Consider the following 1,153,433-nt stretch of genomic DNA (forward strand, 5'->3'; position numbering starts at 1 on the left):
CTGTACCACTTGTTCCCCCTGTATTTCTGTGCCCTTTTGCCTTCTGTAACACCCGTTTTTTTTAGCCCTTTTGCCTTCTGTACCACTTGTTCCCCCTGTACTCCTGTGCCCTTTTGCCTTCTGTAACACCCGTTTTTTGAGCCCTTTGCCTTCTGTACCACTTGTTCCCCTGTACTTCTGTGCCCTTTTGCCTTCTGTAACACCCGTTTTTGAGCCCTTTTGCCTTCTGTACTACTCGTTCCCCCTGTACTTCTGTGTCCTTTTGCCTTCTGTAACACCCGTTTTTTAGCCCTTTTGCCTTCTGTACCACTCGTTCCCCCTGTACTTCAGTGCCCTTTTGCCTTCTGTAACACCCGTTTTTTAGCCCTTTTTCCTTCTGTACCACTCGTTCCCCCTGTATTTCTGTGCCCTTTTGCCTTCTGTAACACCCGTTTTTTTAGCCCTTTTGCCTTCTGTGCCACTCACTTCCCCTTTGTTTCCTGTGCCCTTTGCCTTCTGTAACACCCGTTTTTCCACTCGATCTTGTGCCCTTCCCTCTGTTCCCTTCGTCATCCCTCTCCTCCCCCGCCGCTGTGTTCCCTGCGGCCCTGCCCCCCTGACTACCCATTCGCTGCCCCCGCCTCCCGCCTACTCCTCCCTCCCACCTCCCCATATATGCTGGCCGCTGCAGCCCGTCTGCGCCCAACGCCAGAACCCCTGACCCCCACCACGACGACCGCCGCCGCTACTATGCCAGCACACTCCACGCTCTCAACCCTGGACGGACCCTCACCTGCTTCAAAGCCGCCCCGAAACGCACACACGATCCCTTCACCTGCCGGAACGGCAGCTACACCAGCCTCAGAGCCGACGAACCACCCGCCAAGAAAGACCGCACCCACCTGCGATGCATACTATTGAACACCCGCTCCGAACGCAAAAACGCCGTCAAGCTCTGGGACTTGCTCGACACAACATCCCCAGATGTCGCCTTCCTGACAGAGACCTGGTTGAACGACTCCTCCACACCCGACATCGCCATAGCCATCCCAAACGGCTACAAGATCACCCGCAGAGACCGCACCAACGGAGTCGGAGGAGGAATCGCCATCGTCCACAAGAACAGCATCAGGGTCGCGACTAGCACCAACGACGCGCTCAGCACCGCCGAACATATGCACTTCCAGATCCACACAGACCCCAACTCCACCCTCAGAGGCACCCTCGTCTACCGCCCCCCCGGTCCCCGCCCCCAGTTCAGCGACTCCATCGCCAACTTCATCAGCACGCACGCCCTGACTTCCACCGACTGCATCGTCCTCGGAGACCTGAACTTCCACTTGAGAACAACAACGACAACAACTCCACAACCCTAATAGATAACCTCGCCAACCTCGGACTGAAGTAACTCGTAACAACGTCCAACCACTCCGCTGGCCACACGCACGACCCCGTCTTCTCCTCAAGCCTGCATGTCTCCGTCAGCCACACCACCGAACTCCTCTGGACCGACCACCGCTGCATCCATTTCACCTTCCAGAAACCCACCACACACCACCGCACCCAACAGATCCCCCCCCGCTGCTGGAGCAAAATCACCGAAGACCAACTACATGCAAACCTTGCTCTCAGCCCACCCACCGAACCCTCCAACACCGACGACGCTGCCCACAGCCTCAAACGCTGGATCGAGGACTGCGCCAACACCCTCGCCCCGCTGAAGAAACCCCCCCCCACAGGGACACCAGCAAGAGGGCCAGCTGGTTCATCCCAGAACTCTTAGCCTCCAAGCAAGCCTGCTGGAAACTAGTGAAGAAATGGCACAGCGAACAAACTCCGGACAACCGCGCAGCACACAAGGACGCCATCCGCAACCACCACCACCACCTCATCAGGGCTGCCAAGAGAACCTTGTTCAAAGACCGCCTCAACAACAATGCACACAACAGCAAGGAGCTCTTCAACATCGTGAAGGAACTCTCTAACCCCAGCTCCAACACCAACGACATCCGGACGTCGCAAGCCCTGTGCGACTCCCTCGCCACCTTCTTCCACCGCAAGATAGCAGACATCCACGACAGCTTCAAGACCCAGACAGCCCCAACAGACAGCAACACAACAGACCCTCCGCACACCATCGACCACGACCCCCTGCTAGCCTGGGCCAGCGTGAGCATCGATGACACCATCAAGACCATGAGCACAATCCACTCCGGCTCCCCGTCAGATCCCTTCCCGCACCACGTTTTCAACAAAGCAAGCAGCTCCATCGCACCCCACCTGCGCAACATCATCAATCTCTCCCTCGAGACCGTGACCTTCCCAGAGAGCTGGAAACACGACGAGATCAACGCCTTACTAAAAAAAACAAGGCAGACCCAAGAGACCTCAAGAACTTCCGGCCCATCTCTCTGCTCCCCTTCCCGGCCAAGGTCATCGAGAAAATCGTCAACAGACAGCTAACCCGATACCTCGAAGAAAACAGAATCCTGGACCCTTCCCAGTCAGGGTTCCGCAGCAACCACAGCACCGAGACTGCCCTCATCGACGCCACCGACGACATCAGGACCCTGCTTGACAACGGCGAGACCGCAGCACTCATTCTCCTAGACCTCTCCGCCGCCTTCGACACCGTCTGCCACTGCACACTATGCGCACGCCTCCACGCCGCAGGGATCCAAGACAAGGCTCTGGAATGGACCACCTCCTTCCTCTCCGGCAGAACCCAGAGTGTCCGCCTCCCCCCATTCCGGTCCAAAGCCTCCGAGATCATCTGCGGTGTACCCCAAGGATCCTCCCTCAGCCCGACACTGTTCAACATTTACATGGCCCCGCTCGCACACGTCGCCCGACCTCAACATAATCTCCTACGCCGACGACACTCAACTGATCCTCTCCCTCACCAAGGACCCCATCACTGCCAAAGCCAACCTCCACGAAGGTTTGAAGGCCGTCGCTGACTGGATGAAGACCAGCCGTCTGAAGCTGAACTCGGACAAGACGGAGGTCCTCATCCTCGGCACCAACCCTTCAGCCTGGGACAACTCCTGGTGGCCGACGGCACTGGGAGCAGCCCCGACACCCAACGACCACGCACGCAACCTGGGAATCATCCTCGACTCAACGCTCTCAATGACCAAGCAGGTCAACGCCATCTCCTCCTCCTGCTTCAACATCCTCCGCATGCTCCGCAAGATCTACAGATGGATCCCGACAGACACAAGAAAGACAGTCACCCAGGCCCTCGTCAGCAGCAGACTCGACTACGGAAACGCTCTCTAGGCGGGAGCCCCGACCAAGCTCATCAAACGACTACAACGCATCCAAAACGCCTCGGCACGACTGATCCTCGACGTACCACGCCACGGCCACATCACCCCCCACCTGAGGGACCTGCACTGGCTCTCCGTCAGCAAGAGGATATCCTTCAAGCTCCTCATCCACGCACACAAGGCACTCCACAAGACAGGCCCAGCCTACCTCAACAGATGGCTCTCCTTCTACATCCCCAACCGCCAGTTATGCTCTGCCGACCTCTCACTAGCCACGGTCCCGTGCATCCGAAGAACAACCACCGGCGGCAGATCCTTCTCTCACCTCCGCGCCAAGACATGGAATACCCTCCCACTGAGCCTACGACAGACCCAAGAGCTGCTGACCTTCAGGAGGATGCTCAAGACCTGGCTGTTCGATCAGTAGCGCCCCCCCCCAGCGCCTTGAGACCCTCCTGGTATGTAGTGCGCTTTACAAATGATTGATTGATTGAATGCATTTGAAATGCAAAATATCTTGCATTTGAGAGAGATTATGCTATTGCCATTGTAAATGACAGTGCCTTTTATTTATTTTTTTTTTTTTTTTAAATTAGGAAATATTTTTATCTTTAGAATGACACCAAAACGATAAAAATCCAATTCAGAGAACCGGAGATATGAATTTTCAAAAATTTAGCAATTTCTAGCACATATAAACCTATAGCGCCTTATCGGGACATCTGGTCACGATAGACCGGGTCAAAGTCAAAGTTTCAGGCTGATCGTGGTGGAGCCCTGCTCAGCTACCACTTGCGGTAAGTCTCGGACACACTTTTTACCTTTGGACTTAGAAACGTTTCTGGAACTTTTCTTCCCGGGTGTCCCTCGAAGCTCTCAGCCAGTCCGGATTCGGTGAGGGTTCGCCGGATTGCCTGGTGACGAGCTCCCGGTCAAACTTATGGAAGTCCAAACTCAAGAGTGTTCCAGTTGAGCAAACCAAGGATCCAGGCCGACACACAGTTGAAGGCAGTCGGCTTTCCTTTCACAGATGCTCCCGGTCACCTTTTCTTCGTTTGGACTTAGAAAACTTTTACGTAGCTGTTTCTCGTGGGGTCCCTCAATGCTCTTCACCAGGCTGGATTCGGTGAGGGTTCACCGGTCACGGATTTCAACTACTCCCGGTCAAACTCTGGAAGTAGGACCTACGGAGCTTTTCAGCAGGACAATCCTGGACGGCAGGCCGAATCGCGATTGAAGGCTAGCGGCTTGACTGGCCAGGTTGAGTCGGTCCCCTTATGGAGCTTTTTTCCAAAGTTGCTCCAAAGTTGCAAACTTCCTAAAGTTCGCCAAAGGGTCCCAAAGTGTCTCAAACTGACTCCAAGGGTCTGGAAGCTCCAAGATGGTCCTTTAAAGTTTAGGACTTCAGTTCCCACAATCCACTTGGACAAAACCCTTACAAATCCACTGGTCGTTCTTCAGGTTGAGGATCCTTGGTGGTGATGTTCCAGGTGAGCTCTGTAACTTGCAGGCAGTCCACTCCTTAGTCCTTTTTTTAGCAAGGTAATCCACAGGCTGTAGTTAGTTTCAGATGGTGCAGAATCAGAGTGCAGGCATTAGGAAATGCACATCAAACTTCCAGCAGGCCCGTCTTGTTATCTTTTTTTTTTTTTTTTTTTTTTGAAACCGTTTATTGCAGTTCGTAGAAGTTACAAGTATGGGCCTACAACCATCCGGCCGGCCGCTAGAATGACAAAAAACATATTACACACATACAGTAAAAGTCTCTAGGCAGTGTAGAGCAGTGAAAACAGGAGTAGTCAATGGTGCAGGCCACACAGCTCCAAGCCCACAGTACGGTTCCCTTTTCTTGAAACAAAACAACACCAAAAAACCACACCCGCAAGGCAACCCGCGATCCAAAATAACAGCACGTGCTCCATAAGTGGGGGATCCAAACCAGCAGCAGAACTCTGGAGAGGGGAATGGGAATAGATCAGGGACTGGGGGACCGCGCGCCCGCGGCTGAGGGAGGGGGGGCCGTCTAGGGAGACGGAGCAGGCGAGGCAGCCGGTAGCAGTGGTGGCTCACAAATACCCCCGCGGTAGACGTTCCAGGGGCCCCAGATTTTCACCCACGCCCCAGGCTTACCTCTCGCCACATACACCACCTTTTCACGAAACATACACCAATCCATATGCTCTTTCCAGTCCGACACCGCCGGGGGCCTCTGGGATCCCCACAATTGGGCAATGTCGCGCTTGGCTATCATGTATCCCAGAGTCACCCACCGCGTCTGCGGGACCGAATAGTCATTCGGTTCCCATACATTCAGCAAGCATCTCCTCGCTTCAGGCAGCAGCGCAACACGCGTCACCACACGCAGGACCTCATGCACACCACGCCAGAATCGCTCCACCTTCGGGCACTCCCACAGTATATGCATGAAAGTCGCCAACGCACCACAGCCACGCTTACACATTCCGTCACCAGCAAAGCCCATACGCAGAAGCCTTGGCCCCGTCACGTAAACCCGGTGAAGGATCTTGAGCTGGACGAAACGAAGGCGAGCCGGGATGGCCACCTCTTTCGGAGAGGCCACCGCGGAAATCCAATCCTCATCGTCCAGCTCCAGCCCGTCGGCAACCCAAGCCTCGCGGAGACTAGTCAGCAGGCACGATCTATCGTTGATCAGTTTTTTGTATATGAGGGAGATCGTGCTGTCCGGGACATGGCCATCTAGGACTCTGTCCTCCAGGGGGGAAGACTCCGGAATGGATGCGACATCCGGGAAGACGGAGCCCAGCGCATGGCGAACCTGTAGGTACCGAAAGTACTCACTGCCCTGCAGCTGGAACTCCGCCTGCAGCGTCTCAAAAGTTTTGAATCCCCCCCTCGTCCAGAGATCTCCCACCGTGCTGATTCCGATCGTGTCCCACTTCTCGAAGCCCTTCGACGTCCACAGGGAGCCCAACCTCTCAGACGCATACAGCGGTGACGCCCGGGTCAAACGGTCCTTCCACCCCATAGCTGCATTAGCCGCGTGCCAGACACGCACCATGACACGCGTCGGTCCCGTCAAACGGGAGTCGGGCGCGCCAGCGTAGAGCGCTCGATTGTAATCGCCACCGGGCAGGAGCATCTTATCCATCTCGAATGCCGGGTTCAAGGCGGGCCCGTAAAGGCCATGATTAATTGCAGCTAGTTGGGAGGCCCAGTAATACCGTTTAATGTCAGGGAGGGCGACCCCCCCATCGTACCACGGGAGCGTCAATTTAGCCAGAGCAATGCGCGGCCTCCCGTCCCAGAACAGGCGCCGCTGGAGGCCCTCCACCTCACGGAAATAGCGTGCCGGGACCAAGTCCATAGTATTCTGGAGGGCGTAGAGGAAGCGTGGCAGGGACATCATTTTAAACAAGGCCGCTCGGCCGAGCGGCGAGAGCGGCAGACGCCGCCAGCGCACCACGTCCTCCCTCAAACGCCGGAGGGGGGGCAACAAATTCCGCTCGTAGCGGGCCTCTGGGTCAAGAGTGATATAGATACCCAGGTACCGAAAACCTTGGGAGGCAATCTGGATCGGACAGTCCCGTGGTAGGGCCGGAGCCTCCCCGGAAAGCACATACACACAGGATTTCGCCCAGTTGATGACCAGGCCTGAGTTGCGACCGAATGAACGCAAAACATCAACCAGGACGATCAGTGATTTACGCGGGGAGGCGAGATACAGAAGGATATCGTCAGCATAGAGGGACACACGGTCCTCATGCTCGGGGGTCCAGCGGAGACCACGGATAGAAGGGTGCCACCGCAGCCACTCCGCCAGGGGCTCCAGGGCCAGGGCAAACAGGAGAGGCGACAGGGGGCAGCCCTGTCGCGTACCCCTCCCCAGCGCGAATGGGGCCGAGACTCGCCCATTCACTACCACCTGCGCCAATGGGCCCGAATATAGCAATTTGACCCAGCTAATGAAACCCGGGCCAAACCCAAATTTTGCCAGCATCGCCCAGATGTATGGCCATTCAAGCGTATCAAACGCCATGGTGGCGTCCAAGGACGCCAAGATGGCCGGCTCCCGCACAAATGGGACACGCGCGAGCACCCCGTGCAAGCGCCGCAGATTGAGCGCCGTGTTGCGGTGCGGTATAAAGCCAGATTGGTCTTGGTGGACCAAATCGCCCACCACGCCAACCAACCTGTTGGCCAACACCTTGGCGAGGATTTTGGGCTCCGCGTTCAAAAGCGAAATCGGCCGATAGGATGTGACCCGTTCACGGGGCCTCCCCTCCTTGTGGATCACCACAATTGTGGCTAGACGCTGGTCCGGCGGGAGGGAACCCCGCGAGTGGGCCGCCAGGAACATCGCGCGCAGGTGGGGCGCCAACACATCCGGGCGTAGCTTGTAGAGCTCGATGGGAATACCATTGGGGCCCATGGCCTTGCCGGATGCAACCGAGCGAATAGCCAGGGCAATTTCGTCCGAGGTGGGAGGGGCGTCCAGCGAATCCCTGTCCTCCACCGTTAGGGAGGGCAGTGCGATGTCCCGAAGCAGGGCATGGGAGTCTGCCTCCGAGCAGGGGGAAACCGGGGAGTAGACTTCGCGGAAATAATCCGCGAAGCAGGAGACAATGGCTTCCGGCTCAGTGACACACGCACCATCAACACTCTCAATCAAAGGCACCACACGGCTCGCTCTCTCCCTCTTATCCAACCACGCAATCAATTTGCCAGCCTTATCACCCACATCATACAATCGCCCCTGCTGCTCTCTACTGAGGCCCCTGGCCGCCTCCGTGACGAGGGCCCGATAGGCCGCCTGCTTTAGGTGTAGAACATGCAACTTGTCGTCTGTTACCCCGCTTCCCAGGTCACCCTCCAGGTCTGCAATCTCGGCCTCCACCCGGGTCACCTCCTCCCGCTCGCGCCGCCGGGCATGGGAGATAAAGGAGAGGGCCTCCCCTCTAAGGACTACCTTGAAAGCCTCCCACAGGGAGATGGCCGAAGAGACCGACCCCACATTCTCATCGAAGTATCGCTGTAGGGATTTGATCAAATCAGCACGAATGGTGGGGTCGCGCAAATACCATGCATTGATTGGGGCCACCCTGCCATCCCCCCTCGGGAAGACATCGAGATGCAACAACAATGGGGAGTGGTCTGAGATACCCCGCGCTAGATGGCGCACCTCCCCCACCCTCCCTGCGTGGGCCGCCGGGACAAGGATGTAATCAAGCCGCGAGAGGCTACCATGGGCACCCGAGTGGAAGGTGTACTGTCGCAATGCAGGATGCTTTAATCGCCAGCAATCCACCAGGCCCAGCGTGTCCAGAAGGCCGGGCAGCCACGCCTGTGCCCGGGGGAGGTCCCTAGGGGGATGGCGATCCATAGACCCAGAGGCTACCGCATTAAAATCCCCTCCAACCACCAGCAGGCCACTCGGAAGGTCCAGAAGGAGGCGCCCCAGGTCCGCAAATGTGGTGGCTTGTAACCCAGGCGGGACGTACACTGATATAAAAATAAACACTCTACCCTCCATTCTTCCCACCAGAACAGTGAAACGTCCCCTCTCATCATGGCGCACCTCATCAATCTCCAACGGGAGCGAGTTCTTGATCATAATACCCACCCCCCGCGAGCCCGAGGTGAAGCCAGAATGGGCCGCCAAACGATATCCCCGCCGGTTCATTGCATGAAAGGAGTTACCTATAAGGTGCGTCTCCTGCAGGAAGACAACATCTGGCGAAATACGTTTTAAGTACTGCAGGACCACACCACGCTTAATCCTATCCCCCAGGCCGTTAACATTCCATGACAACACAGCCAAATCCCTACCCCCCATCATACGTCGAAACAATCGGTCGTCCCCCATCGAGCATCCTAAAAACAACAATATAGTAGCAGGTTTGCCCTGCGGTGCTAACAAACAACACACCCCCCCCACCCCCCGGTCCCAACAAAACTCCCCCCTCCCTGCACCCCTGCATGAGCCCAGACAGCCCCCCCAAAGTGCAGTGTGCCTGTCGCCCCATAGCTAAAATACTAACTAGTCCCCCAGAGGAGGAGGGAAGCCCCCAACAGACCCCGCACGACCTCCATAGGAGGGGAAAATGCGCAATCAATAAATGGTGAAGGAACAACATCCAGAGCACGGCCTATGCAGTCACCCCTCAATTCTGCTCCGGCGGGCCCTCCTTGCCAGCCGCGTCCCCCCCGCCCCCCGAGTGTCCAGCCAGTCCCCAGCCGCCTCGGGCCGGTCGAAGAAGTGCGTGCGACCATCCACCTCCACCCTCAGCTTAGCTGGAAAGAGCATTGAGTACTTGAGGTTCAGGTCCCTTAGGCGACGTTTAACACCAAGAAAGCTCTGCCGCTGCTTCTGGACCGCCGGGGTAAAGTCTGGGTAGAAATGTACCTCCATGTTGTCAAGCTTGACCGGTCCCTGTTGTCTGGAGGTCTGGAGGATAGCATCTCTGTCCCGGAAATTAAAAATCCGGGCAATGAGAGGCCGCGGCGGGGCACCAGTCTTAGGTCTGCCCCCGGGGACCCGGTGAGCACGCTCCACCGCAAATAGCTTACTCAGCCCCCGGGGCTGGAGATGGGTCAGGATCAACTCTTCCACGAAGAGATCCGCCGCCTCCGCCTCTCGTCCCTCCGGCACCCCCACAATACGGACATTATTCCTCCGGGCCCGACCCTCGGAGTCCTCCAGTCGCCGGTCCATCAGGGCGCTCGCCTGGCCAAGCCGGCGCACCTCCTTCTGGAGGGCCACCACGTCTGTCGTGAGGCTCGTTGTGGTGTGGGCCAGGGAGTCGACTCGGTCGTTTGTTTTGGACAAGTCTGCCCTCACAAGGCTCACATCCACCAGGACCGAGTCTATTTTTTGCGCCAAGGTGTCGAAACGCTGGTCCACCGAGGCCTTCATCTCTGCGATGGCGCCCATGACGTCCCGGAGGGTCAGATCCACCGGATGAGCGGATGCCTCCGTCGGGCCCACCGGGGATGTGCGCGATGTCTCCGGAGAACCCTTCTGGAGCGTGTAGCGGTCCATACTATTGGCCTGGTGCGCCGTGCCACGGCGGGTCGTCTTCACCTTCGCCCGGTCGCCATCTTGTTTGGTGGACATGCTGGCTCCTTCACCGTCGTGCCAAGCACCCCAGACGGGCCACTATACCAAGTCACGGGTGCCAAGGGGGGGGCAGGGGCGACCACCGAACCGCGGGTCAACCCACCGCCGGCGGGTCAGCCGGGCTCCTGGACAAGGCCACACCACCACACCCCGCTCCGCAGTCCGACCCCGCTTGAGAGCTAGGAGGGCGCAAAAGCGAAAGCGAAAGCGTGGGGTACGCCAGTCGCCCAGCCCCGTTCGCCGCTGTTATTCACTTTGTCCCCGGATCGCCCCACTACTCCAATCCGGGGGGCCGGCGAGGAGAAGGCCACAACCTTCGATCGATGCTCCCACCGGCGTCCGGGGTCCGATTCGAGCCCAAAAAACGGGTGGCGCCTCAGCTCCGGTTCCCCAACACAGTCCCCTTAACAAGGACAGGATATCGCCAGGATTAATTCAGGAGGTCGCGGAGGTCCTCGGGAGCCTCGCACCTACGCGGCCATCTTGGTTGCGTGCTAGGCTCCTCCCCGACAGTGCCTTTTATTAATCTATTTTCAAAACAACACATAAATAAAAGGCATTGTCATTTACAATACCAATAACTCAAACTCTGGTAAATGCTGTGATGTTGTAGGTATCCCCCCTAAAGGAACACACGACTCCAGGGGTTGCAGGAACTCTATTTCAACTTTATTATATTACACACACAAGAGCGCCGGGCCAGCACACCCTGCTCAGTGCCGCGGCTCCGCTCTCTGTCCCGTTCCGCTATTCGCGCATGCGCATTCTCTCATTGCGCGCTCTGCCCTGGCGCGCTGCGTAGCCACGCAGCGTGCGAGGACTAGAGCGCACACTACATATCTCCCTCCTTTTCCATGGCCCAATTAACATGCAGTCCTCACAGTCTCTAGGGTATACACCCTCCATCTAGCTCAAAGTCTTTGAAGCGGCCAGGCCTCACAATCACTCTGCCGGCTCGGGTACGCCTTACCGGGGTGCCGGAATTTCCAGGATCGCTGCTTACGGCTGGGCTCCCCTCCATACCTCGGGGGTCACCTCGCCCCACTCTGTCCGGGCTGCGACCTTCCTCCGTCGGTAGTTCTTCCAATTCCATCGTCCCCTGGTCTCCCTGCTCCTCACTGTACTCTCTCTCTTGTATGTCTCTTCCTTCAGGGAGTTTACTCCCTTCATTGTCTTTTGTATATGTTTCATGGGATATTTTCTCGTTCTCTTCCTCTGGCCATTTTAGGATCTTGTTGCATTTCGCCATGCGGTCGTGGGACCACACGTTCCCATCGCTGAGTAAGGCATCTCTCTCATACACCTCCTCCACTTGTAGAGGTGGACTGTACTTGCTGTCTCCCTTCTTCCTTCGTACCGCTAACTTGACTCTCACCCACTCCCCTTTCTCCAGAGCGGCGTCTTTGACCTTCCATCTCTGGTTGTAGTACTCCGTGTACACTCTCTGGGCCTTCTCCAGGTTGTGTTGTACTACCGCTGGAGACCATTTGCTTGTGATCGTCTTTTCCCTCCACATTACGTTGTCCTTGGTGAAGGGGTGTCTCCCCCGTAGGATTTGGAAGGGGCTGTACCCAGTCCCCGTGGGGGTGATGCGGTAGGCCCACACCGTGTTCTGTATCTCTTTCTCCCAGTCTCTCCCCATCATGATGGCTGCTTGGATGGATCCCATTAGCACCCTGTTGAAACGTTCTACCTGTCCATTGCTCGACGGGTGGTACACTGCAGTGTGTAGCAGTTTGATCTCATTTCGCTCCGCGTACTTGTTCCATTTTTCGGATCTAAATTGGGGTCCATTGTCACTCAATATCGTTCTAGGAATGCCTTCCCTTAGGAAGACCGAGGTGAGAAATGTTATCACTGTCTCTGCTTCCATTTCTTCCTGTATGTGTATTTCCGGCCATTTGGAATACTTGTCGACCAGGACACAGAGGTATTGGGGCGTACCGTGGATGTCCAGCACCGGTCCCAGGATGTCCACCGCCACGTCTTCCCACGGCCCACTAGGTAAGGGGAATTTCCCTAGCGCCGGCCGTAGGGGAACCAGTGTTTTGTCTGCTCTTTGGCACTGGTTGCACTCTCTCACTTGTCTTTCCACCTGAGCGTCCATTCCTGGCCACCAGTACATGTGCTTCGCCCTCGCCTTAGATTTTACTATTCCTAAGTGTCCTTCGTGTAGCATTGCAATTAATCGGGGAACCACTGCTGCCGGCGGAACCACTTTGTCTCTCCTGTACAGGAATGTTCCTTCGTTCCCCACTGATAATTCTTCTCGGACTTCATAATATTTTCGGAGTGCCTCTCCTAGCCGTTTCTTCTCCGGCCATCCCCGTATTATGTGTTCTTTGACTTTGCGAATTTCCTCATCTTCTCCATACGCCTGTATCCAGTCTTGTTTGCTTATTACCCTTTCTGGGTCGTCCATTACTGCCACCATCTCGTCTTCCTCTGTGGCCGTGTCCGGGGCTCCTTCCATGGCTGCTGCTCTGCTAAGATAGTCTGCCACCTTGTTCCTCGTCCCCGGAATGTACTCCATGTCATATCTGTACTCTAGCAGTTTGAGCGTCATTTTTGCTATGCGGGGTGTGGCGCCAGCGTGCCCGCTAGAGGTGAGCACCTTGACCAAGGGCTTGTGGTCCGTCTTAAGTAGGAATCTTGTGCCCCATAAGAATTGGCGATATTTTCCCATAGCCCACACCACAGCTAACATCTCTTTCTCAATCACACTGTATTTCTGTTCAGTGGGTGATAGCGTCCTGGACGCGAAGCTGAGTGTTTCCACCAGTCCATCACTTCTTTCCTGCATGAGTACTGCCCCTAGTCCTTTTTCGCTGGCATCTGTCGTCAGTATTGACCGGCCGAGTGGATCATAACCTTGCACGGGCACCGCTTGACTGATGTCTTTCTTCAGGTCCTCAAATTCCTTCTGTGTGTCCTCCGTCCATTTGTAAGTCGTTTTGTCCCTCGTTAGTTGTCTGAGGTGATGTGTCTTGGTGGCAAAGTGTGGCATGAATTTGCTGTAATACTCTGCCATCCCTAAGAAGGACCTTACTTCTTCTTTGTTGTTGGGTGCTGTCTCCTTGAATATCGCCTCCACATTTGCTCTTTTAGGGGTGATGCCGTGTCCTCCTATCTCATGACCTAGATACGTGACTGATGTCATTCCCAGCCGGCACTTCTCCCATACCGCAGTCAGCCCCTTGTCTTCTAGTACTCTGAGTACCTTTTCCAGCCTCTCATCATGGTTTCTTCTATCTGTTCCCATCACGAGTATATCGTCCTGAAAATACTGGACGCCCTCGATGTCCTGAAACAAACGATGCATCAGTTTTTGGAACACCGCCGCTGCTGAGGCGAGGCCAAATGGCATTCTCCGGAATTGGTAGCACCCAAAGGGTGTGATAAACGATGTCAATTTCCGGCTTGTCGGGTGTAGGTCTATCTGGTGATAGGCGGACGTTAGGTCGATGGTGGAGAACCACTTTACCCCTTTGGTCTTGGTTAGCATTTCTTCGATGCGTGGTAACGGGAATTTCTCCACTATGAGACACTTGTTTAGTTCCCGAAGGTCCACACACAAACGGACTTTCCCATTTGGTTTCATCGCCACTACCAAGGGGGCGAGCCATTCCGCACTGTCGATCGGCTCTATTATCCCCGCCTTTTCCAGTCTGTGTAGCTCCGTCTGCACCGCGTCTTTCACCGCTAGGGGTATATTTCTGACTTTGTGGGACACTGGACTGGAGTTTTCTTTGAGTACTATCTTGTGTGTAAATTTCTCCAGCTTCCCCACCTTTCCTCCGAACACCTTCGGGAATTTATTCTTCATTGCTTCCAATACCGGCCAGCTCCCTGGCGCTGTCATAAGGACTTGTGTGTCGCCTCCCGGGTCTAGTTTGATCCCTAGATCCCCTTGGTCCATCCATCCCAGTACGGAGGGGCCTTTCTCCGCTATGTACAATTTGCATTCGGCTTGTCTACCTCTGAATTCGAAGGTTAGTTTCCTGTACCCCACCATGGGTATCGGTTCCCCTGTATACGATACTGGGCGTATGTCTGGTGGTTCCAGCCTTGTACCCAATGTGGGTTCGAATTGCTCCTTCCATACTGCTTTCTGGATGATGGTGTACGGGGATCCCGAGTCTATTACTATCTGGATTTTCACCCCTCCTATCTTCATTTCGCATTGTGGTTTGCGGGTTCTCTTCCCGTCTATCCCCAGCACCTGGTCATCGACACACAGTACCTCCACGTCTTCCTCCTGCTCTTCTTCCTCCTCCCGTTGCTCTTGTTCCACGTACTTCACCATGGGACTCTTCGTCTTCCTTCGGCAGACTTTCTCATAGTGGCCCATTATGCCGCAGAACATGCACTTCGCACGGAACGCTGGGCATCTCTTGTCCTGAGCTGTATGTGCTGGGCTGCCGCATCTGTAGCAAGCTCCGTTGTTGTCTCTAGTCGGCTTCCACGTTTGTCCAGTCTTTCCTTTCCATTTCGGGGGTCCTTTGCTCTCCTGGGGCGGTTGTTTGCTTCTTCCCTGTGCTTCTGTGTCATCCACTTTGTTCACCATGGTCTTCGGGACCACCTCCCTTTTTGCCGCTTCCGCGCACCTTTTTGTTAACTCCGCTTTCTTCACCATCGCGATCACTTCTTTTAGTGGCGCCTCACTATTCGCCCACAGCTTGTCTTGTACGCTCTTGTTCGTAGTATGCATGACGATTTGGTCCTTGATGAAGTCATCGTGTAATGCTCCGTATTTGCATGTCACTGCCAGTTTCTTCAATGCCGCTACGTATTCATCAATGGTTTCTCCCGGCTCTTGTTTCCTCTGTTGGAAGTTGTACCTATCTATCGAAACACTCACCGCTGGGCGGTAGTGGGCATCGAGGTCCTCCATGGCGTGTTTAAATACGTCATCGTCCGATTTTGCCGGGGTTGCGGTACTAGATTCAGGTAGACCCTTATGTCTTCCGGGCCTAAATTGTGCAGGAGTATTCTTTTCTTTCTCGCGCTGGGGAACGCTTCTCCGTTTTCATCTTCGAGCGCCGCTAGGTAGTTCTTAAAATATTCCCGCCAATCCTCCCACTTCATTTGGGGTTCTCCTGGTCTTGGCAGGAATGGTATTAGCGCCGTCAGTGAAGATCCTTGGGTGCTCATCTCCCCCGTTCTTCCTGGCGCCGCTCCTGGGCCTCTCGGACTATCTGGCGTGTCTCCCCTCTCTGGTTGCGCCTGCTCCTGTTGCTCCTCTTCCGACCCCCCGTCACCGCGTGCTGCCGCTTCCGCCAGGTTCACTGTGACTAGGCCTCGCGTGTGCCTATTGCGGTTTCGCGCCTTCTATTGGTCTCTGCACGTGGTCTGTACCTTTTTTCCACTGCCTCTGCCACGCTCTTCGTGTGTTTTCTTCCTGGGAATGGTCTTCTTCCCGTCTTCCCCTTGGCTGGCTACTGCTGCTCTGGCCTGTGCTCACAGTCGGTGGGTCAGGGTTCTTCTGCTGTCTGTAGCCGCAGATATGTCCCAGTCTCGTCGCCACTGTGATGTTGTAGGTATCCCCCCTAAAGAAACACACGACTCCAGGGGTTGCAGGAACTCTATTTCAACTTTATTATATTACACACGCAAGAGCGCCAGGCCAGCACACCCTGCTCAGTGCCGCGGCTCCGCTCTCTGTCCCGTTCCGCTATTTGCGCATGCGCATTCTCTCATTGCGTGCTGCGTAGCCACGCAGCGTGCGAGGACTAGAGCGCACACTACAAATGCGAGACCTATTGCATTGCAAATGCTCGTTCTTGAGAAGTGCAGGTACTCTCACTTAAAAAATAAAAAAGCCCCAGTACTCAGTACCTGCCCATTTAAAGCACTGCTCAGCACCACTTTAGTTCACAACCCCTCACCAAGAATAGTATTCCTAATTTTTAGCCCTCAGCTGCTCCATATGGTCAGCACTTTCTACCGTTTAAAATGTACACTATTCTCCCAGGGCCTTCGCCGAGCAATAAGATTAGCGTCCCGGCTGGTGTTGATGACGTTTTAACAGCGCGCGACGCATTCTGCAGTCGCGTGCGGCGTCGTTCTCTCTGTGTGACTGTGGCATCCAATGGGCGCGCAGTCTTTTGACAATCTCCGCCCCTCGTTTTTTCTGTGTGACAGCCACTGCCGGTTGAGGTCGGACAGACAACGGCCGGTGCCAGGGACATGGGAACGGTGGATTACGAGAGTTTGCCGCTGCCAGTGACTCAGACGATTTTCCAGGTCTCCTCCCACTGACGCGCCCAGACTCTAGATACAGGCGGCCATGGCTTCCCTCCTGATGAGAGGCTGCCGCAAGCCGCCCGTCCTTCAGCTCCCACGAGTACTTGCAAGGGAAGCTGCTAATGGTAAGGAGCAAAATGGTGTGGGAAGATATGACCTCGTCTGCCCGTCGGGTGTACCCGCCCCCGGAGGCCTTCAGTAGTTGGACTTGGAAGGAAACTTACATATACCGGACCCTTGGAGGAAAATGCTAAATGGAGAGAAATAGAAGTAAAGAGTAGACCGAGGCGGCAGTTGCGAGGCTCAGGGAATAGAGCCAAGGGCAGTTCAAAGAGCACGTTTAAAGACAGAAATCAAGAAGTTAAGGCGAACTAGACAAAATGGTTAAGAGTGTGACAGACACTGTGACACGGGTAAATGTAAATACGAAGGGGATAGAGAACAGATATGGTGTCATCCATCAAGGCTAAGAGTTAGCAATATATCTCTAGCCCATGTTTGCTGTGACAAGGACGATGCACCTGGGCAGAGAGCAAGGGCTTGGAGAAGTATGATAAGAGTTGTGCGATGAGTGTGCCCGGCTTTCTATGTTTAGCTAAAGGCCCGGGAGCGTAGGAAGGTGCATACGCCACGGCCTTTCTTGCAGAGTGCTAGCATGCACTGTGCCCCAGATGCGATTTTCCTGGAGGTACCTTCCAGCTTTTTACACCCGCTGTCCTCTCAACTAATCCCTTTCTGTTCTCCACTAAGACATCTGGTTCCGTGGAGCAGCCATGTCGGGGTCTCGAAGATGGTCGAGCAGACCCATACCCTCACAGTAATGAGACTAGAAGGAGATCCACTCAGACTTCTTGGGACTAGTTTGTCTCAAAGGTTCCTTGTTCACAGTTCGAAATTCGGCTAAGTTTTAGTTTTGTGCGTAAACATGGTATATATGTAGCACCTTCACAAAATCTTTGTCCATTAGTTAGTAAAGGCGATAAGTTGATCTCGTTAGCCTATTCATTGCTGCTATATCTGTTACCATAGTAAAGTAACACCCGTCAAAGGGGCTCCTGGGGCGGGATAAAATAATTTTTTGTAGTGGAGTTTGACAGTGCCGTAACCTTGTTAAAAAAAAAATGTAAAGTTTTGATTTTTATCTAAATATTACATGCCCTGTAATATCCTGTTTGTTAAAAAGAAGACAAAGCCGCCTGTCTGAGAACAGGTCACTATTTCAGAGAGGTTCCTCTAGAAAAGAGGGTTATTTTCCCTCTCTGTAGTATCGCGTCCTTGTGTGACAGATATAGAGCTACATTTGAGCAGTCTGCTTCCAAGCAAATGCCGAACGGAACATAGGGAAACTGCATTGTGCACTTAATATAGGGTATTGTGATAAGTGTGGATAATTAGAGGTACGGCCCAAATCCAGCCTGGTACCAATAATTCTTCTTGTACGATTTGTTGTCCGGGACCCTGAGGGAGATCGTGCTAGTGCATCTGATGACAAATTGCAATTAGCCACAATGACCAAGTTAATATCTAATACCACCAATAGGAAATTCCTGATAGCTGAGGTAATATTTTTTTCTAATATGTATTCCAGTATCAGAATGAGCTAGTCAATAATGCAGCAAATGCAACCCCCATGTCTCTCTAGGGCCTTTCAAACACACAGCGTTTGGTTAGGTTGAGGTTATGGAATAGGAAATCCCAAAGTTCACTTAAGCATACTGGCCTCTAGTACCATCAGCCCTCATAGAACTGCTTCTAACCTTTGTATTTCTTTGTGTGCAATTATTTTAGTTTGTCTCTAAGTCTTCAATTTGTTTCTCTTTTGTAGTTTGCTATGTTTTAGAATTAAATTTCTTTTTTGCATGGTGTAGGGATTTGCAATCCTTTAAAAATGTCATATTTGTTGAGGCTATCATTGTAAGTGCCAATAAGTGTTATTTGAGAATGATTTAGGGCCACATGTACAAAGGTTTGAATTTGCTAGTTCTAATTGCGATTTCATGCTAACCGGAATTAGAAAATCGTACTTTCAAATGTATGACACTCTTTAGAGTTTTTTGCGATTCCCAGTGGGTCGCAGATAGATCTACTTCATTAATATTCATGAGGCAAGTCGCAATTTATGACCTATTGGGAATTGCTAAAAACGCAGGACTGGATGGTGGCCTGCTGGGGACAGCAGACCATAATGACTGTGTTTGCTTTTAAATAAAGCTACTTTTTTGTTCTTTTGGTTTGAATGCTTTAAATTGGCTGCATTTGTAGTTTTTCGTGTATAGTAGCACTTCACTGAAGTGAATCCAAGTCAGATTCCTGGCTCTGGACATTAATGACCATGTACATTGTTATCTACTCGGTTTTAAGCACCCTACCCTGCGACATGGCCGGCCCATTGCAGTTTGTAGGCGGCATGCTGTGTAACCACCATCCCAAATATTTTTGACACATAGTAATCACTGTCAGCTCTTGCCCCGATATTGTAGGTTATTCCTTACTAAGAGCGATTCATACAACAGCTACTAGAATAAGGTATATGTGTAGATCGATATGGTACTACTTGTATATGACACACACCGACAGACTTTGCGGCCGGCCCAGCTTGGGTTGTAGATGTCATGCTTTGTAATTTTTCTTCTGATTTAACTGCCAATAAAAGGAGATTTGATTCTAAATAAAGCTCCATTTTTAATATGCATCTTGTTTTCCTTAATGGAAAACGGGATGCATTTAAAATAAAAAATGAAACTTTTCAGTTTTATTTTTTAAGAGTAGTCCGTGTTCAGTTGGACCACTGCCTGCTCTTAAAAAAATCTTTTTCTCAGGCATTCACAAAGGGGAAGAGGTTCCCCTGGGGGCCCCTTTCTGCTTACGAATTGGTTACCTCCAAATTGAATTTGATGGTAAAAATGTTTTGCATCCCTTTTCAGGTCGCAAAACATTCACACATACCCTTGTGATTAGGTATTAGGGAGGGGTGCTCTTAACACTCCTCTTCCTAATACCAAATCGCAAAACCCAAATTGCGATTTGGTAACAAGTTACTGAATCATAATTTGGGCTCTGTACCTCTCAAAATGCATTTTTCCTGCCAGCTAATGAAGCGGTTTGCGACTTGAAAATTGCTTCGTACATGTGGCCTTAATGTTTTGTATGCAAATATTGCTGAAAAACATGCTTTGTTTTATATGAATGTGTTTTCGCTCTTTTTCTAGGAAACTTTGGTGAACGTGCTTGTCATAGTTGTGCGTCATTGAGGTTGATGAATGAGAGGTAAGGACTCAGTGTTTTAAAAACTTTTTTTTTTTAGGGATTTCTTGAATCCATACTTCGGCTAATGGCACAGATGGAGTTTCAGTGGGGGTTTAAAAATCATAGCTTCTTGGAATTTATATAACACTGCAGATCACAAAAATATTGTCATCTAACCTAATCGCAAAGCCTAATTGCATGGTTTTAGTTCTTTCTTCAGACCTGATACATTTTGAGGGATTGCAGGAAGAGATATCCTTTAAAAAATGATCCCAAAGCAAATTGGGTCAGCCTATATTTTAAAAGGCTAAGAGAATGAAAAATAATTCACAACTTTACTTCTACGTTGGAGCCTTGAAGTGCGTTTTCAGCATGCTTCTACAATAACTTTTTTTGTTGTAGTAGTTGAGACTATTCATGCTATTAACATCTTTCTCAGCAGTACATTCCACATTGTAGGCCAATATCCTTCTAGGCAAACGTATTTCTAGACAAACACGTCCCTATAATACATTACTTTAATTACTTCAGAGAACATAACAAATAATGTCCTAGTGTAACAAACTTGTGCATACACTTTTTGTTTAAATCTGTTTATTAACATTTTTAGCATTTTGCACAGTTTTAGGAAAAAATCCCGACAACGTACAGTGTGTATGTGACAGCATTAGTCAATAGAACATGTACAAATACGCCATCAATCAATGTATGACTTTTGAGTTACATGGTAGTCCATTGCAAGAGTCCAAGAACCACGCCCCCTGATAGAAGGGGGTATCTAGACCCAAAGACAGCATCGCCAGAGTATATGAACACAGCTAGAACATGGTGCGTTATGCGTCAACCGTGGACATAGACAAACTTGAGAAGCTTGAATGCTGTAGCCTGCAAATTTCTTCATGGTTGATTTTGTTTCAGAATAGACTATTGTGGACAGAACATTTGCCCTGGAGGGTTCAGGAGTGAATTAATTGAAATTCGTACAATTTTTATTTGACTCTTTTACATTTTGTTTTTCAACAAATTCTACTTCAGTGGAAAAATAAGTCTTGTAGTGGCGCTGGCATGGTGGAATACATGGCATCCAGCGTAGAGGTCTGGTGGGAACATCGCTAGAGCTAAACACATGTGCCCAACTCCTCCAGAGTCATATATATATATATATATATATATATATATATATATATATATATATATATATAATTTTTTTTTTAAAACAATTTTTATTAGTTTTTCCCCAACTATAGCATCATGAGATCAGCGTTACATACAGTAATCCCGTGTAGGAGAACTAGGCAATTAGCGACAATACAGGAGAAAGTAGTTCCGCAACCGTGCCATTCCTAACACCCCACCCCGCTCCCTCTCTACCCCCACCCCCCCCCCCTGTCAGTGTGCCCACAGCGGTCCCCCCCTCTGGTAATGCGTAGAGTGCCCCATGCAGCCAGGGAGCTGAACTCAGAATCATGGGATGAACCCCATCAGTGTTCGCAAAAGTACCAAAGGCTGCACTCTACCGCTCATATGCATACCGCCCCGGAGCTCGACCACCATGCACATCCTGATAAAGTTGCACAAATAGCGATTGTTCTCGGAAAATATTCAAGCGGCCTCCTCCTGAGTAGTCTCCCCGGCATTCCCAGCAGGTCCCTCCACACTCCTCCCAGTCCGGGCCACTCACGCCTGATCCCCACCCTCCTCTTCCTGTTCCCCCAAGCGACGAAGCTCCTCCACCAAAGCCCCCCACGCCCTAGCAGCATCTTGCGCTGTGTCATTGGAAGCACGCCTGGCCAACTGTAGGCGAAGTGTCCCCTCAGTCTCCGCCCAAACCAGGAAGCTCGCCCTCCACCTCCGAATGCTCGGCCCCGTTCTTGCCTTCCAGTGCATGGTAAGCTCCCTCTTCGCCATTATCAGCCCCAGATCGATAAATTTGCTCGTGATTTTTGTACGGGGGGTGTGTGGGAACCAAAGCAAAAGGCAAGCTCCCATGTCCACTGCCAGCACGCGCTCAGTCACTCGATTCAGACACGCCACCACATCCGTCCAGTAAGAGCCCAAACCCGGACAGGACCAGAACATATGGCCGAAGTCAGCCCCCTCCGTATGGCACCGAGGGCAGCCCGACGAGGAGCCTCCAAAATATTGCAAAATCTTTGCTGGGGTTAAGTAGGCCCTGTGGAGAGTATAGAATTGGACCAGTTGAAATCTAGCGTTGCGCGTGCCCTTCCAGGGTCGCCGCTCCAGAGTCATATATAATACTATAAAAAGCTTTCACCCACAGCAGTCCTGAATCGGTAAACTTTGAGACTCCGCTGTGAACTTTGCAACATTGTAGACCAAATCCCTTCTGCGTTTTGACGACAATTCTAGGCACAGACAGCCATTGTGACATCTGATTTACAATACAGTAGTCGATCCTCTTAGCGAGGATTGAGAGATGGTTACAACCTTTAATTGCTGGGAACTGTTCTTTCTGCAGTCTACAGACATTTTCTTGCAAAAGTACAGATACATGAATCTTAGCAATACAACATGCTTCATTTCAACATAAATAAGGCATTGCTGTAGTTAGTTATTGCACTGCAGAAAATCTTTGTTAACCGTGCACGCCATCAAAAAAGCCAGGAACGAGAGACAAAGGGGACCTTACTCACAAGGAACCAGGGTAATCAAATTAGCAACAGAAATAATTCTTCCAGTGGAATAATACACAAATCTATACTGGTATGAGTATGCACAATTGCAATGGGAAGGGTTAGGTTGATGTTGAAAAGGAGAAGAGAACACATACACCTTTCTTACTGTTTGTAACATTTGTTTTTTATGTTTTTGCCAAAGTTATACAAATATATACAGAGAGTAATTGAAGAATTGTCCGTGGTGTCCCCAGTGAAAAAATGGAACCTAAAATATTAGTGACGTGCTTGGTTTCCAAAACTTCATAAAGTCGACTGTCTCTTCTCCTTTTGACATCAACCTAACCCTTCCCATTGCGATTGTGCATGCTCCTACTAGTACAGATGTGTGAATTATTACACGGGAACCATTGTTTCTGTTGCTAACACCATCAAAAAGCAGCAAGTCGGGGGGGGGGCGTGGCCTAGCGAGCCATCATGGGGGACGTGTGCTAGGAGAGCTCCGTCCAGCCCGCACTACAATCCTCCAATATCCTGCTTCCCCGGTCCACCACCACGCCTGAATCGAACCTGACAGGCGTTGCGAACCGAGGACTATCGCTTTTGCCGAGCTTGCCCCCCCCCCCTTTATCTTGCGTTCGAGTCCATCCCGGGATCGGCGGCCGATCCGTGCCAGCAGGAGGGGGCCTCTCGATAGGCGCTGGACTTGGGAGTTGGGGTCCTGGGCCGAGTGGTCAGACTGTGACATACTACCTCCTCCCCCCCCCCCTCCCCCACCCCCCCCGGTGGCATCTTGGGGCCTCATCATATCCGGAGCTTGACATACAGGGGGCGGGAACGACACCACCTAATCTGCAGGGAGGCCTTGGACTGCCCAAGACGAGGGATCGGCCGGGTGGTGGGTCCTCCAAGCAGAGTACAATGGATAAATTCACAGTCCCTGGGGCCTCTGCCGTGCCGTCGGGTGGGGGGGGACGGACACCTGGTGATGGTCCCGATAATGCCGCCCTCCTTGCAGCCATCACCCAGTCTCGAAACGCCCAAATGCCAAGGTTGGCTCAGACGTCGTGCTGCTGCGTCAAGACCTACGCAATGCGGTAGCGCGGATCACGGAGACTGAGACAAGGGTCTCTGGGGTGGAAGATGTGGTAGAGACTCTGCAGAAGCGAGTGGCCTCCCTGGAGACAATTCAACGTGGGCTGGCGTTCCGGGTGGAGGATGCGGAGGGGAGGGCACGCCGCAATAATCTTCGGTTTGTTGCATTTCCGGAGGGATGCGAGAAGGGTGGTATGGAGCGGTTCCTCACCCAGTGGCTTGAGAGTTGGTTTCCTCCGGGGTCATTGTCCAACTGTTTCGTGGTGGAGCGCGCTCACAGGGCACTGAGTCAGAAGCCCCCACCTGGTGCTCGCCCGATACCTGTCATTGCGAAAATACTAAACTACCACGACCGTGACATTCTCCTGAAACAAGCCACTGCCAAGGAACCGCTGTTGTTTGACAATGCCCGCATCCTCAAATTCCCGGACTATACTAAAATGGTCCAACAACGCAGGCAATCTTTTATGGCAGCAAAGGCCCGGCTACGAGAGCTCCAGCTCCCTATGCCCTATTATACCCGGCCAGACTGCGGGTGGTCTACTGCTCTCGCACCCATTTCTTTGATTCTCCAAAGGAGGTCTTCCACTGGACGGACGAGACGGTGCGTCTTCGCCCACACACCCCCAGAGAGAATCTGACTCCTCATCGAGCAAGATGGTCTGGAAACAACCGATACCAAAGGGGAAGGGACGGCGACGATCCAGATCTGGGCGCAGGTCCCAGTCATGTAGTACATCATCCTGAGCTGCATCGGCCCAGCGACTGCCCACTACATCAGACTAACTTTGAGGGGGGGGGGGTTGTACTGCCATAGTTCCTTTCTATGTTTGCCTTGAAGCACAATTGAGGGCCGATATCCCTGCAACACATTAGTTGGAAGGGAAAGGGCCAGCTGACAATGGACTATATGTTGGGGATCCATTGGTGGGCGGCAGGAGGGACCTCCTGTTGGGGTCTCCTGCTCACGCTCGCTGCGACAGAGATACTTTATTGTTTTTTAGGGATAGGGTGGGGGTGGGGGGGGTGCTGTTTGGGGGGGAGGGGGGGTTCTGTTGTTTGATTGCACTGGCCTACGCTGCATCAGAGACATCTTATCCGGACCACGTCTTGGTGCCCGGTATGCATCCATTCCTTGACATTTTTCATGGCTGGGCCCCTTAGCGATGCGCGGGTTCCTGCTGGGACCCTTAAACTAATGAGTTAGAATGTCAGGGGGGCGTTGGATAAAATTAAGCGGGCGCAATATTGAAGCAGGCGAAGCGAGCGCAGGCAGATGTTCTCATGCTGCAGGAGACACATCTTATGGGGTCTAAGGCATTAGGTTTTCAATGATTTGGATACATACATGTCTTTCACTCCGGGTTTGTGAGGGGATCCCGGGGGGTTGCGATACTGATCCATAGACTGGTCCCATACACGCACATAAAGACTTGGAGGGCTACGCAGGGTAGATATCTCTTCCTACAGGGGCAGATATGGACGGAGTCCATAGTTTTGGGATGTGTTTACGCCCCTCCCTCCCCCCTTTCTTTGAGCTTGGTGGAAAAGCTTATGACCCTATGGACGGACATGCCTGATGGGCTAACTGCTGTGGGCAGAGACTGTAACGATGTGCTAGACATGGCTGGGGATCGCTGGCGGCCTGGGGGCCTGCCGGACGCGGGCAGGACTACTAAGCTACACTCAATGGTGGCCTTGATTGGGTGGACCCTTGGCGTCTCTTACAAGGGACGGCGCAGGGCTATACATATCTGTCGGCTGTGCATGGCTCTTTCTCCCGCCTTGATTATATCTTCGTTCCCTGTGCCATGGAGAGTAGGGTGGTCGCCGCAGATATTCTTCCAGGTGGTCTTTCAGACCACTCACCGATTACTCTTACACTGCGTGTGGGTAGAGCGCTGCAGCCGTTTCGGTGGCGTCTCTCGGCGTGGAACCTCCAGAGAGACGACTATAGAGAACATATGGCGGGAACCATCAACCAATTTTTGTCATCTAATGTTGGGACAGTTGAGGGGGCGGACTGCTTCTGGAAGGCGATGAAGCCCACGCTTCGGGGGGTGGATATCTCCTATTGCGCAGCGGCCCGCAGATTGCGTAGGGAGTCCCTCGTTCAGGTGGAGGGGAAGTTATTGGAATTGGAATCTAGCAGCAGGGATGGCTCCGATTGACATGCTCGCCGCCTAATCCTGTTGACGCAGCAAGAATATGCCCATACTCTGTTAGACGAGGCCCGACAGGTGTGGCTGGCGACCTGCAGTAGGATCTACCAGTGGGGGGGATAAGTCCAGCATATTATCGCATAGGTTGTGTCAGCGGTCGCTATATTCTCAGTCGCTCCCGGGCATTCTGGGCCCAGATGGGTCCACCCTCTCCGACCCCTCCGTGATAGCTGAAAGCTTTGCTATATATTATGCAGATCTTTGTGCCCCTAGGGAATGTCTCCCGGCAGCGGCAGTCGGTTGCTTTCTCGATGATTTGCCACCCAGAACCATCTCCAATGAGATGCGCGAGGAGCTACATCTCCCGCTCACAGAGGAGGAGCTGGGTGTGGCATTGGGTGAAATGCAGCCCAGGAAGTCCCCCGGGCCCAATGGCTTCCCATGTGAATTCTTTAAACACTATTTTCTGCAATAGGGACCTCATCTCTGTAGAGTGGTTGAGGAAGCCAGGGAGCGGGGATGCCTGCCTCGCGATTGGAGACACGCAGAGTTCGTGGTGTTTCATAAGCCCGGAAGACCTCCGGATCAACATGCGTCTTATCTCCCCATATTTCTTTTCAATGTGGAGGCCAAGGCTCTGGCCAATTGCCTTAGTGCGCATGTTAAATCTTTGGTTCATCCCGATCAGGCCGGGTTTATGCCTCAGCGGGTGATCCGCCATAATATTCGACGTGCCCACGTGGCAACCGTCCAGGGGTTGGGGGGAGGGCCGCGCTATTGCTTGCAGACCTGGTGTATTTATTCGCTCTCTTCCGTAGATTAAATTTTGGACCGCGCTTCCTGTTCTATATAACTCTTCTATATACAGACCTGACTGCGTCGGTACGGGTGGTGGGCTCTGTCTCATCCACGTTCTCTATTGGACGGGGCACTAGGCAGGGTTGTCCGCTGTCCCCCTATTTGTTCGCTCTAGCGATGGAACCCTTTAGCATCCTGGGTACGGATTGATGCCCAAGAGACTGGTCTGGAATGGACGACGGGCCTGTCAGATCGCAATGATTTGTATGCGGACGACGTCCTCTTTCTCACGAATATCGATAGGACGGGACCGCGCCTTCTGCACATTATGCACATTTTTGGGGAGACCTCCGGTTTATATATGAACCCTCGCAAATCTACTCTATAGGTCATTGGGGGAGGGGCGAGTCCTGGTTCCTGGGCCTCCTCTGTTCAGGTGGCCTCCGGGGGATTGTAGTACTTAGGAGTGTTCATATTGGATTAAGCACTCGTCTCATGGGAAAGGAATCTAGCCCCTGTATGGGATCGCGTGCGCGAGGATGTTAAAGTCTGGTCCCACATGCCCCTATCAATATATGGCCGGTCGGCCATCTTTAAGATGGTGTTGCTTCCCCACCTCCTATACCAACTACAAAACCATCCATATCTGATCTCTCCCGGATGGGTTAATGCGGCCATGGGTCAGTTTTTGTGGGCGGGTGGAATGGCAAGAGTGGCCCTGCGGACATGCTTTCGGTCCACATATTGTGTGGGTTTGGCAACCTCCGATATCCTGTCCTATTATATGGCCTCCCACCTATTGGTCCTCAGTGAGTGGTGGTATGGGGATAGGGCAGATATGGGGGATCACACCCTACATGCTATACTTTACTCGATGTCGTTACGCAGCTCCTTGGCCCCGGTTACGAAACTTGTCTTTCAAATATGGCGACAGGCGCTGCAGAGGACCGGGTTGTGGAACAGGCTAACTCGGGCGACTCCCCTTTGGCACAATGGGGACTGCCGCAACTGGCTATGTTGTCCGGTTTTCGAGGCTGGGACCATATTGGCCTCTCTGGTGTGTCTCCGATGCCAGCATGAGGAGGGCACTTTGCTGCATACTATCTGGAGCTGCACCGCCCTAGCTCGATTTTGGCAGGGAGTTTTGTCGTGCCTCTCTGAGGTTCTGGGATGGGACCTCCCCAGCTCCCCAAAGCTGGTCCTGCTGCATGTTATGGTCGATATAGGAGGGAACATATACAAACGCCTTCTTATGCTACTGGGGTTCACCTTGGCTAAGCGGGACATTGCTAAAGCGTCTAAGGCTCCGAGGGCGCCCTTGGTATCCGTTTGGAAAAATGGCATGGATTTCTGTATGGGGCTGGAAATCCCTATCTTTGTGGCCAGGGGGTGCCCACTTAGGCATTATAAAATCTGGCGGCGATGGGCAGAGTATTGAGGCCTGGAGCTGGAACCCGTTTCAGTAGCCAGGTCCACTGACTTGGCGTCCCTCCCGATATAGGGGATTTGTAATATTGCCCTGTGGATGTAGGTGTACAGTGTCTAGACAAGTGTGACTGTTCTCTTCTGGTGCTGCTTTGGGGTAGGCGTGAGTGCGATTGTGGGGGGGGTTGGGGGATTTGTTTGTTTCTATTTCTTTGGTTGATATTGCAACTATATTGCTCTCAATTTGTCCTATTTTGTTCCAGAAAGTGTCAGTCATTTCTATGTACATTTTCTGTGCACGAGTTGCTGGGTGACAGTGCTCTGCAATATATTTGGCAAATAAAATCTGTTTAAAAAAAATAAATAAAAAAATAGCAGCAAGTTACAACCGAAAAAAACGAACAAATCTTCAGCATATTTGTATCCATTTTTTTAAAAATAAATCTTTTTATTAAACAATACCAGGTGAGAGGTCAGTGCATATAGCAGATCATATCACAGTTGCATCACATTTACACAGATGGAGGTCTTAACACATAGCAGTACAGTGGGAAAAATAATCAGGAGAAAAGCATGATTTATCACGGAGTCAGTGGTTCGTCAATGGGGGGGACATACGGAGGCTCGCAAACATTGCCACGATATATGTTCCATCTTGTCCAAAGCGCCATCCACTTCCGGGGACAACCACGTGACACATAGACAGTTTTCCCCTGTACCATACACCAGTCCATGTTGGTTTTCCATGCAGTAAGCGTCTGTGGTGTCGGCGCCCCCCATAGGCGGGTGATATTTTGTTTAGCTACCATCTGGCCGAGTGTTGCCCAGAGTTTACCCTTCGTGTTGAGGTCAGTGGATTCCCATACATTTAGTAGACATCTTTTGGCTTCGAGCCGCAGTTCAGCCCCCCATATGTCACTCATACGCTTGTGTACCTCCTTCCAATACTTATGAATTAGGGGACACTCCCAGATAACATGCCGAAAAGATCCCTCTAGGCCACAGTTTCTCCTACACATCCCCTCTTCACTCTTGCCCATAATGACCAGTCTAGGACCCGTCATATACACACGATACAGGATTTTCAATTGTACCAACCTAAGTTTTGCGGAGATAGCAACCTCCCTCGGCGAGGAGAACGCTTCCTGCCATTCCTCGTCATCCAGCTCTAGGCTGTCCCGCCCCCTCTTTTCCCTCAGTGCTGTGAAAGGATCTGGCGTGTTGCGGATTCGTTTTTTATATGTGAGTGAGATAGCTTTCTCGAGGAGGTGCCCGTCCAGCAGGCGGTCTTCGAGTGGGGAGGACTCCAATAGCTGGGACCCAGTCGGGATGTTAGCCTGAAGGGAGTGTCTGACTTGCATGTATCTGAAATGTTCTGATGCGGCCAATTCGCGTGTCTGTTGTAGTGAAGCGAAAGTAGTCATCCCGTTATGTCCCCAGAGGTCACCTATTCGTGTAAGGCCGATTAAGTCCCATTTGATTTCTTAGGGGAGGCCAGATACAAGAGGATATCATCCACGTACAATGAGATTCGGTCCTCTCATTCTGCTGTCCACCTAAGTCCCCTAATGGAATGATCTCTCTGTATCTAGGCTGCTAGTGGCTCGAGGGAGAGGACACCCCTGCCGAGTCCCTCTTTCAAGTACAAAGAAGGTTGAAATTTTGTTGTTGACCACCACTTGCGCCAGTGGCTCAGTATAGAGGAGCCATACCCACCCGATGAAGTTTGGCCCAAATCCCAGCTTTCGCAGGACTGCCATCAGGTATGCCCATTCTAGCGTGTCGAAAGCCATTGTGGCGTCCAGCGAAACCACAATGGCGTCTTCTTGGATAGTGGTGCGTCGCCTCAACACCCCGTGGAGCCATCGTAGATTAAGTGTGGTATTTCGGTGGGGCATAAAGCCCGACCGGTCGGGGTGGACTAGTTTGCCCATGACCTTCCGCAGCCGGATCGCCAGCAGTTTTGCAAGGATTTTGGGCTCAGCGTTAAACAAGGAAATGGGTCTATATGAAGTGCATTCCTGATTCGGCTTCCCTTCTTTAGGTATAGCCAGCAGCGTGGCGATACGTTGGTCCCGCGGGAGTATGCCCATTTCTAAACTATCTTCAAACATGGTCTTTAGGTGTGGGGCCAATTTGTCAGGTCTAAGTTTGTACAACTCAATAGGCAAACCATTAGTGCCCAGAGCTTTCCCTGGCTTTAACGCTCTAATAGCCGCGGCTATCTCATCTGTTATAAACGGGCTGTCCAAGACCTCAGTGTCAGAGTCCGAGAGGGTAGGCAAGTGGATATGTGCTAGGAGGAGTGTGGAGTCATCTTCTGGGAGTGTGGAGCCACTCCGGTATACGTGTGTGAAATGGTTAGCGAACTCGCGTATGATATCATGCAGGTCTGTGAAGCACTCCTAAGCTTCGGGACTAATCTATTTGCCCTTTCTTTTTTGTCCAACCAGGCAATAAGTTTGCCTGCCTTGTCTCCTTGATCGTAGAGGCGTCCGTCCCTCGCTAATGTTTTGGCAGCGTCTGTCGCTAGCGCTCTGTACTCTGCTTCCTTGAGTTGCAGTCTATGTAGAGCAACTTGATCGTCGCCGTCTTTTGCTGCCTCCTTGAGGCGAAGGAGGTCTTTCTCACAGGAGATCATCTGCTTGGTGTTTTCCTTACGCAGTCCAGCGATGGTGGAGAGAGCGTGGCCCCTAATCGCTGTTTTGCACGCTTCCCATAGGGTAGTAGGGGAGTGGACTGTGCCTACGTTTTCCTGAAAATAGTGATCAATATTCTGGTTGAGTGCTGCTTTAATCTCTGGATTGCGGAGGTACCATGGGTTGATAGGCGCTATGTACTCCACCCATTTTTCACCTATAGTAAGATGTGTCCAGAGGGGAGATGTGTCCAGAGGTGAGAGTGGTCGGAGATACCTCTCGCCATATGCCTGGTTTCTTGCGTGGTGGCATGTTGTTCGGGCATAAGAATGTCATTTATTCTGGAGAAGGTGTGGTGAGCCCCTGAAAAGAATGTGTATTGTTGGAGGTCTGCATGGTGCCTTCTCCAGTTATGCCCAGCAGTAATGTCTCAGGGCGGGTGGCGATCTCCTGACACCACCGCATTGAAGTCTCCACCCAATATGAGTTGTACTTCAGGATGGGAGAGTAAGAGTGTCCCCAAGTCTTTATTTGATTGGGTCTGAAGACCTGGTGGGATATATACCGCTAAGAGAGTAAGGGTGTGCCCTTCCCAATGCCCTGAGCCCCCGCGAAGCACCCAAGAGGATCTGTCCAGGTATGGTTGATGCTAAGTGGGAATGTATGTCTAATTAGGATGCCCACCCCACGTGAACCAGGGGTGAAGCCTGCGTGCGCCACCATCGTGTAGCCCCACCTGTTGAGGGCTCTACAGGAATTTACCTATTAGGTGTGTCTCTTGGAGCAGTTTGACATTTGGGGAATGACGCTTTATGTATTGGAGCACTATGTTTCTTTTAACCTTATCCCCGAGCCCTTTGATATTCCAACTGATAAGCTTCAGACTCTTATCCCACTTCAGATTCACTGTAGAAAAACAGGAATGTAGCACGCCCGCGCTCCGTGTGACACAACCTGAACACGTAATGACATTTCCTGCCTGACCAGAGGTCCGCCTTTGAATCCTCCCCCCACCCACTGCATCAAAAAAGAATGAACTATGAATAAAAATAACATGCGCAACCCATAGTCGATCCCCCGCCCCTCCCTGCTACCCTGCCACGTAGGTTTGAAACTACCCACATCCCCAACTAGCAGAGTGCCTATCGCCCCAGAAACTGTGCAAACAATGAGCGGGGGGAAAAAAGGGCTAGCACCGACTCCGGGCACCTGAGGAGTTCCCCCACCCCTAGGGAAGACCTGCGAGGGAAACAGTGGATAGTTGCCAGAGAAATCAACCCCACGTCTCACCAGACCTCCTCCACCCACCCCATTACAAAGGAGTGCATACATTACAGTTCGTTGAAGTGGGTCCGCAGGGTCAGGAATGCAGAGTCCAGAACGTTCAGTCCCTTTGAACCCTTAGTGTCCCCGGGCTACTAGATCTCGATCTCCAGAGCGCTGACTCAGTTTGTCGACGTCGGATTTGCCCTCCGCCGAGCCTGGTGAGTGGACGCGTGCGTCTCTCCATTTGTCACCTGCAGTTGCCGTTGGATTCCGGGTGGCCACTCTTTCCACCCAGTCCTGTACCTTCGATGGGGACGTAAAGAAAAGGGACTTGCCATCTACTAGGACTTTGAGTTTTTCAGGTAAAAACATCATGTATTAGTTTCCTCTTTCCCTGAGCTCTCTCTTGATCCCATCGAAGGAGCGCCGTTCCTGCTGGACCTTAAGCGTGAAGTCCGGAAAGAATCGCACAGTCGCATTCTCGTATTGAAGGTCTCCACGCGTTCAGGCTGCCTGTAGAATTGCATCACGGTCCCTATAGTTGAGTATTTTAGGAATTATAGTCCTGGGTGCAGCTCCTGGCTTGGGTTTAGGGATTGGCGCCCGATGCGCCAGTTCGATTGTGAATAGTGAGGAGAGCCACTTCGGTTTGAGATGGTTTAGGATTAGGTCCTCCAGGAAGAGGTCTACACTTGGCCCCTCCAAGTCCTCTGGGACCCCAACTACCCTGATGTTGTTTTGGCGGGCTCTCCCTTCCTGGTCCTCAACCCTGAGTGCCATCTGACGGTGCAGGTGTATCAACTGCTGTACCCGCTCTTCAAGTTTCTCCGTGGAGGTCTGAAGGTCACGAACATTAGTTTCGTTTACTTTAACTCTTTCCGTAGTTTTATTCATGTCCGCCCTCAACAGGTTCATTTCGATGGAGACTTTGTCTATTTTGGTCTTGACAGTGGCACCCAGCACCTGGATGGCCGCCATGATGGAGGAGAGAGACGGCTTAGTGTCTACAGCGCCCCCACCCTGGGCTCCTTCTGTGGGAGTATGCTTCGGGACCGCAGTTTATTTGTCTGCACCGCTGTTCTGCCCTTGGGCTTTATTGTGAGTGTTCACGCCCAGGCGGTCCTGTGAGCGCCGTATGCCTCTGCCTGTACAGAGCACGATGTTGTGCAACGATGAGTTATGACGCCCCGGAGTCTCAAGCCACACCACCGGAACGTGAGGGCCCCGAATAGGCTCGGAGGGGTGGAACAGAAAGCGGAGGTCCGTTGGCCCTGCCTGCTTTCCGGGCAGATGGCGTGAGCAGAAGAGATAAGAGTTCAACACAAAACGGTGTAGCAGCAGTTGCGGCCTGAGTGCCCCCGGTCCACAAGGGAGGTATGCCCTTCGCTTCCCTGTGTCGCTATTCCTTCACAAGGGTGGGGCAGGTTTGCATGACAGGCAGCAGCCTCACCTTCGTCAGCACCGCACCCCAGGACTGGTGTAAAGCAGGATAAGACGCTCCGTCAACTGGGCCCATACAATTCTCTACCGGTCCGGTGGCCGAGCGAGTCGTATTTAAGCCTCCGCACGACAAGCGCCACAGATTTGGGGCTTACCGGGCAGTAGTAGTCGCAGGGCAAACCAGGGCTCCTAGCTACACTGCCCCAAAAGGGCGTCACCTCTGATCTCTTTCTGTCGTCCTACACCCCCTCTGGGGCGAGGATCGTTCACTAGGCCCCCAAATCTGGCTGGCGCCCTACTCTGGCACCGTCGACCCCAGTACCTGCAGAGCAACGCCGCTGCAGTCCCCCGGGCCAGCGCCGCGATTTGGCGCAAACCTCCTCCAGGTATCCCGGCGGTGCTTCCTCTCACTGCCACCAAGACTGAAGCCGGCTGTCCGCGCCGATGAGTGCAGGCCGTCGGATTGATGTCGGGACACCGGGAGTGAGCAGGTTCCGTCAAGGATTTAGAACGTGAGGCGGCAGGGCGTTTTTCCCAGGCCCCGCGCGACATTTGCTTGCCATACTGTCCACGCTGACAGGGCGCGTTGCAGGCCTGAAGCCACTTCCCGCGGTCCGATTTTCCCCGTGGATCGCTCCGGAGCACCCAGTGAAACGTTAGGGGGTAAAATTAGATCCCCTCAGCTGGATTGATGTCAGATTTTGGGTGAAAAAGGGCTTGTCCTCAGCGGAGCTCTGTGGTCAGGCGGCCATCTTCGCCGGCGCTAAGCCACACCCCCCATTGTATCCATTTTTAACTCGTACTCTTCCAGCCAATCATATTATTTTCTATTTTACATCAATTTAAAAGTGAGGAGTCTTGCCTCAGTATCCGTAATGGCCAAGTGCATTCTCCTTGTAAAAAATCCTTGGAATGATGGCGACTCGCTTGTGTATATTTGGTATGGTTTACGCATGGATGCTGTTACCTTTTTCACAGTTAAAATTGCCCACCATGTATTCAGGTTGTGGCGGTTTTATTGATTTCCTTTTTTGAACTTTGTTATCCCTATCCTCACTAATGATTGCTATCGCTTACATGTTAGTTTGGCAAAGCACCTCTATCACAGTTTTCCAATACTAGTACTATGAGAGATCCCGTACTCTGATTAACGGGTCTGAAAATCTCTTCTCAGAAAGTCTGAATTTAGGTCTGTCATATATGAACTATGTTTCCATTCTGACAAAAATGTTTCAGGGATAGATGAGCAGGGACACATTCACCCAATTAGTGCCATGCAGTAAGGTGCCAAATTAAGGCAGCTTTCTCATTATGTCAGAGGTCTGATAATCGCTTTTGTGATTATGCCAAGGCTTCTGCCATGGTTTAGGTTCTAGCAAAGCTCTGATAATGCCACCCTTCTGACTTTACTAGTCTGGGAATATAACAGGACTCTATCTGTATCAAATCTTTGCATTTCACAAATGGGTGAATTTTGCAAGTGTCAGAGTCAAAATAAGGTGGTATGATCCTCAAACGATTTAGGTGTGTGAATTTGGCATATACAAGCGTCACACCCATTAAATGTTTAACAATGCATAAAGGTTCAATTTTAGCATATTTCACGAGGAGTTTCATCCTATTTTTACATGTCGTGCCCATTCCTTCACTAACTTTGGGTGAGGGTTCTCATAGCTGGGGTTTATAAAGATTCGCAATAATTGAAATGGGTTCCATATGTGAACAGCTGGCATAATTAAGTGAGGTATGATAAGTTTCCTAGCTATCACAACGGAAAGTTTCAATTCTATTAAAGACACGGAGGCGAGGATTAAGCTGTACTTTCTTCACTTTTTATTATCAGCAGCCATGTTAATAACAACAAAGGCTTGATTTACCACAAAACCGGAGAAATCCACAATAAGTTACTGTTCAATCAACTGTTTTGGGGACCCCTTGATAGTCCTTTGTCTCTGTTGATGCTTCCTCCTTCCTTCTGTGATGGAACATGAGAAACATCATCTTCAGTCTTGCTTTGACCCATCTGATCCTGAAGAGGTATAAACGTATGTCATGGAAAACCGTACATGCAACCTCAAACAGTACACAAAGCTTGGCAGAAATTACAATGGTATCTTCATCAGTCTACATAAGACCACAAATTGGGCTCGAAAAATCCACTCGCACACTCCTGCAAGATTTATTCAGAACAGGACTACTCGCCCTTTCTGGCCAGCTGAAAATCCTCTAACTTCACTTGCAGAATAAAAAGTAAATGTATGAAGACAAACTGACTTTTTTTTTTTTAAACTGTTTTTATTTTTATTTGAAACAAAAGAAGAGCAAAATATAACATGACAATAGTCAGCAGGTATATTTCTCAAAAAATTATACAGCAGGTAGGAAATATGGGTGGTGGGAATACAGTGTATAACATTTCCCTTCCCTAGTTCTCGCGCCCCACTCTCTCCCCGCAGTGGTTGTGTTACACTTCTCTGTTAGTCCCGTGTGCTGGGGCGCTGGACCCAACTCCCGCACGCTCCTGTGGAATGAGTTGTGCTATGTCCATTTCTTCTTCCTATATCTCTAGGTTGTAATATCTCAGCTAAGGTTGCCAGATCCTCTAGAACTTCTTGGGACACTCTCTTGCCTGATATACTGTTCTTTCTGCCCCCATGTACATGTCCATGCCAGCCCTCCACTTTTTCATAGTGGGCGGATCCGTTCTCCCTCATTGTCTGGCTATGTCTCGCTTTGCCACTATTAATCCTAGGTTACTTAGCAGGAGATTATATCTGGGAATATCAATGTCTGTGTGTATGCCAAGCAGGACGTATTTGGGGCCCATCGGGATTTGTGCTTCCAGTATATTATTCAGTTCTAGCACTATGTGTCCAGTATCTACGTATTATTTGGCATTCCCATAAGGTGTGTATGTAAGAGCCACTCTCCGTTTCACAGCGGAGGCATTCTGGTGACTCTGCTCCGCCCACTGCATGGAGTCTCACCCTATCATAGTACACTCTGTAATATTTTGGACTGGATCAGTCTCAGCCTAAGTTTTATCGCTACTTCTCTGGGGTGCATTAGGGCCGTTTCCCAGTCTATATCTTCTAAAGTGCCCGTTATATCCTCCCATTTACTTCTAAGTGTTAGTAGATTGTTGGGCATATTATTTATTAGAGTCTTATATGTCCAGGAGACTGCCTTTTCTGGTATCTCCTCTTGGAGCAGCCAGCCTTTCAGTGGAGCGTATTCAGGGAGATCTGCAATGTCTGGCTTTTGCGCGCTCCAGGTATTCTGGAGCTGGATGGATTTGTAATGTTGACTATCTGACAGGCTGTATTCCACCTGTAATTGTGCAAAGGTTATCAAATCTCCTTGCCTTATAATGTCCCCTAGATTGGTGATCCCGATGGTATCCCATCCAGTAAACCCCCATAGGTTTGCTATTTCCGGCAACCGCTTGCCCTCCCATAAGGGGGTAGCCCATTTCATTTGGCATTCTGCTTCTTTATAGGCTTCAATAGCTCTCTGTGTAGCCGGCAGTAGGCCCCTGTTTCCCCAACCTCCATATATACATAGTGCAAATTAGTGTTTTCGAAATTGGAGTCTCTGTAGGGCATATATGGGGTGGTCCCCGGGCGTGTGTCCCCACTCATTGATTTCTGTAAGATGAGCCACCCTATAATATGCCTGGGTGTCCGGTAGCGTGACCCCCCCCCCCCCCCCCTATTATATTGGCTGGGTTGCCATGTTTGTAGTGCTAAACGGGGGTGGCCTCCGTCCCACAATAGCGTGCGCACTTGGTTGTTTATTGTCCGAAAAATTAACTCTGGGATTTTGTGATACGTATTTTGGAGAATATATAAGATGAGGCAGTGTGATCATTTTCTACATGGCAGCTCTCCCGAGTAGGGTCAATGGGAGGTGCCGCCACTGGCAACATCCTCTCGGAAGTCCCCCAGGACACGTTGGATATTATGGGCGAGGCAGTCCGTTTCGTTAGAAGAGATAAATAAACCCAGATATTTGAAGCCATCATCTGCAATGGGAAGATGCATCGGTATAAGATGTGGGTCAACGGGGCCGCCAATAGGATAAATGTTGGACTTCCCCCAGTTAATGTTATATCCAGCCCACTTACCGTATTCTGTGACGAATTCAAATCTTGTGGGGAGTTTTGTGTCCGGGCTGGCTATGTATGGTAGGATATTGTCCGCGTAGAGGGAGATTCGTTCCTCCATCATCCTGAAACCCCTTTATAGCCGGGTGTGTTCTGATTAAGCATGCCAATGGCTCTAGCACCAGTGCAAAGAGCAAGGGGGACAGCGGGCAACCCTGTCTAGTCCCTCGGTGGATGGGAAAGGCCGCTGATTTAACTCCATTAACCTTGACTCTGGCGCTGGGATTCATATACAATATATCAATCCATGACCGGAAATTACTCACAAACGCTAATTTTAAAAGCACATGTTTCATAAACGGCCAGTGAACCATATCGAATGCCTTCTCGGCATCGAGTGAACGGAGTATCCAGGGCCTATCTCCCCTTTTTGCTGTTTCTATCCAATTTGCAAGTCTATGTAGATTAAAACGTGTGGAGCGTTTGGGCATGAAGCCCGACTGGTCCTTATGAATCAATGATGTAATGATCGTCAACAATCGTGTGGCTAATATGGAAGCTAAGATCTTGGTCTCAATGTTTAAGAGGGAGATTGGACGGTATGACCCACAGTCTTCTGGGGCTTTGCCTGGTTTTGTTATGACCACCACCGTGGCTTGGCAGAGATCCGGAGCCAGCGTCCCCTACGCCTTGGCCGCGAGGAGCATACTTAGTATATGTTGGGCCAATAAACTGCTGCAGTTGTATGTAGTGCATCTGCTTCAACTATCTGGCTTACCGAGTTTGCCTCTTTCCTTCCGGCGTAACCAAGGTTAACCAAGCAAGGAGTTTCCCTGCACGGTCTCCTGACTCGTATAGTTTGTGCTGCGTTGCCAGTAACTGAGACTGGACCTCTCTATCTGCCAGCGCACAAAGTTGCCTGTGGGTGATCTCTATTTGCCTAAGCAAGGTCGCCTCCTTTCATTTTCTGGGGTGATATTGCCTTCTATGTCAAGAAGTTGACCTTCTAGAGTTTCTATCTGGGGACCTTCTTCTCTTCGTTTCCTTGCTATTCTGTCTTGCAACCTAACTCACAGGACTGCCTTATAGGCCTCCCAGAGGGTGGCCTCAGAGGATATTGAGCCTTGGTTCTGCTGAAAAATCAGCTTTGTTTCTCGTTTGATAACCTCCATCACTGCTGTGTCACGGAGCTCCCTTGCACTCAGCCGCCAGTCCGATCGTAATCCACGTTCTGCCCCCCTACTTTTAACCGTAACAGTGAGCGATCGGAGATACCTCTAGCCAAGTATTCTACTTCTTCTATTGCCTGAATTTCTCCTGTTGGAGTGAATAAGTAGTCCATTCTAGAGAAGGACTTATGTGCCCCCGAAAAATAGGAATAGGTACGGTCTAATGCGTAGTGTCGGCGCCACAAGTCAGTTAGCCCCATAGACCTCACAAAGTCTGCTAGCGAGGTGGGAACACGGGTACCGGCCGATGTGTTGGACCGGTCTAGACTCGGATCTACGACATCATTGAAGTCTCCTCCAGTAACATGGGCCGGGGTGTCTGAGTCTTGCAATATCTTAGCAACTGCGTCTAACGTTTGAGGTTGTAATCGTGGTGGGGCGTAGACGCTGACCAGGGTAATATCTCTCCGGTCCCATGTGCCTTGGACAGCAGCATAGGTACCGTTGGGGTCTATCCAGGATTTAGGTATGCGGAACGGTAGGGTTTTCCTGATAAGCATAGTCACCCCGTGGGCCCCGGGCGAGAACCCAACGTGCGCCAGTGTAACATACGCCCCTCTCCCTATAAATGCACACTGCGTGCCACGGAGATGGGTTTCTTGTAAAAGGACCACGTCGGGCCTTATTCTCTTGATATACTGGTTAACTAAACCTCTCTTAATCTTGCTGCCTAGTCCATTGACATTCCATGTCAAAACTGTATAAGCTTGGTCATACATTATGTGTGTGTTTTGTGTCAGTCCCGTAAGAAGCAACCCCTTTCCCCACCCACTCCCATCCCATCCCACCACTCCTAGTCCTGTGTCCTGAGATACCCTTCTGCTGCCTGACTTAGAATCCAGTTGAATCTTTGAACTACTATCTTCCCTCTCCCCAACTCTGAACCCCCTCCCCACATTCTCCTGCACCCTACGCCTATCCCCTTAAGTGTCAACGTGACAACTCAGCTCAGTCGATATAGATTTGATAGAGAGAGATGTACACAGTATCTCTAAAACCTAGGTCCATCTGGGAGTAAAACCACTTTGCAGTGGGCCTGTCGCCGGTGTACTCCCATCTCACGCCCTTAGTTCAATTCTTTTTGCCATCTTCGTCTTGTTGCAGTTCTTTTTCTGTCTCCTGTGTCTCCGCGCCTGACTCCTCCGCATTGTTGATGGCCTTAAGTAGCGGGTGGTCACTGTCTGTATTGGCCAAGGAATCTTTATCAGAGTGGTCGGTCTGTGCACTGTCTCCCCGGTTTGAGTCTCTGCTGGTGTTTCGGGTCTGTCTTGAGTCTCTGCTGGTGTTTCGGGTCTGTCTTGAGTCTCTGCTGGTGTTTCGGGTCTGTCTTGACTCATCTTCAGAAGCCACCCTTCTCCTCCTGTATGGGGTAGTCGGCCCCTACCTGTTTGTTAAGTCTCCCTGTCAGCCGCCTCCGTTTTATCCTCTGCGATCTGGGCTCCCATCTGGGAAGTGTCTCTCTGGGCCACGTCTCTACACCATTTGCGTTAGGTTGTAGCCTATGTCTTTCCTCTATCCATGTCCAAGCATCTTCAGACGTTTGGAAAAAATGAGCGGAGCCTTGGTAGAGTACTTCATGGCTCGGAGTTTACTCTTCACTGAATCAAAGGTTCTCCGCATTTTCTGAACCTCCCTAGGATAATCAGAGAAGATCATTGTAGGAGAGTAGGGTCTGCTTTCTATGTTCACCCCCACTTTTTGCTTTTGCTTTACTGGTTTTCGACTTGGATGTGGCTGTGGGCCTGCTAATCAGACCCACAGCCCTGCTGTTCTCTCTCTAAATTAATACTATGTACTTTAGGTGCATAACCCATTTGGATAGGCTCACCTTATTGGCCCCTGTATAGTGTACCTTAGGTACCCAGGGCATAGGTGTACCCTAGGCCTACCAGGGGCTGCAGCATGTATTATGCCACCCCTGGCCTGGCCTTCCATTATGACACAACTGGCTAATCACTCAGCTGGGGCAAGGTCGTGTAATCACCCCTTGCTTAGGTGTAGTATTCCTATACCTACCTTATATATAGACACATGTGTACCTATCAGCCACTCCTATGGCAGGCCTTAACAATTCTGGAGGCAGAGTGCTTGGTAACATGTGAGATGGTGCTCTAGCATGAGCTGAGCCTGTCTGCAGCTTTCGGAACCATGTCCTTAAAGCTGTTCTATGATATAGCCTACCATATACTCTTAAAGTGCCTTATAATCTTAAACGGTTATGGTAACTATGGTTTGGCTTTATCAAAACATGTTGTGTAAGGTGTCTAACACTTTGGAATAATACCCCCATCCCATTTCTGGGGATGAGGATATTATCTCTACCTTCTAGAGGGAGAAGACATGTTGAAACCTACTTACCCGGTTAAAGTTAACCAGAGCCCCAGCATCACAAAATGGATGCTGCTGCCACGACACAAGTCTGACCTCCTGCTGCTGGGAGTGATCCCGGCACAGGAGGCTTGGACAATAGGTTTCCTGCCTTGGGAGGTGCGGGCACCACCCCAGACAGGCCTTAGTGTATTGGGGCAGGGAGGGATGAAAGAAACGAGACACTGCCTGGGGCACACAAGGTGTCCCATGCATAGTCCAGTTCAAACCGGTGCTGGGGCACTCCAGCCCCAGTCCTGGCGCGAAACTGGACAAAGAGAAGGGGGTGTAACCACCCCCCTCCCAGGTCCCACCCATAAGGCGTGACCTAGCAAGCAACCCAGCCCCCCAGATTAGTATAAGTGTGGTAGCTGGGCCCCAGGAGATTAGATTATCCTGAACCTGCAACTTGAACAGAAACTCTGGACCTTCGACATCCGACGAAAGAAGAAGACTGAAGAATCTCCCTTGTGGCCAAGGAGTGGCTATCCTGTGCAAACAGGCACCATCAAGAGACTTACCCTTTGCTTTGCTGAAGTTCTACGAGGGACCGACTGCAGAGCCCGACCAGAGCCTTGACTTCCAGACTTCTCCGACCCTGATCCACATCCACAGCCGAGCTGAGATCCGTGGAGGCGACGAGAGACGTGGGACCGGCTACCTGGGAAAAGTGGCGAGTATCTTCCAGCGCAGCTTCTGAGGCACCCTCGAAGTTGTGCACCGGGGATTGAGAAGCCCCAACCCCAAGCACCATCTGCACCGAAGATCAGCCCCCCACACTCCACGAATCCTGCGTGGGGGCCTTCTGCATTTTCCTGCTTGCCGCGTCTGCCCGGTTGCTTGCCCGTTGGCTAGCGGCCTTTGCGACGACACACCTTTGAATTTCCACTGCTGGTTTGGCTCCTCCAGACTGGCTCCTGCTCCTCTGCAAAAGAGAAGCACCCCAGACCTTCCTGGTCTGCACCAGAAGCAAGTCCTCCATTCTTCGTGGGTTCCGCTTGCCAAGGCTTGGTGAGTCCTAGTTCGACTTCGCCACCGACAGCAAGAGCCTTCGTGGGACAGCTCGCCTCCTGGTCCTGGTCGTCCTCGACGTCTCCTGGTACACGTGGCTGCTGCGACAAGCTTCACCTCTTCACCTGCATCTTCACGACATCGCCTGGTTCCTTCCTGGTTCCACGTGGTCACTGGCTAGTGACCCAGACTCTGTCCCTTCTGCTTGCAGGTATCCTTCCTTCTTGATCCCGGCCTTGGGATCCACCGGACACTCTTCACTGACTGCCTGTCAGCAACTTTCCTTCAGGCATCCATAGAAGTCCACAACGAAACCCGACACAAGTTCACACCTATGCACCCGCAGCCCGTGGGCTAGGTAACTTGGGTACTTCGGTGCTCACAAGGGTACTGACTATCCTAGGGTCTAGTTTCCGAGTCTCGACTTTCTAGCTATACCAGAAGCGTCCTAAAACTGCTCATTTCTAACTGCTAGTGATTCTATCGACTTTTACGCATTACGTGTGAGTGTTTCCACTCTGCACCTGAATCCCGTGGGCCTCTCACTTCTTAACTGTTGGTAGGGTAGTGTAGCCCCAGCGATTCCCTAGGCCTATTCTATTTCCGTGACAGTGGTCCTTATATCACTTCTTTAGTATATGGTTTGCGTGGCCCCTAGGGCCTAACTGTATTACTTACCTGTGTGACTTAATGTATGCTTAAATAAGACTGTGTTGTACTTACCTCGAATCTCATAAAGAGTGCTGAGGGTTTGACTGGAATAAATACACTTTATTTTATATATATATCTGTTGTGGTGTCCTTTCATTTGGTATTCAAGGGATTATATATGGTATAACAGCTGGCTTCACATGCCATTCAGAGTTTAGCCTAAGACTGCTCTTGTCCATGCTACCACTAGGATAGCTGGTCTATAAGGTTGACTTTACAACCAATCACCATAAGGGTTGTTTGGACTGATATAAGGTGTACACTAGAACTAGTGACATCATACATCAGGCCAACTTCCCACAATCATGACATTGGTGTTAGCTAGTTTGAGTTCATCCACTTTCTGCGCCTCTAAAGGGATCGTATCACGATCTTGGTAGTTCAAAAATCTCGCTATTAGTGGGAGCGGGGTCCCCCTGGTGGAGGCCTCACATTCGGTAGCCTATGGACCCGTTCAATGACCAAGCAGGTTGAGAACCGCGCCCCTGGAAGAATTTCCCGCAGCCATGTTGCCAGGAAGGCGATCGGGTCGGAGACCTCCTGCCCTTCTGATATCCGAATGAAGCGGAGGTTATTTCTTCAGGCTCTGTTTTCTGCGTACACCTTCCAGGCCATTTCTCGCATATTTGGTTGGAGTTTTTTAATATCGTCTTGAAATGTATGCGTCGTGTCTTCCACTTCCGAGATGCGTGCTTCCACTTTGTTACTCATTCTGCATGTTACGAATGTCTTGTCGCAGGAGAGACACCTCCGATCTAATCCCTGCTATCTTGCCTTCAATGGCCTCTCACGAGTCATGGATCGCTTGTAGAATAGCAGCGTTGTCTGCAGAGTCCACAGCTTCTTTCCCTGACTCGGCTTGCAGTGAGAGCGCCTTTGTATACTTGTCCATTTTCCCTTGTTTCTGTTTCTTAAGATCTTTGTCCCTCGCCATCATAAGAGCTGTACGTGGTGGGCTGTAGTTTCAGATAGCACAGGAGCTGTCCTGACCCGCCGCACCTTTTCCGTCGCCCTCGTTGGAGGAACCGTTGATCTAAACCAAATCTGAGGCAGTCGTCCCCCCCCCCCCCCCCCCCGCGCCACCAGGGCTAAAGTGTATGGCTCATTTATGGGTGGTTTCAAATAGTTCCTGATGTATTCTGCAATCCCCAACAGCCAGTTCAGCACCCAGGCGGTGCCTCTCGGGTCCTTTGCATGTGTTGCGTACAGCAGAAATAGTGAACTTGCATACGTGAAGGCTCTCTTATGATAATAAAGAGCAAGCATTTGCAATGCAATCGGTCTCGCCTATGGGACTTTATATGTCTTTAGCTATGCAGCACATTCACCTGGGTACTGAAACGTCTCCTGTTCTTTAACATGGAGGGAAAATAAGCACCAAACTGCATGACACGCCAGGTGTGGGAAAACATGGAGAGAAATATTGCCTTTCAGCGGGAAATGGTATAGTCCAATGCTCTGTTTTCAATATAAAATCATGGCCTTCGGTGGTCATATCACTGAAAATCAAGATTTAAAAAAAAATTGTCTACGGGTGCTTATGGAAGACAATTTCTATGGACTGGAATCTAGATAATACTAAAGTGATTCTGCTATTTTACTGACCTGCTGGTCGTTTTCGGTCTAACTTAAGTAGAGGCAGTTGCCAGGAAAAAATAAGTCTTTAGGCAGAAAGCAATTCTGATATTTTACTGACCGCTGCTGGTCGTTTTCTATCAAGACCGTTTAATAGAGGCAGTTGAACAGAAAAAAAAATCCCTAAGCGGAAGCAGACAAGTCCTAGGGCTGATCTCTAGAGCCCACAAAGTACATACAAACAAGTATATACTAAAGTATATACAAGAGGTCATGAATGCTCGACCTAAAAAGGCAGCTCCATAAGACAAAATATTTGCCTAGGATCACACAATTTGAGAACAGTTCACTGCTCAAGTACATTACAGTTATGTAGAGTACAATATTAAAGTTACTAGACCTGCAGGTCTGGTAACATTTTTATGATTTTTTTCAAACCCTGCACAATGCTAGCGGAGGGAATGTTTAAGCATACCAACCTTTACAAAAACGTTCTCATCCATGGGCGGGTATAATCAAGATTAAGTTGGGTGGGCTAATCCTCGCCTCCGTGTCTTTAATAGAATTGAAACTTTCCGTTAAAATAGCTAGGATGTTTTTCATCCAGAGGCGGGGATTATGCTGCTCTAAAGCTTTTCCACCACCAGCGAGGCTTATGCTAGGGCCTGGCTTAAAATAAAACCCTTTAAAGGTAGAATCCAAAGACCGATATGCTGCATTGAGAATATTCTCCAGAGTGAACACCTTCGAGGCCATGGCATCTCTAACTGTTTGAGCATCAAATATAATATTATCAATGCTGGCCTCTTGCCTAGCCCATCTAACCCATCTGGCGATGGTAGGGGAGAGGAGACTGCCTTATACAGCTTCCAAAGGACAATCAGAAGTAGCCTGTCGCGATGTTGGCGAATATTGGCTGTCATTGTCGCATAGCTCTTAATACTCTGCACTACACAAAATGTTCGGGAATCTGGAAAGCAAGAGTAAGAAACTGCATGTGAATTGCATTTTGTATGTCAAGAGATATGGAAAGGGGTAATTACTCTACTGGTAACATTGAGTGCTCTCGCATCTGAGGCCCTTTGACACCAAAGCAAGAATGGAAGGGTAGCTAGTTTGCTGATATCTCTTTCCTTGAAAGGTGTTTGTTGGACTGCCATGACAGGTAAAGGTTCAGGACCTTATGGACGTTCAGTGGCTCGGAATAACTATGCTCTGTTGGAACGGATAGTCTAACGCCGCGCAGGAGGTTCCTCAGCAAAGGTTGATTTCCCCCACTGGGTGGTCACCCACTGGTGTGTGACTTGCCAATATCGCCGACCTGAAGATATTGATAGATCTATGGGCCAGACCCTAAGCGGCCAGTGAAGTGAGGAATTTCAAGATATGGACAATGTCTGCCCCCACAGGTTCCAGGTGTCGTTAGTGACACCACCCAACCATCAAGTCCATGCCAATCTATACAGCTTGACGGTACTGTTGGCCCATGCCTCTTAGAAAAGGGATGCACTTGGCTCCAAAGCCGTGGCACTTTCCAACATTCCCTGTAATCCTCCATGCCATAAGAGATAAAGATCCCTCCAGCACCAGATGGTGGTGATCTCCCCTCTGGAACCCTGTGGAGGTCCGGAAAGTGGGGTAGAGGGATTGGAAAATCCCAAGAAAGTACGAGAAAAACTGGATACCAGACCTGTGATCTCCCAATTGGGGTTACAAACACCATCTCTGCCTCATGTCTCCATATGTGGGCCCATAGGTGTAATGTTATGGCGAACGGGGGAAAGGCATACATCTGTTCCAGTTGCCAGTTCTGGAGAAAAGCATCCGTGGCTATCACTTTGGGACCCGGACGACAACTAAAGTATTTTGGGGAGATGGTGGTCCAGGCGAGGTGTGAGTAGGTCCACCGAGAACTGTCCGCATTTGGCCTGTTGTGCCCTGAAGACCAACCGGTGCAACTGCCCGAGGCTCGCATCTTTCAAGTAACTTGAGTGCCAGTCAGCCACTTGGTTGGATGTTCCCGGGACATGTTCTGCCGTCACAAATACTTTATGCATGAGACAGTAGTCCTAGAAGTTTCCGGTCCGAGAGGGGTTTGGTGCACATACCTCCTAGATGGTTTATGTAGTTCACCACCGCTACATTTTCCATTTTGAAAAGGCCGCAGCATTTTGCTTGGTCCTTGGGCCAACCCCGGACTGCAAAGGAGCCTACCAAAACTTCTAGGCAGTTGATGTGCAGAGATGGCTCTTGAGAGGACCATCTTCCTCCGGTGGAGAATCTCCCACATCACACACGCCATCCATTGCCACTGGTGTAGGATTCGATGACTCTGGCAGGAAGCAAGCCAAATATCGCTTTTCAGTTTCACGCCTCCATGTTGGCTAGCCACTACTTGGTCTCCTCCCAGGCCTCCTCAGATAAGGGCACCACATGAGAATAGGTGAACCCCCTCCGGAGTTGAAAGGCCCTGAGATGCCAGAAAGTGCGCTAGTGAAGGAGCCCTGGAAAGACGGCCTGAATCGAGGAAGACGGGAGTTCCTCTACCCTAGCAATCTGCTGGAGGGAGGTTACTGGTTTGGCTGACGTGCGACTCAGTTTGTGCCTAATTTTGTTTATTTTCCTAGAGGGAAGACTGAGAGAGGCCTGCACAAATCCAACACACCCAGAAACACAAGAGATTAAGATAAAGTAATGTCCAACGTCTGTTGGTTGATGATGAAGCCAAGAGATTCCAAAAGATAGACTGCCAGATGCATAGAGAGAGAGTCCGGGGCCATTAGTCCATCAGAAGAAGATAGTTTAAGTAGACTGTGAGTTGGAAGCCCAGAGTCCTTAAGAATTCCACCACCGGGCGCATTACATTGGTAAAACAGCACAAGCGAAAGACAGGCTGAAGGGGGGAGTGGTGAACTCAAAAGTTTGCCACAGCCTTTGAAACGGGAGGAAACAGTGGTGGTGAGGAAAGATCAGGATGGCCAGATAATTGTCCTTGAGGTCGAAACACACCATCCAATCCTTGAGTTGAAGGAGATCCCTCAGACGGTGGATACCCTTCATCTTGAAGTGGCGGAAAACCAGCCACTCATTGAATTCCTTCAGATTAATAACTGACCGTTGGCCGCCATCCCTCCATGTCCACTAGAAAAAGGTTGCTGAGGAAACCTGTAGGATTAGGAGATGTCTGCAGGGTGGCGCCTCTTGTGGAGTAATTCTACAACTTCCGGACCTACCAACTCTGCTCCTGCTTCGGAGAAGACTAGTGGGCAGGGGTCAATATGGAGGTTTCCTTTGGGAAGGAGCACAGTAAAACTCTACATGAAACCCCTGCATGGTTTGGAGTACCCAAAGTTGGAGTTGCGAACAAAGCCCCGCAACCTGCGCTCCAGGCGCTGCTGTTGGAAAAGATGAACACTCACCTTGAGCGGAGCAATGGTTGCCATCACCTCTGTGGCTGCATGTTAAGCTCCGGTGTTGGGGTGCGGGGTATACGTTGGTGGGCTACAAGTTGTCAAATTTGAAGGCATTCTGGTACTGTCCTCTACTATTGGTGTAGCCTCTGCCGGGGACTGGGTGTTGTGAGCTGCTGGCTGAGTGTCCCCCTTCTTCAACCAGCCCCGGTGAAAACCCTGGGCGTGAAGATGTGCTTGATTCACACTTGGGTTTTGTCTAGCGAATTATATGTTGCTATGAATTTACCAATTTCCTGAATAAATGGGTTGCCAAATAACTGCCATGTGCAATGGGGCCAGCTTCTGTGGTGGCAAGATCCTCCAGTTTGGAGTCAACCTTAATGAAGAGCGAGCGGTGCCTCTCAGTCAAGATTGCTCGGTTTGCGTTCCCCAGCAAGATGATGGCCCTCTGGGCACACCCAAACTACCCCTGGGGAGATCAGGGTTCCATACGCTTTTGCGTCCTCAGCCATTCGCAAAATGTGGGTCAGTGATCCAGTAAGTTCAAGAAGCTTGTCCTGGCAAGCCCACCAGGACCTATCAATACCCTTTCTCTGTGTCACGAATGTATTTTCCCAGAAAGTTGGCCATGCAGTCCTCTATGATCAGCGCCACCTTATCACCCAGAGACGGGCTGGGCCTGAAGGCGGTTTCAAACATCTTATCTAGAGGCTTGCGCAGCCTTCCCGCAACTTGGGTCACGACCTTGGCCACTGGGACCCATTCTGCCGATCGGGGGTGGATGAGTTAGTCCGGGTCTAACATATCTGAGGTCCCTTGGGGATCAGCGCTAGCTGGCGTGTAGCCACTAGGTAAGGTGGTTGAGGGGTGCCAGAGATTGGACTCCGGCTCCTGCTGTGCTTCAGAGTCTGTGGATAAGTCAGTCCAGGGGTTGGACTGGAGGGGCGGGTACAGGGGACTCCGGTGGCGGGCTGTAGCCCAGAGGGTCCCAGCTTTGGTAGATCAGGTGTTGGGCCATGAAGGCTCTCTTTAGGCGGTTAAAAGCACCTAGATCGACGCCTAGGAAGGATTCCCTTTTGCATTTTGTGGTCAGTGCAGGCTGATCGGGCGCCCCCTTAGGTAGCGGGAGCTGGGCCCCAAGGGTTTCTTCCCTCCCAGGGAGGGGTTTAAAGCAGCACTCCGGGCACTGCAGAAGTTTCCACTCCGGGGGAGCCACCATTGGAGTAACCACCTTTAATATAGAGGCGTCCATCAGCTTGCAAAAGTGGTAATCTAAGGGGAGTAGGTCACTTCATCCTCTTCTATGTCACTCATTGTGAATAGTATCGTATTGGGGTTGACCAAGATTACTAATGTATGGCACTGGGACTACCAGCCAGAGTCAGAGGTTATAGTAATGAGGTGGTGGTCTCCAGCCAAGTATGAGCGAAATCAAGGGACCAATGACAGGACCAAGCCTGCAGGACACCAATAGCACCCACGTGTGTTGCAGGGGTTATTGTTTAAGCATGGGTCGGTGTCCGATGGGGAGGATACAAACCTTTGTAAGTGCTAAATGTGTTATAAGTGCAGACCCCAATTAGGGGCGTAATGCTCCAGGCTTATGGGGCAAACAGTAAAAAAAAAAAACCCGCTACGAAGCTCCCGGCTGGCAGCGCTGCCTCTGATGTGCCTCAGGGGATTAGCGCACCATCTCGGAAATCGAGATGCATTGTGCGCGTACACACTGCGGTGCCCTCTGGTGGTCGGAGGAACTACACCGTGATAGCCCCCAGCGCTTAAGTGTGCAGTCAGCTGAGGAAGCGGCCGCAGAAGAACAACAAGTGTTCCCGCAGCTGCTCTGTAATTGAAAAACAGTCCGAAACCTATACAGTTGGTAATTAAGCATAAAAAATGACAAGAAAACACCAGATAACAATATAGAAGTGGTCTGGAAGCCGGAGGAACTTCTCTCTGCTGCAGGAGCAGTAAAGAAAGAGGAGGCTGCAACAGACACAAAGGACTATTGTGGGGTCTCTGACACAGTTGATTGGGCATTATTTAATTGTTGACTTCTTCCCAGGTTTTATGGGAAATGAAGTCTTTGTTGTAATTAATGTGGTTACTGATGATAAAAAGTGAAGAATGTACAGCATAATCCTCACCTCTGGTCCTGACGAAGAACTGGGGAAACAACAAGATGATGAAACAAAAAAAGCTTTCTGGGTTGTGATGAAAAAACAAATTGACAAAATATGAAGAAGAGCTGAAACAAAAAAAGGAGGATGATTTTAAAGAATAAGAAAGATTATATGTAGAGGAGTGCTAACTTTTGGCTCGAAATTTGGTAATATAAGGAAGGAGTTTAAGAAGGAAACCATACATACACAACAAGAACTTCTGTCTTCTGAATCCATTTCTGATGTGGCACACAATTCGGATGAGAGAGTGGATCTTCTTTGATTTCCTCTAATAAGGGCACTCTTTTTGGTGAGTATCGTCTAATGAAACACAACAAAGGCAACGAGGACGCCCCAAGGAAATGGAAAGAGAGGTGTAAAAAGGCAATTCAAGAACAGATGAAGAGGAAGGAACATCAAAGCTAGACGTAACACCTTATGGGAAGAAAACCAGGCAAGGCAACAAGAAACAATGATGAAGGTGAACAGCACTTGAGAGGTGGAGATTGTGAGAAGCACGCAACCTAGGGGTCCTCCTCGACTCGACCCTCTCCATGACGAAGCAGGTCAACGCCATCTCCTCCTCCTGCTTCAACACCCTCCGCATGCTTCGCAGGATCTTCAAGTGGCTCCCCACCGAAACAAGGACGGTCACCCTGGCCCTCGTCCGCAGTAGACTGGACTACGGAAACACACTCTACGCAGGAGCCCCGGCCAAACTCCTGAAACGGCTTCAATGCATCCAGAACGCCTCCGCATGCCTGATCCTCGACATCCCTCATCGCAGCCACATCACACCCGACCTGAGAGACCTACACTGGCTTCCTGTCAACAAGAGGATAACTTTCAAACTCCTCACCCACGCTCACAAGGCACTCCACAACACCGGACCAACGTACCTTAACAGCCGACTCAGCCTCTACACCCCCCACCCGCCAGCTCCGCTCCGCAGACCGCGCCCTCGCCACTGTCCCTCGCATCCGAAGAGTGACCGCCGGAGGCAGATCATTCTCCCACCTCTCCGCCAAGACCTGGAACACCCTCCCCATTCGCCTGCGGCAGACCGAAGACCTTCTGACCTTCTGAAGACTTCTCAAGACCTGGCTCTTCGAACAGTAGCAGCTTTTCTGTTTCTCTTAATTACAACATTGAATACTATTTTTAGTATTGAATACTGCCCATATTAAAACAGATGGACAGACACAACACTCAGTTGTGAAACAAATATTAAAAGTAGCCTCTGGAAGTGGGCGACTAGAAGTTAGTTGTGTACAAGTCCATATATCATGGTTGGATGCCTTGGGGCTAAGTGTGAGTGAATGGAAGAAAACAATAATTATTGACTGATGAAGTTCAAACCTTCAAGATGCCCTATGGACATTGTATGCCCAATGTGTATATTCAAGTGATATTCACAGACTGCCATCTTGGTAGATGGTAATAGATTATAATTAAAGTGTTTAGAAACGGGCTAGCCATGCCAATGAAGGCATTAAGCCCCAGAGTAGGCGATCCCAGCTTTGCATTCTATACCATCTCCATGATACAGATCATTGTCCATACTCGTACAAAAATAGCTTTATCTGACAGTCTAAGTGGTTTCTCTGGTGGACTGGTCTCTATCTGCACTGGCTTCTCTTCAGCAGTGGTTTTAAAGATATTACCCACATTTGGGTTGCCCGGCCCAGCACTATTGCTGGCTGCCTTCCACACTTGGGGAGCAGACCAGCGAGATGGAGGTCGGCTCGTGGCCCTTTTGGAGGTCGAGATGGTACCTGGGATCTGCAGGTCAAAAAACATTTATGCTGGGCATTGTATCTGGAGCTGGCTTGGACTGATGTCGCCGCGCTGACCCCCCAGTATTGCACCATCTTGTAGGACCTACCTCACGCCTTCCAGAGATGGGCATAGTGGAGGGGAAGCAGTGGAAACTGCTGTTTGAGCCCCGTAAATCTGCCCCCATTCAGTCAGGACGACCGCTACACTATGGCGGAGGTAGCAGGGAAAGACCCGCCAGGTGAAGACGATGATATAAAGACGCTCCTCATAACAATGAAACCTAGCCTCACCTCAGTAGAGTCAAATATGGACTTCATAACCCAAAGCTAGAGAGACACAATGGACGACTGGGGAAAGCGGAGCACAGAACATCTGAATTGGAATGCTCCTCACAGAGAGAAGACCAGATGCGCCATATGGAGCGCCTACTAACGGTCATAGCGGCTAAGAAGGAGGACTTAGTATCGAGGTCAAGAAGAAACAACATTCGGATACTTGGGATTCCGGAGAGCACCTGCACTGGGAAGATGGAGGAATATGTGGAGCGCCTGCTCGCCTCGACTTTTGGGAAAGTCTCTTTCTCCCCGTTGCTGGTGGTGGAATGTGTACACCACTCGCTCACTGCTCGTCCTCCCCCAGGGGTTACTGCGTGGCCCATAGTGGCTAGACCAACTGTCTCCAAACTTTTCTGTAGTCAAAGCTACTTCTGAATAGTGAAAATCTAATGAGCTACTGAAGGCCAAGCAGCTATTCGTGCATTGTTCCCAGAGACCCCCAACTCCCAGGTTCAATGACTTAAGTATATAACAGCCACCCCACGTTTTAAATGCTCTGTTGCAAAAAACGCTGTTTAATGTAGAGTGCCATAGGATGCCTCTGTTGGTTGAGGTCCTGCCCGGAGAGCTGAAGGAACAGGTTCGAATTCCTGCAGGGCCTACTTTGCCTGTCATCCTTACAAGCTCCATAACATGTGTTCTGACCTGTTACCTTTACACCTGTCATTCAAGAACCCGCTGCAGTCATTTGTTGAGTTGACCAAATGCACTTGCTAATGTTCACGTCGGCACAGGCTACAGGCAATATAAAAAGCAGGGGTCACGGCAACATTTTGTCACAGTGGAGTAAAACCATCAAAAGTTCCTGGTTATCTGGGTGAGGATGGGGTGTTTAAGGAGGCTCTCACTGGAGGATATATGAAGCTTGGCAGTCAGGTCAGCAGCAAATCCCTTGGAGGGCCAGAAAGAAAGCTTAATGTAGCCCTGCCTTGAATTAGCTCCAGGCAAACAGCAGACAAGGTGCTTGTTGTAAACGCCACCATCTGAGCAGTGCACACTATGCCATAGTGTTGTAACTCTGCCACTCCAGTTGTGCACGTTGTACCACAGTGTAATAACTTCGACATCTGAATTGCAGAGCTCTTTAAAAAGCAGTCCGCCTCCCGGGCCAGTGCATATTGTACCACAGAGTTGCCACTTCTCCACCTGGACTTCAACGCACATCGCACTGTAGGTAATTTTCTCCAGCTCCCTAAAAAGATCCTTCCGTGGGGTTTGTAGTGACAAACCGCTAGTGTGCATGGTTCGCTTTTAGGAAACTTCTAAGGATCATTAAGGAGACAAACACCTAAATTAAAAAAAAAATAAAACAATATATCTGCTATCGGGCTTCCCAGCAGATATCTAGCAATTTGTAACCTAAGGATCGAATGACATATACTTTGTTTATCAGTGAAGTCCCATTGTATGCAAGATTCGCCCTGAGTACTTGCATTGCCTTTTCTATTTTTATTGTAGTGTTCTAAAATGATGCTTTAAAAAACACAGGGCCAGGAACTTCATCTTACGTTTCTTTGGGCTGTAAAGAAATGTAAAATAAAGTTGCGAGAGGTATTTCATTTTTTTTTTTTTTTAAATCCCTGTGAAACGCTGTTCATTTAATAAAATGTTTTTCTTTTTTTCTTTTGTATAAATATAGTACCTCTTTGTTTACATGTCACCTATTTCAACAATGTATTACATAACAAAGGTACCCCAATCTTTGAATGTGGGGTGTAGGATAGTTTCGTAAATGACAATGGTTCATATATGGCCAATAGGTCCTTCAAAATATCTATTATCACAAGAAAATATTAATCAATTAACCTCTGACAGAAAAACTCTACTAGATAAATGTAGGAAGGGACACAAGTGAACATTGAAAGGCGGTTTCATTTATTTAACAATGTTCGGTTTTTTTCATTACATCCAGTGCTCACACAGAAGTGAAAAAGGAATGTGATGTGGTGGTTGAAGAAAATATATAAAAACATACATTGCATTGACAGCATAAGCAAAACTCTTTGGTAGAAATTTTTAGGAGTAAAGGAGTTTTAGTTGTAAAGAAGGTCGACGGCGTTTCGATCGCATAGAATTGAGATCTTCATCAGGACAAAATATGTGAGCAAGTGGTATTTTAGCGAGCCCTAAGGTGGCTGATTAAATCATGGTCGGGCGTGGCAATAAAAATGGTCGAGACTGTAGTTAAAATATAGGTACAGGGTCTCCGTCGGGCCAATTGCTTATTGATGGTAGGAGCCACGAGAAACCGAGAAGCTGATTAGAAAGAAGGGGAGTAAAGCCCCTCATTAATATGGGTGGAGCACCGCGGAGTCGGCGGGGTCATATTAGTTTAGTGCTGGGCCGAATGGTCGGACTGGAGACAAGACGGGCAGCCGCTCCGTCTGAGTCCGGCAGTCTTGCTACAATTGGATCTGTAAGGCTCAAATGACAAGGAGGGGAGTGAACCCTCAGAAATTATCGGAAAAACAACCGCGCAGTCGGTGTAGACGTGATTATTTGAATTGCCGCATAGTCAGTCCGGCAATGAGACTGGCAGCCAGACCGACTACCTAGTAGAGTTTGTTTTCCAGAGGTTAATGGATTAATATTTTCTTGAGATAATGGATCTTTTAAAGGACCTATTGGCCTTATATGAACCTATTTCAACAAGATAGTGTTTCACATAGATATATATTTTTTTAAATAAAGTTCCTCTTGCATGTTGACCACAAGCTAGCGTCAGGGCCCTTATGCTGCCGGTCCCAGGTCTAAAACTCGTTGTGCTCTTCGGGCCAGGGTGCCGAGCACTGCATCACTGGAGCTGCGATATGCAACTACAACAAACTCAACCGGATTCCTGGGCCTTACAAGGCTCTGGTGGCAAGGCTGCTCCTTCGGCCACAGAGATTCACGTTATGAAAATGTAGTGTGGGCAGCAGAAGGCTGCTCTAAAAAGGGTGTTCGGGCAGTGAGTTACTCGCAGAGTGTCGGCGAGCTACCAGTAGCTCGCGATCGACTGATTGAAGACCCCTGGGCTAGACTTTTAAATTATCGCGACTACGATGCAGCCCTAAGGCTGGCCAGGGAGCAAAGCCCACTCTTTTGAAAGCTATAACATAACGGTCTACATGAACTTTACAATGGCGGTCCAAGAGGCCCGAAAAAAAAGCCCTTCAACAGGCCACGCCATGCTATATCCGGCTTGGCTCAGAGTTACACACCAGACGAAGCAACACTTCTTCACTAATCCACAGCAGGTCTTGGAGTACCTCAGACACAAACCCCTTAGTTGGCCATCAGCTGCGCAGATATCACCTAAGAGCAGACCAGCATCCCCTATGTTAGAACCGGCCTGAACAGTCCTTTCTTCCGAATGCTAATTGATGGCCCACAAACTATACACTCTAACTCACTAGACTAAATACTTGCACGGCCATCTACCAGTTTTGTGCCACAACATCATGAACATATGGATATCCCTCCCCGTCGCGCTAAACCCCGCTGCCCATGGAAAAATGCAAGCAAAAGACTACGAGAACTGCAAAGGCAATACTGTTATAACCTTGTCTGGCTGCTTGGGCCACAAACAGCTGTCCCGGGCACCCCCATTATTCCGGGGAGGACAGACCTCGTCCTTTGGTGATACCTCGAAAGGATACCCCTGTTACAAATTATCTTGATGTTCCCCTTTCTTCCCTTATACTTTTCCATTGTTTTTTTTCCTTCCCAACTTCCCCCTCCTCTGCAGATGACCTCTTCAGGACACACTGACTGGCACAGCCCAAACCTTCTCCTTTCCTGCTCTTTTCCTTCCCTCTCCTCTCAGCTGTTTTTTTGTCCCTTTCTGTCTACCCCGATGATACAATCATTGTTTGAACTAAGGGTTCGAACACCCCCTTTGGAGTGTTTGGGGGGTATGATGTGGGGGGGGGGGGGGAATATGTGGGTGCTTCCAACTGACCTTCAACCTTTGTCATTGTACAGCATAACAATCTCCCCAGACCCACAGGGTACTTACAAGTGTGTTAAAAATAGACATTGCAGTTCAACATAGTGCACATTTGTATTGAAATACACTTGGGAAGCAACACATTAAGGTGGGCGTATCAAAAACTGTAATTCACTGCTCTGTCTGCCCACTTCCCAGTTTATGTTGATGAAAGGCTTATTTTTGGGCGTACTCGATGTGTGGGATGGTTGAGTTACTTCCCCCAGCCTGCGCTGAGCGCATGATGTTCCAGAACGTCTGCACACGGAAAATATGAAGCCCAGAGAATGCCAGCAAGGCTATTTAGTCCTGGCCCTGAGAGGATGGCTAACATTCGGATTTCCACAGGACAGTTAAAGGTACTAAGACGGGCGGTTAGAGGGCCGCATTCTTGATACTTTGAAATTGCACTGAAATGAACTGAATTAGTATTGAAATTGATTTGTACTCCCCAACATGGGCACGAGCAGGAGGGCACGAAACCGCAGTGAGGCTCCAGCGCAAACCGGAAGTCACCGGTAGCAGCGCTGGAGGAGGAGCAACAGTCTAGTTGCTCAAACATAGGAGAGTACAAAAATGGGTCCGTGGCGCAGCGGACCCGCCACCGGTTCCCCCAAAAGCAAGCCCATCTGTGACTGTCCGCGCCCCAACGGGACCAAGGGCCAGGAACCCTGCTCCTGCAATGCCTAACCTAAACGCACAGCACAATTATTCCAGGGAAATGCTTTTAAAATTGGATAAATCACAGCAACCCCATGAACTCTTTGCCAAATCATTCCCTAGAGATCTGGAAGGTCCATTCTCATGCCACCATTGTAAATGGGGCTGCCAAATAAATCATGTACAATACATGAGGAAAGCTAGCAATTCAGACAGCTTCCATATGATTTGCATCTATTTCAACTCCAGATCAATGCCTAAACACTGCCTAGAGATCTGGGACGTCTTAGCAGATTTAAAACGTGACCTAGCATTCACTACTGAAACATGGATTGATGTCAATAACACCCCCCATATTGCCACTGCTCTACCGGTGGGATATAAGTTATTAAAACGGGACAGAAAGGGGAGGAAGGGATGGGGCATAGCTGTCCTATTTAAAGAGTGTTCTTCCTGCATCCCAGAGGCAGTGGCCCAGCTTGGGGAACATGAGATTTTAGCTTTTTTAGTGTCTAATGATGAACACAACTATTTAGGGGAGCACTAATTTGCAATCCTCCCGGCTACCAGCCAGATTTTAGCGTGAAATTGCTGTCTCAACTCTTCCCTCTCTGCCTAAAACAAAAACACTTTCTAGTCATTGGTGATTTCAACATCCACTTTGAAAACTCAATAAACCCAGGGGCCAAACACTTGGAAAATGAATGCTGATACTGCAGTTAAATCAGTGGATCAAAGGGCCAATTCACTCGGCCGGACACACATTAGATCTACTGTTCTCCAAGATTGAGACCTCCAATGTTTCCGAGATTATACATCTGTCCTGGACCGACCACTCTTTAATTTCCTTCTCGTTTAACCTGCCAATCGAACCATCCCATGCTACCACATGGCCAACAACAAGAAATAGACGTGTAACTGCATTACCCGTACCTTGCTTGCTTCCCATTTTTCATTTTATGACACCAGCACCACCCAAACACTTTCTGCCCAGGCAGGGGCTGAACCCCTGCATTAAGAGATTGCGAATGCGCTGGATCAGTGCGCCCCTAATCTAGATTGCAAAACTAGCAGGCCAGCACAATCTGAGAAGTGGTACTCACTAGAACTGAAACTACTGAAAAGAAAATGTATATCTCGGGAACACAAGTGGAGACTATCCAAAGATAGTTATGATAGACAGATTTACAAAGATGAGCTGAAAAGCTATCATAACGCCTTAAAAAATGGAAAAAAACACTACTTCGCAAAACGAATAGAAGACCACGCCAAATGATCTAAAAAAACGATATAATATAGTAAGAGAACTCTGTAAACCAACTAGTATGTCCCAGTCCATGGCTCCTACAACTGATAATTGTGAGCTAATCATCAACTTTGTCACTGATAAGGTGGCCAAAATGTACACCTCCTTCAACAACCAGTCTGTGGTTGACAATGCAGATTGGGAAACAATAGCACCACATCCTCTCGCACATGCCTATCTATGCAACCTGGCCCCTCTCTCGGAATAACAGGTTGCAAAAGCCACGATTGAGGGTAAAGCAGGATCCCCACTTGACCCTTGCCCTCACCTTATCTTCTCACGACTTGCATCAGTTCTATGCCCACGTCACCCAAATCTTGAACAAATCTCTCTAGTCCGCGTAATTCCCAGCCATATGGAAGGAAAGCGTGGTTTTTCCACTGCTAAAAAAAAAGCAGGATTGGTCATTAATTTGCTGAATCGTAGATTTCCAATCTCACAACTACCATACTTATCTAAAGTATTGGAGAGATTGGTCAATAAACAACTGGTCAACTTTTTAGAAACCAATGACCTCTTAGATCCTTCTCAGACAGTATTTAGAGCCGCCAACAATACATAAGCCACATAACTTGCCGTATCAGACAACATTAGATCCTTGGTGGACCAAGTTAGGGCTGTGGCACTGATCCTTCTAGATCTGACGGGGGCTTTTGATAACTGTATCCCATGATAACCTACTACCCATCCTCCATGAAAAAGGAATACATTCGAAAGCTCTTCAGTGAGTCTCCTCCTTCCTACAAAGTAGAATACAAACAAGCATTTGCAATGCAATAGGTCTCGCATTTGCGAGACTTTGAGCTACTGGCATTGTAAATGACAAAACTTTTATCTATGTTTTGGTTTTGAAAACCTATAAATAAATGGCATTGTCATTTACAATGCCAATAGCTCCACACACAGAAAAAAAAAATCTGATCTCCAGGCAGGCACCTGAAACAGAAACCACACACAATTGTAGAGCTGCTGATCTCACTGCCAACGCCTACGCAATCCCTGATATCGCAACGGGAAAACAAAACCACACCGAATGCCAAACCCGCTGATCTCACTGCAGTCACCTAAGCTCTGTTTGCTAACGTGAGGAGTAAACAAATACAACGGGATGCATATTAAACTCAGTCCTGCCAGCCATTAACAGTGGGGCCCTAAAACGAGTGTCCTGCTACCACGCCTTTCATTCTACCCTATTCAGCACTTTGTTAATGTGTCAATGAAGCGCAATAGTATATACTAAAAGCTAAGTATCGTGGCAGGGGAATGTTAAGGAGGAAGGTATGTAGAGCTGTCGCCCCTCACCTTGCACCCAGAGTCGGTTTCCTTTTTACGTTACCATAAAAGGATATTCTCATGTTTTTACTATGTGTTTGCTACAGTACCTTTAATTTTATTTCACGTTTGCTACAATGTGCCGTGATGAGATTTAATGCATTGAGCATATACGGTTCCCCTTCGGTCTGCCTCTAAATGGCAGGTCCTAAAATGTTATGTGCGTGTACATAAGACTGGATTGAATATAGCGCTTCCCAGTAAACCAGTCCCCTCAAGGTGCTGACTCAGTTTTCCAGGCATCACTCAGGCCAGTTTCTCACAGCAAGTCTCTCCTCTCGCCGTCAGACTGGTAGGGGGTAGCGGTGGTGAAGATTGGCGGGGGGAGAGTAAATGGAAAAGAGGAAGGGGGAGGGAAGGAGTGAGAAAAGAGAGGGGTGGAGAGAAACACTCGCAGAGCTGCTGCGCCAGAGGCAGCCGTTCAAAGAGAGAGGTGGAAGAGAACACGCTGGCAATGGCGGTGCCATGAAATGAAAGGAGAGACGGGGTAGAAAGATGGAGAGAAAGGCATACCCTTCTGAGAGGGGCGGAGAAACGGGGGAGGGAGAAGGAGAGAGAACTGGAGGCAGGGGCAGATAAGAATAAATGACTGTAAGGGGGAGAAGACTGATTGAGGAGAAGTGTCATTGCAAGGGGACGCGTTTTGTGCGCCTCGGCAGCAGGGCTCCTCTTGTGCGTGATAACCCAAGAACGGGGGCCTTAAGGAAATGAGGCGCACGGGCTCTAGATAGATGACCCCAATGACCCGTGCTCAGCACCAGAGTGTGAAGCTGCTCTTTTATATTTATGTTGCCCTGTTAAATCCTGGCGTGCCCACTCAGATCTGGGCAATCTCTCGGCATGCCGTGGCGGGGGCGGGGGAGCGCATTCCAGGCGGGGGAGCGGACCCTTTGAAGTAGGATGCCGAGGCTGTGCGCCAGTGGGCTGAAGCGCTTCCCCAAACGTATTGCATGGCGGCACGATGCTCGTGATTGCGCGCGTGCTCGCCATGCAATCCACTTTTGGGAGCACTTTGAAATGCCCCTCTTACTAGAGTCTTGCCTAGCAATTGCGTAAACGCAATAGCTAGGCGAGACCTAAAAATTAAAATGGGCCCCTACTTATCAAACACAGAATCCCGCAGGGAGCCTCTTTGAGCCCCACTCTTTTCAATGCCTGTCTCCTCCTTAGTAGCGATTAGCAGGTAATGGGGCTTTGATATCTGCTCTTACGCTGATGACACAACTACTAATCTCCCTGGATGACAAGCATGTGGACAGCAAAAGTAACTTAACTGTCTCGATGAAATAGCAACTTGGATGATGAAACACTGTCTAAAGTTAAATGCCGGAAATTTGGAGATTTTACTTTTCGGTGGAGCACACCTAATCTGGGACAGTACCTGGTGGCCCCAGATGCTAGAAGCCGCCCGAACCCAAGTGAGTTGCTAAAAATCTGGGCATCCTTTTTGATAACGCAATGACCATGCAAGATCGAGTTTGAACGCTGTTTGGTAAAAGCTTTGCTACACTGAAACTACTTCATAGTCTCTTTTCCTGGATCCCCTTAAACTGCAGGAAATCTATTACCTAGGGCCTATTTTCTAGTAGACTGGATCATGGGAATACACTCTATGTGGGCATGCCTGAGTATCTCTTCTCTCACCTGCAGGTAGTTCAAAATGCAGCTGCTAGGCTGGTCTGCATTAAAAGCAAGCCTAGCTCGGCATTGGATAGTCTGAGGGAGCTGCATTGGCTGGCAGTACGTCAAAGGGCCAAGTACAGGCCCCTTTGCTACGCACACAGAACGCTACATAAGAGAGGCCCCCGTATCTTGCTCCCCCATGAAACTTGAGGTCTCCCTATCAGGCCCAAACGAAGATCAAGTATAAAAATATATGTGCCTATTGGCTATTGGTCAACAATCACTATCCTCTCAATCTTCAAACACCCTCACATTTACACTTTACTGTCCCCCTCAATACTGGGTCTGTAAGAAGCACTTGTCGTGAAACGAAACAGGTAAAATAAATCTGTATTTTAATCAATGTAAATTCATCCCTAGTATTTTTTATGTGACACAATAAATCATACACATAAAAATCCTATACAATTTAAAATGATAAAATCACCACACACTTTATCACAATTGTTTCAAAAAACACTTTTCATGCCATAAAAAGGAGAACGGTAATCGACAAGCAATGTGTCATACATCTGTCAATTTGGATTTGTCAAAGGCAGTGTCAGACATAAGTTACTGATCCCTGTCTTTCCCTAACTGCACCAAATTTAACACTTTGAAAACAACAGGCGTCGACGCGTTTCGGTGGTGAAAACTTCACATAGAACCACCTTCCTCAGGACTCAAGCTATTTTCTCCTTGTGTGTATAAGTGTTCAACTACGATGTCGAATTCACCTATTAGAAAAACATATTTATACACTGTAAAATCCAAACTGGTAATTTAAAAGTGTTTTTACAATGGTTCATTTACACAGGTTACCCATACAGATGTATAATGCCCTATAGGTGTTCAATTTTCTAATGTGTCTTTAAATATACTTTTTTCGAAATGTGTAAACTTGTTCAAAACAAAAGTGCTTCATACAGGTCACCAAAACCCTTCTATTCGACATACAAATATATATCTATCGTTGCACGCACCTTTCAGTTATCATTCAACCATTACGCTTTCACTTAACTCTTATCAAGCAATTAATCATAAAACTCACCGGTACAACCGTACTGCGGCAAGAATATCTCCTACATCGGAGTACTTCTAGATATCTTGGCGGATCGTTGGAGGCTTGCAAAAATTGCTAGAATGATAAAAAAAAAACATGTAAATCTCTATTTTCGAAAAAATGAGACTTAAAGAGCCCTCATTACTTCCACCTTTTTAATATTGCTGGTTTCACTCTCATGTCTCCTATAAAGGAGTACTTCTAGAATTCTTAGCGGGTGGCTAAGAGCTTACAGAGATTGCTAGAATGAAAGGATACCTAAGATCAATTCTTTTAGGTATTGGGCGACTGTGAGAACCCTCATCAATTTACCTCTTTAGGAGAAAAGTTCCCAAGATAAAAATATAATGCCTAGACTATATCTAATCCCATAAAGTCTCTATATTAGTATGATGGAATTATATTCCCATCTAGGTCCAAAAACCCACCTTAATGTTTATCATAGGGCGCAAAGACGGGGTAGACTTCAGTTCAAGTTCATTTTATTGGCCGGAAACAATCTCGGTCGCTGTAAAAGATACATGTTTGGTATAATATGGTCAAATTTAAAATGGAGCAGTGGTTGTTAATTAATCTCCCTTTCTTTCTTAACCTCTTGTTGATGAATGATTTACTCACTTCGCGATCACCTCTCTTGTCTGGAACTGCATTAATTCCATGTGGGTGTCAATCCCTCTATTGCGTTTTCTTATGGTTCAAAAAGGGGCGAGCATATCATTTGTCATCTCCCTTGGTTGTCTGTGAAACGGGTGAAAATAGCTATATAAATCGTCATGTGTCACCACCAGCCAGTTTTTGTCTATTTATGTTATTAAGTGAATCATCTACCAATCCTATTGCTGTTTATTGAACTGGTCTTTAATGCTTTCCTTCAAACCTGCTACCTTTCTGCTGTTAGATTACTTCTATGGAGGTAGGGGTGTTCGTTAGACCTTATTGGTTACATTTCCTAAAAGGATCAGCCTGTACATCCCCCTTCCTAAATGAGCGTCATACTGTTAGCCACTATTTTATTAGTTCCCCATGGACCCTCAATTGTTAGATCTATGTCCACCTAGCTTGCTACGGTTCACTACATAGCGGCGCATGTGGGAACTCGATTATTAACCAAATGGTTCCAACATTGTTCTGGAACTAATTTTACCCCCGCCCCGTAACTAACGGACTAAACGAGCTCATTTTAACTTGTATAGGGTTGCAGAGTCAACTACCCCCCCTCTTGCTCACCGTATGTCAGGGTCGCGTGCTTGTTCCTCCGTCTTTCGTCTTTTCTCCCACTTTGTGTTAACGCCGTCTGAGACTGTTTGTTTTATCGGTTGGCAAGCGTATGACGTCTCACTCTACGTACGTCACTAGAAACAGACGTTTTCGACGTTTATTCCGTCGTCGCCATCTTAGATTGGGGAGAAAACTACCCCTACACCTGTTTCGCGATTCATTGGGAGCTTAAGCCACCCGTTTTGTGTAGAAAATTCTTAGAGTCAAAATAAAGAAAGACCTTTTATATTCGAGTTGGTGTCTGCCTATTTCCGTCTATATACACAATTCAGCCCTATTTATTAGTCATTCCTCTTCGTAAAGGGTGGTGCGTCCCTACTCCTAAAGAACCCCCTTCTTCGTCCGTGAAGCCCAGTAATCAGTTATGTGTAAAATCTGGTTTCATTATAGTTAACAGGAGGCAACCACTCTGATATTTTTAGGAGTAGTATTCTTTTTTTATCTCTTCATTATTCAATTAATTGCCTTCTACGGGTGCATATAAGTGACTTACATCTTACAGAATTTTTTACCCGTATAAAATTTGTGGATTTTCCCTTGCATAAACTAAGTCTTTATTGATTTAGTCCGCTTCATATTACAGATAATCATTCTGCACAGGATGATTAAACCACTAATGTCATCCAGTCCTCTTTCGAATTTAATCCTTTTTGGACAGTGTTCAGAGTGAAAATGTACCATTGTTCTCTGTTTTTCCTTTTAGTCTCAATATTCCCTCCTCTTCTGTAGGTCGTAATTCTCTCTATAATGAACCATTCAAAATCAGTATGTTTGTGGTTCATTAGGTTGAAATGCTCTACAAGAGGGGCATTAGGTTTCTTTATTTTAACTGCTGACCTGTGTTCTAGTAGTCTTAATCTTAGTTCTCTCCTTGTTTCGCCCACATACGCTAATCTGCAAGGGCAGCGTAGGAGGTATACCACATTTTTGGTTCTACAGTTATTTAGGTGTTTGTAGACCATTGTGTATCCATTGTGTGTCAAAGATTTAGTGACTATACAGTTATTACATATCAAACAATGGCCACATTTATGATTTCCCAAGGCAACATTGCCCTCGATTGTTCTCTGTACTTGGGGGCTTTCCTCCCTGTATGTTCTCACCAAGTTTTTACGTATGTTGTCATTACGTTTAAACGCAAACAGAGGTTTAGGTAGCTTCATCTCATTGCCTTCATTAAGAATACCCCAGTTCGAGTTGACTATATTTTTGAGTTTGTTACTTACATTTGAAAATTGGGTAACAAACACAATTCTATTTTCAGTATTCTTTTCCTTCCTCTCTTTGTCCTCTACACTAGGGTTTAACATACTTTCCCGATTATAAAAGCGGGCTTGCTTAAATGATCTTTTAATCAGTTTTTTGGGGTAGCCTCTGTCAAGCAGCTTGTTTTTAAGCACAGCAGCATGTTTGTAAAAATCATCCAATGTTGAGCAGTTTCTCCTTAAGCGTAGAAACTGCCCAAATGGGATATTATCCCTCTGAGTCTGTGGATGATAGCTCGTATAGTGGAGCAATGTATTCTTATCCGTGGGTTTGGAGAATAGTTTTACTTCCAAAAGTCCCTCATTGGTCTTAATTGTAATATCCAAAAAGTTTACTGCCCTGTTATAATCAGCAGTGAACTTAAGGTTGATGTCACCCAAGTTTAACCACTCTAAGAATTCAACCAGAATGGGTTCGTCCCCTTCCCAGATAAAAAAGATATCGTCAATGAAGCGGCGCCACAGCCGGATGTTCTCAAAGAAGGGCGCCGCTTCATTGAAGATATGTCTGTCCTCAAATTTGCCTACATAGAGGCATGCCAGACTGGGAGCACAGGTGGCTCCCATGCTGGTACCTTTGCATTGTAAGAAAAGGTCCTCCTTGAATAAGAACATATTTCTGGTCAGTACCAATTCAATACAATTCATAATGAATCCTTTGTTTGCACCTCGAAGCTCCTCCTCAGTCAAGATCTCCTCAATGACTTTGATGGTGTCCCATTGAGGGATGTTTGTGTACAGAGCTTCTATGTCGAGGGTCACCATTATCTGATTCCTAGTATCAAAATTGGTGCCCTCGATCATAGAAATGCTGTGCGCAGAGTCACGTACATATGATTTTTGTTTATGGACTAGCGGTTTTAAAAAAACATCCACATATTGGCTTAAGGGTTCTAGTATTGAACCTATACAGCTGACTATGGGTCTCATAGGGGGATTCCTTTAGTTTTTATGAATTTTAGGCAATCCATAGATTGCTGGAGTGACAGCATTCTCGTTGTTTAGAAATTTAAATTCTGCCTCGCAGATCCATTCCTTGTCTCTAGCTTCTTTTATGAGTGCCTGTACTTGTTCTTTTAATTCCTTTAATTTTGAATCAGGGACTTGGATATAATGTTCTTTTACCAGAAGGAGTGTTAACATCCTCCTTTCATAGTCTGTAGTATCAAAGACTACAACTCCCCCGCCTTAATCGGCTGGTTTTATAACCAAATTGGAGTTATTTTTTAAAGTTCTCATAGCTGTTCTATGTTCATGAGACATATTATTCACATCAGGGTGTGCTTCTCTTACAATTTGTTTAATCTTGGATTCTATAACTCGTTCAAATGTATCCACATTTTTACAGACTTGTGTGATAGCTGGAGTGAAAGTGGATTTCCCTTTTAGTCCTGAGACGTTCTCTGGTCCATTATAATCATTATTCTCAAAGAATCGATTTAATCTTATTTTGCGGAAGAAGGCTTTTAAATCCTTTTCTAATGTAAATTGATTCACTTTGGCTGTTGGGGCAAAGGTGAAGCCTCTTTCTAGAATGTTTATTTCTGTCTTACTAAGATTGTGTGAGGAGAGATTAATAATGGGAAATTTTTGGGTTAACGCCAGTACCTCTGATTTCTCGTTTTTAAATATTCCTGGGGTTGGTTCCATTGATGTTGTCCCCTGCCTAGATTCTGGTGTGGATTTTGATTGTATCTTGTTCCTCTCCTTTGGCGGTGTTCTAAAAAACCACCCCCAAAGTTACTGTTGGACGCGTGTGCTCCAGAATCCTCATTTGGTATTCCTTCCTCTTCGCTACTGGACCCCGAGGTGTCAGAGAATGTGACCTTCTTTTTTCCACCCCTTGAGTATATCAATTTGTGGTCATACGGTCTCTCTCCTCTTTGTTCCCTAGGCTGAGTGAAGTAGTCTTTATTGGTATACGGATATACCAGTTCTAAATTAAATTTGTTTACATCCTTCTTTAATTGTATTGTTTTTTTGTTCACAAGATACTCTTTATATCCGTTTACTTCCTGATTGAGTTCGTCAAGGCGTTTTTTTGCATCCTCTAATGCTGACATCTCTTTTAAAGCTTGTTCTAGGGTTTCAATTTCTTGTTTTTCCAAGACTACCATCTCTAGGGCTGTTTCAATAATTAATAGGATCCAATCCCTGCTACACCTGTTCGCAATATGGGTCCATAGTTCCAAAAATCTTTTATTCTCTACAAAGAGACCCGGTTCATTACGAACTTGTAGTCCAATGGGGATTACTCCTGCCTTTACATATTCTATCAGAAATTCAGCATGAAGTTCAGTTCTAATTAGTTTTTTCTTTAAGTTTAGGGCTTTTCCCCATTTGTCATTGTTGCCCGTTAGAACCGTAATTTTATTTCCTGATTTAGAGGAGTTCCCGATTATTTTTTGGAACTGATCTTCCATGAATCCAAACGTTTTAAATGGATCCATCTCCCACAATGTTTGTGTATAGAGAACGTCGTTAAATTAACGATCGAGTTGTAAGAAATCTCTCCAACCTGAATGGTTGTGCTAAGAACCTTGAAAACAAGGAGAGGGGACTCTTAAAGCCAAAAGGCTGGAGTACCCAGGAATACAAGTATAAAAATATATGTGCCTATTGGCTATTGGTCAACAATCACTATCCTCTCAATCTTCAAACACACTCACATTTACACTTTACTGTCCCCCTCAATACTGGGTCTGTAAGAAGCACTTGTCGTGAAACGAAACAGGTAAAATAAATCTGTATTTTAATAATCAATGTAAATTCGAAGATCAAACGGAGCAAAAGAGTTAGAGCAGGAGACCGATCCTTTTCCAAACTTTTTTCAAGCATGTCGAGCACATTTGCACGGCATGAGCGTGCCGTGCTGACTTTACACAGTTTCAACGCTATGTGCTGCCATGCTTTTCTATTATATTTCCTCTAGAAATTACAAGAAAGGATGGTGAAAATCGTAAGTTACGAACCACTTAATACCGTTTACGCATGCCTTAGAGTGCATGCAACCCCTGACTAGGGTTCTCCTAGCAACGTGGCCCTGAAGAAAGCTACTGTGACACAAAAAGCAAACCTATTTGGCTGAAACATGTCGACCTAACACTAGAATGTGAGAGACCATTATTATCTCACTGCAAGTCTGTTAGAAATGGGGTCTGCCGCTGGCAGTGGGTTGCACCCTGTCCAAGTAGGGACCCTCACTCTAGTCAGGATAAGTTTGTTACACCCTCAGAATACCCGTGCTCACCCCCTTGGTAGCTTTGCAAGACCAGTCAGGCTTATCTCAAAGGCAATGTGTAAAGTACATGTATACACAGTAGCACAGTGAAAACACCACAAAAGGACCCCACACCAGTTTAGAAAAATAGCCAATATTTATCTGATTAAAACAATACCAAAACGACAACAATAATCCAACATACACAACTCAAGATATGAATTTTCAAAGTTAAATAAAGTCATAGTTCTGTAGAAATCAATGTTTGCACTTAACCAGTACAAAGTACCTTAAATGCATTAAAAATCAAAGATGATGCGTGACGCAGGGGAGTTGGGATGTCAAAAAGGCAGGTGCTGCGTCGGTTTCTTACTGCTATGCAGGTCAGTGGCACGGCCCTCTGGGACAGTGCGTTGTGCAGAGGCAGTGATGTGTCACCGTAGTCAGTCATGCAAAGGTTCCTTAAGGCGGTGCAGTCTCGTTGAGCCACTAACGCCCGGTGACAAAGCGTGGCTCAGGGGAGGTGATGCATCATTTTGCGGGTACAATACCATACTTCCTTACTGTAGTACTGTGTCATTGATGAAATCTGTGCCCAGAGACGATGCATTGGTGATGCGGCAAAAGTCAAATCACGATGCGTCGATTCCACCATGCTAAAGCAGGCGCTGTGTCGGAGTCAGAACGGTGCGTCATGGACTTAAGTGATGCCGTGCTTGAGACTTGTGCAGCGGTGGTTCTTTGTAGGTGCTGCTGTGAAAAGTCAGGGCCTGCTTTGAAAGCCGTAATTGTTGCGTTGAGCGGGAACTATGCTTTGGTACCTGCAGCGCCGATACGTCGAGTTTTGTGATGATGTGTTGGTTCTGAATGACACTGGGGGATGATGCGTTGATTTCTCTCCTTATTGCACCGGAACTCACTTCCATGGGCCATTGAACTAGATTTTGCACCAATTAGCAAGGCAGGGCTCTCAGCAGAGAAGCCCAGGTGCTGGAATGTGAAGTCTTGATGTCCCTGAGACTTCTTAATAGGAGACCAGCTCAGATCAAGCCCTTGGAGAACCTCAAAGCAGGATGTAGAAAGCCCAATCCTTTCACTTCCAGAACAGAAGCAGCAAGCTACAGGCCAGCACAGCAGAGCAAACAGCCAAGTGACAGTGTCTCCAGAAGCAACACCGCTTTTCTTCCTGGCAGAATGTCCTAAATACAGGAGTCTTCTGAGTATATGGTGTCAGAGGTCTAGTACTTCTACCTATTTCAGCCTTTGAAGTAGACAAACTTCAAAGAAATGTCTTTGTAGTGCAAAAGACCCTCCCCTTCCTGGCCCTGGCTCCAGACACAATACGGAGGATGGAAACTGCTTTATGAGGGGACAGGCATAGCCCTATTCAGGTGCAAGTGTCAACTCCTCCCACCTCTCTAGCTCAGGTGGACCTATCAGCCTGGTGATGAGCCATCAGGATATGCAGGGCACACCTCATCTCCCTTTGAGTTTCTGTTTAGAGTGAATACACACGAGCCCAACTGTCAACCTGACCCAGACATGGATTTAGAGACAGGCAGGGGCAGAGCATGGTTAAAGTAAGAAAATGCTAACTTTCCATAAGTAGTGGCAAAAAGTTTCTTTAATTAAAACACCAACTGCTGCACTGCTGTAATGAAGAAAAACTCTCCACCATAGGTAAACCATTAATTGTGACGTTAACCAAAGTGATCCATAGTATTCCCATTTTTTAGAAAATCCAATAATCCATATCTTCATACTCGTGAAATCACTGTGGAGACAGGTTAGTTGAACTGGAATGCTTTATTCCTCATTTTCAAATGTCTCATGCTGCTCAGCCAAGCTTTAACATAGACATGTGTTGCCAACTGTCCTTTGAGCCGGTACAGTGAAAAACCCAATGCATTTCGAACTATTATAAGTTCTTCGTCAGGGGTGCTGTAATAAATCAGAGAGAACTGCTTAACGGCTGCGCCAGAACAAAACACTCTAAGTGATTATAGATGAAGCATTTACCCCGTGTCTTACCCTCCCTAACAACCCACATTCACCCCCTTTCCTGACAACACTAAAATGTCTCACCCTAACCCAAAAAGAAAAAAAAAAAAAATTAACAAAAACCCTACGTTATTCATAGCAACCACAAAAAACTAACAGTGCTCATTTACCTTAAGAAACCATAATCGGCGGTTTAACACATGCTTGTCTTGCTTCAAATTCGAAAAAGGATCAACTTCACTCTCTCCCACCATAATTATATGCGAAACCTGCTTGCACACGTTTTCCCCAATCAATCCCTAATGAATTCGAAACAACGTGACCCATTTAAACTCCCTTGCTCGTGAAAAAGATCACCTGCCTAAGTTTCCCATAATGCACTAACACAGTTACCGGAAATCATAAAACCACAAGACTACAAAACTGCGTCATGACATAAGTGGCATTTTCAGACTTGCAATTTAAAAACCAACTGAACTAAAAGATGTTTTTTAAATTTTGAGTCCAGAGACACCAAACTCCTGTAGTGAAAAACTAAATTAGCAGTATTTCACTACAAGGACATGTAAAGCACAACAGTACATGTCCTACCTTTTAAGTACACTGCACCCTGCTCATTGGGCCTACCTTAGGGGTGCCTTACCTGTAATAAAATGGAGGGTTTGGGGCCTGGCAAGTGGGGGCACTTACCTAGTTGAAATGGCAGTTTAAATTGCATACATAGACATTGCAGTGGCAGATCTGAGACATGTTTGCAGAGCTACTCCTCTGGGTGGCACAGTCAGGCCCACACGTAGCATTTGATTTACAGGGCCTGGGCACACACAGTTCACTGTACTAGGAACTTAATAAATCAAACATGCTAATCATGGAGAAACCAATTACCATTGCACTTTAAACAGGGAGCACTTGCACTTCTCATTGATCAGCAGTTGTAAAGTGCCCATAGTTCTAAAGCCAGCAAAACAAAATTCAGCACACATTCAAAAACAGGAGGTTAGAGGCGAAAAGACAGGGGAACCGCACCAAAAGATGCCAGGTCTAACATGTGCCCTCTACCAAGCTGAAAATGGGGAGAGCTACCCAACCTCTTGGGAGTTTTCCAACCCAGCCAGAATCTGGTTGACATATCTCTGCAATGTGCCTGGGGCGTTTTTCGACCCAAAAGGCATGACCTGGAACTGATAGTGCTGTTTTTGGTTTTGAGAACGCTGACCTGTCTTGTGTCTCCTGGATCAAGGCAATCTTCCAGTACCCGGACGTTAGGTCAAATGTGCTGAGAAACCTGGCAGCTTCAAGCCGATCAATGTGCTTATCAGCTCGGGGATGGGGTATGCGTCTGTCTTGGTGACGGCATTGTGCCCACAGTATTCAACACAGGACCGCAGTTCAGTTGTGACAGTGGGTGGGGCAGCCTTGGGTACCAAAACCACAGGGCTGGACAAAGGAATGTTGGAGGGCTGAATCACACCTAAGTCCAGCATTTTGGAGTCTTCGTCCTTGATGCTTGTCCTTACTCTATCAAACTACCTGTAAGACTTGTGCTTAACATACAGGCTGTCCCCAGTGTCAATATCATAGGTGCACCATTGGATGACTGCAGGGATGAATGAGAACAGAGAGGCAAACTGTCCCAGCAACTAGCGACAGTTTATCTGCTGTTCTGGGGCCAGAGATGGGGAGAGGATCACACCCTCTGCTGACCCATCGTGCTCTTTGGAAGACAGGAGGTCGGGGAAAGGTTCACTCTTCTCTTCCATCCCATCATCCATGACCAAGAGCATGGTCAATTCAGACTTGTTAAAATGAGGTTTGAGGCAGTTCACGTGTAGGACCCTGAAAGGGTTCCTAGGAGTCTGCAAGTCAACTAGGTATGTGACATCACTCTTGTGCTCCTTCACCTCAAATGACCCAGACCAGCGGTCTTAGAGCGCACGGGGCTCTATGGGTGTTTAGGTATGTGACATCACTCTTGTGCTCCTTCACCTCAAATGACCCAGACCAGCGGTCTTAGAGCGCACGGGGCTCTATGGGTGTCATCACCCGCACTTTCTGGCCAGACTGAAACTCAGCCAGAGTGGTATTCTGGTTATATCCGCATTTCATGTCCTTCTAGCTAGCTTCCAGATTCTCTTGGGTGAGTTTCCGTAAGCGGTCTGTTTGGTTCCAGACGGCAAGCCTGTAACTGAATACATCCTGGGTTGGCTTCCTTAGGAGCTTGGTCCCAGCCTTCCTTTACCAAACTGAGAGGTCCTCTGATAGTATGCCTATACAGAAGTTCATAAGAGCTGAAGCTAGACCCTTTCTGCTGTACCTCCCTGTAGGCGAACTGAAGGCATGGCAAGGCACGTCCCACTTATGACTTATGTGTTCTGAGAGACCCATAATCCTGCCCTTCAGAGTACGGTTGAACCTTTCAACCAACCCATTGCTTTGGGGATGGTAAAGGGTAGTGATCTTGTAGGTAACATCACAAGCCTTCCACATGGTCTTCATCTACAAGGACATTACGTTGGTACCCTAGTCAGAGACCACCTCCTTGGGGAAACTCACAGGGGTAAAGAGCCCCAACAGTGCCCTTGCGTGCACAGTCAATGTCCTCAGAGAGATAGCTGCTGGATACCGGGTGGCATAGTCCACCAAGACCAGGATCAATCTGTTTCCCATGGCTGTCTTGGGATCCAGAGGCCCCACAATGTCAATGCTCGAAAGAGATGCTCATGACAGGAAATGGTTGTAAAGGAGCCTTGCATCTCCTCACGGATTTGCCACTCGCCTGGTAGGTAGGACGGGACCTACAAAATACTTCTGAGGCCTTCCTCATTTGGGGCCAGTAAAAGTGGGTGACAAGCCTTGTCAAAGGTCTTGCCCTGCCCCAAATGACCTGCCAGAGGCACATCATGAGCCAAACTCAGTAGGCTCTGAAGCACTGGGGTACCACCAGCACAGGGCTTCCCCAGGCTCAGCAACCTTAGGCTCGCTAAACAGGAGATCATTCTCCCAAAAGCTCAGGTGAGATCCTGCGGCGTCACCAGCTGCCTGGTCCTCTGCCTATTTCCGAACACCCACAAGAGTGTGGCACTCTTTCTGCACTGCACAGAATTCTTCCCTGGTGGGGCCTTCTTGCTGCCAATTGATCAGCTCAGGCAGGTTCCCCAGTTCAGCCACATCTTCCCCTATAGGTTTTTGGGTATCCCCCCTCAGGTTCAGCCTCCTACCGGACCGTGGGAATTTCAGGAGTGGGTTGCAGGTCCTTCTGATTGCCCTCTCTGGCTACTATGGACCGTGTGGCTAGGCACGCCCACTCTGACAATACCAACATCTCCAAGTGTGACCTGAGCTTCACCTCCTTCCAGGTGGCATTCTCCAGGGCTTTGCTCGTCTCCTTGTGTTTGCTTTGTTCGTTGGCAGGGTATGCCCAGACGTAGGTCCCTTGCTCACTTTGCCTCTGGATACAAGCTAGCCTGGCTGATGAGGGGTGTTACCCCGAATCCGGTCCCAGGATGCTTGTTTCCGGTTCAGGGAAGACCTTGCTTGGTAGTTCGAGCTGGAGTTTTCCCATGAGGCACAGGGTCAAGACTGATTTACATATGGCTGTGTCTGCACTGGTGCAGCGAAGTGAGCTAAAGAATGATGATGATGGATTCAACCCAGATATGTGACTGGGGGTGAGTGTCTGAAAAGTTTCAGCACTCCATCCATCGTCTCCTTGTGTTTGCCTGAATCGATGCCCAGCAGAAAATCAACAGGCATGAATGGACTCGCAGCTACCCTCAAGTAACTAAAGACCCCTCCCCACCCCCACTCAAAGGACTCCTGAGCCACCAAACTTTGGCACTTTCTGTTGTCTACAGCAACAACTTGGTGGACCACATTAGGGACTACCTGCTCTTCAGACACCTGAAAACACCGGACAGTTGTCATACTGGCTCCTGTGTCTCTCAGAGCCTCCACCTTCCACCCATTGATGGTCACCCACTTCCTGTACTCCTTAGTATTGTCAGGCAATAGGGTCCTCTGGACAATCTCACTCTCACTCTCATCCAGGAAGACTAGGGCCATCTCAGCTGGCCCACCCACCACTACTTGGGGCCGACTGCTCCCTGAACGCTACACTCAGTGACGGCCCACCGGTCGAGGGCTGTGCTCGGTTGGGACACTTGTGATTCCCCTTGCAGTGCCCTTCCTGATTATGTGCAAAACACTTCAGAGGTCCCTTCCCTGCAGACTTCCCTTTGGAACCAACTCTTCTTCTCCTTAGGGGGTTGGGAATCCTTATCCTGGGAACTGGTTTGGAGACCTTTAGAGAAATCCTTTTATTATTTTTGACCGGCTCCTCCTTCTGTTGGGGACCCTGCTCACCCTTGGCTGAGTCTCCCACATACAATCTCTTGTGGACTCTAGTGCTGAGCCAGCGGTTCGCCTCTGGAGGAAGCTTCATGGGGTCAGTAAGACACATTCCCTAAGATCACATCCGTTACCACATACTGCTCTGTGAGCAATAAGCTGACCAAAATGATAAAAAAAATTGGTTGGTCCTTGTCCCATTGGACTTGGCAACAGGAGCCCCCCCTCTTCTCCTTCAAACGAGGCCGCAATATCCGAGACCACTTAATCCACTTAATCAGGGCCCACAAACTAGCACGTAGCGACAACTCCCTTCTATCTTATTTTTACCTTCCTCCACTACAGGGCCATTACAAATGTAACAACTGCCTGGCATGTGATTCTACCAACAGCACCAAAGTCTTTAAATATGCCAAGGTTAAACATACTCAGATTTTTTTTCCCAATTTTAACTCACACAATGTGATATACTGCATTCATTGTCCATGCAAACTACTGTATATAGGTCAGACGACCCAGAAGATTAACAGGATTTCACAGCACAGAAGCTGGATTCGCTGCAAGGTCCTCACAGCACCTCTTGTGAAACATTTCCTGGAAAAAGCACATTCTGAGCTGGATTTCTCATGGCAAATTATTGACATCCTACGCACCAAATGCAGAGATGGCAGTCAACAACAATCCTTGGACAGATTAGAATGCAAATGGATCTTTAATTGCCCAACCATTGAACATGGTCTCAACTCAATGGATGAATGGAACGCCATTATTTGACATTTATATAATTCGGATTACCTACGAGACTCTGCTATAAATATACATCCACCATGGCTGCTCCTTTGTAGTCAATTATTTATTTATTTTTTATTTGTAAACCTTTCACTTTTGTCTGCAAATAATTCCCCCCCCCCATATAACAGTATGTATATCATATGCACTGCAACACCCTTCCTTATTCCATAATTTGCTTTTTACTGCACTGCGTCTTCATTATTTCCTTCATTCCTGCCTCAATACTTGACTTTTCTGCACTAAATCACTTCAGCTGGCTAGGCTCCAACTATGTGTTGCCATGGGGATAGAGACGCACCCCTGATTTCTCGCAGCTGCTGCATGCACACGCGCTCACCGGCAGCCTGTTAATTTGGACTCCGGAAACACTTATTAGTGCTCCTGACCTGAATTCCTCAGTGCGAGTAGAATCACCAGACGGAGCAGCTGCCCGTCCTTCACTCTTGGACCGACAGATGCGGTCTCATACTCATATTAAGTGCTATACTTTTGTCCGTCCCTGTCCTTATTAGGAGGCTCTACACCCAGCACCCTTCGTAACTCTAATCTGTAACTTTCTGGTCCAGAGGCACCAATTCAGTGGGCCCCATTTTTACCCGGCAATTCCTGCCCCGGTCGTCATCTCGGCTGACACTCCTTAAATCATCTCTACCCGTCGACCAGGCATTCCCTGTGACTAAGTAAGTTCCTCACCCTGCTCCCAGTTTGCCCACAATTCCTCCTAATTTATCCAGCCCTCAATCATGCCTTCTCATTCACAGCTACAATGTGTGGCCGGCTGCGGTTTTAATTAAGGACGTCCAACACACCAAGGGCCCCCTTCTTCCGGCCAACTCATCCCCGGTTTCATCGCTGTTGCCACAGCACTACTTACCATAACTCTGATACGCCGTCCAGGCTTTACTTGGGCCCAAGTAAGAGCTGCTTCATTCCCAAGTGCAGACGTTTTCACAGCGTCCCACGTTGATTCAGCCTGCTACTTACCAGCTACTATTCATTACCACACCGGCCCCGGCTAGGTGTTCTAGTAAGTGCCCTTCCTTAATTAATTAGGCACACTACCAGCTGCGCTTGTCCCCTAATTCTTGCTCTTGCAGTCGTTGGTCAATTAGCACGATCACGTAGGCTATAATATCTCGCTAGAGCTGGCTATGTGATCCTTTGCCTTTTCCTTTTTTCTTCCTATACTGTGCCTTACCTAAACCTGACTAGTCCCATCACTCTTCAGACCTTCTGCAAGTCACTGATTTTTGACGAATAATTCTGGTGACTGATGCTTATGACTGTTGGTTCATTAAATTGCACTGGGAGCACAACAGTATCACCTTATGTACTATATTGTGTATCCAGGGACCATACATTAATTTAATTTAACGTCCTATCCCTCACACACCCACTGTACTGATGATGATCTCTAGTCTGTGAGATCGAAACGCCGCCGACCTCCTACTACAGGAAACTCCTTTTATTGTAAAAAAAAAATTGGTTCTTATGAGTGTCTACTTTTTATTGTCAATACGATGTATATATTTTAAAAGTCACCCCCACTCGTCACTTCACGCTTGCTGTCACTTTGTGTGAGCACCTGAACTATACTCGTATATTGTTGGTAAAACAAATAAAATGTGTGTTATATATCTCCACTTTGTCCCTGTTGAGTAACTTCTTAACTGTTCTCTCTGGCATTAATTCCCTATAAGCCCACTTAATTACAGGCATTCGTTTTTAATACCACCTCAACGCTTCTTTTTACGTCTTCCTTAGGACCTTTTTGGCCATTTAGAAACCGCTGTTTTCCTAAAAATATATAGTTACCCCTGGTTCTAGTATTGGGGTTCCCTTGTTTTTCTTTTTTATGTACTCTGTTTAAAGCTGCCATCCGGTCTTGCAGGGTGAGGTCTTTTTTTTTTTAATTCATGTGTTCCTGGGCGTCTGCCAGTGCGGCGTCGCAGGGCTCTCCTTGGCATCTGGCTGTTTAGTCCAGGCGTACTTGTCGAGTTTAGGTTGGTGAGTGTTTGCCGTCCGTCATTATCGGGGATGAAAGCCCAGGCCGCGAGTTGTTGTAAACGGCACGCCCGGGTACTCCCGCTGCCTGCCTGTGAGTGCGACTGTACTCTACCTGACCTGTCGGGTTTCTCGCCGGGGGGGCCTTAGTTTTCCGATCGCTTCAAGAAATCTCTTGTGCGTCTGGTTTTCCTCTAATTCTGGTAGGGTGGGATGTAGCGCGCTGGTCACACACTCCTATATTCGGCTTTGTCCTGGCCAAAGTCGTAGTACTGTGTGAGGCCTCCGTCTCTACCTCAGGCATGGGGAACGGAACCCAACTCCCACAGCACGTCTCAATCTTTTCACCCTGGCGGCTCCCCTACCATTCAATTACTGAGCTCTCGGGCTGCGGGGTGGGAGGGCAAAGGAAGGCTTCCTCCGTCACCCTCTCGTTCCAGCCAAGTGTGTCTCCACGTCACCAGAGGTTCAGCAAAACTATACATTGCAACGTTATAATGGTGGTAACTTACTCTGCCTCACTGTCTTCAAGTTTGGCCAGGCTGTGCTGCTGTCCGGGTTCTTCTCCAGTGCTTCGCCGCAGGAGTCAGCGTTCGCCCCGCGACTTTCTCCCAAGACACTGGTTGCCGAGGCTCTCTCATCTCCAGCTCTCCCACGTCTGGGCTCCTTCTGCTACCAGTTAACCCTGGTGAATTCAGACGACTAAACTGGTGGATCCAGGAGCCGCCCCGTGATGTCAGGGTCCAGGTCACGCCTCTCTCGGGTCTGAATGCCCCGTCCTCCCCCAGCTCTCACCTTCCTCACTCATAGCGTGTCTCTGCCACCTAAAGCTGCTAGATAGGTTCCCCTTCTTGTGCGCCTCCGGCCTAGTCAGTACTCCACTGCTGTTGTTTTCACCCTTCGCTGCCTTCCTCCTTTTGCTCCACCCTGCGGCGGATTCGCGGCCCCGGTCTCACTCCCTCAGAGTCTGCGTCGCTGTTCCTGGCCTTCCGGGCGTATCCGTACAGTGCTTGGGGACTGTTATTGGTCGCTTCTCAGCTTCCCGGGAGCGGCCGCAGCCCATCTACCCTGCCTCTCACGGTATATCCGGTCTCTGGGATCTTGCCACTCTCTACCCTCTGCTCTAGCTCGTGCATAGGCCTTGTTACTGATCTTAGTCTGCTGACGTTCATGGACCCCCAGACTCTGCCCAACCAGTCCAGCGGGACCGCAGCACAGGTGGCTTCAGTATCATGGTACCCTACCTGGATTAATTACTAAATTAATTAGGATGGGAGTCTTGGGTTACAGGAGCTCCTTTAGGCGTCGCCATCTTGCTTTGCCACCGGCCACGCCCCTGATCGAGTAAAATCCATTTGTGATGTTACATTGGAATGGTAGTGAGATCGTTTTCATTTTTTGTTACGTCATGTTTTAGACCACACTCTGCGGCCAACCATCTTTGTGCAGGCCGTAAGCAGTATCCGATTGGCTTCTGACCACCCCCCAACTCCCCTTTTCCTGCAGCGCACAACTTGCCGTGGGAGGTTGGGCACAAATTACATGAGGTAAAAAAAAACTGAACTTCACTGCAAAAAACGAAGGTTAAAAGTGATGTTGTAGTTAGGTATGGTAATAAAATCTTGGCTCACACAAAACTTCACTGAAAAACATTGGTTGAAGTGACGTTATAGTTAAGCATTGAAATACAATAGGTACTAATGTTTAAAAAAACGAAAAACAACTGAAATTATTTTAGATCCTATCTGTAATCTGCTGTGACACATCATTTCTCTCCATCGAGAATTATGCTACTGTACCTTTGAGAAAAACATTTAAGTATTGTACTCCTCTGAAAAGGCTTCTTATGCACGTTCATGCAGAAATACTCCATTTCATAAAATTTTCCATACCGCTTACACATGCTTCCTTGCATGTGTAAACTGGTGTACTAAAGAAAGAATCTATGATAAATGCCCCATGACATCATTTTAGCTTTTTGGGTAGTAGCGCAGTACCCACAGGAAGCAATAAAGCAATGGCTGTTATTTTGCCGCACCTCTCACAGCATCCAGAATGGCGCAATTGACATGGGTGCTTGACCTTGTACTGAACCAGTTTGGGAAAGCTCATCAAATGTTCCTTCTGCAGACAACAAGCCTCTGCGCTTGGACTGTGTGGTTCAAGTAGGTTTCAGTATGCAGACTAATCCAGTATTAGAAAATGTTAAAAATGCCAAGGGCGTCTATCTCTGCTAGTTTCTATCCAAATAAGGATTGGTAGAATAGAAGTTCACCTTGCATCATATTTACCCTCAAACTCAACAGGGGGGGACTAGATTTTCAAAGGCACCTCCAAGAAAAATATTTCCACATTCACTTGATAAAACAGAAAATATTTGAAATTCCATTGAACAGTCAACACAAGCACCCCAGGGTACTTCCTTAGCCTCTGACAGAGTAGAGAATCTGGGATACTAAATAAACCAACACAAGTCTTTGTTTGCCTCACTTTCGAGGACTCAGTCCTTTGAGGAGGGGGTGAGTGTGGATTATCTGTGCAACAGAAATGGCTTTTTGTTGAGAAGTATAATTGTTCTGCTACCAGGAAGACTTATTTTTCTGAATTAGCCCAGAATGCAGACAACTTCGAAGATGAGCTCTTCAGTCTATCCCATGGTGCCATTCCTTTTTGGTGTCAGAAAGCATGTTCCAAGGAGTACTTTTCCATAAACAGATTTTCACAAAGGGCAATGTCACAGATGCATACCACCTAGGATAAGACACTCACATGAACCATATTGCAGTTTAAAAAAAAAAGTGAGGGAGAATCCTACTACATCCGCATAATACATTTAAGATGCATCCATTTAACCGTGAGACCATTCATCTTCCTGGAAGTGGAGATGAAACAATCTGACAATACAACACTGGTTTACTGTGCCAATTTAATGCGAAGTCCAAGATCCTCTCTGACAATCTGGCTTTTACTACAGAACTTCTAAATGTGGAAAATTTGAAAGCAGGGATGCGATGGAAAATACAACTGGTCCATCAGTGATGCGATTCTAACATATATTTCAGGTGCTCTACCAGTAGATTTGTGCTCTACAGCAGTGGTTAACCTTGTGACTTGTGTGTATCCTCACTAAATCATCACTGGATTCTGGGGATTACAACCGAGTCATTATTGGCAGCTGAGGACCCCCAGCCTAAGCAATATCTATGATGTGAACTTCAGACCAATCCACAAAAAATACAAAAACAAATGCTTAGATATTGAAATATTCTGTTTAATTCACAATCCAATATAGAAGAAGTTTTCATATTTTCAATGTTGCTGCTTTATTTGCTTTATTACTTTTAGTGTATTAATTTTAATATTCTTTAATTGGGTAGCAGTTGCGGACCACCTGAGTAGGCCTTGTGGACCCCCACAGGAGTCCTTAGAACAAAGGTTAAGAACCACTACCAAGACTATGCATTCTGGTGTCTAAGACCCAGATCTTAGTGGAATGTTCTTATGTTCAGCTATCAGTTTGTTCTGCTGCCCAGCTGCTTTTACATTTCATTCCATAGTCTTCTGCTTCTGAAAGTCCTCATTAGACTCCAGTCAAGGTGAGAATGATCCTCCTCTTCCTGTACAAGCTGTTTCTGTGAATTTAGCTAGACCAGTTACTCCTGGTCAGCTGACACACAAGTGCATTGCAAACTCTAACTTCTATCTAGAACAACAAGAGAATAGTTCATCACAGCCTTCGATTAATGTACTTGTCGTCACTACCTGTAAAAATGTGATTTATCAAAATGCCCGTATTCACCGTGCTAGGGATCTAAGAAGATTTTTTAAAGGGTCTAGAGACAATCTCAAATATACTGCTCAGTAAGAAGGTCCTCTTATCTCTGGTAAATTAACATGGTACTTTCATAATTATTTTTTCTATTTAAACCTATGCACAAACATAATCTCTAATAGTTTTCCTGTCAGGTATCCTTTTTAGTAGCTATTATTTGACCCTGAATGTGACTGAAATACAAAGTGTCTGTATCTTTTCACCTTTTGCTGTATTCTAGAAGCGGAAGGTTTCATTGAGGGCTTACACTGTTCTCGCTACAAATGTTTACTCGGCTCTCCCTTTTGTATATTGTTTTTACTTGTGAGCTAGCGTTTATTCTAGTACTGAAAACAACTGTGCATAGTACATAGCAGTTGTTCTGTAGTGCATTCCTACTAGAGTTGAGAGGTTGAGCAGGCTCCCTGTTTCTGACGGAAATAATAACACACATTTTAAAAGATAAGTTACTTAGAAAGTCTTCTACAACTTCAGCAGCATTCCATATGTTTCAGATCATACTTTTTTTTTTCTTTCAATAATGGAGGATTCTATTGAGTAAGTCAGTACAGGATTAAATTCGAAATGCTTTGCAGACCAATCTCAAAACTAGAGAAAGGATAATTCAACAACATGTACATAATTGTCATTAAAAAATTCGAAGTCTTCCTTCATCAAGAGCTCATTTAGTCTCCATAATAAAATATGGAAACGATACTTAACAAATAAACTGATAAGTATTGCAAAAATGTGGATACATTATTTGCTAGATGCTCTTAGATACCCCAGGCCTTGACTATTTTATATATTGGTATACATACTGTAAGAAATATGCCTGCTTCATATTAGCAACTAACATGCATTCTGTAGCTGGTTGCATGCAGTGGGGGTGACTGGCACAAACCATGCAAAAAATCATGACTTATCAAAGCAAAAGTACATTAAGTAAAGTATTACTACATAGGTGGTGTTGGAGCATTGTAATGGTAGCATAATACAGTGGGAGCATAGAACTTTGTAGAAAGGCTTGATAAGATTTAGGGATAATTTACAGTTTTTCACATGGGAGTTCTTCTGTAAATTGTCAGTGCTCCTTCCCTGCTAAATTGCGGTTCATGCAAGTGAAAACCCTTAACCTGATAGCCCACCCACCAGTGGGCCACCAAGTTACAGTGACAACCGGCCTACCCTTTTTAGCATTTAATATTAATAATAATGTGATTGTTGATTCTTTATTTTTGGTCATTTATAATGGCTTTCTTGATTTTTACCATTCTTTATTTTCATATAGATCCATGATAAACAAATGAGAGGTGGATCATCGGTGTGCGTTTTCAGATGATCATTGTGCTCTAGAGTGTTCCAAAAACATATGTTAGTGCATGTAATTATCAGTAAGAAATACAAATGCTTGTGAGATTTTTTCAATCAGAGGTTGTAGGTTTTCTCTTACAGCAGTTTGTTGATTGAACACCCCAAAGGAATCACTGTGAAATAGCTACCTCATTTGTCCCCTTTTTCCTTCTTTTTGGCCTTAGAACTGGTACTTTTAACTTAACAGTAACATGATACAACTGTGTTTTTTTGAAAATTTGCACTTAAACAGCAGACTATTATCACACTGTAGAAAATATAATGATGAGAAATGTGTAATCTATGTCTTTGTGAAAATGTGCATTTTCTCATTTAATCATATTTAACTTTTCTTAGGAGAAGAATAATTGTCACTCTTGTTTCTGCAGGCATGTTTCTCTCAGAAATTGCACTATTGTCCAGCCTGTTTACATTTCCTCCAAACCGAGGGATTTTTATAGTTCCTGTGTTAATGGATCAGAACGAATGTACTTTAGGTCTTCGGCTTCTCCTGGTCCATGGACCTCTCTCACTGGCCTGAATGTTGTCAGACCCCAGTACCACTCAGTTCGGTGGTGGCACTCTTCCCGCCCCTGTTGTGATGACTCTGTAGTGGAAAAATCGCTGAAATCCTTGAAGGATAAAAACAAGAAACTTGAAGAAGGAGGCCCTGTGTACAGCCCAGCAACAGATGGGGAAACGGTTAAAAAGTCAATTGGCCGGAGGATTGTAGATGAAGTGAAGCACTATTATCATGGCTTTCGACTTCTGTGGATAGATACGAAGATTGCTGCAAGAATGCTGTGGCGTATTTTAAAAGGCACCACCTTGTCGCGCAGAGAACGGAGACAGGTACTAGAAACATTTGGATGTGCTGTGAGATATTTGACATTAAATTAAGAAGTGTCGCTTGTTCATGTGCAACATTACCTATTTTTGTAGTCTTGAAGTTGAAAATGTATGTTGATCATTGATAAATTAGTAGTGCGTAAATCCTTCAAACACTGATTACTCTGATTTAAAGAAAATGTTTGCAGTGAATGTCATCTTAAGCATTTCCTGTAAAGTGGGAGTGACTGAGCACGTGGAAGAACAGCTAATGACTGGTTTATCCACATTGTGATCTCTTTACAATTGATTAGTTTCCTTCTGAAAGAGGATTCTAACAGTATGCTGCAATCTAGTCTAAATCCTGTCATTAATAGCAGGTTATTATTTAGGAGGAGAATCAAAATGATCTGCTTGTGACCAAGAGTAAATTTTACATTTTCGTCCCATTGTATAACTAATTGTGGTATGATCAGACTGAGATCTGGGCAAGGATTTTGCCCCAAAATTTGAAATTACTTCAAGGGAATTGCTGCAAAAAATATGCAAAAAGGAAAAGAGTACCTTTTGAAGTACGTAAACAGAATAATTGTATATGCACAGTTCTTCCATCCTATTTATCCTGTTTTCCAAATGGCCTAACTAGCATTAGTTGTCCATATCAGAGACACAAGATTATTGAAGAATTGTCCCTCTTCTTCAGCCCCTTCGATTTAACCTTTGCAAATGGAAAAAGTAATGTGCTTAAAATAAAAGTATTAAAATGACTGCTTTAAAGAATAAAGTCACGTTTCTATTAAACATGCTATTACATTATTTAAAAAAATGATGTTGAAGGGTTAGGGTAAGTGATGTGGCTGAGATAAAGGTTAAGTGATGAAATTCGAATTATAGTTAGCAGGTAACAGGTAGGAGTAAGAGTAGGGTTAAAGGTTTGGATTATTGCGAAGGATGGAGGTTACAATAAGACTTCGGGTGACATTAGATTTAAGGGTGAAGTATGGGCTTTAACTCTTCCCTGCTCAAAAAGGGAAGTGGGGGCTACTATTGATTATGCTGCCTACATCTAAAACACTTCATATATTTCAAACCTGATTGTTGTAAAGATGAATCTACATGATCATAAATGAATAATTTTGACTTTAAAAGTAGAATCACTCACAATAGCCCAAGGTTTTGTTCAAGGGAGGAACTATTTGCTGAAAATAATCATTTATATACTTGTCCAAATATTTGAGACCTCAGCTTTATAATGAACTAACACTGAAATGAAACTTGACGCGTAATTATTTTGGCATGGAGATATTACAGATGTTTGATTTGCTACTCAGATGTAATCAATCAATACATGCAAATATAGATGAATCCTATAATTCTAATGTAAGCAATAAGAAATACTGCTGTAATGACAGTTACATTGTAAATGTGATTTTCAACGTGGCAAATAGAAAATATGGAGAAGTGGACCTCTGGAATTTGGTACTCTCTGACCTCATCTGCTCATGCTAAAACCCCTAAAATCTGAGGTAGACGTCTTTCCACTTAGTGAATTTCCTGCGGTCCAATTTTTGCAACATAAATTATTAATAGCAAAGCAAGAGCTTTAAAGGCCCTGATGGGATAGATATCCATCACTCTCTTAAAGGAAAATGCAGGTTAAGGGGAAGCTTTCTGGTATCACAGTTTACAGTTGCTATGATTTCGATAAACGTTCAGATTTTGGGAAATGGAAAAATCACCCCACATCTTTTGAAGCGATCCTTTTTATAGCCAAAATATTACAGACAGTTCCTAGTATTAGACCTGTTCGGCACATTATGCTCTGCCTCTTTTCTCAAACGTCTTCAGATTTGGGTTCAAAATGAGAAAACAAATAGGGTTCAGAAAAAGAAAATTCTGGCCTTAAAGGCATCACAACAGTTCAATTATTATATGTCATGAATATGCTGTACTACAGCATTTTGTAATGTAGAGAAAAGCATCATATAGTGAAAGTTGGCTCTGTTAGGAGTCCCAGAGAAAATCCAGAGTGCATTCATTTCTCTTTATTCCTGCACTTGGAACCAAGTACTTGTGTGGGTCTGATCATGGTCTTAAACAAATAATTGCTCCCTTGAATTGATCAAAACAAGGTTGACTACTAGCTCCCATGTTATTTTCTTTATACCTTTATGACTTATCCAATGTAAGAAAATACTGTGGATAAATGACTTCATGTGGAATAATAAACATGGATATTATTTTATATGCTGATCATGTGATTGTCACTGTCTTAGCTCTTATTGCTCTTCAGTGTCTGTTTTGTTTCCATGCAAATCCTAACGCACATTACTTAAATGTAAATGTGGGAAATCAAAGATTATGATCCTTGGATGGAAATCACACTCATCAGTGGGTACCTGGGTTCTGAAAAATCAGCCGATAAATATCTGACAGATATTTTTTCACTTGCAGCATGAGTTTTTACTTTTATATCCATCATCTTGTGGCTAATAGGGTCGCGCCTTCTTCTGCAATCGGAGCAGTTTATAAATAACTTGGTAAAGAAACACCTAATACAGGCTGTAAACATTTACAATATTAAGTTTCCCTCTGCAGTCTTTTATGTTGTGGAATTTATTTACTTTTCCAAATTCAATGTTACTAGAGTTAATGGTAAAATGTTAAGACCATTTTTAACTATCCGACAAAGTGTACCTGTTTATGTAATATACCTGGAACTAGGTTCCGCTGCATGTAAAGCTAAAGCTTGACGTGCTATTTTAAGATTGGCTCAGTAATATGGCTCCACATTCAATAAGCGAGGTTACTGAGACAATTGGGTCAGATGAGTCAAGAAATTAAACACTACTTAAAAACATAGTATTTGCTTATGCATAAACTGCTGGCCCCTTGGGGAGATAGCCCAAAGGATCTTCATGAACTTCGTCTGTGGGCTCTATGATATAGTAGTGATTAGGTGTTTCCCTCAAAGTAAAATAGGTAAGGGCAATCTAGCCTTTCGCTGCTATTCAGGCTACACCCTGACTGAACGAGTATTTGGGCAGTCTAAGGGTGCTTTTTGGAGGACTGAGGGTGCAGTCATAGGAATTTGGAGTGGGCAATGCCGCACCAGAGATGGGTCCACGCCCTGGGAACACTCCTCTTGGTGCCAAACTTATTTAAAACAAGCATTTACAATGCAACGGTCTCGGCATTGTTAAAGTTAGAGCTATTGGCATTGCTCATGACAATGCCGTTTCTTTAAATGTTTTAAAAACATAAACAAAAATAATGTCATGAGCAATGCCAATAGCTCTAACTTTACCAATGCCGAGACCATTGCATTGTAAATACTTGTTATTTACAGTGTTTCGTGAGACTGGCTATCAGAAGGTGCTTCCAGAGAGGCCACAATTCCAGCCAGGAACAGAAATTCTTTTTTTGTGTCATAAAATTCGCCTTTCTGCTGGGAATAGTTACAGACCTGTAAATCTGCGCACACTCGCGGTGCACCTTTCATTATGAAAAGACGACTTTCATGCCGCTGACCTCACTTTAGAAATTTGAGACCCGCCCCCCCACACCTTCTGAATCCCATCGCTATATTATTAGAGCCGGGGCAAGAGGGTGTTCTTGTTTAAAAAGATTCTGCATTTTCCGCCAGTGACAACAGCACCTACCTGTCTGTCTGTCTGTCTGTCTGTCTGTCTGTCTGTCTGTCTGTCTATCTAAACAAACCTCACAAACTCATATTTGCAATACACAATCGGTGCCTCCTTCTCGGACAAAGAAATTACTCGCCTTAAAAATGGCTATCTACCTGTGGTATTGCATTTCAGCATTCATTTTGCGCTTCGAGATCTTGTCGAGGCCGCTAAGAGCTTTGGGGCATATTATCAAGCCAGGCGATACAATTATCGCCGCTTTAGCGGCAGAAAACTGCTGCTAAAGCGGCGATAATGGGCTTGATAATATGCTCTATGGAATTCCAATTGAAGCCCATGTTAGACTCCTTCACATCTAACATGGGCTTCAATTGGAATTCCATAGAGCATAATATGAAGCCTATTATCGCCGTTTTAGCGGCAGTTTTCTGCCGCTAAAGCTGCGATAATTTTATCGCCTGGCTTGATAATATGCCCCTTTGTTCTTCTAATCAAAGGGAGAGCATATCTATCTCAAAGTTATAATGCAGTTTATTTTAACAATGTGTATAAAATGTATTTATTTGTTTCTTGTACGGTGAATGTTAAGTGAGCAATATCAAACAGGCACGGTGGTTATTTTCTTTCAAAACAGGCCCCCAGCTTTTTCTTCTAAGAAACTGTTGCACTTTTTAAAAGATTAGCCTTTCTTTCTGTGTTGTTTTCAGGTCTCCGGGTGCTGTTTACTCTACAGACATTGAATCCAGGAATCACACCCAGCACCCCAGCACCAGAGCATCTGTATTTATCAGGCTCTGCTCTCACATCATTTTTTTACCACTTGAATGGTCATTTCATATATTTCCTGATGTTCTCAAGTCCGCCATCGGACTCGTTCTGCCAATCTTTTATGTGCGGCAGAAATGTTAACTTCTCTGCTTCTTTTACTGCAATTAATTAAAATCCATTGAAAAACGTTTTTAAGTCTTTATTGACAATGGCTTAAATGATGGCGGATATCTTTTTCCTTTTTGCTTTGAAATGACGCCGGCCCTGGAGGACTGGGTCGATCGGGAGGTATAAAAATTATGCATGAAGCAGCGCTGTCGATTATTTGAGATATCGGCGGCGAGCGTTGTATTGCCTCCATCGGGTAACTGTCCGAGCGCTGCCTTCAAACGCATATTATTAATGCCGTCGATACTGTCAAAGCTGCCAGCTTTATTGCCCCGGGTCTGCAATACTCCTCGGATCTGCATAATGCCCGCTGCAGTCTTGCCTTTCTGTCCCGTGTCTGTGAAAATGCATACCTCACTTTAATCAAGGGATGTGCGTTTCCCAGGCGAGGCGTGCACGGCTGCCCTGAGTGCACCGACGGAGACTGCTTCACCCAGGCTTATGCCGTGTACCATTTGCCACCCCACCGCCCCCCCCCACAACAAAAATGAATGAGAGGCTTTTCCAGAAGCTTATGTGGTGACTGTGCACACCTCAAAGAAGGCAGGCTGAGGAGGTGTGACATCTCCGTGCACACTGTCACCAGTACAAGAGAAGTGCGCGTGTGTGTGTGGGGGGGGGGGGGGAGGGCATTGTGGCGTTCAGATAACTAATAGGGGTTCACTGACTGCTTAGGCCAGCCTCCCAGCATGTGCTAACAGGCCAGTTTCCAGGCTGGCTTGTTTATAATGAGATATAACGTCACGCGTGCCCCTCACCTTTCACACAAAATAGTTCTTCTGTCCTTGAACTGCAGATTCAGAGAACTGGCGACATTGTGGCACCCGGTCTCGTGCTCATTGCACGCGTGACACTCCATTGCCTGCACGGGTGACATTCTTCACTGCCTGCACGGGTAACACTGTTTACTGACTGAACGGGTGACACTCTTCCTTGACTACTCGCGTGTCACTCTTCACTGCCTGCACGCGTTCACTGTCTGCACGGGTGTCACTCTTCACTGTCTGCAGGCTCGTCGCTCTTCACTGCCTGCATGGGTGACTCTGTTTACTGCCTGCACGTGTGACACTCTTCACTGCCTGCCGGCAGAATTCTGGGTGCCAGAGCTGCGTACGGCGTGACAGGTCTGGCGGGTCTGGCACGGAGGGCTGCGGCTGCCACCCTAACAGCGCAGAGGGACTGCTAAAGGGACTTTCTGTGTGTGGGGTGAAGGGAGACACCACCGCCTTTCTCCGAGGCAGAGCAGAAATGCCTCGGAGAAACGCAGCGTCCTTTTCGGATTCGGGGGCGTGTTTGTCTTTTCTCTCCTCCAGCCATTGGCTGGAGGAGAGAATGAGACTTCTTGCAAAAAACACGCACCCGATCCGAAAAGGACGGGGCCTGATCAGAGTGACGGGACCTCTTCTCCAATGGCTGGCCAGCATTGAAGAGGCCAGCCAATGGAGAACAGGGGAGAAGAGGGGCTGGTTCAAGCCCCTCTTCTCCAAGTCATTAAATCTCTGGACTTCCGGTTCTGCCTTCGGCAGACCGGATGGTCCCGAGAACTAAAAAGGGGGATTTCTATTGATACCTGGGAGCGTGTTTCCTTAAGTTTACTCCTGTAATTAGGGATACGAAGTACAGACCACAGCGGGCGTCAGCCGCTAGGATACTGACCCTGTCGAAGAGCACAGGGCGTCGGCTCTGATACGGGCGAGGGGCAAGTTTCACGGTACAAACTCCAGAGAAGGGGCGTGTCTCTCTCCAGGCAAAGGCTCCGCAGACACAGCACACAGGGCACACTGGATACTGTCCGTTTTGTAACTGACAGGAATCGCACGCCCGATGGTGAAGCCCCCAAAGTCACAGCACCACCTGGCGGGCCGCAGACTGCACTGCAGCACCGTAATTGTTGGCCATGAAGGAGCGGAAAGACGCTCCAGCGGCCCGAGAGTTTTCTAGCGAGGTTTTCTGCTAGAAAAGAAAAACACACAAACATTCCATAGATATATAACCATGAATAAGGTCAATGTCATTCACAATAAACGGCAGAAAGAAGGTAAAATCTGACTTAACTGGAGGCTGCGAGCAGCGAAGTAAGAGGCAGATCATGATCAAGGAGGGACTATACCAGGCAATCGGGGTTCCGAATTGGCTACTCCTGTGCACTACAGATGTGTTGCTATTGCTTGTTGTGGGAGGCTTCTCCCAAGGACTCATGGAACTTTTAGTTTAAATATTTTTTCTTTTAGAAAAGAAGTTTAAAGATAATTTCTTTGCTCTTTTTTCAAAAAGAAATGAAAGCAGATGTTTTTAATTAAAGGCTGCTAGTTAATAAAGGCGAAGAGAGTTCAGCATAATCCTCGCCTCTGGTCCTGACATAGAATTAATTTTCTGCTCTCATTAAGAGAATGACTATTAACACTTTTTCTTCAGCTACTAAATGGTCTGAAATGACTCACCATTTAAATCTATTCTGGACACTTTACAGCCAAAAATAATACAACCATATTTGTATTCCATAGTTAATCATGAAGATTCATTTTTAATCTGGATCAAATGGATTCATTTTGCAAGCTGTCTTATCCCAATGGCATACTTTGTTTGATACCTGCCTTTTTGCAATTTTAGGGCACAAGATTTAAAGCATGTCCTATTTGTCTGCTTGGCTTTACGAGATTAGAGGCAATGTTACGAAAGAATGGTTGAGATTCACAGAGTTTTAAAACCTCTAGGGATTTGTATAGGATTTAATTATTTCTTTTTAATTGTAATATGCTTTAAGGTGTTTATATTGTTTGTGTAAATTGTGCTACTTTGTTGTCTGCATTACTGCAGTGATACCAAACTAATACATTGAATACAAATTGAATAGATTTAAGGGTGAGGTAGGAGTTTAGTGTAAGAGTATGTGGTGGTGTAAAAGAGGGGATAGGGTAAGTGAAGTGGTAAAGCATAAGGATAGTGTTACGGTTAATCCCATGCCAACGGTTTGGGTCTAGTTTAAGCATTAAAATTCAGTTCAAGTGTCAAAAATGGTCACCTTTTTCACCATTAATAATTAGCATAAAAACATATTGGCTCCATTTTTTTAAATCACATCTGTGTACTACTACATTGATAAAAAAAACAAAAAAACTTTTGGGTACGTGTTTTTTTATTACTGATTACTTATAGTGCCTTCATCATGTGAAAAATAAAAAGGGAGAGCCATCTGGACAATAAATATAATTTACTTTAGTAGTGCTCTTTTAAGGCTTCTTAAAGTATCTACATTTTAGGGAATGTGGTGGACACTGGTCTGTCTTTAATTGGTGAGTTGCAATTTCGGGAATTGGCAGGGGTGTTGACTTGCATGTCCTTTGTTGGTAGGTATGTGACCATTGTTATCTGTATATATTATGGTTGCATCAATCTAATCGACGATAAGTGTACGTTGTGAACAGTAGGTGAAGTTCTCAGTGGCCTTTAATGTTTTTTGCGTTGGTAGTTGGCCATCAGATACAGCAATGTGAAAGGCAGATGTCGACATATTAATGTTGTAATGCGCATGAGAATGTATTAGCATGCAACGTTCCTAAACTCTGGGCCAATTAGCTATGCCAAACATTGCTGAAGACTTTGTGTGTTGGTATTCTCTATAGAGTCAAAAGGGGCTCAAAAGGAGAAAGTATAGCTTCTGAGTTCTCCCAATTTCCTTTAGGTTTCTGAGCATCCTTGTTGGCTTTTTCAGCTGACATGATTATTCCCTTTGTTCTATATCCAGCTTCTTTTTTCAGGGAGGTCGTGCTATTGTAAAGGCGTCTTCAGCTGTGCAGGATATGCATATCTTTCTTCATCATTTTTAAAAATACCCTCTTTACATGGAGCAATGTAGGATTTTCATGTTTATTCATTTATGTATTTATTCAGAATTAATATACACTGGCATGAATAAGAATCTTAAGAAGTAGAACGGTTTCATTGTCAGAATGCACTAAACTGAATTCCACATTCAACTGGAGTGATTAACGTTTTCACACTTCTGCATATCCACAGCCAACCATACTCAAAAGGAATATAATAATTAGAAGTAGACCACAGGAAAAGTAAATGAAATAAGACCTGTAACTGCGATATTGGATATTGCCACTCTAACTCATTACTGTGCTCCTGACTCATTTGGATAAATAAAGACGAGATTGAAATCTTTGCTACCTTAATTCTGTATTGAATAATCTAACACTTAAAGTAAGAAGTCAGCATATCTCCGTCTTAGAATCTCTGTGGTATTGGTGGAGTGCCAACCTTTTTAGAAGTGAAACATAAATAATATCTATAAAAAACGACTCTGTTTTTGGCATAACCTAACTTCCTTCTCTGATGAGGTAACTTCTTTCTTTTCTGATTTACATTCAAGGAACATTCATCAGGATTGTATAGTTCGTACTGATATCAATGAGCCATGTTTTTAAGCACATGAGACATTGAATATAATATATTGATCATAGAAAATTTCAATAGCCTTTTAAGGAGATGAGGATACTTCTATTTCTCACATAGTCTAATATCCAATATACAATAGGAAATGTGTTTATACTCCTCAAGAGTATCTCTGAAATAGTATGTTTTAACAATTAAAGTTTGTTTTCAAAATAAGATTGTGTACTTGGAGTACTTCCCTAAATTCGGCTTCAGTTTAAAACACGTTCCGAAAAAACAACAGGTTTACAAGGTCTAACAACAAGGTCCTAACTGCAACAACAAAGTATCTTGATTGGCTAGCAAGGATGCTCTGGACCATGAGGACATTTTTACCTAATAACTTTAGGATGGCCACAGCCATTTCCAACCATCATGAGATTTCTGTGGCTTCATGGAAAATTTTGTTTCTTGAATTGCGCTCTAGTGTTTATGCGTAGCCGGTCTTCCCAAGATACAAACCCCTTTGTCAGGTGCCACCAACGTTCCTGGTGCACCTCTAGCATTTTCTGCTCCAGAACATGTGTAGCACTAATGAGTTCAGAGAATTGTGCTTTTTCATGCACGTGGCGTGGAAAGGTAAGTTTGTTCTACTGATTATAACCCATTAGGACAAACGTTATTGGAATAGTTTCAAAAAGGGAGAGTTTAACAGTATCAGTGAACTGATAGATAAAATCTAATTTTAGAAACAGATTAGCTGGAGTGTCCCCATCCTTTTGTTGATATTATTTCACCATATTTCTAGTAATACATAATGTAAAAGTCTACAGTACGTAAAGCAAAAAGGGTATAAACTACAGTTTGTTCTTGTAATCCTTTTAATTCATGGAACTTTCAAGTTTAAATCTTGTAAAATCTTCATAAATATGCGGTCTAGTAACATGGGGATGCTGTGCTGAAATAGGTATTGACCCCTACACATTCCTCATCTTTTGCAAACCGATTTGTAGCTCTGACGAGCTGCATTGATTCTGTAATTCATTGAGGTGCTATTATTTAGATTTAGCTTAATTTATCTCAAAACTATGAATACGTTGTGAAAGTATTTGCATCATAGTCAAAATCAAGACCTACCTAGGTATCCTTTATTATGCCTCCGATGTAATTTTCTGGTAGATTCGGTCTCTGGAAACAGATGCAGATTAACACCTGGTGAAAGCTGAAGTAAGAACCCTTTTAGTGTATGAAAAGGTAAATTGTAGGACATTTTTTCCCCAAGAGGACTAGCATTTCTTCCATATACATAAAAAAGTTTGAAATAAGAAATGGCGCTCTTACATATTTTCACAAACTGTTTGACTCACCAAAGATGCACAAGTCTACAATTCACACTTCATTATGAACAAAGGCAACAGTATGCAAATATGTCTTGTGTATTGAAACTCTTGCAGTACATAATATGCAATAAATTGATTTAATTTGCTAGTGGCGATTGCACACATCAACATCTTCTGCATACCATCTTATTTTACTGACTATATTATTTCCTCACTGAACTTTTGTTCTAGAATTGTTATCTAGTTTTACTTAAGCGATTTATTGGTCAACTTTTAGTAAAAAGCAGAATTACTAGGATATGTTATGAAGTTTTGTTTGTCTTGCAGACTATTCTTGTTTAGGTTGGAGGGACAGCTAAACGTGTGTATTACTACTTAAAATGTAGTGCTATAAAAACCCTTATTTCATAGGGTCCTTTGGAATATGGAAAAAGTTTCACAAGCTAATGTGAAATATGGGTTTCATCATCTTGGTGACACTGTAGAGCTTTACCATTGGCAGGACCTCTAGGATTATACAGCAATGGGGACGAGTTGAGCTAGAATCAACATCTTTTTGTTGAACTCTGCAAACTGTATTGCAAATGGTATGGCAAGTGTGAACTATCTAATTGTTCAGTAAACGCTTCCCTGAACTTTGGCCATTATTTTATCAGATATCTGTTCATAAAAGGTCAAACTAATTCCCGTTGTAGTGAGCTGGACCTTGAAGAGAAGAGCTGTACCATAAAGAGAACAGCTTCAACAATCTCTTCCTCCTGCAGACAGGATGTATTTTTCAAAAGACTTTTTTTTCTAACCAAGCATTAATTTAGTCCATTATTTCACTATTATCCCAAAATATCTTGCCATTTGAAAAAACTTGATTTTGAAGCTAACTCCAAAACAAACGTAATGTAAAGAATATGTATTACGTAATTATTATATTGTATGTTTATTTTGGAGTAGGTGTTTTCTTCAAAGTGCTGCTAGTATGTTCACTGTTATTTATGCATAACTTCTTTTTGAAAGAATGTTAATAGCAAGATGCTTTTAGAATTAAATTATTGCTACAGAGGTTGGTGTTCCATGTTTTTTTTAATGCAATATATATGCAACAGACTATGCATTCTCTTTCTGTCTTCATATGGGTTGTGCATTTAAAGTTTGAAATTCTGGCTATGCACCATAACGTTAAACATAGAGACAGAGTGGCATTCTTTAACACACTTTATAGGTGATGGAGGACAGGACATTAGCCTTGTCGAAAAACGTTTCAAAATATCATTTGGAAGCTGCTTGAAGAAGTAACATTGTTTCATCAAAGCTTGCAAAGAAATGGCTTGGTTACTTTGCCTAGGTTTTAATCCCTACTAATTTGAAAGAACGATATGTAAATCTATATATGTGAATACGTTTAATTTGGAAACTTTAATCTGCAATTCCATATTGAAAAACTATCTGAAATCCTTCGTGGAGGTGACTGCATTGTTTATCTATTGGAGCACAATCTGTATGTGACTGTGACGAATAGGTTATTTCTTGTCCTCTCCTGGAGAGTGCAGAGTCCATGGTTCTCCCTTTAAATTGCTAGGAGTATGTGAATGTGGAAATCACTTGCAAGCTTTACCCGTTTGGCCCCATCCACCTTAGTAGTATCCAAAGGTCTTCCTGCCTTTTGCCAGGATGATGGACAGCTTAACAAGTGGCCTTCCCAGCTCGTTACCTGCTGATTTTGGTGAGGATTTCTTAATCCCGAGTAATATGAGGACATCCCCACCCAACAAAGAAGCTCTTACTTCATATAGTCAAGAAGAAAGACCCTTGTTCGGTGGGAGATTTACGTCTTTGAAATCTCGTTGTCTTCTCTATAGAAGGGTTTATGTATCAAACATGGAAGATGGCCGCCGTGCTGTAGTTCGACAAAGATGCTCCCAGGGTCGGAGTCTTTAATTTATAAATACTCCGCCGATACCCTGCCATCCATCAACAACATTGTAATCAAGAGAAGCGACTCAAACGACATCTTAGCGGCAGGACTTGGCTCTTCCAAGGTGGATTGGGAATGCGTGAGAGTGTCGACACAGCCCTGCCGGCAATGCCTTCCACACCGCATTAGGACCTCAGATCCGTGCATCGACTGGCCTGTATTGACGTTGGACCACATCGGCTCGGGACAGCCATGTATTTAACTGATGCAAGACTACGTTGCAGAGTCTCTCGGTAGACTCAGTCTCTGATGCTCGACCCGCCCGCCCCCTGGCAGCACACTTGACCTGCCTGGCAGAGATTGCTGTCCTCCCCAGGGTTCTAGCAGCCTCTTCGTGTGACCAGGCAGCCTCACGGAGCGTTTATGTGCGGCTTTGCTGAACACTCGCTGGCTCTTTCGCAGCAATGGATTGGTGGTGCTGGGCCCGCCCAAGTTCGCTGAGCTATTGTGATCGGGCACAGATTAAGTCAGTTTATTATGGAGAGCCCGCTCTATCTCCATGATACCTACAGCGTTGGTTAGCCAAAGTGGGATTGCCCACCCCCAATGGGGAACTCCTGGGCACAGCACAACTAGACGTACCTGGAGCGGCTCTGGGCTCCTCGCTTTTTTACAGAAAACTAACAAAGAACTGTGATGGTCAATTGCTCCTTTTTGGTGGCCATCACACAGATATTAGTCTGTCTCAAAATGGCAGCACAACCTTAACTTTACTCAGCAAATAAAGGATTCAGCTCATCCATACACAAAAGAAGGATATAATGGCCAAATGACAGGCTTTGCTGACAGGCGAGAGAGACTACTCATTCTCTATCAATAAAAACTAACAAAGGACTCTACCTAACCGGGAATGTAAACAGTGAAAGTAGACTCTATTGCTACAGAGTAAGGGATAAAGGTCCCAGTGGCTATCCTGTAAGGGTTTTTTTTTTTTTTAAATGGTCCATGAACTTATGCTCTTCCTTACTGGAACACTGACTATACTTTGCCTCCTCCCAGGTTACTTTTCAACTCTTTGCACACCCTTTAGGACCTACCCATGGTACCTTACATTAAACATTCTCAGCCTACCCTACCGCTTTCACATACTAGCATATATCTTAAAGCCTACTACTCTACTTTATTCCTCACCTATAGCCGATCCTCACGCCTCAGTGCAGCTACTAAAGCCACGATCCGCCTAGGATCTCCTGTGAAAAACTCATCATCCTTTAAGTAAGAGTTCTTAAATCTGCTCCTCCTTCTCACAAGTAAGTAGTCCAGGCTGCGAACCCCTTTCCACTCCTGTTCATCCCCCTACATTGGACTCCCCCCCCGCGCCCCCCCCCCCCCCCCCCCCCCCCCAGCTACTCTGACATGGATCTACAAAGTACTACCAATATCCTTTTAGAACCTTCGGGCCAATTTGCTCACAAAATCATTTACCCCCCATATCTTTCCAAAAAATCCTCCAAGATCCCCCTACTTTTGTGCCAACAAAGAAACAATATTTCGTGATCTCATTTTCTTTACAAATAGGCACGCACAATGGAGGAAAGCCCTGTTCGCCATGCTCTTGATCTCTACAACTAGGAAAACCCCACATGGACTCAAACTTTCGGTAGCCCCTTCCTCGGCATGGAAAGCAGCAGTCACCATCACCCTCTACAACAATGACATCATCCTCATCCAGGCATCATATGGCCACATTAAACTTTTTTAAGAATTATTTTCGCTCATCAAAAAATTGACGTCAACCATTGAGTCGTCCTCCGTTCCACCCTTTCAGTCAATATTGAACACCTCCAATACTCCCCCTTCCACCATAGATCCAGTAACTCTCACTTTTACTCACCGTCTCTTCCCACACTGAGGGTAACCACTCTGGATCGACACAATGAAACTACCCTCTCCATCTCTACCTCTCTACCTCCTTCCCTTGATCTCCCCACTAACCTCCAACCTCCATCTCCCCCTAATGATACTCCTCCTATACCTAGATCTCCTCCAAATGCTATTCCTCCTACTACACTCAATGACTCTCCGGTAGCTTGCCCCACCATCCCTCAAGCTCTCCCTGTCCAATTTCTAATTTTAACTCAACCCACAGTCCACTATTTCTCGTGCCCTCTCTACCGACGCATCTGCACCCCAGCCCCACACTTATGCCCACTTATCCAGTATCTCAAGACCTGTTAACCAGCCCCAATTCATCACTAGCTTCCAAACTGGACGAGATTACAAAAAGTCTGAAAGATATCAAAGCAGACCTACACATGCTCATCCACTCCACAACAATGAAGACCAAATATCTGGGCCCTAATAAGAGCCTCACGATGCATATCCCCACTCAGCACCACTCTGAGTGCCGTGACTGATTGGTCGGCCCTAGGGCCGACCAAAGCAGTCATGCGCACTCTACATTTTCTCTGTAGGCTGCATGCAGCTTACATAGAGAAAATGGCCTTCCAACACGTGCCCGGCTGGGCGCTGTCCAGGACTCTGCACCAATCACAACGCTGCCATTGCAGCATTGTGATTGGCTACAGGAGGGGCGGGAGGAGGCAGCATGCCTGTTCCCACTCCAGACCGGCCCAGGAGCAGAGGCGGCGCGGAATCAGGTAAGTTTTCGTTTTATTTATATTTTACACTCCCCCGCGAATTGCGAAATGGTAAGCTGAAACCACATCTTCCATTTATAAATATACACCCAAATGAAAAATGCATGTTTTTTTATAGGTCAATTTAATTTACACTTCACAAGAAGCTAAATCTTCGTCTTCATAATGCTTAACTCCTGGTAATAAAGGGAACATGCCAGAAGGCAAGTATCGAGCAAGGTTCAATTTGTTCAATCTGTTTTTTATCATTCTTCTCTGCGAAAATGTTCAAGACTGCACCATATTTCGAAGTCGGACGAATCAAATGTCATCAGTTTGTTGTTTTTTATAGTATATTCCTGTTTACTCAAAATGTATAATAAATGTGCCCTCTGTGTATGTGTACCTCAGGAACATGCGGTAGTGACAGTCGTAAATTGAATACGTTCTCTTTGCACGCTTGTATTTTCAAGTAATTCACTTCCTCTGCAACAAGCAGCTGTAAGTACTGAGTCGTGCCTATGTAGTTTTCAAGGTCGACTGAAATGTCCTTTTTAATCTTTGAAGGGTCAAAGGCCTAGCTAGCTTTTAGAAATATTTAATGTACAACAGATTCCACCCTGTAGGAAACACAAGCATGTATTTGGAGATGGGTACAGGCCTGAAAATAGCTCGTAACATGGGTGACGAATCATTCTTCACAGGTGCGTACTGCTCATGGTTTCTGAAAATGCAGGGTAGGGGTATGCTGACACCAGATTTATTTTTGCTTGGCAGTTGACCTCTCATAAAAATGTCCTCATTAGGAAAGGAGGGTTCTTCACGTCACAAGTCATGCATCCCAATATTTCGAGTCTCCCACGGGGAAGAGGATGAGGAGAGCCTGGGCTGCGCGCATTGGGTGCCTGTGGTGTTGGACGGATGTGCCTGCTGCCCGTGGTGTTGGACGGATGCGGCTGCTGCCCGGTGTGCGCCCGCCAGGCCGGGGAGAGCTGCTCCGAGGTGCATCCGTGCCACGAGGAGAGCGGGCTCTATTGCGACCACAGCTAACTTTATTCCAGGGACATTGTTGATGATGCAGTGAGTCTCCAAACAGAATGCATAAATGTTGTTGTTTTATTGTTAGTGGAAGTAGCCTGCATTCCATAGGGTATCGAAAACGAGTAAAACTGATTGCTTCACCTGAGGGGTAAAGGCGAATGAAGGGCCTAGGCCGAAGTGATGTTTGTGTGAACTTGTCAGAACTCGCATTATCAGGCCCCCTCCCCTCTTCACCCGTCAGGCGTAACTGGTCCAGGCTTCCTTCTGAGGCCTGGTCACTTACTCTCAGCAATACCCGACCGGTATTTGAGGCCGATCCAGATTCTGCCAATCTTAAATTTAATCAATGGATCAAATCGTCTTTGGACCTGGTGACTCCAAAAAGAGGATTGCTTGGTATACCCACAAGCTCAGAGAGCTGAAACTAAAATGTAAACAATCAGAGACACTGGAGGAAAGACTTCTCCGATGAGAGAAAGTGCGTCTACAAGGAGGCTTCCAAAGTTTACAAGTTAGAAATTAGAAGGGCCCAATCCTTATACTACGCTACTAGGATTACCTCAGCCTCTAATTCTCCAGGGGGATTTTTTTTTTTTTAAATCGCCAAATTCCTTCTTATCCCCAGCCGCCCATCCCCCCCCCCCTCTCTCTCCAGCTCTTTTCCCGCTGTGGACACCTTAGGACGCTGCAATAACTTGGCAGAATTCTTTTTTTAAGTTCAAGCCATTTACTCAGCTTTTTTACCGGTGACAACCCCTCTGAAGGACCTGACACCGGAAAATTAATCAAAATTACTCAACACTTCCTTGGTGGCCTTCCCTCCCCTGGACATGAAATCCTTACAAATGTACTCTAAGAAATAAAATCAGGTTCCCCTAGAGACGTGGCCCCCCATCTCTCTGAACCAAGTCTTGGAGACAGTCGCTCCCACTATGCTAGACCATATCAATCTCTCACTTGCATCCGGGTCCGTTCCCTCTCTATGGAAACGGGCCATGGTCGTGGACCCAACTACCGGCCGATCTCACTCCTTCCAGGGATCGCAAAAATTGCGGAAAAGCATGCCAATGCCATTCTATCCACCTTCTTGGAGGAAAACGACTGCTTCCATCCATCGCAAACCGGTTTCAGACCCCAACAAGGAACAGAGACCGCTCTTGTCGTAGTTGTTGAGGAAGCAAGGAAAATTTCTGGTCGAAATTGTAAAACCCTTTGGCATACAGATTGTCACTTATGCGGACGATACCCAACTGATTGTCTCCCTTAATCAATCGGAGAATGGGGCAATTTATCTGGTCGGCTGTCTGGAAAAAGTGTCGGCGTGGATGGAAGGCTCGTATTTACAATTGAATGGAGTAAAAACTGATCTGATGTTTTTGGGTAGACCTTCCCCACTAGGCCCCAGTTCCCTATGGCCTAAGTGTCTCGACAGCATGCCCTCCCCAAAAGAACAAATTAAAAGCCTTGGAGTCTGGCTGGACCATAATCTAGACATGAAGGAGCAATCTCGGAAGGTAGCAGGAGCCTGTAGCCTGTTATGGAATACTTAAGATGGTTAGGAAAATTCTCCCCCTGCTGCCTTTCAGTGCCAGGAAATTGCTGGTCTAAGCCTTGATTCTCCAGTATTTGGGGTGTCTTTCATAGATTCACATGCTTGAATATTCCCCGTCGTCGAAGTGGGAGTCCCATGGTATATAAAAAGCAATAAGTGTCATGTATATACATAAACATACATAACCACATAATAGCATATACATATCCAAATAAACTTTATATACATTTCAGAACTAACATATCAAGTGAAAATACCATGGGATAGTATTGACACATAGGAAAGCATTGAGAAAAAGAATCAATTTACTGACATATCAATGTCGTTTTATAGTCCGAACTCCAGCGAATCAGGCGCAAGCACCCTCTAGAACCTTCTCCTCAGAGGCTGAGGCCCTCAGATTTTCTACCGCACGTCGTGTGAAGGGAGTCTCCCTGAGCTCTGCTCAGTTCTTTGCTCTGGTTTGAGTTTTTCTCATCATGTCTTCAAGTAATCAGTCTCTTTTCCGTCCCTGTTCATCTTGTGGGAAGTTAAGGCTCTTTTCTGAGGACCCTCATGACAAATGTATTTATTGTCTTTACCCTGACCATAAGGTGGCCAACTGTAAAATCTGTAGTACCTTCTCTCAGAAGACTTTGAAGGACAGGGAGGGTCGCCTTTTTATTATGGCTTAAAAAATTAAAGGATACGGATAACCCCCTTTCTGAGGTGGAGAGTGTAGCCTCTATTCGAACAGGAGTCTCCTACAAGCGTGGTAGTGTTCAGGACTTGCCGTCTCCCTTTCTGAAAAAGAAGAAACTTCATCTGGAGGAAGTGTCTACAGGCCAAGTCTCTGTTACCACGCCAGCGCCCCCGAGACTTGGCTCTCAGGCGTCTCTGACTCCATCAGCGCATGTTTCCAGTCAAAAACGTGCAAAATGGGTCCACGGCCCCTCCGTCGACAAGATCTGCCACTTCATCAACCTCGTCGACGACGGTGACGACGGTGTCGAGCAGATTTCCTTCATCGTCGACGACGACTTCGTCGACGTCTTCACCGTCGACAGTGGTGTGTGTTTCCCTGAAGACCATTTCGTCGACGATTCCGCTATCTTCTTCGTCGACGAATAGGAAGCTGGCATTTCCGTCGACGTCCAAGTCTTCATCGACGATAATAAAAAAGAAGTCGTCGTCATCGCCGTCGACGCTCACTGCATCGTCGACGACGGCGGGCTCGTCGACGACGGCACCCTCGTCGACACGGGCTTCGTCGTCGGCACCCTCGTCGACTGCATCGACGGCAGCCTCGTCGACGTCGTCGACGGCGGCTTTCTCGTCGACGGCGGCTTTCTCGTCAACGACTGCTTTCTCGACGACTACTTCATCGACGACGGAGGTGTCAAATTTTGCAACGATGCCTTTGGTGCCAATGTCTACATCAGCGCCAGTATCGGTGGACACCTCCTTGTAGCAGCGGCGACAGGCTGCGCTGGACTCTATTATGCTGCCACCTGTCACTCGGCCATCTCATCAGCTATTCCCCACGGGTGCTGAGGAGGTTTCGGACTCTGACGATGTTCAGTCCTCTTTTCGAGATGCTCGTAGTCCTTCTGAGCTTCACATAAAATGCCAAGATTTCGAAGAGGATGATTATGCGCAAGACTATTACTGTCAGGAGCAGGAGCAACATGCCCCTGCGCAAGTTCCCATGGCGCAGCTTCCGTTGTCGCTCTTCTCCAACCTTCAATTCATGTTGGAAGATTATAATCGGCGGTTTCCAGCTTCGTCTCATAGCTCTCCACGTGAGATGCCATCTGCTGTTCCGTCTACCCCTGTGATGCCAACAATGCCGACGCCACCCACACCTGCATTGGTTCCCCCTGCAACAGAGGAGGTGGTGGACAATCTGGATACTGAGGAGGGAGAGCTTCCTGATGACGACTCTATGGCGGACTGGGATGACTATCAAGTCAGAATATCTTTATTCGACTTATTACAAGTCATACAAGGAACAAAAAAAAAAAAAAAAAATAATAATTACTTTGCAATGCAATGCCTACTATACATCTATTTACATTTCCCACACAAAAAAACCTAATAAACAAACAGAAGAAAAATTTTAGACATGGATAAAATATTTCTATACAAATCTATCACGTAAACATGCTCAAACAACAAGAGAAGTTTTAAAGTAAGCTATGGCTAACAGGTTTCGCCCGCATTGCGGCTACCAGAAAGTTTGCCATACAAAAAGTAACATGTATGTTAGGTAGTAGTTGTAGAAAGAGCAGGGCTGGTCTTACTTGGACAAAACCAGCTTTTTTCAAAATAGGTAACAAATATTTCTTTCTCTGCTCATGGTATATACTACAAAACATAACAAAGTGCAGAGTATCCTGCACCGAAAAATTGTCGCAGCAGCACGGTGGGGCCTGCTCAGGCTTCTGCCAGGTCTTAAATGAACCTAGATAAAAATGTATCAAATTAAATCGGAACTTTGATAATAAAAACCTGTGATATGGGAATGTGACAAAGTTCAAGTAGGGGGCGAGTGAGGGTGTACAAACCAGGAGGTTATGTGCCCTTACTGCGGGTTTCAACACTTCGAGATCCTCCCTCCGTGCTTCCTGCCTATCCCTAAATAACTCTTTGATGGTTACTATGTCCTGTCTCCTAATATTTTCCGGAGATGAATAAAGATCTGGGCGACCCAGATCTGCAAGGGTTTTAGCTACATATGCCAACCAAGGGATCCTGGTGTATTTATCCAAGGATAAGACTTCGTGCAAAATCTTGTGGTTCAGAGGTAGGTCATCATTTGTCCACAATTTCATCCACAAAGTTAGCGGAGCAAGGCTCAGGGTATCAGACAGATAGGGCAGACACACCTCCTTATGGATGGAATACGTTGGGGTGGATTGCGGGACTGAGAGCAAGGATCTAATGAATCTATTTTCTGCTCTCTGAATTGGATCCAGGTTTACGTAACCCCACAGTTGGGAACCATAGGCCGCTATGGCCACTGGTTTGCTCTTGTAGATTTTCAGAAGGGCTTGCATGGGCCTAGCCCCTAGCTTCCCAGCAAAGCCCAAAACCGCTGAGGAGGATCTTATTACCGCCAATCTTTTTGCTCTTATCTGAGGGCCCCAAGTTCCTTTCTGGTCAAATATTACCCCCAAATATGGAAATGTGGACACGTTGGTGACAGGGACTCCCCTGCAAAAAAATGTTTTGTGTCTTTTTTTGTTGCATTCACGCCCCATGACCATCGTGTGTGATTTAGAGGCATTGACCTTAAGGTCCAGCGTCTCCATGAAGCCACCAAAAGCGTCCAGGAGATGCTGTAGGCCTACCCCAGTGCGGGCTATCAGCACTGCATCGTCCGCATACAGGAGCGCTGGAATTTTGACATCTCCTGCATGCGGAACGTCGGCTGCCTGTCCCTGCAGGTGACTGCCCAGCCTGTTGATGTAGATGGTGAATAATACAGGGGCTAGAATACAGCCTTGCCGCACCCCCTTAAGGGATTTAAACAGGGGGGTACGTCTGCCATCGTTTGTGACTCGGACAGCTGCAAAAAGCTCCTGGTGCAGTTTAGCCATAAACACAACCAAAGACTCATCAATGCCCATCTCCAACAATAACTGCCACAATTTCGACCTATTCACCAGATCAAAGGCAGAGGAGAGGTCCATAAATGCAAGGAACATGGAGCCCTCCTTTGCCACTGTATATTTAGAAATTAATAGATGTAAGTTTATACATTGTTCGATCGTCCCCTTTTTTTCTCTGAATCCATATTGTAGTTCAGACAACCCTCCACGGCTCTCAACGTTGTCATTAAGTCTGGCTAGAAGAACTCTGCCTAATATTTTTACCGTTGAGTCCAAAAGAGATATGGGCCTATAGGAGGCGGGATCATCTCGCTGGCCTTTATTTTTATAGATAGGGACTATGGTGGATGTGGCCCAAGAACTGGGTACATGGTTGTTGGCTGCGTTAAACACTTTCGACAATACCGCCGACCACAATTTGGGAGAGTACATGAAAAAATCAGCGAGAACACCGTCAGGGCCGGGAGCTTTGTCTTGTTGTGGCCATCAGGGCTTTTTCTACTTCTTCGGGGTTGAAGACCAACGGGTCTGCCACTATAGCAGGTACTGAAACATCTGCAGTTCCTTTGGACCCACCCTCATATACATTTTTGAAGTGGTTTAGCCATTTGTCGTCGGTGATCACACAGTCCATAAGAGCATTATTGTCTTCAGAAAATAACGGTTGTCTAATGATCTCCCAGAATCTTTTACTGTCCTTCAGTACTGCAGCTGAGAGGAGATTTTCCCATGCTTCGCGTTTAAGGGATTCTTTGCGGTTCTTAATGGCAACCTTGTAGCGTTTCCTTAATCTAACAATATCCTCCCCAGCCCTGGGAGAGGTTTTTAACGCTGTCAACAATGCTCTGTGCGCTTTTGAACAAGCAGAATCAAACCAACGTTTTGTTCCAGAAAATCCTTTTTTTGGCTTGACTAAAAGATCCTTAGCCACCTGGCCACAAATTTCCTCAAAAGCCTCTATAATTTCTTTACCTTGCGCCCCCGATTTTTGACAGATGGCCACTTTGTCCTTTATTTTTGGAAAATTTATTTCATAGAAATTATCCGGGATCACTTTGGCCCATTTCAGTCGTCTGTCTTGGTCGCAGGGTTTCAGGGGGTGTGCTGGTTTAAGTGCTTTTGGCGGTGCTCCCAACTGGCCACCCCAGGCCACTTAAAGTAGTACAGGGTTGTGGTCACTGTAGGGTATTATGACTGTACAATAGACCATAGACAGGTTTAAAATACCTTGTGAAACAAAGATGTAGTCTATCACTGAGCCATGGTGACTGCCAATGTAGGTTGGCGCCCTAACGCCCTTATCGGGTTCATAAAGGTCATGGTTTGCTAATAATTCTTCTAACTCAAGCCCCTCTGTAGAGTGTTCAAAGTGGGGGCCCCGAGGGGCCTCCTCGCCCCCCTCAGTTACATTGTCACCTCTTCCCATACAACCCAGATTACATAGATGAATATTAAAATCTCCTAATAGGATAAACTCATAAACTAAATAGATATTCTGAGACACTTTATTTAAGATATTATCTAGGTTAGCGACATTACTCCCACTGTGTTCGCTGTTCTTAGAGTTGTAAAAATTAATATATATCGTCCTGCAATTGTTACTAGTCGTCCTTTCAACCATTAGGATGTTTACGGAATCTGTATTTATCTGCCTATAGGTGCCCTTCAGATCTAGAGAAAACATAATGGCCAAACCTCCTTTAGCTCTGCCCATGCGGCTAGGGACTGCAGGGATAGAGAAGCAGGTGAATCCTGTAGGAGAGTAGGGTCTGCTTTCTATGTTCACCCCCACTTTTTGCTTTTGCTTTACTGGTTTTCGACTTAGATGTGGCTGTGGGCCTGCTAATCAGACCCACAGCCCTGCTGTTCTCTCTCTAAATTAATACTATGTACTTTAGGTGCATAACCCATTTGGATAGGATCACCTTATTGGCCCCTGTACAGTGTACCCTAGGTACCCAGGGCATAGGTGTACCCTAGGCCTACCAGGGGCTGCAGCATGTATTGTGCCACCCCTGGCCTGGCCTTCCATTTTGACACAACTGGCTGATCACTCAGCTGGGGCAAGGTCGTGTAATCACCCCTTGCTTAGGTGTAGTATTCCTATACCTAACTTACATATAGACACATGTGTACCTATCAGTCACTCCTATGGCAGGCCTTGACAATCCTGGAGGCAGAGTGCTTGGTAACATGTGAGATGGTGCTCTAGCATGAGCTGAGCCTGTCTGCAGCTTTCGGAACCTTGTCCTTATAGCTGTTCTATGATATAGCCTACCATATACTCTTAAAGTGCCTTATAATCTTAGACGGTTATGGTAACTATGGTTTGGCTTCATCAAAACATGTCGTGTAAGGTGTCTAACACTCGGGAATAATACCCCCATGCCATTTCTGGACATGAGAATATTATTCCCCCCTTCTAGAGGGAAAGACATGTTAAAATCATACTTCAACTGTTAGCCTCTGACCAAAGCCTCAGCATCACAAAATGGATGCTGCTGCCACGACACAAGTCTGACCTCCTGCAGCTGGGAGTGATCCCAGCCAGGGAGGCCTGGACAATAGGTTTCCTGCTTGGGGAGGTGCTAGCACCTCCCCAGACAGCCTTTAGTGTATTGGGGCAGGGTGGGCTGAAAGGAATGAGACATGCCTGGGGCACACAAGGTGTTCCTTGCATAGTCCAGTTCAAACCGGCGCTGGGGCACTCCAGCCCCAGCTCTGGCGCGAAACTGGACAAAGGGAAGTGGGTGTAACCACCCCCTCCCAGGTCCCACCCATAAGGCGTGACCTAGCAGGTATCCCAGCCCCCCAGATTAGTATAAGAGTGGGAGTTGGGCCTCAAGACTTTAGATTATCCTGAACCTGCAAAACTGAACAGAAACTCTGGACCTTCGACATTCGACGAAAGAAGAAGACTGAAGAATCTCCCTTGTAGCCAAGGAGTGGCTACCCTGTGCAAACAGGCACCATCAAGAGACTACCCTTTGCTTTGCGACCGTTCGACGAGGAACCGACTGCAGAGCCCGACCAGAGCCTTGACTTCCAGACTTCTCCGACCCTCATCCACATCTGCAGCAGAGCTGAGATCCGTGGAGGCGACGAGCGACGTGGGACCGGCTACCTGGGAAAAGTGGCTAGTAACTTACAGCGCAGCTTCTGAGGTACCCTCGAAGTTGTGCACCGGGGATTGAGAAGCCCCAACCCCAAGCACCATCTGCACCGAAGATCAGCCCCCCACACTCCACGAGTCCTGCGTGGGGCCCTTCAGCATTTTCCTGCTTGCCGCGTCTGTCCGGTTGCTTGCCCGCTGGCTAGTGGCCTTTGTGACGACGCTCCCTGAAATCTTCTGCGCTGGTTTGGCTCCTCCAGACTGGCTCCCGCTTCTCTGCAAAGAAGAAGCACCCCAGACCTTCCTGGTCTGCACCAGAAGCAAGTCCTTCGTCCTTCGTGGGTTCCGCTTGCCAAGGCTTGGTGAGTCCTAGTCCAACTTCGACGCCGCCGACAGCAAGAGCCTTCGTGGGACAGCTCGCCTCCTGGTCCTGGTCGTCCTCGACGCTTCCTGGTCCTCCTGGCTGCAGCGACAAGCTTCACCTTCACCTGCAACTCTTCACGACATCGCCTGGTTCCTTCCTGGTTCCACGTGGTCACTGGCTAGTGACCTTGACTCTGTCCCTTCTGCTTGCAGGTTTCTTCTCTTCTTGATCCCAGCCTTGGGATCCACCGGACACTCTTCACTGACTGCCTGTCAGCATCTTTCTTCAGGCATCCATAGGAGTCGACGACGAAAACGACGCATCTTCACCCCTATGCACCCGCAGCCTGTGGGCTAGGTAACTTGGGTACTCCGGTGCTCATCAGGATAGTGACTATCCTAGTGTCTAGTTTTCAAGTCTCAACTTCCTAGCTACTCCGGAAGTGTCCTAAATCTATCTATTTCTAAACTGTAACATTGCTATTGACTTTTACGCATTACGCGTGAGTGTTTCCACTCTGCACACGAATCCCATGGGCCTCCCACTTCCTAACTAACGCTAGTGTAGTGTAGCCCCAGCGATTCCCTAGGCCTAGGCCTATTCTATTTCCGTGACAGTGGTTCTTATACCACTTACTTAGTATATGGTTTGCGTGGCCCCTAGGGCCTAACTGTATTACTTACCTGTGTGACTTACTGTATGCATTAATAAGACTGTGTTGTACTTACCTCTAATCTCATAAAGAGTGCTGAGGGTTTGCTTAGAATAAATACACTTTATTTTATATATATATCTGTTGTGGTGTCCTTTCATTTGGTATTCAAGGGATTATATATGGTATCACAGCTGGCTTCACATGCCATTCAGAGTTTAGCCTAAGACTGCTCTTGTCCATGCTACCACTAGGATAGCTGGTCTATAAGGTTGACTTTACAACCAATCACCATAAGGGTATTTGGACTGATATAAGGTGTACACTATAACTAGTGACATCATACATCAGGCCAACTTCTCACAAATCCATCCCACCAGAAATTAGCCGATATGTGCCACGTTTCTTGCAGGGCAATTATATGTTGCATAGAAATAAAGCTCACACATGCTTTGTCCTGTCGTTTTGCAGATGAGCCAGCTATGTTCCATGTTATAATTTTACAGGCGTTGGTAGGTAACCTCAGCTCTTTTTCCCCCAACAAACACCCCTCAGCTAAGCTTAAGGATCTGACCGCCTTGTTCTGAGCTACCTCAGGTGCGTTCTGTGTTGGAACGATGTTCAGGGTTGACGCTATGCAACCCTCCCCCTGGTATGATAGCCCAGGGTTGTTCAACGGGACATAACTCTCAAGTGTTTCATAAAATGTAAGCAGGCGGAGACCGTCATTGGTGTAACACTGGCTAAGGTTTATTTCGGGTCTAGTTATGGACTCACTTGCTCGGACATTGCAAGGTTTAAGTCAATCGCAGTTGTTTAGATCCGCTAAGGGAGCATACCTATTCCCCAATCCGCCCCCCCAATCAAAAGGGGTAGCTGCCTGACCTTGACCCATGGCTGCGATGTTCCACATAGGTAAAGGGGTATTTGGGCGTATCGGAAAGTAATCGTTTCTCGCCCATGGTACGAACCTATTGATTCGCCCAATGGGATCTTGGCCCATCCAACCCAGGCCCCAACCATTGACGGCAGGGTCTGGTGGCATGGGAGGCCACAAATTTGACTCATGCGCGTGGTTAGATCTTCCGTGCTCAAAGTTAAATATAGGCCCAGGGCGCTCGTTGGGGAATCTATGTCTAAAACCGCCTTCCCAGTTTGGGGCATTATTCTCTCTCCTAACTCTAGTAGGGTTAGAAAAGGTAGGGAGCTGAGCCTCACTATAGAAGAATTTTAGGGTGAGCGGGACTATAGAGCCGCTTCGCCTTTGGGGTGGGAAGATGTTATTCAAAATTTTTGGGAGGACTTCTGTGTTGGCAAAGTTTATAATCACACAGTCCCCCTTAAATTTTTGGGGTTGGACCCAATCCAAGGTACCCTCCTGGTCATAACAATATCCCTTGCTAAACTATCCATCCCTTGGGGGGCCATGGTCATGTTTGTAGTAAGCCAATGAAGAGCTTTATCCTTCAAGTCCTGTTTCGATTCTATTTTGTTTTGTGCTAAGACTGGGACATTTGCTAGTACTAGCACAACTGGGGAGGCTTCCAAAATAAATTGGGCTGATATATCCTCATGTATTGTCCCAATTATGTCCCCTGATGATGATGTCGGCGCGGCTCCGCCTGCTAGGTCCTGACTGGGAGCCGTTAATAGAGTTGAAGCTACTGCTAAGGGCCCCTCTGGCAGTGTAGGCTGTGGGACACTCTCATTTGGTAGAGCCTCTACGGCTCCCGATGCCAATTTTGTGACAAGAGCAGATAGATTGGCCACCTCTACCACCAGATTACTTTGTGCACCCCCCGCCTTCTTAACCTCCGAAGTTAATTTATCCAGTTTACCAATCAAGGGCTTGATGATTGTCCTAATTTTTATATCAATCATATCTTGGATCCGATTAAAGAGTTCATCATCAACAATACGTCTGGATTCTGCATCGGCATCAAAGTCAATTTGTTGCCCTTCACGTCTTGGGGGTGGTGTAGCTGCCTTTCTCCTGCCTTGTTGTTTCCCCCCTCTCTTTGAGTGAGATTTTCTACAGGTTCTCACTGGCCGTGAAACGGGCTGCCCCGGTGACGGTACTTCCTCAATGGAAAATGACTGGTGATTATGCTCTGAGGTATTGCCGTTATTGGCCGACGAGTTAACCAAAACATGAGGATCTTCTGCATCGCTGGCAAAGTCTTGTGGGATATGAACTAGGCTATTCGACTGGGGAAGATCTGGCGGTGTGGTCAGTAACTCTGGAGCAGATGCCCTTGCGGGCGGGCTTTCTAACGGAAGAACTGGCGATTGGCTCAAGCCTAGCGATTGCCTCCTCTCATTGTTGATCTTATTGACTTTTTGAACCACATATGAGAGCATTGTGTTGAGGGGCTCCGTCGCAGCAGATGCGGGCTTTTTCCTTACCATAATGCCTACCTCTTACAAACGACCGAGCCAATTGACCAAGGTATGTGTCAGGATCCACAGGCAGATGGCAGAAGACCTGGGGGTAATGAGGGTTAATAGAGTTCTGTACCTTACTAATCCCAGACGGCGAACCTTAGGGGGGTGGCCTCGCCTCGCCTTCTCGTGCCTCTGAGGGCCACAGAGGGCCCGCCCTTTGCCCGGGCTTAGCCCCGGGCACTCCCGCACGCTCCCGCGCAGCGAGGCACGTCACTTCTTGTAGGCGTTGGTTAGGAGGAACATGAGGGGCGGGGCGGTCAGGGAGAGCGGGCCAGGTGACTTGGCCTCGGGATCGCCGAGGCTCCTGGGAGAGTGAGTCCCGGTTCCCAGCGCTCGCAGCCCTGTCACTCGCGCACACACCCTGCAGGTAACAACACTCGGCTGGGCGACCTTGGCGATGCGGGACCCGCGAAGCGGGTTCCGCGAGGTGTTGACTGGGTCCTCCCTTCTGCAGCAGCGAATCCTCCTTCCAGGTAACAGCACAGCAAACTGTAGAACTTCCCGGTTTCCCTCTTAGGCCGGCTCCTTTTCAGCTGATTTGCAGGGCGGGGCGGTCAGGGAGAGCGGGCCAGGTGACTTGGCCTCGGGATCGCCGGGGCTCCTGGGAGAGTGAGTCCCGGTTCCCAGCGCTCGCAGCCCTGTCACTCGCGCACACACCCTGCAGGTAACAACACTCGGCTGGGCGACCTTGGCGATGCGGGACCCGCGAAGCGGGTTCTGCGAGGTGTTGACTGGGTCCTCCCTTCTGCAGCAGCGAATCCTCCTTCCAGGTAACAGCACAGCAAACTGTAGAACTTCCCGGTTTCCCTCTTAGGCCGGCTCCTTTTCAGCTGATTTGCAGGGCGGGGCGGTCAGGGAGAGCGGGCCAGGTGACTTGGCCTCGGGATCGCCGGGGCTCCTGGGAGAGTGAGTCCCGGTTCCCAGCGCTCGCAGCCCTGTCACTCGCGCACACACCCTGCAGGTAACAACACTCGGCTGGGCGACCTTGGCGATGCGGGACCCGCGAAGCGGGTTCCGCGAGGTGTTGACTGGGTCCTCCCTTCTGCAGCAGCGAATCCTCCTTCCAGGTAACAGCACAGCAAACTGTAGAACTTCCCGGTTTCCCTCTTAGGCCGGCTCCTTTTCAGCTGATTTGCAGGGCGGGGCGGTCAGGGAGAGCGGGCCAGGTGACTTGGCCTCGGGATCGCCGGGGCTCCTGGGAGAGTGAGTCCCGGTTCCCAGCGCTCGCAGCCCTGTCACTCGCGCACACACCCTGCAGGTAACAACACTCGGCTGGGCGACCTTGGCGATGCGGGACCCGCGAAGCGGGTTCCGCGAGGTGTTGACTGGGTCCTCCCTTCTGCAGCAGCGAATCCTCCTTCCAGGTAACAGCACAGCAAACTGTAGAACTTCCCGCAAGTCAATTCGCCAGCATCCCCTCCAACATCGCCAATAAATTCACCACCTGTCGACATATCAGGATTCCATCAACTGATGGACAGGGCAGCTCAACGCTTTCACCTTCCCATAATGGTTAGGGAGGAGGACTGCTTTCTGTACGACTTCAAGTCCCAGCCGCAGAAGCAGGTACGAGCCGTGCTCATTATTGACTTTATCTGGAACTATGGCATTAAACTGATGAAAACGCCTAACTCCATCTCGGCTGTCCTCCCGCGACTGGAGAAAAAGTACAAGGCCCCGGACTTTTCCCCAGCTTGCTTAGTGTCCCAGCCTAAGCCAGACTCTGTGATCACCCAGGCGGCGCAACGTCGCTCCAAAAATTCATCGTCTCCACTCTCGTCCCCTCCGGATCGTGACGGCCGCCGCCTGGATGCCATTGGCAAGAAGTTCTCAACTATGGCTTCAACAACAGTCCGGGCAGCAAACTCTTTGGCCATCCTCGGTCGTTACGATCGACAAATGTGGTCGGACATGGCGGCTTTGGTTAAGCTTATCCTGGAAGATTCTAGAGCGGAAGCTCTAAAGATCCTGCAAGAGGGTGAGAGGGCATCCTCTGAGATCATCGACTGCTCCGTTGACATTGCCTCCACGGGTTTTCGTCAATTGGCTGGAGCGGCTGTTTTAAGATGACAGGGTTGGCTTCGTTCCACCTCGTTCCGTCAGGAGGTACAGGCCAAGATTCTGGACATGCCGTATGACGGAGAATCTTTATTCGGCCAGCATGTGGAGGAAGCTTTGTAAGCCATCAAGAAGGATACGGAGACGGCTCGCTCCCTCTGCACTCTCCAGTTCCGGAAGCACCCATTTCGGGGTGCGCGCGGCCGCGGCACCTCTTCTTCCTTTCGTGGGTCCTCTTCCCAGTACCGCTCCTACAACCAAGGACAACAATGTTATTCCTCACAGCAACAACAATCTTACAGACAGCAGTCTGGCAAATCTTTTAGAGGAAAGTCAAATTACAAGGGAAATTCTTCCAAAAAACAATGACTGGTTACATCAAACGACCCCTCTTTCAAGTTTTCCCCTTTCTCCTGTTGGAGGACGAATCTCCCAGTTCTTTTCAACTTGGTCCTCAATCACTTCGGACCGCTGGGTTCTGGACATTATTTCAAGGGGCCATACCCTAGAGTTTGTGAAGGTTCCCCCAAGCACCGCTCCATCCGGGCCTCCTCCCGCTCACCTCAAAGAACTTTTCAATCAGATTCAGATAATGCTCAAAAAAGGGGCCATGGAAGTGGTTCCGAAATCACAAAAAGGATTGGGGTTCTATTCCCGATTTTTCCTCATACTAAAGAAATCGGGGGAGTGGCGCCCCATCCTCGACCTCAATCAATCAATCAGTGACACTTATAAAGCGCGCTACATACCCGTAGGGTCTCAAGGCGCTGGGGGGGGGGGTGCCGCTACTGCTCGAACAGCCAGGTCTTCAGCTTCTTCCTGAAGGAGAGGTGGTCTTGGGTCAGGCGCAGGTCGGACGGGAGGGAGTTCCAGGTCTTGGCGGCCAGGTAGGAGAAGGACCTTCCCCCTGTAGTCGTTCTTCGGATGCGGGGGACGGCGGCGAGGGCGTGGTTGGCTGATCGGAGGTGGCGTTTGGGAGCGTAGAAGTTGACTCGGCTGTTGAGGTTGCTCGGGCCTTGGTCGTGTAGGGCTTTGTGTGCGTGGGTGAGGAGGCGGAAGGTGATTCTCTTGTTGACGGGGAGCCAGTGAAGGTCTCTCAGATGTCCGGAGATGTGGCTGGATCGTGGGATGTCGAGGATGAGTCTGGCTGAGGCGTTTTGGATCCGCTGGAGTCTCTTCTGGAGCTTGGCGGTGGTCCCGGCGTAGAGGGCGTTGCCGTAGTCCAGTCGGCTGGTGACGAGGGCCTGGGTGACGGTCTTCCTGGTCTCTGTGGGGATCCACCAGAAGATCTTCCGTAGCATGCGTAGGATGTTGAAGCACGCCGAGGAGACGCTGTTGACTTGTCTGGTCATGGAGAGGGAGGAGTCCAGGATGAAGCCCAGGTTTCGTGCATGGTCTGTCGGTTTGGGTGCGGTGCCCAGGGCGGGAGGCCACCAGGAGTCGTCCCAGGCGGAGGGTGAGGAGCCCAGGATGAGGACCTCCGTCTTGTCCGAGTTCAGTTTCAGGCGGCTGGTCGTCATCCACTCGGCTACCTCTTTCATCCCTTCGTGCAGGTTGGCTCTGGCGGCGGCGGGGTCGTTGGTCAGGGAGAGGATCAGCTGGGTGTCGTCGGCGTAGGAGATTATGCTGAGGTGGTGTTTGCGTACGATGGCCGCGAGGGGGCTCATGTAGACGTTGAAGAGGGTGGGGCTCAGGGACGATCCTTGGGGGACGCCGCAGATGACTTCGGAGGCCTCTGACTTGTACGGTGGTAGGCGGACTCTCTGTGTTCTTCCGTCGAGGAAGGAGATGATCCATTCCAGCGCCTTGTCCTGGATTCCGATGTTGCTGAGGCGCCGTACTAGGGTGCGGTGGCAGACCGTGTCGAATGCCGCGGAGAGGTCTAGGAGGATGAGGGCCGCTGTTTCTCCATTGTCCATCAGGGCTCGGATGTCATCGGTGGCGGCGATGACGGCGGTCTCGGTGATGTGTTTGGCTCGGAAGCCGGACTGTGAGGGGTCGAGGGATCCGTTCGTCTCGAGGAAGGCGGCCATCTGCTTGTTGACGGTCTTCTCGATGACCTTGGCTGGAAACGGGAGAAGCGAGATGGGGCGGTAATTCTTGAGGTCGGTGGGGTCCGCTGTTGGTTTCTTGAGTAGAGCGCTGAGTTCGGCGTGTTTCCAGCTTTCAGGGAAGATGGCGGTGTCGAAGGAGGTGTTGATGATGTCACGCAGGTGGGGTGCGATGACAGCGTCGGCCTTGTTGAAGACGTGGTGAGGGCAGGGGTCGGTCGGTGATCCGGAGTGGATGGAGTTCATCGTGCGGATGGTGTCTTCGGTGCTGATCCGGGTCCAGGCGTGGAGGGTGGTGGTGGGGGGGGGGTGGCTGGTCGGTCGTGGTGTGCGTTGGTTGGTTGTTGAAACTGCTGTGTATGTCCGTGATCTTGTTGTGGAAGTGTGAGGCGAGGGAGTTGCAGAGGTCTTGCGATGGGGTGATGTCGTTGTTTCCTGCGCTGGGGTTGGAAAGCTCTTTCACGATGTTGAAGAGTTCCTTGCAGTTGTGTGCGTTGTTGTCCAACCGGTCCTTGAATGCTGTTTTCTTGGCGGTGCGGATCAGCTGGTGGTGTTTCCGGGTGGCAAGTTTGTAGGAGGTCCTGTTGTCCGGTGTCGGTTCCCTTTTCCAGACTTTCTCGAGGGCTCGGCAGTTCTTCTTGGAGCTCTTGAGTTCGTCGGTGAACCATGGGGCCTTCTTGCTGCCGGGTCTGCTAGGCGGGGTCCTCAGCGGGGCGAGTTCGTCCGCGCAGTTGCTGATCCACTTCGTGAGGTTGTCGGCGGCTTGGCTGGGGTTCGCTGAGCTGGCAGGAGGGTGTTGGCTCAGGGAGGTGGCGAGCTGGTCTGCTGTGATCTTGTTCCAGCTTCTGCGGGCGGTCAGTTGCTGGTGTTGGTGGGTCGTCGTTCTCTTGAAGGTGAAGTGGACGCAGCTGTGGTCCGTCCATTGAAGCTCTGTGGTGTGGCTGAAGTCGATGTCTGTGCTGGATGAGAAGACGGCGTCGAGTGTGTGTCCGGCGAGGTGGGTGGGGGTGGACACCAGTTGCTTGAGTCCCAGGTTGGCGAGGTTGTCGAGCAGGGTGCTGGTGTTGTGGTCGTTGTTGTTCTCCAGATGGAAGTTGAGGTCTCCCAGGAGGATGTAGTCAGCGGAGGGGAGGGCATGCGGGCTGACGAAGTCGGCGATGTCCTCGCTGAATTGCGTGCGTGGTCCAGGGGGTCGGTAGATCAGGGTGCCTCTGAGGGTGGTGTTCGGGTTGGTGTGGATCTGGAAATGCAGGTGTTCGGCGCTGGTCAGGGTGTTGTCGGTGCTGGTCGTGAGACGGATGGTGTTCCTGTGGATGATGGCGATGCCTCCTCCCATCTGGTTGGCGTTTCGGTCCCTCCGGACGATCTTGTAGCCCTCTGGGATAGCGATGGCGATGTCGGGAGCTGAAGAGGCGTTCATCCAGGTCTCCGTGAGGAAGGCAACGTCAGGGGCTGTGGCGTCTAGGAGGTTCCAGAGTTCGATGGCGTGTCTGTGGATGGAGCGGGTGTTGAGCAGGATGCACTTGAGGTGGTTGCTGCTGGTGTTCGGCTTGGCGGGTGCTGGTGTGGGGCGGGTCCGGATGCAGGTGAACTTGCAGGTGCGGCAGCTGAAAGGTCCGTGGGTGCGTATTGGAGTGGCTTGGTGGCATTCTGGGAGTCGGCCGGTGTTGAGAGCGATGAGGGTGGCGGCTGAGTACGTCAGGCGGGTCGGTCGGGGTCTTCGGGGGCCAGGGGTCCTGGCGCTGGTCGCGATCCGGTCGCGGACGGGCGCAGACGGGCTTACCTTTGGCGCGCCTTCGGCGCACAATCGGCGCGCCCGCTGCGCGTGACCGCTGCGCGTTCGCACGGTCGCCATTTAAGGCGAAGTGCGCGGGTGGGCGGAGCAGCTGGGAGGCGGGAGCGGGGAGGGTTACAGAAGGCAAAAAGGGGCGGGGACAAGCGGCGGTGGCGTGAAGGGAGGGCGGGGGGCGTCGAGGTAGGCGGGCAACAAGGAAGGAGGGCAACACGGAATTAAAATACAGTACAAGCAGGCAAAAATGAACGCTAAAACAGGGAAAAAAAACAAGTTTAGCCCAAACAAGCACAAAGAACCGTCAAAACAAGGAAAGCCACTCGCAGCGGCGGCAGCCGGCAAACGAGGCAGCAGCGAGGCAGAGGGCGGCAAGGGGCACACGCAGCAGCTGGTGGCCGTGCGGCGCGGGGGTGTCCCACAAGTGGGTCACACTCACCTGCGTCGCACGGTCGCCATTTGAGGCCAAGTGCGCAGGTGGGCGGAGCAGCTGGGAGGCGGGAGCGGGGAGGGTTACAGAAGGCAAAAAGGGGCGGGGACAAGCGGCGGTGGCGGGAAGGGAGGGCGGGGGGCGTCGAGGTAGGCGGGCAACAAGGAAGGAGGGCAACACGGAACAAAAATTAAAATACAGTACAAACAGGCAAAAATGAACGCTAAAACAGGGAAAAAAAACAAGTTTAGCCCAAACAAGCACAAAGAACCGTCAAAACAAGGAAAGCCACTCGCAGCAGCGGCAGCCGGCAAACGAGGCAGCAGCGAGGCAGAGGGCGGCAAGGGGCACACGCAGCAGCTGGTGGCCGTGCGGCGCGGGGGTGTCCCACAAGTGGGTCACACTCACCTGCGTCGCACGGTCGCCATTTAAGGCCAAGTGCGCGGGTGGGCGGAGCAGCTGGGAGGCGGGAGCGGGGAGGGTTACAGAAGGCAAAAAGGGGCGGGGACAAGCGGCGGTGGCGGGAAGGGAGGGCGGGGGGCGTCGAGGTAGGCGGGCAACAAGGAAGGAGGGCAACACGGAATTAAAATACAGTACAAGCAGGCAAAAATGAACGCTAAAACAGGGAAAAAAAACAAGTTTAGCTCAAACAAGCACAAAGAACCGTCAAAACAAGGAAAGCCACTCGCAGCGGCGGCAGCCGGCAAACGAGGCAGCAGCGAGGCAGAGGGCGGCAAGGGGCACACGCAGCAGCTGGTGGCCGTGCGGCGCGGGGGTGTCCCACAAGTGGGTCACCCCCGGGACCTAAGGTCGCTCAACAAATTTCTCAAGGACCAATCATTCCGCATGCTCACGCTAAAGGACATCCTTCAATTCTTCACTCAGGGCGATTTCATGACAACAATCGACCTTCAGGATGCTTATTTCCATGTGCCCATAATTCCACGCCACAGGAAGTACTTACGTTTTCGTGTGGGCCACAGGGATTTCCAATTCAAGGTCCTGCCCTTCGGCCTCCGCTCAGCTCCACGGGTCTTCACAAAGAACCTGGCTCCGGTGGTGGCTCATTTGAGAATGACGGCAATACAAATATTCCCGTACTTGGGACGATTGTCTCATCAAATCTCAATCCTCCCACCAAGCGGCCCTCGATACTCAGTGCTGTCTCAATCTGTTTCAGTCTCTGGGCTTGTCGATCAACTTGCAAAAGTCTCAGCTTACACCAGCTCTGTGCAAGCCCTTTCTCGGCGCGACCATCGATACGAACAAGGCTATGACCTTTGCCTCTGCGGAACGTCAAGCACGAATTCGACAGCTTGCAAGCTCCATCGCAGCAAAACGGTCAGCTTCAATCCGCACATTAAAGTCTTTTCTGGGGATGGCGTCCTCATGTATCGCTTTGATCCTACATTGCAGACTGAGGAGTCGTGCCATTCAGGAGGAATTGGACAAGCAGTGGCGTCAGGTCTCCGGTTCCTTCAACGACCAGCTCGTGGTAACACCCCGCATGGCTCAGGCGCTGCATTGGTGGACCCGTCCTTCCAACATCGCAGCAGGAACATCTTTTCTAACAGCCCCAGAGCTCGTTCTTACCACGGACGCATCCATGGAAGGCTGGGGCGGACATCTTCAAGATTTATCCGTCAAGGGCAAGTGGACAGCGGCTCCGCGTTTCTGGCACATCAACAGATTGGAGCTGATGGCCATTTTCTTGGCTTTGAAGTCCTTCCGCCTCCAGCTCCAGGGGGAGTCGGTCCTCATTCAGACGGACAACACCACCTGCATGCACTACCTGAACAAGCAGGGCGGGACAAGATCTCCGCTGCTTTCCCGTCTGGCTCAGAGGATTTGGAGTTGGGCCATAGTCCATCGGATTACGCTCCAGGCAGTCCATCTGCCCGGCATTTCCAATACTCTGGCGGATGCACTCAGTCGGTCAACGTCATCGACCCACGAGTGGGAGTTGCATCAGCCGTCTCTAGACTTTGTCTTCGGCCTTTGGGGTCGCCCGAGTATCGACCTGTTTGCAACCCCTCAGAATACCAAATGCCAGTCCTACGCAAGCTGGTTTCCCCACAAAGGATCGTGTGGAAATGCCCTTTCGATAAATTGGTACAGGATATTTGCGTACGCTTTTCCGCCGATCCCTCTGATTCCTCGAGTGTTGCGGAAGATGCGGCAACAACCGTGCCAGATACTCCTCATAGCTCCACGGTGGCCTCGGCAGGCATGGTTCTCGGAGTTGCTCCTCTTCTCCCAATGCGAACCCGTCCTTCTCCCGAGGCCGGACCTTTTAACAATGAACGAAGGACGGATATGCCATACGAATCCCAGTTCACTCAGCTTGTCAGCTTGGAACCTGAGCACCTTGAATTTGCTCATTTGAACATTCCACCAGCCTGCAGGGAGGTGTTAGCTAAGGCAAGGGCGCCCTCCACAGTGAAAACTTATAAGCTAAAGTGGAAGCGATTTTGTCTTTGGTGTGCGTCCGCTCACATACATCCAGTGCACGCCTCCCCTGAACACATTCTGCCGTTCTTTCTGCAGGTAGCACAGTCCGGACTGTCACACTCTACCTTAAAGGTCTTTCTAGCGGCAATATCTCGCTTTCGACAGGATGGCTCGTCCTCTCTCTATTCATCTAGAGTAATACAACAATTTTTCAAGGGTCTCTTCCGAATGTTCCCGCCCATTCAGCGTCCTCCACCCACGTGGCGTCTAAACATCGTATTGGCTCAGCTCATGAAGGCGCCCTTTGAGCCAATCCACTCGGCGGATTTCAAATTCTTAACTTGGAAAGTGGCCCTCCTCCTTGCTCTGACTTCCTCCCGTAGAGTCAGCGACATTCACGCCTTTACAATACAACCTCCGTTTCTTCAATTCGGATCGGACTGCGTTATTCTCCGCACTAATCCGGCTTTCATGCCTAAAGTGCCATCCGATTTCCATCTCAATGAACCAGTAATCTTAAAGACCTTTTTCCCGCATCCGCAGTCCCCGGCGGAGCAGAGTTTACACTCTCTGGACTTAAAGAGATGTCTGAAATTTTACATTAGCAGAACACAATCCTTTCGCAAATCGGATCAGCTGATTGTGGCCTACGGACGCACTTTTAAAGGACAGTCGGTTACCAAACCCACGATTGCCCGTTGGGTTTCTTCAGCAATCTCCTTTTGCCATCAAAGGGCTGGCAAGCCCCTTTCTTCTGGAGTAAGGGCTCATTCAACAAGAGCCATGTCATCTTCCACTGCCCTGTTCGCTGGTGTACCCATCCACCAGATTCGCCAGGCAGCTACGTGGTCCAGCAGGCACACGTTCATGAAGCACTACTGCCTGGAATCGATTAATGAAGCGGACACGGCTGTGGGACAAGCAGTTCTACGAAATCTGTTTAAATAAGGTGAGCCTATGCTACTTCCCTCCTCCTTGGGAATTCTTTATTGCGTATTAAATACATTGTCATTGTATTTCAGGCAGTATTATTACGGCCTTGTCACAAGGCTGCTGCTTACTGCTCACTATTCTATTCAAGCATGTGAATCTATGAAAGACACCCCCAAATACTGGAGGCGAACAAATGTTACTTACCTGTAAACTGTGGTTCTCCAGTATTGGTGTCTTTCATAGATTCACATGCGACCCACCCTCCTCCCCTTTAAGGCTCTCTTCTCCTCCTTCGGCTCTTTTGTCACTCTAGTGCTACGAAAATCTGAGGGCCTGAGCCTCTGAAGAGAAGGTTCTAGAGGGTGCTTGCACCTGATTGGCTGGAGTTCGGACTATAAAACGACATTGATATGTCAGTAAAGTGATTCTTTTTCTCAATGCTTTCCTATGTGTCAATACTATCCCATGGTATTTTCACTTGATATGTTAGTTCTGAAGTGTATATAAGGGTTTATTTGGATATGTATATGCTATTATGTGGTTATGTATGTTAATGTATATACATGACACTTATTGCTTTTTATATACCGTGGGACTCCCACTTCGACGACGGGGAATATTCAAGCATGTGAATCTATGAAAGACACCAATACTGGAGAACCACAGTTTACAGGTAAATAACATTTGTTCTTCTCTCACGTCTGGAATACGCAAACTCTCTCTATCTGGGCACCCCGCGGTCTACGATAAAGAGACTGTGCAAAATTGTGCAGCTCGCCTTCTGTTACAGACCCCCCCCCCCCCGCCTTCCCTCCCCCCCCTGCCCCCTTGAGAATCTGCGCGACCATCAATAGCTTCCCTCCACTGGCTTTCAGTCGCTGAAAGGATTCAGTTCCAATCCCCATGCATCGTTCACAAGATTCTTTCTTTCAAAGGCCCACCAATTTTGCACTGCATCATTTCCCTTTATTGTCCCAGTAGAGCCCTGTGCTCTGGAAATAAGCGCATGGCAGTAGTCCCTAGGATATATAGGTCTAGGAGCGGGGGAAGACGATTCTCCTGCATTGCTTCGAAAAGCTGGAACACTTTTCCAAACTACATTCGTCTTGAGGACGACTATATGTCCTTCCGTAGACAGCTTAAAACGTTCCTGTTCCCGGTCGCTTAATGTTCGTCATTTGTATAGGTTCTGTTCCTAAGCGCTTGAGGCCCTCTGGTAGCCATGCGTTCTACAAATGCCAATTCATTCATTCATTCGCCCGTCAGCCCAAGGACGTGCTCCGCGGAACAGGGCACCTGCATGGGTAAGAGTGCGTCTGTGACCGCCACTTTTGCACGGGGCACTCCTCGTTCAGGCATTCATTCACAGCATCTCCATAACAGTCATACATTCACTCATCCATAAAACACGCACAGCTGTTGCTACACCTCATTCATGATCTGCACACCCAACACTCTCAGTTCATTCAGTTACTCTCCCAGGAAATCTGCAGAACTGCGCTCCTCATTCCACCAGTGGCAGTGCTGTGCTGACTGTTCATTCATCCATCAAATATGCACACCCAACACTACTCCTTTCATTCAGACATTCTCCCAGGACATCTACAGGCAGCCACTCCTCATTCATTTACTCCCCCAGGAGTTCTGCACACAGTGACTGGTTCATTCACTCATCCAGGGGCTCTGCACACCTCTTTCTTACTGCTCATTCACATACTCAGACGAGCGATTCCAAATTCATTCATTCCCCGTGCATGGGTGTATTGCCACTGTGTTTTTTAAACTTGCACCCCGATGTTTTGTTACTTTTAATGAACTGTTTTGGCTACTTTGTGCATGCGGTGCTCGTTCGAATGAGGGTGACGTGTCGTACTGTAATTGTACGGCCCACGCGCGCACAATATATTGGATCCAGAGCTGACCATGTACTTATCACAAATTAGCTGAGCACGGGTTCTATCATGAGGTGTGTACCCACAGTATTCATATGGTACTCTGCAATGCCTGTCACAGGAGCACTGGAATCCCCCAATGGAGCGTTCACCACACTTGGTTAATTTGTTCCTTTTGTGTTTTTACTCCGTTTACTCTAACATTTTGGCATTAATGATTTGAATTTTCAATCTGTTAAATTCAACGATTTTGTGTTCCACTTTCTAAAATGTTTTATGCTGACATGCACTTTTTATTTATTGGTGTTTCTGTTAAGTGCATATTATCTGAGAATACTGCACTTTTTTAATGATTTTATTGTCTATGCCCGAAAAACATTGCTAGATATTCACTCATTCAGAAGATCTGCTCACCTGTCATGCCTCCTTCTGACACGCAGCCAGGAGAGATGCGCACGAAGCATCTTATTCAAATATTCATCCAGAAGATCTGCACATAATCCACACTATCTACTCCTCATTCAGACATCCATCCACTCGACCTGCACAGCAGCCACACCGGGTGCTTTGAAAGTTCCAAGAATTTGAATCTTGTGAATCAGTGTCTGATGTTGAACTCTGATGTTTTTTTGCTCACTTAAGTTCTACTTACATGTTCAAAATTCACTGTAAATGTAACACAGTATAATGGAATCCATGCAGCCTGTTGCTGCGAATAGTTGAGCTGAACGTTTCTTGTTAGCTTTCCTGTAGCCTGAAAAAAACTTTCCTGCTTCCCCCCCCCTCCCTCCCCCGCCCCCGCCAAAAGCATTTCAGAAAAGCGTCATTTTGTCCAGCGGTGCACATGAGTATCGGGTGGCATGGGTCCCCTTATAGATCCAGCTCAGCATAGATTCTTGCCCTGATGTCATTGAATAATTCTTAAACTGTTTTAAATACGATTTTCCTTTAATTTATTTTGTATGTAGGTAGTGTGAGAGGCTATTATAGACGTTTTTCAGAGAAATGCGGTTTGTTTCATGCAACATCCATATAAAAAGCTTATTTTACATCAAAACAGGACCTCACGTGAGAAATGTCAGGTCGTCACAGAGATTATTTGCAGTACTATTAGTGAGCATTATTGATGTTAAAACTAGAATTTAACAATTGCTTCATTAACCTTCTTGCCTTCTCAAATATGCTTGAAAATGCACCATTTGCCAGCTCTTTTTAAAAAAAATCTTGGCGGGAAAACCTCCCTGGACCCCCCTTGTGGCTGTCTTGCTTGCTCGCTGCGCTCGTTCACCACAAGCCACTCATCACAAACTTTTGCACCTACCACTTTAGAGACTCAGCAGCCGCCACTGCCTGTCATGGACATTCTAGTCCCCCCCCCTCTCCTTAACCATAGTATTACCAGAGAAGATTGACCCCCACAGACCAGATAGGTTGAGGCTGTGTATGCTTGCGATGCCTCTATCAGTCATACACGCACAATCTTGCATCTTACCCACCTGAGTATACCTTTGCCTTGATATCTCACGCAAGAACAGATCCCTTTGCAAGTTACACATGATATACCACCCTCCGGGCGACAACCTAGATTGTATTGAGCGAATCATAGAAACCATTGGAACAAACGCTGATCAACATTGCCCTCAAATTTTCCTTGTAGACTTCAATCTACATTGGAATGACCAGAGTAATCCAGCAATCCACAGTTTCAAAACCTTTCTTGCAGACCTGAACCCGACTCAATTATGGGACAAACCCACTCACAACAAAGAATATACATTAGATCACATCATTGCAAAGACCAACCCAATTCAGGTGCAATCTATCTTACCCTTTGATTGGACCGACCATCATCTCATCACATTCCTCATTTCGAATGTCTTGAAAAGCAACACAGCCCAAAATGTGGAAACTGAACATGCAGAACATCGACGGAAATGCAGTGTCTTGTCTCTGGCACAACTTCTTGACTCACCCTGAAGAGCTCTCTGATGTCCTTGATCTTATGAAGCACTACACAGGCTCCATGGAATCTGTTATTGACTCATTCGCTCCATTCCAATGAAAAAGAATACCCACCGAAATTTCCAAACCATCGTACAGTGGTAGTCTCATCACAGAAAGATGTAACTTAAGATTAGCCAAACGTCATTGGAGATCTGACCTATCCATTCAACACCTCAAGCACCTTAGATCTGTAAGGAACAGCTACTACAAAAACATCAGAACCTCTAAAGCAAATGTCTTCAAAAACCAACTTGATCAAGCCAGTAACCGATCCAAAAAACTATTTGATCTCATGAAAGCACAATTGATCTGCCCACCCACTCAGTGTCTTGTGGGAACCAGTTCGCTACTAAATAGTGAGGAATTAGCTGCCTCCTGTCTGCAGAAGGCAGAAACCATGAGAAATGACCTGCAGCTGGTCATGGAAAAACGTCCTATCTCCCTCAACCCTACCCATCCCCTCCCAGACCTTGCATCACAGTGTGCTCTCCCAGCCTTTCCCCCCCAAAACAACGCTTCATGGAACTCTTTTAAAACCTTTGATGAAGACATCATTCATAAAATCTTAATTAGACTGAAACTCTCAAACCATTTCAATGACCCTCCTCCCTCGAAATTCTTCAAGGAACTCATACCCGCAATGCTCCCACTCTGGAACTAGATTGTTAATGCCTCCCTCCTGCAAGGTTCCATTCCTGACTGCCTTAAGTCCGGTCAAGTTACCCCCATTCTGAAAAACCAAAAGCGGATCAAACTGACCGTAACAATTACCAACCTATTTCCAATATCCCTACCTTGGCCAAACTCTTGGAAAATTTGTTTACACTCAATTCTGCAACCACATTGATCAGTTCCATCTATTAGACCAATTTAAATCTAGCTTGCGTGCTGGACACAGCACCGAATCTGCTATGCCACGTTGTAGATGATGCACTAAAAATGCTGGACCAGAGTCAAGCTTGTCTTTTAGTCCTCCTTGGCCTATCCTCTGCATTCGATGCTGTGAAGGACACATCTCCTAGACCTTCAACAACACCGTATGGACCTTACAGGTCTAGTTCTTAAGTGGTTTCCCTCCTACTTCCTTAACTGATCTCAAAGAGTCTAGTTTAATCTCTCCCTATCTCTGTCAACTCAAATATCTCTTGGGGGTATTACAGGGATCATCGCTTTCGCCCACACTCTTCAACTTATTCATGGAGCCCCTAACTGAACTTCTGAGTTTAAGTAACATCCAATACTACATGTACGTGGATGATACCTAGCTATACCTAAAAGTCTCCTCCCCAGATGACACAGCTTAAACTTGGCTAACAACTAATCACCTCAAACTAAATACTCAAAAACTGAACTCTTTCTAATTTGCCTCACCCAACCAGGCACTGATCATCGAAGAATAGCTGAAACCGCTAACAGCCCTTAAATGCACTCCACAAATCATTGACTCTGAGAAGTCATTGGGTGTTACGCTTGACAAGAATCTCAACATGCTGAAACATCATTGCCTCCACAAAAGCAGCAAATCACAAAATGAGTATTTTAAGAAAATGAAAACCTTTCCCCCCCCCCACCCTCCCAATGATTTCAAGCATGCTGTACAAGCTTTAGTGATCCCCAGGTTTGATTATGGTAGCACAACCCTATTTGGATTGCCTAGATCCAGACTTACTCCTCTAAAGGCCTCGCTTAACTGTACCGCTAGACTCATCACTGGCTCAAAAATATACAGCCACATCACCCTGGATCTCAACTCCATCAACTGGCTCCCTTAGGAAGCAAGAATCTATCTAAAATTTGCCAGCATGACACATAAAGCCCTCCACTTCCATACCCCTAACGATCTCCCCCAGAAACTCGAACTCTCGAGCGTCTCCAGAGCATCCAGAAGTTCTGAAACCTCAGATTCCATAAGAAAAAAAGATAAGCAGTGAATTGCGGGGGTGTACGTTATAGTTAGCTCAGTTAATTAGAACTGCTGATTTTCACTGGTTCTGTACGACTGAAATATGAGCGTCCCTGTAACCTTTGGTTTTGTTCAGTGAAGATAGATAGATCGATAGATAGATAGATAGATAGATATATCGCAGTGGGAGTTATTGGTCAGACTTTTTAATAATTTTGGTGCTCTTCGGCGTATCTTCACTAAATTTTCAACTAAAAACTTCACCTTACTCTGCTTTGTCCTGGAACTTTTTAGGATGATCCATCAAGTGGTGGCCCAAAAAATACAGGATATCCCAAAATGCATTTGCCCCATGCAATTTTTCATTAGAACTTCAAAGAAAGCCTCAACTGAACAGAATGAAACTTAAGTATGGCAGAAAGCTACATCTTTACTCGATGTGCGTATTCTCATTGGTGGGAAACCTTTCAGTACTTTTTAAGAGGTTCAAAATGTATAAATATCTAATACCCAGGGACGCCTGCACATATGTCTAGTGCCGAGGGACTGGCAGATCAAAATGTAACCTCTGAATGGTTGCTCTCAACAGTCCCATGTCCTTGGAAAAAATGGAAATAACCGGGACACCCTACGTCTTGTTCGGGAGATCCTTTTCACTAGGGTGGGCTCGGGCTGTTAGCACATTTTGTTTAACTAAAAAATTGGGGTTGGGCTGGCAGCGGCCCCATTCCCTGAGCTAGTTTTAGGCCCAAGGACCCCATCCTCTGGGTCCTGATGCACATGTTTATTTTAAAAATAAATATATTGGAAGGGGGGCTGTATCTTCCTCATGGTGCCTCAGGTTATTAAACGGAAGCTGCCTCCCAAGACCATCAATCCGCTCCTTCTTTAGTAGAAGAAACCAAAGTATTGTTTCTTCCAATGTCTATGACTTGACTTCTGGTTATGTAATGTTTTCAGCAGGTATGTACACTTAAGTATGTCACGCCAGAATGAAATATTCCTGTAATCCTGAATTAATTGAATCATTAGTCCTATTTCTCAAATTATAGCTTTTTTCATTGCTGTTTTTTTTTTAAACAAAGGTTTCTTACAAAAAAAATAGCATTGCACATGTAGTACTTACATTTGTGAACAAAATGACAAAGGACAAGACATACAAATCAAATAAAAAAAATTATATGACAGGACTTATTAAATATGTACTAAAAATTCATCAAAGAGCGTACAACACAACATAGGAAATTGCGTATATAGTGTCCTACATTGTCCTATTGGTAGGACTTTTGCCACTTCAGTACTTATCTGTAGTGCTAGACAATACTACTTGGCCCTGTAGTGGTGGGGGTCAGAGCATAAGTTAATAATAGGATGTGATCCTGAATTCCATCACCCATAGTGCACCACTTTATGTGCAGATAGAACAATTAATGGTAGCTCTTGGCCCCTTAATGATTGTGCCGACGCGTTTAGACCATCGTATTGGGCCTGCGGTGTATTTCAGTGAAGGTCTTCTTGAGGGCTGTAAACTTTATGGACCCGTTGTGTGAGCTTGTTCATGTGTTCTTTTGAGGCATCTATAGGGTTTCCTTAAGGAGGACTCCTGTTTTAGTGTGGAGTCCTTTGAGTGTATTTTTTGTGGAGACCGTCCAGCTGTTCTACTGTGGGGTCCTTGTGCAGCGACTTCAACCTCCTCCTCGGGGGTGGGGGTGGGATCCGTTCTTTCAAGAGTGAGTCGTGGCAGCGAGGGTCCTCGGTCTCTCTCAACTCCGGTGCCCCGCTACGCGTTTTGCCCCAATGAGTGGTAGGAGCACCACCAACAACTAAGTTAAGTGTTGTGGGGCCTGCAGGGAGCACAGCAGCCCCCCCTGGAATGTTTGGAAAAAACAGTAAATCTCCTGAGTAATTGAATGCATGACTCCAGAAGATATTTTCATCATTTTCAAAACACTCCAAGCTGGAGCTTTATGCTCTTCAGCTTGACTGCGGGAGACACCTTTTTGTTGGTCCTATGGCTGCATTTGTGGCCGGAGTTAAAGAAACATTCAAATACATGTTTATGGTTAAATTGATTGAGTGCTTTATTATTTTTTAGGTCTCGCCTGACCCAGCGCATGCGCTGGTCTGGCGAGACTTATTGAGAGGGCTCCAAAAAGTGCTACCAGGCCAGCCTAGAGATACAGTGCATGTGCGCGGGCGCGCGCGGAGCGCTATACCGCGATTGCTTTCACTTTCGCGGCCGCTTTGCATAGCCAATAGGTCTCGCTTTTGGGACCTTATAAGTATTTAGTTATGCAACTGTTGCATGGCTAAACACTTATAAGGTCCCAAAGACGAGACCTATTGGCTATGCCAATGCTTGTTTTAAATGTGTCCATGATGAACATTGCAATATATGTTTTAATAATGAATGTATTGGATTATAGCTATTGGTTGTAATGGTAAATTGTGACATGTGACTGATTTATTAGTATTGTGTGCCTTTAATTTATTGATGTTCTGACCTCTCGACATAGCCAGTAGGCCTACCTTACTTAAATTCACACCCACTTATCTTGTGCTATTGCATCCGTTACACAAGGTGATGGATTGTTATTATGGGGGCATATTTCCCCAGTAGGGGTCAAATGTAATTTGAGGGTGTCACCAATGGCATTATTTCCAACTATTTAAAGCGTAGTATTTTGTAGTGTGTTTGTGTGTTTGTGGGTGTGTGTGTGTGTGTGTAATGTTTTTTTATCTTTTTGTTATAATGAGCACTGAGGGGGAAATAATTTATTGCATATTATTCTTGTACACCAGCGAGTTAGGATTACTAGCTCACAACACCTACCCTGAGTAGACCTTAGACTGCTCTGCTTCGCTATTCTGAGAGTTTCAAGTGCTACAATGGGGTATTAGGTTCTCAATACAGAGACAATTGTGGACGTATTACTTGTAAAAAAAAAAAATTAAAAAAAATCTTACTCCACGTTAAAAAAATCTAGAAATTCATTGAACAAGAGAGGGTAAATTGATGTTCTAGTTAGGTGTTGAAAAAAGACTAACTGAGTAGGGTTTCCTTATAACTTTGACGCTGTTTGACGAATTTTAACAAAACAGTTTAAAAAGTCTCATCCACCTCCGCACCTTCCTGGAAAGTTTTCTGGTGATCCATCAAGCGGGAGCCGAGAAAAAGGGGTTGGTGGGTCCCAAATTACATTTCCCCCATTCAATTTTTCATAGGAAAATTTAACAGCAACACCACAAAAAACACTGAACGGAATTACACCAAATGTGACAAAAGTAGATATTTTTCCAGAAAGAATTTTTTTGTGATTTGGTGTAAATCCATTCAGTAGTTTTTGAGAAATTAAGGTTTGAAATCTGTGTGTGTGTGTGTGTGTGTGTGTGTGTGTGTGTGTGTGTGTGTATATATGTATATATGTATATATATATATATATATGTGTGTATATATATATATATATGTATAGAGACTTGGAGGATCTGCGGACCCAACAGATCTGAAGATATGATCTCATTGGCTGCAACAGTATCAACAAAGATGTTTTAGCAGCTATTGTAGGATTTGGGGACTCACCCCCTGTCCTAAAATGGTATTGGGGGTGCAGGGTAGGAATACCCTGAACCCTTAGGCCTGGTGCTGGGGGGGGATCCCAGCTCCCCAAACCCCTTCTGCCCCCCAAATCCCCTCCCTTCTTTTTAAAGGTATCACAAATACACAGAGTATCTGCTGTAAAATTAAACAAATATAAAAAAACAAATAAAATCCTCCTGGGGTGGGTGCAACATACATAATTAATAACAGGAGAGGGAGCATGTATGTACCCCCCTGCCAATGCTGATGTCTTCCCTGGGAATCCCCCTGTGCCTGATTTTGTTTTGGGTACGGAAAGGGTTGTGGAGCTCTGCTCTCTGAGCCGATTTTGGCCTTGGGTACCTAATCCCCTAGGCCCACAATTTTCATTTTTTAGGTCTCGCTGAGTCAGTGCGCATGCGCTGCTCGGAGAGACTTTAGTAAGGACTTTAAAAAATGCTACCGCCGGCTACAGCTTGCAGTGCATGTGCGCAGGGGGCGCACCAATCGCGTACATGCACTGCAAGCTGTGGCCGGCGGTAGCATTTTTAGCTTGCTAATTGCGGCCCCGGTGCTTTACTTTTAACATTAAAAGTAAAGTGCCGGTGCCGCAATTATAGCAAAAGTAAAGAAATAGAAACAAACCTCTATTTCTTTACTTTTGCTATAATCTTGGCACCCGCACTTTACTTTTAATGTTAAAAGTAAAGCACCGGTGCCGCGATTAGAAAGAAAACAAGCATTGGCATAGCCAATAGGTCTCGCCTTTGGGACCTTATAAGTGCTTAGCCATGCAACAGTTGCATAACTAAATACTTATAAGGTCCCAAAAGCGAGACCTATTGGCTATGCCAATGCTTGTTATAGGAGAGGGCTTGGAATCGCTCCCATTTCCTGCCACGGGCCTGCAGTTTTTTGTTGTGGAGAGGAGGGCATACCCTCTTCCGAGCCAATTTCGGCTCCTGGCACTCTGTACCCCTGGGCCCAACACATAACATTGTCCCGGGGACCACATCCCTCAGGACACTAGTTGGTAAGTAGGGAAGACTAGAGTGCTCCGTCCCTGTGGGAGCAGAAAGGCATACGCAGAGTGGGAGTGAAAATGTTCCTCTCTGCCCGGGCTCTAGCGGGCAAGTAAACAGAGAATTGCTTGCGCCTGGCGTGAATAGAAAAACAAAGTACGAAGATACTCCCTCCGCATCGAGTATAGGTTTTTGTTAGTGGGATCTGGGCACCCACCAACAAAAAAGTAAAAAGCACAGTAAGGTGGGAGTGGGCACCGAACGCTGCCTGTGTGCTTTTATGTAGAATGAAAAAAATGAAAAAAACAAATAAAGGGTTTGGATGCCTCAATGGATATAAAACGGCCCTTTTATATTCTGACACATTGACCAAGCCAGTAGATGTACCTTACATAAAGTAACACCCCTTTATATTGGTACCTTATGTTGAAAAAAGCACTCCAAAATTAACTTAAAAAAATATTAATAACTATTAATAACATCTAAAGTTACATTAAAAAAACAACACTGAAATTAACTCAAAAAACAAATGTTAAAATGACGTTATAGTTAGGTCTATTATTAACATCTTACTTTACATTTAAAAGAAATCCACTGATATTAACTGAAAAAAAGAAAGGTTAAAGTGAAGTTATAGTTAGGTGGAGAATAACATTTCAAAATTTAGAAACCCTGAAATTCCCCAGGTATAGTAAACAATACTGAAATAATTATAACGTGCACCCTCGACTTCACCTAACTAACTTCATTTTAACCTTTGTTTTTTTCAGTGAATTTCTGTATATATTTTTTTTCGAGCTAAGTAAGAAATTATTAACAGACCTAACTATAATGTCACTTTAAAATTTGTTTTTTTCAATAAATTAATATATATACATCCATCCAATTATACTGGAGGTATTCAAGGCTGCTGCATTTTGTCGTCCGCAAAGCACCGTTGTACGGCACTTCGCTTCTGGCTACAAAATTGGTGCCATAGTGTGGCCCGTTCTCCTCTCACCTACTTCCCTGGCAGCTTTATAATCATATTGTCTTCTGGCTCTTTTTTATTAATATATGGTACAATGACGAGGGTTTTTCCTATTTCTGCATTTACCTCAGTGGTGGAATTTTCAAAGATGGGTGGGGGGCTCTCTATTTTCTCAATGTTCAGCTGGAAAGTTAGTGACCTAACTTTACCGCTCCTCTTCAATGGTTCCTTATACACCCATGCTTGCTTTCTTTGCATTCGTGTTACCCACTCGTCACCAAACACAATAATGTCTTTACTGAGAGTTGGCAAAGGTGAACAAAATTCAAAAAACAAAATGATTTTTGGGCACCAGGTAACAGCAGTGTGTTCTTGAATTTATCTGGTGACTTTTGGACCAAATTGGGTTTTCCTGGTGCGCCACAAATATGTCAGAGGGGAAACCTAGATACGTTAAAGACTCCAAACAGTGATTTTGTAGGATTCATTATATATTCAAATAATTTCCAGACAGGGCTAAGTAATGTGTCCCATGCAGAGACTTTCACAAATTTGTGACCGCTCTTGTTTACAAATATTGGTCAGTATTCAACAGTACAAAGTGTTTTTATTACTTGAGAGGGTTTTATCTGTATAAGTCTCCTGTTAGCTTTGCAAAAAGTGCTGTTGCAAGACCATCTGCAATAAATGGATAGATTAGTCGGTATTGAACAGTACAAACTATTTACATGACATGTCTGCATTTTATCAGAAGGAGTCTTTCTATCTTCTTGTTATTCATTGCTGATGGTGCCACTCTCAATCTTACTTCTACCAACTGTATTTGACTGCTGGATGAAACGGACTTTCCCCAATATTGTTGAAATAGAGCAACCTATAAAGGAAATATGTGTGTTTGACATTGCCTTTCCTATACTGAGGAGACCTGTGTGCCTTCACCTATGGGTTGAAATGTTGACATATAACCAAATTGACTAAATTCACCATAAAATTGCCCAAGTGCATTTTGGGCAATATTTTACGCTAAGCATCCACAGCATACAATGGACTGTAATCTGTGTATGCTGTATGTATGTATGCAAGTGGTATTGTCTATAGTGCAAGCCTGGCAAAATAAGTTGAGCGCCGTACAGGGTCAATGGTGAGCATAAAGGAAACAGGTGATAGAAGAGTTAGCGGTTTTTGAAATGTTGCTGCAATGTAATGTACTGTTTTTTAAAGAGGTACCCCTTCAACGCTTTCCTAAATTGTAGTGGTGTTGGACCAGTTCTGCTGGATAGGTGGATGTTATTCAGTATACAGGGTGCATAGATGGAAAAGGCCTGCAGTCTGGTGGAGCCCTGGGTGCATGTGTGGCTAGAACCACCAGAGGTGGTGAACTTGTCTTCAAAATCAATAGGGGTGCATGTTGTGATGGCTTTGTAAATGACGTAGCTGGTTTTGAAGATGGTTTGGGGTGGCAAGAGGGGGGGGGCAATAACATGCCATCAGGATGGTTGTGATGTTGTCATATTCCTTTAGGCCCTGTATAGGATGTGCTGCTGTGTGTAGGATGCTCTTTAGGGGGTGCCAGTGTGGAGTCTGAGAGGCCATGTTACAGAGAGTTACTGCCATCCCGATGCAAGAGTAAGAGAGCTTGAAAAGAAGCACTAAAGTAGTTTTCAGGAGGAACCAATTTTACTTTATTTAGATGGTAAAAACCGGTACCAGGCCGTCTTTGTGTTTTTAGGTGTTCCTTGAGTGAGAAGTTGGGGTTCAGGGTGAATCCAAGTGACTTTGCCTTCAGTGAAAGTTGGCGTTTGAAGCCATCAAGGTACATGCTATTGAGCGAAGGCTTGTATTGTATCTTATTTGTTGTTGTTGGCAAATAACAGGCATTCTGTCTTAGTTGTGTTGAGCTTCAGGTAGGCACTGGGCATCTAGGTCTCTATGATGTCTAGGCAGTGATTGAGGAGTTGATTGTCAGAAGCTGGGGGGCTTCCAAGTAGGGTTGTTTATCATCAGCATATTGGTAAATCGTTATACTGTTATCTGTTAGTAGAACACCAACCACCTCCTTGTAGAGGTTGAAGAGGACAGGGGACTATATTAAACCTAGTAGAATTCTGTAGGCAGTAAGGATGAGTTGGGACCAGGAGGAGCCCATGTGAACAAACTTGTGTTGGTTGGGAAGGTAGGAGGAGAACTAGTGAAGGACATTGTCTGTGAATCCCATTCAAGACTCCAGGGTGCATACAAGGGTGGGATGGTCCACTGTTTGGAAGGCAACTGGGAGTTCCTGCAATATCAGGAGTTAGGAGTCCTCTTAATCTGTGGTCAGTTGGGCATTGTCTATGATGTGTGAGGTAGCGGCCTATGTGCTGCCGCATTATCTGAAGCCAGTCTGGTGGTCAAGCAGGAGATGGTTAACATCAATGTTATCTTTAAGTTCAACATATTATTCTTTCTGAATGATATTGCAGATTAGTGGTCGGTGAGTAATGGGTCTGGAGTTGGTAAGGTCAGCAGGATCTAGAGTAGGTTTCTTTAGGAGTGGGTGGAAATCTGCAAGAGATAATGTTTTGAAGGGTGACCATTGTGGGACTCTATAGGAAAGAGTAGGCGTAATGAAGCAGGCTTGGATTTGTCAACGTTCATGACCTTCTGTATTTATTTTTTTTACTGTACAGAAGTTAATGGCATTTCATTTTTATGTAAAGTGAGCAATAGATGAGCCTGTACGAGCCATCAGAGGGTTGATGCAGTGCTTGATTGTTTTGAAGACAGTGCTGCTTTTGTTGGTGGCTTCATTGATGGATCTGATCAAGTACTTTAATTTGGCTGATGTGATTAGCTGCACGGGTTTGAGTAGTGTGAGGTCATCAAGAGTTTAGTTTTTCTTCCAATTGTAGACTTTGAATTGATTGTTTATTGTCAGCAATGTCTGTAGACTACTCTGATGGTTATGGCTGGGACGTGGATGTTCACATAGTTTTTAAAATGTGATGACGTTGTCTAGAAAGGCGTTAGTATCAAACATGAAATTGGTTGGGCGAGAAATTAGGTTGTCTTTGGAGTAGTCTTTGAAGGATTTGAGGTTTTGGGCTTCTCTTTTGGGTTGACCTTGGTTTATTGTTAGGATGCTGAGCAGGAAGAAAGGAATGACAAAGTAGCCTGTGCAGTCCTGGGTTATGAAGGGTTTGCATTGGATTGTTGGTCTGGTTGTAAAGACAGGTTGAGGATGCCTGTCGAGTGCTACTGGCTTTTGTAAATCAGACAACTGAATCCTGCTTAAATGCTGCAATGTGGTTGGCATCTAGCCAGTCAAGATCTACCCAGGAGATTAATAGCAAGCCTCATTATATAATGTTTTTTAAAACCTCTTTTTATTAAACAGGCTCATGATATCTCATACATTGCATTACAAGCACACAGAATGAACATTTCTGATATATTGGTACCTACAACGTTTCATCAAAGCCACACAACCATTGTTAATACAACCCAGCCCTGTCCGGTTATCGCATCGTTAACATTGGTCTAATCAAACAACCTAAGACTCAAGATCGCCTTTATTCACAAGTCTCTCCTGCTCCCTCTGACTCGCATAATGGCGATACCTCCCCTATCTTTCTGTATTTCTCCCGGGGAACATATTTTTCCACATTTCTGCCTGCATCCCCTGCTATCATATATAACCTTTTTCTGCTTGGTAACATCAGTCGAGATCAGTCTCCCATTCAGTCACAGTTGGGGAGATGTGTGACCCCCACCTACGTGCTATGTTACACTTTGCCACTCCGGTGGTGAGGGTAACCCAGGTTCTCATATGCCTAAGCCAATATTTCTCTCCCTTGATCATCAGTAGGAGACCCTTTGCATCCAGCGGTATCTTTACGCCCGTGACACTGGACATTGTTGCCACCACTCCCTGCCAAAGCGAACGATTATTGGGCATTCCCATATTCTATGGAAAAATTATTCCTCTGTTCGACATCCTCTTATGCAGTGTGCTGACTGTACTTTGCCCCATTTGTATAGTAGTTTGTGGAGGTAGTATGAACAATGCAGAATTCTAAGCTGTATCAGTCTGAATCTAGACCTCATCGCTATTTCTCTAGGCCCCTGCAGCGCATCGGTCCATTCTTCATCTTTGAGTGCCCAAGTCAGTCTCCAAAGTTGTGTGCAGGGAAGTCAGGGGATCTGGCGTATTGTAGATTAATTTCTTATCTATTGTCAAAATCGCCTTGACCAGTATGGGATCTGCAAGCAAACGGTCCTCAAGGGGGCAATATTCAGGGATGGTCTCTCGTCGTTTTAAATGTACATTTAATGCATGTGTGAGCCGCACATAGGGAAAGGCCTGGGCAGGCGCAAGCTGAAATTCGGCTTTTAGGTCCTCAAAAGGTAGCGCTGCTGTCCCCCTCCATATGTCACCCAGATGATTGATACCTTTGATTCTCCACCCCTCGAAACCCGTCAAGCCGGCTCCTTCCCCAGATGGTCACCCACCCACAGTGGTGTCTTTGCTGTCAGACGGCGATTCCACCCTAAGTATTTGTTAGCTGCAAACCAGCACTTTATTACCGTTGCTGTATGGGCCGGAAGAGCCTGTGTGATCCTCCAGGCATAAAGCAGGGCCTCGTGGTTCCCATTAGGCATAGCCTCCCTATCCACTCTCTAGGCTGGTTCCTCTCTTCCAGTATATATCCATTCATTTATAAGCATCAGATGTGAGGCCCAATAGTATAACCTGGTGTCGGGGACTGCGAGACCGCCGCCGTAGACTCTTCTCTGTAGCTTTTTTTTTTTTTTTTTTTTGCAAAAACATTTTTTATTGCATTACTCAAACACAATTGACATCCACAATGTTCATCTGGCCAGTGGCCGCCATCCGCTTATAAAATCAAATCCAAATACAATCTGGGCCACTTCCACCTACCAATGTGCCGTCCCCAAACCCTCCCCTGAAATAATACAGCCCCCCCCACCCACATGTCAGTGTGCCGGGACGACTACCAGGATAACCTCTCTCAGAAGGAGCCGTATTAAGAGCCATGAGCCGCCCCTTCCCCCCCCACCACAGACAGGCCCCAGGCAAAGAGGAAAAGGAGAGCCCCCGGCCCCCATGAGCCAATCAGCTAGCCTCCCCCACCCCTAAGTACCCGCCTGTTGCTCCAGTGCCGCAGGGCCTCCCTCCCCCGCTGTTCCCCATCCCTGGAGATCAACCATTAGTGCTTCCCACGCCCGAGCCATGTCCAGAGCCTTGTCATCGTTTCTCCTAAGCGCAAGCTGCAGCCTGAACGTGACTCTTCTCTGTAGCTTATTCAACGCTATCCTAGGTATCCCCCCACCTCCCTCCCCCCGATTAAGTTGCGGAGTTCTTGAGCGATCTGCTTAAAAAAGACGGCCAGAACTGGGTAGGGTGTGTTTTGCAACACATAAAACAGGTGTGGTAGGGTCATCATTTTATATAACGCTGCCCTTCCCATCAACGGCAGGGGGAGCGTGCGCCAGTGCCCCGCGTCCGCCTGGAATCTCTGCAGTACTGGATAAAGATTTTTTTGTAAAAATGACTGAGGGTCACGGAATATGTACAGACCTAGATATTAATAATAATAATAATTCAACCGCTAGGAACCCTTCTTCCAACACAGTTCGACGGCAGCCTCAAAGGGAGTCCGGAGAGGGGCATAACAATAGACTTGGTCCAATTTATAACAAAGCCCGAGTAACTGCCAAAGCGTTCAAAGATGTGCAGCTTCCGGGAGACGGAAAAATAGGGTTTCGATAAATATAGAAGTATATCATCGGCATAAAGGGATAAGCGCTCTTCCCACTCTCCCGGTGCCTGAATACCCCATATCATCGGGTCTCTTCTAATCCAGTGTGCCAGTGGCTCCAATGCCATCGCAAATAGTGTTGGTGATGGGGGACAGCCCTGCCTAGTTCCCCTCCCCAGCGAGAACCGACGAGACAGCATCCCATTATCCCTCACTTGTGCGAGTGGGTCATCATGATATAACTGTCTTACCCATTTACAGAACTTTGGGCCAAAGTCCAGTTTAGCTAAGACTGCGAATAAATACTCCCACTCTATACTATCAAATGCCATTGAGGCATCTAGTGTCATCAACGCTGATTGCGGGGATGTATGGGCGGCAGTCATATGCAGGACTCTGTAGAGTCGCCATAGGTTGTGGCGGGTACTCCCGCGTGGCATGAAGCCAGACTAGTCTATATGAATAAGAGTCTTTAGGACTGCCATCAATCTGTTAGCTTGAGTCTTAGCTAGTACCTTCGCCTCGACGTTTAATAGGGAGATTGGTCGGTACAAACTACAGCTTTCTGGGGGTTTTCCCGCTTTATGTAGCACCACTATTGTGGCTAAACTTTGATCTATAGGCAGTGTACCTAATTGCTGACTTCTTCAAGCATGGCTAATAATGGGAGAGTGATTTTAGAAGCCATACCTTTATAAACACGACTGGAAGGCCGTTAGGGCCCACGCCTTTACCGGATCGTAGGGATCCCAACACCAAGGCCAGTTCCTCTTATGATAGGTCGGCCTCCAGAGTATCGCTCTTTTTTTTGGTGAGAGTCAGGCGTGCGAATTCGGCGAAAAATTCGGGGCAATCTTGGGCTGATCTTGGACTCGAGAGCATACAGTGCTTCATAGTAGGGCGCGAAGATTTCCGCTATTTGGGCATTTGTTGTATGAACGGCGCCATTTATATCCTGGACTACTGCGGCCCAGGACCTTTCTTTATCTCGTTTGTCGAGTCACGCTAAAAGCTTGGAGGCTTTATCCCCCACAACATAGATCCTCCATTGTGTCGCCAATGCATGTGCCCGTGCCTCATTCTCTGCCGTTGTGCGTAGCTCACGTTGTCGTAGTGTTAGTCTTTGCCTTAGGTCCGAGCTACCACCATCAGTCGCTTCCTGTTCTATTTTTGTTGTTTCTTTCTCCAACCTATGGAACGTGGCGACCTCTTCTTTCTTTTTCCCCCCGATTAGTGCCTGTCCCCTCAGTACTGTCTTAAACGCATCCCGTTCTATTAGTCTTTGGACCCCTGAGAGTGATACATGTAGGGGAGTGATGTGAAATACCCCTAGCTAGAAGGAGTGGTCGTTCAAAATTCCCCACTTCGTCGGGCTGGGTGAGTAGGTAGTCTATTCTAGAGAAAGACATGTGGCTAGCCGAGTAATATGTGAATTGTGTGGTCAGTGGGTTATGTGCCCTCCATATGTCTGCCAGCCCCATAGCTATGAAGAAGTCTAGGAGAACCTGCACCCTGGGGTGTTCCCCTGCATTGCTTAACCAATCTACCTCTTGGTCTAGCACTGTATTTGCGTCTATCCCCATCAGGAGTACTCCCGGTAGAAGCTCAAGGAAAAATGCGCCTATTTTGGGAAACATGTTCGAGTGTAACCTGTGCGTCACATATGCAAAGCAATAGGTCAAGGGGTGCCACTCTCAACTGCCCGCAAGGGCCAGCCTGCATCATACCTTAATATCATGTGAATTGTTAGGGGGAAAGAGTTCCTCACTAGGATACCTACCCCTCTAGAACCAGCCGAGTGCCCAGAGTGGGCCGCTAACTTATAACCAAAGCGATCCGAGGCTTTATATTGACTCCCCTTTATGTGTGATTCTTGAAGCATTAATACTTCTGGGGCATGTTTAATGTGCTGAAGTACCAGAGTCCGTTTGATCTTGTTCCCAAGACCGTTTACGTTCCAAGACCAAATACGGACTTCATTAGTTTCCCTTTTCGTTTCAGGCATATCTGATAGCACTGTGTTCCTCTATTTCGATGTGTGCTGACCTTGAATCATGCATGCGCACGCTATCGATTATTGGAGCTATGAGCCTCCGAAAACAATAAAACAAACTTACAACATAAACCCCTTAACTCCCCCTCCCTGCATCCCTGCTAGGCGAGTTATGAACCCCCACCACCTCAACATGCAGAGTGCCTGTCGCCCAAGTGTAAACTGCATGTCAATGTAACAATGAGGGGGGGTTAGCGAGCACAACTGCTTAGATGTTCCGGAGCTCAGTACAGATCTGTTAATGTCCCCTCTTTAATATGTTCAAGCACCTGTTATGGATTTGCATTAGGGATAAGGTGCGTCAAACAGACCATTCCCCTGGCCTCGTGCAAAGGTGTATTATATAGTTAACTCGGGCTTCTACTCTCTGTCACACTCTCGTGGCTACCCCACGCTGAGGGATCCAGCCCTTCAAGCCCCACTTAAATGTCCCATGGATCCCAAATGTTACTTATCTCCACCACGGTGTTCCTCGTTATATTATCAACCCATATATCATTAAATCTGCGTCCTCTCACAGGTGCCAGGAAATATCATAGAGTTCTAAAAATAGACTAGAAGGTTAATCTAGTTCACAGTATGTTATTGCGCTGAGAATCCTGCTGCTAGTGAAGGCTGCTTAAGATTCATTCAGTTTACTGAGTAGCATGCTTCATATGTATATGAGAATTCTTATCTCTGCTGCTCTATGTTCCTGCCATTGAAAAGTGTGCTGTGAGTTACAACTTTCACTCTTTTTTTATAAAATAGTTGCCTCATTGTTCTGTCTGAGTTATAATGTTGCTTATTTTAAAATGATTTTAAAATTAACAAACATTCAATGTTAGTTTATATATATTTTTTTTAAATATCTTTATTCAGTTTATAACAACAATTTTCACCCCTCCCCCGCTCCCTCCCCCACCCCTAGGGTGACCAGACGTCCCCGTTTTCCCAGGACGGTCCCCGTTTTTGGGGAAATGTCCCCGTGTCCCGACACTTTTCTCCAAGTGACTCAAATGTCCCTGTTTTCAAACAGTGTCCCCGTTAAACACAGAAATGTCCCTGTTTTTCATTGTTCCGGTTGAGCATGCGCGCGCATACTCTCTTTGCACTGTTTACGGCATGTGTCGTCGCTGAGGTGAGCACTCTAGCAAGAAGGGAAATCCTTTGAAGAGACATTTTACACGCAGCGCCACCTACGTCATCGTGCCAGCCAAAGTTTCTTCTTTGGATAAAACAATATTTCTTCATCCTGTAGCTTGTATTCATAGCCATACAAACTTTTCAGTAGCCCTTATGCATACCGTGCAAGGATTAATGCATTGCTCATTGCATGTTTTATTCATAACCAATTGATGCATGCTTTGTGTTCTCCATATCAAAGCTATGACTTGACCTTTTGAGTGACCTTTCAGATCACGGCAAACTGTTTAGCTGGAAAGGACTTAAAGGAGCAGGGTTAACGCCTGTGGGAGAGGCGAGCAGCGCTGCTCGAGCTTTTTGCTCAGGTCTTCACACTATTGCACTAGGAGATGATACCAATGGCTAGAGTGCATCATACATACCCCAGTAAGGTAACATGACATCTCAGCAGTAACTACGCAAATGTGGGAGGACAGTGTGGTCGGCCAACCTTTGCCACCCTTAAGACCCTAAGGCAGTAATACCTGGAGAGAAGTTTTTTTTTGTACATTGGTCCATGGCTGCCATTTGGCAATTTAGCATTCCGCAGTTTACCTCCCATGCTTTTCTGTCATGAGCAACAAAGCAACATTGGTGAGTTGTAATTTATGTGGTGCTGAAGTGCAGCTATAGAAACGAGCACTGATAAAGCTATTAAATCTGACGTTTGCTAGCCTGTGATGTTTTATTGATTTTTGGCAAATATATGCTATAGTCCTTAAAAGTGTAAATGTAATAAAAAGTACTAATGCTGCTGTGTGAAGGAGAGGGTTGCCAATAAAAGTCTGCGGATTTGTTGTCTGTAATGCTTCATCTCGGTCTGTGGAGGGAGCTGTAATTGTAGTCCCTTTTCTATGTCTGACAGCTGTCAAATAGTCCTACTTTTATGTCGATGGTTACTGCAAACCATAGTCCTACTTCTATGTCTATGACCTGTCCCCGTTTTTTGTTTTGAGAATCTGGTCACCCTACCCACCCCTCCTGGTCAGACAGGTATACATACAGTTTCATTATTCACACTAAATCAAAACTTTAGGAAACAATGGTTCCAGAATACATTAATTTCAAAAGAGCGAAAAGCACCCACGACTGGATCCAAATTAATCATTAGTATTCAGCTAATTACTGCCTTGAGATTGACACCATTCTATTAGAGGAGTCCAAATTGTTAACCCTCTTTTACGTCGTTTCCTGCCCTTCCGTTTATAAATGGCAATTTCTATATTAGAAATGGCGAGTAGCCTGGCTAGCCATTGTTGGAATGACGGAGTGGTAGAGTCCAGCCACGCTGAGGCTATACACAGTCTGAAAACAGCCATAGCAATTAAGATAAGTTCATGGCCTACTCTAGCTTTGCTAGGATCCGCCGCTTCGAATAAAATGACATCACTGGATAATACTGTTGTGCTTTGGAGAACTATAGTTAAAAATTTCCCTATCTGTTGTTTTATAGATGTTAATCCTTCGCATGTAGAGAAGCTGTGTACACAATCAGCATTATAAAGCATACATCTTGGACACCACGTACTCTTGCCGCTTCCCCATTCAGCTATTTTATCAGGCGTATAATATTTTTTAAAAAACAGGTTTTAAAAAATTGTGCTTGCAGTTTTGTTGAAGCAAGGATTGTTTCTGACATTAAATAAGCATAGTTAAACTCGTCATTCGACATTCCAACTTTTTCCTGCCATTTCTGTGAGGTTTTCTCCATATCTTCCGGAAACAGTGGAGTAATAAGAGAATGACCCCCCAATAGTGCTTTTTCTAACGTGAATTAGTGTTTCTACTATATCGACTTTTTCAAACAAGACCCTGCCCCCCACCTTTTGTGAAAAAAAAGTCTCTAATTTGGAAGTACTTAAAGTCCCGCCAGTCTAGTCCAAAATTTCTTTTAAGTTGTTCAAAGGATTGAATCCCTGTAGAGGAAAGGAGGCAGCCTATCTGGACAATTCCTGCGTCATGCCATTTGTGTATATATCTGTCTTTAAAAATTCCCGGGAGAATTGGATTATTCTTTAAGGGAGTGTAGAAAGACAGTCGCCCTATACCAAGCATTTTTTTAACGGATTTCCATACCTTAAATCCACTGTATAACGTTCTAAATTTAACCTTTTTGTGATAGCTTTCATGCAAATGTTGCCAAAGATATCCTCTACTCTCACAGCCTAGAATTAGTTGAAAGATGGATGGCATACAGTCCCCCCCCCCCTCCCCTCCTCCAATTCCCCATTGTTCTGTAATAGCTCTCTACTATATAATAGCACAGATGCCCAGTAGTAAGCTTTTAAGTTTGGGAGAGCTAATTCGCCTCTATCCTTGTGAAGAGGAAGGAGCTTATAGGCCCGCCGAGGGTGCCTAGATAAAACTTGAAAACATACGTTCTATTGATCTAAACCAAGAAGATGAAAATTCTAGGCATATCGCTCTGAACAAATGCAGAATTTTAGGAAAAAGACCATTTTAACCGCATTCACTCTAAAAAATAATAGAGAGATGTAAATTGTCTAAGCGTTGGAGGTCTTTCTGCATTGATTCGGTCATTGGTTTGAGATTTAGATTAACCAGATTTTCGAGATCCGATGAGATGCAAACTCCTAAATAAGTAGCTTTTTCCACTACTCGGGAATCCCTCATTTCGCTTTTCTTATTCAATACAATCTGTGTTTTTCCCTTGTTAAGTGCGCATCCGGATACTAATCTGAATTGGTTAGCCTCACTTTCAATAGCAATCATGGCCGTAATCGGATCAGGTGTAACAATCTTGATATCATCTGCGTAAGCCACGGTTTGGGCGGAATAATCCTGCAACAATAGGGGTTTAATTTCTCCGTTCCTTTCTAATCTGTGAATGAAAGGGTCTATATAAATTGCGGCGAGCAAGGGCAACCCTGTCGTGTTCCACGCGATATAAGTTCTTTAGTTGAGCTACCATTTACCATAACTACCGCCCTGGGATTAACATACAGTTTTTGGCCTGCCTGTATATAACCTTCCTTTATACCCATTCTGGACATTGTAGCCAAGAGAACCTATCAAAGGCTTTCTCTGCATCGAGCAGAACCAGCGCCATAGGGTCTCCTGTAACATCCATGCCATCAAACAAGGTGATCACTCGCTGGATGTGATTAATAGTAGATCTACTTGGTATGAAGCCATGTTGGCTTTTAGCAATCACTTTATGAATAATGGGAGCAAATCTATTGGCCAAAACTTTCGAGTATATTTTGGAATCCAAATTAAGAGTAATGGGACGATATGAGCCTAACTGCTCCGGAGGTTTATTCTTTTTAGGAAAAATAACTATCTTTGCCTGGGACCGAGATTTTGGGGGTTAGCCACCTTTAAAAATATGTATAATGAGGTCTGTCAAGATGTTTTTTATTTGATCTAAAAAGGAAACCTAAAGCTCCAAGGGGATGCAATCCAACCCAGTTGCTTTCCCTTTTGGCAGATCTTTATTATGCTTAAAATTTCTTCAGCATTGGGGATTTCCTCTAAAATACTCTCATCCTCAAATTTTTAATTACCAAACTTATCTAGGTCTTCTTCAGTATTTGCCTGGTCACCTCCCCCTGTCTCCGTATATAAATCTCGATAAAACCGCCAGAAGACTTCTCTTATGAGTTCCAGGTCAGATATTAGGCCTCCCTGAGGATCATGAATTTCATGAATCAAATTTGATGAGGCGTGTTGCCTCATACGTACGGCTAACTGGTGTCCGATTGGTTCGTTCACTTCATATAGCATTTGCTTTTGAGAAAGTGCTTTTTTAACCGCTTTGTCAGTAAAAATGTTCGTGATTAGAGCCTTTGCGATTGCCACTTGGCTCTGTATATTTGCTAATTCTTCCTTTCCAACTGGATTCTTTCCGGTTGTCACCCTTATTAGACCTTCCTCGGCCATCCTCAAATTTTCTTGAAGCCCCTGCATATCTTCCCTAGCTCGTTTGTTAGCCTTTAAAGAGTATTGCAACATCTCTCCTCGAATCCCGGCTTTTAGAGCATCCCATGCAACTTCAATTGAAGTGCTCCCCATATTATCTGTTAGAAAATTGGGGATCCACTCTCTCATATGGCTGCAGTAATTATCGTCTAAAAGCAGGGATTTCTCATAAGTCCACAAACTGGGTGTGTCATTTCCGTTATCTATTTCTAAGGTACAGATTAATGGATTATGATGGATTCGAGGTCGTTTCTTGATTTGGCATTTAGTTTTGATTGAGTTAGACACCAATGTATAATCCAATCTTACATGGGTAAGATGTAGATTAGAAAAGAATGTGTACCCTGGATCATTAGGATTTGAGGACTGCCAACCATCCACTAGCCCATGCATATAACACATCTGTCTCAATGCTTTAAATACTTTAGGTTTACGGCCAACATATTGCCAACCATCTTGTATGAGCCAATCATTAGGAAGGTTGATGTTGATATCCCCGCAAATCATTAAAGGTATTGGCCAATGCGTCTGTTCGTTTTAGATCTCGTCGAGAACCGACATTGTTACTTCCATAAATGGCACAGAGTGTTATCTTTTTCCCGCTCCCATACTGGCATTCTGTAATTACCATGCCACCAAATTTGTCTGCTTTAGAGTGACTAAAAACATACCCGCTTTCCCTGGCTAAAATAGCACCCCCTTCACCCTAGCTCCTTGTGTTGTGGCACAAATCAACCTGTACCCTAATGTTTTTAAAATGTGTGTTTGTGAACCGTCTATGTGCGTTTCTTGTAAACAGACAATATTTGTACCCCATGCCTGTAGCCCTACCGCTACAGTTTGCCTTTTTTTAACATCATTTAAGCCACAAATATTCATTGATAAAACTCTTAACTATCCCTTCTCATTACATTGTATACACCACATATATATATATATATATATATATATATATATATATATATATATATATATATATATATATATACCCAAAGTTTTGAGTATTTCAAGTCCTTGTATTACCATTATACCTGTTTTGCCTATTATGTTTTTTTGCATTTTTAAACAAGCTGTCTAACCCGTGACCACCCCACCCTCTCCCGCCCCCCACCACCTTTGGAGGATACCTGGCCGAGCCAGGGATTTGACAGCCGGCGTGCAGAGCCCCGCGAGCCCGCTGAACCTCCCTCCCCCCCTCCCCTCTGCAGGAAATATAACCTTCTTTAGAAGTTTACACCCAAAAAACACAAATGTACCATAATGAGCATCAGGAAGAAAAAAAAAAGACGGAAAAAAGCCAGCAGATGAAAAAGCTCCTAAACATTATTACAAACCTATATTCTCCACACATTGCCTTTACCTGAGTATCATATGCCAAGGGTTTACCCTGATTATGCACATTGTGCTTATTGTACACATTACTTATGTTCCGAGAGTTCCTCTAGGTATTTTTTGGCCTGAATTTCTGAAACAAAGCTACGTGTGGCCCTTTATATACAATTTTAAACCTGTTTTGTAAGCTCCTTGTTTCTGAAATGGTTCAAAAAGCTGCCGGAGTCTCCACCTGCGTTCTACTGTGACGTGTGCAAAATCGGGTCTGGTGAAGCTTATCCCATCAAAGGACCGTTTATTTGTGGGTCTGGCCAAGTCGAAAAGAGTTTGGCGGAGTAGAAAATTACCAAAAAACAAAAGCATAGCACGAGGGCGCTGTGGTGCCGTGGAGCATTTGCCTGGAAACAGAGGAAATCTGTGGGCTCGCTGTATTTCTTTGTCCAAATCCCATGATTGCAGCTCTGGGAAAGCCCCTTTGAGCAAAGTGATAATGAATTTCCTGGGATCATCTTTCTCGATCCCTTCCGGAATTCCTAGAAAGCGGAGATTTTTGCGCCTCTGCCGGTTTTCCTGCTCCTCCATCTTTCACATCATATCTTTAACCACCCCCTCATGCTCATCATGCTGTGTTTTCAGCGTGGCGACGTCTTTTTCTAGTTGTTCAGTCCTTTCCTCCACCGAAGCCATTCGATCTGCAATTTCGGCACAGGTTTTGCCAAACTTTGACTGCCCCTTGCAGTTTTTTGGCAGCCAGACTGGATCAACGGCTATCTGCCTTGACTTACGCATGGAAGCTTTTGATGGATTGCAAAATATCTGCCAAGGCAGGTTCATCTCTTGAATCTCCATGGTCTCCCCCTTTCCCACTACCAGTGATTGTTTGGTTGCCCCCAGAAGCTGCAACGGAGTTGGAGAATATCGTAAGAGGGGTGTCGTTATAGTCCCATTTCATATCTCTTGCACCCTCTTTGTCAGAAATGTCTCCGTTCTTTTGAAATCGATCTCTATTTTTTTCTTAAGTAGCTTTTAGTACCCTGTTTGCTTTTCTGAGTGTCTGTGTTAGGGCTGCTATACCAATTATTGCCATCCTCCCCACTTGACAGGGAAATACTTATGTCCGATATTTCTGATTCATCTGTCAGTGAATAAAACTTGTCCTGGTTATCTGGCGTTTTTGGTATATAGTCTAGCGGCACACAGTTATCAGCCTGAGATGTTGGTAGAGGGCTAGCCGTGCCTGCAATATCTTTAACAGTAGTCTTGTTGCTGCTCAAAATGTTGGTGTTAATACTATAGTTGGTAGTATTGCCTTCTAGGCTGCCTTCTATTTCCAAATTTGCAGGTACGGGGGCGTTTGCTATGTCAACAGGAGAGAGAGTGTCTGATGTCTTTAAAGCACCCAATGTTACAGGTGAAGTGTAGCCAGACATTCCAACTGTAGTCTGACTCGTCAACCCGCTTGCCTCCCGAGGACAATCTGCTGGCAGATTATCTTCCGCCCCTCTTGTTACAATGAAGCTACTGGTGATTAAGGGTTGCGAGACGTCAGTTTCTTTATATAATCGGGCGGTGCCTTTTTTAACAGGGTCCGTGATCGCCGTGACTTTTTCCATTCAGCTCCTGTCCAAGCTGTCCCCTTTTTCTCCCCCACCTCTGCTTTTGGCACTTAAAATATCCAGCTTTTTTTGGCGAGTAATTGCCAGCGTTGTTTTAGACTGGTAAGATACTAGCACGGTCTTCACCTTGCCTGCCCTCGCCCCTTTGCTGGTCATTCTTACTTGGATGGTGTGGATACAGATGCGATTGCCGATACGAAGTATTCCTAGAGTTGACCCGCTCCTAGCACAGTCTCCGTAGCGATTGCAGCGCTGCTTCTGCTGGAAACTTTTCCAATCAGCGAGGTGAACGTGCTGACTCCCAATTACTCTCTTGCAGTCCTGTCGTGCCGTAAAGAACTTGTGCAGGTCAGGCTGAATCCGTGAAGCCCGAGCTCACTTGACGTCCTCACGGCAGGGGAGGAACGTGAGTACGAGGCGTGAAGGAATTTCTTGCCAGCTCCAATAGAGTTTTTCTGCCGCATTGTTTTTCTTCGGAGTTTGGTGCGTATTTACAGGTTTTAGCGATTCCCTCGCATTTTCGCTACCAGAAGGTATCCAAAGGCATTTAGGAATGTTTCTTTAGGGGAGACTCAGCGGAGCATCTCCGCGAAGATGTCAGTCGGGTGCCATCTTGCCTCCGTTCAGGATCCGTAAAAAAGACCGAAAGCCGTTCAATGTTAGTTTATAATGTAAACCAAGAGATGTTTTTTATAAACATATACTTTTTTATGTGCTTTATTATTGTGTTATATGTTACCATAAAACTGATCTTGAAACTAGTGCATGTTAAAGCAAGGCCATGGAACTACTGGTAGAAGAACTAGAATAAGTGAAAAGAAATGTAATATTCAAAGAACACTCTGCCCATAGGAGCACAAATCTATTTATTTTAAACATAAGTTCTGTCTGCAAATAGCTGCCTGCAACTCAAAAAACGACTTTGATGCATTTAGATGTAAGCCATTTTTTTTTTTTTTAAAGACAGTTTATATCTACCAAAATGTTACGTTTCAAAATCAAGGCGGCATTAGGCAACAGAGTATTGGTAGTCCCAGGAAACAAATGTGTAAAAGGGGCGTTGGACTGAAGGAAGGGATTCCTCTCATTAACTATTTCAGCCATTTAAACTATAGTACAGTCAGAAATTATAAAAAACCATATTTCCCCTCCCATTTGTTTGAAAGGGCTGGTATTCAACCTGCATTATCCCTCAGTTCCCATTTCCTTCAGCCTGCTCCATTGCAAAGTTACTAAAATCAACAGCTCCTATTCCAGGAACATAGTGCACAGGAGTGCTTCTCATAAAAATAGAATGTTAACAATGTAGTTGTTTATTAGAACTAACTCTCTGGTGAAGCTGAAGTAGGACACTAGGGGAATACATTGACAAACTGCTGCTGCTCTTGGACATGTTATATTAGTATGTCAGAATTTTCTTTCTATTATAGGTGAGGAATATATTTGTAAATGTAGAGAAAATATATCTTCCTTTTTAACTTCTTCAACAACCTCAATTTCCATGAGAAAATCACATTTCTTCATCCTTTCCCAGTGAATGTACAGCATCACCTCCGAACTCACCGCAATTCCTAAAATTCATAAAGCATCAATAAATGATTTATATTTTGACTAAAATCTGGCGTCAGTCTTTTTTGTATGCTCCATTTAACCCCCCAAAGTAGGCATTTACTGCAAATCCTTGCAGTATCGAAAACCCTCACCAGTGGAAAAAATCAGATATGCTTTATGTAACTTTTCACCTGTAAAGTCCCTTGGGGGAAAAAAACGCAGTTTAACAAACCATTTTGTGAATTTCACCACAAATGTTATGAGCCCATTCTCCAATAGCAATATTGTTGTCTTGTGCCTTCTTGACCTTCAGCTAGACTCCATTTTAAGCAGGCCAAGACTCAATTTTCTGCCTGGTCATCGGCATATCTACTTTTGACATGTTAGACTTGGCTTTTTCAGCGGGTTCGCCCCCAGACTTTTCGCTTTTTGGCCTCCTGTTTTTTACCTTGTTTTTGTTAGTTATAGGACTCTGGGCACTTTGCCCCTGCTATTCAATGCTAAAGTGCATATGCTCTTCATGTAAATTGTGTTTATGGATTGGTGTTTCTATGATTGGCTTATTGGATTGATTACTAAGACCATAGTAAAGTGCACTGAGTGCGCCCAGGGCCGGTAAATAAAATGCTTCTAGTGGGCCTGCAGCACTGATTGTGCCACCCACACAGGCAGCCTTTCCAAGGTGTCTCAGACCTCCCTCTGCAGTGTCTGTGCGCAGTTTTCTAGGTCTCGCCTAGGCAGCACTTGCGCTGTCTCTTCGGAACATGCTGTATTTAGGATATGGTTATATAGCTACACCCACTTTCCGCCCATCTTCTTAATTGGCTCCTGTACTTGGTAAATGGTGGCTATTCAATGGTCAATAGGCTTAGTAGTCACTCCTTAGTACCGCCTTGTCTCTAGTTGTAACCTCCCATGAAGACACCCCCTGTTACATGTGTTGTTACTCGCTAGGGTTTAATTACAGCCTCAATGCACCATTTTCTTAAAAGGCTTAAGGCAGGACACACACTTGGTCCTAAGCTAGGCTGGTAGTGGTTACTTGGCTCACTAGACCATCTCGCATCTATATGAGACCGTCTATAAATTTCCCTTCATCAGCTCCACACAGAGTACAACCTAATCTGAAATTAATGTAATAATTATTTTGTCACATTTCAACGCTACCAATTGTATATATGGGAATAGCTATTTGAATATACTTGTAGTACTGATCTTGCATGCAATGCATTATGGGTAGGGTGGATTTACCATACCTTCTCCAGGGTGCAGTACCATATGTGACCAAAAGAGGTCCTCTTTTGGCTACTTAGGGTACTGAACCCTGCAGCATGGCTAAGTACAAAATATTGCCATTTATAATGCTAATAACTCCAACTTTATAGACATGCAGCGCTGGTTCCTTGCTCACTAGGGCCCTATAAGAGCAGCTTGTGGTATTGCACCTAGACATGCAGTGCTGGTGCCTTGCTCACTAGGGACCTCTAGGAGCAGTTTGCGTACTGCATCTAGACATGCAGTGCTGGTGCCTTGCTATCTAAGGACCTCAACGAGCAGCTTGAGGTACTGCACCTAGACATGCAGTGCTGGTGCCTTGCTCTCAAGTGACCTCTAGGAGCAGATTGCGGTACTGCACTGAGACATACAATGCTGGTTCCTGGCTCACTTCGCAAGCATTTGTAATGCACTTGGTCTCGCATTACTGAAAGTATGAGCTATTGGCGTTGCATTCTTTTTTGCCTCGCCAATACCTCAAACTATCAGTAATGAAAGACCTATTTCATTGCAAATGCTTGTACTGCTATGTCGACCTGGCAAGTGCACCCATTTGCCAGGCCCAGGCCTTCCCTTTTCCTACATGTAAGGCACCCCTCAGGTAGGCCCAAGGTACCTCCACTGGCAGGATGCAGTGTATGTGAAAGGTAGGACATGTACTGGTGTGTTTTACATGTCCTGATAGTGAAAGACTATGTATTTCGCTTTTCACTATTGCACGGCTATCTGTCCCATAGGCTAACATGGGAGTTACTTTGTAAAATCTTACAAGCATACCTTTCCATTGGGCCAAGATAGAGAAATGGAGTTTAGTAAAGGTGATTTTGATACTGTGTATTTGAAAATACCACTTTTAGAAAGTGGGTATTTTCTTGTCTAGCCATCTATGTGCCTCTGCCTGTTGTGTATTCGCTGTCTGGGTTTTAGACTGACAGGGGCTGGTTTGTGCATTCACCCTAGACAGACACCTGAGGGGTTGAGGTGTCTCCTGCCTTTCCTAGGTGACTCATAGCCAGGCTGGACTCATAGCCAGGCTGAATAGACCTGGCTGCAATTTAGAGTAGCAGGAGGAGTGTTGCATGCACCTGAATGGACTTTGTCTTCTGCAAGGCTGTCTTCCCCTCCCCACCACTAGAGTGAGCCTAGCCTGAGCCAGGCAGAACTGGATTATGTATGCCAGTGAGACTTTGCGCCAACTTCAAAGGAAAATGTGGTATAAATATTGGGGTCCTGACTCCAGAACTTTAGATTACTGTTGGACTAAGGAGCCTTCCAGGGAGAGAGCTGGAAGAGCTGTCAGAGGCTACCATTTTTATGTGTGCTTTGGTGGGTTGACCTGCAGTTGCTGCTTCTGTCTTGGGCAGGGAAAGGACTGGACTGGTCTTTCTGCATTCTAAGTATATCCAAAGGCTTCATGTAGAGCTTGCCTCCTGTTGTAAGTCTCGGGGAAATCTAAGACTGCAACATCTTCTGGGTACCGGCTTTTGGAACTATATGTTTCAGCTGCCACAGAGGAAAAAGGTAACCAGACGTGGTCATTTCAAGGTCAGTTAATGAAACTAGCAGACACAATGTAATCTGAATTGACCTATTTTTACCATACTGGTTTATACTTGTGATTAAGTCTAGCATATTGATGCATACAAGTTATATCAGAAATTCCTCTAAAATACCCCAGGCTAGGTGGTTACCAGTATAATAAGCTCATCAAGTGGGCACTTAGGGAGAGGTTTTTTCGCCCCAGGTTATTGCACAAAATACTGCCAGTGATCCTGACAGACTGCCACATTGCCGTACTGCTGCAGCATCCAGTTCTGCGCTGAGAGCTGGCACCTAGCCAAGTCTAAGAGGACAAGAGCTGAGCACAGCTGATTTTTTTTTTTTTTTTTTTACCATTTTGATCGACTTCTCTCTCCTGGCTACCGATAATTACAGCTTGTTGCTGTAAAGAGGGATGTAGCGCACTGCATCATAAGAAAATCTAGATACGAGTTAAGCTACTACATGCTCTCATACTATTGCGCATAGAAGTAGTCTTTAGGGTATTAGGTTGCCAAATGACATTTTGTTAGAAATGTTTATTCTCATTGTTAGTGACCTGCATTAGTGATGTTTTAAAGATATTCCATCTACTAAGCAACAGGGTGAGACTGTTAGAGTAAAGCACTTTTTAAAATAGTGTATTTTTCTTTGTGCAGTACTTGTGTGTGATAGGATAAAGTACGACATTGGGTTTGAATTACCACTGCATTCTTGACCCTTTTTAAAGAGGCCAGAAAGCACATACATCACATCAATTATGTATTGAGTGGATAGGTGTGGGGCTGCAACAACCTGTACTTTCAAACTCAAGTGTTGGTGCACTGAAATAAGTTCAGGCATCCGTAGGTGGGAAAGTTAAACTTTATAAAGCTAAGCCGAAGCCTTAGTGTTTGCAACACTGTAACTCCATTCTGGTCAGTAACTACTCAATTATCAATTAATCATTCCATTGGGCCGTCAACTCTTACTTGGTTTACATTCTAACCTAGCAAAGAGATGAGATGCATTCTGACAACATCCCCTTGTGTATTGAACATATTTTGAATTGTTGGTGTTGATCTCAGTATAATAATGCACTTTTTTTATCACACCATGCCTACAGATCATCACCTGAAACTATCATGATTCCTATAAACCCATTGTGGTGGGATATGGGGCTTGTTTGTGCCGTTTTTTCAGTTAGGGAGTTGAGATTTTTAGGTCGTGATCTTTACTCTGTTTTCAGTTTGTGAAGGTTTGGTCTGGTTTTAGAGAGCTGGGTTGTAGGATGTGTATATATTTTATAGAGCTGGATTTCTCCGGTCTGTATTACTTTGGTTTACATTTAAACATATATCTCTGACCTTCTCCCATCATGTGGGTTATGTATCCTTTTGTTACACACTAGTGCACTACCTTTGAGTGCTAGATTGGTGCTTTGTCAATTTCTGCAATAAAATAAAACCGCATTGACTAAGCCAGTAGATCTGGCATGCATTTTGAGATCTTTCACCCCGCTTCTGTGTAAAGCAAAACAAAAACGATTGCTTTTTTTGAGCTAAAGTATTTTTATAATGTTAATGTGGGATCATTAAGTTGACTATTGAGATGTAAAATAGTCCTTGATGCATTGCTAGCAGTCCATGGGTTGGGGAGAGATAACTTTAAAGGAGTTGCTCCCAACAAAAAAATGTAGCCAATACTACAAATGAAGTGAAAAGAAAAACATTTTTATAAAAGAACCCTCCCTCACCAACCTAGTTGGTGACATGCTTCATCATAGGGTTCCCACCCGAGTAGTCGAATGCCACCCGGGTGTGCTACGACGCCTGATTACAGCGGAGAAGGATTTTTTAGTGTGTGTAAGTGTGAGTGAAATTTTGATTCAAATGTCTTTATTGTTCCCTAAATTGTATAATGGAACAATAAGGCAAGATTAAAAACTGAGGACGTCATATGGGGTTAAATTGGCCCGTGACATCCACATAGTGTGTGCAGTAAAGTGAATCGAGGTCTACATATTTCAGCCTCCATGTGCCAATTTAGCGAGGCATTCTTCAGGACCAAGGGTGGCACGAGGGGTGTGCACACGCTAAGGTGCACCCGTCTGTGTCACTATAACACCGCAAACGTACGGTTATCCTTTTAGCATTCTGTGAAAGGAAAAGCAAAAATGTATGGCGCTATACTGTTGAGCACCATGGATCCTTTCGGGGGGCGTAGGCTAATGTCAAACCTTCATCAAGCCATTACACCTGCCTCATGCACCTATGGACAGTCCTGTTCGGGATCCCAACAGTATGGCGCCATACATTTTTTCTTTGCCTTTGCCACCCTTGGTCCTGAAGAAATCCTCACTAAATTGGCACATAGAGGCTGAGACATGTAGATCGTGATTCACTTTATGCACACACTATTTGGATGTCACAGGCCAATGTAACCCCATATTACGTCCCCCGTTGTTTTTAATCTTGCCTTATTGTTCCATTATACAATTTAGAGAACAATAAAGACATTTTTATCAAAATTTCACTCGCACTCACTCTTTCACACACTAAAAAATCCCGCTCTGCTGTAAGAAATCAGGCGTCATAGCACACCCGGGTGGCATTCGACTACTCGGGTGGGAACCCTATGATGAAGCACCTCACCAACTAGGTTGGTGAGTGAGGTTTCTTTTAGAAAAAATATTTTTCTTTTAACTTCATTTGTAGTATTGGCTAAATTCTTTAGTTGGGAACAACTCCTTTATTGTTAAAAGTATCGATTGCAAGGGGACTAGGAGTAGTTCCTTAAAACCCTCTCTCTCTGTGATTTTTTTTGGTTGTGGAGAGATAAACCAAACGGCTAATAAACATGAGGTGAGAGGGATATATTCTCCTCAACGCCCACCGTAGTTATATTTTAAGGAGTTGATAACAATAGGTCTTGGACATAGCCAAACCTAGAAACAGAATGATTACGTTATTGCTTTCCTCAATTACGAGTTACTTTGAAGTGGACCACCGTGAATCTATTAACATAGTAGCTAGACTGCTTTAGTGTTGTAGTCACACAAAGTGCCTTGTCATGTTTCTCTTTCATCGTGTGGTCGGCTTCGAAGTTGTGTATTTCAGTAGTTTGTCTTTTGTGTTGCAACGTTAGTTTCAGACCTGCCAGTATCTGCACAGATTTAGAAACGTGTAGATCGTTTCGTCACTGTTGACCATGATGTTCTAGTGCTTCGATGAATTCAGTGTGCTGTTTACTCCTGGAAACGCTCAGTATTGTTCACCCACACACAGGTACCTGTGCTTTTCAGGCTTTTCAAATGGATTCGTTGCATACTGGCACTCTCGGGTGCTCTACACGCTATTGTTAACGTGGGTGTGTACGAAGATTTGCTGCTGACTCGTATGTTAAAATGCCACATCTGCAGGACAAATCCACTCACTTAACAGCTTTTGTAAATATATACAAACTAGTAATGTGACCTTAAATAAGAGGGTTTTTGCTGTTTAGGTTGGTTTTCCAAGCTGCGGTGTACTGATGGTTCTATGTAGCGTTTCCTGCCTGTTGAGATTTCTGTTCAGGAGACAGACGTTCTAGAACCTACTGCGAGGTGCCTGGATGAATAGAGACAGTATAATACGCGGCGTGTTCTTCGAGAATAGCGCTTTGTAATAACTCTCCTGAAATAACATTCTTTGTCTGCTATCGACGACACCTGTACTACTTTTGTTTGAGGGCGTGACGCGAAGAATTGTCTAAAACAGTTTAATGAATTGTATAGCTAGTGCGTTTCTAGATCAACCCAATGCACTAGAAAGAGGTTCCGGAAAGCCGCAATTTCGTGTTCTATCAGGCGTTTCCCCTTTTGATATTTTCTGGCAGCTTTTAACACAGGTTGCGGAAACACGTTCTGAGTCTGTAATAACTATTTGCTATCCTACAGTGCTGCCTTACCACAGGAGACGGCTCCCAAGTTGTTAGTTTCATAGTTTACACACCTTGCAGCAAAAGTGCCCCTCCACGTTTACAACTCTGTTGCCTGTGAGTCACCTGTCGTCTCAGCGCCACCTCACCCAGTTTCCATCTTCTCTCCCATATGGAGATTCAGGGATCACTGCGCTTACTGGTGCTCGTCTGTCACTGCTTCATTTGTTGTCTCAGCTTCTGGAAATTTAATTATGTTCGAAATTCCAGTTTTTGCACTGTATTCCTCACCTTTTGAATATCCCCTTCCTCCCTGGTATCATACTGGACAAGGAACATTTTCTTTAGCTCCCGACGGGTACGGGATGCTGGCTCCATCTCGGCCCAGAAAGCAACGCAAGGGTGGTCACTTGGTCCATATAGCGCACACTCCAACACATTGCCATTAGTTCCCCTTGCCATTAGTTCCCCTTTTTATGCGTCCTCTCAGCAGCCCAAGACCTGCTCTTTAGTGAGAATTTCTCTGAATGTCTTTTACATATTTTAAATGTCTAAATATCAGTGCAGTGCGTAGGAATGTAAACCCCTAGGAATTCACGTTTTCAGTCCTGTCGCACCTGTTCAGACTCGTACAAGGCCAGTCTGTGGTGTCTAGAGTCAAAACATGATTGGATGTTGTTCAACGTGCAGCCTTATGCAACAAGGGCTGTAAAAGAGAGCTCGAGATCCCAGATGAGCATCTGACTCACCAACACTCGCATTCCCTGTAATGGTCTTCCTTGAGGTTGTGGTTTCCTTTATTGAAGTCCTCAAAGAAGGAAAGGATGTAACAAGAAAAAAGAGGCATTTTAATGAATAGCCTCCATCAGGGTCGGATTGGGATTACAATTTGGCCCGGGCACTGCCGAAAAAAGAGGCCCACTTTCGAGGTGAAGATGGTGTGAGTTCACAACCTCACCTGGCCCCAGGGCCGGCTTTAGTGATGGTGGCGCTCTGTGCGATAACCTCTGTTGGCGCCCCCTCTACCCACACATCAAACTGTATTTTTAGGTCTCTCCTTGCTATCGCGTAAGCGATCGCAAAGCGAGACTATTGTAAGGGGGTTTTAAAAGTGCTCCCAAAAAGCGGATTGCATGGCTAGCACGCGCACAATCACGCGCATCGTGCCGCCATGCAATCCGTTTGGCAGCGCACTTCAAAGAGTCCGCTCCCCCGCCTGGAATGCGCTCCCCCGCCCCCGACAAGTGAGCGCGCCATACTCCGCCGGGCTTGTTTAATTTAACTACTTAATTCCATTGACAAACATAGCTCTCAAATTTCCCAGGCCCATATGTGAGCAGCACAGCAAGGCCAGGATTTTGCTTTGCATTTTTTACATTTTTTATAAAGCGCGAACTCGACCCAGAGGTATTGGAACGCTTTACACAAGCACCATTTGCATGACACGAATTCACATTTTTATAGGCACTGGGAGATTAAATGATATGCCCAGAATCCTCGAACATGGTTCCACATTTCAAAAGTCGGCAGCTCCGGTCCTAACGCCACATCCTCTCCCTGAGAGATCTGCATTCTGGGAGGGGTAGTCCTGTTATTCCATTGTAAAAGCAGGACGACTCCCAGAAGGCAAAGTAACATACCAGGCTTGCGTGAGGTACTCATGCATTGCCATGGGAAACATGAGAGTTCTGCGAATTCTCTTAATACCGGGCCATCAATTTTGCATCTTTCGCCACTTTGACACTTTCCAAAAAGTGTTTTTTTGATCAAATGATCAGCTTTTTATGAAACACTTATCCTCCTCTCAAACTCTAAGCATTCTAAATTTTAGAAAGACACGAGGAACGATCTCGAGACATTTGCTCAGGATCACACCATTTGACAGAATTCAGCAAATCCCCTTGCTCCTTCTTATGCTAATTCTAAAGCCAGCATTTTCTCTCGGCAGCTGCCCTTTCTGGATATCTGGCTTGTTTTCTGCATTGATTATTGCTGCACGCAGAGCTGTGTGCACGGATGAAAAATACTTCTAAGACCTAAACAAACACGTCCTGCCTCGACTGCTTAACTAGAGGCCCAGTGGGGAAAAGACGCTTTGGGAACAGTCTGTAATACTTTGTAAATGGACTTCTGTTGAACTCATTTCCCTTTACCTTATAAGCGAAAGGAGAAGCCCGCCTTGGCAGACCGCCGATAAGTAGAAAATAGATCTCACGAACAGACAAAAGCTATGCTTGATACCATAAGAGAGTCCAAGCTTCTTAACCAACTGTTGCATTCTGTAACTTGTAGTTTCAGTTTTACCATGGGCTCAAAATTCTCACTTTGCAAAGTCGCCCAAAGAAGCCGTTGCCGTTGCCAGAGACAAGCCTGTTGCGTGGCTTGAGCCCTGGCTTGTTTTTTTTGGTAGGCAGGAGATATTAAGTGAATTGCCCAGAATCACAGGATTTGGACGTGACCCCGAGGCTCGAACCTTGGTTTCCAGCACCAAAGTTGGCAGCTTTAGCAGTTAGACCACATCTCTCCCTCTTTACCATTGCCTGAATCTATTTAATAATATTTTCATTTTTAATTCTAAATACCTGCTCATGGACAAATGGTAACTGGTCACAGTTTAAGATAGACCTGTCAATTCCTTTTAGTGTACAAATGGTATTGCATCGTAGTCTTTCTATTATATCACATCACATCACATATCACATATATTATATGTGGAGAAGTGTGGCTCAGGGGTTAGAGGCGGCAGACCCGGAAGCTGAGATCGGTCCTGGACCAGGGTTCAATTCCCCGCCTCGGCGGGTCTTGGGCTAAAAAAATTCCATGGACTCGATAATTCTCGCCCCGGTGCCTCCTCGACTCACGGGTTCACACTCTGCGACTCTGGGCAATAGCTTGCTTAATCTCCACAACGGCCCCTCGCGGCGGGATGCCTGACTTTCACCTTGTGGATACCCTGCTATCTCACAGGGGAACACCAGGACGGGTTCCCTAAGCAAGCGCCGGGAAACCCACAGCGGGTAGCTGTGCGCTATATAAGCTCAACTACATTTACATTTACATATCCGTAGCCATGCAGCCAGCGGTGCTGACGAAGGGTGTGGAGTTGAGGGTGCACTCTTTCGGCAGAGATGCCACGTCATTTGCAGCGATATCCCCGATTATCTGTAATTAACCTTCTTCTCTTTTGTAACTTTTGAAACTATCTTAATGTGTAGCTCAGTGAATAGTGGTGATGTTTTTTTTTGCATATCTATATAGCGCGAACTCGACCCGAAGGTATTCGAGCCATTTACACGTGCACCGTATTTACATTACACATTCAGGCGCGGGGAGATTGAGTGATTTGCCCAGGATCACAGGATGTGGACACGACCCCGAGGCTCGAACCCTGGTTTCCAGCACCAAAGTCGGCAGTCTAGCGGACGGACCACATCCCCTTCCTGGTGCTTGACAGAAGGCGCTTAATAGATGGAAAGCTACAGTTTTTATCAGATAAGATCGTAAAGTGCTAGCCCAATAAAAATAAATAATTTAAAAAAACGTACGAGACTTCAAAGTCATATTCATGTTCACCCAAAATAGTTGCACTTCTTAAACCCTCCCCCTCCCGCCCTGTGGCTATCAAAGACCCCTTGTGTGTGGAAACTGGGAAATGGGAGATGTGCCCCCCCCCCCTTCAACCCCACCCCCCTCTTCAACCCCACCCCCCTCATCAACCCCACCCCCCTCATCAACCCCACCCCCCTCAACATCCCCACCCCCCTCAACATCCTTGCCAAGGGGGGCAGGAACAAATGGCAGGGTTTAGAAACAAAAGTATATGGCTTTACTGCCCTAGAAGGCACGCTGGTCAAAGGTTCACTGGAGGCCAATGACAACGAGGGGGGTCGCGGGAAGGATTGTGTGGGGGGGGATGCTGAGCAGTTCTTTTAGCAGATACATCTTCTGCAGATTCGCGCACACAAATAAAACAAGCATTTGCAAGGCAATAGGTCTCGCAGTTACACGAGTTAAAGCTATTGGCATTGTAAATGACAATGCCAATAGGCATTGTTATTTGCAATGTCAATAGCTCAAACTCGCGTAAATGCGAGACCTAATGCATTGCAAATGCTTATTTTCTTTGGTGCTGTCTGTGCTTTCACAGCTGTGTACCCGCATAGTTTCGATATAATCACTTTTCCTCTTGGTCCATATGTGACCATTATTCTGTCTCCAGAGCTGTCAGCCATGCAGTAGGCGCGTGCTCCATCTGATCTCCCTAACAATGAGGGCAGAGGACATGGGATGTATGATGGAGTGCGGGATAAGGAGGGAACACGCAGGAAAGGGGGTACCCACTGGTCCATATGTAACCAATTTCGTCTCTCTCTACTTGCAAAGAGACCAATGAATAGATGATCATGTAATTTGGATACTTTTCTGACCCAGTGACAAGCACCGACAAGGACATACACTGGTTTCAGTCTCAGCTCCACAGCTCTAAATCATGTCCCATCCTCAACACCCATTCACAGTTTAAAGTCGCGTTTTACAAGGCTCCTATTACTCATCAGAGAAAAAGAAATACTACTGCAGGGTAGCGGAGCATACCATGCAACATGATCCAAAATGAGTGAATTGTAAAAGAGGACTGTGTGGCTGTCTTGAATTACTTTAAGGGTTCTTACAGTCTTTGCCGAGAACCAGATCAGAGTTTTTTATTTGCAAAGTTAAAGACTTTATTATAAGACAGCATGGAATCACATTTCAATGGTGGGCTGTATTTACTGTACGTGCTTACCACTAGAAGGGCCCATCCCTGCACACAGCATAGTCAGAAATGTAAAAGTAAATGCTGTGGCTCTCCTGATCGTTTCTCTCAAGGCAAAAAAAGCCTCCATGGTAATTGTGGAGCCACAAGCGCCTCCTGCTCTCATGGCAGGCCAATGACATCTCTGGCCCTCTTCCGCACAGAATTTGCCTGCACTGCTGTGCACCAAAAGAAGGACAAGCAAGCCGGTCATCTTTTTAAATAACAAACTGCTGCTACTGTCATAATCTTTCTTCTGGTTTGAGGAGTAGCGTGAGCGCTCCCACACAGCCTCTAAGCTCAAGGCCCGAAAGATGGGCTACCAGGCACGCACCTTGCTAGCTCCAAACCATGTGTGCTTTAAGCGTCCCACCCGAGCTTGGCACCCGGTGCCGTGGCACCGGCTGCACTGCCCTGAAGTCGGCCCTGCCTGGCTCCCACAGCGAGACCCATTCTTCCTCCCCACTATGCTCGGAATGAGAAGGGCTGTGGGCGAGTTCCAGGGGTGGCTCCTCCATTAGGGTGGACTAGTGTCGCCCCACTGCTTTCTCACAGTGTGAGAAGCAGAAACCTAAAATAGTATTTTAAATACCATTTTAGGTTTCTGCTTCTCGCGCTGCGAGAAAGCAGAAGGCAGGGTATGCCTGTTTGCGGATGGGTGGGTCTGGGAGCAGTGGCTTGCCCACTGTTGTGGGCCCTGACTGTTTGGTCAGCCCTCTGGGGCCGACCAAACCAGTCATGCGCACTCTACATTTCCTCTATGTAGGCTGCATGCAGCCTACATAGAGAAAATGGCCTCCCTACAGGTGTCCGGCTTGGCACTGTCCGTACCAATCCCAATGTTGCCATTGCAGCGTTGTTATTGGGTTAGGGGAGCGGAAAGAGGATGGATGCTTACTGTTACTGCTGAACGCGGGGCCCGGTAAGGTAAGTTTTCTTGTAATTTATTTTTTTAACCTGGCCCACCACACCCCCACCTCCTCCCCCAGCTGCCCGTCATGTGAACCGCGACTGGCGAGGTGTCAAATGCAAATACTGTTTCTGGACTGCGTGGGCCCTAGGGGGGCCGAGGTGAAAATGGCTCAATGGCCTGAGCAACACCTGGCACCCAGGGAGGCCGATTCTGGCCCACAATCACCTGCTTCCCAGCCCACCATCAGAGTAATTACTTGACCGGGCAGGGGGTCAAGGAGAGGCCACAGCTGATAATTCCTGAACGGCCAAATCACATGGCTGCCCAGCAGGGCTGCATTACTCTCCCTGTCCAGTGGCCTCTGTGTAGGGTGACCAGATCATGCGACCCAAAAACCGGGACATTTTTCAGAAATAGAGAAAGGACTACAAATTTACTTCAATAAAGTGGCAAAGAATGACAGCCCTCATCCTCGTAGAAACACAGAAGAGGCACTAAGAAAATAAACTGTAATTTTTAAAACCGCATCATACCTGTTAATTAAATTGCTTAGTCATAACAGCTGCTTACTAGCCCTGCTTTGGCGCACCTCAGAAAGTGCCTCTCACTGTTTTCAGTTTACCCTCCTAAAAACCGGGACATGAGCCAATTTTACCTAAATCTGAAGGGATAACTGTTGAAAAACTGGGACGGTACGGGACGCCTGGTCACCCCACCTCTGACTGGGAAAGGAGAAAAAAAACGGCCCACAGATGTCACTGCCCGAGTTTCGCAGTACCAATCAATCCATCCATCCACGGCCTCCACATCATCCACAATTCGAGGGCCATTACAGCTCCACCACCACCTCTTCTTATGCAGAGCCAACCCCAGGTTACCTGTAGTTTCTGACATCAGGAGCTGATCCACCCTTCTTCATCAATGCTATGATGGAGATGTTCTGATGGCGGTCCCATCTGGTGCACCTTGGGCCCCATTGGCTCGTTCTGGGCTCCGACTGGGTTTGCACCAATTGGTCCTCCCAGGCTCCATTTGACCCTGCTGTTCTCCATGAAACTTCTCCAGCACTGTCAGAAGCGCTCACCACCCCAAACACCTTGTTGGTGAGCCCTCCAGCAGCTCCAGTGCTGCCCTCAGTGACATCGGTACCGCCTTTGGAGCCGGTTTCCTCAGAGTCAAAGACCATCTTAATGAAGTCTAGGACGGAGACTCGGACACTTCAGATCCTTTCACCTTCCTCCAGAGGTGGTTAATATGCCATCAGACCCTTGTACCTACACAATATGAGTCTGCACTGCAAAGTGGAGCAGATTTAGTGCGTGGTGTGCTGAGCAGAATGTAGATCCTTTGAAGTTGTGGCTGTCAATTCCACTCTGTCCTTGGCTCACCTGGGCTGTGCAGTTGGCACGGTCAAGGCATTCTCTGCCCTAATTTCTCTGCCTTCCGGATCAGCCGTCCCAATTCAAGTCTCCCATCATGATGAGGTTCTTGAATAGGGTGACTCACGTTATGTTATGTAACGTTACTTTACTAAAATGCAACGTTCACCTAAAGGTCTTTTCACACTGAACAGTATACGCTCAGCGACTTTATGTTTAAAGTATTTTATTCAGTCAGTCAGCCCGACACTCCAAGCTCGTACAACGCAATACAAAGTCAGCAGATGAAGAGAGGCAAGAGCCTTGCTTAACACAACATTTTGGTACAAACATCCCCCGCCACCCCAACGCCCCAACACCCCAGGCCCCACCCAACTCCCCCCCCCCCCCCCCCCACCCCCACCCCACCCACTGTCCAGTGCGCCATGAACATACAGTCCCACTCTCAAAGCCACAGGTAAGTGCGGAGGAAGGTCTTGTCTCTCTCACTGATCGGGCACTAGCGAGCTCGTAAGCCTCAGGAAGCGAAGGTACCTCGGACAGGTGAGCTCCCTGAACTCTGTGAGCAGCAGAGAGTGGAAAGGTTGCCACAATTCGTCAAATTGCATTACATCCCCAGCCGCCACCAAAGACAACTTCTCCATACCCAGCACATGCCAAAGACGGTGGAGCTAGCCTATCAACGTGGGTACCGTGTCTGTACGCCAATATATCAAGATGTTCTGCACTGCAGATCCAAGTGCAATGGCGATCTGCCTGCCCCGTCTGGACTTGAGGGGATACATGAGGTCATTTGGGAGTCCTAACAAGGTATATGCCGGGAAGCGAGGGAGCTCTATGCCGAAATGGGAATCAATTTCATCCAGCACTTCCTTCCAATAGCCAGTTAATAAAGGACAGTCCCAGAGAATGTGCGTGAGCGTGCCCCGTTGTCCGCACCCTCGCCAGCAAGTGTCCGGCTTACTATGGTCAAACTCATGAATCCGCTCAGGCGTATAATACCAGTAGGTGGACACCTTAGTAAAGGTGTCAGTGAGGCCCATATGATACGCTGAGTGGCGCGCCCTATAGGATATGCGTTCCCAGTCTTTGGGGCTCAAGGCCCTCCCAAGCTCCCGTTCCCATCGTAACCTCCCAGGATTGTGGAAGTGTGTCGGAGGCAATTGCAAAAACTTATACAGGTCAGAGATGAGTTTCGAGTCCGATGTACGGGACAACAGCCATCTCTCACACGGCGAGAGCCGCCTGTCCGCCACATCCCTGACCTGTGGCTGAAGGGCCCAATGCCGGACCTGCATATAGCGGTGTCTCTCCGTTTCGGGAAGGGAGAATTCCAACCGGAATTGTGTGAACGGGATGACACCCTCGGGGCCATACAGGTGACATAAGGCCCTGTACCCTGCCCGTCGCCAATGTGTGAAGGCTCCCTTCTCCATCCCAGGGGTGAAGGCGGGATTGTCCACCAGCGGCGAAAGTGGCGACGGAAAAGTGGTAAGTTCATATCTAAGATAGGGCGCATCCCAGACCCGCAGAGGTACTCTAGTGACGAAAGAGGCGTAAAGATTCTTAGGCTGGTGGGACCGGTGCAGGAACGGTATCTCCTGCAGAGGTCGCCCTGCCAGCGCCTGGTCCTGGAAAAGCCAGTGCTTATCCGACTCCCACCTGCACCATTCAACCAAATATCTCAATTGCGTCGCCTGAAAGTATTTACGCAAATCAGGAATACCTAAACCTCCAGCTTCAGGAGACAAGAGGGAGAGGGCCCTGCGCAACCTAGGCTTTTTCCCTTGCCAGACAAAACGGGCCACGTCCGACTGCAGTTGCTCTATCCACCCCTTAAAGAGCAAACAACAAATGGTACAAAAGGAAGAAATAAGGAAATAACTTTGGTCAAGAGCACGCTAATTAACTCTATATCTAGTTTATTAATCTAGACAGATTTTATCAAAATATTTGAACTTTCCTGCATCAAAAAATGACAACGGACCTTGATGAAAGCAACAAAGCAAGAAATACAACAATACAAATATACATAAATTGAACATGTGCAGAACATCACAAACATAGAAAGACTTAAACACACAAAAAAGTTAACCCCTAAACAAACATATAATTTTCTGTTAGTGTCCTCCTAATAATTTCAGGACGAACCACTGGAAGATAGTCCACAGAGCGCGCTGCGACTCAACAAATTATTGTCGGACTTTCTCAGCACACTCAACAGTGAATAACCACACTGTGCTTATTTTCAAGGACTCCTCCTTCAAAACCGGGTCTACGCAATTGCGTTTCGGCCATACAAACTCCTCGGCCTCCTCAGGACAGGGTTAATACAAAGAATGTACACACACTACAAAAAAGAAGTATATACACATATAAATATGAATATCAAAATAAATCTTCTAGCCTACAGATAAACTTAATCACAAGCAAAGTCGCAGCAGTTCTCCATGCCGCCCAGTGGGGAGCCTGTAGTCGGTGACCGTCACCAAGGGGCACAAAGGTGAACCAGGGACTTACATCTAAAAGTGATGCCCGAGGGGAATCAGTAAATATACAGCAAAGGGACTATAATTATATGACCACCAGCGTGTAAATTATCTAAGACTGGCGGGAGTAGTGTCACAACACAGACCCAGTGCACAGCCCACCGTTGCAGGTGGAGCCCCCACCACAAGGAGTGCAAGGACCTCAAGTGAACCCAATCTCACGTTCTCTCCCCCATAGCTAAAATACACCGTCAAAAGCACGCTGCTTGGTGCTACTAAAACGTGTCTCTAAGGTGTAAACAAACATATAAACAAACATATGGCACTCACAGGGGTAAGGTGGCCCAATGGACGCTCCAACATGCGGGTCATCCGGGTCCCCAGATACCCAGAAGGGTGCCGAACCTATCGACAAAGAAACCAAAGGCTAAACACACATGGCGGCGCAATTAATGTAAAAGAGGGGAATACACTATGGGGCACTGGGTCCAAGGGGCTTACCTTCCTGGCACAGGCAGTCCTCCCTGATCACGCTGGACGACTTGTTTAAATTATTCCAATAGGATCGCTACCTACAGAGGCAAAAAGCCAAGAACCTTAGGGAACTCGTCGGGGGCAACAAGAGCACAAGAGTCTAAAACCTGTTCAACTAACGTGACGACACTTACTTCGACAGTTATCCGACTAAGAAGTCCGGAACACACAGCCGCTCCACTCGACAATCCCTAAGGCGCCGGTCTGCGAGAGGCTGCGGGCTGCTCCAGTTTCCTATATTACCGGCGCTGGTCGAGGGGAATGAACATAGAGAAAGGAGACCAATAGTAAGGGAAACGTGTCGGCCATCTTAACACGGAGTTAATCTACACTCATGATACCCTCTGACTCCGAGGAGTGAATCAAAGGAGGGAACATAAGGTCCATCTAGACAGGGGGTGCATCTCTGCTGACGCTACCATCGACCTCTAGGGTATGAATCACAAGACAACATAAGATCGTCAGGGATAGAAATGAAACCCAGGTTTAACACAATCACAGGACTAACAAGAGAAGGGGTATGCCCATACTGTGCACAGGATCAATTACTGGAGACAAGACCAAATAATCAATATCTAGTGGTCGACATCCCACATGGCACCACCACCGCAAACTACTCCCCATGGGCAACACAGGCGACCGCTCAGACAATGCTTGATCAATGAACAATCTATTAATACAAAACAAATAGATAAAAACGTGACTAAAATGTGTAACGGGAAATGTAATAGGGCATTCGCACTAGTCTGGACCTGGTAATACAAGGCCCAAAACCCTATACTAAGTACAGTATCGAGAGGACAGAGATACGGGACTACGGTACTTATATCGTCAGTTATTCAGAAGAGGACATTAACAAGCTGAAACAGATCCCGTCATTATTAGGGGGTGACACTACAGGGACTAGCAATCTGAATTATAACTCAGACAAAGGGGAACGCCTTATTCAACTCAAAAAGAAGAATACTAGGACCCAACTCCATGCCCAAGTTTTGTTGGAATACCTCAAATCCAACACCATACCTGTAGGATTACAGGTTAAACACATTCCAGTAATCTTCATAAACGATAAAGCATATCTGGTGGACTTCAGTGGGGTGGGAACTAAATGTTCACGCGATTGGATCGTGTTGTCAATTCAGACGGCATTAAGAATAAGCGAAGAAGAGTTAAAAGAAATCAAACAATTAGAAGAGGAAATTGGAGGAGACACCTCAATATCAGATGCGAAGGCACTGCTAGAAAGTATAGAGAGAACTTTAGCTGACTTCAAAACGCATACTGTTAATTTAAAAACATCAAAGGTGGTGAAAGACATTAAGAACTTTAAATTAGAGTGGGTTTACCCTTACCTGAAAGAAGATTTCTTTAAGAATAATAATCTGAGTAGTCTGAACCTACAATACAGAGGAAGGTCGCGAACTAAATTTGTGACCTTCTCTGAATCCTCTTCTTCCGATTCAGATCAAGGAAGCGGGTACTTTTATCCTCCGTATCCGCCACAGCAGCCGTACTATCAATATCCCAGAACCCAGCCCCCCCCTCCTTTTTTAGACAGAGGCGGGCACCGGGGACGGGGTTTCAGAAGGGGATGGCAACCCCCGCATCTGCAGAACCAGGAACAGGGGTTCTTCAGGACCCGACACAGAACTTACAGGAGGTAATTCTGAGTGATATGGAGGAGCATGAGCCAGAGAGAGTCACTTTGCCAATCTACAATCTGTCGAAACATTCGTTATCAGAAACAGAAATAAAAGTATTGCAAAAGGGCTTATCCTTTGTCCCTACAGTGTTGCAGGATCCTGTTGCAACTAAAATTGAAGTTCTACAATTTCTCAGAAAAATCAGACTTAGGGTCTTTTTTTCGGAGTACAATGATACTGACGAAATCAATCTCAGCGGGCTAAAGAAAAAATCTACTTTTTGCCCTCAACGCATGGCTATGCCTGAGGAGGTCCTTATGTTTGAAGATCAGGTCTTGCGGGAAGTAGATCAACTGAATACCAAACAAATCAGTTTCAAATCGAACTTTTCCAAACAAGAACTAGTGGCTTTAAAACAACTTGCTTTGAACCCTTTGACGGTCATTAAACCGGCAGACAAGGGTGGGGGGATCGTATTGTGGGACAGCGAACAATATGATGTGGAGATCCAGCGCCAACTGGATACTAGAGACCATTATCGTCTCATTACAGAGAATCCCACGGCCAGATTAAAAGCTCAAATATTATATCTGACTACTGAAGCAATGGACCTGGGTTTTCTTTGTAAAAAAGAATATGAATATCTTAACTTCACCGACCAAAAGATCCCTAACATATATGTATTGCCGAAAATACACAAAAATAGTTCCCATCCTCCCGGGAGACCTATCATTGCCTCCTGTGGGTCCGTGCTGGAGCCACTGGCTAAATACATAGATGTATTTCTGAAGCCATTTGTTCCTCTTACACAAGCATACATCAGAGATACCATGGACTTCATTTCCAAAATTGAACTCTCAATGTTCGATGGAACCCAGCAGCTGCTGGTTTCCTTCGACATTGAGAGTTTATATACTAACATACCACAAGACGAAGCTTTGATAGTCATGCGGGTGGTACTTAATCAACGGCCCCGACCGCATCAGGTGCCCACTGAATTTTTAGTTGCCCTAGCCCAGATTTGTTTAAAAAATAATTTTTTCACGTTCAAAACAGATTTATTTTTGCAGATTAAAGGCGTAGGGATGGGGTGTTGTTTCGCCCCTGAAATTGCTAATCTGGTTATGAATCAATTTGAAATGTCACACATCTTTGATGTCCTGTCCCCCTTTAAAGATCATACCCTGAAGTGGGTGCGGTTCATAGACGATGTGTTTATGATATGGAAGGGTACACAGGATCAGCTGACACAATTCCATTCTTGGCTCAATGCAAGGACACCTGATTTAAAATTCACTATGTCATCAAGTGATAAACGTATCAACTTCCTGGATGTGTGGATTTTTGAAAAAGAGGGGAAACTGGAGGTGGACTTGTTTATCAAGCCCACTGATAGGAACACTCTATTAGATTATACCTCTGGACATCCACGTAATCTCAGAGACAACTTGCCCTATGGCCAATTTTTGAGAGTGCGACGTAATTGCACGAATAAAGATGATTACTTCAGAAATGCCAAAATGCTTCAACAAAAACTTATAGCACGAGGGTACCCAAAGAAATTGGTTAAGGGAGCATTAAAGAGAGCTTGGTACACCCCGAGGGAAACACTCCTTGTACCTAAAACGAAACAGGAAAATGAGCAAATGGTTTGTGTACTCACATTCAACCCTAAGGCTAATAAGATCAAGCAGATTATTTTAAGAAACCTTAAATTGGTGGAACATTTGAATATCTCTAAGCCACTATTTGCGTTCCGCAGAGGGAAGAATCTTAGAAATCATCTAGTTAAAGCCACTCGCCTTTCCATGGTACCCACTGATCTAAGAGGAATGATGGGCCTCCCGGCCCTCATCGGACATTTCCGGTGCAATGGGTGCGGGGTATGCATGCAAACAAAAAACTCTAAGTGTGTGGAAATCAATAAAGTAGTGCATTCACAGCTTAGTTTTTCTAATTGCAACACCAAAAATGTGGTGTATGCAGTCACATGTCCATGCGAAAAAACCTACATTGGACAGACGACTCAGGCTGTAAAGATGAGGATTTTACAACACAAATCCCGTATACGTTGTGGAACCATAGGGGCTCCTATGGTACAACATTTCATTGAAATGAATCACAACGAAGATGACCTTCACTGGACTGTGTTAGTGGTGGTGAAAACACTCACTAAAACAGTACTACAAAATAAGCTTAATCATCTTGAGGCACGAATGATTGAACGTTATCATACATCCAGATTAGGTTTAAACGACCGCGATGAAATCTGGGCGTTGATATAAGTACCGTAGTCCCGTATCTCTGTCCTCTCGATACTGTACTTAGTATAGGGTTTTGGGCCTTGTATTACCAGGTCCAGACTAGTGCGAATGCCCTATTACATTTCCCGTTACACATTTTAGTCACGTTTTTATCTATTTGTTTTGTATTAATAGATTGTTCATTGATCAAGCATTGTCTGAGCGGTCGCCTGTGTTGCCCATGGGGAGTAGTTTGCGGTGGTGGTGCCATGTGGGATGTCGACCACTAGATATTGATTATTTGGTCTTGTCTCCAGTAATTGATCCTGTGCACAGTATGGGCATACCCCTTCTCTTGTTAGTCCTGTGATTGTGTTAAACCTGGGTTTCATTTCTATCCCTGACGATCTTATGTTGTCTTGTGATTCATACCCTAGAGGTCGATGGTAGCGTCAGCAGAGATGCACCCCCTGTCTAGATGGACCTTATGTTCCCTCCTTTGATTCACTCCTCGGAGTCAGAGGGTATCATGAGTGTAGATTAACTCCGTGTTAAGATGGCCGACACGTTTCCCTTACTATTGGTCTCCTTTCTCTATGTTCATTCCCCTCGACCAGCGCCGGTAATATAGGAAACTGGAGCAGCCCGCAGCCTCTCGCAGACCGGCGCCTTAGGGATTGTCGAGTGGAGCGGCTGTGTGTTCCGGACTTCTTAGTCGGATAACTGTCGAAGTAAGTGTCGTCACGTTAGTTGAACAGGTTTTAGACTCTTGTGCCTTTTTGCCCCCGACGAGTTCCCTAAGGTTCTTGGCTTTTTGCCTCTGTAGGTAGCGATCCTATTGGAATAATTTAAACAAGTCGTCCAGCGTGATCAGGGAGGACTGCCTGTGCCAGGAAGGTAAGCCCCTTGGACCCAGTGCCCCATAGTGTATTCCCCTCTTTTACATTAATTGCGCCGCCATGTGTGTTTAGCCTTTGGTTTCTTTGTCGATAGGTTCGGCACCCTTCTGGGTATCTGGGGACCCGGATGACCCGCATGTTGGAGCGTCCATTGGGCCACCTTACCCCTGTGAGTGCCATATGTTTGTTTATATGTTTGTTTACACCTTAGAGACACGTTTTAGTAGCACCAAGCAGCGTGCTTTTGACGGTGTATTTTAGCTATGGGGGAGAGAACGTGAGATTGGGTTCACTTGAGGTCCTTGCACTCCTTGTGGTGGGGGCTCCACCTGCAACGGTGGGCTGTGCACTGGGCCTGTGTTGTGACACTACTCCCGCCAGTCTTAGATAATTTACACGCTGGTGGTCATATAATTATAGTCCCTTTGCTGTATATTTACTGATTCCCCTCGGGCATCACTTTTAGATGTAAGTCCCTGGTTCACCTTTGTGCCCCTTGGTGACGGTCACCGACTACAGGCTCCCCACTGGGCGGCATGGAGAACTGCTGCGACTTTGCTTGTGATTAAGTTTATCTGTAGGCTAGAAGATTTATTTTGATATTCATATTTATATGTGTATATACTTCTTTTTTGTAGTGTGTGTACATTCTTTGTATTAACCCTGTCCTGAGGAGGCCGAGGAGTTTGTATGGCCGAAACGCAATTGCGTAGACCCGGTTTTGAAGGAGGAGTCCTTGAAAATAAGCACAGTGTGGTTATTCACTGTTGAGTGTGCTGAGAAAGTCCGACAATAATTTGTTGAGTCGCAGCGCGCTCTGTGGACTATCTTCCAGTGGTTCGTCCTGAAATTATTAGGAGGACACTAACAGAAAATTATATGTTTGCTTAGGGGTTAACTTTTTTGTGTGTTTAAGTCTTTCTATGTTTGTGATGTTCTGCACATGTTCAATTTATGTATATTTGTATTGTTGTATTTCTTGCTTTGTTGCTTTCATCAAGGTCCGTTGTCATTTTTTGATGCAGGAAAGTTCAAATATTTTGATAAAATCTGTCTAGATTAATAAACTAGATATAGAGTTAATTAGCGTGCTCTTGACCAAAGTTATTTCCTTATTTCTTCCTTTTGTACCATTTGTTGTTTGCTCTTTATTGTTCCTTACCCAGGTATTAAAAGGGTCAATTGGGTATAACCCTGTTGTTTGCCAGCTATCCACCCCTTAGGCGGCATCCGCGGCAGATCCCGAAATAAGTAGAGCACTTGTGGCAAAATCGTCATCTTAACGGCGGCGATCCTACCCAACCAGGCCAGAGTGCCGCGGTTCCAGCGGCCCAGCTCACTCTTGATCTTGGCACCCAAAGCCGAGTAATTGGCTAAGACCATGGCCGGCAGCGTGGGGGCAATTTGAATCCCCAAGTACGGTATCGCTTCCGAGGACCAGAGCAACGGGAACCTGTTCTGCAAATACGCCTTGGTAGCAGGCGCCAGGGAGATATCCAAAGCCACTGATTTCCCCATATTTACTTTAAAGCCCGAGACCGCGCCGAACGCTGCCAATTCCTCCATACAGGCCGGAAGTGATGTCCGGGGGGCAGCCAACGTGAAGATGACATCGTCCGCGTAGAGACTGACCGCATGGGTAAATCCCCCCATCCGTATCCCCTCCACCGCCGGTCGCGTCCGCACTCTTTGTGCAAACGGCTCCATGTAAAGAGCAAAGAGCAGGGGCGAAAGTGGGCAGCCCTGCCTGGTGCCTCTCTCGATGGGAAAGGCTGCGGAGGTGTAGCCATTCACCCGGACCACTGCCGAGGGTCCCTTATAGCAATTGAGGACCATAGTGCGAAACCGTTCCCCAATACCCGCCTTCATCAGCACTTGCTCCAAGAAGGGCCAATGCACGCGATCAAACGCCTTTTCCGCATCAACCGTGAGCATCATCCTCTCACCCGGGATCCTGGAAGCCTTTTCCAGCAGGTGGACCACCCGCTTGGTATTATCCACCGTCTGCCGCCCCGGAACAAAACCCGCCTGGTCTAGATCAACAAGGCCAGGTAGATGGAGCGCCAGGCGGCTCGCCAAAATCCCAGTATAGAGTTTCAGATCTATATTTAAGAGAGAGATTGGGCGATAAGAGCCACAGTGTTTAGGATCTTTCCCCGGTTTAGGTATGACCGTGACGGAGGCCCTCAGGAGGTCGGGCGGGATGGTGCCCGGTTCCGAAAACGAGTTGAAAAGGCGGGTGAGGATAGGAGCTAATGACCCACAGAACGTCTTATAAAAGAGGGCCGAGTAGCCATCCAGGCCCGGTGCTTTACCATGCTTGAGTCTGGCAATAGCTGTCACCACTTCCTCTACAGTGATGGCCCTATCCAGCCGGTCCGCCTGCAGGGGGTCCAAAGAGGGCAGAGTAACCGAGTCCAGGTAGGAGGACATGGCCGGTACATCCGGCGGGTCACCCGCATAGAGGTTTCCATAGAACCCTCGGAACGCGGCCGAGATGCAGGCATCGTCCGTCACCGCACCGCCCCTGGGGTCAGAAAGCTCTTTCACCAACAGGCTTTGTCGAGTGGCCCGGAGCCTGTTGGCCAACAATTTGCCACAGCGATCCCCCCCCGTATAAAATGCGTGGCGCAACCGTAAGGCCGCATATTCCGCCCGATCCATGTCTAAGGCGGCAAGCAGTTTCCTCGCTGCCTTAAGCTGTCGCCAAATCCTCGGCGCCCCAGTTCTGCGGTGGATCAACTCCAATTCCCGGACCCTATCGGTAAGCTCATCCCTCTTGATCTGGCGCTCTCTATTTTCGGCCGCGGAGATCGACAGAAATTCCCCCCGGAGGACCGCCTTCAAAGCCGCCCACTGGGTGGCCCTGGTGGTATCGGAGTTATCATTGTGTGCCAAATATTCACGAAGGACCCGTGTAATATGGTCCGTTACCGTTTTCCTGTGGAGCAAAGTATCTCGGAGGCGCCAGACCCTCGCCGGGGCGACAGACGGCGGCAGGCAAAAAGTAGCCTCAACAGGAGCATGATCCGACAAGGAAATAACCCCCATGTCCACGGCAGACGCTAGGGCCTGCACCGGGGAGGTGACCAAGAGATGGTCAAGCCTCGCATAGGTCTTGTGTGCATGGGAGTAGTAGGAGTAATCCCTGTCTACAGGGTGTTTATGACGCCAGAGGTCCTGGAGGTCCACCTCCGCAAGTCTAGCCTTACAACCAGCCGAGAGTTCCCCAACTTGCGGGGAGCGCTGCGCCGACCGGTCGATAACTGAATCAAAGACCATGTTAAGGTCTCCCCCGAGAATAATATGTCTATCCGACGAGGCCGAGATCTCCTCCACCGCAGACTGCAGGAACCGCTCCTGCCTATCATTGGGACTATAGAGGGAGCCGATCGTGATTGTAATGCCTCCCACCCGAAACCTATGCGCCAACATCCTCCCCTTGATTTCTGCAAATTTATGGACGTGCTCCCCCCTAAAATGTCGAGCCACTAGGATCGCCACCCCAGCAGTCTTGTTGGGGCCGGGGGAGAAGAACTGCATCGGAAACTTACAAGAGCGTAGCCGGTGTGTGTCCTGCGGTAGGTTTCCTGAAGGAGGCATATGTCCGCGCGAGTGTGTTCCAACAGGGAGAGCACCGCGCGCCGCTTCACAGGGTTGTTCAGACCCCGGACATTCAGGGTCACAATCTTAAAGGTATGAGGAGGCATAGTGGGAGATATGTGTTAAGTCGCGAGCGTCCGTCGAGGTGGCCCACGCGGGCGGACCCACTCCCCCCAGCTCAAACCTCGAAGCATTCTCCCAAAGGCAATATACCAGGCCTCCCCCCCCCCCCCTAGCGCAGCGCCACCTCTTACCAGCCCTCAGCCTCAAAGTGACCCAGTCACCCACCACCCCTCTGCCAACTCCCCAATCCTCCACCCCATGCATCTCTCCCTCAACACAGAGCATGACATGGTGGAGATACACAGACCAGACAACAAATCCTAGCACAGCGCACTGGACAATTCTTTCCCCCACTCCCACGACCCCTCCCGGAACCCCAACACCCCAGAACCCCCCCTCCCTCCAAACCCAAAACACCGTCCCCGTCCCCCGGAACAGGGAGGCAAGGAAACCATTGTCCAAGACCGGCCCAAAAGGCAAGTCTGTGGAAAAGTCCCAAAAGTGGACGTCCAGCCACCACACCACCTCTGCTCCCCCCCCACCCACCAGGCCCCCGAACCTGTAGAAGAAGCGAAGTCGATCTCCCCCCGGAGAAATCCTAGGCAGTCAAAGCGGCCAGTCCTGGTGCTGTGTCCCTGGCGACCTCACGCACCGCATTATCCCTTTCCGCCCGGATAGTAGGCGAGTCTGGCCGCACCGAAGAAGCCGGAGACCCCCGGCCCGGGATCGACTGCCAGCCATCCCTGGTGATCCGGCGGCGACGTGGAGTGGGGGCATCGTCGTCAGTCGCTGTGATGCCCAATACGGAACAGGTGTCGTGAAGAGAACGCAGCTGATGCAATATTCCGTTCCAGCGGAAAATAATCCGGAAAGGGTGGCCCCAGGAGTATTGGGTGTCGTGCTCCCGCAGGAAATCAGTCACAATTTTAAAGGATTTGCGTTTCTGTAGAGTGACCACCGAGAGGTCCTGAAAGAGGGCCACCCTATGGCCCCTGAATTCCAAAGCCTGCTTAGTGCGAGCCACCCGTAGACTCCGTTCCTTCAGAGGGTAGTCCGGCAGGTAGGCCAGAAGATCGGGGGGAGGCGCCAGGGCCACTCTATGTGCCCTATCAATCCGGAGAGGAAAGTCCGTCGGCTCCCCCAGTACCTCCCGGAATAAATCCTGCAGGTGAGTGGCTGCATCTTCTCCCTCTTCTCCGAGCGGAACGCCCCGGACTCTGATGTTGTTTCTCCGGGAACGGTTCTCGAGGTCCTCCACGTGGGATTGTAGATCAATTTGCTGGTCCCGGAGCCTGATCCCTTCCTGCTGGAGCTGTGCGATGTCCTCGTCCCGGGCATGTCCCGCCTCTTCCACAGAAGAGACCCTTTCCCCCAGGCCATCAACCGCTCGCCGGACCTCGCGCATCTCCCCTGCCACCTCCTGCTTGAGAGTCTGGAAGTCCTCGCATAGGGAGCTGAAGAGAGACTCCAGGAACGATCTGGTGACCGGCGGCTCCCCTCCACTCGCCCCCTGCGAAGTGCTAGCCGGACCCGGGGAGGGCTGCCCGTGGTCCTGCCTTGCGCTGCCCCAGTGCAACAGTTCCGGTAGGGTGCGTTCACCCTTCTTGCTCCCCTTAGTGCCAACCATCCTGGGTGCCAAATGAAAAAGTTCAAACCGCACCCAACAGCGGCAGTGATCCTTACACCGCCCAGCCACCCGTCGGGCCCGGCCTCCGCCCGCTCCTGCAATACAGTCCAACACTCAGTCCCCACCTCCTCGGGCTCCCCGGGCGTTGCTCCTGCCGAGGTGTCGTCCACGAGCCGTAGCACTCCTCCACACAATGTTCACCCCGGGCGGCTTCCAACCCATGCACCAGACGGGGGCCAACGGGACACCAGTCAGATGTTGCAACGAGTCCTGAGGCCGACAGGGCCCGAGGCGCACCTCCAAGCCCGCACCACCTCCCAGGCAGCTTCCGTGGGGGGGACGTCCCGGTGCCCCGAGCAAGTCCAGGCAGGGCCCTCGAGGACCACGGCTCTGCTCCTAACCCGCCCACGGCCAAAGATCCGCCGGTCCACCCAGCGGGGCACCGACCGCTCGCCGCCTCGTCAGCTGTCGCACATCCGCACGCTCAGCGGCTCCACTCCAGGCCTCACCGCCGGCCTCCGCGCGGCGCCTCAGGCTCGCGTAGGTACGGAGGCAGATCCAGCAGCACTTCCGGTCGGCCGCAGCCTCCGATGTCGCGGCGCGTCAGCCCCAAGCCGCCGGCTAGACCGTCCGGTGCACAACTCGGCCTCTCAGCTAGGTCTGCTAATTCCCCACTGCACCCGCCGTCGCCGGCTAGTGCCGATGGGGGGAGATCAGCGGTACAGAAGGCGCTCAGGGGCCCGGGCCGGAGGAGCTCGCAGAGGTCGCGTCCACCTACGCTGCCATCTTGGCCACGCCCCCTCAGCGACTTTAGATAGATGTCATAAGATATACATATATTTTTTGTTCTTTCTCGAATATTGAGATGGAGAATTTTTTTAGCTCTAACAAAGAGAATTCCATAGCCACCAGTCAGAGTCCGCGATCAGTCAACCAGAGTAAAGTCTTTATCATCAGCCCTTGCCAGGGTTGTTCCCATGGCTGAAATTTGTTGTGTAGCGTCATGGGCTTAACTTCATACCGTTACTTAGCATTATTGCTTGAAAATAGAGGCAAGAAGGAAGGGCCATTTTGCACACTTGATTCTCCTGGATTTCCCATTTTGACCATTCCTTCAGACGGTTTCTTGGCACAAATACTGCTTTGGAATCTATTGAACAGGTGCAGAATTTGCAGAATGATGTATCCATCAGAAGAAAAGGTGCTTGTCTTCGGTTGCAATTGTTCTGGTAGGAACTCTATCTGCAGATTCCTCACTGATCTCACCAGCTTCCACATTCTAAAGGATTGGCATAGGCAACTTTAGACGCGTTCCAGTTTAGATAGTTGCACTGTACTGCTTCAAACTGATTGCTGTTAACTCCTCTGTGCCTCTGGTGGCACAGAAAAAAATGGACAGGAATCTGACGTCTGTGCACTGGGGTGGGTGCTTTATGGCTCCAGTGACATCACCCTGCAATTGCATCCACTGCAGAGATGGAGCCAATGCCCCCTAACAGTGCGGGAGTGCTATGAAAAAAAGTTACCTTATCCAGTCTAGTGCCTGGAGGATATTCAATGAGTGAGGTACTTGTAGATAGAATTTCCACCAGGTATATCACTACTGAAGGGAATTTGTTTCGAATATACCACTGAAAAATCACAGTTAAAAACGGAGTTCTTTTTTTCACCGACTAAGCTAGAAAACTGCCAGATTTTGTGCAAATCTGTCCACTAAATCAAATGTTGGACCTGTCAGCCTACGGTGGTCTTCCCCTTCCTTGTTGTCCTTGTGCCTCCCATTTTCACGTACCTTTTTGTTGGACTTAGGCCTCTGGGCGCCTCACCACTGCTAAACAGTGCTGAGGTGCAGGTGCTCTCCCCTAAAACAATGCGACGCTGGCATATCTGCCACAAGCCCCTGCTACTGCAGTGAGGCTGAACCCTCCATAGGCTAACATTGGGAACCCCCCCTTTATGGGATAATTTCTGACAGGGACGTGTTTGTTCTTGTTGGGCTTGGGGCGGCGAACCCTTTCCAATGGTATATGGGGTTTGGGCACTACTCCTTTAGCTATCCCACTTTTAGAAAGTATATGTTCTCCTGCCTACACTTATTCTGTGCACTGCAGACTCTCTCCCCCCCCCCCCCCCCTCCCCCCCCTCATCTACACACTGATAGCTGCCTGGGTTGGTAGGTGGGAGTGGTGATTCGCACCTTCTCCCCCTTGAAGGGGCTGTGAATGGCTGCCCACTATAGCCTTAACGACCCTGTATCTCGTCACCGTGACAGCCAGGTCAGGGAAGGCAGGGAACATCCCAGAACTCCCTGGACTCTTCCAGAAACCCCCTACCCCCAGACCCTTCCAGAGACTTCTACCACCTTCCAGTCACTAGACTGCAGGATATATAAGGGAGGGTCCTGACCTCCCATTATTGTTACACGACTGGACCTGGAAGACTCTCTGCTGGAATGAAGACTGCTGTGCTGAAGGGACTACTCCACTACTGGGACTGACTGCTCCTAGGAACTGCTGCCCCAAGTTAGCTGAGCTGCTCCTGCCTGCTGATCTTGCCCTGCCAGAGGCGACCAGGAATACCATCACCAGAGTGTCTCCACCGAGAGGCTAAATAATCCCCTGTTCACTGTGGGGATGGTAAAAGCCACCAGGACTATAAGGACTGTCTATCCCCCTGCCTAGTGGGGATTCAGAAGGAGCATCGAGTTTCCCTGCTGTCTGAACTGCCTTTGCAGCGCTGGGTGTGTGAGGATATTTGATTCATCCCAAAATCACCACTGCCGCCCAGGATCTGCCTGCACGTGGTAGCGCTGTGAAGGGAAGAGCGCTGTGATCCAGTCGTCACTGCTGCCACCTGGGCTCCTGGACAAGCTAAAACTGCCTCCCGGTCGTCATCGCCGCAGCCCGGGCAAAAAGTGCACCAGGAGCGCTTTGAAAACGTCTTTCCTTTCCCCCGTAATCACCGCCGCGGCCCGGGAGCTTCATGAGCCCTGGGAGTGTCATCTCCAGCATCAGGGAAAAGCCGTGCTGGGATTGGTGCAGGTGCGGAGGGAGGTTACCGGCAACAAGGGGCTCGTCCCAGTGAGGAGCGGCGTCGAAGTGCAAGAGAAACGAGGCCTCGCCAAGCAACCCGACCTCGCTCCCCGATCAGCTGTTGGCTGCCCGGAGGGACAGAAGAGACCTCACGGCCCAGGTAAACGTCCGGACCGGAGTCCAAGGAGCGAGAGTGTGGGATCGCCTGGGGCGGGGCGCGAATCTGTGTGGGTTAGCTCTGCGAGCCTGTTGACATTTTCGTACTGGCGAGCCGATGGAAGTACTACAGCAGTCAGGGGCCTGGAACAGTCTAACCTCGCCCTTCAGCCCTAGAGGGGGGGGGGGGGGGTCTATGGTTCTTTCTAATTGCCGGAGACTGAAGCTACTTAAGAGTGGGCCTGTGGGGACACTTACCTGAACGTGGGGAGTTCCCCTCCGCCTAGTAGCAATTACTGCCTGTACAGGGACTTCCTACTTCTGAATTCGAGGGAACTCCGAAGCATTCCCAGAGCCTGATCCCTTCGTGAGTGACCCCAGAATAAGTATTGCAGCAGTAGCGAAGGGTATAGAACAGTCGGAACACCCTCCTTTTGCCTCAATTAAGGAACTGTTTTGCCCTTGGGGAACTGCGTGCCTTAAAGGATCAGAGACTGGCTTATTTTACTGCAGGTGACTGAGGAACTGTTTTGCTGGCCCTATTTTTCTCCTAACAAGAGACAGTAACAGCCATTCCAAAAGACACTTGACTGACACCTTTGGATGCTATCTGTGGATTCTTACTATTTTGTGGGATCTTGCATAATTTTTAGATAAAGATATTTATATTTTTCTATAGAACCGGTGTGGTGTCCCTTTTGTGCGTTTTTTACTGTCACTGTTGGTGTGTGTTGCACAAATACTTTACACATTGCCTCTTAAGTTACACCTTCCTGCTCTGCGCCAAGCTACCCTGTCTGAAGCGGTGGTCCCTACTTGGACTAGGGTACATACCCCGGCCAACTAGAGACCCCGGTTCTAACACTGGTGATTGAGCGGTGAGATTAGGACTAGTGCTTGTGTAACACCACGCAGTGGCTCAGTGTACACCACAACCCTACGCCTGACTCCACTGAAACTTTTTTTTGTCTACCCTCTCCAATTGGCATTTTTATTTTTAAACTCTCCCTGACTGGCTGCTCTTTTTCGAAGTCCTTTTGCCTAAGTCCCATTTGATTTTCTCCGCAAAACGTCCGAGGTCCTACCTAGCAAGATGGAATTTGAGCTGGCCAACCTGGAAGCTTACATGGTGGCGCAGCTCAAAGAATTCTGCGAGGAGAAAAGGGTGCCCTTCAAGCGAAGCGCCAAGAAAGCGGAGCTTCAGAAAGCCTTGAGAGCATGGGCAACAGCCCACCCAGAAGGAGAAGGGGACGGGCAGGAATCGGAGCACGACGCCACAGGAGATCTTGACCTACTGCCCTTGGTGGAAAATGGCAATTTGTTACCAGGTACAAGGGTACCTTCCAGGGCAGGCAGTAGTGTGTCAGTAAGGACCCTGTCCTCAGAGGAATTGGAGGACAGAAGAGAGGAGAGACAGTTTAAATTGGAGCTCGCCAAGTTGGAAAGAGAGCGCGAGAAAGAAAGGTGGGCCATGGAGGAGAGGAAACTTGCCCATGAGCTCAGCCTGAAGGAGCTGGAGATTCGAGCCCTACAAGTAGGGGCCAACAGCAACAAGAATGGTGGCAGCGTATCGACTGAAGCTTCACGTGAGTCCAAGGTCTTTATGCCTAAAGATGTGATGGCCAGTTTTAAGGTGGGGGATAATATTGACAAGTGGTTAGAAGCCTATGAGGTGTCCCTGAGAGCCCATGGGGTCCCAGAGAGTTACTGGGGGGGTGGTTTGTACAAGTACATACCTTCAGAAGTTAGGGACACACTCCTTTGCCTAGAAAAGGATGACCAGACCAACTATTCTGTCATGAAAGCAGCATTGCTCAAAAGGTTCGGTCTTACCCCTGAGAGGTATAGGCAGAGGTTTAGGAATAGCCACAAACTTCCCGCACAGAACTGGGTAGATTTCCTGGACTACGCTAGTAAAGCTTTGGAGGGCTGGGTGCGGGGCAGCGATGTGCATGACTATGAAGGGTTGTATGACTTGTTCTTAAGAGAGCGCCTTCTAGAGAAATGTTTTCCAGAGCTGCGCCAACACCTGGTTGACCGCAAGTTGACCAATCCTAGGAAGCTTGCGGAGGAGGCGGACACCTGGGTCAGTACCAGGGTGTCCAACAAGGGTTCGGGGGGGGACTTCCAAAGGGGTGGTCAGGGTTACAACCAGAAGAAAAAGGGGGGAGATAAAAAGAGTTCTCTAAAGGCACCCAAAACAATCAACAAGGGAAAGGGTCTTGGTCCCAGCCCCAATCTGGCCACCAAAAGCCCACTTGTCCTGACAAAGGTCAGCAGGCCCGAATTGTCCGGTGCTACGAGTGTAGTGAAATTGGACACTACAAGGGGGATCCCAAGTGTCGCAAGAGAGCACCACCTCCCACTGGAGGTAAAAACCCCGGAGTGGCTAGTGTAGCGCTTGGGGAGGAGCTGTCCCTAGATAATGGGAGTGAGGGGGCAGGGCTTGTTCTAGTATCCCTGGGACACAGTGAGATGGTTCCCAAGATCCATGTGCCCTCAAATACTACCAAGTATAGGCAGTGGGTCACCATCAATGGTCAGAGGGTGGAGGCCCTGAGGGACACAGGTGCCAGCATGACTATGGTAAGGAGTCAGCTGGTGTCCCCAGAGCAAATCGTTCCCGATGCATTCCACCCAGTTGTGGTGGCTGACAACAGGGAGGGTCACTATCCCGTAGCACAGGTTCCCTTTGAGTGGGGAGGGGTTTCAGGCCTTCTAAGAGTTGATGTGAGCCCTGCCATGCCAGTGTACTGTCTGTTAGGGAATGACCTTGAGCACACTGCCTGGAAGGAGGTAGAGCTCAAAGCGCATGTGGAGATGCTGGGGTTACCGGAGTGGATCTGTGCTACCATACGGTCCATGACTGCCCGGAAGGGAAGTCAACCAGGGCTGGAGCCTGGAACAATTGCCCAGCCAGCTGCTAAGAAGGGAGGAGCCCGAGGGCGTGGGAAGCCCACCCCGGGGCGGTCACCCTGTGAGATGGATGGGGCACCTGAGGAGGTCGCACCGGAGTCCACGGAGGGGGACGTTGCTCCCTTGGGGGACCTACCTACCCCAGCCGAGTGGCAGTTGGAAGGAGGGCCCACCAGGGAGGAGTTTTGTCGGGCACAGAAGGAGTGCCCCACCCTTGAGGCGACAGGCCGACGCCCAAGCAGCAGGCAATGCCTCCGTGAACTACCATATTTACTGGGAGGACAGCCTCCTTTACAGTGAGCCCAAGGCTGCTGTGTATGGGTCATCAAGGGCCTTAGTGGTTCCCCAATGCTACAGGGCCTTTCCTTTGGGGTTGGTTCATGAGATCCCATTGACTTGGGCCAAGACAAGACCTTTTCTAGGCTTGTACCACATTTTTATTGGCCACGGATGAGGGTCTCCTCAGATACATTCTGCAGGACCTGTCTGACCTGCCAAGCTAGTGGGAAAACGGGGACCAAGCTGAAGGCACCCCTGGAACCACTACCTGTCGTTAGCACCCCCTTTGAACGGGTGGGCATTGACATTGTTGGGCCTATGGATCCACCGACGTCTTCTGGTCACAGGTTTATCCTGGTTCTGGTGGACCACGCCACCCGGTAACCAGAGGCTATTCCTCTGAGAACCATACCTGCACCTGCGGTGGCCTGGGCCCTGATGGGGATTTTTACCAGAGTGGGTTTCCCCAAAGAAGTTGTGTCCGACAGGGGCACCAATTTTATGTCTGCCTACATGCATACATGTGGAAGGAGTGTGGGGTTACTTTTAAGTTTACCACCCCTTACCACCCACAGACCAATGGTCTCGTGGAGAGATTTAACAAGACCCAATAGGGCATGATCAGGAGTCTGCCTGAGGAAAAAGTGGGACATCCTCTTGCCCTGTTTGTTGTTTTCCTACAGGGAGGTACCTCAGAAGGGGGTGGGTTTTAGCCCCTTCGAGCTTTTGTACGGTCACCCTGTCAGGGGACCTCTCAGTTTAGTGAAGGATGGGTGGGAGAAGACCCCAAGAAGGCTTCCCCAAGATGTAGTGAGCTACATGCTGGCCTTCCGCAGCCAAATGGCTAAGTTGTGGAAGCAAGCTTCTGACAACTTAGAGGCGGTGATGAAGGAATGGTACGACCAGAATTCTCACCCTGTGGAGCTAGAGCCTGGACAGAGGGTGTGGGTCATGGAGCCTGGAGAGCTCAGTGCCCTCCAGGACCGCTGGACGGGCCCTTATGAGATATTGGAGAAGAAGGGTAAGGCCACTTACCCGGTGGACCTTAAGACCCCCAGGCAGCCCCACAGGGTACTACACGCCAACCACCTCAAACCCCACCATGAGAGGTCTGAGCTCACCTTACTGATGGTGACTGATGGGGCAGAAGAAGAGGCGAGTGAACCTCTCCCGGACCTCTTTGCTTCCAAAGAGAAGGACGGATCGGTGGAGGGAGTGGTCCTCTCCCCATCCTTGACTCCTGAGCAACAGAGGGACTGCCGCCAGGTCCTAGAGCAGTTCTCTTCTGTGTTTTCCCTTATTACTGGGATTACCCACCTGTGTACCCATGATGTGGACACAGGAGACAGCCTCCCTGTCAAGTCCAAGTCTTACAGGCTGTCAGACAAGGTGCAGACCAGCATCCAGAGTGAAGTCGCTAAGATGCTGGAGTTGGGGGTGGTAGAGCCCTCCAACAGCCCTTGGTCCAGTCCAGTGGTTCTGGTACCAAAAGCTGCCCCACCGGGCACCACACCAGAACTTAGGTTCTGTGTGGATTACAGAGGACTGAATTCTGTGACCAAGACTGATGCTCATCCCATCCCCAGGGCAGATGAGCTCATTGACCGGCTGGGGGCTTCCTGGTATCTGAGTACCTTTGACCTCACATCAGGGTACTGGCAGATCGCCCTGACGGAAGAAGCCAAGGAGAGGTCTGCCTTCTCCACCCCAGAGGGCCACTATAAGTTTAGGGTGATGCCATTTGGACTGAAAAATGCTCCGGCCACCTTCCAGCAGCTGGTGAACTGGGTCCTCTCCGGTTTAGAGGCTTTCTCTGCTGCCTACCTGGACGACATAGCTGTCTTCAGTAGCAGCTGGGAGGACCATTTGTGTCACCTCCAGGAAGTGCTTCAGGCCCTGCACCAGGCGGGCCTGACTATCAAAGCCAGCAAATACCAGATAGGGCAGGGGTTGGTAGTCTACCTAGGACACTTGGTGGGCGGGGGTAAGGTGCAGCCCCTACAGGCCAAGATAGAAACCATCCTAGCCTGGGAGCCCCCCAAAACAGACTGAGGTCAGGGCTTTCCTGGGCCTCACAGGATACTACCGCAGATTTGTCAAGGATTATGGCACCATCGTGGCCCCCTTGACTGATCTAACCTCTAATAAGCACCATAGGAAAGTAATCTGGACAGAGGCTTGCCAAAAAGCCTATGACTCCCTAAAGCAGGCCATGTGCACAGCCCCTGACCACCGGCCCCTCGGGTGGCTCATGCAAATGAGGGGTGAAAATCCCAAATTGTTGAGGTGGTCCATTTTCCTACTGGAGATGGACTTCAGGGTGGAACACCGACCCGGAGTAAACCACGCCAATGCTGACGGTCTCTCTAGGTTCTTCCGCCTTAGTGATGAGAACTCCCTAGAGGTTGGGTAGTTCTCCCCACTTTCAGCTGGGGGGGACACGTGTTGGACCTGTCAGCCTAGGGTGGTCTTCCCCTAACTTGTTGCCCTTGTGCCTCCCATTTTCTCGTACCTTTTTGAGGCCTCTGGGCGCCTCACCACTGCTAAACAGTGCTGAGGTGCAGGCGCTCTCCCCTAAAACAATGCGACGCTGTCATATCTGCCACAAGCCCCTGCTACTGCAGTGAGGCTGAACCCTCCATAGGCTAACATTGGGAATGCCCCCCTTATGGGATAATTTCTGACAGGGACCTAATAAGTCTGTCGTGTTTGGTCTTGTTGGACTCTGGGCGGGGAGCCCTTTCCAATGATATATGGGGTTTGGGCACTACTCCTTTAGCTATCCCACTTTTAGAAAGTAGATATTTTCCTGCCTACACTTATTCTGTGCACTGCAGACTCTCTTCCACCCCCCCCCCCCCCCCTATCTACACACTGATAGCTGCCTGGGCTGGGAGGTGGGAGTGGTGATTCGCACCTTCTCCCCCTTGAAGGGGCTGTGAATGCCTGCCCACTGTAGCCTTAACGACCCTGTATCTCGTCACTGTGACAGCCTGGTCAGGGAACATCCCAGAACTCCCTGGACTCTTCCAGAAACCCCCTGCCCCCAGACCCTTCCAGAGACTTCTACCACCTTCCAGTTACTAGACTGCAGGATATATAACGGAGGGTCCTGGCCTCACATTCTTGTTACACAACTGGAGCTGGAAGACTCTGCTGGAGTGAATACTGCTGTGCTGAAGGGACTACTCCACTACTGGGACTGACTGCTCCTAGGAACTGCTGCCCCAAGTTAGCTGAGCTGCTCCTGCCTGCTGATCTTGCCCTGCCAGAGGAGTCCAGGAATACCATCACCAGAGTGTCTCCACCAAGAGGCTAAATAATCCCCTGTTCACTGTGGGGATGGTAAAAGCCACCAGGACTATAAGGACTGTCTATACCCCTGCCTAGTGGGGATTCAGAAGGAGCATCGAGTTTCCCTGCTGTCTGAACGGCCTTTGCAGCGCTGGGTGTGTGAGGATATTTGATTCATCCCAAAATCACCACCGCCGCCCAGGATCTGCCTGCACGTGGTAGCGCTGTGAAGGGAAGAGCGCTGTGATCCAGTCGTCACCGCTGCCACCTGGGCTCCTGGACAAGCTAAAACTGCCTCCCGATAGTCATCGCCGCAGCCCGGGCGAAAAGTGCACCAGGAGCGCTTTGAAAACGTCTTTCCTTTCCCCCGTAATCACCGCCGTGGCCTAGGAGCTTCGGGAGCCCTGGGAGCAGCATCTACAGCGTCAGGGAAAAGCAGCGCTGGGATTGGTGCAGGTGCGGAGGGAGGTTACCGGCAACAAGGGGCTCGTCCCAGTGAGGAGCGGCGTCTAAGTGCAAGAGAAACGAGGCGTCGCCAAGAAACCAGACCTCTCTCCCCGATCAGCTGTTGGCCGCCCGGAGGGACAGAAGAGACCGCACGGCCCAGGTAAACGTCAGGAGTCCGAGGAGCCGGAGTGTTGGACTGCCTGGGGCGGGGCGCGAATCTGTGTGGGTTAGCTCTGCGAGCCTGTTGACATTTTCGTACTGACGAGCCGATCGCAGAACCGCAGCAGCCAGGGGCCTGGGACAGTCTAACCTCGCCCTTCAGCCCTAGAGGGGGTCTATGGTCCTTTCTAATTGCCGGGGACTGAAGCTACTTAAGAGTGGGCCTGTGGGGACACTCACCTGAACGCGGGGACTTCCCCGTCCCATCCGCCTGGTAGCAATTACTGCCCGTACAGGGATTTTTACTCCTGAATTCGAGGGAACCCCGAAGCATTCCCGGAGCCTGATCCCTTTGTGAGTGACCCCGGAATATGTATTGCAGCAGTAGCGAAGTGTATAGAACAATCGGAACACCCTCCTTTTGCCTCAATTAAGGAACTGTTTTGCCCTTGGGGAACTGTGTGCCTTAAAGAATCAGAGACTGGCTAATTTTATTGCGGGTGACTGAGGAACTGTTTTGCTGGCCCTATTTTTCTCCTACTAAGAGACCGTAACAGCCATCCCAAAAGACACTTGACTGACACCTTTGGATGCTATCTGTGGATTCTTACTATTTTGTGGGATCTTGCATAATTTTTAGATAAATATATTTATATTTTTATATAGAACCGGTGTGGTGTCCCTTTTGTGCGTGTTTTACTGTGTCACTGTTGGTGTGTGTTGCACAAATACTTTACACATTGCCTCTTAAGTTGCACCTTCCTGCACTGCGCCAAGCTAACCTGTCGGAAGCGGTGGTCCCTACTTGGACTAGGGTACATACCCCGGCTAACTAGAGACCCCGGTTCTAACAGTGCCTGTCACTGTTTTCAGTTTACCCTCCTAAAAACCGGGACGAGCCAATTTTACCTAAATCTGAAGGGACAACTGTTGAAAAATTGGGACGGTCCGGGACGCCTGGTCACACCACCTCTGTGACTGGGAAAGGAGAAAAAAACGGTCCACAGATGTCACTGCCCGAGTTCCGCAGTACCAATCAATCCATCCATCCATGGCCTCCACATCGTCCACAATTCGAGGGCCATTACAGCTCCACCACCACCTCTTCTTATGCAGAGCCAACCCCAGGTTACCTGTAGTTTCTGACATCAGGAGCTGATCCACCCTTCTTCATCAATGCTATGATGGAGATGTTCTGATGGCGGTCCCATCTGGTGCACCTTGGGCCCCATTGGCTCGTTCTGGGCTCCGACTGGGTTTGCACCAATTGGTCGTCCCAGACTCCATTTGACCCTGCTGTTCTGCATGAAACTTCTCCAGCACAGTCAGAAGCTCTCACCACCCCAAACACCTTGCTGGTTGGCCCTCCAGCAGCTCCAGTGCTGCCCTCAGTGACATCGGAACCGCCTTTGGAGCCGGTTTCCTCAGAGTCAAAGACCATCTTAATGAAGTCTAGGACGGAGGCTCGGACACTTAAGATTCTTTCACCTTCCTCCAGAGGTGGTTAATATGCCGTCAGACCTACACAATATGAGTCTGCACTGCAAAGTGGAGCAGATTTAGTGTGTGGTGTGCTGAGCAGAATGTAGACCCTTTGAAGTTGTGGCTGTCTGAAATCCTCAATTCCACTCTGTCCTTGGCTCACCTGGGCTGTGCAGTTGGCACTGTCAAGGCATACTCTGCCCTAATTTCTCTGCCTTCCAGATCTGCCGTCCCTATTCAAGTCTCCCATCATGATGAGGTTCTTGAATAGGGTGACTCACGTTATGTTATGTAACGTTACTTTACTAAAATGCAACGTTCGTCAAAAGGTCTTTTCACACTGAACAGTATACGCTCAGCGACTTTAGATAGATGTCATAAAAATATACATATATTTTTTGTTCTTTCTTGAATATTGAGATGGAGACTTTTTTTAGCTCTAACAAAGAGAATTCCATAGCCACCAGTCAGAGTCCGCGATCAGTCAACCAGAGTCAAGTCTTTATCATCAGCCCTTGCCAGGGTTGTTACCATGGCCGAAATTTGTTGTGTGGCGTCATGAGCTTCACTTCATACCGTTACTTAGCATTATTGCTTGAAATTAGAGGCAAGAAGGAAGGGCCATTTTGCACACTCGATTCTCCTGGATTTCCCATTTTGACCATTCCTTCAGACAGCTTCTTGGCACAAATACTGCTTTGGAATCTATTGAACAGGTGCAGAATCTGCAGAATTATGTATCCATCAGAAGAAAAGGTGCTTGTCTTCGGTTGCAATTGTTCTGGTAGGAACTCTATCTGCAGATTCCTCACTGATCTCACCAGCTTCCACATTCTAAAGGATTGGCATAGGCAACTTTAGACGCGTTCCAGTTTAGATAGTTTTGCAGCGTGAATCTTTCTGGATTCACTATGCTGTGCATTATTCGGCGGTCTGGTGGTTGGGTCCGGAATCGTAGTCTTTCTTTTCTTTTCTTTTTTTTTGTAGCCCAGGTGGGCGTCGACGTCCCACCATTTGGTGTACTACTTGTGACGTCGGCATGCTTCCTGCGGAAGTCCCACCTTGGGGCGCCATCTTCAGATTCTTTTTTCCGCCGTTGGGTCTGGATCGTCACCGAGAAGCTCCAGAGTTAAACGAAGAAAGAAGAGCACGAGTTTCATCGAAGGAAAATTAAAGGAGACTACAGACAGGAAGAACATCGAGCCGGGACGACGAAGGAGGAAAACCTCGAGATCTTCGACGTCCAACGGAGAATGCGCACTCGGGGACACTGAGCGCAGGAATGGACAAAACACCTTTTTAAATTCTGCCGTATCTGCCACCACAAATACGCGCAGAAGGACCAACATCCGGTCTGCAACCTTTGCCTGCCAGTCGACCACGAGAGCAAAGACTGCAACGCCTGCTCCGCCTTCACACCGAAGACACTCAGGAAGGCAAGGGTAAGGCCCCGTTTCTGTACGACCTGGGCCTCTCCACCGACGATGAAGACAATGTCGCCGAGGGACCTGATGACTTCACGATCGCAGAGACTGATAAGAAGACGTCTGACAAGGTAGGAGAGACGTCGATCACAAAAACCCCGAAAGGGCCACGAAAAACAGAGACTGACTCTCGAAAACCAGAGTCTAAGTCCTCGAAGGGAACACCGGCGCCGAAAATTTCGACAACCGCGAGTCGATCCAAGGACGAAAGGCCCAGCGGATCCTTCACGAAGGACTCCCAGGTGCCGAAGGCCGCCAAAAAACAACGTTCGTCAAAACAGGCCCACAAGGTTGGGCGTTCGACGACGAAGGACAAGTTCGCGTCGACGCAAGCTCCGTCGAAAAAGCCAGCGCTCGACGCCGTACATGCCTCCGACATGGAGAAGAAAAAGAGAAGGCTTGAGGCGGAGATGGAGAGCATCTTTCAAAGGAAGAAGGAGTTCGACGAGAAGATGAAGAAATTCACAATCCCGACGAAACCACCGACGGTTATCGTCGAGGTCGAAGAGCAGGACGAGTTCGACGCCGAAGAGCAGTCGAAAACTCCCGAAGAAGAGGAAGATGATCTCTACTATGAGGGAGAAGAGGAGGAGGAACAGCAATCTAACTATGGCTCGCCGCCGTCGACGACGCAAGACCTGGAATGGCAGGACCCCGACGCCGAAAATCCAGAAGAGCCCGTGGAGACTTATCCTTCGAGGCCTTCGCCGCCAGATGATATTGGGGCTTACAACATGGTCGTAAAGAGCGCGGCTGCAGCTTTTGGCGTGAAACTAGAGGAGGAAAAACCGAAAGCGGATTTTTTACTCGAGACACTGCTCCCCATCCAAACTAGGAGCCAGTTCCTCCCCATGCTTCAGAGTGTCATGAACCAGGGAAAGGAGGCGTTCAAGGACCCTGCAACATGCAGATCCATCACACCCAGAACAGAGAAAAAATATAAACACTCCTCCCAGGACCCTCCATACATCAAGGGATCTGTCACAGCAGACTCCATTATCGCATCTACAGGCAGAAAAAGGGCCAATGTTCCGGCAACCCCTGGACCACCTCCTGACAAGGAGAGCAGAAGGATGGACCTCACTGGTAGAATAATAGAGAGAAACGCGGCAATGCACTGGTGCATGGCAAACTCCAATGCACTACTGAACAGGCACCAGTACCAACATTGGGACGAAATGGGGGACCTAATCCAGCATCTCCCCGAGCAATACCAACAAAGAGCTACGCATCTAGTGGAAGAGGGGAAGAATATAGCAAATTCATGCCTTAAAACAGCGTTGGACGGGGCAGAGACATTAAGCAGACTGATGGCAATAGGAATCACTGAAAATAGACCGGTCTGGCTCAGAATTTCAGGATTCAAGCAAGAGGTACAGAACAACATCCTGAACACCCCTTTCAATGGAGAAACGCTGTTCGGGGCACCAGTCGACGAGAAACTCACCCAACTCAAAAAAGAGAATGAGACGGTGAGGTCCATGGGGGCCCTGCAGTTCATAGGGATGAGAAGAGGTACCCCGACACGGATACCTTACATAAGGGGAGGAAACCAGCCGGGAACGTCACATCAAACATTCCAGCAAGGCGAGGGTCACGGACAACATGGGCAGCAGAAACAGAACTGGCAGTACCAGCCTCGGGGCCAGTCCTTACGCAGTAGGGGGAACGGACGAGGCCAAAGAAGAAGAGGGGGAGACCAACCCGCCTCAAAGTGACTTCGCACCGAGGAGGGTGCTCACCCACAACATCCCTCCAAGGGTAGAGCACAAAGGAACCAACAAAAGAGGATTACACGAACCAAACGCCTACGAGCATGCAACACCGGTGGGCGGCAGACTCAGATTTTTCCTCCAAGAATGGAGAAAAATAACAACAGACAAATGGATACTCAACATCATACAGTACGGATACTGCATAGAGTTGGAAAGGAGACCTCCAAACAAAAAACCAAAGAGAAGGGAACACTCAGGACAAGAGCTAGCACAACTCGTAGAGGAGGCACTACAGCTACTCCAAAAGGAGGCCATAGAACCAGTACCTTTCAAAGAAAGGAACAAGGGAGTGTACTCAAACTACTTCCTGGTACCAAAGGTGGACTAAACACTAAGACCCATCCTGGATCTACGATTCCTAAACAAGTACGTAAGGACGCAAAAATTCAAAATGACATCCCTACAAGAATTACTCCCACAAATGAGAGACGGAGACTTCATGTCCACCGTGGATCTCAAAGATGCCTACCTGCACATCCCAATGAACAGGCAGCACAAGTATCTGTTAAGGTTCACCATCAACAAGGATCACTACCAATTCACAACCTTGGCATTCGGTCTAAAGTCTGCACCAAGGGTTTTCACCAAATGCCTTGCAGCAGTAGCAGCGTACCTGCGGAGGGAAGGAATTCACGTGTATCCTTACCTCGATGACTGGCTAATAAAGGCAAGTTCACGCGAAAAATGCGAGGAACACGCACAGCGTGTCACAAGGACACTGACAAAGCTGGGGTTCTCAATACACCGGGGGAAATCATCAATGGAACCAGAACAAGTGAAGATCTTCCTGGGGGCGCATATCAACACCGTAAAGAAAACGGTGATGCCCAGCGAGAAGAGGACACTAGCCCTGCTGAAGGAGACGCGCCTCTACCAGAAGGGGCGAGCTCTGACAGTGAGAACAGCGAACAAGATCATGGGGATGATGGCGTCATGCATTCACCTAGTCCCCAATGTACGCCTACACATGAGACCATTCCAGGAATGGCTGCAACAGCAATGGTCACAAGCAAACGGAAGTTGGGAGGATCTAGTGGTTGTAACGCACGCAGTGTAAGAAGAGATAGCATGGTGGAACAGGGAGACCATAACAATAGGGAAGCCCTTAACACCACCAAGCCCAGCAGTGACCATCACCACAGACGCATCCCAGATAGAACGGGGAGCACATATGAACAAGCTCAGAGTGAGGGGTCTGTGGACTCCAGCAGATGCGGTCAGATACATCAACTATCTGGAATTAAAGACCGTACTGCTAGCACTGAAGGCCTTCCAGAAAAAACTGTACAACCAAAGGGTGTTGATACAAACGGACACTACTACAACTATGTTCTACATAAACAAGCAGGGAGGGACACAATCGTTCCCCCATGTCCAACCTGGCACAGGAAATTTGGAGATGGGCCATCACGCTCAAAATAGACCTGCTGGTCATACACCTACCGGGGAAGGACATTGTAGAAGCAGACTGGCTCAGCATCCCATGAGTGGGAACTCAATGGGCAGGAAACGCAAAACCTATTCAAGAGGTGGGGCACACCGACAATAGACCTGTTTGCAACACACCTGAATGCAAAATGCCAAAACTTTGCATCCGGACAACCAGGAAAACTATCCAAGGGGAATGCCCTGTGGATAAGTTGAGAACATAAAGGGTCAACCCATATGAAGTCACTGGGACCTGGGTATGGAACAGTATAAAGGAAAGTGGTCCCAGCATACAGTTCATTCAAAAACAAAACATTGGCATTATTGGAACATAATTTAGACGGATAACTCAAAAAAGTTCGAATGTTATTTAATCACATTGAACACGTAACATTCTTTCAAAATTGAATCAGAAGAATTTTTAAGCAACAATTTGAAAAAGTAAAACACGTGCCCAAGGGAAGGGAGGGGGGTGAGTGAAATAGTGCAGAATTTGGAAGGAAGTGAATACAGTGGTAAAGGTTACTGAATTACACTTAAATTGGACGGCATTTAAGAATCACTGCCGTATTTTGAACATAGATTCAATCATAGTCACAGTATTGACAATTCGGAATAGTGCCATATAGAAACAATCACAGTACATCATGTACTGTTGACGATGTTGGCAAAAGATGTTGAGTCGACGTTTCGACCCCTTGAGTGTTGTAGGTATTGAGTGGAACCTTACGGGGTGGGGTCTTCATCAGGACTAGGATAGACACAAAGGAAGGGTGGGCACCTGAAGGAACAAAAGTTTGAATGAGTGGGGACTCATCAATCTGTCATTTGGCAGAAGCTATAATATATTAAATTAACTTGAAAAAAATATATATAAGTTACCGTGTCCGAAGGTGGACAAGCCTCTAGGACGTCCGCAGGTCGTCAAAGAGAGAGGGAAAAATCCTCGGCGGTAACGGACTGGCGTGGAGAGTGGTGGACACCTGAAATTAAGTAAGGTGAGTCAGACTGGTGAACCAGACTAGTTGGTTCAATAAATGGTCGCTCCCAAAGTTGGCGGGAAATAATTACCATCGACCACAAACCGTGGGGGTTAAGTCTTAGGATTCATAGAAAAGCATAGCCTGGAGATTATTAATCCGGGTTTAGGGGATGGTTGAACTGCTGGAGAAAAATCACTGCTAGTTCACACAAAGGATCGAATCTACACAGAGAAAAAAAGGAGACAAATCAGATGTTGTGACAGGGGGAGGGCCTGCTAATAGATAAGTGCTGGAGAAATCACTATTGAGGTGGGATAAAATGATTTCAAAGAAATGGAAAGATCAGTAATAAAGAGAAGTAGATAGTAGGACTTCTCGTTATTATTCACGAGTCCCGTAGGATCACGTAGAATTGGTATAAGAGCATCGCTAGTACTCGAAAAACACATAAATTACCGTGGGAGAGGGCAAAGTGTCGAGAGCCGACACGGCATGTCACATACTACATGCAGACAAAAAATAGATCAAAAGGTCAAGGAGCCAGCATGAAAGGGGGGGTAGGAGCTTACCCTGAGTCTCAGCGTCCGCTGCATCAATGAATGGGAAGTGCTTGACCCGGGCGCATCATTTAAATAACGAGACGCGCGGTGAACGCGTGGTCTCCGTTAACGTGCTGGCGCTAGATGCCGGTTGGCAACCGTCAAGGAGGAAAGACTATAATCGGTAGCGTCACGGAGTTGACAGCGTATTAGGAAGTTGTAGACATGGAAAAAACGTAACGCATGAGTCAAACAGAACAACTAGAAAGGTATTGATCGCCCAGTTTGAAACAATGTTAATAGTGTAAACAATGTGTAGTACGGTTTAAACAATTTACATCAGTACAAAATCAGAGAAACCCAAAAAGTACACGGTGATAATCCTGTTGGGAAGAAAGCATATATCCATATACAAAATGTCCAAACAATCACTGTGTATAACAACAATTAGGCATGGCAAAAGGTAAGCATGATAGCGTATAATACTGTGTCTGCTGAGTGATGGCCAGCTGCTCCCGGTAGAACCAGCCCTACTCATAGAACAAAATATGTTGTCATATGTGTGCTGATGGATGGAAGGTGAGGTAACATAATGGACTTCTCATATTAGTGGTAGACATAATGACTCCTTAAAAGGGGAGAGAAGGAACACATCAAAACCAGAACCAGAACTAGCTCAGATTAATCAAACCCGGAGGACTGCTAATTGGGCGTTACTGCCATCAAGTTCATTAAGCCCATTAGCCACCGTGTCCATCATAGACATCCATTTAGATTCTCTCACATTGAGGATGGCTGTTAGGTTGCCGCCTCTGGGGCCCAGCTTAACTTTCTCGAGAACTAGCCATTTGAGATCATCTGGTTTATGATTTTTTGAGGTACAGTGTTCAACGAGGGGGGCTCCCGCCACGTTGCACCGGATTCTGCTATGGTGCTGTAGAATTCTAGCTTTCACCTTTTGTTGTGTCTGCCCAATGTAGAGTAAATCGCAAGGGCAACTGATACAATAAATCACATCAGAGGAGTTACAATTCGTAAACGAACTGAGAGTTATCGTGTGTCCTCTATAGGTGAAGATCTTTGTCGGGTCAGTGGAATCACAGGCATTGCAGTGGCCACACTTAAAGTGTCCGATCACTGGTGGTAGATTCCAAAGTCCTTGGATGGTTGGTGTTGTCGCTGTTTCAAGAAACGAGTGGACTACATAGTCCTTTACATTTCTCGCTTTCTTGAAGGAGTGCATCGGCGGGTTTGGTTGGTCGATGTCATCAGCTACTAACTTCCAATGTTTATTAATCACTTTCTTAATTTCATTACTCCGTGTAGAAAAAGTAGTGACACAAATCAGTCTCTGCAATGCTGTATCTTGTTTAGCTTTAGGTGTGAGGAGGGTTTCACGGGGATTGAACCATGCCCTCTTGCGAGCTTTCTTAACCAGTCTCCTGGGGTATCCCCTTGATAGTAGACGATTGCTCAGGTCCTCAGATTCCACAAAGTAATCCTCCTTTTTGGTACAATTTCTTCGTATCCTCAAAAACTGTCCAAAGGGTAGGTTATCCCTAAGGCCACGTGGGTGGTGGCTACTGTATCTAAGTAGGGAATTGCGTTCTGTGGGTTTTCGATACAACGTTGTGTGCAATTTGTTGTCTTCACAAAAGATTTTGATGTCCAGGAAGGCAAGTTCTTTGGTATGCGAATGTATCGTGAACTGGATATTATCGAAAACCCACAGGTTCAATCCCCGTGAAACCCTTCTACACGGAGTAATGAAATTAAGAAAGTGATTAATAAACATTGGAAGTTAGTAGCTGATGACATCGACCAACCAAACCCGCCGATGCACTCCTTCAAGAAAGCGAGAAATGTAAAGGACTATGTAGTCCACTCGTTTCTTGAAACAGCGACAACACCAACCATCCAAGGACTTTGGAATCTACCACCAGTGATCGGACACTTTAAGTGTGGCCACTGCAAGGCCTGTGATTCCACTGACCCGACAAAGATCTTCACCTATAGAGGACACACGATAACTCTCAGTTCGTTTACGAATTGTAACTCCTCTGATGTGATTTATTGTATCAGTTGCCCTTGCGATTTACTCTACATTGGGCAGACACAACAAAAGGTGAAAGCTAGAATTCTACAGCACCATAGCAGAATCCGGTGCAACGTGGCGGGAGCCCCCCTCGTTGAACACTGTACCTCAAAAAATCATAAACCAGATGATCTCAAATGGCTAGTTCTCGAGAAAGTTAAGCTGGGCCCCAGAGGCGGCAACCTAACAGCCATCCTCAATGTGAGAGAATCTAAATGGATGTCTATGATGGACACGGTGGCTAATGGGCTTAATGAACTTGATGGCAGTAACGCCCAATTAGCAGTCCTCCGGGTTTGATTAATCTGAGCTAGTTCTGGTTCTGATGTGTTCCTTCTCTCCCCTTTTAAGGAGTCATTATGTCTACCACTAATATGAGAAGTCCATTATTTTACCTCACCTTCCATCCATCAGCACACATATGACAACATATTTTGTTCTATGAGTAGGGCTGGTTCTACCGGGAGCAGCTGGCCATCACTCAGCAGACACAGTATTATACGCTATCATGCTTACCTTTTGCCATGCCTAATTGTTGTTATACACAGTGATTGTTTGGACATTTTGTATATGGATATATGCTTTCTTCCCAACAGGATTATCACCGTGTACTTTTTGGGTTTCTCTGATTTTGTACTGATGTAAATTGTTTAAACCGTACTACACATTGTTTACACTATTAACATTGTTTCAAACTGGGCGATCAATACCTTTCTAGTTGTTCTGTTTGACTCATGCGTTACGTTTTTTCCATGTCTACAACTTCCTAATACGCTGTCAACTCCGTGACGCTACCGATTATAGTCTTTCCTCCTTGACGGTTGCCAACCGGCATCTAGCGCCAGCACGTTAACGGAGACCACGCGTTCACCGCGCGTCTCGTTATTTAAATGATGCGCCCGGGTCAAGCACTTCCCATTCATTGATGCAGCGGACGCTGAGACTCAGGGTAAGCTCCTACCCCCCCTTTCATGCTGGCTCCTTGACCTTTTGATCTATTTTTTGTCTGCATGTAGTATGTGACATGCCGTGTCGGCTCTCGACACTTTGCCCTCTCCCACGGTAATTTATGTGTTTTTCGAGTACTAGCGATGCTCTTATACCAATTCTACGTGATCCTACGGGACTCGTGAATAATAACGAGAAGTCCTACTATCTACTTCTCTTTATTACTGATCTTTCCATTTCTTTGAAATCATTTTATCCCACCTCAATAGTGATTTCTCCAGCACTTATCTATTAGCAGGCCCTCCCCCTGTCACAACATCTGATTTGTCTCCTTTTTTTCTCTGTGTAGATTCGATCCTTTGTGTGAACTAGCAGTGATTTTTCTCCAGCAGTTCAACCATCCCCTAAACCCGGATTAATAATCTCCAGGCTATGCTTTTCTATGAATCCTAAGACTTAACCCCCACGGTTTGTGGTCGATGGTAATTATTTCCCGCCAACTTTGGGAGCGACCATTTATTGAACCAACTAGTCTGGTTCACCAGTCTGACTCACCTTACTTAATTTCAGGTGTCCACCACTCTCCACGCCAGTCCGTTACCGCCGAGGATTTTTCCCTCTCTCTTTGACGACCTGCGGACGTCCTAGAGGCTTGTCCACCTTCGGACACGGTAACTTATATATATTTTTTTCAAGTTAATTTAATATATTATAGCTTCTGCCAAATGACAGATTGATGAGTCCCCACTCATTCAAACTTTTGTTCCTTCAGGTGCCCACCCTTCCTTTGTGTCTATCCTAGTCCTGATGAAGACCCCACCCCGTAAGGTTCCACTCAATACCTACAACACTCAAGGGGTCGAAACGTCGACTCAACATCTTTTGCCAACATCGTCAACAGTACATGATGTACTGTGATTGTTTCTATATGGCACTATTCCGAATTGTCAATACTGTGACTATGATTGAATCTATGTTCAAAATACGGCAGTGATTCTTAAATGCCGTCCAATTTAAGTGTAATTCAGTAACCTTTACCACTGTATTCACTTCCTTCCAAATTCTGCACTATTTCACTCACCCCCCTCCCTTCCCTTGGGCACGTGTTTTACTTTTACAAATTGTTGCTTAAAAATTCTTCTGATTCAATTTTGAAAGAATGTTACGTGTTCAATGTGATTAAATAACATTCGAACTTTTTTGAGTTATCCGTCTAAATTATGTTCCAATAATGCCAATGTTTTGTTTTTGAATGAACTGTATGCTGGGACCACTTTCCTTTATACTGTGGATAAGTTGGTCAAGAACATTTGCCTACGTTTTTCCACCGATACCACTGATACACAGGGTACTCAACAAGTGCAGGACCAGCAACATGACGCTGATCCTAGTGGCACCACTGTGGGCAAGACAGACATGGTACTCGCAAATAGTGGAAATGGCACAGGGGCCACCACACAAGTTCACAAAAAGAAAAGACTTGCTCTCCATGCAGAACGGAGAAGTTCTACACCCAGAGCCAGAGAGCCTCTGCCTAGCGGCATGGCTCCTGAAGACATAGTTTGCACACCTTAAGCTACCCCAAAGCACTATGCGAGTGCTCCGGGAGGCAAGGAGACCGACCACACGGAAATGCTATGGGGATAAATGGAAGAGGTTCACACTGTGGTGCAGAAAAAATAAACTGCAAAATAAGTTGACAAGGGAATCAACGGTGCTTAGATACCTCACGCATCTACTAAAAGCCAAGCTAAGTTCGTCTTCACTAAGAGTCCACCTAGCGGCGATTGTGGCCTACACGCGAGGTGAGACGGGAGAAAGTTTCTTTACGTCACGAGTAGTAGAGAGATTCCTGGAAGGGGCAAAAAGGATAGCGCCACCAAAGAGGATTCCGCCGCCGGCATGGAACCTCAACATAGTCCTGACGGAACTTATGAAGGCGCCCTTTGAGCCCATCCACAAGGACTCACTACAAATGCTAACAATGAAAACAGCCTTTCTGGTAGCAATAACCTCGCTGTGCAGAGTGAGCGAACTGCAAGCGTTAATGCTGCAATAGCCCTACATCCAAATACACAAGGACTGAGTCGTAATGAGGACTGACCCACACTGCTTGCCTAAGGTCGTGTCAGCATTCCATATGAACCAAACTATTCAAATTCCTAGTTTCTTTCAAAACCCAGTCACAAGCGCAGAGAGGGCACTACACACTCTAGACGCTAGAAGAGCGGTGATGCACTACATCGAGAGAACAAAGGAGCACAGGAAAACCAAGCAGTTTTTTGTGTCCTTCGTAACCAGCTTCCTGGGTAGACCAGTAACAAAAAGCGCCATCGCGCGATGGATCGCACTAACGATACAATTGTGCCACAAACAGGCAGGGCAAGAACTAACTGAGGGGGCACGGGCCCACTCCACAAGAAATAAGGGAGCAACGATTGCCTTTCTGGCAAACACACCCATTCAAGACATATGCCTGGCGGCAACATGGGCTTCAGTGCATTCGTTCACTAAGCACTACTGCGTGGATATACAAATGAACAAGGAAGCACAAGTAGGGCAAAGGGTGCTTCAACATATATTCAACGTTCATCTTCCACCCAGCCGCCACAAAAATGACAAACCGCTACAAAGTCTATGCACAGCATAGTGAATCCAGAAAGATTCACGCTGCAAAACAAATAGTTTCTTACCTGCCGGTGTAGTTTTGCAGCTTGAAGATCTTTCTGGATTCACTAGCGAACCCACCCACCTCCGCCAGGAAGATGAGGCAGGAGAGGAAGGTGGAAGGACAGAGAGTAAAAGAACAAAAGAATACTGAAAGTGGATACATTGAAAAAGGAAAATACTAAAGAACGCCTAGGGTTCAAAAAAAAGGGAAAAAAGAACCCGAAGATGGCGCCCCAAGGTGGGACTTACGCAAGAAGAATGCCGACGTCACGAGAAGTACACCAAATAGTGGGACTTTGACGCCCACCTGGGCTACAAAAAAAAAAAAAAGACAAAAGAAAGACTACGATTCCGGACCCAACCACCAGAACTCGGAATAATGCACAGCCTAGTGAATCCAGAAAGATCTTCAAGCTGCAAAACTACACCGACAGGTAAGAAACTATTCGTTGCACTGTACTGCTTCAAACTGATTGCTGTTTCCTCCTCTGTGCCTCTGGTGGCACAGAAAAAAATCGACAGGAATCTGACGTCTGTACACTGGGGTGGGTGCTATATGGCTCCAGTGACATCACCCTGCCATTGCATCCACTGCAGAGATGGAGCCAACGCCCCCTAACAGTGCGGGAGTGCTATGAAAAAAAGTTACCTTATCCAGTCTAGTGCCTGGAGGATATTCAATGAGTGAGGTACTTGTAGATAGAATTTCCACCAGGTATATCACTACTGAAGGGAATTTGTTTAGAATATACCACTGAAAAATCACAGTTAAAAACGGAGTTCTCTTTTTCACCGACTAAGCTAGAAAACTGCCAGATTTTGTGCAAATCTGTCCACTAAATCAAATGTTAGACATATACATATGTATATATGTTTTATAAATACATAACTGGTAACAATTTAATACGGTCCATTGTTGCATCAATGGGTTCTGGTGACATCGTAACCCACAAGGTTGAGGATCGAGTGGTTTATAAATGTCACCAGAATCACGAAATTACAGTAAAGGGCAATGGTATATGCGACCAATTACGATGTTCTTTATATTACATTTTTATTTTGCGGTGTTACGCTTGAAAAAAGCAGTTTTCTTCAAAAATGCAGCTAACAATGTGCACTGATTGAACGTAGAACATTTAGGTTTACCTTTCATGTATACTTGGATTATAAAACAGTGGACAGCGATGAGGGGCTATAGATTTATGTGATTCGTTGGCGGCAGCATTTACCACGTAATTATGTATTTACGGATTTTGTCTTGTAGTTTGAGCAAGAAGCAATACTTTGGGGATATGTTCAAACAGCTTAAAATAATACTGCCCAAAAATTTACTGTATAATTCTAGTGGCCCTGATAATAGTAAACTTCTTCAAGGAGGTTTCAGGGCTGCCATAATCATTATAAAACCCATATGTCACTGGGAACAATTAAATATTTGCAATATTTTACAGTACCCTGTGAAATGTGGGTTTTTATTCAATTGCATTTTGTGCAATAAAAGCACCAACCCAGATTGGGTGACTATATACAATCAAAGATTAGGGTGAAGTGATGTTCAATTATATAATTTATGAGGTCATTTTAGAAAACAAAGTGGATAGTGATAAACCCACAAACATACGCATCGTGGATTGACTATGTGCATGATCGAAATAGAAATAATGTAGCACTGGAGCCAAGTCTGATTGCATATGGTAACAGTTATATGGTGCACAGGTTGACTACCAACTAAACATTTAGGTGCAACCAGTACTTCATTTAAGCAGGGTAGAGACTAAGCACAACCGGTGTGAGTTACAGACTTCTCTTACAAATGGGGTACAATGTAAATCAAAATCATGTTGTATAAATATGTGAGAAAAACTAAAGTTTATCCTTACCATACATTATTCCCCTATGAATTTATGTGCAAATACATATAGTTGTCATGCAGTGCTATTGACAATTTCTATGTAAATTGAAGATTTATAAAGGTGCAGATACTAATTTCCAAAAGTTGCTTAAAATTTTGAGACTTACACCTGTTGACGAATGACTGACAAATGGCTGAAGTTGCAGTATGATTCTAAGTGCTGTTCTAATGGTGTACCCCATTCTGCTCACTTCAGGAATATGTCCGGTATTTTTACATAGGGTTGTGCATGCCTCATCAAAGGCTAATTTCAAGCAGTTGACTTAAAATTCAATCAAATGAGATATTTAACAGGCCCATCTTAAGGTAAATAATCATCAAACACTCTTTTGAACTGGTATTCAAGGTTTAATACATTGCTGATCACTATAGGCATTGGGACTGATCAAATAATTCCCTACAGGAGAAATCAATTCCATCTTGGAAACTATCCAACTACCACTCTAAAGATCTATCATACATCAGGAGGGTGCGTCCTTGTTATCCATATAATTGAATAAGGACCATTGGTGATTAATCAGATCAGTAATATTGTCTCCTTCAGCCTAAGTGCCTTGAGTCCCAGGAATTTTCTGTCCTGAAGAGACTCCGACATCCAGATTGGAGTTGAAACGTACTCAACAACTAATACAGATAGTCCTGAAAATACCAGAACACATTCTAATTTTGGCCCTAAAGGGATTCAATTGAAAATTTCCAAAGGACATCCGTAGAAATTCCAATAACCTGCGTTTTTATACCGTCACTTGTTGTTTATCACCTGTTGGTTATGGTCACTTCACTGGGGTCACATTGAGTCACTTTTTTTTACTGTTTCATATATGTGTATATAGTACCAATTTATATGTGTTATGGGAGTTGTTTTTTATTAAAGAAATTCTGTATGAAGAAATAAATATCACCCACTTCAGCTGAAGTGAGTGTCAACGAGCTATTCTTGGGGCAACCTTTCTTTAGGTTAAATACTACAATGTATAAATTAATTTAAACATATTGTCAGAGCATTTTTTCTTTTCAGGCTTAAAGTCATCGCAAAAAGTGATATATTTGTAAAAATACTAATTCATTGTTGAAAATGAGTTACTTGTGAACGATTGTGCTTAGGCTGATTTTCTTTTCTTTGTCTGTGTGCTCCTGCCACTTCTCCCTGCCCTACGTGGTCAGCTTGCTGCCGCTGCCATCTTTCCATTCGTGGTCAGCTTGCTCCCTCCTACCTGCCCTACGTTCACAGCGTGTGTCTCTTCCCCCCTCCCTACTGCCTTCCGTGGCCCATTATGCTGCCCCTGCTCATTCTGCTTTCTCTGTCAAACGTGCTGACCCTGTCCATCACCCTTTCCCCTGCCCTCTGTTCTCCATGTGTATGTGCTACTGGTCCTTTTACTTGCCCTCCATGGTCCACTGTGCTCCCCTGACTATTCTGGCCTGCCCTCCATGTTTAGGTCCTGCCGCTGCCTCCCACCCCTTTGCCTCCTGTTCTCTGTCTGCATACACCTCCCCCCTTCTGTCTGCTTTTTGTAGTCAACATGCTGCACTGTCCCATTTCGGCCTCGCCTCTGTAGTCAGACGCTGTCCCTCCCTCGCCTGCCCTCTGTTTACCATATGCCTGCCCCTGTCCCCTCTCTCCCCGCCTGCCCTTCGTGGTCAACTAGCTGCTCATGCTTGGTTGCTCTCCGTGAACAGCTTCCTGCCCCTACCTCTACCCCTTTTCCTCTGGCCTCTCTGTGTGCATGACTCTGCTCCTCCCTCCTGCTGCTTATAGTCCGTTGTACTGCCGCTGCCCACTCCAGCCGGCCCTCTATGTTCAGCTTCCTGACCATGTCCCATCCCCTGCACTCTATTCTCAGTCAGCAGCCCCCTCACCCTCCTACTTTCTTCCATGCCTGCCTGCCATCCGTGGCTATTGGCCCGCCCTCCATTTGCCTTCGTTCTTCTACCTCTGCCCCATCCTCTTGCTCGGGCTAGTCAGCTTACTGCCTTTACCTCTCCCCCTGCCCTGTGTTGTCCATGCAAAAAGAACAATTGATAGACGGAATGCTGAATAATGTCAAAAACTGACCCCCAGTCAGAGATCTGGGCCTAAATCTATTGTTTTTTGTCTCACCTCGCCACTCCAATTTGGACCCAGCCATATGCAAATTAGTCGAACATTCTCCCCATAGGATCAATTCAGTCCTAATTGCCATCCCAAGTCCTCCCTGGACCGGAAACAAGCATCCTACGACCGTTTAAGGGTCATCACTCCTCATCAGTCAGGATAACTTGAATCCAGTGGCATAGCGAGCACGGGACCCAGAACGCAATCACCTAGTAGTACTAACCCAATGCCGGGTTTTATCTGCAATAGAGCGATGAAATAAGCAACAGAATTGGCCCCTGATGCAATCATTCTCCATACAGGTATACCTTTAATCTATACAAAGATTTCTTCAGAAACATACACAGGAAATTTCCACTGGCACAAAACGCTATTCTTGAGAAATAAATATGGTACTCTTAGTTCTGATTAGGGCTCTTAGAGCTCAAGCATTTAAGATGTCTTATTTGTTTGTTAATGTGAGTGACCGATGAGTAACTAGCTTTCTTTGTCTGTAATTGAGCTGTTGAAAAGTTGTCACATGGGCAAAGTAACTGTTAGCCAGAACTAATTGGTGTTACTTTGGAATGGGTAAACAAACTTCTGAATCTGAAAGAAACACGTTAGTTAGATTCCTCACCTTAGAATATCCCCAGGCGTCAGACTGGATCCGGAAGATTTTTCGTCAGCAATACCCCTTGCGCGTCGCTAGGCGTCGTCTGCGGCTCCGCGTCCGTCGTCGGCGTCGTGCGCCGGGATGACGTCGTCGGAGTACTTAGACGCCGCCCTCGCGCGCTGACGTCAGTTCTTCTTTTTTCCGCGCCAGTAAGCGCAGATCCGGGAGAGCTACCCCTTTTAGTCTTTTTTGACTAAATCTTTTTGATCATTTTTGATCCTTGTCTGTCGACATCTGGTGCCGGTAGGATGCCTGGGTTCAAGGCTTGCGAGGATTGTCATCGACTGATGTCGGTGACCGATCACCACCGCCGGTGCCTCTACTGCTTAGGCCCCGACCACGACGCGGAGTCGTGCAACGACTGTCGGGCCCTGACTTCGAAGGCTAGGCGGGAGCGGTCCCGCAAGCTTCTCGAGCTTCGCCACTCGGCTCCGCGTCGTGCGCGATCCCGGTCCAGGAGGAGGTCCAAGGATCGCTCGCGGAGCCCTAGCCGACGCCATCGATCGTCCGGCTCCAAGTCGTCGGGTAAGTCCAAACGCTCAAAGAAGTCCAAGAGGCGACATCGCTCTTCGGACTCCCCTCGCCGGTCGCGCGACTCGGCCGAGGGTCAGGGTGGTTCCACCCCCGCGGCTCCGGCGGAGCCGCAGGTGCCGCGTCCGCCCCCATACCTTCCGGTCCCTGGGGCTGACGCGGCGCCGGCGGAGATCAGTGCCTTCCTCTCGGCCATGAGGAGCCTGGCCCCGCCGTCGACGCCCGCTGGCGCGCCTTCGGGCCCCGCGGACTCGACTGGGCGACCTCGCGTGCCGGCGGCTCCGGCCCCGGCGCCGTCGACGACTCCGGTCTCGACGCCGCAGGTCCCCGCGGGGCCCATGCCTGGGCCCCAGTCGACGCCGGTTGACCTAGTCACTCCTCCACCGGCGCCGACGCCTGAACCACCGACGCCGTCACCGGCGCCGCCGACGCCTTTGACGCCGACACCCCAGTTTAGCCCTCATCCGGACCCGACGCCGGCACGGCGTCGACCGACGCCGCATCCGACGCCGCTTGAGTCCTACCATCTCTACAGTCCGGTTCCGATCATTCCTCCTGTTTATCAGGAATCGGAAGAAGGGGGCGACTGGGAGGGGTTCGAGGACCCTCTGGCTGTTCAGTCACAGCTTTCTCAGGACTGGGCAGATGAACTGGGGGAGGCCAGTGGGCTGGACACCTCGCCAGACACTGGATTCACTTCTCCTCCGACCGTGGCTTCGGAGGAGGGTGCAGCATTTTCTGTGGTGCTGCGCAAGGCGGCCGAGGCCCTTGGGCTCGAGTTGCCTGCCGTGGCTGTGAGGACTAACATCCTCACTGAGGTGCTTCAAACCTCAGCAAGCTCCACTGAGCCTCTGCTGCCGTTCAACGAGGCCCTCACTGACGTTCTGCAGGGCACCTGGTCCAAGCCCTCCACAGTTCCTCCTGTGGATAGGAACGTTGCCAGGCGCCACCGCCCTGCTCCGGGCGACCCCAGTTTCCTGTCCCAACACCCCACCCCCGAGAGTCTGGTTATCCAGGCCTCTACCTCCCAATCCTCCTTCCCGACCGCTCCGCCGGACCGGGATTCCAAGAGACTCGAGCAGTTTGGCAAGAAACTGTTTTCGTCCCTTAGTTTGGGCCTGCGGTCCTTAAATACCGCCTGTCTCTTGGACCGTTATTCCCATTCCCTGTGGGATACGGTGGAGGACGTGCTGCCCCTGTGTCCGGAGGAGGTCCGGCCGCGTCTTACCCAGGCTTTGGCCGATGGGAGGGATGCAGCACGGCACGCCATACGATGTGGGCTTGACACCACGGACTCGCTGGGTCGGGCGATTTCAACCACGGTGGCGCTCCGCCGCCACGCCTGGATGCGGTCCACGTCATTTTCCGGGGATGTCCAGACCACCCTCATGGACATGCCCTTTGATGGCACTCGCCTGTTTGGTGAGAAGGCGGACAGTGCGCTGAACCGCTTTAAGGACTCCCGGGCTACGGCCAAGTCCTTGGGCCTCGCGGCTCCGCGGGCGCACACCTCCGCTTTTCGCCCCTTTCGTGGCCAAGGAAGGGGCGCCTCCTCACGTCCGCAAAGCCACCAGCCGCAGAACCAACCTGCGCGCGGTCGCGGACGTGGCTTCCGCCGTGGCGGAAATGGAGGCCGACGTGGTCAGCCCACTTCCACCCCTGCAGCATCCGCCTCAAAACCCTCCTAGTCAGAGCTTTCGGGCCCATACCACGCCAGTGGGCGGCAGAGTTCGCCATCACCTGCTCCACTGGCGGTCCATAACATCGGACAGGTGGGTGCTGCAAATCGTCCGAAGGGGCTACTCCCTCCCCTTCGAGACGACCCCTCCAGCCATGCCACCGCAGCACCACCGTATCTCGGGGGATCATTTGGATCTTCTCCGCGAGGAAGTTTCGGCTCTCTTGGCCAAGGGGGCCGTCGAGCGCGTTCCGAGTCCAGAAGTAGGTCGTGGTTGTTATTCCCACTACTTTCTGGTTCCCAAGAAGGGCAAGGGGGGCCTACGCCCTATCTTGGACCTCCGGAACGTCAATGCCTTCCTCCGAAAGGAAAGGTTCAAGATGCTAACGTTGGCTCAGGTTTTAGCTGCCCTAGACCCTGGAGACTGGATGGTAGCGTTGGACTTGCAGGACGCTTATTTCCACATCCCCGTCCTGCCGGCCCACCGACGTTACCTGCGATTCACGGTGGGCCAAGAGCACTTTCAGTTTACCGTGCTCCCCTTCGGCCTCACCAGTGCCCCTCGGGTGTTCACGAAAGTGATGGCGGTGGTCGCAGCTCATCTGCGCAGATCAGGGGTTCCAGTCTTCCCCTATCTCGACGACTGGTTGTTGAAGGCGGGCTCGCCCCAGGCAGTCGTCTCCCACCTCCAGACTACGGCGGATCTCCTGCATTTGCTGGGGTTTTCCATCAACGTGCCGAAGTCACACCTGAGTCCCTCTCAGAAGCTCCTCTTCATCGGAGCGGTTCTCGATTCGGCGCAGTTCCGGGTCCATCCACCGGAACAGCGGGTCCGGGATATACGGGCCCTGATTCCCATCTTTCGGCCTCTATCCCGGGTTTCGGTCAGGCTAGTGTTGCGGCTTCTGGGGCTGATGGCCTCCTGCATCCTACTAGTGCATCACGCCAGGCGGCGCATGCGGGCTCTGCAGTGGGACCTGAAGTTTCAGTGGGCCCAGCATCACGGCAACCTGTCCGACCATGTCTTGATCTCGGAGGGCACTGCACAACAGTTGCAGTGGTGGCTCACGGACCGCGAGTGGGTCAAGGGCAAGAGCCTCTCCCTTCCCCAACCAGAGCATGTCGTAGTGACGGATGCGTCCCTCCTGGGATGGGGTGGCCATATGGGAGAGGCGGAGATCAGAGGCCTCTGGTCTCCGGCGGAGTCTCGTCTCCACATCAACCTGTTGGAGTTGAGAGCGATCCGGCTTGCACTGAAAGCCTTCCTTCCCTCTGTCAGGGGAAGTGTCGTGCAGGTGTTCACGGACAACACCACCGCCATGTGGTATTGCAACAAACAGGGCGGGGTGGGGTCGTGGACCCTTTGTCAGGAGGCTCTGCGCCTCTGGACATGGCTGGAACACCAGGGCGTCACCCTGGTGGTTCAACATCTGGCGGGCTCTCTGAACGCCAGAGCAGACGAACTCAGCCGCCGGTGCATGATGGATCACGAATGGCGTCTGAACTCCGAAGTGGCGCAAGGCCTCTTTCAGCAGTGGGGAGAGCCTTGGTTAGATCTATTCGCCACCGAAGAGAACGTGCAATGTCAGCAGTTCTGCGCGTTGGAATTTCCAAGGCGGCACTCGCTCGGCGACGCTTTTCGTCACGAGTGGAGTTGCGGTCTGTTGTACGCCTTTCCGCCTATAACACTTCTGCCCAGAGTGCTGAAGAAGATCAGGCACGACCGGGCCCAAGTCATCTTGGTGGCTCCGGATTGGGCACGAAGATACTGGTATCCCGAGCTACTCAGTCTGTTGACCGATCCCCCGATACGTCTGCCCCTTCGGGAGGATCTTCTGTCGCAGCAGCAGGGGACGGTCCTCCACCCGAACCTGTCCAGCCTCCACCTCCATGCGTGGAGATTGAGCGGCGGCAGTTGATGCCATTTGACTTGCCTCCTGAAGTCTGTGATATCATTCTGGCAGCCAGGCGTCCCTCCACAAAGTCGGTATACGCCTGCCGGTGGAACAAATTTGTGGCATGGTGCACAGCAAAGGCTGTGGATCCCCTTTCCGCCCCTCTTTCTGAGGTTCTCCTCTTCCTTCTTTCTCTGGCCCGGCAGGGCTCTGCCCTGGGCACCCTGAAAGGTTATCTTGCTGCCATCTCCGCCTTCTTGCGGCTTCCTGATCAGCCTTCTCTTTTCAAGTCCCCTGTGGTTACACGCTTTCTCAAAGGCATTACACACACGTTCCCTCCTGTCCCTTTTGTAATGCCTCAGTGGGACTTGAATCTGGTATTGACATTCCTGATGTGCGCTCCCTTCGAGCCTCTTCACAATTGCCCTCTTCGTCTTCTAACTCTAAAGACTGCTTTTCTGGTAGCCATCACCTCGGCTAGACGGGTGAGTGAGCTCCAGGCTTTATCTTCAAAGCCTCCTTTTCTATCTGTTCATCCGGACAAGGTTGTCCTTCGGCCTCGTCCCTCCTTTCTTCCTAAAGTGGTGACTCCATTTCACCTTGGGCAGTCTGTCACCTTGCCCACCTTCTTTCCGCCTCCGCATCCTTCCAAAGAGGAAGAGAGGCTCCACCGTCTGGACCCAAAACGTGCGCTCTCCTTTTATCTGGACCGCACAAAACAGTTCCGGGTGGACGACCAGCTTTTTGTTGGGTACGTGGGCGCTAAGAAGGGGAAAGCTGTGCACAAACGAACCATCTCTCGGTGGGTCGTTTTGTGCATAAAAATTTGCTATTCCTTGGCTAAAAAGGACCCTCCTGTTGGGCTGCGCACCCATTCTACTCGGGCCACGGCGGCTACTACTGCCTTGGGACGGGGAGTCCCTTTGCAGGACATCTGTCAGGCGGCGACGTGGGCTTCGCTACACACGTTTGCCAGGCATTATTGCCTTGACAGCCAAGTCCGGAGGGATGGCTTCTTTGGCCGTTCTGTCCTCCAGGACTTTCTGGTGTGATCTTGGTTCGCAGACCCACCACCGGGGATGGTATTGCTTGGGTATCTATTCTAAGGTGAGGAATCTAACTAACGTGTTTCTTTCAGATGAACAAGTTACTTACCTTCGGTAACGATGTATCTGTAAGAAACATTAGTTAGTTAGATTCCTCACCGATCCTCCCCGTTCTGCGAACTGACATCTAGGGTTAAGGTTGTCCTTTCAGGCCCCTAGATTTTATTTTTGGCACCAGTGTCGGTCTTTGCATGGCTCTGCGTTCCTGGCGCGGAAGGCTATGTACAAGAACTGACGTCAGCGCGCGAGGGCGGCGTCTAAGTACTCCGACGACGTCATCCCGGCGCACGACGCCGACGACGGACGCGGAGCCGCAGACGACGCCTAGCGACGCGCAAGGGGTATTGCTGACGAAAAATCTTCCGGATCCAGTCTGACGCCTGGGGATATTCTAAGGTGAGGAATCTAACTAACTAATGTTTCTTACAGATACATCGTTACCGAAGGTAAGTAACTTGTTCATCAGCACATCACTCTGACCAGAAGTAGTGACTCCTTCCCTATAGTTCTCTTAAATAGTACATTCTAAAGCAAGTATGCCGTCCCAAGGTTGCTATGAAGTCCTGCTGCAAACAAAAAGTGGTGCATGGGGCAAAAATCATTAAAATTAAGGTTTGAGCACTATCCTGGTGGGAAGGCAAACGTATCTGCTATCTAGTCATTGTTTCTGATGAAGATGGTGTAATTTATCCGGAAGCCTTCGATTGATATCACTTATCCATTTGGTGATGTGTGCGAATTAGTAAACCTGCATTTAGGTTGAGCCTACTAGAGAGCGCAACTGTTTTGGTAGAGGCCAAGGGCACAGACTTAAGTGAAAAAAATTTGAAACTTGATGAAATAAGAAGAGCAATGTCAAGGACATTAATACCAGAGAATGGTGGGGGGTAAAGATTCTGGCAAGATGCATAAAAAGGTTCCTAAACCAGGGAATATAATACAAGAGCAAAGGGAGAGAAGCAGCTGGACCTCAACACACAGGAATGAAACAGAAATGGTGTTTGTGTTCTTGCAGGCGGAGCAGAAAGGAGAAGAGACAGAATTACCAAATCAGATAGATGACTGTGGGTTAAGGTTTGCTGCTGACTGCTGATGAGGTCTGCAGTCCAAGAGTTCTGATCCTGGCAAGAAAGACTGGTTTCCTTCCCTTCCTTCTGACGTCTGTAAATGAGTATAATTAAAATATTCTATTATATATAGTGGTCGACACAAAAGAAGTGTAGTATGACGCTGTATATAAAGTAGGTTATTAAGTAAGGATTGCATTGAGAGAGCAATGATCTAGTATTTGGCAAGGACAAAGAAGCAGGAATAAAATTGAACCCTTGTTGAAAGAGGGAGAGCATTATTAAGGGCCTGGGCAGACGATCCAGACGATGATACTCTCATATGTGCTTTGAGACCACCTTTGGGGGTTTAGCAGCACTCTAAAACAAGCCCTAAATAATTTTAACCAGATGGACGGCAGATGATTGGATCATGGGATTTTGTTTCATATCCCATTTGCTATGATAAATTATAAAGTACGATCAGTATAATGTCCTGTTGTTCCATCCAGGATAATGTGCTGCATGGTTACACACTTACAAGGTCCCAAAGGCGAGACCTATGGCTATGCCAATGCTTGTTTTTCTCCAGTAGCTACTTACGTGGATACAACTTTTACCCATCTGTCATTACAATGTGCTCTTACTTCTAGGTATTCATCTCTTTAATGGGTTTCCCCTTTATCCCTTCAGTCCCACCCTTTACTCAGCAATCTTCCTAATCTCTGTATAGCTCTGTAGCTCATGGTGGTCTGGCTTGAGGGGGTTCTGTCAACAATATAATAATCTCGGCCCAGCACATTTAGTCTTCCGCAAGTGTGTCATCCTGCCAATTTCTTTTTCATGGAGACCTCCCCTGTAGTAGCCCATTCTATCAAACCTTTAATCCAGAAATTAATCGCTGGGGGCCCAGCTACAATCCAGTGTAGTGCAGTTCTCCTTTTGACCACAGCAAGCATATTATCGTGAATTTTCTACTCCTCTTCGTATTTTTTCATTGGTATGGTCCCTAGTAAGCAGATTTTATTCGTAGTGAGTATTGTATGGCCTGTGCAGTATTTAGCCTACCTCGTATCTCTTCCAAATAGCCCTGTACACATCAACAACTCCAGGTAACATGTATAAAATCATCCCTCCTCCTGCCACTCACCTGAGGGCCTGACACCAACTTTTCTCATCTACTTTTGTCTGCTCCTGACAAGTGTCCCCATTGTGGAACTCTTACCCTACACCACATTCAGAAACCCAGGCTCTCTAGGCTCTGATTTCTAAATATTAGATACAAAAAAGAAGAGAGGGAAGGTCACAGATTTGACAATTGCCTAACACAAAAGTTTTGAAAGATTCGTGAATGGGTCATGTCATCAGTATTCCTAAAGTGGAGCAGAGCTTCTGAGTAATAAAGCTTTCCACTTTGTCTGGTATAATATCTGTGGAAAGCTAACCAGAGGTCAGCAGAACATGGGGAATGTAAAGGGAGATAGAAGTTAAGTTTTGTATTGGGATAGAAGAAGCCCTTATTGTACAGGGCTTCGTGGACAAAACACAGAACTTTGAATGAAATACACTTGTGTACCAAAAGCCAGTGGGGATTAGTGAGAGAGATGCTGACTAGCATAAAGATTTAGGGTGAGGCTTCTGGCTGTGTTTTGGGTTACCCGGAGTCTATGAATCAGGCTTTTTCCACATACCTTCATAGAGGGTATTTCTGTAATCCAAGCAAAATTAGTCTGTATAGCAGATGTGCGAATAGACTGAGTAAGCCACTTGAAAATTTTTTGTAGCATTGTAAGATTCGCTAAACAGCAGGAGGTGACTTGATTTACCTTTTTAGTTATGATAAGTTGATGGTCCGTGAGAATTCTAAAATATTTAGATGATTGTGAGGGAACCAGAACAAACAACAAGACTGCCATCTTCTTGCTGTTATGCTCTAGACAGTAGGCAGTCTTCCAGGCTACCACGGATACCATGCAGGACTGGAAACTAGACTGTTTATCAGAGAAACTATTATTTGAGTGCCACCAACATATGAGAGGAAATCAAAACCAAAAGATTGTGTATGGTTTGCTGCAGGACGTAGATAAACCTTGAAGAGCATGTGGCTGAATGACAACTCCTAGAGGGACACCACAGGATATAATATTGGATGAAGAATAAAAGGGAGGAAGAGCGACAACCTACGTCCTGACCGATGAGAAGGAACATAGCCTTTTTAGGGCTTTATGATAAATACCTGAGTCATGAAGCCTAGAGAGCAGTAAAGAATGAGATAATTTGTCAAACAACAAGTCAAGCAGGGTGAGGGCAGATGATCCCCCTTAGTTTAAAGTAATGGGGAGATTATTAGTAACTGCCAAAAGACTGAATTCTTTACTACATTTTGCCTGAAAACGGAATTAAGATTATAGATCATGATTCTCTAGTTAGTCCATGTGTTTCTTTGCCGTTTTCCCTATCAGTTGACTGGGAGCGGGTAAAGAGACGTACGTTGATAATTTATAGTGTGCGGTGGATCAGCTGTTGATTTACATTGTTTGAGAAGGGAAGAATATCTGTAGTAGTGGACAAGTTGCTTAGGTCAGTTAGAACATGGCAGTTCTATGTATACCCACGGCATGAATGCTGGGTGTGCAAGGATCTAAATGTGAGCCTGAGTTTTTATCGAGAGAAGGTGAAGAATCTTTAGGGTGTCCTCTAACGTGATTGTATGTAACTTGTCCAGGCTGTGCTTTTAAGTGCATAGGAATGCTTGTTGAAAATAATTGTTTAATGGTAGAAGAGGTGATGCTTGACGATTTGGGACTTAACCTGCCTGTGGATGCTGGAAAATGGGGCATGTCAAGTCGATCTTATAAGATTGTATCAAGAACCACCTCCAGTATCACCCGATAGGCCTTCACCCTTGACGATTTTTCTCAAGAGGATGTCAAGCTGCTCACAGAGTTGTGAATTACTTAATCAAAGCGCTGATTATTTAAACCATTCGATTGCTTGGTTTGTGTTCTCTGGTTAATTGCAGATTAGTGTTTGACTGTGACTATGCACGTCTATTAAAAACTCTTTCAGGTCTTGTGTCTCTCTTACCTTGTGTTACAAAGAAGCAATCTGTTCAATCTTCATTGCAGAACTGCTTTGTCTAGATATAGCTTGCCTGAAACTTGTCCCTTCTGCATTTTGATGCTGCTCATCATTGTATTGTATATGGTAGCTTTAAAGAGACCTACCTCAAATATTACTGTTTTAACTATGGTTTCTTAAAAATAGTGTTCTTAATAGATCAATATTTCATCTATTGTCTCCTTAAGCCTTGCATGTGAGACGTTCTAGTTTTGTGTGTGCATTAATTTTTAATATATTTTGTAAAAGAAATTATGTGATCCTTCCTCCAGTGGGCATTACTTAGAGTTATTGCACTACGGGCAGGACTTCCTACGAAGAGAACATTGAGTCATTAAATAACTCTGTTTTATTAGGTGTTGAGTGAGATCTGCTCATAGAGCAAGAGCAGCATACCTAGCAACACAGGTGCCATTTCTGAGAGAACAAAGGGGGAAGTTTATATTTATTTCAGGAGGTTTATGAAGTCCGAATGATGTGTACACCATCTAGCGAATTTGCAGAAAGCCCTTGTTTTGTGCAGGTGAAATTCGATTTTTGATCACTCTTTACAGAATATACAGCTGCCCATAGGCTTCACCTTCACCAATAACAGGATTATAGTCCGGTTGCGCGGAAGCAGTAAGTTTAAGTGCAAAATGCTTAGCACTTGGATCTTAATGTTTTTGAGTAACTTTTTTGTGTATATAATGGAGTTTACAATTGTGTATCTGTATTTTGTTTATAGTTCAAATGTTCATTTGACTTTCTTGTTGCAGTTCCTAAGGATATGTGCTGATCTGTTTCGTCTGGTTCCATTCCTGGTCTTTGTTGTTGTACCTTTTATGGAGTTCCTGCTTCCAGTCGCACTGAAACTGTTTCCAGAGATGCTCCCTTCAACATTTGAAACCTCATCTACGAAGGTAACATAATTATTGCCCAAAGTAGTTATCTTTTTTAAATAATTGACAATTCTTTTTTATAGACTAAAAATAAGCCACCATAAGCTATTATCTAGTTGTGTGAGATAGTTGTCTCTTTTTATGTATCGCATTCAGATCTGATGTATTTCTCTTTACAATAAGTTACTGAAAATATTTTATCAAAAGAAGAGAGATTTGTCAAAGCACTGTTCACAGGCCCTATGCTGGCAGGGATTCCTGGACCACAACCTTTGTGGTTGGGATTGAGCCACTGGTGACCTGGGGTCCTTACTACTATGGCTCAACAAACCGGGCTGCACGCATCGTTTCCAACCTGACTGTATGGTTATTGAGGGTAATTAAACAAAGGTTTCTCAGGGAGTCAGTGTGGGGCAAGAGTTCAGAACTCGGCATTCAAAGAAAGGACAATACCAAACTGTCCATCCCATTGCTTATCTTAGTGAAAAGAGAGCACTTAAATATCAGTTCAGTTCATTTCATAAATGTTTATTTTAGACCATAGTCCTTAAAACATAACTCATAACATACACTGCGCCTAAAATCCATCTTAAAATACATACCATAAAAGACATATTTGATGGTTGTTAAAAACAATCAAATGTAATCATTAAAAGTAAGTTAAAAATGGATACCAATAACTCTTAATCGACATAGAGCTTCCGATACCACTTGTATCGTACAAATTGCTCCCACTACCTACGCATATATTTCTAGCCCCTTAAAACGTTTCCCATATCTTCCTACTAGCTAATTAAAAAACACCTATTGCACATGTCTCGTTTAAAAATTGCATATGTGAAAGAAATATTAAAGCTTTCCATCATTTAGATATTCCACATTTGTTTGAAACTGGTTTAAAAAATGTCCTACTTTCCCATCTAAAGAACACTCATTCCAATAGTCAGTGCTCATTGTTGAATTTCATTTGTATTCCAGTCACATAGGCTCCAATTTGTCTTTAATCACTTAGCCAACCCCCTCGTTTGATACATGGGGTTTACCCCAGTTCAAAACTGGCAAAGTTCCGGCCTCATAACAGGATTAGCCAGTTTTGTTGAATAAGTAAATGCCATATTATGCCATGAATCACTACAGAATGTAGTAGATTGCTTCATTAAAAGATACTTAATATCACTCTTTGAGTACTGAAAGCCCAATAAGTATCTCTTTTTCAGCGAAGACTTAAGTTTCTTTAGACTGGCCGCCCAGTTCATCTCACTTAAGATTCTGTCTTTTCCTTAAATCCTTTTGTTTTTCACAGAAGAAAGCAGCAAACAACATTTGCATGCATGATATAATCACATGAGCGGCCCCAAGTGGGTGGGACGGTCTGGATCTGCTAGGACATACAATGTGATATGGAGGATGAACAAAATAATCATATATGAGAACCAGACGCGGACACCAACTATGGTGGAAGTGCCATCTCAGAACCCATGAAATAGCCTGCAATACAAGAGTATCGTAAAACAGAAATTGAACAGTGAGAGTAGGGCACAACAAAATGAGGACAAAGCAAGTCAAAGGAAGGGGGAAGTAACAGTTGTTGGTATGTTGCCGTGATGCCCCCGCCCAAGGCCCCTCTGCATGTGCACTGCCTGTGCTTGTTTATAAAGTGAGGAAGTGTCATGTGTGTAAACATGAGCTCGCTGACTGGTTAAGGGAGAGGTCTATATAACAAGTAGAGAGAGACCCCTTTAGCTAGAACCAAGGGACTGGAGTACTATCTAATAGTTTCAATTAAAATATCCCTTGTGTACTGGAGCAAGAAACAATTTTATCTACACATGTTATGCTGTACTTGGTTAGAAAGAAGTTTATGTTTTCACAACCAACAGTTGGATCATATATATTTTTTATTACAATTTGCATTTAAAAAACTAATCACATAAACATGTGATATAGTTGTCATTAAAAACAGAAAAATTAATATTTCATTAAAACATTACATCCATGATATAAAAACAATACAACAAGATATTATAATCACAATTTTAACACAGAGAAAAAACCTATATCAAAAGACACTATAATTTGTCATCAATTTAACAGATCTCATAAAAAAATATATATATACACTCGACCTGGATGAGTTCTATTATTTCAACTGCAGGACAAAGTGTTTTCAAAGATTCTGCCACACAGAAACAAAGGGCGTCGACGCGTTTCGATGGTATTGGATTATTGTTCCATCTTTATCAAGACTAGCAATTCGGTTCTCTCTGTTAGTCGCTTGATAGATTATTACAGCTACCCTGAATTGTAGGCAGATACAGAAAAATCACCATTATACATATGTAAAATACTCCCAGTTCACATTATATTTCATCTATCTTATCTGGTACATATGTTAGTCGCTCATACAGGAGAACATATTTGTATTAGATAAGATATATTAAATATAATGCGAACTGGGAGTATGTTGCATGTGTACAATGGTGATTTTTCTGTATCTGCCCACAACTTAAGGTAGCTGTAATTACCTATCAAGCGACTAACATATGTACCAGATAAGATAGATGAAATATAATGTGAACTGGGAGTATTTTACATATGTATAATGGTGATTTTTCTGTATCTGCCTACAATTCAGGGTAGCTGTAATAATCTATCAAGCGACTAACAGAGAGAACCGAATTGCTAGTCTTGATAAAGATGGAACAATAATCCAATACCATCGAAACGCGTCGACGCCCTTTGTTTCTGTGTGGCAGAATCTTTGAAAACACTTTGTCCTGCAGTTGAAATAATAGAACTCATCCAGGTCGAGTGTATATGTATATTTTTTTATGAGATCTGTTAAATTGATGACAAATTATAGTGTCTTTTGATATAGGTTTTTTCTCTGTATTAAAATTGTGATTATAATATCTTGTTGTATTGTTTTTATATCATGGATGTAATGTTTTAATGAAATATTAATTTTTCTGTTTTTAATGACAACTATATCACATGTTTATGTGATTAGTTTTTTAAATGCAAATTGTAATAAAAAATATATATGATCCAACTGTTGGTTGTGTAAACATAAACTTCTTTCTAACCAAGTACAGCATAACATGTGTAGATAAAATTGTTTCTTGCTCCAGTACACAAGGGATATTTTAATTGAAACTAAGGGAGAGGTCTACTAAGGTATACCCTGTTTATGTTGGGTTGGAGGGGCGTTCCCGTTCATGGCCCTACAAACGGTCTGGTCCCCCTCCACGGAAGAATCTACGGGGTCTCTGTCCTCTCTCTGCAGGTCAGCAAGAATAGCATAGCGATACCAAAGGGGATGATGGACGGAGCGTTTGAGCAAATCAAACACTCACCCCCAGTCAACTGATCTGGGTTTAATCTATCATCATTCTTTAGCTCACTCCACCACCCCAGTTCAGACATGGCCATATGCAAATCAGTCTGACCCTGTGCCTCATGGGAACAGTCCAGCCCGAACTGCCAAGCCATGTCTTCCCTGGACCGGAAACAAGAATCCTGGGACCGGTTTCGGGTTCATAACCCTCATCAGCCAGGCTATCTTGAATCCAGTGGCAAAGTGAGCAAGGGACCCACGTCTGGACATACCCTGCCAACTTAGGGCGAACATAGCGATACCAAAGATACCAGCTGGCGGCCAGTGGGAGTTTGCGAAGGACTAGAAAATCTTCTCTGTGTAAGGCGATGCTCTCCGCTTTCGCCCATATCAGTAAAGAGCGGCGCCACACTACAACGTGGCAGGGTACAGGAGATTTTCACCTCTTGGTAATTAGTTATTTAGCAGTTGCCAAGCCCAGATCTAGAAAGCGAGAAATGACCGTATACATTTTGCCTCTGCTAAATAGATTGAGAATATAGACCTCCCACTGGAAAGTGATGTTGCGTTCAGTGCAACGGGCAAGGGTGGCAGCCACCGCGGTCCAGGACCCTGTGAGAACGGGGCAGCGCCACAGCATGTGTAAGAAGTTTGCGTCATCTGAGAGAGGTAGAGTCCATGCAATGGAAATACTAGTTTATCTTTGCTGGGGTAAGGTATGCTCGGTGTAAAATAAAGATTTTGATCTGGTGGAAGCGCTGGTTGCGAGGTTTTAGAGTGGGCCTCTCAAGGGTAGCAGTCCATTCTGGGTCAGTGAAAGGGTGCTCCAAGCCCCCTCCCAATGAACCCTTAGTGAGTCCAGCGTGATCGCAGCATTTTGCTGAAGAGAGGCGGCAAACCACCGAGTCAGGTGGCCACCACTGCCCATCATGTGCAAGTATTGAATCGTGTGATATATGGGAGGCTTTGTAGATAAATTGTCCCATCAGGCCAAGAGGGTTGCAATAAGGGAATGATGCAATAAAAAGTGACCTGGATGGAGTCCCTCCTCCAAAACAACCTTGGTGTGTGGAATGAGGGTACTGTCTTGGAAGAGATCCCCAGTGTCGTGTATGCCAGCTGTCTCACAGTTGTGTAGTTCGGCCGCCGTGGTAATCCTCAAGAGAGGAATAGCAGGTGCATATGGTTTTGTGGAGCGGGTGATGAATAGGCTTCTCCCGCATCATTTGCATGCCACCGAGAGTAGAAGGGAGTCTCTCTGCGGGTTTCGCACAGGGATAATACAAATGTAAGAGGGAGAGATGTCACATGGGTGGGTGTAGAGTGGCCGTGTCAGCTAGCTGGCGAGAGGCCAGCCATCTGGTAACCCATTGTAACTGTGCGGCCAAGTAATTGTGTTCAAAGTTAGGTGCCGCTATGTCACCTTGACCTGCGGGCAGGTAAAGTTTTTTTTTTTAATGGAAACACAGTGTCTGGAAGTTACCCCAGATGAAATCTTTAATAATTTTCTCAAATTTACTGAAGGAGGAGGGAGGAATGTAGAGAGGTAAGTTTGTGAAATAGTAGAGAAGCTGGGGAAGAATCACCATTTTGGTGAGGGCAATCCTGCCAGTGATAGACAGCGGCAGAGTCCCCCAAAAAGCTATCCGGGAATAGATTGCAATTGTAGCTCTACTAATGTTAGCTTCAAAAACGTTGGTTTTCCTCCGATAAATGCGAATGCCTAAATAACAAAAGGAATTGTCACACTATAACGTTCAGGGAGTACCCAGGGTGGATTCAGAGAAGGGGTAGAGAGAGCACTTCAGTGCGTTGGCACACAATCCCGATAAAATTGGCAAACAAAGTCAAAGTAAGAGCCAGTGAGGAGGGAATGGAGATCTCTCAAATATAGCAGAATGTCTACTGCGTACAGAGAGATTGTGTGTGTCTCATCCAAGGGTATACCTACATAAACTCTGGTACGGATACATTCAGCTAGTGGTTGAACTGCCGAAGAGAAGGGGGGGATAAGGGTCAGCCCTGCCGCATTCTATGACCCACAGCAATGGGATCAGATATGTAAGGACCTTTCTGATGGATACATCTGCCAGGGGATTCCTCACCTTGTGAATATCCCCTGCGCCAGCATTCCACGGAATTTTTCTTCCCCAGCACTCCACGTCGACGTGGGCGACGTCATAATACATCGGCTCCGCTCGCGACTCCGTATGACGTCACCGGAGCCATAAGAGGCCCACGTCGGCGTGATGACGTCAGTTCCCCTTTTTCCGCGCCGTCGACGCGCAACGTTTTTTTCCAGTACTCCTGCTACTTTGTAGTTGTAAGGTGTTTCTGTTGCAAAATTCTGTAATGTCTGCGACGAGGAAGTTGGGCTTTAAGCCCTGTAGGGAATGTGACGGACATATGTCCATGACGGACCCACATGAGGACTGTTTGTGGTGCCTTTCTTCGGACCACGATGTCGAAGACTGTGCATGCTGTAGGAGGATGAATCCTAAAGCATTAAAGGAAAGAAAGGCCAAGCTGTTTATGGCGAAGATCGGTAAGGAGAAGAGAGGGAGAAAGAAAGAGAAATCTAGGGCGGCGTCGTCGACTTCGAGGTCGTCGAAGTCAAGGAGACATCATAAAAAAAGAAAGCACTCTTCACGACGCCGGTCCTCGAAGAGCAGGAAGTCAAGGTCGACTTCACCTCGGCGTCATCGGAGTAAGGACATTTCACCTTCTCCTTCTCCCTCTAAGACTCCGGGAGGTTCTCCGTCTCCGAAGCGGGCTCCAGAGCGTTCACCGGCGCAGTCCCCGGCGTCTCCGGATCGGGTGGAGTCGCATGTTTCGGATCAGGAACGGGAGGAAGAACCGACTCCGGCGCTTGAAGAATCTATGGCTCCGGTGGAGGACACTACGGCGCCGCAGCCAAATACTCCGCAGGGGGATGCAGGTTCAGTGCCTTATCCTCCGTTTCCTGCTAATGAAGGTGACCCCGAAACCAAATTTAGATAATACTGCAAAAAGGTAGACCCACTCGAGGGAGTCGAAGGCCCTCTCGAGGTCCAGAACCAGGCACCCGAGCGAGGACTGCACAGCGGCGCATACTCTGCAACTCTGAAATAACAACGAAGATTGAGGGAAGTACTACGGGAAGGGACAACTCTATTCTAGTCTGGGTGGGCCAAGGCAGGAATGTGGGGTGAAAGCCGATTAGCAAGAATGTTCACCAGTATTTTGTAATCGGTGTTAAAAATCACTAGGGGTCTGTAGGAACCCAGAGTCTTGGGATCCTTACCTGGTTTCAGTAAAGAGACCACACTGGCCGTGTATAATGAAGGTGGTAGTAGGGAATTTTCTATCCCAGAAATGTAAAGGGCGTGTAGATGTGGCATAAGTGTATCAGCATAAGTTTTAAAGAACTCTTTTGGGAGACCATCCGGCCCTGGCACCTTCCCCGCCACCAATGTTGATAATGCCTCTCGGACCTCATAGACTGTTATAGGAGAGTCCAATGCCAAATGTCGGTCGAGTAATAACGTGGGCAGTTCTATCGAGCTCAAGAAGGTTCAAATCTGCAGGCGGTCCCCATTTATAGTGGATTTGTAAAGAGTAGAATAGTGTCTAGTCAGGGCTGCTTGGATGTCAAATTCAGTGCGACGCATGCGGTCCAGGTCATCTTGTATGGTGTGTAAAGGATGATGAGGATGTTCCTGATGCACTAGATAGGCAAGTAGTTTACCTGCCCTAAATGACCTGGCGTTTGTGCGTGCCAAGTGGGCTAAGTACTTGTGGCAACGCAATCTGTCCAAGAGTCCGGTGTGGTCACTCCGTAGCACGTCTCAGTGGGCCTTGGCCTCCGGATGTGTGACCGAAGTGCTTTCGTAATGAAGAGGTTGGTGTTCAGTGGCACCGAGGGAGGTATCTAGTTTATGGATATTCCATGTTAGGCCTAGGCAGTGCCCTCTAGTTGTGACCTTGAAAGCCTCCTTTTCTAGTGACAGAGAACCTGTGGAGCCAGTGTTATGAGCAAAATAATCCAAGATCGCTGTGCCCAGGAAGCGCCGGATGGCTTGGTCCACAAGTGCCACTGTCTGAAGACGCCAGGTTGGGACCGGAGGGGGACTATGGTCCCAGCCAATAGTCATAAGTTGAGTATGATCAGAATGTGTATGACCCAAGTGTGCCGTGGAGTAAGGGAGGCGATGAAGAGGCCAGTATGCGGTCCAGCCACACATGGAGATAATGGACAAGTGAGTAGAAGGAATATATGTGGTGTCTGGGTTGCGAGTGCCATACATCGGATATTGACGAATGATTAAGCCAGTTGCGCAGAGCTTGCGCATAAGAAGACACAGTGGTGCGTGTAAGGGGCGGGAAAGAGCAGTCTAGCGAGACATCAAGGACCGAGTTAAAATCACCTCCTATGAGCCAGGGAATATCACTCCAGCGGGCTAAACCCCCATAGAGAGGCCGCAAAGGAAGGAGCTCTGCTCAACATTGAGGGCGTAAACGGAACCAATTGAGAGGGGCTGACCATTAAGTTTACCTCTAAGAAACACATATCTGCCCTCAGTGTCGACCTCAATCTCCTCCAACTGTCAGGGGACCCACACCCTTACCCATATCAGAGTGCCCCTTGCCAGGGAGGAAACATTTGTACTGTACACCTGCCCATGCCAGCGGCGGCTTAGCCGATCAGCCTCAAAGCTAGTACGATGTGTTTCCTGGAGTAAGCAATTCCAGCGGATCTGCGCTGCAAATAAGTAAATGGAGTATCTGCGCGAAGGGGAATGTATCCCCCTCACATTCTAGGTGATAACATTGTGTGCCATGTGGGATGACAGTAGTGACTGGACTCAGTCAGCAGTGCATTCATGCAAAAGAAGAGCGCGTGGTTGGGTGACACATTACTGGGAATAATAAAAATTATTTGGGGAGAACCAAAGAATCTACTTCTGATTTGTGGAATTTCATGAGAGCGAACTTGCAATGGGAGCTGGCCCAAACAGGTATGCCGAACCTTGGTAGCTAATGCGCAAATGAGCTAGAGATGGATAGGTGTGGAGCTGAGACATGTTGCCTATCTCCCAGTTAATTAGCATGAGAAAAAAGGGAAGAAGTGTCATGCATAGATAATACACTGTAGGCCCCTGCTCCATATCGCTGGTTCGCAGACTAGCTCATTGCCCAGGTCTGTCCCAATCATAGGGCATCTACTCCCGACCCCCGTAGCACCCAAGTATGCCTAAGGAGAAAGAAACCTAGTGTGAGAGGCTGGCCTGGTATATGATATCCAATAATGTAAGTGGGCACCCTGCACCAGCCCAGACAACTCTTATGGTGATTTAAGAGGTCTTAGACAACCTTAGAAAGCTCTTAAGTGGTAGCTGTGGAGAGCAGCCTTCAGGCTTAGTCCAGAAAGAGTGTAAAGCAGTTTGTTTTACCAAATGCAATCTATAGGTATAGATTAAGTGAAAATGAACCACACAAGGTATTTATAAAAATATGTATTTATTATATATTACTCTCTAACACATACAAATATCTCCTACCCGGAGATATGCACAATGCACAGAACACTTTGCATAGAAATCATGTAAATAGCACAAAATACACAGTGGGACCAGGGGGGAACAAACCATGGTCTAAGAAAGTGGTATAAGAACTGCGATTAGGGTCAAGACAATGTTGAGAGGACGTAGAAGTGCTGGGGACCCAAATAACCACCCAAGGTGAGAGACTAGGAGCCCCACGGAGATCGTGTGCAGTGTGGGAACACAACTTTGTTCTCCGTACAAATCAACTTGTAAGTTGCGGTTGGAATTTTAAAGATTAAGGACCCTTCCCAGTGGACCCCGAAGAAACCCCGTGGAAGACAGAAGGTTGGAGAGCCACCCCACCCGTGGATACCCTAGTACCCACGTTACCTATACCAGTGAAGCCGGGTGCATAGGTTTGAAGTGGTGTCAGAAACCACAGTCAAACCAAATGGAGGACTTCGGGAAAGTGCTGCTGCTGGAGAAGGAGAAAGTGCCAGGTGGAATCCAAAGGTGGATTCTAGTTGAGAGGTACCTGCAAGCAGAGGGGACAGAGTCTGTCACTCAGGAGTGACCAGGAGAACTGAAAGACGAATGCCCACCGATGTTGGGAGTTGCAGGAAGGTTGACGATGACCTTGACGCTGCAGCTGTGAGGACCAGGAGCCGCTGAGAAAGACCAGGAGCCGTGCACAAGCTTTTCCACGTCTGATGTAGAGAGTTGAGGGGCTATGTCCGGTGGGAGCACTAACAAGCCTTGGCAACTGCAAACAACAAGTCGAAGAAGGTGCAGTGTCGGGACCAGCAAGGTCCAGGGGACTCACCACAAGCAGGGGAGTCAGGGCAGGCCCTGAGCAATCAGGGAAGCCCAAAAGAACCAAAGGTGACCCTCAACAGGTCCCACAGGCCGGAGGCACTGGAGTCGCAAGAGAACCTCGAGCAGCTCACCAACAGATGCCGGTTACAGAACAAACAATGTTATGTGGACGAAGACTTTGGTCACTGGAGACGCTTGAGGTTGGGGCTACTTAGAGCCCGAAGACCTTGATGGAGCGAAGCCAAAGAGTCTTTCCAACTGCAAGTCGACGTAATGCACAGGGGTGAAGTTCCTGCGGCTTCCACAAGGTTTACTGCCTCAAACTTGGTGAGAGGGTCGGACAGGCCTCGAGATCTGTGGAGAACCACCACCTGTGTTGCAGACCCTTTCAGAGTCCGTAGGAGTTCAGGATCAGCATACCGGTCAGCTTAGTTGCGGTGCTTGCGAGTGCAGTGAAGTGCTTCCTTCAATTCAAGGGAGATTCCTTCAGGTGTCTTGGATGCCCACAGGCCTTGGAAGGTTCCTGTATGGTGCATAGGCACAGACTTTGCAGCAGACTGAAAGGTGGACAAAGTCAAGCCCAAACGAAGTCCAGCGTGCTGAGAAGGTAGAAGTTAAAGTGGTGCCTGAATTGAATTGTGTCCCACAACAAATCTAGGGACACACCCACAGGTAAGATCTTAAGAACCCTAAGGAAAGGGTTGTGACAATTCAGTGGACCCTCCCAAGGGAGGTTACTCCCATGTTGTTTGTCCAGTTTTGTGCCAGAGCTGGACTGTGCAAGGAGGCACCAAATGTGCCCCTCATGCAGACTGAGTCCAGGCCGAACACGGGGGCTCCCGTGGATAGGATGATTGCCCGACGCCACCGCCTAGTTCTGGGGGACCCCACTTTCCTCTCCCAACACCCCACCCCACCGAGCTTGGTGGTCCAAGCCTCCACTTCCAAGAGCGCATTCCCTACCCCTCCACCGGAAAGGGAATCCAAGAAGCTGGATCATCTTGGGAAGAAGATTTTCTCTTCTGCCAGTTTGGGACTGCGGTCCTTAAACACCGCATGTCTACTGGGCTGTTATTCCTACTCTGTATGGGACACGGTTGTGCAGCCGCCTCAGTGTCCAGAGGAGTCCTGGACAGTGCTTGTAGGAGAGTAGGATCTGCACTTAGGTTGCCCCCACTTTTTTTTCTGATGTTTACACTGGTTTCTGGCTATAGTCTGGCTGGGACCCTGCTAATCGGGCCCCAGCCTCTCTGTTCTCTCTAAACAACTGCATATTAGATGCACTAGTGATTGGATACTGTGGTACCTTAGGAGCCCCTAGTATAGGGTACCTAGGTACCAAGGGCATAGGTACTTCACAGGCCTACCAGGGGCTGAAGCATGTATTATGCCACCCCTGGGAAGCAGACTAAATCTGACACCACAGGCCTGCTACTGCAGCCTGGGTGAGTTAGTGTTCGCACTCCTCACTGAGGTATAGGTTCCCCATATCTCATCTTACACACACATATAAACCTATCAGTCACCCCTAAGGCAGGCCCTATCAATCCTGAGGGCAGGGTGCTTGGTTTCCATGTGAGGGGGTGCCTCTGCCTGAGCAGGGCCCCTCTGCAGCTCTCAGAGTCCATTCTCTGTAGCTGTTTGTGGATGTGGTTAAACCATATGCTCTTAAGTGCATTATAACCTAGCGGTAAATGCTAACTTTGGGATGGCTGCATCAAAACATGTCATGTTTGGTGTCAAACACTTTGGAATCATACCCCCACACCAGTAACTGGTGTGGGAGTATGATCCCACCCTTCAAGAGGGATAGACATGTACCCACTGTGGAAACACGGTAGAATCCTGAAGAGCCCTGGCATCACAAAATGGATGCCACCAGCACAGACACTGGGCTGCCTTCCTGCTGTTGACCGAAACTCACAGTGGAGGATGCCCAACAATAGGCATCCTGTCACAGGGAGGTGTAACCACCTTCCAGACAGGATTTAGTGTATTGGGGCTGGGTGGGTGCACTCCTAGAGTGCTTTGATGTCCTGCACTGGGGGAGCAGTAGGCTCCTCTGTGCATATGCCAGCTCAAACCGGTTCAGGGGCTTCCAGCCCCTGCTCTGGCGCGAAACTGGGCAAAGGGTAGTGGGTGTAGCCACCCACTCCCCTGACCCTCCCATCGGAGTGTTCATAGAGCTAGTCCCTCCCTTTCTTTTAGTATAAGTTAGGGAACCCTTGCCATTGCAAACTAGATATCCCTGTACAACGCTCTGAAGAAGAATCCTGGACCTTCGACGTTCCACTACCTTTGGAAGACTGAAGAATCTCCCTTGGAGTCAAGGAGTGACTCCCCTGCTTGGCAGGCACCAAAACTTTGCATCAACGGTCGTAAACTTTCCCGCCGGAGTCCGAAGTCCCTGCAGCCCCGGAAGAGGATTTCCTGACTTCTCGACGGCCATCGTGAGTCCCCAGCGAAGCTGAGGCCAGTGGACCCCAAGAGTGACGAGGAACAGCAATACCCGGGTAGCGTGCACTATTGTCGAGTGCAACCCCTTCACGACGTTCTAGGAACTTTTGCATTGGACCACGTGTGCACCAAGCCTCCAGCAGGATTTCCTCCGAAGATCAGAGGCCTACTTCGTCCCGAGTGTCCGTGGGCTCCTGGTGAGTGAATCCTCCCGAGGCGTCTTCGCGATCCCTTGTCGGTTGGCTTGTGGGTCCTCTGAAGACTTTTCTACAGAACCAAAGGGCTCCCCTGGTTGCTCCAGGCCTGCCCTGACTTACCCTCACTGGGTGAGTCCCTCAGACCTTGCTGGTCTGCACCGCTGACTTTCTTCACTTTCCACGAGACCTGCTGTTGCCAAGGATTGTTGGCTCCAATCCGGTTGCCGACACCTCAGTAAGCTGCAGACTTCGTGGGACACTCCGAATCCAGCTCCTGGTCGTAGTCAACGCCGCCTGGACCTCGTGGCTGAAGTCAAGACACCCGTGATCACCTAAAATCACCCGCCAGTCAAAGAGGAAAGAGAATAGTGGAGACACTCTGGAGGGAATGTTTTACGTTTCTTTCTGGCAGGGTAAGATCAGCAGGTAGCAGGACAGCTCAGCTAGTTGGGGCAGCAGTTCCTAGGAGCAGTCAGCCTCAGTAGACCGTGGCAATCCTCCTGGCGTAGCAGTCTTCACTCCAGCAGAGTTTCTTCTTAGTCCAGTGGTGTAACAAGGATGTGTGGCCAGGACCCTCCCTTTTACACCCTGGTGCCTAGCCACTAGAAGAGGGCAGAAGCTTCAGAAGGGTCTAGGGGGTTCTGGGGTGTTCCCTGCCTTCCCTGACTTGGCTCCTCACTGTCTACAGTGACAAAAGGCAGGGTTGTTAAGCCTATTGTGGGGCAGCCGAGCCCAACCTATTCAAGTGTAAAGGTGTGAATCACCACTCTCTCCTCACAGCCCAGGAAGGCTATCAGCATGCAGATGGGAGGGGGGAGTCTGCAGTGCACAAACTAAGTGCAGACAGGAAAAAGTCCGCTTTCTAAAAGTGGGATTTTTAAAGTAGTAGTGCACAAACCCCATATATCACTAGAAAGGGTTCTCCGCTATGATTTTAACTATACCAAACATGACCTACCCATTAGGTCCCAGTCAGAATTTATCCCATAGGGGGGTTCCCAATGTTAGCCTATGGAGGGGTAGGCCTCACTGCGGTAACAGGGGCCTGTGGCAGGTATGCCAGTGTCACCATGTTTTTAGGGGAGTACACCTGCACCCTAGCACTGTTTAGCAGTGGTAAGGTGCCCAGAGATTTAAGTCCAACAAAAATGTGCGGTCAAGTGGGAGGCAAGAAGGCAAATACTGTAGGGGTAGACCGTCCTAAGGCTGACGGGTCAAACACAGCACAAGTCAACTTCCCAATGTACACATTAGGTCTGCCTTTTTCAACTGCGGTTCCATTCGCAGCAGAGCCGGCACAGGTATAGACACCCTTAGGTTTCACTCCACCCCATCTTCCTCATCTGTATCCCTCTTGCTGCTACACAGATCTCATTATTAATTCCAATAATGCATAGGCATCTCTTACTCCTCATCTGTTGCCCCTTGTTCCCGACCTCCCTCTACGCTTTCTGTTATGTTGGCTAATTGGGTCATCATTTCCGCCTAGTCCCTAAGGTCCTCTTCGACCTTCGCATCAGTTAGTGTCCGTTTAAGGCACAATTCTTCTGCCAGACCCCTTCTAACATATCCCTGAGCCATTTGTGGACTGTGTGTCCACATTGAATGCCCATTGTATCGCTATACATCGCTCAGCAAATAGGAGACCCTATTTTGCAAATCTATACTGCATCTTCATGCCGAGTAGGCAGAGTCTGACTGACAATTGTATGCATACTCATGCCACCCTTACTAGTCCTCTCACCACCTCCTTCCAATATTCCACGATTGCCCCACATGTCCATGTCATATTGAGTAGATAGTCCCATGTTGTTTACATTTGGGGCACTTCGATGGCCTAGTAGGGTATATTGTGTGTAGTCTGTCAGGCGTCAAATAAACCCGATGTAGACAGTTAAAAAAATGCATGACCTTAAATTTGGCGTTGTTGGCTATCTCTTGGACTTGGGTGCAAGCCTGTGCCCCTTATCCCAGGCCTGCTGCGACTTGAACAAGACTGGTAAACGATCCCCCAGCAACTCCTAATAAATGTGGAACACCAGTCGTCGCCCTTGACCTCCCTCCAGCAGCACTTCCAGTGTATGCGACACCATTGATGTGTTGGGGAAACCTACCCTTATGTCCCTGGCCATGCACGCTAGTCTAGCAAGTTAAAGAAACTGCTTTCTGGTGACCCCAAAAGACTCTCAGACCTTCTCAAAGTTGTCTTTGGCCTTGCATCCGTCAGGCAAATTGGCAGTATACCCTTCTTGATTGTACCGTAAGAAGGCGGGTCTCCCTCTTCAGCAAACCGTTTTACAGCATGCTGCAATTGTGATACTATTTGGTAGATTTCTAGGTTTGTGAGGCCAAGGCTATCTTTCTCTCTGCTCAGTTTTAGTACTTCCAGCCGTACTCTATTCCTCCCTCCAGCCTTGTCCAAGGAGACCAAGAGGCTTTCCAGCTCTCGGAAGGCTGTACCGGGTCTCGGGTAGATTGTGTTATATAGTACATAAAGGCATCTAGGCAGCATGAAAATTTTTGCTAGCACCACTCAGCTCATTATCGAGGGGGGGGGGGGGGAGGGATTCCCCCCCCCCCCCTGAAAGCCCTCCACGACCCTTCCCATATTTAACTGGTAGTTCTGAGCCTCCGAGTGGGACACCCCGATATCAAAACGCTCGCCGCTTCCATGGAAGCCCGACCTCAGGAGGAAGGACCGGGGGGATTATCCCCCAAGCTCGCGCATGAATAGAGCACATTTTTCGTTTGTTTATTTATTTGCAGTCCGGACACCCCCGCAAAGGCATCTAGCTCCCGGAAAGGGACTGGAATAGACTCCTCAGACCGGCTCAAATATACCAGGGTGTCCGCATACATTGAAACAACATACTTGTGTCCTCCACCCGCATGCCACAATGTTGCATTGCCAAAAGTAATCATATGGCCAGCGGCTCCATCGCCAGTGCAAAAGCAGTGGAGACCAGGTTAATCCTTGTCGCATGCTTCTTTCTTTCTGTGGTCCATTGTGGGGAAAGTCTGCCGCCTAAGCGGACACTCGCTTTCGGGCCTGTATAGAGAAGCCAGATTCATTTTAAGATGTTGGGGCTAAGCCCCATAGTAGCCAGGACCTCAAACATGTAATCCCAAGTCCTTGTGTACAAGTGTCCCGACTCTAGGCAGGAGTTTGAAGGATGTCACCTGGACAAGCACTTTTATGTCCACATTCATCATCGAGACTGGTCGGTAGGAGGTCATCTCTTCGGAGTCTTTGTCTGGTTTCAGGACCCAAATGATTGTTTCTCCCATGGTCCGAGGGACAACCCCACCCCTTGAAATGCCTCCAGATATACTGCTAGAAGTCTATATGCGAGTGTCTCAGCGTAGGCTTGTTAGAACTCATATGGGTAACTGGCTCCTTCCAGTTCTCCGTCTCTAGCCCTGCCCTGTCTTCTGCCGAGAGTCTAGGTATGGGAAGATCAGTCAAAAAGTCCCCAGGATGGGCCTGGTCAATGGTAGCCGGCCTTGTGTTAAGTTGTGCCAGGGCTGCATTTATGCTGCCCTGCATCACCACTCTTGCCCCATCTGGTCTATTTAAGTAGAGGATTGAGGGAGAGGGGGCTTCCCGGTTTACACGCCATGCTAGCAGTTGCCCTGACTTGTCTCTCTCAGTTTGGAGCCGCTTCTGATATTCTCAGTAGGTATATTTAGCAAGTGTTTCCCAGGGGTTTGCTATTTTGTGGTCTAGTGCCAGGAGGGACCTGCAGGGAAGGAGGGGGAGAAAGGGGGGTCAGCTCCCACCTGGGTCTGCATCTCTGCCAGGTGCGCCTCTTTTTGGAGTAGCTCAAACGTCAGTTGCATCTGAATGTCCTATATCCTGGACATACATCCCCCCCCCCCCGACTTCTGCCTTAAGGGCCTGCCACACAGTCACCCATGTATCTGTGGAACCCCAGTTGTGCTCCAGATAAGTCTCCAGGGAGGTCATGCCAATGTTCGAGCAAATTACCATGTCCCTCAGGGAACAGCTGCTATGAGGGAGATCGATCTCCTCGCCTCTGCCCTTCTATGTCACCAACAATGGTGCATGGTCTGAAAAGGAATCTGTTGAGATACGTGGTGCCCTGCATCTGGGCTCCGAGTTCTCTAGTCAGTAGAATGTGGTCATGTCTACTATGTTCATTGTGTGTTGCAGAGTTACAGGAATAATGTGTCTGTGTAGGCTCGCCACTGAAAGCGGCTCAATACGTCAGTTAATGCTGCTGTCATCCCCAGTTTTGTATATTTGTTGAGGCGGGCACCTATCCATCTCCCCGTCTAATAAGCAATTGATGTTGCCTCCCCAGATAAGCAGAAGATCTATATACGAGAGCATTACATCCAGCAAAGCCCAGTACAAAATATTATTGTCTCTGTTGGATGTGCATGAGTTCAGCAGGCATATCTCTCTGCCATCTAAAAACCCATAGAAGAACATGAAATGGCACTCCACGTCTGCGTGCATGTGACAATGTTAGAATGGCACACCCGGGGCCACCTATAACGTGGGCCCCTCGCACAGGAGGACTACGTTGAAGAGTACTTCTGACCCACCCGTTTCTCTTTGCGTTTGTTTTTCCTCTTCACGTAAGTGTGTCTCCTGTAGCATTGCAACTCCTATGCCATGCCAGCAGACGTATGTATGCACCCTGTAACGTTTTGTATAGGCGTTCAGGCCTCTAGCGCTCCAGGTCGCTATGCATATGGAGTCAGTGTCAAAACAACCCATGATCATGGTGTGGCTTCCTGCTCTCCCTGCCTGAACAACGGTCTTGATAGCCAGGCAAGGGGCCTAAGCGTCTGGGTGTATTATCAGAGCTCTGCACCAGCACCCCAGCATGTCTCCCTCAGTGTCCATGTTCCTTCCGCCCCCGTCATATCCCTCCCCTCGTATAAACACGCTCAACATTCAAAAACCAGTTCTTCCCCATAGTGCCACTAAACCGTGGTGTAATAGAGCAACTAAATATTCCCTATAGTCTCAGTCCAAGCAGGACTGCAATCCTAAACTACACTTCCCTCAAGTAGTGAATGTCCTTGCGACCTATGCGTCTAGTCAACCAAACACTAGCCTGTCGCAGACGTCCTTATACCGCCCACTCCCCCATGTCCCTATAGGTTAAGTTCTGGCCCTATGAGCACTCCAGTCTCATGAGCACCAAGACGCTCCCCTCCTTAGCGTGCCCGCAGGAACCCCTGCGCATCTCTGACTTACATGACGTAGTCTCCCCCAAGAGCACTCTAACTTAATATAGTAGGCATCCCTCATACTGTCCCCATGCTTAAGTGGCATTGTTCAGGATACGTGCAGACTCCCCACTATACAGGGGAACCCGCAGCTTGTTGACATGAGGCATCAGAGCATCTCATCACGACAAGGGTGGCACATCCTCAGTACATATCGCCACCCAGTCCGTTTATTAAGTGGTCAGGATGTCATTGGTGTGGCCGCTGGCAAGAGTGTTGATAGGTGCACTGTCCGGAGGGGTTCCACAGGTGCCAGCCGGCCGTCTTTGCTTGAGGTGTGGCACTCCATCAGTATGCCTCATCGTAGTCTTTCCTCCAATCTAGTGGGTCTGCTGTGGGCCTTCGCTCCAAGAGTGCTGTGGTGTGGCGAATGGGCAGGTGCTCTCAATCCAGTCCCATACCTCTTCAAGACCAGTAAAGAAGTGAGTGGGACCCTCATGTACTACACACAGTTTTGCTGGGAACAACAGGGTATGGTGGATATTTAACTGTTGTAGCTTCTGCTTCACCGCCAATTTGACTTTTTTGGTGTAATCAGGGAAAACACGGATGGTATGTCCGTCAAATCGAGGTTTGCCCTGTGTTATGGCCCACTTCAGGATAGCATCTTGGTCTCGGTACTTAAGGATCCGTGCTAGTATTACCCAGGAGAATGGGGGAGGCGGTTTAGGAGTCCCGTCTGTGGGTGGTCTGGTGGCCAGGGGCCCAGTGGGCTCGCTCAGTTACAAATGAGGGCAAAAGTTCAGTAGGACCAAGCAAGTTCTTGAGTCTGCCCTCGAGGAACAACTCAGGCTTAATTTCCTCAGTGCCCTCCACGAAATCCACGAGCTGGATGTTGCATCGCCATGATCTCCCCTCCGCATTCTCCAATCTTGCATCTAAGTAATGTTGCTGTGTCTGAAAGACTGTGGACCATTGTTTGTAAATTTGCCAATTCCACGGCGATCCAGTCCACCTTGCGTTCCGTTTCCAGGGACCGTTCATTTACCTTGCTAAGATCCACACGTAGTAAATTCACATCAATGGAAACCATATCCATCTTTTGTTCCTGAGTCTGTTTCAGTTTGGTAATGGCTTTCAGCATATGAGCATTGTAGGTGCTATCCATCGGCGGTGACTGGGCCCCTTCTCTGCTGTACGGATGATTTGCTGGCTCCTATCAACCCATTCTCCTTGTACCTGTCCATCTGCTGCTCTGTGTGGGAGGATCTGTCCCGTTCCATCTATGCACAGATCTTTCGGGGGGAGGGGGTGGAAGGAACAAGGAAGGAGCCCAGACCGCCCCCTGGGTTGTACCTCGCCAAGACCGCCCCCTGGGTTGTACCTCGCCAGGGGTTGCTCAGTCCCCCGGAGAGCCTCTCCACTAGCAGTCTGCCCATGCGTGGGAGGTTAGAAAGGCACACTAGAAAGAGAGTCAAAAACAAAAGGAATTAGAAACAGTGCATACAAAGACCAATTTTGGAGGAAATAGGACACACGAAGCAACGAGTAAATATTGGGGGCAAATGGGTCAAGGTGAAGGAAGAGCTGATTAAGTTCAGTGCAACTGGTGTAATTCTAGTGTCCAGGAAGGTGACATCTGAATGGTTATGGAACAGAAGGGAAAGCTCTTAAGTGATACACCCTGATCCAGATCATCAAGGAGAGTATTAACTGAAGCACTGAGGCCCTAGGTAAGTGAAGACATTTAAGAGGCTTGCCGGTGTTAGTGTCATGTGACCCTTAAAGCCAGTCCCTGTATAATATTAGCAGACGTTGGGCAGATTTCTTTTGAAGGGCTGCCATTGTAAGATTAATTGAAATCTATTTGCTGTAAAGAATGTTCTACTCATAGTAATCTGACTGGATTGTATTACTTCCTGTATACGTGAAGGGAAAAGTTGAAATTGAGCAGATTCTTTGAGGGACTACAGGGCACAAGACATTTCACAAGTAGGTCTAGAAGGGCAGAATGTTGTATCAAAATATTAGGTGATGGGGGAGAGGTGTGCTAAAATATTGGAAGGGATGGGGCAATAGGGAGAAGGGGCAAAAATCTGCAGATTTTAAAATGAAAAAAGAATAAATGTTGGACAGAATGCTTAACAAATCAAACATTTACCCCAGTCAAAGATCTGGGTTTGAATCATCGTTTTTTTTTGCTCCCCATGCCACCCCAGTCTGGACCCAGCCATGTGCAAATCGGTCTTGTCCCTGCTCCCCATGGGAACAGTCCAGCCCGAACTGCCAGGACAGGTCCTCCCTGGACGGGGAGCAAGTATCCTTGAACCAGTTTTGGGCGATCACCCCATATCAGCCAGGCTAGTTGGAATGTTCAGCATTCCATCCATCATTTGTTCTTTTCGGTTTTGTCGCCCTAAGTGGGAAGGGTATGCCCAGACATGGGTCCCGTGCTCACTGTTTCACTGGATTCAAGCTAGCCTGGCTGATGAGGGGTGATACCCCGAACCCGGTCCCAGGATGTTTGTTTCCGGTCCAGGGTAGACCTGGCTTGGCAGATCTGGCTGGACTGTTCCCATGGCTGGGTCCAAACTGGGGTGGTGTGGTGAGCAAATGAATGATGGATTTAACCTAGATCTGTGACTTGGGGTGAATGTTTGATTTGTTCAGAATTCTGTCCATCACCTGTTCTTTTTGCTTTTGTCGCCCGTAAGTGGGAAGGGTAGGCCCAGATGTAGGTCCCGTGCTCACTGTGCCACTGGATTTAAGCTAGCCTGGCTGATAAGTGGTGATATCCTGAAACCAGTCCCAGGATACTTGCTCACGGTCCAGAGAGGACCTGGCCTAGCAGATTGACTGGACTGTTCTCATGGGTAGTATGGTCAAGATTGATTTGCATATGGCTGGGCCAAAACTGGGGTGGCGTGAAGAAACAAACAATGGATTAAACCCAGATCTATTACTGGGGGATGATTGTTTTATTTGTTCAGCATTCCATCCACCATCTGTTCTTTTTGAGTTTAAAAAGGAGGCAGAAAGAGTAGGAATACAGGAGATAAAGGTTGGGGGTTTAAACTAGAAGTAAGGCTGAGTAAAAATGTGGGGGAGTGAGAAAAGGTAGGAGGCACAGAAAAGGAGAAGAGACCAAATTCAGGGCAATGTGAAAAAGTGATGCAACATATGGAGGAGGATGGCAAAAACAGGTATGAGAGAGCGTACGAGTAAAAATTAGTAGAGAAATGGGGTTATAGAGATTAGGAGCCAAAATCCTGTTTGGGGGAAAGTTCAACAAATTAATTCACGAGGACTTTACTTTTCGAGAGAAAGGTTAACAAATTACAATCAGGACCTCCGCTTATGTCTTCCTTCTGACTTCTCTGATGAAGACTTCAATAATTTCTTCAGACCAAAAGCACATAGGCTGAAGAAGCTCAGTGTTGGTGTCTGCCAGGTTAAAAGGGAGGGACTACGGCCAATCTGATTTCTTCCTACTATAAACAATAATGGGGGTAGGTGGAGGTAGATGTTAGGTTCATCCGCCAGACTGTGTATAGTTATTAACGAATCTGTAAATGACAGATCCCAACCAAAGGGAAGGGCTTCCGCTAAATGTGCGAAACGCCGTCTCAAATCTAAGAAGAGAAAATTCTCTTCTTGAGTCCCCTCACTCACCAAGGGTTGCCCCTAGGTGACATGCCTTATCATTGGGGCCATCCCAGACAGCTACTGTCTGGAGCGTGCTGCAACTTGCGGAACTACGTAGGAGCACTTTTTGTGAAAAAATGTGTAGTGGAGTGGTGATGCTAAAAATACCTAACTAGTGAGCGATTAATTTTCCTGCTCCTAGTTGGTATGGATAAAAAGGGGTTAATAGTAGGGAGGAAGTGTAACTGTTATGTGTATTTGGTCGACATGTTTCGAGGTGTCCCCTAAACCTCTTCTTCAGGATCACATGGGGACCAGCCCCATGCGAACCACTCCGTGAGGAGAACAATTCTATACTAAAGAAATAATATAATAAAGAACAGATGTACACGTAATGTGTGAGCAACAAAATTAAATATATACAGTTGAAATCAGACTCGTAGTATCTGTTGAAGGAGATAAAGTGACAAAGAGATTAGTATATATTGCGTGCCCACCTCTCACGTGGGCAGTTCCAAACCATATGCAGTGCTTAAATCAATGTGTTCCTCTATACTTTGTGATGGTGCCCTTAGTAGTAAAAAATGTTTAGTTAGTGCTTGCATCTAGTGTGACACCTAGGAACACATCGGACTACTCTATTGTGAGAAAGCCTGGTTAACCGTAAACATTGGTAAAAAGAGAAAGAAACACTCTTGAGCAAACATTACAAGACAAAACAAACATATAAACATACTGTTCACAATTTGTAAGAACATACTTCTGTTTTGGCAACGCTGTGCCTCATGAACTGCCAGGGTAGAGGGGCTTGTAGTAAGCCTAGAAGAATGTATATAAAGTATTCGAGTCAAGGGAAGAGCCATGGGTAAATGCGGAATACTGGTTAGTTATTCCCCATAGCGTGGCCTGGAGGAAAAAACAAGTGTTTATCAGGGATCCTGGGTTCCTGTTAGGGAAGAAAAGATCTTACTTGGCTCAGCACTCCTCCGTCAATGACACCTACTCGTACCCAGGCGAACCGCATATTAGCGTGTCTTCAGCCCGATGTTGTTTAAATACCGTCAGGAAAGCCCAGTCATGCTCATATGAGAGTAAAGACTAGACAGCAGTTGTAAGAAAATGGCCGCCTGGTTTCGGACCTTTGTCCGCACCATTTTTGGAGGATCATTTTCAGAGTTGGAAACCTTTTTTAATTAAATTAGTGGCATTGTAAAACTGGGGGATAAGTAAATAATAATTTGTCAGCATTTTTTGAGGTGATTACCGCAACTGAAAAAAGACTATGACAAAAAAAAGGCAACATGAAAAAAAGACTGTGAACCAAGGGTAATGGCCATTTCATTATTGGCAAGGTTCGTGCGCCATATTGGAAGTAGAGACCTGAATTGGTCCATCTCCAATATTTAGTTAAAAGATTATCAATTGAGGTGTAGGTAGTGTGGTGTCAACCTGAGAGGAGAAACTACTCTAAAGCCCATTCTTGATAGCGAGGCAGTAGGATTTAAACTGTTGCTTTTGTGTGGTTGTGGATGCGGTCGTTCAGTAATTGCAAGTTCCTTGCATCATGCCAGTGGAGTTAAAAAAGCAATTTGTGGTCTCACGTGGGAGTCTGTTCGTAGGTACCGTCCGGTCCTCTCATCTGTGATGTAAATAAAACAGTCCCGGAGTGGTATTGGGATTATTATATCTGTATCTCCAATGTACCCAAGGTGTAGTTCATCTTGTGAACTGTCCCCATGGGATATTATCATTCAGACCTGTTGTATCTGTGTGCAATTTGAACACCCATTTTTGTTCTTTTTCTAGCCGCTTCTGTTCTAAATTGTCACAGTGTGTCATATGTTCAAACACTACTCATCGCATGTCATTTGGGTTGGTTTCTTTTCATTACTCCAGTATTGGAACTTTCATAGATTCCCATGCTTGTATCATTCTCTGCCGTCGGAATGGGAGTCCCCGGTATACATAAAATAGCAGTAGAAACCATTACCAAAACAGAAACTAGGCCTAGGCCCATTCTCGTTTTGCAACCTATCCACCTCTTTTTGTAAAATTGACCAAAAAAGTGAATAACCAATCAGATTAGCCTCACCCCATAGAACCCTCCTGAGAGAAGCTCAGAACCTCAGATTTTCTACCGCACGTTGTGCAAGGGAGTCTCCACTGAGCTCTGCTCAGTTTTTTCCTGTAAACTTTCACTCTACAGTTTTTTCACCTGTTTTTGTTCAAAACCTGCTTCAAGATGTCTGATAAGGAGAAGAAAGCCCTCTTTAAAGCCTGTGCAACTTGTGCTAAGAAGAGGTTCAATGTAGAGGACAAGCACAAGGATTGTATTTACTGTCTGTACCCAGACCACAAGGCAGCAGACTATAAAATATGCTGCACTTTTTCTACAAAGACTCTGCGAGACCGTGAGGGGCGTCTTTTGACCTGGCTCCAGAAGCTAAAGTCAAGGGAGGAACCAGTCTCCAGTGGCAGCGATGAGGCATCCTCTGCTACATCTTCCAGAAGGTCTGTTAATAGGGGTAGAGCTTCTCCTTCACCTTCTGAAGAACGTCCTGGTAAGGCCTTAAAAAAGACCTCTGATAGGTTTGAAGGGCGTAGTCCTGGCGAATCTCCTCATCGAGGTGTAAAGGAGAAATCCAGGTCTGTTCCTCCAGCTTCTCCTCCAGCGGGTCCAAAGACTTTCAAAAAGCCCTCCTCACTCTCTTCTGAGGTAAAATCTGTGAAGAAGGTTCACTCGACGACGCTGTCAACGACTCTGTCGACAAAATCATCAAAGGTACAGTCTCAGTCTTCTCTTCCATCTCTGGCTCCGTCGACGGGCTCGTCGACAGTGATGTCATCGTCTGCGGCGCTGACGCTTCAGAATTCCACATCGATGACTTCGACACCGGTGGTGGCTGTGTCGTCGTCGATGGTGTTGACTGCATCGAGGAGGATGTCGACGATGAGGGTGACGACGCCTACCACGAAGGCTGGGGTGTCGACGGTCTCAACGACGGCTGCGTCAATGACGTCCATTTCTTTGTCAACGATTCTCTCATCGTCATTGACTGGACCGTCGACTACCTCGGCGACAGTGGAAAAAATTACTATTTCTCTCAGAAAGCACCAATTTACACCTGAGATCAATTCCCCCAGGAGGGTGACTCCTCTACCTCCTGCACTTCTCCTTGAAGAAGAGAGATCTGAAGACGATGATGGACCTTTTGTCTATGCGAATAGCCCTTCTCAATTACATGTCAAGTGTCAGGACACAGATCTGAGGGGGGATACGTGGAGGATCAGCAGTATGATCCTTCAGATTATCAAGAGGACTACCAGCAGGAGATGGTTTCTATGTCTTCCTTCTTACTAGCGGACTTGCAAACTATGCTTTTGGACTATAGGAGGAGATTTGCAACCCAACCTCCAGTTCCAGTTGTGGTGTCAGTTACGGCTGTTCCTCCTGCTCAGCCTGCTACCCCTCAATTGCCACTGCCTCAGCCAATGCATGTGGCTCAGGATGCACCACCTATCGTGCCTCTCGTTCAGGATGACACCTCTCATGAGGACCAGGGCACCGTCACAATACCAGATCCAGACAGAGTGGGATGACTGTCATTCCTGATTCGGCTTCTCTTGCACCAGCACCTGTTGAATCCCCCCTGCAGACTTAGGGGGGGTTTCCATAATTTGATGGAGAGGGCCGCTAAGAGGTTTGAACTGCCCATACACACGGTGCAGTCTGAATGCTTCCTCTAGGACTTCAAAGAGCCTTACAGGAAAGCGGTTCACTCTATTCCTATTGTTGTTCACGTCTGGGATGAGGGGTTGAAAGTGATGCGGAATCCTGCTACGGTGGTTCCAGTACTGCCTCGCCTTGTGAAGAAATATAAGGCTCCAGACGATAGTCCGACCTGATTGGTCAGCCAGCCTAAACCGGACTCTGTCATCTCTCAGGCTGCATAAAGAAAGTCGAGAAATCCTTCAGCTCACCTCACGACACCTCCAGATAAAGAGGGCAGACACCTCGATAACGCGGGCAAGAGGTTTTCTTCCATGTCCAGCCTGTTAGTCAGGGCTGCGAACGCTTTAGCGATACTTGGTCGCTATGATCGCCAGATGTGGTGCGATCTTTCCCCCTAACTGGACCAATTGCCTGAAGATGTGAAAAAAGAGGCTAAGAAGATTCTTCAGGAGGGAGAAGTAACGTCGGCTGAAGTGATTGACTGTGCAATGGACATTGCAACGACTGCGTTCCGCTCCCTTGCGGGCATTGCTGTCCTTCGGTGTCAAGTCTGGCTGCGGGCTACATGGTTCCGTCCCGAGGTCCAAAACAAGATCTTGGATCTTCCCTTTGATGGGGAAGAGCTCTTTGGGAAACATATTGATGATGCGCTCCAGGACATCAAGAAAGACACGGAAACCGCAAAATCCTTAGGTACTCTGCAGTACCACAAGGTCCCCTTCCGTGGAGCCAGAGGAAGAGGTAATGCCACATATAGAGGAGGATACCAGCAACAACGGTATTACTCATATGTATCAAATTCGCAATCTTACCGGACGAATTATAACCTGCGGCAAAATCAATCCCCTTCTTTCTCTAGATCAACGAACAGAGGAAGACCAGGATGCCAGGGAAGGGACTCCTCGAAGCGTCAATAGCGGCTTGCTGGCTCTTACTACTGTCCCTTCTCCTCCTGTAACATCAGTGGGAGGCAGAATATCAAATTACCTCCACAACTGGCAATAAATAACATCGGACCGTTTGGTGCTGAAGATCATTCAATGCGGCCATACTCTGTAATTTGTCCAAACATCACCTTCCAAGCCCCCTCGTGCCACTGTGTCGAAACATCTCCGTCTTCTACGGTTGGAAGTCCATCAAAGGCTCCTCAAAGGAGCGATAGAACCGGTCCCTATCTCTTAGCGGGGAGATGGTTTCTACTTCCAGTTCTTCCTGTTCCGGAAGACTTTAGAAAAGTGGCGCCCTATTCTAGATCTGAGGGAGCTCAACACCTATCTCATCAACCAATCATTTCAGATGGTTTCTCTGCAGGACATCCCTCGTCGTCTTAACTCTGGGGATTACATTGCCACATTGGATCTAGAGGACGCTTACTTTCACGTACCCATTCATCCAGCCCACAGGAGGTTCCTTTGCTTCACAGTAGCCAAGAGCCACTTTCAGTTCAAGGTCCTACCTTTTGGACTCCGATCTGCTCCACGGATCTTTCGAAAGGTATTCGCTCCGGTGGCAGCTGTTCTACGAAAACAACAGCACCAGGTCTTCCCTTACCTGGACAACTGGTTGCTGAAAGCTTCTACCAAACAGGCAGCATAACAATCAGTCATGGCGTGCACACGCCTTTTCAACAATCTCCGGCTGACTCTCAACACGGAAAAGTCGACCCTCTGTCCATCCAGAACAGCCAGGTTTCTGGGAGCCTTTCTGGACACGTCCATTGACAAAGCTTTTCCCACCCTGGAGAGGCAAGAAAAGCTGATGGCTATGGCCCGTCTGTTGTTAAAAAGACAGTTACTTTCAGTTCGCCTCTACAAGTCCCTCCTAGGGTCCATTTCCTCCTGCATTCCTCTGATTCCTCACTGCAGGTTGCGGATGCGTCCTCTCCAGGAGGAGTTGGACTTGCAGTGGCGTCAAGTCGACGGATCTTTCGAAGACAAGGTCTTCATTACCATGTCCATGAGAGACACCGCATAATGGTGGACGAACGAGGAAAACATTTCTCAAGTCTCTCCCTCAGGATCACTCCTGCTCCTCAGATAATTACTACAGATGCCTCGCTAGAGGGCTGGGGAGCAGTCTTGCCAGGCCTTCATGTAAGCGGCTGTTGGCTGCCCCAACATCATCTTCTGCATATCAATCTGCTGGAGCTCAGAGCGATTCACCTAGGCTTGCAGGCGTTTCTTCTGCGAATACAGCACTCCGCAGTTATAATTCGGACAGACAACACAACGGACATGCATTATATAAACAAGGAAGGTGGCAACAGATCTCGTCTTTTGTAACAAGAAGCCCAGTCAATTTGGGAATGGGCTATCCAGCAAGGGAAATCGCTCAAAGCAGAGCACCTTCCAGGCGTTTTCCACAAGACAGCAGACACGCTGAGCAGACTGAAATCGGTCAGCCACGAATGGGAACTTGACCAGTCCACTCTGGAAGAGGTTTTTCGTTTATGGGGTAGACCTTCCATAGACCTCTTTGCCACGCCGCACAACAAGAAATGCTGATTTTACGCAAGCAGGCTTCACCATCTGGGATCATTGGGGAATGCACTTTCGATGGCCTGGTGAGGCGCATTTGTTTACGCTAGACCCCCCCCCCCCCCCCCCCCCCCTTCCTCTGATCCCCAGGCTTCTCGGGAAGCTCAAAGCAGAACCTTGCAAGATGATTTTGATAGCTCCTGCGTGGTCCCGACAGTTTTGGATCACAGAGCTGCATCTCCTCTCCCTGGACCTTCCATTTCCGTTGCAGCCGATTCCTTCGCTGCTGACGATGTCCAAGGGCCAAGTCTGGCATCTGGATCCTCAATCTCTACAGTTGTCGGCATGGCTCCTGAGCAGCGAGAATTTCTTGGTTTGACCTTTTCAACAGAATGTAGAGAGGTGCTCTCTCAGACACGAGCCTTAAGTACCAACAAGACATTCAAGTTGAAGTGGAAGGGTTTGGTGCCAGCAAAAGGGCATCCATCCTTTTTCTTCTGAGCCGCATGAAGTTCTTCCTTACATTCTTTCATTAGCAAAATCTGGGCTGGCTCACTCTTCCATCAAGGTGCATCTTGCCGCCATCTCTTGCTTCAGACGCACATCTTCAGGTCCTTCTCTCCGGTCGGCAAGGATAATTATACAGTTTCTCAAGGGCCTTTTCAGAGTATTCCCTCCAGTCAAGCCTCCGCCTCCACTTGCACCTTAACTTGGTTGTCACCCAGCTCATGAAGCATTCCTTCGAACCTATTCACCGGGTGGATTTGAAATTCCTCTCGTGGAAGGTAGGTCTTCTACTGGCCTGGACTTCGGCTAGAAGAGTGGGTCATTTGCAGGCTCTCACCATTCAGGAATCTTTTCTCCAGTTCTAAAAGGGTACAGTGATACTACGCACCAACCCAAAGTTCATACCGAAAGTGCCTTCAGACTTTCATTTGAATGAGCCGGTCATACTCAAAATAAATTCCCTCAACCTACTACTCCGGCAGAAAATGCACTCCACTCACTGGACATTCAGACCTGGAGCAGTACTCGTACATTTACAAGACATTATTGCCTGGGTTCTGTAACGCAGAGTGACACAGCAGCGGGCCAGGCAGTCCTGAGAAACCTTTTTCAGTAGTGGTGAGCTTTCCCTTTCATCCCTCCTTTCATGTTACTGTTTTTCAGCTCTTGCACTTTTTTGAACCTCATGTGTCTATATTTCTAAGGTTTCTAAGAATGTTAATTGACCAATGAAATTTTCATTATGATGCATGTGCTATTGCTCGGTTCTTCGTTTTATAATTATCATGGTTCCAAAAATGTGCTTATAACTGCTAGCTACAAGCATGGGAATCTATGAAAGTTCCAATACTGGAGCAAGAAAAGAAGTTACTTACCTGTAACTTTGGTTCTCCAGTATTGGGAACTTTCATAGATTCCCATGCGACCCACCCTCCTCCCATGGGAAAGCTGAGCCTCTAGCACCTTCAGTGGTGTGATTACGCAACGGCTACGAAAATCTGAGGTTCTGAGCTTCTCTCAGGAGGGTTCTATGGGGTGAGGCTAATCTGATTGGTTGTTCACTTTATTTGGTCTCTTTTACAAAAAGAGGTGGATAGGTTGCAAAACGAGAATGGGCCTAGTTTCTGTTTTGGGAATGGTTTCTATTGCTATTTTATGTATACCGGGGACTCCCATTCTGACGACAGGGAATGATACAAGCATGGGAATCTATGAAAGTTTCCAATACTGGAGAACCAAAGTTACAGATAAGTAACTTGTTTTCTTAACCCCTTGCGTGCGGGTTTATTTCTCCTGCTGTGCGGGAGAAATAAACGGCGTTCGCGAACACGACGGCTCCCGGCCGTCGTGCGCACACACCCACCGTAATGCACGACGGCCGGGAGACGTCGTGCGCACACAAGGGGTTAAAGTGCGCCGTCTTCTTCGGGCTAGCGCTGTGGCACCTGATGTTGCTACAGTGCTCACATATTCTCGCGCTGACCTTTCTAGTAGTCATGCCTACATAGTGTAGGTTACAGCTACATGTGTATATCACTCCTGAGCTGTTGCATGTGGTGAACTTTCTTAATTCCCAAGTTGTTCCTGTGTTGAAAGTCACCTTCTTCGTGGTAGTAGCTAGGTGGCACACACTGCAGTTGCCACATGGGTGATGGCCTGTGGGTAACGTACTGATTACCTGTTGGTTGTTCTTGAGTTGGGATTTTGGGCGAGTGTGTACTAGGATGTCCCTGAGGTTCTTGCCTCTTCTATGTGCGAACATGGGTAGTGGGATTTTTAGTTTCCCACTGTTGAGGATGCACCAGTACTTTCTTACTATCTTAGAGACTTTGTCCGATGCTATGTTAAATGTTGTTATACCCATGGGTCTTTTGTCTTTTTCTCTGTCCTCTTTTTTCATATGTTTCCAGAAGAGTGTCCCTGTGATTATTGGCTGCTCTTTTCTTTGCTTTATTGATGGTCTTAACAGGGTATTCTCTTTTCCAGAGTTTTTCGGATAGGTCTTTTGCCTGTATTTCATAATCCCTTATTTCTGAGCAATTCCTTCTGAGCCGGAGAAATTGGCCAAAAGGGAGGTTTGCTTTCAGGTAGCAAGAGTGAAAACTGTCATAAAATAGTTGGCAGTTCTCGGCAGTGGGTTTAAAGTGATTTGTCATCTTAAGAGTCCCTTATGCCGCATAGATGTTGAGATCTAGGGACACCAATTCCGATATGCTCATGGTGTGTGTGAATTTTAGGAAAGGGTCCTTTAGATTGAGCCATTGGAGGAACTAGTTTGTTTCAGATTAGTCGCCTTTCCATACCATAAGGACATCGTCAATGTACCTCTTCCATTCCAGTATTTTTTCTAGGTATGTGTTGTTGTCTGACAAAATCTTGTGTTCTTCTAAGTGGTAAACGTACAATCCCGCCACATTTGGAGCAAAGGTACTCCCCATGCTGGTCCCATGTCATTGTCGGAACAGGATGTCCTCAAAACGGAAAAAATTCTCAGTCAAATTCAATTTACAGCAATGAAGGGCTATATGTTGTGGTGTGTGGTAGGGCCATTCAGCTCCATATAGGGTTTCCACTAGGATATCTAGGGTTTCTTTGTGTGGTAAGCTCGTGTATAGGCTCTCTACATCTAAGCCAACTAGGACGTTGTGTGCAGGGTCAAAGTTGAGTTCCTTGAGTAGGCAAAGTACTGCTTTCGTATCCTTTAAATATGTACTGTTTTTTTGTATCCGAGGGCTTAGAAAGGCATCTGCAAATTTTGAAAGTGGTTCTAGGATGAATCCGATACCAGAGACAATGGGACGTCCTGGAGGGTTTTCCAATGACGTATGACTTTTTGGGATAGTGTAGAAATATTGCACGACTGGTTGGGTATTGGTCATGAATTCTCTTTCTTTCTTAGTAACCCAATCATGTGTTAATGCTTTTTTAATCATGCTGGTAATCCCAATTCGTAATCGTTCTGTGGGGTCTTTTTTGATGCGTTCATAATTTCTTTCGTCTGACAGGAGCCTCAGGCAGTCACTTCGGTATGCCTCTGTGCTTTGTAGGATGATGCCAACGCCTTTAATCAGCAGATTTTATGTGATGTCCCTGTTGTTGGCCAATTCCTTGATGGCTTTTTGTTCCTTCTTGCTGGAATTATGAAATGTTTATATGGTACTTGGATCCATCTCTCCTACTTCTTTTAGAACCGCCTTTTCAAAGGCTAATAGTTCTACCGGTAGTGTGACTGATGGCGGTGTAAATGTAGATTTTGGATATAAGCCAGTTTTACAATGCCACTAGTTTAATAAAAAAAAAAATTCTAACTCTTAAAATGATCCTCCCAAACAAAGTTCCGAAACTAGGCGGCCATTTTCTGACAACTGCGGTCTAGTCTTTACACGCATATAATCATGACTGGGCTTTCCTACCAGTATTTAAACAACATCGGGCTGAAGACAAGCTAATATGCATTCCGCCCGGGTACGAGTAGGTGTCATTGACGGAGGAGTGCTAAGCCAAGTAAGATCTTTTCTTCCCTAACAGGAACCCAGGATCCCTGATAAACGCACGTTTTTTCCTCCAACCACGCTATGGGGAATAACTAACCAGTATTTCGCATTTACCCAAGCCCCTTCCCTTGACTCAAATACTTTATATACATTCTTCTAGGGTTACTACAAGCCCCTCCACCCTGGCAGTTCATGAGGCACAGCGTTGCCAAAACAGAAGTATGTTCTTACAAATTGTGAACAGTATGTTTATATGTTTTTTCTTTCTTGCCATGTTTGCTCACAAGTGTTTCTTTTTTTTTTTTTTACCAATGTTTTTAATGATTAACCATGCTTTCTCACAATAGAGTAGTCCGATGTGTTCTAAGGTGTCACATTTGGATACAAACACCAATTAAATATTTTTTACTATTAAGGGCACTAATACGAACTATAGAGGAATGCATTGATTTAAGCACTGCATATGGTTTGGAACTGCCCACGTGAGAGGTGGGCAGGCAATATGTACTAATGTCTTTGTCACTTTATCTCCTTGAACGGATACTAGTCTGATTTCAACCATATGTATTTCATTTTGGTGCTCACACATTAGGTGTGCATCCGTTCTTTATTATATTATTTCTTAGTATACAATTGTTTTTCTCACTGAGTGGTACGCATGGGGGTGGTCCCCATGTGGTCCTGAAGAAGTAGTTTAGGGGACACCTCGAAACATGTCGACCAAATACTAGGGATAGTATACACATACCAGTTGCACTTCCTCTCTACTATTAATCCCTTTTTATCCATACCAACTAGGAGCAGGAATAAATTAATTGCTCACTAGCTAGGTATTTTCAGCATCACTATCACCACCCCCCCCCCAACACTGCACTACACATTTTTTCACAAAAAGTGCTCCTACATATTTCCAAAAGCTGCAGCACGCCCCAGACAATAGCTGTCTGGGATGGCCCCAATGATGAAGCATGTCACCTAGGGACAACCCTTGGTGAGTGAGGGGACTCAAGAAGAGAATTTTCTCTTCTTAGATTTGTGGCGTTGTTTCGCACCTTTAGCGTAAGCCCTTCCCGTTGGTTAGATTATTCTTCCCACTATAAGCATGATGGCGCAAAAACACATTAACACTTCTCAAGTTGGGCTCAACTGAGCACTCTTTTAGCCCTGAAATAGAAATTAAGTCTTTGTGATTAAGAACTAGACGCTGATAGCTCCATTTAAACATTCATTTCATTGTGTCAGACTTGGACTTTTTAGATTGCCTTTACTTTATTTGCAATTTTAGGTTGGCAATTCTGGATTGTATGCTATTCTTCACAAAAATATGCTTAAGCAAACGTTTGCTAAATAATCTTTCGGCACCAAACAGTTTTCTTGATTTATCTGAAATTAATGGTATTCCCAAGATAGAACATTCAGCTTGGAGCATGCCCTTCATTTTTTTTTCTTCTTTTTTTGTAACAATTTTTTTTATTATTTTCCATTTCCATCTCCGCATCATCTCTTTCACAATTGATGCATTCAATACTCAGGAGTACTGTGCTCCTCCCTTCACCCCTACATAGTTGTCATATTATGCAACCACAAAAGTTTACATTATTACCCACACTCTCGTTGCCTATCATTCGCCAACTTCTTCCCTACCACCCTCCTTAATCTCTATTCCCCTTAATCTTCCCCAACTCCATAACTTCTATTCCTACCCACCCCTCCCCTCCCCACCAGTGTGCTCCCCCAACAGCCGTTAATCTCAATGTGTCTTGATCTATAGGTGTATGCTCTCTGTGCGCCTTTGCCATTGCTCGGCTTCTCTCCCCTTGCCACCCATCTCCCTCTCCTCCGGTTGGGCTTTCAGTCCTCTCAGCCTCCCTTGCGCTGTTTACTACCTGTGGTCTAGCTGTGGGCAGGCTCATCTTCTTGGTCTCCTCCAGACCCGCGTAATGCTTCAACTAGCGCCTCCCAGGATGGAGCATGCCCTTCATGATGAAAATATTCCCTTGGGTCTTTGTTTTCAGGATCACGCAGTAGATCAGAAATGTCAAGAAAAGTGGGGTAGGGATCCACTCGACAACTCCCATGAGTAGAACGTGCAGGGTGTTCTGGCCCTGGGGTGGTGAGCATAGGATAATCCGTCACTTCCACAGTGCAGTGGTCTGTGTGTGTGAGGCGAAGTACCCATAAATAAGCTGGGCAAGAGAGTTCCCTGAATTTGTGAGATAGGAACCGTATACAGGCCCCCTCGATTTTATCAAATTGCGGCAATTTAGAGTCTACCATCGCCGTCAGCTTTTCCATACCAAGGAGTTCCCATAGTTTATGCTGCCAGTTCAGCCGCTTAGGCGTCTTATCTGTGTCCCACCAAGACAGTATGACCTACTTGACTGCACACAGGCCAAGTGTGGTGGCACTTCCCCATGCCGACCGTAGGGGGTAGGTTAGAGCGTTGTGGAGGCCTAGCAAGATGTAACTGGGGAATTCTGAGTAGGTCACTGTCGTACATCTCCGTATCTGCCAGGACATGTGTGCAATATTGTTGTAATTTGGGGCATTGCCAAAGTATGTGTGCCAATGTGCCTAAATGTCCAGATTGCCTCCAACAGCTATCATAGCTGCCATGTTTCCATTTAGCTGTTCTAGCCAGAGTATAATCCAATAATGCATAATTTTGAGTAAAGTCTCCTTACTGAAGGCGATCTAGGCAAATGTGCGGGCTCGCAGTAAGATGTCAGACCACTCCTTAGAGATAAAGGTGCGCTCACATTCTGATTCCTATCACTACTTTTCTGGACATTTGGTAGTGACCATCAGGGCGTTAAGGAAAGCATAGATGTCAGAGAGGCGTCTTTTGTTTGTACTACGACGTGAGTAGCCATTTTTCAAAAGGTCTAAGGGGTCAGCTTGCATACGGAAGTATGTGTGGCTGCGTAACTCAGTGCTGAATGGCAACGTACTGCCAGTGTGCACTGGAATGGACGCCATAATTAGACTGGGCCTGTGCAATGTCCATAAGACCGTCTTAGTCAAATAAGTCCCCCACCCTCTTACAGATGACTTTCTTCCACTGCGAAAATGTGTTCCCCTGGAGCGCTGGGGGAGAAGTCTGGATTGAAATTCCCCATTATCGATGTCTTAGGTGAGATGCAGGTGGAGAGCTTTTGTGTCCACTGTACCTCATCCCAGGTTCCTACCGTTGCCCTAACTATGGGAGCGATAAAAATCCCCAGTGGCTGGTGTGGCTTCGGGAACCACAGCACTTTGAAGATGTGGATCCCAGCTACTGCCTGGTCTATAGAGCACCAGTGCTTCTCAGCGAGAGGCTTGGACCACGCCACTAAGTATCTGAGTTGCGCTGCCTGATCAACCGGCACCCAGTGGGGAATGCCTAAGCCGCCCTCCGCCTGTTTCTTTGCTGTGCATGCCTTTCTACCAGCCCATATGTAGTCTTCAATTAGATGTTTCAGCTTGCCTTGGTGGGGGAGGGGGGAGGATTGCAGCGGTAATATCTGCATTACATAGAGTATCATGGGTAGTAAGGTCATTTTACCTGCCACAAGCCTTCCCAGCCAAGATAGGGTGCGTCCCTTCGGGGATTCTTAATCCGATCGGGCAGTGGGAAGCGCATCGCTTAAAGGTGCTCCGCTGTACGCTCTGGTGTATCTTTCCAGGCCTAGGTATGTGACCCCCATGGCTGGCTGGCTCAGGGAAAGGAGAAGATGTTTTTGACTTGGAATTGGTTAGCTTGTGGGATATTAAGGTTATGAGCTTGAGATTTCTGGAGATTTACCCTAAAGCCCGAGGCTCTTCCAAATGCTTTGAGCGCCTGTATCAATGGAGGAAGGGAGGTGTTTTCATAACAACGTCCTCGTATATGGAGAGTTTGTTTTTCCCCCAACACCCCCATGTTGATGCCCACTATGTGTGGCTGTCTGCACACTCTTTAGGAGGACTGTTCCATATGGGGGGCAAAAAAGAGTTGTGACAAGGGGCATCCCAACTACAGTGAAGGGTTGCAACATTAGCCCGTTAATTCTGACCTTAGCGGTAGAGTTATTGTAACTGCACCAGATCCAGCGCTGGAATCAGGCACTGAGACCGGTCTTTCCCTGGACCAACTGAAGCCTTTTCGGCATCAAACTGGGAGCAGGTCTACTGGCGCGCTAGAGCGATGAATGTGATCTATGAGGAGGCAGAGACGTTTGGTATTGTTGCTGCAGCCCAGTTTCAGAAATAAACTCGATATGATCAGGATTTAGGAGACCCTGCATATAGGGACAAGGCAGGCCGCCAGTATAAGTTGTCAAGCAAGGGGAAAAAGTGGGTAACTCAGAACAGTACAACTGAGGCGTTCCCTTCCTGGGGACTCAGTGAACAGAGTAGAAGAGGTTCATGTCATCGAGGACCGATTGTATCTGCTCGGAAGGTGAGGTATGGGAGGTGCTCTGACGCAGACAGAAGTGTCAACAAAGAGGTTGTAAGGCTGCCGGGCCTCTTGGATGTGAATCGGGGGAGCACCATGGACTGAGCCGGATACTCTGTATGCTAGGAGTAAGCAGTCCATCCTTCCATTAGTCGTCTGGGTTGGATATGCTATTGTGGTGCTGGAACTGACGCAGCAAGGCTGTTCTCTCTTTGTGGCTCTCTGTGGGTTTACCAAAGTACTTTTTCGCTGAGCGGGAGGGGCGTCTTGAGCTAATGGATGAGTGCGGTGGGCTTTGTGGCTATGTTTGAGTGCTCTCCTCTTTCTGTGGTGCACCCATGCCCAGCACCGAGCGAGCCTCCTCCATGGTGCAGACGTAGTGTGTCTCATGGTTCCAGATAAAGAAGAGTCAGAAAGGGTGGCCCCACTTATACCGGATCCCCTTCTCCTGTAGAAACCTGTTGGCGGGTCGAAGTTTCCTACCGCGCTGCAGCATTATAGGGTATAAATCCTGGAACAGCCATACCTTCTCTCCCTCAAAGGCAATAGCATTTCGGTCTCGCACCACTGACATGATGGCTTCTTTCTGGCGGTAATGGTGCAATCAGGTTAGGATATCCTGTGGCATGCCAACGGGATTTAGCGGGTAGGCCTGTTCCTAGGAGTACGATCCAGCACAGTTTCCTTTTCCGCAAGCTATGGAGCCTTGTGGCGGAACAAACGGATAACATAGTCCTCCAGAGTCTGCATGGAGAGGAACACCTTTAATTCGTATACTAGAGGGACGTGATCTATTTTCGAGGTCTCCAGGTGGTATTGCAGCTCTTCATTTTTGTCACACAGTTCTAGAAGTTCACGGGGGTGGAGCTCGAATTTCTCTTCGAGTGAATCACTGACCAGCTCCAAGGTGTTAAACCTTTGGTACAGTTTTCCCAGGTCTTTCTTGACATCTACTGCCATGTCTTGCTTGAGGGCTGCAATGTCGTCCCTCAGGGTGCCAAAGAGGGTCTCCTAAAAAGCTTGGGTGACAGATGCTTCCTCCTCCTGGGAGTCTGAAGTGTTTGCATTCGCTGGAGGGGGCGCAGTAGGTGAGGCTTCCTGATGCTGTTAGCTTTTTTGGCTACAGGCTTACTGAGCATGTCCGTTATGATAGTGTCTTTTTTGTTGATGCGTTGAGTGGCCGTTTTAGCCCTAAGACAATGCCACTAAAATGGACGGGCAGACAGCCAAAAGACAATGTACACTGCTGCTTGGACGTGCTCCCCCGCAAAGAGGAGGCCGCCCTGGTTAGGAGTGCTGCTGCGAAGTCACGCCAGAGGAGCGAGACTGGAGAGGAGTGGGTTAAGGGGCCATTTCCTGCACTGCCAAAACACAAGGCCCCCCTGGGTAGAAACTTCAGCAGCCATTGCCCCAGGCCTGTTGATCTAGAAGTTCAGGGGGGCCTGAGTCTGCAGGGGCTGCCAAATGTGTGGGAGACCCCCCCAACCCTGCTGGCGAGGATTGAGAACGTTGTGCAGGGGCCTCTGTGCCTGGCCGTGTAGTTCGGGTACCAGGACTGCACTAGACACAGCGGGATGCCCTGACCCGGCTCCAATGGGGCACTCACTAAACTTCGGTGTCGTCACAGGTGAGCGGGTATTCCTCCGGGCTCTCCTCCATGTTCCTCTTTGATGGATGTCTGGGCCAGCTGTTGCGTCAGTTAAGAGTTTAAACAATTATGTCTCCAGCTCTCCATTTGTGTGGTTGACCTCCACACAGCAGGCCCCACTAAATGTGGCGTTGAAGCAGAGGGACCTAAAATCACTACTGTGTAGTTCATGGGGACCAGAGGACCCAAAGCTCTCCGTGGCTGCTGAGGCAATGGGTACTCCTTCTGGAGATAGAGGTCAGGAGCGCTGTGCTGACCTCCGTTTCCAGGGCATGTGGGGTGAGCCTAGCGCCTCCCTAAGCATGATGATGTCCCTCTAACCCCCGGGAGACCCCAGTCCCAATAATGCTCACTCCAATTCGCAAATCTGTTAGGGAGGGTGCCTGCGATCCTCCTGGTAGCACCCTCATGGTCTTCTCTGTACAGTGCCCAGGCCCAGTGTCGTGCCAGTAAGTAGAGTGTTCAGCAAGTTAGGGTCTTGAAGGACAGTGCCTTACCATCCTAATCTGCACGCAACCCCTCACCAGATCTCTAGCGCAGTCCCTTGACCGCCCGGTGTCTGTCTTTGCTGCCCCTGGCAGTCTCGGGTGTGCTAGAAGCGTTTAAGAGCTCCAGCCATTTGCTGCCACTGTCACCATTAGGCCTGGTGCCGATTTCTGTATTCTGGTTCCCCGAGGCACGCCACCCCCACTATTTTGAACAAAAGAGCTGCGGAGCTCTGTGAAGATGCAGCTATTCGGGCACCATTTTTGGCACTCCCCCCTCTGGAATTACCCTTTAAACCCTCATTTCCTCCTCCCTGTCTTGTCTTTATCATTTGTGTAGTAAGTCACTTAACTCTTACCCTCTCCTGTCCTCCTCTTTTCATCTTATCTTTCCATATTGCAGTCAATTTACCCCATTTTTCTCTAGAAGTTATTTTCCTTGCTCTTGTCCTGTACCACTGTTTCCACAGCTGCATCCTGTTACGTCTCCAACTGCCTATACCTTAGTACCCCTGCTTGAAGGCTACTACCTCTGCCCCTATTTTTATCATATTACCAACCTCTATGCTTGCCTATATCTTACTGTTGTATTGCTTGTTTATATACTAGTGCCTTTAGCTGTAGTATTACTGGCTTATCTGTAACCTGATTAGAACCGATGATCTTTCCACAAAACCATTGCATGTTAATGAAACAGACCACACTTTTTGTGAGTGCCAAGCATGGGCCAATTTTGTTAAAATAACATTTTCTCATTAAAATAAAACAACTTAAATTAAAAGTGAGATATATTAATGAAAACTTGTATGATCAGTGTTGACATCCCTATGTTTTCATGAGCTTGTGTGAATCCCCTTTTGAAACTGTTGGCTTTTAAATACTTTGCCATATGGAATTTAAACTGCGGCACCGTCTTAAATGGCAGCACCATTTTGCAGCCTGCTCTGTGCTGCAAGCTCTAACAAGCCACCACATCTGATCCAGGGTGGGTAAGAGCAGGGTTTCACCGTGGCCTACACAGGTTTCTACAGAGGCCTGGTTATGACGTGCCTGACTTTAATATGGCGGCCGCCTCTGTCTTCGTTCCATCGGCTGCCTACTTAGCAACCTCAGCTCCGTCTCTGGATTACTGACCCCCACCACCCCGTTCCTTTTTACCGTTGCCCCCTAGTGTGGCCATGTTCCTCCGCTACCTGACTATGTATCTATTCTAAACTGCTTCCTGAACACTGAGACCTGAGCAACATGGCTGATGCCCGGAGGAGCTGCTAGACAGCAATTGAGGAGATTGGCCCTGGCTCCCGTCTCGACCGTCACCTACCCAGCCGGACATTGGACACAGTTCTTCTTCGTCTCCCTGCTATGGCTCCTTTCTCCTACGAATTCTCACAACTGTGCTTTTGTTTACTATACAGTACTATTGCTCCTGTAACTGATGTAACTTGTAACGTAACAATCCTTTGGTAAGCGCTCTGATACCTCCGTGTCTAGCCAGCGCTATATATAACTGTTCAAATCATATCAAATCAAGACCATTTTCCCTCATTGCTGAGACCTGAGCAACATGGCTGGTGCCAGGTGGAGCTGCTAGACCGCTATAGAGACTATTGGCCCTGGTTTCCCCCTTGACCGTCACCTACCCAGCCGGACATTGGACACTGTTCCTCCTCATCTCCCTGCTAAGGCTCCTTCCTCCCCTCCCTCCTACAAATCCCAGCAACATTGTTCTGTTTACTGTACCGTACTATGTTCTTGTAACTGATGTAACATGTAACGCAACGATCCTAATTGTAAAGCGCTCTGATACCCTCTGGGGTCTAGTCCGCGCTATACACAACTTAAAAAATTAAAAAAAAAAAAAAAAATACTATGGTAGTAAACCCTTAATCCTCCAGTTGAATTGAGGGCCATGTTGAATTTATAATCTAAGTCGAAAAATGGAGAGGGGGGACTAGGAGCTATTCAGAGAAGGTCCTGAACCAATGCTCCCAAAATTATTACTTATAATTACAATGGATGGTTTCAGTTCCTATGGGTTAAGGGGAACACAGCCACTAATTACGTGGTGTTATAGAGAAGAGGGGTAGTCTCCTGGGATAGGTGAGTGTGCAAAGAAAGAGGAAGGTACTCCTTAGTTTGGTACGTAGTGCCCTCACACACCCTTTCGAGTGTATAGCATCATCATCGGGCAAGGTTGCTCCTCGTGGGGGTGGTGCTGCAGTCCCTCACGGGCCCCAAGGGGCTCTCTGGCGGAGATCTTTTAGGAGTTTGCCACAGTGGTGAGTGCGGGTATGTGGGAAGGAAGTGTCAGTGAGTGTGAGTTAAAATGGAACAGAAGGCCCTGTAAATTTTATTCGTAGGACCCCTGCTCCAAAATAAAAGTCAACGGGGATGGAGATGCACATTTGTGCCGTTGCGAGAGGGGAAACAGAACCAAATAAGTTCCCACTTCTCTCAACCCGAGTGTTGTGTGATAAGGTGCGGTTTTAAAAGGGGGTCGACATGTTTCGCGCTACAGATTGGTCCCTAAAGGATCCTTAAGCGCTTCATCAGGACCAGTTGGAGAAAGAAACCAGGGATCAGGAAAAGACACACTGTATCCCTAGAAAAACCTGGTTAGGTTATGTAACGATATTAATTATAAGGACCCGTTCTTATACTAATGTCCTAGTTCACAGCCCTCCCATGGTCTGAGAAGGGCTCCGTCGGATGTACCGCGATGTGAAGTTCTGATATGGCCTCACGGAACCGGAAACCTACCCGTCCAGCGGTACTGCCTGAAACCCCGAAACTGGTCCTAGGATGCTTGATTCCGGTCCAGGGAAGACATGGCTTGGCAGTTCGGGCTGGACTGTTCCCATGAGGCACAGGGTCAAGACTGATTTGCATATGGCCATGTCTGAACTGGGGTGGCGTGGTGAGCAAAATAACGATGGATTAAACCCAGATCTGTGACTGGGGGTGAATGTTTTGCCAATGTGCAACATTCCATCCATCATCTTGTGTGTTTTGCTTGCCTAAGGTCTGGCCAGATCAAAATAACAAAGGGCATTGTTGTCCGACCTTGCAAATAATGTTCAGTCAAAATCCCAGGAACATGCAGAGAATGAACGCAGTGATGAGTTTTCATGTGAAAGCAGTCATTGAAATTATTGCAAAAATAAAGATGTGTAGTAACTTCCTCAAAGCAACAAGCAGGCTGCAACTTGCTCATGCTAAGTTAGTGAAAAACGACAATGTCCCTATGGGCAACTTGACACCTTCCCCTTGGCCAGGTCGTTAACCCATGCGAAGATAAACAACAAAGGTAAGCAGAGGCAAAAGCGTCTTAGTGGTATTCCAAATGAGGATAATCATGAGGCAAATGCGTTTTGGGCCAATTGGGTTCTTAAAAATGCCATCCATTTATAGTTACTCTAAGGAAACAGAAATGTTGCGAGAAAAGCGGAATGTCATGAACTCCAGAATATTATCTGTCCCTTCCATTGTAAAAAGGTATGCCATTCAGTTTAGTAGATCGAGCGAGCACACATGCTCCTGATATCCAGAGGCCGTGAGGAGCAACTAAGAACAACCTGCATTAACTTCGATGAAACTCTGTTCTTTGAGGCGCTGCGCACGAGCACAGCTACTCAAGTCTGCCGTTGGTCCAAGTAGAGTATGGCAAACCAAATGCCTACCCAGGGCACATTCCTGGTCATGGGCCTTCAACGGACCCATTAACCAATCGTAATCCAGGGCACCAGGGCAGCATGTGTGGTATTGGAGAGGCAGACATCCAGGGCCCATTGTAAAGGGCTCCGGAGGCAGTGGAACACAGGTTGCACGCAGGTGAAGTTGGCATACCAGAAGGTCAGACAATAGTCTATGTCAAAAGACTTCACTGGCTTAGAACCAAAAAGATGCTGCAGGCGATCACGGTACAGTTGTAACTGGATCGGGTTTGGAAGCGCCACAGATCGAGCATCCATTGGAAAGCAATAATAGGAGAACAAGCACACCACAAATCAACAGGAGCACCAGGGGAAACCCTCCGTAGGCACGGGAAAAAATAGAATGGATAAATGCTGGTATTGCTCCAAAAATAGTCTGAAAGGAAGAATCCAGGCCAGATCCTACAGGTTTAAAAGTAGGCAAGGCCCTCTGTATCAGACGCATTAAATATTTGGTGAATTCTCCAAAATGAAGTGGGAGATTCATGATTAGCAATGAGTGTATCTTACTTGCGGTTCTCGCCACCTGCAATTCTAAGGTCTCTCGAGCTGATGTGAGAGCCACTTCTGGTTGAATCAATAGCGCTTTGAGTCTGCTTAGCTTATTAAAATCTGTTTTCAAATTTGGAGTGGAAGGCCAAAGAGGACTATCTTCATTCCCATGCACGGGTGGAAACAGGACATTGCTGCAACATGTAACCCGTTGGGAAAGTGTTACCGCAGCAGTCGTGGTTATTCAAAATAAGATAACTTCCGTTAGAAAGCAAAGTCAACACAGGAATAATAGCTGGGACAGGGTTACCTTTTTTAAAAAAAAAACAAGCCAGATCCAGATTAGGGGCTGACGTTATAGGCGCCATGCAGTTTAACTTGTTTACAAACTAGGAAATGTCCGACTGTCGAGTCGCACTCTTCCCCTGTAAGGAAACGTCCTTATCTACACTGTTGACATCGAAAAGTGAAAGGTAACGACCATAATTCATTAATATAATTACTGCCAAAAAGCTCATATCTGCCAACTAGATGATGTTTCATACAGGCTGTAAACTGAAAGGGAAAGAGTTGGGAGTGAAATATCCTCATGTATTAACCACACAGCTGAATCAGTCTCTGCCACAGAAAAGGGTAACTGTTCTAATTGTTCTATTTTTAACAATGTTCTACGTGGCATCCTTCATTGACAATTTCTGTTCATAGGTCAAATTAAATGGCAAAAATTGTGGGGATGCTTTCAGATAATCCCACAGTACTTTTCCACTTTTGAGCGTTTGTAAGGTCCATGCAAATTGCATTACAGAACGTTGCTGATTTTGACCATGATACAAAACGAACCCTTCATGTTGAATAATATCAATGACAGAAGATACAATATTATCCAGTGTATATATACGAGAAGACAGTGTATTAATACTATTATCAACAACAGCAAGAACGTTTTCTAAATTAGCCTTGTCAACTTGGCGGAGGCGGAACGCCGCTTCCATTTAAGATAGCGTTCAAAATTCACTATATGCTGTATAATGAAAATTTTTTGATCGTGGGGACTTTGCACCTAAAAGAAAATCTGCCAGATCGATGTCACCTGACAATAAAGAAAAGTGTTGTTTCACAGATGACAATGTGGAATGTTCCTACTATTGCTGACACAATTTACCCACTGAATTTGTGGTAAGTGCTTGGGAATGTGGAAAACGTGGTTCAGGTCTTATTTGTGTAAACCCCTATGTTATATTTAAAAAGCATAACTGACATGCATTAGAGCTCGTTGGCCACAGTAACCATCCCAAGGGGTCAAGTGTGGAAGAGTTAATTGTGCCATTTTGAAACAAGACTGCTAAGTCTTCAATTGTGTAGTTGGTATGTGTTTGTCATGTTTCATAAGGAGGCAGTAACGGAATGGTGGGAGTATTCTTATGTTTGGCTAAACCAAAAGTAGTCTGTTGACCCGTCTCGTTTCAAAATATTAGCTGAGACGGTCTTAGACATGCACGATGCAATGACACTGTGCCCTGTACCTACCAATTTTTGGTACCCCAGATGGATTTCAAATCAATAGTGTCCTTCCAACACTCATAACCGTTCACGGACAAATCATTTATGAAGGACAAGGAGTAAACTAATTTAATATGAGTCAGCATAAATTTAGTGCGGTACTGTATTTTTAGCTTGTAATAATAGGACTGACTGTCACAAAGATTGTAACCAGAAAAATGCATAAATTTTCTCTGTTGGGTTTTTGAACTCCCCTGCAAAGGGGTTGGGCAATGCTCCCATTGGGTAAAATTTTAAAAATGGTCTTTGACTACTGATGTCTGTAATGTTGATAACAGAACAGATCGGCATAATTTGCAGTATTCAAATACATATTTTCAGCATCAAGAGCAGAATAATATTTCAAATGAGAGAACAATGAATGAACAGCATGAATATCCCAGTCTTCATAGTGTATATTAGGCAGAATCACATCTCCGCAGAAACATGTATGAAATGTTTAAAATTTCGGTTGAGCCATGGATATCAAATGCTACATTATTCCAAACAATGCCATCAGCAACTCGGAATGCTGAAATATTGACCAGGGCTTGATCTCGTTTCATTTTGTGTGATGACGTGTGAGGGGCCAGAACAACGTCAACCAAGTTCAAAGCAGAGCGTTCATGTAAGTAATGGCCATTAATCAAGAGGAAAAACACAATCACAAACCCAATCCACATGAAAAAGAACACCATTGTCAGCACCATCCAGACGAAAGTCCATGGAGGGAATCGGAAGTCTTTTTGAACCAGGAGAAAAAAAGACTGGTACGTGTAGGGGGTTCTGCGACAGAGGATGAAGACGAAGATGACTCCGAAGAAAAGCTTGTGCGGTCCATGTAGTAACCACTAGACCCCAGCTGAAACAACGGTGGTTGTGATTCAGTAGAAGGTGAATGGAATGTACTTTCAGGAATGTCAATTATAACCTCAACGAGAGGAGAAGCATACTCCGTATCCGCAGTTGTGGACCTAGAAGGTAAAACAGAAAATAAATTAATTGAAGTTTCCATGTCCCCTGCCATTTGTTGGGGAGTAGTCGAAGAAACTGAAGCCATCGGATTCAGTGAAAGTTCCCGGCGAGGAATGCTGGGAGGCATACTATTCAGTATCGGCCACATGGTGTAGCTTGACGTGTTGGATGGAAATTTAACAATTCTACTTTCGACTAGGTAGTGGCGGTAGAATCACTGTATGGGGTCCTTTTAAGCAAAGGACTCGTACTGGTGCACGGTAGGATGGACCAAATTCTTTTTTGTTGTCCACCTTTTCACGGACCAGATCTTCAACTTTAGGAAGCCAGCCAGAAACAGGAATCAGCACTGCTGCATACGTGGATGAGGGCAAATGGGCTTTAGCTTGTGAATCACAAGCGTTTTGTAGTTCCTGTAACATAGCACAATGGTTATCTACGACAAAGGTTGTGGCAGGTGCCACAATGTCCAGGCCATCAAGATGTGGCACAAACATTTTAATGCCAAAGAGCATTTCGCATGGGGTCCGCCCACCCAGAGATCATCTTGGGAGATTATTAAGTGAATGTTGGACTCCGTAAAGATGAGTCCGCCATCCCCTGCTAGTACCTAAAACCCTAGCTGTTAAAAGATTGCTTTAAGTCATGGTTTATCCGCTCCAAACAGAATTCCCCTCAGGGCCGATATGGAGACGAGAATTGCACCTGCACCCCCAGAAACTTCATCGCATCCTGGTAAGCCTTAGAGGCAATTGCAGGACCTTAGCCTGAATGGAAGGTGCCACTGGCAAATGTCCCGACAAAGACACACAAATCTTTTATAACCGTTTTGAGCGTCAGCACTGCGTTGTGGCCAAACGCAAAAGAATCTAGTGCATGAATCCACTTCAACCGAAATGTGTTTAAAAGGTTGTCAGATGTCAAAGGACCGCAGTGATCTAGATAAATGCAGCCAAATGGCTGATAAGAGATGTAAAGTTGAGTATGTGGTGGACGTGCAACAGTAGAAGGCTTAATTTGTTGACAAATGTCACAAGACAGAACATATTTACGTGCCTGTCGATATAAACCACGCCACTAGAAACGTTGCTGTCAAAGTGAAATTGTCACCGTTACTCCGGCTTGTGCAGAGGCCACGCCTTCATGAGCGGCAATGATCAAAGACAGTCTGCGGTCCTTGTTGGGAATCAGCCCATCCCCAATGGACGGAATAGTTGCAAATGGGACTTGATCGGAAGACAAGTGATACATATAACGTGAAGGAAAACCTTGGGGTAGCTCCGTCCCCTCCTTCGTCGCAGCTATAGCTGCCAAAATATCATCATCAATTTTAGTCATAGACCTAGTGACTGCTGCTACTAAACATGTTGCTACTTCAGATTTGGCTGTCTCATCAGCCATAGAATTACCAACAGCATGTGCCCCCACACGCTTATGGCCCAAAGTATGGATAACCTGTGTGAGTGGCAAACGTTACTTAAGAGCGGCCACTCGAACCCAAAGCATTTTATGCTTAATTGCGCTACCTTTAGACTCACGAAAATCATTTTGCGTTCAGAACAACATGTTGTCATTAAAGGATTGTACACCGTAAAACAAAACGCACACTATGTGTTGGAACCTCAGTATCAGCAAATTCGAGAGCCAAAACCAAAGCCTGGAGCTCCACCAATTGAGCTGTGCAATCTCCAAGAGACTGTGCGTGCACTCGGGAGGATTTAAAATCCCCATCAACAATCTTACCTGCCACTATTGCGCAGGCTGCAAAATAAGCATGTTTAGAACCAATGGTAGGCTGGGCAGATCCATCAGTGTAAATAATGCATTTATACTGATCAAGTGGGAGTAATGATAAAGAAGGAAGATGAACATGTTCATATTGTAAAGAACTCCTGCGTCTGTAAAGAAGGATCAAAGATAAAGTTGACATCAGCCGACATCAAAGAACAAGCCTTTGTATCCAGCTATGATGCAAGGCTTTAGAATTCGGGACACTAGCCTTGGTAACTGCTTCTAAAGCAGTTACCGTGAGACCATGAAAATGCGTTTACCTTGAGCTATAGAGCGTTCCTTAAGAATTGCCACCTGGATTGCCGTCAAAATGTTTTCTTTAGGAGAGAAACGCATCTCAGCTGGAGTATACAAATGTGATTTGTAAGCAATGGGGACAGTGTCCCCCCTCATTGAATGTCAAGTAAGTAAGGCCTAACGCCCCTGGTACAATCCTCATGACCAAATTTGTAGAATTGTTTCATGTTAACAAGAAGTTGGTCGCAAGCAGATCAGACTGCAGGGACTGAAAAATTGCGTTATGTTCTGGAAGCCGAAAACCAAGGTTGTATCAATGAGTACAGAAGTTTGATACGCTGGGCATAATCAGGAATGCATGTCCTCCTGAAATTCAAAAAACCTATTAAAGATTGCAATTTGTTAAGTGTAGATGGAGATTGCAATTGAGCACATTTCTCCAGAAAGTGGGGGTCCATTGTTGAGTTTGTAACCAAGAAAAAGAACCGTCAAGAAGGCGATATGAGACTTAGCAAAATTTAATTTGTAACCAAAGTTTGCAAAATGTGTGATTATGTGGTTAACACGCAAGAGATGCGGCTGTAATTTATCATCCATTAAGTAAATGTCATCGACGTATGAGAAGGCATCAGGGTGGACCTCATGCAAAAGACACTATGCGTGCCACAAACACACCAGGACTATTCTTATATTCTATAGGCAATCTTGCATATCGGCGCTGATTGCCCAATGCACTGAATGCGGTCAAATCACGACTCTCAGAAACCAAAGAGTGGCTGAAGAAGCCATTGGAATTATCCAAGGTGGTCTTGTATTTTTTGTGAAAAATGTTATTCACTAACACTGTGTGTGTTCTGAACCGCAAAGGTATGAACACGACTGTTAAAATGTCTGTAATTCAAAACTATGCGATATGAGCCTTCCGCTTTACATATCGGAAAAAGAGGATTATTCATTGATGAAAAACAGGGTTCAATGACACCCTGGTATTCCAATTGGGTCAAGATTTCCTTTACGGACGCTTTAGCGTCTTCTTTGATTGGATACTGTGGTTGCGGCTGAGGTGTGTAACGCAAAGGAATCCCATGAACTGGGGAACCCTCGTCCCAACCTGCCTGATTGCGATATAACGCCGGGGCTAAGGACAACTCCCACTCTGAGGCGTAAGTCAATTTATCGTCGTCTAGAGACATATTGTGAAAAACTTAGTAGAATAACATCTTCCCCTCTAGAGGAAGCTAAGACAAAAGGGGGAGGCCAATCAACCTCCGCCAACAAAATATCATAGGATGATGTGAGATTTTCCCAAAAGACTGCTCTAATCGGGCGTTTAATATCACCTTCAATTTGGAGCATTACTTAATAAAGTCTATCAGGAGCGGCAACTCGAGTATCAGCTGTTTCAACTGTAATGAAAGTGTCAGTTGCTGTCACCTCCAGATGCTGGTGGAGTGTCTGCAGCACTACGGTAACCTCCGCTGTGCTGTCGAGGAGGGTTATCGCTCTAATCCTTTCGAGGAGCCAGATTCTCACCGTCTGAGGCATACTTTGCAGTCAAAGCAGCAACTGTTTTCTTCTGAAATGGGGCATGATATTGCAATCGTTCCCCCTGCTTGACTTTTACATCAAACTGGCGCTGCGGGTCGCGTCTTGCTTGCGCAGACTCACTGTCTCTGCGATCCTGTTGTCCCCACTGAACTGTTGATCTGACGATTCCTGAAAGGAAGGAGGAGAACAAGGATCAGGAACCTGGAACCTCTCGGGTGTCTTAATTTTAGCGCGGTGACGCAAATCAGAAGCGTCAGGTGGAGGCGAACCTGCACGTGAACCGGGCTTCTGTTGTTGCTGCTGCTGATTCTTGTTCCAAGCCTTTTTAGGAAAGACTAGACGACCCTCCTTCTCAGGAGGGGTTTAGACTGTGGCTGAGCAAATGGTCTTATCCCCAAACTATTGCGACCCAAACATGTATACACATCCGCAATTATAATCGGCAACTGTTGCTGCCGATCCACGTCCGGCACCGCCGCTAGGTGTTGGCATACTTGTAAGCAAACTGCTTTACCTTTAATGTTGGCTGGAATCCTATCGTAGAGTATTGGGAACATTCCCACTAACTTCATCCCCAAATCAGGGGCTGGACCAGCCTTTGTTCATCTTGTACCTTTTTCAGAACGCTCGGAAGAACAGTCATAGAGGGGGTGCCATAGCACAGTGTATACACTGAAGCAAACACCGTCCCCTAGGTGGTGCAGTCACCTAAAGCGGGAATCAAACCACTCTGTAAACTCACTGTAAGGATTCTGTTTTTTTTCTACAGGAGTAGTATGTCGAAAGACCGATTCAAGTTGTTAACATTTTTGCCAAAATGGCAAGTCATCACGGTTTTGAGGACGTTTGCCCATCACTGAATTAATCATAACGGGACTAATAACAAGACTACCACCGTATACTGGTGGCTGGGGAGCGGCTCCAGTCGGAGCCACTTGAATCGCACGTGACAAAGTGTATCTCACTTTTGTGTATGTGAATCAGCGTTGTATGTAACCGACGTAGCTCTGCGTGTGTAAAATTCATATAATTTGGATGTGGTGTAAAACCTGCCAAAACGGGCCAAGTGGCCCCAATGACTGCTAAGGGGCCTCAATGAACCACAGAAACAGGGTGAGGAAGGGTGCCATTATACCAGATGGTATGCTCCCAGGCTGGCAACGGAACTTCAAGTAATGCATAAGGGCGATAAGCCCGCGGCACTGCCGCCACTGTATATTAATGAAAAACATTATCATTCCCATCTACTGCTGGGAATGTAACCCAAGAATAAAAGACCTTGAAGTGGTAAGCCGCGTCCGCCCCGACAACAAAACTAATAGTAGCCCGTGCTACGGGGACTCCACGTTGAATCAAGAATCCTGTAACCGCCGCGCGGTTGGGTCCCGGAATAGCTACTGCCATTATAAGAATAGAAAAAGATGAACAAAAATAATGGTAGTGCAATACCGGATTGATAAGGGTAATAAAACCTTTTAAACTTCAAGCTTGAAAGACCTATAAAACACAAATATAAGAGACTAAACCCTCACAACACAGACGTCTCCGGAAACTGGTGAGAGGGGATTGTGGACAAGCACATACGCTACTCAGGGGTCCCGTGAATAAGGACCAGACCAATCGTTGGTGGTGCCATGTATCAGGGATTCTGCACAAACACAGAACTATGCGCAGGATTGTGGGACCTTGGTGTTTAGGGACTGAGTCTTCCTATCACCTTATTACCCACAAGCCCAGGACTGACTAGCTCTCCTACTTACTCAGATAGAAACAAATAGTTAGACAACCCAGAACACAACACTCCCAGATCTCTCAGGAATCGTGGTCACAAGACACACCATTTCACTCGCACTCTTGTACTTTTCCACAATAAGATCTGACAGAGACAAGAAACAGTTTAAAATATTTATTTTAACTTATGTGTCCTAACATGCAGTATATGTGCCACAACAAGCAGGAAAATGCATAGTACAAATGTAGTCAGCATAGCAGCTAATCCATATATCATAAAGGGAGATGTCATCATAGAAAGACTATGGAGAAAAGTCTATAGTTCTTAACCTCCCTCCCCTTGCTTAAAAGAAGTATTATTATTTAATAGAAGATCTCTGGGCTTTGTCAGCAGACCCCACACCTTAGACCATAGATGGTACATCATAGGTGCTGTCTCGCCCTTCTCACTGGAAAGATCCCTCTCTAAGTGTGTCACCTATTTGTGTAACTCACTAAAAACCAAAGTACGGTGTCCAAGCAACAGCTGCATTGTTATGTTTTGTGTAAGGGCTAAGGTCAGGCCAGAACAAAATAACAAGGGGTATTGTTGTTCGACCTCGCACATAATGTTCAGTCAAAATCCCAGGTACATGCAGAGAATGAGCACAGCGATGAGCTTTCATGTGAAAGCAATCATTCAAATTATTGCAAAAATAAAGACTGTAGTAACATGCACAAAGCAGAAAGAAAGCTACAACTGCTCATGCTAAGTTAGTGAAAAATGACACCGTCCCTATGGGCGCTTTACAAATGTTTTTAACATATCGTTTTCCAAATTTCCCAATTGAACTATCTTCGGATTCATCATTACACGCTCAGTTTAGGTCTTTAGCAGAATTCATGCAGAGTGTGTCAGACTATATTCTCTAGTCTTAGGTTGGAAATAGAAGAGGGCACAATCTCTTCTGCTTTGTTTGGCATCAGAAGTCTCTGTTGACTGAATCCATACACTGTGTAAAGTACTATACTGAAGTGAATATTGCCTGGGTGTGATTGAGTTTCTGTTAAATGCCAACGGTTACATAATTCTTTATGAGCCACAATGATAGTAGCTCCGTTTTGGTTCTTACTGTTTTAGTTGATTGCCATGATCTCTTCTCAACACACACATATAACACACAACTCAACATATAACAAACACATTGGGTATTTAGATCAGCCATTTTCAGTCATCGGCTTGTGTGGGCAAGCCCCATTCAGTCATGGACTTACTCAGTTGTCCGGAACAGTGGCCTGTGGTCCCAGGACCCCTTGGGGGTCCGCAAGGCCTACTCAGAGGGTTTGCAACTGTTATACAAAATTAAATAGTATTGCAATTAATAATTTTAATTGAATAAAGTATGTAAAATAAAGAAGCAAAACTGAAAACTTTTTCTATATTTGAATGTGAATTAAATAAAATATTTCAATAGTTGAGCATGTGTTTGCATATACTCTGTTCTTTATTTTTGTGTATTGTTTTGATGTTCAAATCATAAAAATTGCCGGGGGTCCACAGCTTCCAATAATGTTACAGTGGAGCTCTCCGGATCCAGTAATGATTTAGAGGTGGTCCACATAAGTCAGATGGTTAAGAACTGCTGAGCTAGAACGTTCTGAAGCAGCACCACTGCATTTCGGTGTTGTTTACATTTCACTATAGAAGTCTGCATGTGCACCCACATGCGTACCATAATAATCCGTCTGCTTTATTTTTTTAGGTCTGGCATTAACCAAAATCTTTTGATTTTACAAGAACTATTTAGCTAACATACTTACAGGGGATTTGTTTCTTACACCCACTGTAGCACACCGCATGAAGCAGTGATTTTGCCTACTTCAGCTATTGGTGAACTTCACTGTGAGTGACAGCATTCTGCCCTTTCACAAGTTCACAGCCACACAAAGTGGCTCCTTGCAGTGCCAGTGTCTTCTAATGTAAAAGTGTTCTTTGTGAGGCCCAGCATTATTTTACCTTTAGCCAGTGTTTATTTTATTTTTTATTAACAATGACCCGGCAGCTCCTCAAATAGAATGTTTTACAAAAACCATAACACAACAAGCACTCAAAAAAGCCAAAAGGCTGACCACACCTGTTTGCCTTGTCAATATGTGTTTTTCTACACTGGCAACCCCAATATGGCATCTCAACAGCTGCGGCAGTCTTATAGCAGGTCATCACAGTATGGAGCTATACGACTAAGGTATCTGTGAAATCGGGGAAGAAGAGAAAAAGGACTGTTCACAGCAAAGCAGCAACTGTGCTGTTCTTTGGGGCAAGTGGAGCCCGTGGTGCAGTGGTAGCAGCTTTCCAGCTATAGGCCTTCTCATGACCAATGTATTGCTACCTTCAGTGCAGCATTAATATCACGGGGCATCCAGCCTCATTTCACCTTACCCTCGTTCTTGAGCAGTGTCACTGGAACTAATGAGCACGGAGACGTGCCCCAAACAATCCCATTAGAAGAGGACCAACATAGAGGAATAATCAGGTTTTGCAAATTGTCATCATCACCTGTGTTGTCTGTTTACAACTGAATCATCTCAAGCCTTATTTTCTTCTTTTAGAACTGTCATTCAGCTTTTAACACGTTAGAAGAGACTCAACAAGGAAGTAGAGTGTGGCATCTCTGTTAATCTATGAAACAAGGAGAGAGAGGTTGCCCAGTTTAGAAAGATATATGGACTGCAAGCCTGTCTGTTCTGCAAGTGTTACGCTCAGTTGACAGATTATGCACTAGACTCCCAAGTTAGGATGCACTCACTGACTCGCTCTCTCTGTTATGTCATCAAAATTTCAAGGGCCACAGGGTACTGCAGTAGATTCATAGAGAATGATACATATACACTTTGCTGCAGATATAGAGAAGCGTGTATGGTACCCAATTTGCAAACCAGCAGATGCAAGGTATGAGGATGACACACATGACACAGCAACAGAGGCAGAGTGAGTGAGGTACACAGTAATACATAGCAGCAGGTTTGAGTGGGGCACAGTGTACAGAATCAGATGAAGAGAGACTAGCATGAAACAGGCCACAGCAGTAAGTTTATAGTAAATGTATTAAAACTGAATTATAAATATTCACATATAATCTCACATTTACATGCCGTGGATGAATTGACAAATCAGACAAACTGCATCATCACATGACTCCGGTAGCTTTGGAATGTAGCTTTGTTCAGAGAATGCTGAATGCTGTGCTTACAATTATTAATTTTTCAGCTACTCATTTTGTTTTGATTCTTCTGACACACACACAAATATACTTGCCTTAGAAGTATGCAGTTTCTTCCTTAACAGATTGGCAAATAAGCTGTAAACAATATCTGTTGCGAAAGAATCAGAGTTGTAAAATATGAGTTAGTGGTGGTGTAACTTGCAGGCAATCTCCGTTGCCAAAATCTTTTTAATACTCAGTTTATTGAGATGAACACAGTGATAAATTCACTGTTGTGTATTGGTGTATATGTACAGTGATTTAGAGAAACAGTGCGTTACACTTACTATATGTTTGAATAGAGTGCAAATAATCATTTTAGTGATGTGTGAATAATGCATTGCATTCAGAGATTCATACATGCACTATAATTATAATCCTGTAGGAAAACATAAGCTAACACTATTACTATAATGCCCAGAAATGAAAGCACATGCCAGTAATCAACACTGCTCCCAGTATGTAAATAACCACTGCTATGCCAGTAGTCTGTTTAGACCTCAGCACGTAGTATTATCACGACTCTACACTGGATGTGTAGTCAGTCCCACTGCTCTCACAACTTGGCATGTGCTCATGGAAAGACAAGCATGCCAGTGATGTGTCTTCGACTCTTTTAGACTACATATAATTGAAAAACTTGCATTGGTAAATCTGAAAAGGTCTGGCTTATATGTGAAAATACACCTCAGCCCTATTGGTTTTGCCAATGCTTGTTGGTATAGCATTCAGTAGTACTGCAGTGTGTAGCTTTGCTTTTCCAAGTTCTTCAGTATGCATATGCTGCTATTACCACGTATAGTATTACTGATCTTCTCAACCTGTCAAATATGAAAGCCTCTGATGGCCGGATTCAAACTTGCAATCAGTATCTCACATTAGATGTCAGTAGCAAGCTCTTGAATCCTGCTGGCTAGTTGAAATAGATTTGAGTCTCTTAGGGATGCCGTGCATAGCTTTTGCTCTTTTTTTGATAGTACCACCAAGAGTTTACTTGGCCGGAAGGCTTGATGATTTTTTTTTTTTTTTTTAAACCGTTTATTACAAAACTCAAAAAATATACAAAGATGGGCCTACAACCTTCCGGCCGGCCGCTAGTAAACAAAAGGAGCATATGATATACATTGTAGAGCGCGCGTTGCGGCTAAGGAAGATGCACAGGAGTTAGCAGCGTTGATAGCCACACCATCCGGACCCCACTGTACGGTTTCATTTTAAACTGAAATAACAACCAGAAAAAAAAACCCACAAAAACCACAAGGCAATCTACAATCAGAAATAGCAGCATGTGCTCCCCTGAGAGGGGGACCCTACCAATCCATAGGAGTATCAAGAAGGAGAAGAGATCAGGATTAGGGCTGGGTAAAACTCAATGCCCGGAACAGAGAAGATGGGTCGGCTACGGGGATGGGGCAGGCGACGGATCGGGCAATAACGGTGGAGTACAGATTCCCCCGTGGTAGGCGTTCCAGGGGCCCCAGACTTTCACCCATGTCCCAGGCTTACCTCTCGCAACATACACCACCTTTTCCCGAAACATGCACCAATCCATATGTTCCTTCCAGGCCGAGACAGTCGGGGACCTCTGAGATCCCCACAGTTGAGCAATATCACGCTTGGCCACCATATATCCCAGAGTCACCCACCACGTCTGTGGCGCCGAGTAGTCGGTAGGTTCCCACACATTCAACAGGCATCTCCGCGCTTCGGGTAGCAGCACCACATGCGTAACCACACGCAGGACCTCATGCACACCACGCCAGAATCGCTCCACCTCCGGGCATTCCCACAGTATATGCAGAAAGGTCCCCAAAGCACCACACCCACGCTTACACAACCCGTCCACAGCATCGCCCATACGCAGAAGCCTCGGCCCCGTCATGTAGACTCTGTGGAGTATCTTGAGCTGGACGAAGCGAAGGCGGGCCGGTATGGCCACCTCTTTCGGGGAGGCCACCGCAAGGGTCCAGTCCTCGTCGTCCAGCTCCAGTCCATCGGCAACCCAAGCCTCACGAAGGGCAATCAGCAATCCCGTGCGGTCATTGATCAGTTTTTTGTAGATCAGTGAGATCGTGCTGTCCGGAACGTGTCCATCCAGCACTCTATCCTCAAGGGGGGAACACTCCGGGATGGATGCAACGTCTGGGAAGACGGAGCCCAGTGCATGACGGATCTGCAAATACCGAAAGTACTCCCTGCCATGCAAGTGGAACTCCGTCTGCAGCATCTCGAACGTTTTAAATCCTCCCCTCGTCCAGAGATCCCCCACCTTGCTAATGCCTATCATGTCCCACTTCTCGAAGCCCTTCGAGGTCCACAGGGAGCCCAACTGCTCGGACGCGTATAGTGGTGACGCCCGGGTCAGACGATCCTTCCACCCCATCGCCACATTAGCCGCGTGCCACACTCGCACCATGACACGCGTGGGGCTGGTCAGCCGAGCGTCGGGCGTGCTGGAGTAGAGCGCTCGATTATAGTCCCCACCCGGGAGTAGCATCTTATCCATTTCGAATGCCGGGTTTAAAGCGGGCCCATACAGGCCGTGATTAATCGCAGCCAGCTGGGAGGCCCAATAGTATCGTTTGATATCCGGGAGGGCAATCCCGCCGTCATACCATGGGAGCGTCCGCTTCGCCAGGGCGATACGCGGCTTCCCGTCCCAGAACAGGCGGCGCTGCAAACTCTCCACCTCACGGAAGTAGCGCGCTGGGACGGGGTCCATAGTATTCTGCAAAGCGTAGAGGAAGCGTGGCAGAGACATCATCTTAAACAATGCCGCCCGGCCGAGCGGCGAGAGCGGCAAGCGCCGCCAGCGCGTGACATCTTTCTTCAGGCGCTGGAGGGGGGGAAGCAAGTTCCGATCATACCGGGCCTCCGGGTCCAGAGTAATGAAGACACCCAGGTACCGAAATCCCTGCGGGGCGATCTGGATCGGACAGCCCCGCGGGAGAATGGGCGCCTCCCCAGAGAGAACATACACGCACGATTTAGCCCAGTTGATGACAAGGCCGGAGTTACGACCAAATGAATGCAAAACATCAACCAGTACTATAAGTGAGTTACGTGGGGAAGCTAGGTACAAGAGGATGTCATCAGCGTATAGGGATACGCGGTCCTCATGCTCGGGGGTCCAACGGAGACCACGGATGGAAGGCTCCCACCGCAGCCACTCCGCCAGGGGCTCCAAGGCAAGCGCAAAAAGGAGCGGCGATAAGGGGCAGCCCTGCCGCGTGCCCCGGCCCAGCTCGAACGGAGCCGATACTCTACCGTTCACCACCACCTGCGCCAATGGGCCCGAATACAGCAATTTGACCCAACTGATGAACCCTGCGCCAAAGCCAAACTTCGCAAGCATCGCCCAGATGTATGGCCATTCAAGCGTATCAAACGCCATGGTGGCGTCCAGGGATGCCAAAATGGCCGGCTCCCGTATGTACTGAACACGTGCAAGCACCCCATGCAAACGCCGCAAGTTAAGAGCTGTGTTACGATGGGGAATAAAGCCGGACTGATCCTGGTGAACCAGTTCGCCCACCACGCCGACCAGCCGATTGGCCAGGACCTTGGCGAGGATTTTAGGCTCCGCGTTCAGTAGCGAAATGGGCCGATAGGATGTAACCCGGTCCCGAGGTCTCCCCTCCTTGTGGATAACCACGATTGTAGCCAGACGCTGGTCCAGCGGGAGGGAGCCCACCGAATGGGCCTCCAGGAACATCGATCGGAGATGTGGTGCCAGCGTATCCGGTCTCAATTTGTACAACTCGATGGGGAGACCATTAGGACCCATGGCCTTGCCGGAAGCGACCGAACGTATGGCGAGGGCGATTTCGTCGGAGGTTGGAGCGGCGTCCAACGACACTCCGTCTTCCTCCGAAAGGGAAGGCAGCGCGATATCCCTGAGCAGGGTACGGGAATCCTCTTCAGAGCAGGAAGACACCGGGGAATACACCCCACGGAAATAGTCCGCGAAGCAGGAGACAATTTCTTCCGGCTCAGTAACACACACACTGTCTGTTTTCTCAATCAGCGGGACTACACGACTCGCTCTCTCCTTTTTGTCCAGCCACGCAATCAATTTACCAGCCTTATCACCCACATCATACAATCTCCCCTGTTGCTCTTTACTGAGGCCCCTGGCTGCCTCCGTGACGAGGGCCCTGTAGGCCGCTTGCTTGAGTTGGAGGACATGCAATACGGCATCCGTCACCCCGCTTTCTAGATTACCCTCCAACTCTGCTATCTCAGCTTCCACCCGGGTCACCTCCTCCCGCTCGAGCCTCCGGGTGTGGGAAATGAGGGACAGGGCCTCTCCTCGTAGTACTGTCTTGAATGCCTCCCACAGTGAGACAGCCGAAGGCACGGACCCCACATTCTCGTCAAAGTAGCGCTGGAGGGATTTAATCAATTCAGCGCGAATAGTGGGGTCGCGCAAGTACCAGGGATTGATCGGGACCACCCTACCCTCACCCCTCGGAAAAAGGTCCAGGTGTAACAGGAGCGGGGAATGGTCTGAGATACCCCGTGCCAAATGGCGCACCTCTCCCACCCTCCCAACATAGGCCGCCGGGACCAGGACATAATCTAGTCGTGAGAGACTACCATGGGCCACCGAATGGAAGGTATACTGTAACTGCGTGGGATGTTTTAAACGCCAGCAATCCACCAATCCCAAAGTGTCCAATAGACCAGAGAGCCACGCTTGGGCCCGGGGGAGGTCCCTAGGGGGGTGACGATCCACAGTCCCGGAAACCACCGCATTGAAATCCCCCCCCACCACCAGAATCCCCCCCGGAAGGCCAAGGAGGAGGCGCCCCAGGTCCGCAAAGGTAGTCGACTGCAGCCCCGGTGGGACGTATACTGACACAAAAACCACCACTTTGCCCTCCATCCTTCCCACCAAGACCGCGTAACGTCCCCTGTCGTCATGGAGCACCTCATCAATCTCCAGCGGAAGCGAGTTCTTAACCATGATGCCCACACCCCTTGAGCCAGACGTAAAGCCCGAATGGGCCACTAGGCGATAGCCACGCCGATTCATGGCGCAGAAGGAGTTGCCAATGAGGTGTGTCTCCTGCAGAAAAACTACATCGGGCGAGAGTCGCTTCAAGAACTGCAGGACCACCCCACGTTTAATCCTGTCCCCCAGTCCATTCACGTTCCAGGACAAAAGAGTTAGTTCCCTACCCCCCATCATAGACAAGAGCCAGCATTCGTCCCCCCGAGAGCACTATAGAGCTAGCACAATGATACCTTTGCCTTGTGGTGAAAACGAACAACACCCCCCCATCCCTACCCACCCACCCCAACAAAACTCCCCCCTCCCTGCACCCCTGCATGAGCCCGAACAGCCCCCCCAACGTGCAGTGTGCCTGTCGCCCCATATATATAATAAAAACTAGCTAAGCCCCCTAGAGGAGGAGGGAGAACCCCCAAGAGACCCCACACAACCTCCATAGGAGGGGAAATTATACAGACAGATGCTTAATCGAGAGTGGCAACATTTTTGTCCAGAGTGAAGCCCAACATCACCCCCTCAGTCCCGATCCAGTGTGCCGTCTCCCCCCGCCGCCCCCCCCCCCCCGCCCCCCAGATCACGATCCCCAGACAGAGTGTCCAGCCAGTCTCCGGCTGCTTCGGGGCGATCAAAAAAGTGCGTGCGACCCTCTACCTCCACTCGCAGCTTGGCTGGGAAGAGCATTGCGTATTTAAGGTTCAAGTCCCGAAGACGGCGCTTGACGCCTTGGAAGCTCAGTCTCTGCTTCTGGACCGCTGGGGTGAAATCCGGATCAAAGTTCACCACCATGTTGTCAAGCTTAACCGGCCCCAACAGTCTGGGGGCTTGCAGGATAGCGTCTCTGTCCCGAAAGTTGAAAATCCGGGCAATGAGGGGCCGCGGAGGGGCTCCGACCTTCGGCCTTCCCCCGGGAACCCTGTGGGCCCGCTTCACCGCGAAGAATTTACTCAGCCCCCGTGGCTGGAGATGGGTAGCGATCAGGTCCTCCACAAATAGGTCCGCCGCCGCTTCCTCCCGTCCCTCGGGTACTCCGATGATGCGAATGTTGTTTCTCCGGGCCCGACTCTCGGAGTCCTCCAGGCGCCGATCCATAAGCGCGCTCGCCTGACTAAGCCGGCGCACCTCTGTTTGTAGCGCCGCCACATCAGTAGTAAGGCCCGATGCGGTGTGGGCCAAAGAATCAACTCGGTCGTTGGTCTTGGAAAGATCGGCCCTCACCAGGCCAACATCCACGAGGACCGAGTCGATCTTCTGTGCCAGTGTGTCGAACCGCTGGCCTACCGAGGCCTTCATCTCGGCAATGGCGCCCATGACATCCCGCAGAGTCAGATCCGTGGGCAGGTCCGGGGCATCAGGAGGGTCCTCAGGGGATTTGTGCGGTCCGCCGGGAGATCCCTTCTGGAGGGTATAGCGGTCCATACTGTTGGCCTGATGGGTGGTGCCACGCCGGGTCGGCTTGGTCTTTGCCCGGTCTCCATCTTGTTTGGTGGCCATGGCCACTAGTCTCCCGGTCGCACCAGTCACGTCGTGAAGGGCAGGCAATCAGGGCCACAAGCTCCGGGGGGGGCCACCCCCGATCGGCGGGGTGGGTCACAGCCGGCGGGCAGGCCAAGTCTCCCAGCGAGACCACACCAACACAAAGAGCCCCGCGACCCAACCCTGCAGTGATTGCAAGGGGGTGCGAAAGCGCGGGGTGCGCGACTCGCCAGGCCCGGCCCGCCGCTGTTGTTCACTTTGTCACTGGGTCACCCCTCAGCGCAAATCCGGGGTCTGGCGAGGAGAAGGCCGCAGACCTCAATCGGTGCTCACTCCGGTGTCCGAGGTCCGATTTGACAACGGGAAACGGGTGCCACCTCAGCTCAGGCTCACCAACACATTCCCCTCATCCGAGACAGGATAAATTCAGGATAGTCGTGGGAGGTTGCGGAGGTCCTCGGGAGCCTCGCACCTACGCGGCCATCTTGGTTGCGCGCTAGGCTCCTCCTGCCGGCTTGATGATTTTTAACTATCTTTCAATGTCATTGTCATTACTTTCTCCATTCTGGATTGTTACTCCAAAATTTAAATGATCTCAGAATTAAAAACCTCTAAATATTTTTCCATTCATTAATTGCAGTAATCGCTCACATAAACGATTTTTAGAACAATAGTGTGTTTTGTCGTAGTCCTCTTAACATGTACCAACTCATTATTTTCTTTTCAGGAGGAGAGATTAAAGAAAGAACTAAGAGCTAAGCTCGGAGTAGCTAAATTTCTTCAAGATACAATTGAGGAAATGGCTTTAAGAAATAAAGCCGCCAAGGGAGATGCTGCAAAAGAGTTTTCTACTTTTTTCCAAAAGGTATTTAACTTATTATATGTAAAAAAATGTTGGTTTTTGTTTGTATGCAGCATTTCTTTTTATCTTAGTCTAGTGTTATAAAACTTAGTAGAGTGCCTGCAACATGGGTGAACGACATTTACTGCTTGATTATACCCTCTTGAACTTTCTTAAGTGATGTAAGAGCATGCTTTTGTTAAAAATAAATCATTCATCCACAATTGGGTAAGCCTGTGTCCCTCAAAACCTAGGTATAGATCAGTATACAAGAACAATGGTTCAGTTGGGGTAGAAAAGCATACATTTCATATAATCACTTTTGTCATTGCCACTAGAGGAAGTTTATCTCTCTCTAAATTTCTTTACATAAATAAATGAATAAGAACATATACCGGTCTCATGTCACTTTGCTTTAGTTTATTCAATACAATTATATCAAATAAATGACTCTGAACACACATGGGTCTCAGACATTTTACGTTCCTTTGGTATATTCAATACAACTGTATCAAGATTGCATAAAACAAACAAAAGGATGCTTCTAATATAATGTGAAAAATATGCACATGCAGTGCAATTGATGAAATCAAGTGATTCTATGAGTATTGTTAAAAACCGAATGATTTCACAAGTTTGCTGTAACGGAACAGATTTGAAAAATATCCCATATATAACAAACAAATTTGCAAGTCCTGACTGTACAGGCTTATCTCTTCTGCTGATCGCCAGATGTAAGATCCAGTACAGGCTGGATATGTACATCGACGACGTTTCGACCCATACTTATTCAACGTGATTAGTAAAAACTCAATACAGGTCTTGGAGACTAAAATAAAATGCAGCATTTGAGATAAAATACAATCTGCATGTGTAAATATGCCTTGTTTTTAGTCTAACATGACATCCTATATTGTTAATGACAAACGTGAAGTCAAACAGAAATCGCCTGATAATCTTATGGGTCTCATACACATCCTAAAGGTGCTCGTTTGAAGGTAGTCCTCCGTGACGAGTAACTTCTGTGTACAAAACCAAGCATCCGTCAGTGACTGTGTTCATTAAAGTAAAGCAATAAGTCTCAACGGCATTTAATCGACCCGCCTCTCATTCGGGGAACTTCTAAGTCGGTCAAAATGCGTAATAGTAGGTGCCTTCTGGGACACTGCAGAGTGGGTGCCGTGTTTGTCTCAAATTTCAATTTACAGTGAAGAATAGATCTTAAAATATATGTAATGCCTGTCAAAACCCATCTATACTCTCAATAAAGAATTATGACACATAAAAACCCCATCTTTAAAGATTGTGGGCCAGACCACTAATAAGTAGAGTAACACCAACTCTCATCTCTTACTAAATAAGAACAACCAATCATCTAGAACTCCATCGGTGATTATCTGCCCACTCAGCGATAGAAGTGAGGCCTCGGAAGAAGAGTCCCTCTAGATAACAAAGAAGCAGCACGCTACGTGAGCGTGCGCTCTTATCTGTGATAGGGATTCCGTCCACCAACATAGCGGACCAGGGTGAGCGGTCCATGCCTCTGCTCTATCCCGTTGTGTTAATAAGTATGCATCCATGTTAGCATTGTTACCCTTCTCACTTCCGCCATCATTGAAGACATCTTGACATAACTTTACCCTATTCACCCACTGAAACATGCAGCATGTACCTTAGGGCCAGATATACAAGTGTTTTTAGCGATCGCAAACAGAGAATCGGCCGGTTTGCGACCGCTAAATAAGTCTATGGCTTGTACAAACCCTATTTTGCAAGTTTGTAACCTATTACCTACTTGCAAAATGCAGTTTGTGACTCGCTATTTGGAAGGGGCGTGCCAAGGGTGTCACTTCCTAATACAGAGTCGCACTGGTATGTATGATTGTTTTGCAACCGCAAATGCGGTCGTAAAACAATCACAGTTACCACCTACTTCAAGTAGGTGGTAAGCCTGTCGCAAATGGAAAGGGGTCTCCATGGGACCCCTTCTCTTTTGTGTTGGGCAATGAAAATATTTTTCAAGAGCTGGCAGTAGTCCCACGGACCACTGCCTGCCCTTAAAAAATTAAACGGAAAAGTAGAATTTTTCTTTTTTAAATGCATCCTGTTTTCCTTTAATGGAAACAGGCTTTATTAGAAAATGAAACTGCTTTATTTAATAAAAAGTCACAGACATGGTGGCCTGCTGACCTCATCAGGCCACCATCCCTGCGAGTGCTGGCCATTCCCAGTGACCTACCTCTTGAATATTAATGAGGCAGGTTCCTTGCGACCCCCAACGGTGTCCATCACATGGAGAAGAACCAACCTAGGGTCCGATGGTATGTCCCACCCCAACACCTCCGCAAAGCACCCAAGGACCCCCCTCCAAAAGCGGGAGAGTCCCTGACAAGACCACACCGTATGGAGGAAATCCCCCTCCGCATGTCCCCAGCGGAGACACTACGGGGAGGCGATGAGGCCCGCCCGCCCAAGTCGCTGCCTAGTATAATACACCCTGTGAAAAAATTTAAATTGGATCAGGCGGAGGCGCATCGCCACCGCCGCCCCGCGAGGCGACGCCAGCGCCTCCATCCAGTCTGTGTCATCCAATGGGCCTACGTCCTCCACCCACCGGTCTCTAAGAGTCTGCAGGGTTGGGGCCCCATGAATGACCAAGGCTTGATATATTCGAGAAATCTTGAGCTCCCGGAGGTCCCCGATAAAGACCCTGGCTTCCAGCGGGTTAAACTGGACTATTTCATCTATGCCCTCCAAATATGGAGTGATTGTGTGCCGGAACTGTAGATACTTGAGAAACTGCGATGAGGGCATGCTGAACTCTCCCCGCAGGCACTGGAAGGACTTTTTTTTTTTGATAAGCAAATTTTTATTTCTTTATAGAAAGCTAAATCAAGGATGACATACAACAGTCTGATTAACTTGGCATCAATAAAATATGTCATGGAAGCATTGACAATCAATTGCAACTGGAAGGACTTTAATGTTACACCCTGCACCACATCCCCAAGCGTGGATATGCCGATGCGGTCCCAGCCCACTAAGCCGGACAATGCAGCCAATTGGGGCAAGCGACCGCTATGCCACAGTGGGGTCTCCCAACGAGAGCCTATTCCACCAGCCCATCCGCCTCAGGGCCTGTCTCCAGATTTGGAAGACAACTCGAGTCACCGACGGCAACGCCGAACGCAAGGGAGCCGCATATAAGATCGTGTGTAGGGTATATGGATCCATCAACCGTCGCTCGACCGCATGCGCAGGGTCACTCCTATCCCCATACCACCACTCATTGAGGACGAGGAGATGGGAAGCCTGATAGTAGGAGAGTATGTCAGACGCCGCCAGGCCGCCACTTTACACCGAGAGGAAGCAGGTTCGCAGTGCCACCCGCACCCCGCCTCCCTCCCAAAGAAGTTGTCCCAGAGTTGTGTTCACTCTACGGAACCAGCCCGGTGAAATAACATACGGATGGTTCTGCAGCTGATACAGCAGACGGGGAAGCACGACCATCTTGAAGATGGCCGAACGACCATATAGTGTCAGTGGCATACGCGCCCACAGCTTAACGTCTTCGCGCACCCTGTCCCATACGGGGACCACATTTCTCTCCCATGCAATGGCCGGAACGTCAGACAGGAATACCCCCAAATATTTAAGCCCCCCAACTGCCAGTTGAACCGAAGCGCGCCAGCCCCTCCGATGGGCCTCACCCCCTAGGACTCACAGTGCAGATTTCTGCGGATTCATGTGGAGACCCGAGGTCTCCCCAAATATCTGCATGATCCGCAGCAGCCTCGGCCCCGTCCGATCTATATCCGTCAGAAAGAAGAGCACGTCGCCCGCATATAGTGCTATGCGGTCCGACAGGCCCTCGGACCACTCAAACCCGGCCACCTGCGTGTTTACCCGGACCCACGCCGCCAATGGCTCAATCACCAGCGCGAAGAGATATGGGGACAGGGGGCAGCCCTGACACGTGCCCCGACCCGCCGGAAACTGGGCAGAAATCGCCCCCGCCACCCGCACCAAAGCCGATAAGTCCGTATATAGCAACAGAAGATATGAGAGAAATCTTGGCCCTAGGTTCAGGCGTCTCAACAGGGCAAAGAGGTACTGCCAACTTAGGGAATCAAAGGCCCGATCCATGTCCGCCGTCGCAATCGCTACGTGCGCTCGCCGAATATTATGGCGCGCCGCTCTGTTTGGCATGAATCCGGCCTGATCCGGATGGATCAAGGACGTAATATGGGGCAGCAAGCGATTCGCCAGGGCTTTCGCCAAGATCTTAGCCTCCACATTAAGGAGGGATATTGGGCGATATGATGCGTGGAATTCGGGGGGCCTACCAGGCTTGTGGAGCACCACTATTTCGGCGTGTCGCCAATTGCGTGGGAGTATCCCCCGCCCGCAAGCCTCCTCCAGGGCCGCACTATAGTGTGGACCGAGCTGCAAGAAATGTTTCCGAAATAATTCAGCGGGGAATCCGTTCGGGCCCGGCGCTTTCCCCGAGTTGAGACCACCCAACGCCTCTCCCAGCTCTTCAACCGTTAGTGGGAGTTCTAACTCCTCTTGTACCGAATCCGAAAGGGCCCGAGGAGGAATGTTCGCAAGGAACCGCTCAATCATCTCTACCGATAGGACCTCCTGCGGACCATAGAGGTCTGCGTAGTACCCCGCAAAACTCTCCGCCAGCACACTAGGATCCGAGATGGGTCCCCCAGCTGCATCCACCAGCCCCGGGAGCACCCGCGAATGATTCATGCCCTGACACAGCCTATGGAGCATCCGGCCCGACTTATCCCCCCATTGATAAACCCGACTACGAGTTGCCAACCATGCCTGGCGCGCTTCCTCCATTAACATCGAGGCATAGTTCAGTTGCGCGAACAGGAGCCGACGACGGGCCCAACCGCCACCCTCCCCGGTGCTCCGGCTCTCCAGGGCAGCAATCTCGGCGTCCGCCTGTACGGCCCTCTCCCCCTTGCGCCGTCGCGCCATGGCACAATACGAGATGTCCACCCTGCGAAGCGCCTCCCACACCGAAGTGGCCTCGGGGACCGAGCCCACGTTAATGGACAGGTACTGATCCAACGCCTCCAGAATGCACGACCCATATTCCTCCTGCTGCAGGTGCCACACCGACATGCGCCACCGAAACGGCTGCCGCGAGTGCCCCAGGCGCAACACCGCCGCCACCGGAGAGTGGTCCGAAAGGCCCCGCGGGAGAATCTCGGCCCCCATGGCCCTGCCGGACAGGCCCCTGGAGAGAAAAATGTAGTCCAGCCGCGAGAACGATCCATGCACTGCGGAAACATATGTATATGCACGCTGCGTGCCATGAAGGTGCCGCCAGACATCCACCCAGTCTAGGCCCTCCCCCAATGCTCTCAGTTTGGTACGGGTCAAACTATTGGGCACTCCCCCCTCCCTCCACCGATCCCTGGAACCCTCCATCACCTCATTCCAATCTCCGCCAACCACACATACCACTTCTGAGAATTCGGTCCAGACGGCGGTGATCTTCTCCACCAGTGCCCAGGACATCGGGGGCGGGGCATACACGCTTCCAAACACCACCCAGTCACTCCCTATTTGCCTCTTAGCAAAGACATAACGTCCCTGAGCATCTGTCCACACCCTATCATGTGTGTACGGGACACGCTTATGCACTAGGATAGCTACACCCCGAGACCCCCGTGTGAAGCCCGCATGAAAGACCTGGGTATACCCATACCTCTGGAGGCAGGGAGTCTTCGTACCTAGCAGGTATCTAGGGCCCCCCTTACATTCCAACTTACTACCTTAACGGTACCCAGCTGCGCAGTATCTTGTGCCATACCTCTTGCTCCAGACGTACAATGGGAAACATGCGGTCAACAATAACCATCAAAACTTCCAACACCCCGTGGCCCTCCCTCCCCCCAACCCCATACCTCAAAAACATTGAAGCACCTGTCGCGGTCGAACTCGGCTCCAACTGGGAACCCCGGGTCGTCCCATCCAATGGATCCCCCCCAACCGCCCAAAACAACCGGTGCGCCGCCCATACTATGCTACCCGCACTCCGTAAGTCCCGTATCCCCCACCGATCCAACTCCCCAAAAATACAGAGGCCGCAGGGCCAGTCACTATGCCGAACTGTCCGTTAGTACCCCTTCAACTGCCCCCCGCCCCCGCCTGCGGAGCCAGTCCCAGACACCGAGCCATGGGATCTGGAGCGCCTCCGGGATCTAGAACGCCTGGGGTGCTTCCCTTTCGACTTTTGACTGTCCTGAGCCGCATCAGTCGCCTCGTTGTTGGTCCCCCAACCCGGGGGCGACTGTGGTCGAAGGCGTACATTTTCATCCGTCCATTTAAAGACCTCCTCGGGTGAATCAAAAAAATGTGTTCGGTACCTGTAGACCACCCGCAACCTGGCCGGGTACAGAAGAGCGTAAGGCAGCTTCAGGGCACGAAGCCGGGCCTTTGCCGCCAAGAAGGACTGTCGTTGTTGCTGCACCAGGCGGGTATAGTCCGTGAATATAAGAATGCGTGTGTTCTCAAACAACAGGGGCTCCTTCGCCCTGGCCTGCTTCAGGATTACGTCACGGTCATGGTAGTTCAGTATTTTGGCAATCACAGGCCGAGGACGAGAGCCCGGCGGCGGTTTCTGCGCCAGGGCCCTGTGCGCCCACTCCACCACAAAACAGCGGGAGAGGGCGTCCGAGGGCACCCAGCTCTCCAGCCATCCCGACAAGAACCGCTCCATGTCCCCCCCCACTTCACAGCCCTACGGAAAACCCACAAAGCGCTGATTGTTCCGTCGGGCCCTCTCCTCCGCATCTTCCACTCGCTCCGCCAGGCCCTTCTGCACCACTTCCAACGCCTTGACTCGCTTCTTAAGTGTCCCCACGTCGTCTTCCACCCCAGAGACCCTTGTCTCAGCCTCCGTGATACGATCCACGGCATTCCGCAGGTCCTGGCGGAGCAGCGTGACATCCGCTCCCACAGCCCCGATTTTGGCGTCCAGCATGTCTCTTGACTGCGTAATTGCAGCCATCAGCTCTGCATTGCTGGGGCCACCTGGCTGCGACGTGCTCGGGACTGCTGCGGTCGCCCCGTGACCCGTGAACTTGTCTATCGGGCCCTGCTTGGCCTGGCCGCCTCCCTTGCCGTCTCTAGTCATCGTGTGTCGCGGGCTGCGGCCCTCCCGGTCGCACTCTCCACCGCCGCGAGGGCCGCCCCCCCGGTAGCAATATGGTGGGCCGTCCCTCGCTGATGCATCACATTTTAATACTTTGGAGGACTGTGATGCTGTGTCTGAGCCAATTAAGTTATCCACGAACAATGATGGTGATAACACAAGCATCAGTTGAAGTTCAGGCTTCAAACATTTTGCCCAACTAATTAAATCCCATGGCCTCCATCTCACATCCTATGCTGATGATACTGTGGTTCTGCTCAGGCTGGACGGCACTCAAACAGCAGTGGTAACTCCCAATTCTCATCCAGGGGATACTCCTCAAAGTCATAATCTATTAATAATCTCCGCCCACGTGCGGGATCCCGTAGCATATAGGAAATACATATATATACATATATATGCATATGTGAAAACATATACATGCAGCCTAAAATGTTTCAAACATGGCAAAAATGCTGAAATTACATAGGTTTGCATTGTAGTACCCCTAACCCATAAGAAAAAAAGGAAGCACTAAACCAATTGTCTCACAGCAATGCTTTATTGCCATAAAGCAAACTTGTAATTGCAGGCATTTGCCTGTAGGCTGCAGCAGAGTATCAAGAAAACAAAGAAAACTGACACCTTGCCTTTAAGGCATTCGAGTAGGGGGACCGTGCCTTTAAGACCTGTAGGAGACCCCCTGCTCCCATGATGCACCACAGGTGACAGTTAGGTCAGTTCTTTTTTCCGGCTCCTTCTATGAGGATCCTGGAGCTTGAGCTCTTCAGTTTTTTGACTGAAAGTGACTTTTCTTCAGATTTTCTCAGAAAATTCGACATTTTCTGACTCCTTAAGGCCTATTCTGCTGGTTTTTTGATTTAATTCAAATTTTTTCCAGTCAGAATGCCTGCCTTATTCAGGAAATGCCCTTCCTGTGGCAATAAGATGGCACTGGCAGATCCACACTGTGTGTATTGTGTGTCTTCCATCTTCACACAATCCTGACCAGTGTCCCCACTGCCAGAAATGTTCCAGTCGCACTCTACGCGATAGAGAGCGCATAAAGCTACATGCCCAGCTGGAGAAGAAAAGAAGCCATCATGGGGGCGACCATGGACCCTTCAAACCTCCCTCTTCAGCCAAAACACATCAAAAACGGCGACATACCACCTCTCCTGAGCCCAGTAAGAAGAATTCCAGGAGATTCGCCATCTAAGTCTCCGTCGAAAAGACCCAGCCATTCTTCGGCGTCAAGAGACTCATCTCGACGTCGAGATTCTCCGCCGCATACAAGTAAGTCTGCATCGGGGCACAGCACTTCGGGCTCGAAGGCTGTTGGTCCTATGAGACTTGGAAAGTCCCCGTCGACGTCGAGGCTTCCGTCGACGTCGAGACACTCTCCGCCACCCTCGAGGGGGTCAGCGTCGAGAGTTACGACGGCGAACATCTCGCCGCAAGTGGGCTTTTCGACGTCGAGAACTTCGTCGAAGTCCCATCATTTGACGTCAAGAAGATCGACACCGACTCTACGTCGAGATCACCATGGTCGACGTCGAAAACACCAGCCCGACAGCGAAGGTCGACGTCGAGGTCTCCAGCTCGCCGTAGACGATAGACGTCGAGGCCACCGTCGAGAGCGGAACAGCATTCCAAGAGCAGATCCCCTCGATCGACGCTGATGGTGACACAAACTTCGTCGACGTCGAGGCATTCGTCGAGGGATAAAACGACAGCAGCCACAGAGGAGACCCCGCGTAAAGTGATGTCCAGGTCCAGATCGTCATCTAGGGACCAGTCATCATCCCCTGGACTGCATATTGTGCAAATTTATCAGGATAAATCTCCTAAAGCTACTAAAAGATATGGTCTCACACCTTGCTGGCTTGAGAATGTGGGCACAGGTGACTGCAGAAGTCCGGGCTCGGACTACTCTTGCACTTATTCACTCTAGATTCTCACCGCGGAGAAGCAAGACTCCTCCCAGGAGACCAAGATCGCCTTCATGCTCCAGAGATTGTCCATCTTCTCCCAGAAGACAGAAATCACCTTCTAGACGCCGATCAAGGTCTAGGGTTCATCACAGCGACCGTCCCCACAAAAGACGACGCACCACGTCACCTACATGGTCTTCTTCCACTAGGTCCTCGGTCCAGGACAATTCTCCGACTTTTTCCTCGACTCCTCCATCTCGGGTGTCTCCCATTGATGACATTGCTACCTTCTCCGATGTCCTGGGTAGGGGTGCGCAGAAACTGAACATCACGTTGCACACCCCTGTGGTTCCCACATCGATCATATTTGACACGTTGCACCATCGCACAGCTCCCAGACCTCTGCTTCCTTTGGTGCCAGGACTCTTGGAACCAGCTATGGCCACATTTCTCACCCCTGCGACGGTAGGCTCTGTGCCTTCCAGGATCGCCCAAAAATATAAGGCCCCAGCCGAGGATCCCTTATTCCTCAGAGCGGATCCACCAGCGGACTCCGTCATTGTGGCGGCTGCCATGAAGTCGAATTCAGCGTCAGCGTCAGTGTCATCTTCTGTCCCCCCCAGAGAAGGACAGTAAACAGATGAATTCCCATGGCAGGAGAATGTGCAGTACTTCAGCTTCGCACATGAAAGTTGCAAGTGCCTCAGCCCTTCTCGGGCAATATGACCGATCTCTTTGGGACTCTCAAGGTTCTCTGAAAAGCTCCCTAAAGAGGACCGGCAGGACTTCAATGAGATTCTTCTTGAAGGTGGGCTTGTAGCCAATCAAATCACAAGTGCAGCAGCGGATGCCTCGGATCTCGCCGCTCATGGTTATTCCTATGGAGTCTGTTCTCGGCGCTCAGCATGGCTGCGACTGACAGGCCTTAAGCCTGATGCGCAGAAGATTTTAAACCTGCCTTTTAATGGCTCTTCCTTGTTTGGGGCTCATGCCGATGACGAAATGAATAAAATGAAAACAGAAATGGATACCGTCAAGGCTGTAGGGCTGGAAAAGCGCAAGGAATATCGGAAGCGCTTTCGTCAGGGCGACAAACGTTCCTTTCAACAGAGGGTTCAAACCCCTCAATGGTCCTCCCAGAATCAACAGAGGCCCCAATTCCAACAGAGGGGTCGTAGCAGAGGAAGAGGGAACGCCAAGCAGCAGCAGTCCACCTCGAAGCAGTGAGGCTTTACTACCTCCGGCCCGTTCGCCACTCCGGTAGGAGGGAGTATCGTTTTTCACCTGGAAGAGTGGGAGACCGTAACAAGAGACAAATGGGTGCTGAATATTGTGCGGCATGGTTACTTGCTAAGGTTCAAGTCTCCCCCTCCGCAAGTGCCCCCGCAATTGAAACACCTTCCTCGACTTCAAAATCGGCTTTTACAGAACAAAGTGGCTATTCTCCTCTCCAAAAGAGCCATAGAGGAAGTTCCACCTCTCCAAAGAAACCAGGGGGTATATTCCCGCTACTTTCTAGTTCAAAAGCGAGGAGCAACCAAAGAGTACAGGTCTATTCTCGATCTGCGCCTGCTGAACAGGTTTATCAGAAGGGAAAAATTCAGAATGTTAGCCTTGCATCAAATCTTTCCGCACCTTCACTAGGGAGACTGGATGTGTGCAATCGATCTACAGGACGCCTACTTCCACATTCCTGTCTCAGTGAAACATCGCAAATTCCTCAGGTTTCAGGTCTCGTCACCACTACCAGTACCGAGTGCTTCCGTTCGGCCTCAAATCCGCCCCTTCGCACATTCTCCAAGTGCATGGCGGTGGTGGCTGCCTTCCTCCGCAAGCGGAAGATCTTAGTCTATCCCTATCTGGACGACTGGCTCCTGAAAAGTTCCACACCTACGCTGCTTCAGCGCCATATCTCGTACTGCCTCAACCTGCTGCAGTCCTTGGGGTTGCAAGTCCACTACAAGAAGTCGGTCCTCAACCCCACTCAACGGATACACTATCTGGGTGCTTCCCTGGACTCCGCAGAGGCAAGCGTGTGTCCTTCGGAGGAGAGATTGTCATCAATGCTTCTCAAGTGCAACACTCTTCTCGACACTGACTTCCCACAGCCAGGCAAGTGTCTTCACTTCTGGGGTCGATGGCCTCGTGCATTTACATTGTTCCTAATGCACGCCTTCACATGCGGCTTCTACAACAAGCACTCGAAGATCAATGGTCGCAGAGGTCAGGTCGCTGGGAAGATCGTGTCTTTCTGCACCAAGCGGCTAGGGACTCCATCAGATGGTGGATGAAACGTTCTCATCTGCTGCAAGGAGTCCCTTTTCATCAGATGCCTCCAACACAGACAGACGGTCACAGATGCCTCAATGCAGGGCTTGGGTACTCATATGGGCCAGCTTCAGGTACAAGGTCTCTGGTCCAACCCAGAAAGAAGTTATCCCATCAACTTCTTGGAGCTACGAGCAGTCCATCTGGCGCTCACATCCCTGTATCCGTCTCTTCAATCCAGCCATATTCAGATTCAGACAGACAACACAACAACTATGTTCTATCTGAACAAGCAAGGAGGCACCAGGTCACGAGTCCTGTCTCTGGAAGCCCAATCCATTCGGCAGTGGCCTATCAATCATTGCAGTCCACCTGCCAGGAACACTGAACGTGCAGGCAGACGGCCTCAGCAGAGTCTTCGTAGAAGCACACGACTGGGTGCTCAACTAAGAAGTCGCCCAGGAGATCTTCCGGCACTGGGGAGTACCGGACATCGATCTGTTCGCAGATGCGGCAAACAAAAAATGCCCCGTCTTCGCATCCAGGTTTCCCCAGAAGGGATCACGGGGGAACGCACTTTTGATCAGCTGGTCGCAGACATTGCTCTATGCTTTTCCTCCTCTCCCTCTCATCCCAGCGGTCATTCAGAAGTTCTACAGGACCAAAACAAGGATGATCCTGATAGCACCAGAGTGGCCACGCCAGTGGTGGTACCCGGATCTCCTCCAACTGTCAGAGGTGCCACACCGGAGGTTGCCCTGCCTCTCGAACGTATTGACCAAGAACCAGGGGAGAGGGTTCCATGCCAACCTCCCCTCCCTCCGGTTGACTGCATGGCTCCGGAAGTCATTCAGTACGGACATCTAGATCTTCCGGCTGACTGTATGAACATTCTTCGAGAAGCAAAGAGGCCCTCCACTAGAAAGTCTTATGCCTTCAAGTGGAAGAGGTTTTACATTTGGTGTAGGAATAACGCTCTTGATCCTACTCCAGGTCAAGCACAAGTGATTCTCCCCTACTTACTGCACTTGGCAAGGTCTGGTCTAAAGTAAACCTCTATCGGAGTCCACTTAGCTGCTATCACAGCTTATAGAAAGTCTCCTACCCAGGCCTCATTTTTTCAACTGCCTGTAGTTAAGGATTTCCTAGAGGGGCTTAAGAAAGTGTTTCCACCAGTGAGGTCTCCTCCTCCTCCCTGGGAGCTTAACATTGTTCTCTCCAAATTGATGGGTGCTCCTTTTGAGCCTATCCATAAGGCATCTTTGCAGCATTTGACCTGGAAGGCTGCTTTGTTAGTAGCCATCACTTCAGCCCGCAAGGTAAGTGAGATTCAGGTCTTGTGCTGCAACGAGCCTTACACTGTTTTCCACGCCAATAGAGTGGTGTTACGTACTCATCCGAGCTTCCTGCCCAAGGTGGTCTCGGATTTCCACATAAATCAGGTTATCACGTTGCCCACTTTCTTTCCGCAGCCAACCTCTCCCCCCGAAGAGAGCCTTACATTCTTTAGACCTCCGGAGGGTATTGAAGTTTTACCTTGCTAAAACCCTTTCGCTTAGGAAGTCTGACAGGCTTTTTGTCAATTATGGTCTAACTAACACCGGGCTGGCTGCTTCCAAAAGATCTATTTCTAGATGGATTGTTTCCTGTATAGCCTTGTCTTATCAACTAGCTCACAAGGTTCTGCAGGTCAGACCAAGAGCGCACTCTACCAGAGGGAAAGCTTCTACTGTATCTCTCCTTCGCAACGTTCCTTTATCTGAAATTTGCAAAGCAGCTACATGGCGCTCTATACATACCTTTACACGCCATTACTGCCTAGATTCAGATGCACAGGCCGATGCCCAGGTGGGGCAGGCCTCTTTGAGGAATTTATTTGCATAACTGCTGTTCGAATGTGATTTTACTTCATGTTCTAGATGCTTTATTGCTCGTCCGCGAGACTTTGGGTATGGGCTTGCTACTCTATTCATAGATTATGACTATTGATGAGTATCCTCTGGATGAGAAGGATTAGTTACTTACCTGTAATCCTAGTTCTTATCCAGGGGTATACTCCTCAAAGTCATAAGCGACCCACCCACCTCCCCGAACGAGCATTCTCTTCAAGTTATTGTTTATTGATTGCAGATCTGCTCAGGTGCATGTGCACCGTCAAAAAGAACTGACCTAACTGTCACCTGTGGTGCATCATGGGAGCAGGGGGTCTCCTACAGGTCTTAAAGGCACGGCCCCCCTACTCTAATGCCTTAAAGGCAAGGTGTCAGTTTTCTTTGTTTTCTTGATACTCTGCTGCAGCCTACAGGCAAATGCCTGCAATTACAAGTTTGCTTTTATCGCAATAAAGCATTGTTGTGAGACAATTGGTTTAGTGCTTCCTTTTTTCCTTATGGGTTAGGGGTACTACAATGCACACCTATGTAATTTCAGCATTTTTGCCTTGTTTGAAACATTTTAGGCTGCATGTATATGTTTTCACATATGCATATATATGTATATATATGTATTTTCTATATGCTCCGGGATCCCGCACGTGGGCAGGGATTATTCATAGATTATGAGTATACCCCTGGATGAGAACTAGGATTACAGGTGAGTAACTAATCCTAGTGCAGTACCTTGGTTGGAGATGCTGGATGCCACCTGAATTACATCATATACCTTCTCATACTGTCTGCAATCCTGGATTTCTCCTTTACTTAACTCTCACATTTTCCCCTCATATATCATAAACTGCTGTCACATGCCTATATTAAGTGAAGAAGCACACCTTCACCAGTATTTAGGTTCTTCAATGTATTTTCCAAGTACAGAAATGCAACCAACCCTTACATGACACAGTCAGCAACAACCATTGCTATATTCAATCAGGGCACATACATTGTACATTCTATATTCCATTTCATTGCCTAGAAGATGTTGCTAAGACTACTGTTCCATAGATATATTCTACTACAATACAACATATCTCCCTTCTAAAGAACCCTCTTACATACATAACAAATAAAACCCACCAAATGCACAACACAATGTCTGTCCATAAGTACCTCCATAACTAAATACAAATACAATATGACATTTAATTTCTAGTACTCTCATATCACTTTTCATTTAAAGCTTATTCTTTTAAATGCTCAAATAGCTTTCTTGTCCTAACATTCATCCTCATATAGGACTCTTACTGTTCCTCCTTCAATTCTTTTTTACTGTTCTTTTTTTCTCTCCTCTCTCCAGCCCTTACTACTCATCCTTCCTACTTCTGCCTTACCACACCTGACTGTTTCTTATATTCCATCTTTTTCCGTCCTCCAACTCTACACTGTACTTCCTCATATTCACAATCAGTTTTGGAGTTGACCACTTGGATAAACCTTTTCTTTTGCCACCCAGCAACCATTTGCGCACAAAATCCCCACACTCGTGCTCACTTCCTCTACCCTTTCCATCCTTCATGTACGTTGTTAGTTTTAATTTGTACCCTTCTCAAAGCCAAAGCGGACGCAAGGCAGAATGTCTTGCACACAAGTCGAAACGCCCCTTCAGGCCTTATGAATGAGTTTTGGTGTCTCGAATTTAGGAGCAATAACATCTGTTGATATGCGCTTGAGAGGTCGAGAATAAAACCATCCTCCCTTAACTCTCTTATGTTGGGTATGGGAAGATGATCTGTCCATATATTGTCATTGAGCTCTCTTAAATCTACACACATTCTCATACTACCATTAGGTTTACGGGCAATTACCACTGGACTTAGCTATTCTGGAGATTTTATGTGTTCTGTCACACCCTTTTCCAATACCCGGACCCATCCTTCATTATAACACGTAGATTCCGCACCTTATGGGCGTTTGCAACCGCTCCCTTTTTTAGGACTAATTTGTGTACAAACTTTCTTAAGCATCTCAGTTTTTCTCTGAATAACTCAGGAATTTTTTACCACACCCCTACATCTTTAAGATTCAGCAATTATGCTTGTTCCTTTGCACTGGGGTTTAATACAATGTTTAACGCTCTCTGTTCCAACCAACCAAGTAAACAACGGTCTTTCTCCACCACGTACACCCAACTTGTAGTCTCTTTAAAATGTAGATTTGTTTGGAAACATTTCACATTAGGCAATTTTGTTTACAATACCCAACCAACTCCACTCTAGTTTCCGACAAATCTTTTCTACCCAACTTGCCCCAAGTTTCCTGGTTAATCAGCATCTATGGCGATCATGAATCCACCCACATTTCAACTTTTGCCTCATTCGTCGACACCAAACATTTAGGCCAACAATATTGCTCACATTCTGAAATGTTGATCCTGATTTCACACACTTACTCAACTTGTGATCGTTCCAGAATATCATATAACATAAACACTTCCACATCTTCATCTGATTCACAGTCCCTTGAATCAATATTTTACCCTCCTTGCTGTACAAAATATACACCATCTTTGTGTTCTACTTTCCTTTGCTTACACACTCTAGAAAAGTCCCCACTGCTGTCGCACTTTGAAACATTTGACTTTCATTGCTGGACAATTTCCTGATGTTACTACATGTTTCAAACTACCACACCTGTAACCGGTCATCTTCACCCCTTCAGTCACCTTGCTAGATTTATTTCCTACCTTTTTGTGTCTATCCATCTTATCCACCAGTTGCACAGTCGCTTTACCTGACACCTTTTTCTCTAGTTCCTTTACATAGCATGACATATTTTCTATGCTTTTAGCCACAACAGTAGCCTTTTCTAATGAAGGGTTTTTCATGCTTTACAACTATTCTTGTGTTTTAATATTTACAGTGCGGCTAATTAATTGGTCCATTATAATTTCCTTATGCAGATCTTTAAAGTTACATTTGTCAGCTAATGTTCTCAACACTCGCATATTCATCTATGGACATGTTAGATGACTGCAAGAAGAATCTGTGGTGCTCTGCTAGTATTCTGACCTTCTTACCATAATGTGTCTCAAGTGCTTTCATTGCCATGACATATTCACCATCCCCTCACCTTCCTCATCAGATCCAGTTTCATCGTCTACATTTCTATTACCATATGGCATTGTCTTCCATACCTTCCTCCCTTCTATCACCTAGACTATGTTGCAACATAGCCAACTTCCTTCTTGTGATGAAAATGTCTCCACCTCAAGCTTCTTGATACATTTTCGAAGGCTTCACGGCCACGCTAATCTTCCAATGGCATAACTGAATCACCAGGGGCAGCTAGTAAGACTGGTGGGGATGTTATGGATTGCATAATTAAAACAAAGTAGTCACTGTTGTCTCGAAAAATACTAAGTTACTCAACAAAAGTAGTCCCAGTTGTCTACAACACCTTCCTTTAAGTCATCTTGCAGCTTCATATGGAACAGATCTCTACTGGCTTCAACAAGAGCAGATGTCCACCGTTGTACGGTAACAATACTTTAATCAAAGTATCCCAAAATGTCAAAAATATAAACGCTGCTAATGTTTGCCAGCCATGTTGTTGGTTACCCTGCTGACTTCACACATCAATTTTGAATTGTACAGTATGCACAACTCAGTGCATTCTTCAAAAGCACTGAAATTAAGCCTTTGGCATGCTGGATTCAACAAACCTGCATCGGCATAGTGCGTTCTTCGATTTATGCTATTTGACTCCATGCGCTAACTAACACAATGAACTCGGACCTTAATTGCTGCTTTAGTGTATTCCTTACACCAGTCATCTGAGCTTTACGCGCAAGTACATGCGCCCACTATAATGGAATGGAATGAAGACAAGTGCTGGAGACACACTCTCACTCACCCGTGCACTCTCACCGTAATCTTTTAAAGCTGTTTAAGGCTTAATTCTTCCATTGTGGTTACTTTCCTCAGTGACCACTCATCCGGTTCTATCACTGTTCTCATGAATACACACTGAGTAAACACTGACTGCTGCCGCTTGCCCAATATGACTTCAACTTGTGTTGGTCCGGGTAGTGACACATCCCACCCTCGTTGCCATTAAAGAAGCATATCATACCTTCACCAATATTTAGGTTCTTCAATTTATTTTCCAAGTACAGAAATGCAACCAACTCTGGCGAGACTTAGTCAGCAACTGCCAGTGCTATATTTAATCACGGCACATACAATCTATATTCCATTTCAATGCCTAGCAGATGTTGCTAAGTGTCAGGCCCAGCTCCGCAGGATTCAGTCGCAGCAGAAATAAGAAGTCCACCTCCGGATCTTTCCAACACCCAGATAGAGAATACGCACCGGGTGTTCGAATGATCGGGCGAGGGAAAGGGATAAGGAAGGGACAGCGTGGGAAAAGAACCTGCAACAAGAAATGCAAACAATACCAGAAAACAGTCTACTCTCGGTAATTCTCACTAACGGTATTCTTTCTGCGTACCAATATCTGGCTACTGCTGAGAACACTTTCATGGGACGTGGCGAACCCCCTGCTCTGCACTCTCGGTACACCGCTAGAAGATGGGAAGAGAAGCACAAGCGTTACAGTCCACCACCGCCGTCAGGCTAAACACCTCTGCCCCCTCAATGTGCACTCATACATACCCCACAGTACGTGCTCTCTATCTGCCATAGGTCTCAATAGCCAGTTCCAATGTTCCCACACAAACAAAATGTAAAATCTGGGAGCAGGGTCCCCCTTTCCTTTAAAGCAAAGATTACACGCTAGAAGTCTTTTAGATTTCCCCCGAGGTTTTATTCACCTCGTACCACAACCACATTCCAGGATCATGTCTGCATATATGTTCAACACCAGAACCTGTAGTCTTCAGGTATTCAGCAGAAAGAATGCAACGTTTTTTTCCCAATAGTGGTTACCCTCACCACCTTTTGGTATTTCCACGATTTAAGATGTGGTTCCTTAATCCTCACAGCAATACGTGGTTAACGACACCACTGCATTCCGCTGATTTTCAATAAGGCGTTTTTTTCCTTTGATTTTTATTGTTCGTGAAAAAACACACACACGGTATCATGCGGTACCCCAAACCGCTATGATCCGCTGTGTTGCTGGTGTCCTTCCCAAAAGCTTGCGCTCCCACTCACGGAAGTACGCGCCGCTCTTCCGCCGTACTCCGCTGCGTTCCTCCCAAGACTGAGCGCTAACACCACCAGGCGCACTGAGGTCCCTGAAGGAACGGCAATACGCGGCGTTGCCTACCGCCGTATTCCGCTCCCACAATGTTCCCAAAAAACAAAGACTGTCGTCGATACTCACTAGGTCCTTAGACTCGCCTCCGATCACCCTTCACTATTGGATGTGATTCCTCCGAGGGCAGAGCACTCACCGACGCTGGCTTCTCCTGTTCTCCGTCTGAGAACGCAAATACGTCCCGGAAACAAAATAATGCGCGGCTTCCTGCGCGGCTCCGGCCCCTAAATCCGCTTCCTCCGCTAAGCCTTCTGGGACGTGTAGTTCTTTGCGGCTTTGCAGGCGCGGCATGGTCGAACCCTGACACTAAGACTACTGTTGCATAGATATATTCTACTACAACACAACATTAAGCTTCTCAGGGAAATATTCCTTTTTCTCTAATTTGAAGAAAACAGTGATTCAAGCGATGGTGATATTCCTCCTTGACTGTGGGTGCTCTTTTTCTCAGTCTTTTTCACCAACTACTACACCTCCAAGTTACTTAAAATGTTGCTGCTAGCCTCCTACTCAATCTGCCTCAGCACTCTCAAATACATGTTCTGTCTGGCCTGCACTGGCTGTGGATTGCAAAGTGTTCACTTTTCAAAGCTCTTTATTTCGGTCACTGTGCCATTCATGGCTCTGGTCCTCCGTACCTGCAGAACAAACTTTTTCCCTACCAAACTGTTCACTTCGCTACGCTTCTCTCCTTCTGATTGTTTTCAGGATTCACCACTCCAGATGTGGTGGTTGCGCCTTTTCCTGTCTAGGCCCGAAACACTTGAATTCTGTTCTACCAATCCTCCTTCAACATTAACTTTCTGATGCCTCGTTTTCTTTAAAATTCAGTGGTCTGGTTATAGCGACAGGATAGACAGTTTTTTGAGTAACGGTGCCGCTCTACAGTCTCATCTTCATCAATACAGACTCACAGGAGACTTAAACATAGTACAGAAAAAGGCCCTTTTTTTTCAACTGAAATTCAGGAGTTAACAGTCCTGTCAGAATTATGTTGCGTTCTGGAGTGGGTCCTTCCAGTGGTTCCGTTCCCTTTAATGTTTCCGGCCCTTCCTCTGGGTTCTGTGCGGGGGTTTCGCCTGCTGCCTGGTGGTGGTGCGGCTGGGCTTTGCTGGGTTGGGAGTTCCTGACCGTTTGGCGGTTGCTCTGCTACCTTCCTGTCGGTCCTCCTTTCCGCTGTCATGTGCTTGGCATGGGCGGACCTTTTCGGCCGGGTGTTCTGCTCTGGGTGTTGTTCCCTCGGTGGGTGGCCTCTTTTTGGTGTTGGGATTCCTTCTGGATGGCGCTCTTCTGGGATTGTCGGTGTCTCCTCTGCGGGTGCTGTGGGCAGCTCTCCTGCATTCTTAGAAATTGAAGCATTACCTCCCGTCTCTCCCTCGCCTTCCTTCAGTACAATTGAGGACATAGCAAGCAGAAGAAAACAGAGACGGACAGCTGAGTGAGAAAGAACACTAAAACAGAAACAGTGCCCCAAACATAGTAGATCAACATCCCAGGAACCCAGCGGCCTAGAACAGCAGCCAAACGTTCTAGACACGCAAACGGACAGCGACAGTCAGACGGAGAGGGAGAAGACCAGGTCGCAGTCCAATAGATCCCACAGAGGAACCCTCCCGGCAGGACTCCACAACCGGCAGGCACCACAGCAAAGCACGCCGGACATCCAGCACCGAAGCCGCCGAACAGCGAGAGGAACACCCCGGAACCCCCCACAGGAGGAACCACCCCCAAAAGACGGACAGTCAGCAAACCGGGGACCAAAGCCAATGACCCAACAGAGCAGAGGAAGGCCAAACAACCACCGCAACCAGATCAAAGCTAAACGAGAACCTACAGCCGATCCAACACCCCCAAGCGCCGCGCAGAGTGGCCTGCAAACAAAAAACAAGGCCCAAAAGTCAAGAGCCGCAACCCGAGACCCCCAGTGGGACCAAAGGGAGGACAGCCAACACCAGCAGCAAAGACCCCGAAGGGAAGGACCAGACAGGGCGGGGGGCAACAGACCCCCGCCAACCCGCAAGAACGCCAGGAGCATCAAGAAGCCGGAACGCCCCACCCATACCGCAGGACATACCCTCGACCTTATTTTCACAAACTGCGATAACCTTAAAATCCTCCCTTCCTTACCTCTGACATGGTCTGACCATTTTTAAATACCTTTCGAGGTACCCTTGAACCAAATTGTCAAACAGGTATCTGCGATAAGAACACAAGGAAGAAAATGGCACAAGCTCTCACTTACTGTCCTAGAACAAAAATACCATAACAGTCTAAACCCTCCTCCGAAAGATCTAAATGAAGCGGTGCATATACTAAACAATGATCCAACGACCGCTATAGAGAAAATTGCCCCATTACAAACCCTTACTTCCCGCAGACAAAAACCCTCTGCCCCATGGTTCACTCAAGAGCTAAGGGCACACAGAAGCATGTGCAAAAAGATGGAACGACTTTGGAGGCAGAACTATGATCCGGGTGCCAAGGTCCTTTACCGACAACGCCTTAAAGAGTTTCGCAAACTCAAACGCGACTCTATGAGCACCTATTTTTCAGATACTATTACCAAAGCAAAAAACTCGACTAAGGCCCTTTTCAATATAGTGAAAGATTTCACTCATCCCAGTGCACTGTCCTCTCCAGTACCTATGTCCCAAGCACTGAGTGAAAACCTTTCAAACTTCTTTGAAGAAAAAATAGCCAACATAGCGGCAACAATTCTTCAGAACGGAACCGACATTACCGAAGACCTAGCCACCAACTGCAAGCATGCATTTACTGCATTCCAACCACTTACCAAGGAACATGCTCTGAAATGATTTTTGGAATGTAAATCTGGCTCTCCACTGGACCCAGCCCCGGCCTTAATCATGAATGAAATTGCTCCCCTCATTATTAACCCCCTACTCGAAATTTGGAACTCCTCTTTACTCACTGGTGTTGTTCCCTCCGCCTGGAAACACGCAATGCTAATTCCAATCCAAAAAAAAGCTGGCATTGATCCTTCCTGTCTAAACAACTACCGACCAATCTCACTCTTACCAAAACCTGCTAAAGTGCTTGAGAAAGCTGTTCAAAAACAACTATCCTACTACCTAGAATCAAACTCTTTGTTCCACGATACCCAATCAGGTTTCAGACCAGACTATAGTACTGAGTCGGCGCTACTTGAGGTATCGGAGTCGATCCGAGAATGCACGGACAGGGGAGAGGAGGCCATGTTGGTCCTCCTCGACCTATCCGCGGCATTTGACACCATCTCTCATGACAAACTACTGGCTCGCCTGCAAGAAGTAGGTGTCTGCGGACCTCCCCTTTCGTGGGTAAAATCTTTTCTCACGAACAGAGTCCAACAAGTGATGCTGGGATCCTTTCTTTCCTCTAAAAAAACACTGATTTGGGGCGTTCTGCAAGGCTCTGCCCTTAGCCCGCTCCTTTTCAATGTGTATCTCAAACCACTGGCAAAAGTGGTTGAATCCTGTGGCGTCAAAGTAACCTTTTACGCCGACGACACCCAACTGGTGTTCTCCTTCAAAGACCACTCTGAAAAATCATTCAACAATTTTCGCCATTGTATGCTGAATATCGCCTCCTGGATGTCTGCCAGTAACCTAAAGCTCAATACAGATAAGACAGAAGTCTTATTTTTCAATCAGAAATCGCCCTTACCTTCCAATCTCTGGTGGCCGCCTGAACTCAACCCTACCCCGGAATCAGTCCAAGCCGCCAGAAATCTAGGCTTTCAATTTGATAACACCCTCTCCTGTAAGACCCAAATCAACAGTCACCTCAGCTTGTTTCGGGAAGCTACGAATGATAAAAAAAATCATCCCCTACCTGCCGCTTGACTCTCGTAAAACAGTAGTCCATGCCCTCATCACCGCTCATCTGGACTACGCCAACAGCCTGTATGTAGGTGCTCCTACTTACCTCATTAACCAACTACAGAGAGTCCAGAACGCAGCGGCTAGGCTGATTTGCAATATTCCCTACCGTCATTCCATTTCACCCCACTTGATCAAACTTCACTGGCTCCCAATTAGACAGCACATTCAATTTAAAGCCTTAACTCTGGCCTTTAGAGCTCTCAATGATCGAGGCCCCACCTACCTACGTCGCAGAATGAGGTTTTCACAAGCCCCACGAAACCTCAGATCTAACCATCTCCGCCTCATGATCTGCCCCCGTTTCCGTCTTTCACGCACGGGAGGAAGGGCCCTTGCAGTAGCCACATCCAAACTATGGAATCAGCTGCCCACAGATTTAAGATTTCTGACGTCAGAACCTCTATTCCGGAAAAAACTAAAGACCTGTTTTTTTGCCCAGATCTAATACTAAATCCTCCTTTCACTTCCCCTTGACCCTCTGAGATAATGTCTTCAGCGCCGGGACACCTCCGTCGGAGGTAGCTGGGCGCTCTACAAAATACTAAATAAATAAATAAGTAAATAAGCCGCCCACAGCACCCGCAGAGGAGACACCGACAATCCCAGAAGAGCCCTATCCAGAAGGAATCGCAACACCAAAAAGAGGCCACCCACCGAGGGAATAACACCCAGAGCAGAACACCAGGCCGAAAAGGTCCACCCATGCCAAACACAGGACAGCGGAGAGAAGGACCGACAGGAAGGTAGCAAAGCAACCGCCAAATGGTCAGGAACCCCCAACCCAGCAAAGCCCAGCCGCACCACCACCAGACAGCAGGCGAAACCCCCGCACAAAACCCAGGGGAAGGCCCCCTCCCGGACACGGACCGACCTGGGCAGCAGGGACAAAAGACCCCAGAGACCAACCCAACAGGATCCAGACGGTCAGGCGGAGAAGAAAACGAGCCCCGGGAACCAGAAAACACCCCAGAAGCCAGGAGCCCCGGCCCCTGTAGCCACAGGACCGCCGGAGGAGCTTCCGGGACAACAAGCCCGAGCAAGCGAAGGAAGAGAGACCAGGTGTAGGCAGGACAAGGGAACATGGCCACATAAAGGCCGAAAACGAGCCTCAACGAACACCAAGCCCCGAGAGCGGACCAGAGAAGACGCACCCCAGGTCACCAACAAACCTGATCCCCAGAAGAGCCACCAAGGTCCCCGAACAGACCGAGCAAAAAAGACACTCCGCCTGCACACAGCAAGAGACCGACTGACAGACAAGGACGAAGGAAAAAACCCTGCACTAAGGAGAGCCACGAGAGGCACCAGGACCGCGGGAAGCCCCCAGGGCGAGGGCCGGAGGCTAAAGGGAAGGACGCAAAACCGAAATGAGCATCTCTCACAGCAAACCGCAGAAAAGAAGCGCCGAACTACCCCAGCATAAAAACTCTGCCTGCCTCCACCTCCACCTGTACATAAACAAGCCGAGCTAGTACACAGTTGAACTGCACCGTGAGGGAGGGTCCTCGTGGATGCAGCCCACAGAGGAACCCAGCAACACAGCCACCGAAGCTGCCAAACAGCGAGAGGAACGCCCCCGAGCCCCCACAGGAGAAACCACCCCCACAAGAGGATAAGGCACCAAGACCGTGGACCGAAACCAACAACCCAACGGAAGGGAGGAAGGCAAACAACACCGGAGTCGGACCAAAGCGAACAATCAAAGAGACCGCCACCCGAAAGGACTCCACAACCAGCAGGTACCACAGCAAAGCACTCCGGACAGCCAAACTGAGCAAACAAGACTCCACAGCCGAAGAAGGAGCAGGACAGAACACAGGCAGAACCACCCCGTGACAGAGCCACAACGCCGAGCGGACTGAGGGACAAAGGACGGAACCGGACCAAAAACCAACAGATCCGAAAAGACCTGGCAGAAGAGAAACGTACAAGACAAAGCCCACAACACCCCCAAGTGCCAGGCAGGGGCGACGGCAACCAAAAAACAAGGCCCAAAAGTCACGCGTCGCAACCCAAGACCCCCAAGGGGCCCAAAGGGAGGACCAGACAGGACATCCAACACCAGCAGCAAAGACCCCGAAGGGAAGGACCCAACAGGGCGGGAAAACAAACGCACCAGACCCGGGAAAAAAACCCAGGCAACAGACCCCCCGTCAACCCGCAAGTACGCAAGAAGCCGGAAAGGAGCCACCGACAACCCCAGAAGAGCCCCAGCCGGAAGGAACCGCCACACCAAAAGGAGGCCAGCAACCTTGGGAACAATACCCAGACCAGAACACCAGGCCGAAAAGGCCCACAAACGCCAAGCATAGGAGAGCAGAGAGGAGGACCGACGGAAAGCCTGCAAGCAACTGCCAACCGGACCGGGACCCCCAAAATAGCAAAGCCCAGCCGCACAACCTCCAGGCAGCAGGCGCAACCCCCTCACAGAACCCAGGGAAAAGGCCTGAAACTCCAAAGGGTACGGAACCTTGGAAGGACCCTCTCCTGAATGCAACACAACAAAGACAGAAGAGGAAAACAAGGAGCCCAAGGCCAACGGGGAGCAACCAACACCCCCCAGCACAGACCCACCGGACCCGCACCAGATAGACCCGGAGCAGCGGAAAGGGGGTGGGGGTACACAGAAGACCCTGAGTCCTAGGGGAGGGCAAGCTGCCAACCCCCCCCAAGCCCCGGTACCCCGGCCCAGAGACCAGAACCAGGCCACCCTGGCCATCCCCGGAGCCGCAAACAGGACTACCACAGGGAAGGAGAGAGAACCCAGGACGAACTAAGGACCCAGCACAACAGAACCGCCAGCACACAGGCCACCCACCGAAGGCAGAGAGCCGACAGCCCCAGTACCCAGACCTGAGTCCACAGACACAGGACGCAGGCAACCAAGGAACAAGGACCAGAACCTGGACCCACCCTGATGGTGGGCAGACCACTACGCCACCGGAACGACAGACGGAACCAACACCCACGGACCCCGCAGAGAGCACCGAAAGAGCACCAGGGCAAGCCCAAATGCCCCAACACCCGCCAGCAAGAGGACCTCCGGGAGGCCAGCAGGAACCAGAACCTGAACCAAACCCAGCCAAGCCCCGAACAGGCCGGTGATCGAAGCCACCACAAGCGGAGACAGAGGAGCCAGCCAACACCCAGCCAGAAGGCGACGGTGAACAAGCCACCAGGAGAGCCCCCCCAAACCACCCCCCCCAGAGACGGACCGACAGGGGCAGCAGGGACAACAGACCCCGAGACCCCGGAGACCAACCCAACAGGAGTCTGTCGGACAGGAGGACAAGAAGAAAACAAGCCCAGGGAACTAGAAACGCCACAGAAGCCAGGTGCCCCCGAACCAGCAGCCACTGGACTGCCTGAGGAGTCCCCGGGACCACAAGGACCGAACCCACAAAGGAAGAGAGACCAGGCGCTTACCGGACAAGGGAACGGGGCCGAGCAAAGAAAGAAAACGAGCCCCAACAAACACCATGTCCCGAGAGGGGACCAGAGAAGACACTCCCCGGGTCTCCAAAAACCCTATCTCCTGAAGAACCACCTAGGTCCTCCCGAACAGGCAGAGCAAAAAGACACTCCAGCCGCATGTCGCAAGAGGTCGAACAGAGAAGGACGAAGGAAAACCCCCGCCTCATGAAAGAGCCACGAGAGAGCCCGGACATGCGGGAAGACCCAGGGCGAGGGCCTGAGGCCGAAGGGAAGGACCCAAATCAGAAAACGGGCGTTTCCCACAGAGAACTGCAGGCAATGCAGAAAAGAAGCAGCGACTGGGATGCGGAGAGGCGTGTCCCCGAGACCCACGGCTCGCCAAAAGCCGCCAGGCAGGACCAGCGGAACGACGATCGAAGGGCCAACACACGGAAGGGAACAGGCTGAACCCAGAAGCGGACCCACAGGAGAACCAGGACGGGTCGAAAGCAGTCGGACACCCCCAGCCCCAGCCCCAGAATGGAGCGGGCCCCAGACCCAAGCTCCCCGACAGGAAATCAGCAGAAGGAGCACATGGCAAGCAAACAAGACACCCAGTCCAGCACAGCCACCCAGCGGGAACCGTAGACAGGCACCGGAGGCAGCCGAACCCCCGAATCTGGAGGAACCTGCACCAAGACGACCCTGTACCCATGACACACAGTACACAGGACCCAGCCTACAGAAACGTTCTGCTGCCACCGAAGAGGGGATGCCGAAGACTACCACCCACCGTCAGGGAACCGACCAGACAGCAGTGACAGGGACCCATCAGGGACGGGGCCCACAGGCAAAAAGGCAGCAAGCCAGGGCGATAAAACGGGCGAAACCGCTCCCACCGGAAAGAAGGTGGAGACACCCACATCGGGGATGACGGAGAGGTCCCAGAGCAAGGCACCCGAGAAAGGCAGGATGCCCCAAGCAAGGCAAGTAGAGGGCCCAAGGTGCCGACACCCAGCCACCACGAACAGCCGCCGCCAACTGGTGGATCCCGAGTGAGGCCAGACGCGACCACGAGTTAGCGGAGACCCCAGAGTACGGCTGGGTGAGCCCCGCCCTCGAGCCCTACACGGGGGAGGTGTAAAGAAATGTCCCCGGTCGCGGCCTACAAAGAAGCATAGTGCATTGCCAGAGCAGGTTGTGGGGCTCCGTTCTCAAGCAGCCGGGCACCCAGAGGAGAACTGAGGAGAGACACCTCCTACCCGGGTTTTCAGAGATGGGCTGGAGGCTGTCGGAAGAGACGGATCCTGAGACACAATAGAGAGACGCACATACAACCGGGAAGAGACCATATTGCAAACAGCTGGTCCCCCTGGGAGAAACTGATGGGCAATCCTGAACCCAGGCTGGGGATTACAGGACGGAGTGAGGGTGTCTGAGGTCGGAAATTTAATCTGAAACTGTGACTGATTGAACATTCACTCCAGGGGCCCACACTGGATCAGTTGGGCGTGGCCGTGTGAGGAGGGGGAGAAACACCCACAGGCAATACAGTTTCTGAAGAGGGTCTGAAACCCAGACCTGTAGGAACACAGGAGTGACTAAGGGGAGGCCCCCTCCACCTCCTGTGGTCATTACAACGTAAAAGGTACAGGAGAAGGGGGTGGAACTGTGAACTTTCCCCCGTCTGCGGCAAACTCCCCACTTGACAGAGAGGAGCAGAAGAGGCAGATGCCGTCGAGGTGTCTTGGCAGCCCGAATAAACACTGAAGAATAACCGGGGTCACCCCAGGCCGGAGAACTCAGATACTGATCATAGACAAACTGGGGGACCCTGGAAGTGGTGGAGCTGGCAACTGGTGGAAGGCAGGCATCTGCCTCTGGGACTACCGCATCCCTCTACCGCAACGATAAAGATCCATTGGGTGAGAAGTGGAGTAGAATCTACTACTCCACACATCTACATTAAAACAGGGGAGACACGCGGTGTCATGGAGAGCTAGAGGGAGGGCGGCCCAGTGGCAATAGAGCACTGAGTAAGGGGCACCCCGGATGCGATCAGACGATGTTATAGAGGGACGGGAGACAGCTTAATGATGGTCAAAGATAGGGACCCGATGCCCCAAAGACAAGGGAAGATGGACAGATATACCAAAGTGACAGCTCTGCTACCTGAGGCGACCGGACATCCCATTTCCATGCCAAACAGTGCAGCTCTCCTACAGGCAATACAAGCATCCAGGGAGGCATTGGAAGGCAGAATAGATGCAAGCGGAGCAGCGCATCTCGGAAACAGAAGACCTGGTACACGACCTGAAGGGAGACGTCACGATGCTAAAGAGCGCCTTGAAGGAGACTATGTGGAAAGTGGATAACACTGAAAATCGAGCAAGAAAAAACAACCTGCGCTTCATAGGTTTTTCAGAGGATATTGAAGGGACGGACATGGGTTAATTCCTTCTCAAATGGCTAAAAGGCACACTCACAAATGCCCAATTCTCCACCTGCTTTGTGATTGAGCGGACACACAGAATGCCGACTTCCAGGCCTCCGGCAGGGACGCCCCTCCAGACCAGAATAGCTTGCTTCTTAAACTACCAAGAAAGAGATCTCGTATTACGCGAAATGAGGCGCCTGGGTGAGGTCCGGATGGAAAACGCGAAAAGAATGGTGTTCCCAGGCTATTCTAGGGAAGTCCAGAAATTGAGAAGAACCTTTGACTCTGTTAGGAAAAACTGAGAAGCCTTCAAAAACTGTATATGTTGCTTTTCCCGGCCAAGCTCAAAGTCTTGCTCCAATCCAAGACATTCTTTTTTCAGGCACCTGACTAGGCCTGGTCATAGATCGAGGAGCGGACTCCCAAACTGCAAGTCACAGAACAACAAAATTCACAATGCCGAACTCCAGATACAGTTGTAAGGCCCAGAATCGCGAGAGCCAAGACCAAACGTCGCCTGGGACATGGGCTGAAATTTCAAGGCTGCACACCCAGGAAATTTGGCGAGACTGGGGAACGAACAAGCAGAGACCTGGACTCAGAGGAGGACTTGACGCAGGAACCTAGAAAATTGCCACTGACGGGAGGTTGACCGAGGGGACAACTCTCACCAGATCCTGGTCGTTCGGGGAAGTCAGACAGTGACCACCCATTACTGCAGAAAATTAATCGGCAAGAGGAGCCAGAGGTTGCAGATGAGGCTGGGGAGACACTGCGACCTGCATCGCCAGATGGGAGGGAAGAAGGCTGAAGATCCAGGGCATGCCGGATGCCGAGGGGCAGTAAGAGAGCACTAGGTGCTAGTTGAGACTGTTAAGGCCTTGACTGGGGTGGTCCTGAGTTTTGGCTCAGAGCCCTGCAAGTCTTCTATTTTGATTAGTTAATCAACCTATTGTTGGGGAGGGAGGGACAGGGGTGAGGGGACATAGATCTCTCAGGCCAATTCTACGGCATAGTTGTTATGTTGACATTTGGTTGGAAAATGCGTGGGAAGTGGGAGAGAGTGGGGAGGTGGTAATTGGGGGGGGGGGGGGTAAAGGTTCTACGAGATGGCACATATAGAGGGAACTTTTGCGTTGGCAACGGCCCAGAGAGGCATGCTAGTGCACATCTTGGCACTAATAACATATCAAGACATGACAGAACAGATATGGTGGAAACGACCTCAGGGACAATGGTTGAAAAAGATTACACAGTAATGACTTGGAATGTCAATGGCCTGGGGAGCCAAATTAAAAGAGGCCTGGTAGCTAGATATTTAAAGAGGCTGAAGTCAGATATAGTGTTCCTCCAGGAGACACACTTGAGGAACGTGTTGCGCGTTCTTGGGGAGAGGCATGTATACTACCCTGGCCCACGCAGGGTTTACTTCAGGCTCTAGAGGGGTGGCAATCCTTATAAGGAAAACCGTGCCCTTTCATACCTCCAACACATGGACTGATCCGAATGGCACATATGTGGCGGTACAAGGAATCTGGGGCCACAGGGACATTACACTGGTTAGTGTTTATGCACCCCCACGGTTACAACGACAGACGCTTGAGAAGGTGACAGAAATCCTGCTGACAGCGGACTCCCCCTTACATATAGTGGGTGGAGACTTTAACGATGTGGTAGACCGCGGTTTGGATAGACCGGGAGGGACCGGTGGAGGGAAAGGGACCACAATGCTGACCGAATTTGCCCGTACCCCGGGTTTACAAGATATTCGGCGCAGATATCACCCATCGGAGAGGGCATACTCCTACTTCTCTGGCGCCCATCGGGTGTTCTCTAGACTTGATTACTTTTTTGCTCCAGCGGGCGAACTGGGTAAGGTGACGGGGGTAGATTATTTCGTGAGAGGACTGTCGAATCATGCACCCCTGTGCCTAACAGTGGGCGGAGGAACCCGTGGAGAAAAGGGAGGGTGGACATTAAACGCCTGGGAGCTCCGAGACCCGCAGATAGCAAAGGATTTGAGGGTAGAACCGGAGCTGTATTTCCTAGAAAATAAAGGATTGGTACCTTCAGCAGTGGTTCTATGGGAGGCATTTAAGACTCTGTTAAGAGATAGAGCACAAAATGCGATTGCACATAAGAACAAGAAAGAGAGGCAAGAAATGGAGACTCTTGACAATAAACGTTGGTAATTGGAGCAGGATATGAGGGGTGAGCCCAGCCAATACATCATTCACCAGATAGAAATAACATCCACAGAATACCAATCGTTGGCACGTCAAGAAGCAAAACTGATGTATCTTGCTTCGAGACATTGGCTCTACGAAACAGGAGGTAGGGCGGGGAAGCTGTTAGCATGGTTGGGCAGCAAAGATGCAGAAGCCAGAAGGGTACACACCATCCAGTGGGAAGGGCAGAACATCACCTCAGCTAGAGACATAGCTAATGCCTTTGCAGGATATTATACCACCCTTTACAAAGCCAAGAAACAGGAGGGAGACGCTTGGATCCAGGACTATCTTGATGATATGGTCCTGCCAGTCGTGTCCCCTGCACACCGGGGAGAATTAGAGGGAGAGCTTACGCTAGAAGAGGTAACAGGGGCCATACATAAATAGAAGTCGGGGAAAACCCCGAGACCCAATGGTCTACCTGTGGAATTCTTTAAGGCTAATTCCGCACTTTTTGGGCCATACCTCCTTGAAATGTTCCAGGAGGCTCAGGAAGACCTTATCCTACCCCCTGACTTGCGAAATGCTACGGTTCTGGTAATCCATAAACCAGGGAGACCGGCAACAGATTGGGGCGCATACCGGCCAATCTCTCCTAAATGTGGAGATGAAGATTTTGGCATCCATCCTGGCAAATAGGCTGACCGCAGTGGTTACCTCACTTATACACGAAGACCAGTCGGGATGTTTGGCAGGAAGGGCAAAGAGATTTAACTTACGACTAGTAGCAAATTGGATAAGTACGGTCCAAGACAGACCGGAGAGACACTTGCTGTTGTAATTGGACGCAGAAAAAGTATTTGATGCGGTTCATTGGCCTTTCATGTGGCAGACATTAGAAAGGTTGGGGTTTGGTCCCTAATTAATTTCATGGGTCGAGCTACTTTATAAGGCACAGAAGGCGAGGGTGCAGGTTAATGGGACGATGTCAGAGGAGTTTGAAATAGAGAGAGGAACTAGACAAGGGTGCCCACTATCAGAGGCTCTTTGCGTTGACTTTGGAACCCCTAGCGTGCATAATAAGATCACATCCGAAGGTAAAGGGATTCACGGCACATGGAATTGAAGAACGCATCTCATTGTATTCGGACGACGTCCTTTTGTACGCCACTGACCCCATATCCACAATTACAACCCTCTTCCAGGTACTAGAGAAATACGGAGAACATGCGGCCTATAAGACTAATTGGACAAATCAGTCCTCTACCAGGTGGGTGGAACCCATGAGTTGTACGACCCCCCCCAGGGAACTGCAAGTGACTACAGAAGGGTTTAAGTATTTAGGGAAGTATATATCCACAGACCTCTTGCTATGCCTCACATGAAATATAAGCAGAGTTGTGGCAGACTTCCATGCAGACGTGAAAAGGTGGAGAAAATTACCCCTAACATTGTTAGGCAGAGCAGCAATGTACAAGATGATCATGCTCTTCAAGCTTTTATATATTTTACAGAGCACACATTACAAAATTCCGGAGGACGTATACAGAACAATAGACAATGGGGTGTGTACACTCCTGTGGGGGGGGGGGGGGGGGGGGGACAACCACGCATCGTGCTTCGCACACTGCAGTGCAATCAATATAATGGGGGTATAGCCCTCCCAGACATTAAATCTTATTATCGAGCTGCGCACCTTACAGTAATATACGAGTGGGGGCACCTGCCGAGAACACACCCGACATACGCATTGGAGCAAGGATAATTTGAGGCATGCTCCCATCTACATTACATATATGGAGGGAGGGGAGTCCGACACCTGTTGCTGGCAACTCAGAGGGCACTGGAGGTATGAAGGGTGGCAGAAAGGCAAATGGGCTGGGGACAAGAAAATTACGAGGCAGACCCCAATATGGGAAGGCACGCGTCTCCTGGAAATTGGGAAACTGGAAGGGTTCAAAGGCTGGGACAGGATAGGATTTTCGAAAGTTGAGGACCTAATAAAAGGGGGCTTCTTGATCTCTTTTGATTCCTTGCAGCAAGAATTTCAAATGGTAGATAGGCAAAGGTATAAATATATGCAAATACAACATGCATGGACGTCAGAGGGGATTGATATTGCAGGTACCCCTGAATTTGCGCCGCTGGAGGGCAGATTCTTGCAAGAAAGAATATCAGAAAAGGCGATTGCCTGAACTTACAAGAGACTTATTAATAACACCCCAGATAATCTGGTGGCTCCGAGGAGAAAATGGGAGACTGCCTTGGGCAACTTGGAGGATATAGACTGGGAGGCGGCGCTACTGTACCCGAGAGAGAGGTTTAACCCAAATTAAAATCCTACATAGCACGTACATAACAAGATCTCATCTCTATAAAATGGGGCAGACGGACTGGCTTAGTTGCAAGACAGAGACCGGCACGTTTGTACTCGCACTGTGGGAATGCACACACATACAAAGATATTGGGTCAAGATAATGGGAGAGTTCAGCAAGATACTCGGGTACCATCTTCCGAATGATACCAAATATGTTTTGCTTGGCATACCTTCGGACATAGACCTGCCCAGGAGGAGTCTTGTCTTGTGTAACTTGGGGATGGCGGTAGCTAAGAGAGACATAGCCAAGAAATGGGGTGCACAAGTCTCAACTCTGAAGGAATGAAGAGTAGGAATGGACATTTACATGGGGGTGGAGCGTGTGACATAAAAAATGAGGATGCCCTAAAACTTTTTTCAAGATTTGGCGTTCCTGGCTTAGACATTATAGACTAGAGCTTGATGATGGCCAAGACCGGTCTATGAATTTACACAGGCCTCGGGAAGGGATAAATTATAATGAACATATATCCGTGGGGGAGGAGGGAAGATGTGCTTAGTGTGGACTTACTGCCATTATTTCAAATGGATGTATATTGATGTTGCTAGAAACTGAGAACTTTATAAACAATGGAGAGATGTGTGTGACAAAGGTTTATTTAATGTGTACTGAAATGGAAAAGAAAAAGAAAAGAAAAATAAGCTAGCAATAAATATATTAATTTTTTTTTAAATTGCAGTAAAGTGATGCATTTATCACCTTCTGTTCCGTTTTGTTGCCATGCGCGTGCAGCCTATCTCTTGCTTTGGCTATATTTGTAAGTCTATCAGCACTCAATTTGGCACCAGACAGTAATAAAATGTGCACTTGTTATAGTTGTCTTCTCGGGCAATAAATGGAAATAAAATATATGACATGCTAGAAAAAGGTTTTAAGAGTGATGTAAAACTGTAGAATTGTCCTCTTGTTTGGACAACAGAAATCGTGGAAAGTTTCAAATTAAATGTGACTCCTTCCTCAAGGTAGTTTGCTCCAGTGTTCTTGTTCTAGCTCCTTTTTTAAAGCATCGGTTTTGAAATATAATATTTGAGCATAACACAGATGCATTTGTTTGTGTGTTCTGCAGATCAGAAGTTCTGGAGAACGGCCCAGTAACGAGGACATCCTGAGATTCTCCAAACTCTTTGAAGACGAGCTTACTCTAGACAATCTCACTAGGCCTCAGCTGGTGGCTCTGTGTAAACTGGTGGAGCTCCAATCAATTGGGACAAATAACTTTCTACGCTTCCAGCTGACTATGCGTTTGAGATCCATGAAAGCAGATGACAAAGTATGTTTCTTAAATAAGTGGTTTATAGTTTTCTTAGCAAGCATTAATTCAGTAATATGTTTCTAAACTAATGGCAAGGTTGTGCTAAAGTGTTTTGATTTATTCCTTCTATAAAATGCTTTTCGCTTCTGAGTATTTTGTAAATTTTACTTGAGTTATGCTTTGGCATGTTAGATTGTTATTTTCTACTACCTTTTGCAAGATTCACTGTCTTGGTAAGTTTTTCCTGCTGTATTGGGAAATAGCTGTTGTTTTTTTTTTTTTGTCCTCATTTGCCTTGCCCTCAATATTGGAAAAACCGACCACCCTACACCACACATAGGCACGGTTTGATATAGTGGTAGCATATATGACCCAACACCAGAGGGACTTTCGCCAACTCCATCTAGGTATATTGCAACCTGCAGGACCAATCGTAAACCTAGACAAGAACCCGGTCCAGGGAGTATTCAAAGGCATAATCATAGGAACCAGGGGGAAAAAAAAAAAAACCCGGACATTATTATCGCCAGTTAATCAGCAAATTCCAAAAAGCTAAATTATGTTTGCTGCATGATCTATTAAGGTCCGCTTTAGATGTTTCGTATAAAGACGAAAGCCACCCAGAATGTGATGGGGCTGTTTTCTCTGTCCAATGAATACAAATCTGCCTTCTAGCCAGTAGAATTGCATAAAAGAGGAAGGACCTCGCTTTGCCGATGATGTTATCCTCCAAACCAAAGATGACAAGTGGTAGAGTTATTGACAAGGATACATTTAAGATGGAGTTTAGGGTGTTCTTCACTTCTTCCCAAAAACCGGCGATGACTGGGCAATCCAAGAACATATGCACGTCGCAAGCTTCAATGCAGTTACATTTGTTACACTTTTTATCTGGGAGGAATTTGGAGAGTCTCAACGGTGTTATATATGCACGGTGTACTGAGAATAAATGATTTTGTTTTAGCCATGATGGTTTCACAATTCTATGGAGGAGGCCAAAGGAGTTTATCCAAAGATCTTCACACTGAAGGCCAGTCACCCCCCCCCCCCCCATAGCTGGTCTGGAAGGAGAAACTCCCCATCACTTTCCTCCAACAGCTGCCAATACCATATGGCTACTTCTTTCCCTCCCAATGGACGATCCACTAACCGTTGCTCCAGAATACTGGCCCTCCCTAAGTAGGGGTCTATACGTTTTTGGGATCTAGCCCAACTTTCCAATTGGATGAATTTAAATCTGGAAAGCCCAAGCCCCACATGGTCGTATAACTCACTCCAAGCTATTAATGCCCCTTCCTTAAATAGCTGACCCCATCTGATGATACCGGCTTGTTGTATTATGGATGACAGACTATCGTTCAAGCATGGTGGAAGGCCCGGCGAGTCCCAAATTGGGGAGAGATTAGAATAATAAAACAGCCCTAGTCTCTTCCTAATACTGAGCCAAGTTTTGGTCCATGACTGTAGAATCTTTAATTTAATTTTTTTGAAAAATTTCTGACTCCCAAATTTAAACATAAATCCGTCTGCTCCTAGATTCGCCCCTATTAGCATTGCTTTGTATATTGACCCAGGATGAAGATTAGATGGCATTTTTAAAAGCATCCGGGAGTGCGACAGCAGGAATGCCCATGCATAGTACAGTAAATCTGGCAAGGCGAGCCCTCCCTTCTCCCTTCTTCTCCTCAACTTCTTCCATGCTATTCTAGTCGGTTTGTTATTCCATATGAAGGTATTCATTTCTTGCTGACAATTTTCAATTAATTTAGGTTCAAATGCCAAGGGGATTGCGTTAAAAATAAACGTGAACTTAGGGAGAAAACACATTTTTACCAGGTTCACCCTGCCCGTTATGGAGAGTGGCAGGTGAGTCCAAGATTTTAGAAGTTTTTTACTCTCGGTATATGTTCTGTTCAAATTAGTTTGACCAATGCTGTCCATTTCTTGGGTTACTCTTATGCCAAGATATCGCATGGATGTGGAAATATTTACCCCCAGCTGTATATCAGGTAAATTCCAGACCATTATTTCGCTCTTGCTCGAATTAATATCATAACCAGAGATAAGACCAAACTCTTCTGCCCTTTTGATAACCATGGGCAATGCCTTTACTGGGTCAGAGGTGAAAATCAAGATATCGTCCGCATAGAGTGCTACCCGCCTCTCCCATTCTCCAAAGCTAAAGGATGGAATATTAGCCTCCTCCCGCAAAAGCTGGGCAAATGGTTCTATATACAAGTTGAAAAGGAGGGGGAAAGCGGGCAGCCCTGCCTCGTACCTCTGGTTATATCGAAGGCCTCTGTCAAGACCCCATTAATCAGCAATCTGGCCGAAGGGGCAGCATAAAGCTGCTTTATCATTTTACAAAAGCCTACCCCACAGTTGAATTTTTTAAGTACATCAGTGAGGTAGAGCCAGTTGACTCTATCAAAAGCCTTAGTTGCATCTAAGGTTAGAGTGGCCAAAGGTAGGGAGAAAGCAGAAGCGATGTCTATGGCTCCTATCAGTTGGTGTGTTAAATCGGATAGTTGTCGGCCTTTGATGAAACCTTTTTGATCCTGATGGACTATAGCACCAATAACACTTGCCAATCTAGCTGACATAATTATTGCAAAGATTTTATAATCATTATTTAATAATGATATTGGTCTATATGACCCGCATTCAAGGGGAGATTTTCCAGGCTTAGGGATAAGTACGATTGTGCCTCCCCCCAAGATTTAGGTGGCAGCTCCCCTTCTATTAGGATAGCATTAAAAAGGGTTGTCAGCAAAGGGGCTATGACAATTTCCAAAGATCTATAAATCTCCCCCGGCAGACCGTCTGGACCAGCCGCCTTCCCTTTTTTTTGTTGTCGGATAGCTTTGGTCACCTCAGCCTCTGTGATCTCAGACTCCAAGGCCTTACTTTGTATTGTCGAGAGGGTTGGGAGCGTGATGGTTTCCAGCCAACTGTCTCTTGCCTGCTGGTCATTAGGGAGGACCTCCCTATATATCTCTTCAAAAAAGTCATAGAAGGCTCTACCTATGTCTGATTTGGTAGTTCTTGTCCCTGCCTCACCTTCTATCTTAATTTCCTTGATGAATTTAAGAGCTTGGTCAGATTTTATTTTCCAGGCTAGCACTTTCCCTGCGGCTTCACCAAATTCAAATTGGGAAGTCTTAAATGCTTCCCATCTTTTGTTTACTCTCTCCTGTAAGATATTATTCAGTTGTAATTTCAGTTCGACCATTTTTTCCTGTTCCTGTGATGTTCCTGAAGGTGAGTTGATCCTTAACTCAAGGAGTTTCATGTCTCGCTCAAGGCTAGCCACCCTCTCTCTCTATTTCTTCCGCCTAAAGGAGGCTCTGTTGGTGATCTGACCTCTTAAAAAGGCCTTGAAAGTCTCCCAGACCACTGCCAAGCCTGCAGATTCTCTGTTAATTTCAAAAAATATTGAAGACTCTGTTGCCAAAAACTTGACCTCGTCATCATCAAGCGAGTCCGGTCAAAAGACCAGGATGGATAATTGGTGGTATTTTCAAATTTTAAAGAAAATTCTAGTGCAGAATGGTCTGACAGGTGCGAAGGTAGATAGTCTATCATGTGTAAAGAGTCCTTTAGGCAATAGCTGAAAAACGCATAATCAATTCTGGACTTATGTTTGAAGCGGCTGTTCCGAAAGGAGACCCCTAACTTGTTACCCGCTCTTTCTCTCCATACGTCCGCCAAACCAAGTTGTGTCATAGTAGTTATGAGGGTATGCCTAGATTTAACAGAACTACAGACTCTAGATTTTACGGATTTATCTAGTCTGGGGTTGAGAACGATGTTAAAGTCCCCCATCCAGATCACTGGATCCTGAACTAATACTAGATGATTCCTAATCGCATCCAAATGTGACGCATCATCGAAATTAGGGCCGTAGTAGCCAACTAAGGTATAAATCTGAGCATCTAACGAGACTCTCACTAATAACCATCTCCCTGACTGATCCTCTTTACAATCCAAAATGTGTGCTTTAGCAGATTTTTTAAAGATGAATATAACCCCCCTAATGTTGGCATTATGATCTGTTGAGCAGAATTTGTCGATCCACTTATGTTTTTTTAGCAGGGCAGTGGCCTCTGTTTTAAGAAGATGAGTCTCCTGAAGAACTATGACCTGCGCCTGAGAGTCTCTCAGATACTGTAAAATAGAGTCTCGTCTACCTCTCACACGCAGACCATTGACGTTCCAGGAGATATAATGTGTTAATGTCATGCTGTATATACTATCCCAACTCTCTCCTTGTTTCGCCCCCCATATAGTAAAGTTTTAACGTATTGAAAAATCTTAGTTATGAAAAATTTAACCTGAAAAAGTAGAAAAGTTAGACAAATGAGGTTTTTTTGATACAATAGCTTACCGCCCCCACACCATCCCCCTGGAAAACCCTCCCCTACCTATACTAGCCTGATGTCTGGCCAGATTTACGCCCACCTACAGACTTACCCTTCAATCCCCCGCTGCTATATTATTGAGAGATAGACTACTGTTGCCTACTGTTTTAGAAGCAAAAAGAATGACCCGTAAAAAGTGTCAGAAGAAGAAAGGAAAGTGAAAGACTTTTTTTTTTTTTTTTTTTAAATTTCTACGTGTCAAAAGTTTAACGACTATGAATTAACAGGGTCACCCTCATATACACGTAACCTAATCTAGACTCCCCCGAAAAAAGAGAAGCCAAAGTTCAAGGGCAGGGACAACTACCCATTGCGCTTGAGGGCTCAGAAAACCATGCGGAGTTAGACACAATCAGTTATTTTGTGGTCTGGGCCTGTTTTCGAATGGAATCTAGTAGGTCATCAGCATCATGAATGGAGCGAATATTGTGCATCTTGTTATTGTACATGATCCGTAAAAATGCTGGAAACCTCATCTGCACCGTGGCTCCTAAGGACTTGAATTTGTCCATTCGTTGCCCCAACTCCCACTGTCTATCCAGTGTGGTTTTGGAGAGATCCGAACGTATCTCGAAGGAGAAATCCAAGCACTTCAACGATCTGGCTTTCAGAGCAAGGTTTAGGATCTTTTCCTTGAGTGCGTAAGTCAGAAAGTTGACTAATACCTTCCTGGGTTTGGATCTTGCTGGATTCAGACGAAATGGATCTCTATGTACTCGCTGGATGTCTTTGTCTAATTCTTCAGCTGTTTCGACAAGATTTAGGGATTCTTTCAAAGACCGGATTATAAAGCCTTTAAGGTCCGCACCTTCTTTACCTTCAGGAATTTTTAGAAGTCGGATATTGTTGCGCCTGGAATAATTTTCCAAGACCTCGACTCTCTCTTTCATGTTCTCCCCATCTCTTTGAAGGGTGTGTATTTTGGACCTAGCGGCCTCTAGATCAGTTGTTAAAAGACCTACAGAGCTTTCCAGTATACCAGTTCTTTCACAAAGGCCCTCCACCTTTTGACCTAATAGCTCACAAGTTGCTCTTATGTCAATCTGATTGGTTTTAGATACTGCAAAGTCGTGCCGGATCTCTTCCCTCATTGCATTGATAGAACTGACTAGGGCCTCAAGAGTGTTGCCCACCACCGGAGCTTCCTGACCCCGATCCACTTCCTCCTCAACCTCCTCTATCGACACTTTCTCTGGCACAATTGGATTTAATATCCCTCCAGTTAACAGCTTAACTTGTTGGTTAGATGAATCATTGGGAATAGCAGTCTCTGCAGCCATAACCGCGATCAAGTCTGGAGAAGTAATTTCTGAGGAGTCCTCAGACGACGCCACTTTAGTAGGGGGTCTGGAAGAGAAGCTGGGGGTGGCATTTGGTATGAGCTGTTGTTTATTAATTTGTGAAATTTCACCCGTAGATGCGGCCATATCATGCGTAATCTCCAATACCTGGGGTAGCGCTTTAAAATATGAGCGCATTGAAGGAGCTATACCCCCTGGGGCATTCAAATTCCTGTTTATTACCTTTTTCTGTCTGGAATGTTTTTTAACTTCTTTGGCAGGGCACCCCTTAGTCTCGCCCAAACTTTTCTTATGTTCCAGCCTTAACTTTGAGGCCTCCCCCAAGATGCACTCTGGGAGTTGAAGTTTACTTTCATCCAGCCTAAGCTCCTTACCCCGACTCTTAGTCTTACTTCTTGTAGCTCCTAGACGAGGGTTAGAGATATTGTTATTACTTTTAATACTTTTGTTAGTGCTCGTTCTCCCCCCTAATTGGATCAGACACCTTACTTTCTGCTGGAGCAGAGTCACCCCAGTCCGCTGGCTCCTCCAAATCTGCCACCACTCGATCTGTCTCCAGTTCCGATGTTTTTTCAAGAAGGCGAAACCTACGCAGGACTGTGTCCCTCGGCGTCGGGATCCTTCCTCCCGTTCCTCTGCCGAGAGAAGACGTGGTGTGTGCCCTCCGAGCAGTGGCCGCACGGCCGCGCCTGAACTCCACGGCTGCTCGCCTCCAATTCGGGAGAAAGACGGGAGCAGGAGCGGAGAAAGAAGATATCGCCGGCATACACATTCACCAGTGCCTGTGAACGCCTACGAGTCGGAACGGTAATCTTAGCTTTCCGAGCCCTTAATGCCTGAATATCTCACGTAAGCCGTATGTTTGTCGGCATGGCTGATGCAGCAGCAGGAAAAATCTCAGGAGGCTGGTGAGAGCGAGCAAGCCACTCTAGCTAGCGGCCGCCATGTTTTCCCCCGCGCCGAAATAGCTGTTGTTTGCAGACGCATTTTGCTGAGGTGGGTAAGCAGTTTCTTCTAGATCCATGAAAAAAGTGCCTGTGTAAGGAGTTCTCAGGACAGCAATAATTTAGGTGCTAATCTCTGATACGACAATTAAGCTCAACAGTATTCAATCCTATTTTGTATATTTGGGTTGTCCACAATAGAGCCTTGGATAAGCTCAAATTACCAAGATGGTCAGGAAATATATGCCCCTGTGTCCTCGAAGACCATCTCTCCAACCCCATGAAACCAGGAGGGGTTTAATCACCCAGGCCAGGATAGTCAAGAGGACCCAATATATCTAATATGAGAGTATAAACTAGAAAGGAGAAGGGAGGATGAGAGAAAAATGTGGCCAGCGAGGACAGGTGAATTCAAAGCCTGCAGAAGATAAAATGGGCAAAGCGGCTAACCTTGGGGAGTACCAGGTGCCTTCTTGTGAGTCCCTTGAATGCAGAGACAAATTTTATCTATAACGTTTCTTTAAGTGCCTTTTAAATCCACTGCTTCCTGGTTTTGCCCCTCTCAGATGTTTATAATTTGTGTTATACTTATACATAGCTGTTGTCGCAGGGTATTGTTTGCAACACTCTTTTGTGTTTTAAATTTTTTCTACATAATTTTCTGCTTTCTCTTATGATAGGTAGCATTGCATTTTTCCTTATATGAAACAATCTAATTGAGCAATGTGCATGCCTATAAAACTGTAAAACAAGCGGACATTCTAGTTGAAAACAGCATGACTTGTAGACAGTGCAACATATTAGTATTCATTTTATCGGCCTTTGAATGATAAAAGGCTGAAGATCCCTGCTGAGATTCTGTACACAGAGTGCTTTATCTAGAGAACGTTAGTTTTGGTACAGAATAGTTTTCTACAATTCTATTATAATCTATACTTCTTTAACTGTAGGCCGGCAAAGGGAGGCAGTGGACTTCCATCATAGTGGGGGTGATGTGGTCATATTTTTCCAGACCCTTAAAGAGTGCTGACACTGTGGTATATCGAATGTCCTGAAGGGTGGCCAGTGTGGAGTCTTGGAGGCTGTGGAGCGAGTCAGTTCCATCAGCTTTTATTTACCTGAAGGGACTCCGACTTGTCTACAGAAACTGCCCAGAAATGTCTCATCTGTGTTTAAGTGGCTTGCACATGCTCAACTGAAGTGCAACAAGGACAAGTCAGAGGTCCTTCTGTGCGGTCAGTTTCCGCCTGCCTTTAGAGAAACCCTGTGGCCACCAGACTTCCCACGACCCAACTCAGAGGGCGATCCAGCTAAGAACTTGGGGATCTGGTTCGGAGAAGACCTTCGGTTTTCGGTGCAAATTAAGAAACTCACCGGAGTCTGCTTTGGCACTCTTAAATCACTAAGAAGGTTCTTCCCCTTGCTACTGAGACCAGCCAAGGAAATGGTCGCCCGTGCTCTCATTCTCTCCCGCATTGACTATGCCAATGCTTTGTACATTGGCATCCCTGGTTACCTGCTAAAAAAAAATTGCAAACCATACAGAATGCCGTGGCTAGACTTCTGTTTAACATCTCTGGAAGATCAAGCGTAAGACAGCATTTACGAGACCTGCATTGGCTTCCTGTGGCCCACAGAGTGCAATTTAAAGCCCTCACTCTGGCTCATAGAGCCCTGCATGGTCTTGGACCAATGAATATTAGGAAGCGTTTTGCTTTCTATGTCCCCAGCAGATCTTTGCGCTCAGACACCCAACGACGGATGGTGATCCCCCCGATTGCGCAGGACGCGACTGGGGGGTCAGTCACTCTCCGTTAAAGCAGCTATAGCATGGAATTCCCTTCCCTCGGAACTAAGGTATATTCAGGACTTCAGACTCTTTAAAAAAAACAACTTAAAACTTTCCTTTTTAATCCGCCGACTTAAATTCTTTGTTCCACTTGATCACGTTCACTTTGCGAGCCAGGACACTCTTGAGTATTTGTGCGCGGTATAAATACATTATAACATAACATAACATCATTCACTTGTGAGAATAAGAGGACTTGAACAGCAGTTCTAAATTCGGTTTCTGGGAGGCATGGTTTCATTTTCTTTTTTATATAGGCTGGTACCAGGCCATCTTATTTTCCCGGATGGTGTTCTTAGATGTTGGTGTTCTGGGCGAATAAAAGTAACTTGATGTTGGCAGTAAGTTGGGGTTCTCATCTGCCCAGTATCATGATATCAAGTTAGATTTTGAGTAGTTGTTGCTTGTTGTTCTTGGCAAATAGGAAGAATTCGCTTTTGGTGTGGTTGAGCTTTTGGTTGCTCTTGAACATCCAGATCTGTATGAAGTACAGGTGGTGTTTGCGGTATTAGATATATGGGGAGGTGGAATCTTTCAAGTAGGGTTCTGTGCGGTCACTGGTGAATTATGATGCTGTTATCAGTGTTTAGAGTTTAGGTGTCTCCATGTAGAGGATGGCAATGAGTGTGGACAATATTGAAGCTTGTGATGGGGGTCTTCTGGAGGTGCTCATTCAAACGCACTGCTGAAGGACCAGTGAAGGACATTGCTAGACTGTCCCATTCAAGACCTCAAGGTTTGGCTGAGAATGAGATGGTCAATTTTGTCTTTTAAAGGTGGCTGAGAGATTCAGTAGTTTCTGGGAGCGTGGAAAGCTAGGAGAAGGGAAGTCACCTTTATCTGCCTGCATGTAACCGTAGTCTTTCATCGGAGGCCACTGCCAAATGGATGCTGCCGTATCAGGCCTATGAGGCAGTAATCCACTTTTCCTTTTCTGGCTCCTCCACTCTCAAGGAACTTGATGCCTGCTTATTGCGCCTCCAGTCTTGATGCTGTTGACTTTCCAGTGTTCTCAGAAACTGGGGTACCTAGACAAAGTCCAAGAGAATGTGTTGCACACGAGACTACTGTAGCCAGTGGCTCTCGTACACTGATGGAAGATAATCTGGCAAGAGGATTGCAAGGAAACACAATAGTTTTCCCCAGGCACTGGATCACTCGCATGACATCCAAAGGGAGCAGCACACCATCTCATCAGTACACCCCTGCGTCAGGGCATATCAACCAGCAAAGGATGCACACTATTGCTGGGTGCTGCTATAAAAACACTGCAGTCATGACTGCCAGCAAGCTCTGCCCTTGTCATGGCTTTAAACATGGATGATGGTCAGCTTTTCAGAGCCGAATCTGAAGGATTGACGGTAGTAACCTGTTTGGCGAAATTCTTGACAGGCTGCTGAGCAAAGTGTTGAGGTTTAGAGTTTAGTCATTATGATAGAGATTTCTAGCCGAAGATTCCTCACCTTTTTTATATTCCCCAGGCGTCAAGACTGGATCTGGAAATTTATTTTGTAGTACCTCTGCACTACAGAAGGTGGCGCCGTTGAACTCTGCAGTGACTCCCTTCTGCTCAAGAAGTGATGTGCAGGGCCTATAAAGGTGCTTCTCCGGCGCACTGATGTTAACTCCTTTTTTTCCCACTCCCCTAGACACAGATCCAGAGCTTCTTTTGTCTCTCAAAGACTGCTTTTTTTGTCAAATCTGTTCTCCACATTTTCAATAGTGTGCAAGGACGACAGCCCTGTGTCCCCAGAAGGTTTGCCTGTGGTGTCCTGGGCTGAGTCATGACTCCAAGACCTGCGGGGACTGCACATTAATGATCCTGAGGCAACACTTTACGTCACCAAGCGAAAGAAGATGCAGGGACCACTCTAAGTCCTGCTCCAAGTCAAAAGCTGGGTCACGGTGCCGTTCTAGGAGACGATGGAGCCACTCTCTGGGCCGGGTTTTGTTAAGAAGTCGAAGTGGAGTTATGTCCTTTAAGCCATCCCCCCCCCCCCCCCCGGTGAAGCGTGTGGGTAGCACAACAAGTCTGTTCCCTCTTCTGAAGTTGGCCGAATCTGCAGCTGGTTCAGGCACAACTCACGTTTCTGGGACCTTCAGCCACACCACACCAAATTGAAGACTTATGCTTAGCTTTCTTCAGTTCTTTCAACTCCCTCTGGCGTGTCTTCGAGCCCCACGGAGCTGAGAGGCATACCACCTGGATTAATGTGGGTGGGGTCACCTTCGGTGCCTGCTGGACCCACTGTGCCGCTTCCACTGTGCTCCAGTACCAATGCCACACTCTGCGCCGAGGCCCAATCCAGGCCTGGGTATGTCAATGCAGACTTCGCTGCCAAAAGAGATGCTCAAAATTGTCCTTTCTGACGTCAACTCAACATTGATCGGAATTCTGTTGATGTCCCAACCAAATTTGAACAAGGTTTTGTGCTCTCGCCTTACCACCAGGTAGGCAACACTCTTTTTATATTCTCTTTTTGGCCCAGACTCTGACGAGTGACCAGGGTGATGAGTTTGCGCTTCCCTATGCCAGTGGCAATTGGTATGAGGACTCGCAAGATGTTAGTGGGATAGACACCTCCTCTGAGTCATCCATTTTCTTCCCTCCTGACTCCGGCACAGAAACATCTATGACCTATGCCATGGTTATGTGTAGGGAGGCTGAAGTCCTTGACCTCCAGCTCTAAACTATGGAGGTGTAAACAAACATACTGTCAGAATACCGTCAGCTTGGCCAGACTGCTTCTGTGCCTCGCCTATCTTTTAATGAGTCCTTGACAGGTACCCTACTAGGGGCTTGGGCGATACCTTGTACCGGCCGGGACTTTGGTTTACCAGCAAATTGTCAGACACCATTGCCCAACTCAAGTTGTCCTGGCTTTTATCATGGAATCCTTCTCCTGAGAGCCTTGTTGTGCAGGCCTCCACCAACTGAACCAACCCCAATAATTTTCCTATCACTCCCCCTGATAGGGAATCGAAGCAAGTGGAGACATCCGATAAATGCCTTTTCTCATCTGCCAGTTTGGCTCAATCGTCTATTAATGCTTACTAGGCCGTTACACTTGCGCCCTCTGGGACTAGGTGGTGCAAGTTATCTTCGCCGTGTTCTGTCACAGGTCATTCAGGATGATTTTAACAAGGCCAAGTTCACAATTTGTTATGGCTTGGACACCACTGACTGTGCCAGACAGGCTATAGGTACCAGTGTTGCCATGTGTGGCTACGTTCAGCTGGGTTCTTGGGTGGGGATAAGTCCACACTCATGGACAAGTCATTCAATGGGACTTACCTGTTTGGGAACAATGCTGATTCTGCCCTTTAATGCTTCAAGGATATTAGGGAGACTGCTCTATCCCAGGGCCTTTCTACTTGGCCTCGCCAGTATTCCTTTCGAGGCTTCGGATGAGGAATTCCTTACCGCCAGACTGTCCCTTCCCACCAGGGAGCTCAGCAGTTTTGCAGGAGAGGCCATGGTGCCCATCACCCCGTGGACAAAGTCAGCGAGCTACTCAGTTGCTAATCCCCACAGCTCCACCCACCAAGCATTTTTAGTGCACCCTTACAGAATCACAGCCAACCGATGGGAGTTAGGCTCTACAGATTCTATCCAGGTTATCTGGTGGGTAGTCCAAAAAGGTTATTCCTTACCCTTTCTTGCTGCTCTTCTCACTCTCACCCCAGCTACTGATGGAGGACCATCTCTCTATTTTGCGGCAGAAAGTGCAAGCCCTTTTGGCCAAAGAGGCTGTCATAAGGGTACTGGTGTTAGAATTAGGGCATGATTGCTATCACCCCTACTTCGGCCTATTCTAGACCTGTGCCCTCTCAATTTCTTCCTCTTGAAGGAAAAGTTTAAAATACTCACCCTGGCCCAGGTCTTGTCGGCTCTCGCCCAGAGAGCCTGGATAGTGGCACTGGATCTGCAGGATGCCATTTCCATATTACCATCCTGCTGGCCTATCGATGCTACCTGTGGTTCGTGGTGGTGGAGGAGCATTTTCAGTTCGCTGTGCTCCCCTTTGGTCTCACCACTACCCCTCTCTGAAAGTGGAGTGGTGGCACACCTTCAGAGGTCGGGGTGCTAGTTTTCCCCTACCTTGATGACTGCCTGTTGAAGGTGGGCACCCCAAGGCAGTCATCAACCACCTCAGTCAGAAAAGTAATCCGCTTTGGAAAACTTAAACCGCCATAGCATGTACACTCAAACACATAACCATATCACCAGAACATAACACCACCACCATCAAAGGGCCAAGTGCTGAACAATTTTAAAATACAAATATTTTATTAAAAATAACCAAACATGGTCACATATAAAATTTAATATTCTGTTTAAAATATATATATTTTTTTGCTTTACCACAAAGTAAAAGCATTACATATAACGTATAATACAAAAGAAGTGAAAAACAGATAAATCCGTGCAACATTGGGAGAACCTGCAAGAAAAATAATTCTAGTCATTTGAAGGCAACTACATCGGATCAAGATCATTCATCCAATATTTGATTTTTGTATTATAACTTCAATGATTACAACAAATGTGTCCACAGTCTAAAATGTGCCTTTTTAATAAAAAGCATTGACGCGTTTCGGTGGTTGTAATTGTTTAAACTCCACCTTCTTCAGGACGAGACGATATCTCCCAAACCTCAAAACGAATCTTTTCTATATCGCAGGTGTCTTTCATGTTCACACGGCAAGCGTCACCTTTAAGCAACACTGTTGGGGTTGAATAGAACTCCCTTTCAGTTAGACACCCTTAATGTTCTCCAACCCCTTTCTTTCCTGCATCCAATGGTTGGAGGGAGATTAGACCGATATATGCCTCTGTACTTCACACCGAATATCCAGGCACAAACGTGAAGCTCCTTCGCATATCACTTTGTGTGTGGGCCTTAGACCTTGATTCTCTAGTTTCCTTGAATTTCTCCTGTATTTCAGGAGTTCATTGTAGATCTTTTTCTACGGAGGCTTTGACACCCTGTATACAGACTAGTAATATCAGATTTACAATGAACTGCTGAAATACAGGAGCAATTCTGGGATGGAGCTGCCATGTGGGAGAGCTGGCAATCAGGCCTGTGGTCTCTGGTGGAGTCGTAGCTCCACATCAACCTCCTGGAGTAGAAGGCCATCTGCTTGGCGCTGAAAGCCTTCCCGTTGTCTATCCAAGGGAGCATGGTTCATGTGCTCACGGACAACACCACTGCCATGTGTTACTGCAACAAACAGGGTGGGTGAGGTTACGGACTCTATGCCAGGAGACTTGACTGAACTGGCAAGAAATTTTCTTTCGCGGTGAACCACCTAGCAGGATCTTTGAATGCCTGGGTGGATGAGTTCAGATGTCAGCGCCTAGTGGATCACAAGTGGGAATTACACCCAGAGGTGGCACAAGTTCTCTTCCCCGAATGGGGAGAACCATGGCTTGATCTGTTTGGCAGCGTGAGAATGCTAAGTGTCAGCACTTTTATACTTGGGAGTTTTGCTTGGAGATGTATTCCAACTTGAGTGGAACTGTCGACTCCTGCATGCCTTTCCGCCGATATCACTTGTGCCCAGAGTTCTCAAGAAGATCAGGACCAACCAGGCCGAAGTCATCTTAATGGCTTTGGATTGGGCATGGATTTTAGTATCCAGAACTCCTGGGCTTGAGCATATGTCCTCCGATCAGGCTTCCCATCCGGGAGGGCCTGCTGTTACAGCAACAGGGCAGAGTTCTGCACCTAGGCCTTCGCAACCTCCACTTTCATATGTGGAGATTGATTGGCGACAACTGAATACATTTGACCTTCCCCCTGAGGTGTTGGATGCCACCTTCGCAGCCAGGCGTTCCTTGACAAACTGTATGCAGCTATCGTTGGGACAAATTGGTGGTTTGGTGTGGCACTCACCAGCTTGACCCCCCCCTATACCCCTGTAGGCCAAACTGTCATGTTTTATTATTTATTCTGTCTCTTGCCTGGCAAGGTCTTGTCCTGGGCACAGTTAAGGATTATCTTTCGGCCTTTTTGCGGTTGCCCACTGAGCCCTCCCTGTTTAAATCGCCAGTTGTCTTGTGATTCTTAAAAGGGCTACAACGTATGTTTCCCCCTTCGGTGTTTGTGATGCCCCAATGGGACCTCAATCTTCTCCTTACTTATTTAATGTGTACTCCATTTGAGCTGCTCCACAGTTGTCCTTTGTGACTTTTGACCATTAAAAGTTTGTTCCTGATTGCCGTCACTTCTGCGTGTTAATCCACCTTACACTAACTTCTCAAACAATTTGGTTCTGCGTACTCCTGCCGAAAGTTCCACGTCAATCAAACCATTACCCTACAGTCGTTCTATGCTCCATCTCACCCCTCTAAATGGGGGAGAGACTCCATCGCTTAGACCCCAAAGAGCACTCAGTTTCTACATCGATCATACCAAAGAACACCGGTTGTACGATCAGCTCTTCATGGGTTTCACGTTTCACTGGAGCAAAAAAGAGACAAGGCTGTACAGAAGCATACCAACGAGTGCTGGATCGTGCTCTGCATTAAGATCTGCTACACATTGACAAAGAGGCAGCCTCCGGAAAGCTTCTGCACCTACTCCACCAGGGCTAAAGCTGCTATCACTGCTTTAGCACGTGGAGTCCCTGTCCTAGACATCTGCCAGGCTGCTACGAAGGTGTCCCTCCATAGGTTCACGAAGTATTATTGTCTAGGCAGTCGCGTTCTCCGAGAGGGACATTTTGGCTGCTCAGTCCTGCCGGACTTTCTCGCCATTCCCAGGCCCACATGCAAATAGGTACTGGTTTGGTGTCTATTCAGAAGGAGAGGAATTTGCGGCTAGAAGTCTCTGGCAGAAGAACAAGTTACTTAACTTCGGTAGTGCTCTTTCTGGTTTAGAGACTATCCACAGATTACTCATCTACTCTCCCATCCCCTGCATTGTGTGATTGAACTATACATCATAATAAGAGTCCAAGTCTAAGAATCTACACACATGTTCCAGTTTGCTTTTGGGGTTCCACATCTAGAGGTGCGGAGAGTCTCAAAAGAAACGGACGTCAGTGCATGGGAGTGGCACCATTATTGGCCCGCACGTCTCTTCCAGAGCAGAACAACGTCTGTGCAGAACCGCACAGTGGCACATTCCAGACGCAGGGGTACTGCAAAAAAAAGTGTTTTAATCAAGTCTGATGCTTGGGAATATCCAAAAGGTGAGGAATCTGTGGGTAGATAAAGTATCTACTACAAAGAGCGTTACTAAAAGGTAATCCACTTGTTTACCTGAGAAATAGGAGTAAATTTGCATTTCTGGAGTATTGCCAGGCCCACTGGAATTATGTGCCAGTAAAGCATCAAATTATGCTGCAGCATTGGTTAAATTATGCATCAAGAAAAGCCAAATCATGCTGCGGAACATCTTTTGATTGTATTACTTCATTATTTTATAAATAACCAGTTACCATTTGTGAAGGTCCTTCCACTGCTCGTGAACATATTTTTGATTCATTTAAGCTAGAAACAAATATTGGTTTTGTTGAAAAATACAGATTATGGAGCCGATTATGGATTATTCGGAAAATGTGGCACATCCATAATTATGTGAAAAAAGCAGCTGCAGAATCGCATAATTTAAGTGGCCTTGAGTATTGATGGTGTGGTCCAATTGGCAGGCATGTTTTCATAAATGGTCACGTTGTCTGGTGCATAGAAAGTTGCTTGCCAGTTGTATAGGGCACAACAGGAAGTCGGAAATCAGGAGTTGGGAGGTGGAGGATTAGTGTGTGTGTGGGGGGGGGGGGGGGGGGAGGAGAGAGGGGAGACCCGAGTCCCCCGGCCTTCTGACATCGGCTTCTGTCAGAAGAATGACTAGAGGATATATATGCTGCTTTTTCAACACTCTCTCTCGTAAGTGAACTGCATAGTTCAGCTTTGCCTTTGCTGTCTGTGGTGGGAGCGCTTTGGGGTCAGATTGCTTTCAGTGTTGCTATAATTTTCGTGTTTGAAATTACTTTCGCTAGGATTTTAGATACAAGTACAGAGGCAGCAAGAGTGTCAAGAAGATAGCCGAGTTAGTGTTTGAAAATGGATAAAGCAGTAATGGAAATCAAACCATTCAGCAAGGCAGAGGTAATTAATTGTCCACATTATTGTCCGTGTTATTTTGTTTTCAGGGTCTTGTCGTATCTGGGGTTGCTTTCTGGTGTAATTGAGAACAATTAGTTGTAATGGGGTTAGTTAGCACAGTTAGGAATTTGAGGGAATCTGATGTGATATCTGTAATAAATGTTCAGAATATTACAGTGTTCAGGCTGGCGAGAGGCACTGCGGCTCAACGTAAAACTGTGCCCTTCCAACATGAAGAATTTCTGCACAGCTTTAAAATATTTTTTTTTGCAAATTCTTTTTATTGTCATTTATTATTACAATTGTTACACATATGTATTGTCCGCATTAACATGGTACATGTGCCTCCGATCAGCTAGTATCGGTAGAGGCATTTACAATTACTTCAAGTTCATGTAGATGCTGGATGCGCCATAGCAGGTATTTGCCAAGTAAAAGAAAAAACCGGGGGGGGGGGGGGGGGGGGGGGGGGGGAATCAAACTAGGGGTCGTCATGGAGTTTTAAGTGGTATAGCCAGACTAGGGCACGCATGGTCCCTCAAGTATCCAAGTGACGGCACAGTTGTATCTCACTATGTAGAATATGGGCGCGCAGGTGGGCACGCAGAATAGGTGAGGGGGTCGGGTAGGTGGGGGCGGGAGACTAGCAGGCCCCAAGGAGGTGTGAATAATCAGGAGGGGTCTCCAGCTGTATGGGCTTCCGCAGTAGAACAGCTGTGTGTTGTCGGTGGTTGTCGCGCTCGTGATCGATTCATCATGGGCCTGAGACTGTTTGAATTGGTGTAACAGGAGCGCCCAGTCCAGGGAGATTGGAGTTTTACGCATGCCTTTCGCTTCCTCCTCTCGCACTGCATCCTCCTCGGCTGTAGCCCATTTGAGCACCGCCCCCACCCACGCTGCGATCGGGGGGCCTGAAGGGGAGCGCCAATGCATAGCTATGCAGCTTTTAGCCAATAAGTCAGCTAAGGAGACAAAACGTATGGGCAGTTTATGACGTTTCCTCCGACCGATTATGCCTAACGCGCAGCCCTCCCATGTGGTTAAGTGGGTGAGTCCGTGAGATCTCGTAGTGTCATGTGGATAGACAGCCAGAAGGCCTGGATACCTGGACAAGCCCAAAACATATGGTGAAAATCTGCGGCTTGCGCCTGGCAGCAGGGGCAAAGGGAAATGGTATCGGGATAAAAACGCTGCAGCCGTGCTGGTGTCAAGTAGGCCCTATGTAGAATGTGAAATTGTATATTCTTAAAACGGGCGTTCCTGGATACCTTTTTGGGGAATTCGAGCGCTCTTTCCCATTCAGTGTCGTGGAATGACCGTCCCGCCTCCTCCCAGAGAGTCCGTAGGGTATCTAGCAGTGGAGGCGTCAATTCCCTAATTGATTTGTACAGCCATGTGGTGAGATGGCGGTCCGCTTCCATTCGTAGTATCGTGTGAAGGACTGAGTGTGTGGGGGGCTCCCCATGTGTAAGGTCGTAGTACTGTCGGTATTGGCTGAGGAGTTGACGGTGCCGCAGGAATTGACCTGGGGGGAGGTCGTAATTGTCAACAAGTTGTTGGAATGGCCTAAGTTGTCCCTCTTCGAATAATATTTCTGCTTCAGTGACTTCTCTGGATGTCCATTCCTGGAGCATGGCAGGAGTAAAGAACTGAGTATTTTTAGGCCAGCCCACCAGTGGCAGTAACGGTGTATATGGGGGTCGGTCTGATGTCATTCGGTGTATGCGTTGGATACATTTCCGGGCCACTTCCACCTGGAGGGGATAGGTCTCGATGGGACGGGATCCCAGTATGAGCAGGCGGCACAGCTCCGGCGTCGCCACCTGGCCCACGACTGTGTATGTTTCGGATGTGTACCTGTCAGCCGTCCAGTAGGGAAGCCATTGAAGCTGCGCCGCCAGAAAATAAGCTTCAAATGATGGGGCGCCAAGACCCCCTTGTGTCGTGGGTAGTTTTAATTTTGCCAGCGCGATCCTGTGTCGTCCGTTGCCCCATATTAGGGAGCCTAGAAGTGAGTCCAACTCTTTAAAAAAGGATCGAGGTGGGATTACTGGAAGGTTGGTAAAATAATAGAGTAGTCGTGGAACCAGAATCATTTTTGCGAGAGCTACACGACCAATTGGAGCCAGTGGAAGGCTCCGCCAGAACCCAATCATGGATCGTATACTGGCGAGTGCCCTTAAAACTTAACGGTGATAAGACCGAGATAATGATACTCGGCCCCTCTCCCCCTACCACTTACGACCAGCTATGGCCCGCAAGTTTAGGACCAATACCAACTCCGAAGGAAGATATAAAAAGCCTAGGAGTATGGCTAGATAACAAACTCACACTAAATACTCAGGCAACGAAAACAGCTGCAACCTGCTTCGGGATTATCCGAATGTTGAAAAAAATCTTGCCAATATTACCCTTTGAAGCCAAGCAGGTCGTCATTCAGGGCCTTGTACAATCTAGGCTGGATTTTAACAATGCTCTATACTTAGGAGCCCCAGAGTATGTGTTGGAAAAACTGCAGAGAACACAGAACTGTGCTGCCCGCACCCTTCTCCAGATCCCTCGCAGACAGTCAGTCAAGGCAGGGATCAGATCTCTCCACTGGCTTCCAGTCAGAGAGAGAATAAAGTTCAAAGCCCTCTGCATATCGCATCAAGCATTTCATAGAGTGAGCCCGCAGATCAATCACTCACTTCTCTCCCCTTACTGTCCCGGTAAAACCCTTCGTTCCACCAATGCATTTTTCGCCGTAGTCCCAAGAATTAAAAAAGCGAGAGCAGGTGGTAGGTCCTTTTCTTTGAATGCTGCCAAACTCTGGGACTCTCTGCCTTTTTCACTTAGATCCAACCCCACCATTCTTCATTTCCGCAAAGAACTGAAAACATTTTTATTCAGAAACTAATCCTCTCCTGCCCCCTTTCACTAATCCCCCCTGCTCTCTCCTGGCCCCTCCTCAGAGTCCCCTTTCCACTACTAGCGCTTGGACGCCCGCGGGCAGCAGACGCGCTCTATAAAAATCCTTCACTTCACTTCACTTCACTTCACGATGGTTGCCATCGAAGATGTCTGTGGGTGAATGGTATAGGCGGAACCCCAGATAGCGAGGGGCTTCCGCGGTCCAGCTTATTTTCTGGTCTACTATCCAGACCTCCCGGGGGGCAGCGTTCGGGAGTAGGGGGTACACCGTAGATTTATCCCAGTTCACTTTCAGGCCCGAGGCATTGGCAAACTCAGTCAAGGCGGTCCCGAGCAAGGTGAGATCTGCTGTGATGTCCTGTATGTAAAGGAGGAGGTCGTCGGCATACAGCGATACATAATGGATGGTATCTGCGAGTGGGAGGCCCCAACCTTGTCCCTCCCGGCGGAGACGGATAGCGAATGGTTCAACGGCAAGCGCGAATAACAGGGGTGAGAGGGGGCATCCCTGTCGTGTACCCCTATGTATCGCGAACTCCGGGGAGATGTAGCGTCCAATGCGGACCCGGGAGGTAAGTTTAGTATATAGAAGGTGGGTGTAGGCTATGAGCTTGGGACCGAGTCCAGTGCGTCGAAGAACCGGGAACCGGTACTGCCATGTTAGGGTATCGAAAGTCTTTTCGAGGTCCAGGACCAGGCACTCCGCCCGTGGAAAGCGATCGCCGATCTGATCCTGGATGTGAAAAAGACGGCGTATGTTCTGAGAAGGATTCCTGCCCGGAACAAATCCGCACTTGTCTGGATGCACCAGCGGGCGCACTATTTGGGAGTATCTATCCGCCAAGATTTTCCCCAGGATTTTACAATCGGCTGTGAGAAGTGTTATGGGCCGATAAGAGGCTAGAAGTTTGGGGTCACGGTTGGGTTTCGGGAACGTTATAATCACCGATTCTCTCATGGATCTGGGCAGTTCACCAGTGTGCTGTGTCCAGTACTGTCAATAAACGAGGGGTCAGCTGGGGGGGCAAATGTGGCGTAGTACTCGAGTGGAAACCCGTCTAAGCCCGGGGCTTTGTTGCGGGCCAGGGCTCGTATGGCGTGCGTAATCTCAGAGGTTTGTATCTTCGTATCCAAATCCGACTTATCTGCGTCAGATATCTGGGGGTGGGGGGGGGGGTCCAGGAAGTGGTTAACTGCCTCTTGATCCAATGACAGGGGGCCACTGTAGACCGCTGAATAGTGCTGATGGAACGCCTGAAGGATCTCATCCTGGGATTGTACCAGGGTGCCATGAGGATTGATTATTGCCGTGATGGGCTGCACCTCCGTGTCTCGTTTAGCTAGCCACGCTAACAGTGTGCCCGTTTTGTCGCGGTCTTTATGCATTTGGGTCGCATAGGCCTGAAAGTTGTGATGCTGTAGGTCCGCGCAAGCCGCCTGGAACTCTGATTTAGCATGAGCGATCAGTGTCGCCGCTGCCCCCGATTGGTCAGCGGCCTTAGTGGCCATAGCGAGCCGTTTTTCCGCTTTGTCGAGGGCTTGCTACAGGGTACGCTTTGCCCCGGCTCTCTGTTGAATGCATTCCCCTCTGGCCACCACCTTAAAGCTGTCCCATTCAATTAGGATTGAGGATGCGGTCCCCGTGTTGTGAGTAAAGTATTCTTGAATACTACGTCTTTGCCCATGCGTGAAGACTGGGTCCATCAGACAGTCTTGTGATAGGCGCCATGTGGGGACAGGGGGATTGGGGGGCCTCCATTGAAGGCTTAGGAGATGTGCATCGTGATCTGAGACGACCCTACCTAGGTAGTCTGAGTGGCATACTTGCGGGAGAAGTATTGCTGTACATAAGAAACGGTCCAATCTGACCCGCAAGTTGTGGGGGATGGAGTGGAAGGAATACATGCGTGTTTGAGGGTGGTGTAGCCTCCATGCGTCCGTGAGTGACCAGTGTGCGACCCATGCCTTGAATTTCTCTATTTGTCTGTGAGTGGGGGGAGTGCGGGAGAGGGGGGTAGGAACGGTCCAGCCCCGGGTCCAAAATGCAATTGTAGTCCCCCCAAAGTATCCAAGGTACGTGTGTGAATTGGGCTAGGATTTTCGTGAGTCTGTCCCAAAATTTGTCTTGGTCAACGTTCGGGGCATATACGCTTCCCAGGAGGACGGCCCGACCATCCAAGAGTCCCTCCAGTAGGGCAAATCTGCCCTCTCCATCCACCACCCGTCTGAGTTCCCGGAACGGAGTTCCTGGGCGAACCCAAATCAGCACTCCGCGGGCAAATGATGAGTAAGTTGTAGCACATATAAGGCCGCGCCACTTTTCGTGTACCTTGCCTGCTTCCGCTACATTGAGGTGGGTTTCCTGTAAAAAAAGGATGGACGCTTTCTGGCGCTTCGCGTAGGCATAGATTGCGTAGCGTTTACGTGGGGTGTGGAGGCCGCGTGCATTTAGTGTGAGTATGTTGACATCTGCGCTTTTCGGTAACGTCGCCATGGACAGTTTATGTTGTGTGTGGGTCGGGTGCGATGCCCGCCATAGCGGTCGGTAAGTAGTCTCCTAGGGATCCGCTGCGCATGGGTAGAATAGGGGAGAGGTGAGCCTGGCCGCTCCGGTGTTCTGCTGTGTGGGGGTCCATGACGGAATGGGACTTGTATGAACTGGGGTGTAAACAACGTGCAAGTAATCGGGGAACAGTCCCAATGCAAAGGACTCATCGTTCGGGAAACGGTGTGTCCAAACTCCCTCCCGTAACACTGGGGGGAAAACCTGCTCTATATGATGGGGGGTGGCGACATGCATGTGTGAGGCGCGCGCCTAACGGGCATGCAGAAGGATCATTGCGCGTCACTTGTAGGACATCAAACTCTTCTCTCTCAACAGTGGGCACATAATGGACATTACTCATAAGGATACAGTTAGGTAGTCTGTTGTACTGGGTTGAGTCAAGGTGAGGAGGAAAAGGCTTGCCCATCCAGTAGCCCTTCTGCTGTTTGTGGGGTGACATTGAGGGGTGCCACTGAGCCAACCCCCGAGGCAATGTCATCGCTGTCGTTTTCGCCGTCCGATGAGAAGAGGTGTGGAGGTCGATCTGTGGATTCTGAACGTTGGGTGGAGCGCAGATCGATTACTGCTTGTAACGCTTCGCGCCTCTCCTTCATGATCTGTTCTAGATCCGGCTAGTCGTGGGCGCCGGCAGCTGGTTTCGTCTCGGTGTTGCGGAGTTTCATAGGGCGCTTTCTAGCACGGAAAGTTTTGAGAGGTGAGCCACGTCTGGAGTGAGTGTCGGGTGCCCGCGTGCAGTGTTGGTCTGCCCAGTCATGTGCCGCCTCTGCGGTCGTAAAGAAGATGGAGGAGCCCTTATGAAGGATCTTGAGGCGGGCCGGGAAGAGCAGAGCGTATTGAATGTTGTTGTCGCGCAGTCTCTGCTTCACATCTAGGAAGGATGATCTTTGTTGCTGTACCGCTCGGGCATAATCCGGGAAAATCATTATCTGTTTGTTCTCTACCCGGAGCGGCGCCGCTTGCCGCGCCGCCCGGAGTACTGCGTCGCGGTCTCGGAAGTGGAGGAATTTAGCTAGTAGTGGCCTGGGGGCTGCTCCAGGCATGGGTTTGCGGGCAGGCACCCTATGGGCTCGTTCAATTGAGAAGAACGCTGTGCGGTCAGCCGCTGGGGTGAAGGATTTGAGCCATGTGTCCATATAGTCTATGGGATTTGCCCCCTCGATGCCCTCCGGTAGTCCCAGCACTCTGATGTTACAGCGTCTCGAGCGGCCCTCTAAGTCCTGTGCTCGCTCCTCCACCGCGGATAAGCGAGTATTCCTTGGAGTGTCGTCTGGTGCGCTTTTAGCGTAGGCTGCATTTCCACCAACGTCCGTTCCTCCGCCCTCACCCAGTCAACGAGTTTGCGGTGATCGTCTCGGAGGAGATTGACATCCGTCGCCAGGGAACTGAGTTTTTCTTCCATCGATAACCGGGACAGTTCAATGGCGGCCAGGACTTTGTCTAATTTGTCCGATATGGACAGGTCTGGTGAGGGTGCGGCATTAGAGGACCAAGAGGAGGTTTTCGGCATAATTTCCGGGGCAGTTTCCGGTACTGCGTTGTGCTATGCAGGTTTTGGTTTCCTCATCGTCGTCTTATGTGGGTGGAGAACCGTTACCGTTTGATGGGACCTGCAGGTCCTTGAAGGTGCAGTGCTTCTGCAGATGAGAAAGGCAGGGCCCTGCGATGTCGGCCAACGACGGGGGCACGTCCCCGTAGGGAGACAGTCCTTGATAGTATTCTGGTTCCCACTCCCCGCTAAGTGGCCCAAGCAGGGGCCGATGAAAGACGATCCGGGTGCGGGGAGCGCCTCCGCCGGGTATGGGGGGTTGTGGGTGATGTACCCCGATAGTTAGGCCACTCTCTTGAGACCGCGCGTGCTCTCCGCTGTACCAGTGGAGTATATGTGTGTTGGAGGGTCACAGGCGCCGCCCCGGTGAGCGGAGGGCTCGCCCCAAGCCGGTTGGGGAGCTATTGCTACCACCACCGTGCAATCAGAGTTCTCGTGGAGGGCTCGCTGTGGAGCCAGGTGTCACAGAGGCGGCCATATTAGGGTCAGGCAAAGGGTGTTTTTTAGGCGGTGGAGGGGCCCAGGATCGCGGCGCCCCCACCGACAGTCGTGGTCTCTCCCGCTCCCCACTATGCGCCGACCATGCTGGGTACCTGCAGCGTCCTGTGAGAGGTCAAAGTTCACCGTGTGCCGACTCCCTCCAGCGACGCGATCCGCCGCGCCGGCCCCCCGGCGCCGCCCGGGCCCGCGGTGGGGGGGCCCAAAGGTGATCCGCTGTATCTCGTTCCGTGGGCCCACCGCCGCAGTGGTTGCGAGATCAGGACCCTTGCTGTGGGTGGTTAGTGATGTCGGGCGGCCATGCCGAGGTCAGGCAGTGTCCGACGCGCTTGATTGGGAAGGCCCGGGACCCCCGCCGATTCTTGGTGCTGCCCCGCGGCCCCTCCAAATGCCAACCGCAGCGGGCACCTTGGATGTCCAGTAGGGGGGGGGGGGGTCGTCGAGCCCGCTCCAGGCCCCTGTCGGGCACACGATGTGTCGGATGAGGAGTGTCGTAGGGGCGCCGGCCCTCGCCCGTACCTATGCCTGCGGCGTAGTCCTCCGCCAATTCGCTGTAGGATCGCGGCGTCCAGATGCCGCAGCGAGCCGGGTGCGATGCGCCAGCACCTCAGGCTCCGTCCCCACACCGCCACCGGGCCGCTCAGAGTGCCGCCGGCGCCATCTTGGGAGCCGGGTCGCGGCGCGTAAGGCCCCGTACACTGTGGTCCTGCACCGGGGCCGCGGCTGCGGGCGTCCTCAGGTCTCCGCACGCGTTGCACTCTCGTGAGAACAGGTTCCGATGTGTCTGGGGCCGTTCGTCGGCCTCAGTGACGCTCTAGGTTTGACATTAGGAGCGCCCGAGCCCGGAGCCTCAGCAGTGCATGTCCGCCATCGTGGCTTGCGTAGCCACGTCCCGCACAGCTTTAAAATATGACAAATATATGTATATCCCTTGCACAATAGGCAGTGCTTGGGCCTTTACAGTTTAGATAGCATCTGTCTGATCTCACTGCTAGTTAAAATCACTTTGTGTGGACCCCCTCCCAATTAAGAAGCTTCATTCTTGAAAAGATGCTCTTAGGTGAATACTAATTAAGCTTTCAACCAGAGGCAGCAGAAAAACAGCTTCAGGAGAGGAAATGGACTCTGCTTTCCACATTATTGACAGTGGGGGTGTGTTACTTCCTGGTCATGTACGGAGTCTTTTCAGCATCTTCCCTGAATGATCATAAGACGTGGCTCAGTATGCTAAATCACTCCAGATGTTGTTAGCGGCAGATTTCATCACTGTTTCTCTGTATTGCTACGGCACCTTTCTAAAATACCTTGTATAAAGTGATCCTGTAAGTATGCCATTGAGAGTTCCACAGGATCAGTCCTGATCTCAACACTTAAGAACCAGAATTGCTAGCCTTGGCATCACATCTCGATAACTAGATGTCATTCATCTGTACCGTAAAAAACACCGACAGTACTGACTGTACGAAATGCATCACATATAAACTGATATTCCAGAACTGAATTGAGCGGCACCTTCGTAAACTGAATTCTCACAGAACATTTTTCTTGGCTGGCACCATTCACAGTAAATAGGTCATGATACCCTAGTCGCTAAGTCCCAGGTTCCACCATAGCTGCAGATGAAAAACACAGTGAGAGGAAACCCACTCCACTCGTTTGTTCCCTACGCACAGCTTTATCCCATGAGGGACTTCTGCCCAATAATGATCACAAATGTATTCTCTCTAATACTTTTTTTGTCTTCTCTGAGTGAGACTAATAACTGCACACAACAGTGCAAGTCTTATTAATGTTCGGTTTGTACTTGGGAAAAGCAGTAATCATGTATCACCTTGTTTACACGGTCTCCTGTAAGCCATTGTTTTCAACTACAATCTGGCTGTATCCAAACCCCTGGTCTTATAGAAAAGCCCTGTGCTTACCTTTACTCTGCCCCCTTCTCATGGCACAAGCGTGAGGGTTGTGGTCGCAGAGCAAGGTCTCTGGCCATGCCCTGCTATGAGCTCAGTCTCCATGTCTGTTTGAGCCAAAGTTTATTTCTTTTAGATTGCTTAAAACAATAGTATTGGCCATTTTTACTGTGTCATAGCATCCCAAAACGGCAACCTGTGGCACACATGCATTTACTGTACACAGAACCCAATTTAATTAGTCAGTGTTCTTGATTAATGCCCTTTTATGCTCATGTGTGTCCCAATTCCGCAAAGCAGTTGTTGGGGTTCTACTCCCTAAACCTTGGTCAGGCAATGCCTGTGACAAGGCATTTGTGAACCTCGTCACATTGGATAATTGCAACTGGAACAATTACATGTTCAAACCAAGCCTGATATACATGGACTGTTTGCAAATCCAAAAAAGTGTAATTTGAAAAATATCAGATTTCAACCAGAAATATGATACAAATGTACATAAACTTAGCCCTTGGAAATCCATTCTGAACCTTTTTGAAATGCATGCATCTCAAACTATTGATCTGGTGTACACCAAACAAAACAAATCACAGACCTATTCGGAGTACATTTCTCTCTACACAACAAATCTGAAAGGAACACGTTAGTTATAGATTCCTTACCTTAGAATTACTCCCAGGCGTCAGACTGGATCCGGAAAGTTTTTTCGTCAGCACTACCTTTGCGCTTCGGAAGGTAGCGTCGGTCGGCTCCGCGTCCGTCGGCTCCGCGTCCGTCGTTGGCATCGTGGTCGCCGGGATGATGTCGCCTGCTGACGTCAGTTCTTGCTTTTTCTGCGCTACGGAGAGGGGGAGCGTCATACTCTGTGGTGTTGCGTAGGGCGGCAAAGGCCCTCCACCTCGAGCTTCCTACGGTGGCGGTCAGGACTAACCTCCCGACAGAGGGGCTTCAGCCAGCAGCGAGCTCTTAAGAGTCCCTGCTGTCGTTTAATGAGGCCCTTACCGACGTCCTTTTGGGCAGGTGGTCCAGGCCCAATATAGGGGCACTTGTGGATAGAATGATTGCCCGATGCCACCGCCCGGATCCGGCCGACCCCCACTTTCCTCTCCCAACACCCCACCCTGGAGTGCTTGGTGGTCCAAGCCTCCACTTCCAAGAGCGCATTCCCTACCACTCCACTGGACAGGGAATCCGAGAAGCTGGACATTCTTGGGAAGAAAATGTTCTCTTTCGCCAGATTGGGACTGCAGTCGGTAAACACTGCATGTCTATTGGGCTATTATTCCCACTCTGTGTGGGATATGGCTGCGCAGGTGCTGCCTCAATCTCTGGAGGAGGCCTGGACAGTGCTCTCCCAGGCTGTCGCCGCCGGGAGGGATGCGGCTAAGTTTACCATCCGTTGTGGGCTGGATACTGCTGACACTCTAGGCAGGACGATTTCCACGTCAGTAGCCCTTAGTCACTACGCCTGGATAAGAGTGACTGGCTTTTCGGAGGATGTCCAGAACACCTTGATGAACGTGCCCTTTGATGGCCGTCGCCTTTTTGGCGACAAAGGAGACAATGCTCTAGAGTGTTTCAAGGACTCACGGGCTATGGCCAAGTCCTTGGGCCTCTCCAGCCGCATAGCTCAGTCTGCTTTTTGCCCCTTTCTTGGCTACGGAAGGGGTGCCCACTACGTCCCGCCCAGAGCCACAGGCAGCAGCACGTTTCCCATCCTTTGCTTGGCCGGGGACGGGGAACCAACGCCGTGGTTCAGGGGGCCAGCGGGTTGGCCTGTCCACCAACCTCCCCCTCTGCAGCAGCCTCCAAACCCTCCTAATCCGACCTTTCAGGCCCATCAAACGCCAGTGGGCAGCAGGATCCACCATCACCTCTCCCACTGGCGCACCATCACGTCGGACAGGTGGGTTTTGCAAATAGTCCAAAAGGGCTACTCCCTCCCCTTCAAGGCTACCCCTCCAGCCAAGCCACCTCAATGCCACCGCATGTCGGAGGATCACCTGGCACTTCTCCAACAGGAATTTTTGGCTCTCTTAGCCAAGGGAGCCATCAAGCGCGTTCCTGCCCCAGAAGTAGGTCGTGGTTGCTATTCCCACTACATTCCGGTATCCAAGAATGACAAGGGCCTGTGTCCTATCTTGGATCTCAGGAACGCCAACCGCTTCCTCCGGAAGGAGAAGTTCAAGATGTTGACGCTCGCTCAGGTCTTGTCTGCCCTCAACTCTGGAGACTGGATGGTAGTGTTGGACTTGCAGGACACTTATTTTCACATCCCCGTCCTGCTGGCCCACCGGCGTTAACTGCGGTTCACATAGGCCACGAGCATTTTCAGTTTACCGTGCTCCCCTTTGTCCTTACCAGCGTCCCTCGGGTGTTCATGAAAGTGATGGCGGTGGTCGCAGCTCATTTGCGCAGATCAGGGGTTCCAGTCTTCTATCTCGACGACTGGCTGTTGAAGGCGGACTCGTCCCAGGCAGTCGTCTCCCACCTCCAGACTACGGCCGACCTCCTGCATTAGCTGGGGTTCTCCATCAATGTGCCGAAGTCACACCTGATTCCCTTTCAGAAGCTCCTCTTCATCTGAGCAGTTCTGGACATGACATAATTTCGGATTTATCCTCCCGAACAGCCAGTCCGGGATATTTGGGCTACAATTCCGATCTTTCAGCCTCTATCCTGGGTTTCGGTCCGGATGACCCTGAGGCTGCTGGGCTTCATGGCATCCTGCTGGTCGATCATGCCAGGTGGCATATGCGGGCTCTGCAGTGGGACCTGAAGTTCCAGTGGGCGCAGCATCAGGGGAATCTGTCCGATTGCATCCAGATCTCGGAGGGCACTGCTCGACACTTGCAGTGGTGGCTCACGAACCAGCATTGAGTCAACGGCAGATCCCTCTCCCTTGCCCAATCAGAGCACACAGAGGTGACGGATGCATCCCTTCTGGGATGTTGCGGCCACATGGGAGAGGCGGGGATCAGAGGCCTCTGGTCTCCGGCACTCCAGGCATTCCTTGTCTCTGTCCGGGGATGAGAAGTGCAGGTGTTCACAGACAATACCACCGCCATGTGGTACTGCAACAAACAGGGTGGGGTGGGGTCGTGGACTCTGTCAGGAGACCCTCCGCCTCTGGACATGGCTGGAACATCAGGGCATATCCCTGGTGGTTGAACAATAGGCAGGTTCCCTGAATGCCAGGGCGGACGAACTCAGCCGCAGGTTCATGATCGATCACCAATGGCATCTTCACTCTGAGTTGGTGCAAGGTCTCTTTCTGTAGTGGCGAGAGCCTTGGTTAGATCTATCCGCCACCGAAGAGAACACGCAATGTCAGCAGTTCTGCGTGTTGGAATTTCCAAGGCGGCACTCGCTAGGCGACACTTTGTCACGAGTGCAGTTGTGGTCTTCTATACGCCTTTCCACCTATACCACTTCTGCCCAGACTGCTGAAGAAGATCAAGCGCCGAAGTTTGCGATGTAATCTTGGTAGCCAGGCGTCCCTCCACTAAGACGGTATACGCCTGCCGGTGGAATAAGTTTGTGGCATGGTGCACAGCAAAGGCTGTGGATCCCGTTTCTGCCCCTCTTTCTGAAGTTCTCTTGTTTCTTCTTTCTTTGGCCCTGCACGGCTCTGGGCACGATCAAAGGCTATTTTTCGGCCATCCCTGCCTTCCTGCTGCTTCCCAATCAGCCTTCTCTTTTCAAGTCCCTGATTGTAAATCTTTCTTGAAAGGCATAACATCTCTTTTCTCCTAAACCCTTTGTTATGCCTCAGTGGGACTTGAATCTAGTCGTAACTTTTTTAATGTGCGCTCCCTTTGAGCCGCTTCACAACTGTCCTCTAAGGCTTCTGACGCTTAAAACTGCTTTCCTGGTGGTAATCACATCTGCCAGACGGGTGAGTGAGCTCCAGGCCCTTTACTCAAAGTCTCCTTTCCTGTCGGTCCATCCGGAAAGGTGGTTCTCAGGACTCGTCCATCCTTCCTGCCGAAGGTTGTCACTGCCTTTCACATCGGGCAGACTATCACTTTGCTTACCTTTTTTCCGCTCCTCCGTCTGGACCCAAAACATGCGCTTTCCTTTTATCTGGATCGCACAAAACAGTTCTGGGTAGATGACAAGCTCTTTGTTGGCTACGTGGGCGCCAAAAAAGATTGGGCTGCACACAAGTGGACTATCTCCCAATGGGTCGTTTTGTGTATCAAAGCCCATTCCACCAGGGCGATGGCAGCAACTACTGCTTTGGTACGTAGAGTTCCTCTGAATGACATTTGGCAGGCAGCTACGTGAGGCTTCGTTGCACACCTTTACCAAACACTACTGCCTTGACAATCCAGCCCAGAGAGACAGCTTCTTTGGCCGTTCTGTTCTCCAGGACTTTCTGGTGTGATCTCGGCTCGCAGACCCTCCTCCGGGGTTGGTATTGCTAGGGTATCTATTCTAAGGTAAGGAATCTATAACTAACGTGTTTCTTTCATATGAACAAGTTATTTACCTTCTCCAGTATTGGGGTATCTTTCATAGATTCACATGCCTGAATCATTTCCAGTTGTCTGAGTGGGAGTCCCACAGTACATCAAAAAAGCAATAATTATGCACATAATAACCATAACATAGCTAACATAGAACCAGGAAGCAAAGTAGATAGAAACTAGAAGGAAAAAAACTTCCGCATTTATGACTTATCCAAGTCATTATATGCAGTCCAAACTGCAGCCAATCAGGCGACAGCACCCTCCAGAATGTTCTCCTCAGAGGCTCAGGCTCTCAGATTTTCTACCGCACATGGTGTGAAGGGAGTCTCCCTGAGCTCTGCTCAGTACTCTATTTCTTCAGGAATTTTCTTCATTTCAGGATGCCTTCATCTAAGAAATCTCTTTCGACCTTGTGAGTCTTGTGGGAAGCTCCGGCTGTTTTCTGAGGACCCTCACAAGGTGCATTTATTGCCTGTAACCAGGTGAGAGACTGTAAGATCTGTAGGACCTTCGCTCAAAAAACTCTGAGACAGAGAAGGACGTCTACTTCTGTGGCTACAGAAGATTAAGGATCAAGACAACCCCTTATCTGATGTTGGGAGTGTTGCCTCGGGCTCAACTATGTCCTCTAGGAAGAGGATTGCTGAGGAGCATTTGTCTTCTCCTGGGGCTAAGGTGTCGAGAAAACAGCAAACCTCTAAAGGTGCTGAATTGCCTTCCACCTCAAAAAAAGGTTCCTCCACCTTCTAAAAGTAAGCCTCTGCCTACTACGCCCCCGAGAAAAACTGAGAAGTCTTTGGCTTCAAAACGACTTTCTGAGAAGGATTTACCTCAGAAAAAAGTTCCGTTGTCGACGACATCGATGACGACTTCTTCGTCGACTAAACTCATCGTCGACTCTACAACGACGTCGACTGCCACCTTCTCGTCGCCGAGACCACAGATGATCATAACGTCGGCATCAACGCAGTCGACGCTGGTTTCCGTCTCCGTGAGGCCAATCTCGTCGACGAAGGAAATTAGATCTACCGTCGACGTCCCTTCGACGAAGATTAGAAAGATCTTGTCGTCGGAGGCTGCCTCGTCGTCGGAGCCTGCCTCGTCGACGGTTACCTCATTGACACCAGCTCCATCGACGACGACTCCGTCGACAGCTCCCTCGTCGACGCTGCAATTATCTTGCGTCTACGGCCTCTGCACCCTCTGTACCGTCTACAATGTTGGTGCAATTACCACCATTGGCAACAGCATCTTCCTTGCTGCACAGACGTGGTTCTTCATTAGAGGCCCTCTCTCCACAGCAGATTTCCCCTACTAAGGTACCTCTAGAGTTACCTGAACAATTATTGGATTATGGGGAGGATGATGAGGAGTCTTAAGAGGATGACAGATTTCGCACTGCCAGGAGCCCTTCAAAATTATTCATTAAATATCACGAGGAGGATCAGGATGACACTCCTTCCCCAGAGACTGTGGGTCCAGCTCCAGGTGCAATCCCGACGGCACAAATGCCTTTGGCACTATTCAACAATCTACAATTCATGTTAGATGATTATTATCGCCGTTTCCCTCCATCTGAATCGGCTTCGTCCATTCCACCGACACCTGTGCCTCAAACTTCCTTTTCTGCGTTGAGGTAACCCAGACCACCTTCTCAAGTGCCTTCGCATCATTCCCATGACGCCCACACCTCGGACGACGATAGGGAGGAAGGAGAATTGGATGACAGATTGCTTTTTACAGAGTGGGACGATTACCAAATACAAACTCCGTCTCCTTCAACTCCAGCTCCCATTGATTCTCCTCCAGTTGACATCGGATGTTTTCATCTTCTTATGGAAAGGGCAACACAAAGATTCCTCCTGCCTATGGAAACAAAAAAGGATCTACGTTTCCTATACGACTTTAAAGATAAGCCGAGGAAGCGGGTACGGACTATCCCAATCATTGACTTCATTTGGAAAGAGGGATTGATGGTCATGAAAGCTCCTGCTTCTGTTCCTGCGGTTCTGCCTTGCCTCGACAAAAAATATAAGGCACCAGATAACTCGCCTGCATGCCTCATAGGTCAACCAAAAGCTGACTGTTATTGCCCAAGCGGCACAACGACGAGCTAGAAACCCCTCCTCTCCGGTCACAGCTCCTCCGGATCGGGATGGCAGACGATTGGAGGCTATTGGAAGAAAGGATTCCACCATGGCAGTGTCGACCGTCCGTGCTGCTAATTCACTGGCCATTTTAGGCCGGTACGACAGACAGATGTGGTCGGACATCCCTCCCTCCATCAACATGTTGTCGGAACCATCTAAATCCAGAGGCCATGTTCTAGAGTTCATAAAGATTCCTCCAAACTCTCCTCCCAAGGGCTCACCTCCAGCTCATCTCAAGGAGCTTTTTTCCCAAATAAATTTGATGCTACAAAAGGGAGCGATCAAAATGGTCCCTCAATTGCAAAGAGGAACTGGGTTTTATTCAAGATTTTTCCTGATAAAGAAAAGATCGGGAGAATGGCGCCCCATTCTGGATCTTCGCTCCCTCAGCAAATATTTTAAAAAGTTATCCTTCCGGATGTTAACGCTTCAAGAAATCCTTCAACTCCTTTCTGCGGGGCATCACATGGCCACCATCGACCTCCAGGACGCGTATTTCCATGTACTGATTCTACCCAGACACAGAAAATTCTTGCGGTTCAGAGTGGCTGGCAGGGACTTCCAGTTCAAAGTCCTTCCTTTCGGACTACGTTCCGCACCCCGTGTGTTTACTAAGATTCTAGCACCGGTGGCTGCACACCTTCGTCTGGAGGGGATCCAAATCTTTCCGTATTTAGACGACTGCCTTATCAAGGCGAATTCTTTTGCATTCGCAAGCGCCCACATTCAGAGATGTTTGTCCCTCTTCCAATCTTTGGGCCTCTCCATCAATCTCAACAAGTCTCATCTCATCCCATCGCAAAGAAAGACGTTCTTGGGAGCCACGTTAGACACTCAACTGACACAAGCATTTGTCTCAAGCGAAAGGCAACCAAAAATTTGCAGACTTGCCCCCCTTTTGCGATCAAAAATGTGCGTTTCAAGTCCGGCAGTTCAAGTCATTTCTGGGGATGATTTCTTCCTGCATTCCTTTAGTCCCCAACTGCCGTCTCAGAATGAGGCCCCTACAAGAAGAGCTCCACGACCAATGGTTGCAGGATTCAGGGTCCTTCGACGATCTCATTCGCATCACTCCCCGGATGCGAGAAGCCTTACTCTGGTGGACTCGCAAAAGGAACGTGGAAAAAGGGTGCGCATTCCTAGTGGAAGCTCCAAGTTTCACCATCACCACAGATGCATCCCTCGAGGGCTGGGGAGCACACCTTCAAGGGCTGACGGTCAGCGGCAAGGGGAACGTCCTGCAGCGGACGTGGCATATCAACCTTCTAGAATTGCTAGCCATCTTCCTGGCCCTAAAATCTTTTCGCACCATCATTCTGGGGGCATCAGTATTAATCAGGACGGACAACACAACAAGTATGCACTACTTGAAGAAACAAGGAGGAACAACGTCTGCCCTGCTCTCTCAACAAGCCCAACAAATTTGAGACTGGGCGATACGACACAGGATCAGCTGGTCAGCGATGCATGTTCTGGGAGTTTCCAATGTCTTGGCGGATTCCCTAGGCAGATCAAAGTATCCAATCACGAGTGGGAGCTACATCGAGCAACGTTGGATCGAATTTTTCAGGAGTGGGGTCGTCCCGATCTAGACATGTTTGCGACCAGTCAGAACCGCAAATGTCCATTCTTCGCAAGTTGGCTTCCCCACAAGGGGTCACGCCGGAATGTGTTTTTCGATGAATTGGTCGCAGATCTATGCTTACGCCTTTCCTCCGATACCGTTGGTTCCCAGGGTATTCCGGAAAATGAAGAGAGAACCTGGTCGCCTAATTCTCATTGCTCCCAGGTGACCTCGCCAGTTTTGGTTTACCGAACTCCTCCTTCTCTCAGAATGCGATGCCATTCAGTTTCAACCAATACCGAACCTTCTGTCCATCCAGAATGGACAGATCTGCCATCCGGACCCTGCATCTCTGAGATTAGCGGCCTGGCGCCTGAGCACCTTGAATTCGCTCATTTAAATATTCCTGCGGACTGTAAGGAAGTCTTAGCCAATGCTCAAGCGCCTTCCACTATTAAGACGTACAGGCTTAAATGGAAGAGATTCTGCATGTGGTGTCAAACTGCCAATATTCATCCAATCCATGCAAAACCAGAGCAGATTCTACCATTCTCTTTGCACTTGGCAAGATCAGGCCTTTCCCATTCTACTCTGAAGGTATTTTTAGCGGCTATTTCAAGATATCGACAAGATGGTTCCAACTCTTTATTCAGCTAGGATCGTTCAACAGTTCTTCAAAGGATTGTTTCGGTTGTTTCCTCCTATCCGCCGTCCACCTCCATCCTTGCATCTTAACGTTGTGCTTGCACAACTTATGCGACACCCCTTTGAACCTATTCATAGAGTGGATTTGAAGATTCTGTCGTGGAAAGTGTCTCTGCTGTTAGCTTTAACATCAGCTAGGAGGGTCAGTGACATTCAAGCCTTCACTATTAATCCGCCTTTCCTTCAATTCACTTCAAACTCGGTAGTACTACGCACTAACCCCAGTTTTATGCCTAAAGTACCTTCGGACTTCCATCTAAACGAACCAATAATTTTAAAGACTTTCTTTCCTAATCCTCAGTCACCTGCGCAAAGGACTTTACATACCCTTGACATCAAGAGATGTCTCAAATTCTATTTACAACGGACTTCTTCAATCCGTAAATCTGACCAGCTATTTGTGGCCCATGGAAGGATACCCAATATCCAAACAGACCATAGCTCGTTGGATTTCTGCTGCATTTTGTTTCTGTCATCAGCAAGCAGGAAGACCATTACAAACAACTCCAAGAGCACATTCTACTAGAGCAATCTCCTCCTCTACTGCTCTTTTTGCTGGTGTGCCGCTTCATCAAATCTGCCGAGCTTCAACATGGTCCAGCAGGCACACTTTTACCAAGCACTAATGTTTGGAAGCTGACAGTAATGCAGATACGTCTGTGGGACAAGCGGTTCTCCTTAATCTTTTTAAGGTGAGCCTCTGTTCTTCCCGCCTCCTCTTTACTGTTTCTCAGACACATTTCAGCTATGCTTATTATTTATATAAACATTGCCCTATATATATATATATATATATATATACACACACACACATACATACATATTTGGAACTTCTATGTTTGTTACTGCATAATGTCTCTTGTACATATGATTGTTACAAGTAGAATCTTACGAGCATTATTATGGATGTACTGCTTTCTACTCTGATTCAGGCATGAGAATCTATGAAAGATACCCCAATACTGGAGAAGAACAATAGTTACTTACCTGCAATCTGTGGTTCTCCAGTATTGGTATCTTTCATAGATTCACATGCAACCCACCCACCTCCCCTCAGAAGCTTGCTTATGCTCTTTTCACTTTGGTTCACTCTTGTGTGAGAAAATCTGAGAGCCTGAGCCTCTGAGGAGAACATTCTGGAGAGTGCTGTCGCCTGATTGGCTGCAGTTTGGACTGTATATAATGACTTGGGCAAGTCATAAATGTGGAAGTTTTTTCCTTGTAGTTTCTAGCTACTTTACTTCCTGGTTCTGTGTTACCTATGTTATGGTTATTATGTGCATAATTATTGCTTTTTTATGTACCGTGGGACTGCCACTCCGACGACTGGGAATGATTCTGGCATGTGAATCTATGAAAGATAACAGTACTGGAGAACCACAGATTACAGGTAAGTAACTATTGTTCTTCGGTAATGATATATCTGTAAGAAACATTAGTTATAGATTCATTACCGCCCCACCCATCCTCCCCGTTCTGCGAACTGATTTCTAGGGTTAAGGATGTCCTTACAGGACCCTAGTTTTGTGCACCAGTGGTCAGTGTCTTGCATGGCTCTGCGTTTCTAGCGCAGAAAGTCGTGTACAGAACTGATGTCAGCGCGCGAGGGCAGCGTCTAAGTACCTACCACGACGTTGTCCCGGCAACCACAACGCCAACGACGGACGCGGAGCCGACCAACGCCACCTTCCGAAGCGGGAGGTACTGCTGACGAAAAAACTTTCCGGATCCAGTCTGATGCCTGGGGGTATTTCTTAGGTAAGGAATTTATAACTAACTAATGTTTCTAACAGATATATTGTTACCGAAGCAAAGTAACGTGTTTGTTTGGTGTTATTCTATTGAACAATTGTCCCTATAGCAAAGAGCCAAAATTCATACAGGACTTATTATGCAAAATGCTACTTTTGGAGTAAGGTAAAAAAAAAAAAAAACTTTGCCTCGGTTTTTCACCCTTTGTCCAATTTATGGTAACTTTGAAAATAAAGAACCTTTGATGGACACACCAGGAGCCTATATATTTAGGTTACTGACGGTTCTTTTCTTAAGCATGTGCTCAGTCCTGAGGGTTTACATTACCATGAGGGGACTAGTTGACCGTAAATGTTAACGTCACTGGACTAGAAGCATTGCGATAGGCCCACCACACTTCATTCAGTACTTCAGACAACAGCTTTCTTGACTCTACTGCGATCTGCATACATGATTTCACCACCCCATTCATGCGTTCTGCAAGACCTTTGGTGAGTAAAGAGCAGTTTTAAGGTGAACTATGGACAGTTCTCTCATGAACTCCTGCATGTCATTGGAAGTCAACTGGACTCCATTGTCCGTTATAATCTCCTGAGGTACTCAATCACGAGTGAACTCCTCCTTCAAGAAATTGATCACCACTCTTGTGTGAATAGAACTTACGCACTTAGCCACCACCCACTTAGACATATAGTACACTAATGGAGGTGGAAAGGACCAGCAAAATCCAAACCCAATTTCTTCCTTGGTTCTATTGGAATCTCCATAGCGGACAATATAGCTTTAGGTACCACCTTACTGTTTTCACTCCTGGCACATGAATCACAACCCTTAACAACACACATCACTTGTCGATCTAATCTATGCTACCAGTACCCTTCCCTCACCCTGGATTCGGTGAGGTTCCTCCCTAAACGGACTTCATGAGCAAAGTTCACAATCTTTTCTCTCATTGCCTAGGGTGGAATTATTCTGGTGCCCCAGAACAATTTACTTCCATCTGGGATACCAAGCATCAATCAGTCAGGGAATTGTAACCGTGAGGGTCTCAAGGCGCTGAAGTGGGAGGGGGGGGGGGGGCAGATCTGTTTAGCCGAAGAGCCAGGTCTTGAGGTTCTTCCTGAAGGTGTTCAGGGAGGGGGCACAGCTGATGTCTGCCAGTAGCTCGTTCCACATCTTGGCTGCAATGTGAGAGAAGGATCTTCTGCCTGCTCCTGCTCTGTGGATGCACGGGGTTTCGGCCAGTGCGAGGTTGGAAGATCGGAGGTTTCTTTTGGGTACATGGAAGTTGATTCTGTCGTTGAGGTATTTGGGCCTGTTTTGTAGGCATGAGTGAGTATTTTAAAAGTGACTCTTTTCTCCACGGGGAGCCAGTGGATACTTCATAGGTGTTGGCTGATGTGTTCGTGTCGGGGGATGCCGAGGACGAGTCTGGCGGCGGTGTTCTGTATTGTCTGGAGTTTGCGGAGTAGGGATTTGTTAATGGCGGCGTAGAGTGCGTTTCTTTAGTCCAGTCTGCTGGTGATAACTGCGTGGGTGACTGTCTTCCTTGACTCAGGGGGGATCCACTTGAAGGTCTCGCGGAGGGTGTTGAAGCAGCTGGAGGTGACTGCGTTGACCTGTTGGTTCATGAGTGATGAGTCAAGTACGATGCCGAGGTTCTTGGCGTGGTCTGAGGGGGTAGCTGGGCTTCGAGGGCGATCTGCCACCAGGTGCTGTCCCATGAAGAAGGGGTGGTACCGAGGACAAGGACTTCTGTCTTCTCTGCTTCAGGCAGCTGTTGGTCATCCAGACTACGACGTCTTGCATTCCTTTCTGGAAGGTGAGTTTGGCATTGGTGGGGTTTTGGTGATCGAGAGGATGAGCTGGGTGTCGCCAGCGTAGGATACGATGTTGAGGCCGTGTTGTCGGACGATGGCTGCGAGGGGGGCCATGTAGATGTTGAAGAGGGTGGGGCTCAGGGATGAACCCTGTGGGACTCCGCAGGTGATTTTCGTGGGGTTGGAGAGGAAGGGTGGGAGTCTGATCCTTTGGCTTCTTCCTGTGAGGAATGATCGGATCCAGTCCAGGACTGTTCCTTGTATGCCTTGCGTCGTGTAGTCTGGCGACTATTGAGCGGTGGGAGACTGTGTCGAAGGCCGCTGATAGGTCGAGTAGGATGAGGGCTGCAGAGTGGCCTTGGTCCAGGAAGGTGCGGATGTCGTCTGTGGCGGCGAGTAGGGCGGTCTCTGTGCTGTGGTTGCTTCGGAATCCGGATTGGGACGGGTCGAGGATTGCGTTCTCTTCAATGAATCGTGTCAGTTTCCTGTTGACTGTTTTCTCTGCAACTTTGGCTGCGAAGGAGAGGAGCGAGATGGGCCTATAGTTCTTAAGGTCGGTGGGGTCAGCTGTGGGCTTCTTGAGCAGGGGTCTGACTTCTGTGCGCTTCCAGTCGTCTGGGAAGATTCCGGTTTTGAAGGTGGTGTTGATGGTTCATTGTAGTTAGGGTGCGATGGCGGCCGTGGCTCTGTGGTAGATGTGAGGGGGGCAGGGGTCTGTGGGGGCCCCCGAGTGGATGCTTTTCATGACCCTATAACACTCTGTTGATCTGCTAATGCCCTAACATCACAGTCACACCCAAAGTCCAACCTGTCCGAGGAAGCCTGAGTCTCCTTCCTTCTCGCACACTTAAACAACAACATAAGCACAGCCGACACACCAGTATATCCAGGCGTGCCCTCAGTTGATGAGCACTGTACATCCGTCTCACTGCCCAGCGGCACAGCGGACGTGCAGAGTATAGATGAAGTAAAAGTCCAATGGCAGATAACTAAAGGCAGAATTACTGGCGCTCCTGACAATAATAGAATCCCTCAGGCCATTTACAAAACCAGTCCACCAAAATAGGTAGGGTATATGACCCCTCTATTCACTCATGCTCTATTAGGTGCTACGATTCCAGCATATTGGAAAGGGTCCATCAAATCGCCCATCTTCAATGCAGGCGACAAATGAAATGCTGAAAACTATGAACTGATAGCCCTCATTGACAATGAGGCAAAGTATTAAGCTGGCACCCTACTGGAACAGCTACTTGACTGGGCTGATACAAATTAAATTATGCCGATCAACCAGACTGGGTACACACAAAAAAAAAACGGACCCTGACAAACATCATAGCGCTGACTCTACTTCTCGATTCTTCCAAAACAGTCAAATTACCAAGCGCTGACTCTACTTCTTGATTCTTCCAAAACAGCCAAATTACCAGTCTCCCTATTCTACATTGACGAGTATGCCACCTTTGAATGTGTTAATTGGAACAGATTTTGGATTACATGAAATACTGGTCTGCACTACCGACGCTCCTTTACATACAAACACTTGGGTTAGAATAAAGTTGGGCAGTGGGGCTAACCTCTCCAGGGCCATTCCAACATCCTGCGGGCTCAAACAGGGTTGTGTCCTCGCCCCCACTCTTTTCAACATATTTCTGGCAGACCTTCTTCCAGTCCTGTCTTCGTTTAACACTCATGCCGCGAAGCTTGGTTCCATCCTCCTTTCAGATCATCTCTACACGGACGGCTTGGTGTTGATTAGCTGGACAGAGGTCGGGATGCAACTTCTTCTGTACTCCACCCATGAATATTCATTAAAGATTGGTTTGACAATCAACACTAAGAAAACGAAAATCATGAACTGTTCTAGAAAAACAAGCTGAAAAATCAGCTGGTTTCTTGACTCCACCAAAGTCGACGAAGTCAATGGATATAAATATCTCGGACTGACATTTGACAGTAAAGGGAGTAAGTAAAAATGGAAAGGGCTTGCATTGGCAGCAGCATGTCATAGGGCACCATTCATGAACCTGAATGGTCTGTTGTAAAGCCCCATCTTAGAAATAGCAAGGGCGAAGGCGGTCCCAACTCTTGTGTACAGAAGTGAAGCTCCTCAGGGCAGGGTCTCAAAAACTCTAGAGCGCATGATCAAGAATTTATAGGGAAATCTTCCAACTCCCTAGATAAACCTCAGCCACCCAAATCAGGTATCAATTCGGTCTAGCCAAACAGTCGATATCAATATGCGCTGCATTATCATCATGTGCTATAGGCTAAAGTTCCCTCTGAAGGGACACCATAAACCACAATCTTTGGCTGGAAATAGACAAATCCAATTCAGCTGCTGGAGACTTTCTCTGAAGATCAATCGACCTACTTGCGGTAGGACAATAAACATTCGGAAGTACTTCTAAAGATCAATCGACCTACTTGCGGTAGGACAATAAACATTCGGAAGTACTTCTAACAAAACATTAAAATTAATTTATTACCTGAAGTGCAGGGCATCCCGCAAGAATCGTGCCCATGCGTGGATGGTGCTGACCAGTTACACCTCCCTAAAACCATAGCAATACCCGGGCGAGGCTTTTAGTAGCAGGACCCATTGTAACTTTTTAAAATAAAACCTAGGCATCCTCCCTTATAACGCGCACGCAGCACCATAGTTAAGGGCCAATGAGGAGGCTCCATGTAGGCTGTGTGGTCAACCAAAGGAGGGGGCAATCCACACCATCTGCCTTTGTAGGTCCACTTTAAACCTGCGCTGTCGCTGACTTCAGTCCTTTTGGAACCAGGCAAGGATGCGTTTCTGTAGACAAGCTATAATAGCTTGCCTAAACTCTGGAGACCCTTGAGTAATCTCCTGAACAGTAAATTATCTCTAGGGAGTTAAAGAAAGCACATTACCCGCCTGAACAGACCCACCAGCCTCCAACACCTCCTCCTCATGGGGGTGGGGGTGATGTACCCTCCCAGTCATAGCAACTATAGCACTGGACTAAGGCAACCTTGGTCCACTTGCTGCACCAAAACAATAATTTGCACAAGTCCTCCTTCTTTCACTTTACCTACCCGGACTATACAAATCATTTGCATGTCTGCACTGATAACATCTACAGCAAGGCAATCATTCTTACTGCTACCCCTAATCAACCCAGAAGTAGTTCTTCTGCACAAGTAGGCTAGTTCGTGGCATCAGGTCGGATAATAACAATGCTGCTAAGCAACTCTTTGCACAGTGCACAAAGAAGGACTCCTGCATTCCAGCCGTCAGACCAGGCCATTGAACACTTCCCCAACCTTGCCCGGCAAGGACGTTTTTTATCATTTCATTGCATTTATTGATCTATTTATTTCATCTGATTTATATTGTAATGATTTTAATTAATCGAACAATAAAGCTTACTTTGAGAAAATCACTTTCTTTCCAACTCAATTTATTCCTTACACTCTAGAGCCTTTTCACCCCTTTTGAGAGGGTATGCAAGGCTGGCTTAGTATATGGTGCCCACTTATGTAAGTGTAGCACCCTGCACTGATCCAGACAATCCTTATGGGGATTTTAGTGGTCTTAGATAACCTTAGAAAGCTCTCCAAGTGGTAGCTGTGGAGAGCAGCCTTCAGGCTTAGTTCAGAAGGATTGTAAGTCAGCTTGTTTTATCAGTACTTAATCTTATTGTATGGGTTAAGTGAAAAAGAACCACACAGTCTAGTTATAAAAATATGGATTTATTATTAACTCTCACTAACACAATATATTATGTCCTACCCAGAGAAATAACACAATGCACACTATACTTTGTCAATAGAATACGTACATAGCACAGAATACACAGTGGTTCCCAGGGGCAGTTCAAACCATATACTAAAATAGTGGAATGCGACCCAAGTCGAGAATGGACCCAGAAGACGTAGAAGAGCCGGGGACCTTAGGTGAGTATCTAGGGACCCCACGGAGGTCGTGTGCAGAGTAGGAACACAGCCACGTGCTCAATACTAGTCAATGGTAAGTCACGGTTGCAGTTTTAAAGAAGTACCCTTCCTAGGGGACCTTAAAGAAACCCAGTGGAAGATGGTAGATTGAGTCATCCCACCCGTGGATACCCCAGGAACCAGTGTACCTACACCAGGGAAACCAAGTGCATAGGTGTGAAGTGACGTCGGAAACCGCCGTAGAACACAATGGATGTCTTCGGAAAAGATGCTGCTGGCGAAGAAGTTGAAAATATCCGGTAGAACCCAAAGGTGAATTGAAGGTGAGAGGTACCTGCAAGCAGAGGGTACAGAGTCTATGCCACTCAGGAGTGACCAGGAGGCACGGAAGATGACTGCCCACCGATGTCGGCGATGCAGGAGAGTTGACGGTGCCCTTGAAATGGCAGCTGTACAGACCAGGCGAAGCGGAGGAGGGCCAGGAGCCTCGCACAAGCTGTCCCATGTCGGATGTCAAGAGCCAAGGGCTTAGTGTCCGGCAGGGGCACCAACAAGCTTTGGCAACAGCAACCAGCATAGTTGAAGAAAAAGGTGAAGTGTCGGGACCAGCAAGGTCCAGGTGACTCACCACGAGCAGGTAAGTCATAGCAGGCCCGAGCAAGCAGGGAGCCCACTGGAGCCAAAGAAGACCCTCGAGAGGACCCACAGACTGAAGGCACAGAGGACCTTGAGCAGCTTACCAAAAGATGAAGGCCCACGGTGTAGATGATGCGATGCAGGCAAAGATCTTGGCTGCAGGACATGCTTGAGGTAGGAGCTTCTTGGAGCCCGAACATCTCTGGAAGAGAGTGTCAGCAAGCCTTGGAAACTGCAAGTCTACGCAGTGCACAGGGGTTCTGTTCCAGCGGTTCCGACGAGGGATACTGGCCTCAAACTTGGTGAGAAGACCGTGCAGGCCTCGAGGGAGTTGCAGTACCACCACATGTGTTGCGGAACTTTTCAGAGTCCGTGGGAGCCCAGGATGAGCAGACTGGTCAGCTGCGTTGCAGTGCCTGCAGATGCAGGGGAGTGACTCCTTCACTCCAGGGGAGATTCCTTTAGGTGTCTTGGATGTTCACAGGCCCTGTGAAGAACCTTTATGGAGCACAGACACAGACGTTGCAGCAGGCTTGAAGGACAACAAGACCAGGAGCAGCAGGAGTCTTCCCAGTTGCAGTCTCCATTTCCAACACTAGGTCCAAAGTGCTCAGTCGGTCGAAGTTGAAGTGGTATTTGATCTGAATCTTGTCCCACAAAGAATCTAGGGACCCACCCACAGGTAAGCCCTTAAGTACCCTAAGGAAAGGGTTGGACCAATTCAGGGGTCCCTCCCAGATGAGGGGCTGGACAGTTGGGGAGGTTACTCCCATGTCCTTTGTCCAGTTTTGCGTCAGAGCGGGAGCCAACGGCTTCCTGAACTAGTTTGGACTGGAGTATACAAGGAGGGCACCAAATGTGCCCTTCAAGCAGTCTGAGTGGCTCTGGCAAGCATTTTCCCCCCCATGTCCCAGTCCACTAAACCCTGTCTGGGAGGTGGTGACACCACCCTGTGATAGGCTAGCTATTGTCCTGCCTTCCTCTGCTTGAGCTTAAGTCAGCAGCAGGATTGCAGAACCGTGTCTCTGATCGGCAGCAGTCATAGTTTTCTGTCCAGGTTTAGAATACCGGGAACCAGTCTGAGGGGTCCCCGGAGGAGCTTTACAGTGTATTCCAACATTTTTGATACCAAAAAGGACAGGGTTTGTTAATGCCAGTTTACGGATGGTCATTGATTAATGATGACTGGCCACTCTATTTATCTTAATGGCTAATGCACTTACAACCCGGGAGAATAGACTTCGAAGGGTGTAGGGGTGTCCTGCTCATGCAGGGGCACCCTCACACTTAGAACCAAGCACCCTGCCTTCAGGATTGAAAGGCCTGCCTTAGGGGTGACTTAAAGGTTTTAAGTGCAGTAACCTCAGATATAAGGAAACTTATATCTGTCGTAAGTCGTGCTAGCACCAGCTTACACAGGCTCTCATGGGTGACATAATACATGCTTCAGCCCATGGGAGACCCCTGGTGTACCTATGCCCTGGGTACTTTAGTACCATATACTAGGGACTTATCAGGGTACACCAGTAGCCAATCTGGAGTGTACACAAGTACTCACCATGTCCAATTTAGGAAAGAAGCACAGAGACTGGGGTCCTGATTAGCAGGGTCCCTGTTCGACTAGTCAAACACATAGCAACACCAGGCAAAAAGTGGGGGTAACCATGCAGAAGAATCCGTCCTTCCTACAGAGGGTCTTAAACTCCAGCTAACCTCCTAGAATTAATGATTTGAGTTCTTTGGTTTCCTCACCAGCCTCTTTTGCTGTTGGCCACTCGTCTTTCTGAAGCGCATTTTCACATACCCAGTTGACATTGTCCTAATTCGTTGACACCAACTCTCTATCCAGTAGCATCCTGGATAAACAGTCAACGCATTATTTGAGCCAGTGATAACCTCTACTTGGAAATTAAAATCAATCAATCCTTCTACCCATCTTTCTTTTGGAATATTTCTATTGAAACATTTTTTTTTAGAACATCAAATTTACCTCTGCTACAAGGAGAAACACAAGGGAATACATGCCCATCATCTGGTCGCAGTTACCCTGCACACACATTAATATCAACATGCATCTTTCTTGGTTAATGTATATTAATAACTATTGAACTTTGGCTTCCCCAGTCCCGACAGATGCATGTGCATTTGCGTTCCTCTCTCCCAGGGCTATGGTTGAGGTTTGTCGATCGTCCGGCATACCGCTTAATTTCAGTCCGTAGTACCTGAGCCAGGGACCCCATATGTTAAAGAATTTTTAGGGGCACCCTCTCATTTTGTGCGACACTTGTTCTGCCCCCATGTACATGCCCCTCCTTGCTTTCCACTCACGCAGTGATGAAGCGTGTGATGCACCCCAGTGTTTGGGTATATCCTTCTTGGGTATTACTAGTCCCAAGTTACAAAGTGTAAGGGAGTGTCTAGATATGTCTATTTCTGTGGATATTGCTCAACAGGGCTCACTTGGCATCTCTTGGCAGCTGTGTCCCCACTATCTCAATAAGCTCCTTTGTTATTTTGGCCCAGTATTCTTGTATGTGAGCGCAATCCCATAAAGTGAGGATATATGTACCACTTTCTGTTGTACAGTGGAGGCTTCCAGGGGAGTCTCCCCATTTTGTGGAGGCGGGATCTGATCATTTATGCCCAGTGGAGGATTTCAAACGGAATCAGGCAGCCTTGATTTAATGGCCTCATCCCTTGGGTGCTTAAAGGCAGCTTCCCAATCTACGTCTTGTAATTCTCCCAGGGTAGATACCTAGCGTGCCTTCAGACCTTTCAAGTTGTCTGGAACGTTGTTTATGAGGGTCTTATATGTCCGGGAAATGGCCTTCTCTGCTATTTGCCCTTGAAGGAGTCTTCCCTCTAGTGGTGCATACTCAGATGTGTTCGTTTTATCTACTCTCTCAGCGTTCCAAGCGTGCTGCAATTTCAGATATTTGTATATTTGACTGCCACATAATTGGAAGTCTCGCTGCAAGGTGACGAATGTGATCAGGGTGCCGGTCGCATAATTTGGATATTCCGATAGTGCCCCAAGCTTTAAATCCCTTCAATTTCCCTATTTCTGGGAGGCTGACGCCTTCCCATAATGGGGTTTATCTCGTGACTTTCCTATCCCATCCCATTTGTTTCTCTGCAACCTTCCACGACTCCACTGTCCTTTGGGAGGCCGGTAGAAAGTGTCTGGACCCCTTACCCACTTATGAGTAGTGTAGTGCATGCATGTCTCAAATTGACACCGTTCCAGTGCCAATTCCGGGTGCGTCCCTGGCAAGTATCCCCACTCATTATTTACTATCAGATGTGCTGCGCGGTAGTAAGACTTTGTTAGGGAGAGCAAATCCCCCATTATATTATTTGCGGTAGAGTATCTGGAGCACTATCCTTGGTTGCCCTCTGCTCCACAGAAGTGTGCGTACCTCCTTGTCTATTGCCCCAAACAATTCCTGCCGGAATCTTGTATTGTGAGTTTTGTAGGATATACAGTAGCTTGGGGAGTGTAATCATCTTGTACATTGCTGCTCTGCCTAATAATGTTAGGGGCAGCTGTTGCCACCTTTCAACGTCCATATGAAGGTCTGCTACTACCCTCCGTATGTTGTGGGTAAGTCTCAATGGGACATGTGTAGATATGTAAATGCCTAGGTATTTGAACCCTTCAGTGGTCACTTGTAAGTCCCTGGGAAGCTCCCACATATCTATTTGGCCTCCTACCGGATATAAAAATTATTTGTCCCAGTTAATTTTATATCCTGCATGTTTTCTGTAGTCTCTGAGTACATGGAAGAGAATAAGTAGCGTGGAGGAGGGGTTGGTGATGTATAGGAGAATATCCGCTTAGAGTGAGATGCATTCTTCGCCCCTGTCCGATGTGACTCCCTTCACCCTTGGGTGGGCTTTAACTAAACATGCTATAGGCTCCAAATTCAGGGCAAATAGTAATGGGACCAGTGAGCACCACTGGCTAGTGTTGCGCTCTGTTGGGAACCCAGCCGACATCGTACTATTGACCCACACTTTTGCCTGTGGTGACTTGTTACGCAGCTTGATCCAGACCAGGAATGTAGGTCCGAACCTCTTCCATGTCTGCTACATGAACTGCCAATATTCAGCATAGAATGCCTTTTCGGCGTCGAGTGATAGCAGTAAGTGTGGTTCAACTCTGTCTTTGATCATGTTAAGCCAGTTTGCTAGTCCAAACCTCGTTGCTCTTTTGGGCAAGAATCCCGATTGGTCTGCATGTATGAGGGAGGTGATGACTGGTGCCAGTCTTCTGGCTAGGATAGTGGCTAGTATCTTAACCTCCACATTTAGGAAATCGATCTGGGATCGCATGTAATACAAGCTCGAAATTAGGGGCGGAGCTAGCCGCGCTGGAAGATGGCCGCTTCCTAAGCGCGCTCCTCCGGCCGCAAATGCAATCCTGAAAATATCCTGCACATACGGAGCCCGTGACGCCTCCGATCCCTGAGGACTCATCTCCTGACCTGGGTGGCTTCGTGCGTACCTCACTACAGGGCCCTGAAACAGTCCATAACTAACGGAACTCAGCCACCAGTGGAGAGGCCTGCGGCCGAGACCTGAGCAGTGGCCTTGCGTGTGGGACTGCCTGCGACGTAACGCACGCACGCTGGCAAGGATCTTGCCGCTGTCTCGTGCGTCTGCAAGCCTGCACGGCGGGTCGCCGAAATTCGAGCCCGGGGGCCTGCTGACGATTGCTGACTGAGGCAGAACGGCGACTGACACGAGTGAGGCCCGTCGGATCCCGTGTTTATTCGGGAACTGTGGGCACTCTCGACGCTCTACGTCTCCTGGCCAGACGGGGGCTGACAGAGTTCTGACCGCGTGGGTCTTAATCGGAGGCCTCCCCATCGCTACAAACCGGGGGAAAATTGCATCGAGATCACCGGGGAAGACGCTGCTGGGACCCGCGGGCTGGGGGGTGCGCTAACCTGCTGGGCCGGGAGACCCTGGGGATTGGCACCGTCGGCGGGCTGGAGGCTTGGAGGACGAGGGCACGCACCAGAAGACACCCAAGAGGCGGCGGCGAGACACAAACGACATCGGAGGCTCGGTGATCTCGCACAGTCACCAATTTGGCTGTGCCTCGTGGGGGGGATCCCGCACCATCCAGGCTGCTGGGGTGGCACTACTCTACCCCTGAACTCACCTGCAGTACCACGCCACCACGAGACGGATAACGGCCTGTTACACGGAGCTAACCAACCACTAGCTTGCGCCTGCGGCAGATCGCCTCGGTGACCCCGCACAGAAAACCGGGCCACTATAGTGGGGACATCGGCGTGCACTGAGGCTGCAGGCAGGGGGACCCTGACCACGGGCTTTCCACAGTATCCATAGCCATAACTGGAACACGCTGGGGCCTATCGGTGTCTGCTGACTCCTCACATCCTATATGGCATTGTCTCCCTGGGAGAGCAGAGTGGGGCAGCCTCTGCCCTATCACGGCCTATCACTCCATGGGCAAACCTGACAGAAACCAGCCCAAGCTAAATTTTGATCAATCAAAAATAAACGGCAGATCGAGGCCAAGCAGACCAGCCTGAACCACCGCAGGCGGGATCAATGGGAGTGATGCCACAGCCGGTGAAGTGCATACCATGTTCTCAAAGATACAGGCCGCTCTTGCAAAAATAGAAGGTAAACTCAACTCTCTCACCTACAGAGTGGACCGCATGGTAGAGCGCCTAGACCGGCACACAGAGCAGATCGACATGGCATAGTGCCGCATAGCCGAGGCCGAAGACTCCCATACACAAATGGAGGACAGGCAGGGAAAGATGGTCAAACATTTGTCAGTACTAATGGCTAGGGCCGAAGATGCTGAGGCGCGGTCCCGCCAAAATAACATCCGCCTGGTAGGGGTGGCGGAGACAACCAACACAGGCCCCATGGAAAGGTATGTGGAAAACCTGCTTATAACTCTGCTGGGCCGAGAAACCTTTTCAGAAGTTTATCATTGTGAGGGCGCACAGGTCCCCAGCTCCGCCACCGCCGACGGGTGCCAGACCGAGACCAATAATAGCCAAGCTCCTAAATTACAGGGACAGGGATGCTGCCCTGCGCAAGGCCTGTGAACTATGCAACTTGAGGCATGAGGGAATGGACATCTCACTATACCCAGACTTCACACAACTTGTCCAGGAGGCAAGGAAAAAATTTGTGCCTGTAAAGCAAAAACTTTGCGACATTAACATTCCCTATGCGATGTTATACCGGGCCAGGTTGCGGGTGACGGATGGTGGGAAATCCAAGATTTACAGCGATCCCAAGGAAGTGCAAAAATTCCTGCAACAGAAAGGGACCCAGAGCGTGCGCTGGTGTTCTCCCAGAGGAAGCCCGGATGAACAGGCGACCACATCAGGCGTGGAATAACCGGAGAACCACCCAGGAGCCAAATATTAGTTCCAAACTACGGCAAGACACAAAACTGAGCAGAACATGTGTGACAAAACTGTTGACAACACACACTGGCACTCAACGGGCACATGGGGCTCTATCAAGATGAGCAGGTTCAGCGGGTGATGGATACGGCACCACACGGGCCGGCGTCCTGACACGCGCTCCAGTTGAAGACAGCTTGCACGCATGCCTGATGGATATAGCGAAGTAGACCTTATGGGCTAGGGGGTTGCAGCTGCATAGACTTCTGCGATAGTATGAATACTGTATCACAATAAGGGGATTAATGTAGATCTACCCATGGAACTAGTGGAATCCCCTGATGCCAGGGGGCTCTCTTATGGACTCCGTTGTGCCTTACTCTTTTGCCTTTTCAGGACGGCCACCCATGTGATCTTTACCACGGGGCAATCAGGGCAGGGGAGTGGGAGGGGGGGGGGGGATTACATTCTGAAAAACTGGTCAGAGATTACACAGCAGTTCAAGGTTTATGCATATAGGGAGCATACCAGGAGAAACTTGCAAGGCCTAACGAGGAAAACTGACACCTATGACTAACAACCTGAAGCACACTAGACCCCTAGCCTTCTGACCTGGAATGTGAGGGGCCTCAGAAACCCACAGAAAATTCGGAAGGTACTAGCATACTTAGATCGCCACAGGGTAGATGTAGCCTGTCTACAGGAGGCACACCTTACTACCATCACAGAGGGGAGGGCGGGCCCTAGATGGGCAGGGTATCGCATAGCGTTAGAGCACATGCCCAGGACATTGTCAGACCACGCGCCTGTCCGCCTCGCGCTTGCCATCCCCACACATAGCCCATGTCAATTCACCAGGCGACTCCAACAGAGTGCCCTACTAGATCAGGTTTATCGTGCTGAGCTGACCCAGGCAATTGAGGAGTTTTTTGCTTTAAATACGGGGACTGCGAGTAGTGCAAAAACACTCTTGGAGGCCTTTAAGGTCACGATCAGGGGGTCACTGCATAGGTAAGCATGTGGGTATCCTGAAGGATATCCAGCAGCAACTCTCAATGGCAGAACAAGATATCCAACGACTTGAAGCATTTGTAGCCATGCAAAACCCTACAATATTAGCAGACATCCGGAAAAATATTGACACATATAATGAACGGGCCGCGGATTAGCTGAAATACATCTCGCGCAAATATACGGCACACACTTATGGAGAAGGGGGGCGTCCAGGAAGGGCGTTATCACACAGAATTCGCCCCACACACATGGCATCCTACATCACGCAGATCATGAATGCACACGGCCCCCTGGCATATGACACGCCAACGATCTTAGGCAGCTTCACTGAATACTACACCTGCCTTTACTCCACGCAATCAACCACGTCCCCACCCGAAATTGACCAATATCTCGACTACTTTGCATTAGCATGGTTATCGGACAACCACCGTGAATACCTAGGCCACCACATTACGCATGATGAGATTGTTGAGGCAATAAATTCACTCCCAAACAACAAGGTGCCTGGCACAGACGGGCTCCCAGGGGAATTCTACAAAGAATTTAGAGACATCCTGATCCCACACCTGGCAGAGATGTACGAAGAATCCTATGAGGACGGTGTCCTTCCGCCCACACTGCGAGAGGCGATGCTAATAGCCCTCCCTAAACCAGATAAAGACTTAACCGACTGCAGATCATACCGCCCACTATCCCTGATAAATATTGATGTCAAAATTTTAGCTAAAATTATCTAGACACGTATACAGCTACTGATCCGCAATCTGGTACTGCCGGACCAGGCATGTTTCATACCGACCAGATCTACAACCCAAAACCTCTGCGCTACTTTCACTATGTTCCATCCGTTGCACCCCGACCTGCCGCGACCTTACTAGACGCGGCGAAGGCCTTCGACTCTATGGAGTGGGTGTTCATGTTCACAGTTCTTGGGCTTTCCGGAGCCCTTCCTGCGGTGGATTGCACTCCTTTACACAGAGCCCAGCGCTCGTATCAGAATCAACGGGAATACTTCCACCCCGATCAACATCAGCTGTGGAACAAGGCAGGGGTGCCCGCTTTCGTCACTTCTTTTTATGTTAGCGCTAGAGCTCCTGGCCTGTAAGATCCGCCAACTACATCCGGAATCTGCCTTGCAATTCCACCTCCACCCCATTGGCAGATCTCTTTATGCAGACGATATGATTCTTTACACACGCCACCCGGACTCGTATTTGAATTCGCTCATTAGCAAATACATTCGATTTGAACACTACTCTGGACTGGGAATCAGTTGGGACAAATCAATGGTTATACCACTCACGCCCGCCACAACTCAACCTGCTTTGGAATTTCCGCTACAATGGCATACTGATTCAGTAAAATACCTAGGTATATGGGTACACCGTGATCCGGAAACAGTGATTAGAGAGAACTACGGGAGGGCCATAACGAAACTGGAGGAACAAGTGGATAGCTGGATAAGACTGCCACTCTCTCTGGCGGATAGGATCGCTATACAGAAGATGATAATTCTACCAAAGTTTTTATATTTATTTATGAATATCCCGCTATGGCTTGCAGAAGCCTTTTTTGCCAAATTGAGATCAGCCATGCTCTGCTCACATGGGCTGGGAAACAGAACCAAACCATATCACCAAGGGGGGTTTGGGGCACCGGACCTTCAACTATATTTTTACTGCGCACAAGCACAGCACGCCCGCTACTGGCTATAGCCACACACGCACATACCCCACCTAGCAGTAGAACAAGAAAGTGCTCTTCCCTCCCCACTGATAGCTTATATATCTGACCCGAAAAAGCACACTCCAAGAGACACAATACACCCTGTGGTCTGCACGTCGAGAGCATGGTACACGCTTGCACACCGGGCACAGAAACTCCCAATATATGCCTCTGCATTACCCATAGCTCACCATCCGCGACTCAGTTACCCAAGAGAAGAAATGCTCACATTGCTGGAAGACATGGGCCTCACTGAAATGTGCTACATTTTCCCACACAACCGATTCATCCCACAAGACGAGCCATCTCTTAGCTCGCACCGTAGTCCGCTGCAGGTATTTGCCTATTTACGGCTGCGCATGGCTATCAAGGAATTATTCCCCACATTCCTGAGAGAGCCACCCCAGCTCCATGCCCTAGAACTACTACTAAAGGCACCTACGCGGCAGGGTCTGGTTACGTGTCTGTACAACGCATCTCTGGGAGAACAAATCCAGATTCAGAATACATCGATCAAAAAGTGTGAGGAGACGTTGGGTGTCAATATAGATGAAGGAGATTGGGAGTATAGCTGTACTCAGTTGCACCTACTGACCTCCAACTGTAACCTTCGCAACAATCATTTTAAATATTTGTACCAAATATACTATTCCCCCGCCAAACTACACAAATACGGTCTTCGTGCAGATAATTGTCAAAGATGCGGCGCTGCAAACGCAGACTTTCTGAACATGGCATGGGCATGCCCCCCACTTCAAGCCTACTGGCAAGAAGTTACTGACGCTCTTACGTCCATGATGTCCGCAAACATGCTTGTTGGGAACTCACAGGTTGAGGTTGGCCAAGAGACGAAAGCTGCTAGCAGTGACTCTGCTCCTGGCTAAGCGCAGAGTAGCAATTAGATGAGGTGATAAGCGCCCACCACGTTTTAAAGAATGTGTCACAGATATGACATACTGCAAGGAGACGCTGGAGACATATGCAGAAGAGATCCCGCAGGCCTCCAGATCTTGGGATTTCTGGGAAGCTTTTATCCAATATCTCAGTCTCCCACCTGAAGATGCTGTAGGGTCCCCAAATGGGTCTCCTGAAACCTGTGCATGATCTATGTCAAAATAGTTGTTTACGGTCAAGCGAGGATGGGGTGAAATGCGATGCTATGGGACAATACATGAACTCTTCCTACTTGCGCTGGGTGGGCCATGTTGTTTCTATACATCTTTCATATCTCTCAGGAGGCTGAATTATGTGACCGTATGTATTTTTCCTTTGCTGACAAGAAAAAATAAAAGTAGTAATAAAAAAAAAAATACAAGCTCAAAATTAACTTTTCTCGGGTTTATCACTGTGGCCTTGGTCAACTTTTACAATGCTAAATCGTGGGCACTGTTATTAGCACGTTGACAGATCAAAATAATTATATCAGTAGATTTTATGCGAGAGCCTTCTTGATTCAACCAGCAATTTGTTTAAATGTCTTGTGGTAGATAGATTACACATGGACCATAGTAGGGAGAGGACAGAATTAAATGCTATCCCAAATAATAATCTAATCCTTTCCCTGGGTAAACTGGTCTGCTCTAAAACTTCACATATTTTACCAATTTCTACGGGTAGGGGTTGTGCCTCAATAATTGTTTTATTTTTTTATTTGTTTTATTTCGGCTCCCCTCTTCATGCTTTATGCTCTTCACAGTCCGTTTAGTGGCCATAACCCAGTTTCTCTTTCCTCAAGTGGGCTGAGTTCTCCAGTTAGTTGTTTACCAGTGTAGGAAAGTAAGATCTGCTTTCATGGTTACCCCCACTTTTTGCTTGTTGGCAGTATGTTTTTGACTTAGTTTGACTGGGATCCTGTTAATCAGGATCTCAACCACTGTGCTTTCTCCCCTAAATTGACTGGTAAGCATTTTTGTACCTCCGCAATTGGCTACTGGTGTACCCTTAGTCCCTAGTATATGGTTCTAAGGTACCCAGGGCATAGGTACACCAGGTGTCAGCCATGGGCTGCAGCATGTATTATGCCATCCATGGGAATCCCCTTAAACTGTGACTACAGGCCTGCCATTGAAGCCATTTGTGAGTTGGTGCTTGCATCTCTCATGACAAATAATGTTTTCTTATATCTGGGGTCACTACACTTAACACCTATGCCACCCCTATGACAGGCTCTTCAGTCCTGAGGGCAGGGTGCTTGGTTATTAGTGTGAGGGTGCCCCTTCATGAGCACAACACCCCTACAAACCCTGTAGTCAATTCTCCAAGCTTTGTAAATGCGGTCAGTCATTTTAATACATATAGTGGACATCAGTCATTACGAGATGTCGACTATATAGTGGCTGCACCGAACCTGGTCATGTTTGGTATCAAACATGTTGGAATCATACTCTTGATGCAGATTTCAGTGTTGGAAGTATGATTCCATATACTGGGGGCACCCTTGGGGTACCCCCCTGTACTCCTGGTAAAAGCCTTTCACGGTCTGCCAGCAAGCTAGTGCTGCTCTTGACCACAGACTCTATTCTGCCCTCCTGCTGTTGCGCCACGCTCAAGCAGGGAAAGGTAGAACAATAGGTTTCATCTCACAGGGAGGTGGGAACACCTCCTAGATAGGACTTTGTCTGTTGGGCTGGGGTGGGGTTGCTTGCCAGCGCCATCACACTGCTTTGAAGGGCACATTTGGTGCCCTCCTTGGATACTCTAGTTTGAGGCGGTTCAGGGAGCCCTTGGCTCCCATTATGGCACAAAAATGGTCAAAGGATATGGGAGTATCTTCCCCTCTGTCCAGGCCCTCCTCTGGGAGGGACCCCTTATTTGTTCCAACCCTTTACTTAGGATACTTAAGGGCTTGCCTATGGGTAGGTCCATAGATTTGTCGTGGGTTGAGACTCAAGCCTGAAACTACCTCGCTCTTTGAACATCTGGACAATTAGACTTCGTAAGATTTTGATTGGAACCGAGACGGCACTAAGGAAGACTCCTACTGCTCCTGGTCTTGCTGTTCTTCAAGTCTTCTTCATCAGCTGTCTGTGCTTTTTCCAGGTTCTTCAACAGACCTGTTGGTATCAAGGAAACCTGAAGAAATCTCCCTTGGAGTGAAGGAGTCACTCCCCTGCATCTTCAGGCACCGCAACAAAGCTGAACGGTCTGCTGGTCCTGTAGTCCTATGGACTTCCGAGGCCCAGCAACACAGGTGGTGGTTCTGCAGCTCCCCAGAGGCCTGACTTGTCTTCTCTGCAATTTTTAGGCCAGTATCTCTTGTCAGAAGAGCTGGTACGGTACCCCTGTGCACTGGTCGACTTTCCGTTGCCAATGCTTGTTGATCTTCGGGCTACAAGAAGCTCCAGCATCTCTTCACTTCAAGATCAGCGTCCTCACCGCATCCTCTGCACCGTGGGCCTTCATCTTTGGTGAGCTGCTAGAGGTCCTCTTGCGACTCCTATGCCTGTGGCCTGTGGGTCCTCCTGAGGTCTTCTACTGCTTTAGTGGGCTCACCTGCTTGTTTGGGGTCTTCTCTGACCTCCTGCTGTTGTTGAGTCCCTTGGACCTTGCTGGTCCCAACATTGCTCCTTTTTGTCTCCACGCCAGTTGGGCTACCAAGGCTTGTTGGTGCTCCCTCCGGGCACCGACCACCTAGTCACCGACACCTGACCTGGGACAGCTCGTGTACAGCTCCTAGTCTTCCTCAGCGTCACCTGGTCCTCACAGCTGCAGCGACAAGGTCACTGTCGACTCCTCTGCACCTCCTGACATCAGTGGACATTAATCTTCTATGCCTCCTGGTCACCATCTAGTGGCATAGACTCTCTCCCCTCTGCTTGCAGGTATTTTACTTCCAGAAATCCACCCTTGGTTTTGACCGGACTTCACTTTCTTCTCCAGAGGCATTTTCTTCCAAGTCTTCCATTGTCGTCTGACATCTCTTTACCCCTATGCACCTCGCTTCCCTGATGTAAGTAACCTGGTTCCCAGGGCATCCACGGGTGGGGTGGCTCTCTAACCTTTCGCCCTGCAAGGGAATTCTTCGGGGTCTTCCAGAAAGGGTCCGTCTGCAAAACTGCAACCACAACTTCTCCGTTGACTTCCATTGGGCTCGCTGTTGTGTTTCCACTCTGCACACAACCTCAGTGGGGTTCCTGGGTACTTACCTTGGGTAGTTCCTTGTGTCCCTGGCTCCTCTGGACTTTCTGGTCCAAGTCCTGTTCTTCCTTGCAGTTCACATGCCACTTTTTTAGTTTATGGTTTGGTCTTCCCCTATAGACTACTGTATTTTGTGCTACTTGCCTAATTGCATTTGAAGTATTCTGGTGTATTGTGTTGATATCTCCGGGTAGGAGATATACCAATGTGATAGTGAGTGTTGTGTAATAAATATGTGGTGGCGTACAGCTGGACAATGTCCATGTGTAAAGCAAGGCTGATTGCGTACACACCAAAGTAAGGTGCTGTCTTTACTTGTACTTGCTTGCACTTAGTCGTCCCAAGATATATCTTTAAGGATGGTTTTGTGCTTTTTGAGTTACAATTTGTAAAGCCTCCGACAAGCTATGATGGTCTTCCCATCACTAGGTACACACTCACTGTGTGGTCTGTGTGATAAGCACTAATGGAAAACCCCTCAACTCCCAACCCTGTGCAGACCCCCAACATGGGAAAACTCAAACATAGAATCAAAAGACCTTTATATGGGAATTCTACTTTTCTCTCACATACACCAACTAAGGGACCAATGCAAAGGTCGGGGGGGGACCATGAAGGAGCCAATCCACACTCTCAGAGAGTAGTAGAGTAAGTTAAACTAAGGTTAGTTAGAAACTAGGGCAAGCAAGTTAGACTCATTTCTTCGCCGTAATGATTAAATGATAGATAAATCAGAAAATGAATCCTCAATCAGAATCCCTTGTGAGTGGCTGACCGAACGCAGCTGTACTCCCCCGGCCTTGTCCCAGATCACCTGCAGTGCCAATAGGATAGTAGTCTCCAGGCAAGAGCTAAACACAGTGTGGGTCTGCAGGTGCTCCTCCAGCGAATCTCTGCTTTCAGAATTAGGCAGTCCCAATAGGCGGCTCATTCTGGGTAGCGTCTATGGGGTTATATCAGAGTATCCGCTATTTGCGGGAGAACATTGGGGAGAACTAAGAAGCCCGTGCTGCTTGCCGACACAAGAGTCCACCTCAGAAAGATTTTCGTCTTCAGGACCAGACTGTGGGGAGCGTCGCTCCACCCACCAGGTGATCGCTGTGGACAGGACCAGAGTTTGGTCCTCTTTCACCTGCGCCAGTGTGGGTGGCGTTCAGCTGAACAGTCCCACGCCCCGCTGCCCTTTTGCCTGTTTCCTTGTCTGGGACCTTCTGCTGGTGGCTTCCCCGACGGTGAAGTCAGGGTGTCTGTGTCATAACGGCACTGCTTCACCCATTTAATGGCATCTGTGTGTTCCATAAAGAAGTAGTTGGTGTCACCGGCCATGACTTTTAGTATTGTCAGAAAGAGCAGAGAATACTGAAGGCCAACTTGTCTGAGTTTCCATTTCTCTCTCAGGAATGAGGTCTTGCGACGCTGTACCGCCACTGTGTAGTTGGTAAACAGATCTATTCTTGCATTTTCATACATGATCAGGCTAGCTGAGCAGAGCGCCTGGAGGATGGCTTCCTTAACCCGGTAGTTCAATATTCTGACCACCACCAGCCTGGAGGGAGACCCATAGGTGGTTTGCGGGCTGGAATTCGGTGGGCACGCTCAATGAGGAAGTATGGCGATAATGTGGTATCCTCGAAGAAATGCACTAGGTCCGACCCCTCTGCCCCCTCCGGGAAGCCTACGATACATATGTTGCGATAAGACCACTCCTTGGAGTCTTCCAACCCTTCCTGTTGGAGTGCCTAGCGTCAGGGCGGTACCCGCAGTCTTTGCAAGGCGGCTGTCTGTGGGGTGGCCTTACTCAGCCGCACTCACTTCACTCCGTCAGAAGCACTCCCAGGACGTCCTCAAGTAGGTGTAGTCGACGTCTTCATGAGCCAGGAGGGTGCTATAGGCACCGGTGTGCATTGGTGACAGACCTCAACCTTGTCAGAACCCTCCTCACTCCGTTGTAGGAGAGCCCAACGAGAGGGGAACAAGCAGTCCATCCTCTACCATAGATCAGGGGGGACACTGGCTAGCCATGCGGAAATGCACCACTCTCCCTGCCATGCAGCTCTACCCCTCCCCTCACAGTCGGTATCAGCAGCCTATTGGCAATACAGCACAGTCCACCAGTTTCTGGGACAGTGGCCCCAGGGGGCTCCAGGAAGTAGCTGGTCTCTGTCAGGTATACCACATAGAGCTGCCCAGGTCTGCACCCCTCCCGTGGCTCAGTAAAGGACAATCATCTGTGGCTGTGCCCATCATGTTTGCCCCTATATCGAGCACCCAATGGCCTACTTCTCCAGAGGCTGGTGCGCGTGCCACCATGCACTCTGCTCCAGAGTGTCCATGGAGTGGGAAACGTGGGCACCAAATCAGCCCCCACCCAATCTGAATAACCTGTACCTTGAGGGGTGGGGGCGCCCGCAGTAATTCGCTGGTTCTTACCTTCCAAAGCGCTCTCGCAGCCTACTCCCAGTGCTAAGTCAGCGTCCACCAGGCCCCCAAGATCTCGCTGTGCAGCTGTCGGAGGAAGCGGGTACTCACCACGGCCGCTCCTGGAGTAGGTTTTCAGGCCTGGGGTCAGCCCATATCAGAGCCAGGGCGGGCTACCGATTCCAGCTTACCAGTCTGCTGGCATAGCTGCCAAGGTTTTCAATTGCTGTGTGCAAAATTTTCATAATTTCAGTGTAATTATGAGTGAAATTTCAACGACTGAGTGACACTTTTTCACCAGCAAAATCAAGCAATGAAATCCATGGTAACAGATGAACATGAGAAATGACATCCATTTGAGCACGAAGAGGGTCTAAAACGATCTTGAAATGGGTGCAAAGCACCTGAAATGGAAAGGCACTATTCTACTGCCACTTTGTAAGCTGATCCTGCTGTGAAACAATTGTGTAACCACACTCTAGTCACATCTTACATGATTTTACAACAGTTCTGACCTCTGTCTGCAGCTGCTTGCAGAACCTTCAACCATTTACAGCATTGTAAATGTGCCAGACCATGTTTGGCTACACAACACCTTATTGCAATTTAGATTTGCAAACCATCTCCTTTTTATTTTAAACAGTACCATATTACATGACCTCTCTCCTAACACAAAAATCACCGAACTCTGTAGTGCTTGCCACACCTGTAATGGCAAAAGACATACAATTCATGGACGGAATGCAGAACAAATCCAAACATTCATCCCCAGTCAAGAGACCTGGGTTAAATCCATCATTCTTTTTCTCACCATGCCACCCCAGTTTAGACCTGGCCATATGCAAATCAGTCTTAACCCTGTGCCTCATGGGAACAGTCCAGCCCGAACTGCCAAGCCAGGTCCTCCCTGGACCAGAAACGAGCATCCTAGATCGGTTTCGGGATTTCAACCCTCTTCAGCCAGGACAGCTTGATTCCAATGGCACAGTGAGCCCAGGACCCACGTCTCGGCATACCTGGCACACTTAGGGCGAGAAAGCAAAAGACACACAATTGATGGACGGAATGCAGAACAAATCAAAACATTCACCCCCAGTCAAGAGATCTGGGTTAAATCCATCATTCTTTTGCTCACCATGCCACCCCAGTTTAGACCTGGCCATATGCAAATCAGTCTTGACCCTGTGCCTCATGGGAACAGTCGTTTTTACACCTGTAATAGGCCACTCTGCTGAGAAAATGCTGCCTTGGGCTGACGCTGTTCTAGTAGTATGTAAACTGGGACAGGGTGTTAGAATTATCAATGATTTTACACGGTCAGTGAATGAATCATCCGCTCCTTCCCTTTCAACAATAATATAATTCTGCACCTACATACTCTCTTTAGAATTACAATTTTACTTGAAATTGTTTTATGTCAATTGGCGAGAATGCAACATCTGATTCTAACCTTTTCACTGCTATGACTGCATAATGCCAGCATCACATAAATGCAAGGAGCCGCTCGGCGCCTTGAAATCCACCTTTATTGCCATTTGTAGAATAGAAGCAGTGATTTTTCCAGTGACCAACAAGAACGCAGTGCAGAGAGAGTGACTGCACGCACTCACTACTTCCTGTCCTCTGTCTTCCATCTCACTCCATGTGGACGTACAGTCTCTTTCTGTTAGCTCCTGGAACAATGTGGAATTCCTATAGCCCGACGCCCGGGACATATTGTTTGGGGTCAAGGGCAACAAGTTTCCATGTGTATTTTGTCCGTGGGACAAGTAGACCCAACCCCCTACATCAAACCCTTTGACTGCCACTTTACAGTATCACATTATGGATCAGGGAAAGGCATTGCCTGCAGTTAAGGTAATATTTGTGTCCATGTGTTAACGCTGTTCAAACTTGTATTTATGGTTCATTAAGGGAAAACCTTTATTATAAGGGTGAGCGCTCTAAGTACATGTTGTAAGCTCAGACTGTACTACGGACAGTGATTCCAGTATAAAAATGTGTACACAGTTTCAATGTTTAGCAATATGAGGCTATTCATACGGCTCCCAGAATGCTCTGATTAGATGCTATATGCAGAAGCTTGAAAACAAGATTGATTATTATTTGCCTTAAAAATAAAGTAAATGTATAACAGCGACCAGAGGGTTGAGGCAATAGCAGTTCGAACCCTTATGTGTTTTATGTTTTAAAAATAGTGTTGACAAAAAAATGAAAAAACATTTCGCTAAACTACTGTAGCCTTTTAACTACCGTTTTCCTGCAGCATCATTTAGTAAAGTGTGTTGATGTATTCTAGTATTTCCCCAAAAATATTCATAATTGAATATCAGTGTAACCAGTTTTAATAAGATTATGGGAGAAACAAATAAACAAGCATTGGTAAAGGCAATAGGTCAGCCTTTTGGTTTTGTCAATGCGTGACTTGTTTTGGCATGTTTTTTTGTAAAACCTTATTGGTGTGGAAGCTGCTGCGAGCCCTCATCATTATAACAAACATTGGCAAAAGTTGTTTTGGTCTCAAAAAGCACACACTGCCACAGTAGTTCCTGGCACTGAACAAAACAACTGTGTGTCGATTATCCTCCTTGTGAAAGAACAGAATGCTGTCACTCACAGTGAAGCTAGCCGACAGACAGAGAGAGACAGAATTTTAATAAACACAAAATGTCATGGGTAATGCCAGACCTAATTAGGGGCCCAGTTATTAAATAATGTCTCTAAAGTGCACTCATGTCCTTGCAATAGGTGCAGATATACAGCTTTCTTGAATTCACAAGACTTTATAGAAGTAGGCCTAGAAATAGTACTCCTAGAAAATATTTGTGAACTGCATTTTAGCATGAGCAAATATGCAGGTGTAGATTTGCTCATGCGAAAAGTGTTTGCTAGTTCACTTTCCCTCCAACCACTTTTTTCCCAACCGTAGAAGAACTTTTAGGTCTGTCATTGTCAGGAGTAAATTTCCAACCTTTCTCAGTATGGGAAAAGATTAGAGAAGAGCTGGTAAAAAAAACCTTAAAACATGCAAGTTAGTAGGTTTTCACAGACTCAAAAGGACATTCCGACCCTGGAAGCGATGCTTATCTTCAGCGCCAGTATGTAAATCTGCGGAAATTTGACAGCATATGGGAATTGCTAGTATTCAACCCTACTATGGAAAGAGCCCTGGCATAGTCAGAGAGACTATTTCGGAGCTCTCATGTAACGAGATTGCTGCCATAATTTGTCACCGCATTACATGGCACAAAAGGGACAAGTGGATTTTGTTACAGGACAAGTAGATTTATAAAGCAACCTGCCCCATGGACAAGTAGATATTTTATTAAATTCCACACCCCTGCTGTTTGCATTTTTTAGGTCGAGCCTGAGCCAGCGTGCAAGCGCTGCTCTGGATGATCTGCAGTCGTTCAGTACGGGAGAGAAGCCCCGCTCACTCCCCTGCCCGTATTTTTAATTGGCTTGTGTTATTGTCCACTGTAAACTGTGTTTTTTCATTGGTCAATAGGCTTAGTAGTCCCTCCTTACTACTGCATTGTCTCATTTTGAAACCTCCCATGAGGACACCCCCCATTACATGTTTTACTCGGTAGGCTTAATTACAGCCTCTGAGCACTATTTTCTCAAATAGCTTTGTCCTGTCGCAGGCAGGACACGCTCTCTTCTAATGCTTTTTAAAAAAAAATCTTTATAGCACGGGCGCCGAACACAGTTGCAATGCAATAGGTCTCTATTTGCGAGGGTTTGAGATATTGGCATTGTAAATGACAATGCCTTTTATTTATCTGTTTTAAAAACAACACATAAATATAGCTCAAACTCTCAGAAAAAGTGAGACCAATTGCATTGCAAATGCTTATTTTTTTAGCTGGAACTGACACAAGCTGACTCTTCGACAGAAAAGTAAAGAGGAAAAGGGTTATGTGAGCTGCAGTGGGGAACAAACACTGCTGACAGCTGCTCTGCTCGGGGCTGCTCAGGCAGTTCTGTGTTCGAGTCAGTCCAGAAGTCAGGAGACCTCAACAGGTCAGGAAGAAGTAGAAGTTACGCTGAGTGAGCTAGTCCATGTTGGACTGAGCTTTACCTTTAAAGACCGCACTCACCGTGACGAGTTGAGCTGATTCCGAGGCTTGTCTGTGTCACACAAGGTCTTCCTAGAGGACTGGCAGAACTTGCTAAAAAAAATATCCTGCCTGGTAAAGCAAGTCAGGCTTCCTCATTCTACTAGTCATCACCAGCACTGTCACTGAAGCCGAGTCGCGTTACTCCCTGCGGACCAGAGGAACACTCTGGTGGCGAGTAGTTCAACAAGAAAAATCAAAGCTCGCTCCTGCCGCCTGTTACTTCGATAAGATGTTGTATTTTTAACATGGTGAATGGACTGGCTTGATTCAATGCAGCCCCCAGGCTGTAGCGGTATGATAATTTATTTTTAAGCGGCTATGAGCATCGAATTTGCCAATAAACTCCAGAGACCAGTGGATGCAGCAGGATCAGTCTCAGGCAGCGGTAAGTGTGCACTCTGCCAGCAGTGTACCTTACCCGCTGCTAATGCAGCACCTCGATCGGTAAGGCTCGTACAGCGCCGTTGGTGTCAGGGAGGCGCTATACATTAGTGGCTAATGTATTTTAGTGCGATGATGCGTACATCACATTAAAATGCGTTAGTCTAATGCCTGATGCGTGGCACTTAGCAGGGCTGCGCTGGTGTAACTTAACTCTCCTCCTCGATGGACCCGTGTCCCTCCACTGGCCAATCATGTTGGCGGAGCCGCCTCCTGCCAGGTCACCACCCGGGGCACTGGCTGGCCCCTTGCTGCGACGGCTTGTTTTCCCAGGCCCTTAGCTGCATGGCACCGCTGTCCCGACTCACACTGGCAGAACTCTCGTGTTTCCAGTGCGCCGCAGCTATGCACCGCTGTCACACCCTGTGAGAGGCGTGGGAGGCCTGAGTGCTGGTTTTCCTCGGGCTCGGCCGATTCCACGTGTTCTTGACCTCTGTGCCTGCCCACACACAAATATGGCCTCCGCTGGCAGAAATAAAGTTTAGAAGGCGCCACCCTTACTCCGTGCCCTGCTCCATTGCTGTGACAGCCTGCAGCGGCATTGATGGCAGTGATCTTTAACAGATCGTTGGTCTTTGGAGCGGAGCTCTCCTACTCCATGTCCGCCATTTGCCCTGGATGGCCACTACCCCTTGCAATTGTCGTCTAATTGTTTCATGGATTAAATAATGAACAATGAAAATCTTCACCTTCGTAGTCCATTTGTCCCCCTTTCTATGAATTTTTGGTCAGCTCGTGACTGTGGTGGGTCGGTCATGATGAGTGATTGGTGTATGATTTACCGGGTTGGAAATGGTGTAAAGTGGGATAGCGATACAGTCTCTCCACTCCAGAGGTGCGTATTATTCAAACAAGGTGAAAAGTAGTCATGGGCAAGAATTCTGCCATTTTTGTGGGTGGGATTGGTCTCATGTTGGGCCAGGTTCAGTATGCTTATAAGGTCAACAGGAATTTGTATATTTTTAGAGGTAGGGATCCATGGGAAGCTGGTGTGTTTTATTACGTTTTGTAATTGTTGGTCAACTGTATCTTAGCTGGGTTATTTTGAGGAGTCAGGTTACCAGGATGTATTTAATGGCATCAGAGACCCGGTAGACATTGAAAAAGCGGCTCATGAAATCAGTTATTGGGATAACTAGTGTGTTTCAGCCAGTGCCGACGCAATGGCTCCATACACACCAAGCGTTTTTATTGTGTATTATGCTTTTTTAGTGGTGACAATGTTTCTGTGGGGCAGGCTGGTAAGAATGATAACCTATTGAAAGGGGAATGCTGTGGTGAGAGTATTTCTGTAGGGCTTCCTGGTGTGAATGAGAACTTACTGCATTTTTGATGACGTAGCGTTTTGAAGGGAAAGTATGGATGTCATTGATTGATCTGATTTTCTAAACTTTGTTGGTTAAGAAGATGCTAATTTCTTGATTGGAATGGCAGCTATCCTGCATCAGGTGTGGTGAATATTTCTATTGCCTAGAAAGTTGATGGTGCAGTTCAGGATGGTGATAGTGTGATGAGTGGTTGTTGTTAAGCGCATGATTTTGGTGATAACTATGGAATTTCTGATCCTTGTCGATCTAAATATGTTTAATCATAGAAGTTGAACGTGTCTCCTTCATTTAGTTTGTATGACCGGTCCTAGATGTAGTAGTAAATAGGACTCCAAAGACGTATGATAAAACCACATGATCTATCAGAGCCAGGTAGAAGATAGTCAGAGTTTCTTGTCATCAGGTCACATTTAAAAAAACAAGGGAGTACTTTGTAATATCAAGTAATCAAGATTAGTTGTCCTACATAAGTTGGCACATGTTTGACAATTTTTTATTAGAGCATAATAGCATCTCGTATGTCTTAATAAATATATGTGCATGTCATAGAATAGAATTTCCATTTCTTTCACATTTATGGAATTACTTCTAAATTTAGCTTATGCTGTGTTTCCATATAGCTGATTGCAGAGGAAGGCGTGGACACTCTCAGTGTAAAGGAGCTTCAAGCAGCATGTCGAGCAAGAGGCATGAGAGCACTGGGTGTTACAGAAGAGCGCCTACGGGAGCAACTTAAGCAGGTATCTCCAACATTCCATAATGTTCTCTGTCTGAAATGTAGATGTTCCTCTGGTATAAGCTTTGCAAAGTAAATATCCGTTTTAAGATTAGATGCTGTTAGTTATCAAGAGCACAAAGCAAGTACAGTCAACATATACTATCAACAAGCCTTTTTTAAAAATCTGTTTCATCACTGTGTTCCTGAATCATTTGCCTCAATATATGGGTGGGCCACATAAAGGATTACAGCAAGAAACCTAGGTGTTAATGCTTCAAATCCTCTGCTTGCTTGGTCAATATCATTTGACACTAATTTGTTATTCTTGTATTATACTATTGTTTCATTGACTTTAATTTTACCTCTTGACCATTCCGACACCAGGTTTCATCCTACTGTCCTCTATGGAATTAGTTCTGTAAGTCAACATATTTTATTGCCACTTTTTGATCTTGTGTAATGTTGTATAAAGCTGTAAAGTTTCCATATTTATAGAGGAAGATTTGACTTATTAGATGCAGTTGACTATTTTTTTAAATTTTTATAAGCTTTTTTAATTTTTTGTAACAAAAACACAGAAGGGGTGTAGTCTCGATCAGAGCAGACAGATGGAACATGTGGTGGAGCTCATATGTACCAATAAGACAATCATCATTTTGGCGTTGTAGATAGCACTTGTCAAAGTGTCTACCAGTATGTTAACGGGTATCTCAGTCCAATATCCCCTCAGCCGTGCTCTTGCTCTCATCCGACACACACTGCCCACTCACCTGCGTGTCAGGATTCAAAAACACATTACAGAACTCCCTCCACGCCCTGAGATCATCCTCCAGTGTAGCATCCCTACGACTGGCTTTCATGTGTGCTTCCTTCGCCAGGGACCACTTATGCACATCTCTAAGCCACGCTTCCACTTCTGGGGTTCGCTTCCCCAACCACGTTATTGCGACTCTTCGCTTTGCCAACACTAGGAGTAATTACAGGCGTTTGTATGCTAGTTTACGCTTTTTGGGTTTCCTAATGTGTCCCAGTATGCAGTGCTATGGCATAATCTCCACTGGTAGTTCTGTTCCCTCCCGCACCAACTCCACCACCGAGCCCAGAATTGGTGTACTCCAGGACACCCCCAGGCTAAATGCAAGGAGTCTGCCCCATTCTTCTGCATGAGGACAATCTACTGGGAGGTCCAGGTCAATGCGGTGCAACCTTACTGGCGTCCTGTACGTCCAGTGTAAGTAGTTATAGTGGATTAATTTAAAGCATGCATTGCAGAATACCCTATGCGTAAATACACATACTACTCTCCATGTCTGGTCATCCAAAGGCTCTGCAAAAAGAACAATTGATGGACAGAATGTAGAACAATGTCATACATTCACCCCCGTACAGAGATCTGGGCCTAAATCCATCGTATTTTTGCTCACCATGCCATTCCAGTTTGAACCCAGCCATATGCAAATCAGTCTTGACCCTGTGCCCAATGTTATGTTAATTATATTTATATAGCACATCGGTTACCCGAGGGTGTCCTGGCACTGGTACCTCACTCTACTGAGATCAAGATTGCAGGGAAGGTGTAGCTGGAAGATTCTAAAAGTTAAATAGCCAAGTTTTAAGTTCTTTCCTGAATGCAAGGAGGTCAGTAGAGTTCCTCAGATTCCAGGGGAGGGCATTTCTTCCCCCCCACCCAACTAGCTTTCTTTGTGAGTGGTACGCCCACTAGTTTGGCTCCTAGTGAGCGCAGAGTTCTTTTGGGAGTGTACCATGGAAACTGGCTAATCAAGAATTCAGGACCCAGGCCATGTAACGCCTTGAAGACCATACGTAGAGACTTGAAGTGCACCCGTTTACTGATAGGCAGCCAGTGTAGTCTTTTAATTTCCTTGGCGAGAGATACAAATTTGGGGGTTCCTGTCACAAGTCGTGCTGCCGCATTTTGCAGGAACTGCAATTTATTTAGGTGCCGCACTTGGATATTCAAGTAGAGCCCATTGCAGTAATCCAGCTGTGATAAAATAAGGGATGCGACGACAGTTCGTAAACTGTCTTCTGGCAGGAAAGGTTTGACCTTTTTAATCAGTTTAAGGGAATGAAAGGTGGCCGAGGTCGTGGCATTTATCTGGTCCACAAAGCTCAGTCTATCATCCCCCATAACACCAAGATTTTAGCCTTCCTCATAGGTTTAGGGAGGGTGCCCAGATCTGAGGGTCACCGGTCCAGAAGTAGGCCTTATTTCTAAACATAAGGATCTCAGTTTTGCCTGAGTTTAATTTCAGCCAATTCTGTGTCATCCAAGATTTGACTGCTTCCATGCAGTCATGAAACTTCTTGCTCATCCCTATTTCTTGTCCCGGCAGCAGTGACACTACAATTTGTGTGTCATCTGCATATGAATTAAGACTGAATCCATAGGATCTGATCGGGGGGCCAAAGGCGCCATATAAATATTAAAGGGGGTAGGGCTAAGGGACAACCCCTGTGGCACTCCACATGGCAAAAAAAAAAAGGCCTAGAGTAGAATTTGCCTAGGGACACAATTTGTGTTCTATCAGTTAAAAAAGCTTTTACGAGCATCAATGCCTTACCCTCAGACTCCACACTCTGACAAACGGTGCATCAGGAGATCACGATGGACCGTGTCGAAGGCTGCGGATAGGTCCAGCATAATAAGGGCCGCCTCACCTCCTTGGTCCTGGGCTTTCCTAATTTCTTCAGTTGATTTTATCAGGGCAGACTCAGTACTGTGCCCTTCTCTAAATCCATACTGAGTAGGGTCCAATAGCTTATTCTCGTAAAGAAATTCACTCAGCTAGGAATTCAATACTTTCTCTACCACTTTCGCTGGCAGTGGGAGGCGAGAGATTGGCCTAAAGTTATTTGGATCCATCGGATCCAGGTTGTGTTTTTTCAGTAATAGGAGTATTGAGGCCATCTTCCAAATGCTAGTGAAGTCTCCTGATTTGAACATGGCATTGAATACTGATGTAAGCGCGGTAGCAATGGGTTCCGGGCTAGATTGGCCACTGGACAGGGGTCGTAAGGAGATTCCGACTTAATTGAGCCCAGAAGCATTTTTGTATCATTTATACAAAGTGGGACAGATTTCTCAAGCATGAGACAAGCACCTATGGCTTGCTTAGCCCCCGTCATCGGATTTCCTATACCTCCTTGCGGGAGTTGGTTGAAGATTGAAAAAATGTTTTGGAAGAACCTAGCAATTTCTTAACTCAGTTCTTGACTTGATTCAATCTTAGGTAGGCTTGGGGTGGCCAGCTTGGATACCGTTTTTATCCAATGGGAACAGTCCAGCCCGAACTGCAAGGCCAGGTCCTCCTTAGACTGGAAATAAGCATCCTAGGACCGGTTTCAGGGTAACACCCATCAACAGCCAGGATAGCTTGACTCCAGTGGCATGGAGAGCACGGGACCCACATCTTGGCATACCCGTCCCACTCGGGGTGACAAATGCAAAAAGAACAATTGATGAACAGAATGCAGAACAATGTTATACATTCACCCCAGTACAGAGATCTGAGCCTAAAGCCATCGTTTTTTTGCTCAACATGCCATTACAGTTTGAACCCAGCCATATGCAAATCAGTCTTGACCCTGTGCCCAATGGGAACAGTCAAGCCCGAACTGCAAGGCCAGGTCCTCCCTGGACTGGAAACAAGCATCCTAGGACTGGTTTCGGGGTTTCACCCCTCATCAGCCAGGATAGCTTGACTCCAGTGGCATGGAGAGCATGGGACCCACGTCTGGGCTTACCTGTCCCACTCGGGGTGACAAATGCAAAAAGAACAATTGATGAACAGGATGCAGAACAATGTCATACATTCACCCGAGTCTAGAGATCTGGGCCTAGATCCATCGTATTTTTGCTCTAACATGCCTGCGTCCCATGCCGCCCGAGTCTTGGGCGAGGGACCTGTTAAGTCAGCCCTCAAGGCATCACACAGAAATGAGGTGTCTACGCCCAGCTCCACGAGTGAGCAGTATGTCTAGCGTGTGTGTCGTCTATGGAATCACAGGGTATGTGGGCCACGTTACCTTAACAAAGTTTGAAAGTCCACCATAATGAAGAAAAGGGCCCGACCCAGCCCAAAATATGCACAGGCCTGCTCATAGGTAATGAAGGATTCGCCCGGGTACAAGTCTGCCAAGTCTTCGCAGCCCCCCTTCCTTCACACCTGGAACGATATATTGTCCATCATTTTCCTCAACGGGGCGAGAATCCATACAGTAAGTTCCAGATGAAATGGTGCACGCTTCAGGATGCACTCCACAAATATCTGTCAGATGCTCCCAGTCTATTTTACCAAGTAGTGCAGGTCATCTGGGGTTCCTGCTCCCTCCATCAGCGCTGCTGGGAGCCTGTGTGACTGGACTCGCTCCCTCAGGAGACTTTTTTTTCCCCAGTTGATGCCATCATCCAGCCACTGGGCAGCGTGCTGCATAGTAAAATAGGTCCAACCTGGGGACTTCCAGTCCCTCCTCCTCATACCGCAGTTTCAATGTGCTCAAAGCCACTCTACTCTGACAACTGACCCAATATATTGACACCAAAACCGAGTTCAGTTGCCGGAACACTTGTGCTGGAATATTGCACAACGAGTTTTGGAGCATGTACAGGAAACACGGGGAGCACCATCTTGGACACTGCTAGTCTGCCCATCAACGAGAGTGGCAGGGTGTTCCAAAAGAGCAACAACATTTGACTAGTTAAGGGTTCATACTCTGCTTGTTTTATAGCTTAATGAGTCTTTAGAGTTGTCAGTTTTGTACTGTGGTTCTATTAGGGGTCTGAATGTGTTGCTGGGGGAAGCAGAAAGTTTGCTATAAAAGTAAATAGTAAATATACAAGTAAACCCTGCAGGATGCTTCCTTCGCACAGTTGGACCCTTTTAATGATTCTGATCTTCATGCAACCCCCGCCCCAGTTTATTTTACCACAGGTTACCACCGGGACATTGGTCAATGAATGTTACAGGTATAGGAGTTCTATCTAATAGAACATTTCTGCTTTCCTGATATGCTACAGTAGTGCAGAATTGGGACTATTCCAAAGTGAATGCTTTCTCCTCCCAGGGCAGGTTCGCTTGGGACTGCCCAAGCATTCTCCTCATTCTGTAACCATGGTTCTCTGATACAAGTTCAAATGGAATGTATATGTGCAACAAGGGCTGTTCATGTGCTGTACTGGTCTCCTTTATTTTGTGTCAAAATGTTTTTATTGAAATATTTTCATGGGTGACAGAACGTTGTAATGTATCAATCTATTCATTAGGCCGATTGTATCCGTATGCTATAGACCGTCTCATCTTTCCCAAAAAACTGAAAAATTGGCTAAGATCGACTTGCACATACATAGTAATTGGGGATCATTACAGGTCGTTAAACTTCCAAACATATATTGTGAGGTACCCTTCTTAAGAAAGATAAATAACACTGTCAAGAAATTATCCAAGTGGACAAAAACATTGCAAATAAACTTGCTTGGAAGGAGACTACAATAGCAGATGACAAAGTACCTTGTTCTTGTAAGGGGGCGGGACAAAAGTGCTCAAGAAGCCCCCCTTCAGGGCAGGGCCTGGACAAGAAGTACCCAATTTATCCTCTGGGTAGGGCAGGCATGCAAAGCCAGGTTAAATCTGAAAGAGGTGAAATGCCCGTAATCTGGACTAGCCGGAGAGCAGGAGGAGACCACCCGAGAGGAACCGTGCTACGGAGCCCCATATATAGTCTACATTTTTTCGCGGATCTATTAATATATCCGACAGGCATTCCAGAGCTATGGCCTGCCACAGCCTAGAGTGCCAGTGGGGGAGTGTAGGGGCATCCGGTTTCTTCCATGCTGCGGCTAGGGTTATCTTGGCTTCCCCTAGACAAAGCCATTACGATCCCTCACCATTTGGCGCTTCAAGGGGGATACTGAAGGCCCAGCAAGACATACTCTGGGTTCTCAGAGATCAGGTAGCCTAGGATTTCCCTGATCTGTGACAGAATTTCCTTCCAGAAAGGTCAGATAGAGGGGCAATGGTAAATTCCCTAGTAGCCCGCAACCCCTCCAACATCTATCCGTGGTGTTTGGTAACAGTTTGTGTAGCATTTCGTGGTAGAGGTACCAATCGTACAAAGTCTTGTAGTGTGCCTTTCGCAGTGCCATAGAGCAGCTATACTTAGTAATATCCCTGTAAAGTATCGCCCACCGCTTCTCCTGTATGGCTATGTCCAATGTGGTTTCCCAAACGTGTATGTATCGGGGGCAGGTAGGGGCCTAATGGAGTGTAATAGCGAGTAGAGAAATGTAATGCAGCCTTTGGAGCTCCCCCCCCAATTCCGTACAAAATTCTCAATAGGGAGAAGATCCCTAGTGGCCGCCATTCGCATCTGTGGTTGCAGCACTCAATGTTTAAGTTGAATATAATTAAATCTCTCAGAAAGTGCTAGAAGGAAATTGAAACAGCAATTTTCAAAAGTCAAGATATCTTCCCCGTGAAACAAATCCGAAACATTTAAGCATCCCCCTTCTAGCCGTTTGTCAAACAGGCCTGAGGAAAATGCTGGAAGAAGTGCTGATTTATGGTGGATGGGAGTATATGGAGATGAAAACATTTCAAGGACAGTGTCCCATACTTTAAGTGTAGTAGTTAAATGGGTACTTAGATAAGCATCCCTAGGTCGATCCTGCCTAGGTTTCTACAAAAGACCCCATACTGTCCGGCCCACCACTGCTCTATCCATATGGTGGCAGTGCTTGTGTGAAGCTCTAAGGGACCTTTCGGAGATGACCGTAATCTGCGCCTCTCTATAGTAAAATAACAAGCCGGGGGGGGGCAGAAACAGTGTTTGGCCTGGCCATGGCTCAAGATGGCCACCAGTCTCTGGAGCTCCGTGCTGTGGGGAGCCCCGGACGGCGCCGAAGAGCCTTTATTTCCTGTATAGCACGCTCACCTTAGAATAGAACGTCATGTGAAAAAGGGGCTACACGATGCGTTATTCGTTTGGACTGAGGAGTGCTTCTTTCGCTGAAGGCGGAGATATGTTTGATTCCTTCCACGACGCTCCGACTTTGAGCTGATGCAGCTGACTGGACTCGTGCTCCTCTTCACGAAGTGCGCGGCTCTCCAACGACAGGATCGCCTGAATTAGGTGAGAAGAGGCATATGCATCTATAACGTATGGGGGATAAAAAAGGAGGACTGCCTGAATATATTTGGCACGCTGCTGTCCCGTACCTGAGGTGACTGAGGCGATTTTATCTGCTGCCTAATGTATATTTGTTGAGGGAGAACAGACAACTTGTTGCAACATTGTTTCTTTGTGGTGCCCCTCTCCTGAACAACTTTCTTCATGGTTGGGGCTTCCCTGGACATCTGCCACATTGTTGGAGTGGAATTATTTTGAGTTGGAGCACATTTGACTGTTGCCTATTTTGAGGGGCAGACAATTTATGGTGCCATTGTTACTCTCTAGTGCTCCTCTCCTGGGTGATTTTCTTTTTAACCAAGCTCTCCTCAATGCTTGCTGCATTTTTTAAGTGGAGCTGAGCTACCCTCGATCCGCTACACTTGCCCATTGGAAAAAAAGGACCAGTGTGCTCTTCTTCTATATTAACTGGCCGGTATGTGCTGATTTACTAATTTGAAGCATGCCACCTAGAGCTTCATGAGCCTGAATTAATTATCACTGCCTGATATTGATTTGAGGTGAGTGATATATTCTGTTATCAGGTGACTAGAACATTTGAGGCGACCTCATTTTTCGTCAGGAAGTAACGAATCAATAAAACATTATTGAGGTGAATTTGCCGGTCTGGGCTTCTACCACTCTCCTGACAGAATACAAGCATGTTTTTCCTTATGCCATCCTGGCCCGTGCTTCTAAAACAGAGTTACATACACCGGTAATCCTCTTGACGCTACTCTGAGGTGTTTTGTGTGCGTAAGCATAAAATAACTGCTACGGTTGTGACGCCCTTATTCTAGTACGAAAGGCCTTGAGAGGTCCACCCAGCTGCAAAGCAACTAATTACCTGTCAAAGACTTTTACACAACGACGGCCTGGAATGCCTTCTGGAAAAGTGACTAGTAAATCTTCAAAACAGCCCTCCTATTCTGAAATCCTAAACCACAGTCGCTCCGCCTCAGAAACTTGCAAAACTACCTCCATAGCTCAAAAGTCACCTAATCTTATGATGGTGTCTACCCCAGCTTCTACTATGGAACAAATTCTCCAAGAGATTACTGCTGTAGGATGATACCTGGAAGGAATGGAGATGTCGATCTCTGCTCTTGCGACTGAGACTAAATCCATACTTGCTGATATTCCAAAATCGGCTTGATTGTCCCACTGAAAGTGTAGCTACAGTTGAGAATTGTCTTCATAATATACCAGACCGAGATCAAGAACTTCTCTTCCTAAGAAATAAAGTGATGGATTTGGAAGATAGAAATCGTCAGGGCAATGTGCGCTTTTTTGGTTTTCCGGAAGGAATAGAAGGATCAGATGCTAAACCCTTTCTTAAAGCAGCTCTCCCAAAGATTACAGGTCTCACTTTTGACCCGCCATTAGAAATGCAGAGAACACACCGTATTGGTCCTCTTAAATGAGGGAGGAATATACAGCCACGTACACTTATTGTTTGCTTTCTGCGGCACGAACAAGCTCAACAGTTAATCACAGCGGTTCGTACACATGGTCCATATATATTTGAGAGTCATGAGATACAAGTATCTGCAGACTTTTCAAGAGAAACAAATGACCGCTGTAAAGCTTTCCTCTCTTTTTGACCACGCTTACGTCAGCTAGACATCAAATATGGCCTTTCTGAACCAGCACGGCTGCGAATTACTAAGGATGGCATATCCAAAGATTTTTTAAATCCAGATGACCTTTGATGCTTCCTGGACAGCATTGCTCCCCAGCATATGGAATATACTTAATCCCTACCTGAGGCCCAATCTTCATTTTCTTCACCAACCTCCAAAAAGATTCCTGAAATCCAGCGTAACCCAGGTAATTCCCAAAGTAGGGGATGAGATCCAGATAGTCATATATGCTCGCTTGATGATCGAGCTCAAGTTCTTCAAGCAGTAGCTGCTCTTACGCAGAAAAGAGACTGAGACAAATCACGCTCTCCGTTTTTTTAAGCCTCCTCCATCACTTGACGGCGATGTTCCTTGAACTTTGATTTACTACTTAACTGTTGAAATCCTGAAGAACAGATGGGGAGAGATATCCTACTGCCTGTTGAAGTCACGACCTGATGAGTAGCTACATATCTATTTACTCAGTATTTCATTATTTGCTGTACAATATCCCTACTATACTCTCTATAATATTTTTTTATTATATTCCTGATTTTTCTTCATCTCCTCTTTTAGTATTTACATATATCAGTTTACTTGTGTTCATTCTCAGTGTTATGAAATATTTTATCTGATAATATTGTTAATATTGCTACAATATTTTTAAATACTATTTCCTTTTACTTTCCTCTTATATTTTCTCTTCCTCTTTCTAATAAGTATTTTTGATATTATCTCCCTATTATAATGTTTAATTATTACCTTATTTTTTTATTTTTTTATTGTTTTTTAAAGTCCTCATCTCACCACTAACGAGTGCAAATTATCTCCTATGGCCCGATCTTGTCCTGGGCGCCCCGGGCCGGAGTTCTTGCTTTCGCCTGGGGCCAGCCCGGCCTGCCTTTTTATACCAAGGCATGGTGTAATCATTGGACCTTGCATATTTTATTACAGCCTCATTGCTATTCCCCATTCAATAAAGGGTTTCCACACAGTGCTATTTACATTGTGAGTTAAAAGTGATTCTAAACGCGCAATTCTCAGGTTAGCTCGAAGCCAATTTTCATATAGTGGAGGGCTGGCATACTTCCAGATCTTATATATTTCTCTTCGAGCAATCAAAATGAAACAAAAAAATAATGCAACTTGTGTCTCCCTCAATTCAGCAATGAGTTCTGAATCCAGGCCAAACATAACTCTAGCTAAGTTCAAACATAGCTTTATTTTAAAAATGCTCTCAATAGCCCTCTCAACTCTACCCCAGAAGGGGCCAACTGTCGAACAATCATAGAAAATATGAATATCATCCGCTTCTATGAGCCCACATCTTGGGCAAAGAGGGGATGGGTTTACAAACTTCGCTAGTTTTTTTGGTGTGTAATATAGCCTGTTTATAGTATAAAAATGATTCTTTTTAAGAGAAACAGTCCTAACATATTTATAGAGTACTTTGAAAGAATGATCGTACAAGGTAGCTGAATCTGCCTCCAGCCTCGTAGAGTTCCAAACCCGATTTAGTGGAGGGGACTGCACTTCCTCTGCTTCCAACATTTTCCTATACCAGAGCCCAACTTCCTTCTTCCTAGGCCCTGGAAATAGGAGAGCACACTCGATTTCCCAGTTACCTCCGATGTTCTCTTTCTCGGCCTTGAACCAGGAGCAGAGTTGGATGTATTTAAATCTAGAGAGGGAATCAATCCCCTATCCTAGATCTCAGTACCTCCCACGGAAGGACCCCCTCTGATGTCATCAAATCAGACCATGTGTTTATTCCTGCTCTCCTAATAGGAAAGGACAGGCTATCCCTTAGACATGGGGGCAGACCTGGAGATTCCCAAATTGGGGCACACTCAGAATAATATTTGATCCCCCATCTTCCTTTAACTTTGTTCCAAACTATGAGAGCCGATTTTAAAACCTTTAAACGTACTTTTTGGTAAAATTTTACTGCTCCAAATTTATATAAAAACCCGGACTCGCCTCCCTCTTGACCTACCATTATGTTCAAGATTCTCCCCCAGTTAGAATCATCGGGGCATGACAGAAAACACCTGATATTTTTCAGCTGGAAAGATAGAGCATACCAATTTATATCTGGGAGTGCTAGCCCCCCTTTTAATAGTCTTCTTTTTAGCTTTTTCCAAGATAACCTGGAGTTTTTTTTTTAGCCCAAATAAAGCTGCCAATCTTTCCCTGAATATTCGCCAACATTTTATCTGGAAAAAAAAGGGGTATTGAGTTAAACAGATAAGTCAACTTAGGCAGAATGACCATTTTAACCAAGTTGACTCGCCCATATATTGTAAGGGGAAGATTCTGCCATCTGAAAAAGAGCTGATCAATATCCTTACATAATTTCTTTGTGTTGATTTGAACTATGTTATTAATATCTGGAGTGATAATAATTCCCAGATATCTAAACTGGCTGCTGCAAGGACCTTCCCAATTATCAATCCCTCAACACATGATTTCTGTTTTCGAATTGTTTATTTGATATCCCGAGTGGAGGCCGAAATCTGCCATTATCTCTACCCTAGGGAGTACTTCCGCGGGGTTGCTGGTATAAATCAAAAGATCATCAGCATATAAAGCTAGCTTACAGCTGTAATCCTTATATTTAAAGGGTGTAATTGTCTCGTCGGTCCTAAGTGCTTGTGCCAACGGCTCAATATAGATGTCAAAAAGAAGAGGGGAGATGGGGCACCACTGCCTGGTGCCCCTCCCTATATTGAAGCTTGATGTTAGGAGACCATTCAATAGATTTTCCGCCGAGGCACCCTCATAACACCCTCTCATAGTTTGGATAAAGGTCTCGCCAAAACTCATTACCCTTAGTACATTCCACAGGAATCCCCAGTTGACGCGGTCGAAGGTCTTCGCCGCATCGTATGCGGCTACCGCCAAGGGCTCCGACCGCGTCACCGCTAGATCTATGCTTCCCATCAACTGCAGATTCAACTCATGAATGTATCTACCGGGCACAAAGCCTTTCTGGTCCATACTAATGAGTTGTGGAACCAATTTAGCCAATCTCCCTGCCAAAACACTGGTAAAGATTTTATAGTCAGCGTTTAGCAGGGAGATGGGTCTATATGAGTCTGCATTAAGGGGGTCCTTCCCTGGCTTTAAGAGGAGTACAATAATAGACTTCCTCCAGGATGCTGGCATCCTACCCTTTGTAATATATACATAGTTAAATAGCTCACATAGTCTTGGAACCAGGCTCTCCTGGAAGATTTTATATATTTCACCCGGGAGAGCATCAGGCCCTGCTGCTTTGTTATTTTTTTATTTTTTAATATGATTCCTGACCTCTTCCTCGGTGAAAGGACTATTAAGAATGGTTCTGCCTTCATCTGTCAAGCTAGGCAGGGCCTTACTCTCCAACCATCGTAAAGAGTTCTCCTGTGTGGAGGATGGTTCTTCCTCGTAAAGTTTAGAAAACATAGAAAGCAAATGATCTTCCATATCTTTCTGTTGGCAGGATATATTTCCCTGATCATCGAGCGTTAACCTGTCTGTTGTTCCGCACCCGGTCCGCTCTAATCTTACTTGCCAGAACTGCACCGGCTCTCTCACCGTACTCATAATTATCCATAGCATGAACGTCCCATTGAGCCTTAATTTTTTGATCTAATAGCCCTCTATATTCTAATCTGAGGAGTTCCAACTCGTCTAGTAACCGTGTTAGATTTAATTGTTGAGTACCCAGTCGAGCGTTCTCTAGCGAGATTATTTTATTCTCTAGAGTTTTAAACTTCCTCGCCTCCTCCCTATTTTCCGAACAAATTAGACTATGAAGATTACCTCTTATGTGTGCTTTCCAGGCGTCCCATACATATTCGGGGAGAGTAGAGCCAACATTGTCAGTAAAGTAATTGTCTATAGATATTCTAACAGATGTAACTATATCTTGACTATGTAGTGCAGACCTTTTTAAAGTCCATCTAGGTGATGCTGTGGTTAAAACACTATTAATAAAAACCGAGAACATAATGGGTGCATGATCCGATATAATAGTGGGTAGAATTCTTATATCCTCCTAGATCTCTAAACATTGCCTATCTAATAAGATCTAATCCAATCTCGATGCGTGACCATGCTTTTTACTGAAATAGGTATATCCTGGGGCTGACCCTCCTTTTACCTTCCAAGCGTCAATAAGCCCAATCTCGTTCATCATATTAACCATGGCGCGCCTAGAACACGGTGCGGTCACATGCTGGCAATAGTTAGAGCGATCCTGCCTGGGGTCGAGGAGGACATTAAAGTCCCCCCCCAGGATAATAGGTGTTCTTACCTCGACCAATTAGATTGTACTTTAAGTAGGTGGGTAGGATCGTCTGTTAGGCCCATAATACGAAATAATAGTCTGCAGTTTTCCGCTAAAATCTAACTGAGCCATAACCCATCTTCCTGTGTGATCCGTTGATGTTGATCTAATGATACCACCTATCCCAGTCTTTATCAAGATTGCTACCCCCTTGCTTACAGCAGACTGTCCAGAACAACAAAAGGCCTCTACCCATCTTAGTTTACCAAAGAGCTTGTTGCCCTCACTAAAACTTAAATGGGTTTCTTGAAGAACTATTTTGGCCTGGGATTGTTCTATATACTTCAAGACTAGCCTTCTTCTCGGACAGCGGAGCCCGTTAACGTTCCAAGAAATATAAGAGACTTTGTTGCTAGTCCTTAAATACACCCCTTACCCTACGCCCAAAGCCCCGTATAGTTAATGGGGAACTCCGCCAGAGTAGAACGTGGTGAATATGATGAGGACTTAATTTTCGTTCTTTTGCCCCCCCCCCCCTCCCCACCACACCACCACCCTCGCCCAACTGCACCCCAAAACCCCCTTCCTTCCCTGGAGGATCCTCCCTTTCTTCCTGGGCATATGCCCTTCGACGGCGCACCCCCCCCCGTGCATAGATGAAAAAGTTGAAAAAGAGAGAAAAAAAATACATGCTAATTAAACTTAGATTTTTTTTTTCTTACCTTGGTGATTGTGCTCTAAAATGTGTGCGTTTGATGTAGAATACATACTTAGAGGAAAATAGAATATAACAGATATGTGGCCTATAGTATAGTTCTTACAGAGTATTTAAATAAAGCTCTTAACCTGCTCCCTGTATCTTACACCTATCCGGCTACTACCAATGCTCTACTTCCCCCCCTTCACTACCAGCCCTTATTTTCACTATCAGAGTATCTGCTTCCTCCACCTGACGTATAATGTGCATGTGATTGCTCCACATCACACGGAGTGAAGCAGGAAATTTCAGCTGAGCACGCGCCCCCAGTGAATTAAGTATTACCGCCCTCTTGCCCAGCTCCCATTGTTTAGTAGCTGTTCTAGATGAAATATCCGAGCGAATCATATATGTAAACGGACTGGTGAAGGAAGATGATTTTATGTGACCTGTTTTGAGAGCCAGTGATAGAATCTTTTCTTTAATGGCATAAGTTAAAAAGTTCACCAATATCTTCCTTGGGTGTTCTTTGCCTGGTTTCCTCCTATATGGATCACGATGAACCCGCTGAATATCCGCTAATAAATCCAAGTCCACTTCCGGGGATTCCTTTAGCACTGTTGTTTTAAGGAGGGCTACTATAAATGCCTTAATGTCGCTTCCTTCAATGTCCTCAGGGACTTTCAGTAATTTTAAGTTGTTCTTTCTCGAGTGGTTTTCAATGTCATCCCGCATCTCCCGGTTCTGCTGGGCAAGTTTATCATAAGCCACTGTAGTAGCGCCTAGAGCCTCCTTAATTTTTGGCAACTCCACTTCTAATGCATCCGTCCTTGATGCAACCTCCTCCACCTTCCGGGCAAGTGTCCCATAGGAAGCCTGGATCGCATTCTGATTTGTTTCCGGAATAGTGAAACGTTTTCCAATGTCCTCTTTTAGCCCTAGCAATAAGTCCGCCAATGTACCAGGAACAGGCATTGCAACTGGAATTATGGGGATATTATCTGTGTGAGTCACTGCAAGTATATCCTCCTTAGGTGTTACTATGGCTACAGATGAGTCTTCTTCACCTAAATTATCCTCCCCAGTTGTCCGACTGTCCTGCTGAACCTGCTCAGCCTCCTCATTTTGAGCCACGTCTTGAATGGCCAAAGCTGAAAAACTATTCGACAGTGCTATTGTTGGATGTACTGTGTCCTGTATAGGGGATGAAGTAGAGTGAGGCAGTGGGTCTATGGGGTCTATTGAATTAGATGGACTAAGTATGGGGGGTGTAGGAAGCAAATAGGCACTAGTAGAGCCCTCCCTCACTGCTTTGCCTATCATTGTTGTGGCACTCATAGTGTTTTTAGCACTTATAGCACTTATAGTACTTATAGACATATTGCTTGTGATATTTCTTACGGTGCTGCTTGCAGTGCTCACGATACTAGTAGTGGTCACAGCACTTGTGGTATTTGCGGTGCCGGTTGCTGCCATCTTTTTCCCTTAATCTACTCCACTAGAGGATAAGACCTTATAGTACGATTTTAATGATGGTGTAACCTTAGGAAGGCTTGATACCCTGCCCGATATACCAGCTCTCACTTTCTTAATTTTCCCCTTACCTGGGGGGGTGTCCACCCCGCCAAGGCTTATCTTGCCTCTCCTAACTCTAGCCTTCAGTTGTATCACTGGTGGGGAAATTGTTGGTTTTGAGGGTATTGTTACAGCGGTCGTATTCGTGACCCGGTTTCGCAATGTATAGCGAGTTATCCCAGCCTGGGAAGGAGAAGTGTCAGATTTACAGCCACAATTAACCAAGCAGTTTTTTGGCTGTACACTGATAATAGCAGTAGCAGCACCGTGGTCTCCCTCCTCCATACAGAAAGCCTGATCCTGGTACCTGTGCTGGGTATAGGAGACCTGTTTTATGCTGATTTGTGTGGGATTATAAAGATCTAAACTCAGGCCCCCTCCGTGATTACTTGCCTTGTTCTCCTGAAAACCACCATACCCAGGAGAGAGGATGTATAACTTATCTTTCAACCGCGTGTTTTTGCTTGGATAACTTATTGTATTAGATGGCTTACCGGGGGTGGAGACAAACCTGACAATGCCGACAGCCTGATATACTTCCCGTCCGGCAGACCCAAATCCTCCAGTCCTGAAAGTCAATCTCCCGGGAATCTGCCGCCAGAACCTAGCGGCTCCTAGTTCCTTGCACCACGCCGGCGCAGCCGACTCACCGCCGTTTTCACCTGGGACCATCCGCTCTGCTCTGCTACACGAAAACGCCTGCGCCCGACTCAGCTAGTGAACTCGGGACACAAACACAATCTCGAACTCGAGCTCGCAGGCGAGCCTCCCTCCAAGCTCGCTCAACTGTACAAAAACCGCCTCAATCAAACGCCGTCTAGTGCCGCTATTACCAAGATCCAGCTCGTGAACCAAAATCGGGCAACTTCACCAAGAAACAAGTGTGTTGAATGTCAGCCCTCCGCAGACGCCAGGCGCCATACACAGAAGGAGGGGCTCCGTCGCGGCCGTTAGTTTCCGGCCGTCATGTCCTCCTCCGCTGTGTTTAATTATTATTATTATCTTATTTAGATATGTTATTCAAGTAGATCGATGTTTAAATTATTGTTAATGTTAAATAGATGCTGTTTAACTGTCCTTTATCTAGTCTATCTGTCAAATTTCAAACAATTAAGATTTCTTCTTTACTTCTTGAGATTCCTCTGGAGCATAATACTTGGTAACTTATATGCATTGTTGTTCTTGTCTTTTGCTATTCCTCATATCCTTTCCATTCTTCCTTTCTCTTTTTTCTATTTCCATTTAAGTAAATCTATTTAAAAAATTGTTTTTCTAAATAGATTCATTAGATACACTTTTTAGATTAATTACGATAAGATTTAACTGTCGGTATTTCATTATTATACTATTTAATTGTCATTAAATCTCATAATGGTTGTATTTAATACTTATTTCCTACTTTACAACTTTTTCTTCTTATCTCATATTATAATATCTGAATATTTACTCATTTCCATAATTCTCAAACTCATTTAATACGGTTTATAATTTGTCATACCTATGCACTGTTGCCACGCTTCTCTTTGTGGGGGGCGCTCCCCTGGCGCGCATAGCCAGAAGGCTAGAACCCTCCGAGAACAGTTCTATCCCCCTTATACTGCACTTTCTCCCTGTACAGTATATCTACCCTTATTTCTCTTTTTCTTTCTTTTCTTCCCTTCCAGTCCTTTTGCTATTTTATTTCTTCTAATTTTGTTTTGTTGTAACTCATACTCATTCTCCTCTCTTGACCTTAACCTGTTTCTTTACTTCTTTCACCCTTTTTTATTCCCTATACAGATATTGTTCTTATTATTCACTCCTAAACACCTAATTTAACACCCCATCTACTAGCATACACATGGCTTCAAACATTTCCTCTGCTTCCCAACCCCTACACATTATCTCGCGGAATGTTCATGGGCTTTCACACTTTATTAAGCGCAAGAAAGTACTCTCTTATCTACAAGCAAAAAAAGCTGATACTACTCTTCTGCAAGAAACTAATTTGGATGCTCTAGAATCCTCTAAGTTACGGCGAGATTGGGTTGGAAAAGTCATTCACTGTGGGCTGACGACACAACCTCCTCCTAACGAGAATCCTCCACGGCTGTGTGGTGTAGCTATTCTAATTCACAAATCTTTACTGGTTACCATTATCCAGACCTGGACTGATCCAGATGGTAGATATATTTTTCCAAGCTTACGCATACCTGTATTCGGGTGGCAGAAGTTTTGAGAGGTCCCGGTACTCTAGGGTACCTACTTGGAATCTATTTTGGAGCGAATCGATCGGAGATTGGAACGTTATTTTGTGCATACTAATACGCAAGTCTGGGGTTATTGAAGATTACAGTCCTGATACCCTAGTGGTAATCTATAAGCCTATTTGTCTTGGCCAACGTGGGAATTGGAGTGGTTGATTTCACGGATTAGGAGAGGGATTATTTGGCAGCATTAAAAAGTGGCTTAAATATTAGGAACTCGGAAGGAATTTGACTCAGATTGGGAATATAAGGAGGAAGCATTGGACAAAAAGAGCTTAAGCCCTGAGGAAGTAGTTTGGGTTAATCCCTATTGCGACGAAACGCGTTGGGAGCGGAAGACTCTATGGAAGGTTAAAGAAGAACGGAAGCCTAAATGAATATTGTCTTCTCTTGAATTTTTTCATTTTGTATTTAATTATTGCGTGTGCATCAACATTAGTTGTTAGTTCCTCTGTGTGGGCTCAGTTTATGCTCCGACGGGAGCCAAACGCACTTTCTTTCTCAGTCTGAACCGTTTGTTGGTAGACATTGGTGCATCCATTTATAATATTGGGGGTGATTGGAACCTTGCCCGGGATGCTGTAACTGACTGAACAGGTCCCCTGCATAGGTGTAATGAGGGAGACAGAGCCTTGCTAGGAGACCTAACATCAGATCACGGACCAGTGGACCATTGGCGTCTTTGTCACCCTTCTGATCAGGACTACACCTTTCTTTCCTCTATCCACGGTACACAATCCAGGATAAACTATTTTCTTATTTCTTGTTGCAACCACCACTGAATCATGCATCTTAGAAGCTGCAATATCAGACCATGCCCCTGTCCTTATTACTCGAGAAATATGTTTAACTTCCCCACGCCGTAAACCATCGCGTATAAATATCCAAAGGTGAAATTCTACTTTGTTCACATATTTCTGATTATTTAGCTGTCAATAAGCCATCTGTTTCTTAATGTAGAATTATTAGGGCAGCCGCCAAAGCAACTATTTGTGGTCAATTGATGAGAGCCGCTGCTGAGGCCAATAAGTCTGTGTCGTACTCAAATTACTTCCCTCATGCATTTATACATGCATTTATACAAATTATACAAATTACTTCCCAAATGCATTCCCTTGGCCCTATTTCTAACTAAGCGTTGATCGCGGTTATCTCCAAACCCGGTAAAGACCCGCTTGCTTGTAGTAGTTATTGGCCCATCTCACTAATAAATAGTGACGTCAAAATTCTAGCAAGTATCTTTGCGGCACGTCTGCTTAAAGTTATTCCCTCTCTCTTACATCACTCACAGGTTGGTTTTGTCCCAGGTCGCTCCTCCAGGAATCACCTCCGAACTCTAGCTCGCACTTCATGGTCTGCAAATAAGATGTTGGAAGACATTGTAGCCTTCTCACTGGATGCAGAAAAAGCATTTGACCGTATTGACTGGAAATATCTTTTTGCAGCTATGAAACGCTTTGCCTGGGTGATCAGTTTATCTCTAAAGTTCGTCTCTTATATGACACTCCGATAGCCCAAGTTAATTGCGTTGGGTTTCTTTCAGATTATTTTCCAATCCAACGGGGTACCCACAAAGGTTGCCCTCTTCCCCCCCCCCTTTTCTTTTTTTACTAGCGATAGAGCCTCTTGTCTCACTCATTCGGCATTCACCACAAGTCCAAGGTATACTTATAGCAGGTGGTACTTCTATACTATACTTGTATGCTGATGATATTCTCCTCGCTTTAAAAGATCTTCCTCACTCTTTACTAGCTTTACTTAAGATCATTGATGGTGGAGAAGTGTGGCTCAATGATTAGAGCGGCAGACCCTGATGCAGAGATCTAGCCCGGGACCAGGGTTCAATTCCCCGCCTCGGCGGCTCTTGGGCTCAAAAATTCCACGGACCTGATAACACTCGCCTCGGTGCCTATTTCAATCATGGAGTCCCACTCTGCAACTCTGGGCAATAGCTTGCTTAATCTCCACAACGGCCCCCACAATGCTAAGGATGCCTGGCCTCCACCTTGGGGGTGCCCAGGAGTGGACGCCTCACAGGGAAAGCCAGGATGGGTTCCACAGCGGTATTCGTACAAGCGCCTTGAGACCCTTGCGGGTGAGTAGTGCGCTATACAAGTATCAAATTTACATTTACATTTACATTTTTCGACCCACTCCGGTTACAAAGTGACCTAGGATAAAAGTGAGGCTCTTCCGATTTCCTCTGTTACCGCAAAAGCGTATCCCTTTTGGTGGAAATCATCCCAATTAAAATATTTAGGAGTCCTGGTCAAAAGAGGTTTGTCAAGTATGATCTCAGACAATCTCTCTCCCCTTATAACACAAATGGAAACTGATTTTGCAAAATGGACTCTCTTGGGTTTTTCCATGGGTGGAAGAGTACAAGCCGTTAAAATGGTCACCTTACCTCGCTTTAATTATATACTTGGTATGCTCCCAATTCTTGTTCCCTTATCGACACTTCGTAGAGTAGACACCCAAATCTGATCTTTCGTCTGGGAATCCACACGCCCTTGTCTAGCTGCTTCCAAATTATTGGCTTGCTGCTCCTATGGTGGTCTTGGATTACCATCCTTAGAACATTATTCTTTAGCCTTACACCTCTCACAATTAGTTTATTTACTTCCAGGTATGACTGATCCGCCACAACGGAACACTCCCAACTTAACCGAAGCGATGGCCTTGATTTTCTTTATGGAACCAGAGTTCCACGTTCTCCCCCGGCCCAGCATCCAGTGATGCAAGCTATTTATTAAACGTGGCAAAGAGCACACCGTTCTCTCCTAGTTGCCCACTGCTCACACTATAAAGCTCCACTTTGGGGCAATGAGAGTATCCGCATAAATGGTCAAGTGCTCCAGTGGTCTGTTGGAAAGCAAGAGGCATCCAAACACTTGATCAAGTTATCTCAAATGGAGGGCTAAAATCCTTTGATTCACTTAGTGAGGAGTTTGGTCTCCCACCACACCAGACCACGCGCCACTTGCAGTTACAGCACTGTCTGAAAAGATGTCTTGGCTCTCCTCCCTGGACTTTGAATCCTTCACCAATTTTAAATTATCTTCTTACTTGGGGTCGACATATAGGGGTGCTGTCGGGTCTATATGGTGTTTTAATTCATCGCCTATATTCACAGCCACTTCTTAAAGCTCTTCAAGAGAAATGGCAAGAGTGTCTACACATCACTATTGAAGAAGATGACTGGTCGGATATGTCAGAAGCCCTTGAGAAAGGTACCTGAGAAGCTCGTTTGAAATTCTGCCTTTTCAAAACTTTGAACGATTGGCACTGGACACCTCTGAAATTGCAAAGAACAGGATTACTACCACACTCTAAATGTTGGAGATGTCCTGGAGTCAATTGTGACCTTCCTCATATACTCTGCGAATGTCCCTCCATACACTGTTTTTGGACATATGTAGGAGACACTCTGCAGGGTTTAATCTCTTCCCTTAGCACTCCTTCCATCATTTTATTACACGATTTTAGGAGTCTTCCTACCATTGCACGTCTGCAATGTTGTCTTCTGCACACCGCACTTACTACGGCTAAAATCTGCATTCTAAGACATTGGAAATTGTCTAGTCCCCCCTCACAGGAAGAATGGGTGGTAGCAATGATTCAAACGGCTTCCCATGAAAGTATTATATATAGATTGCAGGTTCATGAGGAAATTTTCCAGCAAGTGTGGGCTCCTTTTCTCCTCCTATTCTCCTCATATCCCTTTAACCCTATATCTTTGTGTGTGTGTGTGTGTGTGTGTGTGTTTTGAACAAACAATAATGTACTGTATTAGCAAGTATTTTTTGACTAGATTGTGAACATTGATATGGAGCACTGTAATCTCTGATTCTCTTCCAGGGGATCCTCATCAATAGTCATAAGCATTAGAATATTCCCGCCCATGTGCGGGATCCCGGAAACAGTATATTATATGTGCCCCACATATACATATCCATACATATATACCTATATGTATACACTAGCAAATGCAGCCCCTAACACCCTAGAGCTGAATCATGCTGTAAGGAATTTCCACTACACATTAGAAAAAATAGCATTATAAACATGAGAAACAACATTATAACTTGTTTGGAAACTGTTTTAATGCTTAGAAAACAGCAGAAATTCTTAGAAAACACTGAAAGCATAGGAAGCTCCCAGGCTGCATTGCAAATACCCAGTCTAAAAAGACTGAAAAGCTAACTCATAGCTGTATAGTAAAAACTGACACCGTGCCTTTAAGGCACACCTGACCCCCACCTTCCCATCATGCCTCAGGGGTGACAGTTAGGTCAGTTGTTCTTTCCGGCTCCTTCTAGAAGGATCCTGGCAACAGAGCTCCACTTTTTTTCTGAGTTTGTCAGAAAATATTGTCTATTTTTTCAATTCTTTTTCCCTTACTTCGACGTTTCACAGCTAAGTCAGTAAGAGGCTGCCTTTTTTTAGGCTTTTTTGGGCATTTTTTCCACTTAAAATGCCTTCTCTTTTCGATCCTTGCCCTGCCTGTGGCAAGAAAAAGGCCGCGACTGACTCTCACAGGGTCTGTATCCTGTGTCTGCCGGAGGACCATGATTCCAGCACATGTCCTCACTGCCAGGGCCTGTCCAAAAGAACTTTGAAGGACAGAGAGCGAAGTCGCGCTTATGGCCTGGCACAACCATCTAGAGGCCGATCTCCGGTGAGGAAGGGCTCCAAGAGGCATAAAAAATCATCTAGAAGCAAGTCCTCTCGTCCTTCCGCCTCAGCGTCGGGCTCGGCGCTGGGAAAAGATGTTCCGGTAGGTCATATTTCGAAAAAGAAGTTCTCGACAGCGGGCTCGCCGTCGAGAGCAGGTACGACGTCGACGTCCAGACCGCCATCGTCAACTCGGCGACGATCGGCGTCGAGATCCAGAGCGGCGTCGAGATCCAGATCCTCTCCGCCGTCGTCAACCCGGCGACGTTCGGCGTCGAGAGACACCCCCCCTCCGCCGTCGTCAACCCGGCGACGATCGGCGTCGAGAAGCAGGGAACCTCCGCCGTCGTCAACCAGGCGACGATCGGCGTCGAGGAGCAGAGAGCCTCCGCCGTCGTCAACCCGGCGACGATCGGCGTCGAGGAGCAGAGAGCCTCCGCCGTCGCCAACCCAGCGGCGTTCGGCGTCGAGGAGCAGGGACCCTCCGCCGTCGACATCTCGACGTCGATCGGCGTCGAGGAGCAGGGACCCTCCGCCGTCGTCAACCAGGCGACGACCGGCGTCGAGGAGTGTCACCCCTCCGTCGTCGAGGGCACCATCCCCACCGTCGTCGAGGCTTCATCGACGTTCGACGTCGAAGCAGCAGGATCCTCCGCCGTCGTCCTCCAAGCGGCGTTCGGCGTCGAGGTTGGCATCGGTATCGACGTCGAGAGTGGCAGCATCTCCGCCGGCGTCCCCGCGGCGTCCGGCGTCGAGGGAGAGAGAGCCTCCGTCGTCGGCTTCACATCGCCGCTCGACGTCGAGGCGGCAGGCTTCGCCCACGGAACATGGCCGCCGGTCCACGTCGAGACGGCGTTCGACGTCGAGAGAGTCCCAGCGAGACAGGAGAGGACACCACGGATCGTCGTCAAGACCGCGCTCGACGTCGAGACAGGCCTCAGACAAGTCGGTGGTCCTGGTTACGGAGTCGGCTTCTCGCCACTCCTCCTCCCACTCAGAGGCCTCTCCACGACCAGCAAAGCCACGAGAACCTGCAGCTCAACCCCGTAGGTCTTCTCCTCAGACTCAGACCGTTACTCTGTCGCCCAGATGGCTACTACCAGCACATCATTGGCTAGACTCAGGGCCTACAAGGAGGATGCGGGAATACATCAGCCCAGTGCATGATTCTCCGCTGCAACGCCTGGTGGCGGCTGTGGACAGAGCTAGTCCCCCCAGGCCAGCACGTCCGAGATCTCCGGACTACAGGCGACGCAGATCGCGCTCCCCCAGACGGGAGGAGCGTTCACCTGGGTCAAGGGCGCGTGATCATCACCGGAAGCGCAAAAGGACTCCGTCATCGTCCTCTTCCTCGTCCTCCAAGTCCTCCATCAGAAACTATTCTCCCACGCTCACGGACAGCCCAGTGTCCAGGGTCTCTCCCGTAGACGACATCAACACCTACCAGGAAGTGTTGCAGCGGGGAGCACTGAAGCTGGGGATTGAGATGTCAGTCCCCCAAGTCACAACCTCGGTGATTTTTGAAACACTTCACCAAAAGTCTGCCTCTCGTCCGCTGCTGCCTTTGGTCCCAGGAATCATGGAACCAGTCATGGACACTTTTCTCACCCCGGCGACTGTCAAAGCCGTTCCGGCTCGTATCCTAAAAAAATACAAGCCAGCTACCTCTGACCCCGTCTTTGTAAAGACAGACCCACCTGCGGACTCCGTCATAGTGGCAGCTGCCAGGAAGGGTCAGACGGCGTCGGCCTCCTCCTCCGTCCCTCCAGACAAGGAGAGCAGAACCCAGGACTCATGGGGACGCAGGACCTGCTCTTCGGCGGCGGCAGCCCTCAAGATCTCCAGCGCGGCGGCGCTTCTGGGCAGGTACGATAGGGCCCTCTGGGATTCGATGGAACGTTTCAAATCCAAGCTGCCCAAGGAGGACCAAAAGGACTTTGAGGAGATTGTTACTGAAGGGGCACTGGTGGCTAATCAGTCGATTAGCACAGCGGCGGATGGTGCGCTAATATCAGCCCACTCTTATACACACGGCGTCTGCGCCAGGAGGTCGTCCTGGTTGCGTCTGACAGGGCTCAAGCCAGACGCACAGCAACGGATTTTAAACCTCCCGTTCTCGGGCAACTCCCTCTTCGGCACTCACACGGATGAGGAGATGGGGCGCATGAAAACTGAGCTGGACACTCTCAAAGCCGTGGGCTTGGAGAAGAAAAAGGAGTTCAAGCGCCGTTTTCGACCCACCCAACGCAAGGGGCCTCAACAGAGGGTTCAAACCCCTCAGTGGTCTCAGAGCAAAACCCAAGGGAAAACCCAGTTTCGAGGCGGAAAGTCTGGCAGAGGCAGAGGTGGACACCAACAACAGTCCTCCACTGCCACAAGAGGAGGAAAGTCATGAGCTGTGGCTTCCTCTACGACCGTTGCCCACTCCAGTGGGAGGAAGTGCGTCGCAACATCTAGCAGAGTGGGTCAGCATCACAAAAGATCGCTGGGTGCTGAATATACTGCGTCATGGATATGCGCTACGTTTTCGAGCGCTTCCCAGAGACATCCCGCCAAAGAGGTCCCGTCCTCACCACCTAAACCTACTCAAGCAGGAAGTGAGGTCCCTTCTGCAAAAGCATGCCATAGAAAGGGTTCCTCCTTCACAGGTCGGAAAAGGAGTGTACTCCCGGTACTTCCTGGTGCCCAAGAAAGATCAAGAGCACAAGTTTCGGCCGATTCTGGACCTTCGTCTCCTAAACAAAGTCATCGTCAAGGAGAAGTTCCGTATGTTGGCGCTTCACCAAATATGTCCACATCTACAAGTCGGAGATTGGATGTGTTCGGTGGACCTCCAAGATGCGTATTTTCACGTTCCAATAGCAAAGCATCACCGCAGGTACCTGCGGTTTGTGGTTGGAGACAAGCACTACCAGTACAAAGTGCTTCCATTCGGACTCAAGTCGGCCCCGCGAGTCTTCACCAAATGTATGGCAGTGGTGGCGGCCTGCCTACACAAGCAGGGTCTCTTCGTCTACCCGTACCTGGACGACTGGTTACTGAAGGCTCCAACCCAGCAACAGGTGAAGAAAGACTTCCAAATCTGTCTAAGGCAGTTGCACGCTCTCGGCCTTCACGTCAACATGGCGAAGTCCGTGCAGCGGCCTACTCAGTCCATCCACTACCTTGGCTCCGTTCTGGACACAAGCGTGGGAAGAGCGTATCCTTCGGAGGAGAGACTGTCTTCAATGAAGAAAAAATGCAGGCTTATGCAGCAGATGCGGAGGCCGTCAGTTCGGCAGGTAGCATCTCTGCTGGGTTCCATGGCGTCCTGCATTTTTCTGATTCCCCACGCCAGGCTGCGGATGAGACCTTTGCAGCAAGCTCTGGAGGATCAATGGGATCAGTCCACAGGTCGTTGGGGAGATCGGATCTCTCTCCCCCAGGTAGCGAAATCTTCCCTAACATGGTGGACTCGTCAGAACAATCTGTTGGTGGGAGTCCCGTTTCACCAGCCACTTCCGGTGCAATCAGTGGTGACAGACGCGTCGCTACAAGGATGGGGAGCCCACATGGGGTGCCTCCAGATACAAGGTCAGTGGTCTGCAAAAGAACAGGGCTACCACATAAATATGCTAGAGCTTCGGGCAGTCCACCTTGCTCTAAAAGCGTTCCTCTCAGCAATCGAGACCAACTCAATCCTGGTGCAGACCGACAACACCACGACCATGTTTTACCTGAACAAACAGGGCGGGACTCGGTCACGGCCCCTCTCCCTGGAGGCGCAGGCGATCTGGCACTGGCTGCTTGCCCGGAACCTCTCGGTGGTGGCAGTACACCTTCCAGGGGAATTGAATATCAAGGCAGACGCACTCAGCAGGCATTTCGAAGATCAGCCCGACTGGGTGCTGCACGACGACGTGGTGGCGGACCTGTTCCGTTGGTGGGGTCGTCCAAACATCGATCTGTTTGCAGACGACGAAAATTCAAAATGCCACGCCTTCGCGTCCAGATTCCACCGTCCAGGGACCAGGGGGAATGCTCTTTTGATGGACTGGTCAGGGACATTTGCCTACGCCTTTCCGCCCCTGCCTCTGATTCCGAAGGTGGTATCCAAGCTGCTCAGATCCGACATGAAGATGATCCTCATAGCTCCGGACTGGCCGCGCCAGTGGTGGTACCCGGACCTTCTTCATCTCTCGGTTCGACCTCACAGGCGGCTGCCTTGCAGGCCGGACTTGCTGTCCAAGATGGGCGGGAGGATTCTGCATCCCAACCTTCCCTCACTGAACTTAACGGCATGGCTCCTGAGGTCCTGCAATACGGACATTTAGGTCTACCTCCTGACTGCATGCATATTCTCAAGGAAGCGAAGCGACCCTCCACAAGAGCGTCTTATGCGTTTAAGTGGAAGAGGTTCTTCATTTGGTGTAGGGAAAATCACCATGATCCTACAAAGGGGCAGGAGGACGTCATCCTTCCGTACCTCCTTCACTTAGCTAGATCAGGCTTGAAGTATGCATCCATCAGGGTCCATTTGTCTGCCATTACAGCTTACAGGAGGTCTCCCAGTCAACCTTCTTTTTTCCAGATGCAGGTGGTCAAGGACTTCTTGCAGGGGTTGAAAAAAGTTTACCCCCCTGTTCGAAACCCTTCACCTCCGTGGGAGTTGAACTTAGTGTTATCCAAGTTGATGGGCCCACCTTTTGAGCCGATCCACAAAGCTTCTTTACAGCATCTGTCATGGAAGGCGGCTTTTCTGGTAGCCATTACATCGGCACGCAGAGTAAGCGAAATCCAGGCTCTGTGTACTAAAGAGCCGTACACAGTTTTTCACCAGCACAAAGTGGTCTTAAGGGCACATCCATCCTTTCTCCCTAAGGTAGTGTCTGATTTTCATATTAATCAGTCCATTTCTCTGCCATCCTTCTTCCCGAATCCAGCGACCCCGGCTGAGCGGTCGCTCCACTCCTTAGACCTCAAAAGGGTACTTAAATTCTACCTGGCAAGTACCAGAGGCATTAGGAAGACGGACCAGCTGTTTGTCAACTATGGCGCCATGAGAACAGGCTTCCCAGCAGCTAAGCGATCCATTTCCAGATGGATTGTTTCTTGCATTACCCTAGCCTACCAGCTGGCGAAAAGGCCCTTACCTTTGGCCCCTAAGGCCCATTCTACTAGGGGGAAAGCGGCCACAGTAGCTTTCCTGCATGACGTTCCTATGGCAGAGATCTGCAAGGCGGCCACTTGGAAATCGGTCCATACTTTTACCAGGCACTACTGCCTCGAATCCGATTCCAGGGCGGATGCCCAAGTAGGCCAAGCCTCCTTGAGGAACCTGTTTGGGTAGCTGAGCTATCTGAGCATACTGTCCCTTCTCTGGTTTTTCTTTCCTTTGCCCGCAGGGAGATGAGGTGAGGCTCGCTATTCTATTCTAATGCTTATGACTATTGATGAGGATCCCCTGGAAGAGAAGGATTAGTTACTTACCTGTAATCCTAGTTCTCTTCCAGGGGTATCCTCATCAAAGTCATAAGCAACCCTCCCGCCTCCCCGGGCAAAGGTGTGATAGTTTTCAGAGGTTATTATTTTCTTTGTGCCATGACTTTTCAGTCTCCGCAAAGAACAACTGACCTAACTGTCACCCCTGAGGCATGATGGGAAGGTGGGGGTCAGGTGTGCCTTAAAGGCACGGTGTCAGTTTTTACTATACAGCTATGAGTTAGCTTTTCAGTCTTTTTAGACTGGGTATTTGCAATGCAGCCTGGGAGCTTCCTATGCTTTCAGTGTTTTCTAAGAATTTCTGCTGTTTTCTAAGCATTAAAACAGTTTCCAAACAAGTTATAATGTTGTTTCTCATGTTTATAATGCTATTTTTTCTAATGTGTAGTGGAAATTCCTTACAGCATGATTCAGCTCTAGGGTGTTAGGGGCTGCATTTGCTAGTGTATACATATAGGTATATATGTATGGATATGTATATGTGGGGCACATATAATATACTGTTTCCGGGATCCCGCACATGGGCGGGAATATTCTAATGCTTATGACTTTGATGAGGATACCCCTGGAAGAGAACTAGGATTACAGGTAAGTAACTAATCCTTATGGCTTTATCTGTTGCATGTAGGCACTTGGCACTTTAAGACTCAATCACGTGTTACAAAAAGAATACAAAAAGTGGGGGAAAAAAGCGCGAAGTGTTGAAACCGCATCATGTGATAAAGTCTTCTGGGAGGGACGAAACGCGTAATTGCTGCTGCACGAGTTTGGGAGCACGAATAAAGATTGCAGCATAACAAGAATTCAGTGGTCCGTGCTCTTTGCCTGATCGGAACCAGTGCAATTGTGAAGAGAGATATATATTTAAATATTTAAACTCCGTCGCTTATCCTGGGAAACAGACGAAGCGGACCACATTTGCTGGTGCTATGTTTATTTAATAAAGTGCCCTGCACCAACCGCCATTACGCGTTTCAGTCTTCCAGAGACCTTGGTCACATGACGCGCTTCAACTTCCTTCCATTGCATTTAAAGTGACAGTGCATGCTCCTCGTGACTGAACTAGTAATAGACATAGAAAAGTCAATAAACACATCAGCACAGATGGACTGCAAATAACGGTCATTTCATAACTGTAAAATACATATGAAACCAGCATGATAAATATCAATAAATATGTATCAAATGAATATTTTAAAAACAAGTGCATATGCTGTTGAAAAAAACTGTTAAATGCAAAGTTACAACTGAAATGGTAAAAGGCATGGTGGAACAGCCCACATGGTAAAATATACTCTAAAAAATTTTTTTTTTAAAAGTAAATACCCTCTCAAATGTGGACATTATCCTTTATCCAATGCCTGCCCAAATTATTGATTGTGCTCTGATGTTTAATTGATAATGCCCAAATGGGCCTTGTATGACCTTCAATATCTAATCTCTAAAGAAAAAAAAGTGCATGTGCCCAATAAAGTGCCACCTAAAATATCAAATATAGTTAATTTTAAAAACAAATAAAGAGGCAGCGAAAATGGTCTTGTATGTAAATGTTTGTTCACAGCTTAAGAATTAAATACAGGTATAGAAATCCTCACTGCAATTAAGACCATGAGGTGTTTTACAGTCAAATTCCAGTATATATCTTTTTTTTTATAACTCTGTTTATTTAACTGACTGAAACAGTGGTCATGACATACAATTCTGTACATTATAACTTACAGTTGCATCCGTTCGTCACAGGTGTCAGTGCAAAGCTCGTTTCTTTAGCGGGTATAGGTAACATATATGCATTGCAGTTTATATTGTACAGTGGTCTTCTGGGGACGAGACAATCGGTGGTTCACATAACCCCCCCAGTACACATTCCATTTAGTCCAAATTTCTATCCATTTTTTGGGACAGCCCCGTGCAACGTATACAGTCTTCTCGCGAACCATACACCAGTCCATATCTTCTTTCTATTTCTTCAGCGTGGGTGCTGTGGCGGCCCCCCATAACTGCGCTATGTTGCGCTTAGCAATTGCCTGCCCCAGTGTAACCCATAACCTCCCTTTCACATTTAAATCTGTGGGCTCCCATATGTTCAAAAGGCATCTCTTGGCTTCAGGCAGCAAAGGCAACCCCCACACCGTACTCATAACCTTCAGAACACTTCGCCAGTAGGTCTGAACCACCGGGCACTCCCATAGAACGTGCAGGAACTCGCCCGACAGTCCACATCCCCTCCTGCACAACCCATCCGCACTGCTCCCCATGTGAATCAGTTGTGTCCCTGATAGGTATACTCTATGTAGGATCTTTAGCTGTATTAGTTTTAGTTTGGCCGATATAGCCACTTCCTTGGGTGAGGAAAGTGCCTCCTGCCATTCTTCATCCTCGATTTCCAGACCATCTCTTTCCCATTTCTCCCTCAATGCTGTAAGGGGGTCAGGGGTGTGGTGTATGAGTTGTTTATATGTGAGGGATATACACTTGTCTGGTAAATGCCCATCAAGCAATCTGTCCTCAAGCGGGGATGCCTCAGGGAGTTCCGCGCCCGACGGGATGTTGGCCCGCAGCGCATGTTGAATCTGCACATAACGGAATTTTTCTGATGCTGCCAGGTCGTATGTCTGTTGCAATGCATCAAACGTCACCACTCCCTCCCGCCCCCACATGTCCCGAATATGTGAGATACCGATGAGGTCCCACTTGTCAAACCCCTTGGTTCGCCCCAGCGTCCCCAGCCTTTCCGTATCCCATAGGAGGGTGGCCAGTGTGAGTCTGTTGGCCCATCCCAATGCCTTGTTGGCCACGTGCCATGTATGGACTGCGTGTTTAGTGGGGCCTGTGAGTGTGTACCTAGTAGGCCTGGAGTAGAGGGCTCTCGTGAAGTCACCACCTGGCAGCAACCACCTATCCATTCCGTAAGCTGGGTCATCCCCATTTCCGTACTCGCATTGATTAATCGCAGCCAGTTGTGCTGCCCAATAGTACTTCCTGATGTCTGGCAGGGCTATACCTCCGTCATACCACCCCAATGTGAGCTTGCCTAGGGCCATTCGAGGTCTACCATCCCATAGTAGGTCTCTTTGGAGGGACTCGACCTCCTTAAAGAAGTCCTGCGGTACAATATCTGGGTAGTTTTGGAGGGCATATAAAAATCTAGGCAACGCCATAATTTTGAACAGTGCTGCTCTTCCAAGCAGGGACAGGGGCAACGTCTTCCAGACCTCAACATCCCTTCGGAGCCTCCGCAGCGGGGGCACCAGGTTTCATTCATACCGCGTACGGTATGATAAATATGCCTAGGTAACGAAAGCCGTCATCCGCAACCTGCATCGTGCAGCCTCTTGGAAGAGAGGGTGCGGTTCCATGGAGCATGTAAATCATTGACTTACTCCAGTTAATTCGAAAGCCTGAATTCCGTCCGAAACTGGCAAAAATATCTAGCACCACTCTCAAGGAACGCGCAGGGGAGGAGAGATAGAGTAGTATATCGTCTGCGTACAACGAGATCCTGTCCTCCCAGCCCTCAGTCCACCGAAGTCCGCGGATGTCCACATCACTGCGTATCCAAGCCGCAAGTGGTTCAAGGGAGAGAGCGAACAACAATGGTGACAGAGGGCACCCCTGCCGGGTCCCTCGACCAAGCGTGAATACTTCCGACATCTTATTGTTAACCGACACTTTGGCTAGAGGCTCGGCATACAGAAGGCGCACCCAGCCTATAAACCTGGGCCCAAAACCCATCTTCTTGAGAACTGCAAAGAGGTAAGCCCATTCAAGGGTGTCGAACGCCATGGTTGCGTCCAACGAGACCACCATGGCATCTTCCTGGATTCCGGGGCAATGCCCCAGTACTCCGTACAAGCGCCTTAGGTTGAGGGCCGTATTGCGATGGGGCATGAAGCCCGATTGGTCGGGGTGCACAAGTTTGGTTATGATAGACCGAAGTCTGTTGGCTAATACTTTGGCCAGTATTTTAGGTTCCGCGTTCAGGAGTGAAATCGGTCTGTATGATGTAGCTTCAGCCCTCGGTTTCCCTGGTTTGGGAATCGCAACAAGTGTGGCTATGCGCTGATCCCTCGGCAGTGTACCTCTCTCCTTACTATCGTAGTACATTGCCTTCAGATATTGTACTATCCTGTCTGGTTTAAGCTTGTACAGTTCAATAGGGAGGCCATTGGGCCCTAACGCCTTGCCCACCTTGAGATCACCTATTGCTTTAATTAGTTCCTCTGACGTGAGCTCTTCCTCCATCTGTTCTTGTTCTCGGTCGGTTAGGGTAGGTAGTTTAATGTCTGCTAAAAATTTTGTGGAATCTTCTTCTGTGAATTCAGAGTGGCTCTGGTACACCTTCTCAAAGTGCAGTGCGAGTTCCCGTGCTATGTCGTGTGGCTCGGTGAGGACCATCCCCGAAGCACTCCGAAGTTCAGGTACCACTCTTTGCTCCCTTTCTTTTTTATCCAGCCAGGCAATAAGCTTGCCCGCCTTATCACCCTGGTCATATATCCTCCCCTCCCTGTCCTGAGCAAGTGTTTTAGCCGCATCCGTAGCAATAGCTTTATATTCTGCAGCTTTGATTTGCAATTGGTGGGGGATATCATCGTCGGGGTCTTGCCCAACTTTCTCCTCTAGCCGTGCGCTTTCATGTTCGATAGCGGCCAGCTGTTTTTCTTTGTCCTTACGTCTACCCGCCACCGCTGAGATAGCCTGCCCCCTAAGAACCGTCTTGAATGCTTCCCACAAAGTGGAAGGGGAATCCACCGTGCCCTCGTTGTCAATAAAATATTGGTCAATTACTTTCACCAGTATTTCTCTGGTCTCTGGTCCTCTAAGGTACCAGGGATTCATTGGTGTTATGCCCCCAGCTCTCTTGTCCCCTATCTTCAAGTGGACCCATATTGGCGAGTGGTCCGAGATACCTCTCGGTAGGCGCGTGATTTCTGCCGTGGTCATGTCTGTCTGTACATGGGAAAGGACATAGTCGAGTCTGGATAGGGAATTGTGCGCCCCTGACAAGAAGGTATACCCTCTACAATTGGGATAGTGTTTCCTCTAGAGGTCGACCAGGCCAAAGGCGTCAAGGAACTGGGGGAGCCACTGCTGACCCATCCCGATATTCCGTGGCGGGTGCCTATCCCATTCCCCTGATACTACTGAATTAAAATCTCTGCCAATCACGAGGTAACCGGTGGGTAATCCCAATAGAAAGGCGCCCAGGTCCTTATAGGATTGAGCTTGGAGCCCAGGCGTGATGTACGCTGCCACCAGAGTGAGCGCTCGGCCCTCCCACTGGCCCGCGACTGCGACGTAGCGCCCCAATGGATCTGTCCACGTGTGCTGAACCGCAAAGGGGAAAGTGTGGCGCACCAGGATCCCGACCCCCCTGGCCCCCGTCGTGAACCCTGCATGTTTAACCAGTTAATAGCCCCATCTGTTGAGCGCTCTACACGTGTTTCCCATTAAGTGCGTTTCTTGTAGCAATGCAACATCAGGGGAGTGTCGTTTGAGATGTTGCAAGACAATACTTCGCTTTATTTTGTCCCCCAGCCCGTTAACGTTCCAGCTTATAATTTTAAGACTTTTATCCCAGTGCATATTTGGTGTGGAAACATGTATAACAGAGCCATTCAAGTATAAAGTAGCACGACCCTGTGACTGATGCTGTACATTTGCGTGACCAACAATAATCCTCCCCACCTCCCACCCCCGCCACCCTCAACAACCCAGCAAACAGGAACTCGAACAATACAAATTCCGATGTCCCATCCTCCCTCCCTGCTACCCTGCCACGTAGGTTCTTAACTACCCACATCCCCAACCAGCAGAGTGCCTATCGCCCGAATGTGTGAACAACTGTGTCTTGGGGAAGTGGACAATAGCCGACCCCGGCCGCCCGGGCTCCCCTCCGTGTTAAACTGAATGGGTGCCACATGCGTGTTCAAGAGCTGCTGCTATACCTCCCGAAGTGTCAGTCACCTCGCTGGGTGGTGCCTCACTGGCTATAGTACGCGGCTCGAGCTCAGGCCCTGGGCCTGTAACTCCCCAGTGTGTCCAAGCGACAATTAAGGGCTAAAGCATGTTTGCATGTAAACCCAGACCCATCCCTCAGTGCCTACTAGGGTAGCTGCCCCCGTGTACATTACGGTTTTTGCAGTCTTCTCCGGAGTGAACGCAGATATCTTATTTCTCTGAGTCTTGGTTCATTGGTGCCCGGCCCGGGCTGTTGGATCTCGATCTCCAAGTGCGGCCAGTGCGCAGTCCACGAGCAGAACTGTTTCCCGGTAGCACTGCCCCTGGAGACTCATGCTCTGTCCGTCTTGCCGTAGCTGTGGAGCGTTGTCTAGGGTCCATCTTTCCATCTAGCCATTCCTGCACCTCCTGAGGGCTAGTGAAGAAGAGTGACTTTCCATCCACAAGGATCTTAAGCTTCGCCGGGAAGAACATCATGTATTTGATCCCGCGTTGCCGCAGGGCAGCTTTCACTCCCTCGAAAGACCGCCGCTCTTGTTGGACCTTTATAGTGAAGTCTGGGAAAAAGCGGATGGTGGCATTTTCGTATTGCACGTCTCCCTGGGTCCGTGTGGCCTGTAGGTTGGCATCCCGGTCTCTATAGTTCAGGATTTTGGCAATGATTGTTCTGGGAGGGGCCCCTGGTTTTGGTTTCGGGATCAGTGCCCTGTGGGCCTGTTCCACTGTGAAGAGCGATGATAGTCTTTTAGGTTTGAGGTGATTTAGTATAAGGTCCTCCAGCCAGAGGTCTACACTTGGCCCTTCCAATCCCTCCGGGACCCCCACCACTCTTATGTTACTGCGTCGGGCCCTCCCTTCTTGGTCCTCGAGCTTCGCCGCCATTTGGCGGTGTTGGTGAGTCAATGCATTTATTCTCTCCTCCAGTCGTTTCGTGGTCGTCTGGAGGTCAGTGACATTTGTTTCAGTTTCTTTGACCCGTTCCGTTGTTTTATGCATGTCAGCCCTCATAAGGTTCATTTCAATGGACATCTTATCCATTTTTGATTCGAGTGTGGTCCCGAGTCCTGTGATGGCCACCATGATGGATTGCAACGACGGCTCCGTCTCCCCTTGTCGGCTCTCCTGCCCCTCGTCAGACAATGGGGCCGCTTTAGGAACTGCGTATTTGTCCAGCTTGTTGGATTGGACCGTGGCGCCGTTTTTTGGCCTCATGGTTGAAGTATGGACGTCGGCTGGTTGCAGCCCCCACCAGGTCTCTCGTGCAGACTCCGCCAAGCGCGGCCTCCCTGCCTTTTGGTCACCAGGCTCCGCTCCGGCCCCGTTTATCAGGTTCTGGTTTCTTTGTGGGGTCGTCACCCCTTCTCGGGTGTCCCCCTCAGCGGTTACCGGCTGGCCGACTCGCCCTTCCCTTTCACTTCTGTGCTACTCCGGATGTGGTCCAGGCCTCTTGGTCTGCCACGTGCCCGCCACCCGTCCCGGTCGCCTGACCAATGCGTCCCCCCCCGAGCGGGTAGCACCCGCAGCAGCCGACTGGTGCCGAGAGGCCCACCACCTTCCACCGGTCCGTTTACGGATGGAGCCACTCACATCCCCGCAGAGCCCCGTTATCGCTGTCACGGCGATGGCCCTCCGGTCCACTCGGCAGGTCCTGGGTGAGCGAAACCCCCTCACGCCGTGCTCCCACTGCCGTGCCTCTGCCACTTGTTCCGACGATGTCAGGCGTAGGCACTCTCCCTCCTGTCAGAGTGGGCGCTCTCCCTCCAGGTCAACGCCGCGGTAAATCGTCAGCGGGCTGTGAAGTACACCCAGCGGCTCCTCCCGTATAGGATAATGTGCTCCTCTGCCTCAAGCCCTGGCCTCTCCCCCGCTTACCAGTCAGTGCAATGCTGGGTCCAACTTCTCAACCCGCCGGGCTCCACTTTTAGTGCGGCCTTGGCGTCCGGGGGGTTCCGCTGGAGGAGCAGCGCCGATCTCTCCACTGTCCCGCACGTAGTGAAGATCCGTAGCGGGACGGGCCAGAGCAAACCACAACACACCAGCTCCGGTATGACTGTATCGGCAACCGCTGTTTGTTACCTCCGCTGCTCCCCGGGAGTCACTACGCCTCCTGCCTGCACAATTGCCGGTGCCGCCGCCCCACGCGGTTCCCCTCGTTAATGCGGACTGCACATTAGGGCCGCTCCACCACTAGGCTGAGTCCGAGTTTCTCACCCGTCCCGGTGTCTCTGGCCGGCGGGTTCACCCGGATAGTCTCCGACCATATCTCCACTGCTCCGCCGTTTGCAGGGACCTTTTCGACAGCGCTCGCGGTCTCGGCGCTCCTCTTCTCCCCTTCGTACGCAGCTGGAAGGGCAACGCGCCTGTTCCGCATTTACTCGGCCATGATTGAGCCGCGCCCTCTCCCAGGCGCAGCCGGCTCTGCACTTCAGCAGCCCCTGCAGGCTCCCGTCCCGGAGTCTCCAACTTTTTAGGGCGTCGCCTCAGACGTCTATTGTTCAGCTCTCTGCACGTGTGGCCGGATTATTAACAGATTTAAAGGGGTTTACGAGCCCTAGCACCGGCGGAGCTCCGTCGTTAGGCGGCCATTACAGTCGGCGCCAAGCCACGCCCCCCTCCAGTATATATCTTGTCTCAAGTTGTCTAAGGAGAGCTTTGCGGTCACCCCCACGTCTCATTGGAGGGATTGTGTCCACCATAAAATACCTGAGGACACCAACATCTTTTTCATGAAGCTCTTTGAAGTGCCTGGCAACGGGATAAGTTTGATCACCATTGGTGATTGCCCTTATGTGCTGGAGTATCCTCTTGTGAACCTGCAACTTCACGCTTCCCACGTAACGCAGGCCACAAGGACACTCCAGCACATAGACTGCAAACTCTGTTTTGCATGTTAGTTGTTTCTTAATACTGATGGGCTCATTTTTAAACGGTGTCTCGTACTCTGTTTTGTTAATCCCATATTTGCAGGCCTTACAAGTTGCACATCTACGGAAACCCTTACTGATGTCCAGCCAGGAACTGCTAGATCTTAATTCAGGGCTACTCTTAACCAGAGAGTTACTCCTTGACCTTGCCCTCCTGAATGATATGTTGGGCGATTTTGTTAAATTAACACCCAATAAAGGGTCATTCTTAACCAATGTCCAATTCCTATTTACTATCCTACGAATAGCCTTATGCTGATTACTATAGGTCAAAATGAGTCTCGATGGTAGTTCAGATGGTAAAAGCTGGTTTGGCTGAGCTTTGCATATTAGGGCCTGTGATCTATCCATCCTTCTAGTTTTTTCTATGGCTTGATTAATTACACCTCTAGAATAGCCCCTAGCCAAGAATCTTCTACAACTATCTTGCTAGGCTTTCTCACATTCAGAATCAGTGCTGCATATTCTGCGAATTCGCAGCATTTCACCATAAGGGATGCTGTGAATCAAATGTGCGTGTGCGGGATGATGACTTGTGGCTTGTAGTAATGTATTGTCCGCCGTTGGTTTCTGAAACAATCTAGTTTCAAAATTGTTGTCAGCAATCATAACTGCTTCATCCAAGAAAAAAATGGAATCCCTGCTAAGTTGTCCACTGAAGTGCAGATTTAAGCTATTGTCGTTGATCCGCGCTGTAAAATGGAGGGCACTCTCTTCAGTGCCCCTCCAAATTATAAGCAAATCTTCGATGTAGCGATACCAACGTATGACCTGTTCAGACAAAGTATCAGCAAAAAACACTTTAGGGACCTGTTCTTCCCAGAAACCCATATGTAAACAGGCGTAGCTAGGGGAAAAACATGCCCCCATAACCATGCCTCTTATCTGTTGGAATACCTGATTCTGGAAAAGAAAATAGCTATGTTCAAGACAAAATGTAATCATTGCTAATAACATTTTGTTATGTTCTTGTACATAAATCGATCGAGTGTCCAAATAGTGTTTGATCGCCTTCAGTCCATCTCTATGATTAATGCTTGTATACAAGGACGAAACATCAAGCGAAATCATGAGATAATCTGATTGCCATTTGATACTTGTCAATTTTCTCAATAAGTCACTGGTATCCTGCACATAGGAAGGCAGGCTTTTCACATGTTCCTGCAAATAGAAATCAACGTACTTCGATGCATTTTCCAACATACTGTTACAGGCGGATATTATAGGCCTACCAGGTGGTTCTCTCACATCTTTGTGTATTTTTGGTATGAAATACACCACCGGCATAACAGGATGATCTTTTTTTAGGAATTTAAACTCATCAATAGTCAAAAGACCTGCACTTTTATATATTATATATATATATCCACCTCATTCAGTTTCGCTTAGAAAACCCAAGCCACTTGCAATGGCGGGCCACGGCGGGAAAGCGACTCCCAATATCCAAAAACAATCGTTACAGCGTTTTCACAAGAACGATGCCATGGCCACAAAACTTCGTCTCAGCGTTCTTTTATTTCAACGGTCTTGTCACTCTACGCGTTTCGGAGAACACCTCCTTGTTCACGAGTGAACAAGACCGTTGAAATAAAAGCACGCTGAGACGAAGTTTTGTGGCCTTGGCATCGTTCTTGTGAAAACGCTGTAACGATTGTTTTTGTGTGTATATATATATATATATATATATATATCGAGATATCTCTTTAAATTTTGTTTACCCATTCTCTGTCACCTTCCCCCTTCCTCTTTTAATCTTCAATTCATGTCATTCATTTTCTATTCTATGGACTAAACTTAATTCCCCTTTTTAATTTTTTTCATTTTAATTTTAATTCCTTTTTCTTTTATCCAAAGATATCTATGTACCCATTTCCTTTAAAATTCCTTTATAATTCTTCATATATTGAGATCTATGAACTTCTAATTATATATATATATATATATATATATATATATATATATATATATATATATATATATAGTTATAGTATCCTTCTTTTATTACTCATCTTATACCTTCTAAATCTATCTCTATAATTTTCTTTCCCTTTAATATTGAATAATTACCTTTTTGTTATTACTCTGTATATATTCATGTTATTCTATGATATTTTATATCTACTCATGTTTTTCATGCATCCTAAATTTTTCTCAATAATAAATTATGTAACAGTCGGGTAGGACCAGACCGCCTGTGATTCCTGATCGTGTCAAAAGACACTGGGAAAACCTGGCTCTATGATCTTGCCAAATGAGCTTTGTGACCAACGTACGAATCTCCGAGAAGAATACCCTGTTTACAGCAATGGGGAGGCCTTGAAACAGGTATAATACCTGTGGGAGCGTTGTCACCTTAATAGCGTTTATTCAGCCTAGGCAGGTAAGGTAAACTGCGGCCCATCTTTTGAAATCTAGCTTAAGTTGGCGTAGAATCGGAGCAAAATTAGCCTTGCATAAGTCAGCCAGATCAGGCGTGATCCCGATAACCATGGATGTTATCTTCTTTTTTTGGCCCTTTAAAATGGCGAGGATGCCATTTATCTCTTCCATCTCGTGGGGGTGGGGGGGGGGGGGTGGGGGGGTTTGACAAGTTAAGAATAAAGGATTTTGTGAGGTTTACCCTAAAACCAGCCACCAGCTCAAAGTTATGCAGCTCTAACTATATGCCGGGGAGGGAAGTACGTGGAGAGGTAACGAGTCAGACAACATTGTCCGTTATTAAAGATATTTTGTGTTCCTTCAACCAAAACTGGATACCCTTGATCGCATGGTTAGCTCTGATCCTGGTTGCTAAGGACTTTATGCAAAAGGGCAAAAAGCATAGGAGATGGGGGACAGCCTTGTCTTGTCTTGTCCCCCTTGTTGAATCAAAGAGCTCGGAGGCCATACCATTAAAGAATACCCAGGATCTAGGTCTATGATAATTGGCCTACGCCCCTTGATAAACCCCGATTGGTCAGGGTGGATCAGTTCGGCTAGTATCTCATCCAGCCTGCTGGCTAAAATTTTGAAGTAGGTTTTGGTGTCCAAATTAAGCAATGCTATAGGCCTATAAGAGGCACACAATTAGAGGTCCTTCCCCGGTTTGGGGATAACAGTGATAAGAGCTTCGCTCATAGATGGGGTCATCTCCTGGGAGATGGCTATATCCTTGAAAAGATCTGTCAGGTAGGGGACAAGCTCCGCCCTAAAAGTTGTGTGGAACTGGACATTAAATCTATTAGGACCAGGAGCTTTATGGATTTTCAGAGTCTATGGCTTTTTGTACCTCTTTTCTATCAATGGGGCGATTAAGAGTCTCATTAGCCTCAAGAGGGACCCGCCGTACGGTCAGCTTCTCCAGATATCGAAGTTGTGAATGTGGGTCTAAGAAAAAACAGGAGTATTCCGATGTCTATAGAAATCCTGGAATACCCTGGCTTTTCTTTTCTCATCATGGTGACAGTGGCCCTTATTGTCTCTGATCTGCCCAATATGTTCTTTTTCCTGCTCAGCTCGCATTTGTTCCATCTCTAAGGAGCCAGTTTTGTTACTTTGTTCGTAGCCAAAGGCTTTGAGATGCAGAAGGTTGTTCTCAGCCCTATTGGTGTAGATTGCATGTAGCTTCCCTTTCAAGGCCCCCACCTTTCTCTGTAGTGCAAGAGTGCGTGAAGCTTTGTGAGCTCCTCTGCCTGTGTTTGCCTTTCCCTTGCCCTTTGCTGGTGTAGTGTGGTGACCAACGAGATGCACCTGCTGTGCATAACCGCTTTAAATGCATCCCAGGTAGTCAAGTAGGAAGTCTCAGTGGGATCGTTCATCTGAAAGAATTCCTGTATCATCCTTCGGAGTTTGTCACGGAAGAGATGGTCTCGACTGAATATCTTGGGGAAATACCATCTTCGATATCTAGAGTGTGGGGTGGGCCAGTCAAAAATTGTTTCTATTGGGGGCGTGATCTGATATGATAATTGAAGTATCTTTACTGTTTGGATAGTGTGATGCAATTGCTGGCTAAGGAAGACGTGATATATTCTTTAGTATGTCCTGTGGGAGAAAAAGGTATAATCTCATGCACTGGGGTTCAGGTTCCCCCATATGTCAAGTAATCCCAGGCGATGGAGGGCTTACTTGGCTGCTTTTGTGAAGATCCCCGTGTAGGAGAGTTGTGTCCAGTGAGGAGTCCCTTATCAGATTAAAGTCCCCCAGGAGGATTATGCCCCCTGTAGCGAAGCCAACCAGAGTGGAGAGCACTGACAGGAGAAACTCAGATTGTCCAGAGTTAGGAGCATATAATGTGGCTATGGTGCAAACGCAGCCTTTTAGGAAACCCCTAACCATTAGATACCACCCCTCTTTATCAGGTTTGGAGTCTTGTATCTGAAAATGGGCTGAGCAGAACAGCAAGGCTACGCTATTATGTTTGGTTGTGGCTGACGATTTATAAATAAGGTGATACAATTTGTCTCTTAAGAGGTGGTCCTCATTCCGTCTTAAATGTGTGACCTGTAAAGCCACCAGATCAAAATGGTGATCCCCAAGATATTTCCATAGGCGCTGCCTCCTATTAGGGGAATTCGAGCCCCTGATATTCCAAGTCAAAGCGGTGAATGTCATGAAGTTAAACTAGCAGGGGTCGCAAGCCTTAAGATCCCTCTTTTGACCCATGGTCCTCACCACAGGGCCACCCATGCCTCCAACCCCCTATCCCACCCTATTACCCTGCTAAGATAAGTTTGTGGACATATTCTGCATGTAGAGAGAAGATTTTCTATTAGTAGAAAGCGTGCGGAGCACCCGTCTCCTCCAGGTCCTGCCACGACATTATCTCGAGTCAACTAGATCAGTCGTTAGAAAGCCATAGCAGAGAGCGGAATGCTTCATTGGGGCCAGGGAGGAGAATCGGCGGTGAATGTCCAGGGCCTCAACAACACAAGTATCTTATCCCATTAGTGGGAGGGTCCCCCTTGCTAATTTCTTTGGGGTTTTTGCTCATCATCTTCTGTGTATGACATGTCCTTGGAGGACGTTGCTCCCTGGGCTTCTCTATCTCTTCCTTCATCAGTTTACTCGTGCCTGATGAAGCCTGATCCTCAAGGCCCTGTAAAGCAGCTTCAGTTAGTTTGGCAAAGTGGCATTGCTTATTATTGTATTCAAAGGCTTTACCAAGGGGATAGGTCCATCTGTATCTAATATGGCGAGCTTTCAACGCTGTAGTGATGGGTTGAACTGTAAACGGCAGGCCAAGGGGGCCTGGGCCACATTCTGGAAGAGTAAGCAGGTGACGCCCTGGAATCCCACAGTATTGCTCGTCTTTGCTCTCTAAAGAACTAGTTCTTAACCTTGAAGGAGCTGAACATAGCTAGAACATCTGAGGTGTCTTCCCCTCTCAGGAAGCTGGGGTGCCACCATGTGGACTCGTTCCAGCCTCTCCGCTAGGTGGTCTTCTCCTAGCAGGTTTGATAAAAGGCCCACTATGAAGGCCTGCAGGTCTGGTCCGCACCCATATGTTATCACGGCGGGAATGGTTCTCCAAAGATTTGCATCTAAGGAGGGTGGATTGCAGTTGAGCCCTCAATGCCAGTGCCCTTCCTCCACCAGTCACTCGCTCTTCAAGTTCTTGAGCTTTCGTTTCCAAATCCAGGGTACGGGAGCCCACGGAATCTACATCAGGCTGGAGGGGGACCAGGCGGTAATTGATCTCCGTCTTAAAGTTGTCAAAGGAGGCAGTGAAATCTGATTTGATGTCTTCTCGTAACTATTTTTTAAAGTTACTTAGTAGAGCTAGGAGATCTTCTATATTTACCGCCATATTGTCGTCCACAGGGGGCTTCACCTCAGCGCTTTGGACTACGTTTGGGGTGAAATTGCTTGAAACTCTGTTTGCCTGTATGTTTTTCATGGCATAGACGTTTGGGTGTAGGGCCGCGAGTCACCACTGGGTATATTATATGGGTGGTAGGGCACAGGACTCTCGCTACAGGTGTAAGCTGTGTACTGGATTATCTCAGATGTTCTGGGCAACGCAGCAGGATTTAGTCATAAACTACCAAGTGGTCTTCCGTGGGCAGCCCTCCCTTCATCCCAGCTCCATCGCCAGCAAGTCCAGGGCCTCCACCTCGCGTATTTACGGGGTCGTTTTCTGTCTTAGATCAGTGCACCACCCAGATATTGAGCAGGCAGTGCGGGGGTCTGCTGCAACGAGGGGCCACGTGTGGTCTCCGAACTTAGAAAAACACCCAGCACCCAATTCCAGGGTCCTCCAAGCAATGGTCAGCAGGCAGGCATTGCTCACAGTTTAGTTCCCGGCAGCTTCCAAGTCGCATGCCCCGCCAGGGTGCCTCAGCAGAGAGGGTCACCACATTAACGGCTCGCCGAGCGTCTCCTTCCATGAAGCCGTCGCTGAGCTCGTCAACCCCCCCAGGGGAGAGCAGGGCTTGGCTGATCCATCCCTCCCCACAAGAGGGGCCCCAGCCTCCACATCTGCTCTGGACAGCCCTCTGCATCCAGGATAGGCCTGGGGCTCAAAATGCTGCCGCCATTGTCCCCTCAGCCGGTCCGCTACTCTCTCCGCCATACTCCTCTTTGTCACCGCACTCCTCGGTGGTCGAGGCACAGCAGAAGGGTCACTGTCACAGTCCGGCTCTGCAATTCACTTCATTTGAGTGTCAGGAAGGAGTGTGCGGTGAGTACCAAGATTGTGGGGTTCGGCGCAGAACCTAAGTGGAACACTTCCACGCGGCCATGATGGTTGGCCATGCCCCATCTCCTTTATTTTGTATATATACACACATGTATAATGCACTTTCTAATCCAAGCACTAGAGAGGTGTGGCTCACTGGTTAGAGGCGGCCGATCCGTAAGCAGAGAATCGGCCAGGGACCAGGGTTCAATTCCCGACGCAGCAGGGTCGTGGACCAGGGTCAAAACGGACTCGATAATTCTCGCCTCGGTACCTACTCTAACCAGGAACACACTCGGCAACTCTGGGCATTAAGCTTGCCTCATCTCTACAACGGCCCCCACAGACGCCGGGGATGCCTGGTTTCACCTTGGAGATACCCAGAAAGGGACCATCTCACAGGGAAAACCAGGACTGGTTCCCCAGCGGTCTTCAGCGCCAGGATACTCCATGGAGTCACAGTACGCTTTACAAGTACACCCACATGCACCCGCTCCACCTCTAAATATCATCCATCCCTGAACCCAAAAACCCTCCATCTGTAAACACCATCCATCCCTGCACTCTAATAGTCTGCTTTGCTTCTTGCATCGGAGTCTTTAGGCCAGGTAGTAGACAGAGGAGACACTGCAGCACTCCTGCTGTTAGATTTGAGTGCGGCGTTTGACACCGTATCTCACAGCCTCCTATTGGAGCGGTTGTGGAGCTACGGAATTGGTCATGGGGCCTTAAAATGGCTCTTTTCAAACAACAAGGGGACCCAAGTAAAGTCAGCCAGGGACCTCGGGAATCAATTATTTTGTGCTACAATGGGCCCAAGGGAGGTAGGGATAGGAAGTAACAAATGAATACAGACCCAATCAGTGCTGTATTGGTTAACTTATTCAGCCGTACAGAGGTTCGATATTTAATTTATCAGCAAGTTTTTTGGATATAAACAAACACAAATACTGAAAAGTGGGACACAAGCCTGCATCCTACTACACAAACATAAAATGGGGAGAACATTTAAGCGAGGCTCACGCAACGCTTACGGTTTGGTTTGACAAGTATTATGAATTTTAAGAAACAAATCGCAAGTAACGTCTCTACACAGTTAATAATGACATCACATTTAGTGCATGAGGCGTTTTTAAGGTGTCTACGGCGTTTCGATCCAAGTGAGCAATGCTTGCATCCTCTTCAGGACATTATATTAGCATGCCTGTATATAAGTGCCTAAGATAACTGTAAATTAGACATAGGTCAAGAGTAGGGAGGAAGAAGACACAAGGAGAAAATTAGGGGGCTGTATATCATCGGTATACAGCCTCGAGAGAACACAAGTTATTCTGAACAAAATCATTTTAGCTTCAAAGAATTATCAAGACGCTTTGGTAAAAAACAGTGGTAATAATGAATCACGCGGTGCAGTGAGAAGGAGCAAGTGACTGAGTGAGATAATAAGTCTTGGAGTTAGCGTGACTGCATAGATTTAACGCTTGGTTAAAACAATCGTGTCATGTCGATAAGGTATCAATACATTCAGCAGTGTGAGCTTTTATGGTAGTAAACTAGCATTTTAATAAACAAGAAAATTGTGGCACAGTGGATACGTGGAGGAGAAAATAGAGAGAACTAGATCAAGAACGTCGCAGTGAGTGAGGAGAAAGGTTGCTTGATTTAAAAAGGACAAGAGGATGCCGTAGTGTAAAGGTAGAAACTCTAGGTTGACCGCCGTGCTTGGCAGACAAGGGAATGTAGCAGCAAGAGGATAGTGGCTCAGAGATAACCGCTGTGCGCAGCGGACGGGGTTGCCGTGGTAGAGGATGAAAGAATATAGGCACAGAAGGATCCTTACTTGGGGAAGTCCGAAGGGCCTGCCACGAGACTGTGGGTGTGACAACACCGGATGCGGGAACATCCGGGCTTGGTAGGGGCTCCTACGGGAGTGGGGGAGTACCCAGAATTAGCGGCAGTGAGGAAGCGGGAGTGCGAGGAAGAAAGTAGGTACGATGATGCTTACTGGCCGTCACAGATATGCGGTACTGACAGGTCGAGGATCAAGAGGCACTTCAGGGAACACTTCAGGAGGGGCTGCGTGTAATACAACTTTGCGATGGCCTGAAAGCAATGGGGGTGTTAGTTTGTACCAGAGAGAGGTCATGTAGTGTGGCGGATGCACAGGACAGGGACTCACCTCAAGTAAAGAAATTGGAGGGATTCACGGGAGTGGAGCCACAGGCGTGAGCTCGGACGGCGTAATGACCTGGAAGGAATTGACAGGGGGTCAATTCGGCTGACAGCAACTGGGAATTGAGGAGCTAAAAGAGCGCTGTGAAGGCATGCTTACCAATAGTCGATGAATGCGCCGTGCTGCTCAGGGGGTCAGCATCCGGGATAGCGGAGGGAAAGGTGACTAAGGCTCTGCTTCAAGTAGTGAGAGAAGTGCCCTGATAGGTTGGTAGAGTCATGTGATGGAAGTTTATCAGAAAGTGAAGAAGAGCCTGGAAAATGGAAACGGTGGCCATATTGGAGTGGGGTGAGTTCCATAGAGTGAGTGTAGAAAGACTTGAATTGAGGGCGATGAAGAAAGGGTGAAGGCGGGTGGGAGGACAGTAAAGAAGAGTGGGTAACATAATTCCTTGACAAAGTAATAATGGCTAAAAACATTTTCAACAAAATTGTAGGCTAAAAAAAACTTATAAAACAGAATTACATGAAAAGATCTGCGAGGGGGCAGACCAGGTTCAGTCCTTGAATTTAGATAAGACTGGTCCAGTCCTCAAGGCGATTCAACCCTGTATGTAAACTGTTGGTTTTCAAGATCCATTTGAGTTCTTCTTTGTTTAGAAGTTTGCCAATGTCACCTCCCCTTGGCGGGAGTTTGACCACAGTTATAATAGTCCAGCGAATATCGTCCTCGGAATGGCCATTGTCAGTGTAATGTTCCACCAGAGGTGCATTGGATGTCTTGCAACGTATTCTGCTCCGGTGTTGGCAGATGTGAATGCGTGTTTTTTGGGTAGTCTGTCCGATATAGATTCTGTTGCAAGGACAAAGGATCGCATATACAACATTACATGTGATACAGTTGGTAAATGTTTTTAATTCACAACGGATATTCTCAAAACAAAACTCTTTGCCTTCAATTGTAAAATCACATGCAGTACAATTTCCACATTTCGCGTGTACTGTGAGGGGCTGGAGCCCCCAGTGATCATTAAGGGTACTGGGAGGTTTTTTGATGGGTAAGGCAGCACGGAACAGGTGATCTTTGATATTTTTGCTTTTCCTAATTGCAAACATGGGGCGTTCTAGATTCAGAGTGCCCGCATTTAGTACATTCCAGTGTTTTAGAATGGATTTACGTACAGGGTTAGAGACTGGGGAGAAGGTAGTGACACAGAACAAACGATTTTGGCATGGTCTTGTTTTGGTTTCAAGCTGGACCTCACGTGGGCAGTACCAAGCACGTTTCATGGCATTTCGGACCAATCTCCGGGGATAACCTCTACTGCTAAGTTTGTTGCGTAGTAGCTTTGCCTCGTGGAAGTAATCCTCCTTCAAGGAGCAATTCCTTCTAATGCGTAGGAACTGGGAATACGTTAGTGAGTCACGAAACGCTCTGGGGTGATGGTTGTCATACCGTAATAGGGTGTTGCATTCTGTGGGTTTGCGGAATAGAATGGTGATGAGTACACCCTTCTATGTGTGATGTTAAGGTCAAGGAATGGGATCGATTGTTTAACCCGTGTCAATGTGAATTTTAAGTCGCCACAATTGTTATTAAGCCAGTGTAGGAAAGGCTCTAGGGTTGTTCAGTGTCCTGCCAAATCATGAAAATGTCATCTATATACCTCTTCCACTGTTTAATACCAGTATGGAAGGGGTTGGTGGTGGGCAGAATGTGGTTCACCTCCAAGGAGTCCTTATACAGTATAGCTAGATTTGGGGCAAAAACTGCCTCCATTGAAGTACCTTTAACCTGTTGGTAAAATTGGTCCTCGAATAATGAAAAAATTCCTGGTTAGACAAATCGCTAGGAGTTTCAAGCTCCCTAACCTCTTTAAGGACCAGTTTCTCAAAAGTGATGATCTCACTGGGGATCATATTAGAGGAAGGTGAGAAGGTGGATGGAAGGCGTAATGGTGTGTTAGAGGTATTAGTGGGGCAAGGGTTCTGTAAAAAAAAAACTGTGTAATCTTATCTTGCGGAAGAAGCATAGTTGTTCCGTTTGTAAATCAAGAAAATTGTCCTTTACTCAATATTGACAATTCATGTTCGGATAGTAGGTGTGTGGAGAGATTGAAAATGGGAATGGTAAGGTTGTTGGTTTCCATTATTGATGTTACCACTGGTAGAATTTCTGGCATGTCTGGTGTTCCCCGGGGGTGTTCTGCCTTCGCGGTTGTTGTTTGACACGCCCTCGCTTTGGTGGTTCTGATTGGCCTAAAATGGCTGGCATCTTTTTTGCAGGATCGGTCTTATCAAGGTTTTCAAAAGCCTTCTTGACCAAAGGTGGTGCAACTGGCTCAAGGGGGTGCCACAGGGTTCCTCTTTGAGCCATACACTTTACAACCTTTACACCCCCCAAGCCATACCCCCCCCCCCCCACCTCCCCCCCCCCGGCTTGTGTCATTGAGCGTCACAGCTTTGATGTTTTTTCGTATGCTGGTGGCACTAAACTGATTATTACTCTATCTCCAAATTCTGCCAGTGGGGAAACCTTCCTGAGATCTGGTCTGTCTGTGGTTGCCCATTGGATGGACCTCAACTGCTTGAAGTTAAACGCTGGCAAAACTGAGGTCTTCATCCTAGGCAACCAGACAGCTGTTTGGTCCCCGGTTTGGTGGCTGGTGGCACCAAACCCTGAGGTCAAGAACTTGTGCATGTGGTTTGATCAAAATCTTACATTCAATAACCAAGTTATGGCTTTGGCAGGCAGGTGCTTTGGACTTATCAAATCTTTTAAAAACTTTATTGGTCTTCTTCCACTAGATACCCAGAAGACAGTGATACAAGCCCTGGTCATCTCACGGCTGAATTACTGTAATGTTTTGTATCTGGGTGTTTCTCAGTCATGGCTGCTGAGGCTTGAGTGGGTTCAGAATTCGGCCGCTTGACTGATAATGAAACTTGTTAAACGGGCTCCTATTGGCCCGCACTTCTTAACCCCTTCGACGCGCTTGACGGAACGGTTCCGTCATGCACGTCGGTTGGGCTGTGCTTATGACGGAACCGTTCCGTCATGGCCCCGCCCGCGCACGGAATCTTCAGCGTGGCGCGGAAATCCGCGCCGCGCTGAAGGGGTTAAAGTTCACAGGCTCCCAGTGAAGAAGCCTGTTACTTTTAAGGCCCTTTGCTACTGCTATAGGATTTTCAGAGTGACTGACGCTACCTAATTGCACTCTCTCATCACACCATACTCCACTTTGAGACATCTCAGGTCCTCTGGGGACTTATTAACCCAGATCCCGAGGGTAAAGAAGGCACGCATGGGTGCGAGCTCTTTTGGCTGTTTGGCACACAGGCTTTGGAACTCTCTCCCTCTGCAGTTAAGGCACTCTGAGACGGAACGTCTGTTTGGAAAAAATCTAAAAACCTGGTTGTTTGCTAACTAGATATCGGCTGTTTCTCGTGCTTGGAGCTGTCGATTGGTGTGTTTGACCTTGGCGCTGGGACACTCCTCTGGGAGTAGCTATGCGCTCTATAGGCTGCTTTATTATTATGATTATTATTATTTTTATTATTGTTGTTGTTAAACACCGTCCAACCCTGGAACCCTACCCCCCTGCACCCCTCCCTTCGCCCCTAAACATCACACATCTCTGAACCCTGAAAAACCTCTCTACTCCTAACCACCACCATTTGCTAAACCCTAAACACCCTCTCTGTCCCAAACACCACCCATTTCTGAACCCTAAAACCCTCTTCACTCCTAAATAACATCCTCCCCTAAACCCAAAAAGCCCTCTCCACCTGTAAGCACCACCCATCCCTGCTCCTTAACAACCTCTCCCCATCCTAAACACTGCCCATCACTGATCCCTAAATACCACACATCACACTTTAAAAACCCCTGTATACTTACCCATTTGTGAATTCCAGGTGTCCATTATTAAAACATCCGATGTAATAACTCCCAAAGTAACAGTTGCCTCGATTTAAAAACATTGAGGTAACTGTAATATGAAGTGCAAACACTGAGGTTAAGGTAACATTCTGCTGGAGGTTGTCCTCACATCCCTTTTCCATTTCAGAGAGGTATATTTTTTCAAGTTTAGTAATGTGTTCATTTCACTTCTCTGTGTTTACTGCTGTAAGGTTAGGCCTTGCTAGTAACTAGATATACTTCACTAACCTCAACCACCCATGTGTCACATTTACATTAAGTGTGCATGGACAAGTCTGTGTCCTTTTTGACTAGGAACTATGAATGCCACGCCTAGTCGAAATCATCATTGTCTAGGATTCCCAACATGTAGCTGTACAAGCTGCTAATTCCTTCACTAATGTTGAGTATGCCTGAGCATGTTATTCACATATAGATTTTCTCTTAAATTTACCTTTACAGACCCTGTTTAATTGTTGACTTCTACTGTCCCGTGTATCTACTTCAGGCAGATCTTAGGATGACATCTAAGCAAGTTTCAGACCGATCTTTTTTTTAGTCCTGTCGCACTTCTATAGATCATTTGATTTCCATTCGCCTCATGGATGGGTTTTCCTCAGTTCACTTAAAATAAATACTTTTTTTTGAGTTTTGTTTCTGTTATCTGTGTTACTCTGCCTTCTAGAACCTGACAAGTGAGTTCATTTGGTTGAGCAAATGTAACCCAATCTGCAATATATCTAAAGGTCTATTATTAGACTTGTGTACTGCTGTTGTTGAATATCCTTGCTATTCAAAATGCTTGCAGGACACAAGGAACTTTCAGAAAGCATATTACATGTAATGATATGCTCCTGTTCATCTGGCTAAGATGATTTTTATGTGATGAAGTCAGATTTTACCATGTTACTGAAGTGGTATTCTGTTATATCCTACTTAATTGTTTAACATGTAGTCCAGCCCTCCTGCCACTAGCTGCTCAGCCAGAGCGTGAGATGGTCATAGAATGTTGGTGTGCCTGCGATGCATGGAATGCCTGGGTGTCTGAGTGGATGAGTGTTGGCAGTTGAAGATGGGCTGAGCAGCTAGGGAGGCTGCTCCTGGTGGGGCTGGTACCACACTAGGCTGGCTGGAGTAGAGACAGATGTAACCTGAACTGGAGACTGAATAAAGATGGCTTAAGAATACCTCCTGGCTCCAGGTGTCTTTCTACAGAGATCACAACATTTATTTTGGCGACGAGCGGACTTGGACCCTAGAGACTCTTGGAACAGCACAGAAACAAAGGAACTACAAAGAAACTTAAGGAGAAACCAAGAGATCCTACAAGCTACTACATCTGTAAAGAATGAATTCCCATGAAAGCCAGCGCCAGCCCCACCAGTGTCCTCTCCAATGGACAGCCCACAGAGAAGTGTCATCAATAAAGACACTACAGCCTGGGAATACTACTTACATCTAAAGGACTACAGTGAGTTGGAGGAGTAGCTAAGCTACAGCCGCATCAGGTGTTCCAGCCACAATGTTAGCCACAAAAGGATCACAGTGAGTTGGAGGAGTAGTTCAACTACAACCGCACATGGTGTTCCAGCCACTGAAAGAAGAAAAAGTCAATTAAAAAGATGTATAAACGGAAGGTGTGCAGAGGTTGCACACATGGAGAATATCGTGTTCAAAAGGGTCATTAATTGACAGTTGCAGTGATGTAAGGGGCCTCCAAAACCACACATCATACCTAAAGGATTACAGTGACATCAAGGGAAAAAGGCATATATGGTGCTACATTCCGTTTCTGAGAGAAGCGGTCACATCATCATGCATCTAGTTGCTCTGCATCCAGTTGCTGCGCAGATGGAAAACAAGTATTTGTTCAAAATGGTATCCTACGTTTGTGTTTTCCTGCTACATCGTGAGTGGAGAGGAGTTCTACAATTAGTGCGTTTGCCCTGGATTGTCTTGGTTTGGGCATTTAGAGGAAGTTGTCTTGATTACTATCTGCACGGGAGCAGAAAACCTCGCTCCGGGTCTTGTTCTGGAGCTGATTAACAGGCGTTCAGCGGTGTTCATTTTTGGATGATGCACATAACGTGTGCGGGCTTGTGTTTAAGCCGTTTGGGGAAGAGACGTTCCCGGGCCATCGCTTTTACGTATGTAGGTGTGGGGGTAAGTTGACATTTATCTGTTTTGGTGGTGCTACCTCCTGACTTTGGCAAGTTCAACCGCTGTCCTCAAGTTCGAATTTTAAAATGTAATGCTCGTGCTACTCACTTTGTTAGGCATTGCGCGAGGCCCCAGTGGAGTTTCTGTGACGTTTTCGCCATCCCGCTGCTGTTTCGTCCCTGGACGCTTTCCAGCCTGAACGTGCCGTGAGCCATCCGGCGGGACGTGCAAATACGTACAGCCATTTTGTGTTTGGTGGCTGCTGTCTATGCCTTTACAAGCATTGCAGTTATCCACGGACGCGCTTTGCCAACCACGTAATATTTTGCCAGCCATGGTGATATTAATAAAGTTTTGTGAAGATCGACTGGACGGCCGGCGACAACGCTATGTTTGTTAACAGTATACTTGCTGAAGGGTCGTCTAACTGTTTGGAATTCGGCAGGAATAGTTGAGGAACACACCGTGAGGAATGGTGAAGGACCAGTTTTTTTTGCACACAGTTTGTTTTTGTTTTTGCTGACTATGCTTCAGGTACAAAGGTGTCCTGTGACTCTCACAGGTTATGTATTTGTTCTCTTATGGAGGAGAAGTTTTGTACAAGCAGAACTCGGGTGTGTGGGCACTCACCAGCATGTTTTACGTGGGCATATTGCTTTCTTTAGGTGCATATGTATAGTGTGTAGTTTATTAAGCCACAATGTTCTCATTTATCAGAGATTAAGATAGTGAGATTTGCACATCTTTGGTCGTGATGCCACAGATTTTCGTTTTTGGTTGGGGCGTCTAAGGTCCTGTGGGTGGTCATCACATGGTTCCCATACACGAGGGAAGGTTATGGGTAACAGCTCTATGTTTAGTTGCGTTTGTAACTCCCATATGGGGTACGTAACCTCCACAAGGGGGTCAAGAGGTTTTTTTTCGTATTAATGTTTGGTTACTCCTTCATGGGGGTATGTAACCTCTACAAGGGGTTTGGAGTACCTAGGTTAACCCTCACACAGGGTTGGGTTGTGGCTTAGTCCATAAATTGTTGCGCGCGGTACTAGTATACATCTCTTCTTGGTTAACCCTCACACTGGGTTGGGTTAAGGTTTAGTCCATAAATAGTTTGTACCTAGGTTAACCCTCACACTGGGTTGGGTTATGGTTTAGTCCATAAGTAGTTGTGCACAGTACTAATGTACATCCCTTCACGGGAGTTGTTATGGGTGACGATCCTTATACTTGTTTGTTTCCCTTTCTTTTGGGATTGTAGTAGTAGGGTATGCTATCTTTAGTGCTACTCTAGGTTGTGACTTTGGGCATTAGTTGTGTGGGGTCTTGTACCCTTTCCGTTGTAGTGCATTACGTCACAGTGTTTAATGCAAAATGCTTCAAATGTATTTCGGGTAATGTTATTCTTGCTTTAAAATGTTTTTTTAATTCTTTAAGGGAGGGATGGGAGATATTGTTTATCAAATGTATTTATCTTATCCTTTCTTTGTATAATGGTTCTTTCTCCTGCGATGTTTTAATTTTTATGTTTGCATCCGTGGGACTTGTACCATTATTCATTTTTCTTGTGGATAGTTCTTCCTTGATGTTTTTTTTCACTTGCATGTTTGTTTTCGTTGAAGAAAAAGGGATAATGTTATATCCTACTTAATTGTTTAACATGTAGTCCAGCCCTGCTGCCACTAGCTGCTCAGCCAGAGCGTGAGATGGTCATAGAATGTTGGTGTGCCTGTGATGCATGGAATGCCTGGGTGTCTGAGTGGATGAGTGTTGGCAGTTGAAGATGGGCTGAGCAGCTAGGGAGGCTGCTCCTGGTGGGGCTGGTACCACACTAGGCTGGCTGGAGTAGAGACAGATGTAACCTGAACTGGAGACTGAATAAAGATGGCTTAAGAATACCTCCTGGCTCCAGGTGTCTTTATTGAGAGATCACAACATATTCCACTCCGCACAAGACCCTCCTTTGGTTCAGCTCTTTAGAATATGTTCTTGGTTGAAGAGCAAATGGTGCATAGCCAACATGTGCGGGATTACGGTTTAGTGTCTTATAAATTTCTATGATCCTGTGTTACCTCATCACTGGGAATCCTATACAGCTAAGCAGGCCTCACCAAAGTTTAGGCCTGAATCCCAAAATATATGTATCAAGATGTCTGTGTCATGAGCGCCACAGAATTGTCTGTGATCTATATCATGTCTTGTACTACTTTAACACAATAATCTGCCATGGCACTTATGTCTGTAGTAAATAAATACCGATCAATGTGTTTCATTTTGAAGACTTCTGTTTGTCCAGGAGCTACAGCTGTACCTTCTAAAATGTGGCTGTTAACATTCTGGATGTCAAAGACCTAGTCAATTTGAAGAGGCTTGATGGCAGCTCAATGTCGCTTGAGTTATTTTCTGTCTTTATAAGCTATTTACCTGTTGGGTCTCTGTTAAAGGAGTTGGTGTTGTTTTGTCTTCTCTATTAATTGTGTGAAGCCCTTGACCACATGACCGGTAATAGTGGTAGGTCTGTATTTCTTGAATGCACCAGCCCAAATGCCACTTGTGCTTGTTGTAGGAGAGTAGGGTCTGCTTTCTATGTTCACCCCCACTTTTTGCTTTTGCTTCACTGGTTTTTGACTTAGATGTGGCTGTGGGCCTGCTAATCAGACCCACAGCCCAGCTGTTCTCTCTTTAAATTCACTATGCACTTTAGGTGCATAACCCAATTGGTAAGGATCACCTTTTTGGACCCTGTACAGTGTACCTTAGGTACCCAGGGCATAGGTGTACCCTAGGCCTACCAGGGGCTGCAGCATGTATTATGCCACCCCTGGCTGGCCTTCCATTATGACACAACTGGCTGATCACTCAGCTGGGGCAAGGTCGTGTACTCACCCCTTGCTTAGGTGTAGTATTCCTATACCTACCTTATATATAGACACATGGGTAACCTATCAGTCACTCCTATGGCAGGCCATAACAATCCTGAAGGCAGAGTGCTTGGTAACATGTGAGATGGTGCTCTAGCATGAGCTGATCCTGTCTGCAGCTTTCGGAACCATGTCCTTATAGCTGTTCTATGATATTGCCTACCATATACTCTTAAAGTGCCTTATAATCCTCACGGTTATGGTAACTATGGTTTGGCTTTATCAAAACATGTCGTGTAAGGTGTCTAACACTTTGGAATACTACCCCCACACCATTTCTGGCGGTGAGGATAGTATTCCTCCCTTCTAGAGGGAGAAGACATGTTGAAGACCTACTACCCGGTTAAAGTTAACCAGAGCCCCAGCGTCACAAAATTGACGCTGCTGCCACAGACACGAGTCTGACCTCCTACTGCTGGGAGACCTTCCAGCGAGGGAGGCTTGGACAATAGGTTTCTCGCCTTGGGAGGTGCTAGCACCACCCTAGACAGGCCTTAGTGTATTGGGGCAGGGAGGGATGAATGAAACGAGACACTGCCTGGGGCACACAAGGTGTTCCACGCATAGTCCAGTTCAAACCGGTGCTGGGGCACTCCAGCCCCAGTCCTGGCGCGAAACTGGACCACCCCCTCCGTGGTCCCACCCATAGGAGGGACCTAGCAGGTAACCCAGCCCCCCGATTAGTATAAGAGTGGGAGCTGAGTCCCTAGGACTTTAGATTATCCTGAACCTGCATCTTGAACAGAAACTCTGGACCTTCGACATTCTACTACGGAAGAAGACTGTGGCCACCCTGGGCAACCAGGCACCACCCAGCGACCGCTGCTTGCTTTGCGACTGATCCTACGAGGGACGACTGCAGAGACTGACCAGCGCCTTCCAGACACCTCTGAACCAGATCCACATCTACAGCGAAGCTGAGACCCGTGGAGGCAACGAGGGACGTGGGACCGGCGACTTGGGAAAAGTGGCTAGTAACTGACTAGCGCAACTTCTGAGGTTTCCTCGAGGCTTTGCTTGGGGAATTGAGAAGCCCCAATCCCGAGCACCATCTGCAAAGAAGATCAGCTCCCCACACTTCACGTGTTCTGCGTGGGGCCCTTCTGCAGCTGAGTTGCTCGACGTGTTGTCCGGTTGCTGGCCCGTTGGCTAGTGACCTCTGTGACGACGAACCTTCAATTTTGCCTTCCTGGTCCGGCTCCTCCAGACTGGCACCCGCTCCCCTGTGAAAGGGAAGCACCCCAGACCTTCCTGGTCTGCGACCGAAGCAAGTCCTCCATCCTGCGTGGGTTACACTTGCCAAGGCTTGTTCGGTCCTAACTCGACATCGACGCCGCCGACAGCAAGAGCCTTCGTGGGACAGCTCGCCTCCTGGTTCTGGTCGTCCTTGACGCCTCCTGGTACCCGTGGCTGCTGCGACAAGCTTCACCTCTTCACCTGCATCTTCACGACATCGCCTGGTTCCTTCCCGGCTCCTGGCTGGTGACCTAGACTCCGTCCCCTCTGCTTGCAGGTATCCTCCTTCCTGATTCCATCCTTGGAATCCACCGGACACTCTTCACTGACTGCCTGTCAGCAACTTTCTTCAGGCATCCATAGGAGTCGACGACGAAACCCGACGCAAGTTCACACCTATGCACCCGCAGCCCGTGGGCTAGGTAACTTGAGTACTCCGGTGCTCACAAGGGTATTGACTATCCAAGTGTCTAGTTTCCAAGTCTCTAACTCCTAGTTCCTTCCGAAGTGTCCTAAAACTCTTAATTACTAAATACTACTATTTCTATCGATTACGCGCGAGTGTTTCCACTCTGCACCTGAATCCCGTGGGCCTCCCACTGCCTAGCAACTGATAGGATAGTGTAGCCCCAGCGATTCCCTAGGCCTTGGCCTATCCTGTGTTCGTGACCGTGGTTCTTATACCACTTACTTAGTATATGGTTTGCGTGGCCCCTAGGGCCTAACTGTTTTACTTACCTGTGTGACTTATGTATGCTTAAATAAGACTGTGTTGTACTTACCTCGAATCTCATAAAGAGTGCTGAGGGTATTTTGACTAGAATAAATACATTCTATTTTTATAATATATCTGTTGTGGTGTCCTTTAATTTGGTATTCAAGGGATTGCAAATGGTATATCAGCTGGCTTCACATGCCATACAGAGTTTAGCCTAAGACTGCTCTTGTCCATGCTACCACTAGGATAGCTGGTCTATAAGGTTGACTTTACAACCAATCACCATAAGGGTTGTTTGGACTGATACAGGGTGTACACTAGAACTAGTGACATCATATATCACGCCAACTTCTCACACTTGTGAGCACACGTTACAACCTGTAATTCCAATTTGTAAAGTATGAACGTGAAAATTTGTAGTTTTTCCTGAATGCTACTAAAATTCACACAAATTGACATTTCATCCGTTATGTTTCTACCCGAGAGAGTGTGGTTCGTATTACTCCTGTAGCTACCACTTAAATACGCTGAAAAACATGGTGCCTCACTGTGCTATGTATCAGGATTACAAAGTGGCAGTGTTCATACTGTTGATCCACTGATTTCCTTCTATGCTTGTTGAACTTAACGATAATAATGGATAATGATGATAATGAATTGTAGCACGCAACAAAGATGGTGATTTGAGGCAATTGGACTGGTACCTTTCTCTTTCATGATTGACATAGCTGTTAGTGCTGCAGGCGCTTCGGGACTGGGGTATGTAAAACTGACACATGGCCTATACTCCTTTTTTGCGGTCTGTACCAATGACACCTTTGATATAACACCTGCTTTCAGGATGTCCTTGGTTTTAATGCTCAGCTGATATCGTGGCAGCTTCATTTTCAGTGCTTGAGGGCGTGACCACAGGAATATCTCAGCTTTTAGTTGTTATACCCTTCCTGCTTTAGGCAATGAGACTCTGCTGGTTCGGAATGCTTCTCTTGTTATGAGATGAGTGCATTTCCATTTCTTTTACGATTTTTAAATTGGAAAGAATTCTCCGCTCTGTGGGCCATTTTCTAGTCCTTTTTAGGAGTGCACAAAGAAACTGCCAAATGCTATGGTTTGGCAATCTAGGTTGGAGCTTCTGCTCAAGTGGTCGAGAATTCGGCTTTCTGGAGCAGCCGGCATTAGCACTGCTTCTGTTGAATGTGATTAGTAAAATATTATTCCCCCCATTTGTAATGTTTTTCTGATGTTTTCTGAATATATCCTTTCCCATTACAGACAGCTGCCTTCAGATGGCTGTCTCCAACTCTTTCTCGTCATCCACCTTATATTTAGGGCCGGTGTTTGGATACCCGATTGTCCTCTTCTTTGGGCATATTGGAATAATCAGAATTGATCTTGCACACTCAATGGCTTTGTTGCACCTCCGTTTGGGTCTTTGTGCATTTCTGCATCAGCACATTATGGTGTTCTGTTAACCCTTAGACCTTGTGATGTGCTGCACCTGCTTACCAGTGTTTCTCCATCTTCAGGAATGAGTGCTTGTATGACTTAGTACTTCCTTATCAGATTGCTCAGTTTATTCTCACTCTCTAATATTGCTTTCGCATCTTTAGCATCTTGGACATCCCTGGCGTATCTTGTATTCTTAATACATTAGCAGCTGTTAAGATTTAAATGGTGCTTCGACTTTCACCTTCATGGAGCTGATGCCTAAGGAGTTCCTGGCTCTTAGTATTAATTTTTCCCCAGTCCACACTTTGGGAGATGTGCCCTTCCCCTCTCCACACACAATCCACTTCCCCACTAGAGTTGTCCAAGGACAAGGCGAGATCTATATAACCTAGTCACCAGGCCCCTGGCACAGCACCCCGACTACTGTGAATGCTTTACTGCTGGGTTTTCCCCCACACTCCGAAATCCCCTGAGACCCCTGATGTTCTGTTGTTACATTCTGTTATGACTCCGCCGATTTGTACTCCTGCTCATGCTCTATGTACTACTACCTGTAGATGCTATATGCTCTCAACTTGTATCAACCTTGTTTCCCCTCAATAAAAAACGTTTTTTTTAAAAAAGTTATGAGTAAAGGAAGTAGGACTCTTTGTAATGAAGATTTCCAGTAAGTAATGGGAGCTTTAGTGGCTTTTCTCACAAGTGATGGTGTTTGGTTTGGTGAGACAATCTTACAAAATATGCATGAAGTCCCAGGATACATTGACATCCATAATGAAAGAAAAAGGTGGAAAATTGTACCGTAGTACCATTGTTCCACTGATTCAGTCTAATGGGTACCTTGTTATCCAGTATTGGGGTATCTTTCATAGATTCACATGCCTGAATCATTCCCCGTCGCCGAGGCGGGAGTCCCACGGTAAAATACAAAAGCAGTGCCTAAGTAAATAATAGTAGTAGGCTAAAAGAAAGCCAGAGGCCCAAAACTTAGTAGCCTATCTACATCATTATACAAAAAGAACTAAAAAATTGTTCTAACCAATCAGCTATTAGTACCCTCTAGAACCTTCACGGCAGAGGCAGTTCTCAGATTTTCACTGCACGTCGTGTGGAAGGGAGTCTCCCTGAGTGCCTACTCAGTTTCTTAATTTTTTCTTCAGGAATGTCTGACAAGAAAGCTCTGTTTAGACCCTGCAGGACCTGTGATAAGAAGAGGGTCCATGTGGACGACCAACATGAAGACTATATCTACATCCTAAGCATGTTGCTAAGGATTGTAGAATTTGCCGGACTTTCCCTGCTAAGACTTTAAGGGACAGGGAAGCAAGGTTGTTGTTATGGCTGAAATCTTCCTCGGCTGAGGAAGAAGACAGGGCCTCGACATCTAGCAAAAGGGCTAGATCGCTTGGTAGCTCTTCCAGTGAAGGAAGAAAGCATCATAAGGCCTCCCATGAAACTTCTGACCAATCGCAGAGGTCACAAATATTATCCTCTGGGTCATCGCTATCTTCTCACTCTGAGGTATCCAAAAGGTCTTCAGCTTCTAGAACTGTGAGTAAAGCCCAGGTTAAGACTCTAACTTTGGTTTCTTCACATACGGTCTCTGTGACTTCTGCTGCTCCTCTGTCGACGGCTACAGTCTCCACTACGTCTATTTCTTCACCTATTATGTCTTCTAAAACACCTACTATCTCTAAAAAGCCTGTTTTAAAAGACTCGTCGACGAAAAGTTCAGTTTCTAAAGCTCCGTCAACGACCGCGTCGACGTCGAGCTCAACGACGAAAGTTCCATCGGCGACGATGCCGTCGCCGATCAAGATTCCATCGACGACGAAGACCCCGTCGACGACGAAGAGCCCGTCGACGACGAAGAGCCCGTCGACGAGGAAGTTTTCTAAAGACGATTCCACCAACTTCACAGACTACGCCTATCGCTTACACACATTTTCAATTAAAATCTTTTCATATGCAAGATTATAGCACCATATCTCCTTTGCTACCATCTCATATCCTGGAAACATATGCAGAGGATGATGACTTTGATGAAGAGGAGGATGAGGGTCCTTTCGCTATAGCTCGGCATCCCTCAGAACTTCATATAAAATGCCAAGATGAAGATGAGGAGGAGGACTACCAGGAGCATGTTTACCAGGAAGGCCTTTCTAAACCATATTACAGAAATCCCAGAAGGGATTGGGATCGTAGAGGAACGAGTCATCTCCCACCTACACTTATACAGGACATGCTGGCGGATTACCGCCAACGATTTCCTCCACAACAGCCTGTTCCTGATTTACAACCTGCTGAAGAGACGCACTCACTTCCGCAGACGGACATACCAATTTCACCATTTCATCCTACTAGTTCTGGGCCGCAATCACGTCATGATACCATTTTCTCTGACGAGGAAGAAATCGAAGAAGGTGAAGTGCCTGATAAGGACACAAGTCTGGATCCTTGGGACGACTACATTATTCCAATGCCTTCTCCACCCATTCCTCAGCCATCGGATTCTCCTCCTGAGGATATAGGCGGCTTTCACAACCTAATGCAACGTGACGCAGCCAGATTTCAATTACCAGTCACAGTGGAACATACGGATTGCTTCCTCCATGACTTTAAAGAGGAGCACAGAAAAATCACCAGAGCCATCCCTATCATTGATTATATGGAATGAGGGATTAAAAACTATGAAAACACCTGCTTCTGTTCCAGCTGTCCTCCTTTGTATTGACAAAAAATACCGTGCTCCTCCGGAAACGTCATCTTGTCTAATCGGTCATCCCCGACCAGATTCTGTTATATCGCAAGCTGCTCAACAAAGGTCCAAAAATCCAGCTACGCCGATATCAACGCCGCCGGATAAGGAAGGACGAAGATTAGATCTTATTGGTAAAAAGTTCTCTACTATGGCGGCAACCTCTATTAAAGCAGTAAACTCTTTGGCCATACTCGGTCGTTATGACCGCCAGATGTGGTCAGAGTTGTCGGAATTTATAGATCTCATTCCTGACGAACGAAAACAGGAGGCAAGGAAGATACTATTGGAGGGAGAAAGAGCCGCATCAGATATCATAAACTGTGCTCTGGATATTGCTAATATCAACTTTAGGCAGCTTGCCGGAGCTGCAGTACTTAGGCGCCAAGGATGGCTTAAGGCAACATCTTTTAGGCCAGAGGTTCAAGCAAAGATCATAGCTATGGCCTATGATGGAGAGTCCTTATTTGGGAAACATATAGATGAGGCCCCCTTAGCGATTAAGACAGATACGGATACAGCTAAATCATTAGCTGCGCTCCAATATAAACGTGGATCTTTCCGTGGTGCAAAAGGCCGTGGCTTTGTATCAAGGGGAGGTTATCAAAGTCAGCAAAACAGGCAATATCAATCACAATATAGACAGCCTTATGGGCGATCATCTTACAGGCAATCTTCTTCGAGTAGTTTCTCTCGCCAGGGCGGACGAAAGCGATCGAACAATCAAGAAAAAGTCAGGAGAGTGGCGCCCGATTCTGGACCTCCGCAAGCTCAACAAATTTCTGAAGAAACAAAGTTTTCGGATGGTTACGCTGGCCGAGGTTTTGAGCTGCCTAAACAAAATGGATTTTATGGCTTCTCTGGATCTGGAAGACGCGTACTTTCACATCCCTATACATCCCAAGCATCGCAAATACCTGCGATTCACAGTGGCTGGCGTCCACTATCAGTTTAAAGTCCTTCTGTTCGGGCTGAAATCGGCACCAAGGATCTTCACGAAGTGTCTCGCACCGGTAGCAGATGCGAGAAGTTGGCCTGATGTATGATGTCACTAGTTCTAGTGTACACCTTATATCAGTCCAAACAACCCTTATGGTGATTGGTTGTAAAGTCAACCTTATAGACCAGTTATCCTAGTGGTAGCATGGACAAGAGCAGTCTTAGGCTAAACTCTGAATGGCATGTGAAGCCAGCTGTGATACCATATATAATCCCTTGAATACCAAATGAAAGGACACCACAACAGATATATATATAAAATAAAGTGTATTTATTCTAGTCAAACCCTCTGCACTCTTTATGAGATTAGAGGTAAGTACAACACAGTCTTATTTAAGCATACATTAAGTCACACAGGTAAGTAATACAGTTAGGCCCTAGGGGCCACGCAAACCATATACTAAGTAAGTGGTATAAGGACCACTGTCACGGAAATAGAATAGGCCTAGGCCTAGGGAATCGCTGGGGCTACACTACGCTAGCAACAGTTAGGAAGTGGGAGGCCCACGGGATTCAGGTGCAGAGTGGAAACACTCACGCGTAATGCGTATAGTCGATAGAAATAGTACAGTTTAGAAATAAACAGTTTAAGGACACTTGTGAAGCAGCTAGAGAGTCGAGACTCGGAAACTAGACCCTAGGATAGTCACTACCCTTGTGAGCACCGAAGTACCCAAGTTACCTAGCCCACGGGCTGCGGGTGCATAGGTGTGAACTTGCGTCGGGTTTCGTCGTGGACTTCTATGGATGCCTGAAGGAAAGTTACTGACAGGCAGTCAGTGAAGAGTGTCCGGTGGATCCCAAGGCTGGGATCAAGAAGAGAGGAGACCTGCAAGCAGAAGGGACAGAGTCAAGGTCACTAGCCAGTGACCACGTGGAACCAGGAAGGAACCAGGCGATGTCGTGAAGATTGCAGGTGAAGGTGAAGCTTGTCGTTGCAGCCACGAGGACCAGGGAACGTCGAGGACGACCAGGACCAGGAGGCGAGCTGTCCCACGAAGGCTCTTGCTGTCGGCGGCGTCGAAGTTGGACTAGGACTCACCAAGCCTTGGCAAGCGGAACCCACGAAAAACGGAGGACTTGCTTCTGGTGCAGACCAGGAAGGTCTGGGGTGCTTCTCTTTTGCAAAGAAGCGGGAGCCAGTCTGGAGGAGCCAAACCAGCGGTGAAGATTTTAGGATGCGTCGTCACAAAGGCCACTAGCCAGCGGGCAAGCAACCGGACAGACGCGGCAAGCAGGAAATGCAGAAGGGCCCCACGCAGGGCTCGTGGAGTGTGGGGGGGCTGATCTTCGGTGCAGATGGTGCTTGGGGTTGGGGCTTCTCAATCCCCGGTGCACAACTTCGAGGGTGCCTCAGAAGCCGCGCTTGAAGATACTAGCCACTTTTCCCAGGTAGCCGGTCCCACGTCTCTCGTCGCCTCCACGGATCTCAGCTCGGCTGTGGATGTGGATCAGGGTCGGAGAAGTCTGGAAGTCAAGGCTCTGCAGTCGGTCCCTCGTAGAACTTCAGCAAAGCAAAGGGTAGTCTCTTGATGGTGCCTGTTTGCACAGGGTAGCCACTCCTTGGCCACAAGGGAGATTCTTCAGTCTTCTTCTTTCGTCGAATGTCGAAGGTCCAGAGTTTCTGTTCAAGTTGCAGGTTCAGGATAATCTAATCTCCTGGGGCCCAGCTACCACTCTTATACTAATCTGGGGGGCTGGGTTACCTGCTAGGTCACGCCTTATGGGTGGGACCTGGGAGGGGGGTGGATACACCCCCTTCCCTTTGTCCAGTCTCGCGCCAGGACTGGGGCTGGAGTGCCCCAGCACCGGTTTGAACTGGACTATGCACGGGACACCTTGTGTGCCCCAGGCATGTCTCATTCTATTCATCCCTCCCTGCCCCAATACACTAAGGCCTGTCTGGGGTGGGAAACCTATTGTCCAAGCCTCCCTTGCCGGGATCACTCCCAGCAGCAGCAGGTCAGACTCGTGTCTGTGGCAGCAGCATCCATTTTGTGATGCTGGGGCTCTGGTTAACTTTAACCGGGTTAAGTAGGTTACAACATGTGTTCTCCCTCTAGAAGGGAGGGATACTATCCTCATCCCCAGAAATGGGATGGGGGTATTATTCCAAAGTGTTAGACACCTTACACGACATGTTTTGATAAAGCCAAACCATAGATACCATAACCGTTTAAGATTATAAGGCACTTTAAGAGTATATGGTAGGCTGTATCATAGAACAGCTATAAGGACATGGTTCCGAAAGCTGTAGACAGGCTCAGCTCATGCTAGAGCACCATCTCACATGTTACCAAGCACTCTGCCTCCAGGATTGTTAAGGCCTGCCATAGGAGTGGCTGATAGGTACACATGTGTCTATATGTAAGTTAGGTATAGGAATACTACACCTAAGCAAGGGGTGATTACACGACCTTGCCCCAGCTGAGTGATCAGCCAGTTGTGTCATAATGGAAGGCCAGGCCAGGGGTGGCATAATACATGCTGCAGCCCCTGGTAGGCCTAGGGTACACCTATGCCCTGGGTACCTAGGGTACACTGTACAGGGGCCAATAAGGTGATCCTATCCAAATGGGTTATGCACCTAAAGTACATAGTATCAATTTAGAGAGAGAACAGCAGGGCTGTGGGTCTGATTAGCAGGCCCACAGCCACATCGAAGTCGAAAACCAGTAAAGCAAAAGCAAAAAGTGGGGGTGAACATAGAAAGCAGACCCTACTCTCCTACACAACCCCCCCCCCCCCCAAACTTAGGGACATTAAACTAACCTTGACCAGTTGAGTCTTCATGTTCTAAGTGGAAATATCTGGAGAGTCCATCTGCATTGGCATGGTCAATCCCAGGTCTATGTTCCACTGTGAAGTCCATCCCCTGTAGGGAAATGGACCACCTAAGAAGTTTGGGATTTTCACCCTTCATCTGATTTAGCCACAAGAGGGGCCTATGGTCTGTCTGAATCTTGAAGTGAGTGCCAAACAAGTATGGCCTCAGCTTCTTCAGGGCCCAAACCACAGCAAAGGCCTCCCTCTCAATAGCTGACCAACGTTTCTCTCTAGGGGTCAGCCTTCTACTTATAAAAGCAATGGGCTGGTCTTGACCATCTACATTCAGTTGTGAAAGAACAGCTCCCACACCTAACTCAGAAGCATCTGTCTGGACAATGAACTATTTGGAGTAGTCTGGACTTTTCAGAATAGGTGCACTGCACATGGCCTACTTCAGGTCATCAAATGCTTTTTGACAGCTGACTGTCCACTGAACTTTCTTTGGCATCTTCTTGGAGGTCAAGTCATTAAGTGGTGTCACAATGGACCCATAGTTCTTAACAAACTTTCTGTAGTACCCAGTCAGGCCCAAGAAAGCTCTGACCTGAGTCTGGGTAGTTGGAGGAGTCCAGTCCTTTATGGTCTGGGTCTTGCTCTCCAGTGGTTGAACCTGACCCCCACCAACTAGGTGGCCCAGGTATACAACCTTGCTCTGCCCTATCTGGCACTTAGTGGCCTTGATAGTGAGGCCTGCCTTTTGCAGGGCCTCTAAAACATTCCTCAGGTGGACCAGGTGATCCTCCCAGGTGGAGCTAAAGACAGCAATATCATCTAGATAAGCTGCACAATAATCATCCAACCCAGTAAGGACTTGATTCACCAACCTTTGGAAAGTGGCAGGTGCATTCTTCAAACCAAAGGGCATTACCACAAATTGATAATGTCCTCCTGGGGTCGAGAAAGCAGTTTTGGCCTTTGCATTCTCAGCTAGTCTGATTTGCCAGAAGCCTGCTGTCAGGTCAAATGTTCTCAAAAACTTAGCAGCTGCCAGTCTGTCAATGAGCTCATCTGCCCTAGGTATTGGGTGGGCCTCTGTCCTAGTGACAGCATTGAGACCTCTGTAATCCACGCAAAACCTCATCTCTCTCTTACCATCTTGGGTGTGAGGTTTTGGCACACAGACTACAGGACTAGCCCAAGGGCTCTCTGAAGGTTCAATGACTCCCAGCTCCAACATCTTTTGTACCTCAACTTTTATGCAGTCCCTGACATGGTCAGGTTGCCTGTAGATTTTACTCTTCACAGGCAGACTGTCACCAGTGTCCACCTCATGGGTGCACCAGTTTGTCTGAGTTGGGGTCAGAGACAACATATGTCTGTAGGATTGCAGAACTTGTCTGCAGTCCTGTTGCTGATGGACAGTGAGGCTGTCAGAAAAGACCACACCATCAACTGAGCCATCATCAGGGTTCTGAGTCAACAGGTTTGGGAGAGGGTCACTCTCTTCCTCCTGCCCCTCATCTGTAGCCATGAGTAAGCCCATGTCTGCCCTGTCAACATATGCCTTCAATCTGTTGACATGAAGCACCCTGTGGGGGCTTCTGGGAGTCCCAAGGTCCACCAAGTAGGTGACTTCTCCCTTTTTCTCAACAATAGTGTGGGGTCCAGACCATTTGTCTTGGAGTGCTGCTGGGGCCACTGGCTCCAACACCCACACCTTCTGCCCTGGCTGGTAAACAGTCAGCACAGCCTTTTGGTCATGCCAAGCTTTTTGGAGTTCTTGGCTTGTCTCAAGGTTTTTAGAAGCCTTCTTCATATACTCTGCCATCCTGGAGCGGAGACCAAGTACATAATCCACTATGTCAAGTTTGGGTTGTCTGAGAGGTCTCTCCCATCCTTCCCTTACCAAACGCAGGGGTCCTCTTACAGGATGCCCAAACAAAAGCTCAAAAGGGCTGTAGCCAACCCCCTTTTGTGGGACCTCTCTGTAAGCAAACAGAAGGCAGGGTAAAAGGATGTCCCATCTTCGCCTAAGCTTGTCTGGTAAACCTTTTATCATTCCCTTTAGGGTCTTGTTGAATCTCTCAACAAGCCCATTGCACTGTGGGTGATAGGGTGTGGTGAACTTGTAGTTCACACCACACTCCTTCCACATTGCAGTCAAATATCCTGACATGAAGTTGGCACCTCTGTCAGAAATGACCTCCTTTGGAAAGCCCACTCTGGAGAATACTCCAAGCAGGGCCCTTGACCCAACAGGAGCTGTTGTGGTCCTCAGGGGAATAGCTTCTGGATACCTGGTGGCATGGTCCACTATCACCAGTATGAATCTGTGCCCAGATGCTGTTTGTGGGTCCATTGGTCCTACAATATCTATGCCCACTCTTTCAAAGGGGACCCCGACCACAGGCAGTGGTATGAGGGGGGCCTTTGTAGTGCCACCTGATTTGCCACTGGCTTGGCAGGTGACACAGGAGCGACAAAACTCCTTAGTATCTTCTGACATATGGGGCCAGTGAAAGTGAGGGACAAGCCTGTCCCAAGTCTTGTTCTGGCCTAAGTGTCCTGCAAGGGGAATATCATGGGCCAAGGTAAGAAGGAAGCCTCTGAACTTCTGTGGTATGACCAACCTCCTGGATGCACCAGGCTTGGGGTCTCTAGCCTCTGAATACAGTAGCCCTTCATCCCAATACACTCTATGGGTACCTTGAGCATTCCCTGCAGCCTCAGCAGCAGCCAGCTGTCTGAGGGGTTCAAGAGAGGGGCAGTCTAATTGAGCCTGCCTCAGATCTGCCCTTGAAGGTCCCCCTGTCCCAAGAAACTCAACCTGATCAGGTTCAAGTTCTTCTAGGACAGTTCCTTCAGGGCTCTCAGAATCATCCTCCTGTGAGGGCTGATCCAGTACCTGAGGCAGGGGGGAAGGCACAGCCTTTACCCTACTGCTCTTTCTCTTGGGTTGTGACTGGCCCATAGTTCCAGGATCCAGCACATGTTCAGTGGTGCACTTTTTGGCCTGTGACCTGGTCACAGCAAGGACATGTGCATCTATCCCCAGCATTTCTGCATGGGTCCTATACTCCACTTCAGACCAAACTGAAGTTTCAAGATCATTGCCCAGTAAACACTCTACAGGAAGGTCTGAACTAACAACAACTTTCTTGAGGCCAGTTACCCCTCCCCAGGAGAAGTTAACAATAGCCACACAATGGGAGGTAGTGGCATTGCTTGCGTTGGTCACTGGGTAATTCTCACCTAGTATGATCTGTCCAGGGTCCACAAAAGCAGGTGTCACCATTGTGACACTAGCCCCAGTGTCCCTGTAGGCCTGAGCCATTCTTTGGTTGATAAAAGGAGTCTGTCTGTACTTGCCCAGGTTACTGGGGCCTACAGTAGAGGACACAGCCAAGTCCCCATCACAGATCAGAACAGCCTGAGTAGGTATTCTGACTAGGCCAGAATCCTCCCCAGTTCCCAGGGTTAACCCTACTACACCCTTTTGCTGGGAACCACCACTTACAGCTGGACTAGGGGGTACAGTTGCCTTAGGGGCAATAGTGGCTGGGGGCTTATCCTTTTTGGTGCACTCACTAAACCAATGTGAGTTGGACTTACAATAGTTGCACCATGGTTTCTTTTGGCCATCTTTCTTTTTATCCTTTTTGGGACCACCCTCCCCCTGAGCCTTTTGGGGGCCTGGTGAAGACTTCTGGTCTTTTTGTTTCTGATCATTACCCTTCTGGTCTGCCTTTTTCTGATCACCGCCCTGGTTCTGGTTTTTCTGCTTAACTCTAGTCCTGACCCATCTATCTGCCTTCTTTCCCAATTCTTGGGGAGAAGTCAGATCAGAATCAATCAGGTGTTGATGCAGTAGCTGGTTTTGACAGTTGTTAAGGATTTGTTCTCTCATGATCAAATTATACAATCCTGTGTAGTCCTTAACCTTACTTCCCACTAGCCAGCCTTCCAGAGCCTTAGTGGCACAATCTACAAAGTCAGTCCAGTCCTGAGTCTGTGTCTTCTGGGTATCCCTGAACAACAACCTGTATTGTTCAGTGGTTAGGCCAAACCCATTAATCAGAGCACTCTTCAGGACAGTGTAATTGTCTGCATCCTCATCACTAACTGTGAGGAGCTTGTCTTTACCTTTCTCAGAGAAGGAGGGCCACAAGATAGCTGCCCACTGACTTTGGGGTACCTGCTGTACTTTGCAAGCTCTCTCCAAAGCAGTTATCCATTTGTGGATGTCATCCCCACACTTGAAGGGAGGGACAATCTTGCTCAGGTTTCTATTATCATAGTGCCTGTCTCTATCCTTAGGGATATTGCTGCCACCAGTGGGTTCTGACCCACTTAACTTTTGCTCTCTAGCCAGAGCAAGCTTCTCTTTGGCAAGGGCAAGTTCTTCCCTCTGAATCCTCAGATTAGCTTCCCTCATTCTGGCTTCATGCTCCTTTCTCTCAGGGGAAGTCATTCCCCTGTGGGAGGAAGCACTAGAGATGCTAGAGACCTGTGAGTGGATGGATTCCCTTGAAGGGGATCTGTCCCTCCTGCTTCTCTGTGTAAGCCCACTTGGGGGTCTGTATGGGGGGACCCCATGCAAACTCCCATGTAAGCTTAGGTTAGCCTGGCTAAGTCTTCCTACTTGGCCCTGGCTGTCTACCTCCTCATCTGAAGTCCCATCTGACTCATCTGTAGCGGGTAGACCCTCCCCTGTACCTAGGGTACCAAGCTGTGAGGCCCTAAGAGCATCATACTCCTCTAGGAGTTGTCTTAACTGAAGGAGGGTAGGGTTTGCACCCTGTTTTATTCCTCTGGAGGTACACAACTGTCTCATCTCCTGGAATGTTAGGGTATCATATCTAGAGGGGGTCTTCTTCAGACCTGCCCCTCCTGAGAGAGCATCTACTTGATCTCCTCCCAGAGACATGATCTAGTGAGGGTGTGGTGTGTGCACCTACCTACACTAGTTGTTTCTACTAAACCTCTCTGGTAGTTGTAGTCAGGGTGTGTTATTCCCTTCAACCTACAACCACTAAGTCCAGTAGGACTTAAGTATTATAATCTATGTTATATGTACCTAGACAATATCTGTGTGATCTTTCAATTTAGTATCTCAAGATTACAATGATATTACAACAGCAAGCTCAGATCCCAACCGCTGCTCACCAATGTGAGAAGTTGGCCTGATGTATGATGTCACTAGTTCTAGTGTACACCTTATATCAGTCCAAACAACCCTTATGGTGATTGGTTGTAAAGTCAACCTTATAGACCAGCTATCCTAGTGGTAGCATGGACAAGAGCAGTCTTAGGCTAAACTCTGAATGGCATGTGAAGCCAGCTGTGATACCATATATAATCCCTTAAATACCAAATGAAAGGACACCACAACAGATATATATATAAAATAAAGTGTATTTATTCCAGTCAAACCCTCTGCACTCTTTATGAGATTAGAGGTAAGTACAACACAGTCTTATTTAAGCATACATTAAGTCACACAGGTAAGTAATACAGTTAGGCCCTAGGGGCCACGCAAACCATATACTAAGTAAGTGGTATAAGGACCACTGTCACGGAAATAGAATAGGCCTAGGCCTAGGGAATCGCTGGGGCTACACTACACTAGCAACAGTTAGGAAGTGGGAGGCCCACGGGATTCAGGTGCAGAGTGGAAACACTCACGCGTAATGCGTATAGTCGATAGAAATAGTACAGTGTAGAAATAAACAGTTTAAGGACATTTGTGAAGCAGCTAGAGAGTCGAGACTCGGAAACTAGACCCTAGGATAGTCACTACCCTAGTGAGCACCGAGGTACCCAAGTTACCTAGCCCACGGGCTGCGGGTGCATAGGTGTGAACTTGCGTCGGGTTTCGTCGTGGACTTCTATGGATGCCTGAAGGAAAGTTGCTGACAGGCGGTCAGTGAAGAGTATCCGGTGGATCCCAAGGCTGGGATCAAGAAGAGGGGATACCTGCAAGCAGAAGGGACAGAGTCAAGGTCACTAGCCAGTGACCACGTGGAACCAGGAAGAAACCAGGCGATGTCGTGAAGATTGCAGGTGAAGGGTGAAGCTTGTCGCTGCAGCCACGGGTACCAGGAGACGTCGAGGACGACCAGGACCAGGAGGCGAGCTGTCCCACGAAGGCTCTTGCTGTTGGCGGCGTCGAAGTCGAACTAGGACTCACCAAGCCTTGGCAAGTGGAACCCACGAAGAACGGAGGACTTGCTTCTGGTGCAGACCAGGAAGGTCTGGGGTGCTTCTCTTTTGCAAAGAAGCGTGAGCCAGTCTGGAGGAGCCAAACCAGCAGTGAAGATTTCAAGGTGTGTCGTCACAGAGGCCGCTAGCCAACGGGCAAGCAACTGGACAGACGCGGCAAGCAGGAAAATGCAGAAGGGCCCCACGCAGGACTCGTGGAGTGTGGGGGGCTGATCTTCGGTGCAGATGGTGCTTGGGGTTGGGGCTTCTCAATCCCCGGTGCACAACTTCGAGGGTGCCTCAGAAGCTGCGCTGGAAGATACTCGCCAGTTTTCCCAGGTAGCCGGTCCCACGTCTCTCGTCGCCTCCACGGATCTCAGCTCGGCTGTGGATGTGGATCAGGGTCGGAGAAGTCTGGAAGTCAAGGCTCTGGTCGGGCTCTGCAGTCGGTCCCTCGTAGAACTTCAGCAAAGCAAAGGGTAGTCTCTTGATTGTGCCTGTTTGCACAGGGTAGCCACTCGTTGGCCACAAGGGAGATTCTTCAGTCTTCTTCTTTTGTCGAATGTCGAAGGTCCAGAGTTTCTGTTCAAGTTGCAGGTTCAGGATAATCTAATCTCCTGGTGCCCAGCTACCACTCTTATCCAAATCTGGGGCTGGGTTACCTGCTAGGTCACGCCTTATGGGTAGGACCTGGGAGGGGGGTGGTTACACCCCCTTCCCTTTGTCCAGTTTCGCGCCAGGACTGGGGCTGGTGTGCCCCAGCACCGGTTTGAACTGGACTATGCATGGGACACCTTGTGTGCCCCAGGCAGTGTCTCGTTTCTTTCATCCCTCCCTGCCCCAATACACTAAGGCCTGTCTGGGGTGGTGCTCGCACCTCCCAAGGCAGGAAACCTATTGTCCAAGCCTCCCTTGCCGGGATCACTCCCAGCAGCAGGAGGTCAGACTTGTGTCGTGGCAGCAGCATCCATTTTGTGATGCTGGGGCTCTGGTTAACTTTAACTGGGTAAGTAGGTTACAACATGTCTTCTCCCTCTAGAAGGGAGGGATAATATCCTCATGTCCAGAAATGGCATGGGGGTATTATTCCACAGTGTTAGACACCTTACACGACATGTTTTGATAAAGCCAAACCATAGTTACCATAACCGTTTAAGATTATAAGGCACTTTAAGAGTATATGGTAGGCTGTATCATAGAACAGCTATAAGGACATGGTTCCGAAAGCTGCAGACAGGCTCAGCTCATGCTAGAGCACCATCTCACATGTTACCAAGCACTCTGCCTCCAGGATTGTTAAGGCCTGCCATAGGAGTGGCTGATAGGTACACATGTGTCTAAATGTAAGATAGGTATAGGAATACTACACTTAAGCAAGGGGTGATTACACGACCTTGCCCCAGCTGAGTGATCAGCCAGTTGTGTCATAATGGAAGGCCAGGCCAGGGGTGGCATAATACATGCTGCAGCCCCTGGTAGGCCTAGGGTACACCTATGCCCTGGGTACCTAAGGTACACTGTACAGGGGCCAATAAGGTGATCCTATCCAAATGGGTTATGCACCTAAAGTACATAGTATCAATTTAGAGAGAGAACAGCAGGGCTGTGGGTCTGATTAGCAGGCCCACAGCCACATCTAAGTCGAAAACCAGTAAAGCAAAAGCAAAAAGTGGGGGTGAACATAGAAAGCAGACCCTACTCTCCTACACAGACTTTGAAGCTGTTCCCGGGTGGATCGTGATAGGAAAAGATTGAGAGCTAACGATTTATCGGTGTTCACCTTAAACCCTGCAGCCCGTGCAAAAATGTCTAAATCTTCTAGGCATGCCGGCAGCACACTGCGCGGATTAGATAATGATATCAACACATCATCCGTATAGAGACTGATGTATGGACATAGCCCCCGAACTTAATTCCGGAAATTGCTGGGTTTTGCCGCATCCTCTGAGCCAGAGGTTCCATATAGGCGGCAAAAAGAAGGGGCGACAGAGGACACCCCTGTCTTGTGCCTCTCTCGATGGGGAATCGGGAGGACGTGTGGCCATTCACCCGGACTGAGGCAGACGGGAACTTATAACAATTCAAAATGTATGTGCAAAATTTCTCTCCCAGCCTCATCCGCACTAACACCTGCTCCAAATATGGCCAGTGAACTCTATCGAACGCCTTTTTGGCGTCGATTGTGAGCATCATATACTCTCCCTCCGTTCGGTAGGCCTTCTCGATAAGGTGGAGAGCACGTTTCGTATTGTCAGACTTTGGCGCTCAGGGATAAAGCCTGGCTGGTCCGGATCAATAAGACCAGGCATATAAGGTGCAAGGATCCCAGTGTATATTTTAAGATCTACATTTAGAAGAGAGATGGGGCGGTACACGCTACATTTAGTCTGGTCTTTCCCTGGTTTGGGGATTACTGCTAAGGAGGCCTCCAGACGATCCTGTGGGATCGCCCCGGCTTCAGCAAGCGAATTAAAAAGCTGGGTAAGGAAAGGGGCGAGCAAGATACAGAACTTCATATAAAAAATGGCTGAGAAGCTGTCCGGTCCGGGGGCTTTTGCCGGCTTAAGCCGGGCAATGGCGTCCATGACCTCCTCCATGTGGATGTTTCTGTCCAACTGGTCGGCCTGGGCTTTAGTCCGAGCCGGAAGAGAGACGAAGTCAAGAAAGGTGGCCCCATCGGCATCCTCCAGAGGAGAGCTAGTGTAAAGGTTAGCATAAAAATCACAGAACGCCTCAGCAATCTCACCATCTTCCGAGACGCGCGTACCATCTGTAGGAAGGTGGAATCTGACTATATGGTTGCCCCCACTTTTTTCCTGGTGTTTGAATGGTTTTTGACTAGTCTGGCTGGGATCCTGCTATCCAGGACCCCAGCCTATCTGCTTACTCCCTTAAATGATTGGTGTGCATATTAGATTCACTAGTGATTGGATACTGTGGTACCTTATGAGCCCCTAGTATATGGCACCTTAGGTACCGAGGGCATTGGTACTTCACAGGCCTACCAGGGGCTGCAGAATGTATTATGCCACCCCTGGGAAGCACTCACAATCTGACACCACAGGCCTGCTACTGCAGCCTGTGTGAGGTAGTGTTAGCACTCCTCACTGAGGTATAGGTTCCTATATCTCACCATACACACACATATAAACCTATCAGTCACCCCTATGGTAGGCCCTATCAATCCCAAGGGCAGGGTGCTTGGTTTACTATGTGAGGGGGTGCTTCTGCCTGAGCAGGACCCCTCTGCAGCTGGCAGAGTCTATTCTCTGCTGCTGTTTGTGGATGCGGTTAAACCATATACTCTTAAGTGCATTATAACCTCGCGGTAAATGCTAACTTTGGAATGACTGCATCAAAACATGTCGTGTTTGGTGTCAAACAACTTGGAATCCTACCCCCACACCAGTAGCTGGTGTGGGAGTAGGATCCCACCCTTCTAGAGGGGACGACATGTACACACTGTACTACACGGTAGAAATCATCTAGAGCCTTGGCATCACAAAATGGATGCCACCAGCACAGACACCGGGCTGCCCTCCTGCTGCTGACCGAAACTCGCAGTGGAGGGAGCCCAACAAAGGTTTTCCTGTCACAGGGAGGTGTCACCACTTCCCAGACAGGATTTAGTGTATTGGAGCTGGGTGGGTGCACTCTTAGTGCTTTGAAGTCCTGCACTGGGGGAGCAGTAGGCTTCTCTGTGCATATGCCAGCTCAAACCGGTTCAGGGGCTACCTGCCCCTGCTCTGGCGCGAAACTGGACAAAGGGAAGTGGGTGTAACCACCCACTACCCTGACCCTCCTAGAGGAGTGGTCATAGAGCTAGTCCCTCCAATCTTTTCACTATAAGATACCACACATTGCCAATGCAATTTAGATTACACCTGGACGACGCTCTACGAAGAAGAATCCTGGCCCTTCAACTTTCTACTATCTCTAGAAGACCGAAGGATCTCCCTTGGAGTCAAGGAGTGACTCCCCTGCTTGGCAGGCACCAAAACTATTGAACTACGGTTGCAAACTTTACCGCTCACGCCGGAGCCCGAAGTCCCTGCGTCCCCTGAAGTGGATTTCCTGACCTCTCGACGGCCATTTTGAGTCCCCAGCGAAGCTGTGGTATCTGGACCCCACGAGTGACGAGGAACAGCAATACCAGGGAACCGTGCACTGATTTCGAGTGCAAGCCCTAAACTACGTCCAACGAAGTTGTGCTTTGGACCACTTGTTGTCCAAGTCCCGAGCAGGTCTAGTACCGAAGATCAGCGGCCTACCCAGTCCCGAGTGACCGTGGGCTGTTGGTAAACTTTTCCTGCAAAGGCGTCTTCGCGGTTGCTTGCCCGTTGGCTAGTAACTCTCCAGAAGACTTCCACATTATCTTCAAGGGCTCGCCTGGTTGCTCTGGGCCTGCCCTCACTTACCCTCGCTGGGTAAGTCCATCAGACCTTGCTGGTCTGCTCCATCGACAATCTTCCATCCACACGAGACTTGCAGTTGCCAAGGCTTGTTGGCTCCAAACTGAGTGCCGACACCGTCAACAGCTGCAGATGTCGTGGGACCCTCCGAATCCAGCTGCTGGTCTTCATCGATCCCTCCTAGACCTTGTGAGCGAAGAGACAAAACGACATCAGCGACCTGAAGAGACGCGACAGCTGTGGCCATCCATCTTGCTGGCCACCGGTCACTGACAAGTGACTTTGAACTCTGTCCCCTCAATTTCTAGGTCTTCTGCAACTCCAATCCATCTTCGGATTCCAGCGGACACTTCTCTCGACGACACAAGCAGCAAGTCTTCAGTGATCTCCATTGAAAACAGCATCGCGACCCGACACCAAAGGACACGTATGCACCCGGCTTCCCTGGGTGAGGTAACTCTTGCATTACGGTGCCCAAGTGTGTATTGGCTCCCGAAATACTTACCCTGTAAGTTGTTTGCTTGTTGTCCACTCCGAAGTGCCCTAGAACTGTAAAATACAAACCGCGACATTTGCCATTGAAACCTATGAGAAACCCGCGTGTGTGTTTAGACATTGCACGCGCCTCCTGTGGGCTGATTGCTTACCTGCTAACACTGCAGAAGAGAAGCCCCAGCGATTCCCAAGGCCCTAGGCCTCTTCATATTGCAAGTCGAGTTTGTTACACCACTATTTTAGTATATGGTCTGGTACGCTCCTAGGGCTACAGCCATATTTGTGCTTAATTTATTGAGAACTGTTGATCTTTTGAATGTTTACCTGTCTCTAATCTCATAAAGAGATTAGTAGAGTATATTTAGAAATAAATACATATATATTTGATATATATACCTGTGTGGTGTCTTTTCATTTGGTAATTCAAGAGATTATAAGGTAAAACAAGCTGCTTTACATTCCTCAGAGACTTAGCCTGAAGGCTGCTCTCCACAGCTACCACTAGGATAGCTTTCTTTAAAAGGTTGTCTTTAAACCTATCAACCAAGAGTCGAATTGGACTGGTGCAAGGTGGCCACTATAACTAGTGACAAGCATATGCCAGGCCAACTTCTCACACCATCCCCTCTGCAGATCTCCCATACCTCCTGCCTTTGTCGGACCTCGCGCAACTTGTGGGCGAGAAGGCGCCCGCACCGGTCACCCCCTGTATAGTAGGCATGACTCAATCTCAAAGCTGCGAACTCCGCTCTATCCTGATCAAGTGCTGCGAGTTGTTGGCATACAGCTTTAAGCTGACGTCACACACGACGGGCTCCCGTTCTCTGGTGCATCTATTCCAGCTCTCTAGTTTGCTGGGTGAGGTCTTCCCATTTACGTCTGCGTTCTACATTGTCGGCAGCTGAGATAGCGATAAATTCTCCCCGAAGGACCGCCTTTAGTGCCGCCCACTGCGTTGCAAGTGTTGTGTCAGTGTTGGCATTATGTGAAAGGTAATCGGTGATGGAGCACTGTCCACGCGTGACTACGTACTCTCGGTGTAGGAGAGTATCCCTGTGACGCCATACTCTGGCGGTCCGTGATATGGGTGGGAGGGTAAGAGTGGCGAGCACCGATGCGTGATCGGAGAGTGAAGCACCTCCTATTTCAACCTCTGTCGCAAGCGCGCGTACCCGTGTAGATGCCAAGAAGTAGTCTAGCCTAGCATATGACTTATGTGCGTGGGAGTAGTAAGAGTATTCCCGGCTATGTGGATGGAAACTTCGCCACAAATCGCATAGCCCCAAGTCCTGCACAAACGCCAGCCCCGCTGCCGAGAGTGCGCCTGTTTAGTGCGTGCACTGACAGGATCTATCCTTTGTGTTATCGAAAACGAGGCCCCCCCCCCCCCCCCCCCCCCCTAGAATTATATTGCGATCAGTCGTGGCTGTGACGTCAGTGAGGGCGGAGTGCAGAGTTGTCCTTGGCCATCATTTGGGGCATAGAGAGAGCCAATAGTGAAGGTTGAGGTACCCAGGGAAAATTTATAGACCAGTAGCCGGCCCCTGATTTCGGCCTTTCTGTAGGACTTCCCCCTTAAACTGCTGTGCCACTAAGATCGCCACCCCAGCGGATTTAGCAGGGCCTGAGGAAAAGAATTGCGTTGGGAATTTCCGGGACTTGAGGCGGTGACAGTCCTTAGCTAAAAGGTGAGGTTCTTGTAGAAGGCACAAATCAGCTTGAGTATTTTCAAGGCATGGCCGGACCGCTCTGCGCTTCACGGGATTGTTGAGATCTCACACATTGAGGGTTAATATTTTAAGCGTGGTGGCATCCATTCACTTTAACCAAGAGGACCATGAGGCATAGGGAAGGCACTGTGTCTGGTGCTGAGGAGGCATGGGGTGAGCAGTCTGCGTAAGCGCTATGGGCATTTGGAGCAGCATTAGCCCCGTAGGAGGGTGGACATGGAACCCCGGATCCCCCCCCCCAAAAAAAATCCCCAACAACAAAGGCAATAAGATCAACAACTGAAAAAAGTAAATGGTAACAAATTGTCCTTCATCTCTCGGTGAATGGAAATACGGCATCGTGGGGTAAACTGCCAGTGGTGGAAAAGCCCCCCTCCCGCCAACGACCTAGGTATTAACCACTCAGCCAGCCGGCTCATTGTTGCTACCAGAGTCGGCAAGATGGGGATTTGGTCAGTTCCGCTGAGACCGTCTCAAGAGCTGCCTGCTGGCCCTTGAGTATTTCCGCCATGGGAGGTTTCTTGGTGCGGCGTCGGCGGTCCTGCTGACGCCATCTGGGCCTTGGGTCATTTGCATCTGCTTTGGGGTTGTCATCGCCACTATCTTCTGCCGGGAGTTCCACTCCCAGCAGCCTGCCTGCCTCCGACAAGGAGCGTAGTTGATATAGCGTGTTGTCTATTATGAACACCAATCGGAAGGGATGGCCCCAGCTATAAGGGATATTGCGTTGCTGGAGGTGCGTAGTGATGGTTTTAAAGGTTCTGTGTTTGTGTAGTGTGAGTGCAGATAGGTCCTGGTACAGAACCGGCCTTTGATCGCGGAACGTCAGGGGGTGCATTTGACGGGCCTTTCGAAGCATGTCCTCTTTGGTACGGTAGTCCTGGACGCAGACCAATATGTCTGACGGCGGGGAAGATGTAGCTCGTGGGCCCCACCCTGTATGCACGGTCTAAACGCAGTTCCGTCTCGAGTGGCCTGCCCAGGATATGATTGAAGAGCTCCTATGTGTATCTGAAAAGGTCTTTCGAGTCGTCGTCCATCTTCACTCCTCGGATCCATATATTGTGGCGCCGGGATCGATTTTTCCAGGTCCTCGACGTCTAGAGGTCGACTTGCTGTTCATGGATCCTGGGGACCTCCTGCTGCAGAGCCACCAACTCTGTGTTCCGTCCATCACTTTTGTCTTCTAACTCGGCGACTCTCTCCCCGATGTTGTCCACGTCTCTGCGCACCGCTCTGATCTCCGCCGTGAATTCCCGTTTAAGTGTTTGAATATCCTCTCTCAGGGCGGCAAACATAGACTCAAGAAAAGCTTTGGTGATCGGTTCTGTACCATCCCCCCTCTCGGATGCTGGGCGGACCTCACCCGTCGCCATGCCGTCGGACTGTTGACCAACCTGCACTTTTACAAACCGGTCCTTCAGGGTCTTGTCCTTATGCCCCTTGGGGGGACCATATCGTTCCACAATCAAGACCAATGATGCCCCCAGATGACAATGCCTTCGTCCATCCCTGACCGCTCCACTGCCGCGGTCGCTCGATGTTGTGGTGCCCAACTCCTTCTCAGCGCTTGGCACTAGCGGATGTCTTGGCAGAGAGCGGGCGAGGCAGTATGCCTCAGGGAGCCAACAGGTTCCACCGTCTCGGATTATCCACTGCCGCACTGCGCGACTCACCCGGCTGGGCCCGGTCCACTGTGTCCCCTCAATACTTCCAACCGGGACTTCTGAGTACTCGCCAGTAGCGCTGCCAACGGGAATGCGCTTCTCCACCCCCAGCTGACAGTAGGGCCACCTAGCACAGGCGCGTCGTTCTTGCCGTCCCCCTCCGCCGCTTAGATGCAGTCAAAGTAAAGAATGGGGGGGAGGGGACTTGCCTGCTCTCTGGTTCGCACCCTGCTGCGGTGGGTAGTGTCCCTTTTGCGCCCCCGCCGGCTGCTCCAACACCAGGCACCACAATAGACTCACCGAAGTCGGCTATTCTTCTTCCCTCCCTTCAGGGAACCACTCAGCAGTGATTATGAACCGGCCGCAGACCTTCTGGTAAGCCACTCTCTCGCCCATGGCTCTCGATAATGGGGATCTTCAACTCGCCTGTGTACTGGCAGCCTAATTCCGCCTCCTCGCTCCCAGCCTAGTGCACGGTCCCCCAGCGTCAGTGACTGTGCAGACCGGTCCGTGCGGAATATGTCCAGGGCCCTTACTGGGGCAGGCTTGTCTTACTCGCTGCCCCCTCCCGTCGCGCAGGTTGAGCTTAATACAAGCAGAGGGGGGCCCTTGCCTGCTCTCTGATTTGCCCCGCGCTGGGGTAGGTGTTGTCCCCTATGCGCCCCCGCTGAATGCTCCGGCACCGGGTGTAGGAGAGTAGGGTCTGCTTTCTATGTTCACCCCCACTTTTTGCTTTACTGGTTTTCGACTTAGATGTGGCTGTGGGCCTGCTAATCAGACCCACAGCCCTGCTGTTCTCTCTCTATGTACTTAGGTGCATAACCCATTTGGATAGGATCACCTTATTGGCCCCTGTACAGTGTACCTTAGGTACCCAGGGCATAGGTGTACCCTAGGCCTACCAGGGGCTGCAGCATGTATTACCCCACCCCTGGCCTGGCCTTCCATTATGACACAACTGGCTGATCACTCAGCTGGGGCAAGGTCGTGTAATCACCCCTTGCTTAAGTGTAGTATTCCTATACCTATCTTACATTTAGACACATGTGTACCTATCAGCCACTCCTATGGCAGGCCTTAACAATCCTGGAGGCAGAGTTCTTGGTAACATGTGAGATGGTGCTCTAGCATGAGCTGAGCCTGTCTGCAGCTTTCGGAACCATGTCCTTATAGCTGTTCTATGATATAGCCTACCATATACTCTTAAAGTGCCTTATAATCTTAAACAGTTATGGTAACTATGGTATTGGCTTTATCAAAACATGTTGTGTAAGGTGTCTAACACTTTGGAATAATACCCCATCCCATTTCTGGTGATGAGGATATTATCCCTCCCTTCTAGAGGGAGAAGACATGTTGAAACCTACTTACCCGGTTAAAGTTAACCAGAGCCCCAGCATCACAAAATGGATGCTGCTGCCACGACACACGTCTGACCTCCTGCTGCTGGGAGTGATCCCGGCACGGGAGGCTTGGACAATAGGTTTCCTGCCTTGGGAGGTGCGAGCACCACCCCAGACAGACCTTAGTGTATTGGGGCAGGGAGGGATGAAAGAAACGAGACACTGCCTGGGGCACACAAGGTGTCCCATGCATAGTCCAGTTCAAACCGGTGCTGGGGCACTCCAGCCCCAGTCCTGGCGCGAAACTGGACAAAGGGAAGGGGGTGTAACCACCCCCCTCCCAGGTCCCACCCATAAGGCGTGACCTAGCAGGCAACCCAGCTCCCCAGATTAGTATAAGTGTGGTAGCTGGGCCCCAGGAGATTAGAATATTCTGAACCTGCAACTTGAACAGAAACTCTGGACCTTCGACATTCGATGAAAGAAGAAGACTGAAGAATCTCCCTTGTGGCCAAGGAGTGGCTACCCTGTGCAAACAGGCACCATCAAGAGACTTACCCTTTGCTTTGCTGAAGTTCCACGAGGGACCGACTGCAGAGCCTGACCAGAGCCTTGACTTCCAGACTTCTCCTACCCTGATCCACATCCACAGCCGAGCTGAGATCCGTGGAGGCGACGAGAGACGCGAGACCGGCTACCTGGGAAAAGTGGCGAGTATCTTCCAGCGCAGCTTCTGAGGCACCCTCGAAGTTGTGCACCGGGGATTGAGAAGCCCCAACCCCAAGCACCATCTGCACCGAAGATCAGCCCCCCACACTCCACGAGTCCTGCGTGGGGCCCTTCTGCATTTTCCTGCTTGCCGCGTCTGTCCGGTTGCTTGCCCGTTGGCTAGCGGCCTTTGCGGCGACACACCGTTGATTTTCCACTGCTGGTTTGGCTCCTCCAGACTGGCTCCTGCGCCTCTGCAAAAGAGAAGCACCCCCGACCTTCCTGGTCTGCACCAGAAGCAAGTCCTCCATTCTTCGTGGGTTCCGCTTGCCAAGGCTTGGTGAGTCCTAGTTCGACTTCGACGCCGCCGACAGTAAGAGCCTTCGTGGGATAGCTCGCCTCCTGGTCGTCCTCGACATCTCCAGGTACCCGTGGCTGCTGCGACAAGCTTCACCTCTTCGCCTGCAATCTCCTGACATCGCCTGGTTCCTTCCTCGTTCCACGTGGTCACTGGCTAGTGACCCTGACTGTCCCTTCTGCTTGCAGGTATCCTTCCTTCTTGATCCCGGCCTTGGGATCCACCGGACACTCTGTACTGACTGCCTGTCAGCAACTTTCCTTCAGGCATCCATAGAAGTCCACAACGAAACCCAACGCAAGTTCACACCTATGCACCCGCAGCCCGTGGGCTAGGTAACTTGGGTACTCCGGTGCTCACAAGGGTATTGACTATCCTAGGGTCTAGTTTCCGAGTCTCGACTTTCCAGCTATACCAGAAGTGTCCTAAAACTGCTTATTTCAGAACTGTACTATTTCTATTGATTATACGCATGAGTATTTTCACTCTGCACCTGAATCCCGTGGGCCTCCCATTTCCTAACCTTGGGTAGTATAGTGTAGCCCCAGCGATTCCCTAGGCCTAGGCCTATCCTATTTCCGTGACAGTGGTCCTTATAGCACTTATTTAGTAAATGCTTTGCGTGGCCCCAGGGCCTAACTGTAATACTTACCTGTGTGATTTAATGTGTGCTTGAATAAGACTGTTGTACTTACCTCGAATCTCATAAAGAGTGCTGAGGGTTTGACTAGAATAAATACACTTTATTTTATATATATATCTGTTGTGGTGTCCTTTCATTTGGTATTCAAGGGATTATATATGGTATAACAGCTGGCTTCACATGCCATTCAGAGTTTAGCCTAAGACTGCTCTTGTCCATGCTTCCACTAGGATAGCTGGTCTATAAGGTTGACTTTACAACCAATCACCATAAGGGTTGTTTGGACTGATATAAGATGTACACTAGAACTAGTGACATCATACATCAGGCCAACTTCTCACACCGGGCACCGCAATGGACCCCCTGCAGCCGACTGTTCTTCCTTCTCCTGCAGGGGCCCACCTGCAAGGATTTTGGACCAGGCCGCAGTCTTTCCGTTAGGCCGCCATCCCGCCCTAGGCTCTCTAAGATGGCGGTCTCCGCTTCATCCGTGGTAATGGCGGCCGACTTCCACCTCCTCACTCCCGACCCATAAGCTGGTCCCCCGACGGCGATCACTGCGCAGACTAGTCCGTGTGGGGTGTACGCACTGACCTCTCAACTGTTCGCTGGTGGGCCCCACAAGGTCGGGCCCCGTGATGGGCTCACTTGACCCGGGACCAGGCCAGACGCCGGTCGCTTCCACAATCAGCCAGGACCGTTCGTCACCTCTCACACCCTCAGGCGCCTCCGGAGCTCCGAACCCCTCCGTTCCGGTCCAGGGAGCAGTTCCAGGCTCGGGCACAGGCAACTCCATCCTCCGTCGCGGCGGCTTGGTGATCGGCGACCCTCCTACCTCCCGGCTCTCAGTGGCAGATCCGCATCGTGGGAAACATTGCTGGGCAATCACACCCCTGCTCTGGAACACGAGGGCGCCGAAGGCGCTGCGGGACCCTCTACCGCATCTGTGTAGGCTCTGGATTGGCAGAGTCACTCCCCAAGATGGCAGCTCAGGCCCTCCGTCTTCTCCTCAGCACCCCACCGGGCCGCCGCCAGCGTGACCCCGCAGCACCGCCGCCTGGAAACCCTCGTCCGGTGGGTCGGAGCCCCGGTTGGCAGCCGTTGCTCCTGCTGGGCTGTTCAGGCCGTCTCTCCGTCGCCCAGGCCTCGCACGGCTCCGTCTGCAGACCCCAGGCCTCACTTCGCGCCTCCGCTTGCTTGTTGCGCTGGTAGATCTCTGCTGCACAGTTCGTGGGGTATGCCTTCCCGGACTCCACCACCGCCCCAGCCAACAGCTTGTCAGTACTGGGACACAACCGGCCCCGATGCGTGGGCCGGCAGTCGCTAAAACGGCCCAAAGGCAGGTGCTGCAGCAGGCCGTCGGCGGGAGCTCCAGAGCAACACGTCTGACGAGACATTATTGTTGAGTGAAAATGTCAGTTAAAACATACAATTTTTAACGAACAAAACTACTGAAATTCACCAGTAAAAGTCATCTTAAGTAACTATAACTTGAGCTCTCACCCTGCACTGCTAATTACCCCACATATTACTATCACTCATGACATCATCTATGACATCATTGATAGAATCACATTACACATTGATATGTCATATATATATCTCCAAATAAACTAAATGGTGGAAAGGCAGGGTCTGGTGTTTAGCAAGCAAACACTTGCTTGGTGGCCAAAACATCTGTTCCAGTAATTTCAGCCAGAATCCCTGGAATTCATTTAAACAACCATCTATCATTCTCCCTGTATATTAAGAATGTTGCAGCCAATTGCTTTTTAATTTTGTGCATCCGCTACAAAATGTTTCCTTTTCTCACTACAACCTCAAGGAAAACTGTAGTTAAAGCATTGTTTTCCTCCAGCTCGGACTATACCTAAGCTTTTCACAATACATTTTGCAGCTACTTAAGAAGGTTCCAATGCAGCAGCAATAGTGGTTTCCGGTTAGGGAGAGAATATGGTTCTAAATTCTGTTTTACAGATAAGGATTATCAGAATTCAGGACCAATTGACCTTAAGCCCTAAATCCAGTAAAATATCCCATCCCAATTTTTACGATCCACTTCCAAACTTCTGGCCTCCAGTACCAAGGTAAAGTAATCCAGGCAAGGAGGCAGATCATACTCATTTATGGCACATGCTCTATGGAATTTACTTCCTTTTGCACTTAGAGAAAACAACAACCCCAACTTTTCCCTAAACAGCTTATAACATGGCATTTTCAAAGCAACCAATAAATTCCTCTTTAAATTATTAAGGTGTGTGTGCGTCCCTAGCCTTGCCTAGGGTAGGTTGGTTACTTGAAAAGCTAGGACTTCAGAATCTTGTAGAATTCAAGAAGAGAGGTGGCAGCTCTGATGTGGAGTCAGTTTATTCCACACTTTAGGAGCAATGTAAAAGAATGCCCATCCTATTCTGTGTATGTGCAGAATATATGCGAGTTGGAGTCCGGCGGAGCAGAGGTGTCTGGTTGGTTGGTGGAACGAGATGCAACTGTTCAGCTAGCTGAGACCTAAGTTGTATAGTGCCTTGAATGTGTGTATGTGTGTGTGTGGAGTTTGAAATTAGCACTTTTGTATATCTGGAGCCATGGAGCTCCCTGAAGTGTGTTCTGTTGTGGGTTTTGGGTGGGAGCTTGAGAGTGAGTCTAGCTGCCTAATTCTGGATGGTTTGTAGTCTTCTGCTGAGTTGCTTACTAAGCTCTGCATAGTGTGTGTTCCCCATGTCCAACTTGCTGGTAACCAGGGCGCCTGCATCAGTTTTTCTGGTGTTACTTTAGAGCCATTTAGAGAGCTTCCTCAGGGTTTTCTGGGTGTGGAAGCAGGATGTAGTGACTACGTTGATTTTAATGGTCAATCGCAGCTTTCTGTTGATGAGAATTCAAAGGTTACTTACTTGCGTGGGTGTTTGACTTAGTCCGGCCGGCCACCAGTTGGAGTTCCATGGTGAGGTGTTCTTGCTGAAGGTCATTACTTTTGTCTTGGTGTTGAGCTTGAAACTTTTTGCTTTCATCCAGTTAGCGTCTTTAGTCATGCAGGCCGTGAACTTGTTTGAGGGAGACTGAGTTGCTTGTTGTCAGCGTAGGATAGGATGTTGATGACATATGTGCAGATGATGATCTCCAGAGGGATCATGTATGCAATGAAGAGGGTGGGGCTGAGGGATGAACCTTGAGTCACTCCACAGATGAGTTTCCGGGCTTCTGAGGAGTAAGGTGCCAGGCTGACAGCTTGTGTTGTATCCGTTAAGAATGAGCATATCAAGCGAAGAGCGGGTCTTTAGATACCAATCTCATGTAGGCACCTGATGAGAATGAAGTGTGAGACAATGTCAAATGCTGCAGAGAGGTCCAGTAGAATAGAGTCAAGGATCATGCGGATGTCGTCTGTGGTGACAATGAGTGCTGTTTCTGTACTATGGTTGGGCTTGAGTTCAGGTGTGTGAAGTCTAGGAGCTGGTGGTGGTTGGTGATGCATCGGTTGATTAATTTCTCTAAGACCTTGGTATGGTACGCGCTATACAAATCTCACTCATTCATTCAATACCACTGAATCCTTTGTAAAGGAACATTCCCGTTGTGGAGATGTGCAGCGCAGCCAACTGGAGATCTGTCAAGACATTCATGTGACCGTGCTACATTGACATGGAGCTTCTCCTACTATCGGAATCCAACCACATTTGCCTGCAAGTATCCCAACACTGTTGACAATGAGCCAAGGCCAAGTCCTTTATGCAGATCCGACTTCTCACTAATGCACATGGCTCCTGAATTACAGTAATTCAGAGAACTGAATATTCCTCAGGACTGCAGGGATATTCTCTCAAAACCAGGAACAGAAATTGCCATTAACACACATTAACTGAAATGGAAACTTTTCTTCTTATGGTGCCAGAAATCAAATCTCCATCCTATTAAGGTATCATCTGAGCAGATACTACACTATCTACTCTTGCTAGCTCGGTCTGGGCTGGTGCATGGCTCTATCCAGGTACATAATCCTGCTATATGATCTAGATATAGGTTTTACTCCAGTATTGGAACTTTCATAGATTCCCATAGCTTGTATCATTCCCCGTCGTCGGAATGGGAGTCTCGGTACATAAATAACATAGCAGTAGGTACAAAAGAGAAAGAAAAAGGCCTAGGCCTCATTCCCTTTTGTAGCATATCAACCTCTTTTTGTAAAAGAGACCAAAATAGAGCAACAGCCAATCAGATTAGCCTCACCCCACAGAACCCTCCTGAGAGAGCCTCAGATTTTCTACCCCACGTTGTGCTTAGGGAGTCTCCTTTGAGCTCTGCTCACTTCAACTCTAGTTGACTGCTTTTTTCTACATTTTTCTTCAGAATTGTTTGGTGTTTCATTCAGAATGTCTGACAAGGAGAAGAAAGCCCTTTTCAAGCCTTGTTCCACCTGTGGCAACAAGAGGCTGTATGTGGAGGACAGGCATAAGGACTGCATTTATTGCCTGTACCCGGATCATAAGGCAGCGGACTGCAAGATCTGTCGCACCTTCTCTACGAAGACCCTCCGGGACCGTGAGGGTCGCCTTCTCACTTGGCTCCAGAAGGTAAAGTCAAGTAAGGGAAATCTGTCAAGTGACAGTGAGGACTCGTCATCTGGCACCTCATCTCGAAGGTCAGTGAAAAGGGGTAGGGCTTCCCCTTCACCATCCTCTGAAAGTCCTGTTAAGGCCTCAAAAAAGACCCCCCGTGAGTCTGAGAGCCGGAGTCTGAGTAAATCTCCTCACCACGGTGCAAAGGAGATGGAAGGACGCTCTGCAGCTGCAGCAGTGGTGGAGTCTGCTAAGACTTTTAAGAAGCCCGCTTCTCTACAGAGAAGTCAGAAAAAGATTCCAGATCGTCGACGACGCTGCAGAACACTCCATCGACGAAGACTTTAAAATCTCAGGTGAAGAAAGTTACACCGTCGACGGGCTCGTCAACGGTGCCTTCTAGTCACATATCGACGTCCGCGTCGACGGGAGCGTCGACGACAGTTACGGCGACGACGAGGGTGTCGACAACGGTGGCGGCGACGACGGTGTCGTCCATGAGAGCAATGATGACTACGGCAGGAGTGTTGACGGTCTCGTCGACGGCAGTGTCGACAACGCCCATCTCTTCGTCGACGATTCAACCGTCGATGGTGCATTTTCCGTCGACGATGGTTTCTCTTTCAACCCCATCGCCGACGGTACCGTCGACATCTTCGTCGACGGAGAGGATTACAATATCGTTAAAGAGAATAACACCTGATATGACGTCACCAAGGAGGGTTACCCCCTTGCCTCCCGCACTGTTGCTCGAGGAAGAAGAGAACTCTGACGGGGATGATCAGGATTCTTGTGACTATGCCCATAGTCCCTCACAATTGTTGGTAAAATGTCAGGACACTGATTCGGAGGGCGACTACACTCCTGGGTACTCATACCAACAATCCTATTGTCGTCAGGACAGCGCAGGCCAGGAGATGGTTACAGTCCCTTCTTCCCTCCTGGCAGATCTCCAGGGCATGTTGCAGGATTATAGGAAGAGGTTTTCGCAAGCTCCTCCTCCTCCTCCATTTTCGACTTTCTCTGCAGTTCATACTGTGCCTACGTCATCGGCTTTTGCAGTGTTTTCTCCGGGAGAACCATCCCAGATGGTTTTACAGCTGCAGATATCCAGCCCAGGTTTACCTCCGGTGATCCAGGATGTTCATGATGATTCCTCTGACGAGGATCAGGACGATGGCAACAGGTCTAACCAGTGTGTTGAGTGGGAGGATTATGTGATCCCGGATCCAGCTTCACCACCTCCGGATCCAGTGGATTCTCCCCCGGCGGACATTGGGGGTTTTCTGAAGCTGATGGAAAGAGCCTGCAGTAGATTCAAACTTCCTATGCCTTCAGTTCAGACGGAATGCTTCCTTTATGATTTTAAGGAGCCCTACAGGAAAGTGGTCCGTTCCATTCCCATTGTTGGCCATGTCTGGGACGAGGGTTTGAAGGCAATGAAGAACCCGGCTACTGTTATTCCAGTTTTGCCTCGCCTAGAGAAGAAGTACAAGGCGCCTGAGTATAGTCCAGCGTCCTTGATAGGTCAACCGAAGCTGGATTCGGTAATATCCCAGGCGGCGCAAAGAAAGTCACGCAATCCTTCTGCACCACTGACGACTCCTCCTGATAAAGAAGGCAGGCGCCTTGATAATGCGGGGAAAAAGGATTTCCTCTATGGCGAGTCTTTTGGTACGGGCAACGAATGCGTTGGTGATCCTTGGTAGATGCGATCGCCAAATGTGGTGCGACCTTTCACCATATTTGGACCAGCTCCCACAGGAGTCCAAGGCGGAGTCCAGATTATACAGGAGGGAGAGGCTACATCGGCGGAGGTGATCGACTGCGCCATGGATATCGCCACCACAGCTTTCCGTTCACTGGCAGGCGACATGGTTCCGACCGGAGGTTCAGAACAAAATCCTGGACCTCCCGTTTGATGGTGAGGCATTATTTGGGAAATATATCGACGATGCGCTCCGGGACATTAAAAAAGATACGGAGACGGCTAGATCTCTAGGCAATCTTAAATATCGGAAGGTTCCTTTCTATGGGGCCAGGGGGAAGAGTACCACTTCCTACAGAGGCTCGTACCAACAACAACGGTATTCTTCTTATGGTTCGACGTCTGTTTTATCGCCCACCGTACCAACAACGACAAAGCCAGATCTTGTCTTTCTCTAGATCCAACACTAGAGGAAAACATAATCGCCGGGGACGTGACACCTCCAAGAGACAATAGCAGTGTTCTGGCTCTCCCTACTGTACCCACCTCCCCGTTAACACCTGTGGGATGCAGGGTGTCTCAATACCTCCACAACTGGAAACGGATAACATCGGACCGTTGGGTGCTCAACATCATTCGAGATGGCCATACGCTGGAGTTTCTTCATATGCCACCTTCCAAGCCCCCTGTTGCTATGCCTTCAAAACATCTGCGTCTCTTACGGCTCGAAGTTCATCAGATGCTCCTCAAGGGAGCAGTGGAGCTGGTTCCCCTGTCTCAGAGGGGGGACGGTTTCTACTCCAGGTTTTTCCTGGTCAAGAAGACGCTGGAGAAATGGCGCCCCATTTTAGATCTCAGGGAGCTAAACACCTATCTCATCAGTCAATCCTTTCGGATGGTCTCCCTTCAGGGTATCTTACGTCTCCTCAACCCGGGAGATTTCATGGCCACTCTCGATCTCGAGGATGCGTATTTTCACATACCCATTCATCCAGCCCACAGGAGGTTTCTACGATTCACAGTAGCCAAGAGCCACTTCCAATTCGAAGTTTTACCTTTCGGACTTCGCTCTGCCCCGGGGATCTTTACCAAGGTGCTGGCACCGGTGGCAGCTTTCCTCAGGAAACAGCATTTTCAAATCTTTCCCTACCTGGACGACTGGTTGCTGAAGGCTCCGTCCAGGCGGACAGCGGAGGAGACAGTCGAGGCATGTATGACTCTGTTCAGCAATCTGGGTCTGACTCAACAGGGAGAAGTCTTCTCTCTGTCCGTCCAAGAGAGCACGGTTCCAAGGGGCGATCTTGGACACGTCTCTCAACCAGACTTCTCCATCCTTCGAAAGGCAAGAAAAACTAAGGTCCTTGGCTCATTTGTTGAGAAAAAGAGTGTCTTTCAGTACGCCGTTACAAATCCCTTCTAGGAGCGATCTCATCATGCGTTCCTCTGATACCCCACTGCAGATTGCGGATGCGATCTCTTCAGGAGCAACTAGACATGCAATGGCAACAAGTTCACGGCTCTTTCGACGACAGGGTGGTGATTACTGCGGCAATAAAAGAAGCCACCTTCTGCTGGACACAGGAGGAGAATTTATCCCAAGGTCTATCCTTCGTAAGCGATCCGGCGCCTCAAGTTGTCACAACAGATGCCTTGCTGGAAGGCTGGGGTGTGGTGCTTCAAGACTTGCATGTAAGCGGGCATTGGTTGCTCCGGCACCGCCTTCTTCACATCAACATCCTGGAGCTCAGAGCGATTTGTCTGGCTCTACAAGCATTTCTTCCACGTTTGCAGGGTTCGGCGGTTCTCGTCCGCACGGACAACACCACGGCCATGCACTACATCAACAAGGAAGGGGGTACCAGACCTCTTCCTTTGTCGCAGGAGGCCCAAAGAATTTGGGAGTGGGCGATCCTACACGGAATATCGCTCACGGCAGAACACCTACCAGGAGTGCTAAACGAAAGGGCGGACAGGCTCAGCAGGCTTTCGTCAGTCAGCCACAAGTGGGAACTAAACCAGATGGTCTTGGACGACATTTTTCACCAGTGGGGCAAACCCTCCATAGATCTCTTTGCTACCCCGGTGAACAGAAAATGCAAGTTTTACGCAAGCAAGGTACACCATCGCGGATCGCTGGGGAATGCGCTTTCGATGGCTTGGTCAAGAGCATTTGTGTACGCCTTTCCCCCATTCCGTTAATCCAGAGGATACTCGGGAAGATCAAAACGGAGCCATGCAAGATGATCCTAATAGCTCCAGCTTGGCCGAGGCAGTTTTGATTCACGGAGCTTCACCTCTTTTCTCTGGTCCCTCCACGTCCTCTACGGGTGATCCCGGATGTAGGAGAGTAGGGTCTGCTGCCTATGTTCATCCCCACTTTTTGCTTTTGCTCCACTGGTTTTTCGACTTTAGTGTGGCTGTGGGCCTGCTAATCAGACCCACAGCCCAGCTGTTCTCTCTCTAAATTGATACCATGTACTTTAGGTACATGCCAGATTGGATATTGGGTCACCCTTGTCAGTCCCTGTACAGTGTACCATAGGTACCCAGGGCATAGGTGCACCCAAGGCCTACCAGGGGCTGCAGCATGTATTATGCCACCCCTGGCTGGCCCTCTTAAATTGACACCACTGGCTGATCACTCAGCTGGGGCAAGATGGTGTAATCACCCCTTGCTTAGATATAGTATATCTATATCTAAACCTATATATAGACACATAGTTACCTATCAGTCACTCCTATGACAGGCCTTGACAATCCTGGAGGCAGAGTGCTTGGTATTATGTGAGATGGTGCTCAAGCATGAGCTGAGCCTGTCTGCAGCTTTCGGAACCATGTCCTTATAGCTGTTCTATGATATCGCCTACCATATACTCTTAAGTGCATTGTAATCCTCACGGTTAAATGCTAACTTTGGTTTGGCTTTATCAAAACATGTCGTGTAAGGTGTCATACGCTTTGGAATACTACCCCCTCGCCAATTCTGGTGACGGGGGTAGCATTCCACCCTTCTAGAGGGAGAAGACATGTAGTAGCTACTGTACCCGGTGAAAGCTAACTCGAACCTCAGCATCACAAAATGGATGCTGCTGCCACCGACACAAGTCTGACCTCCTGCAGCTGGGAGCCCTTCCAGCAAGGGAGGCCTGGATAAAAGGTTTCCTGTCCGGGGAGGTGCAAGCACCTCCCCAGACATCCTTTAGTGTATTGGGGCAGGGTGGGTTGAATGAAACAAGACACTGCCTGGGGCGCACAAGGTGCTTCATGCATAGCTTGGTTCAAACCAGTTGCTGGGGCACTCCAGCCCCGCTCTGGCGCGAAACTGGACAAAGGGAAGGGGGTGTAACCACCCCCCTCCCTGGTCCCACCCATAGGAGGGACCTAGCAGGTAATCCAGCCCCTTAGTTTAGTATAAAGCTAGGAGCTGAGTCTAGAGAATTTAGATTATCCTGGACCGACACTCTGATACAAAACTCTTGGACCTTCGACATTCTACAACCAGAAGACTGAAGAATCTCCCTTGTGGTCAAGGAGTGACCACCCTGGGCAAACAGGCACCAACCAGCTAACTGCCGGTTTGCTTTGTCGACGCTCCTGAAGGATCCCGATGACTCTGCTTCACAGGAACTGGACTTCCAGACTTCTCCGACCTTTATCCACATCCACAGCCAAGCTGAGACCCGTGGTGGACACGAGAAACGTGGGACCAGACGCCCTGGCCATCTTGCGACCTGCTGACCTGCGCTGCTCCTGAGGTATCCTCGAGGCTGTGCATTGGGGACTGAGATACCCCTAACCCGAGCACCCACTGCACCGAAGCCCAGCCCTCCATACTCCACGAGTACTGCGTGGGGCCCTTCTGCAGTTTCCTGCTCGACGCGTCTTCCCCGTTGCTAGCCCGTTGGCTAGTGAGCCCTCTGAAGACTATCCTTTTTCTTCCTACTGCTGGTCTGGTTGCTCCCGACTTGCTCCTGCTTCCCTGCAAAGGAGAAGCCCCACAGACCTTGCTGGTCTGTTCTGACACGAATCTTCACATCCTGCGTGGATTGCTCTGGCCATGGCTTGTTGGCCCCCATCCAGGTACCGACACCGCCGGCCTCCAGATCCATCGTGGGACAGCTCGAGTCCGGCTCCTGATCTTCATCAGCACCTCCTGGACCACGTGGCGGAGACAAGTTCCCATTTCTTCACCTGAAGCACTCGGCGACGCCTGGTTCCTTCCTGGTCACTGGCTAGTGACCCAGACTCTGTCCCCTCTGCTTTCAGACCCCGACCCACCCTTGGATCCACCTGGACACTTTGCTCCTGATCGCCTGCAGCACTTCTTTGCAGCTCTCCATAGGAAACGACGATGAAACCCGACACGCTTTGGCACCTATGCACCCGGCTTCCCTGGGTGAGGTAACACGAGTACTCCGGTGCTCCCGTGGGTAGTGACTATCCTAGTGTCCTAGTATGAGAGGTTTCTTTCCTAGCTTGACCGCAAGTGCCCTGAATCTATTTAAATCTGACTTCTTCGTTCCCATTGTACTCCTACGAGAACTCGTGTGTGAGTTTAGACACTGCACACGCCTCCAGTGGGCCTCCCACTTCCTAACTATAGGTCGTTTAGTGTAGCCCCAGCGATGCCCTAGGCCTACTCTGCATTTCTGTTGTGGTACTTATACCACTTTCTTAGTATATGGTTTCCTCCGCCCCTAGGGCGCGACTGTATATGTGAAACTTAAAGTGTGTTATTTAAGCTTCCTGTATTGTGCTTTGACCTCTGCCCTCATAAAGAGAACAGAGGTATCGTGTTTAGAATAAATATATATATATTTGATATATAGCTTGTGTGGTGTCCTTTCATTTGGTGTTCAAAGGATTGTTCTGGTAAAACAGCTGGCTTCACATGCCCTCTGAAGTTTTAGCCTAAGACTGCTTTGTCCATGCTAACACTAGGATAGCTGGTCTATAAGGTTGACTTTACAACCAATCACCATAAGGGTTGTTTGGACTGATACAGGGTGCCCACTAGAACTAGTGGACATCATATACCTGGCCAACTTCTCACACCGGATCTTCTCACGATATCCCAGGGCCAAATCTGGCATCCAGGTCCTCGTTCCTTACACCTCTCAGCATGGCTCCTGAGCAGCGAGAATTCCTAGATCTTCCTCTCTCAGACGAGATAAGAGATGTTCTCTCTCAGGCTAGAGCTCCTTCCACTAACAAGACTTACCGTCTAAAATGGTGCCAACAGCAAGGTGTGGACCCTTTCTTGTCTCAGCCTCATCAAGTTCTTCCTTATTTCCTGTCCTTGGCTAAGGCAGGTCTGGCGCATTCGTCCATAAAGGTTCACTTAGCTGCAGTTTCTCGCTACAGACTCACTGCATCTGGGCCTTCTCTTTGGTCCTTTAGAATTGTCAAACAATTTCTCAATGGCCTATTTCGAGTCTTTCCTCCAGTGAGGCCTCCGCCTCCCACATGGCATTTGAACTTTGTTCTCTCCCAGCTGATGAAGCCTCCCTTTGAACCGGTTCATCGAGCAGATTTGAAATTCCTCTCGTGGAAATTAGCACTCCTTCTTGCTCTCACTTCGGCAAGACGTATTGGAGAATAACAAGCTCTCACAATCCAGAAACCTTTCCTCCAATTCAAAAGGAATACAGTAATTCTAAGGACTAATCCAAAGTTCATACCAAAGGTGCCCTCGGATTTTCATTTAAATGAGCCGGTAATTCTCAAGGCTTTCTTTCCTCAGCCATCTACACCTGCGGAAAGGGCACTTCATTCGCTGGACGTGCGGCGGTGCTTGAAATTTTATCTGGACCGTACTAAAGAATTTCGGAAATCTTCTCAATTGTTCATTGCATCCAGTGCTCCCCGCAAAGGCTTACCCCTGTCCAAGCAGGGTATTGCTCGATGGATCGCCAGTGCTATACAGTTCTGTCATTCTGCAGCGGACAAGTCTCTAGAGGGCAGAATTAGAGCACACTCGACAAGGTCCATGGCTTCCTCAACGGCTCTCTTTGCAGGGGTCCAGATTAAAGACGTCTGCAGGGCTGCAACTTGGAGCAGCACGCACACCTTCACAAGACATTACTGCCTGGAGACCTTGGCACAAGAAGACACGGCTGTAGGCCAGGCAGTCCTGAGGAACCTCTTCCATTGAGTGGTAAGCTTTCCTTTCTTCCCTCCTTCCTTTCTTTTTTTTTTTTTTTTTTTTTTTTTTTTTTTTTTTTTTTTTTTTTTTGAAAAAACCTTTATTGAGCATAAAAAAATAGTACACAGCTGTATGCCTACAACCTGAATGATCAGGCCGGCAGCAACCACATGCGGTGGGGCATCAATGAACATATTTTGAAAAGCAATCACTAGTTTACACAGCATGTCGCCTACAACCCCAACGGGCCGGCCGCGAAGCATAGGAGCGAGCACTGTGTAGGCATGTAATAGGAAATAATCAGAGCTGCATGAGGTGATCCAGCATGGAGAGCCTGAGGTTTCATTCAACTTCAATAGCGGAACAGGAAAACGAAACAAAAAACAAGTGCTACATAAACTGCGCCCTGCCAGCGAGGATCCAGCGTACCTAGCATGAGGCAGCCGTGGCAATGTGGTGCCTGGTTGTGCGAGTCTCAACATCACTCCATGGCATGTGGGACCCACCCCAGGTGTCGACGCTGCGCGCCACGAGTCCCTGTCAAATAACCTGGGCGGGCACAGCAAGGCCCTAGTAGAGAATCATGACATGACGCTGTCGCCGACAGCGTCGAGCATGTCGTAGTGGGGGGGGGGGAGGGGGGGGGCAATCAGCTCGCGGTACCCACCGCCCGCATATCCCATGGGTGTAAGGGGTTCCTCGGGACGTGTGTAGCCCAGCCGGGGGCCGCGAGATCGCTGGCGTCGCATATGTGGGGAACTAAGGGAACGCGGGAGGGGGGGCCAAATCAGTGTCAGCTGGCAGTTAATTGGGCGCTGGAGCCGGCGAGGCGTGCCGACTTACCACTGTAACGGCCCCACTCGAACCTGCAGTGGGCTCGTCTGGGAGCTGCATTTTCAGGAGATACGCAGTGAGGGGACCCCACAGGTCCCTGGGTCGCGATTTGTGAGGCAGAAGGTCCGAATAGTTGTGCAGTTGTTCCTGCCAAGTTGTCATAGTGTCCAACCACGTCTTGAATTTAGGCGCTCGCCCTCGCCCCCACCTGCAGGCGACATGGCGTTTTGCCAACAGGAGGCCCATCGCGAAGAATTTCCGGTGCGCCTTGATATCGGGGTTGGATTGGCCCAGCAGGGCAATCTTGGGACAGGGGGCAATGTTTACCCCAATCATCTCGGCAAGGGCTGCAAACACTTCCACCCAGTAGGCAGCAACGGCCCGACAGGACCACGCTAAGTGCATGAAGTCCGCGCCTGGCCTCTTGCAGCGGAGGCAGCAATCGTTGTCCCGGAGGCCGAAACGGTGTAGTTTAGCGCATTTTGCTATGTGTTCTTTATGTGATTGCATTGTTGTTTTATGATTTCTTTGAAAAAAAAGGGAACAGGAGAATGGAGAATGTGATGTAACTAAGGACGCAAAATGTGTTTCTGACTGCTAGCTACTCTGATACAAGCTATGGGAATCTATGAAAGCTCCAATACTGGAGTATGAAAACAAGTTACTTTCCTGTAACTTTTGTTCTCCAGTATTGGTAACTTTCATAGATTCCCATGCGCCCACCCTCCTTCCCTGCGAAAGCTCAGCCCTCGGCATGTTTGGCTGTACTGTTACACAACAGCTACGAAAATCTGAGGTTCTCTCAGGAGGGTTCTGTGGGGTGAGGCTAATCTGATTGGCTGTGGCTCTATTTTGGTCTCTTATACAAAAAGAGGTGGATATGGTACAAAAGGGAATTAGGCCTAGGCATTTTGCTTTCTCTTTTGTACCTACTGCTATGTTATTTTATGTACCGAGACTCCCGTTCCGATGACGGGGAATGATACAAGCTATGGGAGTCTATGAAAGTTACCAATACTGGAGAACCAAAGTTACAGGTAAGTAACTTGTTTTCTTCCTCGCATTCACTTTTTTTGTGCTCAAGCAGAATCAAAGAGTTCATTAAAGTATTGTTCAGAGTTTTTCCTCCAGTGAGGGCTCCTCGCTTAGATTGCCACCTGTACTATCTCAACTCATGAAGAGTCTATTCAAACCCATATACAGAGTGGACCTCAAATTTCTCACATGAAAGGTCGCATTGTTGATAGCGCTCACTTCAGTCAGAAGGGTCAGTGATACAGGTTTTCACTGCTCAAGAACCTTTCTTGCACTTCCCGAAAGATTCTGTCATTTTCAGGACCAATCCAAAATTCATTCCTAAGGTCCCTTCTGACTTTCACCTCAACGAGCTTATAATATTATGGACTTCCCAAATCTGACCTCACTAGTGGAAAAGTCTGTCCATACTCTAGATGTCAAAATCTAGAGATATCTTCCTGCATCGAACTAAACAACTGAGAAAAACTGACCAGCTGTTGGTCTTATATGGACACACTCGTAAGGGTGCTGCAGTCTCAAAAGCATCCATCAGCTACGATTCAGTTTTGCCACTCGAAGGCAGACAAACCGCTAACATCCAGAACCAAGGCACATTCATCTAGGGCAGTGTCCAACTCAACAGTTTTGTTTGGGGGGAGTGCAAACATTTTTTATGCTGCGACCTGAAAGAGTGTGCATAGATTCACGCAACATTATTGCCTGGAATTGGCACAGCGCAGTGATGCAGTGGTTGGACAGGCTGTGTTACGTCACTTATTTCTATAAGGTGAGCCTCTTTGGATTACATGTGTTTGATCCTGTATATATGAAAGGTTTAATGGTTTTGTGTATATATACACACACACACATATATACACACACATATATTTTAAACTGCATAAGAATATATCATGCATATATTTCTACCCACCAGCCGCTTTTTGTGCTAATGGTATTAAGTATACAAATACAGTAACTGCTTGCTATTTTCATTCAAGCATGTGAATATATGAAAGATCCAATACTGGAGAAGAAAATGAGTTACTTACCTGTAATTGTAGTTCTATAGTATTGATATCTTTCATAAATTCACATTCGAGCCACCCTCCTACCTTGGAGGCTTCCCAAATAGCTTTGGACTTAATTCCCTCTTGTGCTTTGAAAATCTGAGGGATTAAGACTCTCTTGAGAGTATTCTAGAGGGTGCTATTGGCTGAAGTAAAGGACACAGATAGGCTATTAAAGTGATTGTTTGTTGCCATTATAGCTAATGATAATGACATGTACTGATTTGATATGATGCCTTGGGACTCCCACTTCGATGACTGGAAATGATTCAAGCACGTGAATCTATGAAATATACAAATACTGGAGAACTACAGATACAGGTAAGTAACTCATATTCTTCTCCTTTACATCAAATATGTGACCTTTTGAAGTCTATTGAGTGTCAAAGTGATCACAATTTAGACCTATTCCTGTCCCATGCAATAGTACCACCCACACATGTGGGGTTTTGTTTTATCAGGGTAAGTTTCAGAACATTGGATGGTAGAACCTTTGCCATTTTTTTGAAGATCCGTAGTTTTCGGTCACAGACAACCAAGAATGTTTTTTTTTTTTTTTTTTTTTTTTTTTGTTGAAACCGTTTATTACAGAATCAAAAAAATATACAAAGATGGGCCTACAACCTTCAGGCCGGCCGCTAGCAAACAGGAAGAGCATATAATACAAACAGTAGAACACACGCTGCGGCAGAAGAGAGATCACAGGAGTTGAAAGAAGCGTTGGCAGCCACACCATTCGGACCCCACACAACGGTTTCATTTTTATATTAATAACGAAAAAACAAGTCCACGAGGCAACCCACAATCGGAAACAGCAGCATGTGCTCCCCTGGGGGGGCCCCTACCGATCCACAGGAATATCAAGGGGGGGGATAGGTCGGGACGGAGACGAAGTGGACTCAATGCCCAGAACCAGGAAGACAAGCAGGCTAAGGAGACGGGGCCGGTGACGGATCCGGCATCAGCGGCGGGGTACAGATTCCCCCACGGTAGGCGTTCCAGGGGCCCCACACTTTCACCCATTTCCCAGGCTTACCTCTCATAACATACACCACCTTTTCCCGAAACATACACCAATCCATGTTGTCCTTCCACGCCGAGACAGTCGGTGACCTCTGGGAACCCCACAATTGCGCAATATCACGCTTGGCCACCATATATCCCAGAGTCACCCACCACGTCTGCGGCACTGAGTAGTCGGTTGGCTCCCACACATTCAGGAGACATCTCCTCGCCTCGGGCAGCAGCGGCACATGCGTAACTGCCTGCAAAACCTCATGCACACCATGCCAGAATCGCGCCACCTCCGGGCATTCCCACAAAATATGGAGAAAGGTCCCCAAAGAACCACACCCACGCTTACACAACCCGTCCACAGCATAGCCCATACGCATCAGACTCGGCCCCGTAACATAGACCCTATGGAGTATCTTGAGCTGGACAAAGCGAAGGCGAGCCGGTATGGCCACCTCTTTCGGGTAGGCCACCGCAGACACCCAGTCCTCGTCATCCAGCTCCAATCCATCAGCCCCCCACGCCTCACGAAGGCTAGTCAGCAGTCCCGAGCGATCATTGATGAGTTTTTTGTAAATTAATGAAATCGTGCCGTCCGGTACATGCCCATCTAGCACTCTATCTTCCAGAGGGGAGTACTCCGGGATGGAGGCAACGTCCGAGAATACGGAGCACAACGCATGACGGATCTGCATATATCGAAAGTACTCCCTGTCCTGCAACTGGAATTCCGTCTGCAGCACATCGAACGTTTTGAATCCCCCCCTCGTCCAGAGATCGCCCACCCTGCTGATGCCTATCATGTCCCACTTCTCAAAGCCCTTCGAGGTCTACAGGGAGCCCAGCCGCTCAGATGCATATAGTGGCGTCGCCCGGGTCAACCGATCCTTCCACCCCATCGCCAAGTTAGCCGCGTGCCACACTCGTACCATGACCCGCGTGGGGCCCGTCAGACGTGCGTCGAGCGAGCTAGAATAAAGCGCCCGATTATAGTCGCCACCCGGCAGTAACATTTTATCCATCTCAAAGGCCGGGTTTAGAGCGGGCCCGTTAAGGCCGTGATTTATCGCAGCCAGCTGGGAGGCCCAGTAATACGCTTGATGTCTGGGAGGGCAACCCCCCCGTCGTACCACGGGAGCGTCAGCTTCGCCAGGGCGATACGCGGCCTTCCCTCCCAGAACAGGCGGCGCTGCAAACTCTCCACCTCGCGAAAGTAGCGCGCCGGGACAACATCCATTGTATTCTGTAAAGCGTACAGGAAACGTGGCAGCGACATCATCTTAAACAATGCCGCCCGGCCGAGCGGCGAGAGCGGCAAGCCCTGCAGGCGCTGGAGGGGGGGAAGCAAGTTCTGTTTATATCGGGCCTCCGCGTCCAGGGTAATGAAGATACCCAGGTACCTAAATCCCTGCGGAGCAATCTGGATAGGACAACCCCGCGGAAGGATAGGAACCTCCCCAGAGAGGACATACACACAAGATTTAGCCCAATTGATGACTAGGCCGGAGTTGAGGCCAAATGAGTGCAATACATCAACTAGTACAATCGGCGATTTACGCGGGGAAGCCAGGTATAAAAGAATATCATCAGCGTAAAGAGATACGCGATCCTCATACTCGGGGGTCCATCGGAGACCACGGATAGAAGGATGCCACCGCAGCCACTCCGCCAGGGGCTCCAAGGCAAGCGCGAAGAGGAGCGGTGATAACGGGCAGCCCTGCCGCGTGCCCCTGCCCAGCTCAAACGGAGCCGACACTCTACCGTTCACCGCCACCTGCGCCAGCGGTCCGAAATACAACAATTTCACCCAACCGATGAATCCCGGGCCAAACCCAAACTTCGCCAATGTCGCCCAAATATATGGCCACTCAAGTGTGTCAAACGCCATAGTGGCGTCCAGGGACGCCAAAATGGCCGGCTCCCGTATGAACGGGACACGCGCGAGCACCCCATGCAAACGCCACAGGTTGAGCGCAGTGTTGCGATGAGGGATAAAGCCGGACTGATCCTGGTGAATCAGATCGCACACCACGCCAACCAGCCGATTGGCCAACACCTTGGCGAGAATTTTGGGTTCCGCATTCAGCAGCGAAATGGGCCTGTAGGACGTGACCCGGTCCCGCGGCCTCCCCTCCTTATGAATAACCACGATAGTAGCCAGACGCTGGTCTAGCGGGAGGGAACCCGCCGAACGGGCCGCGAGGAACATAGCACGGAGATGCGGCGCCAGCGTATCCGGTCGCAGCTTGTACAATTCGATGGGAAGACCATTAGGACCCATGGCCTTGCCGGAAGCGACCGAACGTATGGCGAGGGCAATTTCCTCAGATGTTGGGGCGGCGTCCAACGACACTCTGTCCTCCTCCGAAAGGGAAGGCAGCGCGATATCCCTGAGCAGGGCATGGGAATCCTCTTCCGAGCGGGAGGACACCGGGGAATACACCCCACGGAAATATTCTGCGAAGCAATCGACAATTTCTTCCGGTTCAGTGACACACACACCATCCAGTTTCTCAATCGACGGGACAACTCGACTCGCTCTCTCCTTTTTATCCAGCCACGCAATCAATTTCCCAGCCTTATCACCCACATCATACAGTCTCCCCTGTTGCTCTCTACTGAGGCCCCTGGCCGCCTCCGTGACGAGGGCCTTATAGGCCGCCTGCTTGAGTCGGAGAACATGTAATTTGTCATCCGTCACCCCACATTCTAGATCACCCTCCAACTCGGTTATCTCAGTTTCAACACGGGTCACCTCCTCCCGCTCGCGCTTCCGGGAATGGGAAATAAGGGACAGGGCCTCCCCCCGGAGTACCGTCTTGAACGCCTCCCACAGAGAGACCGCCGATGACACAGACCCCACATTATCGTCAAAATATCGCTTAAGGGATTTAACCAACTCTGCGCGAATGGTGGGGTCACGCAGGTACCAGGGATTAATCGGGACCATCCTACCCTCCCCCCTCGGGAGAATGTCGAAGTGCAACAGGAGCGGGGAGTGGTCTGAAATACCCCGCGCCAAATGGCGCACCTCCCCGATCCTCCCCGCATGCGCCGCCGGCACCAGGACATAATCTAGCCTTGAGAGACTGCCATGGGCCCCGGAATGAAAGGTGTACTGTATCTGCGTAGGGTGTTTCAAACGCCAACAATCCACCAGCCCCAAGGTATCCAAGAGGCCGGACAACCACGCTTGGGCACGGGGGAGATCCCTAGGGGGGTGACGGTCCTCAGTTCCGGAAACCACAGCGTTAAAATCCCCCCCCCAACCACTAGAATCCCCTCCGGAAGGCCAAGGAGGAGGTGCCCCAGATCCGCAAAAGTAGTCGTTTGCAACCCTGGCGGGACATAGACAGAAACAAAAACAATCACTCTGCCCTCCATTCTACCCACCAGAACCGTGTAACGTCCCCTGTCATCATGGAGCACCTCATCAACTTCCAACGGGAGCGAGGTCTTAGCCATGATGCCCACACCCCGTGAACCAGACGTGAAGCCCGAATGGGCCAGAAGGCGGTAGCCCCGTCGATTCATAGCACGAAAGGAGTTGCCAATGAGGTGTGTCTCCTGCAGGAAAACTATATCAGGTGAAATTCGTTTTAGGAACTGCAGGACCACCCCCCGTTTTATCCTGTCCCCCAGTCCATTAACATTCCAGGACAAAAGACTCAGTCCCCTACCCCCCATCATTGCCGAAAGCGATCAATCGTCCCCCCGAGAGCACTTTAGGAATAGCACAACAATACTTTTGCCTTGTGGTACAAATGAACAATACCCCACCCCAACCCAACCGCCCCAACAAAACTCCCCCCTCCCTGCACCCCTGCATGAGCCCAGACAGCCCCCCCAACTTGCAGTGTGCCTGTCGCCCCTATATAATTGGAACTAGTTAGACCCCCTAGAGGAGGAAAGAGTACCCCCTCAAGACCCCGCACCGCCTCCAAAAGAGGGAAGACGAGTACAACAAACGAAAGACCCTAAGCTTGGCCGAAAGTGGCAGCATCATCCGGAGTGAGCCCTGGTATCAGTACCTCAGACCCGGTCCGGTGGGCAGTCTCCTCCCGCAGCCCCCCCCCCCCCCCCCCGCCATCCCGATCATGACCCCCAGACAAAGTGTCCAGCCAGTCCCCGGCCGTTTCAGGACGGTCAAAAAAGTGAGTGTGACCATCCACCTCCACCCGCAGCCTGGCCGGGAAGAGCATGGCGTATTTTAAGTTCATGCCTCGAAGCCGCCGCTTGACGCCCAGGAAACTCAGTCTCTGCTTTTAAGTTCATGCCTCGAAGCCGCCGCTTGACGCCCAGGAAACTCAGTCTCTGCTTCTGGACCGCTTGGGTGAAGTCAGGATAAAAGTTCACCTCCATGTTCTCCAGCTTAATCGGCCCTTGCAGTCTGGAAGCTTGCAAAATCGCATCCCTGTCCCGAAAGTTAAAAATACGGGCAATAAGAGGCCGCGGAGGGGCTCCGACCTTCGGTCTGCCCCCGGGAACTCTATGGGCCCTCTCCATGGCAAAGAATTTACTCCGTCCTCGGGGCTGGAGATGGGTAGTGATCAGGTCCTCCACAAAGAGATCCGCCGCCGACTCCTCCCGTCCCTCGGGTACTCCGATGATGCGGATATTATTCCTCCGGACCCGGCTCTCGGAGTCCTCCAGGCGCCGATCCATGAGCGCACGCACCTGACGGAGCCGGTGCACCTCCGTTTGAAGGGCCGCCACCTCAGTCGTAAGGCCCGACGCGGTGTGGGCCAAAGAATCGACCCGGTCGTTAGTCTTAGAGAGATCAGCTCTCACAAGGTTGACATCAATGAGGACCGCGTCGATTTTGTGCGCTAAAGTGTCGAACTGCTGGCCCACCGAGGCCTTCATCTCAGCAATGGCGCTCATGACGTCTTGCAGAGACCGATCTGTAGGCAAATCCGGGGCATCCGGGGGGCACTCAGAGGACTTGTGCGATCCGCCGAGAGACCCCTTCGGGAGGGTGTAGCGGTCCATGATGTTGGCCTGATGTGCGGTGCCACGCCGGGTCGACTTGGCCTTCAACCGATCCCCATCCTGCTTCGTGGCCATCATCGCGGGTCTCACACCCGCACCAGCCACGCAGTGGAGAGCAAGCAATCAAGGCCACGCGCTCCGGGGGGCCACCCCAGGACGGCAGAGCGGGCCACAGCAGGCAGGCAGGCAGGCAGGGTCTCCCAGCGAGGCCACCCCAACACAAAGAGCGCCGTGATCCCACTTGCGAAAACGGCAAGGGGGCGCAAAAGTGAAAGTGTGGGGTACGCGACTCGCCAGGCCCAGCCCGCCGTTGTTGTTCACTTTGCCACTGGGTCGCCCCCAAACGCGAATCCGGGGTCAGGAGAGAAGTAGGCCGCAAACTTCAATCGGTGCTCACTCCGGCACCCGAGGTCCGATACGGGAAACGGGTACCACCTCGGCTCAGGCTCACCGACACAGTCCCCTCAACCGATGCAGGATGAAGACAGGATAAACGTAGGAGGTTGCGGAGGTCCTCGGGAGCCTCGCACCTACGCGGCCATCTTGGTTGCGCGCTAGGCTCCTCCTCGACAACCAAGAATGTTAAGGTTTTTTTTAGGTCTCGCTCTCGAGACCTATTGTCGCCGAGATGCCTCTCAAGGGAGACAGACCGGGGCACGCGCAGCGATTGGGGTCGGGGTCTGTGGACGCGCTTCTGAGACGCGCTTGCACACACACAGACACGCGCGCGCACACACCCCGCCGCTGCCGACCCCCCTCACCGCATCCGCGGCTGCCTAAAGCGCGCGCGCACACCTCGCCACCGCCGCCGCCCCCCCCCTGTTAGAGACCAGTGTTTCTGTTGTAGCTCCCTGCAGCCTGTGGCACGGAGCCACCGAGCGAAGCCATCCAGCCCAGCCACATCAGAGAGGCCCTCCGGCGCTACAGCCACAGGGCCCGCTTTCCCCATTCACGGTGCGTAATAACAGAGAGAAGGAGAAAAGTTATACAACCAAAAACATTCTCGGGGTCATCTTGGGACACTTTACATCGACTGAGTGAAAAACAACATTTCGTAAAAGTGAAACTATCAACCTTCCCCTTCACTCCTCCGGTTCCCTACCCTACCAGACGCCGAGTCCCATAACCCAGATGACCTTACACTCAGACCCAAGTATCTGTCCCCGCCACATTGGGGCCTTCCCCTCTCCCACGGGTAAAGATTAGGTCCGTCACAGGCGTCCACACCTTCCCGTTCCCTGGGAACCTGTAGACTCACCGCCCTGGTCCGTAAGAGTGCTCGTCCCGCTGCACCGCCGGCTCTACACACGGACGCCGCCATTTTCTCCCTGACAGAAGAGAGGACGAGGAGACGCGCAGGCGCAGTGCGGAGTGCCCGTGCTCTGAGCCTGGAGCGCGCATAGGGTAGGCGTGAGTACGTTGCTGCAGCTAGTTATTGCGACGTGTAATTAATACACAGCATTAAAGTACAATTGAATGAATTCATTCACGTACTGTATCAATTATACAGATTGTTTTCTACTTTTTTCAACATTCGAACGCTTTATTTCACAGAAATGCAGAACAAGTAAAATTAGATTTGTGGAATGAAATATATTTTAGGCGAGAATGTGACCGTACAATTGAGTTACTTCCTGGTCTCAAGCAGTGACATCTAGATTAGAGTGATGCAAAGCTGTTCACTGTAACATCGGAAGCAAGCAAGCCACTGCTTATGGTTGCAGTAACAGTCACGCTCTTCCCAATTGCCTTTACCTGTGCGTGTTCTTTAATTGAATGAATATTATTAAAGACTGAATAGAAGCTGTGCATCAGCATTAACTCTGAGCAGGCAAAATGGCTGTTTGGATTGTTAACTGATGGACTTTGAAAAGATAGGAAATTGTTTAGTGTATTCAACATGGAAGACATGATGGCTAAGGTACCAAGGTAAGTAAGGAGAGAAAAACTAGGGCCCTAGTTATGTAATGGGTTATACAGACAGACCTGACGGGACTTGTTGATTTGTTTGCCGTCCCATTAGATGTATTTGACGATTATTGCACTGTTGATTGTATTGACTGGCTTCACCTCTCCTCACCAGTACAATGGCTGCAGAATACATTCCCTCTCAGCTTATCCTGAAAGTGTGGGGTCACCTGCATTTAGGATTGCTTACCTGCATACCTGCAAAATTAGTTTACCACAAAATTGCAGAACAGACATTTAAATACAAGTAGTTTCCTATATGAGAATACAAGGAGTTTCATCCGGCTTGCTACCCTCTCAAAAAGTACCAAGTTTGTAAACTGTCCAGGCCCAGATGTATCTATATATTGGTCACAAAAAGCATTCACTTTTACAACCAGTGGTGAATTTTGCGAACTATTCATAAGGTAGGTCACAAATGGCACCTCACTCTAGTTGGTGGCAATCTCAAGGACGGTGGCCTACAAAGGTCAGCAGCCCACTATGTATGTGATTGCTTTGAAATAAAGGTGTTTTATACAACAGCCTAATTTCCTTACAGAATAAAAGGTTTATTAAAAAAAAAAGCATATTCTATAAGAGTTAACACTGGTCCTCTGGAAACCTTTTCAACAATTCACAAAGGAGAACGGGTCTAAAGGGACCTCCTTCCCTTTTACCAATATGTTACCATCCAAACTTGGAAGTTAATAAACTTTCAATGTTCTGGAATTCTGGTGGAAAACCATTGAGACAGCTGGTACAAATTTGGTGTTTGGAAGGGACACCCACAACACACCGCTTGTAAATACTGAATCAATATCCAGCGGCAGTCTCAATTTAGGGGTCAGTAAAGCTTTATCAACTTCTTAAATGGGATTGGTACAAGTATCTTCAACCACAAAAAAAATTCTGTACATCAGGCCCCATGTTCAGTAACATCCACATGTACAGATGCAAGAATTAGCAGCATCTTTGGAATTTAGGCTGAAGAGCAGCAGTTGCATGTTCCAGAAATGGCTGAAGAAATGGATTCAGTGGCCTGTTTTTAGGTCGAGCCTAGCGGCGGCGCACATGCGCTGCTCACTCTGTGTGGCATTCTGTAGTAGAGTATGCTGTGGAAACCTCACTTACTCTCCTCCCATATTTTTCATTGGCTAGTTTCATTGTCCTTGGTAAAAGCTGGCTTCCGATAGATTGAGGCTTGTTAGTCCCTCCTTGTTGCTGTTTGTAACCCCCCATGAGGACTGGATCTTTTACTTGTTGTGTTATATGGTCTCTTTCATAAGTCGGTAAGCACTTTTTTCTTTAATGATCTTTCTTATTCCACCCACGACATTTCAGCAGGCCCGCTGGTTTTACTAATGTATATATTTAAATTATAGCGCATCCGCTTTAACTATAGCGGCTGCGCCTAATTATTTATTTACTTAACGTTGACCGCTTACATAATGTATTTATTAAAATTGTAGGCGTTCGCTTTAACTATAGCAGACACTCTTAATTATTTATTTACCTAACGCTGGCCACTTTCATAATGTATTTATTAAAATTATAGCGCGTCTGCTTTAACTATAGCGGACACACTTATTTATTTATTTTATTAATAGTGCAGGCCACTTACGTTAGGGCGGGGCAAGGGGGGGGCACAACTTTATAACATTTGCAATGTAATAGGACTCGCATTTACGCGTGTTCAAGCTATTGTCATTTTAAATGACAATGCCGTTTATTTATGTTTTTAAAACCAAAACATAAATAAAAGGCATTGTCATTTACAGTGCCAATAGCTCATATTCGCGTAAATGCGAGACCTATTGCATTGCAAATGCTTGTTATATATATTTTGCCATTGATAGGGAATTCTAGGTAATAAAATGTGTTGGGACTAATAAATGCCACATCAGCATGGATTCCCACGTCTCTAGTTTACAGAAATGGATGGTGTTGGTAGGTTCTCCTTGGTGATGGCTGACCCTGCACCCAAATAGCGTGGACATCCCCTTGCAATCTCCCTCATCAAAAACATTTTCTGGTGTCTATTATGTGGATCGCTGCTCAAGATCCACGGAAAACCCATATATGTCTGATAAGCCCACAAATAATCAACCTAGAAGAACAAAGATTTGGAACAAGTCTTGGAAGAGAGATTTTCCTGCTCTCTCAATGACTTTATTTGGTGGCATTTTTTGTTATTCAAGGCTTCAGGACGGACCATCACAGGTGACGCCACTGTGTGAGGCTGACTACAGTGCACTCCATCTGGGGCACCACTAAATATTTTTCTGGGCCCATAATGAATCCTCACTTTGGCCTGAAAGTGAGGGGCAGAGGGATATGCACATCAAGTCGGTCAAATAATCTGTGGCGCCCTTTCCCCCCCATCAGGCAAAATTTTAGCGAGTTATGTTCCTGCTCAGCTGTCATTCATCGCCACATTTGGGTCTTCCCTTGCGTCATCTTCTTCAGGCCGCCCTTCATTTGTGACTAATGGCTTCAGAAATAGCAACAGCCTGTTGAATTATCAGCACATACTTAGCTCAGTTGGAGTCATGCTCCGCTCCCAGAAAGCCAGTTTTTGGTAGTTTGTTAGAATAGGAGATTGAAGAGGTAATGGAACATCCTGTCGGAGCATATCCCCAAAGTGCACTCTTGAAGTGAGAATAATCTTTTTCTGAGTTCCTTTCAGAGAAAGCAGTTTGTTCCAGAAAATAGAGCATCGAGAGAAGGTTGGTTTAAAATGTCTAAATAGGACCACAAAAAATTTTTTGGGTACACTTGATCAACTTTCTTATTTACCAGGCAGACATTTTTAAACGTTAACCATTACTCCACGAGTAGCCAATTAAGGGACACCAGGTCCAGAGGAACATGGCCTGTCTAACAGATGTTTAAGAAATCTAGCTGGTACATTCTAAAGGAGTTGACAATGTCTTATATTCTTTTGGAGTCTTAGGTTGATATCAATACAGTAGTCAAGGAATAAATTAAACTAGTCATTGACTACTGGCACTTTTGTTGGAAATGAAAAAAGTCTCAGCACGTTTTCCAGAATGTGAAGCTAAAAGAAAACAAGATTCCCCGACTGTTCTGAACTATGTTATTAAAGAAAGGGTTTAGTACATTATTCTACCAAGATTTTGAACCCTAGAACTGAGCATAGAGCTTACTGGACCAATACTCAGAAGGTTCTGTTCATGTGAACCACCAAGGGAAGTAGGATCATGATCTTTTCTCCATTAAGTCAGTCAAGTGTAGCACATCCAGCAGGTGAATGTATACCAGACTTTAATCTTTCATCTAAGCAGTATCTTGCTGTACTCAACATACTTCTAAAACTTGAACAAGAATGAATTTTATCAGAACTGCCAAGGGAAGCATATAGGTATTAAAATATGGTTTGCTCTCAGGCATAGACACCCAGTCTTAGAATGAGAAGTAAAGCCTTTTCAAAGGTTTTTCCAGTCACGTCATAACCTTGACGGGGAATACCAGTCTACCAGTCAGGATTCAGTTGTCAGTTCCCAAACTAATGATTGTCTGCTTTTATTCCCTGCCCCCACAACCTCCCAATGCGAAAAATACTAAGTGGGTACTGAGAAGAGACAACTTATGTTTTCTGTGGTGCTTTTGCTATTTTTACACTGGAGCTTTTTATATCATTGCTGCTTTAGCATGCAATTTAGATGGTGAAACCACGTATAAGCAGTGGAATAAGCTTTCTTTGGAACTTTATTTCTTTGCATTTCAGTCATTTTGCTTTTAGAATGTATTCTCATATCCTCTCTTTTTTTCTCTTCACTTGACACTGAATTGGCTTTTTAGGCACCAAAATTAGTCAGTTATTTTTTGGCAACTTCTATTGTACTTGCTAATTTCACTGCTATCAACTCAAACGGCCAAAATATTGTATGGTGGTGATCCTTATCATTCAGATAGCATATCAGTAGTTTTTTTATTACAAGTGCTGAAAGATATTGTTTGTGATTTGTAGAGCTAGATCCCTTTGTCATTAACACAGTACAATTTGTTTTGCTTTACAGTGGTTGGAGCTGCACTTGAACCAAGAAATCCCTACCTCCCTGCTTCTCTTATCCAGGGCTTTGTACCTTCCAGATACCCTTTCACCTGCTGATCAGCTTAAAACAACACTGCAGATCTTACCAGAAATTGTGGTATGTATTATCATTTTTTGTTAATTCTCAATTTCTAAAGATGTCAGCGGGAAAAAAGGTGGGGCAAATGGCAGACGTGTAAACGCATGGAAAATGTGTTGAAAGACATGAGTAGTACAGGAGAAAGAGGGTATGTAGAGCAATTGATGATTAAGGGTAATTGAGTGATGCAGAATGTATGAATGACCTTGTGTCAATTAAATGAGCTATAGTGACAATGCAAGGAGTGAACAAAGAAACCATGACAGATAAAGAGGGCCAATCTTCAAGATAAACAGTAGTAGTCCATGCAAAGACTGTTGGGTAGTTTATTAGTGGTTCGTGGGGCAGCACATTACCAGTATTTTCACTGGGTGCATTTGTGATATCTAGGACTAGTTTGTCGATCAGCAGTCAGTTCAATGTTATTGACTGTATTAGGCACTGTCTTAAACATAATATGTATATTTGTTACAGTTTTGCAATTTTGTCTGCTTTTTAATGCCCCATTTCTTCGGTGGCTACAGAAATTTAATATGTAAAATGATGTATAAAGCCTCCTCCCCTTTTAGGCCAAAGAGGCAGAAGTCAAAATGGCAGCAGTTGAATGTGAAAAGATAGACAATAAAACCAAACTGGAAGCAACTTTACAAGAAGAAGAAGCCATTAGAAAAGAAAATGAAGAAAAAGCGAAGGAGAAGGCAGCTGACGCTATGGAAAAAGCCAAGGAAGCACTTCAGGTTAGTAAATCTCACTTTCTCTCTCTTTTGACACATGCTCAAATGAGATTTCCTATTAAATGAAACAAGACTAGTCCTATTACTGGAAGACCTGTTTCCAGTTTTTTAAAATTCAGTTTTACAAGGCCTGGGTGAAATTTAAACTACACTGATGTAATTTTGGGAATTTTCTGTTACATTTGTTACACACAAGTGCGCAAGGGAACAACAGAACGAGAGCGGCGGTTGTTTGTGGTGATTTTTTTTTTGCACTATTTGTAGTGCTAAAATGCATCCTTTTGTCAATAATTGACGCAATGATCAATTTCATGCTAAAATAAATTGCAAAATGGCAGATGTCCGTTTTGCGTGATTATGCACAAATTTGTTGAATTTTCTTGTAATTATGCCAAATTTGAACTGCCCTTTCTAAAAAATAAAATGACACACAAAGCATTATCACATTGTAGGCATTTCATACCTAGCAAAATTCTCAACAACTGTTACGTCTAGAGCCTATGCTTCTTGTCTTAGGGATTTTCTTCTAGTGGGTTTGCATGTCTTCTGTGCTGAAATTCATGTGAGTGTCTAAAATGTAAATGTAAATTTGATACTTGTATAGCGCACTACTCACCCGCAAGGGTCTCAAGGCGCTTGTACGAATACCGCTGTGGAACCCATCCTGGCTTTCCCTGTGAGGCGTCCACTCCTGGGCACCCCCAAGGTGGAGGCCAGGCATCCTTAGCGTTGTGGGGGCCGTTGTGGAGATTAAGCAAGCTATTGCCCAGAGTTGCAGAGTGGGACTCCATGATTGGAATCGGCACCGAGGCGAGAATTATCAGGTCCGTGGAATTTTTGAGCCCAAGACCCGCCGAGGCGGGGAATTGAACCCTGGTCCCGGGCTAGACCTCTGCATCAGGGTCTGCCGCTCCACTCATTGAGCCACACTTCTCCACTCATTGAGCCACACTTCTCCACTCATTGAGCCACACTTCTCCAGTGTCTAAAGAATTAGCACCAGTCAATGTCTAAAGAGTGACAGGTACTAAAACAGATCAGTGACTGTCATTGAAAGGTAAAGTTTTGAAACTGTAATTGTGGTTCTCTAACATGGAAATTGTAACCAAGTTCATAAAAATCCATTATATAATCATGTGTTTAGATCTACAAAATACTTAACAAGAAGTAATATTTTTTTTCATGGAACATTTAGGTAGCTACTTGCCTTAACTGGTATCACCATTAAAAAGTGTCTTTTGGCTCCACCTGAAGTGACGCGTCGACCGCCATGTAAAGCAGTGAGATCACTCACCTTTTTTCCACACCACTAGCGGAGTAGTTTAACCAATTTTTTACACAAAAGAAACAAGATTATTTATGGGAGAAAGAGTTTAAATATCTCCCTAAGGTATCTAGAGAGGCTGTGTTTCAAAGAATGCAAGATTTCTTTGGTTCACAGCTCAATACTTTTGAATTCCGGAGACCTACTGGACAGGACAGCAATACTCGTGAAAATACTTTATTTGATTAAAAAATATAATCATAAAAGCAGAACATACACACCACACATATACAAAAAAAGATAGTTAAAATGGCCAAGAATGATATAAAAGTTCCAATTTTAAAAATATGTAGCGGCAGAATGTTAATGATGTGGCAAAGAAATGAGTGTTACTGTCAGAGTCTAAGATGGGGGCCCAGAATTATAAGGAAACCCAGAGAATGTAAACATTTCATTAAAACATCGTCAAATAGCAGTGTCGATAAAAATCATCGGAGTCACATACCCTGATATTGCAGGCGTTGAGAGCACAGGAGAGACCAGAATGAAGTCTTATAGGTCTACAGTTTTGTTTTAGACACCTGTGACTCTCTTTAGAATTGTTACCGGGCCTGCAATTTGCTGGTTAAATTTACGATATATATGATAAATAAAAATAATAAAACTTATGTTTAAAGCTGTATTCTCTGGGTTCAAGGCCGCAATAATTGCCTGCCTGCAGATCCGAGCTCCCAGTCTGTTCCATTCTGGCCTCAATTTTAGTCTACGCTAGGTCAGGAGATCGGGACAGTGGCATGCAACATGCTCCATAGATTCCACCGGGGCCCCACAACCCCTGCACTGTTGATTATTTGACGAGCAACGCCAGATAGGTAAGTGTTTCAGCAAGTGCCATTCCCCCAGTCTAAGTGCCATAAATCGCAATTTTAAATACAAAGAATATGTGCAGGGCAGGTATGATGACGGTGATGCCAACTGATAAGAGTTAATAACTGCCCATGCATGCTTGCGTTTGGCAAAAGAAGCTTTGTCGATGGTGTGGGACAGAATGCGAGTACGCTTCTTAATGCTAGTTTTAAAAGCTGTTTGACTGGGGTTTAGGTTCCAAAGGTCACCTGCTGAAAATTGCTGAGACATTCATTAAAAAATGTACTAGAGGACCCACATGTATTATTGGTGCCAATATCAGACCACAGCAAAGACTCAAGGGAACCGGCTTCAGCCCGCTTTAGCTTATGACACAGATTTAAGTAGGCACCTGCGCTGGAAATTTCATAATTTAGGAGGCCCAGTTCTAATCTGTGCAGCGGAGGCAGATTTCAGCATGTGAAAAACACTTTTATAGATCTTAGTCATGTGTTGATTTAATGTTGTGCTGATTTTACCCCTGAAGATTTCAAAACCATATGACAACGTGGGGCCGACTTTAGCTTTCATAACTTCCATCATTGGTGCCAAACTCGGACCCATCAGTTGTTTTGAGAGTTTTGAGAAGTTCAATCGGAGAGCTGTGGCTTTCATTGAAATGTCACTACGATGCTTGACGAAGGTGCCCCTAGAGTCAAAGTTAACCCCCAAGTATTTATAGGATTTTCCTACGACAAGACTTGAATTGTTGTATGACCAGCCACCACCTCATAACGTTTTCTGCCGAATATAACCACTTGGGTTTTCTTTAAATTAACCTCTAGGTTATTCTTAACGGTATAACTATGTAGTTTGTTTTACTGGACAGGACAGCAATAATTCTAATGCTTTGGAAGGTTTTTGGCCTCTACTAGATTTGTATCCCAGTTTATTTGCAACTCTTCACAATGCATTTGGTTTAGACGCATCCCCAGAGGCTGACTTGTCAGAGCCTGAAGGATCAGGTTTGGCTGAGAGAGCTCATTTTGCTGCATTGTTTAAGAAAGCTGTAGAGGTTTTGAATAGTCATCTTTACAGACAACAATACAAGTCTTTGTTGTTCAGAGATTTTGACAGGGAAACAATTAGCCGAGGAGATTCTTCCTTTGTTTTCGGCGCTAATTGATATGTTGGAAGTGCCTTCAACTGAACTTTAGTCTATTCCACATGTTACCTGGCAGCATCTTAAAAATATAAATCTGGGCTATCAGATCCATCTTACCTTTCTAACCACTCGACTCCTAAAAGTTTGATTGTGCAAGCTGCTGCAAGTAAATTGAGTCAAAACATGAATCCTGCTGAAAATCCCAAATTCAGATAGTCCAGATAATTGAATGCATTGGGAAGAAAAAATTTTCTTTAGCAGTTTAACCTTTAGGTCATTGACTATCTGTTTGATGAAATGCCACACCTATGCCTTATGGAAGTCAGCTTCACTAGCTGTCTTCGCTTCCTCAACCATTTCTCTTGCCATCGAGCCTATCGCCAATAGACCGCATTCTAATGTTTTGGGAAGTCCTGTGACGTCATTGAGCAATTCCTCATTGTCGGATGTCTTGATCTCAAGTGTAAACGGAAAATAGCTCTTTTGACCTTGTTTACTGATTGTGCATTCATTATCCTGTCCAGTAATGTGCATGTTGAAAATGATCATAACTCTAGAAGCAGTTAAAACTGAATAGGGCACATAGGAAACCACTCTGATGAACCTTTTTGAATGTCTGTGGGAGTCAGCACAAAAACTAAGGGCACGATTGGTGTGGCCTTTAATTTTTTGGGAGGTTAGTACACTAGACGTTTCTCGCTTCCTTTTATCTTATCTCTTGAAGATCCTTTTTGAATCACTTCCCAATGCAAAGCATGTTTCAGGAGACAGTAGGGCTATTTATCCAGTATTGGGGTATCTTTCCTAGATTCACATGCCTGAATCATCCCCGCCGTCGAGGTGGGAGTCTCACTGTGCAAATAAAATATATATATATAATAGTAATAAAATATCATACAATATGCTATAATGGACCACAAATTCACTATACTAGCCTATCCTTGTTCTTTTGATAAAAAGAGAACCAAACTTGGAACCGAGCCAATCAGGCTACAGCAACCTCTAGAACACTCCATAGACAGGCAAGTCCCTCAGATTTTCTACCACACGGCGTGGGACAGGCAGTCTCCCTGAGCTCTGCTCAGTTTTTCTCAAAATTTGCTGAATACTGTTGAGTACAGGATCTCTGAAGCTTCAAAGAAATAATTATTCTTGCCTTGTGGTACCTGTGGAAAAAAGAGACTACATTTTGAAGATCCCCACAAGGAATGTATATACTGTTTGTATCCTTTGTAGAACCTTTTCTTCAAAGACCCTAAAGGATAGAGAGGGCAGGTTATTGATCTGACTTGAGAAATTAAAGGTGAGATCTGAAGTGGTGTCTGAAGAGGATGATGTTGAGAGCCTCCCATCATCTAAGAAGAGAGATAGATATGAAGATCCACCTGAAAGAGCTGGCAAATCATCTAAAAAGTCTCATCATGAGACTGACTTCTCTTCCTCTAGAAAAGAGAAGCTTTCTTTCTCTTCTGTGGGAAAAAATGTGGAAACATCAAAAATGGCTTCAAAAACGGCATTAAAACAGTCCAAGACTCAGTCAGAGTCTCTCAGATCATCGTCGTAGTCGAAAAAGACCCAGTCGAAGACGAAGCCACCTCAGAGTTCGACGACGCTGTCTCCGTCGACGGAAGAACCAGTAAGATCTATTCCGTCGACGACGAAGTCTAAATTGCCTCCGTCAATGACACAGTCGACAATACCGCCGACGATCACAGTCTCGCCTCCGTCGACGGCACCATCGACGATAGGCCCATTCTCGTCGACGCTCCCACCGTCGACGACCGACGATCCCACCATCGACGACGGTTCTATGCTCCGTCGACGACTACTTCCACTTCGACATCATCGTCAACGACTGGTCTTTCGACGACGACAACGTCTACTTTAACATCAGTAATGGCAGCTTCTGCTGTCCCTGTGTCTCCTACAAGGGTCATCTCGTCGATGATCACGCGTAAAAGGCCTACTTCACTGCAGGTAACTCCTATTTTGACGTCGAAATTGGCGTCTACGCTTCCATCTGTGAGAGGCTCCTACCACGATCCTTCATACTTTTCTCCATTGCCTCCAAGTAATTTTTGGGAAGAGTCAGAGGATGATGGGCTGTTCAGCCCTGCACGTAGCCCCTCTCGGCTTCATGTTGAATACAAGGAGGATGACGAGGAAGAAGAATATTATGAGCCTTATCAATCAGTGCAAAGGCCTCAAATTTTATTGCCTCATCAGGAACCTGTGGTGCAGATGCCCGTAGTGTTGGCAGAGGACTTAGCATCCAAGCCCAAAGACTACCATGCTCGTTTTCCAACCGCAGCTGACCCTGTTCAAAGACAGTTTTCAACTCCATCTGTCTTCAATACTTCAAGTTCATCTGTCCCTGCTGTTGGGTCTCAAAATATTATACCTATGTCACAAGACCAAGGGGTGCAGGAGGATGATGAGGAAACGCTCGCTGAAGAGGGCGAACTCCCCAAATCGCGAACAACCGTGGATGAATGGGAGGATTACGTAATCCCTACACCATCATCACCAGTTCCTTAGGCAGTTGATTCCCCTCCGGAGGACATCGGAGGTTTTCATGCAGTCATGGAGAGAGCAGCGGCACGATTTCACCGAAATATGCCTGTTAATCAGTCTGACTGCTTCCTATATGATTTTAAGAATCAGAGCAGGAAATCGGTCCGCACCATTCCCTTAATTGACCATATTTGGAAAGAGGGTGTCAAGATTATGAGGAACCCTCTATCTGTACCGGCAATTCTTCCGAGGTTTCATAAGAAATATAAGGCCCCCGATGATGCCCCTGCTTGCCTGTCCGGTCATCCTAGGCCTGACTCTGTCATCTCTCAGGGCGCTCAACGCAGGTCGAGAAATCCATCAGCACCGATCACTGCGCCTCCTGACAAGGATGGTAGGAAGCTTGACAATATAGGTAAGAGGTTTACCGCCATGGCAGGTGCTTCCGTTCGTGCCGCTAACTCATTAGCAATCCTTGGGAGGTATGACCGCCAAATGTGGTCAGATATTGCTCCATACTTTGAGTTTTTACCAGAGGATAAGAAACAGGAGGCGCAAAAAAATCTCCTGTAGGGGGAAAGAGCAGCATCGGATACAATCGATATTTCCATGGATCTAGCCTCCCTAGGATTCCAACAACAGGAAGGAGCGGTGGTCCTACGTCGCCAGAGTTGGCTTAAATCTACCACTTTCCGTCCGGAGAGTCAATGAAAAATTCTCTACATGCCTTTTGATGGGGATGCACTCTTTGGCAAGCACATTAAAATAGACACCGACACTGCCAAAGCCCTGGGTACGCTTCAACGTAGGAGGATTCCTTTTCGAGGCGCCCGTGGCAGAGGATCTTTCTCCTTTCGTGGAGGTTACCAAAAGTACCAACCCCAGTATAACCAGGGCAGATATGGTTTTCAACAACAATCTTACAGAGCGCCCCCTTCTGCCGCTTACAGACAACAGAACAGGAGAAAACAGACCCAACAGGGCAGAGATAATGGTAGGAAACAGTGACGTTTCCCCAACACCTGCTACAGTTCGGCCACACTTCAACATCAAGACGCTGAACATTACTCGTCATCTCCACCAATGGGAAAAGCTGACCTCGACAAGTGGTTCTTGGAAATAATCAAATTCGGACACCCCTTAGAATTTGTTAAACTCCCTCCTTCTCATCCACCTTTAAAGACGCATCAACCACATCTAGCTCCTCTCAGGAAAGAGGCAAGGAGTATGCTACTAAAAGGAGCTATAGAAAAAGTGCCTCGCTCCCAAGTGGGAAGAGGTTTTTACTCCCGTTTCTTTTTAATCGAGTAAAAGTCGGGAGAATGGAGACCAATCCTAGATTTCAGGAAGCTGAACAAATATCTGCAAAAGAAATCCTTTTGCATGGTTACTCTAAAAGAGATTCGACAGCTCCTAGACCATACAGACTTAATGACAACACTAGATCTGCAGGATGCATACTTCCACATCCCGATCCATCCCAAACATCGAACGTTCCTCCGTTTTACTGTGGCAGGTGCGCATGTTCAGTTCAAGGTTCTCCCTTTTCGCCTGCGTTCAGCTCCAAGAGTTTTTAGGTCTCGCGCCTAGCGTTGCAGTGCACAGCATTGCTCGCGCAGTGAGAGACTTTTTGTAGGTGTTTTGAAAACGACCCTAGGAATCGCACAGTAGCTGAACTGCGGTGACTCTCCCAGCCCCTAAGAAAACTGAAACTGGAACCATGCAGAATGATTCTCATTGCCCCACGGTGGTCGCGTCAGCACTGTTTCACAGAGTTTCTCCTACACTCAGAATGCAGCCCATTTCGTCTCTCAGTGTCTCCAACTCTATTGACAATGAGCAAGGGCAAGATTCTCCATCCGCATCCAGCCCCTCTGCAGCTTCAAGCTTAGCTTCTGAGCTCACTGAATTCAGGTAGCTAGACTTACAGCAAGACTGTAGGGATATACTTGCAAAAGCAAGAGCTCCTTCTTCTCTGAAAACCTATTCTCTGAAATGGAAACGTTTGTTCTTGGTGCCGTGATAATGATAAACATCCCCTGGACTGTTCTCCGGAGAAGGTTCTCCCCTATCTTCTGTCATTAGCTAAGTCCGGACTCATGTTCGCATCTGTTAAGCTGCATCTGGCTGCAATCTCAACTTACAGACGTTCTACTGGCGGCCCATCTCTCTGCTCCAACCGTTTGGTAAAGCAATTTTTGAAAGGTCTTTTTTCAGGGATTTTCCGCCCATCAGAGCTCCTTCCCCTGAATGGAGGCTTAATTTGGTTCTATCTCCACTCATGAAGCATCCATTCGAACATGTGCACAAAGCTGAACTTAAATATCTCGCCTGGAAAACTGCTCTTTTATTGGCGCTTACCTCTGCTAGGAGAGTCAGCGAAATTCAAGCATTTACTATCAAGCAACCATACCTAAGGTTCACTAATTACTATGTTCTCTTAAGAACAAATCCTACATTCATTCAAAAGGTTCCATGTTCTTTCCATCTTAATGAACCCATTATTTTACGTACTTCCTTTCCCAGTCCGTCTACCTGGCTGAGAAGGCCTTACACACTTTGGACATTAAAAGATGCCTTAAATTTTACTTATTACGAACTGTATCCATTCGGAAGTCGGATCAATTGTTTGTATCTTATGGTGGTCAAAAACCAGGTACAGCAGTGACGAAGTCTACAATTGCAAGATCGATTGCATCGGCGAGTGCCGTTGGAGAAGATTTGCCGTGCTGCAACCTGGAAGAATGTGCACCCATTCACACGGCATTACTGTCTGGATCTCGCTACAGAAGCTGAGTCAGCTGTTGGTCAAGCAGTGTTACGTAGAGAGGTGACTATCTTGTTTCATGCTTTTGAATGCTGTCTTTAATTGGTAATGTTTCTAATGTCTCTCTCATATGATGGGACATATGTTATTAGTAGGTTTACGATTATATTGCACAGTGGCTCCAATGTGGTGTGTATAGTACCCACCATCCGCTAAGGAACAAAGGTTTTTTTACTGCTAGCTATTCTGATTCAGGCATGTGAATCTATGACAGATACCCCAATACTGGATAAGAAAACGAGTTACTTACCTCTAACTTCAGTTATGCAGTATTGATATTTTTCATAGTTTCACATGTAACCCATCCTCCTCCCTGGAGAGGCTTCCCTTATTACTATGCGATACTTACTGTCACTTGTGCTACGAAAATCTGAGGGACTTGCCTCTATGTAGAATGTTCTAGAGGGTGCTGGAGCCTGATTGGCTGGGTTCCAAGTTTGGTTCTTTTTTTTTTTTTTTTTTACAAAAGAACAAGGATAGGCTAGTATAGTGACTTTGTGGTCCATTATAGCCTATTGTATATATATTTTATTTGTACAGTGAGACTCCCACCTCGATGGTGGGGATGATTCAGGCATGTGAATCCATGAAAGATACTAATACTGGATAACTGAAGTTAAAGGTAAGTAAATCATTTTCTTTCGCCAAGACCAGGGTTAACTTACCTACCTTTGTTTTTTAATATGTTGAATTTCATCAGCCACCATCATTTGCAATTGCCCATGGTTTTCAAGCAGGCAGCAAAAATCAAAGCGTCTCTGCAAATAATGCTTCTTCTAGGAGAGAAAGACATTAGAAAGGATGAGAAGAGTACAAATTGTGACACATTCCAATCCAGCCTAGTCCATAAATTGTCCGTCAATGAACCTGCACAGCCCAAAATTATCTCTCTTCCTGATGGAATATGCAATGTATGTGAAGTAATTTCTGAAATCATTATAATTACGATGCCCCGTAAACTATGCCTAAACATTACAATAAGCCAACAATGTCCAATTCTGCTTTTGTAAACGTCTGCCCAAGTTCCCGTACCCCGCACATTGTAACACATGATGACTATCTCTCTGTAAAAAGCTTTGCAATCCACCATGTTATGTCTGTGCGCTAAATAAAAAGAATAAACAAGAATAGTTCACTTTCCCAAGTATGGACGTCTTTGCCACACTCCTGCAAAATCTGCAAGACAAGACCATAGATGATCCTGCTAGCACCTACGTAGACTAACCGCAGGTTCCTTGTCTTTGAACTTCCAGGCGTCAGGCTGAATCCTGAAGATTTTTGATAGCTGTACCCCTGTGCACTGGTAGGTGTCGTCGTTCGACTTCATGTGACATCGTAGGCGTTGTGTTCATCTTTGTCATGACATCTGCATAGTCAATATAATCGCCACTCCGTGGCGCTGACGTCTGTTCTTTTCTTCCCGCACCAGCCAGCGCTGATCTGTTGGAGAGCTACCCCCTGTCAACGTCTGTTAGTTTTTTCGACCTTTTGTTGACTCCTTTTGGTGTACTTTGGGGCAAGACTTCGGGATTCAAGCGGTGCGGCGACTGTCACCGTACCTTGTCAGTAACCTACCCCCATCTGGTGTGTATCTGGTGCCTGGAGCGCGACCACGACACAAAGTCGTGCTCCGATTGTCGGGACATGTTGCTGAAAGCTTTGAGGGAGCGGTTCCTGAAGCTTGTCGCGGCCTGGCACGCACTGTGGAGGTCGCCTCATCGATGTTGGTCTCGGTCAAGAGGAAGGTCCGAGATTTGTTCCGGGATCCCGAAGTCCTCTTTGTCGAAGTAGTCAGGTAAAAGGCACTACAAGAAGCACAGGAAGTCGAAGCGCTCTTCAATTTCACCCCGTCCGCCACACGGCGAGATGGAGGAGCCTTGGCGTTCTAGGCCCCCCTCTGAGGAGCAGGCACCTGGGTCGACTCCGTCTCCATCCCTTTCCGGGGGCAGAAGCGACCCCCGCCCAACTCAAGGAATTTTATGATGCTATGTGAGCCATGTTTGGGCTGCCTGACCCTTCCGGCACAACTTCGGAGCCGCAGGTCCAGGTGAAGGAGATCCCGTGGACCTGCGCCTTCGACTCTGGCCACGGCCTCCTGTCGGACCTGTTCCCAGGTCCAGACCCGCGCTGGTCGCACCTCCACAGCGACTTTCCCCAGCGCCCCATCCGACGCGGAGATCTCCAGCGCTTGCCGGCGGCACCTCCCCATCCCGAACGATATGGAGCCGGTATATCATCCACTGATGCCGAGACTGGAGCTGTACGGCTTCATCCCGTCTAACTAACCCCTTTCTGAAGGTTAAGGGTTGGAGGAAGTGGATTGGGAGTGGGAGCAGGAGCCCTTCGAAATCTTGCAGCCCCAAGACATGGACTGGTATGAAGAACTGGGTGATGCCAGTGGCCTGGTCACCTCCACAGATTCTAGCATGGTGTCTCCCCCTAACCTTGTTATGGAGGAGGAGGCATTGGTTTTTATGCGGAGGTCCTCGACCTGCAGCTTCCAGCAGTGGCGGTTAAGATGAATGTCTTGATGGAGGTCCTTCAGCCTGGTGTTTCCTCATCGGAACCCTTGCTGCATTTTATCTGGGCCTTAATGGACATTCTCTCTGGCACCTGGTCCTAGCCCAGCACAGGGGCTCCTGTAAGTAGAACAATTGCCCACCGCCATTGCCCTCCACCGGTTGACCCAGTTTTTCTCAGTGCGCCCCACCCCCCCAAGCTTGGTGGTCCAGGCTTCTGCTTCCCGTCGCACGTTGCCTTATGCCCCTCCGGCCAGGGAATCCAAACAGCTGGAGACTTTTGGGAAGAAAACTTTCTCCTCTGCCAGTCTCGCATTGCGGTCGGTAAACACCGCAGGCGCTGCCTAGAGTCTCGGAGGAGGACCGGATACTTATCTCCCAAGCAATATCAGACAGGAGAGATGCAGCGAAGTTCGCCATTCGCTGTGGCTTGGACATGATTGACTCGCTGGGCAGAGCAATTTCATAGACGGTGGACATCAGGCGCCACGCCAGGCTGAGAACATGTGGCTTTTCGGGGGATGTACAGGCAAACCTCATGCACATGCCCTTTGATGGCTCACGTCTCTTCGGAGACGAGGCTGAAGCAGCGCTTGAGCGCTTAAAGGATTCGCAGGTTATGGCCAAATCCTTGGGCCTCAGTACTACCACCCGGCCACGTCTACTTTTCACTTCTTTTCTGGCTACGGAAGGGGCTTCGAAACGTGCCAACCCTATTCTAGCCAGCGGTTATGCAAGTTCATCAGCCTTCCGCAAGGCTGTGGTTGTGGTTCTTCCCGTCATTGATGGTTGGGAGGCCAGAAGTCGAGCCAAGCCAACATCCCCATCTCCATCCCAGTCCTGCCCTTCAGGGTCACGAGCGCCCAGTGGGTGTCAGGATACGCCATCACCTCCACCACTGGCGCAACATCACCTTGCACAGATGGGTGTTGCAGATCATCTAATGGGGATACTCCCTTCCCTTCAAGGCTACCCCTCCCCCTATGCCTCCCACTAACAATTGGCTGATGGAGGATCCTCTTGCGCTACTCCGTGAGGAAGTCAAGGCTCTCTTGGCCAAGGGAGTTATAGAGGGGGTTTCCGGGCCAGGAATAGGCTGTGGTGCTACGCCCACTATATCCTGGTTCCAAAGAAGGACGCAGGCCTCCTTCCTATCCTCCACCTCAGAGCCCTCTTCTTCATCAATAAGGAGAAATTCAGGATGCTCACTCTGGCTCAGGTACTGTCTGCAGTAGACCCGGTAGACTGGATGGTAGCGTTGGACTTGCGGGATGCCTATTTCCACATTACTGTCCTCCCGGCCTGTCGTCGCTATCTGAGCTTTACAGTGTGCCAGGAGCACTTTCAGTTTGCTGTGCTCCCCTTTGGCCTCACCAGTGCCCCGTGGGTGTTCACTAAGGTGATGGCGATGGTCTCAGGTCATCTGCGGAGGTCAGGGGTTCCTGTCTTCCCCTATCTGAAAGAGTCACGTTAGTGATAGATTCCTTACCTTAGAATATCCCCAGGCGTCAGACTGGATCTGGAAAGTTTTTGTCAGCAGTACCCCTGCGCGTCGGTAGGCGTCGTCGCTGGCGTCCTAGCCGCCAAGATGACATCGTCAGAGCTGCTTAGACGCGCCCATGCGCGCTGATCTGAGAGAGAGCGGTACCCCTAGTTAAAAGTTTAACTTGGTTTCTAACAACTTCTTTTGTCGTATGCTTGACTCCTGGTGAAATAGAAATGCCTGGGTTTAAGTCCTGTAGGGCCTGCCGCCATAACATGTCGGTGTGGGACCCTCACGACGTGTCTCTTCTGCTTGGGGCACGCCCATGACCCCGCGGCGTGCCCCGATTGCCGGGCCATGGCGCCGAAAGCTTTGCGGGGCGTTCCCAAAAGTTGTTAGAGGTCCGGGAATTGGTCTCGCGCTGATCAAGGTCCCGATCCCGTGGGAGGTCAAGGGACCGGTCGCGGAGCCATCAACATCGCTCGTCGTAATTGGGGACAGGTAAGTCTTGGCGCCATAAAAAGTCAAAGAAGCGTCGTCGCTCTTCTACCCCTCACCAGTCGCGGGACGCGGTGGAGGGGTTGGGGCGGTAACTCCCCCCCAGCGGCTCCATTGGAGCCACCATCGTTGCCTGCGGCCTACCCTCCCTTTCCGGGGCCACACGCAACTTCGGACGAGGTGTAGGCCTTTCGCCATTTGTTTGCCCCGCAGGGTCCCTCCGAAGTGCCTTCGGGCCCCGCGGATCCGTCGGAAGGGTTTGCCCCCATGCCGCCGCCTCTGGCCTCGGCTACGCCGGCACCATACCCTGCGGCGCCACCAGCCCCGACCTTGGACCAGGCGCTGGCTCCGGTGCCGACTCTGGCCTCCGCGCCGGCCCTGGATCCAGCTCCGGTGCCGGGTGTCGACGACCCGGGACTGGTATCTTACCCTCCCATTCCATTTCTTGGAGGGGAGTTTATCCAGTTTCCCAGGGCACCTCGTCCTTACCGGCCCCTTCAGCAACATGTGGGCGAAGGGGAATACTGGGAGGGGTCTGAGGACCCTCTTGCAGCTCAATGTGAGGATGAGCCTGATTGGGAAGGCGATGCGGAGTGTCCAGTGGATCTGGATTTCTCTCCGCACCTTAGCACTCAGTCCCTTTCTTCAGCGGCCACGGAGGAGGTTCGGACTTTTCCGGTGGTTTTACGTCGGGCAGCTGAGGCTCTTAACCTGGAGCTCCCTTCTGTACCTATCGGGACCAATCTCCTGACTGAGGTCCTGCAGCCACAGTCCTCCTCTGCGGAGTTGTTACTGCCCTTCAATGAAGCACTTACTGATATCCTGTTGGGCACCTGGATTAAACCTAACACAGGAGTCCCTGTGGACAAGGGTGTGGCGCGCCGCCATCGCTCGGCGCCTGGCGCCCCCAGCTTTCTCACACAACACCCGATTTCTGAGAGTCTGGTTGTCCAGGCTTCTGCCTCACCGAGTGCGTTCCCTCCGGGCAAGGAAACTGGAGCAATTTGGGAAAAAGATTTTCACATCTGCCAGCTCTGGGTTGCGGGCGGTGAATACTGCGTGCCTGCTAGGCTGCTATTCCCATTCTGTGTGGGACACTGTGGCACAGGTGCTACCTCAGTGCCCTGTGCGGGCACTGGCGGTTCTCTCTCAAGCCATTACCGAGGGGAGAGATGCTGTAAAATTTACTATTCGTTGTGGGCTTCACACGGTAGGTAGGGCACTTTCCACAACTGTGGCACTCCGTCGTTATGCTTGGCTCCGCACTACTGGCTTCTCCGGGGATGTCCAGAACACCCTGTTGGACATGCCCTTTGACGGTACACGCCTCTTTGGTGATAAGGCTGATAGCACCCTGGAACGTTTTAAGGACTCTCGGGCTACGGCCCAGTCTTTGGGTCTCGCCACCACGCGTACTCCCTCGGGGTCTGCTTTTCGGTCCTTTAGAGGCCAAGGTCGGGGCGCCCAGGCGCGTTCTTTCAGACCCGCAAGTCTGCGCAGCCACAGTCTCAGCGCAGCCGCGGACGTAGAACCAACCGTGATGGATCCCGGGGACAGCAGACGGGTCAGTCCTCCACCTCCCCTGCCGCCGCCACCACCACCTCTAAACCTTCCTAGTCCGGTGTTTCAAGCCCACCTGATGCCAGTGGGTGGCAGGATTCGCCATCACCTTCCCCACTGGCGCTCCATAACCTCGGACAGGTGGGTTCTGCAAATAGTCCGCAGGGGCTACTCCCTCCCCTTCAAATCTACCCCTCCAGCCATGCCTCCTCAGTACCACCGCATGTTGGTGGGAAAACTTGGCACTTCCCCAGCAGGAAGTTACGGCCCTCTTGGCCAAGGGGGCCATCGAGCGCGTTCTGACGCTAGAAGTAGGTTGTGGTTGTTACTGCCACTACTTCTTGGTTCCGAAGAAGGACAAAGGTCTGCACCCTATCTTAGACCTCCGGAACGTCAATCGCTTCCTCCGGAAGGAGAAGTTCAAGATGCTCACGCTAGCTCAGGTCTTGTCTGCTCTAGACCCGCAAGACTGGCTGGTAGCGTTGGACTTGCAGGATGCTTATTTTCATATTCCCATCCTGCCAGCCCACCGACTTTACCTACGGTTCACGGTGGGCCACAAGCACTTTCAGTTCACCGTACTCCCTTTTGGCCTTACCAGCGCCCCTTGGGTGTTCACGAAAGTGATGGCGGTGGTCGCAGCTCATCTGCGCAGATCAGGGGTTTCAGTCTTCCCCTATCTTGACGACTGGCTGTTGAAAGCTGGCTCGCCCCAGGCAGTCGTCTCCCACCTCCAGACTACGGCTGACCTCCTGCATTTGCTGGGGTTTTCCATCAACGTGCCAAAGTCGCACCTGGTTCCCTCTCAGAAGCTCCTCTTCATTGGAGCAGTTCTGGATACGGCGCAGTTTCGGGTTTATCCTCCCGAACAGCGAGTCCGGGACATTCGGGCTATGATTCCAATCTTTCAGCCCTGGTCCTGGGTTTCGGTCAGGACAACATTGAGGCTGCTGGGCCTCATGGCCTCCTGTATCCTGCTAATCGACCATGCCAGATGGCAAATATGGGCTCTGCAGAGGGACCTAAAGTTCCAGTGGACGCAGCATCGGGGGAACCTGTCCGACTACGTCCAGATCTCAGAGGGCACTGCACTGCACTTGGAGTGGTGGCTCACGAACCAGCGTTGGGTCAGCCGCAGATCCCTCTCCCTTCCCCAACCGGAGCACACAGTAGTGACGGGCGCGTCCCTCTTGGGATGGGGCGGCAACATGGGAGAGACGGAGATCAGAGGCCTCTGGTCTCCGGCGGAGTCCAAGCTCCATATCAACCTTTTAGAGCTCAGGGCGATCCTACTTGCACTCAGAGCATTCCTTCCCTCTGTCAAGGGGAGAGTAGTGCAGGTGTTCACAGACAACACCACCGCCATGTGGTACTGCAACAAGCAAGGCTGGGTGGGGTCGTGGACCCTATGTCAGGAGGCTCTACTTCTCTGGACGTGGCTGGAACGTCAAGGCATTTCCTTGGTGGTTCAACACCTGGCAGGTTCACTGAACGCCAGGGCGGACGTCTCAGCTGACGGTGCATGTTGGATCACGAATGGCGTCTTCACTCGAAGGTGGTACAAGGTCTCTTTCAGCAGTGGGGAGAACCTTGGTTAGATCTATTCGCCACCAAAGAGAACGTGCAATGTCAGCAGTTCTGCACGTTGGAGTTTCCAAAGCGGCACTCGCTAGACGACGCTTTTCGTCGCGAGTGGAGTTGCGGTCTGTTGTACGTCTTTCCGCCTATACCACTTCTGCCCAGAGTGCTGAAGATCAGGTGCGACCTGGCCCAAGTCATTCTTGTGGCACCGGACTGGGCTCGAAGAGTTTGGTATCCCGAGCTACTCAGTATGAGCATGGATCCCCCGATCCGACTGCCTCTTTGGGAGGATCTCCTGTCGCAGCAACAGGGGACGGTCCTCCACCCGAACCTGCTCAGCCTCCACCTCCTTGCGTGGAGATTGAGCGGCAACAGCTGATTCCATTTGACTTGCCTCCCGAAGTCTGTAATGGGATATTGGCAGCCAGGCGTCCCTCCACTAAACCGGTGTACGCCTGTCGGTGGAAATAATTTGTGGCATGGTGCACAGCTAAGTCTGTTGATCCTCTTGCTGTCCCTCTTTCTGAGGTCCTATTGTTCCTCCTTTCTTTGGCCTAGCAGGGCATGGCTTTGGGCACTATCAAGGGCTACCTCTCTGCTCTTTCAGCCTTTCTTAGGTTGCCTGATCAGCCCTCTCTTTTCAAGTACCCAGTTGTCAATAGATTTCTCAAAGGCATTACTCCCCTTTTCCCTCCTATTCCTTTTGTGATGCCTCAATGGGACTTGAACCTGGTTCTCACATATCTGATGTGCGCCCCGTTTGAGCCTCTTCATAACTGTCCTTTGCGGTTATTGACTCTGAATACTGTCTTCCTAGTGGCCATCACCTCTGCTTGGCGGGTGAGTGAGGTCCAGGCTCTTTCCGGCAAACCTCATTTCCTGGTGATTCATCAGGACAAGGTTGTGCTTCGACCACTTCCCTCCTTTCTACCAAAAGTAGCCTCTGCCTTTCATCTCGGGCAAACTAACTCTGCCCACTTTCTTTCCGCCTCTGCACCCTTCAAGAGAAGAGGAGAGGCTCCACCGTCTGGACCCAAAACGTGCGCTCTTGTTTTATCTCAACCGCACACAACCGTTCCGGATGGATGACCAGCTCTTTGTTGGCTACGTGGGCGCCAAGAAAGCCTGGGCTGTGCACAAGCGAACTATCTCCCGATGGGTTGTCTTGTGCATTAAAGCCTGTTACTCTCTGGCTAAAAAGGAACCTCCCGTTGGGCTGCACGCCCATTCTACCAGGGCGACACCAGCTACTACAGCGTTGGGACGTGGTGTCCCCCTGCAAGACATCTGTCAGGCGGCCACTTGGGCCTCGTTGCATACTTTCACTAAGCACTATTGCCTCGACAGTCCAGTCCGGAGAGACGGCTTCTTTGGCCGTTCAGTTCTCCATGACTTTCTGGTGTAATCTCACTTCGCAGACCCACCACCGGGGTTGGTATTGCTTGGGTATATATTCTAAGGTAAGGAATCTATCACTAGCGTGTCTCTTTTAGATGCACAAGTTACTTACTTGTGTAACGATATATCTGTAAGAGACATTAGTTAGTGATAGATTCCTTACCGGCCACCCATCCGCCCTGTTCTGCGAACTGTTCTCTAGGGTTCAGTCATCCCTTTCAGGGCTCTAGTTCTATTGCACCAGTAGTCGGTCTCTGGCATAGCTCTGCGCTACTGGCGCTGAAAAGTTGTGTACAGAACTGGCGTCAGCGCGCGTGGGTGCGTCTAAGTAGCTCTGACGACGTCATCTCGGCGGCTACGACGCCAGCGACGTACACGGAGCCGTACGACGACGCCTACCGACTCGCAGGGGTACGGCTGACGAAAACTTTCTGGATCCAGTCTGACGCCTGGGGATATTCTAAGGTAAGGAATCTATCACGAACTAATGTCTCTTACAGATATATCGTTACACAAGTAAGTAACTTGTGCATCTCGACGACTGGTGGTTGAAGGCGGGCTCGTCCCAGGCAGTCGTCTCCCATCTCCAGACTACGGCGAACCTGTTGCATTCCCTGGGATTCACTATCAACGTGCCAAAGTCACACTGACTCCCTCTCAGACGCTCCCCTTCATCGGAACTGTTCTGGACAAGGTGCAGTTTCGGGCTATTCTGGCTATGATACCGATATTTCAGCCTCTATCTGAGGCTTTTGGGCTTCATGGCCTCTTGCATCCTTCTTGTGGACCTTGCCAGATGGCACATGCGGGCTGTGCAAGGGACCTGAAGTTCTAATGGGCGCAGCATCGGGGAAATCTCACCGACCTGGTCCTGATCTCAGAGGGCACTGCGAAAGACCTGCAGTGGTGGCTATCAACCCACGATTGGGTCAGAAGCAGATTCCTCTCCCTTCCCCCCCCAGAACTCACAGTAGTGACAGATGCATCCCTTCTGGGATGGGACGGCCATCTTGGAGAGGTGGAGATCAGAGGACTCTAGTCTCCGGCGGAGGCCGTGCTCCATATAAACCTGTTTGGCGCTTCGGGCGATCTAGCTTGCACTAAAAGCCTTCTTGCCGTCCATCAAGGTGAGGCTAGTTCAGGTGTTCACGGATAACACGACCGCCATGTGGTACTGCAACAAGCAAGGCAGGTGGGGTCGTGGACCCTGTGTCAAGAGGCTTTGCGTTTCTGGACTTGGTTGGAACAGCAGGGCATTACCTTTGTGGGTCAGCATTTGGCTGGTTCTTAGAACGCCGGAGCGGATGAACGCAGCCAAAGGTGCCTAGCGGATCACGAGTGGCGTCGCCATCCAGAGGTGACGCAGAGACTTTTAGCGGTAGTGAGAGCCTTGGTTAGATCTGTTTGCCTCCGTAGAGAATGCACAATGTCAGCAGTTTTGCGTCCTGAAGTTTGCAAGGCGTCTCTCTCTCTCGGCAACGCTTTTCGTCAAGAGTGGAGCTCCGGCCTCCTGTACACCATTTCGCCAATATCACTCTTAGCCGAGGTGGTCTAGAAGAGTAGGAACGACCGGGCACAAGTCATTATTGTGGCTCCGGCTGGGCACAGAGGCACAGAGAGTCTGATATCCCAAGCTTCTGGCAGTGAGCATCGATCCTCCGATTATGCTGCCCCTTTGGGAAGATCTCCTTTCGCAGCAGCAGGGGAGGGTTTTCCACCCGAACCTGTCGACTCTCCGCCACCTTGCGTGGCAATTGAGCAGCAACAGCTGACAGCTTTCGTCCTTCCTCCTGAAGTCTGTGAGGTTTTTCTGGCAGCCATGCGTCCCCCACGAAGTCCGTATACGCCTCCCGTTGGTCCACATTTTGTAAATATTGTACATACCGGTCTATTGACCCTCTATCTGCATCTTTATCTGATATCCTCCTGTTCATACTTTCCTTGGCCCTGCAGGGTTCTGCCTTGGGCACCTTGAAGGGCTATCTTTCGACCCTTTCCTCTTTTCTTCGGCTGCCTGATCAGCCTTCTCTTTTCAAGTACCCTCTGGTGCAGAGATTCTTGAAGGGCTTAACCCACCTGTTTCCCCCTTCACCCTTAATTATGCCACAGTGGGACCTCAATTTGGTTCTCACCTTTCTGATGTGTGCACCGATTGAGCTGCTGCACAACTGCCCTCTACGGCTGCTCACCATCAAAACAGCCTTCTTAGTGGCAATAACCTCTGCCAAGAGGGTGAGCGAACTCCAGCCACTGTCATCACAGCCTCTTTACCTGACGGTCTTTCCAAATAAAGTGGTGCTCTGCACAAGGCTATCTTTTCTACCTAGGCTGGTAACACCTTTCTCACATGGGGCAGTCTGTTACTCTACCCACTTTCTATGCACCTCTGCACCCTTCTAAGGAAGAGGAGTGTCTCCTTCGTTGGGGCCCAAAAGGAGTGTTATAGTTCTACCCTGATTGAACCAAAGAGTTCTGGGTGGATGACCAACTCTTTATAGGGTACATGGGTGCAAAGATAGGGTGTGCTGTCAAAAAGAGGACTAAATCCCACTGCGTTATCCTCTGTGTCAAAATCTGTTACGCCTTAGCGAAGTATGATCCTCCTGAAAGGCTGAAAGCCCATTCCACCGGGGCAGAACAGCCACCACGGAGCTCCAGCGTGATGTTCCTGTTTCTGATATCTGACCAGCAGCCCTGTGGGCGTCGCTGCACACGTTTGCCAGACACTTCTGCCTTGATTCCCAGGTTGTCAGAGAAGGACGGTTTGGTCACTGTGTCTTGCAGGACTTCGTGGTCTAAACCTTTCCGCTGTCCCTCCTCCGGGGATTGTATTGCCTTGGTATCTGTTCAAAGGTCGCTATCAGATGGACAAGTTACTTACCTTCGGTAACGCCCAATCCGGTAGAGACATGATCTAGCCGCAGATTCCTTACCCACCCATCCTACCCGCACTGCGGATTGGTTCTAGTGTTGAGGGCTATTTCCTTTTGTGACCCTAGTTTCCTTTTTTAATACATCATGGTCCGTCACTTCATTGCTCCACGCTTCTGGCGTGGAAGATCATGAAAAGTACTGACGTCAGCGCACCAGAGTGGCAGGTATATTGAGGCAGATGTCACGACTAACATGACGCCTACAATGTCATGCGGAGTCGACCGAAGCCACCTACCGGCGTGGAGAATCATCTAGTCAAGGTGGGGTATCTGGAGTTCATCAGCGCCATTTTAGGTGAGAAAGTTTTGCCCGAAGGTGCTATCGAAAGTCCGCTCTCATTGACGTACATTCAGTCTGTATGGTCTGTCTCCCACAAGACCATAAGTCCCAGTACTGCATCTCATGCTCGTACTTTAAACCAAAAACTCTGGTTTACAGGGATAAAATTCTTCAAGCTTATTGGGCAAGTAAAGACATGGCAAGCCTACCAGAGATGTAAAAGCATGGAAGGAGTGCTCCTTCGATCGATAGATGAGTTTCACCGACGACGTAGGAGGATTAAGGGTACACTAAGAGGTTGAACTTGTTGAAAAGCAATACTGTAGAGATGCTTAACCGTGCTACTTGCCCGTAAACACCAGATTTCCTGAAGGGAAAGGCATCTAGGGATACGCACAAGATGCCAAAGCATGGTCCTTCAAGCATGAGCATCGAGTCACATAAATGTATTTTCAGCACCGACCCGAAGATGTAGGGTTTGACAACCCACAGGAAGAAATAACCCTCGAGGCAATGCCCCTCCGTATGATTACTCCTCATACCATCCAGTCAAGGAAAAGGCAGCAGATGCCTTCGGAGTGCAGATGAAGAAAGAAAATTCACGTTTTCTCCTTGAAACTCCGGCTTACAAAAAGAGCCAGTGCCTACCAATGCTCCCTAGTATTGTACAGCAGGATAGGATTTTCTAAAAGCCAATGATGGCAAAAGCAATCATTGGTGTATAGAGAAAAATTACAGAGCTCCTTCTCAAGACCAAAATACATAAAGGGACATATTGCACCAGACTCTTATTGTGCCTGCTGCGAGGAAGAGGGCCATGTCCCCTGCATCAGTGGCGCCCCGCCAGATAAAGAAAGCAAAAGGCTGGAGGCAGTCGGAAAGAAAGTGGAGAGACACTGCCACTCAGTGACAGATTGCTAACTTGAACATCTTATTGAATCGGCATGCCCATCAATACTGGGAGGACATGGAATAACGTATGTTGCATCTCTTAGAAGAATACCACAAGAGGACAAAAAGTGTAATTGAGGTGGGGAAAACACATTGCTAACTCCTGCTTGAATTCTGCCTTCGACGCCGCAGACAGCAAGCAGGCAGCTATCTTCAGGGATAGTCATGATGAGGCCTGCGTGGTTACGCATCCCCGCAGACCGCAAGCAGGCAGCTATCTTCAGGGATAGTCATAAGGAGGCCTGCGTGGTTACGCATCCCCGCAGACCGCAAGCAGGCAGCTATCTTCAGGGATAGTCATGAGGAGGCCTGCGTGGTTACGCATCCCCGCAGACCGCAAGCAGGCAGCTATCTTCAGGGATAGTCATAAGGAGGCCTGTGCGATTACGCATCTTCGCAGACAGCAAGCAGGCAGCTATCTTAAGGGATAGTCATGAGGAGGCCTGCGTGGTTACGCATTCCCGCAGACAGCAAGCAGGCAGATATCTTCAGTGATAGTCATGAGGAGGCCTGCGTGGTTACGCATCTCCGCAGACCGCAAGCAGGCAGCTATCTTCAGGGATTGTCATGCGGAGGCCTGCGTGGTTACGCATCCCCGCAGACAGCAAGCAGGCAGATATCTTCAGTGATAGTCATGAGGAGGCCTGCGTGGTTACGCATCTCCGCAGACCGCAAGCAGGCAGCTATCTTCAGGGATTGTCATGAGGAGGCCTGCGTGGTTACGCATCTCTGCAGACCGCAAGCAGGCAGCTATCTTCAGGGATTGTCATGAGGAGGCCTGCGTGGTTACGCATCCCCGCAGACCGCAAGCAGGCAGCTATCTTCAGGGATAGTCATGAGGAGGCCTGCGTGGTTACGCATCCCCGCAGACCGCAAGCAGGCAGCTATCTTCAGGGATAGTCATGAGGAGGCCTGTGTGATTGCGCATCTCCGCAGACCGCAAGCAGGCAGCTATCTTCAGGGATTGTCATGAGGAGGCCTGCGTGGCTACTCATCTCCGCTTTTAAATCTGAGGTGCAGTCAAATATTATTGACAAGCCTTTCAGAAGAAACAAGCTTTCTGGCCATGGTGTGGACTAAACTTCAGAAGAAATGAAAAAGGCAAATGAAACTGCAAAGGCAATGAAACCCCACCAAATCGACAGGCCCAGATTAGAAAGAGGAACCTTTCACAGGAAAAAGGCGAGGCCAGGGAAGGATACTTAAAGACAGACCGGGACCGACCGAATACCAGGCCTTGCGCTGTGGTATCAGCAACAACCTAAGTCTTTTTTCGAGGCAAAGGTAAAATAAGAAGTGGAAACTCTGGAGGATCTGCCTCTACTCAAAGTGACTCGGACACCTCTCCTCCCACAACACACCAGTAGGGGAGAATAAAGGACTTCCTGAAGAACCGAGAAACTATTTTCAGGCAAGTGGGTTCAAAATATTGTCTGTCATGGTTACCATATGACATAAACATCAGCATTATAAAAAGGACCAATTGCAAGTCCTGCAAAAAGATGTGCAAGACCTGTAGTCAAAGAATGCAATTGAGAAGATGCGTAACAGGAAAGGAACACAGGTGTTATCTGTTTCCTTCCTAGTGCCAAAGCAAAACCTAACTGTACTATTCTATGTTTGCACTTTGTAAACAAGTACATTAAGACACAAAAATTACAAATGAAAACCTTGCAAGATTTTATCCCTTTACTAGACAAGGGGGACTATTTAGCAACAGAAGATCTCAAGGACACCTACTTCCACATTCCCATTCACACCGCACAGAAGCAGTGTCTAAGGTTCATAATGGAAAGGATGCATTACCAGTTCTAAGTCCTGTCATTCAAAATAAAGTCCACACCAAGGTTCTATACCAAGATGCTGGCAGTAGTAGCAGCATACCTTAGAAAACAACCCGTACATGTTTACCCATAGTTGGACAATTGGCTAATAAAAGCAGACACCTTCCAACTGTGCCAGGAGAACGTGACAAAGGTAATATCACTAATATACACACTAGGGTTTACAGTAAACTGGGGAAAATCCTCTTCCACCCAAGAAACAAGGAAAACACTTCTAGGGGCAGAACTTGACATGCAATTCGCAATGGTGTATGAGACCAGAGCAGGGTTGGATGAAGAATTAATGGGTTCTGGCAACAGGAACTACACAACAGGAGCATCTAGTGGTTGTAACAGCCAACGCCAGCAAGGGACTGAGATGGTGGAACATAGCAAATATGCTCAAATGGAGACCCTTCAGAGCACCATTACCACAAGCCATAATCACCATAAATGCATCACTGGTAGGTTGGGGGGGGGGGGGACGGACACACATGAACACACTAAAGGTAAAGGGGTTGCGGTCAGCACAAGATGCAACAAGACGCATCAACTTTCTAGAATTGAAGACAAATCTTCCTGTCACTGAAGGCCTTCCAGAATCGGGTGCCTGGGAAAACTGTACAATTAAAAACAGACAACAGCAATGCTCTACAACAACAATAGCAGGGGTGGTATCATACCCACTGTCACAATTGGCCCAAAACATTAGGAAATGTCAGAGAACGTTTGATTAGTAGCAAATCCTGTACCAGAAATGAAAAATGTACGAGCCGACTGGCTGATCAGACAAACAAATGACACAGATGTCAGGGAAGTAAAGCAATCTATAATAGATGCTCTATTCCTAGGGAAACCAGAAGTAGACCTCTTCGCAACATCAGAAAATGCAAAATAGCACCACTTCACATCCAGGCACTACCATCCTCAGTCGCTAGGGATGCCCTGTCGATAAGCTAGTGCGGCATATATCTGCACACGCTTAACCCCACCCCTCTGTACCACTGATCCCAACTGTTCTAGAGAAGTTCAAAAGTTCCAACATGACAATGATTCTCATTGCTCCAAGGTGGCCTCAACTATTATGGTTACTACAGTTTTCAAAACAACAGTATGTCAAAGTGCCCCATACACATGGATACGCTTACCATTCAGCTAGTAAATCTTTCTGAAATGCAGTTGACAGCATGGTTCCTGAAATAGCCGAATTTGAACACCTAAATCTACCAAAGGCTACATTACGTATCATCAGAGAAGCACGAAGTCCAGCCACTAGAAAATGCTTCGCTTTCAAGTGGAAGAGGCATATAACATGGTACCAAACCAAGAAAATGCAGCACATATTCCATCAAGACATGGTCATATTCCAATACCTAATGCAAAATGTAAAGTATGCTGCATTTATCAGCTATTGCAATTTTTCAATACCACTGATAAAAAGGTTCATGTAGAGTGTCACAGAGGATTTTTCCTACAAGGAAGGCACCACTCCCATAGAGGAATCCTAACCTAGTGTTAGACGGATTAAGGTAAACACCATTTGAACCCATGTGCAAGGCCACACTCACACATATTAATAAACGGTTTTCTAGGTAGCCATCACATCACTAAAAACACTGGGTGAAATACAAGCACGAATGGTGCCAGAACAATGCATATCCACTCACAAGGATAGGTGTTAATGAGAAAACACCCACAATTCTTATCAACGGGAATCTCAAGTTTTCATGTAAACCAGGGTATAACTGTTAAAGTCTTCTTCCAAAAACCTTCAAATGTGGTAGTAAGGGTCCTACTCACACATTGGATGTCAGGAGTGTTGGCAAGTACTAAATTCAAATACCAAACAGTAACAGAAAAACACAACAGTTCTTTGTGGGGCATTCAGCTCAAGCTCTAGGGACAGCAGTATCTAGAAATACTGCTGCTAGATGAATAGTACAGACTGTTCAGCTGTGGTAGGCACCAGCAAACAAACCTTTGCTCGCTAAACCAAGATCATACTCTACCAGGAAGAAGGGTGCTACTATGGCCAATATCTCTATAAAAGAAATATGCAAAGCAGCCAAATGGGCCTCATAGTATGCTTTTACGAAGCATTACTGCATTCATTTACAACCAAGTAGGAAGGTTAAAGTTGTACAGTCTGTACTAAAAACCCTTTTTGCTTGCACGCCTTCCCACCACCACAAGGCAGGTAATAAGGCTATCCTGTGCAAGCATGTACATCTAGAGAAGATGTCATGCTGCAAAAGAAACCCGTTACCTGTAATAATGGTTTTGCAGCTAGAAACTCTAAGCATATGACCCTCCCACATCCCCATTGCAGGAGGTTACTGGAGGTAAAAAAAGAATCTAACATGTTGGGCACGTACATGGGCATTGTGGGATTACGGTCGATATCATACACCGGGGCTCTGCTTATGTTGACTCCCACAAGCTAACATTTTAGGAGTACAAGAACATTTCCGGACCTAACCACTAGGTGGCGGAATTGTGCAACACACGTACATCAAAAAGAATTTCGAGGTGCAAAACTATAATTACAGGCCAGTTACTGGTGTCTTACTGTTCAAAGCGGTGATATTTTTCATTTTAGAAGAAATTTTGATTTTATTTTATGTTCCTGTGGACAGTTTTAGTCTAGATATCTTTAGATTTACAACAAAGGATTTTTAGAAGGTTCTAGAGAAAGATGGGGTCTCCTAATAGGTAACCAACCAGCACAGTTTCAGGAGTTGAATGTTAAATACTGATGACGTTTGGGTCTGATTCCTGGGGCTAGTGTGAAATAGGATAGCAGTAGGTGATAGCTCTGAATGCCAAACAAGATCAGATTTGCTTAAATCCATGTATTTTAGTGTAGAGCCTTTCACTTAATTTCGTAGAAAGAAAGCAGTGATTACTACTAAGTGATTCAGTATTTCATATCTTAGGCTGCCTCAGATTTCCAGGTTAACTGATTGATTCCGTTCCCTATGTTATTTTGTAATTCTTCCTCAGCAACTCAGTATGATTTGCTCCCCATTAGTCTTAAATGATCAAGGGTTTCTACATCACTTACAGTAATGAATGAAACGGTGGAAGTCTTTAAAGCTGTCCTCAGTATAACAAGATAAACTCAGATAGAACCCATGAATCACTCCTCACCACTGCAGTCGCAAGTTCCACTACTTTATTTTTTTTTTTACATATATTACTGAGGATTTACCTCATGACAATGGGGAATAAATCAAGCATTTGAATCTATGAAAGATACCAACACTCGACAACTGTAAGGTACAAATATGTAACTTGTGTATGCTAGCCAAGCTACGTGGAATATAACTTTTCCTTTTCGTCACCAAAAATACTTAAATTCTGAATGCACGTCTCAGACAATGGCAGTCCCTGCTGCTTTTGTGGGGCGCTTGTTTATTGATGCATGTAGAGAGTCGTTCCCAAGTAAATCGCAGCATTTTCTCGGTATGAATCCAAATAACAAGCTGTAGGTTATACTGTGATCTCTTGTTAATTCTTTAAGGATTTGTAATTTCAACTTTATCATCTTTTATCAGCACCCTTTCTCAATTTGATATTCACCTTTTTTCTAAACAATATACTGAACTCAGGATTTGTCAGTATTTGTGGTTTGAAGGATGCTTTCAAGTCTTTTTTTTTTTGGCTGCCCTCAAGATCAGGTATTGAGCATTACAGGATTGGTTTCACTCAGCAGCTGGGATTGTTAGTAGTCTAACATTTCTAGCACGGTCCAGATTTAGCAGCATTAATTGCCTTGATAAGTGTTGTAAAAATGTTAATACGACGGGAAAAAAAATCTGTTAAATTGTTTTTATTCAGAAAGAAATAGAGCCTGCAGTGAATGTTGAAGTCACTTCAGCAAGTGGAGCAAAAAGCCAGCCATTAATGGAAAGTGAACTGGAAAAAGTCGATGTGACCGCACAGTCTGAAGTCTTGGTAGATACAGCTCCAGTTTTGGAAGGGATCAAGGTAATGTGGACAACTGTTTTTTTTTTTTTTTTTTAAAAAAGATGAATTCTCAAAAATGAACCTGTAATCAGTGACGAGGAAGTAAATTCGCGGCTCCAAAATTTGATTTAAGAACGATGCATGGCTTTGTTATATTAACAAGCTACACAAAAATACCCAGAATTCCCATAATATTTTAAAATCTTTCGGGTTTGGCTAAATTGCTCTTTGTTGCATACATTCGTGTGCAATATTTTGGCGAATTAATAGTTGCTTAAAGAACGGAGTTTAGCTGCTGGACTTTCCTAATTTGGCATTTACGGTTTTCATTAGCGGGACAGCAAGAAAAACAAATCTTCACAGTAACTATTTTCGAGGCAGGAATTTGTTGTGATCTGTTTCATGTTCCGACTACTGCACTGAGTGCCCGGAAGAAGTCTTCAGGTTGTTTATCAGGTGTTTCCTGTGTTCCTGGTTGGCCATTGCGACTGCCTTATTGCATGGGGCCCTTGATGTCTGTAGACAAAGGTAAATTCAGGATAGAAGAAAGGTTTCAGAGCCAACCACAGTATTGGGTATTTGTAGAAAGTTAGTTTCCATATGTACCATTGCAAATGCCAGTATCAAGCATATGTTTCATATGAGAGCAAGAAAGATAAGAAAACATGTTAACATCATGAACACTAAACGTATGTTTTACTTAGAAAATGACACCTAGTTATGCATACAGTACATAAAGTTAATAAAGTAATACAGTAAGTGTAATTACACCAAATTTGGCAGAGAGGTAGCTCTTTGTCCAGAGTGCACTCTTTGATTTAAATGGTGTAAATCCGTTCAGTGGTTCCTGAGATATTCAAAAATAAAAGTAATTATATATCAGGTGACCGAGCTGGATCCGCGAACCCTCCAGATCACAAGTTTGACTCTGATTGGCTGCCAACAGTTCAAACCAGAAATTGTTGGCAGCCATCTTGTGACTCTGTAGAAACGAGTCACAAGAAAAAAGGTGAAAAAAACAAGATAAGGGTCAGGGTAGAAACACCCTGACCACCTAGGCCTGCTCAGGGGGTCCCACAGGGACCCCCAGGGCAAAAAAAAAAAAGAAAATTACCAAAAATATTTTAGGAGGAATTTGCGTAGGATCCGCGAATTCCCCTGAAAAAAACGCCCCAAAAAACGAAGCGCGGTCTCCCACGCTTCGTTGCTTTTAAGACCCCGGGTGGGCTAGGTCCCAGGGGCAATGTATGATTGTTATTCGAGGGCCCCCTGTTGCCCCGGGGATGGCCGCTCCGTGGATTTGTTAATAATGTGCGGGAGCCCTCCTTGGTCCTGGGGATCGCCACCCCCCAGGCCCGGCTCCAGCAATGTGGGACATTGCAGCTTGCTGAAAATAATAAAAAAAACGAAGCAATGCCCTGGGAGACGGGGTCCCCAGGGCCAAAAATGGCTTCAGAAAGGGGGCCGCACGGCCCCTTCCCGTAAAAAAAAATAAAAAGATGTCACAGGCCCTGGTGGATGGGGTTCCAGGGCCCATAAAACATTGAGAGAAAGGGGGCCACACAGCTCCCCTTCTAAAAAAAAAAAACTGCATCTCGCCGGAGGCCCTGCTCCCTCCCTGCACCACAGTGCAAACGCGCCTCCTGGTGCGTTCTGGGTTGGGGGATCAAGTCCCCTGGGACCTTAGGGGCCAACTAGCCCTCTAGGTACCTCCAGTAATCCCCACACACAGGGATTGCTAAGAGGTGGTCCGATGCCACACCCCTTTTTACACCACTCTGCAAACGCGCCTCTTGGCGATGAGGTCCTCTTGTGTCCTGAGGACCTCAGGACTAAAGTGGACTTCATCCCCCGAGCAGCAGTGTGCCAGTAGGTGCGTTTGCAGAGTGGTGTAAAAAGGGGGCGTGGTCGCGGACTACTCTCTGCAATCCAGCTGTGTGGGGCTTACGACAGATAACAGGAGGGCTAGTTGGCCCCCAGGGACCCTAGGGGGAACAAGGTGACTTCATACCCCAACCAAGAGCGCTCCTGGAGGCGCTTTTGCAGAGTGGGGCAGAAAGGGGGTGTGGCATGTGTCCACCTCTCAGCGATCCCACTATCTGGGGCTTACTGGAGGTGTCAGGTAGGCTAGTTGGCCCCTGAGGACCCCCAGCATCGAAGGGAACTTTAATCCCCATCCAAGAGCGCGCCAGGGAGCGCGTTTGCAGAGTAGTTAGCAAAGGGGGCGTGGCCTGCTATGAGAACTTACCAATGCTGTTGTGTGGGACTTACTGGAGGTAATAGGAGGGGTAGTTGGCCCCCAAGGACGTCCTTGGGGGCCAACTACCCCTCCTGTTACCTCCAGTAAGTCCCACACAGTGGTATTGCTAAGAGGTCTTCGAAGGTCACGCCTCCCTTTCTCTGCCACTCCCATGTGTCAGGCTGGATCCGGAAACTTTTGCTGTGCAATACCCCTTTCGAGCGACGTCCGGTGGCTCCATTTGGCTCCGCGTGACGTCGTTGGCAGCGTCGCTTATGATGTCGCCATGCCTACATAGGCGCCAACCAGGCGCGCGGTTGTCAATTATTTTCTTTCCGCGCCAGTTATGCGCCGATCCGGGAAGAGGCTCCCCTCTGCCGCTTTTTGGCAGGCTTTTTTCTTGACTTTTGTCGACGTTTTTTGAGTAACGACCTTGTGTGCGAGGGATGTTTGGTAGGAAGACAGGTTTTAAACCATGCAGGACCTGTTCCTGCATGATGTCGGTTACCAATTCCCACCTCGTATGTCTGTGGTGTCTTGAACGCGATCACGATTCAAAGTCTTGTTCAGACTGTCGTGCGATGGCTCCGAAGACCTTGAAGGAGCAGGCGATGAAGTTGCTTGTGGCCCGGTAGTCGACACCGATAAGCGAGACTCCGAGGAGGTCATAGTTCCGTTTGAAGAAGAGGTTGTCGCGGGACCCTCACGGAGACCTAAGTCCTCTTCCTCCCATTCACGGTCGTCTGGACACTCTGGGAAGAGGCACAAGAAGAAGAAGTCCAAGCGGACTTCGACTTCACCTCAGCTGGCGTCTGTCGTCGAGAGAGGTAAGGAGCACCGACTCTCTAGGCACGGTTCGGGGGAGCCAGAGCCTGTCTACTTCGTGCCTCCCTCCCTTTCCGGGAGCCAGAGCGACTCCCGCTCAGATTAAAGATTGTCACGAGGCCATGCGCATGGTTTCTATGTTGTCGCCCGATCACTTTGTGGACGTGCTGTGCTCAGGAGATTACTGAGAGGTGTCTGGAGACCCAGGATGTCTCGGAGGAGACTATGGACTGGTATGGGGAACTTGGGGAAGCCAGAGGTCTGTATACTTCCCCAGACACTGGCATGCTCTCTCTTCCTACAGTGGCTACAGAGGAAGGGCTGTCCTATGCCATGGTGGTTAAGAGGGCAGCTGAGTTCCTTGGACTGGAGCTGCCCTCAGTGTAGGTAGGACTAATCTCCTGACCGAAGTGCTTCAACCTTAGGCTTCCACCTATGAACCCCCTATTGCCCTTTAATGAGGCACTTACGGACGTCCTTCAAGGGACATGGTCCAAGCCTAGCACAGGGGCTCCAGTGAACAGGACGATTGCACGCCGCCATCGCCCAGCTCCGGGCGACTCAAAGTTCCTCAGCCAGCACCCCACCCCAGAAAGTTTGGTGGTGCAGGCCTCTACTTCTCAGGGCGCATTCCGTTCCACCCCTCCGGATAGAGAATCCAAGAGACTGAGCTCATTTGGACAGAAGATGTTTTATTCTTCCAGTCTGGCATTGCGGTTGATGAATACTGCATGCTTATTGAGCCGTTTCTCCCTTTCTCTTTGGGAGACGGTTGCGCAGGTACTGCCACAAGTCCCGGAGGAGGCCCCAGCTGTGCACTCCCAAGCTGTCAAGGACGGGAGAGATGCAGCAAAATTTGCCATATGGTGTGGTTTGGATACGACCAATTCACTGGGCAGATCAAAGTCAACAACCGTGGACTTGAGGCTCCATGCCTGGCTTCGTACAACTGGTTTCTCGGGGGATGTCCAGGCCAATTTGATGGACATGCCCTTTGATGGAACTCACCTTTTTGCGGAAAAGGCAGATTCGGCCCTGGTCGGGTACAAGGACACTCGAGCTACGGCCAGATCCTTGGGCCTCTCCTCCACTCCCCGTGGCCAATCTTCCTTTCGCCCCTATCCTGGCAACGGAAGGGGTTTCCAACCGCTTCAGCCCTATCCCAGCCACCGTCCTGCACAGACTGCCCAAGCCGTACGTGGACGCGGTACATTCCGTCCTAGGAATGGAGGCCAGAAGTAGTCTACCACACTGTCCCCAGCAACCGCAGCCTCCAAGCACTCCCAGGCTGATTCTGCAGGACCACACTACTCCAGTGGGTGGGAGAGTTCGTCATCATCTTCCACGCTTGAGGTCTATAACATCAGACAAGTGGGTCTTGCAGATCGTCCAGGAGGGCTATTCTCTTTCTTTCCCTCCTCCTATTCCACCAACTCAGGAACAGTTGGCGGAGGATCATTTGAAACTGCTCCAAGAGGAAGTTACAGCTCTTCTGTATTGATGAGTGACTGCATGTAGGAGTGACTGTATGAGAGACTATGGGTGAGTGAGTAGATGTATGTGTAGACCTACGAATCAGTGAGTGGATATGTACTAACTAGTATTGGTGTGTCTGTGGTTTCGAGAATGGTAGTCTATATTTTAGAGTGGATGTATTAAAGGTTATATTAGGGTGTGAGTAGGTGCATCAGAGATTAAGGGGATGATGTCATCAGTGATGTCATTTGAGATGTCATGAGTGATGTCACTGGCCAGGTCATTAATTATGTCACTGACCAGGTCATGAGTGATGTCACTGACCAGGTTATGAGTGATGTAATATGTGACGTCATCAGCAGTGCATTGCGGAGGCGCGAGTTATAGTTAGCTCAACGAACTATAATGGCTGAATTTCTCGGTTTTGGTATGAGTGAAATGCCCAACTAACTAGAACGTCCCTAAAACTTGTAGTTTTTTTCAGTGAATTTCAAAGGTTTTTTAAATGCTAATTACTAACTATAATGTCCCTGAAACCTACGATTGTGTCAGTGAATATATATACATATATATATATCTTATTTAATGTACCTAAGGACCCACATTTGCAAACTTTAAAAATACCCTCTGAAAGCACGAAGCAACAATGCAGTCGTGTCCAAAGGGAGTCAGGAAAATGCTTCTTGTTAAACATGCAGAATCGTGTCATTATGTACAACCACGGTCAGCGGCGCAGCCAGCTACACAGCCCAGCAGAGCACATAGAGGCGACAACCCGCGGGGACACAGGGACATCCTTTCAAAAACATACATGCTGGGAGTTGTTAGGAGTAATCTTTTCAACATGTTCACATCGGCCTTGTATTATTATTGGCTTCCATTTTCGCCATATGTATGTTCCATACTATCCCAATTGAGACCCTCCCCAGCATGCTTTTGGTCCAGTACGAGTACTTCCGACCCAGCCAGTGCCCTGTAATGCAGGTCCCTTGAACAGTTCCTGACAGCCGGAGCGCCTGATATGGCAATGCGTCTTTTTACGGTTGTGCCATTAACCTAGTAAGCTGAGACCAGGTGTAGGGTGCAACCTCTGGCCTATGAATTCAGATACATTCTCTATAAGGGTAATTTCTAGATGAGGCCATGTAACCAGTTCATTTTTGGTGTCTTTGAAATTGTGAAGAAAAATCATAATTTATGGTGAAGTCTGACTTTAAATTACAATTTAAAAAATGAAATTTTCTGAAAGTTGGCATTTTCCTGCATCAGCCATTCGGTGCCTGCTGCCTGGCTCTGGGTTACATGACTGGGCATCGATGACAGTTGGGTTTTGTGTGTTCCTCCTAGACAGCCAAATACAATAGTGAGCTAGGTGTGCCTGGATGGGCCATCGCTGGCAGGATGAGAGGAAGTAGCTGGACCGCCCTACTTACACTTGAATAGGCTGTATCCTGTCTCCACACAAAGGGCTGCATATCTCTGTATTGAGTCTGGAGGCAGGGCAGGATGGGCATCTGTGCACTTTCAAGGCCTACCTTTAGAAGCTTCTCCCCACTTGAAGGCACAACTTGGTGTGTATATATACTGGACCTCAGACACCACCATCTCAGTACACTTCTGGACCTGTGGATTGGACCTTTCTCAAAGACCCACATCGCCTTTACAGTCCAATCAGAACAGCTGCTGCACAACGCATCCTCGTAGCAGGCCCTCACATACCTTTTCAAAAGCAGCCTCGACGACGGACTCCGCATCTCGTCGACTGCTCACTGCGTCCTCGGTGCTGGACTTTGCATCGCAAGCCCCGTCAGTGGGATCCTTGATGACTCAGGCCCTTGAATCCCAGCCTCACTGCATTTTGGAACCGATGCATCACTTCGGCTTCACAATGCATCTTCAACGCAAATCCTTGCAACTCTCAGCAAACCAGGATTTAAGGTACAATGCTTCAGTGGACCTACTGTGTCCTTGAGCTTTCCCTCACTCTATCGCAGTCGGCCTGAACTTGTGACTTTCTCCCAGTTTGGTGCAACCAGATACCCACAGCTTTGAGCTCTTTATTGCTATTTTCACTAAAATCTTTGATTCTACTGATTGGATTTTTGTCATTTTGGTCTTGTTATTATGGTATGAAAGCTCAAGTTGTCTTACTGGGTGATATTCTTTTTGAGTGGTGTCTTTCACTTTACTACTGTTCGAAGTGTGGCACAAATACTTTGCACATTGCCTCTAAATTAAGGCTGACTGTTCTGTGCCAAGCTACCAGAGAGTTGAGCACGTTAATTTAGGATTTGCTTGTGCCTCACCGTGACCAGGATTGTGGTTGCTGCTTGACCAAGGCTCACACCCTTGTCAACCAACAACCCAATTTCTTACACTGGGCCTCCAGTCTTCCAAGCCTTGGCGGCATGGGCCAGTCACCTTTCTCACTGACAGTCAGCGCTGTAGTAGCACCTCCCCTGTTGCATCCAGGGGTCCCGGGCAGCTCTTTACCAGCGGGCCACCTCAGCCACAGTCTCCACGTGATCACTGGGGTAAATGGTGCCGCACCTTGTCACTGGGTGCTGGTGCCCCTCGCAGGCCAAATCATCTCAACTGCATCCCTGGTGGTCCTTTGCGGGGCCCGTCATCTTTTGAAGGCCAAAACTCCTTAGTGGCACCCCCGGCAGACCCTTCCACTCACGCTGCACAGAAGGCCAGCAGTCCGGCAAAGTTGCAACGCCATCTCGCCTCCTTCGTCGTGGGGCAGCTACGCGCAGCCCAAGGAGTCTTTCCGCCAAAGGCCCTACACGACCAACCTGTTGCTCAGAGTCACAGCTGCGGTTGATCCAGAAGTTCACCTTACTGCCCCCCAGAACGCTCTGAGGATCCCGACAGCGGCAATGCCTTAAGGAAGCACTCGTTCAGGTCTTCAGGAAAACAGGATGCTGATAGATGACAAAGTGGCGAGTGGAGCCTCTGCTCAGAGCATGTTGTCAGCCATCCTGCTCCCCCCCGTACCCCTCTCCCAAGTAGAGATGTTAAAAATATATCTTTTAAGTTGACCCGAAGTAGAGCAAATAGTTTTTGTCCTAAAGAGGGTGACACTTGTACTTCTCTTCCAGGGGATCCTCATAAATAGTCATAAGCACTAGAATATTCCCGCCCTTGCGCGGGACCCTGGAAACACAATAATATATGTGATAAACATAAGTGCGTCTATATATATATATATATATATATATATATTCACTGAAAAAAACATAGGTTTCACACACGTTATAGTTACGAATTAGCATTTAAAAAACCTTGCAAATTCACTTAAAAAACCATAGGTTTCACACATGTTATAGTTAGCTGGACATTTCAATCGTAAAAAACCAATGAAATTCCCCCGTTTTAGTTAGTGCAGGCAACTATAACTCTCGCGACCGCAATCCTCTGCTGATGACGTCAGATATTACATCACTGTGTTTAGACACTTATTTACCCATGTCTTCTTCCATTAATCTTTAGCTATACATATATTACAAATATTTATTTTTCATAAAGACACATATGTCATCAGTGATGTAATATCTAACGTCATCAGCAGAGGATTGCGGTCGCGTGAGTTATAGTTGCCTGCACTAACTATAACGGGGGAATTTCTCAGGTAGTACAAGATGGTTTGCTCTGTGGCTGCACAGATGACACAGCTGAATTTTCAAAAAGCATCATGAGTGAAGATTCCATTTGGAATGTGGAATGAATGCAGTCCTGAGAGCTCTTGAGATATGCTGTAATCAGTTTGTGTTGTCAGTAATGTTCAGTCCATCTGGATGCAGTGATTTTAAATGGTACATCCAGAAGTTTTCCCTGGAGTCCAGTAGTTCTTCCTTTGAAACATGTTCCACTGGGAAAATCTTCAAATCTGATAGTGAATGATCCACAAGGTTGAAATGATTGGCTACAGGCTGGTAAATTTTCTTATTAATTATTTCAGATTTGTGGTTCCTCAATCGTGTACGGAGGTCATTCATTGAGCAGACTCACTCAGCCGGCACTTCGAAGATCAGCCAGACTGGGTGCTATACGACGAAGTAGTGGCAGAAATTTTCCATCAGTGGGGTCAGCCTTATATAGATTTTTTTGCAGACAATATAAACAAAAAATACCACGCCTTCGCCTCCAGGTTCCACCGTCCAGGGACGAAGGGGAGTGCTCTTTTGATGGATTGGTCCGGAATATTTGCATACGCCTTTCCTCCCCTGCCTCTGATTCCGAAGGTGGTATCCAAGCTCATCCGGTCCAACATGTCAATGATCCTGACAGTGGTGGTACCCGGACCTATTACAGCTGTCGGTGCACCCCCACAAGAGGCTTCCTTGCAGGTCGGACCTACTGACCAAGATGGACGGGAAGATCCTACATCCCAACCTTCCCTCACTGAACTTGGCAGCATGGCACCTGAGGTCCTGCAATATGGACATTTGAACTTACCGTAGGACTGTATGCTAAAGGAAGCAAAGAGACCTTCCACAAGGGCTTCGTATTCCTTTAAGTGGAAGCGGTTCTACTTGTGGTGCACTCGTAATAACTTTAATCCAACCACAGGGCAGGAGGAGGTTATTCTTCCTTACCTTCTGTACTTGGCTAAATCAGGGTTGAAGTATTCATCGATCAGAGTACATTTAGCGGCTATTACGGCCTATAGAAAGTCTCCAAGCCAGCCTTCCTTTTTTCAACTCGAGGTGGTCAAGGATTTCCTACAGGGGTTGAAGAAAGTGTTTTCCCCCTGTTCGGCCTCCTTCTCCTCCTTGGGAGTTGAATCTGGTCCTCTCTAAGTTGATGGGTCCTCCTTTTGAGCCCATCCATAAAGCCACGCTGCAGCATTTGACATGGAAGACCGCTTTCTTAGTCGCGATTACATCAGCGCGAAGAGTAAGCGAAATCCAAGCACTTTCTTCCAAAGAGCCATATACTATCTTTCACCACAACAGAGTAGTATTAAGGACTCACCCTGCTTTTCTGCCAAAGTTGTATCTGATTTTCATGTTAATCAGTCAATTTCTTTGCCGTCCTTTTTTCCCAATCCCGCAACTCCTGCGGAAAGGTCACTCCATTCCATAGACCTTAGGAGGGTGCTTAAATTCTACCTAGAGGGAACTAAGGTCATAAGAAAATCGGACCAATTGTTTTTAAATTATGGTTCCATGAGGACAGGTTTTCCAGCTACCAAAAAGATCCATTTCCAGATGGATAGTGTCTTGTATAAAATTGGCCTACCAGCTGGCAAATAAGCCCCTATTGTTGTCACCTAAAGCACACTCCACTAGGGGAAAGCAGCTACAGTAGCTTTCTTGCATGATGTTCCGATGGCAGAAATTTGCAAGGCAGCAACCTGGAGATCTGTGCATACTTTCACAAGGCATTATTGTCTTGAATCCGACTTCAGGGCGGATACTCAAGTAGGCCAGGCCTCCTTGAGGAATCTGTTCAGATAGGAGAAATGTCTGAATTGTCAAGTTTAGTTGTCTGAGCTTGATTGTTAATTATTATTTTTTCTTTGCCCGCAGTGGATGAGGTGAGGCTCGCTATTCTATTCTAGTGCTTATGACTATTGATGAGGATACCCTGGAAGAGAAGGATTAGTTACTTACCTGTAATCCTAGTTCTCTTCCAGGGTTATCCTCATCAAAGTCATAAACAACCCTCCCGCCTCCCCGGGCAAAGGATCCTTATTTTTAAGGAATTGTCAACTCTGTGTTATGGCTTTGTGTCACCGCAAAGAACAACTGACCTAACTGTCACCCCTGAGGCATGATGGGAAGCTAGGGGTCATGGCTGCCTTAAAGGCACGGTGCCAGTTTTTCTATGTTGCTATGAGTTAGCTTTCTAGCCTTCCTAGGCTGTAGTTTTCTGCAATGCAGCCTGTGAGCTGACAATGCTTTCAGTCCTATCTGAGGTTTTTGTGCTGATGCTAAGCATTAAAACAGTGTTCAAACATGATTTGCTTTTTGTTTCTTCCCTGTTTTTTATGATATATTGTTTATATTGGATATATTATTGATTATATACAGGGGAGTCCTTACAGCATTATTCAGCTCTGGTTGTGAAAGGCTGCATTTGCTTTTTAAATATTTATATATATATATATATATATATATATATATATATATATATATATATATATATATATATATATATATATATATATATATATATATATATATATATATATATATATATATATATATAGATGCATATATGTTTATCACATATATGATTGTGTTTCCAGGGTCCCGCGCAAAGTGCGGGAATATTCTAGTGCTTATGACTTTGATGAGGATACCCCTGGAAGAGAACTAGGATTACATGTAAGTAACTAATCCTTTCATACCACCAAAACGTGTCTTTGCTCATATGAATATGGCTTTTGTTTGCTTTGGTGAATATGTGAGAAGTGTTTGGGATTGTTTATTTAGTAGTAAAATTGGTACTGTGGGGAAAACATTGTAGTGTTTAGACCCACACTGTGCCTTTCATTTCAATTGTGTCAGGGCTGAGGATTACAGCATAAGTGAGCAACTGTTCATTGCCTTCACTGGGGAAGTGGTCCAGAAGCAAACCGTATCCTGATGAATTGAGCTTTGCATCAAACTGTGTTTTTGGCCACAAAGGACCTTTCTAAACAGCTGACGACTCATTCCACTAGAGCGAAGGCTGAGACTATGGTTCTAGGTCGGGTTGCTGGTGTTTGGACATCTGCCAAGCTGTTGTTTAGGCTTTCTTCTTTACTTTCACTAGACACTGGCTTGATTTTCAGGTCCACAAGGAGGTCCATTGTGTACGCTAGTTAAAAAAAAAAAATCCTTCTTTGAAGGGAGCATTGTTTTGGTATGCATTCAAAGGCTGAGGAATATTCTGGTAGATGTGTCCATCAGAAGAATTAGTTACATCCCTTCGGTAACATTTATTGTAGTGGATAATCTATCTAACCCCAGATTTGACTGACCATCGCTTCTCCATAAGGTGTTGCGGACTTCAGGTTTAATAAGGTCCTATGTGAGATTTGTTCATTGATTGTCTTCATTTCAGTCTGATCAGTGACGTGTTGTGTTTGAGTGTTACACCAAACAAATGATGGACGGAATGCTGACAATGCAAACATTCTCCCCCAGTTAAAAGATCTGGGTTAAATCTATCGTTCTTTTGCCCACTACGCCACCCCAGTTTGGACCCAGCCATATGCAAATCAGTCTTGACCCTGTGCCCCATAGTAACAGTCCAGACCGACTGCCAGGCCATGTCCTCCCTGGACCGGAAACAAGCATCCTGGGACCAGTTTCAGGGTATGTCACCCTTCTTCAGCCAGGCTAGCTTGAGTCCAGTGGCACAGTGAGCAAGGGACCCATGTCTGGGCATACCTATCGCACTTAAGGCGAAAAGTGTTACAGCAAACAAATGATGGACGGAATGCTGACAATGCAAACATTCTCCCCCAGTCAAAAGATCTGGGTTAAATCCATTGTTGTGTATTTGAGGGCATGGACAAAAGGAGTAAACTGATGTCAGTGTGCTGGTTTTGTGCCTATATACATCCCCATGTAATGATGTGTTGAGGTGGAATGGCGTCACCATGGAGGACGGTGGCACCACCTACCAGCACACAGGAGGTATTGTATGAGTTTCTAGTCCCAGTTTGGTACCTGGGGAGATTCAAAAGAGAAGATGTGGAATCTGATGGTAGGTAGAGTACCAACTAAAAGGTTTGTTACTAAAGGTATGTAACTTATGCTTCAAACTCTGAACCCCCACCAGGAAACATTAGTCTACTCGCATATTTAGTCCATCTGATCATCCCAATCACCTCCCTATGATTTGTTACCAATTTGTTAACATTCTAGTAAATAATGATTGTGCTGCCATCTTACACACCATGCGCCTCGTGGAAATGCTTGCAAACATATAAAAACAAATTCAAAAAAATCATTAAATGAGTCAAATACTGTGCAAATTTTGCATCAGAAAATCTTGTCCTATGGTTATGAAAGCAATGTTTTAAAAAAAATGTGCAATTGTTCATCATAAAAAGAAGTAAATTAAATCTCACTTTTTTCTTTTATATTGTATTTTAGGGAGAGGAAATTACCAAGGAGGAAATTGACATTCTTAGTGATGCCTGTTCAAAACTAATTGAGCAAAAGAAATTGCTTACAAAGGAGAAAGAAGAATTGGAAGAACTCAAGGATGATGTTCAAGAATATAGTGAGGTACTGTCTAAAAATGAGAACTCCAATTTATTTATTGTGCTCAGGAGTTATGGATATACAAATAATAGCAAATTAGGTGAATTGTGCCCACCACGAGTTATGTTTGTTTAGTGCAATCCAGTATACCTGTATGGGTAAGCCAGCTGAATCCCCATTTCCATATCTATTACAAACAGATGGTAAGTAAACAAAAAATTAAATGCTAATCATTTTACAGTATTTGCTGTGGAGTTTAGGATTTGGGAAAGTTTTAGCAGAATGATCAGTGAATGGTGGGTAAATGCGACCACTACCATGGATGGTTCTTTCTTCTATTTTCCCTGACCTAAAGCAGCAAGGTGGTAGCCAGAAAAATAATGTATCTATATCTGAAATAGAGAGCAAGTGATGTGAGTCCAGCACTTCTTTCAGGGGTTCCCATCATTCTTTTCTTTCTTTCTTGCATAGTTCGTTTTTGTCTCTTTTTTTCTTCCATCTATCCAGCCACCCTTTCTTCGATCTGTCCATCATTCTTCCTATCTTCTATCTATCCAGCCACCCTTTCTTCGATCTGCCCATCATTCTATCTTTCGCATCCTTATCTCAGCAATCCGGTTTGTCTTTTTCTTTTAATTTGTCCCTCCATCTGTCCATTCGATCATCATCCATACTAGATCACAGAATAATCCGAGCAGTCAATTGGTACAAAGAATTTGCCAATGTCCAAACTGTGTAGATGAATATAAGACAACTTTAATCCATGTATGGGATTTTTCGTTGTTTTCCACTGTTATATAATGCACTTGGTGTAGAATGATATCTTCTATCTAATTTTGATGCAGACATATAGATTCTTCTTAAGATTCGTTGTTCACTTTCGGGTGTTGGACACCGTTGGTGGGTGAAGGCTAATGTTTTTCTCTAACTCTTGCTTACTAGGGTTTGATTATTTTTATCTAATGAATTTTTAGCCCTGATGAAGTAGAGTTATTAATTACCTATTGATGAAATACGTGTTGGCCGATTTTTTTTCTATGACAGATGCACAACTCCATTGATGTTGGAAACTTTTAATTGGTTTTATGGAAATCGTCATTTCTGATGTGAATATCTGTTTGGATTATCTACCCATTGACCGGTACATGGATTAAAGTGGACTTATATTCATCTACACTGTTTGCACATTGGCAAATTCTGTGTACCAATTGAGTGCTCAAATTATTCTGTGACTATTAATTGCCCCTCTGTAGAGGAGCTAAGTTGGGTTGTATGGTAACGACCCTTGTCCTTGAGCCCCATGTATAAATACGTATTCAGTGTTACATTCCCCATACTCATTGCTGTGGGCGTATTATTGCAGACCTGGTTACCATATCCTTAAAAAAAATCATTCATACTTGCTTCATTTTCTTCATTCATCTATACACCAATATCTCCTTCCGTCCCTCATCCAACCTACTTCCTATCCTATCCCATATCCATCCTTCCCTGTGTCCATCCTTCCCTGTGTCCATCCTTCCCTGTGTCCATCCTTCCCTGTGTCCATCCTTCCCTGTGTCCATCCTTCCCTGTGTCCATCCTTCCCTGTGTCCATCCTTCCCTGTGTCCATCCTTCCCTGTGTCCATCCTTCCCTGTGTCCATCCTTCCCTGTGTCCATCCTTCCCTGTGTCCATCCTTCCCTGTGTCCATCCTTCCCTGTGTCCATCCTTCCCTGTATCCATCCTTCCCTGTATCCATCCTTCAATTTATCCATCATTCTCTCATTCTTTTGTCCATTTATCCATTTTGTTCCACCCAGTAATCCTGATCTCCTTCATCCATCCATCTATTCATCATCCATCCATCTTTCCATGCATCCAATTTTCACTCCAACCACCTCTCTATTGATATATCCATCGAGCCACCCATAAACCCATCCTTCTTTTGTTGCTTATGCGCCTCCATCCATCTATCCACCCCCTCGCCCTACATCCCTTGTTTTAAATTCTCTTGTTTCAGCTGTTCCTCCTCTCAATCCCACAGCTGCATGATAAGGTTTTCTTGCAGTAAGATTTATAAATATCTATTCGGAAACCCAAGTCTTGATTAAAGAGTAGTAAACATCCATTTAGATGTTTCCCATTACACAGAGCTCCCCGGTGACACCAACACCACAGCTCAGGCTCCTAAAGTGTGGAGTTCATGACTATAGCAGTCTCTCTGCTGACTGTAGAATAGAGAAGCAACAACCGATTAGCATTGCCCTTAGAGTGCTTTAGATTTTGTTTTGATATAGACTGTTGACGGTGACAGCAACTGTGGAGGAATTTAGTAGCCCAAAATATTTAATTTGTCAGCCATATTGTTTTTTTGTTGTACAGGGTCCCTTGGCAAAAAAAGAATACTTTAAGATGAACCTTTATGATTAAAGAAGAGGTGCCTTTGTTACTTTTTATGAAGGTTTATTTTCTAATAGTGTGCCCAAGGCCCAAAGGGTGTAGGTACTAGGAAAATTGCTGGACTCTAAAACAGTATAATAAACAAAAGTGACAGTAGCAGTTTAACATGAGCCTCTTTGTAGAATAAAAACAAGTTCTCCAACATTGGATCTTTTACATATTCACATGCTTGAATCATTCCCTGTTGTCGGGATGGAAATCCACCGGTACCATAATATATTGCATTGAACCGTGTAAAAATGTACAGCATGTAGTATGCAATGCAAAAGGCCAGAGACCTGAAACAACATAGTATCTTTAGTAACACATCCACCTCCTTTGAACTACCCAAACTTAAGCCAATGAGGTGGAAGCTTAAGCTCTCCTACTCCCCCTAGAGGCCACCATAGCTCAGATTTTTTACCGCATGTCGTGTGTGAGAAATTCCCCTGTCGGAGTGCTGCTCTAACCTTTCAGTGAACCTGAAATTATTAATATTTTGGTCTGCCCCGGCTTGAACCAGCCCTATGATCAGCATTGCGGTACTGTGAGTTGGTTGTAGGGTACATTATTGTATTTTCTGACCAGGGAGATAATTTGGTCTGACAACCAACTGTCACTGTTGCTGACAATGAGAAGAAATCTCTATTCAAACCTTGTTCATCTTGTGTGGGGCGGAGGGGGGTCATTTACACTGATGACCCAAACTCTGTGTCTTTATTGCCTTTATCCAAATTATAAGCCATCAGAATAAAACATTTGTAAATCTTTCTCAACTAAAACTCTTAATGATAGAGAAGGGAGGTTGGCATTATCCATTATGGATAAAGAGAATTTTCCTTTTGGTAAAATATGTGCCCCCTCTTTAGACAAGGATTCCGTTAAAAGTGCCCCATCAAGCACTTCCACACAGGCAACGCACAAGAGAAGACATTCAGTTTTCTGAGCATGATTCATTTGGTACAGCACTTGCAGCCATGTCCTCTGGTAACAAACCAGATACTTTTCCCTCTAGGCGCTTTCTAGAGGATCCAGCCATATTAAACAAGATATATTTAAAAGATTCATCTTCAAAGGAAACCTTGATGATAAGACCGTCTAGGACATCACCCCCATCGACGATGAGACTGTCAAAGGCCACCGTCCCATTAATGACAATCAGCGGCGACCACCATGCTGCCGACGGAAAAACACCGTAGAGAGCCGAACAGTCAGCATAAAATATAGGAGGAAATTATTTTCACCATCAACGCTGACAAATCCACCTCCAGCTCAAATATTGCAGTAAGATCAAGAAGAGAATGATAATGCCTCATTGACCGCATACAGCTCAACCTAATTCGATGTAAGATGTGTCCCAGATTTTGGTGAGGAGGAAATGGAACACGAGGAGTCCTACAATGAATATGTTTACCAGCAGGCGTGTAACTCAGAGTATTCGAATAGGTATGAGGCAGAGACGACCAAGATTTTATAGAGAACCATATGTAGTCCAGGTGCCAATGGCGTTTTTATAAACTTTGCAACAGATGATAAACACTTTAAATAAATTGCCACAGCAACCAACCAGTAACCCTAACATGGGGTACTCCGCCACCTCCTCAGTCTTCTACTTTAATGGTTTCACCTCCTCAGCAGCCATTGCAGCTACCCCCTCCTCCAGCACCGAGGGGATCTGTTCAAGGAGAGGACATGAATGATGTTTACTCTAATGGTTCTGTATATCCTGGTAGACATGAAGAGGAAGGTGAGCTTCCACCAGACAGTGACAGATAAAATGATAATAGACGGGAATTCATTGCTCCAAGTGGAAATTATGACATCTCAGGATTTTACAGCCAACATCTCTAAATTTCATTCATTGATTAAAAGAGCTGCAACGAAATTCAACCCACCAATGACGTCTGTAGATCAACCATGCTTTCTCTAGGACCATGAAAAGCAACCTTTGTAATCTATTAAGTCCATACACGTTCTTGATTATGTCTGGTTGGAAGGTTTGAAATTAATGAAGTCAACTGCTACTGTTCCTGCAGTGATACCTAGCCTACAGCAAAGATATAAGGCACACTAAACTGGATTCTGGTTTTTGTTCAGTAGCTCAGAGAAGAACTAAGACCTCAATAATGCCATCCTCTAGTCTGTCAGACAAGGATTGCAAACCCATTGATAATCTGGGCTCAAGAATTTGGTCTATGGCAGCATCTTTAATTAAGGTAGCCAATGCCCTGTTATGATCACCAGATGTGTATGACATTGCTCCATTATTGGAACTCTTTCTTGAGAATAAGAGGTAAGTGGCGAGAGCTATCCTAAAGGAAGGAGAGCTAACTTCTTCCTTCATTTTTGACGTAGCCATGGATGCTTTGAACAAAGGCTTTCGCCAAAAGGCAGGGCGTACTGTACTAAGCGGACAAGGCCTTTTGATGGCCTCCCCATTTTCGTTTTTTGGTAAACATGTTGATAAAGCTTTACAGGGTCTTAAAACTGATACCTCAAAGGTGCTAGGACATTTGAAGTATCGTAGATTTGGGACGTCTATTTCTCAAGAAGATGTCAAACTTTCATAGCAAGATTCAATCTGTACGAAGGTCAGGTGCATTCATATTATCCTTAAACAAAGTTTGTCTGGATAGGATCAAGGATTCTCCGCCTGTCAGAACAAAAGCCAGTCTTACGGGAGGACTTCAGAGAGGAACAGAAGTTCTTCACAAGCACAAAGCAATGACCGTCAGAAAAGAGCTTGACACCAGGCATGTACCCCCTTTTCTGTCTGGTCCTCAGAAGGTGCGTGTGTAGGGGCGGGGATTTCCCCTTTTGTTTCTGCACGGAAGAACGTAACATCGGACACATGGATGATACAAATTGTCCAATTAGGCCACACGTAGAAATTCATCCAGAGAACTCTAGCTTGTTCACCTAAAAAAGAACATTGTCTTTATTTAAAGGAGCTTCAAATGGAAATTCTAACGCTTCTCCTCAAAGGAGCTATAGAAATTGTCCCCAAATCATAAAGAAACCAAGAATTTTATTCCTGATTACTCCTAATCAAAAGGAAGAATCAATGGAGACCAATACTAGATCTGTGGCGGCTGAACACGCTTCTAACGAAACAGTCATTTCGAATGATTACTTTACAAAACGTCCTGTAGATGTTGCAGGATGGAGAGTTTATGACCTCCCAGGACCTTCAAGACTCATACTTGCACATATATATTCATCGAAAGCACAGGAAGAACCTTCGATTCTCAGTAGCATGGCAACACTACAAATTTAAAGCGCTGCCTTTCAGGCTAATATCAGCGCCTTGAATATTCACCAAATGTCTCACCTCAGTTGTTGCTTTTCCCAGACAGGAAGTTCACCAGGTGTTTCCATTCCTGGATGACTAGCTCATCAAATCACCATTCAGGGAATGAGTTAAGACTTCTTCAAAGGCCTGCACCAGTCTTTTCAGAAAATTGGGTCTCACTTTAAGCAGAGAAAAATCATCATTGGGGACTCAGATAAAAATCTGCGAACAATACTCGACACACAGTTGGGAAAAGCTTTTCTATTTGCGGAAAGATTGAGAAAGCTGCAGACTGTTGTAAAGACAATTGATGCAAGACAATATGTCAGTGAGGCACTGCAAGTCTCCGTTTGGCCTAAAGGCATCATGTATAGGCCTCATTCTGTTTTGCAGGCTTTTGGGACCTGTCCAGCAAGAACTGGATTTCCGATGGAAACCGATAGAAGGTCCATGGGAAGATGGGGTCCATGTCACAAGGTGTCTGAAGCAAGCATTAATGTGGTGGAGGACCCCAGAAAATCTAAATGCATATCTTTTTTTTCTGCCAATCACACAAAGGATGATACTCACTACAGAAGCATCCATGGAGGACTGGGGAGCTCTCCTGTGAGAGCTTTCAACCAGAGACCTCTGTTTAGATGTGGAGAAGAAATTCCACATCCGTATACTAGGACTCAGTGCTATATGACTACGTTTAAAAGCATTCCTCCCTGGCATAGTGGGTCAACCAGTTCCGATCAGGACAGACAGCAGAACGTATATGTTCTACATAACCAAGCAAAGATCACATTCAAAACCCCTTTCAAAAGAAGCTTAACTTCTGTGGGACTGGACCATTTCTCACAGGATAGACATTGCTGTAGAACATCTGCCAGACTGCCAGAATGACCAATCGGTGTGTACTCAGTCGGAAAATGTTGGATTGTCTCGAGTGTGAACAAGAATGGAAACGGGGGACTACAGTTCAACCCAGTGTCGATCTGTTTGCCACTCCGACCAACAGAAATTGCCCGTGCTTCTCAAGCAGGTTCTGGCATCCATGGAGGATGGGCAATGCTCTATCGATCAGTTGGTCCAAGATATTTGTTTACGCCTTTCCTCCTTTTCCCCTGATCCCCAGGATGTTGACAAAGGCAAAGATAGATCATTGCACTCTGATCCTTATTGCTCTGGCATAATCTGGTAAATATTGGTGCAGCGAGCTACTACAGTGATGGGCATGTGCAGCCATTCCTCTGAAGGTACATCTCAAGATACTTTCCAGTAAACACTGAGAGATACTCCACTACGATCCCAAGTCTCTAAATTTGACAGCATGGTTTCTGACCACTTACAATTTGGCCATTTAGATCTTCTGACAAAGACTTCTGACAAAGGCTCGAACCTCAGTGGCCAAAAAGACTTACAACGCTAAATGGAAGCATTCTGTGTCAAGAGCAGGAATAATAGTCATCATCCATTTCAAGTAAATCCTAGTGAAATCCTGCATACGTGTTAAATTAAGCCAAGAGTGGACTCAAATTTCCTTCAGTCGTGGTCCGTCTTGCTGCAATCTCAAGATTTAGGAGAACTGAAACAAAAAAGTCTACTCTGTTTTCACAAAAAATCATTAAACAGATAATGAAATGGCTCTTCAGAGCATTTCCACCTCAACGACATCCTCCAGTTCCATGGGAAGTTAATACAGTCTTCAGTCAACTGATGTTGCGTCCTTTTGAGCTTATACATAGAGCAGACTTGAAATTTGTCTCCATGTAAACAGCATTATTCCTGGCTCTGACATCCACTAGGAGAGGGGGAGAGATCAAGCATTCACCGTCGGAGAAACTTTTGTCTGGTTCATCAAGGACAAGGTAATTCTCAGAACCAACCCTAAATTCATTCCAAAGGTGCCTACAGATTTCCACCTAAACCTATTATTCTTCGATCCTTTCCCAACCCATCTTCATCGGCAGAAAGATCATTACATTCTCTGTACTTGCATATAGGTCTCAAATTCTATATAGACAAGATGAAAGACATGCACATCTGAACAGTTACTTGTGTAATTCGGTCAATTACAAAAGGGTCAAATAGGAGATCACTCATTGGCTGTCAGCCTGTACTGTTTTCAGTCACACCAAAGCCAAGCATTCTCTTCAGGAAAGAGTGAGAGCGCATTCCACCAGGGGCATAAATTTACTGCAACACTCAATGCTGGGATACCTTTGAGGGGCATCTGCTGTGCAGCCACCCGAAAGAGCAGACATACCTTCAAGGAGCACTTCTGCCAAGACGTGGATGCAGAATCTGGCACATCAGTGGGACAGCCAGTCATGAGAAACCCGTTCAATTAAAGGTGACCATGCTTCCTGTTTTGTTGTACTTCATGCTATGTACTGCTTGCTATTCTAATTTATACAGAACAGAAACCACTGGTGTATAGTGGGGATAGATTAATCAGAACAGTCTTGATACAGTCAATATTTAAATTTATCACCGGTATGCTAATTTATTCCGAACAAAAGCCAATTTATTAATTCGTTTATATATGAGGTCAATAGTCCCCGCTCTTTGTACTTATGCCTAAAAAATACGTGCAGACACCAGTACATGTTCATTAAAAAAAAATTGTGACAAAATTATAGCAAACAAAGAGAACCAAAAAATGAAAAATTCAATCAATTAAACAGCAGTCATACACAGATATGTCAATGTACAATGTTATTTCGAAAATCATTACAATTAGATGCTAGGCTTCAGTCTTCCTGTTAGTTAGAGGAAGTATGGCTGTCTCCTTAGTTAAATTGACAATCCACACCAGGAGACAGCTTTTAAAGTAGTCCACACAGGGAAGGCAAATGTGTCCTCTATTCCTTTTGTGTGTCCCAATAGTACCTTTCCAAAAATGTTTTAAATATTTTTAGGAAGACTCCTCCAGCAAGAAGTGTTGGCACGTTTAGGCCAATTAGAATCCTTACCTCTTCAGGACAATGGAAGACCAGGATTACTGGAAACAAAAGTGCCTAAAATTCTTGATGGCCCAGGAGTTGGGACAGTCAAAGAAACTTTTGTCTCCCAGGAGAGAAGAGCCCAGATCCAACCGTAGAACCTGGGTGGTGCGGGGGCGTTGAGGCAGCTTTGTGTACCCTCATGGAAAACTAGCTAAAAAAGCAGTGTGTCGTCCAACGTGCTGAATACGCACAAGCAGTCTTCAGTCGCTGTCAATTACAAATGGTCTGCTCAAGTGTCCACGAGGCTGTGCGTCTGTGCTGCCAGATGAGTCGGAGTCAACCTTCTGGTCTAGTTGCACCTGTGGAAGGGGCCCTAAGCTTCCACCTCATTGGCTGAAGTTTGGGTCTTTCAAATGTGGTGGATGTATTACTTAAGTTACTGGGCCACTTGTATGAAGCTATTTTGTCATTGGCAAACAGGCCAATTCTCAGAATCTGCCCGTTTGGGAATGCAAAAAAGGCTTTTCCAGTGTACCAACCTCTATTTTGCGATTTGGTAACCTGTTACCGAATTGCAAAATGGGTATGCAAGTTGGTATTAGGAAGGGGCATGTTTAGGGCGTCCTTTCCTAATACCGAATCACAGCTGTATGTTTGCAACCAAATACTGTTTGCATAGCATTTGCAGTTTACCATCACATTCAATATGATTGTAACCCATTCGCAAATGGGGAGGGGTACCCAAGGGACCCCTTCCCCTTTGTAAATGGTGGTGAAAATGCTTTTTAAGGGCAGGCAGTGGTCTCAGAAACCACTGCCTGCTCTTAAAAAATGAAAAGAAAACTTCATTTTTTTCTTTTAAACACAACCGTTTTCTTTTAAGGAAAACAGGCTGCATTTAAAGAAAATGATTGTTTTATTTAAAAGCAATCATAGACCTGGTGGTCTCCTGACTCCAGCAGGCCCATCCCTGTGATTTTAGCGATTCCTAATGGGTCGCAAATCGTGATCTAACTCATTAATAATAATGAGGTAGGTCAATTTGCTACACACTAGGAATTGCTAAATGAAACTCATAGAATTTTATACAATAGGAATAGCGATTACCTAATTGCGATTCGCAGAAAATTTCAATTAGGTGAAAGCTATTACTAATATTGATATATGTGGCCCACTTGGTTATTTCAGGCCCATGGCCCTCTTGCATTGTATAATGTATGCTGTATACTTTTACACTGTTTACTGCTATGTTAATGTACTGGAGATTCCCAGCCTGACAACAGGGAATGATTCAAGCATGTGAATATATAAAGGATATCCATGTTGGAGAACTGGAGTTAAAGGTTAGTAACTCATTTCTAAATAAAAATGTTACTAGTTGTCATGCTCAGAGTTTATTGAATTTATGAACATTAACGATCTCTGCTCAGAAGGGGATCATTAAACTATTTACAACAATGAAACTCCTTTTTACTTAATAACAGGCATAAGTATATCCAAAAACACACTTTGCCATTATATTGTTTTTTTAAAGATGGCATCAATTTAAAAAAAAAATTTGGCTGAAATTAGTTTTCATACTTTATAGGGTTGCATCTTTTTTTGTAATAGAGTGGAAAAAGGATGGTGAGATGGGCATCAGACTACACATATACTCTATATAACAGTATAGGATGTGAGCCCACCTTTGTTATCCCAAAATCTAGGCGCAGTTCTCAGGAGGTTCATAGATGCCAAAAAACTTGATGTAATATTGTCAGCTAAGTTGTTTTTTCACCTACCTTCTCAGGGATTGGGGTAGCTTGCTCATAAATACAGTAAAGACTTGCATGGTGAACTACTAGGATTAGCCCCTTTGCTTTACCTTCACAAAACCCTTATTGATTTTCATGGTCATTGGTTAGAATGGCAAGCTCACCCTAATCCATAAAGGAAAAGTCACTGAGTGGAAGACAGATGCTGGAAAGCAATATTGTCCGTTGTTCAGTCGAAATATTAATGCTTTGTAAAAGTATTGTCTACTTTCGCATTGGCTACCCTGCAATTCTCAGCAATGGGGACTATTTCTGCAAAGAGCTCAGTAGCAATTTTCCCTCTGGTGAAGGAGCCCTTTGTCTGCCTGACAGGACCATTGCTGATAATAAAGGAGGCCAGAGAGGACGATCCAGGATGCTGTGGCCTTCTTGAATCGTGTCATTTGTCTGAGGATGGGCGCCTTCATTCAGAAATAAGCGTCCAGAATTGACAGTGTCCTTTGTTTTGTTGAGATTCTATCTTAATGCCCTTTTGACATCTGTTTAAAGAATTTGAGATAATAGTTGGCAAAGCTGTATGTAGTACAATTGATGTGAAAATTTGTAATGACTTCTGGAGGAACATTTGGATGATCTTTTAATAAAACATTGCTCCTGTGGCACCTGTTCATGGCTAGTTAGACCGCAGGGGCTGAATTTGACTAACCCTGCTAGCTGATATAGCTACTTTAAAAAACTGCCATCCACGACAGATCTTACAAGAAAGCTTTGTTTGTGTGTTCAAATGACTGACCCATCAGTTTTGACGAGGCATGTAGGTGGTGCCCCTCCTGCGGCTCTGCGTACGGAGCCTGAAGGGTCTGCTCCGAGTTTCCCTTCCTTTCCGGGACCCGGAGCGACCCCTGCCCAGCTTTGAACTTTCTACGAAGCGATGCATGCCATCTTTGGGCAGCCTGACTCCACTCTGTCTGGCCCCACAGACTTGTCTGGGTTCCCTGGGCCTTCAACGCCCGTGGCTTCAGCCCTGGCACCGCAGGGTCCCCTTGGATCCAGGCCTGGATCCCGCTCGGCACCAGTCGACCTCATAACACCTCGACCGGCGTAGATTTAACTGGCACCACACCCGCAGCCGACTGCAGATTGGCAACCAGAGGAGGGTGAGGAGGACTGGGAGGGCTCTGGAGACCCTTTAACTGACCAGTTAGATTATGATCCGGACTGGAGAGAGGAGTTGGGGGATGCCAGAGGTCTGAACTCCTCCCCAGACCTTGGCATGTTGTCTCCTCCTACCGTGGCTACGGAGGAGGGAGCTTCTTGCGCATTGGTGTTGCGTAGGGCGGCCGAGGCACTCAACCTACCTACGGTGGTGATCAGGACTAACCTCCTGACAGACGTGCTTCAACCAGCAGCAAGCTCTTTGGAGCCCTTGCTGCCGTTTAATGAGGCCCTCACTGACATCCTTTTGGGCACCTGGTCCAGGCCCAACACAGGGGCTTCTCTGGATAGGATGATTGCCCGATGCCACCGCCCTGCCCCGGGCGACCCCACTTTCCTCTCCCAACACCCCACCCCTGAGAGCGTGGTGGTCCAAGCCTCTACATCCAAAGGCGCATTCCCTAACAAACGAAAGGGAATCCAAGAAGCTGGACCATCTTGGGAAGATGTTTTCTTCATCCAGCTTGGGACTGCAGTCGGTGAACACCACATGTCTGTTGGGCCGTTACATCCATTCTGTGTGGGATACGGTTGCGCAGGTGCTGCCACAGTGCCTGTAGGAGGCCCGGGCCGTGCTCTCTCTTGCAGTCGCCGAGGGGAGAGACGCAGCTAAGTTTACCATCAGATGTGGACTGGATACCGACGACTCGCTAGGCAGGACGATTTCAACTTCGGTAGCCCTTGGACGCTACACCTGGCTGAGGTAGACTGGTTTTCCGGGGATGTCCGAGCTACCCTTATGGACATGCCTTTTGATGGCTGTCGTTTTTCGGCGACAAAGCAGACAACGCGCTAGAGCGCTTCAAGGACTCTCGGGTTATGGCCAAGTCCTTGGGCTTCTCCACCACCCTCCCTGTGCAGTCTGCTTTTCGCCCCTTTCGTGGCTACGGAAGAGTTGCCCCACCACGTTCAGCCCAGAGCCACAGGCCGGCGCAAGCTGTTTAGCCCATGCGCGTCAGGGACTTGGGACCCACCATCGTGTGTCTAGGGACCAGCGTGCGGGCCAGTCCCCACCGCCCTGAAGAACCAGAACCTTTTGGGTCTGACGGCGCAGGGTACGCCCTCTGTCCTCGGAGTTCACCTGCTTCGCTACACAGAGACACGGGACACTCTGTCGGCGTTAGAAGATTGGATTTATTTAGCTGCAGCTAGAAAAGTTATCTTAGAAGTACACAAAGTAGGTTCTCAGGAGACTGCGACTTCACTCTGTGGCGCATCAGATTAAATACTATACAATACATAATTATTAACGAGTCACACTCCCCAAGCATAGAAGAAAAGAGCCAATAGGGTAAGTGGAAAAACAAAGTGGAACCAATGAGAAAGGTTCGAAAACAGAAATATCAGATGACTCGAAGAGACCTCTCCTCCAACTGTGTTAGTCATCCCACCCACAAACTAATTCATTAACAGATTATAACTAACTTGCAGGTGGTGAGATACGCTTGTGTGTTTTGGAGGACAGTCGTGACACGAGAGAATGCTAGCAGGAGACAGTGAAGGCCAGTTGATAAGATATGATCAGGAAAGAATAGTGTGAGCCTACAGATAGTTGAAACAGGGATTAGGAAAGCCAGACAAGGATTAGTGTACTCGGCCAGTCCAAACACCAGCTTCGCAAATAACGCCGAGGGCGTATTTCGACACCAAGCTATGGGAAAAGCAGAATAGACTTTGTTCGCCGTGCTGCCTGAGTGATGGCAACACAAAATGGCAGCGGGCCACAAAATGGTGGGTCGATTCGATCGTGATCGAAAATCGAAGTTCCTCAGATCCTCCTTTTGCCAGAACTCAGGCGAGATAGACTCACGTTAATCTGAGTCCACGTCAATAGCCATGAGATCATCGAGCTGTTGCTGTAACATCATTCTTATGTTTTCCGTTACCGGTGGTTTGGGTTTTGGGATGCACAGAGTAGCACAAAGATCACAGATAGCGGGACCACAGTGCATACAGAGGCAGCAAGAAAATACAATGGTCAAGATTATTCCAAGGAATGTCAATGCTTTCCAACCCCATTTGGACAGTAGTCCCCAAAACCATTCCGTTAAAGACCAATCTCCTTCGTCCTGATGAATAGACTCGGAGATTATGTGTAACTTGGAGATAGCTTGGTATACTGTCAGAGCGTCATTAGGAATGAAAATACAGCAGCTTGACCCGATCAATTTACATACTCCACCACGATCGGCAAGAATAAAGTCTAAGGCAACTCAGTTTTGTAAGGTCATAAGACGATCCGCCTGTACTTCCGCCGTGATATTACTTAAGGCTCCTACAGTGATGTCTATTGTAGTCTCTACGACACGGACCAGTTGCCTTATATTTCTGCTGTTAGCCATTGGACCCCAGAAGGGAAGGAAACCTTTAAGGAAATCTCCTCCCTCTTGTCCTGCGGTGTCTTTTGAGTCAATAATTCCTCGGCTGAAACGGGTTCGATGATAATTGGCAGAAGCAGTGTAAGTAGGAGGAAGAAGGAAGGCTATGTAGCAAGTACCAGAGAAACCCGTTGGTAACCAAGTATAAGCTCTATCATAGCAAATGAAATAGGTGCCTTGAGACGGTACTAGAGGAGGCGAGTTTTGAGAGGAATAAGTGTACGTGTAGGAACAGTTACTCTTTTGTGCAGTGTCAGAAGAACGATCGTTTATCTGTAAACAGAAGTTACCTTGATGCGGTATAGTCAAGATTGGCGAGGATTTTCCCTTTCCCAATTTATTATTAAGACTCGACATGTATTGGGTGACGTTCCAATTGGTGTATGCTTTCCTTTCGTCAATGGAAATTTTGCTGTTCTCCATGATTTTAGCCATAACTACCATACCCTTAATCTAGGAACTATGACTAAAATCCGGATAATTAATTTGTGAAGTAACAGACCGTCTGAATTTGCTTTGATATGCATTGGAGAAAATAACGAAGAATGCCCAAGCAGAACCCTCATAAGAAAAAGGCAGAACTAGATATGGCATTCCTTTCTCGGTGGTATGTGGCATAAGACCACATACCCAACAATCAGTTGTGTTAACCACTAATTGATGCTGGTGTAACAGTTGGACAAAGGAATTATTGTAATACTCGGTTCTTCTGACAAGTTCATGTGAAGGAAAAGTATGAAAGAGGTGTAGAGAGATAGTAGAAGAAGGCAAAGAGGAAGAAGGGGAGGTATTTCTCGGCTGCAAAACATAAACTATCCAACCAATAATCGCCAAAGCAATACATAATGATATAAAAACACAGAGTTATACTAAAACGACTACATTATTTTACAAGATGTTTTCTTCATTTCATTTCTTCTTTCTTTATTACTTGGTGTAGTTTCCATTTTTACTAGTGGATGCTCACGGCAATCTTCCTCAATCACTAAAGTCACGATGCTCTACCGTCCTATGACACTGAGGATCCTGCAGACCTATTGTCACTACTCAGGTCGTGACCTAGACTCCTACCGTGACCTTGCAACCTAAACAGAACACTACACAAGGGAGAAGAAAGTCTCAATTGTTCTTTTGTCTGGGCCTAAGGTTATAACGTTCCTTCCCCGGAACACTCTGATCTCGAAACAATGTTCTTGGTTCAGTCGTATTCAAGCGACGATGCGATGGAATTGCTTCTTGTAAAATGTTGTCGTCCTCTTTCTCAGACAATGTCCCATTCAGGTGTGCATCGCTAAAGGGTACAAATCGTGGAACTGTTTTGCCTTCACAGTCACCAACCCCTCTAGGAACCCACTGATCCAAAGGCAAAGGTACTTTCTTGCAATGCACACCGTGAATCCAGTTCTTTTTTCCTTCAACTTTGACGGCTGTTCTTGTGGTAAGTAACACCACTCGAGGCTTACGCCACCTGGGCTGCAGATTATTCGACTTTTGAAAATTCTTCACACAGACCCAGTCACCTGGTCGGATGGAATGACCTGGGTCTGTGGAGGCCTCCGGCAGAGCACTCTGAACCTGTTGATGAAGAGCACGCAATTTAGTAGTAAGGTCATGCAGATAATCAATCAACATTGGATAGGGCAAGTCGGAGAATTTTTTAGGGCGAGGTATTCCCTATACGTTGGCCGGACGGCCAAATACCACTTCATAAGGGCTAAGTCCCAAACGAGAGTGTACTGCAGTTCTGGCGGATAGCAGAGCTAACGGCAAAGCATCAGGCCAATTAAGTCCCGTACTTGCTTGAATCTTCGCTAATTTCAACTTCAGAGTTCCATTGTAACATTCTACCAAACCCGCTGATTGTGGATGATTTGCCGCGTGGAACTTTTGTTTGATTCCAAGACCTGCACAAACTTTCTGCATGACTTGGCCAACAAATTCGCTCCCATTGTCACTCCAGACAATGCGCGGCAAACCAAACCTGGGAAAGAACTCTTTTAGTAGGATTTTAGCTGTGGATAAAGCTGTATTATCTTTCAAAGGGTATGCTTCTATCCACCTCGAAAAGGCACATACTACCACCAGAACATATTTGAGGTTGTTGCATCGATCCATATGAATGTAATCGATTTGCAACACTTCAAATGGGTATGTCGGAGGAGCAAAGTGACCTGCTGGAGTTGGGGTTCCCTTTCCTGGATTGTACATTAGACAAACAATACAATGCTTTACTACATTGTCTGCACATTTTGGGATGTTCTCGTTTTGCCACACTGGGGCCAAAAGTTTACAAATGCCTTTTGCACTAAGATGAGCTGGACCATGAGCCATAGTGACCACTGGGAGTACATAAGCATCCGGTAACAACCAACATTGATGTTCGGATAATTCTATCCAACAACCCATCTCATCCAACATTCCCGTACTTTCTCTCCACTTGCTCAACTCTCTTTTTGAAGCCTCTTTCTGAATCGCTTTCCACTGTATTCTCACACATTCCTCTCTCTCTGACCCAATTTGCAGGACCTGCCATATACATTCGACTCATTGAATCTCTAGCTGTTTTCTTTGCTGTTTCATCAGCAAATGCATTTCCTCGTCCAATATCATCCGTAATCTTCTTGTGTGCACTACACTTCACTATCGCTATTTGGATGGGTAAAGCAAGTGACTCAAGGAGATCAGTCACTAACTGACCATGCTGTATTTTGGTGCCATGTGAAGTTAGGAATCCCCTTTCCTTCCAGAGACGCCCAAAACTGAACGCTACACCAAAGGCATACTGACTGTCAGTGTACACGTTCACTTTTTTCCCTTTCGATAATACACAAGCTCTCGTCAGTGCTATAAACTCTGCTGCTTGCGCTGAATAGTGTTTAATGCGTGCAGTTTCCACAATCGTATGTAAAGTAGTTACAGCATAGGCTGAAACCGTATCTCCATTAGGCATTTTAAAACAAGAACCATCTACCCATAAAGTCCCATCTGGATTCTCTAACGGTGTGTCTCTCAGGTCAATTCTTCCTTTTGTCTCTTCCTCAGTACGGAAGAAACAATCATGCTGACTCAACACTCTCCTCATTTGGCAGGGGCAACAAAGTAGCTGGATTCAGGGTATTACATCGTTTAATGTGTACGTGACTAGCCAAAAGCGTCAGCTCGTAACCAGTTAAACGTGCACTCGTAAGATGTTGTGTTTTCGTTCTGTTTAGCAAAGTATCTACTGCATGTGGCACCATGACAATGAGAGTGTTATCTAACACCATTCCAGCAGACTGTCGGATAGAAATTGCTGCGGCTGCTGTGGCTTTGAGACAACTGGGCAATGCTTTAGCTACGGGTTCTAATGTAGCCGAAAAATAGGCACATGGCCGCTGTCTGTCTCCAAATTGCTGTGTCAAGACTGACAACGCACAACCTTCTCTCTCGTGAACATACAGCGTAAAAGGCTTAGTGTAATCTGGGCTGCCTAGTACAGGAGCAGAACAGAGCAGTGCGTAAATCAGTAAAACTCTTTTGGCACTCATCAGTCCAAGGAAGGGGCTGAGGCGTATCTTTTAAAGTGAGTGCTAACATAGGTTTGGCGATCAAAGAGAAGTTAGGGATCAACTGTCTACAATAAGAAGTGATACCCAGAAAGGCACGTACTTCCCTTTGTGTGGATGGTACAGACATTCGTGCAATTGCCTGAATTCGTTCTGGCGTTAATCGTCGTCCCTCCTTTGATAGGAGATGACCCAAGTAGGTAACCTCTCGACAAACATACTGTAGTTTGGAAGGTGATACCTTGTGATTCAGCTTAAACAAGTGGCGTAATAATGCAACAGTGACATTTTTGCAGATATCTTTTGTATCGGCGGCGACTAACAAGTCGTCCATGTATTGAATAAGAGCAGCACCAATCGGCAAGTGAAAAGTATCGAGATGACATTTCAAAGCTTGGCTATAAATGGAGGGACTTTCACAATAGCCTTGGGGTGCGCGCTTAAATCGGAAGCTTCGACCTCCAAGAGAAAAACCAAAAATGTCCCTACTCTCTTCTGCAATGGGAATACTAAAGAAAGCATTCTTTAGATCGATAACAGAAAACCAAGTCGCTGTGGAAGGTATCATACTCAAGGCAGTGATATCTGGAACAACAGGGAATTGTGGAATCACAATTTTGTTTACTTCTCGCAGATCAATCACAAACCGGTACACAGGAGGCTGAGAAGGATCAGTACGTTTAAGAACAGGAAGAATAGGACTATTGCATGTGTTACCTCTCGTTTCTTCAACCACATACTTCCGAATTAGGTCATGAATGATTTCCAAAAGCGCTTTTTCACCTTCAGCAGAAATTCTATATTGTGGGATGCCCGGTAATTCAACATTGGGCTTGAGAGTGACAACATAAGGTGGTATCTCAAGAAAACCCACATCATTCGGACCCGTGGCCCAAAGTGCTGTTGGAAGAGAAAGCAACTCAGGAGGAAACTGATCTTTGGACAGATACATTGGGGAGATCAACTTCTGACCACAACCATTCGTCAACAAAAGTGGAGCTTCCAAATCGTAAGGACCAACTGAAATAGGCAAAGGGCAAGAAACCTGATTGCGAACAGGGGCGCCAGAGAATCCTACAGAAACATTCGTTAAGCCAGACAAAGGTGCCCCAGGGAGTTTAGAATGAATGAAAGAACTTCTCATTGCTCCAGTATCCAAAAGAAATGGCTCTGATACACCCATTGTAGTGACGTTAACATAAGGACCATTTTGATCTACTTGGATTGGCACAACTCCTCTACTTTGTCCATGGCTGTCCTAGTTGGCATGAAGACTCTCATTCTCGCCTTCAACATAATGGTCTTCATTATAATACTGAGTAGATCTCACATTCTGCTGATCAAAGTAGTTCATGGAATTGGGAGAAGGAAGGGCACGCTGTTCTTGAGTTAACACACCTCGACCTCTACCTTTGTTTGCTGACTGGAGGCCAGCACGACCTCGTGGAGCAGATAATGCTTCATTGCGCTGCAATAAAACCGGACAACTACTCTTAAAATGACCACCTTCTTTACAATAGGCACATTGATTAGGACCTAACAAAGGTTGCGGAATGTATGGCTCAGGTTTCTGATACAACCTCTGAAACTGCGGTGGCTGTTGAGTCTGAGGCTGAACATAACGTGGAGGATAAGCTTGCTGCAAGAGAACTTTCGTCTTTTAGATCTTTCGTCTTTTTCTCTTGCTTTTCTTTTTCTTCTTTATCCCTATTTTCATAATATTGTGCAGTAGCCAATATCTGAGCAGAAGAAGAAACAGCCCAAGAACTCTCTGAATCTTTTAATTTGTGTGACAGCTCGGGAAGCAAATTGAATACAAATTTATCCACGAATAATCGCTGTCCACCCTCTGTAGCCATGTCCTGACCACTGTGATCGATAAATGTCTCCTCGAAACGAGTAAAGAAGTCAGAGACACTTTCATCTTTCTTTTGCTTGCATGCTACTAACTTATCCCAATTAACTCTCAGTGCAGGCATCATAGTTTTCATTAACGTAATGATTCTACCAGGAAGTTCCGAGATCAAAGCGTCGGGCTTTGCGCCACCCACTTGGTCTCTATCTGTATCAGCTATAACATTCCAAGTAGCACCTAGTTCCTGTGCGTGATCCTCCCTACGAATCTTAGCCCATATTGTCTGTGGGACGACATTACCCATCAACATATCGATGTCTGCTAGATTCATAATACAAGCATCGATTGTCTGCGATAATTCTTTGTAATAACCTGCAGGGTTCTTACGAGGATCTGGTAGAGTTTGCTTAAGAGCCAAAACTTCAGATCTCTTCCATGGCACATGTACCCATATATGCTGAAAATGAGCAGGAATAGCTGGGTTAGCACCTACTCCCGCAACCTCTTCCTTCCATACTGGAGGAACATCTCTCATAGGGTAATTTTTCGACGTCAGTTTAACCGACGGATCGGAATCAAGAAAAATCTGAGAAAACAATAAGGATCTATGAGAGATAAGTGTCCTTACAGCTTCCTCGACTTTGGAACCTACAATAAGTCCTTTTTCAAAATCAGCTTGAACATCTAACAGATCTTGTGAGATCGGACTCGAACTCACATCTTCCCATTCTTTAATGAGGATGTCGCACATTACATTAAAAACATATCTCTGCGTAGTCGCATTCCATTGCACAAAGGTAGGCAAAATATCAAGCACACTATATTGTGGACTCTTCTTGATCCATCTTCGTGCAAGAGAGTCTAGCTTCTCTCGTTCCTCAAAATCTGGAAACTGACTACGAGATTGTCTTCGAGCAAAAGCCGGAGACACATTAAAAGCTCCAAAGAAAGGAGATAGAATACTAGTTACAGAATCTGTGAGACGCTTACGCACAGACGGTGAATTAGACATTAGAACTGGAGACAGAGTATTGGGAGAACTAACAGGAGAAGGACCGGAATTTACAGGAGGAGCAGAAGGCAAAGGAGAGCTAAGATCAGGAGATGAAGGCAAAGCAGTTGAGACTAGTGGTAAAACCGGCAAGGGCGGTAGTACTGGAGGAGGCAAATGCTGAAGAGCCGGAACCGGCGGAGGTACTACCAGCAGCTGGGCAGGCTGTAACGGCTGAGGTACATTGGCATTTTGCGCATAGGGTGGAGGCAACCTTAACAAATGAGACATTAGGGGATCCTCTTCTATATCTTTCTTATTATCAGAAGGAGAAACAGGCAACACCGGATAGCATTTATCTATCGCCATACGATGTTGTCTTTCTGAAATTTCAGTCATTATCAATTTCATTATTTTTGAACTGTTGGGCAGCTTGTATAATTGTCATACCCTGTGCTTTCCTATCTCGTTTTGCTTGTTTAATTTATTTCTGTTTGGCTTCCTTACGCCAAAGGCGGAAAGAGTCAAACATTGCCAGCCGGGCTTTTCTTTTGAATAATACTGCTTCCAAATTATCTAGCACATCAGGATCAAAACTACAGTTTTCTGGCCATTTGAGAACACCATCTTTCTTCGTGTATCGAGTCCATGTCTCGTTAAAGGCAATGGGGCCGATACCATGTTTCATATGTGGGAGTTCCAACCGAAGGAATCGGACAAGAGTCCTCAAGTCGGGAGTCCCTATTACCACCAAGACAACAAATTCTTCCAAACTTAGTCAGACCAGGCATTTCGAAATGTCTCTGGACTGTTCACAAACTTCAAGGGAGTAAAACTCAGTTTACGCAGTACAAATGCACTTACCCTCGGTTTTAGCCTTTGCAAATGCTAAATCTAAGAAACCTAAGGACATAAAACAAAGAACCAAATTGTGGGCGCGACCCACGAAAATACTTAACTAAGGACGTCTTCTTCCACCAACAGAGGCCCGTCTATCGTCTCGCCTTACCATACATCATCAAAGGAATGGGCCAAAGCAGGGCGCAGTCAGGGCAGCGGTCGTCAGTAGCCGTCAGTAAGGAGTAACCGCGCTGCAAAAGACCTTCGGACCACTTTCGACATACAGGGGTCGCTTAGTGTGGCTCGCGAACCCTCCGGAATTTTCTTGCGGGGTTCCTCACGACCTTCGAGCAGTACCGGTACCACTGAAGCCGCCCTACGTTGGGCGCCAATTGAAGAACCAGAACCTTTTGGGTCTGGCGGCGCAGGGTACGCCCTCTGTCCTCGGAGTTCACCTGCTTCGCTTCACAGAGACATGGGACGCTCTGTCGGCGTTAGAAGATTGGATTTATTTAGCTGCAGCTAGTACAGTTATCCTAGAAGTACACAAAGTAGGTTCTCAGGAGACTGCCACTTCACTCTGTGGCGCATCAGATTAAATACTATACAATACATAATTATTAACGAGACACACTCCACAAGCATAGAAGAAAAGAGCCAATAGGGTAAGTGGAAAAACAAAGTGGAACCAACGAGAAAGGTTCGAAAACAGAAATATCAGATGACTCGAAGAGACCTCTCCTCCAACTGTGTTTGTCATCCCACCCCCAAACTAATTCATTAACAGATTATAACTAACTTGCAGGTGGTGAGATACGCTTGTCTGTTTTGGAGGACAGTCGTGACACGAGAGAATGCTAGCAGGAGACAGTGAAGGCCAGTTGATAAGATATGATCAGGAAAGAATAGTGTGAGCCTACAGATAGTTGAAACCGGGATTAGGAAAGCCAGACAAGGATTAGTGTACTCGGCCAGTCCAAACACCAGCTTCGCAAATAAGGCCGAGGACGTATTTCGACACCAAGCTACGGGAAAAGCAGAATAGACTTAGTTCGCCGTGCTGCCTGAGTGATGGCAACACAAAATGGGGGTGGGCCACAAAATGGCGGGTCGATTCGATCGTGATCGAAAATCGAAGTTCCTCAGCCCCTTCTGCAGCAGCCGCCAAACCCTCCTAGTCCGACCTTTCAGGGCCACCAATCGCCAGTGGGCTGCAGGATTCGCCAACACCTCCGCCACTGGTGCACCCTCACGTCGGACATGTGGGTTTTGCACATAGTCCGAAGGGGCTACTCCCTCCCCTTCGAGACTACCCCTCCATCCATGCCACCTCAGCACCATCGCATGTCGGAGAATTATCTGGCCCTTCTCCAACAGGAAGTATCGGCTCCCTTGGCCAAGGGAGCCATCAAGAGTTCTTGCCCCAGAAGTAGCTATTCCCACTACTTTATGGTGCCCAAGAAGGACAAAGGCCTGCGTCCTATCTTGATCGCAGGAACCTTAACCTCTTCCTCCGGAAGAAGTTCAAATTGTTGACGCTAGCTCAGGTCCTGTCTGCCCTGGAGACTGGATGGTAGCGTTGGACTTGCAGGATGCTTACTTTCACATCCGCGTCCTGCCAGCCCACCAGTGTTACCTGCGGTTCACGGTTGGCCACAAGCACTTTGTTTGCCGTGCTCCCCTTAGGCCTTACCTGCGCCCCTCTGGTATTCACGAAAGTGATGGCGGTGGTCGCAGCTCATCTGTGCAGATCGGGGGTGTCAGTCTTCCCCTATCTCAACGACTGACTGTTGAATACGGTCTCGCCCCAGGCAATCGTCTCCCCCCTCCAGACTACGGCGGACCTCCTGCACTCATTGGGGTTCACCATAAACATGCCGAAGTCACACCTAATTCCCTCTAGAAACTCCTTTTCATTGGAGCGGTTCTGGACACAATGCAGTTCCGAGCTTATCCTCCCGAGCAGCGAGTCCGGAATATTTGGGCTATGATTCCGATCTTTCAGCCTCTATCCCGGGTTTCGGTCAGAATGACCCTAAGGCCGCTGGGCCTCATGCCTACTGCTGGTGGATCATGCCAGGTAGCATATGTGGGCTCTGAAGTTCCAGTGGGCACAGCATCAGGAGAATCTGTCAGATTGCGTTCAGATCTCGGAGGGCACTGCACGTCAATTGCAGGGGTGAATAATGAACCAGCACTGGGTCAACCGCAGATCCCTCTCCCTTCCCCAACCTGAGTACGCAGTGGTGACGGATGCATCACTTCTAGGGTGGGGTGGCCACATGGGAGAGGCGGAGATCAGAGGCCTATGGTCTCCAGCGGAGTCTGGGGTCCAAATCAACCTGCTGGAGCTTCGGGCAATTCGTCTTGCACTGAAAGCATTCCTTCCCTCTGTCCGGGGAAGAGTGGTGCAGGTGTTCACGGACAACACAACCGCCATCTGGTACTGCAACAAACAAGGCGGGTGGGGTCGTGGACCCTATCTCAAGAGGCTGTCTGTCTCTGGACATGGCTGTAACATCAGGGCATATCCCTGGAGGTTCAGCACCTGGCAGGTTCACTGAATGCCAGTGCGGTGAACTCAGCCGCAGGTGCATGATGGATCACGAATGGTGTCTTCACTTGGAGGTGGTGCAAGGTCTCTTTCAGCAGTGGGGAGAGCCTTGGTTAGATCTATTCGCCACCAAAAAGATCGCACAATGTCTGCAATTCTGTGCGTTGCAATATCCCAGGTGGCACTCGCTAGGCGACGCTTTTCGTCGCAACTGGTGTTGCAGTCTTCTATACGCCTTTGTGCATAAACCACTTCTGCCCAGAGTGCTGAAGAAGATCAAGCGCGACTGGGCCCAAGTCATCTTTGTGGCTCCGCATTGGGCACGAAGAGTCTGGTATCCCGAGCTGTTACACATGGCCATCGATCCTCCAATCCGACTGCCTCTTCGGAAGGGTCTCCTGTCGCAGCAGCGGGGGATGGTCCTCCACCCCAAACCTGTTCAGTCTCCATCTCTGTGGATATTGAGAGGCGACAGTTGACGGCCTTCGACCTTCCTCCCGAAGTCTGTGATGTTATCCTGGCTGGCGTCCCTCCACTAAGACGGTATACGCTATAAGATGGAACAACTTTGTGACATGGTGAGCAGTAAAGGCTGTGGATCCCCTTTCTGCCCCCCTTTCTGAGGTTCTCTTGTTCCTCCTGTCTTTGGCCCGGCAGGGCTCTGCTCTGGGCACTTTGAAGGGCTATCTCTCAGCCATTTCAGCCTTTCTTAGACTTCCTGATCAGCCTTCTCTTTTCAAGTCCCCTGTTGTAAATCGCTTCCTTAAGGGCATTACTCATCTTTTTCCTCCTGTTCCCTTCGTGATGCCTCAGTGGGACTTGAACATGGTTCTCACTTACCTTATGTGCGCTCCCTTTGAGCTGCTTCATAACTGTCCTCTTAGAGTTCTTACTTTAAAAACTGCCTTTCTGGTTGCCATCACCCCTGCTTGCAGGGTGAGTGAGCTCCAAGCTCAGTCTTCAAAGTCTCCTTTTCTGGCTGTTCGTCTGGACAAGGTCGTCCTCAGAACCAGACCTTCCTTTATTCCCTAGGTCAAACCATCACTTTGCCCACCTTCTTTCCACCTACGCATCCTTCTAAGGAGGATGAGAGGCTCCACTGTCTGGAACCAAAATGTGCGCTTTCATATTATTTGGATCGCACCAAGCAATTCCGGGTGGATGACCAGCTCTTTGCTGGCTACGTGGGCGCCAAAAAAGGTCAGGCCGTGCACAAACGGACCATCTCTAGGGTGTTCTTTTGTGCATCAAAGCTTGCTACTCTTTGGCAAAGAAGGAGCCTCCAGTGGGATTGCACGCCCATTCCACCAGGGCGATGGCTGCTACCACTGCTTTGGAATGGGGAGTCCCCCTCAATGACATCTGTCCGGCAGCTATGTGGGCATCTCTGCACACGCTCACAAAACGCTACTGCCTAGACAGTTACTTGCCTTCGGTAACGATATATCTGTAAGAGACATAGATTAGTTATGGATTCCTCCCCACCCCACCCGTCCTCCCCGTTCTGCGAACTGATTTCTAGGATCAGGGAATCCTTTTCAGGGCCCTAGTTTTGTGCACCAGTGGTCAGTGTCTTGCATGGCTCTGCGCTTCTGGCGTGGATTCCTCACCGCTCCACCCATCCTCCCCGCTCTGCAAACTGATTTCCAGGGTCAGGGAATCTTTTTCAGGGCCCTAGTTTTGTGCTCCAATGGTCAGTGTCTTGCATGGCTCTGCGCTTCTGGCGTGGAATGTCATGTAAAAGAACTGACGTCAGCGCGTGAGGGCAGTGTCCAAGTAGTTACAGCGATGTCATCCTGGTGACCACGACGCCAACGACTAACGCGGAGCTGACCGAATCCAACTTTCGACGCGCAGAGCTACTGCTGACAAAAAATTCTCCGGATCCAGTCTGGCGCCTAGGGGTAATTCTAAGGTGAAGAATCCATAAATAATCTGTCTCTTACAGATATATGGTTACTGAATGTAAGTAACTTGTTCATCTTGTATCTTACAGCACCACACAATTTCATGCAAACCAGTACATTTTGTGTAAATATTAATGAATTAGCAGACAGTGTTTGATACAAACGTGTTCCAAAATGACTGCCATGATTACTTCTACATTGAATGTTTATCCTGAAGTCCTTTTGTCTGTTTTGGACAAAATGTATGTAATGACGTTGTAAAATGCACTCTATTGTGTGATCAAGACCGTATATCGGTCGAAACGTGTCACGGAGGATTTATGCAGTGAATAAATCCCTTTTTGTTGAACATTTTACCTTCTTTGCCTGAGTGTGAGCAGCATTACATTGAACTTGAGGAAATTGACACCGGTTGTCTCTGCCGGTACGCACGCCACCTTCCGTGGGCGACTGTTCCCAGGAGAAGTCTTTTGTGTATATATGTATGTATATATTGATATTTTAAAAAGGATTATTGGGTTTATACTCATCCATACACATTCATTTTTACTTGGGCAATACCTACCCCTAAACCATTTATTCTTATACAAGCTAGTCCTTTATGAACCATTGTTCTGTCTTGGGATCCGTGCTCACTGTGCCACAGGACTGGAGCTACAGCTCAATGACTAGAACTAAATTGACCTGAACCAGTCTAGCATTCTTTGTCTTCCCATATTCTTCCAATCTGTAGGCTCCTGGCCTGGCAGTTGAGCGGGACTGTTCCTATTGGAGTAAGACCAAAAATGAATTGCATATGGCTGGCCTCTGTCCAGAGTGGCTTAGAGGACAAAAAACGATAGACTGAAATGCAGTCCAAGCAGTTGCCAGTGGCTGAGATTATGTCTAACATTCCTTGCATCACTTTAGCGTTTGCTGAAGTGATTGTCAAACGCGGCAGCAACATGAACATCATTACTTTTGCCTTTAAACAACTTGGCTGCAACTGGGAACTCTCGGCATGGCATGTTTAGTGATTCTACATTAACTTCCTCACTTCAGATGAGGGTCCATGGTGGCCTCAGATGGCTCTAAGGTAATGGTAATCCATCCCATAGGCTCATCTTTGACAAGAGTCCCCTGCAGCTATATCTGAGGTAATCGTAGTCCCTCCGTTAGACCTGTCCTCGACTAAATAAGCCACCTGCAGCTATATCTGAGGTAATCGTAGTCCCTCCGTTAGACCTGTCCTCGACTAAATAAGCCACCTGCTGCTATATCTGAGGTAAAGGTAGTCCGTCCCCATAAGCCCATTCTTGACTAAAGAGCCACCTGCAGCTAGACCAGAGGTAAAGGAAGTCAAGCCACCTAGGCCCATCCTCGACTAAAGAGACAACATCGGCTAGATCTGAAGTAAAGGAAGTTAGTCCCTTAGGTCCATCCTCGACTAAAGAGCCACCTGCAGCTATATCTCAATATGCTCTGCTAGAGGGATCTTTTCTGATGTCATTTGTTTTTATTGGTACAAAAGGGGGTGGTGATGGACGGAGCATCAGAACCAATCAAACACTCACACCCAGTCAACAGATCTGGGTTTGATCCATCACCGTTCTTTAGCCCACTCTGCCACCCCAGTTCAGACATGGCCATATGCAAATCAGTCTGACCCTGTGCCTCATGGGAACAGTCCAGCCCGAACTGCCAAGCCATGCCTTCCCTGGACCGGAAACAAGCTTCCTAGGACCGGTTTCTGGCATTTCAGCCGTCTTCAGCCAGGCTTGCTTGAATCCAGTGGCAAAGTGAGCAAGGGACTCACGTCTGAGCATACCCTGCCAACTTATGGCAAACAAAGCGGTACAAAAGGGGGTGGTGATGAACGGAGCATCAGAACCAATCAAACACTCACACCCAGTCAACAGATCTGGGTTTGATCCATCACCGTTCTTTAGCCCACTCTGCCACCCCAGTTCAGACATGGCCACATGCAAATCAGTCTGACCCTGTGCCTCATGGGAACAGTCCAGCCCGAACTGCCAAGCCATGCCTTCCCTGGACCGGAAACAAGCTTCCTAGGACCGGTTTCTGGCATTTCAGCCGTCTTCAGCCAGGCTTGCTTGAATCCAGTGGCAAAGTGAGCAAGGGACTCCCGTCTGAGCATACCCTGCCAACTTATGGCAAACAAAGCGGTACAAAAGGGGGTGGTGATGAACGGAGCATCAGAACCAATCAAACACTCACACCCAGTCAACAGATCTGGGTTTGATCCATCACCGTTCTTTAGCCCACTATGCCACCCCAGTTCAGACATGGCCATATGCAAATCAGTCTGACCCTGTGCCTCATGGGAACAGTCCAGCCCGAACTGCCAAGCCATGCCTTCCCTGGACCGGAAACAAGCTTCCTAGGACCGGTTTCTGGCATTTCAGCCGTCTTCAGCCAGGCTTGCTTGAATCCAGTGGCAAAGTGAGCAAGGGACTCACGTCTGAGCATACCCTGCCAACTTATGGCAAACAAAGCGGTACAAAAGGGGGTGGTGATGAACGGAGCATCAGAACCAATCAAACACTCACACCCAGTCAACAGATCTGGGTTTGATCCATCACCGTTCTTTAGCCCACTCTGCCACCCCAGTTCAGACATGGCCACATGCAAATCAGTCTGACCCTGTGCCTCATGGGAACAGTCCAGCCCGAACTGCCAAGCCATGCCTTCCCTGGACCGGAAACAAGCTTCCTAGGACCGGTTTCTGGCATTTCAGCCGTCTTCAGCCAGGCTTGCTTGAATCCAGTGGCAAAGTGAGCAAGGGACTCCCGTCTGAGCATACCCTGCCAACTTATGGCAAACAAAGCGGTACAAAAGGGGGTGGTGATGAACGGAGCATCAGAACCAATCAAACACTCACACCCAGTCAACAGATCTGGGTTTGATCCATCACCGTTCTTTAGCCCACTATGCCACCCCAGTTCAGACATGGCCACATGCAAATCAGTCTGACCCTGTGCCTCATGGGAACAGTCCAGCCCGAACTGCCAAGCCATGCCTTCCCTGGACCAGAAACAAGCTTCCTAGGACCGGTTTCTGGCATTTCAGCCGTCTTCAGCCAGGCTTGCTTGAATCCAGTGGCAAAGTGAGCAAGAGACTCACGTCTGAGCATACCCTGCCAACTTATGGCGAACAAAGCGGTACAAAAGGGGGTGGTGATGGACGGAGCATCAGAACCAATCAAATACTCTCACCCAATCCTGGCTGAAGAGGGGTGAAACCCCCAAACCGGTCCTAGGATGCTTGTTTCCAGTCCAGGGAGAACCTGGCTTGGCAGTTCGGGCTGGACTGTACCCATGAGGCACAGGGTCAAGACTGATTTGCATATGGCTGGGTTCAAACTGGAACGGCATGGTGAGCAAAAAAAACGATGGATTTAGGCCCAGATCTCTGCACTGGGGTGAAGGTATGACATTGTTCTGCATTCGGTCCATCAATTGTTGTTTTTGCATTTGTCACCCCGAGTGGGAAGGGTATGCCCAGACGTGGATCCCGTGCTCTCCATGCCACTGGAATCAAGCTATCCTGGCTGAAGAGGGGTGAAACCCCGAAACCGGTCCTAGGATGCTTGTTTCCAGTCCAGGGAGAACCTGGCTTGGCAGTTCGGGCTGGACTGTACCCATGAGGCACAGGGTCAAGACTGATTTGCATATAGCTGGGTTCTAACTGGAACGGCCTGGTGAGCAAAAAAACAATGGATTTAGGCCCAGATCTCTGTACTGGGGTGAATGTATGACATTGTTCTGCATTCTGTCCATCAATTGTTGTTGTTGTTTTTGTAATTTGTTTTTATTACCATAAAAGGGGCATATCACAAATAGTGAGGTAATGGAGCTACAAAAACAACATGTATAAGAAACCTTTCAGAAGCAGTATAAAGATATGACAGAAGAAGAGTAAATCAGTCACAATCTGAGTAGAAAATCGAATGTAAATAGTTAACCGGACAAAACCCGTTGCTTAATAATCAGTCTGAGAGGCTTTTGAAATGCGATGCCCTCTTTGATAGCAGGCGTCAGCCTGGAGTCTTAAAGACACAGTGCTTGGTGTTTGTATTCACATGTGTCCTAATCCCTACCTGCCCAGTCTCTTAAAGGCTCAGTACCGTAGACTAGAGTATTGTTATTGCTTTTACCTTAACAAAAAGCTTCTATTTTGGTTAGCATCAAAAAAGAGTAGAAAAGATAATGCGCCTTTTTTATAGGCAGACAGATTTGTGCTTTCTGATAGCGCATGCGTTCGTTGTTAATGAATATAAGTAAACATATCTCTATAGAGAATGATAGCTACCCAGTTTTGATTCTGATGACGCTTCACAAATGGTGTCGTTGGAAAGGTTGAAACCTCCAAAGTGGTGCATAACACATAGCAGATTATGAAAATCGGAGGAAAATGTCACAGATGCGTTCATTCTCAAAAAGCAATTCATCTGTTTCTTAGAAGGTGAAGAGGTTCTAAAGTTGATATGTACACCAAAACATCTTTCTGGCAGGAAGACATACTCTTTGAGAGTTCCATTAGGTGGCCAATTGGCGAATTCCACAAATTGGTGGTCACTCTTGCACCTAAGAGGAAGCTAGGATGGAATTTGCATAGGTGAGGACCTCTTGACTAAAGGTAAGTCCTGAGTAGGTTAATGATGGTGAGGTTTATAGGCCGTAGCAAGAGCGTCAGGGGGGTGGGTTGGTGAGCTTCTGGCTGAAATGTGAGCAGTACATTTAATACATCTGTGCCTTGGACGTTACGGTATGCCTGAGCTAGTGAACACAGGAGCTTGTATTTCAGGTCTCCGCCTGTGCCAGATAGAGAGCCCTGAATTTGGCTGGAGCCACGCAGGTGTTAACAAACACTGACTTTTAGGCTTGTTTTTGAGTATTTGCTTATTAGCTGTAGGCAGGATGACAAAGTGTGTAGATCAGAAGTAAGATTACTGTGGTGAGGAGCTCTCTGAAACATATCTTGAGATCTTTCTGTAAAATAAGGAAAGAGGTGCCTTGTGCAGCTCTGTGAAGGGAAGTGCTTGGGATTCAGTCTGAGAAAGATTGTCTAAATCTTTGTTTTTGAAACTTGGTCTTCGATGCTGATTTTCTCGTAACTATGGATGGTATTTTGACCGCCAGCGACTTTGGCATGCCTTTGGGTAGGTCAAGTGCAGGACTTTCTCTATACCAGGTGTGCTGTTTTCTGTCAAATCATTTTTTTAATTCAAGAATATAAACACGTACCATAATATTAAGCATATGACAGACAGCCAGTAATGCCAAGGGCTTGAGGCCGAAGTAAGGTAAAGCAAGAATATTCCAGTTTTGAGAAATAATCAACCAGTGGCTGCCAAATGCAAGCAAATTTGAATTCAGTGTGTGTTATCCTGCATGATATAAGTTCCATTGCCATGACATGCCAAAGGCGTGTGAACTACAAGGCAATAGTTGGTGCAGTGGGTTTCTTCCAATGGAGGGCGAGTAGTTGCTTGGCCGCACCCAGCTCGATAAGTTGACAATCAGCATGATTCATAGTAGTAAGTGATGTGGTCCGAATCCCCAAAATGGCTGTGGTTTAGGAGTTCGGGAGGGGAAAGCCTACAATATCCTTAATGTGGCTCAGATTTCCTTCCAGTATAGAGTTAGTAAAGAGCAAGACCACTAAAGGTTAATAAAATGTCCAGTCGCCGATTGACAACGCCTGCAACAAGGGGAGGAAGTGGGGGACATTTTCTGTAAGCGTGTTGAGCTATATTACCACTTGCTAATTAGTTTATAAGCAGTTTCTCATTGGGGTATACTCCTATATAGCTTAGGAATGTCGCGCCCAAGCGGTTTTCATTGTTTCAGGGAGATCTCCTCTGCGGAATCTGTGTGCTGTTGTGTTTGGTAAGTGTGTGTATAGATGAGGGTGGAGTATTGTAGCACCTGGTATGTGAAAGAAATCAGACCCCGTGTGCCATCAAAGGAGTGCACTAATTTCTCAAAGGGTGTGAGTGGCCATGTTGCCCCTTGTATTTTCGGCAGTCGAAGCAACCAATGTCACAGTTGGTAGAAATGCAATCGGGATGTGTTCTGGAGGTGGACGTCCCTCTTGCAGTGATCAAAGGTTGTAAGTGCGTCCCCTTCAAAGAGGTCCTGGATCGTACAATACTCGCCCTCCCTCCAAACTGAAAAGGATTGTGCCTGTAGGGAAGGGGGGAAATCCGGGTTGCGAGCAAGGGAGTGTTGGGAGTGGGGAACTACTTGAGGCCCCTCGCAGTTGCTATTCTGTCCCAGATGTGTAGGACAGTTTTCGTGGGTCCTATGTAAGCACTACGGGGTCGAAGGTGTCTCGGAAGCCAAGCTAAATCCCAGAGGGGTCGACAGTTTACCGCATCGTCCATGTGGAACCAATGCTTTCCGCGAACGACCCACTCGGAAATATATCGGCGATAAGACATCCAGTAGTACTCCAAAAGACTGGGGCACCGCAGGCCCCCCCGTTCGCTGGGCAACATGAGAATTTTGTTGGAGAACCTTGGGCATATCCCACCCCAGATAAAGGTGTTAATCTCATGTTGGGGGCGAAGGATAGCAGCCTGGGGGATAGGGATAGGCAATGTCTGAAATAAATATAGAACTTTTGGTAGAATGGACATTTGACAGCATTAAGACAGCCTAGACAAGACATATGAAGTGGTTTCCATGACTGCAGGTCCTCTAAAACTGACCTTTTACACTCCAACCAGTTAGATTGGATCTATATCAAGCCCAAATAGCAGAGCCAGCGCAAGGCCCTTTGGAAGGGAGCGAGTAACTGTAAGACTGGTATATCCTGTGGGGGGGGAATCACTAAATCCAGTGCCTAGGATTTGGCCATGTTGATTTTAAAACCCAACAGCCCCTCAAAAGATATGAGGAGAGTTACTAGTGCTGCCATAGAGGTCTCAGGTTGGCCAGGGTATGCAGAAGGTCATCAGCAAAGAGAGAAAATGTATGTTCCAGGCCACCAAAAGGAATGCCTTTGACGTCTTCCGCCCAGCTTATAGTAATCGTTAGTGGTTCGGCCACCAAGGCAAAATGTAGTGGCGAGAGTGGGCAGCCCTGCCTAGTGCCCCTTTGTATGCGTATGGGTGGGGAGAGCAGGCCGTTTATCTGTATCTTCACTGTGGGAGAGGTATAAGGTGCCATGTCCAATTTTTCATGACTGGTCCCAAGCCACTTTTCTGCAGCGTATGAAGGCCCAACCAACCCGGTCGAAGGCTTTTTTAGCTTCTAATGAGAGAAGACTGGCTGGGATGTCCCAGCGGTGGACCTCTCGATCAAGTGGGCTATCTGGCATATGTTTTCCACACTCTGGTGATGGCGTATAAAACCGACCTGGTCTGGGTCGACCAGGCTGGGGAGATATGGTTCCAGGCGATTCGCCAGGAGTTTAGTGTAAATCTTGGCGTCTGTATTTAGCGAGGCAATAGGGCGATAAGATACACACAACAAGAGGTCCTTGCCCGGTTTAGGTTTAGGGATGAGTACTACTTCAGCCGCGGACTTAGTAGGGGAAAGGCCCGTAGCTTCGGAGAACGAGTTAAAAAGTCGTAGTAGGTGGTCCTGAAATTGAGAAAGGAACATGCGATAAAATGAGACCGGGAGGATATCCAGTACAGGGGTTCTGCCTACTGACAGGTCGCGGAGAGCATGTTGTAGCTCGGCTAAGGTGATCGGAGTCTCTAGGAACTGTGTGTGGTGAGCGTCCAGGGGTGTTCTCAAGCAAGAGGCTAGAAAGAAGTTAATGTCTTCTCGGGGGAGCACTCACCCTCATAGAGAATAATGTAGGAAGAGTGGAACACTTGCTGCTTATCTCGTTCTGAGACAGCCCACGTGTCATCCGCAAGTTTGATCTTTGAGATGTGGGCTCATGTCGCTCGCCGGCCGAGTCATCGGGCAAGAACAGACCCTACTTTGTCCCCCACTCAAAGTATCTCTGTTTTAAGGCCAGCAGTGACCGCTACGTCTTATTCGTTCTGTGTGACCTCAGTTGGCCCCGAAGTAGGGCCAGCTGCCTCTTGTGATGCCTAGAGGGGGCCGAGTGATCCAGCCTCTCCAGCGCCCTAATTGCCTAGTCAGGCCAGACTCCACCAGCCTAGCCTCCCGTGTACGAGCGATAATGATTGATGTAATGGCACCACATATTGTCGCCTTGAAGGCGTCTCATAGGGTAAAGGACAGAGTCTCGGGGAGGGTGTTAGATTGAAAGTAAGCTGAGATTTCCCACCAAATCACAGCTACTTTGACCCGGTTGCACAGGCTATAGGGGGAGTCGCCATCTAGGATGGGGTCATGGTATGGCACCCCAGCACTGTAATACCATTTCCACATTAGCTTGGTGGGAGATGGAGATGTCCGAAATGAGGGATGACTCCAGGTCCCATGAGTGAGAGGGAAGTAAATAATCAATACTTGAGTAAGAGTGGTGAACTTGTGATTAAAAAGAATAGTCCTGAGCATCTGGAAACCTAGAACGCCAGGTGTCTGTAAGGCCCAGGTCCGTGAAGTTCCTTTTCAACGCAGCTGACATCACCCCTGTGCCCTGGAAGACGGCAGCACTGCGGTCCAACTGGGGATCCTAGACTAAATTGAAATCCCCTCCCATAACTAAGCAGTTTCTATCCTGTGCCACCTGTTCTCAGTATGGTTCTGAGATATGCGTCCTGTGACTGGTTAGGCACGTAAACGTTAAGCAGGGTGAGAGTCTGATAGCTGTGTTGGACCGTAAGTTTTAAGAAGCAACCTTCCCTGTCCCGAGCCACTCTCGATGCCCTGGAGCAGAAACCGGCTTTGCATAAGATCGAAACTCCGACCATCTTGGTGGGTGAAGGAGCCTAATGTTGGGTCGGGTATTTTGGATGGGACATTCGCTGAATATCAGATTGTAAAAGGTGAGTTTTCTGAAGGAAGATGACATTGGGATTATGTAGAAGAAGATAGCACCAAATATGGCATCTCTTGTTGGGAGCGTAGAGACCCCTAACATTAGGAGACAGAAATTTAATGTGAGATGTGTCAACCATGTCCCGGTATGAGGGAGTCAGCTAGTCGGGCAGAAAGGAAGAGGCAGCCACCCCAACCAACCGAGTGGAGGTGGGAAAAGAGGTGTAGAGCAAGACCAAGGAGCAGTATCAGGGCCTGAAAAGGACAGCGGCCCTCCGGCAGAGTAGGGCCGATAGGAGGAATATCCCAAGAGGCACACATCCCCTGCTCGGGATCCCCCAAGGAAACGATATAAAGAGGGGGTAGAGAAAGAGCAACAAAAGGCCAACTGGGTCAAAAGACTCCATTAAAATCCTGGAATGGCCCACTTGTCTGCGCACGGTCCATACTGGAAAAGTCACTCTTCAAGGGAACGAATCGTGAAGGTGGGGGGTGGGGTGCGGAGGGGATCGGTAGGTAGTCTAGTCTCCAGACTCCGCAGCCAGCGGTAGTCAGGGCAAGGGGTGGCCCAGCCAGGAGGCCAAAGTCAATGACGGAGGGGCCCGAGGCAGCTGTACCCAATTATCAGGCGTTTGGGAGATAGTGAGAGGAGAGTTCTATAGCATGCAGCTGGTAGTCCTTTGAGACAGACCCCATCAGCATGGTCTTGCCATCTACGCAAGGTCCAAGTCTCTGTTGCATCTGCAGCTAGAGGGTCCTAGCTCCGGATATTCGGTCCAAGACCTAGCCTAGGGTAGAACTCCTCCAGTCTCAATCGGAAATCAAAGTAGAGCGGGCTGGAGAATTTGCACCATCCATTGTGCGGAGGTGATGAATAATGTCCTGTTTGGCTTGAGAGGAGGACTGTTCCTTATTATGCGGAGGTTGTTTCTCCTGCTCCTATTTTCGAAGTCCTCCTGCTTCAGTTGAAGGTCAATTTACTGTTCCTCCAGGGTGGCCATCCTGCGCCACAGGTTCCCCTGATCTTCTGAGTGATCATCAACTGTACGCTCCAGATCCGTTGATGCGCCCCCTGATCTCTGTAATGTCATGCTTAAGGTTGTGGAGCCAGGCTTTGAATTCCGTCTTGAAGGAGCCAGTTTTAGATCTTTTTTCCTGGAGAAAATGATTCATATTGGCCTGCGTGAGTCGGGCGGTCGCTGAGTCGCTGGGTGCGGATGCGGGAGGAGGGTCAGTGGTAGTCAATTTTGAGGGGTCTAATTTGATGCACATGTAGGTGACCGGGCTGTCTCAGAGTGGGTGCCTGGGGTGGCCTTGCTCCGTTTGCTATTTGGCATAGCAAAGAGAGGGTACCTCCACCTACGAGCGTCCGATGATCAGCAAGGTGGAATGCTGTGGTGTGACCAATCTAGGCCAGTGGTTGCGTCTGCCCGGTGCCTTCGCAGTATGATTCCTGTGGATGTTGAAGATCCTCTGTGGGCTCCGTACGCAGTCCAGTCTGGAGTCACCAACAGGCGTGAAAGAGCCCAGGGGGGGTAGGCCCCAGCTATAGCAGGTCATCCACAGTTGATCAAGCTAGGGACCCCAAGTGCCCAGTCACAACCCATCGCGACCAGATGCGGCGCCCGAGGGGCCAGGGAGGGAGCGCTGTGCGACTCCACAGCCACGACTGGCAAGGCGTCCCAGGTCCCACCAGCACCAGTGAGGGCACGTCCTACCGTGTAGAAGAAGGCACACGCAAAGGTCCAACCCCCCCCCCCCCCCCCCTCCCTCCGAGTTTATAGCTCCCACCGCCTCAACGCAGTCACGTAACCGCCTGAGCAAACTGGCACTCCTCGGTTGTTGTCCCCATACTCGGTTGTTGTCCCCACCCTCAGCGATGCATTGAATCTGGCTCAAGAAGGCTGCGAAGGAGCCTAGCCACAACAAGACACGTCTCACTCCATCATCAGCTTGGCCATGCCCCCAGGCATGCTGTTTTAATGATGCATCTGGTTTCTGTGGGAACCATTGACGTCCTTTAAAGCTCCAACAATACATTTAAGTGGGCAGTGGTAGAAATCAACCGGGCAGTAATGTGATATGCCGCTGTGCTTCTATGGGCGCAAGGAAGATTCTCAGAAAGCCTCACATTAAATTGGAGCAAAAAAGAAAATCCTGTTACTAGGCTCTCTGCAATGAATTTTACACTTTGTCCTGCTTCTATATTCTGTGGCACAACAATACCCTTCAAAACAAAGGTCTTTTGGGATGTAGGCCTTGCTCCCAACAAGTGACATCTCAACAAGCGACATCTTGTAGAAAGATGTCGCTGTACCAAATAAATCCCGTCAAGAAAAGTCTCTCCCCCCCCCCCCCCCTCCCCCCTCCTCTGCACTGAAAATAACAAGGTGTTTAGGCGTGGCCGGGGAAACTCAAAACTTGACTACACTAATGCACTAATTGAAGGAATATTGTCATAGCAAAGTACATAACACCCCTTAGTGGCTTCGTTTATGGCTTAAGAAATGCCAATTACTTTTTTCTGCAAAAAAAAGTCTCCTTTCAGATCCTGTGTTTCACATACTGTACAAATGCCTAAATGGCAAATGGCATACATCTTCCTCCATGCAATCTGCTCCTGCTAGTTTAGTAGTCCTAGGCCATAAGTGTAAAAGGTGTTGGGACAGAGCATTTTGTCAGTTACTCCCCTCCCTTCTCTGGAGTAACAGCTTTTTATGTGTACACAACATTCCACCATCATACAACCAGTGGTGTAACTGGAGAAGTGCCTCTTCTGAGTTCACCCTTTGTACTTAAAGGCGCTATACAAGACTTCCACGACCCCATGCATGTATACTGTTCTTAAACTCACTTTTGAAGTTGCTTTTTAGTGTCTTTGTAATCATACCTATTCATTATATTCTATATAGATGAACTAATTGCTGTAACGCCAGGCAGCAATTAACTTGTTTGGTGCTGCATGATTTACAAATCAATGTAAACTTGCTCGATGGAAAACGAAGTAGGCATCTTTGTTTTCTGTTTTGCATTCTGTGTTGTATTAAAGCTCATGGTGCACAGTTAGACAATTGTAAACCAATACTCTTTGAAGATAATGCATTCAGTGACTAATTCTGATATCGAATTTGTGAGTTTGATGGCATTAACCAGGATCCCAATAAATACGTACTTTCTTAAGAATTTGTATCTCGTATAAATGTACTGATTTCATATCTGTTAGGACTTGGAAGAGATAAAGAAGGAATTAACAAAGACTGGACAAGAGGTCGTAGTGGAAGAATCAAAGGCAAGCAAGAGGTTGACCAAGCGAGTGAACAGAATGATTGGGCAAATTGACAAGATTATCACTGAGTTGGGGACTGAGGAAAAAATTATGGATCAGCACCTTGATGGAGGATCTACCCCTCCTATTGGGTAAGTTAGTCATATTTTATGAAAACATAGCAGCTGGTATAAATCTTACAGAATCTTATGTAACTTAAAAGGTAAAATTAAATTACTTTCCTATTCTGTTCAGGAAGCCTTATGAATTGCACTTAAATAAGCACTTACATAGCCCATGTTTCTTTTTTTAATAATTCAAAAAGTATCTTCATTGATGGTTGTGTGAATGATTACAAGTCTCTGTATGTGTATATGTGCATGGGTGTATGTTTGAGTGTCTGGGTGAGTACATAGATGCATGAGAGAGTGCTTAGGTAGAGGACTTGATAAGTGACTAAATACATGTTTGGATGAACAGTTGGATGAGGAGTGCTCTTGAGATTCCCTCCTCCTGTCTCAGTGCAGAATGTGCATCTCAAGGATGCCCTGTACTCTCAGGACATCTCTACCTACCTTCCTAGCATTGATTGTTCTTAGGCACTGAGATTAAGGAGGCAAAATCTATGGCCTTTAATTTGTCTGAGACTTCTTCCTTCCCATTGTGCCTTCTGAGCCTGGCACAGAGAACCACCTTTTGACACTTCACTGTACCGCTTGACTCCAGCTCATAGACTTCTGAAGGAACCTTTGCTGCACTTCTTGCCCTAAACATGTCTATCTCCACCAGTCACTGAGACGCTCAACCTCCTGTCAATTCAAACAGTGCTTCTGGGCACCCTGCTTTGACATGAGACTAAATCGCTCTCCCCATGGCACTAATACCAGGTGTCCACTGGCAGCTCACAATGTGCTGCACTTATCTTGCTGTTCTGCTTACCCGATTCCTTCCTCTCATACCACCACCACTACCCCTGTTCAGGCTCTAGCATACCCTGCTTCTGCAGAGCCATCTGACACTGACCAAACAAATTTACAGTGCTCTCTTCTGGCATGCTGCTGTTTCTGCTGCCCCCAAGCACAAAAGCTATACTATAACCTTCCATCATCACTGCTTTAACCTGACATATTGGAGAAGACTGCTGGTAGCTGCAAAGGTACCTTTCTCCAACCACGAGGTCGCACCCTGAGAGCCTGACACAGACTTATCTGTATATCTGACTCCACCCTCCCCTGTCTACTCACAGGCCACTGCTCCACCTCTTGTGCCCGTTAGCCCAGACTGAAGAACAGCTATCATGCATCTTCCCAATAGTCAATGGAATAATCATTGATCCTACCTCCCTGCCTTCTGGATGCTCATGAATCTGCCTCTACAGTGCCCTGTTAACCTGGCACTTAAAGGCTGACTCATTCTCCACCATCATCCTAACCTTTGCACTCTCGCCTCCCTCATGGCAGCTTTAGCCTGTCTCCAGCTTCTGGGGCTTTCCTTGTCTGAGTAGATTTTCTCAAGTCTGAATCACTTCCGAGAGGCAGCAGCACAACCAGCAGCTGCAATAACTCCAACTATATGCAGCCTGGAGCACAGATGGGCAGTATACTTCAGATCTGTCACTTCCGGGAGACTTTTTTTGGCTGAAGACTTCCGGAGCACTGAGGCAATCACCTCCGGGCCAGTAACAGTGATGTTCTCCTCTGGTTGGCGCTTCTTTTCCAGGAAGTAATTATTTTTCCAGTTCAACTCCACAATTGTGTCTGCTGTCATCTTGCATTAAGGTCGCATGGCCATACAGGCTCTCATTTGTACAGCACTGTGCTTTTCAAAACACATATTCCATGATTGTTGTGATATCTAAGCGGAGATTAACTACTGGTACGCCATTAAAATAAATAAAATAATATATGCATGATACTTAAAAGAACCACTGGCTCAAGGGAGCTAATCTTTTAACCCTTTTTAGGTCTCGCCTGGCGAACGCAGCGCGAAGCGCTGTCGCCAGCGAGATCTATTGTTACTGACTTGCCTCGGAAGTGGGACAGGAGATGGGCACGCGCATGGTCTCGGCGGATTTGAGTTGGTGTACGCGCTTTCAGCCACGCGGCGTGCACATCTCCTGTCTCTCTTCCCTCAGCAAGTCAGTATCCAGTTTCACTTTCTTCCTCATTAGTGTCTGTGAACACTCATACATAGGCCCCAGCATTCAGTGACTCACATCAGCGTTTGCTTAGTTGACTGTTTTCGCCACGTTAATTTGCCTCTTGCGTTGCTACATAATTAGCATAGCTCCAAACACATTTTTACTCGTATTTACCCATTTGCGCTCTCCTTGTGCCTGTGTATAAACGAAAGCAAAATGCTCCCAGCAGCAATGTGCACGAGCACGCTAGCAAGGTCGTATCACGTGATATTTTTTTTTCCCAACTAGCATACGTTCAGCATGACGAACGGTTTTAAGATAAATGTTAGTTGTTATTAAAAATACTCTATAAATAAAGATATATTTTATATATTGCTTTTACGATGTTGCTCTTTCAGCAACGCACTAATTATATGCATATTTGAACACATATTGTAAACACGTGTATACGTGTTTAAAGTCTTTACTTAAAAGTGAAAAACCATAACACAAAAGCATTAAACAAGCTTTTACAATGCAAAAATCTCGGCATTGGTAAACTTACAGCTATTACCTTGCTCATAACATTATTTTTGCTTATGTTTTTTTTTTAAATTCATTTTCAAAAACGTACATAGCTATCAACATTACACTGTGCATTAAAAAAATAAATATGTGTAATATTTACCTTATTATTAAAATGTTTTCGTAACACCTACTATTCAACAAAAACTGATTAAAATGCAAAAAAAATAATTAAAAATGCTTACTGTTTTTACACATACTTTGCATAATATTTTTTTTTAAAAGGGCTTAAATTACAATGTGTATTAATATAACCAAATAATTATTAATGTTATAACAGAAAATGCATGTTTACCAAATAAATTTAAAAACCTATATTCTTAAGATATGCATTATTAAAACAAAAAATTAGCTGCGCAGCTCACACTGATGCACGCCTCACACTGCTGCACGCCTCACACTACTGCACGCCACATACTGCTACACGCCACACACTGCTGCACGCCACACTGCTGCATGCCACTGCACAAAACACACTACTGCATGCCACACACTGCTGCACACCTCACACTACAGCACACCACACAATAATGCACACTCTGCTGCATTACACACTGCTGCACGCCTCACAATGCTGCACCCTTAACTGCTGCACGCCACACACTGCTGCACGCCACACACTGCTGCACACCTCACACTGCTACACGCATCACACTGCTACACGCCTCACACTGCTGCACAACGCACACTGCTGCACATCGCACAATGCTACACAAAACGCTACTGCACAACACACACTACTGCACACCGCACCCTGATGCACGTCACACACTGCTGCACACTGCTGAAATACTCATTGCTGCATGCTGCACGCTACACACTGCTGCACGCCACACACTGCTGCACGCCACACACTACTACACACCACACAATGTTGCACATCACACACTGCTACACTCCATACACTGCTTTTATGCAAGTTTATGCTACTGACATTGTAAAAGACAATGCCTATTTACAATGCCAATAGCTCAAACTCTATCATTGCGAGACCTATTGCATTGCAAATGCTTGTTCTGCATAGATCTTATTCGCTCTGAAGCCGTCTCTGGCCAGACCTTAAAATATATGAATAAAAAATGTCATAGCCCTTAAATATCCAAATCTTTATGTCCTCTGCCATCATGAGCTCCGTCTTTTACTTGGGTAACGTGTCTTCCTATTCTTAGCAGGGATAAAGGGACGTAATCATCAAATTTAAATCTGCAAAATGACAAGTAAATGCATTCTCACATTCTTTGTGTAGAACAATGAAAATAAATTGTACTGTTTTTAGGGAGAATCTCATTAGCATTGGAGAACTCATCAGTGTGATGAAACAACTCCAGAAGATTCCTGAAGCAAAGCTGCTTCGAATTGCTGAGGCGCTTGATGAAAACAAAGATGGCAAGATTGATATAGATGATGTTGCCAAGGTAAGTTACAAAACTTGCTTTAAAATATTCTTTGATTGCACTGACATCCTCCTTTTTAATACCAGACTAATGATAGCTTGGTGGAATTGATTGTATTCAGATTTTTTTCCCCCAGTATTCTTACACAATGGACTATTGATCACATTCAGTGTTTTTAAAGTTCATTAATGGCACTACTCCTATGTGCACCTGAGCCAGTCAAGCATTGCAAACCCTTTTTCTTTTTGCACCCAGCCCCAAGACCCGCTCGGTAGCTTCACAGAAGAGGCTAGAACCACAGAAATTTAGCATACTGTACTCTTGTAGAAGATGCATTTTTATTTATTTGTTTTTGTGTAAAGCACTATCTACCCTCTAGTTGCCTCAGAATGCTGTCAGTTGTGGATAAAGAGAACGTTCAACAGGCAGTTGGATAGCGCCTAACAAGACCTGGTAGTGTAAATGAAGTAGTCCTTCAGGTAAAGGTGGGTATGTTGATGATGGCCATATTCAAGTATGTTAAAAAACATGACTAGGCTATTAACAGAGTCCTGTGGGCTAAGGGTAGATATGCACCTGCCTGCTCATCTGCCACAAACTGACTTTCAATGTCCTCTTGGATGCACAGGGGTCTTCTGTAGTTGTAGAGTCAAATCTCCAGTTTTTATATTTCCCTCAACACAGAGGAGTACCATGTTAGTAAGCAGCCCCAATTTTGGTGGTTACTTCATTGAGACATTGTCCTTTCAACACAGATGGTGAACCTCAGTATAGACAATATTAGCTTCATAAGAATATGCATTTCCTTCTAGATGTTTGAGAGCAATAGCCAATCCAAACTTATCTCTGCCTCTGGGATGCTTTTTCTTGTGTAGTTAAACGCGGCTGTCGCATTGGGACTGTAAGATATACTTGTCTATTTACAACTAACTCAAATATTTGCTATAGAGCAAAACCTCCCGAAGCTATGAGTAAAGTTTTGCAGCTTACAAGTTTGAAGAGTGTTTTGACTGGTCTCCTCTAATGACCATTGCAACTAATGTATTCCTAGGAATCCCTTAGCCCTAGGAAGTATATAGAACGGAAAGTGAAGTTGCAAAGAGGTTAATCAAGAACATGATCTTCTGGTTCTCTTCCAGGGAATACTCATCAATAGTCATAAGCACTGAATACTCCCGCCCACATGCGGGGACCCTGGAGCATATACAAAATACATTTATATATTTGTATGTATAGGCACAAAAACGTACGTAGTACCATCAAACATACATATATACATGTTTATATATACTTCCATGGAAACAGGCTCCAACCCGGTGCGCTCAAATTGTGGGTGCTGGCGTTTGGGCCGAGCCTCTTGGCCCATAAACGTTTAATTTTGTACAGATAACACTTCACTCGCTGAAGTCCTTTGAGATTCCTTAAATTAAAGAATCTCAAAAGACTTCATTGAGTGCGGCGTTATTTCTACACAACTAAATGTATATAAACATGCATAAACATGCAGCCTAAAAACCATCCAATAGGCTAAGATGCCAAAATTGCATTGGATTTCTCAATTAAAATAAAAAAATGTCTATATAGCATTTCCGTAACATAGAAATTACACTCCTTTGGGGTTTAAACATAACTTTTTATTTTCAAAGAAAAAGGCAAGTATTAGCAGGCAGTTAGCCCACAGGCTCCTTAGGAAAAAACCTAACAGTAAGAAAACTGGTGCCGTGCCTTTAAGACTTACCTGTTCCCATCATGCCCCAGAGGTGACAGGTCAGTTACGTTTTCCTGCTTCTTCTGTAAGGATCCTGGAACACTGAGCTCGTCAATTTTTAGCTTTTTCTGTCAAAAATTGGTTTATTAGAGTTCTGCTCTACTTTCACTCGACGTCTTTAACTGCTGGCTATCTTTTCTAGCTGTTTTCTGACAATTGTGAGAAAAGTTTCCTGTCAGAAATGTCAGCATTATTCAAAATGCCCTTCCTGTGGGAAGAAGATGGCTAAGTCTGATCCACACTCTTTCTGTATTGTTTGTTTGCCGTCATCACACAATCCAGATAATTGTTACTATTATCAGCACTTTTCCAAGAGGACACTTCGGGACAGAGAAAGGATCAAGCTACATGCCTTGCAGGAGAGGGGAAAGGGATCAACAAGTGGCCTTGAAGGCAGCCATGCTTTCAAAGAGCCCTCCTCTTGTGACAAATCAGAACACAGGGGCAGAACAGAGAAGAGAAGACATCGCTCTGCCTCGCCGTTGACAAGAAAGAGATCTCAAGTACCTGAGTGTACCCTTTCGGCATCACGATCGACATCGGAGAAGCATAGACAGCATGCGGCGACGTCGAAGGGCAAATCGTCGTCGAGGCAATCAGTGCCTCCGTCGACGAAAGACAAGTCTACGTCAAGACCCCTCACTGTGGCAGGCTTTGAAGATGGAAGACCTGCAAAGCATAAGTAGATGTTGAAAAACTGACGAGTCTACTTCAAGGAAGTCCCAGCATCGCCATTCAGCGATTACCCTGCGACGGTCGAAGCATAGATGGTCGGTGTTGAGAGCATTGTCGCCATACAGCCGCATGCCGACGTCAAGAACTCCGCTGACGGGACATAGGGGATTGGCGTGGAGAGCATCACCCTTGGTGTCACAAACTTCAAAACGACACTCAGCATCTAGAGGACCAATGCTGAGACTTACCCCTCCGCACCTCTCTCTGCCGGAGAAGAAACGGCGAATGGCAATTTAACTGCTGAAAAATCCTACAGCGGCATTGGCCATCACGAGAACGAGGCTCCCCTTGCCGTCGGCGGAGACACAGCAAAGATGGAGATAGATTTTGAAATTCAGACGATCAACATCGAGAGAAACATCGTCCTCCCCAGGCATCAGGATCACACTGGAGGGCTCTCTCTCTGGTTCTAGAAAAGCAGATGCCTCCTGTTTATCTGCCTCCACAATGGTTGCAGAGTGTCAAACATTGGAGAGGTTCACGAAGAATTCAGACTTTGCAAAAACCTTACTCCCCTTCATAATCTCTGCTTCTCCACCTACGCCGACTGTTGGGAGATCTCCACACAGGTCCACAAGAAGAACAAGGTCCAGGAGATCGTACAGGAAGGTGGTCTCATAGCCAACCAGGTGATCAGCGCAGCTGCTGACGCCTCAGATGTGGCAGCACATTGGTACTTCCATGGCATCTGGCATAGGCGCTCTGCCTGGCTACAACTCACGGTTCTCAAACTTGAGGCGTAACGCAGAATCATGAACCTCCCCTACCACACCTACCAATGAGGAAATGTCCATAAGGAAGTCAGTATTCGACATATTGAAGGCAGACGGCCTTGAAAAGCGCAAAGATTTCTGGCATAAATACAGACCTTATGATCGCGGGCATTTCCAACAGAGGGTTCAAACCTCTCACTGGTTGACACAACAACAGCAGGCCAGGTCACATTATCATCAGCGTCGACCAAGACAAGAAAGAGGAACCTCCAGACCAGCACCCTCCTCAACAAAACAGCCGGCCAAACAATGAGCACTTGCTTCCCCCGTCCCTGTTGCCCACTCCGGTGGGGAAAAGTATCATGTCTCACCTGGAAGAGTGGAAAAAGATCATAAAAGACAAGTGGGTGCCCAAAATTGTGCAAAATGGCTATTTACTCAGTCCCCACCTCCAGCAATACCACCTCGGGGAACGTCTGTCCATCAGTGCCATTTTACTCAGACAGGGATAAATACTTTACTACAAAAAGACGCAATAGAGGAAGTTCCCTTACCCCAGCAATGGCAAGGAATTTGCTTCTGTTACTTTCTGATTTTGAAGAAGGGTCCAACCCAGAAGTACATACCTATACTCGATCTAAGACGCTTAAACAAGTTCATCCGCAAAGAGAGATTTCAAATTCTAGCTCGGCACCAAATCTTTCTCCAAAGGGACTGGATGTGCACCATAGATCTTCAGGACGCATATTTTCATGTTCCAGTTTCCAAAAAACACGATATATTCCTGTGGTTTCAGGTAGTATTGGAGCACTTCCAGTACAAAGTTCTTCCATTTGTGCTAAAATCAGCACCCTGCACAGTCTCGAAATGCATGGCAGTTGTAGCTGCTTTTCTACACAAGCAGAAGATCTTAGTCTATCTGTACCTAGATGACTGGTTGCTGAAAAGTTCGTCACCTGCTCTGCTGCAGAAACACCTTTAATGCTGCATTCGTGTGCTAGGCCTACAGATCAATTAAAAAAAGTATATTCTCAACCCAACTCAAAAGATCCACTAGCTAGGGGCTACTCTGGATACTGTAAGCGCAAGCGTCGGTGTCCTTTGTAGAAGTTGTCCTCAATAACCAACAAGTGCCACACGCTCCACCGCACACGCCTTCCCACGGCCAGACAGGTGTCCTACCTTCTGGACTTGATGGCTGCATGCATCTTCATTATCCCCAATGCCAGGCTGTAAATACGCTCTCTCCCTGGCAGGCTTTGGGGGACCAGTGGTCACAATATCAAATCACTGGGAAGACACAGTTACTCTGCCTCGGGTAGCCAAGGATTCACTCAGGTGGTGGATGAACTGGTCTCACCTGCTGAAAGGAGTTCCTTTCCATCTGGGTCTTCCCAGCCAAACAGTTATCACAGACTCTTCCCTCCAAGGTTGGGGGGCTTACATGGGTCCTCTCCAAGTGCAACGGTTGTGGTCAGATGCGGAGAAGGGAAATCATATCGATATGTTAGATCTGAGAGCTGTACATCTTGCACTCAAGTCATTCCTCCCTTCCATCCAGACACACTCCCTGTTGATTCAGACAGACAACACCATAACCATATATTACCTGAATAAACCGGCAGGAACCAGGTCAAGATCCCTCTCGCAGGAGGCTCAAGCCATATGGAAGTGGCTGCTCATAAGGCAGTTGAACATATTTCCGTGATTCACCTCCCAGGGTCTCTCAAAGTTCATGCAGACTCACTAAGTCGGAAATTCGTCGAAGTTCACGACTGGGTGACAAACAATGAAATTGCACAGGACATCTTCCAGCGATGGGGCGTTCCAGACATCGCTGCTTTGCAGACGCAATAAACGCAAAGTACCACCTCTTCGCATCCAGGTTCCATCAACCAGGCTCCAGAGAGAATGCGCTTTTGATAGAATGGTCAGAGACATTATTTTTCACACTTTTCCACCAATTCCACTTATTCCTCTGGTGATCAAGAAGTTCTAAAGAGTCAAGACCAGTATGATCCTGATCGCCCCGGAGAGGCTTCGCCAGTAGTGGTACCCGGACCTCCTGCATCTATCTGAGTCCCCACACAGGAAGTTGCAGTGCCGTCCGGACTTACTATCCAAACTTGGGGGGGGGAAGGTGTTCAACCCCAACCTTCTATCCCTGAGATTGACGGTATGGCTCCCGAGGTCCTCCAGTATGGACATCTATTTTTGGCTCCAGTCTGTATGAACACTCCTAAAGAGGCTAGATACCATCCACAAGAAAGTTGTATGCTTTCAAATGGGAGCGGTGCTACATATGGTGCGTCAGTAATGGTCATGATCCCATTCTGGGGCAGGAGCAGGTGAATATATCCTACCTACTGTATTTAACTAAATCAGGTCTTCAATTTTCGTCTATATATGTTAATTTAGCTGCTATTACAACAAACACAAAAATCTCTCACACATGATTCCTTTTTCCAGATGCCTGTGGTTAAGGACTTCCTTGAAGGGTTGAAAAAAGTCTATCCACTTCTTAGATCTCCCTCTCCTCCAGGGAACTTAATGTAGTCCTTTCTAAGTTGATGGTTCCCCCATTCGAACCCATTCATAAAGCGTCCCTGCAGCATTTGTCATGGAAGACTGCTTTCTTAGTGGCGATTACCTCTGCTCGCAGAGTGAGCGAGATACGGTTCTTTCCAACACAGAGCTTGTATCTCATTTTCCATGCAAACAGGGTGGTCCTTAGAACTCATCCTAGTTTTTTACCTAAGGTGGTCTCTGATTTTCATATTAACAAAGCTCTCACACTACCTACTTTTTTATGCCTTCTAATCTGCCTGAGAGACCTCTACATTCTTTAGATCTCAAAAGGGTTCTCAAATTCTATCTAGACAGGACCAAGGATCTAAGAAAATCAGACCGTTTGTTTGTGAACTATGTTTCCATACGTACTGACTTTTTATCTTCCAAGCAGTCCATCTCTAGATGGATAGTTCCATGCATTATATTGTGTAACCAACTGGCTAATAAACAACTCCCTGGTAAACCAAGGGCTCATTCTACCAGTGGAAAGATCTCTACTCCGGCCCTCCTTAAGAATGTACCAATCGCAGAAAACTGTATAGCTGCCATATGGCGATCAGTACACACATTTGTTCGCCACTATTGCTTAAACTTTGACACTCAGGCGAATGCTCAGTTTGGACAAACCTCTTCAAGGAACCAGTTTGGATAAATTATCCTTAGTTTTTTTTCTGTGACTATACTGGTGCTCATCCGCAGAATTGTGGGGATGGGCTTGCTATTCTATTGAGTGCTTATGATTATTGATGAGTAACCTCTGGAAGAGAAGGATAAGTTACTTACCTGTAATCCTAGTTCTCTTCGAGGGGTATACTTAAAGTCATAAGCAACCCACCCGCCTCCCCAAACGAATATCTTTGTTATAGTAGCATTTTCTTTCTTCGTGATTCCTACACATGATGGTACGCTGTAAAAAAGCCATGACCTAACTGTCACCTGAGGGGCATGATGGGAGCAGGGAGGTCTCTAATGAACGGCACCAGTTTTATTACTATTGTGTTTTTCTCTATGCAGCCTATGGGCTCACTGCCCTCTAATACTTGCCTATTTAAAAAAAAAAAAATTGAAACGCCAAAGGAGTGCAATTTCTAGGTTACAGAAATGCTATATAGATATATTTATATTTGAAATGTAATGCACTTTTGGCATCTTAGCCTATATGATGGTGTTTAGGCTGCACGTTTGTGTGTGTGTATATCTCTCAAAGCTCCAAGGTGCCCACAGGCGAGGAAGCACTCAAGCAGCAGTGTAGTTGCTTATAGCGGGTAAAGGACATCTCTGTATGCTAATGATTACAGCTCTCATGGATCTTCAGCCTGACGCATTTCTGAGCCTGTGCTCGTCATTGGAGGCTCATCGTGAGTTAAAGCATGTAGACACTCACAATATTTATATTTGACCGCCCAATATCTTATTTTGGTATTGACAGGGTTCCGGCCCATGCTCGAGGAGGAGACCGCAAACGCAGCCTGCGGCGCTTGGAATCCGAATATATAATACGTCTACAGAGTAGGATCCCGTATGGCCTCAACCATGAGGAGGATCTTCATGTGCATCTAGGGTAGAGATATTATATACCCCTAGTGCCCTCCCATGTACTGGGACACTGTATATATTTTTCATCATCCCATTATTCCACCTGGCATCACATCTTCTCCTCCTCCCCTATCCTACCCGTAATTGAGAAAAAAAATTCTCCACGACAATGCTGCTGCATTAGTTAATAGTGTCTGAAATCCAATTTCTTTTAAGCACCTAGGGTTTGGTTTTTAATTTGGTGGGTTTTTTTTTACGCATTTTACTCAGCTCAGATAAATGGTCTTCTCCTCGCCTCGTCAGAGAGAGTCCGGGATGTAGTGCAACCATAGCATTGATCACTTGATGTTAGTACTTCCAGCACCTACACGTAGGGTGCCTTAGGGCAGGCTGTCAATTGGAGATTGTTGACTAGAGCGGCGCGTCTCAGGGATACGGGCACTTGCCTTGGAATCTGCAGCACAGATATTCCTTTCCTGTAAAGGTAATAATGGGCAACATTGCGCCCAGTATGCGCCAAGTGCTCCAGTAGGCAGTCCTGTTGACAGCGCGATAACAGGCCGGCGGCTGTTACAATTAGTATTGTTAGGTGGCACCAGAAGGTGAAGTACCAAAAGTATGGTTGTTTATAACTTGTCTTCAAGTTTTATGAATTTAAGCATTAGTAATGTAAAATGTGTATGTTCAAACTTGGAATCTGTTTTCTGCTGTGTGGACTTACAAACCCCACCCTTGCATATGATTTTTATGTCTATTTGAACTTTGGAAATGCATTTAAACACAACCACCTCCAGGCTACGGAGTGATTTTGACAAAGACCGTTGGGACGTGTCAGTCATTAAAATGTATTCTTTCTACAATTCCTTATTCCTTATGGATGAAAATACGTGAAGTGTGTGTGTGTGTGTACTACATATGTTTTTTGACTAAACATACATATAGGTATTTTGTATATGCTCCGGGGTCCCCGCACATTGGCGGGACTATTCAGTGCTTATGACTTTGAGTATACCCCTCGAAGAGAACTGGAATTACAGGCAAGTAACGTATCCTTATTGTGTAGATCTTATTATTTTGAAGTGTATTGGCAAGCTGGTAAAGGTTGCTGGTGGAGAGCAAGAAGAATGTGTGGGTGTATATGGGGAGGTTTTGCATTGCATGCAAAAGGAAACCTAATTGTTGATGCCTAGACTTGTACGTGAAGGGTAAAGGTAGACTGGAATTCAGAGAGACTGTACGATTATGAGGCATGATTTTAACTACAGTTCCTATTACAAGAAACTGAACCTACCATGGGCCTGGTGTACTGATCCCTGTTCACAAACCCAGGTGTACAAATGCACTCTGACTGGTTTGCAAACATGGATGCAATTACTAGAAGCAGGTATTTTTTTGTATCTCTTCTAATCTGAGGCTTGAAACTAGCAGATTCAGGTCTAATATTGGACACAAATATCTTCATGAAATGGGTAGAGTATATGTAAGGGCACTCGGCAGACATTGTGTAGATAAAAAACATTTATACTTTAACTAGGCTTCTGCACATCTAAGTATGTGTTTACATGTTCTGGCACATTAAAGCAAGATCTATTGGCTTTGCCAATGTTTGTTTAGAGTTGATAATTAAATACTACACAAAACTAGACCTATTGCTTTTAGAAATGGTTGTTGACATGGGGCTGCATGCAATACTACTGTGCTGTAAGTCGCTAAATGCATCCCTATTCAAGAGCCTGTGTCTCTGTACATTACTTACAATTTTGACTGTTTATGGCATGCTCTGAATGAGATCTTGTCTTTCTGAATCGAAACTCCCACTTAACATGTTTTTTTCAAATTGGATTTTTGCAGGTGGTAGAGCTGATTGACAAAGAAGATATCGATATCTCCACCAGTCAGGTTGCTGAAATAATTGAACTACTGCAAAAAGAAGAGAAATTGGTTGAAAAGGAGAAGGCAAAAGAAAAAGCTGAGAAGGAACAAGTGGCAGAAGCCCAAATTTAGACATCTAAATGTACTGTCCAACAACGCTATTTTGAAACAAATTCTATTTGTATATCTGGCCAGCGTCATTAGTTTGAGCAGTTATGATTCTAATGAAACATTTGATTGTTTTGAGGTGATTTGTTTGACAAATATAAGATTTATAAATCTATTAGGATACAGAATGACATATAATCCTCCCCTTGGAAGTGACGCGAACAAATACATTACTGAACTAATTCAATGACCATTAGCACAACGGTTCTTTTTTAAGTTGGGAATAGCTTTCGTTCTGTGGAATCATGTGATTGCCTTCAAATTAATGGTGCTTTATTTATGTGGCACTAGTCACTTCTTAAATGGGTATCCCTAATGCAGTCTTCATGTTTTATACTTGCTTCTTCAGGTTGCAGCATGTTTCCATTAAAGCCATCTCATTTCTTTGCTTTAATGGACGTTAGATATAAACAATATTTGTGAATTGTAAATATTGCTGGGTCCAGTTTTAAAAGAATATTAAAATGCAGAAAAAGGCCCGCTTTGCTCTTAGTTTTTGTTCCCTTATCGATAAATGATTATTTTAAGTTGCAAATACACTAACAACTGTATATGTAAACGGACTGAATTGCATAGTAGCAAATGATCCGAAATGATAGCGTCTGTGTCTATATAAGTTTAAGTGAGGTTTGCTTACATGGTTTTAGGAGTGTCTGCTTGGCAAATGCAGCTTAGCAACTGACTTCAACTGATTGTGGTGGACCCAATTAGGAAACCTGCGCAAAAAAGACTGACTTAGTCAGTTAAGGATCCAAATGTCTCAGATGGAGTAGCGATAAGGATCACACAGTATGTACTTTACAACCTGCTGCATAATGATGTCAGTGTTTGAGAAGTCCAGTTTCTTGGACTCAAGACTTTCTTCAGTTTGACACTCTGCTCTCCCTGATCTCATTGTTCTCTTTGTATGTTGTGAATCTACTGTAAAAGGTTAATTTAATAGTACGAATTGTAATGCAAGCATGTTCATTAAATGTATGTACTTGTTCCTGTAGATGTACATCATTTATGAATTGAGCATGCATTTATACAAAGTAACTTATGGGATACGATACGTTGACAACTCACTGAGTAACAGAAGGGTAATGTATATAATGCTGAAGGAAGACAAACACTTTGCACCAAGAACAGGGGAACCCAGATATGGATTGTGAACATTGCCATTAACGAGTGCTTAAACCAGCAGCTAGAGAGCAGTACGAATTATTTCAGTCTTGCATGGTGCACCTGTATGAAATCTACTTGGGGCCTGTTGTTTTCTGTTGCACTATAAGTGTCCCTGTGGCAGCAGCCCCTTCAGAGCATTCCTCTTGAGTAACCTTTCCTCTTAGCACACTTGTACACAGTGTTTGTGGGTGTGCCACCACGTTCCTGCTGTAGTGTTGTTCGATTGGTGTTCACCTCTTTTTTTCTCTTTTCCTCAAGCTTTGTAGCCTCAACTCATTTAAATTGATTTTAACTCTATTAGTGGAGATTCAACTTCCTTTATGTTCTAGACTTGAGAAGATGTAACCAAGTTGACGGATGGAATGATCTTTATCAAACTAGAAGCATTGCCTATTGAGTATATGCTTTTACTCCTGCAGATGCAGTGTTCTAGAGTGTAACTTCTGCAGAGAGCCATCACCAGTTGACAGTAGATGCCCGTTCTTTTAGATTCAGTTTTGAACATCAAAAGGTTGTAAGTTAGAGAAGAAAGAGTGACATATTCCTTCATTTAGCACAGTGTGACCTACCTGGTTAGTCTTTTTTCAAGTGATGTGTTCCGTCCACTGGCTGAGAATGTAATACTAAAGCATGCTGCTTTTTTTGTAAATGTTGTTGATCTAACGTAAGTCAATTCTGTCTCAGTTTTTTTTTTAGCTGAAACCAACATTGTGGGCCAGATTTTGTGAGTGCCTTATAAGTGTGATTCATGTTTTTCATTAGCTATCATTAGTAGGACATTACCATTGTAGTGTGCAGCTATGCACTGGAACAGGCTGTTATCGATTAACGCTTCAGATTACATAAATACATTTCTATTAATGTACAATTGAAATTCTTATTGAAATTAATTAAGGCATTTCTTTTGCAATGTAAATATGTTCAGTTTACTTTGATAAAAACTTCTAATTGTTTTTAAGAATAGGAAAGGTGTTTGCCAGTTTTCTAAATGTTCATTAAGTGGAATATCTAGAAGTTCACATTGATTTTAATTGCACATTTAATAGCTTAATTGTATACATCTTGATATGTACTCTACAGCATAGATAATAACTTTCTTTGCGCAATATTTTGAGAATTACATTTGATGTTTGGCAATTTGAGGATTATACGGGCACTGTGCCACAGGCACAAATAAGATAACTTGTGGAAGTCATGAAGAAATTGCTTGTTCTGCATTATATGATCTACACTTATACTCATGAATACTGAATAGCTCTGCATCCATGCAGGATTTCAGAATACATTTACAATGTGGGACCCTCTTTTTTGTACATGTCTATCTAAAACTAGGCATTTATTATTTAGGATTCAGAAGTTTTTATTAGATTTTCAGTTAGAGCATATGAATGGACACCAATTACCATCTCAGAGTAAGCAATAACAATTATATAAACTATTACCCCCTTTTTTTTATCTTCAATTTATTCAGTTAAAATCTTACAAATGAAAAGACTATCAAAGTCTTTGAACATTTACTCCTCTCCAGCCCTTCAGCCCTACCCATATCAATAAAACAGTATGTATCTGGGTTGGCATATTATACAGACCAGCTTTGAATTAACGACAACTAATTTGAACAGTTCCTAAATTAAAAAAGCTGATAAGATCTTCGATGGAGTGACGGAAGCTTTGCTCTTGTAGAGCACAGATCATACAGTATGAGGGAGAATTTGCAAGTTGGAAAAACCTAGGCAAGCATAGAGGGAGACAAAAGGACAGACATTTTCATTTAAAACCTAGTAATGGCCAAAATAGATTTTTTTGACGCACTCACCTACTCCTCTACCTTCGTAAATGAAGTGGTCAACATCTTTGTGATATATATTTTGATTAAAATTAAGATTGAAGGTGTTGATACTTCCATATGATTAAATCTTCTGTGTGAAAGATTTTGAGAATAATTGATATATTTAAACTATAGTTCACAGTTGTATATATCCCAAACTTGATTTGTTTAATAATTCAATGAGCATTATGAGGTGTTTAACCCAACTGCTTAACTGGTGGAAAAAATACATAAACTAGTATGCAAAGCATTGCACAAAGCCTTTCATGATAAGGGCCTAAGGGCCTAATATGGCAATTAATGTGGGATTGCCATTGAAGTTAATAATTGCAATGCATACCACAAAGTCTGAGTTTTCCTAGTTAATGAAACATTGTTGACTGGTAAATATTTGTATTAAAATAAACAGTTACTGGAGGGCCTCTGTTTTATCAGTGTCATCACAATCCATAAAATAGTTTGTTGTATTCCATGTAATTTAACTATACCAGTACACTAAAATGTTTAGGCAATATTTCTAGCATTTAGATAAATCTTTTCATACCAATTACAATTCTAATTTTTATTGGGTATAAGTGATTAAGTAACTGCAAGTAGAATAACAGATGCTTAATATGTTAAGGGGTAATTATTACAGAATATTTTCACCCACTTTTATACACTTCCTGCGTGATTAAACAAAGTCATGGCACCACCTCGATATTAACTTTGAACCAAAGAGTGATTGTATTGTGTTTTTTTTGTACATTTTATTATTATTATTTAAAACTCCAATTTTAAGAAGGCATCCATAATTGATTTAAAGCATCATATTTTCTAATTGTAAATGAAATTATTTTTGTTAATTGAGCCTTTACAGTTTGTGATGGTTTGTAAATAACTTATGTTGATGTAATGACTACTTCTTATATTTGTGTTTCCGGTTTTTAAGTAGCGTCCTTTCATATGTTTGTGTTTTTACCAAGAGCATACTTGATTGTTTTTAGTAACGCTATTCCTGGTCAGTAGTTTTTGAATGCGTAACAAAGTACATCAGTGCTTTTCTTAAAATATATTGCATTAACAGAAATAATGACTTGACTGTAGATACCTCTGTGGCTGGGAGCTTACAAAAAGAATGACAAATATTTTCAATTTATTTGTTCAAACGTGATGGTTTTTAACTGCTTAACACCATCGGTCAATTGTCAGTGTTTTTAAATTTGATCCAGATAGTTAAATATGGAGCCTGTGAAGTTTGTTAGCTGGTAATCTGCTTTGTAAGGTTTAGAGTCTGGTGGTTCTAGTTAGGGTAGGGAACCAGCTATGGTCTCTTCCACTGCTTGCTATCTGGCCAAAAGTTCTGATCCTGACCATGATGACCACTGTCCCTATTGTAGCTGTTCAAGTTCATGGATCTGTGGCAGAGAGGTCTCCGGTGCCAGATAACATTATGGAACCACATAGCCTTCTATTGTTGAGCACATGGAAAATCTACCCTCTTGTCCAGGGTCAGAGCAAGGAGCAGAGTTTTGAGGGTTCGTGTTCAGTTCTCTAGATCTGAAGATTAATGGTTGCATTACTTCTGCCATTATGACGTTTGTAACTGGGTGTGTCCAATTCGCCGAGTCAAAGAACCATATGTGAAGGGATGAGTTTGTTTGCAACATGCAATAGCCTAAAGTTAGTGTGGTCTCGATACTTCACTAGACAGTATGGCAAATATGGTTGAGTCTCCTACTCTGTCATATGACTATAATTATTATATTTCTCATTTGGGACAAACAGCATCCCCTTTGTGATTTAGGCACCCGCCCTCCCAGGAGTTTGATGCTTATTATAAGCTTATTGGCATTTTACGCAAGAGGCCTAGAGATGAAATGCTTTTCCTTCAGTTTGCGGACACATTTGTTAATGTTTGGGAGAATGCATATGCTTAGAAAGTATGGGATAATTGCGGCTTACTCTTTTTACTGAATAAAAACCTTTGGACATCTTTCTGATTGTGCATATGGTAAATTTCAAAAGTAGACTTAATAAATAGGACAATGTTTATTTCTAGTTCTTTGGCCCTTGTAGTCGGTGAATGTGGTCAGTTTTTTGGCCCTGAAATCAATAGCAGGACATTTGGTTTTTTGTCAGTTTTGCAGGTACAGGCTGTAAGCAAAGTACAATCATTAGGTATGAACTCTATGGAAACAGAGTAGTTACTGGTTTTATATGTGCAAGTGATGGGTTACATGCAACAAGCATTTTGTCGGGTAATTTAAGACTCTAGTATTGTTTCAGAAATGAGTGCCATCTGAAATGACCAATGGACATTAACTTACCTTTAACAATTCTTGATTCTGGTAAATATCTTCCTTTTCTTGCAAGCAACTTACGCACTTGTTATGATCCTCGTGCTGTAAAGACACTTCTTAACGTTTTCTAAACTTTGGCACAACTCATAGGCCTGTACATTTTCTGGTATTTCCAAGGTTTGAGATAAACATGTTCCTTTTAGTTTATGCACATAAAGGACACAGTGATTCCTGTGGTTCATGCATGCTTGAATGTGTGCCACAACGGCAGCCTATATGTCAATTTCTAAATTGATCCGTTTTCTCAAACATTAGTCCAGCTTTTGATCAGGCTTTTGCATCCTTGGTCATGAGGGGTCCACAAACTGTCATACTATACAGTCAAATGACCGAGGAATCAGCCAGTAGTCATAACTACCACTTTGGATCAAAAGGTTTTTACTTCAAGTCAATAGCGTACAATAAATAGATTGATGGCTCTAGTGCTGTGGCTTGTTTTCTACAGTTGAAAACAGTTTTAGTGAGGTTGTATGAATGCTTACAGATGAGCCTACTTTATTCCTAAATCAACATTGATCTGGTTTATTAATATAATATTTTTATAATTACATAAATTCCAGATTAAAATTGTTTTGTATAAAATAATTCAATTTAAATGATGAAAATGATAAGTGCATTCAAGTTGTGAATTAAAGGTAAATTGCATAAAAATATTTTTGCGGGCAGTTCATAATCACATCAACTCTTGTAAAATATATAAAGGCTTATTGTAATCTACTATGAAATTAAGCCTGTTGATCATATTACCTAATGAAGAAAAGAAAACCAAATATAAGTTTAACCTTTACTCACATATTTATGCTGGTTTTCAGGTATGTAGTTCAGCGCATACAAGTCTACTCAAGAATGCATAAAATGCTATTGGAGGTTAAGGCTTAATGTATTTTAAGACAACTGGGACATGTGTTTTAGGGGAAATTCAGTTATTCCAACTGTTTCCCACAGATGTTATTGAACTTGCTAAACCTTTCATATCAATTCATTAATAAAGCCATTGGATTTTTTAACAGATCACCCTTGTAAGATTGCTGCTCCCAAGGGCATAATAATGTGTATTTGTTGTTACACTTGCACTTTTTTTCTTCATGAAATATCATTTATACTTGTGTGGCAAATGAAATATCAAATGTTGCACTTATTACTCCTCTAGTATTTTGCACTTTTGTTTTGCACTCCCTCATACACATCTAAAATAGCCCTAGGAGAAGTATTAACCATGTGGTAAATGTATTTTAGCTTTCTTACTTTTTAAGTTGTACAGGAAAATGTGTACGTTTTAGGTTGTGTTATATCTGAACTTTGACTTTCAACTGTCACTGAAGATTATAATACACTTCTAAACTATCAGACTATATTTTAGATTATGTAGTCTACACCAGTCATTATTTAACTAAAGGTGTTGAATTTGGTTCAGAAAATTCTGCAAGTTATGCCACACAAATCTTTTTTTAACTGTTTGCTTTTACTGCTGCTTTGAAAACGTGTATGCCTGATAACGTTTTGACAAATGGTGGATCCAAGATTGTAAAAAATATTTAAGAATAGCAGTTGAGTGCCGACTCCCATATATTTTCTAGTGCTTTAAACATATTTTTTGCAAGGATGATTTTATCTGCTACAAAAACAACACCTTTGTTTGGCATTTAAAGCTTTTGTTTATCTGGATCCACCAAATCTCAATATGCACTGATCTGTATAAATTGAATGTCATCATAACTCTGTAATATTTATGAAAATCTATCAGCTAAATTATCTTCAGGCTATTTCTGTTGTGGTTCTTTTTTTGCTTAAAACAAGCATTGATGTCCAAAACAATAAAAGGATACAGTTCATTGGCCCACTGTTGTCTTTGTTTATAGCTGTATGTTTTATCCACAAAAGAAGCTTTTGATTTATTTTATTACTCATTTTCTTCCACCCAGTTACTCATTATTAGCTCGAGCAACACTAATCCATCATTAAATGTTTTTCTGATGTAGGCTTTGGAACAAACTTATGCGTAACATTCTGTCTTATATGTGCTTAGTATTCTGTATATGATTTCCAGTTGCTACATTGATGTATTTTTTAATGAGTAATAGGTTTTCTGATGGATACTTCTGACTGCAGATTACTCACTATGTGAATTTTCGCCAGGCACCGGGCTAGATCCCAAAAACTCAAAGGTAGTGCTCCAACTCGCTGGAAGGTGGAGTCGTGTTAATCTGCGTCAATGCCATTTCGCACCGAAATACTTGAACGGAGCCGTATATAAACACCTTTTCATATGCGCTGACGTTCTTCCCACGCCTTCAGACACGGATCCAGAGCACCGCTCATTTTTTCATCACTCTGAAGAGAATTTTCTTCGAAAAATGTTTTTATGTGCAAGGCCTGCAATGACTGTGCCCAGATGAACCTTAATGCCATCCGCGAGAATGAGGCAAAACTCTATGAATGAATGAATGAATGAAATATTATTTATAATGCGCAGCTAGGCCCAGTGGGCGTCAAGGCGCCTAAACCAAAATATATAGCTGAAAGCAGACAGAAACAGAACCTACTGGTATGCCTTAATAAAGAGCCAAGTTTTCAAGGACTTCCTAAAGAGATCAAGGGAAGGAAGTCGTTTGATTTCAAGGGGGAGTGAGTTCCACATGAGAGGTGCCAATATGGAAAAAGCTTTGGACCCCCATCTAGCCTTCTTGGCTCTGGGGATTACCAGTTGGTATTGCTCGCTGGAACGTAAATATCTACTCGGAACATATCTGGTGAGTAATGAACCAAGAGCATCAGCCGAGCCTGCAGTTAGAGCCTTAAATGTAAGGCAAAGAAGTTTAAAGGTGATCCTTGACGGAATGGGAAGCCAATGGAGGTTCTTCCTCGCTAAGGTCATTGATGACAACCAGGGCAAAGCGAGGGCAAACCGCGCTGCAGCGTTCTGTACGACCTGTAGACGCTGGAGCAAGCCCTTGTTGGCCCCGGCGTACACAGAGTTACAGTAATCAAGCCTTGAGCCAACAAGGGCAATCACCACCTGTTTCCGCGCCTGTGGGGACAGATAATTCACAATCCTTTTTAGGGTCTTGATGACACCCCAACAGGTCGCCACCGTTCTATTCACCTGTAGCTCCATGGAGAGCTGGGTGTCAAAGATGACTCCTAGGTTTCTAGCAGATTTGGTAGGTATAGGGCAGCTGCCTAAAGAAGGGGGCCACCAGTCATCTGACCATATGTCCTGGTCCTTGCCAAAGACCAGGACCTCTGTCTTGTCCCCATTCAACTTTAGGGAGTTGGAAACCATCCAGTCTGCAACAAGTTGCATGCAGGCCCTAAAGTTGGAGGCAGTTTTACTGACAGAGTGGGTCAGGGATACCATAATCTGCGTGTCGTCCGCATACGACACTACCTCCATCCCCTGAGATCTTACAAGTCTTGCAAGGGGGGCCACATAGATGTTGAACAGGGTCGGACTCAATGCCGACCCCTGTGGCACCCCACATTGCAACGACTTGACAGGGGAGAGGTATTCACCTAGCATGACACGTTGCTCTCGATGTTGTAAAAAGGAGCTAATGAGACTGAGCGCTGAACCGACTACCCCTGCCTCCCTTAACCTAGATGTTAAAGTCAGGGGAGACAGGGTGTCGAAAGCTGCTGAAAGATCAAGCAGCACCAGTACGGAGGTAAGACCCAAATCTACTTTTCTGCGGATGTTATCCATGACTTTTGTCAATGCAGACTCCGTGCTATGTAGCTTTCTAAAGCCGTGTTGGGACCCATCCAAGAAGCCAGAGGCGTCGAGGAAGTTCGAGAGATGGAAGTTCAAATGGGTCTCCAACATCTTAGCAGGGGCTGGCAGCAGAGAGATGGGTCTAAAATTTTTCAGCACTCCAGGGTCCAAGGTGGTCTTTTTCAAAAGCGGCTTTACGATGGCTCTCTTCCAAAGTGATGGAAAAATGCCCTGTTCCAAGGCTCCATTCATTACCTCAAGCATCGGAGGAAGAATGATTTCTCTGCAGTTTTTAAGCACCTTGAGGGGCAGTGGGTCAAGGGGAGATGAAGATTTAGTTTTATCCAGCAGGCTATTAAGATCTTCTAGTGTAAGAGCCGGGAAATGTGCAAGGGACTGAGGGGAATCTACATTCCAGGCCTCCAATCGTGTGATTTGCACGAAATCTTCCAAGCTGAGTAAGTTCCTCTGTGTCTTTAGGGCTATGTAAATATCGTCTATCTTTGTATAAAAGAAATTCGATATATCATCACATAGCTCCTGAGAAGCAACTACTGGGTCAGGAACCTGAAGGGAGCAAAGGGAGTCTACAATTTTAAAAAGCTCTCTGGAAGATGTTAACGAACAGGTTAAGTTAGAAAAATAGTCCTGTTTTTCCTTAATGATTCGCTTTCTATACTCCCGAAGTAGACTCTTATAACCTTCTCTATCTTTTAAATCCCAAGATTTACGCCAGCCACGTTCCTTCTGTCTACATTTTTGTCTGAGCAACCGCAGATCGGCAGAAAACCAAGGGGCGGATGGCTTCTGTCTAGCTGCAGATTTAAAGGAAGGGGGGGCTAGCTCATCAGCAGCTTTAATAATTGCATCAGTTAAATCTTGAGCCGAGTCATCAACCTTCTGTTTAGTTGAAATATTGATGTTACGGATAAAAGGTGCAAATGTCTCCTTAGTAAAGTTTTTGAAGCTCCTTTTAGATTGTTTTTTACCGGTGTCAGTCGTGACATCAGGACAGGAAATGTCTAGAGACAGCGGGACTGCTAAATGGTCAGACCATGTAATTGGTACCGGCAAACCGACTTTTAATCTGGAATCGTTGGTAAAGATCCCGTCAAGGGTGTGCCCCGCCAGGTGGGTCGGATAAAGAACGAGTTGAACAAAATCACATGCCTCCAAGGAATTAATAAGAGAGGAGGTGTCTTTTGATATAGAATCCTCTAAATGGAAATTAATGTCGCCCAAAATGGTAAAATAAGGCCTACCAAAATAGGGTTCTAAAATTCTAAAAAGTTCTGGGCAGAAGTTGACTCTAGACCCAGGGGGTCTATAGAGTAATATGCCAGAAAAAGAGCTCACCGGAGTGTGCGTAATACAAAAATAAAGCGCTTCAAAAGGATCTGTAGAAACTGACACCGGTTTTGTTATGCAGGAGAGAGTAGATTTAAAGAGAATGGCTATTCCACCTCCTCTACAATGTTCTCTGTCTAATCTCAGAAAGGTGTATCCTTCAGGTATAGCCAAAAGCAGATCATGACCAGCGGACTCAGAAGCCCAAGTTTCAGTGACAAAGACCCAGTCTGGATTCCTCAAACTGACGAAATCATGAAATTCGATCCCATGCTTAATCAGGGAACGAGCATTGATCAAAAAACCCTGTTTGGATTGACTGATGTGGCTGGTAGACTGAAGAGGGGTAGCACGAGTACCGGATTGCGTAGGACGAGTAAAAAAGCTATTGCAAGAGGGACATAAACGGGCCCGGCTCAGGACTTCTGGTCTAAGCCGGTGATGGCAACAAAGTGCACGAGGTCTCAAAGAAAGAAGAGTATCATACAGATTCTCTAGTGGAGGGGAAGGATGAGCGTCGGAGGGCCCAGGGTCCAGCCCGTCCTGCAGCGCGTCCTCAGCGCGGACGGGCGCAGACGGGCTGAACTCTGGCGTAACTCCGGCGTCAGTCTGGCGTCCCCGCAGCGCGTATCCGCAGCGCGTAAGCATGATTCTCTTAAGTATCCGCCTAGCGTCCTCCTGGCGACTAGAGCGCGATACCAGCCAATCAGCGTTAGTGTTGAACCATCCCTATCCAAGATGGCGCTGAAAACGGACCTGCGCCGGGAAGCGGACCCGCCAAACAGCGGTGAGTGTCCCAATTTAAATGCAAGTAAGGGCCAGGTGCAATAAGCGCTAGTTAAAAGCAGGGTATAATAAATGAAGAGCTTAAAATAAATGACACAAACGAGGCAGTATTAAAAACGAGCAGCAGCTCGGTTCCTGCAGTGCATTGAGAACATGCACAGATCAGCTGCAAGCTATAGAGAGAGAGCAGGAGATTTACCTCTCTTAAGTATCCGCCTGGCGTCCTCCTGGCGACTAGAGCGCGATACCAGCCAATCAGCGTTAGTGTTGAACCATCCCTATCCAAGATGGCGCTGAAAACGGCTAACACCGGAATTCAGGCTGAAGGCGAGGATCAGCTCCTGGTTTTGTTCCCGAAGCTGATCTTCCTTTCAGTCAAAGTCTTTGGATAAGTTAAAGAAGAAACACGAGAAGTCCAAGCAGGACTCTGCCTTTTCCTGCCAGTCTTGATCTCTAGGAAGGCGCAAGGGCATCACCTCTCCCGTTCCATCAAGAAGCCTATTACATCTCTAGTCCCAATTCACCCTGAGTTCCTGGGACCATTGGTGATGTTGCAGCATGTAGAGGCTTTTGTGAAGCCATGCCACTCATCTTTGGCATGCTTCTGGCTTTCTGTGGTGCAGCTTTGGGCCCCAAGGATCCAGAGGAATCCCCACACAGGTTACCGCCAGCATTGTATGCCCTCTGAATGGTCTTGGCACCTTGAGTTGTTTCAGAGTCCATTCCAGTGTTGAAATCTGCACCAGCTCCTTGAAAATCCGTGCTACCACCAACACAAGAGGAAGATCAGCAACCCATTGTGGTGTCCGAATTTGAGCTGTCGTTTTCTCAACCTCAACTGCCGCCACGTCCATATGTTGATCTGCTGCAGTCCCCGCTAGACCCATCTGACTCACACAATTGCCTGCTGCGCAGTCAAACGCAGACATTATACCAGCTTTTTGGTTCAGCTTCTGACCAGAGCCAGTTTTATGGAGAGGACTGTGGTGGGGATGGGAATCTTTTTTCCCCATCCTATGATGACAACTGGTATGCAGAGCTACAGAATGCCAGTGGGCTGGACACCTCACTCCGATACTGGGCTGTTTTAGCCCTGAGACACTAACTGAGGCAAGCACTTCATTTGCCACATCAATAAGGATGGCTGCTGAGGTCCCTGACCTTCACCTCTCCATTATAAAGGTAAAAGCAAATATTCTATAGCCTGACTAACCGAAGCCCTGTTGCCCTTAAATGAAGCTCTCACTCAAATGATGCTGGACAATTAGTTAAACCACGCTTTGGCCCACCTGTGTCATAGACCTTCTCCAGGAGACACAGCTTTCCTTACACAGAACCCAACATCTAAAAGTCTGGTAATCCAGGCGTCCACCAGCAGAATCAGCCATAACGCCTTTCCTGCCTAACCTCATAACAGTCTAAATGAGTAGACAGATTTGGAAATCATATGTTCACCTCAGCCAGCCTCAACTGGAGGGTCGGTCAACATGAGCTGTTCATTAGGCCACTACACTCATGCACTGTGGTACATCATGGGTGAGATTGCGATCCCTGAATTCAAAATGGTCCGGATTCAGCCAAGTTTGTCAACAGATATGGACACCAGAGACTATCTAGGTTAGTTTGTAGGAGCCATAATGGTGCTTCAACAGCACCCTTGGATTAGGTCCTCTGGCTTCTCGGGTCACATCCATGCATCTTTGATGGACATGCCTTTAGAGGACTCCTGCCTTTTTGGTGAGAAGGCAGATTTGGTCCCTGAGATTTTTAAGGAGAGCGGGGCCATGGCACATTCCTTGGGTCTTTCAGCTCCGGTCAGGCAATCCTCCTAACAATTTTGTCTTTATCGGGGCTATACCAGTGGCTTCGCATTTCGGCACCATCTGAGTCCTCCACCCACACATCAGGCTTTCCAGCCCTTACACGATCGGGTTTGTAGGAGGCAGCGTTAGGTACATCCTGTAGGGAATGGCAACAAATCCCATCCAAAAATTGGTTATTGCAGATTGTCCAAAGGTGCTATGCACTGTAGTTACTTTTATACTCCCTGCACCTGCCACATACTTCAGACCACTTATCGGGGAACCACATGTCTTTTTTTTAATTCTTTTTATTAAACATGAAAACAAGCTTCAGATAGTCATCATACACAGGTTTACAATACAGGATAAATATTCGTTTCAGGTATCCCAAGGCCAGGCACATATCTATATCAATTACTAGCTGTTACCGTCCATACATTCGAGGGGTACATAAACATCTCATCGTCCTGGCAGTTTCTGGTGCACTCCTTATGGCACTGCCCATTGGCCTCTATACTTTGCCCACGCCCCCCATATCTTTTCCCCTTTACGTGGGCAACCCCGACTCTTATAAATCACTTGCTCCACCCCCTGGCACCAATCCAAATCCTTCTTTCAGGCATTCAATGTGGGGGCCGTCACTGCCCCGTGCCTGGTCTATGTTACTCTTGGCCACCCCCCTGCTAAGGCCAGCCAGGTCTTGGCCCATTGTGGCCACGTCATCTCTCCCATTACTCCCAGAATATGCCATCTCGGCTCTAGCTGGACATTCTCTCCCACCACAGCTGTCATCACTCGGGCGATACCTTCCCAGTACTTTTGGACCACGGGGCAGGACCACAATATGTGAAAAAAGGACCCTTTCTCACCACATCCTCTTGCGCACTCATCTGTCGTACAATTACCCATTCGGACTTAAACCATTTGTGAGGCGTAGGATCTATGAAGAATACGGAGCTGGACTAGCCTAAAGCGTGCCCTAATAGCTATTTCTCTGGGGCTCTGTAAGGCTTCGGCCCATTCATCATCTTAGTGTAGGCCCACGTCCGTTTCCCATGCCTCTTGCGGTGGACCCATGCAGTCTGGGGAGTTGTTCACGAGTTTTTTATATGTGAGGGATACTGCTTTGTCAATCATGGGGTCTAGGAGGAGACTATCTTCAAGTAGTGAGTCCCATCTTTCAGATGACGATGAAGCACATGGTGTAGCTGGCGGCATCAAAGGTATTCCCCCCCTCCCCGCCCCATATGGAACCCCTACCGCAAGATATCAAAGTCTACCATTCTACCTCCCTTCCAAAAATCCCCCAACAAATCAATCCCAATAAGGCTCCATTTCCGAAAGCCCTTCAAACGTTTCAGTTCCCCCGGGTAGTCTCCCTCCCACAGAGGGGTCTGTTCCGTGAGTTTAGCCTCCAATCCTGTCATCTTGTTTGCCTTATGCCACATGTCAATGACTGTTCGAGTATGTACCGGGAGGAGTGAATTACCTCTTCCCTCGCCGATATTACTTTGCCAAGTAGCTCCCGTTGTGCATTACTAGTCGGTCCACTCTATACGCTGGCTCATCGAGCGGCGAGAAAACCCATCTGTTAATATTGACAATAGTATTTTCTAAGATCAGGAATGGCTAGTCCTCCATCATACACTCCTCTCTGGAGTTTTCGAAGCGCATCCCCCACAGCAGTGTATGCTGTTCAGACTCAACCGAACGGAAGGCCGCCTCCTGTATTCGATACGGGGTATTCTGAACCACATACAGTAAAGATGGGAGGGCCATCATCTTAAAAAGAACCGCTCTGCCAGCAAGGGAGACTGGTAACCATCTCCAGTGGGTAATGTCGTCTCTCAGGCGATCTAGTTGTGCCTGCACATTTAGTCGCAGGAACTCATCCTCCGATTTTGTTATCCATATGCCCAGATATTTAAACGTCTCTTTGCGCACCAGCTCTGAGCATACCGACATCAGGGGTGGGAGCTCTCCCGCCAACGAGAACATGAGAGATTTATCCCAATTGACACAGTATCCAGAATATGTGCCGAACGACTGTATTATATGAATAATCCAGTGGAACGTTTGTCGTGGTCTGTGGGCATACAACAGAATATTGTCTGCATATAAAGATATGTGCTCTTCCCAGCCTCCCCCGAGATCAATGCCTCTTACCAGTGGGTCCCCCTGTATCCAGACTGCTAATGGTTCCAGTGCTAATGCGAATAGCATCAGTGACAACGGGCACCCCTGCCGCGTGCCCCGATGAAGCATGAAGGGTCGGGATATGTTCCCGTTGACACAAACTTGTGCCATTGGGGCGGTATAAAGTAGGCCTACCCACTGCTGTAGATTGGGGCCCAGCCCGATTTTATCTAGGACAGCGAACAGGTATGCCCATTCGATGCTGTTGAAGGCCATCTTCGCATCAAGCGAAAGAAGGGCGGCAGGCACATCTATCTGATTTCGGGTCATCTGTATTACGCCATAAAGACGTCGCAGATTAAGCCTATGGGGCATGAAGCCAGACTGATCTGGGTCGATTAAGGATTGAATAACCGGACTCCAGCAAGTTGCGATAACTTTGACAAATACCTTGGCCTCAAAGTTCAAGAAGAAGATAGGTCGATAGGAGCTACAGATATCTTGGGGTTTTCCTTTTTTGTGGATGACCACTATGGTCGCCATTCTCAAATCCTTTGAGTTGACCTTCATCTCTTGCACCGAGGAACATATTGAGCATATGCGGGGCGAGTTTGTCCGCCACACTTTAATACATTTCTGTTGGGATCCCATTCGGGTCTGCCACTTTACCGGACTGTAGGTCCCATATGGCATTTTCTACTTCCTCTACGGTGAAGTCAGAGTCCAGCGTCTACTTATCCTCTTTCCCAAGCATCTGTAACGTCATATCTTTTAGCAGTTCTTAGGACTTTTCCTCCCCCCGCGTAGTCTGTGATTGGTATATGTTCCCATAGTACTCAGCAAAGACATCTGCTAATTCTGCACCTGTACCTCCCCATACCCCATTTTCTGTTTTAATTTCGGAGACCCAATTACGACTCCTAGCCTTCTTTTCAAGCCAAGCAATCAGTTTCTTGGCCTTATCTCCTAAGTCGTAAATATTTCTCTGTGTGGCTAACGCATATGTGCGAGCAGCGTTTTCTTCTTAGTCTCTGAGTTCTTTTTGCTTAAGCCTGAGTATGTGTGTGTGTCTGGTGTCTCCCACTGGGTCGGGGACCAATGCCAGTTCGAGAGTTAGTATCTCCCGCTCTAGGTCTTGCCGCCTGCACAAAATCCCTAGCCACCACCTTGTATGCCTCCCAGAGTATACAGTTGGATCATACTCAACCCACATTTTCGGCAAAGTACTGTTCCGTGCGTTTCTCAAACTGCTTCCTAAATTCCTGGTCCCTGAAAAGGAAAGGGTCCAGTCTCGGCGGGAGAGACCAATCCCGCCTTGTTTCATACATCTGCACCTCTACTGGCGAATGGTTCGATATTCCGCGCGCCTTGTGGCATCCCCCCCGAAAGAGTCCCGCCGAGACTGTGTGTGTGAAAATAGATTCTAACCGTGATCCACTCCCATGGGCTGCAGAGAGATGCGTGAATTGGCGCAAGCTGGGGTTGTGGCACCTCCAAAGGTCCGTCAGTCCTAATGCTCCCACGAATGTGTACAGAGGTCGAAGATCCCGACTCCCGGGGGAATATACATCCCTATCTATGTCTGGAGACATTGTATCGTTCATATCCCCCCCACCCCCCAAGAATCCGGGTCCCTTGCGGCAGTTCATGTAGTAGCTTACTGAGGTCGGAGAGTGTAGTCCCATGCAGTCGTGGGGGTATGTACACCGAGCAAGCATTCACCACCTGCCCCTCTCACTTCCCGGACAGGGCAGCGAACCACCCCAAGTGGTCGCACCAGGTACGATGCACAACAAAAGTTACCAAATTTTTAATAAGTATGGCGTTGCCCCTAGAGCTTAAGTGCCAAATACTTAGTGCCTTGGAGATGTGTCTCTTGTAGGAGCACTATGTCTTGGGAGTGCCTACTCAAGTATTGTAGAACCATAGTGCGTTTTATCTTGTCTCCCAGACCATCCACATTCCAGGAGAGAATTGTCAGTTTACTAGCTTGTCGTGCAGCCATTTGGGAACCCTATGTGTCCCTTCCCCCCTTCTACCCCCTCCCAGATCAGGGGCCCTCCCCCCTCAAGTGACATGTGAAGCGTAAGGCCTCGGGTCTCGACCCACATGTGACGGAGCAATGTGTCTGAAGAAAAAACAACCCAACAAACAATAGGAAAACCCTTTACAGAACCCCACCCTGCAACCTGGCCTTGTAGGTCATAAACTACCCTCATCCCCAACAGCAGAGCACCTGTTGCCCTAATGACCAATGAACTAATGTAGGGCTGCTAAGCACCACCACCCGATAGCGCCCATCTCCAGGCCCGCAATTTCACCCAACCACCCAGAGGACGACTGGAGCATACACAACACTGGCCCGTCCAGGCGCGACCCGGGCTCCAGTGCCAGTTGAGCATTACACCCTGGCTAGAAAGGAGAATCTATACCTTGAATCCGCAGAAACCATATAACAGATCACTGATATGAATCCAGTCCCTCACTTCCCGGGGTGTCTCGCTTCACTCATGGGGCTCCCGGACCGGGAGCTCCTGGATCTGGACTCCGACCTCGCCCCCTCAATGCATCGATTCGCTGACTCGAGATTACGGTAGCAACTTCCTTGCCAGTCTGTTTCCTCTCACCATCTGTGTGACCGGGGAGGACCCCATTCAGCCATTGTTGGACCTCCGCAGGTGACGTGAAGAGCCAGGATTTGTCACCCTCTATGACCTTAAGCTTGGCTGGGAAAAACATCATGTACTTGAGTCCTTTCTCCCTAAGGGCACGTTTCACCCCATCGAATGTGTGCTTCTCCTGCTGCACTTTCAGAGTAAAATCCGTGAACTGTTGCGTTCTCATAGGGGAGGTAGACTCTCACTCTGGCCGTCTGCAAAATTGCATCCCGGTCTCGGAAGTTTAGGATACGCACTATAATTGTCCGTGTGGGGGGGGCCCAGGTTTCAGCATAGGGATCGGAGCTCTGTGCACCCTCTCCACAGAAAACAAAGGTGACAGTCTCTTGGGCTTGAGGTGGTTTACGATAAGATCTTAAATGAAGAGGTCCACACTGGGGCCCTCCGCTCCTTCCGGCACTCCCACCACCTGATCATCCAGCTGCAATGCCATCAGCATATGTTGGTTTGCCAGTTTCTGCACGCGTTCTTCCAGCTTGCGTGCCGCAGTCCTGAGCCACATTTCCGTTTTAAGACGGAAAGTGCAGGCTGTTTTGGCCAGACGAGCCATAGAGAAGTAGTGAATGGGTGTTAGTCACAATACTTCTATGTGCCGAAGACGGACAGAGGTCTTAACTCTGTCCTTGAGCTTTAATCTCTTGATGCCTTTCTATGCAAGGACAGATTGAAAATTCTCACCCTATCCCAGATTCTGTCTGCCATGGTTCCTGGGAACTGGATGATGGTGTTGGACCTGTAGGACTCTTATTTTAACTTCCCTGTCCTACACGCACTCATATGCTACCTGTGGTTCACAGTGGGCCCCAAGCACTTTTAGTTTGCTGTGCTCCCTTTCGGTCTCACTAGTGCCCCTCTGGTGTTCACAAAGGTGATGACAGTGGTTTCTGCTCTTCGGAGTTCGAGGTACCAGTTTGCTCCTGTCTGAATGAATGGCTCTTAATGGCGGGCTTGCCACAGTTAGTAGTTTACCACTTCCAGATGGTGGCAAACCTCCTACCAGCTTTGGGGTTGTCAATCGACCTACCGTAGTCACAACTGACTCCTTTGCAGAGGCTCCCCTTCATCCGAGCCATCCTTGAGATGTTGTGCTTTTGAACACTTCCAGGTCCAGGACATTTGTTCTGTGACAGATGTTTCTGCTTCTGTCCTGGATCCCAGTGAGGATGGCTGGTAAGGTTTTGGGCCTACCAACCTCTGGATCCAGCTCACTAACAACTCCAGATGGCACATGCATTGGGAACTGAAGTCACAGTGGGCCTAGCAGTTTTCAGGATCCAGTATGGCGCCTGGGGGAAATTCATGAGGAGAGGAATCTGCAGTTAGATAGTTTCCTCCATAAAGGGCATTGCCGAAGGCAAGTGACTTCTGTAATCTTGAGGTTTTTTTTGTTCAAAAATAGGTGTTTGTCAAAATTGTAAATTGTGAAAAAGTATGTTCGAGGCATATGAGCTGCAGATTACACACTTTTGCATAGATCGCCATCTGGTGTTGGGCCCGGATATTTGCAGTTTGTTTTTCCTCTTGGAAAATCTTTGGAAGTCACGAGGTCGGTGACTCCTCCCTTGGTTCGTATTGCGCATGGGCTTCGGCTCCATCCTCAGATTGTTTTTTTCCGCCATCGGGCTCGGATGTAATACTTCGCGCTCCGGTTCCGAACATTCTAGTTCGACGATCGAAGCGGAATCCTTGCTCTTCGCGGTATTGTTCAGATCCTAATCTCCTCAATCACCTTCTCTTCGACACACCTTCGATTCCAGTCATCGACGGCGGCCTTCGGGCCTATCCAGGCTCCGGTCACGGCTGATGGAAAGAACTCCATTCAATAAGTGCCCTCGATGTGGGTCCAAATTCCCCCACACCGATCTTCATGAGGTGTGCAACCTCTGCCTCTCCCCTGAACACGAGGCTCGAGACTGTCCCGCCTGCAAGTCTTTTAGATCCAAAAAGACTATTCGAGATCGAAGGGCCAGACGAAAAATAGCGCAATCCTCGACTTCCGTTCCAGTCGACATCTTCGGGGACGACGGCGAAGCTCCGGGACAGCAGCACACCGAAGAGGAACTAGTCAGTGCTTCCGAAGCCGACGACTCGGATGTGGAGGACATCACCCCGGCGCAGAGGGTCGTGAGTAAAATACCCTCCCCCACACCCGTGCCGACACCCAAAAAGGCTTCGGTCACCCCTTCGCCTCCGGGCCTAGGCAAGACCAAAGACACGGCTTCGAACACCCCACCTTCGGGCCCGGTGAAGAAGCCTAATAAGCCTTCCGGCGGCTCGGGCTCGAGCCAGCCTGCCAGCGGTGCCAATAGACACACTATGGCACCAAAGAAGAGATCGGCCTCTACCTCGACACCGAGCTCCGCACCAAAGCCCTCGGTGTCGAAACCCAGCCTCTCGGTGCCGACCAAACATCATAAGGCCCTTGGCACCGACACTCCCGCACCGAAGCCTGTCTCGGCGCCAACCAAAAAGTTGGAGGTTCTAAAAAAGCACGGCAGATAAGCCGAAAAAGCCATCGGCCCCGAAAACTTCGGCGCCGACCGAACAGCCAGTGTCGCAAGAACTATTTACACCGGATCCTTTGCAGAAGACACTTACCAAGGATCCAAAAACTGGACATTTCGCACTCTCTTCTAAAAAGAGACAGTTGGACAAACCAGCTCCACCTCCACCTCCAAAGAGGAAAGACTGTGCTACCTCCCCTTTCAGAGTGCCCTCCCCACCCTCTCCACCTCTGCCCCCTTCGCCTTCTCCACCCCTGCCTCATCGCTCTCCGACCCCATCTCCAGACCATGATGACCAGGGGGACCCTTACTACGATCCAGCATATGTGCCACAAGACCCCACCCCTACAGGATCCCCAGACCCATGGGGATGATTATAATAATCCAGACATTCCAGATGTCCCACAAGATGACCTTTATCCATCCAGGCCATCTCCACCAGAAGACTCATTAGGTTTTCACCACCTACTTCAGAGGGCGGCACATTATCACGGGGTAGAGCTACACACTGACCCAGTAGAGGAAGATTTCTCCTAGACACCTTTGATACTGCACATAGGTCTACTTCTATACTACCTATGCTCAAAGGGGTAATAAAACATGAGCCAGAGGTTTTTAAAGACCCAGTCAGGGCTAGGGTCCTCAACCCACGCATAGAGAAGAAGTACAAAGCTGCCCCCACAGATCCTGCCTACATCAAAGGGCCAGCGCCACTGGATTCCCTAGTGGTATCCACTGCAAGGAAGAGATCAAATTCCCAGGCGTCAGGCGAAGCACCACCACCTGACAACGAGTCAAAGCTCCTGGACGTGTCAGGAAAACGCACTGCGTCACAGGCAGCCAATATATGGCGTATCGCCAACACTCAAGCGCTATTGGCCAGATACGAAAGAGCGCATTATGATGAACTAGAAACCATCATGCACCATCTCCCAGAAAAATACAAAAATAGGGCCAATGAATTAATTCAAGAGGGTAAGACCATAACTAACACCTCTATATGCTGTGCCTTAGACGCAGCAGACACAGCCTCCAGGGCCATTAACACTAGTGTCCTCCTCCGTCGCCACGCTTGGCTGAGCGTTTCAGGCTTTAAACCTGAGGTACAAGCCTCCATATTAAACCATCCCTTTAATCAACAACATCTATTTGGTCCAAAGGTAGATGAGGCCCTCGAAGATGAAAAAAGACACAGATACGGCGAAATCTATGGGAGCCCTGCAGTCACACCCTCCTAGGCGCTCCTTTCGCCGCTCTTCCTTTCGGAGCACGGGCAGAGGCTACTCCTCAGATAGCGCGTCCACGTCCTACAAATCCCCTGCTCAATTCACCTTCACAAGGGGTTATCAAAGAGGCGGATATAGAGGCAATAAGAATAAAGGCAGAGGCAAAACAAATACCGCCCGCTCTGCCACACCGCCTACCCAATGACTTGCCCCTGCTCCCTCCAGACCATCCCACTCCGGTCGGGGGCAGGCTACAAAATTTCCTTCACGTCTGGGAGACCAACACCTCAGACAAATAGGTGACCCAAATTATTCGTTCAGGGTACTGCCTAGAATTGACATCTACCCCCCAAACATTCCACCCAGGCAACACCCAATTTCACAGGAACATTTCACCTTACTAAAACAGGAGATAATCTCCCTCCTACAAAAACAGGCTATAGAACAAGTCCCCGCCAGTCAACAAAATTTAGGAGTATACTCCCTATATTTTCTGATACCAAAAAGAGACGAGACTCTACGACCTATCTTAGATCTCCGGCCTCTAAACACATACATACATTCGGACCATTTTCACATGGTAACACTTCAGCAGGTACTTCCGCTTCTCTCCCAGAACGACTTTCTCACCACACTGGACTTGAAAGACGCATACTTTCACATTCCGGTACATCATGCTCACAGGAAGTACCTCAGATTTGTAGTGGACGGGCAACACTACCAGTTCAAGGTGCTCCCATTTGGGGTCACAACAGCACCAAGGGTATTCACCAAGTGCTTAGCAGTAGTGGCGGCACACCTCAGAAGACAGCACATTTACGTCTTACCATATTTGGACGACTGGCTAATAAAAGCCGCGTCCTACAACCAATGTGTACATCACACCGCCACTACAATCCAACTACTTCACCAGCTAGGCTTCACGGTGAACCACCAAAAGTCCCACCTAATACCATCCCACACAAAGCAATACCTCGGTGCCACCATAGACACCTCAAAAGCCATAGCCTACCCCAATCCTGCCAGGATTGCAAGCATTCAGGCTTTGCGTCAAAGATTCTTACCTCAACACACTCTCCCAGCAAGTGTTTATGCAACTAATAGGGATGATGGTCTCTTGCATTTTCATAGTGCCTCATGCAAGACTCCAGATGCGTCCACTCCAAGAGTGCTTAGCGCGCCAATGGAATCAGGCCCAGGGGCAACTGACAGATCTGGTGTTGGTGGACGGTCGCACCCATCGCTCTCTGCAGTGGTGGAACACCACAAATCTTTCCAGAGGTCGACCGTTCCTGGACCCGGTTCCACAAGTAATCCTAAAAACGGACGCATCGCTCTCCGGCTGGGGAGCTCATCTACTACACCTCACAGTGCAGGGCACATGGATGCCGCAACAAAAGTTACTCCACATCAACCATCTGGAGTTACTGGCAATCTTTCTAGCCCTAAAATCCTTTCACACACAGGTTTTAGGCAAAGCCGTCCTTATTCGCACAGACAACATGACGGCCATGTACTACATTCAAAAACAAGGCGGCACACACTCTCCACAGCTCTCTCAACTAGCACAGAGCATATGGAGATGGGCAATTCCACACAAAATCTTTCTCCTAGCCCAACATGTCCCAGGAGTCCAAAACACCATGGCAGATCTGCTCAGCAGACAGACGCAGCAGAGTGGGAACTTCACCCGCAGGTTCTTCACCCGTTCTTTCAGATGTGGGGGCATCCACACATAGACCTCTTCGCCACCCATGAAAACAAAAAATGCCCAAGCTTCGCCGCCAGATACCCACACCCATTGTCCAAAGGCAATGCGATATGGATGAACTGGTCAGGCAAATTTGCGTATGCCTTTCCACCTCTCCCACTAATTCCATTAGTGGTGCGAAAGCTACAGCAGCACTCCCTCACACTGATCCTAGTAGCTCCAACATGGGCCAGACAACCGTGGTACACCACGCTACTGGAACTCTCGGTAGTGCCACACCAAAAGTTACACCTCTCACCATGCCTCCTCATCCAGAACCATGGAGAGATCAGACACCCGGACCCAGCTCAGCTCAACCTTGCGATCTGGCTCCTGAGATCCTAGAATTCGGATACCTTAACCTTCCCCCTGACTGTATGAACGTCATCAGAGAAGCTAGACACCCTACCACTAGAGCCTGCTACGCTGCAAAGTGGAAAAGATTTGTTGTTTATTGCCATAACAACACAATCAACCCTCTAGACGTATCTATACAGCACATCATATGCTACCTTCTCCATCTACAAAGGTGTAACCTTGCATACACATCCATTCGGCTACACCTCGCAGCAATTGCCACTTACCTACAAAACAGACAGCACCTATCACTTTTCAGAGTGCCTGCCATTAAAGCCTTCATGGAAGGCCTCAAACGAATAATTCCACCCAGAGTACCACCCTCACCTGTGTGGAACTTCAATATAGTTCTCACAAGGCTAATGGGACCGCCTTTCGAACCCTTGCATAAATGCGAACTGCAATTCCTCACATGGAAAACAGCTTTCCTTGTAGCCATCACCTCCCTTAGAAGGGTCAGTGAGATACAAGCACTTACCATACAAGAATCTTTTCTCCAAATGCACCCGAACAAGGTTGTCCTCCGTACCAACCCAAAATTCCTACCCAAAGTCATCTCACCCTTTCATCTAAACCAATTGGTAGAATTACCGGTTTTCTTCTCGCAACCTCAAACTTTTGCAGAAAGGGCTCTACACACACTGGATGTTAAAAGGGCCTTGCTTTACTATATCCAGAGAACACAACCTTTCAGAAAGACAAAGCAACTGTTTGTCTCTTTCTCTCCACCTCATAAAGGCAACCCCATCTCTAAATCAGGGATAGCTAGGTGGATTGTAAAATGCATACAGATTTGCTACCACAAAGCAAAACGCACGCTATCTGTTCCCCCTAAAGCCCACTCTACAAGAAAGATAGGGGCTTCTATGGCTTTTCTAGGGAACATCCCATTAGATGATATCTGCAAGGCAGCTACATGGTCAACACCGCACACTTTCACTAAACATTACTGTGTAGATGTGCAAACCAAGCAACAAGCTAGTGTGGGCCAGGCTGTACTAAAACACTATTTCAAACCACTGCAACAGATCCCGGTGGTCGACGCTAAGGTTGGGAACTGCTATATAGTCTATGCAAAAGTGTTTAATCTGCAGCTCATATGCCTCGAACGGAATATGCTACTTACCAGTATGCATCTGTTCTTGGCATGTAGAGCTGCAGATCTACACACGCCTCCCCGGCTACCTGTATCTGTTCGAGTCTATCTTATTTAGATACAACACACATGGGTTTCTTCACTGTTATTACTACACTCCATCTTTCCCTGTTGGCGAAAAACAATCTGAGGATGGAGCCGAAGCCCATGCGCAATACGAACCAAGGGAGGAGTCACCGACCTCGTGACTTCCAAAGACTTTCCAAGAGGAAAAACAAACTGCAAACATCCGGGCCCAACACCAGATGGCGATCTATGCGAAAGTGTGTAGATCTGCAGCTCTACATGCCAAGAACAGATGCATACTGGTAAGTAGCATATTCCTTATACTGTGCTTTGCTTGGTCTATACTTTATAGTCCATGAGAGGTTTTTTTCTTATATTTAACCAGTACAAGTTATGGTACTTCCTTTATCCAAACAGTATCCTTTTCCTTTCCTGCCACCATTTGAGGATTTGCCCAGGTACCACCAATTTGTCACATACATGCCTTTTTATTTGAACCCTGGGAACCCTCCCACAGAGCTCTGTAATCTTAATTGATTTACTAGTACTATCCCACATTGATCAAGCTGGCTTGGCCCTTCGTAACAGCATCTCCAATGCTCCCAGACCTCTCTGTACATAAACCACCTTACTGCTCATGCACTGTTCCATGCTGCCACCCATGTCTGTGGGTCAGTGTTTATTTGCCTGTCTGTACTGGCATTCGAGACAGAGCAGGATGCCTGAGTGGCTATACTAAAGTCGAACACTGCTTACTCCAGTATTGGAACTTTCATAGATTCACATGCTTGAATTATTCCCCGTCGCTGAGATGGGAGTCCCCGGTATATCAAAAGAGCAATGCTCAAATCCATACAAAGCAGAAAAAAGGCCTAGGCCCATTCCAGTTTTGTAACCCATAACTTTTGTTTTGTAAAAGTGACCAAAAATATACTTGAACCAATCGGGACCCTTCACCCTCTAGAACACTCCTTAGAGAACCTTAGACCTTCAGACTTTCTAACGCATGTTGTGCTAGGGAGTCTCCTCTGAGCGCTGCTCGGTTTTCTTTGGTTTATTAGTGATTTTGGACCGTATTCTTAGCTTCATCTCGGATTTTCATCTGTAGGAACCATCTTCAGTGCTGGTTTGTCACCACTCTGACTTTATTATGTCAGGAAAGGAGAACATGGGTCTATTTAGAGCCTGTGCTACCTGATACAAGAAAAGGCTTTATACTGATTGTGAGAAGTTGGCCTGATGTATGATGTCACTAGTTCTAGTGTACACCTTATATCAGTCCAAACAACCCTTATGGTGATTGGTTGTAAAGTCAACTTTATAGACCAGCTATCCTAGTGGTAGCATGGACAAGAGCAGTCTTAGGCTAAACTCTGAATGGCATGTGAAGCCAGCTGTAATACCATATATAATCCCTTGAATACCAAATGAAAGGACACCACAACAGATATATATATAAAATAAAGTGTATTTATTCTAGTCAAACCCTCAGCACTCTTTATGAGATTCGAGGTAAGTACAACACAGTCTTATTCAAGCATACATTAAGTCACACAGGTAAGTAATACAGTTAGGCCCTAGGGGCCATGCAAACCATATACTAAAGAATTGGTATAAGGACCACTGTCACGGAAATAGAATAGGCCTAGGCCTAGGGAATCGCTGGGACTACACTACACTACCAAAAGTTAGGAAGTGGGAGGCCCACGGGATTCAGCTGCAGAGTGGAAACACTCACGTGTAATGCGTATAATCGATAGAAATAGTACAGTTTTGAAATAAGCAGTTTTAGGACACTTCTGGAGTAGCTAGGCAGTCGAGACTCGGAAACTAGACCCTAGGATAGTCACTACCCTTGTGAGCACCGAAGTACCCAAGTTACATAGCCCATGGGCTGCCGGTGCATATGTGTGAACTTGCGTCGGGTTTCGTCGTGGACTTCTATGGATGCCTGAAGGAAAGTTGCTCACAGGCAGTCAGTGCAGAGTGTCCGGTGGATCCCAAGGCCGGGATCAGGAAGGAAGGGTACCTGCAAGCAGAAGGGACAGAGTCAAGGTCACTAGCCAGTGACCACGTGGAACCAGGAAGGAACCAGGCAACGTCGTAAAGATTGCAGGTGAAGAGGTGAAGCTTGTCGCAGCAGCCACGGGTACCAGGAGACGTCGAGGACGACCAGGACCAGGAGGCGAGCTGTCCCATGAAGGCTCTTGCTGTCGGCGGCGTCGAAGTCGAACTAGGACTCACCAAGCCTTGGCAAGCGGAACCCACGAAGAATGGAGGACTTGCTTCTGGTGCAGACCAGGAAGGTCTGGGGTGCTTCTCTTTTGCAGAGGAGCAGGAGCCAGTCTGGAGGAGCCAAACCAGCAGTGAAGATTTCAAGGTGTGTCGTCGCAAAGGCCACTAGCCAACGGGCAAGCAACCGGACAGACGCGGCAAGCAACCGGACAGACGCGGCAAGCAGAAAAATGCAGAAGGGCCCCACGCAGGACTCGTGGAGTGTGGGGGGCTGATCTTCGGTGCAGATGGTGCTTGGGGTTGGGGCTTCTCAATCCCCAGTGCACAACTTCGAGGGTACCTCAGAAGCTGCGCTGGAAGATACTCGCCACTTTTCCCAGGTAGTCGGTCCCACGTCTCTCGTCTCCTCCACGGATCTCAGCTCGGCTGTGGATGTGGATCAGGGTCGGAGAAGTCTGGAAGTCAAGGCTCTAGTCGGGCTCTGCAGTCGGTCCCTCATAGAACTTCAGCAAAGCAAAGGGTGAGTCTCTTGATGGTGCCTGTTTGCACAGGGTAGCCACTCCTTGGCCACAAGGGAGATTCTTCAGTCTTCTTCTTTCGTCGAATGTCGAAGGTCCAGAGTTTTTGTTCAAGTTGCAGGTTCAGGATAATCTAATCTCCTGGGGCCCAGCTACCACACTTATACTAATCTGGGGGGCTGGGTTGCCTGCTAGGTCACGCCTTATGGGTGGGACCTGGGAGGGGGGTGGTTACACCCCCTTCCCTTTGTCCAGTTTCGCGCCAGGACTGGGGCTGGTGTGCCCCAGCACCGGTTTGAGCTGGACTATGCATGGGACACCTTGTGTGCCCCAGGCAGTGTCTCGTTTCATTCATCCCTCCCTGCCCCAATACACTAAGGCCTGTCTGGGGTGGTGCTTGCACCTCACAAGGCAGGAAACCTATTGTCCAAGCCTCCCGTGCCGGGATCACTCCCAGCAGCAGGAGGTCAGACTTGTGTCGTGGCAGTAGCATCCATTTTGTGATGCTGGGGCTCTGGTTAACTTTAACCGGGTAAGTAGGTTTCAACATGTCTTCTCCCTCTAGAAGGGAGGGATAATATCCTCATCCCCAGAAATGGGATGGGGGTATTATTCCAAAGTGTTAGACACCTTACACGACATGTTTTGATAAAGCCAAACCATAGTTACCATAACCGTTTAAGATTATAAGGCACTTTAAGAGTATATGGTAGGCTGTATCATAGAACAGCTATAAGGACATGGTTCCGAAAGCTGCAAACAGGCTCAGCTCATGCTAGAGCACCATCTCACATGTTACCAAGCACTCTGCCTCCAGGATTGTTAAGGCCTGCCATAGGAGTGGCTGATAGGTACACATGTGTCTATATATAAGGTAGGTATAGGAATACTACACCTAAGCAAGGGGTGATTACACGACCTTGCCCCAGGTGAGTGATCAGCCAGTTGTGTCATAATGGAAGGCCAGGCCAGGGGTGGCATAATACATGCTGCAGCCCCTGGTAGGCCTAGGATACACCTATGCCCTGGGTACCTACGGTACACTGTACAGGGGCCAATAAGGTGATCCTATCCAAATGGGTTATGCACCTAAAGTGCATAGTATTAATTTAGAGAGAGAACAGAAGGGCTGTGGGTCTGATTAGCAGGCCCACAGCCACATCTAAGTCGAAAACCAGTAAAGCAAAAGCAAAAAGTGGGGGTGAACATAGAAAGCAGACCCTACTCTCCTACACAACCCCCCCCCAAACTTAGGGACATTAAACTAACCTTGACCAGTTGAGTCTTCATGTTCTAAGTGGAAATATCTGGAGAGTCCATCTGCATTGGCATGGTCAGTCCCAGGTCTATGTTCCACTGTGAAGTCCATCCCCTGTAGGGAAATGGACCACCTAAGAAGTTTGGGATTTTCACCCTTCATCTGATTTATCCACAAGAGGGGCTTATGGTCTGTCAGAATCTTGAAGTGAGTGCCAAACAAGTATGGCCTCAGCTTCTTCAGGGCCCAAACCACAGCAAAGGCCTCCCTCTCAATAGCTGACCAACGTTTCTCTCTAGGGGTCAGCCTTCTACTTATAAAAGCAATGGGCTGGTCTTGACCATCTACATTCGGTTGTGAAAGAACAGCTCCCACACCCAACTCAGAAGCATCTGTCTGGACAATGAACTCTTTGGAGTAGTCTGGACTTTTCAGAATAGGTGCACTGCACATGGCCTGCTTCAGGTCATCAAATGCTTTCTGACAGCTTACTGTCCACTGAACTTTCTTTGGCATTTTCTTGGAGGTCAAGTCATTAAGTGGCGTCACAATGGACCCATAGTTCTTAACAAACTTTCTGTAGTACCCAGACAGGCCCAAGAAAGCTCTGACCTGAGTCTGGGTAGTTGGAGGAGTCCAGTCCTTTATGGTCTGGATCTTGCTCTCCAGTGGTTGAACCTGACCCCCACCAACTAGGTGGCCCAGGTATACAACCTTGCTCTGCCCTATCTGGCACTTAGTGGCCTTGATAGTGAGGCCTGCCTTTTGCAGGTCCTCAAACATTCCTCAGGTGGACCAGGTGATCCTCCCAGGTGGAGCTAAAGACAGCAATAGCATCAAGATAAGCTGCACAGTAATCATCCAACCCAGTAAGGACTTGATTCACCAACCTTTGGAAAGTGGCAGGTGCATTCTTCAAACCAAAGGGCATTACCACAGATTGATAATGTCCTCCTGGGGTCGAGAAAGCAGTTTTGGCCTTTGCATTCTCAGCTAGTCTGATTTGCCAGTGGCCTGCTGTCAGGTCAAATGTGCTCAAAAACTTAGCAGCTGCCAGTCTGTCAATGAGCTCATCTGCCCTAGGTATTGGGTGGGCATCTGTCCTAGTGACAGCATTGAGACCTCTGTAATCCACGCAAAACCTCATCTCTCTCTTACCAGCTTGGGTGTGAGGTTTTGGCACAAGAACTACAGGACTAGCCCAAGGGCTCTCTGAAGGTTCAATGACTCCCAGCTCCAACATCTTTTGTACCTCAACTTTTATGCAGTCCCTGACATGGTCAGGTTGCCTGTAGATTTTACTCTTCACAGGCAGACTGTCACCAATGTCCACCTCATGGGTGCACCAGTTTGTCTGACTTGGGGTCAGAGAGAACAAATGTCTGTAGGATTGCAGAACTTGTCTGCAGTCCTGTTGCTGATGGACAGCGAGGCTGTCAGAAAAGACCACACCATCAACTGAGCCATCATCAGGGTTCTGAGTCAACAGGTCTGGGAGAGGGTCACTCTCTTCCTCCTGCCCCTCATCTGTAGCCATGAGTAAGCCCATGTCTGCCCTGTCAACATATGCCTTCAATCTGTTGACATGAAGCACCCTGTGGGGGCTTCTGGGAGTCCCAAGGTCCACCAAGTAGGTGACTTCTCCCTTTTTCTCAACAATAGTGTGGGGTCCAGACATTTGTCTTGGAGTGCTGCTGGGGCCACTGGCTCCAACACCCACACTTTCTGCCCTGGCTGGTAAACAGTCAGCACAGCCTTTTGGTCATGCCAAGCTTTTTGGAGTTCTTGGCTTGCCTCAAGGTTTTTAGAAGCCTTCTTCATATACTCTGCCATCCTGGAGCGGAGACCAAGTACATAATCCACTATATCAAGTTTGGGTTGTCTGAGAGGTCTCTCCCATCCTTCCCTTACTAAACATAGGGGTCCTCCTACAGGATGCCCAAACAAAAGCTCAAAAGGGCTGTTGCCAACCCCCTTTTGTGGGACCTCTCTGTAAGCAAACAGAAGGCAGGGTAAAAGGATGTCCCATCTTCGCCTAAGCTTGTCTGGTAAACCTTTTATCATTCCCTTTAGGGTCTTGTTGAATCTCTCAACAAGCCCATTGCACTGTGGGTGATGGGGTGTGGTGAACTTGTAGTTCACACCACACTCCTTCCACATTGCAGTCAAATATCCTGACATGAAGTTGGCCCCTCTGTCAGAAATGACCTCCTTTGGAAAGCCCACTCTGGAGAATACTCCAAGTAGGGCCCCTGCCACAACAGGAGCTGTTGTGGTCCTCAGGGGAATAGCTTCTGGATACCTGGTGGCATGGTCCACTATCACCAGTATGAATCTGTGCCCAGATGCTGTTTGTGGGTCCATTGGTCCTACAATATCTATGCCCACTCTTTCAAAGGGAACCCCCACCACAGGTAGTGGTATGAGGGGGGCCTTTGTGGTGCCACCTGATTTGCCACTGGCTTGGCAGGTGACACAGGAGCGACAAAACTCCTTGGTATCTTCTGACATATGGGGCCAGTGAAAGTGAGGGACAAGCCTGTCCCAAGTCTTGTTCTGGCCTAAGTGTCCTGCAAGGGGAATATCATGGGCCAAGGTAAGAAGGAAGCCTCTGAACTTCAGTGGTATGACCAACCTCCTGGATGCACCAGGCTTGGGGTCTCTAGCCTCTGAATACAGTAGCCCTTCATCCCAATACACTCTATGGGTACCCTGAGCATTCCCTGCTGCCTCAGCAGCAGCCTGCTGTCTGAGGGGTTCAAGAGAGGGGCAGTCTAATTGTGCCTGCCTCAGATCTGCCCTTGAAGGTCCCCCTGTCCCAAGAAACTCAACCTGATCAGGTTCAAGTTCTTCTAGGACAGTTCCTTCAGGGCTCTCAGAATCATCCTCCTGTGAGGGCTGATCCAGTACCTGAGGCAGGGGGGAAGGCACAGCCTTTACCCTACTGCTATTTCTCTTGGGTTGTGACTGGTCCTTAGTTCCAGGATCCAGCACTTGTTCAGTGGTGCACATTTTGGCCTGTGACCTGGTCACAGCAAGGACATGTGCATCTATCCCTAGCATTTCTGCATGGGTCCTATACTCCACTTCAGACCAAACTGAAGTTTCAAGATCATTGCCCAGTAAACACTCTACAGGAAGGTCTGAACTAACAACAACTTTCTTGAGGCCAGTTACCCCTCCCCAGGAGAAGTTAACAATTGCCACACTATGGGAGGTAGTGGCATTGCTTGCGTTGGTCACTAGGTAGTTCTCACCTAGTATGATCTGTCCAGGGTCCACAAAGGCAGGTGTCACCATTGTGACACTAGCCCCAGTGTCCCTGTAGGCCTGAGCCATTCTTTGGTTGATAAAAGGAGTCTGTCTGTACTTGCCCAGGTTACTGGGGCCTACAGTAGAGGACAAAGCTAAGTCCCCATCACAGATCAGAACAGTCTGAGTAGGTATTCTGACTAGGCCAGAATCCTCCTCAGTTCCCAGGGTTAACCATACTACACCCTTTTGCTGGGAACCACCACTTACAGTTGAACTAGGGGGTACAGTTGCCTTAGGGGCAATGGTGGCTTGGGGCTTATCCTTTTTGGTGCACTCACTACACCAATGTGAGTTGGACTTACAATAGTTGCACCATGGTTTCTTTTGGCCATCTTTCTTTTTATCCTTTTTGGTACCACCCTCCCCCTGAGCCTTTTGGCGGCCTGGTGAAGACTTCTAGTCTTTTTGTTTCTGATCATTACCCTTCTGGTCTGCCTTTTTCTTTTTTTTTTTTTTTTTTTTTTTTTAAACCGTTTATTACAAAGTTCAAAGAATATACAAAGATGGGCCTACAACCTTCAGGCCGGCCGCTAGCAAACAAGAGGAGCATAAGATACACACAGTAGAACGCAGGCAGCGGCAAAGGGAAACATACAGGAGTTAGCCGCGTTGATGGCCACACCATACGGACCCCACATGACGGTTTCTTTTAAACATAAATAACAACAAACAAAATCCAACCACAAGGCAACCCACGATCGAAAACAGCAGCATGTGCTCCCCTAGAAGGGGGACCCTACCAAACCATAGGAGTATCAAGGGGGGGGAGAAGGTCAGAACAGGGACTGGGTGGACTCAGTGCCCGGTACCGGAGAGCTAAACCGGCTAAGGGGACGGGGCAGGCGATGGATCGGGCAATAACGGCGGGGCGCAGATTCCACCACGGTAGGCGTTCCAGGGGCCCCACACTTTCACCCATGTCCCAGGCTTACCTCTCGCTACATACACCACCTTTTCCTGAAACATGCACCAGTCCATATTTTCCTTCCAGGCCGAAACAGTCGGGGGCCTCTGAGAACCCCACAGTTGAGCAATATCGCGCTTGGCCACCATATATCCCAGAGTCACCCACCACGTCTGTGGCGCCGAATAGTCGGTTGGTTCCCACACGTTCAACAGGCATCTCCTCGCTTCGGGCAGCAGCGGCACACGCGTAACCACCCGCAGGACCTCATGCACACCACGCCAGAATCGCTCCACCTCTGGGCATTCCCACAAAATATGAAGAAAGGTCCCCAAAGAACCACACCCACGCTTACACAACCCGTCCACAGCATAGCCCATACGCAATAGCCTTGGCCCCGTTATGTAGACCCTATGGAGTATCTTGAGCTGGACGAAGCGAAGGCGGGCCGGTATGGCCACCTCTTTCGGGGAGGCCACCGCAGAGACCCAGTCCTCGTCGTCCAGCTCTAATCCATCGGCAACCCAAGCCTCGCGAAGATCAAGCAGCAATCCCACGCGGTCATTGATCAGTTTTTTATAGATTAACGAGATCGTGCTTTCCGGTACATGTCCATCCAGCACTCTATCTTCCAGAGGGGAGTACTCCGGGATGGAGGCAACGTCCGGGAAGGCGGAGCATAGTGCATGACGGATCTGCATATACCGAAAGTACTCCCTGTCTTGCAACTGGAATTCCGTCTGCAGCATCCCGAACGTTTTGAATCCCCCCCTCGTCCAGAGATCCCCCACCCTGCTAATGCCTATCATGTCCCACTTCTCGAAGCCCTTCGAGGTCCACAGGGAGCCCAACTGCTCAGATGCGTACAGTGGTGACGCCCGGGTCAAACGATCCTTCCACCCCATCGCTACATTAGCCGCGTGTCACACTCGTACCATGACACGCGTGGGGCCCGTAAGACGTGCGTCGAGCGAGCTGGAGTAGAGCGCTCGATTATAGTCACCACCCGGCAGTAGCATCTTATCCATTTCAAAGGCCGGGTTTAGGGCGGGCCCGTATAGGCCGTGATTAATCGCAGCCAGCTGGGAGGCCCAATAATACAGTTTAATATCCGGGAGGGCAATCCCCCCGTCATACCACGGGAGCGTCAGCTTCGCCAGGGCGATACGCGGTCTCCCGGGACGAGGTCCATTGTATTCTGCAGAGCGTACAGGAAACGCGGCAGCGACATCATCTTAAACAATGGCGCCCGGCCGAGCGGCGAGAGCGGCAAACGCCGCCAACGCGCGACATCCTCCTTCAGGCACTGGAGGGGGGGCAGCAGGTTTCGATCATACCGGGCCTCCGCGTCTAGTGTGATGAAGATACCCAGGTACCTAAATCCCTGCGGGGCGATCTGGATAGGACAGCCCCGCGGAAGGATAGGAGCCTCCCCAGAGAGAACATACACGCACGATTTAGCCCAGTTGATGACAAGGCCGGAGTTACGACCAAATGAGTGCAATACATCAACCAGTACTATCAGTGATTTACGTGGGGAAGCCAGGTACAGGAGAATATCGTCAGCATATAGAGACACGCGGTCCTCATACTCGGGGGTCCAGCGGAGACCACGAATAGAAGGTTCCCACCGCAGCCACTCCGCCAGGGGCTCCAAGGCAAGCGCAAAAAGAAGCGGCGATAACGGGCAGCCCTGCCGCGTGCCCCTGCCCAACTCAAACGGAGCCGACACTCTACCGTTCACAACCACCTGCGCTAGTGGGCCAGAATACAACAATTTAACCCAGCTGATAAACCCTGGGCCAAACCCAAATTTCGCGAGCGTCGCCCAAATATATGGCCATTCAAGTGAGTCAAACGCCATAGTGGCGTCCAAGGATGCCAAGATGGCCGGCTCCCGTATGAACGGGACACGTGCGAGCACCCCATGCAAACGCCGCAGGTTAAGCGCTGTGTTACGATGGGGAATAAAGCCGGACTGGTCCTGGTGGACCAAGTCACACACCACGCCGACCAGCCGATTGGCCAGAACCTTGGCGAGAATTTTGGGCTCCGCATTCAATAACGAAATGGGTCGATAATAATAATAATAATAATAATATGAAATTTATAATGCGCTCAGCTTACCCAGGGGCGACCCGGCGCAACAGACCAGAGGGGAGACTCAGCTAATCACTACTGTGGAAACAAGTGGGTCTTAAGAAGTTTCCTAAATGGTAGGATCTTGGGCTCTGAGCGAATCCTGAGAGGCAGAGAGTTCCAAAGAGACGCCACCTGCACCGAGAAACGCCTACCCCCAGAACGAGCTTTTCTTACTCTGGCTGACTGCAGAAGGTGTTTTTGGTCCGAGCGCAGCAGACGTGGGGGTTTATAGGGACGGGCCATATTAGCAAGGATAGGGGGGCCTTTGCCATGTAGAATTTTATGGGCAGTACATAGCGCCTTAAATTTCACCCGCTCCTTCACGGGGAGCCAGTGAAGCGCTCTGAGGGCAGGAGCAGCAGACTGCCTTCTGGGAACATCCATAAGGATTCTCGCAGCTGCGTTTTGCACCTGTTGGAGAGTTTTGAAGGTCGCTTCGGGGGCACCGAGAAACAGCGCATTCCCATAATCGAGCCTCGATAGAATTAGGCCACGTATCAACAGCTTCCTTGCTAGATCAGGAAGCAAAGGTAGCACCTTTCGGGCTGATTTTAGTAAGCCAAAGCAAACCCCTGCCGTCTTCCTGGCATGAGTCCTGAAGGACAGATCTTCTTCCAACCATACTCCCAAGGACTTGATCTCCTTCTTGGGGGATGGTGGGTCACCAAGAGACCGGGGCCAACCGGTCGCAATAATGGAGGGACTGGGATTGCCCAGGAGCATCAGCTCGGTTTTACCTCCATTGAGCTTTAAGGCAGAGATAGACATCCAACGATAAACATTGGCGAGGCAGTCGTGTAAAACCTCAGGTTGTTCCGCCAGCTGAGTGAGGCCGACCACCAGCTGAGTATCATCAGCATAGCTGATGATCTTCACCCCCGAGGGGGCGACCACTCTTTCAAGTGGAGTCATATATATATTAAATAGAGTAGGGCTCAGCGATGAGCCCTGCGGGACTCCACATTGAAGAGGGATTAGGGCAGATTGCTCTGACCCCTCCCAGACTTGGTAGAAACGGTCAGATAGAAAAGATCCCAACCATTTCAGAGCCGTCCCTGAGACACCTACCTCTGACAGACGTTGGAGGAGCCCTTGATGACTCGCAGTGTCAAAGGCAGCACTCAAGTCCAGGAGGATCACTGCCACTGACCCTCCTGTATCTAGAGTGCTCCTTGCCTCCTCCACTACTGCCAGCAAGGCAGTGTCTGTTCCATGGCCGGGACGGAAACCAGTCTGGGAGTCTCCTAGCAGGTGGTTAGACTCAAGATGGTGAGAGAGCTGACGGTTAACCAGCTTCTCTGCAATTTTTGAGAAACCAGGCAGAAGTGAAATTGGCCTAAAGTTGGTCAAGTTGGATGAGTCCATTCCTGGCTTTTTCAATAAGGCCTTCACCACGGCCTTTTTCCATCTCTGGGGCACTATGCCCTGCGTAAGTGAAAGGTTCAAGAGGTCAGTCAGAGGAGTTGACAAGATGTTAGCCACGAGTTTAAGATGTTTTATGGGGACTGGGTCACTCGGGGAGCCACTCTTCATCTCTAACAGGACTTTTATGACCTCCTCTTCCGAAAAGGGGCCAAAAGATGTAACCCGGTCCCGTGGCCTCCCCTCCTTGTGGATAACCACGATGGTAGCCAGACGCTGGTCTAGCGGGAGGGAACCCACCGAGTGGGCCGCAAGGAACATAGCACGGAGATGCGGCGCCAGCGTATCCGGTCGCAGCTTATACAACTCGATGGTAAGACCATTAGGACCCATGGCCTTGCCGGAAGCGACCGAGCGTATGGCGAGGGCAATTTCTTCGGAGGTTGGAGCGGCGTCCAACAACACTCTGTCCTCCTCAGAAAGAGAAGGCAGCGCGATATCTCTGAGCAGGGCATGGGAATCCTCTTCAGAGCGGGAAGACACTGGGGAATATACCCCACGGAAATAGTCCGCGAAGCAGGAGACAATTTCCTCCGGTTCAGTGACACACACACCATTCGTTTCTCAATCAACGGGACAACACGACTCGCTCTCTCTTTTTTATCCAGCCACGCAATCAATTTACCAGCCTTATCACCCACATCATACAGTCTCCCCTGTTGCTCTCTACTGAGGCCCCTGGCCGCCTCCGTGACGAGGGCCTTATAGGCCGCTTGCTTGAGTTGGAGAACATGTAATTTATCCTCCGTCACCCCACGTTCTAGATCCCCCTCCAACTCGGTTATCTCAGCTTCAACACGGGTCACCTCCTCCCGCTCGCGCCTCCGGGAGTGGGAAATAAGGGACAGGGCTTCTCCTCGGAGTACTGTCTTGAACGCCTCCCACAGTGAGACCGCCGATGACACAGACCCCACATTCTCGTCAAAATAGCGCTTAAGGGATTTAATCAGCTCTGCGCGAATGGTGGGGTCACGCAGGTACCAGGGATTGATCGGGGCCACTCTACCCTCTCCCCTCGGCAAAACATCAAAGTGCAACAAGAGCGGGGAGTGGTCCGAAATACCCCGTGCCAAATGGCGCACTTCTCCCACCCTCCCTACATAAGCCGCTGGGACCAGGACATAATCTAGCCGTGAGAGACTACCATGGGCCCCTGAATGGAAGGTGTACTGTAGCTGCGTGGGATGTTTTAGACGCCAACAATCCACCAGCCCCAGGGTATCCAAGAGGCCAGATAACCACTCTTGGGCCCGGGGGAGATCCCTAGGGGGGTGACGATCCACAGTTCCGGAAACTACAGCATTAAAATCCCCCCCCACCACTAGAATCCCCTCCGGAAGGCCAAGGAGGAGGTGCCCCAGGTCCGCAAAGGTGGTCGTCTGCAGCCCCGGTGGGACATATACTGACACAAAAACGACCACTCTGCCCTCCAGTCTGCCCACCAAAACCGTGTAACGTCCCCTATCGTCATGGCGCACCTCATCAATCTCCAACGGGAGCGAGTTTTTAACCATAATGCCCACACCCCTTGAACCGGACGTGAAGCCCGCATGGGCCACAAGGCGGTAGCCCCGTCGATTCATAGCGCAAAAGGAGTTGCCAATGAGGTGCGTCTCCTGCAGAAAAACTATATCGGGCGAAGTGCGCTTCAAGAACTGCAGGACCACACCTCGTTTTATCCTGTCCCCCAGTCCATTGACATTCCAGGACAACAAACTCAGTCCCCTACCCCCCATCATAAACAGAAGTCATCACTCGTCCCCCAGAGAGCACTGTAGAGATAACACAAAGATACGTTTGCCTTGTGGTGTAAACGAACAACACCCCACCCCAACCCACCCATTCCAACAAAACTCCCCCCACCCTGCACCCCTGCATGAGCCCGGACAGCCCCCCCCAACGTGCAGTTTGCCTGTCGCCCCTATAAAAAGAAACTAGCTAGACCCCCTAGAGGAGGAAAGAGTACTCCTTCTAGACCCCACACAACCTCCATGGAAGGGGAATGTACAAAGACAGACGCTTGATCGAAAGTAGCATCGTATTCGTCCAGAGTGAGGCCCAATATTGACCCCTCAGTCCCGATCCAGTGGGCCGCCTCCTCCCGCCGCCCCCCCCCCCCCCCCCCCGCCATCTCGATCACGATCCCCAGACAGAGTGTCCAGCCAGTCCCCGGCCGCTTCGGGACGATCAAAAAAGTGCGTGCGACCATCCACCTCCACTCGCAGCTTGGCCGGGAAGAGCATGGCGTACTTTAAGTTCAGGTCCCGGAGTCTGCGTTTAACGCCGAGGAAGCTCAGTCTTTGCTTCTGGGCCGCTTGGGTGAAATCAGGGTAAAAGTTCACCTCCATATTGTCCAACTTAACCGGCCCATGTAGTCTGGAAGCTTGCAGGATAGCGTCTCTGTCCCGAAAGTTAAAAATCCGGGCAATGAGAGGTCGCGGAGGGGCTCCGACCTTCGGCCTTCCCCTGGGAACCCTGTGGGCCCTCTCCACAGCAAAAAATTTACTCAGGCCCCGAGGCTGGAGATGGGTAGCGATCAGGTCCTCCACAAATAGATCCGCCGCCGCTTCCTCCCGTCCCTCGGATACTCCGATGATGCGGATGTTATTCCTCCGGGCCCGACTCTCGGAATCCTCGAGGCGCCGATCCATGAGTGCGCTCGCCTGACTTAGCCGGCGTACCTCCAGTTGTAGTGCCGCAACCTCAGTCGTAAGGCCCGATGCGGTGTGGGCCAAAGAGTCAACTCGATCGTTGGTCTTGGAAAGATCGGCCCTCACCAGGCCAACGTCTACAAGGACCGCATCGATCTTCTGTGCCAGGGTGTCGAACCGCTGGCCCACCGAGGCCTTCATCTCGGAAATGGCCCCCATGACGTCGTGGAGAGTCAGATCCGTGGCCAAGTCCGGGGCATCAGAAGGGCCCTCAGGGGACTTGTGCGGTCCGCCGGGAGATCCCCTCTGGAGGGTATAGCGGTCCATGCTGTTGGCCGGATGGACGGTGCCACGTCGGGTCGACTTGGTCTTTGACCGATCCCCATCTTGTTTCGTGGCCATCGCCGCTGGTCCCACAATCGAACCAGCAACGTCGTAGAGGGCAGGCAATCAGGGCCACGAGCTCCGGGGGGGCCACCCCAGATCGGCGGGGTGGGCCACAGCAGGCAGGCAGGCCGGGTCCCCCAGCGAGGCCACACCAACACAAAAGGCTCCGCGATCTCACTTGCAGAAACGGCGAGAAAGCGAAAGTGCGGGGTACGCGACTCGCCAGGCCTGGCCCGCCGTTGTTGTTCACTTTGCCACTGGGTCACCCCCCAACGCAAATCGGGGGTTCGGCGAGAAGAAGGCCGCAAACCTCAATCGGGCTCACTCCGGCACCCGAGGTCCAATTCGAGAACGGAAAACGGGTTCCACCTCAGCTCAGGCTCACCAACACAGTCCCCTCAATCGAGGCAGGATGAATTCAGGATAAATGTAGGAGGTTGCGGAGGTCCTCGGGAGCCTCGCACCTACGCGGCCATCTTGGTTGCGCGCTAGGCTCCTCCCCCCTGGTCTGCCTTTTTCTGATCACCGCCCTGGTTCTGGTTTTTCTGCTTAACTCTGGTCCTGACCCATCTATCTGCCTTCTTTCCCAATTCTTGGGGAGAAGTCAGATCAGAATCAATCAGGTGTTGATGCAGTAGCTGGTTTTGACAGTTGTTAAGGATTTGTTCTCTCATGATCAAATTATACAATCCTGTATAGTCCTTAACCTTACTTCCCACTAGCCAGCCTTCCAGAGCCTTAGTGGCACAATCTACAAAGTCAGTCCAGTCCTGAGTCTGTGTCTGGGTATCCCTGAACAACAACCTGTATTGTTCAGTGGTTAGGCCAAACCCATCAATTAGAGCACTCTTCGGGACAGTGTAATTGTCTGCATCCTCATCACTAACTGTGAGGAGCTTGTCTCTACCTTTCTCAGAGAAGGAGAGCCACAAGATAACTGCCCACTGACTTTGGGGTACCTGCTGTACTTTGCAAGCCCTCTCCAAAGCAGTTATCCATTTGTGGATGTCATCCCCACACTTGTAGGGAGGGACAATCTTGCTCAGGTTTCTATTATCATAGTGCCTGTCTCTATCCTTAGGGATATTGCTGCCACCAGTGGGTTCTAACCCAATTAACTTTTGCTCTCTAGCCAGAGCAAGCTTCTCCTTGGCAAGGGCAAGTTCTTCCCTCTCAATCCTTAGATTAGTTTCCCTCATTCTGGCTTCATGCTCTTTTCTCTGGGGGGAAGTCATTCCCCTGTGAGAAGAGGCATTAGAGATGCTAGAGACATGGGAGTGGATGGATTCCCTTGAAGGGGATCTGTCTCTCCTGCTTCTCTGGTTAAGCCCACTTGGGGGTCTGTATGGGGGGACCCCATGCAAACTCCCATGTAAGCTTAGGTTAGCCTGGCTAAGTCTTCCTACTTGGCCCTGGCTGTCTACCTCCTCATCTGAAGTCCCATCTGACTCATCTGTAGCGGGTAGACCCTCCCCTGTACCTAGGGTACCAAGCTGTGAGGCCCTACGAGCATCATATTCCTCTAGGATCTGCACTAGCTGAAGGAGGGTAGGGTTTGCACCCTGTTTTAACTTTCTGGAGGTACACAATTGTCTCATCTCCTGAAAAGTTAGGGTATTATATCTAGAGGGGATCTTTCTCAGACCTGCCCCTCCTGAGAGAGAATCTCCTTGATCTTCTCCCAGAGATATGATCTAGTGAGGGTGTGGTGTGTGCACCTACCTACACTAGTTGTTTCTACTAAACCTCTCTAGTAGTTGTAGTCAGGGTGTGTTAGGCCCTTCAACCTACAACAACTAAGTCCAGTAGGACGTAAGTATTATAAACTATGTTATATGTACCTAAACAATATCTGTGTGATCTTTCAATTTAGTATCTCAAGATTACAATGGTATTACAACAGCAAGCTCAGATCCCAACCGCTGCTCACCAATGTGAGAAGTTGGCCTGATGTATGATGTCACTAGTTTTAGTGTACACCTTATGTCAGTCCAAACAACCCTTATGGTGATTGGTTGTAAAGTCAACCTTATAGACCAGCTATCCTAGTGGTAGCATGGACAAGAGCAGTCTTAGGCTAAACTCTGAATGGCATGTGAAGCCAGCTGTAATACCATATATAATCCCTTGAATACCAAATGAAAGGACACCACAACAGATATATATATAAAAGAAAGTGTATTTATTCTAGTCAAACCCTCAGTACTCTTTATGAGATTCGAGGTAAGTACAACACAGTCTTATTCAAGCATACATTAAGTCACACAGGTAAGTAATACAGTTAGGCCCTAGGGGCCACGCAAACCATATACTAAAGAAGTGGTATAAGGACCAATGTCACGGAAATAGAATAGGCCTAGGCCTAGGGAATCGCTGGGACTACACTACCAACAGTTAGGAAGTGGGAGGCCCACGGGATTCAGGTGCAGAGTGGAAACACTCACGCGTAATGCGTATAATCGATAGCAATAGTACAGTTTTGAAATAAGCAGTTTTAGGACACTTCTGGAGTAGCTAGGAAGTCGAGACTCGGAAACTAGACCCTAGGATAGTCACTACCCTTGTGAGCACCGAAGTACCCAAGTTACCTAGCCCACGGGCTGTGGGTGCATAGGTGTGAACTTGCGTCGGGTTTCGTCGTGGACTTCTATGGATGCCTGAAGGAAAGTTGCTGACAGGCAGTCAGTGCAGAGTGTCCGGTGGATCCCAAGGCCGGGATCAGGAAGGAAGGGTACCTGCAAGCAGAAGGGACAGAGTCAAGGTCACTAGCCAGTGACCACGTGGAACCAGGAAGGAACCAGGTGACGTCGTGAAGATTGCAGGTGAAGAGGTGAAGCTTGTCGCAGCAGCCACGGGTACCAGGAGACGTCGAGGACGACCAGGACCAGGAGGTGAGCTGTCCCACGAAGGCTCTTGCTGTCGGCGGCGTTGAAGTTGAACTAGGACTCACCAAGCCTTGGCAAGCGGAACCCACGAAGAATGGAGGACTTGCTTCTGGTGCAGACCAGGAAGGTCTGGGGTGCTTCTCTTTTGCAGAGGAGCGGGAGCCAGTCTGGAGGAGCCAAACCAGCAGTGAAGATTTAAAGGTGTGTCGTCGCAAAGGCCGCTAGCCAACGGGCAAGCAACCGGACAGAAGCGGCAAGCAGGAAAATGCAGAAGGGCCCCACGCAGGACTCATGGAGTGTGGGGGGCTGATCTTCGGTGCAGATGGTGCTTGGGGTTGGGGCTTCTCAATCCCCGGTGCACAACTTTGAGGGTACCTCAGAAGCTGCGCTGGAAGATACTCGCCACTTTTCCCAGTTAGCCGGTCCCACGTCTCTCGTCGCCTCCACGGATCTCAGCTCGGCTGTGGATGTGGATCAGGGTCGGAGAAGTCTGGAAGTCAAGGCTCTGGTCGGGCTCTGCAGTCGGTCCCTCGTAGAACTTCAGCAAAGCAAAGGGTGAGTCTCTTGATGGTGCCTGTTTGCACAGGGTAGCCACTCCTTGGCCACAAGGAAGATTCTTCAGTCTTTTTCTTTCGTCGAATGTCGAAGGTCCAGAGTTTCTGTTCAAGTTGCAGGTTCAGGATAATCTAATCTCCTGGGGCCCAGCTACCACACTTATACCAATCTGGGGGGCTGGGTTGCCTGCTAGGTCATGCCTTATGGGTGGGACCTGGGAGGGGGGTGGTTACACCCCCTTCCCTTTGTCCAGTTTCGCGCCAGGACTGGGGCTGGTGTGCCCCAGCACCGGTTTGAACTGGACTATGCATGGGACACCTTGTGTGCCCCAGGCAGTGTCTCGTTTCATTCATCCCTCCCTGCCCCAATACACTAAGGCCTGTCTGGGGTGGTGCTTGCACCTCCCAAGGCAGGAAACCTATTGTCCAAGCCTCCCGTGCCGGGATCACTCGCAGCAGCAGGAGGTCAGACTTGTGTCGTGGCAGCAGCATCCATTTTGTGATGCTGGGGCTCTGGTTAACTTTAACCGGGTAAGTAGGTTTCAACATGTCTTCTCCCTCTAGAAGGGAGGGATAATATCCTCATGTCCAGAAATGGCATGGGGGTATTATTCCACAGTGTTAGACACCTTACACGACATGTTTTGATAAAGCCAAACCATAGTTACCATAACCGTTTAAGATTATAAGGCACTTTAAGAGTATATGGTAGGCTGTATCATAGAACAGCTATAAGGACATGGTTCCGAAAGCTGCAGACAGGCTCAGCTCATGCTAGAGCACCATCTCACATGTTACCAAGCACTCTGCCTCCAGGATTGTTAAGGCCTGCCATAGGAGTGGCTGATGGGTACACATGTGTCTATATATAAGGTAGGTATAGGAATACTACACCTAAGCAAGGGGTGATTACACGACCTTGCCCCAGCTGTGTGATCAGCCAGTTGTGTCATAATGGAAGGCCAGGCCAGGGGTGGCATAATACATGCTGCAGCCCCTGGTAGGCCTAGGATACACCTATGCCCTGGGTACCTAAGGTACACTGTACAGGGGCCAATAAGGTGATCCTATCCAAATGGGTTATGCACCTAAAGTGCATAGTATTAATTTAGAGAGAGAACAGCAGGGCTGTGGGTCTGATTAGCAGGCCCACAGCCACATCTAAGTCGAAAACCAGTAAAGCAAAAGCAAAAAGTGGGGGTGAACATAGAAAGCAGACCCTACTCTCCTACACTGATGACCCTCATGAGGACTGTATTTATTGCCTCTATCCAGACCATCAAGCAAAGGACTTCAAGGTATGTTGTACATTTTCTAATAAAACCTTAAGGGCCCTTGAGGGACTCCTTTTGATATGGCTTCAGAAGCTAAAAGCCAGAAAGGAGGTAATTTCTAGCCGGCCCCCGCATTTGGCGACCCCAGCAATGGAGGCTGGGGCCGCCGCTATGCGCAGCACATGCTGCCAGTGAGGTTACGGCAAATGGCAGCTTTGTGAGCTCGGAGGTTGCGTAGTGAAAGTAGCCGCGAGTCCAGCTGCCTGGAAGGGACCCAGCGTGGTAGCGGCTGAAGAGGTGAGCCATTCACCAGGCCGAGAACTGGACGGCACTGCCGAGGTGGGCCGGTCTCTGATATTGAAGGATCCAGGCGCAAGGGACCACTGTAGCTGGAGACTGTACATGCGAACATCAGAGGCGCATAAATCACCACGCCAGACACCGGTGAGCAGTCTCCTCCCCCAAAGGTGCCCTGAGTAAAGTCGTTGAGGACACCGAGTTGATGGAGGCGTCTGGGTTGCCAGGGGCCTCAGCAAATTGGATCGGCTTATCCTCCCCAGACCCGGCTGCAGCAGGCCGACTGTGTGAGGCTAGCTCAAGCGAACACGTGCTGCCCGACAGCTACAGTGAGAGTGGCTGTGATCACTGGTAGCTGCGGCTCCTATCTCCGAGCCTCGTGTGGGAGGATAATGAATAGAGGGTCTCCACCCCTTTTAACTGAGAGACTGCCGGCTGTTGCCCTCTGAGTGGCCCTTCCTTGTACTCAGACCGCCCGAAGTGGGGTACCACCGTGGTGCCCCCTGCCTCAATATGGCCGCGTCACAGTCAAAGAAGGACTCTGCCAACATCAAGGACCTCCTGAGTAAGGGTTCTACCAAGAAAAAGGGGAATGCAACGACCCTCCACGACACAAGCGGAGCAGGCTCACTGCAGCGCCTCGAAGCAGACGACACTCCAATCACCAGGGGCTTCATGGAAGCGTTTATCGGCACGCTGCGGAACAACATCGCAGCCCTCCGAACGGACATGGCCGCGGACATTAAAGTACTGCGACATGACCTGGGGGAGCTGGAACAATGGGTGGACTCCGTGGAGCGCACGGTGGACTCCAGAGAAGAAGAGATGGAGTGTCGCATGGAGATCCTGGAACTTAAAGACCACAACGCAGACCTCAATCTGTATCTGGAGGATTTGGAAAACAGGTCGCGCAGGTCTAACATCCGCATTAAAGGAGTGCCTCTTCAGGCGGATGCGGCACGCTTGGAGTACTATGTTCTCCAGTATTGGGGTGTCTTTCATAGATTCACATGCTTGAATATTCCCCGTAGTCGAAGTAGGAATCCCACGGTACATAACATAGCAATGTAGTAATAACATAAGCCTAATGGGCATAAAAGAAAGTAAAGCCATAGAGTTTTTATGGATAGACAACTTGTCACATATATAACATATTACTGTCATTATGTTTTAGTCCAAAATCCAGCCAATCTGGCGTCCGCCCCCTCTAGAACCTTCTCCCCAGAGGCTCAGGCCCTCAATTTTCTACCGCACATCGTGTGAAGGTAGTCTCCCTGAGCTTGCTCAGTTTTTCTTCTCATATCTACTCAGAAGATTACCTCTATGATGTCTACTTCCAAGAAATCCCTCTTCAGACCTTGTGGAAGTTGTGGTAAACTGAGGCTTCATTCTGAAGACCCTCACAAAAAATGTATTTATTGCTTATATCCTGAACATCAGGTAAAAGATTGTAAAATTTGTAGGACCTTCTCTCAAAAGACTTTAAAAGACAGAGAAGGGAGTCTCCTTCTGTGGCTACAAAAGTTGAAGACTTCAGAGAATCCTCTCTCAGATGTGGAGAGTGTGTCTTCAATCAAAACTGCTCCCTCCTTGAAGAGAACAAGTGACTCTCAGAAGGTTTCTCCAAGACCTAAAGTGGTGAAGAAACATCATGTTGATAAGCCCACTACCCAACCTTCAACTTCAAAAGGGGTGATTTCCCCCCCCCCCCCAGGAGCCTATTTGAATCCTTTACGCCCCCGAGATCTGATTCCCAGGTGTCAAAGACTTCATCTACGCAGTTTTTACCTCAGAAACTACCTCTCTCGTCGACGAGCTCATCAACGCTTCCTCCGTCGACGAGAGCTGCCGTCGTCGCATCTACGTCGACGACTTTGACTTCTGTTTCTATGAAGCCGGCTATGATCCTGTCGGCGGCATCTTCACCGTCAACGTTTGTATCTATTAAGATGAGACCCATTTAGTCTACAGTGCCTTTAACTTCGTCGACGACGGCAAGCAAACATAGAAAAAAGCATAAGTCGTCGACAATGGCTTTGTCGTCGACGGTGGCTTTGTCGTCGACGGTGGCTTTGTCGTCGACGGTGGCTTTGTCGTCGACGGTGGCTTTGTCGTCGACGGTGGCTTCGTCGTCGACGGTGGCTTCGTCGTCGACGGTGGCTTCGTCGTCGACGGCTTTGTCGTCAACGGTGGCTTTGTCGTTGACGGTGGGTTTGTCGTCGACGGTGGCTTTTTTTTTGTAAAAGATTTTTATTGATTTTCCTCCATCCAATATAAGAAAATGGCAACGTTTCAAGCAGTGGCCTCTTGCAAGAGGCGTAATCATCAGAAGACATATCGGGAGAAATCAATCTTCAGCATTTTCTCCCTAACACCCCCACCCCGCCCCCTCTCTACCCCCACCCCTCCTTGTTAGTGTGCCCGCATCCATCCCTCCCATACTGGGGCATATAACGCCCCGTTTCTTTAAAGAAACCCTAATTCAGAACAATGGTGCGGGCCCTATCCTCGTTCACAAGAGACAGGAGGCTCTACACTGCCACCCATGTGTTCTCCAAGGTCCCATCCTGACCCCTCGACCCTTCTCAAGATATTGGGCAGATGCTGATTCCTCTCTGGAAGTGCTTAGGTGACCTCATCTTGGGCAGTCTCCCCAGCAGCCCTGGGGATTCCCACCGCAATCTCTGCATTCTGGTCCACTCCCACAGGAGTCCTGTCCCCCCCCCATCCTGTTCCTCCGGACAACGAAGCCCCTCTACCAACGCTCCCCACGTCCGGGCAGCATCCAGCGCCTTGTCATTAGAGGCACGCCTGGCCAACTGTAAACGAAGCGTCTCTTCACTCCCTGCCCAGGCCAGGAAGCTCGTCTTCCACCTTCGAAAGCTCGGGCCAGCCCTTGCCTTCCAATGCATGGTGAGCTCCCTCTTCGCCATTATCAACCCCAAATCATAAAACTTGCTCGTGATTTTGGTACTGGGGGTATGCGGAAACCAAAGCAAAAGACAAGTTCCCATCTCCACTTCCAACGCACGCTCTGTTACTTGATTCAAACACGTCACCACATCTACCCAATAAGAACCCAATCACGGGCATGACCAAAACATATGCCCAAAATCAGACCCCTCCGCACTGCACCTAGGGCACGGAGATTGGGACCCTCCAAAGTACCGCAATATCTTTGCCGGAGTTAAATAGGCTCTGTGGAGAGTGGAGAATTGGACCAGTTGAAACCTAGCGTTGCGCGTGCCCTTCCAGGCTCGCCGCAACAACTGCGACCACGTCGTCTCTGGAATAGGCCTACCAAGATCCCCCTCCCATTTCTCCCGCAAAGCATCCAGGGGAGGAAGCCTCTCCGTGGACAGCCGCCTATAGAGACAGGTGATGGCCTTAAATGTACCTGCCGCCATAGTGACGTATTGACACCCCAGGGATGTTGGGGTTTCCGACAGCCCCATCTTCCAGTGTTTCTGAATCCCTGACACCAAGGCGGTGTGAAGAAGAAAACCCCCCCTCGGCAAATCAAAGGCTCTCTGCAACTCCTGAAATGGCAACAAGACCCCATCCCTGTACAAATCTCCGACCATGTGTACCCCGCACTCTTCCCAGCACAATGAATGACAACAGGTGCCGCGGGATGATCCTGCCCTGCGGGCCCTCAGGGCCTCTAAACTCACGTGCCGCAGCCTGTGTAAGCCATTGTAGCTGTGCCGCCAAATAATACCATTCAAAATCTGGGGCCGCCAGTCCTCCCTCCCCCCTTGGTCTCATCAGAGTGGCCAATGCCACCTGCCACCTGCTAGATCCCCAGATGAACTCTGTCATCAGTGCCTGAAGCGTCTTTAAAAAAGAGACCGGAATCCATATCGGCAGGGTACGGAAAAAGTAAAGCAATCGGGGCAGCGCTACCATCTTCAGCAGTGCTACCCGCCCGGCCACCGACAGTGGGAGAGTGCGCCAAAACGCCACACTCCCCCGGAGCCCCCGCAACGCGCCACCCACATTTCTCTCAAACAGATCGGCAGGAGCATGAAATATGCGAACGCCCAGATACGGTAGGCAGGTAGGTTCCCAACGCAGTTCGTCAAGCGCCAAGGGCGCCCGAGCTCCGGAGGACCGAGGGAACAGGCGGGTCTTAGCCCAATTCACCTGCAACCCCGATAAGCGGCCAAACTCCCGGGGCAGGGCTCTGGCGCCCAGTAAGGAGTCCCGCGCATCAGCTAGATACAGCAGGAGATCATCCGCGTACAGGGATATATGATGGAGCTCTCCACGCAGCTGAACACCCTCATAGGAGTGCCCTGTCCGTGCATGTGCAGCAAGCGGTTCAATTGCCAGCGCGTACAAAAGTGGGGACAGAGAACAACCCTGACGAGTGCCTCTCCCCACCTGGCAAGCCGCTGAGATAGTACGTCCCGTACGGACCCTCGGTGTTGCGGAATTATATAACAATCTGGTCCAGCGCACAAAGTGATCACCCAGGCCAAACCCCTTCAGCACCCTAAACAGATATGGCCACTCCACACTGTCGAATGTCTTTTCGATGTCCACCGACAGCACCACGGCCTCCGATGTGCCCTCCCCTCTCTCCCCCAGGATCCGCACCAACCGTCGAATGCACGTCGCTGTATTCCTCTTGGGAATGAAACCTGATTGATCCGGGTGTACCAACGTGCTCATGTGGCCCATGAGGCGCGTGGCCAAGATCTTACTAAGGATCTTATAATCCACAGAGAGCATGGAAAGTGGCCGGTACGCCATCCTGGAGGTGGGCACCCTATTCTTCTTCAGCAGCGGTACTATGATCGCTTCTCTCATAGTGCTCGGTAGCCTCACCAAGTCCCACGCCTCCTTATACACTGCCTGCAAACGCGGAGCCAAAGTGTCTAAATATGCAGCGTAGAACTCCACTGGAAGGCCATCAGCCCCTGGAGTCTTTTTCCTAGCCATGTGTTTAACCGCTGCCCTGATTTCTCCCATAGAGATCTCCGCCCCCAATGCAGATCCCTGGTCCGGGTCCAAGTGCGGCAACCCTGCCTCCTCTAAATAAGCGTCTAGACCGTCAGGCAGGTCCCTCATTCCACTCCGATACAGCAGAGTGTAATAATCCAGGAATTGGTCATTGACCTCCTTTTGCGAATAGACCAGGCCCCCTGCTGGGGTTGATAGAGACACTATCGGGGTTCCCGGAACAACCGGATTAGCCAGCCAGGCCAGCAATGACCCTACTTTGTCCCGTTCAGCGTGTGCTCGAACCATATATTCCCTATAGTCGTAGCAACGAAGCCGCTCCACCTGAGTGGCCACCCCCTCCCGCGCCGCCAACACCTTCTCCCGGGCGCCCCCATTTGTGTGGTAATCGAGTTCCACCTGGCGCAGCTGAGCCTGCAAAGTAGCGCTCTACGCCCCCCCCCCCCCCGAGCTCCGCGTAAAAAAAAACAAGGTCCTCCAACGTTAGCGGATTCAGACGCCACGTCGGAATCACTTGCTGCTGCCGTGACCAGAGTATCGTTATCAGACAGGGATTGTGGTCCGAGAGTGTCTTTGCCAGGTACTCGCTATGGCGCGTGAGTTCCAGGGCCCCCGGAGTACACAAGAAGCCATCAAGCCGAACATGCAGGTCATGCGGGACAGAGTAGAATGAATAGTCCCTATCAAACGGATGGTGCACCCACCAAACATATACCAGGCCCCACGCTTCCCTCCAGTCCCTTCTCACCTTAGCCACCCTGCGTACCGCCGACTGGGCTAGCGGGGGGTGAGAACGATCGAGTTCTACATCTGTGACAGAGTTAAAGTTCCCCCCAAGAAACACCGTGCCAACCAAAAACATCGCCAGCCTCCCAGAAAGCCGTGCAAAGAACGCGGGGCAGTCGGAATTCGGGGCATAGACACTGCAAAATGTCACATCTCTGCCATCTAGCCGACCTGACACCACCACAAACCTCCCCTCCGGGTCCACCAGCGTATTCATAGGCTGGAAAGGAATCTCGGCCCGTATCCAAATTAGAGTCCCTCTAGCAAAGGCAGAAAAGGTAGTATAAAATAACTGCCCTCTCCATCTCTTCTGCAGTACCCACCCCTCAACCTGGTCTATATGTGTCTCCTGCAAAAAGGCTACCTGAATCCCTCTGCGTACTAAATATGCATGCACTTTGTAACGTTTTCTCATGGAATTCAGCCCTCGCACGTTCCAAGTGACACATTTTAATTCAAGTCTGGTCGCCATACGGAAGAATACAACAGAACACAATCCTATACGGCCTAGCGGGCACACTGACAAATCCCCCCCATATGAACCATCCCCGATAACCCCACAACCCTCCCATCCCCAGAACAGACTCTAAACCATAGTTACCCATCCAAACACACACCCAACAAAGGAAAATACCCTGGCAATTACCAGAGTCTCACAGTAAGTGTGAGGTAGAGGGGGTGACCCAGCACCAGCACAAGCCGGACGGCTTTCTCACCAACCCAACCCGTACGTCAGCCTCCATTTTCGAATGCCCCTCCTCCCGGCGACGCCCCGCCCCCGGCGGACCCCCCAATTAGGAAGCCCCCCTCTCCCAGATAGCCCCCCCATTTGAACCAAGAACTGTGCCCCCCACCATCTTCAGCATAACCATACTTGCTCCCCACTGTGTCACAAAGCGGCTATTGGCACCCCTCCCTATGCCATACATAGATCCGAAACAGGCATCCTCATCCGTCCAACATGCCATCTGCCGTGCCCGGCGTGACCTCCGGTAAGTGTCCAGCTGCTTCTCCCGAATCCACCGACCCCTCTGACTCGACCCCCCCTCCGACCCCCTCCGGGACCCTGAATCCACCAGCGAGGCCGCAGCCACCGCCCCAGAAATGTCAGAGACCGCCTGTAAAGCCGCCTGTCGCTCCAGCTCCGTCTGAGAGCACAATGGCGACTGTCTGCCCACCACACGCTTCTTGGTTCGGCGGCTCCGGTGAAGTTTTAGCCGAGTCCCAGCCTCCAAGTCCCCTCGCACGGCACCACCGCCACCTGCGCGGTATTGCTCCAGCCAGTGCCATGCGTCGTCCGGTGTATCAAAGAAAGTGGCAGTCCCATCTGTCATCACCTTCAAACTTGCCGGAAAGAACAGGGCATACTGGATCCCCTCCGCTCGAAGGGCCTTCTTAATTGCCATAAATGAAAAGCGACTTTGTTGGACTTCCTGAGAGTAATCAGGGTGAAGGGAGACTAAGTCATTGTCCACTCTGTCAGACTTCCGGGCATTCTGCAATATAAGGTCACGGTCCCTGAAATGCAGCAGGCGTGCAACCACCGGCCTCGGGGGACGGCCCGGAGCCGGCTGGCGGGCCGGCACTCGATGAGCCCTCTCAAGGGTATAGAACTGCGATAGACCCTCCGGTGCCACCACCTCTCGCAACCACTTTTCTAGATAGCTGACCATGCTGTCCCCTTCAATTTTTTCGGGCAGGCCCACCACCCTCACGTTGTTGCGCCCTTCCGCCCTCTTCTCTAGCAGCTGCACCCTGCGCGACAAGCCATCCAATGATGCCACCCTCTGCGCCGGTTCCAGTGTCTCGAGTTTGAGTTCCGTGTTTCTAACGCGGTCAACCAGTTTGCCATGGTCAGCACGCAATAGTCCACGGCCCATGGACACCTGCGCTATGTCTTGGCGTAGTGCCTCCCTCGTATCCGATATGGCCTTAAGGATCTGGTCCATCTGTTGCTGCCGCAGCCCTGCCGCCAGGGCCCCAACCGGGTCCTGATCCTGAGGGCCAGGCGGGTCCTCCACATCATCCGTCTGGGCCGCACCCGGGCCACGCCGCGGCTTCCCCATGAGCCGACAACCAGGGCCGCGCCCCGACTCAGCGAGCAATGGACCTCCCGCGGCGGCCTCCAAAGAAGAAGAACTGCGCTCCAGTCGCCCCACTCAGCAGCCACCACTCTAGCTGCCCTGCATCACCCCAAAGGCTTCCCCTGGGTCTTCAAGCGCCGCTCAGGGATGGGAGCATCAACCACCGCCAGTCAAGGGGGCACCACTCCACCTAGCCGCCTTATCAGGTCCACCAGGAGGGGGGGACTGTATCCTGTGTCTCAAGCAAGCCAACCACCTCGAGAGCCCCCGTCGCACTCCGGGTACAGTAGTTCGGGGCACCCTCGCAATGCCCCCAGCCGCTATGCCAGGGTCGCCATTACCCGCTCACCAGGGCCACTCGCCGCCTCCAAGCGGAGCCAACCCCTCCGAGGCGTCCAGATCAGCGCGTTCAACAAAGTAGGGACCCAGCAGGGATGTGAGGGAGTGCCCTGTCCCACTTTACCAACTGCCCTGTAGCTCCGCCGTAACAGGCCCCTCAATACGACCGCCACGCGCAAGTCCCTCCAAGACGCTCGGGCCACAAGGCTTCAGGGCGGCGTACTCACGGGAATGCAGCCATCTTCACCAGTCCTTCCGTGGGTAAGCTCTCCCCCATAGCGAAACATATGGAGCGAGGGGGCAAGGGGGAGGCGCCCCGAACCACGAAGGTTCTGCTGTGTCCAAACAGCACCTCCGGCACCGCTCCCTCGGGGGCCGCAGTCCGCCCTCCCGGCCAGTCCCCAGGGCGCCGATGCGAGGCCCAGCCCTGCATTCGCTGTCATCAGCGCAGCGGCCGCACCCGTACCTCCTCAGCCGCTGCAGACTTCAGCACCGCCGGCCGTCCACGGTCCTCCGGGCGCCCCCCGGGCCGATATCTGCCCGTCCCTGGGCCCGCGCGTCTCCACGTAGTCCAAGCGCCGGCGCCGCTGGGTCGCCTCTCTCCTCCGGCGGGCCCCGAATCACACGAGGTCGGGGATTCCAGGCCACGCACAGGCCCCAGGCAGAATGGCTAGGCCTCTCCAGATGGAATCCGCCTCAGGCGTCGAGCACAGCAGCCCCCCGGGCCCGGGATGCAGCTCGGTCAGCAGGCAGGCTCAGCACAAGCACGGGGGGCCCGCCTCTGGTCCCGTGGCGCCGCCAGGGAAACTTTTAACAGGATAACTCCCGAGGCCGACACGGAGCTCCCAGCTCACGCGTCCATGCTCGGTGGAGTCCAAGCCACGCCCCCCCCGTCGACGGTGGCTCTGTCGTCAACGGTGGCTCTGTCGTCGACGGTGGCTCTGTCATCAACGGTGGCTTTGTCGTCGACAGTGTCTCAACGTCGACTTTTATCGTCAGCAATACCGGCTACGACTCCATCCATAGATCTGGTACCACTAAAGGCTTCAAGCTCTTTGCTTCAACGACGACATTCCTCTTTGGATACCCTATTGCCAATTCAAGCGCCTTGTCAGCCTCCAGAGGTGCTATTTACGTCTGACAATGAGGAATCCGAAGATGACAGATTTCGGGCTGCTCGCAGTCCCTCTCAACTTCTAATAAAGTGTCAGGAATCTGATGATGACGACTTACAAGAGGAAGATGTCTCTACTTGTGACACACAACCGGCGCAGGAACTTCCTATGGCACAAATGCCTTTAAGTCTTATTTCCAACCTCCAGTATATGTTGGATGATTAATACCGCCGTTTTCCACATTCTGTGCAGACTTCCCCAACGCCGCAGGTACCTCCACAACCTCTTCCAAATAAGGAATCAGTGACCACACCTATGTCGGCGACCAGAGTTTAACATCTTGAAGTTCCTCAAATCATAGAGGAAGACATTGTTGACGAGCAGGATGATGACGGTGACAAAGAAGAAGGTGAGCTGGATGACAGATCCCTTCTTTCTGAATGGGACAACTATCAAATCCAAACGCCTTCTCCTGCTGATCCAGCTCCTTTGGATTCTCCACCGGTCGACATCGGTGGTTTTCATTTGCTCATGGAAAGAGCAGCTAAAATATTCCACCTTCCTATGACCACCAGAAAGGAAGATTGTTTCCTGTATGATTTTAAGGATCAACCTCAAAAACAAGTCCGTTGTATTCCAATTATCGATTTTATCTGGCAAGAAGGCCTCAAGCTAATGCAAAATCCTAATTCCATTCCAGCTATCCCTCCTAGGCTAGATAAAAAATACAAAGCCCCTCCAAATTCTCCTGCTTGTCTAATTTCGCAAACAAAGCCTGATTCCATCATTACTCAGGCAACTCAGCGTCGATCCAGAAACCCATTGTCTGCACCGCCAGTTCGAGAGGGTAGACGCCTGGATGGTATAGGAAAAAGATTTTCCACTATGGCTGCAACTACAGTTCGTGCGGCCAATTCTTTAGCTATCTTGGGCCGTTACGACCGCCAAATGTGGTCAGACATATCATCTCTTATAGACCTTATCCCTGAAGTGTCTAGGCCAGAGACATTAAAAATTCTCCAAGAAGGAGAAAGAATTTCCTCGGAAATTATCAATTGCGCTGTCGAAGTATCATCCACTGGTTTCCGTCTTTTGGCGGGTGTAGCAGTCCTCAGGCGTCAGGGCTGGTTACGGGCCACGTCTTTCCGTCAGGAGGTACAGACAAAAATACTGGACATGCCTTACGACGGTGAATCATTGTTTGGCCAGCATATAGACGATGCCCTTCAAATAATTAAAAAGGACACTGATGCTGCTCGTGCTCTTGGGACTTTACAGTTCAAAAAGCAGCCTTTTCGAGGCGCAAGAGGTCGTGCCTCCTCTTCTTCCTTTCGAGGAAATTCTAATCAGTACAGACAAGGGCAAAACCGCTACTCCTCCCAGAATCAGCAGTCATACAGACCGCATTCTTCCACCTATAGACAATACAGAGGGAAATCCTCTTACAGAGGAAAGGATTCCTCCAAAAAACAATGACTTTCACCGCACACCGTCGCAGAATCCTCGCGCTTTTTCAAAAGTTGGAGGTCGAATCTCCCACTTCTACTCCAAATGGTCACAAATTACTACCGATCAATGGGTGCTGGATATTGTGCGCAGGGGACACGCATTGGAATTCGTAAAAATTCCTCCCAATTCTCCACCAAAAGGTCCCCCTCCTGCTCACCTAAAAGAACTTTTGAATCAGCTAAACATTTTACTACGAAAGGGCGCGATCGAAGTGGTGCCAAAACTACAGAAGGGCAGGGGGTTTTATTCAAAGTTCTTCCTCATATAGAAAAAGTCGGGAGACTGGCGCCCCATCTTGGATCTACGTGTCCTAAACAAATATATCAAGAGGCAAACTTTTCGCATGTTGTTCCTTCAAGAAGTGCTTCCTTTTCTAAACCAAGGAGAGTTTGACAACTTTGGATCTTCAAGATGCCTATTTCCATCTTCACATACTGCCGAGACACAAAGTTTCTCACATTCAGAGTAGCCGGAAAGGACTTCCAATTCAAGGTTCTTCCATTCGGCCTTCGTTCCGCTGCCCGAATGTTTACAAAAGTCCTTGCACCGGTGGCAGCTTACCTTCGTCTACAAGGAGTGCAAATCTTTCCATACTTAGACGACTGCCTACTGAAGGCAAAGTCGTTCGAACTGGCATCCAAACAAACTCTTTTCTGCAGGTCCCTCTTCCAATCTCTGGGCCTCACATTAAACATGGACAAATCTCAGTTTCTCCCAGCTCAAAACAGACTGTTCTTGGGAGCCGTTCTAGACACCAGGCAAGGAAAAGCTTTTGTGTCGCACGAAAGACGTCAACGTCTTCGCAATCTAGCGACTTCTATCCATCTAAAAGAGTCCGTTTCTGTCCGACAGTTGAAATCTTTCCTAGGGATGTTGTCCTTGTGCATTCCTCTAGTTCCTCACTGCCGCCTGAAAATGAGACCTGTCCAGGAGGAATTGGACAAACAATGGGCTCAAGTCTCAGGAACTTTCAACGACTTAGTCAGAGTCACACATCGACTAAAGAGAGCTCTCTTATGGTGGACTCACGAAGAAAATATCTCCTCAGGGCGTCCATTTGTGGCGGACACTCCAAATTTCACCCTCACGACCGATGCGTCTCTCGAGGGTTGTGGCACCCACTTACAAGGACTGACTGTAAAAGGCAAGTGTACCGTTCAACAAAAGACAAGACACATCAACCTTTTAGAGTTACTGGCCATTTTTCTGGCTCTGAAAGCTTTCCGAACTATCATTCAAGGAAGCTCGGTGTTGATCCGTACGGACAACACAACGTGCATGCACTACATCTACAAACAGGGAGGCACAAGGTCCGTCTTGTTGTCCCTTCAGACTCAACAAATTTGGAATTGGGCGATTCAACATCACATCGTCCTCACAGCAGTTCATGTTCCGGGAGCGTCAAACAATCTTGCGGATTCCCTAAGCAGATCGTCCACGACCAATCACGAATGGGAATAGCACCAACCCATTCTGGATCACATTTTTCAATTATGGGGTCCCCCAAATCTGGATCTGTTCGCAACATATCTGAACCGCAAATGCCTGTTCTACGGAAGTTGGCTTCCCCAACCAAAGTCATGCGGGAATGCCTTTTTGATGAACTGGTCAAAAATATATGCTTACGCTTTTCCACCAATACCTCTAGTCCCCAAGGTTCTGCGGAAAATGAGGAAAGAACCCTGTCACATTATTCTTATAGGCCCCTGGTGGCCTCGACAAATCTGGTTCACGGAACTCCTGCTCCTGTCTCAGTGCGACCCGATCATTCTTCGCCCTCTTCCAAATCTTCTGACCGTGGAACACGGCCAAATTTGTCATCCCGATCCAGCATCTCTACGTTTAGCGGCTTGGACCCAGAGCACTATGAATTTGTAAATTTGGACATTCCTTTAGATTGTAAAAAGGTCTTGGCTACGGCTAGAGCACCTTCAACTGTAAAAACATATAAACTCAAATGGAAACGATTCTGTCTATGGTGCAATGAAGCTCAAGTACATCCTATACGTTCCAAGCCAGAACAACTTTTGCCTTTCTTTTTGCACCTAGCAAAATCAGGCCTCTCGTACTCTACCCTTAAAGTTTTCCTAGCAGCAATCTCACGATTCCGTCAAGATGGCTCCAACTCACTTTACTCGTCAAGAGTAATTCAACAATTTTTCAAGGGTCTTTTTCAAATGTTTCCTCTGATACGTCTGCCACCTCCACCTTGGCATCTAAACATTGTATTGGCACAGCTCATGAAACCACCATTTGAGCCAATCCATAAGGTCAGTCTCGAATATGTTACTTGGAAGACTTCTCTACTCCTGGCTCTTACATCCTCCAGCCGGGTCAGTGACTTGCAGGCGTTTACTACTAAACCACCTTTTCTTCAATTTACCAAAGACTCTGTCCTACTCCGCACCAATCCGGCCTTTATCCCCAAGGTGCCATCGGATTTCCACCTCAATGAGCCAGTTGTTTTAAAAACATTTTTTCCAAATCCTCAAACTCCTCGAGAGAAAACGCTTCATTCTTTGGATGTCAAGAGATGTCTCAAATGTTACCTTCAAAGAACAGCTACTATTCGTAAGAATGACCAACTCTTTGTGGCCTAAGGACGGATGCGAAAGGGTCATCCGGTCACCAAACAAACTATAGCACGCTGGATATCTTCTACTATTGCTTTTTGCCATTAACAAGCTGGAAAACCACTTACATCAACCGTTCAAGCGCATTCCACCAGGAAGGTTTCTTCTTCCACTGTGCTATTTGCTGGGGTGCCTCTTCAATACATCTGCAGAGCTGCAACATTGTCCAGCAGACACACCTTTACAAGACACTACTGTCTGGATGCTGCAGACAACACGGACACGGCTGTGGGACAGGCAGTCATTCGTAATCTTTTTAAATAAGGTGAGCCTCTGATGCTTCCCTCCTCCTGTATACAAGGTACATTTATTATTTATGTATATATATATATTATATTTTATATGCCTATAGTCTTTTGAACTGGGTATTGCTATTGCTTTGATTCTTATGTACCTTGTATTATTCTGATATCACTGCTCACTACTCTTATTCAAGCATGTGAATCTATGAAAGACACCTCAATACTGGAGAAGAACAAAAGTTACTTACCTGTAAACTGTGGTTCTCCAGTATTGGTGTCTTTCATAGATTCACATGCAACCCACCCACCTCCCCTCAGAGGCTCCAATCATGTATTTGACTATTATGTCACTCTTGTGCTACGAAAACCTGAGGGCCTGAGCCTCTGGGGCGAAGGTTCTAGAGGGTGCGGACGCCTGATTGGCTGGATTTTGGACTAAAACATAATGACAGTAATATGTTATATATGTGATAAGTTGTCTATCCATAAAAACTCTATGGTTTTACTTTCTTTTATGCCTATTAGGCTTATGTTATTACTACATTGCTATGTTATGTACCATGGGACTCCCACTTCGACGACAGGGAATATTCAAGCATGTGAATCTATGAAAGACACCAATACTGGAGAACCGCAGTTTACAGGAAAGTAACTTTTGTTCTTCTGCGCCTCTTCAGACACATTATGCTAGCTTTGGAGAAGAAAGACCTTCTTCTGGATCGAACGCACAGGATGGGGCACCCCTCAAAATCTCCAGATGCGCCGCAGGACATCTTGACGTGTCTCCATAACTATACACAGAAGGAACTCATCATGGCGAGAGTGCGGACCAGCCACATGTCCTTTTTGAGGGTCTCAAGATCCACTTATATCGGGACCTGTCAATCATCACCCTTCAGAGGCGAAGGGATATGCGACCTGTTACAACATTCCTGAGGGACAAAGGAGTGAGGTACAGATGGGGGTCACCCATTCCGGTTAATATTCGTATGGCAAGGGGAGACACAAGTGGCACACACTCCCTCGGAGGCGGCGGACATTCTAGGTCAAGCTCTAGACCAGGACTCTTCCTCACCACACACTAGCTCCCAACTATCAACTGCAGACAACCGGAGGCGACGCCGCATCAGGACCTCTTCCCCTGTTGCAGCTTTCAAAGCCCACAAAAACTGAAAGTATCAAAGAGCGCTCGGACTTACTACGGCAACTTACCGAACGCCACCAGTCCCCACGCCCAGAGGATGACTGGCAGCAGCCCAGCCCGCACTTCGCCTCAAGGGACGGGGTTGGGTGGCCCTCTCCGGGGGCACATTCGTGTTTTTCTACTTGACCGGTAGCGGCGGGAACGGAGATCTTTCACTCCTGTATTGCCTTCCGCAGACGACCAGCGACATGGACCCTCTCTACACAATCGCAAGTTGTGCACCACTTGGTGCTTTTGTTCTATTTTCTTATCCTAGTTATTAAGTATCTTTTATGTTCTGGTGCTCTATGCGCCTTTGGACAGGCATATTATGTATTTGGGTAGGGGTTACCCCATAATGGCTGGGAGCATGTACAGCGACCCTGTCCTTAATTTACCATGGTGAAGATACTTGGCTTGAATATAAGGGGTCTCAATTCACCGGCTAAACGGGTAGCGATACTCAACCAGCTTAGCGCGCCAAGATGTGACCTCTGTCTCCCACAGGAGACACACCTGTTGAAACAAGACTCCCACAGAATGCGATTGAGGTGGTTTGATCGCCAGTATTGGTCTCCAGTACAGGGGAAGAAAGCAGGGGTAGCGATCCTGGTAGCCACACACTTCCAGGGGAGGATCGAAGGGATACAATCTGAACTCCCGGGGCGGCTGCTATCCTTGAGGGTGTCCTTGGCCCACCAGACATTCACTACAGCTACCCTCTATTCTCCAAATGAAAAGCAGAAACCCTTATTCGCCAGGTCCTGGGTGAAGATCTGGTGTCTCCAGACCCCAACCTGGTAATAAGGGGTGACTTCAATTTGGTTATGGATGCTGCTATAGATAGGTCACCTTCTCGTTCATGGCCTGCGGGAATGTTCTCTACACAGGGGGTGAGCTGGTTGGCGGAGGCTGGACTTACTGATATTTGGCGGGCACTGAATCCCCAATCGCGGTCTTACTCCTTCTTTTCTGCGGCCAACCAATCCCATGCTGGAATAGATTACTTCCTGTTATCGGCCTCTTTGTGCCCTAGAGTCATTGGACCCAACATAGAAGTGGCGGCCATATCTGACCATGCTCCGATTCAATTAGATATTCGCCTTCCGGCTACACACCAGACTAGCAAAATGTGGCGACTTAACCCTAAAGTGTTAACTTATGACGCTGTGGCGAAGGAGGTAGGGAAGGCTATAGCGGAATACATCTCCCTCAATGACGCACCAGACACTGCAATCACGACATTTTGGGAAGCCCTTAAGGCAGTCATTAGAGGGACATACATTGCGATAGCGGTGAGGCTTAACAGGGACCGGGCTGCGAAGCAAGCCGTTCTCGAAGCCAATGTGAAAGAGCTGGAGGACGAGCACCGACGAGTAACCATATCTAAAAACAGACGACAAATACGGAGCGGAAGCAACTTAGGGCGCTAGATATGGATGCGGCTGTGTGCGCAGGCACACTCTCGACGGGTACAGGTGATCACAGATAGCAAAGGACGCCACCTCACAAGGGATGAAGAAATAGCGGCGGAATTCGGCCACTTTTATGCGCAGCTATATGCAGCCGGGGACATTCACATTTGCCCGTTGTACATCAAACAGGCCTCGGTCCCAAAACTACTGCCCTTCCATTCTGACCAATTGGAAAAGGATATCACGGAGAGGGAGGTGCTGGACGCGATGGGCCGCTTGCAGGTAAAGAAAGCGCCGTGGCAGGACTGGTTTATAGCTGAATTTTACAAGCAGTACGCATCCCTTCTGGCCCCCATCTTGACTCGCCTCTACAACTTCTTTGCCGAATCCGGGGAACTGTCAGAATCAATGCGCATGGCAGTCATCACGGTGTTACCAAAGCCCGGGAAGGACCCCCAACTCTGTGCTTCCTGCCGCCCCATTTCTCTTTTGAATGTCGATGATAAGATATACACGGGGATCCTAGCGGGAAGACTGGGCAGGCATATGCCGGGCCTTTTAGAACCTGACCAGTCTGGCTTGATACCAGGTCGCACCTGTAGTGACAACACTAAGCAGCTCTTCCATCTATTGGACAAGACTCAGAGGTCTTTGGTCCTGACATTGTTTCTGTCTTGTGATGCCGAAAAGGCCTTCGACCGCGATCATTGGCCCTTCCTCCATGGGGTGCTGAAAGCAGTGGGCTTCGGACCCAAGTTTCAACGTTGGGTTGGTGTAGGAGAGTGGAATCTGACTAATGGTTGCCCCCAACTTTTTGCCTGGTATTTGAGTGGTTTTTGACTAGTCTGGCTGGGATCCTGCTACCCAGGACCCCAGCCTATCTGCTTTCTCCCTAAAACCGATGTGAGTACTCTAGGTACAAACCTAATTGGATGCTGGGCATGCCCTACCAGTCCCTTGTAGATGGTACCCTAGGTACCCAGGGCATGGGTCCCCCAGTAGGCCTTCCAGGGCTGCAGCACTTATTGTGCCACCCTGGGCCAGCCACACAAACTGACACCACCAGACCACTACTGTAGTCTGGGTAAGGTGGTGCTAGCACCCCTTACAGGGATGTAGGTACCCTATATCCCACACCATTACAACACATATACTCTCATAGGTCACCCCTATGGCAGGCCCTGGTAATCCTACAGGGCTGGGTGCTGAGGTATGTGTGAGGGGGGACCCCTACGTGAGTAGGGCCTCTCTGCAACCCTCGTAAAAACGTCACTGGGTTGTTTGTAGTGTAGCCATACCATATACTCTTAACCGCATTATAAGTAAATCGCGTCATCGCGATAACTTGAGAATGGCTCCACAGAACCATATTGTGTTTGGTTTCAAACATGTAGGAATCCTACCCCCAGTCCAGCCATGGGCATGAGGATACGATTCCCCCTTGCTAGAAGGGCGATATGGGAAAAGCGGTAGAAATTAGACACCAATTTAAAAGTGCACAAGTTACACAAAATGGCTACTGCCCGCCACCTACACGACCCTGGCTGGCTGTTGCTGGGGAAAACCCCAGCCTCGCCAGCTGGACAATAGGGCTCCTGTGGCAGGGAGGTGCTAGCATCTCCCCAGACAGGATAATGTGGATTGGAACAGGGTGGGTGCACCAAATGTCCTTTCAGAGTTGCACGTAGGCAGCTGCAGAGACCTAATTCTGCATACACCGCTTGGAACCGGTTCAGGGGCATCCTGCCCCTCGCCCAGGCGGGAAACACACAAAGGGGAGAGGGTGTAGCCACCCTTTCCCGCCTCACCAGCCATTGGTGGACACTACTCTGGACACTCCCCTAATCTTGGGGATAAATGTGAATAACGGGGCCCCAGAGCCTCAGATTACTTTGGAACTTTACAGAACCGACCTTCGACGAGCTGCTGCCCAGCTGACTGAAGAAATCTCCCTTGGGATAAAGGAGTTATCCCCCTGCTTGGCAGGCACCTGAAACACTGCAAGTGACCCGGTTGGAACTTCGCTGCTCTCACGAACTTCGACGACTTCCAGAACCCTTGAGGTGGGTTTCCAGCGCATCCCAGAGGCCAGTGAGTGTGCTCAACGAGTTTGGGCACCGTGGACCGCGTGGGTGCCGAGATCCCCAATCCCCTGAGACCCCGGCCTCTTCTTGCATAGCACACGACCCTGACCAGTGGGGAAGTTGTGCTTTGGCCCGTTTACGAGCCAACCACTCTACAGCAATTGTGCCAAAGACCAGCGCCCTAGCCCCCTCCGCTGGCCCGTGGGTGCCCTTTTACGCACTCCAAATTGCCGCCTCCCGCGGTCCCTTGTCTCTCGACTTGTGGGCCCTAGCGAAGGTCTACCTTTGAAAACAAGAGTTCCCCTGGTTGCTCCAGGCCTGCTCTACACTCTCCCCAAAGGAGAGCACCCTCAGACCTTGTGGGTCTGCACCAGCAGCTGCTTTGTTCATCTTGCGTGGGTTGCGGTTGCCAAGGCTTAGTGGATCCAATCGGGACACTAACACCGCAGCGACCCTTATCCGACGTGGGACAGTCGCCCTCCTGAAGCTGACCTTCCTTGAAGCCTCCCAGAGCCCGTGACTGCAGAGCCAAGCTGCCCTCACCTCTACCTGAAGCACCCGACATCCACGAGCTCCTTCCTGTGAGCTCCCTGGTCACTGTGCCGTGACCCAGACTCTGTCCCCTCTGCTTTCAGGTTCTTCTCTACACTTTCTACATCTTAGATCTTCACGACATCATCGACGCTTTTGGCTAGCAGCAGTTTGGACTACTTTTCCATTGAAAATCAGCCCGCGACCCGACACCAGAATCGACCTATGCACCCGGCTTCCCTGGGGCAGGTAACAGTGGTACTTCGGTACTCCCGTGGTAGTGGGCTCTCCAAAGCCTTAAGTCTCAAGCCTTAACTTTGTACTCCTGCTAGAAGTGTCTTTAATCTTTAAATATTCAACCGCGACATTCTCCATAGACTAACATTGCGATCCCGATAGCAACTTCTTGTGCTGCACGCGTCTCCCGTGGGTCCCCTTCCTCTTAACAGTGGGTGGATTCTGAAGGGGCAAGCGATCCTGAATGCCCTAGGCATTGTCTGTAGAATTGTCGTGGTTCTTATACCACTATTTTAGTATATGGTTTGGTCCCCCCTGGGGCCCATTGATTTCTGTGCTATTTATTGTGTTTATAAATGCTTGTTTGAAGTGTAACTTTGCCACTAGTCCCATAAAGTGACTGTGGGATTCTGCCTAGAATAAATATATATATTTTATATATATACCTGTGTGGGCTACTCTTTCATTTGGTTATTCAAGAGGTTATTATGATAAAACAATAAGCTTAACACTCCTTCAAGACTTAGCCTGAAGGCTGCTCTCCACAGCTACCACTAGGATAGCTTTCTTTAAAGGTTGTCTTAAACATATCATCAATAAGAGTCGAATTGGACTGGTGCAAGGTGTTCCTATAACTAGGAACAGCATATGCCAGGCCAACTTCTCACAGTTGGGGCGAGTTATGCGGATCCCAAAGCGCGGATGCGGGTAAATATCACACAATCCATGATATTCCCGGTAGCGAGGGGGACAGGCCAGGGCTGCCCTCTTTCATCCCTTCTTTTTACTTTCTACATGGAGTCCCTGGTGGAATGCATTCACAGCCACCTGCAGATAGAGGGCGTATAGATGGGGGGCCAATCCCACAAAATCGCCCTATACGCAGACGATGTCTTACTGACTACTACTAATCCGCGTGGCTCCTTGCCTCCCCTCCTAGAAGAATTGGCTTGGTTGGGTAAGTTTCCGGCTTCAAGGTGAACACAGCTAAGACATAAGCTCTGAACATCACTATACCACGAGCGGAGCAGGTCTACTTAGAAGCCACATTACCCTTTCAATGGTCGCAACAGGGTATTCAATACTGGGGCATTCAAATACTACCCACAATAGAAAGTTCGATCTCCCATAACTACGAGGCTCTGTTGCGGGCCATGAAATCCCTCATCCAATCCAGGCGGGGGAGGTCCCCTCCCCTGGGTGGGCCGCATCGCAGCTGTGAAAATGACTGTGTTACTGAAAATTCTCTATTTGATGCAGGGGATGCCGATGCCGCCACCCCCTGTTATCTTGCGGAACTTGCAGGATGCGCTGGAGACCTTCATATGGGCGGGTAAGCGGGCTCGGATGGCGAAGGAGCGCACACACCTGCTGCTGGCCAAGGTGGGACTGGGAATTCCAAACTTGAAGAAATATTATCAGGCCGCTCAGCTGCGATATATAGTTGAATGGCAGCGTCTGATGACCGAAAAACACTGGTGCTTCCTGGACCAGTCAGTAGCCGGCATCCATATCTGGAAGATCCCGTGCTTACAGCGTAGATATCAACTGCCTGGTGTATATATTTCCCCGGTGGTTAGGGCAACTCTTGGGGTCTGGTACAAGGTGTGCTCCTCCTACCACCTCTCCACTTGTATCTCACCACTGACGCCGATCATAGGGAATCCAGGCTTCCCTCCAGCGATGTCGGAGACGGCGTTCGCACCCTGGCAGGAAGCACAATGCCAGCGGGCTGGAGACCTTTTTGATGTGCAAGACCTGTTGGATTTTAAGGACCTCCATTGTGACTTTGGGCTCCCGGACTCGGAACATTGGCATTACCTAGCAGTCCGGCACTGGGTGTCTTTGCCTACGGTTAGGCCTCATGTTAGCAGAAGGCTAATGTTGTTTGATCACCAGCTTTTCACTCGTAAGGACGACTCTCGCCTTTTTTCTGATATTTACTCCTTTCTCAATACCCTGCCTACGCCGCTGCACACTCCGGCTCGCAAGAGATGGGAGCGGGAATGCGAATGCAGTTTCTCGGACAAGGAGTGATTAGACACTCTGCACGAGCACGCACTTCTGCCACAAGTGCCATGGGCAAGGGAACGCTATTAAAATTAGCACACTATTGGTACTATACCCAGTGGCAGAGGGGGAGGCCGGACGAATGTTGGAGGCACTGCTCTCACTCAGGCACGCTTGCCCACTTACTATGGCATTGCCCCAAACTCCACAGGTATTGGACGGAAGTCCTGACTGATATTGACACAGTGCTCAACACCGAAATACCCCGCTTTCTGAGCTATGTTCTATCGGGGTTGCCCAATACCCTAACATATCCCTTACATTTTGAACGGGGTAAAGCTATTGCACTGATGCTGTGCGCTGCGAAGCAATTCCTGCTGTCCAAATGGGGCACGGATGTGATCCTGACCCATGCAGACTGGCTCCATAAATTGTGGGACCTACTAGGGATGGAGAAATTAACAGCTACGGTTAATCATACATTACCCAAATTTGGGAAACGATGGGGGCCCTGTATTTCAGGAGAATTTAAACAATTAACCTGCCCAATATACTTGTGCATACTGCAGATTATACCTCCCGCACCCCCAGCAGACTCAAGGGAAACAAAAGAGTGAATCTACATCTAAGCAACATGAGCGCACTTTATTTTTTTCTATGTATATGGTTTTATATGTATTTGGATCATGTCTCCCTCCTATTCTTCCCCTCCCCCTTTCGTTCCCTCATTCCTGACTGATCGCATGAATACCGCACCTGCCTATGGATGTAGGCGACAGCTGTGGTTCCCAACTCCCTTTTTATTGAAATTAATAAAAAGTTACAATCCCCAAACTGAAATGGGCCTATGCCTTTTTTCTGCTTTGTATGGATTTAAGCATTGCTTTTTAGGTCTCGTCTGAGCCCGCGCATGTGGTGCTCTGCGAGACATTTAGTAGGTGGGTTTTCAAAGTGCTACCCCACTCTTTGGCTGGGCTAGCGCTCGCGTTCATGCGAGCGTGCACGCACGCAACCGCTAGCTTTCAGCGCCCGATCAGGCGCCATCTCTCTTTCCTCTCGCTTGCTCTCTGAACGCTCCTCCACCCCTCCCCCGCCGCGTCTCGCGTTAATTTGCGCTTCTTTCACTTTCGCCGCACACCAAACAGAGCCTTTATGACTGCAGTGACTCGCTCAGGCTTTCGACCGGCTTCAACTTTTCAGGTACTTTCTTTCTCAGCATATACTTGTTTTAAAAGTTTTAGTTACAGACTTAACCTGCGCTCTGAAACTTTCAAATTTGCGGCTAGGAATGCCAAAATGTTAGTGTCTATTTGTTAAAATAGGCCATTTGATTTCCCCTGCAACAAATAGACACAGGAAAAACTAGAACAGTAAGTGGTCTGTAGATTGCTTGCGGAATTCCTGTCCGCTAATTAAATGAATAGCTGTAACAGTGTATGCATTTGACAAATGTTCTTTACAGAAGCATAGATTTTCTAAGCCTGTAGCGTCACAGTACTGCGCTGTGACTGCTGGAGCTTTGTTTAGTTTCAGATTTGAATATTAATTTTTTTTCAATCTTGCCCATCCTATCTAATAAAAGTGAATCATTTCTGTGACAATTTAAGTATTTTTATTATTGTCTGTTGCCGCCAAAATAGCGCCACAGTGATGCAGATAATGTAACATACACATGTAAAGCGCACCGTTCACTCAAGTGTGTCTTTTGGCGCGGTGATGACAGATGTTTATTGTTACTCAAATCAGCAGTTCTTATTTTATCGAACTGGGAAGAAGAATGAAAGGCTTAGTGAGCACTCCAGGAGTTGAACCTGTGCCGATGAAGTCAAACACAGTCCCCTAAAGTGCCTACATTAGTCTACTGAGCCACCTGCCAGGCAAAATTATTTTTATTTTACGGCCCCCGAATCTGTGTATAGTAAATACCTGTGTAGAGTAAATGCCTCTTAAAGGTGCTCCCTAGCCCTGATAAAGACGCCTCGAGTATTTCCTCAAGAATCGAAATTCACCCTCACAATTTCTGCACTTTGTGCTTATATGTCCTTTATTTGTTGACTATAAAAAAGGTGTCTGCTTGGTTCTAAAAGAAGAGATTTACTTTTTTTTTAAAGAAAGAAAAGATGTACTTTTTTAAAGATCTCTGCAGGTTTTTCCTTTTGTGAAAATAGTTAATAAATTGCAGGGGGTTCTGATGCTATAACTTGTGTTATGTCCAACATCACTGTGTAAACCCTTTGCACCAATACTAAACAAGCATTGGCATAGCCAATAGGTCTCGCCTTTGGGACCTTATAAGTGGTTAGCCATGCAACAGTTGATGTTGTTGCACCAAGGATATTGTGCTGCATAACTAAATACTTCTAAGGTCTCAAAAGCGAGATCTATTGGCTATGCCAATGCTTGTTTGATATACCGGGGACTCCCATCTCGACTACGGGAAATCATTCAAGCATGTGAATCTATGAACGCTTCCAATACTGGAGAACTACAGTTACAGGTAAGTAACTTGTTTTCTTACTGCTGGTAGGGGGCTATTTGATGTACAAACACTTTTGAGGGGTTAACCCAAAGGACCAGGTATTAGCTACTGAATTAATCTAAAGCCCCAAGTACTAGGACATTGAGGAGCTGGAATCTGAACAGAAAGCAGAAGTCTAAGAAGTAAATTCCCAGTGTTGAGGTCACAGAAGCATTGCTCCCTGTGATTTGGCCACTTCTGGCAAGAAAGGAGGTGTGCAAACCTCTGTAAAGTTTATTGAAAATCTTATTGTGACACGAATTTCAGACCTCCACTGGAGGTCAGTAGTGCTTTTAGATCTGTCCAGTCATTCATATCCATAATTTTGAATCCTGAGTTGCCACTTGTTTGGTAACCACCCCTAAAGTCACACTGTTTAGTTAGGGTTGATTTCACTGTCTATGGGTACAGTTCGAAATCCAAAAGAAATATCACAAAGATGAAATTATTATTTTATTTTTTTTAAACTCTTTTTATTTGAATCGGGGCATAATTTAATCACAAAGCACCCACATACATCGCAGTTACAGTACAAAAAGCATTATTACATGTATTAATCTCGCAACGGCCCTCCGCCCTCCCCATTAGATACCTCGTCTGTCCGCACCCTTGGTGGTTCACAGATGTAGCCCCTAAATCTATTCCAAGCCCTCATATCCTATTCCACTTTTGAGGACAGCCTCGATTGACGAACACTGCTTTTTCGGCTACCATAGCGGCGTCCATGTCTTTGCACCATGTGGCAAGCGTCGGTGACTCCTCCGAACCCCATTTTTGGGCAATATTACGCTTTGCAATCATTTTCCCCAGTGTGGCCCTATCCTGTGCTGGATGAGTAAGGTGAGTCGGCTCCCAGACATTCAATAGACACCTCTCGGGCACCAGTGACACCTCCTCTGTTTGTGATATCGTTCTCATCACTTTTACCCAGTAGGCTTCAATTTTCGGACATTGCCATATGGTGTGATAAAATGTACCCTCCTCCCTACACCTTCGTAGGCAGAATGGATGCAGGTTTGTCCCTATTTTGCAGAGGCTTAGCCTAGTGTAGTAGGTGCGATGTAATATTTAGAGTTGTACTAATCTAAGCTTCGAGGGTATTCCCACCTCGCGTGCGGACGCTAGTGCCTACTGCCAATTAGTGTCATCAAGTTTCCCTGCGTCTCGGGTCCATTTGTCCCTGAGTGCCGCAGTAGGATCAGGTAAGTTGTTAACTAACTTTCGGTATGTGAAGGAAGTGGCCCTTGTATGCATGTAGTCAGTCAACAGCCTATCTTCTAGGGGAGTGGCCTCTAGGACCTTAATGCCAGGTGGTACGGCTGCTTGCAGTGCATGTTTAATCTGCAGATATCGGAATATTTCCGACGGTATTAGGTCATATTGCCTTTGCAGACGTTCAAATGTGATCACCTCCCCTTTGTCCCACAGATCACCCACCGTGAAGATGCCGATCGCATATCATTGGGCAAATCCCTTTCTGTTCTTTAGTCGCCCAACCCGACGTGTATCCCAAAGCGGAGTAAGTTGGGTTATGACTCCTTGCCAGCCCAACTTAGCGTGTGTCGCATGCCATATGTTGACTATGGATTGTAGGTTCTTTTAGTGAAAAGTACCGTTTTTTGTTGTAAAATGCTGACATAAGTCCCTCTTTTTCCAGCCCATATCGATCTGCTTAAAACGCGGGGTCCGTTTGCGGGGCATGAATCCACTGATTGATGATTTTCAAGTGAGCTGCCCAGTAGTACAAGAGTATGTTCGGAAGAGCTATTCTGCTGTCGTACCACCCCCTGACCAATTTGTTTTGTGCTATGTGCGCCGGTTTGTGTCCCCATAGCAGACCGGAGACCTCCGCCGCTATCGCCCTGAAGTAACTTGGTGGCACTGGGAATGGTGTGTTTTCCAAAGCATACAGGAATCGAGGAAGCGCCATCATTTTAAAGAGCGCTCCCTTTCCCAGCAGTGTCAGCGGTAAAGTGCCCCAGTGTATCACATTCCATTTTAAACGCTCTAGGGGAGGCACTAGGTTCTTTTTAAAGAATTCATCCGAATTAGCCGTTATATGAATACCTAAATACTTAAATGTGTTCTCAGCAATCTGCAGCGGACAACCTCTGGGGAGTTGCGGTTGAGGGCCATGAAGCACAACTAAGATCGATTTGGACCAATTTATGGTTTAGCCAGATGCCCGGCCAAAGATTTCACAAATATTTAGGAGCACCATAATGTAGCGCTTAGGGGAGGCCATATATAACAAAACATCATCCGCATACAATGAAATGCGGTCCCCCCCCCCCCATCCTTCCGCCCACCTTATCCCACGAATCGTCGGTTCCCATCTAATCCATGCCGCCAGTGGTTCCAGCACAAGAGCAAACAGGAGCAGAGATAGTGGGCAGCCTTGGCGCGTCCCACGAGTCAATGGAAAGTCTTTAGAGATAGGACCATTTGCCGTAACATGTGCCATTGGTTTAGAAATTATTATTTTTAAACTGTGTACTGTATCATTGAAATCACAATTTTAGATTAATCTGCATGCTTTGCTCACTATGGGAAAACCCTCCCAATAATTAAGGATTGGTGGGTGCTTCAGGGAACTTTAGAATGGGGAAAGTCAAGCCAGAAACTCATAGTAGAAGTTCTCGACTGCTGAACTTTTCTAAGTTGTAATTGGGTCTGCAGACCATCACTGTCTAGAAAGGACAAGAACACATTTGGCTTTATCTAAAGTTTTACAGATCAAAGACACTTATTAATTGTCAAGTTCATCCATGGGACAGAAGGAGCTACTAGTGATAGGTCACAAGAAGTGGTCTGATTCATGAAGACCAGATGGACATAAAGATAAACCAAATCAAACCAGCATGAAAAGAGGTACATTACCAATGTTGCTGCCGGGCACGCTAAACAATAGTTGGGCATGCACCTTCTATTGACAACAATGGGATCGCACTCCAAGCAAAGAGGGAGATTAAGAAGAAAACCCAAGAGTTGAGACCACCTTAAGAAACTCCACCCAGAAACACTCACTTCTTTTTGCAGGAAGCAGTGTGACAGATTATTGTAGTCTCCAATTACTCCTATTAAAGTTTAGTGACATTCCTGTGGCACTTGCTGAATTTAGCAGTATCTTCAGATGTTGCACAGCATCACCTCGGGATAGTGACTAAGGGGCAGATTTAGAGTCTGACAGAGAGGGTTGTCAGGGGTAGTCAGTCGCAAAGTCAGCAGAGTTCCCTCTGCACCAAAGTGAAGGTCTGCCCGCCTTATTTAGAGAAGGCCAGACCTTCATTATTTCGACAGCAAAGACTACTCCGTGTCTGCCACTAACATAAACCACTGATGGCCCAACGGAGTAAGGGCTGTCGGAGGTGTGGCCTTGTGTCCACCCACCCGATTTAAAGTGGGCAAACACATGATGAGCCTTTACTCACCGTCAGACACAGTAAGACCTGCAACATGCACCCATCATCATAAAAGACTCGCATGGTGAGGATGGCAGTGTTTATTTTATTTTCTAAAAAAAACTCACTCTGGTTTTCTGTTTTGGAGAATAAAACAAAACAATGTACATTTTCGGTGCAGCCCTATCATGTTGACTGAGCCGTCCATTCGACTTGCAGTGCTTTGGCTGCAACCGCTGGGATGACAGTTCCTGACAATGCTTAAGCTATTCGCTGGGCTGGTGGACATCTCAGAATTGTGACGCCCTGATGGAGTAAAACCCCATCCTCCAAACTCTAACTAAGCCCATAAGTTAACCTAAAGAAGCATTTCAGTCATTGATCATAATTAAGCAATGCTTTGGTATCGAACATGCTTTTGTCACTACTGTTGTTTTGAGGCACCACAACCAAAAAGGGACATTAGTGCAACAAGAGAAAGATACATTGGCGCAAGAAAAGACCATGGTGATAGGTGCAAACAGGAACTATAAATTTGGCCAACCATCCAGAGACCAAACATGGCATCTGAACTCTGATTTCTCGGGCCTTAAAAGACTAAGCAACAAGAAAAGACTTTGCAGCTGATTCACAAAAGCCTTTATCAGTACAGGAAGTAGTACTACAGGAATGCTACTTCATAGCACATAACACATCGGATCTGTGGTGGCCGCTAGAATTGTGCCCCCCTTCCTCCCCCAAATTCATGGTTCTAAACCTGGGAGTTGAGTGGGAAACTGACCTCTCTTTCTCTGTCCAAATCCGGCAGGTATCGTCGTCCTGTTTTAGCAAACTGAGAAGCCTGTGGAAATTCCTCCATCTGCTACCAGAGCATTGTCGCCGAGCAATAGTCCATGCCACTGTGACAGCTAGAATGAACTATGCAAAACGGCCTCTATGTGGGACTGCCGGCTTACTTGGTCAGAAGATTGCAGATGGTTCAGAATGCAGCTGCGAGATTGATTAGACGTGTACCATTCCATAATCATATCTCTCTGCACCTCAAGGAGCTCCACTGGCTTCCAGAGGCTAGGAGAATTGAGTTTAAGGCCTTGACATTAGCATTCCGATCAATCCACGGTAACTGCCCTAGCTACTTAAAACAAAGCTTGTGTAGCTATAAGCAGACCCGACTGCTGAGATCTAATGCACAAAACCTCCTCTGCACTCCTCGATTTAGAAGAGCGCGGATGGGGGGCAGACCCTTTACAGTGAAGGCTTCGAAACTCTGGCACTCCTTGCCTAACAATATCCGGCATATTGTTTCAGAGCCATTATTCAGGAAAGCCGTGAAAACATGGCTCTTTAGCTGTGGTTAGTATGACCAGGGCGTTTCTCTGTTTAGACCTTCCTGTGCCTGCCGCCAATTGCTATAGCGCCGGAACACCTCTGTTTGAGGTAGCATGTTTATAAATGTTGGTATTATTATTATAGATGCATTTATAAATTGGCCTCGAAATATCCACCTCTCTGTTAGTAAAAATACCAAGTGGCCACAAGCAGTTCTGTTTGTACTAATTGCATATGAATATTCCCATATCTGATAGAGACTTCAAGCCACAGATTCCTTTCCTTAGAATTATCCGCAGACTGGCTACAGAATTTATTTTTGAGCAGTGCCCCCTGCGAACTGGTAGGTGGCACCTGCGTCAAAAGTAACATGCGCTGTGCCTGTTTCAGTACCCCCCAGCACGCTGACGGCAGTTCTTTTCTTTCGGCGCCAGTCAGTGCAGATCCAGAGAAGAGCTTCCCCCAGTCACTTTTTGACTGACCTTTTCTCGACCCTTTTGTCAACCATTTTTTAGACTTTGTCTATTGGTGTGGCAGGAATGTCCACAAGGAAAGGTGGTTTCAAGCCCTGTGCTACCTGGCATCTGCAGATGTCAGTAATGGACCCACACTTCGTCTCTCTCTCTGGGGCCTTGAGAGCGACCATGACACCAAGACCTGCATCGATTGTCGTGCCATGCTCCCCAAGGCCTTGAGGGAGCGGTCCCTCAAACTCCCTGCTACTCAGCTTGCAACGCCACAACAGTATCAGTCATGGAGCCACTCAAAGTGCTGTTTGTCGCAGTTGAAGGCGTTCGGGTGAGTCCCACAAACAGAAGAACAAGAAGTCGAAGAGGTCTTTGACTTCGTCACATCCATCAAAGTCATCCAACAAGACAAGTGAACGTCTGCTTTCAAAGTGGGGCTCTGTTGTTGAGCCTGCCAGGGCTGTCTCCGTGCCTTCCCGAGTTTACTGGAGCCAGGGCGACATCCACCCAACTCAATGAGTTTTATGCGGCCATGCAACACATATTGAGCTGCGCCCGTGGGTTCAGCAGGGACTTCTACTGGACTTCTTCTGGTGGGTTAGCCACTGGAACTAGTCAAACCCCTTGGATCCAGAGCGGTGCTGGTCGAGCCACCTCGGCCTTCCCCAGCGCTAGCTCCATTGCTGAAGTCCCTGATGCTGCCTTTGGCGCAGTCCCCATACAGATCCCCAACTCCAACACAGAGCCAGATGGGCGTTGTCCGACGCAGTCCGGAGGCATTCCACCCAGGCCAGAGTATGATCCCTCTTCCTGTGGGCTACGACTTGGGTATAATTAAGAGGGCCACTGCACCCTGACGAATACCAGTCCCTAGGTGTCATGAGGACATCTGATGTGAGGATCTGGCAGATGCCAGTGGTCTTGCTCCTCCCCAGTTATTGGCTTGGTCCCTCCTACTCTGGCTATAGAGAAGGGGGCCTCATTTGCTATGGTGGTGAGGAGGGTGGCCAAGGACCTGGACCTTCATTTGCCCTCTGTGGCTGACAAGACTGTCTTGATGGAGGGGCTTCAGCTGGAAGTCACCCGATCCAAACCACTTCTCCTGTTTAACGAAGCCCACATGGACGTCCTACTTTGGCCCAAGCCCTGCACAGGGACTCCTGTGAATAGGTCAATTGCCCGCTGCATTCGTACAACGCCATGAGTTCCCCCTGTCCACACCCAGCCCCCACCCCCACAGAATTTGGTGTATTGGAGTAAATCCTGGCATATTACATACCACCATACCACTCCCTTGGACAGGGAATCTAACAGCCTGGATACCTTGGGGAAGAAGATATTTTCTTGCAGCCTGGCACTGTGGTCGGTAAACACTGCATGCCTTTTGGGTTGATACTCGCACTCACTCCGGAACGCGGTTGCGCAGGTGCTGCCTATAGTGTCGGAGAGGAGGCCTGAGCCGTACTCTTCCAAGCTGATGGGAGAGACACAGCCAATTTCACCATACTCTGTGGGCTGGATCTGAACAATTCACTAAGCAGAGCAGTTTAATCGTGAATGGCCCTTGGGCGCCATGCATAGTTGAGAACCACTGGCTTTTCTGAGGATGTGCAGGCCTCGCTCATGGACATGCCCTTCGATTGCTCCTTTCTCATCTGAAACAAAGCGGACTCACTTCAAGAGCAGCAGGGCTACCAGCAGGTCCTTGGGCCTTTCTATAGCGCCTCACCAACCCCAGTCTGCCTTTTGCTACTTTTGTGGCCATGGAAGGGGCTTCCAGGCATGTCTCCACCTGGCCAGCCACCACGGTCTACAGGCTTCATAGCCCTTGTGTGGCAGAGGATGTATTACCCACAGACCTCTTGGGTCAGGCAGCCAGAGGTTGGACCAGGCTACCACCACCAACTCCCCTCCCCCGGCAGCCACAGCCTCCAGGCCTCTTTAGTTTGCCCTCCGATCATCATGGGCATCCAGTGGGTGGCAGGATACTCCATCACCTGCATCACTGGAGGTCAATAGCATCAGAGCGCTGGATTCTCCAGATTCACCAAAGGGGCTAATCCCTTCCCTTTGTGACTACCCCTCCACTCATGCCACACACTCGCAACAGGCTGACGGAGGACCACATCTCTTTACTCCGCCAAGGGAGCCATAGAGAGGATGCCGACATCGGAAGTAGGTCGTGGTTGTTATTTTCGCTACATTGTGGTGGTGAAAAAGGACGGAGGCCTTCATCCTATCCTATCCTAGACCTTCGCCCGCTCAATTTCCTCCTGAGAAAGGAGAAATTCTAAATGATCCTACTTGCTCAAGTCCTGTCTGCCCTGGATCCCTTCGACTGGATGATAGCGTTGGAATTGCAGGATACATACTTCCACATTCCCATCCTGCCTGCCCACAGACGTTACCTGCGATTCTCGGTAGGCCTCAAGCACTTTCAGCTTGCCATGCTCCCCTATGGCCATACCTGCGCCTCTCGGGTGTTCATGAAGGTGACGGTGGTGGTTGCAGCTCATCTGTGGAGATGAGAGGTGCCAGTCTTCTTCTATCTTGATGACTGGGTGTTGAAGGCAGGCTCGTCCCAGGCAGTCGTATCCCACCTCCACACTATGGCACCTCCTGACTCGGAAGCTGCTGCGCCTCATGGCCTCCTGCATCCAGTATGTGGCTCATACCCATTGACATATGCGGGCTATGCAGTAAGACCTGAAGTTCCAGTGGGCGCTGCATCAGGAGAGTCTTTCCAACATGGTAGAGATCTCGGAGGGTACGACAAAGATCTGCAGTGGTGGGGCTGAGCCAAACGGCCAACATGGCAGACGTGATCAGAGCTAGCTCTGCCAGCCCGCACCAACATCCTCACAAATTCTCCTGGATGCAGCCTCCCTCGATGACCCACTGAAATCTGACTGCCTAGCACCTGTCGGCGTGGCGTTGGGAGCCGTTACTGGTTCGGCGCAACGACGAAGAGTCACCCTATAGTCTGCGGTCCAGCGAGGTGCGAAGCACTCCCAAGCCGTGGCTGCGGGTGGGCTGTGTGTGCCTCCGGAGGGTCCCGGGCAAACACAGCAAGGCGCACCACGGCTGTGAGGCTGAAGACAAGCCGGGCCTAATTCGGCGGCGCAGCAGTGAGTCCCACGCGGGTGGGTGGGAACGGCCGGGCTGCCGTGGGAGGGCGCGCCCAGACTGGCGATCTTCCCCCAGAATGACGCTGCATATTGATGAGCACCTAGCAGTCGGTGTGAAGCGGTAGTGGTGCCACATACTGCAGAGGAGTTGTACAAGGCCGCAGCCCCACAACCGATGACGGAGACGGAGGTGAGGCACCCACTAGGGAGGGAAGTGCGTGCTCCTGGTCGCAGATGCGGTCGAGCTAGGCCCTGTGCGGCTTGTGGTCTGGGGGGAGGGTGTCCTCCCTGGACCTACTCTACAGCTGAGTGTAGCAGCGGTGCTTCTGCTCCCTGCCCCCTACACTTCAACGGATTTGGGCTGTGGCAGTCCACCCAGAGGATGGCATATAAGGTGTGAAGTCTGAGTGAGAAGGGGCCAAAAAATACAGGCCTTGGGGCCTCCACCCCACGCCATGTCCAAAGATAAGGCCCTTGGCTCGGGCCTAAACAAAGCACTCTGAATCGGTTTACAGCGGCGCAAACCGTAGACACTGTGGACTGCACTGTATGACTGCCAGATAATGCTGCCCTGCTGGCCGCCATCACCCGGTCACGGCAGGCACTTGAGACCCAAATTGGTGCAGTGGCTACAGAGGTGACACTCCTGCGCCAGGACCTCCGCAACGCAGTCGATCGCATAACCGAAGCAAATTTAGTTCTGTTAACACACACATAGGCTGCGAAAGTCGTTCGTCCCTGGAGCTGAGCTCACCAATACAGTCCCATGATGACTATTTCTCTCTCTATGAACAATGGCGGCACAACCCACAATATGCAACTCTGAACATCTACTTGTAGTTAGTTGGAATACCCGGGACTTACTCGATAAAATTTAGCGTGGTTGAAATCTGAGGACTCTGATCTCCTGCGGAATCCTGACTCCGCATCTACCTGTTGGAACTCTGTGATCCAGTTGGCATTGAAAACCTATCTCCCCTCCATCAAGAGAAGGCTAGTGCAGTTCTTCACGGACACCACCACCATGTGGTATTTGAACAAACAGGGCGGGTAGGGTCATGAACCCTCTGTCCAGAGGGAATATTATGATTCCTTACACCTCAGCTTTGGGACCCCATCCCCCTCTGAAGCACCTTTAGGCCCCAAGGAGGTGAGTGGGACGCCTTCGGAGGAGTTGTCCTCGGTGACAGGCAATCGGAGTCGAGGGATCGGCGTAGGCCTACGTCGCTTTGGGGCAGGCTCACAGTCTTTCGGGATCTTTATCGATGAGACCATTCTTTGACCAACCGACTCTGACGTCGGCAGCGCCGGTCGAAGATGCCTCTCCTTCCCCTGTCAATGTCGTGAAGGCGTCGTACGGCATCGGCGGCGGAGTCAGCTGTGCAGCCTGAGGAGATTATGCAGTTTATGGCCCCTTTTCAGGAAGAGGCGTCAGGAGGTCCACCTGTGACAACTGGGGCAGGACTTTTTCTGCCCATTTCGGACACCAATGTGTTTCAGGTAGAGGAGAGCTGGCTTACAGCTCTTGGTGAGGCTAGTGGACTGGATTCTTCACCAGCCTCGGGGTTGCTGTCTCCCCCTAGTCTTCCCGTGGAGGTATGTTCCTCCCTTGCAGGCATGCTGAGAAAAGTGGCTGCTGTTTTAGATCTCTCACTGCCCACAGTGCAGAGGTCTAAAGACCCTTTGTTCGAGATCCTTTGCCAGGGGCAGATGGGAGAAGAGTCTGTTCTTTCTTATAGAGAGGCCCTATTTGATATTTTGTTAGGGGCCTGGGCCAAGCCAGAGTCAGGGGTCTCAGTGGACCGTGATGTTGCGCATAGACATTTGCCTGCACCTGGGGACACAGTTTGCTTGCATAGGCATCCGTCCACTTGTGGCCTGGTCTCTCAGGCTGCAACGTCTTTTCAGGACATAGATTCTACTCCTAAGAATGCTAGGGATTGTGAGGCTTGTGTAAGCATGTTTTTGCCTCCGGCACCTCAGCACTGAGAGCCACCACTCGTCTTGTGTGTTGGGCGCTTTTCCTATGCTTTATGGGATTCTTTACAGAACATGCTCCCATCTCTTACGGATAACCTCCATGCTGAGGTAGGCAACTTGGTTAGAGATGGTCTGCAAGCTGCTAGGCTAGCCGTTAAGGTGTGGATTGGAAACAACGGACTCTATCGGTCGGGCCATGGCATCTGCAGTGGCACTAGGGTGAGTTTGGTTGGCATCTTCAGGTTTCTCGGAGGCTGTCCAGTTGGCTTTGGCCATCATACCATTTGACGGTGCCCGTCTTTTTGGAGCTCAGGCAGATACGGCGTTTAGCCGCTTTCATGGAAGACGGAGAACTACAGAGTTGTAGTCCTGCATTTTTTTTATCACTGTGTTCTTTGCTTGTCCTTGGGCTTCAGATGTATGTTTTTGTTGGGCAAGGTGTAGCCTTATTAGGACGTTGTATATGTCCTGTTTTAGTTATCAGTAGTACCACGTGTACTTTGGAGAGGAGTGGTGGCTATGACCTCAGTGTCATTCCTTTTTGATTGGTAATGATTTTAATGTCTGAGGGGAGTTCCCTTTGTTTCCTGGCCTCTGAGGATGAGCTTTCCACTAAAGAGGCTATCATTAAGAGAAGGATTTCCTGTATGGAAGCAAATCTGTTGCATGCTTCTTAGTAGTTCAGTATGCAAGTTATATGGCTTCAATGTTCATTTACAGACACATGGTTATGACCGCTGTAGGCTGGTGTATAGTATCTCTTGGTGTTACTCTTAGAGTAAGCTTGTACTTCAGAAAGTTGAAGCGTTACTTTGGCTCAGAGTATATGTTTGCATTATTTGAATGTTATTTGCTGTCGAGTTCTTCCTTTAGGGAAAAGGAATGGTGTTTGGTGAAGGTATAAATATTACCACAAAAACAGACAATTCTATCTCTTCTCCATATCGTGATGCTGTAAATAGGCAGCCAAAGGTTTATGATGCGTTGGTTAGGACAGTGTATACTTGATGACTTGTTGCCCTTGACTTCAGACAAAATGTCTGAGTGTGTCTGGCTGTTTTGGTCTCTAACAAGGCATTGAATCAACCATAAGAGTCTTAGGTGGCACTGCTATAATAGGAAGTTTTGTGACGTTATCGTAAGTCTTTTCTTCTTCCTTGTTATTCTTGAGGTCTGTCTGATAGGTATTGCCTGTCTTCTGGAGAAGATATACTTATTTTCTGCATTCCTTAACCTCTTCTGTGCCCATGACGAGATAGTCTCGTCATGGAGCACGGTCGCGCTGTGCCCATGACGAGACTATCTCGTCATGAACCCCACCCACTAATGAAACGCCCGGCACAGGAGGGGGAAAGGGCGTGGCACAGAAGGGGTTAATTCATGGGGAGTCTTGACTGTTGGTTCTTGTGATGTCAGGTCTTTATAATAGGCAGCTTTTTCCTTACGGCAAGTCACCTACGGTGTTATGTTGGTGGTGTACCACCCCTTTTTTTCACTAGGTTGTGTAATTTTGCAGACCCTCTCAATCAGAGTGGCTTTTTGAATAAGGGGTATACGTGATTTAATGTGCTTTTGTGTTTTACATGGTCATTGGACTCAGAATCATATTTGTCTTGTATCAAAGGTTTGGTCATAAGTGTTTGTGGTGTACAAGTGCTCTAATGGATGCATTACCGCTTTCAAATTTATTGTAAATTTATATGGCTCCACTGACGTCATGACCGGAGTTGATGTCATCACGGAGCCATACGACGTCGTCACCCGGCACGCAGAGGTACTGCTGAAAAAATTCCGGATACAGACTGGCGCCTTGGGAGAATTCAGAAGTTAATGAATCTGTGGCTAGACTGTGTCTGTACCAGATATTACGATCTCAAAGGTAAGTAACTTTTGCGCCAAAGCCAAAAATGGGCAATGTCATCAGTTCTGCGCACTGGAGTTTCCAAGGCGGCTCTCGCTTTGAGACACTTTTCTTCTTGAAGTGTGCTCCAACTTTCTGTATGCCTTTCCACCAAATCCACTCCTGCCCATTGTTCTCAAGAAGATCAGAATGACTAGTCCCAAGTCACCCTTGTGACTCCGTACTGGACTCAAAGAGTCTGGTATACCGAGCTGTTAAGCATGCCCATCAGTCCTTTTGATCAGGCTGCTCCTTCTGCATGAGCTCCTGTCACAGCAGCAGGGCAGAGATTTCCACCCGAACCTGTCAACACTCGGACTGCATGCATGGAGATTGAGTAGTGACAATTGACAGCTTTTGACCTTACTGAGGTGAGGTGGGGAAGTGAGCTAAAGAATGATGATGGATTCAACCCAGATCTGTGACTGGGGGGTGAGTGTCTAAAAAGTTTCAGCGCTCCGTCCATCATCTCCTTGTGTTTGCTTTGTTCGCACTAAGTTGGCAGGGTATGCCCAGACGAGTGTCCCTTACTCACTTTGCCACTGGATTCAAGCTAGCCTGGCTGGTGAAGGGTGTTACCCAGAAACCGGTCCCAGGATGCTTGTTTCCGGTTCAGGGACGATCTGGCTTGGCAGTTTGGGCTGGACTGTTCCCATAAGGCACAGGGTCAAGACTGATTTGCATATAGCTGGGTCTGAACTGAGGTGGCAAAGTGAGCTAAAGAATGATGATGGATTCAACCCAGATCTGCAACTGGGGGTGAGTGTCTGAAAAGTTTCAGCACTCTGTCCGTCATCTCCTTGTGTTTGCTTTGTTGGCCCTAAGTTGGCAGGGTATGCCCAGACTTGGGTCCCTTGCTCACTTTGCCACTGGATTGAAGCTAGCCTGGCTGATGAAGGGTGTTACCCAGAAACCGGTCCCAGGATGCTTGTTTCCGGTTCAGGGAAGACCTGGCTTGGCAATTCGGGCTGGACTGTTCCCATGAGGCACAGGGTCAAGACTGATTTGCATATAGCTGGGTCTAAACTGAGGTGGCGAAGTGAGCTTAAGATTGATGATGGATTCAACCCAGATCTGTGGCTGGGGGTGAGTGTCTGAAAAATTTCAGCAGCGCTCCGTCCATCATCTCCTTATGTTTGCTTTGTTCGCCCTAAGTGAGCAGGGTATGCCCAGACGTGGGCCCCTTGCTCACTTTGCTACTGGATTCAAGCTAGCCTGGCTGATGAAGGGTGTTACCAAGAAACCGGTCCCAGGATGCTTGTTTCTAGTTCAGGGAAGACCTGGCTTGGCAGTTCAGGCTGGACTGTTCCCATGAGGCACAGGGTCAAGACTGATTTGCATATAGATGGGTCTGAACTGAGGTGGCGAAGTGAGCTAAAGAATGATGATGGATTCAACCCAGATCTGTGACTGGGGGTGAGTGTTTGAAAGGTTTCAGCGCTCCATCCATCATCTCCTTGTGTTAGCTTTTGACCTTCCGCCTGAAGTCTGTAATGTCATTTTGGCAACTCGATGTCCCTCCACCAAGACTGTATACAACGGCTGTTGGAGGAAGTTATTGGCTTGGTGTACAGACAAACAGGTTGACCCTTTATTTGCACCCCTTTCCCAAGTTATTTACTTTCTGTGGCTGCCAGATCTGCCCTCCCTTTCCAAGTCCCCTATTGTAAAAAGCTTCCTCAAAGGGTCCCCAACACATGTTTCCTCCAGCTCTCTTTGTACAGCCTCAATGCGACCCAGTATGGTTCTTAATTTTCTAAAGTGTGCTCCTTTTGAGCTGCTTCATAATTGCCCTCTTAGGCTCGTCACCATCAAGACAGCCTTTCTCTTGGCAATTACATCTGCCCAGCGTGTCTCTGAACGGCACACACTGTCATCTCAGCATCCATACATCTTTTTACCCAGATAAACTGGTCCTTGGACTCAAGCATCCTTCTTGTTCTACCTTGACCGCACACAGCTGTTCCAGGTGAACGTTCAGCTCTTCATGGGTGTAGGAAAGTAGGATCTGCTTTTATGGTTACCCCCACTTTTTGCCTGGTGTTATGCTGATTCTGACTAGTCTGACTGGAATCCTGCTGATCAGGACTCCAGTCTAAGTGCTTTCTCCCCTAAATTGGTTACGGTGAGTACCTAGGTACATCCCAGATTGGCTACTGGTATACCCTTATACAGCCCTAGTATATGGTACTGAAGTACCCAGGGCATAGGTACACTAGGGGTTCCCCATGGGCTGAAGCATGTATTATGCCACCCGTGGTAGACCACTCAAATTGTGACTACAGGCCTGCCATTGCAGCCTGTGTACGCTGGTGCTAACACCACTTACAACAGATCTAGGTTTCCCTATATCTGAGGTCACTGCACTCCAAACCGATAAGTCACACCTAAAGTAGACCTTCGAATCCTGAAGGCAGGGTGCTCGGCTCTAAGTGTGAGGGTGCCCTGCATGAGCAGGCCACCCCTACAAACTATGGAGTCCATTCTCCTGGGTTGTAAGTGCATCAGCCATAGAACATATAGAGGGGCCATGCATCATTATGTGATGACCATCTCTAAACTGGCTGTAACAAACCCTGTCATGTTTGGTAACAAACATGTTGGAATCATACGTCCCACGCCGTAAACGGTGTGGGAGGTATGATTCCATGCACTGTAAATTTCTGGGTGGCCCTCAGTGCTCCCGGTACCAGTCTTCCAGAACCAGACAGCAAGCTAGGACTGCTGACTACCAGAGACATTTTTCTGCCCTCCTGCTGCTGAGCCAAGTTCAAGCAGGGGAAGGCAGAACAATAGATATCCTGTCACAGGGAGGTGTGCCCACCTCCCAGACAGGGTTTAGTGTATTCGGGCAGGGTGGGGGCGCTTGCCAGTGCCACTGAGACTGCTGGAAGGGCACATTTGTTGCCCTCCTTGCATACTCCAGTTCAAACCAGTTCAGCGAGCCAATGGCTCCTCTCTGGCGCAAAACTGGACAAAGGACATGGCAGTATCCTCCCTACTGTCAAGCCCCATCTCTGGCAGGGACCCCTGAATAATCCCAACCCTCTCCTTAGTGTATTTGAGGGCTTACCTGTGGGTGGGTCCCTAGATTTGTCGTGGGACAAGATTCATATCAAGACTCCACTTCAACTTTGACCGTCTGGGCACCCGAGACTGCAACTGGGAAGACTCCTGCTGCTCCTGGTCTCGTCGTCCTGCTAGTCTGCTGCTAGTCTGCTGCAACGTCTGTGCCTTTGCTCCATACAGGAACCCTCCAAGGCCTGTGGACATCCAAGACACCTAAAGGAATCTCCCTTGAAGTGAAGGAGTCACTTCCCTGCATCTGAAGGCACTGCAACCAATCTGAGGCCGGTCTGCTGCTCTTGGGCTCCCACGGACTCCGAAAGGCTCAGCAACACAGGTGGTGGTTCTACAACTCCCTCGAGGCCTGCACTGTCTTCTCACCAAGCTTTAGGCCAGTATCCCTTGTTGGAACCGCAGGAACCAAACCCTGTGCACCGCGTCGACTTGCAGTTGCAAAGGCTTGTTGGCTTCCTTCCTTAAATATCTTTGGGCTCCAAGTAGCCCCAGCCACAAGCACCTCCTGTGACCAAGAGCTTTGTCCCCGCCGCATTGCTTGCACAGTGGGCGTGTAGAAGTGGACCTCAGCTAGGCCTACCAGTGCAAGGGGTTCGCCCTTCTCTGCACAGAGTCCTCAGACCAATAGGAAGATGTTGGCACAGAAACTGGAATAGAAAATACAAAGTTTAATAAACCTCATGAGGTGGAACTACATTCACACAGCACCCTTCGGTATTGAGTGAAGTAGCACACTGAACAGAAAGAGCATGGTCCTTTTATACCCACACAGGGGCTGAAAAAAGGCGGTACAAGTACACATGAGAAGAGTTATGCACATAGATGGTCATACAGAAACTGCACAGTCGACAAGTAGGAGGAGTTAACAGTTTGCCAATGCTAGTAAACACATCCTGACAGTTACATACTACTAACAGCTGTAAACTCAACTGGGCATGTGCGAAGGTAGAAGATACTAAATATAGTTTGTTTCTAGGCAGATTACAAGAGCAGTTAACACTAAAGGAGGACAAAGCACATGGTGAGCACATGGCAAACAAAATGGCTGCCAGAAATACAAAATGGATTCCAGAAAATGGACAAGATAGCCTCTAAATACCAGATGGATTCCGCTAATGCTAATCCAATCACAGCCAATTTACAACAGACGACCCTTTTAGCATTAGATGAAGACATCTGTTCCTCTGGGGTAATCTAAATATGCATCCCGTACATCTATTAGCATTATTTCGGCCACTCCTTTATTCAACATTTGTTGGGCCTTTGTCTCTGCAATATTCCTTTTGACAGGTATATAGACAGAAATGCAAATGGAGCAACGCATTGGACCACATTGGATACATACACAGCATGTAAAAAGTATCATAATAATTATACACAGGATAGTTAGTAACTTCCAGCCCCAAGCAGAAACGAGAGTCCAAAACCATCCAGCCAAAGTCCAAGTACTAGTCTCTGGATGAATTTCTGCAGCAATCTTATGCAGCTTTGATATTGCGTCATATACTGAAGGTGAGTGATCCGGTATGAATACGCAACAGCTGCTACCGATGATGCGACATGCACCACCTCGATCAGCCAGAACCACATCTAGGACCATTCGGTTCTGGAGAGCTACAATCCTTGCAATTTGCAGCTCCTCCGTAATGTTCCCATTTGCCATAGCTGTCTGATTGGTAACAGCTTCCACAACTCTAGTTAATTGTCTTACTTTCCTACTGTTTAATGCAGCACCCACAAAGGAGAACAAACCTAAATTAAAATCGACATATTGTTGCAGAGTGGTATCAGTTTGGTCTACTTCGTCAGTGCTTATTGTCCTCTTGTATCTATTTCTAGAGATATCGTTAAATAATTTAAGGTCCCGGTGATATGATGCAGGTGCCAGAAACACAGGGGGCAATAGAAAGGACACATAGCACACGCCTGACCACCCAGCAGGTAGTTGATAATATCCGTGGCTACCACAGATAAAATAAATATTGTGTGAGGCTATGAAAGTGCTATTGTTTATACCTTCAATAGACAGAATTACAGTACATTCGCTATTCCCCACTGGAATTCTTCCAATACTGCTTACACATAAATCTGCTTTAGCTCTGGTAACAGAAATCACAAATTGTTTATTACTGGTAAAAGTTCTCATATTTGTGAAGATATATGGCGTTTTAAATATTGTCCGGTTGATACTCTTCCCATTCCGTCCCTTTGGCTTGAGGATAACCATCTTTATCTTGGTAGCATACTTTATTAAGGCGAAAAAGAAGCCCGCCTATTGTGCGTCTTCCAGATGCAAACAAAAGCGCATACCAAGCTTGACAAGAACCATTATGAGAAAAGGGAAGAGGAATAAAAGGTGTTCCTCCTTTCTTTTGATGTGCAGGTATCATCCCACACACCCAACAGTTGGTAGTATTTGTGGCATTATGAGTATGATGCAACATCTGGATAAAGGTATTATTTAAGTAGGATTGTCGATGCTTCTGCTCATGGTAGGGAAGCGTAAAGTAGTGGTGTTCAACTGATACTGGAGTAGTGGCGATCAAAAGGTCTCGAGCAGGAGCCACTTTCTCAACGAACCAGGTTATTACTGCTACAGCCACCATAGCAACAACAAACCCTATAGCACAAATGATCTTTCTCTTAGCAACAGTTGATCTCATTGTGGACATGATCAGCTTATTGTTGAAAACAATCGTTGGAGCTCTTATCCCTGGGCAGCCGTTGATTTCTTCACCGAGGGTCAAGACGGGTGTCGCTACACTATACAAGACTGATCCTCCCCCCTTGCCACATCGGCATTCCGTTTCACTAACCCAGGGAGGTTGCTCAATCAGTCTATTTCAGCAATGCAGGCTCTTTCCGTTGTCTCAGTTGGTATCGAGATACTCCAGGAATTGTGTGGTCCGGGAAGACTTCCTCAGGTTCGTCAGGTGATATGGATTGGCCTTTCTCTGTATCCAGGATGTCTCGATGGTCGATTAAAGTAACAGGATCCACCAAGGTAGACGGCACTTTCTTGCAGTGGGTGGAGTGCACCCAGTTCCTTCTGTTCGTCACTCGGACCGCAGTTCTCGTTGAAAGGAGCACCTGCTCCAGGCCGCGCCACCTCGGTTCCAAGCTGCTCGACCTCTGGAATCATCGGATCATCACCTGGTCTCCAGGTCGAAGTCCATGGCCTTCACCTGCAGACCTATCAGGAAGAGCTTCTCGAACCTGTTGATGAATAGAAACCAAACTGTCAGTCAATTGTGATAGGTAGTCACTCATCAACACACATGGTACATCATGTATGGGGCGTGGTTTAGGAATTCCCCAAATGTTCATAGGCCTTCCAAACACCACCTCATATGGTGTAAGACCAGATCGCGAATGTGGCACTGATCTAATGGACAACAGTGCCAAAGGTAATGCGTCTGGCCAATTCAAGGATGTGGAAGCCAGTATTTTCGCCAGTTTTAATTTAAGTGTGGCGTTATACCTTTCCACTAACCCTGCTGATTGTGGATGGAAAGCAGCGTGGAACTTCTGCTTTATCCCCAATCCCTTCAGGACATATTCGACAACTTGCCCAATAAAATGGGGTCCGTTATCACTCCATAAAAGTTAACAAACACCAAATCTAGGGAAAAATTCCTTCAAAAGCACCTTTGCTGTAGTGAGAGCTGTATTGTCCTTCGTAGGGTATGCCTCTATCCATTTACTAAAGGCACATACCACTACCAAAACATACTTTAAGTTAATACAGCGCTCAAGCTGGATGTAATCCATTTGCAAAACTTCAAAAGGTGCGGTTGGCGTAGCAAACCCTCCTGTAGCAGTTCGTGTCCCTTTACCAGGATTATGCTGAAGACAAATCAGACAAGACTGCACCATCTTTTTAGCTGTGCCGGCAATTTCTGGATGCTCCCAAACTTGCGTGAGCAATTTCGTTATCGAGGAGGCTCCAACATGTGCCGGCCCATGTGCCATACGAATCATAGGTTGTAAATAGGCTGTGGCAATCTCCACTTGCTCATCTCTTTATTCCTCCAACAGCCCTCATCATCCAATGTTCCCTCCTTAGACCATTGCTCAATTTCTTCTGCAGAAGCAGATCTCTGCATATCTAGCACTTCCTGTCTGGTATCATGCCAACGTTCAGCCAGTGACTTCACTACGTACATAGGCGTGGTGCTTCGCTGCATGGCAGTTTCACGGGCTGTTTGGTCTGCAAAAGCCTTGCCTTGTCCTATCTTATCAATTACTTTCTTATGTGCGCTACATTTAACAATTGCTATTCTCTTCGGGTATGTTAAAGCAGTCAAGAGATTATGTACTAATTCTCCATGCATTATTTGCACCCCGTGGGATGTAAGAAAGCCCCTCTCCTTCCAGAGTAGCCCAAAATCATGAGCCACTCCGAACGCATAGCGGCTATCTGTATAAATGTTCACAGATAAGGCAATACTAAGTTCACACGCTCGTGTCAAAGCTATTAGCTCAGCTGCTTGAGCTGACTTCTGTGGAATACGAGCTGTCTCAACTACCGTCTGAAGTGTTGTAATTGCATATGCAGCTGACGTTGTACCATCTGGTAACTTCAAACAGGACCCATCAACCCATAGTTCCCCATCAACACTTGAAAGGGGCGTGTCTTGCAAATCGACACGACCCTTTGTCTGTTCCTCAGTAAGGAATATACAATCATGAGACTCCTGAGACTGAGTCACCGGGTATGGCAACAAAGTGGCTGGGTATAGTATCGCTCATCTCTTTAGTGTAATGTGAGGGGCCAACAATGTCAATTCATATCCTGTCAGACGAGCACTAGTTAAATGCTACGTCTTCGTCTGATTTAAAAGGGCATCAACCGCATGGGGTACTAGCACCAACAGCTTATGTGACAAAACTATCCCTTCACTCTGACGTATTGACACAGCTGTTGCTGCAACTGAACGGAAGCATCCAGGTAACGCACGAGCAACAGGATCAAGTACTGCTGAAAAATATGCACAGGGACGCTGTTTGTCACCGTGTGTCTTCACTAAAACTGACAATGCGCATCCATCTTTCTCACGTACATATAGTGTAAAAGGCTTCGTATAATCTGGAGTACCTTACACTGGTGCTGAACAAAGGGTTTGTCGTAACTGTCGGAAAGCAGTCTCACATTCATCTGTCCATGGGAGGGGCATTGGAGTATCTTTAGTCAAAAGTACTAGCAAGGGTTTAACAATATGCGAAAATCCTAACATCCATTGCCTACAAAAAGAAATAAGACCAATGAATGCACGGACATCTTTCTGAGTACGGGGCACTGGTGTGTCTAAAATAGCTTGAATGCGATCTGGTGTGAGTGCACGGCCCTCCTTAGACAGAAGGTGACCTAAGTAGGTTACCTTCGGTCTACAATATTGCAATTTCTTTCGTGACACTTTGTGATGATGGGAAGCAAGAAAAGATAGCAAGGACAAAGTACATGTTTCACACTGCTCAGGGGTATCGGCTGCCAACAAGATGTCATCGACATATTGTATGAGAGCCACACCTTCAGGCAAAACAAAAGAATCAAGTTGTCTTTTTAATGCTTGACTGTAAATACTAGGACTCTCAGTGTAGCCTTGAGGAACTCTACAAAATCTATACGATCGATTATTCAAAGTGAAACCGAACAAATATCGGCTATCAGGATGAATAGGGATCGAAAAGAAAGCATTCTTCAAGTCTATCACAGAGAATGTAGTTGCTGTCTGAGGAACCAAAGTAAGAAGTGTCGTTATGTCAGAAACCACGGGGTATTGTGGTACTACAATCTTATTAACTTCTCGAAAATCAATAATGAATCGGTAAATCCTAGTGTCGGTATCCTTTTTCAGAATAGGAAGAATCGGACTGTTACAAACATTGTAAGGAACTTCCTCAACAACCCCCACTTCAATGAGATCATGGACAATACGTATGAGTGCTTCTTCACCTTCCTGTGAAATTTTGTATTGCAGCAAACGTGGCAGCACAGCGCCCTCCTTGACACTAATGTGTACCGGTGGAATAACCATTTGCCCTACATCGGTGTCTGAAGTAGCCCACAAAGTACTAGGGATTGAAGCTAATGCAATATCCTCTTTAACAAGACAAGCTCTCTCCATCACAGGATGGTTGTCATTCAAGATAACACGTACACCTTCTGGAGAACATCGTATCGTAGCCCTGAAATACTTGAGCATATCAAGACCTACAATATTGTCTGGTGTATTTGGGAAAAGCAAAAATGGACACGGAACAGTAAATTTATCCACATGGAATGCAAGTGGTTGTGACAATGGTCTAAGGGAAGGGGTTCCATCGAAACCTATCGATGTAATGGTTAAGCCAGACAGGGGAGCCCTTGGAACCAATTGTTTAGACAAGGCGCTACGAGTAGCTCCTGTATCAACCAGAAACTGATCAGTAGAACCCAAAACATTCGCTGTGACATAGGGACCCCTCTGATCTACTGGAACTTCAACTGATTCCTTACCCCATCCTAGGCAATCCTATGCATAAGCAGAATCTTGAGAATCAGACGGCACATAGTCGGACATTTGATATTGGTTCCTTCTATCAAAAGTGTTAAACCCATTCTGCCCACGTATATTAGCATCAAACCTAGCACGATCACCTGTGCTTCCTCTAGGCCCTGAATATCCTGAACGATTTCTCATTTGTCCCCGACCACGTGGACACTGCTGAGCACACAGTGCTGGACAATCGGAAGCCCAATGCGCAAATTTCTTACAGTACGCGCACTGGTCAGCAGACAAATTCAAACGAGTATAAGAAGGGAAAGACGAACCATAAGATCCACGTCCACCTCTATCACTACCTCTAAAAGGCGGACCATAAGCTTGAGCCAACATAACCTTCGTTTTTAATTCTTTAGTCTTCTTATCCTCATTACCCTTTGCTTCTAATTCCTGGCGTTCATAATACTGAGCCATAGTCAAGAGAGAAACCGGGGAAGAGGTAGTCCATGAACTCTCACTGGCTTTTAGGCGACTAGCTATTCCTGGCAACAGGTTTGCAACATATTTATCGACAAACAGATGTCTGCCTGTGTCATCTGTCGATGACGGACCACTAAAATCGTGGAATGCTTCTTCAAAGCGTGTAAAGAAATCAGAGACCGATTCATCTGCCTTTTGCTTACAAGATGCTAAAACAGTCCAATCTATCTTTTTAGGGGGAATAATCATTTTTAACTTAACTAATATAGCTGCGGGAAGATCTAGAATTAACTGACATGGCTTCTGTGCGGGTTCCCTTTCTACATCCATTTGTTCTAAGTCTTTCCATAACGCCCCAAAAGCTGCACGATCATCAATTTTACGAACAGTTCTCCACATATCAGGCGGTAAAATCAATCCGAAAAATAAATCAATATCAGGCAAAGTCATAGTACAAGAGCTAATAGCACCCTCAACTTCCTCATAAAAAGCGGTTGGATTTTTCCGCAGATCAGGCAATGCAGTTTTAAGTGCCATGACATCCGTCCTATTCCAAGGAGTGTAAACCCGATTATGAATAAAATAACACTTTGCATCGATAGAGGCCTTATCATCACTTGTACCCTGTCCTTTAGGAGGAACATACAAAGGCGCGGCCTCCCGCATAGGTTTCGCATGAACTATCATAGTCTTATCTGTTCCGGAGATAGAAGCTTGTGCCATGCCGGTCTGAGATGTTTGTGCAGCTACATCTGTAGCCTTTTTCTCCTCTCGCAAACGGACTGCATCAACACGCAGTTTAACCAAACGCCTGATTGTATCATTCACCTGGGGGAAAACAAAAAGACCATCACGCATTTGCTTACAATTAACTGCTACATCGTCGGGCTCTAACTCCTCAGAATATTTCCTAAACCGCTCAAGGACCTGTGCGGCAAACACCTCAGTAAAATACAGCTGCTCCCTTTCCTGCCACCCTTTCATACTATCTAGAAGTTCAGAGGCGGGGGCAATGCTACGAACTGCTTTACGAGCAGCAGATCTAAGCTGGGTCGAACGCGCAGCGGTCAACATAGAATGAGTTTCTCGTGTCTTGTGTTCCTCTGAACTAGAGTCCTCATCTGACTCATGAGGGGCAGAAGGAACAGTATACGGAGGTGGAGGGCGATCTAATAATAAGGCATCATCTTGTGGTTTATTAAGTATAGGATAAAGGGGCCGCCGAACAGCGTATTGGCCAGTTACCTGTAAATTGAGCTCCCTATCTTCTCTCTCTTTTAACTCTTTTATTTCTTTGTTCTTCAGCTCTAATGCTTTCACATAAATGTTCTTTCGCTGTACTTTTTCAATCAAGACTTGCTCACGCTTCATTCGTTCACGCACTTCTTTCTCCCATATCCTGCCTAGTCTTTCGCTTACACAGACATTGTTCCACATACTCAATCTTTCGTAAATCAAATGACCCATACATAGGCCAACGCAACTCAGGATCCTTACGAGTGTATTTATTTCATAATGTGCTGTACATTATAGATGAAAGACCATGCTTAATATACATATCCCTATTAGGTGTCCCCTCCGGGGGGGCCGGTTGTGCTTCATCGAGTCTCAAATTGGTACCACTACAAAAGCAACACATCCTATGAAGTGTGCTAAAAACAGGCATGCCAAAAATAGTGCAGAATATGCAGTATTATAATCAAAGTAGCACTTAAGGTACCTTTAGTACGATGTGCCGTTCAAATCAATTCAAATAGAGAAAATTCGCCTCATTACCTGCCTATATAGATTGCAATCCATATATAAATCTCATAACAAACCAAGTTGGCCAACACAAATTCCGAAATCCAAAAGCCACAGTAAGTGTTACTAAACTACCTTACCAATCCCAGGCATCAAAACCAACAGCAAGCGCCGCAGAAGGACACTTACCAATCACTTGGTGTCCAGGTTCCAACTGCCAAGTTCTAAAATCGACCAAATGGTCACTGCACGTCGAAGCAACAGAAGAGATCTCAGTCGAGGACCGGCACCACCTAGATGGTCAGATCAGAAAGAAAGGAAAAACGCCGTGGTTGCCAAGACTCGGGTCTCATCGGGCAGCGATCGCGTCCAGAGCGAGATTCCAATCCTTCGTCGCGACCAATCCTTTGGGCATCGCCGATGAGCCCCACTGGTTGGGCGCCAATTTGTAGAAGTGGACCTCAGCTAGGCCTACCAGTGCAAGGGGTTCGCCCTTCTCTGCACAGAGTCCTCAGACCAATAGGAAGAAGTTGGCACAGAAACTGGAATAGAAAATACAAAGTTTAATAAACCTCATGAGGTGGAACTACATTCACACAGCACCCTTCGGTATTGAGTGAAGTAGCACACTGAACAGAAAGAGCATGGTCCTTTTATACCCGCACAGGGGCTAAAAAAGGCGGTACAAGTACACATGAGAAGAGTTATGCACATAGATGGTCATACAGAAACTGCACAGTCGACAAGTAGGAGGAGTTAACAGTTTGCCAATGCTAGTAAACACATCCTGACAGTTACATACTACTAACAGCTGTAAACTCAACTGGGCATGTGCGAAGGTAGAAGATACTAAATATAGTTTGTTTCTAGGCAGTTAACACTAAAGGAGGACAAAGCACATGGTGAGCACATGGCAAACAAAATGGCTGCCAGAAATACAAAATGGATTCCAGAAAATGGACAAGATAGCCTCTAAATACCAGATGGGTTCTGCAAATGCTAATCCAATCGCAGCCAATTTACAACAGGCGTGTATTTTTGGGGAGCAGCTCGAGGTCCTCTTGCGACTACAGTGCCTGTAGCCTGTGGGTCCTTGTGAGGGTCTTTGATTCTAGTGGGCTCCCCTGATTTCTCTGGGCCTACTCGGAGTCCCCAGCTTGTATTGAGTCCCTTGGACCTTGCTGGTCCTGACATTGCACCTTTTTTGTTTGCCATGTTGGTTGCAGTTGCCAAGGCTTGTTGGTGCTCCCGATGGACACCGACCCCTCAACTCTCAACATCCGACGTGGGAAAGCTCATGAATGGCTCCTGGTCTTCCTCAGCATTGCCTGATCCACACAGCTACATCTCCAAGGTCACCGTCAACTGTCCTGCAGCTCCCGACATCGGTGGGCATTCATCTTTCGTGCCTCCTGGTCACTCCTGAGTGGTATAGACTCTGTCCTCTCTGCTTGCAGGTACTTTTTAGCTAGAATCCACCTTTGGGTTCCACCAGACAATTTCACCTTCTTCTCCGGTGGCATCTTCCTGAAGTCCTCCATTGAGTTAGACGGCGGTTTCCAACGCCACTTCGCACCTATGCACCCGGCTTCCCTGGTGTAGGTATCCTGGGTCCTAGGGTATCCACAGGTGGGGTGGCTCTCCAAACTTCTGTCTTTTACAGGGTTTCTCAAGGGTCCACTGGGAAGGGTCCTTCTTTAAAATTGCAACCACAATTTACCCATTGACTTGAATTAAACATATGGCTGTGTTCCCGCTCTGCACACAACCTCCGTGGGGCTCCTGGTTACTTACCTCAGGTGGTTCCTTGGGTCCCCAACACTTTTACTTCTGGGTATAGTCTTGACTTGGGTCGTGGTTCGCATACCACTATATTAGTATATGATTTGGTATCCCCCTGGTGACCACTGTGTATATTGTGCTACTTACCTGTTTTCTTTGCAAAGTATTGTGTGCATTGTGTATATCTCTGGGTAGGAGATATCTGTATGTGTTAGTGAGTGTCTTATAATAAATACCTGTGTGGTTCTTTTTCACATAATCTATACCAATAAGATTACGTTCTGGTAAAACCAGCTGCTTTACACTCCTTCTGGACTAAGCCTGAAGGCTTCTCTCCACAGCTACCACTTAGAGAGCTTTCTAAGGTTGTCTAAGACCACTAAAATCTCCATAAGGGTTGTCTGGATTAGTGCAGAATGCTACACTTACATAAGTGAGCACCATATACTAAGCCAGCCTCCTACAATGGGGTATGTCGGAGCTAAGAAAGGAAAGGCCCGGCAGAAACTAACCATCTCCTGATTGATTGTGCTCTGCTGTAAGATCTGTTAAGCATTGGCCAAGAAGCAACCCCTGGAGGGCTTGCTTGCTCATTCCACCAGAGCAAATTCTGCAACCACTGCATTAGCACATACAGTTCCGGTGAGGCTGCAGCTTGCGCTGCACACATTCACCAAGCACTACCAGTCATTTCTTCACTTTGCCCGTTCGGTCCTGCTGGACTTTCTAGTCTAAATCTGGTTCTCAGACCCTCCTCTGGGGAGGTATAGGTTGGGTATCTGGTCCTAGGTAAGGAATCTGCAGCTAGAAGTCTATGATGAATGACAGAGCTTATGACACGTACAGCTGCTGGCACTGAAGCATGTGCAGGTTGGAACACTAAAGTTAGAGGCTGAATTGATTGGTTTTCCGTCGTTTGCAAAAAACATTCTTGTTTGACATGTTTCTAAGATGAGCGGGTAGTTGGTTTCAGATTATGAACCTCACGGACCGAGAAGAGCAACTACCACGTCTTGAGCTTTTGAAGCGAGGGACCACGATCAGTCGAGTCTCTCTCGAGCATAGGGCCCTGGCAAGGAAATAATGCTGAATTCTCATATTAGGGTGGTGTGGCCCTATGCTGTGCAAGGCACGAAGGGCAAGCATTAAGGCTTTGAACATAATTCTCTTATTGACTGGTAACCAATGAAGTGACTTTAAGAATGAAGATATCAGAGTGCATGGAGAAAGATTGAAAAGAAGGTGAGCTGCCGTATTCTGCACTACTTGAGGTTGTTGAGTACAGGAAGCCGGTAAACCCAAGTATAAGGGATTGTAATAATCCAATCTAGATAGAATAGTACCTTGGACAACAATTTTCTAGGCTTCCCTAGGAAGAAAAGTCAGGAATTTTTTCAGTGCCTTCATTAACCAGAAGCCCACTTTTACTACAGAGGAGATTTGGCCCTTGAACAAGAGTTGGTTATCAAATATTACCCAGGGTTTGTTTACGTTTCAATTGGCGGGTAGGGGCTGGACCATCTCTTGGCCAGCATCCAGACCAACCAGGAGACGAATAAGGACCAAAGAGAAGAATTTCCGTCTTAACTGGATTGCATTGAAGGTAGTTTTCGCTCAGCCAGCTGATGATCGCCCTCGTACAAGCAGAAAAGGTTTCCCTCGCTGAATCAAATGCACCCTCATATGAGACTAGTAACTGATTATTGTCAGCATAGGAAATAATATTGATATCAGATGATTGCACTCGCAAAGTGAGCGGGGACATACAGATGTTGAACAGTGTGAGGCTCAGTGCTGACCCCTGAGATACTCCACACTTAAGACTTTTTGTGTTGGAAAAATGAGGCTTCATCCACACCAGCTGCTCTCTAGCTGTGAGAAAAGAACTGAGCCACTCCGTGCCAATCCAACCACCCCAATATCTGCTAGACGTTTAAGCGTATATATCAGATGAACAAGTTACTTACCTTCAGTAACGCCTTATCTGGTAGAGGCTCTATCTAGCCCCAGATTTCTCACCCAGGACAGGACTGTTCCCATTTCAGGACCGTAGTTTCACACACCAGGGGTCAGTGTTTTTCGTGACTCAGCACTCCTGGTGTGGAAAGTCGTGAAAGGAAACTGACATCAGCCCGCTAGGGTTGTGCCTAGATAGGCACTGTGCAGATCACTTCCTGCACGGACGATGCTGATAACGCCACATGGAGCCGAGCGACTACTGGCGTGCAGGGGTACTGCGCATGATAAATTTCCAGATCCAGTCTGACGCCTGGGGATAATTCTAAGGTAAGAAATATGCAGCTATGTAGTCTCTACCAGATATGGCGTTACCGTGGGTAAGAAATGTGTTCTTTATTCCCATATCAGTTGCTTTGGGGTCAAGTCACAGGGGCGTTTAGGAGTATGTGAAGTACATGAATACTAATTTACCAATCTTAAATGCCTTTGAGAATTGTGCCCCCGTTCTCAATTCCTGTATCAGAGAGATGTTATGTTTGATCAACACCTGCAACGAATGACTCCTGGAACCATACAATCCACACAGCTCCTTTCAATTAAATATTGGTGCACTGCATCCAAGGTGTCAGTCGTTGCCTAACACCACTGCTGAGCAGAGATACATGAACATAAGCTACAAAATGGTGCACCCACCAAAAAAGTTCAAAATTCCTTCGGTATGTTGGTTATTTTCTTCATTGAGAATGTTAAATTAGCTTTTCTTTAAAACACGGACAAGATTGCAGCCAACACGTTTTGTTCAGTTACACTGAACTTCATCACGGCTGTAAATAAAATAAAAAAACATATATGAGACAAACAACATATAAATAATACCTTAATTACCCACTGCATTACATAGCAACGACACTAACATTTAAAATCATCACATCAAACATTTTGGTCTATTAACCAAACTATCCTGACCATATAGATAGGATCCCATAGAAAGGGGAGTCCCATAATGTTCTCTATTGTCACTAATTGCCAAGTCCAAAGCTCAACACAATGCAAAACAAGGCGAAAAGTCTACATTTAGTAATATAAGGATGTTACACAATAAAATGTCTCATTACCAGATCCGAAGTTTGCATATATATCCAAATACAATACAAGAAGAAAGGTGTCAATTCAGTGATAGTGGAATGGTCCATACAACCGGACAATAAATTATAACCTTTTACAAGGATCAGCCAACAGTGAATAGTAAATAACATCTGGGAGATAAAATATAGTCATTATTTTCAATCCATATGTCCTATTGTGTTTTCATCTCATGATAATCAAATATCCAGATTGAATGAATTTCATTAACATGAATTTAAATATTTGGGAACTTATACACTAATATTACTATATCTTTGGAAATCACAACACCTACGAAACAATTTGGAGACAATGAATTCACATGATATTTTAAATTGTAATATACATCCTTTGTAGTTCACAATCTCCTACAATATATATAAACACTTTGCATGACGTATTTATAACCTCAATATGCTAAGCATGTGTGTGTGTATATAGGGTGCTCAATTCCATATCATTACAAAACAGTCAAATATAGAAGAATATGCCACACACCAAGTCCTAAAACATGATTCAACCAGCGTATGATGTTATATATCCTTATGGGACATGCGTTACAATAAAGAGCAATGATATTCCTGATCCTCCAGCATAGTTCAGGGTGCTCAATCAACCCTGTATTTATCTCCTGTCATTGATTTTGCTTTTGAAAAGCCATAACATACTGAAGTATTTTGTAAATCGTACCAAGAATGCCAGCCTTTTCACTCAATCCATATATCATTCACCAGTCCAATTGGGCAATTTCATGTCCAGCCTACATGAAAACTGATTCTCAGCCATGCTGCGTTCCAAACATATCTGAATCCTCTACTATCGCACGCTCACATCCTTCCTCAATTTGCGACCAGCAATAACCTTCATGAGTTGTTACACCATTATTTATACCCACCATCTTTGATGCGAGGTGATATCATCTGGGCTAAATTCCATGTATGCGAGAAAGCAGCACATTTCGTCCGCCATATTGGTAGTGAAAATCTTACTATTGATACGTACCTATCCCACAGTAAACATGTTCAATGCGGTCAATAATGTTTATATGGTGTAATTGATAATATTAAAGTAATAAAAAAGATGACGGTGAGGGACTATATGTGGAAGTAAGTCCCTCCATAAAGCACAGTAGATAGCGAGGTGAAGGACAAATGGGGATTATTTAGGTTACACAACTACTGAGACTCCATACAGCAACTGGCTGAGGCTGACAAATGGTCCCATTCCAGCCCACTGCCTGGCCACCATCCCCACATTCCAGAACATGGAGATCCAGTACATCACACCTTCCCCCTCACACATTCTAAACCTTAAGAGCATGAGGAAGAAATAAATACATACAGTTACAAACCTTGTACAACAAAACCAAACAATTTTGTGAAAACAAGAAGAATGGGATACATGGAAAATATGAGGGGCGCTTGCTTTAAGAAACACAGTCTTGCGAGTGACGGGGAACACATTTCAAGTGCAATAGGCTCTTCCACTTGTGAGCTCAAGGCAGGCCCACCAGTTGTAGTGGCAGTATCAAGACCAGCTGGACCTGACACTTCCCTACTCTACCCAAATTCCAAATCCTATGGTCACTGGTCTTTATTGCATTTTTTGAAACCTTAATCACCCTAAAGGGCTGACTGAATTTTGGTCTGCCTCCGCCTTTCCTGGGAGGCCTTATCTTGACCCAGTCTCCAAACGTTGACCACTGTGTTCTTCACAGCCCTCCTTTCATTATACCAGATCTTTCTTTTAGCCTCTGTGCAGCCCACTTTTTCATCCACCAACGTCCTTTTCGACGTTACTCACAACAGAGTGACTGCCATGTTAGCGACCCTTCCTTTAAACAGACAAAAGGGGGTCTCACCAGTGGAGGAATGAGTAGTGAACCTATGTTCTCAGACTTTCTTCCTCTTTGCCAACTCTCACCACATGCAGCAGCTTGTTGCAGAGTCTCCTTGAGCACCTTGATAAACCTTTCAACCACACCATTGCTTTGTGGATGGTACAGGGCCGCCTTCTTGTGCTTGATTCCTCTGGACCTCAGAAACTCTTCCATGACTGAGGACGTGAACTGAACGCCATTATCTGACAAGAGCATTAACGGGAAACCCTTGCGTTCAAATAGCTCTACTAGAAATTCAATCACTACACCAGACTCAACAGAATTGACCACCTTGATGTCAATCAATCAATCAGGGGTTTATATTGCGTGCTACTCAACCGTGAGGGTCTCAAGGTGCTTCGTGGTGGGGGTGGAGGGAGGGAGGGCGGCTCCGGATCTGTCAAAGAGCCAGGTCTTGAGGCCAAGGGGAAAACATCAATACACACTATAACATAGCGGTCCTGAGTATTCAATCTCTCAGATCCCAAATAATCTATAGAAATATCTGTCCATGGACCAGCAGCCTGTTCTCTGATGACCTTGGGCTGCGTCCTGCACTTCAATATCCTGTCGTAATACGCACTCCGCACATTCAAACACCAACTGCTCCACATACACATCCATGGCAGGCCACCAATATGCCTCCCTGATCCTTTCCTTAGTCTTGGCAATGCCCATGTGTGTTACGTGAGCACTCTTAATCAGCTATCCCTTAGTGCAAGGGGTACCACGCATGAGGAGACCATCCACCAGAGCCAGATCTTCCCTGACTTGTCAAAAGCCCTTGAGCACCTCCTCACAGTGCCTCTTCTCACACCAACCACCTGTAACCATAGTTATGACTTTCTGCAAGTCTACATCGTTCAAAAGATGTTCCCTCCATTTACTCTCAGAAATCAGCCCTTCGCTGATCAAACACACATTGATTTCTTCCTCTAGTTTCTCACCACCAAACCACTCGACATCATCTGTCGTCTCACACCCGAGTCTTGACAGACAGTCCGCCACAACATTATTAGAACCAGGTAAGTATGAGAAGTCAAAGTTAAATTCTTCTATGGCCACAACCCATTTCCGTATCTTGTGAGAGACAAAGTCAATGCCTCACTTGGAGAAGACCTCCTTAAGTGATTTGTGGTCAGTAAGAATTCTGAACCTTTTCTCCAACAAAAACTTCCGCAGCTTATGCACCGCCCAGAGCACACCCCAGGCCTACTTCTCCACAACCGTATAGTTGCACTCAGCACCCCTCAAGGGCCTGGAGACGAAAAGAATGGTCTTATCCTCCCCATCAACCTTCTGCAAAAGAACTGCTCCTAAACCCTTCGAGCTTGCATCAGTCATAAGATACCTTTGTGGGGTCAACACTTCCCAGACAAGGTGCTTCATTAAAGGGTTTCTTGATGCATTTAAACTCCTCCTCACAGCCCTTGGACCACACAAATTCACTACCTTTCTTGAGGAGAGACCTCAATCAAGAGGTTTTCCTTGCAAAGTTTGGAACAAACTTGTTATAGAATTCGGCCATGCACAGGAACTTTACCAACTCCGCCTTATTTAACAGGGCACGCAAATTGTAAATGGTGATTACTAATGATGCCTTGGGTTTGATGCCTGCAGCAGACACAAAATGTCCAAGGTACTCGATCTCCTTGACATTAAACTTGCATTTGTCTACCCTAAGAGTGAGACCAGCATCATGCAGCTTCTTCAATACTGACCTCCGCCTCCCATTGTGTTGTTCAACATCGACACCAAAGATAAGTGCATCATCTTGGTACACCTTGACACCCTGAAGACCTCCAAGAATGCCCTCCATCGCCCTCTGAAAAACAGAGGCCGCAGAAATCAGTCTGAAGGGCATTCTCAGAAAGCTAAAGGTTCCAAAGGGTGTTATGATGGAGGTGAGATCCTGAGAAGAGGGATGAAGCCTGACCTGGTGATAGGCGGAGGTCAAGTCCAAGGAAGAAGAATGCTTAACCCACTCAAGCCAACACAACATCTTAGTTATGTTGGATATAGGGTAGTGGTCAACAATAACTGCTTTGTTGAGCTCCCTCAAGTTCACACAGAGCCTGGCCTCTCCATTGGCTTTGCGGGCTATAGCAACCAGAGAGACTCATTACGTTGCCTCCACTTCTTGAATGATGCCCTTGGCCAAGAGCTTGTTCAATTCAACTTTCATGCTTTGCCTAACTAACAGGGGTACATTCCTGACCTTGGCTATTTTGGAAACCGTATTTGATTTGACTCTTATCCAATGTACATAGTTTTTGAGACAACCCAGTTTAGCAGTGAAGACCTCAGGGAGTTACTTGAACCAGTCTCGATTAGCATCATCAAACACCCTAACTGGCGGCAGTTCCTTTAAGCACACCGAGGGTTCTCATTGGGGTCAAGGAAGATGTGTAGGTCATATTGATGGAACCAACTTATGAGCGAGTCTTCTTTCATTGAGACATAGATTATGCCAGGGATGACTCTACCTTTGAAGTGGATCGTGCCCCAGAAATAAACCAGCAACTCAATAGTCACCCCACCATACCCTTTTGATCTAATGTCCGGCTTCAAGAGGGTGACTTTCCCCAGCAAATTACACTCATAAAATGTCTTGGGGACCAGCGTAATCTTGGCCCCGGACTCAAAGAGCATGCTCATGGGGCATCGTTAATCAACACCAGCTCCTCAGGACCATCACTAGCATTCCCTGTGATTTGAAGGATATTAATTTCTTCCACATCCTCCTCTTAAATATCAACTTCTCTGACTTTCTTGTGTTCCTTGCCCGTTCGACAACACTTAGAGACGTGACCTTTTCTCCTACATGTCTTACACTTGGCCTTCCAGACTGGGCAGTCTTTAAAGTTGGCCATGTGGCCAGGGTTGCCATACCTAAAGCACTTCCCTTGAAAGTTTTTGGTGTTAAAAGGCTTTAAAGTGGTGCTCGACTTGGGTTTAACAGATCTATCCATTACCAGCTTAACCTCAGTATATTCCTTCTTATCACCTGAAGCATCCTTTCATATGATGTCAACACACGCCTTTGAATGCTCGTGACTTTTGGCTATTGTGAAAACCTCTTGAAGTGATGGTGTCTTTTTGCCATAAGGCTGTAGAGAGCCATCCGGGCTCTCCCCGACAATGTTGCACTCTCACACGCATTCATGCACCCCTCGGGCAGGCTCGTCCCGAGGGTATAAATAAAGGAGGTGGAAGACCGCTCGGGGTCTTCCGGCCACGAGAAGTGAATGGTGGTCCTATGTCCGTTATTATATGCTAATATCACTAACTGCGACACAGGCCCCGCCGCGCTACATTGGCGACGAGGCCGTCACACGTGCCTTCCGGTCCCTCGTGGCTCCATCCGGAGAGTGTGCGGAGCCCACCCGGGGTGCTCACTCTCCTGCTGCCTACCTGCGCGCTTCCTGGAGCTCGCAGAGCAACGGGAGCGCGTTCAGCTGGCGGCGCTTCTGCGCGCTGTGTGGGGTAAGTGGAGTGGCCCTGTGCTGCAGCGTTTTCACCATGTGATGTCCCCGCTCCTGCTCTGCCTGGCGCTGGCTCCTGAGCCACGTCAGCCGGTGTGCTGTGGGGGCCTCACCAGGGCTGCCCTCTCTGCTGCCTGAAAAAAAAAAGAAAGAATAAAGGAAGGAGAAAAGGGACTTAAGGACCAGAATAAAGGGGGTAGAAGGTCATCCCAGGAACACGAATGTGGGCCCGGTGTCAACAAGCATTGGCAGCATCCAAGTGACACGTCCAGACACGCAAGCACTGGACAACTACTCCGCGCAACACACGCATTGGCCCATCTCGAACATACTTCGTTAGCCTTCATCCACAGGGCAGTGGGGGCTAATCAGGGGCCGTAGGCATCGCCTGCAGGACTACGCCACGTGGGCGTCCTCGACCAGGCGTAAGGACAGAGCACACGCCCCAGAATTACATGCTAAAGCACAAGCCGTGCCCTTGCACCGGCACGCCCCTGCCTGGCCGCGATTAACACCGCACCTGCCGCAGGTGCGGCCGCCCAGCAAGATGGAGGGCGCAACCCAGTCGCTGGTGCCAACCCACCACCACCAGTGGTCACCCACACCGCAGTCGCACCGCTACCCCCGTTCAGCGAGGCTTCGGATCCCGCCACTGCTGCGCCAAGGTGGAAGGCTTTGGTAGGTCGGCTGAATCATTATTTCAAGGGGACACGTGAAACCGATGGAACAGTAAAACGATCACTCCTTATCTACTATATAGGAACAGAGATTTACGACCTGTTCGAAACGCTCCCCAACACAGGGAATGAGGACGACTACGATGTGGCGGTCGCCGCGCTCAACAGACACTTCGACCCACAGCTTAACCCCGATTTCGAAAAATTCAAGTTCCGGAGGGCGTGGCAGACCGAAACCGAATCGGTCGACATGTTCTACACGCGGCTACGCCGGCTGGCTAGCACGTGCCCATTCACAGACCAGAGGGAGGAAATCCGGGACCAGATCATCTTAGGCTGCCACTCAAAGTGCCTGCGAAAGCTGATCCTCCGACAGCCAGGAATCTCGTTGGACAAGATCCTGGTCCTAGCCCGCTCCCATGAATTATCGGACGCCCGGGCAGAAGAGATGGAAGCGGCCTTACACACTCCGGTTGCCACGCGGTCGGTGCCTAGGGACCCACACATCAAAGAAGAAAAGGTGGAGGCCATCCAGAGGCGTCCCGCAGCGCTTCGCCAGGCATCCAAACCACCACCAGGTGGGTCATGTGGGTACTGTGGCGAAGATCACCTGGCAACAGCCGTCTGCGGGGCGAAAGGAAAAACGTGCTCCTGCTGTGGAAGTCTAAACCACTATGCCAGAGTGTGCCGCGGCGGGTGGTTCCGGCAGCCATCGTCAAGACCCAGGTTCGGGCCACAGCAGGTTCGCCAGATCTCTCTCGCTGACCCGCCGCCAATCTCGGAAGACCAGCCACAGGCACGACACCCGGTATACGAGGACGAAGACGATGATGTGTTCGTAGTGTCGTATGCCAGCCGGACAGGCTCCTGGCGAAGACCACCTCCCATGTGTTCAGTTTCAGTTGAGGGCACGGAGGTGCAGGCCCTCATTGACACCGGTGCATCTGTCAATGTGATGGACTCCGATCAGTATGACCGTCTGTCACCGCGACCGCCCCTTGCACCGTCCACGGCGTGAATATACACGTATGGAGGTACGGATCCTCTCCGTGGCGTCATTCGAGCCACTATCGCTAGTGGGAGCTACTCTACTGAGACACAGTTCCATGTCATCGAAGGCAAGAAAGGAACTCTACTCAGCTGCCACACCGCAGAGGATTTAGGACTTGTCTTCTTCGCCAACCAGGTCCACGACTCGCATGCGGAGACAATACTAAAGGAATTCCCAGCACTCTTCACTGGCCTGGGGAAACTCAAGGGCAAGAGGTTCAAGCTCCACATAGAGCCCTCAGTACGGCTGGTAGCTCTCAGACACCGGAGGGTACCCTTCAACTTACGCTCGCAAGTGGAGGAGGAGCTGCGAAACCTCGAAGAGCTGGACGTAATTGAGAATGTCTCGGGCCCCACTCCCTGGGTGTCCCCGCTGGTCGTGGCGCCCAAGCCCAAACAACCGGGGTCCATCAGACTCTGTGTGGACATGCGACTGCCCAACACAGCGGTGAAGAGGGAACGTCACATCACCCCCACGATGGACGACATCGTGGCGGACCTTAACGGGGCGAAGTGGTTCTCTAAGCTGGACCTGAATGCCGGCTACCACCAGCTGGAACTTGACCCGGAAAGCCGGTACATCACCACTTTTTCAACCCATGTTGGCCTCCGGAGGTACAAAAGGCTCAGCTTCGGAGTATGATCAGCCGCCGAGGTCTTCCAAAATGCAATCCGCGAAGTACTGTCAGGACTGCAAGGGGTGATTAACCTCAGTGACGAAATCCTTGTGTTCTCCACATCGCTCGAGGAACATCACTCCCACTTCCGGGCCACGCTCATGAGGCTGGCGGATTGTGGACTGACTCTACACAAATCCAAGTGCTCCTTTTATCAAGAAAGTGTAGACTTCTTTGGGTACACATTCACTCGTGAAGGACTCGTGGTAGACCCGAAGAAGGCTGAAGCCATCAGGGCGGCCAGCACACCTCAAAGTCCCACCGAAGTGAGGAGCTTCCTCGGCATGGCCACCTACTGTGGACGGTTCATCCCCAATCTTGCAGCCATGTTGGAGCCACTACGCGCCCTCATGCGTCACGACCACAAGTGGGAATGGACGCCAGCTGCCAACAAAGCTTTCCAAGACATCAAAACAGGACTACTAGACAAGGTGGTCATGGCGTACTTCCACCCCAGACGGCGAACAGAACTGGTCGTTGATGCCAGCCCGGTGGGCCTAGGGGCGGTCCTCCTGCAGGAACATGGCCCAGAAGTGTGGAAACCCGTCGCATATGCCAGCAAAGCTCTCACGGACACCGAGACGAGGTATGCCCAGATCGAAAGGGAGGCGCTGGCCATCAAATGGGCCTGTCAACATTTCCACCTGTATCTGTGTGGACAAGAATTTCATGTCGTGACGGACCACAAACCACTGCTCCCGCTGTTTGCTGGCTCATCTAGGTTAGCGCCACCGAGGATCGAAAGATGGGCGGTGCAGTTGCAAGCATACAACTTCAAAGTAATCTACCGTCTGGGGCTCAAAACTCAGCGGACTATCTGTCCCGTCACCCGGAGTCTGCAGTGACATCTGCCCCATCGGGGGACACCTGCAGCACTGAAGCGTTCGTCAACATGGTGTCGCAAGAGGCATGTCCCAGGGCCATGATGCTGGAAGAAATGGGTCAAGCAACTCGAGAGGACCCCACTCTCTCTCGCGTTCGAGGAGCACGGGAGAATAATGGATGGGCCCATTTCATGGATGGAGCCTGCGCCCTACGGCAAGAGGTCAGCCATGCTCGCCAACAGTTGTGGCACGTCCGGAGCGAACTCAGTGTGGGGGGAAGAAGGAGTCATCCTGAGGGGACACCTCATAGTGGTTCCGGAAAGCCTACAGAGAAGAGTCCTTGCGCTGGCACACGTTGGCCATCAAGGGATGGCCAAAACCAAAGCCAGGCTGCGCTACAAAGTCTGGTTCCCGGCGATGGACTCTAAAGTAGTAATCACAAGATTAGGGTTACTGTGGCACACCTGTAAATATTACATAAATCTCAAAAATGTGGAGATCAGGTTTATAAGCAAAATAGGGTACAGTTTTCCCTTAGCTTCTTTCCTACTCAACAAGATCAATTGACAAGGATTTCAAAACATCAATTTGACACCATCCAGTTCAAGTATGGGACTGTAATTCTTTATTCTTTCTTTTGTTTTCGTCCATGAAGATTATTCATAAAATATTCACAGCACATTATTGCCAACACGTGTTTCGTCTTTCCAAAGACTTTATCAAAGCCATTAAGATATACGGGAAAAAATCCAACGATACTACAAACTTTTAGCCCATAACGATCTATAAGGCTAAGTAAATAAACTGAAGACTGGTTCCTGAATAGCAAGTCTCGAACTTACATAGTAAATAAAGCGCCAAAGTTAGATTCCCGGATAATTATCAAGGTTAGTAGGTGCAGAAATAATATGCTGCTACCTATCACTTGTAGGATAGTTCAATTAGTGAAGCGCCAAAGTGCGACTTCCTACGTGTTAAACGATTCCTAGGTGCAAATAAGGTAAAATGCCACCAGAAAAACGGGAGAACAAGAGTACAACGCAAACGCCAATCCGCGTGTCAGAGTACCAGCTGGCGCTTCACTAATTGAACTATCCTACAAGTGATAGGTAGCAGCGTATTATTTCTGCACCTACTAACCTTGATAATTATCCGGAAATCTAACTTTGGCGCTTTATTTACTATGTAAGTTCGAGACTTGCTATTCAGGAACCAGTCTTCAGTTTATTTACTTAGCCTTATAGATCGTTATGGGCTAAAAGTTTGTAGTATCGTTGGATATTTTCCCGTATATCTTAATGGCCTTGATAAAGTCTTTGGAAAGACGAAACACGTGTTGGCAATAATGTGCTGTGAATATTTTATGAAATATTAATGAATAATCTTCATGGACGAAAACAAAAGAAAGAATAAAGAATTACAGTCCCACACTTGAACTGGATGGTGTCAAATTGATGTTTTGAAATCCTTGTCAATTGATCTTGTTGAGTAGGAAAGAAGCTAAGGGAAAACTGTACCCTATTTTGCTTATAAACCTGATCTCCACATTTTTTAGATTTATGTAATATTTACAGGTGTGCCACAGTAACCCTAATCTTGTGATTATAAGTTGTTGCTCGGAAACTTTTGTCTTCCGTGCTATTAGAGCCGTTTGATGGTAGGCTCTTTTAGGGTGGGGCACCCGTTGTTGTATTCTTTTCACGCTTTAAATGAATAATAATTTAACAGTAAACTGAAGGTGCGGACATTTCCCTTGTGGAACGCCACTACCTGTGCTTTTCTTAGACTCTAAAGTAGAGGAGATTGTACAGCCGTGGCATTGTCGGACCATCACCGGAGGGGACCCTGCGCCAGCCCCAGTAATCACAGAAGAATCGAGCAGGACGCCGTGGACGCATCTCAGCGTGGACTTTGGGAGTTTTCCAGACGGTCGTCACATGCTGGTCATGGTCGACTCGTTCTCGAAGTGATAGCGTCAACAGCGTTCACCCATGTGAAGAGGGTCCTGGACCGAGTGTTCGCAATGATGGGGTTGCCCGAGGAGGTCAGGTCGGACAACGGACCACCTTTCCAGGGGCGAGAATTCCAAGAATACCTTGAATGTCTAGCGGTACGCCACAGGAAGATTACCCCAATATGGCTCCAAGCAAACGGGGAAGTGGAACGGCTAATGAGAACAATTAACCGAGCGCTGCGCATCGCCGTGGAGAATGGAGAAGATCCGGAAGCAGCTCTTGATCAGTTCCTCGGTGCATACCGCCAGACTCCACACAGCACCACCAAGTGTGCTCCGGCCCACCTTCTATTCAAAAGAGCCCCACAGGACAGTATTCCGTCAGATCCGGTGTGGGTACCTACTGAGTGAGATGACGCAGCCATCCAAGCAAGGAGAGAAACAACCAATCGGAAGGCCAGTGAGGCCCGAAGGGCCCAAGAACCGCAGCTGAGAGTGGGAGATCGCATGGTGATCAAGGACCGACACCCCGGGTGGAAGTTCCGGACCCCCTATGAGCCCGAGGTGTGGACCGTGGTCAATGTTCAAGGTACCATGGTCACGGCTAAAAGGGGACAGCAATCCATCAGAAGGAACGTATCGAGCTTCAAGAAGATCTCGGAGGTGGATACAGACCAAGATGGGTCCGGCTATCAAGGATCACCTTTGAACCTCTCCTCCCCTGTGTCTCCCAGTGAGAGGATCCCCTCACCGATCACCCCTCAGCGAGCCAGTCAGGGCCACGCTGATAATGTACGGCCAACCTGCCAGGTCTCTGCCGCCGAGGCGTCCGGAGTGTCCCGTTGGGCATTTCCCCTGAGCCTTGTGTCCGGAGACAGAAGTATGGTCTCCGGACGAACCCGGTCCCGAGTCAGAGGCTGAAGGACTTTGTATATACTTCCCCATGACTGGGGAGAACTTGATGGTCCTGAACTGAAAGAAAGGAGGGATGTAGAGAGCCATCCGGGCTCTCCCTGACAATGTTGCACTCTCACACACATTCATGCACCCCTCGGGCGGGCTCATCCCGAGGGTATAAATAAAGGAGGTGGAAGACCACTCGGAGTCTTCCGGCTACGAGAAGTGAATGGTGGTCCTGTGTCCGTTATTATATGCTAATATCACTAACTGCTGTACAAAAGGGGGTGGTGATGGACGGGGCATCAGAACCAATCAAACACTCACACCCAGTCAACAGATCTGGGTTTGATCCATCACCGTTCTTTAGCCCACTCCGCCACCCCAGTTCAGACATGGCCATATGCAAATCAGTCTGACCCTGTGCCTCATGGGAACAGTGCAGCCCGAACTGCCAAGTCATGCCTTCCCTGGACCGGAAACAAGCTTCCTAGGACCGGTTTCTGGCATTTCAGCCGTCTTCAGCCAGGCTTGCTTGAATCCAGTGGCAAAGTGAGCAAGGGACTCACGTCTGAGCATACCCTGCCAACTTATGGCGAACAAAGCGGTACAAAAGGGGGTGGTGATGGACGGAGCATCAGAACCAATCAAACACTCACACCCAGTCAACAGATCTGGGTTTGATCCATCACCGTTCTTTAGCCCACTCTGCCACCCCAGTTCAGACATGGCTTGGCAGTTCGGGGTGGACTGTTCCCATGAGGCACAGGGTCAAGACTGATTTGCATATGGCTGGGTTCAAACTGGAAAGGCATGGTGAGCAAAAAACCGATGGATTTAGGCCCAGATCTCTGGACTGGGGTGAATGTATGACATTGTTCTGCATTCTGTCCATCTATTGTTGTTTTTGCATTTGTCACCCCGAGTGGGAAGGGTATGCCCAGACGTGGGTCCCGTGCTCTCCATGCCACTGGAATCAAGCTATCCTGGCTGAAGAGGGGTGAAACCCCGAAACCGGTCCTAGGATGCTTGTTTCCAGTCCAGGGAGGACCTGGCTTGGCAGTTCGGGCTGGACTGTTCCCATGAGGCACAGGGTCAAGACTGATTTGCATATGGCTGGGTTCAAACTGGAAAGGCATGGTGAGCAAAACAACGATGGATTTAGGCCCAGATCTCTGTACTGGGGTGAATGTATGACATTGTTCTGCATTATGTCCGTCTATTGTTGTTTTTGCATTTGTCACCCCGAGTGGGAAGGGTATGCCCAGACGTGGGTCCCGTGCTCTCCATGCCACTGCAATCAAGCTATCCTGGCTGAAGAGGGGTGAAACCCCGAAACCGGTCCTAGGATGCTTGTTTCCAGTCCAGGGAGGACCTGGCTTGGCAGTTCGGGTTGGACTGTTCCCATGAGGTACAGGGTCAAGACTGATTTGCATATGGCTGGGTTCAAACTGGAAAGGCATGGTGAGCAAAAAACGATGGATTTAGGCCCAGATCTCTGTACTGGGGTGAATGTATGACATTGTTCTGCATTCTGTCCATCTATTGTTGTTTTTGCATTTGTCACCCCGAGTGGGAAGGGTATGCCCAGACGTGGATCCCGTGCTCTCCATGCCACTGGAATCAAGCTATCCTGGCTGAAGAGGGGTGAAACCCCGAAACCGGTCCTAGGATGCTTGTTTCCAGTCCAGGGAGGACCTGGCTTGGCAGTTCGGGCTGGACTGTTCCCATGAGGCACAGGGTCAAGACTGATTTGCATATGGCTGGGTTCAAACTGGAAAGGCATGGTGAGCAAAAAAACGATGGAATTAGGCCCAGATCTCTGTACTGGGGTGAATGTATGACATTCTTCTGCATTCTGTCCATCTATTGTTGTTTTTGCATTTGTCACCCCGAGTGGGAAGGGTATGCCCAGACGTGGGTCCCGTGCTCTCCATGCCACTGGAATCAAGCTATCCTGGCTGAAGAGGGGTGAAACCCCGAAACCGGTCATAGGATGCTTGTTTCCAGTCCAGGGAGGACCTGGCTTGGCAGTTCGGGCTGGACTGTTCCCATGAGGCACAGGGTCAAGACTGATTTGCATATGGCTGGGTTCAAACTGGAAAGGCATGGTGAGCAAAAAAACGATGGATTTAGGCCCAGATCTCTGTACTGGGGTGAATGTATGACATTGTTCTGCATTCTGTCCATCTATTGTTGTTTTTGCAAATATCACTAACTGCGACACAGGCCCCGCCGCGCTACAAAGGCATCTCTCGTTTTGTTGAGGGCACATCCCAACATGAACTGATCCCTTAAGCACTCCACCAAAGCTGCACCAAAATTACAGGTGGAGGCCAACTTGAACAGGGCGGTTATGTACCGCTCAACCGACTCATCCTGCCTTTGCATCCTTCTTCCGAAGAGATAACGTTCAAGGACAGTACTCACTTTGTGGAGGTAGAGCAAATCCAGTTTTTTGATGCAGGTCTTATATTCATTAAGAGTGACTGAGTCCCTATCAGAGAGTTTAGGATGCTGTTCGAAGACTTCTTGCCCCTCAGAGCCCAAACAATGCATTAACAGTGAGGTTAAGTACCACAGACACGAGCGTAGTGTGTAAATACCTTCTTCCACTCCAGCCAGGAGAGAGGAGGATCACCTGGAAATGTTAAAAAGAAAGGAGGGGCATTAACATTCTGCATGATGCGTGTTTTATGTTAGAATCTAATTTCAACTTGAGAGTGAACCTCAGGATAAACTGCTTGTAGTGCACAAACCCACAAATTTGACACCCCTCTCAATGAATGAATCTTTCAGCAGCTGTGCGCATGAGAGATATTCTAATTAGCTGTGTGCATCAGCAGTATAAACAGAGCCATACATAGTACAGGTAAAGAGCTGTGTGCATCATTGTATGTGGTTTGAGCAGAAGTGCGCTGAAAGCTCATCAAAGAGTGTCCCATTCAGCTGTGCGCCTCCGTGTCACAATGCGCTGTTCAAACAAAGTCGAGCGCATCAGCAACTTACCTTTGGGCAGCTTTGCGCTTTGAAGGGTGACCTGATCGGCTGTGCGCATCAGCTGTGAACATAATGTGAGCGATGCTAGAACAGCTGTGCGCAGGTGAATGACTTGTTGCAATACAAGTAAAGCTGTGCGTATCAGCGACTGAAGTTAGGGCAGCTGTGTGCTCTGAAGGGTTACCTGATCAGCGATACGCATCAGCGGTAAACATGACGTGAGCTTTGCTAGAACAGGTATGTGCAGAAAGACTAATGCGTGGCCTGGAGGTGGATCCCCTTACTTGAATGGAGTTTGCTGCTTCCAAGATGGCCGCCCGCAACGTGACGACATTGTGTGTAGACGACAGCATGCAGGTTGGGTTTGTACACCCAAGATGGCCGCCAGTGAGATGCAGGCATGCTCGTGCTGGGAGCCGACATCAGTGCAGAAGCGAGCATGTGCTCCCCCACGAGCTGAAGACGTCTCGGGGGCCCCTCCACCTCAAACAGTTAACCAAACGGTGGGGAAACGGGCAACCACCCCCGTGCAAGTCTACTGGCAGGCCCCGGGTAGCCTTCTTGCTTAAAGAGAGGTCAGGCAAGCAGGCAGCCGGCTCTAGAAATGGGGAGCGAGGAGCCCGAATCTCACTCCAGGGGATGCCGAAGACTCACTTTTGAGAGACGACGAAGGGCAACCTGGAACCTCAAAGTCCTGTAAGGTAGAACTCAAATCTTTTATCTTGAAGCTGTTGGGGTCTCTTGTAGCAGGTGCAGTGTAGGTAACTCTTCACAAAAATGTGGAAGCACAGTAGATGTGAAAGACAAATATGGTTTATTTAGGTTATGCAGCTACAGAGACCCCATCCAGCAACCGGCTGAGGCTAACTGACAAATCGTCCCATCCCAGCCCACTGCCTGGCAACCATACCCACATTCCAGAATATGGAGATCCAGGACATCACACTATCCATCAGTAATTCCACTTCATGAATAAAACCTAGGAGTAAAAGATCTCTCCATATTTAACAGCATGTATCTCAATACACCCATTGAAGACAAAACGGCGCCCATCTTTGAATGTCCTAATATGCTGTATTGTGTCGTTCATCAGAATTATTATTAGGCCAAATGTGAATATTTTAGTTATAGAAATAACTAAAATAAGATCTCAAATAAATCAGCATAAATCACATTGCCAATATATTTCAAAACAGATTTCCTTTTCATAACAGTCTCATGCATATGTCCAGATGTTTGTTACATGGCTAAAAAGATATAGGGGAGGGACTATCCATCAAAAATTCCACTTCATCAATAAAGCATAATAAGTGAAACGTCCCTCTATATTTGAAAGATTGGATGTCAATACACCCATGCACCAACTCTTGTCAAAACTGTTTGCAATTATTTACAAGAAATAGTTTTCATCAGAACTTTATTGGGTTTGAAATTCCATTAAGAGCTCCTGTTTTGGCACCACCCGCACTACGGGGGTCTCCGGGGTGCTCTTAGTTGCTACACAGGCGTGAGCCTTTACCCCCATAACACCGAAAGGAATCTTAGCGGGGGCCGGCCAGTGACGTCATTGAAGGGCGCAAGGCCAACTGGGGGACATATAAAGTCCAAGGAAGCGTTGGGACTCCCGCTTCATCCCCTTCAGCGTGTCCAGGACTGTGCGAACCAGCAGCATTTTTACCCACCCATCCATCCCTAAAGCAGCGGGGTCTCTGGCAGCAAAATAGTGAGGGATACCAAGAAGTGAACTTTTTTATCTGGACTGACAGACACTTGGACGTAGGGAATTCATTTGGCCACCGGGCTGGCGCAAGAGGGGACTGATCTGCTAGTGGTTCTGGACTCTACCCAATATGCCAAATATAGCAAAGTTAGAACTTTGGGGGCTGCGCCTGTGTTCAGGTACTTGGCGATGCATTTTGCGATGCCCTGGATTGGTAGTCCCCTCCCGGATGGAGGGTTGGGGAAAGTTGCTACCAATGACTGCTGGTTGACGTTCCATCAATGTTGCAGGAATGCCTTGGGTGGAACTCAGGTGTTGATGCAAATTGTGGCCTACTGGCACAATGAGCACAAAACTGTGTTTCAGTCTTTGAGGAAAGATTGTTGAGAGGGTTGAGTAGTGGGAGAATTGCACTTTGTATGCATACTACGGAAGTTCTCTTCTCCCCTTTTCTTTATCCAAGTTGCAAACCGCTCTTGGTCCATTTGTAAGCGCAGTCCCCGGCCTACTCTTTCGAACAAATTAAAGTGCTTGCCGCTTGGAATTTTAAGTCCCTGGGGTTGAAGCTCAGTGGAAGAAGGGTAATTTGTCTGTCCACAACACAGAGATTAGGTAGCAGCCGGTAATCATATTCAATAAATGAGCATCAAATGCTCAACACTGTGGACACAGACAACACCAATTATGGAACTGCACGTATCGCTGAGTGGCATGTAAACTGGAAGACACTATCAGGACGAAAAATGTGTAAATCACTTCATATTGTTTCGCAGGGGTTTAGAGGACGGGGAAAACATGGCGGCAGCTAGCTAGGCTGCCGTGGTGCTCCGGCGCGAAGCTCCCGTCGGATTCAACCCCACTCTATCGTCCCGTAAAACAGCGACTGAACTCCTGATGGCCGGAGCAGCAAGTTATGTTCTGGAGGTGCTAGAGGAATACAAACTTTTACTCTGAAGCGAGTAAAATGCATTTTGCTTTGGTTGCTGTTCTGGTCAATTATCGGCGGCTGTCCCTTTAATGCATGTTGAAGATGCATTTCCGCGTTTTTCGCGTTTCTCCACCGGATGCCTGTTGCTTCTGTCTGTGTGCACTCTCGGAGGTTGGAGAACGCCGTGAATGTTTTTCTCCAACTGTCTCTGCTGAGAGCATTGTGTCTTCTGTGAGTATTGTGCCTTCGAGAGTGGCCGGAGTGGTTCAGCGTTTGTCAAGGAAGGTGCCGATTCGGGAGCCAGAATCAGGCTGGACTGTTTCACCTCTTTCGCTAGAGCCCCCGGGGAAACCGAGGCTGCGTCTCTGGACAGCCGCGCTGGAGCTAAGGCGGGGGAGGAAGGTGCGGAGCCTTGGGCAGTCATTCCGAGGTCCTGCTTATGTGGCAAACGCTAGCAGGGGAGGTGGTAAAGCGTCTGCAGGAAGGGCGCACGAACCAATACTCCCACCTCCTCTGAAAACAGCCGAGGAGGGAAGGCCAGAGCCTGAAGCTCTCGACTACGGTAAGAATTCTGAAAGAATTGAAACGCTGGCTGGGTTACCGCAAGAGCCAATTAAGGCGGTTCAATAAGTTAATGAGTTTTTTAGAAATATGAGAGGCAACACAAGTAAAAAGCTGTATATAAGTAATACAACACAGGAACAGATTTCCAATTGATACGAAATATTCGCAGTGTTCAGATGTTCTTTTTATTCCATGACGCAGTGCAACAATGTTCACAGCCAACGCGTTTCGCCCAAGCATGGGCTTTTTCAAGGCGAAATGAAAAGTAGAGCGTAACTGCACAAAAGTCACAGAGTACATCCAGGATAAGATTTCGCAAGAAGTCCTAGTGGTATTAGGTTTCAAATGGTATTTTACAGGTGTACCATCGGGGGGTCAGTAACGCCGCTTGCCGTCGTGTCGGAACGCTCTACTTTTCATTTCGCCTTGAAAAAGCCCATGCTTGGGCGAAACGCGTTGGCTGTGAACATTGTTGCACTGCGTCATGGAATAAAAAGAACATCTGAACACTGCGAATATTTCGTATCAATTGGAAATTTGTTCCTGTGTTGTATTACTTATATACAGCTTTTTACTTGTGTTGCCTCTCATATTTCTAAAAAACTTGTTGTATTTGTGGTCTTACAAGCAGCAGGCCATTTGAGGTGGGCAATACTAGCACTACTGCAAGGTGACAGGTCTAGGCTGTGCATTCGTATATAACCTAGCTGCTTTTCTCTTTTAGCCATATACAATAAGTTAATGAGGAGGCAGTTACTGCTCAGAGCTCCGAGCTATCGGTTAGGAGGAAGCCTTCTTCCTATTTAAACACAGAAGTGAAGGCTAGAGGTAGTAAACATAAGCCTAAGTCCAAAACCAAAGCAAAGGGTCCTAAGGTAGTATTATCGTTGGGCTCCAAGATCACCCCATCACTTCGATCTTATTTCAAAGCGGTTCCTCAGATCCTTAACCTTGTGGAAGATCATAATATGGCAGGGGTCTTGTATGTTCCGGACGCCCTTCCTTCTCCATCTGCTAACGTGTTAGTATTATCCTCCCGTTCACCAGTTGAAGACGAAGTTATAGCAGGGGGGATGAATGAACCACAGTTCACACCACAGGTGAAAGATTTAGAGGGAGCTGGAGCAGATCAAGAAACGGTGTTGGGGAAACAGGTTACAGGAGGCTGGTCTACTATCGAACAGAGTCCCCCACTGAGCTTGTTAACGGCGGAAGGGCCAACTTCTGACAATCATGCGGCTGTAACATCGGAGATGGAGGGGGCAGTCGGTGGAGAATGTGCGGACGAAGAGATTACTAAAGCTCAGTATCAGAATGGAGACTCTGCTGGTGCTAGTACTGCCATCTTTGAGGGTGAGTGCTCTATCTCAGCCGCCTCTCTATTGGGGATGTTCTCAGCGCTTACAATGGAGATTAGGAAAGGGTTTTCAGAGTCCTCTGCAAATCAGATGGAGATAAGGAACTATTGTGAAGCATTAGACAATAAGATTGAGGGTTTAACCGTCAGAACAGGAGTCTTGGAAGAATCCTCAGCAGCACTCTCAACTAACTTGGAGCAAGCTAAGGATGACATAAAGAAGCTTACTAGTGAGGAGCAAAGCCTAAGCGAGAGGCTGGAGACGTTAGAAAATAATGCCAGGCGGGGGAATATACGGATTCTTAATATTCCGGAAGGAACTGAGGGTTCAGACATAAAGCAGTTCATTTCTGTTCTGTTAAAGGATTCCCTGGGCTTAGAGCACTCAGTTGAGGAGTTAGCCATGGACATACAGCGAGTCCACAGGGACCCCTTTCGGCGTAATCCCCAAAAATCAAAACCGCGTAAAATTCTGGTTAACTTTCACACGTATGTGCTGAAGGAGCAGATTCTTAACCTGGCATTAAAACAAAAGTCTCTCGCCGGGGTAGGGTATACTTTTCTAATTAGGTCTGACCTCTCCAGAATTACATTGGAGAAACAATGGGAGTTTGGGAGGCGTCTGGATGCCTTCAGGAAGGCAGGAGCAACAGCTCAGCTCATGTTTCCGGCAGCCATCAAAGTTATGCATAATAATCGGATGTATAACATCAGGACTGTACAGGCAGCCGATGAGCTTTTGATAACGTTAGGGAAAGAACACAAATAGATAACGTATATTCTGAGATAGCGTTGGGGGTTCTTTCCAGACCTGCCTATCAGATAACGTATCACTATTAACATATAGATCTACGCTCTTTATTTTTGGCCATTTCTACTTATCCACACTGACTAAAAATCTCCTTTTTCTCCTTGGTCCAGCTTGGTTCAGCTAATTGTTTAAAAGTAGTCTTGGCAACCTCTCTCTTATTGCATCATGGGTGGGGGCTTTACTTTTTTATGTCTTACACTTTACCGACATGTATTTTCTTCAGGGGGATGGGTGGGGTTTTCCTTGACGGGAGCTTGTCAAAGGGGTGCTATCTACCGGATTATTTGCCGGTTAGATAACACAAGGGTTTTCCAAGGGGGGGGTGGTGGGGATGAGGAGATGCACGGGGTCAGATGGGGGGGTGGTTGGTGGCAAAATTCTAAAACGTTCCTCATTGTTCGAAGTAGTATTATAAAGGATGGAAGCAGGCAGATATTGAGCCAAGTATTAATGCAACAAATGGAAATTCATGCCTTCCTTAATTTTTTTCTTTTTAAGTATGGGTAGTGTAAAATATATCTCTTGGAATGTAAATGGCCTCCGCACCAAACCCAGAGCTAATAGAATCATGCAATATTTACGGGACTTGGATGCGCAGGTCATAGTGCTCCAGGAGCCACATCTAACTCACGTTGAAATGCTTGCCCTTATTAAGAAAAATAGGTGGATAGATTTTGCAGTTTCAACTACCCAAACAACTAACACTAGAGGGGTCTCAGTTGTATTTAAAAAAGGAGCCAAAGCTAGGCTGATATCACAGGCAGTTGACCCAGGTGGCAGATGGGCCATAGCGTCTGTTGTTATATCTCGTATGCCAAGTACAATCCTAGGTTATTATGGTCCGAATGAGGATGACCCCTCCATTCTTGAGTCTATTTTTTCACACCTGCTTTCCTTCCCTGAACCCATTATTCTGGCAGGGGATTTTAATGTCGTACTGGACCCCTTACTGGATAAATCGGCCAATAATCGATCCTCCATATTTTTTAAATCTAGGGCCTTGCTGCAAAGCGCTATGAAACAATATGGATATGTTGATATCTGGAGAATGAGGTCGGGACAACAACAACGGGTTTCTTTTCGGAACTATAAATACCACCACCAGTCCAGAATAGATTTCATCCTAATAAGTCTGAGGCTGGTAGATTCCGTAAAGGTTATCAGCTACCTCCCATTACATCTGTCTGACCATGCGGCCGTAGTAATGGAACTTGCTAGACCGATTAAAAAGTGTTCCATGACATGGTCTTTCGACCGTTCTCTTCTCTCATCCCATGAGGATATCACATCTCTTAAATCTGAAACCAATAATTTTTTGAATTCCAATAGAGGTTCAGCCACGACTAAAATCATTTGGGATTCGTTTAAAGCTTTTTTGAGAGGGGTTATTATGGGGAAAGTCTCATACCGCAGGAAACTACATAGAGAAGAAGTCACCTCTATTGAAGCTCAGATATGTCAAATACAACAAGACATAGTTTCCAACCATGTGGCTTCCGGATCAGATCTGTCCACTCTTCGTAGTCAACTAGTGGCTTTGAAGGGTAATTTGAGTTCGATATTAAATCTTCGACTTCAACAAAGATGGGAAGCCAGTAAGTTGGCCCATTTTAAATATAGCGAGGGCGCCGGGAAACTACTGGCCTGGAAGACCAAAACAGATCTGGTTCGGAATAACATTGCCGCAATAACGGTAGATAACAATACGTTCCACTCTGATGAGGATATCAGGGGTGCCTTCAGAGATTACTTTCAGGTGATCTACAAGGAGGATAAGGAGATCTCGATAGATTCTATTGAGGGCTGGCTGAGAGACATTAATCTTCCTTCGTTATCTGCCGAGCAATCTCAATTCTTAGATAAAGCCATCACTGAGGATGAGGTAAGATCTGCCATTAAAAGTAGTAAGAAAGGGAAGGCGGCCGGGCCGGATGGCTTGCCGGCAGAAATTTATAGAGCCCTTGAAATAGAATTAGTCCCATTCCTCACTGTTCTTTTCAATCAAATCTTACTGGATGGACAGCTCCCGCCAGCCTCTTGGGACAATGCCTCTATTACCCTTATTCTGAAACCAGGGAAACCAAAGACCGCTTGTGGATCTTATAGGCCAATCTCAATTCTCAACGTGGATTATAAGATCTTTACCACAATTTTGGCATCAAGGTTGGCTGAGATTGCACCTTTGGTCCTCCACCCTGATCAAAAGGGCTTTGTTAAGGGGCGACAACTATTCGAGCTGACCTACGATTTAATAGGTGCCATAGATATAGCATCGGCCCGGACTCTCCCTTTGGCCGCCCTCACGTTGGATGCGACCAAGGCTTTCGACAGAGTCAATTGGTCATACCTGTCGGGAGCTTTGGCTAAATTTGGCGTGTGGGCTGGGTTTCGTAAGGCAATAAACCTGTTATATCATAGCCCAGTCGCACGTCTTTTGGTCAATGGAGAGTTATCTGACCTAGTCACTATTACTAGGGGGACTCGGCAGGGCTGCCCACTTTCCCCCCTACTGTTTGATTTCTACATCAAACCCTTTGCGCAACAACTGAGGGGGGATGTCAGTATCAAGCCTTTCTCTTATAAAGGGTGGGAAAGGAAAGTAGCCCTATATGCCGATGACGTGCTTATTCTCACCTCGGATGTCGGCACTGCACTCCCTATGGTTTTAAGGATAGCCCATTTATTTGGCCAAGTTTCCGGTTACGAAATAAATGATGCCAAAACCGAGATGCTTGTCTGGAATGATGACGGGCAAGCTAAGGATTTACAAGCGGGCTCCTCGATGAGGTATTTGGGCCTACAAATTGGGAAGGACATAGGAAAAATTGCTCATGTTAACCTAACAGCAGTAGCTAAAGAATGCCGTAGGTTATTGCATTCATGGTCTTATATTCCACTATCCCTAATTGGGAGGGTTAATTTGATTAAAATGTCGATTCTTCCTAAAATTTCTTTTTTGTTTTGTACCATTCCCCTGCATTCTCGTTTAGCTAAGTTACAGTCAGATATAACATCTTTTATTTGGAACAACAAACAGGCAAGGATTTCATGGAAAAAGCTTAGGAGGCGAAGGGACAAAGGGGGCTTGGCTGCCCCGGACTTGAAATTATATGCTTGGGCTTTTCAGTTAACTCATTCCCGTATGCTGTTAAAAATACCTTATGACTACGGGGTGGGCCGGATGTTTTCAGCCATGTTAGAAGGGGAATCGGCCTTTCTCTTCAAATTTGGCAACCCCAAGTACTTTAAAAAAATTAAATTGAAGGTATTACAGGGATTGGCAAAGTTGTGGGCCGAAGTCACAAGATCTATAAAACAAGGTTATTATTGTGATAAGACTCCGTTATGGGGGCTACCTGAAAACCCCGACTGGCTTGGAGACATTTTAGCGGCACCTATAAGAGACGCAGGCCTAGAGGTCTGGGGAGATCTCTTTTTTGAAGGGGAGTTGCTTTCATGGGAACAGCTTCAGGCTAAGATTGGCCCTAATCTATCAAGGTTTAAATATTTTCAAATGCAAAGCTGGACTCAGGCATATAAAACTCAAGCGCTCGAAAGAAACAAGTTTCCACTTGGAGGATTTAGCCCACTTATGAACAACCTGGTTAACAACCCCTCGGGTAAGAAAGAGACCTCTCTTTGGTATAAACTCCTACTGGAGGAAACGGATGGCATTTTTAATCTGCCGGACCTGCTGTGGAGCCCTTTAATTTCTGGTCCAAATTTACAAGAACTATGGTCAGCGTCATTCGGCCTTTTGGGTAGCATAGTGAAGCCATCATGACTACGCAGGAACCATTTGTTTACACTGCAAAGGGCATATTATTCTCCCCTTAGATTATCTAAATTTTCCGAGGGCAACTCAATAGCGTGTTCTAGATGTGGTCTTCTGGCTGCTTCGGACACCCATATGTTCTTTGACTGCCCAAGTCTAGTATCATACTGGGCAGCTATCAGTAATATTCTAACCATTTCATTGGGTGTCCATGTCAATATCGACTTACCTCTTGTGATCTTCGGGATTTTGGAAGGAGTACAAAGTGCAGCCAAAAACTTGGTGTTCTATGCGGTGCTGTTGACAAGAAGGGAGATCTGCAGGAAGTGAAAGGACCCATCCCCTCCTTCCTTCAGCGAATGGCAGGCCTCCGTTTTGTCTACATCACGTATGGACCTTGCTAGAGCTGGTAATCAGAGCAAGAGAGCTTTCTGGTATTTGTTATCATGGGTACACTGAATTATCCAGGTTTTTTTTTTCTTTTTTCTTTTTCCCCGGGTCCGATGATTACCCTATTATGGTGCTCCCCTTGCCTTCTGCACCATGTGATAAGCCTCTACCTGGTCCTAGCCCAGGCTCAACTGGCTTCCACCCATACCTTGGTGGTTTATAAAATGGGAATCGCCTGGCTCTTTGTCTTCCAAGATTGAAACTGCAATGGCTGAGGGATATTGTGAACCTTCCATCTCGTTTTTTTTATCCCTGCCAGTTCTCTTATGAACTGAGACAGCTGTGTGTAGGTTAATCTGGTCTGGCATTGAAACCATGGTAGCAATGAGGACAAAAAAAAATTTAAAAATTAAAAAACATATTGTTTCGCACTTAATGGGCACTGCAGAAAAATGAAAAAGGTTTGAAAAGTGTGTCTAATGATCGGTGGTATCGCTGTGTGTGTTTCTTTTAAAAGCAGATCTCTGTTTTCAAGCAGGTGACTAAAAGCTTCTCTGTTTATGGCCAGAATTTGTTATTGATGAAAATTATTGTAAAATGAAGGCAGCAAGTTGGGAGAGTATTGGGTGTCACCTTTTGAAATAAAGTGTCATTCTTTTTTAAGTTCAGATAATTTTATTGAAAAGAAAACAAGGTGACCATACACAGTAAGCATTATAAATCATACAATAACACAATCCCACTTGTTGCGTCAAAAGAAAAGGAATTGGACGAATAATACCAAAGTGAAACACAAAGGAAAACAATGTACATTAATTGAAACATATATGCACTATAAGAAATATGAAGAAAAACTTATGGAACAATTTGGGAAATCAAGGTGGTTTGGGAACCTCTTGTTGAGATGGTTTTGGCAGAGAACATCGTTTAGCATTGTCGTCAATGAATGTTGTAATAGGTGACCACAGGGCAGCACGTTTTATAGCCATTTGAGGTGGGTACACCAATGCAGTATCCAACCTATGATTATGGCAAACAGTGTACCACCAAGCTCTGTATGAAATCTTCAAGAAGTCCTTCCAATTAACAGTAATTTGTTGAAAGGCAATCACTAACAATAAATCGATAATCTTGACATTAAGTGACATCCCATCCCAAATAGAAGAGCGACTGCCCAAAAAGACATGAGTAACAGAGAAGGGAAATGTCGTATCGTATATCTGGTTAATTTGTGACCATACTTGTTTCCAACATTTTTTACCTGTGGACACATGAATAGCATGTGAAACAGGTCAGCGTTAGGGGAAGAACAGGTCCAACATGTGTTCGGAGTGGTTGAAAAACGTTTACATAAAATGGCTGGCGTAAACAAAAGTCTGTTGTAAATGAAAAATAGTGTTTGTTTGATGTTTGCTGCTCTAGAGGCCTTACGTAATTTAAACCAGATGCCCTTCCAAAGTGAGAGTAGCCAGCATACCTCAAAGTCGTTTTCCCAAGCCTTTTCAGTTTTTGTTTTCTGTCTATCAGTGTCAATGCCTTGTAGGTGCTTGTAAATGGAAGAGGCATTGGGTTTGGTCATTAACAGGGCATTAAGTCTTAAAAAGGGTTCTGAATTAGTGGAGATGATGGGTACGTCAGGGAGAAGAGAAAAGGCTTCCAATACAGCTTGTTTGAGTACATTGTATTTATGAATAAAGGAAGTCGGTAAGTTGAAAACCTGCATGAGCTTAGCAAAAGGCAAAAATTCCGAGTTCAAGAATAATTGATAAATCCATACCAAGCCCCGAGCTCTCCAAGTCCTCCAATAAAAGGGTCTATTATGGATCAAGAGGGCCTTATTATGCCAAATTGTAGAATTAAAAAAAGAATCTCTAGAGGAAAGAGTAGGGCTAGGAGGAAAATCTAGTAATTTAGAAGTATGCTTCAGTATAGGAGTGGAAATAGACTGCGGCTTACGTGAGAAAGCAAGGTATTCACAAAATGAGTAAGGATATATAAACAGGCGTTCAATTGAAATCCAAAGAGGGCAATCATCCGCAGAGTCAAGCAACCACAAAGAGGCCTGACACAAAAGGAAAGCTTTGTGATATGCCTGGAAATCCGGGAAGTTAACTCCACCTTCTGTTTTAGGACGGGTTAGTTTTAGTAAAGACATTCAAGATTTCTTATTATTCCATAAGGAGGATAGAATGGAATTAATTGTTTTAAGTAATTTAGAAGTAATGAGAAGTGGAATATTTGAGATGGTATATAATACTATGGGAGTTAACATCATCTTTATGGTGTCTAAGCGGCCCCACCAAGACAAATAAAGGGGATGCCACCTAGAAGTCAGCTCTGTGATCTTTTGAAGGCACTTATTCATACATAAAGTTACCGTTTCTGAAATTGAAGACGTGAAGTGTAAACCTAAATATTTAATATGATTTGGACTCCATTTAAATTGAGCGGCTTGAAACTGTGAGTTAAAAGTATGGTTTGTTAGCGGAAGTATTTCACACTTATCATTATTTAGTTTGTAACCGGAAATGAGTGAATAAGATTTCACCTCCTCTAAAAAAGCTGGAATTAATTCTTCTGGTTTGGAGAGAAAGAGAAGAATATCATCAGCATAGGCTGCAAGTTTGTCGTGAACATTCAGTGTTTGAAAACCATAGATTGTTGGGTTTTGATGTAATTTGGTTAAAAATGGTTCAAGGGCCAAGTTAAAAAGGAAAGGAGAGAGAGGACAACCCTGACGTACTCCTCTACCCAAGTCAAAAAATGGGGAGATTAGGCCATTAGCACAGATTGCTGCACGAGGATTGGAGTATAGAAGAGATAGTAAATTTATAAAATTGGGACCAAATCCAAACCATTTAAGGGTAAAAAATAAATATGTCCACTCAACCCTATCAAAAGCCTTTTCAGCGACCAGCGCAATTGCCGCCAAAAGTAAATCAAGATGCGAGGATTTGGATAAGATATCAAAAAAGAGCCGTGTATTGTCTGTGATAACTCTTCCCTTGACAAAGCCAGATTGTTCTTTACCTAGTAACTTTGGGAGGTAAGAGTCAAGACGTATAGCTAAGGGTTTAGAAAAAATGTTATAATCAATATTGACCAGCGAAATAGGTCTGTAGTTTTTGCAAAACTGAGAGTCTTTACCTTCTTTAGGGATAAGACAAATATGAGCCTCGGAAAAAGATCCAGAAGACTTCTTGGAAGTACAGAAGAAATGTATAAGTGAATGTAGTTTAGGTATTAAAAGCGTAGAAAAATGGGTATAAAATTCAACAGTAAAGCCATGTGGGCCAGGAGCTTTATCTTTTTTGAGAATCTGTAAGGCCTTCAGAAGTTCAAGTTGGGAAAGATCCGATTCTAAGGGGGAAAGATCTAAAGGGGCCTGTTGAGGCTTTTGGATGCTAGAAAAGAATTGCGATAATAAATGATCAGTAGGCTGGGTTTCTGAGTAGTATAAAGATTTGTAAAAGAGGGAAAATTCATGTAGGATTTCAGCATCTTTAAATTTGAAGACAGAATGTTCGTCAAAGACAGAATCAATATTTAATTTGTTTTGGCGAATTTTTAAGTAGTTGGCTAAAACTTTCCCTGCCTTATTTTTACCTCCATAAAACTTTGCGCTGGATTTTAAGAGATATAATGAAGCATCCTCAGTTGATTTTTTGTTAAACTCCAACTTAGCATTAATGAGGGACTTTAAACAAACTTCTGATTGTGAAGTATAATATGTATGCTCTAATATCTCGAAGAAGGTCATTGGTAATTTTACGTGCAGCTTTCTGTTTATTTGCCACGTAGTCTAAAATAAAACCTCGTGCTGATGCCTTAAAGGCATCCCAAATGATTGCAGGGGATAGGGAATCCATGCAATTCCTTTCAAAATATTCCATAGAGAATGAAACAAAAGCTGCAGTAAATTTGGGATCCAAAAGGAGTGCATTATGAAAACGCCATCTTCTAGGAGCATTATTCCTGGGAAGTAAGTCAAAATTAATGGAAACCGGTGCATGATCTGATAAAAGAATAGGGCCAATTTCAGCATGTGTAAGAGATTGTGAAATATTATGAGATACAAAAACATAGTCAATTCTTGATTGGGTATGGTGAGTTGAGGAATAGAAGGACCATTCGCTAGTAGTCACCTACCAAACCCCTTTTTAATTTGAGAGATTCTATATCTGTGAGGTGAGTTTCCTGTAAGAAAATATCAGCATTCAACTTAGCCAAGTGCGATAAAACTCTTTGTCTCTTGATAGGAGAATTTAAACCCCGAATGTTCCAAGAGACTAACTTAAATGACATGAAATATTAAAATAGAATTATAAGAACAGCAAAGAATAACGATCCAATTCAATAAGATAAAAAAACAACAAAAGGATAATCTAAGGTAACAGTGCAAAAATCTAATACATTATCAAAAAAATTGTAGCAATGAAGAAAACAATAAAAAGAAGAAAGAATAAATAAAGTTGAAGGCATTGAGAAAACTAGAAAGTGATTAAGCAGAAACAGGAAAAGATGAAAGAAGTAGAAAAGGAGAAATCCAAGGTTAAAACATCGAAGTCCAAAACAATGCAAAAACGTCGAATAGCAATGAAAGAAATGCTAAAGAGAAGAGGAGGAAAAATAAGTTTGCAGCAATGAGACGTGGAAAAAGTGGAAAAATAAATATAGAAATGGAAAAAGAGAATGGTCACAAGAAAAAAAGTAAATGGAAAGAATAGATGATGAAAGAACAAAGTAGAATAATATAATACAACACACAATACAAAAGACACATAAAAGAAAGACCAAAAAGCATAGAAAGTGAAAGTTTCAGAGGAGAGGAACAAGAAAAAATCACTAGAATGTAAAGTAGCATGAGGAGAGAAAGAAAGAAACAAAAAAACAACAAAAAAAACATACCTATGCACAGGGAACATTGAGGTGGGGAGGGATGGAACCACTTAGAACTGACGGCACAACCAGAAGAGACTGAGCGGAACCGGAAGAAGATCATGACATAACGATGAAACGAACTGTGAAAGCGAAGAACAGCATATGAATTGATAATTAACGGTTGAACAATAAACATAGAAAACTAACAAGAACGAGCAAACATAATTAAGAGAATACAATAACATCAAAGAGCTTATGCCTGCTTTTTTTGTTGGAAGTACTGGTAAAAACTCCTCGCCATGGCTGATGACATTGACTTCACCACTGGAGATGCTGGGGCTTCCACCACTTTCCCTATCCAGTGCTCTGCACTGCGCAAAAATGGGTTTGTGGTACTGAAGGGACGTCCCTGCAAGATCGTTGAAATGTCAACTTCCAAAACTGGCAAGCACGGACATGCCAAGGTTCACCTTGTTGGAATTGATATATTTAGTGGTAAGAAATATGAAGATATCTGCCCTTCCACTCACAACATGGATGTTCCAAATATCAAAAGACAAGATTACCAACTTATTGGTATTTGTGACAATTATCTGTCTCTTCTTACTGATACCGGTGATGTTCGTGACGATCTGAAGGTACCCGAAGGTGACCTTGGAAAGGAGATTGAGTCAAAATATGAGGTGGGAGAAGAGATTATGGTCTCTGTCTTGTGCGCCATGCAGGAGGAATGTGCTGTTGCTATCAAGGCCATGACTAAATAATCGCCCACTTGGAGTCAACAGCGCAGTCCAGAAAAAAGGATCTAAAGAATTTGGTTCAGATTGTCACCAAAGCTATGGCCTTCACAAACAACCTCATTTCCTTTTGGATTGTTTCAAAATAGAGCTGGATCCTTGAATAGTGTTGCAGGTTAACTGGCAGTTTCGAAATCACTGAGGTTTTAATTTATTATGAAATCTTGAAAGTTGTACCTTTACTATTCCTGTAGGTGTCAGCTTGTGGGTCCAAGAAACCAGATCAAGTGTCATTCGTGGATGTTTTACAGTATTTTCCGGATTATAATGTACTTGTTCACATGGACAGATGGGAGTATTGGGCTTTTAGTTTAAAAATGATAAATGGCACCTGAGGCAGAAGGTAACTTTAGCTGAACAATGTTTAAATTTGTATTACTTAAACTACTGTACTAAGATGTTGGCAAGAAGTCTTTCTAAGATGTTGGCAAGAAGTCTTTCTAATATGTAAGGAAGAAGGATAAACTATGGAATGTATCGACTACGAAACTGATTTATAATTGAATTTGGATTAAAATATTCAGTGTAATCCGTGGCCTACAAATACACAAGTGATTTAAAAATGCCAGTTAGTTTGCCCATTCCCAGTTCCCTGGCCCCTCCCCCCCAAAAAATCTGATGGTTGTGTGCAACGAACTGTATTACCTCTGTTGTACTCTATGCCAAATTTGTTGGCTACATTTTGTAACCTTAATGGTGTCCGAACCTGCTTTTGAGCTAGGCAGGTAGTCGGATTGCTCGGTGTATGCGGCATAGCAGGTACAGAATGGCACAAATGGGGGGGCAGTTAACAGATTTTTCACTCGAGGCCTTTGTCATCAGACTGAAAATAAAAAATGCAGTTAAGTTGCTTTTTTCTTTTATTGTATTTATCTTGAAATATTAAAAGAGTAAATGACTATCCAGGAATTTGTTTGCAGTGCTTCCAGTGTTTTTGATGTAATGTTTGGATTCTACATGGTTCGTTCCAAACTTGTTTGGGGAGGGGTTGTTAATGAAAAGGCAAATGTTTAATATACAGGAAACACTATTTTATTAGGGAGCTTCAGTAGAAGTCGATGTATACTTTAAACAGGTCAAACAGATGAGTTGTGGTTTGCATGCAGAATTGTCACCCGTTAACATGTAACATGATTTCCTTTCTTGAACCATTACTTGTTTCAGTCTAAGTTTCAATGTTTGCGTGATTGGATTTCCACATGTTAAATTAAAACTGTATGTGTGACATAAGGTGGCTTGGAAAAGCTTTGAAGAATTGTGCATGTGCAAACCGGCAATAGCCCTGAAAGCGTCTTTGTGCCGATTTTTTTTCACTTAAAAGCAATTTTGTGTATATTTGCAAATTGGCAGTTTCATCACATCTTAACCCTCCTTCACCTGTTCTATGTAAATGATCATTGCAACCAGTTCATGTTAGTTTTTACTTGTGACACATTGATGCAAATTTAGATTGCCTTTCCTAAATAAAGCTGGAAGGCCGGTAGATGAACAGATGCTTGCTAAAAGCCATAATTTAAAAGTTAATTAGGTAAGTGGAACCAAATTCTAAATTGCATGATATCTCATTTGGTAGCATTATAATAGTTAAACGAGCCTTATTGATTATGTTCTAATCACATGCACCTCGTTGGTATTGAATGGTATTTCTGCGGTGATTCAATTCTTTGTATACATCTGATTTCCAAAAGGAGCTTAAAATGGTAGCATACTTAAGTAACATACCTGTAATGGTGATGGAATAGAGTACATTGGCAGCGTCACTATTTAGGTTGACTTTGCTATAGGGAATGAACATGGTGGCATGACGGATGTGACGAATGCAAGTAGGTAGATTTTTTTTTCTTGTACAAAATCATTAAATGGCAGCTGTCCATAAAAAAAAAAAAAAAAAAAAAAAGAGCTTATGCCTGAGGAAAAGAGGAGGACAAAATGAAGAAACTAAGAGGCATCCAGTAGTCACACACTGCAGAAGGTGTAGATGACTGTGGAAGAAAGTCAAGGAGGCCCATTTGATGACCTGAGGGAAGGACCAGAGGACTCCATAAGACTAGTATGGTATGAATTGATGAAGCTTTGCAAACGTATTGGATCTTCATAAATAGTGGTTCTGTTGTTGTACATAACTTTAAAAAGACAAGGATGAAAAAGACCATATCTGGCTCCAATTGAACGAAATTCTGGTCTCATATTCAAGAAGGCTTTGCGTCTTGCCGCTGTAGCTTTGTCATAATCCTGGGCGAAAAACAAAGTTGAACCAGACCAGGAGATCCGTTGAATTCTTTTAGCTGCAGCCAGTACTTTTAAGAGATTTGTGTAGTATAGGAAATAAAGGATAACTCCTCTCGGCCTTTGCGAGGATGGAGAGCCGGAAGAAAGACGGCCCAATCTATGTGCGCGTTGTATATTAAGTACAGTGTCATCAGGTAGATGCAAGATCTTGGGAAGGAAAGATTTGAAGAAGCTGAGGGGGTCCGTACCCTCTGCCCCTTCCACCAGACCATAAATACGTACATTGTTCCTCCTATTTCGATTTTCAAGATCCTCAACCTGTTGAAGAAGTGCCGTTACTTGAGATTGCAAATGGGTAACTGAGTTAGCAGATTCGCTAAGTGAAGAAACATTGTGCTCCACTGCTGTAAGTCTTGTGTCCAGTTGGGACCAGCTATCCGAGAGAACTTGTAGTTTAGAGTTGGTTTCCTCGACAAAGGGCTGGAGCGCTCTTATTTCCTGCAGCAATAGTTCCATGGAAACAGGTGAAGTTGATTTAGGAGGCGAAGGTGGATCCTTTTTTTGTCGTTTAACGTTAGACTTGCTTGGTAAGGCCTGAGCTGCATCCATTGTTGCGTTAATACCCTCTTCCAGAAGGAAGTCTGAGTCGTCTAGCTTGGCAAATTCAGTTAAGAGTTTGGAGTTCTTAATGAAGGAGTATTTTTGTTTGGATGCGCTGAATAAAGAATCTTTCACTCTGCCCATTAATCCTGATGTAAAAAGGAAGAAACAGACCTGAGAGGTAGTCCGCACAACTCCAGAAGGTGAAGAATAAGCTCAAAAGTGTATGTGGGCAATAAGAATTAATTCCTAGGCAAGCTAGTGATGACAGAGTCAATAGTAACAAGAGACTTCAAAATTGTGAAAAACTGAGGCCTCAGAGTACAAAAACCAAGTACTTGCTGTAAAACTACCGGAGTTAGTTAACAAGAAGTGGTGGTAAAAAACGAGAATGGAAATCACTCAAAATGGCGGTAATAACCACTTCCCCTCATAAAATTGTGATAAAATGAAGAGAAACTGGGTTTGAGGACCATCAGGAGTTAACTGGTATCAAAAATCACCAAATCCAGAGCCAGAAACGAAAAAGAAGCATTTTAAGGCAGAAACTCTCATTGTAACACTCGTGAGAGTGAATTTGCGGCAAAACACAAAAATAAAATGGCGTCCACGATACTATCGCGCTTACAGAAAAATAAATAAAGGAGTTACAAGTGTAGCGCGGCAAAACCATAATGCTGAGAAGTATTCATTCTGATCCGTCGATGTTCCGACACCTATTCATCCGCTTTTGAGCATTTCGTGAAGCGGAGAAATGGGAGACCTTCGCTCCGGTCCGAAGAGCCTCACAGCAAAGCCGCCATCTACAGCGCGCGCCGAGCCACGCCCCCCCTAAAGTGTCATTCTAAACCTACCAGTCAATGGATTTGAAGTACCACCCAGGATAAGTGGCGCAGAAGTGCTGGTACGCCCCGCTGCTCGGTACGGGTGCTCAGCCACGGAACCCTATTACTGGGATGGGCCCTGCAGCACTTTAACCACCACATCCTGTTCGGAAAACATAATCAGGCTCACAGTAGGCTGGCGGGGAGATTTACTTTGATATTTCAGGGTTACAGTACTCATCGTGGACTACTCCCGCCCTTTAGTCACTTCGTCAGGAAATAAATCTTGCGAGCACAAAACCTAAAGGAACACTCCTTCTGGTTATAAGACCAGCCGCATAATAAAATAAGAATCAAGCAAAAAAGTGCCATGATGCGGCCCGGTTGATTGTGTTATAGCGCTTTTTTTTAGGTCGAGCCTAGAGGCAGCGCGCACCCGCTGCTCGCTCTGCGAGGCATGCTGTATTGGGGTATGCACTGGAAGCCCCGCACACTCTCCACCCATATTTGTTATTGGCTTGTGTCATCGTCCTTTGTAAACGCTGGTTCTGATTTGTAAATAGGCTTGTGAGTCTCTCCTTGGTACCGCCTTGTCTGCATTTGTTACCTCTCATAACGACTGAACCTTTTACTTGGCTTGTTACACGGTCTGTGTTATAAGTGGGTGAGCACTATTTTGTTTGACTAATGCTTTACTTGCAGGCTGATTGCAAACACAGACATTATGTATGGTGCAACAAGGCTCAGACAGCATGAGCGTGGCAGCCTTTTATTAAGTGGACCACGCCTAGGGTGCTATTGATTTTCCGCTTATCTATGAAGCCCCTGCCCTAGGAAGCAATGAGTGTTGACGACTGCAAATCTAAATGTGCAATGTTTGCACAGTGCTCAAGGGGTGGTTGTAGGTCAGGTTCAGGGTGGTGCTAATTGTATCAGAGAAGCGAGCTAAGGATAGCAGGATGAAGTGATTTGCCCACAATCAGGGCTTTAAGTGGGATGGAAAAACTGTGGGGTCTCTCAAAGGGGCGTGGCCAAAGTAATTAAAGGCGTGGCTTAAAAACACATAAGCTAAAAATCTGTGCTTAGCATAGTGTGCCTCCCGACTTGTATTTTTCTGTTTCTTTCATTGCATCCAGATATATGATACAACAAGTAACATCATACCTACAAGTCAGGACTATTGGTTTTGTCAATGGTTGTTAGTTGTATAAAATAAATAAGCAGCAACTATGGCTTGTATATAATATTGAAAGAGCTTCCACTTGAAGCCCTGGTGACACCACGACAATGTTGCGGCTTATGAGTTTCAAAAAGAGAAGGGAAATCCAGAGAGAAAATGACTCTCTTTAAAGGATTTCCCTTCCCCCTACAACAGCTCACCTGGCATGATTTCATGCCGTATCTTCTCCGCTTGTGAGAAGTGAGCAGTATGGGCATGCGCACATGGATGTGCCTGCTGTCACTGCAGTCAGGCAAAAAACGGACCGCCTGTGCCAGGGCACAAGACAGAGCCTGATAGAGACCCGTTTAGAAGCCCCCTTTAAAAAACTGCTGGAGTGCAGCACCGGCGAGACCCGGCCCACTTAAAGCCCTGCCCACAATCACACAGTTTTGGAAGCTAGCGTCAGAACTGAGATCTAGTTATAAAGTGAATGTCTTTAGTTTATGACTCCATTAACAGCGGCCTGGTTAGTTGCAATGTGTGCGGTAACTCTTGTTACTTCGCCATGTATATGGCCACTCATAATGAGGGCAAAAGACTAAATCTGCTCTTCAATCAGCAGACTATATAAATCAATGGCAAGTAGCTCTTTGTCATGTTTTCAGCCATCCTGCATGTATAGCCAACAGTATATTGCATTCTGGGAAATGTAGTTTTCCTTTGAACATTGGCAGTATGGTCTAAAAAATCACAGCCCGCGGTACTCCTTGCAGTCACACTTAGCAAGGTCCTGCTTCGCTGCTGAGGGAGACGAGGTGAAAACTAATATGCACTGTCACATCAAAACTCTAGAATCTCACCAACCAGCACCTGGAGTAGCGAGCACAACGGCCCCCATAGAACTAAGGCTTCTGAATTCAGCTGGGTCCAATCATCGCACCAACTCTGAGCCATTTTTCATACCATTTCAGGTTACACCAGCAGGAATCCCAATAGAATCAGAGACGACATTTGGGTCCTATTTTCTTTTTTTTTTTTAAATGTCTTTATTGATTTTCCTTTTACAGTAACATCACCCCTAGCCCATACCCCCCCAACCCCTCTCCCCCCCCCCCCCTTCCCCACCTATTCAAACATCAGCACAATTTACAAAGTTTCCCAAGACACTTGGAGCATACAAACGGGTGAGGAGCGTTTAAGCTCGCATTTGATAGAATGCAAAAAATATTGTCGTTCTTAATTTATTAAATACTTCCCTTTTGATAGTTTTTTCAAATCTAAGTATAGTTAGACATCCATTGTACCAGTGGATCCCATATCATCATGCCTCTCTTATATTTATTACGCCCTTTTCTTCTATATATGGCTACCTCCAGACTGCATGTTGCTAATAGCCGGGCCCTCCATTGTTGGAACGTCGGTGGGTTTGGATCTAGCCAGGCTGAGGCTATGCATATCCTTAGTATGGCCATAGCTACAAAGATCAGACCGTGTATACATTTTGGACGGATGCAATCTGCCGTGCCCAACAATATTTCCTCTATAGAAATATAGATAGCTGTTCCAAAAATTTCTGATGTAAAATCGGAAATCTCCCTCATTAAATTTGACAAAGCTTTACAGGAGGCAAAAATATGTACACTGTCGGCCTCAAAGAGTGAACATCGTGGGCATGTTGTACCTTTCCCTATCCCCCACTTTGCTATTTTCTTCGGGGTATAATATAATGAAAAAAACGTTTTATAGTACTGAGCTTGCAGTTTAACTGACATAAAACAGGACTGTGACATTTCGAAGGATCGAAGAGGGTTTGGGGTAATACAGCTAACTTTGTCTGCCACATATCAATCTGTTTCTCCATATCATCAGACCCCAATGAATTCAGGAATTCATATATCTCCCCAATAGTTAAGCTAAATTTTTTGCATATCCGGTCCATGATTTGTGTTGCCTGGAATTTTTCCCTACCCCCCCCCCCCCACCCCTCCATTTTTGTCAATAAGTCTCTAACCTGCAGGTATTTAAAAAAATCCCTATGGCTGAGGTCGTAGTCGTTACGTAGTTCTTCAAAGGTCTTCAAGCCAGAACTATTAAAGAAACAGCCAAGCTGTAATATCCCTATTTGTATCCACCGATCCATACAACTATCATCAAATATCTCAGGGAGATCATTATTTTTGGATACAGGGGTATAATATGAGTATCGTCCGGAACCCAGCATTTTACGAGCACAGCTCCACACCTTATATATCCCATAGATACTCTTGAATTTTACTTTCTTAAAATAATTATCGTTAATGTGTCGCCAAAAGCACCCTTCAGAGCCCCTTCCTAGTATGAGTGATTGTGGGGTAGGTATGTTATTGCCAATGGGCTCTAGAGATATAAGTGCTGAGCAGTATCTCAAAACCGTAGCCCAATAATACAATTTGAAATTAGGCATTGCCGTACCCCCTCTATCTTTTGGCAGTGTGATATACTTTAAAGCCCGGCGTGGGTTTTTATAGCCCCATAAGAATCTGGAGAACATAGATTCGATAGATCTGAACAGTTGAGGGGGAAATTCTAGACAGATGGTCCTGAAAAAATATAAGAATCTGGGAAGATACAGCATTTTAATCACATTACATCTCTCTCCTATCGTTAGATGTAGGTTGTTAAGACGTATCAGTTCTTTTTTTGTACGTTGAATCAAAGGCTCTACGTTATTACTAACTATGTTATCCACCTCTGCCGAGATACTCACTCCAAGATACGTGGCTTTGTCAATAACTCTGACATCTCTCATCTTGATCTTATCATTGAGAATGATCTGCGTTTTACTCTGGTTTAATTTATAGCCAGAGACTGCTCCGAAAAGTAGAGCCTCTTTTTCTATCGCGACAATTGCTTTGATTGGATTACTGGTAACTATAGCAATATCATCTGCGAAGGCTAGTGTTTTAGTCTCGAATTCTTGTACCCATATTGGAGGAATTAACATATTTTGCTCTAACCTACGAATGAACGGGTCAATGTAGATCGCAAAAAGAAGAGGAGATCACGGACACCCCTGCCTTGTCCCCCTTGTGATGGTTATTTTTTCTGACAACATCCCATTTATTAATACCCTAGCGATAGGTTCGACATATAGCATTTGTATTGCTTTGATGAATCGCTGACTAATCCCACTATGTAGCATTGTGGTCCAGAGGTATTCCCAGGAGACCCTATCAAAAGCTTTTTCGGCGTCGAGTAAAATGAGCGCCATAGGGTCTCCTGTTGCCTGGGTAAAGTCAAAAAGAGAGATTACCCTTTGGACATGGTCAATTGTAGATCTTCCGGGGATAAACCCGTGTTGACCTTCCGATACACTCTTATGAATAATTGGTGCTAATCGGTTTGCTAGTAGTTTAGAGTATATTTTAGAATCTCCATTGATCAATGTAAAGGGGCGATAGGACCCAGGTTCTAGAGGATCTTTGTTTTTTTTCAGAAAAACTACAATTTTGGCAGATGACCATGAAGCTGGTGGTCTTCCACCCTCGAAGATATGGATGAACAGTTCCTGCATGATATCTTTTAATTGTGTTGAAAATTTAACATAAAATTCTGTTGGGATACCATCCATTCCAGCGGCTTTCCCTGTAGTAAGGCTGGTCATGGATAATAAAATTTCCTCCCAGAATGGAATATTATCTAAGCTTTCCTGGTCCCCTTTTTCCAATCTTGTTGAGGCGTTTAAGTTTAGGTATGTCTCTGATCTACCCGTTTGATTCTCTATTGTTTCATAGAGATCCTGATAGAATTTTTGAAATACCATTCTAATCTTCGAAAGATTCAGTTTTGAAGCCAGTCTCTGGATCCATAATCTCTTTAACGAGATTGGCTGAATATTCTTCCCTAATAGGTATCACAGCTGATGGCCAACCTGTTCGCTCCACTCATAGATTTTCTCCTTATGAGCTGTGGCTTTGGCGACTACCTTTTCCGTTAGGATATCAATGATCTGGTTTTTAGCTGCCGCAACTCGATTTAGTTCATTCTCAGGTGTACCTCCCTCCTGGATAACCTTGATCAGCTCCCCTTCAGCCCTACCCAAATTACCCTGGAGTATTGCCATTTTTATTTTAGCCTCTTTATTAGAGCTGAGAGAAAACTGCATTGTCTCCCCTCTAATACTAGCCTTTAAGGCATCCCAGACCACATCGATTGTAGTACTACCAACATTAACCTCTAAAAAGCCCGGTATCCATTTAATCATATGTTGACAAAATTTCTCATTCCCCAAAAATGCTCTTTCAAATGTCCATGTCTTAATCTTAGGCTTATTTAGCCCATTTTCGAGACTTAATACAAGAGGGTTGTGGTCCGATAACATTCTTGGTGTTTTTTCCATTATACTGCCGAACCTCAACGTACTAGACATGAGTATATAATCTAGCCGGACAAGCCGAGAGTGCGGGTATGAATAGTACGTGAATCCCGGATCCCCAGGATGCCCCACCGGCCAGCAATCAACTAAACCATGTGATACGCACACATTTTTTAATGCCTGAAAAACTTTTGGTTTCCGCCCTAAATATCTGAAATCTGGATCTGACAACCACTCCCCTGGTAGATGTATATTAAGGTCTCCACACACAATTAAAGGAACAGCTCACCTGGCATGATTTCATGCCGTATCTTCTCCGCTTGTGAGAAGTGAGCAGTATGGGCATGCGCACATGGATGTGCCTGCTGTCACTGCAGTCAGGCAAAAAACGGACCACCTGTGCCAGGGCACAAGACAGAGCCTGATAGAGACCCGTTTAGAAGCCCCCTTTAAAAAACTGCCGGAGCGCAGCACCGACGAGACCCGGCCCACTTAAAGCCCTGCCCACAATCACAAAGTTTTGGAAGCTAGCGTCAGAACTGAGATCTAGTTATAAAGTGAATGTCTTTCGTTTATAACTCCATTAACAGCGGCCTGGTTAGTTGCAATGTGTGCGGTAGCTCTTGTTACTTCGCCATGTATATGGCCGCTCATAATGAGGGCAAAAGACTAAATCTGCTCTTCGAACAGCAGACTATATAAATCAACGGCAAGTAGCTCCGTGTCATGTTTTCAGCCATCCTGCATGTATAGCCAACAGTATATTGCATTCTGGGAAATGTAGTTTTCCTTTGAACATTGGAAGTATGGTCTCAAAAATCACAGCCCGCGGTACTCCTTGCAGTCACACTTAGCAAGGTCCTGCTTTGCTGCTGAGGGAGACGAGGTGAAAACTAATATGCACTGCCACATCAAAACACTAGAATCTCACCAACCAGCACCTGGAGTAGCGAGCACAACGGCCCCCATAGAACTAAGGCTTCTGAATTCAGCTGGGTCCAATCATCGCACCAACTCGGAGCCATTTTTCATACCATTTCAGGTTACACCAGCAGGAATCCCAATAGAATCAGAGACGACATTTGGGTCCTATTTTAGTTGATTTTCTATACCTGAATTGTAGTTGTCGTGAGATTAAAAATGAAAGAAGTCAAATGTTTACAAAATGTGCCACTTTGGAAAAGGCCTAGGCTGATATAATATATTTCGTGCTTTTTTCGGAGCTGCGACTACCTGTGGTTTTGCATACACGCCCCTTGGCCAGCAGATGGTGCTGTTTGGCATGGAACTGACTGTTTTATCGGAATCAGAGCCGCACCAGCAGTGAAGAGGAGCGAGGCGGGATATTCTGTAATTATTAGGCTGGAAGGCTGCAGTGCTGCGAGGACACTCCGCAAAATCCTCTTTTTCCGTTCTAAGATAACTGTATGAAACAAAATAGCATCATTCATTAAAGCATCTTCAGTATGAAAAATGCATAAGCATTTTTGACTGTTTTATGGACCAAGTTATATACCTTGATGTAGCCTGAGGGTGACGTCCTTGCCCTGTACGTCACTTTGCGGCATGTATATATGTATGTGGTTTGTTTATAGCTCTAACCTAGCCACAAGGCAGAGGAGCGCCGTACACGGTCTACTCTAAGGAAAAGATAGACAACGAGTGAGTGGAGGAGAAACTGGCTTCCGTGTGACGAGATAAGCTATTTACTATGTTGTGACGTATTGAAGTTTGCACAGAAACAAATACATGTGTGCATATTAGGACAGTGATATGCAAAGTAGATGCATGTGATGGCAGAAAATGAAGATGCAGTGCAGAGAGATTGATAGACAAATTGTTTGTGATACCACTGATGTCTAGATACCATGAAAATATGATTTTGGAAGAAAGTTGGAGTTGAAACCACGTGATGACCTTTGACTGACTACCATGATTTTAATTGGTGTTTGGTGTTTTATTTTACCCTAGCCTGAATGTACGGCATTATTTTTACCTGCATGCACTTTTCTTGCCTTGAAGATTTATTTCATATCTCTTGTAGTTTTAAAGTGGGATTTGTAACAGAGTAGAACAGCCTTGCCAGGAACAGCACGTGTGAGATGTGCATTTGAGAGCATGAGAGAGGTGTGAAATGTACTTCATGGTCTCGAAGTGCAGTGTTATATGCAGTGGTGCTCAAATGTTCATTATGTTGTACATTGGGAGATTAAGTGTGTGATGCTATAGGCAGTGGTGCACAAATGTGCATTGTGTTGTACATTGGGAAGTATTATGAAGTTCTTACTATTGGCTTTGACATTCCCTCATGTCATCTTGAATCCTTACTATGTCAGGATTCTAGAGCGTTTTGCACGCACAGGCAGGCCACCCAGTTGTTTAGGTTATTCACGTTCAATGTTGCTTTGTTTTCTGTGCTGCTGGAGATTGTTGAATGTACTGTCGGAGACTTTCGTAAGCTTTCTTAACATAAAGGCTGGAACACATGAGAATGCAGAAGGAATGAGAGAACTCCTTTGCCTTTGGAATGCAAGCATGGAAAGTGGCCAATTCCAGTAAGTTTCCTTGGCACAGAGGAATGCCTCTCGGAACCTTCTAGTGTGTTTTAAGATTATAAAGCTGAGGTTTGTTGACTTAGAAACTGGATTTGTTTTGGAATCCAAATGGGGATGGACGCGTCTACTTCGGTACAGCAGAATCCCGGTTTTCTGAGGCTCTTAACCCCGGCTGTGAATCACCCAGTCTGGAGTGGGCTAAGATGAAGTGTTTGCAGCTGGTGAGGTGATTTGTTTTTGAGTATTGACTTTGTGATGTGTGAGTGACTTTGTGTGCACATCCAGGTTAATCATCTGATGTACTTAGTGTATATATCTTTCTGATTTCTTGCAGGATGTCCAGTATTATCTTCATTTCATTATTTTTATCTGCCTGTGTTTCATTTCATATTAATATCCATGCATATAACAGTTGTATTTGCCAAGTGTGTTATTATTGCTTGTGTGTGTTTATATACATATATATATATATATATATATATATATATATATATTACCTACTGGCGGTCGCCAGTAGGTAGTTATAGTTAGGACCCCTTTTCCATAGGAAATCCGCAACATTCTATTTTGAATAACTTTGGCGCCGGTCGATGAATCCTCGCGAATTTCTCAAAATAGGTGGGGCGCTACGCTCTGCTCCTACCCTGAAAGTCTCGGGGGGATTCGTCAAGCGGGGGCTGAGATAAAAGGGGGGTCCCAAAACGCGTTTTTCCCATGCATTTTTCCATAGGACCTTTAGAACGAGCTACAGCCCGAACGGCTGAACAGAATTACTAGAAATTTGGCAGAGAGGTAGCCATAAGGTCAAGGAAGTGCCTTTTGCAGGTCTGGTGTAAATCTGTTCAGTATTTCCTGAGTAAATAGCATTTAAAAGCATATATATATGTGGGCGGAGCCTAACCACACATCTCATCCTGAGATCTGATTGGCTGTCAGCACTTCATCCAAGAAGTGTTGGCAGCCATCTTGGGACAAATATACATGATAGCACCTCATTAAAAAGCATTGCAGTTAATAGAAGGTTTTAAGACTTTAGTTACATTATAAATCATTTGTTGATGGTACCATACTCATTTTAGGAATTGTGGTATGTTCTAAGGTGATTTCACCATGTGAAAAAGCCTTCTTCTGGGATATCATGATTGAGAGAAAAATATTTTCTCATGCTTTTACCACAGAGGTTTGGAAGGTGATCTATAGGCTAAACTGAGAGCTTATTTTCTGTAAATTCACATTATCTTTCTCAGTCATGTGAGAATGAAGTCTGATATTCTCAGTAAAACATGTACATCCAACAAGGGCAGAGACTGTCAGTTGATTCCTTTGTGTTCTACTGCAGCTTCCCAGAGTGTTCCAAAGAACTACTAGAGCGCTAACAGTCCTACTTATGATAAACGTATGGCACACCTGAAGCCATCTTGCTTGGATTAAAGTGGTAACTCTTAAAACATTTAATTTAAAAAGGAACAAAATGAGGGGGTTCATTTTTCCATAAAAAGTATGATTAGTGCTGCAGAAAGAAAAATTAGGGCACATTTTGAGTGACTTCTCAAATCCTCTTCTATTTCATTAAAAAATTCTGACATGCAGACTGAAACATGCACTTTCAATACCAGCAGCAGTTTTCCCTGGTGAGCAGTAGCTTTACTACAGTGATCTAATGAGCAAAAAGTGTGCTAACATTCTGAATTTATGGCAAATGTGTGACACATCTGAATGCCTTCTTGATGGAATCAAAGTAAAAAACTGAAAGTATTTCCTACTGAGGAGACTGCAGTAAATGAGGAAATTAGGAAACTTCATAACAAATAAGTCTCCCAAGATGGCCACCAGAGACAAAAGAGCCCAAATGTAGCCCAAATATCACCCAGATGTAGCCCAAGTATAGCCCAATGACAGAATGTCCCAGAATGTTCTTAAAAACAACTAGAGCGCTTACTGTCTTCATTATGACAAAAGTATGGCACACCTGAAGCCATCTTGATTGGAATAAACTGGTAACACTTAAAACATTTAATTTAAAAAGGAACACAATGAGGAGGTTCATTTTGCCATAGAAATTATGATTAATACTGAAGAAAGAAAATGAGGGCACATTTTGAGTGACTTCTCAAATCCTCTTCTATTTCATTAAAAAATTCTGACATGCAGACTGAAACATGCACTTTTAATACCAGGAGCAGACTTCCATGGTGGAGTAGTTTTACTACAGTGATCTAATGAGCAACTAGAGTGCTAACATTCAGAATTTATGGCAAATGTGTGACATATCTGAATACCTTCATGATGGAATCAAAGTAAAAAACTGAAAGCATTTCCTACTGAGGAGACTGCAGTACATGAGGAAATTAGGAAACTTCATAACAAATAAATCTCCCAAGATGGCCACCGGAGACAAAAGAGCCCAAATGTAGCCCAAAATCAACCAGATGTAGCCCAAATATAGCCCAATGACAGAAGTGTGCAAAACACTTATTATTTTGTGTTTTTGCAGTGTTATATAGTGCAGACTTGTCAGGTATTGGAGTGCTTTACATGAGCATTGGTTACATCACACAAGAACAAATTCATTTTGGTTGTAGACATGGGGAGACTAAGTGATTTGACCAGAATCACAGAATGTCGAGCTGAAGCAGAAACTTCAACCTGGTTCCCCAGTTGCAAAGTCTGCAGTTCTGGAAGTAACACCACATCCTCTCCCCTAAGTGCAACATTTAATCAAGTGGTCAACTGGATAAAAAAACATAAAGATAACAAATAATTTAAAAGTGCTTTGTCGCTATTTGAAAACTCAGAAAATATGTCCTTATTTTAGTCTTTTAGAGCACTAACCATAATTTTGATGCCAATAAGACCCTCTCATATATGTAATTTCTAAAGGAAATGCTCTAGGTATTACAGTTTTGATTACATCAAGATGATGTCAGGCGTTCCACACTTTTGTAATAAATATAGAATGTTAGCAATCTAGTTGTTCATTAGGATACTGTTGAGAGGCAGAGGCCAGGGGCACGGACTCTGAAAATTGAAGGCAGGTAGGAGGGTGCAAAGGCAACAATTTAACCACACTGAGCAGGCAGGAAGGGCCGTGGAAGCACAACAGACTATGGAGGGCAGTGGAAAGGGAGGCAGGGGCAACAAACCAACAATACAGGACTTGCAAGAGAGGCTGTTGGAGGGAAGATCTATTACGGGTCAAGGAAGCTAGGGGCGGTCCCCAGATCCCCGGGAGCCACCACAGAACTGAGCAGGAGAGTGAGTCAGGGACAAAAGGGGCACCTTAATTTGAGCCGGGGTGCCTAGGAACGCTTGCTCCAAAAATGAAGAAAACAGACATATGAGACATGGAATTGGAGGCAGAATACAATGGCAGTTTAATGAGAAGATGCAACTTCAAAGAAACCGCAGAATAGAGACATAAAGTACAAAAAACAGAATCCAGATAATCATACAGCTGTCATAATATTCTCTGTATCTCAATTAATGTACTGACAGAGAGAGAGAGAAAACACATCTATAAATGCATCATGAGAAACAAGTTACACCAAGGAAAATGTTACCTAGGAACACTCACGTTTACTCTTAGAGCAAGCATTCCTGCAATTACAATACAAAATCTTTTAAATGCAAAAGTAAAGAGAACAATGGTTAAACATAACATGACATTTCATATAGGTAAAATAGAATAAGATACTTCAAGCAAAGCAGAGCAAGACATTTTAAGCAAAGGAAGACAAGAGCTCCCAGCTCTTGGGGAAAACCTGCACTGCCTGTTAACCTACATACAGACGGCGAGGTAGTCCGTCGATATCTGTGGGTGCTCCCTTTTTATATCATTTTGTGGGCTCCTTTGCACGCTACATCTACCTACGTATGCTACCCAAAAGCTTCGACTGCAGATTTTACCAGACATTTCGTCATTTACCCACTTAATGCTGACAATGGACTGGGTGAAAAGGTCAGTCTCTCAGGCCAATCGCTTATCGTAAGTTCCATAGAGCAAGCAGAAAATAATGGGTATTGTACGGGAATTCAATATATTCATGTATAAAATCTCCTCAGTTCTCCTAACTTGACGCTCTGCGGTTGCCACTTCCTTAAAATCGGGAAACCTGCCCAGGACGCAAGTACCAGTCCAGGATGCAGCCTACTGTATGTCGACAGCTTCAGGGGGATGTTGAACTTTGATACCGAGCACGGAGCACTCGGGTAGGGTGGGGGCTACTAGTTTGGATCAGAAGGCCTCGCAGACCTGCCTTCAGACTGCTATACACTAAAATTGCAGAGCTATGGTCAATTTAACAAAGAGGCCTACATATTGAACAGAAGGGCCTACACAGGGGTTTTATGCTGGCTGAGTGGTAAGGATGTCTCAGGATAATTATATAGCAATACAGGACCCGCTGGTCAATTTAATACGGCCTACAAATGCAGCTGGCAGGGCAAGGACAAGGGTCTCATACTTCAGGTGTGGACAGAACGGGCCAGGGGCCCCCTGTGATACAAAATCTACCCTCCTTCAAGGCTGTGGCAATGTAATAGACCATTGTGGGCAGAAGGAAGAGGCAATGGTAGTACAACCATACATGCCAACAGACCCGATTCAGCCAGGAAACGTCCAATGTTTTTAAGCTCAAATGGGCTTTATTTGATCTGTCTCCTGTCTACAATATCCTCTTTTTCAATGTAACTCAAAGGGGAAAATCAATACCCCAGTTTTTTTTCAAAATCTCCCTCTTACCAAGTTCAAAATGTTCGCAAGTATGGTACATTGGATCATGGAAGGAAATGGGATAGGGACATGGACTTGGATAACAGAGGACAGGAGGGACATGGAGAGGTGCACCAAACTGACCCTGCAGGGCAGGCATCAGGGTTTGCAGCAGTACAATACACCACACAGGGCATGCAGGACGGGAGTGCAGCACAACAATCCATAGAAAGCAAGAGGGAGGGGACAGGACCATGCACATGGACAACAGAGAACAGAGGGGCAAGAGGCAATGGTAGCTAGCTGACCATAATGGACAGACAGGAGAGAAAGCTGCAGCATAACAGACCATAAAGGGCAGGAGGGACGGATCAGGGGCATTACAATGGAACAGACAAGCCAGGAGGGAGGGAGTAGGGCTGGGGGCAAGGGGGCAGGGCAGGAGCAGCAAGATAGCCATGGAGGTCAGGCAGTGGGCACTAGAAGCAAGACACACCATGTAGAGCAACAGTGAGACTGTGATGGCATACACACAGACCATGGAGGGAAGGTGGGAGGGGGTCAGGGGCAGCTAACTGACCACACAGGGAAGGTGGGAGGGGCCATGGCAGCACAGAAGACCATGCATGGCAAGTGGGAGGGTTAGTGGCAGCACAATGGCTATGATGGGCAAGAAGGAGGGTGGAGGGGCATGCACAAAGGACAATGGAGGATAGAAGGGAGGGTCAGGACCTGTGCACAGACAAGAAAGTTCAGGGGAAGGGACCTCACAACAGACCACACGGGGCAGGCAGGAGGAGCAGTTGCAGCACAACAGACCAGGGAGGGCAGAAGGGTGTGGCAGTACAATGGACCATGTAGGACAGGAGGAAGAGGATAGGGGCATGGCATGTGGACAGGCAGGGTGGAGGTGGCAGGGACAGGTTACAGTCATCTGACAATTCTAGGCAGGTGGGAGGGGAGTGGCAGCTCAACAGAACACTCAGAGTAGATAGGAGTGGCAGGTCCATGGGACATGGTGGGCAAAAAGGATGGAGCAGGGGCATGCACAAAGACATCGGAGGGCAGGGGGGAGGAGAATAGGGGCAGCAAGCTAAGCACAGAGTTTAAGCAGGAGGTCAATGATGGGGCATAGAATTGGGCAATGGAGGACAGGAGGACTGGACTGGTACATCATACTAAATTGAGGGCAGTGGCAGCACATCAGACCATGCATGGCAGGAGGGAGGAGGCTAGTCCATGGATTCACACAACAGAGGATAGGGAGGAAGGGGATGGGGCAGCAAGCTAACTGTTCAGAGAAGGCGGGTATTAGGAACTTTATTGTTTTTAAAACATTGTGTCTGTGCGAACTACTTAAAATATGAACAAGTATGCAGCATAATCTCACTTTTATTCAGGAAGAAGAGGACGTTTGTGACTGTGACTCCGGGCTCACTTGGCAGAAACACCCCCTGACCCTCCACCCCCTATCGCAAAATGTAATGCCCGTGAAAAGGGTAGGTGAACACAGTGTTATATAGAACATAGTCCTGAGAGCACGATTGAAAATGAAAACTAGATATAGTGTATGGTATAAACTATGCACCAAAAAGTGTGATATAAGATGAACCGGGCGTGAAATATAATTTGCAATACATTGTGCGCAATGACAGATTCATTGGAGAGCGCGAGATAGCACAGGCACTAGCGCGTGCTATGCGATATGCGCCTTGGAGTGTAATATGCACAGGGCAGTGTTGTGTAACCTAACTAGTCTCTAAAGTTGTAATATAAAATATGTGCTGGGGAGTGTAACGTTGCATATGCACTGTGACAAATATATGGATCCCAGATTGTAATATGTATGGCATAGCACTGTGCGTTATAACATAGGCATCGAGAAAGGCACGTTAGATGGGGCAATATAACCCGTGCGAAGACAAGTGTGGCATGACATATTCACGGGGTGGTGTTACAGTGCACATGGGCTAGAGAGTGTCATAGCATATGCACTAGCTAGTGGAATACAACACAGAGGTGTGTGGCACTCGGCAGGCAATGGTGGGTGTAACACAGCATTGGGCTCTGTCAGGAGCACGCTGTGACTCTCAAGTGATGTTCGTCCCCTTTCCAGAGAGTAAAATAAAAAGTATTACACATCCGACAGTGGATGTGTGTTTTATTAACCGTGAGGGGGGTTTCTTGCATAGTTTTGGTCGAATTTTTGTCGAATCCCCTTTGAATGGCTTGGTGTGCATGTGTATTAAATGTGCCCGTCAATAGCTACCCATGTTTGTATAAATAAACGACAAGGGTGTCTACCAGGATTAGGCACGGTAGGGCATCAGACATGTCAGAGCTTCACTAGTGGTGTAAATACATTCCACGTGGATTCATTGCATGCATAGTCGCCTTTTAATGAATATCACGCAAATCGTCATGGTGATAGGTACGTACGGTTTGTCCAGCATGTCCTAGGTGTGTCTATAAATATATATTTTTTAAAAATAATAAAAAACAGTGGCCGGCCCTGGGTATTGGGGTCAAAAAAATATAATTAGGAGACTGGCCCTGGGGGATGGGGTCATCAGGGCCAATAAATTAGAATAAGAAGGGGAACCAAACAGCCCCCCTTCTTAAAAAACTAAAATAAATAAAAGACTGGCATCGTGCCGGAGGCCATGCCCCCTCCGTGCAGCACTCTGCAAACGCGCCCCCAACAGGCATCTCCAGTATGCGCCAGGGAGCTGCGCTGCAGCCAGGTGTTCTGAGGCCAAGCCCCTTTTTACACCTCTCTGCAACGCAGCTCTGTGGCGCTTACTGGAGGTACCTAGTGGTCTAGTTTGACCCTAGGGACCCTTAGGATTCAGGGGGACTCTCAACTTAGAACAGCCACAGGGCGCGTTTACACAGTGGTGAAGGGAGGGGACGGGGCCTGAGGTGACGTGTGCAAACACGCACTATGGCATGTTTTAAATTGGGGATATAATTTCCCTTCAATACTGAGGGCCCCTGGGGGCTAACTAGCCCACCAAGTGCTTCCAGTAAGCGCCACTGAGCTGCATTACAGAGAGGTGGTCCAGGCCGTGCCACTTTTTACACCTCTCTGCAACGCAGCTCTGTGGCACTTACTGGAGGTACCTAGTGGGCTAGTTGGACCCTAGGGACCCTCAGGATTCAAATGAACTTAATCTCCCAACTAAAAATGGACACAGGGCGTGTTTACACAGTGGTGAAGGGAGGGGACGGGGCCTGAGTTAATGTGTGCAAAAACGCCCTGTGGCCTGTTTTAAGAGGTAGTTTTAATCCCCATGCCCTATTATACACTAGGGGCTTACAGAGGAGGTCATGCTAATCACAGGGGGACCCCAACGCATAATGTTCCCTAGTGTATGTAGGTGTTTTCACTGTATTCTAAGTGTCTTTTAACATAGCACTGGCTCTAGGACTGGTTAGTCAGACTCAGTTACCACCAGTATCCGTCTGAAAAAGTTGAGGGTACAGGATGATTTTGCAACAAGGCTTCTTTCTGCTCTTCTTTTTGTTCTTTCTGCACGTTATCCTTCTTCCTGCACTTATCTTTGTATTTGAGGACTTCTGTTGCTTCTTTCTGCACTTCTTTTGTTTCTTTCTGTGCATTTTTTCTTCTTTCTTCACATGTCCTATCTCTGTAGGCATAGTTAGAAATTAGCATTTAAAAAACCTTTGAAATTCACTGAAAAAACCATGGGTTTCACACACGTTATAGTTAGGAATTAGCATTTAAAAAACCTTAGAAATTCAATGAAAAAACCAAAGGTTTCACACATGTTATAGTTAGCTGGACATTTCACTCGTAAAAAACCATTGAAATTCCCCCGTTATAGTTAGTTCAGCTAACTATAACTCGCGCGCCCGCAATGCACTACTGATGACGTCACATATTACATCACTCATGACATGGTCACTGACATCACTCATGACATCACTGATGACATCTCAAATGACATCACTGATGACATCACTGATGACATCATCCAGTGATTGTGTGTTTTTATGAAAATTATATATTTTTATATTTATGTATATCTCAAGGTCAAAGGAAGAATAAATGGGTATATAAGTGTCTAAATGGATACTTTTTTTTGGAATTTTTTTTGTGTAACTGACTGTTTAAGTGTATCATAGTGAATACATGGCTTACTGAGTAATCTTTAAATATTTAAATATCTGTATCAGTTTCTTACTTTGTGTATAAGTGGCTGCATGGGTTGGTGAGTAGCTACATGAGTGTCTATATAGGTTATTAGTTGGTTTTTTATCACTATGAGTGTCTGAGTTTCTGTATGGTTCGGTGGGGGGTATTACTTAGTGCAGAGGTGCATGAATGAGTGACTCACTGTTTGTATGTGTTGAATACAGCATGTGTGCAGGACTGTATGGGTGGATGAGTGTGTGCATGGGTGTGTTAGTGAGTGAATGACTGTCTCAATAGTGTCTTTATGAGTAACTACATATGTTTTAAACTAGTATATGTGACTATTGGTGTATATAAGTGAGTATATGTGAGAGTGAGAGATTGGAAGAGTTCCTGTATGAATAAGTATGTGTTTCTATAAGTGATTGTTTAAAAGAGTAAGTATATGTAAGTTTCTGTAGAAGTAAGTGTGGTGGTGTGTGTATAACTGTATATGCAAGTAAATGGATGATTGATTCTTTATTAGCATGAGTGACTATGTGTGTGAGTTACTCTATGGATGAGTGGCATTGTGTAACGGGATGTACAGGTGTATGAGTACATATGATGAGTGAGTACATGTATGAGTGACTGTAGAGGACTGTTGGTGAATTACTGTATGTGTATGTGGTTCTTAGAATTACTGAATAGGTTGTTGTAACTGATATTGATATGTTCATTATTTTGAACATTTTAGTTTCTATTTTTGAATGTGTGTTTCAATGGTTATATTAGGGGGAGAGGAGGTCTGCCACTCTATCACAAGGATGATGTCATCAGTGATTTCATCAGTGATGTCATTTGAGATGTCATCAGTGATGTCATGAGTGATGTCAGTGACCATGTCATGAGTGATGTAATATGTGACGTCATCAGTAGTGCATTGCGGGCGCGCGAGTTATAGTTAGCTGAACTAACTATAACGGGGGAATTTCAATGGTTTTTTACGAGTGAAATGTCCAGCTAACTATAACATGTGTGAAACCTTTGGTTTTTTCATTGAATTTCTAAGGTTTTTTAAATGCTAATTCCTAACTATAACGTGTGTGAAACCCATGGTTTTTTCAGTGAATATATATATATATATATATATATACATATCTTATACATTTGAGTGCTGCTCATTTGACATCTGGTAAAGCCTTTTTGTTAGAGAGCATTGCATAAATACAACCCCCAGCCTTATTCTAAGAACAGTGTTTGATGTGCTTCATTTTATAAAGTGAAATCCCTTTCCAGGTGGTGTTGTGCTATGTTTATTGCTTCGTCGTGTTTGAGCCTCCGTGTGGGAGGGTGGTATTCTGTATTATCTGGAAGTGCGAAGCAATACAGGAACCCACCACCTTCGCACAAGGCACTACGGGGGCCCTCATGATCTAAACCACAAGTGTGGGTGTGCATATGACGTAGGAAGGGCAATAGTGTGACATCAGGCTAGTTCAATCAGTTGTTTTTTCTGGCACTGTAGTATGCGGCTAAACATATTGTGTCTCACCTTGGATGTGCAAAGCGGGAGCCCAGCTAAAGATTAAACCATGAACTGACTGGAGCTCACACAACGTTCTTTAAGAGCTTTTGGAAGCTTGGGCTGGGAATTGCTCTTCCTGGAGTATGTCACGTGACGTACGCATCCCGTCTTCACCGTTGACGATCCCAGTGGCAGGGGCTCAACAAGCATTTGCACTACAGTAGGTCTCGCAATTGCGAGATTTTGAGCTCTTGGCATTGTAAATAACAATGCATTTTATTTGTGTTTAAAAAACAACATATAAATAAAAGGCATTGTCATTTACAATACCAATGGGTCAAAGTTTCTAAAATGCGAGACCTATTGCATTGCAAATGCTTGTTTTCTATAAGCCATGTAAAAACAGCATGGGGGTAGCGTTATGAAACGATGTGCAAAAACCAAAGGAAATGATGGACGGAGTGTTGAACATTGCAAGCACTCACCCCCAGTCAACTGATCTGGGTTAAATCCATCACCGTTCTTTAGCCCACTCTGCCACCCCAGTTCAGACATGGCCATATGCAAATCAGTCTGACCCTGTGCCTCATGGGAACAGTCCAGCCCAAACTACCAAGCCATGTCTTCCCTGGACCGGAAACAAGCTTCCTAGGACCGGTTTCTGGCATTTCAGCCGTCTTCAGCCAGACTTGCTTGAATCCAGTGGCAAAGTGAGCAAGGGACTCACGTCTGAGCATACCCTGCCAACTTATGGCGAACAAAGCAAAAACCAAAGGAAATGATGGACGGAGTGTTGAACATTTCAAGCACTCACCCCCAGTCAACTGATCTGGGTTTAATACATCACCGTTCTTTAGCCCACTCTGCCACCCCAGTTCAGACATGGCCATATGGGGTGGCAGAGTGGGCTAAAGAACGGTGACGGATCAAACCCAGATCTGTTGACTGGGTGTGAGTGTTTGATTGGTTCTGATGCTCCGTCCATCACCACCCCCTTTTGTACCGCTTTGTTCGCCATAAGTTGGCAGGGTATGCTCAGACGTGAGTCCCTTGCTCACTTTGCCACTGGATTCAAGCAAGCCTGGCTGAAGACGGCTGAAATGCCAGAAACCGGTCATAGGAAGCTTGTTTCCGGTCCAGGGAAGGCATGGCTTGGCAGTTCGAGCTGGACTGTTCCCATGAGGCACAGGGTCAAACTGATTTGCATATGGCCATGTCTGAACTGGGGTGGCAGAGTGGGCTAAAGAACGGTGATGGATCAAACCCAGATCTGTTGACTGGGTGTGAGTGTTTGATTGGTTCTGATGCTCCGTCCATCACCACCCCCTTTTGTACCGCTTTGTTCGCCATAAGTTGGCAGGGTATGCTCAGACGTGAGTTCCTTACTCCCTTTGCCACTGGAATCAAGCAAGCCTGGCTAAAGACGGATGAAATGCCAGAAACCGGTCCTAGGCAGCTTGTTTCCTGTCCAGGGAAGGCATGGCTTGGCAGTTCGGGTTGGACTGTTCCCATGAGGCACAGGGTTAGAGTGATTTGCATATGGCCATGTCTGAACTGGGGTGGCAGAGTGGTCTAAAGAACGGTGATGGATCAAACCCAGATCTGTTGACTGGATGTGAGTGTTTGATTGGTTCTGATGCTCCGTCCATCACCACCCCCTTTCGTACCGCTTTGTTCGCCATAAGTTGGCAGGATATGCTCAGACGTGAGTCCCTTGCTCACTTTGCCACTGGATTCAAGCAAGCCTGGCTGAAGACGGCTGAAATGCCAGAAACCGGTCCTAGGAAGCTTGTTTCCGGTCCAGGAAAGGCATGGCTTGGCAGTTCGGGCTGGACTGTTCCCATGAGGCACAGGGTCAGACTGATTTGCATATGGCCATGTCTGAACTGGGGTGGCAGAGTGGGCTAAAGAACGGTGATGGATCAAACCCAGATCTGTTGACTGGGTGTGAGTGTTTGATTGGTTCTGATGGTCCGTCCATCACCACCCCCTTTTGTACCGCTTTGTTTGCCATAAGTTGGCAGGGTATGCTCAGACGTGAGTCCCTTGCTCACTTTGCCTCTGGATTTAAGCAAGCCTGGCTGAAGACGGCTGAAATGCCAGAAACCGGTCCTAGGTAGCTTGTTTCCGGTCCAGGGAAGGCATGGCTTGGCAGTTCGGGCTGGACTGTTCCCATGAGGCACAGGGTCAGACTGATTTGCATATGGCCATGTCTGAACTGGGTTGGCAGAGTGAGCTAAAGAACGGTGATGGATCAAACCCAGATCTGTTGACTGGGTGTGAGTGTTTGATTGGTTCTGATGCTCCGTCCATCACCACCCCCTTTTGTACCGCTTTGTTCGCCCTAAGTTGGCAGGGTATGCTCAGACGTGAGTCCCGTGCTCACTTTGCCACTGGATTCAAGCAAGCCTGGCTGAAGACGACTGAAATGCCAGAAACCCGTCCTAGGAAGCTTGTTTCCGGTCCAGGGAAGGCCTTGCTTGGCAGTTCGGGCTGGACTGTTCCCATGAGGCACAGAGTCAGACTGATTTGCATATGGCCATGTCTGAACTGGGGTGGCAGAGTGGGCTAAAGAACGGTGATGGATCAAACCAAGATCTGTTGACTGGGTGTGAGTGTTTGATTAGTTCTGATGGTCCGTCCATCACCACCCCCTTTTGTACCACTTTGTTCGCCATAAGTTGGCAGGGTATGCTCAGACGTGAGTCCCTTGCTCACTTTGCCACTGGATTCAAGCAAGCCTGGCTGAAGACGGCTGAAATGCCAGAAACCGGTCCTAGGAAGCTTGTTTCCGGTCCAGGGAAGGCATGGCTTGGCAGTTCGGGTTGGACTGTTCCCATGAGGCACAGGGTCAGACTGATTTGCATATGGCCATGTCTGAACTGGGGTGGCAGAGTGGGCTAAAGAACGGTGATGGATCAAACCCAGATCTGTTGACTGGGTGTGAGTGTTTGATTGGTTCTGATGCTCCGTCCATCACCACCCCCTTGTGTACCGCTTTGTTCGCCATAAGTTGGCAGGGTATGCTCAGACGTGAGTCCCTTGCTCACTTTGCCACTTGATTCAAACAAGCCTGGCTGAAGACGGCTGAAATGCCAGAAACCGGTCCTAGGAAGCTTGTTTCCGGTCCAGGGAAGGCATGGCTTGGCAGTTCGGGTTGGACTGTTCCCATGAGGCACAGGGTCAGACTGATTTGCATATGGCCATGTCTGAACTGGGGTGGCAGAGTGGGCTAAAGAACGGTGATGGATCAAACCCAGATCTGTTGACTGGGTGTGAGTGTTTGATTGGTTCTGATGCTCCGTCCATCACCACCCCCTTTTGTACCGCTTTGTTCGCCCTAAGTTGGCAGGGTGTGCTCAGACGTGAGTCCCTTGCTCACTTTGCCACTGGATTCAAGCAAGCCTGGCTGAAGACGGCTGAAATGCCAGAAACCGGTCCTAGGAAGCTTGTTTCCGGTCCAGGAAAGGCATGGCTTGGCAGTTCCGGCTGGACTGTTCCCATGAGGCACAGGGTCAGACTGATTTGCATATGGCCATGTCTGAACTGGGGTGGCAGAGTGGTCTAAAGAACGGTGATGGATCAAACCCAGATCTGTTGACTGGATGTGAGTGTTTGATTGGTTCTGATGCTCCGTCCATCACCACCCCCTTTCGTACCGCTTTGTTCGCCATAAGTTGGCAGGATATGCTCAGACGTGAGTCCCTTGCTCACTTTGCCACTGGATTCAAGCAAGCCTGGCTGAAGACGGCTGAAATGCCAGAAACCGGTCCTAGGAAGCTTGTTTCCGGTCCAGGAAAGGCATGGCTTGGCAGTTCGGGCTGGACTGTTCCCATGAGGCACAGGGTCAGACTGATTTGCATATGGCCATGTCTGAACTGGGGTGGCAGAGTGGGCTAAAGAACGGTGATGGATCAAACCCAGATCTGTTGACTGGGTGTGAGTGTTTGATTGGTTCTGATGGTCCGTCCATCACCACCCCCTTTTGTACCGCTTTGTTCGCCATAAGTTGGCAGGGTATGCTCAGACGTGAGTTCCTTACTCCCTTTGCCACTGGAATCAAGCAAGCCTGGCTAAAGACGGATGAAATGCCAGAAACCGGTCCTAGGCAGCTTGTTTCCTGTCCAGGGAAGGCATGGCTTGGCAGTTCGGGTTGGACTGTTCCCATGAGGCACAGGGTTAGAGTGATTTGCATATGGCCATGTCTGAACTGGGGTGGCAGAGTGGTCTAAAGAACGGTGATGGATCAAACCCAGATCTGTTGACTGGATGTGAGTGTTTGATTGGTTCTGATGCTCCGTCCATCACCACCCCCTTTCGTACCGCTTTGTTCGCCATAAGTTGGCAGGATATGCTCAGACGTGAGTCCCTTGCTCACTTTGCCACTGGATTCAAGCAAGCCTGGCTGAAGACGGCTGAAATGCCAGAAACCGGTCCTAGGAAGCTTGTTTCCGGTCCAGGAAAGGCATGGCTTGGCAGTTCGGGCTGGACTGTTCCCATGAGGCACAGGGTCAGACTGATTTGCATATGGCCATGTCTGAACTGGGGTGGCAGAGTGGGCTAAAGAACGGTGATGGATCAAACCCAGATCTGTTGACTGGGTGTGAGTGTTTGATTGGTTCTGATGGTCCGTCCATCACCACCCCCTTTTGTACCGCTTTGTTTGCCATAAGTTGGCAGGGTATGCTCAGACGTGAGTCCCTTGCTCACTTTGCCTCTGGATTTAAGCAAGCCTGGCTGAAGACGGCTGAAATGCCAGAAACCGGTCCTAGGTAGCTTGTTTCCGGTCCAGGGAAGGCATGGCTTGGCAGTTCGGGCTGGACTGTTCCCATGAGGCACAGGGTCAGACTGATTTGCATATGGCCATGTCTGAACTGGGTTGGCAGAGTGAGCTAAAGAACGGTGATGGATCAAACCCAGATCTGTTGACTGGGTGTGAGTGTTTGATTGGTTCTGATGCTCCGTCCATCACCACCCCCTTTTGTACCGCTTTGTTCGCCCTAAGTTGGCAGGGTATGCTCAGACGTGAGTCCCGTGCTCACTTTGCCACTGGATTCAAGCAAGCCTGGCTGAAGACGACTGAAATGCCAGAAACCCGTCCTAGGAAGCTTGTTTCCGGTCCAGGGAAGGCCTTGCTTGGCAGTTCGGGCTGGACTGTTCCCATGAGGCACAGAGTCAGACTGATTTGCATATGGCCATGTCTGAACTGGGGTGGCAGAGTGGGCTAAAGAACGGTGATGGATCAAACCAAGATCTGTTGACTGGGTGTGAGTGTTTGATTAGTTCTGATGGTCCGTCCATCACCACCCCCTTTTGTACCACTTTGTTCGCCATAAGTTGGCAGGGTATGCTCAGACGTGAGTCCCTTGCTCACTTTGCCACTGGATTCAAGCAAGCCTGGCTGAAGACGGCTGAAATGCCAGAAACCGGTCCTAGGAAGCTTGTTTCCGGTCCAGGGAAGGCATGGCTTGGCAGTTCGGGTTGGACTGTTCCCATGAGGCACAGGGTCAGACTGATTTGCATATGGCCATGTCTGAACTGGGGTGGCAGAGTGGGCTAAAGAACGGTGATGGATCAAACCCAGATCTGTTGACTGGGTGTGAGTGTTTGATTGGTTCTGATGCTCCGTCCATCACCACCCCCTTGTGTACCGCTTTGTTCGCCATAAGTTGGCAGGGTATGCTCAGACGTGAGTCCCTTGCTCACTTTGCCACTTGATTCAAACAAGCCTGGCTGAAGACGGCTGAAATGCCAGAAACCGGTCCTAGGAAGCTTGTTTCCGGTCCAGGGAAGGCATGGCTTGGCAGTTCGGGTTGGACTGTTCCCATGAGGCACAGGGTCAGACTGATTTGCATATGGCCATGTCTGAACTGGGGTGGCAGAGTGGGCTAAAGAACGGTGATGGATCAAACCCAGATCTGTTGACTGGGTGTGAGTGTTTGATTGGTTCTGATGCTCCGTCCATCACCACCCCCTTTTGTACCGCTTTGTTCGCCCTAAGTTGGCAGGGTGTGCTCAGACGTGAGTCCCTTGCTCACTTTGCCACTGGATTCAAGCAAGCCTGGCTGAAGACGGCTGAAATGCCAGAAACCGGTCCTAGGAAGCTTGTTTCCGGTCCAGGAAAGGCATGGCTTGGCAGTTCCGGCTGGACTGTTCCCATGAGGCACAGGGTCAGACTGATTTGCATATGGCCATGTCTGAACTGGGGTGGCAGAGTGGTCTAAAGAACGGTGATGGATCAAACCCAGATCTGTTGACTGGATGTGAGTGTTTGATTGGTTCTGATGCTCCGTCCATCACCACCCCCTTTCGTACCGCTTTGTTCGCCATAAGTTGGCAGGATATGCTCAGACGTGAGTCCCTTGCTCACTTTGCCACTGGATTCAAGCAAGCCTGGCTGAAGACGGCTGAAATGCCAGAAACCGGTCCTAGGAAGCTTGTTTCCGGTCCAGGAAAGGCATGGCTTGGCAGTTCGGGCTGGACTGTTCCCATGAGGCACAGGGTCAGACTGATTTGCATATGGCCATGTCTGAACTGGGGTGGCAGAGTGGGCTAAAGAACGGTGATGGATCAAACCCAGATCTGTTGACTGGGTGTGAGTGTTTGATTGGTTCTGATGGTCCGTCCATCACCACCCCCTTTTGTACCGCTTTGTTTGCCATAAGTTGGCAGGGTATGCTCAGACGTGAGTCCCTTGCTCACTTTGCCTCTGGATTTAAGCAAGCCTGGCTGAAGACGGCTGAAATGCCAGAAACCGGTCCTAGGTAGCTTGTTTCCGGTCCAGGGAAGGCATGGCTTGGCAGTTCGGGCTGGACTGTTCCCATGAGGCACAGGGTCAGACTGATTTGCATATGGCCATGTCTGAACTGGGTTGGCAGAGTGAGCTAAAGAACGGTGATGGATCAAACCCAGATCTGTTGACTGGGTGTGAGTGTTTGATTGGTTCTGATGCTCCGTCCATCACCACCCCCTTCTGTACCGCTTTGTTCGCCATAAGTTGGCAGGGTATGCTCAGACGTGAGTCCCTTGCTCACTTTGCCACTGGATTCAAGCAAGCCTGGCTGAAATGCCAGAATCGGTCCTAGGAAGCTTGTTTCCGGTCCAGGGAAGGCATGGCTTGGCAGTTCGGCCTGGACTGTTCCCATGAGGCACAGAGTCAGACTGATTTGCATATGGCCATGTCTGAACTGGGGTGGCAGAGTGGGCTAAAGAACGGTGATGGATCAAACCAAGATCTGTTGACTGGGTGTGAGTGTTTGATTAGTTCTGATGGTCCGTCCATCACCACCCCCTTTTGTACCACTTTGTTCGCCATAAGTTGGCAGGGTATGCTCAGACGTGAGTCCCTTGCTCACTTTGCCACTGGATTCAAGCAAGCCTGGCTGAAGACGGCTGAAATGCCAGAAACCGGTCCTAGGAAGCTTGTTTCTGGTCCAGGGAAGGCATGGCTTGGCAGTTCGGGTTGGACTGTTCCCATGAGGCACAGGGTCAGACTGATTTGCATATGGCCATGTCTGAACTGGGGTGGCAGAGTGGGCTAAAGAACGGTGATGGATCAAACCCAGATCTGTTGACTGGGTGTGAGTGTTTGATTGGTTCTGATGCTCCGTCCATCACCACCCCCTTTTGTACCGCTTTGTTCGCCCTAAGTTGGCAGGGTGTGCTCAGACGTGAGTCCCTTGCTCACTTTGCCACTGGATTCAAGCAAGCCTGGCTGAAGACGGCTGAAATGCCAGAAACCGGTCCTAGGAAGCTTGTTTCCGGTCCAGGAAAGGCATGGCTTGGCAGTTCGGGCTGGACTGTTCCCATGAGGCACAGGGTCAGACTGATTTGCATATGGCCATGTCTGAACTGGGGTGGCAGAGTGGTCCAAAGAACGGTGATGGATCAAACCCAGATCTGTTGACTGGGTGTGAGTGTTTGATTGGTTCTGATGCTCCGTCCATCACCACCCCTTTTTGTACCGCTTTGTTCGCCATAAGTTGGCAGGGTATGCTCAGACGTGAGTCCCTTGCTCACTTTGCCACTGGATTCAAGCAAGCCTGGCTGAAGAGGGCTGAAATGCCAGAAACCGGTCCTAGGAAGCTTGTTTCCGGTCCAGGGAAGGCATGGCTTGGCAGTTCGGGCTGGACTGTTCCCATGAGGCACAGGGTCAGACTGATTTCCATATGGCCATGTCTGAACTGGGGTGGCAGAGTGGGCTAAAGAACGGTGATGGATCAAACCCAGATCTGTTGACTGGGTGTGAGTGTTTGATTGGTTCTGATGCTCCGTCCATCACCACCCCCTTTCGTACCGCTTTGTTCGCCATAAGTTGGCAGGGTATGCTCAGAAGTGAGTCCCTTGCTCACTTTGCCACTGGATTTAAGCAAGCCTGGCTGAAGACGGCTGAAATGCCAGAAACCGGTCCTAGGAAGCTTGTTTCCAGTCCAGGGAAGGCATGGCTTGGCAGTTTGGGCTGGACTGTTCCCATGAGGCACAGGGTCAGACGGATTTGCATATGGCCATGTCTGAACTGGGGTGGCAGAGTGGGCTAAAGAACAGTGATGGATCAAACCCAGATCTGTTGACTGGGTGTGAGTGTTTGATTGGTTCTGATGCTCCGTCCATCACGACCCCCTTTTGTACCGCTTTGTTTGCCATAAGTTGGCAGGGTATGCTCAGACGTGAGTCCCTTGCTCACTTTGCCACTGGATTTAAGCAAGCCTGGCTGAAGACGGCTGAAATGCCAGAAACCGGTCCTAGGAAGCTTGTTTCCAGTCCAGGGAAGGCATGGCTTGGCAGTTCGGGCTGGACTGTTCCCATGAGGCACAGGGTCAGACTGATTTGCATATGGCCATGTCTGAACTGGGGTGGCAGAGTGAGCTAAAGAACGGTGATGGATCAAACCCAGATCTGTTGACTGGGTGTGAGTGTTTGATTGGTTCTGATGCTCCGTCCATCACCACCCCGTTTTGTACCGCTTTGTTCGCCATAAGTTGGCAGGGTATGCTCAGACGTGAGTCCCTTGCTCACTTTGCCACTGGATTCAAGCAAGCCTGGCTGAAGACGGCTGAAATGCCAGAAACCGGTCCTAGGAAGCTTGTTTCCGGTCCAGGGAAGGCATGGCTTGGCAGTTCGGGTTGGACTGTTCCCATGAGGCACAGGGTCAGACTGATTTGCATATGGCCATGTCTGAACTGGGGTGGCAGAGTGGGCTAAAGAACGGTGATGGATCAAACCCAGATCTGTTGACTGGGTGTGAGTGTTTGATTGGTTCTGATGCTCCGTCCATCACCACCCCCTTTTGTACCGCTTTGTTCGCCCTAAGTTGGCAGGGTGTGCTCAGACGTGAGTCCCTTGCTCACTTTGCCACTGGATTCAAGCAAGCCTGGCTGAAATGCCAGAATCGGTCCTAGGAAGCTTGTTTCCGGTCTAGGGAAGGCATGGCTTGGCAGTTCGGCCTGGACTGTTCCCATGAGGCACAGGGTCAGACTGATTTGCATATGGCCATGTCTGAACTGGAGTGGCAGAGTGGGCTAAAGAACGGTGATGGATCAAACCAAGATCTGTTGACTGGGTGTGAGTGTTTGATTGGTTCTGATGCTCCGTCCATCACCACCCCCTTTTGTACCGCTTTGTTCGCCATAAGTTGGCAGGGTATGCTCAGACGTGAGTCCCTTGCTCACTTTGCCACTTGATTCAAGCAAGCCTGGCTGAAGACGGCTGAAATGCCAGAAACCGGTCCTAGGAAGCTTGTTTCCGGTCCAGGGAAGGCATGGCTTGGCAGTTCGGGTTGGACTGTTCTCATGAGGCACAGGGTCAGACTGATTTGCATATGGCCATGTCTGAACTGGGGTGGCAGAGTGGGCTAGAGAACGGTGATGGATCAAACCCAGATCTGTTGACTGGGTGTGAGTGTTTGATTGGTTCTGATGCTCCGTCCATCACCACCCCCTTTTGTACCGCTTTGTTCGCCCTAAGTTGGCAGGGTGTGCTCAGACGTGAGTCCATTGCTCACTTTGCCACTGGATTCAAGCAAGCCTGGCTGAAGACGGCTGAAATGCCAGAAACCGGTCCTAGGAAGCTTGTTTCCGGTCCAGGAAAGGCATGGCTTGGCAGTTTGGGCTGGACTGTTCCCATGAGGCACAGGGTCAGACTGATTTGCATATGGCCATGTCTGAACTGGGGTGGCAGAGTGGGCTAAAGAACGGTGATGGATCAAACTCAGATCTGTTGACTGGGTGTGAGTGTTTGATTGGTTCTGATGCTCCGTCCATCACCACCCCCTTTTGTACCGCTTTGTTCGCCATAAGTTGGCAGGGTATGCTCAGACGTGAGTCCCTTGCTCACTTTGCCACTGGATTCAAGCAAGCCTGGCTGAAATGCCAGAATTGGTCCTAGGAAGCTTGTTTCCGGTCCAGGGAAGGCATGGCTTGGCAGTTCGGCCTGGACTGTTCCCATGAGGCACAGGGTCAGACTGATTTGCATATGGCCATGTCTGAACTGGAGTGGCAGAGTGGGCTAAAGAACGGTGATGGATCAAACCAAGATCTGTTGACTGGGTGTGAGTGTTTGATTGGTTCTGATGCTCCGTCCATCACCACCCCTTTTTGTACCGCTTTGTTCGCCATAAGTTGGCAGGGTATGCTCAGACGTGAGTCCCTTGCTCACTTTGCCACTGGATTCAAGCAAGCCTGGCTGAAGACGGCTGAAATGCCAGAAACCGGTCCTAGGAAGCTTGTTTCCGGTCCAGGGAAGGCATGGCTTGGCAGTTTGGGTTGGACTGTTCCCATGAGGCACAGGGTCAGACTGATTTGCATATGGCCATGTCTGAACTGGGGTGGCAGAGTGGGCTAAAGAACGGTGATGGATCAAACCCAGATCTGTTGACTGGGTGCGAGTGTTTGATTGGTTCTGATGCTCCGTCCATCACCACCCCCTTTTGTACCGCTTTGTTCGCCCTAAGTTGGCAGGGTGTGCTCAGACGTGAGTCCCTTGCTCACTTTGCCACTGGATTCAAGCAAGCCTGGCTGAAGACGGCTGAAATGCCAGAAACCGGTCCTAGGAAGCTTGTTTCCGGTCCAGGAAAGGCATGGCTTGGCAGTTCGGGCTGGACTGTTCCCATGAGGCACAGGGTCAGACTGATTTGCATATGGCCATCTCTGAACTGGGGTGGCAGAGTGGGCTAAAGAACGGTGATGGATCAAACCCAGATCTGTTGACTGGGTGTGAGTGTTTGATTGGTTCTGATGGTCCGTCCATCACCACCCCCTTTTGTACCGCTTTGTTTGCCATAAGTTGGCAGGGTATGCTCAGACGTGAGTCCCTTGCTCACTTTGCCACTGGATTTAAGCAAGCCTGGCTGAAGACGGCTGAAATGCCAGAAACCGGTCCTAGGAAGCTTGTTTCCAGTCCAGGGAAGGCATGGCTTGGCAGTTTGGGCTGGACTGTTCCCATGAGGCACAGGGTCAGACGGATTTGCATATGGCCATGTCTGAACTGGGGTGGCAGAGTGGGCTAAAGAACAGTGATGGATCAAACCCAGATCTGTTGACTGGGTGTGAGTGTTTGATTGGTTCTGATGCTCCGTCCATCACCACCCCCTTTTGTTCCGCTTTGTTTGCCATAAGTTGGCAGGGTATGCTCAGACGTGAGTCCCTTGCTCACTTTGCCACTGGATTTAAGCAAGCCTGGCTGAAGACGGCTGAAATGCCAGAAACCGGTCCTAGGAAGCTTGTTTCCAGTCCAGGGAAGGCATGGCTTGGCAGTTCGGGCTGGACTGTTCCCATGAGGCACAGGGTCAGACTGATTTGCATATGGCCATGTCTGAACTGGGGTGGCAGAGTGAGCTAAAGAACGGTGATGGATCAAACCCAGATCTGTTGACTGGGTGTGAGTGTTTGATTGGTTCTGATGCTCCGTCCATCACCACCCCGTTTTGTACCGCTTTGTTCGCCCTAAGTTGGCAGGGTATGCTCAGACGTGAGTCCCTTGCTCACTTTGCCACTGGATTCAAGCAAGCCTGGCTGAAGACGGCTGAAATGCCAGAAACCGGTCCTAGGTAGCTTGTTTCCGGTCCAGGGAAGGCATGGCTTGGCAGTTCGGGCTGGACTGTTCCCATGAGGGACAGGGTCAGACTGATTTGCATATGGCCATGTCTGAACTGGGGTGGCAGAGTGGGCTAAAGAACGGTGATGGATCAAACCCATATCTGTTGACTGGGTGTGAGTGTTTGATTGGTTCTGATGCTCCGTCCATCACCACCCCCTTCTGTACCGCTTTGTTCGCCATAAGTTGGCAGGGTATGCTCAGACGTGAGTCCCTTGCTCACTTTGCCACTGGATTCAAGCAAGCCTGGCTGAAATGCCAGAATCGGTCCTAGGAAGCTTGTTTCCGGTCCAGGGAAGGCATGGCTTGGCAGTTCGGCCTGGACTGTTCCCATGAGGCACAGGGTCAGACTGATTTGCATATGGCCATGTCTGAACTGGGGTGGCAGAGTGGGCTAAAGAACGGTGATGGATCAAACCAAGATCTGTTGACTGGGTGTGAGTGTTTGATTGGTTCTGATGGTCCGTCCATCACCACCCCCTTTTGTACAACTTTGTTCGCCATAAGTTGGCAGGGTATGCTCAGACGTGAGTCCCTTGCTCACTTTGCCACTGGATTCAAGCAAGCCTGGCTGAAGACGGCTGAAATGCCAGAAACCGGTCCTAGGAAGCTTGTTTCCGGTCCAGGGAAGGCATGGCTTGGCAGTTTGGGTTGGACTGTTCCCATGAGGCACAGGGTCAGACTGATTTGCATATGGCCATGTCTGAACTGGGGTGGCAGAGTGGGCTAAAGAACGGTGATGGATCAAACCCAGATCTGTTGACTGGGTGCGAGTGTTTGATTGGTTCTGATGCTCCGTCCATCACCACCCCCTTTTGTACCGCTTTGTTCGCCCTAAGTTGGCAGGGTGTGCTCAGACGTGAGTCCCTTGCTCACTTTGCCACTGGATTCAAGCAAGCCTGGCTGAAATGCCAGAATCGGTCCTAGGAAGCTTGTTTCCGGTCCAGGGAAGGCATGGCTTGGCAGTTCGGCCTGGACTGTTCCCATGAGGCACAGGTTCAGACTGATTTGCATATGGCCATGTCTGAACTGGAGTGGCAGAGTGGGCTAAAGAACGGTGATGGATCAAACCAAGATCTGTTGACTGGGTGTGAGTGTTTGATTGGTTCTGATGCTCCGTCCATCACCACCCCCTTTTGTACCGCTTTGTTCGCCATAAGTTGGCAGGGTATGCTCAGACGTGAGTCCCTTGCTCACTTTGCCACTTGATTCAAGCAAGCCTGGCTGAAGACGGCTGAAATGCCAGAAACCGGTCCTAGGAAGCTTGTTTCCGGTCCAGGGAAGGCATGGCTTGGCAGTTCGGGTTGGACTGTTCCCATGAGGCACAGGGTCAGACTGATTTGCATATGGCCATGTCTGAACTGGGGTGGCAGAGTGGGCTAAAGAACGGTGATGGATCAAACCCAGATCTGTTGACTGGGTGTGAGTGTTTGATTGGTTCTGATGCTCCGTCCATCACCACCCCCTTTTGTACCGCTTTGTTCGCCATAAGTTGGCAGGGTATGCTCAGACGTGAGTCCCTTGCTCACTTTGCCACTGGATTCAAGCAAGCCTGGCTGAAGTGCCAGAATCGGTCCTAGGAAGCTTGTTTCCGGTCCAGGGAAGGCATGGCTTGGCAGTTCGGCCTGGACTGTTCCCATGAGGCACAGGGTCAGACTGATTTGCATATGGCCATGTCTGAACTGGAGTGGCAGAGTGGGCTAAAGAACGGTGATGGATCAAACCAAGATCTGTTGACTGGGTGTGAGTGTTTGATTGGTTCTGATGCTCCGCCCATCACCACCCCCTTTTGTACCGCTTTGTTCGCCATAAGTTGGCAGGGTATGCTCAGACGTGAGTCCCTTGCTCACTTTGCCACTTGATTCAAGCAAGCCTGGCTGAAGACGGCTGAAATGCCAGAAACCGGTCCTAGGAAGCTTGTTTCCGGTCCAGGGAAGGCATGGCTTGGCAGTTCGGGTTGGACTGTTCCCATGAGGCACAGGGTCAGACTGATTTGCATATGGCCATGTCTGAACTGGGGTGGCAGAGTGGGCTAAAGAACGGTGATGGATCAAACCCAGATCTGTTGACTGGGTGTGAGTGTTTGATTGGTTCTGATGCTCCGTCCATCACCACCCCCTTTTGTACCGCTTTGTTCGCCGTAAGTTGGCAGGGTGTGCTCAGACGTGAGTCCCTTGCTCACTTTGCCACTGGATTCAAGCAAGCCTGGCTGAAGACGGCTGAAATGCCAGAAACCGGTCCTAGGAAGCTTGTTTCCAGTCCAGGAAAGGCATGGCTTGGCAGTTCGGGCTGGACTGTTCCCATGAGGCACAGGGTCAGACTGATTTGCATATGGCCATGTCTGAACTGGGGTGGCAGAGTGGGCTAAAGAACGGTGATGGATCAAACCCAGATCTGTTGACTGGGTGTGAGTGTTTGATTGGTTCTGATGCTCCGTCCATCACCATCCCCTTTTGTACCGCTTTGTTCGCCCTAAGTTGGCAGGGTGTGCTCAGACGTGAGTCCCTTGCTCACTTTGCCACTGGATTCAAGCAAGCCTGGCTGAAGACGGCTGAAATGCCAGAAACCGGTCCTAGGAAGCTTGTTTCCGGTCCAGGAAAGGCATGGCTTGGCAGTTCGGGCTGGACTGTTCCCATGAGGCACAGGGTCAGACTGATTTGCATATGGCCATGTCTGAACTGGGGTGGCAGAGTGGGCTAAAGAACGGTGATGGATCAAACCCAGATCTGTTGACTGGGTGTGAGTGTTTGATTGGTTCTGATGCTCCGTCCATCACCACCCCCTTTTGTACCGCTTTGTTCGCCATAAGTTGGCAGGGTATGCTCAGACGTGAGTCCCTTGCTCACTTTGCCACTGGATTCAAGCAAGCCTGGCTGAAGACGGCTGAAATGCCAGAAACCGGTCCTAGGAAGCTTGTTTCCGGTCCAGGGAAGGCATGGCTTGGCAGTTCGGGCTGGACTGTTCCCATGAGGCACAGGGTTAGACTGATTTGCATATGGCCATGTCTGAACTGGGGTGGCAGAGTGAGCTAAAGAACGGTGATGGATCAAACCAAGATCTGTTGACTGGGTGTGAGTGTTTGATTGGTTCTGATGCTCCGTCCATCACCACCCCCTTTTTTACTGCTATGAAACAATGTGCAGCGTGTGGAGAGAAAGGAAAAAGAACAAAGAGGGAGCAACACTAGGACTTTGCAGGAAGGAAGGAGGGAGGGGCAGCAGACGGACTACAGACATGCACTCTGAGAGTAAGAGTACATGTCCAAAAGCCTGTGCAGGGAAAACCTCTTATTTGAGCCCACGAATATTTACCCTGAAATTAAGATTCCAGTCTGCCTCCATTGCTTAATTTCCATAAATATTGCTGTTTTCACGCATTCCATGCTGCTGCTGCAGTGCACATAAAATTGAAGCTACACTGGTACAGTAAATAAACAGGGAGGGCAGGGTAGGTTTTAAAACATGTGAGAGCAAGAGGAGGGGCAGGGTTAAAAAAACAAAACAACTGAGAGTAGGAGGAGGGTTTAGGAAACTGGGGATCTGTTGCAGTACCCCCGCCCCACTTTTTGCTAGATTTCTGATGCGTTTTTACTGAACGTGCATTGGATCACTGCTAATGAAGTTCCCAGTACCAGTGTTCTTTCCCCAACTGTGCCTTTGTTTCCGCTATTGGCACACCTCTGGCCCACATGTAAGTCCCTTGTAAAAGATACCAGTGGTACCAAGGGCCTTGTGACCAGAGACGGTCTCTAAGGGCTGCAGCATGTATTGTGCCACCCTCAGAGACCCCTCGCCTAACACATACACACTGCCATTGCAGACTGTGTGTTTTGGTTCTGATAGAACGTAAAAGCCGACATGTCACCCCTTTAGCAGGCCTCACAGACCTAAGGCAGGGGGCACTATACCACTGGTGAGGGCATAGCTGCATGAGCAATATGCCCCTACAGTGTCTAAGTCCATTCTCAGACATTGTAAGTGCAGTGAAGCCAATTTGAGTACATAGGCTGGGAGATGGTCATTATGAATTCCACAGCTCCATGATGGCTTTACTGATTGCTAAGTAAGATAGGGGCATATTATCAAGCACGGCGTTACAATTATCGCCGCTTAAGCGGCAAAAAACTGCTGCTAAAGCGGCGATAATGAGCTTGATAATATGCCGCAGAGAATTCCAATAGAGGCTCATGTTGACACCAGAACATGGGCTTCTATGGGAACTCTCAAGGGCACATTATCAAGCCCATTATCACCGCTTTAGCTGCAGTTTTCTGCCGACAAAGCAGCAATGATTTTAACGCTGTTTCTTGATAATATGCCCCTAAATAAGTAAAGGATCTTATAGAGTGCACGAATGCCGAGGTGTCTTGCGCTGGGTGTAGCAGGAAACGAGTAAAATAGGAAGATACCGCATCACTCCTGTAAAGGGAATAGCCAGACCTTGAGCATCCCCCTAAACAGGGGTTTGGTAGGTTGAAGCACGATGATGACCGGCAGCTGATTCCAGAGCTTTAACACTCAATAGGGGAGGCATCTACCTCCCCATCTAGCCTTAAAGATTTTGGTGACGTGAACTAGACCTTTGTTGGCAGATCTAAGATTCCACCGAGGGAAGTGCCACTGGAAAAGTTTCAGTGTGTCCAATGACTCTCCACCAAACAGAGCTTTGTGCACCACGCCTTAAACTTGATGCGCTGCTTGACCGGAAACCAGTGAAGCTCCCTAATGCTGCTAGAGATATGGTGGTATTTTGGAATATTAAAGCAGCACACTCGCTGCTGCATTTTGCAGTGATTGGAGTTTTAGCAGTTGGCGTTTGTCTACCCCCAGGAAGAAGGCGTTGCAGTAGTCGATTTGAGAGAGAATTAAGGCGACTAAAACAGATTTTCTGAGGTCTAGTGGAATAAAAGGCAAACGTTTGTGCAAGGTTTTTAATAGAAAAAAGCAGGAAGACGTCAATAGGTTGATCTGTCTTACAAAGTTTAATTGGGCATCAAACAAGAATCCTAAGTTCCTCGCTTTTGCCACAGGATTCTGACAGTGACCTGCTTCCACCGACCACCAGGATTGGTTCCAAAGTGGTGGTCCATTTCCAAACTCCATGACCTCCGTTTTGTTTGTATTTAATTTCAGACAGTTCTGATGCATTCAACCCATTACGTGCTTCAGACAGCTGTGAAATTTTCCCTCCACGGTTTCCACACTCGAGGAGATGAAGCTAACAATTTGTGAGTCGTCGGCATATGATAAGAAGTTTGAAATCAAACTTTTCAGCATAATAAACCCACATTGATGCCAGTGTTGGATTTATTACAAAATGCAATCAGGGGGCATCTTAGAGATGCCGCCTGAAAAATTACCAGCTCACTTGTGTCCAGTGGACTGGTCTGCACCAGCCTGCCACACAGGCATGTTTCTGACCCCCTTGACGTCGGAGCCATTGTGCTCTTCTTGGTCAGGAACAAAGCCTGCTTGGGGTGGTGGTGCTTCTTAACTACCCCCAAGCAGGAGCAGCATTCAGGGTGGTGAGCCTTGAAGGCTTCCTTCCCTTTGTTATGCTAGCCAGAGTCTCTCCAGTTAATGGAGATGCCCGATACCTTGACCAAGCCCTACTTTTGTCAGCAAGATCAGCAGGAAAATGAGTGGTCAGGAGAGGTGTGTCCCCTCTCTGCCAGGACCATCCCCAAGGTGCCCAGGACCGAGGTGACCCCATCCATAGGAAATCCTCCATCTTAAATGGAAGTATTCTACCCAATCAGGTTAGGGTATGCCCCCTCTTCAAAAGGAGATGACGTACAAGGGTGTAGTCACCCTAAAAGGCAAGTAGCCCAATGGTTACCAGCTGACATTACCTGTAACGCTCCTAAATTCAGTATTTAGGAGCACCCCTGAACCTCAGATTCTTGCAACCTACGAAGAAGGAGGACAAAGAAGCTTGAAGACAACTAATGACTTTCTCCCGGTCCTAGCGACCTGTCTCTAGCTGAAAGAGCCTGCCAAGAAGACGACGCCTGTCCTGTGGCCAGTGACTTCCAAGAACACCAAGAAGACTGCCACTCTTCAACAAAGACCAGTTCTGCTGAGGACAACGGCCCTGTTGAGAAAACTTTAACTTTAAGGACTCCTGATCCAGGTGGATCCTCCACCCCTGCCCACTCTGCACCCGACGCCCAGGGCCCGAGTTTGGGTGGCGCACCTGTCCAGTGAGGTCTCCCCAGCGATCCAGACCTCGTCTCCACTGATGGCTGACCTTTCCTACACCCCACTAAGTCACCTGCAGCCTCTACACGAAGGGTCTCCTTTACCGCGACTGTCTCTGTTGAAGAAAATCTAACACCAAAGGGCAACCCTGCATCTTTCGGCCCTGACTTTAGAGAGCTAAGCCGGTGGTGCCCAGCCCTCCTTCGACATTTCAACTTACCTGAGTTGCTGGTGGTCACCTTCACCCAGCCTCCTGGTCCAAGCCTGCATCCTCTTTGTGTGACCGAGATGCCCCTTTGAAACGCATTGGGCACCCAATGCTGATTTGCACCCTGCATTCACCCGCCCCTGTGCCGCTGGTGGTGTAAGGTTGGTGTTGCCTTGTGGCCCCCCGTGCTTGCTTTAACCGCTGGGGCCTGCGCCCTGAAACCGTGGGTACTTACTGGCAAACCGCACCTCTTGTGGTTGCCCCCAGTCTCTGTTGACTAACATTGGGCCCAGTGACCTCTGCACCCAGCCGCAGTGCCACTGGTTGTGCAGCACCTACCTTAAACTGACCCTTGCCCTGTGTTGGTCTAAGACTGGAAGAGTAAGTTGTGTACATACCTGCTAATGCGTATAATTGTTTGCCTTCCATAGGATTGCATTGCATTTCTCCTATTGCATTTAACTGTCTATCTTTTACAATTGCTACTGTGTTTGATTGACAACACAAAGGCTCTCATACTATAAACATTTCTATTGCCTTAGAAAGACAAATCCTACTGCATTTTTTTAAGTATTACAATTCTTGAAACTGTTACTTGCCTGCAACCGAGTTCCTCTTGGTTCTAAAATTACAAAGTAATAACTTTTTATACAAAACAATTAATCTTGGATTCAGTCTTTGAGTGTATGTAATAATTTTTTTTCTAAGTGTGTACCACAAATGCTTAACATAGCCCTCTGATAAGCCTAACTGCTCGACCCAACTAGCAGAAATATAGCTTTTAGTATTATCTACTTTAATCTCTGTAAGCCTCTAGGGATCCACAGGACTCTGTGCACACTATACCTTACTTTGGCATAGTATATACATAGCCAACTTCCTACAGAGGGTGGGGATGAAGAAGAGTTCCTGCAAGAGCCTGTAGTGAAAGGACAATGGCCACCAGAATGATTACTTGGTACAGACTCTAGTGCAGGACAAGGCTGAAGCCCAGGAGGAAGACGAGACCCTAACCAATAGGAAGCAAAGAAGGAAAACATCTGGAACAACGAGGCCGGAGCTACGAGTTCCGGATGCCCGCAAGCGTAACCACGCTTGCCCGAACAACGACTTTGTCTTAACCATGCACATGCATGGTTAAGGCAAATGCGCTGTTTGGAATGGGTTGGGAAAGAGAAGTGTCGGGAAGCTGACACGGAAAGGTAAGTGGGGCTGGAGCCTGGTCTGGAGGAGGGTGGGTTTGTGGTAGTTTATTGGGGTGGAGGGGGTTTGGGGTAGTTTTATGGTGTGGTAGGGGTTCGGCGTTGTTTGCAGGGGTCAGGGGGGTTTGGGGTAGTTTTTAGGGGTGGGGGTAGGTTTTAGGGGTTCGGGGTAGTTTTATGGGATGGTAGGGGTTCGGGTTGTTTTCAGGGGTGGGGGTTCAGAGTAGTTTTTAGGGGTGGGGAAGTTTTCAGGGGTGGGGTAGTTTACCGGAGTGGAGGGTGGTTCGTGGTAGTTTTCAGGGGTGGTGAAGGTTTGGGCTCATTTTTAGGGGTGGTGGGGGTTCGGGTTAGTTTTAAGGAGTGGCGGGGGTTTGGGCTAATTTTTAGGGGTGGTGGGGGTTCGAGTTAGTTTTAAGGGGTGGTGGGGGTTTGGGGTTGTTTTCAGGGGTGGAGGTTCAGGGTAGTTTTTAGTGTTGGGGTAGTTTTTAGGGGTGGGGTAGTTTTCACGGGTGGGGTAGTTCGGAGTAGTTTACAGGAGTGGAGGGTGGTTCGTGGTAGGTTTCAGGTGTGGTGGGCGTTTGGGGTAGTTCTTAGGGGTGGGGGGATTCGGGTAGTTTTTAGGGGTGTGGGTTCAGGGTAGTTTACAGAGGTGGAGGGTGGTTCAGGGTAGTTTTCGAGGGTGGTGGTGGGGGTTCGGGGTAGTTTTTAGGGGTGGGGGATTCGGGGTAGTTTTTAGGGGTGTGGGTTCGTGGTAGTTTACAGGGGTGGAGGGTGGTTCGGGGTAGTTTTCAGGGGTGGTGGGGGTTTGGGGTTATTTTCAGGGGTGGTGGGGGTTCGGGGTAGTTTTTAGGGGTGGGGGTTCAGTTGTTTTTAGGGGTGGGGATTCGGGGTAATTGTTTAGGGGTGTGGGGTTCGGGGAAGTTTTCAGGGGGGGTTCAGAGTATTTTTTAAAGGAGTTGTTTTTAGGGCTCAGGGAGGGGGATAGGGTAGTTGTTACAGAATAGGGGAGGGCGGGTCATTTTTAGGGGGAGAGGGGAGAAGGAAGAGGGTGGTAACCTTAGGCACACACACCCCTTTACCATGCATGCCATTACCACAAAAGATTGTGGTAAAGGCCTGCATGGTAAAGCAATGCGTGGTTAAGACGTTTTACAGACCGCGTTGTTTAGGTATGCGGGGTTGAGGAACTCGTTATTCTGTTATACAACTAGTAAGAAAAAAAGAGTGACTTGGGAGCCAGCCATCGGTATGTGAAGGTAAGTAATGGGCAGTCTCTGTCCCTTTACAAAAGATTTTGCACTCACAGCACAAGTGCTGTGCAGGTGAAACCTAAAAATGGAAATGACCATGCAAGAAATCCTAAACTGACAACAAGCACTTGCAAAGTCAATAGATCTCGCCAATTAGAGCTATTGGCTTTGACAATATTTTGTAGCCATCCTGTACAGCAGCGCAAATGCTTTTCAGTGTGGCTAAAGCTAATTTTAAAAAGTGCTATGGTGCAGCTAGGGCTAACAAGCTTTTTTTAAAAAGCACATTAGGGCTAGAGGCATTATAATCCTTTTATAGCTATTATTCTTAGCCTTGATGCACAGCAGCCACACTGCTATACTGCATGGCCACAAATCCTTATCAAAGTCAAACTTTGCTCCAGTTTCAATTACCATCACCATAATTAAGTTTATTTCTGGTACTCACCCACAAAACATTTCAGGCATAATAAAAATACAATATATGGATAAGAGAATTTTCTTGTAAAAGTTGTCATGAAAATATGCAACTGTTCAACACTGATTGATTTTAGAAGTTACGTTGAAAAGCATTAAAAAACCCATAAATATAGCCGTGCTTATATTTTTATAAAATCAGCGATTTCAATACAACTACCCTCTATGCCCTTGGGTTTGGATAAAGTAAAATAACCTAACTGTGGCTTTTAGGGAGGTGCCTGCGGTGTTTAAAACAGGACTCCCACCTTTTTCCTGAGTAGCCATACTGCATATAAATATAGGCTGGTTCCAAAGACTAAAACCTGCCTTGTGCCTGTGTGCCTCCCGGTAATGTCTCACCCCAATGGAGGAGCTCAAGGGCTTGACCCAATTCCGCCTGGGCCTATCATACCTAGGGCAGAAGAATGGCACAAGTTCAACATCCTCGCTTGCGTAGTTACAGAACCCTCATGCTGGCAAATTTGGATGGTACATTTATTGACTAATAATGTTCCCAGCCTAAATTTTATGAACAAGGTGCGGGCTGTAGGAGGTTGGATCTGGTCTAAAGAAAAGCTCTTTTGCAGGAATGGGTTTGCGAGCCAGGAATTCTCCCACCATACCCCCGATCTTAGCCTTACGATGATGTGCAATGGCATTTTTATTCCAAAAGACGGCTTTGACTCTAGCCTTGGCGCAAGATTCAATTGTGATTGGTGATTGAAAGTAGGAACTTTCTACCATAGTGTAGTAATCTGGCACTGTATATACCAAAGTATAGTCACTCCGCTGCATCAGCAGGCATCTCTATGACAACGACTGGTCTGCGAATCCTGCTGTCCCATGGACTCTTCAAGGTTCTGCAAGGCAGGTGGCGGTTTGGTGTCTCTCCAGAGGCCTGACCAGTTTTCTCTGCAACTTGGAAGGCTGTTATCACTGGTGGAGCTACTGGAACTGTGGCCCTGTGCATCTCGTCTGTCTGCCTTTGCCAAGGCCTGTTGACTCTCCAGTTCGAAGATCTTTGAGCTCCAAGAAGCCCCAGCCTCAAGCACCACACAGCTGCAAAAGCGATGTCCTCACTGCATCTCCTGCGATGCGGGCCTCCATCTTACTTGTGCTGCCAAGGCCTTCCTGTGACTCCCTGTGCCTGATGCCAGAGGGTCTCTCTGAGGTCTCCATCTATTCCTGCTGGCTCTGCTGCTAGCTCAGGGCCAGTCCTGACTTACCTGTGTTGGGTGAGTTCCTCTGACCGTGCTGGTCTGCAACCCTTCATTTTCAACTTGGCCACTGCCCTCCTGCCATTTGTCAAGCAGCGTGGGACAGCTCATCGATGGCTCCTGTGACCCCAAAGCATTGCCTGGACTCGACAGCTGCATCTTCAAAGCCTCCGTCCTACAGTGAAGTACCCCTAAGAAGGGCTGTCATTGTGATCCTATCCTCCTGGATGACTCGGGGTGACTTGAACTCTGTCTCCTCTCTTCACAGGTATTCCTCGTCCGGGATCCACACCTGGATTCCCCCGACCTGGTCCACGGTTCACTGTAGAAGCTGGACTGCCGAGGTTTCCCATTGACCTCAATGGGCAGTTCTGACCCCACTTCACACCTATGCACCCAAGCTCCCTGGTGTAGGTATCCGACTCCTCTGGGTAAGCACAACCTCCCAAGTTCCAATGGGTTTCCTTGGGGTCCTCTGGGAAGGGTCCTGAACCTTCCAAAGCCTGACATCGACTTCCCCATGCCATTCTATGGCCACTGACCCAGAGTATTACTCGACATCCAGGTGCCTAGGGAATCCTAGCAACTTAAATTAGGTGGGTCCGTGCTTCCCCAGTCCTTTAGATCCTTGGGTGGTAGTCTTGGTTGGGTATCCAATTCGCATCCCATTTACTTAGTATATAGTTTCATAGGGGCCTATGTGTTTATATGTGCTTACACACCTGTTTTTAGGATATATCTGTTGTGTATGGATATCTTCGGGTAGGAGATATACCAAAGTAGTTTAGTGTTGCTGTGTAATAAATGCTGCTGTATTTTCTAATACTGGCATTGTTCTTTCTTGTATAGGCATCCCTGACTGACTTGTGTGGTAAATGCACCTGCTTTATGCCATCCTGGATAAGCTTTAGATGCTCTCCAGAGCCACCCCTTGAGGGCGTTGGTTATCAGGGGCCGCTTAAACTATCACTAAGGGTTGCTTGAACTCAGTGTAGGGTGCATCACCAGTAGGTGTGCATCATATACTGAGCCAGCCCCCTGCACCAATACCATCCCAGACCTAGGTCATTGAGATGAAATTTAACAAACTTAACCCGGTGGGCGGCTGCGCTTTACTATGGCTCAAGACGTTATCCGCTGCCAATCTATAGTGATGAAGCTACTTGGTGAACCACAGTCTAACCTGATATAAAAGGGGTTTCAGCATTACCAGATCACCCACCCTTTTGAGCCCTGTATCGAAAAATAATGGTAAAGTGGGATTGCTCTGTGGCAGGCTAAATAAGGATATCATAAAGTTATTTTCTTTTGTTATCAAACCTTTGGTGTTTGCATTCCCCCAAACTGCCCCATAGAGAGCTGCAGCCTGAGCTCTCACTCTTTAAACATCTATTGCTGGGGATATAGATTTGGGAGAGGTAGCCTTAAATGTCTTAGCAATTGCAAATATCGGTTATCAAATATCATATCTGATTGAGACTTCTAGCCACAGATTCTTTACCTTTGAATTTGCCCAGGCGTCAGACTGGATCCTGAAGATTTTTCGGGAGCAGTACCCATGCGCGCTGGTAGGCAGCATTGATCATCTCAGCATGCATGATTGCCATTGTCTATGCCAGAAGTGACGTCTGTGGCACCTATCTATTGACCACCTAGGCGCGCTGACATTGTTTTTTTTCTTTCCACGCCAGGCAGCGTAACCAATAACCAAATATTCTTAAAGTTTTGACAAGATTTTTTTACGTTTTCCTTCTGGTGTGGTAGGAGATGTCATCCAGGAAGACAGGTTTTAAGCCCTGCAGAGCCTGTCACCAACCGATGCAAAAGAAAAAATTGATGGACGGAATGCTGGACAATGCAAGCATTCACCCGCAGTCACAAGGATCTGGGTTTAATCCATCATTCTTTTGTTCACCACACCACCCCAGTTTGGACCCAGCCATATGCAAATCAGTCTTGACCCTGTTCCTTGTGGGAACAGTCCAGCCCGAACTGCCAAGCCAGGTCTTCCCTGGACCGGAAACACGCATCCTGGGACCGGTTTCAGGGCATCGCCCTTCTTCAGCCAGGCTAGCTTGAATCCAGTGGTGTAGTGAGCTCGGGACCCACGTCTGGGCATACCCTTCCCACTTAGGGCGACAAATGCAAAAGAAACAATTGATGGACGGAATGCTGGACAATGCAAACATTCACCCCCAGTCACACGGATCTGGGTTTAATCCATCATTCTTTTGCTCACCACACCACCCCAGTTTGGACCCAGCCATATGCAAATTAGTTTTGACCCTGTTCCTTGTGGGAACAGTCCAGCCCGAACTGCCAAGCCAGGTCTTCCCTGGACCGGAAACAAGCATCCTGTGGGACGGGTATGCTCAGACGTGAGTCCTGTGCTCTCCATGCCACTGGAATCAAGCTATCCTGGCTGAAGAGGGGTGAAACCCTGAAACCGGTCCTAGGATGCTTGTTTCCAGTCCAGGGAGGACCTGGCTTGGCAGTTGGGGCTGGACTGTTCCCATGAGGCACATGGCATGGTGAGCAAAAAAACTATGGATTTAGGCCCAGATCTCTGTACTGGGGTGAATGTGTTAAATTTTTCTGCATTCTGTCCATCAACTGTTGTTTTTGCATTTGTCACTAACCGATGTCGCTGATAGACCCACACCATGTCTGTTTGTGGTGTCTCAAGCGCGACCACGACCCGAAGTCGTGCTCCAATTGCCAGGCCATGAACCCGAAGGCTTTGAGGGAGCAGTCCCTGAAGCTCATGATGGCCTGGAATGCAACTCTGAGAAAGTCAAGGTCTCGGTCGAGGCGAAGATCCTGGGATCATTCGCAGAGCCTGAAACCATCATCGTCCCTTTAAAAGTCATCGAGACATCAGGTAAGAGTCCTAACAAGAAGAGCAAGAAGTCAAAGCAGTCTTTGACTTCTCCTTGTCCTCTCACTCACCCACGTCTGTCGTCTGACATGACGAGGGAGCATCAGCACTCGATGCCTGGTTGCTCAGAGCCTTCACCTGCCTCATAATTGGGCGGCCTAACCCTGTTGATGCACCTTCGGGCTTCACCTGGTCAGAGGGTACCTATCTGCTTCTATACCAGTGGATCCGGCTCTGGCTCGGATAGGCGCCCAAGGATCCATTCTTGGATCCAGACCAACCCTGGTCATACCATCTCGACCTTAACCCGCATCAGTTGCAATGCCGATGCTCCCACCGCCCACCAGCGACTCCATCCCCACTGTGATCCCTGCCAAGGAGCCAAAAGGGCGACATCCAGTGCCGACTCAGACGCCAGCAGGACCTTTGCTTCCCAGATCGGAGCCTGTGCCCTAATTCTATTGGCTAGGACTCGGGAGGAATGGGAGAGGTTGCTGGACCCTAAAGTATACCAGCCATATGAAGAGAACCCTACTATGGACTAGTGTGAGGAACTGGGTGAAGACTCTTTCGTCTTGATTGGAGCTCAGGCCTCCTGTGCTCCTTTTCGCCCATACCAATCCTTCCTAGAGTTCTCAAGAAGATCAGGAATGACCGGGCCCAAGTCATCCTTGTGGCTCCCGACTGGGCACAGAGAGTTTGGAATTCTGAGATACTGAGCATAGTAATCGATCCTCCAATCAGTCTGCCCCTTCAGAAGGATCTTCTTTTGCAGCAGCAAGGGAGGGTCCGGCTCCAGACTAGGCATGGAGAGTTTGGTATCCTGAGCTACTGAGCATGGCAATCGATCCTCCGATCAGGCTCCCCTTCAAGTGGATCTTCTGTCGCAGCAACTGAACCTGTCCATTTTCCACCTCCTTGCATGGAGATTGAGTGGCAACAGTTGTCTGTAATGTCATTTTTGTGGCCAGGTGGCCCTCCAAAAAGGCAGTGTACACCTGACATTGGAATAAAATTGTGCCATGGTGTGCAGAAAAATCCATTGACCCCCTTCCTGTTCCCCTTTCTGAAGTCTTGCTCTTTATTCTTTCCCTTACCGAGCAGGGCTCAGCTCTGGGCACACTTAAGGGATATTTCTCTGCTCTGTCTGACTTCTTGTGGCTGCCCAACCAACCCTGCCTGACCATCCCTCCTTATTTTAAATCCCCTACGATACATAGGTTTTTAGGTGTTGTCCACCTCTTTCCCCATATGCCATTTGTTCTGCCTCAGTGGGACCGTAATTTGGTTCTCACTGTGAGCTCCTTTCGGGCCTCTCCACAATTGTCCCTCAAGGCTTCCCACACTAACGACAGACTGCCTGGTGGTGATTATATCTGCAGATATAGTGAGTGAATGGCAGGTCTTGTCATCTAAGCTGCCAGACGAAAGTGGTCACCACATTTCATGTAAGGTTTTCCATCACACTGCCTACCATTTACGCTCCTCCACATCCCTCCAAAGAAGAGCAGCGACTTCACTGTTTTGCGTCACAAAGAGCTTTGTTGTTCTACCTTGACCGCACAAGAGAGTACTGGGTGGAATACCAATTCTTTGTGGGGTATGTTAGTGCGAAGAAAGGTTGGGCGTTGCAGAAGTGCACCATCTCTAGATGGGTCGTGCTCTGCATCAAAATGTCCTATGCACTGGTCTAGAAGCAACCTCCTCAAGCCTTTTGTGCCCTGTTCACCAGAACTAAAGCTGCTAACACTGCGTTAGCATGCTGAGTTCTGGTCTTGGATAACTGCCATGCAGCAACGTGGGCATCTTTGCACACATTTACCAAGCACTACTGCCTGGACAGTCAGGTCTTTATGGAGGGGCATTTCCCTTGTTCGGTCCTGCAGAACTTCCTTGTGTTAAATTGCATTTTTGCAGACCCACCACTGAGGCTGGTGTTGCTTGGGTTTCTATTCAAAGGTAAGGAATCTGCAGCTAGAAGTCTCTATCAGATGAACAAGTAACTTACCTTTTGGTAACGCCTTATCTTGTAGAGATTATATCTAGCCACAGATTCCTTACTGACTTACCCATCCTCCCCGCTCTGCAGACAGATTTCTAGGGTCAAGGCTGATCCCTTTTAGGGGCCTAGTTTATCCACACCAGTGTCAGTGTTCTTCATGGCCCCCGCACTTCTGGCGTGGAAGGTCGTGAAAAGTCACTGACATCAGCAAGCCTAGGTGGTGCCTATAAAGGTGCAGTGGACGTCACTAGTGGTGCGGATGACGCCAATGAGGCCACCTACTAGCGCTTGGGGGTACTGCTCACAAAAATCTTTTTGAATCCAGTCTGATGCCTGGAGAAACTCGAAGGTGAGGATTCTGCAGCTAGATATAGTTTCTACCAGATTAGCCGTTACCAAAGGTAAACAACTTGTTCCATCTGTGTATGTCTTCATGTCTGCAAGAACATTTCCAGAAGAACAACTGTTAGAAATTTGACCTCTAGTTGGCAGGGGCAGAACCATATACAGAAACTTTGAACCCAAATCCACACTTCCTTGACAGATACGCCACCACCGTAACTGACACGAATCACACACTGACCACCTGGAACGTCCTCTCATCCCAAGACATCACCTACACCATAAAATCCATCCACTTGGGAGCTCCCACAGATCCATGCCTGCACCACCGCTTCAACTGCAGAAACGAAAGGATCGGCATGGGGACTCACCACCCTACTCAACACCTCTATCACCACCACAATATTTCCCCATGCCTAGAAACACACAAAAGTCAGACCACTACTCAGAAAAACCTCCACCGACCCAAGCAAACTCAAAAACTACAGGCAAATGTCCTTGCTCCCATTTCTGGTGAAGGTACTGGAAAAGATTATAAACAATCAACTCATGACACACCTGGAGCAGAACCAGCTACTCGACACCTCCCAATCTGGCTTCCGCAGCAATCACAGCACCGAAACCTCCCTGATCTCAGCCACTGACAACATCCAAACCATCCTCGACCGAGGAGAAACAGCAGCTTTGATCCTTCTCGACCTCTTAGCTGTCTTCAACACTGTATCCCACCACACACTAATCGAAAGACTCCACCACATCGGAATCCAGTGGGACGCGCTCAGATGGATCCACCTCCCACCTCTGAACCCAAGAAGATCACCTGTGGTCTCCCCCATGGCACATCCCTCAGCCCCATGCTCTTCAACTCCTATATGGCCCCGCTGGCCAACATCGTCAGATCCAACAGTCTCAACATAATTTCCTACGCAGATGACACCCAGTTCATCCTCTCACTTACCGACGACCGCCTCACCACCAGAACCAACTTCCACAGATGCATGACAAATGTAGTGGATTGGATGAAGAACAACAGCCTGCAGCTGAACACAGACAAGACGGAAGTACTGATCTTTGGCAACAGCAGCAACACTGTCAGAAAATAGAGATATTGAGCCCCTTGCCGCTGCTCTCTTTGTGGTTAGATTCAAACTATAGCACTTTGCGCCCCCAGACATAGTTGAGTTGTTTCCTCTGGCTACAGAGTATCAAGCTGGTGCTCATGTTGGTGAGTGCCCTAGGTGAGTGACATTGGGAACTTGGTGTATATTTGCGGGGATGGTATGCATTGAGGTGCTTCTTTTATTCATTGACAAGTGCCTCTCAGTAAGGTGTACAATTATTGTGTAGTAGAAAGCTCCAGGGACTACATGTCCCATGATTCTTAGTAGTGGCCATCTTGGGTGGAACCCCATATAAAAACCAGCCCGCCCGTCTGCCAATGTGCGTAATTATGGAAAACTTGTGCAGCGAAGAAGCGCAAGTGCAGCTCTCTCGCAAGGCCTGCTGTATTCCGGTCACTTTGGAATTTTGGACCGGCTCTACAGAGTGGTCAGGCCAGGGCTCAGGTAGGAAGATTCTTGCCGAATCCTACACATTCTTTGATTTATATTTACACACGTTCAGTGAGACGTGCTGTACTGCATATTGCTTTGTTTAAGGTGTTAGGAGTACCGCTCGCTCAAGGAGACGTGCTGGGGAACCCGAATATATACTTACTGCCATTTTGCACCGCGCATCCATTGTATTATCAGAGGTAACAAATTAGAGTTACAGGAAGCTCTTAACAATTGCAATAAGGAGCGACGATAGTAGAAATAGAACTTCCTATTTATTGTAAAACCCTCATTTGACTATTACCTCCTATTCTTTGTTGGTGACGTAACAAAGAAATAATCCCTTCCCTGCAATCAGGAATCAGTCCTTTCAGTTCTGAGACCAGAGACGTTCGGAGAAGATACTTGCCTTTATAAAGAGTGTGATCGTTGGCTGGAACGTGTATAATCTGTGGTATGTATGGTGTATGTGTTACCCTTCCTATAACCATTTGCTAAGGGGGTTTGATGTCCAGAGAATACAGTCTTTTATAGTGCGCACGATAATACATACGTTCCAGTAGTGAAGGTTCCAAGCCAATGCTAAGAGTCAGTGTATGATTGGGAATACTGGACTCCTCATTGGTAGATGCATACATGACCTGTTCGTAACCTGTCTAAACACATTATACTGCATTTGTATCCTATGGCTAATTAGTTATTGTTTTGCCTAGAGGTCTCCTTTCCTGGTATTCCCACCTCCACAACCCTTTCCCTCGCTCAATCGTCTCAACATTCTGTGCCTTAACGGTAGTCAGAATTGAGGATGTCGAGAGTTGGAACCTTCTGCGTGTCACTCTGATCCTGAGGAGCTTCAACTACATCGCATTTCTGACAAAAACATGGAACGGCTCCTGGTGGCCATCAGATCTAGAACCCATAGCAACTTCCTCCAACCACGCCAGAAACCTCGGAATTATCATTGACAACAAGCTCACCATGAAATCCCAGATCGACGCTGTCTCCTCAGCCTGCTTCCTCACTCTGCACATGCTACGCAATATCTTCAAGTGGCTACCCCTACACCCAAGGCGCATCATGACGCAAGCCCTCATCTCTTGGCAACTGGACTACGGCAATGCCCTCTACGTAGGAATCGCCACCCACCTTCTACAGAGACTTCAGACCATACAGAACGTCTAAGCCAGACTCGTCCTCGGCCTTCCCCGATGAACCCACATCACACCCCACCTCAGGAAACCAAACTGGCTCCTGCTACAGAGGAGATACCAATTCAAGCTGCAGACCAAAGCACACAAGGCTCTACACAACCAAGGAGCCGCCTACATTAACCACCACCTGATCTTCCACCAACCATCGAGAAGACTACGCTCTGCATCCCTTTCACTTGCCCATACTCCCCACATCTACTGAAGCAGAAGTGGAGGGCGGTCCTTCTCCCACATCACAGCAAAGACCTGGGACAGCCTCCCCACACACCTCTGGACATCACCTCACTTCCAAAATTCCAAATGGCCCTCAAGACCTGACTGTTCGAATAAACCTCCGGGGCCTGCAAGCGCCTGGATATCCTATCAGGTGATTAGCCACTCTTCATAAACCCTGATTGATTGATTGAGGTATGCAGCCTGTAGAGGGCAATAATCCTAGTCAGGGTAAGTCACAACACAATCCCAAATTACCCTGTGCTCACCCTCTGGTAGCTTGGCACAGAACAGGCAGGCTTAACTTAAAAGCCAATTTGTAAAGTTTACTCATAACCACAAGAACGTAAATACAACACCAAAAAGACTCCACAACCGTTTACAAAAATAGAGATTATTTATCTGAGTAAAACAGGACCAAAACCATCAAAATACATCCAGTAGACGGTGAGATAGTCAATGTTGAAGAAATAAATGCAAGCAAGCGCTTACATGCAAGTAGCCCGAAAAAGGTTACTTCATGTCACTAGGGACCAGTGCAAATCCAAAGGCCAACCGCGAGGGAGCTCGGGCCTGCTACAGAGACCAACTTGGGCCCGCTGAACACAATACCTTGGATCCTGTGGCACAGTCTCAGTGCCAAGGCTTTGCATCATCCAGCATCGGTCCTGAGAGGCTGTATGGCGTTGGTTCCGAGAGCGGTCAGCTATGTGCAGCGAGGTTTTGTGAGCTTTCATGTTGCTTCATATCAGATTTGGCAGAAACTCAGCTGCAGAACCCACTTCTGAGGCCCAGAACTTGGAAGGGGCACCTCAGGCAAGGGTAAGACTCACAGAAGGCAGAGTCCAGCAGCACCTTTTTTTTTAATTATTATTTTATTTCTCATTGAAATAAAGACATACAAACCCATACACCAAAAATCATATTACATACAATAAAAATTATGAATCACAAAGAAGAATACCTTCAGCTATATTATACATTTGCCATAAAACAAAAATGGACACAAAAAAATTAATTACAAACTAAACAACTAGAAATAGGCAAGAATGATGCATGATCACAGTAAGTACGAGACATCATTACATATTAGCGCCGACATGAGGACACAGTGAGCATTCCAGACAGGGACTGGTGAGAACCAACATTTCTATCTTGTCCTGTTTACATTATTAGTCAGTACGTTTGACCCTTAAGTCTGTGTTTCGGCGTAGTTATTATGCAGACTCCAAACGTTTTTCGGACGATTTCTAAGGGGGAACAGCAGGCTATATGCTTCATTCAGTTTGTGTATTACAAAATATCATGTCTCTTGACCATTGGGAAAGAAGGGGTGGAGAGCCACGGGACCAATGCATAGCTACTACTCTCTTCGCGACCAGGAGTCCCATGTCAACCAAGCGTCTGAGGTTTTTCCTCAATTTTTTAGAGTAGCCCAATATAGCCAAGAATGGGTCAGGGCTTAGCGCTTCTTTAGTGATATCACTTAGCTTGGCGAACACTTGTGACCAGAAGCTAGCGATAGGGGGACAAAGCCATGCCAAATGTAGGAAGTCTGCTCCACCCATTCCACATCTCTTGCAATTGTTTGTGTCGTGCAGCCCAAGCAATGCAATCGGACAGGTGTGTGGTAGATTCGATTGAGGAATTTGAATTGTATGAGGCGATGTCTGCCATTCAGGGAAATGCGCTTAGTCGACTCGCAGCAGTAGCGCCACATGTCGTCATCTATAGTAAGTTTCAGATCAACCTGCCAGGCTAGTCTAGCTTTGACATAGTGGATGCGGCGTAATTCCTGAGTTTTCTCATAGATGTGTGAGACTAGCCTGTTGGAGAGTCCAGCAGCACCTTCAGAACTGCAGGAAGTGTTTTGTGTCCCTGAGACTTCATAAACAGGAGGCAAGCTAACAAGCTCTTGGAGATCACTTTGGAGGAAAGGCAGAGTCCAGCTCTCCTTTCAGCAGAGTCAATGAGTAGCAGGCAGCAGGGCAACAAGCAGGAAAGCAGTCCTTCTAGAAATACAGTCCAGTTGAATCCTTTGAGCAGCACCGCAGTCTTCTGACAGAGAAGCGTAGGTCCAGAGGTGTCCGATGTGGGAGGGTCAGAGACCCAGTACTTGTACCCAAATGTCCCTTTGATGTGGGGGGAAATTCAAAGGCTGGTTTTGAAGTGCACAAGCACCCCTTTCAAGCCAGTCCTGTCTCACATATTTTTTTAAAAACATTTTTTCTTTTTTTTAAAAACAATTTTGCAAATACAGCACATATCTAGAAATAAATACAATAAACCCCCCAAGCATGTACATCAATAGATATTTAGTGAATACAGTCTACATTAGAATACAGTTGTGCAGGGACAGTCTTGCCGAGACCAGACTTATCATGAATAATGACTCCGTTTACGGAGCCTGTAGAAGGCGTTAGTTCGATACCTGCCATCAACAGATACGTCGTTAGTGGGGCCAAAATGTCCTTTGGTCTTGACGAATGCAGTAATTCTTCAGCATAATGCGACAATTGGTCTCTACAATATATAACATCCTCCAGCCACTTTTGAAGTTTGGGGGCATGTCTACTATCCCAGCTTTGTGCCACTTTTCTCTTAGCCAACAATAGTGCAATCATTACCAACCTTCTATTCTGCGGTTTTAAATAGTCTACAAGCCCCAACAAACAAACCTGTGGCGTGCATTTCACCATCTCTAGTACCATTTCAGATAAAGCCTTAGTAACTTGCACCCAAAAATTATGTATTTTCTCACATAGCCATGCAAGGTAAATTAAATCCGTATCAGGTGTGTCATATCTAGTAGAGTTAGCCACCTCTCGCAATCCATACCTTTTTAATTGCTTGGGGGTATAATATCGCAGCTGGATACATTTACAGTGGATGATGCGCATGTTACAATTAGTGGTTAACAACCCTGTTAAGGAACAGCAGTAGTCCGGTTCCTTCTCTGTAAGTGGCACATCTAATGCCATGTTCCATCTCTCCTTAGCTTTGCTGTGCTGTGATACAGCGTCAGCCTGCATCGAGGTATACAGTCTGGTAACCAACTTTATACGGGAAGGGCCTGCCATCATGGTTTGTAACGGCTTCAGAGCTAATGGTTCAGCCGGGTGCCGAATGTTCAGAGCCTAAAGGGCCACCCTCAGCCTCAGGTAGGTGAATACCATCGGTGGTGAGCAGGGTTTTCGTGCTTAAATGTCCTCTAATGCGATAAAAGTGCCTTCAGGATATGCATTTCCCATTGGGACCACACCCATGTCTGCCAGAGTCGCAATCGACCGGGCCTCTTGCGCCACGGAGACACAAGGATGATGCGCCAGGGGCAGCTCCACTATATATAGGCAGCATTCCCTCTCTCTCCCCTAGCCTCCTCCACTCCTGCGCCGTGCAATCTGTCGTGCTCATCTCCCTAAGGGGATATGTAGCTCGCGTCCTGAGCATTAAAGTGGTCAGTAGTTCTGGGAACACGTCATTCACCTCCTCCGTGACGTGTGGCAGGAAGGGTGGCGGAAAGTACCAATTGTGCGCAAAATGTGCCTGCGCACACAGATAATACATATGCATGTCAGGGGCACCAAAGCCCCCTTGAGAGTATGGCCTTGTGAGAACCTCCCCCTACATCAAGGCTGCTTACCCACTCAGACCATGTGGATTACAACAGAGCGCAGTCTTGCAAAAAAGACTCTCAGTAACCGGATAGGCACGTTGACAAACAGATTAAAAAACTTTGGGAGTATGGCCATTTTAGGTCGAGGACTACCGGTCTGCCGAAGGCAGAACCGGAAGTCGGAGATTTAATGTTTTCTAGAGTGGCTATTTAGCCCGCCTCTCTTTTAGCTTCTCCTCAATTGGCTGGCTTCCTAAACGGAGGCCAGCCATTGGAGGAGAGAGCCGTCCCTCCAAATAGGCTCCGTCTTTTTCAGATTCGGGGGCGTGTTCCATGCTGTTATTTCCACTTTTTAGCCACGCCCTTTTACAACAGCAGGAACACGCCCCCGAATCCGAAAAAGTTTGGAAGCTCCCATCCGCCATTTTTTAATGTTTTCTAGAGTGGCTATTTAGCCCGCCTCTCTTTTAGCTTCTCCTCCATTGGCTGGCTTCCTAAACGGAGGCCAGCCATTGGAGGAGAGAGCCGTCCCTCCAAATAGGCTCCGTCTTTTTCAGATTCGGGGGCGTGTTCCTTGCTGTTCTTTCCACTTTTTAGCCACGCCCTTTTACAACAGCAGGAACACGCCCCCGAATCCGAAAAAGTTTGGAAGCTCCCATCCGCCATTTTTTATCCATCGTCTGGCCGTGAGGATCTTTTTGCTGTTGCTCCTGCGCGCTGCCCGCCGCCCGCCTAGTTAAGCCCTGTATCTTAATGAGTAACCACGTTTCCATCTACTACTCGTGTGTCGCCCCAGCGCTGCGTCCTCCTCGCTTCCCTGCACACCGGGTTTTCACGCCATGCCTTTTGTTTGCGGTGAGTGTAGTTTCTTTGGGCCCAAGGAATGACAGCGATTGAGTGCCATAATTCAAGGCACAAACCGTGGGTAGGAAAGTGGCAATCGGATTAAAAACAGAACCGGGAGACGATGGTAGAGAGTAAACAAAGGTAAACTGGAGACGGCATAAAGTGTATGTGAGTGCGTGTTGCAGCGGCCTTTAAGACTTCATAAAGTGCGTGTATGCGCGTGTGTTGCAGCGGCCATGAGACTTCATAAAGTGTGTGTGCGTGTGTTGCAGCGGCCTTTGAGACTTAATAAAGTGTGTGTGCGTGTGTTGCAGCGGCCTTTGAGACTTCATAATGTGCGTGCGTGCGTTGCAGAGGCCGTGGAGAATATGAATACACCATGCGCTTGTGTTGGGCGTTTTTCAGATTTCAGTTCATGTTGGCCGCACTAAACCTCCTGAGCAGCACAGACCCGTTGAAGACTCTTCTCCCCCCCCCCCCCCTTTTGGGAGCCAGCCCTATCGATCCTGCCCCCCCCCTTGTGTGGGTTCAGGAGGGCCTGGTCTATTCATGGCCGGAGGCGGTAAACAGCCGCTCCCATGTGACCCTCCCTCACCTGGTTGCTCCGGAGAACACGTCGAGCTGTGAAGTGAGCAAACATTTGTTCCTTCCGTGCACAAAGCCTCCGATTCCCGCCCCGCTCTCCTCCTGCCCCGAGTCCACCCTCCTCCTGCCCCGAGTCCACCCTCCTCCTGCCCCGAGTCCACCCTCCTCCTGCACTGTCCTCCTTAAAGAGCCCGCTGCATCTCAGACACATGGTAGTAGGTACTAGTGCAAACAGTGGTACTCCGGGTCGCCGGGGCTTTTAAGTGCTTTAAAAATAAGTGACGGTCCTTGAAACGGGCAAGGTCTATATAATCATGATCGTGGCTTAAACATGTTCACTAAAATTCCCATAGAGTACCACCCTACCCACACATTTTCATAGAATTGCAACTGCGACTGGCATACGCGATCATGGCTCTGTGCGCTTTCTAAAGAGGCCAAGGATTGGATGAGCACGTATTCTGAGCACCTTTTTGCCCCTGACAGACACTAAGAGAAACTGGCGCTGCCTTCAGCCACAACTCCCATGCACCCTGTTGTAAACACCTGCAGGGCCCTCATTTCCAGCTAATCACCAGACAAGAGTAATCGTTGTCAGAAAAAAAGATACTTTCCTTGGCATCCTGGCAAAGCTTCACAGCGAATGCCAGTTTAATGTTTTGTGCTGAACTTTGCATCAGTCTGATACATCGCATTTTGCGTTGACTAATGGAACTGTATTTAGAGCTCGCTCTTGTCAGGCCATGAATGAGGGAAATCTCAGAGCCGGGTATTAAGCAGCAGAAAATATCTGTTGAAGGAGCTGCAAGTTTCTTTTATGCATTTAAATAAGTGCAGATTAGTTTGAAGTGTGTTCCTATACGCTAGCAATGCCTTCTCGCGTTCAGTTAATGGAATATGGCATGCTCTTTTTACAAGTCTGAAAGTAATGTTCTTGGAGAAGCATGCGTAGCTGGAAGACAAATGGCAGGAAACAGCGGGAAGTTCGTGCAACAGAAAAATGACTCGATCTTCTGTCTTTTTTCCGCAGAAACGATGCCCCATTAGTTGGGGCTTTTGGTAGGGAGTTTGTCTGGGCATCGGATAGGGTCTCCTTGTTGAACGGAAATGGGTTCATTCTGGCGTGTGCCCGGAGAACGCTGTGTTCCCAGCCCGACTGCACTCACTTCTCCTAAGAGGCTTTCCTAAAGAAGGGAAGGCCACGCCAGCTCCCCCTGCTGCCAAATCCCAGAACCGTGCAGCCTTTGTCGCCTTTCATCTAATTGAGTTGTCATGCTGGCTGCCGAATAAATAGTGAGCTACCATTAAGTAGATTGACTTGCACACTGGTTAGCGACTTTCACAGTCGGGGTGTTTTGTTCTGACGATTTGGATTAGGCTGGCTGTCTCATGTATGTTTGGGTTCTTTCATAACTCCGGCATTTTAGCCCCACTCTCTCAAAACATCACTACCTCACTCTCTAGCTCACAACCTCACAACTTCACTCTCTCTCACTCACTACCTCAATCACTCTATCTCACTACCTCACTCTTTCTATCTCACTAACTCACTTTCACTCTCTTTCACTACCTCTCTCTCTATCTCACTACATCACAACATCACTCTATGCTTATATATCACTACCTCACAACATCCCTCTCCCTCACTACCTCGCTCTCTATCTCACTACCTCGCTCTCTATCTCACTACCTCGCTCTCTATCTCACTACCTCGCTCTCTATCTCACTACCTCGCTCTCTATCTCACTACCTCGCTCTCTATCTCACTACCTCGCTCTCTATCTACCTCGCTCTCTATCTACCTCGCTCTCTATTTACCTCGCTCTCTATCTACCTCGCTCTCTATCTACCTCGCTCTCTATCTACCTCACTCTCTATTTCAATACCTCACTCTCTATTTCAATACCTCACTCTCTATTTCAATACCTCACTCTCTATTTCAATACCTCACTCTCTATTTCAATACCTCACTCTCTCTCTGCTAATGCAATAGGTATCACATATGCAAAAAAAAGGTAATGCCAATAGAAATGACAATGCCATTTATTTAGGGATACAAAAATGATAAAAAAAATAATTAGCAATACCAATAGCTCTACCTATAATATTGCCGAGACCATTGCATTGTAAATGCTTGTTATGACAGCTAGTCCGCCAAGGAGAGCGGCAGTCTAATCCACTTGTCCACTTGCTCCTCTGTTTGCACCATCGCCCAACCAAAATTTTCCCTCATTACTGTCTCGGGATCATTATGAATCCATATACCCAGATATTCGACGGGGTCTGTCATCTACATCAGCGGGAATTCCAATGTAAACGGTTGGGTATTAGGGGTCAACGGTAATACCGAAGACTTATCCCAGTTCATTCTAAGGCCTGAGAGAGATTTGTACTTGATATATTCCCTTATCAAACCATGAAGCTCCTCCTCCGGGTTGCTGATATAGAGCACCGTATCGTCCGCGTACATTGATATAATAAGTGGACGTTGTCTAAACTTCAATGCTGCTCGTGCATACTTCTGCCTCACTATGCAAGCCAAGGGTTCCATCTCAATTGCGAACAGCAGCAGGGAGACCAGACACCCCTGCTGTGTTCCTTTAAGGATCGCTATCAGATTTGAGTGGCAGTTATTAATCCGCACTCTGGCAACAGGGGATGTGTATAATAATTCAATCCATTGAATGAATGCGAAAGGTAACTCCATGCATTGCAGGACATCAAACATGAACCCCCACTTGATGAAATCAAATGCTTTAGCTGCATCAAGCATTACTGCTGCAGCTCTAGTCTCTGGATCCAATTGATGCATCACTGCAAGGAAGGTTCGCAAGTTATGCGTGGTGAAGCGGGTCACGGCAAAACCCGATTGGTCCAATGCCGGTAACAGGGGACGCAGTCCGGTGGCAACCATCTTTGCAATGATTTTTGTATCTATGATCAGTAATGAAAGTGGCTGGTACGATTCACATCTTCCCGGGTGTTTACCCGTTTTCAACAGGGTGATTATTAATGCTTCCCGTAGTGTTGGAGGGAGAATCTTATTCTCATGTGCTTTGCTGTACATATTATGAAGATGAGGGGCAGGCAGATCTTTATAAATTTCCTTGGGCAAACCATCAACGCCGGCTGCCTTCCCAGAGGGTAGTGCCTGTATCGCTTCTTTCACATCTTCAATTGTGAATGGCTGCAGTAGATACTCTCTTTGCCCATTGGAGGGCCATGCAAGTGCTATCTGCTCAAGAAAGTAATGCACCTCTTCGCTCGCTGCTTCCTTCCCCACACCATACAATCATAGAATAGTAGTCTGAATTGTTCGATAATTTCAGGCCTGCTGTGGCATGTCGTGTCATCCTGACGGTCTATCACAGTGATGTATATCTGCGTCTGTGCAGGCCTAATCTTTACGACCAGAGTACGGCTAGGCCGCCCTCATTCCCCATAAGTCCGTGCCGTCCCGTGTCTAAACAGATGTTTAATTTCCTGATCAGCTGTCTCATTATATTCTGTTACCAATTCTCTGATTTCAGCCAGAGTTTCGGTCCCGTGAGTAGCGGTATATTCTTTTTCCAGCAATTTTATAGATTTCTCCAACCTTGTCATCCGGTAGCACAAGTCTTTTAGCACCCTTGCCTGTAGCCCAAAGCATGTCTCCCTGATAGTGGCCTTAAACACCTCCCACTGTCTGCATTGTCAGCATTCCGTCCATCATTTGTTTGTTGTAACGTATTTTCTAATACTGGCATTGTTCTTTCTTGTATAGGCATCCCTGACTGACTTGTGTGGTAAATGCACCTGCTTTATGCCATCCTGGATAAGCTTTAGATGCTCTCCAGAGCCACCCCTTGAGGGCGTTGGTTATCAGGGGCCGCTTAAACTATCACTAAGGGTTGCTTGAACTCAGTGTAGGGTGCATCACCAGTAGGTGTGCATCATATACTGAGCCAGCCCCCTGCACCAATACCATCCCAGACCTAGGTCATTGAGATGAAATTTAACAAACTTAACCCGGTGGGCGGCTGCGCTTTACTATGGCTCAAGACGTTATCCGCTGCCAATCTATAGTGATGAAGCTACTTGGTGAACCACAGTCTAACCTGATATAAAAGGGGTTTCAGCATTACCAGATCACCCACCCTTTTGAGCCCTGTATCGAAAAATAATGGTAAAGTGGGATTGCTCTGTGGCAGGCTAAATAAGGATATCATAAAGTTATTTTCTTTTGTTATCAAACCTTTGGTGTTTGCATTCCCCCAAACTGCCCCATAGAGAGCTGCAGCCTGAGCTCTCACTCTTTAAACATCTATTGCTGGGGATATAGATTTGGGAGAGGTAGCCTTAAATGTCTTAGCAATTGCAAATATCGGTTATCAAATATCATATCTGATTGAGACTTCTAGCCACAAATTCTTTACCTTTGAATTTGCCCAGGCGTCAGACTGGATCCTGAAGATTTTTCGGGAGCAGTACCCATGCGCGCTGGTAGGCAGCATTGATCATCTCAGCATGCATGATTGCCATTGTCTATGCCAGAAGTGACGTCTGTGGCACCTATCTATTGACCACCTAGGCGCGCTGACATTGTTTTTTTTCTTTCCACGCCAGGCAGCGTAACCAATAACCAAATATTCTTAAAGTTTTGACAAGATTTTTTTAGGTTTTCCTTCTGGTGTGGTAGGAGATGTCATCCAGGAAGACAGGTTTTAAGCCCTGCAGAGCCTGTCACCAACCGATGCAAAAGAAACAATTGATGGACGGAATGCTGGACAATGCAAACATTCACCCCCAGTCACAAGGATCTGGGTTTAATCCATCATTCTTTTGCTCACCACACCACCCCAGTTTGGACCCAGCCATATGCAAACCAGTCTTGACCCTGTTCCTTATGGGAACAGTGCAGCCCGAACTGCCAAGCCAGGTCTTCCCTGGACCAGAAACAAGCATCCTGGGACCGGTTTCAGGGTATCACCCTTTTTCAGCCAGGCTAGCTTGAATCCAGTGGTGTAGTGAGCTCGGGACACACATCTGGGCATACCCATCCCACTTAGGGCGACAAATGCAAAAGAAAAAATTGATGGACGGAATGCTGGACAATGCAAGCATTCACCCCCAGTCACAAGGATCTGGGTTTAATCCATCATTCTTTTGTTCACCACACCACCCCAGTTTGGACCCAGCCATATGCAAATCAGTCTTGACCCTGTTCCTTGTGGGAACAGTCCAGCCCGAACTGCCAAGCCAGGTCTTCCCTGGACCGGAAACACGCATCCTGGGACCGGTTTCAGGGCATCGCCCTTCTTCAGCCAGGCTAGCTTGAATCCAGTGGTGTAGTGAGCTCGGGACCCACGTCTGGGCATACCCTTCCCACTTAGGGCGACAAATGCAAAAGAAACAGTTGATGGACGGAATGCTGGACAATGCAAACATTCACCCCCAGTCACAAGGATCTGGGTTTAATCCATCATTCTTTTGCTCACCACACCACCCCAGTTTGGACCCAGCCATATGCAAATTAGTCTTGACCCTGTTCCTTGTGGGAACAGTCCAGCCCGAACTGCCAAGCCAGGTCTTCCCTGGACCGGAAACAAGCATCCTGTGGGACGGGTATGCTCAGACGTGAGTCCTGTGCTCTCCATGCCACTGGAATCAAGCTATCCTGGCTGAAGAGGGGTGAAACCCTGAAACCGGTCCTAGGATGCTTGTTTCCAGTCCAGGGAGGACCTGGCTTGGCAGTTGGGGCTGGACTGTTCCCATGAGGCACATGGCATGGTGAGCAAAAAAACTATGGATTTAGGCCCAGATCTCTGTACTGGGGTGAATGTGTTAAATTTTTCTGCATTCTGTCCATCAACTGTTGTTTTTGCATTTGTCACTAACCGATGTCGCTGATAGACCCACACCATGTCTGTTTGTGGTGTCTCAAGCGCGACCACGACCCAAAGTCGTGCTCCAATTGCCAGGCCATGAACCCGAAGGCTTTGAGGGAGCAGTCCCTGAAGCTCATGATGGCCTGGAATGCAACTCTGAGAAAGTCAAGGTCTCGGTCGAGGCGAAGATCCTGGGATCATTCGCAGAGCCTGAAGCCATCATCGTCCCTTTAAAAGTCATCGAGACATCAGGTAAGAGTCCTAACAAGAAGAGCAAGAAGTCAAAGCAGTCTTTGACTTCTCCTCGTCCTCTCACTCACCCACGTCTGTCGTCTGACATGACGAGGGAGCATCAGCACTCGATGCCTGGTTGCTCAGAGCCTTCACCTGCCTCATAATTGGGCGGCCTAACCCTGTTGATGCACCTTCGGGCTTCACCTGGTCAGAGGGGTGCCTATCTGCTTCTATACCAGCGGATCCGGCTCTGGCTCTGATAGGCGCCCAAGGATCCATTCTTGGATCAAGACCAACCCTGGTCATATCATCTCGACCTTAACCCGCATCAGTTGCAATGCCGATGCTCCCACCGCCCACCAGCGACTCCATCCCCACTGTGATCCCTGCCAAGGAGCCAAAAGGGCGACATCCAGTACCGACTCAGACGCCAGCAGCACCTTTGCTTCCCAGATCGGAGCCTGTGCCCTAATTCTATTGGCTAGGACTCGGGAGGAATGGGAGAGGTTGCTGGACCCTAAAGTATACCAGCCATATGAAGAGAACCCTACTATGGACTAGTGTGAGGAACTGGGTGAAGACTCTTTCGTCTTGATTGGAGCTCAGGCCTCCTGTGCTCCTTTTCGCCCATACCAATCCTTCCTAGAGTTCTCAAGAAGATCAGGAATGACCGGGCCCAAGTCATCCTTGTGGCTCCCGACTGGGCACAGAGAGTTTGGAATTCTTAGATACTGAGCATAGTAATCGATCCTCCAATCAGGCTGCCCCTTCAGAAGGATCTTCTTTTGCAGCAGCAAGGGAGGGTCTAGGCATGGAGAGTTTGGTATCCTGAGCTACTGAGCATGGCAATCGATCCTCCAATCAGGCTCCCCTTCAAGTGGATCTTCTGTCGCAGCAACTGAACCTGTCCATTTTCCACCTCCTTGCATGGAGATTGAGTGGCAACAGTTGTCTGTAATGTCATTTTTGTGGCCAGGTGGCCCTCCAAAAAGGCAGTGTACACCTGACATTGGAATAAAATTGTGCCATGGTGTGCAGAAAAATCCATTGACCCCCTTCCTGCTCCCCTTTCTGAAGTCTTGCTCTTTATTCTTTCCTTTACCGAGCAGGGCTCAGCTCTGGGCACACTTAAGGGATATTTCTCTGCTCTGTCTGACTTCTTGTGGCTGCCCAACCAACCCTGCCTGACCATCCCTCCTTATTTTAAATCCCCTACGATACATAGGTTTTTAGGTGTTGTCCACCTCTTTCCCCATATGCCATTTGTTCTGCCTCAGTGGGACCGTAATTTGGTTCTCACTGTGAGCTCCTTTCGGGCCTCTCCACAATTGTCCCTCAAGGCTTCCCACACTAACGACAGACTGCCTGGTGGTGATTATATCTGCAGATATAGTGAGTGAATGGCAGGTCTTGTCATCTAAGCTGCCAGACGAAAGTGGTCACCACATTTCATGTAAGGTTTTCCATCACACTGCCTACCATTTACGCTCCTCCACATCGCTCCAAAGAAGAGCAGCGACTTCACTGTTTTGCGTCACAAAGAGCTTTGTTGTTCTACCTTGACCGCACAAGAGAGTACTGGGTGGAATACCAATTCTTTGTGGGGTATGTTAGTGCGAAGAAAGGTTGGGCGTTGCAGAAGTGCACCATCTCTAGATGGGTCGTGCTCTGCATCAAAATGTCCTATGCACTGGTCTAGAAGCAACCTCCTCAAGCCTTTTGTGCCCTGTTCACCAGAACTAAAGCTGCTAACACTGCGTTAGCATGCTGAGTTCTGGTCTTGGATAACTGCCATGCAGCAACGTGGGCATCTTTGCACACATTTACCAAGCACTACTGCCTGGACAGTCAGGTCTTTATGGAGGGGCATTTCCCTTGTTCGGTCCTGCAGAACTTCCTTGTGTTAAATTGCATTTTTGCAGACCCACCACTGAGGCTGGTGTTGCTTGGGTTTCTATTCAAAGGTAAGGAATCTGCAGCTAGAAGTCTCTATCAGATGAACAAGTAACTTACCTTTTGGTAACGCCTTATCTTGTAGAGATTATATCTAGCCACAGATTCCTTACTGACTTACCCATCCTCCCCGCTCTGCAGACAGATTTCTAGGGTCAAGGCTGATCCCTTTTAGGGGCCTAGTTTATCCACACCAGTGTCAGTGTTCTTCATGGCCCCCGCACTTCTGGCGTGGAAGGTCGTGAAAAGTCACTGACATCAGCAAGCCTAGGTGGTGCCTATAAAGGTGCAGTGGACGTCACTAGTGGTGCGGATGACGCCAATGAGGCCACCTACTAGCGCTTGGGGGTACTGCTCACAAAAATCTTTTTGAATCCAGTCTGATGCCTGGAGAAACTCGAAGGTAAGGATTCTGCAGCTAGATATAGTTTCTACCAGATTAGCCGTTACCAAAGGTAAACAACTTGTTCCATCTGTGTATGTCTTCATGTCTGCAAGAACATTTCCAGAAGAACAACTGTTAGAAATTTGACCTCTAGTTGGCAGGGGCAGAACTATATACAGAAACTTTGAACCCAAATCCACACTTCCTTGACAGATACGCCACCACCGTAACTGACACGAATCACACACTGACCACCTGGAACGTCCTCTCATCCCAAGACATCACCTACACCATAAAATCCATCCACTTGGGAGCTCCCACAGATCCATGCCTGCACCACCGCTTCAACTGCAGAAACGAAAGGATCGGCATGGGAACTCACCACCCTACTCAACACCTCTGTCACCACCACAATATTTCCCCATGCCTAGAAACACACAAAAGTCAGACCACTACTCAGAAAAACCTACACCGACCCAAGCAAACTCAAAAACTACAGGCAAATGTCCTTGCTCCCATTTCTGGTGAAGGTACTGGAAAAGATTATAAACAATCAACTCATGACACACCTGGAGCAGAACCAGCTACTCGACACCTCCCAATCTGGCTTCCGCAGCAATCACAGCACCGAAACCTCCCTGATCTCAGCCACTGACAACATCCAAACCGTCCTCGACCGAGGAGAAACAGCAGCTTTGATCCTTCTCGACCTCTTAGCTGTCTTCAACACTGTATCCCACCACACACTAATCGAAAGACTCCACCACATCGGAATCCCGTGGGACGCGCTCAGATGGATCCACCTCCCACCTCTGAACCCAAGAAGATCACCTGTGGTCTCCCCCATGGCACATCCCTCAGCCCCATGCTCTTCAACTCCTATATGGCCCCGCTGGCCAACATCGTCAGATCCAACAGTCTCAACATAATTTCCTACGCAGATGACACCCAGTTCATCCTCTCACTTACCGACGACCGCCTCACCACCAGAACCAACTTCCACAGATGCATGACAAATGTAGTGGATTGGATGAAGAACAACAGCCTGCAGCTGAACACAGACAAGACGGAAGTACTGATCTTTGGCAACAGCAGCAACACTGTCAGAAAATAGAGATATTGAGCCCCTTGCCGCTGCTCTCTTTGTGGTTAGATTCAAACTATAGCACTTTGCGCCCCCAGACATAGTTGAGTTGCTTCCTCTGGCTACAGAGTATCAAGCTGGTGCTCATGTTGGTGAGTGCCCTAGGTGAGTGACATTGGGAACTTGGTGTATATTTGCGGGGATGGTATGCATTGAAGTGCTTCTTTTATTCATTGACAAGTGCCTCTCAGTAAGGTGTACAATTATTGTGTAGTAGAAAGCTCCAGGGACTACATGTCCCATCATTCTTAGTGGTGGCCATCTTGGGTGGAACCCCATATAAAAACCAGCCCGCCCGTCTGCCAATGTGCGTAATTATGGAAAACTTGTGCAGCGAAGAAGCGCAAGTGCAGCTCTCTCGCAAGGCCTGCTGTATTCCGGTCACTTTGGAATTTTGGACCGGCTCTACAGAGTGGTCAGGCCAGGGCTCAGGTAGGAAGATTCTTGCCGAATCCTACACATTCTTTGATTTATATTTACACACGTTCAGTGAGACGTGCTGTACTGCATATTGCTTTGTTTAAGGTGTTAGGAGTACCGCTCGCTCAAGGAGACGTGCTGGGGAACCCGAATATATACTTACTGCCATTTTGCACCGCGCATCCATTGTATTATCAGAGGTAACAAATTAGAGTTACAGGAAGCTCTTAACAATTGCAATAAGGAGCGACGATAGTAGAAATAGAACTTCCTATTTATTGTAAAACCCTCATTTGACTATTACCTCCTATTCTTTGTTGGTGACGTAACAAAGAAATAATCCCTTCCCTGCAATCAGGAATCAGTCCTTTCAGTTCTGAGACCAGAGACGTTCGGAGAAGATACTTGCCTTTATAAAGAGTGTGATCGTTGGCTGGAACGTGTATAATCTGTGGTATGTATGGTGTATGTGTTACCCTTCCTATAACCATTTGCTAAGGGGGTTTTATGTCCAGAGAATACAGTCTTTTATAGTGCGCACGATAATACATACGTTCCAGTGGTGAAGGTTCCAAGCCAATGCTAAGAGTCAGTGTATGATTGGGAATACTGGACTCCTCATTGGTAGATGCATACATGACCTGTTCGTAACCTGTCTAAACACATTATACTGCATTTGTATCCTATGGCTAATTAGTTATTGTTTTGCCTAGAGGTCTTCTTTCCTGGTATTCCCACCTCCACAACCCTTTCCCTCGCTCAATCGTCTCAACATTCTGTGCCTTAACGGTAGTCGGAATTGAGGATGTCGAGAGTTGGAACCTTCTGCGTGTCACTCTGATCCTGAGGAGCTTCAACTACATCGCATTTCTGACAAAAACATGGAACGGCTCCTGGTGGCCATCAGATCTAGAACCCATAGCAACTTCCTCCAACCACGCCAGAAACCTCAGAATTATCATTGACAACAAGCTCACCATGAAATCCCAGATCGACGCTGTCTCCTCAGCCTGCTTCCTCACTCTGCACATGCTACGCAATATCTTCAAGTGGCTACCCCTACACCCAAGGCGCATCATGACGCAAGCCCTCATCTCCTGGCAACTGGACTACGGCAATGCCCTCTACGTAGGAATCGCCACCCACCTTCTACAGAGACTTCAGACCATACAGAACGTCTAAGCCAGACTCGTCCTCGGCCTTCCCCGATGAACCCACATCACACCCCACCTCAGGAAACCAAACTGGCTCCTGCTACAGAGGAGATACCAATTCAAGCTGCAGACCAAAGCACACAAGGCTCTACACAACCAAGGAGCCGCCTACATTAACCACCACCTGATCTTCCACCAACCATCGAGAAGACTACGCTCTGCATCCCTTTCACTTGCCCATACTCCCCACATCTACTGAAGCAGAAGTGGAGGGCGGTCCTTCTCCCACATCACAGCAAAGACCTGGGACAGCCTCCCCACACACCTCTGGACATCACCTCACTTCCAAAATTCCAAATGGCCCTCAAGACCTGACTGTTTGAATAAACCTCCGGGGCCTGCAAGCGCCTGGATATCCTATCAGGTGATTAGCCACTCTTCATAAACCCTGATTGATTGATTGAGGTATGCAGCCTGTAGAGGGCAATAATCCTAGTCAGGGTAAGTCACAACACAATCCCAAATTACCCTGTGCTCACCCTCTGGTAGCTTGGCACAGAACAGGCAGGCTTAACTTAAAAGCCAATTTGTAAAGTTTATTCATAACCACAAGAACGTAAATACAACACCAAAAAGACTCCACAACCGTTTACAAAAATAGAGATTATTTATCTGAGTAAAACAGGACCAAAACCATCAAAATACATCCAGTAGACGTTGAGATAGTGAATGTTGAAGAAATGAATGCAAGCAAGCGCTTACATGCAAGTAGCCCGAAAAAGGTTACTTCATGTCACTAAGGATCAGTGCAAATCCAAAGGCCAACCGTGATGGAGCTCAGGCCTGCTACAGAGACCCACTTGGGCCCGCTGAACACAATACCTTGGATCCTGTGGCACAGTCTCAGTGCCAAAGCTTTGCATCATCCAGAATCGGTCCTGAGAGGCTGTATGGCGTTGGTTCCGAGAGCGGTCAGCTATGTGCAGCGAGGTTTTGTGAGCCTTCATGTTGCTTCATATCAGATTTGGCAGAAACTCAGCTGCAGAACCCACTTCTGAGGCCCAGAACTTGGAAGGGGCACCTCAGGCAAGGGTAAGACTCACAGAAGGCAGAGTCCAGCAGCACCTTTTTTTTAATTATTATTTTATTTCTCATTGAAATAAAGACATACAAACCCATACACCAAAAATCATATTACATACAAAGAAAATTACGAATCACAAAGAAGAATACCTTCAGCAATATTATACATTTGCCATAAAAAAAAAATGGACACAAAAAAATTAATTACAAACTAAACAACTAGAAATAGGCAAGAATGATGCATGATCACAGTAAGTACGAGACATCATTACATATTAGCGCCGACATGAGGACACAGTGAGCATTCCAGACAGGGACTGGTGAGAACCAACATTTCTATCTTGTCCTGTTTACATTATTAGTCAGTACGTTTGACCCTTAAGTCTGTGTTTCGGCGTAGTTATTATGCAGACTCCAAACGTTTTTCGGACGATTTCTAAGGGGGAACAGCAGGCTATATGCTTCATTCGGTTTGTGTATTACAAAATATCATGTCTCTTGACCATTGGGAAAGAAGGGGTGGAGAGTCACGGGACCAATGCATAGCTACTACTCTCTTCGCGACCAGGAGTCCCATGTCAGCCAAGCGTCTGAGGTTTTTCCTCAATTTTTTAGTGTAGCCCAATATAGCCAAGAACGGGTCAGGGCTTAGCGCTTCTTTAGTGATATCACTTAGCTTGGCGAACACTTGTGACCAGAAGCTAGCGATAGGGGGACAAAGCCATGCCAAATGTAGGAAGTCTGCTCCACCCATTCCACATCTCTTGCAATTGTTTGTGTCGTGCAGCCCAAGCAATGCAATTCGACAGGTGTGTGGTAGATTCGATTGAGGAATTTGAATTGTATGAGGCGATGTCTGCCATTCAGGGAAATGCGCTTAGTCGACTCGCAGCAGTAGCGCCACATGTCGTCATCTATAGTAAGTTTCAGATCAACCTGCCAGGCTAGTCTAGCTTTGACAGAGTGGTTGCGGCGTAATTCCTGAGTTTTCTTATAGATGTGTGAGACTAGCCTGTTGGAGAGTCCAGCAGCACCTTCAGAACTGCAGGAAGTGTTTTGTGTCCCTGAGACTTCATAAACAGGAGGCAAGCTAACAAGCTCTTGGAGATCACTTTGGAGGAAAGGCAGAGTCCAGCTCTCCTTTCAGCAGAGTCAATGAGTAGCAGGCAGCAGGGCAACAAGCAGGAAAGCAGTCCTTCTAGAAATACAGTCCAGTTGAATCCTTTGAGCAGCACCGCAGTCTTCTGACAGAGAAGCGTAGGTCCAGAGGTGTCCGATGTGGGAGGGTCAGAGACCCAGTACTTGTACCCAAATGTCCCTTTGATGTGGGAGGAAATTCAAAGGCTGGTTTTGAAGTGCACAAGCACCCCTTTCAAGCCAGTCCTGTCTCACATATTTTTTTAAAAACATTTTTTCTTTTTTTTAAAAACAATTTTGCAAATACATCACATATCTAGAAATAAATACAATAAACCCCCCAAGCATGTACATCAATAGATATTTAGTGAATACAGTCTACATTAGAATACAGTTGTGCAGGGACAGTCTTGCCGAGACCAGACTTATCATGAATAATGACTCCGTTTACGGAGCCTGTAGAAGGCGTTAGTTCGATACCTGCCATCAACAGATACGTCGTTAGTGGGGCCAAAATGTCCTTTGGTCTTGACGAATGCAGTAATTCTTCAGCATAATGCGACAATTGGTCTCTACAATATATAACATCCTCCAGCCACTTTTGAAGTTTGGGGGCATGTCTACTATCCCAGCTTTGTGCCACTTTTCTCTTAGCCAACAATAGTGCAATCATTAGCAACCTTCTATTCTGCGGTTTTAAATAGTCTACAAGCCCCAACAAACAAACCTGTGGCGTGCATTTCACCATCTCTAGTACCATTTCAGATAAGCCTTAGTAACTTGCACCCAAAAATTATGTACTTTCTCACATAGCCATGCAAGGTAAATTAAATCCGTATCAGGTGTGTCACATCTAGTAGAGTTAGCCACCTCTCGCAATCCATACCTTTTTAATTGCTTGGGGGTATAATATCGCAGGTGGATAAATTTACAGTGGATGATTTGCATGTTACAATTAGTGGTTAACAACCCTGTTAAGGAACAGCAGTAGTCCGGTTCCTTCTCTGTAAGTGGCACATCTAATGCCATGTTCCATCTCTCCTTAGCTTTGCTGTGCTGTGATACAGTGTATGCCTGCATCGAGGTATACAGTCCGGTAACCAACTTTATACGGGAAGGGCCTGCCATCATGGTTTGTAACGGCTTCAGAGCTAATGGTTCAGCCGGGTGCCGAACGTTCAGAGCCTAAAGGGCCTCCCTCAGGTAGGTGAATACTATCGGTGGTGAGCAGGGTTTTCGTGCTTAAATGTCCTCTAATGCGATAAAAGTGCCTTCAGGATATGCATTTCCCATTGGGACCACACCCATGTCTGCCAGAGTCGCAATCGACCGGGCCTCTTGCGCCACGGAGACACAAGGGTGATGCGCCAGAGGCAGCCCCACTATATATAGGCAGCATTCCCTCTCTCTCCCCTAGCCTCCTCCACTCCTGCGCCGTGCAATCTGTCGTGCTCATCTCCCTAAGGGGATATGTAGCTCGCGTCCTGAGCATTAAAGTGGTCAGTAGCTCTGGGAACACGTCATTCACCTCCTCCGTGACGTGTGGCAGGAAGGGTGGCGGAAAGTACCAATTGTGCGCAAAATGTGCCTGCGTACACAGATAATACATATGCATGTCAGGGGCACCAAAGCCCCCTTGAGAGTATGGCCTTGTGAGAACCTCCCCCTACATCAAGGCTGCTTACCCACTCAGACCATGTGGATTACAACAGAGCGCAGTCTTGCAAAAAAGACTCTCAGTAACCAGATAGGCACATTGACAAACAGATTTAAAAACTTTGGGAGTATGGTCATTTTTATGACTGCTAGTCTGTCCGCCAAGGAGAGCGGCAGTCTAATCCACTTGTCCACTTGCTCCTCTGTTTGCACCATCGCCCAACCAACATTTTCCCTCATTACTGTCTCGGGATCATTATGAATCCATATACCCAGATATTCGACGGGGTCTGTCATCTACGTCAGTGGGAATTCCAATGTAAACGGTTGGGTATTAGGGGTCAATGGTAATACCGAAGACTTATCCCAGTTCATTCTAAGGCCTGAGCGAGATTTGTATTTGATATATTCCCTTATCAAACCATGAAGCTCCTCCTCCGGGTTGCTGATATAGAGCACCGTATCGTCCGCGCACATTGATATAATAAGTGGACGTTGTCTAAACTTCAATGCTGCTCGTGCATACTTCTGCCTCACTATGCAAGCCAAGGGTTCCATCTCAATTGCGAACAGCAGCAGGGAGACCAGGCACCCCTGCTGTGTTCCTTTAAGGATCGCTATCAGATTCGAGTGGCAGTTATTAATCCGCACTCTGGCAACAGGGGATGTGTATAATAATTCAATCCATTGAATGAATGCGAAAGGTAACTCCATGCATTGCAGGACATCAAACATGAACCCCCACTTGATGAAATCAAATGCTTTGGCTGCATCAAGCATTACTGCTGCAGCTCTAGTCTCTGGATCCAATTGATGCATCACTGCAAGGAAGGTTCGCAAGTTATGCGTGGTGAAGCGGGTCACGGCAAAACCCGATTGGTCCAATGCCGGTAACAGGGGACGCAGTCCGGTGGCAAACATCTTTGCAATGATTTTTGTATCTATGATCAGTAATGAAAGTGACTGGTACGATTCACATCTACCCGGGTGTTTACCCATTTTCAACAGGGTGATTATTAATGCTTCCTGTAGTGTTGGAGGGAGAATCTTATTCTCATATGCTTCGCTGTACATATTATGAAGATGAGGGGCAGGCAGATCTTTATAAATTTCACTAGGCAAACCATCAATGCCGGCTGCCTTCCCAGAGGGTAGTGCCTGTATCGCTTCTTTCACATCTTCAATTGTGAATGGCTGCATTAGATACTCTCTTTGCCCATTGGAGAGCCATGCAAGTGCTATCTGCTCAAGAAAGTAATGCACCTCTTCGCTCGCTGCTTCCTTCCCCACACCATACAATCATAGAATAGTAGTCTGAATTGTTCGATAATTTCAGGCCTGCTGTGGCATGTCGTGTCATCCTGACGGTCTATCACAGTGATGTATATCTGCGTCTGTGGATTCCTAATCTTTACCACCAGAGTACGGCTAGGCCGCCCTCATTCCCCATAAGTCCGAGCCGTCCCGTGTCTAAACAGATGTTTAATTTCCTGATCAGCTGTCTGATTATATTCTGTTACCAATTCTCTGATTTCAGCCAGAGTTTTGGTCCCGTGAGTAGCGGTATATTCTTTTTCCAGCAATTTTATAGATTTCTCCAACCTTGTCATCCGGGAGCACAAGTCTTTTAGCACCCTTGCCTGTAGCCCAAAGCATGTCTCCCTGATAGTGGCCTTAAACACCTCCCAGAGTGTGCCTGCCTCTTCCACACTTCCCTCATTTTCCCCAAAAAATATCTCAATGGCTCGTTTCACCCCCTCTTTAAACGCTGGGTCCAGCAGTGAGGACGGCTGTAGTCACTACTGGAAGGACTACGTATTATGTGTGGGGATGCACACATCCAGAGACACCGGGGAGTGATCCGACAATGTACGCAGTAAATGTTTCACCGGCCGCACCCAAGTGGCAGCCGGACCTGAGATCAGCCAATAGTCCAATCTAGACCATGATTTGTGAACCGATGAGACAAGAGTGCCTTCACGTGCCTTAGGGTTCCCATCCCTCCAGATGTCACTGAGCCCATGTGTTGACATAATATCGTGTACTACCTGTGCAGCCTGTTTGCCCTGCCAAGGTGTGTTTGCACTGCGATCCATGCCAGGTTCTAAATATATATTCAAATACCCACTAGCCCCCACCCCCAGAAAATCACTTCAGGCAGTAGTACAAATAGTTTGTTCTCCAGCTTATGATAACACTCTGGGTCGTCAATATTTGGACCATATGTAGTGACAATGGTGAGTAAAGTTCCACACAGGGTCCTTTGTATAAGGGTGAACTGTCCTAGATCGCCAGATTCAACATGCGTGAGTTTGAAGGGAGTTCCCCTTTTCACTAAGATCATGACCCCTCTAGCGTAGTTAGAGTATGATGATGACGCCTTCACCATTGCCCATCTTCCACCCACCCTACCCTCCCCCAATTTTGTGAGGTGAGTTTCCTGGAGTAGAGCCAATTGTATATGCTGTCTATTGAGGTATGCCAGAACTTGCTTGATTTGTTTCGGGTTATTCAATCCCCTGACATTCTATGTCAAGAGTCTAATCCCACCTACCATTTGGACAACACGCCTTTATCCTGTGCATTAATCATCACAAGTAGCACATCCGGAATTCCCCACACAACTAGTTCGACTTTCTGCCATTGGATTAACATGCTTATACTTACAGCTAACAGTTTAAACAACCCCCCACCCACTTCAGCATCCCAATCATGCCAAAGACATGTCCCGATATAACTTGCAATCAACATTGCAACCAAGTTGGGGAATGCCCACATGTGGGCGACCAGTTACCCGTACTCCCACCCACACAGCAGGTGTGGCCGGGAGAGTTCGTTTTTGGTTACATTTAACTATATTTCACATTTTACTTTCCCAACAGAACAGGTATCTTTTCGTTGTTGCCTAGTGCAGTCTTCGATCCCAGCTTGGCTAACAACCGAGCAAATACAACTGTCCATCAAATTGCATAGGCCTATTACTGTTTTTGACATGACCCAGCTCACCCAGGGCCACCCAATCGAGTTTATGTAGTATCAAAACACCACATTCTAAATGCACTTCTGAGATTGCATGTTAATCCTCATTTCCCCCTTAGGCCCCATTATTGCCAATTTTTTAATCTCACTGGGAACTTCCCCCGATTCCCACATTCTTACAGAGCGCAGTTTTGAACCATTCTACAGTCCACCCTTTTCACATTGTCCTGCAATGTGCCACCCAGTCCATTCCTAGTACTGAGCATACCTTCTGACAGGACCATAGATCTTCTCACCATCACCTGCCCCAGTTTCGACGCTTCGCCTCCAAAGTCATGACTCCGAAAGCGCTGGGGAGGGCGACCTCCTGGGACTCTTTCTCTTGGGCTGCACCTGATTCAAATAATCCTGTGCTGCTCGCAGTGTTTGGAAGATCTTAATTTTTCCCTCGATCATTGTCCTCAACTGCGCTGGGTAGAGCATCGCATACAGGACTTCCAACTCACGCAGGCTTTTTTTTGACAGATGAGAGCTCCCTGCAGGCTGCCTGCACTGCCATAGTGAAATCCGGAAAAAAGGACACTGCATTCCCCTGGTAGCTAGTATTCTGCTTCTCCCTTGCTAGCCCCAGTCCAGTGTCCCGGTAATCCAAGAGTCTGGCTATAATAGGCCTTGCTGGGGCACCCGGGGTGGTTTAGGGGCCAATGATCTGTGCCCCCTCTCGATAAATTAACTCCCGAGATAGATTTTCCACCCTGAAGGTAGCATTGAGTATTTCCTCGAGATGGCCTGTGTTGGTGCTCTCGGGGACCCCCATTATATGTTGATTATTGCGGCAAGAGCGCGCCTCTAAATCTTCATTCTTTGCCCTGATGATAGTCAGAATCTTCTCCATTTCGCGGCATTTGCCCATAGTCACGTGTGACTCATCTTCGACGGATGAGATGTGCTGCTCCGCAGCAGTTAGGCGCTTACCCTGTTTGTCCATTTTGGCAGACATATTGTCCATCCTAAGCGTGAGGGTATCTATTTTGCGATCTATGGCCTGTAGGCTCTGCTGCATTGCCTTCAGAGTGGCCTCCAGCGAAGACGTGCTTGGTTGACCCGGCTCCATTTCTCTATCAGAGTGCGCACCCACATGTTTCATTGAGCGCCGAGACTCGAAGGACAGCTTGACCTGCTGCTTGTCCGCTTTTCCCATTTTGGCGCCTCGTTGTTGTCCCCGGACTTCCTATGGTGCATACACCACTACTACGCAATTTCTGCTGTCCCTGGTGTCCCAACACTCCTGCCGCTCACACAGCTCGGTTGTAGAGCTCACCCCCCGCACCATGCAGCCGCTGCACTCAGGGTCACGCATATGTAATGCAGCTTTTTATGCCTCAATATTGGTTGGCATCAGTAACACATCATCTATAGGGTTCGTAGTGATAGTCTCGTTATCAGGCCTCAGTGGTTACTGATACCATAGACTAGGCAATCCGCACCTCCCCAGGGTCTTCCCGCAGGGGAGCTCGCTGGTTGCTGCTCTGCCCAAGGGGGTCCCTTTACATTGGTGGAAGCCGCTCGCGCCCGACTCCACAAGGCCATATATACAGTACGCAAATATGCCCCGCACCAATGCCAGCAGCGCTCCTCCGCACTTCAGGATCTCCTTGAGAGGCCCCAACAGTCACCCTCGCCGGAGTGCCACACACACCGAACGGTCTGCGCGACCTTCTCTCAAATTGGATTTATTTTGCCCTTCGCCGTCACACTGCAATCCACTGCCATCCACACACTGCATGTGGTGCGGCAGCCGCCTTTTATCATACCACGAATCCACGCGCTCTCCCGTCACACTATACCTGGGCAGCCCCTCCCCCGGGGCACACCTTGTATTTCAGGGGACGGCGCCTGTCCCTCCTTGTGCTGCTACGGGTGAGAGCCGAGTCGCATACAGTCACTGCTTCCCAGGCTGCGTCATCATGAATCTTCGGCTCCCATCCCGTGCCGCCATCTTGCAGTCATTAGCTCTCATAGGCCCGATTGTCAAATACAGCAGGTTGGCTTTGTCTGTAGCAGTGCAAATTGGGTTCAAAGGTAGCTTTTCTGGTCAGCAACTTTAATCCGGCATTTACTCCTGCCAATGAATGTCCAAGCTGCCGATAATTGCCGGATTCAGTCTCCTCGCCGGAAGAGCGGCACTACCGTGCGGACATCTTGCTGCGGGCTATCAAGCGCCCCCATGCCAGGTTATCTATCCAGCCATTTGTGTGAGGTCAGGTCATTATTCCGTGAGCACCCTTTCCTTCTGTCCGCCAAGGCCATCCAACAGAATAGAGATTTATGCAGAGGGGTGTTCAACCACCCTCAGGCCTTCCTTGGTTTAGTATCACTCTATACCAGTATAAGGAATGATTTGGGATTGCGAGCGATACATCAATTTCTGTCTAAAAAACCTGCAAGCCAATGGGAACATAATCAAATGATATTGGCGATGATCGAGCTGATACTATGTAACAACTTCTTTCTATTTAACAATGAATGGTTTAAACAAACACAAGGAGTAGCCATGGGCTCCAGAATTTCGCCATCATATGCAAATATTTTTATGGGTTGGCTAGAAGACATGCTGATCTGGGGCCCCAATGGTAGTCGATGGAACGAACATATATTGTATTGGGGGCGTTACATAGACGACTGCCTGATGATATGGACAGGTACAGAGGCTTCTCTTGAGGAATTTTTTGTATATCTGAATGCTAATGATATGAATATTAGATTCACCACATGTTTCAGCAAGACTAACGTGATGTTTTTAGATGTAGAACTATATGTTCAGGACAACAAGATTCAGAGCAACATGTACAGAAAACCAACATCTTGTAACGCGATACTACATGCTAGTAGTGCTCACCCTCGTCATCAAATCAAGTCCATTCCATTTGGAGAGATGATAAGGGCGAGGCGGAATTGTAGTGATGACACTCAGTTTAAACGATGTATAGAAGATATGGAAAAAAGGTTTATACAGAGGGGTTATTCGCGACATGAGATAGCTATATCTAAGGTCAAGGCCCTAAAGACTGAACGTCTGACCACCTTGCAATCAAAGACAAAAGCTGCAATGACTACACAACCGATACGGATGATAACAAATTATACACCACTTAATGTGTCCCTTCGGAAGAGTCTGAATAAGCATTGGCACATCTTACGAGCAGATAACACACTAAGAGATTGTATAACTGAGATACCTCAAATTACATACCGAAGAGGCAAAACATTAGGCACACTGTTAAGTCCTAGTTATCCCCGAGTAAAAAAACAAGATACCTGGTTAACGACACTAGCAAAAGGCTTTTACAGATGTGGACATTGTGGTGTGTGCAGATATGCCAGAGATAAAACGAAGTGTTTTTCTGATAATAATGGGAAAATTTATAACATACTAACAAACATAAACTGCTGTACTAAATATGTTATCTATATCATTGTCTGTAAATGCAGTAAAATATATATAGGCAGTACAATCAGGGCTCTCAAGGATCGCATTAGTGAGCAAATGAGGGCTGTGAAAAATAATGATATAAGATATCCGATAGCAGAACATGTACATAATTGCAGTGCACAAGGCCAAACGAAAAGTTTTGAGTTTTTCGGTATTGAGCATATCTGTCTGGACCAACGTGGAGGCAACAGGGAACTTCAGTTGCGAAAGCATGAGGCGAGGTGGATCATGCGCTTGCGGGCCGTGGAAAATGGTATTAATTTTGATCATGAACTCCAATATTTCTTAGGAGATTAAGATACTGAGATCTGTCGGACCCTTAGGCTGCTGTTTTTCAAGAAAATCGAAATTTGATGCATTTGGTATACTGTAATATTCAGGGTTAAAATGCGGAATAAACCAAGTTGACGTACTCTTTGGAGCAAGGCAAATCATCTACAGATTGAGATTTTAATTTAGCAGTAAATATAGTTGACTATACCATTTTATGTACCTAGGATTGAAGCTAAATTAGGATGAACCTAATTTTGCCTTGAAGAGGATGATGTAGATAGCGGATTGTGTACACACAATTTATGGTACACTAGTATCGGTTATTGTACGTTTAACACTTGATATCTAACTTTAAGATATCTGATTAATTTGAATTGTTTCCTTACCTAATATGAGGAATGGATACTTTGTGGTTATTTGGGACTTCTTCCCATTTAAAGATGGCGCTTATGTACTACTGAGATAATAGGATCAGGCGTCATCTCGTGGTTCTAATAAGGGACATACATTAGTAATTGAATAGTATGGTGGAAATCACATGTTTAATTTGACGGAGGAGCATTTCGCATATCTGCAGAAGTAATATATCCTAATTGAGTATATACGGTATTGTATTGCAACCCGTATTTATTCCCATTCCAAAATGGCGCTTACTGAGAACGCCAACGTAAGTAAGGCATCGTTGATTTCTATTGCCTGTATTTAACGCTGACTTGAACAGTACCATACCGCCGCTGTATCATTGACGGAATATGGCTGAGAACTGACAGGTATGTTCAAATGAGAGTCGTTAGGCAATATCTAAATCTTAATTATAATCTTATGGGATAGTATCTTACTGCTACTATTACTTTTCTATAGAACCCGGCACTCGAGAGATATGAACTACTTTGTTATCACTACCGTTACTACTACTGATACATTGAGATATTTTGCGGCCAAAAATACAACGACCGAACGATATTAATCGAGGTAAGAGCGAGATATATGCTTAGTAGGTAAATGTGACAACTGATGCCTAGAGTGGCATGAGCTAACTCAGTTTCAAATTAATGCGTAGATAATAGACTTCTACATACGATGTATATTTCACACCCGCAGGACGATTGGACTCGACGAACTCACAGAACTGGCTTAGGCGGGTCCGAATAATATAGCTACCGCAAAGTTGGAGGCTCCCTTGCTGAATTTAAAATATAATTCTGCTAGGACAATACAAGGTATTATAACTAATGCTCTTTTCCGCCATAGAAGAAAAAATGAAAATGATCATAGCGTGTTGAGATATTTTGCCTGGTGTTACCTTTGGTTAATTTCAGATCTAATATCGACGATTGAAACTTTAAGGTATTTAACAGCCAATATCATTAGGTGACTTACATTGGTGCACTATGGTGGCATGCTGGTATATATAGGTATTCTGGATTCGTAATCACTATACCTGGAGATGTGAAACTAAACAGGGAGGATACTTTATTCGATGGATACTATGTCTCCGTATATTTGGACATGTTATAAGTTTATGATCACTGAGGTGACTTAATTGGTGTAGTCACACACCTAAGTGGTGTTTCCTTATATGTTCTTCTTCTATCTAGTTTGTTTTACGGAAGTAATTATGTATCTGTAAGATATGAAGTCCTTAGGCATAAGGCTCTACAGGGGCTCATCTCCAATTAATGCATACTTATGTGAATCTGTTTCAATATATGTGTAATATATATATTACAATGGAAGTTATCTATTGCTTCCAGCCCTGAGGAAGTCGCACGGTTGACCACCTAAGCGACGAAACGCGTTGGGATTGGAAGATCTAAGAATAAAAGAATAAAGGAAGACACACACAAATGAGAAGGAGCTCCAGAATTCTTATGTTGAATCCTAAATAGTTGCTACTATGCTTTATTATTGAGTGTGTGCACCAACATATCTGTATATAACTTTAATCCGGCATTTACTCCTGCCAATGAACGTCCAAGCTGCCGAGAATTGCCGGATTCAGTCTCCTGGCCGGAAGAGCAGCACTACCGTGCGGCCATCTTGCTGCGGGCTATCAAGCGCCCCCATGCCAGGTTATCTATGGGGATCACCAGCCATTTGTGTGAGGTCAGGTCATTATTCCTTGATGTCCCAGTGTGAGCCCCCTTTCCTTCTGTCCGCCAAGGCCATCCAACAGAATAGAGATTTATGCAGAGGGGTGTTCAACCACCCTCTGGCCTTCCTTGGTTTACTGCTGTCGGGAGGAACGCATTAAAGGGATCTGTCACCCCATCCAGATGGTTACTGAAGACAGGCTAGAGGTCACACAGAAAAAAGTTACGAGCAGGAAAATGCCCACTGTCTGAAACTGGCATTTCAGCACTAGTAGTGTTAAATCCAACCTTACCAGCAAAACGGTTTATCACTACTATTCCAACTATACCAAACATGATAAAGCTACTCCCCTGGGATCAGGAATTACCACTTAGAAGCACGTAAGGGAATTCCCAATGGTAGTCCATGAGGGGAGTAGGCCTCACCGTAGTGAAAAACGAAATAGGCTGTTTTTCACTATCGGGACATGTAAAGCATACAAGCACATGTCCTTCCCTTTGCATACATAGCACCCTGGCCTCTGGGCTGACAAGGACCATTCTTAAAGGTGACTTATATGTAATAAAAGGGGAATTTCAGAGCTTGGCAAGTAGTTTTATGTTTTAAGTCAAAGTGACAGAAAACTGCACACCAGGTCCTGACAAGGCAGGTCTGAGACATATTTAGGGGGCTACTTACAATTTAATTTACAGGCCCTGGGCACTTATAGTACACATTACTAGGGACTTATAAGTAAATTAAATATGCCAATTAGGTACGATCCAATGTTACGATGTGTTAGGGGAGAGAGCACAAGCCCTTTAGCACTGATTAGAAGTGCTGAGTCCTGGAGACAGCAAAATTGGGTATAGACAATGGAGAGAGGCAGGCGAAAAAGTTGGGGGAAGCCCCTCCCAAGGCTGTCAGGTCTAACAACAACCAAAGTAAAAAAGATTAATAAGAAAGGCCAGAAGGTCATATATCACCGTAGAAGCTAGAAGAAATGTAAAAAAAAAAAAAAGAGTAATTAGAGCTCCAAAAACAGCTAGTACCTATTAATACCTAGATGAAGTGTTTTAAAATTGATGATTGCTTAGACTTGGACTTCACATTAATGCCAGCATATCCGATCTGATAAATTCTCTTCAGAGGGCAAGAGTGAACATAAAACCTTTACGACAGGACATATTTGAAGGCCCCTGCTTCACAAGAAAAGAGGAGGGAAAGGGAATTTGAATGTTTTGAGAGCAGTCCTATTATTGTCACCTGTGAGGAATAGCCGCTATGTGAAAATTGCCTTTAGTAAGATAAAGTGAATAACTCAGTTAACCGATACAAAGTGTTTTCATATCTTAGGAAAAAAATAAATGGAGGGAGCCATTCTCAGATGGACACGCCCCTCAAAGGACGAGCTGTAGAAGACGAGGAAAGGAGTTATAGGAATTACACCCTAATACACAATTGAAGCTAAAACAAGAGGGATTACCATCGTAATAAAAGGTCATATGTTTCTCTAATACACCAGGCTCTCATGAATGTGCATGGCAGATAGGTGGTCCTATGTGGGAAGATTTGAAGCCAGGGAATCTTATTTATATACACATGCCACACTAACCAAGATGATTGCACAGTTGCAAGTAAAAGCCTCCAGGCCAAAGTAAGAAGGAATTGTAACATTCTAATAGAAGCACCCCATCCAGCAGTGATTGCCCAACTGTCACTCACAGAATGTTGTCCTCTGACGTTCTTCATTAATATAATCTAAGAATAACATGCTTCTACAGAGCATGGGAATGTCACACATCTCCTTTGCCATAAATAAGCACAATATAAAGTAGAAGCAATGAATAAAAAAAAGACGTAGGGTAACTGATTATACTGAAAGATACAAAACAGATTCAGTTCTACTGTTGAATCAAAGTCTAAAGCCAAAAAAGTCTAAAACACTGAATACGAAAAAAAACACAAAATAACTGGTTATACACAAATGTGAAAAATAGTATTCAGCTATATTGTTGTATATACATCAAAAGCTAAAAATCGAAAATATAGACTTCTAACTGGACGGCTATGTATTTTAAAACCTGGCATCCTAAACAGTCAGGCCTAAGAAACAATATTTTACCCATTACCACTCCATCCTTTCCACCTAGACAAATCACACTTCAGACCACCTTTCTCGCTCTATTTACTCCTCCACAGTTACTCATTCTCCTGTCTTACCTTTCCCACACAATACTTCAAAATGGCATTTCAATTCCATATAGAACTTTCTTCCATTTTTACACCATTTTTGAAGACGTGGATAATCGTCAAAGTTTATTTATATTTTTTTATTTTATTTTTACATTTCCAAAACATTTACAACCATAAATTGTATCAGCAGTTGTGTGGGCGTATAGATCACAGGCATCAAGTTCAGCACATTACATTAATCTTCCATAACATTGTTCTAGGGGCAGGCAACATACGACAGCTATAAAATATAAAAATAAGTTAAGCAGAGCATCACAGTGCAAGAAAGGACATCAACCATCATTTATGGTAAGCAAGTAAGAGGTTAGTGGGCCCCATATGTCACCACGTTTTGAGGCACTGGGTAGTTCTTCAGCATAGCAGGTGAGTGGATCTCAACAGTATACCATGTCATGCAAACAATGCTTATGGGTCGGCGCGGGCCTACCGCCCCAGTGTATAGAGACTCTACGTTTAGCCAATAGTAGCACCACAACCACCAGTTTTCTAATAGAGTTTTTAATATCGGCAACATTTCCCAACAGGCATAGTTGTGGAGTGCATGCTATTGGTGTCCCTACCGTCAGTGTCAGACTATGCGTGACCTGTGTCCAAAATGAACCGACCTTCGGACACGACCATGCTAAATGTTGGAAATCTGCATCCGGAGCGCTGCATCTTATATAACTGGCAGATTCGCGTAGACCATATTTATAAAGTTGAGCAGGTGTATAATACATTTGATGTAAATATTTATAATGTATCAATCTAAGATTGCCGTTTGCTGTCCTGTCAATCTGCAGCATTCCCTCCAAACCTCTTCCGACAATGGTTCAGAGAGTCGCATTCCACTTGTCCAGTGAGCCCCCCTCGTGACAGCCCCCTCCTTCTGTGAGGCGCAATATAATTGTGTGATAAGCTTGGAACGCGACGGAGTGGTGTAGATGAGCTGCAGTACCTCCAGGGTCTGTGGTTCTGCAGGAAATTATGGGTACAGCATACGCAAACCGGAGCGTAATCTAGCGTATATGAATATTCGCATTGCAGCATTCTTTCCATCTTCGAGGAACGCTGAGACCTCTACAAATTGCCCCCCAGGAAACACATCACCCATCGTTTGCATTCCTACCTCATTAAGGATTTTAAGCACACCAGTTTCACCTGACACTGAGATCGCAGCATGGTGCAATAGTGGCATATTTGGCGTGTAAAGCGTAAGTTTCCACTATCGGATGTACTGCACCTGCTTCTACCGCAACATGAGGAATGTAGGCCGGTGCATGTTGCCATTAATAGGCATAATGTGCCTGTGCGCAGAGATAGTACAGCTCTAAGTCTGGAGCAGTGAACCCACCCATGTCATAAGGGAGCGTTAAGACTTCCCATTTAACTCTCGTTGTTTTCCCTCCCCATGCAAGTGTAATCAGCAAAGAGCGAAGCGTAGCAAAGAAATGGTATGTTAGACGGACAGGAATATTCATAAATAAATATAAAAACCGTAGAAGCACAATCATTTTCATCAGTGCTAACCTGTCGGCAAGTGACAACGGCAGTTTTATCCATCTAGCCGCTTGGTCTTCGAGCCGTTTGATGGCTTTTCAATAATTAGTTTGGACAACCCCCTGCGAATCCCTATGAATCCATATCCCCAGGTATTTTACCGGGTCTGCTCTCCATTCAGGTAGCCAAGCTCTATCTGTTGGGTGCTGATGGTCAGGGTTAGGATAATTGATTTAGCCCAATTTATACCTAGCCTGGAGTACCATTCAAACCGTATATATTCGGTGGTAAGTTGTTCTAAATGGGTTTCGGGATCTCGTACATAAAGCACCATGTCGTCTGCGTACATGGAAACTGCTAGAGGTCGCTGATAAAAGCGCAGTGCTGCCTGTGCAAATTGCTGCTGTAAGATGCACGCTAGTGGTTCTAACACCACAGCAAATAATAAGGGTGACAGTGGGCACCCTTGCCGTATACCACGTTGTATCTTAAATGCATTCGATGTCTGCCCATTCACCCTCAGGCGTGCTGTAGGGTCCGTGTATAATAGTTTAATCCAGTTTGTAAAAATTAAGGGCACCCCCATGCAGTGTAAAATTGCAAACATATACGTCCAGGAAATTGAAACAAAGGCCTTAGCAGCACCCAGTAGGATCGCCACTGCAGGCAAATTCGGTTCCAGCACATGCAGTCCGCAAATAATGTACGTAAGTTGTGTGCCGTAGATCAAGCGGGTACAAATCCCAATTGATCAGGAAGAACCATAACAGGGAGCAGCAGACGCTGGCGGTTAGCCAGCACTTTCACCAAAATTCTAACATCGGTGTTGATCAATGATAGGGGCCTAAACGATTCACAGCTGTCTGGCGCCTTTCCAGTCTTTAACAATGCTATAATCAGTGCTTCCCGTAGAATGGCTGGAAGACGCTGCCATTCGTACACTTCCATATAAATCTCAAGAAGACAGGGGGCCAATATGTCAATGTATTCCTTATAAAACTCTGCTGGCAAGTCATCTGTACCTACAGCCTTCCCATTCGGCAATGTGGTGATGGCCTCCCGAATTTCATCAAGTGTTATTTGATGTATTAGAAAATCCTGCTGTCTACGTGAGAGCCACACAAGCACGACATCATCCAGGTATTGCGTTATTTCTGCCTCCCTCGCCGATTGTCTGCATGCATACATTGCCTAGTAATACTGCACAAACGTGTTAAGTATACTGGTTGTATCATAGTGTACATTGTTATCCCCTGTGATAGCTTTAACTATATAATTCTTACCCCATGGGTCTGCAATTCTGCTGGTCAATGCTTTCCCAGGTCTACCACCTTCACCATAGTATCTGGCTTTCCACCAGCGCGACATGTGATGCACTTCCTGATCTGCCACTTCATTATACTCTGTAATCTTAATTCTAATATTTGCTGATGTAGCGGCGTCTGCTGCAGTTTCATACTCGCATTCCAGACGTCCTAATTCTTGTTCCAGCTTTCTCATGGTGCCATGTAGTGACTTAAGAACCCCAGCTTGGTTTGATGGCCTGGACGGTTCCCGAGCCGATAAGTGTTTCTTGGGCACGGCATTAGCAGTGGCCAAACGAGACATAGCGGTGGTCTGGTCGCAGGTAGGGCCTCCCACTGTATGTAGGAGAAGCCGGGGTGGACTGGTGCGTGGCCCAAGAAGAACCTCTGTTTGAGGCCCAGGGCTGCCCTGAGAAGTTTGAGAAGGTATGGGGCAAATGGTAAAACATATTGGGTTGACCTCTACGTTGACTTCCCACTTGCTTTGTTGTTTTATTCTTCATACAGGAGGGCTATTACAAGGGCCTTGTATTTCGAATGGGCCCTCTTATGATCTGCTGATGATGGATGCTGATGTATTGTGCAACGTCCCGCTGTCTTCTTATGTTTTTGTTCTTATAAATGTTATTAAAATTGATTAGCAAAAAGAAAAGAACCTCAGCTTGTAGCCCTATACATGCTCCCCGTATGGTCACTTTGAATGCTTCCCAGATCGTCCCCACACTCTGCACTGACCTTCTGTTATGTAGAAAGTAGTCTGTGATAGCTTCCCTAATTCCTTCGAAGAAAACCGGATCGAGTAACGAGGAAGACTGCAACCGCCATTGAAACTCCATGGGTGTGTGTGTGGGTATGGACATGCTGAGCAAAACTGGGGAGTGATCCGACAAGGTTTTAGGTAAATGCTGGACATTCGTGGTCCATGTATTCACATCTCTCGTGACCAGCCAAAAGTCAAGGCACGACCAGGATTGATGCACATGAGAATGGCATGTGCCCTCTTTCAAACCAGGGTGCCTCAGTCTCCAAATGTCCAGCAATCTCAAGTCCATCATACCATTAGTTACAGAAAGCGCTGCTTTTTTAAATGCGGGCTCTGCTGAGCTCAGGCGATCTTCCTCCGGGACTAATACAACATTAAAATCCCCCCACATATAACTGCAGAGGGAGGCAATTTGTGAATTTTACCCCATAGTGTCTCACACAGTACACCCTGCACCAGTATGAATCGCCCCAATTCATCTTTCTCCACATGCATGGGTTCGAAGGGGATGTCTCTTTTAATCAGTATCATAACAACCCTCGCATAGGAGGAGTAAGATGAGGCCAATCGCACACCCGCCCCTCTAGCGGCCACTGCTGATACTGCGTGTTTAGTGAGGTGAGTTTCTTGTAGCAGAGCCACTTGGACATTGTGTCGATCCAAATAGGCTAATACTTGCCTTGTTTTCTTAGGGTTATTGAGGCCTCAAACATTCCATGTTAACCATGAGATAACATTAGTCTTAATGCCTGCCATTCCATGCACCGCCCAATATGCTAGTGTCGACTCATGTCGCTTGAACTTGTATATGCCAATAGCAACCAATGTTGTGTGCCCAACTCAGCTCCATATGCATATAGTTCCCAAACAACCCCCTCCACCTACTTCAGCATCCCAATTATGCTAAGGATCCCCTTCTGAAAAACAAAACCACATACATGCAACAGCATGTCTTTTGTCTAAGAATAACACCTCAGGTGGTGCCCAAAATTCATCGTGAACCAATTTGGGGTATACCCTTTTTGGGGGGTCGCCAGTAGCCAACAGTCCCCGTGTATTAACAAGGGGGGGGGTCAAGGTAGGTATTGGAAACACCCCATCCACTGGACTATGACTAATAGCGTACAACCCAACATGAGAGTAATGCAAATGTGAAGACCGCATATTGAACACCAGTGAGAGACCAATAACAGTATATCACCTATACCACACGTGTAGTGAACATGTCAGAAAAACAGTTGAGCACAGCTTCCGCAGCACAGCAATCATAAGTTACTCAGAGTAGACAATGCAATGCCAGCAATCAGTCTCTCAGTTGCATCAGTTCATGTTCTGGGCGCTGCCCCCAGTCGCATAGCAGTATGTAGCACACGTGCTCAGTCCTCTGCGTCCGCGTCGCCACCTGCTGCCCTTGACGATCCTTGCCGCTCAATCCGCCACACATACTGCATGGCTTCCTTTGACGTCATGAAGACCTTAGCCTTGCCTGCATGTTGTATTCATAACCGTGCTGGATACAGCATTGCATATTGAATTTTCAAAGTCTGCAGTTTCTTTTTCACAGGATGGAATTCTTGTTGTGCCTGCTGTACGGCCACCATGAAGTCAGGGAACAACGCAACTTGCATGCCTTGATAAGTGGTAGCCTCTTTTTCCCTGGCCAGTCGAAGCGCCATATCAGAGTCACGATAGTTGAGTAGCCTGGCAACAATGGGGTGCGGCGGAGCACCAGGCACGGGTTTGGGTGCCAGGTATCTGTGAGCAAGCTCCACAACAAGCATGTTTGAAAAGTGTTTGGCTCCCAGCATGTCCTTAAGCATGTTCTTGACATACAGCTCCATTGTGCCCGTATTAGTGGACTCAGGCACCCCCGTAATCCGCAGATTATTACGACGTGATCGGGCTTCAAGATCTTCATTCTTTGCCTGTATCACCGCTAAGAGTTTTTCCATACTCCCTCCCAACAACCTCCATCTTGTCTTCAGTAGCCGAGATGCGTTGTTCCGCTTCAGATTTTCCAGCGCTATGTTCATCGAATTTCGCTATCATATTGTCCATCCGCAGATTAAGGTTATCGATTTGCTGTCAATGGACTGCAGACTTTGTTGCATAATGAGCATCGTGCGTTCCAGTTTGCTGCTTGTGCCTGCCTACAGTTCTGGTTCTAGTTCAGTATCTGAGGCAGCGGAGTTTGAGATTTCGTGAGCCGCCGGGTCTCAAAGTTCAGTTTAGCTTGCTGTTTGTCTGTTTTGCCCATGGTTTGATGCCGTTACGCGGATGGATCCGCCTGTGTATTAGCCCAAGAATCGTCATTTGAGTTCAGAACGGCCAGCCAGCGCTCCGCACGAGTAAGGAGTGTCAACAGGAAGGGTGCACCGCCGCACGAGTAGGTGCCGCGATCCCTTACACAGAGCGGGCACCTATGTAGGCGGCTTTTGGCAGGCCCGTGTGGTATAGTCCCCCTCCAATCATTTTTCGAGTCGCCGTGCAGAGCAATAATTGCGTCCATAGCCCAGTGCGCCACCCTCTGCAGCCAAAAAACTGCCGGCAAACAGTGTCACAGCCGTGCTGGACCAACAAACGTTGTACAGGGCCCCACTCAGCACATGATATGGGCGCTTAGCCTCACCTTCACATCACATCACAGCGAATGCGTGTCAGCGCTAATTACCTCAATTCACTTGGTGTTTGCTCGTTGTGTGTTGTAGTCGGGCTATAGGAAGGAACAACAACGCACCACACTGTCACATCCAGTCCACAGGATCCTGTAATAGCCAAGCTAGCTACCCGTGAGCTTGGAATTCCCTCACAACAGTCCTGGCAATCTGGTGATGTCACATCAACTATTGCTCGGCAATCCCAGCCTCACTTGTATTTGTTATATAATATATCATGCTTAAACACTTCCCAATGTACCAGGAGCCAGCAAACAGGTCAGTCGATCTCAGGACGGTGCCAGGTCTTTTGAATCACTGTGACTGGAGTGTTCAGCAGGCCGCATCGGCTGCACAGCGCCGTGCCGCCCCGTAGTTAGGCCGCCGCGTCTCAGACCATGCCAAGTAGGGGCAGCGAGGATGCAAGGCCACAGCAGAGTGTCTCGATGTCCGCATCAACAGGCACGCACATCCACACAACCTCCAGGATGGTGTCGACACAGCAGGGCAGTGCAGTAAGTAGGGACCCTACAGGTCACTATGGATGTGTCCGCGGGTAGTCCCTCTAGTTGATGCCACTCCAGGCCGATGCCGCACAGTCATAGGTCTCAATATTGTGCTGGCGCACACTGCAGCAGCCACTTGCTACGCGGCACCCGCAGGGCTCATGCTGGTGTCGGTGAAGCCATAGAGCAGTCCGGCCACACACTGCCCCTCTGCTATGCCACTTGTATGTCAAGGCTGTGGCAGCTGCACGCTGCAATCTATCACCCGTGACATGTCGGGTCCCCTGTGGGCACGTATCGCTGCAGCAACCCCTTACTGCGTGTTCTCAGGCGATGAGGGATTCGGATCGGACATAGCCCTCTGCCGCCACAGCACTGGAGACAGTGATGTCAAGGCCACGACTGCAGCCACAGCTCCGCGAAAGGGTCTGGGTGAAAGGAAGTCACGGGAGCTGCCATGTTGCCCAATTCCGACTTCCGCCGAGAACAGCCCACAGAGATCCTGGACGGCGATATAAGAGCCAGAAATTCGTCCCTCACATGTTCAGAGGACAGGATATGATCTTGTTAAAGCTGGATGGCGGTGCTAATGCAGGATATTTGTCAGATGATTACCTCGACCAGCAGAGCAGCACTAAAGTGTGGCCATTTTGCTTCGGGCTCTCTAGCGCCCCTGATAATCATCAAAGGTTTAGTACATTTTGACCACTGCTCTACCTACAAGAGCTCACTTTAACCAAATGGCCACTATTGTATGCCCAGTCCTCGTCCGAGATCTTCCTCCCTCCGGGCACTGGGATTGGGAGTGGATATTGATGACTCCTGCATCTCTATGAAGTGCCTGGTTATGAGTCGCCTGTATTTGACTGGACGGTGATGAGTATAATCAATGTTTTACAAAATGGCAGGCTGGAGCGGAAGGTTGGTAGTTGGTCTTACATAGTGCTCTCAGTCAGATGTAGAGGAAGGTGGGCAGCGCTAAGGAGCCCTCCCTGTTCACGATTGTTGCAACCACGAGAAAATGCTCATTGGAAAATAGGTCTCCAGCGGTTCAGATACCCCATGTAGACAATCTCATCAATACACTTTTATTATTTGTGAAAATGGGTAGTGTGTATGGGGCTGCTCTGGGGAGTAGAGGAGTTCGCTGCCATGTCTCTTTTGAAGTTCCTGCCATGCTGTCTGTGCGCATGTCACTGTTTATTACAGTTCATCGGCGATGGGGAGGCCGTCCTATGAGGGCCCCCAGCCACGGACATCCGAAGGAGGGATGATTGTCCCTCCCACTGGATTTATTCAAACTGGGAGATTTCCCACCCAAATGAGCTACTTTTATGTCATTTGTGCACGAAAAAGCACCACTCACTGCAGCGTTACTCACTGGCAGGATGGATTTAGAAAGGGCAGCGTAACACTATGGCCACCATAGTGTTACACTGCACTACTAGTACGGAGCCAAAAACTGTCTGGGTGGATCCAGGCAGCAAGCAACTACCACTGTTATTGGTAGCTGAGTGCTGCCAATGACTGACAGTGTGGGTACATAGCCGGTCCCTTCCTACCATGCAGAAGCTGCCTCCCGTGTCCCAAGTTGGACCAATCTGCGTCCGACCTCAGTCTCCTCCACAAGTTTGCCCGCCCACCTCGGCACGCACCCAACCCCCAGCATAGTGCGCAGCCTCGCACCTCAGAGACAGATAGGACAGGGAAGAAGCGTGAGTCGTGCGCTGCTGCAGCACTCTGCATAAACCCTGTTCACTGTAGCTAATAGAGCTTTTTGGTCCCCAACCTACTGCATCTTAACAAACTCCCTCATAGTTTGCTGCCTGCCACTGTAAAGTGGAAAATTAGGCTGTGCTCGAGCAAATCCCCAGTGACACATTTCGCTGCAGTGGGTGGGTGCCACATGGCTATGGCTCCTAAAGCTGTGTAATAGTGAGATAGAGTGAGAAAGAACGAAGAAAGAAGAAGTTTGGAGAGAAAGAGATAAACAAGATAAAGCAAGACAGGGCAAGGGTAAGAGAGTACAAGTGAGAGAAAGGAAAAGTAAAATAGATAGAGCAAAAGAGAGACAAAGGAGAATGGATGGAAAGAGAAAGATGGAGAGGAGCACATGATAGAAAAAATAAAAGAGACAAAATAAAGTGAGACAGCGAGAAAGAACAAAGGAGGGAGAAACACTGTGGCTAAAGAAAGAGTGAGGCACAAAGGCAGGAGAGAGAAATAAAGAGAAACCAAGAAGTGATATGAGTATGATGGGGCCAGCATTTGCCTTATCCTATCATTTCTTTTTTTTACTGTCAGATTTTTTTTTGTAGGAGGTTACCGCAGGTTGGGCAGTTTATGAATGATACCCTGCGCTGTTGAGGAAAAACAAGGAGAAGCAGTGAAAACAGGGGAAAGGAAAAAGAAAGCAGTAAAAACAAGGCAAAAGCAGGAGAAAGCACTCAGAAAAACAGGGGAGCAGGAGAGAGCAAAAAAATAATTAATCAAAAGCATGAGAAAGCCCTCAGAAAAATGGGGGAGATGAAGGAGAAAGCAGTAAAAAATGCTGCAACAGCAGGAGAAAGCCTTTGGGGGGTTATTTCTGGTGTTGTGGGGTTATACCTGATTATGTGGGACTATATCTGGTGATGTTGGATTGTATCTGGTGATGTGGATGCCATCTAGTGCCAAGGTAAATGCTGTGGGTTTATAGCTGGTGCTGTAATAAGTGTTTGGGTGCAATCTAGTGCTAAGGCAACTGCTGTGTGTGCAATCTGGTGCTGTGGCAAGTGAAATCTGGTACTACAGTATGTATATATATATATATATATATATATATATATTACCTACTGGCGGTCGCCAGTAGGTAGTTATAGTTAGGACCACGTTTCCATAGGAAATCCGCAACATTCTATTTTGAATAACTTTGGCGCCGGTCGACGAATCCTCGCGAATTTTTCAAAATAGGTGGGGCGCTACGCTCCGCTCCTACCCTGAAAGTCTCGGGGGGATTCGTCAAGCGGGGGCTGAGATAAAAGGGGGGTCCCAAAACGCGTTTTTCCCATGCATTTTTCCATAGGACCTTTAGACACAGCTACAGCCCGAACGGCTGAACAGAATTACTAGAAATTTGGCAGAGAGGTAGTCCTCAGGTCAAGGAAGTGCCTTTTGTAGGTTTGGTGTAAATCTGTTCAGTAGATTCTGAGAAAATAGCCTTTAAATCAATATATATATCTGAGCCAGCTTACGGTGCGCTTACGGTACGCTTACCGTACGCGTACGGTGGCGTGCGCGAGCGCGATTCTGATTGGCTCTTAGATCTTAGTAAACATTCGAATCGGCCGAAACCAGGAAGGGGCGGCCGCCATTTTCTCTCTCGCACTGAGAGTGTGGATTAAAATACAAAGCACAAAAACATGTAAAGGGGCTGTTTGGACAGCTCCAAAACACCTAGCCATGTTGAGGGAGTCCCCAAAGATCCCCCAAGGCCAAAAACGGAATTTTAATTTTTTCGCTAATTTCGACGATTACGCTTACCGTACGCGTACGGTAAAAAAATATAAAAAAAAAAAAATTATCCACACTCTCCCCACCCCGTGTGCAAATGGTGCCCGAAGGGCACCATTTGTGCATTGCTTATAAGAGGTGTGAAAAATGTAAATATTACCTTTCAAAACGAAGTGCATCATATGTCCTCCATGTGCGCACGGTGCGCGAAGCGCATCGTGCGTACATGGCCCATCTAGCGTAACGTGGGCACGCGGTGCGCGTAGCCCACCGCGTGCCCACCGTGCGTGCACGGCACTAACTGCGTAAAGTGGGCGCGCGGTGCGCGAAGCGCACCGCGTGCTCACTGTGCGCGCACGGTGCGCGAAGCGCACCGTGCGCGCACGTAACGAACTGCGTTAAGTGGGCGCGCACGCCACGAATGGCGTAAAGTAACTTAGCATTTAAAAAACCGTACAAATTCACTGAAAAAACCATAGGTTTCACACACGTTATAGTTAGGAATTAGCATTTAAAAAACCTTGCAAATTCACTGAAAAAACCATAGGTTTCACACATGTTATAGTTAGCGGAAATTTTACTGATAAAAAACCAATGAAATTCCCCCGTTATAGTTAGTGCAGGCAACTATAACTCACGCGACCGCAATCTTCTGCTGATGACATATGTGTCTTTATGAAAAAAAAATATTTGTAATATATGTATAGCTAAAAATTTATGGAAGAAGACATGGGCAAATAAGTGTCTAAATACAGTATTAGCATCAGCAGAGGATTGCGGTCGCGTGAGTTATAGTTGCCTGCACTAACTATAACGGGGGAATTTCATTGGTTTTTTATCAGTAAAATTTCCGCTAACTATAACATGTGTGAAACCTATGGTTTTTTCAGTGAATATATATATATATATATATATATATACTTAAAATCCAACAGATCACATGGGAGAACTGTGGAAATGTGGATTTTCCTGATCAGTTATGTCCCCTATCTTGGACCCCAACGGTTCTATGTGCATGTTACAAGCACATGTATGTTCCCTCCAGTTCCAGTTTCGAAGACGCAAACACATGTGCGTCCACCATCAACATGTCCTCTGTCAGATCCGTCATCAATGGGCTGGATATTCGATCCCTAAGTGTGAAAGGCCACCGACTTTATATGGCTAAGTTACTCCATTTTTGCAGTTCAGGCAGAGTAGGCCCGATTCTGTCCTCAAAGCCTTTCCCTGCTCTCTACCTCTGACAGCATCAGTTTGAGCCCGCATCTGTATCCATGAACTTTGTCCTACTTCCTGTGCAGCTAACGGTGCCTGCCTCGGCCAGTTTCGCCTGCCTGCCAAGAAGCTGTATTTCACCTTCAAATTATCTACTTTGCTCCTCAGCCGATGCATTCCTGTCTAGTAGTTTAAGTAAACATTCTTCCAGTTACCAAGCAAAAAGGCCCATCTTCTCTGTCCTCATGCAAGTAATTCATAGCCCTGTCACCATGGAATATTCCTACCCCCTCGCATTCAGTGTAGACACTTAGACGCTTGTACACGCACGCACAGTCAGTATAGAATAGATTCTGTCCGAGAGTCCTTCTTTTTGTGGATAACATAGTTCTTTAAACATAGGATGTTAGATATGATTTGGGATTAGGTTGACTTGACCCCCCAGACTTCTCGTCTCCACATATAGAGCTAAATGTCAAGTCCCTGTCACCCCCTAGTTACACGTCAATTACACGTCATACTGCTGCGCGCGCACCTATGCCAAGTATTATCTTATAGATCCACCTATACATGACATCATAACCAATCATGTTCCTTTTTACTCATTATTACACCCATTTTCGGTTACGCAGCCCAAACGTCAATGTCCTTATCAATTGTTACGCCTACTGTATTCACTTCATTATAATGTATGTACTATAAAAGTTACTTCTTGTCAATAAAGTATGTACTTCACTTCCTGAACCCCCGTGGTGACGGAACCTGAAGGCCGCGACTCGAGTCGGCCATTTTGGAATAAAGCCCATTCAGAAACCTCTTATACCACGGATTCTGCCTCTTATTATTCTGAGCTATTTTATTTAAGATTCCGTATGAAATTCAGTCCAGGTAAAAGAATATTTACCACATAATGGCGCCCGAACAGGGACACTTTCTCATCTCACGCGCCGGCGGTGCGTTGCAGGCCCGGTCTCCTGCCACAGCTGGACGGACCATAACGCGTACCAGCAGGATTTCCTGTAGCTCCCTCCGGTCAAGCGGGGGCGACTGAGGCTGCGATCAACCCAGACGAGGCGGTGAGAAGTGCGAAGTATCCCGACCAGAGCCTAGCTGAGAGAGCAAGATCCGAGGTATACAGAGGCCCACCAGGTTTTCGAAGTCCCGATGTCCAGAGGGTCCGATGTCCACAGTCATCGAGTCCAGTCCATTCTCCGAGGCCTTCCGTTTCAAGGAGCTACCCGGTGAGTACCATCGCCGGGGAGGCGTGTTGACGCGCACATAGGTTGTGCCGGTCAAGACGGATTTGGGTACACAAATCCGGTCTGCACTGTTTAGCAGTGTATATGTACTGTTTAGCAGTATATCAAGTATTCCGAAGTATCTAGTTATTGTCGAGAATTCTGCTTGGTGATCAGTTATGCAGACTGTCATCATGTTGGTCATTTTTTTAATAATGTTTTAATGTTTAATGTTTAATGTGTTAAACGTCTTGCATATTGTGGTATGAGTGATTGTTCATTATTGTGTTTTTCGCATTAAGTGTGTTCAAGACCAGGTATCAGATCAGTTGTCAATATGCCGCTCTTTTCGAAGTTAAGACAGATTACTACTAGAAAAGCTGTGCTTGAAGAAGCAGTCCCTATTCCTCCTAGGGACACTCCAGGGCACTTTATGTATCACAAGCATGGCTTAGATGCCATATTATTTCTTGATTTATGGGTAGATTACACCAAAGGATTGCCAGAAAGTCAAAGGTGGCCCGCAGCGGGAACCTGGGATGCAGAGTGCATCATGAAAGTCGAGGAAGAATTATGGAAAAGAAAGGTCAGACAGTCACAGAAAGACGCTGTTGAGTTATGGCGTAAAGAATCTCATCGACGTACAGAAAAAGCACGTAGACAAGAAGAGAAGAGTAAAGAAAGTTCAAATAAAGTTCAAGAAAATCTATTAATTGAGGAAGGTATCCGAGTGAAATCAGAACAAATAGATAGACAAAGAAATGCCCTTATGAATGGTATGTATCCCCTTCTAGCCGAAGGATTACCTAAAGCTGCTCCAGAGATACCGAAAGACTTGCCACCCCCATTATTTCCAATTAAGGTACATCCTAAAGGACATCCCAGAACCACAGAAGATGTTTTTCTTTCCTCATATCTAGATGACGCAGCTCCCGAGTATGCTAACCCCGCACCACATAGACCGTCTGCCGGGGGGGTTCAACGTCAGGATCAGGTATCTGTCCCTGTGCAACAGCAAGTCCCGACACAAGCTTCGGCAAGCACATCTGTTTCCGCATCTGTCTCCGCAACCGATTCTACAGTGGTGTCCACACCTATAGTTGCTGTGTCACGTTCGACGAATCCATTCACACCCGACGCCCCAGATGGGGCCACGGGAGGTGTTAGCAATACTTCTACGCCACCTAGAATAAATAAACTTGTTTTTCAAGAGTCAGCGCATTCACGTACACCCAAATTCGTAAGTGAACGTGCGCTTAAGGAACTTCTTATAGATTGTAGATATGATCCGGTGGTCGGTAAAGAGGACGAAATGGTCCTGGCATCATTACGCATCAGACGAGCCGCAGGGTATTTAGCGAAGTTACCAGGAATGGCTGCGCATCTAGATAAAATATATCATTTTGTTCAAACAGGACGAGATCCAGAATGTATTAATAGAGCTATGGAATTCCAGAAAGTAGAGATACAGGGGGAACTGTTACGTTTCCTCATAAACTGTGTGATCAGAAATCAAGACCGACCGGGGGTAGACCCGAATGCCATGCTTATTCTTACAAGATGGAGCCAGAATATATCAGAAGGGAGACACGATAAGCAAAATTGTATAATAGCCATGTGCCGAAAGATCCGTAAAGAAATAGAACGTATTCATGAAGAAAGATTGGAAACAGACGAGTTCGAGCAAGATGAAGTGTCCGAATCAGGGGATTCCGTAAGACAGTCAGAGACCATAGCCTATGTAGGTAGAGGAAGATCCTGTAATAATACTAGATGTTTTTCTGATCCAATACACTCTGTATGTCCAAATAATAGCAGAACGTATCCGACGCCAATAATAAATCTGAAGTCTCCTGAACATTTGTTTCAAGCCGCAGATAAAATACTCCGAGAACGAAGGGGTTACCACCTCCTCGATTCCATGGATGAGCAAGAATTAGCCAGATCAGCCGTCCACTGGATTGACAGTCCTGGAAAATACGGTGATGAGACCGTAGCACACACGTTTTTTAACCTCAGTCCAGATGAACAACGTTTAGCTGGAATCTATATGATTCAGCAACTCCTTATATTATATAAGAGCCAACATGCTGATCCTGGTCCTTTACCTGATATATTAACGGAACTACTCACGAATAGATGGAGAGGTTCTAGTAACAAGTTAATTAAAGAAATCTTAGTGTCACGTAAACAGTACGTCCTTTTTGTAAGCCCAGATCCTTTCTCGCTGCCCAGCAAGGAAAGAATGCCGTATTACATGGATAGACAAAATCCCTTACGAGAAGTGCACCCAATAAAAGGCGAAGACAATCAGTTTCACCGTGTATTTGTATACACACCCATAACAAAAATTGAATTGTTAGAAATGAAGAAAGTAGTACCGAGTCATGACAAAGACCCAGCGGGTTTTCACCGAGAAATTAAAGACATGTTACTGATGGGAGAGTATACCTATCCTGATATTATGACAATATTAAAGGTGCTAATGCCTGCTGGCATTTATGAAAAACTGAAAGAAAAAGAGTGGGAAGTGGGAGACCAAAAAATAGATTGGACAGCATTAGAAGCAGAGGAAAGGGCCCGAACTGCAGGTTCAGGGCTCGGGGATAAAGTTAAAGCATTACCAGGTTTACTAGTACAAGTACTGCCACGTTTATTAACTACGAAAAAGGAAGATTGGGGTGCAATCTCAGCCTGTAAACAAAAGCATGATGAAGACACAAGTGATTATTATGCCCGATTTGAAAAATGTTTTGGTGTAAATAGTGGTATAAAAGCAAATAGTGAGTCGTATCCACATTTATTTGTGACAAAATTAGTGGAAAATGCATTGCCTCCAGTAAAGAATAGAATATTGAAATTCGAGAGTACATGGCAAAGTAACACTCCGTCACAAATGCTACAAATGTTACAGTATCATCACAATAGAATTAGAGACGAACAAGAACACGAACAAAGACGTATGAAGGATACAAAAATGAAAATGCTAGTTTCCCAGACAGTACCAGCGGATGGTCACAAAAAGGGTGTGACACATTCCGGAGATTCAGCAGTTCCTGTAAAGGGAACATGCAATTACTGTAAACAACTAGGCCATTATGTACACGATTGTCAAGTCCTGAAGCGTAATATAGCTATAGGTATTGCAAAAGAAAGACCACGACCACTCAGACAGGATCAGAATGAACAAGGAGCTACGCAGCATGGACAGTCCATGCCAGCTCAGCAACAGTCTATGCCAGCCTCACAACAATCCATGCAGTTTGTGCCAGCTGCACCATCGATGCCTGCTGCTGCCACACAAACCACAACACGACAAATGTATCAGACTGCACAGTATGAATATCCTGAGTATCAGCGTTACGCATGAACTAGCCTAGAGAGGGAAGTTGACTTACCCCTTATTGAGATTCCTGTAGATCAAGAAGGACCTTATGTACATAGTGAATTATTAGGTCAAGATAGAAAATTCTTACTCGATACAGGGGCAAGTCGAACAACTATAAAACGTAGTGAAGTTCCAGGGGCACCCCTCTCAGGCTCTCAAAATGTTTCCCTTGGTTTTTCAGGAAAGCCTATTGTTAATGAGGTATCACAGCCACTTCCACTAACGATTGGTCCTTTGACACGAACTACTGATTTATTGCTTACCAAATCTTGTCCAGAAAACCTGTTAGGTATAAAGACATTGAAAGCCCTAGGGGCTATTATCTGTTGTTCTCCGGAAGGAGTACGATTGTTTTTACGTGATTTTAAAGGTCATTATGTATCCAGAGACATGGATCGCCGATTACAGACTTTACCAGCACATCTATGGGCACAAGGCCCTACTGATGTTGGTTGCATGAACATTACACCATACCGAGTCACATTAAAGGCAGGAGTGGTGCTACCACGAATGCGACAATACAAGTTACCACCAGATGCTGTAGTGGCTTTGCTGAAAATCATTGACGAGCTAATTGCCCAAGGAGTAGTTGTAGAAACAGACTCCAATGTATGTAATTCACCGATAATTCCGATTCTTAAACGAACAGATCCTACAGCCCCGCCAGTGTATCGATTGGTTATTGATTTACGCGAATTAAACAAATGCATTGTACCACAATTTCCTGTAGTCCCCGATATCTCATCATTATTGACAGCCATTGATTCCGAAGCAACATTCTTTACTGTAATTGATCTCAAGAATGCTTTTTTCAGCGTCCCCATAGATCCGGAAAGCCAATATTTGTTCGGATTCAGTTTAAATGGGCGTAGCTTTAAATTCTCACGCGCACCTCAAGGATTTACAGAAAGCCCCAGCATCTATAGCCAAGCACTGAAACGAGAACTTGACAGTATCCACATGCCAGTTAACACTGCCTTGCTTCAATATGTCGATGATCTGCTGATCACCGCTAGAAGCGAACCTGAATGTGAAAAGGCTTCTCTGACAGTTTTACATTTTCTAGCAGACAAGGGGCACAAGGTGTCTCCTTCTAAGCTGCAATTCTGTGTCCAGCGAGTTATTTATCTTGGTCACTCGCTGTCCAAGGAGGGAAGGCAGCTTACACCAGATCGCATTCAGTTAATTGCTAACATGTCAATACCCAAGACACAAAAGGAGGTGCGGGCTTTCATAGGCCTCACTTCATATTGTAGGCAGTGGATCCCTCAGTACGCATTTCTAGCAAAACCACTCATTCAGTTGACAACACAGGAGGCAGCCACATCGACTGTCCTCCCTTGGACCCAGGAACACACACAAGCTTTTGAAAGCTTAAAGAAAGCTCTATGTCAAGCACCTGTTTTAGCGACACCATGTTACAGCAAACATTTTACACTCTTTGTTACAGAACGCGAAGGTACTGCCTTGTCAGTACTCACTCAGGAACAAGCAGGATCACGCAAGCCATGTGCGTATTTTTCCAGTACATTAGATCCCGTAGCTCAGGCTTTGCCTGCGTGCCTGAAATCAGTGGCAGCAACAGCTTTAGCAATTAGACAAAGCGATGCCATAGTGTTAGGACATCCATTGACAGTACAAGTACCACATGCAGTAGAAGTCCTTGTGAACCGAACGCAAACACAACACTTGACCATAGCAAGACTTACCGGTTATGAACTGACATTGTTTCAGCCACACATAGAGATCCGACGTTGTAATACATTGAATCCTGCTACACTTTTACCTGTAATTGGAACAGACCCACTAGCTCATGATTGTGTTGAAGTTATTGAAATAAAGACGAAACCCAGACAAGACTTAACAGACGTTCCATTGTTAGATCCAGACCTGACGTTGTATGTAGATGGATCGTGCATGAGAACAAGTACAGGAGATTTAGTGGCCGCGTATGCAGTCACAACAGACACTGAAGTTATTGAAACAAACTGTATAGATACTTTGTCAGCCCAAGCAGCGGAACTTATTGCTCTAACACAAGCCTGTATTCAAGCCACAAATAAGAAAGTTAACATATACACTGATTCACGTTATGCATTCGGAGTTGTACATGACTTCGGGGTGCTTTGGCGAGAGAGGGGTTATTTAACTTCTCATGGGACCCATATTCAGCATGGGTCTCTCATTCATGCTTTGTTAGACGCAATCCATCTGCCCACAGCTATATCGATTATGAAATGTAAAGCACACACGAAGGTTACTGATATCATTTCTCAAGGCAATGATTTAGCTGACAGGACAGCTAAACAGACTGCTCAGACTCACATATCCGACATGACAAAGCCAATAGTCCCGACACCAACACAGTGTATGACAATTAAGGATCCCGCACTTGATATAATTGACATACAGTCACATGCCACAACAGAAGAAATAAAGAAATGGACTGAACTAGGAGGGATCCAGACAGATCAGGGATGGGTGACAAAGGAGAAATCTGTATGGTTTCTTCCTGACTCTATGGTCCAAGCCATTATAGCTACAATTCACAGTCCGGCGCACTTAGGAGAGAAAGCTATGCTAGATAGCATTCAACACATTTGGTTCAATAAACATTTACGAGCAGCAGCTAAACAAAAAATCCGTACCTGTATGATATGTTGTCAGTTCAACCCAGGAAAAAGTGTTCCCGTAGAACAGGGTGGATTTCATACTCCTGATCATCCTTTCGAAGCTCTCCAGATGGATTATATCCAGATGGAACGATGTCGAGGATTCAAATATGTTCTTGTAGTTGTTTGCGCTCTGTCCCGTTGGACTGAAGCGTACCCAGTATCAGATTACACTGCCCCGACTACTGCCAAACAGTTAGTTCGAGAATTCTTCCCACGGTACGGTTTACCACGTGTTGTATATTCAGATAACGGCCAGCCTTTCTCATCTGAATTAATGAAACATGTTTCACTTTTGCTGGGATATCAGTGGAAGTTTCATTGTGTCCGACACCCCGAGGCAGCAGGTCTCGTGGAACGACATAATCAAATTTTGAAAATCAGATTGTCTAAAATATGTCAGGAGAAAGGTGTTGACTGGATAGTAGCCTTACCAGTTGCACTATTTTACATACGAATGGTAGCACACTCTCGAACAGGGCTATCCCCGTATGAGGTGATCTTCGGCAGACCACCGAATATGTGGGGGACGCCTATACCCCGTAAAATAACTGATGTTGATTGTAATATGCTGACAGATTACCTGGCTTCCTTGATGTCTGCACTACAATCTTGTCGTTCACAGGTGGCTGCAGCCTTTCCTGACAACACTGAGGTGAAACCCCATGACGTAATCCCGGGCGATTATGTCCTTGTGAGGAACTTTGACAGAAAGACCCAACTGGAGCCGAGGTGGAAGGCACCCAAGCTAGTCCTGTTGACCACAAGGACAGCCGTGAAGATCGAAGGAAGAAAAGGTTGGATCCATTCAAGCCACATCAAGAAATTTCATGGACTTCCTTCAGATATAAACAGTCCTCCTCGTGTGTCTTCACCCATTGACTCAAAGCTACCTTTGGCTGAGGCCAGTAGCACAGACCTTTACAAACTGAAACTTAGACCCAGGCTGTCGGACGATTTGATTGTTTAAGTCCTCTCCTAGGTGAAGCGGTTGAATTTGTCCCGACATGTATCCCTTAGGTCTGAATCATGAACAATCAAGAAAAATGTTGAAACGACAGGCGTATTGTAAAGCACTGCGTAGCCACTGTATAATGACATTATTAATTTTGTTTTCCTTGAGTTTTATAATAATTACTGCAAGTATATTGTTGCATATGTATTATCCTGTTTCTAAACATATTTTCAATATAACTGATGAACATTCTTTTAGTGACCTACCCCCACATGAATTATCTTATAGACTTGCGCTGCGTAATAACACTTTCATTAGTATGTTACATCATTCCCATCAGACTAGTAATACCACTAATTGTTGGGTGTGTGGCCGACTTCCTCCCTATCAGAATAACAAAGGAGTTCTGCCTTTCCTCCCCCATCCGTTCACACATAATGGCTCCTGTGGAGCATGGTTTAGTTTACTAAATTCCATAGACTCAGACACAGCAGTTTATCAACACCATTGGATATGGGGAAATCTGAATCTAGCTTTATTTAAAGTCTGTTACCCTGATAAGGAGGGTCACCCCAGTAGAACAGGAACTGATCTAGAAAATGAAGTGTATGGATTAGGTAATTTTACACCTAATCTTATGATTCTGAATGTCGAATCCGAAGTTGAACTAATTCTGCCCACTATGTCAGTATTTCCAGTTAAGGGTGAATTATGTGTAAGAAAAGTTGGTTCCATACATATGGGCCATAGCAAATGCGTTACTACAGTAGAATATAGTTATCAAGGTAAATCTTCATTTCGAGCTTCTCGCCATTCCTACTTTATATGTGGTCAGACCGCATATATGCGTCTGCCTCTAGATTGGGATGGTACCTGTTACATAGCATTCCTTTTGCCACCTGTTTTCCTAGCTCCTCCTGATTATTATCGAAATGTTCATTTAGTACACTATAGAGAGCGAAGAGATCTCCCAGTTGTCGATTATACTGAGACGGCATGGGACAAGTATGTAGACTTCAATAAAGGTATCTTTCCCTATATAGGTACAATTTCAAATAGTAAGCTGATACGTAGGCTAACCAAGACTCTTGAAGCTGTAGTGAATGAGACTATAGCCGCCCTAGGCAATCTGACAGAGGAGCAATCGGTGATGAGAATTGTTGTTCTTCAGAATCGTCTTGTCCTTGACGTCATCCTGGCCGATAGGGGCGGAGCTTGTAGGGTCATCGGATCCAGCTGCTGTATATTCATACCAAAAAATTCGCCATCTGTATATAAAGCTATAACACGCCTTCATAAGATTGTGAGCCAGATACACGAGGATCCAGGCACTTGGACGTGGTCCGGGTGGTTTTGGAGTGTGATATCAGCCTGGGGATGGAGAGTTCTGTCCTTCCTAGGTATTGGCCTTCTTATACTATTCAGTTGCTGCTTATGCCTGCAATGTGGACCAGCGATTTGTGGTCTGTGTGCCACATCGTGTATTCCACATCAAGGTTTTCGTTCAAAATCCCGGAAGAAGAAAGAAGAAGAAATGATGCTCCATGAGCAAATCGATGGATTAATGAAGATCGATATCTCTTGAAGGGCAAGTAGGGGACAAGGAGGGAATGTGGAAATGTGGATTTTCCTGATCAGTTATGTCCCCTATCTTGGACCCCAACGGTTCTATGTGCATGTTACAAGCACATGTATGTTCCCTCCAGTTCCAGTTTCGAAGACGCAAACACATGTGCGTCCACCATCAACATGTCCTCTGTCAGATCCGTCATCAATGGGCTGGATATTCGATCCCTAAGTGTGAAAGGCCACCGACTTTATATGGCTAAGTTACTCCATTTTTGCAGTTCAGGCAGAGTAGGCCCGATTCTGTCCTCAAAGCCTTTCCCTGCTCTCTACCTCTGACAGCATCAGTTTGAGCCCGCATCTGTATCCATGAACTTTGTCCTACTTCCTGTGCAGCTAACGGTGCCTGCCTCGGCCAGTTTCGCCTGCCTGCCAAGAAGCTGTATTTCACCTTCAAATTATCTACTTTGCTCCTCAGCCGATGCATTCCTGTCTAGTAGTTTAAGTAAACATTCTTCCAGTTACCAAGCAAAAAGGCCCATCTTCTCTGTCCTCATGCAAGTAATTCATAGCCCTGTCACCATGGAATATTCCTACCCCCTCGCATTCAGTGTAGACACTTAGACGCTTGTACACGCACGCACAGTCAGTATAGAATAGATTCTGTCCGAGAGTCCTTCTTTTTGTGGATAACATAGTTCTTTAAACATAGGATGTTAGATATGATTTGGGATTAGGTTGACTTGACCCCCCAGACTTCTCGTCTCCACATATAGAGCTAAATGTCAAGTCCCTGTCACCCCCTAGTTACACGTCAATTACACGTCATACTGCTGCGCGCGCACCTATGCCAAGTATTATCTTATAGATCCACCTATACATGACATCATAACCAATCATGTTCCTTTTTACTCATTATTACACCCATTTTCGGTTACGCAGCCCAAACGTCAATGTCCTTATCAATTGTTACGCCTACTGTATTCACTTCATTATAATGTATGTACTATAAAAGTTACTTCTTGTCAATAAAGTATGTACTTCACTTCCTGAACCCCCGTGGTGACGGAACCTGAAGGCCGCGACTCGAGTCGGCCATTTTGGAATAAAGCCCATTCAGAAACCTCTTATACCACGGATTCTGCCTCTTATTATTCTGAGCTATTTTATTTAAGATTCCGTATGAAATTCAGTCCAGGTAAAAGAATATTTACCACAGAACGGTGACTGGTTGTTGACATTAGATGTGACTGCGCTCTATACCAGTATTGTCCATACAGATGGCATAGCGGCAGTGAAGTATTACCTCACACGTAGGCCCGAACAATACCAAGAACACAACTCTATGCTGCTGCAGATGCTGGAATTTTGTTTATGTAACAACATATTCATGTACAACAATCTACTGTACCGCCAACTGCAAGGTGTAGCCATGGGGGCCAGTTTCTCTCCAAGCTATGCCTGTTTACACATGGGGGCTTGGGAGGAACTGGTCCTCAAGGTCCAGCATAGGTCAATTCTCAGCACTAATGTCATAGCCTGGTACAGGTATATTGACGATTTGTTCGTGGTCTGGAGGGGTAGCAAAGAACAGGCAGAAAATTTCATTGCCATGTTAAATGTGAATCAATTCAACCTTAAATTCACTGCCAGTTTGAGTCAATCCAGCATAGCTTTTTTGGACACCGAGGTATTCATAGCCAACAATACAATCCAAACTAGGCTATACAGGAAGCAAACTGCTGGTAATACCATCCTCCATGCAGGAAGTGCACATCCTAACCATCTAATTCACAGTATCCCATACGGTGAGATGCTTAGATTAAGGAGAATATGCAGTAGCCAATCTGATCTTGAGCTTGCACAACAAGCCAGTAAGATTCGATTCTTGGAGAGGGGTTACAGTGCACGGGTCATCAATGGTGCCATAATGAAAAGCATGCAAGTAGATAGACAAAAACTTCTTGATACCTACAGAACCCCTGAGTCTACGGTACCCAACATTACGAACACTTTGATACCAACAACACCAAGTCCATTTAGGATTATAACAAGGTACAATAGACAACACTCAGACCTTTACAGAATCATCAATCGAAACTGGCCTATTATTCTTAGTGATCCCATCATTGGCCCTACGCTTCCACCTAAAGCATCTATCACCTTCAGCAGGGCCCCCTCCATGAAGGACCGTTTGGTCAATACCAGTCCCGAAACAATTGAAAGAACTACATGGCTCCAGACTAATAGCGGATTCTTTAAATGTAAAACCTGCAAATCTTGCAGCCATGGTTCCAACATGAAAACATACAAAGATGGCTTTAGCGACAGGGAACATCCCATCGACAAGGTTTTAACATGCAAAACAGAATTCGCCATATACGTTTTACAATGCCCCTGCCAACTTAGATATGTTGGCAGTACGAAACTTGCCGTACACAAGCGTATTTTACAACACCTCAGGGCTATAACCAATGAGGACAATACTTATCCAGTGGCCAGACATTTTAAGGAGTATCACCACAGTGACAACAAGGGCTTAAAATTTTATGTTATAGATGCAGTGACGGCAAGCAGACGCGGAGGAGATAGAGAACACAGACTCCGCCAACTTGAAACACGATACATTTTACGACTTGATTCAAAACATCCTGGGGGATTGAACATCACAGAGGATCTTTACACTAGCCTACCTTGATTGCATTCCAACATTAGGCAGGCAGTCGTACCTTCACTACATATTTACACTCACTTAGATAGGGCCCAAAGATATCTCACGGTCCTTCAAATTCGCATATCTATATATTCATATTGTCATTTCTCTTCAAACAACTCAATTTTCTAAGTGAAGACAATTTGATTCTCTCAGATGCATGTATTCGATTGTTCCCCCGACTCTGCTGCTAGTCCACTTTCAGGGTGCCACTCGAACTTACCTGTGTTCAATAATTAAGTCACACCAGAACCCAGAAAACACTAGGCACTCTTAGACATTAAATTCTCTTGTTCTCACTCCCAATAGTACTGCATACATTGGTGAGGGCCCTCACCATATAGCAATTATCCACAATGATAACTTCTATCATTCTTCTCAAATAATGGGGACTACTGAATACAATAACAATGATTATAGATAATGACCCACTGTCTATAACTAGGCAGTGACAGTTGAGTGGATAAACTGATCTCCTTATGCCCCTTATTTGGTTTTAACGTATTGTACACGAATCTTTTACATGTTTTTACATTTTGTCTACTTTGAACCCATCTCTAGTCACCAGATTGACAGGGCAATGTCCTTTAACACAATCAAGAGATTAATTCGTTCGGAGTATTCCCCTTATTTTGTGACATAAGTATTAACTTTGCTATTTTATCACTTTTTCAAATATTCTGACTTTTTTACATTTCACGGATGCACTTTATATATTTGCACCTCACATTTTGCACATTTACACCAATCTCTAACGTGACTATATATATATGACATTCTAAGCAGACCCACTTACAGCGTTACCGTCAGGGATTCATACCGTGAATGACAATTTAGGTACAAAGATGATGAAACTAGGCTGTTGCGATGGTATCTGCAAATATGTTCCTTTGAAGTTTTCACATGGGAAGGGATATTTTGTGGCCATATTACAGATATAAATTTTAAATTAGGACACTGTCATTTAACTTATACTAGACGTGGATTCTTATAAGATTTTATCTCATGATCCTCCAGTTGTCCTTTTGCCTCAGCCATGTATCCTTATTATGTAACTGTGAAATAACTGCCATACGTAGATGAGTAGAGACTGGTAGATACCACTATGCCTTTAGGATACACTCAGGTGGTTGCGCTAAGCATTTGCAACAGCGATATTCTACACAATAGAGAGAATATTTATTTTATTTATTCTTGATATAACTGTTTGCTATTTGTATATACATTGATTTTAAATAATTTATTTATTCGATGTATTCACCAATTCAGGTTTTTAAATTATTTATAATTCTAATTGCCATGCGTTAACTACCTTCAATTGCGTTATTTTGCACAGTTATGTATGTCAAGTCTGTTGTTTATATCTATTAGCAATCAGTCACGTGATTTTTTGAACATTTGCACAGTCACTTTATAAGCCAACTCTTAATTGGTTCATGTTGTCATGTGATCAAGGCTCGGAGGAGCCGAAACGTTATGGCGGCAGAAAGGCACAAAATAAAATAATCAGCACTGAACTTTGGTCCGTGTCCGTTTATGCTGTGACGGTGTGGAGTGGCGTTCGCAGCAGCTTTACGGATCTATTCATATATATATATATATATATATATATATTCATTGAAAAAACCATAGGTTTCAGGGGTGTTATAGTTAGCTGGACTTTTCACTTGTACCAAACCATTGAAATTCCCCCGTTATAGTTAGTTCAGCTAACCATAACTCGCGCGCCCGCAATGCACTGCTGATGACGTCACATATTACATCACTCATGACATGGTCAGTGACATCACTCATGACATCTCAAATGACATCACTGATGACATCATCCAGTGAATGTGTGTTTTTCTGAAAATTAAATATGTTTTATATATGTATATCTCAAGGTCGATGGAAGAATAAATGGGTATATAAGTGTCTAAATGGATGATTTGTTTTTGAAAAATTGATTGTGTAACTGACTGATTAAGTGTATCATAGTGAATACATGGCTTAGTGAGTAATGTTTAAATATGTAAATATCTGTATCAGTCTCTCACTTTGTGTATAAGTGGCTGCATGGGTTGGTGAGTAGCTACATGGGCGTCTATATAGGTTATTAGTTGGTTTTTTGAGTATCAGTCTGAGTGTCTGCATGGTTCGGTGGGGGGTATTACGTAGTGCATAGGTGCATGAATGAGTGACTCACTCTTTGTATGTGTTGAAGACAGCATGTGTGCAGGACTGTATGGGTGGATGAGTGTGTGTATGGGTGTGTTAGTGAGTGAATGACTGTCTCAATAGTGTCTTTATGAGTAACTACATATGTTTTAAACTAGTATATGTGACTATTGGTGTATATAAGTGAGTATATGTGAGAGATTGAAAGAGTTCCTGTATGAATAAGTATGTGTTTCTATAAGTGATTGTTTAAAAGACTAAGTATGTGTAAGTTTCCGTAGAAGTAAGTGTGGTGGTGTGTGTATAACTGTATATGCAAATAAATGTATGTTTGATTCTTTATTAGCATGAGTGACTATGTGTGTGAGTAACTCTATGGATGAGTGGCATTGTGTAACAGGATGTATAGGTGTATGAGTACATATGATGAGTGAGTACATGCATGAGTGACTGTATAGGACTGTTGGTGAATGAGTGGATGTTTATGTGGATCTTAGAATTACTGAAGAGGTTGTTGTAACTGGTATTGGTATGTCCATTGTTTTGAAAAGTTTAGTCTCTATTTTTGAATGTGTGTATCAAATGTTATATTAGGGTGAGAGGAGGTCTGCCACTCTATCACAAGGATGATGTCATCAGTGATGTCATCAGTGATGTCATTTGAGATGTCATCAGTGATGTCATGAGTGATGTCACTGACCATGTCATGAGTGATGTAATATGTGACGTCATCAGCAGTGCATTGCGGGCGCGCGAGTTATAGTTAGCTGAACTAACTATAACGGTGGAATTTCAATGGTTTTGTACAAGTGAAAAGTCCAGCTAACTATAACACCCCTGAAACCTATGGTTTTTTCAGTGAATTTCTGAGGTTTTTTAAATGCTAATTCCTAACTATAATGTGCCTGAAACCTATGGTTTTTTCTGTGAATTTCAAAGGTTTTTTAAATGCTAATTTCTAACTATGCCTACAGAGATAGGACATGTGAAGAAAGAAGAAAAAATGCACAGAAAGAAAAAAAAGAAGTGCAGAAAGAAGCAACAGAAGTCCTCAAAGACGAAGAAAAGTGCAGGAAGAAGGATAACGTACAGAAAGAACAAAAAGAAGAGCAGAAAGAAGCCTTGTTGCAAAATCATCCTGTACCCTCAAATTTTTCAGACGGATACTGGTGGTAACTGAGTCTGACTAACCAGTCCTAGAGCCAGTGCTATGTTAAAAGACACTTAGAATACAGTGAAAACACCTACATTCACTAGGGAACATTATGCGTTGGGGTCCCCCTGTGATTAGCATGACCTCCTCTGTAAGCCCCTAGTATATAATAGGGCAGGGGGATTAAAACTACCTCTTAAAACAGGCCACAGGGCGTTTTTGCACACGTTAACTCAGGCCCCGTCCCCTCCCTTCACCACTGTGTAAACACGCCCTGTGTCCGTTTTTAGTTGGGAGATTAAGTTCATTTGAATCCTGAGGGTCCCTAGGGTCCAACTAGCCCACTAGGTACCTCCAGTAAGTGCCACAGAGCTGCGTTGCAGAGAGGTGTAAAAAGTGACACGGCCTGGACCACCTCTCTGCAATGCAGCTCAGTGGCGCTTACTGGAAGCACTTGGTGGGCTAGTTAGCCCCCAGGGGCCCTCAGTATTGAAGGAAAATTATATCCCCAATTTAAAACGTGCCATAGTGTGTGTTTGCACACGTCACCTCAGGCCCCGTCCCCTCCCTTCACCACTGTGTAAACGCGCCCTGTGGCTGTTCTAAGTTGAGAGATTAAGTCCCCTTGAATCCTAAGGGTCCCTAGGGTCAAACTAGACCACTAGGTACCTCCAGTAAGCGCCACAGAGCTGCGTTGCAGAGAGGTGTAAAAAGGGGCTTGGCCTCAGAACACCTGTCTGCAGCGCAGCTCCCTGGTGCATACTGGAGATGCCTGTTGGGCTAGTTGGCCCTCAGGGACCCTCAGTATTGAAGAGGAATTAATTCCCCAACTTACAACTCGCCAGGGGGCGCGTTTGCAGAGTGCTGCAAGGAGGGGGCGTGGCCTCCGGCACAATGCCAGTTTTTTATTTATTTTAATTTTTTAAGAAGGGGGGCTGTGTGGTTCCCCTTCTTATTCTAATTTATTGGCCCTGATGACCCCATCCCCCAGGGCCTGTCTCCTAATTATATTTTTTTGACCCCAATCCCCAGGGACGGCCACTGTTTTTTATTATTTTTAAAAAATATATATTTATAGACACACCTAGGACATGCTGGACAAACCGTACGTACCTATCACCATGACGATTTGCGTGATATTCATTAAAAGGCGACTATGCATACAATGAATCCACGTGGAATGTATTTACACCACTAGTGAAGCTCTGACATGTCTGATGCCCTACCGTGCCTAATCCCGGTAGACACCCTTGTCGTTTATTTATACAAACATGGGTAGCTATTGACGGGCACATTTAATACACATGCACACCAAGCCATTCAAAGGGGATTCGACAAAAATTCGACCAAAACTATGCAAGAAACCCCCCTCACGGTTAATAAAACACACATCCACTGCCGGATGTGTAATACTTTTTATTTTACTCTCTGGAAAGGGGACGAACATCACTTGAGAGTCACAGCGCGCTCCTGGCAGAGCCCAATGCTGTGTTACACCCACCATTGCCTGCTGAGTGCCACACACCTCTGTATTGTATTCCACTAGCTAGTGCATATGCTATGACACTCTCTAGCCCATGTGCACTGTAACACCACCCCGTGAATATGTCATGCCACACTTGTCTTCGCACGGGTTATATTGCCCCATCTAACGTGCCTTCCTCGATGCCTATGTTATAACGCACAGTGCTATGCCATACATATTACAATCTGGGATCCATATCTTTGTCACAGTGCATATGCAACGTTACACTCCCCAGCACATATTTTATATTACAACTTTAGAGACTAGTTAGGTTACACAACACTGCCCTGTGCATATTACACTCCAAGGCGCATATCGCATAGCACGCGCTAGTGCCTGTGCTATCTCGTGCTCTCCAATATATCTGTCATTGCGCACAATGTATTGCATATTATATTTCACGCCCGGTTCATCTTATATCACACTTTTTGGTGCATAGTTTATACCATACACTATATCTAGTTTTCATTTTCAATCGTGCTCTCAGGACTATGTTCTATATAACACTGTGTTCACCTACCCTTTTCACGGGCATTACATTTTGCGATAGGGGGTGGAGGGTCAGGGGGTGTTTCTGCCAAGTGAGCCCGGAGTCACAGTCACAAACGTCCTCTTCTTCCTGAATAAAAGTGAGATTATGCTGCATACTTGTTCATATTTTAAGTAGTTCGCACAGACACACTTTTTAAAAACAAAAAAGTTCCTAATACCCGCCTTCTCTGAACAGTTAGCTTGCTGCCCCATCCCCCTCCTCCCTATCCTCTGTTGTGTGAATCCATGGACTATCCTCCTCCCTCCTGCCATGCATGGTCTGATGTGCTGCCACTGCCCTCAATTTAGTATGATGTACCAGTCCACTCCTCCTGCCCTCCATTGCCCAATTCTATGCCCCATCACTGACCTCCTGTTTAAACTCTGTGCTTAGCTTGCTGCCCCTATTCTCCTTCCCCCTGCCCTCCGATGTCTTTGTGTATGCCCCTGCTCCATCCTTTTTGCCCACCATGTTCCATGGACCTGCCACTCCTATCTACTCTGAGTGTTCTGTTGAGCTGCCACTCCCCTCCCACCTGCCTAGCATTGTCAGATGACTGTAACCTGTCCCTGCCACCTCCACCCTGCCTGTCCACATGCCATGCCCCTATCCTCTTCCTCCTGTCCTACATGGTCCATTGTACTGCCACACCCTTCTGCCCTCCCTGGTCTGTTGTGCTGCAACTGCTCCTCCTGCCTGCCCCGTGTGGTCTGTTGTGAGGCCCCTTCCCCTGAACTTTCTTGTCTGTGCACAGGTCCTGACCCTCCCTTCTATCCTCCATCGTCCTTTGTGCATGCCCCTGCACCCTCCTTCTTGCCCATCATAGCCATTGTGCTACCACTAACCCTCCCACTTGCCATGCATGGTCTTCTTTTTTTTTAATTTTTTTTTTTTTATTCCTCATATACCAAAGTGGGCATTCCAGATGGGGAAACCCGCCCCCTCTCCTCTTCCCGCGTTATTCCGATCTCGATGTTTAGGGGTCTGAGGAGAGATGGGAAGGAAATACCCCTCTAGTAGCAACTGTTTTCTTGTTCCACTCCATTCCATTCAGACCATTTGACCCTTAAATGTTTTGGAGGCAAAGAACCAACAGTGCCCAGGTGAAAATCATTGGAATATGCTCATCTGTTCCGCCATGCCACAAGGGCCGCCCAAATCTTATCTTGGCTGGTACTATCACAGGCCATATCAAATTCACTTATATATATAAGGTACTTCAGACAATCTGCAAAATTTGGGGCATTTTCACTCTTCCAGGCTTTACATATTTCTCGTCGTGCCAGGATGATAACATAAAAGATAAATTTAGAAGCCAGATCATTCTGTTCAGCGTGCGATGTTACTCCAAACATAATCATCCTAGTAGTCACTACTAATTGTCTGCCTAGTACCTCAGCCAGGAACCCTTGTACTTTAAGCCAGTAATTTGTTAACATTGGACACTCTACAAACATGTGCAGATCGTCTGCGGCTAACAGTTTCATCTCGGGCAATAGTAATCTAAACTCGTTATTTTGACTAATTTTTTAGGTGAGACGTATACTCTATACAATGTAAAGAGGTGATTTCTTTTTAGGGGGGCAGACTTAACCACCATATGGAGCATTGCAAAGGAGTCCACCCACAGATCTCGCAGATTAACGTCTGTACCTATAACATTGCCCCACAACTTTTGGAGTTCAGGCTCGGTTACACCCTCCACCTCTATCAAGGCCCAATACCAGTAAGAGAGTTCTTTTGGCCATCTGCCCTTTTTATTAACCAAGTCAGACTTTGGGTTTGGGATGTTAATATTCCATGGAGTGGTGGCCCACCACCCCGAAAGCTGATAGTATTTAAATCTGGTAAGTGTTCCCCCGGTCAAGCTCGAGAGAGAATCCCAATCCAGGAGCTCCGAATCTCTCTGTATATCCCTCCAGAATACTAATCCTGCTGTTTTAAGTGGGGATGAAAGCTTGTCCTTAAGGCAGTCCGGTGTCCCCGGTGAGTCCCATATCGGGGCATTAAGAGCATAATAGGGGATGCCCAATCTTTTCCTAATAAACATCCAATTTTTTAATGCCGTATTTAGAATTTTTAGTCTCACCCTTTTGTAGTATTTTGGATCTCCAAATTTGAACAGAAAATATTCCTGTCCTTGTGGGATACCATGGAGAAGTGCCTGAAACAGAAGGCCCAAAGAGGAGGCATCTATCTTATCAGCCAGGAGTCTGAAGTTTTTAAAATGAAAGGAGTGGCAATATATAAGTAAATCAGGTAAAGCTAACCCACCCATTTTCAGGGTTCTCCTCATTTTCTTCCAAGAGATTCTTGAAGTCTTTGTGTTCCAAATGAAGGAGCCTATTTTCCCCTGGAGTTTAGCTATATCTGATGGGTTAAACATTCGTGGAATGGAATTGAATAGGAAAGTGATTTTGGGTAATATGATCATTTTAATTAGATTCACTCTCCCAAATATGTTCAACTGGAGGCCTGACCACCGTAATAGAAGGTTACACACCTCCTTATGGACTCTACTTAAATTTACTTTCGGTATCTCTATAATATCTTGAGCCAAATGAATGCCACCCCCTGATTCCATTGCATGATCTCAGTCTTTTCCCTATTGATCTTATATCCCGAGATCTTCCCAAAGGACTCTGCCTGAGTGAATAGCCTGGGAATGGCTTCTGCCGGATTAGATGTGAACAATAGAAGATCATCGGCATTTAAGGCCAATTTTAAAGTAAGGTCTGCTATATTGAAAGGTTTAATTGCCTGGTCACCTCTCAGCTGACAGGCAAAAGGCTCAATATAGAGATTGAACAACAGGGGGGAGAGAGGGCACCCCTGTCTTGTTCCACGTAAAATATGAACCCAGTCCGTGAGTGACCCATTTATCAAAATTTTTGCCCTGGGAGAAAGATAAAGTGATCTAACTGCTGTTACATACTTTTCTGGGATTCCAAACCTGGACAGAGCCAACCATAAGTATGACCAGTTCACTTGGTCAAAGGCCTTGGCCGCATCAATAGCCACAATAGTCAAGGGAAGTTTTTTATCTGTAGCGACGCCAATGGCAGCGATGGCCTGAAAGGTTAGTTCGTTTAGCTGCCTGCCGGGGATAAAACCTCTCTGGTCTGCATGTACTATGGATTTTATGACTTTAGCCATTCTTGCCGCCAGGACCCCTGCAAAAATCTTATAGTCCACGTTCAACAATGAAATTGGCCTATATGACTCAACCCTTGCAGGGTCCTTATCAGGTTTTAGAATCAGCGTAACTGTTGCCTCTGACCAGGTTTGTGGAATTGCCTCACCCGATATCAGTATCTTATTAAACAGTGTAGTGAGGATCGGGGCAACCTTATCCAAACCTAGATGATAGATCTCTACAGGAAGTCCATCAGGACCCGCTGCTTTCCCTTTTGTCATTTTTTTAATCTGGGTACATACTTCACCCTCTTGTATTTCAGAGCTTAGATATCTTCTGTCGGCCTCTGATAGTTGTGGTAATTCGAGCTGATTTAACCATTGCTCGGCATCGTGTATTGGGGAGCCACTCTCTTCTGTATAGAGATCCTGCATAAACCGTTTTGCCTCCCCAGAGATTATATCATTATCATGGGAGATGACCCCAGTGTCACCTATAGTTAAACCGTTAATCACATTCCTAGCCCGGTCTGATCTAGCCTTCCAGGCGAGTAGTCGGCCACATTTCTCCCCATACGAAAAGTTTTGTAAATTGCTAGCGTCCCATCTGTCTTTGACTATTTTGTCAACCCTAGCCTGATATTCAGCTCTCAAAGCATCAAATTCATTCTGTATAGTGGCTAAATTGGGCTGATGGTCTAGTGAAGTCTTCTGCAGCTGTTGTTCTTTTGATTTAATTTTTGTGAGGTGATCTTCTTCCTCTCTTCTTCGTAACTTATTTCGGAGGGTAATCAGAGAGAGATCAATGAGAAATGTTCTAATTTGGAGAGTAAATTAGATGATATCTGCTCTCGTACAGAGGCCTTGGAGGGGGAGGTTGCTGCTCTTGCCCAAGCTTCCCAGGATCAAAAAAGGGATATATCGGAGCTAAAAGCTCAAAACAGGTCTCTACAGATGGATATGGAAAGATTGGAGATCCATGCCAGGCGGAATAACTTAAGATTCTTAAAAATTCCTGAGGGGGCGGAAAACGGTGATGTAAAGTCTCTAGTATGTAGATTACTGAGAGAGGGAGTACTGAAAGATAAGCCTGATTTAGATATCGAGAGAGAAATACAGCGGGCAGATAGAGATCCGTTTAGACAGCACTCCAATAGGAAAGCGCCTAGAAGGATATTGGTGAACTTTCAGACTTACACAGTGAAGGAGCTGATATTGAGTAGGGCTCTTACAGATACATCCTTGCAGATAGAGTCCACCAAGTACCTTATACGCTCCGATGTAGGCAGAGTCACAGCGCAGAGGCAGTGGGTACTGGGGTCACGAATGGCCGATATAAGAAGTTTAGGGGGACAAGTAGCAATGAAATTTCCAGCGTCACTGAGGGTGGTCTGGAGAAATAAAACGTATAACTTCACCTCACCTCTGGAGGTAGACACGTTTTTGGCTGGTATGAAGAAGTCCCAGTGATAGCCTCTTTTTGATGAATGCTGTGATCCCATTTGGGAGGAGAAAAGGAGGAAGGAGGAAGGATGAGAAGGGAAAGGGGAAGAATAAATAATGAATGAAAAAAAAAAAAAGGGGAGAAAGAGGAAAAAAAAAAAGAAAAAAAAAAGTATATATACACATGGGGGTTATAGATAGCTGACGGAAGCTTAATTATCGTTTAGTTTTCTTTTTCTTTCTCCCACTCTCACTTTGAACTTTTAGAGGTAGAGCACGCGCATGGGACTCGGGCTCCTAAATGGCGATATGATCGCCAAGGCTTACAAGGGAGGGTTCCTCAAGGGTGGGGGGAGGGGGCAAGGGGGGGTGGTGGAAAAAAAAAAAGGGAAAAACATTCCTCATGTAACCTTAGCTTACGGGAACAACTCCTCGGTAGTAAAAAGTTATGGGCTGCATATGACCCTTCTATCCAAGAATTTTATCCGACATGACCGACATGGCTAGAAAAATATTAAAAATAGTAAATCTGAATGTAAATGGATTAAGGGAAAGGAGGAAACTATTCAGGATCTGTGAATTTTTAAACAAATCAAAGGCCGATATATGCCTGCTAGAAGAAACCCACCTGGAGCAACAAGAATGTAGGATAGCGTTTAGGAGACAAAGATGGATACAGGAACTCCTTTGCTCCAACCAGAGTGGAAATACTAGGGCAGTGGCAATTATAGTACGAGCAAATAGTAGGATTAGGGTGGAGAAGTCTGAAACTGATTGCTCAGGTAGATGGCTGACCGCATCCTTTGCGGTAGATAGTTCACGATTCACTTGCGCAGTATATTACGGTCCCAATTCTGACTCTCCAGGGGCTCTCTCTAGCCTAAAAATGAGTCTGTTAAACTACGAAACACCTGTCATTTTAGGAGGGGATTCTAACCTGATCCTCAATGAAGATCTGGATCGTACCTCAACAGTTAAATTTACCCCCCCACGCAAAACACAAACAGAGCTTAAAAATATTATGAAGGATTTGAATTTACATGATATTTGGAGGGTCAGAAACGGCAGTAGTAGAGAGTACTCGTTCTATAGTCACAGATATAGACATCACTCTAGAATAGATTTCTTTCTGTTGGACCAAACATTAATATCTGGGGTTGTCACCGTATCCTATATTCCTGCCATACTTTCAGATCATTCCATGGTTGAGCTAAAGGTTAAGCTCGGGCAAGAAGATCAAGTAAGGAGGTGGACCTTAGACAGGTCAATACTTTCAAAAGAGGAAATGAGAATGGAGTTGGTGGCCGAAGTTGCTGAGTTTTTTAAGGCAAACAGTGGTACTGCAACAGATCAATTGATCTGGGAAACCTTTAAGGCGTGGTTGAGAGGGTATTTAACCTCCTTTATGATCAGGAGCCATGCATGGTCTTCTGTGCTGCCATGGCCCCTCCCACCTTCCCTGTGTGGTCAGTTAGCTGCCCCTGAACCCCTCCCACCTTCCCTCCATGGTCTGTGTGTATGCCATCACAGTCTCACTGTTGCTCTTCATGGTGTGTCTTGCTTCTAGTGCCCATCCTGCCTGACCTCCATGGCTATCTTGCTGCTCCTGCCCTGCCCCCTTGCCCCCAGCCCTCTGTTTACATGTGCAGACCCCTACTCCCTCCCTCCTGGCTTGTCTGTTCCATTGTAATGCCCCTGATCCATCCCTCCTGCCCTTTATGGTCTGTTATGCTGCAGCTTTCTCTCCTGTCTGTCCATTATGGTCCTGCCTCTTGCCCCTCTGTTCTCTGTTGTCCATGTGCATGGTCCTGTCCCCTCCCTCTTGCTTTCTATGGATTGTTGTACTGCACTCCCGTCCCGCATGCCCTGTGTGGTGTATTGTGCTGCTGCAAACCCTGATGCCTGCCCTGCAGGGTCAGTTTCGTGCACCTTTCCATGTCCCTCCTGTCCTCTGTTATCCAAGTCCATGTCCCTACCCCATTTCCTTCCATGATCCAATGTACCATACTTGCGAACATTTTGAACTTGGTAAGAGGGAGATTTTGAAAAAAAACTGGGGTATTAATTTTCCCCTTTGAGTTACATTGAAAAAGAGGAGATTGTAGACAGGAGACAGATCAAATAAAGCCCATTTGAGCTTAAAAACATTGGACGTTTCCTGGCTGAATCGGGTCTGTTGGCATGTATGGTTGTACTACCATTGCCTCTTCCTTCTGCCCAAAATGGTCTATTACATTGCCACAGCCTCTCTTGCAAGTCCTGTATTGTTGGTTTGTTGCCCCTGCCCCCCTTTCCACTGCCCTCCATAGTCTTTTGTGCTGCCACGGCCCTTCCTGCCTGCTCAGTGTGGTTAAATTGTTGCCTTTGCACCCTCCTACCTGCCTTCAATTTTCAGAGTCCGTGCCCCTGGCCTCTGCCTCTCAACAGTATCCTAATGAACAACTAGATTGCTAACATTCTATATTTATTACAAAAGTGTGGAACGCCTGACGTCATCTTGATGTAATCAAAACTGTAATACCTAGAGCATTTCCTTTAGAAATTACATATATGAGAGGGTCTTATTGGCATCAAAATTATGGTTAGTGCTCTAAAAGACTAAAATAAGGACATATTTTCTGAGTTTTCAAATAGCGAGAAAGCACTTTTAGATTATTTGTTACCTTTATGTTTTTTTATCCAGTTGACCACTTGATTAAATGTTGCACTTAGGGGAGAGGATGTGGTGTAACTTCCAGAACTGCAGACTTTGCAACTGGGGAACCAGGTTGGAGTTTCTGCTTCAGCTCGACATTCTGTGATTCTGGTCAAATCACTTAGTCTCCCCATGTCTACAACCAAAATGAATTTGTTCTTGTGTGATGTAACCAATGCTCATGTAAAGCACTCCAATACCTGACAAGTCTGCACTATATAACACTGCAAAAACATAAAATAAAATAATAAGTGTTTTGCACACTTCTGTCATTGGGCTATATTTGGGCTACATCTGGGTGATTTTGGGCTACATTTCGGCTCTTTTGTCTCCGGTGGCCATCTTGGGAGATTTATTTGTTATGAAGTTTCCTAATTTCCTCACGTACTGCAGTCTCCTCAGTAGGAAATGCTTTCAGTTTTTTACTTTGATTCCATCATGAAGGTATTCAGATATGTCACACATTTGCCATAAATTCTGAATGTTAGCACTCTAGTTGCTCATTAGATCACTGTAGTAAAATTACTGTTCACCATGGAAGTCTGCTCCTGGTATTAAAAGTGCATGTTTCAGTCTGCATGTCAGAATTTTTTAATGAAATAGAAGAGGATTTGAGAAGTCACTCAAAATGTGCCCTCATTTTCTTTCTTCAGCATTAATCATAATTTCTATGGCAAAATGAACCCCCTCATTGTGTTCCTTTTTAAATTAAATGTTTTAAGTGTTACCAGTTTATTCCAATCAAGATGGCTTCAGGTGTGCCATACTTTTGTCATAATGAAGACAGTAAGCGCTCTAGTTGTTTTTAAGAACACTCTGGGACATTCTGTCCTCGGCTATACTTGGGCTACATCTGGGTGATATTTGGGCTACATTTGGGCTCTTTTGTCTCTGGTGGCCATCTTGGCAGACTTATTTGTTAAGTTTCCTAATTTCCTCATTTACTGCAGTCTCCTCAGTAGGAAATACTTTCAGTTTTTTACTTTGATTCCAAAGGCATTCAGATGTGTCACACATTTGCCATAAATTCAGAATGTTAGCACTCTTTTTGCTCATTAGATCACTGTAGTAAAGCTACTGCTCACCAGGGAAAACTGCTGCTGGTATTGAAAGTGCATGTTTCAGTCTGCATGTCAGACTTTTTTAATGAAATAGAAGAAGATTTGAGAAGTCACTCAAAATGTGCCCTAATTTTTCTTTCTGCAGCACTAATCATACTTTTTATGGAAAAATGAACCCCCTCATTTTGTTCCTTTTTAAATTAAATGTTTTAAGAGTTACCACTTTAATCCAAGCAAGATGGCTTCAGGTGTGCCATACGTTTATCATAAGTAGGACTGTTAGCGCTCTGGTTGTTCTTTGGAACACTCTGGGAAGCTGCAGTAGAACACAAAGGAATCAACTGACAGTCTCTGCCCTTGTTGGATGTACATGTTTTACTGAGAATGTCAGACTTCATTCTCACATGACTGAGAAAGATAATGTGAATTTACAGAAAATAAGCTCTCAGTTTAGCTTATAGATCACCTTCCAAACCTCTGTGGGAAAAGCATGAGAAAATATTTTTCTCTCAATCATGATTCATGATATCCCAGCAGAAGGCTTTTTCACATGGTGAAATCACCTTAGAACATACCACAATTCCTAAAATGAGTATGGTACCATCAACAAATGATTTATAATGTAACTAAAGTCTTAAAACCTTCTATTAACTGAAATGCTTTTTAATGAGGTGCTATCATGTATATTGGTTCCAAGATGGCTGCCAACACTTCTTGGATGAAGTGCTGACAGCCAATCAGATCTCAGGATGAGATGTGTGGTTAGGCTCCGCCCACATATATATATGATTTTACTTTTGATTTTCTCAGGAACTACTGAACAGATTGACACCAGACCTGCAAAAGGCACATCCCTGACCTGAGGACTACCTCTCTGCCAAATTTCAAGTAATTCTGTTCAGCCGTTCGGGCTGTACCTTGGACTAAAGGTCCCTATGGAAAATTGCATGGGGAAAACGCGTTTTGGGATCCCCCTTTTTTCTCAGCCCCCGCTTTACGAATCCCCCCGAGACTTTCAGGGTAGGAGCGGAGCGGAGCGCCCCACCTATTTTGAACATTTCACGAGGATTTGTCAACCGGCACCAAAGTTATTCCAAATAGAATGTTGCGGATTTCCTATGGAAACACGGTCCTAACTATAACTATCTACTGGCGACCGCCAGTAGATAATATATATATATATACTTATTCACACACACACACACGCATACATACATATTATGTGTGTCTATATACACCCACACTCGTAAACTTTTTCAAATGTCCATTACTGCATACACACAGGTCTGTATTCAATAAATAATGCACTGTAGGTGAGTTATTTGAAGAGCACAGATCTCATCTTACCAATATAACTATGCAGTATGCAAGGAAAGCTTGGCTCTCCTTGCAGGAGAAATTTAAAGCGATTTTTCAACTCCCTGCAGCTCTAATACAACTCAGTTTATTCAATACAGCCCAGTGATGAGCAGAGTTCGCATTTCATTTTAGAAATGGAGAGCCGCAAATTGTTTTCAAAACGAAAATTAGATGATTTAGAATCTGATAAGGAAGCAAGAAAATAATCTAGACATGGTGAACAGGCCAAAGAAGAACCAAGCACAAGCACTTCTTTAGGTCCAGTTTCAGCTCCAATAGAATGTAGCCATGATGTTGATGCTCCTGTAAATCATATTGGATTGTATTTTAATTCATCAAAAAATGAACAAATGATTTTAAAAATACAATCTACTAATAAATACGTACGTATACCCCACCAGAAAAGTATGCTTCAAGAAGGATTCAGGTGGCCACGCTTTTTCCGTCGAGTGTGAATTAATCAATATTCACCATGGTTTAGCTACTCTCCACAACTGAAAGGTGTGATTTGCAAGTATCTCACAGTTTTTCCACAGCCAGTTCATCGTGGGACACAAGGAGCATTCATACTACGCCTTTCACTAAAAATAAAGATTTCAATGAAAGTGTACGCAACCATGTTACATCGTCTTGGCATAAAAACGCAAGGATGAGCAGCATGACAATAGAATTCTGGATTTCCTAAACCACACAGATTTATTTCTCAGCAAGCACTTCTCATTGCTCCCACAATGCCAGTGCCCACCTGTACAGTGGAAAGGTCTTGCAGCTCAATGAGGAGGGTGAAAGCCTGGTTGAGGTCAACAATGATCGCTTATCAGCTTTGAGCATGATGAGCATACATTGAGATAAAATTGAAGAAAAACAAACAACAGCTGATTGAAAAAGTAATTGCTATATTAGTACAAGACCACAGAAGTTTAAAGTCCCTTTTTCAAGATCACTAACCTATGAACAAAAACTGTATAAAACAACTCATTGAAAAATGTGATTGTTAAATTTGAGCAAGAGTGAAGATGTTTTCAATTTCTAACCTGCAACACTTATCCAGTTTAAGTTTGTATGTTTTATTTTCCAATTTGGATGAGAACAGTTGCTATTTAATTTAAGTTCTTTTTTTTAATATATATTTAATTTAATACATCTTCAAAATAAATACATTTGTCATATATTTTAATTGTCAGTCGTTTGTTCACGTTAACACGTTAACACTAAATGCAGATTCTACGTTTTTTTCATAATTCAGTTTAAGTTCCTTGATGTATGTATGAATATTTGGTGGTGCATTCAATTGTGGTAAAATATAGCCAGATTAAAAAATGCTAATCATACAAGGGCAGCTTGATCCTTCTATTAAGCTTATGCAATTTGGTTTCTCAACCCTTTGCATGCCTGTGCTTTATGTGATATGACCATGCCCCTGCCCTTTGACATTGTAAAGAAGGGTTGGAGGATGGATGACGTTAAAATTATGCCCCCCCTGAAAAACTTTCTGTGGACACTCATGCTTGAAGGTTGCCAATTATAACCTTTTCAGTGTTTACATCCCGCCCTAACTGGCCGCATCCACCATGACGACCAGCAGGAATCTCATTACACTTCTACTGCAGGGCAGGACGATTATCAGGGGGGACTTCAATGACATTTTGAACCCATTTGACTCATCTAGGCTCCTGGGGCCACACAAAGGACTGGGAAAGGACTAGCCAATGGGTGAATGGCCTGGGCTGGTGCGACACATGTAGGGTCTGTAATGCGTCAGCGGTCCACAAGACGGTTTTTCACATAGATCTGTTGTTGGTTCCAGCCTCCGAACTTCTGCACACAACAGCTTCTTATATCTTACCAAGGTGCATTTCCGACCATGCACCTGTCGTGATTCACTTTGGTGATAGGAGTATGGGAGAAACACCAATGCGGCTCCTCAATGCTGATGTTCACTTTCCTACATTCCTGCTTGGTCACTTCCACACATTCTTAGAGCGTAGTCAGGGGATGGTAGAATCGCCTTGGATGCTGTGGGCGACCTGCAAAGCCACTATGAGGGGAATTGCCCAGTCCTACATCAGGGTCAAGTCAAGAGAGAAATAAGCTCCGATCACAGATCTTGAGGCAGCCATTCTTAAATTGCAACAAAGTAGCCATGGTCTACAAATAGAGCAAGTGAGCTGTTGCCTAGCAGTGGATAATGCCTTCTTGCACCGCTTGCCCTGAATGAGGTAATCAGTGTTGGAAATCCTCTGCCAGATGGGTATATGAATGGGAAGATTAATCGAGCAAACTCCTCCACTGGTTAGCCACCAAAGACATAGATTCCAGATTAGTTCCACATATTATCACGGGGTCAAGAACAGTGGCAACAACTGCCCCAAGATATCCTCCGCCTTTACGGATTTCTGTGGTACTATGTACGCCAAGGGTGGATGACCAACGCAAGAGGGTCAATCTCTGTTTATCGCTGACCTGCAAAATTCAAGCCTTACTGTTTTCAAGCGGGATGATGTAGACCAACACCTAACAATGGAAGAAATAGGTGACAAGGTCACTGGCCTTAACCCTGGTAAGACCCCTAAACCAGATGAGTTTCTTTTTTAATACTATCGTAATCACTGCCAGTTATCCTACCACCTATCATGGTATGTACCTGGAGTCCATTGCCAAGGGCCAGTTACCCCAGAAATAAGCCAGGAAGCTATAGTGGTGCTACCAAAGCCAGGACTGATGTGCCTCTTGTCGCCCTATCTCCCTCTTAAATACAGAGGTGAAACCATTTTGCCAAAGTTCTGGCGAAATGCTTCCCCTCTTCCCTTACTGGACTGCCTGGTCCACCTGGACCTGTGTGGCTTCATTCCCCATCTCAGCACACGCCACTGAATCCGAAGAGTCCATTTGGCATTGGCCCGGTATCAGTCCCTGCAATACTCAATGGCAGTTATGCTCATTGACTATGAAAAATCCTTTGACTCTCTGGTTTGGGCATTGCTGGAGGGGGTGCTGCTTAAAATGGTATTTGGATCCAATTTTAAATCATATGTTTGCATTCTCTATGCAACACCACAGGCCGAGGTATGGATGCATGACGCAATGTACTCCAGATTTCCAATCTGTCTGGGAACCAGGCGTGACCCCCTTCCTCTTTGCTTTGGCCATAGAACTGCTGGCAGTATGGTTGCGCGGTGATGCTCAGTTCTAGAGGGTTGCGGGAGGACAGAATAGCCCTATGCGCAGACACTGTACTTATGTTCATGGCCTGATCTAATTTGACAGAGTCCCTCTTAATTCACACTCTGGAGTCCTTCAGGTCAGTATCTGGTTTGCAAGTTAACTGTGCTAACTCACTCCTGGTTTCCCTGCGGGAGTAACCAGGGGGGTGAGACCTGACGACCATGCCTCCCGATTCGCTGTCTCTGCTTCCTGTACCTGAGGGTGCAGATGTCATGGGAACGATGGTTGACCGGAGCTTAAACCTTTAACCGCTCCTCCAGAGGGCTCAGGAAGACATGGATACGTGGAACACACTGTTCCTCAACCTCCTGGGGAGGGTGGTATTATTTAAGATGATGATCCTTTGTTCCAGCTTCCCCTGTGACAATTCTCCTGTCCAGCCTGTCCGCAGTCTGCTATCCACTGCTGCCTGTCTACCTGCTGCCTTCGGTTTGTGCCCTTTGTGTGTTTAATGCTCTGTTTTGACTTTTTCTGCTAATTTTTCTGGCCTCTTTTTTACCTTTTCCCCTAGTTTTTCTGCCCTCTGGTTTGCTCTCTTGTGCTATGTTTTGCCTTTTCTGCTCTCTGTTTTGCCTTTTCTGCTCATTTTCTGCCCTCTGTTTTGCCTTTTCTGCTCGCTCATTTTTTTGCCCTCTGTTTTGCCTTTTATCTGCTCGTTCCTTCCCTCCATTTCCTCAAGACCTGGCTTTTTGACGAAGACCTTGCACCCCAGAGCCCAGATACCCCCAGGGGTGATATTGCCACGCTTTGCAAATACTAATTGATGAGAACTTCCCACTTCTTATCCCACAAAGCTGGTTTCACACTTTAATAGCTAAAACATGCAATTTCTCATGGGCAAACAAACCTTCCAGAATTGCATTCGCCAAATATGTATTGTCTATGTACATTTGTGGGCTCACCATGGCCAACATAAGCCTCTTTTACTGCTAGGCGCAGACTTTATTGATGAATGACTGGCTGCAGGGGGACCTTGAAGGACACTGCGTTAAGGGGGTAGGTAGCATTAATAGGCCTTGAGAACATCATCGGTATTTTATATGTCACAGCTATCCCCAACGTGATTCCCGAGATAGCCACGGCTGTGTTCCAGGCGTGGAGAGCGGTGCTGCGATTGACTGGGTGGGGCCGACAAGTGACACTTGAGACTCCCTTCCGGACAGGCCAATGCGTGGACCAGGTATTGCGATTTGAGGGATTCCGGGGTTGGGACCGGATTGGTATATAACAGGTGGGAAACGTCTGCGAGAGCATCACATGAAGCTTTTCAGGCTCTCCAGACTGATTTCTCCCTACACAGATCCCAATTTTATCAATATCTTCAGCTGAGACACGCCGTGTCAAACTACAGAGATGAACTAGCCGAGGAACCCGAATATAATTAGTTGGAAATACAGCTACTAATGGGTCCCATGGGGAAAGGTGGGCTATCCCAGATTTGTAAAGCACTCATAACTAATTTCCCCGTTTATATGTCAAGTCTGAGAGCATGTTCGGAGGGGTGGCTGGGCCCCTGGAGAATGACTGGAGAAAGGCATATATGGCACCATGTACCCTAGCTATTTTGGCACACCTGTGCCACATTCAATTAAGCTACCTGTATAACACTTACCTCACGCCCCAGTGGCTGTGGAAGGCCCACAGGCTGCCTGCATCCACCAGCTTTAGATGCCCAAAAGGCGGAGGGAACTTTTACCACCTAGCCTAGGGATGTCTGATCATAACACAATACTGGTCCTGGACATTTGCTACACTGTTTAGAGTACCGGGGAACCTGATTACAGACCTTGGGGACTCTCGATGCAATCTAACTCTTATGAGGCTTGGGGCATTGATTGCAAAGGCATCGCTAAACATGGGAAATCAGCTGGAACCCCCCCTCCCACCCTTGATGAGTGGAGGGTGGGAACGGATTGGTGCATCAAACAGGAGGAACCCATATACTCCACGCGTGGGTGTCTCAGAAAGCATGTCAAAATATGGGGAAATGGTGGGCTTATTACGGGCTGGATAGAAGCGGCCTTGGGCAATGTTTATGAACATGTATAGTTTATTTTCTGTGGGACATGCAGATGTTTTTCTCTTGTTTCAAGTTATGTGCTGAGGAATGCATGTGCAAGTTGTTATTCATGTATCAAAAGTCAATAAAATCTTGTTTAGAAAAAGTAGGACATGTAGAAATGTAATGTTAACATGCCCTTACTGTGACTAGGTCCAAAAAGCTATTTTCATAGTGGCAGGTATAGCTACCTTATGTAGAAAACAGAGTACAGGTTAAATACTAATTCTGTATTTCGGGAATGGGACCACCTAGAAAAAATATCAAACAACTATTTTTGATAGTTATTCAAAATCCAATTTGATGTTAAGGAAAAGTAACTTTTAGAAAGTTACCATTTCCCTGTCTGATGTTCCTGGAGGCTAATTTACCTTTGCTCTCCAGCTTCTCTCAGCCAGTAACAAGCCTTGAATTGGTGTGAAATGCTTCCCACAAGAAAACGATAGGCTGGATGAACAGAGAGGACTCTTCTGAGGTCAACAGAATATGCAGGGTGGGAACTCTGGGCCTTCTTTTGACTGCACAGTGTAAAATCCTGCTTCACTGGTCTGCTGGGTTCACATTTAGCTCTTGTGGCACACTTGAAAAGGGAAAAAAACAGGATGCTAAGTAAGTTCTTGTGGAGGCACTTTCTGGTTGCTGAGGGACTCAGCTTTTGTCATACCAGTTGTATATATATATAACCCTTAAGCCACACTGAAAAGAGGAGAGAACAGTATTATCAATATAAAGTCTTATATAGCGCATAGCTACCCAAAAGGGTTTCCCAGTGCTTGACAGAGGTAGGTCAGTAGCCAGAAGGAAGCAGAAGCAAGTCGAAACAGCCATGTTTTGAGACTTTTGTGGAAGGTGGTCAAACATTGACAGCTTCTCAGTGAATCGAGCAATGTGTTCCAGAGCTTAGGGCCCAGATGAGAAAATGAAAGACCACCCTGGCGAGCTTTTTTGATCCGGGAACTTTACAGAAGTTCCAGTTGCTAGACCAAAGAGAGAGATTGGGACAGTAGGGTTTCACTAACTGTTGCAAACAGTGTGGACCTACCTTCGATATCGCTTTATGCATGTAGCATAGGTCTTTTAATTGTTTGTGTTTTTCCTCCGGAAGCCAGTGGAGGTTACAAAGGAGGCTAGACACCGAGGAATGCTGAGGGAGATGAAATAGCCTAGCAGCAGTGTTTTGAGTCACTTGTATGGCGTTTAATTGAGAACTTGCCAGCCCCCAGATAGAGAATATTCCCCTAATCCGACCTTGATAGAATCAAAGCCTAGATGATCGTCTGCTGAGTCAAAAAGGGGAGCATCCCAAAAAATTGTATTAGCCTCTTTAAGACTGCGAAACAGGTGGAGGCTACCTTAGCGATTTGGGTTTTTAAATAGACAATTCGTTATCCAGCCAGAAGCTGAGGGTTCCCAGCCTTGGAGACCGGCAAAGGAAGAGCCCCTCGGGTATCAGACAAGTGGTGGAGACCACACAGCAGGGGGTTCTTACCCATCACTATGACCTTAGTCTTGTCCCCATTTAACTTTAAGGAGTTTCTGTTCATCCTGGTGAAAACCTTAGGGAGACAGGAGTTCAAGGCGCCCACGCTATGAGCCTCCGCAGATGACAAAGAAATAATGATATGAGTGTCATTAGTGGAGGAAAATGAAGAGAGGCCACAGCCATCAACAATGCCAGCAAGGGGAAGTACATAGATGTTAAATAACGTTGGGTTCAAAGCATAGCCGTGAGGAACCCCAGAAGAAAGAGAATGACACTTCAACACTGAATTAGAGGAAGAGACCTGAAAGGTCCGATCCTGCAGGGACGAGGTTATCCAGGATAATGCTGTGGCTTCGAGACCCAGGTTCTCAAGTCTTTCCAAAAGTATTTTATGAGTCATGTTCTCGAAAGTCATGTGCAGGTCAATCAGGATCAGTGCCGCCGTGCCACCATTATCCAAAAGCCATCTGAGGTGCTCTGTAACTCCCAGCAGAGCAGATTCAGTGCTGTAGGTAGCTCTGAAACCAGTCTGCGGCTGATGGAGAAGGTCATAAGATTCCACAAAGGAGGACATTTGCTGGTTAACATGTTTCTCTAAGATTTTAGAGTCCAGCGGGAGCAGTGAGATTGTCCTATAATTTGACTAATTGGTGGAATCCAAACGTGTTTTTTTCAATAAGGGCAGGACCATAGCAGGCTTCCATATGTGGGGAACCTGCCCCTCTTGCAGAGAGGAATTAAGAAGCGTAAAGGGGCAGCTGCTCTATTAGAGCGGAGGTGCTCCGCCCCCCCTGACACTACAAGCAAATAAAACGAAAATAAAACGGGGTGTAAACCTATTTTATTATTATTTTATTTTAATCCTCTGGACCCGCCCCCAGGACTCTGACCAGTGTTGGGGAGGAGGGAGGGTCCAGGGGAAGACACTGCTAGTGATGGAGTGGTGGGCTCTGCCTTCACAGTGCATGAGTGGAGGCACTCAGTGAATCTCTCTCCAGCTCCAGCTGCGTTGCTGGGGCTGGAGAGAGCACGCACAGGCTTCCAGTCTACCTGGGAGTGCAAGTTGTCGGCGCTCAGGTCAATCCAGATGCTGCTTTCATACAGAGTCAGGATGGGCCGCAGTGCATTCTGGGAGCCTGTGCCCAGAAGACAGAAGAGCGTGAAGCAGCAGGAGAAGGCGGTGGCGATCAGGGACGTTTATTTTTTTATTTTTTATTTTTTTTGGAACCCAAACCCTCCCTTCCTTCCCCTCTCTCTCCCTCCTCTGGCCCTGCCCGCCCCGCCACAAAGAGTAGCCAAGATTTGTACTGATTCTGGGCCTAGTTTACTGTCCTTGGTCGGGGGTAGGAGGACTAGGGGACAGCCCGACTTTATAGATTAAAATAATGTGTAAACAAGAGGGTCATTCAAAGGAGCAAACAAATCTAGGCATTGTTTATAACAAGAGGTAGCTGGATTGACCATGTCAGATTCAGTGCACGCAATCGATAAAGCGGTATCAATGGTCTTACCATCCATTGGAGGCTTGATAATCAGGGCAGTAGAAAGCGGATGTTGAGTGTCTAGCACCTTTTTTCCGAAAAAGTGTGCCAGTTCTTTACATTGTGACTGTGAGAGGGAATTTGATTTGATTTTAATTTAATAAATCGTGGCATTTGCCCATAGGCATCAAGGCGCTGTAGTCATGACCATTCACAATGGAACAGTGTCAGTCAAACCAATTTTATTTTAGGGGAAGCTGCCTAGATGGTATATAGCCAGGTCTTAAGTGCAGTTCTAAAAGGAAAATGCTCACTGATCACAGCCAGAGACTGAGGTAGCGAGTTCCAAAGTCTGGCAGCAGTGGCTGAGAAAGTTCTGTCCCACACGTCTTCCTCTGTACTCTGGGTAAATTGAGGTTGACAGGACGAAGGTTTCCACCTGGGATGTACTGATGAAACATATCTGTAATCCCGGCAGGGCTCGGAAGGTGGAGGGCCTTATGTACAATACAGATGGACTTAAAGATAATGTACTACCTGCTGGGGAGCCAATGCAGCTCACCCAGCACTGCAGCTGCGGACTGGCACTTAGGAATGTCAAGAATAACTCTGGCGAGCACAATCTGTGCCACCTGAAGTTATATAATCACAAACACAGAACCTGCTCTAAACCGGGACATACATCGTGAGCATACCCCAACCCATATCTTGGTTCTAATCGTTAAGTAATAGCTATTTAATGCTGTACACACTGGGTGCTCCTATCCCTACTTTAAAAGAAAAATGTGTCTGACCCCAGTACAGAGATGGGCTTGTATGTATTTCACACTCAAAGTTTGCACATCACAATGGACAAGCAAAAATGTGTGAGGGTGAAGGAGGCACCTCACGGAAACACCACCATGGGAGCTACTGATAGGTTCTCATCAGTGTGCTCCAATTTTCATCACTGACAGCCTCCACAAACCTAAAGAAATAATGTGAAAAGAATGTGCACGAATAAATTGAAAGTGTGAAAAAGGTAAAACACGCACTATGAACAGCATTCGCGTGCCAACCATTCCTGCCCCCCTATTATCAAAGCAAGAAATCCCACTCTTTTTGCACTTACAGACTAAAAACGAGCTAAACAATCACTGGCACAACCATCAACTTTTAATCACTGCCGTGTGTTTGCTCACTTTAAAACATACTGGCGCTCCATCATTTCTTATGGAAAGCCAACATGTTTCATTGCCTTTCAACAAATTTACGGCAATTTCTTCAGGGCTAGGGGTCAGTCCTCTCCACACTGTTAATTCAGTAATGTACCTGGGGACAATAGACACAGACAACACATAACACAAAGTTAGGCACAACGCACGATTAAAATCACTCTGCACAGCGCGTATTCCTATATGACTTACTGCTAACATATATGGAATATTTACCCAGTGGTTACCCACACCTAGCATACTGGCAGCCACCTTTCCAGGTGATGTGTAAGCGTCCACACCACCACCACGTAGTTACTAAGGTTGCTATCTGTCAACCTAAAAGAAACATAGACCGTAAATACTGGTGAATTAACACAGGTATCTCATTCACAGTAAGGTCCAGGATTCACATATCAGACACAGCTGGGGTGATTGTCTACATGAATATGCCTGTTTAAATACAGACCCCATTTCAGTCATCCACTTTGGTGAGGAAAAGGCTATTACTAACGTCCCTGTTCCCATGGACCAAGCCTAGCTCGTACTTACACCCACCACCATGAGTCTGCTCTCCTCCCCGCTTACCACTATCTTGTTAGCTTCTGGCTTCAAAACTCTGCGCATGGGCGCCATCTTTGAATGGGGAATCGATTTTAAAAGACATTCGGTTATCACCCATTATAAAAACGAGGACGGAACCAAAGTGTGTTTTAAAAATAAAAGACATACGATTAGTCTGTGCTCAAATATTAAAAAGCCTTTATTATAGAACGTGCAATATCAGCATTACTTTACCATGGGTTAACCATAGATCTTTCTGGTTTACCAATGCATCTCTCATAGTGTGACAACACTAAAAGGTTGACTCTACCATTGTGTTCCATCAAGTTTAATGCCAGAGACAATGGCTAAGTGTGATTTTAAAAGACATTGGATTAGTCTGCATACAGATGTTTAAAAGGCCTCGATTATCAAACATGCACTACCGGCATTACTTTCCCATTAGTTACACATAGATCTTGCTTGTTTATCAATGCATCTCTCATGGTGTAACAACACTAAAAGGCTGACTCTACCTTTATGCCCCATCGAGTAGAATACTCCGGTGTGTTAAAGTAACACACTTTCTTACTGTATGATGAAACTACTGCTAATCCATGACATGGTGCACCTAATTGCGCATCCCCTCCTTATTCCAATCAATGATATCAATAAGGTCCCGTTGGTCCACCCGCTCCTGGTAGATCCAACAAGCCTCCTTGGTGGCGAGTCTATTCTCAATGTTATACATATCTCCCACCACTCTCTCAAGTACAACCCACTTAATGTCTTTGTGATAGTGTTTCTGTTCGTGGAAGTGACCCACTAAGCGTGTAGTTAATTTTCCAGCCTTATGGGTGCTTAGATGTTCTTGAATTCTGATCTTAATTTTCTGTGATGTCAATCCAATATAGTGCAACCCACATGGACATGTCAACCTGTAAATAACATTTGATGTGTTGCAATTGGTACATTTATTCAGATACCAAGTTCTGTCATTGACCACTTGCACACTTGTAATCATCTCTGTGAGTTCACATACAGAACAACCAACACATGGGTAGTGTCCTGATGGAAGTCCCGAGGTTTTCAACTCATTAGTTGGACGGGTGTGCACCAGCTGATCACGCACATTTCTCGATCTTATAAAAGCAAACCTTGGCGGTGGCATTACAATACGCTTGTGTTCAAAACAGGTCAATGCTTCCTACTGATCTGCCGTATCTTAGTAGATAGGGGATCAAACGTGGTAACTACCGGTAGGCAGTCTCATTTCTCCTTGACATTTCTCTCTAAAAGGGCCGCTCTAGGTGTATTCAATGCCCTTTTCCTGGCTCTATTGACTATCTTCTTAGGATATGCCCGATTTTCCAGTTTGACTGCTAATTCTGCTGCCTGTTCAGCAAATTTCTGAGTAGAGGTACAATTCCTGCGATAACGCAGGAACTGCCCCACCGGTAAATTATCCCTGAGAGCTCGGGGATGAAATGATCTGTAGTGCAGGAGTGAGTTTTTATCTGTAGGATTCTGATGCACGTTAGTGCAAAGTTGATTCCCTACTGCACAAATGTCTAAATCTAGGTAAGTGGCTGTATTCCTACTGATGTTCCATGTGAATTTGAGGCATCCATAAAGCCCATTCAGCCAGTCCAGAAACTCCCTGAGGCTTGACTCTGTACCTGACCAAATGCAGAGCACATCATCTATAAATCTCTTCCAGAGACAGATGTTATTCTGGAAGGGATTAGATGAGTGATTGATGTAGTTAGCTTCAAACTGGCCCACATAAATTCAGGCCAGACTGGGGGCAAAAGTTGCCCCCATCGAAGTATCAAACACTTGGAGGTACAGTTGATCTTTATACACAAGGAAGTTTCTCATCAGGGTTATCTTGATACATTGAAGTACAAACGATTGTGGAGTATCGTAAAACCATTCGCATTCCCCCAGTGCCTGTGCTGCTGCCACCAGCGTGGCGTCCTGGGGTATGCTCGTGTACAATGACTCAATATCAATCGTGACCAAGAATTGTTGGTCAGGGTCATATTCTAGTGTCTCCAAGATATTCAAGGTTTTTAGGAGACAAGGGTACCCAGATATGTGAACCTGGGGTGGTAAGGAATATTGAGAACAATGGTTCAGGTGTGGCCTAAAAGGTCCGAAAACGAGAGTTATGCTGCTGCTTTTACTGGGTTTTGAATGCATTCAAAAGCCAGCAGCAGGAGGACGTCTCTGGCTGCTCGGCTTCAGGCACCCATTTAATGCCCTGTCGCCCAACAAAATACATTTATACTACCCAGGTGGATCTATGTACTTCCCAGCTGCTCAGCCAATTACTGATTGATTTTTCTTGGCAATGAATCTGGCTGATAATTAACACTGCCGGTTTGGAGCTCCAGACTTCCGTTTTGGATCATTGCACCATGGAGCTACCCAGCTAATTACGGGTTTTCTTTAAACATAAATTGCTTCGGATCAGTCGGCACTCATTTCCTTTTCCCTGACTCATCACCCGCGCCCACGATATCTAACTCACCTATGTCCTGAAGATGAACCTCAATAATTGGGTTTGAAACGTCGTCGACCACCCTACAAACATGAACTCCTCGTAACTTGTATAAATCATTGATGGAGTTCAATTATATTGTTGGCAATGCGATGTCTTTTTAAAATTCACTATCACTATTTCACACCATGCTTCCTTTCACTTACTGTGTGAGCACCCTAACACTGACATTTTTTTGAATAAATGTCTCTCATTTTTTGACCTACATGACCCTTTACAGACATGACCCTTTACAGACATGACCCTTTACAGACTCTTTTTCCCTACTGAATTGATTTCATTTGTAAAAAACAGTGCCCCTTTCTGGGTCACCCCTCTCGTTTTTGGACCTTTTAGGCCACACCTGAACCATTGTTCTAAATATTCCAAGATATTCAAGACATCCGTAGTATCTTGGAGATAAGACGGTTGAGTAACAACACATTCCCTCAGAAAAAAATCTGAGAATTGCGACAGCGGCTCCAACAGTGACGGCCCGTGTAGGGCGTTTTACCGGGGCGGTGACGTGGCGCGGAGGAGGGGCAGGGTGGGGGGTTGCAAAATGCGGCAAACGGCTGATTTCAGGTAAGTTACGAAAAAAATTAATAAAACGATTTTCGTTGCGCGCGCTGCATCGCATTTGGCGATGCAGCACGCGCAACCAAATTCGTTTTATTAAGTTTTTTCGTAACTTACCTGAACTCTGCCGTATGCCGCATTTTGCAACCCCCCACCCTGCCCCTCCTCTGCGCCACGTCACCGCCCCGGTAAAACGCCCTACACGGGCCGTCACTGAGCTCCAACACGGATTGGATGCCCGAAACAATTGGGCGTTCCGGTGGAGGAAGCTGCGCTTTGTGTATCTTCGGCAGAATATAAAATGCCGGTGTCATGGGTTTTAGATTTATTAAAAACTCTGCCTCTTTAAACGTAATCCATTTCCTTTCTTTGGCCTCTGTCACTAGTTTGATTATTAGTTCCTGGTGTTCCCCCTTGGGGTCACGTATGAGGGGTTTGTAATTTTGACGTGCCCCAAGTAGTTTTAATATTTCTGTCTCATAATCGCTAGTCTTCATCACCACCACCACCCCGCCTTTATCAGCCGGTTTGATGGTCAGTAATGCATTATTTTGTAAAGACTTCACTGCTCTCCAATCAGTACTGCTCATATTGTTAAAAACTCGTTGATTCTGGGCTTGTTCTAAATTACTGATATCCTGCAATACTTTCTGCTCAAAAACCTGGACTTCAGGTCCCATTGAGCTGTTTGAAGGACAAAAATGGGCAGGACGGTGTAAATTTGTCAAAAACATCGACGGGGGGGGGGGGGTTACGCTCCCTGCCAGCAAAGAACTTTCTCAACTTAATCCTCCTCATAAGCTCAAAGAACTCATTCCTGCATTTAAAACTATCATGCATAGGGGTGGGTACAAACCCTAGTCCTTTTTTGAGAACCCGCAGTTCATCATTCGTTAGTACGTCAGATAGATTCACCACTATGTCATTCGCTTGAACATTTACTTCAACATTCACAGGGGTGCTCTGTCTCGGGGAGTAGGTTTTCCATGTTCGATTCAAATTCTGGCGTGCCCTGCCCCTCCCCCTTGAACCTCCCCCCTCCTCCTCTCTGGTCTGCCTGGTGCTGTCCTAAAAAAGAGCGGAAGAGTGCCCCCAAATTCTCGTTAGATCTCTCCTGGGGGCTGAACCTAACTCGGCCCTGATTTGAAGTAGAAGGTTGGACACTAATCTCATCCTCCTCGCTACTGGTATTGTAGAAGGTCCAGTTCTGGGGTCTCCGCCTACCCTGGCGACGGCCACCCCTCTGGCCTGAGGTTGGTATACCAGTTCAGTGGTGTACTGGTAATGTTTAGCCTCTGTTTCTTGTTCATTGTGATGTGCAAACTTTGAGTGTGAGATACATACAAGCCCATCTCTGTACTGGGCTCCGACACATTTTTTTTGAAGTAGGGATAGGAGCACCCAGTGTATACAGCATTAAATAGCTGGTACTTAACAATTAGAACCAAGATATGGGTTGGGGTCTGCTCACGATGTATGTCCCGGTTTAGAGCAGGTTCTGTGTTTGTGATTATATATTTTGAGTGGAGGGTAACCTGCGCTGTATCCCTCTGTAGCTCCTTTTGTGAAAGACCACCTGAAGTTATGCCTGGGTGCTGATGCTAGAATCCAGGTAGAGAAATTACAATAATCTATTCTGGACATGACCAAGGCTAATGCGACCTGCTTTCTCACCGACAGGCAGGTGAAAGGTAGGGGAGATGATTTACTAGGGTCAGATAGCTCTATAACTACTCTAGAAAGGGTTTTTGGACAGTCTTAAGCAGCAGCAATGAAATCCGTGTATAATGCAGCACGGGTAGTCCTGCATAGTATATGATATTCTTTCAGTGCTGTTCTATATTTAAGTTTATCTTTTTCATCATAAAATGTCCTCTAATTCCTTTCCAGATGCTTATGCCGCTTTGTTTCCCCTCCGGAAGATCTCATTAACCCCTTGAGTGCCCATGACGAGATGGTCTCGTCATGGGCCGCGGTTGCGCTGTGCCCATGACGAGACTATCTCGTCATGAACCCCGCCCGCTAATTCAACGCCCGGCACAGGGCGGGGAAAGGGCGGGGCACACAAGGGGTTAAACCAGGGGACAGAAGGATGCAGAAATCTGCTGATTTAGCTGGCAGAATTAAATCAAAAGAATCTCAAATCCAGGTGTCAACCTTAGGTTGATCATAATCAGTCAACTGCCCTAGACGCCCTACTTTCAATTCCTGACTCTAGGAGTCAGGAATTGAAGGTAGGGAGGTCAAGCTTAAACCAATTTCTGGAGAGAGTAGGTGGTCCTGGAGCTACAGCGGTAGTCAGACACTCAAAGTGAAGGGATAGGACAGTCTGTAGCGAGACCCTTCAGGTTAAAAAAAAAAAAGGGGGGGTGAGCACAGTGTCTGCCTCAAACTGGATATTAGTGCCCTCCTGATGTGGGAGGGCACTAGGATTACCATAATACACTCCCCACACACCCAGCCTTCTGAGTTTCAAGGGTAGTGTGGCTGAAGGCTTTCACCATCTTCAAAATGCCAATAGAGTTTAGGGTGGGCCCCAGGATTTTTACCCCATTAATTTGGTCATGACTATGGGCCATTTTCACCCGTTAGCTTGTGCTAGGCATAAATTACCAGACCAAGACCTCCAGGCACCCACTTAGAACACTTTGTGGACCCGCTGAAGATCAGATGAGTACTGGAGCTTCTGTTTGTGACCTGAGAGTAGCCCTGTTGGACTGGGCCTGTTCCCTTTTGTACACAGGACAAAGACGTGGAGTCAAAGGGTCATAAGACTGACCTCCTGTTTAAATTACAGGTATACAACAGGCTAAACGATGCCTTTTCCTGGAAGTATTAAACCAAACAAGGCTTAGCACTAAGGAGGGATATAACTTCTATTATTGCTCTAGGACCTACACAGCTCAAGGGAATAATTATTTCTCTTCCGCTGCTGGTATTATATCCAGATAGTTGTAGTCCTATTACCCTCAAATATCAAAAACAATAACAGCCCACCGTTAACCAACACCTTCACAGGAAAAAGTCAAAGATACTTAAAGAAAAATGAAGGTGAAAAGTGAGTGGGCAACACCAGGGAGGCTACCAGCCGGTTCTCGCCAGTATGCACACGTTGTTTCATCATCGGTTGCCCACTCACAGGAAACAGGAAATTAGAGTCCAGTGAAGAAAAAGAGGGAACAGACCGAGAGAGAAAACTATTTACTGTTCCCAACAGAAAAAGGAAGAAAAGAAACCCGTGTATTGCAAAGAACCAGACGTTCAAAGCAATATCTAAAATTGAGTTACAGACTCACTTATAATCACCCTCTTTATTCAAGCCAGTGAGCCTACTCAAACTAAAAGCACTTGATGTTGCTAACCTTTATGAAGAAGGCCAACATGTTTCATTGCCACTTAACTGTGTTCTGGCAAATTCATCAGGGCAAGGGTTTCGATCACCTCACTGGACATATGCTTTTATGTTGCGGGAGGGCTGTTGAGAATAAAAAGACAAACAGAAACAGATAGCCAATTTCTGCTCCATTGTCAATCGACACACACCAACCAAATGTGTTTATAGTCACATAAATTTACACAAAAATTACTATTTTTTCAAAAATTTTCTAAAAGTGGGGTATTTACCATATAGAGGCGGAGGGCATTCGTACCTGCCTCCACTATGCCGCACGGGGTTGTATTGAATACTTTTACCCCCGGTTTTAATGGCTGCACTATTGCTAGCTCGTTAACCACCTGTGGAAAAGAAGGCGTTGATCAGGCTACGCATCACACGGTATTGCACTATGTATAGTATATTGTAGCCAACGTGCGCCACATGTAATTCCATGCTCTCAAACTCAGAACACCCACCACTCATTAAAAAATATATACCGGGGTATTTCTAATTTCAAGTTATACCCCAGGTATCTATGCCTAATAGCAGTCCGACGTGTCCAAACATCGCCCCCACGCATATGCAAGGTCAACATATGCACATAACATCGTTAAAAAGGCACTCGCACGCTGACACACTTCTCACCGCAACCGCTATCTGGAAGGGCCGTATCTCTTCCCCGCTTCACTCTTCCGGTGTAAGGCGGCTGCTAATATTGTCAAACTAGGGCCCCGCCCCTCTATTACCATCCCACATCTCATGGAAAAGGCTCACACCACATTAGAAACTGTAGCCCTTCCATGGCGGCCATCTTAGAGTGTCTACGGGGATATCATATACACCTAATCTAAAAATGCCCTGGTCAGTGATAAAAGGCGGCGGTAATATTAGCGAATATATTCCGCGGAGGCTTAAAGTTTAGCACGAACAAGCTCACAGCATTTTCAATCTGTAGCCCCTTCAAGGTGGCCGGCTGAAAGTATATAAGGGATATAAAGAGCCTGATCTAAAAAGATCCACTAGAACAAGACAGTGGTGATACCAGTGTCTATCACCCGCAGTGGTAATATACTAGCTCTCCCCACAAACACTACATGTCCCCTCAGTCAACCCAGCCAAGATGCCGCCAATAGGTGACACACCACGGCGGCCATCTTCAAGTGTATAATCATGCAATATAGAAAATAGAAGTCTCAGAGCATTCTAACTGGCCGGGTACTTGCGACCTGGAATTCCTGTAATAAAACCCACACAGATCTTTACATTGCTTTCAAGGGTTCTATTACCTACTGATTTTATTCCACTCTATGCGGTCATTTAGCCCCACTTGGTCCACTTTCTCCGAAAAAATCCAGCACGCTTCTTTGGTTGCTAAGACTTCTTCAATACAGTCGTTACTGGCCACTACCTTTTCCAGGACCACCCATTTTAAAGCCTGTGTGTCATGTTTAAACTCACAAAAATGTTGTACCAGGCGTGTGGTGAGTTTCCCAGCTTTGATCGTACTTAGATGTTCCTGGACCCGAATTTTTATTTTCCTTGTCGTAAGGCCCACGTACTGTAGCCCACACTGACACGTGAGCCTGTAGATGACGTTTGTGGTGTTGTAATTTGAAAATGTATTCAAATGCCAAATTTTGCCGCTGTTGAGAATTACAGATTTAGTTTTGTCCGTCAGCTTACAGACCGAACAACTACCACACGGGTAGTGTCCGGCCGGAATCGAGGAACTCGTTTGTATTACCTGTGAACGTGAATGCACCAGTTTATCTTTTAAGTTGGTGGCACGCTTAAACGCAAATCTGGGTTGGGGCATTTTGAAATCCGCGGTGGACAACAATGGCCAATGCCTCCTGATCAATTGTCGTATTTTGGTAGCCAAAGGGTCATACGTCATCACCACAGTCAGACAGTCATCTGATTCTCTTTGATTCCTTTCTAAAAGAGCCTCCCGAGGTGTATTCAAGGCCCTTTTGCGTGCCCTACTGACGATCTTCTTAGGGTAAGCTCTCTGGGTTAACCTGCTCGAGAGCTCCTCTGCCTGTTGGGAAAAACTCTCTACAGTAGAACAATTGCGGTGATACCTAAAAAATTGGCCTACCGGTAAATTATCCCGTAGAGCCCTCGGGTGGTATGACTGATAATGGAGCAGAGAGTTCCTATCAGACCCTTTTTGGTGGACCATCGTGAACAGCTTGTTACCCTGCACCTTGATATCAAGATCTAAGTACACCGCATGATCATTACTCACTGTCCAGGTGAATTTAAGACAGGGGTCAAGATTATTAAGCCAATTCAAAAATTGCAGAAGGATCTCCTCAGTACCCTCCCAGATGCATATCACATCGTCAATATATCTTTTCCAGAGACAAATATGTCTCTGGAAAGGATTAGATGACTGGTACAAGAAATGTTCCTCGAACTGGCCTACATAAATGCAGGCCAAGCTCGGCGCAAAAGTAGCGCCCATAGATGTACCAGACACCTGTAAAAATAGCTCATCCTTAGAGCAAAAATAGTTGCGAGTAAGGGCAAGTTCGATGCATTGAAGCACAAACGTCTGGGGTGTATCATAGAACCAGTCCTGCTCCCCCAGGGCCCTCGCTGCTGCCACCAGCGTGGCTTCCTGGGGGATATTAGTGTACAGGGATTCGATGTCAATAGTGAGCAAAAATTGTTGCGTGGCATCAAATTCCAAAGTGCTCAAGATATTCAATATATCTGTCGTGTCCTGCACATACGATTGTTGTTTAAGGACTGACTCCCGTAAGAAAAAGTCTGCAAATTGGGAAAGTGGCTCAAGAATGGAAGATATACCTGATACTATCGGGCGACCCGGGGGAGGCCGTTGGGCTTTGTGCACTTTCGGGAGTATATAGAAAGCCGGTATTCTAGGTTTGGTGTTCACAAGAAATTCAGCCTCTTTACTCGTGATCCAATTCTTACTCCTGGCATCCGCAACCATAGTGGTGATTAAGTTCATTAACTCAGGAGTGGGATCTCTGGAGAGGGGATGGTAGTTCTTCCGCTCACCCAACAGTCTCCGTACTTCAAGATCGTAGTCTGAAGTATTCATAACCACAATTGCCCCACCCTTGTCGGCACTCTTTATGGTTATAGAAATGTTATTCTGAAGGGACCTCAAAGCATCTCAGTCATCCTGGCTCATATTACTAAAAGCACGTCCTTGCTGTTCAAGTTGTTCCAGGTTGGAGATTTCCTCCAACACCTTTTGTTCAAAAACTATAACCTCAGGGCCAGCCATCGAGCTAGGAGGGCAAAAATGAGATGGACGTCGTAAATTAGTAGAGAACATGGATTGAGGTTCTAATTCTCTGTTGGCAAAAAACTTTTTTAGTTTGATTTTTCTCATTGTCTCAAAGAACTCTGTTCTACATTTAAAGGCGTCATGGCGTGGAGTTGGAACATATCCAAGCCCTTTATTGAGAACTCCCAATTCATTAGGTGCTAATACACAGTTAGATAAATTCATCACTATGTTGTTCACAGCGGGTTCCTGCCCCGGCTGCGGGTTATCCGTGGGGAGAATGTGGGCCATTGTTGTCCTTGATTGTAACCCTGCCTTGCACGACCTCTGCCTCTTTGTCAGCCCCCTCTGTTGCCCCTGTTGGTATGTCCTAAAAAAGAGCGTACCAAAGCCCCCAAGTCCTCGTTGGATTTAATCTGTGGATCAAAGCTAACTCCCCCTTGATTAGATGGTGGTGCACTCTCTTCCTCTTCACTAGAGGTATTCTCAAAAGTCCAATTGTGGGGGGTCCTCTTCTGATATTGTTTACCACCCCTTCCACGATAACTAGCCTGTGGTGCTGTTTCACCTCCCTGTTGGTAATGCTTATCATCTACATAGGGGAAGGCCCATTCATGAGAGTACCTCTCGAGATTCCTCTTCAAACCCTTAATTTTCTGATTTACCATATAATGTTTATAATCATCCAGATCTTCTTGAATGCGCAATAATCCGTGCTGGAGCAGCTCCTGCAAGCCTATTAGTGAGAATTGAACCACGGATTTTTCTGGAGGATAAGAAATTCAGACTAGATTGGAGTTACATTGCCAAAAAATGCACAAGAGACTGGCTGATATTAATTATTAACACCGCAAAAAGATTGAGTGACGAACTATTGGTAGATATTTTAGAATTAGAGGAAACCCTGAAGAAAGATACCACGATTGCAGATACAAAAGAACAATTATTGCGCATTCAAGAAGATCTGGCTGATTATAAACATTATATGGTAAATCAGAAAATTAAGGGTTTGAAGAGGAATCTCGAGAGGTACACTCATGAATGGGCCTTCCCCTATGTAGATGATAAGCATTACCAACAGGGAAGTGAAACAGCACCACAGGCTAGTTATCGTGGGAGGGGTGGTAAACAATGTCAGAAGAGGACCCCCCACAATTGGACTTTTGAGAATACCTCTAGTGAAGAGGAAGAGAGTGAACCACCATCTAAGCAAGGGGGAGTTAGCTTTGATCCACAGATTAAATCCAACGAGGACTTGGGGGCTTTGGTACGCTCTTTTTTAGGACATACCAACAGGGGCAACAGAGGGGGCGGACAAAGAGGCAGAGGTCGTGCAAGGCAGGGTTACAATCAAGGACAACAATGGCCCACATTCTCCCCACGGATAACCCGCAGCCGGGGCAGGAACCCGCTGTGAACAACATAGTGATGAATTTATCTAACTGTGTATTAGCACCTAATGAATTGGGAGTTCTCAATAAACGGCTTGGATATGTTCCAACTCCACGCCATGACGCCTTTAAATGTAGAACAGAGTTCTTTGAGACAATGAGAAAAATCAAACTAAAAAAGTTTTTTGCCAACAGAGAATTAGAACCTCAATCCATGTTCTCTACTAATTTACGACGTCCATCTCATTTTTGCCCTCCTAGCTCGATGGCTGGCCCTGAGGTTATAGTTTTTGAACAAAAGGTGTTGGAGGAAATCTCCAACCTGGAACAACTTGAACAGCTAGGACGTGCTTTTAGTAATATGAGCCAGGATGACTGGGATGCTTTGAGGTCCCTTCAGAATAACATTTCTATAACCATAAAGAGTGCCGACAAGGGTGGGGCAATTGTGGTTATGAATACTTCAGACTACGATCTTGAAGTACGGAGACTGCTGAGTGAGCGGAAGAACTACCATCCCCTCTCCAGAGATCCCACTCCTGAGTTAATGAACTTAATCACCACTATGGTTGCGGATGCCAGGAGTAAGAATTGGATCACGAGTAAAGAGGCTGAATTTCTTGTGAACACCAAACCTAGAATACCGGCTTTCTATATACTCCTGAAAGTGCACAAAGCCCAACGGCCTCCCCCGGGTCGCCCGATAGTATTGGGTATATCTTCCATTCTTGAGCCACTTTCCCAATTTGCAGACTCTTTCTTACGGGAGTCAGTCCTTAAACAACAATCGTATGTGCAGGACACGACAGATATATTGAATATCTTGAGCACTTTGGAATTTGATGCCACGCAACAATTTTTGCTCACTATTGACATCGAATCCCTGTACACTAATATCCCCCAGTAAGCCACGCTGGTGGCAGCAGCGAGGGCCCTGGGGGAGCAGGACTGGTTCTATGATACACCCCAGACGTTTGTGCTTCAATCCATCGAACTTGCCCTTACTCGCAACTATTTTTGCTATAAGGATGAGCTATTTTTACAGGTGTCTGGTACATCTATGGGCGCTACTTTTGCGCCGAGCTTGGCCTGCATTTATGTAGGCCAGTTCGAGGAACATTTCTTGTACCAGTCATCTAATCCTTTCCAGAGACATATTTGTCTCTGGAAAAGATATATTGACGATGTGATATGCATCTGGGAGGGTACTGAGGAGATCCTTCTGCAATTTTTGAATTGGCTTAATAATCTTGACCCCTGTCTCAAATTCACCTGGACAGTGAGTAATGATCATGCGGTGTACTTAGATCTTGATATCAAGGTGCAGGGTAACAAGCTGTTCACGATGGTCCACCAAAAAGGGTCTGATAGGAACTCTCTGCTCCATTATCAGTCATACCACCCGAGGGCTCTACGGGATAATTTACCGGTAGGCCAATTTTTTAGGTATCGCCGCAATTGTTCTATTGTAGAGAGTTTTTCCCAACAGGCAGAGGAGCTCTCGGGCAGGTTAACCCAGAGAGCTTACCCTAAGAAGATCGTCAGTAGGGCACGCAAAAGGGCCTTGAATACACCTCGGGAGGCTCTTTTAGAAAGGAATCAAAGAGAATCAGATGACTGTCTGACTGTGGTGATGACGTATGACCCTTTGGCTACCAAAATACGACAATTGATCAGGAGGCATTGGCCATTGTTGTCCACCGCGGATTTCAAAATGCCCCAACCCAGATTTGCGTTTAAGCGTGCCACCAACTTAAAAGATAAACTGGTGCATTCACGTTCACAGGTAACACAAACGAGTTCCTCGATTCCGGCCGGACACTACCCGTGTGGTAGTTATTCGGTCTGTAAGCTGACGGACAAAACTAAATCTGTAATTCTCAACAGCGGCAAAATTTGGCATTTGAATACATTTTCAAATTACAACACCACAAACGTCATCTACAGGCTCACGTGTCAGTGTGGGCTACAGTACGTGGGCCTTACGACAAGGAAAATAAAAATTCGGGTCCAGGAACATCTAAGTACGATCAAAGCTGGGAAACTCACCACACGCCTGGTACAACATTTTTGTGAGTTTAAACATGACACACAGGCTTTAAAATGGGTGGTCCTGGAAAAGGTAGTGGCCAGTAATGACTGTATTGAACAAGTCTTAGCAACCAAAGAAGCGCGCTGGATTTTTTCGGAGAAAGTGGACCAAGTGGGGCTAAATGACCGCAGAGAGTGGAATAAAATCAGTAGGTAATAGAACCCTTGAAAGCAATGTAAAGATCTGTGTGGGTTTTATTACAGGAATTCCAGGTCGCAAGTACCCGGCCAGTTAGAATGCTCTGAGACTTCTATTTTCTCTATTGCATGATTATACACTTGAAGATGGCCGCCGTGGTGTGTCACCTATTGGCGGCATCTTGGCTGGGTTGACTGAGGGGACATGTAGTGTTTGTGGGGAGAGCTAGTATATTACCACTGCGGGTGATAGACACTGGTATCACCACTGTCTTGTTCTAGTGGATCATTTTAGATCAGGCTCTTTATATCCCTTATATACTTTCAGCCGGCCACCTTGAAGGGGCTACAGATTGAAAATGCTGTGAGCTTGTTCGTGCTAAACTTTAAGCCTCCGCGGAATATATTCGCTAATATTACCGCCGCCTTTTATCACTGACCAGGGCATCTTTAGATTAGGTGTATATGATATCCCCGTAGACACTCTAAGATGGCCGCCATGGAAGGGCTACAGTTTCTAATGCGGTGTGAGCCTTTTCCATGAGATGTGGGATGGTAATAGAGGGGCGGGGCCCTAGTTTGACAATATTAGCAGCCGCCTTACACCGGAAGAGTGAAGCGGGGAAGAGATACGACCCTTCCAGATAGCGGTTGCGGTGAGAAGTGTGTCAGCGTGCGAGTGCCTTTTTAACGATGTTATGTGCATATGTTGACCTTGCATATGCGTGGGGGCGATGTTTGGACACGTCGGACTGCTATTAGGCATAGATACCTGGGGTATAACTTGAAATTAGAAATACCCCGGTATATATTTTTTAATGAGTGGTGGGTGTTCTGAGTTTGAGAGCATGGAATTACTTGTGGCGCACATTGGCTACAATACACTATACATAGTGCAATACCGTGTGATGCGTAGCCTGATCAACGCCTTCTTTTCCACAGGTGGTTAACGAGCTAGCAATAGTGCAGCCATTAAAACCGGGGGTAAAAGTATTCAATACAACCCCGTGCGGCATAGTGGAGGCAGGTATGAATGCCCTCCGCCTCTATATGGTAAATACCCCACTTTTTGAAAAAATTTGAAAAAATAGTAATTTTTGTGTAAATTTATGTGACTATAAACACATTTGGTTGGTGTGTGTCGATTGACAATGGAGCAGAAATTGGCTATTCTGTTTCTGTTTGTCTTTTTATTCTCAACAGCCCTCCCGCAACATAAAAGCATATGTCCAGTGAGGTGATCGAAACCCTTGCCCTGATGAATTTGCCAGAACACAGTTAAGTGGCAATGAAACATGTTGGCCTTCTTCATAAAGGTTAGCAACATCAAGTGCTTTTAGTTTGAGTAGGCTCACTGGCTTGAATAAAGACGGTGATTATAAGTGAGTCTGTAACTCAATTTTAGATATTGCTTTGAACGTCTGGTTCTTTGCAATACACAGGTTTCTTTTCTTTCTTTTTCTGTTGGGAACAGTAAATAGTTTTCTCTCTCGGTCTGTTCCCTCTTTTTCTTCACTGGACTCTAATTTCCTGTTTCCTGTGAGTGGGCAACCGATGATGAGACAACGTGGGCATACTGGCGAGAACCGGCTGGTAGCCTCCCTGGTGTTGCGTATGTGAGGTGCCCACTCACTTTTCACCTTCATTTTTCTTTAAGTATCTTTGACTTTTTCCTGTGAAGGTGTTGGTTAACGGTGGGCTGTTATTGTTTTTGATATTTGAGGGTAATAGGACTACAACTATCTGGATATAATACCAGCAGCGGAAGAGAAATAATTATTCCCTTGAGCTGTGTAGGTCCTAGAGCAATAATAGAAGTTATATCCCTCCTTAGTGCTAAGCCTTGTTTGGTTTAATACTTCCAGGAAAAGGCATCTTATAGCCTGTTGTATACCTGTAATTTAAACAGGAGGTCAGTCTTATGACCCTTTGACTCCACGTCTTTGTTCTGTGTACAAAAGGGAACAGGCCCAGTCCAACAGGGCTCCTCTCAGGTCACAAACAGAAGCTCCAGTACTCATCTGATCTTCAGCGGGTCCACAAAGTGTTCTAAGTGGGGGCCTGGAGGTCTTGGTCTGGTAATTTATGCCTAGCACAAGCTAACGGGTGAGAATGGCCCATAGTCATGACCAAATTAATGGGGTAAAAATGCTGTGGCCCACCCTAAACACTATTGGCATTTTGAAGATGGTGAAAGCCTTCAGCCACACTACCCTTGGGCTCAGAAGGCTGGGTGTGTGGGGAGTGTATTATGGTAATCCTAGTGCCCTCCCACATCAGGAGGGCACTAATATCCAGTTTGAGGCAGACACTGTGCTCACCCCCCCTTTTTTTTTTTAACCTGAAGGGTCTCGCTACAGACTGTCCTATCCCTTCACTTTGAGTGTCTGACTACCGCTGTAGCTCCAGGACCACCTACTCTCTCCAGAAATTGGTTTAAGCTTGACCTCCCTACCTTCAATTCCTGACTCCTAGAGTCAGGAATTGAAAGTAGGGCGTCTAGGGCAGTTGACTGATTATGATCAACCTGTCTGTAACTCAATTTTAGATATTGCTTTGAACGTCTGGTTCTTTGCAATACACGGGTTTCTTTTCTTCCTTTTTTTCTGTTGGGAACAGTAAATAGTTTTCTCTCTCGGTCTGTTCCCTCTTTTTCTTCACTGGACTCTAATTTCCTGTTTCCTGTGAGTGGGCAACCGATGATGAGAAAACGTGGGCATACTGGCGAGAACCGGCTGGTAGCCTCCCTGGTGTTGCGTACGTGAGGTGCCCACTCACTTTTCACCTTCATTTTTCTTTAAGTATCTTTGACTTTTTCCTGTGAAGGTGTTGGTTAACGGTGGGCTGTTATTGTTTTTGATATTTGAGGGTAATAGGACTACAACTATCTGGATATAATACCAGCAGCGGAAGAGAAATAATTATTCCCTTGAGCTGTGTAGGTCCTAGAGCAATAATAGAAGTTATATCCCTCCTTAGTGCTAAGCCTTGTTTGGTTTAATGATCATTGAGTGGAGGGCGGCTTGGCACATACCCTCTGTAGCTCCTTATGGTAATGAGGCGTTTTCCTGGAAGTACCCAGCTGACTAGAGGGAACTGCTCCTGGTCTGAACTCTGCTGTTGGCTTCTCCCTCACACTCTGTTAGCCTGTCAGTGCCTCTCCTGGGGACATTCAGAAAGGTCAGAGGTTAAACTTTTTGACCAGGACGAACCTGGTTGGTGTATTTGCCCCTTGTCCATTTGCAGTCAGCTTCAAATTGCACCCCGGTCCCAGTGTACTGCAACCAGTGACTATCATTGCTGTTTATGCTTTTTGTCACTATTTCTACTTTCTCCGTATTAGATTTCTGTCATTTTTGTGTCTATTTTTCAAATTCAGTTTTGGATTTTTTGTTTTGCATTTTTACTTTATTACTGTTTTGGAACATCATATATACTTTGCACATTGCCCTAAGGTAAGCCTTTCTGCTCTGTGCCACAGCCACCATGGAGTTGAGCTCAGGTTAATTTAGAGATTTTGAGGGTTCACCATGACAAGGGTTGTGATTATTACTTGAGGCAGGTAGTCGCCCACCCCAAATAATAATTTCATTTCTAACAGTATCTCTTTATTATGGTGCTTGCTGTCGGCAAACAGTGAAAGGCTAATTTCTTTATTCAGAGTTCAAATTAATTTAAACACCTTGGCTCTTTATGAAGCAATTCTACAAAGTTATGATACATTTCCAGTCCTTCTGATTATTAAAAGTATATTAACAATGAAAAATTACTTTCAATTCCCAAATTTGCACCACATAATCTTGTGAGATGGTAAAACGTTTTTCCACTTTCACCATTTCAAATCAAAGATGCTGTCACATTTACTTATGTTATCAATGATGATCAATGAAAATGTAATCACAAACTTTCACAACCATGCACACACAAATACCAGAATCCCAAAATCCAGTGTATTTTCTGGTATTCAATCTAGTATCTGAAATCAGGTGCAGTTGAGATTATTGTTTTTTATCAAATAATTTCAAGAATTGGACACAACTTAAAAAAATATAAACGTTCAGTGTCATCCAGTTTTATTCATACTGTGGAAATAAACCTATTTAGGGGTACACTGGTGCAGGGTCACCCTTTTGTCCACGGGTTCAAAAACCAACAAAGTAGAGATCAGCACTAGAGTTGGAAATAAATAACAAGTTTATTAATCACTCATGAGCTGGACCACGTCCACACAGCACTCTCAAGTGCTGCCTGAGGTAGTACATTGAAGTCACAGAACACAGGCCTTATATACAGCTTTTTCTGCACTGGTAAGCATGTGGATACAAATAGAAGGTACAGGCCTACACAGGAATAGTTACCGACAAACATGGGCAGATGGGAGATCACTTAGTCTGCAAAGTGGGGGGGAGCAGGAGTGCTTATGGCAGCAGTAAATGATTGACAGTTGAGTCTGAGACCAGGTGTTCTGGCAGCTACAAACTCTTACCATGCACATTGCTTTTAGCTGAGCCAGGAAGTCAACTAAAATAGACAGCACAGGCAGGGAAAAAGACAAGCAGCAGAGGATGGGAGAATTACAAAGCCAACAAAATGGATGCCACAACCAAGATGGCTTCAGCTTATGCTAACAGAAATTATTTCAGATTTCCACAATAACACATTGCTGATTTGTTAGAATTTTAATTTTCTTACGAGTCACCTAAATTTCTAAACAATCTCTGCAATATGAGCCATAATATGTCACATAAAGCGGACACATCACATCACACAGTGAAACATAGGGAGAATCTTCACGCTGTTACTGGTAAGGTATGTAGTTGTTGGGCAAACCTTTGTCCACTTTTCTTTTGTCCACGGCTTTGTTTATAATGTGGCACTCCACTCTAATTGCAGCAGGTGACTGTATTTAGACATATGAATGTCACATTTCTCGTCACCACTGTCAAATTGGTAGTAGCAGATACCAGGCTAAGGTAATTAGGAGAATATGCACCCTCTCCAACAGACAGAACCTGCTGTCACTCACTGAATGTTCTGTAATTCCCTTAGTGCTTAAAATATAAGCAGTGTGACATTTATTTATTTATTTTTATTGCGCGAACTTGACCCGAATCCAATCGGGTATCAGAGCGCTTTACATAGCACCAGTTACGTTATATGAGGACACACATTCATTTTTTGTTAGGCACAGGGAGATTAAGTGATTTGCCCAGAATCACAGGATGTTTAGCGTCATTACCGAGACTCGAACCCAGTTCCCCAGGTCAGAGGTCGAGCGCTCTACCCGTTATGCCAACTCCTCTCCCTTACAGAAAGTCCATAAGTCACAGTGACCTCTGCTTCTTTATAACCCTTAGCCTAGCAGTGTGTAGTATTTCGTTTCATGATGTTCTGTCACAATGGAATATAGGATGTGGCCGGGGAATGTTGGTGGGAGTAAATTAGCATTTGAATGGTGGCAGCAAGTGGTCAAGTGTGGGGAAAAGCACTCCACGATGGTGATTCCATCAGGGGTTGTTCCATATGGTTTTGAGGGCAGGAACGCAGGATCAAGTTTCAGTAGTGTTGGACCAGACCAGTGCTGCAGTATGTATGACATTTTGGGAAAATAAAGAGCTGTCAACACAAAATAAGAGTAAAAGAAGGTGCAGTTCTGGTTAAGCAGAAGTTGCATAATGTTCCATTTTGTGTTAGAAAATACCTTGAAAATGAGTTGGGTATGTTGTGTGACAATGGCATTATTGAGCCGATTGAGTCTTCCTTGTGGTTGTCTCCATTGGTAGTTGCACCGAAGCACAATGGGGAATTTGAGGATCTTAGGAGTCTTAAAAAGGCTATCAGGGTTGATTCACATTCCCTCCTCGAAATTTAAGAGCTGTTAACTTTGATCGGAAACGCTAAGGTTTTTAAAATTGGACTTGATTTCAGCCTACCATCAGGTTCTGTTGAAGTCCGAGCCAAGGCATTATACTGCCTTCATTTCGCCAGTGGGTACTTTTCAATATTGTAGGATGCCTTTTGGCCTGGTATCAGCTGCATCTATGTTTGAAAGGATAATGTTCTTTTTTCAACAATCTGGTGGGTGTTGCTGTTCTCCAGATCGATGTGTTGATTTTTGCTTCTTCTTAAGAAGAACGCAATCCGGTTTTGGAGGATTTTGATCTACCATGGAGGAAAAGGGAGGGGGGTTACCAAAAGAAAATTGTGAGTTTGGAAAGACTATGGTGGAATATCTGGGTCATTTTGTGTCCGGAGATTGCATCAAACCCAGACCTGGTCTAGTTGATGCTATTATCAATGCTGTTCTTTCTGTAGATAAATTGGGCTTGAGTCGTTTTTATGAGGTTATATGAGTTCTACAGTAAGTTAATTCCAGGTTCTGCTACTCAAATCAAACCATTGTCTGTCTTACTAAAGAAGGATTCCATTTTTGGGTGGGGTGAAGAGTGTGTAAAGTGCTTAGAGTGATCAAGAAACAACTGTTGGGGTCAAAAGCTTTGAACCTTTATGATCCAAGTTTGAAGTGTTGTATCAAAGTGAATGCCAGCAATGTTGGACAGAGGGCAGTTCTCACTCAGAACTATGGTGAATGTGAATTTAGTGTGGGTCATGCCGCTAGAGTCCTTAGGAACAATGAATGACATTTTTCCACGGTTGAAAATTAACTACTTGCCTGTCGGTGGGCCACCTAAAAATGTCATCTGTATGTTTGGGTTACAACATTTAGTATCAAGTCTGATCATAAACTGTTGTTAGCTATTTTTAGTGGAGACAAAACTAAAGACCACACATGAAGAAGTGCAAGGTTGTCTACCACGTTGATAGGTGTGACAAATGTGAGAGCAGATTATTTGTCTAGATTTTCAGCTGGTGGATGGGAAAGTGAAGATCTGGATGCTGAGTTATGGGGTGGGAGATATGATGATAATGAAAGTTGTTTGATTGCATCTATTGATCCCAGAGAGATGTGTGCAGTGACAGTGGAGGAAGGAAGTGAATGATGATGTGATGATGAAAACGTTTAAAACTTTTGTGGTGCGGGGTTTGCCCAGAGAGAAGAGTCTCGAATATGGCTGCCAGACATTTTTTGAAGGTTAATTTGGAGTTGTCTGTAGAGGAAGACATGGTGGTTCGGGGAGACAAGCTGGTTCCCCAAGTTGGCTTAAGATGTAGATTGATTAAAACTGCCAATGAGGGCATTTAGGGTGCACATTTACAATGCACCAAATATGTCAAACGTTCTGGTGGCTATCCATGGATAAAGAGGTTGATTTGGTAGTCAGTCAGTGTATTGTTAGTGCTAATGCAGAAAAGAGCCTGAAGGTCAATTCCCCACCTCTGGTTCCCATTGAGTATCCATCTAGACCTTTTAATTCTAACTGTATTTACCCAGCCTTTAGTACCCCAAGGAGGTGTTAAAGGGACAGTTATGTTAAAAAAAACTAAAAAAACATTGCATTACATGCAAACTGGCATCACTAAAATCTACATTTTGGAAGCACCATTTTATCGTAAAGCTATTTACACATTTTGTATCAGTCTATCTTATATTTACCTATTCACAGTGCTTTCTATCACAAGCTGTGACCTCATAGCACTAAAAATACACAAGTCACTATCCTCTACTGCACCAAACAAGATTTCATTTTCTGGCTCCTTGGTTACACACAGACCTTTGCAGTGCATTAACTAATAGAGGTTTCATAATGTACTACAGTGCATTTCCCACTTTTTAAATTTATTTTGTATTCAAGCTGCCCATTATTTTATATGTAGGTACCTGATGGTGAAAGACCTAAAAAACGTACAAAATATTTTGGAACTTATTTATCAGAGGCGTGCGCCACCAGAGCATCACTTTTTTGCTCCGGCGGCGCAAGTGTGACAACCATACCTATGAGTCGGCGCAAATTCACCCTGCATGGCTTTGCATGGCCTCATAGATATGGAGTAAGACAAAGCAGTGCAAGTCACTGTGTTGTCTTACACTGCGTCAAGGAGGCGTTCCATGGGCGTTGCGTGGGGGTTCCCACGCAACACCCATGTATTTTGATGCTGCCCCATATTTTCAAAATCATGTAAACCTGGGGCAGCGGCAAAAATGTACGCCTCTCCAGCGGAGGCGTAACGAGGAGATGTTTACATTTCGCCTTGTTTTTTCCTCTTTCCATGTGTGCTACATTCTTGAGCTCACATAGAAAGAGGAAAATGCCTCTTGGGATTGTTTTTGTGAAGGAAGGTGCCCCATTCTGCACAAAAACAGCCCTGCCTATGTTGGGCTAGGCAGCAATTTATGCACCAACACAAAGGGAAAAGGAAAGGAATGCACTGTATTTCATTAATATGGTGCATTCCTGCCCTTTCACATTGGCGTAGGGCAGCGCTGCAAGAAGGCTTGCGGCGCTGCCCTATACCAATTCCTCATAAATGAGGCCCTTTGTTTTTAGGTACACCTCTGACAACGCCCCCCACTCACTGACCTTTGGTTGGCTAAACACTGTTTAATATTATTTCCCCACAGTAAAAATTATTTGCTGTGGGAATTGGGGGTGTTTATGGTTGTCGATGATGAGGAGTACCAGATTCTAGAAATTTTTGTCAGGAGAGGTCCTTACGCCAAAAAATGTTGGACAAGGGGGTCTCGGCATCAAGAAGTTTGAAGACCTCTGATCTAGACCATGGGAGTAAATTGGCATTGATTTACTTGGGCCATGTATTTGTCGCTTAGTCATTCCAGTTTTGTGTGGGTACTGGTTGATTTTTACTCTAAATGACCAAAAATCAGATTTGTGTCACAATCCAGTGAGATAAGTGTAAGGGAATTTCTAAAGAATGTGTTTCTACGTGAAGGATTTCCTCAAATTTTGGTTTCGGATAAGGGGTGCAGTTTGTGAATAATGAAGAGCAAAAATGTCCTACGTCTGGTGATGTCGAACATTTGAAGAGTTCTTTGTTTCACCCACAAACTAACTGACTTGTTCAGCATTTGTATTGGGTGGTTGTTCAGTGTGTGCACTTGGCGTTGTCTAACAGATGTGTTGTGAGCACTGCTGTATGAGCTATGTTATGGTTTTATCATACTAGCCCGCAGTCATCGACAAAGGTATCTCCTATTGAATTGTTGCGAGGTCTCAAACCCATCACAAAAGTGTGTCTAGGTTGTATGGCAAGGTGGGTGAAGTCGGGTGTTATTCTGGAGGAGGTAGGTTGTAAGGTCAGGAGAAATGTTTTCCAGGCTCAGGCAAATCAAAAAATTAATTTTGACATAAGGAAAAGAGTTAAGCCATGTGAGTGTAAGTTTGGGGTAGTTGTGCGTTTTAAAAACATCTAAGCTTGTGAAGACCTGTGAAGAAAAAATTGGTAAACCTGTGGTGATGGACAAGGTGTGTGGTAAAGCCATGAAGATTAATGGTACAAGTTGGTGGAGTGAAATTAAATGAAATGAAATGTGGAGTTTATAAAGCGCAAACTGTCATTCCCACAGGAGCCTCCTGGCGCTATCAGAAAACGAGCTACAGCAGTAAGGGGTTAGAATCATTTGTGATGCTTGGAGATTTTAATTTTCACCTAGAAAAATCTGACGACCCAGATACAGTCAGGCTTAACAATATTATGGCCATAGGAGGTCTTGAACAACTGGTCTCCTTCCAGACTCACACTAAAGGACACACTTTAGACGGGATTTTTTCCAATAACTGTGATATAGTTAATATCTCCATTCTTCCGATTATTTGGTCTGATCATTTCATAGTTAATTTCAAATTAAAATGTGCTATGAGGTATCCTATTGGCTCTAAACCAAAAAAGGAAATCACTACTAGGGCATGGGGTAAATTAGATGTTAAACAACTGGAATCTTCTCTTATTGACACTATGTATACAGCTCCGCGGGACATTGAAGAAGCTACTTGTTCTTATAATAGCTGGATAATGGATGCGTGTCTTAAATTAGCACCTCCAAAAAAATGGATACCGAAAAGGGCCTCTCCTACTGCTCCTTGGTACACAGGAGAGCTTAGGGAGAAAAAACTTTTATGCAAACATGCTGAAAGAATATGGCGGAAGAACTATTCCATGTCAGATAAAATAGACTTTAAACTAACGATTTCTAATTATAAACAAGCTCTCATGTCAGCCAAGAATGAATATTTTTCCACACAAATCATGAACGCTAAATCTGACTCTAAGGAGCTGTTTAAAACAGTTGTTAAACTGTCAAATCCTAGGACGCCAAATGATTCTGTTGCTCCTGACTTCTGCAACACCATCGGGGCGTTTTTTCAATCAAAAGTCGAATCAATCTTTCTTTCTTTGTCTGAATTGATTGATGCAAATCAAAATGATGTAAAAGCGGAAATCTCTCATCCCCCTGGTAGTACCTTGGACTGCTTTCTACCTTTGCAAAATGAGGACACCGTGAAACTTATGAATAGCATAAAATCTGGTGCCCCGAGTGATCCCTGCCCTACATGGATCATTAAACAGATAGCTGATACAACTTGTAGGGTCTTGAGACCTCTGTTTAATGACATACTTTTATCAGGATTTTTTCCGAATATTTGGAAAAAAGCTTCAGTGCTTCCGCTACTGAAAAAGCAGTCTCTGGATCCTAAGGACCCAACAAATTATCGTCCCATCTCTAGACTTCCCTTACCAGCCAAAATACTAGAAAAGGCCATAAACAGGCAACTTAGTGACTTCCTCCAGCATAATAACCTGTTGGACCCCTCACAATACGGTTTCAGAGCTTTTCATAGCACTGAGCTGGCGCTCCTTAAATCAACAGAGGAGATCAGAGAGGTGATGGATAAGGGAGGTAACACAATGCTGATTCTCTTAGACCTATCTGCGGCCTTTGATACCGTGCATCACATGGTATTACTTAATCGGCTATCAGAGATTGGGATTAGAGGTCAAGCATGGAATCTGCTCAACTCCTTTCTTAAGGACAGGTCACAAACCGTTGAACTCAATGGTAACCCCTCTGAACCCTTTTCCCTGCCATGTGGGGTGCCGCAGGGCTCATCTCTTAGCCCCACTCTTTTTAATATTTATGTGGCACCCCTGGCTGGCATTATTAGATCTTTTGGATTTCAGCTCACCTCCTACGCAGACGACACTCAAATTGTGCTGTCGGCGAGGGAGGGAGCTGAAAAAGAAACAGGTGCACGTTTCTCAGACTGCATGGGTTCCATCTCCAGGTGGATGTCGGCTAATTGCCTCAAGCTGAATTCAGCTAAAACAGAGGTTCTGAGATTTGGCAATAACCCTTTGATGTGGACACCAGACTGGTGGCCTGCTGATCTTGGCCTCTGCCCCACACCTTGTAGGAAAGTTAAAAACCTGAGTGTTGTGGTAGACGAAAAACTCAATATGGGGGACCAGGTCAGCAAGGTGACATCTGGATGTTCACTGATGCTGAGAATGATTAGGAAAATCAGGTTCTTTCTTTCTGAGGGGAACCTGAGAACGGTGGTGACTGCACTTATATTGTCACGTCTTGACTACTGTAACAGTCTCTATGTCAATATACAAGCTCAACATCAAAATAGGCTACAAATTATCCAAAATACGGCTGCCAGACTGCTGACCAGGACACCTAGGTCTGTTTCAGTCAAAGGAGAACTAAAAAAGCTACACTGGCTCCCTACTCATTTGAGATCCCGTTTTAAGGCACTATGTATAGTGTTCAGAGCCTTGAACGGGACTGGTCCAGAGTTTTTAAGAAACAAGTTTTCCTGGTACATCCCGTCTAGAACCCTTTGATCTACGGGCGCTAAATTAGTGAAAACTCCCTGCTTTAAAAAAGTTAATTGGGGAGGCAGAAGCTTTGTAAACAGTGCGTCCAGAATCTGGAATGAACTCCCTTTTATGCTAAGAAACACCCCTGACTTTTGCGTTTTCAGGAAGGGTCTTAAAACATGGTTTTTTTCTCAGTTCTAGTTATTTTTTTGTCAAACCATTTTTATTGCAAGACCAAATATTTCGTAGAACACTCAGGACAAATGTTAGTAATGCAGGTTTCCCGCCCCTCTTAACCATTTATCCGTTCAGAATACACAGCCGTACTGCCCACATCCCGGAGGCCGGGCGGCACCACTTAATCATATGGTACATCGTTACAGTTCTTACAAGTACGATCGTCCGGTGGGGAGATCCGCTGCCTGCTTTTAACGTTATCCCCCTTCTTCCCCCAAATACCCATGAATCTCATTCTACTTCCATTAATTTTGAGCTTGCAATCCCTCCCTCAGCCCTCCCCCCTCCCAGTGCCCCCCCCATAGCGCCTAGTCCGGAAGAGTTAATGTGTGTGGTGGTTAGCAGGAAAGATCCATTAATCCCTAAGCGTGTGTGATTGGCAGGGGAGCCGGTATCACAACTACATCGGCTGCGTCATCAGAGTCCTCGACTTCCTCCCCGCTGGTTAGGCTGTCTCGCAAGGCCTGTACTAACATTTCCCACTCCATTGCCGCTACCTGAGCTCTCTCATCCGGTTTGCGGTGAGCAAGCTGGAACCTGAGTGTGCTTTCGCTAGCCGCCCATTTTAGGAGTTCATTCAGCCACCTCCGGTGTGTTGGACCCACCTTCGACTTCCACCCCTTAGTCACCTCCCTCTTTGCCAGTATTAGGCCCATGTCTATAAATTTGCTGGATATTTTGTTCTTGGGCGTGTGCGGGAACCAGTGGAGTACACTCACGGCCGCGTCGTACTGTAAGTCCCTATCCGCTACCTCATTCAGCGTGCTGCCAACCTCCCTCCAGTACTCCTGCAGGTGTGGGCAAGCCCTCAGCATGTGGATCAGGTCTGCTCCTATCCTGTTACATCTAGGGCAAGCAGCTTCCTCAGCCCCAAAGTATTTCCTTATTTTGTCAGGGGTAAGGTATGCTCTGTGGAGCACATAGAAATGAATCAATTGAAATCGTGCATTTCTCGTGCTTTTTCTGGCTCTACGCACTAGCTGCGTCCACGTGGTGTCCGGGATTTCCACCTGCAGGTCCAGCTCCCACTTGCTTTTTAACGCAGCCAGGGGCTGAAGGGTTTCATTGAGCATCCGTGAGTAAAGACACGTCACTGCCTTGAAGGTGCCAGCCGACATCATTGTGTATTGGCACGCCTGCGTCGTTGCGGGCTCAACTAGACCCTCCCCCATGTGCCTTTATGGCCCTCACTACCGCCGCGTGCAATAGGTAATCCCCTCGTGGGAGGTCGTAACGTTCTTGCAGAGTCTTGAACGGGGACAGCACGCCGTCATCATACAGGTCCCCCACCATCTGCAGACCCGCCTCCTCCCACAGCTGCAGCCTAGACCAATCACCCCCGTGAGGGAGTGCTGTCACCATGCCCAGTGGGATTTCGGGCGCATATGGGTGTCTGACTCCTGCTCGCCTCTGCGAACTGTTCCAGCACAGGCGGAACGTGCGCTCCTCCTGGGTCAGGTCCCCGAGTGCCAATCTCTGTTGGAAGGTGATGTAAGCCAACACATGACGGGGAGTTCCAATGTCCCTCTCCCGCTCCGGGCCGCGGTATACCCTCGCTACCTCCTACGTGAAGGACTGCAGTTGTGCTGCCAAATAATATAGCTCGAAGTTCGGGACCGCCAGGCCCCCTTCGTCTTTTGGGCGGGTCAGCGTCGGTAACGCTATTCTACGTCTGCCCGAGCCCCACAGGAAGGATGTTATCAGCGACTTGAGTTGCTTAAAAATCGTTCCAGGCACCCAAACTGGGAGTGTCCTGAAGTGATATAACAATCGGGGCAAGGCAATCATCTTCAGAAGAGATATGCGGCCCGTTACTGACAGTGGCAGGGTGGCCCAGAAAGACATGCTACTTTGTAGGGCACGGATGCAACGCCCTATGTTGCCCTCTAACAAGGTCGAGGCGTCATGGTACACATGCACCCCCAGGTAGTCCAGACAACTAGGCTCCCATCTAATCAATTGGTAGGTGGGGGGCTGCTCCTCCTCTCGCCGTAAGGGGAACAAACAGGTCTTACTTCAATTAACCCTGAGGCCAGATACCCTGCCGAAGCGCTCCAGGAGTCTTTCCGCGCCCTCTACCACGCTGTCGGAGTTCTCCAGGAAGAGGAGGAGGTCGTCCGCGTACAGCGAGATAAAGTGGCGGTTCCCTCTGAAAGCCAGACCGCCGTAGTGGGTGCCCATTCTAGCCATGGCCGCCAGAGGCTCCACCGCCAATGCAAACAGCAGGGGGGACAATGCACAACCCTGCCTGGTACCGCGACACACCTCATACTGCTGTGATACCAGCGTGCCCACCTTCACTCGTGCCCTCGCCGAGGAATACAGCACTTTTGTCCAGTGTATGTAGTTGTCACCCAGGCCGAATCTCCGCATCACTTTATACAGATAGTCCCATTCCAGGCTATCGAAAGCCTTTTCAATGTCAGCCAAGGCGGTGGGTCATTCACTAGCCTAATCAACCGGCGAATGTTGTGGGTGGTGTTACGGGTGGGTATAAACCCAGATTGATCCTTATGGATCAGTTCTTGCATGTGGTGCAACAACCTGGTCGCCAGTATTGTGCTTAGAATCTTGTAATCTGTCGTTAGCATGGACAGAGGACGATAGGACGCCGGGTCAGTGCTTTCTCTACGTGGCTTTAGTAAGGGAATCATTATGGCCTCACGCATAGAGCGCGGGAGCCGTCCGCTGTTCCTGGCTTCATTGTAGACAATTTGGAGCTTGGGAGCCAGTTGCTCCAGGTATCGCCCATAAAACTCTATGGGCAGGCCATCCAAGCCCGGGGTTTTATTGCGAGCCATTCGTTTCACAGCTCCTTTAATTTCCACTAGTTCTATTTGGCCACCTAGGGCATCTGCGTGCTCCCGTTCCAGCCGTGGTAGTTGCAGCTCATCTAGGAATGCCTCTATTTCCTCTCCCTGCGCCAGTAACGCGCTTTTGTACAATTGCTCGTAGTAGGACCTAAAGCCGTCCAGAATGTCTGGTTGCGTGGTGCCTATACGGCCCTCCCCGCCCCGTAAGGCTAAGATAGTTCTCAGTTCTAGTTATGTTATCATCTTAGGTAGTTAATGCTTAGCGCCAGGACACCGGATGGTAATCGTGCGCTCTATAAATTATAATAACATAACATAACATCTAGATGAGTGCAAAGCATGAGTCATCTGGTGTTCCATAGATCCATGTCTTTAGGGCCTTCCTAAACTGCTCTTCAGATTCCATTGCTCTGAGTTTATTTGGCATAAAATTCCACGCCTTTGCACCTAGCACTGTGGCTGATTTCTCTCCCCTAGTTTTAAGTTTGAAGCCTGGCAGTTTGAGCAGGTTTGCTGAGGTGGATCTGAGTGTTCTCATTGTTGTATATAGTGTAAATCTTGTGGAAAGGTATACTGGCCCTAACCGGCGAGTTGCTCTGAAGGTCGTAAGGAGAAGTTTGAATAAGATTCTTTTATGTACCGGGAGCCAGTGAAGGGTCGTCAGGGCGGCTGAGGCTGACGCTCTACGGGGAAGCCCTAAGACCAATCTGGCTGCTGCATGTTGTACTACCTGTAGTCTCCTCAGGGTGGCTTTGTTAACCCCTGTCAGGAGACTATTACAGTAGTCTAGCTGCGAAAGTATTAAAGCCACTGCCACTATTTTCCTTGCAACAAGTGGAATCAGATCAAAGAACTTTTTCAGGGTTTTGATAAGACCAAAGCATATCCCCACTGCCTTTAGTACATGGGGTTTGAAGGAGAGGGAGGAGTCAAACCACACTCCCAGATTTTTTGCTACTTCCACGGTAGTTGGAGGGGCTGCCGCTTCATCTGGCCACCAGTTCTTGGGTTGGAAAGGGTTGTGTTTCCCTATCAATAAGATTTCGGTCTTATCGGTATATACAACGGAGGTGGTTGTTCTTCATCCATTTGATGACTGCCGTGAGCATATGATGTTGTTTCGATCCCATAAGCTGAGATCAGAGAGATAAGTGGGGCCAAGTATATATTAAAGAGGAGTGGACTAAGAGAGGCCCCCTGTGGGACACCCGTAGTTACGGTGCGTTCTGAGGAGAGGAAGGTTCCTAGAGAGACTGCTTGTTTCCGATTAGACAGGAAGGCCATGCCAGGGCAGAATGGGAAATGCCACAGGATTTCAGTCTGGTTAGCAAGATATTATGTGAGATGGTATCAAATGCGGCAGACAGATCCAAAAGGATCAGAACTGCCTTCTTGCCGTCATCTGTAATGAATTTCAGGGTGTCCGATATCTTCAATAACGCATATTCTGTAGAATGTTTCGGGCGAAAACCAGATTGGCGGGAATGGAAAATCTGAGCCGACTCAGAGAAGTTGGAAAGTTCTTTATAGTCCATTCTCTCTGTGATCTTGCCTAAAATCGGTAATAAGGATATGGGTCTATAATTGAAAAGATTAGAAGGGTCTACATTTTGTTGTTTCTTTAGTGGTTTTACAATGGTGAATTTCCATTTATCCGGCACTAAAGAGGAATTTACGATATTATTGATCACAGGATTCACTATGACAATAATATGATGTAGTATCGTTGGTGGGCAAGCATCCAATGGCGAGCCTGATTTACAAGCTAGGATGGCTTCATGTGTCTGGGATAGCGTAACAGTTTGAAATGCTTGCAGGACTGGCCTGCCCTGCCTGTGATCCAGCTCGTATTTATTGTTGGATTCAGGTAAACTATGAGTGCCAAAATCCTTTTGAATGTTCTTAATCTTGTCCTCAAAATAGATTGCAATCTCACTACAAAGCTCTTGAGAAGGAGGGATTTCAGAATGTAGAGCTTTGGGATCAGTGAAAGATTTGACAATTTCAAAGATCTCTTTTTGATTTTGCATCGCCATAGCTATTCTATTATTAAAGTATTCTTTTTCCTCAATTTATAGTGTGATGCCGGTGAATATTGGGAGGAGACTAGACCGTCTCCCTCCCAAGATGGCGTCTGTTACTGTCCAAGCGGAAGTGAGGGCAAAATGTAGCGTCAAAGCTCCCTCCACTCAATCAGCAAAAGCTGTGGTGCACCGGGGAGCAGACGCGAAAAACAAGCAGTTACAGAAGGTGAGGGAACAATTGTCTAATTACCCCAATACTTCCCATCCCTTAATATGACAAAGTTCTAATGCGGGCAATTTTTATAAAGCACCGAGCGGTGATAGAGTAAAAAACACGGCGCAGTGCACAAAACAATCTTAATATAGCAAATTTTAAAACAAATAAAACCAACAGCTTAACTGGCCTCTAAAGTCTGCCAGCAACGTTATCATGCCTGGTGATGTTGACGACAAGAGGGAAAACAGTAGATGTCAGGAGAGTGAAACTCATCCTCACAGAAGCACAAGAGTGAAACGGGGGATGTAATAACTCACCACATGGTAAATGGTTTAAATCTCTTTTATGTCGATAACACAGAGAGCCATCACGGAGTGCTTTTCCTCGCACTCAATCACTTGCTGCCGCCGTTCAATTGCCACTTTCCTCCTACCAACATTTCCTGGCCACATTCTACATTACATCATGATGGAACATCATGAAACCAAACGATACACAGTGGCACATGTTAGTGGGAGATTAGTACATGACTGGAATGAAGATTTAGGCACAACACAGGGCTGATTGAAAGTGGGTATCTTTAAGTCCTCCGTAAGGAGGTATACCTTCCTGGAGTTGATGCAATAAAGAGTTTTAGCAGGGAACCGGTGGCTCCCTAATCCCATTGAAATTGATTATTCTTTTCTTCAAGATGTGAGACTTCCTCCCACTTATTTTTACATTTGTTTTCCTCCTTTTGCCCAAAAGATCTGTTAGAAACCAAAAGACTGACATGCGCAGTGTTGAACCATGTCCTTTTCATGGCTCTATATGTGGCCTCCCTCTTCAAAAACCCAAAAAGAATTGAAACAGGAAATATTTTGATATTAATGGCTATGAGAAAGCTACACGGGAAATCATGTTGGTTGCATTGTAAAGATGTGGTAGGAGATGTGACTTAGTATTTGTTATCTACTCTTCGGCATGGGTGAAAGCACTGGATGTAGAAAGATTAGAGCCAGTGAGTCGACGATATGTTCTGTAAGGCTCCCATATTTCCTTAGGAAATGCTATGAGTGGCAAATTCTCCGCATTTTGCTCTGCCATCCGATAAGCAACATCCTGAGCCACTGAGCAATAGTGGGCTGTCAACTATGTATCCAAACCATTGCCATACGTCGCTTAGCTAAGACCAGTAATAAAGATGCAAGGCAACTAAATGCAGAAGAAATACCAGATGTGGCTTCCAACAATGCAACCTGGGGGGAGGGCTCCATCATGGCTTCAATCATGTCACACAGCACTCGGAATACATCATGCTAATATTGAAAGACCTTCAGACAGCCCCAAGATAGATGCAGAGAATCTGCCTCCTCCAGCCCACACCTCTTGATCCGCCTTCTCAAATCTGGCAACCCGTGCAGGCGTACAGTAATATTGGTGAAGAAACCTAAAATGTATCAGTTTATGTCTATAATTGACCGGTCTGTCCTTCACCTGTGCATAGCAATACGCCCATGTTCTAGAAGAAAGCGTGTATTGTAGAGTTGTTTCTCATCGCTGTCTGGCCTTCATGAGTGGCTGAGCCCTAGACGAAATAACAGAGGAGGATAAAAAGGACTGTTTGAAAACTTTGATCTTGCCTTGTAGTTCTTGTAGGATTCCTTCTATTTTCTAACTGTAGGAGCCCTTTGGAATACTTTTGCTCCCGTCCAGATTTATTTTTGCTCTGCGCTCAGTATCATATGGTTGACTATTGGTTGCTTGTGGTACATGTCAAATGTATTGCTGTGTATTTGTGGAAATTGTTTGGTTACTGTTTGTTAAGGGGAAAAACTAATAAATAGATTTTTTTTTTTTTAAGTCTTGGAACAGGATTATAAGAGGAGCGCTAGTTAAGAGACCCTTCATAAACATATTAATACTAAATAAGCTATGAACATAATTTAGAAAGAGAATGCAATGTTCTTACACACAACATACAGGAGCTTGATTCTATAAAGAAGCTAAAAAAGCTTTAAAGCTCTTGGATCAACTTAGCAAGCAGAACTAACAGTCTAAACATCGTCCATTCACCTGACCCGTTGTTGTGTTTTGATTTAGATACCCGTATATAGGTTTCCCTGAATAATGTCCTTATACAGGCACAATTCGCATTGCCCTTATTTAGGCATAGAATCCCAGTCCTTATTTAGGCATTAGCCATGCTAACCAAATACAGGCATGGTCACCTACATCCGTCCATCCCACGTCACAACGAGTTCTTAGAAACCAGACCCTTAAGCCGAACTGGACTTTCCCTAGCTAGGATTATTGATTTCTCCAAGAACTCACATATTATGCATGAACTACTATTCCTTAGGGGTTCTTCCATGACGTCTTCCTCTGCCCGACTTTACGTCAATGCTAGCATTCCTAAGCGCCTTCCAGGTATAAATATGCCTTCTCTTACCCTGGCAAAGCACAGCACGACTCAGCACGACTTGACTGCACGGTTCGCCACGGCAAGTTCGGAAGAGACCATATCCCGACCTAACGCACTGACCAGACTCTGTCATCCCTGCTCGCAGAGAATCCAGCTTCCAGTGTTCTGACTCTAGACTCGGATAGAGATTCCCACCTCGCTCTTTCTAAAGGTATGGAGCCGGCTAGAACCTAGAGGGACTCTTGGCATACAAAACTTAGTATATACCATACTATAGAAAACAGCACCTACTTTTACCTCGCACTACACTTAGGTTAGGTACACCGGGGTAGGACTATTTTAGAAGCGTCAGACAAGTATTCACTTTTTAGCCTGTGGTATTTATGTATGTATATATGAATATATGTCATAGCTAAAAGACAATGCTATTGCAGTATTATTTCTTCTTACTGCTTACGCTGTGCGTATTATATCTTGCTTACTGTCTAATGATTGTAACAACTCATATCTCTTACACGAGAAACAGGACTGTTCAATAAACCCTTTTATTGAAATGCCCATCTATCTATTTCTGTGTAACTCTGGAGAAACTAAGCATGCACGATTGACTGAGTGATAGTGTTATCTATTGTTTCCACGATGCTGAGACGCGTTCCGATTCTAAGGGAAACAAAGTTGTCATGTTTATGCAGTTGTCAGAAACTAATCCCTTCTTGTTCATTCGAGAAGTTTCTAGTGACCTCTGAGTTAGCTGGCACACACAAGTAATTAAGTTTAATGTACTCGATAGGAGCATACTGACCTTAGTCCTATGCAAAAACTATAGTGTATAATATTCCAATGTGCAGGGCCTTTAAGGGAAATAGGAACTACACTACATGGCGCCCAACGGTTTGGTAAGGCACTAATTTAACGCTTGATACTGAAGTAACTCAGTCGTGCTTTTTTCAGAGACCCCTACTTATAATACCCCATAAGACGTCTGGAGTGGGTAGGGATAATATCCGCCATAGCTGAGTAGGACGAAAATCCTATGTATTAGCTGATTGGTTTATTCAACGTAGAAGGATACAGTGTTCCAAAATATTGTGCACCTTATCTTTGTTTCCTTGAAACTTGTTCTACATTTTTCATTAAACAAAATGTCTTGATACAGAGGCTCCGGCTAACCAAGTCGCAGCAGCCTTTAATACTACAGGTTTAAATGAAACCGAGGAGGGTATTATAAATATCCACCCAAATTTAAGGAGAGCCATCACTCTAAAATGTATAAAACATGGCCTAACACCAAGAGGTGGTAGAGCAGTTTGTGTGATACAGGCGCATGAATCTTTTCAGACAGAGGTATTCTATTCGTGGATTACATTCCCAGAATCAAATCCAGTAACAAAAATGTTTCACTTCTTCAAAGAAGATGAACCACCTGAGGAACACATTCCCTTCGAGGATATTGAAATTCCAATCACATACCAGGAGCATTAGCTCTGGTTTAAAGGCACCCTAAAATATTACAATCACATTACCAGGCTCAGTCCACTAGGTAGACCAGTAGCAACATGGCCGATTTTAGCCGGCTACACACCTCATCCTGACATTGAAGCAATGTCAGACGAATTACTCACTCAACTTAAAAGAGTTGATAAAAATCTACAGACAGTTAGTACAATATGTCATGCGGACTTTAACAGTCCAACCACCAATAACCATTCCAAATCAAACCCCTCATCAGGGGAATACACTAAAAATTAGTCCACAGACTTTACACGCAGTCATGGGTAAAATGCCCACAAAACGTGAACAAATTCCATTCTGGATAGCTAAAAAAATTACTCAAATCAAAGCAGTATTTCATAATACTAGCCCTTATGAGAAACACAGAATCCTAACAATCTGTTTACCAATGGGGATCACAGCACATCTGGAAAACTGCACCACTTGGGGCACAGTCTTTGCTGCCATCTATACTAAAACACATGGTGTTCCGTTTATTGCGGTAATACCTGATGTCCTGAAACAAATTCAAAACTAATACGGGGCAGAGCCTGCTGTGAACCTAGGTATGAAATTACTGGAAAACTTCGACCAGGTCTCAACAATAATATTATCTAATATTAAAGGGGAGGCAGCATCAGTGGCGATCCGCCAACGCTTAATGGAATTTGATGTAACAGAACATCAACATGAACTACCCAGAATAATAGAAAAATCCTATGAAGAATTAGGCAGAGAGAGTTTAGGTGGAAAACCAGTTAAACCACAACTGTCTGAGGGTCCTGAAAAAGACTCAATTAAACACAATCCTACATCTTCTAAAAAGAAGTGGGAAAACAAAAAACAACATTCAAAAGAGAAACTTTCTCAATCCCGAGGTAGGTCTCCTCAAAAGGAGCACTCTGAAAGGAGGTATAACCTCAGGAATAGGGATAATTTGAAAAAATCTGACAGGTATCAAGATACTGATACACGTTCCTCTCATACCTTTCAGACATGTTCACAGACATCTGAAAGAAAAGGATGGTCAGATCACAAAGAAGAACGTGTGAAGTCCAGAGACGACCAACACGTTCAGAAAAACAAACAAAAACCTCAATTCACCAAGAAAAAGGTAGCAGGTCTGAATATCAGACATGCCGAAAACTCAAGAACGGAGAATGGGCTAAGACAATGCTGGACAGTGCAGCAGAAGTAACCATAGCTCGCCAGAACCTGAAGGAACTTCTGGAGACAGTGGACTTGAATGAATACATAACAGTTGAAACTGTAGACAACAGGGTTAGTTCTACACAAACGTTATATGAAATAACACTCCGGATGGAGGGAGACATGCCAAGAAAAGTGAAAGCACTCTTTTGGCAAAAGCTTTCAAGGGGTATGATATACTTCTAGCAGAAAAAGATTGGCCACCAGAATTTGTCAGGGAGGGCCCACATGGCGAAGACATCATTATGCCAGCCTTCTCCAACCATGTTCCTATACATTTAAAATATACTTATGAAGGACTCACCTCACCACAAAATCCAATTAAAATGTCAACCTACTGCACAAAGGCAGTACCCAATTAAGCAAGAAGCTAAACAACAGGTCAGGGAGATCTTAGATCAACTTGAATACCAAGGGGTGATTGAAACGTGCACCTCATCAATGAACAATCCTTTGTTTCCCGTTTCCAAACCAGACATCACATATCGTCTAGTTTTGGATTACAGACACCTGAACACTTGTTTTAAGACATTTGTTGTGCAAAATGCACACAGTACAGCATTAATGAATAACATTGTGCTTAAAAAATATAAAACCAAATTGAATATTTCAAATAGTTTCTTTTGTCAAAACATAACACCTGAAAGTAGGTATGACAGCTTTCTCAATAATGGGGACCCAGCGTCACTTCTGTCGACTCCCACAGGGGTTCAAGAACAGCCCGGGGCTATTCTCAGCAAGAGTAGCAGGGTTACTACAAATTTATGATGACGAGGCATTGTCATATGTCGATGATATCTGACAGACAATGACCTGGATGGGCACTTGAACAGGGTGAACACCATTATTCTGGGTTTCGCCTCTGAGGGCTATAAATTCAACTTTTAAAAATCTAGAATTGCCCATCTCAATGTCCTTTTCCTAGGATATGAACTTTCAAGTGAAGGCAAAAGCTTGGCAGCAAATGTTTTAGAAAAATGTGTGCTGCTCCAACCTCCAAAAACGCTGAAAGATTTACAGACAATTCTAGGTTTCCTGAATTTTGGAAGCTTACATTCTAAATTACGCAGAAAGGGTTAAACCTCTCTACGAACTAATCAAACCTGATTTCAAAATCAAAGATTGGACACAGGAACACACAGAAATCCTGCTTTCACTACAAGCTGACTTGTTAGCAACAAATGACTTACAAAGACGCGTAAAGGCACGCAATTTAGTGATCCGAATAATTTGGGTCAATGCGGATTCACCTACTTAACTTTTAATGAAGGTGAAAAAGTACCAATTGCATACAAATCACATTTGTACACACAAGCGGAAATGCGATTCACTTCTACAGAAAAAATTCTGACAGCAGTTCAAACCGCTGTAGCAAAAGAAAGAGCTCTAGCTCAAGGGAAATGCATTATTGTTGTGACTCCAGTACCAGCCTTAGAGGCAGTTACAAAAGTGAGTATTCCGAATGCAAAAGCTTTACATCCAAGATGGATACAGTGGGTTAATTCTCTTGCTGCAACAGATGTTGAATATGTTTTTGATCCCTATTTAAAAACACAAGCAATCCTGCAATACGAACACGAATGTCCTCTGCCTATTGTGATTCTCCTCTTGACAAGTATGAATTCATAATTTATGCTGACGGATCAGCACAACCCACTACGGAAAGTAAGCAAGCTTACAGTGCAGCATGCGCGTTCGTTGAAGGTCGTATGCGCAATGGTAAATTCCGACCGATGGTTACTAAAACATAATCTCTAGGAGATTGTACAGCTCAGCGAGCTGAACTACAAGCATTCAAATTGGCACTTGAAAATACGGATCGCGAATTCCCCGCACTTATAGTGTGCGATTCTTTTTACTGTGTTCAATCATACAATGAATATTTATAGAATTGGCTTCAAAATGGTTTCAAAGATGCAAAAGGTGGCACAATCAAGCATAAAACGCTTTGGGAACAAGTAGTTCAGTTGCGAAACGGACTACAAAACAATCACGTGATACACACGCTGAGTCATCAACGTGGCATTCACGTTGCAGGAATTCATTGGCTGACGAAGCCGCAAAGGGGGCTGTGCAAACGGCTTCCGTAGCTGCGATTACATGTTCAAAAACGAAACTAGACAGTGAGATATTGTTGGCTGTCAATGCTCCAAGCAAAGGCAGTGGTGCAGCGTTACCTAAAAAGTTTCCACTCAAATACTCGTATATAATTGATGCGAACAACGTTCCATTTGCTTGAATCCCTGGAGTGGGGGATAGGGTAATTCCAAACAATGAACGTAGATTAGGACTAATCCCAGCAGCACATGAAGGGATAGCCTCTGCCCATGCAGGTGTTTCCGCCACAGTATCGTTATTAAAACAGAGATATTGGTGGCCCGGCATTAGGAAACAGACCAAAAACTATGTTTTGGAATGTGAAATATGTCAACAGATGAAAGTCTCCACAGTGAAAAGTCCTGCGCAGACGCCCCTGTTAATTTCAGATAAACCATTAGCTTGTGTTTACCTGGATCACTGCGGACCCTTGCAATGGGATGGTAACTATAAATATATCATGGTTGCAGTGGATTCATTCTCAAGGTTCCTATGGATGTGGCCTCAGCGCTCGGCTGACGCTCGAACTGTTATAAAAGATTTGCGAGTCTTTATCGGCACATACGTAATTGGCACACTACATTCTGACCAGGGCCCTTCGTTTAGCTCTCGGGCTTACAAAGACGCCATGGCCAGCTTGAGCGTTGCATTGCGGTATTCCTCTCCATTCCATCCTGAGGGAAATTCAGTTGTGGAAAGGAAAAACCGAGACATAAAGCGTTCTATAACAGCTAGGTATTAGGTTCGGGTGATGGGTGGGTTAAACATCTTTATGGGGTCCAACGCTCATTAAACAATTTGCCACGAAGTTCTCTTTCACTCCATATGAGGTCCTATTTGGAACAAGAATGTGGGTTCCTGATCTCGAATGTAAAGGCACAGTGGTGGAAAATAAACCATTTGATATCAAAGATAGTTTGGCTGTTTTACAGGACTTAAATGAACTAAGATTGAAACAAAGCAACGTGTTCCTGAAGCCAACCACCACTGGGGAAAAGCCAGCCATCCCAGAAAGGCCTGTCTGGATCCCAAAGCTTGGGGATCTAGTCAGAGAAAAGATCGTGGACAAAAAGGAATTTGGGCCCTCTTACAGACAACCAGTACCTGTCCTAGCAATCCACGGATCAAGAACAGTACTTCTGCCGCCCCTTGCTGGTAAACAGGAGAAAATATTTATGTCCATCGGCCTCATCAAACCACACTATGTGGCCGATACTAAACAGTAGGCCATGTGGACTCCGACCAAGTAGCAGACGCACTCCTCTAGCTACTATCCAAGAGGTTCAAACTGAGACTCATCACCATTGAGAATCCAACAGTAAGAAATGAAGGACTAAGCAACAATGCTATGGAACTCATTCCTCTTGAAACCCAAATAACAGTTCGTCCTGATACACCGGTCTACACCAAAGTAGCAAGTGATCCACTGGTTCCAGCGATTTCAACGAATCCTGATGCAATTTCAACCATTGACAGAACTGCTTCTGGCTATTTAATTAACTTTGGTACTTTTTCTGAGGATCCCAGCGAGCCTGAAATGACGCCAGCAAAAAGAACTTTTAAAGAACAAGCACAAGACCTTTTTCAACATGTGAAAAAGACTTATCTGGTTTCACCATGGATTGAACTATGGATTATTTCTGGAATATTTTTCTTTCTGCTTTGGCTAGCTTTAGTAATAACTCTGAACATATTGATAGATGGAAGATATATTCATTTGGACACAGGAAGTAAAAATATGAACTTACTTTTGAAACCACACAAATCATCACATCGTGAAGCAAGAGACTTGTCAGCAGTGAACATCACAGCCGTTCCTATACAAGATGGTATAGTTTGGGACAAAACGGATTATGATATATTCGGTCCGTCTGAACTTTTGAAGATTCCACACTTATTCAAGATTTCATTAAGTGACTTTATTACCTCCAGTACCTATTCTGATGATTGGGACTTTGAGACTGTTAATAACATGATGTCTGATCTAGAAACATCGGCTGCATTCTCTAACCATGAATACTTAGAGGGTTCAACAGACTATGAACAGCTTTTTTGTTACAACCACTATGGTCATCATTTCTTGCATAAATCTGCGACACCTAGAAATGTATTTATGTATAACCAATGGGAACATTGTCCTACACCACCAAGGGGTAGCTCAAAAATGTTTGAAATGAAGTTTCCATATTTTTCAGGGTACAATATATCCAATCCAGAAACGTTTTACTTTAAAAATGTGAACAAAACAGGAACGAAAAATATGTTAACCAACACGAAACAGATTTATTCTGCAGCCTTTATTGCCTAACTGTCTAGACAGGATTTTGACTTTTGGTGAAAGACAATTGATACGAAATCTGTCTGGGGTACAAAAGATTGGCAAGTGCAGGGGATAGAAGCTTTGTTTACAGCCTGCATCATCCCACAGCAGATAATGTGTTTGAATGACACTGTCCAACAAACGTCTTGCCTTGGGCTAGCCAAGATCAAAGACATGAACAAACCGTCCATACCTACACCTGCAAGTAATAGCACTACACAGGGGGTGGTCGACGTACATACTATCTTACAATACAACAGATCAGATTCCGAATGGAAAAAATGGTTGCTCTGGCCGACAGACACAAACATCTGTCAAGAACGATTCCTGAACAAAACACAAGGTTTAACAATCAATATGCCAGTCCCACGCTATGTTCAAAGACAGCATCCAGGGGTAGTAACAACATACAGTGTAGGAAAATGCTGCCTTGATTGGCTGCAGACATCTACACTAGAGGATGTGAAACAACACTTATCTTTACTTAAAGAAGACGCAGACCTTAGGGAATTCTTGCTAGGTCCAAGAAAACCGCGTCAAAAACGTTTCATATATGCCGGCATCTTTGCTGCTTATAATGAAATATGGAAGGTTACCCAAGCAGACGCCGCAGAAAGAATACGAGAAATGGATCGTATTAATTTAGAGAAATCTCTCGCTGTGGTCGACTATGGGTTAACGACTCTGTCATCCAGGATATATTCATTGGACAACATTGTATCCTCTGCTATAGACATTGTGGAACAAGATTTGGTCCTGCTGCGTCAAGGCCAGTCTCAATTACGTTCTATTCTGTCATTAGGCTGGACGCTACAAAACTTGCGTGCAGGCTATGTGCCTTGGCGTTTCATCAACACGTCTTCTCTGTTTTCTCATTACAATCTCACTGGAAAACAGATCGAACTGGCACAAAGGGGAGCGAAGTATACAGTGCTGAGCATTGAAAAACAGGAAAAATTGCCATTTACGGTAGCAGAGAAAACAGCTACTGAATGGATCATACATGGTAAAATAACTCTGCCTGTTACAACTTTCCATTTTCAGTATTGCCTTAAACACATGCCAGTAGGCAAATATGAAAGATTGGGTAAAGAATGCATCAAAACATCCTGGGATTTACCTTACACACACACATGTTGGAGTGGGGGGCGTGAAGTGTTTATTAGCGGTACACACTGTGAAAATGCACTGAGCGGTTCACCCATGTCGGGATATTAGTTTACACGGGGTTTGTAGCGGTTCCACTGCAAATTTATCGTGCCACCTGCAAGGTTCACCAGCCGCTGTGATTAATCCAACGTTTGGAAAACTTTCAAATGGAAGTTACCTCATGTTGAATGATCAGAGCTGTTGTGGCATGTTGCCAGGTATCCCATACCTAGTAACGGTTACTTCCAGGGTCACTTGCTGTATGCAAGTCTTGTTCCTCCAAACAGAAACAGTCAGGGAGTCTCCTTTATGGCCTTCACTGAACATCTCTTCTATACGAATTGATACTTTAAGCAGAATAAAAGCTATTCTTTTACAACAAACCGTGGCTTTGACCTCGGCCAAAGAAACCTATGATCTACAAGTCGCAAGGACTTCGGCTGAGATACAGGCTCTGTTAAGGACAAATTGCCCTACACATTTCACAGAAATGTTGGGACGTAGCTTAAACATGTCTGATACGAGCGATATTGTGCATGTATTTAAGACCATATGTTTGGGACTGTTAACACCTTTTCAGGCAGTCCTCGGAATCATTCCAAACTTCATGCACTCTGTGTTTGGTGGTCTGCCCCCAATTCTAGCACTCGTTGCAGGAATCCTGTTTTTATTCCTTCTGCTACGCTATGGCAAGCCAATCCACCAGTGTCACTCCCAGCACCTTGGAGAATGCTCTCCTGGAAAGGAAGTGTCGTGAGCGCATAGTACAACTATTGGGTTTACCTCATCTACGAGAACTAAATACCACATGGTTTCTGTCATTCAGACCAATCTGGCAAGATTGCATCTTACCTGTTCTACGCTGCCTGCTTTGCGGTGAAGAATGCATGCTAGACATCTGGCTAACACTCCCATCAGTCGTGCCAACGGATATCGATACTCTGCTGGACCCGATAACGGCCCATGCTCCGTGTTGTCCCCAGCGGCTACCGATCCTGATGATGGCATTCATTGAGATCTCACAGACGAAACATGCTACTGCTGAGGTACGAGATGGATCAACAGGCACACAGGTATCAACAAACACTGCTACTGACGATGCATCACATCTATGTGCAGTTAGTCTTCTAAACGAGGTAATCAACCTATCACCGACAACGATAGATGACTTTTTGTCTACAGGAGTAGAAGATTTCATGTTTTCCCCAGCATCTTCAAATAACTTTTGATTTGGCTCACAATGTACCATGTAATCTATGAATTCGACCTTCATTTTTTCTAAACAAAAAGACTAAATTTTATTGACTTTTTCTTTTATGGCTCAAAGCTCTGCTTACAGTAAAACTATTCATAGAGAACAGACTTCTTTGAAACACTTCCAGGGACACATTGTCGCCTTTTTCCACATTAATGTAATCAGGACATGAAATGGCTCTGAACTTTTTTCCTTTCTGTAAACCTGGACCATTTCATTACATATGTGTATATATTTCTGTTCATTTTCTGAGCATTCACTGTAAATATATGCTTAGAATGCAACATTGCTTTAATATATACAGCACCTTTGCATTTCACGTGTAGCAAACGTTTAACAATGACTTCTTTTAGTATGCTTTTACAAATGTTTTTAGTGAACATGTGATACTCAATTTTATGCGTTTAGCATGTTTAGCATTTAGTAATATCGATCATTCGTCAATGGAGTGGGTGTTGTGTTTCGATTTAGATACACGTATATAAGTTTCCCTGAATCATCTCCTTTTATAGGCACAATTCGCATTGCCCTTATTTAGTCATAGAATCTCAGTCCTTATTTAGGCATTAGCCTTGCTAACCAAATACAGGCATGGTCACCTACATCCGTCAATCCCACGTCACACCGAGTTCTTAGAAACCAGACCCTTAAGCCGAACAGGACTTTGCCTAGCTAGAATTATTGATTTCTCCAGGAACTCAAATATTATGCATGAACTACTATTCCTTAGGGGTTCATCCATGACGCCTTCCTCTGCCTAACTTTACGTCAATGCTAGCATTCCAAAGCACCTTCCAGGTATAAATATGCCTTCCCTTACCCTGGCAAACCATGGCACGACTCAGCACGACTTGACTGCACAGTTCGCCACAGCATGTTCGGAAGAGACCATATCCCGGCCTGACGCACTGACCAGACGCTGTCATCCCTGCTCGCAGAGAATCCAGCTTCCAGTGTTCTGACTCCCTATGCGGGGTGTGACTCCCTACGCGGGGTGTTAGAGTTTGAGACCCGGATAGAGATTCCCACCTCACTCATTTAAAAGGTATGGAGGCGACTAGAACCTAGAGGGACTCTTGGCATACAAAACTTAGTATACACCATACTATAGAAAACAACACCTACTTTTACCGCGCACTACACTTTGGTTAGGTACACCGGGGTAGGACTATTTTAGAAGCATCAGACGAGTATTCACTTTTTAGCCTGTGTTATTTATGTATGTATATATGAATATATGTCATAACTAAAAGACAATGCTATTGCAGTATTATTTCTTCTTACTGCTTACGCTGTGCGTATTATATCTTGCTTACGTTCTATTGATTGTAACAGCTCATATCTCTTACACGAGAAACAAGACTGTTCAATCAACCCTTTTATTGAAACACCCGTCTATCTATTTCTGTGTAACTCTGGAGAAACTAAACATGCACGATTGACTGAGTGAAACTGTTATCTATTGTTTCCACGATTCTGAGACGCGTTCCGATTCTAAGGGAAACAAAGTTGTCATGTTTATGCGGTTGTCAGAAACTAATCCCTTCTTGATCATTCGAGAAGTTTCTAGTGCCCTCTGAGTTAGCTGGCACACACAAGTAATTAAGTTTAATGTACTCGATAGGAGCATACTGACCTGAGTCCTATGCAAAAACTAAAGTGTATATTATTCCAATGCGCAGAACCTATAAGGGAAATAGGAGCTACACTACACCGTAGGAGTAGCCCTTTATAAATGCTGTCGGTCAAAGATTATACAAGAGGCATATAGAAATGATAAAAATGAAATTTATGTGAATACTACAATTATTTGCAGAGCCAAGGATCCAGATCAAAAAGAGCTAGATGCACATTTTCAGCAGTTCATTTCATTATGGCTTGGAATTGTTTACAAAGAAGAAACCAATAAACACTGAAAAAAGTGAAATTCACTATTAATATGACAAACTGTGATGGGGTACTAGGAGCAATAAACACCATGTTCGACACAGATATTCCCAAATTCCCCAGCTAAATTCCTCTGGTGTTCCCCAACCCTTTGACTTACCCCCTGAAATTGTGTAAAGGTCGAGCAATTACATTGGCTTTGAGAGCCGCACAAGAGCTCCTTCCCTCCAATTGGGGCACTGACATTGTTCTTGAACACCTAGATTGGTTACATACATTTTGGGAGATTCTTGGATTGGAGAAGCTTACGGCAGTGGCAACACACAAACCTTCCCCGGTTTGACAAGACATGAGAGGCCCGTATTAGATACCTCTCCGAGGAGTTTTGAGAATTAACATGCCCGCAATACTTGCTGATCCTTAGATTGACCCAACCAAAGCAACCTTCTTCTGCAGATCCTTGTAAGTGCTTCTAACACCACCGGCGGGTGGCTGTAGGTGGGCAGTTTTAGTTTTCCTTTGATTTATTGATATCAATAAAAAGATCTTTAACCTAAGAATATGATGAACAAGAAGACCTCAGAGCCAGACACCTTCCTTCGGAATATTAGAAAAATTGCAGAAATACATATTCTCAATCTCACCCCATACAACCACGAAGTGTTGCCAGGTAAGCTCCCGAACATAATGACACAGGCATACTAACCTTTCTTTCTAAGCTGGGAATTCCAATGTCTACAGGACCATTTGTACTTTCTAAGCTGGCACCTCCAGGGGCTAGAAGAGCTTGTGTAGTAGGGTACTTATGCTTCATGTATTTATCCTTTCAAAGACCTAATGCTCCCACTCCTGTCCTCTCTCAATATTAAACATGACCTGAGACTATTGAAAAAGATTTTGACAGGCAGTCCTTAGTCGTCAATTTACCAGACCTTGTGTACTAACCAGATAGTCTTTATCTTGAATACAAATTCCTCTGATCTTATGGGAACAATTAGTCATATCATACATGTTAGACCTGGCATCCTTGATGTGATATCCTCTGACTTGTTGCCTCCTGACCTCCAGTTTTGCTGACTTCATTTTTGCTGGCTATAGGACTCTGGGCACTTAACTACTGGTAACCAATACTAAAGTACATGTGCTTTCTTCTTAAAACATTACAAAACAATGGGGAAACCCAGTAGGCCATAGGACTTGGGTAAGGTATAGTAGAAAACACAATTGGTCCCAACGGGAATCATTCAAGTTAAACAATAAATTGTACCCAACACCATAAATAACATATGCTTCAATGAATTAAATTCACAATTTTGTATTGAATACCATGTTATACAATATATTATACCACAAAGTTGCTCCACAGTGAGTGAAAGGGAAGTGCTGAGTAGAGTGCTTGTGAGTAGATAAGAAATAGGCCTGGGCTAAAAATCCGTTCCGCTCGCGGAAATTGCGATAATTTGACATTTTCGTGTTCCGCGGAGAGCGCGAAAATGTCAAAATTTCCGCAATCTGCATTTTACCGGAAATTTTTTGCTTGCTCGCGCTGTAAAATATTACATTCTTGCGTGCGCGCGATCGCCTTACCTGAATCCCCGTGTTCGCCGACAAGTTTTCCCGATCCGGTCGTGTTCTCCACGAGATGTTGGATTGTTGGTAGCCATTTGCGCTGTCTCGCGACAGTTCGCGCCCGCAGTAGCATCATTCGTCGCGTGATCACGTCTTTCTTCTCGCGATCATGCACCGCGAGACAAGTGAAAACAAGATGGCCGCGCCCGCGAGCAACCGCATGGGTAAGTTGGCGAGCCGCGACCACGCAGAACATACCGCGAACGGGCGGGAAAAAAACTTCCGCATCTTCGCGATATTTCCGCGTGTTTGCGGAGATTTTTTACATTTTCGCGATAATTTGCGAAAGTGAATTTCGCAAATTCCGCCCACCCCTAATAAGAAAGGAATAGGGAATTCAAGTGCCAATATATACAATATATGCTAACAATTTACCTTGATATAATTGTAGTCCACAGTTATAAGATACAGCTTACAGCATATACATTCCATGTTATCTAGGTGTGGATGTTTATCCCAGTACAGGTCGATGTAATTGGAAATTTTGATGTTTCGACAACACATACTCTTTACATTTACAGAGCAAAATCCTATTCCTAATGCTGCTTCTCAACCAATACCTCCATTAGCAGAGGAGGATGAAAATGCATCAATACCAGAGCGACAGCACTCCTTGTGCGGAGGAAATTGATACTAAGGGGTAGATTTATAAACTTGTCACACAGCGCAGTGCAGTGCAGCACGCTGCGCAGCATTGCGTGACAGGGAAAGGGCAGGAACGCACCACATTTAAGGCAATTCAGTGCATTCCTGACTTTTCCCCTGTGCTGGAACCCTTTTGGCAGCCTAGCACCAATGCAGGCACCCTTGCACCATGGTGCAAGGGTGCCTGCATAGCATGCAGGATTGTTTTTGTGCAGGAAGGAGCACCTTCCTGCACAAAAACAATCCTGAGAGGAATATTCCTCTTTCTATGTGTGCTGCAGAATGCAGCACACATAAAAAGACGTAACTAGGAGAAATAAAGACATTTCTCCTTCTTATGTCTATCCTGGGAAGGCGTAGATTTTTGGTGCATGCCAAGGTGTACCATTCTGTTAAATCTGGGAATGCGTCAAAAACCATAGGAGTTGCATGGGAACACCTACACAATGCCCATGGAAGGCCTCCCTTGCGCAGAGTAAGACAATGCAGCGATTTACTCTGTACTGCCTTACTCCAGATTTATGGAGCCACTCAGGGCCATGCAAAGTGGCCTTGTGTGGCTTCGTAAATCACATTTAAGGTTTGCATTTCCCTTTTCTCTAAGTTGTGTGCTGCAAGAGTGATGCAAACCGGCTCATAAATAGGCCCCTATGTATTAGAACTAAATGGTGCAGAAGGGCTGTTCGAGTGATGCTGAATGTTACAAGCAGTCGTCGCTGTACTGGTGCATCTGTTCCAGACGCAGCCTCTGCCAGACTTGCACTCACCTAATCTGTTCCTGGACCAGAAGCCAGTGAAAGGAACGGAGGGCGGGTTTTGCTGAAAGTCTGTTGGTGGTTCCCGTCAGGAGTCTGGCGGCACTGTTGTGCACTGATTGGAGTTTCGTGACTGCTGAGATGGGGGCGCCCAAATACAGAGCATTCCCATAATCCAATCTCGAGAGTATTAATGATTGGACCAGTACTTTCCTGGCCTCAAAGGGGAGGAGAGGCAGGACCTTTCAGGCCATTCTAAGTAGTCCATAGCAGAGGGCTGCCGTTTTTCTGGCCTGGGTCCTGAGACTCCGGTCCAGGTCCAATCATACACCAAGGCTCTTGATCTCTGCTTTCGGGACCGGGGCTGGACCCATACTCGGGGGCCACATCGTGCTAGGATTAAAACTGAGAGTGTTGCCCAAAATCATAATCTCAGTTTTTCCTCCGTTATGCTTGAGCTGGGAGGCATCCATCCAGCTTGAGATGTCATTTAAACAGGTGTAAAGGGTATGGGTTTTTAGGTCTGTGTGATTAAGCCCGACCACCAATTGTGTGTCATCAGCGTAGGTAATCATCCGGATTCCATGGGGAGCTACTGTGGCTGCTAGAGGGGACATATAAACATTGAAAAGAGTCGGGCTGAGTGATGAGCCCTGTAGCACACCACTCAGCAGATGGGTGGGCTTAGATACAATGTTTTCTTCAAAGACCTGAAAGGTTCTCCCCTCCAGGAAGAAGGATAGCCAGTGAAGCGCCGTGTCATCCACTCCTATGCTCCCGAGTCGCCGGATCAGAATCGAGTGATTCACCGTATCAAATGCGGCGCTCAAGTCCAGGAGTAGAATAGCCGCCGAGCCTCCTACGTCCAGGATTTTCCTACTTTCCTCCACTACTGCCAGTAACGCAGTTTCGGTACTTTGACGTGGACGGAACCCGGTTTGAGAAGAATGGAGCAGGCTGTGGCTTTCAAGAAACCCAGAGAGAGTTAGGTTGACGTGTTTCTCTGTCACCTTGCTTATAGCTGGCAGAAGGGATATGGGGCGGTAGTTGCCCAGTTCTAACGGGTCCAGATTGTTTTTTTTTAGTAGAGCTTTAACCCTTGCCCCTTTCCACCTGGAGGGAACTATTCCAGTGGCCAGCAAGGCATTGATCAGATTTATCAGATTGGGGGCTATTATTGGGGTGACCTATTTCAGAATGTTTAGTGGCGTTGGGTCAGTAGGAGAACCACTCTTTACCATGGCCAACAGGGAGAGGAGATTTTCCTGGGACATGGGGGTGGGGGGAAGGCATCAAGAGTATATTCAGGGGGGCCTGAGTGGAAATCCGTCTGAGGGTGTGGGGGTTTGTCTTCCTCACCCTTACATGGGAGGGATTCCAGAATATGATGGATCTTGTTATTAAAATACTCAGCAAGTTTGTTGCACCGTTGGCCAAAGGTGTCGGGGGCTGTTCTTGGGGAGGGAGCTTTAAGTAATTTTTTGATAATATAAAATGTTTCTTTGGGCGAGTTGGACGCTGCTAGAATTCTACTCTCCTAGTAAGAGGCCTGGGCTTTTCTTAATTCAGCTTTATAGGCAAGAATAGCTAGCCTATAGTCCTGTTTTTTTGAAGGAAGAAAGTCTTTCCTCCAACGTCTTTCCTTCACTTTACAGTGCTGCTTTAGGGTGCGCAATTCCGGCCAGAATCAAGGGGCATTATGGGGCCCGCCGTTTTCTTTATCTTGATCTTTGGGAGGACAGCATTAAGTGACTCCTCTATCCAACCAAGAAAATCCTCATTAGCTTTGACCGGGCATGGGTTTAAGCTGGGTTTGGTCCTTTGCAACTCATGGGACCATTACTCTAGGGGGAGCTTGTTCCATGGGCGACCAAAGGCCCAGGAGGATTGCGTCATGGATCTGATGTTCTGAGGTGACCAAAGAAGGTTTATCAGGAAATGATCCGACCATGGTAGTGGAATAGGGTTGGTTCCCTTAAGGTCAGCTAGACTAGAGAACACCTGGTCAAGGAAGTGTCCTTTGGCATGAGTAGTTTGACTATTTGTTTGGGAAAGTTGGAGAGATGAGGTCAGCTCGCATGCATTAATGGCTTGCGGATCATCAAAATGGAGGTTGAAGTCTCCAAGAATCGTAAAGTTAGCCGCCGCGCTGGCCAGGTTTATCGTAGCCTTGAGTAGTGATTTATTAAAAGCCCCTATTGACCCCGGGGGACGATAGCCCCGGATGCCTGTAAATGCGAGGAGTGGGGAGAATTCGATAGTAAAATGGACATTCTCACAGTCTTCAAGAGGGTTGCCCAGGAGGCGACAGATAAGCTGTTCCTTATGAATAATGGCAATCACACCCCCTCTGCCCGTAGACCGGTCAGTTCTTTGTATCACAAAACCGGGGGGGGGGGGGGGAGTGCTTGCACAATATCTGGCTCTGAGCTGGGAGTGAGCCATGTTTCCGTAAGGAAAAGTATTTCGGGGTCATGATCTCTGAGAAGCATCCAGATCTCTGCCGAGTGTTTAGGCAGGGGCCTGCAATTAAGAAGTAGGATTCTAAATTCATACTTAGATGAAGTGTGATCTAGCCTTTGTGGAGTAAGGTCATGCTTACATTCTAGGCAGTGATTAGGGATTTTGTCAGGGGGTAGAACATGACTACACTTAGTTCCTGGGGCACCATTTAATTTCCTGAGCTGAGAGCTGGAATAAAGGTAGTGGGCTGGGGTGAACGATGCAGGGGTCCTGGCCCCTGGGCCCGACCGGGCGCGGACGGGCGCAGACGGGCTTGCCTTAGGCGCACCAGCAGCACGCCCGCTGCATGCGTCCGCTGCGCGGTCGCGTCACAATGCGCATTTTATGTGACTCTCGCTGCACTGGGTCCAGCAACTAGACCGCTGACCCGGTGGTGTCAAATGCGGAAGTGTAACCGCCCCCGAACCCCTAGAGCATTGGACACAGCTCTATTCCTCGCACACAAAAATATACAATATTTAAAAGTATTTTAAAAAGAGTAAGATAGAGTTCTTTAACAAGTTGCGAGTTCCCTCGCTGACCTGGAGTCTCATCTTCTCTCGTGCGAACTGCATGGGGAGGGCAGCGGTCGAGATTCGGACCAACTACTGGGGCTTCGGACGCGCCATGCTGAACTGCTGGAGCGCCTGCGATGCCACAATTATGCGGCCCATTCGGCTCGAGTTCATGCTGCATCGGATAGGGCGGGGAGGTTGTTGGCCTGGCTAATCCGACAGGAGATGGCCCGCACTCCGATAGGCGCTATACGCAGACCTGATGGATCGTTGGTGTACACACAGTGGGAGATTCACCAGGCGTTGATGGCACATTACACATACTTGTATCGTTCCCCAGGAGCTCGGCAGGCGCACGACTTAGATCAGTTTTTGGAAGCTGCTGGCTTGCCCACGGTCCCGGAGGAGCACCAGGAGTCTCTTGAGCGCCCCCTTACTGTAGATGAGATTAGGGATGCGGTCACCTCTCTGGCTACCGGGAAGGCGCCGGGTCCGGATGGGCTCCCGGCAGAATACTATATATCTTACAGAGAAACGTTGATTCCCAAGCTGCACACCCTTTATCTGGCTGCCCTTGAGGAGGGTGCCCTGCCTGGGTCAATGCGAGAAGCCTATCTGATTTCACTGCCTAAGCCCGGAAGGGATCCCACTCAGTTGGGATCCTACCGCCCATTGGCCCTACTCAACACGGATTACAAAATTCTGGCGAAGGTATTAGCGGAACGGTTGGCAATGGTGGTACCGGCGCTGGTACATGGGGACCAGAATGGTTTTGTGCCTAAGCGCAGTACCTCTCTTAACCTGCGGCGATTTTTTTGTGTAGCAGCAGACAGTGTCCAGAGATGGCCCAGGGCGGGCTGCCTGGTTTTGGACCTTGAAAAAGCCTTTGACTGTCTGGAGTGGGGATACCTGGTGGCGACACTGTCCCACTTTGGGTTGGGCCTTGGCTTTCTTCAGCTTGCAGCCCTGCTATATAAGGGCCCCACAGTGAGAGTAAGAACCGGACCGTACATATCTGACGCCATTTCGGTTGGTCGCGGCACTAGACAGGGGTGTCCGCTGTCACCCCTCTTGTTCGCACTCGCGATGGAGCCGCTGGCGGCTATGCTTCGCAAGGAGCTGGCTGGTGGCATCCCGCTAGGCGATGTGGCACATCAGGTGTCCCTAAATGCGGATGACCTGCTGGTCTTTATCAGGGACGTGTCTTGTATTCCTGTTGAGCTGGAGCGCATCCTGTGTGACTTTGAGGCGCTCTCGGGGCTCCGGGTGAATGCAGCCAAGTCCTGTCTTTATGCGTTCAGGGTGGACACCCGAGATCCTGGTTATCGCCTTGGGGGAGTGCAGGTACAGCGGCAGCCGGACACTTTCCGCTACTTGGGTATCCAGATATACCGCCAACCGGCGGATCTGCTTGAGGGTAATTTGGTAAGAGCTGTCTCTGCGGTCAGGGCCCAGATGAAGTTCTGGAGTACACTTCCCCTATAAGTCACTGGCCGAATAGCACTGGTTAAGATGGTAATCTTGCCCCGTCTACTGTACTATTTCGCCAACCTGCCCATCTATGTCCCGGCGTCCTTTTTCACGGGCTTGACGCGATCCTTTCGAGACTTCGTATGGGGCGCAGCGCGGCACAGGGTCGCTTTGCCCAAATTGTATCTCCCCGTGGGCCAGGGAGGACTCGCAATGCCATGTTTCGAACATTACTACCTGGCAGCGCAGCTGGTTGGCAGACAGAGGCCGTGATGACACGGCGACGGCAGCGAGCCCCCCTCTTTCGTTGACTGACTTGCTCGGGCTCTTCCATCCGGCTGCAGAAGTGGTGAGGCCTGCGCCGCTGCTGTTAGCGGTGGCGTACAAATGTTATCGTCGGTGTCTCCGTCTCACCCGGTCCAGGATTCCCTATGCGCCGGCCATTCCGTTGGAGGACTCCCCTAGTGGACGGGGGGTGCTTCGGGCCTTGGAGTTGGAGGACTGGAGCGTAGCTGATGTCCACACCTTAGAGGACCTTTATCGTGATGGGACTCTTGTTTCATTCGCCGCCCTTGCGGAGGAGACAGGACTAGCTCGGGGCCAGTTTCTTCGACACCGGGCTCTGGTGGAGACACTGGCGGAACGCTGGGGAGACCTAAGGGAGGAGCCGGAGCAGCACTTAGTGGTGCAGTACCTTCATGTTATGGGAAGAGGGAGGCACCTGGTTAAATGGTTTGCGGCGGCGCTGCGAACGCATGCGGCGTTACGTTTGGTGTCGTTACGTGGAAAGTGGGAGGCAGATTTTGACCGCCCCATGACCGACAAAGAGTGGGACAGGGTACCACAAAGCCCGAAGAGAGTTCCTAGGAACATGCGCTTTCGCCAAATACAGTTTTTCATCTTACACAGGGCGTACCTCACGCCTGCGTCTATTAACAGATACTTCAATCACGTGGACGCATGCTGTCCCCGCTGTGCGGAGCCGGATGTTGGCCTGATTCATATGCTGTGGGGCTGCCCCACATTGAGCGTCTACTGGCAGGAAATACAGGAAGCGCTCTGCGAATGCACAGGACGCGATATCCCCTTCGAGTGGTCAACTTATGTAGTAAGGACTCCCTTAATACGTACATACATTGTTAAGTTAGCATAACCACGTTAGAGGTTAGAAAGCCATCTTGCTGCTTTTGCACACGACACTGCGTTCACATGTTATTGCTTAAACAAACTGCTGACTCGAGTTTTGCCTCACACGAGAGCAATCTGTTGTTACCATCCCGAGCTCTGCGCAGCGACCTTGGTCTGCACACGATGTGACAAACAGTCTGAGTTGTTAGACAATGCATGTTTTCCACTCTAGGTTGATCGACCCACTATTTAGTCATAACACACGAGCAGCTGCACATACCTGAAAGTTGGTGCTTTTAATATCACAGACATCATGTTTATTATTCAGACCGAAGACGAGCCTTCCTGCGAGAAGACTCCTGATGCTCCTGTGATGTGATTTCACTAAGCTGATCTTTGAGGTATGGGGTCCCCTATTCAAGCCTAAGAGACCTTCTGTTAGTCTAATAATAATATTAGCTTCTTAGTAAAGGGAAGGTGGTAGTATCCACTGTCATTATAACATGATCACCCCTTTTATATTCTATGGAATTGTAACGATGTTGATGGTTTTGATTTTAATCATTTGTCTGCTTGTATTAGCCAAAGTACTGCATCTTAGGACACGTGGTCTATAAAAATAAACTCTTTTTATTTTCACCGTGTCTCTGTTGATTCTTGTTGTGGACTGATGTGAGAATAATATACGAACGGGTATTTCCGATTCCCACCATTACTGAGAGTATACTGAGTCGCTTGTTCTGGGTTGTCTTTTCATTGGGACCGCCGAGCTAAATCTCGGATAACGAATGGGACACTTATGCTAGCCGGATACTGGGTTCTGGGTTCTGAGGTGAGTTTCTGGTACACCACAATTCACTGAGGTCCTGGGGTTCTACGCATAGTTCTGTGTATAAGCAGAATCCCTGCAACACTTATTTGCTGCACCTTTTTCACAGAACACCCTCCACAAAAGTCACCTCCAGATTCATAGACCTAGGGATAGTGGTGGCGATGCGGCTTCTTACCAAGCGCTGGAAGGTGGACGCCCCCCCACACGTGAAGGCATGGCGCGGTTCCTTTCTGGTCTGGGCAAAGGCGGAAGGTGTGGCCCTCCGGAGGGAGGAAACATTGGGGCTCCGGATGACACCCATAGCGTCCCAGTGGGAGGAACTGTTGCAGTCTATGCTGCACTTGGGAGTGGCTATCGCGGAAGACAATGGGGGGTAGACTGGTGGAGCTGCACTAACTGGCAGAGGGATGGCCTGCCTGGCAGAATTCCGTGACACACGTTGCCGCAGCTTTGGATAAGATGGCGAGGCGCAGGAACACTCGCAACGCTGTTGGTGTGATACCTTGAGTAGGGGATGCAGGGCTTGGGAGGAGGGGACACGGTAGGCGATGGGACGAGGGCACTTGAACTAACACTGGGCGCTGCTGTGGTTTTTCTAGTTGTTATTCTGTAGGGGAGATAGTTTTCCTGATAACGTAGTTTGGTTACTGATAATGGAATTGGCTATCTGTTTATGGGAAATGCTAGTGAAGAATAAACGCATCAATAATGTATCTACCTTGAGGTCCCCCGCATAGGGTAAAACGTCAAGATACATAGTGGTACTATAGCGGGAATCACTATCGTAGGGGCCTTCAATGTGGGTGAGAATTGAGAGTTTCCCCCTTTGTAGTACAATTAATTGTTTACGTACATGAATGTTCACTATGCGTTACCTGTAAATGTACACTATGCTACTTCATAATGTGATGTACATTGTAGCATCTTCAAATGAAACCCAGACCAAATAAAGGTGAAGTTGCTGAGTTCTTTAATACAGCCCCCCGCATACATGTAACAGCACCTCCAGCGCTGACAGTCTCCGTAACAACTGCCTTTAGAAAGAATCCCCAAACACAGTTCATTCTACACTCTAGAATAATGTGACACATCTTAAAGCAACATACTACACAATCCCCCTTCTTGACGAAAAACAACAACAACAAAAAAAAAAAAACAAGAGTAAATAAATGAAATCAATTACAATCAAAGAATTCTAAAGATTTTGTTTTTTTTTAAATCCTACCACTAGATGTTTTTATGATGTTTTCATTACAAGATAACTGTGGAACCACTGAATCTTGAACCTCACATGGCTTGTCACTCAGAGTAGGATTGACATCTGAGAAAACCTCAGGTAAGGAAACACTTTTTTGCGAGATACTACAATCCTCTACATTCTCAGGATTACCAGTAGAAGACATTCTTGGAATCTCAGCACAATCAGGAGTTACACTTTCATCATTTGAATTGAAATTATCAATATGTTTTTTGAAATCACATGTATCTAACCACCAAAAATTCTTCCGTTCATTACCAACTTCCGTTTCATGACTATATGAAACTGGCGCAAGACGACTACAATGCCACACTTCACCATTCTGAAGTAAAGCAGTGTTGTTCATAACCTTGACTACAAGTTTCAGTTCACTAAACTTGCTTTCAGTTTTTGAAACTCTCTTCCCACTTTTAACTCTAACCCATTGACCTTTATGTAAGTTCACTTGTTTGGTGCCATGTCTCTCATCATAATAAGTCTTATTCTTCATCTGAGATTCTTTAATACTCTCTCTTACACTAGGTATGTCGCAAGGAACCATTCCACTCTTATTCAACCAACCAGGGTTGATTTTTGAATGTGGGATTCTGCCTCTCATTAAGGAAAAAGGACTTTTAGTAGTGGTACCATGGATAGTACTTATATATGCCCAAAGAAGTTTTTTTAACTCTTCTTCCCAGGATTGGTTACCTTTGTTAGCAAGTTGGATAACTCCTTTAATACTACGGTTGGCTCTCTCAACAATACCATTGCCACTTGAGTGATATAATCCTGTGAATCTCTGTTGAATTCCAGAAGCATTTAAGTAGTTTTTCATTTTGAGGGATTTAAATTATACTCCATTGTCGGACAGAATGAATTTAGGGAAACCCTCCCTTAAGAAAATATCATCTAAAAATGTTATTACTGTTTTAGTATTGATGATATCTAAGACACATATCTCTAACCATCTAGAAAAAGTATCAATGAGTACTAAAATGTATTTCTTTGAGCTATCTTGCCAACAAATTGGTCCTATACAATCAATGGCAACAACTTCCCAGGGAAATTCGGGGCAAGCAGGGGAAGCTAAAGGTGGATTGAATGTCTTAAGCGTTTTATCAGAAATCTCACACTTCACACATGATCTCACACATCTTTCTACATCTAAATCAATCCTAGGCCACCAATATAATTCTTTCAAACGTAGTTTTGTACGTGTAATTCCTGAATGTCCTTCGTGACACAACTCAACTATTCTATTACTTAGATTTTTGGGTGGTACAATTTTATCGCCACGTAAAATCAGAGTACCAGAAAGACTTAATTTGTTTCGAACCTCCCAAAAACCTCTCAATTCAACATTGACACATTTTTTATCAATCCCATTCCATCCTTTCATAATTAATTGTTTGAGGACAAGTAATATTTGATCAGAGTTCTCCGCTTCGAGCCATTCATCTTTGCTAAAACTACTTTGAGTTCTATTTGATGATATGTGAGCTACAGAAAAATCGTTCCAGGAATTCATGTCAAGCTCAACCAATGGTAAAGACATACGACTAAGAAAATCTGCAGTGAAGTTTTTGACACCTGGCATATATCGAACTTCATACATGAAGTCCTGCAGTCTCATGGATAATCTGGCAATTCTGGCTGTAGCATTGGTCAAACCATCAGTGGTCAATAATTTAGTTAATGGCTTATGGTCGCATCGTAAGATAAATTTCCTTCCCCAAAGAAACTTCCTAAAATGTTCTAGAGCCCATACACAAGCTAGGGTCTCTCTTTCTACAACTGAATAACATTCCTCAGTGGGAGTGAGGAAACGTGATGCGAAAGCAATAATGACTTCTTTATTGTTCTCATCTAATTGTGTCAGTACACTACCTAAACCCTTGCTACTAGCATCAGTGGTGACAATAGTTTGTGCGCACGGATCAAAACCTTGAAGACTAGGTGCCTGCGCAATGGCTCTTTTTATTTCCTCAAAGGATTTTTGGCAAGAAGTACACCAAATAAACTGTGCCTTGTTTTTAAGTAGGGATCTCATTACACAAGTTTTTTCTGAGAAATTATCCACAAATTTTGAATAAAATTCTGCAAGTTCTAAGAAAGATCTAAGATCATCCTTCAATTTAGGTGGAGGAGCATCTTTAATGGCACTTACAAGGCCGGTTTGGGGTCTAATACCTAGGGCACTGACTTCATGACCTAAATATGTCACTTCTGCAAATTTACATTTTGAGAGTTCTGCTGTAACCCCTTTGTCTTGCAAGATGCTCATAACTTTTCTTAAACGTTCATCATGAACTTTTTTGTTAGGACCCATTATAAGAATATCATCTTGGAAGAATATTATACCTTGCATATCACCAAATAATTCATGCATCAGCCTTTGAAATACCACAGCTGCAGACGCTAACCCAAAAGGCATGCGGCGAAATTGGTAACAACCAAAAGGAGTACAAAAGGCTGTGAGGTGTTTACTCAAAGGATGTAAAGAGATTTGGTGATATGCACACGATAAATCAATCGTTGAGAACCACTTTGCACCTTTGGTTAGTGACAGCATTTCATCGATTCTCTGGAGAGGAAATTGATTAATGATAATATTTTCATTCAAATACCTTAAGTCTATGCACATGCGAATTTTCCCATTAGCACGTCTGGCAATAACAATCGGGGAAATCCAGTCAGATGCTTCGACTGGTTCAATAACTTTTGCATCTAGTAATTTTTTAAGTTCTGCTTTTACCTCATCTCGAACAATTAGTGGAATGTGACGTACCTTATGAATTTTGGAGATTGCATTGGGTCTGACTAAAATGTTATGTGTAAAACCCTCAAGATTCCCAATGCTGCCACTAAACACTTTTGGGAACTCTTCCAAAACCCATTTCTTTGTGTTCTCCGCTTCACACATGACTAACACCTGCTCTGGGCTATTGGGATTCAAAATAATATCAAGAGAACGTTGGTCTTTCCAACCTAAAACTGAAGGGCCATCTTGAGCTACATACAATTTACACAATGCCCTTCTACCCCTGAACTCGAAAATTAAAGATCTAAAACCAAGCATAACAATTTTTTGTCCAGTGAAGCTTTCAGGACTCACATCAGTTGGTTGTAACTGTGGGCAAATAACGTTAATAAATTCATTATCCCACACTGATTTAGCAATGATGGTGAACGGAGAACCAGAATCCGCTGCAACCAGTTCTTTAATACAGCCCCCCCCGCATACATGTAACAGCACCTCCAGCGCTGACAGTCTCCGTAACAACTGCCTTTAGAAAGAATCCCCAAACACAGTTCATTCTACACTCTAGAATAATGTGACACATCTTAAAGCAGCATACTACTATGTTTACGTACATGAATGTTCACTATGCGTTACCTGTAAATGTACACTATGCTACTTCATAATGTGATGTACATCTCCTAAAAAATTCAATAAACAGATTTCTAAATAAATAAGATAGAGTTCTTTAGCAAATTTGTAGCGCAACAGCACTGACCTGCAGCCACACTCTAAAGCGAGTGCTCTGCTTCCGGCCCCTGGCAATTAACGTGGTCGCGTCACAATGCGCATTTTATGTGACTCTCGCCGCACCTGGTCCAGCAACTAGACCGCCGACCCAGTGGTGTCAAATGCGGAAGTGTAACTGCCCCCGAAGCCCTGGAGCATTGGACACAGCCCTATTCCCCGCACACAAAAATATACAATATTTAAAAGTATTTTAAAAAGAGTAAGATAGAGTTCTTTAGCAAATTTGTAGCGCAACAGAACTGACCTGCAGCCACACTCGAACGCGAGTGCTCTGCTTCCGGCCCGTGTATTTGATTGTGTGTTGCCTGTATGGCTGGACCTTTATAGGTGCATGGCCGACTTCATGTCTGGTGGTATGTGTGCAAATATACCTATATATTGCCTGTATATCTGTTGCTGTTTGTGTGCGTGTATGTCAATCCTATTGGTATATGCTTTCTAGAAACCAAGGCCACAGTGAAGTCATGTATACTAATGAGCCAGAATGGGTATTGTCCGTGCATCGCTTTGTCTGGCTTTGCCACTGCTCAAACTGAAGTTCCGCCTGCTGTTTCGAATTATTATAACCACTCACGCGTTTTATAAAACCCGATGCTATTAGATATACTTATTCGATTGCTGAGAAAATCCGTTAGGTCAGAAAATCTAAAATAGTTATCGTACATTTCCACCAGATGGCGCTGCAGGATCGCTCAGTTACACCTATATTTCGTCTCAACAGAATCGCAACTGCTGACACAGATCGTTGCCATGCTTGTGTCACACACTTTCCAATTTTCCGCCAACTGTTTTATTAGCCAGGCCAGAACAGAAGGAGTTTATTAAAGTTATTTTTAAAACTGGTTCGCAAAGCTTCTGTGCGCGTCGGAATGATTAACTGCTGCAATAGGAGTTACTATTTAAAAGCGTCATTTTACACGCATTTCTTATTTCAAAAACATGCACTGAGGAAGTTCTGCTTCGATTTATCAGAGACGCGTGCAAGTAAACTTTTTTTTTTACTAATGGCTTTTAAAATCGTTAATTAATTCTGAAAAATCTAAAATCGAATACATATCTGCAGGGTATAAGGTGATTGGTGTGCACCCAGGTCATGCTCAGATCGCGTTAGGGAGGTGATATTTGCAGATCTTCCGGTCCAGCAGGTGAATAGCATATGGAGGCGTGTCATTTTCAAGTGCAACGCAGCGCGGCTACCGAAGTTGAGGCCACATTTATCAAATTCGTCAGAGTTGGGCACTGGGGTTTAAGCTGCGCACGGTTATGTGATGACGTAGTTAAGACTATAAATTCTTCAGATAGTGCTCAAATGAAACAACGACTACCCTGCGTTGTCAATCAGTGTGAACTCACATCCACACTTATATAACTAAATACAAAATCAATTTCCTGAGAGTGTAGTGTTCAACAATAATTAATTCATGCAGTAATTTTCTTTAGATGTTCATCTTTGGTCTTTATTCCATATCTTGTAATATTAGATTGCGCTTCAGTTCTTCATCAGAGCAACCGACAGTCACAATTTTTTCCAACACGTGTTTCGTCTAATGGTAATAACCAAAGACTTCATCAGGGCTACAACAAATAGATATATATCCTGGTTATAGTATACAACATCTACATTAAATCAATTCAATACTAAACCTCCACCAAAGTGTGGGTGAGACTGCCACACATTCAGTGCACTGTCTTTACACATCAAGGCAAAACCATCTTAGTGCCCTGTGCAATAAAACAGATTATTAAAATAATAAAGAAAGGCGGTTATCTAAAGAATTAGATCAACCTAGGATAAAGAGAAAAGAGCACCGGAAATATTAAAGTTAGCGTAGAAAAAAGAAGAAGATAACCTTGTAAAGGCTCCTATTAAAATCACCCGTGCTGAATTCCAAATAGACAGAATAAATCAATGCAACCCATGCACAACGCCAATGTACACATCAATCGCTCGCTAGACTCACCATGGACTGTAAAATCTACAAATGATGGCCTCAATTTCCGAAATTAAACATCTTCAGGTTCAACGGACCAGTAGGTAAACTCTTATATAACACATAAGTAACAAATAATAATGTCCATATGTACAGCGGCTCTGGTCTAAATATAAAATTGTTACAAAACATATCTCCTCAATATTAGCGAACAAGAATAAAAGACTGGAGATAGATTGAAGTCGAATTTTTACTCACATTATGCAGAAATAGCCACAATTGGTGAGTGTCTTTTATTCTAGTCTAGCAAGCGATTGATTTGCACATTGGCGTTGTGCATCGGTTGCATTGATTTATTCTGTCCATTTGGAATTCAGCACGGGTGATTTTTATAGGAGCCTTTACAAGGTTCTCTTATTCTTTTTTCTACACTCACTTTATTATTTCCGGTGCTCTTTTCTATTCATCCTAGGTTGATCTAATTCTTAAGATAACCGCCTTTCTTTATTATTTTAATAATCTGTTTTATTGCACAGTGCACTAAGATGGTTCTGGCTTGATGTGTAAAGGCAGTGCGCTGAGTGTGTGGTAGTCTCACCCACAATTTGGTGGAGGTTTAGTATTGAATTGATTTAATGTAGATGTTGTATACTATAACCAGGATATATATCTGTTTGTTGTAGCCCTGATGAAGTCTTTGGTTATTACCATTAGACGAAACACGTGTTGGCAAAAACTGTGACTGTCGGTTGCTCTGATGAAGAACTGAAGCGTAATCCAATATTACAATATATGGAATGAAGATCAAAGATGAACATCTAAAGAAAATTACTGTGTGAATTAATTATTGTTGGACACTACATGACTGTGGCTCAGGAAATTGATTTTGTATTTATCCACATTTATCAAAATAGCATTTTGCGCTTACCAAATAGCAATTTATACCGAATGGCTATTTGGTAATCGCAAAATGCGATGTATGTAAGGAATCGCTAATGATTTTGGGCCACTGTCTGCTCTTTTGTAAAGCATCCCATTTTCCTTTGAGGAAAACGGGCTGCTTTACAAAAAAAAAAGATTGCTTTATTTAAAAGCAATCACGGACATGGTGGTCTGCTGACCCCAGCAGGCCACCATCCCCATGATTCTTGCAATTCCTAGGGGGTCGCAAATTGCGACCTGCCTCATTAATATTCATGAGATAAGTAATTTGCAATCCGCGATCCCCTAGGTATCGCAGAAACTGTTAAACACACATTCATGCATTCCATTTTGCGATTTTCTAATTGCAAAGCGCAAGAGTTCGCAATTAGGAAATCGCAAAATGGATTGTTGATGCATCTGGCCCTTTGGGCTAGATGCATCAAGCATTTTGAGCCTTCGGAAACGGCCGATTCACAGAATTGGCCATTTTTACGAAAGCAAAAAAATGCCTTTCTGATGCAGCAAACCCTATTTTGCAATTCGGTCACCTGTTACTGAATCGCAAAATGGGTTTGCGATTTGCTATTAGGAAGGGGCGTGTTTAGGGTGTCCCTTCCTAATACCGAATCGCATTGGTATGCATGCATGTTTTGCGACCGAAATGCGGTCGCAAAACATTCGAATTTTACCACCTACTTCAAGTAGGTGGTAACCAATTCACCAACAGGAAGGGGTCTTGGGGACCCCTTCCCCTTTGTTAATGTCTGTAATGCATTTTCTAAGAGCAGGCCGTGGTTCCACGGACCCCTGCCTGCTCTTAGAAAATGAAAGGAAAAGTTTTCATTTTCTCTTTTGTAAAACATCCCATTTTCCTTTAAGGAAAACGGGCTGCTTTACAAAAATAAAGATTGCTTTATTTAAAAGCAATCACGGACATGGCGGTCTGCTGACCCCAGCAAGCCACTATCCCTGTGATTTTTGCAATTCCTAGGCGGTCGCCAATTGCGACCTACCTCATTAATATTCATGAGGTAGGTCATTTGCGATCCCCTAGGAATCGCAGAAAGTGTTAAACACACTTTCATGCATTCCGTTTTGCGATTTGCTAATTGCGAATCGCAAGAATTCGCAATTAGGAAATCGCAAAATGGATTGTTGATGCATCTGGCCCTTAGAGATTTCTTAAAATTACCAAATAGCGACTCGGTAAATAGGTAATCACTATTCGATGATATCACTTCATTCTTTCCAAAGGCCCATAGGTGCGAATGGTTTTGCATTAGCTAATTTGCAATTACCAAATTGGTAATTGCAAATCAGTTAATGCAAAACCAAGGGTGCCCAGGGGTCAAGGCCCTCCTGAAGCCCCTCCCCCCCCCCCAAAAAAAAGTGCACATGTAAAGTGCAAACATGGCACTTTGAAAACTGCATTTTTGGTGCATTTTAAAAAATTGCGTATGATTAACATCGACTTGGAGTCTATGGTAATAGCATTTCCTAAATGCAAAGTTAGCATTTAGAAAATGCTTGGTACATGTGCTTAGAGGATCACAAATTGTGATTCCCTATTGTTGTTGCAATTTTAGGTAATCACAAAAAATTGTGAAATGCACTACCAAAGCCTTTCACACAACTTGAAAGGCTATTTTGCATTCGTAAACTGCCAAATTTGGCGATTCGCACCGTTTGCAAATGCAAAATAGGATGATACATGTGGCCCTTGCTGCACTCCATTGCTTATTGGGGAGACCACATTGATATTATTATCATGCATTGACAAAGCCAGTAGGTCTCACCTCTTTAAATTAATGTATTCTTTCCTGTAATGACTGTATGTCAGTGGTATGTGTAGATATAATTACACATGCAAAGTTCTATTAAACAATGTGTTAGAAAAATATAATATGATGTTTTTTGTGTAAGGTGTTAGTTTAAATAGACACATTCCCCTACGTTATCACATTACGTTTTATCACATTATTTCCTGCTCCCACTCAGTCACTATATCACACCCAACAACTCCTATTTAATAATGTTCCTGATTCACAGAAAGAAGAAATTCTCAATCATGAAAATGTGTTTATGAGCTATATAGCAGGTGGTCCACCTCACTAAACTTCTACAGGAATAGAATTATAAAAATGTGGGGTGCTGCAGCATTTTGTACTGTTTGCAGTCTTTTAATCCATTTATCGGGGATACCCAAGTAAAATATGTTCCCATAGTCGAACCTGGCAGTTATTAATGTGTGGACAACTGCCCTATGAGCTGAAAAGGAAGAAAATTAAGGAATGTTCTAATTGAACTTAACAAGCTAAAACAGGTGGAGACTAAAGACAGAATCTGGGAGTGAAAAGAGAGCTTGTCGTCAATTCTGACTGAGTTTCTTAGCTACTGTGGTTGTCAGCCATACACCCACTGCTCGCTGACTTGCTCAAAGAAAGAATATCACTGTTTTGCGTTGCATTGTGGTTGGCTTTCTTGTAGCTAATTCAATGCATTTACCAGACATGAATAAATGATTGAACCTATATCTGTCCTGAAATGTAAGGAGCAGCTGGGTATCATCCGCAGAGAGGATAGTAATCACGCCAAATGACTCAATAAGTTTGGCTAGGGCAGCATGTAGATGTTAAACCATGTGGGGCTAAGCGACAAGCCCTGTGGCACCCATACATTAACTGCTTACTAGATGACTTGTAGGCTATCCAATTCTAAGAAATTAGGGGCATATGTATCAAGAAAGCGTTTTGCTAGTCCTTAATAGCGTATTTTAGCGATTCGCTATTAAGGACTCGCAAAAGGCAATGTATGTAGGATTCGCAATATTAATTGCATTTCCAACGTTTTCCTGAATTGGAAATCGCAAATTGTGATTTGCAATTAAGGAATACCTTCCCTTTCATTTCTATGGGCCTGAAGACATTCGCAATTTGCGAGTACCCATTAGGTACTCGCAAATTGCGAATGCAATTTCAAGGGTGCAAGGGTGTCAAAAGGACACCCTGCTGCACCCCTGAAATAAGCATGTGTGCACATGTGGCGCACATACATGCCCTAAGGGCAATTTGCGATTCCTTAAATGCATTCGCAGAATAGGGTTTCGCAAAATTTGCGATTCCCTATTGTGCGAGGGTCTTTTGGGATGATACATCCTAAAAGGCTTTTTTCCGTTCGCAAACGGGCCATGTGCGAACAGGAAAAAGCCTTCATGCATATGCCCCTTAATCTCTTCCAGGTCTTTCAAATGGCAACATCTTAGCTCGTTGTTTAGTTAGAAGCCACAGTCGCTAGAAATAATTAAAACACTTATATTAACCACAAATCCCAAGGCGGGTTACATATAGAGGGGGGAAAGATACTTGCCTTATTGTTTTTAAATTAAAATCGGGACTCTCCTTTACTACTGGTGAGGAGAATATGCAATTCCATTACAAGACAGGAGGTGCATATTATAAATGTTCAAAGCATATCAACAACACTCATTACTGAATGATCCACTGGTTTACTGTAGAATCAGGGCTGACTTTAGGGCGGTGGGACCGGTGCTGCCACACCTGGTGCTGACCTGGGGAGGCGTTGTGTTTGGAAATAATATAAATTACTTACAGGTTTAAGAGCACCTGCCACAGAGTTCCTTGTCTGTTTAGCAGTTTTCAGGCAACAATAAAAATGTCAAGGTAACTAATAATTATTGTTCCTGCTGGAGAGAGATGGGATTTTAGTCTAGTGGAACTTTTGACTCATCATAACGTGCAGAAAAGAACGTGTACCATGCAAATCATAGAACTGCATTTTATGTGGATAGCTCAGTGGGTTACTTCTTTTGTTACAGAGATCCTTTTGTTACTTGCAGTTCATAAGCTACAATCCAAATATATCACAGTGGGCTATGATGCGTCATCAAAGAGCTGCATGCAAACTGCAAGGTATAGGTTAGAACATTATGTTTTTCCTCCAGTCTTTCATTATCCTAATGTTGCTGAAAAGATTTGTTTAGGTAGAAATACATTATTATTAGTAAAGTCAACCCATGCTCGATAGGGGACTTGGAGTCCCGGATATTTAGCTGTATTTCACAGCTGCTCAATTGCAATGGCGTATGCTCTGGCTGGCCGGAGAGGGAACGGCAGAGGGTAGCCTAGTTCAAGCGGAACTGCGGGGCATGGAATGGGTGCCAGGGGGGAATTGTAAAAGACTGTGTAGGCTAACGTGATTGGCCGAGCTCATTCGGTTTCGATATATGCAACTCAAACATGCACCGGCCCCTTGTGCACAGCAGCTGAGCCTTTGGAGCATGCCAGCCATGGCAACTCTCCTGGGGGTCCATGATTCTTCTCCATGGCGAGAGGCTGGGCTCACCCAACTGGGTGATCTATATGGCAATGGCGCTCTATTCTCTTTCCAGGGGCTGCACAAACTCTACGGGCTTGGAGCAGGTCTTTTTCTTGCATACAATGTAATAATGGCAGCGATTGGGGACACGGGGCACCAGGGCAGGCTGAGCCGCTACTGCACTTGGGATTACAGTGCTTCTTAACACACAGACTAGGCTTTCGGGTGGTTTTGGAATTGTATGCAACATTGCAGGAGGTATGCAAATAATTTTTAACCCGGGGCAAGCCCAAATGGGATGACCACTAAACAGTGGACCATGGCCCTGGAGAGGGATAAGCGAGTTTTGAGTAATGCCCGTCTAAAATTCTCACAATTTAACTAATTGCACCAAACTTACCTTATGCCGCACCGCCTGCATAAAATGCTTCCGGCGGTGTCCCCGGTGTGCCTGAGACATGGCCACACAGCAGCTACGTTCATCCATATGGTATGGGAATGCCCACCACTGATGCACACATGGATCCAGGTGATAGAACATGTGTCGACAATGAGTGATGTCCAGTTGCCACCAGACCCACACCTTTGCCTCACAAAGTGCACTAAACGCACCAAACATTACTTCAAGTTGGTCGACCTAGCATTGGTCATATTCAAGCGCTTAATTGCCATGGGCTGGAAGGCCTTTCACCCGCCCATGATCAGGTGCTGGCTTCAGGCGACTCACAAATGGGCTTTGGCAGAAGGAAACACCATGATACATGATCACAGAATGTGAGGGGAGGCGGAGCATCTACGACGTGGGATACCTATGTTCTCAAGTTGTTCAACAGCCTGCATCCACTCCCTCCACAGGCTGCCAGAATGTATCACAGGGCTATACCCTCATCTACACACACATGCTCACCAGACACTGACGAGGGACCCTGCGCTCTCCATGGTGGATTTCATTTAGATTCACCCCTTCCTCTCCTTGGAGCGACCACTTACCTCTATATCCCCAATGTTTGTAATATGCTCTTGCTTCTCACGTTCCCACACTTTCAATTAGCTGCACGTAGGAGCCCCATCCAAAGGGTTTCAAAAGCTACTGTTTTGTTTTATTCAGTGATGCACACATTGGCTATTCCTTTGCATGACAGGGTGCACTATGCTGCTCTGGGTTAGCATCCTATTTGTTCTCCTTACATCCTGTTACCCTTCTCCACATTGTTGTATGATCTGCTACTTGAATATTGTCAATGTAAGCATGCTGGGATATGTCTATCCATCCACTTTATGAACAGGTTTATTGTTGTATCCTGTACACCTGGTGGAGATTCTTGTTTAAATGCCAATAAAGAAATGTAACAAAAAAAAATTGTAAGGTCAACCCAACCACCGTAGTACATATTTAGGTCTCGCCTACGCAGCGTGCATGCACTGCATAGGAGACCTTTAGCTGTCGTACTGCTCTTTTTGCAAGCACATACTTGTGCTTGTGGCGGCATACAGCTTGCGGGAGTGCGCAGCGGAGCGCCAAAAGCATGAGTGTGTGCTTTGAGAAAGAGCAAACAGCTGCTGCTTAGCGCGCGCGCGTGCCCTCCCCCCACCCCTCCCACTTGTTTTACAAATACTACCATTAGGGCATAAAACAAGTGGATTTCCATTCAGCCTCTTTGTCTTTTCGCAGATTATAACGTGGCCTACGTTGACGTTAAAACTGGCTACTGTTCTTCAGTTCGAAATGTGTATTCCTATTTTTTGCCAGTTGGGGCATTCTTTTTTAACAATTCAATCAGTGAAATCCCTCTATTGAGATTTGTTTTTAAATTAGTTCTTGCCTTCTGTCTACTGTAAAAGAAAGTCGGACTAATGTGCAGCAAGTGTACAAGTTTCAAAATATGCTGTTTAAGTAAATGTGACTTCTGGGATGGTACTGTCAATTTTCTATTTTCATAGGGAGGGCGCTTTGTGAACCAACCATGGATTTTCAGTGGTAGGCGTGGTCTTCAGTTACTCTCTTCACTGGACTATGGAACAAATTCTCTCTTCTCCTTCTACTCTTTCTTGTTCTCTGTCTCTCTCTCTCTTTTCTCTCACTATCATCTCTATATTTACTCTATCTCTTCCCCAATATTGCTCTTTCTTTCTCTTCTCTTTCTCTTGCTCTTTCTCTTCTATTTCACTTCTCTTGCTCTTTCGCTTCTCATCCTCTTTCTTTTTTCTTTCTTTTTCTTTGTCGCTTCTCTTCCTCTTTTTCTCTTCTCTTTCTATTTATCTTTTTTTCTCTCTTCTCGGTCTGATCTTTCTCTTGCTCTTTGTCTTCTCTGTCTCTTTCAGTAGCGGTCCGTGGAGGGAGTTCGGTGGGGCAGTGAGGCGGGGCGGGGGAGGGGCAGGGTGGGGAAATGTAATCACCGGAATATGGATGAACGGAGGTAAGTACACATTTAAATAAATAAAACGAATAGCATTTTGCGATGCAGCGCGCGCAAAGGAATTTGTTTTATTTATTTAAATGTGTACTTACATCCGTTCATCCATATTCCGGTGTTTACATTTCCCCAGCCTGCCCCACCCCCGCCCCGCCTCACTGCCCCACCGAACTCCCTCCACGGACCGCTACTGGTCTCTTTCTTTTATATTGCTCCAGCCTAAATAGGGGGCCACGTTTATGACACATGAGTGTGGTGGGTAAGGACCAGTGCTCTTTACATGAGCCTTAAGTTTACACTGATTGATATGGAAGTTAGTGAAGCATGCAAACCAACTTAACCGAGTAACACTTATTGTTGGTGATGCTGTTGCTGGAGTGCATTGCTGTGCCTTATTTGACACTTTTGTGATTGATTGTTAAACCTCAAAGCAGAGTGCATAAGGGGATTTTGGTGTCTCTTTTTTCTTCATTATCACGTATGAAAACACTGCCAGATATGTGATTTCAGAATACCAGTTTTACAAAAATAGCACTTTAAATAATTACTTCTGAAGGCAGCACTATAAGATGCCTATTAGTGTCAAAATGTCTACATTAAAGAACAGTAGATGTTGTAGCACCCAGAATAATGTGTTGCAGTTTCTAAATCTGTATTAGGTCCCAAAGGCGAGACCGATTGGCTATGCCAATGCTTGTTAAATCCTAAGTTTGTGCTTCTCCAGACCAAGCACTCTTCAAATATACTGGATACTAGTATGAATGATATGTGATACCTACACCTTGTAATCCTCATTGTGTTAGGTAACATTTCCTGTAGACTGATTTACACATGTACGATTCATTGTCTCTGTATAATGTGTGTGTGATGTACAGTGCTCTTACACAATACACTGGTATGAGTAGCACTATAAAACAAATGAAATGCTTGTGAGAGAGGGGCTATGGAGTGATAAGGGGCACTGTTGGTGGGTGGTAGTGAATCCATCTGTGGAGAAGGAGGGCATTGGGGGGAGAGGCGCCAACAAAGATTGTCACATAGGGTGTCACCAGTGCTAAAGCTAGCCCTCAATAGAATGTTTTACAAGTTGACACTAGACCAGTCTACCACCTTCAGGATGTCCTCCAACCAAGCCCCAGCTCAGAATGCCTTACAAGCGACAGAACCCCTCGCTGAATGTGATCCAGAGTGTTCTGTATCCTCTTGTGCCAAAGTCCCCCCTCACCTTTTTACCAAACTACTCAACATGGGTAATGTTACTGGGGGAAATGGCTTACAAAGAGCAATCAATAATTGTGGAGCTGTTGTTCTTAAATCTTTAGTAACTTGTACATACTGTTGAAGGCACCTTCCCAGACATAACTACGGATGTTTAGGAAACCTAAGGAATTCTACGTAAGTGGATGCATTCTTGGTAAGTCTTGTAATATTAAAATGGACACCAACAGGGGAGAAATGCATAGTCAAGATATGAAGCGCCTGGCACATGTCTAAAGGGTACTAGACACAACAGTGTTACCAGCTTAGCAGATAATAGTTTAACAGATGGACCATCATTATCATTCCATGATTCAAACAAATGCACAACCAGGTTAACATCCCATATACTGGAATATCTAGGTTCACACTTTATCCCTTTCAATAATCTTCACATCAAAGGATGTTCCCCAACTGGTTTTCTATCAAACTTCTGATGCCCTCCTGACATTGTTGACCTATAATTACTTATTGTCCTGCATGATTTCTTACCAGCTGCCAGAGATGTCATGAAATGTAGAACCTATGACCTCTGATGAAAGGGAATCAATACCCTTTTCCAAACACCAGCTACTCTTTACCTCTGAGGCTCAGCTGTAAGCCTTGGCTGCAGCCCTGGTCCAAGAAGTCCTGATGTACCCAGAAGCCTTTTCCAAACGTCCTGGCACATAAATGAATATCTTGAAAGTTTCCATGCCACGAGACTCAGCTTGCCCTGTGGTACCAGATTGTGTTTGTGACGATAAATGCCCCATATCATCTGTGGGACAGGATGATAGGATAATCCACTAACAGTTCAAACAGAGCAAGGTAAGAAAGCTGACACCAATATAGAGGTGTCACCATTACAATATGTGCTGACTGCCTGCAAATTTGAGTTGGATCATGGCAAAAGGCAGAAACGCATATTACCTTTCCCAAGAGCAGTCTTGAACGAAAGTGTCCATTGGCAAAGCCTTTGGGTCTGGCCTATAACTAAAGAACTTCTATAACTGAGTCAACTTGGAAGCAAAAAGATTTACACGGAATGGACCCCAAATCTCTTCTAGGGTGCTGAGTAGCTGACAATCCAGACTCCAGTTGCTGCTGTTGCAGAGGTTTCTTGAGTATTAATCTGCTACCACATTGAATGGACCCAGACGGTACTCCAATACGAAAGACATTTCGTGCTGGAGACAATACTCCCACAGAGCCCTGGACAGTTCTGCTAGAGGTTTTGACCCTGTCCCCGCTAACTCGTTGATATATCTGACTGCAGTCAGATTGTCCATGAGAAGTGTATACTTTACTTTGTCCTGCACTAGACTTTGTTATGCAAAGGGGTCTGCATGAAGCTCTAAATATCGATAGTTTATGTGCACTGAGTGCCCATTCCTGGTCCATCTTTATCCACTCGAGAAGGTGCCACTCCTTGTGCCCCATCCCGTCGACTTGCAAACTTGCATCTTATTCAAATTCAAGATCTGGGTATGCAAGGAAAATGGGCAAACCATTCCAGGTCTCCAAATGGTCTAGACACCAATTTATTTCTCCCCGTGCCTCTAAATATAATGGGATTATCTGAGAATATTCTAACCCCTCTGTAAAGGTCTTATTTTTAACCTATGAAGCGCACTGTTATAAAGGGGTACCAGGAATATTATCCGGATGGAGGAAGAAAGTAGATTGACTAACCTCGCTACGTGCCTTAGTGAGACCTCACATCAAACAGGACGGCTAACTCAGTAAACTCTCCAGAGCTCGGGTATCAATATAGAATAAGGTAAATTGCTAGCTCTGGGCTCGTTATGCAAACAATAAATCTAGATAATATGTCCCAGAAATGGTGACCAACAGAATTAAACTGGAGGCAAAAAGCCAAACAACTGATCATATGAACTAAAGGAAACAAGGAGAAACAGGCATACACAATCATAAATTCAAAACAATTGTCTGTATAATTTGTAACAGGAAGTAGTCAGAATTACAGGGTACATAAAGCATACATAACACAACATACATTAATCATCTATTCATACAATAATGAAAATCTCTTTTAAAAGCCATAGATTAATGCATGTAAAGTAAAAGTCCACACTCTTAGTATATATGGAATCAGTCCTTTGTATGCATCAATTGATCCGGGGACCCAAGAATTAATATATGAGAAGTGGAGCAGATGTCAACGTTTCGGTCCCTTGTGTCACTAGTAAATCAGACCATTCTCAGAACCGTATGTGTCAGGAGAATTTCACAGTGATCCACACTGATAAATACATGTAACTGGCAGTAGTCGGCTCGATGTTATAATTTTTTTAAATAAGCTATATGATGGAATCAGATAATGGATAAGCGTGCATATTTGGCCACCCTTAGAAGTGTTTTGTTTTTTTTGTCATATTTTTATTGAAATTTTTCAAAGTACATCATGGGTTATTACCATCATTTTACCCCTCACAGGGAGTGTTGCAGAATTCGACAGGACAAAAGTTGTACATAGTTACACAGTGCTAAGCATGGACCCGGCCCCATTCCCATTGAACTGCTTAAATGAAGGGTACAGTTTCTGATAACAACGGGGCTTAGGGCAAATCCTTATAATCATTAAATGATAGCAATTGATTTAAACAGGTATCCTATCCTCCTTTGGTGATGGTAACTTTCCAAATCCTTCCAATCGAAAGGTGCCACATGGAGTATACTAAAGTCATATAAAAACAACTCCCAACCAGGGATCAACAAAAAAAAGAAAAGAAAAAAAAAGAATCCACCACCCTCCCCCTCCCCAACAATGGTGGTGGCAGCATCAATACAGTTTATTCTACCTGTGTTACTAGAAGGTAACTCAAAATTGAAAGAGATGAAGGGCTCTGATGGAGGAAGGACAGACAGCCGATGGAAGACCACGTGAGAGGAAGGTGACTAATGGGCCCCATTTAAATTCAAAATTCTTGTAATTATCCCTAAAGATTTCAGACATTCGTTCCAGGCCAAGCAGCTTCCAAAGTCGAGAGTGCCAAACGGAGATTGCTGGGGCTTCCCTCTATTTCCAGGCGGCTGCCAGGGTAACCTTCGCCGCTCCTATACAGAGCCACATGATTGCCTTATCTGCTCGGGTCTGGTGTTCCAGGGAAGGGTCGCGGAGTCCCAAAAGAACACCTGCCATGGTGGTTGGGATGGGGTATACTAGCATATCTTTGATGTGTGCGAGGATATCTTCCCAAAAGGGGCGTATACTCGGGCAGTCCCACCAAATGTGCTGAAAGTCCCCCAGGAGTCCGCAACCTCTGCAGCATCTATCGGAGGTGTTGGGAAAGATCTGCTTAAGCCTGGACAGATGGAGATACCAGTCCATCATGGTCTTAAGATGAGGTTCCCGGAGCTCTGAGGAATGATTGAATCGTGTAATGTCGGCCCATAGATTCGTCATCAGAAATACCGCGCTGTAGTATTCTCTCCCACATGTACATATATCGTGGTCACGGGGAGAGAGTGGTAGTGAGTAGGAAGTTGTATATAAACGAAATCACCCCTTTCATCAAGGTGGTCTTGGTGAGGAAGGACTCAAATTTTGTGAGAGGACGGGTGGCCGCCTCTCGGATCTGAGGCGTAAGGTCCCAGTGCATTAACTGATTGTAGTGGTATCGTTCTGTATTCTCTAGGCCATAGTCCCGCTTACAGTTGTCAAAAGTGAGGGGGTCAAAATCATGAAAGAGATGTGTCAGAGCAAGGCATCCTCTCTCCCTCCATGCGTCAAAAGGTCCCTCTTGTAGGCCTGGGGGAAATGTGGGGTTAAAATGAAGTGGTGTGAATGGCGATGGGAAAGAGGTCCATCTGTCATCTCCTGCGACTGAATCCCACATTTTCATGGTGGTGCGTGTAGGAGCGCTAATGTAATTATTCTTGGGTCTGTCCTTTTTAGGGTGCCAAGCCAGGTCCCATATAGTCCTCTCTGTCACACTGCGATCCATATGCAACCAATGCTTATCGGATTACCGTTTTGACCACTGTCAGTACTCTCAATTGCGCAGCTTTATAATATATCATTATATCTGGGAGTCCGACTCCACCCCTCTCTCGGGAGCGGCACAATAGGGAAAAAGAGAAACGGGCGCGTCCCCCTTGCCAAATAAAGCGCAGAATCATAGTTTTAATTCGCCGAAAAAAGTCTCTCTCCAATTCTATGGGCAGGGCCTGAAATAAGTAAAGGAGCTTAGGAAGGAGTGTCATTTTCACAGCGTGAATCCGGCCCAACCATGACAAAAAGAGAGGTTTCCACTTCGTGAGCTCTGTCTGAATAAGAGTAAGAAATGGGGTAATTATCAATGTAGATCCCCTCTATCCTAGGTGTTAATTGGACTCCCAAGTATTGTATAGAGGAAGTGGTCCACTGGAGAGAAGTGAGAGGCTGGAGCCTGTGGAGTTCCGCTTGCGGGAATGTGAGGTTAAGGATGTACAATTTGCCTAGATTTATTTTAAAGCCTGCTACCGCTTCAAACCGCTCAAGTTCCGCTTGTAAAGGTGGGAGAGATGCGGCAGGTTCAGAAAGTGACAGTAGGACATCATCCGCGAAAAGGGAAATTTTGTGTGAGTCCCCACTGAATGGTATCCCCTGGATATCAGGATTAGCTCTAATCGCCATTGCGAGGGGTTAAATGCTAAGGGCGAAGAGTAGGGGTGAAAGGGGACACCCCTGTCTGGTGCCTCTAGAGTGGAAGAAGGAGGATGAGTTTACCCCATTGACCGCAACTTTAGAGCGGGATTGAAGGTAATTAGCTCGAATCAATGTAAGAAATTTGGGTGCAAATCCGAAGGCTGTGACGGTATGAAATAAAAATGTCCAGTCTACCCTGTCAAAGGCTTTCTCAGCTTCCAGCCCCACTTGAAGTGTTTTTTTGGCAGTTCAAGCTCTGCCAAGTTTATCAAGCGGGAGCAGTCTGCAGTCACTGAAGCTCTGATGAGCTGATCATTCTGATTTCAATGGACCAAGTGCTTCAAGAGACCTCCAGGTACTGTTGATAACAAAATGATATTATCTTGACTGGTCATGACTGCGCTAAGTAGAGGTAGCAATCTGTGTGCATGTATAGTGGGTTATAAAGTAGCTTTTGAATAATATTAGCTGTGATTCATAATGGAAACATCTAAATACCATAGGTTTGCATGCTGAGCTTTTAAATTTGTAACAGACTTTTCATGAAGATACATGGGCCAGAGTTTGTATAGGCAAGGATGGGTAGTCCAATAATTATACTCTGGGACACAACTTATCCGACTTGGAGACCATTGGTGTAGCTCCTCTCCCTCTATGGTTGGCCCTTGTGAGATACCTGAACTTGCACTGATATGTATGTTTCTGAATCAGAACTTGCAACAATAAGATAAGTACAGCAAAGGTCTGACGCAAGGCTGTGTCCATACCCCTGCTTTTTATCTGGTGGATGTAAAAAGTCACTTGAATAAAGCAAATTGTTTTTCCCAATCCAATTGGTTTGCAATTCCAGCTGTATGGCTTGACATCTAACAATAGTGAGAACTTTCTGACGTCAATTTCAACAAAACAAAAATTCTTGAAAAGAGTAATTTTTCGGTTGGAAAATATTGAGGTAGTCAAGAACTATTTGACTTTGGAGTACTGTTTAATGCTAATTTCAGTTGGAGTGATAATTAGACTATAACAAAGTAAGGCCCTCACTATTTCTAATAGCCTAAAAATGTTATCAACGAATACTGTGGTCTTTCAGCTAAATCCCTAATTGGGCCATTCTGTGCAGAAGTTTCTCCTGTTTTATTATGTGCTTCGTCAATATTTACTGAGGGCACATTCCTTACTTTAAAGTGAATTAGGGGGGGGAGGGTAATAATGAGGTTCTTGTTTCTTTTGACGCAGGCAATCCTACGAAGCCCTTTATTGGCTTGAACTAGGTCTGACTAGTTGTAAGGCGTTAGCTGGTAAACCTTGTTTGCTCTTTCATCTCTATCTAGAAAGGACTCAATGAGGTTCACTTTTAAGGCACTTGTGGGAGGATCTCTGCAGAGACTGCATCAGCAGAAACATTGTAACAGTCTTTATAAAAATACGGTGAAACTTAAAACTAAATATGTTTCAAACGCTACTCAGGAGATTCCCAAGTGAATATATATATATATGTGGTAAGCACTGAAGCGTTTCTTGGATGGTTGGGAACTACTGTGGCTACTCAAGATGTATTGTTCAGCTGTGACAATGTACACCTGCTTTGGAAAAGTACCAATGAACATAGAAGAGAAGCACAATTGTTCCTTGTAATCCAAATGTACGTTTGTGTTTTATGAAGTATAGATTCAACATATTAGCATTCTTCAATGCATTCATTAATGGAGCCCGACCAATGGAAAATCAATTCATTGCAGTTTGTGTGGCCACAGCAGGGAAACACTTTATCACCTTATTAACTTTGATGGAACTATTTAAAAGTTGATTTATTGTGATAATGTATAGCACAACTGAAAGGGGAATTCAATTTTACTGTCAGCATAGTTCCAATAGAGTCTAATGCTCTTCTGTTGTGTGAAAACTAAACCTAAAAGTGAGGTACATTGAGCAGTCTTCTAATAGCTGCTGATTCTTGCTTGCCATAGATCATGTGTTGATCATAAATATGCTGTATAACAACTATATGTTGTAAATAAAGATGTATTCGATATATTTTAAACTTTAGTTAAGTTTATTGTAAAATGTTTGGATAGCATTGGAACAGTGAATACTTGATATGCACTAGTGAGTTACTGGTGGAGATTAAGGCTATATTTAGGTTCCGTCAGGTTAGCTGAGATAATTGTATGAACTTGTAATACTTGTTTTAAACATTTGATGATTGTCATTTTACTATGATATGGCTTTTACCCGGAAAAAGCACTATAACTGTTTGAATCTGAATCCAGCTAAAGTAAAGAGAGTAGGGGAGAGCAAGCAGTCCTGCCTGTTCTCCCTTACGAGCTCAACGTTTTATGTGAGGACCCTTTTGACCCGCATGTAGGTTGTAGATTCTGCATAGCACAATGATCTGTGCCCAGGCCTGAATACCATCTACCCAGGGTCAGGTAAGAGAAAGCCACCTTAATGCACTGAATACCTTCTCTTCCTATAAGAACACAGCCGCTAGGGGCTCATGTCTGGTTCAAGTAAGTATACTGTCTGCACAGATTCAACCGAGTAGACCTCTGGGGAATGAAGGGTGACTAGTCTTCTTGAACCAGAGAGTAAATCATGGGCAGTATTGGGTTGGCAAGGTCTTTAGCGATAATTTTCCAAACATGAATGGTTAGTTTAAGAGTGTATTTTCCTATATTGAATAACTTCAAGCTGGGGAGCGCGAGTGAGACCTCCGACCTCGGTCCTAGGATCGCACTCTCCCCTGCAGCTCTGCTGTGCTCTGCACTGACACTGGAAGCCCCACCCGTTGCAGGGTTCGAGACTGCCCTGATTCTGATATTCTGATCTGGTTTTCCCTTATTTTTGCTATGTGGTTTTCTTATTTTTTGTTATTGTGCCTTACTGTCCTATATTGTTGGTTGTGTTGGTTTCCCTTATGTTATCCCCTCCATTTCCGCCGCCGCACTGCCCCGTGACCCCTCCCCCTGATCGCCCGCCTCCCAGCTGCACGTCCCTCCCCCCTCCCATATATAATGGCGGCCGCTGCATGGTCACGCAGCGGGCGCGCCGCTCACGTGCCAAAGGCGCGCCTAAGGCAAGCCCATCTGCGCCCGTCCGTGGCCAGCGCCAGGAACCCTGGATCTCCGGAACCCCACTGATACAATTCCACCGCACTCCACGCACTCAACTCCGGAAGACACACGGACTGCGAAAGATCCTCGCCCATCACCATCCATGGACAGTTCTGGTGCAGACTCTGCTGCAGATCCTTTACTGTCGACAAAACCACCACAACCGCCGGAGGCCCGCCTGATGCAAGCACCACCGAAACCCTGACATACATTCTCCTCAACGTGCGCTCCCTGCACCGACACGCCGTAGAGATCTGGGACCTGATCGACACCCTCTCGCCAGACGTAGCCTTCTTCACGGATACCTGGACCAACGCCACCTCCAGCCCCGACATCGCCACTGCCATCCTCGACGGGTACAAGATCCAGAGAAAGGCCTGCCCTCACCGCCCAGGAGGAGGACTCGCCATCGCACACAAGACCCCCCTCCGACTCTCCACTTCAAGCACCCTTACTCCAACACAGAACACCTCCACTTCCAGATCCAGACCAGCCCCAGGACCACGCTATGCGGCACCCTCACCCACAGACTGCCGGGACCTCGCACCCAGTCCGCAGCTACCATAGCCGAACTCGCCGCACCCCAAACCATCACCTCCACGGACTATATTCTACTCGGGGACTTGAACTTCCACCTCGACAACTGCGACAACCCCGACTCCAGCACTCTCCTCAACAACCTCACAAACCTCGGACTGAAGCAGCGGACCCAATCTTCGCGGGTGGGACAAACATCTGCTTCAGCCACACAACCCAGCCCCTCTGGACAGACCACCGCTGCGTCCACTTCACCTTCAACACCACCACCGCACCCAACCCCCCCGCGCTCACCACGAAGGAACTGTAGCAAGGTCACAGAGGAACACCTCAACACCACCCTCCTCCAAGACCCCCCAGGCGCCACAACCGACACCAACTCCGCAGCCAGGGAATTTCACCGCTGGATATCCTGCTGGGCCTACAAGCTCGCACCCCTCCGCCACCCCACCAAACAACGCCCTCTGAAGGCTGCCTGGTTCACCACAGAACTACAAGAAGCCAGATGCTCCTGCTGACGCCTAGAGAAAACCTGGCTGAACCAGAAAACCATGTAAGCATGGAACAACCACAGGACCGCCCTGAAGGAATACCACCAGCACATAAGAGACACCAAATGGACCTTCATAAGAGACAAAGTCCAGATCAACGCGACCAACGCCAAGGAACTGTTCAACGTCATACAGCAGTACGCTAAACCCCCTAGCGAAGCCACGGACGTCACACCTTGCCAGGAACTCTACGACAAGCTCAGCTCCTACTTCCATCTGAAGATCAAGGTCCTCTACGACAACTTCAACAAACAGATGCCCGACACCACCCCCCCCCAAGCCGCCGATAAGCCATCCATCATGATCTGGGATCCCGCCACCGTAGAACACATCACCACGACCATGAAGAAAACCCACTCAGGTGACCCCTTCCCCCTGCACATATTCCACAGGGCCGCCGCCACCGCCGCCATTGCACCCGAACTAGGACGGACCATCATACCTCCTTCATGTCTGGCATCTTCCCAGACGACTGGAAGCGGGCAGTGATTAAACCTCTCCTCAAGAAACCAACAGCCGACCCAACAGACCTGAAAAACTGCTGGCCCATCTCTCTCCTCCCCTTCGCGGCCAAAGTCACCGAGAGACTCGTAAACGCCCAACTGAGCGCCTTCATCGAAGTGAACTCCATCTTGGATGCCTCCCAGTCTGGATTCCGCAGCAACCACAGCACCGAGACCACCCTCCTCGTCGCCACTGACTACATCCGAATGCTACTCGACCAGGGACACACTGCGGCCCTCATCCTTCTGGACCTCTCCGCAGCCTTAGACACCATTTCACATCGCACACTCGCAGCCAGACTTCACGATGTGAACATACAAGGAACCACCCTCGACAGGATCCAATCCTATCTTTCTGGCCAAACCCAGAGGATCAGACTCCCTCCCTTCCTCTCCGAACCCACCATTATCAACTGTGGAGTACCCCAAGGATCATCGATCAGCCCCACGCTCTTCAACACCTACATGGCCCCCCTCGCCGCCATCGTCAGACAGCATGGGCTCAGCATTGTATCCTACGCCGACGACACTCAGCTCATCCTCTCACTCATGAAGAAGCCCGAAGACACCAGACTCTGTTTCCAGGAAGGAATGAAGAACGTGGCAGTCTGGATGAAAGACAGTTGTTTGAAGCTCAACTCAGAGAAGACCGAGGTCCTCATCCTCGGACCCTGCACCTCCGCCTGGGACAACACCTTGTGGCCCTCCGCCTTCGGGAACCCACCCACCCCTACAGACCACGCACGAAACCTCTGCATCATTCTCGACTTCTCCCTCTCTGTGAACTGCCAGATCAACACCGTGGCCTCCACCAGTTTCAACTGCCTACTCATCCTCCGCAAGACCTTCAAATGGATCCCCCCGACTGCAGAAGAACCATCACCCACGCACACATAACCAGCAGACTGTACTACGGCAACGCCCTATACGCCGGAATCAACAGAACCCTTCTACACAAACTCCAAACCAACCAGAACGCCACAGCCAGACTCATCCTTGGGACACCGCGTCACGAACACATGACCCAACACCTACGAGACCTCCACTGGCGCCCCGTCGAGAAGAGGGTCACATTCAAACTCCTCACCCACGCCTACAAACCCCCAACATCGGAACCAAATACCTCACAAGAGAGTATACTTCCACGTACCCAAGAGGAACCTCCTCTCCGCCAACCTCGCCCTGGCAGAGGTCCCCCGCATCCGCAGAAACAGAACAGGCGGGAGTGCCTTCTCCTACATGGCAGCAAAGACCTGGAACAAGCTCCCTGTGAACATTAGATGCTCCCCGACCCTGCACACGTTCAGGAAGGACCTCAGGACCTGGTTCTTCAACTAATCCGGAGCTGCTCCCCCGTACCCACCCAGCGCCTTGAGACCCTCAAGGGTGAGTAGCACACTCTATAAACCCCTGATTGATTGATACAACATTTTCATGAGTTTTTAGTCTCACTATTAACTATTGAAGCAAACCTGGAGCTAATGTCCCAAACTAATACATTAAAAAATATAGCCATCCGATCTCAGGCTGGTCCAGCCGCCATAAAATGGGAGTAGTGGCTAGAGATATTTAGCGGTGGTGGACTGGCTTGACTTAAGGCCTGAGAAGAAGAAGGCACTGCTAGTGAGTGCATCAGGCAAGGAGAAACAACATAATTTCAATTTTTTCCCTGACTCAGGATGGTCAAGTAGTGATTAATGCAGAAGGTATAATGAAGCAAAGAAAAGACTTGAAATAAGTTTGTCAAAACCAGGGTTCTCCAAAGTCGGTCTTGGAGGGCCGGAGCCATTCCAGATTTTTAGCATAGATAAATATAGTGATCTTTAAAATCTGGCATGGTTCTGGCCCTCCAGGACCAACTTTGGAGAACCCTGGTCAAAACCATAAAGATTGTGATGATCCGGCTCTCGTTTTCTACCCAACCACAGTGACTGGGTGAGGCTGTGGATGGATTTCTGGCTTGTTTGAAGGAGATATTGGTCAAATTCCTGTTTGGAGCGATAACTTATTAGAGACCAATTGATAGTTTAGTGTGTGAACAAGAAGTTGCAAGAGAAGATGTGAGCGGTGAGAAACTCTATGCTTAAGGAAGCCGTAGTCAATGCTCAAATTGTGGAGGAATCAGACAATTGCATGCAAAAGTAATGTAGAAAATTGTGTCAGAGATAAATAATGATGTGAATGTGGTGCAGAAGAAACCTCCAGCGAGTGAAAAAGAAAGAAGTGGGCACTGTAAGGCAGGAAAAGTGGGAATGGTGGATAAAAACAAAGTTGCATTGTCACGGGGTGGCAACTGTTCCCATGGATAAGAACCTCAGATCATAGGGACTATCATTTTGCTAGGGACTGTAGGAAATGTGACTAGAAAGATAATTTTGGTAGCAGATTTAGAGAATGAAGTAAGAAGAACAAAGTGGCAGCAATGGCTGAAGGAGTAGATGAGTTGGAAAGAGTATTCAGTGTGCGGTATGGTAAGGAAGGGGAGGAGTTGCAGCCCAAAAACACAATTTTTAACAAACCGTAAAAAGGTTGATTGGATCATGGGTTTGGGGTATATGTAGACTATCATTTCCAATTAAGGTGCCGATTCCGATCCTGTAAAACCCGGGTACGAATGGTCGTACGGAGCGTATTCTCCATACGACTCGTACCCGGGAAATCCTCCTTACAAAGCAGCAAGTACGATTCGTACAGAAATACCATTTCCGTACGAATCGTAAAAAACTACGTGCGGCGAAAAAAATACCCACAATTCCGATCCGGGACATCGCGTACGTGACGTCCGGACGGAGTCAGGCAGCGTTTTACGGACCAGCAAGTACGATTCGTGCCTACGTCACTCCGCACGGCTAATTTTTTACGGCAGCCAAAAGCTCCCAAGAAATTGAGGACGACGCGAAGAAGGAGCACCGGTACGCGATGGACAGCCATGAACCCCATCCTACGTGTCATCCCGGCCCTCCTAGCCTACGACCTGGTGCACCGAAACCGCCGCGCACGCCGCAGAAGGTCAGAACAACACCCAGGGGCAAAGGGGGGGGAGTGGCAGGAAACATAACCCCTACCCAATTTACAAAAAATATATCCTGTACATACATTACCTCCAGGGTCTGATCACTTCGGGGGTGTGTCCACCAATCCCTGCGTACTGCCACAACGGAAGTGGACGTTTACGCGTACCCGTCACCACTACAATGGTGAGACGGACCGTACCCACGCTCTGAGGGCATGGGTACGGTCCGTACCACCATTGTAGTGGTGAAGTAGGGGTACGGGTGGTACGGACCGTACCCACACCCTCAGAGCGTGGGTACGGTCCGTACCACCATTGTAGTGGTGATGTAGGGGTACGCGTGGTACGGACCGTACCCACGCCCTCAGAGCGTGGGTATGGTCTGTACCACCATTGTAGTGGTGATGTAGGGGTACGCGTGGTACGGACCGTACCCACGCCCTCAGAGCGTGGGTACGGTCCGTACCACGCGTACCCCTACATCACCACTACAATGGTGGTACGGACCATACCCACGCCCTCCGAGCGTGGGTACGATCTGTACCACGCGTACCCCTACATCACCACTACAATGGTGGTATGGACCGTACCCACGCTCTGAGGGCGTGGGTACGGTCCGTACCTCGCGTACCCCTACATCACCACTACAATGGTGGTACGGACCATACCCACGTGCTGAGGGCATGGGTACGGTCCGTACCACGCGTACCCCTACATCACCACTACAATGGTGGTCCGGCCCGTACCCACGCGCTGAGGGCGTGGGTACTGTCCGTACCACGCGTACCCCTACATCACCACTACAATGGTGGTACGGACCGTACCCACGCGCTGAGTCCGTGGGTATGGTCCGTATCATCATTGTAGTGGTGATGTAGGGGTACGCGTGGTACGGACAGTACCCACGGACTCAGGGTATGGGTACGGTCCGTACCACCATTGTAGTGGTGATGTAGGGGTACACGTGGTATGGACCGTACCCACGCTCTGAGGGCGTGGGTACGGTCCGTACCACCATTGTAGTGGTGATGTAGGGGTACGCGTGGTACGGAATGTACCCAACCTATGAATGCGGGGGTACGGACCGCATCACCCATACCCCTAGGGCACCAGTACATTTGTGATACAAGGCGTACACACGCCACGAATGTTGGCTTAGGGCCTGGTGCAGCATATAACCAGTATATTGGGGGGGTGTATGCCCAGGACAGCAGTGTACTGCACCAAGGGTGCGGGTGGGTGGGTGGGTGGCTGCCTAGGATTCCCAGCAGTGGACAAAGACATGTTAGGTGTGGGTGCAGAGGACTCCCAGCAGTGGACAGAGACATGTGAGGGGTGGGTGCAGAGGAATACCAGCAGTGGACAGAGACATGCGAGGGGTGGGTGCAGAGGAATACCAGCAGTGGACAGAGACATGTGAGGGGTGGGTGCCTATCACTCCCAGCAGTGGACAGACATGTGAGGGGTGGGTGCAGAGTACTCCCAGCAGTGGACAGAGACATGGGGGTGGGTGCAGAGGACTCCCAGCAGTGGACAGGGACATGGGGTGGGTGCAGAGGACTCCCAGCAGTAGACAGAGACATGGGGGTGGGTGCAGAGGACTCCCAGCAGTGGACAGAGACATGTGAGGGGTGGGTGCAGAGGAATACCAGCAGTGGACAGAGACATGTGAGGGGTGGGTGCCTATCACAACCAGCAGTGGACAGAGACATGTGAGGGGTGGGTGCCTATCACTGCCAGCAGTGGACAGAGACATGTGAGGGGTGGGTGCAGAGTACTCCCAGCAGTGGACAGAGACATGGGGATGGGTGCAGAGGACTCCCAGCAGTGGACAGAGTCATGGGGGTGGGTGCCTATCACTCCCAGCAGTGGACAGGCACATGTGAGGGGTGGGTGCCTATCACTCCCAGCAGTGGACAGAGACATGGGGGTGGGTGCTTATCACTCCCAGCAGTGGACAGAGACATGGGGGTGACCACAACTCCATGGGTGTATGTACGCATCCCTAATTTTCGACTATGTTGATAGTGCCTTAACAACACATCACTGACAGCAGTGTCCCACTCCCATGAGGATGGATGTCTTTCCCCCACTGCATGGCACACCACATGTGGGTGTGAGGACAAATGACACATGCATACCCACACCTGGCGGATGCAGCACAATACACACACAGAGATCATGCCACAAGACTGTATAGTCATGTCAATGCCTACTAAACTAAGAGAGCCAAAGGGAACACACACTGTCATGCACATCCCAGAACTGATAGGAATGTACAGGTGCTGCAACAGCCACCAAGATTTTGTCTCTCATGGAAGGAATAGGGTGGAGTTCCCACAGATACAATGCCCACAATTGTCAGTCAGGTGCCCAAATACCCTGCAGAACAAGTACCATATGTGTGCTAGGTTGGGATTACACACATGCATAGTGCAGAAAAGGGAGAATTTCTCCCTGAAGGCATGGCAACATACTCAATACACAAGTACAGTGACTAGCAAGGATGGCACAGACGATGCAGCCGGAGACATTGCTGAGCAGGCATGGCCACAGTTGAAGGGATCCGTCACCAACAAGGGGAATGTATACACACGTCAGCACAACAATTGTGCAACTCTCTGCAGGGAAGATGTCAGGTGCTTAGGAGGAAGGGACACTCCTTGGTACAATGTCTCAAAAAACAAATAACACACACGACCAAAGATCCTTTGCAGAGACCTTGTGATGGCACGCAGATCCCATGGGCCACCTCATGACCATCAGACTCGAACCTTTGCCCGAAACATAACACATTACCACAACCCCAAATCCTGGAGCATCAGCACCAACATCAAGACCTGAAATGCAATAGTGTTCAAAGTCAAAAGAAAATGCTTTAATCAGCATAAGATAATATATTTTTCAACAACACTATATACAAAGGCCAATGGCCAGTCCAGAATAGAAGTCCTTGGGGGGACACATGGGCACGTGTCTCCCCTAGCTTGCCTGCACATTAGAACCTTCAGGTTCGTCGACTGGGGGGGGCATCATGTGGGGAAGGACCAGGCACCACAGGGACAGGAGGTGTAAGGGTAGGTGTGGAGGGTGCAGGGCTGGACGCCTCCACCACAGGGGGTGGGGCAGCGCCAAAGGTGGAGGTGAGCTCGGCGCTGCACACTTCTGCCAGGGCGTCCAGAGTATCCCCTGCACCAGAAGAAATCACAGGCACCAAGGGGGGGGTCAGAGGGATGGGGTGCAGTGCCACTGGGGAAGGGTGTGGACAGGGGGGGAATCAACTCCCCTACCCGGGGAGTGCCTTGCCCTTTTGCGGGCTGGTGACCCAGTGGGGCTGAGGCCCAGCACAGCCAAGTAACTCTCCTTGTCTGACTGTGTGGCAGGGGAGCCAAGGGGAGTGCCTTTGGAGGGACTGGGTAGTGAGGCATGCGGACTCAGACTGTGGCTGCGTGTATGCCTGTGTGCCCCAGACCCAGTGGGTGTGCCTTTATCCCCCTGAGTGTGCGTGCTAGGAGGTGTGTGCGTGCCCTTACGTGTTTGTGTGCTGCCTGTGTCTGGTGGGGTGCGTGCTTGGGAATGTCTGGGTGTGCATGGGACAGGCATAAGAGTGGGAAGTGTGGATGGTGCAGGGGTAGGAGGGGACGAAGTGCTGCAGGAGACTCACTGCTGCCGTCAGTGAAGAGTCCATGGACCTCAGCAACATCCATTGGTCAGACGTCTCTGCTGACATGCCCTCCATGAACGACACCATCTGTGTCAGCAGTCTGGTGTGGCCATGGACGACATTCAGCCTCGATGTCTGGCCAACCTGCAACTGCCGCTGAATGTCCACAGACTGCAGTGAGGGCAGCAGGGGTGACAGGGGCAGGGGGTGCGGTGCCTGGCACAAAGGAAACATGGTGGTGCCCTGCACGGACAGAAGGGACCGGAGCAACTGGGAGGGCGGTGATGGGAATGGAGGAGGCGGTGACAGATGTTGTGCTGCTGCCAGGTGTTGTAGCAGCCTCTGCCCCCTCGAGGAGTTCAGCCTCGGACCCGTCAGCGTCGTAGTCGGTGTCGCCACCAGACAGGTCTTCCGCCTGACTCCCCTCGTCCTCTGTGCCACTTGCTCCCGCAGACTCGCCAGCAGTGGTGGCACCGGTGCTGGATCCCTCCTCCAGGTCCGTGCAGGTGTCTCCCTCGGTGTCCTCCGATGATGCTGTGGGCAAGGTGAAGATACAAAAAATAATCAGTCACCTGTATACGTCTGACACATGAGTCCAAACAAAATAGGTCACAGTGCATATCAGGCAATGCATCATGAGTAACATCTAGATTACTCCGCACATATGTAAGCCCTGCACTCCCCAGTTGGTTGACCCACCATGCCACTTGGAAACAAGGAAAAATAGGACACAACAGCAAATAACTTGATATCGAATTATACTGAGAAGCTAGTGTCTGGGAACAGTTGAGCACAGCAATACTATGAAGGCATGCCACCTCTTGTTTACTGTGAACGAAACAGTATTGGTGCACCCAAGGCTAAATAACAGACCGCAATGCTGAAGGTGTGCCCACAATCAGAGACCTGTGAGTACTTTGGAAACCCAAACGAAATACATTGTGATCCCTTGGAATCACAACACTTTACACAATCTACATGTTTAGAATGTGTGAATGTGCCACTTTGTGAACAGAACACACATGTGCCTGTATAAAAGAAGTCACAGAAGGAGGTGCACACAAAACTACAGTAACACAGTCATTGTATGAGCTGCCAGCCTTATTCAAATAAGCCACTGTTAGAAAGAAATGGGGTTTCGGTAAGTACATATACATGGCCCCACGGCGGTCTGGATGACTTGACACTCGTAAGTTGGTATCAGCAACAACCAAGGACTTACCCAAATGCCACCACACTGTGAGAACATGTATATGTATAATCTGAAAAAAAGTGTTATTCGAACTGTGCCTTTCTTTAAAATGTGCCAGCGTGTACCCTGAAAGTGTAAAGGTGGTTTCTTGTGCACTTCCGTGGGAGACATCTGTCATGCAGGCACATTATTGACCTTCACAACAAAACATCAAAGTCAAGCATTGAAAAAAGTAAGACATGTTGACAAGTGTAGTGAGTGCCAAGGTACAAGACTTCTTGACTAACAACTTGAATCATGCCGCCTGTCACATGGCCATCCGTACCATGATGACACAGTTGGCAACACATCTGACCCACTGCCTGTCATGTGGAGTGGCACACATGTCCAAACACAGGACAATGCATAAGATAATGGGCCTGCAATTGTGTCGGAATAAGGAGCACCTGCACTGAGGAGACACACTCATGGCAACCAAGAATGTCCACACAGATGTAAGCACACAAAGACCAAACTACATAGCATCTGGACCACACACTGGTGCCAAAAACATATGCTGCAAAGCACAAACATTAAACCCTGCACAACATGACTGGGTCACTGCATGTTGAGTGTCTGTCCAGACAATTATCACACACAGGTCAGACCTGGCAAGGAGACATAAGGTTTGGACATGTAGGCCTTGCCCGCACAAACCCCACATACCTGAGACAATGTGATTGAGACAGATCATGAAGTTACACCTCTTAATCTGGGTTTACTAAAATGTGCATCAAGAATTCCTAAATGTACTCCACATCACCTCGTGAGGCTGCCAACACATTTGTGACAAACAACCATCAACAGATAGTTGTAAATAGACACACAGGCACTGCCCAGTGTGAGGATGCACAAGCCAAATGGGGTCACCCTGTCCAGTGGACACATGTAGCACACTTTACATAAATACAAATGAGGCCAGGGAACAATGCCACAGAGGCCAACCTATGCTGAACACACAGAGAATGGGCACAGTGTTGGATGACACACATGATTCCGAGGCAAGGGTGTCTCAGGGGACTGTAGTGGGCACACTGCTCCATGGTCCTGGAATGATCTGACTGTAACATGAGCAACTGTCCTGGCACTATGCATATCTCCCACTCATGCACATCATGTCTGAGGACACAACATCGGTCATGCATGCTACAAGTCTGTTAATTTGAAACCTCACACTCCTATGTTGAGACTCAGCATCAGTGCCAACAAATATGGACCCCCAAATGACTGAACAGGACAGGGCACAGGCAAGGTACCAACACATGTCACAGACCACCCCCACACATGATGCAGAAAGCAATGTGCACTTGGATAAACTGGCAGCATAGATGACCATGTGCAATAGTGTTTACACACAGACCAGGGAACACATGTCAAGGAGGGGAAGAGAGGAAGAACAGCACTGGTTGACTTGGGGGAAAAGGATATGCACTGCACATATAAACCCTGGCAGCTTATCCAGGCGACTGAGCACTTCCAAAAGCTGGTGACACACAACAAACACACATGTACCTACCCCCTTCCTGCTGCTGCATCTCCTGTAACCGCATATCCATGTCAGGGAAGACCACCGCCAGGACACGCTTCATCTGGTGGGTCAGGCGTCGGCGCACGCCGCGGGGTGTGGAGGTGAGTCCTTTAGCAGGACCCAGGCGATCCTCTGGGTCCAGCACCGGATGTCCTGCCACCGTTTTCTTACTTGGGCTAGGCGCCAACTGCGACCCTCCACCGATCTCACGGCCCTGACGGCCTGCTTTCAGATCTCCCCCTTCGCGTAGGCAGTTACCTGTGAGGATGACAAAGTGAGACAACATCACTACACCTGCTCCATGCCAGAGAGACACACATTTAAACATCTTTAATATGTTGAACAGGGCATAGGATGCTGCCAAGGAATAGCATCTTAGTCATATGGACATTGGCCTCTGTGGAAGCCCCAATGCACTACATGGCATTGAAAGTACACAGGTGGCATGAGGGGTGCGACACACTCCATGAACATGGCACACACTGTGCATCACAAGCAACACCAGGCTGATGGACAGCACCTCCAAGCAGTTACATGCCCCAGGCCACTGACGCAACCTCAGCAGAGTACACAGACACACACAGGCACAGATCAATCGCATGCCATTTGCAACAGCGGATACAAACCTCACTCTGCACATGTGCCACTTGCCTGTGGGGTGTCACAAGTGTGGGGCTAGCTCAGCAAGTCAGACACGCAGCACGGCTTACTTCTCACATCAGATGGGTAGAGCTGTTGCCTCCTCCATACAGCTGTGGTGCAACACTTCACATAGACACTCACCCACATGACAAGGAACATTCACACACATCAATGTCCAGGGGGTGTACACATCACTTGGACACTCTCACCACAGCTCCACTCAACTCACACACATCTGTGGGTACAGTCACCTGTCACACCGGGGGGACCACTGAATCACCTCAGGGCTATAGACAAAAAATTCCACAAAGTATTAGCCAGGCTGAATGTGTCATGCACTATGCAGTGAATGTCACAGTAAGCACAATGCAAGTGAGGAGTGCACACATGAACTACATCATGCTCTGCATGGGAGACATAAGCCATCCCCCCCCCCGGACCCACTCTAAAAAACATTGCATGTCTGTCACACCTGGACACAATGCCAGAAGTGACAGTCACAAAAAAGGTGCACAGTCAAAGCTAGTGGAGTCAGCACTCACCTGCTCCCCTGGTCTCCCATACAGGCTGGGGTACTGTGGGAGGATGACATCCAGCAATGCCTCATTCTCCTCCAGGGTGAATGACTGGGCCCTCTCCACAGACCTTGACATGGTGCCAGAGGAAGCACAGACAGCAGCAGTGTTGTCGACAGGAAAGTTGTGCAGGCAAGTGCTCTCTCATGGGTTCTGGCTGACTTATATCTGTCTTGCTGAGGGGCATTCATTTGGAGGAGTACATAGTGATTGGTCAGATTCATTCGCATCTTACGTTTACTCCAATCCCTTTCCACATACACCGGTGACAGCATTTGCATCGTTCAAAATTTGAGCATCATGTCAAGTCAACAACCACTTTGCAACATTGTATTTTGTGGCCAACTGACTTTTCCAGGCCACCTGATGGAAAATTTGAACTGAAAACTCTGTATCCATGAAAACCAGCATGCATTTAGTGCCTAATACTTGTCCCTTATGTGTCCCCTATGTAATTTTCAAATCCACACACAGGTACGGTGCGTTTCACACGTACCCCTACGGCACCAGTTGCACAGTGCCTTTGACATGTACGTGTACGCACTGGTAGTACACGTACGGGTACGTGTACTACCAGTGCCTACACGAACGTGTCCGCAATGGTAGTACACGTACGGGTACGTGTACTACCAGTGCCTACACGTACGTGTACTACCATTGCGGACACGTACGTGTAGGCACTGGTAGTGCACGTACGTGTAGGCACTGGTAGTACACGTACCCGTACGTGTACTACCATTGCGGACACGTACGTGTAGGCACTGGTAGTACACGTACGTGTAGGCACTGGTAGTACACATATGTGTAGGCACTGGTAGTACACATACCCGTACGTATACTACCATTGCGGACACGTACGTGTAGGTACTGGTAGTACACGTACCCGTACGTGTATGTGTAGGCACTGGTAGTACATGTACGTGTAGGCACTGGTAGTACACGTACCCGTACGTGTACTACCATTGCGGACACGTACGTATAGGCACTGGTAGTACACGTACCCGTACGTGTACTACCATTGCAGACACGTACGTGTAGGCACTGGTAGTACACGTACGTGTGTACGGTCCATACCACGAGTGCTCCTACGGAGACACAACTCTAGTGATACGGACCGTACACATGCCCTCAGAGCGTGTGTACGGTGCGTTTCACACGCTTACACTGTTGAGAGGATGCGCACACGAAAGGAATGGAGGTCTCAGACTCGCAGAAGACTGTACATCAAGTCATTGTCATTGCTGTCCTACATGTGCAGGGCCTAGGTGTGTCAGGCAATGATATTGCACATGTCTCCTCATGTATTTGCACAATTGATGTGTGATGACCTGTGTACACATGTCATGTGTGATGGGGCACTATGTGGCACACTTCCCCTTCACACTTTGCACATGTGTGCATGTAGTACAAATGTGTCAAGCACAGCATCACTGGTATGGCACAGTCACCACCACCCGCAACTGTCCCCTGATGCCAGGGACAGGGACACTAACAACTGACATTTAACGACCAGCGTGCAACGATGTGACTATGTCATGTGTGTGTCATGTGTTCCCATGAGCTTGCTGTTGGTGTCCCGTCAACTGCATCTGCTGTTGCTGCATACAACATTTGTCTGTGTCTAGATGGGTATGGCACACATCTACGCACACCATGCCACATGTGGATTTCCACGTAACTTGTGTCTGTATGCATCGAACTTGATATTTTGACATGAGGACATATCTGCGTCGTCTCAATGTCTGTGTTTTCTGTTTTCACGTGTACCCCTTCATCGCAATGTGTGTGATCTGTACATTTGACATTCCATGTGATCTGTGCGTCTAGCTTGCCGTCAGCTGTCTGTATGAGATGACATCCTTAAAATGCTGAGATGTGGATGTATGTCACTCTTGTGATGTCTCTGGCTATTCACTGACACTAGCCCACAGCTCGTTTCAGGGCATGTCATGTAGAATTGACAATCAACGGGTGTAGCTGGCTTTTCGTAGGAGTATCACCTGGCTGGCATACGTGTCCTGGATGTATTGCACAGACCAGACTCTGCATTTAGCAGATGTGTATTAGCAGTTGAGCATGTGCTCAGGTAATTGACATTGATGTTGCTATGTTCTCACTCTTTGTTATTCATTCCCAATTTCTGCAGGGCACCGCCTGTCCCCAGACCAATGCCAGACTTGGGTGCCATGAGGGAACGTGACACCATTACAGATTCACCCAACAGTTGATTGAGGACCTGACAAACAGGCTGGCACCACACCTCCAACCGCGACACAGTTATCCTACTGCGCTGACCCCCAAGATGAAGGTGATGGCAGCCCTACATTTTTTTGCCACAGATACGTTTCAATTCACCATAGCTGATGTTGGTGGCATGTCCCAGACGATGTTCAGCCGTGTCCTGCATGATGTTTTGGCAGCCATGTTGGAGCACCTGGATGAATTCATCCATTTTCCGACTCCTGAGGAGTTGACAGGTGTCAAGGGTGATTTCTATGCCCTGGGAGGGATGCCCCATGTCATTGGGTCCATTGATGGGACACATGTGGCTTTTGTACCACCACAGGCACAGGAGGTCGCCTATCGCAACCGTAAACATTACCACTCTATAAATGCCCTTGTGGTGTCTCTTGCTAACATGCTGATTTCCCATGTCTGTGCATGTTTTCCAGGGTCATCACACAATGCCTACATCATGAGGCGTAGCAGGGTGCCACAAATGATGCTGCGGCTGCACAACAAACGAGCATGTCTTGTTGGTGGGTATACTCTGTTTGTCCTGTGTTTTGCGGTATCTTTGTATCTTACGGCATCTCCTGCCCCACTTTTTTACATGATGTTTCCATGTAGGGGACTCTGGCTATCCCAACATGCCATGGCTGATGACGCCTCTCCGCAACCCAAGATCAGCTGCAGATCACCGTTACAACGATGCACACGGGCAGACCAGGCGAGTGATTGAGAGGACGTTTGGCCTCCTAAAGAGCCGATTCCGGTTCCTTCACAAGACAGGCGGGTCCTCCCATATGCACCGGTGAAGGTCTGCAAAATCTTCCTCGTGTGCTGCATGCTGCACAACATGGCAGTGGAGAAGGCAGTGCCACTCATCCTGGAGCAGCATGAGCAGGAACATCCACCCGTGGAGGATGAAGGCCTTGGTCACGAGGCAAGTGAACAGGAGGAGGAGGAGGAGGAGGAGGATATCCGGAGTCAGCTCATACACAACTTCTTCTCATAATGGTGAGTCACTGGGTCTGAGTGTGCACGCTTGGAGCCTTGTGTGGCATGTGTTGCAATGTGTGTGTCCAGCTGACTGTATGCTAAGTGACTTAGATGTGTGTTCTGATGTGTCACTCGAGTGATGATGTCATTCCACTCATTTTAGCTGTGACCCTAAGTTTTTATAATCACATGGTGACAACATTATTCCTGTAGAGTAAACAACCATATATGCGGATAACAATCTTTTAGCTGACTGCTTGTGTGTCTGTCATCCACAGGTTCTTGCGCATGTTGTCTGGTCGTGTCATCGTTGGCCTCCTGCTATTCCTCATGAGTATTGCAACGTGTGCTGAATCAGCGTTCCATGCACGGACATGAGGAAAAGTCATTTTGGGTGAGGATTGCAGCAAGGCATTTTGGGGTTGTTAGGTGTTTGGAATGTGTGGGGACTGCTCCTGTGCATGTTGGGTTACCATGCATACATGTCGACTCACCATGGGGCACATGACATGTAGCATGACTCCCATAAATTGATAGTCAACCGTCGTGACAGTCATCTCTAACGGTTTGTGGATTCTGATGAAGGCATCAATGTGTATAACTTCCCTCAGAAACATACGGGATGCTACGGGTGGACATGGTGTGGGACATCCCCATAACAGGCTCAAAGGGAAATTGCAGCCTCTCCGTGTGCAGAAGGGGTTGTTTGGCTCATCCCCTTAACTTGTGTGCCAGGCCATTTGGATTTCCTACATCTGTGTTGTGAAGGGGGTGTCCAGTGTAGGTCCCACATGTTCAGCCAAATGACCTGTGTGTCTGTTCATATTGATGCTTTTCCTTTGGTGTGAGCCTGAGTAATAAAGGGGTTCCTCACCCTCCAAGGTGCCTCATCTCTGTCAATGCAGGTCTCTTGCCACTTTGCATGCGTCATCTCTGGCATAGTTGTTAAAGATTGTGCATATGAGTCTATGTGTAGTTTGGCTACATGCATGCAGGTCTTCATGGGTTAGAATCTCGATTGTGCCTGAATTCCATGGTTGTGTATGTATTTGGGCATGTTGGTCCCCACGACGGGCTGTCAACGCCTGCTGAGGGTGTGTCTCCTGTGCGCGGCTCGACCTTCTGTTTCCTGATCCTGTGTTAGTCATCTTTGGTGATTGTGCATCCATTTTCTCTGGGTGTTCCATGGGTAACCGGACACTCCTTCCTTTACATATGCCTGTTGCAGTTGTCCTTTCTGACTTCCTTGTCTTTGTGTGCTACTTTTGACATAGTTTCAAGGACATGCCACCTGCTGCTGCGGTCCCTGCAGCAAGGGCCCACAAAGTGGCGGGATTCGGCAACACACACGCCTCAAAGATGCTCCTCCCTGCCTCCCTCCACCCATTCATTTGGCTGTCATCATCTTGTCTGTGCCAATGTTGGGTCCACGCGGTGCCAAAGGCACGACCGTCAGCACATGCAGCGTGCACATTGCATGACCCTCATGTCCTTGCATGACCCACATCACACTACAGTCTGATGTTGTAGCCACCCTCCAAGCAATGTCTATCAGAAACTCAACCGCCTGCTCTCAGGCATACCCTAAGCACTCACATGACACCTTTGCATGCTGAGTATGCAACTCCAACTGCCTACACAGCGCTGCCTCGCCTTCCAGGCCCTGTCACACCAACCAGATCATGTCCCTCCTGCTCCACACCGGCTCCGTCCACCAGCAAGGCCATGGGAGTGGGACTCAAGCTTTCAGCATATGGTATAGTGGCGTCATCTGGCACATGGCCCAGGGATCATCTCTCAGCGTGTCAATCTTCAATGTGTCCAGGACGCCCCTCTCTACCATCACATGCGCACACAACATCATCATCATGTCGTATGCCATTGACACCCAGGTGCTCCTCACCCTCACCAAAGACCCAGCCATTGCCAGTTCCAACATTCAAGAAGGCATGAGGTCTGTGGATGAATGGCTGAACATCAGCCACCTGAGGCTGGACTTGTACAGGACTGAGGTAAGCATCTGAGGATTGTCCCCTTACAGCTGGCTCAACTCCTTGTGTCCCACCCGCAGGGGCCCTACACAAGCACCCAGTGGCCACACACACAAGATGGTGTGCATCATGGATTTGCCACTCACATTTGCCATGCAAATCACCAGCATCTGTACCTCATGCTGCAACACCCTCTGCATGATGCACATGATCCTCAGATAGATCCACTCCAAGGAAAGACAGACCATCCCCCAGGTCCACGACACCAGCCGTGTCAACTACTGCCCCACCCTCTACGGAGCAAGTACATCCAAACTCACGGGAAACTTGTCCACATCCAGGGTGCATCTGCAGCTTCAACATCCCGCACCCCATCAACATCACCGTCCACCTGAGATAGCTGCAAGGGATCACTGTGTGCTGCAGGATGACCTTCACACTCCTCACACACACTCAGGAGGCAGTCAACAACCCCAGGCCCCAATTTTAACCTTGTACGTCTGTCATCCAAGACCCCGTTGGCCCAACTCAATGCATCCGAACTTGGCCTGGCCACCATTCTTCACATCCACAACACTCCAACATGAAGGAGATGGTTCTCCCACCTGGCCAAACATACCTGGGACTCCCTCCCAGGGAACCTCCGCATGAGCCATGACCTCTAGGCCTTCATCATCCTCTTCCTGATTGGTGTGTCCGCACAGTATTTCAAGCCCCCCCTCAGCAGCTTGAGGCCATCACGGGTGAGTATTGGGCTCCCAGGCTGTATCGGATGATACATTGTGACCCATGTGTGTCCTGTACCGGACTCAGATCCCAGGGTATGGATGGCTGGAGTTAGTTCAACACTCAGGCATAGTTTGACATTAACACACACGTATGTTGTGGACTAATGCAAAATGACTGCAACATCTCATGAAAAAAAATAGTTTTATTCTCGGTGGGGTGCGTGTTTTGGTAGATAAAATAAGGTGCTCTACTGGGTGCATAGAATCCAAAGTTCACATGGGGAGATGCTATCCTTGGCATTTGAAGTCATCAGAGTCCAGACCACAGTGTTGGTCATCATTGGTCAGACTGTGACCAGCAAGTCCATGTGGCAGAGAATGTCAGTGAATGATGTGCTGCTGTTGCGCATGAAGGTCAGGTGCCAGGCCAGGTGACCTGGGAGATGTGGATGGTCCGCTGCCTCTCACGGTCTTTTCCGTGGACGACCCACCTTCCTCCAGGGACCCTCAGATGCAGGCCTTGATGATGTTTGGGACTCTCCGTCGGACGAATCCTCCTCCTCCTCCTCCCTCCCTGTGGCTGGTGCTGGTCTGCGCCTGGTGTCACAGGGAGGGTTGCCCATGTTGTCTGCGATCCGACCGAGTGAATGGCTTATGTCCCTTTGCACCGCCAGGAGCTCAGCCAGTCTTGCCTCCATCCATCCTTGGTGTTGTTGTTGACTGGCGTGTTGCTCGGCCTGCTGATTCTTAATGTCTGTGAGGGTCGCCACTACCTGACTGATGGCCCTGGTGTCACGCCGGTATGCCTCCATGATGTTGCGGACGTGTGACATACTGGTCCCTTCAGCTGTCTGGTCAGGTTCTCACCTCCGCCTGCCTCTACTCCCACCACCCCTGCCCACACGAGCCTGGCCTGCCGTTGTGGGCACATCAGGTCTACGGGACCCCAGAGGGATGGCAGTGTCGTGTTGGCTGCCTCCTCCTGGGTGTCCGGCGAACCTTGTCCCTCCAGGTCAGACTGGCTCAGTTGTTCAGTGTGGGCAGGGCTCCTGGGTGTCTCCTGGGATGTGGCAGGAATGGGGGTGGTGGTTGGCACAGATGTACCTGAAGCAGGTGCAGCAGGGGCTTGGACACCAGAGGGGCCAGGTGGGTTGGGGTCATCCGCGGAGTGTTGTGAGGTGTCGCTGCCGGTGGGATCTGGTTCCTCCCGAGCCTAGGACTGTGGTTCTTCCCCCCCATTGTTGGGGGGAGATCCATGACGTTGCCCTGTGTGTGAGAGAGAGACAATGTTAATGCTGTTTAATGCTACATCCATGTTTCATACATATATTATTTGCCACAGTTCCTCCAGGTAGTTGTATGTGCCTAGCATTCACATCAATGTTCACTTGTGGATGGGTATGTTGCAGGGGACTGATTGAAATGTTCTCCAGGGTGTTTGGCATGTCGAATTTGGGCTTGGATGCTTCTTTGGCTGTGGCTTGATCTAGTTGTGTGACATGTCCATTGTGAGAGTGGGTAACTCCATTGGCTGCCCCGGGGGTGTGTGCTTGTGTAAGGGGTGAGTGATCATCCCTCAGCCCGACGCTGTTCAACATCCACATGGCCCCCCTCACCCAAGTGGCCCGCCACCACAACCTCAAAAACATCTCCTACGTCAACGACACCCAGCTCATCCTCTCCCTCACCAAGGACCCTCACACCGCCAAAACAAACATCCACAAGGGCTGAGGTCCATCGCCGACTGTATGCGGAGCGGCCACCTGACACAGAACTCGGACAAGACGGAGGTCCTCATCCTGGTACACACACCCTCAGCCTGGGACGACTCCTGGTGGCCGATTGCTCTGGGGACAGCACCGACACCCACCCACCACGCACGCAACCTAGGATTGATCCTCGCATCCTCCCTCTCCATGTCCAAGCAGGTCAACGCCGTCTCCTCTTCCTGCTACGACACCCTACGCACGCTCCGCCAGATCTACTGGTGAATCCCGACCAAAACAAGTAGAACAGTGACACAGGCCCTCGTCAGCAGCTGACTGGACTACGGCAATGCACTCTACGCAGGACTCCCATCCAAACACCAACGGCGGATACAACGCTTCCGAAACGCCTCCGCAAGACTGATCGTCAACGCCCCCTGCCACAGCCACATCACCCCCCTCCTGAGTGACCTGCACTGGCTCCACATCGACAAGAGGATCACCTTCAAGCTCCTCACCCACGCACACAAAGCACTCCACAACGCCGGACAAGCCTACCTGAACATCAGATTCAGCTTCTACACCCCCACCCGCCAGCTCCGCTCTGGCAGCCTCGCCCTCGCAGCTATCCCCCGCATCCAACGTGCGACCGCCTGCGGGAGATCCTTCTCCTACCTCGCCGCCAAGACCTGGAACACCCTCCCAACCCACCTACGACTGACCCAAGACCTACTTGCCTTCAGATGACTCCTCAAGACCTGGCTCTTCGAGCAGTAGTGGACCTCCCCCCTCAGCGCCTTGAGACCCTCACAGGTAAGTAGAGCGCCTTACAAGTACCCTGATCGATTGTTGATTGATTGACGGTGCCTGCTGGTGGGTGTAGTGTGATTTGGCAGTGGGTCTCCCAGGTGATGCATCTGTCCCCCCATGGAGCATGCTGCCATGTCAGTGAGTGTGAGTTCCTGTCCTAGATATCTGAGCTAGTTGTGTTTGTGTTAGATTTTGCAGTTGTCACAGGAGGGCCTTGTGCTGCCTACAGCAGGGCCAAGTGTCAGCTACCTTGGCAGTACTTTGCCAGTCCCTGTGCATTGCACATGGTGCATGGATATGTACCTGGGCCATATGGGCTGAGGGCAATGGTGTCTGTTTCTGAGTTGTACAATATGTTTAGTGATCCCCACCCTCCCAGCATCCCGGACATCCAGTCTTGGGTTTGTGGTTTGTGTAGCCTGGGACATGGCATGGCCTTGCTTTGTGAATAGGGCATACATATGTTAGTGGCATGAACGTTGTTTTTGAGTGTGGTTGTGTCTGGTGAGGGCTTGGGGGTAGGTGAGTGCATTTGTTGTAGTTGGGGTGTGGATGCCATTACCCCCATGTTACATAAGTTGTTTGTGTACTCACCAGGCTCGAAAACTCCTTTGACTCCGTGTACTCCCACCGGCGGAAGCAGGGCCATCACCTTCTCCTCCCAGGGATGGTAATGTACAGGTCTGCGGGACAGCCCACCTCCTGTGATGTTACTCTGGGCGCAGTCCTCGTTCATTTTGCGCTGGACTGCCCTCCGCAGATCGTACCACCTGGCTTGGCATTCATTCCTGGTCCTTCTGATGGGCGCAACAGCATTCCCCCGATCGACGATCCTCTGCCACAGGCGTGATTTCTCGGCTATGCTGGTCTGTCTGACCAATGTTCCAAAGATCTGTGGCTCGACTCTGATGACTTCGTTGACAAGGATGTCCAGCTCCTCCCTTATGAACTTTGGATTCTTGTCTGTGGGCATGGTGTGGGGTGTGGGTGTGGATGGTTGTGGGTGTGTGGGTGTGAATGTGTAGGCGTGTGTGTGAATGTGTATAGGGGGTATGTGTGAAGGAGGTTGTGTGATGTTGCGTCAGTTAAGGTGTATGGGTGCAGTTGTTTGTGTGTGGTGTCTGTCAGCAGTGGGTCTGTTGCAAAGGCTCATGGTTTGTGAGTGTGGGCCCTTTTTATTGGTCCATTTGTGGGTGTGGCTGGGTTTGAAATTTTGGTGGGTGTGTTATAAGTGGTGGTTGTGAGTTTGGGCCTCTGTTGGCCTGTTTGGATGTGCCAGGTCAGTCTTTTAGATTTTTTTGTACTGTAGATGTGTTTTGTGGTGTTGTGCGATTCGAATTGACCCTCCTTGTGCTGTTTTGCAGTGTCCTGGTTCTCTACGAGTCGTTTTAGCATATGTAAGGTGCGTACATACGCGATGTTGTTGTACAGTGCTCACATATGCAATGTTGTTGTACGGTTCGTACATACGCGATGCTGGGGTACGGTGGTGGGGTACGGTGCGTCCAAGTACGGGGCTGGGGTACGGTGGTGGGGTACGGTGCGTACAAGTAAGGGGCTGGGGGACGGTGTTGGGATAAGGTGCTGGGGTAGGGCGCTGGGGTAGGGTGCTGGGGTACGGTGTGTCCAAGTAGGGGCATGGGGTAAGGTGCTGGGGTACGGTGCGTCCAAGTACGGGGCTGGGGTACGGTGGTGGGGTATGGTGCGCACAAGTAAGGGGCTGGGGTACGGCGCTGGGGTATGGGGCTGGGGTAGGGCGCTAGGGTACGGTGCGTCCAAGAATGGGGCTGGGGTACGGTGCGTACAAGTAAGGAAGGGGCTGTGGTACGGTGGTGGGGTACGGTGCGTCCAAGTAGGGGCATGGGGTTCGGCGCTGGGGTACAGTGCATCCAAGTACGGGGCTGGGGTACGGTGGTGGGGTATGGTGCGTACAAGTAAGGGGCTGGGGGATGGTTGTGGGGTACGATGCGTACAAGTAAGGGGCTGGGGGACGGTGGTGGGGTACGGTGCGTCCAAGTACGGGGCTGGGGTACGGTGGTGGGGTACGGTGCATACAAGTAAGGGGCTGGTGGATGGTGGTGGGGTACGATGCGTACAAGTAAGGGGCTGGGGGACGGTGGTGGGGTACGGTGTGTACAAGTAAGGGGCTGGGTAGGGTGCGTACATGTACGGGGCTGGGGTACAATGGTGGGGTACGGTGGTGGGGTACGGTGCGTCCAAGTACGGGGTTGGGGTACGGTGTTGGGGTACGGTGCTGGGGTACGGTACGTACAAGTACGGGGCTGGGGTACGGTGGTGGGGTACGGTGCGTACACGTACAGGGCTGGGGTACAGTGGGGACATGGGGGGGTACGATGCAGACATATGGGGGGGAAGGGAGGGGCTGTACGACTCGTACCCCGGGCACAAGTTTACCCAGATAGGAGTGGTACGGCGTTCGATCCGTATGGAGCCTTTTCCATGCGCTTGTGTTTTCGGACGGCCGGTACAGATCGTACTTGCGCGCTCGGACTTCAGTTTTACGATTTGTATGTAAAACTGTCAGGGGACGTCTCGTAGACTTTTCCCGAAGTCATTCATATGGATTTTTAAACATACGAATCGTACTTCGCCGTTTGTACGGGACTTGTACGATTCGTACGTAAAAAAATACGGATATGAGTCGTACGGTAATTTTTTTTAACGGATCGGAATCGGCACCTATATGTTTCCAGCATTGTGACCTTAATACTTTACTTCAGGAAAAGTATATTAGTTCTGTCGGGTTTGAAGGAGGGTATACAGATAACGTTGGATACATTTGGCCCACTATTCGTTTTAAAAGTAGAGAATTTGAGAATAGTTTTGCAAGGGGTGGTACACCGATTCTTGACTCCACCAGTATGACTTACATATCATCATCAATCTAAGGATACTAGATCAGGCTATGGTTGTGGAAAATATTAGTCAGTGTTTTTTTCAACACATGATGTGAAATATTTTTCAAGGACAAGCACATGATATTTTCTTCAGGATGACGCTCTTGCTTTTGGAGAGGCTATGAACAAGAATAACAAGGTGCTCAAGCAAGGGTTAGACGAGCTGGAGAAGGCTGGATTCACTGTATGCCAAGATAAATACAGATTTCTTGAGGAGGCAATTAAGTATCTTGACACATGATTTCAGCTGATCTGGTGGAACCAAAGGCAGACTTGTTGAAGATGATAAGGCTTTCACCTAGACCAAGCAGCAAAGAGTAACTGAGGTTGCTGATGGGTTTCCTGGTGTATCATGTAAAGTCTGTAAGAAACTTAGTAGATACAATCGAGTCAATAAGAGCACTGCTGCTAAATTTGAGCTGGAGGAGGATGTACAAAGATGTGTAGATGCTGTTTGATGTCAAAGATAGCATACTTGATCAAAGATGCTAATGCCGAAGGTGCGAGTGCCTTTTATCACAAACACATAATGGTTTAGAAATAACAGCTGCCTTTGCTTCCTGTACATTCACTTCAGCAGAGAGCAATTATACTGCCATTGAATAGGACGCATTGGTAGATGTATGTCGGGTGGAATATTTCAGAAAATATTTATGAGGATTGAATTTCGTGCTGCTGACTGATCATAAGCCTTTGTTAAATGTGTTGCAGCCTGTAAATGGTTCCATGAGGCTGGCAAGATTTACAATGAGATTTAAAGAATGTACGCTTCTGTGAGCAAGTAGCAAGGTGGTGAAACAAATGGGCAGATTGCATATCAATGTTACTAGTCCACCTGGGGGGGGGGTGGACTCGTGAGGATAGTGTCAAGATAAGTGAAATGGAGTGTGTGGGGGCAATTACAAGAAACATTTGAAAGTTCTGTTGGGGCTGACAGTGAGGCACAGCGGAAGGCAGGTCTATAAGGATAATTTAGGAAACACTTTTACTAAGAAGAGAATGAAGGAGATATTTTGGAGGCCATGACTGGATGCTCAAGTTTTTGGGTGGGTAGAGTGATGCAGTGATACAAAGAGGGCAAGAAAGATTAAAGGTGGGAGGTGATTGACGTAAGCACTCAGAAGATCCTGGAGGACGCTGGATGAGAATTTGTTTGGATTTTATTGGCTCTATGGTGGGTTTGCCTGAGAGTCTACAGTATGATAATGTGGCAGACAATGGTCACTCAAAGTGGTTGGGGGTGATCTTGATGTCCAGCACCATAAAGGTCTTGAGAAATGTGTTCACAAGAGAGGGACAACTATACTACTTTGTCAGGCAAATTGTACACAGTCAACTTTGTATGAAATGAATTTATGTTTTAAGGATTGTGGTATGAATCATAGTAGGGTAGCTTTTGGACTCTACAAGCTTATGAACTGGTTGAGAGGGCCAGAAGACTGGTGACAGTAGCTATGTTGATGAGGGTTTTGAAGTGCAGAAGGCAGTTGAGTACATTATGTGGGTGTATCACACTACAGTTAATCCTACAAAATGTAAAACATCATTTTTTCTTGATGAGGGGCAAAGCTCTGGCATGAAACGAGTTCTAGCATAGTTGAAGTGTTTGGTGGAAGGGTATGGAAAGTGTGATGAGAAGAGTGAAAAGTCTGGCAGTGGCAGTTTGGACCGCTTTGTGATGCTTAAGAAAGGTCAGAGATGGAACAGTAAGGGGTTGTGTTGTATCAAAGAGTAGGTGCCTGTGGTGGGGTAAATCTGAGGAGTGAAACGAGTAGTGGAGTGATGTTGATGCGAGATGATAGTTGGGTGATGGATAAAAGATAATGGTGAGAGGTAATTTAGAAAGGAATGGTGATGGAGATTGTAGCTGCCAGTTAAGTAAAGGTAAGGTGATTTTTTCTGGAAAGTTGAGAATGTAAGAGTGTAAAGCATCAGCAGGGTTTGGAGATTACATATGGTGTTAGATATCTCTATGTTTTAATTTGTTTTATCCTATTGTATTCTGTTTCCAGGGTTCTTGGGGTATTATAGTCTATTATGTTTGGATTCCATTCTTGTAATCAGAAGGTTTGGGACTGTAAATCTTGTGGTCATTGACTGGGTGAGTTGAGATGGCCAGCGATATCTCTCCTGTAGTGCCTGACTTATTAAAAAAGCAGTTATTTTGTTACCCCGACATACTGTTATTTTATTGGTAACCAACAGGTAGCGTTGTTGGTGACACAGGCAACTGGAGAAACACATCAAAGGATTGTCAAGTGACCAACTAGTGTAGGCAGTCTGGGAATGGTGCTGTGCCAAGAGAACAAGAATATGCTGACCGATTGGTAGTAAGGAACGGGGCACTGACATTCGGAGTGTGGAGAGGTAGGCCATAGCTGAAGAGCATGAGTTACCAGCTAACTCACCCAGTAAGGAACCCACGCTCAAAATGAAGGGTATGTCAGCAACTCTGGCATTCTTACAATCTCTTGGGAACCATGGGAAGTTTGGGTTTAGTGGAAGGAGGACTTCAAAGCAAATGTGTAAACATGCAGAAATGTTCTTCGTGCTTATATCTAAAACCCACTCCTTCTTCAACCATGCTAGGTCCTCTTCTTTCCCTTAGTTTTGATCCCCTTCCTTGAAGACTGACAAGTTTTCCTTTCTACTCTTTTACCTGATTTACCACAATTAGTTGACCACTCCTTTTGTGTAACAGCTTTTCCTCTGTTTGTAAGTCAGATTCTCTGGCAAAAATGTTTTCTTGTAAATGTTTATTATTAGATTACTGGTCATGGAAATTCTCAGTGATCTGATTTAACTGTCAATCATTTTCCTCACATCTGTGTTCTACCCGAGAATTTGAACTTTGCCCTTGACCAAGCTTTATTTTTGCTGTATTATCTAAATGTTTCACTGCAGTCTCATGCTCGTCACATTCATCATCATCATTTAACAGAACTAGTGAAAGGTGTTGGAGGACCCTACTTACTGATTATTTTTTTATTTTATTTATTAATATTAATTTAATTGAGATTTTATAGTGTTACTTGTGGGAAGTAATTTATTTGTAATTAATGAATTGTTAATTAATTATGGTAATTGTGTAATGTGTTTTAGGTGCGGGTTGTGGGATTTATAGAGGTAAAGGGTGGGAAGTAATCTATTTGTAATTAATTATTAATTAGTTGTTAATTAATGTTAATTAATTAATTGGTAATTAATTATGGTACTTGTGTGATTTGTTTTAGGTGTGGGTTGTGGGGTTTATAGGGTTAAAGATTGGGAAGTAATGTTTTATTAATTAATGATTAGTTGTTAATTTTTATTAATAAAGTGATTGGAAATGAATTATGGAAATTGTGTAATTCATTTTAGGTGTGGATTGTGGGATTTATAGGGGTAAAGAATGAGAAGTAATTTATGTTTAATTAATTAATAATTAGTTGTAAATTAATATTAATTATTTATTTGAAAATTAAATATGGAAATTGTGTAATTAATTTTAGGTGTGGGTTGTGGGGTTGTTTATAGGGGTAAAGGGTGGGAAGTAATTTGTTTAATTAATTAATAATGAGTTGATCATTAATATTAATTAATTAATTGATATTTAATTAGAGTATTTGTTTATATTTTTTGTGTGTGGGTGTTACTGTTATAGGGGTACAGTGTGAGGAGTAAATTCAGTTTATTTAATGTATAAATAGTTGTTAAAGACTTCGTTTTTTTAATTGAAAATAAGTTTTAGTTCTGTAATTAGTTTTTTTACAGTTTGATTTTAGCTGTGGGTTGTGGAGATTATAGGGGTAAAGTGTGGGGAGTTTTAATTTGTTTTTTATTTAATACAATTTCTTTATTTGGTAATTAGTTATGTTAATTAAGGAAGTACATTTTTTGTTTTTAATTTAGATGTGGGTTGTGAATTGTGTGGTGTTATAGGGTAGGTAATAAAACCAAGTGCATTTATGTAATAATTTCTAAATAATTTCTAATTAATAATAGCTCTTGTTTGGAAATTATTTTTTCTTTTATCTAATATAATATTTGTAGGTATTTGTCATATGTATTTAACATTATAATATGTGTTTTTTAAATCTTTTAATATTAAATATATTTATATTTTAATTTTTGACATTTTTATATATTTTTAATTTATTTTGTTTTTTAAATGTTTTTGTTTTTCTTAATATTTTGTTTCCCGTTCGCAGTACAACACTTTCCCTACTGTTGCACTCACTGGAGTGGGCATAGTAATTTTTACCCCTCCGCTATCCAACACTTTCCCTACTGTTACAATTATTGGAGTGGGAATAGTAATTTTTACCCCTCCGCCACCCAACAATTTCCCTACTGTTGTACTGACTGATATGGGAATAGTAATTTTTACCCCTTCGCTATCCAACACTTTCCCAACTGTTGCACTGATTGGAGTGGGAATAATACATTTTATCCCGCCACTACCCAACACTTTCCCTACTGTTGCACTCACTGGAGTGGGAATAGTAATTTCTACCCCTCCACTATCCAACACTTTCCCTACTGTTGCACTGACTGGTGTGGGAATAGTAATTTTTAACCTTTTGCTATTCACCACTTTAGGGCAGATTCCGATCTGGGTCGGAAAGCACTCTGACCGAGCCGGACCCCTACAGTCCGACCAAGTGAGTACGATGCACACGTATGCTGTCGGACTCGGTTTGGTCGGACTCCCATAGAAGTCAATGGGAGCCAGTTGTACGATGCGTACATGCGCTCCCATTGACTGAATGGGTACGTCTCGAACAAGTGCGCCCCCTACAGTGGGTACGCGTCGGTGCCATCCGCGCCGTACAAGCCTGTGTGGGGGAGTCCCATGTGTCTCCCCCTGTGTGCGAGTCGTACGACTGCGGGTGTCGGGGGGTCTGACGCAGACCTCCGAAGTCCGACTCCAGGAGCTTTTGCGAGCCGGACACTCCGGCGCACACAGTCTGTCCGACGCGTGCACCGTACTGGCTCGCTCGTGAATCGCATCCATTGCACGCCACGGTTAGCTTACGACCGAGACGTACGGAGCGGTTCGGACCCGGAAACGACTTGGTCGGTGGTTTTCATGTAGCTCGCATCGTACTGGCTCGCTCGTACAGCTGTACGAGCCGGGCGGAAAAGACGCATACGGCTCGTAGTTTTTCCGGCCTGTTCGCAATCGGTGCCCTTCCGACCCGGATCGGAATCGGCCCCTTTACCTACTGTTTCACTCACTGGAGTGGGAATAGTAATTTTTATCTCTCTGCTATCCAACACTTTCCCTTCTGTTGCACTCACTGGAGTGGAAAATTTAAGTTTGAAGATTTTTAAATAGTTTAATGTTTTAATTTATAATACAATGATTTTTCATTACATTTTATTAGTGGTACATATATATATATATATATCTCTCTCTCTCTCTCTCTATATATATATATATCTATCTATATTATCTACTGGCGGTCGCCAGTAGATAGTTATAGTTAGGACCGAGTTCCCATAGGAAATCTGAAAATTCTATTTTGAATAACTTTGGCGCCGGTTGACTTATCTTCGTGAAATTTGCAAAACTAATGGGGCGCTCCGCTCAGCTCCTACCTTGAAAGTCTCGGGGTGATTCGTCAAGCGGGGGCTGAGAAAAAAGGGGGGTTCCAAAACGCATTTTCCTCATGCATTTTCCCATAGGACCTTTAGTCGAAGGTACAGCCCGAACGGCTGAACAGAATTACTTGAAATTTGGCAAAGAGGTAGTCCTCAGGTCAGGCATGTGCCTTTTGCTTAAATGGTGTAAATCCGTTCAGTAGTTCCTGAGAAAATCAAAAGTAAAATCACATATATATCTGGGCGGAGCCTAACCACACATCTCATCGTGAGATCTGATTGGCTGTCAGCACTTCATCCAAGAAGTGTTGGCAGCCATCTTGGGACCAATATACATGATAGCACCTCATTAAAAAACATTGCAGTTAATAGAAGGTTTTAAGACTTTAGTTACATTATAAATCATTTGTTGATGGTACCATACTCATTTTAGGAATTGTGGTGTGTTTTAAGGTGATTTTACCATGTGAAAAAGCCTTCTGCTGTGATATCATGAATCATGTTTGAGAGAAAACTATTTTCTCATGCTTTTCCCACAGAGGTTTGGAAGGTGATCTATAAGCAAACTGAGAGCATATTTTCTGTAAATTCACATTATCTTTCTCAGTCATGTGAGAATGAAGTCTGACATTCTCAGTAAAACATGTACATCCAACAAGGGCAGAGACTGTCAGTTGATTCCTTTGTGTTCTACTGCAGCTTCCCAGAGTGTTCTAAAGAACAACTAGAGCACTAACAGTCCTACTTATGACAAACGTATGGCACACCTGAAGCCATCTTGGTTGGAATAAAGTGGTAATTCTTAAAACATTTAATTTAAAAAGGAACAAAATGAGGGGGTTCATTTTGCCATAGAAAGTATGATTAGTGCTGCAGAAAGAAAAATTAGGGCACATTTTGAGTGACTTCTCAAATCCTCTTCTATTTCATTAAAAAATTCTGACATGCAGACTGAAACATGCACTTTCAATACCAGCAGCAGACTTCCCTGGTGAGCAGTAGCTTTACTACAGTGATCTAATAAGCAACTAGAGTGCTAACATTCTGAATTTATGGCAAATTTGTGACACATCTGAATGCCTTCTTGATGGAATCAAAGTAAAAAACTGAAAGTATTTCCTACTGAGGAGACTGTAGTAAATGAGGAAATTAGGAAACATCATAACAAATAAGTCTCCCAAAATGGCCACCAGAGACAAAAGAGCCCAAATGTAGCCCAAATATCACCCAGATGTAGCCCAAGTATAGCGCAATGACAGAATGTCCCAGAGTGTTCTAACGAACAACTAGAGCTCTAACAGTCTTATTTATGACAAAAGAGTGGCACACCTGAAGCCATCTTGAATGGAATAAAGTGGTAACACTTAAAACATTTAATTTACAAAGGAACACAATGAGGGGATTCATTTTGCCATAGAAATTATGATTAGTGCTGCAGAAAGAAAAATTAGGGCACATTTTGACTTCTCAAATCCTCTTCTATGTCAGAAAAAAATTCTGACATGCAGACTGAAACATGCCCTTTGAATACCTGCAGCAGACTTCCCTGGTGAGCAGTAGCTTTACTACAGTGATCTAACGAGCAACTAGAGTGCTAACATTCAGAATTTATGGCAAATGTGTGACACATCTGAATGCCTTCTTGATGGAACCAATTAAAAAACTGAAAGTATTTCCTACTGAGGAGACTGCAGTAAATGAGGAAATTAGGAAACTTCATAACAAATAAATCTCCCAAGATGGCCACCAGAGACAAAAGAGCCCAAATGTAGCCCAAATATCACCCAGATGTAGCCCAAGTATAGCCCAATGACAGAATGTCCCAGAGTGTTCTAACGAACAACTAGAGCGCTAACAGTCTTACTTATGACAAAAGTATGGCACACCTAAAGCCATCTTGATTGGAATAAAGTGGTAACACTTAAAACATTTAATTTACAAAGGAACAAAATGAGGGGGTTCATTTTGCCATAGAAATTATGATTAGTTCTGCAGAAAGAAAAATTAGGGCACATTTTGACTTCTCAAATCCTCTTCTATTTAATAAACAAATTCTTACATGCAGACTGAAACATGCACTTTGAATACCAGCAGCAGACTTCCCTGGTGAGCAGTAGTTTTACTACAGTGATCTAATGAGCAAATAGAGTGCTAACATTCAGAATTTATGGCAAATGTGTGACACATCTGAATGCCTTCTTGATGGAACCAAAATAAAAAACTGAAAGTATTTCCACTGAGGAGACTGCAGTAAATGAGGAAATTAGGAAACTTCATAACAAATAAATCTCCCAAGATGGCCACCAGAGACAAAAGAGCCCAAATATAGCCCAAATATCACCCAGATGTAGCCCAAGTATAGCCTAATGACAGAATGTCCCACAGTGTTCTTAAGAACAACTAGAGCGCTTACTGTCTTACTTATGACAAAAGTATGGCACACCTGAAGCCATCTTGATTGGAATAAACTGGTAACACTTAAAACATTTAATTTAAAAAGGAACACAATGAGGGGGTTCATTTTGCCATAGAAATTATGATTAGTGCTGAAGAAAGTATGGCACACCTAAAGCCATCTTGATTGGAATAAAGTGGTAACACTTAAAACATTTAATTTACAAAGGAACAAAATGAGGGGGTTCATTTTCCCATAGAAATTATGATTAGTTCTGCAGAAAGAAAAATTAGGGCACATTTTGACTTCTCAAATCCTTTTCTATTTCATTAAAAAATTCTGATATGCAGACTGAAACATGCACTTTTAATACCGGCAGCAGACTTCCGTGGTGAGCAGTAGCTTTACTACAGTGATCTAATGAGCAACTAGAGTGCTAACATTTAGAATTTATGGCAAATGTGTGACATATCTGAATACCTTCTTGATCGAATCAAAGTAAAAAACTGAAAGCATTTCCTACTGAGGAGACTGCAGTAAATGAGGAAATTAGGAAACTTCATAACAAATAAATCTCCCATGATGGCTACCAGACACAAAAGAGCCTAAATGCAGCACAAATATCACCCAGATGTAGCCCACATGTAGCCCAATGACCGAAGTGTGCAAAACACTTATTTTTTGTGTATTTGCAGTTTTATATAGTGCAGACTTGTCAGGTATTGGAATGCTTTACATGAGCATTGGTTACATCACACAAGATCAAATTCATTTTGGTTGTAGACATGGGGGGCCCGATTCACAGAACAAACTTGAGACAAAATCCTAAACTTAGTACCATTTTGGTATTCACAGAATGCACTTACTACTTCTGGTATTCACAGAATGAACTTACTACTTTTGCGATTCACAGAATAAACTTACTACTTTTGCTATTCACAGAATGGATTTACGACTACTAACTTTACGTCCGCACTCGGGCCGGAAATTCCGGCCCAGAGGCGGAGCTTCCGGCCCGGAGGTGGGGTTTCCGGCCAGTGGCGGAGATTTACCCATTGCCAAAATCTCCACCTCCGGGCCAGAAGCCCCACCTCCGAGCCGGAAGCGCCGCCTCCGGGCCGGATGCTCCGCCTCCGGGCCGGAATTTCCGGCCCGAGTGCGGACGTAAAGTTAGTAGTCGTAAATCCATTCTGTGAATAGCAAAAGTAGTAAGTTTATTCTGTGAATCGCAAAAGTAGTAAGTTCATTCTGTGAATATCAGAAGTGGTAAGTGCATTCTGTGAATACCAAAATGGTACTAAGTTTAGGATTTTGTCTTAAGTTTGTTCTGTGAATCGGGCCCAGGGAGATTAAGTGATTTGACCACAATCACAGAATGTTGAGCTGAAGCAGAAACTCCAACCTGGTTCCCCAGTTGCAAAGTCTACAGCTCTGGAAGTAACACAACATCCTCTCGCCAAGGTGCAACATTTAATCAAGTGGTCAACTGGATAAAAAAACATAAAGATTACAAAGAATTTAAAAGTTCTTTGTCGCTATTTGAAAACTCAGAAAATATGTCCTCATTTTAGTTTTTTAGAGCACTAACCATAATTTTGATGCAAATAAGACCCTCTCATATATGTAATTTGTAAAGGAAATACTCTAGGTATTACAGTTTTGATTACATCAAGATGACGTCAAGCGTTCCACACTTTTGTAATAAATATAGAATGTTAGCAATCTAGTTGTTCATTGGGATACTGTTGAGAGGCAGAGGCCAGGGGCACGGACTCTGAAAATTTAAGGCAGGTAGGAGAGTGTAGAGGCAACAATTTGACCACACTGGGCAGGCAGGGAGGGCAGTGGCAGCACAACAGACTATGGAGGGCAGTGGAAAGGGGGGCAGGGGCAACAAACTAACAATACAGGACTGGCAAGAGAGGCTGTGGCAATATAATAGACCATTGTGGGCAGAAGGAAGAGGCAGTGGTAGTACAACCATACATGCCAACAGACCCGTTTCAGCCAGGAAATGTCCAATGTTTTTAAGCTCAAATGGGCTTTATTTGATCTGTCTCCTGTCTACAATCTCCTCTTTTTCAATGTAACTCAAAGGGGAAAATCAATACCCCAGTTTTTTTCAAAATTTCCCTCTTACCAAGTTCAAAATGTTCGCAAGTATGGTACATTGAATCATGGTAGGCAGGAGGAATTGGGGTAGGGACATGGACTCGGATAACAGAGGACAGGAGGGACATGGAGAGGTGCACCAAACTGACCCTACAGGGCAGGCATCAGGGTTTGCAGCAGCACAATACACTACACAGCGCATGCGGGACGGGAGTGCAGCACAACAATCCATAGAAAGCAATAGGGAGGGGACAGGACCATGCACATGGACAACAGCGAACAGATGGGAAAGAGGCAATGGTAGCTATCTGACCATAATGGACAGACAGGAGAGAAAGCTGCAGCATAACAGACCATAAAGGGCAGGAGGGACGGATCAGGGGCATTACAATGGAACAGACAAGCCAGGAGGGAGGGAATAGGGGGTCTGGGGGCAAGGTGGCAGGGCAGGATCAGCAAGATGACCATGGAGGTCAGGCAGGATGGGTACTAGAAACAAGACACACCATGGAGAGCAACAATGAGACTATGGTGGCGTACACACAGACCATGGAGGGAAGGTGGGAGGGGGTCAGGGGCAGCTAGCTGACCACACAGGGAAGGTGGGAGGGGCCATGGCAGCACAGAAGACCATGCATGGCAAGCGGGAGGGTTAGTGGCAGCACAATGGCTATGATGGGCAAGAAGGAGGGTGCAGGGGCATGCACAAAGGACCATGGAGGATAGAAGGGAGGGTCAGGACCTGGGCACAGACAAGAGAGTTCAGGGGAAGGGGCCTCACAACAGACCGCGCGGGGCAGGCAGGAGGAGCAGTTGCAGCACAACAGATCAGGAAGGGCAGATGGGTGTGGCAGTAAAATGGACCATGGAATACAGGAGGAAGGGGATAGGGGCATGGCATGTGGACAGGCAGGGTGGAGGTGGCAGGGACAGGTTACAGTCATCTGACAATGCTAGGCAGGTGGGAGGGGAGTGGCAGCTCAACAGAACACTCAGAGTAGATAGGAGTGGCAGGTCCATGGAACATAGTGGGCAAAAAGGATGGAGCAGGGGCATGCACAAAGACATCGGAGGGCAGGGGGAAGGAGAATAGGGGCAGCAAGCTAAGCACAGAGGCTAAGCAGGAGGTCAATGATGGGCCATAGAATTGGGCAATGGAGGGCAGGAGGAGTGGACTGGTACATCATGCTAAATGGAGGGCAGTGGCAGCACATCAGACCATGCATGGCAGGAAGGAGGAGGCTAGTCCATGGATTCAGACAACAGAGGATAGGGAGGAGGTGGATGGGGCAGCAAGCTAACTGTTCAGAGAAGGTGGGTATTAGGAACTTTATTGTTTTTAAAATGTGTGTCTGTGCGAACTACTTAAAATATGAACAAGTATGCAGCATAATCTCACTTTTATTCAGGAAGAAGAGGACGTTTGTGACTGTGACTCCGGGCTCACTTGGCAGAAACCCCCGCTGACCCTCCACCCCCATCGCAAAATGTAATGCCCGTGAAAAGGGTAGGTGGACGCAGTGTTATATAGAACATAGTCCTGAGAGCACGATTGAAAATGAAAACTAGATGTAGTATATGGTATAAACTATGCACCAAAAAGTGTGATATAAGATTAACCGGGGCGTGAAATATAATATGCAATACATTGTGCGCAATGACAGATTCATTGGAGAGCGCGAGATAGCACAGGCACTAGCGCGTGCTATGCGATATGTGCCGTGGAGTGTAATATGCACAGGGCAGTGTTGTGTAACATAACTAGTCTCTAAAGTTGTAATATAAAATATGTGCTGGGGAGTGTAACGTTGCATATTCACTGTGACAAAGATATGGATCCCAGATTGTAATATGTATGGCATAGCGCTGTGCGTTATAACATACACATCGAGGAAGGCACGTTAGATGGGGCAATATAACCCGTGCGAAGGCAAGTGTGGCATGACATATTCACGGGGTGGTGTTACAGTGCACATGGGCTAGAGAGTGTCATAGCATACGCACTAGCTGGTGGAATACAACACAGAGGTGTGAGGCAATCGGCGGGCACTGGTGGGTGTAACACAGCATTGGGCTCAGCCAGGAGCACGCTGTGACTCTCAAGTGAGGTTCGTCTCCTTTCCAGAGAGTAAAATAAAAAGTATTACACATCCGGCGGTGGATGTGTTTTTTATTAACCGTGAGGGGGGTTTCTTGCATAGTTTGGTCGAATTTTTGTTGAATCCCCTTTGAATGGCTTGGTGTGCGTGTATATTAAATGTGCCCGTCAATAGCTACCCATGTTTGTATAAATAAACGACAAGGGTGTCTACTTGGAGAGTACCCCAGGTGGGGGCGCCGGGATTAGGCACGGTAGGACGTCAGACACGTCAGAGCTTCACTAGCGGTGTAAATACATTCCATGTGGATTCATTCTATGCATAGTCGCCTTTTAATGAATATCACGCAAATCGTCATGGTGATAGGTACATACGGTTTGTCCAGCATGTCCTAGGTGTTTCTATAAATATATATATTTTTAAAATAATAAAAAACAAAGGCCGGCCCCGGGGGATGGGGTCCCCGGAGCCATAAGTGGCCTGAGGAGGGGGGCAACGCAGCCCCCTCCTAAAGAATTCAAATAAAAAAAGGCCATGACCCGGGGGTTGGGGTTCCCGGGGCCGATTAAGACCTTGGGATGGGCCAAATGCATTTTTTTCAACAAAAAAATTGAGGGTGCAGGCCCTGGGGGATGGGGTCCCCAGGGCCAGTAAATTAGAAAAAGAAGGGGGGCCACACAACCCTCCTTCTTAAAAAAATAAAATAAATAAAAGACCGGCATCGCGCTGGAGGCCACGCCCCCTCCTTGCAGCACTCTGGAAACGCGCCCCCTGGCCAGTTGTACGTTGGGGAATTAATTCCCCTTCAATACTGAGGGTCCCTGAGGGCCAACTAGCCCAACAGGTATCTCCAGTGTGTGCCAGGGAGCTGCGTTGCAGACAGGTGTTCTGAGGCCATGCCCCTTTTTACACCTCTATGCAACGCAGCTCTGTGGCGCTTACTGGAGGTACCTAGTGGGCTAGTTTGACCCTAGGGACCCTTCGGATTCAAGGGTACTTAATCTCTCAACTCAGAAAGGCCACAGGGCACGTTTACACAGTGGTGAATGGAGGGGACGGGGCCTGAGGTGACGTGTGCAAAGACGCCCTGTGGCGCGTTTTAAGTTGGGGAAATAATTCCCTTTCAATCCTGAGGGACCCTGGGGGCCAACTAGCCCACCAGGTGCTTCCAGTAAGTGCCACTGCTCTGCGTTGCAGAGAGGTGGTGCAGGCCGTGCCCCTTTTTACACCTCTCTGCAATGGCGCTTACTGGACGTACCTAGTGGGCTATTTTGCCCCTAGGGATCCTCAGGATTCAAGGGGACTTAATCTCCCAACTTAAAAAACGGCCATAGGGCATGTTTACACAGTGGGGAAGGAAGGGGACGGCGTCTGAGGTGACGTGTGCAAACACGCCTTATGGCGCGTTTTAAGTTGGGGAAATAATTCCCCTTCAATCCTGAGGGCCCCTGGGGGCTAACTAGCCCACCAGGTGCTTCCAGTAAGCGCCACTGAGCTGCGTTGCAGAGAGGTGGTCCAGGCCGTGCCACTTTTTACACCTCTCTGCAACGCAGCTCTGTGGTGCATACTGGAGGTACCTAGTGGGCTAGTTGGACCCTAGGGACCCTCAGGATTCAAATTAACTTAATCTCCCAACTAAAAACGGCCACTGGGCGTGTTTACACAGTGGTGAAGGGAGGGGACGGGGCCTGAGTTAACGTGTGCAAACAAGCCCTGTGGCGCATTTTAAGTTGGGGAAATAATTCCCCTTCAATCCTGAGGGCCTCTGGTGGCTAACTAGCCCACCAGGTGCTTCCAGTAAGCGCCACTGAGCTGCGTTGCAGAGAGGTGGTCCAGGCCGTGCCACTTTTTACACCTCTCTGCAACGCAGCTCTGTGGTGCATACTGGAGGTACCTAGTGGGCTAGTTGGACCCTAGGGACCCTCAGGATTCAAATGAACTTAATCTCCCAACTAAAAATGGCCACAGGGCGTGTTTACACAGTGGTAAAGGGAGGGGACAGGGCCTGAGTTAACGTGTGCAAACAAGCCCTGTGGCGCGTTTTAAGTTGGGGAAATAATTCCCCTTCAATCCTGAGGGACCCTGGGGGCCAACTAGCCCACCAGGTGCTTCCAGTAAGCACCACTCCGCTGCGTTGCAGAGAGGTGGTCTAGGCCGTGCCCCTTTTTACATCTCTCTGCAACACAGCTCTGTGGCGCTTACTGGAGGTACCTAGTGGTCTAGTTGGACCCTAGGGACCCTCAGGATTCAAGGGGACTTAATCTCCCAACTTAAAACGGCCACAGGGCGTGTTTACACAGTGGGGAAGTGAGGGGACGGGGCCTGAGGTGATGTGTGCAAACACGCCCTGTGGCGCGTTTTAAGAGGTAGTTTTAATCCCCTGCCCTATTATATACTAGGGGCTTACAGAGGAGGTCATGCTGATCACATGGGGACCCCAACGCATAGTGTTCCCTAGTTTATGTAGGTGTTTTCACTGTATTCTGAGTGTCTTTTAACATAGCACTGGCTCTAGGACTGGTTAGTCAGACTCAGTTACCACCAGTATCCGTCTGAAAAAGTTGAGGGTACAGGATGATTTTGCAACAAGGCTTCTTTCTGCTCTTCTGTTTGTTCTTTCTGCATGTTATCCTTCTTCCTGCACTTTTCTTCGTGTTTGAGGACTTCTGTTGCTTCTTTCTGCATTTCTTTTTATCTTACTGTGCGTTTTTTCTTCTTTCTTCACATGTCCTATCTCTGTAGGCATAGTTAGAAATTAGCATTTAAAAAACCTTTGAAATTCACTGAAAAAACCATAGGTTTCAGGCACGTTATAGTTAGGAATTAGCATTTAAAAAACCATTGAAATTCACTGAAAAAAACATAGGTTTCAGGGGCGTTATAATTAGCTGGACTTTTCACTCGTACAAAACCATTGAAATTCCCCCGTTATAGTTAGTTCAGATAACTATAACTCGCGCGCCCGTAGTGCACTGCTGATGACGTCACATATTACATCACTCATGACATGATCAGTGACATCACTCATGACATCACTGATGACATCTCAAATGACATCACTGATGACATCATCCTTGTGATAGAGTGGCAGACCTCCTCTTCCCCTAATATAACCTTTGATGCACACATTCAAAAATAGAAACTACAATGTTCAAAACAATGGACATACCAATACCAGTTACAACAACCTATTCAGTAATTCTAAGATCCACATACACATCCACTCATTCACCAACAGTCCTATACAGTCACTCATACATGTACTCACTCATCATATGTACTCACACACCTATACATCCTGTTACACAACGCCACTCATCCATAGAGTTACTCACACACATAGTCACTCATGCTAATAAAGAATCAAACATCCATTTACTTGCATATACAGTTATACACACACCACCACACTTACTTCTACAGAAACTTACACATACTTAGTCTTTTAAACAATCACTTATAGAAACACATACTTATTCATACAGGAACTCTTTCAATCTCTCACTCTCACATATACTCACTTATATACACCAATAGTCACATATACTAGTTTAAAACATATGTAGTTACTCATAAAGACACTATTGAGACAGTCTATCACTCACTAACACACCCATGCACACACTCATCCACCCATACAGTCCGGCACACATGCTGTCTTCAACACATACAAACAGTGAGTCACTCATTCATGCACCTATGCACTACGTAATACCCCCACCGAACCATACAGACACTCAGAGACTCATACTGATACTCAAAAAACCAACTAATAACCTATATAGACACTCATGTAGCTACTCACCAACCCATGCAGCCACTTATACACAAAGTGAGAGACTGATACAGATATTTACACATTTAAACATTACTCACTAAGCCATGTATTCACTAACATACACTTAATCAGTCAGTTATACAATCAATTTTTCAAAACCAAATCATCCATTTAGACACTTATATACCCATTTATTCTTCCATCGACCTTGAGATATACATATATAAAACATATGTAATTTTCAGAAAAACACACATTCACTGGATGATGTCATCAGTGATGTCATTTGAGATGTCATCAGTGATGTCATGAGTGATGTCACTGACCATGTCATGAGTGATGTAATATGTGACGTCATCAGCAGTGCATTGCGGGTGCGCGAGTTATAGTTAGCTGAACTAACTATAACAGGGGAATTTCAATGGTTTTGTTCGAGTGAAAAGTCCAGCTAACTATAACGCCCCTGAAACCTATGGTTTTTTCAGTGAATATATATATATATATACACACACATATATACATATATATTCATCAATTTTTATATAACTTTAAAATTATAAACTAAAATTAATAGTTTATTAATTATTTTAAAGTAATATATATATATATTAATTATTATGTATGTGTGTTTAACTTGTTTTATTTAAGTTTATTTGTTATATATTTTTTATTTATATTGAATCTACTTTATTTTTTTATATGAATTTTACTATTTAACAAATGTAATATTTATTATTTTATTTTATATACACACACATATATATATATATATATTACCTACTGGCGGTCGCCAGTAGGTAGTTATAGTTAGGACCCTGTTTCCATAGGAAAACCGCAACATTCTATTTTGAATAACTTTGGCGCTGGTCGACGAATCCTCGCGAAATTTTCAAAATAGGTGGGGCGCTACGCTCCGCTCCTACCCTGAAAGTCTCGGGGGGATTCGTCAAGCGGGGGCTGAGATAAAAGGGGGGTCCCAAAACGCGTTTTTCCCATGCATTTTTCCATAGGACCTTTAGACACAGCTACAGCCCGAACGGCTGAACAGAGTTCCTTGAAATTTGGCAGAGAGGTAGTCTACAGGTCAAGGAAGTGCCTTTTGTAGGTTTGGTGTAAATCTGTTCAGTAGATTCTGAGAAAATAGCCTTTAAATCAATATATATATCTGAGCCAGCTTACGGTGCGCTTACGGTGCGCTTACCGTACGCGTACGGTGACGTGCGCGAGCGCGATTCTGATTGGCTGTTCGATCTAAGTAAACATTCGAATCGGTCGAAACCAGGAAGCGGCGGCCGCCATTTTCTCTCTCGCACTCTGAGGGGGGCAGCATAAACAAAGTCCAAAAACATCTAAAGGGGCAGTATATTCTGTTCTTAACCACACAGCATCGATATAGGTGTTCCCAAACAACCCCCAAGGCCAATAAAACATTTTTATTTTTTTTCGAAAAATCGCCGATTACGCTTACCGTACGCGTACGGTTAAAATTATTTTAAAAAATAAAATTATCCACACTTTCCACACCCCGTGTTCAAATGGTGCCCGAAGGGCACCATTTGTGCATTGCATATAAGGAAATTTGAAACTACAAATCAATACCTATCACAACGAAGCGCATAATATGTCCCCCATGTGCGCACGGTGCGCGAAGCGCATCATGCGTACATGGCCCATCCCGCGTAACGTGGGCACGCGGTGCGCGAAGCGCACCGCGTGCTCACTGTGCACGCACGGAACGAACTGCGTTAACTGGGCGCGCACGCCACGAATGGCGTAAAGTAACTTAGCATTTAAAAAAACGTACAAATTCACTGAAAAAACCATAGGTTTCACACACGTTATAGTTAGGAATTAGCATTTAAAAAACCTTGCAAATTCACTGAAAAAACCATAGGTTTCACACAAGTTATAGTTAGCTGTACATTTCACTCGTAAAAAACCAATGAAATTCCCCCGTTATAGTTAGTGCAGGCAACTATAACTCACGCGACCGCAATCCTCTGCTGATGACATATGTGTCTTTATGAAAAAAAAATATTTGTAATATATGTATAGCTAAAATTTAATGGAAGAAGACATGGGCAAATAAGTGTCTAAATACAGTATTAGCATCAGCAGAGGATTGCGGTCGCGTGAGTTATAGTTGCCTGCACTAACTATAACGGGGGAATTTCATTGGTTTTTTACGAGTGAAATGTACAGCTAACTATAACTTGTGTGAAACCTATGGTTTTTTCAGTGAATATATATATATATATATATATTCACTGAAAAACCATAGGTTTCACAGACGTTATAGTTAGGAATTTGCATTTAAAAAACCTTAGAAATTCACTGAAAAAACCATAGGTTTCAGGGACATTATAGTTAGTTGGACATTTGACTCCTATAAAACCAGAGAATTTCGCCTGTTATAGTTAGTTGAGCTAACTATTACTCTCGCGCCCACAATGCACTGGTGATGACGTCACATATTACATCACTCATGACATGGTCAGTGACATTACTGATGACATCACTGACAACATCTCAAATGGCATCACTGATGACATCACTGATGACATCATACAGTGAATGTGTGTTTCTGTAAAGTTTAAATATTTTTCATATATAGCTATGCCAAGGTGTTTTGAAGAAAGAGTGGATTTACAAGTGCCTGAATGGATTATTTAGTAGATGCGTGCCTGACTGTATAAGTGAGTGATTGAACATGTGTTACTGAATGTATGGGTTAGTGACTAAACTGTGTGAAAGTCTGTATAAGTGTCTCAGTTGGTGTATAAGAGGCTGCATGGGTTGGTGAGTAGCTACATGAGTGTCTATATGGGTTATTGATTTGTTGTCTGAGTATCTGTATGGGTGCCCGAGTGTCTGTATGGGTGGGTGGGGGGTGTGTGACTGTGCATAGATGTCTGAGTGGGTGATTCACTGGTTGTATGGATAAAAAGTGCATCTGGGAAGGGCTGTAACTGAGTGAGTTAGAGTGTGTATGGGTGTGTTGGTGAGTGAATGAATGTCTCAGTGGTATATGTGTGAGTAACTACATATGTTTTAAGACAGTAAATGTGAGTGTTGGAGTATATAAATGACTATATGTGAGAGTAAGTTATTTGAAGAGTGGGTGTATAAATGAGTGTCTGCTTATATCAGTGATTGTATAAGACAGAAAGTATGTGTTAGTGTCTGCATAAATAAGTGATGTGGTGTGTGTATAAATAACAGAGTTGGTGTATAACTGTATACATGAGTAAATGGGTATGTGTTAGATTCTTTGCATGACTGGCTAGGTGTGTGAGTAACTGTGTGGATGAGTGGAGGAGTGTGACTGTATGTATAGGTGTATAAGTGCATATTATAGTACTGTATTAATGATTAACTGCATGTATAAGTGACTGGATGTGTGTAGACCTAGGAAATAGTGGGTGGTATGTAGTATCTGGAATTCTTGTGTGTATGGTATCAAAAATAGTAGTCTGTATTTTAGAGTGCATGTATCAAAGTTTATATTAGGGCATCAGTATGTGCATCAGATTATCACATGGATGATGTCATCAGTGATGTTATCAGTGATGTCATTAGTGATGTCATCAGTGATGTCACTGACCATGTCATGAGAGATGTAATATGTGACGTCATCACCAGTGCATTGCGGGCGCGCGAGTTATAGTTAGCTCAACTAACTATAACGGGCACATTTCTCTGGTGTTATATGAGTCAAATGTCCAACTAACTATAATGTCCCTGAAACGTATGTTTTTTTCAGTGAATTTCTAGGGTTTTTTAAATGCTAATTCCTAACTATAACGTCTGTAAAACCAATGTTTTTTTCAGTGAATTTCAAAGGTTTTTTAAATGTTAATTTCATATTTAAATATTTATAAAACCTATATTTTTTCTAATTTGTTTGTAATATTTTTTTAACTCTATTATCCTTTTTTTTTTAATTTGAAAAATTATGTAATTTTTTATATCTTCAAAAAAAGTATGTATGTTTTTTTGGGGGAGAAAACTAGACTCTCGTACTGGTAGTGTACCAAGCTCCATCACCACGCAAATCCTATCTGCTGTATTGCGAAACTCGTTAAGGATGCGCATTTTGTATCCGACGGCTTTGTAGCACCGTGTCCCACCTAACATCATATACGTATAAGGTCGTGCCAGCTCCTAGTTTGGTATTCGATGGGTGCGCGGTACCAATATGCGCGTTACGTCATGTACATATAGGGTCGCGCTGGCTGCACGTGCCGTATGCGACGAGTGCACGCTGCCAGGCCCTGTGGTACATCATAGACATATGGTATCACGCCGGGTATGCCATTCCCTCATTTATTTATTTTTGTCTCAAAACTATATCTGAATAACTTTAAAGCGTCTATGAGAGCAAGCAATACTCTAAAATATTTTCCACATTTATATATTTCTAACTGTAATAAACTTATATTATGGTAAAATATTTTCTCAAAATCACGTCGGGTGCGGCCTCATTGCGCGCTCGGTGCGCGATTGCCATGTGACCTTAAAAAAAAGCTTTTGATTGGTTCATAACATTTCCCATTGTAACAGTTGGAGGACCCCACGCAACTTAGTCATTCTCTCTACACCGTTTGATGAGAGACCACTCTTCTGCTTACAGAGCTTTTTTGAAAAGTTTTTTGCTGTATACACATATCTTATAGTACACACAACATGCAACGATCATCTTGATCAATAATCATGCTCTGTACAGTAGCCTTCCACGTGTGATAGCCATGCATCTGAAAAGTTACATCAAAAAACAAATGTGTGTTACACGATGTCCCTGGTGTGTGTGTGTGTGCGCGCATTATTGTGCTGCCTTTCGACCTGGGTATTAGTGGCTCAAAGGGGTATCATCAGCCACGGGGAGAGTGCACATCCTAGATCACATGTAACAAACAGTAAAGAGTAATGTGTAGATTTGTCTTGCAGTAAGCTCTGTTGTCAGGCTTTACCAGTATAGTAGTGTGTCATATGTCAGACTTTCAGCTTCACGTTTGACATGCATTGCTTGACTGTAATGAGCGTTATCACTGTGTATGACGTAACCTCACTGCTGATCCTCCCTCCATGCGAGCACATTCACATGTGTGCGCTTCGCGATAGCAACACTTTCAATAATACCGCACACCATTGACATGCGTGTCTGCGCATATCCACCAGCTTGACAACGACATGTGATGTTGTCCATTCAATGTTTTCGGACAGCATCTCATTAGCGATAGTTGCCGCCCTCCCAGTACATGCTACATTAATGTAAATTGCGGATTGTATGATGTCAAAACTGCAACAGGGACACACACATAAGTACACTACCTGCCCAGGCAGGAACTGAACAATGGCCAGGCCCCCGGAATAATTATTCTCACCCCTACGCTGGCCTGGCGTACGCAAGCCCAGCCCACTTTGCGTACGTATAAATAGGATAGCGACGATGTCACATGTCCCAGTTCTCCCGCACTGCTTCAGGTGATATGGCCGCATCCACCTCGCATATCACAATGTGCAATAAAAAAAGGTATCCATAAGGTGTACACCATCCTCACAATCAAAACTCTATCTGAATTGTGAACCCTGCTGGCCGTCGTGTTTGGACACACACCAATGACAGCAGGTGAGCAGTGGGGCTTAGGTGCACAGAGGCTGCAATTGAGCGCGTTGCGGCAGGAGGGATGGGGTGCATCAGCCTGGGTGCACAGGTGCAAACAAGTGAAGTTGCCGTGCGTAATGATGTGATCTCTGACCCCATTCGGTCACATCTCTGTCTCATTTTAAGGACCTGCTGGACCGTACTGTAGGCCTGAGCCAACGGGCAGCACTGCCCTACAGACATGTGGCGTTGGCTTTTGGGGCACTGTAGTGAGCTGACTACTAAGTGTACATGCACACAGGCTTGCGCCACTGCATTGCACACGCACATTATGCTTCTAGCATGCGTTCTGTTCCTTTGTATGTGAACGTTGGCATAACATATTTATATTTAACCTTGTGTATTCTCGTACACTCCAACACCTCTTTGAACCACGATTACCACTAACAGTTGGTAGATCATACTTCAAGAAGGAAGGATGCACTCAACTGGTGTTCTCTCTTAAGCTTGAAATAAACCTTCATTTACCTTAAGACGTTTCCACCATTATATTATTTCTCCCTTTTCAGACACTGAGTTAGTCGCACGAAAAAGCACGCAGCAGGTGCTCAACCAGTAATGATGCTCTGGCCTATCTGACGCCTCCCATCGTGGTATCAAGACAGCGTCCCACACCGGAGACCTGCTGTGCCACCCTGAGAGGCACCTCGGAGTTGGAGCTCACACCGGCATGTCATTGGACACACCTGTTGTGGCAGGTGAGCAGTGAAGCCTCGGTGCGCAGGAGCTGCATTTGAGTACAGTGCGGGGGAAGGGGCTGGGGTGCAGCACCCTGGGTGCACAGGTGCAGGCAAGCAATGTTGCCGTAGATAATAATATAATCTCTGGCTTCATTCATATCTCTGTTTCATTTTAAAGACTTGCTGGACAGCACTGTTTCTCGTGGACCCCAGCGTCCCACACACACGGTTGACGGGAGGAGAACAGTGAGGGCTGGGTGCAGTAGGCTGACGCTCTGTCTCCTCCTCCCTCTTTTGACTCTCCCTCCTCTTCTCCCTTCCACCCACTCGCTCTCTGTCCCATTCTCACTTTCTTCCTTTCATTCTGACTACCTTTCTTTTTCTCTTGGACATGGCACACATACTTATGTTTCTTTTTTCTCTTGCAGGTTTTGTACGCTGCTTCCGGAGGAGTCCCACCCACTTCTTAAATGTTTTACTGTTTGTTCGAATAAAGTTACATTTCCATTTATTTGTATTGTTTTAATAAAGATATTTTTTTTAGCAATAAATAAGTGAGTGATGGGTCTTCTTTTTCTGACAACACTTGTCTGTAGTTTATTGTGAAAATCGGTGGTTGATAGGAGGTTATGAGGGAAAACATTTGTAATTTTGCGGTGCACCTACCAAATATAAACCAACAGACTATTACATAAATGAAGCCTGGGTAATTTTACAACGGCAAGGGTTCTATGAGTGTATCACTTTATAACACCATGACTACTGCCCGTGTGATTACAGAACCAATAAGGCACTGCCTAGGGCCACTGAGGCTTCAAGGACTGGCGAAGGCCCACCGGAGCCCCGGAGTAAAGCCCCGGAGCTTGCCGATCCCCAGTCTTGAGTTGGCCTCGAAGCCCCCCGAACAATTCGTAAACAATACCCGGGGAGGTGTTGATCCCCTAGGCTGTGTCATCCTGCGCCTAATTTACATGTGAGATTAAGGCCCCCAGTGCTGCAGAGACCCAGCAATATAATAATAGGATTGGCCCTGGAACATTACCCACCAATGGGTTCATTTAAATGAAAGGTTAATTTTTTTTTCTCCATTTTTACCATCCGGATCTACTTTATTGAAGCGATACGAGGTTTTCCTCCTCTCGCTTCAATGAGGCAAACAATTTGCTATCATAGGGTGGAAGCCATGCTCCCTCCCTGTAATAGCAAACATCAATGTCGCAGAGAACACCCTGGGACATTGTATGAGCTGCGCCTGGGCCATGATTCATTGGTTACTGCATAACTACAGAATTAGTATAAACGCATACTAACACTACTTGCACATGTGTAGTACAGCAACCAGAGTGTAGTGAAGAGGCAGAGGAAGCCCAAAATCAAAAAATATAAATCCTACCAGAGGTAGGATCACATAGCTCGATGAGCCAACAACCCTGGGATGAGTAGAAACAGCTTCACCAAGAAAACGGGTCTTCAGCAGAACGCAAGTAAGCTCAAAATCTTGGTGAGTGCTGCCTTCTTTTTACCTTCTCCCGCTCGTAGCCAAATTTATGTAGTGAAGAGGAAGACAGCAGTGGATCCGATAAGTAGATTTATTGCAGGAAAAGAAGACAGCTTAAACAGCCACCAACAGGACGAGACAGCAAGGGAACCTTCTTCTCCAGCACCGTGTACATACTCCCCAAGATTCCCCTCTTGACAGCCCTACATTCTAACATTACATACTTACATTTACATTATAGTAGCATTACATACTAACATTCTACTATGACTTACATTGGAATACTACACAACGCACATGACTTTACAGCAATGAGCTCATGGTTTCATCCACGAGTCTTGAGACCGCTAGTGGTGAGTAGTTCACTTCCCACTCCCTGTATTGTATAAACGCAAACTAACACTTCTTCCACAGGTATGCTACAGTGCCCATAGCACATCACTTTAGAGCAATGAGCTCACGGTTTAATCCTCGAATCTTCAGACCAGTAGGGATGAGTAGTTTGCTTCCCACTCCCTGTATAGGATAAACGCATACTAACACTACTTACACAGTTATACTACAGCGGCCAGTATGCTTCAGCGCCCAGAGCCCATTACTTTACAGCAATCAGCTCGGTTTGATCCCAGAGTCTTCACACCAGTAGGCGTGAGTACTTCGCTTCCCACTTCCGGTATAGTATAAACACACGGTAGAGGTCAGTAGTTCGCTTCCCACTCCCTGTATGCTATAAACACCTACTAACACTACTTCCACAGGTAAGCTACAAAGACCAGAGCACATCACTTTACAGCAATGACCTCACGGTTTAGGCTCTCGGTTTCATACCCGAGTGTAGCAGCATCTCATCTCAGCTGAGCAACACCGCACTTTCAGTCCGGTAGGAGTGACTACTTCGCTTCACACTCCCCCACAGAGGTTACAGTGCTCCTATCCTCCTGTTTCCCACTCTTTTCGCCCTTTTTCCCCCTTACTCATTTCAACGGAATCACAAAATGGCTGCCAACACTTCTGAGTTGCAACAGCTCGCAGCCAATAAGCATCAAGCTCGTGCTCGTAACACTTCAGCCAATCAGGTGGAGGAATTCCCAAATATCGATATCTACGAATGTGGAAATATTTCTCCAAAACTACTGAACAGATTTACACCAAATAAACAAAATCGTGCCTCCCAGACCATGACCCTTCTCCCTGCCAAATTTGGGGTAATTCCGTTCACCCGTTCGACCTGTAGCCTGGTCTAAAGTTTCCTATAGAAATTAACATGGAGAAAACACGTTTGGGGACCCCCCTTTTTTCTCGGCCCCCCCTTAACGAATCACCCCCAAACTTTACACATAGAAGCTGATAGGAACAGAGAATTAGTTTTGAAAGTTTCATGAAGATTCATCAAACGACGCCAAAGTTATAAGCAAATCAAAAAATGCTCTTCCTATGGAAACTTGGTCCTAACTATAACTACCTACTGGCGACCAAATATATATATACATATATACATATGCAGTCACGTGATGTTGGACTTAAGTAGACACACATGAGTGCACTTTGCAATCTGTCTTCCCGTCTGTGAGCAAGGCAAAACGCCGAAACGTTAGACAAAGGGAAAGCATGCTGTGTCATTTGGATGCCAAATAAATACTTCACTACCAGCAACGAGCCTCAAAGTGTTTCTGTGGAGTTTGATGGATGGGCTGCTCCGTGCCCATTGTTTTTGAGGCTGCCCTGAAGGGTTGGAGGCTCCGGAACAGGAGAAATGATTTTGGACATATATACATATATACAGCTCCCTTTGTCTTACTGGGGAGTTCAGGACTTTGATTTTATATATACATATATATATATATATATATATATATATATATTCACTGAAAAAACCATAGGTTTCACACATGTTATAGTTAGCGGAAATTTTACTGATAAAAAACCAATGAAATTCCCCCGTTATAGTTAGTGCAGGAAACTATAACTCACGCGACCGCAATCCTCTGCTGATGCTAATACTGTATTTAGACACTTATTTGCCCATGTCTTCTTCCATAAATTTTTAGCTATACATATATTACAAATATTTTTTTTTCATAAAGACACATATGTTTCCTGCACTAACTATAACGGGGGAATTTCATTGGTTTTTTATCAGTAAAATTTCCGCTAACTATAACATGTGTGAAACCTATGGTTTTTTCAGTGAATTTGCAAGGTTTTTTAAATGCTAATTCCTAACTATAACGTGTGTGAAACCTATGGTTTTTTCAGTGAATTTGTACGGTTTTTTAAATGCTAAGTTACTTTACGCCATTCGTGGCGTGCGCGCCCACTTAACGCAGTTCGTTCCGTGCGCGCACGGTGCGCTTCGCGCACCGTGCGCGCACAGTGAGCACGTGGTGCGCTTCGCGCACCGCGCACCCACTTTACGCAGTTAGTGCCGTGCACGCACGGTGGGCGCGCGGTGCGCTACGCGCACTGCGTGCCCACGTTACGCTAGATGGGCCATGATGGGCCATGATGGGCCATGATGGGCCATGTACGCACGATGCGCTTCGCGCACCGTGCACACATGGAGGACATATTATGCGCTTCCTTGTGATAGGTAATCTGTTGAAATTTTTTGGGGAAATGCTGTGCTCTTATATGCCATGCACAAATGGTGGAGTTCGGCCACCATTTGCACACGGGGTGGAGAGAGTGTGGATTTTTTTTTTTTTTATTTTTTAACCGTACGCGTAAGGTAAGCATACGGTAAGCGTAATCGGCGAAATTTTCGAAAAATAAAAAATTACCGTTTTTTGCCTTGGGGGATCTTTGAAGACTCAACTAACATGGTTATGTGCATGGGCGCTGTCTAAACAGCCCCTTTATATGTTTTTGGCATTTGTTTATCAGCTCCCCCCTCAGAGTGCGAGAGAGAAAATGGCGGCCGCCGCTTCCTGGTTTCGACCGATTCGAATGTTTACTAAGATCTAAGGGCCAATCAGAATCGCGCTCGCGCACGCCACCGTATGCGTACGGTAAGCGCACCGTAAGCGCACCGTAAGCTGGCTCAGATATATATATTGATTTAAAGGCTATTTTCTCAGAATCTACTGAACAGATTTACACCAAACCTACAAAAGGCACTTCCTTGACCTGAGGACTACCTCTCTGCCAAATTTCAAGTAATTCTGTTCAGCCGTTCGGGCTGTAGCTGTGTCTAAAGGTCCTATGGAAAAATGCATGGGAAAAACGCGTTTTGGGACCCCCCTTTTATCTCAGCCCCTGCTTGACGAATCCCCCCGAGACTTTCAGGGTAGGAGCGGAGCGTAGCGCCCCACCTATTTTGAAAAATTCGCAAGGATTCGTCGACCGGCGTAAAAGTTATTCAAAATAGAATGTTGCGGATTTCCTATGGAAACGTGGTCCTAACTATAACTACCTACTGGCGACCGCCAGTAGGTAATATATATATATATATATATATATATATATATATATATATATATATATATATATATAAATCAATATTTTTTACAACTATATTTTGTCATCGATATTTTTCTTCCCGATATTTTTGTACTTACCTGTTTAAGTATAGGGAGTCGATATTTTTGCATTCTATATTTTTTCATCTGTATTTTTTACTTCTTTATTTTTTACATTGATATTTTGTCAGTGAACCAGAGGAGAGACAACGGCTCTCATCCTCCTGAACCTCTCCGCAGCATTTGACAGTCTCCCACCCCATCCTCATGCAACACTTACATGACATTGGAATCCAAGGACATGCACTCCGATTGATCTGCTCCTTCCTGACTGATCCAGACATCTTACACAATAACAGATATAATAATAAGCCAGACCTATTTGTTTTGCTATTGCTTGTTACCACTATCAGATTGATGAGTACCAACAGTGATTGTTTTTTAAACTTTCAATTCTGAAAATATAAGACTGTGAATTACACATTACAGAGTCTGTGGAAAAGGCAGTGGTATTAGGAATTTCACAATCACTCCTATCCTGCCCTTCACACTACTTTCCTCTGTAGCCTCTCTGTGAGACACAACCTTTTTTCTCCCCACATCACTCTAAAATCCTCCATCTGCATATTTCAAACCTCATCCTTTCCTTCTCCTGCAGCCACTTTTCGCCTTTCTCCTGCATGCACCTTCTTGCATCCTCTTCCCTTCATCATCCCGTATACACACACACACACACACTTGTAATTGTGGTTAGAGGCAAAAGTGTGTGAAGGACGTACACAGGGGGGCGTGGCTTGTGAGCCAGTGATGGCGGACTTGTGAGCCGAGAGCTCAGCGCCGGCCAAGTAAATTATCCTGTAAACTGTGGGGCTGACCTGAACCCGGGGGCACGCCGAGGTGGACCCTGCTCACCGGAAGTATACGGGAGCACAAACCGACCACTTTGAGGCCATGGGGATGAGAGGAGTGGAGCAGCAACAAGAGTGTGCGCCACCGCGGCCCGAGCAAGATGGCGGCCTGGGGCTCCGGGGCCTGAAAAGACAGGTGACGAGCCCAGATTGGGTGACAGAGAGACACGGACAGGGGAGGACAGCTGGCTGAGTGAAGAGCAGCACCAGAGGCCAGTTTCAACTCGGGGAGCCGAGCTGGGGCTGGAGAGTGGAGCGAGCTGACCCTGGCTGTGGACCCTGAGCACGGAAGACCAACACAATCCTACCCCTTTGAGTTCGAGGGGTGGTAGGAGGAGTGGTGCGGCTAGAGTGCGCGAGGCGCCGCGGCCCAGATAAGATGGCGACCTGAAGCCCCATAGATCTGGCAGGAAAAGGTGACGAGCCCCGATTGGGCAGCGGCAGGACACAACCAGGGTAAGACAACTAGCGGAGTGGGGAGCGACACAGGTGGCCTGTGGCATTGCTGGGAACTGCGCTGGGGCTGGAGAGAGGAGTACATTGGCCCTGGCTAGGAACCCTGAGCACTGAAGCAATGCACCTGCATCCATAGGCCAGGTGGGTCAGATCGAGCCAGGGGATGCTGCGCTGGAGGCTCCTATCCCGGGGCTGACCAGGGCTGGAGAAGACTGTAACCCCCAGCTGAGGGGGGATTAGCACAGTGTCTCTGGTAGATGCCAGCACGCCGGGAGACACTGAGGCGACCAGCAGCCTTGGGGAGACTGGGGCAAATCGGTGGAACTGGAGGTCCGCAGAAGGCAGGAAGCCGATTGAATAGTGGCTTGGAGTGAAGGCAGCTGTTAAATGGGCTGGAGACCCTAGGGAGCTGAGACGGTCAGGACTCATGCTGCGACCCCGGGAGGCCTATAGGGTGGATTTGGGACTGCGTGCGGCCCCTGACCAGGCTCGTTGGCCGCGACCTAACCACGTTGCCAAAACGGAGCGGCACCGAGAAGACGCTGGAAGGTATTGAGGAAGTGTGAGGTCCTCTCTGAATCCATTGCGGGGTGAAGGAGTCGATCGGGCTGACGGAGCCTGGGATCAGGGCCATTATAGAAGGACACAGACAAACAGAACTAGCGGGCCCCAGTGGCGATACTGGTGAAACCCGTGTAACAGACACAGGCAGTGGAGACGAACCAGGCAGGCGCGAAGGTGCAGTGGCTCGGCCCTGGTGGGGTGCGAAGCATAGAGCTGGGCTGAAACCCTAATACCTGGTCGGCACAGGGAGGGGCGAATCAGATCCCCAGTCGGATACTATAACTGCTTGGAGATGGGGAAGCCCAGAGGGGGCCTCTCCCCGAGCAAGAAGAAGCCACACCAGACCAAATGCAGAAGGAGCCGAGTTGTGAACCTTTCGAAAACCCAGTCCAGCAACAGCTGACTCAAATACTAGAAGCCATTGCCGACACCAAAGCGACGCTCCATCAAGACATAAGTACTGTGGCAGTGGGCCTGGGCCTGTTAAGAGCGGAAAACACCAAACTAGCAGACAGGGTGAAATGGACCGAGTCCTCTCTGGCAGAAATCACACTGGCGCAGCAGGCCTTGTCCAAACAGATGGGGGACATATCCAATAGAGTCAATATACTGGAAAAGACAGCTGAGGGCGAAATCGGAGGAATAATGTAAGGATCCTAGGTTTGCCGGAAGGAGTGGAGGGCAACAACATGATCCTGTATTTAGAAAGTTGGCTTTGTGACGTGGTGGCGCCGGAGGGCTTGTCCCAGTTTTACACGCTGGAGAGGGCGCACTGCGTACCTGCCAGGCCACCGGCCCCGGGGAGGCCCCCGCGCCCCGCAGTGGCTAGACTGCTCCACTTTAAAGATAGGGACACGTTATTGCAAAAAGCATGTGCTGACGGGCCATTCATGGTCGAAAACAGTAGTGTTGTTATTCCCTGATTATACCCTGGAAGTTCAGAGGCGTCACACCTCCCTTCTCGAATTTAAGAGGGCTCCGCGAGAAGAAGGGATCCAATATTCAGTGATGTGTCCAGCCCGACTACGGATAATGTTAGATGGACAGCCGCACTTCTGTGATTATCCCAAAGCAGCGTGGGATTGGATTGAAAGCTACCAAACGGAGGGTTCAACTGCGACACAAAAACCGACTATCCATTCTAGAGAACGGGAACCCGGGATGAGACTTCGGAGGCGGCAGCGGCAGCAGGACTCCGAAGAAGCCGAGCTCTTCACAGACGGAAAAGGAACGAGCGGAGGAATTACAGGCGGTGGCGGCCATGATGCAGGGATGAAGATCGTCATCCGAGAGACCTTCCGGATCAAAAAGAGGGATTGATGGGATAGACTTGGACACATCTTGGCGCGGCAGCGTTAAGATGCCAATTGTGACCCCGAAACTAGCTGACGAGATTGTATAAGCAGAGACTTTCCAATTGCATCCCCTCTCTGACCCCCATCCTTTTCCTCTCGCTCCTCTCACATCTGTGTTCCCCCACGCTTTAAATCTGCTTTTCTTTGATTGGGGGTCTCTGAGGAATATGGGCGGGGTGACCAGGGGCGCCCCTGGGCGAGGGTTGGGTCGGCCACCTTTGTCCGATGCGCCATGGGTTGATGCCGAAACCACTGTAAGGGCACCTGTAGCAACAGCTGAGCTCCCCTCAGGTCCATGCGATAGTAGTGTTGGGTCTTAACTTGTTGATGCAGTCTTGTCTGCGGTTTGGGCAGATAGCCGTTGCTAGACCGTCCTGGGAATGGGGAGTAGTCCTATTGGGGGTGTTTTTTATTGATTTTTGCTTAGTGCGTATACGGGGAAGTGAAGGGGTGAAGCTTGGTGTAATGGCAACCGAGGGTACGGTGGGGGTTGGAATGGGGGGGTTCGGATAACATCCCAAATAATACATGACCCGTTTAAGTTTGTAACATGAAAAAAGGTATAAGATATACACCTATCTAAAGTGGAGAGATATGCATGTAGCCCTCTTGCAAGAGACACATTTGGTTAGTAGCGAGCTGGACAAACTGCTCAGGAGGTGGAGGGGCCGAATATACGCTACTAACTACTCTGCATTTGCTAGGGGGGTAATGGTATGGGAGTGACCTGGGGTCCCTTTTGAGCACATCCGTACCAAGGTAGACAGTGAAGGCAGGTATGTGCTGGTAGCTGGGAGACTGGCAGGGAGGGAAGTGACGTTTGGGAGTGTGTATGCTCCGAATACAGAACAGATGACATTCCTTGCCGCTCTCTCAGCTCAGATGGTTGAATATATGGAAGGGTACACAGTTATTGGGGGTGATTTTAATTGTGTGGTGGATACTGCCGTGGATCGTTCACATCCCCCTCTCCCATGATAGAGAATACTCATACTTCTCCCCGTTGCATCAGGTACATACTAGGCTAGATATCTTCTTATGCACACCGGCATTCGGCGCTTCAGTTACACAAACAGAATATAGGACCCTCTTGGATCATAGTCCTCTGCTGTTGACTCAACAGCCCCTTGGGAGACGGCCCGAAGCCGTTGTGGAGGTTGACTCCCCTTACGTTGGAAGATGCACCTTTCTGTGACTCTTTGAGGGCCCTTATTGAGACTTACTTTTCAATAAAGGCTGACTCTGCAGCCTCGTGTTGGTGGAGTGGGAGGCATTTAAGGTGGTGGTGAGGGGACACTGTCTAGGGCAATCGATTGGCGTGCAACGGGATATCAGGCAAGAACTATTAGACACAGAGGCTCAACTCCGGCAGGGACAAGAGGCCACCGCTGCAGCGCGTCTACAAGAGGCCCATGCTACATATAGTAATGCGTTCAAGCAGCTGAGGTGCCACAGCTATAGGGAATACCTAGACAGAGTACAGAAAGAAGAAGGGAGGGCAGGTTGCCTACTAGCATGGCTGATTAAGCCGGAAAGGGGAGGGGCCCGATTACGCAGGTCCAGACGGATTCTGGGGAACTGGTCTATGATGCTGATGCCATTAATACACTGTTCTGCACCTACTATGTGAAGTTATATACTAGCCCTGGCCGGGTCCCTCACTCCTCTATCCCGGAGTTTCTGGAGACACTGCCTATACGGACAGTGGACGAGCTGGTGTAAGATGATTTGGGAGGCCCTGTGACCCTATATGAAGTCAGAGCTGCCATTGCAGATATAGCGAAGGGAAAGACGCTGGGTCCTGATGGACTCCCTCCAGAATTTTATACAGCATATGTGGATCTACTGGCGCCAAGGTTAGTGAGTCTATACTCGGAGGCCCTGGGACGGGGAGGCCTCCCCGAGTCAACCCAGAGTGCGTTGGTGATACCCCTTCCCAAGACTAAAGACACCAGCGCCCCAGTAACAGAGTACAGGCCACTCTCTATGCTCAACATCGATTTTAAGATCCTTAGCAAGATACTGGCATTCAGGCTGCTTCCACACATGCATTCCATCATTCACGAAGACCAAAACTGATTCATCCCCTCCCGATGCACGTTGTTGTAACCTGCGAAGGTTGTAATATGTTCTATTCCATGAAGAGATGAGGTCCATGCCTTTAGCGGCTGCGCTGTCTGTTGACCTAGAGAAGGCCTTTGACACAGTGGGATGGGATTATCTCTTTGAGGTCATGATACGGATGGGCCTCGGGGAGGATTGGGTGAAGCGGGTCAAACTGCTGTGTACATCACCTACAGCGAGGGTCAGGACAGGGAAATCTGTGTCCTCTCAGTATTCCATACAACGGGGAACCCGGCAGGGGTGTCCCCTCTCACCCTTGTTGTTTGCCCTGGCCATTAAACCCCTTGCAGAGCTGATTCGGCAGGATGGAGAGGGGATGGGTCTTCGACTAGATGGGCGGATGCACATGTTTTCATTGTATGCGGACGATCTACTAGTATATTTAGGAACGGCAGTGTCTGGCACCGCAACAACCCCAGCGCTTTTAGAGCGGTTAGAGATTCTGTCCGGCCTACGGATTAACAAAAAAAAGACATACTTGTTTCCACTGCTGGGACCGGCACCCCAGCTGAAACTATTACCGGCTGATAACAACTGGGCCCCTTACTCATTTAAATATTTAGAAATACATGTCTTTCATTCTTTGGATGACTTAAAAGAAGGGAACCTGGGCAGAGAGCTGAGGTCTCTCCGGACCAGTGTCCTTTTCTGGGGCACACTGCAGCTGCCAATTATGGCTCGGATCTCTTTGCTTAAAATGGTTATGTTGCCGAGGCTATTGTATTTTTTCGTTAATTTGCTGACCCTGATGCCCCAGGGATGGTTTAGACCCCTGAATGCCCTGATGAGAGACCAGATATGAGGGGATGGTAGACGAAGAGGCACCCTGCGGATGTTACAGTGCCCAATGGCAGAGGGCGGCCTGGAAGTGCCAGATTTTGAGCTGCACATGTTGGCACAGTGGGTAGAGGGTGTGAACGAGCCAAATGGTAACCCGGATATACCGTTAGCCAAATTGGTGAGACCGACAGTTGTCACCCCATATCGGTCAGTGTTGCAAATATGAGCTATACACACTTGGAAACGTTGCCAGCGTCGGCTGGGCGGGACTTCGTGGTATTCCCCCTAACTGCCATTGGTTGGGCTCCCACATGGAAGTCCAGTGGCAACATTTACGGCCGAGCAGCTGGAGTCATGGACAGAGGTGGGCTTAGACACGGTAGGGGACTGCTATCAGGATGGATCATTAGTCCCGTTTGCGGATCTAGTTGAAAGTTGTGGTCTTCCCCCTGGCCAGTTCCTGCGATATGAAGCCTTGGTTGGTACCTTTGGGTAGATATGGGGAAGGGGTAGGGATGAACCGGTGACCCATCCGGTAATGCAAGCCCTGATCACGCTGGGTTTTGCAAGGCACCAGATGAGGTGGCACCACGAGGCCCTGGTCACTGCGGCCATTAGCCCCGTGGGGAATCTGCGGGGGAAGTGGGAAAGGGCAGTAGGCAGGGAATTCACGGACGGAGAATAGGGTAGGGTCCTACGGTCTCACAAGAAAATATCATGGAATACCAGACTGAAGTACACGCAGTTTAACTATATCCATGTGTTCTATATGACGCCCCATAGACTCAATGTTACATATGAGGGCGAAGAGAGGAATTGCCCGAGGCGTGCTTACGCAGACACGGACTTTATGCATATGACCTGGAGTTGTAGCTTTGTAAAGGTTTATTGGGAAGGGATCCTGGCTAAGATCGAGGACGCACTGGGGAGACAGTTCGAGCCTACTGCAGAGGCAAGCTTATTAGGGCTCTTCTCACGACCCCCTAAACGAAAAGTGGGTAATCGATGAATAGATCTTGCCTTAGGCCTAGCTAAAAGACGAATAGCTTAGGCGTGGAAATCACCTTCTGAGCCACAAGTAGCCAGCTGGAACAGGGATGTGATTGGTTGGGCAGGTGCAGAGGGCAGAGCCCTGAGTTGGGAGGAAGCAAGAGCCATCCGGAGACGGCCGATAGCAGATCTTTGGAAGGAGGCACTAGCAACATGGGAAAACCCAGAACGAGAAGAAGAAATGGGGGAGGGGACTGGGAGTAATAGTGAAGGGTCCGTACATAGCCATATAGGAGCACAAGACTCTGAAGGAATGAGACATGCACAGACAGGTGCAGTCTTAGCGATGAGACAGACAAGTGGAGGACTGTAGAATAAGGGCTGAAAGCGGAGTCCGTCCCCAGAGCTCCCCCCCCCCCCCCCCCCCAAGCTTCCCGACCCTGATAGACATACCCTGTAGAGGAAGCGTCACTTCACTATTGCGAATAACATATGCACCCCCAGCGCCGGCTGATCTGCTCCGCCTTTGCGCACGCAGTTCCGTTAGTAACTTCCTTTTCTTTTTCTAGTTTACCCCTTTATTTTTTTTACTGGTGTAAATGTGCATGATTAATTAAACATGAGTAACTCGGATGGGAACAACACCTGGACCCGGGTCTGCAGCCGGATATGCCCACCGAGACAAGGCGGGGAAGAAGCGATGGGTAAGGGTCGCGGCTATAGTAGGCAAGCGTGGGCTGGGAGATACCAGTCTCTAAAGTGAAATGTATGCAGAGCGGCCTAATTGTCAAATAAGAACATGTTGAATCACTTCCATGTTATGCTCGTACGATCGTGCTGAAGTTAAAAATGTCAATAAAAATATGTTTAAAAAAAAAGGAGGTACACAGAGCTCAAAATATTTACAGTGCGAAAGTAAATGAAAATGCATTGCTTAGTGGGTGTGTTGTCAACTGGCATTCGTGACCACCACTATTTGCAATCTGCAGAGAGGCCACGGACTGGGTGGGCACTATGAGAAATTCACACTGCCTTTAGCTTCAACTGCAGAGCTCTCACGTAAACACCCTCAACCGACACCTACAGGTGACCCACTTGTGTTAATAAAGAGTAATGTGCTGCGTGAAAAAGAACCTACAGAAAACAAGATCCTGGAAAAAAGCAAATTCTCTAAGGAAATAAATTAATTTAAATATGAGAAAATGTAAACAGGAGCTAACTCGTTCACATGGGTAGTCTTAACGGTTTGTACAGTCATCATTCAGAAATCGATTAAAGTTTTTGATGGTAAATGTAATAAAATAAATATAGAACCCGATGGGTACTCGTTCCATCAGCAGCTTTCAACTCCTGCTGGGTCTCAGACCAGGAGGGACCCGCCCCACTTTAAGCCCTGCAGTAGACCTGAGTAATTTAATTGTGAGGCATATCTCCTCATCGCGGATCACCAGGGCCACCTAAAACATGAGGTTGACGCAGAGTTCAGGATCCCAGGTGTGCGCTAGCTGCGTCATCGCAGCCATGAATCCAGTCATTGTTTACCCCGGGGTCACTTTACCTACAACGACATCTCGGCCTTACCGGTTAATCATTGGAACGTTTCGTCCGTTGGGACTTCATATCTATCATCAAACAAGGCCAGCTCTTAAATCACTGTTACTTTAATTAAGACTATCGTAGATAAAAGATTTTCACAGTTCGCGCCAGGTAGCCGGGGAGGTTTAACAGCCCCTTCAGCGCTGGCCCGTTCTCGCCACTCGCCCTGCCGGGAAAAAGCACGTCCGTCTCTACCGGGACTGTCCCTGCAGGGCCGAAGACGTCACGCTGTTTTATTGGTTTAATAAAGCATACTTCACCCTCGACTCTCTTGTTTCATTCCGTACAGCAATGTACTGCTTGGAGAAAAGATTGCACGAGCCACAGGGGGAAACTATTGCTTGTTATGTGTTGAGTGGGGAACAAAAATAGCCTTTATCTAAAGTTGCTATTGCACGAGCCAAACGTGCTCGAGTTAAAGTGGGAACTGCAGCTCACGCGCAGCGGTGTTATGAACACACTGGAAAATGGCAGCCTTATTGAGCCAAGTGCGCATAAGGGCCGGAAAAGAACCCAAAGAAGACCTGGCAAAGTATGTCAGACCACCCCCCGGACGGTGCACCCCTCCCCCCCCCCCTCCTCCCCAGAGTGAACGAGCGCAGCGAGCGAGCCTGATCACTACAGGGGGCTTTGGAGAAGTTTTCCCCCTCAAGAAAATTGGAAAAAATAGCAAAAAGTGTGAATTCTACAACACGTTCTTCATTATATATTCAACTGTATTAGCTTTTAAAACATAGTAGATTATGACCTTACTGTGCAGCAGGAAACCCCGTAATACCCAGACATTCTTACAAAGAACACATACAATAAGATGTCAAGCAAGGAACATTAATGTAAATATAAGATAAGTGCATAGATTCACGGTTAAGAGCTGCTACAGTGTGTTCTGTCGGGTCAATCAATGGCTTAGTTTCAATTGCAAAAAGTCAAAAACAATCACACAATTGTTATGAAAGCAAAGGGATAAGTGAAAGCACACCAAATCAAAGACTTACTTAATATACTTAATTTATATATCATTTGAATGCATCCTGCGTGTTAGACCTGGCACCTTGGCGTGAGTCTCCCTTCCACTTTTTGTCGCTGTGCCTCATGTGTTTTGCTGGTGTTAGCTGCTCAGAGCACTGTGCCACTGCCAACCAGTGCCACTGTGCAAGTGCTCCCTATTTAAAATGTATATGTTGGTTGGATTCCATGATTGGCTTATTTGGTTTACTGTCAGACCCCAGTAAAGTGCACCAGGAGTGCCCAGGGCTTGTAAATACAAATGCTGTTGGTGGGCTTGCAGCACTGGTTGTGCCACCCACAGAAGCGGCCTGGTAAAATGTATCTATGGTCTACCATTGCAGAGCCTGCGTGCAGTCTGGTACTGTCATGCTGACTGGGTAAGTGCACACACTTGCCAGTCCCTAAACCTTCCCTTAACTTCATATCAGTCACCCCTATGGTAGGCCCAAGGGCAGAGTGCATTGTAAGCCTAAGGTAGGACAAGCCCTGATGTGTGTGGCATGTCCTAATAGTGAATTACCAAAAAACAATGTCTCAACAGGGAAAATGAATAAGAGGACCAATCAATACATAATTCAATCAAAGGAAGGGAAAAAAATAAGAGAGATCCAAGGATAGAAAAGGAACAGATTTAATAATTAGATACACAAATGGTATACACAATTCAAAATAACCATAACTAACACATATGCACTGACAAAGAAGTGAAAAAGTGAACGGCGCAGTGACAGAAGTGTGGAAGTGACAACACGGTACAGCGAAATGATTTAAATAAATTCAAGGTCAAGGAGAGTTATATACAATGGGTAATTTACATATAATCATGAAGGTCTCACAGGACCCTGTAGTTAGCCGTAAGTAATGCTGTCTGGTCGACGACGTTTCAACCTCCTTAAGTTGAGGTCATCATCAGGACTATGGTTATTGCAATATTCTAAATACCTATGTGTAAGAAGAAAGGGGGAGGATAATGAATAGAAAGGCCCAGAAGAAAACTTACAACACAGAAATTGAAAAGTAAAAGGCAAGTCGGGGGGTACTTGCCTTTTACTTTTCAATTTCTGTGTTGTAAGTTTTCTTCTGGGCCTTTCTATTCATTATCCTCCCCCTTTCTTCTTACACATAGGTATTTAGAATATTGCAATAACCATAGTCCTGATGATGACCTCAACTTAAGGAGGTTGAAACGTCGTCGACCAGACAGCATTACTTACGGCTAACTACAGGGTCCTGTGAGACCTTCATGATTATATGTAAATTACCCATTGTATATAACTCTCCTTGACCTTGAATTTATTTAAATCATTTCGCCGTACCGTGTTGTCACTTCCACACTTCTGTCACTGCGCCGTTCACTTTTTCACTTCTTTGTCAGTGCATATGTGTTAGTTATGGTTATTTTGAATTGTGTATACCATTTGTGTATCTAATTATTAAATCTGTTCCTTTTCTATCCTTGGATCTCTCTTATTTTTTTCCCTTCCTTTGATTGAATTATGTATTGATTGGTCCTCTTATTCATTTTCCCTGTTGAGACATTGTTTTTTGTTACTACATATACCCGGTCTCAGCTGGGCTAACGGGCTTGCTCCTGTTTTTCTTGTATAATATACTAATAGTGAATTACAGCCATTTTCGTTTTTCACTATTGTAAGGTTACCTGTTCTCCAAAGGCCAGAATGGGCTGTTAGAATTGTTACATTCTATGATCCTAACAGACCCAGGGAACATGGTACAAATTCGAGTTTAGTATGCCTGAACTCAGAATAATAAAATAAATCTTTTAGTAAAGTTTATTTTAATATTCTGTGTTTGCAAATACCACTTTTAGAAAAATGATATTTTCTTGCTTGACCATTTCAGCCCGCCTCTGCTATGATGTGTATCTGCCTGTCTGGTTGTGTGAGTGACAGGGCTGGGGAAATCCAGAGGGACAGGGCTAGGCAGCCTGGTGGTGAATAGGAAGATTGGCAGTCAGATGGGTGGGAGGGGTACACCTGGGCTCTGAATAGGGTTGTGCTCTGCTACCACAATGCTGGCTCCACCTCCTGTGGAGCGGCTGATGTCCCTGCAACCTGAATAGAAAGGCAGAGTCATGTCAACAGAGTGCTCAAGAACTGGTTTGGACTGGGCAAAGGCCCCTCAACCCCAGAGGAACAAAGGAATTAGGGGTATAAGTATTGGGACCCTGCTCCCAAGAAATTAAATCCTGCTGAAACAAGAAGAACCTCTGCCAGAGGAGAAGGAACTGGGAAAGCTGTAGGAGGAGTAACTGTCCCTGACCTGGGGGATTGACCTGCAGTGGTTGCCTTGCTGCTGAAGGAGAGGAGAAAGACTACTAAAGACTTTGCTTCAACTTGTGCTTTGAAAAGATCTCCAAGGGCTTGAACTGAGCTTGCCCCCTGAACGAAGTCCCAGGACCAGTGGACTTCACCCCCAGCTCCCCAGAGTCTTTTGGAAGTGCCTGCTGCTGTTGTTGGGCCTTCTGAGGGACTGCGTGTCGCAAGGAGCTGGAAGCGCGATGCAAGGAAGAGAAGCGTGCCGCCGTCGGAGCCGCTGTCGTCGCATCTCGCAGAGAGTGTCGCCGCTGCAGCATCGCATCGAGCGGAAGCGTCTCGCATCATTCCGGAAGTGTCTCGCAACGCCGAAGAAGCGTGTCGCCATCGCAGCCATCATAGTTGTCGCATTGCACCGCAACCAGAAAAGCGCCTCGCATCCACGGAGAAGCGTGCCGCTGTCGGAGCCGCTGTCGTCGCATCTCGCAGAAGGGGTGTCGCCGCTGCAGCCTCGCATCGAGGAGAAGCGTCTCGCAACGTCGGAGAAGAGAGCCGCTGCCAAGGCCGCTGTCGTCGCATCTCGTCAAGAGTGACGCCGCTGTAGCTGACGCATCGAGTCGAGGCTTCTCGCAACATCGGAGAAGCGTAATGCATCTGGAAGATCCCGTCTTTATTTCTTTTGCACCAAGAACTTCAACGCATCTGCATCGCTGCAACACTTTCGTTGCCCTGCGTGTCGCATCTAAGGTACATTGACTTAAAGTGTCGCATTTAAGAACTTAAGAGAAACTAAGCAATCTTCTACCAACTAAGCAACCGTATTGTGTATTTTTAATCGTTTAATGGTCTTGTGATAATCCTATATAAAGAATCCTTATTTTTAATATAAATACCTGTGTGGTGTCCATTTGTAGTGTTGTCACTTGGTTACTGTATGTGTTCACAAATGCTTAACCTATAACGCTCTGAGATAAGCCTTGTCTGCTCGCGCCAAGCTACCTAGAGGGTGAGCAAGGGGTTGTTTTAGTAGTGTGACCCCTTACCCTGACTAGAGGAAAGGTTCCCTGCTTGTCACAAGTACCTACCTGTGCCAACCAGAGAACCCGGATTCTAAAATTGGTGGTCAGCGGTGAGGATTCTGGACTTGCATTTGTGACTCATGTACAGTGATTGGTGAACACTACTTAGTGAGTGCAGACCTTAAACGCAACCAATACTTGTTGGTAGATTTCTTTTTGGGACTGTCTATTTTTTGAGCACTGCCAAGCTTTACCATGGTGGAGAAAGCACTGTGAATACTGAATGGGAATGGGAAGAAGAGAAACTGGATAGCTACCCGTTGAAACAGCTAAAGTTCTTCTGCAGGAAATTTAAAGTTTCTACAACTGGATGTAAAAACAAGGCAGAGTTCTACAAGGCGCTGAGGGCCTGGGTAGAAGCAAGGAATGCCATTGATGATGAGAATGCAGATGAGCAGCTGGATGGGCCAGTGGGCTCAAGAGGAAGGAGAAGCCCTTCCTCTGCTGGTAGCAGTGTGTCTAGTAAGAGTATATCTCCAGAAGAGCTGGCAAATAGAAGAGAGAGTAGGATGCACGAAATGGAAATGGCAAAACTCAAATTGAATGGGCAGCTGGAGCTAGAGAGCAAAAAGCTGGCTCTGGAAGAGAGAAAAATACAAATGGAGCATGAAACAAGGTTGAGGGAATTAGATCTGAAAGCTAAAAGTTTAGAGTCTACTCCCTCTGGTGGCAGCACACCGTCAGTGCAGACAGAATCAAGAGTGTACATACCAAAGGATGTGGTTAAGGAATTCTTCAAGAATGATGACATAGGGCAGTGGTTTAAGGCCTATGAGGTAGCCATGTCTTCCCACCGGGTCCCTGAGAAAGATTGGGGAGCGGGGTTGTGGGGACGGTTCCTTAGTAAGGGGCGGGATACACTGCTGGATTTGCCTTCAGATGATTATAATTCCTATCCCCATATGAAGGCTGCTTTGATGTCTAGGTATGGGTTGACCCCTGAGTTGTATAGGCAAAGGTTCAGGGGTTGCACCAAGGTTCCAAACAGTACGTATGTTGAATATGTGACTTTTTTTGCAGAGCACTGGATGGTTGGGTGAAGGGTAGCAAAGTTAATGATTTTCAAGGGCTTCTTGATTTAATGGCATGGGAGCACTTGTCTAGTAATTGTTTTCCTGAGCTATGCCAGCACCTGATTGATAGTAGGCTGACTAACACTAGGAAGCTTGCTGAGGAGGCGGACCACTGGGTCAGTACCAGGGTCCACAAGGGTCAAGTGGGAGATTCCGCCAAAGGTGGGCAGGGTCCCCAGCAGAAGAGTGGGGGGGACAAGGGTAAACAGAGGGAGTTCCAGAAGAGGCCCCAAAGTAATCCCCAAGGGAACCAAGGGAAAGGTTCTCAGCCTCCCCCACCACAGAAACCGACAGGGGCCCTGACAGGTACACCTGTTCAGAAGGGGCCCATCATATGTTACAAGTGTGGTAACATGGGGCATTTTGCCTCTGATGTGAAGTGTCCATTGTTTGGTAAACCAGCACCCACTGGTGCTCCATCCCGGCAGGTGACTAGTGTAGCCCTGGGGGAGAAGATGGGTGTCCAAGGTGGGTGGGGTCACACAGAGATGTCCCTGGTCTCATTAGGAGACCGTGAAGTGGTCCCCCAAACCCAGCTGCCTGAGAACACTAAAAAATACAGGCAGTGGGTGACCATAAATGGCCATAGGGTTGAAGCTCTCAGAGACACAGGAGCCAGTGTGACGGCTGTCAAGCGCCACCTGGTGTCTCGGGAGCAGGTTGTCCCAGGAGCATTCTATCCGGTTGTTGCCGCCGACAACACCGAGAGTCACTGCCCAGTGGCTCAGGTTCCCTTTCAGGGGGGGGGGGTCTCTGGTACTCTTCAGGTAGCTGTGAGGCCCGCCATGCCTGTAGACTGTCTGTTAGGGAATGACTTGGAGAGCTCACCTTGGGCTAAGGCGGAGCGGAGTGCTCACCTGGAGATGTTGGGTATGCCGGATTGGGCGTGTGTCACCACACGGTCCATGGCAGCCAGTAGAGGTACTCAAGAGGTCCTGGAGCCTGAGAGGGAGGCCCAGGGACCGGCCTTAAAGAGAAGGAGCAGGGGGCACGGGAAACCGGCCCCTGAAGTTCCCACGGTCCAGGAGGGAGCAGACCTTGAGGGGGAGGCCCTGGAACCTACAGGCGAACAGATAGCTGAACTGGGGGACCTGCCTGAGCTGACCCATTGGCAGCAGGAAGGAGGACCCTCCAGGGAAGAGTTCTGCAGGGAGCAGAAAGAATGCCCTTCTCTTGTGGGTATGCGGCAGCAGACTGCAGACCAGGCCAACGGTGATCAGTCCGGAACACATTTCATTTACTGGGAGAACGACCTCCTGTATTCTGAGCCTAAGGTTGCTGAGCCTGGGTCAGCCCGTGTGCTGGTGGTACCCCAGCGCTTCAGAGCCTTCCTACTGGGGCTGGCTCACGATGTACCCTTAGTAGGACATTTGGGGCAGGACAAGACCTTTGAAAGGCTTGTCACCCACTTCTTTTGGCCCCAATTGCGCAGTAGTTCAGATACTCACTGCAGAACATGCCAAACTTGCCAGGCAAGTGGGAAGAGTGGAAGGAAGCAGAAGGCTCCACTCCAACCGTTCCCTGTGGTCGGTACCCCATTCCAGCGAGTGGGGTTTGACATTGTAGGGCCACTGGACCCCAAGACAGCGATGGGCAATAGGTTCATCCTGGTCCTGGTGGACCATGCCACCCGGTACCCGGAAGCCATCCCTCTGAGGACAGTGACGGCCCCCGTGGTGGGACGTGCTCTGATGGGAATTTTCTCCCGAGTGGGATTCCCTCTAGAGGTGGTGTCCGACCGAGGTACCAATTTCATATCTAAATATATGAAATCCCTTTGGCAAGAGTGTGGTGTAACCTACAAGTTCACCACACCTTACCACCCCCAAGGAAGCGGGTTGGTTGAGAGATTCAACCGAACCCTCAAAGGCATGATAATGGGCCTGGAAGGACCCATGAGGCGTAAGTGGGACGTCCTCTTACCATGCCTTCTCTTTGCTTACAGAGAGGTGCCACAGAAGTCTCTAGGGTTCAGTCCCTTTGAGCTTCTGTACGGACACCCAGTGAGAGGACCTCTAAGTCTGGTCAAGGAAGGCTGGGAGCAATCTCCCACGAAACCTCCCCAGAATGTATATAGTTACATGCTGGCCTTCAGGAACCAGACTAGGCGTTTCAGTGAACTTGCTGAGGCAAACCTGGAAGCCAGCGAGGAGGAGATGAAGCGGTGGTACGACCAGAATGCCACTCTGGTAGAGCTTCAGCCTGGACAGAAGGTATGGGTCTTGGCCCCAGTGGAGCCCTGTGCGCTCCAGGATAAGTGGACCGGTCCCTTTGAGGTGGTGGAGCGCAAGAGTCCGGTTACCTATTTGGTGGACCTGAAGTCTCCTAGGAACCCCTTAAGGGTCTTACATGTCAACCGCCTCAAGCCCCACTTGGAGAGGTCCCAAGTGGGCATGCTCTTGGCAACAGATGCTGGGATGGAGGAGGAGACCGAGCCTCTTCCTGACCTCCTGTCAGTCAAGGAGCAAGATGGGTCAGTGGATGGTGTCATCCTCTCTTCCACCCTGACCCCTGAGCAACAGAATGATTGTCGCCAGCTGCTGGGACAATTTTCTGACCTGTTTTCCCTGGTTCCCGGTGTCACTGATTGGTGCGTCCATGATGTGGACACTGGGGATAGTACACCTGTGAGGTACAAGGCCTACAGGTTGACTGACAGGGTAAGGGTCTGCATCAAGGAAGAGGTCTCCAAGATGTTTGCCCTTGGGGTAATTGAGTCCTCAAGCAGTCCTTGGGCCAGCCCAGTGGTCTTGGTCCCAAAGGCTGCAGCGCCGGGAGCCACACCCGAACTCCGGTTCTGTGTGGACTACAGAGGACTCAATTCGGTCACCAGGACTGACGCACACCCCATCCCCAGAGCTGATGAGCTCATAGATCGGCTAGGGGCTGCCCACTACCTCAGCACGTTTGATCTAACGTCTGGGTATTGGCAGATCGCCTTGACCGATGGGGCCAAAGAGAGGTCAGCATTTTCCACCCCTGATGGGCACTACCAGTTACGGGTTATGCCCTTTGGGATGAAAAATGCCCCTGCCACCTTCCAGAGGTTGGTCAACCAGGTGTTGGTTGGGCTGGATTCGTTCAGTGCAGCATACCTGGATGACATCGCAGTGTTCAGCTCCACGTGGGAGGAACACCTGCACCACCTCTGGGAAGTGTTGATGGCGCTGCGGAGGGCAGGCCTCACGATCAAGGCAAGTAAGTGTCAGATCAGGCAGGGTTCAGTGGTGTACTTGGGGCACCAAGTTGGGAGTGGCCAGGTGGCACCCCTTCAACCCAAGATAGAAATCATCCTGAATTGGGAGTCGCCCAAAACCCAGACAGAGGTGAGAGCCTTCCTAGGTCTCACCGGGTATTACAGGAGGTTTGTCAAGGGGTATGGCAACATGGTTGCCCCCTTGACGGCGCTGACTTCAAGGAAGCAGCCCAGGAGGGTGATCTGGACTGACACCTGTCAGAAATCTTTTGAGGCCCTGAAAGCTGCTATGTGCACGGCGCCCGTGCTTTTGGCTCCCAACTTCTCCAAAGAGTTTATCGTTCAGACAGACGCTTCAGAGCATGGTGTGGGGGCTGTTCTTTCACAGATTAATGAAGAGGGCCTAGATCAACCTGTAGCCTTTATTGGCAGGAGGTTACTTCCACGGGAACAGAGATGGAGTGCTATTGAGCGTGAGGCATTTGCTGTGGTCTGGGCGCTGAAGAAGCTAAGACCCTACCTGTTTGGGTCTCACTTCCGGGTTCAGACAGACCACAGGCCCCATAGATGGTTGATGCATATGAGGGGTGAGAATCCAAAGCTGTTGAGGTGGTCCATTTCCCTACAGGGTATGGATTTCACGGTGGAACGTTGCCCTGGTACAGATCACGCCAATGCTGATGGTCTGTCCAGATTTTTCCGCCTTAGTGATGAGGAACTCCCTGGGGTAGGGTAGTTCTCCCCACTTTTCAGCTGGAGGGGACACGTGTTAGACCTGGCACCTTGGCGTGAGTCTCCCTTCCACTTTTTGTCGCTGTGCCTCATGTGTTTTGCTGGTGTTAGCTGCTCAGAGCACTGTGCCACTGCCAACCAGTGCCACAGTGCAAGTGCTCCCTATTTAAAATGTATATGTTGGTTGGATTCAATGATTGGCTTATTTGGTTTACTGTCAGACCCCAGTAAAGTGCACCAGGAGTGCCCAGGGCTTGTAAATACAAATGCTGTTGGTGGGCTTGCAGCACTGGTTGTGCCACCCACAGAAGCGGCCTGGTAAAATGTATCTAAGGTCTGGCATTGCAGAACCTGCGTGCAGTCTGGTACTGTCATGCTGACTGGGTAAGTGCACACACTTGCCAGTCCCTAAACCTTCCCTTAACTTCATATCAGTCACCCCTATGGTAGGCCCAAGGGCAGGGTGCATTGTAAGCCTAAGGTAGGACAAGCCCTGATGTGTGTGGCATGTCCTAATAGTGAATTACAGCCATTTTCGTTTTTCACTATTGTAAGGCTACCTGTTCTCCATAGGCCAGAATGGGCTGTTAGAATTGTTACATTCTATGATCCTAACAGACCGAGGGAACATGGTAGAAATTCGAGTTTAGTATGCCTGAACTCAGAATAATAAAATACATCTTTTAGTAAAGTTTATTTTAATATTCTGTGTTTGCAAATACCACTTTTAGAAAGTTGGTATTTGCTTGCTTGACCATTTCAGCCCGCCTCTGTTATGATGTGTATCTGCCTGTCTGGTTGTGTGAGTGACAGGGCTGGGGAAATCCAGAGGGGCAGGGCTAGGCAGCCTGGTGGTGAATAGGAAGATTGGCAGTCAGATGGGTGGGAGGAGTACACCTGGGCTCTGAATAGGGTTGTGCTCTGCTACCACAATGCTGGCTCCACCTCCTGTGGAGCGGCTGATGTCTCTGCGCTGCAACCTGAATAGAAAGGCAGTGTCATGTCAACAGAGTGCTCAAAAACTGGTTTGGACTGGGCAAAGGCCCCTCAACCCCAGAGGAACAAAGGAATTAGGGGTATACGTATTGGGACCCTGCTCCCAAGAACTTAGATCCTGCTGAAACAAGAAGAACCTCTGCCAGAGGAGAAGGAACTGGGAAAGCTGTAGGAGGAGTAACTGTCCCGGACCTGGGGGATTGGCCTACATTGGTTGCCTTGCTGCTGAAGGAGAAGAGAAAGACTACTAAAGACTTTGCTTCAACTTGTGCTTTGAAAAGATCTCCAAGGGCTTGAACTGAGCTTGCCCCCTGAACGAAGTCCCAGGACCAGTGGACTTCACCCCCAGCTCCCCAGAGTCTTTTGGAAGTGCCTGCTGCTGTTGTTGGGCCTTCTGAGGGACTGCGTCTCGCAAGGAGCTGGAAGCGCGACGCAAGGAAGAGAACCGTGCCGCCGTCGGAGCCGCTGTCGTCGCATCTCGCAGAGAGTGTCGCCGCTGCAGCATCGCATCGAGCGGAAGCGTCTCGCATCATTCCGGAAGTGTCTCGCAACGCCGAAGAAGCGTGTCGCCATCGCAGCCATCGTAGCTGTCGCATTGCACCGCATCGAGAGAAGAGTCTCGCATCGAGGAGGAAGCGTGTCGCCATCGCAGCCATCGTAGTTGTCGCATTGCACCGCAACCAGAAAAGCGCCTCGCATCCACGGAGAAGCGTGCTGCCGTCGAAGCCGCTGTCGTCGCATCTCGCAGAAGGGGTGTCGCCGCTGCAGCCTCGCATCGAGCGGAAGCGTCTCGCAACGTCGGAGAAGAGTGCCGCTGCCAAGGCCACTGTCGTCGCATCTCGTCAAGAGTGACGTCGCTGTAGCTGACGCATCGAGTCGAGGCTTCTCGCAACATCGGAGACGCGTAACGCATCTGGAAGATCCCGTCTTTATTTCTTTTGCACCAAGAACTTCAACGCATCTGCATCGCTGCAACACTTTCGTTGCCCTGCGTGTCGCATCTAAGGTACATTGACTTAAAGTGTCGCATTTAAGAACTTAAGAGAAACTAAGCAATCTTCTACCAACTAAGCAACCGTATTATGGTCTTGTGATAATCCTATATAAAGAATCCTTATTTTTAATATAAATACCTGTGTGGTGTCCATTTGTAGTGTTGTCACTTGGTTACTGTATGTGTTCACAAATGCTTAACCTATAACGCTCTGAGATAAGCCTTGTCTGCTCGCGCCAAGCTACCTAGAGGGTGAGCAAGGGGTTGTTTTAGTAGTGTAACCCCTTACCCTGACTAGAGGAAAGGTTCCCTGCTTGTCACAAGTACCTACCTGTGCCAACCAGAGAACCCGGATTCTAACACTGCATCTACCGCTCTAACCTCCTTGTCACTGAACTTCTGGCAAATTCCACAGACGCCTGCGAATACCTTGCACTTTCCATATGCAGCAACGCCACCCAACTGTGTAGACTGCACATCTTTTACCACCCCCCAGGTATGAATGACACCTTCACTGACCACCTCATGGAAATTATCAGAGCCAAGGTTTCCCCCAATTCCAAAGACATTTTCCTTGGTTTTTTCAATCTGCACTGGAACGACATCAAGGACCCTCAGGTCAACGCCATCAAACACCTCCTGGCCAGCCAAGCCCTTACCCAAGCCTGCTCACTCCCAACACACTCGAAAGGCGCCACTCTAGACTGGATCATCGCTAAGGAGTCAACGGTCAAGCTTATCTCTATAGACCCATGCGTTTGGTCTGACCACCACGCTATCACTTTCCTACTACCTGGCACCCACAAGACATGGGCACCGCAACCTGTGATTCTGAAACGTTGGGTCAGAGACACCAAGAACCTTGATCATGGGGAACAGGCTAATGATCTTGCTCCGCTGAAACTAAAAAGAACCCAAATCAAAAACAGAAACCCCTGGTTCAACGGGTCCCTCAATAATGAGAGGAGATCCCCCCGGCAGGCAGAAAGAATTTGGAGACAGCACCCCTCAGCCGCACATTTAAAACTTCTCCGCCAGGCCAGAAATGCCTATAACAGGAACATCCTCGACTCCAAAAAAGAATTCTTCAGATCCAAACTGGGGAACGCCAACTACAGACCTCGCAAGCTTTTCGAAATGGTGAAACACCAATCCAACAAACTGGCTAAAACTTCTAAAGAAACCCCTAAATCCCTAATATCATGCGAGGAATTATCCTCCTTTTTCTCCGACAAAATCACTGCCCTAGGAAACGAACTTAGATGCGCCACCTGCTCCCAACCCCTTTCGGATCTGCCTCCGCTCTCCGCGCTGCCCCCGCCCCAGACATCACCCAAAAAGCAAGCGCACAGGACCAATTTCAAAGTTTATGACAAACATTCCGTCTCAAAAATTCTTTCCTCCCTAAACCCGAACAACCACTTTAATGACCGACTCCCCTCTAACTGCTTAGCCACCTCTCAATCTATCATTTCTATTTGGACTGCAATAATCAACGCCTCCCTTCTACTGGGGTCGATACCTGACTCTCTGAAATCTGGCCAAGTCCTCCCCATCTTAAAGGATCCCGCTTCCCCTGGCAAATTTAGACCTATATCTAATATCCCACTCCTAGCCAAAGTTCTAGAGAAATGTGTGCAACAGCAGTTGAGCCAACACATCACCAACTTCCACCTACTAGACGACTTCCAATCCGGATTCAGGCCTGGGCATAGCACTGAAACCACCCTTCTCCACATCGTGGATGATGCCCTCCAAGCCCTTGACCAAGGCAAAACCTGTCTCCTAATCCTCCTAGATCTATCCTCGGCTTTCGATACGGTCACCCATGAAAAACTCCCTGAACGCCTCAAACTCAGGATGGGACTGGTTGGCCCTGTCCTGGAATGGTTTAGGTCCTTCCTGCAGAACTGCTCACAGAGATTCCTAATCAATGGTAACCTGTCTGGTCCCTATCCGATCACGGTTGGAGTCCCCCAAGGATCAACCCTGTCCCCTACCCTCTTCAATCTTTACCTTGAACCGCTAGCTGAAGTACTACACAACGCAAATATCTCCTACCACATGTATGCTGATGACATCCAGATCTACATCAAAATCTCTTCTCTTGAGGAGATTCTTTCCCTAAATGAGGCCTTGAAGCTGACTGTCCAATGGCTCATCGCTAACCACCTCAAACTCAATGCAAAAAAATATGAATTTCTCCTAATCTCCACACCCAGAACCAACCCTGATATTCAGGAATGGATTAAGGCGATCACAGCTTTAAACTGCCCACCGACCAAAGTGGACTCCGCCAAATCCCTTGGAATAACCCTAGACTGCAGCTTGAACATGCCTGACCACATCAACTCGATTGCCAAATCAGCCAGATTTCACCTGCGCTACCCAAGAAAACTGAAACCCGCCTTGACACTCCGGACCTAAAAATGGCAGTCCAGGCAATAGTCATCTCTAGACTGAAATACGGATGCTCTACCCTTTTGTGTTTACCCAAGATCTCCCTGGCTCCATTAAAAGCCTGCCTCAACGCGGCTGCCAGACTACTAACAGGTTCAAGGAAATTCGACCACACCTGAATACTCTGAACTGGCTACTTCTTGAGGCCAGAATCCAACTTAAACTGGCATGTATCACTCACAAGGCTCTATACTCAAATTACCCCTGCATTTCTTGACCAGAAACTTGTGGTATCCGGAGGAACCAGAAACTCCAGGTCTCCCAGAGACCTCTTCCTCCAACCAGTACGCTTGCAGAAAAAAAACGTACAATCGGGCCTTCTCTGAGGCCGCACCAAGAATATGAATCTCACTCCCGCCCGCCATTAGAAGAATTCCATCTCTGGCACGCTTTAAAAAGGAGGTCAAAAGCTTCCTAATGGGCAAATTCCTCACCTAACTCTTGCGTGCAATCAACTCAGCGATTTTGATCTTCTTCCGTTTACTGCCACACCTTGGATTATCCGGATGCTATCCACCTGGCACCTCCGGGCATCCAACCCTGGGATCTGGGACCTCTTTTTCTCGTAAAATGTTTTGACATGTTTTTATCCCCTATATTTCCACCCCCCTTCTAAGTCTCTTGTAAACAACCTGCTAATCCTGTAAAGAGCTCTGATACCCTAATAGGTCAAGTTCGCGCTCTATAAAACACACACAAAAAAAATCAAGGTATATATGGCTGTAGCACAGTTCAATCACAGAACAAGAAACACAAGATTAATATAACGTGGAGTGTGACAATATTCGGTGTGTTAGACAGAACACACAATAGCAGCTATCAACTATACCCAGGTTCTGAGGGACACAGGGTTGCCTCATTACATTTAATGGTTTACATTCAAAAGAGCACAGACCAGCTGAGAACACAATGAATGCCCATTTCGAGGGCTGTTCGCATCCTACACCCCAATAATAGGCGCAGCAGGGCTGGCTGTAACGCTGGTGGTGCCTGTACAACAATATTTTTCGGTGCCTCCTCCCAAGGACCTCCTCCACAGATTCCTTTACTATCAACAGTGCCCCTCATCTCTCCATAGCCCCTTGTGGTAACATGGGTTTGGTATTGGCTGACATAGCTCATATGGAATGTGAGTTAATCATTTTAAAGTATGGTTGGATGGGTGTTGTATTGGAATGTGATGGTTTGAATAGATGAGCTTGTGTTTGGACCCATCAGGATGGCTAAGATGTCTCTCCTGTACCATTCATGTTAATAAACATTGTGTCTTCCATATCGGCTTCTGTCTCCATGGTTTATGGATTGAAGACACTTTTAACAACCCTCTCTCACATGTATTTCATTTGTTGTATTGTGTCTCACATTCCAGTAAAAAATGACGAGCAGTTTACATCACACACTCATACCGGGAAATGACTCATACGTGTGTAAATAAGTGTATAGAAAATGTTACATAAGACAAAGGGTTAGGATTCAAAAGTAATCGATTCTGGTAGGCATTTTTGCTTGGTCAAGAGACGCTCAAACTCAGGATTCAAAACAACACAGTGGTAAGGGTTAGCTTTAATAATACTAATTTATTTCTAACCAAAAAAACCCTTTTTAGCAAAATTAGCATGATAAAAGACTGGGAAAAACATAATTTTCTAACCTGTATCATGCAATTTGCATGCAACTTTTTGATGGCAATTCATAGTTCACTGTGCTATATTACAATTGTAACTTATGAATTGCAACTAGCAAAAAAATCTCTGTGACAAAAATAACCCACTGAGCTATCTATATGAAATACAGTTCTGTGATCTGCATAGTACTCGTTCTGTGCAGCGGGGCACGTTAACCCTCTGTGCTACGTTAGATGACTCAAAACTGCCACTAGTCAAAACTCTGATCTTTCTCCAGCAGGAACATTAATCACCAGAGTTATCTTGACATTTTTATTGTTGCCTGAAAATTGCTGGATATAAACTCTACAGGAGTGCTTTTAAACCCATAACAATTTGCAAAGCACAGTGCTCCCCACCCCCGCAACTCAGCAGTAAATTGGCCCCCAGTAAAAAACAGACCCCTAGGAACAAAACCGGTCCTCACTCTTCCAGCTTCCCGGGGAAACGCCCTTTGCCCGGTGCGGCAGTCTGGCCTTGATGTGCACTACGATGTACAAAACCTTGGCTACAGCCTTATATGCTAACCCAGCCTCACTAAAACATGAAGTAAACCTACCTACAATTATCTCCACCACTTAACCACCCATGAATATTCAGTTTGACTTCCATCTTGTCCGTCTCATCAGCAGCTCCAAAAGTGCTCTTAAACCCCCTCCCTTTACAGGCTCCCTGCCTCTCACCATTTTTCACCCTCCGTTCTTATAATTTCTGAATCCTTTAATCTCAAACTCATAAATCTCCCCACCGGTTTCTCCCTCCCACTCAAACTAGTACGTCCTATCAGTATCAAGAGCAACCATCACTCCAGCCTAGTACTCACCAATAACCCGACACACTCTAATAACAGCACACCTGCTCGTCACTAGGGAAAAAAACCAATTATTTGCAGCGCTCATAGGTCTGGCCTCTCGCATAGCTGCAGTGCCTGAGGTCATTACTAGATGTTCTTTTCAAGTCAGAAGCAACTGTTTAACACATGCATGTAGATGCCTGGACCAGCCATCAGAGGGGTTGTTCCAGGCAGGTGAAATCCCAGCCCGGGCCTCAGTGCCCCCAAGCTGTGATGTGCTGAAGCCTCACTGCTAAATGTAGCCATGGACTCTGCAGGATTGAGTCCTGCGGCGCCCTTGGCTACACGCCAATCAGCCTGTCACCCCATCCTTTCCCAACGTTACTCGGAGAGATCATGTGTGTGTGTGAGCATTTCTGTACATCTATGTGTGAGTGAACGTGTGTGAAATTGAGTGACGGAGTAAGCCAGAGTGGATCAGGGTGAGTGATAGGAAGTGCGAGTATGAATGATAGTGAGTGAGTGAGTGGAGAAGAATGAAAGTGAGCGTAACTAAGTGTTACTGACTGAATCAGAGTGAGACTAAATGAGTCAGAGTCTGAGTGAGTCAAAGGATGGGTGAGGGTTAGAATCGGTGAGACTGATTGAACCAAAGTTAATCAGACTGAGAGTGAGTGAATCGGAATAAATTAGGATTAGTGGAACAAAATAAGAGTGAGTGAGACTGAGTCTGAATGAGTGAGAGTATTTGAGTCAGAATGAGACTGAGAGAGTGAGAATGAGCGGGACTTAGTGAGACTAAATGAGTCAGAATGAGTTAGAATGAGTAGGACTCAGTGAGAATGAGTTAGACTAGGTGAATCAGAGTGAGATTGATTCAGTGGAATGAGTGGAAATTAGTGCAAATGAGTAGAACCAGGATTGAGTGAGACTGACTGAGAATGAGTGAGACTGTGGGAGTCAGCGAGACTGCACGAGTCTGATTGGTTCAAAGTGAGACTGACAGAGAATGAGTGAGACTGAGTATCAGATACTGAGTAAGACAGTGAGACTTTGTGAGTTGGAGTGAGACAATGAGAATGGGTGAGACTAAGTGAGACAGACTGAGATTGAATGACTGAGAATGAGTGGGGCTGAATGTGTCAGAGTGAGAATTAGACAGACTCTGGGAGTCACTTAGATCAAGTGAGTGAGACTAAGGGGGTCATTAGGATGACCGAAGGACCGCCACCGCCGGGCCGGCGGTGGCCGTCCTTCCGCCATCACTCAGGAAATTCCTACCGCCGAATTAGGATGGCGGTGGGATTTCCCAATGTGTCCGTGGCGGACAGAAAGTCGTCTGCCACGGTTCCGCAAAGCGGTCTTTTTCCACCCGCCTTGCGGAACTGGGACACAGGGCAGCATTGCGGCGGTGCACACCGCCGTAGGGATTATGAAATCCCTTTCCACCTGTCTTTTTGCAGCGGTCATCCTACCGCAAAAAGACAGGCAGAGGCTGGATTCGGGGGCACGTTGTGGGCCCCTCTGTGTAGGGGGGTGCACTGGGGGAGTACCCATGGTACCCCCCTGCATTTCCATGCACTAAGTGGCAGGCACCGCGTGGTGCCTGCCACATAGTGCAGGGAAATGCAGTGCAAGCACTTTTAACATTGCGTACGGTGCTGCAGCACCACCTGCAATATTAAAAGCACTGGATGCGCCCGCAAGTATGGCGGGCGCATCCTAATCACAGTGGTGGGACCGCCGCATGTCTGGCGGGCGGTCCCAATCACAGCCACGATGGCGCGCAGACCTAGTCCGCCCACCATCATAATGAGCCCCTAAGTGAGTCAAAGTGAGTATAAGTGAGTGGAAGTGAGAATGAGAGAAAGTGAATGTGAATGAATGTTTCTGAGTGTGAATGAGTGAAAGAGTAAGACGGAGTGAAAGCGAGTGTGGGAAAACCACTGAAAACTTTGAGAAGAAAGCAGGCTCGCTCACTGGAATCTGAGCCCCAAAGATTACAACCTGCCACATTTGAAGGTCCTCAGCAGTCAGGTGAGAATGTCAGGTTGGAGAAGTATCAAGCTGTATCCAGTCAAATATGTGATCATAAAACTTGTCGACTCAGGCTGTTCTTAGTGGCTGGAGGAACACATCACAGTCTCCCAGGCTGCATTGGAGAGCTGAGCTCCCCTTCCCGAACCAATCCTTGGACTGCTCTTACAAATGTAAACAGCAGGAGAACAACACCTGTATCAGTTTTGGTCACTGTTATTTAGGTTGGCCTATCAACGCAGGCTAGGCTCACAATGCACCGTGGTCGCAGGAGTATTCCAGGACACGGCCAATCACTGTGAAGCTTTATTTTAAAGCTAAACAGCTAGGTCAAAATGGATGTCTCTTTACTGTTTATTATGTCTGCTGCACATAGTCAAGCAAGTCATGTTTTGTTTACTCCCGACTGAAACTGTTCTCAAAGAAGACTCTCTAACATGGGTTCAGTAATGTAACTTTCCTTCAAGGTTTCTTTCACCCGCTCTCAGTGTTGCATGAATACTCAATGGTTCACTGTTGTTTTGTAACTAGTTTGTTCTGACATCTGCGGATGATATTAGCATAGAGGGGGTTGAATCAATAGCCATGTGTGGGATAGTGCTTAGGTGTAAGAGTGTATGCCACTCTAAAATTCTATGGGCCCGATTCACAGAACTAACTTAAGACAAAATCCTAAACTTACTACCATTTTGGTATTCACAGAAGGCACATACTCATTTTGGTATTCACAGAGGGCCCTTACTCATTTTGGTATTCACAGAAGGCACTTACTCATTGATGAGTAAGTGCCTTCTGTGAATACCAAAATGAGTAAGGGCCCTCTGTGAATACCAAAATGAGTAAGTGCCTTCTGTAAATACAAAAATGGTAGTAAGTTTAGGATTTTGTCTTACGTTAGTTCTGTGAATCGGGCCCTATGTTCTGATTTTGCTTATTTTTTCTGTATTGGCCTTATTTTGGGAGCCTTCAAGCCAATGATTTTATGCATCTGCACTTTATAATTCCTCTATTTAGCCTTTTGCATTTTTGTAATAAATCTTTGTACATTTTCTGCCCTAGAAGTGACTTATTGAATCTGTATTAACTAAACTTTTTATATGCTGATTTATGACTTATCTTGGGACGCATTGCCTCATGGCATTGAGGTTGAACACTGTCCCCAGTTCACCCACCCATTAGTGGTACCCCGCGCCCACAGAATTAAAGTGAGTGTTTCCTCTTGTTAAAGCAATATACTTTTGAAGAGACTTTATTACATTTTTACATGTCATTTGCTGCATGATTTATGTGCCCCACATTTTTATTATTCGGCTCGTGCACAGGCACTTTGAACCAGGCCAGACCCTTGGCTTGGCTGTACTCTCTCTGGTAATTTGTTTGCTCGCCTACCTCTGTTGGGCACTGCGTGATGGACCGGTGGCAGAGGGACTGTTATGGGCTGCTTTTTGGGGTAGGAGAAGGTTGTCATATTAGGCGAGCTCAGGCACACTGCACTGTCCCGTTTAAGTACTAGCTCTAGTTAAGAACGGGTAATGTGTGGGCAGTGGCACCACAGCAAAGGGCAGTTGTCATACACCATGAACACCATCATTGGGCTCCTCGGCACACAACCTTACCTCCGGTTACAGTCGTTGTAGGATACACACAAGGCTTGGTCTTCAATGAAAGATGGTTATGTGCAGCTGCTGTAGTCGCAGCTCGCATTGCGCAGACTTGTGTCACTCTCTCTCCCTGCTGTCCACAGATGGTTCTGCATGCATCCTGTAATGTTTGGCACATGTCAATGGCTGCCATATCTGCTGCTTAATGAGTCTATACATGAAAAAGTTCTATACACCTAGCCCTTGTTGGCTCACGCCTTTCCATCTAAGTGGCACTTGTTCTGCCTGCTCCTGTCCTTAGGGCCTGATTACGAGTTCGCTGCCACACTGCCAAACCAGTGGTCAGCCACCCTCCCTATTATGAGTGTTTCTCGTGTCGGGCTTATTTATTTTTTTTAACGTTTCTTCAACGGTGCCTCCGAAAATGGGCACTGCAATGGGAACGCCAAAAACAGTTCCTGCACGGCAGGGACGGTAAAGTACATGCTGCGGAGGAACTGGTTTTCATGCACACAGCGGGGCACATGTTGTGCCCCGCTGTGTGCATCCACATGGCATAGGGCGCTAGGGGACCCTGTAGCACCCCATTTGTTTCCTCTCCACCACAGTTTTCATGACAGAGGTTTTTTATGGGTCTGATACTATGAATTTTTTCAAGGGATGTCTATTGGATTTGTTTAATTTTTGCATTGTTTAGAGGCTTTTTAGACAATATTTTCCAGATTTAGTGGATTAATATTTTTGACTACATCGATACAGAGGAAGAGCTGCAGCTACAGAACAGTAAGTCTTATTTATTTCATTTCTTTTGGGTGGGAATTGTTATTTTTTATTGTTTGTGTAAATATTTTGTGAATGTTATTTGGAATTGTTTGGTTTATGTGTTGTATTTATTTTATGAGAAGGATTGAGTCTGCTCTTTGAGCTTTTTAGTAAGTGAAGTTTACATTTTTCTTGTAAATAATTTATATATTATTTTATTATCTCAGTCTTAATTAACATTGGAGTTTTATTTAATGTTTAGAGTAATGTAATAAAATATTATGTTCATTATTTATACAAAAATGATTTGTCATGTTGGTTTAGATTTTGTGACAGTTTTTTGGGATTTTTGTTGGTTACTTTCTATTTTATAATATGCTTTTGGCTATTATTTCTAAGATAACTACTCCTTTGTTGTTTACAAAGAGTTTGACTTTAAACTGTAGCATGTTTTGAATGAGTTGGGGGTGCACCAGGAGAGTGAAGTCCAGAAATCAACAGGTAATGTTAATAAAGTTCTTTATTTTTAATTTGTACAAATTGCACCAAGTGTGTCAATGTCCAGTGCCTAACTGAGCCCTTCCCACTCAAATATGTTGGAATGGGGTGTAGTATATCCTATGCTAATAGGCACCTATTGCCAGTGTGTGAGGGATCATTAATCTGCCTCATTGTAACTGTAATTGAAAATGTTATTTATATAGTGCTTACTACCGCTGATGAGACGTTGAAGCACTTTTGCTGAGTAGCACCCTACTACGGAACCCAAGGTTAGAGGTAAATAGAGAATAGCTTAGGGGGTGTCCGTCTGCCATTGTCTCGGGGAGTGGGGCTGCCCGCCTACACGGCGGCGGTCCCACAGGGGGTATTGGGTTGCGACCGCCACCTTACTGGATGCAGCACCTGCCGCAATGCAAAAGGCACTGTTTACATTTCCCTCCACTGCGTGGCAGATACCATGCGGTGCCTGCCACATGGTGCAGGGGAATGTAGGGGTATCATAGGTTCCGCCCAACCCCCAAATGAAAGTGCCCGTGATGAAGGGGTGCCCGCTACGGGCCCCCAAAGTCCATCCCCACCAGCTTTTCCATGGCAGATGAACCGCCATGGAAAGGCTAGCGGGGATGGACCATCATAATCCCAACAGCAGTGCCTGGTAGGCACCGCCGCCATGTATGGGATTGTGAGGGCCTCTGCAGCACAGGTGGGCTCAAGGAGCACGTAGGATGCATGGCGTTTGGATTTTCCGACCGCATCGCACCCGTCCGCCATTATATGGTGGACGGGAAATGGCCTCTCGGTGGCGAGGTCACTGTCATCGTAATCAGCCCCTTAGTATTAATAGATGTTTAATTTCCTTGTAGGATTAGTTGTGTTATGTTTGAGTTCTTGAGCTGCATGCATTTACCCTGGTGTGCTAAATAGATTAACTGAATCCATCATGCTAACCCAGGTAGACCACCCGTTTGCATATTAGTGTTTGGTCTTTTTCGGAACTAGCAACACTTCCTAATCGTCCTAGTGTGACCTTATGTGAATTGTGTTTAGCGCATGCCTAAGCTGAAAATATCTGTAAAATTGTGATTTGTGGAATTGGAAGTCTTCTTGAAATGAGGCAAAGCTCTAGATGCCATTGTCGATCCATATATCCCCCTGGGTAGAAATACCAATGTGTTTTGACTAGTCGCACAACTACAGTGGTGTTTCATGTATAGGCTTTTTGCCACATAGTGTCCATTTCAGTGCATCTTTCGAGCACTGTAGGACTATTTTGTTGGAGGATGGAAAGATTATTAGAAACCTATTTCCCTGTAAAATTCCAAACAAATGGGTCTCTCTCCCTGTGAGAAGTTGGCCTGGTATATGATGTTCACTAGTTAAAGTGACCACCTTGTACCATGCCAAGCAACCCTTATGGTGTGGTTGTAAGTCAACCTTTTCAGACTAGCTGCCCTAGTGGTAGCGTAGGCTAAGCAGTCTTTGAGGCTAAACTCGTGAAACGTGCTAAGCCAGCTGTTTTACCAAATGTAACCCCCTTTTATACCAATGAAAGGACACCACACAGATATATATTGAAAATATATATGTATTTATTTCTCAAAGTAACCCCTAGACTCTTTATGAGCACAGGAGCACAAATCGTTAAACAAGAATACGTTAGAATACACAGAAGTTGCACTTTATATGGATAGGCCCTGGTGGCCGCTCAAACCATATACTAAAATAGTGGTATAAGTACCACGAACAGAAAAGGGAAAAGGCCTAGGGCCTCTAGAATCGCTGGGCCTACAAGGAGCTAACTTTAGTTAGTGACCAGGAGGTCCACGGGTTGCGTGTGCAGAGCAAATAGTCACACGCGAGCTCCCATAGGTTTTCAATGGGTGCGTAAAAGTTACAAAGTTACTGCAAAAAGGATCTTCCAGATGGACTATGAACTCAAGATTGGAAACACAGACACTAGAGATGATTCTCTACACTTGGGCACCGGAGTGCAAGCTTTACCTCACCCACAGGAAGCGGGTGCATAGGTCTCGAAGTGCGTCGGGTTTCTTCTATCTGTTCAATGGAGCCTGAAGACAAAGATGCTGCAGGCGGTCGGTCCGGAAGAGATGCGGTGGATCCAAGGGTGGATCGGAGTTGTAGAAGACCTGTAAGCAGAGGGGACAGTGTTCACAGTCACTAGCCAGTGACCAGCGTGGCACCAGGTGGGTACCAGGCGATGTCGGGTGCAAACAGGAGGAAAGGTGCAGCTTGTCTCTGCAGCCACGTGGTCCCTGAAGGTCGACGACGTCCAGGAGTCGGTTCACGAGCTGTCCCACGCAGGCTCTCGCTGTCGGCGGTGTCGGCGACTTGATCGAAGCAAACAAGCCTTGGCAAAAGCAATTGTTGTGGAAAACGAAATAAGCTGATGGTTCTGACCAGCAAGGTCAGAGGGGCTGCTCCTTTGGAGGGGAGCAAGGACCAGTCTGGGGCAACCAGACCAGCGGTGTATTTCTTGACGTTCGTCGCCAAGATGGCCACTAGCCAGCGGGCCAGAAACCGGTTAGGTGCGTCGAGTGGCAAAATGCAGAAGGGCCCCACGCAGATCGTGGAGATGCTGGAGGGCTCACCTTTGGTGCAGATGCTGCTCGGATATTGGGCTTCTCAGATCCCAAAGCACAACTTGGAGGGAGCCTCGGTTGTTGCGCTTGCAGCTTGTCGTGGTCGTTTCAAGATGGCTGGCTCCACGTGTCTCGGTGCCTCCACGGGTTCCTTCTTTTCAGGGACTGTGGATCGGGCGGTGAGAGGTCTGGAGGTCCAGGTCTTGTCAGTCTCTGGGCTCGGGCTCCGGCGGGAGGCGGCGGCAAAGCAGACGTTGACTCGCTGGATGGTGCTTGCGTTAGCAAGGTGGTCACTCCCTGACCACAGGGGAGATTTTCTTCAGTCTTCTGTGCAGCAGAATGTCGAAGTTCCCGTCTTCTTCTTAGTTTCAAGTTGATTCCAGGATGTCTAAAGTCTTAGGACACAGCTCCTACCTTTATTCGGATTCTAGGGGCCGGACTACCTGCTAGGTCCCTCCCTAAGGGTGGGACCAGGAAGGGGGGTGGTTACACCCCCAATCCTTTGTCCAGCTCGCCCTAGGTCCAGGGCTGGTGTGCCCCAGGACCGGTTTGAACTGGCATATGCACCGAGGCTCCTTGTGAGCCTCAGGCATGTCTCATTCTATTCAAGCCCTACCTGACCAATACACAAAATCCTGTCTGGGGTGGTGCACGCACCTCCCCTGGCAGGAAACCCTTTGTCCACACCTCCCAAGCTGGAAGGACTCCCAGCAGCAGGAGGGCAGACTTGTGTCTGTGGTGGCAGCATCCATTTTGTGGAGCTGAGGCTATGTCTGATTTTACCCGGGTTTCAGGTACTGTACATGTCGTGTCCCTCTAGAAGGGTGGAATGCTAACCCCGTCGCCAGAATTGGCGAGGGGTTAGTATTCCAATTCGTATGACACCTTACTCGACATGTTTTGATAAAGCCAAACCAAAGATAGCATTTAACCGCGAGGTTCATAATGCACTTAAGAGTATATGGTATGACGATATCTGGAAACAGTAGAAGGAAGGGGTTCCGACCACTGCAGACAGGCTCAGCTCATGCCAGAGCACCATCTCACATGGAACCAAGCACTCTGCCTTCAGGATTGTCAAGGCCTGCTGTAGGAGTGGCTGATAGGTTACCATGTGTTCCATTTAAGGTTAGGTATAGGTATACTACACCTAAGTAAGAGGTGGTTACACCAACTTACCCCAGCTGAGTGATCAGCCAGTTGTGTCAAATTTGTTAGGCCAGGCCAGGGGTGGCACAATACATGCTTCAGCCCCTGGTAGGCCTTAGATACACCAATGCCCTGGGTACCTAGTGTACACTGGTACAGGGGCTCACAGGGTGATCCACTTCCAATTGGTTATGCACCTATAGTGCATAGTGTTAATTTAGTAGAGAGAACAGCAGGCTGGGGGTCTGATTGGCAGGCCCACAGCCTCAATATGTCAAAAACCAGTGAAGCAAAAAGCAAAAAATTTGGAGTGACCATAGGATAGCAGACCCTACTCTCCTACACAACCCCCCCCCCCCAAACGCAGGGACATTAAACTAGCCTTGACCAGTCTCGTCTTCATGTCCTAAGTGGAAGTACCTGGAGAGACCATCTGCATTCCCATGGTCAGTACCTGGCCGGTGCTCCACTGTAAAGTCCATCCCCTGTAGGGAAATGGACCACCTAAGCAGTTTGGGGTTTTCACCCTTCATCTGATTTAGCCACAAGAGGGGCTTATGGTCGGTCTGAATCTTGAAGTGAGTGCCAAACAAGTATGGCCTCAGCTTCTTCAGGGCCCACACCACAGCAAAGGCCTCCCTCTCAATAGCTGACCAATTCTTCTCTCTGGGGGTCAACCTTCTGCTAATAAAAGCAATGGGTTGGTCTTGACCATCTACATTAAGTTGTGACAGCACAGCTCCCACACCCAACTCAGAAGCATCTGTTTGGACAATAAACTCTTTGGAGTAGTCAGGACTTTTCAGGATAGGTGCAGAGCACATGGCCTCCTTCAGGTCATCAAATGCCTTTTGACAGCTTACTGTCCACTGAACCTTTTTGGGCATCTTCTTGGATGTCAGATCATTAAGAGGAGTCACAATGGACCCATAGTTCTTAACAAACTTCCTGTAGTACCCAGTCAAGCCCAAGAAAGCTCGAACTTGAGTCTGGGTGGTTGGAGGAGACCAGTCCTTGATGGATTGTATCTTACTCTCCAGTGGTTGAACTTGGCCTCCACCTACAAGGTGGCCCAAATACACAACCTTACTCTGCCCTATCTGGCATTTAGTAGCCTTGATAGTGAGGCCTGCCCTTTGCAGAGCCTCAAGAGCCTTCTTCAGGTGGATCAGGTGATCCTCCCAGGTGGAGCTAAAGACAGCAATGTCATCAAGATATGCTGCACAAAAGTCATCCAACCCAGTAAGGACTTGATTCACCAACCTTTGGAAGGTGGCAGGTGCATTCTTCAGACTAAAGGGCATCACCACAAATTGGTAGTGCCCACTTGGGGTTGAGAATGCTGTTTTGGCCTTAGACTCCTCAGCTAATCTGATTTGCCAATAGCCAGCTGCCAAGTCAAATGTGCTCAAAAACTTAGCAGAAGCTAGTTTGTCTATGAGCTCATCTGCCCTTGGAATGGGATGTGCATCTGTCCTGGTGACAGCATTGAGTCCTCTGTAATCCACACAGAACCTCATCTCTCTCTTGCCATCTTTGGTGTGAGGTTTGGGGACCAGAACCACTGGGCTAGCCCAGGGGCTCTCTGAGGGTTCAATGACACCCAATTCCAGCATTTTGTGTACCTCAGCCTTTATACAGTCCCTGACGTGGTCAGGTTGTCTGTAAAGCTTGTTCTTTACAGGCAGACTGTCACCAGTGTCCACCACATGGGTACACCAGTCAGTTTGGCTAGGTATCAAGGAAAACATGTGTTGAAATGATTGTAGAACTTGTCTACATTCAGTCTGTTGATGATCAGTGAGGTTGCCTCCAAGGGTCACTCCTTCAACTGAACCATCCTCAGGGTTCTGAGACAACAGGTCTGGGAGAGGGTCACTCTCTTCCTCCTGTCCCTCATCTGTAGCCATGAGCAAGCCCATGTCTGCCCTGTCAACATATGCTTTTAACCTGTTAACATGGAGTACCCTGTGGGGACTCCTGGGAGTTCCTAGGTCCTCCAAGTAGGTAACCTCTCCCTTCTTTTCCAGGATTGTATGGGGTCCAGACCATTTGTCTTGGAGTGCTGCTGGGGCCACTGGCTCCAACACCCATACCTTCTGTCCTGGCTGAAACTCAACCAAGACAGCCTTTTGGTCATGCCAAGCTTTCTGTAAGGCCTGGCTTGCCTCAAGGTTTTTGGATGCCTTCTCCATATACTCAGCCATCCTGGAGCGGAGACCAAGTACATAGTCCACTATGTCTTGTTTAGGCTTTTTGAGAGGTAACTCCCATCCTTCCTTCACCAAACACAGTGGGCCTCTTACAGGGTGCCCAAACAACAATTCAAAGGGGCTGTAACCAACTCCTTTTTGTGGGACCTCTCTGTAAGCAAACAGAAGGCAGGGTAGAAGGATGTCCCATCTTCGCCTGAGCTTTTCAGGTAATCCTTTGATCATACCCTTTAGGGTCTTGTTGAATCTCTCAACAAGCCCATTGCATTGTGGGTGATAAGGAGTGGTGAACTTGTAGTTGACACCACATTCCTTCCACATAGCTGTCACGTATCCTGACATGAAGTTGGTACCTCTGTCAGAAACCACCTCCTTAGGAAACCCCACTCTGGAGAATACTCCCAGCAGGGCCCTGGCCACAACAGGTGCTGTAGTGGTCCTAAGGGGAATTGCCTCTGGATACCTGGTGGCATGATCCACTACCACCAGTATAAATCTGTGCCCAGATGCAGTGGGAGGATCCATGGGACCCACTATATCTATTCCCACTCTTTCAAAGGGGACCCCCACCACAGGTAGTGGTATCAGGGGGGCCTTTGTTGTGCCACCTGATTTGCCACTGGCTTGGCAGGTCACACAGGAGCGACAAAACTCCTTGGTATCTTCATTCATGTGAGGCCAGTGAAAGTGAGGGACAAGCCTGTCCCAAGTCTTGTTCTGGCCTAAGTGTCCTGCTAAAGGAATATCATGGGCCAAGGTAAGAAGGAAGCCCCTAAATTGCAGAGGTATAACCAACCTCCTGGTTGCACCAGGCTTGGGGTCTCTAGCCTCTGAATAAAGGAGCCCTTCATCCCAATACACTTTATGGGTACCTTGAGCATTCCCAGCAGCCTCAGCAGCAGCCAGCTGTCTGAGGGGTTCAAAAGAGGGACAGGATAACTGAGCCTGCCTCAAGTCAGCCCTTGAAGGTCCCCCTGTCCCCAGAAACTCAACCTGATCAGGTTCAAGCTCTTCAGGGACAGTTCCTTCAGGGTTCTCTAGATCAGCTTCCTGGGAAGGTTGATCATCACTCTGAGGCAGGGGGGAAGGCACAGCCTTGACCCTCCTGTTCTTCTTCTTGGTAGGTGCTTGGTCCATTGTTCCAGGATCCAAGACCTGAGGTTCAGTAAGGCACTTTTTGGCCTGTGACCTGGTCACAGCAAGGACATGTGGTGATATACCTAACATCTCTGCATGTGTCCTGTACTCCACTTCAGACCATAGAGAACTCTCTAGGTCATTGCCCAACAAACATTCTACTGGGAGGTCTGCACTAACCACAACCCTTTTGAGGCCAGTTACCCCTCCCCATGAGAAGTTAACAACTGCCACACTATGTGAAGTAGTGGCATTGCTGGCATTGGTCACCAGGTAATTCTCACCTGGTATGTACTGTCCAGGGTCCACAAAGCCTGGTGTCACCATAGTGACACTGGCACATGTGTCCCTGTAGGCTTGAGCCACTTTTTCATTCATTAAAGGAGTCTGTCTGTACTTGCCCAGGTTACTGGGGCTCACAGTCAGGGACAAATCTATGTCCCCATCACAGATCAAGACTGCCTGTGTAAGGGTTCTGTCTAAGTCAGAATCTCCTTCAGTTCCCATAGTGATTCCCACTACACCCTTTGTCTGGGGACCAACACTGCTAACAGTAGTACTGGGAGCAGGTGCCTTAGGGGCAACAGTGTTGGGGGCTCCACCCTTCTTACAATCACTAGTCCAGTGAGTTGTATTCTTGCAATGATTGCACCAGGGTTTCTTTTGACCTTCTTTCTTCTTTCCCTTGGATTGTTGTTGGGACCCACCCTCCTTAGCAGTAGTTTGGGGCCCTATTGAAGACTTCTGGTCTTTAGATTTCTGATCTCCACCCTTCTGGTCTGTTTTCTTCTGATCACCCCCTTGGCCCTGGTTCTGGTTCTTTTGCTTAACACTGGTTCTGACCCATTTGTCTGCCTTCTTTCCCAATTCTTGGGGAGAGGTCAGATCAGAGTCAACCAAGTGTTGATGCAGTTGCTGGTTTTGACAGTTATTTAAAATCTGTTCTCTCATCATCAAATTGTACAATCCTGTATAATCAGATACCTTACTTCCCAGCAACCAACCCTCCAAAGCCTTAGTGGCACATTCAATGTATTCAGACCAGTCCTGAGTCTGTGTCTTCTGGGTGTCTCTGAACAATAACCTGTACTGTTCAGTGGTTAAGCCTAACCCATCAACTAGGACACTCTTCAGGACTCTGTAGTTTCTGACATCCTCCTCCCTAACAGTGAGGAGTCTGTCTCTGCCTCTTCCTTCAAAGGAGAGCCAGAGGATTGCTGCCCACTGGTCTTCAGGAACCTGCTGTACTTTGTAGGCTCTCTCAAGAGCAGTCATCCATTTGTGGATGTCATCCCCACTTTTGTAGGGGGGCACAACCTTGGACAGGTTCCTATTATCAAAGACCCTATCCTTGTCCTTAGGGACAATGCTGCCACCAGTGGGCATAGACCCACTCTCTCTAGGTTGCCTAGCCTTGTTCAGTTTCTCTTCCATCAGGGCTACCTCTAGCTCCTGCTTCCTGATCCTCAGCTGGGCTTCCTGCATTCTGGCCTCATGTTCCCTCCTCTGAGGGGTGGTCATCCTTCTCCTGGAGTGACCTTGAGAGCCTCTAGAGGTATGAGAAGCATTAGAGTCACCTGAATGATTCCTTTGCCTCCCAAGCCCCTGGTTAAGTCCACTGGGGAGATCCAATGGGGTGATCCCATTGTCAGTCCCCAATAGCCTTAGTTTAGCTGGGCCACGTATAACACTTGGCACTGGGCTAGTTCTCCTTTCATCCTCACTACCATCTGTATCCTTATCACTTTCATCCTCTGTAGTGTGAATCTCACCTAAGGGGTGACTATTGGAAAGGGGTACCTCAGTAGCATCTTCAGAAGGGGGGCCTCCTGTTCCAGTCCCTAAGGGGCCTAACTGGGAGGCTTTCTTGAGAGCTTTCTGATCTTCATCAGCTTGCAAAAGCTCTCTGAGTACAGCAGAAGTAGGATTCTTGGGCTGTTTAAGGCCCCTGATATTTGCCAACTGCCTGAGCTCATTTTGGTTTAGGGTAGCAAAGATGGATGGTGCCCTCTGGGGGTCACTCTCAACAGAGATGGGTACATTGGACCCCTCTGCCCCAGCCATTGCTCTTAAGTGTGGGTGGATGTGTTGCAATCTACCTACACTTGGGTTTTCCTACTAAACCTATCTAGTAGTTGTAGTCAGGGTGTGCTACTCCCTTTGCTCTACAACAACTAAGTTCAGTAGAACTTAAGTATATCTATTCTTGTTTTATATGTACCTAAAGGTACCTGTATGATCTTTCACTTGGTAACAAAGAGATTACAGAGGTAAAACACAGCAAGCTCAAATCCAACCGCTGCTCACCAATGTGAGAAGTTGGCCTGGTATATGATGTTCACTAGTTAAAGTGACCACCTTGTACCATGCCAAGCAACCCTTATGGTGTGGTTGTAAGTCAACCTTTTCAGACTAGCTGCCCTAGTGGTAGCGTAGGCTAAGCAGTCTTTGAGGCTAAACTCGTGAAACGTGCTAAGCCAGCTGTTTTACCAAATGTAACCCCCTTTTATACCAATGAAAGGACACCACACAGATATATATTGAAAATATATATGTATTTATTTCTCAAAGTAACCCCTAGACTCTTTATGAGGACAGGAGCACAAATCGTTAAACAAGAATACGTTAGAATACACAGAAGTTGCACTTTATATGGATAGGCCCTGGTGGCCGCTCAAACCATATACTAAAATAGTGGTATAAGTACCACGAACAGAAAAGGGAAAAGGCCTAGGGCCTCTAGAATCGCTGGGCCTACAAGGAGCTAACTTTAGTTAGTGACCAGGAGGTCCACGGGTTGCGTGTGCAGAGCAAATAGTCACACGCGAGCTCCCATAGGTTTTCAATGGGTGCGTAAAAGTTACAAAGTTACTGCAAAAAGGATCTTCCGGATGGACTATGAACTCAAGATTGGAAACACAGACACTAGAGATGATTCTCTACACTTGGGCACCGGAGTGCCAGCTTTACCTCACCCACAGGAAGCGGGTGCATAGGTCTCGAAGTGCGTCGGGTTTCTTCTATCTGTTCAATGGAGCCTGAAGACTCTGGGCCCGATTCACAGAACTAACTTAAGACAAAATCCTAAACTTACTACCATTTTGGTATTCACAGAAGGCACTTACTCATTTCGGTATTCACAGAAGTTAGGAGTCCTAACTTTAGGACTCCTAAATGCCTTCTGTGAATACCGAAAGTCTTAAAATTAGGATTTTTCTCAGTTTAGTAGTAGTATAGTTAGGACTCCTAACTTTAGGACTCCTAAATGCCTTCTGTGAATACCGAAAGTCTTAAAATTAAGATTTTTCTCAATTTAGTAGTCCTAAGTTTAGGACTCCTAACTTTAGGACTCCTAAATGCCTTCTGTGAATACCGAAAGTCCTAAAATTTGGATTTTTCTCAGTATAGTAGTAGTATAGTTAGGACTCCTAACTTTAGGACTCCTAAATGCCTTCTGTGAATACCGAAAGTCTTAAAATTAGGATTTTTCTCAATTTAGTAGTCCTAAGTTTAGACTTAGGACTACTAAATTGAGAAAAATCCTAATTTTAAGACTTTCGGTATTCACAGAAGGCATTTAGGAGTCCTAAAGTTAGGAGTTCTAACTATACTACTACTAAACTGAGAAAAATCCTAATTTTAAGACTTTCGGTATTCACAGAAGGCATTTAGGAGTCCTAAAGTTAGGACTCCTAACTTCTGTGAATACCGAAATGAGTTAGTGCCTTCTGTGAATACCAAAATGAGTAAGTGCCTTCTGTGAATACCAAAATGGTAGTAAGTTTAGGATTTTGTCTTAAGTTAGTTCTGTGAATCGGGCCCAAAGATGCTGCAGGCGGTCGGTCCGGAAGAGATGCGGTGGATCCAAGGGTGGATCGGAGTTGTAGAAGACCTGTAAGCAGAGGGGACAGTGTTCACAGTCACTAGCCAGTGACCAGCGTGGCACCAGGTGGGTACCAGGCGATGTCGGGTGCAAACAGGAGGAAAGGTGCAGCTTGTCTCTGCAGCCACGTGGTTCCTGAAGGTCGACGACGTCCAGGAGTCGGTTCACGAGCTGTCCCACGCAGGCTCTCGCTGTCGGCGGTGTCGGCGGTGTCGGCGACTTGATCGAAGCAAACAAGCCTTGGCAAAAGCAATTGTTGTGGAAAACGAAATAAGCTGATGGTTCTGACCAGCAAGGTCAGAGGGGCTGCTCCTTTGGAGGGGAGCAAGGACCAGTCTGGGGCAACCAGACCAGCGGTGTATTTCTTGAAGTTCGTCGCCAAGATGGCCACTAGCCAGCGGGCCAGAAACCGGTTAGGTGCGTCGAGTGGCAAAATGCAGCAGGACCCCACGCAGATCGTGGAGATGCTGGAGGGCTCACCTTTGGTGCAGATGCTGCTCGGATGTTGGGCTTCTCAGATCCCAAAGCACAACTTGGAGGGAGCCTCGGTTGTTGCGCTTGCAGCTTGTCGTGGTCGTTTCAAGATGGCTGGCTCCACGTGTCTCGGTGCCTCCACGGGTTCCTTCTTTTCAGGGACTGTGGATCGGGCGGTGAGAGGTCTGGAGGTCCAGGTCTTGTCAGTCTCTGGGCTCGGGCTCCGGCGGGAGGCGGCGACAAAGCAGACGTTGACTCGCTGGATGGTGCTTGCGTTAGCAAGGTGGTCACTCCCTGACCACAGGGGAGATTTTCTTCAGTCTTCTGTGCAGCAGAATGTCGAAGTTCCCGTCTTCTTCTTAGTTTCAAGTTGATTCCAGGATGTCTAAAGTCTTAGGACACAGCTCCTACCTTTATTCGGATTCTAGGGGCCGGACTACCTGCTAGGTCCCTCCCTAAGGGTGGGACCAGGAAGGGGGATGGTTACACCCCCAATCCTTTGTCCAGCTCGCCCCAGGTCCAGGGCTGGTGTGCCCCAGGACTGGTTTGAACTGGCATATGCACCGAGGCTCCTTGTGAGCCTCAGGCATGTCTCATTCTATTCAAGCCCTACCTGACCAATACACAAAATCCTGTCTGGGGTGGTGCACGCACCTCCCCTGGCAGGAAACCCTTTGTCCACACCTCCCAAGCTGGAAGGACTCCCAGCAGCAGGAGGGCAGACTTGTGTCTGTGGTGGCAGCATCCATTTTGTGGAGCTGAGGCTATGTCTGATTCTACCCGGGTTTCAGGTACTGTACATGTCGTGTCCCTCTAGAAGGGTGGAATGCTAACCCCGTCGCCAGAATAGGCGAGGGGTTAGTATTCCAATTCGTATGACACCTTACTCGACATGTTTTGATAAAGCCAAACCAAAGATAGCATTTAACCGCAAGGTTCATAATGCACTTAAGAGTATATGGTATGACGATATCTGGAAACAGTAGAAGGAAGGGGTTCCGACCACTGCAGACAGGCTCAGCTCATGCCAGAGCACCATCTCACATGGTACCAGGCACTCTGCCTTCAGGATTGTCAAGGCCTGCTGTAGGAGTGGCTGATAGGTTACCATGTGTTCCATTTAAGGTTAGGTATAGGTATACTACACCTAAGTAAGAGGTGGTTACACCAACTTACCCCAGCTGAGTGATCAGCCAGTTGTGTCAAATTTGTTAGGCCAGGCCAGGGGTGGCACAATACATGCTTCAGCCCCTGGTAGGCCTTAGATACACCAATGCCCTGGGTACCTAGTGTACACTGGTACAGGGGCTCACAGGGTGATCCACTTCCAATTGGTTATGCACCTATAGTGCATAGTGTTAATTTAGTAGAGAGAACAGCAGGCTGGGGGTCTGATTGGCAGGCCCACAGCCTCAATATGTCAAAAACCAGTGAAGCAAAAAGCAAAAAATTTGGGGTGACCATAGTATAGCAGACCCTACTCTCCTACACTCCCTTTTAAGTAGTCTATCTGATGGGTGGGGCATCTCTACTGCTCCAAATCCTCGAAAGCCCAGTAGTATAATTGCATGTCCACCATTCCCACCCCCATTTATATACTGTGTGCGTTCATTTATCGAAAGTAATACAAGGTTGCTGTCCTTCTTTTAGAAAGGACAGAGTCTCTTCTCTCAATCTATGAAGAGAGCTCTTAGAGGTAGTGTATGGAAGTGTTGTAAAGAAGCCTAGGTAGTTCGTCTTATATAGCGCCAACTTACCTAAAATAATCATAGAGAGCCCACCCAATGCCCGAAGAACCCTTAGTAGGGTCTCGTAGAGAGGTATGTTTCATTGCCAGCTCTCGTCTGAGTCTTCAGTTTAATTTGCCAGCTGCCAGATATCATATTTTCATGTATTAGAACTATACTCAATTTAACTATGAGGCCATATGTCTCAACAATCTTCATTAATCTTCCACCCATGGTCTGTAGCAATTACAAAAAGGGTAGGACATCGTCTGCGTAGCACAACTGTTTCTCCAATCTTTTGAAGTTGAGTTTTCACTAGGGTAGGTAGGTGCAACACCACACTACACCTAGTCACCATGTCTTTAGTTATGGAACCCAGTGGGTACCAACCCTCTAGAGACAATGTTCTTAAGTTCCAGGAACTGAGGACTCTGTGTACCTCTAGAAAGTAAAAGACAGGTATTAATCCCACCACCAAACACCTCTTAGAGCTGCTTATGCTAGACGACCTCCAGAATCCTGACAGGTCAGAAGAGCAGGACACAGTGGGTGGGGATGCTCCAGAAGATGGGCCAGGAAGGGTTACCCCTAGTGACTTTAATTCTGGGCATGACCAGGAAGAGTTTGATGACTCCACCCTGGTAAACTCTGATTCCCCAGGGAATAGTATTGATAGTACAGAGGGTGTCCCTAGAGGTAGGTCCACCTTTGTTCCTCCTGGGAGGGTGCAGAGGATGCAGGGGAGGTCTAGGTCCTCCTCTTCCAATTATAATGCTCAGTAAATTCCATAGGGACCTCCATCTTTAGCAAGAGGGAGGACTCTTTAGAGAGGTCATACCACCTGATCAGACTTGAGAAAGTTAGACTCAAGCTCAAGCAAGAACAGTTGGCCCTTGATAAATGAACCCTGGAAGTCCAGAGGGCTAGGAAGAATTTGGGACTAGAGTCCCATGGTGGCAGCACTAATGTACCTAAAGTCAGGGAACCATTCTTTAATACTAGGAACCTGAGCAGGATAGTCCCTCCTTACCAGGAGGGGGATACTATCCATAAATTGATCACTGCTTTAGAGAGGGCCTGTAACGTACAGAAGGTCCCTCAAGGGCAGTGGGGAGCTATCCTGTGGCTCTTCTTTGTTTAAAAAAGGTAGTGAGTCTACTGTTAGAGAAGAGGATGCTGACAACTATTTAGTCTTGAGGAGTGCCCTCATAGATGGGTTTGGTTTAACTACTGAACAGTACAGAGGTAAGTATAGGGACACACAGAAGGCACACACTCAAGACTGGGTTGATTTCATAGAGAGTGCTATTAAGGCTCTGGAAGGCTGACTTCATGGAAGCAAGGTCCAGGACTATGAGGGATTGTACAATTTGTTGATGAGGGAGCACATCCTTAATAATTCTCAGAATCAGCACCTGCACCAGTACCTGGTGGACTCTGATCTGACCTCTCCCCGAGAATTGGGAAAGAAGGCAGACAAATGGGTCCGCACCAGGGTTAAGCAGGAAAAGCATGGTGGTGGAGGTGACCAGAAGAAGCAAGATTCTTCTAAGGCCCCAGAGAAGGGTGGGGAGAAGGGTAAATATGAAAAGGAGTCTTCTCATGGTCCCTAAAAACCTACCCCTGCGGGTGAGTCACAAAACTTCAACAACTCTTAAAAGAAACTGTGTAAGGAAAAATGCCATAGACCAAGGGATGCTAATTGTCCTAAGGCTGGGTTCAAACTGGAACGGCATGGTGAGCAAAAAAATGATGGATTTAGGCCCAGATCTCTGTACTGGGGTGAATGTATGACATTGTTCTGCATTCTGTCCATCAATTGTTGTTTTTGCATTTGTCACCCCGAGTGGGAAGGGTATGCCCAGACGTGGGTCCCTTGCTCTCCATGCCACTGGAAATCAAGCAAGCCTGGCTGAAGACGGCTGAAATGCCAGAAACCGGTCCTAGGAGGCTTGTTTCCAGTCCAGGGAGGACCTGGCTTGGCAGTTCGGGCTGGACTGTTCCCATGAGGCACAGGGTCAAGACTGATTTGCATATGGCTGGGTTCAAACTGGAACGGCATGGTGAGCAAAAAAATGATGGATTTAGGCCCAGATCTCTGTACTGGGGTGAATGTATGACATTGTTCTGCATTCTGTCCATCAATTGTTGTTTTTGCATTTGTCACCCCGAGTGGGAAGGGTATGCCCAGACGTGGGTCCCTTGCTCTCCATGCCACTGGAAATCAAGCAAGCCTGGCTGAAGACGGCTGAAATGCCAGAAACCGGTCCTAGGATGCTTGTTTCCAGTCCAGGGAGGACCTGGCTTGGCAGTTCGGGCTGGACTGTTCCCATGAGGCACAGGGTCAAGACTGATTTGCATATGGCTGGGTTCAAACTGTAACGGCATGGTGAGCAAAAAAATGATGGATTTAGGCCCAGATCTCTGTACTGGGGTGAATGTATGACATTGTTCTGCATTCTGTCCATCAATTGTTGTTTTTGCATTTGTCACCCCGAGTGGGAAGGGTATGCCCAGACGTGGGTCCCTTGCTCTCCATGCCACTGGAAATCAAGCAAGCCTGGCTGAAGACGGCTGAAATGCCAGAAACCGGTCCTAGGATGCTTGTTTCCAGTCCAGGGAGGACCTGGCTTGGCAGTTCGGGCTGGACTGTTCCCATGAGGCACAGGGTCAAGACTGATTTTCATATGGCTGGGTTCAAACTGGAACGGCATGGTGAGCAAAAAAATGATGGATTTAGGCCCAGATCTCTGTACTGGGGTGAATGTATGACATTGTTCTGCATTCTGTCCATCAATTGTTGTTTTTGCAATTGTCCTAAGGTCAGCACCAAGGAAGCTACTTCCACTGTCTGTAAGGCAACTGTTCACCCTAGTACCAGTACAATTGGTAGTACAGCTCCCAAGGGATTAGTTGGGTAGTCATTGGGCTCTGAAGTGGATTCTGGTATAGTCAGAACTCCCAATCAGGCTGTCCTTGTCTGTGACAGTGGCATGTATCTTACCACTATACTTGTGAGTCCACTAACTTGGGCAAATACAGGCAACAGCCTTTGATTAAGGGAAAATAAGCTATGGCTTATAGGGACACAGGGCCGGTGTCACAGTGGTGACACAGAAACTTGTTTCCCCCGAACAGATCATACTTGGACAGTTGTACCAAGTGACCAAGGCTAGCAATGTCAGGACTGATCACTCCTTGGCAGTTGTGAATCTCAGCTGGAGAAGGGTAACTGCCCTTAAAAGAGTTGTAGTTTCTCCAGACCTACCTGTAGATTGTCTGTTGGGCAATGATGTAGAAACTTTAGCCTGGACTGCAGTGGACTTCAGGACACCTGCAGAGATGGTGGGCATCTCTGCTAGTGCATTTGCCGTCACCTAGGCTCAGGCCAAACAGCTAGGCACTGAGGAAACACTGGATCCTGAAAGAATGGAAGAGCTGGCTCCTAAGAGAAGGAGCAGAAAGTGTAAAGATGTGTACTTCTCCCAAACTCCCAGTGAGAGGCAGTCTCCTGAGGGAGAAGACCTCAGTCCTTGTGAAGGAACTTTCACAGAGGAACTTGAGCCTGACCTGTCAGAGTTCTTGGGGGCAAGGGGCACGTACAGGGCTGACTTGAGTTTGGAGCATAAATCCTGCCCCTCTCTTGAACACCTCAGAAAGCAAGCTTCTGCTGAGGAGGCAGGGAATGTCAGTGGGCCCCATAGGATCTGTTGGGAAGATGGGCTCCTGTTCTCTGAGTGTGGAGACCCCAGGCCTGGTGCCACCAGGAGGTTGGTAATACCTCAGAAGTTCAGGGGTTTTCTTCTGTCCCTGGCACATGACATTCCCCTTGCAGGACATCTTAGGCAAAGCAAGACCTGGGACAGGCTTGTCCCTCACTTCCATGGCCCCGTATGTCTGGTGGTGCTATCCCTTTGTAAAAACACCCCATAGTCTCTTCTCCTCTCAGAGATCAGTCCATGATTGGGATTTGGATGATCCCTGCCTCCATATGTACATCTTGCTTCTGGCGCTATCAGGCTTGAATCTGTTCAGACTGCCTTCATTTGTGCTCCTATTCTGGCTTCCTGAGGGGGTTCTGCGCCTGGATCCCCTCCCTTATTAACAGGCTGCATGGGTGGTGCACCATGTTTATAGGGCCCTATCTTAGCTGATCAATCGCACACTTCCTGTGGCCTGTTGAAAATGAGTGCTTTAGAGAGCTAAATACCACCTTGAGTGTAGCTGGAAAGAGAAGTTTGCATTTAATGTCCATTACTCACGCCCTCGGAGGACTGGTATTGTTGCTGCGCAAACCTAGGGTAGAAGTGGGGTTATACACCGTTATGAGTTGAAATACGTATCTTTCATGTCTCTCTCTAGCTAGAGTTTTTTTTCCTCGGGGGGCGCAGTACCAGAGGCCCTATGTGCTCTCTCCACAGTGAAGTGGGGAGAGTTTGTCTGGCAAGATGTTTCTTCTGAGACACTCCTCCATGATGTATAGTGACTCTTTTTTTTTTGATAATCAAGTTTATTGAATTTTTCGGAATGAGAAACATATTGGTAGCACACATACACATAATACAAGTACTTTGTATTAAGCGGGTTACAATTTGGCTCAAACGACACTTGTGGGTGAAACCCTGCCCGCGCCCGTTGCTCAGCACATACACTACCAGTTGGACCTTTCACACTGGCGATAAATTAAACCATTTGCCCCATATTTTGCCAAAGAGTTCTGGGCAGCCTCGGGCCTCGAAGAGGGGATCCTCTTGGGTACCACACCAGTCCACCCCCCGCTTCCAGGCCCTCATAGTGGGCGGCTTGGCCTGGGACCAAAGCGCAGTGATATCACGCTTTGCCACCGCCACAGCCGTGCCCAAAAGACGCTTATCGGCCCGTGAGCCATCAAGGCCATCGAACACTCCCAGGATCAGGCGCAGCGGGTCATGAGGGACTTCCCACTCAAGAGCTTGCGTAAGTTCACGCTCCACCGCTGCCCAGAACGGGGCTATAGCGGGGCATTGCCACACCATGTGATAAAAATCGGCTGGGGAGTGGGTGCAACGCGGGCACGCTGGCAGAGGACCGCAAGCGAGCATTGAAAATTCGCGCCGGGGTGAGGTAAGCCATGTGGCGGAAGTAGAGTTGAACTAGACGCAGCTTAGAGGAGGTAGTCAGGGTCTTAGGTGCCATAAGGGCGTCCCTCCAGTCCGCGTCTTCTAGGGGGCCCAACCACCCTTCCCACCAGGCAGGGAGCGAGTCTAAGGACGCTGGGCCATTATTCACCAAGGAGCGATAAATTCGGGACACCACCCCTCTGCCCAGGTTCCCCATCATCAGTTGGGCCTCCAGGGGACTAAATTTGGGAAGGGAGGTAGGGGCCGGGATATGGAATTGGAGAGTGTGCCTCAACTGCAAATATTTGTAGAATTGGGAGGGATGGAGGGAGTGGCGGTGTTGTAGGTCTGCAAACGATCTGACATGGTCCCCCACCCATACGTCCCCGAGCTGCGAGATCCCGATGTGGTCCCATTTACGGAGGTGTGGGAGGGACGAGACCTCTTCTAGCCAGGCTCCACTCCACAGAGGCGTCTGCCTGGTGAGTTTCTGATCCCATTTAACATACTGTAGAGCGGTACGCCATGCCATGAGCACCATTCTAGTTACAGGGGGAAGATCCTTGGGAACTGGGCTCCCGTGCAGGTATGCCTGGAGTTGCTCAAAATCTGTCGTCCGGAGCTCCACTCGGTACGCCGGGTCGGACCAGCCGCCCGCGAACCAGTTGTGGATCACAATCAACCTCGTGGCCAAATAGTAGAGCTGGAGATTAGTCACCCCTATTCCTCCATCATAGGGGGGTATGCGGCAATGCTCCAGAGACACACGTGTTCTCCCTCCACCTCATAAAAATCGGGTGAGAACTCCGTCCAGCTCCCGAAACCAACTGCCCGGGAGATGAATGGTCACGTTTTGCAGGATGTATAGGAAGCGGGGGAGGACCATCATTTTGAAAAGGGCACTCCTACCGAGGTCCGCCTTGGCTTTAGTGACCAGGGGCGAGATATTCAAGGCCCACTCGAGCTCCGGGAGGAGGGCCACCAACATCCCCAGATATTTGAAAGATTGCCTACGCAGCGGGATGGTCGTTTGCCAGTCGAAGCACGCCCGAGAAGAGTGCAATGGAACTAGGGTGGACTTCGCCGGATTGAGCCTGAGGCCGGAGACCCGTTCGAAGGCAGAAAGGACATCCAGACATCGTGGGCCCGAGCTCTCTGGGTCCGCCAGGAAGAGGAGGACGTCATCGGCGTACAGGGCAATTTTGTTGATCTGGTGCGGGTCCCCAGCCCAGCCGCGAATGAGGGGGTCCTGGCGGATCAGGGAGGCTAGGGGTTCCATTGCTAGAGCAAAAAAAAAGTGGCGAGAGCGGGCAGTCCTGGCGGGTGCCCCTCTGGACAGGGAATGCCTCCAAAACCACGCCGTTGATGAGGACCCTCGCCTTGGGGGTGGAATAGAGGACCCGGACGAGGTGACGGAAAGGGAGGCCGAAGCTCATCCTCTCCAACACGTCCCCCAGATAACCCCAATCCACCGTATCAAATGCTTTTTCAAAGTCTAGGAAAAGCAGTGCAAGATACGGGGTGAGAAGATGGCGATGCGCAAGGGCGAGGTGTCGAAGGCGTATACAATGTTGGGTCCCCCGGGCGGGCATGAAGCCGCATTTATCGGGATGCACCAGTTCTTGTAAGTGGGGACGGAGCCGTTGGGCCACCACGGTGGCGAAGAGTTTAATTTTGGTATTAATAAGGGATATGGGACGGTAGTCCTTACACACGAAGGAGGGCGGCTGCGTCTTCGGGAGGACTACTATGGTGGCCACATTTGTCTCTGGTGGGAAGGCCCCCACTTCAACTACATGCTTGAATAGGTCGTGTAGGTACGGAACCAATGTGTCTCGGTAGGCCACATAATATTCTTGGGGGTAACCGTCGGGCACGGGCGTTTTATCAGAGCCCAATACTGAGATAGCCCCATGTATCTCTTCCGGGGTGAATAGCCGGTCCAGAGCCTCGGAATCTGTCTGGGAGAGGCAGGGCAATTGAGTCCCGGTCTCGGTCAGCAGAGCCACCTGTGAGGACTGGGGAGGGCGGGCTGCGTAAAGGGTTGCGTAATAGCCCGCGAAAGTCTGGGCGATGTCTTGGGAGGTGGTGTGATGAGTTCCGGTTCCATCCGGAATCTCTGGAATAATGCGATTGGCTATAGGATAGGACACCAGATTGTGGAGAAGTTTGCCATTTTTGTCACCCCAACCATACACCAGCGCGACTGAAGAGCGCCAGAGCATTTTAGCGGACTCCATCGAGATCCCCTGAATTTCGTCTCGGATCAGGGTAAGCTGACGGGCGGAGTCATCATTGCCGATGGTAGCCTGGGCCTCCTCCAGCTGCGCCGCCTGGGCTTCCAGCTGTGTAAGTCGGGCAGTTTCGCGTGGACCAAACCCCTAGCCACCCCGCATAGCACGGCCTTGCTGGCCTCCCACATTGTGCCCGACGAGGGGACCGAGCCCGCATTCGTGGAAAAATATTGCTGCAGTTTCTGCCCAAGGGACTCCGCGAATTTGGAATCCTGCAGGAACCAGGCATTCAATCGCCATACCGTCCGGGCGATGCCGGGGGGGTTGGCGAGACGAAGGGAGACGGGTGAGGGATCTGAGACACCCCTGGGTAAGATTTTAGACCCGGACATCAATTGACAGTCCACAGCCGACAGTAGAAACAGGTCGATACGAAAGTGGGTATGGTGAGCCACCGACGTGTGGGTAAATTGGACCTGGCGGGGATTCCACACCCTCCAGGCGTCACAGAGACCCAGGGCCGAGGACCAGTCAGATAATCGTTTTGCAGAGGCAAGGCGGGCCGCCAATTGGGTACCCGTTGTGTCACATGAGGGCTGTAAAAAACGGCGTTGAAGTCGCCTCTTATCACCGTCAGGCCTTGTGGAAAGGAGGAAAGTACCAGTGTGAGGCAGCGGAGGGCCGGGACCATGACGGCGTGAGGGATATATGTGCATAGGAGATTAATGGGATGTCCCTCAATCCTACCCGTCAGGGCCACATACTGGCCTTGTGCATCCATGTCGGTTTGTCTAAGGGTAAAGGGTAGCCCTTTCCAGAGTAGAATGGCCACCCCCCGGGAGCCCCTCGTAAACCCAGAGTGCCAGACCCTTTCGAACCCGTACTGGTACCGTACCTGCAGGAACAGGATATCCGGTGCATACCGCTGGGCGCTTCGGAGGACCGCGGTGCGTTTTATGCAGTCTAATAGGCCGTTGACATTCCACAAGACTACGTGGAGAGCCCTAGATAAGGTAGACGCCATCGTTGTGAGTGGTATAGAAAAGAGGATGTGCAAGCACAGGCAGCGTCTGGTCCCGGTGTGAACAAGTTCCCCTGGCCGGGACCTCGGGGTAGGAGGTGTACTTCGAGGTGAGTTTTGTGTCGTCGCTAGCAGCGTGTATGTGTGTGGAGCTACCAAAAGGAACATAGAACAGCGGCCCGTAGGCGGCTAAAAACAAAAAAAACAAACTGGAGACAACAGCCCCCCCCCCCTTTGCTCCCACCCTACACTTCAGAACGTGAAGCATCTGCCGCCCTGAAAAGGAAAACAAGTTAAACAACAACAGACTGGTCGCTAAGCTAAAACGATTAGCGGAACTTGACTATGGCAGAGATGGACCCCCCTCCATGAGTTCGGATAAGCAAATCGTGAACAGCTACAACTACACGTTAGGCCCGTAAACAATAAAGAATGCAAGTTGAATCCATGGAGTGAAGGAGGGAATAATTCTTGGAGTCGTCAGAATCGAGGAGATAAGATCGGACCCTTCCTGGGAAGTTCACAGACCATCACCCCCGGGGCGCCTCAGAAAGTGTGGAGAAGCGCACTTGTCGTGTGTTATCGTTCAGGTGACCTCCTATTCTCCGGTTCCTCGGAGCAACGGGCTCCTATACAGGTCAGAGTCGGAATGGGCGTGACGCAGACTGTTCGAGGGACCCGGGTGGGCACTCAGGTCAAGGAGGAGGTTGGGCTAGGAGTGTTAGAACCCCGGACCGAGGCTCGGGACAAAGGGTGCCGGGACGGCGCACCCGGAGAGCGGGACGTCCCCCCACAGCGGTCTGTCTTTCTGCGGGACCTCGTCCGGCGCCTCTGGGGTTTAGGGAGGACCCGGTCCAGCTGCTGGGGAGCCGTTGGGCGGGGGAGAGGCCGGCCAGGACAGGAGGGGCCTCTCCTCCGTGAGCCAGGTCCACGCCGCCTGGGGGCTGTCAAAGAAAAGGGTCTTATGCTGGAAGATGACCTTGAGCCGGGCTGGAAAGGAGACCGTATTGGAGGCCCATACTGTGAAGCTTCTGCTTGATCTCATCATAGGTCCGGAGTTGGGCCTGCACCTCCCTGGTGTAGTTCAGGAAGACCATTATCTTGCTATTCTGGTAATGCAGTGGCCCCTGTGCCCTAGCTGCCCCAAGAATGGCATCCCTGTCTCAAAAGTTGAGGACTCGCAAGATTATAGGTCGGGCAGGGGCCCCAGGTGGAGGCCTGGGCGCCAGGGATCGGTGAGCCCGTTCAACAGCAAACCATGGTGACAAGGCGTCCTTGGGCATCCAGGAGCGCACCCAGGTCTCCACAAACATGTCGGCGTGTCCCTGCTCCACTCCTTCGGGAAACCCCAGGAGGCGCAGGTTGTTCCTCCTCAATCTATTTTCGGCGTCCTCAGCCCTAGGGTGGAGCTCCGAGGTCTGGGTCAGGAGGCGGGCTACCTTGGTCTTAAGTTGGGTGATGTCGCCCTCCACCTTGGAGATCCGGGACTCCACCTCCGTGATGCGTGCTGTGGCATTGCGCAGGTCCTGGCGAATGAGAGCCACATCCACCCTCACCTCGCCGATCTTAGATTCTACGGCGGCTTGGGAGGTGCTTATCGCCTGTAGGATGGTGGAGAGATCTCCCCCGGCCGCTCCCGGCATGCCAGGCGTCCCGCCCCCTGGGTCCCGGTCCGACGTGGTGAATTGATCCATCTTTGTTTGGTTGAAGGGACCGGATTCTGGACGGGGCGGCTTCTGCCCATCTCGGAGCGGGCGACGGAACCGCCGGGGAGCGAGCGCGGGAGGGGGTGCCCCCCGGACAACAAGACCGTCAATGCTCGGGCCCAGGCGTCCAAGTCCAACCCCCTCGGGTCCCCGGCGAGGACGGAAGTGAGTCGCGACCTGAAACCACCCGCAGGGCCGAGCAGGGCTCCTCAGCAAAGGGCACCTCTCACAACCACCCCAGCCAGACCCGGCCCCCCAGCAGAAGCAGAAGCAGCAGCTAACAGATGGCGGAGTCGCAGTCCGTACGGAACACCCGGCGCAGCCCCAGGGGCCGGTGGCCCAGCAGCAAGGGGATGCCTCCTCCTCCGCGGCGCTCCAGTTCACTAGCACCGGGTAGAGTGCTCAGTTAGGTGTAGGAAGGGAGCCAGTCCAAAGCCCTGTGGTCCAAGGCTGGTGGGGTCGCGCAGGTGCCCCTGGAGGGAAGCGCGCCGCGGGTGGGGGGCCGGAGCGTCGGTGTCCCTGCTCCGCCTGCCACCTGACACGGTGGCCGATCCCCACCCCACGGTACGTCCGCCACCCAGGCCACCACCCTGCAGGGCACCCCCAGAGCCCCCGAGAGGCCAGCTGCCCTCCACCAGGCCGAGCGGTCAAAAAGGCAGCGTGAGACAGTCAGAGGGAGCTCGCTCAGCAGGGCCCACCCCCGGAGGCACCTCCGAGGGGTAGGAAATGGGGGGGCCGAAGCACAACCCTGTCACCCCGGCCCCCCTCTGATTTAGTGGCTGGTCCCCCCACTCACCATCTGTGCAGGTCAGAAGACTGTCTCCAATGTCCCAGTAATCACACAGCTGCCGCCCGAGCCCCCCGGGGGAGGACACAGCAGTCAAGAAGCAGAGCTGCGCTCCCCGTGGGCCGCAAGGGGCAAAGGGCGACTCTCTCCTGCTCACTGCAGAGACTCCAGCAGCCCCGGTCCGGAAGGCCACAGCGCCATCCAGCCCAACGGGGGCACAGGCACAGATCCCAAAGGACAGCCCCCACAAGCCCCACCCCCGCCAAGCAGCAGGATCAGCCGCAGGTCCGAGCAGGGGCGGGAAACAGAAGCGCCGCTGTCCGACAATGACAGCCGAGGCGCGGCGGGCACAAACAGGCCCAGCACCGCACAGCCCACCGAGGGCACCAGCTCAGGCTCCCGCAGTCCCCTCACTCCGTCCCAGCACCGGAGGATCGCGGGGGTGCCCCCGGGGTGAAGATGACCACCAAGAAGGCTCCGGCGGCAGTGATAACAGGTGTGGCCGCGGCAGGGGAGCACCCATCTAGTCGCGGAGAACCACCGGGGCCGCCAGTTTGAGGGCTGGGGCCGAAAGGAGGAGCCCCACCCCCGCCGGCCTGCCAAGCAGCAGGATCAGCAGCATGTCCGAGCAGGGGCAGGAAACAAAAGCACCGCTGTCCAACAATGACAGCCGAGGCGCGGCGGGCACAAACAGGTCCCAGCACCGCACAGCCCACCGAGGGCACCAGCTCAGGCTCCCGCAGTCCCCTCACTCCGTCCCAGCACCGGAGGATCGCGGGGGTGCCCCCGGGGTGAAGATGACCACCAAGAAGGCTCCGGCGGCAGTGATAACAGGTGTGGCCGCGGCAGGGGAGCACCCATCTAGTCGCGGAGAACCACCGGGGCCGCCAGTTTGAGGGCTGGGGCCGAAAGGAGGAGCCCCACCCCCGCCGGCCTGCCAAGCAGCAGGATCAGCAGCATGTCCGAGCAGGGGCAGGAAACAAAAGCACCGCTGTCCAACAATGACAGCCGAGGCGCGGCGGGCACAAACAGGTCCCACCACCGCTCAGCCCAGCGGGGGCATCAGCTCAGGCCTCCGCAGTCCCCTCACTCCGCCCCAGCACTGGAGGATCACGAAGGTGCCCCTCGGGGGGAAGACGTCCACCAAAAGGCTCCGGCAGCAGTTATGGCAGGTGCGACCACGGCAGGGGAGCACCCATATACGCGCGGAGAACCACCGGGGCCGCCATTTTAAGTGCCGGGGCCGAAAGAAGGAGAAGGACAAGTCTCAGCAAGTAGGGGTCCGATCCGCTCACGAGAGGGACCGGACCGAAGCAAGCAGTGTGGGGAACCAGAATCCGCCTCTGGAAACGGTAGGTTGCATCTGAAGACGGGTGGATGCCAGGCGGATGACGGAGGGGGTCCAGAGCACTCTTAGAGTGCGTCCGCCATCTTGACACCTCAGGCCACGTCCCCCGTATAGTGCCTCTTAACTGTCATCACAAACCTCTTTACTCTGCATCAACCAGTCTCAAGAGTTGTTGTCATCTACTTCAAAATGGTGCTTTTTCTGGGAGCTAGCGCACCTCAGGTCCACAGCAGCAGACCCAGCACAGCAGCACACAGCCTCCTTTCTTGGGCGAGGGTGACTTTTCCTGAGACTATAGCGTATAAAATATGTTTTCGATTATATGCACGTGCTTTCCCTTTATTCCTAGACTTTTAAGCCGTTTCTTAAGGTACCAAGGTTTATTTTTTGCTTGTTTTTTGTCAATAGATGGAGGAGTTTTTCTGTATCTGCTCCCAAACTTTCCCTCTTCACTCATTCACAAACAAAGTATAAATATGCTGGTTTAATGCCTGACTGAAAACATAGCAAATCACAAGAAAAAAGAAACAAAAAAATCCAGGGAAAGCATGCCAATGAATAATTTGAGTTCTCCTGCACAAAAGAAAAATCTATATGGAGATATAGAAAGAACCTTTTTTTGTATATTTTTTTTCCAGGGCTTGTTTAGATTTTTTTTTTATAAAGGATGTTCATGTACCAAGGTTTTGTTTTTTAAAAAGACTTTCACTATCACCAGAGTCACTCACTCTCTACATCGTTAACTCATCTGCAGACCACTTGACCTCAGCAGCCAAAGAAAGGGAAAAATACCTTGACCCAAAAACCATTGAATAAACCAATTAAACCAACCTCAGTTATGACCTCTCAGCACATCTAACAACTTCTCTCCTTTAATTCTCTTCCAATTATTTCACCAATCTCATGAAGGCCTGTCGCCCAGCTGGCTCACCAGAAGACCCACGGCTGGCACCTATACTGAATACATCCTACTTAACAGATCAGCAGGCACAGACCTGCAATCAACCACGCCATTGTATTTAGATTATTCCTGAATGAACTCAAGAATTTCTTCATCAAATCTATTGTAAACAAGCAAAGCAGTATTCTGATCTGGTTGTGGTACGGAAGATGCCCTGATTGCCTCATAGGATGACATCAAACTGCAGTTAAGCCAAATACTGTTGATGCATATTTGCTAGTAGAACCTTCATCTGCCTTTCAAACTGTATATCATCTCAAATTCCTTTAGACACATGGGATGTGGCCAGGAACCCGGCAAAATGAGCTGCCGGCAGTAGTTAAGCCCCTTCGTGCCAAGAATGGAAAAGTGACTTGCATAGTGGAGTCTCCCAGTAGCTGCAGGAGATGCCTGCGGAGGCCTGTGTAGACCATGGGCGGGCTGGGTGGCTTATCGCACTCCCAGGAGTGAAGCGACTGATGGTCAACATGGCGGCTGCCATTTCCCGCTAAAGCCAGGGTGCGATGCGGGCGACTGATGGTGGCCTTCCTTCCCTATGTGGATGCTGCTGCATCGCCCGGTACCCTGTGGGCACCTGTGTGGCAGAATGGAGGACTGCGCATTAGGACACCAGGACTTCACAGTGCAAGGACTGTGTCCATTTACACTATCAAAGACTGTTGGATAAATTCCAGGCTAGCTCCCAGTGGCTCTCTGTGATGATGTATAATGTAATCAAAGTCAGCAGACAGGAAACTTCTTGTATCGTATTTATTAGCCACAGCCTCAGCAGTCTCAAAGTACCTGATTCACAAGGAATCTCTAAACTCCAAACCAACATTGGGCATTCTACATTCCAGTGATGTAATTAATGCTGGAATGTGGTAGACATGAGTTCACCACACTCTCCCCAACCCCTAACCCTTCTGGGGTTGCAGGTGATTTTGGCAACCTCGAACAGGACACTATGATCCCCGGGGGAATCATGGAAACAGATCTTACCCCTTTTATTGTTTACTCGAATGCCCTTGGTAAACATAAGAAAGATACAGAGGAAATTTTCAATTAATTTATTAAAACAATCATAATCTTGCATAGAGAGAATGAGCTGTGATTATTAGGGAAATAAAACAAAGCAATGCAACCAGCATTTTGAACGCGGTGTAAAGAATAATAAGTCCAACCATGGCAGTCTGACTTCTAAATATATCTATATATCACTATCTAGCCCTACCCCTAATCTGAGAGCATAGTGGGTGTACCCACTGCCTGATCTCTTGGGTTAGCCTGAAACCCCGTACCTGGATGACTAGGTCTGGAGTTGGATTGGCAATCCGTCTCTGCAGGTTCGGGATGGAAGATCAGCATTAGCAGAGCTGCATTTCAAGCAATGCATTTGTTCCAGGACAGTTGTGGATGAAGTGCCCCCTATAACCAGTTAAGTGACAGTGCCCTGTTTATATAATAATACTACTGTGGTAGAGGTACAGCTTCGATGCAATGATGTATCTAGATGTTAGAAGCTGTCTCCAAGCGGACAATGCAAGCATTAGGATATCTTGTTCTGTTCCTTATCCTTGAATGAAGTGTACTGAATATGTTGCAGGAAATGCTTTCTAAAAAACAAGCAGCATGTACAGCATTTCTTAGAATAATATTGGGTAAGTAAAATATGTAAAAAAGTAACTGGACAAAACCGAAGTCTGCTAAAAAGAGTAAAATATAAAACTAAAAAGGAGAACCAAATTGAGAGCTAGAGGGTACACCCACTATGTTTTCAGAGTAGGGGTAGTGCTCGGTAGGGATACATAGATATATATGGCAAGTACCCCGTGAGTGGACGGTGCTCCTGCGGCCCTGTTGAACTGCGTAGTGTAGCACTGCCTCAGGTGCCTGAGAGAGGAGCCGACGCTGTGTGGACATAAAAGGAGTGTGTATGGTCCCCCCCTGAGTTGCTGGGGGTGGTGGGTGGCTGCGATCGACGGAGGCCTGGAAGTCCCGCTGGGGAGTAGGTCTGATCACTTGTGAATCTGGTCATAAAATGGTGGCAGCGGCTTGAGGTGAAGGTCTGGGTGAGGTGTGAAAGGTCAGCTGCGACATTCCCCGACTACGGTGCATAGTGGCACATCTCGACCACCTACGGGCACCCAAAAAGCTAACTGAGGCCTCAGACCCTGCATTGGAGATATTGGCAAGAGACTGGCAGACATTACGGTGGCCTTTGGACTTGCATAGCGGTGAGCCCTGGGAGGGATCCGCCTGAGCCCGGCTGGACGCTTCCTGAGTGGTGGCAGTTGGGGGAGCCTATGTTGCCAGAGGCAACTCTTCTGGTCCTGTCAACGAAGGTGGAGGGCTGAGGCCCACGCTGCATAGGGTGATGTGGTGCCTCTGTTGAGCTGCCGTAGAGTATACAGAGTCTGGAGGCCACTATGTCCTTGGCGTAAGGGAAACCGGCTAAAATTCCCAGTGTTAAGAACATGTCTCACCCACAATGTAAAGACAGAGGAACGGAGGGGAAGGTGCCTGGTTTCTCTGGCCAATGTTCTCAGCACAATGAGAATCTAGATCTAGAGGCTTCAGCCATCAAGGGCGATATCCTCTCCAAGCTGCAGGAGTTCCACAAGGACTTCTCGCCATGGAAGCAGGGCATTACCAAAGCGATGAGTGACATAAATTTGTGGGTGCACCAGTCAGAGGCATTTATGGAGTGGGTGGAAGCTGACATGGCCACAAGAATGCAATAGCAAGGTATGATGGTTTGCACAGTAGCCCAATTGGAATCAAAACAGAAAGAATTCATGGACAAGTTGAAAGACTTGGAGAATTGCTCATGGTAAAATAACGTCTGTATCTGTGGCATTCTAACAGCGGTTGAGACTCTGGACTAGGAGAGCTTTGGGTTAGATTTATTTAAACAACTACTGTAGGATCAGCCCCCAGAGAGTCTTCATTTGGCTCGGATGCATAGGGTATTTTCGGCCTTCCAGAAAAAACGTAACCTGCCACCTAATGTTCACTTTTTCAAGTATAAGGAGGCTATTGTGGGGGTGGCCCACCGGCAGGAGCCTATGGTGTCCCAGGGAGCTCATTAGTGATTTTCCAGGATCTCTCGGCACAAGCCTTGGCAGGGCGGAGAGAGTTTAAGGACATTACATCTCATCTTAAGAAGGAAGAGATCCAGTACCACTGGGTCCACCCCTTTCACCTCTGTTTCAAGTATAAAGACAATTCACATATGGTCAGAAAGCTGCAAGAGGCGAAGCAGGTCTTGGGTCTGTCAGCAGAGACGGGCCCGCGGGGTGACGCCGGCTCTTAAGCTTGGACTGGCATGCAGGAGGCCTGGTGCATGCCGAGAACTAAGAAGTGCAGACTGGATAGGAGACACCAGCGTCATCGGCAGGACAGCGAGGAATTTAGTACCTTAATCTCCAGAGGACCAGGATGGACTGATGTCCCCTGGTATTCTTGGCATGGATGGATTGATGGGAGCTCCTGTCTACCGCGGGGCCTCCCTCCACAGAGAGGCCTCCGGACTAGCCAAGGGGATTACCTAAGCCAAGACGAGGCCTTAGCTGTTACCCATTCCTGCACTTCAATGATGGACTGTGGCATGCTGGTGTGGGCTACTTATCTTTTACAAGACCTTGCCCTTATTGCAACCAGCTTTGCTGCATTTTGGTGACTTTCTCTTACAATTATTTATGTTCCTTTTTTCTACTATTCAGTTCTTATTGCTTGGTATTTGTTTAATATGCTGACCACATATCACATAAGAGACAGGAATCCAGTGTGGGAGCAGTTATGTCTGTTGTTTACAGTTATCTCTCTGTATGAGATAGAGATTCTAGGTTCTGTAGCACTGTATCCTGAGGAGAGGGACGAGCATCCAACCACCAGACACCTTTGGGTTCACCCGGACCCTGTAGCATCTGTAACTCAGGCTCAACCAGGAGATTGAAGATTATGGCAGAGCAACATAACACCCTGCTACCGTAATGTCTTTGAATATCCAGGGACTTAGTTCCCCTCTTAAAAGGCAGGCCCTTTTTCAGTGGCTGCATGGGAAGGATGGTGATATCATAATGTTACAGGAAATAAATGTATTGTAAAAAGACATCGACCGCCTGAAATCCTATTGGTTCGCAGCTCAGTATCATGCGCCCTATAGAACTAAAACAATAGGGATGGCTATCCTTTTTAGGTCTCGCCTGAGCCAGCGCATGCGCTGCGCTGCGAGACATTTAGTAGGTGGGTTTTGAAGGGCTGCCACAGGCTTTTGGTGGTCTAAAGCTTGCGTGTACGTGAGCGTGCACACGCGCAGCCGCCATCTGTCTTTCCTCCATACATCACTTTCACTTTCACGGCCGTGCGGCCAATGCTCGTTTAGGTCGTTTTTATTTTTTTTGGTACTTTTAGCGCGATGCGCGCGCGCTTGTTGTTAATGCTGTGTTCTGATGTGGTACACTCTGCTTAAGGGCCCACTGTGGCCTCAGAGAAGCACGCTGTGGAATGTGCACTTTCTAAAGGCGTTTTAAATGGAGAGCTGTTTAATGTTAGCACCAATCCCAAGATTGCATCTCGGCGCTGATTGCCGGGAGCCCCAGGGGCTCGCAAGTATTTACAACCCTGTCCAATCTGAAGGTGGAATCTCCCCCATTTAGGGGCAATCCTGTTTTCTCCGTCAGCCATACTTTCTTGAATTTGCAGCGCCAAGCCAGACTGTTTTTGAGAGACCTTCTCAATTGCTTCGGCTTTAGCCACTAATTGCTCTTTTATTTCCCCAGAAGTTTCTCACTTTGATCTTTGAATGCATGGATTCAATCAATCTCTGTACGGATTCGAATCTGTTAACTGGATGGGCCGCTAGAGAATGGGGTGCGGAGATAAGAACCGATGACGTGAATTATAGCGCGTTTTAGTTTGAAGTGTAAAATAACATGCCATGACACCACCTTAAACTGTTGATTTTTCCTTCGCCGAGGGTTTCGTTACAATCTCACGGTTTCTTTCTAGCCAGTGCTCATAAATCTGTTGCATTTAGCACTTAAATTAGAAGTGCTAAATGTGTGGATTCTATCCTGTAAAAAATTTTGAAAATACAAGGCCAAACGGGGTAATAATAATATACTGTAAAAGTTTTACGTTAAATGGTTAAAAATCCAAAGGTGCTGAATGAAACATCCCAGTGCTTTTTGTGGGGTGCAAGGCAAGTGCTACTCCTTTCCAGGGTGTTTGGGCTCAACTTCCCCAAGACAACTGAGAACAAGCATTGGCATAGCCAATAGGTCTCGCCTTTGGGACCTTATAAGTATTTAATTATGCAGCACAATATCCGTGGTGCAACATTAACTGTTGCATGGCTAAACACTTATAATTTATTTATTATTTATTTATTTAAGAAGCTTGTAGAGCGCACGGCTACCCCCAAAGGGAGTGTCCCGGCGCTGTAGACTACATACTATGAAAGGGAGGCAATATTAAGGGGTGGTGAACAGCCAGGTTTTCAAATTTTTACGAAAAAGAGATTCTGAGGAAAGAAACCTAAGATCAAGTGGTAGGCTGTTCCATAGTTTAGCCGTCATAACGGAATATGCTCTGCCGCCCATTCTGGAGCGGCGGAAGCGAGGAACAGTAAGAAGACGAAAGTTGTTAGACCGCAAGGATCTGGCCGATTGGGAAAGCACCAGTCTCTTTCTCAAATAGCCCGGGCCTGAGTCAGCATCTTGAACTGAATGTGATGTGAAATTGGAAGCCAATGTAACTTCCTGCGATAAGAGGCAACCGACTGACGGTAAGGGATATTACCTATCAGTCTCGCCGCCGCATTCTGAATGATTTGAAGACGTTTGATTAGGTACATCGGGGCACCCGCATAGAGACTGTTGGCATAATCCAAGTGTGTCGTAATCAGGGCATGGATGACAGTTCTACGGGCATCCAGAGGGAGGTAAGGAAAAATCTTTCTAATCATACGCAGTTTCCCGAAACAAGCTGCAGAGACCTTATTAATTTGAGCTTTACAGGAAAGAGCGTTGTCGAATTGAAAACCCAGATTACGTACTGTTTGGACAGGGGAGGGAGGAGGATTAAGCACGCTCGGCCACCACAAAGAGGCCGAGGGAGAGGTTTTCTGATTAAACAATAAAACCTGAGTCTTGTCAGTGTTGAGTCTGAGATGATTAGAAGTCATCCAGGAACATATGTTGCCAAGACAATGGCGAAAGCTGGCAAAGCTGGAATCAGAGTGATCTCTAAAGGAAAACATAAGCTGAGTATCATCAGCGTAGGAGATCACTCTGATCCCCCAGGATTATAATGTCCCAAAGGCGAGACCTATTGGCTATGCCAATGCTTGTTCATAGAGGGTTGTGGTACGACTTGGAGGCCCAATTGGGGGGATAAGCAGGGCTGATATATAGGCCTGCGATAATGTTTCTTGCCTTGATGGTTCACGATTTTTGCTCTTTATGCCCCAAATGACAGTAAGGAACTTACATTTTTTTTCAAGCCTCATTCTCTCACTAGTTCATTTCCAGAAGGGCCACCTCCTCATTGGAGTAGACTTCAATGCCGTCCTTCATACAACGGAAAACAGAACCCCGGTGCGATCTTCTGGCCCCTGGCCACCATCCTCGTTATTGTAGAGAATGATAGACTTGGGTGTAGTCGATGTGTGGTGGCATCATCACCCTGACGAACATGATTTTATGTTCTTTTCTCACATGCATCAGACGTATACATGCACAGATTACTTTTTTTTATATTGCATGACTTATTACAAAAGTGACTCTCTTCTGACATTCAGCCTAAACCATTGTCAGATCATGAGGCAGTGAGAGTGGATTTCACCATGGCGACGTTACTCCCCCCACTTAATAGACAATGGCAGGTCAGTGAGGTGGTCCTCAGAGATCAGGTAGTGAGGGACAAGATTCGGGAGGCTCTTACCCATTATTTTCAAGAAAACACCACACCTGAGGTCAGCTGGCATACCATTTGGGGACGCCGCAACGGCGGTTAGATGGGATGAATTGATCGCGCACACCGCTCCTTTTGAGTGGTTGCTCAGGCAGAATGGTGGTTTACCGAACGCAGAGAGGACTGCCCCCCGGGCAGATTGGGAGGGGCGGGGCAGGCTGGTTGATGTGCCATTTTGTGAATTTTGGCTTGATATTTGTAACCCAATTATAGCCCAAGTATAAGTTTCAACTAGTGGGGCTCCCAGCCACCATTTTAGGTTTGGTGACCTGGTGGCTGGGAGCGGAGAGTACCGCCTAGTAAATTTTCAGTGTGCATTGCAGGCAGGCAGGGTAGCTATTGATACGATTTATGGATTTATCCTACCTGAAAGATGGAGGATCTTTGGAGGCGTTGCGGCTTTTGAGTGAAGCAGGGTGGCTTGATCTGATGGTGCCAGAGGCCACAAGCTCATCGCGCCTGACTAGGTGGGCGTCGGCGGGTGTGGCATCCGTGATTGCAGCATGCACATCACCAAAAAAGAAGAAAGCTGACGCGGTAAGTGAAAAGGGCCGCTCGTATGTCAGGAGAGCGGCCCCAAGAGCGTCCGTGCAGGCCGAGGCTGGAGCATCAACTGAGGCTCCGGGAAGGGTGTTGGGGGTGGGACCCTGCAGAGCCGCAGGGGTGGCGAGGCCGGGAGCTGCGGATGGCCGAAGAAGGAAATAGCAACAGCACTGGGGCCTGAGGCAAGCAGGTCTGGGGCCTCTGGTGCTATAAAGAAAGGAGCAAAGACTGTGAGCGAGGCAGGGAAGGCCGTGGGCAGAGGGTGGGGTTTTGGGATCTCACCTCAGTGCAGAGCCGGGAATAAGGCACGTGTTGAGGCCAGGTCAGGGTTTTTGGACCAGGAGGGGGTGCAAAAGCTTCCTTTTCCAGCGGTGGGAGGATGAGGGGTGCGGATATGGCGCACACAGAAGAGAAATCAATGGGGGAACATGCAGAGGTCCATGGGGGGGCAGGGGGAACTTTATGTATGCTGGGAAGCAGGCCAGGGACAGAAAGGGGGTTTTGAGCTCTTGATCTCAGAAGGGGAGGAGGAGGACATACCTGGGAAACTGGAACCCACTTGGGACATACAGGCCTGGGAGTGTTTGGATTTCTTTACTTCATGGAATGAGGAGGTAAGGGGTTTGGATAGGGTGGGACAGGTGGACGCATACATGGCTCCGGGAGGGTCACGACGTGGCGAGAAGGGTGCCAGGAACCAGGGAAGGAGGGCTGGGGGAGGCCAGAGGCTGGGGGTTTGTCTGGTTTGGGGGCACTGGGGGGACCTGTGCGGGGCTTGTGGCAGGGCCCGGCATCAGCGTGTGTCGCGGCAATACAAGAATGGAGCGGGGATGGGGAGAGACAGTGACAAGAAGTTACCATTGGATTTGAAGGGTGGAAGGGGGCTGGGCAGTGAGATGGTTGTGACAGGGCAAGAAAAGGAGAATAGACCAGATTGGGGGTTTGTAGGGAACCAGCAAACCACACCAGATTTTTGTTTTTTGGGTGAGGAACAGCGCAGCAGACTCGGCAGAGCTGGGAGCGGCTTACTGGCGCCGAGGCGAAGGGAGAGTCGAGCCCAGAATGGCGCACCCGATACTGGTGGAGGAACCCATCGCGGCCAGCATATGTTTCCCAGAACGGCCTCGTGGTCCCCAAAACCCAGCAGGCCTCAGTGGACTGCAGAGACAAAGAATGACAGTAAAAACGTGTGGTGGTGCTGGAGGTGTACCGGCGGGTGCAGTCAGTCCCACCAGAAGCAGGGAGTCAGGGGTCCAGTAGGGACCCGAGGGTAGGAGCGTTTAAGGAATGGCACCAAGAGTTGGGACAAGAGGAACTAGATTTTGATGAAGAAGGTGAGTTACGAGACGAGGAGGATCGGGGGGAAACAAAGTAACATGTCAACTAGTATGTTTCAGATACCAGCAGACAGGACACGGAAGGCGTCGGGGTCCGCAGTGAGGCCAGCAAGGACATCTGCAAGCATGGGGCCACTGGCGAGGTGGACTGCAACTACATGGCACCCTCCTTGGAGCCAGGTAAGGCCATGGGTACAAAGGCGAAGCCGGTAATGGTTTAGTTGGGCATAGGGGGGGGAGAGGGGCAAGAAGGTGGGGAGGGTAGGTTAAGAAAGGGAAATACGTCATGAACGTAGGAGTAGGTACAGATGAGGTAGGGAGCGCAGGGGGTAGTAAAGTTGAGGGTAGTCCAAACAACGGTAAGGCATCCGTGGAGGGTGAGTCAACAGAGGATAAGAAGGAAAAACCGGAAAGCAAAGATCTGAAAGTTAAAAAAAACTCCCTTACATGGGGGTGACGAAACCTTTGGGGGGGAACTTGATGCTAATAACAAAGGAGCGCATCTGGAAAGGGGAACATGTAGAAATGCTTAAGCTGCTGCATAGGGTGGTGAGGTTGAAAGAAGGGTCAAAAGAAGAAGAATACGAATTGGCCAAGCGGCCGAGGGTTCCATTGACGACAGAGAATTGGACAGCAGCGTTTTTGATATATGCCAGCGTTTATTGCGAAAAACATCCAGAGCGTTGCGTAGCGCTATTTAAATACATGGATGTGATACAGAAGGCTCAAATTACGTGTGGGGGATACGCATGGGCCCAATATGATGAGGATTTTAGAACACGTAAGGCATGGGACCCGAAGCCAAATGGGATGGACACAGATTAGTGGCAACATACCATGGGGGCAGCGTAAAGGGGAAAGACTATATTTACGGCCAGTGGTCTCCCTTTCGTTTACCGGCCCTTTCAGAGGAGACCCACCCAAGGAGGGGTGGGGGTCACAGGAAAGGGTCAGCCAGGGACAGGGGGTCTGCTGGGATTTCAATGAGGGTTTCTGCACAAGAGAGTTCTTAAAATTCCGCAATGAATGCTCGAAGTGCAGAAGTCGTCATGCACTGGTCAACTGCTTTGGGGCCAGGCGGTTAAAACCATCAGGGAGGTCAACAATGGCAACAGGCAGCAGGCAATGATGGGGGTCACCAACAATATTTTGAAGACGCAAGGGGAGGTAAAGGAACCCAAGGGCCTGGGCCAAAAGGCTTGTACTCTGGTTAGACTGGAGGAAGTGGAGGTGGGGTTGAAGGGCTATGAGGATCTGGGGTCAGCGCAGGTTCTGAGAGCCGGGTTCAGATGGGGGTTTCGTTTGGGTTACACGGGTCCTAGACACAGGAGATGGGCAGGGAACATGAGATCAGCCATGAAACACAAACAGATAGTGCAGGAGAATTTGGACAAAGAAGTAAGGGAGGGGAGGATGGCGGGCCGTTCGGGGACTGGCCCATAGAGGACTTGATAGTTTCCCCCATCGGGGTGGTTCCGAAAAAGGAGCCGGGGCATTACAGGCTGATAAAGCACTTGTCATGGCCAGAAGGGAGTTTGGTCAATGACTTTATTGATGAGGAAGCGGCCACAGTATCATATTCGGTTGACGTGGCCATGTCACTGGTCGTTACGGTGGGCGCAGCGGCACCAATGGCAAAATGCGACATAAAATCTGCTTTCCGTTTGCTTCAAGTCCATCCAGATGACTGAGATCTTCTGGTTATTCATTTTGAAAGAAAATGGCACGTGGACAAACCATTTTTGATAGGCAGTTCTATGTCATGCGCATTATTTGAGTGCTTCAGTACATTGCTGGTTGTTTTCACGGCGCACAGGGCACCAGTTGGTGATGCATTATCTGGATGGCTTTTTCTTTGTGGGTTCCCCTGGCTCCCTAGAATGCCAGGAAGCACTGGAAAATTTCCAAGAGCTGATTGGGGAGCTTGGGGTGCCTTTGGCACTGGATAAGACAATGGGCCCCAGCACAGCACTGTCTTTCTTGGGAATTGAGATTGACTCTAGGGCAATGCGGGCGCGCTTGCCAGAGGATAAGAAAAAGAAAATGCTGGACGTGTTAAGGGACATGTTAGCGCGGGAAAAAAGTGAAGGTCAAAGAAATACAGGTCCTTTTAGGTCATCTCAACTTTGGTGCACAGTAGTAAGAGCGGGAGGACTTTCTGTAGGAGGTTTGGGTGGGCACTGTCAGGACAAGTTACCTAACCATCACGTGCGGCTTTCCGCCGGAGTGAAGGAGGATTTGAGGATGTGGTAAGTGTTTTTGAAGTCCTTCAATTGGATTCCGCTTGCAAGAGAGGAAGACCTAACGTGGGGCGTGCAAATATTTTCAGATGCAGTGGGCAGCATGGGCTTTGGCCTCTTCTGGCAGGTGAAGTGGTGTGCAGAACAATGGCCGGTTCAATGGAGAGACAGTGGCAGGAGCATAGCGTTTTTAGAGTTTTTCCCGTTAGTGGTAGCAGTGAAGCTGTGGGGGGAACAACTGGCGCACAATAAAGTTTTTTTCTGGGTGGATAACATGGTGGTAGTGGAGACAGAGAACCGCAAGTCGGCAAGGGACAAGCAGGTCTTGAAATTGTTGAGGGTTTCTGTTTTGGGCTGTTTGCGACACAACATAACTTTCAGGGCATTAAACGTCAATGACATAGCAGATGCCTTGTCTCATTCACATTTGCATTTGTGGTATGTAGGCAACGTTGGATGCTATATCTGGTGGTAGGGTCACTAGCAGAATCCACCAGGGTAGGTTATAGTTTAGCCTGGAAAGAGTTTTTACAGTCGGGCGCCCTGTGGCGCACGGAGGGATGGCAATTTATTTTGGACCTCATTGACAAAGGTTTGTCCAGGGTCACAATTGTCGGGAAATTAGCAGGTATTGCCTTCGTGGGAAAGCTACTGTGGGACTACCCGCCGACAACAGGGGAATTAGGAACGAGAATCTTAGACGGGTGGGCAAGGGAACAGGGTCTAAGGAGACATCGGAGAAAGCCACTGTCTTGGTGTTTGCTGAGTCAGGTGCTGGCGGTACTGCCAGAGATCTGCGAGGATGAGTCAGAGACGTGTTTGTCCTCAACGTTTATGGTGTGGATGTTCTTTGGGGCCTTTCGGGTATCGGAGTTGCTGGGTAACAAAAGGGGTGGGGGAGTAACTTGGCCACACATGGTCCCGCGCAGGTCGGATGTGCCGATATGGTTGGGTAGGTCCAAGACGGATCAGAGGGGGATGAGAAAATGGGTGATGCTACAGGCAGCTGACCCCCCACTAACTTGTCCTCTTAGATGGGCGTCACAATGGTCAGGTCTGCCAAGGGGGTCGGGCGGGGCGGTATTTAGACATGCAAACGGGGACAGAGTGAAGGCATATCAGCTGTTGGCAGTCTTGAGGAAAGCCTTAAAACACATTGGGGTTGACCGAGCGGGTTTTGACCCACTCTTTCCGCATTGGGGCAAAATCGGAGGCGAATAACAGAGGCTGGGGCGTGAAGACATTATGTGATTGGGGCATTGGTGGTCAGACTGTTACAGTCGCTACATAAGAAGGGAGGAAGGGGTTGCACGTGTGGTAGTTAACAATGTGTAAACCTCATGCTGATCTTTCTCATTTCAGGTTCTGTGTCTGGCCCTCAGGCAGAGGAGATGACTATTTGGGGTGTGGGGCACTCGTTCGTGAAATAGGCCCAAATACAGGCGCAGCAGAGCTATTTCGAGCAAAATTTGGGATTTAACGAATGCTTGTTTAAAGTTGTTTGGAAGGGCAAAGGGGGCATGTTTTGGAAAGAGCTGGTCCCGTGTTTAAATAGTTTGATGGTGGGCGGTAAGTGCCCTGACATTCTTGTGTTACACAAAGAAAAGGGTGTTGTCTTGACGCCGAGCATGAAAAGGGACTTGGCATTGATTAAGGAACGCTGGGCAGGTTGTTATGTTGTATGGTTTGAGTTTGTACCTCGTAGAGTGTGGCGGGGAGAGGCAACCCAGTTGCAGTGGATAGGGCCAGGTTGAAGCTGAATAATGAGATGGCACTTTTTTTGTTTAATATCTGTTTATTGAGTTCAAACGAATAGAAAATTACACATGTCGCAGAAAATGAAAGGTAAGGGCGGAGGAATAACAAAAGCTGGGCTACGGAATAAGTAATCAGCTCCGGGCCCCTTCAACGGGGCAAACCCGGCTCCACAGACTTCGAAACACAAATGTGATGAAGGCACAATGACTTCCCAAAACACAAGTGACAACATCAAAAAGAAAATCCTTGCCAAGCCCAAGAGAAGCCAAAGGTCAAGCTAGAGTTCCAATGTCCAATAGAGCGATAACACAGCAGCACAGCCAATGAGTCAAACAGGTGGTCAAGGTAAGCAAGGTCCAAATCAACGTGAGGTCCCCCGCCCACATGAACGATACAATTCGTACTGCGACAATATCAATATACTTTGCTACGGAAAAAACAAAGAACATCATACAACAATAAAGAGAGAAACCTGAGAGAGGTGAGGACAGATGCGGTCAAGGCGTGTGTCAGTGTGAGTGAGGTGAGCCCTTATCAGTTCCAGGGACATGACATCCCACAGCCAAAGAAACTATGCAGCAATAGGAGTGTGGGGTCACTTCCAGCAGGAGGCAATGGACTGTTGCGCCGCTCCCAATAGATGAAGAATTAGATACCAGTCTGCCGAAGTCATGAACTTCAGTGCACTGGGCCGAATGCCCAGAATCGCTACGGACGGGATAGAAGGAACCGGGAAACCCACCACCTCTTTGATGTGACTAAGGACCTCCTTCCAAAACATGGTAAGGCCCGGGCAAGACCAGCAGATGTGCAGGAAGTCTCCTCTATCAGTCCAGCATCGCCAGCAAAGCGGAGGAGTGTTCGGGAACATCTGATGGAGACAGGTAGGGGTATAATACCATTGTGTCATTAGTTTAAATGCAGATTTGCGCTGAGGAATGCTACGGCTTAGAAATGACCCTCCACAAGCGAGCCCACTCCTCCGGGGAGATGTCAGCAGCCAGATCAGAGGCCCAACACCCTTGGTAGCCATGAGATGGAAGCTGTCAAGAGTGCTGAAGAACAGAGTAGGTTTTGGAGATGACACCCCTGGACCCCTCAAATCTACGAACCAGGGACTCGAAGGGGGTGAGCTGTCGAGTCACATCCCTGGAGTATGTCGAGGAACAAAGCCAATGACGCAATTGACAATACTGCAGACGCAGTCTGAGAGATTAAAAAATCGTTTACATTGGTCGAAGGTACAGAGGGCAGAGCCCTGAAAAAAATCCTGGAGAACACGCCGACCCTCTATGGTCCAAGCAGCAAAAGCCTGAGGCTTCAAGGCAGGGGGAACACAGGATTGCGTGGTATTGGGGGAAGGGAAGGTCGTACGTTCCCGGGGAAGCACCAGTTTATCCCATATCTCCAAGACTGTTCTCATTGGAGTTGCTATGTAGGTACTGCGAGGACGTGCCTCTTGCGGGAGCCAGGCTAGATCCCACAATGGTCTACAGGCCAATGCACAGTCCATATGGAACCAGTTGTTCTCGCTTTCAGGGACGATCCATTCCGATATAAACCGGAGATGACAGGCCCAGTAATAGTCCAGTAAATTGGGACAGGCAAGGCCACCCCGAGATCTGGGAAGCACAAGTATTTTATGAGAAAAGCGGGGGCGGGATTTCCCCCAGATCAACTTGGTAAAATCAAGTTGTAGGGCCTGGATTTCAGCATGCGGAATGGGAGTAGGAAGAGACTGGAACAGGTAAAGGACTTTAGGAAGGAGGGACATTTTAATGGCATTATGGCGGCCCAACCACGCCAAGGGGAGGCCCTCCCATCGACGCATCCCATCGCGAATAGATTTCCGATATCTATACCAATTTGATGAGGACCAAGATGCGAGCGTAGGAGTCACATCCAGGCCCAAATAGCGAATCGACTCATCAGTCCACTGTACCGGGAGCAAGTCCCGCAGTCCCTGGACCTGCCAGGCCGAAAGCATAAGATTGAGAGCATGGGATTTCGCAAGATTGATCCGATAGCCAGAGGCAGCCTCAGAGGACCCGAAGAGCTCAGCCACCGCAGGGTGAGAGTTTGATGGACAGGACAAGGACAGAAGCAGATCATCGGCAGAGAGGAAGCCTTATGTTCAGTGCCCCCATATGGATAGCCCGTATATTCTAGTTGCGGCATATAGCAATAGCTAGGGGCTCAACGACAAGTGCGAACAACAGAGGAGAGAGTGGGCTCCCTTGACGAGTGCCTAGGTGGATAGAGATAGGAGCAGTAGTAGAGCCGTTGAAACGAATGCGAGTGGTAGGTTTCGCATAGGGGCCATCAGTTTAGAAATAAATCCAGGTCCCAAGCCAATCTTCTAGAGAACAGCCCGGAGAAAGCTCCAATCCACACGATCAAATGCTGTCTCGGCGTCGAGGGAGACCAGGCAGGCAGGGATATCTCTGATACGCGATTTTTCCAGGTGGGCAATCCGATGAATATTGTCCGCGCCCTGACGGTGGCGGATAAACCCCACTTGATCGGGGTCTATAAGGCCTGGAAGGTGGGGTTCCAAACAATTCACCAAGATTTTGGTGAATATTTTAGTGTCAGTATTTAACAGAGCAATGGGGCGGAAGGAAGCCGGCAGGGTCTCGTCTTTGCCAGGCTTGGGGACAAGCACTATCTCCGCCTCGTTCATTGTAGGAGAGAGGCCCGAATGATCAGTGAAGCTGTTGAAGAGATAGAGCAAGTGATCACGCAATTGCGGGTAGAAGACCCGATAAAAAGTGACTGGCAGTCTGTCAGTGCCTGGGGTTTTGCCCGTCGGGAGCTGTTTCAATGCCTTAGCGATTTCCTCGGGGGAGATAGGCTCATCAAGCAACTTCGTAAAGTAGGGATCAATAGGGTCCCAGGGACAAGAGTCGAGGAACGCCTCGACTACAACCGGCGGACAAGGATCATGTCTATAAAGATTGTTGTAAAAGGCCATCAACGTATGGCCCTTGTCTGACTCTGAGATAGCCCAGGAGCCATCGGGCCGCTTGAGCTTCGCAATGTGGGATCAGGCAGTCTGGGTCCGCAGACGACACGCCAGGCACGCTCCAACCTTATCACCACCCACGTAAAAATGTTGTTTAAAATTAACAAGAAGCCGCTCTGCCTTGTTAGTTCGCTGTAAGCGCAGTTGACCGTATTGGGCAGCGAGGCGCCGCTTGTTGACGAGGGAGGGACAGGCATGATCCTTGCGCTCCAAGTCTTTAATATCCCGAGAGAGGGTGGATTCAACCAGGCGTGCCTCCCTGGTCTGGGCAATGGAGATGGAGGTGATAACCCCCCAAACAGTAGCTATGAAGGCTTCCCAACGGACATCCTCGGGAGTATCAGAAACGGAGTTGGCCACAAAAAAGGATTCAATCTCCTTACGAATGTCCCCCACATCTACCGGGTCACGGAGGGCCTGGGGGAGCAGACGCCACCGAGGGAGGGGATCACCACGGGCAGTAGTGGATTGGAGTGTAAGAAAAACATACGCGTGGTCAGAAATAGAAATATCCTAGATTTCCGCGGTGCACAGCACATGAGCCATAGAAAGCAAAAGTAAAAATAGTCAATACCCGAGTAGGAGCGATGAACATGAGAGAAAAAAGAGTAATCTCGAGAGTCCCGGTGTAGGTATCTCCAGGCATCAACCAAGCCGAAGTCGGTAATGGCATTCCTTAATGGCGCTGACATCGCCCCAGCAACATGGTGCGCCTGCGCAGTACGATCCCACTCTGGGTCCTAAACCAGATTAAAGTCACCTCCAAGGACAACAGGGGTAGAGAGGGAGCAAAGGAGAGCCCCAAGGTGTAGGTGCAAGAACGCATCTTGTTTCTGATTGGGGGCGTATACATTGACAAAACCATGTCAACTTTAAGATACCTCCCTCCCTCATCAGCCACACACTTGGAGGTCGCCGCGCGCCAGCCGGATTAAAAAAAAAAAATGGCCACACCACTAGTCTTGGATGGGGAACACGTCCAAAATTGGGTGGGGTATTTGCGGTGGGACATGAGGCGGGTGTCAGAGGAAAGCAAGTGGGTCTCCTGTAAGAAAACCACATCAGGATTATGTTGGAGTAGATAACGCCATACCTGCTGACCCTTGTTAGGGGAGTTGAGCCTCTTCACATTGAGAGAGAGAAATGTAATGGTATGTGTCATGGTGCAAGAGAGTAAGGACAACGCGCCCCAGCCACCCCATCAGATCCCAGAGCATTCCAAACCCCAAACCCAGTCAAGCGCACCCCAGTAAAGCAAAGGAAGACAACCCCCAATGCCTGGAAGAAAGCAGCCCCCCAGGGATGCACAGGGGAGGAGAAGAAACATGTTGTCAAGAACAGTGCAAAGAGAGTGGAGGAGGAACAGGAGCAGAGGGCCAGCTGACCCCATACAGTTGCGAATATCTCCTCCATACACTCCCAGAAAAACACTACAACCTATCAAAGGCGCATCTGAAGAAAACCTGTAGAAGGGGAAACAGAAAAGAGAAGAAATAGAAGAAAGAAAAAACAGGGCAACTAGGCCAATTCAATGAAGAGTCTATTTGGAACAGCCTGGGATTCAGAAGGCGGACCATTCCGGAAAAGTCACTCTCTTGTAGGACTCTGGAGAGGGGGGCGGCAGACACACAGGAGGTGGAGAGTCTCCACTGTCAGCATCCAGTGGAACAGTGAAGAAAACAAGGATTGATCCAGCCACCATGCCCGGGCTGGGAGGCCCATCAGGACTGGGCCCGAGGTAGTGACACAGCGAAGAACATCATAGAACAGAGTGCGGCTAGTTCGTGAGAGATGGGGAGGCACTCAAGGAGCGAACGTGGTTGACGACATCCTGCTTGGCTTGCGATGATTCAGGTTCGCTCGAGAGGCATCTGGAACGAGGAGGAGGGACTGTGGACCATTCCGGCTGGAGTGCGCCGCAGGGCATGTGCGAGAAGATGGGAGGTTATCACTGTCAGAGTCTACAGGGAGGTTTAGGAGACACTGTGCCTCCTGTAGGGACTGAACAACTCGCTGTCTACCCTCCCAGGTGAACATCAGAGCAAAAGGATGGCCCCATTGGTATTTAACCTCAAGGTCCCGCAATGTATCCGTCACAGGCATGAAGTCTTTTCTTCGGCGAAGCTTAGAAGGTGCAAGGTCTTGAAAGATTTGTATGGAGAGCCAATTGTAAGAGACCGCTTGAACTTCCAGCACCTTTCGGAGGATGGCTTCTTTGTTTGCAAAGAAGTTGACTCTCGTGATGATGTTCGGGACAAAGTTAGGGTGGATGCTGGGGCCAGGCACATGATGCGCTCGATCAAGCATGGGCGGCAAAGTGCCTCCACTCTCCCGAATGGCATGCAGAAGGTCCGCCGTGTACGACAAGATGTCTTTCCCTTCCGTTCCCAACGGGACACCTCTAATGCGAAGGTTGTTCCGCCGACTGCGGTTTTCCAAATCCTCCTGCTTCAACTGTAGGGTGATATTTTGGTCTTCATGTTCGGATACCTTCTTCCAGAGACCATTAAGATCCTCTGTCCTGGCGTCCATTGTGCATTCAAGACCATCAACCCTGCCGCTTATCTCAGTGACTTCTCTGCGGGTATCCTGCAGGACGGCCTTAAAGTCCTGCTGAAGGGAACCAATTTCAGTCTTCATTTCTTACAGGAAGGATGACATGTAGGTCTGGGTGATTGGCACCCCGGAGACGGACAATCCAGAGGGCGGCGAAGAAGCGGTAGGGTCCTCCTGCGTATGCAAAAGCCTCTCTCAATGGCAATTATCCAAATGCAACAACGGCGGACCTTCTATTCCGCACCTCGTGCCAGTTCCTATACGTGAGTTCGCTGTTCAAACTACCCCTGCGCCAGCGGTTAAATGGCGTCACTGTGCTCCAGATCAGAAACTATTATGACAAATGGGGGTGCGCTGCTCAAGAAGTCCAATCGGCCAAGATTGATAGAAAAGTAACTTCTTTATTCCATTTTTTTTTTTAAGATCATCAGATATAGAAAATACAGCCAACGCGTTTCATTCCCATATAGGGAACTTCATCAGGGCTGTAAAAGTATGACACAAACACATATATATTACATTCAAATCGAAAGGCACAGGACTGAAAACAAACACATTATACCAAAAAGACTATACAAAAAGAAAAAGAGAGAAAACACAGAAATCAAACACTTAACTGAACAATATAAACAAACATGACATCATATTTACAAAAACATACAGATTGAAACATTTATATAAAACTGATTTATGCATTGTATACTACCAATGAACAATAAATATAAAACTTGTTGAGCTCAAGTGAGCAATAAGTGCAAATGCTTGCTTCACCATAAATTAAATGTTAAGCCGTAATCCTTCATAATCGTACGCCAAAATGGAAAATAACATAAGTAGCTATAGTTTCAATGTATGACCATGAAAACTCAAACAAATACCGTCCGTGGTTCAAAAGGACAAAATTAGAAGAGAGCAGATCAGACATCAACACCAAACAGCTATGGATCTTTTAAAATTTTAGTAGGCATTTTCCTTAACTCATATTTAATACGGGTCAAATGACCAACTGAAGTCGTTATAAACAGGGTGGAATTATTCACTCTGGTGCCCTGCTTTCCTCCTTCATCCAACCCTTTGCTGCACATATTTGTATTGGATATGTTCTATACGTACCCCCTATCACCACCTTGTACATATTTTGATGTAGTCAGGTGCGTTTTTCAATACCAATAATTTTATATTTTTCTCGCAGGCCTACATAAGAACATATTGTCTTTTGTGAGAAGCCAACTGTTCTGAAGCTACTAATAAAAATTGTTGGCACTTTGGCAATTTGTACTTTACAAATTATATATTTTTCTGGTAAGAAATGTTATGTGTGTTTTTATATATATTTTTTCACTCTATTTTCTCTACATTCAGAACTGGCTCTATGTTATACACTCTACATGTGATTCTCCCTCTCCCCCCCCTCTTCTCTCTCTCTTTTTTCTGATCTTCTCTCTCAATGGCACTCCACCTCTGCTCTCTGGGAAGAAGCCTCCTGCTAATAAAGGCAACTGGCTGATCAATGCACCCCTCATTTAGCTGTGACAACACTGCCCCAATCCCTTGCTCTGAAGCATCTGTCTGAACCACAAATTATTTTGTGTAGTCAGGGGCCAATAACACTGGTGCGGAACACATGGCAGCTTTCAGAGTGTCAAAAGCCTTCTGACACTCTGGGGTCCAAATCACCTTCTTGGGCCTCTTTTTAGAAGTGAGTTCTGTTAGGGGCCCCACAATGGTCCCATCATTTTGAACAAACCTTCTATAGTACCCTGTCAGTCCAAGGAATGCCCTGACCTGAGTTTGGATAACAGGAGCTGTCCAACCTAAAATAGTTTGGATTTTAGCTTGGAGAGGCTGTACATGGCCCCCACCTACCAGGTGGCCCAGGTACACCACAGAACTCTGCCCTATTTGGCACTTGCTTGCCTTAATAGTCAGACCTGCCTGCTGCATGGCCTGAAGCACTTCTCTTAGGTGGCTTAAGTGATCCCCCAGGTAGAACTGTATACAGCTATATCATCCTGGTAAGCTGCACTGAACTGTTCCAACCCAGACAAGACCCTGTTCACCAACTTTTGGAAGGTGGCAGGTGCATTCTTTAAGCCAAAGGGCATTACCTTGAACTGATAATGTCCCTCTGGTGTGAAGAATGCTGACCTCTCCTTTGCTCCATCAGTGAGGGCAATCTGGCAGTAACCTGAAGTCAAATCAAATGTACCCAAGTACTAAGCAGCCCCTAACCTATCAATGAGCTCATCAGCTCTAGGTATAGGATGAACGTCAGTCTTTGGGACTGCATTCAATCCTCTGTAGTCCACACAGAACCTTACCTTCTTGGGTCCCCCCTGAGGATTAGGTTTGGGTACCAGCACCACTGGACTGGCCCATGGACTCTCAGACGGTTCAATTACCCCCAGTTCAAGCATCTTAGCACCTCAGCTTTAATGCTGGCTCTGACATGGTCAGACAACCTGTACAGTTTATTTTTGACTGGTAGGCTGTCACCAGTGTCTATGTGGTGCGCACACCACTCAGTGAAGCCTGGGGTCAAAGAGAACAGACCAGCAAACTGCTCCAGCACTTGCTCACAGTCTATGTGCTGCGGGTCTGTCAATTTGGGAGAGAGTACAACTCCCTCCACTGACCCATCTTGCACATTAGTGGAGAGGAGGTCGGGCACAGGCTCAGTTTCCTCCTCCACACCCTCCTCAGTGACCAGTAACATGGTCATGTCTGCCCTGTCATGGTGGGGTTTCAATCTATTCACATGCAGGACCCTGTGAGGGTTCCTGGGGGTGCCAAGGTCAACCAAATAGGTAACCCCACCCTTCTTTTCTAAGTTTGGATAGGACCCACTCCACTTGTCATGGAGGGCCCTGGGAGCCACAGGCTCCAACACCCACACCAATTGTCCTGGAGTATACTCAGACATGGCAGCATTTTGATCATAAATGAAACAAGGACTGGCACTCCTGTTTTAGTCGTAATATAAACAAATAGCTGAGGTTTTGCATGCTACGGAAGGTATCGCCCTCTGGGCCACAGGGCGTGAGAGAAATAAGGAAATTGCGTTGCTCCTGCGAGCAAACGTCCCTTACGTGCACAGCCTTAATGTCCGAAAAAGATAGGACTTCACAAGTTCGTATATGTATACCATAAAATTAAATCAAATTTCAAAATCAAATTCCTTATTGCCAAGTAATCTGAGTTCATTCACGGGATTATTTTATTTAATCCTGCGATGTCATCATAATACAAAAGAAATTATCCATTTTGCGAAACATGAAGAAGGTTATGACAATCATATGCAGTTCAATATCCCCAATGCATTTAGGGCTAAGTATTGCCCTTCGTAAGGGGTGATATTCTGAAAACGAAATAAAGGTATATCTAAGTCGAAAGCTTGGGCTAACAGCAATAAAAACATGAACGAGTGAATGAAGAGTGAATGAACGATGTGCACCTACGGAAGCAACGAAATGTGCTCTACGTGCTCTACGAGCGGTCTAGTTGCCAGAGCACCTGCTAAAGCCCGATGCACGCCTCGACGTGCAGCGGACACGCTAGAGGATCCTAAACCGGGTAATTAGTCTAAAGGAAGGAGCGCCTGGTTAAGGGCTCCCGAATCGCTCTGCACACATTGTTTTAACCTACTGCTTCTGCATTGTATCAAGTCTAACCGATGCCCATTGCATGAAACAACAGTCCTCACTGTTTTAATTCACCGTTTCTTAACTCGCCGCATTTGATTTTATAATCACTCACTGTTCACTGTATCCCACACGTGCACCAGGTCTGCGTCTTCCCCGGTCCACCACGGATTGTTCCGGTTGAGTGGAGGGAAGGCTAACACAGATCGGAAGTGCCTTATTGCAACTGGGACGGTTAGCGGTCTAGTTGCCAGAGCACCTGCATAAAGCCCGATGCACGCCTCGACGCGCAGCGGGTGCACCACTGGCATGCCAAAGGCAAGCCCGTCCGCGCCAGATTGGGCCCAGGGCCAGGAACTCTTGTTCCTACTCCCACAGCCCCACTACGCTACTCCAGGGAAAAACTACTCCAATTAATTCAGGCCCCAAAGATATTATGCTCTCACTCAGTTTCCACTGAGAAACTGCAAAACAACTGCACCCATTGCCCATACGAACTTTCATCAATAGGAATCCAACACCCAGCAGGGAATCCATTTAGAATGGCCCTGCTGAACTGCAGATCTTTACCTAAACACTCCCTGGAAATCTCCATTCTCCTAGAGGACACAAAGTTTGACGTTCTGTTTCTTACAGAGACCTGGTTTTCTCCAAGCTCTGACCCAGACGTTGTGCAGGCTCTCCCCCCAGGTTACTTGATTCAAAGCCTTGACAGAACAAGTGGCAAGGGTGGTGGAATAGCAATCATTTACAAAGAACACCTAACTTGTCGCATCCTGGACATCCCCTTCTAGATTGTGAAAACATCCACTTCACCATTGAACTCTCCCGATCTAGATCTTTTTCTGGCATCCTCCTATACCGCCCCCCAGGAGCACAGGGACAATTCTGCAGCTCGCTACTGGAAACTGTACTTTCCCTGGCCAGTACCTCACCCAACTTTAGTCTTCTTGGAAACTTAAATTTGCACTTTGACAACCCACTGGACAAAGTAGCTGGCGAATTAGCACTTGACCTCGCAGCCTACCAACTCCACCTTAAGATCCATCAAGCTACACACATGAAAAGTCATCTCCTAGACCCTATTTTTTCAAACATAACAGAACTTAAAGGGATGGAACCTATCCACGTCCCCTGGTCAGATCATTTTTTAGTACCATTCATCTGGCACCCACTCACTGAGGGCCCCCCACACGCAAGCCGTACGCACCCTAGAACGGCCCTGGCCCAAACTGCATATAGAGGAATGGACACGCGTACTAGAATTAACCAAACCCACATATGATCCTGACCCCTCAGTAGCAGATAAGAAATTCTCCTCATGGGTCGAGATCGCACTGGACATAGTACTGCCCAGAAAAATCTTATTAAAAAAAAAAGTGGGACTAACAAATCCCCCTGGTTCACTCCGGAACTCCGTAAACTAAAACAACAATGCAAGAGATTAGAAAGAGCATGGAGGAAAGACTTTGCCAGCAATAAAAAAAACGAATATAGATCATCCATTACATCCTATAAAGCGGCTCTAAAAACAACACAGGCTGCCTTCTACGAAGAAAAAAAACGATCCTCCTCTAACTCCTCCAGGGAAACATTTCGCATAGTCAAAAAAATCCTGAAAGTTCGTGACCCACCTCCAGCCCCTGACCCTTCCGGCCATCGATGCGAGGAATTGGTAGAATTCTTCTCCACCAAAATTCAAAATATCCTAAAACACCTCCCACCTAACAACAATGATCACTACCTAGATCCCCACAAACCTGAACCCCAGAATAATGCCCATTGTTTAGAATCATTCACCCCTCTCACAGAGGAACTATTTTCCCCCATATTAGAATCAATCAAGAGCGGCTCCCCGCTCGACCCAGCACCACTTAACTTCTTGAAGTCAGCTGCACCTACCATCACCTCCCCCATTATTAATTTAATCAATGCCTCCCTAACAAGGGGCACCGTCCCCCTGGACTGGAAAAAGGCCAAGGTAAAGGCACTGCTAAAAAAAACCATCTAGATCCCACTGAGATGGGCAACTACCGTCCCATCTCCTTACTACCGGGAATCAGTAAGGTGGCAGAAAAATTCATCAATCGCCAACACTCTGCTCACCTCGAGTGCGGTGGACTACTCCACTCTTCCCAGACGGGTTTCTGCCCTGGTCAGGGCACCGAAACTGCACTGATAGCAGTTGTGGAGGAGGCGAGAAAGATTCTTGACGCGGGAGGATCCGCAGCCGTTATGTTCCTGGACCTAAGTGCAGCCTTCGACACGGTGAACCACTCCATCTTGGTACACCGTCTCAACAAAGCAGGACTGACAGGCACGGCCTTATCCTGGCTGAAATCGTTCCTGGAAAAGAGAACCTTCCAGGTATTCAAAGGGAACACTCGATCCCAACCCATTCCGCTTCACTGTGGGGTCCACTTCTTAATGTGTATATGTGCCCAATGGAGGAAATAGTAGCCCCATTTGGAATTAAACTGGTTACCTACGCAGATGACACCCAACTAATCGTAACTTTGAATCAGGCGGATCAGGTCCCGGTGGATTTGTGCTCCTGCCTCAAAGAAGTTACTAGCTGGATGAACAGATCACACCTTAAACTTAACGGCGAAAAAACAGAGCTTTTACTGCTGGGCAACCAGTCAAACTTCATCCCCAAGTCTATGTGGCCGACCTGTATGGAACTGGCACCTCCCCCTAAAAAAGAGAGAAAAAGCCTGGGCATCTGGCTCCACCAGGACCTCACTTATCAAACCCAAGCAAGGAAAAACCCTGGTGTCTGCTACGGTCTGCTTCAAGCTACGCGAAAAATACTCCCCCTCTTACCTTGCCACTCAAGAAAGCTCCTAATTCAGGGGCTTATCCTCTCCAGACTGGACTACGGCAATGCCCTCTATCTGGGCGCCCCCAAAACAGTCATCTCTAAGCTTCAGGTAGTCCAGAATTCGGCAGCAGGACTTCTCACAGGCACTAAAAATCGGTGCTTGGCTAAGCCTGCCTTAAGATCACTCCATTGGCTCCCGATTCAGGAGAGAGTTAACTTTAAAGCCCTCTGCATCACGCATAAAATCTTCCAGGGCAAGGGTCCCCCCATCTTAAGAAACCTGATCAAACCATACAAAGCTACGCTCCGAAGACCTTCACCTGGCCGACACCCCATGAATCAAGAAAACTTGGACAGGGGGCCGCCTATTTCCTACAACGCCTCCAGGCTTTGGAATTCCCTGCCTCTCAAAATTTGCCAGCCACTTGTCAATGTCATCTCCCTCAGTGTACTTGGGTACTATACCCTTGGGAAGTTTGTGATCAAGACCACCACCCCTGGACATTTCGAAATCTTCATCATTTTCACTGCCACCATTTCTTTTCAATGCCTCCTCCCTCTCCCATCTCTTCTCGGCCTATTCCAGTTTCCTCTGCTCCAAAGCTATCAAAGCTAATTGATCCGTAGGCTGTCTCTCTGCAAGGGACAGTGGGGGTTCTGGAGTAAGGGACCCTTCCCCCCTCATACCACCTGGAATCATATGGCTAACACTAGAAAAAATGGAAGAGGCATCATCCCCTCTGGGGTAAGGTTGTGGGGCTCACCCTCCATCCCCCCTTGAGTCTCCTCAGCTACCCCAGCCCAGGCCCTTAGGGACTTAAGCATCGCTGTCTTCTTAATCTTGTTGGAAGCAGGCATGCCCCTAAGACTACACTGTACCCTAAGATCACCCACTGCGAACTTGGACAGTTTAGCCAGGTCCAGCTCCATGGTTCCCTAGTTTTGGGCCACAATAACTAGGCACAACAGACTTAGAACAATTTGGAAAAATCCAAAACAATGGATTAAAAACAGTTTAGTCCAAATTCCAAAAATCAAACTCAAAAGTTTTGTTCTAAGGCAATTTAAAGGATTTTTATAATCTTAATTCACTTTATTGAAAGGTGTACTTTTAAACACAAGTCCTCATCCACACCGCTGAGCACCAAGGTGCCCATTCCGATCCGTTAAAAATAATTTGCGTACGACCCGCACAAGTACCGTACAAACTGGCAAGTACGATTGGGACGTGAAAAATAACTACGAATAGTGTTGGGAAAAGTCTACGAGCGCGCGTCAGAAAGTGTCCATGTCCGAATATCGTCGGGAAAAATGTACGAAAGTGATCCGGACAGTTTCACTCACAAATCGTAAAACACAAGTCCGAGCGCGCAAGTACGATCCCGACCGCCCGTCCGAATACACAATCGCACGTAAAAAGGCCCGTACGGAGCCAACGCAGTAGCACTCATGTACACGGGTAAACTCATGCCCGTGTACGAGCCGTACAGCCCCCCCACCCCCAAATATGTCAGCACCGTACACCACCCTGTCCGCACTGTACCCCAGCCCCACAAATGTACGCGCCGTACCGCCCCCATGTACGCGCCGTAGCCCTGCACTGCATGTACGCACTGTCCCCCCAGCCCCCCACCGCATGTACGCACCGAATCCCTGCACCGCATGTGCGCACTGTACCCCCAGACCCCCACCGCATGTAGGCACCCAACCCCTGCACCGCATGTACGCACCGAAGCCCTGCACCGCATGTACGCACTGTCCCCCCAGCCCCCCCACTGCATGTATGCACCGAAGCCCTGCACCGCATGTATGCACTGTACCCCCAGCCCCCCACTGCATGTAGGCACCCAACCCCTGCACCGCATGTACGCACCGAAGCCCTGCACGGCATGTACGCACTGTCCCCCCAGCCCCCCCACCGCATGTGCGCACCGAAGCCCTGCACCGCATGTACGCGCCGCACACCAACACCGTACCCCAGCCCCCTCACCCAGCATCGCGTATGTACGGATCGTACCTACGCGAAAAATACTCTTACAGAACCTGGACACTGTAAAACAGCACAAGGAGGGCCAATCCGACTCGCACAACAACACAAAACACGTCGACATGACAAAATACATCTCAAAGACTGACCTGGCACATCCAAACAGGCAAACAGAGGCACAAAATCACAACCACCACTTATAACACACCCACCAAAATTCAAACACAGCCACACCCAAAAATGGACCAATAAAAAGGGCCCACACACACACCCCATGAGCCTTTGCAACAGACCCACTGCTGCCAGACCCCACGGACAAACAACCCCACACAACTCATACCTTCACCACACCTTCACTCACACACCTTCACACAACCACCTCCACAAACATCCCCCTCTTCACATTCACACACACACACACACACACAACCATCCACACCCACACCCACACCCCACACCATGCCCACAGACAAGAATCCAAAGTTCACCACGGCGGAGCTGGAGCTCCTTGTCAACGAAGTCATCAGAGTCGAGCCACAGCTGTTTGGAACATTGGTCAGACAGACCAGCATAGCTGCAAAATCTGCCATGTGGCATAGGATTGTCGACAAGGTGAATGCTGTTGCGCCCGTCCGAAGGACCAGGCATGAATGCCAAGCCAGGTGGTACGATCTGCGCAGGGCGGTCAAGAGGAAGATGAATGAAGAACATGCCCAGACCAACATCACTGGAGGTGGGCCGCCCCGCAGACCCGTACACTACCATCCCTTGGAGGAGAAGGTGATGGCCATGCTACTGCCGGTGGGACTACACGGAGTGAAAAGAGTTGCAGAGCCTGGTGAGTACACAAACAACTCATGTAACTTGGGGGGAATGGCATCCACACCCCAACCACCAGAGGCGCACCTAGAGCAAAATTTCGGGGGAGGCTAAGAAAAACTTTTGTGGGGGGATGAATCTTTTAAGCCATAGGCAGAGTGGAGCTGCAGGGGCTGTTAAAGGGGTGAAACAACAGCGAGGCCTCATTAACACGCAAATGGCCTGTTAAAGACCTGTGAAGTGCTCAGGTGCGGCTGTGAGTGCGCCGGGAAGCTGTCTCACCCCGGCCTGCCACACACGACGGGGGGGGCTGAAGCCCTGTGAGTCCAATGGGTGTTGCGTGCCTGCCAACCACAACAAATGCACGCACCTACCCCCAAGCACTCACCGCACACAACCACACCCAGAAACCACGCCCATGCCACTAACGTCACCATTCACCCATCACAAATCAAGGCAAGGCCATGTCCAAGGCTACAGCAACCACAAACACAAGACTGGATGTCCGGGAGGCTGGGCCCCACACAACACATTGTTAAAATGAGACGCAGACAACAATTTCCTCAGCCCAAATGGCATAGGTACATACCCATGCACAATGCACAGGGACTGGCAAAGTACTGACAAGGTAAATGACACTGGGCCCTGCTGTATGCAGCACAAGGCCCTCCTGGGACCACTGTTCACCCAAACACCAACTCCACAAGCACAGGTATCTAGCACAGGAACTCACACTCACTGTCATGCGAGCATGCACCATGAGGGGACAGACACATCACCTGGGAGACCCAATGACAACTCACACTACACACAACACCAGGCCCGGTCACAACCCCCCCCCCCAACACAAGCACACACCCCCGGGGCAGGCAACAGATTTACACACTCCCACAATGGACATGTGACACAACAAGACCAATCCATAGCCAAATAAGCATCATAGCCAACAACGTACAGGTCAAACACTCAGGAGAACATCCCAATCTGTCCCCCGCAACATGCCCATCCCCAAGTGGACACTGAGAGGAATGCTAGGGACATCCAACTACCTGGGTGAACTGTGTCAAATAGAATATGTATGAAACATGGATGTGGCATGAAACAGCATTAACATTGTCTCTCTCTCACACACAGGGCAACGTCGACGATCTCCCGCCAACACTGGGGGGAAAGAATCACAGTCCCAGGCACCGCGTGAAGACGATCCCACCGGCAGCGACGACTCTCACCACTCCGTGGATGACCCGGACCAACCTGGCCCCTCTGGTGTACAAGCCCCTGCAGCACCTGCGTCAGGTACATCTGTGCCAACCACCACCCCCATTCCTGTCACATCCCAGGAGACACCCAGGAGCCCTGCTCGCACCGAACAACACAGCCAGTCTGACCAGGAGGGACAAGGTTCTCCGGGCACCCAGGAGGAGGCAGGCAACCCTGCAAATGCCATCCCTCAGGGGTCCCGGAGACCCGATGTACCCACAACGGCAGGCCAGGCTCGTGTGGGCAGGGGTGGTGGGAGTGGAGGCAGGCGGAGGCGCAAACCTGACCAGCCAGCTCAGGACCCCGGTATGACACACATACGCAACATCCTGGACTCATACCGGCATGACACCAGAGGCATGGACCAGGTCGTGTCCAGACTTTCCGGGATGCAGGGGACCCTCGATGAGATCAAGAACCTGCAGGTCGAGCATCATGCCAGTCATCAACAACACCAAGGACGGATGGAGGCAAGACTGGCTGAGCTCCTGGCGGTGCACAGGGACGTGGGACAATCACTCCATCAGATCGCCCAAAGCCTGGCAAACCCTCCCTGTACCACCAGGCGTAGACCAGCACCAGACACAGGGAGGGACGAGGAGGAGGAGGAATCGTCTGACGGAGCGTCCCTGACATCGTCAAGGCCTGCATCTGAGGGTCCCCGGAGGAAGGTGGGTCGTCCACGTAAAAGACCGTGAGAGTTACCGGACCATCACCGTCTCCCAGGTCACCTGGCCTGGCACCTGGCCCTCTGGCGCAACAGCAGCACCTCACCCAATGACATTCTCTGCCACATGGACTTGCTGGTCACAGTCTGACCAATGATGACCAACACTGTGGTCTGGACTCTGATGACTCCAACTGACAAGGATGCCATCTTCCCCTGTGAACTTTGGATTCTATTCCCCCGGTAGAGCACCTTGGCACATCTACCAAAAGACTCACCCCACCAAAAATAAATTCACATTGTTCTGCACATGAGATGTTGCTGTCATTTTGCATTATTCAACGACATATGTGTGTGGAAATGTCTAACTATGCCTGAGTGTTGAACTAACTCCAGCCATCCATACTCTGGGATCAGAGTCTGGTACAGGACACACATGGGTCACAAGGTATCATTCAATGTAGGCATTGAGCACAACACTCACCTGTGATGGCCTCTGGCTGCTATGGGGTGGCTTGCTAAACTGTGTGGACACACCTATTTGGGAGATCATCATCAAGGCGTAGAGGTCATGGCCCATGTGGAGGTACCCGGGGAGGGTGTCCCAGGTATGTGTTGGCAGGTGGGAGAACAATGTCCTGTATGCTAGAGTACGGTGGATGTTAAGAACGGTGGCCAAGGCAAGGATGGATGCACGGAGATGGCCCAACGGGATCTAGGATGACAGACGCACAAGGTAGGTTTGGGGTCGGGGTTGTGGACTGCCTCCTGAGTGTGGGTGGGGAGTGTGGAGGTCATCCTGCAGCAGACAGTGATCCATTGCAGCTATCTATGGTGGACGGTGAGGTGGCTGGGGCGCAGGGTGTAGAAGCTGAGGTGTGCAGATGCCCCCTGGAAGTGGACCAGGTTCCTGGGAGTGCGGATGTACTTGCACCGTAGAGGGCAGGGCAGTATATGAGACGGATGTTGTCATGGACCTGGGGGATGGTCTGTCGTAACTTGGAGTGGATCTATCTGTGGATCATGTGCATGATGCAGAGGGCGCTGCAGCATGAGGCACAGATGCTGTGGACTAGCATGGCATATGTGAGCGAGCCAAACATGATGCACACCATCTCGTGTGTGTGGCCACTGGGTGCTTGTGCAGGGCCCGCAGCAGCAGGCGCCATCGCCCTGAAAAATGCCCCATTTTGCACACAAAGACTAGGATGTCAGAAGGACAACTGCAACAGGCGCGTGTGTAAAGTAAGGAGTGTCCAGTGTCACATGGCACACCCAGAGACAATGCATGCACAATCACCAAAGAGCCATTACACCGGATCAGGAAACTGAAGGGCGACCTGCGCACAGGAGACACACCCTCAGCAGCTGGTGATGGCCCATTGTGTGGTCGACCTTGCTAAAAAACATACATGACCATGTACTTCATGCCCAATAGAGAGCCTAATCCATGAGCAACTGCATGCATGTCGCTAGACTACACATGGACTCCTATGCATTATCGACAGCAAGTATGCCAGAGATGCCGCATGCCAAGTGGCAAGAAACCTGCATTGACAGAGACGAGGCACCTTGGAGTGTGACGAACACCTTTATTACTCAGCCTCACACAAATGGAATTGCATCCATTGGAACAGTATCACAGGTCATTCGGCTGACCATGTGTGACCTACACTGGACACCCCCTGCAACACACAGATGTGGTACATCCTACTGAGCTGGCACACAAGTGAAGGGATTGAGCCTCACACCCCTTGCTGCACACGGAGAGTGTACAATTCCCCATTGAGCCTCATATGGGGATGTCCCACACCATGTCCACCGTTGGCATCCCGTATGTTCCTGAGGGACGTTATACAGACATTGATGCCTTCATCAGAATCCACAATCCATGATAGATGACTGTCAGGAAGGGTGACTATCAATTCATGGGAGCCATGCAACACGTCAGGTGGCCCATGGTGGATCGACATGTATGCACGGTAACACAACATGCACAGGAGCAGTCCCCACATATCACAAACACGTACCACCCACAAAACGCCTTGCTGCACTCCTTACCCAAAATGACTTTTCACCATGTCCGTGCATGTAACTCTGCTCCAGCCCACGTTGCGATACTCATGAGGAATAGCAGGAGTGCAATGATGACATGAGCAGACGACAGCCGCAGGAAGCTGGGGAGGACAGACACACAACAAGTCAGCGAAGAGCTAGTAATCCGCAGACATGTACATGCACTCTACAGGATTTATGTTGTCACCATGCTAATTATGAAATATGTGTACCCGCTGAAATTTGGGGAATGACATCATGACTTGAATGACACATCAGAACACACCTCCAAGTCACTTAGCACACAGTCAGCTCGACACACACATTGCAACACATGCCACACAAGGCCCTAAGCGTGCACACTCAGACACAGGGACTCACCATCATGAGAAGAAGTTGCGGATAAGCTGACTCCGGATGTCCTCATCCTCATCCTCACTTGCCCCGTGCCCGAGCCCCTCATCCTCCACGGGTGGATTATCCTGCTCATCCGGATCCAGGATGAGTGGCACGGCCTTCTCCACTGCCATGTTGTGCAGCATGCAGCACACAAGGAAGATTTTGCAGACCTTCACCGGGGCATATGGGAGTGCACCGCCGGTCTTGTGAAGGCACCGGAATCTGCTCTTCAGGAGTCCAAACGTCCTCTCAATCACGCGCCTCGTCTGCCCATGGGTGTCGTTGTACCGGTGTACTGCGGCTGTTCTGGGGTTGCGGAGCGGCGTCATCAGCCATGGCATGTTGGGCTAGTCAGCGTCCCCTACATGGAAACATCATGGACAGAAGTGGGTCAGGAGAAGCAGTAAGATATTAAGATACCGCTGAATACAGGACTAACAGAGTATACCCACCAACAAGACATGCACGTTCGTTGCGCAGCTGCAGCATTCCAGGCACCCTGCTACGCCTCATGATGTAGGCATCGTGTGCTGATCCTGGAAAATGGGCACAGACATGGGATATCATCATGTTAGCAAGACATAACACAAGGGCATTGATGGAGTGGTAATGTTTGCGGTTACGGAAGGCTACCTCCTGTGCGTGTGGTGGTACCAAAGCCACATGTGTCCCATCAATGGCCCGAATGACGTGGGGCATCCCTCCCAGGACATAGAACTCACCCTTGACACCTGTCAACTGCTCACGAGTCGGGAAATGTATGAATTCATCCAGGTGTACCAACATGGCCTATAACACATCATGCAGGACACAGCTGAACATGGTCTGGGACATGCCACCTACATCAGCTATGGTCAATTGAAACGTACCCGTGGCAAAGAAATGTAGGGCTGCCATCACCTTCATCTTGGCTGTCAGTGCAGTAGGATACCTGTGTAGCGGTTGGAGGTGTGGTTCCAGCCTTGTGGTCAAGTCGTCAATCAACGGTTGGGAGAAGCGGTAGCGGCGTATACAGTCACGTTCCCTCATGGCAGCCAAGTCTGGGATTTGGTCGGGGGAGAGGCGGTGCCCTGCAGAAATTTTGAAGGAATAACGAAGATTGAGTACAGCACTACACCACTGTCAATGAACTGAGCACATGTTCAACAGCTAATACACATATGCTACATACAGAGTCTGTACTGTGCAATGCATCCAGGACACGTATGCCAGCCAGGTGACACCCCTGCCAACAGTCAGCTACACACGTGGGTGCTCAAGGTCAACATGACATGCCATGGAACTAGCTGTGGGCCAATGTAAGTGAACAGGCAGACACATTACAGGAGTGACAGACAACCACATATGTGCATGAGAAGGATGTTTCATCATACAGAACGGTTGCGGAACACTAGAGGCACAGGTCACATGTCCTTGAAATAGGACAGTCCACACACCTTGCCATGAAGGGGTACATGTCAGGAATGATCACACATACATTGAGACTACGCAGATATGTCCTTGTCTCGCAAGGCCATGTGCGATGCATGCATACACCTGTTACGTCTGATTCCACATGTGGCCTGGTGTGCGTAATAGTGTGCCATGCCCATCCACACGCACACACATGTTGGATGCAGCAACTGCAGATGCATGTCACGGAACAACTACAGCAAGCTCATGGGAACACTTGACACACACATGACATAGTCACATCGTGCAACGCCGGTAGTTACATGTCAGGTGTCATTATCCGTGTACCTGGCATCAGGGGACAGTTGCGGGTGTAGGTGACTGTGCCATGCCAGTGATGCAGTGCCCGACTGTCCACATGGGTAGCTCCTCTGTATCAATTGATATCAAGTAAATTTGCTGTTGTGTCATGCTCCCCATTGTTTCACAGTGGCATGGTGGGTAAACCAACTGTGTGGTGCAGGGCCTACATATGTTTGTGGTATTGTAGATGTCACTCATGTTGCTGTTCATGCTATGCGCTGTGTCCTATGTAGTTTGGACTCATGTGTCATATGTCTACAGGTGTCTGATCATTTCCTGTCTCTTCACCTTGACCACAGCATCGTCGGGGGAAACCGAGGGAGACACTGGCACGGACGTGGGGGAGGGATCCAGCACCGGGGCCACCAGTGCTGGGAAGTCTGGCGCAGCAGGTGGCACGGAGGCCGAGGGGAGTCAGGCGGAGGACCTGTCCAGTCCCATCACCGCCCTCCCACTTGCTCGGGTCCCTTGTGTCCGTGCTAGGCGACAACAGGTGCGTGAGAGGCGGCAAGGAGGTGTATTTAAAAGGTGAAGGGTGCACTTCCACTCCGGATCATTCTGTGGTGTGTAGGCAGATTCAATTGCATGGTGCATGTCATATGCACGCTCATGATTTAGCTTATATTCTGAGGTGGATACTTGTGCCAGTCATGACCCTGTCTTGTGCGCTGCTTGATAATGGTAATTATGTGCTGTTCAATGAAGAAGCTTGCTGTGGGATGCTTCCGGGAATTGCTCACATCAAGACTGTATCACTACGAGTGTTTTTCTGTCATTACGTCCTTTTCCCACCCCCGCATGGCCGGCTGGATGTATCCATCTGGCCTTCCATTCCAACCTTGAAAGCAGAGTTCAACAAGATGTGCAGAATAAGGGCTCTATTGTCTCAAAAACAAGTTGTGTTGACTTCATACCGAGAAACATTTGTCCTTCACGTAGCTCACACGCGCACAGAGGTGCAAGCGCTTTTGGAGACTGCTCTCCCACTATATATTTGGGTCTCGGATACAGACTATCTTTCATGGATGTTTTTTTCAGAATTGTGTGCTCTGGCCTCGTGATCTCCTTCCATACTCTGTTTGGTGATCCCCGCATTTCATCATTTGATTTGTTCTAGCGTCTTCGGAGGTCTCCCTTTGCTTCTCGCACTCGTGGCTAGGGTGCTATTGTTGATCTGCGTACTACGCTGTGGCTTCACAACTTGCGTTAGAAGACAGCATGCACCAGCTGCTCCATCTTCGGAAACAGATGCTTGAATTCTACGGCACTCTGCCGCTGGCGACCTTAAGCAGTGCCTATGGATTGTCCTTCCGGTTTCCCTTCTTTACCTGTGTGCAACCTGTCTTTCATTGCCTAGATTGTCCATTCGAATGGGCTCTGGATTTGTGCCTGTGTAACTAGGTGTCTCCTGACCCGGATTATGATCGACTGATGAGCCCCTTAGTGGCTCATGAGTTGGACTGCTCTGGCGTCGGGATTATGGCCTGTGCGGCAGCACATGGAGTCCTTGGGAATTGGGACATCGGAACGGCTGCAACTGAGTTCTTATCCAGAAGTTATCTTGATGTCCCCACCTGTTGTCCACAAATGGTGCTGGATGCCCCGATTGTTGAGGAACACGTGTGTTCTTTCCCCCTGCTGAACTGGATGGCAGATAATTTTGCGGAACGTTCGAATGATTTCCTCTTGGAAGCTGTTGCGACTTATTGTGCTTATACCTTGATGGACTGACTTTAGCCCTGCTCATTTCATGGTACATCCATCGATGTTATGTTTTTCCCCTTTTACATGGTTCATTTCCCTGCAACATCGTTCATCATTGACATTTCTTTTCTGACTTTTTCGCTTCCCTTCTATGGACTTCCAGTTCATGCCCTTGGTTCCGTTGTATCAGACTTGAACTCTGCGTTCTCGATTTAGCGCCCCTAGTGGTTAGTGGTATGAACAAGGGGGGTGTAGTCATGATTCCTATCTCCCTATGTACAATGCTAAGTTGGCATCACCGCGTTAGTTGTTAGTGAGCCATCTTGCCAATTTTGCTGCTTTTGCACGCGACACTGTAGTTGCGTGTAATCATTTTATAAATGCCTACTCGAGTTAGCTTCACATGAGGACTGTCAGTTGTGTGACATCCTTCACAGAGAGCAGCGAGCTTGTACTGTACATTGTGTACACAAACATTCTGGGTGACTAGACGGTGCATGTTGTTGTGTGCAGGTTGATCGCCCCACTATTTAGCCATAACATGCACGCAGCTGCAGATACCTGATAGACAAATGCTTGCCATATTGTAGTGTAGCACGTTTGAGTTTCATTGTGATGGGGAACTTCGCTGGAGAAGAGACTAGCTGATCCTGTGATGTGATACCACTGAGCTGATCTGTAGGGTGGGGGTCCCCCGTTCAAGCCTAGAGACCTTCTATTAGTCGAATGATACTACTATTGGTTTACTGGCGACAGGAAGATTGCTGTTTCCACTGTCATTTACTCATGATTGCTCCTTTCATTGTCTATGATATTGCAACTTTGATGATGCTTCTGAACTTAACCATTTGTCTGCTTATGTTAGCCACAGTACTGCATCTTAGGACGTGAGGTTCATTGAATGAACTCTTTCAACTTTACCGTGTCTGTGTATATTCTGTTGTGGACTGATCTGAGAATAATGACGTACAGGTATGTCTCATTCCCACCATTCGTGAGAATATTGTAATGCGCTTGTTCTGGGTTGTCTATACATTGGGACCGCCGAGCTCAACCTCGGCTAACGAATGGGACACTAAGCTAGTCGGATGAGGGGTTCTGGGTTCTGAGGGGAGTTTGTGGTACACCAAACATGTCTCCTTCGTGCCAGGCACCGCACCCCCTGCCCCTGTCTCCCCTGCTGCCGTCCATGCAGAGTCTGTGGACATTCAGCGCCAGTTGCAGGTTGGTCAGACATGGCTCCTGCGTGTCCTCCATGGCCACACCAGACTGCTGACACGGATGGTGTCGTACATGGAGGGTATGTCATCAGCGATGTCTGACCAACAGATGCTGCTGAGGTCCATGGACTCGTCACTGACGGCAGCAGTGGGTCTCCTGCAGCGCTCTGTCCCCCACCCTACCCCGGCTCCATCCGCACTTCCCACTCCCATGCCTGTCCCATACACACCCAGACGTCCCCATGCTCGCACCACACCAGACACAGGCAGCACACCACCAGGGGAGGCCAAGCGCACACCTCCTGTCACGCACACACAGGGGGGAGAAGGCACAGGCACTGGATCGGGGGGAATACAGCAGCCACGCTGTCACAGTAGGAGTCCGCAGTCCTCACGAGCCACTACCTCCGAACCCACTCCCCTTGGCTCTCCTGCCCAACAGTCGGACAGGGAGTCCTTCATGGCCAGTCCGTCCCCTGCCCCAGTGTGACACCACCCCGCAAGCTTTTGAGGGATTCCCCGGGCAGGGTAGTTAATTCCCCTCCCCCCCGTCCACACCCTCCCCCAGTTGCGCTGCGACCCATCCCTCTGACCCCCCCCCCTTCCTCCTTGGGGCCTGTGGTTCCTTCGGGTGCAGGGGAGACACTGGAAGAGCTTGCTGCCGTGTGCAGCGCCATACTGACCTCGTCCTTTGGCGCTGCCCCACCCCCTGTGGTGGAGTCGTCTGTCCCTGCTCCCACGACACCTACCGGTGCCTGGTTCTTCCCCCCCACATGATGCCCCCCACTCTGTGGATGATATGGTACAGTGCACTGTGCAGGCAAGCTAGGAGAGACGCGTCCCGACGTGTGCCCCCCCCCCCCAGGACTTCGCATCTGGCGTGGCCCATGGGCTTGGTGAAGAGTGTACTGTAGCTACTTTTCTTCGAAATGCTGATTGTGTTTTTTTGTTTTCCTTTGCACACAAATGTTTTTCTGGTATTGCTGTTGGTGCTGCTGCTCCCTGAGTTGGGGTGGTGATGATGTGTTGTGTGTCTGGGAAATGTTGTGGTGTGCTGCTCATGGGGTGGACCCTGGTATCTGCATGCCGTCACAAGGTGACTGCATGTATTCTTAGGTGATGTTAGCTCTTACTGCATGGTGACATTGTCCCAAGGTGTGTTCCTTACTCTGTGGCACCTGCCATCTTCCCTGCAGGGTGTTTCCCAATTGTTGTGCTGAGCTGTGTCAACATTTCCTGGGTGTGTGACACGTCCCTTCGACTTTCGCCATGCATGCTCTGCTATGTCTCCACCTGCATCGTTTGTGGCATCCTTGCTGAACACTGTACTTGTGTATGGAATGTATTGACATGACTTCATGTGGACATTTTCCCTTTTCCGCACTATGCATGTGTGTACTCCCTGCCTCACACACATGTGTTACGTGTTCTGCAGGGTATTTGGGCACCTGACTGACAATTGTGGGCATTGTATCTGTGTGTACTCCACCCTTTTCCTTCCATGGGAGACTACAACTTGTTGGCTGCCCCGGCACCTGTGCATTTCTATCATTCCTGGTATGTGGGTGACAGTGTGTTTGACATGAGGATACTGTCTTGTTGCATGATCTCAGTGTGTGTATTGTGCTGCCTCCGCCTGGGGTGGGTATGCATGTGTCATTTGTCATCACACCCACATGTGGTGTGTCATGCTGTGGGGGAAGGACATCCATCCTCGTGGGAGTGGGACACTGCAGTCAGTGATGTGTTGTCATGGCACTCTCAACATTGTCGCACATTGTGTATGCCTTCATGCACCCATGGAGTTTGGCTCATCGGAGGGTGATGTACACACCCCCATGGCTCTGTCCACTGCTGGGGGTCCTCTACACCCACCCCTCATATGTCTGGGCAGTGCTGGGAGTGATAGGCACCCACCCCTCATATGTCTGGGCAGTGCTGGGTGTGATAGGCACCCACCCCTCATATGTCTGGGCACTGCTGACAGTGATAGGCACCCACCCCTCATATGTCTGGGCACTGCTGGGAGTGATAGGCACCCACCCCTCATATGTCTGGGCAGTGCTGGGAGTGATAGGCACCCACCCCTCATATGTCTGGCCACTGCTGAGAGTGATAGGCACCCCCCCTCATATGTCTGGGCACTGATGGGAGTCCTCTGCACCCACCCCTCATATGTCTGGGCACTGATGGGCACCCACCCCTATGTATGTGTCCACTGTCGTGGTACAAGCCGTACCCACGTGCTGATGTCCTGGGTACGGACCGTACCCCTGCGGCACCCCAACTTTGGGGGTGCGGCCTGTACCCATGCCTTTGGGACGTGGGTACCGGCCGTGCCGCCATTGTTGGTGTGACGTAGGGGTAGGCGTGCTATGTGCCGTACCCACGCGCTGATGCCCTGGGTACGGCCCGTACCCCTACGGCACCCCAACTTTGGGGGTGTGGCCCGTACCCATGCCTTTGGGACGTGGGTACAGGCCGTACCGCCATTGTTGGTGTGACGTAGGGGTAGGCGTGGTACGGTCCGTACCCACACTCTGGGGGGCGTGGGGACGTCTCGTACCACCATTGTGGTGGTGACGGGTACGTGTCCACGTCCACTTCTGTTGTGGCGGGACGTGGGATTGGTGGACACGCCCCCCGTAGTGGCCAGACCATGGAGGTAATTATTGTGCAGGTTGTATTGGTATTTTGTGGGGTGTGGGTTATGTTTCTTGCCCCTTGCACCCCACCCCCCCCCTTTGCCCCTGGGGGTTGTTCTGACCTTCTGCGGCGTCGGTTTCTGTACACGAGGTAGTAGGCTATGAGGGCCGGGATGACGCGTAGGTTGGGGTCCATGGCTGTCCGTCGCATACCGGTACTCCTTGTTCGCGTCGTCCTCAATTTCCCAGCAGTTTTTGGCTCCCGTAAAAACTGCTGCGTGCGGAGTGACGTCGGCACGAATCGTACTTGCTGGTCCGTAGAACGCTGCCTGACTCCGTCCGGACGTCGCGTATGCGCCGTCCAGATTCAGATTTGTATGTATTTTTTGGCCGGTCGGTGTTTTTTACGACTCGTACGGAAATGGTGTTTCTGTGCGAATCGTACTTGCGAGTTTGTAAGGTGTTTTTCCCGGTTACGAGTCGGACGGAAAAAACGCTCCGTCCGACAATTCGTACCCGGGTTTTACAGGATCGGAATCGGCACCGAAATGTTGGAAAGTGGGTATTGGTAGGGGCAAATGTAGGTCTGCCACTGGCAATAAGGCCAGTAACACATGATAGGACTCAGCATAGGTCTTAGAAAATTATTGCTATGCGCAACCCTTGGTAACGTGGCTGCAAGCAGACAGGGAAGTGTGAAACTTAAATTCCGCAATCCACTTGAACAAAACCCCTACAAATCCACTGATACTCCAGGCTGGGAATTCTTTGTGGGGATGTCCAGGTGAGCTGTTAACCTGTACCTGGCAGGGAGTCCACTTTTTAGTCCTTTTGAAGTAGGTTTGATCCACAGGGCTGTAGTTTCCAATGGTACAAAAAGGCGCAAACTCAGAGTCCTGGCCTTTGGAAATGCACTTCAAAATCTTCAGCGCAGACAGACCCTTTTGATTCTCTTCAGTTTCAAGCAGCAGATCTGGAGGGCTTCGCCCCTCTCAGATACTTATTCCAAGTTCTCTGGGTCAGGCAGGAGGTCACTTCTGACCAATGGGAGCAGGGTAGGATATGACCACATCCTGTAGAGTGTGGCATTATTTTGTCCCAGAGTGCATCAAATCTTCCAAATCCATAATGGCTGATTTTCCAGCAAGGAGGTAAAAGCTAGCTAAAGACACCCCTAGGATGGCTAATTTACTTAGACTCTCCCCGCTGCATCTGCTCATACCTTCCTTAATCCTACCATCTGCCTGAGGTGGTAAGTTCAGAGCCGTAAATGACACTGATCTCTGCTCTCCTCTTTGAAGACCGTGGTTAACGACTCCTCCCCCTGGCCTGGCATTCCTATTGAACAGCACACTGCCCTTCCAGCAGAGCTGGTGAACCCCAGGGGCTCTTTATCACCTCTACAAGGCAGCCTGGCTAATCCACTTAACTCTGACCAATCATGGCAGACCACTGGAAGGCTGAATTTGGACTTACAAACAAGAAAGTCTTATAACTTCTTGTATGTACTTTTTAGGAGAAATTCAACAATATGATATTGTTGGATTTAATAATACCATTCTGGGAAGTCTTTGAATGGCATTTCTAGCCCTCTCTTATCAAGAGTTATTAATCAATATCTTCCAACCATGTTAACCTATGTAACAGGGGATTTGCAATGGGAAAAATGACTTGGGCCATTGTTCCAGCACCAGGACTTACAAAAACATATTTTATAAGTACTTGCCTTATATCTACAGGAATCCCACCCCATGTGCAACTAGGGGAGACTTTAGGGGTTCTGAATCTGTAGAAATATTGCAGATCCTCCCTCCACAGTGCTTCTAGTATCAAAGTCGAATTTGAGCTGCACTTTACCACAATGTGGGGAGTGAAATGTAAAATTTCACTTTACCCAGCCATATAAAAAACTCATTTTATAAGGGTGTACCTTATACACATCTGACCCCCCACCCCTGGGATACCTAGGGAAGACCCTGGGGGTCCCTAATATGCCAAAACATTATAGATTATCCATTTTAAGTGCCCCAAACACCAAAGTCGAGTTTGGGCACAATTTACTTTTTGAAAGCAGTCCTGGCACCCAGGGCTGTTTTTAAACTGACCTCAGGCTTTAGCAGAGCACACATGCAAGTGCAAAAAGAGCTGCCGGCCTCTAAACTGCCATGCCCTAGGGTACTAGGGACTTCTAGGTGGTTTCAATCCCCCAGCCCTATTATATACTAGGGGCGTATAGGGTAGATCATGCCAATCACAGGGGTACCCCACCATACCGCTGTGTACCCGAGTGTATGTAGGTGTTTTAACTGTATTCTAATGTGTTTCTTTCAGCATAGCACTGGCCCTGGGCCTGGTTAAACAGAGCCCAGGGTCAGTCAGAGTCAGTTACCACCAGTGTCAGTCAGCAAAATGTTGGGGATGCCCAGGGCACAGGATGACTTTGCAACAGACGTTTTCATGTATTATTCATGACTCGCAGATGAAATTTCATAAAGTGTGGGAGGATTTTGCAACATATACGACAAGGGACCTAGGGGTGGATTTCTTGGCAGCTCGTCCTCCTGAACTCATTTGCAGGGCCGGTCTCCAGATGGTTGTGACGGATACCTCGATCTCATCCTGAGGACATGCCTATAGCGGCCAAATAGGGTGGGAGAGAGAGCAGTTGAGGGGTAGATTGAATGGTTGTCAGCCTGTATAGAAGCTGTTGGGGATGGGCAGATGATGTATGTTATAAGAGTAATGTACGATGGGGATGCTGGTTTATGTTCTTCCTCTCAGTGGTCATTATTATTATAATGATGTTTCTCACTTGTGCGGAAAATTCAATAACGCATATTGTCAAAAATAATTGCTATAGAAAGTTGATTATATAGCAGAACATGGTGGTCTTCTACACTGACAAGTGCCTTATTTCCCTGACTCATCTTCTCTTTCAACCGCAGCAGTGACTTTGACCTTGATGAACTAAACACTGACCAGACCTCGACCTTGGCCATTGCCCCAAGCAGTTGACCACTGGATCAGGGCTTTAAGTGGAATGAAATAACTGGGGGTCTCTCCAAGGGGCGTGGCCAATGTAATTAAGGGTGTGGCTTTAAAACGCTAAGCTAAAAATATTTGCTTAGCATAGTGTTCTGGGCGACTAGTATTTTGCTGCTTGCGTCATTTTATTCAGGTATATAATACAACAAGTAACATTACACCTACAATATTCCAGGACTATTGGCTTTGTCAATAGTTGTTAGTTGTATGAGATAAATAAGCAACAACCATGGCTTCGTTGTATAGCATATTGAAAATGCTTCAGTTCTGAAATTATGGGACTGTGAAATAATTATAAAGAGTCTCTTTGAAGTTACATCAAAGGCAGTGAAGGGCGGTACTGCTGCAGAGTTAAGATTTATTTTTCACCCTGAGGGTGAGGGCAAATATGGAGATCCCGAGAGGGACCCGCTTCAGCACCTGCTTTTTAGAACTTCTGGTGCTGAGCACCGGCAGGACCCAGCCCACTTAAAGCCCTGCACTGGATACTAACTAACTCTCTTAAGGTAAACAGACCAAAGGCTGAGTTACCCATTTGTGGGAGATGTACCAAGTAATACCCCTCCACCATCTGGTTACACAAATATGATCAATCTAAGTCCCTCAACAAAATTAAGGAATTTTGGAGTGATTATGGATCTACTAAGTATTCCGTACCTCGGTTTCCCTATAGACTTGGTACTTTCCCATCTCAACTATGTCAAGTAACTATACCTCAAAGCCCCTCTCTATCTGGTTTGCAGGGTATAGAGAAATCAGAATTCAGCTGCCAGACAAATCTTTAATCGACATATCCATAACCAAAAGTCATCAGTCCTTCAATCTTCACACTAGTCCCTTGTGGCTAAATGTATAATCTCAGAAGCAATATGCATGACACATTGGGGGACATTCTCAAGAACGTGTGATAACCATCGCAAAAGTAACCTGACGCCATGTTAATGAAGCATTCTCAAAACGGCGGCACCATGCGATATTCCCCAGATAACGCGTCAACTGACCGCGTTAAAATCAACGCCACGCCGCAAAAATGCAAGATGCGAACTCAAAAAAAGCTGCGATGAGGCCAATCGCGATACAAAAATCAGTGAAAACCAGCTACAGGCCTGCGATTCACATGAGTCAGGCGTGAAAAATCACCATAAAAGTAGAAAAAAAACTGACAAACAAATGCCAAACAACAGCCAAGCACAATGGATGTTTCCGGAGCAAGTACGGAGGAGAACCAGAACACCACAAGCCCCCCAGAGGACCTGCCTGGGACCTTGGGGTCAAGGAAGGGCAAGGAGAAGAAGAGTAGGAAGAAGCGCTTCAGTCCGCAAGAAAACAGGATCCTGATAACAGAGGCGGTCGAACACCATCAACAACTGTTCGTCACCTCGACTGTGTCATTGGCAACAAAAATGGACTATGGCAATCCATCGTGGACAAGGTGAATGCAGTCGGAGTGCTGAAGAGGACAATGGAAGAGGTCAAGAGGCGCTGGAATGACGTCAAGTACAAAACCAAGCTGAAACTCGCCAACAACCGGAAGGCAGCAATGCAGACTGAAATGAAAAAACATTTATAAAGCGCATGGCTACCCGGGAGCATCCCAGCGCTAAGAACCGACATGGGGGAGGCAGAAGAACTAAGGAAACAAAAGGGTCTTCAGTTGTTTACGGAAAGCCAGATGATTGGGAACTATGCGAAGATGTAGTGGTAGAGAATTCCATAGTTTAGCAGCGTTATAAGAGAAGAGCCATCCACCATTTCTGGCCTTCTTGATCCTGGGTACCTCGGCCAGATGCAATTCATTTGACCGAAGTTTCCTATTAGCTTTGTAGCGGCGGATCATGGCTGAGTTGATAGGAGGCCAGTTCACCTGCATGGATTTCTGTACTAGGCACAGGGCCTTGAATCAAGACGTTCCTGCACTGGGAGCCAGTGAAGGGAGCGCAGTGCTGGTTTCGCCGATTGTCTGTTGGTTACTCCAGTCAGCAGTCTGGCAGCGCTGTTTTGAATAGACTGTAATTTGGAGACTACTGTTGAGGGGGCACCCAGATATAGTGCATTACCATAGTCCAGTCTGAAAAGTATAAGTGATTGGACCAGTACTTTTTTAGCTTGAAAGGGGAGGAGGGGGAGGACTTTGCAGGCCATTCTAAGCAGGCCATAGCAGATAGCTGCCGTCTTCCTGGCCTGTACCCTAAAATTCAAATCCTGGTCCAACCAGATGCCCAAGCTCTTGATTTCTGACTTGGGGACCGGGGGAGGACCCATGCCAACTGGCCACATGGAACTGGATTTAAAAGTAAGGGGGTTGCCCAATATCATGAGCTCAGTTTTTCCACCATTAAGCTTGAGCTGAGACGCATCCATCCAATTCAACAAGAATAGAGGCCACTGTTTTTTTTGATCTGCTTGGTTTAACGCTACCACCAATTGCATATCATCGGAATAGGTCACCATGCGGATTCCAGAGGGGGCTACAATGGCTGCCAGAGGAGCCATATACACATTGAAAAGGGTCGGGCTAAGCGATGAGCCCTGAGGGACTCCGCTCGGCAGGGGGGGTAGGTTTAGATGCAATGTTCTCCTCAAATACCTGAAAGGTTCTTTCCTCCAGAAAGGATCACAGCCATTGAAGAACCATGCCTGTTACTCCTATACTCCTGAGACGGTGAGTCAGGATCCTATGGTTCACAGTGTTGAATGCTGCACTCAGGTCAAGGAGTATAATGGCTGACGAACCTCCTGAGTCTAAGATTTTCCTACTTTCCTCCACCACTGCTAACAGGGCCGTTTCGGTGCTCTGACGCGGTCGGAATCCTGTTTGAGAGGAGTGAAGCAGGTTGTGGTTTTCAAGGAATCTGGAGAGGGTTTGATGAACGTATTTCTCTGCCATCTTACCTATTCCTGGTGGAAAAGAAATCGGGCGGTAATTGCCCAAATCTGCCGGATCCAGATTAGGTTTCTTAAGTAGGGCTTTCACCATGGCCACTTTCCAGTTGGTAGTAACTATTCCTGTGTACAGGGAGGCGTTAATCGGGTCCGCCATGTTAGGGGCTATTATCGAAGCTGCCTGTTTCAGAATGTTAAGCGGTGCGGGATCCTTGGGTGATCCGCTCTTTACCGAGGACAGCAAGGTAAGGAGTGATTCCTGAGACAGGGGGTGGAAGACCTATAGTGTGTGATCAGAAGGACATGGATCGGAATCCATCTGCTTGTACGGGGTCTCGTAGTTGTCATCCTTATGCGGCAGGGATTCAAGAATATTCTGAACCTTTGTGGTGAAATATTCTGCCAGTTTATTGCAACGTAGACCAGAGGTATCTGGTGCTATTCGTGGGACGGGGGCTTTAAGTAGTTTTTTAATAATAATGAAGGTTTCTCAAGGAGAGTTGGCGGCTGATAAAATCTTACCCTCATAATAGGGGTCCTGGGCTTTATTAATTTCTTCTTTATAGACACAAATAGCTGCCCTGTATTCCAACTTTTTGATTGGTAGGAAGTCTTTCCTCTACTGTCTTTCTTTAACCTTACAACGCTATTTTAAAGTGCGCAGTTCGGAGGAGAATCAAGGGCAATTGTGAGGCCCGACAGTCTTTTTCATCCTAGTCTTCGGAAGGACAGAATCCAGTGACTCCTCTATCCAGCTAGAAAAGTCCTCATTGGCTTTGACTGGACATGGGTCAGGTATGGGTCTGGTCCTTTCCAGTTCCTGGGTTCATTTCTCCAGGGGGAGCTTGACCCAGGAGTGACCTTGGGTCCATATCGATTAAGAGGTTTGGTGGCCTGTGGAGACCAGGAAAGGGAGACAAGGTGGTGGTCAGACAATGGAAGAGGGGTGAGATCAATCCCTTTAAGGTCCTCTAAACTAGAGAACACCGGGTCAAGGAGGTGCCCTTTAACATGAGTAGCATACAGGATTTTTTGGGACAGTTGGCGAGCCGTAAGGTCTCTGGCCAACTCGACTGCATTTACAGCTTGTGGATCGTCAAAGTGAAGATTGAAATCTCCAAGGAGAGTGAAGTTAACCGCCGAGCTGGCCAGGTTAACCACTACCTCCAGCAGTGATTTGTTGAAGGATCCTACCGCTACAGGGGGGCGATAGATGAGAATGCCCGTAAAGGAAAGAAGAGGCGTGAGTTCTATGGTAAAGGGGGCGCTCTCACAATCTGAAAGAGGGTTCCCAAGCAGGCGACAAGTGAATTGTTCCTTATGGATAATAGCAATCCCACCACCTTTGCCTGTTGTTCTGTCTACCCTCTGCATTACAAAACCATATGGGAGTGCTTGCACTATGTCTGGCTCAGAACTGGAGTTGAGCCAGGTTTCCGTAACAAACAGCACATTCGGATCAGAGTCTTTAAGGAGCATCCAGATCTCTGCTGTATGTTTGGACAGGGATCTCCAGTTCAATTGAAAGATTTTAAGCTGGTCCTTAGATGAGGTGGGTACTAAGCTATAAGAAGAGAAATTGCACCTGCAGTGTGGGCATCTTTCGGGAAAGTTTTCCGGCGAGATAGAGTGGGCACAGGTAGTACCCAAGGAGCCGTTTAAGTGCTTGAGCTGAGTACTGGAATAATAGTACTGATTCGGGAGAAAAGATGCAGGGGTTCTCACCCCTGGGCCCGGTTGGGCACAGACGGGCTTGCCAGTGGTGCGCCCGCTGCGCGTGTCTGGTGCGCGGTCGCGTCATCACACGCCTTCATACAAGTACGAACAGCAACTAGACTGCTGACCTGGCGAGAGAAAAGTGGAAGTAAGTGTGCCCCTTCACCCCAAGAGCATTGAACACAGCTCTGCCCCCACACAACACGTTAATGGATTAAAAAGAATAAAATAACAATTTAAAAATAGCAGCAATCTGAATTAGCAGCAATAGAGAGCTTTTTTTTAAAAAAACAAACTGACCTGTAGACTCACTCTGTGTGCGTGAATGATCTGCCTCCGGTCCGTGTCAGCCCAAGAGCGGTCGCGTCATCACACGCCTTTATACAAGTAAGACTGAGCTGGGAACAGCAACTAGACTGCTGACCCGGCGTTCGGCGAGAGAAAAGCAGAAGTAAGTGTGGGAGTCCTGCGCCACATGAGGAGGTGGACGACATGGAGGAAATGGTGCCCACAGTCATCAGTGGGGAGACGGTGGCAGGAGTTGGGGGCCCGGACACTGCACAACATGACCTGACACAACAGCAACAGGGTGAGTAACAACCAGTCCAATTGAGCTGAGCACATCTACGGACAAACCATGCCCCAGACCCCAACTCCCACCAAGAGAACAATGTACCCAAGTATGCTACATGTCAGCACTGTACAAGCACAGAAGTCAAAGGCACACCGCATGAAAGGCATAAGGGGCAGCAAAACAGAGCAGCATGGGCCACCCCCCATGCAGCACACACACATAACATGCAGAGCACATCAACACTGACAACAAAGTGGCACAAACCGCAACACGTCCACAACAGAACACAGGACACAACTGGCTCCTACTGGGTGTAGACACTGGCCAATCACAAGTGGCATTGCAGGGAAATATGAGTAGACAATGTACAATTCATTTTCATGTACAATCCGGCAACACACGTGAACACATTGTCAAACTGCATCTCCCCTTCACATTGCAGAGGGACAATCAACACCTCCTACAGAGCAGCCTGAACCTCTTCTCTGATGATGAAGAGGACCACCACAGCTTCGATTCTGACGCCCTCCAAGAGTTCATTGACAGTCTCGGCAGCCCACCTCCAGGAGCAGGGCAGCCCAGCAGCAACGGGGACACCCTACCCCCTGCACAGACCACACAGCAGGCAGCACCCACCACCACGACTGCCTCCCAGGACCCCCACGAAGAACACATGGCCTTTCAACGCCGTGTGTTGGGATGCCAGGCGCAGCTGGCTGAACAGGTGCGGGTGGGCTTCGACCGCATGGCAGACAAACTAGATGCCATACGTGGGTGTCTAAGTCCCATCAGGGACCACTGACAGTCCCTAACGGACACCCACAGCCCGCTCCATGCTCTCCAACTAACCATGGCTGACATCGCCAGAGTCCTTACTCTGAGACAAGAATGACTGTCTAGTCAGAGTGGCTCCAGCGAGCTCGCCCGGGAGTTGGGACTTATGCGGAGGCTCGTGGAGACCATGGAACGGGCCAATGCGAAAAGAGTGGCTGCTATGGTTGCACACCAGCGAGAGGTAGCTGGGTTCCACAATGACCTCAAAAACATCCTCATGGCATTGCTGCCACAAGGCCTGGCGCTGATGCATGCTGCTGCTACCACTACATCCCCATCTCCGCACCCTGAAGTGTCAGTGCCACACAGTGAGGCAGACATTCCACCTCTGGCCCCTGAGGTGTCACTGCCACACAGTGCTGGAGAAAGGAAAGCATCCACACACACGTGAGGCACATGAGACAACAGAGGACGAAGATGCGGATGAAACAGCCTTACTGGTACGGAGAAAACTGTAGCATTCATCTCCGCCATATGGCCCGTTTCAGCTTGGTTCTGCCCTCTGCATCATCACCTTCCACTGTCCCCCGATACACTCTGCGACACTCACCTTGGACCTCGCAATGAACTGCCATATTCTGTGTGATCGCGAATGACACAGCTAACAGACTGCGGACTGAACTCTTCCTCTTCCTTTGGACTTGTCATTCCCTGAAGGACTCTGGCTGGCCCTCCACGGGCCAACATTGTAAAGTGGGCTTTGCATGGCCCTGTACTGCTCCAGATGCAACACTCCACTGAATGTGCATTAAACATTCCGAATCACACAGATGTGTTGTGTCTATGGTCTTTCAAGTCTGGTAGTATGGATGAATGTAGGGTCAGTGAATTCCTCTTATGTCCATGTGGCTCATGTCGTTGGACTTGGGTCACAGGGTGACACATTGCCGAATGTTGTCAGGGTGGCGCCGACGCAACAACAGCGACACATGCATTTGTTACTTCCTTGTCCAGCCCTGTACTTAACAACGCCCAAAGCCCCGGGGTCATTGTTCAAACCCTTACGCTGGACTGGCATACGCCAGGCCAGACCACTCAGCTTACGCTTACTGGGGGGGACGACAACGCTACATGTCCCAGGTCTTCCCTGTAGAGATCTGCTGTTCACAGGTCTAGTTGTCAGCATGCCACAGCCACTCCCTAACGGCTGGTGTACACCCACACCACACCCATCCAGCACACGCATCACAGCACATGTGACCCTGCCAATAAAAAGGGCCGGGCGCCCATGCTCGACGCCATTTCCTACCTCTCTCGGGGTGTATCCGTGTGGTGTGCATGTACCCATGGGGGCCCAGGGCCTGCAACATCACATTTCGCAGGCCCGGAGATGACATGATGGCGTACGCACCACGATACCCAATAATAGAGGGTCCATGACTTGCAGGGCACAGACTTGGTGGCACTGGTTACACTGAGGCCGGCACAGGCACACCGCCAAGGGACGGTGACTTTCGGTGCACTGAGGTAGAGGCACCGTAAGTGCTGAGCGGGTGTGCAGCCTGCGATGATGCCCCGTCCTGGCGGTCCGGACTGCTCAGGTTTTGTGTGCCCTGCTGGACTGCAGTGTTGGCCTGAGGCAGCGGACAGCGGGGCCCTACCGCCATGTGGCGTGGCCTCACAGGTCACAGAGTTAGTGCCACCTCAAGGGATGAGCGGGTGTGCAGCCTGCGATGATGCCCTGTGCACTGGTATGTCCTCTGCCATGGCAAAATCAAGACCCAGCATCAAAAGTGAGACCTGGTGGCCTGCGGAGCGGGGTTGCATGATGTGGAGGGCGCCATGTCAGCGGGCCCCGGGCTTGTGGCTTGCAGTGCCCTGTGGTGTGCCCTCTTTTCTACACGCCGGTTGCGGAAAGTGAGCAGTGAAGCCTGGGCGCGCAGGGGCGCGCATGCACCGCTGGGCGGCAGGAGGAGCTGTGGTGCAATTACCTTGGTGCGCAGGGGCGAGCATGCACCGCTGGGAGGCGGGAGGGGCTGGGGTGCTTCTGCCTCGGTGTTCAGGGGTGGTCAGGCGATAATGTCTTGTGCAATTGTATGTACTGTGCCATTCATGTATCTGGACTCTGTTTCAGATGACGGGTCTGTCTCAGATTTGGGACCTGGTGAACTGCACTACATACCGTAACGTGGTTGGAGACACACCGGTGGCAGCAGGTGAGCAGTGTGACCTGGGTGTGCAGTATCGGCACTCTCTTTCCCTGTCCCTCTCTTCTTTTCTCTCTCTCCCCCTCTTGGTCAGTCTATCTCTCTCTCCCTCTCTTCGTCTCTCTCTCCTTCGCTCTCTCTCTGTCCCTTGATGTGCGCAGGACACACCTTCTCATCATGATTTTTGTCTTGCAGGCTGTGACCTACGGATTGTCCCGAGGGGAGCCGCCATGTGTCTTCATTTCTGTTCTGTGTTTCTTTTAATACATTTTCATTTGTTGCTTCGAAGGTGAATGTGTGATTCTCATTTTTGTGACGACACATGCATGTCACCAGATGTGATTGTGCGACATCAGGCGGATTATTTGGTACATGATTCCGTGTGGCTGATGTGGCATGTCTTTGGCCGGGGCGGGGGGCGTGGGGAGAGGGGGTTCTGGGGGTGGTAAAGGTGGGTGTTGAGGCCCGCATGTTCAGTGGCTCCATGGCATCTATTGTTCTTCAGGTGTGGCTCTGGGCTGGGCTCCCTGTTGTGGTAAAGGCTGCCGTCCGACTACACCAGGTCAGAGCCGGCGTTAATTTTCTGCTGCTACCGCGCCTTATCGCGTGTTTCATGGTCTTTTTGCCGATCTGGCTGGTTGTTGTTAATGTTGTGGAGTGGTGTTGTCGCTGCTTTTTGCATGGAAACGCATCTCATTAGCGATAGTTGCCGGGGTCATCTGTGGCGATGTTTTTTGCGGCTGCTATCGCAGCTAAACTGGTGTTATGGGCTATTAGCACCAGCTTGTGCATGGGGTGATACATTTATCGCGACTTTGGCTGCGCAAAGTGCAGTTAACTCGGCGATAGCTCCTTGAGAATATGCCCCATTGAGTCAGCCTCAGCACTGGACCTCTCCTACATAACATAAACTCTGCACCGAATGCCAAACTACATCACTTGTGGTTGACCTCACTCTTGACCATCCCTTACTCCAAAACATTGCACACCTGCAGAAGCTCTGTACAGCCCAACCAATCAAGCTTTAGCGACTGAGAATAACTGACAAGCACCTCGAATTCTAGCGAGCATATGAAACTTAGGGCCTGAGTACGACTTTGGCAGTGTCGGAGCGGGCAACTACGCGAGCACGGGTTTGGCGGTCCTACGGACTGCCAAACTCGTAATTAGGCCCCTAATTTTTTTTATATTACTAAATTACAAAAAAATGATGTTGGGTAAAAATGTATATGCGACTTCATCAATAACCACACTTTTGTGCAACCACTTGTGCTTAAATTCAGCTTCACGTTCGCTGCACTATTATTAGAGCATGTGTCAGATCCGCCCACAACATATCTATAGGTGTCATATTTATCATATAGGCCAAGTCAAAACTCCACGGCCATTTCAACAATCATGCAGTAAAAGGAGAGAACAATACTTAATAATGTAGTTAAGGATACAGAATTTTAGGAAAAAACCCAACAAACCTTGCATTGTTAAAAACACATCCTGTCTGTATATGTGGAATGTTCTTTAAGCTGTGTTCTTCAAGTTGCAGCTAGCAATAGGCACTGATTGGAATTTGAATATTTTGCTTTTGTTTATCTTTCAACATATAGTTGATAAAGCACTGGAGACTAGCCCGTGGAATTATGCAATTCGTTGACTGCAGCATTTGAAGTATAATTATGGACATACACACTTGCCCCATTGTTGTTTCTGGCTTGAATCTATCAAAACAACTTTTTCAGGGAATATGCTGTATAATTTGCATCTCTTGCCATATAATTCAAATAACCCTGATGCATAATTTGCCCCCCCCCTTGGGTAATAAGCCTAATGGTCGCAAGATAATGGTAACGTTCTGCAGAGTGGGTTCCATCAGTGATCATGAAACTCTTGTTTCACAGGGACCTTTATAATATTACACTCTGCGCATCTGCATATAATGTTTATGCTATGGAATTTATTTCATATGCATTTGTTTTAAGAAAAGATATTTAATCAAAAGTACAATGCAAGGGGTTACATTGCGCAATAAGTTAAAATTACAGTGAATAGGCCTTGTGACTATTAGGAGCGGTGCGTCCCTATGTAAAGAAATTGTAATATTCCATCTGCGAGGCAGTAAACAGTATTTTCCCATGCAAGTTTCACTGTACCTTGGCAGTGGCAATAAGCTGGAATTTGACCTCCTGGTCTGGACCACATTCGTTTTGACTGCCATGACAAGAAAAAAAATATATATATGTATATATATATATATATATATATATATATAGAGAGAGAGAGAGAGAGAGAGAGAGAGAGAGAGAGAGAAAGAGAGAGAGAAAGAGAGAGAGAAAGAGAGAGAGATTTTGTGTCTATATATATGTGTGTGGGGGGGGGGTGATTCTGTAGCATTTTTTCCCCGGGGTGTTGCTAGAAAATAACATTTAATTTTCGGTTAGATTTAGCAACTATTTATTGAATAGGTACAGATTCTTGCAAACTGTGCAAATGTCTCAGATGAGCTTCTCTCCCCAGAGGGTCAGAAAAATCAAACAGGACCTTGAGTAATTCTCCTTGCTTTTTGAGGAGCAATTAAGACCTCCTGTGTAATGGGGCTGAATGGACACAAAAGTATTTGACCTTTGTAACTGAGAACATTTATTTGCACATTTCCCTGCTGACAGCTGACGGCAGAGGCACCTTTGCCACTGGAAGAGAAAACAATCCACTTATGAAGAGGAAACTGGACACGGCTGTGATGTCTGGCATACAGTCGACAGTTTGAGGTGAAACACGAAGAAGTAATGGCTTACACATGGAACCTTGGACCAAATTATTCAACGTCTCCCTCTGCAGCTCCCCTTAATTAACAGCTTGATGAGAAGGCTTGACACACTTTTTTGACTGAATCCAGGAGCTGCATTCCAAGGTGCAAAAAATGTAAACACCGACTCCAATAGTCCTTAACACGTTTGTCTGAGCCAACGGAGCAGCTGCTGTTAAATTGCTGACCTCATGAACCAGGGTTCAAAACCGGCTTTCAGCACTTAACCAACAAGCGTTGTCAATCTCAAGAGGTCTGGCTTCAAAGTGCTGCACCCTGCACTCTGAGAAGCACACCACACTCACGTGAACACAGTCTTTTTCCTCTGGTGTACTGAGATTAGCAGCCATAGTGTGCCACAGTGGTGCGATAGAACATGGGCACAACCAAGAGTGCATGAGAAGAGCACTCTGATACCCGCAAGGGTCTGTTCGCACTATAAAAAACTGTTTAAATAAATATATAAAATAAAGGGGAACGAAGCATGTGAGAGGGCAGGCGGAGCATAATCCAAAAGCTGAGGAACTCAATCTGCCTTGTGCGCCATGTAAACTGTTGTAAACAAAGGGGTATATTCACAAGAACATGTGATAACTACCGCAAGAGTAGCTTAACGCAACTCTCAACATCGCAGCCTATCGCGGGAAAATTACACCGTGCCAACCAAGTATTCACAACGTGGCGGTAGCATGCGATAGTCACCAGACAACGCGTCAAATGTCAGCGTTAAAATCAACTCCACGCCGCAAAAATGCGAAACGCAAATGCATAAAATCATGTGATGAGGCAAATCGCGGTACAAAAAGTAGCGAAAACCAGCCACAGGCCTGCAAATCCCACGCGTCTGGTGGGAAAATGCACCATAAAAACCACAGAAACAACACACCAGAAACAAGCCAAAGCACGTAGCAACATGGATGCACCCTGACCGAGCGCAGAGGCTAACGTGAACCCCACAATCCCCACAGACCACCAGCAAGGAACAACGGCGACGGGGACGGCCGAGCAGAAGAGGGAGAGGAAGACGTGGTGCAGTCCGCAGCAAAACCAGATCAGCATCACGGAGGTGACAGAACACTACCATCAACTGACCCACAAGTAGACCACCTGGAATGCAGTCGGAGTACCGAGGAGGCCAATCAAGGAGGCCAAGAGGCGCTGGCATGATGTGACAACCTAAACCAAGCACAAACCCGCTGCCAACAGGAAGGCTGCAACGGCGACAGAAGGTGGCAGTCCTGCGCCACAGGAGGAGCTGGAGGAAACCGAGGCCACAGTCATCAGTGTAGAGACGGTGCAAGGAGTAGGGAGTACAGACACAGCTCGAGAGGACCTTACACAACATCAACAGGGTGAGTAACGACCAGGGACTGTGGGGACAGGGGTAGATAGGCACAATGGCACACATGCACAACGAGATGTAGCACACTGCACACCCACAATTACCCAGGATCATGTCCCTGATCCCCTTGGCACACTGCAGCACACACACATAGCAAGAACAGCACACCAACATTGACGACAACGTGGTACAATGCGCAAAGCCGACACTGCCGAACAGAGGACACAACTGGCTCCGCACATGCACAGAAACATGTCTACCACATCTGACAGCGCAGGAAACTGTGAAATGGAAATGTACACATACGTCCTCACATCTGTCATGTAGTCCAAATGTACACTGTCCCGCAGCAGTATTCAGCACCTCCCAAACAGTCACAATGTACATTGTCATACAGTCTGCATGTAAACCAGAACAATGCGCCAACATACATGTCAACACATTGTCAACATGCATCTCTCCTTCACATTGCAGAGGGGCACACAACACCTCCAGCAGAGAACAGAAGACAACACATCTGGATGCCGGAAAGGACCACCACACCTTCGACACCGACGCCCTACAACAGCCCATGTACATCCCATGCAACCCACCACCAGGACCCGGGCAGCCAAGCTACTTAGAGGAGAACACAGAGCCTGCAAAAGACCACACATCAGGAAGCACCCGCAAGCACAGCTGGCTCACAACACTTCACCCACCCACACGTGGCGCCCCAATGCCATGTGTCAGCACGCCAAAAGGAGGTGGCCGAACAGATGTGGGTGGGGTCTGAACCTATGGAAGGCGAACTAGATCACATACGTTGGTGTCTATTACCCTTCAGGGACCAACTACACCCCACAAAGGAGACCCACACTGCCATAGAGACACCTGCAGATGCACATTCACAGTACAGAACCACGCCCAGGGGCACGCAAATAGCAGTCACACACCCACGTTGGCTCTGCGTACGACGGCCCAGGCTCCTCCCCTTACGAATTTTGGATGACGAAAAAGCTACATGTCCAAGCTCTAACCCGCTGCCTGCGGTGACATGTCTGCATCCGCTGTACAGAGCACTATGTAATGTCGTAGGGCCCAGGGCCCTCATGCATACAACAAGACCACAGGGACACACGCAGATATTATGTTGAATTGGCTCCGGGCACGTGCGCCCGGCCCCTTTATTGGCAGGGCCACATGTACAGTGATGCCTTTGCTGGATGTGTGTGGGGTGAGTGTAAGCCAGCCCGCATGGGGTGCTCAGTGCTGGCAACCCCATGAACTGTAGACACCCGTGCAACGGAAACGGAAAACACCTGCATAACAGAGTCAACTGCTGAGCAACATGGAGGGAGCTGGAGAAAGTCCAGAGGACACCCAACATGCAAACAGAAGTGTCCATGAGTTGCAGTGCACTGAGGTTGGGGCACTACAGCTGAGCGCGCCCATGTGAAGAAAAAGTCTTGGATTGTGTCCCTTCGAGATATTCCTGATGCAGATGCAGTGGGGTGTGTTAGACCTGCATCATCTTCCTCATCAACGTCCCAGGTCTCCCACACCGCTTGAGGTGAGATTGCTGCGCAACCTCTCCACAGCACAAAACTCAATCAGTAACGAACGATGGCTTGGGGGGCACTGAGTCAGTGGCACCTGGAGTGCCGAGCCGGGTATCAGTCTGATGATGGCATCCACGACAGGTGTGAGCAACTCCGTAAGTCTGTCAGGACCACCGTTTTGACTCAGGCAAATGGCGGTTGGAGGTGGTCCTGGCGGTGGTGGCATGTGCCTCCTGCGGTGATGCGACGTCCGGGCCGGTCAGGACTCGATTTGATGTGTGAGCCCTGGTGGACTGCAGTTGAGGCCGGAGGCAGCGGACAGCGCAGGGCCACAGACACATGGCGTGGATGACCCTAAGGCCATTGCCTCAGAGGCCATCGAATATCTCAGAAAAAGGGGTCCCGGACCTGACCAGCACAGAGTTAGTGGCCCCGGATGCACAGCAGCCGGCACCGGCACCCTGCCACGGGACGGTGACTTGCGGTGCACTGAGGTAGGTCCACGCGCAGTGAGTGGGTCCTCATCGATGTCGAAGGTGAATGTGGCGGAGGCTTGCGGGGGACAGAGGAAAGTGTCCTTCAGGGCAGAATGTCGAAGGTCTGATGTTATCCGGAAGCAGCAGATGGTGGAGTGGAAAGCGACAACCTAGTTTTCACCACCAATTCGGTATCAGCTACATGAGGATGAAAACTAGCCCCAAGTCCATAGACTCAGACACCACCAATGTACAACCAGAGAGTGTCTATGAATGTCGGGGAACAGATTAAGTGGCACTGGTGCTGAGAGGGGATGCAGTCTGCGATGATGCCGGTACACCAATATGAACTTCACCATCGCTAAATCAAGACTCAGTGACCTCCTGGACCGCAGTGTAGGCCGGAGGCAGCGGTCAGCAGTGGCCCACACCCACCTGTTGTTGGCTCGCGATGCACAGAGTTAGTGACACCAGGGCAGTTGTCAGTAGTGTTCGATCACCTCCGTAACGATGATCCTATTCCCTCTGGACTGCAAAGCGTCATCCTCTTACGCCTCTTCTTGCGTGCGATGATATCTATTCTGCCTTTGAATAATCGATGTTCAGTTCCAATTCTGTGACCCACTCGTGCGCTGAGTAGGCCAAGGGCAGTGCAATCTGTGACCTACTTGACCGTGGTGTAGGCCAGAGGCGGCAGTAGAGTACGTCAACGAGAAAGGACTAAAGTGGGCCTGTGTCGTGGAGGCTGTGATGGTCTGAGGAGGCTGCCAAGGTCACGGGCCTCGGGCTTGGTATTGCGCAGGCACGTGGTGGGCACTCCTTGACACACGCCGGTGTTGGAAGGTGATGAGTGTGGCCTGGCGGCGCAGGGGCGGGCCCGACGGGTTCAGGGTCCAGCAGGCCGGAGTACGGCAGGCGCACAGGATTGCAGGCAACTCCACTCACGAGGACGGCGTTGGCCTCGTGGCATGGTGAGAGGTGCCACCCTGGCAGAGACGTTGGGCTTTCCGGAAGAGGACCATGCCCAGGGCTACGTGCTTTTTATTCACACCCCTACGCTGGCCTGGCGTACGCCGGGCCATGCCACTCCGCTCACGCTTACGGCACGGGGGGGGGGTAACAGGCAACATTTCCGCAAACTCCCCCACTGGCTGGGTTGACATGGTTGCGTACACTGTCTGCTAAACTCAATACACCAGAGGTGTATGTCGCCGTGGATATGGGTGTGTTCTGCATACTACGGTCTGTCCAGCGCATCTCCGCCACTCCTGGCATTGTGTACTTTCCCAATCATGGTTCTCCTGCATCCTTCACAAATGCCTGGTTGCTACCTCTTCCCACATTTGGCTAGTGTGTGGCTGAGGTGCCATGCCGTTGATGGCTCAAGTTCACGGCTTGCCCAGGTTACCATTGTGAGTTGTTCTGTCGTGTCTGGTGGGTGGGCATGTTGTTTTGCATGTTGGTTTTGATTTTGTGACGTGTGCCATTGCCAGAGTTGTGAGTTGCATGGTTGTGGAGTTGAGGTGAGTGGGGCGTTCATTTGGATCTTGCCAAGGAGCTGTTAATTTCCCTTGGTGCCATCCTGGGAACGCTGGTTGCTGATGGACTGTCGGAGGATGAAGTAATCATGCACACTGGCTGGGTATTTGGAGGCGACATTGGTGGAGGGTCCACGGTGTTCGGATGTTGCCTGCACATTGATGTGAGACTTGTGCTTTCTGTTGCGGTGGTGGGTGCTGTGTCACCAGGGGGCACAGGTAGGACATGTGTGCTGTGGATTGCCCCCAACACATGCGTGCATCCAGCTATGGCGTATGGTCCTTGCTTGGTCTCCAGCTGATCCTGTGTTGGACGTATAGGGACTGGGGTACCAGGCTGATGGTGATGTCCAGGACAGGTGTGAGGGACTTGGATGTGGCTGGCTGTGAGACTCCTCCGACTCTGACGGGTGTTGGTTGGGGGGTGCCAGGGGCCAACGGGTGCAGCACAGCCAGCAGCTTTGTGTGGGGTAGGATGTTGATTGTCCGCTGTGTTGGTGCCGTCGGCCTGTTGGGCGATGATGGTCAGGTGTTGGGTCTGTGAGGCTGGTGCGTTTCCTGGGGGTCCGCTGTCTTTGTCTGCGCTGCCTCTGTGGTGGTTCGGGGGAGGGGGATTCCGGGTGGGTGTTGAGATCCTGGGGTGGTGGCGATGGGTGTTGTGGCCCTCTTGGGTGTCCGGGCCGCATGACCAGTGGCTCCATGGCATCTGTTGCCCTTCCGATGTGGCTGTGGGCTGGGCTCCCTTTTGTCGTGCAGGCTGTCATCCGACTTTGCTCCAGGTCTGAGCAGGTGTTAGTTTCCTGGTGCTAACGCGCCTTATTGCCTGTTTTGTGTTCTTATCGCCAATCTGGCTGGTCGTTGTGAATGTTGAGGTGTGGTGTTGTGGCGGCTTTTTGCACGGGAACGCCTACTCTGCCTCTCATTGGCGATAGTTGTGAGGGTCATCTGTGGCGATGTTTTTTGTGGCTGCTATCGCGGTTGTACGGGTGCTGTGGGCTGTTATCACCAGCTTGTGATTGGGGCGATAAGTTTATTGCAACTTTGGCTGCGATAAAGTGCCGTTAACCCGGCGATAGATCCTTGTGAATATGCCCCTAAATTGTTTATTCACGGATTGTGGAGGACGTCCAACAGGGCTTTAAAAGAAGTGGGCTGAGGTAAATTAAGTCACAGGCATTGCAGTTGCATTTTGTACAATCTGAAGGGACAGATCAAATATTTAAATAAAGGCAAGAAAGGCTTAATTCTTATAACCCAAAGAGGATGACAGAGCTGCCTAGATAGACTAACTCACAGGCAAGGAAGAACTTTCTTTAAGCTCTTCAAAAAGGGAGCGAGGTACCAGCAACCTTGTTGACATGTGGAAGAAATGGAAGAGCAAGGTTGATGGTGAAACCAACATTTTCATTGTAGTAGCAGGGCATGAACAAAGAGCAAAAGACTGCTGCATGGAGATGCAGGTTTAAGGATGATTCTCTAGAACCAACGCATATGGTTTATTTACATTCAGTTTCAAAAAGTCATTGGATAGTAAGCATATTACTGAAGCAAGACATTACCACAGTTTAATGGGAAAGTTACTCACACTTTGTTCTAAAAGGCATTGAATATCTGTAGCGTGGTTCTGAAAAGTAAAAACAAAAAATTGAATTAAAGCGAATTAAGAGTGAAATAAACGTTAACGGACTCCACAAAGAGTAATAATTTTTAATAAATTAATGTTTAGTGTATTTACCTTTAAAAAGAAAAAAGTACTTCAGTTCACACACAACTAAATAGTAATCGTAAAATTGCACATGCATACAAAAACGATATTTCTAGCGCCATCTGGAGTAGAAATATGTGTCAGAAGGTCTCTTAATGTTAAATAACGTATAGCCCATCATCATCGTCAAACGGGAAGTTATTCCTATTGCAGTTCTCAATGTAAAACAATTTTCACTTGCATTTGTCCTGGTATTCACAATGTAAAAGCCCTTCCTTTTGTAAGTGCCAGAGAGTTTACCGGTAAAACCTCTTTCGGTTGCAGTTTTCAGAGTTCACAATGTAATCTTTTCCTTTTGTATTTTTTGTCAAAGAATTCACAATAAATGTTTTTACTGTATTTCTTTCAAGAACATGTGAATAGCGATGATAGAAGGGGAAGGAGAAAGAACTCCCTGCAGAAGGTAAGGCCTCGGATCACAGGTCCCACGTAGCAATCGCATGAGCAACACCGCTCCATACCACCAAATGCGAAAGGTATTTTTAGGTCAGCTATGAGATAGTGTTAAATGTTGTGTAGCGCTATCAGGGGCTCAAGGAGCTGTGTTTTTAAGATAATGATTTTATGTGTTTGTAGGTAATAATTATTTCAACTATAATTTGTGCCTGTAACGTTTGTAGCAAAATACATATTCCACTTATGTTTTACAACTCTTCAGATTAACTTGCAGGGCTCTGACACTAAATATTACTGCTTGGAGCAACCAGTTAGTGGCAAAACGAAAACTAAAGGGAGCTAAAGCACTTTTATTTAAAAAAATAAATAAAAAAAACAACAACCATCGGTAAGCAAAGTGAAACAAACCACTGACAAGTGAAAGAAAACACAGCTTTATTTAAGAAAATCTAAACCAGGCACAAGGTTGAAACAATTACGTGAAATTGCACTAGAGTTCAATATTATCTTGGAAATGTTTTCTTGGAGGCCGTGTAGCCACACACTCATGTTGAAAGAATTACAACTGCTATTTACCTCTCCCATGGCTGGCTAGACTCTAGCTGTTACCTGAGTGAACTCGAAACATAACTTTTTGAATGTCACACCTTGGGTCACCATGAGCAGCTCTGCGGCTCCCTGCACCGCACCCAGCCTTATTTTTTTACCCAGTTAATGGCTTTCTAAGCATCATGAACAGAGGGTATGTGTTTCAACACAGGAAGAAGTTCTTGTGTCATTTTAGTTTGACTGAGACATCTCAGTGGCAGAACGACCCCATTGCGAATAACTGTATGTAGCCTGAAGATTGTGAGGCATATTTAAGAGAGCTTTGCATCTTGAGTGCACCGCACAACGTGGTGCATGTGTGACGCAAACCTCTAAGTCCTATTTTTGAGGCCACGCAAAGCCATTTTGCTTGTCTTTTAAGGGCCTCAAAAATATGGGGGCATATTCTCAAGGACTTATCGCCGAGTTAGCAGCACTTTATCGCAGCCAAAGTGGCGATAAATTTATTGCCCTATTCACAATCTGTTGCTAACAGCTGATATCACCAGTTTTCTTGCGATAGCAGCCGCAAAAAACATTGCCACGGATGACACCGGCAACTAACGCTAATGAGATGCAGAGTAGGCGTTCCCCGCGCAAAAAGCCACGACAACACCACTTTGCAACATTCTCAACGACCAGCCAGATCGGCGATAAGATCCCAAAACATGCAATAAGGCGCGTTAGCAGCAGGGATTTAACACCTGCTCCTACCTGGTGTTAAGTCGGACGACTACCTGCAGTATGAAAGGGAGCCCAGCCCAGAGCCACACCTGAAGAACAACAGATGGCATAGAGCCACTGATCATGCAGCTCGGACACCCAAGAGGGCCACAACACCCACCGCCACCCACCCCAGTTCCCCCTACGGGGCCTCACCCCGGACAAAGATATTTCACATCAAATTTACGAAATCATGAACAAAACAATTCGCCTGATGTCGCACAATTACAACAATTAACATTCATGTGTGGTCAGAAAAAGGAGAATCATTCATTCAGCTTTGAATTTCCAAACAAATTTGTATTCAAATTAAACTCAAAACAACTATTTGGAAGAGTCATGGCGGGTCTTCACTAGACAATCTGTAAGTGACAGCCTGTAAGACAAAATTCAAGATAAGAAGGTGTGTCATGCGCTCATCAAAGGACAGAGAGAGAGAAAGAGAGAGAGCAAGAACGGGAGAGAGAGAGAGAGAGAAAGAAAGAGAGAGAAAGAGAGAGAAAGAGAGAGGAAGAGAGAGAGAGAGAAGGAGAGAGAAAGAGAGGGAAAGAGAGAGAAAGAGGGAGAGAGGGAGACAGTGAAAGGAAGAGAGGGAGAGGGAGAAAGAGTGCCGACACTGCGCACCCAGGCCTCACTGCTCGCCTGCTGCCACCAGTGTGTCTCCAACCACACTGCAGTCCACCAGGTCCCTTATCTGAAAGGGAGTCCAGATTTATGAATGGCAGGGTACATATCATTGCACACACCATCATCGCTTGCCCGCCCCTGCGCACACAGGCTGCTGCACACCAGCCCCTCCCGCCGCCCAGCGGCAATTGCCCGCCTTTGCGCACCCAGGCCTCACTGCTCACCTTCCGCCACCGGCGTGTCTCCAAAATGGCCCACCACGTGCCAGTGCAAGCTCCAAGCCCCGGGCCCGCGACCATGGCAGGCTCCACGTCATGCAGCCCCGCACCGCGGGCCACAAGGTCACACACGTGATTCTGGGTCTTGATTTCGCAATGGCAGAGATCATATCAGTGCACACGGCATCATCGCAGGCTGCACAACCGCCCAGCTCTTTAGGTGCCACTAACTCTGTGAACCGCGAGGCAACGTCACGTGGCGGTAGGCCCGCGCTGCCCACTGGCTCAGGCCTACACTGCGGTCCAGCAGGGCTCACACAAATACTTACCAGTCCGGCCCGCCAGGACGGCGCATCATCGCAGGCTGCACACCCGCTCAGCACTTAAGGTGCCCCTACCTCAGTACACTGAAAGTCACCGTCCTGTGGCAGTAGGCCCGTGCCGGCCGCAGTGTATCCGGTGCCACCAAGTCTGTGCAACGCAAGTCATGGACCCTCTATGATTGAGTCTCGTGATATGCCAGGCGGACGCAGCCATGTCACCTCCGGCAGTGGGGAAGAACTAGGATACGTAGCGTCGTCGTCCCCCCATTTATACATAAGCCGAGTGGGCTGGGTCGGCGTACGTCAGGCCAGCGTAGGGGTGTGAATAATTATCCCTGGGCTCTGGGCGTGGTTCATATCTGGGCTGGACAGGAAACCAACTGATGTGTGTGTCCCTGTCGCAGTGTCAGCACCACACGGCCCGCAATCGACAATGTTGCAATGTCGCATTCATCCGGAGGGCGGCCGCGCAGAAAGGGACTGTACAAGGGCAAAAACAACAGTTGATGGACAGAATGCAGAACAATGTCATACATTCACCCCAGTACAGAGATCTGGGCCTAAATCCATCGTTTTTTTGCTCACCATGCCATTCCAGTTTGAACCCAGCCATATGCAAATCAGTCTTGACCCTGTGCCTCATGGGAACAGTCCAGCCCGAACTGTCAAGCCAGGTCCTCCCTGGACTGGAAACAAGCATCCTAAGACCAGTTTCGGGGTTTCACCCCTCTTCAGCCAGGATAGTTTGATTCCAGTGGCATGGAGCGCATGGGACCCACGTCTGGGCATACCCGTCCCACTCAGGGTGACAAATGCAAAACCAATAGTTGATGGACAGAATGCAGAACAATGTCATACATTCTCCCCAGTACAGAGATCTGGGCCTAAATCCATAGTTTTTTTGCTCACCATGCCATTCCATGCCATAAACTGCAGATCCTCTGTGAATAGCAGCCAAAGGCACTGTTTCTTACAGAAACTTGGCTGCACAAAGAAGATGCAGAACCAGACGTGGTACAAGCATTACCCCCAGGACACCATATACTTAGGAAAGACAGAGGATCCAGGAAGGGAGGGGGAATTGCCATCATCATGAAAGAGCATGTAAGGGGACGCATGGAACCGGATATCATTCAGGACTGTGAGAGCATGGGATTCATACTCACCTTCTCCCCTACATGCTCATTATCAGGAATTTTAATATACCGACCCCCCGGGCCCTTGTGGGATGCTTATCGAAACCCTCACAGACACGGCGGCAACCAGGGAAAACTCCGCAGCTAACTTTACTATTTTAGGAGATTTAAATCTGCATTTAGAGGAACCCAGTAAAGGCGAGGCTCTTAACCTCACACAAAACCTGCAGGCCTTACAACTCACCCAAAAAGTCAACAGCCCAACACACGACAAAGGCCACCTACTAGGCCCAGTATTTTCAAATGAAGATAATCTATCTGTAGATAACCCTTCCCCAATCCCTTGGTCAGATCATTTCATAGTCCCAATGATCTGGAAATCATTTAAAACTGTCTCCAATGAACAGCCAACAAAGAAATGGGACGGATCATGAGCTAAACTAGCCCCTGAAATCTGGTCGAAAACACTGGCTAGCGTGAGCCCCAAAGGTAACGCCGACCCCAGCATAGCCAATGACAAACATCCCTTACAATTGGAGCTCAAAGAGACCGACAGAAAAACGATTCCAATGGTATACCTCTAGAATAGGGAAGTCAAGCAAAAATGTAAAAGACTAGAGAGGGCCTGGAGTAAGGACTACTGCCCAGAGAAAAAACAAAAATACAGAGAGGCGATCAAGAGATATCAGAAAGAAACTAAAAGAGCCCAGGCTCAATACTATGAGGAGAAAATTAAGGTGGCAGCCAACGCCCCCAGGGAAATTGCGGGAATAGTAAAAAAACAATCACACTGCCCCCAGCCTGAAAGATCGGTAGAATCAGCACCCCAGCGCTGCATGGAATTGGCAAAATTCTTTAATAAAAAATTTCTAGACATATACAATGCCTTTTCTCCAATTCCGGAACCAGATAAGCCGAATACAAGATTAGGAAGTACTAGGGAGGGTAAGGAAGGCCAGGTTGACCTCCTAATCCTAGACTTGTACACCCTATCCAAATTATTCACGTAAGTGAAATCAGGATCACACTGCGACCCAGCGCACGCGCTGCACAAAGTTAAAGAGGTGATACTACCAGTCTTACTGGAAGTGCTCAACTCGTCCATAAGTACTGCGATAGTACCATCAACATGGAAGCATGCAATGGTTAAAGCACTTATAAAAAAAAGCCTAATTGCAACCCGAAGGTATGGAGCAACTACTGACCGGTCTCGCTACTCCCCTTGACTAGCAAAATCTTAGAAAAACATGTAAATAAGACCCTCACTCACTTCCTTGAGTCCCACGAGATTTTACATACCTCCCAGACAGGATTCAGATCTAACCATGGCACAGAAACAGCACTACTTACAGTCATGGAGGAATCACAGAAAGTGCTTGATCTCGGAGGCACAGTGGCAATCATCCTGCTTGATTTGAGTGCTGCATTTGACACTGTAAATCATGATATTCTACTGGATAGACTTCAGGAGGTGGGAGTTGCAGGTAAAGAACTTTCCTAGATTGAGTCCTTCTTAACAGATAGAACATTCCGGGTATTTGAAGGTGGGCATACCTCAAGAAAGATCCCTCCAACCTGCGGGGTCCCACAGGGTTCATCGTTGAGCCCTACCCTTTTCAACGTGTATTTGAGACCCCTGGCTGAGATAGTCATTCCGTTTGGGGTCCAGATAGTGACCTACGCGGATGACACTCAGTAGTAGCCCTCAACCACCCTAAGAAGAGTGTAGTCAGCCTTGAATCGTGCCTGGGTAAGGTAGCCACCTGGATGGACCAATCATACCTTAAGCTTAATGGGGAGAAGACGGAGCTAATGATCCTTAGCAATGTCACGAGAATCCCTCCAAAACTGAACTGGCCGAACTGCCTGGGTCCAGCCCCAAAACCCAAAGAAAAGATCAAAAGCCTAGGAATCTGGCTAGACAGGTCACTAAAACTAGACCACCAAGCAGTCCAAGTAGCAGCTATATGCTCTGGAATATTAAGACAATTAAGGAAAATATTGCCTCTGCTCCCAGAAATAGCACGCTGCCAAGCCAGGTCCTTCCTGGACTGGAAACAAGCATCCTATGACCTGTTTCAGGGTTTCACCCCTCTTCAGCCAGGATAACTTGACTCCAGTGGAATGGAGAGCAGGCGTGGGTCCCTTGCTCACTTTGCCACTGGATTCAAGCTAGCCTGACTGTAGAGGGCTGTTAGCCCGAAACCGGTCTCAGGATGCTGGTTTCCGGTCCAGGGAAGGCATGGCTTGGCAGTTTGGGCAGGACTGTTCCCTTGAGGCACAGGGTCAAGACTGATTTGCATATAGCTGTGTCTGAACTGGGGTGGCAAAGTGAGCTAAAGAATGATGATGGATTCAACCCAGATATGTGGCTGGTGGTGAGTGTTTGAAAAGTTTCAGCACTCCGTCCATCATCTCCTTGTGTTTGGGACTGTACAAGGAGCGCAAGACCGCTCGGGCTCTTGGCTCATACATGCCAACTGTTGTGTGTGTATCGCTATTGGTGCACCATAAGCCTAAGGCCTAGCCTCAATTGCAGCGCGAAAGCCACATCACATTTCCAGAATGCAAGCAGTAGTCAGGCTATCATTAGGATGAAAGCACCTTTGTCTCAATACACAAGGCGGAAGGACATCTGCACCTCCAACCTTGGTCTTGAATGCGGCAGGCACCCCCTGAGAGAGATACCATGGCAGATGATGACGACTCCCACACTACACACAGCACTACTGAAAGACAAACGTATCCACACCCCACACACAGAAGTCCTTACTCGAGGTACTCTTGCATGGAATGCCCTTGACACTTACGTACACAACAACCCATACGTACAAACGTACACACACACGACTTGGTCCGAGCTGTGGCATATTATCCACATAACTGCCGCAGGTCAGAAGAGTGCCGGCTCTACGTGAGCCACCAACACAAGGGCAGAACATCCCGGGCACATGCATGACGCCTGTTACGCGGAACTGTACCGTGTCCGAATGCTGCCAGTTCGTGTCTGATGCATTGGTCTGCATGTTGTGGCCCTTCTCTTGCCCGTACTGATACGCACATGCTAATTAAGTCTACGCAACTTCAATAGTGTTCAACTGTGATGAGTGTTGATTAGAATGACAAATCGTGTGCCTCAATGGGCATTGTCCGTACACAGTGAGGTACTGACTGACGCATGTCACTTAGATTTGAATCATTATTGCCAGCTCCACCTCTGTGAGCCAGACATTGTGGTTGGGATAGTTCCTGATAGACCTGTGCTCTTACGTGTCTTCAGCAATTTGAGTATGGTGTCCAACTTCTTGCCATGTGGATCAATGTGATCCATCACTACAGGGTGTGTCCACCCAGTTGAGTGTGAGTAGGTATGCGAAGAGATGTTCTTCTGTTGTCAAATGTGATGGGGGACACAACTTTAGGCCTGCCAACTATTTTGACATTTCACACACAGCCCTATTTCTAAATTGCGCGATTGTTGTTTCAGAGCAATGAGGCCACAGCTAGTGCACACAATCCCGGTCAACTCATTGCCTCTGTGTGTCACGGTCACACATGCGCACTGTTTTCATTTGCCAGGTTGTACCTTTTTTTGCGACCAATGTCCTTACATTCATCCATACTTTCATATTTGATCGATTATGGACATGACACATCTGTGTGATTTTGAATGATTTATTCACATTCGCTGGAGTGTCGGAGCTGGAGCAGTACATGGCCATGCAAACGCCACATTACATTGTAGCCCAGTGGAGGGCGAACCAGAGTCATTTAGGGATTGACAAGTACACCGGAAGAGGAAGAGTACAGTCCGCAGTCTGATTGCTGTGTCATTGTTAAGCAGACAAAATATGGCAGTCCGTGTCGAGGTCCAAGGCGAGTGTCGCAGAGTGTTTCGGGAGACAGTGGGAGGTGTTGTTACAGGGCATTATGCAGAGGGCAGAACCAAGCTGAAACAGGGCATATGGCGGAGTAGATTGCTACTGACTCCTTAACACACAGGTGGAATCACCCGCATCTACGTCCTCTATGTCATCTGTCTGACATGTGGGTGCTGATGTTTGGTCTGCAGCACTGTGTGCCACTGACACATCAGGGGCCGGAGATGTGTGTGTGTGAAAATACCAGCAGCATTCATCAGCGACTGCCTTAGTGGCAGGAATGTGATGATGAGGATCTGCAGGGCATGGAAGATACCAACAACTTTTCGCTGGTGTGCATCCGTGGCAGCCATTCTTTCTGCATGCATACGCGCCGTGTTCTCCATTATCCTCAGCAAATGTGCCAACTCTTGGCTGACATCGCTGAGGCCACTCTGACTAGACAGTTGTTCTCCTCTCAGAGACATGACTCCAGCGGTGCCGGGCATGGATTGTTGTACATCATGGAGTGAACTGTGGGTGTCCGTTAGGGAGTGTAAGTGGTCCCTGATGTGACTTAAACACCCACGTATGTCATCCAGTTTGGCTGCCATGTGGTCGAACCTCGCCCGCACCTGTTCAGCCACCTCCTTCTGGCAGTCTAACACCTGGCCTTGGAATGTGATGTGTTCTTCGGTGAGGTGCTGGGAGCCAGCCATGGTGGTGGGTGCTTCCTGCTGTGTGGTCTGTGCAAGGGGTGGGGTCTCCTCGATGCAGCTAGGCTGCCCTGCTCCTAGAGGTGGTTTGCCGTAGCTGTCTATGAGCTGTTGGAGGGCGTCGGTGTCGAAGGTGGCGAGGTCCTCTTCGTCATCAGTGAAGAGTTGTTGGGTCTGCTCTGCAGGAGGTATTGATTGTCCCTCTGCAATGTGAAAGGGAGATGCAGTTTAACATTGTGTTGACATGTATGTTGACGCATTGTTCAAGTTTACATACAGACTGCATGATAATGTACATTGTGACTGCTTGGGAGGAGCTGACTTTTTGATGCGGGACAGTGGACATTTGAACTACATCATGGATGTTAGGTTGTACACGTATATTATCGTCTCACAGTTTCCTGCTTTGCCAGATGTGATTGGCCAGTTTCTACACACAAGCGGAACCAGTTGTGTACTCTGTGCTGTGGTGAGAGTGTTGCACTTTGTACCACATTGTCGTCAATGTTGATGTGCTGTTATTGCTATGTGTGTGCCCTGCATTGTGGGAGAGTCGCCCCTGCAGCTGTGATTTTGCTGCCCCTTATCCCTTTCATGTGGTGTGCCTTTGACTTCTGTGCTGAGATGTTGCAGACTTGGCTAATTTTGGCTCTTGTGCGGATTTTGGACTCTTGGGCATGGTTTATCCGCAGATGTGTTGTTGACGTCAGGGGTTGTTTGTGCACGTGGATGTGTCAGTGTGACCTGCTCTTTTCCGGATGTGTTCCACACTCAGCCACCTCAGTGTCATGGCGTGCACCATGTCATGATAATTGGACTGCAGCTACGCTATTCGTCATGCAGTGTCACTTGCGTTGTCAGTGTGTCTCACAGACATGCATCTTTGCTGGTTTTAACACGTGTGCATGGGTTGGTTGTGAGATTGGTGCTGTATGGGGAGCGACCCCTTTGTGCCCATAGTGGACGTGGGCCTACTTGCTGTTTGTATTGTGCAGCAGTGTGCCAAGTGGATCAGGGTCATGATCCAGAGTCATTGTGGGTGTGCACTGTGCTCTACTTAATTGCGCATGTGTGCCATTGTGCCCATCTCCCCCCGTCCTCCCAGGCCCTGTTCGGTATTCACCCTGGTGCTGTTGTGTCATGTCATGTCGAGCAGTGTCCGGACCCCCAACTCCTGCCACCGTCTCCCCACTGATGACTGTGGACACCATTTCCTCCATCTCATCCAGCTCCTGGTGTTCCGCTGGACTGCCACCTCCTGTCTGCATTGCTGCCTGATGGTTCTCAGCGAGTTTCTTCTTGGTTTTGCGCTTCGCGTCATTCCAGCGCCTCTTGACCTCTCCAATTGTCCTCCTCCTCCTCACTCCAACTGCATTCACCTTGTCCAGGATGGCATGCCATATTGTATTTTTATTTGCCAATGACACGTTGGAGGTGACAAACAGTTGTTGGTGGTGTCCTCTATAACCCCCGTGATGATGATCCTGTTTTCCTGTGGACTGAACCTCGTCTTTCTCCTTGCCCTTCCGTGACCCCGAGTTTCCAGGCTAGTCCTCCTGGGGGCTTGTGGGGTTCTGGTCGTCCTCTGTACTTGCTCCGGCTTCCTCCATGGTGCTACACAGTTGAAATTATTTTGTTTGTGTTTTTCGGTGCATTCATAGTGCATTTTTCCGCATGACGCGTGCGATTGCAGGCCTGTCGCTGGTTATCACTGATTTTTGTAACGCGATTGGCTACATCGCAACTTTTTTCGCATTCATCTTTCGCATTTTTTCGGCCTTGCGTTAATTTTAATGCGGTCATTTGATGCGTTGTCGTGAGACTATCCCATGGTACCGCCGTGTTGAGAATACAACGTTAACATGGCGTTATTTTCCCGCGATAGACTGCGATATGCAAAGTTGCATTAAGCTAGTTTTGCAATAATTATCACACGTTCTTGAGAATATCCCCCATGGAGTACTGCAACACAGCTCAAATGGCTGAGTTGCATTACTCTGTTCAAGGGAGGCTTTGCATGGGTGTTGCAGTGGGAGTTCTCAATCACTCCACATGATCTTTGAAGCATTCCCATATTTACCAAACCTAGTCAACCTGAGAATGTGCCAAAAAGAAACACCTCCACAGGGGAGGCGTAACAAGGAAGAATATGTTTATTTCTGCATGTTTTGCCTAAGTTCTATGTGAGCTGCATTCTGCAGCACACAGAAAGAGGAAAACACCTCTCAAGATTGTTTTTGTGCAGGAAGCAGTGGCGGCTGGTGACATTTGAAAGTGGTGAGCCGTAAAACAAGTGTCGAACTTCACAGCGGCGAGCGAGAGAGCCTGAACCTCCTACAGGGAGTTCGGGGGGGGGGGTTCTCCCCCCGAGAAAATTTTGAAAAAAGAGCGGGCAAATGGTGCATTTTCAAGCAAACCAGAAGGTGTGAAAAACAGCTCAGTCAATACTACTGTTTAGAGTTGTGGGAGTTAAGAAACCTTATAGAAGTTTGACACATAATGAGAATGCTCTGGAAATATGGAACTAAAATGAACAATAATTTACTGGTACCGCAGTAGCACAACTATTCTTAATCAGACTGGATAGAAGCACAAGCTAACATGTACAATACCATGATTGACAGGGTGATGAATTTACTTGAATATTAGCGCTTAGGGAATGTAGCAATTTCTCACTCAAAGGCTCTCAAACATATCTGCATTTCCTTCAGACAACTCTTATGCAAGTCAATAAATGAGTCGAGAACTGCGAAAAACTATTCACACATCACAATATGTTTTTGTGCAGTTCTTTGAGGCACTGACCATACATGCAGACAGGGCTTCTCAGCGTTGGACACAGGTTGAACGCACCATGCGTGGCGAAACACAGATGTGTCCCACACACACCACTGTAAAACACTGCCATTACAAGATGGAAGCCATGACCGGTGCATCATTATTAAGGCAGCTAACTAGAGGTGTAAACATGCTCAGTGCAACAGTGTTCCACTGTGGTTCCAACAGACTCAAGTTATGATGCTGGCTGCGCCACTGCCCTGTGCTTCAGTTAACCATTTGCTAAATTCATGCCACCTAGAAGCAGGCCTAACTACACTATTAGGCGCTATATAAACAACTGCCTCCTACCTATAATCAACGACAAAAGCTTGATAATGCAGCTGCACTGGCATGTTTGGGGGGAGGGAGTATACTGAAGTGGTAGATTGAAACCAAAAACTGTGTTTCTCTTGCAAACATACCCCAAACATCGACCCCAGCCGCTCCATGATTGCAACACACAACGCTGAGCCATAAAAGTCAATCAGTGACAGCGAGGCATCCCTCCCCAACACTGCCAAAAGATTCCAGCAAACCAAGGTCTGTGCTCCTCTGAGGGAGGGTATTGGGGTAAGTCAGCCAATCAGAGGAAAACAGGACAGGATAACACGCTCAAAAGCAGAGAAGACGAGGACAATGGATAGATTCAAAACAGACTTTCTCTCCATTGAATGGCAAAGGAGATTGCACTACGACCACTGTTGAAACTTGGAAAGCAAGCAGATTAGGTCCATTTTCACTCTAATGTTGTTAAATAGATTTTCGTCACCTTAAATAGAAGCTAAAGTAGACCATGCTGTGTAGGTTACAATTGCCAAGAAATTACTTAAGTTGGGCTCCCTCTCCCTCTCAGTTCCTTCATATTTGGTAGCAAAATAAGGCTACGTGTTTGGTATGAGCAGACATCTAACTTCCAAACAATGCTGTGGCACATTCCTGGCTCATCTCTCCCTGTGCTTTTCCTGGCTTACCTCCCTCAGTCCCTTCCCTCTTTGTGCAGCCACCTCTGGTGGTCAGGCCAGGTCACCCACCAGTGCAGATGTGCGATAAAACCCCTAAAGTCAGGAGGTGGCTGCCCTACAAGCCTGTTTTTAGTCACCTCCTGTGTGTGGCTAGATGCTTCACATGCCAAGAATACTGACACTGGACGTATTCACGTTTTAGGAACTTTGATTTTTATGCAGTTGTACTGCATAAAGGCTGCAAAAAGTAACGAGCATAAGGTAGTGTGGTATAACAGAAATACACATGTATGCAGTGCGTTTATCAAAGTGCAAACGTCTAGAGCTTTGTGACGTGGTTTCACTTCAAACCAAGGGACTTGGTTATTCGAGACTGCTGGTAAAAGTTGATGTAGTCTCCGAGCTGCTACTGCATACTGAAATGCCATTCCTACTAGCCCTCATTACTAGCGGTCCGGTGGGGGATCCGATCATTATCTCCGACTCAGTGTTAGCAGGTCAAAACGGAGCACAATGTGCAGATTTTGATGCTTACCACACCAAAACCTATAGAAATCAATATTTTCCAGGATTCTTTGTGCATTCAATTTAATTTAACTCCGGTGGTTGGACTTTTTTGCACCAGGTAATAAACGGGTGTGGTAAACTCCGACAAAATTATAATTGCGACCCCCTATGCAACAAGCATTTACAATGCAATGGTCTCGGCATTGTTAAAGTTAGAGCTATTGGCATTGCTCATGACATTATTTTTGTTTTTGTTTTTAAAACATTTAAAGAAACTGCATTGTTATTTACAATGTCAATAGCTTAATCACTCTCAAATGCAAGACATATTGCATTTGCACCCACACACAGAGCCACACACACAAAGCCACCCACACACACAGAGCCACTCACATAGCCACCTACACACACACACACACACACACACACAGAGTTACCGAGTTACCCACACACAAAGGCACCACGCATAGAGCCACCTACAAAAAAAGCCACCCACACAGAGCCACCCATAAAGAGCCTCCCACACGCACACAGAGCCACCCACACACATGAAAAACAGAAAATGCTTTGCCCTATCAACTGGAATCGAGGCATGGGCACCAGAGTACCCTGGTGGCTCAATAGATACAGACTGCCTGGGTTGTGGCCTATGCAGCGGTGTAAAATAAAAAAAACATTACGGTGCTTTCTTTTATTACCTTGAACTGTTCTTGTGTCATCTGGGCATATGTATGACCCAGAAAAACATAGTAAGGCGGATTGAACCAGAACTCCCACTCTGTACCATAAATTACTGCATTATGTATTATAAGAGGCACATCAGATGCTCTCCAAATTAGTGGTGGAGAAGAGACACTGGCAGGATGCAATTTTGGTTAAAGGTCATGTCCTGCAGGCAACATTGGCTGTTCATGGCTTTTACCCAGTTTTCATGGAGCACTTCCGAATGCTGTGTGCATGGTAGGTATGAAGGAGTTTTTTTTTAATGAAATTTAAAATATATACACAGATTATACACCCTCAAAATGTGGACAGTATTCAATAAGAAAGATCGGGCTGGGCATGTTTGTCTTGTTGACACAGGTCTGTTAACCCTGCATAAATCTTACAGTTCCAGATTATTTAAATGCTTAAACCAATTCTCTGCTGAGGGCCTCAAAATAAGCGCCTTTAAGGGGGGGGGGGGAGGGGGGAAGAGATGCACACTTCTCATCAGAGGCCTCATACTTTTATTGGGGAAGTACCAACAGTTCTTATCAGCAAACGGGTACTCGGGGGTAGGGATTGTCATATTAGCAGTATTGGAGTGTCCCAGAATTGCCGATGATGCCAGTACCATAATTCCTTACCACATCAGCAATTCCCATCTGAAATTGCAAAGATCCATGGAAAATGCTCCTTGGAGATTTTAGCTGCTTTAAGAGCCAACACGTGGGGGGAAACGGAGGTGGAATGAGGATTTGCTGAGAAACCAAACCTGGGATAACCAATTACCTGGAAATTCTCATAATTGGTTCATAAAATGGATTTGTTTATCAACAGTGATAGGTTAAAAGGCTGTGCAGCATGGCAATAATAAAAAGCTGTTATTTTCCAGTTTTACATCTATTGTACTTATGGGCTAGCAAAACTCAGTGCTACCTGGCCCCCACCCCTTCAGCAGAAGGATTGGGATTCTTCAAATGTTGTTTAAATATGCTTAACAGGCGGGACCAGAGGAGCAATTAAGGTTTTTTCCTTCACAAGTGAAGGGGAGGGCTGCAGTGCTGTGGAATGCAAAAGTAAGAATCTATGAAGGGGTAAGACCTCGGGGAAGAACACCCCGTTCTGGGTCACAAAACAGGAAGACAGGCAGATAGAGAGACAGATGGACGAGTTTCCCACTTCCAACACTAGTAACAACACGTTTGTAAATATAGGTCCGCCCCAAATTTACCATAATGCACGTTTTGTTAGCCTCGACATTAATCACTTTATGCGCAATTAAAAGGTTCACTGAAAGTTTACAGCCTCTTGGGGGCGGCAAAGCCCAGTTTGCCAATGCCTTATCCCTTCCACAGACTAGCCTATCTATTTTCCTGTCACATATAAGATCATTTTTCTAAAATTATCTGCATTGCCAGACACCACAATGCTGGACACAGAACGAGAAGTCTTTAAAGGCCCCTATAAGGAGTGGTTTAAGCGTAATTTGCAATTATTCGAAATGTGCATTAACTCGAACATTGCAAAACTTGCAGAAACTGTCAGAATACCATGGCTATATTATTTCAAATTATAAAAGTAGCTCACTTATGCATCCCATCATCACATGAGCATCTATGAGCAGGGCCCCTGAAATCATGCAAAAAGGGAAGACGTATGTGGCATGGCTGGCTAAATTATGCGAGAATTCCGAATTATACGGCATAAAGCACCATATTTTTCCACACTAACAGCGTCTGGGCAGTTTTCACCTCCTAGGTACCACTTTGAGCTAAAAACACACTTTTGTCCAAATCTACAAATTAGTCAAGACTTTGATTTATGTGGCAATTACAAACCCTTAAATAATTGGAAAAAACCCTGCATCTCAGAATATTATTCCAGTGACCCTAGGTATGACGCAGCAACAGAGTAGAAGACAATAGAAACCGAGAAGAGCATGGTCTCCATCAAGGCACCCAACTCAAGAGTACAGAATGCAGCAGGCCTGAAAAGTATTCATAATTATGGAGGGGGTATTTTGAAATCCAAGACCCCCTCCTCTGCCCATATACCTTTATTAGCTTGATCCAAATGCTTGTGGTGTGTTAGGAGGTTAAGGGTAGAAAGAACGCTGCATGTTGCCTAAAGTTGCTAATAGGGAAGTCCACATCAGATTGAGAAGAAAAGGGGGCTGTATTAACTAGTCGGCAATCAGAGTTAACCCCTCGTGTTGAACTGGATTGGATGCGCGCGCACTCTCGGCCATTCACAAGTATTACTGAGTAGCCTGCAAAAGGGAGGTCATACGCCTCCTAAAAGGTGAGCTAGACCTTGATTGAAGTGTAGACAACGTTTTGTAACATTTCGAACGGTGGGAAAGCTGCTTAGTTAACCATTTGTTACTGGCACTGGTGTGCGGTTGGTCACGTTGTCAAGAAAAACAGCTGCCGGCCAGCTAACGCAAAATGTATTGCAGCAATGTCCTTACTGGAGTACATCTAGCTAATGCCCTGGCTGCAGGGCATTACACGTCAGATAGTCTTTGCAAGCACATGCGGTCACCAATGACAGGAGTTTGCGGTGTCTGTTGCCTTACCTGGCGAGAGCCATGAACACCGCCGCCTTTCTCCGAGGTCAAGCAGAAATGCCTCGGAGAAACGCAGCGGCATTTTCAGATTCGGGGGCGTGTTTTTCTTTCTCTCCTCTTGCCATTGGCTGGAATGTTTACATTCCAGAGGAGAGAAAGAAAGTAAAAAACACGCCCCCGAATCCGAAAAAGACGGGGCTTGTTTGGAGAGACAAAGCTCTTCTCCAATGGCTGACCAGCATTTAAGAGGCCAGCCAATGGAGAAGAGGGGAGAAGAGGGGCGGGTTCAAGCCCCTCTTCTGAAAACATTAAATCTCTGAGCGAGACTGCGCAAGCGCAGCCTTCGCAGCCGAGACCTAAAAAGGAGTTTCAGAAGGGGCCAAATTAACTGCGACATCCGTAATGCGTCCTAAGGCTCCTTTATTATAAAGATAAGCCTTCTAGAAGTCTCGTTACCCTGCTATAAGCGTTCTTGGCACCCTCCGTGCTTTCACTCCAGTGAGTTAACACTGAGCTTCATTGTTAGAACCACCCAGAGCTGCCAGGGGGTCAGGCCTCTGAAACCTAAGCAACAAAATCATGCAAAAATGTCACTTCAAACAAAGGGAAACGAAAATATGTATGTTCGGCAGTATTCCCCAGAGAGTGATGATTGGAGCTTGTGTAAACGGTGGGTATGAAGACAAGTGGCTACCAGCAGACAACTTTAAATCATGCACATGTCAGATCCAGAACAGTAGTCCAGCACTCGTTAATAAAGAAATTTACAGCTTTGTAAGTACAATGTTTTTGTATCAGAGCACCCTTTCGGCGGAAAACCTCTCTCTTACTGGTTTGTATTCCCTTCACACCGGTTATCTTGTCTCCTACCAGCTCGCTCCCGCTCTCCCTGAAGCTGAAACGTCCCCCCACCACCTTCATGCGCTGCCTTGCAAGCTGCTCTCACTGTCAGGCGCAACTCCACCTTTGTCCACCTTCAAATGCACCATCACCGTACTGCCAGCCAAGCGTACGCCGCATATTTGAAGGGAAAAAATGTCACACTAGGCACAATATTGTCAAAATGTTCAAAGGCCACACTCACCTGTAGGGTCTGCTGCAGGGCTGCATAACGCACTTGCGGTGTCAGCTGCAGGGCTGCAGCACCTGTAGTACGACTCAACTTGAGAAATACAGACTCAGCAGCAAGTCTGCTATTTATTCAGCATCCCAAACTACACCACATGAGGTGGCATACATCTGTATTTCTTAAGAGGGGCAGTGCCTCGAGGACGGCAGCTCAGGCAGCAGGCTTGGGGGAGAGAAGTCTAGGGGTGCATTCATTTGTTTTCGATGTGATGTATAATATATAGCTCTGAAAAGCCCACATTTGCACAGGGCCAGTGTTGTGCATCTATCGATGCTGTCTGGCCCTTTAGCACCTTTATCAAACTAGAGACGCCCTCTTTCGTTGAAAAATGCTAATAGAGATTACTGCGCTGACGTTTATGTAAAGAAAAGCCAGCTGATACGTTGTTTAGAATAGTTAAATATTTCTCTGCGTCATTTACACACGCACGCATTCGGGGATGTTAGTAACGTGTGTTTTATAGGCCGCTTGCTGTTGCCAAAGGTGTCGTTGTGTCATGTTGAAAATAATTAGTGACGTTATCGTTCAACTCGATGGTGGAATGATGAAAGGTGGAGTCAACATTGCCAGGTTAAAAGCCTTTGATTTACTGGCCACGCAGGTCTCCGCAGCAGGTGCGTTAACCCGTTGAACTAACTTACCGTCTCACTCACTTGCACTCCTGGGTGAACAGTCGAGGCTCGCAATACTCGCGGGGGGAGGGGAGGGACGCGCGGGGGTGGGGGCCGAGCGAGTTTTAAATAAAAAATAAAATGTTCCTGACCGGGGCCACGCCACCTCTGCTCCTGGGCCGGGGTCCCGCGTTGGCCCCTTCTGCCTTCAACTGTTGTGAACAGGAACAACACCCTCTCAGCCAATACTGAGGCTGCTCCAGCAGCGCCAGGATTGGCTTAGCAGGGATACGCAGGGATACTCGCCGCCCTGCTGCCCATTAGTAGACCGAGGGTTGCGGTGTTGAGCAACCCTCGCTCTCCTAATGCGCGGTTGCCAGCCAGACTCAACACTAGTGCGCATGACTGGGCTGGTCAGAAACATTCTCCGACCTAAACCCAGCATGTGCACTTGTGCTGCTGCCTGCTGTGCGCTCCTGGCCTGACAATGCATGTCAGTCAGCATGACGACGGACCGCCCACCCCCTTGAGACTCTGAAGGGAGTGGGCGGTCCGGCGTCATGCTGACTGACATGCATTGTCAGTTTACTTCAATCAGAGCAGCTGAGGGAGCTGCGGGCGCGGGCGGCTTGTAGGTCAACGCCCCAGCGCCCTAATGGATGCACCGCCACTGGCAGGAAGGTGTTCCTTTCTGCACAAAAACAACCCTGCCTACAACACAGGCACCCTTGCACCATGGTGCAAGGGTCCTGCGTTGGGGCGAGGCTTCCAAAACAGCACCAGTGCAAGGGGAAAGGACAGGAATGCACTTTATTGGATACATTTAGCGCATTCCTGCCCTTTCCCTGTGACACAAGGCAGCGCAGCCGGAGTGCAAGGGTGTCTGCAAGCAGGGAGGTTTGTTTATGCACAGGAAGGTGTCCCTTCCTGCACATAAACAAATCGAAAATGCCAGTTTGTAACTTACATGTGTGCTGCTTCATGCAACACACATGTAAGTTACAAAACTGCATTTTAAAAAAAGGTTTGTTTATGTACAGGAAGGGACACATTCCTGTACATGAACAAGCCATAGCATTTTGCATTTTCCATGTGTGTTGCACAAGGCAACACACATGGAAAATGCAAAAACGAGGACAAATGAAGCATTTCTCCTCATTTCCCCAACTTAAGACCTGGATTTTTCTCGTCTTAAGTTCGGCACTGCTTTCTATTATCGCTGCCCTTGATAATAGGTGGCAGTGTCGAGCACAATGGGTATTGCGGTGGAACGCCCACCGCAACACCCACTGCATGCCCCTTTCACGCTTAATTTAGCGTGAAAGGGGGCTTATTCTCAAGGCAGCGTTAAGCCACTTAATACGGCTTAAAGCCAGGTTAAGTGGGTTAACACTGCCTTGAGAAAAAGGCACTGGCCCTATCGCCACGGGAACGTCGGAAAAAGTTACGTTCCCTTGGCGATAGGGAAGAGAATATGCCCTGTGTGTTCAATACTAAGGCCGTTAGTCCCGGGGGATCACCCTTCCCCCCCACCCTTCGGAGTCTGGACCAGAGTGAGTCTCCTCTCAGCCACCCCATTATTGAGTAACTGATTATCTGCCCTTCACTTTCCTTCTACCAGATTATTCAGGGGCCTGTCCCTGCTTTTCAGCTTCCACAGTTCCTCCGCTGAGTAAACCTGCACTTGACCAGGGGTCCTGGGCAGTGGCGGTGCGTCCATTGGGGCGCAGGGGCGGAGCCCCACTTAACGCACGCACGCGACGCGGTGTGCTTGCAGCAAATCCAGCAATTAAGCTCAGCTCTGCCTCTTACTGTGTAGCAGCCGGGAGTCCGGACATCAAGGGGGTGGGGCCGGGGGGCGAGCACTGACACTGACTGACAGCGGCTCGCAATGTATTTGCGCATGCTCGAGTTTGTCTCACGACAAGCACGAGCATGCGCATTCGCCGCACTGTCTGCCATGTACTATGTACTGAGAGGAGGGGGCCGAGAGGCCGAGGGTTGCCTCATGCAGCAGCCCCTTCTCTCGGTATCCGGGCGAGCCCTATCCGTGCTCTTTAGCCAATCCAGGGCAGGCGCTGCTATTGCAGCGTCTCTGGATTGGCTGAGAGCCTGAGACAGTCTCAGACCCCGCGCGGCAGCCTAGGACGAAACTGCATTGGGTGCCGCGCAACTATGGCCAATCATCACTGTGGCTTATGTCTGAACACACTGACAGTGATTGGCCATGAGGTGCGCAGCGCACTCTCTGCAGTCCGTCGCGTCATCACGCACGCGGTGCCACACTGTCTGCATACACACCTCGTGGTGGCGGTGTACAGTGTGTGTCAGCTCTCCCGGACCCGTCGTGACTCGTGTGACTCATGTGACGGTCGTCGAGGACTCGTGACTGACGTGACTGCCAGTGCCATCGTGACCGTGGTGTTTGTCGAGAAAGGTAAATTAGATTCTGTTCTCTGTTGAGATTCTAGGTGGTGCGGACATGCATCTACATTGCTGCTAAAAGCGGGAGAATGGGGCCTTGAATCGGGTTACGTTATGTGTGGGCTTTGGAAGTGCATGCTGCTGCAGGATCGGACATTTGAAACGCAAATGCACGTTTTCGTACATGCCAAGAATTCAGAAGAGCAAAGTGGGAGATGTAAAAAAAAAAATCGGGAGAATGGGGCCTTGAATCGGGTTACTGTCATGTGTCACACATGACAGTAACCCGATTCAAGGCCCCATTCTCCCGATTTTTTTTTTTACATCTCCCACTTTGCTCTTCTGAAATGTTGGCATGTACGAAAACGTGCATGCATTTGAGTTTCAAATGTCCGATCCTGCAGCAGCACACTTGCAAAGCCCACACATGATGTGTGGGCTTTGTAAGTGTGCTGCTGCAGGATGGGACATTTGAAACGCAAATGCACGTTTTCGTTACTACACCATCAAGTGCACCAGGCTCACAAATAAGCTCTTTGACGGGTTGCAAAGTCCTCTCCGCTGAGCTGAGCGGTCAGACTGTGCCCGCACCTAAAGGTGCATGAGCACAAACGCCAGCTTGAAAAACACTACATTGGTTCTCAGTGGACATAAGCTCCATCAACAAGTCCTATTCAGGTAGATGGTTAAGATACACATGCCTTCAAAGTCTAATACAATACAGAGCCCTGTTTTTTGCATCAGCACACTTTGTTACCCAATGAGCGTTCAATCGGATTAAACATGGAGACCTGGGCTCTAGATTGTGGAATGCATTGAACCCACACTTAAGGGGAGAGCCCGAAAACATGATTTTTAGAAGTGCTCCATCTTGGCTTCAATTAAACTATTTGCAGCTGGTGATAGCATTGAAGAATATCGAGCTGCGCCCACTGTCATTGATTCTTCTTTAAATTTCCCACTGAATACCAGCATAAACACCGTGGAACATCTAAAGTGCCTCGAAGTGTGTTCTCTGCTCCTCACATCCTCTTTATAAATGGCCACATAAGAAATTAGTGGTAAGACACACTGCAGCTTACCTTACCTATGCTTTACCTCACTCAGAACGTTAGTATTGAATTTGCACCGCCATCTCCTAATGACATAGTCCATCATGACCACTTGAGTTCACATGGCCACTATGCATGCAGGTGATGACTGTGCTGCATTGCCTTGTGGCTAGATGAGCCACGAGGCATAACACGAGCTACGTACATCTTTGAAAATTAGATTTTTTGTAATAAGAGTTTGAAGTTATATGATAAATTACGGGACAAACATGCTGTTGCAGAGGGATGTTTAGATGGTGGAAAATGAAAAGGGTATGTAGTCAGGAAGCAGAGGACTTCAGGTTGGAAAAATTCAAAGCAGCACACTGCTTTGCCATGCAGGACTCAGCAGCATAAAGACAAGACGTCATGCAGACATGGGGAGAATGTGAAAAGGCAATGAACTAAAAACAGAAGAGGCCATTATTGTTGAAATGGGACTGACCATTATTTGAAGTTAACTAAAAGTGTGAATATAAAACTGAAATTAGCCAAATTTCAGATTTTAGGATTGTTATGTTTTATGCTAAGTAACGTTGTACTGTAATACAGTCCTTTATAGGTATTTATTTATTGTTATATGACATCTCTTTATTAATGTTATAACTGCACTTTCACAACTGCTTTATTAACCTTCCTGCTTTCTCAAATTTGCTTGAAAATGCACCATTTCTCTTCTCTTTTTTCAAAATTTTCTCGGGGGGAGAACCCCCCCAAACCCTCCTTATAGGGGTTCGGGCTCGCTCGCTACGCTCGCAACGGTGAAGTATACCGATCATTTTACGCCCCACCACTTTCAAATGTCACCAGCCGCCCCTGGTCCTGGGTCCTGGCCCCTGGACCCGGTCAGACGTAGACAGGCTTGACTTTGGCGTGCTGTCGGCGCGCCTGCTGCTTGCGTTTACTCCAAACTGTTTAAGAGCAGTCCCCACCCCTCCAATGAGCCCTGCATTACAGCAGCTGACTCACAGGCCAAGAACTACACCACTCATCGGCAAAACCACCGAGCCGGGGACAGAAGGATGAAAGTCTCTGAAGCATGAGTGAAAAAGCCTTCATAAACATATTTAAATACTTAAAAACTGTTTTAAAAAGCAGACATGAGATCTCTGCCACAATGGTGAGCTCGTCTCACAGAAAGGATAGGAGAGATGGAGTCAGAGGTGTCAATCTGTAGGTTTGTGAATTGTTTTATTTATCTGTTGTGTTCATGCAACCATAGCAGTCAGTTTGGAGCTCTTGTTCTGCTCTTTGTGAATCTGTGATGCTATTTGGGATTCCAGTAGCGCTATTTTGAACAGTGATGAAAAATATAACTCATCATCCTTTACTGGAACTGGAGTGGACCTTCAGTTCCATTGAGAAGATGGCCCTGAGTAGACTGAGAAGGCAGCACACAGTTGTAAAAAATAGTCTCTTTCAATGAAGATGTTATCTATGGGAATATATCCTCAAAAGCACACATCATTTCAGGTCAGCCTTCCTAATCTGCTGCTATTCTCTGCTCATTCTTGTCCTTTCTTACCATATTTCATTGTTCCAAGGTTATACACGGAGCCAAGGGAGCAGCCAGAAAAATAAAATGCTCCCCCACTTTGAACTAAATTCCAAATGACAATGAGAAAGCAAGTAAGGGGACCTGGTGTCAGATATGGGGCAAGATGGCAGCCGCTAGTCAGATGTTTGACTAGCGCTCCCGGATTACGCCATACGCGTAGGAATATTCTGGCGGCGATCGTCCGGGTGGCAGTGTGGCGATTCCTCGGCTTGGGCTGGTGGCTCACCCAGCTCACCCGACCTCTGCATACAACACGGAGCGGCTTCAGCGTTGGGGGCGGAGCCAATAGCTCTAGATGTTTGGTTTCGATGCCTCCGTAGGCAGCACAAGGAAGAGCACACACTCCAACGGACATGACAGGCATGGGAAAAGCAAGTCAACCGCAGCAGCGGAGCGGAAAGAATGGTACCACAGAGAAAATTGGAGAGATGAGGGAAAAAGGGCGTGAAAAAGGACATGAACCAGGCAATGAGAATTGCAGGAAGCGCAGTATACCTGCTTTGTTTCTATCAGGCAGAGGGAAAAAACAACACAACCTGAAAAGTGTCGGGCCCAACAGGGGGTATGTGCAAGGGGGTGAGCTCCACCCCAAGTTCTGTACAGGATGAGATCAACAAAGAACACCCTGATGATAACCAACTTAGCGATCAAACAAACAAAGTGGGAGATACTACCCTAAGCACCTTGGTCACAGCCACGACAGGGGAATCTCTTGGCTCTAGGGTCCTCATGCCGCAAAAAAAGAAATATGTAATACCCAACACGGATAGGAGTCACCCCTCGAGCAAAGATATACAGGAAGATGTTATGCTGAATGACAATAATTCACAAACTATGATCAAGGAGATCGACTGTGGCGACTACTTTTTTTCTCTCTCAGACCCCTCGGGCTCATGGGGAGATGAAATTGAGTTAAATCTTAGGCCCGGATCCAGAGGGGTATCCCTGAATAGTGGGCGCTGTGATCAAGTAGCCTGCACCCTGAAGATCAAGATCAGGGGACCGATACGTCAGATACTACCCCTCGAACAGTCCGAAAGAAATTGGGGCATAGTGCAAATGACATGACGGGGGAGTGATTCTCTGACATGGGACATTCATTTTCGGCCGGGACCAGTACAACTGAGGGTGCGGTAACTAAACAACCAAAAGGAAACTGCGGTAGGGAAACCTGAAGAGATATCGCTGACTATGATCTATGAAACGATCATGGCTCATAGAGAAGAAACCCGCACAGAAAGTCAACGGACCCAGGGAGCATGCCGTAAGTTACAAAACTCAATTCGGCATATCGTGAAGTCCTGCTCTGAGTTCGCAGAAAGAGTTACTGAGGCAGAAACGTAAATATCTAACCTGGAAGACTAACTGGCAGCTCAAAAGGCAATAATGGAATCAATACAGGAATCCAAGGAGGACACACAGTGGAAGATGGCAGATCTTGAAAACCGCCTCCGGCGTAACAACTTAAGAATATTGGGGGTCGCAGAAGGCATGGAAGGCAAGGATATACGAAAATTTGTTTTCAGAGGCATTTCCTGGGCTCTCACAGTGGGATTGGAATAAAGAGATACAGAGAGCGCACAGATTCCCATTTACACAGCGTGCAAAGCCATGGCAGAACACGATCAGACCTAGAGCAATCTTGATTTTGGTCGACAAGTTTTAGCTTGTCAAGCTGTTTATGAGTTGGCATGCCCCGATAAAAGGAGGATGGGGAAGAAATCAGAATCTTTTGTAAGGCAAGACTATTGCCATCAGACGGTAGAAAAACGATGGCAATTAAGACAGCTTAACATTAATTTCAGGGCAAAGTTGCCCAAGCATTTGTACTCATCCCGGCCACATTGAAGGTCATATATAAAGAACAAACTCTGTTCTTTACATCAAAAGTTAAAGCAAAGGAGTACTTATAATCCACAACAGAGGACTCAAGAGGAGACACATATCTTGTTGTGATCTGCACCTGATTTCATATTTAGATAGGGTGTCTCCCTTCTGTGGTTTACCCATCTCTTATATCTTTAACTACATTTACATTTGATTGTTCAGACATGCCTCCTTGTGTATCTATATGTCATTAAGTAATGTTGAAGCTAGATGTGAATGGGGAAAGGACTGTGGAAGGGAGGCAGAAGAACGGCTGGTTGTGAACTCATAGAATGGAATGGAAAACTAACAGGAGATATAAGGTTGCTGTTCTGGTTTGGCTGTATTGCTTTTGAATTATCTCAGGCTATTATGCCCTTTGTCTACTTGTTTTTGTAGGCAAGGTAAATATGTGAGGGAGGGGATCTCTGGGAGTTGGTAGTTATCCATCACCGGGACCATGGGTCCTAAAACCTCATTGCAGGATGGGTGGGGCATGGGTGCGTGGTGGGTTGATGACCTCGCAAGGAGAGGAGGAGGTGAGGGGGACGTGGGAGGGTTTGGAGGGGGGTTGGGGGTGCACGAGGGCTGGCAGGGAGAGAGGGGATGGGGTGAAAAAGAAAATGCTATCCATAAGGAGTGGAAGATAAAGACACAGAGATATACGAAACTATGGGATAAGGCTATTAAGTGGAGAGATACAACAGTGTATGATGGGGATAAAAGTATACAATCCAGATTGCGCATATGCTCATCTAATGTATGTGGGTTAAACAATAATGCAAAATAGCAGATGAACTGTGGGTGATGCAACCCTACTTGGTATGTCTACAAGAAACGCATGTACCATGGAATAAGCGGAAGATTTTAAATTAGATAGGTTATACATTATTGGCCTGCACACAACAGTCTACCAGAAATTGAGGGGTAGCCATCTTAGCTAACAATTGCATACAAGGTAATGGTAAACATTGGTAGAAAATCGGGGCCACTGGGTGGTTATTGAATGTGCAAAGTGGACTTTTACTTTTACTTTGTTCTCCATGTATGGGTCCAATTTAGACGAAGCAACAGTATTGGAGGGACTTAATTTAGAACTGGCATCATGGCCTACCTCACTGATCCTCTGTGGTGATTTTAATATTCATATGGGCTGCCAAGAGCTACAGAAGGGGTGGAAGTCCTATAAGGGCAGGAAGCTCAAAGTGTTTGGGGTACTATATCATTTGGTGGAGGATCATGGGTTGACGGATGCATGGTCTGCATTACAGAGCCCAGACCCTGGCTTCACGTTCTATTCCTATCCTCAAAATAAATGGGTCCGGTTAGAATACTTCTTTTTGTCATCAGCAATGCTTTCGGGTGCCAAAATACAGGTCTATCCAAGAATTACAGCAGATCATGGTCCACTAGTGATAGACATCCCAATTAGTAGCAGTAACAATTTTCCCTCTCAGAGGTCTTTTTCGTTTGACCGGAAACTTTTAAAAGACTCTAACTTCATAAACCATATGAATAACTGGATCCGGCAGTTTCTGGAAGTTAATCGCAACTTGACTTCACAGACCTATGTCTGGGATTCCCTGAAAGCAGGATTTAGGGGAGAGGTCCTGAGCTATGGGCTTCACAGACAGAGACAACTGAGAGATGAGATCCAAGTTTTATATGGGAAACTTAGCCTAGTGGAAGAAGAATTGATACGAGGGATACAGAAAGGAGGTGATATTATCCCGTTACAAACAGAGTTTGCCCATAATAAAGCCAAGATTAATCTATACTGGAGCAAAGAGATTGCTATCAAATATAATCTGTTTAAAGAGGAGAGGTATGAGTTTGGGGAAGCCACCTGGCGATGCTTGGCACAAAGGCTTCACTCAAAACAAGCTGCACAGAGAATTAAAAGTATAAAGGGTAAACTAGTGGCAACCCCGCATGGGATACTGGAAATATTTCATGCATTTTTTAAGACACTGTATGCAGAGGATAGCCATGAAGGGGAGGGGGTCGAGACGTTCCTTAGGGGAATAAATTGTGAAAAATTGGGCTGGGAATAAGCACTTATGTTAGATAACTCTATTACCATAGAAGAACTGGAGGAGGCAATAAACAACTTGAGTAATGGTAAAGCGGCGGCCCAGACAAGCTGCCTCTAGAGGTTTATAGAACCATTTTCCAGGAACTAAAATTGGAGTTGTTGGCTACCTTGCAACAAGCACAAGGTGGGGTAGTCCCGCCATCGTGGGAAGAGGCAAATATTATTGTGTTTAAGAAGAAAGATAAACCAGCAGAGCTTCCAGGGTCCTATCGACCTATTTCTTTGGTAAACTGCGACGGGAAGATCTATACTGAAATTCTAGCTTCCCAGCTGGCTAAAGTTATCACCCCGCTGGTATCATTGATACAGCATGGGTTTATACCCACGAGGGCCACGGTCAACCACATCAATAGGGTGGTAGCCCTGTTGGATACAGCTAATGTGCAGGGTACCACCGTAAGCCTGGTTTTGTTAGATGCAGAGAAGGCGTTTGACCGCGTCTCATGGAATTTTTTATGGGGGGCACTACGTTCCTTGGTGTTCGGTTACTGGGTTCATTAACGCGATCTTAGCTGTGTATAGGACCCCCAAACCCCGAATTTGTATTAATGGCTTGGAGTCGGAACCAGTACATATATCAAAAGGCACGAGGCAAGGGTGCTTGTGCTCCCCATTGCTATTTGCACAGTATATAAATCAGTTTTTAACTATGCTAGAAGGGAGCGCGAGAATCAAACTTGTAGACTGTGGACAGATCAGCTTAGAGTCTAGCATATGCGGTCTTAACCTCTGACCCGGTGGTAGCGATACCCAAGATAGAACGAATGGCACACAGGTTTTGATCCGTGTCTGGCTATAAACTTAATGCATCAAAGAAACAAATTTTCTGCACTAATCAGACCTGTATCAGAGACCCTAGGGTGACAAATGAAGTGGCATATCTGGGGGTTAAGATCAGGACATGCTTAAATGAATTAGTAGAAGCTAACTTGAATACTATCCTCATAAGCGTGAAGCATCAACTAGATAAAATGGAATGCCTCCACCATTCAATGGTGGGGAGATGTAATATATTAAAAATGGTGATCTTACCTAAAGTTTTTTATTTTTTAGATCTTGGCCGCTGGAGCTGTCCAGGGGACAGCTGCAGCACCTGCAATCATGTTGTACTAGATTTTAATGATCTCAAGGGAAGCCACGTAGAGCAATGTGTTTTATGTCACTACCCCGAGAGAAGGGTGGCTGGGCTGTACCAGATTTTACATTTTATTATTATGCATGCATCCTACAAAACGTGCGGATAATGCTGACTGGGGAGGAAGTAGGTAATCCTGCAGCGTCTCCATCGATATATCAGATGTTACTTGGTGCGGAGATTAAGAATTGTCTATTTAGAATACTGGAATTTAATTACTTAAAAAAAAAAAACGCTTCAAGGAGATAATAGCGGATTATAAGGTATGGAAAGTGGTACGGACAAAGTTACTGATTGAGGGGGTGTGTCATTACATACCTATAACTACACCCATCTTATTACCAGCTGTCTTTTCTGATAGGATAGTTCATAAATGGAAAAATAAAGGGATTTTATATATAGGGAATTTATATAAGGATGGGGATCTGCTGTCTTTTTCAACATTAGCTGTTAAATATAAGCTCCCTAAAACATTTTTTTTTAAACTTTCTACAGATGAGGAACTTCTTGAAGAAAAGACATAGGATAATTGAGTCGACAGTTGAGGCCATCAGACGTAAACAGCTTCTGGGCCATATAGAAAAGTTCCTCTCGGAAATCACGGTGGTTGAAATAAGTATCACACCTGCTGCTGGGTATGGGGGATTACATGACATGACAGAGGGACAACCAGCCTTTGAATTTCGATACTTGATCTTTATTGCAGTTGCTGTAGCTCGTCTCTGTATAGCCTCTATGTGGTTGCAAGAGGAAACCCCTACGTTTGAGATTTGGAGAGCCAGATTTTATGTTATTTTTCATCTGGAACATAGTCTATATTCTCTTAAGGGGGTACGAAACAGGAAACTAGGGTTACTGATCTGAGGGCCTATGATTGAGTACATGAAGGATTCATATGAACTTATTTATATATTAGGGGTGTTGTATTTTGCTTGTGAGAGTTGTATCCGGTTTTATACGTTTAATTAATTTGCATTAACTTTTTGGAATAAATATGGATTTTTTGTGATATATATCTCATTTAGGATATGAATTTGTATGTACTTGAGTATTGGATTGCAATAAAAAAAAAAGAATACAGTGATGTCCATAATGATGGAAAAAGAACAGCTCCTGATTATTTCCTGCATCGCGGTATGAATCTTCATTGCCCAATAAAGCATACATCCTCAAGTCTGTCTTTAGTTGTTTAACAGCATTGATCTTCTGTGCGCTTGCAAAGCGACCTAGGGTGATGATACCACCCAAAAAATTCTTAAAACATAAAGAATTTGGATCATTTCTGTGGGGCCCAAAACTGGATAAGAAAGCTTTTCCCAAATTACACCATCAAGCATGGAGTATGCAGTGATGTGAACAGCACAGTAATCCTGTTTAGCTCTGTGTGTGAAAGAATGTGGTGGCAATTCATGAACCACAGGAAATAGTGTCGGACTTTCTGGAAGATGTAGTCCATGTGCTAGCAACAAAACTAGAACTATAATTGTAGTCCACAAAAGGAGTGATATGATTGCAAGAGAGATTCAAATGTAGGAACATTGTAGGAAAATGTATGTTGTCAAACCAGCAACAGGTAAGGAGCTGTCTATGGTGTTGGCTAATGGAAAAGATGGTTATTTTTGTGCTTCTTAAAGAAATGAAAGGAAAGCTTTTCCAGTTTCAGGAGTTTGATCAGGCTCATTTCCATGGAATGCATTTTTTGCATATGTTTTACTTCGATTGATGTAAGCTCTATCAGTGGTGCACATGAGATTGCAGTTGCAGATGCAGGAGTGGCAATTGTTGCTAAAGCCGCAGCTGGTTCACTTGTTGAAGATGAGAGTTGCACCACGTCCAGATCATTACTTGATGCAATTGTTATCAGGTGGACAGCTGGCGACACAACAGCCCTCGGAATATGGCAAATGATTTATGATTTCAACAAAGCTGCTCTTGGGGTACCTCCAGGATAGGGAGAGGAACTACCGGACACATTTGGAGATGCTTTGGCATTGGCAGGTGTCTACTGAGGAAAGTTTACCACATAGTACTTCTTAATGTGGTTGATGAACACCCTTCTGGGGTGCTTTACACCAGGAAGTATTAGTAGGATTACAGCGCATGTGCCTTCTCTACCCCATGAACTGAAACAGGTGGTCTGTAATATGGTCTGAAGACTTACTTGCCAGGAATCTGTTTATGAGCTAGCTCTCCCACTATAGGGAGCCACCCATCAGCAACTTTGTCGTCAGTAGTGGCGGAGTCCTTTTGTTCGAGCGAGTCTCTCTAATTTCTTGAATATTTTGTAACAAATCCAATCATGAAACAGGGTAGGATGCATTTGTTTTTGACTCCTCTGCTCTATTCATTTGGGCACCAAATAACATTTGGTATGGCATTTGACCACCTAATACTCCTCTAGACAAGCTATTTTGTACTCTCTGACCCCCTATGTAGATTGTGAAACCATGTCAGTGCCTGACCATTCCATTTGATTTTAGACAGCAAGGGTGAGAGTGTAGCAGTCATAGCTCTAGAGTAGACATAGCACCCAAAAAAGCCTTAGCAGCGAACACAAGACCATTGTTTGAATGCCATGCATGACCTGCTCCTATTGCTGCTACGCGCTGCAAGTATTTTATGACTGCTCAAGCAGTGACAGACCTTTGTGGCCACAGCCAATGTAATCTAGCACTGGAATCGACTACAACCAATATGTACTTATATTACTTCACTAGTAGTAGTGGACCAATATGATTGAGGAACAATAAGCTGACTGGTTTGTTGGATATCATGAAGGGTGTAAAAAAGAAAAACGAAATACCAGTATTTGTAAAGCGCACAGCTGCCACCGAAGAGGTGCTGGGGGCCCTCGGGAAGATTAAGCGAGCTATTGCACAGAGTCACATGGTGCTGGGCTAACCTGCCGCCGGCGATCGAACCATGAACCCCATAGTCAGAAATCAGACACCCTGGCCACTGCACCACACCACTTCCACAGGTGTAGGTGCCAGTCTTACTTGTTGACAAATGTTACAATGCTGTACATGCTTTTTTTGTATTCTCTGGTAAATAGGACCACAAATATCATTGCTGTAGCATGGATACAGCTGCACTGATGCTGAAGCTATTCCTTCATGAGCTGCTCTATGTAAATCTAATGTAGCTTGCACATTTGGTTTTTGCCTATCCCTGATCATAGGCATGAAACCATAGGTACATTTTCCTTGGTGAGGCTGTAAGAACATTTGGAATGGAAACCGTCAGGAGGTAATTCACCCTTCTACCTGTATTGGCACGAGAATGTCTGCATTGATCTTAGTTTGAAATCGAGTACAGCCGCTACCTTAAAAGACTGCACTGCTGTCTTTGAAGCTAAGTCAGCTTCATAGTTTCCTTTATAGTGAATTCCTTCACTTTTATGAGCCCTGGTGTGTTGTACATGGACTCAAGGAAGCCTGTCCTGTAGAACAGCTAACTGCACCTAAAGCTCTTTTGCTTTTATCAACTTACCTGTTGAATCTCTAAAACTGTTTATAGCCAATGTGGCAAGTCCACTTTGTAACCCTGCACACAGAATGTCGAGTCTAACACAATAAGTGCTGGAACTGATGAATCGGCCTTCGAAGAGCATGTAATAGGGCATGGATTTCTGCTATCTGTATACGTATGCACACAGCTCCTAGAAAATTCCCCCCTGCAGTACAAGCCCCGAATATTGGTGTTTAGTGCTAACCACAGGCTGTGCAGAGCGATCCATGTAGACAATGCTTCTGTGCTCATATGCAGATAAAATGATAGGAATGTGTGCAATGTTAAGCGTACTGTAGAAATTCTTGACTCTGAATCAGTTGCGTTTTGCATCAAAGTCCACTGCACCCAACGACTGTGTAGAACTTGCTAATTGGGGATACTATCCTTAGAAGGTGCTTCAAGAGTACATATGTAGCGGGATTGTGTGAAGTGTGTTCCATGTTTTGTCTTCCCGTTGCCCCCCGCTGCCACTTCCTGTCAAGAACTGCTTCTGATACTCTACGTTGTCCCCCGTCCTGGGAAGCGCACGCTGCTATTTCGGACTCTCATTGCCTTGAGTGTGTTTTGCATTTAACAGAAAATTAAACTGTTTTTTCCGATTGCTCTTGGCCTATGGCCACGGCCTGTTGCATGTGCTCACGAACAGCCGGGAGCTTCGCTTCTTGTTTATCTGAATGTGTGGTGTTTCATTGCGGGCCCTCGGGCTCTGTAGCGGCCGGCCTCGGTGGTTGTAGGCCCTTGTATGTATTTTATTGTGTAATAAAGGTTTCTTTAAAAAAAAAAAAAAAAGTACATATGTATTACTATTTGCTTTCCCTGTAGAAGCTCCTTTGAAATGCCCATCTCAACTGCTGTGAACAGTTTCTCAGTAGGAGTAAATCATTAATCTGCACTTCAGCATGCATGTGATCTATAAGCTATGGGGGTCACCGGTCCATCATTGGAAACTACGTATGTGTTGTCTGAAGTGTTAGGAAGAACCCTAATTATGAGGTTTGTCTTGTTGTCTAATGTCTGTACTTTATCTCTAACATGTCTCCTTGCAGGACTTGTAAGGTTGCTGCATGTGTTTTCATCCAGTTCTGCTGAGAAAACTTGGATGTAAACAATTTACATACATGCTTAACTCACTCAGCATAATGTGAAACTAAGCTCTTTTAAAAACCCCATCATGGTCTGCAACATTTTTAGTGAGTTTGGAGGTATTAAGGTAGAATACTTGTATTGGAAACAGCTGCCAGTCCTTTATCCTCACTGGATAATTCATGTTCAAGGAATATCATCTTCAGGTAAGCAATTTTAGACCTTTTAAAGTTTATTGTATACCCATGCTGACCTAGGAGAGTCATTATTCTGTCCACCCTACCTAAGTGTTCTAATAAATCATCATTTGTGATGTAAATCTAATCAATGGAAGATAACACCGATGGAGCTTCTTGTAACATTTTCACTATTCGTGGGGAAAAGCTCCCAGGGTTGTTATTATATACCTGGGGCAATCTTGTGTAGGAGTAGTGAGATCTGCCCAGTGAGGAAGCAGTTAAATACTGTGATTGAATGGTTATATTTTGACTAAAGAATGCATTTGAGATTTTAAACAAAAAATGTAAAAAGAGAAAGCAAGTCAGGCCAGAAGTCATTCAGGGGATTGTCCACAACCAAAGGGAATTTATGAAATGTCCTTCCTTCCTTCCCTCCATCCTTCTTTCAGTGTCTGGTTCTTCTTTCCTTCCTTCTCTTGATCGTTATCTTTTTTCATCCTTCTTTCTTTCCTTCCTTCCTTCTTTCTGTTATTGCATCCATCCATCCACCTATCCATTCACCGTTCTCTCAATCCATACATGCTTCTTACCTTCAGCCCATCCTTCCTTTCATTTTTCTCTCCATCCAATAATCTTGTCTTTCATTTTCTTTGATTCTATTAATAAATCTATCCTTCTTTTCATTCATTGATCCTTCTGTCCAGTGATTAATCTTCTCTTCTGCGCTATAGAGACTTAAACGTGTGTATGCGTCACAATGTATGCACATGTATGTGTCATGACGAAGCAGCATTATTTTAAAATATGTTAGACACCCATCTTGGAGCAGTAAATTAAAGAAATATGAAAAGTGCACCAAAGTACACTTTTTTCCCCAAAGGCAAATTGCACTTGTCAGCCCTCCTAAAAAGAAACAAAAAAGAAACGCACCTGGGTGAGCATTAGTGGGGAGGATCTAAGGAGGATGCATGGAGGCAAGGAAATGCTGATGAGCATCCGAAGCAGTAGCCACATGGAGAAGTGAGGTGGTAAGGGTTGTGTAAATAATCAAAAACAGCAGAGTGGGCATGGAGGGGATGGTGAAGCAACTGTGGGGGGAGCAACTCATGGAGAGCAGGAGTGGGAATTTGTGGGGGTAACATCATATGCAGAGGTGAGAGAAAATGCATGCACTCCCATGGAGTACTGGAAATAAAATAAACATGTAGTTCCTTGAAGTGGAGCTGTGGAAGAATACCGCCATCGAATCAAAAGAATGGTAAAGATGCTCTAGGGGAGATTTAAGCTCAAGATGAGGAAGAAAAGCCATTGAATAATATGCAAGCAATGGAGACTGACAAGAAAGCCAACTAATGTTAATCAATGGGCTGTCCAAAGTCCAATCTAAGTATTGGCAGTTTCCACAATAGGCCTTCAACAACGCATGACTAAAAGTTGTCTGTGCGAGAGATCTAACCACCTCTCTACCAAGGACAGTTAATTTTATTCACTATTATCCTTCTGGTTCTCTTACCAATACATAGGCATCTCACTCCCTGAGAGTTAGCAAATCATATAGAACTTGGCCTGCAACAACGATGCACACATAAACAGCCATCAAATTCCTATCAACAATGAATGCAAGGTACCAGAATGTCATATTGTGCAGAGTTCTTGACATGGAAGTACCTTAGAGGAAGCATTTTTCCACATGGGCCCGACCCTGAATATGTACTGAAAGTCTTCCATTTAGGGGTTAATTGCATCCTGTTTTGCGCCTCTTGATTTCTGCAAAAGCCAAAATCCAGCCCTTTGACTAGAGTCAGGAGACAAAAGTATATGTGGCAGATTTTACATAACTGCAAAATACTTTGTTCTTCAGTGTGTTTCCAATTACAAGAGATGCCCTGTCATCCATTTTTAAATCAAGGCCTACTGAGAAGCGCCCAATCTTTCATAGACACTTTTCATCGGTTAAAGCCAACATTTCTGCTGTATTCTGCAAAATATCTCGTTCCACACAAATCACACATTCCACTTTTCCACTGAAAGCAGAATATTGCTTTAATTTTTATGCACTTAAATATTTGTATACAATTTGTGCTTTAGAAGTTAAAACGAATTAGAATATAGAATAAGAAGATAGGGTCCAAACTCAACAGAAAGGGAACCATTCACAAAAGCATTTATGAGTTTGCTAAATACTACTATTGAGCTCTACTTTACATACTCTTACATTTCTTTGTGAATTGACCCGAAACCTCCTACAACCTATTATTAAAACTGCAAAAGGCACAGTCCTTTCTATTTCTGCTAACTGTATGTGAATACTTGATGAATATTCATACTTTATTCCCATTTTAGATGTTTTGGTTCCAAATCACAAGGCATGTTAGAGTACTTTACATACGCCAACATCCCTTTGTGAAGAGTTCGAATACAGTATTGGCCACGACATTAGGTCTGGCTTGAACCTATTGGCATTGACAAAGCTTGTTGTGAATTGTCTGAACTGATAACAGCAGAGCTTGTTTTGTTCTTCTCTCACTTCAGTACCACCGCATTGACCCAGTACCACGTGGATGTATGTATCCCCTCATGCGCGTATATGCTCCAGTTAGGCACGCCTTCTGTAGTCATGTGAAGTGCAAACATGCGCCTACAGGCTGGCATATCTTCAACACAAGTTTTAAAGACTTGATCCGTCTTTTCCACGTGATTGCTGCCTACTTCACGTCTACAAAGCCTTCTCTCCCCATAAAGTGTTAGTGCCTCAAATATTGTACATTAGATGTAAAATATAATACACATGATGATGAATTAGGTTTGCTGTTCCAGCTATAAATCTCTCAGCAGCGCCTTCACTCCCTTTAACAACATCAGGGCCACCTTGGCAGCCGCCCCATCTGCTAAACTTAGTTTGAACCCAGAGTTGGACTCCTGAGCGAGCAGTCGGCACTTTCTTCTGCCAGGGCTAATTCTGGGAACATAGCTCACCCCTTAGATGGAAGATGCTGCCGTCTGATGTGGAAAGCGCTATATTTAAACTTTATAGCCACAGAGATTCTACAGTTTCGCCCGAGCCTGCAGCCAGAGTCACAGGCTGGCCACAACCATAAACTGGACTCCTTTCACCACGTGGTCCAAAAAATATTCCTGCCAATTTTTTTTCACCACTCAACAACATTTTATCTATGTGCACAGTATAAAACCCGAAAAATATGATTTACTCTTGCCCATAAAATCCAACATGTAAGGGGATAACCATGAGTATGTTTCATTTATTTAACATTTTTTCAGAGTAGTCCTCTGCACTTGAAAGATATTAATGTGCTTTACATAGAACAATAGAGAGAGTACATTTGAAAAAGCTAGCTGTATTTACCCAGAGGCTGGGTAATTATTGGGTTCCACTGCTATTTACACACCTGCTGGCTAAATATAAGAGATTGTGCATGATGGGGCGTATTTAAGAAAGTATTGCGTCGCCGCTGCAAGTGGGCGCAAGGGTGACGCAAAACCTAGATCAGATTTATCAAGCCACGCAAGGCCACATTACCTGGCCCTGCATGACTTGATAAATCAAGAGTAACGCAGCGCAAATCACTGCGTTGCCTTACTCTGCCCCAGGGAGGCGTTCCATGGGTGGAGTGTGGGTGTTCCCGCGCAAACACCAATGCATTTTGGCACATTCCCAGATTTACCAACACTGGTAAACATGGGAATGCTTTGCCTCCCGAGGGGAGGCGTAACAAGGAGAAATATGTTTATTTCTCCTAATTTAAATCTGGGACTGTGTCAAACTCCATGGGTGGATGCATGGGAAACCCCATGCTCAACACATGTACGTCTACAACTACGAAATGTAGCACAACACAATGCAAGCCCCTGCGTTGCATGACATTACTTTAAAACGTCATCCAAGGTGGTGCAAATCACGCCCCTTTGGTGGCTTTGTAAATCTTGAGCTTTTGCATTGCCGTGCATCATCTTGCGCGACACTGAGAAAATGCAAAGTCTTATACATCCGTACCTAAGTGTGATTTAGAACCAGTTCTGGTTTGGATCCTGGCTCACATTATGTAATGCCAGGTAAACCTGCCATCAGACTTTATTAGGATTTGCCACAATGCACCAAAGCATTAAACTTTGCTCCATGACACGGAAATCACAGCATAGTGACTTAACTCCAAAGACTGGCAGGATGCACCAACCATCCCTTGCACTAGTGCACAAACAGGCTGCCTTGCGTGATGCAAAGCCTCACACCATGGCTCAGAGGCGAGTGTGCACTGCCTTACATTTGATTTATACTGGAAGCGTAGCGTACCATTCAAACACAGAAGATTCTGTTGCACTGGATGTGTGCTGTGATCTTCAGCACACATGCAACGTGCCGGGTTCTGGGAAAAGTCACCACAATCCCCTTTGTCTGCACCTGCTTCCAGTAGCCATTCGTTTTTGATGCAAAGCCTGGTGAGGCTATCTGACTAGATTGAACTTTGACTCAAAACCTATCAGTGTTTGTGCTGATCTGCCCCCAGCACGGACACCTTGAGGCAAAGGAACACACAAGGTTCGCTATGTGTTGGATAGTTAATCGCAGCTGCTGCTTTGTGTCCTGCTAGTGCTGGCACAACGCCTTAGTATCCCTGCGCTTTTGTGTTTTTATTATAGCCCCATTAATTGAGCCCCACACTCTTAAATGCAAGGAGCAGACAATTCTATAAATCCCTCTCTTGTCTGTGCTGCATAGAGGCTAGGGTGACACTTGTACAATGGGAGGAAGGGCGTTGGGCACAGATGGAACCAGCTCATGAGAGAAGATACAGATGTAGGGTCTAGTGGTTGCAATAGTGAGGGGGGACAAGGCAGCACCTACAGAGATTTAGTTAAAAAATGTGTGCCTTTCTTTTATGAATAAACACAGAAAACCATGAACCTACTGCGCCAAAATCCACGGGATGATGAAAGACAAACAGTCAATGACACTGATAGGTAGTGAGGTTTTACAACTCAAACATACGTGAAAAATGTCTCTTGGAACAACGAAGGTTATACACCATGGAGATCTGCATTCTCAATTAATGGTATTAAAGGAGCGCCCCTCCATCTTGTATCAAACCTTGTGGCATCAGAGAGATGCCTGACAGACAGATGAAGAGGTCATCTGGATTTAGCGGGGGACTGACGGATCCAGAGAAGAATGGTGGGTGAATTATATGCTGTAAGTGGAGTTTTATCTCAAAATATAAGCAGTGAGTGATGAGGAGTAGAGAGAGATTTAACAGTGACAGCTGGTGCAGGTAAGAGCGAAAGGCGGTGAGGCGGGGGAGGGGGAAGTCGACAGATCATGAGAAGGGAAAATAAAAGACACAAAAAGAAAACCACTTACCTTGTGCTTGGTGCAGCAAGGTAAGTGTTTTTCTTTTTTTTAAATTTTATTTTCCCTCGTCGTCTGTCAAGTCCTCTCTTTCCCCGCCCCGTTGCTCTTCCCTGAACCAGCTGTCACTGGATTTACATATAAAATGTGAGAGGACTTGAGTATTGGAAATCAGGAAGAATGAGAAGGATGATAGTATGCTGATAAAATGTACTATGTTTGTGGATTAGGCCAAGAACTAACAAATGTCTCAGTCTCGGATTCATTTTTTCAAGGCGCACGGTTTAAAGGAAATGACAGTATCATTGAAACAGGTGTCACCAGTTCTGTTCCTCTGGCTCAAATCACAAGGAGATTGTAGGATAGCTGAAGAATCCCTCAAGCGGAATGATTTACCTATAGGTGAATTTCGTAACATGCTAAACATTCACTTTATAGTGGTCTCTTTGTGTTACAAGCTGCTATGGTAACAGGACACCTAAATACCCCACAGACCGATCTATGGATGACTGTCAAACATCTAGGTTTTGAGCAATATCCTGAACTTGAGAAGGTTTGGTTCATCTTTGATTGACAAAAGAAGTTGGTTCCAAAGACTCTACACGTTATAGGACCAAGGGGAGCACCCTTAAAGGTAGGGATCATCAGGAGCCTGTTGGAAGATGCTCAAAGCCTATGAGAGGGCCTGTATTGATTAAAATTTGTATATGAAAAACTAAGAAGGCCATAGTTAAAAATGAAATAAGGTAGATTGCCCTAAAACCAATCTTCTTCTTTATAGTCTGTCAATGTAAAGAACAAATCTTTGCTTTGACAAGATCAAGATATCCTAAAGTAATGTAGTAGTGCTTACATGAATGGCTGAATGCACTGATAGTAGTGATGTTGTGCTTCTTAGGCAAAAGGAAATATACTTCAAAGAGACCAGCGGTGGAAGAAACATGTTTTTAAAAATTAGCTGAGACGTGCTCGTCTAGGGAGGGTTTCAAGCCAAGGAGGGTCCCAACATTCCTCACTGTTGTAACTGGTTCATGACAGATGCTCAGCGAGGCTGGCCATAGAAGGTTATCCCAAGTATTATATGGGTGAATGTCCAACATGACCACTTGAGCACTATTCATTGGTAAAGATCTAATCAATCTCAGTGCAGAACCATTGATGGCATTTTATGTGAGAAACGTTGGAGAAGAATCTGGTGATCAATGTTGTCAAAGCCACCAGCAGATGTAAGAGGATCAGGGCCCCAGCTCCACCAGCATGTTGGTGATCTATTAACAGATTATTTTAGAAAGCTCTGAAGTTGGAAAGTAGCTACTCTTTCAACGAGCTTAGCGACATGAGGTAGCAATGAGATAGGACAAAAAATGTGTAGGCTCCGAAGAACTGAGTGAAGCTTTCTTAAGTAAGTGCATTACCACTGCCTTTATGAGCTTAGCGCTCAAAAAGGCTGTTAACAGAGTGGAGTCTATAATTGTATATATCAAGGGGTTAACTGTGTCCTGTGAGTTCCGAGAATCCTCTCCAGACAAATATTGTTCCTGGGCTTACTAAAAAGTAAGAGATCCATGTTTTCAGATTGAGTACGTTCTCTGAAGGGGAATCGGGTAGATCTTGAAAGGGAATTACTTTAGTTTCCACTGACTTATAGTATGTGTAAGGAATTGCCTTTTTTATCATGATCACCCCCAAGTCCAGGTTTTTGAACTGATGCTGCTGTTTTTTTTTACTCTGAAGGTGCACTGAGGCCTGCTAACCATACCTTAGTGCCATTGCACTGACCACAAAAATGTATATATCTGATTGGTTCATCCACAATTGGTATACATTAATATACTTATAAGTCCCTAGTATATGGTACGAGGGGTACCCAAGGCCTGTAAGTTAAAGTGTCTCTCATGGACTACAACACTTATTGAGCCACCACAAGTGTAACAAAGAAAAGTGGGACTCCCAGCCCACCATTGCTGGCTGGCAGCGCAGTTTTTAACTGCTAACTCGACTTTGCCATTTACAGTAATAGCAAAGCCCAAACATTTCTATTTAATATCTATAACTCACCCCTAAGGTAGGCCTACTGATTCCTAAAGCCAGGCTGCATTATATTAAAAAGTTGGACATGTAGTCCTTAACTTTACAATTCCTGGCAGTAAAAAGCCCACATTGTTGTTTTTACTGTGGAAAGGCTGGTAGCCCCATTCGTGAGTATTGGGTTGCACACTGACAACTCAGCTTGTTAACATCTGAATGGGACGACTACATTTGCTACTTCAAAATATCAAAAGAGTTTTTGCAATAAACCCGACTTGATACTCAATTCGAATTTAAAGTACCTTTTTCACTAGTGGCAACTTTAGTAAATAACCACTTTGTTGCCAATTTTTTTTCTACTGACAGTTTACGGTTCTAGGCCATGAGACAGCCTTCTGCCCGTCTGGGGAGAGCTGTGAATGACTCTTGGTAAGGAACACAGGGGGGCCTGCCATAGGGAGTAGTGTGACTTCTCCATGGCAGAAAGGCCAAACAGGGTGTGAGCCCAAAAGGCAAGCTTCAAACGTCCACCATTTGCCGTTCAAGCTTTGAAAGGCAAATGGTTGACACACACAAGAGGGTCTGCACTTTTGTTCTTGCAGACAGGTTGTGGTCAAGGACACAAAAGGGGAAGCCGTTGTCAAACCGTTTTTTCCATGGGCGTGTAGTCCCCAGGTAGCCACACCTCTAGGGTAGGCTAGGGAGCTCCCTACACCAGAATATTGGCAGAATCGTCTAATTTGGAATAGCTAGATGGCGTACTCCACAAGACGTCATCACTAGGCGGGTGGGGACCTGGTGGCCCATTGGCTAGTAGTTGCCACACCCCCAAGGGCACTAACTGGGTATAAAGGTGGCACCACTGGCATCCAGACCTCATATCACGTCTGTACTGAAGAGTGGACTGAAGAAGGACTGCTCTGCTACTCCCTGGGCCCAGCAAGGAGAGGTTGCACCAATACTGAATTGCAACTGCTGCTCCTTGGGCTAGCAAAGAGATGACTTTGCTTATGATGCCTTGCTCAAGGGAAAGTCGTCCCCAAGCCTCAGACAGAAGAAGTGACTCCAAGAGAAGTTGAATGAATTCCTGTTACAGCTACAGGGCCACAAAAGCTGAAGAAGTCTGCTTTAATGTGTTGGTTGTCAAGAATGCTTGTCCACTGCTGACCGCCATTGTGCAGCCTGGGAGTCTGAGATCCGACCCTCAAAAGTAGCACTGAGTCTGCTGGACCTGGGAGAGTTGCTGGAGTGCATTTTGGTCATCGAAGACAGAAGTTACCACCAGTTAAAGGGAACCCTAATTTCACTGTAACCAGAGGCCAATTGACCGGACGTTGAGGGACATTGACCCATGTGGCCAAAGTCACCCCATCGTATTAGTGGACCAAGGAGTAGGCCCAGGAAGACCCCTTCAGCATCTTCAGCATCCTGTATCCCTAGCATCAGGACCACTCCATTGAAGTGTATGGCGGTCACCCAAAGAGCCTGGAATTGAATTGGAGACTGCTTTGAATGTGAAGTAACTGTTAAACCAAACCTACTTGGCTTCAGTGACTCGCTCCCTGCCAGGTTTGGTCACCCAAAGTGGGCGGTAGTAGTAGTTTGCTATTTTAAAAATGTTTTCGAAAGTTTGACTGCCAACACGGTCCATTCCAATGATTTATTAAGGGGAATGAAAAAGCAGTGATTTATTGTTCCTTTAAAAATTCATATCTCCAGAAACCTCTGGTGGATTTTTGTTATTGAGGTGTCATTTTGAAGAGAAAAATCCAAACTATATATATTTTTTTATTCTTTTTATTGTTGACATTGCTAATACATTTCAAGTACATTCCTAACTTTGTTATGATCACACAAGATACATTTTCTTTTGTACATTCTTGTTTTAGTTTATTGAAGCGTCTCCCACCCTTGTTTTAATTAACCTCTACTGTCAAGTGGCTTACTATCTGAGAGGGGTTCACAAATGTTTCCTCTATACACGTTTGATTTTTCCCAAATCTGTGACCTTTTCTTTGGACAGCCACGTGATATATACACCGTCTTCTCCATCACCATGCACCAATCCATATCTTTTTCCGTCATATTTAACGTAGGCTTCTCGGGTATCCCCCCCCCCCCCACATTTTGGCGATATTCCTTTTGGCTATAATCAGCCCCAGCACCACCCAGGTTCGTTCTTTCCCGTTCATATCTGTGGGGTCTCATACATTCAAGATACATAGTTTCACCTTGGGCTCTACTTGCTTGCCCAGTACACTTGTCATGCATTTTGTTACCTTTATCCAATAGCGCTGGATATACACAACAACTCCAGATGGTATGTATAAAGGTTCCCTCCTGGCCACAACCTCTGTTACATTTGGGGTCTTCCCTATATCTCATATTCACAAGCACTGTGTTTGCTAGGTATGTTCTGTGTAGTATTTTAAGTTGTACTAGTCGTAGTTTTGATGAGATTGCAACCCCCTTAGGGGACGATAGAGCTTCCAGCCATTCCTCATCCTCCATCTCCGCTGCATCCACCTCCCAGTAACCTCGGAGCTGGAGAAGGAGATCAGGCATATTGTTTATTAATTTTTTATATACCAATGAGATTGCTTTTTTAGGCATATATTCTTTGAGGATCCTATCTTCGAGTGGGGAGGACTCAGGAAGCGATTGGCCGCGCGGAATGGCCACTTGTAGTGCGTGTTGGATCTGTAAATATCTAAACTTTTGTCAGCCAATTTGTATTCTTTTGGCAACTGAGCAAATGGGATCACCTCCCCCTTTTTCCATAGATTGCCCACCCGGGAAATGCCAATCATGTCCCAGGCTGTGAAGCCTTTTGATTTCCTCAGGTTGCCTAATTTTTCTGTGTCCCACACTGGGGTTGCCTGCGTTAGTTTCCCGTCCTAACCCATACTTTTGTTCACGGTGTGCCATGTTTGGATTGTGTGTTTGGTTGGGCCCATTAAGTTGAATTTTGCCGACTTCATGTACAGTACCCTGGTGTAGTGCCCTTCAGGAAGGAGCCATCTATCCATTTTATAGCCCAGGGCCTCACCGGGTCTATACATACACTGGCTAATTGGCGTCAATTGTGCTGCCCAGTAATATTTTTTTAAGTCTGGGAGCCCTATGCTTCTATCATACCACCCTCTGATCAGTTTTCGGGTCGCTATTCACAGTGGTTTTCCCTCCCACAACAGTTCCCTCTGTGCGTTCTCAATACTTTTGAAATAGTCTGCATGTACTGGGCCCGAAGGGTTCTGCAGTATGTAAAGGAACCACAGCAGTGCCATCATTTTAAACAGTGCGGCATGCCCCAGCAAGGACAGTGGGAGGCATCTCCAATGTTGTATATCTCGTTTGAGTTTTAGCAAGGGAGGGAGGAGATTTCGCTCGTATGAAAGAGCTGAATCTCGGGTAACGGAGATTCCTAGATATTTAAACGCTTCTTTTACTTCCATTAACTCGCAACCTTTAGGCAGAATCGAAAGTCACCTCTTAATACATAAATGGCTGATTTAAACCAGTTTATTTGATAAGCGGAATATTTGCCGAAGTTCGTGAAGATATGTAGTACTCTATTGATAGAGGCTCTTGGCGACGCCAGATATAATCAAATATCATTTGCGTACAAGGAAATCCGGTCCTCCCAATCGTCTGCCCACCATACTCCTCTCATAACTGGGTCTCTCCTTATCCACCACGCCAGGGGTTCCAGCAAAAAGGAAAACAGCAGCGGGGATAAGGGACAGCCCTGTCTGGTTCTTCTCCCCAGCACAAACGCCCCTGACTTTCTGTTGTTGACCACTACTTGTGCCAATGGTTCGCTATATAGAAGTCTCACCCAGCTCATGAAGTTAGGCCCAAGGCCCATTTTTCCCAGGACAGCCATCATATAAGGCCATTCGATGGTATCGAAGGCCATAGTGACATCTAATGACATCACTACCGCCTCCTCACTAGGCGCCGGAGGTTTAGTGAAGTATTTCTTGATGGCTTTAATCCAGACTGGTCTGGATGTACGAGCTTCGTTATTACCCCCAAGAGACGGGTGGGCAGTAATTTAGCTAAGATTTTGGCTTCTGCGTTTATCAATGATTTCAGTCTGTAGGAGGAGCATCTGTCTCTGAGCCTACCGCTCTAATGAATAACTACTATTGTGGCCAGCCTTTGGTCCTCTGGTAGCATCCCCTTGTCACGACTCTCCAGGAACATGGCAGTGAGATGTGGCGCTATCTTATTTGATGCCAGCTTATATAGTTCTATGGAACATCCGTTGGGACCCATCATTTTCCCAGATTATAGCTCCCGAATAGCCCGCTCAACCTCAGTCTGAGTGAGCTCCTCATCTAAGCTAGTGGAATCCTCTTCAGAGAGAGCGGGGAGGGTCACATCCATCAGCAGGGCATTGGCGTCTTCCTCCGTGGAGGTCTTGTGCGACGTATATATGTTCTGAAAGCAGTCTGCAAACCCTTGCGCTATTTCTTGCGGTTCTGTCAGGTATTTCCCTGATTCCGTCGTCAGTCCCACCACTAATCTACTGGCCTGTTCCCTTCTACCCAGCCATGCCAAGAGTTTACTTGCTTTTTCCCCTATGTCGTACAGTTTACTTTGCGTGGCTCTATATTGTTCCTGGGCCGCCTCTGTGGCCAGATCTTTGTATTCTTTGGTCTTAATTTCTAGCATGTGATTAATTGTTATCTCATCTTCTCCTCCTAACCTCCCCTCCAGTTGAAGTATTGCCTCTTCCAGCTCCGTCATCTGGGTCACCTTCTCCTTACGGGCCTCTGCTATGTGGGAGAGTGCATGACCCCTGATCACAGTTTTAAAGGCCTCCCACGACGTTTGTGTGGATTCCACCGAACCCTCGTTTTCTTTAAAAAACAGTTCTATATCTTTAGTTATTGCGTCTTTGATTTTGTGATTTTTTAGAAACCAGGGGTTTATCGGTGCCATCCTTCCCACCTGTCGTTCCCTTGTCTCCACTAAAGCCCAAAGTAGGGAATGATCAGATATCCCCCTCCCCATATGTCACACTTCCTTAATATGGCCCATCTGAGCCGCCGGTACAATTATGTTATCCAGCCTGGATAGAAATCTGTGAACTCCAGAATGGTATGTGAACTGGGTGTTTGTCGGATGAAAGATGCGCCATGTGTCTGCCAATCCCATTGCTTCCATAAATTCCCGAATATGCGTTCTAGAGGATGGGGCCTCCCTTGGTGGGTGACAGTCTAATTGTCCGGAGACTATGGAATTAAAATCCCATCGCATTAACAATAGTCCATCGGGGAGAGTCAGCAACAGTTCTCCCAGATCCTTAAATGCCGCTGTCTGCAGGCCCGGGGCACATACATGGAGAGAAGTGTTTGTCCCTCCCATGTCCCCGCTATGGCAGTGTATCTGCCCAAGTTGTCCGTCCATGTACAGTCAATCGATAAAGGAAAGTTCCTCTTGATCAGTATGCCCACCCTTCTAGAGCTGGTCGTGAATGCCAAGTGTGACTCCAGCCTATATCCCCATCTAGTGAGGGCCTTACATGCATTTCCCATCAAGTGCGGCTCCTGGAGGAGCACCACGTCGGGTGAGTGTCTCTTTATAAACTGGAGTACAATCCCCCTTTTTAAATTGTCCCCCAAGCCATTTAAGTTCAATGATAATAGTTTAATGCTTTGTTTCCCCATCTTACCTATCTCTCTCTTTGGCTGTGTGACCTAGTTTGTTGAATGGTTCTGCCTGTACATATACCTTTCTAGGATGTGTGATCACTATGGTATGGTAACCTGGTGATAGTATTTCGAAACGTGTATCTTTGTGACTGTCATATATTCTTGCGTCTAATGTACTAGTGTCAACTAACTGAATAACTAAAATTAAGCATGAGTGCAACTCCGGTCCCCCCTCCCTGCTTCCCTGCAATCTGTGCATACTATACAGAGTGCCTGTCGCCCCATAATGAACTCTTAACAAAGAAAAGTGGGGGGGTGCTCTTTCCCAATTCGCACCACCGCCTTATTGTCGTGACAGAGAAGCAAGAAAAAGAGGCAAAAGACAGAAATAGAGTGAAGTTCCTTCATAGTTACCTTGATAATGAATTAGTGAGTCACTTTACCCGATACGCCCAACAAGTGCATCAATTACATCTATTAGTCCTCTTTGTCACTCTCCTGCTGCCGTCTCCACTGAGACTCCGCCGTTTTTGATTTTGTGGGTGATTGGTCTTTTCTAAGTTTAGCACCTTTTCCGTTGACTACTCTCTACAAACTATTTTTAGAAATTAGTATCAGATTTGTATTGTGCCTTGTTTTTTTTTCTAATTCAGCTGTTTTGGTGCTTCTTAATATTTTACAATTGTCTCTTTGATAAAGCCGACCTGCTCACAGCCATAGCTACCAGGATTGAGCTATGGTTTTTAAAACAAATCTGACTGGACCTAGTATGGGTAGTTAATTTGTAACACAGTGAGGTCTCACAACTGCACCATATAATAAACTCTTTGCTCACCGTATGCAAACTTAGACATTGTCTTGTAGAGCTCCTTAAGGCTGCTAGTGACCAAGTCAATCATAGAGCAATACAATTCCTTTTTTTCCTCTCTAACTAGGTGGTTGCTCTAGTACAGTTGGTGGCAACAACAAGCCTCAGCATCTTTGTCACATGACCTGTGCTGAACTGCTATCAGTCTCCATACCTGAGCCTATTTTACTTTTAGCATTAGAGTACACCAATGGCAATTTAAAAATGTAGGCCCTACCATCTTCCTTTACATGTTTAAAATCATCAAGCAACAAACCACCAAGCCCCCCGTACCCTCCACCCAGGCCTCCAAGGAACTGTGCAAAAACTTCGCCATCTTCTTCGAAGAAAAAATCTCCAAGATTAAGCTCTCACTAGACACCAGCATCAATCCCGCCTGCGAAAGCCTGCCCCCAGTTCCAATAGAAAGCACATGCCTTCACCACACAAATACATAGAAGTCCTTCAATCCCATCACGGTAGCCGAGATTATCAAGCTAATCTCCACCTCCAAACCCGCTTCTCACGACCTGGACCCTATACCCACTCAATTGGCCCAAAAACTCAAACTCTCCATAGCCCCGTTCTGGTGCAGAATCATCAACAGCTCCCTGAGATCCGGCATCATACCTGAGTGCCTTAAAGTCGGCCAAGTAACGCCACTACCAAAAAAAACAGTCCTTGACTGCATGGACCTGAACAATTTCAGACCCGTCTCCAATCTCCCCCTCCTATTCAAAATCCTCGAGAAATGCGTCCTTTCACAACTGACTCAGCACATGGACAACATCAACTTTCTTGAACCTCATCAATTGAGATTCAGAAAAGGTTACAGCACTGAGACGGCGATCCTCAATATCGCAGATGATATCCATAAGTCACTGGACTCCGATCACTGCTGCCTTCTCATTCTCCTCGACCTATCGGTAGCCTTTGACACGGTAGATCACCAACTTCTCATCAAGGCCCTACAAGAACGGGTAGGTGCCGATGAGATGGTCCTCTGCTGGTTCACCTTCTTCCTCCAGAACCGGCCACAAAGGATAAAAATCTAAAACTTTACCTCCGACCTTCACCCCCTCAGCAGGGGTGTGCCCCAAGGCTCAGTGCTCTCACCACAACTGTTCAACATATACATGGAACCCCTCACCACCATACTTAAAAATGCGAATATGCCCTTCCACCTATACGCCGATGACACCCAGATCTATCTAGAAACCTCCTCCTCAAACGACATCTCAGACTAAACAACACTCTTAAAGAAATTCAACGCTGGTTGTCCCAAAATCACCTAAAACTCAATCAGGACAAAACAGAGATCCTCCTCATCTCCAACAAAGAAGACAACCCACAAATCGCAGAATGGCTTAAAGCTATGGATGCTCTAAACTGTAATCTCACCCTGGATAACTCCGTAAAATCACTAGGACTCACCCTAGATCCTAAACTGGACATGACCAACCACATCAAAAACTCTGCAAAGACTGCCTTCCTCAACCTGAAGCTTCTCTACAAACTTAAACCTTTCATCCCTACTAAAGACCTCAAACAAGCCACCCAATCGCTGGTGCTATCCAGACTCGACTATGGCAACGCAACCTTAACCGGCACCACAAAATCCCACCTGGCTCCCCTCAAAACAACCCTCAATGCAGCAGCCAGAATGGTCAACGGAATCAGGAAATATGACCACATTTCACCAGCACTAAGAGAACTAAAATGGCTCCCAGTTGAACAGCGAGCTAATTTCAGAACGGCCTGCCTCACGCACAAAGCCCAACACACTGGAAAACCAGACTATCTGGCCGCCAAACTCAAGAGGGCCGGTCAGACAAGAAACCTCAGGCGCTCCAATTCCCTCCTTCTCATCCCCATGAGAACACGCAAACAAAAAACCGCTGCAAGGTCATTCGCTAGAAACGCGCCAAAAATCTGGAACTCCGTCCCAGCAGATATCAGCACTATCCCGTCCTTCACAAAATTAAAAAAACACCTAAAAGACCTCCTCCTCAACTGCTCCCTCCCGAATGGATAGCCGCCGCCTTCACGCAAACCCTGACTCCGTTGCTCTCTGACTTTACATCACACAGATCCACCTCAGCCCGCTTCCAGACAAGTATGCATAAAATAAGGCTACCTCAAGATTCTCAGACTACCTCAATAAAGCATTCAATGAGGCTACCTCAGGACTCAACCACTACCTCAAGAAGCCTCAGCACTCTTGGACTGCCGAACGTTATGTTTAAGACTGTTCTACTATGTAAGTATTATGAAACACTATTGTAAAGCGCTCCGATACCCTCGGGTCAGGTCAGTGCTATATAAAACAACAACAAAAAAACAACAAAAAAAGCTATATAGAATCTGGGAGGTGGAGTTACTATCTATATTAGAATGATGAAGATGGCATTTTTCTGTTAGATGAGAGGCTAAATGTTGAAATGATACGTTTTCCCAGCATTAGTGACTATCTTAACGATTTTTGTAGAACTAATGGGCAGCTCATAGAAACCACTGATGGAAAAAGGAATTAATCGATCATCAGGCCAAATCACAGAATAGGGCGTGAAATAATAAGCCTGTCTTTGCCCCTGTAGATTCATGGGCCGAATTAGATATTGGTTAAGAGGGAACTCCGTTTCAACAGCGTTGGAGTTCCCTCCCTGCCAATACAGTGGTCCACCTGCGTTATGTTAACAGAGCCCTGCACCAAACTGCAAAAAGCATTGATAGGAACTGCAGTGACAGTGATTTCTGCCAATGCTTTAGAAATGACTGCCAGCTTGGCGGTCATTTCTAAATTCAGCAGGTAGCATCTCCACCAGGGCGACAGAGAAATGTACTCCGTTGCTCTAGCGGGGAAACTGGCCTTCCACCGATATGTAAATCAGCCCCCTCAGTCACCTGCACGTCTAATACAGTGTGAGGGATCTGTAGTAATAACATAACATAACATAACAGGTGTATTTGTAAAGCGCACGTTCACCCCAGCAACGGGGCATCTTGCCGCTGAAATAACAGATGTATAATCACTTTAGCAGGAACAGATGGGACTTGAGTCCAGTTGATAGCAGAAGAGGAATTAATTCATGTGAGCTACAGGACCCCACTGCTCAACCCATCAACTTCTCTGTTCCCCAATCAACTGCACATGGTTTAAAAAAAAAACAACATTCTATATGGAATAGAGAACTCTCTGACATTGCCTACACTTAGAGAGATAAACTACCAAACAATCCTTAACCATTGGAGAAGTTTGTCAGTTTTCCCATTTGGTAGCAAAGATAGCGGGAGCAGGACATGTCTCCTGATCAAACATTAAAAACGCCTTATGCAACCAGTCCCTCAAACAAAGTGGAGTAGAGCATCAACAATTGGTCCAGCCAACAAGTTAGCTGAGGAAACGGGAGAGTAGTAAAGTAAGAGGAAGCCCAACAAGCTTAGCGAGTTGCTGCAAAAATAGAAGGATATCAACCTTTAAGAAATAAGCCTATGGTAACAGTTTTATAGAAGGGTTATCTTTACACATTAACATGACCTGCCTTCACACCTTCTGTCTGTTCTTTCTTGTTTAAGACTTTCAGAGTTTTTTGGGGACAAGATTGAGTGATGGCTGACAATTGCAGCTTTCTAGGTTCAAAAAGGGTGGGTGCTGATTGGTTCTTTGTTCTTAATTGCTGAGCGAGCATTTATGCGCAGAGGAGACAGATTTATCTGACTTCAAGCTACTTTGTTTCAGGCATCACAAGGTTTACAATACCTTAACACATCCCCTACTCCTCATCTCAGCGAACCAACCTACATCAGTCCTTCGGAACTCCAATGGGTCCATGTCTCAACACTTTAATCCTACTAAAAATGGAAGACATGATTTTGGTTGTTCCTGGTACTCCGTCTTATGGGACCTTCTCTGGCATGCTCTACACACAGTATGACTGCCAATTAATATGTTGAAAAGCATTCCCTGACAGTGTGAGAGGCGGCGGGATTAAAGTAAATAGTGTATAGTGCTCCAGAAACACTACATTCTCTCTACTACAGCATGCACTTAGTAATTTGATTACATTCATTGGTGCTGGGGCAGAGATAGAGAGGCAGAGAAAAGTTCCCTCTGACCCCCATTCATCAGCCAACCACAGAACCCATCTATGGAGTTTGCAGACATGGTCCAGTCGGCTAAGAAGCTTCAGTTCCTGTTCCACTGCGCAGGCCTACATAGTGGTCCTGTTTGCAAGTTCTGCCAAACTGGGGTGGGTAAGCACAGGCAGGGCAGCCAAACAGACCACAGACAGGCAGGATGCAGGGAAGGGTACAACAGAGTACCATGGAGAATGGGCCACCCAGCTCCCCAACCCAATCCACTCTTCCGCTTATTTGAGAGCCCATAGCAAGACATCACTCATCTTGGAAATCTTATAACCACTCCTCTGTCTCCATGGTCTGCGCTCCTCCCATCCACATCCTCACAGCCTTCAATGACCGCTTAGGCAGAGGAGTACTTACTGCTCACTAGATGGAGGAAGTGCTTAGGACCAGCACAAGCTGACACTGCCCCTGCACCCTCCTGGACGCCGGCCCCTCTCTCTAAAGGTCCACTGAAAGGGTCATTCCATGGGGCCTTCAGATTCCATGTACTACACATGTGGGACTTACCGTTTACACAAAAGCACATGAGGAACGAGTCAGACATTGAGGGCCATATTTAGTGGCGCAGGGGCAAGGCACCTTGCTGCACTGCTCTGCTTCACAGGGAAAGGGCAAGAATGCAACATATTTATCCAATACGGCACATTCCTGTCCTTTTCCTTTGTACTGTCACCGTTTTTGCCGCCTAGTGCCAACGCAGTCACCCTTGCACCAAGGTGCAAGGGTGCCTGTGTTGTAGGCAAGATTGATTTTTTGCAGGAAGGGGCACCTTGCTGCACAAAAACAATCCTGGGAGGTCTTTTCCTCTTTCTATGTTTGCTGCAAGATGAAGCACACATAGAAAGATGAAAAATGAGGAGAAATAAAGATATTTCTCCTTGTTACGCCTCCCCTGGGGAGGCATATCTTTCTGGCGCATTCCCGGGGTTTACAAGGTCTTGTGAATCTGGGAATGCATCAAATACCATGAGAATTGCCTGGGAACACCCATTCAACGCCCATGGAATGCCTGTCTAGACCAGAGTAACACACCATAGCGACGTACTCTGCGTTGCATTACTCCAGTGTAAAGGCTGGAAAAGCAAACAACTGTTCACCTACAAAAGCACAAATTATGAAGTTGTCAAACTATTCTAGTAAAATGATCATGTGACCAAATGTTTGTCTTTAAAGTTTATAACGTCAGCACTGAGAAGAGAATAGGAGATTTTTCTCATCCAGTCTTGGCACCTTCTTGAATGTCATCAGCTGTCTTTGAGTAAAATCATAATTACACAAAATATTTGGGAACTAATAGAACAAAATAATATGAAATTTGTGAATTTCATACGTATAGAACAGAGCCTGACCTGTTCACAAGGACCACAAATGTTCCTAACTCAGGCCTCAGTACATGGGTCACAGATTGAATCAAGATGGACCCAGACAGTCACACTCCATTTCAGGAACATGTAGGACCAAATCTACAAGGAAGTGATGCAATCCAAGTTGCTGCTCTGCTTTGCATGAAGGGGAAACAGCGGAACAGTGCCACGTCTATGAAGACTGAGCTCTGCGCTGTCACACTTTATGTTGCCTCGTGCCATGCACATTCCCTTGCGTCAATCATAGCACAAGGGTGTGATGTCTAGCATAGGTTTTGAGAAATCTGAGAGGTACTGTATAGAAACAGTACCTTTCAGATTTATTGATTATGATTTAGGAGCGTGGGTACTGGACCTTCATCAACTCCTTGCCCCCCTCTTGTGTGTATATAGCATAGGTTTGTACTGGAAGGGTACAATTCCAGCACACTTTGGCAGAAGCTACAGAGAATCTCAGGGATTCTTATGGAATTATACTATGGACGTTCTTGTTACTGCCTACCACCCCTCTCCACCACCCCTTTCAAAGGGACGCTGGGCTGGCCTACTGCATGAAACAACACACGGTAGGAGCCATGCAGTCAATATCTATACATGAGCAGCTTGCACTGATGCCCTTGAGGGGCACCCTGGCTGCCTACAGGAAGGTGGGTGATTTTTTGGGGATGTGGTGTAACGGACAGAGCTGCAGACCTTGGAGCTGGCGAAACAGGTTTGAGTCGCCGCGTTGGCTCAATATCCTGTGATTCTGGGCAAATCCCTTAATCTCCCAGGGCCTACCAAAAATGAATGTGTAATGAAACTGGTGCTCATGTAAAGTACTCCAATACCTTTGGGTCGAATTAGTGCTAAATATAAAACTGCAACAAACGACAAGCATTGGGATAGCCAATAGGTCTCGCCTTTGGGCCGTGTTATTAGTTTTGCCAAATATGAGGCCTCCATAAGTAATATGTTGAAAATCGTCTAAAAATAGGCTAAAAAAAGAATCGTTTTGAAGAGTGCCTTATGTTCAACCTAAAGGAATGTCAGATAGGTCTAGGTTGCCAGATGTCACTGAGAGCATTATTTCAAGCCATATACGTTAACTTAACAACCTGACTTAATCAGTGAATTGTAGCCTTGGTTAACATCAATTGAAGCATTTAAGAACTATCTCTGGATTACAATAGTTTGTAAAAGGAAAAGTAGGCTGGAAATGAGTGCTTACGCTTCAGAGTTTAGAGATATCTATGAACAAAAAGTGTTTCAGTGGTACTCACATTCTTTTTGCATTCAGTTGCAGCAAACTATGTCTGGCATCTGGCACGCTGCAAGGTGGTATGTTCAGACTGGCATGCTTTAAGTAGATTTTCCTGTACAGGATTATTGAAAATCTGCAGAAGGAACTAAATGCATAAGCAGTCTACTAGCATGCGCCTGTTCTTTTTTTCATACAACAGAGTGCAATAACTTTTGTTAATCTCCCCTCTATCTTGAAAATGACACCCAGCATTCCATTGTCTTTCACTGTACATATAACGTGCAGTCATGTCGCTTAGCTGGCCACTCTATGCCCTCTTCAACAAGGGCATGCACGGATCTACATCACGGCGAGGGAGCAGCAGAGAGGGTTGTACGTGAGTTACAACGGAACACTTCGTGACCGGACGTTTTATGTTCAAGGTCCCGTTTTCTCCCTCGGTTATCACGGAGGACATTTCATTACAATCCCAGTGCTTACAATGTAAAAATAGAAGTACCTGCATGTTTCTGAGAAGTGCCGGTACTCTCCAATTAAAAGTACTGCGTCTCTCTCTTGAGTAATGCTGGTACTCTCTCTCTCTCTCAAAATAAAAAAGTGCTGGTACTCATCATCATCATCAAAATCCTTTATTCGATATTTAAAAAATATCATAAAAGTACAATAATACAGTTAAAAACATTACAATACAATTCATTTTATATTGACATAAAAAAAAGGGGCCATTTGCATCAAAGCGTTCAAGGTAACCCTCTAGTGTGTCTCAGTCTTAATGCAACTCTAATAAAATTCGTAATACAAGCTAGCGTCAGTGGGTTGCCAACCTTTTGTAAATATAAAAGAGCAACTTTTGCATGTCTGAATTTCATTTGTTTTAAAAACCTTACTAAAAAACGACGTCTGGGAACTGAATAAAAAGGGCAAAGAAGTACAAAATGAAGGGTATCCTGCGGAGACCTATTGTCGCTGCCGCAGGTACCCTTCTGCTCAACCGTGGCCGTAAAGCCAAACGGATCAGCCAAAAGGTGATGTAAAAGGTTGAGCCTAAAACGAGTAATTAAAAATCTATCTTGTGCATTGTATAGCAGGGCAAGATAGGGTTCCATGCCTTCTACAGACTTAACTAAATTGAAAGTGCGGACAGTAGACTTGCTTTCTTCTGAGGCAGCTCTACGAGCAGACTCCTTTACCAGAAAAGATCTTTTAATATTGGTTTTGTCCTCAGCAGTGATTGTTGTGGGATCAGTGAAGAGGTTCTTACAATCTAATCTAATCAGAGCACCCTTTACGTAACGAAACCATGGGATATCCATCCCCTTATCTCTACCCATACAATCACTAATTATCTGCCTACTTAGACCCGCCTCACTATTGGTCCATACTCTTAGCCAGGCCATAAGTGGTCTGACTTTAATCAGGTCCTCTATGTACACCCTTCCCAATTCAGCGTGTGTAATATAGGCTGACGTACTTTGAGGGATTTGTAAGATTTTCCTAAGGAATTTGTTTTCCTCAGTTTGAATTGGTGCGGGGTTTGCAAAGCCCCAAACTTCTGCCCCATAAATTATTTTGGGGCAACAAACTGCGCCATACAGGTGCATGACCTGTTCAGGTGACCACCTGCCCAGCCTATGTCCATAACTCATTATGGCCCCTGTAGAGGCCACTACTTTTGCACTCCTACCTTCAATTAAAAACTTAAAATTTAAAAGCCCATCAAATAAAACACCCAGATAGGAAAAGGATTTAACCTGTTCCATTATATGTGTGCCAATTTTAAAGCATACATTTTTACATGGTTTAGACCCTGCCACCAGTACATATGACTTGGCTAAATTAGCTGAAAGATTTAAACTGGCCATAAAGCTAACAAACCCGTCCAGCAAGATCTGGAGACCTCTCGGTGTTCGGGCTAAAAGTACCGCGTCGTCCGCATATAACAACACCGGTACTGCTCGTGCACCTACTCTAGGGGTGTCTGCATTTAGGTTGCATAATGCCTGTTCTAGCCCATTTATGTATAGTGAGAACAGAAACGGGGCCAGAATGCAACCCTGGCGAACCCCGCTAGTGCAAGGAAAGGGACCTGTAGTATCACCCTCTAGGTTATAACGCACTCTAGCAGAGGTGTTCCAGTGGAGTGCTCTTAAAATAGCCACCAGACCTTCTTCTACCCCTAGTTTGATCATCAGGTTCCAGAGCTTTTCTCTATTTACGTGATCAAAAGCCGATGTTAGGTCCATAAACCCCATATAAATCGACTGATTGCTTGCAATAGTGTACTTGGCCGTTAAAAGATAAAGATTCAGACACTGGTCTGTGGTTGACTTTCCTGATCTGAAACCATATTGCAAGTCGGTTATTATATGGTGTTCCTCAGCCCAATCCAGAAGGCGGTTCAGGACAACTCTCCCCAATACTTTAGCCATTACATCAATCAGGGAGATCGGGCGATAACACCGGGGGTCGTCCTTTTTCCCTTTTTTAAAGATTGGGACTATCGTGGCCGCAGCCCAGGATCTAGGCATGCCTGTAGAGACAGCCGTGTTTATTACTCTTGTGCGGATGGGTGCCCAAAAATCAACCTTGCTTAGGTAGAGATCCGGGGGAATACCATCCGGCCCAGGGGCCTTATTCTGTGTCAACCCTTTGATCCCCACTGCCAGTTCATCTACCGAGAATTCTACATTTGTCACGCATGGGCATATTACCTCACCCCCTCCCGGCTGCTCGTCTGCATGATTATATAAAACTTTAAAGTGGTCAAACCATTGTTCAGGGAGAATGATAGTGCCGATTGCCGGTGCAAACGCATCCTGGAAACAGGGGTTATTAATTATTTCCCAAAATGCCCTAGAATCTTTTCTATCAGCAGCCTCCCTTAAGTTTACCCATGTCTGTGATTGAAGAACCAACTTCCTTGACTTAATGGCCTTTTTATAAGCTATCCGGCATTGTGCAATGCGCCCCTTATCTCTAGGAACCCTTTTTAAGCTTACTTTTAATTCATTGTGGGCCCTAGAGCAATCTCTATTAAACCATCTGGGGGAGCATTTCATCGGCCCAGGCGCGGGTGATTTTAATAATCCATCGATGAGGCGTGCCATTGCCTCAAACGCCTTAACCACCATAGGTCCCTCAAAAGATGGGTCTAAACAAACCCCAATCAATTCCTTACCGTCCTCCCTTAAGGATCTATAGAAGGCGTCCCCATCCACCCTAGTCCATCTGAGCCTTCTCCCCTGGTCCGTGGCCCTCAATGTACTGTTAGCATTAACGTTTTCATTACTTTTACAGGGGGCCCAATTCTTAATCCGTAGGACTAAAGGGTTATGGTCGCTAAATATGCTCCATTCTATGCTAGCCTTATCTAGCCAATTCACAAAGGGGATAGAGACTGCTATATAATCTATAATGGAGCAGAACCCTCTTCCCTTGAATGTTGGTATGATTTTGTGACCAACTTTAGGCCCCATCAGATCTATTGTGTGCCTGAGTGCATGGTTGTTCAGAACCCTTTCTAGCTCCAATCCCTCAGGGGTATGTTCAAGATGTTGGCCTTTTTCCACTGTGCAACCAGTCCAGGCCCCATCTGTCCATCTTAAGTTGGGGCAGAGGTGGCAGTTTAGATCCCCCGCTAGGATCACATATGGGGCTACTACTCTCTTTCTCGATGCTAGCTCATCATTTAATAAAATATCCAAATTATGAATTATTGAACTATTCCCTTTACCTGAGACAGCATTATATAAGTTGATCAGAACAATATTCATCTTCCTAGATTCAAATCCAATAGCTTGTATATTAACAGAATTCCATTGCAAGTCGACCCAGGCACCTTCAAGCTGTAGATCCACATATGTAATTAACCCTCCCATTGGTCTTCCCGGTGCCGATTTCCTTGCAGGCACAGAAAAACACTTAAACCCTTCAAGATGAAAAGGGTTGTGGTCCACTACCCAGGTTTCCTGTAGGCAAATTACGCGAAATTTGCCCATGTACTGCCTCCACTCCAGGTTATGGAGTTTGGAGGCCAGCCCCGCGATGTTCCAGGAGATCATTTCTATACCCCCTATCCCTTCCAGCTCTGAGGGATCCATATGAATGATCGGCGCGAGGTCCTTAGGGTCACCTGCCTTATTCCTTACCAATGTAAAATCAGTTACCGTGCTATTATTGTCCCGGGGTCTCTCCCCAACCAAATAACCATGACCTATATCACCCCCAATTGGGTAAACTTGAGCGCTGCCCATGGGGGGGGATCTGGCAAGGGACATTTCCTGCACGGAATCCACTAATCTATCTAGGATAGTTATATCTTGGTTAGCCTCTATCTCTGGCTGTTTAAGGGCTATGTTGACCTTGTTCTGAATGAGGGTATCCTCTAATTGTTCCATTCCTTGCGCTTTATCCACCACTACGTGATTGTGGGCAACATTAGCCGCCATCTGGCCCCTCATGTTATTTATAAGTCAGTCACAGTCTTCCAGGCCAGATAGTGCATCATATCTGTTACTCAAGTGTATCCTCCCTCCAATACCACTCACTTTTTGCCGATCAGAGTGCTGTATGCCCCCTCTCTCAGTGTTCCCATTTACGTAAAAGTGAGATAGGGGAAGGGGATGAATTGCGGTAGCTTTATCATCATGGAACCAATCACAAATGTAATCCACCACCCTCCGGTCCCTAAAATTGATAACAATGCAATCACCTTCTCCTACTTTTTGTTTATACCCCACCCATCCTACTCTTCTTGATAAAAGAATTTCCGCGAAAACATGAGTTGGTAATGGGCGATTCCTATTGAGCCAATGGATACATTTATTTCTTAGCTCCTGGTGTGATTCCCTCCTGCCCTGACCTAATGGAGGGACCCCCACCAAAACCACTACATATGGTGCCGATTCTGGGGGAAGCTGAATATGTGGTGGAGTGACTTCTTTGTCGCCCTTTCCATTTATATATAGTGCTTCCTTTTGTGATTCCAGAGTAGCAGGCTTTCTATATGACCTAGAACTATTTTCTTCGACAGGGTCACTCCCTGAAGGGTTGCTAGTACACAAAGCAGAGCTATTATCCCGGGGATGTGTCAAATTACCAGGTGCCAGACTTTTATTGAGCAATGTAAGCTGCTTTCCTACTGGTGAGGGCTTCTCTATTGTGTTTGTGATATTGGGACCCTTACCACCTTTCCCAGACTCTATTTGACTACTGCCTAGGCTAGTAACAGAATCTTTTTCCTTGCCCCGTGATGAGGCTAACTGTAGTTCAAGGCAAGTCACTCTAGAGTCTATTGAATCCAAACGTGTCGCGATTGGGACCCAAGATTTTTTGATCAAACATTCCATCCTAATCCAAAAGGAAGGGTCCAACTCGCTCACATTCCTTCCCCCAGTAGAATTGCAGGTATCCCCATTCTCGTCCGAAGTGCAAACATTTCCAGGATTTTGTAGTGACCCTTGAGATGGCGATTTATCAGGTCTACGGGGTTCACTGGGTTTCGACTTCTTTCCCACAGTCTGAGATTTATTAATTTGGCGGGACCGTTTCGATAGAGGTGCGTGATCCGGCCTGGATAATTTGGCTTTTGCCCTAGTGTTTGGGCGAGTCTTAATACCCAAGGAACACACGTCCTCAGGTCCAACGGGCATCACAACATCCATAGATCTGTCACACACGGGTTATGAAGGGACTCAATAGTCAGTGGACCTGGTGTATCCGGAAGCCCCCTCATCCCCTCATCTAAAGAACCCAAGGAAATTATTGAGTCTTGGGTCTTAGTCCGACAGGACTCTGGGGACTGGGCTTCAGCTAACAATCCCATCGAGGATCTTTTATTGAAAGCAATGTCAAGGGATAACCTTTTTTCCGTTAGTTCAATGTCCTTGGCAAGTACAGAGGATACTCTTACTAAGAAATTGTCCAGAGTGCCCATAAGTGCTCCCCCTGTAAGCCTTTTTTTATCCATAATATTTTCATTGCTAACCACTGGGAGGGCAGCCATTACGGCAACAGGCAATGGATAATATCCTCCCCACACCTGGCTCTCAATCAATTGTCACACTTAGTGATATAATGGTCTACTTCACTGACCTTCAAAATGGAAATAGTTTTTGCGGCTGACAAAGGGTAGGCCCGTCCCGGCCTCGTCTGGTCTCGAACGGGCTCAAACGGGCCCGCCCTTGGCCCGGGCTTGTCCCGCGACGCGGGGGGTGGAGCAGTTTTTGTAGCGCCTTCGGGCGCGAGATGCTGTGGTCCGCTTCCTGTGGCAAGGGAGCCTGGGAAATGTAGTGTAGTATACTGCTCCCCCCGCACTCCAATCGCCGATGTCCCGATGCGATGGCGATGGCGGGGGGGAGAGACGACCCAGACCAGCAAGGCAGTGGCGAGGACACAGCGACCCCAGAGTAACCAGGCAGTAAGCAGGTGAGCGTGGCAGATGCGTGTGGTTCTCTAACGCACCAAAAAGTTCAAACGGCCCCCGCTCTGCCGGGGGTGGAGCAGTTTTTGTAGCGCCTTCGGGCGCGAGATGCTGTGGTCCGCTTCCTGTGGCAAGGGAGCCTGGGAAATGGAGTGTAGTATACTGCTCCCCCCGCGCTCCAATCGCCGATGTCCCGATGCGATGGCGGGGGGGAGAGACGACCCAGACCAGCAAGGCAGTGGCGAGGACACAGCGACCCCAGAGTAACCAGGCAGTAAGCAGGTGACCGTGGCAGATGCGTGTGGATCTCTAACGCACCAGAAAGTTCAAACGGCCCCTGGTACTCCGCACCGGACAGTACCGGCCCATTTAAAGCACTGCCCATATACACATCTATATGGGGTGTTCCGTGCCCGCACAGCCAGGGGCGGAGAACGCAAACCGGAAGTTGGTTTGGTGCCCACATTGTGACGGGTGATATTTTTTGCCCTTATAATCACATAGGGCGTATAAAAATGTATATTCAATAAATCAGCTGTGTCCCACAGTCACTTATGCTTCGCTGTCAAACATCGCACCGCGTGCATTCATCCGTCCATCACTCTAGTCATCTGTAAATCACTTCACCTACATACTGGGCTTTCTCTCAGCAAAACAAAGATCAGTGCTCTATACAGGTATATGTAGCCAAAGCTATTTATCCATGTATAAATCATCCCTTACAAAAGATAAAGCGCGTCTTTCGAAATGTGGTCCTTTTTCTCCTTCGGTATATACAGCATATAGGACGCCCATCTCCACCTTTCCCAGGTATCAACGGGGAGTTTGATAAAACATAATCTGTAGGTTCATATACGGACATAGAACTTTGGCATATAGGACACCTGCAGTCTTCCATACAGAAACGTTACCCTCCGTGGCATCTGCACGGCTCTACATCAATATAGCACCTACACAAAATACCCAACCGCACATCTTTCCATACACCTTTTCTTTGCCTGCACAAGATGCAAAGAACTCCCAGCTGGGTGTTATATTCATTCTGCACGTAGTTGAGCGCTTATGGCAATGGAGGGGGCCGCAGGGTGGCCGCTTCTGCGGCGCAGGACACGCAGATTAAACAGTTGACCTTACAATGTAGGCGCAGTTCAACAATATATCTATAGAAACACGGATTCCTCCGCTTACAGACATCCACAGACCTCTTGAAATCGCGTCCACCTACGCGGCAATGCATGTGTTCTTCCGTAAATGCATCAAACACCGGCAATGAAATAGAATCCCTCCATACATTACATAGGTAGTACAAACCCGGCAGATTTATAGGCATGGAAATCAGACGCCAGTGTCTGTACATTCTTTTATAGCAATTAAAACTGTTTTATTGACAGTAGAAACATGCACATCGCTTAAAAAACACACGAAACAACAAAAAACGACTTGGTAAATATATAGGCCTATACATAGCGCCTTTACCTCGCTACCTATGTGAGCACCCGCGGGCCTCAATTCCAGGTCATTCACCGTAATCACGGGCCTGGCACTACAATGAACCTCGTCTAACCCATTTTACGATTAATCGAGCCCCACTTTTAGACTAGTAACCCCTACTACCGGCCCCACAGACATCATCTTTTGTAGATAATGGCCCACAAACAGTCCACAGCATCTTTCTCCCTGCCATATAACTCTTACACTGGAACGTCATTTTCATGCTGTAGAGCGGAAAGCACCAAGCACCCTGCTTGCTATTTGGCGTGTTTCATTTGTAAGTTACTACACGCCATGGAGAGCAGACTCGAAGTGCTATATCTGTAAGGTCCTGCACACCACTGTCCTGTGATGCACTATTGTTTGGATTGCCCTTTACACCTTTGGAGCACGGATAGAACACAGATTGCTGTGTGTGGACGGTGCCGGCAGGAGCAGGTATACACACGTCAAAGCCTTGTGTTGTGGCACCTACTTTACACGCTCTCGTGTCTGCACGAGAAACACTTGGCGCGCGCGCCCACACACACAAACACGCATGTTAGGCGAGCCCCCTCACCTCCTCTTTACAGGTTCCCTAAGTCACAAGGGCCCCAGAACCGGTGAGACTCCGGCTTCCACTAGTGCAGTGGCCGCAGAACAGCCGGGACACCCCACGGACGTGGTGTGCCATGGGCCCCAGGACCGGTGTGATTTCGGCTTGCACTAGTGCAGTTGCCAGAGAACCACAGAGACACCCCACGGACCTGGTGTGGTGTGGCATGACATGGGTCCCTGGGCAGCAGCAATGGCCCCTGGACCCGGATGCCCCCAGAAGAGTCCCAGGACAGACGCAAAACTTCCCACCGCTATGGTCTAGCAGACCTAGTTTCTAGTTTTCAAGGCGAGCGCTTTAATTCAGGCGCCCACCTGGCACACAAGGAGCCGAGTAAGTAAATAAAATAATGTGATACCAACAAAGCACTACAAGCTGGCACACACCGTGGTGCACAGTGAAAAGAACCATAGCTCACGGGGTTGTCACGCCCCTCAAAATATCTGTGCCGGGCACGCTGAGCTGAACAACACACTGTAAGAGTTTACAACTGCAAAAAGACAACTAAGCAATATGCATGCACACACACACACACACAGTTTGTAGTAAAGATGTATACCTTTTATGCATAGTGACATATATTGATTTCGGATGTGTGGCGCTAGGAATTTATGTGTAGTTTTGCGCAAATGTGCATACATACACAAGGCGGAGCCGGCCTGGGCTTTGGAAGACAAGCACGGGAGTGGTGCACACGTGCGCCCGCTTGTGCCCGCGAAAAACAGCACTCTGCGCGTAACGCAAGCCGTAGGCCGTGGGTGGCTACAATTCCTGGAAAAGGTGGGACATGCACCCGCCTTTGCCCAATTGCATGCTGCCTTCGCACGCAAAGACCAATAGAAAGAAAGCCCCCCAAAAAAACATCGATTCCAAGAGGTCGTTTTCCTAGTGCAGCGCATGCGCGCTGCGCTAGGCTCGACCTAAAAAAGACTCTTCTAAAGGATCAGGTAACCTCTAGGTACTATTAACCAACAAAGACCAAAATGTTTTGAGAATGCAGTAAAATATGGGGCTAAACGACACACCTGTGTGTATAAAATTGTAATAGTGGACATGTTAGTCATCGCACGGTTAGCACGATGATGCTTAGGGAATGTTAGAATGTTATTTGTGTTTCTTTGAATGTGGGGCTCATGCATGGAGCGTTCACCGGGTTGTGATTCGAAGACGACAGATCAGTTGCCGTTCGTTCACTTACCTGGGAGGACGCTCCGTGTGCTGGGTGGAGTTATTTCCAATAAACTTGAAGATCGATATCCATAAAGATACCTCCTGTGATCTTTTCATCTGGCGACGAGCGACTCCACCCACATACTCACGCAAAAAAGAAGAATTCCAACATTTTAAACATCGTACCTGATTCTACCCTCACCAACGCCCGGAACGGAGATTCACTAGTCATTGCGGTGGATCGAGTTTCCCTGATCGCCTCTGATCATCTGAAGGGTGAGATAGTTGCGAGGTACGTGCCTTTTTGGTTTCATGCGAATGGAGCACCCAGCTGGCCCGCCCTCTCCTTCCTCTCGGCATTCCCCGCCTCGAGCGCTCCCATCGTCCCTCGCGCATCGACATCATCACGTGACGCGACGCCATCTTGGAATGGGACATTTTCATTTAAACTAACGGCGATTCACGCAATTACTTACAGCGACGCGCACGCCTAATATTGACTACACAAAGTGGCATTTCCTCAGTGCGCCTGATTTGCTTACAGCGACGTGCACGCTACATTATTGGGATTGTTCAAGCTGGTCATAAACATCGTTATAAATAAAGCAAGACCAACACATCTAAGAAACTAACAGCACATCAAGCTTTATTCCAGCGACGTGCACGCTATAACTGAATACTTTGTACTCTGTTTTTTTTTCTTTTTCTCTTTCTACATTTTATTCCAACAATATCATCTGCCTATACGCAATTTTAATGGTGATCTACATTTTGTTACAGCCATTCATCTACCAAGTTTAGATAGATACATTCTGCAATTCAATTTACTCTGTGTCATAATTTACCTTTTGCAATTCACACACTCCTATTTGTAAGATCAGTGAGCTATTGTTTCACTGTTTTTATTACCGTTTTTGTTGTTATTTTTGCTTGTGATCTATTATGGCTAACGTGCAACAGAGAACACAACCTCCCCCTTTTCTGAGTAAACCTGGTAGTGCACCAAGTATTTGGTCTGAATGGTACAGACTATTCGAAAATTATTTAGTAGCCATCGAAGCTGTGGATTATACACCTGCTCACAAATTTGCTTTGCTATTCGGATGCCTTGGTCAAGCTGCCCAAAGGATTTTCGATAGTATGGTACCTGTTCCACCTCCTGCATCCAATTCCGGCGACAGTCAATGGAACGTCTACTTGGAAGCTGTCGCCCGCCTTAAAAAACTGTTTTCTGATGAGCCAAATATTATGTTGGAACGTCATAAATTCTACAAAAGGAAACAGGGAGAAGAAGAAAAGGTAGAGAGTACATATTGGCACTAAGAGTATTGGCTACAACTTGTGGTTTCGGACCACTTATGGACAATTACATTAGAGACCAATTTGTTTTTAATTGTGTTTCACGAAAAATTAGGGAAAGGATCCTTGGCTGTAAAAACCCTTCACTATCTGAAGTTACTGAGCTAGCTCTGAGTATCGAACGTTCTGTTATCTCAAGCAAGGTCATGCAAGAGACGCCGAAAACCGGCATTAACCTCATTTCATCTCCAGATGTAGAACAAGACAACTCTATTTGTGCTGTAAATGTCAAAGGTAGAAATGTAAAATGTAATCAAAAGAAACAATTATTATTCTGTTACAGATGTGGGTCTAAAAACCATATTGGGAATTTTCCGAGTTGCCCTGCCATTGGTAAACGCTGTGGTATTTGCAAGAAAATTGGACATTTTCAGGGGGTATGCAGGAATGCTAGAAAACCCCTCAATGTAAACAGTATCGATACTGTTATAGCTACATGCTGCAATTCCCTGAGTAATGTGGGAGTTACACTAGACCGCGGCAGCGAGCCTAATTGTATAAAAGGACCACTGTGCTCTGCTATAATCGACAATATTCCCCTTCAGGTAATGGCAGATTCCGGCTCGCCTATTACGATTTTGAGGGACACAACCTTTTATGAGTTGTGGAACAAACAAGTTAAGTTGTTGCAATCTGACGTGACTCCAAAAGCATTTGGGGAAAAAGATATCAACATGATTGGATATTTTACTGGTATTGTACAATGTCTCGGGAGAGAGACTGAGACTAAGATTTACGTTGCAGAAAAAGGGAAAAATATTATTGTGTGGAAGGACTTGGCACGTATGGGGCTATCTTTAGTCCCTGGAGACGAGAACCCAATTAAAGTAGGAGATCTCCCCGTGTGTAACATTGAATGTTCCGTACCAGTGACGGACAACGAGACAGTAAATAAAATAGTTTCAGAATTCAAGTCCGTGTTCAGTGATAAAGTGGGTTTGGTTAAAGGTATAGAGCACCGTATCAGGTTAGCACCTGGTGCTCAACCAGTCTCACACAAAGTGCGTTCTGTCCCATTGAGTGTCAAAGAGGAGTTGAAATACACTTTACAAAGCCTGTGTGACCAAGGGATTATCGAGGCTACTGATTCTTCGCAGTGGGTGGCCCCCATCGTAGTCGCACGAAAAAAATCTGGCGAGATTAGACTTTGTGCCGACTTACGCGCACTAAATAAAAATATAATTGTGGATTGCCACCCACTGCCTAAGATCCACGAGTTATTAGCGAATCTCGGAGGGGCCAGATGGTTTTCTTTGATAGATTTAAGATCGGCTTACCATCAGGTCGCTTTCACGACAGACTCTCAAGAGTTAACTACATTTGTTACCCCTTTCGGGGCATTCAAATTTTTGCGCTTACCATTTGGTCTCGTGTCCGCTGGCAGCGTGTTCCAGAAACTCATGGATACTTTATTCCACGATATAAGTGGGGTCCAAGCTTATTTGGACGATATTTTAATCTTTGTGAAATCTTTGAATGAAAATAACGACATTTTGGGGAAGTACTTACTATTTTGAGGGCTAGAAACATGACTGTCCGTACTGACAAGTGTAAATTTGCCGTGCAAGAATTGGATTATTTAGGACACATCATATCAAAACATGGAATTAAACCTAAATTTTCCGTTATTAGAGCCATTGAGGATGCTAACCTCCTACTGACAAAGATGCATTACGGTCGTTTCTAGGACTAGCTGAGTATTACACGAGGTTTGTACCTTGCTACGCTCAAGCAGTCGAGCCTTTACGCTTATTACTAAGAAAAGGACAAAGTTTCAAGTGGTCTATCGAATTAGACAACATTTTTGAAGATGTTAAAAAGATGGTGGTTTCAGCCCAAGCTTTACATGCTTTCAGAGATGACTGTCCCTCTTGTATAACAGTCGATGCCAGTATCCACGGCCTCGGCGCAATCCTTAGTCAAAGAGTGGAGGGTCAGGAATAAACCGTGGAGTTCGCCTCGCGGTCCCTAAAGTAATTTGAACAACAGTATAGCACCACTGAGAGGGAAGCCCTGGCATGTGTGTGGGCCGTACATAAATTCAGAATGTGTATTTGGGGACGCAAATTTGAGCTGGTTACAGATCATAAACCTCTTGTTTATATTTTTAACAAAGTGAATTCCCTTAGCACGTCTGCAAGGTTGATGAGATTGGTGTCTAAGCTTCAAGAGTTTTGTTTCGAGATCAAGTACATCCAGGGTGGTAAAAACTTCTGTGCTGACTGTTTGTCTACGTTGTTGATGCACAAAGATGATGAAGAGGATTCTTTTACCGAAGTGATTGAATGTGTGGCGTTTGTGGATGCAGTACAAGAATATAATTCAGTTTTGTCTGAAACCGATTGGAAGTCAGCATGCGAAAATGATGTGATTTTACAAAAAGTAATGGAGTACACCACTCATTACTGGCCTGATGCCAGGTGCTTCGTAGGGGACTTGCGTTTGTTTGCTCAGGTTTCCGATGAACTTTCAGTGGAAAATGTCCGACGTGGTGACAAATGTGTCCCTCCCACTTCCCTTCGACCTACAATCGAGGCACACCTGGGACATTTAGGGGTGACTAAAACCATAATGAAAATTAAACAACACTACTGGTGGCCATCGTTAGATTCGCAAGTTAAAAGAACAATTGATAACTGCCCCGTCTGTCTTTCGTCAGACAAACATTGGCGTGCCATCAAAACCCCTTTACATCCTACCGATTTTCCATGTGCCCCATGGGAAAAAATCGGACTCGATTTTTCAGGTCCTTATTCAGTACTCGAACAGGAAAGGAAATACGTTATATTAGCTGTAGACTACTTTTCAAAGTGGATGTACCATAGTTTTGTGAAATCTCCTGACACTGAATAAACTATTGCGTTTTTGTGTGAGATTTTTTCTTTAGAGGGATTCCCTGAATCGATTGTCACCGATAATGGTACACACTTTGTGTCGGAGAGGATGCGTACATTTTTAAAAGACTCCGACATTAAACACATGAAAGCCGCTCTATATTCTCCCACATCTAATGGTTTAGTGGAGTGAGGGAATAAGGTGTTAAAAGAAGGTATTCAGCAGCACTTGCTTCTGGTATGGAAGTTGTAGATTTTGTCAAACAAAAAATTTGGAACTATAATACTTCTCCCCATTGTACTACTGGGGTACCCCCTTTCACTTTGTTAAGGGGTAGAGAAGCACACACTATTCTTTTTCCTTCCTGGCTACAGTATATATCTGGTGAGAATAAAATCAATCTTAATGAAATTACTGAGAGAGTGAATGCGAAACAAGTCAAGATGAAAGCTGAATTCGATAAAAAATGTAATTTCAGAACAAGGATGTCCTGGTTGGGGACTGGGTCTTAATTAAAAAACCAAACATAGTAAAAAAGGGGGAATCAAATTGTTTTACTCCTGAGCAGGTACTTAAGGTTAGTAAGGGGGCTGCTTTTATTGGAAGTAAAGGCTGGTGGAATAAAAGACATCTAGTCAAAGTGTCTCCACATCAAGTGGAAATTATGCGCGATAACCACAAAAATGTCGAGGATGATTTGGATTGGGAACAATGGTTAGATTCAGAGAGTAAAACTGGGAATGGGACCATCTATCCTTACGCCAAATGTTAACCTTGTTTCATGCACCAATGCTCAGTCTATTGTTAACCCATCATCCTGTAATCCTAGTACCAGTACTTCAAGAGGTCGGATTATTAGAACCTAATAGAAATTTGATGGATTTATTAGATATTAGGTAAGTTTAGGATATTATTCGGCATAGTTTTATGCTTTCTGAATTTATTTTGTGTAAAGGGGGAAGATGGTGTAATAGTGGACATGTTAGTCATCGCGCGGTTAGCACGATGATGCTTAGGCAATGTTATTTGTGTTTCTTTGAATGTGGGGCTCATGCATGGAGCGTTCACCGGGTTGTGATTCGAAGACGACAGATCAGTTGCCGTTCGTTCACTTACCTGGGAGGACGCTCCGTGTGTTGGGTGGAGTCATTTCCAATAAACTTGAAGATCAATATCCATAAAGATTCCTCCTGTGATCTTTTAAAAAATCTGTATGAAATGAAATCCTAAACAACATGCAAATATGCGTTTAAAAAAACCCAACAATGGTTTATGTGCTGTACAGTAACTTTGATTAATTATAGCTATTTTTCAAAATGGATAAGTGCATTTGGAAAGCTGTAAAACGCATGACTATATAATATCTTATTACACAGATCGTTCTGTCCGTAATCTTCCTACTTTTGGGGGTTTTGAATTTTTTAAATCATTTAATTGGAGCCATAATTTTTAGAGCACTTCATGCTGAGAAAGCCTAGATTACAGGTGGTATTTTATATTTATGCTTTGTCAACCGAGGAACTCGAATATTTTCCGAGCAAAATAACTGAAAACAATCTGTAAATTTAAAAACAGACAGTGTACAGAGCGTGCCATTCCAACTCTTATCCTAAAAAGGATGCGATTGTGAAATATTAAGTGGCTCTGTGGAGGACAAAAAACATAAGTCTAATACCATATTGGAGCCAGCTTGAGAAGAGGGCATTTCTCCAAATGGAGAGAACCAGCTGCCTCCCTTCAATTTACGTGCAGGACATCAGAATAATCTGTGACCGGCCTCTCTTCGGTTCGCTTCCTATCTCAGCTGTCTCACTTGTTCGACAACTCTTAAATCCAACGTCTGCTCCTCTTACTCGCTAAGCTACTTACCCACTTCCGGCAGGCCGTCATATCCGCCTGGTGTCCGTGAGCTCACGCGCTCCTGGTTTTTGTCTACACTCGCCGAAACACTGCCATTTGTTTTATTCAGCTATCACAGCTCCTCCGACGCCCCTACATGTTTTTTCTTATTTTTTTTATCTCGCGCAAACCTAAAGCAGCGTGAAACAGAAATCCACGCACAAGTTAGGATCGAATATATCCCGCGGTAAATTATAAGCAATAAAAGAAAAATTTAATATACTGTCAGCAATTAACAAAATGAAACACAAAAGGGGGAAACAGATTTTATATCTTTCATAAAAACAGAGAACATCACAAAGGTCCTGAGGCAGGAAGGACAGGCGTTCTTATTTTTAGTTCTTTTGAGTTACTTACGTGCGTTTGTACAGAAATTTTATGGCAAGACCGGAGGCTCCTATTATGCTTTCTTATCTTGCTTTTTATTCAATAGCAGCCAAGATAAGTAACAGAAACTACAGTTCCCAGGGGCTCAGGGAAAAACACTGACCAATGGGGACGTAGCAAACAGAAAACCTAAGACCAATCATGGTAACCATTACAATAAACGTCATAACTGACTGCGCAGCTTCCTCTTTTCTTGCTGCTCGCAGTCAGATAAGTGCCCTTTTCTTTGCTCGCTTATATATTTCCGGTGAAATTATTGGTTATTTGCATATTGTGTTGGTAACTTGTTTACTTTGTGCCTCAAGGTATTTTCACACGCTCGCTTTCGCTCTTTGTGCCGCTTTGAATCCATACGCGCCTTCGCGCTCACTTTCTTCCTCCCCCCCCCCCCGGTCTCCGGTGGTGCTGCCCTTCGCGCGCTCACCTGCTTTCATCGCGCGCTCGTTCCCTTACGACGTTCTTCGCCTCACAGAGCGTCCCTGAATCAGCGCTTCGGCGTTCAACCTCACGGAGGTCCTTTCTGCTACTTTCTCTCGCTCTTTCCGACGCGAGTGCTCCAGGCTCTCCTCGTTCCTATACACGCCCCTGGGAGGTTGCTTCTGCTCGACTCCTCCCCCTTGGCTCCACGTTAACCCTTGCCTACCTCCTGTTGCAAATATGAGCTCTGACAGCTCTCCCATGAGAGACCAGGCTTCTCAGGAAGGCGAAGCCTTCAAGCATGATTTAAATAAATTTATTAATGCCTCGGTAGAAAATGCTGTGGAGTCCTCAATGAAACGCGTGTCCAAAGGCATGCAAAACACGATGTTAAGTCTGTTGTCCAAAGCCCTGGCCCAGTCTGCGGGGGATAGGAGACCAAAAAAGGTGGTTGCCTCTGCTTCGAATACTGCGTCATCACTGACTAGCGAGGTCCCCTCGCATCTGATTGAGGACAAAGTGCCTCCCAGGCCTCCTTGCAAGGAGGGGTTCATAGCTTCCCATGGTAAACGCAAGCATAAGTCCAAACATGCAGAGGTTCCTAAAAAACTAGTCATTTCCACCATTTTGGACACTGATACAGACTTGGATGACGCAGATGACTTGTTTGACGTGTTTGACGTCTCTGATTCCCCCCCTTCCAAAAAGTTCAAATCGGATTCCTTTGCTTTTGAGCCAGTCTTCGACTCCGACGGAGTCCCTATGTTTGACCCTTCTTCTATCAGGCACCCCAATTCTACCGAATGGACTCCTGCCTTTCATGTGGGGGAATATATTTCTGCCAGACTACGCCTCCCTCTGGACTCTACGGTCAGATCACGTCTAAAGTCAGAATGCCCTAAGCCTTCCTTACCAGAGAAGGTTACTATGGTTCCTGCTATCGACCAGCCTCTTCTAACGTTCTTCTAAAAATTTGGCAAAGACCCCCGAAAAGGAGTGGACAAAGCTTGGTCCACATGCCAGGACAAACTCCTCGACGTGGTGGGTCCCCTGGCACGCATTTTTGACCTGGCGGAATCCTCCCGTCTAGACGGTTCTGAATTACCTGCTGAAGAAATCTCCCTATGGGTTCAACGCGCCTTTTGTCTTCTGGGCAATGCTAATGCCGCCATCACACATGAGCGGCGTAAAGGTCTTCTAATAAAATTGGACCCCAAATTGGCCAATCTTGCCCCACAAGATCCAGGTTCTAAGGCTAACGGCCTTCTTTTCGGGGACACCCTGGTTAAAGACCTCAGTAGATTCGTGTCCACTTTCGCGTCTCTGGACAAGGCGCAACAATCCATAAAAAAGGTTTTTTCCCCCCGGGTTTTTGGACGGGCCGGCAGAGGCAGGGGTCGCTCTTCCGGCCGGTCCTTCCACAATCAAGGCTCCAGAGGTGCTTCCTCCTCGCAAGAATTCAAACCACATTTCTACCCGCAACGCGGCAGAGGCTTCCGGGGTCGCGGACAGAAGAACTTCCGCAACAACAACAACTTCAATCAACAGGGTAAGTCCTCCCCCTGTGGGAGGTCGTCTAAAACTGTTTCTTTCCAAATGGCAAACAATCAGTGCAGATCCTTGGGTTCTAGACACGGTTCAAGGCTATCTTATAGAGCTTTACTCGCCGCCTTTTCAACCCACCCTACCGCGTCCCTTGGTTTTCTCCCTCAACACACAAGCTCTCATAGATTCGGAAATTCTTTCTCTTCTTCAAAAACAAGCCATCTCCATCGCCCCCTTCGATCCTTCGGGTTTCCTCAGCTCCATCTTTCTGGTTCAGAAAAAGAACAAAAAGTTACGTCCAGTGATCAATCTCAAGTTGTTCAACCAGTTTGTGGATTATCGCCACTTCAAAATGGAGACCATTCTTCATCTTCGAGACACTCTTCGACCAAACGATTGGATGGTCCGACTGGACCTTCAGGACGCCTACCTCACTGTGCCCATTCATCCGTCACACACCAAGTTTCTTCAGTTTCAGTGGTCAAACGTCACTTACCGCTTCACCTCTCTGCCTTTTGGTCTCTCTTCAGCCCCCTGGTTCTTCACAAAACTCTTAAAACCGGTGGTGGCTTTTCTGAGATCCCTCGGGATCAGACTTATCATCTACTTGGACGACATCCTTCTCATGAGCTCGGACAAGCAGCACCTTCTCTCACATCTTCGCACTACACAGTCCCTCCTTTTGGATCTGGGTTTTCTTCTCAACTTCGAGAAGTCTATGCTCATTCCTTCCCAGTCCATAGAATTCCTGGGTTTTCAAGTGGACTCCTCCACAGCATGTCTTCTTCTCCCTCAGTCAAAGGTCTCCATGATCAAGTCGGAGATTCGGTCTGTCCTTCGGTCCTCCCTCCTCTCCCTTCGATCTCTGGCACGGATAGTCGGTCTGCTATCCGCGTCCATTCAGGCCATCTTCCCGGGGCCCCTTCATTATCGCGCTCTTCAGCGTTTAAAAATCAAACATCTTCGTCAGGGCTTGGCTTACTCCGATCTCATCTCCCTAGACCACGAAGCTCGAGACGAACTACTTTGGTGGATAGACCATTTAGATGCGTGGAACGGCCGCGCTATCTTCACTACGGCCCCAGATCTTGTATTAGAATCAGATGCAAGCCTGTCGGGTTGGGGCGCCCGTTGTGGACAAATCTCGACTGGAGGTACATGGTCTCGAGAGGAGTCCAGATTGCACATCAATTGTTTAGAGATGCTTGCAGGCTCCTTTACAATCCAAAGCCTTACCAAAAACAAAGTTCGATGTTCCATCCTTCTTCGCATGGACAATGTTTCTGCGGTCCGCTAC

At 47.3% G+C, this 1,153,433-nt stretch overlaps 1 protein-coding gene and 1 pseudogene across 2 annotated transcripts; both read left to right on the top strand.

Annotated features, from left to right (window-relative positions):
• The first annotated feature begins 16,421 nt into the window (after positions 1-16,421).
• LETM1 (leucine zipper and EF-hand containing transmembrane protein 1) lies at positions 16,422-583,483 on the top strand. Its single transcript, XM_085642560.1, has 14 exons — positions 16,422-16,721; positions 19,806-19,863; positions 82,441-82,903; positions 214,370-214,513; positions 274,921-275,058; positions 308,907-309,110; positions 374,403-374,522; positions 483,778-483,909; positions 484,461-484,628; positions 512,108-512,257; positions 524,876-525,010; positions 562,807-563,000; positions 566,829-566,967; positions 576,121-583,483. The coding sequence occupies exons 1-14, from the start codon at positions 16,640-16,642 to the stop codon at positions 576,271-576,273; spliced, it is 2,280 nt and encodes a 759-aa protein (XP_085498686.1). The 5' UTR covers positions 16,422-16,639; the 3' UTR covers positions 576,274-583,483.
• A 119,108-nt stretch (positions 583,484-702,591) lies between these two features.
• On the top strand, positions 702,592-704,282 carry LOC146863148 (eukaryotic translation initiation factor 5A-1 pseudogene; annotated as a pseudogene). Its single transcript, XR_014978219.1, has one exon. The product of XR_014978219.1 is annotated as a eukaryotic translation initiation factor 5A-1 pseudogene (transcript).
• The last annotated feature ends 449,151 nt before the right edge of the window (positions 704,283-1,153,433 follow it).

The sequence above is a fragment of the Triturus cristatus genome, chromosome 2_2 (assembly GCF_964204655.1).
Source record: "Triturus cristatus chromosome 2_2, aTriCri1.1, whole genome shotgun sequence".
NCBI lineage: Eukaryota > Metazoa > Chordata > Amphibia > Caudata > Salamandridae > Triturus > Triturus cristatus.

Excerpts from the sequence above, each read along its gene's own strand:
- LETM1 (XM_085642560.1), top strand. The coding sequence starts at position 16,640 with ATGGCTTCCCTCCTGATGAGAGGCTGCCGCAAGCCGCCCGTCCTTCAG. Across the intron at positions 275,059-308,906 it reads TTTCTACTTTTTTCCAAAAG|ATCAGAAGTTCTGGAGAACG; the intron begins GTATTTAACTTA and ends TGTGTTCTGCAG. Across the intron at positions 525,011-562,806 it reads ATGTTCAAGAATATAGTGAG|GACTTGGAAGAGATAAAGAA; the intron begins GTACTGTCTAAA and ends CATATCTGTTAG.